This window comes from Carassius gibelio, chromosome B3, assembly GCF_023724105.1.
Source record: "Carassius gibelio isolate Cgi1373 ecotype wild population from Czech Republic chromosome B3, carGib1.2-hapl.c, whole genome shotgun sequence".
NCBI classification, from domain to species: domain Eukaryota; kingdom Metazoa; phylum Chordata; class Actinopteri; order Cypriniformes; family Cyprinidae; genus Carassius; species Carassius gibelio.
Window position 1 is genome coordinate 32,713,406 of NC_068398.1, and position 1,089,257 is coordinate 33,802,662.

Below are 1,089,257 nucleotides of genomic sequence, written 5' to 3' on the forward strand. Positions count from 1 at the left end.
TGGACAGAGGACACATTGTTTGACTGGGACACAGCCGTGATATTTGATAAACTACACAGGAATGCTCTCTAGCCCTTGTGAAAAAGAAGGGTGCTTGATTTTATCAAAATGTGTGCTTGTAATTTACGTTAAATCATTATCAATCATAAATTAATCAGTCTACATTTTAAAATAATTAAATCTGAATAATATTTGGATGTGATTTGAAAAAGTACACTTGTTTTGATGTGTTGACTAATATCCTAAAGCACGTGTAAAATGCTTGATTATAATTTAACTGGATTAAATGTAATATATTTCAAATGTGCTAAATTACAACTTCATTAAAAATGTGGAATTACAAATATATTACATGAAACACAAGCTTTCATAGAAATTACTTTAAAGCTCATACTAGTTTACCATTAATGCTTATTAGCACATTCAACAGTTGTATCATGCATGAGTGTCTGTCTACAAAGACTTAAGATTTTCTCTCAAATGGGCCGTGGCAATTTGATTATTTAGTACACTACTCTCTGCACTCACCACAATGGCTAAAAGTATAAACTATATTACAATAAGGAAGAAAAAATATCAAGTTTCCAATTATATATCCGACAGATAACGCAACAGGTGTGGTATGTTTCTCCAGAACAACACGTGTTTTGTGACTTAAATCTTACATAATTAAAGAAACCATTTTCACTGTACCAAGTCTTCTAGTTTTGTTGTGCACACCCTTTTTATTAGCATGATGAATCAAATTAATTTGATCTTTTGTTCAATTTAGCTATTAGGTAGAAATGTGCAATTGTATGGCCATATGCAGGTCTTATGCTACATACTGTACAAGTAGGCCTACACCTGTAAAACAGATAAAACAAGGGATCATTCTGAACAGTGCACCTTGTACAGTTGTTTTAGTTACCGATCAGGTGTTATCTCTCTTATGTTGCTCTCGGCTCAGGGCCACACACACACACACACACACACACACACACACACACACATGTTCAGGGCCGTTCTCTGTCTGCTTTCGTCATTCAGTCTCCCTGCCCCCACACACACACTCCTCACAGCAGCACAGGGTGTGGAGGCGAAACTCAACACTGTGGCTTCGTCTCAATCCCTAGTAAGCTCCCTATTTAGACAGCATTTAAGCTTAGAAGCTCCCAATGATAACATCTCAAGCCCTCCAAAGTATTTTTGTGCTTATTAAAGTAAGAACTTGTTAATTGCATACGTCCAGATCAGACATGAGAGTAATTTAGAGCAGTTTATGAGGACTGCTGTAGGCGTGACACACATAAATGTCGTACAGAGCACTCTGCAAAGTTTTGGGAGTGACAATCAGGAGCGAATCTCTCTAAATTATTGTTTAGGGCGTGCTAATACAAGAGTCACTCCCGAAATGTGATGATTGACATAGTGACAATAACCATAACAAAGTTTTGGTTTCTGTAAAAATATATGTAAAACATGAGGTCAGTTTGTGATCTAACATTTTAATTATGAGAATAGGTATTTATCTTATTTAACTTAATTCGACCTTTTAATTATGATATTAGGCCTTTATCTTATATAACTTAATTCGTTTTAATTAATTCATTAATTCATTCATTTAAGTTCTCTTGCTGCCCTTTTGGAAGTTCAACAGGCTGTAGAAGAAAGGGGGAGGAATTGTCTCAAGGACCACACAAGCCGATGGGGGTAAAACTGACCCAAATTAGGCTATTGTAGCTATATCACCTTTGTTTAATTGTTCAAAAGTTACTCATTCATCATATTTACAAATAAACGCTTTAGTCCAGATGAATTCATTATCGAATTTGAGCATTTATTTGTAATATAACAAAAACTTACCCTGTTCACGCGTTTTATTATAGCCGCAACAGTATTGAGTGAGTGAGTGGTTGAGCCGGGATTTGAGACACGGCCCGTGTCGGAAGCGGGTTGATTCACTCGCTTATCCTCTCGGTCTCGGTACGCGTTCGGGATTGGCCTGTTACGGTTAAAGACACTCCCTTGTTCACGGATGAACACCCTTCGTCGACCGCAATCTTTCCGCTCTCGACTGTTATGTAAAACAATTTCCCCGATTCTGTTCTCGAAAGTTGACGGTAAAGTTGGGTTGTTGTTGTAACGCGAGATATTTTGAACCCTCTGTTGATTTATTTACGGTATCGAGTGACTACAGACCGAGAGCGCGCGATGGTGCTGAAATCCGAGGACGGTGTCGGTGAGTGACTGACGATCAGCAAATGTTACTTTTGCCCAACTCATTCTTCATTAAACACGCTGTTTGCCTCTGTCAAGTGTGTCCTTCGAGATAAATTACAATCAGTTCACATTTGATTCACTGTTCAGGTCTTTAACTCATTTAGAAGTTGACCAATGTGTTTTTCTTCTATTGAACGTGTTATGTCCACAATGTTTTTATTTTGATTTAGTTGGGAACAAAGTATTATTTAAATAAATATGATGGTAAATATTATTTCACGGTTCTCAAGCGATATGTTCTGACAAATGTTGACAAATCATGGCATAAAACACATTTAACTTCAGTGTTCATGATAGCTAAACACCAGAAACGTACGCTTTGAGGGCAGTCAACAACTATCTGTTGGATATTATGCCGGATGAGTGTAATGCTGTCATACTGTAGCTTGTTGTTATTTTGTGACGAGTAATGAATTATGAATGTGTTTTATTGTTCTATCATGATCCTTATTTTAAATAGTCTATGTGCAAATGCAGATATGCTGTTACTTGTTCTTAATTGCTGTAGAAAGTTTGTTTTTGGATGTGTGTTAAACCATTTTTTGACAACTATGTCCTCGCTTCTACTAATTCTGACTCTGTTCTGTTCTATGTTCTGCATATTTACCCGTAGTGTTTAATCTGTCTGTCTTCCTAGTGTGACTCAGACAGGCTGCAGCTTGTCCAGACTCCTGAAGTCTGAGACAATATCCAGCATACCAGTGAAAACACGAGCAGCATCTCTCTTTGAATTACCTGCTTTTTAAGCAGCATGTTTCCTGAACGTTTAGCAGTGTAATGTAACATGCTGCAGACATGTGTGTTTGTAACACTTGTTGTCTGATGGTGAGGAATGTGGCTCAGCTGTCTGGGCTCGGTGAAGGGGGTTGGGATGTTTTTTAGGAGAATGCTGAATGCTGATATCTCAGTCTCGCATAGCCAGACTTTTGACTGTCACATATCAACGTAAAACATTTTTTTTTTTTTACTTTGCAAGCATTCCAAGAACCATCCACGAAGGAAGTATTTCAACAGAATATATTTTGACCCAAGCACAAAGCACAACATGCAACTTTGCTTGAGTATTTCTTGTTTACATGCTTTTAAAAGTGCATCTGGTTGGAGCTCGTTCCCATAGTAAGGGTGTGGGCTGTCTAAAGCCCCACTTGAGAAAGAGACTTGACAGGAAATGTCACCTTAAACTGAACCCCGGCAGGAAGAAGCCTCCATCACACTGCCCTTTAAGACTTAGTGCAGCTAAGGATCATGGGAAATGCAGCGCTGATTAATATTATTAGGGTTTGACTTGAGGTAGTTGAGCTGCAGTGTACAATGTGGTTGTATTGATTTTTACTTTCTCAGCTCAGCTCTGCTCAGTTTCCTGTCTGTGCGTCGTTTGTGACCGCTGTGGTCACGTGACTTCCTGTGTTTAGCAAGTGAAGGGCATGTGGGATGTTGACTGTGTTTCGGCGTTGTTATCATCAATAGATAAACAGGACATAGATGTTTATAGTGGTACATTTAGCCTACATGGACAGCAAGCATCTGTGATGTGCTCTTGAATGTCACTTTAAATAAGGTGTATTATATATGTTTTATAATACTATAATACATCCTTCAGTTTATAAGGATGTATTATAGTATTATATTTGTAGCAAGATGTTTATATGACATGAGCAAACATCGATGCTCCCGTTTAGCATGCAATTTTTAAGAAGCTTTACATTTGGTAAGCGTGGTTATTCTTACTACCCTTTCTGCCATCACAGCACAGTGTTGGAAAATTTCGGAATGTCACAGAGTTCCTTCATGGTATTGTGTGAATAACATAGTAATGCAATTTAAGGTGTTCATATGCCCATTTATTGTGATTAAAATCCGCATAGGCCACGTGTTATTATGATTGTGGTTACTGCACTTATTAGCTTAACAGCATCAGTTTGATTAAATTATTGTTTAAATGAGCTAATGCCAAAATCTCATTATAATTGCCTTATTAGGGTGCATGTAAATGTAGGCTGGTTCACTTTATTATCAGTGAAAGTATAGCATTTTATACATGTATATACAATTGTGAACTCAAGAATGTCATCAACAGTATGAGGATGATGCTTTTCTATTCTCACATGCCATTACCCCATCCCATGAACTGTGGGTTTCAATAGCATTGTTTAAATATCAAATAATGTTCATTGTTTTTATTATTTAATATCGCCTTTCACATTTAAGTTGCCATTGTGTGTGATTATGATACATGTAATAGCGGTGCTGGAGGCCCCCAAAACGTTTGGATGGTTGGTTTTGTTAAACGGGTCAGTTTGGGTAGGCTACTGAATTAAATTTGTGCTTATGTCAGACAACGGTTGAACTGTTTTTTTTTTTTAAAATAGTGCGGGTGCTGCATTACCAGTTTAACTGGCCTACATAAAGCCCAGAGCTGAAACCCACTGCTTCACTTTCACTGAATATTCATGCTGCTCTTCTTCAATACAATCAAGGGATATCATGGATATTTTGGACATTCTGTTTGACATAATTTTCATTCTTTTTAGACATATTATAAAAACCAGAAGCTAAATGCCTCTTCATGAATGAAAACAAAAATGTGGTCACACTTTAGTTTAAGGTCCAAAACTTGCTATTAACAAACCATTAGCTAAGGATTTTCCCTCAATAAACTGCTAAGTTGCTGCTTATTAATAGTTAGTAAGGTAGTTGTTAAGTTTGGGCATTGGGTAGGATTAGGAATGTAGAACATGTTCAATTTTTTGTGAATAATTGCTAACAATTCCCATGGTAATCGTCACTATCAGATCGAAAAGTCTCTTTGGGGGTCTATAGTCATATACTGTATGGTGTTTACTCATCAGATTTCTCCTATACACTTTAATTTGTTCACATGAACAGTAGGATGTTTACTCTACAGAGCTTTAGGATGTTTGCTCAGCACAGCAGCACAGATCGCACATCAGATCTGGAGAAATACCCTCTGGTGCCCCTTGATTGTTGGGTAGACTAATGATAAAAATAAGTGAGTCTTCATTCCTCAGCTTGAATCAGTCTGTTATTGTTGTTTGTGTTGTTTTTGGCTTATGTCTGGTGCACTTATTCCCTGGCTTTCACTTGCTCACGTGAGTCGTTTGATATCGAATAAGAGTGTGTATGACACAGAAATGTGTCATCTCTCTGGAGTACTGCCCTTGACTTATTTAATATGCTCTCAGGACGCACTGAAGCTGATGGATTCCAGGAAAACACATTTAAAGTTAATACATCTCAAGTACAGAGACTTGCCACTGCCAGTACATCCACAACATGCTGCTGTGAACATGTAAGAAATATATTGCTGCTACAAATATAACATATATGAAATAACCCCCATATAGAATACACAAATCACCTTGTAGCATATCTATACAGGTGGAGCTGGGGAAGGTGGAGGATTTCTGAAACAAGCTGCACAAATTAAAATAAAATGTGCATAACTAATGAGAGAGTTCCAAAAATTCTTCCAAAAACTTTACGTTTACCAGTATTTTACTGTAAAATTACATGGAATGTTCCATTTGATATATCATAGTTTTCACAGTATATTGAATTAGGGAATTCAGAATTAACCAATTAACAGTATTTATTTTTTTATTTTTTACAATACAATTATGGTATTTTGGTGTCGAAATACATTTGTAGGACCTCTCATGGAAATGAAACCCATGACCTTTTTCATTGATAGTGCCATGCTCTGTTTGAACTACGTCAGTGTTACATTTACACTACAAATATTCCCTGTGAGTGACGTGAATGTGACTCATTGGCCTGAGTGAGACCGATGACCTTTCCTCCCATGCTCGCCCTTCACACACCGAGGTAATATGGCTCTAATATAATGCAGCTTTGCAAAATATTAATGAGTGTTCAAGAGACTGTAATAGCAAGTACATGGGCTACAGCTAAATCAAGCAAACTGTGGTTGGTCAGATTGTATGTCCTGAGAGTTGAATGTGGAAAGTGCAATGTGACCAGAATGACAATATGAGCCTAAATTATAAATTAAACATGATAAAAAAAAAAAAAACATATCGTTGTCTTTGTCCTTTGGCTGGCACTGATATAACTGGGGCCAAGTAACTGGATCTGGAAAATGTGGTGAACAACAAATTAGGAGTGAACAACAGTAATAAAGACTTGAGAATGACCACTAGATGGGGCTTCCATGTTTGTGATGGCATGATGTCTGAGAGAGGAGGGAGGAGAGAGAGATAGACAGAGTGTTCGATGGAGAGGAGTGTACACATGGACTTCAGCAGTATGTGAAATGTGTCTTCCTGTTCCTCGGCTTGCTCTCTCTCTGTCATTCTAAACAATCGACTGCCGCTTCTTACCTGGATATGTAGTCTGGGTTGAGTTTATCTGTGGTTGTGTCGCTAAGTTGGAAAATGAAGAAGAGCAAGCAGAAGTGGTCGGATATCAGAATGACAGATTGAGTTCACTAAAATTACAGAACCAGGTCAGTTTGCTTTAATACTCAAATGGCTGTACTTGGCTGGGATTTTGGAAATGTTGAGACTTTGCGACGTTTCAAGTATGACATGTTACATTTTCTGTGCTGTAGACTGAATACGAGTGTCTGTAATATGTCTGTGTTACATATCGAGTGGCTTTATGGCATTTAGAAGGATCATTTGTGGACTTGAGCAAACTCTCAGTGGTTATTAGTGTCTATTGAGCATGTGAGGTTAGATGCACGTGGCTTCTGTTCCATTCCTGCCTTGTCACTGGCCAACCATCAGCTTCATTTCATCCATCCACAAGAGTTATTGCATGTCTGCGAGGAGTTGCATAAGCACTAATTAGATGAAGCCAAGGAGCCAAGGATGTTTCTGTGATACGCTGTCAAGATGTGTTTGATTCCAGGTAGCGCGAAACAGGTAGAAGAAAAAGTTATTTGAAGAAAGGTTTCATCTCATTTTTCCAGAGGATAGTTGCAGTTTTGGCTTTATGGAGTTCAATGATCAATGATTTTCCCACCTGTGTTCATCTGCCAAGTAGTCCCCGGCGGCTCTTGGAAATGCTGGACTCTGTATTTTTCAGCAGGTTAGAATTGGTCCCCGCTCCATTAAAGTGAGGCCAGTGCCTTGAACAATGACTCTATACATGCAGTGCATGTTTCCCAGTATTTCATTCTCTTAATCCCCTTTCCCTCTGCACGTTGGTCAAGGAAAATTGCCGGAGTGCCTTCTATGTTAGTGCAATCACAGGGTTGGGGACCTAGTAACATTGCAGGGTTCAGTCCCGGAACGAGCTCTGTGTGAACAAAGGCCAGAACCATCACATTACATGTCACATCGTAATGTCACGTGTCTTGACGGGATGTGTGTGAAGGTATGAACACACACACGGATTCCAGAAAACCACTGGCATTGTGAATGAACCACAATCAAATGATCCCGGACAAATCCCTGGACACATTATCCATTTATTTTCCAGAATTTCTGTATGAAAGAGGCTTTAGAGTCATGCTACTAGAGTTCAGGTTTGTGTCAGTACCTTTGCAAGAGCCATTCTATCTGTTATTCTGTGTGTTAGTAGCACAACTACCACATACGAGGCCCAGAAAGGTAGTGACGACATTGTTAAAATAGTTTATGTGCATAAAAATAAGAGAATACTTTATGTACAAACAAAAAGTAAAAAAAATAACTTTTACCTTCCTGCACCTTCCTGAACGTGGTAGTTGTGTCTATGGAGGGTGAAAAAGCTCTTGGATTTCATAAAAATTATCTTAATTTGTGTTACAAAGATGAACGAAGGTCTTACGGATTTGAAACGACGTGAGGGTGAGTATTTAAGAACATATTATTTTTATTTTTTTTGTGTACTATCCCTTTAACAACAGTGGTTCAAGTTTAGGTGTGGTGGTGAAGGTTGAGCCCTTTTTGTCCCCACAAGGAGTCAGCCATAAGCCATTACTTCAGTATTCCACTTGGCAAAGCGAGTAAATAGACATTTACCACATTCCATCCATTAGTTTTCCAAACCACTTGTACTATATAGGGTTGCAGGGATGATTTTAGGAAGGGAAACACCCTGGATGCACAGGGTTAAATGTATTTGAATTATGGGGGAAACCAAAGCACCTTGAAAAAAACCCTTGCAACATCACGCAGTAGGGATTCGAACCAGGGACCTACTTGCTTTGATGTTACAGTTCTCCACACTGTAAAAAAAGCTTGCGTTCTGATCTTTGGAGAAGAACCTTCTGGAACCTTCTACACTCTGGCCTTGAGCTTCTGAGTACCATTGTTCTTGCTCCAATCCCCAAGACATATGTCCATCAGCATTTACTTTCATCATCCAGCTGTTGGTATGGATGTCTGTTGCCTTAACAATGTAATTCTGTTAGCATTACTGCAGGTTTCTGCAATGATCAGGAATAAAACCAGAAGCACTTGGAGAGGTTGTATGTCTCTGCAATGTCTGCAGCTCATTCATTACACATTAAATTCATAGCACTCAAGCTTATTTATGGGCATTGTACTTTACCGTAAAGCCTTGGGCTCCCACAGGCACAAGCTAAACTGGGTTGGATCCATGAGAGGAGATCCTCGACTATTAATTTCCTGACTTTGAGAGGAGAGTTCTCCAGTGGTTCTGGACGGAAAATAAGTGTGTGCCAATTCTGACAAGATGGAAATTGGGTTGAGTCTTCAAGGGCTTGTTTATGTCAAGAGTCGCTGGGTAATTGTGGTTTTCTTAGCTGGGTTATGGTGCCTCTGCCTATTAAGAAGATCTCCACCCTTCCATTCACGCTGAACAACTGTAGAGCTGCTTTACTGACTAATCAGAGCAAAACAGTCTTCACTGTTCAGGCCTTAAATAAAGACCACACAAGCAGGTCAATAAAGAGAACTCAGAGGAGAAATGTGAGCATGCACACAAAATATGTCAGCGAAAGGCCCATGATAAACCAGAAGCAGAAGAGCATGTTCTGGATAACACCGTGATCAAACCAGCTGTGTTTCACGAATCCAGAACATGGGCATGTGAGAAGTGAGACGAAAGATGCTGGCTTTGGCCCTTTGAATCTTCAGTTTCTGTTCTCTTGTTCAGTTGGAATATGTTTTATACGCAACCACTATTTAGAGCACGTCTGAGAAGTTCCTCAAAATCTAATGACCACTAATGAAAATGCTTTTAGGCTTATTTTATCATATGTTTTTCCATGGCTACCAAAATAATAATGCTAAAATAGGATACTAAAAATGCAGCAATGTACAAAATAAATAAATAAATACATATAAAAAAAAATCGAATTAACAGTTATTCTGCTAAATACATAATGTGGATATCGTGTTGTTTACAGTTCAAATTAAGCTCATGTAATCAGTGTTTACTCAATCAGCCAATTTAGACAGAACATAAAAACACGTTTTGAAACAATTTATTGAAATTAAAAGTCTACACAAAGCACTACTTGAAAATATGGTTGTCATAATAGCATACTATTTACCCTGTATTAGTCTTCAACATTGGAAAATTGTTAGTCAAGGCAATATAGACACACAGCTGCTGTAACTTGTGTCAAATGTACAATAATTTTAGACGACGGCTTTTCATTTCAAAATGGTATTGCTTATATTTTATTAATTGCCATAACCTTTAACTGTAGTACCAATAGTTCTACCATTTACTGCACTTGTTCTTCTAGTTATTTACATTCAGTGGCTAATCATTTGAATGTGTTGCACAGTGACAGAAAAAGGTTTACTTTCGGTTTGCAGAATCAGATGGATAGGGACAGAAAGAGTGAAATGACTGGTTCTGTTTGTGACTCTTGACAGTTTAGCTGTGTGTGTGTGTGTGGGCTGTTGCAGCATGTGTGGGTGAATCGGATTAACAGCCTGATTGTTCCAGTGAAATTATTCCATTTGAGACCTGATCTGATCCCGCAGCAATAAACAGAGATTGCATCGTTTATCAGTTTTGTAGCTGTGCTAAATCAGTCTGGATTAATGTCAAGTAATTTGATTTTTAAAAGCATTTTTACGGGAAATCATGTATTTACATCTTTACAGCCCCTAGTGAGCAAGTCAGAGGCGGTTGTGCCAAGGAAAAGAAAAAAAAAAAACTCCAGAAGATGTTTAGACAGTGGAGGGAAAGAACCTGTGTGGGAAAGCCATCCTCCTGTGGCATTACAGTGAATTTGTGCTCCTCATGTGGGCAAACACTGAGCTCTCTCTTCGCCTCGTTTCACTGTTCATTGCTGAAGAATGCAGAACCGTGACATGTCTCTGTTTGTAACTTTCATGATTTGAGGGGTTTTCCATCAGCGAACTGCGTCAGTACAGGAGACGGACTACAGCCGTGTGCATGTGAAGTGGTTCACCATGTCTTTCCCTCAGACTCACAGGAATTACAAGGGGTTTTACATGCTTAAATTAAGTTTCTTTTCAAATCAGCTTTCATGCATTCTGTGCAGTATTTGTGCATTGTTGGTGATTGTGTTTTTAGGTTCATTATTCCAAAGTTTCAGAGGGTTTTTTAGTGTTTCGACCCAGTCTGAGTAAAGAATTCGTGCAAATATGTACTTTAATCTGTAGCTTAGCTATGTTTCAGTAATTTGAATTCCTGTAGATAATCAGGTTGAATACATTTAGTAATCTATCTTACAATTGTGATTTATAACCATGTTATTTATCACTATCGTAGAATTATTTCGCAGGTAAGTTTAACGCAATCATTTTCAATGGCCTGTATTTAAAGATCTGAGTTTGAATCAGTTTCACTGTATGATCGCTGTAGCTCCACTTGTAGCTGAATGTTTCAGATGGTTATCTGCTGTGAGATGTGTGGTTTTCGGCACCCTCACAGATGGGGTTCGAGGCAGTGATGGATTGCCATGGCTACAGCAGGAGGATACTGTGAGTGAGATCTAGCAGTCACATGGTGAATTAAAGTTTGTGAGGACACTGTGGCAGAAGCCCATTTCTGAGGTGCTGAAGGCATGATTTAGCCAGGTTTGCTGGTCTGCTGTGAGGGTTTTCATTGATTTGTGCATTGTCATTTGGATCAGTTTGAGCCTCTTGGGGACATCTGCAGTTATTGGCGGATCTTTTTGTTTACTCTTTTTGTGCCACTGTTGCATATTTGGAGCAGCTTACACTTAACCACTCAACCTCTTTTTATCAGATTACAATATCATAATTCATCACAGTGTTGAACCGTGGAAAAAACCAGGCTTGGTGGTTGTTTCTTTACAGTAATATGTTTATTTCACTCCTGTGTTGATTTACCATTTCACCCCTGTTAGCTTGTAATATCAGCACTTTTTTCATGTTTTCTTTTTTCTTGTCCTCAGTGCCTGACGACCTCACACCTGAGGAGCAGAAAGAACTGGAAAACATCCGCCGGCGAAAGCAGGAGCTGCTGGACGACATTCAGGTAAATGAAGAACCTTATTGAACCATTCATTCAGCTCCAGCTCTGATATGAGCTAAATGTTTTAGCTGCATGTGTAGCAGAGGCTCTATGCTTTCAAAGTAATGTTTTAGTGTTTTTTTGTCACTATTAACTTGCTGCTTGTTATATTATTGACATATTGAGTGTTTATGAGGACTTAAAGCACATAGACTACATACACCTTACTAACTATTCATAAGCACGTTTATTTACCCATCAGATATATGCTAAAGCAAGCAGTGCCTTGTTAGCAACAAAACAACTAACAAAATGACATAAACCAGATTTAGAAATTTGAAATATCCCTATTATGTTGATTTGACGTTCGATATTCCCTAGTGGTCACATGTTTATGGCAAGTTAGAGTAAAACAAAGACAGACTGATGTCCCATATTGTACTCTTGCTAGCTATTTTGAAAGGATTTCTTTGCCATTCACATTCTGTATTAATATGCCAAGTTGCTTAAATAAACACCTACATAAATAAAGGCATTAGTTATATTATTATTTAATCTTATGCTATTTAGCTCCTATTTAAGAACTTTAGGAATCTAAACAATATATGAGGTATAAGTGGTGATCATGTAGAATCTGACCAGTAATCCTCTAAATATGAAAACAATTTGTCCAAATAGGAAATGACTCAAGCTGACAGGAACAGGGCGAAATAGTTTAGGAAAAGACACTCATACACAAGCTGAAGGCTGATCATTTTCAGCTTTCCTACTGTGACACAGTCAAATCAATTCAATCTGTCATGGCGCTGACCTTCAGTATACAACATACTCGCTCCAAATGACTTTTTCCTTGGGAATGTTTAATTTCTTACAATTTAACAAATTAAAGAAAACTTCCCCTGCCCTCTCTAAAACAAACTTAAGGTCTTCTGACAGAACTGGTTCTGTTTTCCTTTGGGAAAATGAACGTCTGGGAAATCCAAAACAGCCTTTTCTTTGCTAGTGAATGTTTTAGATATATAAACAGACAGGAATAAACACTTGAGCGAATTTCACCACCATACAGCTGGTGGTTAAACGGGAAAAATTAATACGAGGAGTGAAAGCTCTTAATTGTGTGACCTCAGGACCGGTCTGGCTCCAGACTGTTACTAAACTCTTGGCAGAAGAGACGGGCCTGTATCCTAACTCCATTTATCTCTACAAACACATGGTAAAATAATCCAATTTCTAGTCTTGACTCTGGGGCCATTCTCCAGTTGTCCTCCTTTAATGACATTTATATCAAACAGAGCAGTTTAGAGCAAACAATTCATTCACAGGAATTAGATTTGAGATGTTAATGTCAGACCTCGGTGAGGTGGGACAGCCACAGTACTCTTTTCTTGTAGAGCTTTACACATCGTCCTAAACAAGTGTGTGTTTAACCAGCCAACCTTGATTAGTTGATTTGGTTGCTTCATGCTGAATTTTGCTTTCTTTGAAGACCTAAAATTGCATCGCACTCTTTTAGGCCATGGTTACTGTAAAAGCAAATGTGGTTGATTCACTCGCAACACAAATCCAAACAAAATGTGCATGTCTTTATGCTCCATTTCTCATCTTTATCAACCACTATAGTATTGTTATTGTTATCTCTGAAGTCTTGTTTGATTTGAACCATCTCATGTCCTCTCACCACAGCGTCTGAAAGATGAGATAGCTGAAGTGACTAGTGAGATCGAGAACCTGGGTTCCACAGAGGAGAGGTGAGTGGGCATCCCCTGACAGACTTACTCACACGCACTTCACTTCCAGTTTATGAGTCATTCGTAAGGTCAAATCTGACTAGCATCTTAGCATCTAGCTACACAATCTGTAATACTGCAGACTGAAGCACCATAGAGAATTTCCAGAGCGCTGTCAGCATCTTTCTGTCTGTGAAAGAATGCTGAGATTTCAAAACGATTCCAGTACTCTTAAAAAAAAAAACTAAAGCTAAAAGAAACTAAAACAAATGGAACTGATTTAAAATGGGAAAACAAATTTTAATTCAGTTTCACATTTGGATTCATTCAAAAATTATGGAGGATGTAATTATAGCTGTGTATTAGGGGTGAAAATTATATCATGATGTTGCAAGAATATTTATGAAAACAATATTTATAACAAGAGTGACTTACCCCTTATTTAACCCTAATTACACTGCCAAGTCTGCAGCGCGTTGGGGTTTGGGAACATATAGTCGGCATACATCATCGCGTCACTATAGCATTGATACCACACTTTTTAATCATGTAAAAATGTATACTGGTATTATCGTCTGATATGTACCCGTACTTGTATATGAAATAAACCTTATGAAATATTTTGTAAAACAGCATAAAAAACATTTATGAAAATCATAAATCATTATTGTCGCTGCAGGAAAAACATGCAGAGGAACAAACAAGTGGCAATGGGCCGCAAGAAATTCAACATGGACCCCAAAAAGGTGATTAAGCAGTCCATTAAAGCATATTCACTGAATTCATTTATATCATTTGTCTTTTTTAAAGGCTAAAGTACTTCAATACATGTGTTTTTGTAGGGGATCCAGTTCCTCATTGAAAATGACCTTGTGAAGAACACCAGTGAAGACATTGCACGCTTTCTCTACAAGGGTGAAGGTCTTAACAAGACTGCAATAGGAGACTACCTGGGAGAGAGGTGAGTGTGTGGATATTAGTGCACGTCCATACTTAATAGAAAATAAAATGATGGAACCCAGTGGTGATAATGATGTTTGACTACTGATGCAAGTCATTTTCTCAATATTTAAGCTTCTAATCGGTAGCTGCAGTCTATCCATCTTTGTTTCTTTAAGAAACTGAAATTAGTGTAATTTCCCTTGCTAAAAGGTCCATTGTGTCCAGTGTCAGTAGTGTGGAGATGCACACAAAGCACCGCTCCCACAGAAGTCAGCTTTATCCCTTAGTGTTCTTCTGCTGGTCAATTCATGAAGAAAAATCTGTGTGGGGAAATGTTTTCCTCCTATGAAAAATTACCGATCACACAGATTCCTGTTGAAAAATACATGCAAAGTTTTGCCTTTCAATAGTAAATGTGGGTTGAACGACTACTGGTTGTTGAAAGTCGACTTTAATGTGATGAAAGTCGAGTCGAAGTTGACTAGTCACTGATGACGTCATTAATAATATACATATACATCTGAAGCTGTGACAAAAAGACCCTTGTGCACAGATATGACATATGACACAGCGCTGCCCAAACAGCTATTGCTCCTATAACAGCTCGTTTTTATCAGGTCTTTTGCCTTTGGGTTGTTTTATTTCTCACAGATTTCTGCTCGTTCTAAATCAGATACAGATACGCGTGATGTACAAGCTACTGTCTGTAGCCTATGTGTGTGCATTACAGTGCAGCAGTGCATCTTACCTGTAAAATAAGCTGTTTACAATGTGCCTTCTCCCTTTCAATTTCAAGCATCCAGTAATATAATCACACATGTCTTGTGGAGCTTTCAGAGTATACATTTATATGCATTTGTCATTTTAACTGTTAGGAAATGGAGTGTAAATGTGTAAGTCCTTCAAATATTTCTTATCCTGTTGCGCCCTCTATAGGACCAGCGACTAGTCGACGTCAAGCTTGGAAAGCGTGACAACTAGTCAACTAGTCTGTGCAACCCCTACTGTGAAGTGTCTCAAAAGACAAGTCAATCCGTTGGTTTGGTGTTGCATATTTGCATTAGTATACATATAATTTGAATCAATAAAATATTGTTGAATAATCTTGACCTTAAAACTTGTAAGCAGGATATATTTCTTCTATACCTAGGGTTGCACTTTATTTTACAGTACGTGTACTAACATGTACTTCTAGTGTACTTACAGTGTATTTATCTAAGAAAGTTCTGGTAACACAAGGTAACTACATGGGGTAGGGTTAGGTTTAGGGGTAGGTTCAGGGTTAGTACCTAGTTAATACATACTAGTTACTATAATAAGTACATAGTATGTACATGAGGTACAGGACTGTAAAATAAAGTGCTACCGCAATTTGTCCAGAGATACGGGATAATATATATATTTTTTTTCTAATTAGCATATATTCATATTGAAGGAATGTTGACTCAAACAGGACTAAAATTCGGTAATTTAAAGAGACATATTGTTCTAGTTCACTGGGCAACACCTAGTGGCTGGGTTGCATCTGCGCAAGAATTCCTTTTTTAGCTTCTTTATCTCATCTTGGATTTCATTCCCACTGCTTCCTTGTTTTCTCTACTGCTTCAGTCTGGGTGTGGCTGCTGAAAAAGTCAGGAAATGGAAAGGAGGGCTCTCTAAGACAGCAGATTGTATCTTTGAGCAGCTCCTCTGGTTAGGGAGGGGTCTGTGGTGCTTTGTTCAGTGAGTGCATTGTCACCATATCAAGATCAAGATCGCCATCATCCCCATGAGGGATATCACATCTTCTGCTTATAGAGGGGTAAATGGTAAGGCTTGGAAAAATGGAGCAGTGCTGAATGATCCCACATCCACTTTGACTTGAATAATACAAGAGACTGAATTATAAACTTTTATTCACAGTACATTTCAGTACAGTACATCATACTGGTTTGAAACAGTTTGTGAGTGTTATTAAAAATGACATGATATTTATTTGTGGGTGAGTCACTCTTTCAAAAGGATAGTTAAACTTCACCCAAAATGGAAAAGTCTGTAATTTACTCATCCCTCATGTCATTACAAACCCAACCCATTCATGTTTTTTTTAGACGTTTTCTCATTTTCGCTTTGTTCAACAGGGATGACTTCAATATCCAAGTCCTTCATGCTTTTGTGGAGCTGCATGAGTTCACAGATTTGAACCTGGTTCAGGCTCTCAGGTAAACCTCAAGGGCTCAATTACTTTCTATTGGAATGTTCCAAATGGCATACTACCTCCTTCTTTTCATTAGAAAACAACATAAAGTATGTATAATGTGTGGAAGTGATACATTTGGAATTATGGAAGACCTGCTATATTTCGATTGTGTGCATAAGCAAACTACACAATTTATTGGGTACAGTATCCCAGTATATCACCTTTAATATCAGTGATATCAGACCACCAACATAATCAGATCATAATGTGGCAACAGCTGCTGTTTGAAATATTTACAAAAATACTACTATATGATTACTGTAACTACTGTATAAAAAGCAGTGTTTCATTGTTAATATAAAATGTATTTTTCAAGAAGCATGTGTAATTTAATCGCATTGCTTATTGTTTTGATCCTGATGCACACATATCACTTTGAATGTCCTAATGTGTTTTAAATATCATTGTGATGCTTTTCTCCACACAGGCAGTTTCTCTGGAGTTTCAGACTTCCTGGTGAGGCCCAGAAGATTGACAGAATGATGGAGGCGTTTGCCCAGCGGTACTGTCAGTGCAACCCGGGAGTCTTTCAGTCCACAGGTGGCTCTGCTTTACATTGTGTTCTGTGTTCAATCCTGCATTCATAGCATTTCAGAGAAATGAGCTGTTTTGTCAATACTGTTCCACAGTAAAGCTCACAAATTGAGAGTTTGAAATATTGAAGAGGACAGAGGCATTCTTTAAATAAATTAGATTACCCTAGTAGCTTATATTTCCAACACAGTTAAAATAAATTTCCATGGCATTTAAAAATGTTATTGTGTGTAAATGCTAGCAAGTTGTTAAAATGCCCTCACACACATTATTTACACATTGCTAACCTACACACCCTTTAAGTTCTCTCTTTGGTCTGTTTGCTGTGTAAGTATTAGACACTCTTCCTGGATGTCATGTTCACCCTCAGTAACTTCATTATTATACTGCTACTTATTAGCATTCATTTATGGAAGCCCATTTCCGCCACTAAATAAAAAATAAAAAAAGGTTATTGTGGCTTTTTATCTCACAATTCAGACTTTGTTTCTCAGAATTGCGTGATATAAACTCATAAAATTGAGTTTAAAAGTCATAGTTGTGAGATTCTGAGAACTAAAGTTGAAATACTGAGAAAGAAAGTCAGAACTCCGGGATATAAACTCACAATTCTGGGTTTTTTTCTTCTCAGAAATCAATGTAAATTTTTCTCAATTCAATGCAATTGCGAGTTTATATCACACAGTTCTGAGAACATATCAGTGCCAATCTGACTTCAATTCGCAACTCTGAATCAGGCTTCTATATTAATTCGAATTACAGTATGAACATGAAATATTTAAACGGCAGTGATGGAAAGGTGCTGAATGTCATTGTAAATGGTTGTGACGAACGGCATGTTTTTCTGCAGACACATGCTACATCTTGTCCTTCGCTGTCATCATGTTAAACACCAGCCTTCACAACCCAAACGTTAAGGACAAGCCCACAGTGGAGCGTTTCATCTCCATGAACAGAGGCATTAATGATGGAGGAGACCTGCCAGAAGAGCTGCTCAGGGTTGGTCTCCTCGCTCTCTATTTCTCTTTATTTCTGGAGACGTATTTGGGCTATATTGTTGTCGTATTGTTTTTCTCTAAGTGATGTTTATTTCATGTGTTCTTAATGTATTATATATATACATCATTATCTTTAGACCAGGTTTCCTCATTTCTGGTCTTAGAGGCTTTCTAGAGGACTTTGCCCAACCATTCTGAATAAATAACACACTTTTTATTTTATTCTGTCTATCCATATAAGGATATTTGTGGCTTTATAGTCTTTTGCTCTGACTTATGCAGAATCTATATGAGAGCATCAAGAACGAACCCTTCAAAATCCCTGAAGATGACGGCAATGACTTGACACACACTTTCTTCAACCCAGACAGGGAGGGCTGGCTTCTCAAACTGGGTGAGTGGGATTACATGAGTATTATATACTCACTTAAACTTGAGTAGGAGATGTCCTGATCGAAACACATGGTCTGAGTGTGAGATTTAAGGTTTACACACACTTCCAGAAAGCCGATTTCTATGATCTTCACAACACTTCTACACATCAGATTATACAGTAGCATTTTTCCCTCTGTTCTCACATTTCATGATCACAATCAATCAACTGCTTGAGATTGAACATATATATGAGTGCATTGTGTGAAATGTAGAAAAATTTCCAAGCAGTTGAATTTTGTTAATTTATAGGATTTTCCAGGTCTAGAAATCACACTTTTTTTAGTTCTTGAATGCCATCTAGTTGAGAGTCACAGATTCAGAGCATTGTAGAGACTTCATAGACTTGAACAAATAAAATAGTTTTGATAAGCATTAAAATAAAGTACCTTCATTAGTATTTTAGTTTAGTATATTATTATAAACCATGCTTAAAATGATCTGAAAATGGTTAAAGACCCTTGAAAACAACACTGCACCGAGACATTTTCTCTTTTCATTGATTTGAACAGAAAAAGCTGTGTTAAACTCTGTGAATTGAATGCTATGCAGTGCATATTTGTACTTTTATCCCGTTTTATTTTGGAATGGTTCTCCCTAATTCACAGCAACAGGAAATGCACACGTTCTTCCTTTGATCAGCGTGTGGGGAGAATGATTTCCTATTTAATTAAATTTTTTTTGTTTCCTTTTCTTCCTCGTTTGTTTGTTTGTTCCCATGATTTTGGCTGTTGTCTTTCCCTCAGGAGGTATGTACACCTGTTATTCCCAAACGATCGCTCATCTCTCTCTCTCAGGTGCTTTTGGTGATCAGCCTCGCTTCCTGTCTCCGCTTTCTGTTATTAGTCGCTATAGGTTCATATAGGTTTGTCTTTCCATGAGTTTTTACATGTTTGTCTGATCGCTCGTTTTATTCATTGAATTAGCGATGTCTGTCTATTTGCCGCCCTGTGTCTGCGTGGTGGCGGGTGCTTGGTTATTGATTTTGTGACCACCATATTGAAGAGCACCTCTCTCTGTTTGCTGTGGTGTTCGAAATGTCATCTCTGTGTCATTTCTACTTTGGGAGCTGCAGTATTTTCTGTTTCCTCTCAGTCTTAGCGGAGCCCAACAAACACCAATGAAAACAGGGATATTTTAAAGGGATAGTTCACCCAAAAATGAAACTTCTGTCATCGTTTACTCACCCTCATGTTGTTCCAAACTCACATGATATTCTCCTGAGGAACACGCCATTTGTCTCCATTCAGATTAATTTTTATGCAGGAGTTAGCAATACACTGCAATAAATTTATATAAATTTGTCAACGGTTACAGATTTTGGATTATGTTCATGTTTCTGTGTAAACAAACCCAAAGCAGGTGAACATAAAACCACCTCTCAGATGCAAACTTTTGCGTCTTTTTGCGTGTGTTTACTGGGCAAATATACAAAACACAGCTGGTTATTACTCAGTAGGTAGAAAATTTTGTGTATCAGTACATTATTTTAGATTTGTGCATTAGGTTTTAAAGTGACAGCAGGCCAAAATTCCTGCTGCTGTCTGTGTAATGATAAAAAACAAGACAGAGAAAATAACTGATTTAATAAGAATCAATGCGTGTTTAATGCATGTATAAAAGACCATGCCGTTTTTAACCTTTTATTAAATTTTGAGCTTTTACTTGTATTAGTTAAGCTAGTATTTTTTTAGTTTTAGTTTTTGCAGTGCGAGAATTGTGAAATTTCTAAATATAAATAATATTGTTATCGTGAAATAAAGTTGCACATATGATTTTGGTTATATAAGATTTTGGAAAAGAGCAGCTGGGACATACTTCTAAACATTGTCTTTTGTGTTCTATTTAAGGAATTCATATGGGTTTGGAACAAAATGACAGAATGTTTATTTCTCTGTATACTGTTTCTTTTAAAACGATATTCAATCATTAATGGTTGAATGTCTGGGGTGCACAGGATGTGGTGTTTGGTCTGGTTAGACTGAGTCAGAAAAACTGCATCTGGACCAAAGACTGCTGTTCTTCATGCTGTATTTAAAGTATACTGTAGATGTGTGTGTGTGTGTGTGTGTGTGTGTGATGCTGGATTGCAGCGCTGAGGAAAATGTGTGTGTGTGTCTGCGCTTGGTCATATCGGACTCACCACCAGGATGCTGGGTGAGGGTGGGTTTCGTGAATCACTGAAATCAAAATCAAACCATAATCTGAAGTCTTCTGATTCACTTTCAAGTCAAGAATATTAGATAAGCACTTATATTAGTATAATAAAAGATTTCTAAAAGAAATCAAGGATTGATAATCAGAGAGCTGTTTAGGAAGGCCCTTTGCTCACCCAGCCCTTTATCAGTGTCTGTCAGTCAGTCAGTCTGCCTACTTGTTTCTGCCAAACGCCCGCAGCTGGAGTGATCATTAATCACATCCGATAACTCTATCAGCCAATCAGCTTGCTCAGAAACCCTCACCTGCTCTGATTCGTGTTTGTTTTGTTTTTCGCTCATGCCAGTATTAGAACACAATGGCAGTCTGACGTGCGAGAGGATCATTTCCTGTTTAGCAGAAATCCTTGAAATGCTTTTGGGTGCTTGACATGACCTGCTTGTGTGCAGTGCTGTATTGCATAGAAAACTAATTGAACAACATTAGGCCTGTCACGATGATGAATTTTTGGCTGAAGCTGATTTTTTATGTTTTACATGAAATTATACGCCAATATGATTTTTTTCACTACTATAAAAATATATATATTTTAAAAGTTTATATTTTTTTAAGTGTTTTTTTTTTGTGCATCTATATAATATAATATAATATAATATAATATAATATAATATGCAATATTGTGGAATATTATAACAATTTAAAATTGGTTCTCTATTTCAATATATTTGATATTTTCCGCATCATTACTACAGTCTTCAATGTCACATGATCCTTCAGAAATAAATCTAATATGCAGATCCACTGCTCAGTTATCAATAAGTATTGCTGCTAATATATACATTAAATTGTAATAATATTTCACAATAATGTTTTTTTTTTTAATCAAATGAATGCATAGTGAACACGAGATTTGAAAAAAATAAAATAAATAAATAAATTCTAAATCTGTCCTACCTTTTACTTAAAGGTGTCTACAGACATCAAGCACACTTAAACACAGTTAAAAGTGTTTTTGGTTGTACTTTGTTTGCATGTCCTTTGCCAGTGTGATCAGGTTTCCCTGCAGAGGAAATGAGGGTGGCGCAGGTCAAAGGTCATCCTCGGAACACTGAGCACTGTTATATAGAGAGAGACGTGGGAAAATGTCCCAAGAATGTGAGCTTAAGAATGTACTGCACTGATCCGCCTTCAGAGCATGTTACTGTCACAGTCTGTTAGTTAAATAGGTGCTTAACATTATTATCGCCAAATAGAGTGCTCCAGCGTTGGCGTACTTTTGTTGGCCAGTCCAGTTGTTTGCATCACCCGGCTTACCGTGACAAAGTGTTTTCAATTAGCTTTCTGGTTATTAAAGAAAATAAGATAATCTTCACAAATGAACAACGTTACAAAGCTTAAATACAATCGGCAGAAATAAAAAGCTAAATGTAGGTCACAGATGAACTACACCATGACTTTTCCTATTTGGTTTTCAAAATCAAAGCCTGTTTGGCTTTTTAAATGGGCCGTTCACACCAAGCATGATAAATATAATGATAACGATAACATTCTCAATATTAAGGAATAGCAGAGGCCACGCCACAGCTATAACGATAATAATAACATTGGAATACTTTTCAGAACGATTCGTTTTCCAGCTGATGCACGATACAAAGCTGGACAGCCAATCAGAATTTAAAGCGACAGACGTGTGTGCGCTTAAAATCAACAGACGATATCATCTGCTGCTTTGGATGCTAATATCGTTAACTTTATAGCTCTCATAGTTTATATTGTTCTTGGTGTGAACAGGACTTAAGTCTAGTAATACCTTTTTTTTAAGTCAAAATAAACGTTTTATTGATATATTTTATGTTTTCAAATAAAATGTTAGCATATCCTTAGCTTGTGTTAACCAGAAGTGTAAAAAATTAACAAGTTGTAGGCATTGCCATTCAAGTCTACATTTTATTAATATTTGGAAAGTTTTGCCAATTATACTGTTAAGAATATAAAAGAGAGGACAATAAATAATGAGGAGGAGACAGTTTCGGGGAATGGCAACCTGTGTGTATTTCACATGTTTCTGGAAAGCGAACATCAACTAGTTCTAGAGGATATTGCTCTGTTTAAACACGTTTTACCTTTGGCTGGTCCTTTCGGAGGTAAGCAGAGTTCTTGAGCAGGGGTTTAAGAGGAATGCTAACGCTCAGGTGATGTCTGTTAGTTGTGAAGGACAGCTCGTGGAGTGTGTTGGCTCGTGGATGGTTTGAGCATGGTGTGCTGCTGCTGCTGCTGCTGGTAAGGATTGCTGTGCTTGGGCCTTATTGGACATGGAGTCGCTGTAGAAGAGCTCTCATCGTCTGTTCATCTGTCTGTCTGCTCTTCTGCCGCTCAACTCTTCAGCTGCACGGATCTCATCACACAGAAAACTAACTCTCAGCTTCTGTTCCTCAGGGGGACGCGTCAAAACCTGGAAAAGACGGTGGTTCATTCTCACAGATAACTGCCTTTACTACTTTGAATACACTACTGTAAGTACTGAAGAAAAAAGAACTTGTCAATGTTAGATAGAGAGATTTAATGCTTTTTTGCGTGTGTGTTATATCTGACATGCAAAACTGTTTTTGTCATCTTTGTTTATGACCCAGCAATAGATGATGGTGATTTGTAATCAACGGAAACGTGTCTCTTTTCATGTAGGATAAAGAACCAAGAGGCATCATCCCCCTGGAAAACCTCAGCATCCGTGAAGTGGAGGACAAGAAGCCGGTAAAACATCCTTCCCTGCTATTTCTAAACTGCAGAGACGGGATCTTTTCCTGATGATCTCGGGACAGTTTGACAGCGTGTCTCCCCCTGGTGGTCAGATATGTGATTGTCTGCATGTGTTTGCCTCTCAGAACTGCTTTGAGCTCTTCATCCCGGACAATAAGGACCAGGTGATCAAGGCGTGTAAGACCGAGGCGGACGGACGGGTCGTTGAAGGAAATCACACCTTCTACCGCATCTCCGCTCCCACCACCGAGGAGAAAGACGAGTGGATGAACAGCATTAAGTGAGTGCTACTCAAGGGATGTTCTGGTTTAAATACAGCTCATTTACCTTAACAGAATAGGAATTGTATTATTAATTTTAATATTAAGTCAGGTATTTTTCTATAATGACATCATGTATAGCTGACCAAGTGAGTTCCTACATAGCTGTGCTAGTTTTCTATTTCTCACTACACTCTCACTTTCTTCTGACATAATGAAATAAGTCAATATTTATTGTAATTTATAAGCTCAAATAGCCCATCTTGTTGGCTGGCAGAGGCTATTTACACTAACTCGGAATAGACAGCCTTTTGCTGAACTCATTCCTCTCTCTTTCTTCCCTCTTTTCCCATCAACATATCAGATCGGAAAGGTGTTTATTTTCACTTTTATGGAAATGTGCTCTAATGCTTATTTGCCCTGTTTAGTAAATCTGGCCCCATGTTTTGTTCTCATCCAACAGAATCAGTCAAATCGATAATATTAGAAAGCATTAAGGGTTATTTAACCACAACTGAGCAGTGTCTAGCTCTAACATTAAAAGAGAAGTTGTTCTCATAATAATTGTCCTCTTCATCTCCAGGGCGGCCATCAGTAGAGATCCTTTCTACGAGATGCTGGCAGCGAGGAAGAAGAAGGTCTCCTCTATGAAGAGACACTGATCTGCTCAGGACACTGGTGTTACAGATTCAGGGCTACTGGAACTACTCCTCCTCTTGGAGACAGCTGAGCCACGCAGAGAGAGAAAAAAAAAAACCATGCTTCTTTTTAAACATTTTCTCGCTCAGCTCAAGTGTGTGTGTGTGTTGGAAGGAAGGAAGTCAGTGGGCTTTATCTTTCTGCTGCTTTCTTGAAACCCCCAAAGAGAACATTTTTTTCTTGACGCTTAACCAAAATACCCTTTGTCGTTTTTCTATGCCTCTTGTCTCTTGCACACGCGCATACTCTTTTGCATTATCTGAAATCAGCAGGTCTGACAGAATGTGGAAAACCAAGCCAAAGCTCCTACACGCTGAGGCAATATGTGTATTTTTACATTTTCTAACCATGCACAAGTGGTTTAGTCCTCAGAGGCTTATTTGTGTATTCAATTGTAAAAATATTTTCCAAGAGACTTCTATAATTTGCAAAAGAAATCCAACTTCGGAGGGAGGGTGGGAAATCACCCTAGATTTGTTGGTAGATTGATTTGCCCTAACGGTAAACGGCTCCATGGGAATTTGTTATTTTCATGAGAAGCGACATGCATATTTAGCATGTTGTGAGAAGCGGCTGCAGTGCTTGGCAGCCGGGTTTGCAGTAACACATGAGAAGAAAGACTGGATGGTGGCCAGCTAGGGATTATGGGATATCACCATTACCAGGATATCATGCAGTGGTACTACCTCTCAGACAGACATGACCATAATTAGCATATTATAATGTTTTATTTTTTGTTATGTGAGGTCATTGGACCTAGTGTTTAGACTTTCACATAAAATGCTTTTAATCAAATGAATAAATGTGCCTAATAACAATTCAAGTTCAGTTCCAGTGAAGACTGTCAATGGCAGTTCAATCAGAAGATGCTCCAGTGCCTGCTTGTGTTTCTACAGTCACCTTCCTTTCTTAGGTTTCCATCGGTCTAGCGGTTATTCTTCAAGCGGAATATTATAGCTATAGCAGTATTAGTTTAATTTATCAAAGGTGTACATACTTTAGTGTATAGAGAAGATTGGTTTCCATTTTATAAATGTGTGTACTGTATGTAGCAGTATTGTACTAGTCGAGTGCCATTTTCTTTCTTTTTTATTTTTGTGTTCTGGAGGCCGATACCATTATAGTGGCGGCCAGATCATGCTGAAATAAAGATATTATAGCAGCTGTGGTTGTTTTGCTTTTTGACTTTATTTTATTCAATCACATATAAGCGCTGAGATCCGAACAGCTGGTTTTATCTTCTCAAAATGAGTGGTGATTAGGGTTTTATAGAAAGGAAAAGCAGAAAACTGAACAGATTTCTGCATACGATCTGTACGCAATATCTAATGAATACCGGTAGGTGGCAGCATAACAACAATTTTGCTAGAGTTCCCACTAACAATTCAGAGGTAAATTTTTAGAGTTTTCAGTGAGGATCTGTGTAAACCAAACTTTCCTCTGTAGCTTTTGTATTTATCTAGAATAAACCAAGAAATACTAACGTAAAATCATTCCTGCATTGAATGACGGACTGTATTAACAAAGGTGAATCCATGTCGGAATTTGTTGAATGAATTTGTTCATGTTTTGTATGCTCATGTATTTTACAAAAATGAAAACAGAATTAGGGAAAGTTACTTTTAAAAGTAATGGATTAGAATATTTAGCTACTTTGTTAAAACAAACAAACAACAAAAAAAACTTGTTACTTTTGCATTACTTTTTGTGACCTAGACTGGACTTTAACCAAAAAAAAAAAAAAAAACTCAAAAGTTATATTTTTGGCAACTGTAACGGCCCTTTTACACCAAAAGTGCAATTACTAACCTGGAATCTGAAGTAAAGTCCTCTGCCTCTGCACAGGAGAGGAGTCAATAAATGGGACAAAGTAACTGAAGATATTTTGTTGTAACTCTGATTAGGTAACTCTCATTACTTGTAATATGTTACCCCCAACACTGATAAACTATTTAATAAACAACTGGTAACACCTTTGTTTAAGGACCAGTTCTCACTATTGACTGCACAAACAAGACTTAAACATTAAATATGTTGCTATAAGATTAGATGGGTAAACATACCAATACGGTTAGGGCAAGATTAAACCGAATCTTTCAGTCTGTCATGAGCATGTAACTTTTCCACGCTGCACATGGATACCAGAAAGTAATGAGTAAAGAACTGGTGAGGGAAACTCAACCCATAATTATTATGTCTGTGATACAACAAACATTATATAGTATAGTCATCTTACCCTTAAAGGAACCACTTATATTGAATCTCAAACAGCTAATTTCATACCAAGATTACCAATTTGTTTTGATTAGCATGTCTCATTTCTGCTTTTAAACCATCCAAATGTAATACTATTTGTTTTACTGTAGTTAATAAGCTATTTTCATGGGAAATTCATGCCATATGTGTGTTTACAGTGAATACAATCACACAGCTGCATGATGAATAACTCCAAATGCTGGTTAGTAATACATTAACTACAATTTGAAAAACTATATTATAATTGGATAAAATACAAACTTACACTTTCATTGGCAAGTGAGCTAATTGTTACAGCACTCATATTAAAAAACTATGTCTGGGAAGGGCATCTGTGACACATTTCTTTGTTCTCTATTACTTCCTTGCCACGTTAGTCTCAAAACGGTTGCAACATACTCTACAGAAATCTGTGTCATATATATTTAAAGAAAACTGTGTCATATATATTTAGACTTTTATAGACTCCTTATCAATACTCCCAACTGCCTCTTATTGTAAATCTGCACACTCTTTTCAACTCTTTTGAGTAATAGAGGGGCGTTTGATCCACTTTGTGAGCTCATGAAAACACAGCACAATGTGTCTTCAGTAAATGGCCTTTTAACAAATCTGACAACTGAACAATAGATGTGCTAGAACAGTCGATCATATTCCTTTTGTTGTGTAAGTGTTTCTGCCATTCAGTATTTGATGTCTTTTCCGATATATTGTGAGGAGGCATCAGTGCAACATGCTGACCTCCAGATAGATAAAACATAAAACAATTCTGTTATCATAAAATGTTTAACTGCAACAAGATTGTGATTCTTCTACAGTGCATATGTTTTGATTTATATTAAGGAAAATGTGAAACAGGTGTTTCCTACAAGGAAACCGCTGCAAGATTCTCCACCCTATCCCAGAAGGATCTACCCTTTGTGATCACAGCTTTGAATGACGCATACTGAATTCACTGTTCTGGAGTAGGGCCAACTACCATCAACCAGTGGACCTCCCAGACACCACTGGACTGAGCAGGAGAGAAGGTAAAGGTGAGTGTCTGGAGAGTGTCTAGCCCCGATTCAGAACCAGCCTGCCGTCAAGCCCCCCTTGCCACTCAGAAGTCAAGGCCACTGGCTGCTGCACTCTCAAGCCCACAGCTGTTCGCTTGTCAAGCCTGCCAGCCTTTCCTTCACCTCAAACCAATGGAGGAGTCTGAGGAAAAAGACTACTAGCTTGAGCCCATGATTTCGCTTCAGTGTTGGCTTCAACCCCTTAGCCACACCAGAGGTCTCCTGTTCCTATGTCCAGCCCAAAGGGCTCCTGTTCCCAAGTCCAGCCCAGAGAGGACTCCTGTTTCCAAGTTAAGCCCAGAGAGGGCTCCTGTTCCCAAATTAAGCCTAGACAGGGCTCCTGTTCCCAAGTTAATCCCAGAGAGGGTTCCTGTTCCACGTCCAGGCCAGGGAGGGCCCCTGTTTCTGCTCAGCCATGAACCCCTGAACTGTCTGCTCAGCCATCACCACATAAAAGGTCTGCTCCACCTTGGCTCCTTGGACTGTCTGCTCCACCATAACTCCCTAGTCTACCTGCTCCGCCATGACCCTCTGAACTGTCTGCTCCACCACGACCACATAAACGGTCACCTTGGCTCCCTAGACTGTCTGCTCTGCCATAGCTCCCTAGTCTACCTGCTCCACCATGGCCTCCTGAACTGTCTGCTATGCCATAGCTCCCTATTCTACCTGATCTGCCATGGCTCGCTAGTCTACCTGCTCCGCCATGACTCTCTGAACTGTCTGCTCTACCTGCTCCGCTATGACCCCATGAAACTGTCTGCTCCACCATTGCCTCCTGAACTGTCTGCTATGCCATAGCTCCCTATTCTACCTGATCTGCCATGGCTCGCTAGTCTACCTGCTCCGCCATGACTCTCTGAACTGTCTGATCCACCATCACCTTTATCAATCACCTTTATTTATATAGTGCTTTAAACAAAATACATTGCGTCAAAGCACTGAACAACATTCATTTGGAAAACAGTGTCTCAATAATGCAAAATGATAGTTAAAGGCAGTTCATCATTGAATTCAGGTATGTCATCTCTGTTCAGTTTAAATAGTGTCTGTGCATTTATTTGCAATCAAGTCAATGATATCGCTGTAGATGAAGTGACCCCAACTAAGTAAGCCAGAGGCGACAGCGGCAAGGAACCGAAACTCCATCGGTGACAGAATGGAGAAAAAAACCTTGGGAGAAACCAGGCTCAGTTGGGGGGCCAGTTCTCCTCTGACCAGACGAAACCAGTAGTTCAATTCCAGGCTGCAGCAAAGTCAGATTGTGCAGAAGAATCATCTGTTTCCTGTGGTCTTGTCCTGGTGCTCCTCTGAGACAAGGTCTTTACAGGGGATCTGTATCTGGGGCTCTAGTTGTCCTGGTCTCCGCTGTCTTTCAGGGCAGTAGAGGTCCTTTCTAGGTGCTGATCCACCATCTGGTCTGGATACGTACTGGATCCGGGCGACTGCAGTGACCCTCTGATCTGGATACGGACTGGATCTGGTGGCTACGGTGACCTCGGAATAAGACAGAAACAGACAAATATTAGCGTAGATGCCATTCTTCTAATGATGTAGAAAGTACGGTTTTATGTGAAGTGTTTCCGGTTCCAGTTTACCTAATCAATGCAGCCTAAAAATCCTTTAACGGATTTGGATATTAAAAGCATATTAGTATGTTATGTGTATGCCAGGTTAAAGAGATGGGTCTTTAATCTAGATTTAAACTGCAAGAGTGTGTCTGCCTCCCAAACAATGTTAGGTAGGTTATTCCAGAGTTTAGGCGCCAAATAGGAAAAGGATCTGCCACCCGCAGTGGATTTTGATATTCTAGGTATTATCAAATTGCCTGAGTTTTGAGAACGTAGCGGACGTAGAGGAGTATAATGTAAAAGGAGCTCATTCAAATACTGAGGTGCTAAACCGTTCAGGGCTTTATAAGTAATAAGCAATATTTTAAAATCAATACGATGTTTGATTAGGGAGCCAGTGCAGTGTGGACAGGACCGGGCTAATATGGTCATACTTCCTGGTTCTAGTAAGAACTCTTGCTGCTGCATTTTGGACTAGCTGTAGTTTGTTTACCAAGCATGCAGAACAACCACCCAATAAAGCATTACAATAGTCTAACCTTGAAGTCATAAATGCATGGATTAACATTTCTGCATTTGACATTGAGAGCATAGGCCGTAATTTAGATATATTTTTGAGATGGAAAAATGCAGTTTTACAAATGTTAGAAACGTGGCTTTCTAAGGAAAGATTGCGATCAAGTAGCACACCTAGGTTCCTAACTGATGACGAAGAATTGACAGAGCAACCATCAAGTCTTAGACAGTGTTCTAGGTTATTACAAGCAGAGTTTTTAGGCCCTATGATTAACACCTCTGTTTTTTCTGAATTTAGCAGTAAGAAATTACTCGTCATCCAATTTTTTATATCGACTATGCATTCCATTAGTTTTTCAAATTGGTGTGTTTCACCGGGCTGCGAGGAAATATAGAGCTGAGTATCATCAGCATAACAGTGAAAGCTAACACCATGTTTCCTGATGATATCTCCCAAGGGTAACATATAAAGCGTGAAGAGTAGCGGCCCTAGTACTGAGCCTTGAGGTACTCCATACTGCACCTGTGATCAATTTGATACATCTTCATTCACTGCTACGAACTGATGGCGGTCATATAAGTACGATTTAAACCATGCTAATGCACTTCCACTGATGCCAACAAAGTGTTCAAGTCTATGCAAAAGAATGTTGTGGTCACCATGACTCCCTGGTCTACCTGCTCCACTATGACCCCATGAACTGTCTGCTCCGCCATGGCCTCCTGAACTGTCTGCTCCACCATGACCCCATGAACTATCTTCTCCGCCATGACCCCATGAACTATCTTCTCCGCCATAGCCTCCTGAACTGTCTGCTCCACCATGAGCCCATGAACTGTCATCTCCACCATGGCCTCTTGAACTGTTTGCTCCACCATGACCCCATGAACTGTCTGCTCCACCACGGCCTCCTGAAATGTCTGCTCTGCCATAGCTCCCTATTCTACCTGATCCGCCATGGCTCCCTAGCCTACCTGCTCTGCCATGACTCCCTAGTCTACCTGGTCTGCCATGTCCCCCTGTACTGTCTGCTCCGCTATGAACCCCTGAACTGTCCACTCCGCCATGATCCCTTGAACTGTCTTCTCCACCATGGCCTCCTGAACTGTCTGCTCCACCATGACCCCATGAACTGTCTGCTCCGCCATGGCCTCTTGAACTGTTTGCTCCACCATGACCCCATGAACTGTCTTCTCCACCATGGCCTCTTGAACTGTTTGCTCCACCATGACCCCATGAACTGTCTGCTCCGCCATGGCCTCCTGAACTGTCTGCTCCACCATGGCCTCCTGAACTGTCTGCTCCACCATGACCCCATGAACTGTCTTATCCACCATGGCCATGGCACGTGGACACGCCTTTTGGGAGGGGGAGTTACTGTCATGCACTTGGACTGTCCCTGTGTTCCATGTCTTGTGTTTTGCTCCCCATGGCCCAGTTTTTCCCGTGTTTCATTATGTTAATTGATTTCAGGTGTTCCCCATTTAGTTAATATATTTAATCCCTGTGTTTTCCTGAGTCCTGCTTCTAATCTCAAATTTCATCTCCATGTCCTATATGTGTAACCCTGGTTTTGTTTATTAAAAACATTTTGAAGATTCTCCCAGATGTCTCTGCGTCCCCTCGCTTCTTCACTTCGTGCTCCTACACAATAGGCAGATCATGACACATGGTTATATTTGTAGCAATATCCAACAATACATTGTATGGGTCAAAATTATAATTTTTTCTTTTATACCAAAAATCATTAGGATATTAAGTAAAGATCACGTTTTAATGAAGATATTGTGTAAATTTCCTACCATAAATATATAAATTATTTTTGATTAGTAATATGCCTTGCTAAAAACTTAATTTGGACAACTTAATTTGGACAAGGTGATTTTCTCAATATTTAGAATGTTGTTTTTTTTTGTTTGTTTGCTTTTTGCACCCTTAATACTCAAGATTTTGAAATTGTTGTGTTTTGGCCAAATGTTGTCCAACCTAATTAACCATATATCAATGGAAAACTTATGCTAGTAATATGCATGCTTATAAACAACTACTTAGTGAGAAATGTTGCCTAACTAGTACTAGAATATATTTATTTAAAATAATAATAGAATAGCTAAAATTAAATATATATATATATATATATATATATATATATATATATATATATATATATATATATATATATATATATATATATATATATATATATATATATATTATGCAATAACGGACTATATATTGAAGTCCATTGGAGCATTGTACCAGATTACAAAAAAAAAAAAAAAAAGATAAAAAAATTATAATAATATAAATATATACATGTACCCACAAGACCTAAATATTAGATACTGTATGTTGCTATAGGACTAGATGGGTAAACATACCAATTCGGTCAGGGAAAGATTATACTGATTCTTTCAATCCATCATGACCATGTAACTTTTGCACGTTGCACATGGATACCAGAAAGTAATGAGTAATGAACTGGTGTGCAAAATCTATAATCATAATTATTATGTGTTTGATGCAACAAACGTCATATAGTCATCTCACCATTAAAGGAACCACTTATATTGTAAGTCAAACAGCTTTTTTTAAATTTATTTTTTTTAATATGGATAAGCATGTCTCATTTCTGCTTTTAAACCATCCAAATGTCTTGCTGCATAGTGTAATACTAATTGTTGTAGTTGATAATCTATTTTCATTGTTAACTCATGCCACAGATGTGCTTACAGTAAATACAATTACAGAGCTGCATGAGGCATAACAACAAATGCTGGATTGTGATACATTAACCAAAAAAATAAAAAATACATTATAAATAGATAAAATTCAAACTTACACATTCTTTGGCAAGGGAGCTAAGTGTTATATATATACTGTATATAAAAGATGTCTGGGAAGGGCAACTGTGACACATTTCTTTTTTCTCTATTACTTCCTTTCCACATCAGTCTCAAAACGATTGCAACACACTCTACAGAAAACTGTGTCATATATATTTAAAGAAAACTGTGTCATATATATTTAAAGACTTGTATGAACTCCTTATCAATACTCCCAACATTGATATTTCCTCATGTCAACCTCTTATTGTAAATCTGCACACTTGTCAGTTCTCCTGAGGAATAGAGGGGCGTTTGATCCACTTTGTTGAAATGTGACATTTTCCAGTAACAGAAAGAGTACAGAACAAGTGTGAGAGAGAGAAAGAGAGAGAGAGAGAGAGAGAGAGAGAGAGAGACAGAGAGAGAGAGTATAGCATGTGAAATGATACCAGAATGAATGCTGTTTTGTTTTGGTAATTTTGCACGCAGATTTGTGAAAGTGAGCTCATGAAAACACAGCACAGTGTGTCTTCAATAAAGGCCTTTTTAACAAACCTGACAACTGAACAATAGATGTGCTAGCAAGGTCGATCATATTCCTTTTGTTGTGTAAGTGTTCTTTCTGCCGTTCAGTATTTGATGTCTTTTCCAATATATTGTGAGGAGGCATCAGTGCAACATACTGACCTCCAGATAGATAAACATACACAAATCTGAATCTGTTGTCACAAAATGTTTAGCTGCAAGTGCATATGTTATGATTACTATGAAGGAAATGCGAATTGCCAATTGGGCTGTTAGTGTGCTGTTATTGGTTGAATACTCTGTCAGTGGCACAATCACCATCAAAACAGGTTTGAAACATGTTAAACTAGTAAAAATAGAATCTCACTCTGACTATTACTTATTGTCACTTCCAAACTGAAATATCTTGGAGTGATCTGTGAGAAAACTGTTGTTTAAGACAAAGTTGCCATCATAAATATACCATACATGCAGTATTTACTGAGGATTTGATAAATAATACAATACAGGAATATAATATATGACATATACCACCCAATATACAGTTTATGAGGTGATATTGTCAGTGACAGATGATCTGGACGTACAAATATATGTTTATTAAAATACCCAGTATAATTTGTTTATGTACATATGTCAATAATATATTTAATAATATTTTTTTTATGCTAGAATTTGTAGCAACAGTATGTTAACAATATATGTTTAATTTATATGCATGCTTATGAAAACAACATCTGTGCAGTATATATATATGTGTGTGTGCGCGCATGTGTGTGTGTTTGTGTGTGTGTGTTTGTGTGTGTGTTCATTTTAAGCTTATGTTAGCAAATACATGTGTTTCTGTAATAGTCATGCTTCACTTAATAGGCAGCAGCAATAATGGAGGGTGGTTTAAAACTAGTACATGCGGTATATCCTGCCCACTTTAAACTGCATCATCGGTCCCCGAACTAAGCTGAGGGTTTCCTTGTACAGGAATGGGAAACTGAACAGGCAGATTGGAAATGCTGAGAAATACCCGCTTGGCAGCCGCTGCTGTGAGACTAGCATGAGTTTCATGTCTCAAGCTGGAGTGGGTACAGATATGTCAGCTTGCGGGATTCCTCATCCCCTCTCCTAAATAGATCCATGTGCGAACTCACAGGCCGCCAATTAACTACAGCCAGTTTCCCAGAAGAGAGGAGCTCCTCCCGCTCTCACACACTCCTGCCTGATTCAGCAACAGTGGATCACACACACACAGAGAGAGAGAGAGGCTGCTGTAGAGATATTATTGTAGGCTGAACTCACAAGAGTGGCTGTGTTTCATTCTACACTGGATGCATTGTGGGAATAACAATGAAGAAGCTTCTAGAGTTTCTTGGAAGCCCAGGAGATAAAAAATATGGTTCACAAAGCCATGGGTTTACACCAAGGAGGTCTGCAGTACCTGGGGAGAGCTAGCCGTTAGCCTTCCCGCTCAACGAAATATAGGTTATGTTTACTTTTCAGTGCTATAAAATAATTCAATATGATTCAATGCATTTTAGGGTCAGCCAGGCAGACTTAAACCTCCTGCTTCACAGAAGGAATTAAAAGTTCATTGACATCTTCCTTCCTTATTGCAAACACTATTATGTTCAGAAATGACTTAATGGCAAAAATTATTGCTCTGTTTTGACCTACATTAAGTACTGATTAAAAACTCTTAACCTACAAACCTAGATATAAGCGCAAGTTAAAGGGGACATATGACGTTGCTTAAAAGGGTTTATGTGGTTTAAGGTGTGGCGAGTGGGGCGGGGCCGAGAGGCGTGGGAACGAGGAGTGAGGCCAGGTGTAGTGATTGGAGATGAGCTGCACCTGAGCCCCACCGCCAGTATCGAGTCCCACGTAGGAGATGGAAGGATATAAAACTGGAGTGACGACCGTGAAGGACGAGAGAGGACCAGGCCTGGGACATTATTTTATGTGTTTGCTTTTTATTTGTGCGAGTCAGTCGCCGTGAGGGGCTGACGTGCTGTTTTGTTTATTTTTGAATTATTAAAGTATTTTGATTGTGCGCCAGTTCCCGCCTCCTTCTTCCCGATGATTAGGGAGTTTAATATTGTTACATAAGGTTTTAAGAAAAAAACATTATTTTCCACATAATGTGCATTATTGTAGCTCTTCTATGCCCTGCCTTTCTGAAACACGTACATTTTTAGAAAACTCATCGTTCTGAAAAGTTTGAAATACTCTTTTAATACTTTAAACAAAAAAAAAAAGTTTGATGCAGTTCTCGCAGCTGCATCAAAGGTCAAGAACAGATTGCTTTAAGTTGGTATAGTTGGAACAGATTGTTCTGTGCTTCTCTTGAACCTTTGTGGCTGAGAGACTTGGCGTGCTTCCACTGGAGCTTCCTGTTGGCCGGAACTTTCTTTACAAATGCAGGGACAAGGAAGTGTATTCAACAAGGAAGTGGCACAAGATAACAGGCCTCAGCCTGCTCCAGCTCTCTGGTATTCAGGGTCAAGAGATATTGATAAGTATAAAGGAGCCGTTCTTGTACTATTGGGTAACTGTCAAATGCCTTCTTGCTGAACACTGCTCTGCTGTTTTCTCTGGGCTGAAAAAAAGGGGCACGGAGGAAGTGCAGACAGCAGCCAGAAACCATAGAACCAGAGGATCTTAGAGATTCCAGGCAGGAAACTGCAGCAGTGAGTTTTCATCCCACTCGGCTCTGCCATGCTGTCTGCTCTCTGTGTCATTCAGATTGTGCTTGTTAAGCCTCAACATAAACACATGTGCACACAAATTTACTTAGAAGTCCATCAAAATATCTCTGTTTACCCAGCAAGCAAACTCATGTGGGGCCCAGATGGGTGGCCCCCTATCTAACTATGGCCCAGTCAGCTTCGTCCTCAGTTTTCATGAGGGCCCCACATGGGTCAGCCTCGATGAGTAAAGGATATTAATACTATTCAATGCTACAGAGTGCTAAACATAAGACTGAAGCAGCGCTGCTGTACTGCTTAATAATTACATTACTCACTATGCATCTTTATTTTTATAATGTTAAATGATGATGTTCCCCAAAAGGAATTCTTTGGAGGTTTTGTCAGGTTTAGCTCACAAATGTGCTCCCAAAATATGGTTACACACACAAGCATACACACTTTTTTCTGCAGAGTTCTCATAGACAGTTAATGAATACATTAATTTTTACTGTACAAACTGTATATCAACTACTCCTAAACACACAACCCTTTAAAGAAAACTTTATGCATTTAAAAAGCAAACAACCAACAACAGACAATACGTGGAGACAAAAACAGGGCCACATAAGGTCAAATATTTGGGGTATTACTATCCTTGTTGGGGCCTCCAAGACGTAGACAATACCTCAACCACACACACACAGACACACACACTCACACACACACACACGTTGGTTTCTGTAAATTGTGGGGACTTTCCATAGACTTCTCCGGTCCCCACAATTTAAAAATATTCAGGTTTTACTATCCTCGTGGGGACATTTGGTCCTCACAATGTACCATAAACAAGTACACAAACACACATGTTGTGTTTCCATTTTATGAGGACAAACCATAGGTCTGGAGTTGATTCTTAGTGTTCAGTTTGCACATGGAAGCTGTTGTTGTGAACCCACAGCACGCAAAGGAAGCAAAACAGACAATCATTAGGATCCAAAAACAAAACAAAGTTTGGTACATTATGTGAAAAAATAATGCACTAGTGAGCACAGCAACATAAAAATGACTAGATGTCCACGGAGGACAAAAGTGATGGATGATCAGAGAATCCTCTCCATGGTAAATAAAAACCCTTCCACAACATCCAGCCAAGTGAAGAACATTCTCCTGGAGGTAGAAGTGTCACTGTCTAAGACTTCATGATAACAAATACAAACGGTTCCCCACAAGGTGCAAACAAGGCCGGATTAGACTTCTAAAAACATCTAAATAAGCCAAAGCAATTCAGCAAAAGCATTCTTTGGATGGCTGAAATTAAGACAAACCTGTACCAGAAACGTTTCTGTGCATAAAAATGTATGTATTTCTAAGCTATTAATGTTTTTTTTTTTTTTTCAAACCCTTTTATTAGAGCTTAAAGGGTTGCACTTTATTTTACAATATATATGTAAGTGTACTTACAGTGTATTTATCTAAGAAAGTTCTGTTAATACAAGGTAACTACATGGGGTAGGGTTAGGTTTAGGGGTAGGTTCAGGGTTAGTACCTAGTTATTACATAGCTATTGTAGTTACTATAATAAGTACATAGAATGTACATGGGGAACAGGACTGTAAAATAAAGTGCTACCGCTTAAGGTCCGCACATCAGTTTTATCTTGTTTCATTTGAATCCTCAAAAGTCACAATTATGAAAACTGTGTCAGTGTGTCATCATCTATTAATGTTTTATTGATAAAGTTTTTCTTTCTTTTTGCCATAGTACACTTTTAAATAATTTGCTAATCAAATTTGCTTAAACAAATTTTAAACGTTCCTTTCCAAAGGATATCATCTTCCTCTTTTTCCAAAAGGAAACTGATAAGCATTCTCTACATGTCATACTTCCTTACAGAAAACACAACCATTATTATGTTCAAATAATACTGTGCGTTGGTTAACAAATAGTGTGGATTCATCACACAATTACAGGAGAATATGTGTGGGTGTGTTTTCTTTTCCAGCCCAGGTGTCTGCCGGTTTGCAGTGAGCTTTTGTTCTTATACATCCCCACAATACTGCATATCTGAAAGCATGGCATCATCAGACATCACATGGCTTAAACGAATCAAGCTCTTTTATTTTAAAAAGAAGCTCACCACCATACCATAGAAATGGTTTTCCCCTCGATATGAATCATGATGAAACACAGATGGTCTAGGCCTACAGGAAACTTCACTGCGGTCTTATCAACACAGAAATGAAAATGATTATCACTTTCCCTTGTATAACATTTTACTAATTTTGCCATAAAGATATACACTGTTAATGCTATAATATAATTACACGATGAGGACAATCAATCAATCAATAAATAATATTTAATTTGTTTTTATTTTCATTTTTGCATATCTAAGAATATTTGCTTCCCAAAATGTGATTACATAGTCCACAATGACCGGAAGAGGACTGAACAACTGCTATATTCTTGAAGGAAGTAAACCACTGAGACCTGACTACAGCATGATTGTTTTACAATAAGGATACGTAAGAGTACAGTACAGTAAGAGTGCACCATATGCTTATACATTTCTTATAAACTGTGCTCTTGTTTTTGTAGAAACGCTTGTTTTTGTGGTTGACAGAAACCTTAATTATTTTAAACGAGTCTACCCCATAAGATTACTGTTATAAACATGAGCCGCATTCCAAAAGGTAAAGGGGGAGGTGTTGCTACAATTTATAACAATATTTTCAGTATTTCTCAGAGGGCGCGCTTCAAGTATAACTCATTTGAAGTAATGGTGCTTCATAGAACATTATCTAGAGAAACAAGTGTTACTGATAAATCCCCTGTTATGTTTGTACTGGCTACTGTATACAGGCCACCAGTGCACCATACAGACTAAAGTATATTAAATAATTTGCTGATTTTAAATCAGTAAAATCTGTAAAAAAAATAAAAAAAAGTTAGTGCTGGTTGCAGATAAAGTCTTAATTGTTGTTGATTTTAATATTCATGTTGATAATGAAAAAGATGCATTGGGATCAGCATTTATAGACATTCTGAACTCTATTGGGGTTAAGCAACATGTGTCAGGACCTACTAATTTTCGAAATCATAATCTAGATTTAATACTGTCACAAGGAATTGATGTTAACGATGTTGAAATTCTGCAGCAAAGTGATGATATCTCAGATCATTATCATTATCTATCTTCATATAGCTAAAACTGTAAATTCTACTCCTTTTAACAAGTATGGTAGAACCATCATCTCTACCACAAAATAATTGTGGTCATAATAGAATCTATGGACTCTCTCTTTTCTAGTATTTTACATATGGTTGCTCCTTTATGCTTAAGGAAAATTAAGGAAAACTATCTGACACTGTGGTGTAATGAGCACACTCACACTCTGAGGAGAAAAGGCCAGAAAATGGGGCACAGCTGGAGGAAAACAAAACTAGAAGTATTTCATGTTGCATGGCAGGAAAGTACCCTATACTACAGAAAAACATTAAAAATGGGTAGATTTGATTACTTTTCATCTCTTTTAGAAAAAAATAACAAAATACATAACCCCAGGTATTTATGCACTCTCAAAACTCTGGCAATTTAATAATACATCAACGGCGGGTGGCAGATCCTTTTCCTATTAAGCACACACACTCTCGAATAATCTACCTATCGTTGTTCGGGAGGCAGTACACATTTATAATATTCAAATCTGTTAAAGGATTTTTATACTGCATTAATTAGGACAATTGGAACCGGGAACACTTCCATAACACATAATGTACTTGTTACATCCGTAAAAGAATGGCATCTACACTAATATTAGTCTGTTTCTCTTTTATTTCGAGGTCACAGTAGCCACCAGATCCAGTGTGTACCCAGATCAGATGGTCTACAGTCACTCCTGGATCCAGCATGTATCCAGCACAACCCAGACCTCTACAACCCTGAATGTCACCAGAGACCAGGACTAATGGATGAGCCCCAGACAGATCCCCAGTAAAGACCTTTTCTCAGACTACCACCGGGAAAACACCATTGGAACCAGTTGAGTCCTCTGCACAATCTGACTTTGCTGCAGCCTGGAATTGAACTGCTGGTTTCATCTGGCCAAAGGAGAACTGCCCATCCCAACTGAGCCTGGTTTCTGTCTAGGTTTTTTTCTCCATCCTGTCACAGATGGAATTTCAGTTCCTTGCCGCTGTGGTCTCTGACTTGCTTTTTTGGAAACTATTTATATTGAGCAATATTGTTGTTTTGATTGTACAGATACTATTTAAACTGAACCGAGCTGGACAATGACATCACTGAATTTAACGATGAACTGCTTTTAACTGAAAACTGAGATTTTACTATTGTCCTTTTGCATTATTGACACACTGTTTTGCTATGTTATATTGTAATGCTGCTATGACATGACCTGTATTGTTAAAAACGCTAAATAAATAAAGATGACTTGACTTTAATAGATACAATCTATGGGTAATTTATGGATAGTTTACAAACTGCACAGCAATACCACCTCCCTACTTGAGAAATTGCAGAGGGGGAAATCAGGAAGCAGAACAGAATATACTAAAGAGTCCTGTCTGACAAGTAAGAATAAGGACATTTCTTCCTTAATGCAAAATTCCTAGTAATGATGAAACAATTTCACACAAATGTGAACGAAATCCAGGAAAACAATGTTTCATTCCAGCCTTTTATTCAACTATTATCTTTCCGACCTTATCTATTTTACTCTGCAACCGTCTGAGTGCTTTTACAAGATGAACTTGATAAAGGGCTACAGTTTCAGTCCAACTAGTCTTGTTTAAATATAATAAAAACTATTCCTGGATCTTATAACAATTATCAACATTACATGTTTACTCTGAGCAAATGCTATCTGGTAAGTGCAGTGACCGAGTTAGTCACTTATTCTGTGATGAGCAGCCATTCTCCTGTGTCAACTTAGGACGCAGCCAAGTAAAACAGATAGTTTGTTGAAGGCATTTGTATGTATATGAGGGTTAGCAGGAAAAATGAAGCCAGGAAAACTTCTTATGAAGATATACTACTGACACAGATAATGTGTTTCTGTTGTTTTAAACAATGATTTTAAATGAGAACTGCAAAACGGTCTGCTTGAGAAAGGTGTGGAAAGTCCAGGCCAGTTTTCCCTCAGTGTTAATGGAAAACTGACCAGTAGTTCGTAACAGAGCTATATTTTGTCCAGTTTCTAATAAGCCTCATGATACGTCTTTCTGTTCCTTTTTCTTAGCCAGTCGGACTACCCTTATTTTCATGTTAATTTTAGCGTACATTTCTGCCTGAAGACATCATGACAAATAGACACATGCCTGCACACATGCAATTCCATATATTTTTTTTTTCTCTTATTATTGACATTTGAAAAAGGATTAGTCAAGATGACATAATGTATAATTTATTTAGCAATCAGTACTTATATGAAAAGCTTATAATTATAGGCCATTGGCATTTTTGGGAAGTGTCACAAATTAAATAGTCAAGAAAAGTACATTGGATTTCTTCAGAAACAGGGCAACTGAATTTCCTTCTGTCTCTCTCTCTCTCTCTGTGTGTGTGTGTGTGTGTGTGTGTGTGCGTGCATTAAAGTATGTACCCATTAGGGTTATATCTGTTATTATATTTATTGTATTTTTTATTTTTTTTTACCCTTTTAGATATGTATAATGTGTAAGCATATATTGATATAGCCCACACACAGTAAATAATGTGCACATCTGTATAGGTCTTCTAATACTTGCTTATTGTCGTTTTATTATTTATTTTTTTATTCTACTTACTTTTAAAGTCTATATGCCATGCATGCGTCGTTTAAAATGCATGTTGTAAACCATTTTAATTTTCTATTCAAGTTTATGAGCTGAAATATAACTTTACTACTGTCCATTTTACTGTTACTTAGTATGCTATCTGCTTATAAAAGTTAAGCTGACAGCATTAGCGCCTACTTGTGGATAGAAGTGTATTAGCATGACTAACACTAGAGTCAGAGCTATCGTGTCATAGCTTACAAGTCGAATTTCATACAGTATAGTCATGTTTCTGGGTACAAATATGTCAGAATACCATAAAATAACATAAGTCTGGTAACATCTGTCCATCAACAATAGAGAGGTGTTTGTTAGGGAATACGTTTACTGTAAGGCGGCAGATCTGGAAGAGCACAGAGGGGGAGGGGAAGAGCACTTGTAGTACCAGGAATAGTATTACTGACAACCTACCCTTACTGGAACACTAGTGAGGGCGGAGCTAACTAGAACATGACTGGCATGCCACTACAAATAGCAGAGGACTTCTCAGCACAGCAGAAGTAACACTAACCTCTCCAAACAAGACAGAAGTGCTCTCAGCCAGCCGGAGTAGAGACCAACTTCTTTGGATATTACAAAAAGTTCTCAATCTCCCAAAAGAGACTCAAAGGTAAGAGAGACTTTCAGAGTCTGCTTTTGAAATGAGAGTATTTTGAAAGTGCTTTATACACTTTAGTCTATCTGTATATAATTTTATGATTAAGCCTTATCTTATATACTTACATACATCTTACATATGTATCTCGTTTATGTATGAAGGAGTAAGAAAAAGTAATGCCAACAAATCATAATTTTATCAAGCTTAAGTTAAAATGACTTTATACTAGAATAATGGTATTTTTATTACATGTACTTCAATCTACAATTATACAACATCATTTAATAACTGGCTTATAGACATTTACTCCAATTCAGTTTTGCTGAATGAAGGTTTTCTGTGATACTAATCTAAAATCCTTCTTCTGTTGCCAGCTTTAAGAGGCTCACTCTTTCAACGTAAGAGCTGTACAACTGCGTTGTGTTCCCGGCAGCTTGAGGTTTGTGCATAGCGCCATGGTCACCCACAGCAAGTTTGACAACGCAATGAGCAGCAGCCTGTTTGATGCAAGCATGCGGCTGCCGTCTCACCATTACAAGACCTTCAGCTCGAAGCTGCAGTTCCAGATGGTGCAGCAAGCCGTCAGGATGCTCCAGGAGAGCGGCTTCTACTGGGGCTCCATCAGCGGCAAAGAGGCCAATCACTTGTTGAACTCGGAACCTAGCGGGACCTTTCTGGTCCGAGACAGCTCAGACAACCGGCACTTCTTCACGCTCAGCGTCAAGACCGAGTCGGGCACCAAGAACCTACGGGTGCAGTGCGACAACAAGTCCTTCTTCCTTCAGACGGACTCCAAGAACATGCAGTCCGTGCCTCGCTTCGACTGCGTGCTGAAGCTCGTCCATCACTACATGCCCTTGTCCAGAAGCTCTCTGTCCATCGGGAGCTCGAGGAACTCGTACTACATATACACGGCAGGCGAGAAGATCCCTCTGGAGCTGTTGAGACCCCTTCCTTGCATCATGTCCTCCCTGCAGCATCTCTGCAGGAAGACTGTCAATGGACATATAGACGTTTCCAGCAAAAGAGAGCAGCTGCCCCAACAGCTGAAAGACTTCTTACAAGAGTATGATGCTCCCATTTAAAGAGTTGTGGCCAGCGAAGAAACAAGAAGTGGTGAGGGAGCTAAAGCTAGGTGTAATGCGAGGTAAAGCTTGTTGGACCAAGAAGTATTGAGCTGTTCATGAGTACATGGAGTTTTCCAATCAACCCTGTGCGGTCATGAGTACTATCACTGATGCATTCTTATGTGACTGATCTTGAAGCACCGATCTTGCCGTAACAGTCTCGATGAATGGACGTTTTGTACTGTTTTCCCGTACCAGTGCCAGTATCGTAACCCACTCTGTGGGCACCAATCACTGCCTTTGCACTGTCCCGAATCTGTGAGCTCCGCCAAGCAGGGAGATAGCGAGCCATTTAACAGAAGTCAGCCGCCGCCTGCTTCCAAGTAAATATTTGTGCCTTTCAGCAGAAAAAGGAAGATGTCAGTTACAGCACAGCACTGTGGCATAGTGAACATGCCACTGAGAAATGCCTTGTGGAGTCAGGACTGAACACAGATCGAGATGGACACATGTCTATATTCTGCTTGTACTTGAAAGAGTGACACTTTGGAACAAAATGTCTGTGTTTTTTTAGTGGTTCGTGTCCGGAGCAGTTCAAAGCAGACTGCTCGTTCTTGAATGTATTAACACACGTGAGTGTTTTGTGTCTAACGATCACCCATGTTTTACCTTGTCACACATGATGCTGTTTACATACATGAAGATTATGAATTTAGATCGGTTATCTTTTGTGAAGACATCTCAACCATGTTTTGATGTTACATATTTATATTTATGAAAGCAAGAAAACATTTCAGTAATTTATTAAAGAGCGATATTTTTGTAAAAATGAACTCGATGTCTCTGGGTTTTTCATTTCTTAGACTGTTTTACCTCAGATTCACACTAATTCAGAATAATTCAAAATGTAGATGAATCAGAATTGGCGGCGCCTATGATTCAGATTCCCGGAGTGTCCTTGCCTGGAAGGGATAAAGTTGATTCAGAGATATTCACTTTGGTGAGCGGGAATGTTCCCCCCACCCCTCGCTCTCTGACAAGGCTCTTCCAGTAAGACTTTGACTGATATGAGGAAGCTCGGGATAACAGTTCATGTTTTAAACAGTATTTAAGAGAACAACCTTGGACAATAAAAGAGAGTTAATATCTAGAATGTGGGAACAAATGAGTGGATTACATGAGAGAAGAAAAAATAACTAATTGTGTCTGTGAATGATAATAAAGTTACATTTTCTGTGAGTTTACCCAAAGTATGTGATCAGATTCTATTTTACAAAACATATCTAATAAAATAGCACTAGCCCAAGGTTCAAACACACCTACTCGTTCTTCGTTATTTCTATTTTAAAACATTTTTCAAAACTATGATAGCTAAAATTGATGTCGTTTTTGAAAATGACATTTTTTGAACTTCATTTCAGACTTTTAAAACAGCATTGAGGGAGTTCATATGTATGCCACACACTAGCTTACTGTTTTCCCTTCATATTTCAACTAAAAAAGAAAAAGATAAAAATGAAATAAATACTAATTCATTCAAATAAAAGTAATTTATTGAAGAAATTCATACACTAAGGCAGTTTATATGAAATTAACATTCAATCAAACAGAAGCCATTGAAAAGATTAAATATAAATGCAGTAAAGTCCTTTGACTGGTAGTGTAAAAGTAGCAACAGCTGATCTATCTCTCTCTCTCTCTCGCTCTTTAAACAAGTGTAGCTTTACTTGGTAGAGACTGTGTTAAAGGGGAAGAGGTGTGACTGCTGCAACTCTTTTGAACTCAGTCTTCTGGGAAACCAATCAAGTTTCTAAAGTCACAGTGTTGTGGCGAACCAAACAGGATTGGAATGTACAGTACTTACAGAGCTGGGGAGTGTGTGTGTGCGTGTGTTTGTGAGAGAGAGAGAGAGAGAGAGAGAGAGAGAGAGAGAGAGAGTGTTTGTCTGAGATAGAGAGTGATTGTATTTGTATGAGCAAGGCTATGTCCATGTGACAGTTGGTAAATCGACAGAATCAATATGTTGTCACAATGAGGAAAAAAAAAAAAAATCTGAGTTCAGACCTTGATAGAGCTTTCTAGTGCTCCACGCATTGCTGTCAAAAATGACCGAATTATAAAATTAATGTACTATTTTAATATTGTATATTTTTAAGGTATTTTATGGCACCAAATTATATTTATGTAGTGGTTATATACTATTTATTACATGTTAACCATTTTTGAAGCATAGGCCCGAAAATACAATTAAGTTTGGTCTTTTTTTTAAAGAAGACACTTTGCAGATTAATGCTCAAGTTAAGAAATGTGAACGTAAATGCAGTATAAGAGGTTTTTTTTGTGAAAAATGCACTATATATATATATATATATATATATATATATATATATATATATATATATACTTCCCAAATAGTTCTACTTTAAATGTATGCTACTCGAAGAAAATAAATGCTATTAATCGAAAAAAGTTATGTTCCAAATTTGAGGTTGATATCAACAAAATGAGGACAATTTCATCTTTTTGAATCATTTCCTTGTTTGTTATTTAATTTTGTCTATGTTCGCATAGCATGTGCCAAATTAATTATTAATTTTAACTACAGTGGCCCATGCATGTTCAAGCTCAAACCTTAGCACCAAATCATCCAGTGATGTTTAAAATACTATACGTTTCATTCAATCCTTTAAGAAATATTACTGACCTTGGTAATAAAACACAAATGCAAATGCTTTGGGCTCAGGCCCATGGATAGAGTGAAAAGAAATTCAAATTTTAAATAATGAGTTTAGGTCGCATGGTCTCACCCCAGAATTTTTTTTACTTCTGACAAACAGGCACATTGTGTACTATAAACACTTTGCCTTTTTCTTCTTCCTGCTATACTGATGTTTACAGTAAAATGAAAAAAAAAAAAAAAACCTTGCTCCTCTCACAACACGTGAAACTATGAGACTCTAAAGCAGGAAACAGTTTCGTACCAGCCACATAAAGGCGTGCAACCAGCTGCTGCTGCTGCATGCATGTGCAGAACCAGCTCAACTTTATGCATTTACAAGAATTCACTGACAGTCTGTTGTTTAGGTGCAAATTCTTTCTGGTCTGGTAGTATGTGTTTGCAACTCCCTTGCTGATAATATGCAGCATTAAAAAATAAATAATTAAATTACCTGGATAGACAAGAATGAACATGAAACTATAAAACTAATATGCATTTAGATAAGTCAAGTCATAGTCATCATAAATCTGTCTCCCAGAGACCTTTGATATTAGATTAAAAATATATTTACATACCAAGACTTTTCAACATGGATTTAAAATGGATACATTTTTTTAACATTTAATCAACAATCACAAAGAAACCGAAAGTAACAAAAAATTAAAAAAATAAATAAATAAATACGAAAATGTAACCGAAAAACTTTATTTTACAAAAGCACTAATCTTTGTTTTATGTATTACGTAATTTTTTTTTTTAGTTGAGTGTCAGGGGTGTGTTCAAATCTTTAACCCTATGTGTGAGCTGTGGCTGTCATTTTAATTTTTATTTTAGATTGCTGTGGTAAAACACAAAAGCTCCTTTCATCAGTTCTACTAAGGTTAATATCACATTTCAATTCTAAGCCAGCTGCCAGCTTTTCCAGTGTACTCCATAATCAAATGTGAAATTCTCTAGTACCCGAACGAGTGATCATGTGATTCCACAGAACTTCTTTGTATAGTTGCGCAACCCAGTGAGCTCTAATAGTAACGCGCTGTCACAAATACCTCACACCTTCTCTTGCTCATTCCTTTTTTTGCTTTCAGATGCCATGTTCTACACTGCTTTTGTCTTACCTGAGCTTAACGTGTGCCACCTTGACAAGGTTCATTTCTTTAGAAATAAGGAAGTTGTAGAACTGCTGTGAAATAAAGAAGAACAAACGAAAGTCGCTCTAGCGAGAGAAGGAAGTATGTATATACATAAAATTATTTCAGCATGGCTATTTGGAAGTATGACGTTATAATGATTCATTGACACTACTGTGGTCAAAATGTAAGGAATTTATCAAAAATTACCCTGAAAGAAGAACTACATAAATATTCATATAAATTACTTTTGTTATCAACTTCCGACCTGACTTTACAACAGATGTCATAACTTCCCAGAACACTTATCTCAGATGTCTATGAAAATAAAATGACGCCTTTATGGACTCTAAAGATAACCGATGCTTACGACATGAAAATATGTACTACAATGAAAGACGTCGGTCTCGTTCAAAGGGACTGCCCCTGACAAGCACCTCATTGTCATTCTTCTCATTTTGCAGCTGTGGCTGCACTTTTCCAGTATGACGACAGGGAAATGATGTAATCTCTATACAGGGAAGATGCTTTCGTGAGAGGCTTTTCATCAACATTTCGAAAGTGCTCTCTGTGTTTAAACACTGTGACTGGTTACTCCCCAAACGTGTATAACTTAAAGCACACCATTATGAACAGACTGCTTGTTTGGTGTGTATCCGTGATACAGAGCAGTCAGTGGATCTTTAGAGTGAGTCAGGCAGGGTAAGTCTCGCTTCCACTCATACAAGTGCAGTAGACGCAAACATAAACACACCTACATATACATCATGCTCATTGTCCTTATATGTGTTTTATGACAAGGCTAAGCATGTGAGGACATGTTACCTAATCACAGAACAGTCTGAGCTCTCAAAAACACAATCAAATTGTGAGATTTCTTTTGGATGTAACAAAACCTAATGTTTTAGCTGGAAAAGTTAAAAAATTATAATAAAACTATAGCTGTGTCCCAATTTGTAGTACAAATAGTATATAAGTAGTGTTGGTCACACTTTATTTTAGGGTCCAATTCACACTATTAACTAACCATTAACTAGGACTTTTGCCTCAATTAACTCCTTATTTGCTGCTTATTAATAGTTTATAAGGTAGTTGTTAAGTTTAGGGAATTGGGTAGGATTATGGATGTCACGCATTATATGTACTTTATAAGCACTAATAAACAGCCAATATGTTAATAATAGACATGCTAATAAGCAACTAGTTATTATTGTGAATTGAACCCTATACTAAAGTGTTACCGTAGTGTTTTTTTATTATGATCAATATAATATCCAAATCGTCCAATTAACTAAAAAAAAAAAAAAAAATATATATATATATATATATATATATATATATATATATATATATATATATATATATATATATATATATATTACTGACCTTGGTAATAAAAAATTATATTATATATAAATTTATAAATTTCAATATATATATATATATATATATATATATATATATATATTGGCAAGTGCTGGGTGGATTACTTATACATTGTAATCTGTGACTGATTACATGATGAAAAATAACCGTGTTTTCTTCAATTGCGCAGATACTATTTGAGCTGAATGAGCTGGATGATGAGATCACTGAATTAATAAAGAATCAACTTTAACTGGAAAACTGAGGGTGTACTATTGTCCTCTTGCATCATCAACACACTGTTTTCCTGTTTAAAATAAGAATTGACTGCCATTGTGTGAATACTATTTAACCAAGTAATCTATAAAAAGTAACTGTAATCTGTATTATGAGCATTTTAAAATGTTATATACTGAAATTATGATTACATATAATCAGTTAGTACCCAGCCCTGTTGTTGTGGTGTTGCCTGTCCCATAGCCCTACATGAAACAAATGGTTTTCTTTTCATATAAATACGTATAGCTATGGATGGTAACTTGCTCTCAAGTGTTTATTAAAACATCTACTAATGTGGCATCTGTGTATATAATTCTATTAGGAATTTCTAGTTATTGCTAGGCTTCTTCAGGAGGTCTCTAGGGCTTTCTGATGTATATGGCTCAGGCCCCTTCTTCATTGAAATGTATAACTTGTCTGCTGGCCTAAAATCTTAAGAATTGCTATCCTCAACAAGCCAAATGATTGGGGATGAGTTTAGATGCCTTTTTTCAAGATTACTGCAATCCCTACTAAGTAAGCTAATCTTTCTCAAAGAGGACTTCTGTGAAATTGGGCAAATGCTCTCATACAGGAAGTTACTAATCTTGATTACTAACCATCTTAGATGACATTATAGCTCTGTTCATATCTGTCATCATTGCTCAATATGAAGACCCAAATGAGCATTGCAACATCTAGCAGCGTAACAAAGTTCACTGAAACACTGAAGGCTGATGCCACCATTCGCCAACTGACCTGGGTTTTATTACTCTAAATAAAGAACAATTTGCATAACTTATAAAACAGTGGCCTATTAATACCTCAGAACACGTACAGTAGATAAGCATGTTGCCATCTTTTATCAGTGAAAAGTTTTCATGGAAGTTTGAATGCAGATTTGGTCTGAGATTTTGGAAAATTGTATTGAAAACAACTAAGCGGTGTTTTCCCTCAGAAAGCCCTGATTCAGAGGAAATTTGCTGGGAATGACGGTAAAAATACCAGACAGACCAGTCAAAAGGCCTGAGACGCTTCAGTTCTTCTGTTTTGGTTTGAGGCAGATAAAGAGCTCACAGGAATCCCCGACGATCCAGTGAAACCGCCACACTAGATTCCTTCCTCATCCGACAGAATACTTCTATTTATAATAAGAGAACTAATTATAACTTCAGGCAGACGACCACATCAGCTGGTTTGGATGGAAGGTAATATAATCGTTATGTTCTCCAAACCACACATTCTATTTAGCTTTCTCGTGGAAACATGTGGTTCAATTACGTGTTCAGACAGGGCAGAATTAGAAATGTGGACGTTCAGTTCTTTATTTGAACTAAGTCATGCATTGCCTTCACGTAATGTGCAGACCACACCTCACAACCGTCAAACTGTTTTGTGTATTTACACAGCTTTAGATTACCAACCTGTAATTTTTTTTATATATTTTGTATTTATTAATTGATTAAAACACATCTAATATTCACATATTTCACATAACTTAATTGAAGTTAGAACAAATATCAAATTAAATGTAGTTGTTTAACATGGAACAAATTAAACTAAGACCTTTTTTGTCTTGTCTCAAGATACAGTTTAAATGAGAGGCAAAATGCTTTAAGATATTAACTCTTGTTTTCTGGAATGAATAAATGATTATAAAACAAATAATTCTGGTCCTTGATTCTGATTGGCTGAGCCATGTTCAGAGCTGTTGTAAATTACTCTACAAATATACACCTTTGTTTACGTTTGTGTGTTGCTCGGTAACCACTTTGCTGCAACCACAACCGTTTCTGAGGAACTACATTGTTTGGTGGAAAAATAATGTTATTATTATGATTACACTTTGTTTGTTCTGTTTTATTTCGTGAAAGCTTACTACGTGTATGTAATAACTGTTTTATAAAAGCAGTAAGTCCCTTGAAGCCATTGATTACAGTGAATTTACAACAGTTAAGGAGCATTGTTAGGCACGATGCGAAGCGGACCCCCTAAGCTGTTATAAATTCAGTGTAATCCATGGATTCTTGGGAATTATTGCTCAAATCAATCAGTGAATGAATGAATGATGTTAGTTTTTGCCTAAAACAATATATATTTTTTTTTTCAGTGTTTTGGTGATTTTACGTGGATATATGAAGCCAGTTTTCCATATATGAAGAGAAATGTCACAATGCATTGCTGTCTTCATTTTTAACTATGTATCTATTGTTCAGTCATTTCTCCCCAGAAAACCTCTTATATGTTTCCATTTATTTTAGTTCCACAGAAAAGGGTAAATGCTCATATGTGTGCATGTGGCACCACAATGAATGCCATATGAATGCCATTCATGAAACCAGAAGAAACAAAGAAAAGGTCAGAATATTTCATGCCCTTTGTTTCATTTTCAAAACAGGCAGGCAGGGTAGTTTCTGCTTACCGTAAACGTTTTTAAAGAAAACCAAGGAGGTTAAGGTAGAAAGTCAAAAAAGGAAGAGATGAAAAAGAGTAAAAATAGGTGATTCATAGTGATTCTCAAAGATCAAAGATTTATTGAATACCCTGTCTTATGTATGATAATTAATCTGTCATGCTTCTCATGTAAAGGATGTATTGTGTGAGAACTATTACATATTGTAATTCATAGTGACTCTATCAACATTGCTCATTAAAACATGGAATAATTAAACAGCCTTTCCTGAAATATGCATTAATATTTAATTATGTGCCATAAAAGGTTGTGCTTCAAATCCGAACTTATTAAAATTAAACAATACAGGTAAAAACATAAAGCTCATACATTATGAATGAGGAAAGCACTGTGCCGTCGTGTGCGTTTAGCACATAATAACTTCTTCAAGCAATTCCCCTCTTCTGCATTACCTCTTAAATGTCAGTGGTTTCACTGTTTGTAGTTTCTTCTTTATTTCTATTACTTTATAATAATAGAAATATAGAAGTTCCTTAAGTTCCTTAAGTCTAAGATAAAACTCCCAGACAATAATGAGAATGCCATTTCTCTACGAACGTCCAAGACTCTTCCAAAGAACAGGTTAAAACATAAATCACATAGAATTTTTATCATTCGCAATTTCCTTTTTCTTTCTTTTTCTTTTTTTTTTTCCTGTGGAACAATTGAAAAAGTGATTTATTTGTTTTATTTTTTCACTTCTCATGTTAAAGTTTTCACTAAAATACCTAATTAAAGCTCTGACCCTGAGTCAGTCTCTACAAAATTCCACAAAACAAAACAAAAAAGATCAAGCCAAAGAGAGAGAGAGAAAAGCGGCCTGCTTGTTTTAACTGGAAAAGACAAGTAATAACTTGGAACTACTCCCAGAGAAAGGGAAGGAAAAAAGAAAAAGAAAAAAAAAAATACACTGCAACCATGGTGACAATTCCAGATTACAGCCAGAGACTCTGACGTCAACGGAAACCTCACAGCACAAAGCTCAGTACAAACACAGCCTTTGGTGCATCCATGGAAACGAGCTGCAAGAAAAATTTGATATTGTTGTATTGTTGCTATTGTCTTGAAACCATCATATAAAAGAGGATAAATAATAGCACTGCTCTGTTATCTCCTCTGAGGCTGGGACTCTAAATAGTGTTCTGTGCTCATCAGCGTAGCCAAAGACAGAACAGTCTGCATGCTTTCCTCGAACTGGTACACCGTTGGAACTTGTGAAAACACACAATGGCTGTGCCGTGGCTGGAAACTTGCAGATTAATTTCCGTGTTTACTGGGTTAGTAGATACACTGGAGACCCGATTATTGCACTTATGGAAAAGTCAAATTTTCATGATATGTCACCTTTAAGTTGTTTCAGAATACAACAAATTAAGGCAGAAACACGTGCCTTGTTACAAGGAAATGCATGACATTATTCAATATCCTCAAACTGGATGGAATCATAGTCCGGAGTCTATGACCATCATACATTATGTAATTTTCCATTAAAACTGTCAACTTGGATTTTCTGATATTAGCATTAACTTGTTCAGAAATAAGGGCAAAAAATTGTCCAAAAGTTGTGTAATCTATTCCATCCTTAAGTAATAGGAGAATGTTCATTTTGAGCTAAATTTCTGTTGTAAACTTAATTCTAAAGTCTCTGTCATGAATAGGAAAAAAAAAAAAAATTGTGAAAGCAAAGACTTTCAAATCTCAACACAATCATGACACAAAGCATGTGTGATTTTGCTTACTTTATTCTATACACATACATACATACTTGAAAGATCTACATCTGAAACCATAAAAAAGACAAGATACGGGCTGTGTAAGATTTCCCAAAAGTACAGTAATAGCATTCTTTTAATATGTTCTCTTGTAACAGTGGAATACTCTTAGCATTGGCCAATATTTCAAAAGTGGGGAAGATGCTGACTTGCATAGCATGCGAAGAAGGTATTGTGTCACTGCAGTATGATGTTGAACAATCAACAGTACATTAGAAATGAAGGAGGGTAACAATAAAAGAAGAGATAATGTAAAGAAAGAAAGCTGTTCTCTTAACACTTGGAATTTATGATGCATTATTTTGTCTATGCTGTAGCTGAAGTTACAGTGAACAGGGTCCTCGATCATTTCAGCCTGATCTTAACAGTTATAGGATAAGAAAAAAAAATGGAGTTTGTGCATTGGTACAGAAGTGTCTGGGTTTGTACATAGTTTTGTGCATAGAATACGTTTTACCTAATAACCTTCTTGCATATTTTAAAAAGGAATTACACACAGAAGAAAGTAAATAATACAAAGTTAAAATCCAACAACACATTTGTAACAAATCAATTTCTTTATTTTATTTCTTATTTCTTTATTGTATTATATTATTATTTTATTATTTATATATAGAATGACATACAAACTACCAGTAAATCAGATATCGGCTGTAACAGTGTTTGCCAATCAGCAGGAGGTGAGCAGCTACAGTAAATCATTATTTGAGTCATTATTTTTGTATTTCTCAATACATTAATTCGTAGAGAATTAAGCAAAAAGGTTGTTACTATGAAATGCAAATTCCAGGTACCTCAGTTTCAAAAATGTGTACTCGTAGTATCTTTTACCAACCCACTTCTCGCGCTTTTTTTTTTAATAACCAAACAAAAAACTTGACTTGATCTAATTTGAAAGAACACAGGAAGTCCTGGCCCTCATGTTTAACTTTGTGGAATGCAGTATAATTGTAGTTACAAGAACAACCGAAAGTTATCATACATCAGCTGCTGTGTCAACAGCCAGGGACTTCCTCTTTCTCAGAAATGATGTACATGATGCATGTTAACCGGCCTTTACGCCACAGAAGTGGGCATGCTCACACGCTGCCTTTGACAGCCTTTTTAGTGAAATCCACAGGACAATTGCTTGTTATGCCTGATCAATAACTGTTATTGCAGAACAGGCCAATAGAGTCATCATTAAGCACATCACTACACGTTTTGTTCTGTTTTAATAAAGTAATGCTTTTTCAAGTAACTGTTAAAGTAAGGCATTACTTTAAATCAACAATGGAATATCTGAGATATTCCTTCAAATAAGTAACGCTAGTTTGCTTTCAGTAGGTCACGAGGAGTCAAGTCGGCGACCAAAGAAATTGGGCTCTCGCTTAGAGAGACCAATCCACTTTGAGAGTAAACTAAATAAGCCAAAGCCATTTCTGCTTGAGGATGACTGAATCAGTTCAGCGTGCTCTTTGAAGAGCTCTGATTTTGGCAGTACGATGCTTCAGAGGCAGTGGTTTCGGATTCGGATCCAAAGATGATGGCTATGCTTGGCCTGGACGCAAGTAGGGCTGGGGTCTTATGGAAGCCTCCACAGCATGGACGATTGGTTTCTCGGGGTGGCAAGCACTTGTTCTCAGAGCCCATCTTAGGAGTACCATCTCAGAGAATCTTTTTGTCATTTAAAAAAAAAAAAAAAAATTACAGGGAGAAGTGGCAATCCTGGATCCCGATCACCCTCCTCTCTTGCCTGTGAGCAGTAGTGAGCAGTTCGGGAGTGCTGTAAAATGTACTACTGCCCGAACGCAGGTAGGTGTTGCACACACTCAGATCATGCTTCAGACTGGCTTCGAGACCCCCGGGCCGGGTACCTGCATTCCTCTTCAATGTTGGACTACCTGAATATGTTCAAGAGCAGGATGGCAGTCCCACTGAAACAACAGAGGCTTAACTAGTTTTAGTTGGTTATAATGAGTTTTGGCTTAACTAACTAACTTTTACAGTACAAATATCTGAAATGAAGATACATTTGAGAAAGAAACACACACACACACACAAAGAAAGAAAGAAAAAAAGAAAAAGAAAGTCCATAGTCCATAGAAAGAGTGTTAGTCCATTTCTGTTCATCAAATGCCTGTGAAATGTTCATTCATTCATTAATTTACTTATTTATGCTTCTCAGGTAAATGTATTTAATTTTTTTATATTAATACTGGAAAACAACACAAAAATAAAATAAAAAATGCAGTCATTATTAGCTTTTTTCCTTTTTTATTGTATAAGCGCAGGTGTTATATAATAAAAATATCATCAAAAAGTTTATTTATTTCACTCATTCCATTCAAAGAGTGAAAGTATATTATGTACGTATATTCATTCATTACACAAAGACTGATATATTTCAAATGTTTATTTCTTTTAATAATGATGATTATAACTGACAAATAAGGAAAGTCCCAAATTCATCTCTAAATTAGAATATTACTTAAGACCAATAGAAAGAAAGGATTTTTAGAAATCTTGGCCAACTGAAAAGTATGGATATGAAAAGCATGAGCATGTACAGTACTCAATGCTTAGTTGGGGGTCCATGTGCCTGAATTACAGCAGCAATGCGGCGTGGCATGGAGTCGATCAGTGTGTGGCACTGCTCAAGTGTTATGAGAGCACAGGCTGCTCTGATAGTGGCCTTCAGTTCTTCTGCATTCTTGGGTCTGGCATATCGCATCTTCCTTTTCACAATACCCCTAAGATTTTCTATGGTGTTAAGGTCAGGTAAGTTTTCTGGCAAATTAAGAACAGGGATACCATGGTCCTTAAACCAGGTACTGGTAGCTTTGGCACTCTGTGCAGGTGACAAGTCCTGTTGGAAAATGAAATCTGCATCTCCATAAAGTTGGTCAGCAGCAGGAAGCATGAAGTGCTCTAAAACTTCCTGGTATACGGCTGCGTTGACCTTGGACCAACAGTGGACCAACACCAGCAGATGACATGGCACCCCAAACCATCACTGACTGTGGAAACTTTACACTGGACCTCAAACCGTCTGTGTGTAATGAATGAATATAATACACAAGTTTCACTTTTTGAATGGAATAAGTGAAATAAATAAACTTTTTGTTGATATTCTAATTATATAATCAGCACCTGTTTAGTTTTTTCCTCATTATATGAGTTACTGTTACATGTTATATGAGTTATAAACAGTTACTGTCATCTACATTATGTTATCAGAAATACAAAATGTTTTCCATCATTACTCGCATTATAGTAAGACAACATACATTCATCTGAGTAAAGTCTTCTCACACTCATCAGTGATTTACAGTAAACAAACATTAAGATTTCCTCTCATGGAAACCCTGATCAGAGGCGTATCTTGGTGGTCCTGGCCCCTCTTTAATGGTTTCAGAACCTCTTTGACTCAATCAGTAGAACAAAAAAGACCCTCGATGTGCACTGTAGTACAGACCGCACACACTCTCAGTCTTTATCACTTCCACTATTGTGGTCAGGTTTCTTTCCATTGTAGTGTATGTGAACTTATGAGAGTGTGTATTTCCACCACTGCAGATCTTTCAGTGCCATTATGAGAGCTCATATACTGTAACATCCTGCTGGTTTTCCAGGAATCAGAAACGAGCCAGGCAACAGGTGTTTACACATTTCTATGTTTCAGAAGGAGAACGAGCTCAAACTGCATGAGCTCTGTCAGATAATGACAAAGCCACAAATTGCTGGGGAACAATGATAAGGGATATACAGTATTTTAACCCCATCCTCTGGCTATTAGGAGGGCATGTGAGGACAAGGGCATTAAATGAAAGAATAGGAAATCTCAGAGGAAGACAGTTATAATGACCTTGGAATAAGAGAGGAACAGACTAATATTAGCGTAGATGCCATTCTTCTAATGATGTAGCAAGTACATCGGATGTTATGGGAAGAGGTCCAATAAGTAATATCTCTGTCTTATCTGAATTTTATTAGGAGAAAATGATTGGTCATCCAATATTTTACATTTTTAAAACACTCTGTTTGCTTCAATAATTTAGAAGTTTCATCTGGTCTGGTTGAGATATATGGTTGAGTATCATCAGCATAACAGTAGAAACGAATCCCTTATTTTCTAATAATATTACAAAGGGGTATATGTATATTGAAAATAGCAGAAGACCTAGGACAGATCCTTGTGACACTCCATATTTCACTGGGGATAAATGAGATGACTCCCCATTTAAATAAACAAAGTAGTAGTGATAGGACAGGTGGGATCTAAAAAATCTTAGAGCCAGCCCTGAATGATGATGAATGATGTATAGTTTTGTAATTGATCTACGAGTATGTCATAATCGATGGTGTCAAATGCAGCACTAAATTCAAGTAAAACAACCAATTAGATGCAGCCTTGATCTGACACAAGTAACAAGTCATTTGTAATTTCAATATTTGCAGTTCATGTGCTATTGTGGGGCCTGAAACCTGATGGAAATTCTTCACACAGATCTTTTTTTTTTTTTTTTTTTTTTTTTTGCAGGAAGGAGCACAGTTGAACAGACACAACATTTTCTAACATTTTAGACATTAGTTTTTAGAGCCTGTTTACAGCTGGACATACGGTTTTTCCATGCAGATCTAAAAACTTCCAAGTTAGTTTTTCTCCATTTCCACTACAAGACTACAAGTTTCTTTCTTGAGAGAGTATGTATTAATTTTATACCATGGCACAGTACATTATTCTCTAACCTTTTTCAATTTAATGGGGGCAACAGCTTCTAATGTATTAGAGAAAATAGTGCCCATGTTGCCAGTCATTTTGTCTTGTTCCTGTGTATTTTTGGGGACTCATAAGAGTTGAGATAAATCAGACAGGTTATTTGCGAATAAGTCTTTGGTTGCTGGAAAAGTAGTTCTGCCCAGATGGTAATGCTGAGCCATATAGTTAATATCAGTGATATGCAGCATGCACGATACAAGGAAATGTTCAGTAACATCTTCACTTTGAGGTACAATATCTTTATCATTAAGATAGATTCCATGCGATATAATTCAATCTAGTTTATGATTAAAATGATGAGTGGGTCCAGTGACATTTTGCTTGACTCCAAAATAGTTTATTAGGTCAGTAAACTCAAGTCCTAATGCATCATTTTCAACTATCAATGTGAATATTAAAATCTGAGATAATTAGTGTTTTATCAACTGTAAGCAAAAGGTCTTAGAGGAAATCTGCAAATTCTCTTATGAATTCTGTATATGGCCCTGGTGGTACACTATACACAGTTGCCTGAGCAAGAGATACAATGTATTTCTTTTGTATATCTGGCAGTGTAACATTAAGCAGAAGTATTTTGAATGAGTTAAACCTGTATCCTCTTTTCTGGATAACATTGAAAATATCAATATATATTGTTGCAACACCTCCCCCAGGACTCATGGGGCTCATGTTTATAAAATAAGTTTGGTGGAGTAGACTTATTTAGACCAATATAATAATTTGGTTTTATCCAGGTTTCAGTCAAGCACAGTACATCAAAACTATTATCTGTGATCATTTTATTTTTAATAACTGTTTTGGGTGTAAGTGATCTAATGTTTATGAGCCCAAAGTTTTTTTGTTCATTTATTTTACATTTTCTGGTTAAATAATGATTATATATATTTTTTCTAAATCCTACAATAAATTTATATTTTGACCCCACTATTCTGTGAACAGACAGAATTTTAATAGATTGGACAGTGCAAGTACTTCCATTATTTAAGCGGGTAGAATAAAATTAATCATGGTAGTTATTTGACAACTGGCTTACCAGTCATATGGAGTGAAGTGTCCTGGAGATGTTGTCCGAGAGGAGATCCAGGTGTGAAAATGCCTAGGGCACTTCCAGAAAAGATTCCAATTATTAAGAAAGAGCTCTTTCTGTTCTTTATACCATGACAATAACCATTCATTTAAAGCAAAAAGTGTACTGAACCTTTGTGTCCTCATTGATACATGGGGAGTGGTCATGACACAATGATCGTTGCTACAGGCATTGTGCTGTGCACCATCTCGGTCAGACTCCTGAAGTCCCTCTTCAGTGTCTCCATTTGCCACAGCAGGGTGTTGTTTACCCCGGTTGTGAAGCACAACCTCCACTTTACCATTGGCTAGCGTAGCACGGACATGTCAGACGATGGAGTTTCTGATGATCACAGCGTCGCGTTCTGTCTCGTGGAGGGGAGCGAAGTGGTTCTGGTTGGAGATCTCGCAGACCGGAAGATGAGAAGTTGTCGCCCGGGGCCTGAGTCATGTCCTCCACTGTGGAATCATCCATGGTCTGTGGTGTACTATTGAAAGAATGAAGGACATCTGGTTCGCATCCTGGGTACACCGGGCCTGTGCAGAGAAACACACGGAGTAGAAGTGGTGGGAATGTTAGCAGCACTTTGTATACCTACTCCAGACTTGTGAGCATCAGCCCGGGAGGTTTACAGTGCGGCTCTTTGCTCTCTTAGCTGGGCCTTCCTCAGCTCCAGGTCACGAATCTGCTTCTTCACGGCCTCCAGCTCGAGCTGCATTCATTCAGAATTTAGCAGTAAGAAATTACTCGTCATCCAGTTTTTTATATCGACTATGCATTCCATTAGTTTTTCAAATTGGTGTGTTTCACCAGGCCGACGGCTGAATGGTTGCAATTTTATCTCTAATAGTATCGATTTTAGAAGTAAAGTAGTTCATAAAGTCATTACTGCTGTGGTGTTGGGAAATGTCAACACTTGTTGAGGCTTTATTTTTCGTTAATTTAGCCACTGTATTAAATAAATACCTGGGGTTATGTTTGTTTTCTTCTAAAAGAGAAGAAAAGTAATCGGATCTAGCAGTTTTTAATGCTTTTCTGTAGGATAGGTTACTTTCCCACCAAGCAATACGAAATACCTCTAGTTTTGTTTTCCTCCAGCTGCGCTCCATTTTTCGGGCTGCTGTCTTTAGGGTGCGAGTATGCTCATTATACCATGGTGTCAAACTGTTTTCCTTAACCTTCCTTAAGCGTAAAGGAGCAACTTTATTTAAAGTAGAAAAGACAGAGTCCATAGTTTCTGTTACATCATCAAGTTGTTCTGAGGTTTTGGATATGCTAAGGAATTTGTATACATCAGGAAGATAACTTAAAAAACAATATTTTGTGGTAGAAGTGATGGTTCTTCCATACTTGTAAAAAGAAGTAGATTTATGAAACATCTAAGAAGAGGAGACATTCTCAATTTGCTCTCTGTTTAATCCCACTGTCCTTTATGAGAAAGAATAAAGCTACCTATTTGTGATCATTTTTGTGGGTAATCACACATTTGCCACGGGTGAGTGAGTAAGTGTATGTGAAAGCATAAGGTTTTGTTAGCAAATTCTCTCTCTCTGCAATGATTCAAAGGAGTCTGAGAAATGTGACTCATTTAATGTATCAGGAAACCCTTCCGATGATAACAATGCATCCTAACCTAAATGATTCATACTAATGCCACATTTCATTTGGTCTCAATTCATTTGTTCCAGGTTGATGACAGGTCCTCCAGCTCTTCATACATTCTACAATATATAAGTTATTTAAATGCTTAAGCAGTATCACATTAGCAGGAGTCATTTTGTACTTGCTGAATCTGATATTTTTCTTTTTTTACATTTCCTTTTAGTATTACAATATAGAAAATGAATAATCCTGGAGTTGGACTGTCAATTTCACGAATAACAACTAACCCCCTTTTTTGAAAGAGTTAAAACTTATTGAGCAGCAATCCTGGGCAGTGTGTCAAAATCTCTCGTTTTCAGAGGTCAGAAAAGAAAGACTGGACTGGTTTGAAGTTTGACTGGTCTGATAGAAAGGCAACAGTAATGTGTTGTTACAAACACAAAGGTCCACAGAAGAGCATCTCTGAATGCACATCAGCAGAAGACCAGACCAGGTGCCACTCCTGTTATACAAGAACAGGAAACTGATGATACAGTTTGCATAAGCTTGAAAAAATTGGACAATAGAAAATTTTAAAAAGGTTGCCTGGTCTAAAGTAGCCCCCCTTTTCATTGTGAATCTATTGAATCATCACTGGTAAGAGGATATGGCTGATGTGTCAGCTTTAACAGTCCTTAGTCATGTGTTTTATCTACTGAAGGAAGGAAAGTTTCATATTTAGACAAGGTCTTTTTTTCATTAGTGCACTGAGTAAAGCTTCAATGCTACTGTACAAGGCCGTGCATGAAGACATCCTGCCTACTGACCACTCTGACAGGAAATGACATTCAGAGAGGGTTGGGCACTTACTGAACACTCATAAACTAAAAGATAGATCATACTGCAAGACCCTGGGGGCAAAGTGGGTTTGGTCTGTGTGACTGTGTGACTTATCCTACAATATTTTGCTTTATTAGGTACACTCATTCCAAGTGCAAATATCTAATCAGCCATTAACATGACAGCAATTCAGTGCATTTAGGCATGTTGACATGGTGAAGATGATCTGGGGTGCACTTCCCAAAGGCAACCATGGTTACAAGTTTCATCATTACCAATAGAGTTCAGTGAAACTAATGACCATAGTTCATAATTCACCTCTTTTTTGTTAAAGAATCAAGTATCAGAATGGGAAAGAAAGTAAATGTATGGCTACATTTGCACTGTGGTTTTTGTGGTGACCTGTTTATGTATATTTTTAATTGGTTCCCATATCCGATATCTGATTTTACACTTGGCTAAACAACCCAGAGTAAATGCACTGACAAAATGCCCGGTCTGTGAAACACTAGCCCAATTGACACTTCTCAGGAAGTTTGATTGACAGGTGATCATAATGCCATTTTTGTCCAACAAACAACCCAGACAGGATAGTAGATTAATGTTGGTGGACTTAAACTTGAAAAACAGTGTATTGACAGTTGAAGCAAGTTGAAACAAGAAACCTTCTGATGTTCATTCATATTTATTTCATGCTATAACTAATGAAGAGAAAGAGATGATCGGTTCACATGCAGCTAGAACTGAAGTGCAACAGTGATCTGTCAAGACACATTGAAGAGCCACAAAATGGTATTTATTGTTAGATTTTTTGAACAACATTTTAAAGCTGAGACTATATTTCATAACAAAAGTAACCTGCTCTGTCTTGTCAGTCAGCGGGTTGTCAGTGTCCTTTTTCCCTGCTTACATCTGATCTGTGCCACATGAAGAAATATTGAACAATGTTTTCCCCATATTTTAAATTGTGCATTGTATTAGGGCAAAAATAAATGTTAGTAAACTTAGAGTAAAATGTCCTAATGTCCTTTTTTCACAGTGTAGAGCTGTTTTTAATAAAATTAGGTGTTGTTAGTGAGGTGTGAAGTAATTATTTTTGCTAAATAAGTGGTTTGAGGTTGGACGTTAGATTATAGCTCATTTACATGGAGTGACAGATACACATTATACTGCAATGTAGTTCCCCAGTCTAGGATGCTCAACCGAACACAGTGAAATGAAATGTCTTTTTCCAATGTGGGGCTGTAAAATCATGATTAGAATGCACATTACCTAATGGCACAGGGCTGGGAGAGTGTGATAATGTAGGTAAACACTGGAGCGAGCACACAGTGCTGGATGATCAATGTGTAGACAGGCAAAAGTTTCCAGACCTGCTATTAAAGACATTTACTGCCATGACATTATATGAGTTACATGCTGAGTCGATAACGTCACTAAAGGCATTCCGCCAGCATGATTAGCTAAGCATGCTAAGAAATACAGGCCATGGATATGCCTGTGCCTAACTGTGCTCAAGTTCAAATGCATCTGGAATCATTCCACATTGAACCATTCAGCCTGACGGTAGGGAAACATTTTTAGGGAAATCAACCTAAAAGAAGTCGTCCGGGAAGTCGTGGCCTAATGGTTAGAGGGTTGGACTCCCAATCGAAGGGTTGTGGGTTCTAGTCTCGGGCCGGCAGGAATTGTGGGTGGGGGGAGTGCATGTACAGTTCTCTCTCCACCTTCAATACCACGACTTAAGTGCCCTTGAGCAAGGCATTGAACCCCCAACTGCTCCCCGGGCGCCACAGCATAAATGGCTGCCCACTGCTCCGGGTGTGTGCTCACAGTGTGTGTGTGTGTTCACTGCTCTGTGTGTGTGCATTTCGGATGGGTTAAATGCAGAGCACAAATTCTGAGTATGGGTCACCATACTTGGCTGAATGTCACTTCACTTCACTTCACTAAAATGACTTATACTTGTGTATAAGTTGTAATTAGACAAAGTATTTTGATAAAAACTATGTCACCTTTAAAAAGTATCAAAACTTTTAAACAAATCAATGATAGTTTTTCACTATATGCAATGTGACTGTATATTCAGTGTAGTTTGTATAGTTTGTAGTTTGTAGTTTATATATATATATGTATATATATATATATATATATATATATATATATATATATATATATATATATATATATGGTTTAATGTGTATTTCAAAACATGTTTTGTAGAATTGTTGTACAGGAATATATACAACCCACTCACTGCAACAGTTTCACCCACACTTCAGACCCACACATCTCAAAACAGCAATCTTCTAACATTCACATCTGAGTCAGTTATTGTTAGTCAAACCACAGCTACCCCCTTTACCTGGAAATGCTTTTAACACTTCTGCCATTGTGAGGTTCTGTGAAAACTTGTAATAAAACCAAAGACTTTCTCGCAGATTGTACTGTCGGCCTGAAACTTCAGCAGTGACTTAGAAGAAACTTGTCTCTAAAAAAAATCTACTCTCAAACATTTAGGCTACATTTAATGTATGCAATCAGGTACACAGAAACTCCATTCAAAGGAATATAGATGTTAATATATCCATTCATTCATGTTTTCATATCAGCCCTCTTCCTGGATCTGCTGCAGATATTTTTTTTTCCCCATTAAAATCCACTCCTCTGAAGATAAAGCCACTCTGTCACAGTAAGCCATGTGTAAGGCAAGGCAAGGCAAGTTTATTCATAAAGCACATTTGGTACACAATGCTAATTCAAAGTGCTTTACATGAAAGTAAAATAATCACGAAGAAAAATAATAAAAATAAAAACAGTTTAAAATTTAAAACAGTTTAATTTAACTGTTTAAAACAGGTAAAAAAAAAGTTAAAAATAGAAAATTATTTTACATAAAATACAGAGAATGCGTAAAATACAGTGCAAGCACTTCGGATATCGCACAGTGCTCAATCAATAAATGCACACCTAAACAGATGAGTTTTGAGTCTAGATTTAAATGTGACTAGTATTTTAACACACAGAGGTTTTTTTTTTTTTTTGTAATATTTAAAAATAAAGGCAACAGTTTAAATTCGTCGGCATTTAGATGAAAGGAGAAGATGTTTCTGTAATGTTTGTTTGAGGTGCAGTGATGTGTGCCAAGCATTATCGTCCAACTGCACTACTTAAAAAAAAAAAAACAATAGTATCCTAGGATCTGTTTTTATCTGTGTTTTAATAACGGTGATAGTAGAAAGCAGAGACATTCTAATAAGGAAACAGTAAGATTAAGTGATGAAGTGTGCGGGAATCAAATTGTAAACCATGTGAATGCTAATGCTCAGGATGGTTATAGCACATGTGCTAACAGATAACCACACCTCTAACTTTAAATTGCCCCTTTTACTGTAATCAGAGGAGTCCAAATCTGCTCCTGGAGGACCAATGGCTGTGTCTAAGATTGCGTACTCGCTCTGTACTTTTTTGAATAAGTAATTGCTTCCTCATACCATGAAAAGAGTACGCTATCTTTAGTAAGAATGTGTGTTGTTTAAATGTAATCTGGGTGCACGATACTTAGCATGATGTCATTGTCTTGTGACCAACCAGTATCTACCTGACCTCATGGGATAGTAATGTGTCAATCGCATACACACTTCAGAAGGTCACCTCAGTTCTATTTACCAAACCTTTTATGTCTACTGTGAAGTCAGACATATTTATTTTGTCGCGTACTGTTTTTTTTTTTTTACTGTATAGTATACAGTAGTGGAAGTATGTGATTTTGGATGCAGCCAATGTCCTGCAGAATGTAGCTCCTCCCTGCTTCAACACACTTAACTGGGACTATGTCTAAATTAATCTGGATACATTTGAAAACAGTGTTTTAATTTTAAAAAGCTCTTCGTCCACACTAGTGTTTTCAAGTGTTTTCTAAATGTTTCTCATCCACACTAAAATGTCGGAAAAAACATAAAAATTGCCTTACTGCGCATGTAAAATACAGATGGAACAGACATAATAAGTTTTCATGCAATTCTTCTGGCGGGATCAGTGGTTATGAACGAATGAATGAAATGCATTCGTTTGTGTTTCACTCCACTTGAGAAACAGTGTCTCTTCTGTGGCTCGGTACACTTTCAGCTTGTTTCTTTTTAGTCTCAATTAAGACTGTACGACGTTCACATTACAGGATTTTACTGATTTCTACACAGAAAGGGGGACAGCACAGCACATTAAAAGAAATCATTCATGTTTTCATAACCACTGGCCAAATTCAAAAACTAAACTAAAATTAAATCCTCTTTGAGAGCAAGGGTGTTTCGGGGGCTCTATGCAGCTTGCGTATTTTACATATTGGGAGGACCGGCTCTGTCTAAAGTACTTTTGATATACATAGAGTACGAATTAACACATCTGTAGCAAGAGGGTGAAAATGAATAGTACATAACAGGCACAATACTGGTGTAAACAGAGATATTTATTGCTATAATATGTGTCACATGACTAAACACGTGTCATCGTTTAAAAAAAATAAAATACCTCCATTTTCACAGTCAACACTACAACATGAAAACAGCATTTTTAAATATATCCTCTTTGTAGAGTGAAAAGCTCTGTTTTCCTTGAAAAAAAAAAAAGTCTCAGTATAGATAGAAGGCCAAAAGGGTGAGAAAAATATGTTTTCTGGACAAGGCCTGGAGGTTTCTAGCGAGCCTAAAGTCATGGATTAGCTTGTTCAGGTGTGCTTAATTTGGCTTAAAGCTAAACTCAACTGGATAGTTGCCCTCTGGGACACCCCTGACTGGAATAATGAAAGCTTTAGTAATCTACTGCCTTCCAGGATTAGGCAACACTTTTTTTCAACAATCCACTTTAGACATCCTATAAGTAACTTTGCAACTACATGTCAACTAACTCTCATAAGAGTGTTAATAGACTGTTATGGTTATGAATAAATTGTCATGCAGTATCAAACGTACAGTCAGTAGAATGTGTTGAGGGAGCATCAAAAGAAAGTGTAAGAAGATATTAAGCAGACAATCTACAGTACTAATATTCTAATGACTGCTAATTGACATGTAGTTGTAAAGTTACTTAGAAGAATACCCAAAATAGTGGACTATCAAAAAATAAAGTGTTACCCTTTCTAGTTAACAACACTTTGTGGTTTATTAATGAAGGTTTTGGTAATATTGTAACTAGTTTTCCCAATTTTGTTGTTCTGCTACATGTGAATGTATTCTGAACTGTGTCCAGGTTTCCAGTTGCTTCATTCACTGTTATAGCTATTCCTAAGAACTGGACCATGGTCAGTAACATGCACACACTTCAACGTCAACAACTAGCACACTACTTAAAGTTTTTGATCTGAATGCTATTCTGCTGTTTTTGATCAAATCAAAATATACCAGGGAGAATTTTCCCTTGAAACGATTAACAAAAATCTGTACTCAAGATGCCTGGAGCAAACTGGCAAGTAACAAAAAAGTCACACAAAAAGAATGTTTGAAAGAGTCAGACAACAGCCAGAAACATTCATAGCTGCTGGCAGTTTTAACTTTACAACTGCAGTTGTGTAATATAAAAACTGACACAGTTCTAATGCCAGCAGCTACATAACAGGAGTCTTGTTTATTGTGCTGTGCAGCTGGATTGAACTGCAGTACTGTTTAGTCTAACCGTATTTCACTGAACTTCAGTTTTAGTGCAAATTTACTACACTTAACTATAATTGTACTGTAGTGAGCCGCAGCTGTATTCCAGTTATCTCACAGATTAAAGATTTACTGCATACACTGGAGTAATCAGACTGCATTTTACTGCAGTTTATCATTGAAAGGGTCACCTGGGCCTTTGTTATTCGTTAGTTATTATTATTCTTCCACTGAAATTCCTGTTGGCACTGATGTATGATTCTGCTTAAGTGGAGGGAGAAGCCTTAAAAAAAAACACATGTAAACAAAGGACACAATTGCACGCTTGATGGAAAAAGCCCTGCCCTTGATTTACTGTCATGGTATGTCAGGGTTGACAAAGCTGTTTGCGCAGCTGTCACACACACTAAATAATAGTTTCAAAATGCCATGCTGTCACGGTTTAGATTTGTGTGTTTACTGTCCGTCAGTGGCTCTCGATTGGTTTTGCTTCAGGAACCGGATTTTATATTATGTGGGGACGCACCAGTGTACCATAACTGTAAACAGTATGCAAAATAAGAGCGCAGCGCAAACGAGCGTGAAACTGGTGCAGAAGAAATGGCCTGTAAATGCATCAGACCATAAGTAAACAGACTTTTAAAAATGTTTAAAAGTGGATTGCGCTAAGATTAATAACATGCTGCTGAGGAAGGCAAAAAAAAAAAGATTCCCGTAGTTCCCTGAAGAACCTTGACAGGAGATGAACCGAGGATATAGATTTGCTATTCCAGGCTTTACGAGAAAGCCAAGCCCTCTTTACTGTCATGACGACCAGATGTTGTGTGATGCAGCGTAGGCTCATGGGTTGTTGGGAAAAGAATGGTAGCTAACTAATTGAAAACTGCACACTTTATAACGTTAATCCCAAATAAGCATTCCAAACATTATTCTTTTAACTCCTGGTGTGAGTAGATCATAGCTGGGGATTAGTTTTGCATTTTCATTTAGTTATTGGTAATTAATTGGTTACTACAACGGTCCAGACCAGGTAAAATACACAAAATAGAAATGTCTTTAGCAAGAAACACCTTGTATATTGCTGAATTAAACTTATCTACGCTTGTTTAGTGAGTGTGAAAGCTCTTATCGTGTTGTAAGCGCGCGTGAAATCTTCCAGATCTGAATGCTTCCCTGAAACTGGGCACATCTGGTAAATGCCTTCCTTGCGCTCATACATCTGACTGACACACATGAACTCAGGAATGTCATTTGAATACTATTCTGCTGTTACATAAGAATCTGGTAAAATATATACAGGTGCAACTCTTCTTCTACACCCAAGACAGCAAGCTATTTTTAAACACCACCATTACGTAAAATGTGTTTAAACACAATCACAATGAATGCTATTCTGTTGTTATGTAAGAGTCTGGTAAATTATTGAACAACTATTTTAACAGTGACGCTTAAAATATACCTGACATTCCAGCTCCTTAACAGTTAATCAACACAAAAATACACTCATCCCCATCCATTTGGTTTAGACAGTTTTAACATAAACAAATGTTGGCACATTGGCATATTTGTCAGTCATTATATATATATATATATATATATATATATATATATAATTTGAAGAAATATGAAACAAGATATTACGTTTTGGACGTTTTGCTTCCTAAAGAATACATAATACATATAACACATAATATCATCCTATCAGAATTACCCTGCAGCCATTGCCAGTTTTCATTTGTTTTGAATTTATTTATAATTCATTTTTGTTCTGTGCAGGAGAGGCGACTGCTCCTGTTCTCTTGATTCATGGGACATGAGAACTCCTACTGGCTTTCAGCACCAAACAAGAGGAATTGATGTGAGCTGATTGAATGCTGGGAACGCACGCTGAGAAAATTAGAGCCCTTTGTCAGGGGCAGTTTGGGAAACTCATATCCCTCTGGTGTGCGCTGCCGTCTGCTCTGAAATGAATAGTTCATTCAAAGTGCAAAAAGAGCTGTAAAAAAGCTCTTCAAAAATGTATACTGTATTTTTGGGGTCGATAGAACAAGAATGCATATGTAAAAAGCAAATGATGAATACTCGTCGCCGAGTGAACTGTTCTTCTACATCCAAGACAACATTGGAAGAAGCTATTTTTAAGCCACCATTAAATAAAATGTATTTAAACACACAGAAACGCACACGAATAAAATGAGGATGACAAGCTGGTGCAAAATATGGTTGCATTGTGTGTAATTAACAACCGTTATTGCGATCACGCCATGTTCAAATGTAGTCAATTGAGCCATCATGCTTTTTATGGTGGATTGAGTTCCATTTAATTCCTTACATAAGAAGGAAGTCAAGGCTGACTGTGAGAATGACCCAGTTTTCTCTTGAATTTAGTGTTTATGGCATGTTTAAATACTTCTAAGCTAATGTAAATATAACAGACAGCGCTTCAAAGAACAATTACGCACTTAACCATGACTCATGGCTTTGTCATAACCGCAAACGAGCGCACACACGCATGAAGTCATTGTCACCCAAGACAAAGCTATCTGTCCTTGTGGCACTCCTGAAACTAGCATTAGCATGTTCATTCCAATTACACGATGTTGTCATGTTTTATTCTACGGCACATTTTTTTTTACTTTTACTTAAACAAAATAAAACTGCATAGGCTGTCGAAAACATTAAATGTCATCAAACGGAAGAGGAAACCTCATTTAATCCACTTTTACATCCTCGTTGCATTTGTATTTGTGTTTTTGCAAGCTATTCTAACAGATTGTTCAACTTGTAGATTTCCGATTCCGATTCGAAATCCGATTGACTTTTTGTTAAGGAAACGGGGTGATGTTAACTAGCCTTTAGTGTCCACACATGACAGCTTGTACCACAGACAAAACAAATCAAGACACTTTCTTCAAAACCAAGTTATGGCTGGAAAAGGAGAGTGAGTAAATAAAAGGAACACAAGCTTAATAGAAAACACACTGACAAGCAATGGCTTGCTTCTTGTTTGTGGCAGATGTCAGAGAGCATTTTATTCAACAAAATAATAGTGTGGTCTAATAGTGTGTGTCAGCATTTTTATAATTAGAATGTCTCCTAAAAGTGTATTATTTTTTTCATATGTTAGGAGAGCTAGACACAGACTTTTTATTTTATTTCCAGAATGAACAAATGATGTCTATAGAAAGCTATCCATTAACGTTTGGTTTGTTAGCGCAGGATCCCCTTTAGCCAACAGGGAAAATATACAGTTTAGGAGTTCTACAAATGTAATCAGTCACTGGTAAATCCTGTTATCATTCAATTAAATATTTGAGATTCGTACTGTATATTTGCATTATCATAGGCCGTCAAAATATAGTGATACCTTACAATAATCATTTATTAACTTGTTAAATAAGCAGAACACACCGCACCAGAACGTTAGCTTCAGCTTATTTTGTTCATGTGGAAATCACTGACATTTGATAATCATCGCAATGTCCTCACAGCCATATGAGTCTGATGTGGTCATGGCAACTTTTGACATTTGACTGCTTGTTCATCTGCAAGTCGTCACATTCATGTGCTTTTAGACTTCATAAGCTGGGTCAGCAAAAGAAACTCACTGGAAAAAAATGATTTTTGCAATATACATCAAACATTCTATGGATGAGAGCATGGTTAATGATTTGTGTTACTGGTGAAAGTGAATCAGCTGACAAGCATTTGCATGATTTTAGAAGGACATCTAGTGGCTACATTGTTCTTGCAACTGCGGTGCGACCAAATAACAGAAACTATAAACTTTACTTATTATCTGCTCATCAAACTTTAGTATGTTTACTCTGGGTCTCAGAGGACTCATCAACCACAACATACATCAGACTATTTGATATGCAGGTCCAGTAACAGTATGTCTTATTCTCTTTTCTGTTAAACATACAGTACAGACCAAAAGTTTGGACACCTTCTCATTCAAAGAGTTTTCTTTATTTTCATGACTATGAAAATTGTAGATTCACACTGAAGGCATCAAAACTATGAATTAACACATGTGGAATTATATATGGAATTATATACAAAACAAAAAAGTGTGAAACAACTGAAAATATGTCATATTGTAGGTTCTTCAAAGTAGCCACCTTTTGCTTTGATTACTGCTTTGCACACTCTTGGCATTCTCTTGATGAGCTTCAAGAGGTAGTCACCTGAAATGGTCTTCCAACAGTCTTGAAGGAGTTCCCCGAGAGATGCTTAGCGCTTGTTGGCCCTTTTGCCTTCAGTCTGCGGTCCAGCTCACCCCTAAACCATCTCGATTGGGTTCAGGTCCAGTGACTGTGGAGGCCAGGTCATCTGGCGCAGCACCCCATCACTCTCCTTCTTGGTCAAATAGCCCTTGATGCCTTCAGTGTGACTCTACAATTTTCATAGTCATGAAAATAAAGAAAACTCTTTGAATGAGAAGGTGTGTCCAAACTTTTAGTCTGTACTGTATGTGCTTTTTTTACCTGTCCAGTGATGGTCTCACATTGGTGATTTAGACCTGAAAATTCATTTCATAAAGACTAATAGAGCTTAAAAGAGTTGATGAAAAATATTAAATCAGCTTCTTGAACCATTGATATTTCAATCCACGTTCAATCACATCCAGCACTGATTGTAATGTGTTTCTTGTTCGAAATAGGATATTGTTTGGACTGTGTTGTCTTAAATTGGTTGCATATACACTGGCTGCAAGTACACTTCAAAAATGATGCAAGAAAATTGGCACTAGCCAACTCTCCAACAACAAAGACTGTATTTACACTAGAACACGTCAAAATATTGGACCTGTGCATGAGGCCCTGCTGCTGTGTGTAAATGAGGCTGATGATTTATCTCAGTTGTTAAGGAGCAGACGAGTGCCAATTTTATTTCAATTTCAAGTCTATATATCAAGCCTGGACATGCCCATTGAAGACAGGAGACTCTACAGGGTAAATTATATGGTGCTTTCTGAGAAAACCAATTTCACTGCTTGTCAATGCAATACTTCACTCTATTACTCTGTATTGTATTACCCACATCCAGACAGCACAGACATTTGAAAACCTTTATTTTCAGGACTTTTTGGTCACTGGCAGCACAGGCATTTTGGGAAATTTGGCGAACAGGACAAAATTCGCAATCCACTTCTGTTACATAAAGTATATCCATGAGAAACAGCATATTTAACTAGGAAAATATAAATTTCACATACAAATTTAGGGTGGGGATTGAGTTCATCAACTCATATTGCACTAAACAATAGCATTAAACAATAAAAGGGAATGGTGATCCCTTGGATTGGACAATTAAAGGGATTGGTGATGTTTTCCATTCATTTCACATCAAAACCAGTATACATTTTGTGTTAATAACAATTAATAACAATCATTTCCTTTGGAATTATGTGCACTGATGATACATGGACAATAAGATCATTAACATGCAATAAGAAAGTAACTTTTTGATTGCTGTTGACCTGAAAACGCCTTTGGCATGCTGACATCATCAGCTCTCGCCATAACAATCTGTCAATATTCAGTAGTGCCATCTGGCGTTTCCCTCTCAAAGGGCAATTTAGACAAATTATGAACTCCAGATGAGAGCAGCATTTGAATGAACCGCATGTGTGGATGGAGATATGATAATTAGCTCTGAATATCATCACTATTTGATTGGATTTATATATGTAGCAGTCACCTCTTATTCGTGTACATTGGTTGTCAATGATGTTATTCCAGGACTAAGACCTTACATTAGACAAAATATGGCAAATTCAGCACAGTACCTAAACTATTACACAACAACAACTCTTTGAATCAAACACATTTATTAACACTAGGCCAAATTCATAATTATGAGACAGGTGACATTTGTTGCAAAATGTGGTGGAGGCTGATTGGATGCACAACCTTTCACATCAACAGCAAAATGAATGAGAAGTCTGTTCTCATCAAAGTGAAGGACGATTTCTTAGAGCACAACTTGACTCCTCAGTCCTCAAATCTGCCTCCGGCTCTCCATACACAATGCATAAAAAATGACAGTCCACACACACTGTGCTCTTCAAACACCAACACTTTAATTAAGAAGGATGTTTAGTAGAAGACCAATATGCCTGAGCATTAAGGATTCAAGTCAAATTTGGTTTGCATATTGATGAGATAAAAGATATTGAGCACGTTCAGCCAGTGGTAGAGAACATAAGTAGACCAAGATGAGATACCATATGAATAAAACAGTGAGAGATAGTTTCGATCCCCACTTGACTTCATCTTCAAATTGAGGTCTGCCACTGTTATTACAAGATCTATTAGATGGGATTTTATCTGGACTGCTGTGAAGGTCTCACATGATGCTTATATGTAAATGACTAGAATGGGAATACTAATATGCACGTCTCTTCATACCTTCATATTTCTTTTTGATGACTGAATGCATGAGTCATTTATGAGCCGCTACATTCTGCAGGATAAAAATACAACTTGCACTTCACTTGATGTGGCCATATTTCCATTTGCGAGGCTCAAATGATAAATACACTGAAAGGCATTCAAGGTTGAAGATGAAAACCCACCTACATAATGTACCTGATATTAGGAACCTTCAGGTCTGTGTAAAAAGGAAATGGAAAACACATTCAGTCCAAGCAGAGGATAGTGAGGAGGAACACAGCAGAAAAGATGAATGATGAAATGATTGTGAGAATCCATCCGAGGGGTGGTTATATATTTTAAAGCAACAGAAGAAAAAAATAATCCTCACACCTGAGCTCTGGCTGTAAGAAAAAGCTTCTTAGATGTGTGAGGGGGAAAAAAACAAATTGCACTGATCCGTCAAAGCCAACAGGAAAGAGAGCAATGTGTTTACCCCAAGCTCTGCTTGATTATGCAGCAAGTGAGGGAAGAAATATTACGCACCATAAAAGTTTAATGCATTTGGCCCAGGTTTAATCTATAGCAGCGTTCCTATCAAGCTCTTCAGTCACTCTCACTCACTCTCAGCCAGCTAGGATCCAGTGCAAGCATGTATTACTGTATTTCACCTGGAGCTGGTCTGTTTTTACATGATGTGACAAAGCTAGTGACACTAATCATCAGCTATGGTGATTACAAAAGTGTTTAGCACGGTAACCAAAAGCAAATTCACACATTTTATTTTTTATTCACTTACAGGCTTAAACTCTTCTAATTCAAACCACTGAATTATTTACTAAAACACAATCATTAATTAACACTATTCAACCATTTACTCACAGATTCCAGCTCTAATGGCTTTAGTGTCAAACTCGAAACACAGATCTATTAATACTTCATATACTCCTGTGAAAAAAAAACACTGATTGTAACTATCATCGGAACATAAACTAACACACATGAATAACAAACATTGTTCACACACCAATAATAAATGCATGATGTGTAAAGGGTCACTTGAAAGTTTATTTAAAGTACCTTCAAACTAGCATGTGAAATAACAAACACCACGTGAGTTACAAACCCCTATAAAAGAGTTATAATCAACAGTATAAAATGTTTTGAATTTTTAAACATTAACGATCCAAAGTGATGGTACAGAAGAACCATTCTCGGTTTCCCAAAGAGCCTTTGAATGAGCAGTTCTTAAAATAATATTTGATCTGCAAAGGAAAAATTCCATGGCTCTTCATGGAACCATAGATGCCAATCAAGATGTTTTCTTAGAAATTCACACCAGATTCATTAAGCACAAGGGTATATTTCAAAGAATTGAATAAATCAGCATCAGGCCGTTTCAGGGTGAATTATTTCATGATAAGAAGAGGGACCTGGGCAGCCAGAGCCATCATGCTGTGCCACTAAATTGAAAAGGCTTTCCACTTTCTAAGTGATATGTGTCTGGTTCATTGACTTTCTGAGATTTTAATGTGCTCCTTTAACTCTCTTCCCCATTCCTCAGCCCCATAGATGAGTTCTTTTTGATAGGGCCATAAATGGTAACCTTTATATATGCATGAGAAGGGATTTGTTCTGGTGTCTGTAGAAGAGATTCTTTGGCTGGATCTAAAACAGTAACTAAATACAGATGCATAATAAATATGATTAATATGTTGTAGTTGTTTTCTTTTGTTATTGGTGAACCATCACTAATCACAAACAGTGTATAATAAAAAAAAAAGTAAAATTGTTGACCACTGATGTGTCACTTTCAGAGTGTTACCATCTGTGCTAAAGAATCTCTACTTGTGTTTCTGGTTATTAAAAAAATAAAAGCGTTGAAAATAAGCATTCCTTAATTTGAGTACTGAGAAGCACCCAAATTTAAAAGAGCCAAAGCACCCGAAGCACCCGAAGCACCTTCTAAATAAAAGAGCCAAACACCAATAAGCATAGTCATCTATTTCTTTGACTTCAGTTCTTGCTGTTTGATGGAGCTGCTGTAAGAAGTGCTGAGTGAACTGACTTGCCTCGAAAGGAGCTTTGCCATAACTCATTCCACTCCAGTTCTGGACATTAAGGATTTCTCAAGTCAAGTGCCTTGTTGAGGAGAAGTACTACTACTTTACTAAGCAATCAAGAAATGTGTAGGCTTACCTTAAATATCCAGTAATCCAGAAAAAGAATTGGATGAACAACCAGCTATTGTTCATTAACTCACGAGAGCAGAACACAATGTCTGTTGTATTGTTTTTACATTGTGAGAGCCTAAGATTGAACACATTTTAATTTACAAATTCATTAAATGTTGTCAAAATCAACAAGATCACCTCCAAATGCGTTTACATTTATCTTTTGGGCTCTTTTGACATGATTAAGTATTATTTTTTAGAAAATTACAAACCATTTATTTATTTAGACTGTTCGTAGAATTGATTTTAGAGTGTAGGTGATTAAGGGAAACTTTAAAATGCTCAGGCACATTCCTCATTCCATTTATCAGTAGAATTGGTTTGGCATTTAATGATGTCTTGATTGCAGCTATTTTGGCCTCTAATGCAGCAATCAGATATTTACAGCCACCCAGTCACCATTCCTATATGGGCTCTGCAATTATCATTATAACAAAGCCATACAGGTATTTCCCTGGAAATAATGCAGCATATTACATTCTTGACTGACTGGTTGTCTAAGTAGAAGACATCCTTCTGGAAATTGGAATGAAAATTGATGCAACTATTTCTGAGCTCTCAAGCCCACTGTGTTCCTATGACACATTTCTTAAATTGGTTTCCTAAATAGATTGGAAATTAGTGACAAATTGATTTTTGAATTGAGCTCACATGCTGCGTCTTGAACATTTAATGAAATGAGAGCCTTAGGGAGATAGATGTAATTACCTAAAATGAAAACACAATTATAACTAGCGTCATTTGAAATTTAAACTAAGTGCAAAGTGTCTTTATAAATGAGATTGCATCGTAATGATTAGGCAGTAAAAATCACTAAAAGATGAATAAATTATATACACAACATGAAGGGAAAATGGCTGGGCATTAAGTTTATTAAGGTACTTCAACATGACATATACAGTAGATGGTAAATTAAATAACTGTTACTCCAAGTTATATGACAGTTTTCTATTAAGCATTAATACTGCAACTAAACATAATACATATCAGCATGAAAATGTGTTTGTGTAAATTATATATTTAAGTCGAATTTGTATTACAATTCTTATAAAATGTCAAAGTGTGGTCACAAATACAACTTTTTACACTGTAATTTAAAAGAGGTTAGTGGTCTTGTCTGGTTGTAATAAGCAAAAACACAAACTTCTACCAAAATTGGCAGAAAAAAAACACTATGCTACAAAATGTGTGCCTAGAGATGCTGCAAAGGCTTGATTCATCATGTTACACCCTTAAAAATAAAAGTTATTTATTGGCATCAATGGTTCTATAAAGAACCTTGAACATCCATGGAACCTTTTGAAGGCAGAAAAGGTTCTTTACAGTTGAAAAATGTGCTTTAGATTTTTCAAATGTTCTTCAAAATGGTTATTTTAATAACTGTTCACTAAAACGTTATTTGGTGATCCAAAAATGGTTCTTCTATGGCATCGCTGGAAAAAAGTTTTTTGGAACTTTAATTTTTAAGAGTGTATATACAGTAAATGCATGCCACATGACACCGGTTAGCTCTGGAAAATGTGTTTCTAGAAGCCTTGAGGAAAACGTGATTGCACTGACACACTCGAGTGATGCAGACAAATTTGGCAGACCCCGACTGAGCACTCTCATTCAATAACTGATGCAGCTGTCTCATTTGCAATCCATTTTTACTTTGCAGCACAAACTCATCTCTTGATAAGGCAGTAGATAGAATGATCATCATCATCACTGCAGTCTCATAAGCTGTGGTGAGCTCTGGCTCATGGAGAGCACTGCAACAGGCTCGTGGTGGCACTGACGGTGGATGAGACGGGACGCTAGCATGAGCAGGATCCCTGTCAGCAGCTCCAGGGAGAAGGACAGACAGGCCATGACCAGAGACCAGCCGAAGGACATATGGACGTGAGCCAGTGACTCAATATCCACCATGTGCTGCAGCTCCTCTAAAGCCTGCTGAGAGTAACTGATATAGATGCTCACACCGGACACTGTCAACAGACCTGTGGACAAAGAGATGTAATTACACTCCATTCTCTTACTAAACAACCTCAGCAACAAACGTATCCATACTCTCATATGTGACCCTGGAGCATAAAACATAAATAGCAGTCAGATTTTATGCAAAAAATCATTATCACAGGCAGCAACACTGAATCGCCTCATGACCCATTTCTTTTGGCCGGTCATTCACAAAAAAACGTGCGCAGGTGGTGTGCGTCTTGTCCAGAATGTAAGTTGGTGAATCCACCGGCCGTCCCGAAAAGCGCCTTTGCTCCCCTTTCCCTTAATGCAGGTCCCCTTCGAGAGAATTGGTATGGACCTCAACCGGCCATTAGAGCGATCTGCATGGGGATATCACTTTGCATTAGTCATAGTTGACTATGCAAAACGATATCCTGAAGCAGTGGCCTTCTGTAACATTTCCGATAAGAGTGTTGCGGACGCCCTGTTTCGTCTAATCTCCCGGGTGGGGGTTCCGGAAGAGATCCTCACTGACCAAGGCACAACGTTTACGTCATGTATGCTACGCGAACTGTACGGATTATTGGGCATTAAATTGATTCGAATTATCTTCTATCATCGCACGCTTAAATCCATGATCCGGACGTTCGTTCAAGAAAACACCAAGAATTGGGATAGGTGGCTAGAGCCCTTGTTATTCGCTGTGCGAGAGGTCCCACAAGCCTCCACGGGGTTTTCCCCCTTTGAGCTTCTCTACGGACGCCAGCCTCGAGGAGTGCTGGATGTACTGAGAGAAACTTGGGAGGAGGGACCTTCTCAGGGCAAAAACGAAATTCAGTACTTGATGGACTTGAGAAAAAAACTCTACACTTTGGGGCGGCTATCCATGGAGAATTTGTTACAAGCCCAGGACCGCCAGAGCCAGCTGTATAACAGGGGAACTAGATTGCACAAATTTGCAATGGGAGAGAAAGTACTTGTATTACTCCCAATGTCGAGCTTTAAGTTATTGGCTAAGTGGCAGGGACCGTTTGAGGACGCACGACAAGTCAAACGGGGCATGTCAGATCTATCACCCCAACCTCCTAAAAAAATGGAAAGAGGCGGAATCAGTGATGTTGGGACCGGTGATTGGCGGGGAGGATGATCTCGGAACAGAGGCAAATGTCAAACCACAATCCCTCGCCCTGGCCCTAGGGGGAGATCACCTCTCGCCATACCAACTCACTGATCTAACGAAATTACAGGCAGAATTTGTCGACGTCTTCTCGCCCCTACCGGGCCGTACAAACCTGATTCAGCACCATATCGAGATGGAGCCGGGCGTGGCAATTCACAGCTGGCCGTATCGCTTACCTGAGGACAAGAAAAAGGTAGTTCAGGCTGAATTAGCCGCAATGCTCGACATTGGGGTACATAGAAGAATCCAGTAGTTACTGGGCGAGATTGATAGTTTTAGTTCCGAAAACGGATGGCTCAGTCCGGTTCTGTGAGGATTACGGCAAGGTGAATTCTTTGTCGAAATTCGACACGTATCCAATGCCGTGGGTTGTCGAGTTTCTTGATGGAATAGGCTCAGCTCATTTTTATTCGACATTGGACTTAACGTAGGGTAATTGGCCGATCCCCTTGTCTCCATTATCCAAAGAAAAGACAGCTTTCACGACACCGTTTGGTTTACATCAATTTATTACCCTTCAATTTCGGTTGTTCGGGGCGCCGGCCACCTTTCAGTACCTCATGGATAGGATTCTGCGGCCCCATGCTGCATATGTGGCTGCCTACCTGGATGATATCATTATATTTAGTAATGATAGGCAGCGGTATATCCAGCATCTGAGGGCTGTCCTGAGATCGCTGAGGGGGACTGGACTCACCGCCAACCCAAAGAAGTGTTTGGGTGATTGGGCGTGTGGAAGTAAGGTATCTGGGCTTCCACTTGGGGCATGGACAGGTGTGTCCCCAAATTGACAAGATAGCCGCTATTGCAACATGCCCATGCCCAAGACCAAAAAGAAGGTAAGGCAGTTCTGGGGGCAGGCAGGATATTATAGACGGTTTATGCCTGATTATTCAGACATCACCAGTCCTTTGACTGACCTTACTAAAATCTCTCGAAGAGAGAGGCTAAGTAAGGATGGCTCCCAGGCCTGAGTCGGGCGGTGGGGGTATGTGGCGGGGGGGGGGGGGCGTGGTTTAGCCGAATTCTGCAGCGGGAGAGAGAATCAGGAGATGAAAGGTAAGTGAGTGGTTTGGGCAGAAACAATCAACACCTGTCTCTTGTTTTAGTAATTGGCGTGGAGAGAGTATAAAACGCCAGGAGAGAGAGAAGCAGTCGAGAGAGAGACGAACTGCTGACTGAAGCCTGAAGGAGTGAACTGGAAGTGTTTGCCGATAGCTTGTGCTAGTGTCAGAATAAGAGTCACCATTGGTGTTTGTGAAGATTACTTTTTATTTATTAAAAACTTGTCAGTAGTCCATCCGACCCCTTGTCCTCTTCCTTTCCTCCTACGAACTTACTACACCATTTATAAATAAAGGCCCAGATACCATCCTAGGTAGTGTTTTCCAGCTGTTTTTTAGAAGTTATAAATATCCAAAACACATTACATTTTCTTAGTTTGAATTGTCTTTTTTAAGGTACCAAAAAGCACTCTTTAGGTACAAGGTGTACATTTGAAAATGTACTGCCCCAGTGACACACTGTTGAAAAAAAAAAAGTGCGAAATTACAGCGGTTTCTGTTTAATAATTGCATTTCTTTCACACTATTTTCACAGTGGGACTTCACTTGCATCTAACTCTACAGTACTTCACTAGCAAGTTTACTTTTAAAATAAGCTTGACTTATTAAAAAAAAAAAAACAGTATTGAAAAAAAAAAAAAAACCTTCATCACAGTGCATATGTATAATAAAGGCACCCAGCATGAACCGATCATGTTGTTTTTTTATTCTTGTTTGTCCTATTTGTGCTATTCCACCAGGTTTTGGTTTGAATTGTTTGTTTTATATATATTATTTTATATTGTATATTTAAAGACAACTGTATAATGTGAATGCACAGTAAAACAAGAGCAGTAAATTACTGTGACGTTAGCATCATTCTGCTGTTCATTCAGTAATTTGTAAGACAATGATCCCAGCATGCATTGATTTCACAATATATATCTCTGACTACAGTAATTTATTGTAAAATAATAATCTTTAATGCTGTAAATATCTGGCTTTTTTCTTGTCTTTCTGTTTTTCTTTATTTATTTTTTTCTTTTACATACAGTGTAGCTTTCGTACCTTTATTTCTGAGACTCTTTTGAATTCCTAATTTCACTATATGGCTTTTTTAAACCTTTAAAAACCTTACCGCATACCGGGATTGGCATTTTGTACTTGCATTCTCAAGTTAGCAAATGGAAAAGAAAATGCAGCCTATAATATAGTTTTTCTCTGTATGAAGCATAGATGTCATTCCAGCCACAAAAGGACCAAAGTACTACTGAAAAATGCATAATCTTCCACCATGGGTGAAGCCATTATGTACATTAACAACAATTTGGAACAAATATGATGTAATTTAATGGAAAACTGTGTGAGTGGTGCTCTATGGCTAGCTGTAATTGCTTTATTCACATTATATACAGTAAATTCATGATGGCAAAACCCTATCTAAGCAAATTAGTATTTTCTTTAGAATTAAACTCAGCAGCACACAAGCACAGAATATGACAGTCTCACAGGTTAGTGGTGGGAGTATCAATAGGAAAGCTCATACTGTAATCACCATGATCATAAGAGAAGATATGTGCTTTCCTTGAGAACTGCTTGAAGGAACCGTCAGGAACTCAGTCATTATTGCTGCAATTAACCCACTTACATGAAGCTCAGAGGAGCCCTGACCTTTCACGATCACTCATGATACGCGACAGAAATAACAGAGGAGAGATTTTCCTGCTTCTCTGAAATTAAATTCCAGTCATTTCTCAAACAATGCATTCCTTTTTCAAGATGTTAAATAAAAAATGCACTGACACAGCCGATGTGGGGTTTGCTTCTGTGCCTTTCAGAGATTACAAATGTGTACAGAGAGAGAAACACAGAGAACATTTAGCCATTTTGTAAAATTTTTGAATGTGGTTCCTGTCCTAGTATAATGATATTAGTAACTTATATACAGAGTTCAGTTTCAGTAAAGAAATAAAGCTCTGCGGACATACAGTATGACATCTTTGGCAGATTCACAGGCAATGATTTCAGTAAGGAAAATGATTTTGCATGTCAACAATTCATTTGATGCAATTGCTTTTGAACATTTTTGGATTGGATGAAGATCTCACCTAAATTTGGTTGTGAATAATTGACAGTAATTCACATAAAAACTGCATCTGCAGAGAATAAATGTTTTTTAAAATGTCTTATATTTTTCTCCTTTTCTTTAATGATAAACTATACAAATAGATAACACACTGTAATGTAATTAATAAACCTCAATGCAATCATGACAAAGATAGAGAATAACAAGTTACAAACCAGACTCTGTGTGACATTCAACGCAGTCATTAATAGAAAGCACTCAGGAGAAAAGGATATGAACAAAGGAGCCAGTTTTCACTGGACTTCACTGTATTTGTATTTTGTAAATTAAAACAAATAGATTTTGATGGCTGCAACACACTTCAAAAAAGTTGGGACAGAGACATGTTTGCAACTATTTTATATCACCTTTCCTTTGAATTACACTTTTTAATCATTCCTGGATTGAAGAGACACATTTTTGCTGGTGAGCAGGTGAAATTAAACAAGGAACAAGACTCTAGCTGCTAATCAGTCCTTGTTATCAATGTTTTATTCTCCTCTTCATGATTCACCACACATTTTCAATAGGAGACAGATCTTGACTGCAGGCAGACCATTCAAGCACAACCATGCAGTGCTAGCACATCCAGAAAGAGACTTGGCATTGCCTCACTATAATCACTTCTCAGGAAAAGATGTCAGTTTGATCATAGTATGTCTCTGTACAATCCCACTATATGTCTCAGACTCAATGGGACCTTCACACATGTGCTAGTCACCCATGCCATGGGCACTAATGCACCCCACACCATGACAGAAGAAGCTTTTGCACCTGTCACTGATAAAAGTCTTGATGATCCCTTTCATCTTTGGCATGACACATGTGACGTCCATTCACAAAAAAAGCCTGCATGTCATTCCCACTTATATTTTGATGTCTTTTTTAACAACAATGATAATCTCCTGATTTCTGTAATAGTGATGAGAAGAAATAATGACAAAGTGTAATGAAGGTGTCAATTAAAGGTACAATTTGTATAACATTTGCAGTAAAATACCCAAAAACCACTAGACTAGTGTTATATATTTTGTCCAGCTGATTACTAACAATATATCTAATGTTTTCAACTACTTGTAAATCATGAGAAAATTCCCAGTCTAAACAGTGACACGGGGAAGTGCAGTCGCCTGTCAATGACGTCAGTTACCCTTTGTTACCGCCTTTACTGACGTAGAAACCACATGACAACAGTGTCGTGGCCAAATGCGGAAGTAGTGGCGAGCGTCCAGCAAACTACTAGCTTTCCTCCATCAGTTCCTTATTTAATTATTCTTGCACGTTTTATGGTGGATTGTATTACTTATTTATGGAACATAATTAATGTTTACCATCTGCCGCCTATTCTGTCGATAAGGACAGATCCCACGTATGCTATTATAACTGTTACGTGGAGTCAGAAACATTCGGATCCAATTGCAGTGTTTATTTAAGAGTGGTCAGACAGGCAGTAATCAGAAACAGCGTCAGGTTTGACAGGGAAATCCAGAATCAATAACAGTCACAAGCAGAGGTCAGGGCAGGCGGCAGAGAATCAAAGGCAGTAACACTATCCAAAATCAGACACGGGAAGAAAAAACACAGGAAAAATGCTTGGAAATGCTAGACAGGGCTAAACAAGACTTCGCAGTGAGTTGGCGTGAGTGTGCTGCTTATATGGGTGTGTGTGTATTAACTGCAGGTGTGTAATCAGATGCAGGTGTGTGTGTGTGCAATCAGTCCCAGGAATGAGGCAGGATGGGAAATGGAGTTGGAATGAATCCTGAGTGGAGTGCCCTCTACTGAAACTCACAGGCACTCAAGCTAGAGATCATGACAATAACGATCAACAAGATTAGTATTATGGGGTATACACACCAAAGCGCGGGGCATCTCGTCTTTAGACCCGTGTGAGGATGCGTTTGATCCATAGTCTATAGTCATAAATAAATACAGTTTTCATTTACAGAAATATGAATGATGATATGATATGATATGATCATTATTGCAAATGATATTGGTAAGTTCAAAATAACATTTATTATTATTGATTTTAATAATAATAAATGCTAAGAAGCATCAAACGTCATCAAACCACCCAATTGTTATTGTTTTGGTAATGCGCCCTCTTGTGTCAGGTCCTACAACCTGTACCATTAATTATGTATCATTCAAGACAGATTCAAATGCTGATGTTATTATTATAGTTTAAAACAACACAACATTTGTTCAGTTTGCATGCCAAACTAAAAGAGTTTTAGTATGAATACATTTAACATTACACTGCTATTTATTTGAGCCTAGAGCATAATTTGGCTCTGTTTAAAGCACTATACAAATAAAAGTGACTCTAGATTAGAAAATAAATCCCATAAACAGATGAAACGCATCAAATAAATCTGTTCAATATTTTTGCTATTCATTACTGCAGGCTTTCTGGATATGTATTATTGAGCGAAAAACCTCAATTTCTATTAAAACCCCTGACTGTGTGTGACCAGTTCACCTAACAGCTGCATTCAGCTGGAGAACCTGACATTTTCTGCTTTCTTTCATTCCCATTATGTTTTATATCCACGTGTGACATTGTCTGAGCCACTGAACGCATCTCTCACTGACCTCTACACAACAACACAAACTCCAGCGATAGCACTGCTGCTTACGAACGATGTGTGCTGATGTGTGTAGAAGGCCAATGAATGCAGTGTAGCTGTTAATGGCACTCACTGGAGATGAGGAAGTATGCAGCGATGCAGGTGAGAAGAGTGCAGCTCTGAGCCAAAGACGCCACCAGACCGAAGATCCCACCAAAGACCAGCAGCACCAGACTGAGAGGCAACAGGACCACGATGACCCTGTGCAAGTCTGCAGAGACACAAACAGGTCTTTATTACATGCTCAGTGTAACCTGCTGCCACACATTCACGTTTATAGACATCTGCAGCAGCTGTGTCCTTTCAGTTTCAGTGAGTTTGAAATAGTGACCACTAGGGGTGTGACACGTTTTTTTTCTATGATAATATTGTAATTGGAAACACAATAAACACATTTGCTAGCCTGTTAAATGAATGATTCAATGACTCCCTCATTTCGACAGTGACTTACCACCACCTACTGATGTTTTTAGATTCATATTTAAAGCATATAAAAGTATATTTTAATAGTAAGAACATTATTTTTAAATATTATTCTCACACGTTCAGTGTAAATGCATGCAAATGCTGCTTCTTGATATTTCTGCAGTACAAAAAATATATATTTTATTAATACTTATTTCATTCGATTGTTAACAGCCTTCGTTGTCTTAGTATTCCAAAATAATTTATTGAATTAATTTAAGAATTTGACATGAAATAAGATACATACATCCAATACAGTTAGAAAAAGATGTCCTTATAAATGTAATAGTGGAAATCTATTCCAAACAATCAGCAAAGTAGCTTTTAATTTAGGCTATCGAGACTCACTCAAAAGGTGCTTCTCCTGCTCGGTGTGGTCGGACGACTCTGTGTAGAACGAGATGTCGTGATAACTGCCATTCTGTCCTGTAGGTCACATTAAATCATCAGTCATAAGCTGCAAACACCCATTACACTTCACACAGCTGCCTGAGAATTAACTACAGCCTACAAACTTCATTGCATACAACACACAGCATTTAAAGGGTTTCTTTTTATTACAAGACAGAGCAGCATTTGTGTTAGAGAGAAGAAATCATCTTTACTGCATTAAGAATGAAATGGAAAACAGTTCTTTTATGTGACTGATTCAGTAACTGTGTCTAACATTAAACATTCACAGTTGTGTGATGAACTGCTTCTCTCTTTAATTGTGTCTAGTGCCCTGAAACAGTGACAGAATTGGACGAGACATTAATTATGTACATAATGGAGACTCAGCCAGTGATGAGAACTCAATCTGTGAATATTTCTGAAATTACTTCATTTGCAGCCAATCGACTTGTTTGCCAGTTAATGTGCTGAAACAGGAATGAGATTAAAAATACTTCATATATCTAATGAGACACATTAAGTGTTAAACAGTAAGAACAGGAGAATGAATAAATGCACATTACCGTAAGTTTATGCAGACTACTTCATCAGTACTCAGTATTTAGTCTGGTGTTTAATATTCATATGAACACTTTAATGTAATGCTGTTGTGTAGTGATTGAGCAATTACTCTGGATGTTTAAATCCTCTAAATGGAGATGAAGAGACATCTCACTGTCAGAAAATACTAAATTTGATCAACAGGTGCAGAATATAATGGCACATGCAGGAAGCGCATGTTGTTTGTGTTGTGATCTTACCTTCATATATCCTCCAGAGTCCGGAGTGAGAGCTGCTGTACTCCAGGCTGGAGTTCTTCCCTTCATCCACATCTATAATGTACCAGTATTCAGTGCCGATGGACACGGCGAGCAGGATGAAGCTGAGCAGCCCGCACAGACCCGCAGAGATCACAACTGTCCCAAAGTTCATCTTCATCAGCGAGAAAATCCCTCCGATCATTCATTGACATTGAGCTGCTATCATTCAGGTCCTCTGAAGCCCAGTGCTATCAGACACATTAAAGCACACTATTCCAGCTTTATTTCTCCAGGTGTTTCCAGGCTGAAGGAAGAGCAACAGCTGGACGAAGAAACCGCAGGGTTTTCCTCACATCTCTCGAGTGAGAGCAGAAGCTCGATCTACTCTCTCACCTCGCTCTCGCTCTCGCTCTCTGTGCTGCATCTGATCTTCAGCCACAAGGTGCTTTCTTTTCTTTTCTTTGCAAATAAATTACTCTCTGTATAGTGGCTTGTAAATACAGTAGATATTTTGTCAACACGGCTAACAGCTCTTTTATGTCAAAAGAGAGCAAATTTATTACTAAAATCACCTGGTAAGAACAGAAAAATTAAGAGTGCACAGCAAAAAAAAAAAAGAAAAAAAAAAGAAGACTTTTCTACTCCAGTATCTTTTCTTGCTTTTCAGTAAATGTTCTTAAATCAAAATAGATTTACTTGAGTTCATGTATAAAAAACACTTAGACATTTAGCCTTTTTATTTTTTATGAAAATTAAGTGAGTTTTTGCTGAAAACAAGAGAAATCTGTCAGTAGGGTGTTAGAGGATTTTTTTTTATAAATAAAAAGAAAAGAAGTAGATAGCACGTGATCAGCTAGAGACAAAACAAAAGGAAATTCTGACCACGCCCACAAGCCACGCCCCCATCACTCATTATTAAAAATATATATTTTAGCACATTAAATAATATATCTTATTTTGTAAAAATACCTACTGCCCTGTAAAAAATAAAAAGCAGCATTTAATAATCATGACAACAATATAATAAAATACTATGACATATTCGTCACGGTACACTCGGGAAGGAGTCAAATGCAGGAGAATCCTTCAAACTTGGAATTTAATAAACAACAAGCAACAGAAACTCAAAAGACAAAAACAGCAGACAAAGACACTAGGATTGGGACACTATTTAAACACGTGACTTGATGAGAAGAAGACGAGAAACACCTGGAAATAATGACAATGAACATGAATAAACACCTGGGATTAATGAACTAAATGGGGACAGGAACTTCAGCAGGAATAAAAACATGACAATATTATAAAGTATATAGAATTATTATTAAAGTACATGCAAAAAGTTTGGAAACATTACATTTATTAATGATTTTGAATTATCTTCTGCTCATCAGTGCTGAATTTATTTGATCAAAATAAAGTAAAAAATATATATATATATTGTGAAATATTACAAATACAAAAAAAAATTCAATTTTAACATATTGTAAAATGTTCTAAATGTTATTTCTGTGAAGCAAAGCTGAATTTTCTTCATCACTGCTCCAGTTTTCAGTGTCACATGATCTTCTGATTATTATCAATGTTGAAATCAATTGTGCTGCTTCATAATTTGTGTGGAAATGATGATGCTCTTTATTTTTCAGGATTTTTTGATACATATAAATTTAATTAACAGCATTTATTTGCATTTATCAAATATATCAATTCAATTTGTTAATGTATTAAATAGAAATCATTTTAAATGTCTTCACTTGTTTTTCGTCCCTTTCATGCATGATGAATAAAATTAGTTTCTCTCTTTATTAAATCATATACAAATGTTTGAGGTATCATTGCTTTCACAAAAATATTAAGCAGCAAAACTGTTTTCAACATTGATAATAATCAGAAATGTTTCCTGAGCAGCAAATCTGAATGATTATGTGACACTGAAACTACAACAGATTTATAAATGTTTCTAATGACGAATGTTGCATTCCCAAATGTAAATGAACTTGACTCAAACCAAGCGCAGCTAGAACTGAAGCCCTGGTTATATTTTCTGCATGATCAATCCGGACACGAACAAACAATTGGCCAGAATTATTGCACATCTGACTAATGTCATATTGTTTTCTCGACGGATTGTACAGGTTCGAGTAGCAACGGGCTTCTTCACACAGCCTGTGCATGTGTATTGGTGCTTGCTTTTGAAGCCTACTGAAGAATAAACAGGAGGCACGAGGATGTCCGCTCAGAGCTTTCGCGCACACTCTCCGATGACGATTTTTACGTCACGCATACCACAGCGGACACCAGCGGACTCGCGCACGCCGAAAGTTTAACACAGTCTTAATATTTGAAGTAGCCTATGTAGCGCGTCACACTTTGGAAATCCGTATTTATAGGGAAAACACCACGCCAGAGTTAGAGGCGTCATATTATAAAATAAAAACAAGTAGTAGAATAGAAATAGAAACTGTTAGAGTCAGTGGCGCCCCCAGAAAACATTAATAGGGGTGGCCAGATGAGGCCACATTAAATCTTGGGGTGGCACATCAAAATAAAAGAAAATAAATAAATAAATAAGGGTTTGCAATATTGACAAAAACCAAAAGATATCTCTGTGATTTATGGGATTTTATCGATGACAATAATTAGACAATATTTTGCTGAGTGTGTTATTGTGCTGATATCTTTTTTCTAATTGTGAGTCCTTAATTTTTTATTTTTACCTTTACTCCATTTTTTTTTTTTTTTTTTTTTTTTTTTGTGCACCATCTTTTAGGTCAAATACTTGCATTTGGTCTGTTAACAAGCAAATGCAATCAGTAACAACAAAACTGATCTTTGCAATGCAGAGAAAACAGAAGCTGCATCTGAAGTGTCATTCAGATGTTTTTACACTCTGTTTAATGCAGCTCTGTGGGAAATTGAATACTTTAACCTGCAGTTACAAAATAACAAATAACATTGAAAACTGATGTTTGAAATTGTTTAAAAAAATCAAAAGATACTTTAAATGTGAAATTAAACCACCAGTAAGTGAGAACGAGTCACTGATCATAAGTGAGTCATTGTGTTTGAACCGAATCATTTAAACGGTTGATTCATTCAGGAACGAAACACTAACATGTTGCTCAGAGACGCAAAACAGTGGCTGTGTTTGGATTGATTCTTGTTTTTAGAAATAGAGCAAAAACAGGGAATATGTTGTCTAAAACATAAGTCTCCTGATATTAACTTCCTGTTTATTGAACTGCTGTATAAAATTAATATCACATTTGTAATTATATGCTGACTTTTGGAGAAAAACGTCACTCTTTGTGTGATATTAACTACATGGAATAATATAAATTATATAGACCTATACATTTTCTGTCCCATATCTTGAAAAATGTGATAATATGTGCACTAGTCTAGAGGATCACGTGATGTCTGCGCACACTCTGTGTTTTGTTTGGACGGGGAGGGCAGATACTCTGGTGGCGACAATCTGCAAACATTTTAAGTCCTTAGCGATCCATATTACTAATCCAAACTGAAGTTTTGATATATTCAAGTTGAAATATCTTCATGGAACTTGATCTTAACATCCTAATGATTTTTGGCATAAAAGATAAATGGATCATTTTGACTCATACAATGTATTTTTGGTTATTGCTATAAATAAAACTTTTGACTGCTTTTGTTCTCCACAGACACAAATATATAAACTAGCTATTTATAAAAGCAATAGAAGTTGATGCAATTTCAAAATTAGATAAAGTGTGTGAGTGTGTGTGTGTGTGGGAGTGTGTTTAGTGTTTAATGTGACACAGAGACACTGAAGAGTAGTCATAAAGTGTAAATCCAGCGAGTAGAGGTCGAGTGAATGTGTGTGTGAATGTGTGAAGGTGTGTGAGTGTGTGTGTGTCAGAGACGCTGTAGAAGGACAGAGAGCCGCTCGACTCGTCCAGAAACACTCCTACTCTCTTACAGGAGTCTGGAGTAACAGAGATATGAGTGTCTTTACGATTGTGACGAGCAGTGAATCCTTGATCAGAGCAGATCAGACTCCAGGAGTTCACATTATATCCAAACCAACAGTCAGCACTCCCTCCTTTCCTCTTGATTTCTTTATAACACACTGATATATGAACATCTCCGCTCCATTCAGTCTCCCAGTAACAGCGTCCAGTCAGACTCTCTGAACACACAACCTGCTCATAACGATCAAATCTGTCGGGATGATCAGGATACGACTGTTCCTCAGAGACACACGTCACCTTTCTGTTCTCCTCAGACAGAGCGAGTCGAGTGTGTGCTGTGTTTGGATCCAGTGTGAGATCACAGGCGTCTGAACACAACACACACACATTACAACACACACATTTACAACTCAACTACAAACAAAAAAACTGTGTCTGTGTGTGTTTGTGTGTGACTTACATTTCTGAGGTCCTGCTGTGATCCTGATCTCTCCTCCATGGTCCACACTAGAAAACACACACACACACACACACACACACACACACACACACACACACACACACACACACACATGTTTGTTTTTGTGAAAAGTGGGGACATCCCATAGGCTTAATGGTTTTTATACTGTACAAACTGTATATTATATGGCCCTTCACCAACCCTACCCCTAACCCTAACCCTCACAGGAAACTTTGTGTGTTTTTACTTTCTCAAAAAACCTCATTCTGTATGATTTATAAGCGTTTTGAAAAATGGGGACATGGGTTATGTCCTCATAAGTCACCGTCTCCTTGTAATACCTGTGTCATACCCATGTCATTATACAGAGTTGTGTCCTGATATGTCACAAAAACATGCCCACACACACACACACACACACACACACTCACACACTCACACACACACTTAAGCACATGTAACAGCTGCAGGAATATTTAGTTTAATATTTATTTCTGATTGACAGAAATCTCAGAAGAGTTCAGAGAGAAAGAGAAAAACATCAAGTGTTACACAGAAATGAAGAGGAGCAGAACTTATTATGATGGAAAAATTAGCTCATAAAATGTTTACAAATATTGAATAGAATAATAAAATAATGAATGTATAAAATAAAATAAATATTATAAAATATAAATAAAATGTATTTTAATGAAAAGGGGCTCATGAAACTGTACAATTAATCAGAATATTAAGTACAAAGTATCAGAAAATGTATATGATCTATTTTTTTCATGAAATTTAATTGAGTTCTAAGCTTTTTTCATCTTTGGGTCTCAGTAAGTTTGTTTATTTGTTTGTTTGTTTGCCTTTAAGGAAAACCAATGCAATGTATTTTTGCTCAATAATATTTTCTGATTATTATTTAGAATTTGGAGGATATTTGATTATACTATTCAATATTTATACAATTTATATGAGCTATTTTTCCATTCAAATGAATTAAGATCTGATTTTCTTCATTTTTGGGTCACGCTTGCTTCATGAAGTGTAAATTATTATTTTTTTTTTATTTATTTTTTTATAAAATCAATGTTATTTATTTTTGTTCAATAATATTTTCTGATTATTATTGACAATTTTAAAGGGATTTGATAACACTATGAACTATTTATACAATTTATATGAGCTATTTTTCCATTCAAATTAATTAAGATCTGATCATTTTTCAGTTCTTGAAATGTACATTTTAATTTTTTTTTTGTTTTTGTTTTTAAGAAAATCAATGCAATGTATTTTTCTTCAATAACATTTTCTGAATATTATTTAAACTTTTGAGGATATTTTATTATACTATTCAATATTTATACAATTCATATGAGCTATTTTTCCATTCAAATGAATTAAGATCTGATTTTCTTCATTTTGGGTCACACTTGCTTCTTGAAATCTAAGTCTTTTTTGTTAGTTTTTAAAGGAAAATCAATCAATATTTTTCTATTATTATTTTAATTTATTTGAAGATTTTATGATACTATGAAACATATATTAAATTTAGTATTAACTATTTTTCCTTTAACATTAATTAAGATCTGAGCCTCTTCATTTTTGAATAAAAATTATTATTATTATTATTCATATTATTATTATTATTATTATTTGTAAGGAAAATCAATGCAGTTTATTTTTATTCAATAATATTTTCCAATTATTATTTGGAAGTTTGAGGAGATTTTATGATACTATGCAATATGTATACAATTCATATGAACTATTTTTCCTTTACAATTAATTAACATCTGAGCCTCTACATTTTGGGGTTCTTGAAATGTTTTTTTTTTTTTGTTTGTTTGTTTTTTTTTTTGGAGGGAATATCAGTGCAATTTATTTTTGTTTAATAATATTTTTTTATTATTATTTGCAATTTTGAAGGAATCTTATACTACTATGAAATATTTATATAATTTATATTAACAGATTTTGCTTTAAAATTAAGATCTGAGTCTCTTCATTTTTGGGTTCTTGAAATGTATTTATTTTTATTATTATTATTTGTAAGGAAAATCTATGCAATGTATTTTTATTCAATAATATTTTTTAATTATTATTTGGAATTTTGAGGGAATCTTATGATACTATGAAATATTTATACAATTTATATTAACAAATTTTACTTTCAGGCTTGCTTCATGAAATGTATTTTTTTGTTTTTTTGTTTGTTTTTTAAGGAAAATCAATATTTCAATCAATCAATATTTTTTATTATTATTATTTGGGATTTTTAGAAGATTTTGTGGTACTAAGCAATATTTATTACATTTATATGAAATTTTTTCCTTTAAAATTAAGATCTGAGCGTCATCATTTTTGTGTTCTTGAAATGCATTTAATATTTACATTTTTATTTGTAAGGAAAATCAACACAATGTATTTTTATTCAATAATATTTTCAAATTATTTGAAATTTTGAGGGTATTTTATGATACTATGCAATATTTATACAACTTATATGAACTATTTTTTCTTTAAAATTAATTAAGATCTGAGCCTCTTCATTTTGGGGTCAAAGTTGGTACATGTTTTTTTTTTTTTTTTGTGCAAAATTAATGTAAAGTATTTTTGTTCAATAATATATTTTTTATTCATATTTAGAATTTTGAGGGGATTTTATGACACTTTGCAAAAGATCTTTTTTTTTTTTTTTATAAAATCAATGTTATTTATTTTTGTTCAATAATATTTTCTGATTATTATTGACAATTTTAAAGGGATTTGATAACACTATGAACTATTTATACAATTTATATGAGCTATTTTTCCATTCAAATTAATTAAGATCTGATCATTTTTCAGTTCTTGAAATGTAAATTGTAATTTTTTTTTTTATTTTGTTTTTAAGAAAATCAATGCAATGTATTTTTCTTCAATAACATTTTCTGAATATTATTTAAACTTTTGAGGATATTTTATTATACTATTCAATATTTATACAATTCATATGAGCTATTTTTCCATTCAAATGAATTAAGATCTGATTTTCTTCATTTTGGGTCACACTTGCTTCTTGAAATCTAAGTCTTTTTTGTTAGTTTTTAAAGGAAAATCAATCAATATTTTTCTATTATTATTTTAATTTATTTGAAGATTTTATGATACTATGAAACATATATTAAATTTAGTATTAACTATTTTTCCTTTAACATTAATTAAGATCTGAGCCTCTTCATTTTTGAATAAAAATTATTATTATTATTAATATTATTATTATTATTATTATTATTTGTAAGGAAAATCAATGCAGTTTATTTTTATTCAATAATATTTTCCAATTATTATTTGAAAGTTTGAGGAGATTTTATGATACTATGCAATATGTATACAATTCATATGAACTATTTTTCCTTTACAATTAATTAACATCTGAGCCTCTACATTTTGGGGTTCTTGAAATGTTTTTTTTTTTTTTTTTTTTTTTTTTTTGGAGGGAATATCAGTGCAATTTATTTTTGTTTAATAATATTTTTTTATTATTATTTGCAATTTTGAAGGAATCTTATGATACTATGAAATATTTATATAATTTATATTAACAGATTTTGCTTTAAAATTAAGATCTGAGTCTCTTCATTTTTGGGTTCTTGAAATGTATTTATTTTTATTATTATTATTTGTAAGGAAAATCTATGCAATGTATTTTTATTCAATAATATTTTTTAATTATTATTTGGAATTTTGAGGGAATCTTATGATACTATGAAATATTTATACAATTTATATTAACAAATTTTACTTTCATGCTTGCTTCATGAAATGTATTTTTTTGTTTTTTTGTTTGTTTTTTAAGAAAATCAATATTTCAATCAATCAATATTTTTTATTATTATTATTTGGGATTTTGAGAAGATTTTGTGGTACTAAGCAATATTTATTACATTAATATGAAATTTTTTCCTTTAAAATTAAGATCTGACCGTCATCATTTTTGTGTTCTTGAAATGCATTTAATATTTACATTTTTATTTGTAAGGAAAATCAACACAATGTATTTTTATTCAATAATATTTTCAAATTATTTGAAATTTTGAGGGTATTTTATGATACTATGCAATATTTATACAACTTATATGAACTATTTTCCTTTAAAATTAATTAAGATCTGAGCCTCTTCATTTTGGGGTCAAAGTTGGTACATGGTTTTTTTTTTTTTTTTTTTTTTTTGTGCAAAATTAATGTAAAGTATTTTTGTTCAATAATATATTTTTTATTCATATTTAGAATTTTGAGGGGATTTTATGACACTTTGCAAAATATCTTTTTTTTTTTTTATAAAATCAATGTTATTTATTTTTGTTCAATAATATTTTCTGATTATTATTGACAATTTTAAAGGGATTTGATAACACTATGAACTATTTATACAATTTATATGAGCTATTTTTCCATTCAAATTAATTAAGATCTGATCATTTTTCAGTTCTTGAAATGTAAATTTTAATTTTTTTTTTTTTTTTTTTTTTAAGAAAATCAATGCAATGTATTTTTCTTCAATAACATTTTCTGAATATTATTTAAACTTTTGAGGATATTTTATTATACTATTCAATATTTATACAATTCATATGAGCTATTTTTCCATTCAAATGAATTAAGATCTGATTTTCTTCATTTTGGGTCACACTTGCTTCTTGAAATCTAAGTCTTTTTTGTTAGTTTTTAAAGGAAAATCAATCAATATTTTTCTATTATTATTTTAATTTATTTGAAGATTTTATGATACTATGAAAAATATATTCAATTTATTATTAACTATTTTTCCTTTAACATTAATTAAGATCTGAGCCTCTTCATTTTTGGGTTCTTTAAATGTATTTATTATTATTATTATTAATATTATTATTATTTGTAAGGAAAATCAATGCAGTTTATTTTTATTCAATAATATTTTCCAATTATTATTTGGAAGTTTGAGGAGATTTTATGATACTATGCAATATGTATACAATTCATATGAACTATTTTTCCTTTACAATTAATTAACATCTGAGCCTCTACATTTTGGGGTTCTTGAAATGTTTTTATTTATTTTTTATTTTTTTGGAGGGAATATCAGTGCAATTTATTTTTGTTTAATAATATGTTTTTATTATTATTTGCAATTTTGAAGGAATCTTATGATACTATGAAATATTTATATAATTTATATTTACAGATTTTGCTTTAAAATTAAGATCTGAGTCTCTTCATTTTTGGGTTCTTGAAATGTATTTATTTTTATTATTATTATTTGTAAGGAAAATCTATGCAATGTATTTTTATTCAATAATATTTTTTAATTATTATTTGGAATTTTGAGGGAATCTTATGATACTATGAAATATTTATACAATTTATATTAACAAATTTTACTTTCACGCTTGCTTCATGAAATGTAATTTTTTTTTTGTTTGTTTGTTTTTTAAGGAAAATCAATATTTCAATCAATCAATATTTATTATTATTATTATTATTTGGGATTTTGAGAAGATTTTGGTGGTACTAAGCAATATTTATTACATTTATATGAAATTTTTTCCTTTAAAATTAAGATCTGAGCGTTATCATTTTTGTGTTCTTGAAATGCATTTAATATTTACATTTTTATTTGTAAGGAAAATCAACACAATGTATTTTTATTCAATAATATTTTCAAATTATTAGAAATTTTGAGGGTATTTTATGATACTATGCAATATTTATACAACTTATATGAACTATTTTTCCTTTAAAATTAATTAAGATCTGAGCCTCTTCATTTTGGGGTCAAAGTTGGTACATGTTTTCTTTTTTTGCAAAATTAATGTAAAGTATTTTTGTTCAATAATATATTTTTTTTATTCATATTTAGAATTTTGAGGGGATTTTATGACACTTTGCAAAAAAACAAACGAGCAAACAAACAAAATAAAAAAACACTTACATTTCAAGACCGTGTGACCCAAAAAATGAAGGTAATGAAAATTTTATAAATATGGCATTGTATCATAAAATCTCCTCAAAATTCTAAATAATAATACAAAAATATTATTGAACAAAAATATATTAAATTGATATAAAAATAAAATACCAAGAGGTTTATCAATAGTGTGAATATTTTCCACAAACAATAGTATTTGTGTCTAGTTCTCTGTTTGGACTGACAGAAACAAAGTCTCTCTGACTGGAGAAACATCTTCGCTCCTCAAATACAAGCGTTGTGTGTTTTGTCTCAAAAGTGTAACCATACCTTTGTGTTGTGTTTTTATTTTTCTTTATATAAAACTCAATTTCTCTTGCTTCAATTTCGAGTTGCCCCAAGAGCTGCCTGTTTATTCTGTCATTGATTATTCAGGTATCTAAGTGCTGTTCTATGTATGATATTTACCATAAGACTTGAATTATGTTTGTTTAAAATATGTGCTTTTGTACACTGTATTACCTTTCGTTTTAGAGTTGCCTGTTAAACATCAGTCCATCATCACTCTGGTAAGAGGTGGTTGTTTGTGTATCAATGTAAGATATGATTTCAATTAAATTCATCTCAATATTCACTTCTTTACAGTGTAACATCAGGTGGCTTTAAATGAGTTGCCTCAGGTCAGATGGCGGCTGTGTTTTTTTCCGACAGTTAACGTAATCGCTCCAGTAGTTGATTTTCTTTGTATAATAAATGACAATAAATTTTGAACATAGTATAGATGGCTACAAGTTTTCTCTTCGACTTTGAGTTGGCTCAGGCAGTGCCATTTAGTCCATAAACAAATGTTATCCAATGGTTAGTGTTTTATTTATTTTTTTATCTGTAACGTTATCAGTTTACGATATGATTAGAATGAAATTTGTTCACAATGTATGCTTCTGCTTCGTGTTCGAGTTGCCTCAGGTCAGACGCCATCAGTTTTTTTTTCCTGACTCTGGCAGGTAGGCTAATGACAATAATTAACAACAAGATTTGAACGATATTTGTTCGCAATATGTTCTTCTGGACAACTGCTGAGGTGGCTCCGAGTTAGTCAGTACAACTTCTTCTTCGTCTTCGAGCTGTCTTATGTCATTCGGTGACAGTTTTTCCCGACAGTGTCATGACTTAAGTAAGCACTGTTTCTCTGTATATTAAGTAAAATGATTTGGATTAGGATTAATGATATAGAATTGTCTTTATTTGTTTATAATACATGTTCATTTTGTACAACTGTGTGGGTGACTTTGAGTTTTGGATAAGATAATTGAAGTTCTTAGGTTATTTAGTGTGTGACGATGTATTTTCTTCATTTAACTTAATTTATATTTATGTGCTTGTTCAGTGCAAAGTTTCTGTGTAGATTATGTTTGCTAAGTGTACTATAAATCTGTATCTGTATTTATCTGTATGTGTTAAAAATGCAAATAATTTAAGAGCTATTTTACAGAATAAATCAAGTCGGCTTTTAAAATGTGATATTCATTTAACCAACTAATATTTAATATGTTCGTCCTTGCTTGCTTTATCATAATATTTAAGTTGTTCTTGTTTTATAATGTTCTCTATCAATGAATTAAAGTGTTCCTTGTGAAAAAAAAAAGTAAATAAATCGTCCTATGTTATTGCCCAAATAATTATTTCTACCATTATATTGTCTTTAATTTTCCTCATTAGGGTGATGCAGTGCAAGATATGAAAATATGAACACCCTGCTCTGGAGATCCTTTTGAAACATTTCCAATTGTGCCACGACCAGAGAAGAAACGTCCAACTACCCTCCTACATTATCTTGATGAAGCGACAGAGTTAAAATCGGTGGAGTATCTAACACTTGAAGGAAACTGGCCTCTTTATTGCTATGAATGCCATCCGTTTCGCATATTTCAAAGAGTGCAACACAACAAATACTTTGTGAAGTGAGTGATATTTGATATTAGTGTGCTGCAAAACGGTCAATCAAAAACACTCTGAGGAAGTATGAAGTGCTCATTGAAAATTCAGTTGTTGGTGAGATAAATCAATGCAATTTTTTATTTAAATCCACTGCTCACAAGCACCAGAAAAGGGGGAAGATAAACATTCAATGTCTTTGATCCAACTGGATATTTGTATGAGAGCACACAAGAACACTTTGTGTATGTCCCGGTATATAAAATCCTTCAGTTTTTACTAAACAGGGATGATGTGTTTGGAATTTGTTTTGTTTTTTGATGAAGGCACTTTTGTTGGACAATACAGGTCATTTTGCGATGGGAGTACTTCAAAACAAACAGATTTTCTATTTTGTGTTTCTGTAGATCACCGATCCTGAGGAGACCTGCAACAGGGGACTTAAAGTTGGTGTCCTCGATATTGTCAAAGATGATTAGGAAACAGTAAATTCCAATCCCACAATAAGACCATGGCTGTGGGGGTCGAAGAGCAAATTGTTCTTAATGAGGTTGAAGACCTCCCTGACGCATTTTCTTTACTTTTTGGTTTGATTTATGCGCTTAGTATAGAGTTCCCCAAAGAAGTAAACTTACATGCAACTATTCATGCATCTTGGTTCTCAGTTTTCTCCAAAAGTGCACAACTTGAAGAACAGGCTTCTAAGTTTGGATGTTTCAATTGGACAACTAATAAAAGGCTGTTGCTTCTTCTGTCTTTTAGACAAGTCTTCAAACTGCATCTTTGTGAACACTGAACTGCAGCGGTTAAAACACTGTCCTAAAAGCAAGTCTGAAGTAAATGGGTTTTCTATTTGTTCTATCTAGTTATATTTTCTGTTAAATTTGTACACAAGAAGTAGTATTTGATGCTGCTCTTTTTTATTATAAAAAAAAAAAAAAAAAAAAAAAAAAAATTCTGGCCAACTGCTGATTTTTCCTTGAATTTGGTGCTTGACAAATGTTCATTTTAGGCAATGCATGTACATATTAGTTATGATCATGATTTTAATTTTTGATATTTCATTCACTGCATAAGCTCAGCTAGCTGATTAATATAAATGTTAAATAAGCTCAGGCTCCGACATCTTACATCTTATTGTTTGAAAAATTATTCTGCTCTAATCCGCCCAGCTTTGTGTGTGTGTGTCTGTGTGTTTTTGTGACATATGAAGACACAAATTTCTATAATGATATGGGTATGAATCAGATATTACAAGGAGAAGGTGACTTATGAGGACATTTCCCCATGTCACCATATTTCCAACAAGCTTATAAATCATAGAGAATACGTTTTTTTTTTCCTGTGAGCGCTAAGTTTGGGTGTAGGGTTCATAGGATGTCGTAATTCATTCATTACAAATGAATGCAGCACGCTCTTGTTTTAACTAAAATGAAAACCATGAAAAATGTGTAGGGTGTTGGATTTTTCCCCAATGTAAAGAGGGCTCATGATGCTCTCATAGACGGTTTAAATTCTGTTTAAAAAAGGGCGATAGAAAATACAGATTGTACAGTATAAAAACCATTAGGTCTGTGGAATGTCCCCGCAATTCACCCAAAAAAAAAAAAAAAATGTGTATGTGTGCGCGCATGCACACGTTTTAAATTATTAGAAACCATATTCAGTCAAAACTGACTTTAATGGACAGACCGACTATAACATTTTATGGGTTTCATCCATTGGTAAGGTTATTATGGTCAATCATCTGAAATTCGTGAAAGACTCACAAATCAATATTTTAGCAGATTCACTCAAATGCAGCTTTCATTGCTTACAACTCTGCAGTGTGCATATGGACACTGGTTATCTTAGCAGCATGAAAAATAAAGGTTTTACTCAATCACTAAACTGTATACAGATAGTGTAGATTATAATGAGAGGACTTTAGTTTTAAAAGCAATCGATTTCTTTTTCATCTAGATTTTTTCAGATATTTTCATATCTGTTAATTAAAAAAAAAATGTTCAGTTGGTTTCAGTTAAAATGTGAGAACATTTTATTAATCCATCCATTCCTTTTATTTCCATTGGTTTAATTAAATGCCAAATATATAAATAAATAAATACATTTATGCATTTAGCAGACGGTAAAGTGCATACAGGTTAACAGTTTTTACCTAACTGTATTATATATATATATATATATATATATATATATATATATATATATATATATATATATATATATATATATATATATATATATATATATATATATATATATCAGTGGCGGCTACTGGTCTGTCAGAGAGGGGAAGCTCATTTTCGGCCTACATCATAAAATTGTCTATTTATTTAAAAGTAAATTCTGCCCTACATTCCTTTTCAAGAAAATGGTCTGTGACCCTGTCGTACCAAATAGGAGTCTTTTCAAGTGACTTGACGAGTGTCCTCTCAATGGCCAGCAGAGCTAGGCTGCTTAAACGGCCTTGGCCCATTGTGTTTCGGGTGTAGAACTTAAGTCGCTTTAAACAGGAGAAGCTCCTTTCTACACCTGCAGATGTAGCTCCAATTGTTGCCACTAATGAGAACAGTTTGTAAAGCTGAGGCATTGCACTGTCCAACTCCATGTCTTTAAGGAACACCAAGTAATCACACAGCTTTCTGTATCGCACTTGGGGATCCTGCAATTGGGTCAGACGGCGCTTTCTCATGGGCTCATCTCGTGGGTCTGATGTGAGATCTGCTGTTTTGGCATAAATGGCTTGGAAAGCCCCCTCTGACCTCTTCTCTTTGACAAATGCAAGAAGAGATTCAATTCTGTTCTTGCAGTAAAGAACATCCATCGCCCTCTGCTGGACAATATCAAAGACCACATCAGTCTCAGAGAAGATTTGTTCATATGTGTACAACATGAACACAAACTCAAAATCCTCCAGTTTCCTCACAAAGCCTTTGGTACAATCCAGTGTATCATCATCCATTGTTGTATCTGCAATGATGTTCTCAAATGTCTGCAGGAGGCCATCATAATTGTTTGCCACAGTGCTCACTATCCGTGATGTGAAATTCCATTGAGTAGGAGCGTTTCTGGGCAACCTTGAACAGCCTGCAGACTCCAGAGAAGATGTCCTCTTTGTGGATTTTGAAAAAAATGTGGCAAATCCAGAGTGATGCAAAAAAAATTCTGCACTCAGGCAAGCATTTAGCCCCCTGTGACAGCACCAGATTCAGTCGGTGTGCATAGCAATGCACAAACATTGCACTGGGGGCTATTGCTTTCACTTTGGCCTGCAGACCATTGAGATCTGAAGCCATGACAGCAGCCCCATCATAGGTCTGTGCCACAAGCTTGTCCTTAAAATTGTAGCCCTGCATGTTCTCATTTAATATTTCAAAAACAGACTGGGCATCTCGCCCCCCCCCGAAACATCAAAAAATCCAATAAAGCGCTCTTGAATTTTACCTGCACTATCCACATAGCGAACAATGACAGAGAGTTGGGCACGGCAGGATATATCAGTTGTTTCATCCACCTGCCATCCAAAAAAGGGAGCATCCTGAATTTCATCTCTGATCTGATCAGAAACTGTGGCTGAAAGAGCAGAAATCAAATAATTTTGAATAGTATGGGACATACCAGAAAACACAGTTGAGGGCTCGAATTGTGTGGACAGGACAGAGTCATATTTAGCTAATGTTTCTGTGAACTCCCTGTAATTCCCCTTGTTGGATGATTCACTACTCTCATCATGTCCCCTAAATGACAGCTCCTGCCGGCCAAGCAAGGATGTCACATCAACAAGGCGGTTTAGGAAGGCCCTGTTTTGTTTGACTATTTCATTATGTTTAGCCACTTGAATGCAAGCACCTTCATTTATTGCATGCTCAACCCTGATCCTGCCCATGCAACTTAATCTTGCACATGCACTCACATGTTCATTGCTCTTTTCATGTCTTTTATATGCCCTGTCAAAGTTAGACAGATCTCCAAACCCCACCTTTGACCAAACAACACATCCGTGAGATGGTTTCATCAAGAGGCATGGCCAGCAGTACATTTTATTTGTCACAGCACTTCCAGTCAGCCAGCTAACTTTGTCATACCAGGAGAGCTGAAAAGACCTGTTATTTTTCCCTATCTTTTGCACTAAATCAATCTTAGGTGTTGATCTGCCCTGCTGTTTAATTCTAAGTTTTTCCTCGTAAGGAACACTTTCAAATGGCTTCGCCAAAATCAGGTCGACAATATTAGCACCGTCTGCCATCGTGCGCAGTTTCACCCACGACGCTAGCCTAGCCTACTAACGTTATATGAATGAATGAATGAATGAAGGAATGAATGAATGAACGATCTAAAAAAACAAAAATTAAACTCTGTAAAACTGAAACAAGGAATGTGGTGTATAATTGTGTGAAATGTATGATGAAAATCAAGCAATTTCGCCAAGCAAATATCAAAGAAATAGGTTGCAGCAGTTTTTATTTCGACTGAACTTGAGAAATCCGCGATGGGACTGAGCGCGAATAGCTTCAGTGATTCCTTATAGTACAGAATCGCTGTCAGTCAAAAGGAGATGCAGTCTTTCGACAGACCCTCCAATCATCACGCAGAAGCTCGGAGTCTGGGCCAGCCCACTCCCCATTCACCCCCAGAGACGCTTTTTTTGTGACATTATAAGGGAAGCCGAGCTTCCCTTGCAGTCTTAAAGAAATCGCCACTGATATATATATATATATACATATATATATATATATATATATATACATAGAGATTTGTGTTATGCACATCCAGGGCACGAAGCTCCCATTCCAACACATCCCAAAGATGCTCTATTGGGTTGAGATCTGGTGACTGTGGGGGCCATTTTAGTACAGTGAATGTCTTGGTTACGTATGTAACCCTCGTTCCCTGAAGGAGGGAACGGAGACTTTACGAATGGGATCTCGCCCAAGAGCCCAATCACCTTCGAGTGGTACAAAACGAGCCAATGGTACACAAAGTACCTTGGTCTGTGGAATTTGCATCGCAAGCTCTGCCCCGCAGAGCGGGTATATAAGGAGCAGCGCGAGCAACTCGCATTCAAGTCTCCGCTGAGGAGCCAAGCCAGTGACCTGGCCGTTCAGCAGAACAGCGATGTGGCAAGGGGACGTAACGTCTCATTTCCCTCCTTCAGGGAACGAGGGTTACATACGTAACCAAGACATTCCCTTTCAATCGGTCACGTTCGACGTTATGAATGAGGTCCCTTACAAAACGCCACATGGCTGTCTTCCAGTGACCCGTGTGAGTGATAGCACCCTATTGTGAGGCCAGCACGAGTGAGGGCCTATAGCTTACACAGAATACACTGGGTAGCATATTCCAGCTGGACGTATGCTAGCAGGCAGCCTGCCCTTGTGAGGACTTACAGAAGGCAGGTATCCACCAAGGTGGTGATACATAAGAACTCTGAGGTACCCAGCCCGCAGGGTGGAAGTTTCAATGACAGAGCTGGCAAGGGGCTTGCCAAGGGAAAGACACATGCTGCGGAGAGACTTACTGTGGACATACACACGTGGGATTGACCAGAAAAGGGGAATCACAACACATGGAGGCACCTAGTCCCACACAGGGCTGACTAAGGGGCATGTACGCAAGTGTTGGACATCAACAGTGCTGGAGAAACCCAGGGTTCTGACTGAGGATCTCTCCTGAGGGGAATAGCGCACGCCTCCAGTCCGCGGAGTGGAATGGCGCAGCAAGCAGATTGACACCGAGCAGGTCCTTACTGGCCCGAAGGGGAGAGTACCCGGGAGGACACGGGCTCTACACGAAGATTATAAAATCTCGCGAATGTGTAAGGTGTCGCCCAGCCCGCAGCTCTACAGATGTCTGTTAGCGAGGTGCCATGTGCCAGCGCCCAGGAGGAAGCTACAGTCCTAGTTGAGTGAGCTCTCACCCCTATGGGGGCATGGCAGGTCTTGAGCCTGATAAGCCAGGACAATAGCATCCACTATCAAGTGGGATAACCTCTGCTTGGAGACAGCTTTTCCCTTCTGCTGGCCTCCGTAACAGACAAAGAGCTGGTCTGAGGTCCTAAGGCACTGAGTTCTGTCCACGTATGTGCGGAGCGCACGTACTGGACAGAGCAGTGCCAGGGCTGGGTCTGCCTCCTCCAGGGGCAGCGCTTGCAAGTTCACCACCTGATCCCTAAAAGGAGTGGTGGGAACTTTGGGCACGTACCCAGGCCGGGGTCTCAAGATAACTTGAGAGTTAGCCGGCCCGAATTCCAGGAACGCTTCGTCAACTGAAAATGCCTGCAGGTCCCCGACCCTCTTCACCGGAGCCAAAGCCGTCAGGAGCGCAATTTTCAAGATAAAAACTTTAGCTCACTGAGAGCAAGGGTTCGAAGGGAGCCCTCTGCAGTGCTGATAGAACCACTGCGAGGTCCCAAGAGGGGACTTGCTCCTTGCTCCTCTCAGGAAACTGATGATCAGATCGTGCCTCCCAAGAGACTTACCTTCAACAGGGTCACATAGACCTTGAGGGTGGAAGGAGACAGCCTTTGTTCCAACCCCTCCTGAAGAAAGGAAAGCACTGATCCGATCTGACATTTCCAGGGGTCTTCACGCCATGAAGAACACCAAGTGACGAAGAGGTTTCACTTCAAAGCATACGCGTGTCTGGTGGACACGGCTCTAGCTGAAGTGATGGTAGCTACCACCTGTGGTGGCAAGGTACCTAAAACCTCTGTGACCCGTCTAGAACCCACACATGTAGGTTCCACAGATCGTCGGTGCAAGAAGGCTCACTGGGGGAAACGCATACTTGCGCAGGCCCAGCGGCCAGCTGTGTGCCAGGGCGTCCGTGCCGAGAGTGCCCTCGGTCAGGGAGTAAAACAACTGGCAGTGGGAATTTTCTGGAGAGACAAACAGGTCTACCTGAGCGTCTCCGAAGCGTTCCCAAATCAGCTGAACCGACTGGGGGTGGAGTCTCCACTGAGACTGCTGCCGTGAGAGCTCGTAGGCTGCACGATTGAGCCTGCCTGGAATGTGAATGGCACAAAGCGACCTCAGATGCTTGTGACTCCACAAGAGGAGATGGCGAGCGAGTTGCGACATGCGGCGAGAGCGTAGACCACCCTGACGGTTGATGTACGCTACGGTTGCAGTGTTGTCCGTACGGACCAGAACGTGCTTGTCCTTCAGCAGGGCCCTGAAGCGGTGCAGAGCAATCTGTACTGCTAGCAACTCGAGGCAATTGACATGCCACTGAAGTCGGGGTCCTGTCCAGGAGCCCGACGCAGCATGCCCGTTGCACATGGCACCCCAGCCCGTGGCAGAGGCATCTGTTGACACAACAACATGTCTGGACACCGGTTCTAGGGGCACGCCGGCCCGTAGAAACGAGGGGTCCAATTACAGGGTGAAGTTTCAGCGTCACTCGGAGCGTGCCCTGTTGCCATGCCCATCTCGGGACTCGGTCGTGAAGCCAGTGCTGAAGCAGTCTCATATGGAGTAACCCGAGCGGTATAACCGCCGCCGCGGATGCCATATGCCCCAGGAGCCTCTCAAACAGTTTCAGTGGAGCCGTTATCTTGCCCTCAAATTGTCTTAGGGAATTCAGCAGTGACTGCGCGCGCTCGTTCATAAGCCGTGCGAACATGGTGACCGAGTCTATTTCCATATCGAGAAAAGAGATCCTCTGCACAGGGGAGAGCTTGCTCTTTTCCCAGTTGACCTGAAGACCCAGTCGGGCGAGGTGTCTGAGCACCAGATCCCTGTGCTCGCACAACCGCTCTCGAGAGTGAGCTAGGATCAGCCAGTCATCGAGGTAGTTGAGGATACGGACACTTTGTTCCCTGAGAGGAGCCAAGGCTCCCTCCACGACCTTCGTAAAGACGCGGGGAGACAGGGCCAACCCGAATGGGAGAACCTTGTACTGATATGCCTGCCCCTCGAAAGCAAACCGAAGAAACGGTCTGTGTCGAGGAAGAATGGAGACATGAAAGTACGTGTCCTTCAGGTCGATCGCTGCAAACCAATCCATCGGATGAATGCATTCGAAAATGCGCTTGGGCGTTAGCATCTTGAATGGGAGTCTGTGCAGAGCACGGTTCAAGGCACGCAAGTCCTGGATTGGCCGTAACCCACCTGTCTTCTTGGGTACTATGAAGTAAGGGCTGTAAAAGCTGGACTTCAGGTCGGCTGGAGGGACCGGCTCTATCGTGCCCTTTGCCAGAAGGGTTGCGACCTCCGCGCGCATGACAGGGGCATCTTTGCCTACCATCGTCGCACGGACACCCCACGAACTGCCGGGTGAACTGAATCGCGTAGCCGAACCTGAGCGTCCGGATGAGCCAGCGAGAAGGCCTGGGGAGCTCTAGGCAGGCTCCCAGAAACCGAACCTGCGGGGTCAAGGGGACTACAGGCATACCCATGCTGGGGCAGCATGGTGGAGCAGACAGCCCTGGCATGGGAGGCATAGCGCCCCTTAGCGGGGGCAGAGTGCGGGCACTTGTCTCACTCCAAGTAGCAAAGAGGGCATGAGAAAGCGAAGCGTTCTTGAGCCGGCTTTGCATGGAAACTGGCAAGGGGAGAGGAGAACGAGAGCAGCGAGGAAGCACGTCACCAACTGTCGTTTGTGGCCTCTTGGGACCCGGAGGTAGAGGAAACAGCTCTTTTAGTGAAGGTTTGGGTACCACCGGCCGCAGGGCCAGTGGCAGAACAAAAAAGAAAATGAGAGCAAAGGTTTCTCCCCCGGCCATCCTCCAGGGGAAGGAGTGGTCCTGCTACCATCTCCTGACGAGCTGACGTCTCCAACTCTGGGTCGCCCGTCCCAGGAACGCCGCTTGGCCTGGCATTTGGCAGCCTAAGGGGCAGAGACGGGTTGCGCTGCCCTTCTGCGGCCATCTCCTCGCTGTGGACTGGGTGAAGGCTGCTGCTGTGGCCGAGCGGGAGACGGCTGTGCCGGGGGCAGGATGGAAGCAGCAGTGGGCCGCCGGGGCAGGATGTGTCTGATGGCCTCAGACTGCTTCTGGGCAGCAGAGAACTGCTGGGCAAAGCTCTACCGCGTCACCGAAGAGGCCATCTTGGGAGACCGGGGAGTTGAGAAGCTGAGCCCGATCAGACTCCCTCATGTCTGCCAGGTTCATCCATAGGTGGCGCTCCTGGACCACCAAAGTGGACATCACCTGACCCAAGGAGCGATCAGTGACCTTCGGGCAGTTAAAGGTGCCTTCCATGAACTGGTTACTTCCTGGTGCACTTCCGGGAAGAAAGGAACCAGAGGGGGGTGGTGGCGATCCGCATGAGCAGCCCCCAGGAACCAATCATTCAGCCTCGAGCACTTGGAACAGGGCGGAGGATTCCACTCAAGCCCGATGCTCTCCGCTGCCAGGGAAAGCATGGCCGTCAGCTCGGGATTGGACTCGGACAACGCTGGCACTCTCGAGGGAGGCAATGCAGCCGAATCCTCATCTCTCGAGGACTCAAGCCCACCTTGTGATGCGGTGATCGACATACGGTCCTCTTCGCGAGCCCTGAATGAGATGTCAGGAGCCTGAGAGGGTCTAGCAAACTCATCCGGAAACTCAACTGGCTGCGGCGAATGTGTAATCGAGTCTGGATCTCAACGCTGATATGGTCATGTCCCCGCAATGAGAACATGAGCCATCCACAAACGCAGTCTCAGCGTGCTGGAAGCCCAGACACATGACACAGCGATCGTGGCCGTCACGAGGAGCGATGTATCGACCGCACCCAGAAACACACGGGCTAAATGACATCTTTAAAAAGACGCAAATCGACCCGTTACTCTTTTGTGAAAAGGAAAAGCTCTTTTAGGGGTGTTGAAGTGCTCAGGGGAACACGGGAGCTGTCGCAAGAAACCAAGACGAACCGCTGAATCACGCCATCACACCAACACCAGCTGACTCGCTTGTAAACACTCCAAATGAAAGCAGCAAGCGATGTGCTCGGCTCCGAAGCGAAAGCTTCTCTCGCTGCTCATTATATAACCGCTCTTCGGAGCGGAGTTTGCGATGCAAATTCTGCAGACCAAGGTACTTTGTGTACCATTGGCTCGTTTTGTACCACTCGAAGGTGCTTGGGCAAATTGGAAACCAATTTGAAATGATTCGAGCTTTGTGACATGGTGCATTATCCTGCTGGAAGTAGCCATCAGAGGATGGGTACATGGTGGTCATAAAGGGATGGACATGGTCAGAAACAATGCTAAGGTAGGCCGTGGCATTTAAACGATGCCAAATTGGCACTAAGGGGCCTAAAGTGTGCCAAGAAAACATCTCCCACACCATTACACCACCACCAGCAGCCTGCACAGTGGTAACAAGGCATGATGGATCCGTGTTCTCATTCTGTTTACGCCAAAATATTGACTATACCATCTGAATGTCTCAACAGAAATCGAGACTCGTCAGACCAGGCAACATTTTTCCAGTCTTCAACTGTCCAATTTTGGTGAACTCGTGCAAATTGTAGCCTCTTTTTCCTATTGCAAACCCTAGAAATGGTTGTGCTTGAAAATCCCAGTGATTGAGCCAATTGTGAAATACTCAGACCGGACGGTCTGGCACCAACATCCATGCCACGCTCAAAATTTCTTAAATCATCTTTCTTTCCCATTGTGACATCCAGTTTGGAGTTCAGGAGATTGTCTTGACCAGGACCACACCCCTAAATGCATTGAAGCAACTGTCATGTGATTGGTTGATTAGATAATTGCATTAATGAGAAATTGAACAGGTGTTCCTAATAATCCTTTAGATGAGTATATATATATATATATATATATATATATATATATATATATATATATATATATATATATATATATATATATATATATATAATTAAATAATTATTAATTAAGACATATAGGCCTGTCTTTTTGATCTGAATGTGCTCTGAATAACAAATGCATTTGCATGAGTTCAAAAGTACAACATTTGCTACAGTGAAAATGATTTTTTTTTAACTACGTTTTTCTTTGAATATCCATCTACTGCAGCCATTATGCTTTGATTCATTCTTCTCATTACTTGTGGAATTCTATGGCTATAACTCCACTTAGTGATCAAAGGCTGCAAATGCATTTGCCACAGAAGCAGTGGAAATACCCTTGGTACAAACAAACAACAGAACAAACAAACAAAAGAAAAAACATTCTGGTTGAGTACTATCTGTATGGCGAACAAACAAAAATACCAGTACACAGATATGTGCTTTTTCAGTTACATTGTTAGTTAATGGAAGCGTATATGTCACTTCCCAATGGCACAATATTTAAAAACAATATTCATATATACATTTTTGTTTAATGATGATCCTAAAACCTTCTCAAATTAACACTACACTGTGCTTATGGTTTCAGAAATTGAGCACTGTTATTCATAATTATCACTATTGGATATTTGTTGTAAATTCTTCTATATTTGAAAGCACATAAAACCATGAAGCTGATCTTCCATCTGGGACAAAAGCCTAATGAACTTTCAGATTTTTCCCCAATGTAAACAGTGATCATAATGTTCCCATAAACTTTTAGTAAAGCAGTGTCTGGATGAGAGCCCCCCAAAATTTAATTTAGCATGAATCTTTGCTGCACAGATTATATATTATAATTTTATTGTTAAACTTACTTGAGTTTGTCCAGATGTTTGAGTATATCAGACAGCAGCTTCGCTCCTGATTCTCCTGGGTGATTGTAGTTCAGGTCCAGCTCTCTCAGGTGTGAGGGGTTTGAACTCAGAGCTGATGCCAGACCAGCACAACCTTCTGCTGTCACCATACAGCCAGATAATCTGCAATAACAAGTGGACTTCATCCATCAAAGGAATCAGAGGATTCAAAGGATTTAAAACAAACATAGAGACAGCTTTTTCTTGCTTGATGAGTAAGATATCTAGAAATCATTCTATTGATTATCATTATTTAACTAACTTTTGTAATGTTATTATAAACAATTATTTTCAGTGAGTCAAAACAACAGATTATAACACTTGACTTGCCTGCTCAAAATGTATTATTTTTTAGAAATAACAAGTCTTTTGGGGGCTAAATTTAGCACGTCAATAATATTTATAAGACCAATCTCATTGATTGCTATGAAATTAAGGTGCTGATATGTGAAGGATTATTTTCACATAAAGAGCACTGTAAAACTTTTCATGCTTTGCAGTAAACTTTTCAAACATTGTAGTAATTAACTAGCAGCAGTTTTACCACCAAATGGTGTCGAAATTAGCGTGTTAACACAGGTGATTCATTTATTTTAGTTTAACTCGTTAAAAATATAGAATGCAATTAACGCAGGGGTGGGGCTAGGGTTGGCCACCTATTCACAACTGCTGCTTCTGTCACTTTTTCTCTTGACAAGAAGTGCATTTATTCAGTCGTAGAATGACTGAGAATGGGAGATGTTTCAGACGGGCGCTCCACTTCACTTCAGTGCCAGGTGTGAATTCAAACAGAGCAGAAACGGTACTGTGCTCGCAGTGTGTGCTCTTCAATTGCTCGCACAAATATGCTGTAGCCTGTATCGTTTCATATCAAAGCGCAAAATAAATTATGTGCATGTAATGTTGTGGTTAGTTAAGTCATGAAGTTAACAAAAAAGGCAATTAAAGCTGCCTTAAAACTGCATGTGTGTAATATATTTTTTATGAGTCACATTTAAGAACATGTCTCTGAAATGGTTTTCAAAACTGTCCTGGAGCAGCCCAGCACTATCTCCCTCTTAACTTGTCGTGGGTCAGAGAAGGTCAAAAGAGATGAGAAAACATAATATGTGTCAGATCCACATCATGTTCAGCAGCTCTTAAAGAAATAACAGCCAAAACAACCTAATAACCAGCTGCTGTGATGTCAGTTAATCAAAGGACAAAGGGAATTTTTTTTTATATATAGCTTTAAGAATTATCTATATTTCATTTAGAACTTAGTGTTTGAAAATTTAAATTTCAGTATATTTCTGCTGAAATGCACATGTAAATATGGGTTTATGTGATAAGTTCACTTAAATTAATTAAATATTTTTTTTAAGTCTAATAAATGTTAAAAATGGTAGCTCTAAATTATACTGTAAAGTTGAATGGTGAAGCATCTTGACACATCAGTGTAACAGATATGCAGGTCATCGATTCATGGGTTAAATTCAGGCATACAAATGAAACCCGTTTTGCACTAAATGCCTGGCCTGGCGCCAGCCTGGCTGGACTTAAATTATTTTACGATACCCATGCGAGCCTCAAAGGAGACCTGAAACCCCCCCAAATTCCTTAACACACACACACACAAAAAGAAACCTTTCTTAAAGTTCCTTACTTTTGTAAGTCCTTATTAATATGTATTTTGAATGTTTGTGTATTGCATAAAAATGGTTAATCCTGGGTAAATGGTTAAAGTGCTGACTTATAAGTGGAAATGTTTGATTTCATTCTAACTCTTTCTCAAATAGTCATGTTTATGTAACCCCCACTCCTTTGCAGCTCATATAAACTTTATGACCCCCCTGGGCAACAGGACAGGAGAGAAGCCAAGTCACTGGTTTCTTTTCCCAATGCATTCTAAACTATTACCTCAGACGTAGTCTAAAAGTATATAGTATTGTTTTGTTGGTGCTTTGAGATGTTTCCCATATAAATTGGGACTATCTGCAATTTATTAGCGTGTGTTAATCTTTAAATGTGTGTAATTCTGCATTTGAATGTAACTTCGTGTTTCTATCAGTTATATATATGTACTGTTTGGTGTTCTTGTAATCGTCATGCTTTGACAGACCCACTTATCTAAAGCAAAGTAATGAAAAATTTATTATTCTGGAATTACGAACTTGCTAGAATATCCCTGATGAAATCTGACAAGCCCTAAATCATTACACGCTGCTCTCCTGTGCGACCCTCGTCGCTCCCGCGAATCCCTCGGCTCAGATCGCCGCCCCCCACCCTCCCCCCCAGCCGGGAGGCGGAGAGGACAGCCATTATCATGGCTCCTTCGGAAGCTTTCGTTTTTGTTGTTTTGTTTTCTTTTCTTTACTAAGTTTATTCAACTATTTGCCTCTCCATACAAGGAAGACGAATTCTGGAACATTGTTTGTTGAACCTTTCAAATACCGCGCGAAGACAGAACAAAGGCCCCGCTCACGCTGCTCCACGCTCATGCAAAGATCCAGCGCAGCTCACACGCGCCATGCAAGTATCACTTTTCTATGGAGATTTTAAATGCTGCTTAAAGTGTGTCTATGATTTGAGTCGTTGTTGGCTGAGAAGGGTTACTGACTGTGATTTCCATACCTGAGCTCATTCTGTGATCTCATTAATTTTCTCTCTCTCTCTCTCTCTCTCTCTCCTTTATTTGGAATCCGTTATGTCTTGTAAAAAGTTCACTGTCTGTATTGTCGTACGCATATTTACTCTGTGTGATTTGTAGTTTCGATGTATTATTAGTCAATTATTAAAAACCCATATATTCATGATTCTTGTCTCCACCACCCGCTCACATTACGAATCACTGAGATGTCTAATCTTTAGCTACAAGCTTTAAATTTAGAAACTAAATTTATCATAATGATAGGATAATGTTTTCGTGGCCAGAGAATATTTTTCCTTGAATTATAAGAAGTGATAACTTTATTGAAAATTGATAGGTCAATCTTACGGCCGTTTGCTGGACAAACCACTGTTTGATTTGCAGTAATTTACAGTAAGAGATATCACATTAATTGATATGAAGAATGGAATATTGACATATTAATGAGTAAGTTACAGTGCCCTGTAATGATTTATTGATGAATGCAATTGAGCTATTTTTCATAATCAATAAAATATTAGTGTAACTGTCATATGATATACATATTAATCATATTCCTGATTAATTATTCAAATTCCTTATATATCATTTGAGTTCATTATTATATGTGACCCATTGTTGTTACATTAGACACACCAGTTTAAATTTTAATTAACAAATCAATTATTCATTAGATCAACAAATGATCACAGAGCCCTCAGCCAATAAACATACTACAGTAGGTGGCCATCCTATCTGGGCCTTACCGCCGCATGTTGAAATCATTCGCGAAACTACTGCCAGGTGGCGCAAAGGGACGGATTGCAAAATGAATGTAATCATAAAATGAGATAGCAGTAAGTAAAACAACAATAAAATTATGATATAACATTGTAACATTTAAAAAAAAAGAACATACATTTTTTTACAATTTGTTAATTTTTAAAATGTAGGATAGTCTTAGGCTACAGTCTACTAAACAAAAATTAAAAGAAGACCTTTACACAAAGGATCATATGTATGCTATTTTTATTAAACAGTAAATAAATATAAGGCATATATATATATATATATATATATATATATATATATATATATATATATATATATATATATATATATATATATATATATATACAGTCTTGTTCAAAATAATAGCAGTACAAGGTGACTAACCAGAATAATCAAGGTTTTTAGTATATTTTTTATTGCTACGTGGCAAACAAGTTACCAGTAGGTTCAGTAGATTGTCAGAAAACAAACAAGACCCAGCATTCATGATATGCACGCTCTTATGGCTGTGCAATTGGGCAATTAGTTGAAAGGGGTGTGTTCAAAAAAATAGCAGTGTCTACCTTTGACTGTACAAACTCAAAACTATTTTGTACAAACATTTTTTTTCTGGGATTTAGCAATCCTGTGAATCACTAAACTAATATTTAGTTGTATGACCACAGTTTTTTAAAACTGCTTGACATCTGTGTGGCATGGAGTCAACCAACTTGTGGCACCTCTCAGCTGTTATTCCACTCCATGATTCTTTAACAACATTCCACAATTCATTCACATTTCTTGGTTTTGCTTCAGAAACAGCATTTTTGATATCACCCCACAAGTTCTCAATTGGATTAAGGTCTGGAGATTGGGCTGGCCACTCCATAACATTAATTTTGTTGGTTTGGAACCAAGACTTTGCCCGTTTACTAGTGTGTTTTGGGTCATTGTCTTGTTGAAACAACCATTTCAAGGGCATGTCCTCTTCAGCATAGGGCAACATGACCTCTTCAAGTATTTTAACATATGCAAACTGATCCATGATCCCTGGTATGCGATAAATAGGCCCAACACCATAGTAGGAGAAACATGCCCATATCATGATGCTTGCACCTCCATGCTTCACTGTCTTCACTGTGTACTGTGGCTTGAATTCAGAGTTTGGGGGTCGTCTCACAAACTGCCTGTGGCCCTTGGACCCAAAAAGAACAATTTTACTCTCATCAGTCCACAAAATGTTCCTCCATTTCTCTTTAGGCCAGTTGATGTGTTCTTTGGCAAATTGTAACCTCTTCTGCACATGCCTTTTTTTTAACAGAGGGACTTTGCGGGGGATTCTTGAAAATAGATTAGCTTCACACAGACGTCTTCTAACTGTCACAGTACTTACAGGTAACTCCAGACTGTCTTTGATCATCCTGGAGGTGATCATTGGCTGAGCCTTTGCCATTCTGGTTATTCTTCTATCCATTTTGATGGTTGTCTTCCGTTTTCTTCCACGTCTCTCTGGTTTTGCTCTCCATTTTAAGGCATTGGAGATCATTTTAGCTGAACAGCCTATCCTTTTTTGCACCTCTTTATAGGTTTTCCCCTCTCTAATCAACTTTTTAATCAAAGTACGCTGTTCTTCTGAACAATGTCTTGAACGACCCATTTTCCTCAGCTTTCAAATGTATGTTCAACAAGTGTTGGCTTCATCCTTAAATAGGGGCCACCTGATTCACACCTGTTTCTTCACAAAATTGATGACCTCAGTGATTGAATGCCACACTGCTATTTTTTTGAACACACCCCTTTCAACTAATTCAACTAATTGCCCAATTGCACAGCCTTAAGAGCGTGCATATCATGAATGCTGGGTCTTGTTTGTTTTCTGAGAATCTACTGAACCTACTGGTAACTTGTTTGCCACGTAGCAATAAAAAAATATATGAAAAACCTTGATTATTCTGGTTAGTCACATTGTACTGCTATTATTTTGAACAAGACTGTATATATATCATTTCATTCACTTCACGCGCTCTGCTCTGGCGCAGATCAGCCTCCCGCGATGCTCAGCTGTGGACGATTTAAAATTGTTTGATATAAAGCAGTGGTTCTCAATCCGTGGCCCGTCACGAATTCAAATGCGGCCCGCACCACATGCTGAATAAAAAAATAAAAAATAAATAAAAAATAAACTTTAGCAGTTTGTACAATTTTATTTTTTACATCAATTTAAAAAAAAATGCTACTAATGAAATATACGCTATATCCTAATGTTTTTATGTGATTTTTCTTTCTTCATATATTATTTTCAGACATGAGCAGACCTACTGGCATAAGCATTTAACAAACACATACAGGCGCGCACTTTGGCAGAATTAAATTCAAATAGTCATCAACAGCCATTAGGTAAATTGCCTTTAAGGCAAAATTGTGCATCAGAATGGACTCATTTGTTTTTTAAGGGAGAAAAAAAAGTAATGAAAAAAATGCCAGCGAATGAACATGTACAAACTGTGAATAGTCGCAGTATCAGTATTGAAGGAGAAGTGCTGGATTTTCGTTTTTTTTGTCGCGCAACTCACTTGAAGAAGTTCAGGCAAATAGAAACACCATACACTACGTAGCAATCCTTAATTGTGGCACAACATCTCTGGAGAGAACCTCATATTATTAAATTCAAAAGTGCTTTCCATATTTGGATCAAAATGTGCAATCCGTCAATAAAAGAATATAAAGACAGTCAGATGTGCAATAATTCTGGGCAATTGCAGAGCTGGCCATCAGCCTGCGCATTCAGAAGTATAAATTGAAGAAGTCTGCGTCTGCTCTGGCAGTGTACGCATCCGGATTGCTCATGCGGAAAGTATAACACAGGCGTTACAATCTAAACTTCTTTGTGTTACTCCTTTAAAGCTGAATCTCACAAAATTGGTCAGCTCCCGACAGCATCAGGTGTTTTATTTATGGGGATTGTTTATTTCAATGAATGTAATAGATTATATATCATAATAGTTAGGCTATAATATTATAAATCAGGTTGGTTTGTATTGCTGACGTAATATGTAAATTATATGCGACTTGCACTTAGACCATAGTGCGGCCCACTGGAAAAAAAGGTTGAGAACCACTAGGTTGCTGTCCCATTTTATACAGGAATTGTTCATTTTAAAAAAATCGAATTATCATAATCATTTAGAGCTTTTTTTTACTTATAAACTCCTTGACAATTTAAAGTTAGTTTAATAGTAGCCTATTTAAATTCAAGTTTAAAAAAAAAAGGTTTTAATTGCTTAAATTATTTTTATTAATTAATAATATGTTATCATGTTTATTCTTGTAAAAAATATGTGTTTATTCTTTAAGAAAACAAGGGATAAAATAAGAGACAATCCGAATATTTGTTTTGCTTTACCTATTTATGTAGGCTACAATTATTCAAAAAATAAAATAAAAAATAATAAAATAATGTCATTAAAAAATACCATTGGCCTGAGTAATTTTGACCATTATAGAATTGTGACTTTAAAGATTAGTCATTAAGGTGGTAAAAATACAGTGAAATTAATAATGGCATGGATTTTAGAGCATAACAACTGAAGGATTATGAAACATTCACCAATAAAGCATTTTTTTAAACAACGGAACGTCTCGGTTACGTATGGTAACCCTCGTTCCCTGAAGGAGGGAACGGAGACGCCACGTCGAGGACCGACGAATATGGGATATCGCTTCGATAGACCAATCTACTTCGAGTGTAAACTAAACGAGCCAATGCACATTGGCATGCAATTATTGCATCCAGCTGCCGCTGATCACTGCGTGAGTATAAGAGGGCAGCAGGTGCAATGCATACCAGTTTATCGCTGAGGAGCCGAGCCGGGAACCCGGCAGCTCAGCGGCGGTACAGCAACCATGGCGACGGGACGTGGCGTCTCCGTTCCCTCCTTCAGGGAACGAGGGTTACCATACGTAACCGAGACGTTCCCTTTCAGTCGGTCACTCTCAACGCCACGTCGAGGACCGACGAATATGGGATCCCTATCAAAGCGCCATGGGTGCTGCCCCTTCCAGTGCCCTGTGCGAGCCGCCTGCGCCCCTATTAGGTGTAGGCCGGGGCTCAGAACAAGTAGCTCCACTCACCATTGTCAAAGCACTACCTCACTGGGTGAGATTGGATAACACTGGGAAAACGTACCTGGTCCGCTTGGAGCCGGGACGCTGCGGAAGCCCCATCCTTCCCGAAGGAGGTCTCGGAGGCAAATACACATATAGCATCCGTTTAGGAGTATACGGAGAAATTTGAGGTGATTAAAACCCTCTTGGGAAGGCAGAAGTCTGCCGGGGAAACACGGGCTCTAAGGCTATACCGTGGACTATACACATACGAGTACCGCTTAGGTCTCAATATGGAGCCCAGCCTTCCATGGTTCTCACGGATTCATCATGAAGGCCTGGCGCCGGACGTTCCGCCGCGTCCAGCTGCCTAGGGTGATGGAGGATCTCAACAGGGTCTACAGTTCGGACACTCTGGAGCAGTTTTAGCAAGCCGACACTAACCGGGGCCTCTCAGTGCCACTACCCGTTTGAGGTGAGAACACAGGAGGATACCGGCTCTACACGAAGTCTATAGAACCTAGCGAACGTGTTAGGGGTCGCCCAGCCCGCAGCTCTACAAATATCTGTCAGCGAGGCGCCACGAGCCAGCGCCCAGGAGGATGCAACACTTCTAGTTGAGTGAGCTCGCAACCTGAACGGGCAGGGCACATCCTGAGCCTGATAAGCCAGGGTTATGGCATCCACAATCCAGTGGGCCATCCTCTGCTTAGAGACGGCATTCCCCTTCTGCCGGCCTCCGTAACAGACAAAGAGCTGGTCTGAGGTCCTGAAGCTTTGCGTCCGGTCCACGTAGCACCTTAATGCTCGAACAGGACAAAGCAAAGCCAGGGCTGGGTCTGCCTCCTCCAGGGGCAGCGCTTGCAGGTTCACCACTTGGTCTTTGAAGGGTGTAGTGGGAACCTTGGGCACGTAGCCAGGCCGGGGCCTCAGGATTACCTGGGAGTCAGCCGGCCCGAACTCTAGGCACGAATCGTCGACCGAAAATGCATGCAGGTCCCCTACCCTCTTGATGGAGGCCAGTGCAAGCAGGAGCACAGTTTTCAATGAAAGAAACTTTAGCTCAACTGAATGCAAAGGCTCGAATGGGCCCTGCTGTAGTGATTTAAGCACTAGAGACAGGTCCCAAGAGGGTATGGATTTAACCTCCTGGCCCCTCTAAGGAACCTGATGATGAGGTCATGCTTACCCAAAGACTTCCCTTTCACAGGGTCATGGTACGCAGCAATAGCGGCAACCTGGACTTTGAGGGTGGAGGGAGACAGCCTTCGCTCCAACCCTTGCTGCAGAAAGGATAGCACGACCGCAATCTGGCATCTTCGGGGGTCTTCTCGGCGAGAAGAACACCACTCAACGAACAGGTTCCACTTCAAGGCATAGGCGTGTCTCGTAGACGGTGCTCTTGCCGAAGTGATGGTGTTAACTACCTCTTGGGGTAGGTCACCTAGAACCTCCGCGTCCCGTCCAGGGACCAAACATGGAGTTTCCAAAGGTCTGGACGCGGGTGCCAAATGGTGCCCCGTCTCTGAGTCAGTAAATCCCTCCTCAGAGGAACCGGCCAAGGAGGGGCTGTCGAGAGGAGCACTAGTTCGGGGAACCAGGTCCGAGTAGGCCAATATGGCGCTACTAGTAAGACTTGCTCCTCGTCCTCCTGGACTTTGCACAATGTCTGTGCGAGAAGGCTCACTGGGGGAAACGCATACTTGCGTAGGTCCCGCGGCCAGCTGTGTGCCAGTGCGTCCGTGCCGAGAGTTCCCTCGGTCAGGGAGTAGAAAACCTGGCAGTGAGAGGTCTCTGGAGCAGCAAACAGGTCTACCTGAGCGGCTCTGAACCGCCTCCAAATCAGCTGGACCGTCAGGGGATGGAGGCGCCATTCTCTCGGGAGCATTGCTCAAGACAGCTCGTCGGCTGCACGACTGAGCAGGCCTGGAATGTGAACGGCACAAAGTGACCTCAGAACCTTCTGACTCCAAAGGAGGAGGTGGCGGGCGAGTTGCAAGATGCGACGAGAGCGCAGACCACCTTGGCGGTTGATGTACGCAACAGTCGCAGTGTTGTCCAATTGGACCAGCACATGCTTGCCTCGTAAGAGACCTTTGAGACGGTTCAAGGCAAGGTGCGTTGCTAACAACTCTAGGCAATTGATGTGCCACTGCAGCTGCGGGCCCGTCCAAACCCCTGAGACTGCATGCCCGTTGTCGGATCGCCTTAGTCTGCTTCTGGGCAGCCGAGACTTGCTGGGCCAAGATCTCGACTATATCGCCGAAGAGGCCGGTCTGGGACACAGGGGCATTGAGAAACCGGACCTTGTCGGTGTCCCTTATGTCTGCCAGACCCAGCCACAGATGTCGCTCCTGGACCACTAATGTGGACATCGCACGACCAAGCGAACTCGCGGTGACCTTCGTCGCTCGAAGCGCAAAGTCAGTGGCGGTTCGGAGCTCTTCCAGAGGCGCTGGATCGTGACCACCCTCGTGCAGGTCTTTCAGTGCCTTAGCCTGGTGCACCTGCAGTAACGCCATAGCGTGTAAGGCGGAAGCAGCTTCCCCGCAAGCCACATAGGCACTGCCGGTCAGACCAGATGAGTGCCTACAGGCCCGGGAAGGGAGCACCGGGTCTCCACGCCAGGAGGCGGACTTAGGACACAATTGCATCGCTACCGCCCGCTCCACCGACGGGATTCCTGAATACCCCTTCGCTGCACCGCCCTCGAGGGTGGTGAGGGAGAAAGGCACTGGGGTGGGGCGCTGAGAACCAGCGTGCGCCACCCCGAGAAACCAATCATCCAGCCGCGAGGGCTCGGGACGCGGTGGGGGATTCCACTCGAGCCCTCTCGGCGGCCCGGGAAAGCATAGCTGCCACTTCGGGATCCGACTCAGGCTTTGTCACCATCCCAGAGGACGGTAGCGCAGACGAATCGTGATCCAACAGCTCTCCCTCCGATGCTGAGATCGACATCTGGTCGGGGGGAGTCCCACTGGATACCGCTGTTACGCTCCTTGAAGAGGGCCCAGCGCGTTCCGTGGGTTGCTCCACTGGATCGGAGGTGCTAGAGGAGTGGTGGTCCCCAGAGGATTGGTTCCCTGCGGGGTTTGCCACCACTGTGACCCTCAAACCACTCGCGCTACTGCCGGAAGTGGTTCTCGTCTGTCGGCCGCCAGAACGAGCCCCAGATCGCGGCCGAGGCAACGGGACTCCGCCCCCCTGAAGGTAGCGGAGCCTGGTTTGCAGCTCCGAGATGGTCATATTCCCGCAGTGAGAACATGACTCATCCACGAAAGCCACCTCAGCGTGCTCGACGCCCAGACACGTGAGGCAGCGATCGTGACCATCACCCGTTGCCAGGTAACGACCGCACCCAGAAACGCACGGGTGAAACGGCATCCTTATAAGGACGATCCGTCGTCTTTACAAAGACGCACCCGTGAAGCTCTTTTAGAGAAATTTGCTCTTTAGGAAATGCTCTTTTAGTGCTGAGGCGCACAGGGGAATTGGCCGCTTGCAACACGACAGGGGTAGTGCAACCTGAAGTGTGCAATCCACTCGACACAGGAACGACCGCCGCTGAAGCGCCGTCTCGCCAACACACGAAGCTTCCGAGAGCGTGCTGAACTCGTAGTTCACAGCAGACACAGTTGAGCAGAGCGATACTAACGCTCGGCTCCGAAGCGAAAAGCTCGAATGCATTGCACCTGCTGCCCTCTTATACTCACGCAGTGATCAGCGGCAGCTTGATGCAATAATTGCATGCCAATGTGCATTGGCTCGTTTAGTTTACACTCGAAGTAGATTGGTCTATCGAAGCGATATCCCATATTCGTCGGTCCTCGACGTGGCGTCGAGAGTGACCGACTGAAAGGGAACTTAAAGTTGTGAACAAAAATATTATTTCAACCATACAGCATGTGAATAAATAAAATGCATAACGTTTCTGGTGTTTGGATTTGTACTTCAATATAATGAGCTCCAAGTTTAAGAATAGCCCTAGACTCGTTTCTCTCTCTCTCTCTCTAACAGCATTAGCTCAGTGAAATACGTCTTCCTTCCGTTAGAATGAATGTTTTCCTGCCTTGCTAAATGTTGGGCTCATGATCAATAAGTTGTATTGGCCTCAATCTGATTCAGTAAAGTCAAACCGCAGACAGTGAATCCTCGGAGAAACTGCGCGCTGTGAGGCGGGATCAGAGGATTCCGCTTGGTTTTAAAGCCTTCCGCAAACATCCACGTTCACAATTAACAATGATTTTCGTAAAATAATGATTAATTTTTAATTGATGATTTGTTATTATCATTATGGTCTTGTGAAAATAATAATATGGGCTGCGAGAAAATTATGAAGTGTAGTGCAGGCATGTTTCAGCCCAGTAACACACCGTTCCTCAGAGCCAAAACACAGACCGAATTCAGTTCAGCTGGAGGGGGTTGGGTTTTGGGTAGTTATTCATGGCTTGTGGGTGTCGAGATAAAGGTGTGAATTGCTCTTTCATATGGACAGTGTCTTATGAGGCTTTCACTTGCTGAACTGGTTTATATAGGACTGTTGTTTTGGTTATATTCACAGTGCTGGCTCTCTCCGACGAGAGAAATGCAACATTCACATATTACACAATTCGTTTTTGTTTAAAAACATTTCAAGCTTTCTGTAGATATATTTTTAATGTATGTGAGACACCACGATATTATGTTAATTAAAAAAATTATACATTCATTATCATGTAAAAATTAAAGTGATGAGACTGCGCCTCCCCGTCTTTAATGCACATTAATAATTTTTGCACAAACACTTGAATATGAGCGTCGTGGTTTTCACCCGCTCCAAGAGCGCTCCATCACGAGTATAAAATTCATGCCAACAGCCATATAACTGCATATTCAGCAAGAATTCATGTTAAACATATTTAGCTTGATCAGAAGGTTACAATGACTGCAAGAGTCGAGCGGGATGTTAAGAGTTAGTCTGTTTCTTTTACTGATTATTTTCGGGTTAAAGCATGATTTAAACAGATTCACACTCAATCGCTTTCAAACAAATGTAATCTTACAGTGCTACTACATTATCAGCATGCTATCTGATTTTGAAATCTTGAAGAAGTTAATCGATCTGTTTTGATAAAATAACTGACAAAGATGTTATTTTCATCACAAACAAAATTTTCACAGCAGAAAGCAGCAATTAAAGATGTAATGCTTACAATGTTATTAGTTTGGCATGTGATATAGGGAAAAGCTTAAGCCACTTTGAAACTCTCCTGTTATTTTTTTAATTATTATTATTATTTTGTATGCTATGTTATGAACATAACATTTCAAACATACTGAAATACTTTATTCACGGAGTGAAGGCGGAGCGTGTTTCTGGTATCAGTGCGCGTGGAAGGGAAGTTGTTGCTGCTCACAGACTCTGCTGTGAGTGAGAGAGATGTTTCACCTGACGAAACGAAGACGACCGCGCAAACACAAGCACAGCACATCCGCCAAAAATCAACCTGCAGCAATGCTCGTTGCTCGGCACGCCAAGCTTTACTTTTGTAGGTCGCATGGCAGTTAATAATTCGATAATATGACCATGCAATCAATACAGATATTTAATAAAAACATTAAAACAAGCAGGGCTGTAAAATAAAACAATAAAAAACACACGCCAGATCTACACCGGACACAAGTGGAGCGATCCAACAAAAGACAGCAGAACCCAGTGATGGATACACTGAACACGATCCCCATCAGTGAACTGATGCTCATTCTGTTTATGATGAAATGTTCTGACACTGCGTTCAGATGATTTGACACTATAGTGTGATGTCATCAAGTTTAGACACACTTTTCGCTGTGGGGTACAGATGACAACTTTCGCGTCCGGTTTAGACACACAGAAAGTTTCTGCTCTATTTACAAACAAGTTCTAAAAAAAAAAAAAAATCTAAACCAGTGGCATAACGAGATGGAAATATAAACTAGGAAATATGTTAACAGGTCCTCCGTCCATGACACTGACTCACTGCGGAGCTGCAGTTTTAATCTGAACAGCTCTTAAAGCCGAGTGGATGGTTAGATGCATGATGGGTTAGTATTAAAAAAAAAAAAAAAAAAAAAAAAATGGTCTTTCCAGCATTTAGGTATAACAGTACTGTTTTTTTAAATCATCTTGTTGAAGTTATAAATTTGACTGCTAAATAAATGATAAAGAACTATATTAAAACTTGTTTTGTAAAATTTCTTCGTCATTTGAATATTGATTTAAAAATCGGTTTAAATCATAAATCAGATTTTTTTTTTCTAAAAAAAAAAAAAAAAAAAAGGGAATTTTTTTTTTTAGGCCATATGATATTACCCTACTTTAAAAGCAAGTAAAGAAGGTTCCCTTTCAAATTACTTAAGTTGTCAATTACTAAAGCTTTTTTTTTTACATCGTGTGAATGTTGTTGATTATAATGAGAGAACTTGAGTTTAATCGTGAGGACGTTTTATTAATTCTGTAGAGTTTCAAAGATTTAATCATGCCGGTTTAATTTTATTCGTTTATTGTTTTAGGCAAATTAGGCCTAAATAATGGGAACGAAATTATACAGTGCTTCACATTTAAACATGCAACAATTTCTTAATCAGTTTACAGACAAATGTCTTTTTCCCAATAAGTTATGTCAAAATAAAGGACAGGTAACGAATATCAAATGCATGTTGTTTTATTAAAGGAAAAAAAAATATTTATATTTAAAATATAAATTAAAATATAGGCATGATATATTAAAATATTGACATTTTGAATATTAATCCATGTAGCTTACCTCCCTAAAAGAGGCTACCACTTTTAATGCTCCGATGCAAAGTAAACCACAATTTCTTTTGAATAATATAACGCTTAATTAATTTAATATAAATAATACTGCACACCTTTTAAATGTGTCAAATCTAAAATATGGTTTAATACCATGTAGCTTAGAAAATATAAGCACAGACTCAGGCACAGGCTTGACATTTATCCTGCTTGAATTCGTTCTAAGAAATGCACATAACTTCATAAATACCAAACTTTAATCTGTGAATATTAAATATTAAATATATTAAATATTTAAACTATAATGGAACTACTTGTAATGGAACTACTCATTCATGTCATTTTAACTATATGTAATCTTACCATGTTTAGTATCTATGAATTCGTCTTCTGATGATCTAAACGAGAGGGTATATTATATGTTGATACCTATGCAACATATTAGTGTTCTAAGAATCATTACTAGTTTGTATATAAACTTATGATCCAGTTACATATGCAAATTACCAGGCTTTCACAAAAGAGCTTATAAAACTCCCCAGTATTTCCAAACTCCCACTTGGAGTTTCAGCCTTTCACACTGGACAAGCCTATCCTGAGAGGCGTTCCACCCTCTCCTCTCTTCGATTCCCCTTGCTTCTGCAAAGAGTATGTGAGCTAGAACTCTCTTGGACCCCTAAGTCTGCGCCAGGCTTTGTGCCTTGAATTTTCCATTCACCAAAGATCTTAGGATCTCAGCTGATGTTTCTTTTAGCTCTTGTCACTTTCCACTGGGAAGAAACTCCCAATCACCATCGAGTCAGGACACCTTTGGAATTCATCACTCTTCAAAACCGGAAGAACATGATCGCGAATCCTACACAACCAAACCTCCAAACCAAAAAGACTTTGCATCCAGACACTCATTCCAGGCCAAGGAAATGCAAGTATCATACATTTAACTAAACGAAACAGAGGTTTAGTATAAGCTATAGAACCTGTTAAAAACTGCACTGATTGTTTTACTCAGGTGGTTATCGGACTCTTTTCATAGTTTCATTCTATCTATGATTGGCATCATCAATCAAATCTCATTTGCCCTTTCCCTTGTATGAGTGATTGTATGTATGTTTGTTTGTTTGTTAGACTAGTTTGCATTAGCATTTAGTTAATAAAAATCTTGTGCACAAATTACATGAGTTAGTGATTCTGCCTTACAAATCAACTTCCCTTTACAATTCTGATTTTGCTACATGATCTAATGCATTAATACTGTATGAAAGTATTTTATGTGGCCATGGAAATATCCTTTCTTAGAGTTAATATGAAATTGTGCTAAGGGTTCGCTGGATGAACAGATTAGTGTCACAATACTGGATTTCTGTTCCCTTGTGTTTTCCCTTTTTTGGTCATGTTCCGTTCCTAGTTTAGTTAATTGTTTACTCCCCACTTGTTTCCATTACTCTCATAACTTTCCTTGTGTTTAAAAACCCTGTCTGTTCAGTTCTGTTTTGTCCGCTATTGATGTATGATACCCCGATTTGGATTTGTGTTTGGATTTCCCCTATTTCCTCCCGTATATTATCAAAAAGACTTATTTGTTATCTCCTTCGTCGAGCATTTACTTTGAGCACACCTACACGTATTAAAATTAGTTGATGGCAATTTAATTCTTCTACAGTTACTACTGGCAGCTCATATAAATAATTGTAATTAATCATAATTCATTTTAATTATATGCATTTCCCTTTAGAGTTTAATTTACAAAAATTGCTATAGTCAATGGTTACATTTGATTATTTCTGTATTTAGAATTTTTTAGCTTAAATAGACCTTTAAATTAAAAGAAAAATACTTGCAAAACATTTGCCTGTTACTGGGTCAAAGAAAAAGTTCAGAAATAGTGCAGACATGCATATGATAGACGTACATACAATAAAAAGAAATACAAACCCGATTCCAAAAAAGTCGGGACACTGTTTAAATTATTAGTAAAAAAGAATGGAATAATTTACAAATCTCATAAACTTATATTTTATTCACAACAGAACATAGACAACATATCAAATGTTGGAATGGAATGCCAAATATTGGCTCATTTTGGATTTCATGAGAGTTACATATTACAAAAAAGTTGGGACAGTTAGTAATACACATATTGTGTATGCCTATAGTGTACATACACTTTTACATAATCCATCTGTATAGTATGTTCATAGTACACCTATCTGTATATCATGCTAATAGTAAAAAAAAAAAATCTGTAAATTATGTCAATAATACTTATCTACTCTGTATAGTTATTGTACATATTGTAGACCTTGTATATTCTGTACTTACTGCTTATTGCACTTCTGGTTAGATGCAAACTGCATTTTGTTGCCTTGTACCTACATGTGCAGTGACAATAAAGTTAAATCGAATATAATCTAATTTAATAAGAGGCCGGATAAGTTAAATGTACATATAAGGAACAGCTGGAGGACCGATTTGCAACTTATTAGGTCAATTGGCAACATGATTGGGTATAAAAAGAACCTCTCAGGGTGACAGTGTCTCTCAGAAGTCAAGATGGGCAGAGGATCACCAATTCCCCCAATGCTGCGGCAAAAAATAGTGGCGCAATATCAGAAAGAATTTCTTATAGAAAAATTTGTTTGAAGTTATCATCACCTGCAGTGCATAATATCATCCAATGATTCAGAGAATTTGGAACAATCTCTGCGCGTAAGGGTCAAGGCTGGAAAACCATACAGGATGCCCATTATCTTTCGGGCCCTTAGACAGCACTGCATCACTGTCACAGTGTCTGGGTTGTGTTCCCTGGGTTTCCACTAGGTGTCCTCCTTTCCCACGGTGTCTGTCACCTTATCACTTCCTGTTCCCTTATTTGGTCACCTTCCTCCTTGTTTGTGTTAATTGATTGTTCCCCACCTGTCTCCAGTTCCCTCATCATCCTTCTGTGTATTTATACCCGGTCTGTCTCAGTCTGTGTCACGGAGTCCTTGTCTAATGTTCATGTTAATCCATAGTCTTGCCCTTGCTGTGTGTTTTTGTCTGTTCTTGTTTATGTTTGGATTCTCTGGTTTTGACCCTGCCTGGACTGTTTACCCTTTGAATTTGCCCTTTAATAAAATCTCATACCTGCATTTGGATCTTTCCTCGTTTCCTGTATCACCGTACGTGACAGAAGGACTCCGTCATGCCTAGATCCAGCGGTGTGGGATTTCGAATCTGTTCCCCAGCCACCATGGAGGAACGGAGGGGGAGATTCCTGAACTTAGCCACCCTTCGTCAAAGGGGGAGTGAGGTGGGTGGCCTGGCGCAATTGTTTTGGACCATGGCAGTCGGGTTAGGTTATAATGACGCAGCACTGAAAGACTTGTTTAATGACTGCCTGGATGACCCTTTGCCTCAATGGGAGATGAAGGGGTTGGAGATCCTGGACTTTTGGGGGTTTACCCATTACCTGCGCCATCGTGCTCAGTGGGATGCAGCAACCACACCTGGGTCTCCAGACAAGACTGCTGCCAGCCCAGCGCCACAGCACCAGATGGCCGCCAGCCCAGTGCCACAGCACCAGATGGCCTCCAACCCTAGCACCACAGCACAAGATGGCCGCCAGCCCAGTGCCACAGCACCAGATGGCCGCCAGCCCAGCACCACAGCACAAGATGGCCGCCAGCCCAGCTCCACAGCACAAGATGGCCGCCAGCCCAGCACCATTGCACAGGATGGCCGAATCTACACCTGTGTTGCCAGACAAGATGGCTGACTCAACGCCTGAGTCTTACGTCAAGGTGCCACCGACTCGCCATCATAGAGGGCGGAGGAGGAGGAGATAGGCGTCTACCGTTCCTCAAAGCCCGGAGGACGTTCCTGAGCAGCCCGCTGTCGTCCAGGAGGATGTTCCCGAGCAGGCCGCTGCCGTCCAGGAGGACGTTCCCGATTGGGCCGCCGCTGTCCCCGAGGTGGTGACCGATGGTGTTCCGTAGGCCGAGGCGGTGCCCGATGCTGTTCCGGAGGCCGAGGCGGTGCCCGATGCTGTTCCGGAGGCCGAGGGGGTGCCCGATGCCGAGGCGGTGCCCGATGCTGTTCCGGAGGCCGAGGCGGGGCCCGATGCCAGAGTCAGGGCTAGTCACCGATGATCTTCCAGAGTCAGGGCTAGTCACCGCTGACCTTCCAGAGTCAGGGCTAGTCACCGCTGACCTTCCAGAGTCAGGGCTAGTCACCGCTGACCCTGCAGAGTCAGGGCTAGTCACCGCTGACCCTCCAGAGTCAGGGCTAGTCAACACTGACCCTCCAGAGTCAGGGCTAGTCATCGCTGTCCTTCCAGAGTCAGGGCTAGTCACCGCTGACCTTCCAGAGTCAGGGCTAGTCACCGCTGACCTTCCAGAGTCAGGACTAGTCACCGCTGACCCTCCAGAGTCAGGCCTAGTCACCGCTGTCCTTCCAGAGTCAGGGCTAGTCACCGCTGACCTTCCAGAGTCAGGGCTAGTCACTGAGGACCTTCCAGAGCCAGGGCTAGGTACCATTGACTTTCCAGAGACAAGGCTGGTCACCGTTGACCTTTCAGAGTCAAGTCAAGTCACTGGTGATCTTCAAGGACAGAGTCAAGTCACTGGTGATTTTCAAGGACTGAGTCAAGTCACCGGTGATCTTCATGAACAAGTGCCAGTCACCAATGATCTTCGCGAGCAGAGTCAGGCCAGCACCGATCTTCTGGAGTCCAGTAAAAACACCAGGGGATTACCAGAGCTTTGTCGTTCCGCTGGTCCGGCTGCACAGATGTCTGATCCGCCCTGGAGGGCTTCCGCCTTGACCACACGGCTGTCTTCTGCTCCGCCCTGAGGGACTCCGGCCTCAACCACAGGGGTGTGGTGGTCTTCTGCTCCGCCCTGGGAGGCTTCTGCCCGGACCACACGGTTGTGGTGGTCTTCTGCTCCGCCCTGGGGGACTCCGGCATCGACCACAGGGATGTTGTGGTCATCTGCTTTGCCCTGGGGGACTCCGACGTCGACCACAAGGATGTGGTGGTCTTCCGCTCCGCCCTGGGGGACTCTGGCATCGACCACGAGGACATGGTGGTCATCTGCTCCGCCCTGGGGGACTCCGACGTCGACCACAAGGACGTGGTGGTCTTCTGCTCCGCCCTGGGGGGCTCTCGCCCTGACTACACGGTTGTGGTGGTCTTCTGCCCTGCCCTGGAGGACTCTGGCCTCAACCACACGGTTGTGGTGGGCTTTTGCTCTGCCCTGGGGGGCTTCCGCTCTGATCACACGGTTGTGGTGGTCTTCTGTTCCGCCCTGGTGGGCGCCACGTGATGTCCTTCATGGACTTTTGTTTTGTGTTTCTTGTTTTCTGTTATGTTTTCTGTCTGTTCCCCTCTATCAGCCTGGCCCTCCGTCCCTACCCCTGAACCTCCTCCGGTCCTCCTCCCTCCTGGTCTCCCTGTTTTGTGTTTACATTCTGGTGCCTGTTCCCCATGTTTTTCTGTTAGTCTGGCCCTCCGTCCCTCCCCCTGAGCCTCCACCTGTCCGCCTCCCTCCTGGTCTCTGTTTTGTGTTTGTCGTGGAGCGTCTGGGAGCCGCTCTGTAGAGGGGGGTACTGTCACAGTGTCTGGGTTGTGTTCCCTGGGTTTCCACTAGGTGTCCTCCTTTCCCACGGTGTCTGTCACCTTATCACTTCCTGTTCCCTTATTTGGTCACCTTCCTCCTTGTTTGTGTTAATTGATTGTTCCCCACCTGTCTCCAGTTCCCTCATCATCCTTCTGTGTATTTATACCCTGTCTGTCTCAGTCTGTGTCATGGAGTCCTTGTCTAATGTTCATGTTAATCCATAGTCTTGCCCTTGCTGTGTGTTCTTGTCTGTTCTTGTTTATGTTTGGATTCTCTGGTTTTGACCCTGCCTGGACTGTTTACCCTTTGGATTTGCCCTTTAATAAAATCTCATACCTGCATTTGGATCTTTCCTCGTTTCCTGTATCACCGTACGTGACAATCACATACAGGAATGCTACTGTAATGGAAATCACAACATGGGCTCAGGAATACTTCCAGAAAACATTTTCGGTGAACACAATCCACCATGCCATTTGCCGTTGCCGGATAAAACTCTATAGGACAAAAAAGAAGCCATATCTAAACATGATCCAGAAGCACTTTTCTCTGGGCCAAGGCTCATTTTAAAATTGACAAAATGAAAAACTGTTCTATAGTCAGACAAATATATCTATATATCTATAACTATATCTATATATATATATATATATATATATATATATCACTGTAAACAATTGCTGTAGTTTCTACAGCTAAATTTTACAGAATTTTACTGTATAAACATTTTACAAGATGCAGCTGTAATTCGCAATGCATTATGGGTCAAATAAGGTTTTACAGTTGTTAACAGTATATTTCCCCGTCAACTGTAATTCATTTACAAGTAGCAGGTGTTGTCACTGTAGTTCCTGCTTTTTACACTAATTTACTGTAGTGTGGCATTATGGGATTGCGCGCGCATCATTCAAATCTGAAACCCAGCCGACTGGAGCAGCGTGAGAATGATTGAAGATTAGAGGCTTTATTCATAATTCCTGGTAAGTTCACTTAATTATACTTAAGAAATATATCCTTTTATATTTATTTGAGTTAATGTATAAGCGATATCATGTCACAATAGCCTCCTATTCTGACATTTAGACAAGTGGCCTTGGTAACTTCTGTGCAGTAAACTGGGAATTGCTATCATAGCATAGTTAGGCCAAATTTTCGATTTAATTTTCGATACAAGTTTCGATACAAAAAAAACACACACAGAAAAAAAAGACTGAGGAAGCATCGAAATGTGAGACTGATTCTGATTATATTAACGTTTCATTCAACATCAAAACAAGCTTAACCGCACACATAAACACACGGAAAGTACATGAGGTAAATGTTCAACTGTTGAGTTTATTTATGATATAAGTAGCATCACAAGTGAGCTGTTTTCGTGAGTATCACATAGCAAATACATAGTTCAATAAACAATTAGTTAAAAGTTACTTACTTCTTTTAGACAGAATATTAACTGTTGTTCTATTTCACCAACGAAAATAATTCCAAAGATCCAAGAAAATAAAAACAAAGATCAAAGCAAAACTATTTTGCTCATTCTCAAACCAAAACTCAGCTGTGTTTTTCTTTTTGCAAAGAAAACTAAAATAACAACTTTATTCAACAAAGACGTTATTTTTGTTTTTGTTCAAATTAAAGCGTAGATAAACATAGAAAGTGTGTCCATGTGACCCAGCTGACACAGAACAGCAGCTGCAGTTTGTGTCCAACAGATACGCTCCAAAATGGCACTACACTGATGCAGAGGAGGTTAATTGTTGAATAAATCGTTATTTTTGTTTTCTTTCCATACAAAAAGTATTGTCGTCACTTCATAACGTTACGGTTGAACCACTGATGGACTATTCTGATGATGTCTTTCATACTTTTCTGGGCCTTGACAGTTTTATTTACTGGAGAGTCTATGGGACAGTCACAATCTTCCCGGTTGCATCCAAAATATCTTAAATTGTGTTCCGAAGACGAACGAAGCTTTTACGGGTTTGGAACGACATGGAGGTAAGTGATTAATGGCAAGATTTTCATTTTGGGGTGGAGTATTGGTAAATGCTGATTGTATTGTATAAGTGGCATTTTGACATTTATTGTATTGAGCTAGTTTCATTCAATACTTAACTTTATTCTGATGCTTCTGCTTGTTTTTATGTGCAGATGTTTTCTTGGAATCACAACACTCACTGGATACAAGACAGACACATAGAGGCAAAACAAGTGGAAAAGTCTCAGAAGAGGGACAATCCTCATGTGTGTGCTCATCTCAGAAAGTTGATGGACTTTCAGTATGTATTTATTAAATTGTCTTTTGCAGGAATATTCTTAATATAATAGAACATAAGCTCAAACAACAGAATTTGTGATTTAATGTTGATTCCAGCATTTTATTTTAATCATTTTCTTTAAAACTTTTTGTTGTTTTTTACAAAAATTATACAAATTCTGTTGATTGACCTTCATTTTTATAGAAAGTTAATCTTCTACTTGAGTATGGCTTATTTTTTTAACATGTATTTGTAGTTATTTGTGATGCTATGTTATTTTAATGATAAGATTTTATCTGTTGAAAGACTGAATTTTTTATTTTACCAGTAAAAGCTTTGCAATGTCTTTCTGCCAGTTTTAATAAATACTTATTTGCAACATCATTGACTTTATTCATTTTTATTTATTATAAATGTATTAAGATAGAGCTCATGATCATGCATTTATATACATATTTTATAGTTTACTGTTAAAATTATTCTTTAAAGCAGTTTCATTGTTAAATTATTACAACATCATATTGTATTTAGGGGTATTTACATGATTTTATTGGCGAATTTTGTTGCCAGTTAAATACTGTAATTTAATGAAATTACAAATGAATGCTGTAAAATATGTTTACAGGACTTTATTGGCAACTTTTTTGCCAGGTAAATACTGTACTTTAGTGAAATTACAAAATATTGCTGTGAAATAAACTACAAGTTAAATTAAATGTTACTGTAAAAAAATACTACAAACTACTGTATTTCACATACAGCAATTAACTGTAATTTGCTTTGCAGTAATTTCCCGTAATACATTTTACAGCAATTAACATCATTTTTACAGGATTTTATTGGCAACTTTTTTGCCAGTAAAATCCTGTAAATTCTACAGTACATTTTTTACAGTGTATATTTAGATATATCTAAATTACGGCCTATGCTCTCAATGTCAAATGCAGAAATGTTAATCTGTGCGTTTATGACCTCAAGGTTAGATTATTGTAATGCTTTATTGGGTGGTTGTTCTGCATGCTTAGTAAACAAACTACAGCTAGTCCAAAATGCAGCAGCAAGAGTTCTTACTAGAACCAGGAAGTATGACCATATTAGCCCGGTCCTGTCAACACTGCACTGGCTCCCTATCAAACATCGTATAGATTTTAAAATATTGCTTATTACTTATAAAGCCCTGAATGGTTTAGCACCTCAGTATTTGAATGAGCTCCTTTTACATTATAATCCTCTACGTCTGCTACGTTCTCAAAACTCAGGCAATTTGATAATACCTAGAATATCAAAATCAACTGCGGGCGGCAGATCCTTTTCCTATTTGGCACCTAAACTCTGGAATAACCTACCTAATATTGTTCGGGAGGCAGACACACTATTGCGGTTTAAATCTAGATTAAAGACCCATCTCTTTAACCTGGTTTACACATAACATACTAATATGCTTTTAATATCCAAATCCGTTAAAGGATTTTTAGGCTGCATTAATTAGATAAACCGGAAACACTTCCCATAACACCCTATGTACTGTACATAACATACTACCACTAGACTACTACTAAAATGAAACAAACCTTATTTTTTTAAGGAATAATCACACAACATTTCTTCCATGTTTTATTTTTAATAGTAAATCCCCTTTGTTTACCAATAAATTTAGTTTGCTGATTTTTTTATAATTAAAAGAAAAATTAAATGAATGTTTTAAGCCTTCATTTGATAACCAGAAAAATTTAAAAAATCTAAGGCTATTTTAAGAAAAAAAAAGATTAAATTAAAGTTATTTTATGCATTTAAATAATTAGACATACTAAAACACAGAATTAGGTAACAGTGGATATAACATATGGATAAAGAAAAAATTAAACATTTCATAGGGCCCTAAACGTATTTTTGTTAAACTTTTAATAAATTGTTGTGAAAATGTATAAGTGTTGTGATTTTAATTAATTAGACATGCTTTTTGATTAATACAATTAAATTGAACCATTAAAAAGAAGTTGAGAAAAATTAAACCGAAAAAAAATGTAATCCAGAAAAATTAAAACTGAAAAACGGAATTTGGGAAAAAAAATTAAACAGATTTCATAGGGCCCTATGATTGACAAGTTCAATGACTGGTGATTTTCTTGTGATGTGAGATGTTAGCGTAACGTTGCAGAGGCAGCAAGACTGAGGTCAGGATGTCTCATGAACTTAACTTAATTAACTTTTTAAAATGTCTGTTACATCATCTATTATTCAGTTTGCACATAAGAGCTACAAAGAGTTTGTGTGCAGTAAGATTCTAAAAAAAGAAACATTCTGTGATAAGTGGCCTTTTTACCCTTAACTGATAATATTTTATTTAATATTTTTTGATAATAACGTTTTTTTTTTTTTCAAAGCGTGCCTAGCGACCAATCTTTAGGGTTGGCCCAAACCTTATTTTTGTGCTGCCGCATGAGCGCAATGTTTCTCTTTCCCATCAAATACACCACTCTCTGTGTTGAGAAGAGAAGTGCATTCAGTTAAAACTGGGTGAATCGGGGTGAATCAGAGTCTAAAGCTTAAAAAAAAAGTCTGTGATCAGCATACTCTATGTGATTTTCTATGAAATCTGTAATCTCAAATCTGCAGATCTGCAGACTGGATCTGACTTTCAGCAACTAGATTCATCTCCAGACTGATCACTGACAAAGACTCTCATATGCCTACTCTCTAACAATCAGACTGCCTGGAGCTCTCAGCTGATCTGGGCTGAGTTTGCACGCTCAACACAGGGTTGAACACTTTACACTACTCTTCCTTAGGCATTACCCCTTTTGAATGTCAGTTTGGTCCATACCCAGTATTAAGTTTTCACAGTCAGTGATGATTTGGGATGCAACATCATCTGCTGGTGTTGGTCCATTGTTTTTTTGTTTTTTTTTGAAAACCAAAGTCACTGCAGCTGTTTACCACTAAATTTTGGAGCACTTCACGCTTCCTTCTGCTGACCAGCTTTTTAAAGACACTGATTTCATTTTCCAGCAGGATTTGGCACCGGTCCACACTACCAAAAGCATCAAAAGTTGGTTAAATGACCATGGTGTTGGTGTACTTGACTGGACCGCAAACTCACCAGACCTGAACCCTATAGATTCTGGTATTGTCAAGAGGAAAATGAGAAACAAGAGACCAAACAATGCAGATGAGCTGAAGGGCACTGTCAAAGAAACCTGGACTTCCATACCACCTCAGCAGTGACACAAACTGATCACCTCCATGCCATGCCAAATTGAGGCAGTAATTACTGCAAAAGGAGCCCCTACTAAATACTGAGTGCATGTACAGTAAATGAACATACTTTACAGAAGGCCAACAATTCACTAAAAATGTTTTTTATTGGTCTTATAAAGCATTCAAATTAGTTGAGAAAGTGAATTGGTGGGCTTTCGTTAAAAGTGAGCCAAAATCATCACAATGAGCCAAAATCATCAATTAAAAGAACCCAAGAATTAAACTATTTCAGTCTGTGCATTTAATTTAATACATGAGTTTCAAAATTTTAGTTGAATTACTAAAATAAATTAACTTTTATATTGAGATGCACCTTCACACTCACTTCGAATTGGAATCATGGCGGAATATCCAGTGATGTCCACTTCACGGGTCGCTTATGGTTGAATAGAACAAACCTTGGACGTGATAAGTTGTACACATTATATCTGCAGAGCTGGGAGGGCGAGAGGACTGTAATTGGGGACCACTGATGAAGCCTATTGTAGTAATTTTATGTTATCTGTGGTACTCTGCTCTGTGAGCGTATGTGTGTTCAGGGTGCCTGGCTTCAAACGGCAATTGAACAGAGAGTGGGACGTTCACTTTCAGTGCTATCAGGCTAAAGTTAACATTTCCTGAGATCTCCTACTGCACCTTTAATGACCTTGAAGTACCTTAATGACTAGCAGGATCACACAAAGATGCCTACAGACCACTATACCAGACACCATTACCTGACTGTGCATATATATATATATATATATATATATATATATATATATATATATATATATATATATATATATATATATATATATATAGATATATATATACGGATCCATTCAGAATTACTGAACAGAGCAAAACACAAATAAAAAATATGACAAGTTAACAATTTTTTTGTCAGAGTGAGTGTTGATGCCCATATGTATATAAACACCACTGACCATAGCAAACTCCTAAAAACACGGTTCTTCAGCCAGTGTCCATTTTAAAACACCTGCCAGACATGTGTACATACTGAAATGTGCTCATGCAAAAGCTATCAGAGGGTGCAAATACATGGTTTGTTTATTTATGCAATAAAAATTACAGACTTGCATGTGTTTAATAATAGAGATCGACCGATATTGGATTTTGCCGATACCGTTAGCTAGGTTGGACCACACTGGCTGATACAGATTAATTAACTGATAGTTTTTCAAATGGATACAGAAAACTCAAATAGTGCTTTATATACAAAAAAAAATAAAATTAGTAGTACTAGTAGTAATAATAGAAATAATAATAATACCAGTAATAGTAATAGTAAATGTTGAAATCACCACACTCTAATAGGGCCCTATGAAATCTTTAAATTTTGTTCCTAAATTCCATTTTATTTATTTCCAAATTCTGTTATTACATTTTTCTGGATTCCGTTTTTTACATTTACATTTTACTCCACTTATTTTTAATAGTTAAATTCAAGTTTATTAATCATAAAGTAAGTCTAATTAAATAAAATCACGAAACTTACACATTTTTAAATACGTTTAATAAAAGTTTAACAAAAATTACATGATTAGGGCCCTATGAAATGGTTTATTGTTTCTCACCATATTTTTTTATTGTTACAAAATTATGTTTTAGAATGTTTAATTATTTGAATGCATAAAACAACTTAATTAATTAATTTTTTCTTAAAGAAGCCTAATGATTTTACTTTTCAAAAATTCTGTGTATTTACATTTCTATTGTTATCAAATAAAGGCATGAAACTTGGGGGATTTACTATTCAAATTAAAACATGGAAGAAATGTTGTGTGAATTGTCCTTAAAAAATAATGCTTGTTTCATTTTAGTAGTAGTAGTAGTAGACTATGTACATTCTACTGAAAAATAGACTTCAAAACCGGACTTTTATTTTGACGGATTGCACAATAAACAAATACCTTTACAATTCTGTGCATGTGATACGATGCTTTTGCTCAAATCAAACTGTCATATACTCATGAAGTGACTCTCGGAGCAGTTCTGGAGATTATGTTGTTCAAGTGTTTTCATCCTCATTTAGTGAGATGGCAGATGCTGAAATCACCGCGAGAGTCACGCTCTAAACTGTGAATTCCGTTTTTATGAATGGATTCCGTTATTCCGTCCATGTTTTCCGCATCGCGGATATCACAGAGCCCTACAATTATCCCATTATAATGTAAACTCTCACACTTGAACTCATTCTGTTATTGAACACTCAATTGATTATCTTATCAGAATAAAAGAGCAGCAGCTGAGTCTAGGAGAACTCACCGTTATCACACACATTCCGGACGCGTCGTGTTCAACTCGAGAAGCATTCTAAAACTGTTTATTTATACACCAAACAGACACATTTACTTCAAGAATGAACAATGAGGCAAAGGGAAGTTTGAAGTCCAGTGTTTAAAAACAGAGAAAACGGAAAGAGCGATCTATATTAAAGCTCTATAAATGAAGCATACAGAAAGACAAACGTTTTGATGGAAATGCTCAATATACAATTCATTATGTACATTGACAAAGATTCGGTAGGAATATAATGCAATTTAATTGAAAAAAATGTGAATAGCAATCTGAGGTGCAGCAGGATTTTTTTTGTCTGAAGTGTCTCTCTCTGTTCAGAGTGTAACGTCACGTATCTGAACACACAGCACATGCTGTCAGTGATTTCAGCCACTAGAGACCGCTCTCACACTGTATAATGAAAACAGAGCCTTCTTAGCTGCTCCAGCAACAGCCGCAACCCGGGAAACTATCAGTCGCTTCAGCAAGGGACGAAACGCGGAAAACTATCGTCATGGATTTTTGCAGACAACCGATTGTTCCATCAATCAACTATCTGTGCCGATTAATCGACAAAACTGATAAATCGGTCCACCTCTATTTAATAATATATGACTCCTGTATATCACTGGCCTAAGTGAAATTGGACAAAATAGGTAGTACTCAAAAACATGTGGCATGATGCTGATTGGACTATATATCCAGAGGCAGAACAAAGTCTAGTCACAGACAGCTTAACACAGTGGTTGAATGTAACAGAAAAAAATCTTTCCTTTCACACCTGGGTGGTGGATCCCCCAACCAGCCTTATGAAGAAACCTCCCCTGCTTAGCTATCTGTAGTTGACAAATGCAAATACGCATTTTGTGACATCTTCTCCTGATAACACCAAAAAAATAAATAAATTACACTTTCAGTTTTGATTGTACAGATAAGAGCATTACAACAATCAAATCTTTAAAGGTTTAGTTTTATTTGCATAGACACTTAATAACAACAAAACTTTGTGCATTTACAAAATAAAGAAGACAAACAAGGTGCGCTGTCTGCCGCCTTGGTCTGTGTGATCATTTAGAAAAGCATAATTAAAATGAACTGTAACTCAGCAAATACTCAACAAAGAGACATGAGAGATACATATATAGAAAGCTTAACCTGTCTACTTTTAAACTGAGCAAGTCTTCTTGAAAACAAATATTCTGTGATAAAGTAATCCATATGAAAACAACGCAATGTCCCATCTTTCACATCTCCCTTCATTATATCTAATGTGACTACACCCATGCGCTGAGCGCGCTATTGATATTACAAGAATCCATATGAAGCATGTATAGTGTAAATGCCCACATGACAGCAAACAAAGCAGCAAGACTGATCTTCAAGTTTTTTTTATTTATTTTACTGTACGCTTCGCGCTGAGAAAAAAGACGGATTTCACATCACAAAAGTGTTGATGTGACAAATATGACCAAATACACCTCAAGAAGCATTGGATTACCTCATAAAAAAATTAAGTCGCTTGATCCAGCAGAGATCATAAATATGAGTAAGTCTTGTTTTTTATTAATCAACTTGTATTCGTTTTCACATAACGTGTACACATTTTGATAGTTAAACTTTTTCCAAACGATAATTCCTGACTAAATGTATAATCAATTGAAGTTTCATTCACTTCATCTAAACGCTTCACAATTCCAGGATGCTTTTTTATGTTCTGTAACATAGACAGCAATATGATTTAAAAGTAATATGAGTTATAATGATGATAGCTTAATGTCAGTAAGAATGATTAGACAAAACTTTACTTTGATAGTCTATGCTCTGTTCATGAATATAGCCATATATGTTAATAACTATATATATATATATATATATATATATATATATATATATATATATATATATATATATATATATATATATATATATTAGGGGTGTAACGATACGCGTATTCGTATTGAACCGTTCGGTACGACGCTTTCGGTTCGGTACGCGGTACGCATTATGTATACCGAACGGTTCGTTGGAGTAATTAATTATATTTGAAAAAAAAAAAAAGAGAGAGAGAGAAATATAATGATATGCGTTCAACAAGGTAGCCCAATAACCCAAACAACGTAACAGGCAACGCCCCTGACACTCCCGAAGAAGAAAAAAACACCATCTTATATGTTTATGTTAGGCTACTCAGCAGGCGCTCGCTCACTCAGTACGCGCTGAAGGCTCGTTGCAAAATAGCCAATGCGTTTAACAGACTAGAAATGAGAAGATCCTCCAATAACCAACAGGTCTGTTGTTTGGGTGCACTTTGGATTCCCTTTAAGCTATAATGGTGATGGCAAGAGAGTGGTGGATAAAAAAACAACGGTATGTCGCATCTGCAACATGACAGGGTACACCAGCGGGAATAAAAAAAAAAAAAAAAAAAAAAACACCAGCGGGAATATCTGGGATATATGCGTCAGTACTATCTGGGAAAAGACGAAAAAAAGGAGAAACATGCACGCAGCAAACTATCCCTGCAGCATTTAGAAACTATACCTTACAGGGAATCCAACCCAAACACCAGACCTGTTGGTTATTTTAGGATCTTATATTTCTGGTCTGTTAAAGGCATTCGACATTTTGCAACGAGCCTTCAGCGCGTGCTGAGTGAGCGAGCGCCTTAGGGGCCGTTCACATATCGTGCCTAAAAACGCATGGAAAACGCTAAGCGCGTCTTTCTCCTCCTTTCCAAAGCGCTTGGGCAGAAGCGCTCATGAGGCGTCTGTCTTTGCTAAGCAACAATGACGTGCTCTCTCCATGAGACGCGGAAATTTCAGCGAAGGATAAATGGATTTGCAGCTCTAAAAATCGCTTGCAGTAGCGCTGCTACTAAATTTATTTCAAAATTGCAATCCATATACAACTATGATCAGCTGATCCTTCATCTTGGCTGAGCTCTCAACGTTGTTACGGGAAAGGATGAAGCTGATTGGTTAGTTCTTGTCACATGACCCGCGGTGCGCTTGCGGCATTCTGAAAAGTTGAGATGTTTTTACATTTTGCTGTATCTAAAACGTATCGAACCGAACCGAACCGAACCGTGACATCAGTGTATCGTATCGAACCGAACCGTGAATTTTGTGAACCGTTACACCCCTAATATATATATATATATATATATATATATATATATATATATATATATATATATATATATATATATATATATATAGTATAGTATAGGCCTACATACAAAGCATGCTTGTGTTCATGAATGTAACTAAGCTTCTGTTCATGTAAATATTTTGAATGTGTTATACCCCATCATTGTTGTTTGCGATCGTCTGAGGTATAAATGTATCAAGTAAGCTGTAAATATCACTGATAATTAATGTGCTATGTGGTAATTGTGTTCTTTTTTTTCTATAAATAACTACTAGTTTCAGTGAACATCACAATAATGTTAATAATGTTATTTATTTGTGTAAACAGCATGCTTTTTAACTTCAGATGTGAATATAACATTGCAAAATAACCTTATGCAAAGTGAACCAATGCAAATAAGAAGCCCACTCAGGATTCTGGAACACAGCTAAGACCAAGCGAGGCACACACTCCCATCTCTTAAGTCTCTTAAAAAGAATGTCCTTCACAGCATATAAACAATATACACTTTGGAAATACTAGGTATGTAATGTACATTTATATATTTCAACTAAAATATTTTTACTATTTAAAATAACAGCTTTCTATATGAATATATGTTAAAATTTAATTTATTCCTGTGTTCAAATCAAAATTTTCAGCATCATTACTCCAAGTGTAACAACATACACTATGCCATTCAAGAGCTTGGAGTCAGTATATAAATAAATTAAAACTATTATTTAGCACAAATGTGATGATAAATACAATAATCATGTTACAAATGATGCTGTTCTTTCAATTCATCAAAAAACCCTGAAAAAATATTATCTGCTCTTTTCAACATTAATAATAATAATAATAATAATAATAATAATAATAATATGCTTTTTTGAGTAGAAAATCAGAATATTAGAAGGATTTCTGAAGGACTGTGTGACTGGAGTAATGATGCTAAACATTCTGCTTTGAAATTCTTTGATTGTTCCTAATACAGTGTTTATCTGCACTTGCAAGTGAATCTCAAGTTATTTTGTGGGATAATTAGTATATTATTTGATTGCAAATAAATGCACAGACACTATTTAAACTGAACAGAGATGACATCGCTGAATTCAATGATGAACTGCCTATGACTGTCATTTGCATTATTGACACACTGTTTTGCTAATGAATGTTGTTCTGTTGCTTTGACGCAATGTATTTTGTTTAAAGCGCTATTTAAAAATAAAGGTGACTTGACTTGACTTGACTTAAATAAACTACAAACATAAAAATATATACATTTATTTGTCCTCACATTCTTAACTTTTCCCTTATTGTGCAGCTTATTATGTGGGCCTTTGTCTTCTCAGGTGTAAATCACAGTAATATTCATGGTCAATCATGCCTACTCACATAAGCCCTTTCGAAATAAAAGGTGTCTTAGAAATTGTAAATCAATCTATTTTTTTTCTGTGAGCGAGTAAACAAGAAAATGTTCACATCATTTTGAAGCAAAAAATCTAGGCTACAAGGACCATTTTTGATAGTTTTGTGAACAAATGTTCTGTATGTGTTTTATGACCTTATTTCAGTGACTTCAAAATTGTAGTTTTTCACTAACCACACATAAACGTACATACATGCTATTTACATATTATTGTAGCCAAGTTTGTTCTGAATACAGTGTTTTTAGACTTAAGCCATGTATATGTTTATAAGCAACTGAAAAAGCACAGAAGTAAGGGCACGTCAAAATTTCTCCAGGCAAGTAAAACCCCTTTAGATCTCAGAGGGTTAACATTATTTACATAATAATTTAACCTTCTGAGGTCTAAGGGTATTTTTGGGGCCTGGAAAAGTTTTGTCATATTGTCAAACTGGGCTATAATAATATGAGCAGCATGTATGTACATGATTGTGTTTTTGAGAAAATAATGTTTATGAATGGTTATTAAAAAACTAAAAATTGCAAATCACTTGAATAAGGCCATAAAACACATCCAGAACATTGGTTCCCGGGACTTTTGAGAACTGGATCTTGTAGCCTAGAATTTTTCTTTCTAAATTATGTGAAAATCATCTTGTTTGCTCACTCACAGAAAACAACATATTGATTTCAATTTTCTAAGACACTTTTTGTGTAGAAAGGGTCTATGCGAGAGGGCATGAACTATCGTGCATCATGTTGTGATTTACACCTGAGAAGACAAAGGCCCGCATAATGAGCTGCATAATGAGCCGTTCGGTCAGGTTTGTGTGGGAAGAGTTACAAGAAAGAATGTGAGGACAAAATAAATGTATATATTTTAAGTTTGTAGTTTATTTAGAATATATTTAATTATCCCACAAAATAATTCAATATTTATCTGCGAGTGCAGTTAAACAGTTTATTAGGAACAATCAAAGCTGACTTTTTAGAATCATTGCTCCAGTCTCACACTGATTTTATACAAAAAGAAAAAAAAAACTTTTATTGTTATTCGTGTCATTATTATTATAAATGTGGAAAAGAGCTGAGAATATTTTTTTCTTTTTTTTGATAAATTGAAAGAACAGCATTGTTTGTTACATTTACATTTATTTGTTACATTCATTTTATTTACATCAAGCTTTTGAATGGTATAGTGTATCAGTGGTCTCAAACTCAATTCCTGGAGGGCCACAGCTCTGCAGAGTTTAGCTCCAACCAGCTCCAAATCACACCTGCTCAGAAGTTTCTAGTAACCCTGAAGACTTTGATTAGCTGGATCAGGTGTGTTTGATTAGGGTAGGAGAAAAACTGTGCAGAGCAGTGGCCCTCCAGGAATTGAGTTTGAGACCACTGGTGTATATTGTTATTGAAACTTCATAATGTTTCACTTGATTTATACATTTAGTCAGGAATTATAGTTTGGAAAAAATCTAACTAGTAAAATTTTTACACATTACGTGAAATCTAATACAAGTATATAAAAGACTTACTCATGTTTATGATCTCTGCTGAATAAAGTGCTTCATTCTTTTTTCTGAGGAAATCTAAAACTCAAATCCTGAGGTAATCCTCATCACATTTTCTTGGGGTGAATTATGTCTTATTCCTCTCACAGCGAAGCAAACAATAAAAAAAAAAAAACTTGAACAGTCTTGCTGCTTTGTTTTCTGTGTGGGCGTTTACAAGCCGCGGGCTTCATGTGAAACATTATAATCTCAATAGTGCGTTCAGTGCAAGGGCGTGGTCACTTTAGAGATAATGAAGGGAGACGTGAAAAACTGGACATCGCATTGTCTTCATTTGGATTACTTTATAACAGAATATTTTTTAAAGTAAACATGTCAAGCTTTCTGTAGATATATATCTCATGTCTCTTCGGTGAGTATTCACTGAGTTACTGTTCATTTTAATGACGCATTTCTAAATGAAGATCACCACAGACCAAGGCTGCAGACAGCATACCTTGTTTATTATCTTTATTTTATAAATGCACAAAGTTTTATGTCTGTATACAAATAAAAGTAGACCCTTTACAGATTCGATTAATGTATTGCACTTATTTGTGCGGTCAAAACTGAAAGTGTAATTTAAGTTATTTTCGGGGATATCAGGAGAAAATGCCTCATCGTGTGTATACTCGTGAATCGCCTCCAGAGGGTTAACATAAACTGACAACTAAAAATATTTATTAGTGTCAGTTAATTTCTTAGTTAATGTTTATTAAACCAAAAGTTGTAACTGCATTATTGGGCCTAATAGCTTACAAAGTAAAGTTGTATTTTTTTACGTTAACATTTAACTTTTTTTGCTACAAGAAAAAAAAACTGTAATTATACCTGGTATAGTATAACTGTCACATGGTGTGTAGAGTAATGTGCACGGTGTGTAGAGTAATGTGCACGATGAAGAAGATATATATCAAAAGAGTTATTTTAATGCTCACGGGAGAATAAAAACTGTACACAACAACTGTGTGCTTGTATGCTGTTATTTTAAACAGATCCTTAAGTACCTCAGTATGTTGAGTTGACAGTTTGGACTCTTCAGTCCAGCACAGAGCAGCTTCACTCCTGAATCTTGTAGGTCATTATGACTCAGGTCTAGCTCTCTCAGGGAGTTTGATGATTGTAGAGCTGAAGACACAATTTCACAATGCGGATCAGTAAGATTGCAGTCTGCCAATCTGAAAAAAAGAAGAGAAAACTTTGGTTATAATGTCTTGACTGGCAAAGACTGAGCTCTGTCTTCCTTGCCACTCAGACTCTACAGCATAATTTCAGCATCCAGCTAGGTTGATCAACAATTACCCCATACATTTTTGGTAAAGAAAATGTTCGCATAATCTTTGATGACCAGCTGACCTTTAAAGAACACATTGCAAAAACCGCATGATCAAGCAGATTTGTATGGCACAACATCAGAAAGATCATGCCCTTCCTAAAGTAATGCACAACTTCTTGACCAGGTCCTTGTCATTTCTAGGCTGCACTACTGCAATGCTCTTCTGGCTATGTGCAATCAAATCTTTACAAATGATTCAGCATGCAGCAGCACAGCTGTTCTTCAATATGCATGAAGGGCCCATGTCACTCCTCTCTTCATCTCCCTTTGATGTGCCATAAGCACCTAGTTCTCTAAATCAGGGGTTTTTGAACTTCAAATTTTCATCGCTTTAGTATAGACTGCAAGGCCTGAATTGGGTGTCTGACAAACATCCCAATATTATTTAATGCTAAACAGTTCAAGAAAAAGTTTAAGTAAAAAATTAACAGAATGAAAACATATTAAGATTTAAAATATTTTAAAATCGAAAAACATATCTTACAAAGAGATAATTGTTTTGACAAGTCCAGGATTAAGTTTGAGGATGGTTCTCCAAGTATTTTTCAGTGTAAGTTAAAAATACTTTTTCGTTTTAGAATTCATAATTTATGTATACAGTACAACTTCTAAGGCTGTGAAGAAAAAATAAACAATACATTTGTTTAGATCTTTATGAATGACAACATTCCCAACATTTGTTCATTACTTTTTATACACAGTCCTTTCGACACAAATCTCTGGCGCCGATACAGGATTATTTTTGTTATTTTTGTGTTTTTGTTAGTTTGTCCTGTCTTTAGTTATATTCCTGCAAACAGTTTCACCAGGGATGAACACCTGAACATTCGGCAGAACTCACCACAAGATATTTTGCCGGATTTCAATTATTCAGATGTTTTAATGTTTTACTGAACGTTGTTATCGGAGGAGCACCGGCGCTGAACAAACGCTTCAGGTCGTAGCAACAGGGAAAGCGAGTGGAAGCGCTCATCAGACTCAGGAAGCGCGGTTTTCAAACGCCGTTGCCTAGCATCAATCTGGCAAATCTACGCTCTCTACCCAACAAAACGGATGAACTCATTCTGCTCTCTCAGACAAATAAGGATTTCTCGCACTCTGCTGCTCTATGATTCACGGAAACATGGCTGAATGATGCCATACCGGACAGCGCGCTCCATCTGCCCAGCTTTCAGCTGTGTAGAGCGGAATGCGACGCAGAATCAACAGGGAAATCGTGCAGCACCGGGACATGCTTTTACATCAATGAACGCTGGGGTACAGATGGAATTGTGTTAAAGAAGATGTGGTGTCTTGATCTAGAAATGCTGTTTGTGAACTGCAAGTCGTTCTATTTGCCGCAGGAGTTTAACTCGTTCATTCTGGTGAATGTTTACATTCCTCCGCCAGCCCACATAAGCCTGGCTTTACAGAAACTCGCTGATCAGATCACAGAGACAGAACAACAACATCCAGACTCTGTTTTAATCATTCTCAGGGACTTTAATGAAGCCAATCTCTCCCGTGAACTGCCAAAATACAGACAGCATGTTACATGTCCCACAAGAGACAGTAATATATTGGATCACTGTTACACCACAATAAAGGATGGATATCACTCTGTTCCCACGAGCAGCTTTGGGACGTTCTGGTCACTGTCTGGTTCATCTTATACCAACCTACAGGCAGAAACTAAAATCAGCTAAACCTGTATTAAGGACTGTGAAAAGATGAACTAATGAAGCAGAGCAGGATTTACAATCTTGATTTGACCTCACTGATTGGAGTGTTTTTGAAGCTGCTGCCACCGATCTGGACGAGTTCACAGAGACTGTAACATCTTATATCAGTTTCTTTGAGGATATGTGTATTCCTACCAGGACTCATCTAACTTACAACAATGACAAACCGTGGTTCACTGCAAAATTCAGACAGCTCCGTCAGGCCAAAGAAGATGCTTACAGGAAGGGGGGCAATGCCTTGTATAAACAGGCTAAATACACACTGGAAAAGAAGATCAGAGTGGCAAAGAGGAATTATTCTGGAAAAATAAGGACTCCGTTCACTTTCAACGACTCAGCATCAGTGTGGAAATATCTGAAAGAGGTAATCAACTACAAGACACCACACCCCAGCAATGTGGGGAATCAACGACTGGCAGACGATCTGAACGAGTTTTACTGCAGGTTTGAAAGAACACCCATCACCTGACCTGAATGACTCTCCACACAACCGTTCACACCATTAACTCCTGCAACCCATCCTGAATACCTCTCCAATCAACCACTCTCACTATTCAAACCTCCTGCATCCCCCCTCTCCCCCACACCTGCAATACATAAAAGCGAGGATGCAGTGTGCCAGGTCTTCCATAAAAGGAAAAAACACCAGGCCCAGATTGTGTTACACCAGCCTGTCTGAAATCCTGTGTTGACCAGCTGGCCCCCATCTTCACACAGATCTTCAACAGATCACTGGAGCTGTGTGAAGTCCCTTCATGCTTCAAATGCTCCACCATCATCCCCATCCCAAAGAATCCAAAAATTACAGGACTAAATGACTACAGGCCTGTGGCTTTAACGTCTGTAGTCATGAAGTCATTTGAAGAACTGGTGCTGGCCCACCTGAAGGACATTACTGGACCCTTACTGGATCCTCAGCATACAGATCAAACAGGTCTGTGGACAATGCAGTAAACATTGGACTGCATTATGTTCTGCAACACCTAGAAAGACCGGGGACTTATGTGAGGATCCTGTTTGTGAACTTCAGCTCGGCCTTTAACACTATCATCCCAAACCTCCTCCTGCCCAAACTAACTCAGCTCTCCATGCCCAACTCCGTCTGCCAGTGGATCAACAGCTTCCATCTGGTCGACGCTACAGAGCTCTGAGCACCAGCACAACCAGACACAGGAACAGTTTCTTCCCTCAGTCAATCCTTTTAATGAACAATTGATAATAAATGTGGAACACACTACACTTTATATTTATATACACATACACTTATTTATCTAACACACATACTTAGTGTACAATTAAATTTTGCACAATATATACTAGGGCTGAACGATATGGACAAAATTTCATATCTCGATTTTCATGCCAGATATCTCGATATCGATACGATATGACTACGTGTTCTTTTGCTAAGCACGACCTGCAGAACACATCACTCTGGTTTACATCGTCTTTTCTGAATCCAAAATACTACCAAAATTATGGAAGATGATTTATGTTTTGGCACCAAGTCAGATTATGCACTGCCACCGGCCGCATTATCTCCCGCACACATTTCTTTCTTTCTAATTTATCCGCTGTCTCTGTACAGTGTGCATAGACGTTGGAACAGGGGGGGCTGGGGGGCGGCCAGAGACAGGCTCACTCAGAACTAGTGCTGTCACTTTTGTGAAAAAATCATTTTCGATTTTTAAGACATAAGTGTTCATTGAATCGATTGTAAAATCTATTTTCCATGTCAAAAAAAAAAAAAAAAAAAGGTTTCCTTTTTCAACGTCAAATAACGGACGAACGTAAAGAGAGCGCTGGAAACGCACAAGTCAGCAATATTTCTTATTTATTGGCATGAACTTTCATGAAGAATAACAAACGGCAACAAGAAGTGCAACATTCTCGAAAAAATATATATGCAGAGGGGACGGCTGCCATAACAAAAGAAAAACATCACTGCAGGCTTCATTTATGATTTAGGCAATTCAAAAATCTCCAAGATTATTTTTAATAATGATTCAATCCATTTAAAAAAACTGTTCAAAAAATGAAACTTTAAATGGACTTGAGAACAGGCCATGTGTGTTTTTTTATTGAACGTAACCGTCACTAGGTAGGCATATTGTAATGCGCAAAAAGGCACAAAATAAGGTCATTACAAATTCATTGGACAGGAAAACAAGTCGATCAACATTTTCGGAGTCCAGAGCAGAGCGTTTTTAATTCACTATATGTCCAGCTGTTGAGAAGACACGCTCCGACCGCACTGATGTCCCAGGGACACTCAGGTACAGCTGCGCAAGGTGGGGGTATTACTGCCAATTTCCACCACAAAAGCCGGTCGCTCTCAGCTTGCAATTGTCCTTTTCATAACTCATAACTCGTCTACTGCGCCGCGAGACCTCCAGACGCGCGTAAACGCGTCTTTACATTGAAGTCATTCACGCCAGATGAAGAGGTCACAACTTTTCAGTGTTTTCGACCACATACTGTTTATTTTAGTTTTCAAACAAATAAATTCACATAAGTACTAAAAAACAATACATTTAGAGTTTATAAAATACACACTGATGTCTATGGAAGAGGTAATAATAATCCTTTCCATTATAATTCGACACGTTTTATTCAATTCAGATACACATTGTGTAAGTAACTTCAGTGTTTACATATTATATTCCCAGTTCACCAGCCACTTACTTTTAAGTATTTTGGGAGAAGTGGATGAATTCACGTGTTGTAAACATAGAGGTTGTAAATCCAACAGATCCGATTCTCTGAACTGCGTCTGCGGCACAAACGGCGGCGCCCATCGCGCATACAGCTCAACTAACGTGATCGTTATAAAGGTGTTTAAACAACAATATACTTCCACTTGCATGTATTTGACAATCGGAATATCAGATATTTCATGCCATAACTAACACATTTGTGTATATTCAATGTGAATATGTGAATAAAAAAGGAAAAATTATATAAAAGCAGATCATCATTCATTCAGCGCTGTTGCTGCTGTAGTGTGTCACGTGACAAGCAATGACGCGTCACCATGGAAACGCCGCCCCCCCCTCACAATATAGTTCCCACGTCCCTAGTGTTTGCGCGCTGGCTTTAGCGGTGCAGTCAAGGGCACTCATAAAACTGATGTTTGTTGTGACTGCCAGAGTTGTATGCAGGGCGAGCGCGGAGAGGGAAAATCTATATCATCTATATTGTTGCTTTTTTCGATATTAATATCTTGAAAGTTCATATCTAGATATAGATACGATAACGATATATCGTTCAGCCCTTATATATACCTGTATATACATAACTGCTTTTTGTAATATACCTGCCTACAATTGTCAATTTGTTATATTGTCATTCCTTACCTACTTTTTGCATTTTTTATTTTTTATTATGTTTTTTTGTTCTGTCGCTGTCATTCTGTTGCACTGTGGAGCATCTATCACGAAAACAAATTCCTTGTATGTGTAAACATACGTGCCAATAAAGCTCATTCTGATTCTGACTCTGGTTTTTAGTTTACAACTTATGTACACTCGCTGAAGCAATATTTCCCATAATCCAATGTGGAGAAGACAGACAAGCTTGAAGAGATGGTCGGGGCGGAGTTTGAATGAGAGATGCAGTTTCTTATTTCTACTTGAATGTTTATTTCATGCATTATTAATATTATTATATATTAATTATTATTATTAATGACTCAAAGTTTTACTAATTTACACATTTTTTATTCATCCTAGTGTAAAATTACCAGTCAACTGAGGCCGCTCTATGACCGTCATCTTAATTGAGTGCGCATTTCAAAAATAATAAAAATTATTGAAGTACATAAAAAAATCTAATATATTTATTATTTTTAAATACATTTAAAAATTTCATTCAGGAAGCTGTTCTGGTTGGCTGTACGGTGCAAACAGCGGTGTCCCTGTCAGCGATTCCACTGGGCGCTTCAACTAAGAGAGCAGATTTCCTAAAAGAGCATATCACAGACGATTCGTGTCTTTTTAAAGACGCCGTTTCGTCCGCGTCCTTCTGGATGCGGTCGTTTCCTGTTCTCTGACAACGGCCACGAGCCTTGTCTTCCGTGTCTGGGCATTCAGCACACTGAAGGTGCGTTCATGAATGGTTCATGTACGCACTGCGTGTGTGACCATGGCAACGCTGCAATCGCGTCTCTCCTTTCCTAAAGGGAAAGGAGCAGACCCCTCTGTCACTACCCGTTCTGGTTTATGTTTGTCCTGTGCAGCTGCTGGGTGATTTTGCTGGGCTGTCTTATGGCAGTCCCAATGGGTAATTCAGTTTGCCGCTGGGGATCAGATGTCGATTGCAGCATCGGGGATGGGCTATTGACCTCTGTGGATGAAGATTTGGCGGGGCTACACCCCTCGGGTGTTGTCGCCACTGCCGAATTGGACCCAGAGTTGACAGCCGTGCTTGCCCAGGCAGCTGTGAGCATCAGGATGGAGGTGAATGCACCGCCCAGCCCTGAGTGCTCATGGTTGTTCGATTGTTTCTATGTGTAGAGCACGGCTCACAACCGCGGTTTGCTCTGGTTCCTTTCTTCCCCGGATGTGCATGGGGAAGTGATGTAGTTGTGGATGGCCCCTTTTTATGGCCAGAAGCAGCTCGTTTCGTTTCTCCGTCCTCACTACCCTCAATGGCAGGGCAGCTAGGGGTGCGTCGACAATCCCCAGCAGGGGGATCTTCTTGTGCTTGAAATAACAAATATACATCAAAATCTTAAAAAGGGAATAATTCAGCACAGGCAAGTTGTAATCTGACCGTACAGCTCACATGCACAGAGCCGGGTCTCACAGCCGTTGAACAATGAACTGAGTTGGACAAATAAATATAAATAAATACATATAAACAATTATTCAATATTAACTATGACTTTTCCCTTAATCATCTTCTTGTGCTTGAAATAACAAATATACCTCAAAATCTTAAAAAGGGAATAATTCAGCACCTGCAAGTTGTAATCTGTCCGTACAGCTCACGTGCACAGAGCCGGGTCTCCCAGCCATTGAACAATGAACTGAGTTGGACAGATACAAATAAATAAATACATATAAATAAACAATTATTCAATATTAACTATGCTTTTCCCTCAATAAATTCATAATTTGCTAGTTAGTAAGCTAGTTGTTAGGGTTAAGTATTGGCTAGGATAAGGGATGTAGAATAAGGTCATGTAAAAATAAGGCACTAATACGTGCTTAAATAGATGTAGGGTATCAGACCCCAACCACAAAGTTAAAGATTTGATCGGGAGCATGGTTGAAACATGAGGGGCTGAATTCCACAGAAAGGCAACAGGATGTTGTAAATCAGTTCCTAAAACCACAAGTCGAAAGCAAGTCCACTAACTAGCAGTTTGAACAGCTTTCAACATTAGAACAAAAGAACAATTCCAATTCCGAGAAGAGATTGTCAAATTTGGGGGAAGTAATCAAGATTGATGGTAAAAGAGATGCACAGCAAGACCATCTTTTACAGATGTAATTGAACCAAAATTAACTCAAAAAGACTTATAAAACGAATACTAGTCCATTTCTTGACTCCATATTATATATGTAACCTACACATTTGACTTTCATGTTTCATCGCTTGTTGTGTATGTCTTTTTAATAGCTACTTAAAAGCTTAAGGATTCATATTCATGTTTAGTATGTCTGTTTGAATCTTCTTGCTTGAAACGTTTCTAACCATCAGTTATTTGTCAAATGTATCATATTCTTGTTATAGGAATCATGTCCAAAATTATACCCTGCAAGAGCTGGAAAATTCAACTCTGAGTGAACCACTTCAGACGCTCAGCGCACGCGGCAGGGAACTGAAAGAATCATTCAAACTGATTCATGAACCTATTAACTTGTTTGCCCACTGGTTTGATCAAGCCTTTGAACAGAGTTGACTCAAAAGAATGAATCATTCGAGAATGAGCATCGCTCATTGGCCAGAGAAAAGTAGACGGCGTGTTTGGAATTAACTGAAGCATTTATAACATGTATTGCATTAAGATAATGTAATGAGAGGAGCGTCGCCCACAGTAACGAAGTAAAAGTACAGATTTTTTCCAAATAATTTACTCAAGTAAATGTAACGAAGTAAATGTAACTCGTTACTACCCACCTCTGGCAATAACGTTGTAATATGGATGATAATTTCTTTGTTTACATTTCGGTTCTTCAGGGACAGAATTGTTTGTGTCCATTATGGAATAACTCATGCTCAGAAACTGCGTCTTGGTAGTAAAAAAACAACAACATGATTTTGTAACATACAGTGTCATTAACAGAATGACATGATCCACCAAAAAAAAAGTAAAACATAGGTGGAAGATTTTTTATTTGAAGTATAGTGCTCTTTCGCGGCGGCTCGTGACACCGCGCTTTTACGCACCTGTCAAATGATGGAGGCAAAGCTTAGCGATCGCCTTTTTCTTTATTTTTTTATTTTTTATTTTGTTGAATGTGCCTGTATCTGCATGATTACCACCTGTTTGAGTGCAAATGAGCTCGCTATCACTGTGTAATAAAGGCTATCAACGTGAACACCATCTATATGAATAGAGTGTGATTTATTGACTTTGTAGCAACAATCACTTTCTGGGGAATAATTAACTCAAATGAAGTGAATATTCACGAGTCTACGAATATAACGTGCTTATTGCTTATAAATATTAAATTACCCAAAGAGGGAATATTTAATCATTTAAAGGTAACCTTTACTAGAATTAATTTAAGTTAATCTAGACAATCTGTTCGTCCAGCGAACTGGAAGCTAGACTTCCTTATCAAAATTCAATAAAAATACCCTTCTTACAAACTCCAAGAAATTCTGATCAGGAAAAAACAATATTTTCTGTGTCTGTACTACTAAGATTACTGAAATTAATTCATATAAAACAAAGCTCGTAGCGTAGATCACACGATTCAGGGACTTCGATCTCAATGAGCAATAACACAATTAAATTCAAGCAAATTATAGGATTTAATAAAAACAGACTAAAGTGTACATAACTACAATTCACACGGAGTAAATATGAGTATATAGCAAAACGAAAATACAATTTAAACAAGGTAAACGAATAAGAATAATAATGAGATAAATGAGAGAGAGAGATAAAGAGAGAGAGAGAGGGAGAGAAAGTGAAAGTGAAAACCAATCTCAGCGTGACAATTTCAAACAGTTAACTTTGCAAGAGACCCCAAGTCATTGAATAATTTCACAAACATGGAATAGCCTAGACAACCTTAAACAGCAATTTTAGTTGCGATAAAAGAAAGTACTTGCTTTGATCTGGCTCTTGTGCGTAGCTGTGCTCATATTGTCCGTCTGTGCTTTCCAGAGCAGATGATGCTTGAGCTCGATGGTTAACGCGAAGGTAAACTTTGCCAAAAGATGATTAGACTTAAGTTCGTTTGGCTCGTGAAGACAATTGAACGAAGTCAAATATCCGAAGACAATAAAGAAAAACTAAAATGAAACGAAAAGTAAAGAAGAATAAACGGAGAACTTCTTGAAGTCCAGTTGCAAAGCTGGGAACCCCCTTTTCTCTCTGGCGGAATGCCAAGAATACCGGTTTCCCTAAGCTTTTACGTAACCCTAGGTTCACACCTATTTTTGAGTATGAGCCAATGAAGTGTAAACAAACTGAGGCGGGAAAAATCTTCTTTGTTTGCTGATCTCCGCCCACTGGTCTAATTTATGGCAATGACAAAATTAAACATTTTTCTTAAGCAAGATCGTTCCTCTGAAACAATGCATCTTTTTGTAATTTGCTATCAAGATTCGTTACAGTCGTGTTTTTACGATTATACAGACACCAAGAACTATGATTTTACCAATCACGTATGCAGAGATACAGAGTTATTCTTAACTAAATGCATATAAAGTTTGCATTAAACACGCAGTAACATTCATATATTCCACTATGCCGCATACATACATTTGAGCACAAAAAGGGAGACATTAAAATACATTTAGAGGTAGTTTTAAAAAGAAGTGTCCATGGGCTAGCAAAATCGCTTGTGCCTGTTTGTGAATGTGTGTGCGTCTTTTTCGCTGGAATGTGCGATCGAAAGGCGGGGGTGTTTGTCTTCCCTTTTGAAGTTCGATATCGCATCTCTGGATAGTCTCCAAGGTGTTATAACTCTCATCCACGCCAGGACGTTGCCGTCATGCTGGCGCCCAGGGTGGTGAGTTATGTTGTAAGAGGGTTGTAAAATGAAAGTCCTTGTTTTTTCTTTAACTCACGTTCTGGTCTTTGAGTGTAGAATGTGTCAAAGAGTCAGGATTCATTAATATGGAACAGATGGTTGAATACCATCCGCTCATTGGTGTTACAACTTTATGGCGCATTTATATGATTGCCATCTCTATAAATGGCCATCAGCACGTATTTTCATTGTAATTCATTGTAAATGCTGCATTTTTAGCAATCTCAGAATGTTCTGTAATATGTATACAAAGTTAAATCTTTTTTTATATTTCTTATTTATTTTCTTTCTCAAATTTTTCTTATTGTATCTTTATAGTGCTCAAATAAATCACTTATATAACTGTATGTTTAAGTGTCTGTCTATTGTTTTATAATTAAAAAACAATTGCAGGGGTGTGTTTAATGATTGAAATGGTTTGTAGAACCCTTCAATACAGTTGGTAAATATTTTTTTAGATTTTAGGGGATGGGGGGGACTAGACATAGTCTCAAAAAATTGTTACAGGAATCTCATTTTTCATGATATCTCCTTCAGATTTGAAATAGAAACTCATGAGACATTTGAGTTTCAACCCATTACTTTTTTAGATTGCTACAGACTGATTTAATGTATTTTTATATATTTTAAAAAATCTGTGTTGTGAAAAAAAAAATAATTTCAAGGCACTTCAGTGTCTATAACTTTTAATATTTTTGAGCATTATCAACTCTGGTTGAATTAAAGTACAGCCCAAAGGGTCTTCTTTTTCAAAGACACCAAAATTATGTGTGTAACTCACTTAAGTAAGGAACTGTTAAAATTTTTAAGTTAACATTTATGTTAAAATTATTTTAAGTTAGGTAGGACACTTTCAGCTGTGAGTCCCATAATGGGGGCTGCTGGCTAACAGGATACATAAAGGTGACTTGACTTCACAGCAACTTGACTTTTGAAAATGTCCCTAGGTTACGTATGTAACCCTAGTTCCTCGAGGGAACGAGACGCTGCGTCGAGCGCTTTTGGGGAACGCCTTTGGCAAGAACAACTCTGAATATCGTGTGCAATCAGTTCATTGGAAGAGCGTGACGTCACGGACGGGGTGACGTAGCGACCAGGAAGCTATAAAGGCACGTGCCACGCAGCTGGCTTCAGCTTCGAGTAGGGAAGCAAGCGCCGGCAGGGGTGCTGGGAGTATGGCTCTGCGACGCAGCGTCTCGTTCCCTCGAGGAACTAGGGTTAAATACATAACCTAGGGACATTCCTCTTCGGGAACTCGAGCTGCGTCGAGCGCTTTTGGGGAACGATGTGCCAACGCTGCCAGACTACCAAACCCCTGCCCAGTGTGTATCCGAAGAGCACAGCTAAGGCGAGAGGACAGAAGAGCCAGGAGCGGCTCGCATATCGAGATTGTAAAATCTGGCGAATGTAGAGGGCGTGGACCACCCCGCAGCGTTGCAATTGTCCAAGAGGGACACACCTGTTAGAAAGGCCTTAGAGGCAGCCATACTCCGCGTAGAGTGAGCCTTGGCTCCCAAAGGAAGGGAAAGACCAGAGGACTCATAGGAGACGTTGATAGCCTCGACTATCCAACGACTAAGGGTCTGCTTAGAGTCAGGAGAACCCTTTTTAGGAGGACCGTAGCAAACAAGCAATTGGTCAGACTTTCTCCCCAGGGCAGCTCTGTGGATGTATGCGTCCAATGCTCGCACTGGACACATACAGTTTAGCTTTTCCTGGTCTGGCTCCCGAAAGGGAGGAGGACAGAAGGCCTGCAGTACGACAGGTTGTGGTGTGACAGAGGGAACTTTAGGAACATAACCCGCTTGAGGGTATAAGAATGCTTTGGCCATACCAGGGGCAAAGTCTAGATAGTTAGGGGCCACCGAGAGGGCCTGGAGAATTCAAACTCTCTTTAGAGAAGTAATAGCCAGTAATAGGGCAGTCTTAAGTGTCAGATGTCTGTCTGAGATGTCTTGAATTGGCTCGAATGGAGCTTTGCAGAGAGCCTCTAACACCACAACCAAGTCCCACGGGGGAATACGGGACCGTACTGGAGGTCTCAGCCTCAGTGCACCTCGGAGGAAACGTGTAACTAGGGGGTGTCTACCCAGTGACTGATCATTGAAAGGGACGTGGTAAGCAGCTATGGCCGCCACGTACACCTTTAAGGTGGAGTGGGTTAACCCCGCAGAGAGCCTAGCTTGTAAAAACTCCAGAACTGTACCAACTGGGCAGTTAACAGGGTCAAGGTGTCGATCTCTGCACCATGAGTAGGGTCTCAACAACCTCGGTTGAGAGACCAGCTGCTAACAGATGTGCCCCCTCAGGGGCCACACCCACAGCTTCCACAACTCCGGGCGAGGGTGAATTATTTTGCCCTGCGCCTGAGAGAGTAGATCTGTCCTGATCGGAATCTGCCATGGAGAGCCGTAGAGGAGAGAAATCAGATCTGCGAACCATACTCGGCCCGGACAGAATGGGGCTACTAACAACAGACGGACCCCGTCCCGGTGTACTCTCACCAGAACTCCCGGGAGCAGAGCGATGGGGGGGAAAGGCGTACAGACGAAGCCTCGGCCAAGTCTGTGCCATGGCATCTAGTCCCAGTGGAGCTGGGTGAACTAGAGAGAACCAGAGGGAACATTGCGATGTCTCTCGAGTCGCGAAGAGGTCCACCTGAGCTTTGCCAAATGTCTGCCATATCTGCTTCACCACCTCGGGGTGAAGCATCCACTCCCCGGGCCTTGGCCCCTTTCTCGACAGCATGTCTGCTCCCACATTCAATCTCCCAGGAATATATACTGCTCTTAAAAAGAGGAGTTTGCCCTGGGACCACAGGAGGATCTGGTATACCAGCTTGTACAAGAGGCGTGAACGCAAACCCCCCTGGTGATTGATATAAGAGACTACCGCTGTGTTGTCGGTGCGCACTAACACATGACAGCCTCTCAGGTCTGGGAGGAAATATTTCAATGCTCGATATACTGCTAGCATTTCTAGACAATTGATGTGCCATGTCAGATGGCGACCGCTCCACAGACCGCGGGCAGGGTGGCCTCTCATGACCGCACCCCAACCGGTGAGGGATGCGTCTGTCGCTAGCGTTACACGGCGACCAAGAGCTCCCAACACCGGGCCCTGATTCAAGAACCAAGGTTTCTTCCATATGTCTAAGGCACGAAGGCATCGCCGCGTGACCTGAATAGTTCGGAAAGGATTTCCCCTCGGGGAAAACCCCTTGGTCTTGAGCCACCACTGTAGGGGCCTCATGTGCAGGAGGCCAAAAGTTATCACGTTGGACGCAGCTGCCATGAGCCCTAACAGTCTCTGAAACTGCTTGATAGTGAGTGACTGGCCTTCTCTGACTCTCTTGACTGATGTGAGGATCGACTCGATTCCAGCAGGAGACATACGTGCCTGCATCGTGGTCGAATCCCATACTACGCCTAGATAGGTGGTTCTCTGAACTGGAGAAAGTACACTCTTCTTGGCATTCATTCTCAAACCCAGCTCCCCCATATGGGCGAGAACGACACCTCGATGTCGAACCGCCATCTGCTCTGATTGAGCTAGAATCAACCAATCATCGATATAGTTTAAGAATGCGGATGCCCTGCATACGGAGGGGTACCAGAGCCGCATCTACACATTTTGTGAACGTGTGGGGTGAGCGTGCAAGGCCGAAGGGAAGTACTCGATATTGATAAGATTTGCCCCCGAAAGCGAACCTCAGAAACTTCCTGTGTTGTGGAAGGATGGATATGTGGAAGTATGCGTCTTTGAGATCTATTGTGACAAACCAGTCCTCGGATCTGATTTGGTCTACAACCTGTATGACAGTGAGCATTTTGAACTTCAGTGACATTACTGAGAGGTTTAATTGACGTAAGTCTAAGATCGGACGCAACCCCACATCCTTCTTTGGAACTATGAAATACCGGCTGTGAAACCCGGATTCCCTGTCTAGAGGAGGGACCACCTCGATGGCCTCCTTCCTTAATAGGTTATTCACTTCTTGTTCCATAACCAGAGCCTGCTGGAGGCCGACGACTGTCGGTGTAACCCCATTGACTCTCGGCAGTGGACGGCCGAACTGAATAGAATAGCCTCTTTCTACTGTGTGCAGGACCCATTGAGATACATTTGGCAGTAGTTTCCACGCTGATAATGTACTAAGGGAATCAGTTTCTCGAGACTGATCTCTGGTGTAAGAGGCCCCCGAAGGGGAGGCGAGCTTCCCAGCTCCACTACGCTCACGGCAGAAATAACTGGGAGAGACGCTCGCGGGAGACCGCTGCACCCTGAAACACTGGCAGGGTTGGCAGACCGGCCTCCAGAGGGCACCGGGGAGAGACGGGCACTGTATAATGAGGTGGACACTGCTCTACCCCAGTAGGGGCTACCCTCGAGGTCACTGGGATTCTGGCGTCAGGACCTCTTTTTTGCTTTAGACTTCCTAGCTTCGATAACAGTACGAAGATCAGATTTTAATCTAGGAGCCCCCGACTCAGAGCGACCCAACCCGACCCGACATGGGGGAGCACGAGTGGCGACGCTCTGTTTTTGAGCCTCGCGGTATGAGGAGCTAGATAGTGGTGTGAGTATATCCCGTCCAGATAACCCACAAGAGCGACGAGGGAGGAAACTCTGGAACGCCGCCACCTGCTTGCGTGCCTCCTGGAACCTGTCGACGACAGTATTGACTGTGTCACGGAACAGGCCCGAGGCTTGGAGCGGGGCGTCCAGGAGGTAGAACCTGTCGCGATCTTTTATTTGGGACAGGTTCAGCCATAAATGCCTCTCCGCGGCCACCAAGGCTGCCATAGACTGCCCAATCGAGGGAGAGATCAGCGGTCCGTCTAAGTTCTGCAATATCGTCAGACTTGATCCCCTCTCCCTCGTCTACATCTCTCAGCAGGTCGGCCTGATATGCTTGGAGGACGGCCATAGTGTGAAGGCACGCCCCCGCCTGACCTGCTGCCACATAGCCCTTGCCCATTAATGCTGATGTCGTTCTTAGCGGTTTTGTGGGCAAGGCCAGAGCCTTCAGAGACGACGCCGAACCGGGTGACAGATAGCTCGCAAGCGTCTGTTCGACCCGGGGCATCGCTCTGTACCCTCGCTCATCGAGCCCCGTAACATTTCCATAATACTGAGAATCGGGGCCGAAGAGACGGGTTGAATAAGGGTGTTTCCACGACCTCGCTATTTCTTCATGGAGGTCTGGAAAAAAGGGAAGGCTCCGGGCTGGAGGTGGCTGTCTCATCGAGTTTACTTCTCTGCGGTTCATGTTTTTTCTCTGGGGGCCATTCTATCTTTAACTTCTCAACAGCGCGAGTTACCACCTCCAGCAGCTCCTCATACTGGGGTGAAAGGGGTCTCCACGTCCACCTCGTCGGATGAAGAGAGGTGGAGTGTCGACCCCTCGCCCTGGGGGGAAGAAACCGACGAGCGTGCTTCCGATCCCAGGGTTTGGGCACCGGATCTAGCAGATGAGGCAGGAGATAAGGACTGGCCCGTCTCCATTCCCTCTGCCAGATCCACCTGCAAACCCCACGAGTGCAGCAGCCGCTCTGCCTCGGCAGAAGCGGGGCCAGAACCGCGGGGAACGCTGGCGAAGGCTCCCTCCTCGAAGAGAGCCCTCCGGGATCGAAGCGTCCGCATCGGCAATCGATCACAATGCGGACATCGAGAGCAAACTCAGCGTGCTTCGACCCCAGGCAAACCACGCATAAATCGTGTCTCCAGCTGTGATGTAGCGCTGGCATGGAGGAACACACAGTTTATAGCGCGATTTGGATTCGCCCTTCATGTGTCTAGTCTTTGCTCTAGACTTTGGCATTTTAGTCTACTGGTACTGGACAGACAACAGTAAATAAGACTTACAAGACAGACTTATGAACATGCACACACAGAGCGCTTGCTGAAAGACGCAAAGCTGAAGCCAGCTGCGTGGCCCGTGCCTTTATAGCTTCCTGGTCACCACGTCACCCCGTCCGTGACGTCACACTCTTCCATTGAACTGATTGCACACGATATTCAGAGTTGTTCTTGCCACAGGCGTTCCCCAAAAGGGCTCGACGCAGCTCAAGTTCCCGAAGAGGAACCATATTTCCCATGTTACAAAAAAACAGTATTCTTCTATCTTAGAAACATTGCCAAGCTACGAAACATGTTACCTCTTTCTGATGCAGAAAAGCTAGTTTTCTAGCTGCTTCTTCAATAAACAATCTACAGGTAGTGCAAAATGCAGCTTCTAGAGTCCTTACCAGGTCAAGAAAATATGATCATATTATCCCAATTTTACAGTCTCTGCACTGGCTACCTATTAAGTTCTATATCAGTTACAAATTATTATTACTTACCTATAAGGCCCTAAATGGTTTAGCTCCTGGGTACCTAACTAGCTTTATACGATACTACAATCCATCATGCTCCCTAAGGTCACAAAACACTGGACTTTTGTAGTTCCTATGATAGAAAAGTTCACTAAAGGTGGAAGAGCTTTTTTGCATTTGGCTCCCAAACTCTCTAATTGCCTTCCTGATAATGTTCGGGGTTCAGACACACACTCTCGGTTTAAAATATATCTACACTATATATATCTTTGGCCAAACATTCTAATAATGCATCTCATAATTTGTGACTGCATTTGTATCTAGGGATGGGTATCGTTAAGGTTTTAACGGTATTACTACTCTTACCGATACTGCTTAACGGTCCGGTACTTTAACGGTATTCTTTTCGGTACTTTGTGTTGTGTTACTTTGTGTTGTGTCAACAAACTTTGCATTTCTCTGTCTGCACATAATGCACTTTTGAAATATGCTTTGACATATTGCTTGTGTTTCCGCCCTTACATGCAAAGGTTGTGTTGCACTTATGACAACCAGCATTATCTGCATCAACTCTAGTGAAGTATAACCACACTTTGGAACGTTTTGCTGTCTCCGCCATCCTCACTCTTTGTATTAAAAATTTCAGCAATGGATAAATGGATTTGCAGCACTAAAAACTGCTTGCAGTAGCACTGTTACTAAATTAATAAAAAAATCCACATACAGCTATTATCAGCTGTTCCTTCTTCTTGGCTGAGCTTTCAACGTTGTTACTGAAAAAGGTGAGGAAGTTACATGACCTGCAGTGCGCTTTGCGGCATTCTGAAAAGTTTTGATGTTTTTAACTCGATGCGGTGTGGACGCGCCTGGAAAAAACGAGCTTGTCGCACCGCGTGCATGTCGCGTCTGGATCGCTTCCATTATGAGCGCGCATACCGCGCGCCTACAATTGAAATAACGAACTTGAGCGCAAAAGACTTGATATGTGAACGGCCCCTTATGCGTGTGCGTGCGCCGCGGTTATTCTTGTGTGTGTGTGTGACTGACAGACAGCCTCCGCGGCGTGCGTGAGAGATCTCGCAGATCTCACAGACAAACGTCTTAATATGATCGCACATTAGAAATGTGTGGGAAGATAAAATGTGCACGATAACATTATTAAGCAAATCTCTGCGCCATCGTCTCTCTTTATTATTAAGCGGGACTTTTCATACTGTGTGTGCGTGTCGCGCTCGTTCTTGTTGTTTGTGTGTGTGTGTGTGAGACTGACAGACAGCCTCCGCGGAGCGCATGACAGATCTCGCAGATCTTACAGACAGACGTCTTATTAGAAATGTTTGGTGAGATAAAATGTGCTCGAAAACATTATTAAGCAAAAATACATAGTACACTAATTTTTTTCCCATCCAGTACCGAAAGCAGAACCGATACCGTCAGATCTTACTGATACTACGGTCTTTCATAATTTAGCCCCAGGGCCAGTTTAATACCGGGTTTCGGTACCCATCCCTAGTTGTATCTGATCAAATGCCCATTATTATTCTTTAGCTTGGGTTAAACATATTAATTTTACTTGGTTAGAACAGCAGCTATGCTAATTATGTCTTTATTTGTTTCTCTGTTTTGACACGGTAACTAGGATATACACAAGCTCCAGTCTGGATCCAGAACACCTGAGAAGAGATGATGCCAACCCTTCAGAGGACCTCAGATGACGCTAACCCTGAAACAGCGTACAGAACTAACAAATATTGCTACAAGTTTGATTGCATAATATAATAATTTCTATTAATAGTGTTCATCGTCTCTATGACACTATGTCTTGTTTTATTTTTTTCAGAAAATGTATGTCATATGCAAATAAACTGACAGGCACCACTGATCAAATACAACTAAATATTGTAAAAACAGAATTATCTGCAAAATTGCTGTCTTAAGTGAATAAACATGTATTGTCTCTTAAAGTGACTGTCCTTAATGTTAATCTTGGAAAGCAAAAGAGAGAAAATCACTCACTGTTGTTGACTGAATTACTTTTGTAGTTTTAACAAGAATATATATATTATATATATATATATATATATATATACATATATATATATATATATATATATATATATATATATATATATATATATATATATATATATATATATAATTGATACAGTTAAGACTATGTAATGCAATTTTACATTACATTAAATTACAATTCGGTTTCTGTATCTGAACACCTTCAAACTTGAAAAAGCCTAAACATTGTTTAATTTGTAGCTTTGTACTATTTTGCATCTTTGTTAGCAAAACCCCAGCTTCATATGTTTATTATTAACATATTGAATCAGTGTGAAAGTCCAACCTCAGTATGTTGAGTTGACAGTTAGGACTTTGCAGTCCAGCACAGATCAGCTTTACTCCTGAAACCAGCAGGCTATTGCTACTCAGGTCCAGCTCTCTCAGGGGGGAGTTTGAAGATTGTAGGATTGAAGTCATAATTTCACAGTGCTGATCAGTGAGATTACAGCTTGCCAATCTGAAAAAAAGAGAGGGCTTTAGATATGCTGGTGTGCTGTTTTCCCTAACTTCCTTCACCAAAAAAGATCATGCTGATTGATAATTTAAAATAAAATCATGAATTCATTTTTTTTTTAACAACTGTTTATTGAATTTTCTTTTGTGAACAACAGCAGAAAACAAAAAAGCAACTGAGCAAATGTAGAACCCTACCCAACCCATCCCATCCCCTGGTAGACTAAAGAGTAGAGAAGAAAAAATATAAATAAATACATAAAGTAAAATAAACAATAATAAAAATAAATTAAGTAATATTAATACATAAAATACAATAAAATAATATTTACAAAGATTTTTAGAAAAGATGAAACGACATTAAAAGATAAATGCTGTAAATTAACATTTTTCACATTAGATCCATGCATACGAGAAGTTGAGAGTTCCATTGAGATAATATCTAACAAATAAACCACCCAGTTTCTTCTGTCCATTGTGTTCCAGGAGGATTCCAATGATTGATTAGCAACTTTTTTGCTGCAGTGAGAGCAGCTAACAGTAAAAATCTTATATCTCAAAAAACATATCTCAGTACCCAACAAATAAGAAAGGTCCTTTGAGAGCTGAATCAAAAAAAGGAGAGAGAGGGGCACTCCCAAAAAAAAAAATGCAAAAATGTGCCTAAAGATCCTTGCGAACAGAGAATACACTTAGGAGAAGACGACAGCTTCATATGATAACGTTTCATTGGAGTCAAGTAAACCCTATGCAGCAATTTCCAATGAATCATTTGGTGGTTTGGGTTTTTAGAAGACAGTTTAAACATTCCCCATATCTGATCCGAAAATAAAACATTACGATCCAGCCCAAACAGTTGTAATAGATAAGGTTTGTAAGAATGCTCAAGAAGAAAAAGATACATGACTGAAGCAGAGGAGGTAGGCAGTTGAGAGTTCCAGGGCACCCCATATGCCCGTAGGGCCGATCTAATGTGTAAATACATAAAAAAGGATGTGCCTGGCAGATTATATTGAGTTTTGAGATTCTGGAAGGATTGTAAACCACTATCACCATAAATATCTCCCAGAGTATTTACTTTGTGATGAGTCCATTGCGGAAAATGGAATGGAGTGTTGCCTGACAAAAGATTATTATTGTGAAAAATTGGCGTATGCTTATGCCAAATTTCAACTAGTTGTAAACATCTTTCAACATCCATGTAGAAAGGAGATGGGTTACAATGGGACCAAACCTAGATTTACACTGCCTAAGCAGAACCCCCGAGATACAGAAGCATCGGGGTCAAACCAAACTGATAAAGGGTGGAGGGAAAAGGCTTGGGCATACAATCTAAAATTAGGGAAAGAAAGACCTTCATGTAATCTACTTCGTTGTAAAGTAGTCAGTTTAATACGAGGACGTTTCCCATCCCATATATACCGTGAAACACATGCATCAAGTTTGTTCCAGTAACCAACTGGTGGAGCTAGAGGAATCATAGAAGAGAAGAAATTAATATGTGGGAGAACATTCATTTTAATCACCAATATACGAGCCTGAAGAGAAGTAGGAAGACGAGACAAATTTTGTAAATTTGAGGATATTTTACCTAGAATACTACTATAGTGTTTTAAAAATAATTTCTTGCAGGGAAGGAAAATATCTATCCCCAGGTACTTAAAGTTTTGAACCACTGGAATAGATACAGAAAGGGAAATGGGATCAGATTTAGAATTGAGGGGAAGTAGACATGACTTACTCCAATAAATTTTAAATCCAGAGAGAAATCCAAAATGGTCAAATAAATTCAAAACATGGGGAATAGAATGTGACGGCTTCTCCAGAAACAACAAGATATCATCAGCGAATAAAGAAATATGATGATGAGTATTCCTTATACTTATGGGAGAAATAGTTTCAGATAGTCGGACCGCTTGAGCCAAGGGTTCCAAGGATAAGGCAAATAACTGAGGAGAAAGCGGGCAACCCTGACGAGTACCTCGATGTATAAAGAATGGGTTAGAGCAAACAGAACCTGTGAGAACAGAGGCTGCTGGATTAGCGTACAGAACTTTTATCATGTTTATGAAACTTGATCCTTGACCCAGATGCTGTAGAACCACCCATAAATAGTTACATTCAAGTTGGTTGAAAGCTTTCATTGCATCTAGAGATAATACTGCACAAGGGGAGGACGAACTATTAGTTGAATTAATAATATGATATAACCTGCATAAGTTATCTGAAGTGGAGCGAGATTTAATGAACCCTGTTTGGTCATGGTGAACTAGCCTGTTCATATATTTCTCTAGACGACAAGATAGTACCTTAGCATATAATTTAACATCAGTCCCTATCAAAGAGAGTGGCCGGTAACTAGAACATGAAGTCAGATCCTTATCTTTTTTTAACAAGAGAGAAATCACAGCTATATTAATAGATGGGTGAAATGAACCTTGAGTAACTGAAAAATGTATCATATCTAACATGAGGGGGCCTAAATCTGACCAAAAAGTAATATACAATTCGACAGGAATACCATCTATACCTGGGGATTTCCCCTTGTTCATAGTTTGAATTGCTGACTCAAGCTCTTGAAGGGTAATCGGTTCAGCCAGGTAATCAGAGTCCGAATCTGACAGCCTAGGTAAATCAAGGTTTGACAGAAAAGATGCAAAAGAGTCAGTGTCACCAACAGCAGAAGTAGTATAGAGGTTAGAAAAAAGAAATATTAATGTCTTTTGGATCTGTCACAATGAGCCCGGATTGGGATTTCACTGCTGAAATATTAGCAAACTTTTCGTGTTTCGTATTGTGTATTCTTAAAGCTAAAAGGTGGCATGGTCTACTTCCTAAAACTTATTATTACACCTGTGTACATCCTCCTCTTTCAAATGGGATTCTTGAACTAACACTATATCAATCTTTCTCCTTCGCAAAAAATCCAGAAAACCTGTACGTTTGTGTGGGCCATTTAGGCCATTAATATTACAACTTAGTATATTAAGGTCAGTCATAGGTATCAAAAAGCATTACTGCATAATAAGTCAAAATACAAATTTGAAAACAAAACCAGTTGAGTCTACCATCACCCCACCCCCCACCCTTCCCGTTAGTTTTCAAAAATATATTAACACATTTCCATGAACTATGGCAGACCAAACCAAGAACAAACCTTTATCTGCCAGCACCCCTTAATATGATCCGTGGCATCAACAAAAACCTGCACATTACAGAAGCACCAACATTGGCCCCAAAGTCACATTTTGACTAGATAGTATCTCTGTAAAAAAACAAAAAAAACTAAAAAAACAAAAAAAAAACAAATAAAAATAAAAATAAGATAAATAAAAATATAATAAATAAAAAATAAATAAATAGAATAATAAATTAAAATTAAAATTAAAATAATAATAAAAATAATAATAATAATAATAATTTATTAATTAATTAAAACAAGAGAGAAGGAATAGAACATATATATTATACCATCATAATCAGTAAGCGATACTGTACGCTCAATTGAACTATCTAGTAACTATAAGTTCAGAAGTAAATATAGGAGTAAACAGTGAAAGACACGGTCGCTTGAGAGCATCTCTTCTCCTATTAGATAGCAAGCGCCTAGCTGAAGTGCAGTGAGAGTTGATGGATGAATGGGATCTGAAAAACACTCTTGCTTCTTCTGGGGAGTATAGCAATTTAGGTTCACCCTGATTGAGAATGAGCTTCAGCGTTGCAGGATAGAGAAGAAAATTCTTGATGACTGCCTCTTTCATTTCCTTTCTTACTGGCGCGAATGCACTTCTTCTTTTTGCGGTGGCCGGTGAAAAATAAGACAGCGTTGCTCCGTCGGATGTTTTCACCGGGGCGTGAAGTCTGGCGGCCCGTAAAACGAGCTTCCTGTCCGTGTAACGCAACAATTTAAAGATGAAAATCCGTGGTTTAGCGCGATCTGAGGAGAGCCTGGTGTACACGCGATGCGCTCGTTCCACTTCAATCTCTTTGCCTGCCAGAGACGAGAGCCAAGCCGGTAGCGATCTTTTCAAAAAGCCCATATAGCGTCGTCCTTTTCGGACCCTTCAGGCAAACCAACTAGATGCAGTTTGCAGCACCTATTGCGATCCTGTAAATCAACAACCTGTTGCTCGAGCGCTGCTACTCGCCTATCGTGATCCGCGACAACTTTCTTTTGTTCTCTCATCTCCCCTGTAAGAAGATCAATTTTGGAGCATAGCGATTGAACAACTGACATGTGAGAAGCGAACTCGTTCCGCATCGCCGTCAACTCGGATCTTAGAATGTCCTCAAAGAGTGCAACAGTATTCGCCATCTTATCCACCATATCATCTGTGGTCGGTGGTTTAGATTTCTTCTTAATCGGAGAAGCTGACGGAGACATCTCCTGCTGTTTCCGATTGCCAGACATTAAGAATAGTGTTGTTAATGAAAAAAGCTCAACATCTTAATTTCTTGTTGTATGTACAGTTCTTGTTAGATAAATATTGTGGTTATTATTATTATTGCTATAGTTCTTAAATAACTAAAAACATCCAGGCAATTCTGTTGTGACAGATTGGAGGTAAACTCAGCAGTACACTGGTAATCCAGGAACAGGATTGCATATCCCTGGTTTACTGGACTACTGCTCACAATTGTGTCATTAATGAAGAACAGCTATAGTGCTTATACTAGATTATTTTGTGTCTTGGCATGAAAGATGTCTTTCCTAAATCTAATGTTTTAAAAAATTAAGTATATGAAAACTGACTTTACGAAATTCACATTCCCAAGTGTATAATTGTTAATGGGAAAGAAATAAATGTTGTGGACAGCTAAAACTAATCTGTGGAATATTCATAATAAACCTTTACATTTTAAATTAAATTTATATTTTAAGAGACAGGTGGGTCGATCCTGAAGTATTGATAGTTTTGATATTGCTGGTGCATTCGAAGGAATTGGCCCTCACATAAAATAATCAAATCTGTAGGCATGTAGGCATTATCTTTACCAATTATTTTCTAGCATGAATTGAATGTTAAAATAAATTGTAAAGTAGAAAAATAAACAATGTTAGTAAATAATTGTAAGCCCTCAATTTTAAGTCACTTGAGATAAAAAAGTTCTGCTAAATTAATGTCTTAAATGTAAATGTTAATGTAACTAATTGCGTAAAATAGAACTATTTATTTTGCTCATACAAAAAAATAAATAAATTAATTAATTAATTAATAAATGCAAATGCTGAAAAACAGAATCGGTCACAGAGAGTGTTCCCTCTTGACACTTCACTCACAGCACTTCATACAGAGTTATATTTTCCAAAAGTATCATTACTGCTACTTTAAACTACTGCCATCTATGAGGTCAACTTAGTATGATGCTTATCATGTTATAGAGAAACAATCTGGATTAATTTCACAATATACAAATGGAAGATATACAGTCCTGTCTGGAAGTATGTGGACGCGGACTGAGTTTTTGTGTTTTTGCCCTAATACACCACTACAATGGATTTGAAATAAAGTTTGAAAAAAAAAAAATCAAGATGTGATTGAAGTACAGACTTTTAGCTTTATTTTAAGAGGTTCATGACATTTACCATTTAGGAGTTACAACCATCTTAAGCAAAGTGCCTACAATTTCAGGAGCCCAATAGTATTTGGACAAGGTGACATGATTGTAAAAATATAAGCACAATTGTAATACTTGGATGAAAATCCTTTGCAGTCAATGACTGTCTGTAGTCTGGAGCCCGTGGACATAACCAAATTCTGAGTTTCTTCCCTGGAGATGCTTTTCCAAGTCTTCACTGCAGCCACCTCTAGTTACTGCTTGTTTGTGGGTCTTTCTGCCTTCAGTCTTGTCTTCATAACTGAAAAGCCTGCTCTGTTGGATTGAGATCAGGTGACTAACTTAGCCATTGAAGAATGTTGAAGAAAAGTAAATTCTTTCAGGGGTTACATTATCAATAAACACCAGTGAGCCCGTTCCATTGGCAACCATACATGCTCATGCCATAGCACTACCACTACCATGTTTGACACTTGATGTGGTGTGCTTTGGATCGTGAGATGTTTCTTTCTTTCACCATACCTTTCCCTTCCCATCAGTTTGGTACCAATCAGTTTGGTTTAATCAGTCCAAAGAATCTTATTACAGAACATGGGAGGCTTTTATATATGTTTTCTGGTAAAGTCTAATCTTGCTCTCCTGTTGTAAAACCTCTGTATTTACATTCATGAAGGCATTTTGATGTTATGATTTTTTATGTTTTTTATTTTATTCAAAAATTTAAGGATTTTGAGTTTATCCACTTGAGTTGTCTTATTTGGTTTTCCAAGCCTTTTGATGTTGTTGAGATCACCAGTGCATTCTTTCTTCTTAGGAATGTAGCCAACCGTTGACCTGGCCACACATAAGATTTTGCTATCTCTCTTAAGCCCCTTTCACACCCGTCAATGTTCCAGCAATTTTCCTGGTCCAATGTGCAGTGTGAAAGGGGCTTTATAGATGTATGTTGTTTTTTCAGCTTAATGATGGCCTCCTCACTTTCAGTAGGATCTCCTTGGACGTCATTGGTAGCACCACCCAAACAGATTACGAATGACATCTTGATTCCTCATCTCAAGTCTGGCAGCCTCATTTATAAAATAATGTGCAGAAACCATCCTAAATTTAATCTTATGATTATTTCTCAAATATACGTATGTGTGATTTGTAGAATGTGCGCACGCACAGAAAACGCACATATGCCTCTCTTTCAGATGTGAAATTTATAAATCGCAAATGATCGTGAACTTGACTGCAACTGGATGGATTCAGTTCCTGCATTGTTAACAACTCCGTATTAATGTCAATAACTTATATAAGTTTACAAGTCCAATCATCCAAATCCTTTGATTTATAACATTGAGTCACAACAACAGCTTCCAAAAACCTGCAGTACACTGACAAGAAAAAGTGTGAACGTCTGCTCAGACCTTGACGTGACGCTAAGCACTTTTCCACGTCAAAGGCAGTTTTTACAAATATGAGCGTAGGCATGGATTTAAGCTTACGCACACTCTAAAACCAACTCTATGCATACACACACTTTATGAATGAGGCCCCAGATTTTTTTCTGCTTAATTTGTCTTGAAGTAACGAAGGAATGGGCAGAACCAGGTTAACCTCTCAATTACAAGTTAAAGATTGTCTTCTTAGTCAACTGTCCAAATACTACTGAGCACCTGAAAATGGAGGCACTTTGCTTAAAATGGCTGTAACTCCTAAATAGTAAATGTCATATTTTTCTGGAACCTCTTAAAATAAATCTCAAAGTCTGCAGTTCAATCACATCTTGATTGTTTTGTTTCAAATCCATTGTAGTGATGTATAAAGGCAAAATGGACCATGTTTTTTCTGTAATTGTTTTAATATATCTGTCAGACAAAATTATACAAATTGTAGGCTTACTGTCAACTACTGTATAGTTTAGCTATGGTATTCATAGTAAGACAGAAGTAACCACAGATTTACCATTATGATAATTTTAATATAAACATTATAATAATGGTGAATCTGCCAACACTACAGTTCAACATATGTAACACTACAGTTATTTTTCATACCTTCAAAAGTACAACTTTGTACCGTACCCTCTCTGGCTTCTGTAAGTATGATAACTATGCACCCTTTAAGGGTGAATAAGGTATAAAGTTGTAAAGTTAAGGTTATGAAAAATAGCAATGGTGTTACATATGTTGAACTGTATAACTATGCATAACTATGTTAATGCATATATATTGTTTGCGTTTACTCTGAGTCTTTTGTGTTAAACTCTAATTTGGATATTTTTTAGATAATAAGAAACTGGATTGAAAAAAAAAAAAAAAACAGAAATCACATCAGTCAAATGTATATATGTTCATATTTGCATACTCACAGAGCTTTTCTGCAGTTTCTCACAGCAGGTAGCAGTCTCCATCGACCCTCTTTTGATTTGATATTGTACTTTTTAAGGTCTAACTCATCCAGCACCTCCTCTGACATCAGGATCATGTTTGCCAAAGTTGAACATTGTGCAAGAGTAAGAATTTTAGTTTTTGCTTTAGATTTTAAAAGCACCTGCACTTCTTCAACTACAGAGTTATCCTTCATCTCAATCAAGCAGTGTGACAGATTCATCCATCGTTCAGGACTGACTTTGCTTTTTTGACCTCGTTTGAGGTTTTGGATTATTTTCTTGAAGATCTCTGGGTTGTTCTCTGTGTGTATCAGCACATCCTTTAAGAGTCTCTGACTGGACTCCAGTGAGACACCATGAAGAAATCGAAGGAAAAGATCCAGGTGTCCATTTATACTCTTCAAGGCTTTATTCATTGCTTCTTTCAGAAACACATCCAGAGAAACTTTCTCACACTCAGTTCTGTTCTTTCCTGTCAGGAACATCTTCAGAACCTCACTGTTCTTGTGTAAATAGCAGAAAAACAAATACAGTGCTGCAAAAAACTCCTGAAAGCTCAGATGAACAAAACTGTAAACCTTCCTCTGATAAATCACAGATTCCTCTCTAAAGATCTCAGTGCAGATCCCAGAATACACCGAGGCGTCAGTGACGTCTATACCGCTCTCTCTCAGGTCCTCCTCATAAAACATCACATTGCCCTTCATCAGCTGATTGAAAGCCAGTTCAGCAAGTTTCACAATCACTTCTCTGTTGGACTGCAGGAGTTTCTCTGGATCTCTCTCTTCATACTTCTGGTTCCTCATCTTTGTTTGAATGAGCAGGAAGTAGATGTACATTTCAGTCAGAGTTTGAGGGATTTCTGCACTGAGATCTTGTTTCAGGATGTTCTGAAGCACAGTGGATGAGATCCAGCAGAAGACGGGTATGTGACACATGATGTGGAGGCTTCTTGCTCTTCTGATGTGTGAGATGATTCTGCTGGCTTGATGCTCGTCACTGATTCTCTTCCTGAAATATTCCTCCTTCTGAGGGTCATTGAATCCCTGAATCTCTGTCACACGGTTGATGTAGTTGGAGGGGATCTGATTGGCTGCTGCTGGTCTGGTGGTGATCCAGATGAGAGCAGAGGGAAGCAGATCTCCTCTCAGGAGGTTTGACATCAACAGACCCACTGATGAAATCTCAGTCACATCAGAAACTTTCTGACTGTCTGAAAACATCAGTGAAATTCTGCTTTCATCCAGACCATCAAAGATGAACACAACTTTACATTCATCATAAATCTTTGAGTCCAGATCTTGAAGTTCAGGATGAAAGTCAAGAAGAAGTCTGTGAAGACTGTACTGATGATCTTTAATCAAGTTCAGTTCTCTAAATGGAAGCACAAACATGAAATCTACATCCTGATTGGCTTTTCCCTCGGCCCAGTCCAGAATGAACTTCTGCACGGAGACAGTTTTTCCAATTCCAGCGATGCCTTTAGTAAGAACAGTCTTTATTGTGTCTTTCTTCTCTCTTCTCTTCTCCTCATATCCTGGTTCACGTAAAGGATTAAAGATGTCATTGCAGTTGATTGGAGTGTCTTGGAGTGTCCTGTAACTTTTCTCCATCTGTAGCACTTCATGTTCTTCATTCACTCCTTCACTCTCTCCCTCTATGATGTACAGCTGTGTGTAAATCCTGTTCAGGAGGGTCTGATTTTCTTGTAGTTTTATTCCCTCAAATAAGCTCTCATACTTGTTCCTCATGCTGGTTTTGTGCTTGTGCTTCAGTAGATCAGCATGCACTGTTGGGCCTGAATTTAGCTGCAGGTCTGTTTCTGTATCATGATGACTGGTGTGGCTCTGACAGTAAGGGAATGTGCCAGTCGTTGAGTTACCACTGAAAATGCATTATATAAAAAAAAGATACAAAAAAAAAAAAAAAAAAGACATTGTAAAATTATTTTAGTATCCCATAACAGAAACAGTGACATGGTCAAAAAGCTGTGTTCATGTGAAATTATTTTTAATTTAAACAGTGACAGACCAGCAATCGCAGATTCAATAAGTTTTTGCATTCTTTTGTTGAACATTAAAACCCCCATCACCAGAAGTGAGATGATTTGTATTGTAAAAAGCGCTATACAAATAAACTTGAATTGAATTAAACTTGAATCACACAAAACGTGAAGAACGTGAAAAATGGACATTGAGCATATTGGTCACTATTAGAAATTCTGCACTATCCATAGCTAGACATCACTGCAAAAAAACTTTGGGAGCTGCTGATTTAGGATCAAGTTTATTTTAAACCAGAATTTTCCAATTCATAATTTCAATGATTTAATTCAAAGCATCACAAGAGACATAGCAAAAGCCACAAACTCTCTCTGTTTGTTGAGAGAGAGGGATTATGTTAATTACGTGTTTGACTAAAAAGTTGACAACTGTGATGCCGTCTTAACTAATTTATAGGATTGCTGATCAAAATGATAAAATATTACAGTATAAATAATTGCTAGAATTAGACATTTTGATTATCCACAGCACCCCAACCAGTAATCGTGGCAACCACTAAAACATTTTTTTTTATTCCAAACCAGAATTTTCAGATTTCTATTTTGAGAATTAATTATAATTTATGTATCACTAACTTTTTTTTAAACAAAGGCCTCTTCCTTAAGGTTTTCTTGCTGTAAATCATAATATTAATTTCTGTCTTATTAAAAAGGAGAACATGATTTCATTTGATGATATTTACTGGCTAAAGTACATCTACTGTCTTGTAATCTCTGTGTACACTCTGTGTTCCTGTGTTAAATGTCTGGTACATCAAGATCAAATACTCACACAGGGTCAAAGCGCGCTGCTCCAGTCCTGAACATGGGTGGATCAAATGGGGATCGGTTGCTCTTTATGGACACACAGTTGGATATTGGAGATGATGCTCTCTTTCTCTTCCTGCTGATAAGATAAAAGAAAAAGACAGATCAGACTGAACTGACTGAATGTATAAGAACCTCTCGGGTTACCCATGTAACCATGAGACGTTGTGTCCTCTAGTGGACAGTATAACATATATTAGTAATTAGTCTATGAGCTCATGCACCACAAATTCCTAAACCCGAAGATACTGACAAAACCTGATTCACTGCAGTTGAGTTAAAAAGACTTGCCTGTTTTGACGTGAAGGGGCTGATTTCCAGTCCCCCGCTCTTCTATTATAAAATTAATATGTAATCATAGTTTTCTTAAAACTAGTGTGTCTATTCTTGTATTTGTGTTAGAAGCAATGTCTGTATTTGGTGTCTTTGAGGTGACAGAGTCTGACCGGAATGCAGGAACAGTGTTTATTCATTTAGCCTGGCTTCTTGAGAATAAATATGTATTTGTTTTGTAATAACTCATCTGAATCATTATAAAAAAAATACAGCTTTTTATAGATTATCAGTTTGAACTTTGTTCTTATTTATTATGTGGTTCTCGTGATAGCTGTATGAAACATGAAGACAATCCCTGTATCCACTAAATCTTACATATGCTCAATGTTTATTATTCTTTTTTATGTTAACAGCACTATTTATTGCTATATGTTAAACTCTGACATTGAATCATGTATGCTTTGCTCCATGTGAATGAATAGTTCTGTTCCAGTGATATGCTGCAGCTCAACCTTGAAGGAAAAATATATTGCCTATGTTTTATCTAATGGCGACTGAGCAGTTGTTGTTTAGGAATATAATAGACATGTGACCGTGCCAAAGGAACAGTCGCCAGGAGAATCAGAGAAAACTTTCTGTAAAGCTTTGCATCTGCTGTTATACACCTTCCAACTGTCTTTGAAATACACATTACACATAACTACATTACGAGGATAAATAAATCTAAATCAATGTTTTGTAGAAATGTAAACACAGATAAAAACGCTTTCTATGAAGGGTAGGCAGAAGTGCCAACATGTGTCTGTCTGTGAGTGTGTTTCAACGTCCCAATTTGTGTCCATTTTGGAGCAGATTGTTTGTTTTTGGGCAAATGTATTATTTATAATTTATTATCTTGGATCAATTACTTAATAGTGTGTGCTATATAATACTATTGAATTATTGATTGTTGCTGTATGATTGATTGTCATATTGATTGATTAAAAAGCATTGTTTGTTTCCGGTATAAATTCAGTAGTAAAACACACACAAACACACTCCCTGTCAGTTTTTTTTCAGATTGTAGGGGTATTGCACCAATATAATATTTAATCTAGGGCACCAACAGAGTCTGTGCCCAGAACTACATGATACTTACAGAGAGTCAGAGGTCACAGCAGCTCCATCACTGAGAAGAGGGGGCTGAATCATGGAGTTGTTACTCTTCATAGACACACAGCTGAATCCTGAAGATGATGCTCTCTGAGCGTCAACATCACTGAGAAGAGGTGGCTGATTCATGGAGTTGTTACTCTTCATAGACACACAGCTGAATCCTGAAGATGATGCTCTCTGAGCGTCGACATCACTGAGAAGAGGTGGCTGAATCATGGAGTTGTTACTCTTCATAGACACACAGCTGAATCCTGAAGATGATGCTCTCTGAGCGTCAACATCACTGAGAAGAGGTGGCTGATTCATGGAGTTGTTACTCTTCATAGACACACAGCTGAATCCTGAAGATGATGCTCTCTGAGCGTCGACATCACTGAGAAGAGGGGGCTGAATCATGGAGTTGTTACTCTTCATAGACACACAGCTGAATCCTGAAGATGATGCTCTCTGAGCGTCGACATCACTGAGAAGAGGGGGCTGAATCATGGAGTTGTTACTCTTCATAGACACACAGCTGAATCCTGAAGATGATGCTCTCTGAGCGTCGACATCACTGAGAAGAGGGGGCTGAATCATGGAGTTGTTACTCTTCATAGACACACAGCTGAATCCTGAAGATGATGCTCTCTGAGCGTCGACATCACTGAGAAGAGGGGGCTGAATCATGGAGTTGTTACTCTTCATAGACACACAGCTGAATCCTGAAGATGATGCTCTCTGAGCGTCAACAGTAGTCTCCTCCTTTCTCTCCTCATACGCACTCATTTCACAGGCAGGTTTCTCCTCCTCTTCCCACTTGATGCGAAACTTGATTTCAAGCTTGTATGTTGCAGAAGATATAATACATAGTACAGAACAACATTTGAATTTGATCATTTAAAAATCAATTATTGGGTTTTACTTTTTATTTTATAATTTGTATTTATTCCTCTTTAACTCAACCTGAGTGGTTCCCAATCTGTTGCTCTAAATCAGGGGTCTCCAGTCCTGCTCCTGGAAAGCCACTGTCCTGCAAAGGTCAGCTTCAACCCTAATCCAACACACCTGAACCAGATAATCAAGGTCCTAAGTTACTTGAAGGTGTGTCGAAGCAGGAAGTTAGCTCTCCAGAAGCAGGGTTGTAGATCCTTGCTCTATAATGGGGATATAGTATAAATGTCGGCCAACACTTCTGGCTTGTATATTGTGGATATTTTACGTGTTTATAAATGTGATTATCCTGTGACATAGTCTACTTTAATTTCCAAGTCAAACGGCATAATTAAACATTCACTGGATATGAAACAAAATATCAAATGGTTCAAGTCGATCTGAAACTATATTTGACACAGCTTTCAGCTTTCTAAATCCTTCTCTCTCTCTCTCTCTCTCTCTGTTTAATATATATATATATATATATATATATATATATATATAAGGTGGCTGGACCATTTCCATCCATGAATGTGTAAGTTTCCGTATAGAATAGGCCTAAGAGATAATGATCTTTGATTCACTTTGACGTGACTTGAGTTCGATTTTAAGTCTATTCCGACACAAACGCTCCTTAGTTAAATACTGCAGCAGTTAAAAGTTTTCATGAACTTACCTTCTTTTCTGATTTTGAGTTCTCTGAAGATGGCGTTTGACACAGTCGCTTTCAGTTTCACTTCATCATTAAACAGTTCCGCCCCTAAACCGGACGTAATGACGTTGGACGCGTTTTTGAACATTTGCGTTGTGGCTTGATTTTACCGACGCTTTAAATGTTTTTGCAATCACTGGGTGCTTCTCAAATGCATCCTAGTAAGGATTTATATGTGCATGCCTGTGTTATATGTCTAAAATTAATTAATAGAAAATATTAAAGCATACTTTAAATGTATTCCACACCCCCTCCAAAATTAAAAACAATATAGGGCTGAATGTGCCTCCAGAATATTATTTAATAAATATTTATATTAGGCTATTGCTATGTTAAATGTTGCAAGTTACATTTCATGTTATAAGACATCATGACTGTGCAAGTTTAATTTTATATGTGTGTTCAGTTTAATCTAAAATGTTGTGTATTTGCTGTTAATGCCTTTATTGTTAAATCTTGTGAGATTATTTACCTACATGTACACATTATGTATCATATTCTCCCTCACGTGTTCTCACAATGTGTATGCAGACAGTAAGACTCAAGAACAAAACTTTGTCACATATAATTATATTTAGAAAACTCTCCTTTAATGAATCACAGCCATCCTGAGCACAACATACTATAATAATAATAATAATAATAATAATAATAATGAATAGTGATCCAATTCATGAACACAAAAGCAGCCCCTGCACTTCGTTACAGTAAATTGGACTATTGTTGAAAACAAGTGAATTATTGTCCACTATCACTATGTAAATGTCGGACAACCTGCAGTAACACACAAGAGTAACACACATACTGAAGCATTATAAAAGAAAATCATGAACAATTGGATGGAATACATGAACAATCCTAAGTATTATATTAACATTGAAAGATTAAAAAACAAGCAGAATATATTTAGTAGATTTAGTCATTTTGCCAGTTGAATCCACAAACTCCTTCATTAAGGAGGCCACACAGGTGTTTCAGGCCAGAGCTCTTCCTTTCACCATCTTCCACTTCTTCTGCTGATCTGGACCTTTGAGGAGCACGTGCTGTTGTCAGGATTGATTCTCATCATGAACCTTTACATACAAATTTAATTCATTAGACCATTTGTTATATTTTTTTAAGGGTTAATTCACCCTAACATTTTATTTGTCATATTTTATTCACTTTCATGTCGCTTTAAACTGATAAATCTGGTCCACTTTCAAAACATAAATATAATTTTCTAATTTCTCTTAATTTTGTTCACCCAATCCAGGCAACCAATGTCTTCCAACTTCAAAAAGTGTATAAACACCTTGTAAAAATAATAATATATAATTTCAGCGGTTGAAGAAACCTGACAATTTCTCAAGAATGTTTGAGCTTCAGTTCATGGGTTCTATATATGTGGAGGATCAAAGTTTGCATGTTAATAAAAGCTTCCAATAAATCATATAAATTACCTTCACAATGTCTTCATGCATTTTTGAGGTGGAATATTTTGGTTGTGTGGACTTTCATTGAATGGACAAAAATTATGAGGAAATACTACAAATATTTTGTGTTCTGATAATGAATTAGTCTTACAGGTTTGGAGTGACATAACTGATAAAAGAAGTTTCATTTCTGGGTGAACTTTATAATAAGATATTAAAGTTTATGCATTTGACATGAAGGAACAGGACTTAATTTTCTGCAGTGTGGACTAATTTTATTGGGTAATAAGAGTTATAGGAAGTATCTTCACACAGTTGTTGATGTGAACCAGTGGATAGACTAGAATATGCCTTCTAAAAAGAAACAATAAGAACATTTGTAAGTCCTGTTTATTTTAGTTGTTATGATTTATTGATGTACAATTCATCACAGATACGTCATTTAAACAAACAAATCCGATTCGCAATCATTAATGGGGTATAATGAAACAAAGAAACATTAAGCGACACTTATCAAGGTGTGTTCAAGCCTACTGTATGTGTAAGTGCAGTACTTCAGTCTCACCTTTTTATTAAAGAAAGCCAAGAATAGAATACAAACATCATATCACATTAAAGCGAATTGGGATTAGACAATCATATGATATGATTTATTTTAGACTTAACTGATTAAAAGATCACCTATTAAACCAACCCTTAAACTACCACTTCCAGTAATGCAAATACAGTAATTATGGTTTTGTTCTTTTAGCCTAAGAAAAATTATACAATACTGGTGTGCATGTGCTGTAAACTCTGGTAGGAAAATGCAACACTGAGCAGGATAAAATATCCAGACAGACTTATCGTCCTCTTTCAAAAATCCGTTATTGGTTATATACATATTTGTTTGTTTGTGGTTTTCTAGGTTTGTGCTGAATTCCACTGTTTCACAGAAAGTGACACAGAGGTGAGTTTTAATTTGTTGCTGTATGTTAGTGAAGAGGACCCACTGTCCTTCAAAACGTAAAATACAAGTATTCAGTGCATTAAGAGAATTGCTAGTATGTATCAGTTAATGCAACTGTCTAATTTTAATCTAGTAAATTAAACTTTAAGTTGGACCCCGTGTTTGTTCTAGGTGGAGTCATCAGATGAGTTCATCAATGCCACTCTTTGTCAATGAAAGCCCTCCACGTTCTGCAAACACTGCAGCTGTGATGGATGATGATCTTCCAGAGTATTTGTCATGTTAAGGTACACTTGTTCACGCAGTCACAGTGTTTTTAAAACAAGACTGAATACAGCTACAGTTGTGGTTTGTTTTTAATGCTGGACTTCAGCATGATTAGCCTATAAGTTGCATGTACATATTTTTTATTTAGTATGTGTATTTAATCAAGCACTACTGCATCAAAATAATATAGAGATGAAAAACATTATGTAATGTAAATAGTTTTAAGCAAAGTATACTTAAATATTAAATCAAATCAAATGTATATTAATCGTTTTCTTTAAAAAACTAAGCTACTTAAATGGTGTGAGTTAATCAGTATCCAGAAAGGTTTCGAGTATTCAGAACTCGTCAGGTTTTACAGTGAATCTGTGTGATTCTGTGTGCATCCTTATTTGAGCTCAATTTGTAGCAGGTTGTTTTTTTTGTTTTTTTTTATCAAATATATATTTTTTATTATTATCTTAAATTGATAACTTCTTTATATGCTTTCATGCCATGTAATGTTATTTTATAATACTGATTTACAAGTTTTGTGTTAAGTAAATTGAACATTTCCAGTGTTTCAGTTTTTAGGGCCAACAGAGTCTGGGCCCTGAACTACAGGATACTCACAGGTTCAGAGTTCACAGCAGGTCCATCTCTGAGAACAGGAGGAATATCATTCATGGATTGCGTACTGATTGCCAACAGAAGCATCCTACTCTCTCTCCTCATAAACCCTCAATTTTACAGGCAGGTTTCTCCTCCTCTTCCTCCTTAATGAGAAACTTGATTTCAGGCCTGTGTCTTGCAAAAGAGAACATGAATAGTAAACAAAAGAAATTTACTATGTGAAGTAGTTCTTTTTGTTGTTGTTTTTGTTGTTTTTAGCAATTTACACCATAAAAAATATTAATTGTATAATAAAATAATACATAATCTAATAAAATCATTTGATTATTTTAATTTAAATTTGATTATTTTAATGTTTTTATTCCACTTAAACTCAACATGAATAGTTCTCATTCAGTTACTTTTATTTAGGGATCTCCATTCCTGCTCCTAGAGAGCTACAGTCCTGCAAAGTTCATCTCAAACCCTAATCAAGGTCTTCAGAGATACCTGAAGATGCTCTCCGGAAGCAGGTTTGGAGATCCCTGCTCTAGTCTTATTAACGGAGATGTAGGTTTAGCCCAAATTCAGACCAACACATCAGACCAAATCAAGATCGATGCAAAGTAAACAATACTTAAAAAAATTACTTGACCTAATAACCATGGTTTTACCACAAATTAAACCAAAAGACCATGGCTACTATAGTTAATTCACGGTAACCACAAATTTACCACGGTTTTGCTACACTATAGTTTAACCGTGGTATTCGTAGTAAAACTGTGGTTATACAAATGGAAATCAATAGGCTACGCCAAAAAACCATGGCTACTAAACTTTTACCACAATAAAACCATGGTTGATTTTCGTAAAGGACAATAACAATACCAGTAAAATACAAAGGATATTTTTTTTTTTATTAAATGAAGAAACATGACTCTGTACTCACTGTTCATACGAAGACTCGGAAAAACCGTTGGAAAACTCTGGTGGTGGCTTTATGAATTCATGCAACAAAGGTGTGGATGTTGTACTTTTCTCGTAACTTTGAAAACATAAAAATAGTTCCCTTTTTGACCCAGGTACTGTTAACAATTAGCTAATTCGTATATATATATATATATATATATATATATATATATATATATATATATATATATATATATATATATATATATATATATATATATATATATATATACACACAAACTGTTTAAGCTAAAAAGTGAATTACTAATAAAACACATGAAGCAAAAAAAAAAAAAAAAAAAAAAAACATGTGATTACTTGTCCAGAAGAAAAAGGGCAACCATGGCATCGGTTTTCAGACACTTTGACTCTCGCAGCTGTCTCCAGCGGGGGAAAGCAGAGCCGATTGTAACTCGGGTTTTTGCTCTTTCCTGATCCAGACGTCTTTTTGTCATAGCTTTTTCATATACTGTCTTTCTTCTCGAGCGTTTGCCTGCGCCGCTTCTTGACGAGTCGGAAAGGACGCCAGGACACTGCGGCTCTTCTTCTCGTTTTATTTCGTCAGCGAGGTCTTGTGTACCTTCCATTGTCGCTCGATCTGAACAGCGGAAACGCGCTGATGAAGTATGACGTCTGCGCGAACGAGGATCCGTATGGAACTATGACGTCACTTTGTAGGCCAAAAGACTGTTAGCGTCACATTAGGTCAAGTCAAGTCACCTTTATTTATATAGCGCTTTAAACAAAATACATTGCGTCAAAGCAACTGAACAACATTCATTAGGAAAACAGTGTGTCAATAATGCAAAATGATAGTTAAAGGCAGTTCATCATTGAATTCAGTGATGTAATCTCTGTTCAGTTAAATAGTGTCTGTGCATTTATTTGCAATCAAGTCAACGATATCGCTGTAGATGAAGTGACCCCAACTAAGCAAGCCAGAGGCGACAGGGGCATGTCTTTGTCTTTTTTATTATTAATGCCACGTTACCAAATATAGGGAACCATCCAATAATTTGGTATCTCTGAAAAGCCCTCAGTGTGCTCTGTACAGGACATCCAGACATAAAACTATGGCATGTACAGTTTCAGAGAAATTCACAAACATATAATGTCCTCATATGAGTCTGCAGGGTCTTACAGTAAGTGATTAAAATTGGAGGTGTAAAATTTAACAGTGTACAATAAAGTGCTAGTGTCATTCTTGGGAATGGTAAGGGCTAAGGGATATTCATCGTGGAACTGTATTGCCTTGTGTAACATTATTTTATCTCCTGAGGCATAAGTGTGGTCTGTCAATGTCTGGACTTCAGGCATCACTGTACTGAAGGGGCAGCTGCAATGACTATGTTTGTGCAGTCTAATGGTCACCTTGCTCATCATCTGCTAAACACAACACTGAAGTCAGTCAGATGCTCAGGAGAAACTGATAAATTCTCCACCCCCTATTAACAAAACATATTACAAAAGAAGTAGCAAAAGTACAAACCCAATTCCAAAAAAGTTGGGACACTGTACAAATTGTGAATAAAAGCATAATGCAATGATGTGGAAGTTTCAAATTTCAATATTTTATTCAGAATACAACATAAATGACATATCAAATGTAGTGTTAAACTGAGAAAATGTATCATTTTAAGTTGATTTAAAATTTCATGGCATCAACACATCTCTAAAAAGTTGGGACAAGGCCATGTCTACCTCTGTGTGGTATCCCCTCTTCTTTTTATAACAGTCTGCAAATGTCTGGGGACTGAGGAGACAGGTTGCTCAAGTTTAGGAATAGGAATGTTGTACCGTTCTTGTTTAATACAGGCTTCTAGTTGCTCAACTGTCTTAGGTCTTCTTTGTCACATCTCCCTTTTTATGATGTTCCTATAGAGTTTTAGCCGGCAATGGCGAATGGCATTGCGGATTGTGTTCACTGAAAATGTTTTCTGGAAGTATTCCTGAGCCCATGTTGTGATTTCCATTACAGTATCATTCCTGTATGTGATGCAGTGCCGTCTAAGGGCCCGAAGATCACGGGCATCTAGTATGGTTTTTCGGCCTTGACCCTTACGCACAGAGATTGTTCCAGGTTCTCTGAATCTTTGGATGATATTATGCACTGTAGATGATTATAACTTCAAACTCTAGCAATTTTTCTCTGAGAAACTACATTCTGATATTGCTCAAATATTTTTTGCATCAGCATTGGGGGAATTGGTGATCCTCTGCCCATCTTGACTTCTGAGAGACCCTGCCACTCTGAGGGGCTCTTTTTATACCCAATCATGTTGCCAATTGACCTAATAAGGTCCTCCAGTTGCTGCTTATATGTACATTTAACTTTTCTGGACTCTTATTGCTACCTGTCCCAACTTTTTTGGAATGTGTAGCTCTCATGTAATCCAAAATGAACCAATATTTGGCATGACATTTCAAAATCTCACTTTCAACATTTGATATGTTATCCATATTCTATTGTCAAATAAAATATAAGTTTATGAGATCTGTAAATTATTCCATTCCTTTATTACTCACAATTTGTACAGTGTCCCAACCTTTTTGGTATCGGGTTTGTATTTTGTACATGGCACCATGGTGTTCCAGTCGCACTACAGTGGTACTTTTATTCAATACATTCTCAGGACATAGCTTTCAGGGATAGTTCACCCAAAAATGAACATTTTCATCATATACTCAACCTCGAGTTGTTCTAAACCTGTATACATTTCTTTGTTCTACTGAACACAAAGGAGTATATTTGGAATAATGTTAATATACTGTACAAACTACTATTGGATCCATAGTGTTATTTCTAATTATTACTATGGAAGTGAAATAAATATAGATAAATATAAATATAAATAACAGAATAACAATTTTAGCTATCCCTGTGCTTCTTTAGTAACAGTTTTTTTTACTGTTATCAACAACTTCAGATTAGCAATCGGAGTGTCATCCATAAAAAAAATAGTTTAAACAATGTATGTTGTTAGAGCACTTAACATGTAGCCATAACGTAGGGGAGAGCGGGGTCGAAAGTAACGTGGGACGAAAGTAACAAAGCGATTTTCTCCGAGCCTCTTTCTGTATTTGCATTCCCAGCTATGTCAGCATATTCAGCATGCAGTCCTTGACGGAGCTGAGAAATATCACGTGATTTCCTCATCGTTTCCGGAAGTTAGGTCCGTAAAACTGTTTTCGAGGACAAAAAGTAAATTGTTGAAGCGGTAATTTTTTTATATTAGTCGTGTTGTTTTTCTTGTTTCATGTGTCACAGTAATGATCAATCTACAAGTTATTTAGTGCTTTAACCCATCCTAAAGTTTGCATTTTCATTTTTTTTAATATATAAAATTAAATTAAGTTTAAATGTCAGGAGTTCCTGTTGGGACGAAAGTAACAATTGTTACTTTTGTCCTGCTACAGTCACAAAAAGTATTTATTTTGTTCCAGTGCAAGCTATATTGTGAATTTCTGTGTCTTGCATCATTTCTTACAAATGTTTATGTCATATTATACCAAAAGAATATGTCTGAGTGAGGTTCAGAAAGACAGACAGAGGTTCGGTTTTATCCAGATGTTTTTGAGAGGGTGTTTCTGGACATAGAGGAACATCACTCTCTGGGCAGCTGCTACGTCACATTTATATTTAGGTTTTAGCCATATCTTAGCCTTTACACCATCACCTGTGAATTTGCAGTGTTTCCAGATGTTTTAATGCACATTTTCAATTCATGCATAAAAACAACTGGATGGAAACATAAATAGGCCTACTGTTATATTATGTTTAGAGTTTTTTTATTATGCTAATGTGATTAAATTTTTATATTGTGCATTCTGTAGAATTTTTTTTTATTTTATAAAAATACATTGAAATTTACAATAAAAAATACAGTCAGGTTTTAAGACATCTGATGAAACTTAAACTTGAATTTAAAATGAAAATATGAAAATGTAATTTAATTTTTTTTTTTGCAAAGATAAAGGATAAAATATGTTTGCAGTTACTTATTAACAAGGTTACAATCAGGTATACTTAATAAAAATAAGAGTAACAGAAAAAAATCTAGCTTATATTGTTGTGTTACTTTTAACCTACCTGTGTGTTACTTTTGTCCCAACCGATGGGGTCGAAAGTAACAATGTGCACCTCATGTTCAAAGTGAAATTATACTGAAGTCTTTCTACATTTCTACAAAATACCACCTGGTATTGTTAGACCACACTTCTGAGTTACTGGCCACAACAGAAATATATCTCTGTATACAACATTATCTTTTAAAATGAGGTTTTTCTGAAAAATGGTACTTTCGCCCCGCTCTCCCCTACCTATTTGTGGATATATCTATATATTTTCTGTGGGTCTGCCGTCAACGAAGTGCAAAGAGCAAACGTACGGTAATTTTGGTGGTTTCTTTACATTTTTAAATATAGATTTAATCAAATCATAGGGTGCCCCCATCCACTTTCAGATCTTGAGCGTGGATTATGGTCAAAACAAATGTCATGCAGGTATTTTTTACTTTTGACCACCTATTATGACACCGCTTAACTACACAAAGTATGGAAGTCTTTCTGTAGTCCATATAAAAAGTAAACTAGCCTGTAAAATCTACACAGTGGCCGCAAAACTACTGAACACATTATAGTTTGAAAATGGTGACGGCCGCCCTTACGTGAAAAATAAGGTGGATAAGGCATACTCTTTCCCTTTGTTGTGTTTCTGTAGTGCTGTCATGCAAAATATGTCTGCAGATGTTTTAACCAAGCTTTAGCACTTCAGTATTTTGTATGCATGTATTGCTGTCATACAGTATTTCTAATGTTAAGATTGCAAACCAGTATTTTGTTTCCATTTTTCTCAATTTAGTGATATTCTTGAGCAAAATGAGCCAGCTGATTTTCGTTTTGCATGTGTAAATAAAAGATATGTAATTATGTACATTGTTAATTTGTTCAATGCAGAGCATAATTTTTTTCCCAAAACATTAATTTAAATGTTTATTTTTCTGTCTTGTAGATATGTTTTTACACATTTAAACAAAAAGTACTTTTTAAAGCCATTTACAAGATAGCTTAGAAAAAACAACATCAGTTAGAGCCCAGCCCTGCCTCTATATGTTCTGGGGTCTTTAGGAGGTGAATCTCTTGGTGAATGGCCAGCACCTCCCCAGCAACTCGGTGGACAATGCAGTGACAGTGGAATGATGCATGTTCTTTCAAACACATTGGAGACCACTCTGAATGATGTACCACTGGGAGACAGAAGAGAAACACCAGGGTCTGGATTGTTGCACCCCGTCAGTGTTGTCCTATATTTCTCAGAAGATCCAGCAGCATTGTCAGGGCCTCTTTAAATGGTTTTGTGGTGATCATGGAAATATTAAAACGCAATTGCAATGTTTTCAAATGACACTATAGTATTAAAATGCTGCACAGTCAGTGAACCGCTTTTTTCACATCAAACATTTTAAGCAAGCATTATGAGCATTACTTTTTTGTTTGATCCTGTTCTGCAAAATGTTCGGTTTAGAATTTTTGCATTCCGATATGCCTGTTTGTTTAAAAAAAACCCGGCATTTACAGTGCATTAGGTCGGGTCAGTGCATGCATGCTTGCATACGAGGTCGAGCGAGCGCAGGTTCGGCTAGATGTATTTGGAGGTTATTGCTTACGTCTTGTTCTGCACATATCCAAATGTTTCCATACCCGCAATGTATCTGAATGTTAAACTAAAATATTACCTATTTATATATTTAGATTAAGATTCGAGAGATGGTTCAAGTCAGTGATCAATAAATTATAAGTTTAGAAATGTTGTGCATCCATTTATTATTAGTGTGACATTTTAGCATGCAAATGAAGAGGAAAACTTCAAGATATCGGCCCTAAAAATTGGCAGCACATATCGGCCATCAGCTGACCCTGACCTTTAACATCTGCATCGGCTATAGAAAAAGCCATATCGATCGATCTCTAGTCAGAATGCTGTTCATAGACTTCAGTTCAGCATTCAACACTATCATCCCTCAACACATCATTCACAAACTGGTAAAGCTAGGGCTCAACACTTCGCCATGCAACTGGCTGTTGGATTTTCTGACAGGAAGATCTTAGGCAGTACGGGTTGGCAGTAACACATCCAGCACCATCACACTGAATACTGAGGCTCCCCAAGGATGTGTGCTGAGCCTCTTCACTCTGCTGACCCATGACTGCACAGCGTCAAACAACTCCAACATCTTTATTAAGTTTGCAGATGACACGACTTGGGTCTCATTAGCAACAAAGATAAGGCAAACTGCAGGGGCGAGGTGAGCCACCTGGTCAGGTGGTGCAGTGACAACAATTTCTTTCTGAATGTGGAGAAGACGAAGGAGATTGTTGTTGACTTCAGGAGAGCGCACCCTCAGCATGCTCCTCTAACCATCAACAGTGCAACTGTGAAGAGATTGAGCAGCACCAAGTTCCTGGGTGTGCACATCACAGAGGATCTCTCCTGGACTGAAAACACAGCAGCAATTCAATTCAAGTTTATTTGTATAGCGCTTTTTACAATACAAATCGTTACAAAGCAACTTATAGAAAATTATGTTTATACAATATTTAGTAATAGCTTATAAGTGGTGACAGTCAGTTTGTGCACGTATGACAGGATTTTTTAGAAAAATTAATACCAGACGTAGTCAGCCAGATGATGAACATTATTAATATAATTAGATTCGATTCAGCTTTATTGTCACTGCACATGTAGGAACAAGGCAACGAAATACAGTTAGCATCTAACCAGATGTGCAATAATGTGATGATGTGTGTTTAGGAAACACAAGGAGAGGGTGAGATCCAATTGCTGGTATTTATTGCACAAAAAGAGAATACAAAATAAACAGTCCAAGGAGGCAAACAAAACAAAAGAAGGAACCGGAGGAAACGGTACGGGAACTCGGAAGAACGTTAAGGTAAGGGGAAGTCTCGGGAGACGAGAACATAGGTACACAGACGGTAAGGACTCCATAAAAACAACAGAGAAGGACAGCTATTTATAGGGAGACTTACGACAAAGCATTGTCTGCACCTGTGCGATTAATTGGAGTCCAATTACTGTGAAGATAGGACCAGACTAGAGGAATTAAAGTGCCTATGGTGAAGTGCCTAAGGAGAAGTGAGCTCATTAGGGAACACCCAGGAAAACAGATACTGACAGCGTGACATTACCCCCTCCACCATGGAGCAGCTGCCAGATGCTCCAGCTGAACCCAGGAAAACCCAACAGAAAAAGAGGTGGGAGGGAGGTGGAGCGGCGGCGGACTAGGGGGAGGGACGGAGGGTCAGAAAACAGAGACAGGAGAACCAGATAGAATCGACAGACAGAGACAAACAACCAGGTGGAATGGAGAGACAAAGACAGGACAACCAGGTAAAATGGAAAGACAGAGAGTGATGCCCACCCGTGCGGAGCAGAAGACCACCACGTCCTCGCGGTCGAGGCCGGAGTCCCCCAGGGCGGAGCGGAAGCCCACCACGTCTTTGTGGTAGGCCCAATGGGAGGAAGAAGATCACCGGTGACTAGCCTTGTCTCAGGAAAATCCATGGTACCTAGTCCTGACTCTGGAAGGTCATCAGTGACTAGCCCTGACTCTGGAGGGTCGTCGGTGACTGGCCCTGACTCTGGAGGGTCGTCGGTGACTGGCCCTGACTCTGGAGGGTCGTCGGTGACTGGCCCTGGCTCTGGAGGGTCGTCGGTGACTGGCCCTGGCTCTGGAGGGTCGTCGGTGACTGGCCCTGGCTCTGGAGGGTCGTCGGTGACTGGCCCTGGCTCTGGCGGGTCGTCGGTGACTGGCCCTGGCTCTGGAGGGTCGTCGGTGACTGGCCCTGACTCTGGAGGGTCGTTGGTGACTGGCCCTGACTCTGGAGGTTCCACAAACACCTGACTCGACTCTGGAGGGTCCGCTGGCACCTGACTCGACTCTGGAGGGTCAACTGGAACCTGACTCGACTCTGGAGGGTCAACTGGAACCTGACTCGACTCTGGAGGGTCAAGTGGCTAGAGGGTCAACTGGAACCTGACTCGACTCCGGAGGGTCAACTCGAACCTGACTCGACTCCGGAGGGTCAACTGGAACCTGACTCGACTCTGGAGGGTCAACTGGAACCTGACTCGACTCTGGAGGGTCAACTGGAACCTGACTCGACTCTGGAGGGTCAACTGGAACCTGACTCGACTCTGGAAGGTCGACGGTGACTAACCCTGACTCTGGAAGGCCGACGGTGACTAACCCTGACTCTGGAAGGTCGACGGTGACTAACCCTGACTCAGGAGGGTCCATGAACACCTGACTCAACTCAAGAGGGTCAACCGGGAACTGACTCAACTCTGGAACAGCATCGGGCACCGCCTCGGCCTCCAAAACGGCAATGGACTCTGCCTCGGGCACCACCTCAGCCTCCGGAACAGCATCGGGAACCGCCTCAACCTCCGGAACAGCATCGGGCACCGCCTCGGCATCGGGCTCTGCCTCGGCCTCCGGAACAGCATCGGGCACCGCCCCGGCCTCCGGAACAGCATCGGTCACCGCCCCGGCCTCCGGAACAGCATTGGTCACCGCCTCAGAGACAGCGGCGGCCTGCTCGGGAACGTCCTCCTGGACGTCAGCGGCCCGCTCAGGAACGTCCTCCTGGACGGCAGCGGCCCACTCGGGAATGTCCTCCTGGACGGTAGCGGGCTGCTCAAGAACATCCTCCCGAGGTCCATCTTGCTTCGTGGTGCGGGGTTGGTGGCCATGCACCGCAGCGGCGCTGGGTTGGCGGCTACCATGGGCAGTGTCGCTGACTTTCCCCTTCTGCCCTGGTGAGATGGCGGCTCTGGTCCCTCCCATGTAAGCCCCGAGTCGAAGGGGGGCCATGGTGGAGAGCGATGCTGAGCTTTTTTCTAGATCCTTCATTAAATGTATATTTTGACCTCACTATTCGGGAAATAATAATAAATCTATTAGGTTTTTTTACCTTAAGCAGAACGGAGAAGCTCCTTTGATTTTGTGCAAGCAAAGGTGTCAACTGCAGCCCCAAATTTCATTTATTTGACCAAGTCCGATTCAATGGTAAGTAGGGAGAGTGCAGTCAATCGCTTCTGCGTCAGGGTCATCCTGAGCTCATTCTTCACTCATTTCAATAAGGAGAACGACCTTTCACCTTCAGCATTTGTTACAGGCAGGGTTAGGAATATCCTGAGCGCAACAAAGATGCTTGGAAACGTGGTTTGGAGGCCATGTCTGTGTAGAAGCTATAGCATTATTTTAGGAGACCTTGTTTTTCTTCCATAGCGCTGCTAGTTCTCACAAAAACCTTTGATCCCTGGAACATTTTTGAATTGTAGCTAAACATCTACCATCCTTGTCTTTCTTTAACTCTCTTTTTGCAAAACCACTCAATTGATGTCTGTCCATTTTGATTCATTTTCTGTAGCCATTAAAAAAATTACATATTTGCGCGTACTTGTTGTGGACCAACTCAACTCTTGACAGATTGAGGAACGAGGGGGGGGGGGGGGTGATAGTGGTCATGTTCTCTTTATTTATTTATCATTTATTATTATTGTTGTTGTTGTTAAGTTAATGTTCATAAACAAGTTATGTATGCTCTTTCAAGAATTTCAAGTTAATAATAAAACAATTTACGAAAAATATTTTTAAAGCTTGTGTCATGTTGTGCCCCCCTAGTGGTTGTGAATGGTTGGTGCCCAAGTGCCTTTATGGATAATTCGGCTCTGCCTTTGAACTGGACTTTATTTTGTTTCTTGAGTGATTTGGAGTTATTTTTTTGTGTTTTTCAACGTGAACATGGTGATGACGCTGACTGACCTCATCACCACGTGGAACATGGCGAGCCTCCCAGCAAATCTCAATTACAATGAAACTATTAAACGTTTTCAGCCGATTCACTGCTAGTTTTCACCGGCAGAGGAAAAAAAACATCTGTGAGTGAACAGACGTTGAACTCTCTTTTCTTCTTATAAGTGCAATTCTGTTCAATACGTCAGAAGAAGGCCTGGATCATTGCATCTCATTTAGTTTTGGTCGATTGTTCAACATAATGGTAGGCCTGGATTATTGCATCTAATGTCTCAATAGGGTATGGACGATTGGTTTTCCTTTTGAATTCAGAGATTGGTATTTGAAAATACATTAATGAATTTATTGGTGTTTGAACTGTTTACACATTAACAGATGAATTGTGTGTGATACTAAATACACTAAACTAGAAGTAATATACTACAAGTCTTGATTTCAAAAAGATTGAAAAGGAATAAGTCATAAAAGAAAAAGTGATTAAAGAAAGCTTAATAACAGATCATTCTAATAAGAAAACTAATCCAGAGCCCAGTTTATTTATTTTCTTGCTTGCATTTATTATCAATCAGTAATTTCATTGTTATTTTGTTGATCATCCTTGATATACATGTCACAGGTCGGGTGGCCCAAGCTAGACTGCGCCCACCCCTAAACCAGGACCACCTCGAGGAGCGTATCAGAGGGAAGAGTCGGAGACAGAGAATAAATTTAACAAGTTTTATTTTGAAGTAAAAGCAAATTGGAAATCCTAATCTAAAATTTTCTTCTTTGTTGCCCTCAGGGATCAAAGGTGAACAGTGCAGCGACCGGGGACTCTCCCGTCCTCTTCCTCTGTGCGGGCCCTGCAATAGATGGACAGATGGGTGGTCAAGTAGGTATTTCACAAGTGGGGATACGATCGGCAAGCCAGCAGTCTGGTAAGTCTCCTCTGATAATTAAATACTTCCAACCTTCCTTCCTTCTTTCACAGATGCAGAATTTGGGACGGATGGATATCGGTCAGGTCCGTACACGGAAGATACACAGCCTTGAGGTGGGGATGTGTTTGGCAAGTGAGGGGTCCGGTAAGTCTCCTCCGGTAAGTATGTGATTCCAACCTTCCTTCTTCCACAGGTACTGAATTTGAGGTGAATGATATCAGTCGAGTACGTATACGGCAGGTACATGGTCTTACGGTAAAGTGGCTTCTCCTGATACAGACAGAGTGGATATTCCAGACAAAGCTTGCCAGCCTCACGTTCGTGACAAAGGACAGTCACCTCTCTCAGCACAGGTGGGCCACAAGGATGCAGCAAACTCAAGGTCAACAGGCTGTGCAGGGTTTCTACTGAGACAGACAGAATGAATGCTCCAGACAAAGTATACAGTTCACATGCGTTGGAAGGAACAAACACTTCTCACAATACAGATGAATAGCAGGGATACAGCGGACTCAGAGTCAATGGGCTGAACGGGGCTTCTTCTGACACAGACAGAGTGGATATTCCAGACAGAGCATGCCAGCCTCAGATTCGTGACAGAGGGAACAGCCACTGCTCTCAGCACAGGTGGGCTACAAGGATGCAACAAACTCGAAGTCGACAGGCGGCGTGGGGTTTCTACTGAGATAGACAGAATAGATGCTTCAGACAAGTCTATAGTTCACATGCATGGGAAGGAGCGAACACTTCTCACCATACAGATAAGTTGTAAGGATACAGCAGACTCAAAGTCGACAGATTACACAGGGCTTTTACTGAGGCAGATAGTAAATAACGAACACACACACACAAGGAGCAGTGAGCAGCCATTTATGTTGCGGCACCCGGGGAGCAGTTGGGGGTTTGGTGCCTTGGTCAAGGGCACCTAAGTCGTGGTATTGCCGGCCCAAGACGCAAACCCACAACATTAGGCTTAGGAGCCATACTCTCTAAACCCTAGGCCAAGACTTCCCAATATTAGTTAATTATTTGATACAATGCACTTATTGTATACATATACTGTATGTCTTTAAATTGTACTTAATGTAATTGTACTTACATAAAGTAACTGTACTTATATTAAGTAATTAATTGTACTTATATAGTTTTTTTTTTTAATTTATAAAAAAAAACCTGCATTTAATTACATCTGTAATTAAATTCTGAAATTTAATTTATATTTACACTGTTGATTCATCCCTTACAACTTAAATTACACCCTTAAATCTACTAATACCACCAAACCTGTCCCTCACCTCAACCGTATCCCTCCTCAATAGCAGCAAAAGTTTTGCAATACAATGTGAACAAGATAAGTGCATTGTTAGAGTTAAGGCCAATTTATATAAATCAGGACCATTTATGCGTTATGTTACATTTATTGTAATTGTTACTGTAATTGTTATTGTAATTGTTATTGTTAAAATAAATAATAAGGAATTACAATAAAACAACATATTTGTGTTATCATCAGTTTATTAAACTCAGAGAACCACAAAAAACTTCACCATAGTAGAAATATTGCTAATTATTTGACAACATATACAGTAATCATGTCATAAGTTTGGAGATTTCAAAGAGTCAGTGGCTGACATGACCAAAAGTTTTTGTATACTATTGCTATTTAACAAATGAAGGTGAAGGTGTCAGATGATAGGGTAGGACTGTTAAATTAATAACTGTGGAGTCTAGGGACACTTGCTAGTGTAGGTCTCTTACAGAAGTCTTTGTCAAGATACCATGTTATGTTCATAGCCTTCCTCTCATTAGATTGGATAATGCTGTATTTTTACGAACTGCAATGTTTTTGCTTTTATGTAAATGTTTCACGATACATGATATACAGTATTATATTTGTTTTATCTGTATACATTTGCAATTTAAATGAGTTTCTTGAAAAATTTAATAAAATTCAAAAATTATAAATCATTATTCAGCAAAAAAAAAATGGAATAAATAAAAAGCAATAAATAAAAGTTTTTGGAAAGTATTTATAAGGTGTAAATTATAAGTACTGTGTTAAAGCTTATAATACCACCTACTGAATCAACACAAACAACATTTTTGAGGAAAAATATTAACTATAAGTAAACATACACTTATTCTAAGTTAGATCCACTATTGCATGCTGTTGCTGTATGCCTTTCTGGTATTGTAGTACTTATAAAGTTTTCTCGCTGGTGACTGACACATCAAGCCATTCTTAGAAAAGAAAAGTAGTCAAAATATTTCTTTCTATACTGTGGGTCATCATAATGTGTGCGATAACCAACCATTGTTGTAATTGTCTTGCAAACTGACAGTGTAAAGTTAGGTTGTATTGTATCTTATGTAGCAAAGGATGATACTAATATCTACAGTATTAAAAAAATCCTAATAAAACCATATTTAACATGCTCACAAAAGCAAAAAAAAAAGATTAAAGAAAGAAAGTCAATTCTTTCAAAAAAAGCGTAAAAGTCAAAAGCGTATTGCTGAAAATCATTAGTTGAAAAGGTGTCAGGAGGAGAATTTCTTTTTACTCTGTGAGTCTGTATTTGTGTCTCTGGTACAGCACTCAGTGCTCCCACAGGGACGAGGCGTCCACACTGAGCCCATTACCCATCAGTGTGCCTCCCTGGTCTCCACGCAGGTATTTGCCATTTTGACCCTTGATGCCAACCCGTCCAGACTCTGCAAACTCAAAGAAGAACTCCTCAGGTTTGTCTCCATCTGTGCACACCAGACCACTGCTGGAGATGTACCAGAACTTTTCATTTCCACCTATGGTAGAAGAAAAATAAAAACATTTACATAGGTACAATCATAAGGTGTTTGCAGGAATGTGCCCATAGGAGTGTGTGCTGCTCAGTGAAACCCTGGTCAGTTACAGCTTACACAATAGCAATGTGACTCACTTTTTATTTGGTATGCGCCATCGCTGAAAAGCAAGGAGAAGATGTCATAAACAGAGCGGCTACAGTCCAGTGTATTGGAGGTTTTGTGGTGACACACAAAGCCGTTCTCCCCACGCAAGACCAGGATTGGACGATTAATCAGCTTTAGCACAAACTGCTCATCCTCCCCTGTCAAACACATGCAAGGATTTATGTGACTCAGGTTTAGTGGGTATTCAGTAGTGACAGGTCAGTAATAACATACTAAAAGTCAGAAAATAACTTGTTTGCACTCACCCACAGAATCACTCACAGCAGCAAGCTGCCCATTTTTCTTTGTGCATACATATTTTCCATTGCTTGCTCTCAAAGCAACTCGCCTGCCCAGCCATTCAATGTCAAACATTGTGTTTTCTTCTCTATCAGTTACAAGAATATTCAAGTAAGATCTTTTCCTATTTTCATTAACATCAAACAAACATCAAATGCATCAAAACTACTGTAATGTTGTGATAGTAATGGAAACACTTACCCCTCTGTGGCCATGGACAGAATCCCTCCGTGAGTAAAGAGTGTCCAGTAATTTCCGCCATTAGTTCTGAACATGCACTTCTTAGTGTCTTTATCAATCTCCATCTGAAATGTCTCCATGTCTGTCTCATCATCCTGATTAGCTGATATGCTAACACCTGAAAACAAATACATTTTCATGTCTTCTCATTGGCTGATCCTTTGCAAAATTTAAATGCAAAAAGTATTTATGCAAACACAGTGTGTTGGGTTGATAAAACTCTGCCCTCAAACTGACAGATGACTGTACTTGTCTCTTAGTCTCTTCTGTAGCTCAAAACATATACAGATTTTTATTTTATTTTAAAAACAATACTACTACTAGTAGTACTACTAATGTTCAGTTATTTGATCATTTGTTTTCCTCACATGCAATGGCTGAATTTTTAGTCAAATTCAAATTACAATTCTGCATCTTGATTACTACCTACCAAGTTTATTTCATCAGAATGCACAAATTCTTTTGAATGCTGATCAATGGGGACACATTATCACCTCCACTATTTTATTAAAACTGTGTAAAGGGTTTTTACCAATATGACAGCAGCTTTCACTGGAAATTTCCTCTTAAGTGCTCTGTTTTACAATGTTCCTGAATCTCACCAGTAACCAACCGGTTTATCTCTGTCACTCTCTGAACCTGTGGACTAAGTAACATTACCAGCAAACTTACGTCTATACCAACTAGTCAGAGTGGCCAGATTGTGTGGATTAAGATTCAAATGAGATGTTTCAGAAATATACCTTGACTGTCTCTTAAGCCTTTTACTGGAGTAATCCCTAACACTCACCCCAGCAGCCTGCTGCTATAATTCCTACAGTGGTGTAAAGCAAATGCATGGAGGGGTCAAATAAGCAAGTCGTGCAAGAAATATTCAGCCTCAGCCAATCAGGTTTAGCCTTTAGCAATTTCAGCTGTAGCCTATTGTTTGCACAGATAATGATCTGTCTAAAGGTTGTATTAGTGGAAACCATTTATATTGTTTGCTTTTCATTATTGTTAGTGATTCAGATATGTATTCTGCTATATGATAAAGCAGCTAAAAGTTTGCAAATATTTAGCTATGGGAATGAAAAGCATTCACCATAATGGCCAATAGCTGTGTTAAAAGCTTTTTCTTTTCTCCTCTTTTCAAATGTCAGCCTCCTATTTGTCCAAAGTGACTCTAAGAGACAGATGTCTTTCTATTGACTCTGAAACAGTCTGAAAAGTGGCCATGGAGTCAATAGGTCTGTTTTATGCTATTCTAGGACTATGAACAAACTATATTAGTACATACAGTATGCAAGGTCCAGTCCTGGTTCTGGAGGGCCAGTGCACTGTAGAGTTAAGCTCCAACTTGTTCCAATACACTTACCTGGAAGTCACCCTAAAGACCTTGATTAATAGGTTCAGGTATGTTTAACTGAGCTCTCTGCAGAGTGCCAATGGCCCTACAGGAGCAGTTCTGGACACTCCTGGTATACGCCTTTGAAGAATTGAAAAATTGGTTGGTTGCTTTGGTCTCACTTTAGTTTGAGGTCCAATTCTCGCTATAAACAAACCATTAACTATGACGTTTGCCTCAAACTCCTAATTTGCTGCTTAGTAAGGTAGCTGTTAAGTTTAGGTATTGGGTAAGGATGTAGAATATGGTCATGCAGAATATGTGTTTTATGAGTACTAACAAACAGCCAATATGTAAATAATGGACATGCTAATAAGCAACTAGTTTACAGTGAGAATAGGTCCCTATACTAAAGTGTTAGCATTGCTTTTTTCCCCATGCAATTATAATAAATATGGACCATAAAAAGCACCACATAAGTTCCACAGGTCTTGTGTGCTACAGCTGGGGTTCCCAATCCTGTTCCTGGAGATCTATGTACTTGCAGAGTTCTCTTCCAACATTGATTCAACACATCTGTCTACAGTTATCAACTGATATTAGTGTGTCAGACAAAGGAGACATGCAAAATGGGTTGGGGGGCCCAAAATGTCTGGATATATAATAATGAATATGACTATGACATGTTACCACATGCTAACAAATAAACAATCATTGATTACCTTGACGGATGGACACATATCTTTGGTTGGCTGCCTGGAAAACAACTTGTGGGTGGCTCTCTTCCAGATCAAACAGCTCATCTTTCCCTGGCCTTGAACAGCGGCCAGACTTCAAGGTGCCTGAGGGGCCCGTTGGTGAGAGAAACTTGCCGTCACAGTCTTTAAAGGCCAGCTTGCCAGACTTGAGTTCCAGGGTGAAACTAGTGTTAGGCCCGTGATCCTTTACCAGCTTACCATCATTGCTGAGAAAGCGGTTATCGCAGGTCTTCAGACTGTACTTGCCATCCAGATAGACCAAAGTGATCAGGGAGTCAACGCCCCAGGGTATGTCACTGTCCATGCAGAGCTCGTCGTCAGTGGTGGACAAGCGTGCATAGCGCTTACGGAATACACTAAACAGGTTGGCCTGTGGATGAAGGGCAAGATGCATGGTCCATTTTTCTGATTCCCCAATGGTCTGGGCAAAACAGGACAAATATTCTGCAGACCCTCCAAAATAACGCAAATATGGCTCAGACTGTAAGGCCCATCGTCCATCTGACTGCGACACAAGCAAGAAACGGCAGGATGTGTTTGGAACTTCCTCCTCACAGCTCACCTTGCCATCTTTATCTGTGGCCAGATAACGTCCGAGATGACTGCGTAAGAAAACCACCTGGCTGTCTTGATCTTGCTCCAGGGTCCAGATCTGTTTCTTCTTCATGCTGGTTCCAGATGCATTTACTTTGAACCCAAATGCCTCTGCTGTAAGGTAACGATTTTCGTAATTAATAAGTCCAAACTGCAGCTTTAGAGCCATACTTATTCCATTCGTGGACATTCTGACCAGATGGTTGCCTTGGTTTAGGTGTATGGTGTTGCAGATTAATAATGCTAAAAATGCCCTTGACTCTCCTCTGAAGCTATTAAAAGGTCATTTAAAGCTTTTTTTTCCTGCTCGAACTTTGAGTTTCTTGCCCGTTTCTTCCCTTGTCCTCTCAGACTTAACTACAGATCCTTGTGAGTTTCCTTATGATGGATTCTTTAATGTTAGAGCAGCAGTCCCACGCTACACTAGGTTACCTTTGGCTACTTTTCTGGATTCACTTAGATGACTGCTTGCTGCTTCCTAATCAGCCTGGATTAAGCTCAGCAGGGCACAGCACGACAATCCAACAAGCTGCTGACATCATGCACATCACGTATCTGACTCCACCCATTTATCTTCTGGCAGATCTCTCTCTCCCTCCCTCTCTCCTAGTTTTCAGTCCCAACCCTACCACCACCTTTTCCCACTTTTGTCTTTTTCTTCCATTCTCTTTATACATTGTCCGCTTGTTCTCTTGGAGTCTCTCTTTTTGATTAAATATATTTTGTTCTAGTGTTAAATAATACAATATATATTTTGACATGGTTTTTGACACTTGTTCTTTATTTCTCGCCTTTATATGGCAAAGTCACATTCACATTGTCAGTTTTTTAAACACAGCTTATTTGACCTTCCTTATTTCCCAGTCAAATATGTATACTTTAGCCTGTCGCTCAGGCTCAGATGATCATGATGTATGATCTGTCACATAGCACCTGCCGATCTGTATCCTTATAAGGGTATTACTGAATTTACACTACAAGATTTCAAATATGCTACAGATTAGGAATCATGTAATTAAATTAGTAAAAATTGTATCATTTTATTACATGATTTCATGATTTATTGCTATATAGACGTCAAATCTTCTGCTTGTATTACCACGTAAGTTTATATGAATTTATGAATGAACCACTCTTTTTAAAAACTTCCCGCTTAACTGAAATCTATTATGTCAAACATTACAATGCTCATAAATAGTTTTGTTTACTCAATAGTAAAGTCACTTTTATTTATATAGTGCTTTTAACAATACAGATTGTGTCAAAGCAACTGTACAGCAATTATTAGGAAAATAGTGTGTCAATATCGCAAAATGACAATAATAAACACTCATTTTTCATTTAAAGGCAGTTCATCATTGTATTCAGTCCAATTAAGTCAATGATATCTATAAAGGATATAAAGGATCTGCTGCCGCAATTTATTTTGATATTCTAGGTATTATCAAATTGTCAAAGTTTTGAGAATGCAGCGGACGTGGAGGACTGTAATGTAATAAGAACTTGTTCAAATACAGGACCGGGCTAATATGGTCATATTTCCTGGTTTTAGTAGGAACTCTACCTGCTGCATTTTGGACTAACTGGAGTTTGTGCAGAACAACCAACCAATAAAGCATTACAATAATCTAACCTTGAGGTCATAAATGCATGGATTAACATTTCTACATTTGACATTGAGAGCATAGGCCATAATTTAGATATATATTTTAAGATGGAAAAATTCAGTTTTTCAAATGCTAGAAACATGACTTTCTAAGGAAACATATAACGTTCCAAAAAATTGTTAAACCAAGGATGTAACTTGTTGAAAGAAAAGGCAACAAAGAAATAATGTATGTAATTACAAACCAACATCTGGTAGCAAACTAGCTTCCCATACGCTAAATGACAAAATGTCCAGTTCACATTGCTGCTAATTCTGAAAAACAACAGCCCACAGGAATTGTGGACCGAAACTGCATGAGCTGTTTAAGACTGACATGTTAAAATATGGAAAGTGTAATGGGAAATCTTTATTTCTAAATAACTGAAGTCTTTATAAAATGTCAGTTTAGTACACTTCTGTTTAGTGTTTACCTAGCCAAAATGAAAGTTTACAAACTGCATTTAAAATAAAATGTTGACATAATAATATGCATCAATGTGATTTAAGCACTATATCCACACAGATTTTAAAAAGACCACACTGCCTGCACCTCAAAATAATTGCCAGCTGTCCAGGTTGTTTGCATGCCATTTGCATAAAGCATTTAAACATGTTTGCACTCTCACCACTTTCTCCACTGCACCATCAGCTCCTGTAGAAAATGAACTGAAAACACTTGCTGGTCATCTTTCTCTGAAAACTCCAAATATACTTAAAACAATATACATTAGTTTAATGACACAATAATTGTTTTCAGGGAAACTGACAAAAATGTAGGTCAAATTAAGAAACATACTTAACAATCTAACTATAACTTCAACAATGGAGCCTATGGGATGCTGGAAACAATTCCAGCATATAGATCTGAAGTCAGGGAAGCACTGTGTATGTATGGCCACTAGCGAACATGCAATCTGGCATGGTGCTTCCTAGCCGCAAATATCAAAATATTCAGGCATAAGAACAGTTTCTTCCCCAAGGCAATCTACCTCATGAACAGTTAAATTTTCCCCACTTTATGCAATAAAAATATGCAATAATCTTATTTATTTGTTACCACCTCCACCCTAATACATCTCTGCATTTCACTCTTTTCTATTCCATTTTATCATCTATAGCAAAACTGTTAATACAATTGATTTATTTTTCTATACATTTTTAAACATTTGTCTATTTATATTTACATATGTTTATTTATTTATTTTTGTCTGTGTATTGCTAATTTCGCTGTGTACTGAAAGCTTATGTCACTAAAAAAAAATCCTTGTATGCCCAAGCATACTTGACAATAAAGCTCTTTTTGATTCCCATGATTTATTTGTATGCGCTCACTTTGTGGCAGCAATCACTTTTCCATGAATAGGGTACAGAATAGTACTGTATTAATGCTGTCTTCTGCTCAAATCTGCCAACCATTTGATGCAAAAAAAAAAAAAAAGCCCAACTGGCTATAAAAAAGGAGTTTTAAGAAAATTCAAAATGCAAAATGAAATCCTATGTAATATCTCTCAAACATGTGGATTGGGGTGCTCGATCCTGTTCCTGGAGATCCACTTACCAGAAAAGTTGAGCTACAACCCTGATCACACACAACTGAAGAAACGAATTAAGATCTTCAGTGACACTCGATAATTACAGACAGGTGTGTTTGATCAGGGTTGGAACTGAACACTGCAGAAAGGTAAATCTTCAGGAACAGGACTGGGCTCCACTGTTGATAGAAGTAATTTAGGTTCTAGCTCATGGATTTTCAACCCTGCTCCTGAAGAGCTTATCCTGTAGACAGCCCTCAGTTACAGCCCTGCTCAAATACATTTCCATGATTGGTGCAATCAAAATTCACTTATTTTAAACGTGTCTAAAACAAAAGAAATGGTGATTGATTTTAGGAAAAGGCCCCCTCCATTGCAACCTATCACTTTTCATGGGACAGTCATTGAGACAGTGGAGGAGTATAAGTATCTAGGCACTATTATTGATCACAAACTCACCTGGTCTTCTAATACATTGGCACGATACTCAAAAGCACAGCAAAGGCTTCATTTTTTAAGGAAATTGCGTAGTTTTAATGCAGACACCACAACTCTGACATTGTTTTATTTAACTTTTATTCAGAGTGTGGTGACTTTCGCCATCCAGTGCTGGGGGGGTGATCTTTCTGTCCAAAACAGAAACATGCTGGACAGGGTGACTAAGATGGGCAGGAAAATCACTGGATCCGAAATAAAAAACATAACTACCCTCACCGAACAGTATACCCTCAATCTGGCCCTGAGGATACTGGATGATCCATCCCACCCACTTTTTTCAGAGTTTTCCCCCCTGCCCTCTGGACGTAGATTCAGAATGCCCCGGACTAAAACTAAACGTGCCATTTTATCTTTTGTGCCAAGGAGCATACAGTTACTGAACAAATCAAGCTCAGGCACATAGATATATTTTAAAAGTGCACCTTTTACCATTTATTATTTCCTTAATTGTATGCATTTTTAGCTACTGGACTGATGCGCTGTCATTACTGTGTTGATCTTGTTGTTGTTGATGTCAATGTTCTCTATTCTTTACGTCCTCAATGTGGTTAGATGTTTGTTGTGTCCTTTCTTTTACTATTTATCTATTGTTATTTATTGTTGTTTGTGCTTAAATGTTCAATGTGGCTCCACTGAGTGCAAGACAAATTCCCCTCGGGGCAATAAAGGTTCATTCATACATCGGTTTATAATTATTGTGTAGACCTGAAGACCTTAATTAGCTGGCTAAGGTATGTTTGATTGGGTTTGGAGCTGAAATCTGCAGGACAGTAGCTCTCTCGGAGCAGGGTTGGATGTAAATTCTCTAATATAGCTCCTTGTGGCTGATTGTTTGCATCCCCCTTATACAGTATGTCACATTTCATAATAATTGTTCATTCATGTTTGAAATCATAAAACAACTCCAAACATGCATGTTATCACTTCTGTTACACAGTGTTTATAACATGTTATGTGAAATGACATTTTTTTTTAAATGAAACAAACACTTAATAGAAAATTGCTTTTCAGCGGTTGCTAAAAGTGCATATGTACAAAAATGGCAAAAGGCTTTGTCCACGCATTTCCGACTAGTTGTTATGACTGTACAAATCCTATATTTGCATGCCTTGCAGTCAGGGATTTCTGCTCAAAACTACATGGAAATTCAGAACTGGCTTAGAAAACAAGTGTTTTCCTTTCAAGCAAATTTCAAACTGCATCCTCTAGGGGTCGCTATGGGGAACACCTCGTCATGACCTGAGTCAGAAGCATACATTCAAAAAGTAACGCATACATTTCTATGGTAAGAGCGATCTTTATTCCTTTATTATGGTGAGCACTGTCAAGGCGTTTAGAGGATGTGTGCATCTGTGTCGTCGTTATCTGACACTTGATGACACATATGATCTCTGCATCTTTTGTTTGGGTAAAGAGAACCTTGAAGGGAAAATCTGCGTTCACTTTCGTTTTCCAATGAAAAAGCTCTGCTCACGTTTGTCTCTCTTTTCAAGGAAAGAGGGGTAGCTATCTGTAGGACCCATCACTGCTGAGGCCCTTAGGAGAATGAGCTTGTGGGGATCGCAGATGGATCTGGTCAAATTTATAGAGGGGCTTTTCGTCTCACGCTTGTTGGATGTGGATAAAAGTGAAACGATGAAGGATGATGTTATTTCATTAACATCATCTGTTCCAGGGGCCATCGCTTTGCTGGGTTCAGTCTTACTTTTCTTCTTGATCTCCATACAGAGATTGAGAAGGAATGGAAGAGGCCATTTTCCTTACACATACTGTATATTGAGACCAGCAGATATTGGGAAGAAAGAGAGGGGCTTTCTTCTCGATGCCCCTGTTTCGCCTTCCGAACTTTCTGGTGCTTCCGTTGAGACAGTGGTTGAGAAGTTCAGGGAGGAGAAGGTGCGTTCTCTCTCTCTCTCTCTCTCTCTCTCTCTCTCTCTCTCTCTATATATATATATATATATATATACATATATATATATATATTAGGGGTGTAACGGTTCACAAAATTCACGGTTCGGTTCGATACGATACACTGATGTCACGGTTCGGTTCGGTTCGGTTCGGTTCGATACGTTTTAGATACAGCAAAATGTAAAAACATCTCAACTTTTCAGAATGCCGCAAGCGCACCGCGGGTCATGTGACAAGAACCAACCAATCAGCTTCATCCTTTCCCGTAACAACGTTGAGAGCTCAGCCAAGATGAAGGAACAGCTGATCATAGTTGTATATGGATTGCAATTTTGAAATAAATTCAGTAGCAGAGCTACTGCAAGCGATTTTTAGAGCTGCAAATCCATTTATCCTTCGCTGAAATTTCCGCGTCTCATGGAGAGAGCACGTCATTGTTGCTTAGCAAAGACAGACGCCTCAGGAGAAAGACGCGCTTAGCGTTTTCCATGCGTTTTTAGGCACGATATGTGAACGGCCCCTAAGGCGCTCGCTCACTCAGCACGCGCTGAAGGCTCGTTGCAAAATGTCTAATACATTTAACAGACCAGAAATATAAGATCCTAAAATAACCAACAGGTCTGGTGTTTGGGTTGGATTCCCTGTAAGGTATAGTTTCTAAATGCTGCAGGGATAGTTTGCTGCGTGCATGTTTCTCCTTTTTTTCGTCTTTTCCCAGATAGTACTGACGCATATATCCCAGATATTCCCGCTGTTTTTTGTTTTTTGTTTTTTTTTTTTGTAATCCCGCTGGTGTACCCTGTCATGTTGCAGATGCGACATACCGTTGTTTTTTTATCCACCACTCTCTTGCCATCACCATTATAGCTTAAAGGGAATCCAAAGTGCACCCAAACACCAGACCTGTTGGTTATTGGAGGATCTTCTCATTTCTAGTCTGTTAAACGCATTGGCTATTTTGCAACGAGCCTTCAGCGCGTACTGAGTGAGCGAGCGCCTGCTGAGTAGCCTAACATAAACATATAAGATGGTGTTTTTTTCTTCTTCGGGAGTGTCAGGGGCGTTGCCTGTTACGTTGTTTGGGTTATTGGGCTACCTTGTTGAACGCATATCATTATATTTCTTTCTCTCTCTTTTTTTTTTTTTTTTTCAAATATAATTAATTACTCCAACGAACCGTTCGGTATACATAATGCGTACCGCGTACCGAACCGAAAGCGTCGTACCGAACGGTTCAATACGAATACGCGTATCGTTACACCCCTAATATATATATATATATATATATATATATATATATATATATATATATATATATATATATATATATATATATATATTAGGGGTGTAACAGTTCACAAAATTTACGGTTCGTTTCGATACAATTCACTGGTGTCACGGTTGGGTACGGTTCGGTACGTTTTAGATACAGCAGAAAGAAAAAATGGGCAGATAAATTTCCTTGATTTTTTAAAAAATGTTTTATTTATTTAAACTAACAAAGTATGTTTTTTGTTTGTTTTTTAAATTGAACAATGATGGAGCTATTCTTTACCCATCTGTTTTCTTAGCAGCATACTGTATAAAACAAAAAAAGCTCCTCATAAAAAAAAAAAAATTAAAATGTTATATTGTTGTAGTAGTTATGAACAAATCCAAAGATGTAACTTTTTATATGGAACTCTATAACTCTTTATATTGAGTGTGTTTTTACTCAATTGGTTCTCTATAGGGCTTATGTTTTTTGGAACAAAGCAGGTATTACAGTCTGGCTGAAATGGGCTCGTGAAGGAATATTGTAACAGGGCTCAATTACATTAAGCATGTTCTTAAAACCTGCGTTTTCCACTACAGGGTAAGGCGCTCGTTCACTCAGTACGCGCTGAAGGCTCGTTGCAAGATAGCTAAAGGGTCTTTCACACAGGACGCGGTATGCGCTGCGCTGGACCCTGGGCTCAGCGTTGCCCTTCAGATACAATGCGATTTGCGCTGCACTATGCCAAGAGCTAAGTAGGTGGAGTTTTCAAAACTGCCGTGCATACATTCTATTTATAACAGTTCTTCTATCTATTAACGTGCAGTCCTGTTAATTGTATTGTACTGCTCGGGAAATTCCGACACAGTACACTAATAGTCCATTTTGATTTCCGTGCTTGTTTGGATGCCCGATAGATTGGTAAAGTGCACCCAAACACCAGACCTGTTGGTTATTGGAGGATCTTCTATTTCTGGTCTGTTAAACGCATTGGCCATTTTGCAACGAGCCTTCAGCGCGTACTGAGTGAGCGAGCGCCTGACTGAGTAGCCTAACATAAACATATAAGTTGGTGTTTTTTTTCTTCATCTGGAGTGTCAGGGGCATTGCCTGTTATGTCGTTTGGGTTATTGGGCTACCTTGTTGAACACATATCATTATATTTCAAATTTTTTTTTATTTATTTTCCAAATATAAGTAATTAGTCCAACGAACCGTTCGGTACATAATGCGTACCGCGTACCGAACCGAAAGCCTCGTACCGAATGGTTCAATACGAATTCACGTATCGTTACACCCCTAATATATATATATATATATATATATATATATATATATATATATATGTATATATACATATATGTATATATATATATATAAACTGGGTGCTCAACCTGCAGTGTTTACTTCACTCATGATCATATCCTGATCACCAGGATATCCCCTCTTGCTGAAGTATCGAGCTGGAAGTATGGGTGGCATTTGCAAAAACCACCTGTAATGCTGTCTCAGGCAGTACTCTTGCCTCAGAGGTTTGTATTTGAGTTTGCCTCTCCCATTTGGCTCAATAATTTGGGTAAAACTGTGAACAGATCCTTGGAAAGCTCTTAAATCCATGCTATTGTAAACGCACATGCTAAACTTCTTTCTAAAAATTCACATAGTGGTTAGTGTGCATCCTGAGCACTTTACACACTTTCTAAAATCCACATAGTAGTAAGTGTGCTAGACTCTGCACAATTTTCTGAAATAAGATTTGATTGTGTTTAATTTGAACACTGTGTCATGACATAATTATAATACGTCATCATCATATTGCATCATCAATGCATTAATTATGCATGGCAAACAAATTTAAAATAGTTTTGCCATTTATGTGCTCTTAAAGTATCATGTAAAAAAAAATTGTGAAAAAAGAAAATTATCAGGGGCACAATGCAGGATGCAATAATTATCAATATTGAGATAAAAATCACTCTTTAATGACTGTGTAATAGTCTGTGTAATAGTCTGTGATGTTTATATATATATATATATATATATATATATATATATATATATATATATATATATATATATACATATTTATGTGTGTGTGTGTGTGTGTGTGTGTGTGTGTGTGTGTGTGTGTGTGTGTGTGTGTGTGTGTATATATATATATATATATATATATATATATATATATATATATATATATATATGTATAAGCTTCTGTAATGTTTTTTGATACATTACTGCTTGCTTTTAACTCACCAAAAAGTGTCTTAATTTATTTTGAAAAAGAACATGACAAAGACTATAATATAGCTTTCAAAAAAATGAAATAATTAAGTTTAAGTACTGTATGTCATTTTTCACTGTATGTATGCACAGGTGTGTATGCTAATTAGAAAAATAGCTAGCTATCTGGCTAACATGTAAAAATAAAACACTAAATCTAGCCTTTATTTTGATGCCTTTGTTGTCTGTTAGACTACTTTAGGCAATTCAAATTGCTAATATTTCCCTTTATTGTAATAAGTACTGGTCTCTTCAATAGGTTATTTTATCAGATTCACTCATAAAATAGCTACAATGGCCTTCAAAATCCCCATTTATTTATCACAATTTGTTTACTATTTATTTATGTTAATGCTTATCAGTATTTATGTTTTGCTATATTATAGTAAAGTGTAGAAAAATCTGCATTTTCATATATATATATATATATATATATATATATATATATATATATATATATATATATATATATATATATATATATATAATATATATTTTTTTTATTTATTTAATTTTTTTGTGGGGGTGGAAATCTACGAGCTGGTCGAGTTGTTAACTCAGAGAAGTAACTTAATGCTAGCCATTCCAAAATTTGAAACATGCTGGAGATTGAGACCCCTTCTCGGTTGAGAGATGGGTGTTTGCTCCCTCAACTAGATATTTCAAATAGGCTCTTGGTCATATCCCCTTAAAGTAATATATTCCTGATTCAGAGTTTAGCTCTGCCCCGGGCTCAGGAGTCTAACCCTAACAAGTAAGTTGTTTGGGGTATGTAGCCTAGGCCTCTGGTTTTAGTGGATAATGTCACGGACAGCCATCTAACATCCCAGGGGCAACTCCAATGGCTATGGTTGTGTTTGTATTTAGTGCTCACCATGGTTTTCTGGCATGCACTCCATGGTGATGTGGGTATACCATTCCCCTTTAGTGACCCTTAGAGGACGCAGTTCAAAGTTCCCTTGAAAGGGAATGTCTCAGGTTACTTATGTATCCATTAGTGATGCGCGGGTCTGGGTTTTTTCTAACCCGCGGGTCCCGCTTTTATGAAATTATTTGGTCTGCCCCAGCCCGCCCTGCAAATAAAGTAAAATTTCTTGACACGCCCCGACCCACCCCGCGCATTGGGGACATCACGGAAATTATGCTGCTACTTAGACCTTCATATCGTGACCTTATCAATATAGGCTATAGGTAATTGCACTATGATGGTTCGTTCATGAACAAATCTTTTAGGTGAACGAATCGTTCTGGTTTACGTAATCCACTGACCATAGACAGTAAAAGACTCATTTCTCGTTCAATGAAGTTCCTCCCACAGCAGCTATTAGCAGCGCATGCGCAGCTCGTGAACAGCTCTGTGAACTGTTTCATCCTGTCAAAAAGAGTAACTCAAGATGGGACGGTCGGCGCATGTTACTTGTTGAATGTAGTGAACGAATACGATCTTCTCGTAGGTGAAAGAGTTGAATGAACTGATACATCCCTGTTGTGTATTGGATTATTAAACACAAGACCGGAGTAATTCCTTAGATGCTCTTTTTTTATTTAACACATGCCACGCTTCTCATTTTTAGAACAACTCACTTCTCGTTCTCTTTTCCAAGCAGCATTTCAACACTTCAACATTCCACTGCCACCTTGTGGTTAACTATGAACACAACATTTCCCCTCTTACTTGAAAGATTCTTCATATCACCGATTAGTATTCAGAACAAAGTTATTCTTGTAAGGTAACAAAATCACGTAAGATTACTGTGTACTTGTTAATAACTCACAACAACTTAACCAATGTAACTGACCTTGTTTTACTCTAATGCATAGTTTTAAGTATTTAAGCAATTTTAACTGTTCACAAGCTCACAACATAACCAAATCAAAGATGCATGTTTCCTTTACTTTTTTTTTTTCCTTTCATGCATGTACAATTTCACTTCACTTCACTGTAAATCATATTCCTTCAACCACGTTGGCATTCTACGCACTCTATTACTCTTCCTAAGATTAAATGTCACTGGTGCTTGCAAGTTCTCATTCTGTGTGGTAACAGGGGCTGTAAAGCGAGCCAGTTTCGATACATTCCATTTCTTTTTGTCACTCAGAACGAAAGTACTCTTTCCAATTTGTTGCTCTATGTTCAGTGGTGGTGAGAACTGAGAAACACCCTTCCTCACATGCCCAGGTTGTCTCACTCTCACCTGGTCTCCTGGTTTGAAAGTGTGGTACTTGGCACCACGTCTTTTGTCAGTGTACTCTTTACTCTTGCACTGTTTGTTACTCACAGTCTCTTCCACTCGAGCACATTTGTCACTTTTGGGGCCAACAGGAAAGACATTCAGCTTTGTACGCATTTTGCGATGATGGAGAAGCTCAGAAGGTGAAACGGCTGTAGTACTGTGAGGGGTAGCTCTGTAGCTTTGCAAGAACTCAGTCACTGCATGTTTCCATGGTTTCCCCATCTGTTCCGCAGAGAGGATGCATTCTTTCAGTACTCTGTTCCACCTCTCCACAGCCCCATTGCATTGTGGAAAATAGACTGTACTACGCATGTGACTTATTCCTCTCTCCTTTAAGAATGCTGCAAACACACTGGAGAGGAATTGAGGCCCGTTATCAGTCACAACACACTGTGGATTTCCCTCTCTACTGAAAACTGTTTGGAGGAATGATGTGACCACCTCAGCAGTGACATTCTGAGAAAATGCTACTTCAGGCCACTTACTATAGTAATCCACCAGACAAATGGCAAAACGACAGTCAGAAGGTCCTCTCTCAAAAGGTCCAACGATATCGATCGCTAGTTTCTGCCATGGTCCAGATGGCAGGCTGACAGGCTGAAGAGGAGCTGGTGCTGTTTTAGCCGATTTGTCATTCAATTGGCACGTTAAGCAGGAAGAGACAGCCGACTGTACTTGAGCATCCATGTGAGGCCACCAGAATAATTCACGCAGCCTTTGTTTCGTCTGGACAATTCCTTGGTGTGTCTCATGTGCTAGGCTTATCATCTTAGAGCGCAAGGTAGAAGGAACAAGAACACGATGTTCACCTCTCCTCACTAGCACACCATCCACACACAGTTCATCACGAATGCGAAAGAAGGGCACCAGAACAGGATCCAGGTCACAGCATTTTTTCGGCCAGCCCTGCCCGATTCGCAAGCGCAGCTGGGTTAACTCAGGACAAGCTTCCGAAGCAGCCATGAAATCCTCAACAGACAATGTAGGCAGTCCAGTAACGAAAGCAACCATCTCTGGTTCCACAGCAGCACTATCATTTCCTGTCGGTAATGGCAGCCTGGATAGACAATCTGCAGCACAATTAAGACGTCCAGGTCGGTAGATGACGTCATATGTGTAGCAAAGCAAGCGTGCCGACCACCGGGCGACCCGCATACCGGCCCGGCCAATGCCTTTGGTTGCCAATAGTGTAGTGAGCGCACAATGATCAGTTCTGAGCGTAAAGTGTCGACCCCACAAATACGGCCGCCACTTTTCTACGGCCCAGACACAAGCCAACGCCTCCTTCTCGACCGTAGAATATTTCCTTTCGGCAGCAGTAAGGGTTCTAGAAGCAAATGCTACAGTTCTCTCAACACGATCTGGGTGTATTTGTGTCAAAACCCCCCCCAATCCATAGTCCGAAGCGTCAGTTGACACTATAGTGGGGAGGGAAGGGTCAAACAATGCAAGCACCTGACTTCCAGAGAGCAGTTCTTTCAGATCTTTGAAGCTGCGTTCAGCAGACACAGTCCATTCAAATTTAGAAGTTGACGCATCTCTAAGTAGCGCACGCAACGGCTCAGCAACAGAAGCGAAGTTCGGCAAGAACTTGCTGTACCATGAAATCAGTCCCAGAAATGAGCGCAAAGAAGCAACATCGTGTGGCGCAGGAGCCTCAATGATCGCAGACTTGTGTTCCTCATCTGGGAAAATTCCATGTTTGGAAACGACATGTCCAAGGAATTTTAAGGATGACTGGCTGAACGTACACTTGTCCCAGTTCAGTTGTAGTCCTGCGTCGGACAAGCGCTGCATGTCTGAGCGCAGCGTCGCATCATGACTTTCCTGGGTGGCACCATATACTATTATATCATCCAGGTAGTTCCTCACCCCACTTATGCCTTTTAGGACAGTTTCCATCATTTTTTGAAATGCAGATGGCGCGGAAGCAAGGCCATATGGAACCCGGCAGTACCTGAAGAGACCATCATGCGTAATAAACGCGGTGATATCCCGGCACTCCTCGTGTAAGGTAAGCTGATGGTAAGCAGCCGCTAAGTCAATTGTAGTGAACACTGATGTGCCTCTTAATTCACTCAACAGTTCGTCCATATGCGGCAGAGGATGGCTGTCAACAATCAGGGCCTTATTTGGCTCGCGCAGATCAACACAGAGACGTATTTTACCTCCTTTCTTCGTGGTGACGACAATAGGCGAAATCCAAGGGGAAGAATCGATTTTCTCAATTATGCCATTTTGCAGTAATGAGTCCAGTTCTGCAGAAACAGCTTGTCGAACGGAGAATGGAAGTCGACGAAGCTTCTGTCGAACTGGAGTAGCATCAGGTTTGACTGTAGGCTTATGAACAAAGCCTTTCACGCACCCCACAGAAGTATCTGGAGCAGAAATAGTTTCACCAACGAGTGCATGTAGTTCGTTAGGAGCAGTATCAGTACCAAAGTGAAAAGAACAGTTCAAGGCTCGAATTAGGTCCATGCCCATCAAAGCAGAGCCACCTTGCACAATGTAAAAACAAGCGGTGGTTACCTGTTCATTCAGTGAAACGTCCGCATGTAAACATCCTAGTACGGGAATATCCTCTTTCATGTACGTAACCAGTTTCACTTTGGGAGCAGTAAGTGAACAATCCGAAAAGTGTCGTTTGTACACAGCCACAGGCAGGATTGACACTGAAGAGCCTGTGTCCACGACTAATTCAGTCTCAATAGAAGCACCATTTGCCGTTGTAACATGAACATTGCACAAAAGTTTGTCTGCAGATGTATTTACAGTATCAGTCAAAAGAACAACCACGTCCGGGACCACTTCCCGAACGTCCTTAGAAGAACGGCAAACTTTAGAAAAATGTCCGGTCTTACCACAAGTACGGCATTTGGCTCGAGCAGCTGGGCAATTGGCAGCATTAGCGAGGTGATTTGTAGCTCCGCAACGGTAACACGCGCGCCTTGTAGTATCAGCCACAGATTTTGCTCCGTTAGAATGTGCATCACGCTTTTTCCGATGAAAGGGTTTAGAAGCTACGGCCTGAACTGCACTTTGCGCTGTAAGCATGTCCGAATTAGAGAGCGCTTGTTCCACCTGACATGCAATGACCATAGCGGTGTCAAGTGTCAGTGATGGTTCCAGCAGAAGTCTGTCTCGCACTGCTGGAGCATACGATCGTTCGACCAACTGATCGTGCAGCATTTCACTTTCCATGTCACCATAAGCACATGATGAAGATAAGTCCCGCAAAGCAGACAGGAACTGTGAAATTGTCTCATCAGCACGTTTCGAGCGCTGTCGGAAGCGATGTCGAGCGACCACAACATTCACCTTTGGGACAAAATGATTCTCCAACGCTGACGTTGCCTCTGCAAATGTAGTACCAGTATTAGGAAACGTGTAAAACAGCCTCTGGCCTTCAGTCCCCAAACTGTGTAGTAGAATAGCACGTTTCCTGGCATCCGGCCATGAGTCTCCTGTAGCATTTATAGCAAGCAAGTAATTTTCAAACATTTTTCGCCAGGTAGCAAAAGGAATCGCAGGCTCTCCACTGCATGGCAGAAAAGATGCAGGCGTAGGCACGGAAACCATCGTCGCCAATTGTTGTGTATTGGATTATTAAACACAAGACCGGAGTAATTCCTTAGATGCTCTTTTTTTATTTAACACATGCCACGCTTCTCATTTTTAGAACAACTCACTTCTCGTTCTCTTTTCCAAGCAGCATTTCAACACTTCAACATTCCACTGCCACCTTGTGGTTAACTATGAACACAACAATCCCGTTCGTGAATGAATTGAATGAGAGTATACAGGGTCAGTTGGCCAAGCATGTAAATCTCGATCAGCAATCAGCAGATACAAAGAGCAGTTATTGGTGCACATATGCTTTTTTTCATATTTGTAACACGTTTAATCACCGATAAAACCTCGTGCTTTGTTAATCTGAACAAGACTATTTATTTATTGCGATCATGCACACACTTTAATAAAGCCAAATCAGTTTTTGTCACAAGTAAATACGTTCTTTGACTTAAGACATAACACAAGACACTCTTTTACGCCAACTGCTGGCGTATTTGTGTAATATGAAGAAATGGTCACTGAATGAGTCAGTGAATGAATAATTTTGGTGAACGAACTGGAAATCAACAAATCTCTTAAAATAATCAAAAGTTCCACCACTAAATTCCAATTTTGTTTTAAGTGACCCGCTCCGCAAGTACAAATTTCTTAACCCGCCTCAACCCGACCCGCACATCACTAGTATCTATGGTTTCCTGAGAAGGGAAAGAGACTGTGTCTGTGGAATTCAAAAGGATTGTTATTTATTTATTTATTTATTTATTATTTCTTTCAAGCTCCATTGATAAATTCAAGCCTGTGCCCTCAACTGAACCTCTAGACTCAAGAGGGGAAGGCAAATCAAAGCTCAGGACCTCAGAGAATTGTAGATGAGTTATATGAAAATTGTGCTTAAAACTCGTCAATTGTGCATTCAAATAATTTCTTTCTAATCCCAAGGATTAGATTATGGAAAACAATGACTGCAAATGACCATGACTCGAGTCCAACAAAGATAGGGAAGGATGTGCTCACCACCAGAAAATGTAGTGTGGAATTCAAACTATATATACATATAAGTCAGCCTGAATACCCGTTTTTGACTTAAGACAACTTTGATGAACTTTTTTGATCCACTTCACATGCTGACTACTTTGTGTGTGTGAGTGTTTGTGTGTGTGTGTGTGAGAGAGAGAGAGAGATAGTACTGTGCATATATATATATATATATATATATATATATATATATATATATATATATATATAAATGGATCATACTTTTGACAAGACTACTGAATAGTATTTATATTGTTTTTTTACCTGCAATTTCGGAACTGTCCTGAATGCATTTGGGTCTTCTTCTTCTTTTTCTTCTTCTTCTTCTTCTTCTTCTTCTTCTTCTTCTTCTTCTTCTTCTTCTTCTTCTTCTTCTTCTTCTTTTTTTACAGTGAATTACAGACTTATAAGTGCATTACCACCTCCTAACTCTGAAATAGTCCATTGACACTCCCAACTGAGATTGTAGATAGTGTCGATGGTCCATTTCACTGTCAATGGCAGCAAGTTTAGTTTTACTTTTCTTTTTGTTTTGTTTTCATTTTGAAAAGCTTATCTTTGCAGTTTACCTCAGTTTATATTATGTCTTTTTTTTTTTTTTTTTAATTCCTCAGGGTTTGTTAAACGTTCTGTAGGCCTAATTTTATAAGCCATTATATAGCCTAATACAGCATGTAGTGTAGGCCCATGCCATGTCCCATTCATTCATTCATTTTTTGTTAATAAATGTTTTGTAAGCTAGTTTTTCATTGAATCTTACTGTTTTATTGTTGGTGTGCATGTTGGCGAGAGTTCGAAAGCATCTGGCCTTAGATTTATAACATAGCAAAAGAGGAACGTCCGGTTCACAAAATTCACAAAAATCACAAATAATAATACTGATTAATAAGTATGGGTTAATTGTTAACCACTTTCGTTTCCATATAACTATAAACTATGATAAAAGTTCATCAGCATGCACTGTTTTGTAGCATATTGTAGCAAAAAAAAAAAAAAAAACTGATCATATGAGAAATTTAATCACAAAAGAGCGAACATAGGGAAGAATGAGTCTGGAGCCCCGAGTTGACCAGCTCCCCCTGTCAATGATGTAGCACACTCTCAGCACCTGCATTCAGAGCCAACCTGAACACACCTCCTTACTTACGTCCTGAAGTGTCTTGTTCTTTTTTTGTATTTGCATGTCACCCTCATCAGTTTTGTAATCCAAATGTACGTCCATGCTTTGTAATAAAGAATGTTTTCAACTTTTAACCTCAAGATGCCTGTCTACCAGGCTTTTATTCTTAGAGCATTCTTATATATATATCAAATTATTAAAAAGTATAATCATTACTGTTTATTTAAAAGAAATCCATGCATTTAATCCACCACCAAAAAAAAAAAAAAAAGTAACATTTTTAACAATACAGATTACACCTTTTTAACAGTACAGATTGTGTCAAAGCAATTGTACAGTATTGATTAGGAAAATAGTGTGTCAATAATGCAGAATGAAAATTTTATTTCAGTTAAAGGCAGTTCATCATTGGATTCATTGATTTGTCTATAGTCTCATATCACAATTACAATTATATGACTCTTAACTGAGTATTTAACTTTTTATAGAAAGTAGTGCATTACATCTAGTCAGGTTACCTTTATTTATGTAGTGCTTTTAACAATACAGATTGTGACAAAGGAACTGAACAGCAGTAAATAGGAGAATAGTTTGTTAAATGCAAAAAGGCATTACTCTACTTGTGTTACTATTTTTTACATGAGCTGAACTTGCTTATGAAAGAAGCACTATGAAACTTTTTCTGCATTCAAAATTTGCTAAATGTATATAATGAGTGAGTACATCATAAATTCATCTAAATAAGTATACTATCTACAAAAAACCAGATGGTCCTTGAATATGAATTCAATACATTGTATAACACGTTAAGCCTTTTCCTCCAATTGAAAACCATCATAAGGCTTAACGTGTTATAAAACGGATTGAATTCATATTCAGGGCTCGTCTGATTTTTTTATAGATAGTATTCTTTATTAGTATAATGTTAAGTGATTTTGGTCTGATAATATCACTGTTTAGTAAATTAAGCCACATTAAACGTTTTTCACGTTAAGCGTTTTAGAATGTCCCCTAAAATGCAGAGAAGTCATACAACATTTAGATGCAATAAAGGGTCGTATTTTAAAATATTGCACTCCACAGATTTTAGTCTTGCATTACAGTAGGCATTACATTACAAGTTTATGTCACAGTAACACTAATATAAATAAAAATAAATGACTCATCAGAATGAGATCATCTGCTGGATCAAGCCGCATCGGCATTTAAAAATTTTGTTGATATTGGGAGTGTCTACAAATAATACTTATGTATTTTTTTCAGTCAATATTAATCTTGCTCAAAAAAACCATAGACATTTTCACAAACGTGCGAATAGTTTCTACTACAAATACCATTACAAACATTACAGAAAATCAACTTTTAACAATTAAAACAATAAAAGGATTACACCAAATACCAATACAGACCAATAGGCAAGATTATAGTTTCCATGAAAACAGGTACAATTCTCAGGTACAATACACATTATATTCAGTTTTTGTTTTTTGTTTGTTTGTTTGTTTTTACTCAATGAATTAGAATGTCATGGAAAAGTTCATTTATTTCAGTAATTCAACTCAAATGGTGAAACTTGTGCATTAAATATACTCAATTCTGTACTGTACTCACTTAATGTACTCAATACTTGGTAGGGGCTCCTTTTGCTTTAATTAATGCCTCATTTCGGCGTGACATGAAGGTGTTCAGTTTGTGGCACTGCTGACGAGTGGTATTGAAGCCTAAGTTTCTTTGACAGTGGCCTTCATTTCATCTGCATTTTTTTTGGTCTCTTGCTTCTCATTTTCCTCTTGACAAGGTCTGATGAGTTTGCTGGCCAGTCAAGCACACCAACACCACGGTCATTTAACAACTCAGTGCTTTTGGTAGTGTGGGCAGGTACCAAATCCTGCTGAAAAAATGAAATCAGATTCTTCAAAAAGCTGGTCAGCAGAAGGAAGCATCAAATGCTCCAAAAATGTCTTGGTAAATGGGTGCAGTGACACTGGTTTAAAAAAAAAAAAAAAAAAAAAAAAAACAATGGACCAACACCAGCAGATGACATTGAACTGTGGTACCTTGACTGTGGAAACTTAAGACTGGACTTCAAGCAACTTGGGCTATGAGCTTCTTCACCCTTCCTCCAGACTCTAAGACTTTGGTTTCCAAATGAAATACAAAACTTGCTCTCATCTGAAAAGAGGATTTTGGACCACTGGGCAACAATCCAGTTCTTCTGCTCCTTAACCCAGGTAATACCCCCCTTACGTAGCCAAATTCCTTGACCCTTCTGTATGCCTTGACCCCAGCCTCAGTCCATTACTTATGAATTTTTTAATCAAATTATTGAATTGATTTTGTTTGACAATCCCCATAAGGCTATGGTTCTCTCGGTTGGATGTGCATATTTTTCTTCCTTCCACTCAACTTTCTGTTAACATGTTTGGATACAGCACACTGTGAACAACCAGCTTATTTTGGCAATGAATTATTATTAATTGAGATGCACCTGTATATTTGGCAACTCGCTTTCACAAAAAAGATAAATTAATAACCCTCAGCCTAAAGGAAGTGCCTCTGCACCTTATTCCAAATTTCATTCAATACACAACAAAAGAGCTATCATTGAAAAAATGGGAAAACAAAAAAATGCTATCTCTGATTAATTAGGCAAACAAAGTAACTTGAGTTACTTGAAGAAAAAGTAACCTATTTTTTATTTGTATTTTTTAGTAAATTTTTAAGTAATGCATTACTTTACTAGTTACTTGAAAAAAGTAATCTGATATACAGGTGCTGGTCAAATAATTATAATATCATCAAAACATGGATTTATTTCACTGATTCCATTCAAAAAGTTAAACTTGTATACTATATTCATTAATTACACACAGACTGATACTGTATATTTCAAATGTTAATTTCTTTCAGGGGGGGGGGGGGGTGAAATGCTCATTTTCACTCAATATCCTGTTAATCTTGAGTACCTATAGAGTAGTACTGCATCCTTCATAACTCCAAAAAGTCTTTAGTTTTATTATATTTATAAGAGAAAGATTTTTACCGACTGGAGGCGTGACGTGTGGGCGGAGCTAAAGAATCACAAGCGCGAGTAGGCTTTTGCATTGAGAGCGTTTGGAAGCTGTGACATTACCTTGAGGAAAAAAACATCATCCAAAACAAACCATGGCTAACAGTCAGATTCAGCCGTTTATTTATGATCCAGAATCAGATCCCACAAACTGGGCCTTGTGAACAAGCATCTTCGAAATGCAGGGAACAAACACAAACACTTGCACAACTCGGTTGTTGCTCTGTAAAAATAAACTCCATCCACTGGTCCCTTAATGCTGTTTTTTCTTTTCTAATAATAATTATAATAATAATAATTCTTTACATTTATATACAGTAGCGCTTTTCTAGACACTCAAAGCGCTTACATAGTCAAGGGGTATCTCCTCATCCACCACCAGTGTGCAGCATCCAGTGTGCGACGGCAGCCATAGTGCGCCAGAACGCCCACCACACACCAGCTTACTGATGGAGAGGAGACAGAGTGATGAAGCCAATCAGCGGATATGGGGATTGTTAGGAGGCCATGATGGTCAGAGGCCAATGGGCGAATTTAGCCAGGATGCCGAGGTCACACCTCTACTCTTTACGAAAGACATCCTGGGATTTTTAATGACCACAGAGAGTCAGGACCTCGGTTTAACGTCTCATCCGGAGGATGTGCAGGGTTTTCTTGCCCTGGCAACCAAAAACACACTCTTTTTGTGATATTTCGCGACGCTCTCGCTCTGATCACTGAATGCCTGTGCTCTCAGTGCTCTGCTATACGTGAGCACGCGCTCTTCCGGCAGAAGTGCCCTCAGGACCCATATAAGGAAATTCCGCTCCATCTAACGTCACACAGAGCCATACTCGAAAAAAAACTTTACGAAACTTGTGACAAACCGGAAGGAGTATTTTTGGAACAGAAATACTCGTTCAAACGTACAACTTAATTTTTAAAACTTTGTCCATGTTTAGCATGGGAATCCAACTCTTTAACAGTGTCAAAAAACTTCACCCACCCTTTAAATTTTTATGATTATAACTGACAACTAAGGACAATCCCAAATTCAGTATCTCAGAAAATTTGAATATAACTTAAGACCAATACAAAGAAAGGATTTTTTTAAATCTTTGCCAGCTAAAAAGTATGAAAATTTAAATTATGAGCATGTACAGTACTCAATGCTTAGTTGGGGCTCCTTTAGCCTGAATTACTGCAGCAATGCGGCGTGGCATGGAGTCGATCAGTCTGTGACACTGCTCATGTGTTATGAGAGACCAGGTTACTCTGATAGTGGCCTTCAGCTCTTCTGCATTCTTGGGTCTGGCATATCGTATCTTCCTCTTCACAATACCCCTAAGATTTTCTATGGTGTTAAGGTCAGGTGAGTTTTCTGGCCAATTAAGAACAGGGATACCATGGTCCTTAAATCAGGTACTGGTAGCTTTGGCACTCTGTGCAGGTGACAAGTCCTGTTGGAAAATGAAATCTGTATCTCCATAAAGTTGGTCAGCAGCAGGAAGCATGAAGGGCTCTAAAACTTCCTGGTATACGGCTGCATTGACCTTTGACCTCTGAAAACACAGTGGACCAACACCAGCAGATGACATGGCACCCCAAACCATCACTGACTGTGGAAACTTTACACTGCACCTCAAGCAACATGGATTGTGTGCCTCTTCTCTCTTCCTCCAGACTCTGGGACCCTGATTTCCAAAGGAAATGCAAAATTTACTTTCATCAGAGAGCATAACTTTGGACAACTCAGCAGCAGTCCAGTCGAGATGCTTCTGACGCTGTCTGTTGTTCAAGAGTAGCTTGACACAAGGAATGCGACAGCTGAAACCCATGTCTTCCATACGTCTGTGCGTAGTGGTTCTTGAAGCACTGACTCCAGCTGCAGTCCACTCTTTGTGAATCTCACCCACATTTTTGAATGGGTTTTGTTTCACAATCCTCTCCAGGGAGTGGTTATCCCTATTTCTTGTACACTTTTTTCTATCATATCTTTTCCTTTCCTTCCCCTCTATTAATGTGCTTGGACACAGAGCTCTGTAAACAGCCAGCCTCTTTTGCAGTGACCTTTTGTGTCTTGTCCTCCTTGTGCAAGGTGTCAAAGGTCGTCTTTTGGACAACTGTCAAGTCAGCAGTCTTCCCCATGATTGTGTAGCCTACAGAACTTAGACTGAGAGACCATTTAAAGGCTTTGCAGGTGTTTTGAGTTTATTAGCTGATTAGAGTGTGGCACCATGTGTCTTCAATATTGAACCTTTTCACAATATTCTAATGTTCTGAGATACTGAATTTGGGATTTCACTTAGTTGTCAGTTATAGACATCAAAATTAAAATAAATAAACATTTGAAATATATCTGTCTGTGTGTAATGAATGAATATAATATACAGGCTTCACCTTTCGAATGAAACTTTTTGATGATATTCTAATTATATGTCCAGCACCTGTACATCATCTTGTATTACTTGTAATGTGTTACCCCCAACATTGATTATGTGAAAAGTTCCAATAATTTAAAGAAGATTAAGAAGTTTGAGCAGTTTAGTGTATATTGGAGCCTAACGTAAATTCAAGTTATAAGTCCTACAAACTCAAAATTAGTAAAGTAATTGAGTGAATAAATGTGGCTTAAAATGGCATATTATTGGTTTCTTTAAAAGGCTGCACTGTTTCAGCAATGCAAGTAGGTATTGTAAGTATTGTTTGTTTGTTTTTTGGGTGAAAAATTATAGTATGAAGAAACTTTACCCCATAGAGGTTTAAAACATAAAAACAATCTGAGGCAGCTGTGTTTTCAGTTGACAGTAGGTTTACACGTTCTTCATTTTTAATATTAATCACCAATAGATGGCAGTGTTTAGGTATTTTTTGAACCATTTTGATATTTTTTAAGGCCAGATGGGGGCAGTGCAGCCTGCAAAACCTTCAACAGCAGACTCTGACACAGTCACACTTTTAGTTTCTATTTAGCAATATGCACTGGATAATGGAAATCAAAAAAGCCCCCAAAAATACACAGAATAAATGATCTAAAAAAGGATAATGTACAACTTGATTTTATATCGATAGTGAGATTTTAAGCACAGGGAGACCTAAATGTAATGTGTATGACAAGAATCACATGACATAAATATAGTTGTCCAGCCAAAACAATCATCTTCTGTTTAGTCTCTGATTACATCAAAGAAACAGGACTTCCACTCTGATTCCATTATGACCTCTTGCTTCTCTTTATAAATGACTTCTAATCAAGACATCCAGATAAACTGCTGACGGGAAAAACAGCCTCCTGTGACGGGACACATGCTTTGAGTTACTGCTATGTTACAAGCCCTTTCTGTAGCACTGCTAATAAATGTCACTGGCAGATGAAATTATATCAAATGACACTTTTATCTGTTTACTCAGGCATTAAAAGTCACAATCATTTGAAGGATCCTTTTTATATCTATATTGATATACAGTAAGATTAATCATATAACAAGGTATTCAAGACCCTAATTAGACACACACATTTCTATAAACACAGACAGACACTGAGTGTGTGAGAGAGAACTCTAGTGAGCAAATAGGTTCTTTAAGGTTCTTCCTTTGACCAGGACACAGATAAATGTGCGTAACGCAGCTGTTTCATTTATAGCTGTCCTGGACTTTTCAGATAAGGCCATTTTTCAGGTTGCCATCCATTAGCACTACATACTTGCATCCATTAGGCTGCCAGACTCACAGCAAGCCTCATTTAAAGGGCCAGTGTACACCTTACCTCTGCTAGAGATCAGACTCAGACACATTTATTAAGTGTTATTCATTTATAACAATGAGTGAGAAGAGAAGGGGAAATTTCTTCACAATTGGGATATAGCACATGAGTCGTGGACTGTTTTTATGATTTCTGATTCTTTTCTGGAGCGTGATAGATGCGTTCATGGTGAATGCTGTAAGGGGCATTATTTAAAAAAATGCTTTTGTGTTTGGATTGACTTCATGCCATGTAAATAATGATAGATTTAGTTTTATATTTGTTTTGGGGAACAATCTGTTTTAAAGGGAAATGAGGTAATGGCAAAGCAGATGTTGTTATTACAGTAAAATACAGGATCTAATTTAAAATGGTTTTTAAAAAAATGTTTTTGGTTTGTTATTTAATTTCAGTTTTGGTGATTTACCACAGCTTTATTTGTAATAAAGTGTTAAAGGGGATTTCATATTTTTAACTTTACATCAGTAATCCTTGTGATCTTTTATAGCTTTTTTTTTTTCAAAGAAGCTGGTTGCTTACAAGTGGCTAAAATGGGACTACAGAGGTGGTTTAGGAAATTAAACATCATCACACTGTACAGATAAGCTCTAGTTTAGATTCCTATGTTAAGCATTTTATTTCTGGCTTTTGTGAAGTTGCGATCATTCGTGAAGATTGTCACTATGAACAAAATATGAAAAATCGTGAGCTTTTGTTGGTAACAGAACTTATTTTCTGCAAAAATCCAAAAGTCAATGGAAAAATCCCATTGGGGTTTTACATTGTACCAGTTTTAAAAATACTTCATCACTGCAGCACTCTGTAACAATGAGTTGCTAACCCTAACATTACCCCAACCTTAACTCTATAACAATCATAGTCTGCAAGTTGTCATGTGGACTGAACCACAGAGAACCGCTCATATAACCCAGCATGCATAGTGGGCCACCAACCCCTTGCTTTACCACAAACCTGCAGAAAAATCCACATCCAGAGCACACACACACACACACAAACACACACACACTGCAATCTGGCTGTATATTGTTTCATGCTTCACGTGTTCTAAAAGGTGCTTCTACAAAATCGCAGCAGTCATTAGAACAAGACACTATAAATGTTACCTGTTCAAAACTCACCCCAACTATAATGCCACATACGGCTCGTTCCAATTTACACTGTCCGTTTTGCTTCTTGTCTATCAGCCTTTTTGTCCATGTTGCATTTAAACTCTTTTAAAACAAACTTTACACACTTTCAGTTTCATTTGTCTACTAACTATGCCCAACACTGTATTACAGAAGAATCATTTCATTTTTCCCCTTTTGCTAATTATGTATCGTGTTTTCTTTTAAACTTTTTTTTATTAAAATACTATTTTAATGTTTTTATCACATTTGAATTTATCTTGTGATTCTTTAGTTAATTACATTTCATTCATGTATCCCAAATGCACATAATGAAACAATATTTAGTGCTGTGAAATCAATTAAAAGTTTGCATTTACACTATGTGTGTGAGTACGGTCTATTTGAACTTATATATAAATACACACAGATGTACAGTATATATTTAAGGAATGTTTACACCCATATATAAAAATAAATAATTTCACAGTACACACACATTGTGTAAAATAACTTTTAATTTAGTTGTGATTAATCGAAATTAATCGATTTGAAAGCACTAATTTTCCTATGTGCTTACTTTTTCAAAATAAGATCTGAATGGAAAGTGACGGAAAATAATAATAATAAACAAAATATTCTGTTCACAATTGACATTTCAGTTTTGTTCTTTGTTTTCATGTCTCATTTTTAATCTCAGGCATGCTCTTCATTCTAACAATATTTCTCACTAAATCCATTATGCTTGGGATAGAAAAGAGGCCACAAACAGGTTCATAATTAATATCAAAATTTTATAATGATTTTACACAATAGAAATGGTTTAATTCCCAATTTTAAATATTATTTGATTACCCCCCACCCCCGAAATATAGTACTATTTATGTGTAAATGTCTGGTTCTAGAACAAGTGTAAAACATTAATATATAAGTAAAAAAAAATAATAATTATAATAATAAATCAAACTGAAAAGGACACATAATAAATGAAAGACGATATGAAGTATTATAACCACTTTTTATAACAAAAAGTTTAAATCTGTTAGTTTAGTTAAAAATCAACCCTTGAGACCCTTGAGTAAATATGATCAAAGTTAAATAAGTTGCATTTTAGAGAAAAGGTCGAAAGTGATAAAGAGAAGTGGGAGGCAGACAGAGAGAAAAGATACTTTTTTCCTTACCCCCTTCTCAAGGTCTCCGCTGGAGTCGGGTGTCCAAGATCCTTCCCACAATCCAACGAGGCACTATAAATTCCACCCGGCCGCACCGGATGTGTTTCTCTCTCTGTCGACTTTTACTGCGTTCCCACACACAGAGGCGGTAAAACCCGATTGATTTACACACTTGATGATAAATACGGCAGGCTCGTCACACTGTGGGCAATTTTATCCACCGTGGAGCCGGAGCCCAGGATCAGAGCTCTGATGGGCACCCAAAGGAAATTGCTGACAAGCGCATGGCCAGTGTTCCCGAACGAGTGCCATGAAGGGAAATTAATGTGTGCGAGTGAAGTGAATAAGAAAGGATATATGTTAAAAAGGTGTCACACACCAGTAATTATCCAGGAAACACAGATTCTTTATTGTGTTTGGTCTGTGTTATGTTTGTTACTGTCAGACCTACATCTCTTTATAGACTCTTAAAGGGATAGTTCACTCAGAAATATTCATTTTGTTCATATGATTTAACCCATGAGATTCGTGTGGATATCAGGTGTTCAGGTAAATTGAGGGCTCCCTTCAGTTGGAGATGGAGAGGAATGCATTTGTTCAGAAAGCGCCACGGCTGATTCTGCCTTTTTTCTGTCTTTATGGCTGTCTGTCTCTTGGTGGTTTACAAACATGTTTGGCAGGCATTCCTTCTGGCAGCTGGGCACAATGGTTTGGCTTGTGTCTCAACCAGAATCTGCTTCATTCTCCCAGAGCCAGTGTAATTCTAATTTATGTGCTCCGGGGATCTATCATCTTTCCAATAAAAGCCATTGAACAGATGATTCCAGCTGTCTTTGATTGCATTCAAGTAGGGGCCCAGTAAGGGGACAAAATGCACAGACACCCAATTTTGAGTTAAAGGAACGTTTTGGGTTCAGCAGAATTCAGATTCGGTTGTTTGTCATAAAAGTATCTGTGACATGATTCATGTTGTTAGTGAAAATAATGCAGACTTGTCCTTCAGTTTTTGAAAATGTATAAAAAATCATGTTAAAAGTAATGCACTTACAGTGGAGGCCAATAGAACAAGCTACAAGCTGAAATATGAAGCTTTATTCTTGGTAGAGTTATTATATGAATATTTCTGCACACACACACACACACACACACACACACAAATGTATTGTCGAATCACATGCAATGAGAATAATCAGGGTTTTTGTCACAATGTGCTTGGTGCTGTATATGTTTAGTTTAATATTTCAATTGTAATATGTTTCAATATTCATTTTTAAGGTTATTTACATTTACTTTTATATGATAAACAGTGTGTGTTTTAGTTTGCCATCTGACATCCCATGCACAATTTAGAAAAGTTTGGTTGAATTTTCTATTTCACGTAAACGTCGTGTAAAAGAACATCTGCAAGCTTAGATTGGAAATAGCCGCATGAAAGGTCAAAGGTTAATAAGGGTACTTTTAATCCCTGCGCCGATTGTTTGGCTCGGTCCCTTCCTGTTTGTGCAGCTGTGCACGGAAAGGGAAGATGGAGAGAATGAGAGACAGCGACAGCGAGAGGATATGAGCATCGTGAAGGTGCAAACAGAAAGTGTGACCCGTGACCCTTGAGAAAGAATAACATGCCCTGCTCAGGGTGAGGAGCAGATAGCCTTCTCTGATTGGTCACCGCCGAGGCGTTAAGCCCTTTGAGATGCAGTCAGCTCTGAAAGACATCAGTCGCCTTTCATCACGTTTCCCTTTACATCGAGGGTCTCGAGTGCCAGCAATAGGTTTGCCATTCAACCATGTATATTGAATTCGGTATGCATTTCAAATAGAGACCTGAAATCATTTTTATTACCCTTGAATTCTCATTTCATGGCGAATTACACCATTTAGTTGGAAACACTTTGTACATTCTCTACACTCTTAAAAATACTAAAAAAACCTACACTCTTAAAAATAAAGGTGCTTCAAAAGGTGCTTCAAGCGATGCCACAGAAGAACCATTCAAAGGTCTTTCGTACTTTTTATAATCTGAAGAACATTCTTTCACCACAAAGAAACTTTTGTGAAACAAGATGTTAAAGGATCTTTTTGGAATCATTTAGACAAAAAGGTTATTCTGTGGCATCGTGAGGCACCTTTATTTTTAAGAGTGTATAAGCACATGTAGCTTTGCAACTACATGTCAACTAGCAGTCATTTGGGTATTATTAGATCGTCTACTTAATATTTACTAACACTTTATTCTGATGGTCCCGCAACAGACATTCTAGTACTGACTATACACACCCTAAAACAAACAGAGCAAGCTGACATGTAGTTGCAAAGTTACTTATAGTTAGTTGAAAGTGTAACCAAAATAATCCAGGAGTAATTATCTTTGGTGGAAAAAGTATGTGAGGACTACAAATTTTAATTAGTTTGAGGTGACAATTGGATTCAGAGACTCAAAAAATCTTGCTGAGCCCAAATGTTTGAATAGTAGTGTATACAGAGCTAGGTAGATCATTTACCCATTATATTCCTTTACTGATTACAGATCACATGATGAAAAATGTTAAACGAGATCTAGGTTAATAATTTAGGCAATGTATTCTGACTACTTTTAAGATTATTTTTAGATAGCTTTTTTTCTTAATCTAACTCATTTTCTGCATACTATTAAATATAACATATTGGTAAAAAAAAAAAAAAAAAAAAAAAAAAGAGAGAAAGAAAATATATTCCGTTCCTTTGTTGATATTAATATCAGAAATTTAAAAATATATATATTTAAATCACAAAACTGTGAAATAAAACATAACTTCCTCAATGATAATTGAAGTAAAAAACATTTTTTAAAAGGCTTGACTGACAAACACATATTGGGAATTCCTTAATTTTATAAGAACAAACATTAATAAACATGAAAACAACATTGACATTGACAATAAAATCCAGATTCAACAGTTACTAGATTTGATAAAGACAGTGTTTCACAGCTATACATCACTAGTATTTAGAAACTTGCCTAGTTATTTGCTTTCAAAATGGTTTAATAGCTAGAGAAGGAATTCCTTTCGAAATATCATATATTGTATAAATGTTATACAATGTACCATTTCACAAATTATTGCAAATAAATTAATAAACCATGCTTCTGAATTTGAGAGGGAAAATATGGATCTCAAGTTGTAAAAGAGAGAGAGAGAAGAAGAATTATGGAGAATCAATAAAATATATAATATATATATATATATATATATATATATATATATATATATATATATATATATAATAATAATAATAATAATGAAACCATGTAATCCGTAAAAAGAAACTATACTATTATTATGAGCATTTTAAAACAAAACTACCCTAATTACAAGTATTTTATTCCGATTACATAATAAAGATGTAATCAGCTACTACCCAGAGTTATTTTATAAATATATATGAAAAAAATATTGACCCCAATGTGCATATTCATGTTCCACAGAAGAAAAGAAATGAATTCAGATCTGGAACTAAAATAAGAACCGCCATCAGTATTTTCAATTTTGTGCAAATTGTTCATTTAAAGTGACAGCTCCCCAAAAAAAATAAAAATCTGCTTTCATTTACTCACACTCAAATTGTTCCAAACCTGTACGAGTTGGGTTTTGTTATTAGGTTTTATTTATTTTCAAAATACTCAGTTGGAATGACATGAGAGTGAGTAAATGATGACAGAATTTGAGATTTGGGGGGAACTATCCCTTTAAGTGTAAATGTGAGGATGTGCAGTTGTAGCAGCGGTCAGTAGGTGGCGGTGTGTGTGTTAGAAATGTGAGAGGGCATTGCCCTCGTCTCTCCCTCCACTGCCCTGGGACAGCATACAGGTGGTGCGAGTCAGGGCTCAATTTAACAAATGTGCATGTGTGTGTGAGCTGCCCAAAAGGGGACGGCGGATCACATTACATTATCTTCAGAGTCTCAAAGGGTTAAGAGCTGTCAGCCACTGTAGTCATTAAGCCCTTCAGAAGTACACAGTACATCAGAGAAGAGACCTCCACAGCTGCTCCAGTCCTCCTCTCAACCCCTGCTAATGTGTGTGTGTGTGTGTGTGTGTGTGTGTGTGTGTGTGTGTGTGTGTGTGTGTGTGTGTGTGTGTGTGTGTGTGCTAAAACATTCAAAATGACGCTCTTAAAACGTTTGGGAATCAAGGAGCTCTCGGTACGGGAAGAAAAGAAAACATTTAAACATGTCAAACTATGAACAGAATAATGTTCATAGTTCAGAATAATGTAAGAAATTATTTTTTACACATTATTTATATGGAATAAATGTCTCTTTGTTTGTTCGACAAGTGCTGATATTTAAACACTTTTTTTTAATATATTTCCAACTATTTTTTTCTTTTTTTTTTCTGATGGAAACAACTGAACTTCACAGCACAAGAACTCGTAGATAAGGTAAAAATTAGAAATTTTTACCATATATATGGTAAAAAGTATGGGAGATTCATACTGTAATGTGTAATGATGTAGGTGCATGAATGTTCAATAATTCAGAACATTGCTACTCAGATTGCCAGATGCAAGAATTAAAAGCATATTTTTTGAACAGCAGGAGGGCTGTTTTCTAAGAAAGATACCGTTCTTAATCAGTGGCATAAGGAGGTACTAGAAACATGCAACAATCAAATCTTTCATCACACTTGCATAATTTGAAGAATAAAAACTGTTGTACAATAAGCGTGCTATTTTCATTTTCATTGAAATACTGTAGGATTCCTAAATGAGCGAAATCAAGCAGTTTCACCCCGTATAAAGCCTGCTGGATCAGATTTGATGCACAACCTTCACAAATTGATATGATAAAGCCTATAAGCTTCATGATCAAAATTTTGCTGGAAAAGAAAATCTTCTACATCTGCCCTTATTTAGCAAGTAAAAGGCTTGATAATATAATTTTAAAAACATCCACCTTCAGGTCTTTGTTTCTTTTTGCTGTGAAATCTTGATTTTATAAAGTAAACATCAGAATAACTTTCCTATTGTTGGTATTATTTGAGCACTTGATGTGAATGAATAATAAAACATTTGAAGCAACTAAAGCAAACTGAAGCAAAGTTTGCTGGATTATCCGTAATATCCGTGACAAATCATGGTAAAACGTGTGTTATAAATGTAAAAAAATCAAGCCTTTGAGGAAAATATATTTGTCCATTTCTCATGGACTATATGTTTTGCTCCCACAATAAAAAACTACAGAGCTTTGATCATAAACTAATCATTTCAATGCCATATGCCATATTACTAAGACATAACTATATATGTATATACACTGTATATACATGTATGTGTGTGTGTGTGTGTGTGTGTGTATGTGTGTGTGTGTGTAAATGGATTTTATGTAAGTAGTCTGCTACACTTGTTATTAAGACTTATTAACATTAAGGTTTTGAGGATTTCATTTAATTAATTGTATATATCAGAATAAAACTGAGGTGTTTTGATCTTAATCTTTATTCACAATATCATACCCTATGAGCCATGAAGCAAAAAATGATTTAAAAAAATCAAATAAAAATTTCTGTCTATTATTTCATGCCAGGAGTCAAAACTGTGGTTCTAGAAAAAAACACTTTTGAATTTGTAACCACTTCTGAACATATTACTAAAACCAAACAAATACAAATATCCTGTGTGTTTTCTTGATCCAAGATAGTCCACAGAGTGGATTTATCAGCCGCTCTGTCAGAGACTGAGGTTGTGATTGTTCTCCGGGATCCGCAGAAGACAAGTGGTTTGGACGTGTTTAGTGAATTTGGCAGGCGGCGCTCTGGGTTTGGCAACTGCTGACCCTATTTTACACTTCACACTGAGCAGCAGTTTTATGGAAACACAGTGCTCTCCTCTTCACCCCTCCAAACCAACACACACCGCAGGGACATCGCTCATTCTGCGGTTTTGTGTGTGAGGCTGCTGTTGCGCTGAACTTCCTGTGTGGCGTCTGTGTGTGTGTGTGTGTGTGTGTCCTCACCCGACTCGCTCACTCATTAGAGCTCTGAATGAGCCACCTGTGTGTCTCAGTTGGGCAGAATCCCCATCTGCCGCCCCAATAATCTACTCAGAGAAAGACGGATACGAGAGAGATAGACAGTCACAGAGACAGAGAATATGACAGGTCATTTGTCATTGATGAAGGAGATTGATGGGTGTCCCAAAACTTTTTCTTTAATGGGTAATAGTAGCTTCTTTTTTCTTTAAGAGGATATTCTGTTTGTTATCATATAAAAGGCTTCTTTGTGTCTGGGTGTTTTGGAGACTTTGACAGCTTACTTTTACATTTTACAGTTTGACAAAGTAAAAATGAAATAATTATCACATTTAAAAAGATATAAAATGTATATGTATATGATGTAATGAAATTATACACACTTCTTTTTGCAAAAACAAGTTTACTTTTAACTCATATGTTTCAGAAACTTTTGACAATAGCATATTTAAAATGTAAATATATACAGTATTACATTTACATTTTAGTCATTCTGCAGATGCTTTTATCCAAAGCAACTTACAGTTGGGGAATTTAGAAAGTGATTCTTCTTAAAGAGGCAAACAGGAAGTGCGTGTCATACCAAGTTTTAGACATTGTTCAAAAAAGTACAAGCTAGAAAGGTAAGGAATAAATAAAGGGAATGACAAAATTGTATTTATTCATTTATTTATTTTAGGGGTTGTTGACACACAGGTTGCAAAATAAATGTAATGAAGAAATGGTCTGAAATGAAGAAATGGTTATCTTCACTATAATTGTGTGTGTAAATGTAAGTCAAGTTGGTTTCCTGATTTGTGTGTGCTTTTAGTGGTAAGGTTTTTGAGATCAAATGAAGCAAGGAGTGAATGGAAGTCTGTAGCATAAGGTTTGTTCAGATGAATGTTGAAGTCGCCGGTATATTTACATTGTAAAATTTATGTGTGTGTCCAAAAATGTAAAACAAATATGGTAACACTTTAGTATAGAAACCAATTTTCACTATTTAGCTATATTAACTGCTTATTAGTACTTTCAAAGCACATATTCTGCATATTATTGAAAGCAAAGAACCAAACATTGTGCAGTTCTGATATGTATTTTTTTTCTTTTACTGTTTTTAAGTTATTTTTTATTTTTATTTTTATGCTTTATTAATTCAATGCCACAAGAACATGAAGTATTACATATTCGCATGATGTTTTAAGTTAATAAAGACTACTGGACAACATTTATTACAGCCAGTCACAAATCACATGGTCTGCCTTTGGCCCAATTACTCCTGTACAACTCAAAACCACACAGAATGTCCTCCATTTATGTGAAATACAGTTGTTGATACATGAAACATGTTCAAATTAAAATAATTACAGTCCTCCTGTTTGTGTAGATTTAACAGCCCGCTGAAAATGTTGCTCTAATTGTTGTTTCAAGTGTTTTTTATCTCCATCAAAACGTAGTTCATTCTAGTTCCACATTCAACAAGTCTCCGCAGTTATTTGACAGCTGCGGGTCTCTACAGTCACTGCACTAAATAATTAAATGTGAACAGGTCAAAGCTGTTACTGTATAGTGGAATATAACAACATGGAGTTGACCAATCATAATCCATTGCCTTCATTTTTTAATGTTCAGGGTGTTTGTGTCACTTTCAGTGACATTTTTGACCTGGGGCCCTGGTTACTTTCTGACATTGGACAGAACAAGAGGGCAAATTGGACTAAAACCAACATGAAGATTCAAGCCAGAGAGAGAGAGAGAGATTTAAGGAAAGAGGGAGGAGAATCAAGCCGAAGGATTGGTGAAGCATCTCACAATGAGCTATTGAGCAGATCTAAGTGCTCTCGCTGCAGATGTGGTGCGTGGCACAATCGCTCGCAGTGATTCGGTGAGCGCCGACTGAAGATATGGAATTCATCGGGATAGAAGGAATAATAGCTTGGATGAATTCCAGAACTCCTCCGATGTGATTAGGCCTCTCTGTGCATGTTAAAAGGCCCTTGTGTGGCGACATTTAGCTGCTGTAACCATGACAACAATGACATCATCAGTCATTATACATGGGTATGCCGTGGAATGATCAACCAGCTCTTTATTTATTTATTTATTTTATTATATGCACAATGCAGATCGTCCTTAAATGTAGGTGTAAGTACAAAGGTTTTACTGTCAAAGAAATAGAGGGACTTTTTCTGCTGCCTTGGCTGTAAAGCATGTTTTTTTAAGTATTCATTTTAGAAAAATATGTTACCCTTTATGCGTTTTATATACAACACATGAATTTCTTGTCACCATGTTTAATTTCTTGAAAAACCTTCATGCAAACAAACAAAAACACCCATAGCCAGTCAGCAAGTCCTATTTATTCCATTGTTTGCTAGTACTATACAGAGCATGCAGAGTGCAATCCCTTTTCCAGAGACTTTTGCAGCTTCCTTAGTTATGGAAGTATGGTTTCTATTTATTTATTTCAGAAAATATTTTAGCATTTAAAGAGGTCATGAACTGAGAAATCAAAATTCCCCTACTCTTTTGACATATAAGAGGTTATTGTCCTGTAAAAAACAAAAACAAGTTTCAGAATCCAAATTTTCTCATGAGTCTAAAAACAGCTAATATTGAAAGCAGTCTGCCACAAGATATCTAGTGGAATATAAAACTCATGATGTAATAGCGTGGATAAACACTGCCTCCGCAGAAGAAGATCAACGCATGCTTCTACATCACTGCCTGTTAAGCCCCGCCCACTGATTCATGCACAGAGTGTAAATAATGAGAGCGGCTGACACAGCTGTATACAGAAACCAAATGATAAACTTTATTTTATGAACTTTACGAAGTGCTAGATCATATCATTAAGAACTCGCTCATTTGTTTACTTAATCTAACCGCTTTTTGAAACTATAATACAATGCTGTGCCGACTATATTAGATAATTATTGCATTATTTCAGCATTGATCATTATTGCTTTGTCTCTTCTCACAAATTATTTGATATTTGCTGAGTATTAATTCGTTTTTAACCTAAATTACATTAGCATCCATGTATGTTGCCAAACAAACACAACTTCTATTAGCCAATCATAGCAGTGGGCATATACTTTTGAGTCTACAATCGGTCGAGTCTATTCAAACAGAGCGTTCTGATGACGGGGGTTGGTCGTGATCACATGAGCTCAATTGTCTGTAAACCCTTCTGTAGTCACTGCTCTGCATTGCTGTTCGTTTGAATTAAGTTTATTTTTACTGTAACTCTAGTCATCACAAACCTTGAACTCTATGATGTGACAAATTCACTCGACTCCAGTGCAGGTGCACACAGACACAGTGTATTGGAGGATGTTGTGTGGAGATTAATGTCAGGTGCTCTGTCTCAGAGGCCCGCTGACCTTCTCTCAGGTTCCTTCGCTCTACTGACTCAGCAAGAGTTGCTCAAACACACACACACACACACACACCCTTCTGCTTATAGCGAGAGCAGTCCAGCTCCACAATACAAGCACACCATTGTATAACATTTACATTTTTTAAATATTTTTTGGAAATAAGAAAAATGAGACGAGGGTCATCATTGATGCCTTGTTTACTGGTTTCTATATGGAATTTGAGCAACTAAATAGTTTCAATGAAAATCATTGAAAACATAGACCTAATCAGACATGTCAGTATGTTTAAATAAAAATCAAACATCCACATTCATTTCTATTTCACAGTAATGAATGAACAATCCTTGCAGTCAAGGCATATAGTGAAAATATCATTTGAATTCAGTCAGCGGTCCAAATGTAAATGTGAATACTAGATTTCACAGAAGAAGTGGAGCTGAAGGAGAGAGTGTGCAGCTATCATTCTCTCTCTCTCTCTCTCTCTCTCTCTCTCTCTCTCTCTCTCTCTCTCTCTCTCTCTCTCTCTCACTGAGATGTTTGCAGCCCTGCAGTCCTGAGTAAACACTGCCAAAGTGGTGTGCAAACAGAGCCGGGCTTCAGGAGGCTGCTGCTCAGTGTGGAGTAAACACAACACACACCTGCAAGAGCATGCAAGAGCATATATATATATATATATATATATAGAATAATACAAATATATAAACTTTATATTATAGCTTTTAGTTTTGTTTTTAGCTATTTACTTAAACAATGCCTTGTCATATTGTCATATTCATATTATAGTGTTTTTTTATATATTATATTCATATCATATATCATAAATACTTCATGTGATCAGTTGGAATAAATAAAAACATTTTTATAAATGTTTATTTATTTATTTAAAATTTGTCAATAAATCTTTTTTTTAAAGGGAAATATACATAAAACACTTCTTGATTTAGTCATTTATATTTTCTATTTAAAAAATTTTTACATCCAAAGTGATGCAGTTGGCCTTCCTTTCTTCCTTTGTTTACAGCATAAATGTATCACTTAACATAGTTTTAGCAGAATCAAATGTATTTCCGTTATACGGCCTTGTAAAGATTTGTGAAGTGAGCAGCAGGCTGAAAGCCATCACAAACAGCACTCTTGTCTCATCTACAGCGTTTGCTCCAGAAGTACTTAGCTCCAGTTTTTTCCTGCTCAGTGTGGAGTAAACACAACACACACCTGCAAGAGCATCAGGACCATCTCCATCATCTCCAGTCAACCTCAGCACGACCAGACAGGTCAAGTTTCTACTCAACCAACAGACATTATTGACGACTGTGGATGGTTATTTGATGGATTTATCAGTCTGACTTTAGCAGCTCTCAGAACGAAATGAAAAAATAAACAAGCCCTTGATAAATAAAACACACTGAACAATGTTCAAACTACTTCTTTTATCAAATTAAATTAACTACTTATTTTACTATTGTTGGTACTATTATATCTACAGTATGTACAGTGCACTTTGCACACTATGAACATTTTGTAAATGCATACAATTTAATCCATTACATGTGCCAAAATATCTGGTGTACAATGCATGAAATAAGAGGTGCTTATGTAAGCTTCATCTGATGAGAGCTCAAATAGAGTTCAATCGGGGTCATAATACTGTCTGTCGACCGTGATTTTGCCAAGTAAGACATGTTCCTGGTTCAACATCTTCTGATGTTCCTGGATCAACATTACTGTCCAAAAATATAGACATAACCCAATCCCTACCCCTAAAACTAACCCTACCCATAATTTATTTCTAAAATCAGTGTAAAATGATAGCTGAACGGAAACAAGGGTTTTAATAATATTTTCTGAAAAGTTATATCTCAGTTCTGATTGGTTGATTGGAATGTTCATCCAGAATCAACTAGGATGTTGATCCAAGAACATGTTGTACTTGGTGAAATCACACTCACCAACATAATATACATTTATAAACAGTATATTATTCCCCTATACATATTTATCTCTTTTCTGTTGGTAGTTAGAATGATTGAAAGTCACTCACAGGGTCAATAAACCTCTTTCTCCTCTTTAGTGCCATTCATGCTCATTCAGTTAATTTAACGGAAGATGTAGGACTATAGGCCAGTAACCTGGGCCTAGTCAAGCCCCTGGAGCAGTTTGCTCCCAAAATCTCATATCTGAGCAGGTATGTGTTATGAATAAGTACTAACTTCAGGACCTTTAAATAGTATGTTATGAATGTGTAGGTGCACCACATTCATAACATTCTCATTATCACGTGACTTACAATGTCAGTTGCACACTCGCTGGAAGTAGATCATCCAGGTACTTTTTCCCACCTGCTTTATGAAAACTCTGAGAAATAAAGGGGGTTTTCACAGCAGTGCCATAGAAAAAAACATTTTGGGTTCCCAAAAGAATGGAACCCTAGATGGCAATAAAGAACCTTGTTTGAATTCAACATTCTACTTCATACTGTATACCGTTTTTCACCTGTACTGTAATAGGGATGTATGCATGCTCACATGAAGGCTATATCTGTGTGCATTTAGTTGAAAACATCAATGTATTTTGAATCGAACATTTTCTTGATAGAAATGCAGATACAATGAGGCAAATTGTGTTTTAAGTAAACTTAACTAACGGCCTTGTAGATGAACAGGTCATGAAGGGATTCTTTGTCTGGAACAACCCTATGCAGCATCCCCTAAAAGGGACCAAAATGGCATTTGGAATTAGCCCACAGACAATCTTGGCTTTTTAATTTCCCATGATAACCTTCACCGCTGATGTGCAGTCATCCTTTCTGCTCCAGAGCCTCATGGCACCCCCATGGGGCCACTCTAAGCACTGCCTCTGGGTCAGAGTTAATGCTCGGAAAACAGGAACTCCGTAATCAACAATCAGCCGTGTGCAGCACCAAACAAAGGTCTTATTCAAGACCGCTTTTAGAACGACTTGATGGGTAGTTTAACGTATATTGTGTCTATGCACATCAAAACAAAAGCATTGCACGCATTAAACTGATCAAATAAATCAAAATTTGAAGTACCTGTATGTCAGCGCATGGATTGCCCCAAAGCTTTTTAGAACAGCAAGACACCCTGTCAGTATGTGTTCTGAACATTTCATTACTTTGTGACTTTCAACAAAAGTTTATTTGAAGTGCAACACTAACAAGATCCAGAGTGCACCGGCTTTATATGCAGAGACAAGATTTATTGGCCTGTTTTTACACCGTCTCAATCCAGACATTACAAACGTAAGTGGCAATAACAGGTGGAAATAACAGAGACTTGCGGGGTTGACACTGTATAAGTGACTGCTTTACACAGAGAGGGAACATATGCGGCCGGCAGAGTCTGTAATCTTGTGTAAAGCTGTGAGTATTGCTGAAACCAAATCTATGTCTACAGAACAAGTCTAACGCAATCAGCAGAGGAGACGTGGATTAGACTAACCAAACTGGATCAGAGTCCCGACTGATGCTCACACACAAACACACACACAGTAGAGCTGCACGACTATGACGAAAATCACAAGTTGTTTTCTTTAAGTTGCATGCACAATTATTTATTGAATTAAGAAAAACTGATATGAATTCGGTAGAAGTCACCAATCATGAAAAAAATCTAACGTGTATATATATATATATATATATATATATACAATAATACTTACTATACTTACTAAAGCTATAATACTATAGCTTTTAGCGTTGTTTTTAGCTATTTACTTAAACAATGCCTTGTCATATTGTCATAATAATATTATAGTGTTGTTTTCATATATTATATTCATATCATATATCATAAATAATTAATGTGATCAGTTGGAATAAATAAATACATATTTATAAATATTTATTTAAAATTTGCCAATAAATCTTTTTTTAAAGGGAAATATACTTAAAACACTTCTTGATTTAGTCATTTATATTTTCTATTTAAAAATCTTTTACATCCAAAGTGATGCAGTTGGCCTTCCTTTCTTCCTTTGTTTACAGCATAAATGTATCACTTAACATAGTTTTAGCAGAATCAAATGTATTTCCGTTATACGGCCTTGTAAAGATTTGTGAAGTGAGCAGCAGGCTGAAAGCCATCACAAACAGCACTCTTGTCTCATCTACAGCGTTTGCTCCAGAAGTACTTAGCTCCAGTTTTTTCCACCAGCTCTGCAATATGCACAAGTCCTCCAGCAAGAGAGATCATTAAATTCCCATTAAAGTTGAGTTAGTGTGTAAGTCGAGCGCTGGTCCTGTTCATGTCTCGTAGCACCTCATTGAGCGCTCAGAAGCCCTCCACACACCCGGAGCCAGCAGGGTCACGTAGAGGGTGAGACATTTATGAGGTGACGATATTTGTCTTTGATGGCATTTCTCTGGTAGACAACAGGCAATGCACCTGAAATGAAGAGGGGTGAGGTATGTTCGCTGGATGATTTTTTTTTTTTAAGAATTCTAAAGGTCTCTTAGAAACACTGAATGAATTAAAAAGCTGTGTTTTTGTAAAAGCTTTTAAAGGTTATTATGTAGTCAGTATTTAAAATTAAAGTAGACAGGGCTTCTATGAAACATACCCAGCCTGCTCTAATGAGAAAACGTTTTACATATGAATTTTCATATAATTTCATATAAAGTGATAAAGTTATTCATATATAAAAAAAAATAATAATTAGTTTACACCCCTAACTCCATCCTTAAAACTAACGTTCAAAGGGGCATAAGCTTATAAATTAAATTAAATTACTCACCAATTAAAATTAGAGTGTGTTACCAGCTCCTTCACTTACTGACAAAATGTTAAATGAATAGTTCACCTAAAATGCGGTCATCATGTTATTCCAAACCCAGGTTTGATGTCAATAGTTGTTTCCATCGCCCGGTTTTAATGGACATTTTAAAGTATCACATCAGAACTTGCACTTCCCATTTTTTCTGTTTTTTATTTATTTATTAACATTCTTTTCATTTCTTTCATCTCTTTCTTTTTTAAGCTATTATTAATTTTTTTTCTTATGATGCTTATTTGCTAATTTTTTATTGGATATTCCAGTTTTGCGCATTTGCAACTTTGGATTTGCAGCTTTGGAGGGAAACCTGGCTAAATGTCACTGGTTCTCACGTCTTGTCGTGGAATATGTAGCACACAAGTATAACCTTTTGTGGAGTTGTTTGCCATTTTTGGGGCTTGACGGAGAATTGAAATATTATATTCATTGAATGGAAAAAGAGTAGCAGGAACGTTTTCAGAATATCTCCTTGCATGTTACATGGGTTGAGAATGAGAATTAATAAATGAAGAATGTGTGTTTTTTTGAGTGAACTATTCTTGTCACAATGAATTAGGGTAACACTTTATTTTAAGGTGCCCTTGTTATACATCTTCCGTGAACTTATCAATATAATAAAAATAACTTTTGCATAATTACATGCAAGTAACCCTAACCCTAACCCTAACCCTAGTCTTGCATAGCCAGATCTTCAGACTGATGGCGATGGCTATGAATTCAAAGATTTGAAATTACTCAGTACTTAAATATATAATTACGCTATAGCAAGTACACCTTAAAATAAAGTCTAGTCTGAATTCATACATTGCTAAATAACAGCAATTAGTTTTCTTACAATGAGAAGAACTACAGTTTTTATAATAGACCTTGACAGAGCTAAACAACAAACCAGATAGATAGCGCCGCAAACAAACCCCTCACAACTCAGGAAAGGTTACTGACCTGAATTGTGTTCGCTGATTGAGTACCACAATGAAAAAGCTAATGGAGGGCAGCTGCTGTCAAATAATTAACTAAAACACAAACAGTATGGCCAGAGGGTGGAGAGGATGAACTGATAAACTTGGTGTAACCTAATGGAAATATGGGAAACATTAAACATTTCTGTTTTTAAAAACATAGTTGAGGAAGTTCTCGTGTTGCCAGAAATGTGACATGTATTTTACTCATGGGATTTGCGTTAACAAATTGAGTTACATTTTTTGGGGAAACATGCTTTCTATGATAGTATATTTAGTGTATTTAACAACCAGTGAAATCTGTTTCTGGACTATTAACAGCTAATTACTAAATATTCTGTAACAATAAATTGACTATAACATTGAGAAATGATGTCGAGAAGCTGATATTACGCAGCTCAGCAAATGTTCTGGTCTGGTGTGGCTTTGAGTGAGAGACTCTGGAGAAGACCTACCTGGAGAAGAGTCACCATTCTGGATGTGGTTGTGCTAGGACAGCATGTCAGCTTTGCTGAGCACACACACATTGGGATTTTATGATGCATAGATCCTCAAAGATGTCAGTTTTAACTCTCCTTGTCAGGACGCATGATCCCCACAATCTACGATATACCTGGACCACACACACTCTTTTCATACACTCTTTCATAGAAACTTACATTGTACAGGCTGTTTAATCATAAACACAACCCTCACAGTAAACATGCTTAATTTTTCTAGAAACATAATGTAGCACGATTTATAAGCCGTTTTCCTCATGGTGACTAAAATTATCTCCATAAGAGCAAACATCACTTTTTGGACATTTTAAACCACACACACACACACACACACACACACACACACACACACACACACACACACACACACACACACACACACATTTTTTGTATATTAGTAATGTGAGCAGGCTTTTAAACTCAACTTGAAATAAAAACTGACCCACTTTTTTATTATTTAATAATAATCAAACATTTAATTGTCTAAAACTATTTAATAATAATTAAATATCCCTGGTCTCATCCAAAGTGTTGAAGTACTCCACCAATTAATCAAATTAAATCCAAGTCCAACATTTTTTTTTTTTATGTGATATTTATTCATAAGCCCTCTATAAAAATGTTTAATACTAAACCACGTTTACAGTTGATACTCATAAAGTTTTTTGCCTTTGTTTTTTTTTTTAGTAAAACATTTACCCCAAAATCAAACCTTACTTTACAGATGTACAATCTTTACAATGTTTCGAAGCAAAGAGAGAAAATATATATATATACTGGAACATGATAAACATATAAAGATATACATCATTTTTCATTCAACAAAGTTATAACATCTCGTTAATCAGAGATTCTTGGACAAGCGGAATATTAAGTACATGCCTTGCAGCGTTTAAAGAAATCTGTTTAATAGGACAGACGTTCCTGCGTCCTCCTCATCACTTCCTGTTACCCACCAGCCTTTGCAAAAAAAGCTTAGAAATGCTGAGTGCCGTTCAAATAGTTAGCCAAAGTAGTATTGCACCTTCGCCATGAACAAGTGACCTGCTCTTGTAACATATCAGACGTGCTGACCTGAATACCCTTGTTCCCTCCGCAACAAAACACCTTTGACCTTCATTTGGGAACAGAAATTAAGTTTCTCCCCCGATATAAAAGGAGACTGTAACCAATGGCAGCTCTGAATCTGTGTGTAACCACTAGAGCTGTGACATACAGACAGGTCCTCTGATAATATGCATGCTTAACGTATGCTAAGTACATTCACAACTCTATCCAGTGCCCTCTTTTGTCAAAACAGTCAAACGTAAAGGCAGATTACAAAAAGGCACACGTACCCACACACTTAGACCTTTTATATAAACCTAGCTCTGATGACATGAGGATCTAACAGATCCTAACATCCTACATTTCAATCATACTGGAAATACAATGACTTTTATTAATGGGGAACAAGTCATAAGTACAGGCTATGCTCAAAATGGAAGAGTAGTGTATGACTTGAGTAGAGTATGAACGATGTGCTGTTTTTGCTGTTTACTGCCAAGTTTGTAAAAATCATAAAAAATAAAAGTCCAATTTTATGTGTAATTCACATTTGGCATTTTGATCAAATAATTAGTCAGATGATACTTGTTCGTAAGTCACACTGAAAATGTAAGTCAGGTTGAGCGCATTGCATTGTGGGAGACAGAATTCCATGCTTTATGTATACTGCACATTTTGGCAATGTAGTAGGTGATCCAGGTATTCTATACACACAGAATATACATACTATATACTTCAGCAGTAAGAAAAGTGTGCTACTCCAGACACATATCCACACACATGCTTTTCTTCCAGGCTCCCTGCAATAAGCAAATTACAAGGTCAAATGTGGCATTGGGGAGACTCTAGAAGTAAATTTGTATATCTGAAAAGATGGGGGTGAATGGTCAGTGAGCAACGTCACTTCCCCTGCAGGGTTGAAGCTGTTTTTAATGGGGTGGCAAGAGGTGAAGGTTTGACTTTAGCTCAAGCCGTATGCACGTTAGTAAAACACTTTTGGGACAAAATAAGACATCTTCATCATGATCTATTGGTTTGGTAATGAAACAGTAACACTGGCAATAAATACACACTAATGATAAAACAATATCTAAAAATAATAATAATACTTTGTTCAATACAGTGAAGATTGCATAAACATAAATGACTATTTTTGGCTATGATTGAGTGAGCCTTTTAAACAGTGGATGCTCCTTCATACATGAATGCGATTGTCCCTCACACTGAACAATGAGTGCGTGGAGTACAGTCTGACTGTAAGCCAACTTCTCTATGAACTCCAGCTGTGCCTAGTGCTCTAACAATCCCTTTCTTTTAGTGCCCTGACCCTGGGATACTAGAATCAGGTGAATTTCACCATTAACAGAAATACTCGTTTTGATGGGTGCTAACTTTAGAAATGCAGTAAAAACTTTGCTGAAAAGTGAAGAAATATGTAAATACAGTGCAGGATGCATTTGAAAAAAAAAGAAAAAAATAATAATAAAATGCATCAGATACAGTAATAACACTTTTCCGTGTCCTTCTAGTATTATATACCAGTATTTAAGGTGAATCTCACAAATTAGGTCAAGAACAAAAAATCATTGCGTCCAGACAGACCTTCTGATTTTCATTACTGTATTATGGTACGGAGAATGACATTATGCTTAAAGGGGTCATATGACATTGGTAAAAATAATATTATTTGGTGTATTTAGTGTAAAGAAATGTGTTTATGTGGTTTAAGGTTCCAATAACACATTATTTTCCACATAGTGTACACTACTGTCGCTCCTCTATGCCCTGCCCTTCAGTAGCACGCCATTTTTTACATAGTTCATCACTCTGAAAAGCAAGGTATGCTCTGATTGGCCAGCTATCCAGTGCATTGTGATTGGCTGAATACCTCAAGCGTGTGACGAAAATGTTACATCGCTTAACATACTGTGATGCGCGTCCCAGTTAGAGCACCGTCACAAGACAAAAACAATAAAACATAATATTTGGGTTAAATTATTCTGGAACAGTGTTGTAAATACAACTTACCCACTAATTTCTAGTTGTGTCCTCTTTTGGAAGGCCAAACTAAGTATTTTCACAAGAAACAGCGTCTCCACAACAGCGAGAATCAAAATTACGTCTTCTTTCTTTGCGTGAATGTTCGGACGGCGTTATGCAAATCTTCCCACATAGTCACGTAGACATGTGTGGGCATGTTAAAACAAGACTTTTTAGGAGGGCGAGGAAGAGACTTAACTTTTATTATTAAGCATATCTCTTTGGGTTTGAGACTTTAGTCTTTTCAAATTTTGGGATCTTATTTATACACGCACAGCTTGTAACACTCCAATTAGAAGGGGAAACTTAAAATGGTATCATATGACCCCTTTAATGATACTATGTGTCAGTTCAAAGTCCTTAAATCAGACTTTGTGATTTCTTCCTGATTTTATATAATAAGAACTGGACATATTTTATGAGAATCATTCATTTAAAATCACCATTCATTTAAATAACCAATTAAATTTAGCCAATGGATTTCAAATTTGTGGAACCACTTAAGGAGTCAATATTTATTTCCCTTTGTTTTAACATTAAAGTGTTTTAAGTCTGCTAATATAACCAACAAAAAAAAAAAAATGAAGACATTAGAGGAACAAATGCCCAAAGTGCAGCCAATATAAAGGATGGTGCCCTGTGTAACCCATCTCCCTGAAAGAGAAAGCAGGGCAGGGATGACTCCGCTCTCATTGTATCAGCAGGCCGTGTGCAGTGCAATGCATACATCATCAGTCCACCCTCTCACAGAAAACAACAACTTCTATATCACCCACTAATACAAAAATAAATCAATCAGAACATGATAAGATAAGCCTCTGTACATTACACTTATATAAAATAGCTTCGAATATTTACATATAGACAACAACAAAGAAAACACCAGCAACCTGTCCTGTACAATGTACACCTGAAGAAAAAATACACGTTAAGAGGTACTGAAGTGTATGGCTTGAAAGGTAATACTTCCCTATTTATACATAAATGAACTTAACATATATTTAGATCTATATGTACTTAAATATCCCTGGAATCATGAAAGTGACGTGCGGAGAGCGCCCCACACTGCCACTGCCTACAACATGGCTCAAGTCTTCATAGACACCCGCCATGCTCTCCAAACCAAGAGTTTTGCTTTGGTGGTCTAAGATCAGGTAACAGTTCATACAAAATTAGAGCCACAATACGTCCATTAGAAAACCTCAGAAGAGAATTAGGACCATGGACAAACTGCATCTACTACACTCTAAGCTATCGCTAGGAGGAGCTTGCACATATCTCCCCAGAGTAGACAAAGTTTATGGGCATGAGGGCGGTAGTATACTTCCTGGTCCTTTGGCAGAACGTCCAGCCTCTTATTTGCAGTGCAACATCTCTGACTTGGACCAAAAACAACTCAGTAGTATACGCAGTCATGCAAGTCCAGTGCTAACAGAGTAAGGACATCCCGTCTGCAGTGAGCAGCTGGCCACTGGTGGGGTCGTAAGTGCCGGCCAGGTAGTACAGGTCATGATAGCTCCCGTTAGACTTCCTGTTGCGGGTCAATCGCTCGTATTCCTCACTTGTGACCACCTGACACTTATGAGAGATTGTCTGGACGTCGTTTTCATCCTCATGGCATGACTGGTACAGAGCATGCTGAAAACAATGAAAAGTTCTCCTTTAAATTTCCTAAAACATCTATTGCGATCTGCTAGCATTGTCACAATATTAATATTTCAGTAGTTACTATCAAAACTAACACCAGACTTGGCATAAGAACACTGAATAACACTGAATAACACACCTAGCTTTAAGTAGTTACCACATGGGTGCTAATTTATGATTTATACTATGCTAATGAATGTTAATTACATTTCATGACCGTATTGAAGGTTATGAAACAATGACAACATGAATTATAATCCAAAGACCATAATCTAACAGTTCCCATTCTATAAATACCATTTAATTCACTGTGACTGACAGGCCTCCATACATTTGGATACTTACCTTGCCATCAAGATGTCTCTTGCCTAGATTGGTCTCTTCAGGGTGGTAGAACCACTGGACCTTCACGACCATGCTGCTCTGCCATGACTCCCAGAAACTCTCAATGCGGCCGATTAGCGGCAGATGAGGCTGCCCAGTCGAAAGGAACACAGCACAGTCTCCTACCTGCACCAGGTCCTTGCCACGCACTATAGCCTTGTAGAAAAGCTTCCGGGCCTTTCCCTTAAGTCCACGGCGCTAATGTGATAAAGACAGCTTTAGATTTTTTTTTTTTTTTGCAGATGTTTGTATGCAATTATTTCATTTGTTTAAAGGTGACGCTTAGGTGAAAAGATAATGGTGTTTCCAATCAGGCCCATCTGCTATTGTTTGCACTATAACTAACTACCCACTAAACAACTTGTTAAATGTAGTCACTGGTTAGAAACTCACACCATTGGTTGGGATGGACTAAATTTACATAATTATAAAGGTTAATGCTAAGCCACAAGCCTCTACTTTTGGTAATGGTATTGTTACATCCCTAGTTGGACCACAATAGGAAAACATAACAGGATCACTCAATGAAATGCTTTAAAACCCTGTTTAAACTCTTTGAGAAGACTTGTAGTGGATGCTGTACATTAAACTGGAATCAATCAGATTACCAGTTACTAAATTAATGTACAAAGTAATCTTTTCAAAAATGACTCACTTGCGTGGGGTCTCCGGACCACCTCCACAGCTGTCTAGATGGCAGGATGGGTTTGGTCTGGTCTGCTAGAAGACGTTGCCTCTTAACCAGATCTTTAGGGGTTTTGGAGAGTGAACTGGGATACTCTTTTCTCTTCTGTGGCTTGCTGTTAGTACTGTGGTTGCCATGCCCTTTGGCACTGGACACTGCCACAGCTTTGGCCACAAAGGAGTGCCGTGGGGGTCCCACAGGGGCTTCAGGGGTCTGGAGCAAAGAATGGTGTGGGGTCAAACAGCTTTCCTCATCCTCTGAGCTGTAAGACGAGTCATTTTCAGAAGAGCATAGACTGGAACTCGAGAGAGAGCCTGAGCTGGAAGAGCTGGACGAACCGGAGGAAGACGAGGAGACTGAGATGCGCGAGAGAAAATGGCCAGCTGTTCTCAAACCTCCAGAGGCAGAAGCAAGTGCAGCACGGCCTGTCCTCCTTTCCACTTCTTCCTCTTCCTCATCCATGTCTGAGTAAGAGCTGTGGCAGTCCCTGTGGCAGCCAAGGGTCAAGTCGCCATACTCACTTATGCGCAATGATGGTGAGGGCTTCCTCTGGACTCCTGTTCCTTTCAGTCGGAGCTCTGCTCGGGAGCCATCTCCTTTTTTGTTGTCCTTGACCAGCAGAACTGGGTGTGAGTAAGCCTCTGCCCTGGGCAAACCACTCACCCCATTGGAGCCAAATCCTGAGGCTCCCAGCAACAGGAGAGCCTTACTGTTTTTAGTCTTTGGAGATGTTACTCCTTCATGGTCCAATTTGATTAGAAATTCAGCTTTCTTGCCCCGAGATGGTGCTGGCTCCCCAGTCCTCTTCTTTTGACCGTAAGAACTGTTCTTGCCCTCCAGTGAAATCCCGGATGTCTGGCTGCCAAAGGATGAATAACCGTTAGCTATGCTGCTGAAGGAGTCGACCTCAAAGGAGCTACTGCTAAAGAGGCCTTTGGTTGGTGTTGTCATGGAGACTGAAGGTCTTGAAGATGTTTCCGCCACCCTGCCTTTCGAGGCCTTCTTCGATGCTGAGCCATTGAGCTGGAAAAAGTTAAGAGGCATTCTCTTCCTGGGGGCAGCCACTGAGGGCCATGTCACAACAGGTGCTGAGCTCTTGGCTACACTGTCCGAGAGAGACTTCTTTATCCCTGAACCTTTAGGCCTCCCTTTAAAGAAAAGTTAAACATTTACAATAAACTTTAGCATGATCAACATTCATAGACAGCATTTCTTTTTCTTTTTTTTTTTATCATTGGCACATTTTGAAGGCTGTCTAGATAGGCAGCATACTGGGTTTGAGACAAAGAGTAAAATAAGATCTCTGGTGGCATATTGCAGAAACTCTGACCTGGTCTTCTGACAGGCTTCTCCTGAGCTTTGAATCTGTCTGTTCTTGCTGTCCTTTCACTCAGAGTCTTGCTTTCTTGCATGGAGCTATTTTTGTCAAGCTGCCCCTCAGAGTTGAGTAAAGGACTCAAATCAGCACCTGAGAGGCAAGAGGTGGTGATATTGGATGGTTTATTGACCTTTACAATACATCTCAAACATATGTGAACTAAGAATACGCAATGGAAGCTACAGTAAGTTCAAAGTTCTAGTGAGCTACCAACATATACAGCATTTTAAGGCACAATGTGACAAACAGGATTTTAGCATAATCAATTCCAGATAAGGCAATCCCAGTGCAACAAGCAAAAATTCACTCCAGACTGGATTGAATCTGAAGAAATATCAGTATAGACTTCACCCCATACTGTATTTCTGTGTGTTTTGTATTTTTGTGTCTAGTAAAATATTGCTTTGTTAGCTAAGCAAATGCTAATGAAAAACTAAATCAAATGTTTGTCAAATCTCAAATCATATTGGGAGTTGACTGTTTGACTCAAGATATTCCAGGTTTGTCTTCACTGCGGGAAAAGCCTCTGTAGCTCACTAGATTTTAGTACAGAGCTAATCAGAATGTCAAGTGAGGTAGAACTATAAAATGTTTGGACCTACATTGGACTTGGTAACCCGGAGGAAGAAAGCGAATATTGGAGAGGGAGATCCACCCTCTATCGCCATCATCAAACTCCACCATAACCCCACCAGGTTTAGATTCACTGCCTCCTAGAAGATCACCAAAACTAGTTCATTTGATTTAAATACAGTAGCTCTTTAACCCTTGAATTCATATGTGATATTTTGGAAGAAAAATGATTATCTGATTCTAAGGAAAGAGAAAAGTTTGTCTAGGCCTCACCCCTTCGCACATATCCCGGGTAAAGACAACGTGAGCGCTCACTCCAGTAAGCACACACTCTAGTCCCTTCTTTTAGCACAGCCTCCGTGTCAGGGCGTACATCCAGTACCTAACACACACAGGAACAAACTTGTGTCAGGCAATGCCAGTGAAAGTGGTTTTGGACTCCCAGGATGATAAATGACACACATAGAAGTCAATCAGTAAGGCTCTTATGAAAGCAGCACTTATCTCATGCCAGCATGTTAGGGCTGAAAGCCACGGAAGCGGAGGTGCGGTAAACACTAACTTGCTGAGTAATAATGAGGAGTGTGTGAATGGAGCGACTGTGATTGCAGGTTTGCAGCGTTTCCCTGTCTAACAGAGCGCCCAGATCCCCCCATTCAGCTCAAACCCCTTTCAGGTTTCTTGAATTTACTGTTGCTATGGTAACAGGCGCTCTCTGACTGATGGGAAGTGAAGCTGGAAGGTTGTGCGTGTAGATTGGTGTCAAAGGTACATGGAGGAATGGAACGCTCTGGAAAGTGGAAGATCAGTGTAATTAGAGACAGCTGCCGTAGACCGTTTACACAATAAAACAGCTGAATAACAAGTGTGTGTGTGTGTGTGTGTGAGAGAGAGAGAGAGAGAGCCCCAACAACTTTTTTTTGAAAGATTCAAACAATTTAGAACAGCCACATTTGCACTGACCACCTTTTAATGTTTAATTTTTTATAATAATGAAAAACAAAATTAACTTAATAAGATCTATCTAAACCAATGTTGGACTGTAAAAAATGTATTTCCCAATGAAAACATATTTGTTTGCTATTTTTTGTCTTATATACAATAAATAGGCAGCAGGATTTGTGTGTGTGTGTGCAATTTATTTCAAATCATATGGGTCATTATTTTTAATTTAATGTTATAGTCAAGTCAAGTTACCTTTATTTATATAGCGTATTAAACAAAAAATAATCCGTCAAAGCAACTGAATAACATTAATTAGAAAAACAGTGTGTCAATAATTCAACAACAACAACAAAATTAAATTAAATTAAATGTATGCATTTAGCAGACGCTTTTTTCCCAAGCGCTTAGAGTGCAGTCGGGCTAACAATTTTCACCTAATATATGTTCCCAGGGTTTCGAACCCACAACCTTGCGCTGCTAATGCAATGCTCTTACCAATTGAGCTACAGGAACAAAATCCTCTACAAAATTCCTTCCCTATAAAGCTTTAAAAGTAATGGGACACCAAAGTTTACCATTGATATAGGCATGTATTCATGGAAAGTTTCAAGAAGAGCATGTGTGTTTGAAGATATAAGAACCGTAGGTGAGAAGGTGTGAAGTGGGGTAGAGCTTGAAGTGGTGTGAAGAAAAGTGAGGCAAAAGGTATGCTGGAAACAGGACTTTAGGAAATAGCATTGTGTAGAGGGATCTCAGGAAAGAGGGTATTGTTTTTTGCTGCTCTTTAATGGAAGAGGGGATTTTGGAGGATGTGGTGATGTGTGTGGGTCCTGAGAGGCCAAAGCTCAGAGCGTAGGCAGGTTTGTTTGCTGTAAGTGGGAAACTCACAGCTTCCTGCAAGAGTTGCTCCAGGGAGTAGATTCTGGGTCGGTTTCCTCTCTCGCCATCGATAACAATACTGTAGCTGGAGAGAGAGCAGAAAGTACAAAGGAGTTATTTTCAGTGGTGCGTGTAATGCTTGGCCGTCCATGTCAAACTCCTACGGAAGGCTCACTTTCATTGGCTGTGACTGAGTCTCCTCAGCAACACTTTTACTGCCGAACAGAGGGCTTAGAGGAAGTGATGCAGGCTGACTTTTGCATCCAACTAAGGACCGTGGGAAACTAGTGGGTGATAATCACTGCTTACTTAGCTGTGATAGTGAGCATAATTCCATTTGTGGTAATGTCAATCAACATGTCAACAGGCGTTTACGATAGGTGCAGTACATCCCAAAACCAGGCACACACAGGTGCACCTGTCATTCATAAAGCGTGTTGTTATCGTTAATTAAAACTAAAACAAAACTAATAAAAAATGACAAACATAACACTAAAGTTAAAATGAACACTGAAAAATAATAATTGTCAGCCATTATACACTTTCTGTTTTTCTTTCATGAATTTGTCCAACTAAGAAAAAGACGGACCTTTAACCTGGACCTTCCCATAAACTCAGTACAAGAACAGTAAATATAAAAAAAATAGGCATTTATTAAACAGTGCACTTACACATCGGGCGACTCCAGGGGTTGCACACGAGCAGCATACAGTAGTTCATCATCTTTGGAGATCAGAACTTTGAGTCCATCTGTCAGGAGCTCTTTGGTCAGAACACAGTTTGGAGGAGCTGCAAGATGAAAAGCAATAACTCAAAATACAATTTAACATAACCACCAATGGCTTCACATCATGCTTGAAAACACTTGTCAGTTGTGGTTAAATCATCACAGGCATGCATTTACCTGGAGCACTTCTGCTATGTGATGACACCTTCCTCTCATCCTCCTCTGAGAAGCTACTGTCCTCACCCAAGTGGAAGCCCTCATCTGCTGCAAAACTCTCCATCAGACGGCTGACTGCTCGACCTTTAGACTGAACCACAGAAACAGCATAGACACTGAATCGCTTGAAGGAATGGAGGAAAACTCTTTTCTACATTCTTTTCTACAGCAAAAAATGTCCTCACTGCTTCAGACTAAGCATGTGAACATCACCTTTACATAATATCGCTTCTTACTGAGAGAAGAGAAGTGTTAAATGTACCAAAAAAATGTGAATGCTTGTGTGTGTACCTCTCGAAGTCTGGTTCTCCGCGTTCTGCCGTTATCATCACTGTCTTGGGACTGGGCCTCGGTCGACCAGTAATTTCTCCTCTAAAGTAAGATAAAAACAAAACTTTAAAGATTAGTTGCAGACTACAATACCATAGGCATCGGAGTTAAATGTACGTAACCAGTCCACAATTTGGAGACACCTACTAAATCTTGATAACTCTTTTTCACTTTTTGGAAGGGGAGTCAATTATTCATGAAATAACACCAACAGAACTATTAGATTGCTCGTGAACAATATCTTACAACTAGGGTTGTCCCAATTAAGTTTTTAACTCCCCCATACAATAATGGGGCAGCAGTGGCTCAGTGGTTCATGTAGGTTGTCAACAAACAGGACGGTTGGTGGTTCAATCCCCGGCTCCACCTGATCAAGTGTTGAGGTGTCCTTGAGCAAGACCCCTAACCCCTAACCCCAGCTGCTCCCGACGAGCTGGATGGTGCCTTGTACGGCTGACACCATCGCTGTCGGTGTGTGAATGGGTGAATGTGAGGCAACTTGTAAAGCGCTTTGGATGGCCATGGGTCTGTTGAAAGCAATATATAAATGCAGTCCATTTACCATTTAGTTTAGCCAATGTGCCAATAATAAGTCATGGTTCGATATTTGTTTCTTCCAGTGTTAGGTGCACACTATAAGTAACTTCAATTTATTAAAACCAATCCAATTTAATGAGCTAGACAACTGATTAGCTTCACAATGCAATAAGGAATAAAATACCTGAATCTTCCTAAACTATGATAATAATATCATGCCACCGTACTGAATTGCTTACCGTGGCTCTCAGCATGGAGCTCTTCCGAGTGGCTCTCTTTAGCCTCTCGCTGTTGCTGCTGCTGGGAAATGCGAGAAGACTGCTGTTCTTTCTGTAATGAACCGGCCTGCCTGTGATCCCAGGCCAACGTTTATCCTGCAGTGTTGGTCTGCCTGGTCGCCTTCTGACTCCTGGTGGTTTGGAGACAGTGATGGGGATGGATCTACAGGGAGGTCGTCGTTTTACCTTCACGTCCCCATCTGTCACGGCCCGAAACTGAGATCCTGAAAGGGGTTCACAAAAATAAACAGGTTTAGGATCAAAAGCATGAGGCGGGACAGTCACTAGGCTTTTTGATAGCCATACCATGGAGTTCTTGTCGTTCCCGCTTAATTTTGGCCTTCTGATTGGCTTCCAGTTTGACAACAGAGAAAGTGGAGGGGCCTGTAATGGCCGGACTAAACGGCAGATCTCTGAACGTCGGTGCTTTGAGGTCTTGGCCTTCCTCACTGCCATAACTGCCTTCCTCTCCATCTTCCTCTGTATCATGAAAAAGACATTTCAGTATGGCTGTTCACATCTGACTATAATTTAAATTTCCAAACATGATATGTTGGCATCACTATAAAGAAATGGTCGCCGTACAACTGCATCTTGATCTAATTTATAAATCATTCACTGTGCAAACATTTGTATGCCATATGAAACCGTGAGTTATGGTGTTGTTTTCTGGAGGTTTCTGAAGTAGCAAGTAAACTAAACAGCCATGGGAACAATTTCAGATTCTTTTTTGTTTATATCAGTAACTGATATTTAAAACTTTTGGACTGACAAAAATTCTGATCGTAAAGTCAGCACGAATTTTCCTTAGATTTACGTAGAACTAGATTTGTTTTTCCCCATGCTAGTCTATTACTGTGGTCTATTACAAATGTTGTTGCTGCTCAAGAGTTTGTTAACGCTTCTTCAGCACAGTGTGGATTTACTTCACCGATATTACAACCAACAGCGGAGACCATCATATACAACATATAATCGTCACTTTCCTATTGTTTACTAACAAGGTGTCATCATCAACTACTTTCCTGGCCAACATAATACAGCATTTTTGGCCATTTTCACAGATATGTGTAAATGCAAATCATTTTGAAAATGTTGTTGTGTATACGTGAAACTTTTTAAAAACGTGACACATTTGAAAGCTTCACTAAACTTTTCTTACTTTCCCAAGATGACACAAACCGGCTGACTCTCACCATGTTCAGAGGACTCGCTCCCAGGTGGGGATGTCTCCACGTCCTCATCCACTTCTTGTCCCCTGCCCTGCGGGATCCTTGCCCCTGGCTGCTGCAAACAAGCTGCTGATCCAGGACTTTTCTTCCTTTCTGTTTTAACTGCCACTGGATTGTGCCTCTTCCAGCACTCCTGTGCCCCGCTGTCCCCACTCGTAGCTGGAAATAATTCCATGCATACACAATTACATCAGCGATAACTGCCATTGGTTTCATTGCACGTCCTTGCAATGAAACCAATGGCAATTATCGCTGATGTAATTGGAAATTACACAAATGGAGTTTGTGAAAGTTATGCTCCATCATTTAGTCAGAAAGTTTAGAATTTCAGTACTAGAAGTGTGCATTTTGGTTATTCTTACTGTACACCACATGGTCCTTAAAGAAGATCTACGGTTTTACCTGTATCGCTCAGGCTCTCAGATTCGTTGGCTGTGCTGAGCTGTGAGGAGTCTCTTTTGGAGTTACTATGGCCAGAGTACAGGTTCTTTGATGCTGAGGAAAACTCTGGGTCTCTTGACGCAGCTCCAGAGGAATGTCGTCCACCTGGGACCTTATGCTTGATTTGAGTTATTTGTTGATCAAGGGTGCTGTTCTTCCGATAACACTGCTGCTTCATCTATGAGAGAACAATATGAGCATACACTTTTTGATCATAACCAAAGGTGGTGAAGCTTTGCAAAGGGTTGATAAAAAAGCATTAGCTGATTAATAAATACAGAAGTGATGGTTGGCTAAGGGGAACAAGAGAAGAAAGGACTTGTGTGGAAACACACCTGTGTAGTGTTAATGCGGCCAATTCCTCGACTGGACAATTTTTTCTTTTTCTTCTGCGATTCTCCACCTCCCCGTTGCTCCTCTGCTAGTGGGCTTAGCCCCGCCCCCACCAACCTGTCAATCAAAGAACAACAGTAGCTGTTACAGTCAGTGCAGCTCAGAGATGATGGATATTTGGATTCATCCCAAAATATTTTACATCATTATCACTGTTTTTTGTGTTTTGCGACTCATTGAATCATTCACTCAACAGATTTGTTCAAAAGTCATTCGCAACAAAATCAATTCTAGAATAAAACCATTTTCTCCACAGACTGCAACAAATTGATCACAAAAATTACCCAATTTGTTCAGCGCTGCAGATTATTCAGTTTAATTTATTGATAAGTCACCTAGTAGGTTCAACCAATTAAATCCTCCTTCAGAAACTGCCCCATATTGCTTCTTGTGCATGCTATCATCAGTCTCGAAATCAGGTGCTTCATATCTAAATCCAAGAACAGAAGAAGTGAACGAGAATGATTTGTTCACTTAAAATACTTGTTCAAAATCACTGAGTCATTCATGACTGAAACACCCTTACAGCTCAAGCAGTGTCGGTCTTTTGGAGAAGGCAAAAAAGAAAGATCAGAGAGAGGATGAGGCTGAGCTGCCTCTCAGTGGGCTCAAATCGCTGCCTGCTCTTCCTCTGATGAGTATCGAAAGAGGGAAGAAAAAGGCATGGTCTCCACACCTCACGCTTGAGGAACTGCGATCAGAAGGACATCCCGCCGCTGTTCGAGGACAGTTGCTGGATAAAAAGCCCAGCGTGAATTATCAGGGGAGATTCCTGCTACAAAAAAAGGGGGCCGGTCGCTTTGAAAAGACAGAGCGAGCCGTTTGAGGGCACTGCATGTTTGACGCTATTGTTCTTGGTGAATATCAGAGCCCTCACAGTTGTATTTCCATATCAGCGAGGCAGCGTGTCCCCCTTCGGCGCTGAATGCAGGCTGGGAGAGAATGCCCTTGAATTTCCCTGGAAACCTGCCCAACAGAGCGAACGAACGCTAGACCGACGGCACACAGACAAAAGATTACCTTCCATCCTCAAGCAAAGAGCTGAGCGCTACTGAGCGTCAGTCACATGAGCCGTTTAATCGCCGGTAGACATCTCTAGAGAAGCTGTCTTAGTGGAAACCTAATTGAGATTTTGTTTGCCGTAATGTGCTTCTGCTTACTTAGTCCCAGGGGAAAATGCTGTTTTGCTCTGAGGTGGCTCTTTCAAAGCTCAGGAGACATAAAGGAGATCTTGGTTGTGTTTCTAGAAGTAATCAACTTCGCCCTCACACCAAGAACGATAACAGATAAGATAACTATTACTATAACTATATCAGCATCCACAAAATGGACAATACTGTTGTGGGGTGTGTTTCCCAAAAGCATTGTTTGCTATCTATGGTCATAAGTTTCAGTGAACTTAGTGACTACAGAACTTACAATTTAATTGTTTTTGTGAAATGCACCCCTGATTGTTATAAATGCCTTTAGCAGTGACTTTAAATGTTCAAGCTCTTTAAATTCTGATGCATTCTATTTGCGGTCAATTTTATTTTATCAGTTATCAGCGAACATAACCAGCTACAACATGACATTTATTTATTTATTTATATATTTTGCCCACATTGATTCTAAATCTTGCATGAATGGACAAAAGACTGCTTGATAATGGAAACTTAAGGAAACACATAAGGACACGGTGAACGATTATAGATATCTAAAATGCAATAAGCATAGCTGAGATCATTCTATCTCTATAGAATTTGATAAGAAATGAATGAGTTCAAGTTGAGATCTCTGATGCTGGACTTGGGATCTTGGTAAATCAAAACTCAGTTTGGGACGTCAATGAGAACTTTGAAACTCGTGAGTCTTTTTCACAGTAAAAGTCAATGTCTCCATTTGATCTCCATTTAAACTCATTGCTGTCCTGGGAATTTAAAGTGATCTTTTGTGATTTTTCTTTCCTGTAGGACAGAATAGGTTTGACGGTGTTTTGGCTGGGATGCATATGTGTCTATTAACACTAAAAATAGCCTACTAGTGTGTATATGTGCACACAAATACAGAATGTGTTTGTGATTGACAGGCAAGGGTACAGAGGGTGCAGCAGAGTGTGTGTTCTTTCCCCGTGAGGTAGGCCCCTCCGTGCAACGAAATGACAAACATAACATGACATGGCCCCTCCCCTTGGTACATGCTCACAGCAGCTAATTAAACAGAGCTCTCTCAAACACACACACACACACACTGAATACCACTGTAAGGAATTTTAAGCACAGACACATAGTGTCAGACACAAACACAACCAGGTACACACAGGATGTGAGTTCCTACTTACTGACCCACTGCCCTCAATCTCAAAAGGCTAAATGGAAAGCAGCAAGTGACAATGACTCAACGCAGTCACATGCGTTACAGAAAACACTGAACATGTGAACCTGTCTGCTTTATAGCTTCTCATTATGCAATGCAGTGTCACGCTGTGTTACCCACGAGTGCAACAGCAGCAGTTTCATACCATCAAATAAACAAACCAGAACAGCACATTTAGTGAAGAAGAATGTGAAGTATTTTAAAGATTGTAGTTCCAAACCTTCACCTTAATGTACCAGCTGAATTTGATTTATAAATACATTCACTTTTAGTGCTCAGAAAGATTATGCATAGCATAGGTGGCCTGAGGGGAAGTTACTCGCTAAATCTGTTCTTTACCCTCAGTTTAGACTTTGTTCACAAGTGCCAGTGGCGACATTTCTGGTAAACGATATTACTTTGCTTTTTGCATGCTCCTTGTCACTTAAAAATAAAATAAAAATTCCAGTGAGTGGCATTAAAAGCATGTTCAGTTTTATGTGAAACAGATGACTGTTAATCTGTCAAAGTATTATTACTGTATGTTGGTTGTTTTACGTATTGCGATACTAAAATGTATTTTTTTCTCAAACATGTCATAAATATTAGGCAATCATAGTTTTACTTCTATCTTTAAGTCCTGGAGCTTTTTTATCATGACTTGTGTTTCACAGGACTCATACCTGAGAACTCAACATCACAAATGCAATGCTGTACCAGGTGCGCCACTGAGCAAGTTTACCTTGTCCTAAATACTATATGGAACTGGATAAGTTATACAAATGTCAAAGTGTATTAGTTTACAAATCATGCACATGGTAAAAATGTTTTAAGGTGCAAAAACTACATCTTGCATTAAACTGTGATTTTTGCCAAACGGTGAGTATGCAGCCCAACAACAGAATATCTAGTGTGATGTTGTACACAATTAAGATCTGGCTGCTAGCCTGATAAATGCTACAAGACACACTTCCCTCCTTTATATACAGTACACAAACACACAGCCCTCGGTGAGGGACCCTGGCTGCCTGCCCGTGAATCTGGGTGCCACTGTCATATGTTGTGGCGGCTGCTTGGCACGAGGGCAGGCGGGCGGCGGCAAAGAGGAAGTGACATGACAGTGGGACAGCCAAGAACACAATGAGAAAAAGAGATAGAAATAGGTTTTGAGTGTCAATTACAATCTCCAGCGAGATTCAAACATCGATAGATCATTTCTATACCAGCAGGCATTGAGGACCACAGTACAATCACTCATCCTAACTATAGTCATTATATGTGCTATGTTCCAAAATAAAGTGTTCTAAAAACGTGCCTTTGTTTTCTTTCTGTCTATACAGGCAGCTGTCCTCCACAACAGCACCCTCACAGACTAATTAATTACGGTGTAAGAATGCGTGTGTCAATCTGACCTCTTCTCCTGGCCTGCGCTGACCTAAGTGCTAAACGACAGGAATCTGTCACATTTCTGGCAATAAAATAGATTAGAGGAGAATTCACAGCACTCTAATTACATCCACGGCCTGTTGAATCCCCCCCCCCCACCCCCACCACCACCCACCCCCGGCTGCTGCAGGATAGTCATGTCATTCACATCAACGATTGGCAGACACAGAACAAGATTACTGACAGGCGCGCACACACACACACAGCGTTTCTACACGGATTCAGTTTACTGTCTATAAGCCTGAACCAAGCAAACACTCAGTGGAACCTTTGCAAGGAGATACGAAGACACGACCAACCGCTTTGCGCTGCCAAATGCATGTAATGCAATTCAGGCCTAGTACTGATTAGGAGAGATAAAGCATAACTGGACTTCCTCACTGAGGTCAGACGAGTTCTCCTGTTTCCTGTTTATGGTTTGTGGAGTCGTCTGCTGGGTTGTGCCGATATGGGAGGCTTATCTTCTGTGTGTGTGAGATGCTGGCAAAAAGGGAAAAGGAGATACTTACTTGACTTTTTTCTGGGGTTCATTAAGGGCCCCGGAGCCAAGACCAGGGACTGATTTGCGTTTGCGTGGTCGACCAGGGCCACGACGTGCTGGACTGCGAGGAGTCTCCTCTTTCCTAAAGAAAAACATGGTTATTTTTGTATGCAATACGTAACTGCAAAAAATAGGCAAATTATAATTTTTCAGACACGTGATTATTTTTAGCAAAGAATGACATTTGGGGTACTGGTGCGCATAAATGTAACTAGGGCAACCATAACTAGGAACGCCTACTAACAACCGTTGCAGTACAGCTCTAGAGGTATGAATAGAGTTTTATTGAATAGCTGCATGTAGCCTAGGATAGGAGAACGAAATTTTTCATAAAAAGACAAACTTCACTTTTCAAGGAGAACTAATTTTGGACTATGAGGGCTTGTGTGTTGTATAAAGATTGAAAAGATGAAATAGTTTTGTGATGGTGGTAGTTCTTACTGGTGATCGTGCTTCCTCTGGAGTTTGGCCAGTTCTTTCTGCTTCTCTTTGTAACGCTGTTGCAGCTCTGCAAGCCTCACTCGCATCGCTAACTCCTGCCCATCCATACTGTCCATGGTACCTTTCGCTGGGCAAACCTTTACCAACCAAATCAAAAAACCCTTCAATTAGTTGCTGGTCAGTTGCTCCAGTCTTGGAAGACCTCTGGGATGACATTCTGGTTCTATCCCTGAGTTAATACAGTTCTGTTATCCTACTAACTTTTATTCTATTACAGTCCTTAACTACTGACGATGTCAGTAAAGTAAGATGTAAATTACATACTTCTTATGTTATCTTGTTGGATATGCTATATTTAAAAAAAACTGAAAAAATGTACATGCATTTTAGCGTTTGGTTATTTTTTAATATGATAGATTATATAATACATTAGGAAAATACATATGAGAAAAAGAAACATGGATGTTACCGGCTCATGGCGAGGCGTCCAGCTGCATTTTCTGCGCAAGTTGAGAGTTCTTCGAACAGGAAACTGCTTCTCAGCATCTGTTGTGCTGTTCTCCTGAGGGCCCAATTCAAGGGCACGAGCCGCTGCCAAAGTAGCAAGGCTCTGTAGGTCAAACATCCATTGATCTTCTTCTTTGATGAACAAAAAAGAAACACGACAATATATTATGGCTCTCATACTGTGACATCTATCATAAATTTGCTATTTATCTGGTATCTACGCTAGCTGGAAACACGCATTGTAGTGAAGACTGAAATGAAAAGCTAATTTATGTCCTGATTTGCAAATATCAGGTAATTCTTCATAAATCAGATGCAGATTGCACTATAAGATATCACAGGAGGAAGGGTCTACACATTTAAATACCACTGAATATTACCAAGACAACTAAGTGATGTGTGCTTTTTTTAAGGGGTTATGGGATGCCCATTTTCCACAAGTTGATATGATCCTTTAGGGTCTTAATAAAAATAATAAAACGGATAGTCACGGTCCTTAATTCTGAATTACTCTACAAACATTCACCTTTGTTTACATTTTTTGTGTTGCTCTGCAAACACTTTGTTGGCATCACAACCGTTTCTGAGGAGCTACATTGTTTGACGGATGAATAATGTTTTTATTAACATCATTACACTTTATTTACTCTGTTTTATTATGTGAAACCTTACATTGTGTATGGAATAACATTTTATGAAAGCAATAAGCCCCATGAAGCTGTGGTTAAGGCTTTGCGTCGTGCCTAACAATGCACCTTAGCTGTTATATATTCACTGTAAACCACAGCTTCTTATTGCTTTAGTCTATAGCATACTTTGGTAACAATTTGTCAATGTTAGGGTAAAAATCAACACTCTTTTTACTTGTCAAAATCAGCTCTCTCATGTTCCGTTAAATGCTAATGAGCTCTGTTCACCCCGCCCCTCTCTTTCGTGGGGTGATGAGCCGTTCTCATGAGATGGTTTACTTCAGCTGCAGAACTTGCTAACTAGCTTATTATTAGGAAAAGTGAATTGCAAACATTCATAAAATAACCTTAAACTAACTTCTGTAGGTGAGGATGGATCACAAATGATTTGTGCGAACATAAACGCATTTAGGCAGATCTGGGGGCGCATTCCCTTCAAAAACAAAGCTAATCCACTGCATCTTCAGCAGATCAGATGTCGGGAGTAAATGACAACTGCTATGTTCATTATCACATCCAACAACAGAACACCTCAATTATTTAGGTGCCATTCTGGTCTACATCTACATGATCGATTTGAGAAAGGGAAAATGATTTAATGAGATAAAAAAAAAAAAAAAAAACCTGGTTGGATCTTAAGCATTATATGGTAGTTATGTCCACACACCGCCAACACACATTTCAGTTCAAAAAACTTGTAAAAGTGCATGTCGCATCCGATGACCCCTTTAAAAAAATCTACTGAAGCAACAGAGAACATACAGAAACAATAAAAAGTGAATATTGTATTCACAATTTAGTAGATCCTCTGGGACAAGTTAAATAGTTGAAACCATCTCTAACCGCCACCATACATACTCTTGCATGAATAAAAAACATGATAATATGAGGGAAGCTTTAACAAATAGGCCAAATACCTAATTAGCCTAGACAATGCTCTAGAGTGAAAACACCAACTGCTTTTGTGATTACAGACCAGCTTTTCACTGTTTAGTGACAAACAGGACCACTGTTTGCAGTAAAGCTTAACAGCAGGAGAAAAGAACAGATGCGAAGCAGATATATGGTCCTTACAAGGGAAACAGTGGAGCAAAACCAGTGCCCTGAAGGAGTACAATCAGATTTTTTGCGAAACAAATTGCCTCTCTTCCTTGCAAACATTCCAATAACATACCTTGAGTTTTACCACAACTTTGTTGATACCGTTGCAGTTCCAGATCAGCCAGCTCACTCAGCAATTCCATGCCATGATAGGTGGAGTTGAGTGGGCCACAGTATTTCTGGGATTGGTGAGGGGAAGGTGGAGAGGGAGGAGGACAGTCCCCACAGAAGGCTGCTGCAATCAGGAGCTCCAAACTCCAGTAACTCGTTGTGAGAGTCTGGGAGCAGCTATTCGTTGTTGGAGGAGCAACCTTCACAAAGTTTTTCGTTTCATCTTCCTCAGCAACCACTGCAACATCTGCTTTGGCAAAGGTGTTTGGCAGCTGGTTGAGTGAACTATTAGAGACACATGGTTGTGGAATTGAAATTGGATCCTTCAGTGTGTCAATGTCTTCACTCTCTTGAGGAGGTATATCTTCACCCACTTCTTCCTCAATGGTAACAATTGGTTCTTCTTGATGGATTTCTTCCTCAGATGATAGGGTAGTTACCTGTTCTACGTCACAGCCTGAAACTTCAGCAGGTGTGCAAATGATCTCAGCATTGTCCTGATTGTCCACTATGGGTTCACGGCAGCCCATGGCCATGACCGTCTCGACATCCTCCCCTTGCACAAACACACCCTCAGGCTGTTCTTCAACTAGACTAGTAGCATCAACATCCATTGGTGGCTTTTGTGGTTCTCTGAGTGGCTTCACCATTGCATGGCATTCTAGGCCCTCTCCCAAACTGGAGAGAGCTGGAGGAGGGTGCTCAACAGGTTCAGTCTGAACAGCTTCCAGATCAGCAGGCTCTGCCAGCTGTACATCTTGAGTGGTGGGGGTATTCCTATATCCCATGTTGATTTCTGAATAGGTATATCCAGGTGGCAGATCTGTGACAGGGAATATAAACAAAGCACAGATGTGCAGCATTAAAAAAAAAATAACAGCATATGAAACTTGTCTTATTTTTGACAAAGGGTGACGTTTAGTGATCCTTGCAACAGAGATCTGAACAAGAACCAATTTTATTCCACATGATAGCAACACTGTGCCTTGATCTTGATTCAACTTATGAAGTGCATCTGTTAAGGGGGTACTTCTGAGCTAAAACCGGGCTCTATTTCTGACACTGCTGTACACTATGGCATGCTGTAAAAGTTAGTGAGGTGTTAATGATGATAAAGAGGGTGTGGGCTGGTGGGTGGGGGTGAGTCTGGACAAGGTGTTTCTCCATCATTACTGATGTGATGGCACTAGGGAGCTGAGCTGGCAGCCATTTTCTGCATCTATCAGCAGCTTAGTCAATCGTGTTCCTGCCTATATAGCCACCCACACAGAGCCACAGAGTCTAAAAAAAGCCCTGATTGTTTCTGCATGAATAACAAACAACATGTGGCTCGTGTTTTTGAGGCACATTGACTTGAAACAGGCACCTAGGCTAAATCTAGAGCGAACGACCACACAAATTTCAGATCGCCTCCTGATGTTATTTTTCTAAGTCAAAAAGTAAAAACATTGCACTTCATTTTTAATATGTATATGTAAAGAAGAATAACTCCTTACCAGGCTCCATGGATTGGGGATAGTCTTGTGGTGGCTGCCCTTCCACTCTCTTTTCCTGGGACTCAACAGTTTTGGGCATCTGTGATGGAGAAGGGCTGATGGCTGGTGAGCGGGGTGTCACGGCTACTGGACTTGGTGCTGGGCAGGGAGTAGAGGGTGTGCTTTTAGGATGAGGCCGCATACAAGGGGACTGGCAGCAGGGCGACAAGTGGGCAGCGGAGCGCCTGGAAGGTGAGGAGGCCCGGTTGGATGGGCCGTAGGCATAGCACTTATCAGGTTTGGAAGTCCTGGGGTCAGACAAAATGTCTTCTAGCTCCATGCTCTCTTCTTCTGGCTTCTTTTGCACCTATGCATTGAAAGAATTAGATGGGAAAATCCATAAAGAGAATTCAAGCCCCATAATGAGACCTGGGCAGTTTGGTTAATTTAAGGGAACTGACAAATATTCTGAAGTCCGCCAGGTCATGCAATCTCCACATCAACGTAAGTGCAATTTGGCACCCCTTGTCTTGCTGAATCAGATTTTCATTTAGACCCTACTCCCTCAGATCTATTGATTTAGACCTGCAATTAAAAAGAGTAGTGCTTGGCCCAATCTTACCAAAGTCCATTGCTGGCTGCATTTGTTTGTGTATGTCTAAAATGTAACTGGACCTTGGAGGAAATTGTGGATCCTAGGGAGCAGTTGTGGTTTTGTAGGGGGATTTTTTAAATGAAACTCATGATTTATTGGCTCCAAATGTTGTTTACTCCCTGCACACAAAACCGACTGTCTAGCTCCACAGAGAGGAGTGCATCCTCTCTCAGTATCGGGTGTCAAGGATTAGCTCATTTGAATGCCCAGCTGTTTCTAAACCACTGCTTTACAATGGTTATATGAGGGGTTGTGTGTGTTTTGTTTACCTGGCTGTGGTCAGCTGTGGCTCTCTGCTGAAGCTCTAAGTTGTTTGCTACTCTGTGTGATGGAGGTGGTGGTGTGTGATGGCTGGGGTGTTGCTGATGCTGCAGCTGCTGGTGTTGCTGGAGAGCATAAAGCTCTTGTTGCCGTAGAAACTGCGAGCGAGGATACACAGCAGGATGCTGAATGTGGGAGTGGGCCCCTCGTGCCCGGTAGACTGGGGGCCACAGTCCAGGCTGCTCCATTACATCTAATGAGAGAAATAGTAGTGTTAGTGTTGGGTGGAATCATGTGGAAGGCCATGTTAGGCAACCGAATGTTAATTTATCTAACATTGGGTCTCACATAGTGAAAACACAGCTTATACTGAGGATATTTTTTCTACTAGTAATGAACTAGAACTACTAACTAGTAGTGAAGTAGTAGAAGGTTTAGATACAAAGGTTTGGATAATTTAATATTGGTTGGTTCGTACATACTGTTTATGTGTTCTATCAAAAATAACTTCCTAAGAAAACAAGGGCACTTTGAAAAAAAAAGAAAAAGAAAAATGCAAAAGTCTGTCATAATTTACTCACCCTTACATTGTTCTAAGCCCATGTTACTTCTAAACATGTTTTACTAAACACAAAAGATGATTTTAAAAAAATGCTGGTTAATAAACCATTTTGGTTTCTCTTGACTTCCACTGCATGGTCAAAAAAATAAAAATAAAAAATAAATAGTGTTCCACAAACAAAAGCAGTCATACATGAGGGTGAGTAATTGATAACATAATTAGCTTTTTTGACATTTTTTCATCACAAGATATTTTTTTTTATTCAATATCATTCAGAGGATTAAAACTAAGGTGAAATTGGAAACAAAAAAGCCCAATAAAAATTAAATAAAAATAATTCGAGCCATTGTGAGATTTTTAAATCTATAATAACTACACTGAGTGTATGGGAGAGAGAGCGACCCATCAACCAGCACTCCCACGCTCTTTTCAGTGTCTTGCTCCCTGTTCACCACTTTCGTTTTTTCATACTTACTACATTCCTCCCTCATTTTTCTCACACTAGAAGTCTCCAACCCAAATGTGCAGCCGTGTGAGCACAGAATGATACATGCTTTCAATAATAATTATTTGATTAAGATGAAAGTGAACAAATGGAAGCAGTTCCCATTAGAATAAATATTAGCATGAGAAGCTTGCCATTTGACAAACTGTATTCACTCCCTTGAAAAATCCCCTTCTCTGAAAACCACAGTGGACCCATACTACAAGCATGTAGTCTAGGCGACTTCTTAGTTCCCATGTCAGAGATAAACTCCTGCCGTTCCCCTGGCAGGAACAGAAATCCAGCCGTGCACATCTACAGTGACACATCTTCAGCCCCTGCCTTCGCAAATCAAATGTGTTTTTCTACTCTTCCCATTTCACATAGAATCATTAATGTGCATGTTCAGCCTGACCCCTCTTCTCCCTCCCCTGTGCTGGCCTTGACGCATCATGGACCTTTACTCTGGAACATTAACCCAGCTTAACTAATGTTTCCCGGGGGAAGGCTTTTGTGGATGCACTTCCCCTTTCAGCTGGAATTCATGTGGAGCAAGGAAGGAAGTGTGCCTTCGAAGACATGAAGATAATTCGATTTCACAGCCTGTTTGCAGAGTAGAGGTCTGTGTAGACTTATAAGGCTGGGAGGTATTCTTACATCAGCGTGTTTTAGAGCACATATGGCAATAGCTTTAAGGGGGGGGGGGGGTGAAAGCATCCTGACCCAGACCATTTCGGGGTGGAGCAGGTGGTTGACAGGAAACTGTTTGTGTGATTGTGTGCATAATGTGTGTTTTTCTCTTGCATGTTTTTGCTATTTCATCTTAGCAATTTTATTGGCTGTTATTTATAACTGCTCTCTCATTCAATGTGACATTGTCTAAACCTGAAGAATAGTCTAATAGACTTCAAACAATTCTGAAATTATAAACTAACTGTATTGCTTGCAACACAGTTTTATGCTAACGTTATAATGAGAGTTTTATGCTAACGTTATAATGAGAGCACTATTGTAAAAAAAAAAAAATTGTTAATTCTCAGTTGTTCGCCAACATTAATTGTTAGCTATCTGTTAATCAAAACATAAAACATTATTTACCCGGTTTATATCTGCAAGGTGTTCATTACACATTTTCCCTGTGTGTTAACATCAGTAATTATGTTAGTCGAATGTCTGACTCGACTCTTGTTAATGTATTTTGCCCTGCCCCCAAACATATGATTCGACTATCAGTCGAATATCAGCAAGATTCGAAAAATTCCGATTCGACTTTGAAAATCCTTAGTCGGGGACAACCCTAGATCACACTATAAGAGCACTGGTTAGAAATTTGACTCATGTAATATGGACTTGGTTTAAAGTGAACTTATATCCTTGAAACTTGAGTGGAATCGCTGTTATAGAGCATAATTTTTCAGGCTCGGCAACCTGACAGTAAAATCTTCAGTTAGAAACCCATGAGAGCTGCTGTGTGCCTCACAAAAATAATGAATGCTAAATCTGACAAATGGGTCAGGCTCAGCAGGGCAAATAAATTGAGCATATTAGAGGAAATGAGAATACTAGGCAGAAAACACCATGGCATACCAAGGTGAGTAGCTGGGTGTGTGGCAGGCTCACTGGGCAGCACCACCAGTTGGGTGGAGGGGTCCTGGGGCAGGGGTAAAACTGGCTGAAGAGGGGCAGGCATGGCTGTAGAAAACCCAGGAGGGAGATTCTGATGCAGAGCTGTGTGGCCAATACCTACAAAACAAAAGACAACTTTAAGGATACAAGAAATTTTAACTTTTTAAAACAAATGTATAAGTAAAAACCGAAATGAATGTATGAACCTCACAATGACCAAAAAGGGACAAGAAAAATACTGAAGACTCATTCTATACTCAACATTACTGACCGTAGGAGTGACCTGTCATCCATAGGGAGGGACTTCCTGTTCGTTGCATCCAGTGGTGGTGAGCAGAGTGTGTGTGTGCAGCTGGGTCTCCTAATTGGCTCGACTGCATGGAAGTGCCACCTGGCACCATGATGTGAGAGGTGAGGTCACCATGACAACTGTTTGAGGGATGAATGTGTGCAAATTCCATCCTTTCCTTGTTATCCCTGCAAATTTAGATCAGAGACAGGTGAAAGGTCAGGACTTGAGCATATGTGACAAGAGAAAAGAAGTGTGTGAGGGGTGGATCATTCACCTGATATACACGTCTCGTTCTCTCTCTAGGCACCGGTGCCCCATGTGCTCTACGCTCATTCTTTTCCTCTCCTCTTCTCCAGTTGAATCTGATGGATATATGGAGCGTGGAGTGCCTACAAAATGGTTAACAAATTTACATCAGTGATGTTCTCTCATCTGCAACTGTCACTGTCTTTGGCACTCAGCATGCAAACAGCTGTTGAGCAGCCTTTCTCTACAGTGGCATGTGCTCTTTTTCCCTCTGCACTAGCATTTTCAGCTGTAAGAGCAAAAGCTGTTTCCACTTTGGGTTTTGGCAAGTTCTGCCATTTATTTTTCATCAGTGAAGTCTTCCAGAGGTCACGAATAAACAAACTGCTCTGCGTCCCCGCCCATTGTTTGTTTTGGAAGGCCCTGACAGATTAAAGGTCAAGCTTACCTTTCATGGTGGAGTGCAACCGCCCCTGTCGGCTGCTGAGATGGCTGCCTGATGCTTGGCATGGAGGTTCTCTCTGTCTTGCCACAGCAACTGCAATTCCTACCGGAGGCTGTCGCACCTCCCCCTCTACATTTGGGGCATCTCCTATCTCTCGGCCACGTCCACCATAATCAGCTCGCTCACTTTCATGGCTTTGGCCTTTCCTGGAGGGTAGGGTCTGCTTGCCTCCCTGTATAGAGCAGCTGGTGCCATTAGCTGCAGTTTTGAGGTTCCCAAGCCCACCAAATGGGCTTTTTTGGGACAGGAGGAGAGGCTGCTGGTTGCTGTACTTCAGAAGATTCTTCATGGCACTGTTCTCTCCCTGTGAGCTTGTGACCTCCTGCTGGGTTTGAGGAGGAGCTGGATGAAGGGGTGGAGGAGGAGGAGGACCCATTCCTGCCGTCTGGTGCTGCTGTTGTGTGGGCGGTCTATTGTTGGCAGTTCCATTATTAGGTTCCATGTAAGCTTTGTGCTGGTTCTCTTCAGAGTGGATGTGATGAGGTTGCATGGTCCAAGGTGGCACTGATGTCTGCTGATGTGGATGATGCTGCACATTGTTGTTGTAACCGTAAGACATTTCCATCTTCCGCTTCATCACCTGGTTCCCGTTTGCCTGGGCCATGTCTGTGCCAGTGGTATCAGGGCCAGCCCTACTGTGCTGTTGGTGGCGAATGCGGGCAACCTTCTGTCCATCTCGCTGCATAGAGCAGCTACCATGTCCACCTCCGCCTGTGTTCTGGGTCATGGCCTTTCCAGCAAGAGGTGAGGGAATGGTTGGAGGCCCGGAGTGTGAGCAGTCTCTGTAGGGCTGGGAATTGGTGTTAGTTTGGTTGGGTAGAGGATGAACAGTCTTGGTTTCTTGAGTCAGTGTAGATCTGAACATGTCTGTTTCCATGCTGTTGATGCAGTCAGCACTGCGGGAGCGCACAGTCTGGTGCTGCTGGGAATGGCTTTGCTGCTGCTGTTGTTGTTGTTGCTGTAGGTGATGGTGATGGTTGTGGTTGTGTATCCAGTCAGGAGCTTTTTCAGCTTTTCTGTAGGGATGCTGCTGCTGCGTTGGAGTTTGATGCTGTTGTTTCCTGGGCCAGTCACCATGATGCCCCCCATTGCCAGTCTTTTCCATGGCCTTGTCTTTGACACTGTTCCCTCCGCCTCCAACCCCCTGGCACTCAGAGTTGCCCATCTGGAAGGGGCCTCCATTTTTCTCCCCAAGGTGGCTAACAGATGGAATAAATGTGGCTCCAGCCACTCTGGGGTCTCTGCAGCTACCACTATTGATTCCTTTATCATGTAAGGAAGAATTTCCCATTGGGGCTGGCGGTGGAGGGCAAAAAAAGTCATGGTGATGGTGTGAGTGGCGATTTTGGTGTGGGTGATGGGGGTGGCCAGGATGGAGCTGCAGACAGTGGAAGCCACTTGGATGCCCCCCTCCAGCAGCAATGGGCAGTGGAGGAGGCACTGAGTACGGCAAAGAATGCTGCAATGCCTGACCTCGCTCCAGACAGTCCGTAGGAGGCTGTTCACTGATCCGCATCTCCCCACTTATCACCTCTTTACCACAACGCCCGTTAGTGCCACCACCAACGTGTCTGTTTTGGACATTATTGGACCCTGCATTACCTCTACCCACCCCATCCCCACCGCAAGCAGTCATGGAGCCTTTTGCCCCTGTTCCATTGTCCCCATTTAGCATCTTTCCATTCAGTAGACAGGCACTAAGGGGCTTTCCCATGATCTGTGGATGTTCCTTATACTCCATAGGCAGAGTGGCTTTGTGTCCCCTGCCGTTCATCTCTTCCATAGTGGCTGGATGTTGTGGGTGGAGCTGGGGTTGATGGGAGTGATGATGGGGTAGTTGTTGATGATGGCGGTCTTTAGAATCATGTTTATTACTAGGCCTGTCTTTATCTTTTGCAGCTGAAACCACACCTCTCTCTAAGCTAGGCTCTTTAAGACCCTTTTGTAGGTTCATCCCACTTCCTGCATCTCTGTCCCTGCTGCATGAACCCTGGGGTTGTCCCGATCCTGTCCTTGACATCGGCTGGATATTGTGGTTGGCTGAGATGAGTGGGGGCTGGGACGGGAGGCTTCTTAAATAGAAGTTCTCTGTAAAGTAGATTAGACGGGGCTGTTAATCTTTCTAACTTGCACCAACTTGGGCCTTTCTTGATAGTAAATTTATGGAACTATAGCAAATCATATTTAGAGAATACAACAGAATAGTAGAGTTGCATATAAAACATGAAATAAGCAGAAATGTCAACTCTAGAATTATAATTTTGCCCACCTTTTTGTGTATCATAAAAACGATGCTGTCCATAGAGGACCCCACTGTTGGCATGGTGATCCAAATGGCTTATGGGAAGAAAGGTGTGGGCTAGACTCCCTGAGAAGCGAGGATACCCTGGGACTGCTGTGAAAAAAAAGGTCATAGTATTAATTGAAATGTCTGCAAATATAAAATTACATTATATAAAATACTGTAGCAAAAGAAGACGTAAAAGAGTGTGAGAAGGAGGAGAGAGCGCAATAAGGCAAGAAAAGCTCTGATAACAAGACAATAATCACGGAGGCACATTTCTTTTGGCCGTAAGCATTTTGGTCCAGATCTAATCCCCCTGTTCCAATTCAGCTGGTGTTCCATATTCACCAATAACCACAGGCTTTGGATGTCATATTTGCTATTCCTCTTTGAGTTTGCAATGCAAACAAGAAGACAAGTTCAGTCCTAGGGATTCAAGTATTGGATGAATTTGCTCTCTTATTCTCACCGTGCTAATTTCAGAAAGTTCCCAGTGCTGAGGTAAGAGATAACACAGTAAAACAATAAGCAAAGAGTCCTCACAGCAGAACATGTGGTGGTTTGAGAAAAAGGCTAAGGATCAACTTTATTTCAGCTGTCTCGACTAAAACAACAAAGCCATTGGGAAAGAATTTACAAGAAAACCAAACACCTTTCAAGCACAAGCCTTTGAAGCTTAGAAAGGGAGAAGACCTTAACCTTTAAACATGTGATTAATGTTAGCTTCATAACCTTCTGGGACAATTATAGTGCTCTGATAGACTGACATTTAAAATACTTACACAAGAGTGATATTTATGATTTTTTTTTCAGAGTACATTACATTATAAAAAAATAAAATATTTCCTGATCTGCCAAAAACAGTTCACCTGCTGCAACTTGGATAGTATGTTTCTAAGTGGAAATAGGGTGAAGTAATAATTATTAGACCCAGACTGTCCATTTGTTTGATTGTTTGTTTATTGATTGATTGATTTTTTCTTCTTTTTCTTCTTCTTAGTAATCTCCAAACTGTTCTGCTTAAAAAAGACAGCGAATCTGCCTAGAGTAAAGGGATATTTCACCCAAAAAATAAAATAAAAAATTAAAATTCTGTCATCTTTCGCTCATCTAAAGTTTTTCCAAAGTTGCATGAATTTCCTTCTTCTGCTGACAACAAAAAAATGGGTAAATACAAAAGTATCTGGTTCCCATTGACTTCCATTATACATAAATCAATGTGTGTGTGTCATACAATAGAAGACTTTTTTGGACAATGAATTTCATATATATATATATATATATATATATATATATATATATATATATATATATATATATATATATATATATATATATATATATATATATATATATATATAAACTGGACAGGTTTGGGGTGACGATTAATTTTTTTTTTTTTTTTGGCATGATTTTGGCTTTCCCTACTATGTAGTTCAGACTGAAGAACAAAAAAACCCCTCCAGTCATGTACAAGCTCCAATTTTTTTACGTACAGTGGAAGGTGATAATTGCAAGCTCAATTTTTATTCTCACTGCCTGTCAGCATTAATAAGCACATTCATTTATGCCAATTCATTTAAGAATGGAAAAAAATAAGGTTCCCTCTGAACAATACATTACTCCTGTGGGTTATGCAAAAGTGTGATACAAGCTTGCGTTATGCAAATCAGTCTTCGGATGTTTCTCTGGTGTCTTTGTATTTCTGTGCATGACACTTGGCAGCGTAATCCCGTTTCACAGTGACGTCTGGTTGCGGCCGATAGTGACTGGTTGCTTGGTGCTAGGCAGAGGCCTCTTAGGGTAGGTGAGCAGGCACCGCTGGGCATTGCACAGCACATTCAACTCTTAATCTGACCAGGACAAGGGAAGATGCTGTGCCAGCAGGCTAGAGGAGGCAGGTTTTACTGCTTAGTGCTGACATTAATGCTGCTAACACTGTGGCACTCTCTGTCTGTAAGTGATTGACACCAGCTCACTCAGCACATGCAGAACTGTTATTATCTGAGCAGGATGTTACTGCAGAATATTTACAGGAAAAAATTTAGGCTTTTCTCAAAATCAGCAAAAAATAAAAAATAAAAAAGTTTCACCTTAACAGTAAATACCAGGACCCTAATACATTTGGAAACTTGCCAATTATATATTTTTTAATATCTATTTATTTATATTTTTATACTTTATACTTTATATGGTTTGCCACATAATTGTGCCATATTTTTCTTTTTTTTTTTGATTAAATGCCTTGTTCACAGATACAGTGCTCATGGTTGCAGGCTTGGATTCAGGATGCAGAATTCAAACTGAAATCTGAAATAGTATAAATCATTTGGAACTGCTATTACTCATGAATTACTTTTTATTTCAGTTATCCTTTAACTATACAAATATGAAAACAATTATTTTGCATTACCAATCAGTAAATGCCAGTAAAAGCACTTTATCGAACAGGCTAATTCCCAGACAATAAAGCTGTTGTTATGCAGGCAGATTCTTTGAAGAGAGCTGGAACTCCTACAAATGCTAATGGTACACAATTTGCACATTCCTACTAATCCTATCTCTCAATCTTCCTGTTCACATGGATAGCCAATCGTTCTCCCTGTGTCTGCTCATGACAGTGCATACAAGCACGCATCTGTAAATAGCCCAGAGTAAATTGTTTAAGGAGAGACAGAGAGGGGCAGATAAAGCTGTCTGTCGAGATTGCAAACTGAGAAGAAGTGACAGAGCAGTACAAAAATGGCAGAGGGTGGAGAGGAAAGACAGAGGAGGATGGGAATGGTAATCATCAGGACTGCTAATTGAAAGGAAGTGATGGAGCCTGGCAATAGAGGAGGGGGAGGAGAGGACAGCCTGCATTCTACCGACAGAGAAAAGACATGATTGGATTGAGAGAGAAGAAACAAGTGATGCATGAGGGCTATAAAGAGACATAAGTGCTTCTTCCACCACCAGGGACCCGTTGGCCAATCTGCAACTGTTCCACCATGAAAAAGGTGATTCTTTGCCAAAGAATGGCCCCAAATGGTTTTAGAACTATGCAAGAAATGCTAACATTAGGCAACATCAGCAACAACAATTTTATTATTATAATCAACATAGCTACAATGGAATTGTAATTTGGCAATACAACATGTTCAGATGACAGATCTTCCCGTTTGTGATCTGTTTAATGTGTATATATATATATATATATATATATATATATATATATATATATATATATATATATATATATATATATATATATAGACATGGGGTAGAAGAAAGCAGAGGATGGCAGCCTCTGTTTGGCACAGTTAAAACCTTAATTTGGACATAGAGCAGCTGGCAATGTGCCTGTTGGGCTTTCCTTGTGCTTTCTGTATTTCAGTTTCCCCTTCTAAATTTTTTTTAATATAGAGTAGTTGTTGTTTATGAGCTACTGACTTCATACGCACTGTTATTACATTATTTGGTCATGCATCAGTAGATTAAAGACAGTTGCAGTCAACTCCTTTGAGCGTCAAGTCCCATAGGAACCCAGAGCAGTTTTGCAGAAGTTAAATGTTTATTCTTACTGATCTAATACCAGCTTAATCCAATTGCGTTACTGCAGAATTGTACTTTTATTTTAAACAACTAATGTAATGCATGCCAATGCAAAATGTATTTGGCAACTGCAGAATGGCGATTTGTCTTTGAGACATTTGTAGTTTTCAGATTAGCATCTGATGTGTCCTTGGGCATTCCAGTAGTGAGGAAATTCATAAAACTGTGATTAAAGAGCTGCTGCAAATTGACATTTTTCATATTTATATTTTGTTAGATTTATGATTATGTTTGCTCGCAAGAGGTGTAAAATCCTTAATTCAAGAAATATGTTTGAATAGACTTAAAGATATATCCTATGAAAAACTAATGATACTCAGTTTGCTTGCCAAGTAAATTTATACTGGAAAAATAAGGAAAATATTTTTAAGACAATAACTCACCCCACAGTGCTAAACGAAATATTCAGAAATAAGTTTAATTGATTTGTAGAATGCCAAAATATACCGTTCACAGACGTTGAGGCATAAGGAATTTTAGGATATCTTCAAAGTGCTCTTGCAGATATGCTTATGCTGCTGCTGGCGGGAGACTCCGTCCCACAGGGTGCAGAGAATAGGCTGGGTAATTGTGCTTCTCATTTTGATCACTTGCTTTTTTATGCAAACTGAAGAAAAGACAATTTGCAATTATCTTAAAGAGGAGAGAGCTGAACGATGCTGATGGCAAGCCAGGATTCAATCACTTTCACACCACGTTCTGCACAATTAAACTGCAATACAGATAATAGCTTGCTATCATAATCCCACTCATAATCAGCCTTATTACTTAGCAACGTAACCATTATCATTATCATTCTTAATAAAAATGTCCAGCTTCTTTGGGAACGTGATCAATGTTCCATTGGCCAAAGGAACAAACCAACATCTCTGGATTTATGTCTCTTCATGGCTTGGCAGGTAGTGCATGTTCTGTCACATTGTGTGGTGCACACATGGGCAATTTCTGGGTAGTCATGTCTTGAATATCGGTAAGATAGTCCTCTACTAGTCCTTGCCTTAGAAGTAACACCCACTGACCATCTGATGCATATTGCACATAAAACTGGGAAAAGGTTTCACAAAATTGCATTCTGACTGGCTGGCTTTGTGTAATATCCCGGAGTCAGGGTTCACAGGCTTTTATTGGGCTGCCAACAGTTTACCAGGCTTCTATATTAAGACAAACCAGAAAGAATGAGTTTCTGTATTTGCCTTGGTTTGTGAGGTTTATGGCACCATTTAACCTGTGTTTAAGTCTGAAAACTGAACTTGACTTGTTTTAATTGGTGGTCCTTGACCAGAAAAATCTTCAATATGGATGATTGATAAGCACAATAATGTAAGTCATCTCCACACACCTCCTCTAAGTGTGAACTTCAAATGGAACAGGGTTGTCTTCCGCCATACCAGAAGGGAGGATATGTGGAGAAAAGAGTGAAAATAGACTGGGGTATGGTGATAACAGGCATGGGGATAGTGCTGCACTCAGACAAGCTGAGTTTGAGGATTACACAAACAACACACGGATGAACTCCTAATGGTTTATGACTGTTTGGCACATTTGGACGTGGCCCAGAGGGGATTTATGTGTGAATAAGTACAGAGTGGCATTGGGCATGCCTGGGCATCTCCTACTCTTGCCGTCTCTCTCTATATTGCTATCTCTGCGGAGCTATAGTAGCCTGTCATCTGTAGGGATCTGGAGCCAGCGCTGAAGAAGGCCAGCTCTTGATTTGGCAGGCTGGGGCCGGGTGTGGCTCAGGCCAAGCTAGTATAAGGAATGGTGAGAAAAGCCACATTGGCTTTCACACGACAGCTGCAATGTTGTTGACCATTTAGCTTGTTCTTCATCCAATGTTTTGTGTGTGTCTGAGTTTGCACATTGCGCACATAAATTCTTGTTGATGCACATCACAGACCACAAGACTCTTTGGCTGAACTTTTGTCCCCTTTCTGCACTGCCGAAAACCTCTGGGGCGGCACATTTCGCAGTTTATAAAAAAGGAGAGAGCTGCTTCCTCTTGATGAGAAAGTCCAGAGGCACAAACACATGGATAGACACATATCCAGACAGACGAATGAACAGATGAGTGGAATGGAGCCATCTTACCTTCATGTGAGTGGGGAAACCAGATCTGAGAGGCGCTGGAGTGAGGACCCCCGCGATAAGGTGGAGAGGAGGGAGAGGACGGTGGTCTAGAGGGGTGCGGTGGATGTGAGGGAGGAGAGCCTAGACTGCTGGCCAGGAAAGTCCCCATGAAGGAGGCTGAGGAGTTCCCCATCAGTCCACTGCCTGTGTAAAGAGGGGAAGGAAGGTGGAGTGGGTTAGGTGTGTTGTGTTGTAGCATGACAGTGGACATATCTGAGCATAAGGATTCAAAGGACTTAATAACGCAATCCCTATTGTCTGTACACTCTTCGCTTTTTTTTGGAGCTTGTTCAGAATTTGATTATCAGCATAAAGTCTAATGCAGTGTTTCCCAACCCTATTCCTGGAGGCACACCAACACTGCACATTTACGAGCTCTTCCTAATCAAACACACCTGATTCAACCCATCAGCTCAGTAGATACTCCAAAACCTGAAATGGATGGGTCAAATAAGTCAGTTACTCCCAACCCTGGTCCTGGGGGCACCCAACACTGCACGTTTTGCACGTCTCCTTACTCAAACACACCCAATTCACGTCATCAACACATCAATAGAGACTCAGAGACCCAAAATTGGTGTGTCAGAGAAAGGAAACACGCAAAATGTGCAGTGTTGGGGTCCCTCCAGGGTTGGGAACCACTTTGATAAGTGATATATCTGAAATGTGTACTGTTGGTGTACTTCCAGGAACAGGATTGGGGAACACTGGTCTAGTCCACATTGTTGAATATTCTGGCCATGAGCCACCAACGTATACAGGAAAGGGCATTAGAACAACATATTCATTAACTGACCACGTTTTGCTTTTTTACTTAATGTTTAATGGCACATAAATCTGAAATAAATGTAGAATATACTGCTATTCACTAGGATATCTTCTAACTTTATTACAAAGTGCCTCAAACAACTCTGTTTAGTATATCTGTGCCACTTAAAGGGCTGTAAGATGGTATGTGTTTTAAGCTGATACTAGCTTTTTGGTTGCTTTTGTAAGCAACAAATATAAAATTTATTTGCTTATGCCCAGGAAGCATGTCTGGTCAGTAATGTCTGCCAGATCCACTCATTCTCCACAACCAAGAGTGAACACCACCCATTCAGCACACACACATACATATTATAGTTTAGCCCTGGGATACGTATCAGAGATAACCTCACATCACTGGACAGATATCTCATCTTACAGATGAATGCACTCCCTATCTTTCTCTCCTTTCTTTCTCTCTCTCCTGTGAATTTCCTTCCCAATTTTTCCTCCCCCTTTCTCCATTACCCTCTTTTTTTTCTTTTGTCGTTCACTCTCACTGACTTAGTTTCGCCCTGAACCCTATTCTCTTTTTCTCTTAATTTCAGCCAGCAGCCTTCTTCATTGTGGTACCTTCTTCCGTCCTGCTGGAATTCTCCAATCTTATTCTCACACGCTCTGTATATGAAAAAATAAAATAAAATAAAAATAATCAGCTGCATTTCGACCTCAGAGTTACATCATCAGTCTGACACCCTCCAGAAGGTCGACATGTTTTTCTCTTGTGGGTCCAAAGAATGTGCAAAAACACATTCTCAACCAATGATTTTAAGAGACAGAATGGTGAGATCCTCACAAGCCTGACCTTAACAAGCTAACACTTTATACAAAATTTACAACCTTAGTAAATCAGCATTTTAACCTTTGACTCTAAATCTTCAGTCTGGCATCGTATATCCTGTAGTCTTGGCCTCAGACTGCATCATTATTACACAAGAACATTGCATGGTGACTACAAAATGTAGTGAGTCCTTTCTGAGCTCAGAGCAACACCCCTGTAACTGCTTGATGAACTACTGTTCACTACAGAGAGAGAGAGAGAGATTGATTGATTGATTGATTAAGCATGGTTTTAATTGTACTCCCAGTTTTCCAATTGTAGATCAAATTACTTTTATCTTCTGAAGTTGTGGTATTGGATACATATGCCGCATGGGAATGCTGGAGCCAATCCCAACATCTCAGCCCAAAGGCAGGAAAACACTATGAATGGATGTGAATGGAAGTTCAATCATGTCTTTTAGCAGAATAATTTGTAAAGTGGACCAGACTTTTGCCAAACTGTGAAAAATATAACCTTAATTCTGTTATAGTTTACAATACACAACAGAAACAGTGACCACCGCAGTGAACTGTTCAAATATTTGCAGCCTTACTAAAAATGTTAAGTACACCAAGCTTATGAGCTAATATTTCAATCATATACAGCCAAACACACAAAAATGAACAGGCGAGGCTCCAAACAAAACACATGAATAGATGTCTCACTCGGACTCCACGCAACAGAGCAAAACAAGGCCACTCTAATGTCAAAGGCAATCAAGTGTGATCACAGAAGAACAATGTGCAAAAACACTAATGTCCACTTTGACAGATAAACATCCAGGAAACCGGAGGTGGAGAGAAATGGAAGTGGCCTTCTTGGGAACTAACAGGAGGAGTATTGTAATTACAAACTTTACACAGCCACCCACTCTCTGTCCTGCCCTTCATAGTATCCAACTAGACAAATGTTGGCCGTACCAAGACACTGGGCAGATGAAAGACAAGATAGAGACTTTACCACTCCCCATGCCCCACACATTCACATTCACTACATAATCCTAAATCAGCATTACCCCACCTCTTGTTTGATTCATTTGTCTGGACAATCTATAGTCAGAACAAACACCAAGTCAGTGTCACTGCCTCAGCCACACATTCAAAATGCTAAATTGGAACGCAATGCAGATTTCCTATTAAAGAAAAAGCCACCGAGCTGATGGGTAGAGGTGTAAACACACAACCAGGGCTGGGTGCCAATAAAAATGAGCTCTGGAGAGGAACACAGACCAGGGGTTTATTTGGAAGGTTATTAAAAGCAAGACGAGGCTCACCAACACTCGTAATGTTCCCTTTTTTTTCTGACCCAACACTGTTTACATCTTAGGTCATGCCAGTCTGGTGCTACCTTGAAAGCTTCAGAAAAATCCAGGTCATGTGCAGCAAAATCGATGCCGATCCATGACAGCAAAGATTAATCCTATTATATCATTTTATATTAAAAAAATCCCATTATATCTGAAAAGCATGCCGACATCAGTGCACACCCGATTAAGCGAATCCTTGAATCCACAGGAACCACACATACACCCACAGGCTTGTAATAACCAGCGGGATCCTGGCACATCCTATGTGTACACACTGGATCTCATGTGCAGCCACAGTGGATGCCATGGCCCTGCCACCCGTTAACGGAGGCAGGAAGATTCATTCAGCTCCCTAGTCAAGCTCAGAGGGAGGCGTCCGATGGTACTGTTGTCATGGGGATGGCAAGAACGGGAAAGATGAGTGAGAACAGCATGGCCTCATCCAAACCAGACGCTCTGTGGGTTGATCCGGTCTGGGGTGTTGCTAACTTTCTCTCTAACACTGATCTGATGAAAGAGGAGCAGTTTGTCTTCTATTGGGGGAGTGAAGCCTTAGAGGGCAATAACTGATCGCAGGCCTGTGTCAAAGGCAGTAAGTAACACTTAGACATGACATCGTCAGTTTGGACTCACTGCTTGGATTGCTCATATTAACCATGGACTCATACCACATCACTGTTGGAAATAGAGACATACACACTTTTCAAACTTGAATTACCGTCTAGAAGTGGTTAACACATGAACATGCAGGTTGCAGTCCCTGCCTTAAAAGTTGAGAGTAATTCAGACTGACTGACAACAACGATAAAGAAATAACTAACAAGTCAAGACTAAATTATGTATAAATAGTCTAATCAGCCATCCGGTAGTAAATGAAAATGCCTTATGAAGTAGTAAGGATCCTAAAGAAACAGTTGTCCTGGTTCAGTAACCACTGCGTTCCATGCCAACCGCCCTCAACAGGCTACAGTGATCAGAATAGAAGCAGAAAAGTAATTTAGTTGGGAAACAGTCTGACTTTGACTTACCCAGTAAAAACATCCCGTAAGGGTCACTTGAGTCCTCTGTTCTTTATCCTTTATAGAAAACAGATGTTAGATGTGGAGTTCAAGAAAGCAGAACCTCAGACTCTCATAAGAGCCTCGGCACCTCGTACGATACTCGTGTAGCGAAAGGTAACACCACAAGCTCTCTTCCAAGCTCCCTAGCCTCGGACAGACTGGGGCACACGCCGTGACTCAGAAAACACTTCCTCGCTGTAAAAAAGGAGCAGGAATTTCAAATGGCTACTAAACTTGGGGGATTTCCTTATAAGAGTCAAAGCCATCTTGAAAACATTAAAAGAATTGGTAGCCAAACATTCCTATTGGTTTGTAGACAACTGGGATGGCGCTCCTGTTTCACAATGCTGGAGGGACTTGTAGAGCGGGAAGTGGAGGGACCCTCAGGGGCCAATCTGGATGAGTGTGTGTGTGTGTGTGTGTGACAGAGAGTTGGTGAGTGGGTGAGCATGTAAATTGAGGGGGCTGGTCAGACAGCGGTACTAACCAGTACCAAAGTGAGTCAAGCTGGTGTGAATCCAGGACTCATGTGGGAAGAGGAGGAAAGCACATGAAAAAAAAGAAAGAGGAGGGATCGGTTGCACATGGTTCTGACACTCCACACTCAGTGCGTTCTTGTCAGCTGAGTATGGATGCGGTCCGTCAGTGGGTGTTGAAGAATGGAGAGAGAGAGAGAGAGAGAGAGAGAGAGAGGGGTGTTTACTTAGAGAAGAGTAGGATAAAGTGAAAAAAAGTGACAAAATGATAAGGGCAGAGGAAGTGGTGAAATCAAGGCGGTGTGTGTGTGTGTGAGGTGGCAGCCAGTGTTTGTACAGTGGCTTGGTGGTTAGCCACGGAACTCAGAATCAAAGAGGGTGGTGTGACAAGTATTTCTTGTCCAAGATTTATTGTCTAATGTAAACTGAACTGACACATAGCTTCAACCAAAACTAATGAGACTTTTGAACCCTGATTGTCGACATGCACTGAGCCAACAAGAAGGGGATAAATCAAACTAAACCTCAGTGAGTCAACACAAGTCTCAATGTGGGTTGAAAACTCTTCAAATAGCAAGTGCATACTTAATAACATAATATACAATCATATTGAAACATGGTGCATATAAGGACACGTCCTGGCATGTTTGACTTCAATGAGGCTCAACGCAATTGGTTGTCATGCATTAAGTTTTAATATGCAGAACCAGAAATAAGGCTCAGAGCTATAGTGGTTGGGGAGATTTACAATCGGATTTTCTCCAAATATGAAATCGAATATAGTGCACATTCATTAACATTCTTTTATCATGCTTTCATGCTTTTCAGGAAAACAGCTGTGTAAATCAAAATGTTGTTGCTTTTAATGAAAAAAAAAAAAAAAGTCAGGTTTGTCATAGGGAGTGAGTAAATCATGAACTTTCATTTTTAAAAAGAGCTAAACTTTAATGATCAGGGACGGTTTGAGCTTGTAGAAGAGAGTTAATACAGTCACCAGTTGAACTCATATGAACCAAGTGTGAAAGAAATTAAATCTAAAACAAAACAGCTGTCAGTATTGATGAAGACATTGCAGGAACATGTGCGTTAATACCTGCTGTGTGTCAACCTCACCCTAGAGTGCACTGGGGTTCAGCTTCGAAAAAAAAAACTTTTTTCTAAAGGTCTATTTACTCATGGATCACTCACTGATAGGGGCTCGAACCTCAGGCAAACAGGCTAATGGATGGCTGTCTGGATGTCAAGCTCTGCAGAAGACACGTTTTATGGGAACTGTAAATAACAGGGCCGGAATGAGCAGTACCATGACAAGAAGTCTAGCCTCTCTCGAACAATAATAGCTTTCAAGAAGAGCATACGTTTTCTGTGCTGGGATTGTGTGTGTAAAGTCAGTCTATTTGGATCAATCTACAGTTGCAGAGGCATTTCAGTCCCATACATTCACCAAAATGAAATGTAGGCAGTCCATACTGTTTTATATCAGCCATAGCACAAGACTAAGAAGGTTTTAAAGGGTTAGTTCACCCAATAATCACAATTATGTAATTAATAACTCACCCTCATGTTGTTCCAAACCAGTGAGACCTCCGTTCGAGTACGAGTCAGTCTTTCGTTCGTTATCTGGCTCGGCTCGGTGTTCATCTTCAGTTCTCTCTTCACAGCAGTTCAGTCAGTGTACTGTTTGAGTAAATGAATTACTCCGGGATATTGGTTTGTTTGAACTCAGAGGGAGTGTCAGCCACATTAAAAAAGTTAACTGCTTAAGTCATTTGTGGATTAATGCATATTGGAGACGCATCCATCCTTTCTGGACATGGACAGTATACCATACACACAGTTTCATTGGAAGGACAGAAAGCTCTCGGACTAAATCTAAAATATCATAAACTGTGCTCCGAAGATAAACGAAGGTCTTACGAGTTTGGAACGACATGAGGGTGAGTTATTAATTACGTAATTTTGATTACTGGGTGAACTAACTCTTTAAGTAAAACAGCACAATAATAATATATTGTTATTGTAATAACAACATAAAGTGGGGGGAGGTAGGGTGAATACATTTGATAAAATAAATCAAATCAATATTGAATAAAAGATGAATCAATTTCAGATTAACTATGCTTTTAAATTCTACCTAATTGCTGAGACACAGCAGCCAAGTAAACCCATGTCAGTTCAGTCTCAGCCTCCCGAAAGCTTTACTGCATACATCACCTCACAGGAGCCGCGATTCACGCCAGATTCCTGCCATTTGGCGCAGAGAGGAGTGGACTCCCGCTACACACTGTTTTCTCTCCAAACACCTCATGTTGTTCTTTCATCCCACTCTCACTTTATTCAATTCCACTCTTCTTCTCCACCAGCTAGAATCCTGTCTACACTGAGAGCGGGAAACAAAACTAGAATGATCCTAATATCATCTATGGAGCTGTCTACACCAGTAGCACAAACTCTCTGAAGACATATTCTGACAGAACTAGTTTTGTCTGAGGAGGTTAGAAATGAATCATGTATATATATCAAATATTCCTGTGCAGATATGTTATCACAGCCGTCTGGATGCTTATAATTGTAATTCAAACAGTTCAAACTCATACAGTTCGAATTATAATTATTAACCTCCATTAGATTTTAACTTGAAATTCCTTGAAATAATTTTTCTCTCTTCACTGAAAATGCTGTGACAAAATCACAGTCAGTCAGATGATATCTGATGTTAAATGTGCTGCTAGGAAGAGCAGATGGACGAGCAAGATTTTACTGTGAGCTAAAAAGATGTCATGACTGGGTAAGAAAAAAACTTGCTTTGGGTGATTGCTTGATTTTACTTAGTCTTTTCTCTCTCATTCACACGTTAAACTAAAGCATGTGAAATACACCGGCTCAGAAAGTATTCAAATAGGGAGATATAAAAATAGTTTTTCTTTGTGCCTCTCAGCTCTCAACATTTTTCACCTAGACCCGATTTCAGAATCCCGAGTCTTTTTCAGTGACACAGAATTTAGATTGTGTTCCGCCTCATCCACCACGTTCTCAAACTCTCACACACATATAAAGAGCCGCCCACAGCTGTGTCAGCCCATCTCCCTACAATCCAATCTGCTCCCCTTTCCCATGATGCTTCCCATTGGCACAACGGAGAGAAAATCCGATTTCTTCCCCCACAGGGCCTGTGCAGTGGTGCTGATATGGAAAATAATTTCAGAGAGCTGCTCAGACCCAGAAAGCTTATTTCAGTCTCTTTGACTAATGAGACACACTCTTTTTCACTACTGGACTGACAATATATAAGACACTGATATGCATTAAAAATGTTAGAAGAACAGGTTTTTCAGTATGAGTTCTATATATATATATATATATATATATATATATATATATATATATATATATATATAAACACAACTGTCCTTATATCTACAATATAAGAGACAGTTTATCATAAAGAGAATGTAAATAGATGGCACAAAATATTTGGCATGTCTCAAAACCTTGAATTTGTGCATTTGGTCTTGCATTGTATAGAGTTTACACTGTGTAATTTGTTAATACTAATAAAAATAGAAAACAATACTGCTTGTAATGTATTCTATATTATTAAACAAATTCAAATTGATACATGTCGGATTGCATGGTGGCCCAGTAGTGCACAACACAACGAAATCTCCACAACACAATGTAAACAAACCGTAACACAACTAAATGAGTCCAATGCATTGTGGCGAGTTTTTGTTGTGTTGTGCCAGGGCCTCTCCTGGTCAAATGGGTGCCCTAAGCAGAATAGCATTGTTAACCCCTCCTTAAAAAAAAGCCTACTAAAAAGGGCCAAAATAGACCTTTAATCAAATAAGTAAATAAATCTATATAATATTTATAAATTACAATTGTAGCCCTAGACAGTTACCTTTGGCTATTCGTTGTCTGATTGATTTTATAGTCTCAAGCATTAAGAAATGACACAAAATAAAATTAATAAACAACTTCGATAAAACCATGGTTGATTTTGGAAAGGGCTGTGTTGTCCACATGTTTTTGTTAAAGAAATTAAAGAGGCTGTAGCATTTCTATTGAAAAAATGTGGCATTTTGTTTTTTAATTTTTTTTATTACATTTAATTGGATATTTGAATTAAATGTTTGGTCAATATTAAACAAGGATTTCATCATGCTTTAAGTTTAATAAAAGCATTTATCAGACTTTTGGTGCCCTTCGCAGGCATTTGTTATAATGCAAATTGCATGTGCTTATACTGTCTAATGCATTCATCATAAAATGCATATTATATATATATCTATTAGTATATTATACTATTTAGTGTGACAGTCATGTATTTTTTTCTAAGTTGAGCAGCTATCTTTTCCTGTCCCTTCCTCCTCAGACTCAACATTCATGCAGGTTGCCAGATTGAAGACACGCACTAGGAATGAGCACTAGTGAAAACGGATAGCGATGAGCCTTACACAATTTAAATCAAAGAACTGAATTATCTGTGTTTTAATATGCCTCTGGCCAAAGAGCCGTTTAGATGGGTGCCAAGGCTTTCTGGGTCTCTGACTCAGTTTGTTTGATGGATTCCATTCGCTGAGTTATCCAAACACTGGCAACCCGGAGTGTCAAAATACTATTAGGTTAATTGCCAGTGTGCAGAATCACAACGATTACAACAAAAACAGACATTCTGACACAGAACACACGATACAAAGCCAAATAACTGACAGAAGCCCTGTTTTTCTAAGAAACAAGTATGTAAACTTGGCATGTTTCCTAAATATCTGCAAACATATCATGGTATTTTTAATCCTTTAGCAGAGTCAAAAAGTACATACAGCACATTTTGTTTATTTACAATGGATTGACAGGTTAATACACAATCCTTTACAGTGGTCTGGGGTGTTCTGGTTGATTGGTTTGCCCAAAACAGATATTATTGCCAGGTGTAAATGGGACCGTACCTCTTAGACATTCAATGGAATACCCTTGCTTTAATCCATACAACCAAATCAAATGACAAGTCACAGTTAGCAAAGATATCATAGACTTCACGGAATTGTTAAATTAAATTAAATGTATGCATTTAGCAGACACTTTTATCCAAAGTGACTTACAGTGCATTCAGGCTATCAATCTTTACCTATCATGTGTTCCCAGGGAATCGAACCCACAACATTGCACTTGATAACGCAATGCTCTACCACTTTTGCTACAGGAACACTATTGTTACTCAATTGTTCAAAACAAGGTGAAAATTAAGCAAGGTTTTGATGGTGTGAGGATAAGAGTGTTAGTAAAAGAAATGCCAAGTAGCATAATCCTTTGTTAAAGAGCTTCATTCTCACCCCGAATGACCACAGCTCTGGTGGACAGAGATGAACAGTGTAAACTGCTGTCAGGTGTGTTTCTCACAGGCATCACTGAAGCTGGAAGCATAGCTACAGAGCAGTGTAGGTGGTGTGGGTTCTCAGTTGGGGCTCCAAGAACACAGAGATCTATGTGTCTCTGATCCATTGTTAAGAGCTGCCATCTGTTTGAACTGAGCTGGGCTTGAGTCATCGCATTCAATACTGAGAGCGCTCCCATATCCAGCCACTTATTCCACCCAAACGGGACTTCACATGACTAGTATGGGGAAAAGTACGGGGAATTTGAACGGATCTGGTTTGTTTCGGCCGCTGTTGCTCAATCCGTTGGTTTCTCATTGCATGCGGGGGTGAGAATGAATGTCATGCTTAGAGGGCCAGAGTCTCTAGAGTCGAGATACAGAAACTGTGTGGGAGCCCCACGGAAACACTGTTGCTGTTTTTACTCATGAACTGAGTTTAATTTAAAAAGACGCATTAGTGTAATGTCCAGATTGCACTTATTTCTCTTCCAATAAATTGTCCACACGATCCGAATGTTAGTTGTGTGTGTAACTCAAGCCTTTGACTACATACACTGACGCCACTCTGGAGGCTGTTAAAGTGTGCAAGTGTGTTTTAAGAGGGCTTCAAACCCATGGCCCACACATTTACCCTCACCACATCAAAGGTCCCCCTACAGTCAAAAACTGGGTGGTCTTTTTTAGCTGTGTGACCAATAAGCTCGAGAAAACAGGTAACCATGGACAACCAGACGGTTTGCTCTGCTGTGCATATGTAACTATTAAGCTAGACTGAGTGGGTGAATCTCACAAATCATGTCTGGGTCATGATTTTCCCCAAAACAAAGAAAGAAATTAAAATCAATGCTTAATGCATATGAAGATTTTTAAGATTCGTTTACATTATGAGATTATTTCATGCCAATTTTCTCATCAAATACTCATTAGTGTATTGCCAAAAAAAAAAAAAAAAAAAAAAAACCCCGGTCCTAACCACTTAACAGATCTCATCCATTAAATTTAAAGTCTGGAATAAAACTTCTAACTAGTCTCAATTAGCAGCATGGTTTTGTTCATCACTTGGTTTCTACTTCTGCTGAGTCATGCAAAATCTCACTGGTCCAAAATCACGCTCCATAAATACATAAAGACCTGAATAGTAAAATTAAAATAAATTAAATTAAAATGCATGCATTTAGCAGACGCTTTTATCCAAAGCGACTTACAGTACATTTAGGATATCAGTTTTTACCTATCATGTGTTCCCAGGGATTCGAACCCCCAACGTTGCGCTTGCTTGCTAACGCAATGCTCTACCACTTGAGCTACAGGAACAATAGTAGGGATGGGCGAATCGATCAGGAAGTATCGAAAGTATCAATAATTAATATGAAATAGCGATACTAAGATGTTTTTATTTACCATTCTTTTTGTTTTTATTAACAAAAATAATGCATACAATAAGCATTAAATTGGATGAATAACTTATGCTAGCAAATATTTGTGTGGGAGGGATTTTTTTTCCTGCTCATCTGAACCTGTTTTATACAGTCTGTGATCTGAACACACTAAAATTTAGCAAGGCAGCCGCAGAAACAATCAATTAGAGAGATTGTTCACTCACTTCTGACAAATAGAGCTGCGTTTCCCAAGAGTAGCCTATAATAAGAAAGCGTTGATTTTTTTGAGAACGACAGCCCAGAACAATGCAGAAACAAAACATACATGTTTGAGTTATTTCACAATAAACATATTGAAATTGTACCCTGGTTTGTGCAATACATTTATTTAAATTTGAATGTTAAAAGTTTATATTGCTCATGTTCAATTTTGTATTGTTAATATAAATCATACAGCATTTTATGCAGGCAACAGCCTATTACTGGCAGTCCCTTATGACAATGAACCATAGTTTAACTATAGTATTTGTATTTCCTTGGTTACCACTACAGTAAACATATTTTAATCATGTGTAAACAAAAATATAACAGTAAGTTGCAATTAAGGCATATTGAATGTTAAAATGCATTTCAAATTTAAAGTAGGTATTATTACCCATTGTACTCTTAGTAATTCAATAATTTAATACATCTAATAATGTAAAAGTTCAGTTTAGAAGTATTGTATCGGTATCGAAATAGACGATCATCATCGGTATCGTATCGAAAACAAAATAAGTGGTATCGCCCATCCCTACTGAATAGAATTAAAATGTACAGTGGTGGGGAACTGAAGTAACCCAGTTTTAAAATTGCTGTAGCACAAATGTCACACAATTTTGGCAACATGCTTCAAGTTATCTCTGAAACAAGTCTTAAACCCTCTGGGGTTCTTCATTTATGAGTCACACTCAGGACCTTCGGGTCAAAAATGACCCAGAGGCCGGGATTCAGGTATACTTTTTTTCAGTAAAATCAATCAAATGTATTTTTGTTCAATAATATTTTTTCTTTCTTTTTTTTGTGTTTTGAGAGAATTTTATGATAATAATAATGAATAATGAATTTTTATGCAATAATTATGATCCATTTTTTCCCATTGAATATAATAGAAAATTTATATATATATGTATTTTTATTTTTATTTTTATTAATGCTGTATTTTATTTTAAAGTACAGCCAAGGCCTATAGAAAACAATTTTTGAAATTAGATTGGTGCCATCTGGTGGACAAATTAAGCATTTTTATCATGCAATAGCACATTTTTACCACTAGAGAGAATGTACAGCTCTCTGTAGAAAGGCTTGTGAATTCTAGTGATTTTTGCACATATTTGCCTATTTATTTCAGGTTGTGGATTTTAATATATAATCACAGATTCTCAAAGACTATTTTTGTCAAGTTTTTTTTTTTTTTGTTTGTTTGGTTGATTTAAATGGTAATTTCAAGTGCCAGTTTTACTTTATAATACAGTCAAACCTGAACATTGCACTAGAAAGAGAACAAATGGAAAGCATTTTGTTACCCATTGTTTTAATTCTAACTTAATAAAAAAAATGACATTATTTAAATCATAACATATTTTTATTTACCTTTTATTATAAACATTTCCATTAAAATTATTTTTTGCAATTCAATGAACAGTAACTCTTCAAAATTGCCAACAGCAATTATGAACAAAAAACAAAAATAACAGCAAACGTATAATCATTTTCAAACAGTACATGTAAATGGAAAATAGAAAAATAAAAAAAGTGTCACGCTGGGCCTGGGTCGCTCGAATAGGCCTGGAGGTTACTAGGGAAGAATTCCATCCTTTGACCTTACTCTGTTTGTGCGTGTGTGCGTGCGTGCGTGCACACGTGCTTGTGTGTGTGTGTTTGTGTGTGTGTGTGTGTGTTCAAGAGAGAGACATGGTGTGTGACTTTTGCATTTTGGATCCAATGTCTCCCCTTTATTTGATTCATTGATTTTATTTCACATATTCTCACATATCTCTGTTACAGTTTCACCAGTCTCATATTTCCCTATGTGTGTGTGTGTGTGTGTGTGTGTGTGTGAGTGAGTGTGTCTATTTTGCAACCTTGATGGCTTACAGCCTCATGCTTTTATTGCTGTGCACTTTATTTCTTACATTGATGAATAATTTCTTTTATTTCACACATTTCCCAAAATTAGCTTTTGCAATGATACTTTCATTTGTGTGTGTTTTTGTGTGTATAAGTGTGTGTGTGTGTGTGTGTGTGTGAATTTTTTTGTCTGTTTTGCACTCTTGATGTTTTAGAGATTCACCCCTTCACTGTTGTATGCTTTTTTTCTGCATCGTGGCTGATTTGTAGATTGTACACACAAAAAAACTCAGTATTTTCATATTTTTGCAAATTTCCCATTCATTTCCTATGTCGGGTCATTTTTGACCCGAAGACCCTGAGTGTGACTATTTTTTTTACGACCACTTAGACTTTTAAAATCCTGTCCCCAATTTTTTTGGGTGTTCATATACCAAGTACCAAAAAAGTCACCAAGTTTCGGACCATTCCGATGAAGCTACGATTTGTAACATTTTTAAAAAAAAAAATTTCGGGTCATAAATGACCGAAGAACCCCAGAGGGTTAAAGAGACAGTTCACCCAAAAAAGAAAATTCTGTCATCATTTACTCACACCGTAGCCATTCATTCCCATAGTATGGAGAAAATACTATGGGAGTCAGTGGCTACCAGCAACTGTTTGGTTACCAACATACTTCAGAATAGCTTCCTTTGTTCTCAGCAGAATAAAGAAATTCATACAGGTTTGGACCAACTTGTGGGTAAATGTAAAGGGTGCACCACATTCACATCTCAACTTTCTGGCTTCATTTTTTAAGCAATTTCCTATACAGTTTAATATTCTTTTGATTTTGGGGGTGAAATATGATCAAAACATGTTCTTGACCGGCTTTCATGAGATTAACCCGAGCGTACGAACAGCCACATAAACACAGCTCCAGTCACTTTAGTTTTTATCATATGTAAAGATCTCCAGAGAGGCTGTTGTATGGATAATGTATGACACATGGAGCAGCGCTATATAAATCTACTCTACACTACTCTTGTGACCTCTTCCGTCTTCAAGGTTGATTTAATCTTCAATATCTTTATGTTTCCTCTTTTCACTTCTTCCATGTGTCTTTTTCTTCCACAACTCTGCGTTTGCTCAGTTTTCCCCTCCCCTACACCTCTCCGATTCCTGTCCTCCCCTCTCACCTCCCTTCTCCTCCTCCGTCTTATCACCCTTCAAACTTTTAAAGTCCTTTTCCTGTACAAATGCCTTTCTCTAGTCGTCTTTGGCCCTGCCGGCTCGTTCATCAGTTTGAGAGAGGCTTGGTACGCTGTGTTGTTGTATCCACATAAATCAGAGTCCCAGTAAGGCAAAGAACTGTAACGTCCTGCTTTAGTTTGTCCTCCTGCACTTCACTTATAGTCAAGGTTTCTTGCAAGGTCTATAATACCTGGAGAGCTATCCGTTAGCATTCCCATTCATCTCAATGGATGGTGCAGGACCCAAAAAAGTATGCCACCTGCATTTGCCATTTTTGATTACTGGGATGAATCAAATTTAGAATTGAATAATCTGTTCCTTTTCAATTCACAGGTTTTTTAATTTGTATCGAATGTATTGTCACATTGCATTACTCAAGTACTTTCTTATCTTGACAAGCTGTCAGATTTCTACTGTGGCGTCAGAGCACAGTCCTAGCATGGCCTCACGCTGTGCGTCTCGTGTGATCTTTTCAGCTATTTTTATTGTATGTTTGTACAGAGCTTCTTTTTGAGAATGAACAGGCTTCTAGCCGGTGTCCTTTGAGATGGCGAGAAAGCAAAACACAGATGCTGTACATCTGGACTCTGTGCTTGAGGACAGAGGTTGCTACTGCAATCAAAGCATCAAGATTTAAAAGACAACTCACAAACACACTTCCCCCCCAACAAGCAGTGATGTAGCGTCACATTGTGTTGGCTAGCTTTGGAACCGAGTTGAGTCAACAATCAAATGCAGTATTCCTGAAAGTTTGTTTCCATGTGAGTCTTTTTAATATCAGCAGAATGGTTCATCCATTTATCCATTTTCCAAAATACTTATTATACACATGGTCACAGGAAGCCCAATGTCAGGCAGAAATCAATTCATTTGGTTGCCAGTCATTTTGTCAGGCCAAATTCCCTTACCCAGCTCCTAAAAACACAACTTTTCCAGATGATTTCTCACAGAGCTGGCACCATTTATCTTAAATGAAGCTCAGTTTCCCTTCACAGGCCTTACAGGAAATGCAGCGCTTTGAAGGTGTGGCTTAGCATGTATTAGCCGAGTCTCTTTTACATAGAGGCTTTATTCCCATAAAACATGTCAGCTGGCCTGGCTGAGTGCTGACAGAGGGGTTGGAAGCAAGGCAAGAGTACTGGTGTGATTCTTGGGAATATCAGATGGAGAGCAGAACGAGTGGTGAGGGGGATGCAGCATTTCTACGTGCTTTCTCACGCGGCAAAGCAGAACAGCATGTTTCAGCTGCCTTTCATGTCACGTCAGAAGTGTCTGAGGAGCGGCAGGATGTGTGTTCGGGGTAATATAAGGGTACTGAGCAGAACTAGACCTTCTGAGATGAACCGACGTGAAAAAAAAAGCAGCAAATGTGACATGAGAACTCGAATGGTAAATAGACACCTCCACTAAATCACACAGGCCGAAACTTAACCAAGAGCTACTGGTTATGTATAATTTATATAACAGACAGCTCTGGTTCTGGGTGTTGACGGATCAAAACAGAGTTACAGGCCCGCCGAAATACATTTGTCTATTAAATGTGTGTGGTTGAGATATCCCCTTCATTGTGGGGACCAAAAATCCCCACAAGGATAGTAATACAAATACATTTTGAATTTTATCCTTGTAGGGAAATTTGGTTTGGTCCCCAACAGATTATAAATCATACAGGATGACGTTTTTTGAAAATCGAAAATAGTATGAGTAGGGGTAGGTTAAGGGGATAAAAAAATACAGTTTGTACGGTTTCAGAGCTATTCTGCCTATGTAATGTCTACATAAAATATGGAAACCCAATGCGTGTGTGTGTGTGTGTGTGTGTGTGTGTGTGTGTGTATGAGAGAGAGATAGAGGGAGAGAAAGAGAGAGAGAAAGAGAATAAAAGGTTATACAGATTGTTATATGATGGGCTTTTTTTAGGTTTAATATTCATAAGATGCACACTAGTAATCTTTGTTGAAACTTTGGTTCAGTTTTAAAATACAGTTTTAATTAAACGTTTTATAGTTTGGGAGTCTTCTATCTAAAATCTTACCAAAAGTTAGCAGTGAACAAATATAAAAAAGAGAGAATGAAACATGTACATGACATGTACTTTCTAGGACAATACGACTCAGTTTATTTCAGTTGTAAATTTTCACTTAACACAGCAGTTCATTTCTGTGACAATATATTGGAGAGAAACGTCGGAGGCAGGCGTTTAGTCTGTCACCCCGGTTGTTCATTCTTAATCGGTGAGGGTGACAGATCTCTAACAGAAAAGAGCGAGATTTCAGCAAAAGCAGCTGATAGATTTGGTATCACGCTCCAAAATCAAGTTTATTCTGAGTTGCCTTGTGAGACGCCACCTTTAAACTACAGAACACAGCGTCTTTGCAAAGCTGGTGTATATCATTTACAGATGAGAGAGCACAGCCACATACACACAGAGCATTTTCATCAAGCCCTTGACCATTTTCAGAAAAAAGCCACAATCCTGTGAATTATAATAGTGCTGCATTATAAGCTCATCAGTCAAGACTAAGAATGACTAGGCAGCCACTGGATCCTAAAATTAAACATATAGAAGACAAGTGACTGTTTTAGGGCCATCATTTGGAAGTTGTGGCATAGTGGTTAGAGAGTTTGACTCCTAACCCTAATGTTGTGGGTTTGAGTCTTGAGCAGGCAATACCACGAGATGAGGTGCCCTTGAGCAAGGCACTGCTCCCTGGGCGCTGAAGTAAATGGCTGCCCACTGCTGTGTGTGTGTGCACTTTGGATGGGTTAAATGCAGAGCATGAATTCTGAGTATGGGTCACCATACTTGGCAGTATGTCACTTAATTATTTAGTGTGAGCTAATAATACTAATACAAATGTGTTCTTAGACCCACAATTATATACAACATAAACAAAAATAAAAAAATACACAGTGCAAGAACATGATTTGTGTGAGGCTGTATGGACTGGTGCAGACTAGATAAATTATAGACTGAGGGTGCGGTCACATTTACCATTGCTTGCAAAACTTTTGCAGGTGAAATACTGTAATTTCAATAGGAATCAAAAAAGCTTCTCAAAAGACTGACAATTTTACTGAAATTGCACTAATGTGACCACACATTTATAATAATAATAATAATAATAATAACATTATACTAACCTGTAAAGTGATTTTTTTTTTTTTGTCTATTCAACTGGTAGAAGTCTTTGTATAATCTTTAAATGGGAGCTTTCACTGCAAATATTCATTTGATTAGTTAATGGACATATTCTGTTAATATTTTAATTACTTTTTTATTATTTTTAAAGGTCCCCTTCTTCGCTATTCCATGTTTTAAACTTTAGTTAGTGTGTAATGTTGTTGTTAGAGTATAAATAATATCTGTAAAATTCTAAAGCTCAAAGTTCAATGCCAAGCGAGATATTTTACTTAACAGAATTCGCCTACAAAAAACGACACGTTTGCATGAATTCACAAAAAGGGGGCGTGGTCTTGTTGCGCTCCAACGGAGAAGAAGGAAGAGCTGCGTTTGTGTTTGCCATGTCGTTGAAACGCTGTTAATTTCATCTCTGAGTTCAATCATCTTTGTTTGGGCTTCCCAGGGACGCTGTACTTGGAGATTAATGTTTACAATTTATGTTCAACTCGGTTCCCGAAAATTATAATCTACATGTAAAACTATGTGCAGCACATTTTGCTGAGGACAGCTTCCTCAGAAGCTGATTATTCTTGATAATTTGCGTGTTTTTTTACACGCGAAACATAAACACATGTTATATTGCACACTGTAAACACAATCAAAGCTTCAAAAAAGCGCGTGAAACGGGAACTTTAAATCAACAGCCCTGATTTCTTTTTTTCTTTTCTTTTTTTTTTAAGAATCTATGCTTCGTTAACCATTTTACACATTTATTTCTATTGTTCATCTTTATAGTCAGTCCAACTTTAGAATTGAGCCCAAATAAGCAAAAATAATAATAATTATAGTTAATAAATAAATAGACAAATACTGGATAATTTATCCAGTAGAATACCATGTATTACAATAAAAAAGTCTGTTAAGAATTTGTATCTTAAACCACATACTCTCATCTTGAAAGGGTTAGTTTAGTTCACTCAATAATGAAAATTCATTACTAAAATGAATTACTAACCGTCATGTCCTTCTGAACCCATAAGACCTTCCTTCATCTTCGGAACGCGATTGAAGAGTTTTTTTAATTAAATCTGAGGGCTCTCTGACCCTCCCATAGAGAGAAAGGTAACTACCAAGGTCAACAACACATGTCCAAGGTCCAGAAAAGTACCAAGATGATCAACAGAGTAGTGTGTGACAACGTGGTAGCTACCTTGCTGTCTATGGAGGGTCAGAGAGCCCCTATAAAAAATATCTTAAATTGTGCTCCAAATGTCTTACGGGTTTCAAACAACATGAGGGTCAGTAATTAATGACAGAATTTTAATTTTGGGGTGAACTAACCCTTTAACGTGGCAGTATTTATGCTTAAAGTCAATGTTATATGATTGAGAATGAGTGAGTCACATGTTACACTGATTCAAAGTGATCAAACGACTTCTTTAAAAGAAAAGGCTCATAAGAGTCATTCATTTGTGAAATGGAGATTGCAGCACTGTTCGCTATTGTGTAAAGTGTGCACAAAATAACAAAGATACTGACTGCCAGGGCAGGGGAAAAAAATGTTTTCGATTTGTAAACTTGTTCTCAGAAAATGAATTTCATAAAATGTCATAATCACCCTTGATTTACCTTTTCAATTTTCCAATCTGTCACCAAATAGTGATTTTTTTTTTTAATTATCGTCACCAAATTGAATTTATTTGGGTAGTTTTTTTTTTCTCTCTCTAATGATTTAATTACATTTTACTTATTTATTTATTTATTTATTTATGTTTTTTGTCACTGTTGCAGTCCTGACTGGGGATTGTGGATTGCAAGATCACAAAATGCTGTACATACTGCCACATACTGTAAAGGCAAACTGATTTACACAACACATGATGCACACTCTCCCCAGATGGAGCGTGCTGGAACGGCCGCCCGGCCCGCTGGGAAACCGTGAGTTGGCGGGGTGTTCTGGCACGCTCATAAAATCACTCACAGTTATAGCAGTGTTTTAGAGCAGCACGTCTTCAAAAACACACGCACACACACACACACACACGCTATCACATTAAAACAACCGATACATGTACAGGTGAGAGAGACAGGTGTCACATACTGCAACTGCAACATGCAACTCACCTTCGCGCATTACATTTGCATCTATTAATTTGCCAGATATTTTTATACAAAGCACGATACAGTGTGCGAGTGCATTCATTTGTTTATCAGTACATGTGAATCCATGGGAATCAAACCCATGACCTTGGCATTGCAAGCTAAAAGGAGCTAATTTTTGGGGTGGCATGATGACATTATATGTTATATTTTATATATATATATATATATATATATATATATATATATATATACACACATATATATATATATATATATATATATATATATATATATATATATATATAATACATATATATATATATATATATATATATATATATATATATATAATACATTATATTATATCTCATGCAATGGTGTTGCTATACTGTTTATATTGAGGGTGATATCATTTCCAGGGCTCAACAATTAGGATGGCCCACAGATAGTTTTAGTCAGTTGCTTACCACTGAAAATCTTACATTTGTTGATTTTGTACATACATTTTTATGCCTAAATACATATGTAAATACATATAATAGGTACTATGAAAGGGGTCCTTCAATGGCATCAGTTTGAAAAACCCCTTTTATGGAAACACTTTTATTAAGAGTGTACTGTTTAATACAGTATCGCACTGTTGCATGTTTGACATTATTATAACGGTTATTTACATCCAGCTGGAACTATCCATTTTATTAATGTTTTCACATTTTGTGTTACATAATGTGAATCTGGGAGTGATCTAGCAGTGCTGCTAGATTTATCTGTCCTTTTTAGCATATTGTTTGATTTGCATCCATCATGTTCCTAATAAAAGAACAAAAATAGGGCTTTTAAATGGAGGTCTTTTAATGGATTCCCCAAAATGGTCATTAGCATATGGTTATTCAAGCATAAAAAAGGCTATGCAGTATCCAGTTCATTACTTTAACAGTCTGCCTATAGAGACACGATTCAACTAAAAGGCAGAATATATATGAAAGTAACTGCGCCCATGGTAAACTGATGATAAAGAATTGAAGGACTTCATACAAGTGTTCATTAGGAGGCCATCTGTTCAGTAGCAGTATAAGTGTGTCTCTCTGAAGAACACTGCCTGCGATCTGTGTGTGTGTGTGTGTGTGTGTGTGTGTATATATGGACACACTTGCACGCCAGTAAGCTCTCGCTTTCCAAACACATCCCACTTGTCAATGTGACTGTCAGTATCTGCTGAAACATACATGCATGTACACATTTACACTTCTCCAACAGCACCAAACCTGTCTGGGGACCACAGCTTAAGGCTTAAAGACATTTTACTCTCGAAGACAAAAGGCCTAAGCAGCTAGCAGCTCACACAATGGGACTGTCCTCAGTTACTGTTGCTATGTCCGACAAGCCTTGCCTCTCTCTCACTACACACCGCAGTGAAAAATACACCGCGGAGCACAGAGGAAACTGACAGACAAGACAGAGCAGACTACTTCTGGTATAAACAGAGTCTTAGCTTTAAAACCGATTAGGCTGGTTTTATTTCACAGACCTGGCAACCCTGTTTAGGGGTCAGTATATCAAACTTGGGTTATTTCGCCAAGTGTAAAACGTAAATGCAGATATCAGATATGGGTAACTTTTAAAAAATGATGTGAACTGGTCAACAACAACAAAAAAATGAAATAAAAAAAATAAGGTGTGGTCAACAAATCAGAATTGAAATCCAATCAAGTTCTGCAGTGTGAATGCAGCTTCAGTCAACTTTAGTTTAAATTCAGCTAAAATCATTGTTTTTAATTGCTCTTGATAAGATTCACTAGGATTTGGGACAGAGCCATGTGATAACCTCTGTAAAAGTCCCAGGACATGATCCAGTGCAGCTGCCTGTGATTTCTCTGTAAAGCCATTGAATGCAGGTAATACACTGATTTTACTATGCTTTACTGGTTACGTCCTAATTCACAGTATAGTTAAAGCCTTCCTATAAATTTAGAGAGAAGTGTTTTCTGCAAGGAACAAGTACACTTTGTAACTACCGATCACAAAATTTGATGGAATATCATAAAGTTTCACAAGCTGAAGCATATCATCAGCAGCACGTCTCAACTGTTAAACTCACCAAGACTTATTTTTTTATTTTTGGGGAGTAAATGTGGAATGGATTAAAAAATCATTATGCTAAATGGACATAAAATGACTACACTTTTATTGAAATCTTAAAGAATGATGAATTTTCTGTGTAAAAGTATAACTAAATTTAATAGTAAAAGCTGTGTATAAAAGTATTTATATAGATAGACAGATAGATAGATAGATAGATAGATAGATAGATAGATAGATAGATAGATAGATAGATAGATAGATAGATAGATAGAGATATTTTTATGATGATTATTATTTTTATTGTTATTATTATTATTTGTACTTTTATTATATAAGCTTTTTCCATTTTTCAGATCCAAAAATTTTAATTGCTATTATTTTTTTCTGCAATAAGCATAAAATAATCAAATAATAATGACAATAATAATATCTTTAAAAATATAGATCAAAAAATGTAATTGTTTTCCCATGATGGTAAGAGTTTTTGAGCGTCTTAATTTTAAGTTAAGAAATTTGACATTTTTTACTTGATAATGAGAGATAGTTAACTATATTCAGAACTTCTAATTCTACTTCTAATTCTTATTTCCTTTGCAACTACATGTCTACTAACTCTCAGAGCAGACTGTTAGGATAGGTTTAGGGTTAGTTGAATCAGTTACCATATACTTACCATATAGTTGTATGTTGTGGACCCATCAAAATAAAGTGTAAGAAGTTTACATAAACATTATCATTGAAATAAACTATTGAAATAAAGTGTTACCCATTATTTAAATGTATTTTATTGCGTAATAATCTACCACGGATAAATCCATGCCTTAACGTAAAATAAAAACAAAACCAACTGTGATTGATAGCTCGTTTTCCGTGACAGTGACTTGGTTTTTCTTGTCTAAATGCGTGGTTATTTGCCAGAATAAGCTTCAATAAAGACCAGACCTTTCGCCATTCCGTCGAAGGTCTGGCTACACGAGACTAACCATAAAAAAAACCTGAAAAGTGAGAAGATGAAACAAGCTGTAAAAAAAAAAAAAAAAAAAAAAAAAAAAAAAAAACACTACATACACATGAAAACAGATACACACACACACACACCCATCTTTACAATGGAATGGCCAAAGGCTCTCAGCCACTTGAGCAGCTACTGACACACCGCCAGAGAAAGAGGAAGACACATCAGAGCATCAGGCAGCCTGTAATCATAGCCTGACCTCTCTGCAATTATCGCCATCTCGAAGGAAATAGCACGCTGTCCTGCGACTAATACATAACTCGCAACTCAGAGCCAAGCAACACACAAACACAAACAGACCAAAAGCAAGTGTCTGTCCCTCCCAAAGCCAAGCTTATGTTTGGAGAGGAATACTAACTGACTACTTACTGAATACCGCACACAGTAAACACTGTATACTAACTACTATTTATTGTAGTATGCAGTATTAATGATAAATGTTGCAAACAGCAGAATGCTACAGAGCTGTCACATGATGTCTGAAATACACACGATCATTTAGTCCTTTTAATAAAATTTCACATATATTGTAAACTCAGGGAATGGAAAGCTCTTCAAGAAAGAATTATTGAAGTTAAAAGTTCTCAAATTCTAAGAAGTCTCAATTTTGACATGCTCTTGTTTTCTAGATATTGAAGCTAACAAAAAGTCATGTCATGTGTTGCATCCATTATTGATCATTTGTTAACTTCGGAGTATTGGTGCACATCCCTAGAAGTAATAACATGTATCACATGCAATGTTATGTCGTAATTAGTATATATAATTAGTTATATACATTTACCAAAATAAAAGTTTCTGTGTACATAGTATATTTGGGTTATTTTGTTTATATCCTATTTATGTATAAATACACACGTATTTATACAGTTATATCCAACATACAGTTATATACATAATACATATACACAGCACACATGCATAGATAAACAAAAACTTTTATTTTGGATGTGATTAATCATCGCCCAGCACTAGCAGTAAGGCTAAATTATAATGCATTTTATTCAACCCAATAAATTCATTAAAGTGGTCACATGATGCCATTCAAGTTTTCCATTCTCTTTGGAGTGTTACAAGCTCTTGGTGCATAAAGAAGATCTGTGAAGTTGCAAAGTCTCAAGAATCCAAAGAGATATTCTTTATAAAAGTTAAGACTTGTCCGCGCCCTCCTAAAATGCCTTGTTTAAACACGCCTTCACATGTCTACCTCACTGTGTGGGAAGATTTGCATAACACAAAAATCTTCACGCAATGAAAGAAGGCATCACTTTTTTATTGTGGTAGTATTGTTGTTGCTGCCGCTGCCAAGTTGTCGAGATGTTGTGTGTTTCATTGTGAAAGCAAAACTACTTTGTTTGGCCTTCCTAATGTGGACAATATCCACTTCATCATGCTTTCACCGTGGACAAAGCGGAGTCCAGCCCAGGGTTGTCACTATCGCTGGGCTGTCACATGTGGTTGCCGCAAGCCGGTGGGCTGCTCCTTCGTCAAATCCACCACTGATGATTCAAAACGCGAGTTTTAAACAGTGTAGAGTAGAGCTTCTTGTTCATCTTTATTCTGATCACAAATGCAGACATGGTTTTATGCTTACGAACCGCATAGGTTTTAAGCAAGTTTTAGATTATAATCTAGAGTTGGCCAATGTCTTCAAATTTGGGATCGCACCATGTCTACAGTGAAACATTGTGATGGACGATGACATCGGCGGAGGGATTGGGGTAGGTGTACCCGAAGCGTGAATCCTTATAAGGGAAGACAACTAACAGTTCCTAACACTGTGTCTACACTGGATACGAGCGGTGCAGCGAGACAAAATACTATAGAACCACTGATCTATAATGGAGATTCATTATCTATAGATATTCAACAGAACTCAGAATAACCAGTGATGCTGTCTGCACTGAATGCAGTGTGGCGTTATACCACAAATCCCTGACAGTAAACTGCTGCCGCGTTCTGTGTATGATGTGCTGACACAAAATTAGACAGACTTTAGCTGATGCGCCGGTGTGCATACAGTAAATCATAGAAAAACAATGTGTTCGAATTTTAAAGACATGGCGCGACATGTCCCCACTGGATGTAACAAATGCCTCATTTGCAATGGGTTTTATTGGTTTTGTATCGTTGCACCGGGACACAAGGCATCACAATATGTTAAGGGGATTAACATTTTCATCACACGCTTGAGGTATTCAGCCAATCACAACGCACTGTATAGCTGGCCAATCAGAGCACACCTCGCTTTTCAGAACCAGGGGGCAAGGAACTCGACCGGAAGTTGAAGTCGGGTGGGGGCTGCCATCTTTTAGCAGAACTTCACTTGCGTTAGCATTCCCATTGACTCCCATTCATTTTGGCGTCACTTTGACAGCGAATAACTTTACATCTGAGGCGTTTAAAGACTCCGTTTGTCCTTTATTTATTTCTAAAGATACACGACAATGTATAAAGGGCTCCATTACCTTCTGTTACATTATGGCCCCGTATAAACAGTTTTTTTTTTTAAATAGGCTAACGATTGCGTCATAACCACTCATCTCTCTGTCGCATTACCGTACAGACAGGAGGAGAAGCTCGCAGGCAATTAACTTAGCGTACTGGCGTTACATTTTAAAATACTATACAAAATAATTAATCAGAAAACTTACTCCTGCTCACTCACGCCAAAGAACTCCCCGCTCAAGCTCGCCGTCTCTGCAAGATTAACGATGGCAGTTTGCACGCACAGCCACTTAGAAGATTTACATCTGTCAGACAGGTTGCTGACGTCGTCAAGCTTCGTTTGAGTCTGTGCGTCAGAAACGGAAGTGCTAAAAAACGCTAAAAATGGGCTTCACTTGTCTCAATTGAGCTCCAATGGGGTCGCTGTGTCAATTTCTTTTACTGTCTATGTTCAAAACGATGAGCTTTGTAAAAATCGACGCGTTTCAGAAAGGCATAGAGGAGCAACAATAATGTACATTATGTGGAAAATAATGTGGCTTTTTAACCTTAAACTGCATTAACACATTTCATTACACCAAATAAACAAAATACGTTTTTTTTAAAACAATGTCATATGACTAATTTAAACATCTAACTTTTGGGGTTTTGGGATTAAAAGCAGGATGGATGTTATGTTATGTTATGTTATGCAACGCGCCACTGACTTTAGACTAGGTTTTTTCTGGTCAGTGGCGCAATTGATTAATGGAACAGCAAAATAGCACCAGGGATTGTTTGCGCCGGAACACGCCTCCTTTTTTGCGCTGAACCGCCCAGGGAGCGCAAGTTCATTCACTAGTTTAGCGACGTGCTTCTGTGGAAGGAAAAGCGCGCTTTGCGCGGGTGCAAAATAGGAATGACACATGCGTCGGTGTACAAAGTCAATTGCGCTGGGTGCAAGATAGGGCCCCTAGTCTAAAGTCAGTGGCGCGTTGCGCGTTGTTCATTATGCTATTTTAAGGGCGCAAGCTTGACCATAATGTATAGCGTGCACAACGCGCATATACTTTGCTCATGTAATCTACACAGATGCTACAGTTATTTTTGCAAATCATAAATTGTTACACTAAAAAAATATTAACACATGAGATGACGGAAATCATTGTGAAATCTTGCTTACAAATTATTCAGGCTAATTGTAGTAATTAAGGATCAGACCTGTTTGCCCGATAGTGGCAAGACATATATGTATATAAGGACATCTGACAAATTTGTTTGTCCGTCAAGAACCAGGAAAAAAAAAAAATTGATGAAACAATTGTGGCTATTTCCTCCCACGCCTGTTTAACCGACGCTATTTTGGGTGGGTTTCTCCCATCCCCATACAACACAACTTCTCTGTCTTTCACTGCTCTTACAAGAACATCAGTCTCCTCGGCTGTGAACCGCTCCTGGCGTGCGCCTGGTAAATACGCCATAATAATAGCAATCCATAATGGAACTTGCGCACCTGCTTTTAAAGGGAATGTTGGATGACGCTCCGATTGGTTTATTTCACGTTACGCCCAAACCACACCTATGAATAATGAAGCTACTTCAGACCAACCCATTTTAGATTTGCGCCGGGCGCAAGAGCCATTTATCCCGCCGGGAAAATAGCAACAGCGCCGAGACCCGCCCACAAAGTTACTTGCGCTTCGCGCTTTGACACTTGCGTTTCAGATCGTTAAAATAGGGCCCTTTGTGTCTTAAGAATAATTATGAAACAACTTTTTTTATTATTATTATATTCTTAACTTTCTAAAAATGGCAGTTTAAAAGTGGCAGTTTTTATTTTATTATTTTATTTGTTTACACTTTATTTTAAGGTCCAATTCTCAGTATTAACTTATTAAGTATGTATTTTCATATATTACTTAATTACTGCTTATTAATAGTAAGATAATGCTTTTTCAGTATAAGACAATTAATATGTGCTTTATAACTACTAATAAACAGCCAATATGCCAGTAATATAAATGCTCAAAAGAAAATTGTTAATAGTGAAAAATGGTCCTTAAAATAAAGTGTTACCTTTTATTTTATTAAATTATTTTATTCGAAAGGATGATATATGCACCTGTCCCCTGGTAGTCTGAAAAAATAACGATTCAAGAAAGAGATGTAACAGTTCTTGTCTGATATTAATTCACTCTGCATTATGGGTTACAGTTCTCACAAAGTGTACATGGTTGCACATTTTGTCAAATGTCATGCATCTTCTCCATACAGAATATTTGCATACTGTACACACCATAGTATGCATAGCAATATTAATGTTAGTATGCTATAATGCTATTCCAAATATAACTCAAGTGTAGAGTCAGTTGTTTCCTTGACACCCATTTTCCTCTTTCACATTGTCCTTCTAACTGAGAGCCAGAAAATGGGAGACAATCGGCCGCTTTACAGAGCACGACAGAGAAAAATGGCAGCAACGTGTGAAAAGATGAAAGAATAAAAGCGCCATTATTACTGCACAGTAATGACGCCTGCGGAGGAAAGAGATGGCGGTGAAAGAATGCAGCCTAATAAAGACCTAGAAGTGAAACGCACTAGCACCATTACCCAGTGTGCTGCTGCGCTTGGGTGTCACTTCAAAGCATTCCCAGCTATTAATCAGATGCTATCCTACACCCATTACCCCCCCATTCCCAAATCCCAACTCAACCTTACCTCCATCCACAAGCATTATCCACCTCCAACCCCAGAACTACACACAGAGTAATCATTACTAGACTTAGTTCACACCTCACTCACAAACACACCCTAATCGAACCATCAGCACCAATTAATTCACTTGCCACATCAGCCGAAAAGACACTGATTTATTCTCAGAGCCCTACAGTAAGGATTCCTCTGCTTGCCTGGCTGAGTCAGTGCTTGTACATGCATAACAGTATTTCTACTGGACCTACCATAAAAAAAATATTTCAGCATCATATTTTTATACGAGTCAGAGATATATATTTATAGTTTCCAGCAGGGCCATTGACATTGAGAGGGGCGAGTCGCCTGCAGTAATCAGATATGGCCAAATTGTCGGCCCTCAATATTTGATATTCTTGATGTGGCTCTGCAGCACTCCATTACACTCTCTTTTAGTTTGCAGGATGACAAAAGGTTCAAAGTTACATTTTTAGGCTAGTCTGCTTCAGTGAACTAAGCATGATTTACATAGCAATGCTTCCATTTTAATAGTGAAAGAGTGTAAGGTATAATATGTATACTTTCACATTCAGTAATATCCGACAACTGTTTTACTGTTTTAGAAATGTTAAACAACCAACAGTAACGTCAATGATGTAAACTTTTTTTTTTTTTTTTCAGATTACGGCATTTTCAAAAATAGAAGCTATGATCCAAAGTGATCCGTGTAACAGAGCCTTTTTTGGCATATTGGAAATATAAATATGAGTGAATGTGTAGTGTTTTGCAAAAGTATTCAGAACACTAAAGTCAGGTTTCAGGCCCCACCATAGCACAGAAACTGCACTTGTTAAAATTACAAATGACTTGCTTCTTGTTTCGGACCAAGGCTGCATCTCATTGTTATTTTAGTGCTGCGTTCGACACCATAGCTCAATTACAAAATGATATGGGTATTCTAGGGCAGGCTTCAAGATGGTTTAAATCCTACCTGTCCGATCGCTACCACCTTGTTTATTTAAACGAGGAGTCATCTCAATTATCACCAGTAAAGTATGGAGTGCCACAAGGATCTGTCCTAGGTCCTCTGCTATTTTCAATATACATGTTACCTTGGTAATATTATTAGAAAATAAAGGATTAGTTCCACTGTAATGCTGATAATACTCAGCTATATATATATATATATATATATATATATATATATATATATATATATATATATATATATATATATATATCAAGAGACCAGATGAAACTGCTAAAATTATTAGTGTGTTAAAATTGGATGACCAATAAGTTTCTCCTATTAAATTTGGATAAGACAGAGATATTGCTTATTGGACCAAAAAACCGTACACAGAATCTCTTGGATTACAATTTTCAACTAGACGGATGTACTGTTACTTCCCCTAGTCAAAAATCTTAACAGCAACTTGTCCTTTGAAAATCATATTTCCCATGTTAAAAAACAGCATTCTTCCATCTTAGAAACATTACCAAGCTATGAAACATGTGATCTGTTTCTGATGAAGAAAAGCTAGTTCATGCATTCATGACCTCTAGACTGGACTATTGTAATGCACTGATAGGTGGTTGTCCTACATCTTCAATAAACAAGCTACAGGTAGTCCGACAGGTTCAGGCACACTCTCTCTGTTTAAATCTAGATTAAAGACATTTATTTGGCCAAGCATTCATATAATGCATCTCATAATCTTGCACTGCAGTTCTATCTGATCAAATGAACATTACTATTCTTTAGCTTGGGTTAAACATGAATTTGTTTATGAATAGCCTACTTATGAAATGTACTTATTTCAGTTTTTTATTTGTAATAAATTTGCAAAGTTGTCATAAACGTGTTTTGCTTTGTCAGTATTGTTGTATGGAGTGTAGATTGAGAAAAAAAAGGTAATTTAAAACCGTTATAAAGCAGCTACATAACAACAATATAGATAGATAGATAGATGGATAGATGGATGGATGGATGGATGGATGGATGGATGGATGGATGGATGGATGGATGGATGGCAAGCATGATTTCACCAAGTACAACATGTTCCTGGATCAACATCCTTATTGATCCTGGAAAAGCATTCCAATCAACCAATCAGAACTGAGATATAACTTTCCAAAAAATACAAGGCTTACAATCAGGGTTAGATGCTTCTACACCCTTGTTAATCAGCTATCATTTCACACTGATTTTAGGAGTAAATTATGGGTAGGGTTAGGTTTAGGGGTAGGGATTGGGTTATGTCTATATTTTTGGACAATAATGTTGATCTAGAAAAATGTCTTACTTGGCAAAATCACGGTGACCATAAATAGATAGATTGATAGATTGATAGATTGATTAATAAAGGAATAGTTAATTGGCATGATTTTGACAATATTGTAAAGTATGTAAAATAATCAAGGAGAGAGCTATAGAGGGATGTGTTGACACCTGGCTCTTGTTGCATACAGTGGGCTCTGTGCCTGGACCGGCAGCCATTTACTGAAAACACCTGCCACAGTGAGTTTTTTGGGGGGAGGGGTGGGGGTGGGGGGTTGTGTTTGTTGATCAGTTCAGTCCGCTCCCGCCACGATACACCCTCAGAGCCATAAATCCAGCCTGGATCTCCCCACAGCCTCCAGAGAGGAATCATCATCGCTCCTGCCCCATAGCATGGGATTAACTCCTGCACCGCAGCTGTCTCTTTAATATTAGATAGATGTTATACAATTCTAATCCCTCGCACTAACCTCTTCAACCGTCTCCACACTAAACGATGTGCTTTTCGCTCATATCCTAGAAACTCAGCATCTCAAACAAAGCCACTGTTTCAAATTTCCTGCAGAAATTCCTTGCACTGAAGCACTTTTAAAGGCAATTAGGATTCAGTTATATAAACAATTTAGCTGCACTGACACTATCTAACTGAATGAAATAAACATCAACTTAATAAACTGGCTTGAGCTAAATAATGACATTATTGTCTAATGTCTATTGTGTATAACTGATTATAACGGACACTTGTTTCATAATTGATTAATTTAACAACATTAACACTGATATTTTCCTGTTTATTAATGTGGAAGTGCTTTGAAATGATCTGTGGGTGGTCGGTTTTTCATTGGTCGTTTACTGGCCCGTGTCAATAGAGGAAATAAGTGTCTGTCATATTCTTGTCTGTAGATATGGATCCTTCAATGATAGTCTAGAAGATTTCTTGCCTCCTTTTATCATCAGCCAAGTAAAAATCATAAACCCAAATGGTAAGAAAAGTAACAGAACACTTCTCCTCAACGGGCCACATGATTTGAGGCCTTATTCACATCTGGAGCACAAACACTGTGAAACGAGGAAAACAGCAACTCAATGCTAAGTGTCTGGAGTTTGTTCAAATCATCGCTTTGAACAGAAATAGTGATGCTCACCTTTGCCCCAGCAGTTGGTTATAAATAAATAATGTTGCAATAATATTGGAAGTTAATACAAACATAAATAATAAGGCTTTATTTCAGATTTGCTCACTTTTTTTCTTCTTTGAAAACAGAACAACACTGTGCTGTCATTTTAACCTCCCATCTGACAGAAGAAAAAAACCCCACGGATCAGAGAGAGAGAGAGAGAGAGAGAGAGAATGACAAAGAGAAAGAGGAGGCAGTGTACTCTAGTGGTCAAAGTGTGCACTAGGGCAGACTGAGGACAAAGGCTATGCATGTTACCATACTACTGTTACTATTTCTCTAGTATACAGTATGTATACCATGAACCATATGCAAATTTTCTGCATACAAAGATGGAAACAGATGATTGACAACATCTTATAAAATGCACAGTAATGCATAATATAGCAACTGTGTCTACATGATTTTTCCTTCTTGGTCCCAGGCCATTTAGTGTAAAATCAGATTCTTCTCTTACTGTAAATGCAAAAACACGTCTCCAAACAGTGCGTCTGTGAGCAGCACAGTGACAATGTATTCTATACGCTTGCTCCGAGTGCAACAAGTCGCTGTGCATTTGAGACCCAGGCAGCTGCGCTCAGCCTCCCTCGAGACTGATTAAATTGGAATTTCTGATGCTAATCTTTGTTTTTGCACAAAAGGGCCGACGCATCCTTGAAAACAAGGCAGCATGTATATTTAATGGCACAACTCTTACTCAGTACAGTGTATCAGTGAAGCCTGTCACTCTGATGACTTACACAAACCAATTAGAGAGAACTTCTCATTCATGAGTGTGAACTGATAGTAAGGAACAGGTTCGACTTAACACAAACAAAGCAATGTAGTGTCTTGAGTCTTGCCTCTTATTAGCTGTAAGAAAAAACATGTATGTATGAGTGTATGAAGATTAAGGGAGTGTAAGAATTATTAAAGACACAATAATCATTTACTATACGAATTGTCTTAATGTGCCACATATTTCCAAGTAAAACAGAAAGTTTAATGGTAATAATGGAATTGGAATTTGATTTTATGTTGGAGCTATGATTGAAAAAAAAATTGTTTTGTTGTGTTTTTTTTTCTGTGTCATTTCACTTTAATGAAAGATAATGAAAACAAATTGATGAAATATACAGAGTAACATCCTAAAAATATAATAATACAATAGAACAATAGTTACTTAATATAATACTAATAATAGTAATTATTTTCAAATGAAAACACAAAATTCCCAATATAGGTTGTATTACATACAACTGTCAAGTGTGTTTTAAAAATACCATAATAATGGTAGCACTTGACAATAAGGTTCTGTTTGTAAACATTAGTTAACGGCATTAGTTTACATGACAAATAATGAACAATACCGTTCAACCCTATATTAATCTTAGTCAATTTACTAATTTACATTTTAAGATCAAACGTTAAAAGTATGTAACGGATCTTGAGGTAACAATGAACAGTTGTAATTGTATTACTAAACCTTAACAGAGATTAATTACTATTGTAAGAAATGTTTTGTTTATTGTTAGTAAGTGCATTAACTAATGGGACATTTTTGTTACCAATATGATAGCTCATGAGGCAGACCCATGACTGAGGACAGTAAACAGCCCTCAACATCCAGACGCACAAGCCACAACACGCTTTCCTCTGCTCTTTTCTCTGAAAGATTACAATGATAAGACAGAAATTAAAAACAAGTAATCTGGATTTTCTGCTTGAGCCGTTAATAATGTCTAACAGCTGTCACATGCAGCACAAGCAGACGCGGCGGTTGGCCCTTGGCCGCCTGATGAGAGGGAGACAGACAGAGGGAGAGCGACGGTCCCCTTCACCTGCAGGTCCACTGAACGTCACTTTTGCTTGTCTTGTTTAATGGTCGATTCTTCGAAAGCCGCTGTAGTTTAAGGGAAGTGTGAGCTTCCTCTGCTGAAGTGTAAAACACGCGGCAGGGTTTGAAAATGCGATACGGTTATGTGATACAGGAAGGATTGCCCGCCCAGCTTGTCTTCTCTGTGTAGGGTTGCAGCGCCCGTCTGACCTCCAGCGTGAGGGGACGCCACGGCTGTGTGGCACAGTGCCACGCTGCATACACACGCTTATCAAACTAAATATGAACATCACACAGACTTCCATTGTTCTAATAGAAAGCCTCTAAACAAAAATACACTGTAAGAAATAAAGGGCAGAGGTTATTATAAAGTCCAGTCCAATTAACAAACTATTAACTGTGAATTTACCCTCAGTTAACTCCTAATTTGCTGCTTATTAATAGTAAGTAAAGTATTTGTTAAGTTTAGGTATTGGGTAGGATTTTAAATACGTAGAATATCGTCATGTGCCTTAACGTTACTAATAAACAGCCATTATGTTAATAACAGATATGCTAATAAACAACTGGTTGATAGTGAGAATTGGTATACTATACTATATATACCTATACTAAAGTGTTACTGAAATAAATCTGTAAATAACTGAAAAATTACTGCCAGCTCATTACCAGGACAATATCCTTTCATTTTACTGACATTTTGGTTAATTTTAAAACACAATGCAATATAGTGTAAAATTCCTCTATTATACTTTTTTTTTTTTTTTTTTTACTGAATTAAAATTATTAATTCATACATTTGTCTTTATGACAATGACTAATAACTAAGTCAAACACATACACGTTTATACAGCTATGGAAATGAGTACCTAGACAGCTATTGTTTTCTCTGAAGCCAGCTGAAATTACTGTATACTAACCCGCTCCATAATTACTCTACTATAGACTAACTATAAGGCTATTTACTTCATTTATCAAATGTTTTTACCATCTTAAAGGTTCTGGCAGGTCCCCAAGTGACGTTTTGTCTAAAGTAGCTCACTTCCGCGCACAGTTCTATCACAAAACTAATTATATTGCTGATTGTCCACGCATACACACAACAACACAATGACCAAACAGACATCCCTACAGCTGATTCTGCACCAGCAAAATAAATAACTTTGGACATCCTGGCCCAGTTTATGGTAAAAGGGATAAGGTGAGGTGGTGATACAATAAAGGTCTGTTCACATTAAGAACAATAATTTTAAAGAAAACTATAATAATAATAACTATATAAGCAATCAACACCAATGCATGATAACATTCTCTTTATTATAAGAATTCACTGCAGTTGAAGCTCATTCTCAAGCTCTTTAAAGTCTGGTGGATTCTGATTGGCCGAATGTAAATGTTTTTGTCATTAAACAACTGGACAAAAATAAATCTGAAATTGCTTCCAATGATATTGTTCCTCTGTGTGAATATTCCTGTCGTTGTGGTGTATTTTCATTGGATTGGAATGATTATTAAAACAGGGGTGCGTTTCCAAAAATAATTGTTAGTTCCATTGAACGTAGGTAATGACTGAACCTGTGGCCAAAGTTGCTTTTGGGAAACACACCCCAGGTTGGGTTTTCTATAGAAAAGCCAGCCATGAGAATCTCTATGTCTAGTCAGATCCTGAACAAATACACACACTCCAGCCACACACAAAATGAAAACTGCATTTTGGGGACTGAAAATGCATATTTTAAAATGCCACCATTATCTTTCTATGTATAAACATCCAATACGGGAATCTTTGAAAATGGTTACCTCATGCCCGTGCATAGTGTGATTTAGGTATGTAGACATGCGCAGTACGTGTTGATTTTAAAGGCAATTGCGAACAAACATACTCAAAAATGGAGTATCTAGTGATGTTGTTGCTGCTCAAGAGTTTGCTAACACTTCTTGAGCAAAGTTTGGATTTACTTTAGCAATATTGCAACCAATAGCGGATACCATCGTATACGACACACAATCGTCACTTCCCTACAGATACTGTTTAATAACAATGTGACAGTGCCAACTACTGGCCATTTTTCGCCATTTTCACACATATGTAAACGTGTACTGTTTTCAAAAACGTTTTCGTGTATGTGTGAAACTTTTTTTAAATGCAATGAAAAATCTTTTCAGTTTTTCACTACATTGTTGTCGTGTAAACATAGCCTAAAAACGACAAGAACTGATTGGATTGTGAAAACTTTGTGTAACATCGCACCACTGTGATTGAAGATGAGGGTTATTCAAGAGGTGGAACAAGTTATTATATATTTTGATTAAAAGATTTATACAAAGACATCCTTTTTATTAATGTGCACTGATTAAATGTTCACACAGCGAGCAGGAAAGCGCATTACGTAAAAGGGTGCATTTTGATTTCATGTTTTTTTAAAGCATGCGGGATAAGAATAGAAACGGTTTCTAAATATATCAGTGGAGCCCTTTGATGTGGGCCCTAAAACTGTAATCTCATTTTGGAAGTGAGAGAAACTTTATGGCTTGCCAGCCTCATATCTCCCAACAAACCCCTTCATCAGGTCTGCCGTAAACTCCAGGCATGCTTTCATGACACCACTAAACACCTGTGCCTGCCTTTACATCCCCTTCCCCCTCGTCTGAGATGTTCACGCAATGAGTCCTTTAATAAAATCTCTCAGTGCAGTTATTTATTCCCCTCTGGAAAGTAAAACACAAGGATAAGCTGCAGTCAGTAGGGTTAACCTGTAAACACAGCAGTGTTGCTGGGATATCCAGGCAGGATGTAAGAATGAGGGGACAGACAGGGACGTTCTGCCCCTCCAAGACAATAAAAGAAGAGGGAGGGTGTGTTTTTATCTTTGAGCAACATGCTGTAAAATCCACAAAGCTGTGATCGGAAACAATGGTCCTGGGCGTTGTGTGTGTGTGTGTGTGTGTTTGTGGTGTGGGGGGTTGCAGGAAGGAAGCCAAGACAAGCCATGGTAAGAAGAACAGGAGAATCAAGGGTTTGGAGGAAATGGAGACCAAATGTTTAATGCAACATCAAGCCTCAATAACAATATGCTTACACATGCTATAAAGTTTGTACATTTCTTGAAAGGAACCATGAAACGATTTCACAAACCAGTCATGATGGTGTTTAAACAGTTTGAATTAAGGAACATAAAGGATAGAAATAGGCCTAACTAGATTTTTTTTTTTTAGTGGTGTTGATGCTAAGGTGATTGTGGGTGCTTGGTTGTTGGTAAAGACTAAAAGCAACTTTAACTGATTTAAATTTGTTGTGGTGTTTACTTATTGGCTCAAGTCAAGTCACTCCTAAACATTGCCATTGACGGTTCAATGAAGAGCCTTTAACACCCATGGAATGGTTCGCTGCACATAAAGGATCTTTATAGTGGAATAAAATGAATGTTTTTCGCACTAAGAACCGTTCTTTTAAAAGCTGTTCACTGGAAGTTCTTTGGGCAACCAACCCAAAATGGTTCTTCTATATGATATTCTGATCTGTAGATATGGATTTTCCTTTAGTGAAGGTCTATGACAGTGCAAATCTCAAAGCTAATCAGGAGCCCCTCAGTTCCAAATGAACGGGATTCTAAAGAGGAAACCATGACAAAGTTTTGTTTTCAACGCTCAATTGAGATTCCTTTCATATCTTCACCTGTAACAGGTAAGGTGCTATGCCACAAAAATTTCCCAGAGATTATCACAAAAATCAACTTCAATCCCAGTTTAGCATTAAACCAAAAGGAACAACCGAAATAACCAAAAGAGGAGAAGTGAAATTGAAATTTCGCCAAAACGAGGCCACATTTCATAAGTCTTTGAGGAACATCGCTGTTTCAAAGCCAAGAGAGCGTTGCGACAGCAGCCTCTGTCTCTACAAACCTCCGAGTCCAATAGCAGCTGAATAATAAAGCCACTGAAAGACACCACAGAAGGTCTTTCACTGAGCCTGGATCCCAACCTGAATCTGAATGCATTTGTACATCAATTCCCTGAAATATTCATGTTCTTTGTAAAGAATTCATGTGAGGCCATGAGGGAGGCAGTCCCTGGAGGGATGGAGCAAATCCACTAACGCAGCTACACCCCTTTACGCCTGTGGGACGCTATTGACCGGTCCGTTCGCTTAATGGGAGAAAAACTGGTTTGGTGACCATCCAGCGTGGTTTGGACGGTTTCCTTAGCTTAGCCTTAATTAAATAAACAGTGGTATTTGTTAAGTTTCATATACATTAGTGGTAGACATAATTTTTTTTTTTTTTTTAGGTATTTAATATTTGGTTAATTTTGTTAAGTAATATTTGATTGCAGAATAATAGGTTGATTGACACTGTGGTGCTTTCAAAGCATTACATTGTTTGAGCATCCTAAACAGCTCAATTGGTATTTGTTTTTCCGCCAAATGGCAGACAGAGGAATGTTCAGGAAACAGAAATTATACATTTCGCCTTTAATGGCTGATGGCAATAACAAAAAAAAATAATAATAATATATATATATATATATATATATATATATATATATATATATATATATATATATACAAACACACACAAACAGTGTAAAATAGCACAGTTGTCAAAAGTTTTTTTTTTTTCAGATCTTAAATATAATTCTGCCCAATATAGCGCTCTACAATTAGTCCTGGTCCAGGATGAAGGTGTAGCGGTGGTGGTGTGGTAATAACACACAGGTTGAATGTCACCACATGAATCAAGCATGAGCCATGGTTGAGACGGTAATATTCCAGACAAAGCTATAAAACTCTGAGCTCGGCGAATTTTATCTCTAGGTACAATACCTCACCTGTCTCAATCATTGAACAGTGATGACAGTTAAGGGCACGGCTGCATGGTGGCGCAAGCTGTGAGTGTACAACCAAAAGACATTGTCATATCCTGTTAACAGCACACCTGCACCCTTTAGCTAACGTTAGCCTAAATAATCATTGCCCAAGTCCAAATGGACACATCTACCACTATAAATATAAGTGTACATGAGTGTACAGAAACTGATGGGAAAATGCCTTGTAGATATTTCCTCATATATTTGATTCAGAAGCAACAAGACAGGTTTTTTTAATACTTCTTAGCGGTCTAAATTGGGTTAAATTAATCTATATTTCATATATCAATATCTATATATCAATATTTATTCTAAATAACTCTAAAATCATTATATTTTATAAATCTGTTTGTTACCACTGAATGGCAAGATTTATCTGACTTTGAACATTAAGGCCTTTATAGTACAAAAACAAGCATAGTCATCATTTAACTGATTTTGGTTTATTATTGTCTATGGATGGTGAATTACCTAAGAATTGCCTTAATGATGAACAATGCAAAATGTGGACCTTAGTTCAAGAATGATGCAAAATACAAAGGAAATTGCATCTGACTAAACCTAATTACTCATTCAGTAACACTGCATTGTGTTGAAATAAACAGAAAGCTCGAATTTAGGCTATTGACTTTAAGCATTAATTGAATCGCTAATACTCAAATATGAAATAACTACAAATGCAAAATAATAATAAAAACAAATAGCTAAATAACAACCTGCATAAATAAAATATTTAAAAGACATCACGTTGCCTATACACTCTGGTATTCAAAATGTTCATTGTTTTCATCTGTTCTTAAATCGTAATTTGAGGGGCAATTTAGGCACTACCTTCCAGAAAACATTAGCTGTTATACGCCCAATATCATCATAACCGTCGCCTGTCACGATTCACATTAAACCGAGATGCGCTCATCTCATGTTTATCAAAATTACATTTACACCTCCACAATTCAGTTCATGTAGACACAAGGATTTAAAGTCTTAAGTAGCAAGAATATAAGCATAACAAACAAAAAGGTAGCCTAATATAAGCTTGTCTATCTATCTACGTTGGTTCTTTGTAGCACCTAAAATAAGCAAAATAATAATAATACCAAATAAATAAAGAAGCCTTCTTTAACCAGATTTTAGAGTAGGCTATATGGTTCTTGAATTGCTATGTGGATTAAAATGTCTTTGACGCTTTTTAAGAGATGTGGTCTATATCATAAGAAATCCTAAACAGCCCAAATAAGCAATAATCAAATACAGGCCTTATCTAAGCATGAACGTTCGCTATTCTTTGAAATAGTGTGTAAAATCTGTATCGGGCTTCCACGGAAATGAAAGAAAACGCAACCAACCTGAATGCGCCGCCATCGGTAAGTGAGATGGATAATATTTCCCGGCTGGAAAATGAGGCGCATGTTGCACGGCGCCGTGGCCGGAGGACGAGATGCGAGAGGCGGCGCGGTGCACCAGAGTGGCCCGCTCTGAAAGGAGATGTGCTGGAGCGGAGAAATCACGACCCTCCATTCCAAAGAAAACAGCCGATATAATCCAAAACCAAGCGGAAATCAGATGAAACCTATGTACTGTAATCCGTCTGCGTTTGCTTTAGTGGAAAGCTCGCCTCCCCTGCTCAGGTTGAAGTCCTCAATCATCTTTTCTACAAAGAAAGAAGGAAAGAAAGAAGAGACGTTATAATCTCGGTATGGCACACCAGCTGACATGCATCTGCTTCATGCTCTCAGTATTCGACACATAAAAGAAAACTGCGATATAACTTGAGACCTAATTCTGATGCACATTCATTTTAGAGAAGAACTGCATTCGTTTTTTAAGCGTCCATTGAAATGATGTGAAGAGAAGTGAAAAGGTCATAGATGGCAGTGATTGAATAGGCCTAATGGAGACCGATGCTTGGTGTATGGATACGTGATAAAGATGAATCTATTCTAGCACGGAGAAAAATAATGTTTTACATTTAAATAGTGTTTTCGTGTTTTTATAAGTGCAAACACAATATAATGGCAAACAAACGATATGAAAACAATGGGTTTGACAACAAGTGACATAGTTTTTCCAGAATAATGGATGTCTTGACTTCAGCCCCGTCTGTTTTTATTGTTAGAAGCCTTAAACAAACCATTTACGCATTAATGAAATCTGATCAAATCAATTATACAGTGTTTTTAGATATGTGCATGATGTGAAAGAAAAATAAAATAAAACTTTGATTAGATGCATATTAATTAAATCATATAAAAAAAATATTTGATATACAATATTTTATATCATACTGACAATATTTTAGTTTTACATGTATGCACTTTGAATAAACATGGCATCAATAAAATTAATAAAAAGCAGAATACACACCAACCCATTATGATTAAATCAAAAAGGCAAGAACATATAAACAGTAAATACCATTTCCTAACATAAACCAATTTTGTTCTTTTGGGGTTTTATCAGAATATAATGAGTGTGTGTGTGCGTGCGTGCGCATGTAAACAACTGCAATTTCCTTTCATATGGTTGACCTGTTTTAGCTTTTAGCCTATGTTGAGCAATTCAATCTAACAGAACCTTGCACACAATCTATCTCCTAGGTAAGATTGTACTAATGTCCATTTGTTTTATCGGTTCCCTTCAACAAGCCTTCCATGCTCTCTCTTTCCGTTAGGCTAGATTTGAAGAAAATGCAGAATGTCACGCAATAAATGAACTATTTCAATGGGTTCCTTAATTGATATACGCGGACTGCTATCAATGCTTGCATTTTCAGAAAATATACAACAGCAATAAATGCAGTGTTTTCCGCTGTAACAGGCCATGCACACAAACCAAGGTGGCCTTAACAGCGAGCAGCTTTTGTCTCCGTGTGAGGACGGCTGCTCTCCGTCAGCCATTACCGTGCAGATCCAACACTCCACAACAGCCGTCCATTACGAGAACACAACATTCAGCCACACACTGCATGCATTGTTTTAATCTCAGTTTTTGCATGCAGTTGAATACTTAAATGCATTGTATCGGCATCCGAATCGTGAATGTTGTTAGATATTTGCATAATCCCGATGCAAATAGCAGTTGCTTTTGTCTCGTGCAATGACAATGCACATAGTAAAATGCTAGAAAATGTGTCCTTGTATATCAAATTGAGCAAAAAGCACAAGTCAGCTGGGGATCTTTTGTTAATCGAAGACAGAAACTCACAAAAACAATCAGATTATTTTTTCTAGCTTGTCTGTCGGTAATGTTGTTCGGCTGGGAGAACGCCGCTTCCCGGACACGAGCAGTGAAACCAGCCTCTCTCATGCAGATCCGAAATAAATCCGAATTGATCATTACAAATAAATATCGATCAGTGAAGAAAAACACCGATCTGAATATGACAATAAAAGACAACTGGAAAATTCGGTTGATGCACGTTTCACTTTTATTTTTTTTCCTTGTCATGTTTCAAATCAGTGAATGAGATGCAATATCTTTAGAGAAAACATTTTACATTTAAAAATAAAATAGGCTATAATTAATTTGTAGATATAATAATTAGTGAGCAAAAAAGCGCAGATACTACATATCAAAACAGATGCAATTGTAAACGTGCGTGATAACAGTATATTCATGAAAATATCACTGGTAATTTGAGTAGTAAACCGAACAAGACCGTACAAGCTTAACATTAGAAAGAATAATTTTGCAAAATTACTTATTAAACAAATGCATTAGAAATATAAATAATACTATGTAAATTAAGAGAATAAATGCGGACTGTATAGCTACCTCGGTGATTAAGTGCATATATTTATTCAATATTTTATATTTATAGACTTTCCATTTCCCCTTTGGATGTTGCACCATAATTTTTTTGTGCTGTTTAGCTAACATTGCTTTCTTTTTTCTTCGAATGTCTTTTTGGATTTTATTTGACGGTAGGCTACACACCCATGACATTAAAAAATAAATTAATTACTTACTGGTATGTTATATCCTTGCATAACAATAAATAATTTTAATTAGAAATCAAGAAAAGTATTCGGAGCAATGATGTCGCGTATTCTTTAAAGCATATTTCAGTGGCTCAGTCCTAATTCCCTTCATACGATCGCAGCAATTGTCGTTCGCCGGTCTCGGGCTTCTCTAGGCCACTGAAGTCGCGAATCGAGTCGCGGAGCGGCGATCCTCTTGTCCGGCGCCGATCTTGGCTCTCAACTCCGCGAGAGTAAACACACGCGCTGATTGGCCAGATTCACGAATCATAATGAGCTGGCGTCTCTCGTCTGGGGATACTCCGCGCAGTGATTGGTCGAAATCGATGACCAATAGGAATTCGCCGTGAACAGCGTGAGCAATGAGGCGAGCGGCAAATTCAAGCAAAATACTAAAGACATGTTACAATGTGTTAAAACCTTCAATAGTCTTTTGCAAGCGAGCACAGGATTCCGACCTGGAGAAGATTACTATGTAGCCGCTGTCTTTAATAACATCCAGCAGGTATATATAATGTATTTCCACAAAAAAAACATCAATCAATAATTGTGACACAATAAAATAAACACTATTTAGCGTAAACTATAGAACCTTTAAAATTGAGGTAGGCTATAAGTGCGACATGTCCATATATAGGCTACCTTAAGTAAATAATGACTGCATTAGTTTATTTAACACTAATAAAAAAAGGCTCCATTTGGAGGAGGATTTGATTGGTTGGAACGTTGCCAGTGTATTGTCACTCACAGAGTGTAAACACGACTCTGATTGGCTGCTCGCCAGTCCGCATTGGGCTATCTGGAAAAAAAGAAAGAAATAACTGGATCTGGTTTCAAGGCGTCCCAGGTTAGATGTTGAAAACAGATAAGAAGGAACCGTTTCAAGGCGCTCCTGAAGGCGGACCCTTTATGGCCCTGGAGCTACTCGGGGAACACGAGAAGTACAGAGAAAATGCTCGATATGTTGGATTAAACATTCGTTGTGCGATACTTTCAGACCTGGAACGGAGAAACACGATACAGATTTCTGGACACATCGGTAAGAATGAAGAAAAACGAGGAAAAGAAGTGTCTGGATCAGCTTTACTCGAACTCATTTATTCCGAGCGACAGATTAATCAAGATAGAACTGAAACAAGGATGCACGAAAACGCTATTCTAGATTTTTTTATGACAATATATAAAAGATATAACAAATAGAAAAAGAAAGAAAGAAATGTATTAGACTGTGTTCACACTGTTTTCTTCAATCTGTTTCGCTTATAGTTATGTGCTCTTCAAAGAGGAAATGTCATAATATATATATATATATATATATATATATATATATATATATATATATATATATATATATATATATATATATATATATATTATTCCTAAATCTGTCGTTTATATTCCGAAAGGTGTATTGAAAAACATGTAATGCATTGTATGTTTTCTCTGCATCATTGTGACCATGTGTCAGCATGAATTATATGTGCAGAACTGTATATATGCAGATAAAGAATGAGTGACCACATCAAGAGGGTTCAAATGGACTTTCTTATTTGTTTTTGTGTAAATGGTGGAAAACACAATATATATGTGTGTGTGTGTGTGTGTGTGTGTGTGTGTTTGTGTGTCTGTATATCCTGTACATTGTTTGCCATGCAAAACAAATGCAAATATAAAGATTAGAAAAAAAATGTTTGTCTTTTAACTTCTTTGTCTTTACAGTTCAGATGTGTGTGTGTGTGTGTGTGTGTGTGTGTGTGTGTGTTTTACTGTAATTTATTGTAACTTTTGTACTGCCATCTGTTACTTAAAAAAAATAAAATAATAATAATTTGCCGATGATGCCAAATTAAGGCAATTTTTACACCCAAATGAGAATTTCTCTTTTAGGTCTGAATTTAAATGCATTAAGTCCACATTGGTTACTGATTAAAAAACAAAACAAAAAACTAATTCTCTATACTCAGTACATGTAACAACCATTACATTTGTCACATCATACATTACATTTGATTATTCTTTTACTCACTGATTCTCGTCTTAATGTGAATATTAGCTGTTCTTTGAGATAACCTGATACTTAGCTAGATGCTTAACATGGATATAAACAGATTTACCAGCCGGCAAGTAATTTCTGGGTAAGCCTATTTACAGACCAGTGTTCTACTTGCTTTAATAAACAATTTAAGTGATATAAAATTGATCTGTCATATATGATCATGTGATTGCATTTGACAGATCAGTTTTACCAGTGCTGAACATCTGGGAACTTTATTTAATATTTTGTTAATAAATCCTTGATGGATGGTACTAATAATCTCTCTGTTACTTTAAATTTACCAACCCCCAAATACTGACGTCAGCTGTGTCAGTTAACCCCTTTCCTGCCATTTGAGTATCTCTATGTTCTGTATATTAATTGTTTTGTGTATTCCACACTGTTGTTTTTAGAAGTGTTTCCAGGATTTGGACAAAATCATGAAGCATAATCCAACTGAAATTGTATTCAACAATTAAAGGCAACAGATTTCAGCAGGATTTTAAAATACATTCTCATATGTATAATACATATCCAAGATTATAACAAACCAAATCCATAAGTTTCTGCTTTCCTCTCAAAATATGTGTTTATGTGTTAATTAGTATTGCAGACTTCATACATGAACTTAAGCACTTTCAAGCATCATTCAGCATTTGTAACCATAAAGGGATAGTTTACCCAAAAATGAAAATTAATTTACTCACCGTAATGTATGACTACCAAACATGCATGGCTATTTCTGTGGTAAAACAAAAAAAACCCAGGAAGAAAAGGTGAATTCATACAGGTTTGGAACAACATGAGTATATGTGAGCATATGATGACAGAATTTTCATTTTGGGTAAACTATGCCTTTTAATTATGTAATTATGTATTTTGTTTTTTTTTTTATTTAAGGAAATGTTGTGTTAAAGGTGTACTCAGTAATTGAATGTGTTATTTGTTGATCGATATGGCAGCAATTCAGGGCTTATACTGATATGTAAATTTGTGGATGAAACACCATGCACGAGCAAAAGTGTAAAATAAAGTGAGCATTATTTGACCAGCATATATCTGCCCCTATGAGGCTAACTTCTTCATGTACAATAACATATCTATCCTTTGATCCCTCGTGGCAGTGTTCCTAACCCTGTTCCTTGAGGCACACCACCAGTACAAATTGTCTAAAACTTACATCATTAGTAAAGACCTCAATGCCTAAAAATTGGGTCAGATAAGACATCCAAAATGTTTATTGTTCATTTGCCTCTATAGGGCTGCATTCCACTTTGTTTTTAATAACCTTCCCTCACTAGCTTCCCTCCATGTCATTGACTCCGGAGATTATACTATTGTAGTATTGATTACGTTGCATGAGAGTCTACTACAGGTAAAACTCATGCAATGGCTGAATTGGAATATCCTAAGCCCTTGAAAACTGGGAATCCGTTATGGAGTATATCATATAGTTGTTTGGGGTGGGATAAATGAAACACAATCTGCCCTGATGTCACAATTGTGTTGAATTGTGGTGTATGGAGCTGCCTGAAGTGTGCATATGAAGTACATTCACTCCCTTGGTCAAAATCAAAGGGTTGAGGGTCTGTCCATATAAACTTCCCTCAACCACTTCACAAAGTGGAACACACTTCAAAATGGCGGCAGGGGTTTCCCAAAGGGAAAGTGCTTAGGGAAGTTCATAAGAGTGTGTCTAAAAGCGAAATGGAACATGACCTAGGAATGGGGTTGGGAAAAATTTCCCTAAAGGATCATGATAGCCAACCCTGCTACTGAAGGCATACCTTTCTGCAGAATTCAGTCCCAGCAATTTTCCAATGCACCTGCCTATTGTTTTAACTTAACCCTGGACACTTAGCTTGTTTAGATGGTTTTGATTAGAGTTGGGGTCAAACTGCTGATTGGAAGCCTTATTTCTGAATTTCTCATCAAACAGACCCATATCGGCTCATTAGTTTAGACCAGTGTGTCTCAGCTCCATGCTCTGGCACCAACCTCCCAGAATGTTTTATTTGTCTTTCTATTTAACATAGTAAGCTGATGAGCTAAATCAAGTCTGAATCGAGCTGATGAGCTAAACCAACTTTAGATGTCAGTTATTTAAACATTCTGGGAGGTGGGTCCTGAGAAATGGAGTTGAGGAACACTGGTTTAAACCAGTGTTTCCCAGCACTTTTCCTGGAGACACCACAATAATACACATTTCCAAACTCTTCCTAATCAAACACACCTGAATCAGCTCATTACTAAAGGCTCCAAAGGCTAAAATGGATAGGTCAGATAGGATTTTGAAAATGTGTATAGTTGTGGTGCCTTTGAGAAAAGAGTTGTGAATCACTGGTTTGGTCATGTCCAGACCTGATTTTTTAAGGCCACCATAGGCTGTGTCCGAAAGGCAGCTGACTTGCTGCCTCACTGCCTTATGAGGCAATGACTTTACATTCAGCATTTTTGGCACCTCATGAGACTGATTTCATACAGACTTTTGAGGCAGCGTAACGTTTTAATGATCTACAACAAAATGGAACGAGTTTTGGTAATAACTAAACAAATAATTAATTACTGTTATACTGATTTTTCACTAAAAATAACATCAAAAGTGGAAAAAGTGTGTCAGAAATATTAATTTACATACTAACCCTATTCCAAAAAAGTTGGGACACTGTACACATTGTGAGTAAAAAAGGAATGGAATAATTTGCAAATCTTATTCACAATAGAATATAAATAACACATTAAATGTTAAAAAAAGTGAGACATTTTTAAATGTTATGCTAAATATTGGCTCATTTTGGATTTCATGAGAGCTACAGATTCCAAAAAAGTCACAACATGGGTTCAGGAATACTTCCATTAAACATTGTCATTGAACACAATGCACCGTGCCATTTGCCGTTGCTGGCTAAAACTCTATAGGTCAAAAAAGAAGCCATATCTAAACATGGGCCAAGGCTTATTTAAAATGTGACTGTGGCAAAGTAGAAAACTGTTCTGTGGTCAGACGAATCAAAATTTGAAGTTCTTTTTTGAAAACTGGAACGCCATGTCATCCGGACTAAAGAGGACAAGGACAACCCAAGTTGTTATCAGCCCTCAGTTAAGAAGCCTGCTTCTCTGATGGTATGGGGTTGCATGAGTGCATGTGGCATGGGCAGCTTACACAACTGAAAAGGCACATGCTCCCATCCAGATGTTGTCTCTTTCAGGGAAGACCTTGCATTTTTCAACATGACAATGCCAGACCACATACTGTATCAATTACAACATCATGGCTGCGTAGAAGAAAGATTCGGGTACTGAAATGGCCCACCTGCAGTTCAGATCTTTCACTATAGAAAACATTTGGTGCATCATAAAGAGGAAGATGTGACAAAGACTAGAAGCCTGTATTAGACAAGAATGGGGCAACATTCCTATTCCTAAACTTGAGCAACTTGTCTCCTTAGTCCCCAGACATTTGCAGACTGTTATAAAAAAGGCGATGCCACACAGTGGTAAACAAGGCCTTGTCCCAACTTTTTTGAGATATGTTGATGCCATGAAATTTAAAATCAACTTATTTTTCCCTTAAAATTATTAATTTTCTCAGTTTAAACATTTGATATGTCATCTATGCTGTATTCTGAATAAAATGTTTGAAATTTGAAACTTCCACATCATTAAATTCTGTTTTTATTCACAATTTGTACAGTGTCCCAACTTTTCTGGAATTGGGTTTGTACAAACTGACCACCAAATGCAACTTTCAGACACCATCTTAATTTTTTAGCTTAACAGTCATAGAATGTAATGCACAGGATTGTGGGATATCAAAGGCAGTGAAGGATACATGTATGATGCCTTCAAAATTAGTAAGTATAGCAGAATTTGGATTCGGACATTCCTTGATGCCTTCCTGCCTTGGAATGCTGCCTCCGTAGAGCTTTTGGATGCAGCTATAGGTTTGCTCCAGCCACAATTAAACCCACTTGAAGAAGCTTATTAAAATCTTCATGCTCACTAAAAACTTCTAAACAAGTGTGTTAGTGCTAAACTCAGCAGGGAAGTGGCCCCTTTGGGATCAGCAATGGGCAATCCTGGGCTGCATTCCACTCCACTTTTAGACACAAGCTCAAAAACTTCCCTAAGCACTTGCCCTTGGGGGAATCCCCAACGCCATTTTGAAGTATATTTGACAGACCCTCGACCCCTCGATTTTGAGCGAGGGAGCGAGTCTGCTTCATATGCAAACTTCGGGCTGCTCCACGGACCCCAATGCAAAATGATAGTGACATCATCGCAGATGGCCTTTAATTTCATTTTTACAATTATAACATATAGAATTCTGCACCAATCAAATTCACAAGGGTCAAATTTAAACAATAAACCAACTCCATATCTGATTCTAAGTGATCAAGGGCTTAGGATGCTCCAGTTCAGCCCATTTTAAGGGTTCTACCAGAAGTGGGCACTAATGACATACATCCAGGTAAATGAGAGAGAGTGAAGTTTGCGAGTGAAGGGCATGAAAAACACCAGCCATGGTTTAGATTAAAAGGCTTGAATTTGGTCTGTCCAATAAGGGAGCAAATGTGCAATACTGGGGGTCTTGAGAACAGTTTTGAGAACCAGTGGTTGGTCCAATTATGCAAAACCTGTGTTTTTGCTGTGGTGGTTGAAACCTCAGTGCCAATCGAGTTAGATTAACATGACAGTGCCACGAAACTAAATGTGTTGTTCAGGTAGTTAGCTATACTGCTACATCATCAGGCTATGTTTACATGACAACAATGCAGTCAAAAAAGTTTTTTCCCAAAGTTTCACGTACACAGAACAAAGTTTTCAAAATGATTCGCGTTTACACATATCCCCGAAAATGGCCAAAAATACTGTTTTAAGTATGCCAGGCCAGTAGTTGGTGCTATCACCTTGTTAGTGTTTGTTCACTCTTGCCTTTAAAATCGACCCATACTGCGCATGTCTACTGTACATACCTAACATGTACACGTACTAAACACCAGTATTAGGAAGTATTAGGAAAAGATAACAGTGGCATTTTCAAAAAGTAGCAGTTTGAAATCAATTTTTTAATATAAAATAATAATTATAGTTTTCAGTCTCCAAAAAGCCGTTGTCATGTGAACAGACAGTTAAAACGCATAAAAAGTTTCCAATTTTTGGCTGAAAATGTTCTTGTGTATACAGCCCCAAAATATTTACCTTAGGCTCAACAGCTAGTCACTGGGGCAGTACCCTCAAAGGGACACATTTGTACCTTATCTACCCGTAAAAGGTGTATTTGCTGTTGCAATATGAAATTGTGTTTTAACATTTCATTGGTATTCCATTGACCATGAACTTGTATGGACGCATTTGACACGTGCACGCCAAGGCCATATTTATACCTGGTATTATTTATTTATTTTATTTTTTTGATCCAATCATAAGTGGACGGAGTTAAATACAAGTGTTTATGAGGTCTTTTGTCAACTTCGAAAAACCTTTCACCTGCTTGCCATCTACTGACCTAACAATATGTGAGAGTGTTTGAGAAAATGTTTTGAGAAAGCTCAACAAACAATTAATTTCAACTTCACTCTGAAAAAAGGTACAATTGCTGTCACTGGGGTGGCGCCTTCTCAAAAGGTAAACCTTTGTACCTTATTTATCCCTACAGGGTGTATTTTAGCATGTTAAAGGTACAAGTTATACCTAAAAGCTATGTAAATTGTGTAATTTAGTAACTTTACACCAGTGGCAGTTCTGGTAGCTTTTTTTTCTAATCACAATCACAGTTATTATTCGTATCTTTGGCACTCACTTCCTTTTCTGCTCACTTGTAAGCAGCATAATGGCTTCATTCATTCAATCGTATTCATATCCCACAGCTCAGTGCTCCTCCAAAAATGATTTAGAGTTTGACAAAATAAGAGGGGGTAAAATCTGAACGCAAATCATCACAGGAGACACATTTAAAGAAATGTGTGTTAAGATCAGGTGTAAATGGTAATGGGTCTTGAAAACTCAACTTAATACCAGGAGTAAATAGGGCTGCTTTGCATTACTTCACTTGAGTTGTAGACGAACAGTTAGGGTTAGGGTTAGGGTTATCTAATTAACCCAACCTATACAAACCCAAATCATTCACCTCTTTTGTTTTATTGGTGTTAATCATAATAGCTAGTGGACTATAGCCATGCTGTAAATGATGAGGCTTAGGGCCTGCAATTTTAAGTAAGTAAAACAAACTCAGGGTTTCAAGATGGTTTTAAGTTGACAAGATCCAATCAATACAACCAGAATTTGAGTTTCTGAATAATTCATAAGAATATGCACAGGTAAATGTGATAATTGCAGTGCATATTCATAGTGTGAAGCGTTAATACCATTGCACTTCCCTTTCTTGTTAGGGTTAACCCAACTGACTTATAAGATGATGAGATAATCAAACAATAAACAGTGATAAAATCCTTATGAATGCACACACAGATCAACTGTAGAACATTAGAGCAATAAATCATCATACAATTATGAAGTATTAAAAAACATTTACCCAGCAAGAAGAAATAACACTAACAAGCTTGAGAGTACTGTTGAAAAGAAAAACACTAAATAAAATATAAAAAAGTTGATGCTTTAATGTTTATAATTTTTTTTTATAATTATACAAAATGTATATAGTTCCATAACAATATATATATATATATATATATATATATATATATATATATATATATATATATATATATATACGTGTGTGTGTGTGTGTGATTGATTGTTCATTTTTATGTATATTTTTAACATGAACAAAACCTTAATAAAATTACAACAACATATAAAATGAAAGTACAAAAAATATTGTTATGTATTAGATATATATGAAAGAGGGGAATGCTGTCATTGACCAAAGTAAAAGAAAAAATGAACTCAATCGAACAAATCTTTAGAATTAATCACAATAATGAAAATCTGATTCAGTGCGCAGTGTGCTTTTATTTAAAGCATCAGAGCCAGGAGGAGTGACTGTGTCAGAAACGTCCTGGTCCTCACAGTTATTTGGGATGTGTGAGTGATGTGTGGCTAGCAACCCAAACTTTGCTTTGTGGTCGGGCACCTGGTGGGGCAACCAGCACACTACAAACTTACACATGCTGGGCACCAGCCACCAAAAAACAATATGTTGGTGAGCAGCCACTCTGTTATGTTGAGCAGGGAGCAGCAGCAGTATAGCCGGTCTGAGCTTCAGAAACTTTCTAATCTAAGACGTCAAGTCCACATCTGCTGCTTTGACCGCACAATCATCGCTCTTAAAACATCACAGCGTGCCCGTTTTCCCCTAAATCACCACTGACTAAATCTGAACAAAAGAGACAAATGGTAAGAAAGCCACATATGTGATTCTGAGGTTGCGCCGTGCCTTCCTGGCTGCCTGTGGAAGGCTAAAAGTGCTCCGCTGGGAAAACTGTGGCTAGTGAGCCGTGACACATATTCATTTACACCTCCATTTGAACCTGTTGTGCATGTTGACCCATACTCTATCTTTCCATTTGAAGCCAGTTTTGAGACCAAGCCTGAAATACTTTTTGTATGATGCTTGCTTTTTGTGAAATTATATAGCACAGCTGCTTTCCTTAAAGGGATAGTTTAAGGAACCAAAAATGTTTATCTGCTTACCCCCAGGGCAACCAAGATTTAGGTGACTTTGGTTTTTTTCAGTAGAACACAAACAGAGATTTTTAACACAAACCGTTGCAGTCTGTCAGTCTTATAATGGGGGTGAATGGTAAGCACGGCTAAAACATACAATAAATTATACCCTGCAGCTCGTGACGATACACTGATGTGTAAAGACACAAAACAAGCAGTCTGTGAAAGAAATTAAACAGTATTTATATAGTTTTTATTTTTATTATTTTTATTTATTTTTTACCTTTGATTCACGCAATGTAAAATGTACCTTTTGCTATCATATTGAAGGGCATTCCTGAAAGGATTCCGGCAATTACAGCTGTTTGGAATCCCCTAAATGGTGTCCTTAAAGGAGGCAAAAATAACAATTGAATTTGAAATTGCCCGATATTTCCTAAATCATTAACAATTCCAAGTTTTATTTCAACAGTGTGTTTGCACTCATGCTTAAGTGTGTTTTATATAATATAATAGAAAATGACACTCAAGTCATACATGAACTGTCTGTATGTCACTGCATTTGCATTTGAAAAAAATTGCATCTGCAAGTGTGACAGCTTTTCCACTAATGAGCTACTTCTCTTAGTGGTGGCAGTGTAGTGTAACAAAATGCTAAGTTGTTGTTTTTAATGTCACATCATAATGCACATGCGCCCGAGGTGAAAGGTGTTGACCTAAACTCTCTCATGTCATTTTTTAAGTCTGGTTCATTCAAGCTTATCAGATTATGGTTCATGCAAATGTACAGATTCAAGTTAAGGATTCAGTAAGCATGTATTTGCTGTAACCATAAATGAAATTAATCAGGAAAAAAGAAAAAAGGGTGCTGTCAAACCATTAATCGTGATTAATCGCATTTAAAATGTGTGCTGTGTATATTTATTATGTACATATAAATACAAATGTATATATTTATGAAAAACTTTTATGTTTATGTATTGAATAAATATATATATATATACATGTAAATATTTTTGAAATATATACTGAATGTATGTGTATTTATAAATACATAATAACACAGTACACATATTATAAAAAAAAAAAAAATTCTGGATGCAATTTATCAGTATTAATCACTTGAAAGCACTATCTTTTTTATATTTTTTTTATATGATGATATCAACCAAATGGATTTTCTTTTGTCAGTGTATAGAGAACTCATTTAGTATAATATAGGAAATATTTGCAATCAAAACTAAAATCAAAACAAAGAAAATGTTTGTCTTCATAATCCTTAATCAAAATAATAATAATAATAAATGTCTGGTCACACTTTATTTTAAAGACCAGTTCTCACTATTAACAAACCATAAATTACCTCAATTTCTATCAATAAGCTTCTAACTTCCTGCTTATTAACAGTTGTTGCTAAGTTTAGGCATTGGGTAAGATTAGGGATGTAGAATATGGTCATGTATTAATATATTATTTTAAAAGAACTCATAACCAGCCAATATGTTAATAATATACATGCTAATAAGCAACTAGTTAACAATAATTGGTTCCTATATCAATGTTGTTACTAAATGTCTAAATGTACTTTCCTTTCCTTTTTGGGCTAATAGTTGATTGCAATATTGCTTTATTGCCAAATAATCCATCTTTTGTTTTAGATTACAGCTATAGGTGAGCATTTCTTGACAACAGTTACTGCAGTAATTGAGTTCAATAGTAATGTTTTAAAGGTTACAGCAATACTAGAAAAATAATGACATTAATGAAAATAACGAATAGCTTGACCTTCAGTTTCCATGTCCTAGACAAAGGAATGTGCTGATAAAGTTAGTTAGTTACTTGCATTATCCATTTATATTGTCTTGTCTTTTGCTTTACCACACAGTATAAACAAAGACTTCAGCATAACAACCTAAAAACAACAAGAAAACACATTTAACAGTACAAAATAACTGTAACATTATCCCAATGGCATTACACACAAGATAAGTTCTTCACACATGAAAGCTCACACACAGACTCACTCCATTCTGGTGTGTAATGCCCATTACCACTACACAAACTGATCATGGGGAAAAAAAGTCCCGTCCTTACACTGCTGCTCATCGAAGTACACCACATTACAGAATTCATATGAATTTTTCTGTAAAGCAGAACCATCTTTTACCCAGAATTATGAGTCACAACAAAAATTCTGACTTCTAAAACATTAACACACCATTCTATTCATCTCAGGTAGCTTGGTGTAATGGTGGAATATGACTTAAACTGTGTCCCGTTTAGATCAACAACCAAAAAACCACAAATATCCCAAAATCAGCCATCAATGGACTTCATTGTGTTAGAGCAGAAGACCTAGCATGGCTGGACGCAACAATGACTGCTTCATAGTCTCCTGAGAAAAATGGGCTACTGTATAGTCTCATGATGAAATTTGAGCATCTGTGAATACAGGAAGAACCCAAATCTTTGCCTGTAATTGTATAATACATAATACAACAATATAAGTCATTCTGCCTTAATGAAGCCATTGGGTCATTCAATTAAATGTTTAGCTTTGTCTCTTTCTTATTTTTTAAAGATTATTGACTGGTTACTATTCTAGTCAACCTTTATTTATATTGCCCCAAATCCAAATGCTGCGTCAAAACAACCCAATCGCTGGGTTTGTCCAGATTTGATTTATTTATTTCATATTTGACCTTTTTTGGATCTTCTAAATGTGTGCTGGTTGCATGGACTTCCAGTGGAGGAACAGAAACCTCTCAGGTTTCATTAAAAATAGCTTCATTTGTGATTCAGAACCAAGGTCGTATTGGTTTGGAACGACATGAGGGTGAGCAGACGATGACAGAATTTTCATTTTTGGGCGAATGTTTTACCCTTTAAAGGAATAAAGTTCTGCTTTCAATCCGCAGGGGTAGTTGGACTCTCAGTAGACGTGAATGTCCTCCAGACAGTGGAGGAGTCTGGTTGACCGTTCCACCCAAATCGAAGTACAGCTTAAATATAGACTGGAGAAATGAGAGGATGGCCGGTTTTGGAGTTTTCTCACTATTATTTGTGTTGACCAACATGGAGTCCACCCTGCAGAGGAATGCCGCCGGTGGCTGGTGGGCGGCAGGAGCCTCACATGAGCGTGAGATTAGGACTATACCGAGAAGAACAAAACAGGAAAAACAGACTTTTTTGTGGTATCTTGATGTGATGTTGCTGTACTCCGTCTATAGATCCGTGACAGGGCTGGGGAGAGACATGGCAGAGGGAAGCTGAATGAAAAATGGCTGTGGAGATGAGAGTATGCAGGGTGTCTCCTCGGCCGTCGCTTCCTGTCCGGAAAAATCCATTTATCATTTTCACGTCTGTGTGTCACGGCTTACTTTGGCAATGAGAGAGACTGCGGTAATGATGACACGAAGGATTGATGAGGTGCGTTCGGGGGGTGGATGGTCAAACCAGATGTGGACAGTGAAGCTGGAAGCAGAAGAGGAAAAGTATCATCAGTGCACCCAAGGTTATGATGATATCCTCTCCATATTTACGTCAGATGCTTTCTTGGACATCTTTGAGGAGCATACGTCCACACTAACACTTCAACCAGAGAAATTATAAAATATTATTATTTTTCACTTTCTAGAAGTTCAGTTCTTTTCCAATAACTGCAGCAGAGTGGGAGATACTGAAAGGAAAAATAGTTCAAACGTGGACCTGTTTTAGAAAATACTTTCAGAATATTTGGAATATGTACTGTTTGTGTGAAAATGTTTTGTATATATATATTTTTTTTTTATTATAATTGTGCAGTAGGAAAGATATAAACACAGAATTGTAATATATACTGTAAACTCACATGTTGTGTTTATATCTCGCAATTCTGACTTTCTCCTCAGATTTGCAACAAATAAAGAGACATAAAAAATGTAATTATCTATTTTTTTTATGGCAGAAATGGGGCTTCCATAGTTTTGAAATGACATGAAAGTGAATAAATTATTGTATTATTTTTAGGGTTAATTATTCTTAAAGCTGAATTTGAATGTGAAATGCTATGAATGTGGCAGTTGTGTGTGTATCTGATTCATGCATCACTAGATTTTTTTTTTTTCCCACCTTCATCAAGATATATGAGATTCCATTTGCCAAACATCTGGATCCGGCCACAGCTGTCACTCCACACACCTGCTCAGATTCCTCAGAAGACAGGCTTTGTGCAACAGTAGAGCTCCCCACTGTGAGACACTGGCCTTTGTAGACACATTTTAATTCAGAATGAATATATATACACACACACACACACGCATACATACATACACACACACACACACACACACACACACACGCATAGGTAGATGGAGGATAAGTAAATATATTTATTTGTGTATCAGAGCAGTCCAAGTTACACACGTTTGTTTTTGTGAAAAGTGGGTTCATCCCATAGGTGTAATGGTTTTTATACTGTACAAACTGTATAATCTATGGCCCTACACCAACCCTACACCTAACCCTCACAGGAAACTTTGTGCACTTTTACTTTCTCAAAAAAACTCATTCTGTATGGTTTATAAGCGTTTGGAAAAATGGGGACATGGGTTATGTCCTCATAAGTCACCCTCTTCTTGTAATACCTGTGTCATACCCATGTCATTATACAGAGCTGTGTCCTGATATGTCACAAAAACAAGAGCACACACACACACACACACACACACGCATAGGTAGATGGAGGATAAGTAAAGATATTTATTTGTGTATCAGAGCAGTCCAAGTTAAGTTTTTTTTTTTTTTTTTACATACCAAAGGAAGGTCCTGTTCATTTCAGTTTATTTACAAAACCAAAGCTAAAACTTGAACTTTAACCCTTTTCTTTTCTATTGCATTTTAAGCACTGCTTTTTCTTTAAAGAACTGCAAATTGTATTTACAACAACAAGATATAATTATACAGTCATCTAAAGGGATAGTTCACTCAAAGATGGACATTCTCCCTAAAGTTGCTCTTAACTCTTAAGTTGTGTTCCAAAACAACACACTTCTATTTCTTCTGTGGAAACACATTCTCAAAATATCCTCATTTTTGTTCCGTAGCAAGAAAGAAAATCATACCGTTATTGAAAAACATATGAGTGCATAACGGCAAAATTGTAATTTTTAAATGAACTGTACCTTTAAAAGTGCAATATCTCATTTGAAATGCTCAGAATATGTCTAATATGAATGAAAGTACAGTGTGCTAGTCTCCCTCTGGTGGCTGAAACTGAAAACCACCGTTTATTGACACTGTGTCTCTTGTCAAAGGTAATGAAGGTTTATACCCTACATAACACATCTGTGCCTAATGACTAAATAATGACCAAGGAAAGCATTCAGTGTAGATCTTCTCTCAAAAGAGCGAGGAATCTCTCTTTCCTGTCTTCAGGCTCCGGGAGTTTGAGCGTGTGGCTGTTCGACTCAGTAGCTGATCAGATCCAGGTGCGTGGCTTTTTCCATGTGCTTTCCATTTGAGCAGATGAAAACGGGGCTCAATTAAAACCAAACACATTGCCTGTCAGCCGTGGAGAGAGCTGAGCTTTGTCATAGTCTGGGTGTAAAGGAAAACACGAGTAAAACAATTACCTGAGACTGTGGAGACACACCGAGGATTTAGACGCACCGAGGAGGAAACAAATCATGCATCTTTTCTTCTGACACTGAGCTGGAGTCCTTTCTAAATCAATAAAAGGAGCTCAGGGCAAGGGCCAGATCCCATCTGTGTTTATACAGCAATGTACAACCAATAGAAAAATGTTTGAATATCATCTCTCGTCCTGTCTTTATGATCTGTCTCGAACATTTTTCCTCATGCACCAAGCATACATCTAAAAAAGAAGTACTTTTTTTTTTTTTTTTTTTTATGTGTATTTATATAACTTACACTTTTCTACGTCCCCTTTAATTTGACTGTTCCTCATATCCTGAGCAGATGTGATCATTTAGGAGATGTGTGGATCATTAGAGCAGAAGTAGAAACAGGAGAAGAAATTAATTAGAAGGAGATCCAGGTTAATAAGAGTAGATAAAAAAAAACAAATATGAGGTGGACGGGTGACTAATGTAAATTGGATTGGATTCGGTTTGATTTGATTTGACTCAGCTCAGAAAACACTACAAATACTGCAGTGACTAATGCATTTAGTTTGAGATTTGATTAGATTTAACTCATGACTTGAGTCAACTCAGTTTAACTGAATTGTGTTGGACTCGCAGTCTGTTTTAAAGTATATTCACTACAGTAAAAGGACAAAGTTCAGGTCATTGTCTCTGTTTGTCACGTCTTTGTTGTCCCTACAACATGTTTTTGTCAGAAGGGGTTTTGGGTGCTGTGATGATGGGGCGATGGATAAATAATCACTTTGTAATTACTGCTCTCTTTCTATATAAACACTAGTGAACTGGACAGCATTTCTGTGACCGAGAATGAGCTCATGTGGAAGGTCGTGCTGGCTTTTGGCAGTCAAACACAACATTGTGCACGGTGTCTGGCTTCAGAGCGTGAGTGGGCTTCTATGGGGTCATGTGTTGCGACTGAGGGCAGAGTTCAATATGCAAGGATTTCTTATCATAGGTGTGGGATACTGAAGAGGCAATGTCTGCCTTTTTTACAATCCTGGGAAACCAAGGATGCTCGCAGCTCTCCAGCTGTGCCAGATGTACACATCTGCACACATCTGTTTTGTGAGTGATGTGATAAGTCACTTTGAATCTGTCTTAAAAAATTTTACTAATTATTAATAAGCAACATTTACGACTTTACTGAGGGAAATGCCACTTTACCAAAAAAAAAAGAAAAGAAAGTGTGGTCAATATGAACTCAAAACATCAAATTACCAAAGAATTTAGCTGCTATCCTCTCTTTACGACCTCTAAGTCTACATATATTTATATTTATATATTTATATATATATATATATATATATATATATATATATATATATATATATATATATATATATATATATATATATATATATATATATATATATCTACAACATCTAAGCAATATTTTCTTCTGGGATATATATATACTGAAATAGTAAAGGTTCAAAGCAAACAGAAGAGAAGAGAGAGAGTATTTGCGTGTCTATTTGTGTGTAGACTGCTGCTCAGACCTATTTGAAAAGAAAAACTCAATAGAAATCACACAGTTTCAGGATTTCTGAAGCTAAGAGCAAACACAAAGGAGAAAGGAACAAGCGATCAATTACTGCCCCCTCGATGACATGCGTTTACAGGCAGAAATGCTTTATCTTAGAGGGCATTGAGCGAGGCGGTCAGTCCTCGTCGTGTGTGTGCACTGAAAACACCAGCATTAAACGAGCACATTCACTCTTTAAATGCCAATGGAAATAAAGAGAGAGCTATAGCACTCTGAAGCAACAGGGGGGGAAATGAGCAGAGCATGACAGAGAGCAAAGCTAGCACTGCTTGAAGGACTTCATAAGGTCTTGTGGCTCTCTAATATACGGTGGTTGTAAATTCTCTAGTTAGTGTGCTCGAGGTCAGACGTTTAATGTGTTGCTTCAGAAGATAGCGAGAGCGTTTTACTGAAAGATCAAATGTTTATTGTCGCAACAAACACCAGCCAGGCTGTGTGATTTCTTACATAACTCAAATGACTCAGAAACAAGTGTAAATACAGCAGTGTACTCAAAGACAAGTTCAGACGGCTGTCTACTATACTGTCTCTGACTGTCTACTGGATGCCTGCTGTTCTAGTCACGTCTGCCCTCAAGAACGGGGTTTTAAAACAACTAAAACAGGACAAAATATAAACTGGTAGCTAGGAGTTTACAGGATGGCCTGAAACAAATATGCAGGTACATGAACGTGGATACATCTAAGAGCAAATGCTTAATTTCATGCACCATTGTGTTCTGAAGTGTGTCTGAATACAAACTATAATGTAACAAAAACACACAGTACTTGCCAAAAGCACTAGCGCTAAATGTCTTCTGCTACAGTGTCCCACAGAAAACTAAAGTTTTAAGACAGTTTGATGTTAGACTGAATAACTACATATAGGCCTATAAAAGTACACACATTTTAAAGGTCCCCTTCTTCGTGATCCCATGTTTTAAACTTTAGTTAGTGTGTAATGTTGTTGTTAGAGTATAAATAATATCTGTAAAATTCTAAAGCTCAAAGTTCAATGCCAAGCGAGATATTTGATTTAACAGAATTCGCCTACAAAAAACAACCCGTTTGGACTACATCCCTCTAGTTCCTGCGGTAATGACATCACTAAAACAGTTTTTTGACTAACCTCCGCCCACATGAATTCACAAAAAGGGGGCGTGGTCTTGTTGCGCTCCGACGGAGAAGAAGGAAGAGCTGCGTTTGTGTTTGTCACCATGTCGTTTGAAACGCTGTTATTTTCATCTCGGAGTCCAATCACCTTTGTTTGGGCTTCCCAGAGACGCTGTACTTGGAGATTAATGGTTACAATTTATGTTTAACTCGGTTCCCGAAAATAATAATCCACATGTAAAACTATGTGCAGCACATTTTGCTGAGGACAACTTTCTCAATCTCAATCAGTTTAATGCCGGATTCGCAAAAAGATTATTCTTGAAAGATGGAGCAGTGCACTCTTTGTCTGGAGAAGGCATTGTTTATGGACCACAACCGGTAAGTGTATTTTATTATTTAAGTTGGTGCATTTAACAGTTTATGTAACTTACTACACAAAGGGCGACACTGTTTAGCTTTGTTAAGTAGATGTTAGGACTGTGCAAAAAAAAAACGAATGCGATTTTCATGCGCATCTCGTCAGTAAAAACACTCCTGTGACTATAAATACATCTCCAGCACATGCTCATGCCCACTTGTTTCTCAAAACTACTCCAAAACTAGTCCAATCACGTTTCCAGGAGGGCCGAGGCTCTAAGCTGGTGTCGAATCACAACACAGGAACCGCTGGCCCAATCAGAACTCGTTACGTATTTCTGAAGGAGGGACTTTATAGAACAAGGAAGACATCAGCCCGTTTTTGTGACAGTGAAAACAGCGGTATACATATAGGTGAATTGTGTGAAAAATACTGTTTTTTTTTACACGCGAAACATGAACACATGTTATATTGCACACTGTAAACACAATCAAAGCTTCAAAAAAAGTGCGTAAAACGGGACCTCTAAGGTAACATCCTTAAGTTCTGACTATCCCAAATATGTAATTATGCTGCTAGTTAGCTAAACAATGTATAGCATGACTCAGTTAGCCACGCTAATGCTAATGGATAGCTCTCTCTAGATATTATAGATTACAGATATAGATTATAAATTATAGATTCCCAAAAGCATCCCAAGCATACGTACATCATAGAACAATTGCTTTGGCTTAAGTTGCTTGAAGTACTTCCTTTATGCACAGTGTATCTGCTGTGAAAGATCTGATAAATGCCTTTAAGTCATTGACACGCATCAGATAGATATCTCCTCAATGTATGTATGATTGTCAACTACAGAAAGGGGAAATAAGAACTATAATAAAATACAATACAGAATATCTCATGGAACATGGTGTTTACTTGATAAAGCTTTCCAGCTGACAGTGACGTAATTTGCATATAAAACACCTCTATACAAAACTCTTCTTCGATGCATACGGGACGATTCTATATTATATGGAACAAGTGGCAACCCTAGATGTATGTGTTTGGGTGAACTGAGGCTTGAGTCCATTTCAAGTCTGAAACAAGAGAAAGACCTGAAGGGAATCTGAACGTGCTTTTCTTTGAGGCGAATAAGGCCTGGTTTCGCAGCAGTGTCACAACTACAAAATGTATCTAGCGTGTTCCTCAATACTAAGTCCAAATGCTCCCGAGTGCATTATAATACGGACTTTGACTCGAGACTGAAAACCAAGGACTACAACACTGTCACGAACCGTCGAAGGGGTGTCACATCCCGAGCTGCTGCTATTTCAGACCTCAGCTTTTCATCTCTCACAGTAATTCAGTTGAATTGGGCCTTGACTTTATGTAGGTCATCTCTATAATGAGATCGGCGCAGGGTTGTCATTCATCGCGATACACAAACATTCGCATAGTGCTTTGTGACACTTCTCCTGTTCTGTTCTTTCCAGGATGATTTGATTATTCCCTATACATAAATCAGAATCGAAACAAGCTCCTTCACTCGCATACTTCAGCTGGGCTTTTGACCAAGGGATCGATTTGGCAGCAGTCGACGTGGAGATACATTTCACCTCGGGTTGTATGTTGGGAAGTAGATGAGAAGAGTTTTGAAATTCTAGCCTGGAGGATCTACTGTAAGAGCATCTTGAACAGCATTCCTCTCATTACATGCTGCTAGCTTCCTTTATGCTGTCCGTGTCGTTCTGAAAACAGGAAGCTGAGAAGCAGGAGTACTCCTTGTCTGTTTTAGACAAGAGAAAGCAAGAGTACAAAACCTGTTGGAAATGCGAAGGGTACAAGCGATGAAACGGCAAGCTCCCTGGAAATGTTTTGTTTTATCATTGCTGCCAGGAAAGAAAGCAGCGCCGTGTAGCGTAGAGAAAAAAAAAACAAAGCAATGCTGTGTTTGTATGTGTTAAAGAGCGCTGATCTGTTTTGCTCTCGGCATGAGCGTGGGTCTCTCACTGAAGCAAAACACTGGAGTACAGGCCACTTATTAAAATACTGACTGCGGTGAATGTTACCGCTACATGATAAATGTTTTTAATAAAGGCTTCACACCGCCTGCATTTGCCTCCATTTAAAGTTGCTTTCATTACAGGCACACTTTCATTATGGTCCATGGTACGATGAGGAGTCCAGTGATACACGTGTCTAACGCTGCATTATTAGCAGTCCTTTTAAAGGTGCCATATGCAGAAATTGAGGTAAAAATATCCATAACATGACCTACACGCATCAAAAGAATGAGAAGAAATAAAGGCGATGATTTCATTAAAAAAATGTCAAGTTATAGTGCTGCAGAGATATCAACCTTAATTAGCATTAGCATTACTAGCCCCGGCCCGGCAGGTGTTGTAATACCAGTTTCGGCCGTGGGAGGCGGTATGCGGACATCATAACCACCAGCCAACCTGCAACGAATATACGAATAACTCGCAGGGCGTACCTGGACCTGATGTCAATCGTGTGGAAAGTACAGCCCACTACTTTCAGTTGAGAGAAGAGAGCGGAAGGATAGCCCTTGGCAAAAGACCAACACCCGCTACAGGGAAACAACCGCGCTCGGAATCACAAATCAAATCCGATAAGAATACCAGAGTAAACATCGGCACTGCTTTTAATCGCTGGAGACAACTGATGGACCTGAAAGAAATGAGGTTTGACTCCGAACTTGCAAGTTAGATGCTGTTAGTATTTCGCTAGAAGTTTGTTTTATATGTTTGTGTATTTGTTTTCGAGAAGTTATAACATAGAAATGTATCGAAGGCTGTTCGATAAACGTGCTAATGTTAGCGATGGCTAACCGTAGCTGCGTTTGATAATTAGCTAGCTATAACTTAACGTTACCCATTTTATTATATAGGGCTGTGCTTGTCCTTACTCATGTACATCTCATCAGTAAAGACGCTCCTGTAATTAGGAGTATATCTCCAGTATGTGTGTTCAGATCAGGATTGCCAGGTTTTCACAACAAATCCTGCCCAGTTGCTTCTCAAAACTAGCCCAATCTCGCTTCCAGAAGGTTCCCCGATAAAACATTGCTTCCCGGGGTAAAATATAATTTTTTTAGCAGGGTTGCCTTGGTATAATTCGCATTTTAGGGGCTAAATATCACGTTATTTGTATTGGGGTCGCTGTGACCAGCGGACATGAAAAACAACCACCACAGACTTGGCAACACTGGTTGGCATTTACTACACGGAGCCGTAATTCACTGACAATCTACACAACATCGATGTTAAAATCGCAGGCGATTCTTTGTCGATTTTGAAAGCGATTTTGTGTTAGTTGTCGGTAGACTAAGGCTCTGTGCAGTTACTGCCGCTCCACCTGAAGCAGTGTTGCCAAGTCTGCGGTTGTTTTTCATGTCCGCGGTTTGAAGCAATCCCAATACCAATAACGTGATATTTAGCCCCTAAAATGCTAATTTTACCAGGGAAACCCTTCCCAAAAATTTATATTTTAACCCCGGGAAGCAATTTTTATCGGGGAACCTCCCGGAAACGCGATTGGGCTAGTTTTGGACTAGTTTTAAGAAGCAACTGGGCATGATTTGTTGTGAAAACCTGGCAACCCTGATCTGAATGCACATGCTGGAGATATACTTCTAATTACAGGAGCGTCTTTACTGATGAGAGGTGCATGAAAATCGCATTCGATTTTTTGCACAGCCCTATGTATCATAACTAACCTGCTCTGTATAGTCTGTTGGTCTCCGTGTCCTCTTTGCTTCGTGGTTTTTCTGTGCGTGAAAAAATTGATGTGTGGCGTGAAAGCGTGTGAAAAGAGTCAACTGCGTGTGTCTCACGGTGAATGCTTGAGAGTTGGCACATTAGTTCTCAAGTAGAATAAAGGACAGGTTGATTATTGCTGTTTAGCGTTTGTATTAATCTATGATGTTAAAAAAATAAATTAAAAGTGATACGTGGACCAAGGTGTCTGAGATTGTTCATTTTAAGTAAAGGATCCTAATATTTCGTCCACAACAATATTTAATGAGGTTATAACTCCTTGTGGTTAGTCTGCATGAGATCAACAAGCTTGTTTGCTTTGCGGCCGCTTTAAATACAAAATAAACATTCGATCTACGTTAGAGCGTCTGAGCGCTCACAAATCTTTCTGCAGCGTCGTGAGCAGAGCGGCAAGAGCGATTTTTGACGCTCTAGACGCCGGTGGTGTGAACGCACAGTTAGGCTTCAGCTATGGCTGTAGTGTTGTTGTGAAAGTAGGGGCGGAGCATAGAGACTATGCCGTTTCTCGTTTGTTACTCTAGAGTAGACCAATTCACTTTATTGAGGCATACTGCCCCCATCTGTTATGGAATGTGGAGTATGACTTGATTTTTTTTGCCAAACATTACAGATGGCACCTTTAAAAGAACAATACATGTCAATGCTGTTGGGTTTTGATTGGCAAAAGATTCTTCCTTTCTGGACTATTCAAGGCTGAAATGATAGAAAATTTTAAGGTTTCATGTTGAACATGAAGTGCTCCAATGGTGTGGATGTATATAACGGATATGGAAAGCATATAACGTAGTCTTTTTGACGCAATCGACCCGAGTTTGAATCTACCTTTTGCCAAGCTCGTTCTTCTCGCTTTTCACATCACATCAGAAAGGCATTTATTTTCAATAAAAAATAAAAGAAAAAATCGAAAAGTTAAAGATAAAGTACTGGGTATAGGGTAGGAAGGCTGTTTTTGTCCCAATAAGGCATCATCCATTTTATAAATTTAATAAAAATTATAATTTACACTCAATTCGTTATTGTATTTTTCTTTATAATATATCCTACTACCATATATTAGCACATAATAGCATCTATCGCTAAGAAAATATACAATTTTCACTTAGTGTAAATAGCATATACCACACTTAGTGAAAATAGCCACAAGCTAAAATAAACCTAAAGGTTATATTTTTACCAACTATAAAGGCCGTTTCTCACCAAAATTGCAATGAATGTGCCTCAGGCTAAGGAAATGCCACCGTCTGTGCAATTCACTTCCGATTTCTCTCAACAAGGAGATGTTTCAGTAAATAAATGGGCAAACAAAGTAACTTATTTGAAATTCTTTTCATGTACATTTAAAAGCAATGCATTCATTTACTAGTTAAGTAATCTGATTACATAACTCATGTTACTTTTTTTGCTAATAAACAACTACAAAACCTGCACACAGACTTATTTTTTTGGAGGAAACTAAATATATTACATGGTCCCAGATTTTGTGTTCTGATGAATGCCCATTCTCTGCCCCTGTATCCATGTGCCTTCAGCTGTAATGTGGCCATGCTTTGGGGGGCCTATGTTTTATTAATTTGGAGATGAGCTCAGCTATTGATGGGGTTGGCAGCCCATGGGTTCAATTAGGATAATATGGGGAGTGCAGGAGATTATGGGCTGCTATTTAAGTGGGGGTATATCTCTTCCTGACAGTTATAGTCCAAATGGTACAAATTGCACCTTGTCTGCCGCCAGTGTGCAGCTCAGGAATGAGCACATGGTTACTACACAGATGGGACATGCCAGATCTGCCCTGCTTCTGAGCATGAGGACGGTTTAGGTGGGTCTTTACAGATCTGTGTGAAATACCGAAATGCTCTTAAAAGTCAAGACTCTTGAATGGTTCCTTACAGCACCTTAAGTTCAGCAAACAGTCTTGTCAAGAAACTCTTTTGGCTGTACATATAGAAATGTTGAGTTGCTCAATGGTTCTTTAGAGATGGAAATGTTCTTGGTGTTACATTTTTAGGTTCTTCAGATCAGTCTATGGAGCATAGATGGTTAAATTCACTGAGCACATAAGTTCATCCAACTTACAAATGAAAAAGTCTTTTGACCAGTGACAAAATCTGTTCTGATTTGCAATGTACTCATACGACGTCTTACTAGGGAACTCAGTCGTTTTCGGTCAGGGACATCACACCTACTGGCTAAAATCTGTCTTTTGTCAGAAATTTGTCACACCAACTAATCGAGAATGTAAAAACAAGTTAATTCTCTGACTTTACTCTCCAATTTCAAAACTTTAGTATAGGAACCAATTTCTACTATTAACTAGCTGCTTATTAGCATGCCTTTAATCAACATATTGGCTGTTTATTAGCACTTATAAAGCACATATTAATACATGACCATATTCTACATGCCTAATCTTACCCAGTACCTAAACTTAACTACCTTACTAACTATTAATAAGCAGCACATTATGAGTTAATTGAGGCAAAATTCATAGTTAATGGTTTGTAATTAGCGAGAAGCTAGGCCCTATTAAGTCTGTATTTTTCCAATTGCTTTTTTTTTCTTTTGTATTGATTATGTGGTTTAATTGAGGTTTTTAATAAAAGGACTGTCTAATCGAATGGATTTGTAGAATTTCAATCAGCATTTGTTGACATTGACAGACTGTAGGCATGCTATATGAGTCTAGTCTTATAACGAAATAGAGAATAACAGAGTGCACTATAATTCACACTAGACTTTTCACACTAGAATGTTTTTTGAAAATTGCAACAGTCATAATATGACATAATACTCTATTGGTGTCTTTTTGTATAAAAAAATATACCATTCAACATGTAACACATCTAAAATGTAAAAATAAAAAATATATAACGTGATTTGAATTCACAGGTCAGAGTTCACCAAAAATGAACACTGCAACATAGCATAATTCACCTGAGACTGCATTTTTGGTCTCCCATGTTCTCCTGCATATGAATGGAAGTCAATGGAATGAAAAGTGTAGTGTGGCCTCCACTTAAGTTTACAGACATTTTCTTCAACCTTAACACAAAACACAACACAAGCAATGCATAATTAAACATACAGGTAAAACTGTATGGAAAATTCCTTATTAACTCAGTAAGGCCCTATTTTTATGGACTTTTCTTAGTGTTATGCTAACTTGCTAACATTACATGCAAACAGACCTTACAGTCAAGATGGATTGTAAACATGTGGGGTACGTGACTAAAGTCTTGATGTCTTTAGACATTGTTTTACATTGTTTTTACCCAAATGTTTAAGTACTTACACCTATCTATCTGAAACAGAAACGAAAGAAAAAAGCTGGCCCACCACCATCAGCGCACCTCACGACCCTGCAAGTCAGCCAAAACAAACAACAGCAGCCATGGAAAACAAGCATGTGTTTCTAGAGAAGTACAGCACACAAGTCACTTCAGCGAGCCCATCACTCAAGAAAGCCCAGCCAAGAAAACATTGCTTTTGCTCTTCCACTAACATGAAACAAATGTAGGTTTTCTTGACATAATGGCACTCTTAAAGAAACAGTTTATCCAAAAATGATATGTCTGTCACTGACAGCTAAAATGAGGGTTGTTTTGGGAGAAGGTTATAAAAGACGAGATGAGAAGGAGAATACTAGAAAGAGCCTTTCAGAGTCTCAGAACTGCAGTCAACCAAACATTTAATTGTGTTTAAAAAAAGAAAGAAAAAATAAACCTACATCTAGACTTTATCACTTGACTTTTTAAAAATCAACGCACGTGGAGTGCATCAAATCTAGTGAACACAGCTAGAAATCACGTGCTACACATCATACATTTAAAATTGGAGCTTTTTTCAGGTTTACCATTTTTGATGCACTCAATGCATGTCGATCATTGAGAAACCGAAAATGTCGATCACCTTCTTTGTGTTTTACATTATCAGCTTTGCATGATAACTGGTAAAGAGGACTCTTTTATTAGCTAACAAGATATCTGTAAAAAAGCTATTTCAAATGTGTATGTCTAATGGGTTTAAACCCTATCCTGTGGAGAGTTATTATAACATCCATCTAGCTGATGTTAGGTGTGCATTTGATTTCTATGAGAAGCCTGAACAGTTCCCAGAAGTGTTCATTAGATATGGCAATATAGTTATCCCAATCAGAACATCCAGCCATTAATGTTTCCATCTAACATTAGACTGCACCTCTCTCCCCTGCGGTTTTCCAGGGTATTCCTCTCTTCTCTGTATGGAGTCCTTCGAAGGTTATAAGGCTTTAATGACAGGAGTGGCCAGTCATTAGCTGGGGATGGAGGAGGCCGTGAAGAGCTTTATTTCCACTGATGGAGCAGATGTTGGTGTTGGCTCACGATTGAAGACCAGCAGCTCCTGTGCCAGCTTCACACCAGGCCCGAGCCATCCAACAGCTACCTAAACAGCCCGCTCTGGCAAGGATCGAAGAAAAGTACCGAAGCTGTGTGGACAGTCGGTCTGAGACATCCTTTCAGAGCTGTGAGAATCCAGGTTCACATACCGGCCTGTACCATGAATCTTTCTGCCAGAGCTAAACTTTTAAATGTGCTCTGCGTATGGAGAATAAATTGTATGAAATCTATTTTCTAACCAGTGTCTATATGTGACGTGTTACTCAATGGGAGGACTGGAAAAGTATCAGGGATTTGTGACATCAGCAAAAACTGAAAGGTGTTGTCTTTGAAATAACATGCATTGATGCAGCATTCACTGTAAGAGAACTAATGTTTATTAAGAAAGTAAATCACAGATAGAATCACATGTTGATTTCATGTTGACTGTGAGGATTTTACTGGCCTTGATAAATATGCATGCGGGCCTTATAAACTGCTATAGTCGTGTATTCTGGCTGCAGTCTCTCATTTCAGGAGCGGGACAAGGACCAAAAGGCCTTGAGTGTAACCCAGATTTTAATGGTGGATGGTAAAAATAAAACAACCTATGTGCACCAGACACCAGAATAAGGACAGCTGATTTAACTCTCTCCTTCCTCGCTTCGCTACACACTTTACCACAACACACAAGCATCAACGTGGAGTTAATATATTAATCATAAATGCTTTTTTGTCATTTGTATAATGTTACAAATAAAGTAGCCGTTTTGATCTGAAATGCCAGAATTTCACTTTCACAATGAATTTTAAGAATGCTGCTGCCATCTGCTGGTCATCTATTGTGATGCTTTTAGAAGGGCATGGAAGTAAATCAGATAAAACACTTGATTTAATACCATTTAAGTTTTAGCTAATATAGAATTTAACCTAGAAGAAATCTCTAACTTAACGTCATTATTTTTCTTTGCACACAAAAGAAGATGAACAAATGTTTTAAATGTTTGGAACGACATGAGGGTGAATAATTAATTACAGATTTTTTTTTTTTTTTTTGGTGAACTATCCCTGTGTTAAGTTATAGTGAATTATTTCCAAATATAAATTATAGTGGCATACAACACAATTAATTCATTAAAGGGATACTCCACCCCAAAATGATTTTGTCATTAATCCCTTACCCTCATGTTGTTCCTGACCTGTAAAAGCTGTGTTCATCTTCGGAACACAATTTAAGATATTTGGGATGAAAACCAGGAGGCTTTTTATTGTCCCATAGACTGCCAAGTAAGTTACACTGTCAACGTCCAGAAAAGGATGAAAGACGTCGTCAGAATAGTCCATCTGCTATCAATGGTTCAACCGTAATGTTATAAAGCGACAAGAATACTGTTTGTGAGTGAAGAATTAAAGTATTCTCACCCTATGTACTTGCTACATCATTAGAAGCATGGCATCTACGCTAATATTTGTCTGTTTCTCTCTTGTTCCGAGGTCACCGTAGCCACCAGATCCAGTCTGTATCCAGATCAGAGGGTCACTGCAGTCGCCCGGATCCAGTACGTATCCAGAACAGATGGTGGATCAGCACCTAGAAAGGACCTCTACTGCCCTGAAAGACAGCGGAGACCAGGACAACTAGAGCCCCAGATACAGATCCCCTGTAAAGACCTTGTCTCAGAGGACCACCAGGACAAGACCACAGGAAACAGATGATTCTTCTGCACAATCTGACTTTGCTGCAGCCTGGAATTGAACTACTGGTTTCGTCTGGTCAGAGGAGAACTGGCCCCCCAACTGAGCCTGGTTTCTCCCAAGGTTTTTTTCTCCATTCTGTCACCGATGGAGTTTCGGTTCCTTGCCGCTGTCGCCTCTGGCTTGCTTAGTTGGGGTCACTTCATCTACAGCGATATCATTGACTTGATTGAAAATAAATACACAGACACTATTTAAACTGAACAGAGATTACATCACTGAATTCAATGATGAACTGTCTTTAACTATCATTTTGCATTATCAAGACACTGTTTTCCTAATGAATGATGTTCAGTTGCTTTGACACAATCTTTTTTGTTTAAAGCGTTATATAAATAAAGGTGACTTCACTTGACATGACTTATTACTCATCTGGACTTTTGACAGTGTACCTTACTTGGCAGTCTATGGGACAGAAAATGCCTCCTGATTTTCATCCAAAATATCTTAAATTGTGTTCCAAAGATGAACGAAGCTTTTACGGGTTTGGAACAACATGGGAGTAAGTGATTAATGACAAAATTTTAATTTTGGGGTGGACTATACCTTACTGTAAATCATACGTGTGACTTCTTTAATTTGTCTATATAAGACTGAAATTTCACATTTCAGAAATATAATTGTTCTGAGTGAATATGGTCCAATGAGTCCTGAAATCTTTATTCAGCCCTTTATATATGGATATTTGGTTGTCTAAATCGGTTAGCAGGGAATTCTGGGAATGTCAATTTACTTTTTTTTCCATTGCAAATTATATGATGACTTCTTTATAACTTCCTAAACCTGGAAAGGTAAATTGTATTTTACTGTAAAATTGCATTAAATGTAAGGTTAGATCTATTGCATTTACTCACACAACTTATTTAGTCTTTTACCATTGAAATTGCAATCACAATCACAAACTCTAATTTTTTTACAGCATGGGTTTAGTCATAGTTACCCTTCAAAATGAATAGCAAACATATAACATAAAGGTTTAGAACACTACTGTAGAAACACCCATGGCTTTTGAGGCTGTACTAACAATACTAACATTTTTGGCAAAAGTCTAGTGAGTCAGTATTGAATATCAATATAAATAAATGTATTCCTCAGAGGACTGATAACTGATCCAGGGTCATTTTAGAGACATCTATCATGCTTGTGCAGTGAAGGAAGGCCTGTGATTTCTGCGAGAGCTGTAATGAGGACGCAGAGACAGGGTGCCGTGCTTACCAGAGACAAATTAATACATGTAATCTGTTATGCAGCGCAATGTGACAAGGACATGTAGTGCTCTAATTAAAGTGACCTTTTCCCACAACTCCTTGAAGCACAGGTCATCTCTCATTAATGGCACTGAGCTGTAATTCACGACACATCCAGTAAAAGGACGTTTTTTTCCCCTTGCCTGTCAGTTATTGCACGCATGTGCTAATGCAGGAATATAAAGGTAGGAGAATAAAGCAGAGCAGCCACGTATAACAGAGCTCAACTTTGACTGCCCACTTTTTCATTCATTTCACATATGAAAACAAAATCTGTTTGAAAATCAGACCTAAAGACAAAGATAATCTGTACTCGAGTTGTTTTCCTAAGTAATTTCAAAAAGTGGCAATCAAATCAGAAATGACAGTACAATGCCTCACCTCACGGTGTATATATATATATATATATATATATTTTTTTTTTACACATTTTGTTAAAGATAATCTAAATATATGCCATTAAATCAATATTTCAAATGATCTCCAAAAGTATTATGAAATATTATGATTACAATGTCATATAATTACATGTATATATGCATGCCTATAATTCAGAATTTTTCAGTTAAAAATGATTCCATAATAAAAATACCTATCAAATACCATTCAAAAACAGACATTTTATCAAATGTGTTACACTCAAGAAATCCTTATATTCAATCACAAACTGGCTTCTCTTCCCCTTTCAATAAGTTTGAATTAATGAATGCCATCTTGTATGTATGACCTGGTCATATTGATGCTAAAAATAATAAGGTTATATAACAGTTTGTTATATCATTAATTCTTTTTTATTTATTAAAATGTACAGATTCTCTATGGGTTTAATGTCAGATGGTAGAACTTTAAAAAGCTAAAGTTATATTAGTCACCACTATGAAGACGACAAATCTTTTCATCTTTCTTTAAAATCTATGAAGGTTTGAGGTAAAATAAGGCTGTAAAACTGGACTGAGTGTGAGGTGTGAGGACATTTAGACAATTGTTAACTTGTTAGTCTTTTTCAAGACAAGACAAAAAAAATAATAATTACAGGGCTAATACAGATGTATTTTATATTGTAGAATAATACTTGAAAATATCCTGAACTTGTGTTAACCACAGACCTTATTTCAGGCATTTTACCCAGAAAAAAATAAATAAACAAACCAGACTACTCTTTTTAGGTTTTAGGACTCTGTAACTTCTCTAAATGCTAGATCTCAGTTCAGGATTACTGGTAGTGTACTGTAGCATTTAACTGAGATTTTTTTTCTTTTGAAAACATGGACATATCACTTTTACAGGCTTTATCTTCCTGATGTTATTCTACAGATCACACAGATTAACGACACAGGTTTGCTTAAGAACATCCATCTTTATTTAGAAATGTAGATGATCTGAATGTAAAATGCAATGTACATCTTTCAATACAAAAAGGTATAGTAAAATAAACCACACTCTTTAAAATGCAGAATTTTGACTAGCACACAAGAAAACCTCCGCAGGGCTTCGAAGGCCTGATGCCTGGACGAGCGACCAGCTTCAGTGATGGTTTGGGAGGAAAGAGATCCGGCAGATGACAAAGACATGTTCCAGATCCGCCCATCAGCGCAGTCTTTGATATTAACTCGACTGCATTAGTGACAGAACTGCAATGGAGTTCACTAATCAGAGGTGCATGGGAATATTTACGCCTCCCGTCTAAATGTGCTCAGCTGGATTGCTATATGCTCCACATCAATATCAGATCAAGTGCAAATCCCCACTAAACTGCATCTTAATTCTCAATAGAGCTGTTTTCAGAAGAAACGTACACAGTGTGAAAGTCACAAAAGTTTGCATCATAGTCAAGCCGTTATTGCTTACAATGAGCACTTTTGTGCTCTAGTTAGTCGGAGAGCTTACAGTACCAGGGCATTTTTATTTCCATCCAATAAAATATGAACATAACACGAGCTTTAGCAGAGAGATCTAGAAAGTAGGAGCAGGTTTGAGTGAGGATGGAGATGAAGAAGTTTTACCCTGGTCTCTACGGGGTTTGTCTGTCCCTGAGAGTCACCTGTGCTTGGATTGAGCCCGGCTCTGTAAGCTTTGGAAATGGGCTTCCCTCAGGACACGGTTGATGTGCTGGTAGGACAGCAGGTCCCCGGGGTCCGACTGCTTGGAGGCACTGTGGGGACTGCAGGGGCCGGGGCCGGGGCCGGGGCCGGGGCCGGGGCCGGCGTGGGGTCCGAGAACATCCACTCCGCTGCTGCTGCTCCCCGCGGCGCGATCCGGACTGCTGATCCAACTGCTCTCGCTACTGGAAGACTGCATCACATGATCAAGATCATCAGTGAGAGGGGATTCAAGAAACAACAGCCCTGGAGCGGTCAGAAAAACTCCCTTTGTACCATTCAGACAAGATTCAGAAAATGTGTAACTCAAACTGTTTAGATCAGATGGAAATGACCGGTGAACTTGAGTCGTATCTTTCTAACACTGAGAGTTTCTGTCAGCCTTTAGAAGTAAAGTATTTACTTGGAGTACCCCTGAGAGAAGTTCATATCTCAGTCATTTCAACGTTTTAAAAATGACAAATAAAAATAAGTATTGAACCTGTGACCATTTTTCTCAGTAAATATATTTCTAAAGGTGCTGTAGCCGTATAATATTCACCAGGTGTCAGTAACAACCCAAGTAATCCTTGCATACAAAGTCAACCAAAACACATAAGTGCAGAAATTAAGTTGTGTAATAAAATGCAATGACGCAGGGAAAAAGTACTGAACACGTGAAGAAAGGGAGGTGCAAAAAGGCATGGAAAGCCAAGACACAAGCTGAAATCTATCAGTATTTAGAAAGCAATCCTGCCTCTAGTCAGTGGAAATTAATATTAGCTGGTTCAGTCCCCCCACCTACAGTACCAGGATGAAGAAGATGAAACAAGGGCAGACGTTTCAACAGTCAACAAACCTCTCGATTGGTTTCAGAGAAAGAAAAGAAAGCTGCTAGAATGGCCAGCCAATCACCTGACTTCAAATAGAAAGTAAGAACTACAGGTCAGAGATTATAGAAGAGGCTCACATAATCTTCATGATTTGAAGACTGTGAGAAAGAAAGACCCTAATCACATCCGAGCAATACATGTGACTAGTTTCTTCCCACGGGAGGCGTCTCGAAGCTGTCATTACCAACAAAGGCTTTCTGCACATTATTAAATCGATTTCAGTAGTTTTTTTTTTCCCCTGGTGTCATCAAATTTTATTACACTTCACTTAATTTCTGAATTTATTTGTTTTGTTTTCTTTGTATGGATTACTTGGGTTGTTGTGGACATCTGGGGAAAAGTTCAAGTCAACAGCACCTTCAGAAATATACAGGTGCATCTCAATAAATTAGAAAGTCATGGAGAAGTTCATTTATTTCAGTAATTCAACTCAAGTCCTTGGTTCTTTTCATTGTGATGATTTTAGCTTGTCATCACCTCAGAAACCCTGTTTTTGAAGAAGATGCAGAGTGGCAGGAGCTACACAAAGCCAGAAACGGCTTTTAAATACTTCATCCCATTATATTCCAGCCTCATCATAACTGGCTAACCACTTCCGAAGACAGCAATAAGACAAAACAGTAAGTTGGGTGCAGTTAAATGATAAAGCCCCGTTCACACAACAAGAGACACACAACAGGAGAGCAACACAATCCCATTCATTTCAGCTGGTGATTTCCGGCGACGCAACTTCAACTTAATGCAAATGAAGAGCGACTTTTGGAGCAACAGCCAATAGGAAAGAAGATAGAGCTCCTGTGACCTTCCTCCTCTCAACAACGTAGATAAACATAAGCAATGGAAGAAAGTATGCTCTGGTTCTTATTCATTTTTGTTTGCATGTACGGATTTCATTTTAGATGTAGATTATATGTAGTATTTTGCCTCCAAAATGTTTGTGCTTAGCGGGAAGAAACCTGATTCACTGTCAAGGCAAACAGTATTGAGGACGCCCACTAGCAACCTCTTCGCCAGACAAAAGTGGCTGATAGTGTGAACGGGGCTCAAGAAGTGTATTGGTGTGTTGTTGACTGCGTTCCCTACCTCAGACTCCCAGGACTCTCTCCCCGTCTCTGAGCTCTGGAGGGCTGAACTCAGTCGTTTGGCCTGAGGCATCTGAGCATCTTCATCATCTCCTTCAGCGCGCTGACGTTTCCTTTACAGCATCATTACAGGTTAAAGATTGTCAACACAGTACTAAAGCAGCTTATTAACACTGATGGCACACACTTACACTTTAATCATTGTGTATAACCATATTTATGTTTTTCACATACTATTATGTATACTGTATTATATTTGTTGTAACAATGAACATTCTAGCGCATACCACTTTTTCACAATCTGTCTCTAAACCTAAAATTGCCCCTCTGTGAATCATATAGACATGTTGGTTTATTATGATGAAGAAATGCATCAGCAGTTTGTTGACTCACCTGTTTTCTGTAAGCATTTCTGCGACTCCCACAGCAGATTAAGGGTCTTGAATGCTGGTCTTGAGTGTGTGAGTGTTTTACTGAGCCTCATTCGTTGCTGGATCAGCTGTGTTTCTCTGATCAACAACCTGCTGTGTCATGCTACACTCAATAAAACACAACACGTTTAGACACTAAATACTCTCATCCCCGTCCCACTGAAAGCGGGTTTATGAATTAGTAATGAGACGATTATAAATCGAAATAAGTGAAAGTCGTATTTAGTTGATTCTACGGTGATAAATGTGTCGAACTCTAACTCCTCCGGCTAGCCTCTGTCATCGCTGCGTGCTAACTGACACTTTCACAAATTCACGCGTCCTTTTCTACTAATTTAACGCTTTAAATACTTCTTCTTCCAGACTAACATTCATTAACGAAGCAGATATAATAACGTTCTCTGTAAATATAAACCGATTGTTCGTCTGTTTGATGAGCCTGCGCGACACCGAACACACCACCGCGGTTGCTGTTATTTACATGCTAGTGCGCATGCGCGGACATGACTGTAAACACGAGGGCGGCGCGGGATTGGCTGGTTGTGCGATGACGTCACGTCCGATGCCCACAGCGCTTCTGCTCAAGAAAATATATTTGATTTTTATCTGGTTCGACACCCATTCAGCTTTACCCGTATTTATTCACTTAGCTGCTTCTTTAAATTATTGAAAATAATGCACATGGATAAAACAAGTATAATCAGAAACAACAATTTGCTAAAGGAAGATATTTACGCTACTATTACATAAAGACATTAACGGAAATACATGCGTGTTCAGTCTTTTTTGTTGTCGTTATTTACACACACACACACACACACACACACACACACAAACAAGTATTTTATTTTAATTCATAATTTTTTAGGGCAAGATTGATTCAACAATAAATTACTTTTTTAAACGCTAAAAAGTATGCTTTGTTTTTTATGTATATGGAATTTAGCCATTAGAATTAGTCAAATTAAATTAAGTCCGTGTGTCTCTCTGACTTACAAAAAGACCCAGTATAATATTAGCTGAACACATTTATGACAACTGATGTTTCATTTAAAGGCTAAATGACTAAATGTTTGATAATTAAAATGTATAAATGCGTTGGTTTTCATGAGACTGCATTAGATTTTTTGTTCCTTGTCCAATCCATATGGATGTCTGTGAAAAGTAAAATATTCTAAGGGTGAATTAGCTAAACAGTGTTTTCCTAGCAACTGCGTTTGGAATTTATTAATCCTACTATGGTAATTTAGGCAGAGGCCTGGCTTATGAATATTAATTTGAGCAGATTGTCGTTGCTTGGTAACTTTTCTTAGGCGTCTAGTTACGCAACCTAATAAATATATTTAGTAATATTGAAGAGTCAGCCCTGCTGCATTATCAACGCTTCATTAATTCACAGACTGAGCTGAGGGCCGCTAGACTCGCTTCATGTCGCTCTGCCGTTAAGCCAATCCGTTACGCCTATTACCTTGACGTCACACCGCCTAATTAATATTCAGGAGTCAGCCTTGACCATAGTAGGTTTATTTATCAGATCCTCATCCCGGAAGTGTGCGGATTTAGCGCAGCTCCGCCGCCTCCGCAGATGACACACGCAGAGGAGGTGGTGACGGGGATTAGAGCAGAGCCTCATCATTAAACCAACATATCAGGAAAAATGGGAAATACGGACTCGAAGCTGAATTTCAGGAAGGCGGTGATCCAGCTGACCACGAAAACACAGGTTTGTGTCTTGGCTGTTACTCGAGGCTGTTATTAGGAGCCTATGTGTTTCCAGATGGAGACTGCGCCTCACTCCAGACCTCTGCAGCACCTCACATCTCACAAAATCAGGATAATACAATCAGAATTTAGTCTTCATCATACACTGGGTATGACTGCGATGGTCATGGTATTTAAATCAGAATAACGATGCTTGTGTTCGCCCATAATAAGACAGCTGTGCAGGTGTCATGTGTTTATCTGCAGATGTAAACATCTGCGTTATGTTCCTCATTCATATGGAACGATTTCATTTTTTATTTTTATTTTTTTATTTTAATGTTAGCGTAATAACAATAAACAGTGTTATTTATTTTATTTTATTTTTTAATCTATGTGAAAATGTAGTAACCGCTAAACATTTTTAAAACAAAATGAATTTACGTAGAGCTTAACTGCATGTGAGAACATATGATTTAATATAACTGTATTTTATGTAAATTTTATTTCCCGTTGGTTTCAGGATAAAACTCTCTAAATAAATTAAAACTAAAGCTGTATATCTTGTTTTATACCATTTATTTGAGTTTTTTGTTGTTGTTGTTAGTTTGTTTGCTTGCTTTTAATTTATATATATATATATATATATATATATATATATATATATATATATATATATATATATATGTGTGTGTAGAAATGATCAAATGAAATAATGAGGTATGTTACAGTTAGATCCCGCCCCTCTTGACGTGACGTCGTTTTTTAATTATCAATTCATCCAAATATATCGTAATAATAAGTGTATAGAGGTCGTTGAGAAATGAAATATTTTATTTAAAAATATTCTTTATAGTCACTCAGTCAGAATGAGCTCACAAACCTGTGTGTATGATAATCATAAATATCAGTCAAATGTTGTTTAAATCAGTTTTTAGAGGATAATACCATGTCACGTCCTGATTGTCATTTTTAAACATGATTTTAACTGAAAATATGAAATGATGAACTGTTTCATGTCCTCTGCAGGGTTAACGTGGGTGCTTTGTTATTTTTTACTGGTGATTAAATATTGATGTGTAGATCAGCCCAGCTGTTGCTTCGTTCTAGTGTGTGTTAAAAGGATTTACATATGCATTAAAAACCTTATCCTCCTCACCCACCCCTAGCCCGTGGAGGCCACCGATGACGCGTTCTGGGATCAGTTCTGGGCTGATACTGCTACCAGCGTGCAGGACGTGTTCGCCCTGCTCCCCGCCGCTGAGATCCGAGCCGTCCGGGAGGAGTCCCCCTCCAATCTGGCAACACTGTGTTACAAGGTAGCATTCAGTGCTGAAACATGACACCTGTTACATACGTGCAGCACTAACATTCAGTCATTAGAGAAAGTGCCTCATCGGTAACAGGCACTGATTGCATGAGTTTAAAGTTGTCGGTGAGACAGGAAACAGCTGGTGTTTTCCCTTCCTGTCTCAGTCCCTGGACTTCCTGTTTAAGGCTGTCCATCAGAAAGGAAACCTGATTAGAAATCTTCATAGTCTTCAAGTGCGCATCCTGCCAGAGGAGTTTGCAAAAAAGAGAAAGAGAGACGTGTTGCTTTACTGTGTACTCAAGGAATAAAAGCATGACATCAGACCATAAGTAAAGAGATTATATTGTGTAACAGAATTTAAAAATGATTTAACTTGTGTACACATGTGCTCTGTTTAGTTTCACGGTGGGCCCGAATGTATTTAACACTTATCTGAATAACAAAAGACATCAAAGGGAATGTAATTAAAAAAAAAGTAGCTAGGATACTTTATAGACTTTAAAGATTTTAGTTAGTTTTTTTGTCCATCAAAGAATCCTTTAAAAAGTATTACTTTTTTTTTTTAATATTAAGCAGCACTGATAATAATCAGAAATATTTCTTTAGCAGCCAAATCTGCATATTAATGATTTCTGAAGGATGATGTGACACTGGAGTAATGATGCTGGAAATTCAGCTTTGCATCACAGGAATAAATAACAATTTACAATAGATTTAATAAACTGTTACTTTAAATTGTAATAATATTTATCAGTGATTAAATAAATGATTACATTTGTTGAGCAAAAGAGACATCTTTTAAAAACATTATTAAAAATAATAATAATTCTTACCAACTCCAAACTTTTGAATCCAAACGTTAGTGGATCATATTCATAGTTAATATGATTCATTTGACATATTCAACATAGTTTTTTTTTTTTTTATCAAATATAATATCCTCATCCTATATATATATATATATATATATATATTTTTTTTTTTAATGATTGGACCTTTATTTTAACCAATATAAGGTGTACATTTAGGCTCTCTCTTTTTCTTTTAAAAGAAATAAATATAAATTTGTATTTTATGTGAATATATTTGTATCTAGGTGAATGTGTACGTGCACGTTTGAGTATACAGTATATGTACACATATCTATATCCTATTATTATTTTGATTTTGACCTCCTGATCTACTTTCTGGATTCATTCAGCCACAGTATCGATAAACTTGAAGACTCAAAAACTGGACATTCTGATATTTTGACATGTTTTAGGTGTGTATGTGTTCATGTCCATACTGTCTTCTGTGTGTTTGGTCATGAGTGTATGTGTGTATTCCCCCAGGCGGTGGAGAAGTTGGTTCAGGGAGCTGAGTCCGGCTGCCCCACAGAGAAGGAGAAACAGATCGTGCTGAACTGCACTCGTATGCTCTCTCGGACCCTGCCCTACATCTTTGAGGACCAGGACTGGAGAGGCTTCTTCTGGTCCACCATCCCTGGCGCTGGCAGAGCGGGGGTGAGGAGGACCACTAAATAATACCCACTGAGTGCTTGCTACTCACCTTCAAACCTGGCCCATATTCAGCAGTGTGACTTACAGCTTGTGCTTAAGTGCATTTAAAAATAGCAGTGTAGGATTATGAAACACACTCAAATGAATTTCTTTCAGCAAAGCTGATGCTGTATATTCAACACAAGCATATTTATTCATTTTTATGCCCTAGTTGTGGATTTGCTCTAAGAGAAACCTAAATTGCTAAAAAATCATTTACATCCCTTTCTACATTGTCAGATTTTAAAATTATCTTTAAAATAATTTTTATAACTGAAATAAACATACATTATAAGTAAAATAATAATTACATGTTAAAAATAAGAGTAAGTGAAGTAGTAGGATTTTTTAGTGATTTGTTTACCCTTGTCGCTGCACAGATGGATGATATGGAGGATGAAGATGAAGGCGCTCGTCCGCTGGCAGAGTCTCTCTTACTGGCTGTGGCTGACTTACTCTTCTGTCCAGACTTCACTGTTCAGAGCCACAAGAAAGGAAGACCTGTGAGTACATACATACATTATATATAAATATAAATATGTACATTGCATAAGTATTCATACCCTTAACTAAATATTTAGCTGAAGCACCTTTACAGTCTCAAGTCTTTTTGGGTATGATGCGACAAGCTTTATACATCAGCATTTGGCAGTAATATTCTCCTCTTCTCTTCACTTCTCAAGCTCTGTCAGGCTGGATGGGGGCAGATGCACATTTTCAGGTTTCTCCAGAAATGTTTGATTGGGATCAAGCTCAAGCTGTGGCTGGGCCACTTAAGGACATTCATAGAGTTGTCTATAAGCCACTCTTGCTGTGTGTTTAGGGACACTGTCCTGTTGGAAGATGAACCTTCTGCCCAGTCTGAGATTGCTCATTTCAAATGCTCTGAATGCTCCTGAGCTAAATTTAAACTTCCTTAGAATACTTATGCAATGGAATCATTAATTTCTTTTTTTTTATTTAAATTTTTTTTTTTTAAAGTAAATTTGCAAAAATGTAAAAAAAAAAAAAAAAAAAAAAAAAAAAAAAAGGGTGGTGGATGGAGTGTTGGATGATGTGGGGGGAAAAGTAATTGAAACAAATTTAACATAAGGCAACAACATAACAAAGCATGAAAGAAATTAAGGGGAATGAAGACTTTAACAAGGCACATGCATTTCTTTCACCTTTTACCTGCTCTTATTTATTTCATGCTTTATGTTGTTGTCTTATGTTAAATTTGTTTGGTGTAGATGGAAGAGATGTGTTTTCTCTTTATACAGTATATATATCTCTGTGTGTGTGGAATATATAATATATAAAGAGATGGCTAAACAGCTAAAACATATCTCTTCTATCTACACTTGAACCTCTAACACTAGCATTCTCTTTTCTTCATCATTTCATCATTTTATTTATTAGTAAAGCATCTTCTAAATGACTAAATGTAAATGTAAATGAGACATTTACAACAACAACAACAAAAACTTCTGCAACAGAACTAATGAATTGAATGTGGTTTAAATAACCAGTTAATAAGGTTTATGTATTTGAAATCAATAAGTCAAATTTGTTTACATCTCATACATTTCAACTAATTGACTATTGCTTGTTTCACAGCTAGCCATATTTGAACAATGTCCATACTTTTTAACTGAATTATTCTAGTCTTTCTAGAGCAGATTTATGCTGTTTGAAACATTTTGAATAACTGTTAAAACGAATTAAATCAATCCGTTTTGAAGATATGATTATTTTAAATCCAAACAAATAGATGCAAATAGTTAATAAAACTGTGCTGTGTAGATATTTATCTTATTAACTTTTTCGTTTATGGCTGACAAATATGCATCGTATCAAGTTGAGTTCCATCCAAATGGATATGCAATTTAGGCCTAAATATATTAGAGTGTACAGTGAAGGGCTTGAGAGGTGAGGGGGGTTAGTGTTTATTTAACCCTAGGGGGGTTAGTGTTTATTTAAAAATAAGTGTGTCAGTTTTACTCAACCTGGAACGGTAACCGGTTAACCACTTAATAAAGAATTTACAATATGTCAGTTTTGGTAATTAGTCCCATGCAGTTACAGTAATTTCAGTCTCAGCTTGAGTGTCTGTTTCTCATGTACAGGACTCGGTTGAGGACATGCAGTCCCTGGACAGCTGTGAGTACATCTGGGAGGCTGGAGTGGGTTTCGCTCAGTCGCCTCCGCTCAACTACATCCACGATATCAACAGGTGAGAGCCGCGAGAAGAGCGGCAGTCTCCGTTCCCACAGCCGCATGAGTTTATTTGAGCTTCCATGGTGACCTTTCAATCAGTAACCACACAAGACACTTAAGCCTGCACCTGTTTTCCACCCAAACTCCAGATTCAGATCACTCATTTAGAGATCAGATGAGTAGTTTAAATGTGTTTCATTCCTCTGTGTGTGGTGTGTTTACAGGACTGAGCTGTTGAGGTTACTGCTCACCTGTTTCTCAGAGGCCATGTACCTGCCGCCAACATCTGAAAACTGTATCCTCAACCCCTGGGTCACCTTCTTCTGTTCCACTGAAAACAGGTCAGTCTCTGTAGACGAGAGTGCAAACACAACACTCCCCAACTAAACACCCGGAGACTTCCTAGCGCTGTTTGCTAAGTTAAACCTCTAATCCTGAGTATTAAACGCTAGTCTGTTAACTTCAGTGTGGGCGCTTTTGATTTGGGCACATCCTTGTAACATCCAGGTCTTGTCTTCAGGAAAATGTATAAAACATGTATGCTAAAAAAAACCTTCTTGTTGATAAAAAATCAAAGGGAAAACAAGAATATTTCACTTAACCCATTTGCATGTATTTTGTCTTGTTTTTAAGAAAACTCATTTAATTTTTATAGATTTTTCAGTATGCAAACCTAAACCGTTTTGTAATATTTCCTCTCTTCCTTCACTGCAAAATAAAAAAATATTTTCTTAATAAACATGTTTGAATTAATTTCTAGTTTAAATATCTAAAAGACAGCCTACATTTACTTGAGAAGAAAAATATATATATATATATTCATTTTAATAAAAAAACATATACAAGTTAACAAGTACATGTTAACTGTCACAAGAATTTCTTACCCTTTTGGCATATATTTTGTCTTTTTTTTGATCAAACATGGCAAATAATGTTTGAATTAAAAATGTAAATGAAGACAAGAATGCTGTGAACATTGTTTCAGACACGCTCTGCCTCTCTTCACCTCGCTGCTGAACGTGGTGTGCGCATACGACCCGGTGGGCTACGGGATCCCCTACAACCACCTGCTCTTCTCTGACTACCGCGAGCAGCTGGTGGAGCAGGCCGTGCAGATCCTCATAGTGACTCTGGAGCACGAGGGCGGACAGCCGTACCGCCCACCCTCCCCCTCCAGCATGGAAGACCAGGATGTAAGCACACTACCACACCCCGTAGTGTACACAACATCCACTCAAGTACAGCGAATGTCAATACAAGTCAAGTGAATAATAACAGTCCAATGGTCGTTGTGTGAGCAATACCTTCTTTTTTTCTTTTTATTGGTAGTCTGTTGGTCCGAATAACCTGTTTGTGAATTACCTGTCCAGAATTCACAGGGAGGAGGTATGGAGAGCCTTTTTTTAGCATATGTCAAGAAAATAAGAAGAAACTGCATTTTTCTCTTGATGTTTGAGCTGTTTCCTTGTGTCTGCAGGATTACGACTTCGTGCTGAAAGGTTTGGCGCGCCTGCTGACCAACCCACTGACTCAAACATACCTGCCCAACTCAACCAAAAAGATCCAGTTTCATCAGGAACTGCTGGTCCTCTTCTGGAAACTGTGTGACTTCAACAAAGTAAGAGATTAGGTGCTTAAATACAGTCGTCTTTTAATAATGATGGGGAAAATTCACACATACTCTATTTCCTCTTGCAGAAATTCCTGTACTTTGTGCTGAAGAGCAGCGATGTGTTGGACATATTAGTGCCGATCCTGTATTACCTGAACGATGCCCGAGCCGACCAATGTAAGAGTACCAAATGGAAGATTTTAAAGACATAGTTCACCCAAAAAAATTCTAATTCGGTCATTTACTCACCCTTCATGTCTTTCCAAACCCATAAAGTGCCCCATTATGGGTAATGAAGGCTTCATATTTTGGTTTTGGGAGTCCCCAACAACAGATTGACATGCATGCAAAGTCAAAGAACACTTTCATTGTCTTATAATATGTATTTATTTTTACCTTACTTGCTCAACAACTCCCAAACAATTCGCTTAAAGATTCATTTTTCCAAACCCCTCCTTTGCGTGACGCTAATCTGCGGTGATTGGTTGAATAGTCTCATTTTAATGTCATCATGAGCCTGTAATGTCTGATAAAGCAGCGTTTGTGAGCGCAGTGCTGCTTTGTTTACAGCGTTACCGGGGTAACAGCAATTTTTACTGCTCCAAAAGCAGGATCTAGTGGCAAAGAATGAATTTGCATTTTCATTCAGACCAAAGCGAAAAGACCAACAAGTGGATGGGCAATATGCTAATGTTTCATGCTGACGTCAATTATACACGGTGCACTTTCAGATTTAAAACTTTGCAGGATTTTTTCATTCACTTAGAGCTGTGTTACACACTGCATGAAAGGTAACTTTCAAAAATCCATAATAGGGACACTTTAATGAACATTTTGAAGTTGTACAATTTTGGCAGAATGGGCTTTCAGTGGGTGGACAAAAATCTCTAAAAATCATGAATAAGGGGGAATAAATGACAGAATTTTTATTTTGGGATGAACTATTCCTTTACTGGAAAACGTCACCCTTTTTTCCATATTCCACTATGTTCTTCCCTCAACTCAATCGCTGTAGCGCAGTGCCACTATGATAGCATTTAGCTTAGCACAATTCATTCCTTAGGATCCAAACAGGGATGAATTTAGAAGCTACTAAACACTTCCATGGTTTAAAGACGGTTGCATGAGTAGTTACATGAGTAAGTGTACTACGACAGCACTTCTACCTCAGTAATATCATCACTCCTGAAAACTCTCCCTCTAATTTCTGTCAATACAACCAATGTGAGGAGTTTGATATTACTGTGCTGAGGTCAAAGAGTTGCGGAAATCGCCTTAGGAAATCGCCACTGTTTATTTTGAGTCACCATACTTACTCGTGTAACTACTCATGTAACTGTCTTTAAACAGGGAAAACATGGAAGTGTTTGGTAGCTTTTAAATTCATCCCTGTTTGGATCCTAAGGAATGGATGGTACTAAGCAAAACACTAACATAGTGGCGCTGCGCACTACAGCAATCGAGTGCATGCACTGAGATGGGAGAGGTACATGTCAGCTCGCCTAAGTTGAGGGAAGAACATAGTGGAATATGTAAAAAAGGTGGAGTTTTCCTTTAAGGGTGACACTTTGTTGTTGTTTTTTCCCCCTGAAAACCACTTAAAATGTTTATTTTACTGTACCTTTTAAGATCTCTATGTAAATGACATGTCAGTTTGTTATGATCTCTTGATGTTGTTGAACTTCAGCACGGGTCGGTCTCATGCACATCGGCGTCTTCATTCTGCTGCTGCTGAGTGGAGAGAGGAACTTCGGTGTGCGCCTGAACAAGCCGTACTCGCTTCATGTCACTATGGACATCCCTGTGTTCACGGGCACACACGCCGATCTGCTCATTGTGGTGAGATGCATGTCTGCATCAGTTTTACAATTCACATGAAAGTGTCTGGTCTTGTGTCTGACTCTACCGTTGTTTTAAACCTCTAAAAACCGGTTATGTCTGAAGGTTTTCCACAAGATAATAACCAGTGGCCATCAGCGTTTACAGCCTCTCTATGACTGCCTGCTCACTATTGTGGTGAATGGTGAGTATTAAGAGTATCTGAGTTTGCATAGGGCTTTACTAGGATTCAGATTGTAATCCGTTGTTACGCAAGAAAAAAAAAACAATACTGGAGGTGACACTTTTCATTTGGTTAGAGACTAAATGATTTATTCCATTTAGGGTGAGGCCATTTTCATCAAAGATAACAAGTCCAGTTGGTTTCCTGAGATCAAAAATGGCTTTATTTGAAATGGAATAGTCAGATTAATGTCAAACTAATGATTACTGTACAAAAATGTTCATCTGTGTAGTTTGGTTTCTGACAGTCAAGCACATAATACTGTGTTCTTGTTTAGTGTCTCCCTACCTGAAGAGTCTTTCCATGGTTGCGGCCAACAAGCTCCTTCATCTCCTGGAGGCGTTCTCCACTAACTGGTTCCTGTTTTCTGCACCTCAAAACCACCATCTGGTCTTCTTCTTGCTGGAGGCCTTCAATAATATCATTCAGTACCAGTTCGATGGTAAGATCGACACTCTCGTTCATCTTTGCCAGATTTAGAGTTTTAGACATTCTCTTGCCTTTCTGCCAAATGTGTTAATGTAGGTCCATGTGGTACGTTTGCAAATTATTAATGTAAATCTCGTTGTCTGGTGCTATAAGATAAAGATGACTCAATCTTGATAATAAACCTTTCCATTAAAGGTGCTGTAGGGAACTTTTGTAAAGAAATATTTTTTACATATTTATTAAACCTGTCATTATGTCCTGACAGAAGAATATGAGACAGATAATCTGTGAAAAAATCAAGCTCCTCTGGCTCCTCCCAGTGGTCCTATTGCCATTTGCAGAAAGTCATGCACTCCCGGTAAAAAACAACCAATCAGAGCTGCGGTCCTTAACTTTGGTTGTGTTCAAAATGTATAAAAATGAACATAATCAGCGAGTACACCATGAATCCATTTTCCAAACCGTGTTTTTAGCTTGTCCTGAATCACTAGGGTACACCTATAATAAGTGTTTATATTCGGACTATTTTAGATTGCTTCGGGGATACCGCGGCGGAGTAACCCAGTACCTTTGTGATTCTTCATAGACATAAACAGAGAGAAGTAGCTCCGGCTACAATGTTCTTCGGCAAGACGCAAGCAGTTCTGTTTATTAACCGCTAGAGCGTCAAAAGTTCCCTACTGCAGCTTTAAAGGACAATATTTGATCTCTTGAATTGTTTTTCAGTGGCATTTTTTTGCCTTTGTTTAGGAAATTATTAGGGATGCACCGATACTGGCCTCGATATCGGGTCCAATTCTAATCTCCAGTATTCTTGTACTTGTACTTTTTAAAATGCCCCAATACCAAATGCTGATACCACACAGTGATAGTAATTTCCATTCATTTCATTGATGTGCATGTTCTAACAGATCCTATATTTAGTCACTGTTGTCTTTTTCACTGTTGTGCTGGTTTAATTCTCTAAATGTGTATAGATCGGTATAGAACCCCAGATAGGTCTAGACATTCATTTATCCCCTCAGCTGTAAAGTTTTTAAATTTAAAGTCAGAACATTTTAGGAAGGAAACTTGTGTTTTTTTGTATTGTGTGTTTTGTTGTTTTATGTGAAATCCTTGTAGGCTGCAACCAAATTGCCTTCGGGAAATGAATAAAGTCAAACTGAATTGAACTGAACTGATTTCTTCCCCTGACCCCAACTCTGGTAATGTTTTGATTAGGTAACTGTAATTTGGTGTACGCTATCATTCGGAAGCGCAACGTCTTCCACCAGCTGGCCAACCTGCCCTCCGACCCCACCACCATTCAGAAAGCCTTGCAGAGGAAGAGGAAATCTCCAGACGCTATTTCTCGCACCAGCTCACAGGAGACGGTGTCCATGGAGGGCTCACGGCCGGCTGTTCCTGCTGAGCCTGGCACTCTGAAGACCAGTCTGGTTGCCCTGCCAGGTAGCTTTGCTCATTGCTTACAAGTACTGCATGATAAATATTAGTATAAGACCAGTTTCTATGAGACAGTGGCACTTTGGGTGCGAGTTGATTTGATAGGCAGGCTAACTCTCTCCAGGCATCGATAAACTGACAGAGAAGTCCCAGGTTTCAGAAGACGGTACTATGGTAGCTGTGCCACCGACAGAGTCCCCACAAACTCCTGAACACAGCATTGCGGCTGGAACCAGTGACACAGAGTCCATCTCAGGAAGAGATAGTGAGGTTAGAGGAGCAGGCCCACAATCACATTCAACACTAGCTCTTTAAAAGAAGGTGTTAACAGTAATGCTTCTCCCCAGGATGTCTTCTACACTGAGGCAGAGATGGCAAGGAGACGTCTGTCCAACTCATCATCGTCTGCCATCAGCCACTGGAACCCTAAGCCAGACTGGGTAAGAAGACCTTCATCATCGCATGAAAAAATTCTATAGTCATTTATGGTATATAGTGTAGTGTTTTCTGAACAATACTTGCTCAGTTAGAACAAGTTGTGGGCATTGGAATTATCTGCATTTAGTTGGTTTCAGTCATATCTGAAAAATAGAAGCTTCTCAATCAATTTTGGACGATATTTTTCTGGGTCGGTCCCCCTGACTTGTGGTGTCCCCCAAGGCTCTATTTTGGCCCCTTTATTGTTTTCTTTATGCTTTATTGATTAATTTTCCTTTATCTCTTTACTTCCTTTAGCTTCTATTTTTGAAAATCATAGCTTGAACTATCACTGCTATACAGATGATACTCAACTTTATTTGCCCCTGTAGCATAAGATGCATGTAGAATCCCTCCGCGCCTGTCTTTCCGATGTCAAATCCTGGATGTGTTTGAATTTTTTTTTATCTAAATGAACGATCATTGACTTCATCAACAGAGATCATTGTGTTTGGCTCTTCTGAAGTCCCAAACATTTAAAAATGTAAAATATCTGCTTCAGTTAAATCAGGTGGAAAAAAACAAACAACCTGTGCGTCATTTTCAATAGAGCACTTACATTTAATAGGCAAATAAATTTAGTTGTCAAATCACGTTTTTACCAATTAAGAACATTGGCTAAAGTGAAGATGCTTTCTTTTAAGCATTTTGAAACTGCAATTCATGCTTTTATTTATTCTAGAATTGATTATTGTAATTCCCAGTATCTGGGAATAAACAGCTCTTCAATATCTAGATTACAAATGGTGCATACGGTGCAAATCTTTTAACCAGTGTTCGCAAATATGAACATATTACTCCTGTGTTAATATCTTTACATTGGCTGCCAGTATGCTTTAGAAGTGATTTTGCTTCTTTTTAAATGTTTAAATGGACGCACTCCCCCTTACCTTTTATGTGAATATTATCCAGAAAAAAACTCTTGGGTCTGCCAACTTAGAATCTGTTAACTCTGTTAAATCTGTTCCAAAGTCAAAATTAAAATCTAGGGGTGACTGAGCTTTTACCATAGACGCATGTTGTTTGTTGCCTGATGTTTGCTTGGTTTGTATACATGTTTTTATGAGTCTTTTACAACATTTCACAGCACATTGTTCAACTGTAGTTGCTTTTAATTGTGTTTTATAAATGTATACTGTATATATTATAATATTTACAACACTGTTAATGAATGCTACAGTATACTGTAGTATTAACTATAGTGAACTGATAAACTATTATAAATACTGCAGTATACATTAGTGTTTACTGCTGTACAGTAAACTGTAGTGTATTGTTTTGTTTGAAACAACATGAGGGTGAGTAAATAATGACAGAATTTTCCTTTTTTGGGTCATCTAGTATATAATCCATTTGCCTTATTCCATGTTTTAAAGAATTTATACTGTACTCTGGCTCGAGATTTAAATTTTTACATTTTACATGTATTAATCCTTAAAGTTCTTATTTGCATATGTAACAGGTTAATTAGATAGATTGTGCTAGTGCAACATGCAATGAGCATGTTACCTGTTTTAATAACAGTTTATGATGTAAGTGCACAGCTCTTTTGATCGAGGAATCAAAATGACTCAATGGATGTACTATACTACAGGTCCTGTCCTGGAAGAGCAAACTCCCACTGCAGACCATCATGCGCTTGTTGCAAGTACTGGTGCCACAGGTGGAAAAAATCTGCATTGACAAGTAAGAGAAGAGTTTGTCATTGATAGCTGCATGCAGTTTGGTTTGCCGCTGTGAAATAATACATTATGTTTTTACATTAGGGGTCTAACGGATGAATCAGAGATCCTGAAGTTTCTTCAGCATGGCACTCTAGTGGGTCTGCTGCCTGTGCCCCATCCCATTCTCATCAGGAAATACCAGGCCAATGCAGGAACTGGCATGTGGTTTCGCACATACATGTGGGGAGTCATTTACCTGCGGTTAGTATGACATTGCAGTTTTCTTTTATCAATTCAAACCAAAAAATTATTTGTTTTTGAATCCAACTGTGTTATTTAGAAACAGAATATTCATTTAGTAATAATGTAGAGTAGGATTTTCATTCATCAGCCAAGTAAATAAGATATGTTTCTGAGTTTAACATGGTTCCATCTTTTTCACTGTAGTAATGTGGATCCGCCCATCTGGTACGACACAGACGTGCGTCTCTTTGAGATCCAGAAGATGTAAGAATGAGCTGTAACCTGCTTCAAGACTTCATTTTGCCTTATCATTTTGCTTTATCCCATTCATAGACTGTGAGACTCCACGAGAAGTGCCCGGTCTGTTTGCTCGGGCTGGTGTACAGATGATAAAGTGTCTAAATATAAACCATGCACTCTGATAGTAAAAGCATACTGTGGTCGGCAGCTTAGGCAGCCCAGTCATGTGCAACTCTCTCACTGTGGTTTTTATAGGAACAAGGTGCTTGTTATAAAAGGAATGCTATTTATAGTGTTGAAAACCTTGTGAAAGATGTTCGATTACAAGCATTGACGAAGACCTCTAGATTGTATTATCACCACAAGAGGGCAATCTTACTAGATCCTCTTTTTTTTGTTATCTGTGTGTTTACATGCATACTCCCAAATTTTTACTTAAGTCAGGTATGAAGAATAACTGGAAGGAAAAGAACTGGAAATAAAAAGCTGGTTTAGATTAAATCCACCAGTATTCATATACAGGTTGTTTTCCGAAGTATTATACGTATATCGCAGTTGTTTGTAGGCATAGGCTACCAATATCTCTATTTTTGTCTGCATATCAGTTTTGCTATTGAGATACTGTAAATACTGCTTGATATTTAAAGTCGAAACGCTGTCTAGATATATGAAAGATATGAAATTATCCGATGTTGTCAAAATGATTAGCTTAGTTGCTGAATTTCTGCATATGTTCATCATATTGTTTAAAGTGCAGATGACTGTAAACTGAATGTTTTTCTTTATTTGTGGCAGTATTTATAAGAGAGCTTGTGAAACAGATCAAGCGTTTGTAAATGTATTTTAATGTTTGTGCATCTGTGCAAAAATTGTCCAAATATATTGAGAGGATGTAAAGTCCAAAAACACACTTGTCGTTGTCATCCATTTAAGAACAAAAGCATAAAAAACAGAGTAAAGTTTGCTCATTTTAATCTGGGTACACAGTGACCAGAATAAACAGAAATTGGGAATTCACAGGTGCCAATGAAAGGACAGATCTCTGGTAACACTTCCAGAGGGATTCACTGCGTTGCTAACAGTCAAATGCCTGTAACAGGATTAGGCCATATTTCAGATGATATTGTGACATCATTCACATATTCTAACGGACGGTCTAGATCTCCACACACACTCACATATACACATTGTTGCATTATACAATAAAAATGTAGTATAAAATAAAACTATTTCTCTTCAGCTAGACAAAAAATATAATATAAAAAATAGATCTATTTTACAAAGATTTGTGCATAGGCTTGAACAGTTCCTGAGCGGTCAGCTGATTTATGAGGTGAGGCACACCTCAAACAGACTAGCCACTGAGTGCATCCGATAGAAGATCCCAAATGGCATTCCAATATTCACAATTGCTGCCCACGTTTCGAATACATAAATGTCTGATCCGACGGTGTCGTCAAACTGAGGCCGGGCTCCAAAGGCAGGCATAATCCAAAGCTGCAAAACAGAAATGCAATGTACAGAATTAGATTTAAAACTGGATTCAGCATTCTGCATTCAGAATGGAGAAAAAGGCAATGGATTTCTAGTATTTTTTAAATGCACGAATCATAAATTGCTAACCACAAATTTTTATCAAATAAGACAACGATCATGCAGCGATCATAAATAATCAAGGTGCTTTCTCCACTTCCAGCTTCTTTTAATTTTATGTGATGTGTAATAAATAATAATAAGATCCGATTTGTGTGGGTATGTTAATGAAACTGTAGCCTGTATCCTGTGTGTATGGCCTCTAACTAGGGTTGCAAAGTGGCAAAAAAAAAAAAAAATCTAAAAATTCCAAAAATGTTTACAATTTTCCAGATATTTCCAAAATCTTTCACATTTTTCCAGACATTACAAAAAATTCAGGAAATTTGCTGGAAGTTATCCACCTCTTTGCAACCATTCACACCAAGCACAATAACTATAAAAAGTCCACACCACAACTATAACAATAAAGACACAGAGAAACGATATCGTTGGAATAGTTTACTGAATGATTTTTATTTTTCAACTGATGAATGATACAGACATTGACAGCCAATCAGAATTCATCATACTATAACGAGCTTGAGAATTTAAAGCTGCAGACGCATTTGCGCTTAGAATAAACAGGCGATATTATTCGCTGGTGTGGACGCTAATATCGTTATCTTTATCGTTTCTGTTCTTGGTGTGAACGTGACTTTACTCAATAAAGAATATGGAGTCAGGTACTTACAATGACATTGCAGAATAACAGGAAGCCACAGATCTCCTTAAGGATCCTCCTCTTCCAGGAGAGTCGACCCCGGAGGAACGTCAGTGGGATGGGTAGCGTGTGAGCTGGGACGATAGAGCTGCTCCGTCTGTCCGGGTCTCTCTCTCGTACGGCCATGACGTTGGCGAAGACGGTGGATGTCTCAGTCTCTTTGAACGGCTCCCGATGGAGGCCCTTGATGAGGAAGGCGTTCTGTAGGCACAACTGGATCACAGTCAGAATAGAATTGGCCAGGTTGAGCCCATTTATGTGCCCCTGGACCCCTGATGCCAGAACAGCTACTATGGTGAAGTAACAGATGAGGAACTGGCCCAGAGACGCTCCCACAAGCAGTCCCACATCCAGACTCCTGGTAGGGTTCTTCCCAGACACCTGCTCTCTCTTATCCATCCGGAAGATTATGCAACCGATCAGAGTTGTGATGGACATCAGAAGGATGGCGACTATGTTCATGATGTAATGCATTATCAGAGCGTTCTCCTTCTTTTTTTGGTCCCCTTTGGACACGTCCACTTCGTACACCACAAACGTAGCCAGGCCCGCCACCAGAACGATCAGGCCAGCAACCGGACCAATCAGAACGTCCCACAGGCTAAAGCGCGGACTGTGGCTATGGTGTTCATCCACCTGCCGGCCAACGTTTTTCCACATGACGTAGGCCATGGCTGATGCAAAGAGGCTGTACTCGATGTTGAAGGGGTACAGATAGTAGTAGGCCTTCTCAAAAACATCGCACATGTTATGGCTACACTTACAGTCGCTTGGTCCGGCACGGTCTGAAAGATAACAACAGAGAACGTCAATGAAATGCTCTACTCAATCTTCAGATTAAGCAAATCAATACAGGATGTTCAATATTTGTCAATGTAAGTTAGCCTAAGTACACAACCATGTTGAAAAAAGAAAATAGCTTATGCCGTTAGGTATGTTTTGAAGCACTGCAGCTGGTTTGAGCTAGTTTAAGGTGGTCCTGAGGAGACACTCTTAGCTTAGGCAGCCATGCTTGAAAACATACCTAACCAGCATATGCTTTTCAACAGGGAAGTCTCAAAAGTGTGCAATATTAAAGCACCTTGTGATGTGACATCAATTTTGTAACCGCCATTTGAGGAAGCGTTGTATGAAGGGTCGGCTGGAAACACTGTTTGATGGAGCGACTCCTCTGTCACTGCCGTCATCCACACCATGAGGTTCGTAGACAATGTCAACATCAGACCACAACTGCAATAAGAGAGTTAATATTACTATGCAGTAATGCTAGTGGCCCTGTTTGGTAGAAGTGTAAACTCAAAGCTAGAGGCACATTCCGCTATCCTACCAAACCTTCAGTCGGGTAAACATTTGCTTGAGTTAACTTAAAAATGTATTGCTCATTGCTTCCTTATAAAGCTCTACAGTCAATGCACTAGTCAAGGTCGCTACCTATAAATCATTTCATTTATCGTTCTAAAAGGGTGTGATCATTTTCCTACATTTGTCAGATTTCCCCATTATTTTATCTTCCTGACTACAAGCTGAGGTCAAAATAGCAAAAGACAAGGAAATTAACAATAACCAGATAATATCCAAAGTCATTGACCCATTAGAACTCACCGTGTGATTATTTGCTGAATCTGCACACAGTCTTTTGCATGAACCCAGAGGATGTATGTCTGGAATATGAAAGAGAGTATGTTTAAATTATGAATAAATACAAGAACAGATAGCCTGAAACCATTCTTTATGGTTTTAACCTACCTGTACAATGACAAAGAGAGCTTGCACAACAGGGAAGGCTATTTTCACAGGCGAATCGCAGTGCATGCGACCCACGTAATAAATAATCTTGAAAATATCCATGATTACACTGCAGACGCCAAACAGAACCAGTCCACCTGATGAAGACACAAGCAGACTATTTGAGACTAGATGTCTACAGAATACAGAAGATAGAGAGAACAACCCAAAATGTTCTTTCTCAAATAAGAAATTGGTTTGATCATACCTCTCAGCCAAATTGGTCCAGCGTGGGTATCTTTGTAGAGCACTGCACGGTACACCCTCGAAGTATGGATTTTGTAGTAAATCATCCATATGGTGGTGAGAATGACAAGAAAAATAAGGAAAATCTGAAGATGAGCAGAAGTGATCTGGATCTTGTTGAAGACGCTTCCGCTCACTATGGCGATTCCCAGGAGAAGGATGTTCAAGGAGATGAATCCAGACAGAAGCCATCCCCAGTTGCGACCCTTCTCCACCGTTTTGAACCCGCCATGGGAAAGTCCCGATTTGACCGTCTCTCCATGGGAGCTGACTTGGATGGTGGATATCTGGTTCTCCATGGCTTCTAGTTCTTGCTTGGTCGTCATGTTGCGTGAGTTAGAAGAGCTGTCCACAAGAAAACACAAGTCAGTTTGTTAGTGGAGCTCTAAGAGTCCAAGTTGAAAAGAGTCTGCTGGATTTGTATAGTATGAAGCAAGTTGTCATGTCAAATAATTGGAAGGAGCCTAGTTTCTCAAGCTGTATAAATACTTGAACCCGCATCAGTAGCCAACCAATCACCTGTCTTCTCTTCCGCTTACGTCTAGCTCTGCGTCTATCCCACATCTAAAGAAACCTGCATCCTCAAATCTGACTGGACAATATTGTAAATCTAAAAAGATTTCACCTTTGCTTGCACTGGACCAAAGCCAGCCAATGGCTCCCTGCTATATTGTGATAACAGTGTTTAACAAGAGGGCTACCTGCACAGTCTCTACACTCTGTTTGGTGACGAAGGAAACGTGAAGTACTGATCAGACACCATCAGCTCTGAGTCATCAACAAATATTGAGCTTTTATTTACTTCAATCAAATCTGTTGTCAAAATATTAAGCCTTTATTAACTCAGCTTATATCGGTTTTCACAGTCATTGCGATATTCCGCCTCACCTAATTTCATTGTAAATATCTGAGTACAATGGAACTGTGCATTGTTTCTTTTGTGTGCTGTGAGAGAAACGTATTAATGGCGATTATTAATGTTGAGACACACAATATTAACAGGCACTTTCAACCAAAGCATCTTGCAAAAGTTCCACAATACAACATTTTGAAAGTAAACATAGTGCAAAAGCTAGACTCTTTGCATTCTACGTGTATTCAGTTAGCAGAAAATAGCTCTATTCAGTATAACACGATTCATACTATTATGCATGATGGTTAGATGTCCTTCACTCACCACGAGTAGGAACCGCTGGCCTTCTGAGGAGCGTGCCACCTCATTGCATATATATATATTCACTTGATGACACGAAGATTTACAGCCGGAACACTGAGGGACCTGTAACCTGTCAGACACAACACACAGTACACAAAGAATTAGAACAAAATGGATGAACAATTTGAGATTTCCCAAACACAATGCAATTATAGGCATTATAAATCCACCAAAATCAGTAGAGGTATGTGTGATAGTGCCACGGTGATGGGAAATCATGATATATATATGCCGTCTCTATAAAGCCTTCATAAATAACATTTATTGCAACTATTAATCCAGGTTATAATGACTGATGATTTACAAATGCATTTAAAAGTACCGTGACAACTTTTATGTGAAGATAATAGTAGTTGACATTCCCTTACGAAAATTAACCATGGTTTAATTACAGTAAAGTTGTAGTAACTGTGATTTGCCGTATTGACTACCATTTGAATAACAACAGTTTTACTACAAATACCATGGTTAGTGTAGCAAAACCAGAGGTGTAAAATACTTGAGTCATTTTACTTGATTACTGTACTTAAGTTTTATTTTTGGGGGATTTGTACTTTACTCAACTACAATTTAAACTGACTACTTGTACCATCAAATCTGAGGAAACATATTGAGGTAGCAAAGTTACTTGTTCTGTTTTGATAAAGCCATTAGCTACGTAATATATTAGCTGAATGCACAAAATTGAGTGCAAATAAAATCGAGACTTTAAATACAATTAATATTTTTGTGGGATTTGTATTTATTTATTTTTTTTATTAAATGTGACAAATATCCAAAAAAAGTGTTTAGATGAATATTATATGCTAAATAAATTGTAATTCATGTTTAGTGATTTTCTTACCAGGTGGTGGATAAGTTGTATTTACAATATGTCATTATATGAAGTAGTAATTAGGACTGTCAGTAAATATTGTTTTTAATCTTAATAATTGCATTCTTTTCTTATTAATTAATCTAATTAGTCACAAATAATTATTTATCAATATTTGCTAAGAAAAAACTCTAAATGGCCCAAATAAACATTTAAAAGATTAATTGTCCTTTTAGACAGTGACGTTGAATAGAAAACACAAAAAAAGTGGCCTTTAAAAACTTTAACGTTGTATGTATTAATTTTATGACTCTCCTCAATAATTCAACACATTCTTGTATTCTGTTCGGAATATATTTCTAGCCTCTCCATCACATCTTGCTCTTCAAAGGGATAGTTTACCCAAAAATGAAAACTCTCTCACCATTAACCGAACCTCTGTCATCCCAGATGTTTAAGACTTTCTTTACATGAACACAAGCAAAGATTTTTAGTTCATATAATGCAAGGGGACAGGACCACTTCAGAAACCACACAAAGTGAACATGATGGTCAAGATTAAAATATTGGTATGTGTATTTTTCTTACATTTGCTTATCGTTTCACTTAAGAAAACAGTGATTCATTAACAGGGGTTGCATGAGTCATATTCTCTTTGTGTATAGTTTTTGATTTTTGGATGTCCCATACACTTCAATTATATAAAGTTTTTTTTTTTTTGTTTTTTTTTTCTAAAACTCTTAGTTTGTGTTCATCTGATAAATGAAAGTCATATAGGATGGCATGGGGGTGGAAAGGATGGAGTTTCCTTTTAATGCCTTTGCCTGTATTTATTTATTTATTTATTTATTTTTTCATTTTAATTGTTGTTGTTGAACTAAATATACATGTTTGACCTGTATCATTGCATTTTTTCATTCTCTCCCTTTAACCATTCTTCTGTATGTCTGTCAGAAAAAAAGAAATTCTACTTTTTTAATACTTAAAAATTTAAAGTTATACTTTTATCACTTATACTCAAGTATTTTTTGACCAGATACTTGTACTTTTACTTGAGTAAAATTGTTGAGAACTTTTTACAACTCTGAGCAAAACCATGGTTAAGTTGTAGTTACAAGGGGTTTAACCAAAAAAAAAAAAAAAAAAGGTTATCTTTCATAAAGGTTAAATCACGACAATACACCGGCTAACTCTTAAAATAATTGTCCACCAAAGCCACAACTAAAAATATGATACCAAATATCAAAGCAATCGTAGCCTACAATACAGCACAAACCTAATTTCAGGCTTGACATTTCACGAGAGAAAAAAATACTTCATGTATCCACTAAAACTGGTCGCGGTCAAGTTTCATTTGTATTTATTTAGATGTAGTTTCAGAGTCCTGGTGCCACTTCATTTGAATGTTTATGAAGCGATAAACAACAGTTTATTAATGCTGTTCGTGTGCTTATGAGTTTGGAGGGGAAAGCAGGGGTCTTTTAAAGATTCTCATTCATTCACCCAGTAATATAATAGTTCAAATCCCAAATGGGAAAAAGATTGCGTTTAGTGAGGACCGAGCTGAAGCCACACCCTCACGAGCCGCAGCGCGTCCGAGGTGTCCTTGGAAACACCAAGTGCCTCCCGCGCGCTGCAGCCGGCCAGGGCTTCAACTAAATGCACAGAGCCGATGAAAGAGTGATGGAGGCTGAGGTTCGAGATCACCATGAATGACAAATACCACAAGGCAGCCCGGGATGGCTACCTTGACTTGTTGAAAGAAGCAACGCGGAAGGACCTGAACGCTCCGGATGAAGATGGCATGACGCCGACCCTATGGGCCGCTTACCACGGCAACCTGGAGGCGCTGCGGCTGATCGTAGGGAGAGGGTAAGACTGCGCCTCATTCCCCACATTTGATCAATTGCATTGTGGATTTAACGGAAGTTTAACCCGTATGTTTGCATGTACGCCTCATTTGAAATGGCTCACGCAGGAACCGGCATGGCGCGGATCTCTGGTCACCGTTACTGTAGATCATCACAACCCTATACTGGTGTCACGACGACTGGTGCTTCACATGGCTGATGACTTTATTAGCTTGATTGGGTGTGGAACGTGCTGTTCCCTTCAGTCTACTTCCTTAAATAACCCTTTCTCGTAATGTTTATAGTGGTGTTATGTATCAAGTTTGCAGAGGACCATGTCATTTTAACGTAATACCATAAAAGGCAAGTTTTTTTCTCACTGTAAAAAGAAAAGTAACCAAAAAAAGTATTTCTGGTAACAAGGAAATTACCTGGTTTTAGGTCAAATAAGGAAATAGAACCTATGAAAATAAGTTTTTCAGAGTCAGTCAGACCAGGCAGAAAAATTAACGGCAAGTTTTTGCATTTTTGGGCATATCCAACTATCAGAATGAAATTCTCATTAAAAACTAATAATAATAATAATAATGTAATGTAGTGGTATTTTAAGGTGTTGATTGTTTTGTTTTCACATTTTCATGTTCCTGTAGCTTGGACTGCCAGAGCATGCCATTAACGACAACACTAAGGTCATAGGTTCAGTTCCCTCTTAATGCACGAACTGATTAAAAATGTATACCCTGAATGCACCTTAAGACGGATATACTGCCCTTAACTGTAAGTGGCCCTTATTCATTTGCTGTGTCATTTGAGTTGTTTTATCACTAACAACACAATAAACAATACCACATTAGGCCGCTCGGTTAATGCTGATGACAGAAAACAGATAAATGTGAACACACAAAAGCTTTCATCAGAGCTGGCCTGGTTTCCTGTGTGGCCCTTTGTAAAAGCTCTTAATTGTCAGAAGTTCTCCCAGTGTTTGGCAGTCCTGAATGCATAATCGGACTGTTTGACCATTGAAAGCCGCTGGCTATCGCCTGATCTCCTCCACATAAAGCAAAGCAAGCATTTCATTTCTGTGGTTAGAGCCAACTTATGCTCATGTACACATAGGGATACAGTAATTAATCCCTTAATTTGGGTGTTTGATTTCTCGAGGGATCCATTCAATGCACAGCATGGCACTGACTGATCCCTGAAGCGCGATTTCCCACGGCGATGCCCAACGTTGACAGAAAAGGTTTTCAAGAGGTTATTAGTGCACTATGGTACATGAGAACAGGACCTGACCTGTCATGAATCATGTTATAAGAAGTTGTTAACAAATAGGGACAATAAAATGTTTGTAAATAGCAATAAAGGTTAAAAAAAATAGACATTTATGGGTGGTGGGTATCATATAGCAATCATTTAACATTTAAAAGTCATGTTAGGAAATAACTTCCTCTATAATACCCCTCTTCAACTAATTTTACAATGTTCTGACGGTCATATGTCTTATTATCTGACAGTAGCCTATTAGTGGGGTAAGAATGACTTATTACTCATGTAGACTATGGTTTATGAACTGTTATTTTTACCCCACTAATACTAGACCAGCTGCAGTACACTGTGTCTGATCGTGTTACATAAGGATCAATAAATCTCTCTCATTTTATAAGGCATTACATTTCTATGCTTATATATTTGATGGAAGTATTGGCATGCCAAAAATCAAGGTCAGGCAGGTTAACGGGTCTTAATCCAAATTCTGGCTTGACCCAGCTTTGCACACATCTCCCTTTGCTAACTGTGAAAACCTTGCAGCTTTTCTCATCAATAAAGCATCACTGCAAGGCTTCACCTGTCACCCATCAAATATTAAGTAGGCTCAACTAGCCCTCGATGCAGAAAACAGAGAGATATAGCTTAACTGTAAAGTGCAAATTAGAACCGCACGAATCATGTAATATAATCTGATATATTTTGTCATACCTTTTTTATTTTTCACTATAATATATTATGCACTTTTTAAAATTAATATTTTCAAAATGGTTTTATAGGTGCATTCATATTAATCTCATCTGTAGGTGGGGCTATACTGTACAGAAGTAAAGCTACGTTTAATCGAAGTTTAGTATCGTCATTTCAAAGAGTGCCATATAGCAAGTAACATTAACACTTAATTCTCATAGAGGTATGTCATAATATTTAATAGAGAATTGCACACAAGTTAGCTTTTTATACAGTATCAATATGTGTTTGTAAATATCTCAACTCAACACTTCAACAAACTAGATTTAAATGATAGTATGCATTTTCTAGAATGCATACTGAATAGCTATATTATGAATAGTCATTATGTACTGTATGTGGTTTCTAGCAGTCATAAATAAGAACTTTTCTTATAGTTTTAGACGTGTTTCTTTGATTGCGGTTACAGTCTGAATCACATGTGAAACTGTATCATTCTTGCTCGTAAGGTGACACCCAATAAGCTCCCTCTTATTCAAGCAGGCGATCAAATTACTGATCCAGTGGTTTGGACCGGCATTAGGAGAGTTAAACCTGGATTACTGGCTTAAAAAAAGAAAACTTATATAAGTAAGAAAAATAAGAGATTGTATGGGTTATATAACACACCTGTTTGTCCTTCTTATGACCTTCTTTTATTATTTTCGATATATCAAATGTGTAGAGCAGGTTGTTTCAGTTTTTTATAGACTTATGCATTATTTACTGGCCTTCACAGATGACAAGCCAGTGCTAAAAAAAACAATCAAAAAATCATGGGATCGCCAGTGTGGTCTCAGCTATTCTTGGGATATAAAACGAGTGATGAATTACAGTTTATAAAAGCTGTATCCAGTTTCACTTTACACATAGAAGTGTCAATTAAATATGTTATATATAGGCAATGGGATAGTAGTGGTCATTGTTAAATTCCACACCTTAAATGGATCTATCACGTCTTTACTTTCAGGGGGAACCCAGATAAGTGTGACATTTGGGGGAACACCCCGCTCCACTTGGCTGCCTCCAATGGCCACCTCAACTGCCTGTCCTTCCTGGTGTCATTTGGTGCCAACGTGTGGTGCCTGGACAACGACTACCACACGCCGCTGGACATGGCTGCTACCAAGAACCACATGGATTGCGTGCGTTATCTGGACTCCATTGCTGCCAAGCAGACAACCCTCAACCCCAAGCTAGTAAGCAAACTGAAGGACCGGGCTTTCCGTGAAGCTGAACGCCGCATCAAGGAATGCATTAAAATGCAGCAGAAGCACCGACGCCGAATGGAGCGTAAATTTCAGCGAGAGACAACGGACGCATCAGTCTCTGATGCCATGAGCTTCTCCAGCTACGCCAGCAGTACCTTGAGTCGCAAGCTACACCACTTCAACACTGCCACTAGTGTGCCATACTCCCAGGTCAGATTGCTCTGCAATGCTTAAATATTTGTGGCCAGTAATACTAAACAGGGCAAAGTAGCACAAGAGCACAATTCCAAAACAGCACAGATGGGCGTGGACATTTCTGCAGGTGATTTACTAACAAAGGTCAACTTGATGAACACAGATGCAACATCTCATTTACATATGGACCAATGCAATATACCAAGTGCAGTGCAAATTAGCGTAGTCGCCAATAAAGAATAAAAAAAGTGTTGATAGATCTGGTATTGCGTGACTCCTAGTCGAGGGTCCAAAGTCGTCTTTTATTTTCTGAAGCAAATTAAATAACGTGGCCATTTCAAGCACAAAATAGTTTAAGACGTACTCGTTTTTTTGTTAAATATGCGGAGCATATGCCAGTAATTTGATGAGCGCAAACATTAGTAAAATGAATACTTTACCCCATGACTTGTGTACCGAAAGGGAAAGTCCTACAAATGCATATTAAATAAATTCAGGCGCATAAATAACTGTCCACACCTCTACAGTGCAAATTCTTCACTGTGCGTCTTTAGACAGCACTAATTTAACGCCAATAGTTAAAATAGATGTTTAGTTAGAAGCCACATTCACTAAAGCTATACTTTTATTATTTTTTTCGCTCTAGGCTACTCTCCACGCCACAACCAGGGGCAAAACTAAGATCCAGAAGAAGCTTGAGAAGAAAAAGCAGGGTGACGGGACATTTAAGATTTACGAAGATGGCAGGAAGAGTGTCCGCTCTTTATCTGGCCTTCAACTAGGCAACGACGTCATGTTCCTGAAGCAGGGAACATACGTCAACCCTAAGGACCGATCTCGTCGTAACATACGTGACATGTTCCCTGGTGACAACGAGGATGCCGTCTCCCGTGCCATCAGCGAACCTGACTTGCATGGTCATGATGTGGACTACTCGGAGATTAGCACTGACTCGGGCCATGACTCGCTCTTCAACCGTCCCGGCCTGGGCACCATGGTTTTCCGCCGCAACTACATTAGCAGTGGACTTTTTGGCATTGGGAGGAGAGATGAAGGGAGTCTAGCAGGCAGCGAACGGGTCGATAATGTACGCCTCCGCAGCCGGATGCATCGCATGCCCAGTCTGGATGACGATAGCATCGGAAGTGCCCATAGCCTGCAGGAGAGGAACATGCAGGAGCTGCCATGGGAAGAGGTGGAGTTGGGGCTTGATGATGATGATGAGCCTGACAATAGCCCTCTGGAAGTGTTTCTAGCCACACAGAGCATGAACGAGTTCATTCCTATCTTCAAAAGAGAAAAGATTGACCTGGATGCCCTTTTGCTGTGCTCAGATGATGACCTCAAGAGCATACACATCCCCTTGGGTCCTCGCAAGAAGATCATAGACTCCTGTCAGCGCCGATTGGAGACCATTGAGGACCCAGGCTGCATAGAAGACACTGAGTTGTGAAGTTCTGCCCTTAATCCAATTTTTTAAAGCAGGTTTGGCATGTTTTGAAGCATGGCAGCTGGTTATGAGATGGTTATGAGAGGAGCTAGGTGCTTAGGACCAGCATATGACCAGCTTAAACTAGCTGTCATGCTTCAAAACATACCTAATAAACATGTGCTGTTTTTTCAACAGTGAAGTCGTTTTTTACCTCAGCGAATGTTTAAACAAACCAAGAGTTTACAGAATAATTCTTCCATTTTTCTTTAAAGATTATCAACATTTGCACCAGCCCAATGCACCAGATACGCTAAAGAAAGAGAAGTCTAAATCAGTCCAGCTCCCGAAGAGCCAGTTTAGCTCTGGAAGTGTCTACTGATCCTAGAGACCTCAATCAGCTGGTTCAGGTGTGTTTAATTGGGAAAGTCAATTGAATGAAAACAATATGTGATATGAAGAGAAAGTATCTTGGACCAATGTTGAAAGAGCTGAAATATGACCTCTTTAGCAGCTGGCTACATTAACTCTTTAACTGTCACAAACAACGCAGTATGCATAAAAATGGTAATTCAGTTCAAATATAATGGTTATCTCGTGTCATGTGGCAAATGAAGAGAGTGAAAATGAGGTCACATCTCATTACACACGCTCTTAATCTCATAATATTCCAGCCCCCATGGGGCATATATCTCAGTGCCTGTGCTTTGTGTGCCTGCACATTTCTAGACAAAATGTCAATTTAAGACATAACTTGTGTATAGAAGTTGACAAATGTTTTCTTAATTCCTTTTTTAGACAGCAAAATTCATTATGTGGTTCACATGGTGGTACACATTGTCTAGTTGCTATTCTTGTTAATAAACAGATTTGGTTAGTTGTTGGAGAGCTGAATTGTGAGCTGTAAATGGTTAAATGTTCAGTAAATGGATTAACAGAATCTGACGTCAGTGTTGCTGTTGTGGGGACTGTTTGTAGGATAAAGGCACCCTCACATTATGATACACATACTTTAATGTTTACATGTATCTGGCCATAACACGTTTTTTTGAAACACAAGTAATTGGATGAGCTATGTGATGCATGGTTGAGTTGGCGTACACAGAGAACCCTTTGTTGATCCTGGAGCTTTAACTTGAGGAGCGTAGACCTCATTACCGCTGATTCATTTCGTTTATCACAACAGTAGTTTCTGATTGAACTGAGGTACATTGTCAGTAAACAGTATGGTTCAGTACAGCAGGTTCTTGAAAGCCTATCCGTGCTTGAGTTTTTACATGAAGTCTTCCTTCAATATTTATGAGCACAAATAGCATTTACAGCCATGTTTTATAATATATACAATTATTTGTTAGTATGTAACTATTAAAATTGAAATTTTTGTAAAATGTGTTTTCGTTTGATCATTTGTCTTGAATAACATGTTGACATTTAAAGTGCAAAATGATCTGGTTAATACATTGTGGTAAGTATTATTGTGCTGCGTCTACTCTTGTCCTGCCTCTCTTTGTGCAAACTGCAATGAATAGGGGTTGGGTTATTGTACGTGTGATCTCTTACAATGCTGTTCAAAGCCTTCAGAGATGTAAAGGCTGTAAATGTGATTGCTGTAGAAACCAACAAAGATATAATGAAAAATGTTCCCTTAGGAATTGACACAAATTATGCTAAATATCCTGCCTGACATCCAAGGATAAAGCTCCTGTATGATTCAACAGCATGTATGATTGCTGAGCATGCAATATACCACTGAAGAATCTGTCATTTTAAAGTTGAATAATTAAGTATTTGTAATAAACAGAGTCAGTCTTGTAATCTAACAATATGGCAAGAATCCAGCATTAGACTTTGAAGTTGTAACCTTCAAATCTGAGATTTAATTATTGTACTTGTTTGTCACTATGGAGTCATTAGCTAAATGTTGTGACAACAAACTTCACGTGAGGAAGACTGGCACATGCACATGGTATTATTTATTTATTAATCAAATGCATGTTTGTATCTTAGAATTTAACTCTGAATTAAAAGTAGTAATGAAACAATTTTATAGCCAAAAAGAATCTTAGATAACCATGCTTATAATTTTGTGAACAATTGTGTAATTTTGAGATTAGTTCATCAATCATTATGTTACATTTTTATTCATATTATTTTATCATCACATCCCCTAAATCGGATCAGCTGATACTACACCATTCATGCATTGAAATCAGTTTCATCATAAACAGGATTTACGAAATGCACTCCTGATTGAGTTAGAGTTATCGAGTTTATCATTTCTGTCCCGTAAAGCCCTGGTTCCTCAGGCATCATAGTTGGTTTGTCAAACATGGGGTTGTCAAAGCCATGGTCCAAGGGGCCACCAAGCTCCCCAATCTCACTACTGTTCTTCCACTTGCTGAGTGAGGGGATGCTAGGCATTCTGGGTATCTTAACGATGCCACGGCGGTAGAGCACAACAACGGCTGCAATTAGACCCACTCCAAGCAAGGAGCCCAGCACTGCGCCCACCACGACCCCTGCACTGTTTCCAGCCGCCTCGCTGCTGCTCGCGCCGGATGACGCCTGGAACTCCGCGCTGGTGATGCCGATGTTCAAGCCGTGGTTGTGCACGTCCTGCACCACGTCTCGAGCGAGAGCTTCAGCCAGCTTCCCGGCTTCCTGACCTGTTTTCTGGTCCAGAAGCAAAACTTGAATCTCCTGAGTGGCTCCGAAAGGAATCACTCGCAGCAGCCTCTGCTCTTTTGACACTTTCGACAAGGCCATCTGTATAGATTCATATTTATGCTGGCTGAGAAAGAGGTGCTGCAGCCGTTGGCGATACGACTCAAAGTTGAAGCTCGGAGAGAACTGAACATTCACAACAGCACCGCAGACATTGCAGCAGTGTCCCACCGGGTTCAGTGGTTTCTTGCACTCCAACGAATCACATTTCACATTTGAACAGATCCTGTCTAGATTTCCAGAGTTGTCACAAATGCACCCCGTGATATCGTCACACCCTGAACCGCCAACTTTAAGGGACGAGGACCCATGGAACTGTAGCTTGCCGGAACTGGATGACAGGTATTGAGAAAACTCAGAGCTGCTGGTGAACTTCTTCCCAAGTACAGACACACTCTTCACGGGCACATCGTGATCTGATGAAACGTCTACACGGAATGATGTGGTCTCTCGAAATACCACGTCATCATACTGACACGGGACACTTTCTTCGTGGACTGAAAATTGATATGTACCTCTGTGCAGGTCATCAATTGTGGTTGCAGTCACCCACAGCAATGGGTCGAACCATTTCTGAGATTCAGGGTCTTTAAAGTGTGCCGTGACCCCAAATCCACAACCAGGATCTCCACCCTCTCTTACAGTAAACCCAGCGCCGGATGCCAGAATCAGTTCTCCATCCACCGGCAAGCTCAATGCAGTGATAGTGTGAGCTGTTTCTACATACACTGACACCTTCCTTTGAGCTAAAAACACAACTTGGTCGTTCCCGCAGGGTACAGAGCCTTTATCCCAGTTGGTAGCGTTGTCAAAATTGGTGTCTGGAATCCATTGCTTGTAGAGTGCATTTGTAAAAGGTAAAATGTAAAGGAAAAGCAAGACGCTGTGTCGAAGAGCCATGGTGAAATGAATGTTAAGGAAGAAAGACGGAGCGACCTTTGATCAGTCACTAACTGTCATGCTTTAGCTTAGTGACAAATTCACAAGAGCTATTTTGCCAGTCAAACATCTACTACCATGACAATAAAGGCACACATTAAGACTACTGTAAAATATTTAATAGGCAAACTGTGATGCTCTGTTGCGTACATCTTGCGGTGGGTTCCACGAAACCATGATAGGAGAAAAAGTGTGTTGTTACATTACCTCCCTCTCTCTGTCCTATCTATGTTCCTTAAATGTACCATGTTGGCAGAATACCTTGTAACTTGATTATATAGAATATTATCGAAAGGTGTTGTAAGCGATTGCCGCCATTTTGCTAACTTAGCCACTGAATTAGACTAGCCCCCATCACAGCAACACACCCTCTGTCCAAAACCTCGCCCTCCAAAGACATGACATCCAATTCAATGTCAGCAAACCCAGAGTGTACAAAATTATTTAGAGGTAAATAGTTTCTGACTGGTTATTTTCTAGAGATTCATCAGGTAATGGGGTGTGCCATGATACAAAAATACAAAAACATAACTGGAAGGATTAGGACATTCATATACTACTATTAAATATGCTATTAAATCCACAAACACATTGTTCTCCACGTTAGTCTGGTGCCAGAGCTGTTTTTAACAAGACAAACTTGTTGAAAATGGCCATCTGATGTCTCCTTAAAACATTATTGGAATCATTATTTGAGCCACCACGCGCCCCCTAAAGGAGGACAGCTTAAATTAAATATTAGTAACGGTTGCTTTTCGTAGAGTGGACACGTGTGTTTACATACACGTCAGCAGGAAACTAGACTACATGCACCAACATGAACAGACAGGTGAGTTGTCACTTATATTCCTTTAAAGAAACCTGTTATGAAAGAGCTCTAAGCCACAATATGTAGAGTTTTGCGTTTAAGTGCATCTGTCTGCATGACTTGTGGATAAAGAATAAAAAAAAAGAAAGAATTTCTTTTTTTATTATACATACAATACTGAATCACTTTGAATGTCGTAGTGTTAAAACCTGAACTGATGCAGTATTTGTTTTGTAGGATTCTCTCGGTGAAGTGCCATTGTTTCATGAGGATGAAAATGCGTTTAGAGAGAAGAAATCAAATATCAAGTGAGTTTCTAGAGTTGGGAAAACACAGACTAAAAAAAACGATTGACATTAAGTGACATTTTATAACTGCTAAAATGTAGATTACACTGAACAAACTTGAGCACTATATGTAACACTTTGGTATAAGGACCAATTATAAATATTAACTAGTTGCTTGCTAGCATGCATAACAAATTGGCTGTTTATTAGTACTTAAAAGCACATATTCTGCATGACCATATTCTACTGTACATCTCTGATCTTACCCAATTACTAAACTACTACCTTACTAACTATTAATAAGGCAAAAGTTATAGTTCATCGTGTGTTAATAGTGGGAATTGGACCTTAAAATAAAATGTGATAGTTTCTACTTTCTCCTTTTTTAAACCATTCTTCAGTCCGAAAGACTACTGTATATAAATAATAGTTTGTTCTTCTCAGACATCCTCTGGCCTGTTTCTTTCATCTCTTCTTCCGCACAAGTGCAATCCTGATCTACCTCTTTTGTGAGTTTCTCAGCCGAAGTTTTATTGCCAACATGGTCACCATCATTTTACTTCTGTCATGTGACTTCTGGACAGTGAAGGTGAGCATGGGGTCAACATGAATTCTGGTCTTACTACAAATTTAAAATACTCATCTTTGTAAGCATTAATCAAACTAAATCAACTTTCAATTTTTGCTGACATCATGTTGGCGTGGACCGTGACAAGCATGTTTCAAGTGTTCCTTGCCCGCCTTTTTACCGGAATAAAATTAAAGTCTCATCCCATTTGTGTCCTCATTTATATCCTTTTTACATAAGTAAATAGATCTCTTCCTTTTGACTTCAATATATCAGAATGTGACGGGACGACTGTTGGTGGGCTTGAGATGGTGGAATCAGGTCGATGAAGACGGTCACAGTCACTGGATATTTGAATCCAGATCAGTGAGTCTCGCCACACACAACATTACAAAACTGCGGGACATAAAAAAGATATATATATATATATATATTGCAAGTACGGAAGGCAACACTATTACATAAATCATGTTTATGATTGTGACAATACTGAGGTAATGTGCAACTTTAATATATAGCTATAGCTAACTTTTATCGCAGCTCGTTCAAAGTTTAATTATCATGTTTTGTGACTGTTAGTGAATGCCCAACACATTTAGCTGTGTCATTATTTTAAAGCGTGAAATTTCCTCTTTTGAGTTACACTGTTCAAATATTAAAAGAACAGTTCATACAAACGTGAAATTCTGACGTCATTTACTAACCCTCCTGTTGTTCCAGACCCATAGTGACTGACTTTCTTTGTTCTATCGAACACTAAAGGTGAATTGTGAAGGATCTTCAAGCCAAAAAATTTTAACTATTAAAATCACATGTTAGCTTTGTGTGAAAAACAGAAGCTGTAATACATATTTACTATATATAATAAAACAGTAAAAATGCCCTCTGCTGTAGGTCTCAGATCTTATTATCTATTTCCACACATTTGAACATGCTGATAATGAATATTATAGTCATTAACCCTTTTTTGAGCTTTTCAGATGAGTTCATATGTAAAAGAGCTGTGTTGAGATTCTTCGAAATCTCAGCTTTTGTGTTAACATCACATACGAGTTTAACAACGTGAGAATAGATGATGAGAGAATTTTATTTGATGACTGAACTGGTTCTTTAATGGCTAACTATTTGGTCTATTTCTTTAAAGGCAACCAGTAAAAACGTGGTCTCGAATTCCGATTCACGGATTTTCTGGATCGGCCTGATCGTGTGTCCGTTGTTTTGGGCTCTCTTTGTGTTTAGCTCACTATTCTCCTTCAACATAAAGTGGTTGGTGAGTTATTAAATTCTCTCAGATGCCTAATTTTGCTACATTTGCTGCATTTCTGCATAAATGTGTGTGTGTGTGCGCAGGCGGTTGTGATCATGGGAGTTGTGCTGCAGTGGGCAAACCTATATGGATATGTGCGATGCAGAGTTGGTGGTGCAACCAAACTTAAGAACATGGCAACTAACTACTTTGGCCTTAAGCTCTTCAAAAAGGTAACACTGAGTTCTAGATGAATACAATAGCCTATATAATAAGCTCCTTGATACTGATTTAACTGTTCTTTATTCTCTTACAGGTAGTAGACCAACCGGAGGGACCATGATTTGACTGTGGCTGGCTTAATTTAACTAGTGAATTATTTCTCCTTGTTTTGTCCGGATGTGCTGTCTCTTCAATCTAATTATTATAATTGTTTATGGTGAATTCTTCATTCCTCTTCATGTTTCTATTGACAGTTTTTCTTTTTTTGCTAGCTTCGTAAAACTTTTTGTTCCCTTATCAGTAGGTAACGTGATTATCTGTAAAAAAAAAAAAAAAAAAAAAAAAATGAACTTTAAAACATTAAAACGCATTAAAATATTTTGAGTTCTGCACTGAGTTGAGGAATACGTCTTAATATTGATTACAATTATAATACATTGTAAAGTCTCATTTAGTCTGTGATGCACACTGTGTTATTCTTCAGATTTTCTCCAGGTGCTGCTGTTGCTCCACATAAAATGTGCTGCTTTGGAAACCAAGTTAATTTACCTATAAACTTTATCTGAAAATATATGTACTAAAAGTAAAAATAGTGTGAATTTTGTCCACAGAATAGCGATATTTGATACTACCAACTTAGTTGTGCAATTTAACATTTGCAATTATTGAATCTCTTTCATTATTAGAATTACTGTAAATCATTTTATTTTATGTTTATATTTTTATTTGTAGTTTGGGGACAAATTCTCCCTATTAACTCTATAAACTCCAAATTTCCTGCTCATTTAGTCAGTAATAGTTAGTAAGGTAGCAGTTAAAGTGCCTCATTAGCATATTGTCGGCCCAGTTCTTTTCGAGTTGATCTGAATAAAAATGCTAATTCATTCTTTGGCACTAAATGCCTCTTTGGAGCATAAAAATCGCGGTGTCCCAGGTAACGCATTAAAGAAAGCAGCACTGCGCTCACAAACGCTGCTTTATCAGACATTACAGGCTCATGATGACATTAAAATGAGACCAATCAACCAATCACCGCAGATTAGCATCACGCAAAGGAGGGGTCTGGAAAAAATTATGGTTGAGCCAATAGTTTGGGAGTCGTTGAACAGGTATGGTAAAATACCTGTTGTTGGGGACTCCCAAAACCAAAATGTGAACCCATCATTACCCATGATAGGGGCACTTTAAGTTTAGGGATGGTATAAGATTAAAGGATCCAAAATGTGGTCATGCAGAATAAGGCTTTAATATGTGCTTTATAAGTACTAATAAACAACCAAGTAAATAAGCAACTAGTTAATAATCAGAATTGGTCTAATGTGTCACCCTAAATTGTTTGTTATCTGATGAGTTTTGCTCTCAAGGTAACCACCACACAATCATGAGTCAAACTTCAAAAAGCTTTTTGTCCATATCTGACTGTTCTCTGAGCTGTTTGCCTGGTCTATTGCGAACACTGCCATGTTGTTTGCGTTGCAGTCAATAAGCGGAGTTTGACCAAATGTGTAATGACATCTGTCCACAGTAAAATATGACAAATCACAACTTTTATTGGATAGCTGCAATATGAAATTCACAAATAGGTCAAAGTACACAGACTGTTATGAGAGTATATGAACAAACAGACATCACGAGAAACCACTTAAATGTGTTTTTATAGTACGCTATTGTGAAAATACAGCTTAATCAAGTGTGTCCTGTCTTGGTCTTGTCATGTGCCACTGGCACTTATTTTTTTAGTCTACTCTAGACAATGTGATTTCTAGATATTCATCTGTCAAATCTGTAAAGATGCGATGCTATTGGACAACAATTACAACTTAATTTAAAACCGCAGTCTGTAACTTTTTTTGTGTTAAAAATATACAAAATCTGCTATTGGCAGGGAGTTAATCCCCTAGACTCCCCATGTTAAAATGCCAATTTAACAGCAGACAAAAACATGTTTACAGCCTGGTTCATAAATTATTTTGGTCTATATAGCTAATTTTGCCTTTCATGACAACTGTGAGGGGGGTGAATTTGTTTAGAACTCCTCCTTTTAAATTATATTAAGCCTTGAACAGAGATGACAACACTGAATTGAATGATAAACTGCTTTTAACTATCATTTTGCATTATTGACACACTGTTTTCCTAATGAATGTTGTTTAGTTGCTTTGACGCAATGTATTTTGTTTAAAGCGCTATTTAAATAAAGGTGACTTGACTTGACTTAAAGTTCTGCATAATTAAGGGCGTGGCCACTTGTTTTGATAATCCGGGTGTGTCGCGAGGGGACACACATCCAAGATGGCGACAGCGGCCTCTGCCCACATTTGGCTTCAAAAACGCTCTTCGGAAACCTATGGGTGACATCACGGACATTTCATCCATGTTTGTATACAGTCTATGGCTTTAACATGTAAAAACATGTTAATAAAAGGATTATAACATGAAAAGACACTAGACCTATAGCTAACTGTTTCTCAGTTTGCTCAATATATGTATTTATGCACATTTCTGTGGAAATTGTGCAGAAAGCCATTGTAACCTTCAGTGTTGCATTCATTTGAACACTTTACCAGTGTTAGCAAGTTATGGTAGATGTCTTGTTTTTTTGTTGTGACCAAGAGACCCTCGCTACTTTTTCCAAAACAAAAACTAGATTCACCAACACACAACAGCATCTTAAACCTTCCTCGAAAACCAGCAATCATAAAGTGGGCCACGTGTTGACATGCTGGTGCTCTGTCGTAATCGTGTCACCCTTATTGTCCCTGTGTTCTGTCTGGGTCATGTGACCACACCAAACACGTACGAGATTATTATGAGATGACAACTAAATAAGGCTGTTTTCATCAGAGTGGACACTAGATATAAACCCGTATTGACAATATTACAACTGAGACGAAACAAATAAATGCTTTGATAAACGAGATCTGATAACTAGGATAAACATAACAGGTTTTTAAAAAATGTTTTATTGTACTATTGACTGGACAATGTATGCACTATGAATATTTAGGCAAAATATTACTACTTTATCTTAATGATCCTAAATGATTTGACAAGCAGAGTTTTCATTCTTGTGTTGATGTATTTGAACTAAAAAAATAATAACTTAATACATCTCTGAGCAGGAATCAATATTCTCAATATTCTTGTTACACTTTTGCAGACTAGTAAAGCGTATGTATTTTAATCCTCAAAGTTGACAAACATGAAGTAACTATTAAATATTAAACACGTTCAGATGGATATTTGTTCTGGTAAATTTGATGGTGAATCTGGATATAGCATGAACTCTTCTTGATGCCCTTCATGAAAGTGTGCAAACATTAATCTAATAAGCTACAATAAAATAAACTATAAAAAAAAAAAAATGTTCACTTAATTTTTTTATGGTTCTTCTGTGGTGTTAATTATTTTTGAACTATTTGTGATCATGTAGCATCATTATTTCTGTAATTATTAACGTTATTTCTTTAAAAATTAAGATATTTTACTTCTGCAAGATAGGAAAACACTAAAAGTTTCTGGAACACTCTGTAATGGAACATTTCAGAGAATTGTGTGACTAGTCATAAAAGAACCTAATAAAACCTAATAATAATCCAAGTAGTTACCTTGTACTACAAGTAATTTTTGGGTAAGTACACGGTACAATACTGTAAAATTGCAATTGATCATTTTGCTTCCAAGCTGAATTCAAATAAATTGACGTTTCAAATGCATTCTCACTTCAGTTCTGAATGGCTCTCAACTCTGCTGGATATAGGTCAAACTAATGTGCTTTATAGATTACCAGCATCACCCATCACCACGACCAGTGCCAAAAGAAAGTGTTTGTTGATATCAACAGCTTCTGCTATCTTGGTATCAACACTGTTGTCTAATCAGATTACACTAGCACTCTATCGCCTTCCACACCATAGCATGCAAAGGCACGATTGCCTTTTATCTAATATATCTGTCACATCTGCTTCAATAAGACAATGAGTGAGATCTTATGTTAAAAAGCTGATAACATAGTCACGGGACAAACACCAATTAAGCCCTTACAGTTAAATGAGACCATAAACAGTGACCCTCAAAATTTGGAAAATCTAGACCAAGTACTGGTTTAGTGTAAATAGGTTGATAAGACTTATTGGACTGAATTTTCCAACAGTAAAGAAAGAATGAAGTTCAGTTATCCAACAGCTCTGTTATCTTGCAATGACATCAACCTTAGACCCTCTTTCTTGCCCAAATGGTCCAGTCATGTGAAAGAGTACATTTTATGTGTTCAAAAAGTAAAATGCTCAATGCACATGCAAAGATGCTACTGTATGAAAAACAGGTCCCAAATTACACCATACTAAATAACAGGATTTACTCTATGGGGTTAGCATTAAATAAAAGTGTAAGGACAGTATGGGTTATTTAGTGATAACAAACCATTGTTTTGGGCACCCAAATTTTTATATTATATTGTAATATGGATCAGAAAGACTTGTAATATTTTTTTAAGAAGTTTCTTATGCTTATCAAGGCTGCATTTATTTGATCAAAAATGCAGAAAAAACTGTAATATTGGAGAATGCTATTATAAAACAATGGTTGCTATTTTAGTAGCCTTTAAAATACAGCTGAAATCTTATGCAGCAAATCTGAATTTCCATCAGCCATTACTCCAGCATAAAGTGACATATTAGAAATCATTCTAATACACTACTGATTTATTATTAGAAATATCAATGTTGGCAACAGTTGTGCTTCCCAGTATTTTTTGGGGAAACTACAATACTTTTTTTTAGGATTTTTTGATGAATAAAAAGGTAAAAAGAACAGCATTTATTCAAAATATAAATATTTTCTAACAATATAAATCTTTGCTATCACTTCTTAATAATTTAACACATTCTTGCTTTAATTTCTTTAAAAAAAGAAAGAAGAAAAATATACTGACCCCAAACTTTTGAACAGTAATTTATATTGTTAGAAAAGATTTCTATTTTGAATAAATTATCTTCTTTTTAACTTTTTATTCATCAAAGAATTCTGAAAAAAGTATCACATGCTCTAAAAAATTTTTTATAAATTAATTAAGCAGCACAACAGTTTCCAACACTGATCATAAATCGGCATATTAAAATGTTTTCTGAAGGATCATGTGACATTGTGACAGTGTAATGACAATGAAAATTTGTCTTTGCATTACAGGAATAAATTAGATTTTAATGTATATTAAAATAGAAAAATGTTATTTCACAATATAAAATGTTCCCCGTATTTTTGATCAAATAAATGCAGCCTTGATGAGCATCGAAAAACATCAAATCTTTCTGATTTCAAACTTTTGACTGGTAATTTACTGTATATATAGTTTCCTTCATTTGCGTTTAATAATTAATCAATATCAACATAAAATATTTTTTATTTTATTTTTAATTTAAAAAAAAAAAAAAAAAGATGACCAAAAAACTGTAATTAATCATCTTCAGAAATCCTTCAACTGTACTGCTTGGGTCATTAATCTTAATCAGCTGCTTGGATAGAATTCTCTACAGTGATGTGAATGCATGTTGGTAAATAGTTGGTTTGTAACATGTCTTAATTCCAACAAATATTATGACAATGATTTGTGATTATAGCTCTAATCATGATTAAGCTATCAGATAACGGAAACAAGTAATGAAAACATAATACTCACCACCCTCCCGTGTCCTGAAAAGCGGAAAAATCACAGCTGGGCAGAATGAAGGCCTTCTTATAGGTGAGTCTCAGACTCTGTCAGCCACCTTTGACCCATGGGTCAGTCTGGATTCTTAGAATATGAACATTAAATCCTTTCAGCAATCTCTGAATACCTCTTTGGCAAACAGTGACATTCCCAGAAGTGACCTCATTGGGTATAGCTCACTTTACTCTTTTACAACACATGTTGTTATACGACCTTGAATCCACTCCTAGTCCATTTTTCTTCACTCTATAATAACCGACTTTCATTTTTGCAAAAGAATTACTAACTTGCGTCATAAAGGCAATATACCTTAAAATGCGTCATGCTTTCTTTTATCAATGGCCGGTACAGATCTACAGATCTGTTTATGGTTGCTCATCAAAATCTCAAAATTTAGTCGCTTTAGAATCATTACATAATTATCGTCTGCGTTGAGAGTTTACGCAATAAAAGAGCACAGCAAATTCAAATCAACTTATTAACAACACAATGTATTACTAACTAGATCATGTTCAGCAGTTATAGAGCTTGTGAACACCACAGGAGGGTGGGCTCCTATCAAGGTTTCTCCTTGTCAATGTTTCCCTTTGGTTGAGGACTTTAAGTCATTAATTTCTGAAAAGCTGCTTTGAATGAACACGGATTTTGAAAAGCATAAATAAAAAAAACAAGAGAGCTAATCACTCTCTATTCCAAAATGTGCCTAGTCTGCAGATTTAGCACTCATTAGTGAGTTCAAATAAAATGCACAGGGTTTATAGGAGTTACTGTAGATAAATGATATCTGATCGTTTTGATATGTTATCACGTTTACAGATCAGACGTGATATGGTTTATCTCTAGTCAATCGTATAGGATTTTGATGGGTGTGTCAAATTTGGATAAGTAAATATGCTTATCTGTAGCGCATCCTTATCTTTGCTTCAGCCCTTTCAGGTCCTTCAGGTTATCATTATGGTGATGGGCTGCATACTGTAAAGCCATTGGTGAGGAAAGATGGAAATATGGAAAATTTACGAGCCCGACATGAATTGGTTATGAAACAACCTTGACTTTTTGAAATGTTGGACGTCTGGGGCATGTTAGTGTGCTATTGATTGACCATGTGTACTTTGCTAAGCTTTGTGTACACAGTGTAAATGCAGTGACCTAACACACTTTCTGAATTCTAAAACTGTTTGCACAAATTTGCAGGTGCATTTACTATGATCATTTTATTGATGTTAAGTGTGCAAACAATTTATACCGAAACAATTACAGGACAGTGCTAGAAGACGCACCATGATCGAGAGGGTCCTTCAGCCAGGGGCAATGAGGTCACGGCTGTGATGATTTCAAAATACATTTTCAAATGCAATATTTTTGATTGCATCATTTTTGGTAGTGATGGAATGAATAGGTGCCAAATGGCTAGGCACCCACAGAAAGGCTTTTCTATTCACTATCATACTGGCAAAACTGACCTGGAAAACTATCTTGTGTCTGCGCTCTGGAGAGTGTCAAAAGGTTTCTCAGTTTTTTTGCATTGTGTTGAGCAATGTAGCCAATCACAGACATATCTGTTGATCTCTTGAATGCAATTGACCTATCAGTAAGCCCCGCCCCCCTTAGTTACAGTTGCAAACTTGTACAAACAAACGAAAGAGTTGATAACTGTCTTACAATAACAACTCAGTGTGAAAACCTTGTCCCTATATCTTTTTTGAAAGATTTAGACACAGAAGGACCACCATTCAAGTGGGACTTAAAGTGCTCCATTATGGGTAATGAAGGATCAATATTTTGGTTTTGGGAGTGCCCAACAACAGGTTAACATGCATGCAAGGTCAAAAAACACTTCCATTGTCTTATAATATGCATTTATTTTTACCTCACTTGTTTCACGGCTCCCAAGCGATTTGCTCAACGATACATTTTTCCAAACCCCTCCTTTTGTGTGATGCTAATTTTGCATGATTTTGCTCGATTGGTCTCATTTTCATTTCGTCTCACATGTAATGCCTGATAAAGCAGCGTTTGTGAGCACAGTGCTGCTTTGTGTACAGCATTACCATATATTTACTATATTTACACTCCAAAAGCTGGATCTAGAGGCAAAGAATGAATTTGCATTTTCATTCAGACCAAAAAATTAACATTGTAGGTATTCATTTGGAAGCATGGGTTAACAGGTCACAATGCAAGTGGGAGAAGCCTCATTACCGTCACATGATCTCAGATAACAACATCCCAGATCAACACTGTTCATGTATCAGAGGGTACAATTAAATGTATTTACATTTATCCATTTTAATATGAAGAAATTGTGAAATGTAAACCTTCAGTCCGCTATTTAGTTTGTTTTATTTTTTTTATGGACTCACTAACTTTAATGTTAGTTAGTTTTAGCCAGAGATACACTGCTAGAGCACAAGATGTTCTGATTGAGCAGATGAAAATTGTAACTAAATGCGAGTATGACAACCAGAAAACTAATGTTTTTGTCTTCAGTGGGATTGGGACATTTTGCTCAGTTTTGTTTGGGTTTAGGAAATAGAATAAAACAGAATAAAATGAATTCTATTAGGAAACCTGGAATCATTGATACAAGTACATAGCCATATTGGCCTAGAAAATCGCAACTTTTCAATTTCCGTTTGATCTTTAGTACACAATTAAATTACAGAAGTTAAGTTTTAATTATTACTTATGAATGTCTAGTTACTTGATTCTTGGTCATGTATTTTGCATTTCATTATGTAGGTTGTGAAGCCACTAGCAGAAACATAAATTGGTGCCATAAAATTAGTTTGCCGTCTCCTTATTGGTGAAGTGTAGTGGTGAAGACCCAAGCCAGGTTACTGGTTGCTGGTTTGATCTTCGGGTAACACTTTAGTTTCGAGATGAATACTCACTAGTTTATTTTTATATTAGCATGCATATCACGAGCATATTGGCTGTTTATTAGTACTTATAAAGCACATATTAATGTCTTATTCTGCATGACCATATTTTAGATTCCCTTAATCTGACCCCACACCTAAACTTACTGTAACAACTACTATTAATAATCAGCAAATTAAGAGTTTATTGAGGTAAACGTTAGTTAATAGTGAGAATTGGTCTCCAAAGTAAAGTGAGATCTTTGCAAAAAAGAGAAAGCCATTGGTTTCCACCAGTATCCCTTTGAGCAAGGTGCTTACAGAAAATATGAGATAAAAAAATTGTGTTTTATGGCTTTTAGCCAATGCCTGTATCATAGATGTCATCTGTGATATTTTATATGACCTCAAGATAAGGGTCAAGGTATGGCAGGTTGACTTTAGCCACTGTTGGCAGATGCCATAACAATGGCACTGTTCTGACAATATAAAAGCAATAAAAAGAAGCTGTTTATTCTATCCTGTGGTTTTTCCAACAACTGCAATTTGGTGGTTGCTTAATTCTTGCATGTTTCATGGCACTTTCAAAGTGAAATATCCAGTGAGTGGCACTAAAACAGTGTTCGGTTTCTTCTGAAACACATGCTTAAAGGTTAAAGGTTTTGAATTTCTTAAAGGGTTTCACAGGTAAAAAAGGTAACAAAAGCAAAGTGAGATAAAAAAAAAAAAAAAAAAAAAACACATTTGCTGAAGTAACCATGCCAATTTAGCTTGCTTCTATCTTTGACAGTGGCCTTCAGTCCCTCTGTATTTTTTGGTCTCTTGTTTCTAATTTTTTTCTCTTGACAATACCTCATAGACTCTCTATGGGGTTCAGGTCTGGTGAGTTTGCTGCCCCATAATTGACGATATATTTTGAATTGGAATTGTCCATAATTGTTATTTTATTCTAATGTTGAAAGGTTGACTGGTGGTTATAGGAATTGATTTACAACATCCTGTTGCTCCTCATGTTTCAGCCACTCTCCCGATCGAATCTTTAATTTGTCTGGCTCGGATCTGATACGCTACAGCAGTTTGACTGAATATGAAAGCAGTGTGAACCGAAGACATCTAAATGAATCAAAAACAGGATGTAATATCACAAGATGTGACCTGAAAAAGGCCAACATTTTCAAACGTGCAATCCTTACATGGTTCTTCTTGTCGTAGGAGCTATTGCTGGCTTTGACAGTTTGGCATCAGAATGGCTGTCTCATTACAGCAGATTTCCATGTGTCCAACTGAGGTATTCCTATTGCAAAAGCTGATTAATCAACTACAGATGAATCAGTGAAATAATGGACGATCAGTTGTCATAATAATCATTTATTTATCAAAATAATTGTTTGTTGCAGCCCTAATAAACACATCATGTACCTTTTTTGGTCCATACCAAAAAAACCATACTACTATTGTAAACCTGCTTAGATGGCTGATAAAAATGATCTAACCCTCTTTATCGGCATCGCCTCAACCCAGGTCATATGTAACTGTAACATGTTGAGATCAGTGTTGAATCCTGTTACAGTCAGTCATTGCTGTGAGTCAGATATAACACTTTCCTCTGGCCGTGTGAGCTGTTTGATTATTCCCTTTCACTACCTGTAAAGGCACCTTCAAACGATTTACAGACTGAGAATTTCAATCACAGAGACATGTTATTCTCTTAAAAATTGGCAGCATCCTCAAGAGATGCTGCAGCCCTGTGCCAGGTTTTCAGAGTATCTATTTTTTCCTTATGGCTCCTAGGCACCATTAGGTCCAGCCTGGGAAGCACTTTGCCACTGAAGTTATGAAAACTGTGTGTGTGTGTGGGGGGGGGGGGATCATTAATTTGAAATAAAAAGTCTGTTATGTTCTGATAGATATTTGAACTAGACTGATCATCTTGATTTAGAAGAGAGTTTTCTTTTTGTTTATCTTTAAATTGGTAACATTTTAAACTAAGCTTCTGTTGCATGCTGAACACCAAGGGGCTCATGCTGAGCTGAGATGCATGATGGGATGTGGTTCACATGGAATCAAATTAGGATCTTCTTGTGTTACATCTATAATGACTCAGCTTCTTCAACTCTGCCTGCAGGCTGGGAGCAGATCAGAACCGACCAGAGGAGAATGTTTTTTTTTAACTATACTGTGGAGCATCCCAAGACTTGCCCACTTGGCATGCAACACAGGCCTGCATTAATATTGATTCTTTATGGGGTGCAGGTTTGGTGAGTTTGCTGACCAGTCAAGCACACCAACACCATGGTCACTTAGCCAACTTTCGGTGCTTTTGGTAGTGTGGCAGGAGTACTCTCTGAACAGACAGCTTCTTTGGCAATGAATGTTTGTGGCTTACCCTCTTTGTGAAGGGTGTCAATGATTGTCTTCTGGACAACTGTCAGATCAGCAGTACTCCCTATGATTGTGTTGCCTAATGAACCAAACTGAGAGATCGTTCTGAAGGCTCAGGAAACCTTTGCATGTGTTCTGAGTTGATTAGTTGATTGGCATGTCACCAAATTCTAATTTGTTGAGAAAGTGAATTGGTGGGTTTGTTAAATGTGATCCAAAATAATCAAAATTAAAAGAACCAAAGACTTAAAGTACTTCAGTCTGTGTGCACTGAATTCATTTAATACACAAGTTTCACAATTTGAGTTGAATTACTGAAATAATTGAACTTTTCCACAACATTCTAATTTTACTTAGAAAGACCTGTATATAAAATAAGCAGTTACATGCCTGTGGCGAGGGGGGCGTGGTTTAGCAGAATCTGCAACGGGAGAGAGACGGGGGGAGCAGAGCGAGGCATAAGTAGGGCAAGTGCAAATAACGAACACGTGTGTTTGATTGCAGTAATTGGCGTGGAGAGACTGGATATAAGCCGAGTCACCGCAGAGAGAGAGAGAGAGAGAGACACGCTGGGACCTCGTACTGCACTGGGAAGCCTCAACAGTGAAATTGAAGTTATTGACTGTGTTTGAGCAATATTTTGCTGATTATGCCAAGAGGGCATCGTGATTTGTTTTATTGGTTAAATAAACGAGCGTCCCAGCAACAAGCCGACCCCTGCCTTCTTCCTTCCTATTAAGACTGTGTCGAACCTTGTTACACTGGTGCCGAAACCCGGGAAGGAAGAAGAGCATCGCCGCCATGCAATCTCCGTCAGGTAAGCCATTTGCGGACATCATCCAGTCGCTCGCCGGTCTTCATCAGGTGCAACACCAACACATGCTGGCGATCAAGGAGGAGCAGGACAAATGCTTTGAGGCGCTCCTCCAGGCCCAGCATGAAGACCGCGAGTTGTTCTGGAGAGGTCCGGGCCACCCCCTCGTTCAAAGACAATACATCTCCTCTGCCGCTCAACAAGATGGGGCCTCAAGATGATCCGGAGGCCTTCCTGGACCTGTTCGAGAAGTCGGCAGAGGCTCGAGGGTGTCCCCCCGTGGACTGGCCCCTGCGGCTCATTCCCCTGCTGTCCGGGGAGGCGCAGGTAGCCGCTCACCAACTGCCAGTCCAAAACCTCCTGGCCTACCAGGACCTCAAGCGTGCCATCCTCCAGCGGGTCGGTCGGACCCCGGAGCAACATCGCCAGAGGTTCAGGACTCTGACCCTGGAATAGTCCGGCCGGCCCTTCGTGATGGCACAGCAGCTCCGGGACTCCTGTGGTTGATGGCCGACAGTAGCGACGTCGAGGACGTGATCGATCGTGTGGTACTCGAGCAGTTCGTGGCCAAGCTGCCGAGGAAGACTGTGCAGTGGGTCCAGTGCCACCGCCCGACGTCGCTGAACCAGGCCATCCAGCTGGCGGAAGACCAAATGGTGGCGTGTCCAGGGGTCGGCGACCCCTTACCATTTGCTTCTCTCTTTCCCTCTCTCTCCTCCCCTCCCCTCTCTCTCCCTAAATCTGTCCCTCTCCCCAGGTCCCGTGGAGGGCTTCCGCCAAAGCTAGCCCCGAGGTGGAGGACGGGATACGGGGCCGAACCAGCAGCAGGGCCCAGGGCTCCTCCCAGGGGTGGGAGTTCGCCCACGGGATCCTTTCCCTAGGCCACGCCCTCTCCGCTCTCTCCTCGCCAATCGCTTGACCTACTTCCTGCCGCCAGGGTGGCGGTAAAGTCTGGGCCGGCCTGTTGGCACTGCGGGGACCCAGGGCATTTTATTGATAGGTGTCTGTTGATGGAAGTGGGGACGTTGATCCGGGTCCCCGACGCTCCAAAGGCTGCCCTCGATCAAGCTGGTTTATACTAAATACCAGTGAGTATCAGGGGGGGTACATATCAGGCTTTGGTGGATTCAGGATGTAACCAATCCTCCATCCATCAAAGCCTGATTTATCCGAGGGCATTGGATAGTAGCTGCATGGTTAGGGTTCGGTGTGTACATGGGGAAGTGGTGAATTATCCTATTTTGCCTGTGGATATTAAATTTAGGGGAGAAAAACATAGAATAAAGGTGGCGGTTAATCCGCACCTCAGGCATCCGATAATTTTGGGTACGAATTGGCCCGTGTTTAATAAATTTTTGGGGTATTTGTGTTCGGATGTCTCTTGGGGGAAACAAGAGAGGGCTAGAGTAGTGGTTGCACAGGTGGGAGAGGCTGAACCGGAACCTCCGGAGCCTGTTGAAGGGGAACCAAGTGCTCTCGAGCGGAACATCCTCCCTGAGTGCGATGATTTTCCCCTGGAACAGTCCGGCGATGAAACGCTGAAAAATGCTTTTGACCAGGTTCGTTCGATCGACGGACAGCTTCTCCACCCTGACCAACCGCTCTCTTATCCTTATTTTTCAATTTTAAAAGATAGGCTGTATCGGGTGATCCAAGACGCCCAGACAAAGCAAGATACAACCCAGTTATTGATACCTAGAAGCCGTCGGGAAATGCTTTTCCAGGCGGCTCATTGTAATCCAATGGCCGGGCATTTAGGGCAAGCGGCTACACTAAACCGTCTCATGGCCCGCTTCTTCTGGACGGGCATTCACGAGAATGTGCGCAGGTGGTGCGTGGCTTGTCGTGAATGTCAGTTGGTGAATCCACCGGCCACCCCAAAAGCACCATTGTGCCCCCTTCCATTAATGCAGGTCCCCTTCGAACTAATTGGCATGGACCTCATCGGGCCATTAGAGTGGTCAGCACGGGGACATCGTGAAGCAGTGCCTCTCCGCTCTATTTCCGCTAAGAGTGTGGCAAGTTTCAATTAATCTTTAATCTTTCAATTAATCTTAACTATGAGTTAGCTCGAACGGATAGGGGCGGGGCACATCAAATATACCACCTCAACCTGCTAAAAAAATGGTCTGAGGCGGAATCAGTGATGCTGGCGACGTTAGTGAGTGGGGAAGAGGATCTCGGTCCAGAAGTGAGTTCAAAATCCCAATCTCTCGCTCTGGCCCCTGGAGGAGACCACCTCTCGCCCTCGCAGCTCACTGATATAAAGTCTAACCAAGCAGCCTTTGCTGATGTGTTCTCGCCTCTGCCTGGTCGAACGGATCTCATTCAGCACCATGTTGAGACTGAGCCGGGCGTGGTAGTTCGCAGCCGGCCGTATAGATTACCTGAACATAAAAAAGGTGGTTCAAGGGGAATTAGAGGCAATGCTAGAAATGGGAGTAATAGAAGAGTCCAACAGTGACTGGGCGAGCCCGATAGTCTTAGTGCCTAAAACAGACAGCTCCGTGCGGTTCTGTGTGGATTATAGAAAGGTGAATGCTGTGTCGAAATTCGATGCATATCCAATGCCCAGGGTGGACGAATTGCTTGATCGACTAGGCACTGCTCGCTTTTACTCGACGCTGGACTTAACTAAGGGTTATTGGCAGATCCCCTTGTCTCCCATGACCAAAGAAAAGACAGCTTTCACCACGCCGTTCGGTTTATACCAATTCGTTACTCTTCCGTTCGGGTTATTCGGGGCTCCAGCCACTTTTCAGCATCTGATGGACAAAATTCTCCGTCCGCATGCTGCATATGCCGCTGCCTACCTGGATGACATCATCATCTACAGTGGGGATTGGCAGCGACATATGCAGCATTTGCGAGCGGTCCTAAAGACACTGAGGAGGGCTGGGCTTACGGCTAATCCGAAGAAGTGTGCAATTGGGTGGGTGGAAGTAAGATATCTGGGTTTCCACTTGGGTCATGGACAGGTGCGTCCCCAAATTGATAAGACTGCAGCAGTTGCAACGTATCCAAGGCCTAAGACCAAAAAGGAGGTTAGACAGTTCCTGGGGCTGGCAGGGTATTATAGAAGGTTTGTACCTAATTTTTCGGATACTGCTAGCCCGCTGACTGATTTAACTAAAAAGGAGGCACCAGATACAGTCCAGTGGATGGAGCAGTGCCAGCAGGCTTTCACCCAGATAAAGGCTGCTCTGTGTGGCGGACCGCTCCTGAATGCTCCTAACTTTTCTCTCCACTTTATCTTGCAGACAGATGCGTCGAACAGAGGTTTGGGCGCAGTCCTGTCCCAGGAGGTGGAGGGGGAAGAACGGCCGGTGCTGTACATCAGCCAGAAGCTCTCTAAGAGAGAGACGATGTACAGCACCATAGAAAAAGAATGTCTGGCGATCAGATGGGCTGTTCTTACCCTCCGATATTACCACTTGGGGTGGGAGTTCACCCTCTGTTCGGACCACGCTCCCCTGCAATGGCTCCACCGCATGAAAGATACCAACGCGCGGATCACCCGGTGGTATCTTGCTTTACAACCTTTTAAATTTAAGGTGATCCACAGGCCGGCTGTACAGATGGCTGTGGCTGACTTCCTCTCCAGGAGGGGGGGGGGGGGGGTTAAGCAGAGCGAGGCGTAAGTAGGTCAAGTGCAAATAACGAACACGTGTGTTTGATTGCAGTAATTGGCGTGGAGAGACCGGATATAAGCCGAGTCACCGCAGAGAGAGAGAGAGAGAGAGACACGCTGGGACCTCGTACTGCACTGGGAAGCCTCAACAGTGAAATTGAAGTTATTGACTGTGTTTGAGCAATATTTTGCTGATTATGCCAAGAGGGCATCGTGATTTGTTTTATTGGTTAAATAAACGAGCGTCCCAGCAACAAGCCGACCCCTGCCTTCTTCCTTCCTATTAAGACTGTGTCGAACCTTGTTACAATGCCATTTATAGCTGAAGATGGCTCAATTTTACAGTTCACTTCATGGGAATGCTCTTTTATTTGGCATGTGCCTGGCTATACACTAAATTGTCACATGAGATATTTTATGACATTGTCAGTTTGCACTTCAAGCTCCTTTATATGTTTGTAAGCCAGCTCTAATTAAATCTCAACCAGATTAGACACTGAAGAACTTGTTCCCATGTTTAAGAAAGCCATAAAATGGCATTAATCAGTGTTTTCTTTCTTGATATTTCTTGTCTTTCTCTCTTAAAGGAAAACAACACAGTTTTTCCATATTCCACTATGTTCTTCCCTCAAATTAGATGAGTTGATACGTTCCTCTCCCGTCTCAGTTTGTGCACTCAATCACTGTATAACGGAGCACCACTATGCTAGCATTTAACTAAGCATTATTCATTCCTTAGGATCCAAGCAGGGATGAAAATCCACGTTTTTGCTATTTAAAGATGAATACATGAGTAGTTACAAGTAACACATGAGTAAGTTCAAGTTCAAGTTCAAGTCTGCTTTATTGTCAATTTCCACATGTACAGTACATACATACAGAGAATCGAAATTGCGTTACTCTCAGACCCCGGTGCATACAGATAACATTCACATTAAAGCCTAAAAAAATAACTAGATCAAATATAAAATGTAGATACAATTATACAATAAGGGAATTATTAAAAAAGACATATAATAAAAATAAAAGTTAAAAATAAAGTTAAATAAAGCAGCGCACGGTAAATGACAGATATAGTGCAAATCAATGAAGTGAACAACAGTGCAGTTAAAAGATTTTTTAGTGCAAAAAAAATCACTTATTAAAAATAAGTATGCTGACACAAAATAAAACATGGCAATTTTCTAAGCGGATAAAAAAATGATAACTATATGGTGGAAGAGCACTTCGCGGCACTTCAAACTCAGCGCAGTAATATCATCACACCTGAAAGCTGCTCACGTTGGTTGTTGGAAGTAGAGGGAGAGGGGGAGTTTTTTTTTTTAGTAGTTATGATATTACTGCACAGATGTCGAAGTGGTGCGAAGTACTCTTCTGCCATACATTATAGTAAACCATTTTTATCTTCTTAGGAAATTGCCACTGTTTATTTTGTGTCACCATACTTACTCGTGTAACTACTCATGTAACCGTCTTTAAACAGGGAAAACATGGAAGTGTTTGGTAGCTTCTAAATTCATCCCTGTTTGGATCCTAATGCTGGGTACACACCAAAAGATAATCGGGCTGATTTTGGGCCGATTTCCCCCCTTCCGACAATCCTCACGATTACCTTGATGGTTCTACAGATTATCTTATTTTCTCTTGGTGTGGGGTGTGTTAAGAGTGTCCAAGATACTAGAAAAGGTGGTATCTTTACAATTATTTTCCTTCTTAGAGAAAAATGGTATATGTGAGGATTTCCAGTCAGGATTTAGACCGTATCATAGCACTGAGACTGCTCTCCTTAGAGTTACAAATGATCTGCTCTTATCATCTGATCGTGGGTGTATCTCTCTATTAGTTTTATTGGATCTTAGCACTGTGTTCGACACTACATTCATTTGCATAGACTAGAACACTTTGTTGGCGTTAATGGAAGTGCATTAGCATGGTTAAACACTGTAAAACACCGATTTGAAAAACTAATGGAATGCATAGTAGATATAAAAAACTAATTTAGTAATTTCTTACTGCTAAATTCAGAAAAAAACAGAGGTGTTAATTATAGGACTATAATAAACTCTGCTTGTAATAACCTAGAACACTGTCTAAGACTTGATGGTTGATCTGCAAATTCTTCGTCATCAGTTAGGAACCTAGGTGTGCTATTTGATCGCAATCTTTACCAAAGCCACGTTTCTAACATTTGTAAAACTGCATTTTTCCATCTCAAAAATATATCTAAATTACGGCCTATGCGCTCAATGTCAAATGCATAAATGTTAATCCACGTGTTTATGACCTCAAGGTTAGATTATTGTAATGCTTTATTGTGTGGTTGTTCTGCAAGTTTAATAAACCAGTTACAGTGAGTTCAGTGAGTTCTTACTAGAACCAGGAAGTATGACCATATTAGCCTGGTCCTGTCAACACTGCACTGGCTCCCTATCAAACATCGTATAGATTTTAAAATCTTGCTTATCACTTATAAAGCCCTGAATGGTTTAGCACCTCAGTATTTGAATGACCTCCTTTTACATTACAATCCTCCATGTCCGCTGCGTTCTCAAAACTCAAACTGCGGGCGGCAGATGCTTTTCCTATTTGGCGCCTAAACTCTGGAATAACCTACCTAACATTGTTCGGGAGGCAGACACACTCTTGCAGTTTAAATCTAGATTAAAGACCCATCTCTTTAACCTGGCTTACACATAACACATTAATTATACTTGTAAAATCCAAATATGTTAAAGGATTTTTAGGCTGTAGAAAAAGAGGTCTAGAAAGGACCTCTACATCCCTGAAAGACAGCGGAGACCAGGACAACTAGAGCCCCAGATACAGATACCCTGTAAAGACCTTGTCTCAGAGGAGCACCAGGACAAGACCACAGGAAACAGATGATTCTTCTGCACAATCTGACTTTGCTGCAGCCTGGAATTGAACTACTGGTTTCATCTGGTCAGAGGAGAATTGGTCCCCCAACTGAGCCTGGTTTCTCCCAAGGTTTTTTTCTCCATTCTGTCACCGATGGAGTTTCGGTTCCTTGCCGCTGTCGCCTCTGGCTTGCTTAGTTGGGGTCACTTCATCTACAGCGATATCATTGACTTGATTGCAAATAAATGCACAGACACTGTTTAAACTGAACAGAGATGACATCACTGAAGTCAGTGATGAACTGACTTTAACTATCATTTTGCATTATTGACAAACTGTTTTGTTGTTCAGCGCTTTGACGCAATGTATTTTGTTTAAAGCGCTATATAAATAAAGGTGACTTAACTTGACATGACTTGAGTAAGCTAAACGCTAACATAGTGGTGCCACGTGATACAATTGAGTGCACGCACTGAGATGGCAGAGGTACGTATCAACTCACCTAAGTTGAGGAAAGAACATAGGGGAATATGGAAAAACGGTGGCGTTTTCCTTTAACGTTTGTCTTAAAAAAGGAAGCTGGGACATGATGCTGCAACGTGATCTCATGAGAATACGTGTGTATTTTTACGTTAAATGTGGTTCTACCACATGTACATTTACCATAGACAGTAAAAGAAATGGACACAGCGACCCCATTGGAACTCAATTGAGACAAGTGAAGCCCATTTTTAGCGTTTTTTAGCACTTCCGTTTCTGACGCGCAGACTCAAACGAAGCTTGACGACGCCAGCAACCTGTCTGACAGATGTAAATCTTCTAAGTGGCTGTGTGTGCAAACTGCCATCGTTAATCTTGCAGAGACGGCGAGCTTGAGCGGGGAGTTCTTTGGCGTGAGTGAGCAGGAGTAAGTATTCTGATTAATTATTTTGTATAGTATTTTAAAATGTAACGCCAGTACACCATTTTAAGTTAATTGCCTGCGAGCTTCTCCTCCTGTCTATACGGTAATGCGACAGAGAGACGAGTGGTTATGACTCAATCGTTAGCCTATTTTTTACAAAAACTGTTTATACGGGGCCATAATGTAACATAGAAGGTAATGGAGCCCTTTATACATTGATGTGTATCTTTAGAAATAAATAATGGACAAACGGAGTCTTTAAACGCCTCAGATGTAAAGTTATTCGCTGTCAAAGTGGCGCCAAAATGAATGGGAGTCAATGGGAATGCTAACGCAAGTGAAGTTCTGCTAAAAGTTGGCAGCCCCCACCCGACTTCAACTTCCGGTCGAGTTCCTTGCCGCCTGACATTTACTTACGTTTTCATGTACATAGAAACGTACAATTTAGATGTATTTATAGCAGTAAAACGTACAAATATTTACGTTTTATTGGCTAAAAAAACGTAAATATTCTAACGTAAAGTGTGAATGTATATGAATTCCCATGTATTAATATTAAAATAGTGGCTTTAAAGATTTAAATCTGTTGTATTTAATTGTCATATCAATACATGTTTTTATTCAATTTATTGAAAGCAGTTTACTCGTCTACTTAATAGGAAATAACATGTCTGTGCATGCTGCAAACCATAGATACACAAAAGCACAGCATAAAATTACAAATCACATCAGTTTTATTTGTTTGCTGTACTGCATATCTTTACAATCCAGATGTTTGCAAGGAACATATCCATATCAATCGATCTTCATCTTCATTCTCAGCAACAGTGTCCGTCACAGTCAAAGCTCGCGCTCGTTATGATTTGAATTTGAAAATAGCGCCAGTGCGCCACGTTACGACATGGTTTACGGCACTGAAATCGAACGCTCATTGGTCCTCATCCAATTCGTCACAGATTGCGACATGTTGTGTTTCAGTTTATGACATTAGGAGGGGAGGGGCCAAGATGGCGACCGAGTAAGTCTGTCACTGCTGAGCTCCCACACAAAAGTACTAATTTGGTGGTATTTTAATAATAGCTACATTCCTCGTATATTGGACTATTTCTTGTGACTTTGAGAACGACCTAATGTCACCACCTGAGAGGAAAAGGATGCACAAGAACAAGAAGAACCTCATCCCTGATACACAGCCAAATAATGCTCTGATAGCCTCATGTCACAATTATGCTAGCACCATGCCGTCAATAGAGGTATCCATGTCGGAGGAAAACTTTCCCCCGCTACCTGTGACTCCATGTGATTCCCCAGCGGCAAAAAAGGCTCTTTATAATGCAAAACACGAGCCCACATCCCAAGACAACATCGTAATTTCTACTCTTTCCCAGCTTATTAAGGAGCAGGCTGACTCCATAAAAATTCTGGTGAGTGAAAACTCCAAGAAAATTGATGGAAACGCAATGAAAATCGAAGGTCTAAAGAAAACAGTAGACTTTGTATGCAGTGAAGTTAAAGAAGCACAGCAAAGAGTTAAGAATGTTGATGGCCGCCTTAAAGATGAAGAAAAAAAAGTGGCAGCGCTCCAAACTCGCGTGTGTGAACTGGAGACTTACTCAAGAAGGTGGAACTTGAAGGTCTATGGAGTGGCTGAAAATACTGCTGAAAATGTGAAGGAAAAGGTTACAGAGCTTTAACGGAATATTCTGTCAGATGACAAATTGACGCCAGCGATCGACGTTGCCCATCGCATTGGGAAACTAACTCCAGCCAGCTCTCGGCCGAGAGCGATCATCATCAGATTCTCCCAGAGATCCTACAGAGATGCTGTATGGAAAGCGGCAAAAAATCACCCTGTCATGCGTGATAACAAACTCCGTTTTGTTGAAGATCTCCCGCAACCTGTCAAGGAAGCTAGGATGAAGTTGTGGCCTTTGGTGAATAAGGCGCGCAGTGAGGGTAAATCTGCCTACTTCGTTGGAGCACGGGCTTTTGTCAATGGGAAGGAAATCACTTGAAGATCTGAACTGACACTGACCTGAATTCCCCGGAACAATGTAGGCTACATGAAACGATCTCTTAGAGCCCCATTTTTTTGGGTAAAATATTATATTTTTTGACAACAATCCTAAGTGGGTTTCCAGGCTGTGTGTTTTTTGTATATATATTTATTATTATTATTATTTTTTTATTTTTTTATTTTGTTCTGAAGCCTGATCCTTAGTTTTAATTCTTGATGATCGTTTATGTGGGATGTAGCTTACTGACAAACAATTTAAAAGATTTATTTTTTGATAAATATGGTCTCTCTTTTTTCTGGGAAGCAAAAAATATGTTCTTAAATTTCCACCATTTAATATTTTTTTTTTTCATTTTAAGGTGCAATAGGTGCTCAGTATAACTTTGTTAATTGTTCCGTTGTAATTAAGACATAGTAATATAAGCCTTTTATTTTCTTGAAAATTTCATTGTCTATTGTTTCTTTAAACGCCAGGGGGTTAAGAAATATAACTAAACGTAAAGCGTTATTTTTATTTGTTAAACAGCTGAACACAGATTTTTCGTTTTGTCAGGAATCTCACTCAAACTCTAATGACGAGAATTTTTGGAGATCTCAGTGGGGGAACGAGTTATGGTTTTCTCACTGTTCAGAAAGATCAGCTGGGGTCTTAACATTGAGGCATAGATTTAGTGGTGACATATTACACACAGATAGAGATCCAAAAGGGCATTTTATCTGCCAAATGGTTGATTATAACAAGATTGTCTTTATCATATTCAACATTTACGGGTACAATTCTAGTTTAGAAAACATCCAGTTATTTGCTAATATAGAAAATAGACTCAAGTATTGGTTAAAAAAAATTCCCAAACTCTCACATTTTACTTGGAGGAGACTTCAATGTTACTCTAAACTCTGAGATAGACAGATGGCCGCCTACACATGAAAATAATAGAAATGCATATTTTAAGCTTTTTATGGACAGATATGATTTGGATGACATATGGAGAGTTAAATTCCCAGATGAAGTTTCATTCACCTGGAGTAACAAAGACAACACTAGACTTTCTCGCATAGACTTCTGGTTAGTTTCAAAAAGTATTAAAGAGGAGGATATCTCAGTTAACATTCTTCCCTGTCCTTTAAGCGATCATAAAGCAGTATTCATTTCTATTAAATTTTTTTCAGATAATGATTACAAAGCCAATTGCTGGAAACTTAATAACTATCTTCTTAAAGTGGAGGAGGTTAATCAGAAAATCCCACAGTTGATTAAACACTTTTTCAACAAAGCTGTGGTGGAAAATTATTTTAGTCTTAATTGGGAGTTATTTAAATATGAATCATCAAAATACTTTAGGATGCTTGGTAGCAAACTTGCTAAAATTAGAAAATTGGAAGAACAGAGAGTTATCACAGGTATCTCGGTAATATCTCAAATTTCACCAGACACCTTAACAGAGGAAGAAAAAATAGAAATGCTTAATTTACAAGAGAGCCTGGATAATATATATAAAAAGAAGGCAGAAGGAGCTTTTATAAGGTCTCGGAAACGGTGGTTAGAAGAAGGGGAACAAAATTCAGCATACTTCTTCAAACTGGAAAAGTATCGAACAAAAATGAATACTATTAATGAATTAAAAATTGGCAATTCTATAAGTGATGATCAGCGTGTAATATCTGATTTTTGTTCCTCATTTTATAAAAAGCTATATACCTCAGAATATGTTGACGATAATTCTTCGATATTTCTTAACTCTTTACATAATACTCCTAAGCTCGACAACTCAGAAAAGGATTTTTGTGACCTCCCGTTATCCCTGTCAGAAGTCACTCAGTGTTTAGAACTGTTAAAAGACAACAAGTCACCTGGGACAGATGGCCTATCGTCTGAGTTTTATAAATTGCTTTCCCAGCAAATGGCACCCTTCTTACTGCAGGTATTTAATGAAAGTATAAAAGCCAAAACTTTACCATGGAGTATGACTCAAGGTTTAATTACTTTACTCCCTAAACCATGCAAAGATTTGCTTTATATTGATAATTGGCGTCCAATTAGCCTATTAAACAATGATTACAAAATTTTGGCCTTAATATTTGCTAGAAGAATAAAAAAAGTATTAGATTCTATAATTGATGTAACGCAATCAGGTTTTATGCCTAAGAGGCATATCTCCAACAACATAAGGTTAGTCTTAGATTTAATTGACTATTCATATTTAATTTCAGATGACAGCTTCATATTTTTCTTAGACTTTTTTAAAGCTTTTGATACAGTTGAACATCATTTTCTTTATCTTTCACTTAAGAAGTTTGGCTTTGGGGATTTCTTTTGTGATGCAATCCAAACTTTGTATAGCAATGCAAGTGGCTCAATTAAGCTTAAAAATGGGTCCTCACCCAGATTTGAAATCAGACGAGGAATTCGACAGGGATGCCATATTTCTCCCTATCTTTTTTTACCTGCAGCCCAACTTTTGTGTGAGCATATTAAAAACAGTAATTTGCAGGGCATTTCCATTGCTGGAAAAACAGTTATCATTAGTCAGCTGGCAGATGATACAACTCTGTTTTTAAAAGACAGCTCCCAGGTTCCTCTTGCTATTGACATAATAGAAGCTTTCAGTAAAGCCTCTGGTCTCCGCTTAAACCTTAAAAAATGTGAATTGCTGGCTCTTAAAGACTGTGATGTTGAGTTAATTGCTAATATTCCTGTGAAAAGCTCTGTTAATTACTTGGGTATTGTGATTGATAAAAATGAACCTCAAAGATGCAAGAATAACCTCACTCCCATTGTTGAAAAAATGAAGAAGAAATTTAACCTGTGGCTATTACGTGATTTATCTTTGAAAGGCAGGATTTTACTCTCAAAGGCAGAAGGAATATCAAGGGTAACATACGCTGCTCTGTCTTTATACATAGATCAACCCATGTGTAAAACCATAGATAAAATCCTTTATGATTTTGTATGGAAAAATCGTAATCATTATCTGAAAAAGTCTGTTTTAATGAATAAGTACAGTAAAGGTGGCCTTAGTTTTCTGGACTTCTCTACTTTAAATTACACTTTCAAGATTCATTGGATTAAACGGTATTTAGAGTGCCCAACCAATCTGTGGAATTTTATTCCCCATTATGTCTTTTCATCAATTGGCGGGCTCCAGTTTTTGTTGGTATGCACTTTTAATATTGAAAAAATTCCTGTTAAACTTTCTTCGTTTCATAAACAAATGCTACTGTCTTGGTCTCTAATTTACAAGCACAATTTCACTCCTCACAGATTTTATATTTGGAACAACAGATATATTTTGTACAAAAACAAATCCCTTTTCTTCCAAAAGTGGTACTGTATGACAATAATATTTTGCTTGTAAATCAATTATTCAATCAACATGGTCAACTTTATAACTACACTGAATTTATTCATCACTTTGGTATCCCTATTTCACCAAAGGACTTTTCTATCGTCTTCGATGCGATCCCTTCAGCTGTCATCTCACTTCTTAAAGGGGCTAATGGACTTGTTGATTCCCCTACACTGGTGGATGTGAAGGAAACAACTGTTGGGAATATCTGTTTTTCACTGCAACCTAAAAGCAAGAATAAAGCAATTCGTCAACTTTTTCAACAGGATATCAGGAATACTCCCACTGCTGTATCTTATTGGTCCTCATTTGTTGGAGACATTTGTTGGGAAAAAGTTTGGCTTTTGCCGCACAAGTTTTTTTTAACCAACAAAGTCAAAGAGATCTCATTCAAAATGCTCCACAGGTTTAACCCCACTAACTATTACCTGAAAAAAATGAAAAAAGACTTGGATGTCAGCTGTACTTTCTGTGAAGAGCTAATCGAAACACTGGTGCATTTATTTTGGTCTTGCCCACATACCAAGAAGCTTTGGAGCAAAGTGTCTCAATTTATTGTTCTCCATATTTACCCTAAATTTGCATTGCGGTGGGAAAATGTTTTGTTCAGAGTATTATGTGATAAATTTAATTATAATTTTAACCAAATTTTATTTGCACAGGTCAAAGTTCTTAAAAAAGAAACCAAGCTTTCTGGAACTTGCTGCTAATATTAAGCACTATGTTCTCTCAATATCTGAGTGTACAAACAAAAAAGCTGTTAGATCATATGACCTCTGTAAGCTTTACAAGATATTTGTATACAAGATATTTTTTCTTCATTACTTTGTTTTTGATAACCCCTTGACCTCCTTGGCTTATTTCTAATCTGTCCATAGACTTTATAGATGTACAGAAGATGTTGTTTTCCTACTGTATGTCCTATTTCTGAATATAAAAAAAAAAAAAAAAAGTTTATGACATTAGAGTACTGTGCCAGTGCGCCTTCACGGAGAGAAGACAGATACATAATTTCATGGATTAATAAATTAAATTCTGCTCTGTACCCTATAAAAACTATTACCTCCATATAGAGGACTGCGACTGGAACTCATTATCATTTGAACTACTTTTGGTACCACTTTTGATATTTTCGCAAAAAATAAATTATTAACGTTATGTTTGTCTGTCTGTCAATTGTTTATTTATAACAGTAACGTTGTGTAGTTTTAAGAAATGGTTATGGGTAGGTTTAGGGGTAGGTGTAGTATTAACGTTAGTGGCTCAAAATATTGTTTCAATGTTATATTTTTACTAAATTGTGTTTCATTATGTTTTATTCTTTTAACATTCTGTATAAAATGGGTAGGTTTAGGTTCGGGTGGGGTATAGGGATCTTACATTTATAAAAAATATATAAAAAGGGAAAATATACATAAATATTAAAGAAATTAATCAGATACGCATCGAAAAGCAGCTTCATGAGCAATTTTTTATGGATAACTGACTGTTCAGAGAACACGTTCTATCTGTACGTATTTGAGGTTGTTTTTACGTAAATTTTGATACGTATCGAACCTTTAATTACGTCCAGATAATACGTAAATGACACTTTAAATACGTAAAGGCACATATGTATTGGACAGTTTTAATTTACGTCTAAATATGTACGTTTTGATTGTGAGATCAGGCTGGACTTTTGTATTGCCAGTCAGAGTTGACTATTAGCATTGTTGACTGTTAGCATACAAACTGTGGCTTCAAACCTTGATCTCATGTGGTTTGTGAGCATCTTTTGACTTTGATGAAAAAAACTAGACAAAATAAAAACGTCCTCTTTATGCTCTCTATGGATTATTATTATTCTTTTAATTTTGAAGCAGTTCTGAACAAGGAAGAGCTACAAACCCACTTAAGATTTCTCCTTGAAGACCCTTATTAAAGAGTATATTTTGAAAGTCATAAAGCAATTGTTGGCAATTGGCTCGGGGTGAGGTTGTGTGTGTTTGCGTTCAGATAATAATTCATTAATGAATAGAGTTCTATAAGTGATGGAGTCTAAAGAGAAATAATGACAAAGGCATGATGACAATGCACAGTGTGATCAGACACAGGTAGGGTGTGTTTTGTGGGGAAAGTGAGAGGCAGCTGTGGAAACACGAAAGATCAGAGGCTATTGTGTTGTGCTTTTAAGCTAGAGCTTATGGTGTTCAATTATTAGTAGTAGTATACTTTATTTTCCTCGAAAGTAAAATAGTTGTGTACTGCATCTTTCTGCAAAGACACGCAATAAACATATAGTTACAATAAACAAATAATTCTTATAGTAATTATGTTTCTGATATGAGCACACCAGAGTGGATTCACAATAAGTCAAAGCAAACCACTTCAAAAACATCAAGGCCAGATTTCTAGGTTTTAATAAATTGTGCAGTATCATGCTAAGCTGGGCATTGCCGACATGGAGGGCCCAAAAACATGTAAACTCTTTCTTTGTTGTTGATGTGTTTGATGAAAATGTTTATTCAGACCATAGATGGTTTTCTAAGCCCTGTAACATTGAATTCTGGAACGTATTCAACACATTTTACATTTGTACAGTGATCATTTCATCAAGTCACTGATAAAAGGCTTAAACAGAGATGTTTTTCTGTTTGCGTGCTGCACTGATTTTAGGAAATTTCTACACAGACTATTTTAGAAGAAAAAACAAAAGTATTGAAACATCAGTCATGCCTAGCTGTTCAGTTCATTCAGAGTTTGGATGAATCCACCTTTATGTGCCAACATTGCTGCAATTTCCTCATTTTTATCAGACAAAATGCGTCACCAACCTATTTTTTATGACATTTTGCATATTACACCCATGATGCAACATGTACAGTCATACAGCCATTAACCTACAATCATTTAAAAGCACCCCCCCCCCCAACTTCACTGTAAATATTTTATTTAAAGTATTCAGCTTTATTTTCAACATTTTCTTAGTTTGAGCAGATTTTTCTTGATATAATACCGCTTATATTTTCCTCTAGTGAAAGGAAATGCAAACAGCCTTAAGACAGTTCTCCATATTTTGCCTTTTAAATATTGCATGTTTTTCCTTGTTCTAAAATATCAACCCAAAAATAAGATTTTTTTTAGTCAACACAAAGACTTTTGATTAAAATTAATTAGTATAAAGTGTTTATCTTAAATCATAGTAATATTTTTTTAAGTAATTTATCAATTAGCCTACATTTGTACATTTTTCACCACAATCCACCATTTTGTTTATTTAGAACTGTTTTTGCTTGTAAACAATGCTTAATCTATGCATATTTTTCTCCTGATTCAAAAAAGAGGATCCTTTTCACTGGAGGAGGTGATATTATGGACCATGGACTTTTTTATGGACTGGTGGTGGATGAGGAGCGCTTTGAGTGCCTAGAAAAGTGCTTTATTATTGTAAGGAAGGAATTGTTATTATTATTATTATTATTTTAAATTAATAAAGTCTTGATGGTTTTGTTTCTTACAAACACGCAGCTTTTCACTTCACATGATGTTAACTGATGGACTGGAGTTGTGTGGATTACTTGTGGATTATTGTGATGTTTTTTTCTCAGCTGTTTGAACTCTGACGGTATCCATACACTGCAGAGGATTAATTGGTTAGCAAGTGATGTAATAAATTTTTGTGTGCTTCATTTTTCCAATTCTGTTCTCGTGAAGAAAACAAACTCATCTACATATGGGATGGCCTGAGAATAAGTAAATTTTCAGCAAATTTTCATTATTTGGATAACCTGTTCTTAACTCAGGTCATAAAATCTGATTTCACATTGCCTATAAAAGAAGTATATTAGAAAATCTAAATTGAATGTGGCATGTCACACCACAGGTCAGCTTACCAAAAGTATTTAATGTCACTACTTATAGTGAATCTTATTAAGTGTCTTTATTGAGAATTTAATTGAAAAGCCATTAGTTCATGCCAAGCATGTGTTCATGTCAAGACACTGTTGAGCACAGAAATATAATTTTATAGTGAAAAGAAAATAAGAAATAGTTCATATTTGGTCACATTGGTGTTGCACCAGATAACCGGGGTACCTCAGGGTTCAGTGCTGGGGCCCCTCCTCTAACAACGCTAAGACCAATCATCTCTTCATAAAGTTTTTTCTTACTACTGCTACACTAACATCAAACTGTTATTCCTATTGAATGATTGCATCTAGGATTTTACTAGAAAACAGTCTGGAGGAAAAAAAAAATCAAGTAAAAAAAAAAAAATCTATGATCAAATAGAACAAGATTTATGTAAGTTAATGTTTTGTTCACACTTTATTTTAAGGTCCGATTCAAAGACTACTACCTAAGTATTTACTATGACTTCTGCCCAAATAAACTCCTAATTTGCTGCTCATTAATAGTTAGTAGGGTAGTTAAGTTTATATATGGGGTATTATTAAGGGATCTAAAATATGATTATACAGAATAAGGCATTACAATGTGCTTTAAAATTACTAATAAACTGGCAATATGCTAGTAACATACATTCTAGTTAATGGTGATATCTTGTCTTTAAAATAAAGTTCTACACACTTTTCATTTATTTATATTTACCTGTCTTGATCGAGGCAGTCATCTAATGGTTTAGGTCTGATGCACCTAGTTTTTGCTGGTGGGGGGGGGGTATCTTCATCCATCGATGGACATTCAAAATGCATTTTAAACAAAAGGAATATGCTTTGAGACATTGTGTGTTTGTGGGATTTATCATGGTGTCATTTCCTGAGACTAATGGGATTTTTCATTTATTCCTCTTATTTATCATTATTGCTTTTCTTGATTGACACACACTTTTGAGCTTGTACATGTCAGAATACTGCCATCTGGAGTCAGGAACCAGCTTACTCTAACCAGACAGAAATCAATTATACCTGAATCAAAATACATTAATCATTTATTAACTACATTAATATGTGCCTATTATTTTACATTTCATGTAGATTTACATACATGCACTTGGCAGATTCTTATATCCAATGAAATCAACGTATATAAGAGGTCATTTATTTTTAGAGCCAGGGGCCTTATTTGTCAACAATGCATAGAAAAGGTTCTATATTTTGTCCATGTATTTACACACATTCCTACATAAAAGTACAAGTTGGTAGATCACACACTTTGCATGAAACTATGTTACACACTTATTATGCACACATCTGTTGATAAATGAGGGCCCAGGAATAACTAGTAGTTAAAGCATAGGTGAAATGAAAAAAATAAATATATATATTTTTTTTAAATAATAAATTCATACTGGCCTCTGTCAAACATCATGACAAGAATAATACATTTTAAATCTGATCACAAAACATCACCCTACACAGGAGAGTCAGTTTGGACTGATCACAAAACAAAACAGATCACAAATACTCATAATATATCCTGGTTTTAAATGTCTGTATTCTGACACTTCAGTCTAGCCTTGGTCAATTATGGGGATCATTACATCCTTGCTCCATAAACTTCTGTCAGTTGTGCACTCTGAATTTTCTGTTTGAGCACATGGCGGATGAAAGTATTGTTCACCATGTGGTTTTCTGTCTTGTCTCATCTTGTGTATTGGTGTGAGCACATGTCTTCTGATGTGTTTGTTTCAGTGTGTCATGTGCTCTCCTGTCTAATACTATCTTGACCCTGTCTCCCTTGTTATTTCATTATTAGTTCATTTTTCACTTTCTCTTTGTTAATCTTCTTATTTCCTTCCCTGTTTGTCCCCCTGTGTTCTCTTTGTACTGTCCTGGGGTGCGTTTCCCAAAAGCATCGTTAGCTAACTATAGTCATTATTTCCAGTGGACTCTATTGGTAATGACGAAACTTGCAACCATAGTTGATTTTGGGAAACACACCCCTGGTTTGTTGTGGATGTGCTAATAAATATGTAAATTAAAATATGGAATTAAATATTTATTTAAAAAATATATTATATATAGACAATTTCACAAGTGTGCTTGGTCATATAATCATAGAGCAAGAAAAGGTAATTGCCAACATGCTGTCCATGATTTTAAATAGTTTGAGACTAAACTGAGATTGAGACTGGGCTTTTTGATTCTCAATAATTATATGATGTATCGTTAAAATAATCCCAAAAATAAAAATAATAATCCTCTTTATCCCAGATAACCAACGGTTTGGGTTTGCAAATATCTGTTCTGGTGACAATGACAACAATGATAATGTAAATGATGTCAATGAACAAAAAGAAACAGAAACAGATTTTGTCCAAGCGGTCTACAAAACCCACATTGCTATTTGCCACTTGTTCCTTTTGGTCCATGTTATCCAAAAAGATCACTATTTTTTGGAGGGAAGCCACCTCTGAAGCCTGATCAGTAGACGTTTTTGTTTCAGTCAAACCAGCATCTGCTAATAGAGACCAGATATGCATGAACAATTAAGTCTAAAGCTATCAACTCTTTGTTTGCAGTATTTAGTATTCTCTTACCTCCATAGTGGCCCAGGTTGGCATTTTGTGTTTTGATGATCTTTGAGCATTTACAAGGCAGAATGCTGTCATCTGATGTCAAACGTGTCAAGACCATCGATGTCACCATGCTCAGAACCAGATTGACCAAACAGAAGCAGAAGTGGTAATCTTTGGAACAAAAACCTTAATTTAGCAAACGCAAACCTTAATGTGCTTTTGCAGTGCATAATTTTTTATGAATAATAAATGAATTGTCATTTTTAGGAAATTGTTATCTGACTACTGTAGCAATGTTCATATTTTGTCACATCTGTGTTGCATCAGCTAATCACTGGTGTACCTCAGGGTTCAGTGCTGGGGCCCCGCCTCTTCTCAATATACAACATCCCCACAACCTATTATCTGTTCACAAAGTTTTTCTTAAAACTGCTATGCAAACAACAGTTCTACCTCTGTCTCTAAAGTGTCTTCTAAACTTCGAAAAATACTTCCCATAGTCTAAATCTGTCCCAATAGTGAAAAGCAAATGTGACCTTGAGGGGAAAAAAAAGCTCAGCATTTTTAATTTCATACCCCCATATCAGCATTCTTTAAGTGAGTTGTCCAAGCAGTTGCATCGGCAAACTTTTGCAAGGAATTTCTATTGTACTGCATCACGCTGACTACTGCCCTCAACTAATGACAAGTGTAAGAGGCTTGTTGTTGTGCTCTTTCACTTACGGAGGAGAGGGCTACAGCTTGTACCACTGGACAGATGATCGTTGAGGATGACTAGGAACATGGTGAAGCTCAGGACCAAGGTGACTTTAAGGTTGTTGCGTTCTCCTCCTTGTACTGGCAGAGCAAAGCTCACCAGGTCAGCTAGAATTATTAATGCACTTGGCAGGATCAGGGTCACAACAGCACTGAACGGATTGATTGATAAAGTGACCTGTTAACAGTTAACAGAAGAAAGAATAAGTATCAATTTAATAATAGTCTCTACTCTACAGACAAATTCTTAAAAACATGTGTATATTAAATTCTGTCCTTTTTAATAAATGGCAGCGAGTAGAAAACTGTCAGTGGTATATCCCTATCTACTGTATAATATTTGTATCAACAGAAATACAACAAAAATAGTAATATTAACAGACGTGGAGAAAGTTGTAAATGTAAATTAAAATTCATGTCACAAGGAATCACATTTCACTTGACATTTGACCATAGATCATTAAAAAAGCATTGTTTCTACAGGGATATCATTGACTTGATTGCAAATAAAAACAGACACTATTTCAACTGAACAGAGATGACATAACTGAATTCAATGATGAACTGCCTTTAACTATCATTTTGCATTATTGAGACACTGTTTTCCAAATGAATGTTGTTCAGTGCTTTGGCGCAATGTATTTTGTTTAAAGCACTATAAAAATAAAGGTGATTGATTGATTGATTGGAAGTAACAGTAAGTAAAAAATGAATTTTATGTAAAACCTGTTTAACATACATAACATATAAGTTGGTGTTTTTAATAAATTACTGAAAATGTTCCATTTGAGATGAAAGCACCCATCTGAAATTCATAAACTAGTGATTCCCAACCATGTTCCTGGAGGCCCCCTTAACACTGCTCATTTTGCATGTCTCAAACTCATAATCAGACAAAAAAGACAAACTCCAGTACTCCGGGTACAGGGGAACCACTGCACTAGGTGGCAGAGTACATAGTGTATAGTGTAGTATCAACTACTGAGAGGAACTTTTGTGGTCTGTAGCTACACAAACAGATTATTAATTAACTTCCATTTTTTTATATGGCTGTCATTCCTTAAAATTTTTGCAGTGTGTACATTTATGAAATCTGAGAACATGAGGTCTTTGGGGCATACCGAGAGATATGTGCGTTTATCATGTGTTATATTCACATTCTCAGTCAGCCACTCTCCACTCTGCTCACTTCCACTCATAGTTATGTCATCAGTAAATGATAGTATAAGCCCACAACCTAGATAAACACAAACAAAATAATGTTTAGCAGTTATTCAAAAAACTTTCCAAGTTTTCTCTATAAATCATTTACATTATGCATTGTTATGAACAAATTATCAGTATTCCCAGACAGCAAGCAGTTTCGGCCCAGGTCTGGCCCACATGGATTTCATGCTGGCCAGATGTGGGCCGGATCTGGGCCAACACTATGTTGCTGTGTTGGTCTACCATTCACTCAAAAATGTCATCTTACTGCCTTGATTCCATCCATTGATGGCAACAGGACAATCCCCAATTACAAAGGGGTAGGTGAATAGGTTGATTTCACAGCTCACTGACACGAACAAGATAACAGCATGGTCCACATTTCCATTTCTCAACACCAGTACATCACTTTTGTAGGGCTGCGCGGTTATGTCTATTCTGAATGCGTAAAAAGAGAGAATATGACGTTACCCAAATTGGTCGACAAGACGACAACCACCAGAGGCACATCCAGCCATCCAGTGACGAAAGTTACTTTTCGGATGCAGCTACAGTTTTTTTCTAAAGTCTGAAATAGACATTTAAAGGGATAGTTCACCCAAAAATCTAAATTATGTCATTAATGACTCACACTCGCGTCGTTCCAAACCCGTAAAACCTCCATTCATCTTCAGAACACAGTTTAAGACATTTTAGATTTAGTCTGAGTGCTTTCTGTCCCTCCATTGAAGTTGTGTGTAGGGTATACTGTCCATGGTTAGAAAGGTAAGAAAAACATCATCAAAGTAGTCCATGTGACATCAGAGGGTCCGTTAGAATTTTTTGAAAATACATTTTGGTCCAAAAATAGCAAAAACTACCTCATATTTCAGGATTGTCTTCTCTTCCGGGTCTGTTGTGAGAGAGTTCAAAACAAAGCAGTTTGTCATATCTGGTTTGCGAACGAATCATTCGATGTAACCGGATCTTCTTGAACCAGTTCACCAAATCGAACTGAATCGTTTTAAACAGTTCGCGTCTCCAATAAGCATTAATCCACAAATGACTTAAACTGTTAACTTTTTTTAATGTGGCTAACACTCCCTCTGAGTTCAAACAAACCAATATCCCGGAGTAATTCATTTACTCAAACAGTACACTGACTGAACTGCTGTGAAGAGAGAACTGAAGATGAACACCGAGCCGAGCCAGATAATCACTCGTTCACGAGTCAAGAACCGTTTCTGTCAGATGAGTCTGATTCGAGAACCGAGGAGCTGATGTGTGATGTGCGTATGTGTGATTCAGTGTGAAGCAGACTGACACAAAGAGCGTCTGAACCGACCTAATTCTTTTGGTGATTGATTCTGAACTGATTCTGTGCTAGTGTTATGAGCGGGGGTAAACGAAAGGCTTGAATCAAGGGCAATCATCGCCAATGACGGCATTATGTCGAGCGCAAAAGAACCGGTGAACCGTTTTCTTCAACCGGTTTATTGAATCGAACTGTCCGAAAGAAGTACTGCTGATCCGAAAACCGATGCAACCAGTTCTTGACTCGTGAATGAGTCAATGTTTCGTACATTATCTGTCTCGGCTCGGTGTTCATCTTCAGTTCTTTCTTCACAGCAGTTCAGTCAGTGTACTGTTTGAGTACATGAATTACTCCGGGATATTGATTTGTTTGAACTCAGAGGGAGTGTCAGCCACATTAAAAACGTAAACAGTTTAAGTCATTTGTGAATCAATGCATATTTGAGAGGCGAACCGTTTAAAATTATTCAGTTCGATTTGGTGAACTAGTTCAAAAAGATCCGGTTACATCGAATGATTCGTTCGCGAACCGGATATGACAAACTGCTTTGTTTTGAACTCTCTCACAACAGACACGGAAGAGAAGACAATGCTGAATAAAGTCCAAAACCAAAAATGTATTTTCGATGCTTCAAAATATTCTAACCGACCCTCTGATGTCACATGGACTTCTTTGATGATGTTTTTCTTAACTTTCTGTACATGGTCAGTTTACCATACACACAGTTTCAATGGAGGGACTGAGAGCTCTCAGACTAAATCTAAAATATCTTAAACTGTGTTCCGAAGATAAACCGACGTCTCACTGGTTTGGAACGACATGAGGGTGAGTTATTAATAACATAATTTAGATTTTTGGGTGAACTATCCCTTTAATGTCAGACATCTAATGCTTGTGATGCCATTCTTGCATTTAGTTTAATTGAAGTCTTGATTAGTGGAAATATATTCATTGTATTATTATTTAGTGCACCAATATTTGTTTCTTGTATCAAAAAATGATTAGTGTAGTCTGTGAGTCCCAAAGGAAAATGTAAAAAAAAATGTTTCAATTCAATGAACGTTCAATTTTATGTAGAACCTAAAAGTAGTACAATAGGTAGACTGCTTTTGCACTAACTAACAGAAAAATGCATGCCATTCCACAGAATCTCTTGTAAGTTCACTTACGCATTGTCCAAAATTAGACGAGGAGTCCAGATTTTGTCAACTGGCAACATAATTGCTGTAGCATTAGATGTATTTGTATTCCACGCTAGTCCAGGATCGTTCCACTTCTATGGAGGAAAATATACTTCAAGAAACACATTCACTGATATTTTGCCAATTGTAAAATGAATTGGAATGAGTTTATGAGCTTCGAGGTTTTTTGTTTTCTTTTCTTCAAAATCAAAAATGTTTCTTCTCACCATGTTTACCTTGACACGGCTGCTCATTTGCATGTTCTTTGTATCCTAAATATGGATGATGACAGAATGGTGACAGAGTTTTGGCAATGTGAAAATTATAACACTGAAAAATATTAATAACATTTACTTTAAATACATTGTATATTTTTTGTATAAAAATAGTTACAATCTATACCTTTTTAATTGGAGCAAAAGTAAGTAATTTTTGAAACATTTGATTTTGTAGAATACCTTCTACTTACAAATGTGTCTTTGTAACATGTAACATTGTAACATATTCTTGTTTAAATCATACTTCATTAAAGACATAGACAAGCATGAAATAAAGATAGAAAGTAAAATAAAAAATAAAATGAATAAATAAAAAAAACTACTAAGATACTTACAAAGGTCATTGTCTCGTATTGCATGGAAGTGATGTTAACATTGACAGAACAGTTATCACCGTGTGGTGCACTTGTCAGTTTCTTGGCAATTAGAGAATTTGCCAGACATCGACTGTCACATAAATCTGCCAAAACTGTTAAGTCACCTTTATTTATATAACCAGATAAACATGTTAGAAACATAACTTTTAATTAAGTCAAAAATCTGAAAAACATTTGAGAATCCATGGCACTTATCAGTGAATTGTATAATTTTATTAAAATAATTTTATTAAAATGTATTAAAATTTTATTAAAATTATAAAAATTACAGTAGACATGGTATTCACTGCAGCTTGAGAAAGTGTTTACCAATCAGATTTGAAAGGATGAGGAATGACAATGAAATCCTGTGTCGAAAAACCATTTCAGTTCCTACAAACACACATAAAACATCTCTTTCTTATATTCTCTTATAAGTTTATATTCTCTTTATAAGTTTTTTTTTTACCTGCATCATTTAAGTAGACATATCCACACTAGCTTAAGAAACATATAAAAAAAAACCTGATAAACTTACCTTTGCAAGTAAACATGAGGTAATGAACGAAAATGTCACCTTCAGCTGTCTCGGTTTATGGATTATACGAACAAGCATCACTTGGGTTTTTAAAGGGAATAAGGCTTTGGGTGCTATGTAAAATAGGACAAACTAAATAGAGCCAGCACATATTAAATTTCATCTCACATGAAATTACATGAACTTTAGTTTTTGATATTCTGATAAGCCTCTATACAGACTTTAAGTCCAGGCACTTTATTTGCCTCCCAGCCAAATCAAACACCAATCTACATGCACAAACAGGTTCATAAAGGAAATATATGCAGAACATTCAGAAGAGTCCCTACACATTCACAGACTCTTTCCCCCTGAGGTTTTAGATGTTCCTGATGTTAACAAAGGCAATAATAGTGCACTTAATCTGTATAGCTGGATGGAGAGCAATTGCTAGTTTATCCTGGGTGTCAGCTACCTTAAAATTTATTTATCATCAGGTAAAATACCTAACGTCTAGGCTTGCATGGCTGAAATGTGTGTTTGATCCGTCAAAGTACAATATCGAACTGCTTCATACTATCCTACTCATAATTTAAAACTGGGGTTGCCCTGTGTCCTGGGCAAATTTGCCCATTCACCTCTATCAGTCATAGCATCCCTATCAATGAATTAGCTTCACAACTAACTGTCATCACCATCATTATTATTATTTTCTGTAGCTTTGTAGATTCAGCAGTGGTGCACTTTAGATCTCTAGCAGCAAATTTTAGGAACTAATCCAGAATGTGTTAGTATTTAGCAGCTACACTGGGTTATCTCACAATGTTTTAATTCCAAAATCTAACTATAACTTAAACTGTTATTGAGCATGTAGCAACTGCACAAACCTAACTTAATTTAAAGCAAATCTTTTGCTTTAGAGTTTATTGAGTAAATCTGTCACAACCTGCTCAGGATCCAACGCTGAGGATCCAAGGGAAGCTCTTTATTTAAGGATAATCCACAGGGAAATAAGTCCAAACAAATACAAAGCAGAGAACTTAGATAAAACTGAATAAACAAAACAAGGCAAAGATCAAAACCATGACAGAAGAACCAGAACACAAGGGCTAAGAACAGCAGTATGACATTTACAAGACTAAGTAATGAATGAAAGAGAAAGAGAGAGAAAGAGAGAGGCTTAAAATGAGGTAACAATACACAGGTGAAAACAATTAATGATCAAGAGTTCAGGCAAAGGATTATGGGCAATGTAGTTTTAAGGGAGTGACAATGTGACTCATGTGCTCATGAGCACTCAAGCTGGTGATCCTGACACAAACTTTGTAGTTTACGGTTTGTTAATTACGGGAATTGGACCTTAAAATAAAGTGTGACCGCATATACATTAACTGTGTAAATAATATATCAGAACCACACAGGCTGTAAAAAAAACTACTGGAGTTTTCCCCCAGAGAACAAATAGAAAACACAAGCAAGGAATGGCACAACTGGAGAGTAAATCAAGCTTTTACTGCAAACATCAATAATGCCTAATTTAATCGCATGTAAATCCAGAACAGCTGCAGTTACCCCCAGGATTTCCACAAAACAAACAGATCAAGTTCATGGGAAAGTAAAGTTCAGCAAGAGATTTAGAATATTGTGTGACATTAATGAAGGGGACATTAGTGCATTTAATTATGTTATGATAGCTGCTTGGAGAACTACAGCTAGTCTTGTGTTTGTTTAGACCAAACTTTAAAACATCCTCATTGAAGAGTTGTGTAAATTATTGTGTCTGAAGCATGTCCTGTCCAAAGTATTTGACTGGATACTGCTTACTGATAGTAAGTAAGGTAGCTGCTATATATATGTATATATATATACAGTTAAAACATTTTACCCAGTTACCTACCAAGCCTTCTTTTAGTTTCTGTATTTATTTAGAAGTGTGTACACTGATAAATGATCCACAACATTTAATAAGAATTGCAAAATGTTCAGTTTTGATTAAAATAACATTTCTATTTGTTGCTATATTTCATGCTACAGAAATACCTTTGAGAATATGATTGTTTAATACAAATAAAATGGATTTTCAATCTCAGTAGCATGCAGAAATATTGCACATTTAATCAAACAGTGAGAGTTACAAGTTAAGCTCTTTTGTATTTTGTTTCGTATTGATTCCCAAGATTTAGTTGATATTCTCATAAATATGAATAAATCAGTATTTGATATCCTGTACCTTATTCAGTCATTACGTTGCAAAAATTTTCTACAAATTATATGCACCGATGAGGAAAGAAAAACAAAAAACAGAGCTAAACTGAGAAACAATCAAAGTGGCTATGTGTATGTGTTTGTGTATGCGTATGCATATGAGTCTGAGTATGAATAGTCATAGTAGGCATCTTCTTGCTGGGATTCATCCCAGAAGTCTAGATTATTAACCTTACAAATGTCTGTTCGGGTGATAGCAATAATAATTATGCCATAAAGTATGTAGATGATTATGAAAAAGCCAAAGCAGAATTTGTCTAAGAGGTAAGCAAATGCCACTTTTCTCTGAGCCTCCTTTTCTCCTTCATCCATGGTCTCCAAAAAGTTCAATATTTTCCGGAGTGAAGCCGTCTCTGAAGCCAGATCACCAGACATCGTTGTAATAACACCTATTGATGCAAACCAAATAATTTATTCAATCAAGTTCATCAAACAGTTGCACCAATGAAACGTGATTTTATCAATCCAGTACATTTGTGTCAATTTTCCTATTTAAGTAGTTGTATATTGATGCCCGATGGGGAAAATGAAGTCTTGGACTACATTTTTGTTTTTAAAAAGCATTGTGAATAGTATTTAGATGTTAACTTTATGCCAGGATATGATAAAGCATATTACTGTTGAACGACATATATTACCTTAAACAGTTGCACTTTTTTGTTTGTTTCATACTTGAAGCAAAAGCTATAAAAGCCAGTAAACTTGTGTTTTTCATCATCTTATACCTTTCTCCTGATTCAGGCCGTCATTTGTTTTGGAGCTGCTTGATGGATGAACTTTGGTGGAGCGTCTGCACACCAAGAAGCTGTCTTCTACAGACAGACGTGTTAGCACTATGGAGGCCAGCATACTCATGACCAAACACACCAGACAGAAGCTGAAGTGGTAGTCTTTAGAGGAGAAAACAGAGAACATGCAGTCAACTTATTATTGTGCATGATGCTAGTGATTGACAACTTTTTTTCTGTATTAAAAGCCTGTCTTTTTTAAAGCATGCTATTAGAAAAGCTAAATATATGTTGGGATTAAATACATTTTCCTTATATATACAGTGTGCAAATATAGAGGGAAAACAGAGGATCTGGACCCCCCAAAACAGACATCTACTAAACTTTTCCACAATAATATTTTCTCGACTGCCTGAATGCTTCTCTGTAAGATTTATCATAAGGTTTGATAATATTAGATTATCGAAGACCAAACAGTGTCAAAAGTACAGTCCAAATCACTTTACACCTGCACAGTAAAACTGCATACCACCAAGTGGAACAGATGTTTTCTCTCTCTTTTCATTTACTTACGGAGCAGGGGGCTACAGTGGCCACTGTTAGGCAGGTGATCGCTGAGGATGAGGAGGAACATAGTGAAGCTCAGAACCAAAGTGACCTTAAAAGAGTTGCGCTCTCCTCCTTCGAATGGCAGAGCGAAGCTCACCAGGTCAGCCAGCAGTATCAGTGCGCTGGGCAGGATCAGGGTCACAAAAGCACTGAAGGGGTTAATCGACAGAGCCACCTGTTCAAAGATCAAACGCGATTGATTCATTAACAAACAATTATGGTTTATTTCCTTAACTGACAAATTAAATCCCTTTATTTTAAGGATCTATTCTCACTATTAACTAGTTGCTTATTAGCACTAGCATATTGGCTGTTATTTTACTTATTAAAAACATATTAATGCCTTATTCTCAATGGCCATATTTTAGATTCCTTAATCCTACACCACACCTTAACTAACAATTACCTTACTAACAATTAATAAGCAGTAAATTAGGAGTTCATTGAGGGAAAAGTCATAATTAATAGTGATTATGTGTTCCCTATTCTAAAGTGTTGCCTCAATCACATGACAAGATATTAAAATTATTCTCTGTTTTCTTAGACTAGTATTAATCGCTGATTTTTCATACTTGTTCCTGTGTAAACGTAATTTACACGGCCAGGGTGGGAGATTCAGAGGATGTTGCTGCATGTCTCAGGCAGTAAGTTACTAAATTCAGCCTTTTTTAACACTTTAGTTAATTAGCATGCATATATCATTGCATATATATTGGCTGTTTATTTCTACGTAAAAAGCACATATGCTGCAATAATATTACCATATTCCCAATATTACCATATTCCAGACCCTTTAATCCTAAACAACTACCTTACTAACTATTAATAAGCAGGAAATTATGAGATTATTGAGGCAAAAGTCGTAGTTTATAGTTAATAGTGAGAATTGGACCCTAAAATAAAGTATGACCGTTATTCAGTAAAATACAATATCAAAACTATATTAAAGTGTCCCTATATTATATATAATGAAGAGTTCATATTTTGGTTTTGGGAGTCCCCAGCAACAGGTTGACATGCATGCAAGGTCAAAAAAACTTTAATTGTCTTATAATATGCATTTATTTTTACTTTAAATGCTCAAAGACTCCCAAATGATTCGCTAAAAAGTTTACTTTTTCTAAACCCCTTCTTTGCGTGATTGGTCTCATTTCCATTTCACCATGAGCCTGTAATGTCTGATAAAGCAGCGTTTGTGAGCGCAGTGCTGCTTTGTGTACAGCGTTACTGTGGAAACAGCAATTTTTACCGAAAAGACCAACAAATGGGCTGACGATATGCTAATATTTCATGTTCACATCACATGAAACAGCTTGGGATCAAAGTTCAGTTATTTTAATCTAATAATAATAATAATATATTAATGTAAGTGGGTCCTGACCCCCGAGTTGTGAACCATTACATTAAAATCATCAATTTCTTGAGGTATGAGTATATGGTTGTACAACTGAGCCTTTGGCCTAGAGGGTTACAAGTAACAAGCTCTCTAAACGCAGTACGATTGATCAGATGTTTAGGAGTGGATAATTTATTTACTAGGAGATAAACACGATTTGATGCATCCACAGTTTTGTTCACACTAGTAGTCAGCCACTCTCCTCGACTGCCGCCAACCAAAGTCACGTTATCAGAGATCTGGAAATTGAGTGCGCAAGCTGAAACAAACAAACAAGAGGACATAGTCAAATTATTCAAATATAACTTCCACGGAGCCAGTTCACTAAACAGTTGCTGGAATTAACCTTAATCATGCCATAAGATATTTAAATAAAGTCATTGTCATTTATTTTCAGAGCAAACATGTCTCATTTCCAAGTAGGCAAGGATATCATCCTATTTACAAAACCCTATTTGCTATCAGCAGGCACAATTCATTTATAATGTTTGCATAATATAAGTTGAAATATTCCAAATGGTCATAATCTCATCAACAAATATTCTTGTTATTTCAGTCTTACTTTTCTGGCTCCATCCATTGATGGCCACGGGGCACGACCCAGTCACAAAGGGGTAGTTAAAGAGGTTGATTTGACAGCTCACCGTCGTGAACATAACAATTGCATGGCTCACTGTACCATCCCGCCTCACCTGTACATCCTTAGTGTACGGCTCCACAGTCGTTTCAATTCTGTGTGTAAAAAGAGGGCATTTACGGCATCTTAAATAAATAATAAATGCCATAAATCAGTCTTGAGACTCACGCGTTGTCCAAAACTATCTGAGGAATCCAGATTTTATCAACTGGCATAACAATTGTTGGAAATCTAGGTTTCTCTTGCATCCATCCAAGATCAGGATCCTTCCATTCCTGCGGTGCAGAAAACAGAAGAAATGCATTCTTTACTTTCTATTCGTGGTGATTATGGGAATAAAGTTTGAATTGAGACAATTTCAGTGAAAGAAGCAGCTTCTGTCTTTATTTTAAGGTCCAAATTAGAGGATGACACGGGAGTGGATTTTCACTCCTGTCCCGTCCCACTCCCATAGAAAGAAATCTTGTCCCGTCCCACTCCCAGACCAAAGTTAAAAAAATAATCCCATCCCATCCCGCTCCTGGTAAATTGACTCCCACTCCCATCCCGTTCCTGTTTAAACTGACTCCCACTCCTGTACCGCTCCCATATATTTTTTTCTTCAATTAGTGTTTAGTTAATACATAGAATTTGATTTAATCTGCTCTCCATCCTGTTTTAGACCAGCTGCTGACGCCTGTTTCAAGATTTTCCCCAGAAAATGGAAGACAGCAAATAAAAGAAAAACAGTACATAGTTCACACCATGTCTACAATAGTTTAATAAACCCAAACAGCACATAAAGCTGCATTTTACTCATTTATTGTTGAGTAAACAATACATTTATAGTTTACATTTATAGTTTTTTTAATTACATGTTAACGATTTTCAAAAGGTATGTGGTTACAGCATGGTCCCTAGTCTGCACGAAAGGAAGAATAATATTTTTAATGGGCCACAAAATATCTTACATGTAAAAAAGATTACCAGTTTAGAATATGGAGATATTATGGCGTTTAAAAATTGTAAGGAGAATCTGGTGTTTAGGGTTAAGAATCTATAGATCACAGACTACTGCGTGAGGGGTACAATTTATGTATAAAAATAGTGCAGAGTGACATAACTGACGGAGCTCCTCCATGACCAGCAGTTTTATTTTCTCATACTCCCCTTCTACGTGACGGGAAACTGTGCGTGCACATGGCAGTATGTCTTCCACCTGCACGTTACTTCCATATTTGGCTCCAATGTCGAGCAGCTCCTGTGCTACATTGGTAAAGCCTTTCCCCTCTACCACAGAAAAGGGTCTGAGTTCGCTGCACATGCGAGCAATTTTGTCGGTCAGACGAGACTTGACACCTGACGGCAATTTTCGCTTGATGAACGAAGCGATGCTTGGCTGATTCTTTCCCGAATTTGCCTTGCAGGTGTGCCTCTTCAGACCGCTCGTCCCTGAATCACTTGCGTACTTGACTAAGACTAAGCATGTCTTACAAGCAGTGTACATCGTGCTATCACCGTCACATTCTACTTTCATAAACTTAATTAATATTTCAGACTTTCCGACCAGTTCTTTGAACATAATAGACATGTCATTACTTCTGACTTTGCCCTGTAAATCATTTTTTGCCACATCGACTTCTCCGCGGCTGTTAGCTCTCTCCATCACTGCTCTTTGAATTCCGGCGGGAAGCTGTAACAAAAAGCACTGATGGCTTCTGGGACGGCTGGGTCTTGTAGTTATTTTTTAATTGTGTTACATTGTAGGCGTATTAAAAGGAAACTACAAAATGGTGCATTTACTTTTTTCTTTGTTTGTCGTCTTTGCTATTGGTTGATTCCCGCTCCCGTCTGCTCCCGTTAACCATTTATCCTGTACCGTCCAAATCCCGTGATTAATAGCAAAGATGACTCCCATCCTGCAGGAATCCCACGGGAATCCCGTGACCCGTGGTATTCCCGAAAAAATGTCAGCCTCTAGTCCAAATCTCGCTTTTAACAAACCATTAAATATAGCATTTCCCTTAAAAAACTCCTTATGTGCTGTTTATTAATAGTTAGTACGGTAGTTGTTAAGTTTATGTATTGTATTTAGGGATGTAGAATATGGTCATGCAGACTATGTGATTTATAAGTACTAATTAACACATAATATTTTAATAATATGCATGCTAATAAGAAAATAGTTAATATTGAGAATTGATACCTATACTTAACTGTTACAGCTTCTCATTTTGTTTTGCAAATTCTGAATATTGCATGGTATTTACATGTAACACAATGACACTAGAATAACTGATTTTCCTACGTAGCTGTGCTTCTTAACATTAAATATTTTTTGTTTCCTATTATTTTATTTTTATTCAGATTGTAAGTAGCTGTGTAATAAGTTATATACATTCACAGTCAGTTACTCAATATTACTGTTGTTTATAGAACTGCTGAAAATAAGAAATATCACACTCACACTAAAGTGACGTTGTACTGGATATCAGCACAGCTTCTGCTGTTCTAAAATTCAGTACAACAGCACTCTAGCTCATGTGCTATTAATTTCACACTATAGAATATTTAATAGTATTGAGATAATTGAATGTTTACATGTGACAATAACTGTACCAAACAGAATAATTGTATTTTGTCTACTCACCATGTTTACCTTGATACGGCTGCTCATTTCCATGCCCTTTGTATCCTAAAACATGGTGGAAAAATGTACAGTATTTGTATTTGTGTGCCCTTTGTGTGTGTGGGTTTTTTTTTTTTTTTTTAGAATATAATGAATAAGACAAAAGTGGCACTTACGAAAGACAGCGTCTCATATTGTATTGAAGTGATGTTCACTACCATGGTACAGTTATCATCCTGTGGCGCACTGAACAGTTCTTGTTTAACCCGAGCATTTGCCAGACAGCGACGATCACAGAGAGCCTCGGTGGAGTTGGAAGCACCACCAACAAACACTACAGGACCAAATTAACTTGTTAAAAACTACATGAAAAAGCCAGTTATGATACAAATTAAGTAAAAAAATTTAAAGGCAATTATAAAGCAACACCATGAATGGTCGCGCTTTAGTTTGGGGACCAGTTCTCACTACTAACTAACTATGAACTTTGACTTTTGCCTCAATAAACTCCTAATTTGCTTCTTATTAATAGTTAGTAAGGTAGTCGGATTAAGGGATCTAAAATATGTTCATGTGCTTACTAATGCATAGCCAATCTGCTAGTAATATGCATGCTAATAGTGAGAATTGGTTCCTAAAAGCAAAGTGTTACCATCATTTGTATTGAAAATTATTGTGTTTTCACCAGTGGACTCTGACTCCACATTGCATTTATCTAATAAAAATCAAGCTCATGCCTTTGGGAAGGCTGGTTTATCTGCATGAAAATAATCATCATAATCACGTAGCATTTCAATTTCATGAGAAAGTGTACTGGAGGAATAGTTTACCTATTGGAGATGAGCAGAGGAGGAGAAACAATGAAATCCTGTGTGGAAGACCCATTTCACTTCCTAAAAACAAACTAATAAATAAATAAAAATAAACAATTACACCTTATTTTATTTATATTTATATTTATATATATATATATATATATATATATATGAATGTAAAACTGATAAAGGTTTACCTTTGCTAGCAAACTTCCAGGTCAGATTCCACAATCTTCACTTGTGACTGTATAGTTTTTGAGATTTTGATGATGATTTGGCTCTTTTAAAGGATCGCAGCTCTTTGTTGTTAAGCAAGACAAACAAAATAGATCCAGCTCATATCAAAACCATACATGTCTATTAAATCTGATCCCATATTTTGTGTGTAAGCTTGTCTGTTACTAAGACTACAGATGAGATTTTGTGAGATCTCAGCATTCAGTTTATTGTTAAACACCACAACAGAGCACTAATTACTTGTCGGGACGGTCAAACAGGAGGCCATTCTGTGTCTGACAAAAGCACAGGAGGCCATACATGAAAACAATCACTGCACATTAGAAAACTCTTCCACTAGGGTTTAATTATGTTTGATGGTGCAGAGAGAGACAACAATTATTTAATAAAGAGATGTCCTCGCTTTATATAGTCCTAAAGGGCAAGGCAGCTCTGTCATATTTAGTTTTGTCATTCCAGCCGAACATATTTATTATATTTGTGATGAATTAAGAGTGTCACTAATTACTAATAACAAACCCACAACAAGTTTCCTCCAGGTCTCCGGTTTCCCCACAATCCAAAAAGATGCAGGACAGGTGAGCTGCGGTTCATAGCAGTGTGTGTGTGTGTGTGTGTGTGTTGGCCCTGTGATGAACTAGCCATCCATACGCAGTGTTTCCTGAATCTCTAAATGGGTGGATCTTTGTGTATTTTTATATTGTTTAATTGTATTGTTTATAATCATATCAATGTGAATGAACAATCCCAATTTTGGTGGCATCAACGAAAAGAAAAGATAAATAAAATTGGAATACTCCCTTATTGGTATAACTGAGTCAAAGACACACACACACACACACACACACACACACACACACACACACACACACACACACACACACACACATACATATATATATATATATATATATATATATATATATATATTGCTTAAGTGATTTATGGCTACATTGATTTAAAGGTATAGTTTGACCAAAAAGGTTGATGTCTATGGTCCCGATTGACTTTTAAGTCATTGTGACCAAACTGTTTGTTTACTCATATTCTTAAAAATATCTTCTTTTGTGTTCAACAAACCTCACACAGGTTTGAAATAATGATTAAATAATGACAGACAACCAGTCCTACTAAGATTCCATAAAGCAATCTGTTCAGTATTTAAAATAATCATTAAAAAATATGGCATTTAGACACTTTAGCCTGGTGGGACAGGTGAGGGGGAAGGTGGCCCACCCCTCAGTTCTGTGACGGGGCCCAACATTTGCTACACTCCTGGGTGGCCCTTATGTCCCCTTGACCCTACAGAGGACAAGCAGTTTAGGAAATGGATGGATGCATGGGAACCATGATGGGAGCCCACAATAACAATGTGAGAGTGTTGTCAAAAGTGCTGGCTCACTTTTGTCCCAGGATGGCACCAAGTAGGCTACAAAAGTAGTTTTAAAAACAATCTTTCTAGGCCTATACACATAAAAACAGAGCAATACCTAGCAATTTCCCATGTTTTGAGTTTTAGACGACAAACAAACGTCGTTTGTCTTGAATGGCTGGTGCGTGTTGTTTGACTGAAGGCCGCCAGAGAGCAGCCGATGCGTTTCGTTCAGCCTGGAAGAAGCGAAGAAGAAGAGTCACAGTCAGCTGTTCAACTGGGAACAAACATTTCAACTCGAGAGTTAGAAGAGTGAAAATATACATATTTCTGAAAACTAAACTCTGTGTCACTTCGGCAGGGAAATATTAAATATATAAGCTGTTCTCGGCTTGCAGACAAGCTAGGTAACTTACATGAAGAAAACAGTTAACGTAAATAAAGAAGTGAGAGTGTTAAAAAGCAGCAAGAGATGAACAGAAAAAGAGCCCTGATCGCAGACACCTTCTGTTTATCAAAGAGACGCAGATGTGCCTCTGACTGTGTCACCGGAGACAGTCAAGGTAAGACCTTATTATTTCACATCTGTAATAAAGTAACGTTAGACGTAACTTTACTCTTTAAAAAGTCCTTAAAACGATACTTCCGTTGTCTCAAGATTTTTTATCATAAGATTCATCAAAAACCAATGCATAAATAATCGATAAATGCCAAATTAATACATTTATTGATAACAATGCATTCTATTATTTATTTTTCGCCGTAAAGCATGCAAATATATTAATATACACTACTATACCCGTTACTCAATACAGCGTCCCCATGTGAACACAATCCACCCTGTCTGCCCTAAACAGTATTGAAAATGAATATATCACATCATATTTTGGGATGGAGAGAATGCACATTGTGCCCCATCAGAGTTCGAGGACACTCATGTTGTGTGGTGTTTGTTCAGCAGATATCAGGTCAAGCTTGCAGTACCTCATGACCCTGTTCTCACGCAAGCTCTTCAACGACAGCCTCCCACCAGTGGTCTTAAAACACCAGCTCTACAGTTTACATGATGACAAAACCTGCGTGGACAAGCAGGTGGTAAGATCAGATTGTTTTAGGCCTACCTATAAATATTCATCTTGGCATAGTGTGCCAGATCGTCTTATAATAAGAAGAATAACCTTAACGCACACCGAAGCTCTGGTCCTCTCTTCTCCTCATCAGAACGAGTTGAGGGAAAACGGCGAGCTGTTGATGTTCCAGCTGGGGTTCGACTCCGAGGCCTTCGCTTTGGTGTTTGCAGAAGATTACAGCGCCAGAGTCCTGCAGGGGGAAGCGGGGAGAGGAACGCTGGCAACTGTAGAGAAATTCCTGTCCAAACTCATTCCCAGCTGCTCCGATCTGAGTTTCAACAAGGAGAAGATGCTCAAAGAGTTCCTCTTTAAAGACTCGGAGATAACGTAAGGATCAGTCACAAACGCTCATAATGTTGTTCACTGTCTCTGGCGTTCATGTGAAGATGCTTTTGGACGCAGGCAGCTGGTGAAATCAGGCGTCCTCACGGTGAGGGATGCGGGCAGCTGGTGGCTTTCAATCCCCAACTCTGGCAAATTCATCAAGTACTTCATTAAGGGTAGGTTTTCAACATTAGACACACACGCACTGCACTGGTGGGACGGTTTCATATCTGAGTGTTTGTTTTCTAACAGGACGCAAAGCTGTTCTCGGCATGGTTAAGAAATCCAAATACGGTGAAATCCTCAAGACTGAGTTGGAGGCTCGCCGCACAACTGCGCAGGTCAAGTTCCAGATGAAGTATCACATTCATGATATAATCGGAGCAGAGTTAGTGGAATGGTAAGATTGCTGTATAGATATGAGCTGTAATTGAGAAGTCAAGGTCTGATGTCTGAAATGTGATCTTTTTTTATATCTATTTGTAGCATACAGACAACATCAGGGACGTTGTTACGATACGTGGACGGAAACAACAACTAACAGCTCCACTCACTCGACTTCAACTGTACAGAATTGAAATGCGAAATGTATTTATTGCCATATTCTTTTGGTTACGAACTGCAGAATCAACTGTGCACAATATAGTGAATAAAAGGTTGCCAAATCCCTTACGAACACTCAAGAGACTGTTTGTTCTTATGTTGCTGGCACCAGTCATGTGGTATTCACTGCTTTAGTGACTAGTTTACAAACCCTTACGATAATTTAAATAATTCTCATAGTTCAGTGTGACTTTAGACTATATTGATGTGTGCATGTTCAGTAGTCGTAGACCTAACCAGTAATTTGCTGGTCTATTAAAAATACAAACAGGAAGACAGAAGACAAATGCTGCTTCATAAGGGGTATAATTGAAGCAAAACAGAGTTTTAGGGTTCAATCTAAATTTATTGTATTTTATTATCTCTGTAAAACAAGTGACATCATGAATACCCCTAAAAACAGGGTTACAATCTGGCAATGACTGCAGACAGACATCGCTCGACGGTGATCACAGATGACGCACACTATGTATTCGTGCCTCAGAACAGTTCAAGTAAGTATGCAGTCGTGTTAAATGTCAGAATACCTTGTACATGATGTGCTATTCCAATCAATAAGACAAGCAATGATTTCAGGAAAAGAAAAAAAGCCCATACATTTGACAATAACATGTTATTAGGACAGTAAGAAGTAAAATGTTAATTAAAAGTGATTAACGATGAGGGGAATCATCCTAATTCCTGTAGTGTACACTATGACAGTAGTCTGTTGCTTTTTGTAACATTAGAAATGTAAAAAGTGTCAAAAAGAAGAAAGTTTCTAAAGATTTGTTAACAAAAAAAAAAAATATATATATATATATATATGTGTGTGTGTGGCTGTAGAGGGTGTATTATAAATGCCCAAAGAGCATGAAGGTGTTCATATATCACTAAATCAAGATTGACACTAAATGTCCCGTGTGATCTATTAGATATTTTAAAAAGCTGTTGTCGAACATCTAAGCATGATATTTGGGGACTGGAAATATTTGGAGGTATCAATACAGGTATTGTGAGACCTCTTGACATACTGGGACCAACAAAACACACATTTCCCGGCCAGGTTTCACCTTAAAAGAAAGATGGAGATTCTACTTTGATTAAACAAAATAAAGCCTATTTTTAGGATCATTACATATATTGAATTGAGATATTACTTTAATACAAAAATACTTCCAAAACATCTATTGTAATAAGGGAGATTAAATTCATAAAAATGCTCCTAAAAACAGGCTTAATTATTTTAATGCAAAATATGATGTTTTCTCAAATTTAGGAGTGAAATGTGGCTTGGACATGTTTTTGTGCATGATTAGTGTGGCCTTAAACGACAGTATAACCCCCTCCAAACAAATGGCAAATAGTGTGCACATAACCTCATAATGAAGGCGTATAAAAATCTGTTGGGACGCCTCGTCCTTCCATTAACAGAACCTCATGTTTCAAGTGTGAGGGAAACTGACTTCACTGTATCGCTTTCAGAAAAATGTTACATTACAATTGATTTCACAGTAGCCAACAGTTAGTTGTGGTTAACCGGAGGACTGCAGACCTTTAGTGGGTAAAAGCAACACATGTTGTGTATGCAGGGCCGCCCCGTCCTAATGTAGTGCTATTTGGCAAGATCTCCATTTCTTTCAAACAAAGACTGTAAACAAACATCACGGGTTCTCAATGGAAGGAACCAACTTCAGGACATTGTTAACCATCTTAAGAGTTAATATCCATTAGTCAAAGGCCGCAGGTCGTCCAATAGTAGTGTCTGTACTAGGGGGTAGGGATGGATTTTTTTTTAGCTATTGATAATATTGATAAAAGTTTTGTGACGGTATAAAGTTGTACTGGTAATTACAATGGAGGAAGTGAAAAATAAAAACATGGTCTCATTTCTAACTTCTTCCCTTAGAAAATACAGTTTGGATCACAGCGATCTTTCCTCGGAGCTCTAGAGCAGCAGGCATTTCCTCTTCCTCTTCTTGACAGGGGGAGGGCAGAGCACGGCCCGGATGGCCTCGTCAAACACCGTCTTCAGGCCGCGCTGCGTGAGCGCCGAGCACTCCAGATACTTGACTGCCCCTGCCAAATAAAAGACAAGAGCTCTTTAACCCAAACGATACCACTTTTAACATTTGTGTGAGAAACTACTGGATTCCAATCAGAAAGCTTAGTAATGCTGACTGTGTTTCTATGACAGAGTAAAGAGGAACATTTATAAATCTGTGCATTTGTAAAGTGTAAAGCTTGTGTGGTTATACTCAAGTTTTATGATTGTTCAATGTCTATTCTAAAAGTTATGACTGAAAAAAATATAATTGTGCTCTTTTATAGAAAAGCTATCTCATAACCCTCACACACAGGTGCTTGTCAATGTGGGCATCTGTTGTTTGTGCACTATCAGTATTTTGTTGTTGTTCCTTCTCTTTAGTTTCACTTTCTACTGTGAAAACAGCCAGTATACTTTGGGCTTCCCACCTTAATCGCTATGAAGGTAATAATACAGTGCTTCCACCTACCGATCTCTTTGGCCATGGCCAGGCCTTGAGGGTAGGTGATGGGGGTGAGCTTCTTCTCCTTCAGCTTCTCGATGGTGTCCTTGTCATCTCTCAGATCAAGCTTGGTTCCTACCAGGATGATGGGAGTGTTTGGACAGTGGTGTCTCACTTCTGGGTACCACTGAACACACAACGCATTTCAAAATGACCAAAACAACCAACACGAGTATGAAACAGACGTGCGGTTTCAGTGCTGCATGCACTGTGCTAAACCTGAAATAATTATTTCAAGAGAAACATCTAATGATGTCTGCTAGCTCTACATTCTACTTTGAAAACGACGTACCTTTGCACGGACATTCTCAAAAGAGGCAGGGCTCACGAGGGAGAAGCAGATGAGAAACACGTCCTGGGGGACAAAAGCATTTATGATGTATCGATGGAGATTTACAGGTGCATGTACACTATTTACATCCATTTTATGCAGTGGCTCATAGTTTTGCTTGTCTAGGAGCAATGTCTCAGACTGTTATCTGAGGAAATGCTGTTGTTTTAAAGTGACAGTGTATATTATAACACACAATTATATTCAGAAAAGACAGGAGAAAATGAATCCTAATCGACTAATGGTTATAGTGCAAAACCCAGTTGACTACAAAGACACTATTGGTCACTATATATAGTCACTATTAGTTTGTAGTCCAAGCATGTATGGCTAATTTACCAATGTCGAGCTAATCATTCATTTAATGCACATTTAACCTCACAGATCATTCAAAGGGTAGTACAGTAAACCTGCCATAATAATATTAGTGGCTAACTGAGATAACTGAGACCTTAACTTATCTAGAGGACAAACAAGATTTATGTCCACTGACATGGAAAGGGACAGTGTTGAGGCAAATGTGTCTGTTAAATTTCATGTATACAGTAAGTTAATTTATACAGTTTTTTTATTTGAAGAATGGATGGTAAAGAAACACTGTGGTTCTTACCGTTTGAGGGTACGACAGCGGACGGAGTCTGTCATAGTCCTCCTGTCCCGCCGTATCCCAGAGACCCAGGTTCACTGGTTTCCCATCCACCATCACATTTGCAGAGTAATTATCAAACCTGTCAAATGAAAGGCAATCAGTGACAACCAGCTTAAACTGAAATGCTGACTGTAAACGAACGCAGAATTTAAATAAAACAAGAGACACTTTCAGCTTTCATTGAATACTTCATTGCACATCTCTCTAGAAAACATGATTTTTCTATGATTTTCTATGATGAAATGGACAGCATTTCCTAGAGGAAGCTTTCAAGCTATTCTACAATAATAATAACTTGATATTGACTGAGTGATGTGAAGTGGAGGTACTCACACTGTTGGGATGTATTCTCCAGGAAAGGCATTGGTTGTGTAGCTGATCAGCAGACATGTTTTACCCACAGCTCTGGAATCAAGAAGATAAACACATCTCCATGAACACATGGTATGCTACGAGATGGTATCAGCAAGCAGAGCCACTGAAAAACTGGTCTGGTGAATCACTCGGTCAAAACAGTTCTCACATGACTGGCACTTAAGGGCCGAGATTTACAGAAAGAGCCGTCTACTTCCTGAAAGCAATTTCAAAGGGGGGGGGGGGTGAAATGCTATTTCATGCATACTGAGTTTTTTACACTCTTAAAGTGTAGGATTCCCATGCTAAACATGGACAAAGTTTCAAAAATTAAGTTGTACGTTTGAAGGAGTATTTCTGTTCCAAAAATACTCCTTCCGGTTTGTCACAAGTTTCGGAAAGTTTTTTTCGAGTATGGCTCTGTGTGACGTTAGATGGAGCGGAATTTCCTTATATGGGTCCTGAGGGCACGTCTGCCGCAAGTGTTTGTGTTTGTTCCCTGCATTTCAAAGATGCTTGTTTTACAAACAAGGCCCAGTTTGAAGCCGGATTTGCACATCGTTTATTTCTTAAGGATAATGCAGTCCCAACAAAAAAGGGTCACGATCGTGTGTTGGAACAGCAGGTGGTGAGTAAAACTGCTTCAAATATCTCTGTGTTGTTAACTTAGCTATCGGCGCGTAAGCACATCAAGTAAACAACATGCGATGTTGTCATCTTTCCACATGTACAGCTTAAAAAAAAAAAAAAAAAAAAAAGACGACAAAGTGGAACTTAGTCATTTTCCAAAACCGCTAAGCAAATATATACAGTTTCAGTACATACCACATAGAGACGTCGTTTGCTGATGCTGCTTTTGTTAAATTTCAGCCTCTGGATCTGATTCTGGATCATAAATATACGCTGAATCTGACCGTTAGCCATGGTTTGTTTTGGTTGGTTTTGTCCTCACGGTAATGTCACAGCTTCCAAACGCTCTCAACGCAAAAGCCTACTGGCGCTCGTGATTCTTCTCCGCCCACACGTCACGCCTCCAGCCGGTCGTGTTTTTCCGGGAAAAATCGGTACAGACTATCTTTCTCTTATGAATATAATAAAACTAAAGACTTTTTGGAGTTATGAAGGATGCAGTACTACTCTATAGGTACTCAAGATTAACAGGATATTGAGTGAAAACGAGCATTTTACCCCCCCTTTAATTTTCATCATCAGCAGGTAAATAATAAGAGGCTTGTGTTACGTGTGCTAACATTGAGTCTCTATTGACTGTTTAATAACAATAGCACAATAAAATAAAAAAGTAACATTTTATAAGAATATGCTGTCATGTACGTGAATCAAGTGTCAACCACAAATGTATAATTTCATTTTATTTTCTTAAAATCATGTGTGTCCATTAACAAAACTGTGAAGAAATGTAACCCTGTTGAACTGTTGAAACAAATCCTTTAAAGAACTACATGTGTTTTCATGGAATAAATAATATGTTGGAATAATGTATTGATGATAATTTTATTGCCATAAAACATCAAATCTATCAGAGGCCCAAACTGTGTACAAATATGAGATTTGGAGCAGCTGCTATATTAATATGTCCAAAAAGAAAAATGCAATTCTGATAGCTTGTAATGTAAATCAATGAGATCTCTTTAACAGTATAGCAGACTACTTGCATAAAATGCATATAAATATCAGTTTTCACTCTGTATCTCCCAATATCATGTCTTCGAAAGAGTATTTAATGCTAAGCATTAAGGCTCAAAAGCCCGATGTGTGATTTTATCATGGTTTTTCTGATAAAGTATGCAAGGATGATCAAGTAAAAGCTGCATCAGTCCAGTAAATTTTCATCTTGAAATATTACAATAATAGAAAAGTTATTGTTAGGTTTATTTTATTTTACAGAATACAGATTTCACAACAAAAGTACATGTATTACAACTTGCCTAAAACGTTTGCCTAAAAGGCCTTACAACTGATTATTTCCTAGCAAAATTTTGATTGTGTTAATAATAAGGAGATATCAAATAGTAGACATTATAGAGGTAATCTTCCGACAGCCATAAAAATATTTTAATTGTCTGGCTTATCAAGAACAGCATACAAACTCATGAATCCACAAAAGCTATGAAAGACTGAGCAACGCCTGACTAATTCAGTCTATTTATTATAAAGTACAGATCAAAGTCCAGTTATGACCTTACTGTACACCCGCCTGAAGCTTGAAGTTATCTCGGCCTGCTAAAACAATCAGAAATTCACATTGTGTGTTTGATGTATGGGTGTTTCTTGATCACAGACAGAGCTGGTTTCTACTGAAATCTAATGAAAATGTTGAAGGCAGCACTTAAGACTGTGTGTGTGTGTATGCCTGGCAAGTCAATGAGAAACCTATAATTAGGTGACTCAGGTAAGCCTTAACATTGCAATCATTAACTTGGCTGAACAACTCCAATACAAGGAACTCGTAAGATATGAGCAAATAATGTGGAAAGAACGAAATGTGTTTTTATGGTATCATCGGCTGATGATATATGGTACATTATATGGTACAGTGATGACATCATAATACTGGACTGAACGTCACTTCAAGAAATGTATGACTGCTGTACCATGGTAACTTACCATCACACCATATCCACAAAACCATGTTAGTACCATGGCACTTTGTAAAATGCTGATGTTCTATGTGTTGTTTAGAAAAACGCTAAAGAGCCTACTTTTTACGTCATGTGCAGTCCGTGCCTCCGATAATGCGCGTGACGTCACGTTGAAGCTCACGCGCGTCTATGACGCCAAAATAACTGTTTCATGTTGCGGTTACGCAGCTTTGAGACACAGCCAGTGAAACAAAGTGAGCCCAATCGTGTTTAGGGTGAGAAAATGTAAGTACAGAGTCACAGACCATGGAGAGACAGTAAAGTTACTCACCCGTCCCCGACGACCACACACTTAATGGCCTGCATAACTATAACTCGAGATTTACTTTCCCTTCGCGAGAAATGTGTCAAGATTAGTCAAACAAACAATGCCGTCCACAACGACACTTCTTCGGCCGCACAGTATTTCGCTTTTATAAAACTAGTTTTCTCCCTTCTCTCATTCCCACACAGAGGAATGAAGTCGAGTAAGAAAGTTTGAGGCCACCACCCAAGACAGGAAGCGACTCCAACAGATTTACAAGCGTACTTCCGCTTGGTTCCCTACAGAATAAAAGTACTCCAGCTAGCGCTCATCTTTCCCTGCACTTGTTTTATTTATTTATTTATGTTTAAAGAAGTACAAATACAGGCAGGGATACACACAAATTAGCCAGGGATACAAAACAAAATCAAAAGATAAAGTTAAATAAAACATTGCAATGTTTGCAAATGCAAACACATTTTACAGCTTTTTGTTGTTCAAACTCGGTATGTTTAGGTATTCTTGAATCTCTGCCTAAAAACAAAGGCTTATTTCCACACACTTACATTAATCTTAATCTAGCCAACAGAAGTAGCAGATTGATTCAATAATATTCTTTATGATAGGACATGCCACAGTCTATTCAAAATGAAAATTGGTTTGAAATTACTAAACAATACACAACAATACACATTGCTATTCTAGTATTACTATTCTGATAACCTGTTTTCCTGGGAAAACACGGAAGCTTGAAATTATTTGGCCTACTTTTGTATCTCAAATTTGTTTTATTTTTATTTTATTGTTTTGTTTGTTTGTTTTTCTAATTAAAAGTAAATATGAAGAAAAAACAGTGCTCCATAAACAATATACATAAAATAATTCCCTTTTATTAAATGTCAAATATGTACAACTCAAATTTAAAGAATTAAAACATGTAGGCATAAAAGGCATACCTACTGAAAAGCTCCACCTACTGAATCTACAGCGTGCCCTGAATCAGTGAGGGCAGATTATTGAATCATTCTTTTGAGTCGGTTCTTTTTAGTGAATCAAAACAGGGCAAGGGCGTGCCCATTGTTGTTTGATTCCCGAATTAATGAGTCAAATGAACCGGTTCGCTTACAAGAAGCTCCTACTTGTTTTAATTCATTAGCGTTTGCTCTATTAATTATTTAACATTCATGTAGGGGAATTAACTAAGGTTAAGATGATCTGCTTTCTTATCCTTAAGTTTTCCTATGAAGCAGTGCACTTATTTTGACGTTGACAGGAAGTAGAAGTTGATGACATCCGGTCATGTCCATCTCTCCTAGGCTACCAGTCAGAATAATAATAACAGTGTTGAGAATGAGTTCATTTGACACGAGATGAGTGTTAGCGCGGTAAATGCTCACAGTAACACGGGCTCGTGTGTCGTGTGTGAGAGAGGTCATTGAAGCGCTCTCTTATGGCGGGACTGTCGCAGTTAATGCTGCGTGTGTCCGGCTCGTACGGGGTGTTTTCCAATGGGCTCAGCAGGACTCTGCTCATCTTCTTTGATCTCGCCTGGAGACTCAGAATCAGATTCCCTTATCTCTATGTTATCGCCTCCATGATGTTTAACGTGCGACTGCAGGTGAGATTCTGTATGCCATTCTCTGTCTGTTTTATAGTCTGCCTGAATACTTTTCTATCTATCTATCTATCTATCTATCTATCTATCTATCTATCTATCTATCTATCTATCTGTCTGTCTGTCTGTCTGTCTGTCTGTCTGTCTGTCTGTCTGTTATTATAAATAGTTAAATTGTACACATTTTTAGAAGCATCAAAAACCAAATATGGGTCATTCTGCAAAAATATGATACTTTTCTTGTATAGAGGAATGTCTGAAGAACAAATAGTGTTGAAACTAGAGAAGTATCTTGTTTACTTCTGTCATTGCAACTGCATTGGACACAGATGTATTAGCGCCATAAATATTCTTCCTCCAAAGTTTGCATGCCTATAACTCAAGGAGTAGTAAAGATATCACAAAGCAGCATGATTTTAGATTAAATTTCTTAATAAACTTTTATTTTTGAATTATGATTTTCAATGCCCTACATCAGTCCGTCCCATAGATACAGGATCTCAATGTGACTCCGTATTTAGATTGTTGTATATTACCTATTTTAATGGGGTGAAAACCAAATGTTGGTCATTTTGTACACAGCTGACACTTGTTTTATTTAAAGGGCATGTGTGAAGAATAATTAATGCTGAAGTTAGACATGTGTCTTGTTTTTCTCTATGATAACAATTGAATAGGACATTGTTTGTGGACCTCTGGTTGATTTGACATTGATGACCCCGATATATTTATTCTACAATCCAATTTACATATCATAGGAGCTTGCTTTTTTTGTTGTACTTTCGTATTTTTGAACTGTTCGCAGCGTTCAGTTCTCATAATTTATGCTGTAATCTCATCTCTGTCCCTCTTTCAGGTTCACATTGAGATACATTGATTGACACTGAATAGCTGCTGCTTTGATATTTCACCTCGTTGAAGTGGAGCCCAGTAATGGCTCTCAACTCTATGGTTTCCACAGACTTCATCAGTGAAGCTCATGAATTATCTATAGCTCAGAGACACTCAGAAGAGAACATGCTGACTGGGATACCAGAAGGGATTATTTGTGCAAAACGGACATCGGCTTCATCAGAAGAGATGACTAGGAACTTATGATGATGAGACATCTCTTTCGGCTTCATGTTATTTTCTTTATTTTACAAAAGCAAATACCTCATGCTCAGCCGTAGGATGGTACGGGACACCCAGTCTCAAAATACATGTTTGGGATGAGTTTCTGTGCTCCAGTGCACTTTTAAGACAGAGAGGATGCATGATAAAAAGTGTTAAGATGTGTTTTTTTTAACACATTTCAGTTTTGCATTTCAAGAGCAATTCAGAAATGTAAAAAAAATAAAAGCTTGTCTAGTCACTGCATGACAGCTCACAGTGGGAATGACTCCACTGTACACCTCCATCATCTCACTAACACAGTGGCAACTGTTACAGAAAATGTTTTTTTTTTTGTTTGTGTTTTTGTTATTTTTCATTCTGTGTTTTACACGGCACATGCATTATGGATGTACTGTAATTTAAACTTTGACAATAAATTATGAAGAGTTTTTTTATTTTATTATTATAATTTGTTTATTTATTTTTTGCCTTGTCCTGTGACTGACTTGATGGTTTTTATATTGTTAAATGAATGCTCCAAGTTGAATAAAAGTTTCCATCAGTTACCACCGAAGTATGCGTTTCCCAAGTTCATGTACACAATAATATACTTTGAAACTGTGTCCAAAAATTAAAATAAAACCTTTCATGGAAAATGACTATTTTTCGACACTAGAGGGCACCATCTCTTTCGTCCTTTTTTAACTATTCCAATATTTATTCCGTGGAATAAATTATTTTCTTGTAGAAACAGGAAACAGAAAAGGCATTAACGAGTAAAATGTAACAAACGAGGGGAAAAAATACACCAAAAAATTTATACAGTAAATACATACTGAATTACATATAAATTAAATTACAACATTTCATATCAATAATGATTTAAATAAATCAAATCAACCATCAGTAAGTAGAGGAAAGGATATTAAACATTTCAATTTTTAATACAGATTGTTTCAGGATTCTGTGACATTTTATTAGTAATTTAATGAGAACATGTAAGTACATTTTAATTAAGACCTGAGGATAGATTAATTGAATTGGCTGTAAGTGTCAGTAATAGCAAATCATATCTTTTAAAGGAAGGACAGGGTTATAATATCTCATACACTATTCAGAACCAAAGCTTTGAGCAAAGATGAATCTTTGAATCTTTTTTCGTCTTCTTCACCCCTTTTTTATTTTTTATTGTTTTTATTATTATCTTATTTATTTATTTGACTGTACCTTAAAAGCAGATTTGCTCTTACAGCAGAGTTCCTCTCAGATTAGCATATTCTGAATTTAATTGTGCAGTAAGTTATTTTTAACCTCATGAAACGTTTTACAGAAATAAACAATGCCGTTTATAATGATGTCCATTCACACAAGACAAAGACTCCATCCGTATCTCTGTAACACGATTATATGAACCGTTTACCTGCTGAATAAATACTAAATACTACAATGCTGACTGATTGTATAGTGCATTTATTCAATGGTATCAGTAACCCCCCAAAAGCGTGCTTTTGTATGATGCTGAATCGCACAACACTAAATAATACAAGAGGTCCAATAAACCGGGAGATTTCAAAAATGCAGTATATTCACATCTATTTTAAACACGTTAGTGAAGAAACCACATAATGATGCAGTTACAACAACTGCTGAATCCATCATCCGAACCCTGACCTTAGGACAAGAAGAAAAAAATAATACTTAACAACTTTAATCTGGAGCCAAGTAATAGACCCTGTACAGTAAACACTGATTGGTGTCTGCTGAATTTAGGCCTATTTAAGTAACTATTTATCGGGAATCATTTGGGGAAAATACCTCTGACTAGACTTTCTGGTACTCAGAAAAAAACAGGTATTAGTGTAAGACCTGACTCTGAGCTTTCCTCCTCCAGTAAGTTCAGCAGCGTTTGTTTGATAGCAGGCTACTCTAAAATACTGTTGCCAAGGCAACTGCCTAATTCTTTGCATGTCAACCCCCTCCACACATGCAGGATTTTCCCTGCACACTCGAAAAAAAAAAAAAAAAGGATTTACAGATCAGGATTTGCTCACTGAAATATTTTAATGCAGTTAACTAAAATGGACTGTTTACAACAGGGAAGACAAATCCACAAATAGATTAGATTTTTGCACATTTTGACCACATTTCAGAAATAAACATAGTATTTTTAACCGGGTCAGGCTTAGTAGCATGCAGGTACATCCTTAGGGCTCACACATTATACAGCAGCTGTGTATGGATGTGTAATGATTGACCTTTGAATTGAAAAGGAATTGTGACAATGACTCAAATGATAGCCCACAGGAAATGTCTAATTGGAGCAAGCGATGCTTTCTAAATCGTCTGTTTGAAGCTTTGATGTTGTGCGCGTACAGCATGGCCATGACACATTTATTGCACCAGAGGCAATTATGTTTTTTTTTTATATATGATGATTCATTGCTTAAATTAGTGGTTTTTGGACATTTTTCCCATTTGCTGTATTTCAAACATACATATGCTGTGATCCAGGATCAGCATTTCTATTTGCCTTCAGAATAACATTCATGTAAAGACAAGCATATAGTGCTAAAACAGTCCCAAGTGTGAATTTACGCTGAAAAGAAGTAAAAGGAAAAAAGTCCCCTAAAGAAACTTCATATATTTATTAAATATTTCTAATTATTTAATATGAAATTATATTCAATAGTTAATTGCCCGGTTTGGCTGTTTCCAAAATTAAGGCGGCACTTATTTTGAATAAGTAATCTAATTTCTCTGAGACTGTAAAAAGAGTACGTTTGCATGCAAGAATGAATGCAATCTTTACGTACTACATTTACCATGTTGTCATTGTCCCGTGGCCTCATGGGGTAGTAACGTGTCCCTCGTATGCACACATCAATATCATGCCGAAAATAGTAGGTCATCCTGGCACTTTTTTGCTGATTCTTCTATGAACTGGGGTGAATTCAGACATAGCTCACATATTTCGTCACATACTGGTTTTTGCCTGCTATATATTAAAGTATGTGATTTGCATCAAACAGGTTTTAATAGTCATAGTTTATATTATTTTTTACATCACTCAATTAAATACACAATAAAACGTTGAGAATTAAACAAATGCATGCAACCTGATAAAGAGATTATAATGAGATCTAGACACTACCTTGATTAAACTTTACATAACACTTAGATTTAAATGGAAAGGAACCGTAATGATTGTGAAATACGTGTGCATGCTGATTTTAATCCCAATAAACAGGAATGTAAACATCTTACTTGTGATTATGTCTGTATTCTGATGATTGAGGGGAAAATCATATTACTGGTGCACATTTTTTTTTTTTTCCAGTGAATAGCAGACAACATCTGCCAAGTTTTACAACAGCGTCGTGTAATAGATCAATAAAAGTAAAAAGACAAAAACGATGTAAAGTCCCACACAGTCTCCCCCGCAATCACAGACCTCTCCCATCATGTGTCCACAGGCATTTCATGTGAATTTACTCTAGTTTAGTCTGCAGTGGAAGGAATGTGACAGTATGTATGACCACCAGTATCCACACAGGATGTCCCATTTCTCTGACCCCACTTGTGCCCCTTTCCCCAACCTTCAGGAACTATAAATCCACAGGATGCACGCTCTTCCCCCGGCCTGTTCTTTTCTGGAGAATTAGTCTGAGATCAGTCTTAGTATGGGCTGGTTGGAGATACATACATATATATAATCAGATAAAAGAAGTATTGTCTTTCAACAACTATTTAAAATCAGCCCCAAACCAAATATTTGGACGAAGCTTTTGGACGAAAAAATGACATAAATGTCAATGCTTAGCAATGAAAAGCTCACCAATGATGTTAGTGTGATGCTATGTGATGAGCAGTTTATAGGCGGTTACATCCAGACCAATATGAGTTTGTAGGATTTCTTGATCCCTAATTATACATCTTCCGATTATGGATCGTACAAAATGAAATCTGATTGTAACAGCATGCCCTTTCTCAACAAGCCACATGATTTGAGGCATTCATGTCTGTAGCACAAACAGCGAGGGACGAGTTATGCACAGATTGAGCATGGTTGGGGGTGTTTAGGTGCTGGGGTGAGGGGTGAGGGGTGACCCGACTGAAGACACTAGAGCAGATGTAAACGTGTTTGTCTGACTGCTCAATCAGGCCACATGAACTCAGTCAGCGTGTTCTGCCAGACATGTGCTGCCCGATGGCGGCCGCCTCTGGTGCAGAGCACGCCGGGAAATATTCAACCCGCCACATGCTTAATGCATGCTTACATGCCATTACTAAATGTAATCATGATGTACGTTTGGAATAAAGCATGTCTTTCAGCATGACAGACATGCAGATGATTCTAACCAAAATATGACATGTGACTTCCACTAAGAAGCTCAGCTACGAATGATAACACGAGCATTGAGCAACTCGTGCAGATTGCAGTTAATGCAATTAGTATGCTGCAATCAGTCATGCATCACTCCACCTAAAGCCTCTCAAAACCACCAATGGGAGAAACAGACAGTTGTTCCGGATGTGTGCTTTTGACCATATTTGTGCAGCAAAGATTACGCATATGACCTATTTTCAGTCTGCGGCTTTGATATATTCAAATCGGGTCTTGCGCTCGAAACTCTGGCTGCAAGAGTGTCCAACGCAAGGAAAACTGGGGAAACAGAGTGTTTCCTGGACTGCGTTAGACATCTGCTCGCAGAACAGGAAATACTCCCCCAAAACCTGAGGCTCCCTCAAGACCCCTTACACACACATTCATTACAACTCCCACTCCGTCCACCAACACACATTTTCACACACTCGAGACTGGAAGAGGGTTTTTTTTTTTAAAGAACTGGCAGTGATGATTTTGTTCAAATTGTCTCTACGCAGCAGGAAAACAAATATCGCTATTGTTGAAGATTAAAATGCAGTCTGTGTAATAGAGCTGACCTTCTTCTTCCCATCATATCTACTTCTCCTTCACATGTTGATTTGTGAATATTAAAGAAGAACATTCCACGAGACGGAGAAATTAACGGCTAACTTCATTCTTGAGGAGTTTGGTAATGTGTATAAAGAGAGCAGCTCGTTTCGTCTGAGAGGCCGGCGTGCAGTAATTGAATCCATGTGTTGGAGAAACATACAAGAGCAGTGTTGTGAACGTCCACGCCATCAGCCCCTTCAGATATTATTCATCACCCGTTATATGACCGATGTGTCTTTCCTGAGTGTTATTTTCCTCACTTTAAGACATATTGTCATTCTCCTCTCAGCTGTAATGAGGAATGCTTTCCAATCTGATTCACTTCACCCTCATGGGCTGTTTTCTCAGTCAGTTTTGGGTCTGAATAAAAGAGTTGCACTGAAATAAAACATTTTAGTTTTTATGACAGTAAACTTTAGTGTATATCAGTATAATATATAGTTATACAAAACTTAGTGCAGGGTAAAATAATATGTTTAGAATTACTGTAACAAATTAATTCAAGTAATATAGTATGGTTTGAAACACTATAGTATTTACTATAAATTAGATCTACTATAGTATTTTTTTCACTTGGGAATTGGTATGCTACTGTACTCCCAACTGTATCAAAATTAAAAAGAATCTTGAAAAATCTTTTATCTTAAAAAAATCTTGTTTGAATGTGATAACGTCATATAATGATTATGATAAATGATAATGATTTGATTTTTCATATAATAGGTTACACTTTAGAATAGCCACTTTTTATTCTTTTTCTTTTTGAGTAATAAATAATTTTATAACATGTAAACTTGTATAACTGGCCTATGCGAAATTTATAGTGCATTAAAATCCAATACCAATTCTGTTTCCCTCAATATCAGAGCTACAATACAATGAATGAAGGGATAAAAGAGTCCTACTACTAAAGTGAAGGTTTGGCTTATGAATATTAATTACGCTGTGCGATGCTTGTCCTGATTGGCTGGAAGGAAGGTGTTTGTGGGACAATGAATTGTATATTTTTTATATCTTGTATGTAAGGCAATTTCTTTATTTTTTTTATCTGTTTTGATGTATTACGTATCTTCTTTTCTGCTCTGTGTCTGTGCGTACGTGTCGGTGCTTTGTCAATATTATATGTAAAACAATTAAGAGATCATGACTCATGAATATTAGAAACTGGCTTCAAGTTACCAAGCAACGTCAGTATTACCTAATTAATATTCATGCCGCAAGCCTTTATCTTAGTAGGATTGGTACATTCGCGTGTAAGGGGCGGGGCGAGTGTGATGACGTGAGGCGGTCGCTGAGAAACGCAGATGCCCGTGTGTCTCGAGCGCTTATTCCGCTGGATGTTATTGATCCACGCCGCCGAGAAGAGCTGCATCCTCCATTCGTCCAGAAATACATCGGGTTTCGGATTTAAACGAGGATTGAGATACAATATCAGTTTATGCCGTTTAACATTCCGCATAAAATAGGAGCTTTCTGCAAATCCAGCATATAAAGCCCTCATTATAAAGCATACATCTGTGTCTGGAGCGCCTTCTCATCACATCATTTCATCATTTTACATTCATCTGCAGATATGGATGAAGATAATCAAGGTAAGGATAGAATGCATAAGAAAAAAATGTGATGTGAGCAATGTTATGGGTTAACATTGTGTTTTGACACAGGTGGGTCATATTATTAAGATCGAGAAGCATTGCATTCATTATTTATGTTCATTCATTATTTACGATAAAGCGTCTAAAAACATTAACATTAACGTGATCCATTTCGTCTAATAACAAAAACACTATACACTGTTATATCTGTGCAGTTGTTATGCTTGTTTATATTTTAAGGCCTAAAAAAGTATGTCTATGTCTTTCAGATACCGTATTAAGACAGTCATAACTTGTTTATCTAATAAACTGCTGTGTTAAACCGTTTGCTTTGAGAGCAGCACGCCGCTCAGTAGAGCTCCCAGACTTTATAAATAAAATAAAACCACATATAATCATAATATACTCTACAGTTTGTTTCATTCTCAGAAGTGAACTGCAGATTTGACTCTGGATCAGCGAGTTAATTAAGCTCTGCTCTTTTTTCCAGTTAAATGAGAAACTTCAAGGCTGGCTGTAGGTGCAAAGATCAGACGCATGGGATGACCTACATGCCAGTTTGCCAGTGTTTGTTAAGAGAGACTGTGAGCTGATATGTCTATTGATTTAATTAAGTCAACAAAATATTCCCCAAGCTCCTGCTTTTCAACTAGGACACATATATCCTTCTCTTTCTCTTTTAACCACAGAGACACATAAAGCAGAGCTATAGTACATGGTTGAGTGATGCATTAATGGTGGATTCATCTACCCAAATTTGGTCAGATATTTAAGGACATCTGTTTAAAAATTTGAGTATTTTAACTGTATTTGAATTTTTTTTGGGGGGGGAATACTAGTAATGCTTGCGTAATAATAATAATAATTATTATTATTTTATTTTATTGATTCTTGTGAGAAGACTTGTCTTCCATAGAGCAGCTTTTTAGCTGGATCAAATTTGTTTCATAATTGTTGAATTTTGCATCATCAACCCTGAAATGAATCAATATTGTAGTGAATCGAGCTGAATAACGACACTACTGTCTTAGAACTGAAACAAACTCGATTTGATGAACTTTTTGCACAGTTATTGAACTAAACTGAAGCAATTTCAGAGCTGTATTTTACAGCAGAAGTCCAGTTTTCAGTTTCAGTCTCATATTTGACAAAGTCTGAATCATCGGTTTTGTGACTTGACTGAAACCAGTCAGTTGTGTTCTGGGTGGTTTCATATTCACCAAACCAAGATATGGTTTCTATATGACTTGGATCTCTCCTACCTATTTTATCACCTGAAAAGCCTAAAAAAGCAATAGCAAACCTCTCCTCAACAAGCTGCATGATGTTGAGGTTTTGGAGCGTTTGGTCCTTTGCACAGTTCCCCATCATGAAGCTAAATCCATGGATATGAGTGCATGTGTAGTAGGCTTCAAGAGATGGTCTTCTCACTATAATTAGCATATTCAAAGCATGTGCTCAACATAATCCTTCTTCCACAGTGCTGTGGGCTCACACTGAGGACTAGCTAACAGTCAGACTGTCGGTGTGTTTTGACAGTGGTTTGGTGGCTCTGTCAGAGAAGCGGCTGTAGGCTCATCTGAAGTGGAGCAGCAGGCAGACTGGATTAGACTCAGGGAGAGCGACTCTATTCCATGCTGCCTCCACTGGGGTCCCTGCTGGGTGACAGTAATCAATGCTGCGGTCCACTGTGGGAGATCCCACTCTGGGCCCACCATTGAATTCGACTGGGCTGAGAGGCAGCACCTTGTCACGTGTGCACTACTATGAATTATGATTGCTGAAAGTAAGCAATGCAATTCAAATAGCAATGATAGAAAGTTTTCATGAATCGCCAACAGAATAGGGGGTTGCTTGCAAACATGTCAGCTAATGTATAGGATTTAAATTATTTTTAATGAATAAACATGAATAAACTATACAAACCCCTACAATTATCTGAGTAACAGTGTTAAATGGTTGAGACTGTAGTCAACTGTAGTGAAAAGTTAATAAAATCTTGAAAATAATAAGAATGAGAGTAATAATACTAATAGACACTGCCGGTCTAATGTTTGAGATGGGTTAGATTTGATGTTTTTAAAAGAAGTTTCTTAGGCTCATCAATGCTGCATTTATTTGACCAGGAGTACAGAAAAAAAGATTGTGAGATATCATTTTAATTTAAAATAACAGTTTTCTATTTGAATGCATTTAAAAAGTTATTAATTCCTGTGATGAAAAGCTAAATGTACAGCATCATTACTCCAATCTTTAGTGTCACGTGAATACTGGAAACAGCTGTGCTGCTTTTTTTTGATACTATGTGTTTCTTTATGATTCTTTGATGAATAAAAAGTAAAAAAGAACAGCATTTATTCAAATTAGAAATCTTTTAAAAGGTCTGTACTATAGTCTTTAAAGAAAATCTTTACTATCACTTTTTAAAATCAATTGAACACATCCTTGCTTCTTGTCAGTTAAACTGATAATTCTTTGTGCTCCTTCTTTTCAAACCGATGAGAAACACCTTGCTGCAGTTTTGCATGGGTAGTTTTCATATGCATTCACGTTCTTCCCTTTTGAGTGAGTTCCCTGAACCTTGCTTATTTTTGACCTTGATGTAGCTGAAGTTGTCTTTATGCCAAAGAGATTCAAGCCTTGCGTCAAAGTGTAGCGCTTATTCCAGCTAATGTCATAATATGACATTTGAAGTGACTCAGTCATGTTCTGCAGAATGAAATTATGGACTGATTGTTTTATACGGAGTACAGTGAGTCTTTGTCCTGCAGGGCATAGGGGTGTTTCTCTAGGCATGATGTATGTTTCAGTAAGCCACATTACGTCAGGAGGGAAACCACCAGTAGAGCAACACTTTGACCCAGCAGTGATTCACATCCATGGCTCTGAACACGGACTGGTTTTGAACTCATCTCTGTTGCAGACACCTGTTTTAGCTGTGATTAAATGATGTGATAAATCATAACCAAGTTTGCCAGCACATGTATGTGTGCAATGTCAACATAGTTAAAATGTTATTTAAGCCTGACAGAAGTTCTGTGCCAAAACTGTCTATTGTCTAAATAGCCAACTAGTCATGGCGCCGTTCACACCGAATGCATTTTTCCATTCTGATTCACTACTTTTCCATTGCTTTTCTATATAAACATGGACAGATGTGTATGACAGTATTGCTCGCTTATTGCTTGCATCTTTGGCAGTGTATTGCATTTAAGATGCTGTGTAAAGTAGGGGGCTGGTCACACAGAATGAGTCTTTGTGTTTAAAATCATGTAGAGAGACACTTTGACAGGAATGTTCAGTAAAGTTTTTAATAAATTGCACAGCAGAATGCCTCCTCCGCAAACAGTTGCCAAGCCGACTTGCTTGTGTAAGCATAAGCTTGCAATGCTTGCCCTGCCTCTGGGGTATTCTGATTGGTCCAATGTTTTGGAACTGAGGATGAGCGACGCTGCATGTTGAAAGTTGAAATTCTTTTAACTTCACATTGCATCTTAAAAACACAGCCCTTATGTTCGAGGCACTGCTAATAATGCGAAATGTGAGTGCAACGGTCCTCCACATCAGTCTAGGGTGTGTTTACATAGAAAAACAATAGAAAAGTAGCACACTGGAATGCAAAAACGTCTTCTGCGTGAACAGTCATTTGAAAGAATTTAAACTTTTACATGGAGCGCCACTCGTCAGTGGAGCAATCAGAAGACCCCGGAGGTGGGGAAAGCATTGTAAGCTAGTTGTCATGGCAACTGCACTTCATGTGCACTTAAGGTCTTGCGGTCTTACAGTGGCTGACGCATGAGCATGTCCACTAAGTCCGCGAGGCCGTACGTTGTCCCATTCATCATTTTAGCTTTCCCTTTGTGGCTACTATGCGGCCTAGATGCGCACATTTGCTGAGCCCGCACTGAGGTGAGCTCTGCAGCAGACTTCTACCCAACATTCAAAGCGGCATTATATTACCAAAGAGTGGACTCATAGGCAGACTGTGAGGGTTTAGGGTGCGATTTGGGACAGGGTCTCCGATGGCATGGCAGAAAAAGCACTAATCTCAATCGTGTTCTGTTCTGCAAAAAAAAAAAAAAAACTCATTTCACTTTTAATTGCAAATTTTTGACATTAATGTGTGTGTCCCTAAGCTAATAAACAAAAATCCTCTAATAAACATGCATAGCATGCACAAATATCGAGCAAAATAGTATTACAATTTAATAGTACAAAAAGTAAAAATTGTTAATTTTAAAGTAATTTTTTCACATTGTATAGATCATAATATGTGTGATATATTATAGGCTTTATTCAAAACTTCCTCAAATTCTTGAGTTAATAAACTTGCAGTTTTAGTGGCCTCAGTATGGAATATCAGTACTTTCAAAAACTGATTTGTGGAAGTGGACTACCAAAACAGTGATTAAAAATGGCGATTGGATTCAGAAACTAAGATATCTTCTGTCCTGTATAAATATACTGTGTATATTTAAGGTTGAAATTCTCACAATTCTCACAATTAACTAGCATGCATATTACTAGGATTTTGGCTGTTTATCGGTAAAACAGTTAGTACATATTAGTTAATTAATAAATCACATATCAATGCCTTATTCTGCATGACCATAATTTAGATCCCTTAAAGGCACAATATGTTAGATTTTTTTTTTATTAAAATATCCAAAAACCATGGGAACAGTGTTATATATTTTGCTGATTTGTGTACTTACATATATCCCAATTGTTTCGAAGAATGTTTAAATCCAGAGAAATAAGTAATTTTACTATTTAACTAATTTTTACTGTCATTGTGTCGCCTGCCAATGATGTCATACCCCATCGATTTCTGGAAACACCAAAGACGCTTTAATATTTTGTGCATATTAATAGACCGGTGATGACCGCACAGAGTAGCATTATAACTTTCAAACATCTATTATAATAAAACAGCACTGCTTTTTCCCACATATGCACGACCTGAAGGTGCGAAAGCGGTCGACTGTGGCACAATAAGAGCTCCACTGCTTTCATGCCATGTGTTGTGCTCGTTCAGCGGATTCGTTCCACATTGACGGCTTTCAGCCTTGCCCTGTTTCATTCTACTATGCTTATAAATCATTAGCTCATCCATGATCAAGATTTCCCATCAGATTGCATCTGCTGTGGGGATGTTGACAGCTCCTATGATTCCACACTCAGTCACTGTGTCATCAAACGACACTACCTGGTCTTTGTTTATTTTGAATACATACAGTACCCTTACATATGTAACCCTTACAATTACATATTGTGCCTTTAATCGGATGACATACCTAAAATGAACAACTATCTTACCAACTATTAATTAAAATATTAAACAATTTTACTGAGGAAAAAGTCAAAGTTAATAGTTTGTTAATTAGTTAACCTAACAATCTTTTAATGAAACTCTTGACTCATCTAACTACTGGGGTGCCTCAGGGCTCAGTTCTTGGACCACTTCTCTTCTCTGTCTACATGGCATCATTAGGCTCTGTCATTCAGAAACATGGCTTTTCATATCACTGCAATGCTGATGACACCCAACTCTACCTCTCATTCCATCCTGATGATCCGACAATAGCTACTCATATCTCAGCTTGTTAACAGACATTTCTTGCTGGATGAAGGACCATCACCTTCAACTCAACCTTGCCAAGAGAGAACTGAATGTGGTTCCAGCTAACCCATAGTTTCATCACAATCTTACCATCCACTGAGGCACCAAAGGAGTTATCAACCATAACTTTGATGATCAGCGGACTTTCTCAGACCACATCTCTTCCATCTTTATTTGACCCTCTGACTCTAGCACTCTCTATTCAAACTCTATTCTTAAAATAAATAAAAAATAAAAAACTTTCCCATTTTAGACTTGCACACTATTCATATACCAGCTTCATTCTACAAAAAAAAAAAAACTAAACAAAACAACAACAAAAAAACTATTCTATTTAGTTTATTTTTATTTATTTTACAATTAACAAGAGCAAAAAAGGCCTCTTACACTAACTTGCTCTATTCTTTTTCTATTCTGTTTTCTTTTTATTCATTATATAATAAAAAAATCTTGCTATGTGTTAAGCTAACTGAGACTTGTTAAAGCACTTGTATAACATTGCTCTTTTGTTGATTTTGACTGTTTCCATTGTCCTCATTTGTAACTTTGGATAAAAAAAATGCGCTTAATTACTAAATTTAAATGTAAATGCATCTGCAATCTTACATGATTATTTCTGCTGACCTAGTTGCAAAGTATTGTGGCACTGGCTTCTTTGTGAAGGATACATGCATTGCTGCCTAAACAATTTGGCTAAAACAAAGTATCTTAGAATGCAGTCTGGCAGCTCACTGGTTTTTGGAACAAAGCTGACTAAAATCCTCAGTTTTCTCATCAGCATATAAGGTTAGCAAATGCTGCAAGCAAGATGGTGCATGGAAATAATTTGTTTACCATTCAAACTAACAATCTAAAATTCTACCCATTTAAAATGTCTTACCAATTTAACTAGGACGTGTTAATTAAATGTTCCAAAGATTTAAAAAATAGTTGGCTAATTCCTCTCAGTCTAAATTAGCTCATAGTACAGGGTTAAAATTTAAGAATGCAAAAATTAGAAACACATTTGCACAAACAATACAGCAGTTTCAGGAATTTAGGTTGGCGCAAGGAAAACTGAAGACTCTTTCACCCCCTCATAAAGGAAACCAGACTGCAGACGGGTCTCTGGAGCATGTAGCAAAATGCATTCCAGCAAAGGAGAGCCACTCTTTTGAAGAGCTGTATTTTTCAGATTCTGGAATGGGATGCAGGAGTAGAGGTGAAGGGGAATAGATTATGTAAGGGATCTCAAATTGTTTAAGCCGATGAGGGCTCAGGAAAAGGTGTATCCAGTGGTCTTGCACAACAGGTTCCATTCTCTCTTTCCTCTAGCGTGGGCTTCAACTCTCCAGCATTTGTCCTCAGAAAGAGGTTATTGAACAGAGATTTGCAAGAGGAACAAAATGTTCTTTGTTGTGAACCTTTGACAGTTACAGTTTTATCATTTGGTTGTCATACACAAGACTACCTCTGGCATAATTTTATCATTGTCTGGCAGTTCTGGTCTAAGCAAGCTTCACTATTACTCATTTATACGATTTAAGCGATCACTCAAAAAATAAAATTCCTTCATCATTTGCTCACCTCTCCACTTGTTCCAAACCTGTATTATTTTCTTTCAGCTATTGGACACAAAAGAAGATATTTTGAAGAATGTTGGTTATCAAACAGTTGATGGTTCCTTAGTGCTGTATATAACAATACCATGGAAGTCAAGGGCTACCGTAAAATGTTTGGTTACCAACATTCTTCATAATATCTTCTTTTGTGTCCTACAGCTGAAAGAAATTAATACAGACTTCATATGCTGAATCAATCAAGCAAAAAATACATAGACTTACATTGAAGGAGGGACCTGGGTCAAAAAAACTGAATGTCATACCCAAGTGTGGTTTGCTGCCTTCATGCGCAGAAGAAACGTCATACTTTCCACTTCTAAAGTTGTAATTATGTGTTTGTCGTTTTTAAGAACAGAAATTATGGTGGACAGCCTATTCATTCTTGCCTGTTTCTTGGGGAAATGTTATTAAAGCTAAAAGGTATAAATTAGAAGATAATTAGTCTATCCAACAGGTTTTGAATAAAATGTATAAACATTCACACCACTATTTCAACTATATCAACATTATCCCTGAATTTCCCAGTTGTAGATATGCTTAGGGAGACCATTCATGTCCAATTTCCTGCAAAGAAACTTGTATTTTACATTTACATGTATGCATTTAGCAGTGGCTTTTATCTAAAGTGTCTTACAGTGCATTCAGGGGTTGTTGTTTTTTTACCAGTATGTGTGTTCCTTGGGAATCAAACCCATGACCTTTTGCACTGCTTATGCACTGAGCATTTCACTGTATTTACGATAATTCTGATATCACGATAAGGCAGCATAATTTCTTTGGCCAACAAGTAATAAACAAATATTAACCAGTCAGAACACCCTAGCAACTGCATAGCAATGCATATTTTGGACTAACAAGTTATGACCAACTTCTAAGCACCAAGAACTGTTTCGCAATTTTATAGAAACATGGTAAAAACAAATTAATCTAGAAATCCCTCAGAAAACCTTAGGAATGATGTTAACACACTGGCAACTGCATTGCAACATTCTAAATACCAGTCAGAACTTCAACTGACAACATCCCTAGCAACTGCAACAGAAAGAACACCGTATTAAACCATGTTATCATCGCTTTATAATTGTAGCATTGAGTTTTGTGGGGCAATGCTTCTGACAATTTCCCGAGAAAATATAAACATCAAGTTATTAACTGCAGGCTACTTCGTGTAATGCAATTACATTCTGTTTAGTCTTTATGCAAACGATGCTGGTTAATGATTATAGTTTGTCAATAGTTAATTAAGAACCAGAATCCTTCTTGTGTTGAGCATTTCCTGGGCAAATAAGTATGTGCTGCTTTCCTGGGTTTATAGGTGATTTCTGTTGGCGATGCACATTTAAGAGGCTGCATCATTCAAAATTCATTCTGTTTGACACACAGGTCCACAGAGATGTGTGTGTGTGTGTGTGTGTGTGGCCTATATATGGGCCTCTTTATAGTACCTTGTTCGGTTTGATGTAGTATGCAAAAAGAACAATCCTTTATCAGCGACTTTTCAACCATTTGACAATCAGCTCTACATGATCTGCCAGATGTACCTACGTGTGCACATGATGTAATGTGTTTGTTAAAAAGTGAGAGGTCATATATGTATAGGTTATGTACTGTATAGGACAATCTAAGTCCACATACTGTAAAACCAGATTTTTATTTCAGTGAAATTCTCACTAATTACTACTTGCTTATTAGCATGCAGGGAAAAGCCATAGTTAATTGTGAAAATTGGACCTTAAAATAAAGTGCGAACTCTAGGGTAGATACATCGAAAAAATAACTTCACATGGTAACATCTAAATAAACTAAATGCATTCAAATCAAAATATATTAATTAGATTACACCTGCACAACTGAAGTGTAAGATCACTATTTATTCACATTTGTGTCTTGTCAAACTCACATTCTGCATGCACTGAAACAAAAGGATTATGTCTTTTAATTCTAGAAAGTTCATAGTGACCACCAAAATAGAGAAATGGCAAAGAAAGAACGAACTGATCCTAACACTGATCCTAGTTTGTGTTAGTTGTGCACTATATCCCAAGCCCTCTGAAGCCACACAGTAGCTTTGTGTAAGGATGCAAATATACTGTAAGATGCGGCTGATAATCTTTCCCTCCAGCGAACTGAACTGAAGAAGCAGATCAGTGAATGGATTGTCTTTCACAAATCGAACCTCAAAATGCGTTCAACGCATTGACTGAAACTATTCATTTGCAGCGATTCTTGAGTTAACAGCTCACTGGAGATCTGGCCCTGCTTGCAACAAACCCTTAAGCTAAGAAACACCATATTAATCATTATAAACAATTATTATAGGTCTTCTTAACTTGGGGGTTGCCTTACCCCTTCATGTTGGAATATAGCATATGGCTGGCCTACTTTTTTCTATTACAACATTGAACAGAGTAGGTGTGTCCGAAGTGAAATCTCCACATCAAATATGTTCTGATTGGCCGTGCATATTGGCACATCTTACAGCAGTTTCATATTCAGCCTGGACAGACGAATTACCTAATGCTGGAATGTGTCTGATTCTGATCTAGAGTGAATGAGTTCAACAAGCCCAAACTAGCATTTCTGTGAATAATTCCCTGTGGAGGTGTGGCTAACACAGGTTTGAGATCATTTGTGAAGTGTAGATCACATAAAGGAGGTGTAAAGCACATATAAATTATAATAATCCATCACACATCTCTTTCAAAACATTTTGATTTGTGTAACATGCAACCTTAAATTGTTGCACACCATTATTATTGTGCTTTGTTACAAAAACTTTATGTTTTATATTTTCTTCTAACAGAATATAATGAGGTTAAGGTCAAGTGGTAAGACTGAAAGAAATACTTTTCTGTCTGCATTTAGCAGAGACTTTAAACTATTATTACTGCAAAGGGATGTCAAAGTGTAACAAGGATGAAATAATACCAAAAATAATAAGTAGGGACCCATAACAAATTTGACATATTCCCAGAACAGATTTAGAAATAAGTAAATATTGAAACGGCTAATGCTGTGTAAGCTATAAAGTAGTTTTTATGCTATAACCCAGGTGTTTTCAACTGCCAAACTGCTCAACGTACATAAAGCAAGTGAATATTTAAATAATTTAAAGACATATTTGCATGCTCTGCGTGATTGTCTGTTGCCGGTTAAGGGTCGCATAGCATGCAAGTAGACAGATGAAAAATCTAATCTTTTTGCCAAGTGTTTAATTTAGAATACTTATCAAAATAAATAATTGTTTCATTTTTAACATATATAAATTATTTATATAGGCTTATATTGAAATTGAACCGTCATTTCATATCTAATATTGATATTGCTGAGACATCCAAACACAAAGAATGAAGAACACTCTACTACTAATAGAAATAGATACTTTTAAGTTAGTTCACTCTTTAGTTAATATATACTAAAAGGTGCAATACAATTATTTTTTTTGCATTCAGTTATTCATATCGAAACCCTTAAGATATTAACATGTCAAATCGTTTTGGCAGAACATTGATGAAATCAACAAAGAAAATATCAGAAATTATTCACGTGTGAAGCAAATGACTGTATATTAGTTGTGTTTTGATAAGATATATAGCTATTTTTGTTTAATTCATTAATTGTGCCGTCCCATTTGTTTTATTTTAATGTTATATATTCAATTTAGTTAATTGTTATTTGCTTTATTTGCTTATCTCAAAACCCACTATTTGGGAAATTCTGGCATAATCTATTAAAATGTAATTAACAATGTAATGTTTTTTTGAGGTGCAGTTCTCACCATTAACAAACCATTAGCTACAACTTTTCCCTCAATGAACTCCTAATTTGCTGCTTATTAATAGTTAGTAAGATATTTGTTAAGTTTAGGTATTGGGTAGAATTAGAGATGTAGAATATGGTCATGCAGAAAATGTACTTTATAAGCTCTTAGCACGTAATAATAGGCACACTAATAAACAGCTAGTTAATAGGGAGAATTGGTTCCTGTACTAAAGTTTACCACAAAATGAACAATAAGATTCAATATGCTGTGTAATGAAACATTAATTAGTCGAGTTGTACCACATTGGGACCACACAGCAGCTGTTGTCCCGGAGCAACCATTTGTAACACATCTCAGAGATCATTGAAATGTGCCTCCGATTATCTTCATTTAAACACCTCTTGACTGGCCCAGTTCTCTTCCTTTGCGTCTCCACAGCCAGACTTAATTTAACAACAGTCTCTCCTAGTTTATAATGAAACCCCAATGTTCCAAGGAAATTCAGGCTAAAGGAATTGAGTTCACAAGGCATGAAAAAAACACAAGTGAGTGACTGAAAAATGTCTAATGGCGCAATAAAGAGCTCCAGGACCGGACGTTCAGTCCCCTCTCATACAACGAGTACACCCCCGTCCTCACATCCAGATGTGGTGTCTGGACAGACGGGGCCAGTATAAACAGGCAGTTAGGTGTCCGGCGGCCCAGTTTGTCTCATTCATGGCTCTCTATCAGACAGCTGGACTCAAGCTCTAAACTCATTTCCTGTCTGAGTCATTGCAGGCCTCAGGGCATTCAGAAAGAAGGTCTCACTGTCTCATCTTGATGCCCCATGCCACACCGCACCTCAGATTTGCTTCGATAGACAAGGAGATTTTATATTTGATTGGATTCATTCGATAGGTGGAGATGAGAGATGAAATCCTGATGATAATCTGCATTAAATGGTGTCACTCAGAAATATTATCATCATTCAAAGCCACTGTATTTAACAGATTAAAATTACAGCCACAGCAAGGTTAGATGGTATTCACGTAGACAGAACTGAGGTACCACTGACTTTAGTCTTGTGTAGGCAGGGGTTTTACTGTTGATTTATAGTCTGGTCCTTATTACAGGTTTTTCTGAGCAGGATGCACCAACTTAGACAAGAAATGATTATCTGACATGTAAAGAAACCAACTACAGTTCATGATATATTTGAATCGGTAAGCTATGTGTAGTAACTGATTACATGCTCGATTACATAATTAGATTCCATAAACTGCTAACTGCTACTCTAATTGTAATTCGATTTTATTACATTCTAAAATGCTCATAATCAGACTGACCCAGAAAAAAAAAAATCTTTAAATTAAATTGTTATTTTGTTTTCTTTGGGCAAAAAAAAGTAGTCTTGTAACTTCATAAAATTAAGGTTGAGCCACTGATGTCATATGGACAATTTTAACAATGTCCTTGTTAACTTTCTATGCTGTGGTATGAACAGTGTTAATTTCGTTAACGAAGACTATGACAAAAAATTTTGTTGACAAACTTTTTTCCCATGACTCAGATGAGAGGACAATAAGGTCAATAAACGATAACAAGACTATATCAACATGCAATGTTCTTGACTAAATAAGACGAAACTAAAATGTATTCAAAAATGGGGATAAAATGTTATTGCGGACTGCTCAACATGCCTTTACTATGCAAGCTTTCATGAATGCGGTTGATTGATTAACGTGAGCTCATATTTATTTTTTAACATGTGAATATTTTGGATTATTTTTTTTATTATTAGGGCCCTATTTTAATGATCTAAAAGCAAAGTGAAAATATTTTGCTATTTTAACGACGGAAGAACGGTTCGTGCGCCGGGGTGCATTTTTTGGGTGATTTGTCCCTATTCTCTTAATGAGTAATGGGCGTAACGTTCAATAAACCAATCAGAATGTCATCTCCCATTCCCTTTAAGAGCGAGATGTGCCTGTGCCAGGGCAGATCGCTATTTTAAATGGTGGAATTTGTTGGCGGAAAAGCTGAACGCTTCTCAATCAAAGAAACCGATCTACTTGTGCACGAAGTTAAAGCGCGTGAGCAGTTCATCTACGGGACAAGTGTGTATTGGCACGATTGTTCAATTAATTCGCCAATTTCATTCATCATTATAAGAAGTAAAAGGCTGAATTGCAAATAGGTAGCCTAATTCTAATATACGCAATGACTATCAGTAGTGATAGTGATTTTTATATTTATGTAGCCTACACAATAATATTCTTTTAAACTGTAATCCTTTTGTTTTTAATATTTGGCATTTTAGTGTGATGCGCATCCCTGTGTGTAATAAGCAAAGTCAACACACACTGTGGACCTGCCCAGAGGCGCATTTTCTACCAACGCACTCTTTAAATAACAAAAAAATATTGCACCATTGACTTTAGACTTTAGACCAGGTTTGAGTTGTTCTATAGTGCAGTATATTTTCAGCTCCTTAAAATAGCAATGCGCCTGATCATACCTATTTTTTAGACCAGCAACACCCATGGGTGCGCGAATGCATTTGCTAATGAAACGACATGGCGCTGGACGGGAAAATATGAATGGCGCCGGACTGAAACTAGCAAACACACTTGCGCTGCACCATGCATCGCATTGCGCTGGGTGTATGAAAGGGCCCGCAGTGTGTAATGACCTTAAGACTAAAATTGAATAAAATTAACACTATGGAGGAAACTTGCTGTATATTGAGGGTCAGAGAGCTCTCGGATTTCGTTGAAAATATCTTCATTTATGTTCCAAAGATGAAGGAAGGACTTATAGGTTTGAAACGACATGAGGGTGAGTAATTAATGAATGAATGAATATTTTTGGGCAAACTATCCCTTTAATTATTAGCTTCCTATTGATCTCACAAACCCCTGCAATTCCTTCACAAACCGTTTGGAAAACATTAGTGATTTCTTTGTAGTTTTCTATCAATATGGGACAAGATTGTCCTGTTTAAATCATGTGATTAATGAGTCTAAACTTATCTAAAAGCAATCTAAAGTATTAAAATTATGTGTAATGTAATAGATTACATGACTGACTAAAATTTTTGTACAATGTTTAATGTACTTTTGCAAACCCTTTTTTTTATCTAAATCCTCATTTCAGTGCAATCATCCTCAAGTCTGTGGAATAAATCTGAAATCTGGCATGCATTTTAATACAACATGGAATAAACGGATATATATATTTTGATTTCTTGCCAATAATAAAAATCTGCAGTCTGCTACTTCACTAACATGGCTTTAATTCCTTGTGTCCTGAAATGGTTTCAATTTTTCAGTCAGGAAAGTCTTTATGTGCAAGATGCATCAGAAAGAACGTAAATGGAAAGACCAATTTTAAAGTGACTTAGATTAAGTTACATCGTTTGTATTTTTTTCTAAAAGACTTGACACAATGTTGAGGAAAACGCTGTCAGTTAGTCCATCTCACTTCCAGCAGTTTCACAGTAACACATTCATATTAATCTAGTTAGTAGTTAACTATTAGTAATTAATAGCTAGTAGGATGCAGATATGGAAGCTCACGGAGCTGATGCTGATGCTTTATGCAGCTGTTCTGAGCTCAAACTTTACTCACATTATTAACCCCGATGCTGCAAGTGAGGACTAAACCAGCATGAGAAATCAGAAGCAAGCAAATCACTAATTATATGAGAAACAGCACAGAACCTCCGCCAAAAATACTAATCTAATTTGTGAACGGGAGCATGACACAGGATGAGCTAAAAATAGGGGCACCAGGATATTTTCTCATCTGCTAAAGGAAAAGGAAGCTTTCTTTTTCAAATCATTTTCCAAATGGACTCAAGATGTCAGCGTGAAATGCAGGCGAAGAATAAGGCATTGTGAGGGAGCGAGGTTTCTTCTAGAGTGAGGTTTTATTGAGTTAAGTGTGGAGTGGGTGAATTCAATCAACTTGGAGGTTTTGTTTGTGTTTCGTTTTTAAATATTTGAAGCACCTAAGGAGATTCACACTGTTTCTGTGGAGTACTGTGAAAGAAAAAAAACAACTTCATGGAATATTAATACAGAACAGAGATGCAGACTGTAAAATCAGCTTTGCGGCAGGAATGGGTCAAAAGTGTTGTGTTCACGAAGTCAAGCAACACTGTCACAACCGCTTGTAGTTAGGGTTAGTGATTTAAACAAACTCCAAACCTTAAGTACTTCAGCCGTCCCGCACTATTTGTGCTGCAGACATGAATGATGTTCCATGGCCTCTTTGCTGAAATTGATGCTGAAACTTTTCCTTCTAAACAACAACCAAAAAAAAAGTCAGGATAACATGTTTTCTTTGTGTCAGATGGCTTTCCCAGACTAATGATCTGTGCAGATTCACATATGGCAGTAGCAGAGGCTGGAGGATCATCACCAGAATGAGCAAAACTCCAGATCTTTTCATCAGATTTAGTGGTTAAGGCTTTGGGGCTTGTAAACGGTTCATTGCTCGTTCTAGCCCCATAAGGGAATGGCCCGTGAGCAAGTGACATTATGCTTTTGATCAACACTTGCTGAATGCTAAATCAAAATACTTCTTGTGTAGCTGTCCTCACGCAAAACACCATTCTTCACCACAGTTGTAACTCAGCCTATAACATAAATTGTTCAAAATGTAATAGTAAACACTATCATATACCCCCCTTTCCCCATCTTGCTCAAAACAAAGACATAATACTTACATAAAAATATTTCAACATCGTTGCTCTCCCAATTACAGTATGTCTCATGCAAAGCATGCCAGAAATTACAGTTTCAGTACCTAAATCACTTTCAAGTAAACATTTTAGAGAATTACATTAACTGGAAGCATAAAAATAAAGTTTAGATGAGAGACACAATTTTGTTGTGGAGATCACAAATTACAGGATTGAGTAAATAAGACAAACACTTTATTTTTAAGGACCACTTCTCTCTATTATGTAGTTGCTTAATAGCATGCCTATAACTAGCAGACTGGCTGTTTATTAGTACTTAAAAAGCACATATTAAAGTCTTATTCTGTATGACCAGTCCTGTTCCAAATGTACATACTATGTACTTATTATAGTAATTTCAATAACTGTGTAATAACTTAGTACTAGCCCTGAACCTACCCCTAAAACTAACCCTACCCCATGTAGTTACCCTGTATTACCAGAACTTTCTTATATAAATACACTGTAAGTACACTATAAGTACATGTAAGTATACATTCTGTAATATAAAGTGCAACCTGTGACCCCATACCTAAACTTAACAACTACCTTACTAACTATTAATAAGCAGAACATTAGGGGTTTATTGAGGGAAGACTCTTTTAACAGTGAATATGCGTTCTCTATTCTAAAGTGTTACCATTATAATCAACATGTTTTCTTTACACACAAACAATACTTTTAAAATGTTGAATGTAGATCAGTGTAATGTCAGTATAATTGAGCTTTTTACAACTCAATTTCACTATAAACAAAAGCTAAATTACCTATAATATAGTAAGTAATGAGTATTTTCATTGAGAGAAAACTAAAAACATTTTGTTGGTCAATATTTAGTTTTCTGTAAATAACAATGACCTTTAAAAACCTTTAGGTCCAATTCATGCATTAACAAACCCTTAACAACAACTTTTTCCTCAAATAACTCCTAATTTGCTGTTTATTAATAGTTAGTAAGTTTAGGTATTAGGTAGGATTAGGGATGTAGAACATGGTCATCCAGAATATGTGCTTTATAATTATTAATAAACAGCCAATATATTAATAATAGGCTTGGTATTAAGCAACTATTTAATAGTGAGAATTAGTCCCTATACTAAAGTGTTTCAAAACAGAAAAAAGATTTTCAATTAGACCAAAACATTTTTTTTAATTAAGTTGCTTGTCTGTTTGTAGTGAGTTCATGGTGCATTCCTGGAGACAAACTTAACTTGCCCTTGTTGAGTGGCTATAAATAAACTTTGTGACTCATTATAGAAACCAGCTCAGAATCAGGTGCCACTCCCAGTTGAGTGTAAACAGTCCCATTATGTCAAGTTAAATTGATGATATCAAACGATAGTGAACAATTGTTTCAGTACAAGTAAAAAAATAAAAAAATAATGAGGTCACATAACTATTTACAATACCATAACATAATTCCAGCTACAGTGACTACATACAAACAGAAAACATTCCCAAGTTTTGCTTTCCTCTGCAATACTTGAACATATTATACTGAAGTTGTCAGCATGCTTTTTAACTTTTTGCTAGGTGTCTGCTGGGGTGTTGTGGGAAGTTGCCCAAGTGTATTGCTTTACTATTACTACAGTTGCTGTAGTGTGTATTGAACGTTGTTAGCATGTTACTGTGCTATTGCTGGGATATTCTAGGTGGTTGCTTGGCTGTTATACATTAGACGATTGTTGAAAAATGTATACTTCCTTAAACAGCAGTAAATCTAAATACAAAGCAGATTGTCTTAAAACTTAATAACCACGTACTGTCTCATGCAACATTTTAACAAACTCAGCAAACACTTCCTGATGAAAATTGACCCATATATAGTGAGTTTTACCATCAAACTGAACACTCGTAATGATTGAATGCACCAGAGACTGGTGTGGTTTTAGAGCAGAGGTGGTTGAACTGGTTTTACCTGAACAGTTGGTCTGTATAAATATGCAAACTATGTTTTGAAAGCAGCGTGTGTGGAATAAACGCAGTCTAGCCAACACATCGTGCCTGTATCTGCAGTACTTCGGTTTCCCCGGGGAAATCATTCTTCTGACAGTTTCCAATGTGGTCCGCTTTGAGGAATGACTACTATGCCGCATAAAGAACAACAGAGAGGGGCAGAGAGTGATGGTACGTACAACATATATTGTGAGAATTAAGATGTAAGATGTGTGCTGTGAACTTACGGAGACACAGAACTAGGTTTTTTTTTGTGTGAAAATGTGAGATGTAAGTGGGTTACAGGATGATAAGGCAGCTCTGTGTTTGTGTGGTTGCTATTGTTATGCGGTGTAAGTCGTTTAATCTGTACTGCAGACGGGCAGGGACATCCTTTCTATTGTCCCGAGGCAGTCCTGGACAATATCAGGATGTCAATCCAAGACTTTTCTTCATTAGATGTTTCCAGTCTCCACAAAGGACGTTTCTCTTTTAGGCTGAAGTGTCTTTTTCATATCCCAGCAGAAGCAACTATGTTACTAATTGGTAGGTTGATTCTATAAAACTTGTAAACGCTAGCTGTTACCATCCAAAGATTCAAATTAAACCGTTTCAATCCAACGAGTCAAAGAGAACAAAATTATCACTTCCTAATAAACTGGCACTAAATATCTCTAAGATAACTAGGAGAAGCCGCTGAATATAGTAATTTTCATATATGATAACTTCTGAGCGAGCAGACGAAATGCAACTAATGTAGCTTCCTAATTGCTTTCGGAGGTGGATGATAGCGGTTTGGGAATGCAGTCGTGTAAGGGGCCATTTACACAACAACGTTTTCAGCCAAAAAACTGCAACATTTTATGTATTTTACCTGTTCATTTATATACCACAATGGTGTTTTGGGGACTGAAAACGGATGTTTTTGAAAATGGTTTCAAAGTGCAAGTTTTTGAAAATGCCACCATTATTGTTTCCGTGTAAACACCCAATACAGGAATCTCTGAAAACAGTGACATCATGCACGAGCGTAGTATATGTTAGGTATGTAGACATGCATAGTACGTGCCGATTGTAAAGGCAAGCACAAACAAACATATGCAACAAATGGCGGAGTATGACACTGTTGTTGCTGCTCAAGAGTTTGCTAACGCTTCTTCAGCAAAGTGTTGATTTAGTTCACCAATATTACATCCAACAGCGGAGACCATCATATGCAACATATAGGGCCCTATTTTAATGATCTAAACACAAAGTGTAAAGTGTAAATTTTAGTGACGGAAAAATGGTCTGTGCGCCGGGGCGCATTAATGGGCTTAACGTTCAATAAACCAATCAAAGTGTCATCGCACCAGGTTGATAGCTAGCTACATATTTAGCTGAATGCTTCTCAAGCGAAGAAACCGATCTGCTCATGAACGAAGTTAAAGCACATGAGCAGATCATCTACATCTAAGCAGGAATCCATCAAAACTTCTCGAGGTGAAGAAGGTGTGGGATGATGCGTTGGATGCAGGCTTTCAAATAGCTCCGCGCGATGAGTCAGTTCTACCAACGCGCTCTTTAAATAACAAAAAAAAATTGCGCCTTTTACTTTAAACTTTTGAGCAGATTTGAGTTGGTCTGTAGCGCAGTCTATGTTCAGGTCCTTAAAATAGCAATGCGCCAGCAATGCACCTGAACACACCTCTTTTTTAGACTAGCAGGCCCATGGGCGCACAAATGAGCGCAAATGCATTTGCTAATTAAACGAAGCGGCGCCGGACTGAAACACACCTTGCTTCGCATTGCGTCAGGTGTATGATAGGGCCCATAATCTTCACTTCCTTACAGGTATTATTTACTAACAAGTTGACAGCGGCAACTACTGGCCTGGCATACGTACATTTATATGGCACTTTTGGCCGTTTTCGCAGATATGTGTAAATGCAAATAATTTTGAAAATGTTGTTGTGCATACGTGAAACTTTTTAAAAACGCAAGAGAAAAACTTTTCTGCTTTTGACTACATCATTTCAACATCATCACATCATCATTACATCATTACATCATCAATTTTAATGTAGCCTAAGACAATTATACAGAAATACTTTGACGACAGACTTTGTTCAGGATGCTGGTTAGTCAAGTTATCCCGCAAAGTCACATGTCTATTTCTGTGCGCATGGAGGAATGTATTCTGAATTTATTCTATCGTAGTTTATGCACATTTTTTCTTATCAGATTAAAATTGTTTCCTACTCAAATGTGCGCTTAAGTTTTTGATGCACATTTTAAGAATTAATGCTGTTGACGATGGAAACATAGCTACTGTGATGTGAATGTTGGGTGGAAATGAGTGTGGTGGCTGTATAAAGTGTTTTTGTGTTTGGATTTGAGGAGAGCACAGTATTACGCAAGCTTTAAGCAGTCTTAGCAGTCACAAGACGGCTAATATCTGAGTCTAGATGCGATGGGGATGTTCTTGAGTGAGGTTAAGATTAATCTGCGGACTGGTGGATTGGTTCACCTTTTGATCCCTTTTTGGAGGTATTGTTCATGAGAGGCTGGGAATGAAATGGATGATGGGAATAAGGTTTATTCATATGTATATCTATCCAGTATCTATACACTGTTGATGCTGTGTATGTAGGAATCAACACATATTTATCTAGTTAATTTAACAGAAAAGGCGTAGATTATATGAGGGGTGTTTTCCAATCCAACAGTGTCCATCATTGTTGAAGCCATTAAATAAATATTATTTTTTTTTTTTAATATCGTTGAGATATGTCAGTTCTGACATTTTTCTTTATATTTTTCTTTATATATTTTAAGCAATGCTGAAAAAAATTGCAATAATTACAAGATGTAAACTCGCAATTGCGAGAAAAATCTGAATTGTGACAAGTTTGCAAAAGGGCATATTTGTAGAGCTGCCCGAAAATATGTGTGGTTATATATCAATATGTCTATAAAATGATAAAAAAGTATTATAATGATGATTAAAATATTCAGCATTAAAATATAAAACATAACAAGAAATATTAACTTTATAATAACACTAATTTACTGTAAGTAAATCATATAATAAAACATATTTTAGAATACCACTGAAATCACAAAACCCAAATAAATTTGACCTGTATGGCATTTTTCACAATAATCATAAAGTTAATATTTGTAATATCTTAATATCTAAATGTTTTATAGTTGCATTTAGCGGATTAGATCTGTACTGAATATACTGAATGTATGTGGGTCAAGATGGAATTTTGCAGCAATATAAAAAATCACAAACCTGAAATTGGCTATATACAGTATATATATATACTTTGTGAGTGTGCTGTATGAAGATCGGGTTGGTTGTACCATATATCCAACTATTAATATATAGTTGGGCAATAATATAGCCAAGCAGTTGAACCATTAAACCATCAGGCTTTTATTTATAAAACTACAGGGAATTGTTATAGTTTCTCCTTTGCTGGTAACAGGGTTTATAAACATTTCTTATTACCAGTTTGTAGAAATGGGTGGTGCACATAACATTTTCTGTTGTACTTTATAAGTGACCCAAACACAAAGGAGGTAGAGTGGCATTAACTGCAAACTGAACCACTCTTCACCATATTGGCATATTGAATTTATTTCAGTTTATTTGGTTGAAAATCACATAGAAAATTATTTGAGGTTCCGCTCACATTGGTAGCACATAGAGTACAGACAGAGTTTCATGGAAATTTTTAGTAATTAGGGTTAGGAGTTAGTTGAAATGTGTACAGTAAACACCACTAATATGTGCAGGTCTTGATGCTGTATTGTGTATTGTGCTTGAACTGACATATATAATGGTATTTAAATTCACACACTTGACACGTCAACGTCACAATAAAGAAACCACATTTTTTTGGCACACAGTTTTCCTTTTCCCCTTGTTGGTTTATAGGTCATGTTTAATGCATTAGAGCCACAGTGATATCAAATTACCCTGTGCTTCCTGTGTGTGGGGGTTTGTCACCGAGTCCGGCAGGCCAACAATCGAAGACATTTGTCTCTTTTATTCCAGCATGGGATGATGTAGGATTTCTGTGCTGTAAACGTAGGTTTCCCTGTGGGGGATTGCTCAATAAATGCTGCTTTATGCACGCTGTCAAAGAGAACCCAGAAACCATTGTGTGCAGCCAGGACGTGGTTGTTGTCATCATTTTTGTCTTTATGGAAAACATTCACTGTTTCCATGAACCCTGGTTTTCTGAGTTTGCTGTAGCCTCAGTCACCTCACTATAGACGTCCCAGGCCATCAGAAAGCTTTGAACTATTGATCAGTATCTTTTCATGGTTTTTGGCCTAGAAAGGGTTTTAGCAATTGACAACTGAATGTGAAGTGCAAATGGGAGATGAAATTCAAAGCAGCTTAGTGGAGTGATGCAGATGGGATTTCTCTTCCAATGGATACAGGAAGCTGGCGAGTGCTACAATCTGCTCCAGCAGAAAAACTGAAGTGACCTACTTCCTCTGGCTGCTGAATGAATCCCAACCATCTTCACGCAGATTCTGAGGAGGACTCAAATTATGTTCTTTAGATTGTTCTTTAGACTTCATCTACAGCGATATCGTTGACTTGATTGCAAATGATTGCACAGACACTATTTAAACTGAACTGAGATGATGACATCACTGAATTCAATGATGAACTGCCTTTAACTGTCATTTTGCATTATTGACACACTGTTTTTGCTAATGAATGTTGTTCAGTTGCTTAGACGCAATGTATTTTATTTAAAGCGCTATATAAATAAAGGTGACTTGACTAGATTTGACAAATATTTCATTGTGTCATATTCATTCATTTTAGTCTGCTGCCTGACTGGAATGGCGTATAATTGACAATAATGTACAAAACAGTGAACAGTGAAAATCAGACATTACATAAAAGAGTATCCTAAAGCTTCTTTTTCATGTATTAGAGACAACACAGAACAACCACTTTAAGATCTCTGTCAATGAAAACAGCTGCAGTGGGCTAAAAGAATCAAAGAATCCAATCAAAACCTCTTTCAAAGAAATTCTGTTCACTCGGCAGCCATGTTTGCATTGTCTCCAGACAGCTATTTTGGGCATCCAAGACCAAATACTATCTGCTTGAATGGGGAAGTCCTGATAAATGAAATAAATATATGATGAATTATTATATATTTCAAATAAGCAACAAAATCTGTCATGAACTGCCCCATAAACATTTGTTATGCTCAAATAACAATAAAAAAGTTTATATTTTAAGATGAATGCACATGTCCCACAATTTTTGTATATCGAAGGTATTTGAAAGAAGCTGTTCACTTCTGGGAACTGGGGGATTTGACTTTCTCCATGAAGCTTCAAGAACATGCCCTGCAGAGGAAAAACTTCACAAATTCTAATGGTTTACAATACAAATATCAAGTATATTACAATCAATCAACTTTTGACTATTAAAATCATTAAAAATTAAAAATGGTTTCCTGTATTCTATTATGATTTAGTGGTTTTAACAGGGCACCACCAACAGAAGTGTCAAATCACCAAAAACTGTTATTATTTTTATTAAAACCAGTTATTAAAATTTCCATTATAACCAGTAAAACCATTACAAATTCTGTGATGGTTTATATTGTTTGAATAACTTTTCTGCCAAGTTTAGATCCAAACATGATCAAACTCACCTGTAACTGTTGATTGGTTCAGGCGTGTATGATCAGTGCTGGAGCTCAACTCTGCAGGAAAGTAAACTTTGAAGGATTGTGCCTGCCCTGACTTTTCAGATAGTTCATACGAACCTTGCTCTTTTTACGGCTATACTCATCAGAAGTGTGAGAAGAGAAGAATATTTATGGAGGATCTCTCATTTTATGGCAAAGAATGTCTCAATAATTCATATAGAGTCTGGAGATAGTATGACTGGAGTTTGAATGTCGAGGGAAACATCTGACCCACATAAATGCTGATTTGAATATGTCAATGTTAAAACAACCAGTGCTCAAATAAGCACATGTTTACAGGTGTCCTACCCTGTGCTTTGTTACAGTCCCTGAAGATCTGTCCTTGGAGGAGAGAGACGAGCTGTCCAACATACGACGCAGGAAAAAAGAACTGCTGGATGATATTGAGGTGAGAAAAGAAAGAAAGAGAATTTGATAATAATAATAATAGTTAATTTTATATTATATAAAATCACTATTAAATTAATTGTATTAGCCATTGCTTTTGTATTGCAGCTGCCATTGCATTCTGAGCATAACCTTTAGTTTTCCTCATTGAATGCAACTTAAAAAGCACCTTGTTTGGTCTTCTATATAGTTAAATAGCTTTATAACATAGTAAAATGCATTTGGCAGAGAGTTTCATCCAAAAAAAACCTTACTTTGTATTCAAGTTTAATTTTTTTTCATGGGAATCAAACCCATGACCTTGGTGTTGTTAGCAGAATGCTGCATTATTTGGGTAACTAGAGTTTCGTATAGGTTTTACTGTTTAACGCGAGGCTCTGTTTTACAGCGGCTGAAGTTTGAGATCTCTGAAGTGATGACGGAAATCGAGCAGCTCACATGTGTGGGCGAGAGGTGAGTTACGGGAGATTGAAATGTTTCCTTTTCATTACAGGCCAACTGACGCTCGTTTTTGTTTGCACCTGTCTCTCTTTCGTCTAAGGGTCATCACTGACCTGTTCTCTTCTAAACATTCATTAAGCGCTCTATTCACAATGTGTCATCTGATTGAAAGGTCATCACCACTCACACCTGAGGAGAGGACATGTCTGCTGTGTGTGCTTATGTGTTTTATTATGCTTACAGGAATATAGATTGACAGTTTGAGGAAAGGGATGTTGCATACCCATCATTTAGTAACATAACGTGTTTAGAGTTTAAGGCATCATATGAAATAATTTTTTTGTTGATTTTATGAGAGTACATTTAATCATGTCCATGTTCATGCCATTGATGCTTATTGGTTGCTCAGGAACTTAGATAATATAGAATAGATGATATTAGGTGAGGATATATTTTCCCTGAACAAACTCCTAATTTGCAGCTTATTAATAGCTAGCAATGTAGGGTCTAGAATGATTGTGCATTGCAAAATTTATTAATATAAGTACGAATAAATAGCCAATATGCTAGTAATGTGTATGATAATAAGCAACTATAGTTAATAGTGAGAAATGCTCCTTAAAATAAAGTGGGTCACACTTTATTTTAAGGGTCCAATTCTCACTATTAACTAACCATTAACTATGACTTTTGCCTCAATTAATCCCTTATCTGCTGCTTATTAATAGTTTATAAGGTAGTTGTTAAGTTTAGGGTATTGGGTAGGATTATGGATGCCATGCATTATATGTACTTTATAAGCACTAATAAACAGCCAATATGAAAATAATAGACATGCTAATAAGCAACTAGTTATTAGTGTGAATTGGACCCTATACTAAAGTGTTACCATAAAGTGTTACCATTTTTTTACTTAAAGATTGATCTTAAAACAAAATGTGTTCACTCAAAAGAAAGCAGAACCTCTATTGTAGAGATGGGAAGTTTGGAGCATCTTATCGACTGTGACTTTTGTGTCTCGTTCAGCAAAATGAACAAATCTTTTTTTGAGTCAATTCATTCATTTTAGCAAAATGTAATTAAAATGTTACGTGTTACTTCCCTAACACATCTATTACTTACGCAAATGATGATCACACTACAAACAATACAAAAATAAAATGATATAATATACAGAAAATATTAATTAATTCTTTACCTGGGTCGTCAGTCTGTGATTAGCTCACCTCACATCTTGTCTTCGGGTTTAGATCATTCCTTAATCTCGTGACAGATCCATACGCTAAACCAATGCAGTCTGAGCCGGAAATAGAATTGATTAGGTGATCTTTCGGGTCGAGTTTGACTCATTCCTTAATCACGTGACAACTCCAGACGGTATTTCTGACATTTCTGTCACAATGTTCAGACTATAGATTAAGGAACGACTCAAACTCGACCCGAAGACTCATGAGATGAACTAATCTATTCTCGTTCCGGCTCAAGACTGCATTGGTTTAGTATATTGGTCTTTCACGTGATTAAGGAACGAGTCAAAAACCCGAAAGATGAACTAATCAATTCTGTTTCCGGCTCAGACTGCATTTACTGTATTTTTTTTTGTACTTCCAACAAGAAGCCTTATGATAAGAGTAAAACTGGTAAAGTAGGTAAATCTGATGTTGTGTAGCACCTGCGGCATTGCATGATTTGATAATAATGGCTGAGCTTTGTATTTAACAAAATGACGGATCATTTCAGCCTAATGGTGAGCAGCTGATTTTAGTGCAGATTGTTTAATGAATACGTCACAACGTAACACAGCTTTGCAAAAAAGCTGTTATTAAAGAATGCAGCGGTTAAATCTATATAAGACACATCATAACATAAGTAGACCCATATGGCTATTTTAACATTTTCTACACCGTTTTTTATTTTTTATCTTTTTCTAGAAAAAAATCAGCTGAATTCTGTGGACTTTAAGCATGCAAAACTGCTAAACAAAGCTAGAAGTGCTGCACTCGTATTGGTAACTAAATATTTTAAACTGTAATCATTTCATAAACAAAGATGTAAGTGCGAGGGATACGGTGAACTTTGTGAATGAGGGTCACTGTGTGTGTTTACATAGACTTCTTAAAAGCACAGCAGTAAAACAAACTAACAGTTGTTTCCTTGTAACAGTCAGAGTTGAAAAATGGAATTTAATGATATTTAAGATCATTATAAGTGGACCTCATTGGGAAACTGGGAACTATTTGTGACAATGAGCACAGGAAAGTTAGTTTGAAAATATTTGGTTATTGTTTTAAACTCGGTTTACTCCTTTTTGTAACTGTTTACTCCATACGTTGAATCTGCAAACAAATCATACAAGAGGGTCTTTGTCTGCCTTCATTCTTATTAAGGGATTTTTGTTAAGACATGTTTTCTTCCATTTGCAGCAAAACCACACAGAGAAACAAACAAATTGCAATGGGAAGAAAGAAATTCAACATGGACCCCAAAAAAGTAAGTTTCTTTTTAATGTCTGTTCCACAATGACCCTAGATATTTGAAAAATCTTCACGGATGTCAAATATTTTACCATGTTTTAAAGCCTTAAGCCTTTCATTTATAGTATTTGTACTGTATTTGTATTTATAGGGTTGATCCTAAAATCCTTTTTAAATAAAATTCCTTGTAGGGGATCCAGTTTCTGCTGGAGAACGACCTCCTGCAACAGACCCCTGAAGACATTGCTCAGTTCCTCTATAAAGGCGAAGGCTTGAACAAAACCGTTATTGGGGATTACTTGGGGGAACGGTAACCCTTTACTTCATTCCTGTGTTTTTTTACCCTTGTTTATTCAGTGCATGTCAGTTGCGCTGTGAGAGATATGTGCCTGATTCATCACAAAAATCCTCCGGAAATTGACTGTCTGGGTTTAGTGAGGAAAACAGCAGCAGTGAAACGCAACATGTGTGCCTCTTAGGGAAATGAACCACCTCTTGGGATGTGACTTGTCAAAACAACAGGATTTCTTCAAGCATAGCTATAGATACAAACAGACGAAGCAGCCCACCAATGCTGCTGAACACCTTGAAGGATCTTAAGAATCTACTCTTTGCAGAAAGTAACCGTTTCTAATGTGTGTGGTTGTTGTTTTCTCGTAGGGATGATTTCAACATCAAAGTGCTCCAGGCTTTCGTAGAGCTCCACGAATTTGCCGACCTCAACCTCGTTCAGGCTCTGAGGTGGGAGAAGCTTCTCATTCTTCCTCAAAAACTGCACGCATGCCTCCTGTCTAGACAAGTTGAAATATAGAGGACTTTTGGCTTAGAATTATCCCAGTAATACAATACTGAACTGGTTTCTACTCCAAAATCATAACACTCTTAAAAATAAAGGTGCTTAAAAGGTTTAGACAAAAAAAGTTATTCTAAGAGTGAAGTTTATTAATGCCATTAATGAACCATTTACTATGACTTTTGCCTCAATATACTCCTAATTTGCTGTTTATTAATAGTTAGAAAGGTGGTTGTTAAGTATATAGTATATAGAATATGGTCATAAATTAATTTGTGCTTTATAAATAATAATAAACAGCCAATATATAATAATATGCATGCTAATAAGCAACTAGTTAATAGTGAGAATTGGTCCCTATACTGAAGTGTTACTAAATATTTTAATTATATATATATATATTTAATTTTTTTGCATTGTGACATTTTAATGACAGTTAAAAAATAATTAATGAAAAAAATTGATTACTGTAATATAAAAGAAATTGTGAATAAATTATATAGTAAAGTATTTATATATAATGGTACTATTTATGCTTCTACCATTTTGATTTGTAAAAAAACAAAACAAATAACACAGTGATTAAAAATACAGTAAAAATAGTTAGATTTTGTGTAAATGTGACCAGGACTTGTTTAGATTCACTGGTGAATGATTTGATGATGGATCTGCTCTCTCCACACAGGCAGTTTCTCTGGAGTTTCAGACTTCCTGGTGAGGCTCAGAAGATTGACAGAATGATGGAGGCGTTTGCGTCCCGGTACTGCCAGTGCAACCCGGGAGTCTTTCAGTCCACAGGTCAGACATGTGCAAAACTGCCAGTGTCTATACTAATGCAATGAAGCAATAAACACTGTGAAGCTGTGGTTTACAGTTAATTTATAACAGCTAAGGGGCATTGTTAGGCATGACGCGAAGTGATTAAAACCTCCTTAAATAAGTCATATATTCACATTCAGCTTCACGGGGCTTATTGCTTTTATAAACCGGTTATTCCATATACTATATATAGTAAGGTTTCACAGAATAAAATAAAGAGCAAATAAAGTGTAATGATATTAATAAAAACGGTGTTCTTCAACCGAACAATGAAGTTCCTCAGAATCAGTTGTGGTTCCAACAAAGTGTTGCCGAGCAACACACCAAAGTAAACAAAGGTGTATGTTTGTAGAGTAATTTACAAGAGCTTCGAACGTGGCTCAGCCAATCAGATTCAAGGACTATAACTGTGTGTGTTTTATAAACCGTCTTTTTGTCCAGACTCTATTTCACAGAGAGATGTTTGTCAGAAAACACCAGGCCCAAAACATGCTCAGTCAAATCTGCATGTTTTTCCTCCGATTTATCTCAAAAATCTCAAGTCTGGAGAAAAGCACATGCCAGTTATCTGATCACAGCTGACAGATTATGTTATTCTGAAATGAATGGCTGGTTTGATGTTGATGGTGTTATGTCTGTTAGTGAGTTTATGCCGGATCTGAATACTGGCAGAACAGACACTTGTTTAAAGTCACTTGTTCGAGTTAAGAGCTCATGTCATGATGTGTTTAGAGAGTAAACAGTGGCTGTGCTGTACTGAAGCTGAAGTATCTCACCGCACTAGTGACTCACACCCACACTTATGTCAGGCTTTGGCTCTAAGTAATACTGAGAATTGTTTTTTTAGACTCGCTTAAGTTTTCAGAACATTTGACTGAGTTTTGGTAACACTTTAGTATAGGGACCAGTTCTCACTATTTATTAGTTGCTTATTAGCATGCATATTACTAACATATTGGGTGTACGTATAAAGCACATATTAATACATATTAAAGGGCGGGGTGAAATGCTCGTTTTCACTCAATCTCCTGTTAATCTTGAGTACCTATAGAGTAGTACTGCATCATTCATAACTCCAAAAAGTCTTTAGTTTTATTATATTCATAAGAGAAAGATAGTCTGTACCGATTTTTCCCGGAAAAACAAGAGCCGCTGGAGGCGTGACGTGTGGGCGGAGCTAAAGAATCACAAGCGCGAGTAGGCTTTTGCGTTGAGAGCGTTTGGAAGCTGTGACATTACCGTGAGGAAAAAAACATCCAAAACAAACCATGGCTAACGGTCAGATTCAGCCGTTTATTTATGATCCAGAATCAGATCCAGAGGCTGAAATTTAACAAAAGCAGCATCAGCAAACGACGTCTCTATGTGGTATGTACTGAAACTGTATATATTTGCTTAGCGGTTTTGGAAAATGACTAAGAGTTTGTCGTCTTTTTTTTTTTTTTTTTAAGCTGTACATGTGGAAAGTGCAGTTTGATGACAACATCGCATGTTGCTTACTTGATGTGCTTACGCGCCGATAGTTAAGTTAACAACACAGAGATATTTGAAGCAGTTTTACTCACCGCCTGCGGTTCCAACACACAATCGTGACCCTTTTTCGTTGGGACTGCTTTATCCTTAAGAAATAAATGATGTGCAAATCCGGCGTAAAACTGGGCCTTGTTTGTAAAACAAGCATCTTCGAAATGCAGGGAACATACACAAACACTTGCACAACTCCGTTGATGCTCTGTAAAAATAAACTCCATCCACTGGTCCCTTAATGCTGTTTCTCTTTTGGTAATCTGTGCAGGGTTGTCTTGCCCAGGCAACCAAAAACACACTCCTTTTGTGACATTTCGCGACGCTCTCGCTCTGATCAGTGAAGTCTGTTGTGCTGTCAATGCTCTGCTCCACGGGAGCGCGCGCTCTTCCGGCAAACGTGCCCTCAGGACCCATATAAGGAAATTCCGCTCCATCTAACGTCACACAGAGCCATACTCGAAAAAAACTTTCCGAAACTTGTGACAAACCGGAAGGAGTATTTTTGGAACAGAAATACTCCTTCAAACGTACAACTTAATTTTTGACAGTGTAAAAAAACTCAGTATGCATGAAATAGCATTTCACCCCCCCTTGTTTTTTTTACAGATGTGTCAGATATTTTATACAAATAATGTGTGGTATTGTCAGTGTAGTTATTAAGTTTCGTATCTGTTTTTTGTCTTTGCAGACACATGTTATGTCCTGTCCTTTGCAATCATTATGTTAAACACAAGTCTTCACAATCCCAATGTCCGAGACAAACCCCCCGTAGAGCGCTTCATCTCCATGAACAGAGGCATTAATGACGGAGGAGACCTGCCAGAAGAGCTGCTCAGGGTAACAGCCGCTCACTGGATCTCTAAACCATGCCAATGCTGAAATTATAGACTGAGCCATTAATGATGAATAATATAACACAACATAAGTAAGAGTTTCTTCTCTCTGCTAGAGAAGCCCAGTTCGGGGGCCAAGCACTAACTGCAAGAACTTGTTTTACTCTCCTCTTTCTTCTTCCTCTCTCACTTTCCATATGACTGACTTTAAACTTCATGTCTGATCATAATTAATACTCAGCAGCCATAGGATTGCTTTAAATATTTAACAGAGACAGACGTACAAATATGCTCATCTGCATCCATTAAGAGCACTAATGTCCCTTCTCTCTCGCAGAACCTGTACGAGAGCATCAAGAGCGAGCCCTTCAAAATCCCTGAAGATGATGGCAATGACCTCACACACACGTTCTTCAACCCGGACCGCGAGGGCTGGCTGCTCAAGTTAGGTCAGTCCCTTCGCCCTGATGTATTCTGCCGAGATGTGGTCTGTTGGAGCCTGTAGGTGGTGTCAGGGAAAGCTGTGAACACAGTGCTGCTCATTACCATCCTAATGGGTTTTTCACATCACTGCGAGGGATTCCTTCAGCAGAAGCACGCCGTCTCATAGGGACAGAGCGCCTGACACATAGAGTTACAGCCACTCATGAAAAGTGTGCAGTTTAGGAGGGAAACATTTTGTGGGGAGACAAGAATAGGATGAAAGCAGAATGCAGTGTTTTTGAACACAGAAAGGATTGTGGTACTTTTAATTAGTAAATCGTGAGGTCCTGGAATGGGCTTCTGTTGTATCCGGCAAGGGAGGAAGGGACACATAATGAAAAAAAACCAAGATGTAACACCCAATTTAAACTAAGCAAGCGGCATGTAAAAAACTGAAACACTGCTCACAACCTATTTTACTCTGTAATCTGATGTCAAATGGATTTGGCAAACTTTAATCTGTTTGAATAACATCTTTTTTAATCTGCCTGGGTACAAAGTTAAGTTTGCAAGTGGTATAATGAGAGATTCTGAGGAAAAAAAATATTACTGTTGTATTTTATTGGCAGATCTGAAATTACTTTAGAGATTTGATAAATATGTGTATATTTGTTTTTAGAGTGTAATGCATTTAGTAAAAAGTAAACTGGGTCACACTTTAGTGTAGGGATTCTCACCATTCATTTACTATTAACTATAACTTTTTCCTCAAACTCTTTAAAAAAATGCTTATTAATAGTTAGGAAAGTAGTTGTTAACTTTAGAAATGGGGTCGGATTAAGGGATCTAAAATATGGTCGTGCTTTATAACTAATAATGACTAATAATCAATCTGTTAGTAATGTGAAACTTGTTAATAGTGAGAATTGGTCCCTAGTCTCCTTTCAAAATCATTTCAGTTAAAGGAACACTCCACTTTTTTGAAATGGGCTAAGTTTCCAACTCCCTAGAGTTAAACAGTGGAGTTTTAAGGTTTTCCAATCCATTCAGCCGAGCACTTTTAGCTTAGCTTAGCATAGATCATTGTTTCTGATTATACCGTTGGCATCTCACTCAAAAATGACCAAAAAGTTTATATATTTTTCCTATTTAAAACTCTTCCTTTAAATCCACCTCTAAATGGCACGTGAAAACAAAAATATGACTGGTCATTTGTCTAGTTATTTTGATTTTTTTTAGTGTGCAGCTGTTGAATAAGCTCCAGTGTGGACCAGCCTTTATGCTGATAGTTCAGTGTCTGGCTTTACAAGATTAGAGTTGCTGTATGAAGCCTGATCTGGATGCACAAATGAATCCCTGTAGCAGGGGATTGTCCAAACAGAAGGTGTTTGTAATTGCTGTGTTTCATTCGTATGTGCCTCTTTTATTTGTCTGTCAAGCATCAAATGACAGTTGTTTGGGTATTTCCGATGTCCCGTCTCCTAACATTATGTGTGTCATGTCTGTCCTAAATGTGTGTTTGTATGTGTTGTGGTGGTGCTTTGTTTCTCATGTATTGATGTTGAACATTCCTTCTTTTTTCCTTACACACTTTGCCCTTTGACCCTCATTTTCTGTCCTGTGACTGGCTGTCTCTACAGGAGGTAGGTACCCAGGACAGATCTATCCCATCATTCCCTCATCTCAACCTCTGGCACCTCTTTTCATCTCCTGTAACCTTCATTTATCCTTTCCTGACTGTCATTCAAGGCCTTCCTACTTCCTGTCTGTAGGGATGTGTGTATTGTTAGGTTGCTTTACTCTGACTGGCTGCTCCTGGGGTCAAAGGTCAGTTTAGTGCATATGGTCTGGTTTAGCGTCACACCTCAGCTGTATTGTTTGGCTCAGGACACACAACATTCCTTGTTTTCTACGTAATGTCCCTGGAGTCCTCTATACATTGTAATAATGAAGGTACACATTATACCCACACAATCTTTATGAGCCCCCCTCAGCAGTAAGCAGTGGGGAGCTTTTTCCAACCAAATAATTATGGTTTTCCTCACTAAAAATATCCCTGTTGGATTTGTGGGAATGTACACTTTGTATATATATACATTTTCCCACCTTAGGTCCAAAGTATTTGGAACATGATCACCAAAATATTATTGCTCAATGGATGTCGATTTATGTAAGATACAGTATCTATATCAGTTCCCTGTTAATTATATCAACAATAATTATTTCTCTGTCATCACAGGGAAGTTATCACAAAGTCTTTAAAGGTCCAATTTTTCCCGCTTTTTTTTTTAGCTTTGATTGGGTTTACAGTGTACAATATAACATGTTCATGTTTCGTGTGTAAAAAAAACACAGTATTTTTCACACAATTCACCTATATGTATACCGCTGTTTTCACTGTCATAAAAACGGGCTGATGTCTTCCTTGTTCTATAAAGTCCCTCCTTCAGAAATACGTAACGAGTTCTGATTGGGACAGCGGTTCCTGTGTTGTGATTCGACACCAGCTTAGTGCACGCTGCCCTCCTGGAACAAGATTGGACTAGTTTTGAGAAGCAAGTGGGCATGAGCATGTGCTGGAGATATACGTACTTCTAATCACAGATGCGCATGAAAATCGCATTCGTTTTTTGTGCACAGCCCTACCATCTAGTTAACAAAGCTAAACAGCATTGCCCTTTGTGTAGTAAGTTACAGAAACTGTTAAACGCATCAACTTATATAATAAAATACACTTTCTGGAAAATAACAGCGTTTTGACGACATGGCGACAAACACAAATGCAGCTCTTCCTCTTCTCCGTTGGAGCGCAACAAGACCACGCCCCCTTTTTGTGTATTCATGTGGGCGGAGGTTAGTCAAAAAAACTGTTCTAGTGACGTCATTACCGCAGGAACTAGAGGGATGTAGTCCAAACGGGTTGTTTTTTGTAGGTGAATTCTGTTAAATAAAATATCTCGCTTGGCATTGAACTTTGAGCTTTATAATTTTACAGATATTATTTATACTCTAACAAGAACATTACACACTAACTAAAGTTTGAAACATGGGATCACAAAGAAGGGGACCTTTAAAACAGATAAAAAAATTTTTTTATATACAATAATTTGTGTAGGAGTAGTAATAAAGAGGAATTATAGTGAGGTTTTATTTTTTGTATGTTACAAGTTGCATTTTTTGATGTTTCATAATTTTTTCTTTTAGTTTTTTTCATTCATAACTTTCATAACATTTGAAAAGGCTAGGCTATTTGATGACACGTTCCATTTGTTTACCCCATATAATGTGACAATATGCTATCGGGGAATGTTGTCACAAAAGTGTGATGATCTTTGCTCTGTAGGCCATGTACTAACAGAAGCATGCATGTGTTAATTGACTCATTGGGATTGTGTCATTGTTCCTTCTTCCATTCAGCTCCCTCACTGAGAGCCACACACCATGAAACATCACTTGTGATCTCTCACACTGCAAGTAGGGAACTGCAGATAGCACGACTCTAATCTCTCTCCCTATGCAGTACGTTTCCTTGCGGATGTGCATTCAGCATCTGTGGGTTGGAGAAGTTGGAGTCAGGAGAGGGGGTAGATAAGCCTGCGGCAGCATTGTGCTGGATACACCAAGTAACTGAAGCCAAAAACAGAACAGAAGAGTGCCGCTTGCTCTAGAAAACAGCAGAGGAACGATATGACTGTAGATGAGTCAGAAGCTTTAATGTATGTGTGGGGATGTAAGAGAAAGATGCTTTGCATGTCTATATCTATGTGTCATGTTCCACAGCAGGATAGTGGCGTTTCTACATTCGCAATGAGACTCGATGTCTAATTCAATCATAAAATTCAGTCTAGAACACTCTAAGGCCTGTCTTTTTTGTAAAGAATATTTGAAAATAAACCAAATAAGGGTAGCACTGATCCAAGATCTCTTTGACATCTGTCTTAAATAACATCTCTCATCGGCGTAGCATTGCTCCCAGACATTTCTGTTTTCACATACTGTGGTCAGGAGTTGAAATCGACCATTTTTTGCCATTTCTGCCCTTTATTATGATAGGACGCATCTGATGTTGTTTGTAGAAAACATTGCAGAAACAAAGTTGTGTTTTTGCAAAGTGCAATTCAAGCAGAAATTGACAATTGACAAAATACTGCTGGTCTCTTTGAGTTTAGAGAATGATAGAGACCAGTGGCGGCTTGTGGGTTATAAAATAGAGGAGCCACACTAATTGTACTGTGTGGGGATCCCTGCCGATTATTATTATTATTAGGCTATTATTTGCTTAACCACTTTAAAATGGCTTTTTTTGCTTGCTTTCAGTCAAAACACGAAAAGAAAACGACACATACAGCAAGATAATCCTATCACTTGAAACAAACATCCATCCCTTCTTAAAAGTCTGTTGTGCCATTTAATTAAGCTTGCTGCTGTTGCCGATATCCAGCTTAGGTGTGTTCTAGCTCCCTTTAGTTTTAATTTGCATATATACTGTTTGAATAACAGCTTGGTAAATCTGTCGTCGATCAAATATTAATTATCGCTACTCATCATAAGTACTTGGTAAATTATCATCACAGCGCGAGACGTTCAAACCAATATCGCCTAATTTACCTCTCCATGAGAATTGGTTGATATAGCAGAAGGGAGGCTAGCCTCCCCTACGATGTTTCTTTTCTTAACACTCCTCAGCGCTGAAAGTGAACACTCGATTCTGATTGGCTAATTTTTTTTAACATCGGAGGCACGAGAGCTCCTCTATCCCCCGGCATCCACCTCCCCTTCTTAATTACATCAATACATTCATCACATCCAAGCTTTCCAACTTTCCAACTATTACAGCTGTGAAGTTACAAACAAAAAAGAGACATTCTAAAACATTAACTAACATGAATTGTGAATTTTATTAACATAACATTTTCACCTCAAAATGTTGGATAAACTGTGCCACTACCTCCCCCAAAAGCTTCCACTGGTAGAGACAGCATCATGGAATAAATCCATGCATTCCAGCTTTCTACATTTATGCCGTTTTCTCATTAGATGTAGAATGATAAAGAGTGACAACATCTACATTGCAAACTGTATTGCCAATACAGATGTTCAATAAAATGAAAGATCACGATGGGATACACAAATCGGATCTGAGCAGTGTGGACTGTCATTTAAATCAGATTCCAATCGATTTGGAGTGACTTAGTCTTAACAAGGGTTACTGTTTCCAAACAAGTTTCCATATTGTCTTGCCGTCTTCCATTGTTTTAAGAAACAAGTAGTTCTGACCAAACTTACTCCACGTTGTTCCCAAGTGCACTGTCTTAAATACTGTACTTAATGTAGACTTGTGGTCTTGTGTCCTTCAATTGCATGTGACCGTGAGGTCCACTAGACTATAGTATCCTATTTGTTATTTGTTATCTTAAGGGGGATCTCTCCATGGCTTCAGTGTGTTTTTTTGCAGAGCTTGCACTGGAGATGAACTGTCTATGTTGCATGATGTCACTCAAATAAAAAAAAACACAAAGGCTGAGGCTAGTATTTAAGACAGGCTCGAACTCTTCAGAAATTCAACTAATTCATGGTTTATAAACAAATTCATGGTTTATAGTTATCTCTGTGCATTCAAATGGGATGGGAGAAAATATTAACATGGAAAAAGATATATTACGCTGAATATGCAGAACTAAACTTGGCCAGATCATTTCCAAAAGAATGTGTTCCACCAGAAGATATTGTTTATATTCCAGAAATGAGAAGCAGGAGCTGTATGTTATTGTTGCATTGGCGCTAGTCGATATACTGCTCAGAAACTGGGTCACTGGCCTTGATTTAGTTTCTGCTTGTTGGTTCATAAGTTCTGTTTAATTTCCTTTGCAGGTGGGCGTGTAAAAACTTGGAAGAGGAGATGGTTTATTCTGACCGACAACTGCTTGTACTATTTTGAGTACACAACAGTAAGTAGTTTTTGTTATTTTTGGTTGTTAAGTACATGTTTTTGGGGTGTAATATACATGAGGGTTTGCCAATACTGTTCCTGGACGTCCACCTTCCAGCAAAGTTCAGTTCCAACCCTGATCCAACACACCTGTCTGTAATCATCAGCTGCTCCTGAAGATCTTCATTAGCTGGTTCACTTGTGTTTGATCAGGGTTGGAGCTGAACTTTGCTTGAAGGTGGACCTCCAGGAACAGGATTGAGCACCATGTCCTTCCTGAGAGTTTGAGGAGTTATTCTCATCCCAAATCCATTTTGATGGGTTTCCCCTGCCTGTAGGACAAGGAACCACGTGGAATTATTCCTCTGGAGAACCTCAGCATCAGAGAGGTGGAGGAACCCAGGAAACCTGTGAGTGCCCCAACAAACTTGATAGTTAGACCTGTAGAAGATCATGAAATCCTTACATTACATGTTTTGTATTCTTATGTAGAACTGCTTCGAGTTGTACAATCCCAACCATAAAGGTCAAGTGATCAAGGCCTGTAAGACAGAGGCAGATGGGAGGGTGGTGGAGGGAAACCACGTGGTCTACAGGATATCAGCGCCCACACCAGAGGAGAAGGAAGAATGGATCAAATCCATTAAGTAGGATTTCCTTCCTATTGAACATATTCTAATCATTAAATAGTCTTGTTCAGTGATCTCATCACTGGGTTTAACCATGTTCCTCAAGAAATACAGTGACAACGTTAATGTTAATGTTCCTCTTACACTAAGTCTCTAAAATCTAATTCACTCATTCCAGTAATTAGAATTTGTGGGATTACTTAAATGACATGAAAGAAATTGCAAAAAAAAGTCTTAGACTTGAGAGTTTCACCTCACTAGGTTTTGAAACAGTGCTATCAGCTGTGGTTTTGTTCATATTGGGACGGCAGTGGATTTTAAGAGCACTAGTCGTGATGGTGTTTTCAACAGAAACAGCTGTCTCATCACATAGCCCCTGTTTTCATGGGGCATCAGTGGAGATTAGTCAGAGCTTAACCCCCCATGAGCCGTCAACTCCGGCGGGACCTGTTGCAGACCGGTTCTCTCCGCTAATCCAGGCCTAGCACTAGCGTGTCTCATCTCTCAGAGACATGCTGTAGGATGAGAGGGTTTTGTCTAGTCGGCACAGTTATGACCCACAATCCTTATCTGCTTATCTGTAATCATGCTTTAAACGCTCAGGGTAGGGGACCATTCAGTCTAGCTTTGGAAACAGTCCAAAAACAAGGGCTTCCCGTTGGTTTTGTCTTTCAGCAGAAATAAGTTCTGTCGGTGCAGAATCTGAGCCCAAAGAACTTAATTGAAACACGTTTAATCCATTCAGCAGAATTATTTTCAGGATAGTAAAATCAGGGTAGATATAGTAAAAGAGGAAGGATATGTTTGGAATAGATAAGTGCCATATTACTAGCTTAGGTCTGTGCTGTATATTCTGTGTACTACCAGCTATTACCAAATAGTAAGTAAAAGAGTGCACAATAAAATAATACCTTGTTGATGCATCAATTTCATCATATTGTATGTGAGTGACATTCTGTTAGCATTTTGGGAAAATGTAATTTGTTGCTTTTTTTATTGCTGAATCAAAACTCATTCAGATATTAAAGAAATACTATGCTATTCTGAACATAGATTGTGCAAATTAAACCCATTTCCCAGCAACCTTTGCAAGATACAACAGCACTTTTTCTGCTCTGAATCTCCAAGAACTTACAGTTTATAACTAGAGAAAGAGAGAACAGGGAGGAATATAGGAACCCTAACCTAAACCTAATGAGCAGCATGGCTGTTTACCATCTACAAAGACAGATCATTAGTGACCATTTTGAAATGCTTGATAGTCTTGTGAAAAAAGTTCATCTTAGCAGGTCTGGCCTTGCACTGGACAAGTCTCAAAAACAAGGGGCGGGGTTAAACGGGGGCGGGGTCTGTCCTCAGAAACCATGGAAACCAAACTAGGTCACTGAACAAACTATTTTCTATGATGTGTGTACTATATATGTGATACATTTCCATATCAAAGATGCCAAAGTCTCTCTGCCCCCCCTCACATCTCCTTTAATTGCTCCTTCAGAGCGAGCATCAGCCGGGACCCCTTCTACGACATGCTGGCCACCAGGAAGAGACGAATCGCCAACAAGAAGTGATGTCTGCATCCAAACCGCTTCCCCAAAGCCTGTTCACGGCAACACACACTGCCTTCTGGGACAGCCTTTGAGCAATGTTTATAGTTCCTTTCTTGTGTCTCTATGCGTATAAAAACACAGCTGTCCTGATCTGTTTGTATTTGCATGGTACAGTATGTATAACTGGGCGGCTCACTCGAGAGTCCAGAGGAAGTCGTTTGTGATCTCTCACTACAGATGTCAGATAAAAAAGCCATTCATTTCAAGAGAACAGACATATTTAGATCCCCACCGACCTGACAATGTGATTGCAGGGCTCTGAGACAATTAGCCTTTGTGGCCATTGTCTCTTATGGTGCTAGAAGACTTCCTGCGTGCATGTGACCTCAGCACTAGAAGCTCAAATCGACATTGATGATCCAATGCTAACACTAGGTGACGGTCTGGAGTCAGCTGGACTGATTTCATGTTGTTAGAGGAAGAAACAGCAAATATGTAACATACACTGCCGTTTAAAAGTTTGGGATGAGTACGCTTTTTAATGTTTGTTTTTTAAAGACGTTCCTTGCGCTGATTAAGGCTGCATATATTTGATCAAAAATACAGAAAAAAAGCTGTAATTTTGTGAAATATTATTGCAATGTAAAATAACAGTTTTCTATTTGAATGTACTTTAAAATAGAATTTAGTCCTGTGAAGCAACGCTGAATTTACTCCAGTTCTAATATGATGATTTATATGGAGCGCCGGACAAAAAATTGAAGGTTAAATCGTGTGCATGATTTACTATTTAGTTCCCTCGATTTATAAATTGAGCACACAATTTACTAATCCGTTCCCTTAATTTGCTAAATCGTGCACACGATTTATAAAACACAAGAACAAATTAACAAATTGTGCGCACGATTTAGCAAATCGAGGGAACCAAAAATCTATCGTTAGCAATTTTTAGTACATCGAGTAAACAAATTAGTAAATTGTGTGCTCAATTTATAAATCGATGGAACAAATTAGTAAATCATGCACAAAATTTATATATTTTTTCTTGCTTATCATGATATGTGAAATATTTTTTTTATAAACAAAAAGTTAAAAAGAACAGTGTTTGGTGAGCAATTTTTCTTTATTTTTTTAAGAAATTAATACTTTTATTGTATTAAGTATTAAGTGGATAAAAAGGGTTATGTCTTAAATTGTTTGAAAAGATTTCTATTTTGAATAAATGCGGTTCTTTTTAACATTTATTCCTTAAAGAATCCTGAATAAAAATCACAGGTTCCACAGAAATATTAAGCAGCATAACAGTTTCACCACTGGTAATAAATCAGCTTATTACAATGATTTCTGAAAGATCATGTGACATTGAAGACTGGAGTAATGGCTGATAAATGTAGAAGTATATTAAGATAGGAGACCAATATTAGTTTTTTGATCAAATAGATGCAGCCTTGATCTTGATCAGCCTAGAAAAAAAAAAATCTTACTGATCCCAAATTTTTGAACAGCATTGTAAATATAGATTTAGTTTCCATGTAGCGGTCCATAAACTTTTCCGTTCTGGTCTTGGATGACAATCTTCTGTTGCGTATGATGTGTTGATGTAATACGAATGAATTTGCTTGCTTTTCTGTTCTTATGACAAGTATAGTTAAGTATCTTTTTATATTTATTTTCTCCATGTGAAATGATTTTATTCTACTCATAATTGGAAAACTATAGATCTAAGTTATGTGTAAATACTGTAAACATTTGTCTTCTTTTTTGTGTAAAGTACAATCTCTGTAGCATATAAATCTACTGGCTTTTTAATGTTGGGGCTCTTTGCTCAGCAGCCTTAAACTAATGTACTTCTGTCAGGGAAAAACACCTTGTAATTCTGGAAAATTAAGCTTTTTTTTTTTTTTTTTATCCAGTAGCAATTTATATGTGGTTGTAAAATAACAGCCCTGTGCAAGGGCAGAATACTATCTCCAATGCCCTTTGGGGCTCCAGATTAATTTTTATATGTCTGTATAAGCTATTGGTCGAAATGTACATGAAATATAAAACAATCATGAAGCTAAAACATTTCTGAGTGATTTTTTTTCTCACACACATCAAAGCTCTTTGATCCTACTTTGATCACACCTTGAACTCGCTTACCACTTTTTTGAAATGGCTTTAAATCACATTCTTAGTATTAAATTAAAGTTTAAGTGTATTTAAGTGACAAAAAACTGTTAAACGTTTTGAGAAGTCTAGAGCAAGCGGAGAATTAAGAAACATGGATTATGAAAAACAAGGAAAGTTTTGCAATATGTTTAGATTATATACATGGCACTGTAAATGCAATCTTTCTGACACTTACAAAATATTAATGTAGAAAGCATCATCATACATTAGCTATGACAGAAAGACACAATACAACATTTCAGATACATTTTCAGATACAAAAAAGAGAGAAAAGCAACATTTGTAATATATGTCTGTACTATACTGTGTTATGCCATGTTTTATCAAACATGGATGAGCCAAAGCAAGTGTTGAACATTCACAAAAAAAAAAAAAAAAGTTTCATTAGCTTGGTTTCATATTCATAGCAGAAAAGAAATGAATTTTATGTAAGCTGTGTACAACTCTATAATATTACAATTCCATCACAAATATTTAAAAATGATTTCAGGTTATATTCTACTTTGATTGATGTGTTTCATTTCAGACGTGGAATAATATTATGTGATATTTGTGGTATAATTGTTAATTTGTATTTTTTCTATTATATATAGGCCTACATTGTATATGTTGACACGCTAATTTATTCCTAAAGATATAGCTATATATATATAAAAATGCACTTATTTACTAATATTTTTTAGAACAACCTCTATAAGAATACAGTTTGATATGAATAGATTTTATATTGCATAAATACATAGTATATTACGCATTCATTTTGTACTATTCTTGAAAGCAGATCAATCTACAGTAGTTGAAGGCTAGTGTTTCATAATAGCTACAATTCATGTTTGTATTAGCACCATACATATTTACATTGATCAACACCCAGCTGTACAGTAAAGTGCCCCTATCATGGATAATGAAAGGTTAATATTTTGGTTTTGGGAGTCCCCAACAACAGATAGACATGCATGCAAGGTCAAAAACACTTGCATTGTTTTATAAAATGTATTTATTTTTCCTTACTTGCTCAACGACTCCCAAACGATTCGCTAAAAGATTGGTTTTTACAAACCCCTCCCTTGCTTGACGCCAATCTGCAGTTATTGGTTGATTGGTCTTATTTTCATTTAATCAACCTCCGCTCTCTCTCCTGAAGCCCACGCAGAAGTGACTTAAACTGTAGTTTCTCAACTGATCGCTAAAGGCTTTACAGCAAAAAAAAAAAAAAAAAAAAAAAAAAACCAACAACATCATATAGTTCATATAGCTAATTAAGCTTATTAAAATTGCTAACCTGGTCTATATAGCTAATTTTGCCCTTCATGACAACTGTGAGGGGGGGATTTTTTTTATAACTCATCCATTTAAATATAAAAGTTCTGCATAATTAAGGGGGTGTGGCCACTTGAGTGACAAGTGGATTGCTGCTGCTGTCACCACCGTCCAGCTAGGTGGGCATGGTTTCAGCAACCAGCTCCCGCCTTTTTGCCCATTTTCGACTATCCGGGAGTGTCGCGTGGTGACGCGCTACCAATGGCCGCCTCCGCCCACTTTTGGCTTCAAAAACGCTCTTCGGAAATCTATGGGTGACATCAGGGACACCATGTTTTTATATGGTAATGTTTGATAAAGCAGCGTTTGTGAGTGCAGTGCTGCTTTGTGTACTGCGTTATCGTGGAAACCGCTATTTTTACTGCTTCAAAAGTGGCATCTGGTGTCAAAGAATGAATTTGGATTTTCATTCAGACCAACTCGAAAAGATAAAAAAGTTGGCGGGCAGTATGCTAAAGATTAATGTTGACGTCAACATTAAATAACTTGGGACTCGTTTAAAAACGACTCGTTTCAATGAATCACAGTTGACTTTCTTTTGAGAGACACAATGAACTTTAGGATTTAAAACTTTGCAGGATGTTTTCATTCACTTAGAGCTGTGTTACACTGCATGAAAGGTAATTTTCAGAAATCCATAATAGGGGCACTTTAAACTTCAATGATTAATATTCACCTTAGTAGTTGTGTGGATCACTCCAAAGAAGTATACTATACTGCCACCTGCTGGAACAAAGCCATTAGCTCACTACAGAACAGGAAAATTACAGTCATACATTCTGTCAGTCTGTTCCCTTTCTTAAGGCAAAGACACACATCTATGTTTCAAACCCAGTTCTGACGGACACTGAGCTTCAGCAGGGAGAGGAGGACACCTGGTCGTAGTCAGGGCACTTGAGCAGGGCAGGGTAGCTGGCGTTCATCTGGAGCGAGGTGTCGCTGGAGATGTCTGACGGGCTGCGTCCTCGCGTCCAGGCGTCGGGGTGAAGGTACTGACCCGAGTAATCGGAGCAGTTGCTCAGACGCGGCCGGTAGAAGCTGGGGTGAGGCTGGTAGATTTCCTCCGCTGTGTAACGCTTCATGAACAGGTAGACGGACATCACACCTGCACTCTGAACAGAGAGAAGAAAACATTTCTTGAAGGAAACACCAGGCAACAATAAAAGATTTAGAGAAAAAGCTTTGATTATGACAAATGATGACTGCTGATTTAAATGCATGATAAAAATGTAGTGGTGGCCAAAATGATTAGAACACTAGTATTGTTCATCAGCTAAAAAATGGTTTTAAGTCAGTTATTTACATCTTTTGCTGTAGTGTGTCAGTAGGAAATGTCATTTCCATTTTCAAACATTTTCAAACATACATTTGCCATTAATTGTAATAATCTAGTTAGATTTTTGTGCTGTAAACAGAGATCTGATCATCATCATCCAGTCTGTCTGGAATAACATGAAGAAACAGAACAAACTGAGACAGACTCAAACCAGAAGAACTGTGGCAATGTTTCCAAGATGCTTCAAGAAACCTAACTATCAGTTATATTTGACACACTACAGCAAAAGATTGAAATAACTGACTTAAAACTTTAGCTGGTGGAAATACTAGTGTTCTAATCATTTTGGCCACCACTGTATCTAGAAATATAGACTGAAGGAGAGAGAGACTAATCTATCTATCTATCTATCTATCTATCTATCTATCTATCTATCTATCTATCTATCTATCTATCTATCTATCTATCTATCTATCTATCTATCTATCTATACTGTACTGTACAGAATGTAATGTTTTCAGATTCTTAATTTAATTTATTTGCACATAAATGAAAATGTATTATAGTTTACACATTTATATTAAATACAATTAGTTGAACTTAGCTGAGTGCTTGATATTTAAGCAGTTTCATAATTACTTCATTAATGAAACTTGAATGTGAAGTATTCCAGTTTTTAAATACATTTTTAATTAAATGTATTAAGCTTATTAAGTTAGTCCATTATATGTCAAATGATTAATCGCATCCAAAATAAAAGTTTTCATTAACATAATATATGTGTATACTGTCTATATTTATTATGTATATATAAATACAAAATATGTATGTATATATTTAAGAAAAAATATGTTTATATATTAAATATATTTATATATAATATACAATATCAGAAAATTTATATATATGTATAAACATGTAAATATTTTCAAAATATATACTGTATGGGTGTGTATTTATATACATAATAAAGATAGTTTACTCACATATATTATGTAAACAAAAACTTTTATTTTGCATGTGATTAATTGTGATTAATCATATAACATCACTAATATAGATAGATAGATAGATAGATAGATAGATAGATAGATAGATAGATAGATAGATAGATAGATAGATAGATAGATAGATAGATAGATAGATTGTCAAACACTTCGGAAGATTAAATTATAGCATGTGGTAATCTTTAGCATATCACAAATAGAGGTTACTCTTTGGCATTCCTTTTATCTTACATTTCTTTAAAGTCAGAGTTAAATTATGCACAAAATAACGTTTGAATGGAGTCAGCACATTAAACATTCAGGCTGAATTAACTGCAGAGAAGTTGAATTCAGTGCGAACGCCCTAATAATGGAGAAAAGGGAGAGAAGAATGAAAAAGAGCTTTTTACCTCAGTGAGCAGGAAAGAGATGGCAGCGAACGCAAACGACCAGCCGTACTTATAGCTGAAATACGCCTCATTACTCTTGGTCCTGCTGAACATCTCGTCATTTATGCTGGAGATGTAGAGCACCAAACCAACCACCAGAGACAGACCTGAGGGACAGACCAACATCAGTCTGACAAATGAGACGTGTCAGACTGACAGAGGAGGAAGAAGAGGAAGTGTACCTGACAGGATGAAGAAGATTCCAGAGACAAACGCCAGTATGGTGCGATGGGGCCGAATGTGTCCGATATTGTTGAGCACGAAACCAATGAACATAAAGAACAAACTGACCAGAGGGAACGGCGTGGCCGAACGAATCATCTCTGAAAAGATATAAGAAAGAGCAACTGATAGTCAGTGTGAAACTGTGAGTATAAATACATGTTCACAACAAGAACAATGACTACACTGTAAAACCTAACAAATATTACAACTAATGTGGTTTAGTCAACTTTACTGTCCAACTTAATTGTAAAAATCTAGTAGTTTACACACTATGCCTTTGTTTCTGAGTTGAGATCAATTGTTTTCTATGAGTACCATTGAGTACCAACTATAGACTATAACTATAGACCGACTGATGAACGAATAAGTCATTCTGTCTATATTGGTCGTGCTGTTCAAAATGTGTGGTTTTATTGAATTCAAATGCTTTTGCACAATAGCTATCATCTGGAATCAGCTGTGGAAGCCAGTTGAGTCATGCGAAGTCATGCGCTATTTGTGTGAAGCTCGTGAGCGACTGTTAACGAAGCTGCTGACGGAGAGGATGCAGCTCAGTGAAGGATCTCTCAGCTGTCCATCAGCTCAGACCCTCAGCAGGGTAATTACCAGCACACCGAAATAAACTCACCCTTCAGAACTGACAGCTACTGCAATAACCACCCATCCTGCTTTAGCTGTACAGTTTGGATTGTATAAGCAGTTTATGCAACTGGATTTAAATATATTAAATGGATTTTACATTAGGGTTTGTTCTCTTCTGACAGCCGTGGGAAAGCAATGTTAACTGCAAATAACACAATTAACCATATATAAAATGACCTGCCCTCATCCTCATCCTCATCGTTTTTTTATTTTTTATTAAAGGTATAAATTACCCCCCACAAATTAAAATTCATCATTTACTCACCCTCAAGTTGTTCCAAACCTGTATGAATTTCTTTTTTCTGCTAAACACAAAATAAGACATTTTGTCCCCGAATAGTGTCTGTTCTCCATTGACGTCCATTGTATTTTCTTCCAAAGTGGAGTCGGTGGTTAACTGCCAATGTTTGGCTATTTTGTGTTCAACAGAAGAAAGAAACTCATACAGGTTTGGAACAACTAAAGAGTGAGAAAATGAGCAGATTTTTGGTTGAACTATTAAGTCTGAATCTATGGTTATAATTATCTTGTCGGCAATCATTGTCTGCTTCGACCAAAAACAAAATGTACCACAGGCAGCTTTACTGCACTATTTGCACTTAGCAAATACCATCTAAATACTCTTTCTTTTTTTTTACAAAATTTTTTTTAGTTTTTTTTTTTTTTTTACTGTTCACACATTACACTTTGCTGTGTAAACAGCTTCTATTGCTATTAAAAACATGGTTTGTGGCAATCGCCGGGTTTTGTGCAATTAAATATTGGGCCTTCATGTGTTTTTACTGATCGCATAGCTGTCAGATTTGTTAAAATGTTTCCAGATGTAAACACACTCATTGACTCAAGAGAAAGAAGTCACTGAATTTAGTCATTTAAAACAAATAATAATAATAATCCAGTCAACTCTGTGTCACAGATATGATTTGAATGATTTGATGATGTGTTTGTGATGAAGGCACGGTATAATCACTTACTCAGGACACTGACAGTAGACTCACTGGTCAGCTGAATGCTCATGGGCATCACATACTCGATGGTGAAGCAACGGCCTTTCTCCTCACCTGAGACGGAGAGATCACAGAGGACGCTATGTTTACACCGAGGTTGTGCTTCATAGTTTAGGACACAAAACAAGGTTGCGTTTGTGTTTCATTTCACAGTACAGAACAAGGCATTGTTCACACTGATCATATTCAGAACAATAATCACAATAAATAACACGATTTCAGAGTTTTTTCACACTTAAGGTTCTATTCTACTGATAATAGATCAGTCTAATGATATTACAGCTGAATGTTGTGTGTATGGTGAGTCAAAGATGGGCGTCACAGACACTTTCCTCATGTGGTGCGACCTACAGGATCAGGAGATCTCAGTCAGTCTCATATCACATTTACACATTCAACACTATAACACATCAAAGCACCGAAATAATGTGAGACTTCTGGACTTCTGAAAGTTTGGGGTGTTTTAAAGCAGAAGGCCGAGGGTGATCCTCTAGAGCTCAAACGACTGCTCACATCTGTTCACAGTCACGCTCAATTTAACCGGCTGTAAACAGCGAGGGTTCGGAACAACTCAGTCCAGTCACTCATCCACATCTTCACACACACCGAGCGAATTCTCTCACAGAGATTAATGTGTGTGTTTGTGCCACAGCAGGCCGTTGTTTGCCAATTCAGAGGAATGTGAGCTCAACATGTCATCGAAACGATAAAGAAACATCCTGCCTCTAGTGGATAAACCTGCCATCCCATCATTAAACACATCCATGGAGATGTCAAGGGAGGGCACAAGCATAGAGCTGGAACCTTTGTAATCAGCCCAGAACGCCTGACCAGCCAAAAATAATAGTGTGAACCAACAAACCCCTTTGAATGTGTGAAGTGTATTGGAACAAAGTGAAATTACTGGCTATTTGCAGATGAACAATTTACGATACTCACAGTGAGAACTTATCAAACACTGCAAAATAAGAAATAAAACTCTTAAAAAGTTTTTTTTTTCCAACTCAGGAGCATAAAGTGAACTTTTCATTATACTGTAGCAAAATCACTGTTTGGGTGTTTGTTAAAATTCATTGGATATCTCATTTTGTATTAATGTGATGTAGCTTCATTTCTTAAATATCAGCACTGGGAATTGGGAGTTTTACGCACACTTTTCTGAAAAAAAAAAAAAGACACAATTGAAATAAGTTTATAACAGATTTTGGGGGTGGGAAAGTCAGGATTGTGAGTTTATATCATAGAATTCAAGGGGAAAAAATATCTGAATTGTGAGTTTATGTCACAGAATTGTGTGGGGAGAAGTTAGAATTGGGTGTTTATATCAGACTTTTTTGGGGGAAAACATGGAATTCAGGGGAAAAAGTCAGGATTGTGATTTAAAAAAAAAGTCAGGATTGTGATTATATCATGGAATTCAAGGAAAAATTATCAGAGTTTTTATCAGTATTCAATGAAAAAAGCAAGAATTGTGAGTTCATAGCACAGAATTTTGGGGGTGAAAGTCAGGATTGTGAGTTTATGTCACGGAATTTTGTGAAAAAACTCAGAATTGTGAGTTTATGTCAGAATTTTTGGGAAAAAAGTCAGGATTGTGAGTTTGTATCAGAATTTTTGGGAAAAATACAGGATTGTGAGTTTATATCATGGAATTCAGGAAAAGTCAGAACTATGAGTTTACATCAAGGAACTCAGGGGAAAAAAAAGACAAGATTGTGAGTTTATATCAAGGAATTCAGGGAAAAATGTTTGTTTTTACAGTAGTCAAGGAAAATGTCAGAATTGTGAGCTTATGTCACAGAATTTTGTGTAAAAATCAGGATTGTGAGTTCACATCAGAATTCTTTTGGGGAAAAAATATGGATTGTGAGTTTACATCATGGATACTGTGAAAAAAAAGTTAAAACTGTGAGATAAAAAAGTAGCAATTATATATATATATACATATATATATAATCATATATATATATATATATATATATATATTTTTTTTTTTTTTTTTGTATAATTATTATTATTCAGTAGCGGAACAAGCTTCTATAGAGATGTGTATTCCTTAAAAATTATTAATAATAATAATTTCAAGCTGTAATGTTGTGCATATGCACTAGTCCATGCAAGTCAGATTATTTTTAAATTAATAATTGTAAATGTAACTTGAGGTAAAGTAGACTCAACCATGTACTTGCCTGCCAGAAAACAGACTCTCCAGAGGCCGGAGTGGATGGACATGCGTATGTCAGCGCTCTGGTTCAGAGGCAGGATGACACCCTCCTCCAGGTAGAGCCAGTAGTCAGTGCTGACTGCGATACCCAGCAGCCCCAGACTGCATACCGCAAACACACTGCTGAGCAGGGTCAGGGCCTTCCTCCCGCACGCGCTCATGCCCCTCAGCCTTCAGCAGGGGGCGCTCACCACACAGAGAATCTGAGGGACACGCAGATGCAGTGCTGTCATTTCACAAAGAGCTGCTTTCTGACTGTAAATCAGCCACGCGTCAACTTCCATCTCCAGCAAATCTGACACATAATGAATCATGAAAGCGAGATGAGATTCGCAATCCTTCCGGCAACTGATTTGATGAAAGTGATTGCGGAAGCACACAGATGCAGCTGGGATGCCAACAACTCAGCTCACAATGCGAGATTGACAAACAGCACATTTAGTGAAAATCCACACAAGGAGAGAGAAAGGGGTTCAGTTGTTTCTGGCCAAAAATACACATGCACACCCATGCGTTTTCACATCTGTCCATGTGTCATCTGAGCACAGCTGGAGCCGCTGAACATGAGATACGTGTGAGACACTAATGCACAATGCAGTATGAAACTGAATCATGCTGCTTGCTGTGTGGCATTGCAAAACTAATATTAATGTGACATGTCATATATGAATATCCCATGTGAAGTGCAGTATACCTGTAACTTAGAATGTGAGAGCGTCCATTGCTGCTGTGATGATGATGCACCTGTTTAAAAAGGGACACATTTGTGAGCTCCTTTATATTTAATGACAGATCTGGGACACTTACTGTGCAGAGATTATGTGCATATTCAACCAGTTAAGCCAAATACAGTTTTACAACAATGCAGAATGATAAAAACTAATCAACATTTGGGTTTACGGTCTTATATGGCACATATAAAACTTTTCACTTCAGAACGTTTATGAAGAATGACAGCTGTCCCTCACTTTTTGAGCTGAGTAACAACGCTTGTTTTCTGTAAAGCTGCTTTATAGTTGAATTGAGCGTGTTTCACTGTTGAACTTTGCGATATCATCAACACTGTTACCAAAATAAACTTAACCAACATTTAATTACATTTAGCTGAATAATGACTTCTGTAGAGCTGCTTTACAGCTGAAATTAAATTAGCCTCATAACTGATTTTGCATCATTAGCACTGTTATTTTCCTGTTTATTTCTCTACAGCTACTTTGAAACCGCCTGTGTTGTAGAGAAATGAATTTAACTTAGAAAACTAAGAAATGTTTGGCTTGCTTATTTATTTATTTATTTATGTATTTATTATTTTTATGTGTGTATTTGTTTATCACCAATACCAATGAAGACCATTTAGGTTTTAAAAAAGAGCCCATTTACTTTGTATTGTTAATAAATGATGGTGCAGTACAATTAGTATTTTACAGTCCAGTAGCTATAAGAAAACTTCAAAGATAAGAGAAATCTTTCAGTATTTGTATTAACTTTTTTTATAGTGATGGATAACAGCAACTATTATTATTTATTGCAAATGACAATAACATTAGTGACCATGATAATTTAGCTGAAACTATGGTAACCATTGTGCGTTTTTGCAAGGGCGCACAGCACTTTGGGGCATCAAGTGCGTGCAGCAGGAGACTTCCTAATCAGCCGCATCACACTGCGATGGGACCTTCAGCCTGTTAGCAGCTCACTAGGTTTAGAGAATTTGGCTTTTGGCTTTTCTGTTTAAAATCTATTTCAGTTTCTCCGCTTTTACTGGTTTCATCACTGTAAAAAGGTGTTTCTCTGCACATGTTGCCGCAAATAGTTCTGGACGTTAAGTTCCGCGCACAGCTGAATTCTCGTTATTATAAACATATGCAACCAATTATGCTATTAAAAACACATATTAATACTTTTAATACATCTACACTATATCAACAATATAACCATATTTAAAGCACAAATTTGAAACACGTTTTAATGTATTGCATGCAATGTGTAAATCACACTATAAAATCATGCATTTAAGACGCATTCATCTGTGCTGACATTCAAAAAAAAGAAAAAAGAAAAAAAGAATGATGTACTGTATATACAACTGTATATTCCTTCATCTGTATTAAAAAGATGGTGAATTACCTGAAGGATGTTGCTGATGAGAGTATATCTGAGTGTAATCCAGCTGTGGAGTGAAGCAGCTCCTCGCAGCGCAGGCTGACCACGAGAATGAACACGAGCCAGCGAGCGTGTTGTACATGTGTGTGTGGGTGCGCGCGCGCGTGTGTGCGTGTTACGTGAGAGTACGTGCGTTGCTGTTGCAGGTTAACGAGTCTTATCGATAACGAGTTATTCGTCATCGGGTCATCACTCAAAAGCACAAAAACACTCAGAAAATGTTCAGATAAATGTATTTTTGTACTTAAAAGCATACGCTATATGTATTTATATATAATAATTGTATTATTTTTGCTCTCAGACGTTTGCATAATCCCCAGTTCGAGTCCGGGGCCGGTTTGGATAAAATCGAGAAAAGTCGACGAGTTGGCACTCAAACTCGTGACACCCAAAGCCAAATTATGTGTTTTCATACCTATCTCCCTAACATCAAATGCAGATGGCAATGTAATCTTCCTAACCTGGATCCTCTGCACACCTCTTCTACTGTTCTTCTCTCATTTTCTATTGGTCTCTGGCCTGGATTCATTTTGAAGTCTTTACAGACTCATCTTTTCTCTAATAACTTCCCTCTCTCGATTTATTGCCTTCTTGGTCATCAGGGTGCCTTGAGGAGCTGAGTGGGCTGCTGTCCTCATTCTCTGGGGATGGCAGTCCACTTGTAGTCTTTAGTGACTTCAACATCCATCTGGAGAAGCCTTACACTGCCGTCTTCCACATACAATTGTATCACATTTCTCTGATCATTTACATATTACTACCTGTGTGCCACCGATTACTCTCCCATCTGTCCTCTGTAGTGTCATCCTCTCTTCCCTCACCCACCCAATTTCTCATCTCTGGGTGTGAACACAGTAACTGACACTTTATATGCACTTTCACTTCTTGTCAAGACAATAATTTCAATTTCAGGTTCAATTTAAGTGTGCTTCATTGGCATTAACTATACATTTGTACTGCCAAAGCAGTTGCAGCTGGGCTGCTTTACAAATAGAGCACATATGTATTAACAGAAAGAAAGATAATAATAGTAATAATAATAATAATAATAAGTATTAAGCAAGTAGTGCAAAATTAATGTGTTTATGTAAGTATTAAATTAGAAATAAAATAAAATAATATAAAGTACTAAATTTTCAGAGGCAAAATATACATGAAAGTAAAGTAATTATTATTTTATTATTTGTATAGATCTTCTGATTAGCTCTTTTTGCATTTAACTCGCTCTCGCTTGTAATTTAAGTGGGATTGGGCTTTTTCTTTTTGTCCCTCCTGTTTTTAAATCCCGCCTGAAGACTTCTCTGTATTCCTTGGCATTTGGATACAATATGTTTGTGTTTGTTAATGTGTTTTTGTATTGATTGTGTTTTGAGTCATTTCTTTTATTTCTCTTAATCTCTATATTTACTTCATTTGTATATGTACAGCACTTTGCCACACCATAGCTGTTTTTAAATGTGCTATGTGCCTTGACCTTGACCTAATATAATAGAGTAATATGGCATACATACAATTTACATGTGTTGGAAACATCAAATCAGGGCAGGTTGAGTGTTTTCTTTTCTATCATGACAAGCAGACACATATTGAGCAGCAAACACACAGCAGTTCTTGTGTTCTCCTAACAAATACGGCAGTTTCTCCTGGTTCAGAAGAGTTTTAAATGTCTGATGGATCTGCTGTATTTGATCATAGAAAACTGTCCGTATGTCCGTGTATTTGGAGCATTTGATTCTGTTTCCGTCTGATTCAGATCACAGTGTGAACACAATCTCTGTTCCAGTGCAAGCCACGTTTTTCTGTGTCTGCCTGTCTCTATCATCAGCTTGTGTCTGCTGAGTCTGTACCTGGTCTACGTGCTTCTCAGTTTCTTATCTGACACACAGATACTCTGCCATACTGTACTCTCTTTAGGGCGAAATGGCATTGCACTTTACTCTGTTGTTCTGTTTGGGTTTGCCAGTGAGTGATTTGATTCTGTTTGATTTGTGCAGTAATCTGATTGATTCTGATGTTGTGGTTCAAAGCATCAGGACTAAAGCTCTGGATCAGCTGAGGGAGGGGCTTGCTTTCTTTGTTTACCTCTTGGTATGGGGGTCACTGAGTTTCCAGAATTGAATTGCCCTTTTTTGTATCTTTATGATCAGAGGGTATTTGCCTGATTCTGCCCTGAATGTGTTATTTGTTGTGTGCTGGTGCAGGTGTAATTTTACAGAGTGCTGCATTTCACCCATGAGGAAACTGACATCGTAGATAAATCTGGCCCCAGAGAGTGATTGCAAATTAAGTTTACATGAAATATGTTGGGAAAAAAGAGCATTGTTGAGAGAGAACAAGAATGTATTGTAAATATACTAAAACCTACCTGACTCTGCCTGAGAGGTAAGGGAAGATACACTTACCTGCGATGTAGTATAATATATATATGTCTGGTCAGAGGAGAACTGGTCCTCCAACTGAACCTGGTTTCTCCCAAGGTTTTTTCTCCATTCTGTCACCGATGGAGTTTCGGTTCCTTGCCGCTGTCGCCTCTGGCTTGCTTAGTTGGGGTCACTTCATCTACAGCAATATCGTTGACTTGATTGCAAATAAATGCACAGACACTATTTAAACTGAACAGAGATGACATAACTGAATTCAATGATGAACTGCCTTTAACTATCATTTTGCATTATTGAAACACTGTTTTCCTAATGAATGTTGTTCAGTTGCTTTGACGCAATGTATTTTGTTTAAAGCACTATATAAATAAAGGTGATTGATTGATTTATTGATATATATATATATATATATATATATATATATATATATATATATATATATATATATATATATATATATATATAATTTTGATATCAATGTAATTATAATATTCTTGAAAAATCTTTAAATGACTTTTTAAATAAAATATTAGTTAACTATCAAAGAAAGAAAAAAAAAATAGCCATAATATGGACATGATATTGTAAATGCTATACTGTAATACTCAGATAATGTGATTTTCCTCTCCCATTTCACCATTAACTCATCACCCGAACAGTTTATGTTGTTGTATGTGGTATCATTGTAATCCTTGACCATCATTTCTATGTTATCATGTCTGGTTCAGGAGATATGACACAAATACATAATTTGATTATGGTGGAAAGTACATTGGTTGCCATGGCCACCACGGGGTGTTTTTGCGATGGCTGCAAACTATGCAAGTGTAGTTTCATGCTTTCATGAAAAAGTGAACATTATTTTCATAGTTTTATCATGTTAACAGTTTTATCATTTTACAAGTTTTTTTTTTTTTACTAATTGCTATAGTTTACAGCTGTTATGTAGTTATTTAACTCAATGCAAACTTTACATACAGAAACAAGAAGAGCCTCACAACGAGAGAAGACATTGTCTCATTGTTAAGCTATAAGCTCAGCAGGAACCTGTTCAAATGACAAAATCATTCTCGTTATACTGTAAGTTCACTCAAGAGCAGCAGTGTTCTCCAACAGAAATCTTCAAAAACAGACATATCTTCATTTTTCTCTAAGGGTGTACTGAAAAACGAAGTATTCTGTACTGACTTTAAAGTACTTTTGGGGAGAGATTACATTTTGACCTTTTGATTTCTAACAGTGAAGTCCTTATTTGGTCAGAAATTGCATCCAACTGTACTGCTTTAAAATCCCATTTTAGCTCTTTTTTTGGGGATTGAAAAAGCCCTCGTGCTGTACTTCTAACAAGAAATCGATAAAACTTTTACTAAAAAGAATGATAGTCTCCAACAAAGATAACTGTTTAAATGTTAATTGTCTTTTTTTTTTGTTACTTCATTTATTTAGGTTGTCTTGTTCTGTTTGTTCGGCTCTGTTCTGTACATCCCCGGGGGTGTATTCCAGAAAGCACGGTTAACTTACCGTCAGCTAAACCCTGAACTTTCAGTTGATTAACCCAAATCCTTGCTTACTCAGGGTATGTGGTTCCAGAAATGCATCCGGGAGTAATTTCATTCAACTAGGAGTATACTCCTGGTTAAGACTCGAGACATTTTCAACAGAGCGATGAATCGGTGAGTCACTATGGTAAGGGATGCTAAGAAAAAGCGTGCCATGCTGTTTCTTTCTTTTTCTTTTGTTCAATGGTCGTTTACATGCTTAATGCCTATTGCCTTGAGAATATGAATCATATTGTTTGTTTGATGCTAATTATATATTAAGTCATATCAGATATGTATTTTGATTTAGAAAATTAATTTTATGTTTTATTACATATTGTAATAGGCTATTACATATTGTTACAGTACATAAGGCTTATCAGTAGATCACACATACGCTGATGCTGATAGCGCTGAAGATTTTTTTTGAAGACAAATAAATAGAAAAATTTACACATTAATGTTTTGTAAAGATTAATTAGATAAGTTACAACAGTTTTGTTTGGTATTGCCGCTCTATCACCAATTATTGAAATGCATATTCTGAATGTCACCTTTACAAAGATATTTTAAAAAAAGACAATACAATGTCTGTTAAATGACCTTTTGTAATAATTGTTTTAAATGTTTTAATTCACCCTTATATCATTTGGCCTTGTGTTTCATTTTTTCAATGCTTACTCATTAAAAGTAATGAGGTATTGTTAATGGAACCCTTAAGGAACAGGAATCAGAGTTGAATTCTTTAAGATTCCCATCTATGCTCGTCTCTGTACCGTGGGGAGTGTGTGATAAACAGAGGCTCAGTTTGGTTTTTAGAATTTTGAAGAACTAAAACATGGACATTATCACTTTTGTCATACATTTATTCATACACATTATCCTTCACAAAGAACAGAGGGACGACATTTTGTAAAGAAAAAAAAAACTAATATGAGTGATTTAACTTATTCAAATTAAACACTGTCCTGGAATCCAAAATGTAATAATATTAAATATATATTTATAATTCCTGATAGAATCTCTAATAAGAAATGGCTTGGTGGAATGTTCATATTCTTCAAATGTCCAGGGAATACTGGAATGTCATCTCATATGCAGCAACACCACAATCAAACACGTGACCGTTACATTCCCAAATACTCTCAATGTGAGACACTTGTGTAAACCTGCATCCTGCAAGACAACCACTTACAAACGGTCTGCATCACTTCATAAGAGGACCGGCTCTGTTTCCACTTGTTCATCATGTATCCATTTACTTCTGACCGAATGAAGAAATAAACGTCTGAAGGTCTATTACATTTCTAAAAAAACATACTAATAAATGACAGATCAAAAAAATGAATCTGTGGTGAAATTGAACAATGGTGCACCTGATAACTATACTATTTCCACCGAGGGCTTGGCACAAGACTAGAGCCCAAACCGAGCAATCTAATGTGTAAATACAGCATTTCTGAGGTACTTTTCTTTACTAGAATACACAAAATGATGTCTGAAGAGTGGTAAAACTAAATTCCCCGTCTTTACCCAGTTGTCGTACAGATCATTCAGACAGAGTTGCTCATCAGTGGTCGGAATCTGCACATTACAGAGTCTAAACCTTCATCCACAGACAGGAACAAAAGCAATGAGACAAAGGAAGAGAACTGAGGTGGGACAGATATGGTACTTGGTGTAACAATCATTCCATGCTAGAGGACTCCGGATTCCTGGAATCATGCAACACGTTTTGCATGCACCGATTTCCCCGTCATGCACACAGCAGCTGCAGTACAAACACACGTACAGTATTAGGAGCACAGAGCCCAGTCAGTCTACATACAGCTTAGATACTATCAGCATAGAAATACAAGAATTACATGTAACAAAGGTTCGCAGATGCCACAGCTCAAATCTCAAATTAGCCAAACTAAACTTTTTGGATCGTCTAAACATAGAAACCATCTAAGTTAGTAAAAGCACATTCAGTTCTTAGTATAAAATCTGCAGGATAATGTATGCCTTCTCTGTATTTACAAAAGTCTTGGTGTATATATAGTGTACCTTTAGTGTAACAGTAAACATAGCGCTCTACATAAAAGTACTCACAGAGCAGAAATGCAAGATGATCGTAAACTAAGAGCTAAAAAGATAAAAATAGCTGATATATACTGGAAAGCTCCCTTTGATAAGAACATGTAGTTTAACACGAAGAGTATTGATCACCAAAGGACAGAAACACTAGAGACAGGGTTATATTAGAAGTTATACATAACTGACCTCCCACCCCCCTCCAACATTTGACCAAAAATGGGGAGTCATAAAACTTTACATGAAAACCATTAGGAGTTTTGCATTGTGGCATAATTTCAATTACATTACTGTTTTTATTTTTTCTGTAATTCTTTGTTCACAATGGCAACTTTTGTTATGTCGAATAATTACAGTAATAAGCGGCATAAGACTACCATGGTTTATAAATACTTAATGTAGATTAAATAGTAGATCTTCATTTCATATTTTTTCCACATTAAAGTAATGGTAAATTTTGTAGCAGTGGTAGTTTTCTTTAGCATTACATGCAAGCATTAAATCAAAGATCATATCCATTTCTACCAAAAGAGACTCGTGTTCGTTTGAAATGTTGCATTGGCCACTCTTTATCAGTACTCTTTATTATATTTTAATCAGCAGACTTTTTTGTGACAGAAAATCTATGAGGTGGATTTAATCCGGGTAAAATATGTTAAATAAAAGAGTATCATTTGACTATATGAAGCATTTCATAAAAACAAACATGCAAGCGGATGAGTAGGAGAGGTGATCTAATTCTGTGGAAACCTGCATCTGGATTCTGCGGGTGCGCAAGCCTGCATTTTACCAATTAGGAATAACAATTCATACAATTAGAGCGAGAGAAAAAGTTGTGTATATGTGAATATGTAGGAACCAGGCGAGCAGGCAGTGACGGGATCGGAAGTTGTCATGCTAAAACTCGGGGAGCGATAAGGGTTCAAGTTTCAGCCCAAGATAAGAGACACCACCAAGAGGTCTAGTAGGAAATCAGTATGCATATATAGAGCTGGATATAAAAAACCTTTTGATGCAGTTATATTTTGGCACTCCTATATCAAGATTTGAGATTTACAAATATATAATTCAGGAACATTAGAAATGGCAGTAGAGGATTGAAGGAACAGGACACAAAAACCTGTTTCATGTCAGCATGCTTCACACATAAAGAATCTGAGGACTGGAAAAAGGGATCGTTTTGTAAAATATACTGGGCCTGTACATAACATCTATCTGTATACAGGCATTAGATGATCTGTCATTACCCTGAAGACATTATCACTCTCTTTCAAAAAGCCTAGAGTACCCAAGCAGCATCCTAACCGAGATGGAACCTCATAAAATTATCATTTGTCTTTGGTGCCTTAAAATACTCGTGATATATTCCCTTCAGCCATCAGACCCCCTTCTCCAGCCCTCCTCAGTTCAGATATGTTCAGATAAAGGGTATTCAACTGTCTACAAAGATTTGGTGAGTTCATAAATAATGTGGATGTGGTAGTTAGTTTGAGCAGGACGGGCGGTCCTCTTCTTCATCGGGCCGTCTCATACCACACTGTGAAGCGTTGATGGGTGGATGAACTCTGGGTTTATGTAAGAGAATCCAGAGAATTCGCTCTGGTCGATGTTGGCGATGACCAGTTGGTCTGGAGGGGTCAGCATGGGCTGCGTGCGGGTGAAGAATTTGTCGAAGTTCTCCGCCGCTTTGCCGCACTGTGAAAGGAAGGGGAGAAGAAAGACGGCCGGTTATTTTTAGCTTCAATTGAAAAGCTGGCCGTGTGCCTGAGAGAAAATTCATTCACGTAGGTCTTCCGTTACAGACGTCATGTACGCTCATATGTCCAGTAAATGGAGGATTTTTAGAAAGATGACTGGAAGGGGAATATTCAGGGCTGTGTTAAAGTTTGAAACGACTACAGTCCAGGTTTGGCACCTGTGGTGTCCTTTGAGGGGGCTGTGCAAACAAGCATGGGTGGGCACAGGTTGAGATGAATCAGGGTATACCCATAAAACACACATATATACACAGAGTGAGGGAAGATCAGCACAGAGGGTGGGAGGTTTTGATGCAGACACATGAAAAGACTCTTAAAATAGTCCAGGTGTTTATCGTGTGGATTCTCTTACTAGACCAATTGGACTAAATGCTGGCCCACGCTAAAAGATATTTAAAACCTTAAAAGATTTTCAATATGTGAAAGACCACAAACATAACCATGAAAAATCATAGATTGAACAGATTTGTACTTTTTATTCTACATACTTACACATGGCATTCACAAGTAACCAGAGTCACGATTCTGAACAAGCCCCCCCCCACCCCCCTTTAGAAATGGCCAATCCGTCCCCCCCAGTATTTGAAATTCTTGCACTGATCTGCTGCACTCCATTATGCAGCACTCTATTTTAAGGATGACAAAAAGGTTTCAAAGTTACATTCTTAGCCTAGTCTGCCTCAGCAGTCTAACATCACTCGTCAATGTCAAAATGCCTGAGATGGCCAATCAAATCAAAGTAGGCGGGGTTTACTTTTCATAGAAGCAGAGCGCGAATTCCAGCGTGAAGTGGTGATGGGAAGGTCGGATCATTTTACTGACTCGGACCTTTGAGTCTCGTTCAGCAAAATTAACTAATCTTTTTCTGATTCCTTTCATTCATTTGGTCCATTTTTATCAAAATATAGCTAAAATGTTACGTCTTACCTCCTGGGAATGTTACGTTATTTAATCAAATCTTCATTAACCGACAGCTACTTTTAAAATTGGGTGGAGAGCGGAGCATTTAAATCGCATGCAGAACACAACACCAATGGGATTTGAAACGTTCACTGTAAGTTACAGAAAACAAATATTAAAACATGTAACATGTGGTAGACATGTTGACTTGTGGTAGGACTGGCTCCCTCTTGTCTTGACAGACAACTAAATGTCCAGTCATGTTCCATTCACACAGCGCATGTTTTGAGAATTTGAGTTCCGTTACAGAATGTGGATGTTAGGCCCATAAATAACCGAACTGTGTGTGAACGTAAACGTATTACGGACTCAAATTCGTATTACTCACTTCAAAACAGCTTTTGTAATTTTCTCTACAAACATACACCTTTGTTTATGTCGGTGTGTTGCTTGGCAACCACTTTTTGCAACCACAACCATTTCTGAGGAGCTACATTGTTTGGCAGAAGAATAATGTTTTATTAATATCATTACATTTCGTCCCCTTGGAATTATAAGGTTCTATCTGCATTCCGAGTAGTTTTGAGATATTGAGCTTCAAATTTTTGTGTTCCATTCGACTGTGTAGATAGAACCTTATTGCTTTTTAAATAAAAAGTCCCATAATGTACACAACATACAAAAATCTATCAAATAATGTAAATACATTGACACAGAATAAGAATATGTGAATAACTCAATTTTGACAAACAATGTCAGATAGAACCTTATAATTCCAAGGGGACGATTTTATTAGCTTTGTTTTATTTAGTGAAACCTTGATACATATATGGAATAACTCTGCTTTCCGACGTGCCTAACAGCACCCCCATTAGCTGATATAATTATAAATTCACTGTAATTTTACTGCCTTGTAGTAACAAGAGAGATATAATGTAGAGATTAAGCATTGGATGCTAATTTATAGCGTTGACAGGTTTCTGTTTATGTGCAGCACGATCTGTGCATTGAATGGTTTTAATGCACATCTGCATTTTAAATATACTGTGTGTATGTATATATATATGAATCCTGGATTCTCCATTTCACTGGAAATGTCTTTTTCAGATGCAATAAAAAAGGTCTGCACAGCTTTCTGTTTGACGGACTTGCCCAGTGTTTAGCTGAGATTGGAGCCTGGTTGGCAGGCAGTTTTTTCCATCTTAATAAGACTGAGTGTGTTGTTTTTCGACCCTCTTCTGCTTCCAAGGAAATTATAAGTAGGTTGGCATCTATGAAGATAAGTGTTTCAGATAATGGGTTCATCTTTAGTTTTAGATAAACACGTTACTAGTGTTGTGAAGGCTGCGTTTTAAAAACTGAAATCAATTGTCTCTTTTTTTGTAGACCTGTAGACTGTTGTACATGCTTTTGTATCATTGTGCATTGATTACTGTAACTCAATATATATAGGTATTTCACAGAGTCAATTATCTTGTGTTCAATTAGTTCAAAATGATGCTGCCAGACTTTTGACTCTCATGAAGAAGAGAGAGAATTACTCTTGGTCTTGGTTTCTTTAAACTGGTTGCCTGTAAAATTTAGAATTGAATTCAAGGTTTTGTTAATGGTTTTTAAAGTATTGCATGGCATGGTCACAACATATATGGTTGACCTTTTGATTCCTTATCAAATACAAGGAACATGAGATCTTCGATGATTCTTAGTGTTCCTAAAACAAGCTTAAAATCAAAGGTTGATTGGGCTTTCTCAGTGGCTGCTCCTCGATTATGGAACCCTCTTCCGATGCATATTAAACCTTTCCCATCTGTGGATGCTTTTAAATCTAGACCGAAACCAAACCTTTTTAGTAGAGCTTTTAGAATGGATTAGAGTAATCAGGTTTTCATTTTTATTGTTTTATTTTTTTTGTGTATGACTGTATGTAATAATGCTGGAAAGTGCTTTGGTCAGTAGCAGTTGTTTTAAATGTGCAATAGATTGTATGGTATTGTATGAACTCTCCGGGCTGGAATAGTGAGCTCCTTCTGAGGAACTTCTGAGAAAGAGCTCATCATCAACTCTTTAAGTCAACATGAAATCAAACACTTTTTAATACACATTGCTGGTGATATTGTGCATATGTTGATGATATGTTTCATGTTTAAAAAAAGTGTTTGTATTGATATTCTGTAATCCAGCTACTCTGAAGTGACTTGGCACACACAATGATTTGATCTTATGACCAGAAATTTTTTAATTTCTCAAACCGTCCCAACCATCCATCTATTTTTCACCCTACTTGATCATAAGATCAAGTTATTCTGTTCATCAAAATGCATGAGTAAACAGAGTTCATTTGGACTTTATTAACAGACTGACCTTGCTTCAGTTTCCTCTCATTAGCTGTTCAAGCAGTCCATTGAATAGTAACAGTATGGACTCTCAACTCCCCTTTATTTCATTAGACAGTTCACCAAAGTTCACAATACCTTCCTGTCAAGCACTGAACCAGTGAAAGAAAGAGAATAATTTACTAATTTCAGTGATCAGAGAGATGGCCTGATGGTTCTTTTTAACAGCTCCGAAGCTTTTAACCAAAAATGTAGTTTCTTATCAGGGGTGCAATTAATGTACAGTGACATAACTGGAGAACTGGAGCACTGGAGAAATTAATTAACTAGTCATATCTGTTTGTGTAGTAACTTCTATTGTTCCATCAATGAGTCCAAATTAATGTCATATAATAAAAACATGATTTTAGAGAACTAATTAGCTATTTTGTTCTATGTGGTTTTGATTTACATGTTTCAATCGTGGTTTCCCTCACACTCTTCAAAAACTGTGTTTACATTCTCATGATAAACTAAAAGGTGTAGAATTAAATGTGTACAAATTTGGATAGACAGATATAGATTGTACTGGATATTAGTTTATTTATAGCTTATCTTGCAGAAGAAAATGATCTATCGAAGTCAATGCCAATTTAACTAATCCCAATAGTTTTAACTATAATACTGTACATTGCAAAGCTGTTTGCAAATGTTCATTGGAACTATGATTTTGGAAAACACAGAATCATGGAACTATGATGCTTTTAGAAAAAAAAAGCATCACAACACTGATTGTTAAAGAGCAGCTAGCAGCTAGCCATTGGTGAATTCAATAGCTTCAGCTATCTTAGTGTATGTATAACATGCATTAGATGAGCAGGCATTGGTCATTTGGGGCTGAGAGTATGACACATCGAACTATTATCAAAGAACAGAGGTTATGTAACTAAACAACATACAGTGTGGTCCACTGTGACCTGAAAGAGCGAGCTGTCATCAACAACAACAGCGCTGGGAAAGGTCACAGATGAACAAACACATCATATTCACACTCACCACTTTGGGTTTGAAAGGAGGCTGGATCTCTCTGTTTGCCAACCGTTCCCAGTCGATTCTGCGGAAGAAAGCTTGCTCTTTTATATCTCTCTCACCCTCTGGACTGCAACCTAGACGCTTGGATGGATGCTTCGTCATCAGCTGTGCATGCGGAGGAGAAGAGAGTGATGATTAAACCTCAGATTTAATCATGAAGGAGCATCTGGCTATATCTGAAGCATAATATATACATAAATAATTTATTTTTCATTTTATGGAAACCACTAAAATACAGTAGTTTTTTTTTTTTGGGGCTGTGCTAAATACATTAATATCACCACCATGAATCATATAATTTTTTTTCTGTTTCGCCGAGGAACACAAACAGAATGTTTTTTTTACTCAATTATTATAGCGGGTAATATTTCCATGACTTGTACTGACGGCAATATTAAAGTATGGCATACAGACATTTAGAAGAGTAAAGGAGCTCCTGCTGAAATCTCGGGACTCACCCCTTTACAGATGGACACTGCCTCTTTAGACAGGGATTTGGGGTAGGACACATTGTGCTCCATTATGGACTGAAACAGCTCATCCTCATCCTCGCCATCAAATGGAGGCTGTTAGAAACAGAGCAGATGGAGGTTTATATTAAATATACATAGAATATAATTATGTACAATGCCATTTAAAAGTGTGGGATCAGTACGAGGGAGCATACGTCTCTTCTGCTCATCAAGGTTGCATTTATTTGACCAAAAAATAAAACAGAATAAAACAGTAATATTGTCAAGTATTATTACAATTATTGCAATACAGCTATAATTACAATTTAACATAATGGTTTTCTATTTTAATATACTTTAAAATATAATTTATTCCTATGATCAAAGCTGAATTTTCAGCATTATTACTCTTAACTCATCATTACATGATCCATTAGCAACCATTATAATATGCAGGTTTATCATCAATGCTGAAAGCAGTTTTGCTGCTTAATATTTTTTTGGGACCTGTGATACTTTTTTTAGGATCCTTTGAGAAATAAAAAGTTAAAAAGAACAGCAGTTAAGTAAAGGCGTTCTATTATGCTCTTTTACAAAGTCTTGATTTTGTTTTGGGGGGTGTACTAGAACATGCTCTCATGTTTGTTGTATTGTTTTTCCCATAATTTACATTATTACAAAACCTTTCTCCCCAGCCTGGCACAAACTGCTTCGATTAGTTGCATGTTTGATGAAGACCCGCCTTCCGAAAAACTAAATGTGTTGTGATTGGTTAGCTGTCCCAGTGCGTTATGATTGGTGAACAGCTTAAGAGGTGTTTCAGTACTGCCCGGCCCCTTGTTTAACCAGCAAGTTCCTTGTTAAGGATGGCCTCAATATTGCCATATCTATTTGTGCCATATTCAAACCCTGAGAATATTGAACAAGAGGATCGCACAGAACATTTGCACGCACGGATATTGCAAGAAATATTAGAGTGCTAACGTTAGTTAGAGAGTTGCCACTCCCCTCCCCCCAACCATTAGTATTTCCATAATTTAATGATATTCTAATGGCCCGTTTTGTGACATCACAAATAACCTGGAAAACAAGCAGTAGTCCAAACAAAACATTCATTGTAGTTCTAATATCTAATATCTTATCTAATATCCAAAAACCCCCTTGAAATAGAGACTTACTTAAGCCCTATTCGCACAGGATTAGTATTATCTGGGGACCTTGTGTGATTTTAAAATTACCCCCCCAAACCTGAATTTAGTGTGGTGCATTCACACAAGTTCAGATTCAACAGACCCATGTTTTTATAAACTTGAGGTAAATGGTAAAACAAAGGCATGCTCAAAGTCTCTTTCCCTTCCTTTTTCACAGCTTAAGGACCCTAATTCTCAATCCATCTTAAGTTCTCCAGAAGTACTGACAGCTTCCACCCCCTCATCCTGAGAGAGGCGATTATTAGCAGACACCCACAGTATACTCAATACTTCAGAGTTTCTAAAAAGGAGCTGTACACATTTCTGTCATGTTTCCAGAGTCATTTTACACTTTCTCATTTTTTTTACGCTGTATCCTCAGAGCAGTGGGATGATATATTACATAAGCAGGAATCATTCCAGAATGGGGGTGTCCAAGACAAAATCATCCAAAGGGAAACACATGAAGTGTATAACAAGATTCTTCTGTTGGGTAATTGGACCCGGGAGTCAGCGGGAGAAAGCCGAGATGTAAATGACGTAACCTTGGTAACCGTTCTGGCAGAAAGTATCGACGACACAGGAAGTGTGTTTCACACCGAGGCCTGGGCTGCACTCTATAGAAATGAACCTCACTGAACTCAACAGAGAATATTACAAAATGCACATATAAACCAGTTTATTGTCAACGCATGCAAATTAAATGTCTGTGAGTATTTGTGTATAAAACCAGTGCTGCGAGTACACAATTTGTTTTTGGTGTTTTTCCTGAGTACCAATGCGACATTATAAAAGTGAAATAAGATAATAATAAAATATAAGATGTTATACAAAATATATTGATCACACTTTAGTTTGGGAACCAATTCTCACTATTGTCTAACTATGGCTTTTGCCTCAGTAAATGCCTACTTTGATTAACAATTAAAAAGTGCTGTCAAGCGATTAATCGCGATTAATCACATCTAAAATATATATTTTTTTGTTTACAGAATATATGTGCATTCACTGTGTATATTTATTATGTATATATAGATACCAACACACATGCATGTGTATATATAAAAATATATATATATGTTCATACAGTACATAAAAATATGCTGTTTGTGAGTATTCATATATACATAAACATACACAGTACACACGCATATATTATATTATGTAAACAAAAACCTTTATTTGGGACGTGATTAATCACGATTAATCGTTTGACAGCAATATTAATTAAATGAATGAATAATAATTATATAAATGAAGATGGAATGGGTTTTCTGACCTCCCCCCACCCCCAATTTTGTTTCCCTTTTCTTTTTGTGATATGGCATGGCAGGCCAAATTAAAGGTTGTCACAGTCCAGCTGTGGCCTGCGGGCCCTGGTTTGGGAACTTCTAATCTAAAATATCAATGCAATATTCTAAAAATAAAAGATGTATTGATATCAGTGCTTTCATCACACGAGTATCGTGTCAAGATGTTATACCTTCAAAACAGTGTGTACTTTCAAATCTTTATATTTATGCTATGTTTTTTTTCCCATAGACTTGCACTGCACTGTCATTGACAAGCTGCTGTAACCTTTAGTGTTTTTTTTTATTATTATTATTGAAACCAGGAGATTAAAAAATACATCATAACTGCAACAAAAAAATGCATAAAACTGATTGTTCCATCAGAAGCACCTTGTGCAAATCAAAATCTCAATCCTCTCTGTGCAGTGTGCACTGTTGCTCGGAGACAGCATGTTTTACTGAAAGTCATTTTCTGTGGCTTTCAGTGATCACAGCAGGGCTGCAGTCACAATTATTCAAAGCAGCAGACTCATTTACTCGAGCACTACAAAGAATACTAAATGATTCACAAGAACTTTCTGTGCACGTCCACTTACCTGTCCAGCCAGCATCTCGTAGAGGAGCACACCGTATGCCCACCAGTCCACCGACTTCCCGTACGGCTGATAGGCGATTATCTGGGGGAAGAGGAAATTAAAATGTGCATCATCTTCTGTCCTGTCATTCATTCAGCTCTCATGGGCTCTTTGGGAAACTCTATTCAATCTCCATTTATTTGTCAAGAGCACAATGCACATTTCATTACTGCTCAAGAGGGTGGTTGGTTCTCTGCTATTTTTAACCATTTGCTGTAATAATTGCTTTTTTCCCCTCACTAGTCCATTTACACCCACATATTCAGCACACATACACCAATGAGTGTGTATAATCACAGGGGTAGTTAATGAGAGCTTTGTTAAGCACAGAGAGTATATGTTTCATGTCACATTTTGAACTTTCTTCCTCTTCATGTGTGCTGCACAGTTGTGCCACTTTCCACAAATAGGGCACAAATTGGTGCCTCGTTCCTTTCTTAAGAGCAATGAAGCCTGGATGGTCTAATGCTTCACTTATAATTACCACAACTTACCTAATATGATATCATATTGTTTGCAAACCAGCTACAGCATGATTTTCCTTGACAAAATAAATAAATAAATAAATAATTTTATAAAATAGACATGGGAACATGGGAAGTGAAATCACCTGGATCGTTTCTACAGCATAATAGGAAGACAAGATATTAATATTCTTATTATATTATGTAGTACATGCGTCAAGTACATCAGCTCACCAAAAAACCTGGTAAGTGACTCAATATATCACTCCAATTAGAGAAACTAGTGGATCTTGCTTAATGAGATCTACATACCTCTTAGTGACTACAGTAGAAGAGCCTTATCCTTAGCCTTATTTATGTGGGAAGGTATTTTTCTGTTTAGTTTGCTCAGTTTTGTGCACATAAGACCAGGATGTAATCTGTCCCGTCCAATTTATGTAAAAGTCAATTTATTCTAAAAATGGTTGTTATTTTATTATTGTTCTGCAACACTGCTATGACAAAATGTCACTTCTTCCAGCATACTGAGCTGCACTTCTCATTCAAGCAAGATGAAATCTGTCTCATGCCAATTTTCCGACTTTTTCACATCATTTTCATGTCATCCCTCGATTTTCCACTGTCAATTAAATGTCAGAAAGCGTGCAGCATTGCTGTTGAATAAGTCTTCTTCCAGCACCTGTTTTCCAGAGCAAATTTAAACTATTGATCCATTCATGGGGTTACAATTGCCTTTAGAAGCAGGAAGGTCAATATATCAGATCGTGTCTTCATTAGCATTTGTCTAAAGACAGGATGAACATTAAAGATCGCCTCATTACCTATGGCAGTATAAATATGGAAGCCAACACAATGGTTTTTGGACTTTTTGGAAGTACCCCATAAACACTTTTTGATATTCATTGACCGTATGACATCATCACTGCGCTATGGTACTGCATTACAGGAGAACTGTTTCCCTAAGATGTAACAGTAAGTTTTAAGTTTGAAGAACTAAACTCCTGCTCAGACCAGTCATCTAGAGAACTCTATGAATAAAAATACAAACTTCATTGTGTTTCTAAAAATAACATCCCATCTGCAGTAATATAAAGACGGCACACGGGGGCTGGTGTGTGATTGGCTGGGGACTGGAGGATTTGAATGAAGTCAGGACAGATGAAGAGGTGGAAGGGCTGCTTATGGATGAATAAATGATTGTGTCAGGACACGGACGTGCTGGAGTTTCTAATGGAGAAACTGAGATGATGGAGTCACACTGATCATACAATACACTCAATTCTAAATAAATGACTCTTCTGTTTATATGATTATACGCGTCACTGATCAGACCTGAGGAGATCAATAAGTAAGGAATTAGAGGGAGCTGTCATCATGACACATGAGCTGAACACTTCAAGATGACACTTGAAAGCAGTCATAAGAAATCTGCAGGCTATGTGCAATATAAAGACATCAAAGTTTCCTCAAATCCTTGACACACACACACACACAAACATTCTGTATCCAAGCACTCAAACCACCTCGTTCGTTTTAAAAGCTATCTTTTTGAGATACGAGGTTCCTTCCAGGAATACATCATGTTTATGTTTACTTTCTCTCTTCCCACCTACAATATGCTTCTCACACAGTGCATCTCCTTTTGTGTCATAACGCTAGAGGAGATCATGATGTTCCTGCTACCCACACTGCTCTGCAGCTTGATCCCCCCTCACACACACGCTCACACACATACACAAGATATCAAGCTGCCACATGCTTCAGTGGAAATGTCACAGCACTAATCTACAGGTCAATATCACTGTGGGTTTTGCAAAGAAAGCAAATTAAAATGCGGCTATTAGTGAATGGTGTGGCCATTTATCTAACAAAAAGGCCAAAACTTTTATGTTTAAAATACAGGTCCTTCTCAAAAATGTGCATATTGTGATAAAAGTTCATTATTTTCCATAATGTAATGATAAAAATTAAACTTTCATATATTTTAGATTCATTGCACTCCAGCTTAAATATTTCAGGTCTTTTATTGTTTTAATACTGATGATTTTGGCATACAGCTCATGAAAACCCCAAATTCCTATCTCAAAAAAATAGCATATCATGAAAAGGTTCTCTAAACGAGCTATTAATCTAATCATCTGAATCAACTAATTAACTCCAAACACCTGCAAAAGATTCCTGAGGCTTTTAAAAACTCCCAGCCTGGTTCATTACTCAAAACCACAATCATGGGTAAGACTGCCGATCTGACTGCTGTCCAGAAGGCCATCATTGACACCCTCAAGCGAGAGTGTAAGACACAGAAAGAAATTTCTGAATGAATAGGCTGTTCCCAGAGTGCTGTATCAAGGCACCTCAGTGGGAAGTCTGTGGGAAGGAAAAAAGTGTGGCAAAAAACTCTGCACAATGAGAAGAGGTGACCGGACCCTGAGGAAGATTGTGGAGAAGGATCGATTCAAGACCTTGGGGGACCTGCGGAAGCAGTGGACTGAGTGTGGAGTAGAAACATCCAGAGCCACCGTGCACAGGCGTGTGCAGGAAATGGGCTACAGAGAAGCAGCACTGGATTGTTGCTCAGTGGTCCAAAGTACTTTTTTCGGATGAAAACTAGATATCACACTATAGTGACTGTGTCTGTTCCCCGAATTAGAAAATACAAATAAACGTCCAAACCAAGTTAAGGCTAACAATTTAATTGAGGTTCAACAAATAAAAAACAATTGCAATATGGATAAACAAATGATAAAGCTTGGCTTATTGAATATCAGACCCATTTCTACGAAAACACTTTTTGTAAATAATATGATAACTGATCATAATATAGATGAGCTCTGTTTGACAGAAACTTGGCTAAAACCTGATGATTACATTATTTTAAATGAGTCCACCCCCCAAGATTACTGTTATAAACATGAGCCGCGTCTAAAAGGCAAAGGGGGAGGAGTTGCTTCAATTTATAACAACGTTTTCAGGATTTCTCAGAGGGCAGGCTTCAAGTATAACTCGTTTGAAGTAATGGTGCTTCATATAACATTATTCAGAGAAACCAATGTTAATGATAAATCCCCTGTTATGTTTGTACTTGTACTAGCATTTATATCTTTTAGAAGAAAACAAACATAACCCCAGGTATTTATTCAATACAGTGGCTAAATTAACGAAAAATAAAGCCTCAACAAGTGTTGACATTTCCCAACACCACAACAGTAATGACTTTATGAACTACTTTACTTCTAAAATCGATACTATTAGAGATAAAATTGCAACCATTCAGCCGTCAGCTACAGTATCAAATCAGACAGTGCACTATAGGCCCCCTGAGGAACAGTTCCACTCATTCTCTACTATAGGAGAGGAAGAATTGTACAAACTTGTTAAATCATCTAAACCAACCCAAACCTTCAAACTGGCTGTTATTAAGCCTCTCATAAAAAAACCACAACTTGACCCCAAAGAACTCGAATCTCGAATCTCCCTTTTCTGTCCAAGATACTAGAAAAGGTGGTATCCTCACAATTATATTCCTTCTTAGAGAAAAATGGTATATGTGAGGATTTCCAGTCAGGATTTAGACCGTATCATAGTACTGAGACTGCTCTCCTTAGAGTTACAAATGATCTGCTCTTATCATCTGATCGTGGGTGTATCTCTCTATTAGTTTTATTGGATCTTAGTGCTGCGTTTGACACAATTGACCACAGCATTCTTTTGCATAGACTTGAACACTTTGTTGGCATCAGTGGAAGTGCATTAGCATGGTTTAAAACGTACTTATATGACCGCCATCAGTTTGTAGCAGTGAATGAAGATGCATCATATCGAACACAAGTGCAGTATGGAGTACCTCAAGGCTCAGTACTAGGGCCGCTACTCTTCATGCTTTATATGTTACCCTTGGGAGATATCATCAGGAAACATGGTGTTAGCTTTCACTGTTATGCTGATGATACTCAGCTCTATATTTCCTCACAGCCCGGTGAAACACACCAATTTGAAAAACTAATGGAATGCATAGTCGATAAAAAAAATTGGATGACGAGTAATTTCTTACTGCTAAATTCAGAAAAAACAGAGGTGTGAATTATAGGGCCTAAAAACTCTGCTTGTAATAACCTAGAACACTGTCTAAGACTTGATGGTTGCTCTGTCAATTCTTCGTCATCAGTTAGGAACCTAGGTGTGCTACTTGATCGCAATCTTTCCTTAGAAAGCCACATTTCTAGTCTTTGTAAAACTGCATTTTTCCATCTCAAAAATATATCTAAATTACGGCCTATGCTCTCAATGTCAAATGCAGAAATGTTAATCCATGCATTTATGACTTCCAGGTTAGACTATTGTAATGCTTTATTGGGTGGTTGTTCTGCACGCTTAGTAAACAAACTACAGCTAGTCCAAAATGCAGCAGCAAGAGTTCTTACTAGAACCAGGAAGTATGACCATATTAGCCCGGTCCTGTCCACACTCCACTGGCTCCCTATCAAACATCGTATAGATTTTAAAATATTGCTTATTACTTATAAAGCCCTGAATGGTTTAGCACCTCAGTATTTGAATGAGCTCCTTTTATATTATACTCCTTTTTCAGCACGACTTGGCACTTGCTCACAGTGCCAAAACCACTGGTAAATGTTTTACTGACCATGGTATTACTGTGCTCAATTTGCCAACTCTACTGACCTGAACCCCATAGAGAATCTGTGGTATATTGTGAAGAGAAAGTTGAGAGACGCAAGACCCAACACTCTGGATGAGCTTAAGGCCACTATCGAAGCATCCTGGGCCTCCATAACAACTCAGCAGTGCCACAGGCTGATTGCCTCCATGCCACGCCGCATTGAAGCAGTCATTTCTGCAAAAGGATTTCCGACCAAGTATTGAGTGCGTAACTGAACATAATTATTTGAAGGTTGACTTTTTTTGTATTAAAAACACTTTTCTTTTATTGGTCGGATGAAATATGCTAATTTTTTGAGATAGGAATTTTGGGTTTTCATGAGCTGTATGCCAAAATCATCTGTATTAAAACAATAAAAGACCTGAAATATTTCAGTTGGTGTGCAATGAATCTAAAACATATGAAAGTTTAATTTTTATCATTACATTAGGGAAAATAATGAACTGTTATCACAATATTCTACTTTTTTGAGAAGGACTTGTACATATGAAAAAATGAATAAATAAATTCATTCTTTATTCATTATTTATTATAGATTGTAAAGTAGTTAGATACTTATTAAAATTAAAGATAAATTAAAAGGGTAATTTCAGAATGGGTCTAAAATGACAAACATTGACAAAACTTGTGGTCAACGGAGTTTCTCCAGTCACAACCACCATCACAACTGCCTTTGTCTTACTTACATTGAGGGACAGGTTCTTAGTGCCACACCATTCAGCCAGCTGTGCCATTTCCTCTCAGCGTTTCCTCGCTGTTGCTGATGAGACCTACCACAGTTGTGTGATTCACAAACTTGATGATGTGGTTGGAGCTGAACTTGGCAGTGCAGTCATGGGTCAGCAGCGTGAAGAGCAGCGGGCTGAGCACACAGCCTTGTGGAGCACCTGTGCTCAGTGTGGTAGTGCTCAATGTGTTGTGGCCAACACGGACTAACTGAGGTCTTCCAGTTAGAAAGTCAAGGATCCAATTACAGAGGAAAGTATTTAGGCACAGCAGGTTTAATTTTATTAATGAGCTGTTGTGGGATTATTGTGTTGAATGCTGAGCTGAACTCAATGAACAGCATTCTAACATTGGAGTCTTTATTTTCTAGGTGGATTAAAGCCAGCTGGAGGGTGGAGGAAATTGCATCGTCTGTAGAGTTGTTTGGACGGTATGCAAACTGGAGCAGATCAAGTGAGTTGGCAAGACTGGTTTTGATGTTGTGCATGACTAACCTCTCAAAGCAATTCACTATGATTGGAGTCAGTGCTATGGGACGGTAGTCATTTAGACAGGACACATGTGACTTCTTTGGTACCAGTGGCATGGATTTAAGACAAGTGGCCAGTGGCCTGACAAGTGACAAGTGGCCTGTTTACCACTACTGTCTACCAAAAATAAAAATAAAATGTGAACCTATAATTGAAGTTCCAATCAACTAAAGATGTTACAAATTTGCCTGGAAGAGGATGTGTGTCTATATAATCCTAATGCACTGCGAGGAGGAGAGTTTGAGTGGCCTGAGACTCACCAAGGATCACACTGCAGAGATTACTTGAGTCTTGGGTCAGAAAGCCTAAAAAAATATCAAACAGCCCTTATATCACCACATGTTGTTTGGGAGGGTTTCAGGAAAAATTCTCCTTGCTCATCCAAAAACAACCTCCAGCATATTCAGTTGTCAGATACGACTAGAACTTCAAAAGGCACTGGCTTTAATGGTCAGATGAAACAAAAAAATAAGAGATTTTTGGCAGCAAACCCACCAGATGGGTTTATTACAAACAGGGAATAAAAAATACAACATGCCCATGGTCAAAAATACCACTGTATCTTTAATGTTGTGGGCCTGTTTATCTGCCAGAGGTCCTGGGCATCTTGTTCAGATGTATGGCGTCATGCATTCTTTCAAATAGATTCAACAGATAAAAAATGCCTCTGTTAGAAATCTTATAATAGTTGGATGGATCTTCCATCAGGACAGTTATCCAAAACAAACATCAAAATCAACACAAAAATGTGTCACTGAGCACAAAACGAAGCTTCTGCCATGGTCGTCCCAGTCTTCTGACCTGAACCCTATAGAAAATGAGCATGTTGAAATGAAGAGAAGACCAACATGGATCTGTGAATCTGAAGGATCTGGAGAGTTGCTGAATCAAGAAATGGTCTCTGATCTCTTATCAAGTGTTCTCCAAACACTCCAACCACGCATTATAGAAGAAAACTCAGATTCGTTATCTTGGGAAAAGGATATTGCAATTATAGGGTGCCAATAATTGTGGCCAACATGAACTAGAGATTTATTTCACAATGAGATCCCCCTCTCTCACTTTCAATTGTTTTACTTCAATTTTAGGATTTAGAGAATTTTTTAAATGAAAGATCAAAAGGATAAACAATGCAGGTTTATTTTCACAGCAACCTTTGCACATATTTACCAAGGGTCCCAATATAAGTGGAGGGCACAACAAACTATGTAATACTATGTAATGAATTTGAAACTATTTTATCATAGTGCATATTGTTATATTATATTTGTAAACTCTTTGCAGTGATGATTGCATCATCACTGCATACCTATAACCAGCATACCTAGTGCATAATGCATTCGCATTCGGGTACAAGTCCAATGAAACATAAGCCATGATAAAAAAATAAAAAAGCTTACATGATTACTTTAGCAAATGCATGTTTATGTCTTGTTTTCTTTTATTGACACTATCAGTAGGGTTTAATGTAGGTGGTACGTTAACCTTTACACGCTACTCACTGGTCATTAAAACTAAATGCATTTTGAGTGCAACTCCCTGAACATTTCATTTTGAAAGTGCTGTGAAAAGAAGCAATACAATATAATTCTGCAGAGATTTCACCACAGGCATGTTTTTATAAAGAGCCTGGGTTGTCTAATGCTATATGAGTTGTCTTTTTACAAGGTTGTGTGAGTCTGGTGGAGAGGTCAGCAAGAGTGAGGACTTTAAGGCCTGAGGTCGTGTCCTTCATACAGTCCGGGTCATTCGATTTCAGTTAAAATTGGTTACTCTCACTCTCTCTTAACCTGGAGTTTGACAACCTCCCTCCACACTACTTTCATTATATTGATAAATGGCCAAGATGAATCTCGTTTTGTGAAGAAATAAAGTCATACATGTCTGGGGTGGCATTATGGGTGAATAAATGTTCAGTCTCGGTCATCCCTCACCTCCGGGGCGATGTAATCCGGCGTTCCACAGAAGGTGCGTGTCGTCATGCCCTCATACATGTGTTCCTTACACATGCCAAAGTCTGCAATCTTGATGTGGCCCTCAGAGTCCAACATCACATTATCCAACTTTAGATCTCTGAGGACAAAATGCACAAATCAGGTGTATGAAATTCACAGCATTTAACTGATGTTCATGGCAGAGGTTGTGTATCTGCCTTAACTCGTTTGACTCGGCAGACCAGACAGTTCACAGTTAAATTAGCTGTGGGTGCGTACGGCCGTGTGTGAGTGGGCAGTATAAGCGAGGTCAGGGCGACCTCGGCCACGCTCAGCCTTCATCATCAAAGAGCATGATTAATGTAAGCTGAATGCTGCAGCGCTGCAGGGATGGGAACGGCGAGTGAGGAGCTGAATGCAGACAGCGCCTGCACATAAACAGCCTTTCTTACAGCCCCCTTCTCCTCAGAGAGTGACTCATTCTCTGGACAGGAATATTTTTATTGCATTTCATGGGGGTTGCGGACCTGCTAAACCCTGAGTAATGTTGTTTTGAACAAGCAATATGTATTTTCATTTACACTGTTCTATAATTTTCATCTCGTTCATGTACAGGACTAGCTTTCCTCTAAAATATGGATATGTTAGCTATAGCAAATAACAGTTTTTGAGCAAAGAATTTGTGTTAAAGCATTAACAAAATAAAATCAAACTTGAGAAAATGTTTGCTTTTAAACACCGCCAAAGTCTTAGACATAGACTATTTTATTGAATTACAGTTCATTAAAGCTTTATGGTCCGTTATTTTATGTTACTTGTTACTTATTACTAGAGAACAATTGGTTGGACAATTTTAGAAAGAAATTGCACAAAGTACATTCACACAGGCATTTCAGATCTGCTAAAACCTGAGGAACTATTTTTGTTTTTTCCAACAAATGTGTTTTATTCACAACAATTTTCATCATATTCGGGAAGCATTTCTCTAGAATGGATGTTAGCTTTTGCAAATAAGAACTGGGAGGGTACACTTTGCATCATAAGGCTAAGTTTAATTACATAATTATTTCTTCAAATTAATTGTAGTTTTCATAATGATGCAAATTGAAGGTATGTTCTGTGTTTAAAGAAACAAAAGTTCCATTTCATTCACCCAACGACACACATGATCTTTGCGTCATTTGTTTGGGTGAAGAGCACGCACGCATTGTCTTTAAGGAGGCAATCTGCGTGCATTGTGAGTATTTTTTTCAATGAAAAATCTGCTTCCTGCGGTTCAGGACCAACCGCTGCTGAGGCATGGAGGAGAATGAGCTTGTGAGAATACAGTTGGATCTGTCTGAATGGTTTAAAGAGGGACTTTCCCTTTTGCGCTTGTAATGGCGGCGGACAAGAGATAGCCTGATACTGAGGTTAGTGCTCTGCTGGGATTTTACCCAGGAACAGCAGGAGATATTTGAGGATGGTGAAGAAGCTTAGGCTGAGAACAGAGCCAATAACAGCTGAGATGGTGTCAAGACAAACCTACTAAAATTCAAAATTTCCAAAAAATTAGGGTTATCTTTCTGACAATAGCCCTCCAGCTCAGGTGAGCCTTCCATTTCTGCATGACCTCCATACAGAGATCGAAAAGAAATGAAAGAGGCTGTTTTCTTCTCGCATCCATCAGTTTTGGCATAAGAATTGTGTCGACATCAAGGAATGTGCACAAACTGCTATGAGTGGATGCCCCCTGTAGAAAGAGCTTTCTTTCAGAAAAGCTCTTTCTAAGTTTCGCCTTCTGAACTTTTCTGTATTTCCATTGAGACGGTGATCGAGAGGTTCAGGGAGACCAAGACGCACTCCGCTGCTCTCAGATCCTTCATTCCACAAAGGTACAGGTATGAGCACGAACAACATAGGGGGTCCTGGCATGTCTCAATCTGAAGATAAAAGACAGGCACAGAAGGCTAGTGTCGTGACTTGTGCCCCTCCCCCACCTGCGGGCAGGGGTAAGAGGAATCGTGGGTCACAAGGAGGTAAGCAGAACCTAAGGGGTGTAATCTAGATGTGGCAGCGTTCTCGTCCAAATCAGAGTGATACCAAGGTATCTACTCATTCATTTTTAACTTCTGCTTTTATCCCCTTCCTAATTCCCCTGTAACCACCAGCTCTCCACCTGATCAAGGTTAGGTGGAAACCTCTCACATAACAGTCTCCTATGCTGGACCTATAATGTTTTTGGCTGGTTCTATGTTCATAGCAACCACCTTACTGGTGGTCCAGCTAAAAGGAGGTGCCCCTTGAGCGGGGCTCCAGCGCAAGAGGGTGGGTGAATATGTAACCCTTTCTGTATATACTTATGTGTATTAAATTGCTGGTGGTTATGTGTCTACTAATAAACTCTGTGAGTTTCCTTTGCAGTGCTCAGTTATAGTGTTTACTGGGGTATTAGGTGGCTGAGATCACAGGTTTCTGTGGTAGCCTCCTTGATCATCAGGCCTGGCACAGCACTGCAGGGAATTTCATGGATGTCCGGCCAGGTCATCCTGAGGGGTCTCCTGGCCGCTTAGTTGTGCTGTCGCATCCAGCGGGAAGTGGAGGTGGCAGTTACAGAAGTCTTCTTGTATATGCTGCCTCAGGTATTGCTCCCCTCGCCAGAGGTTTGTAAAATTTGAGCTTGCCTCTCCCGTGCAGTTCAGTGCCTCTTCGACCTTTAGGTAAACACGCTAAGCTCTGTGTACTTTCTGAAAACCACATGGTGGCCAGTGTGCACGTAAACACTTTGCACACTTTCTAAAAACCATGTGAGTGGTAAGTGTGGACGCAAGACTCTGTGCACTTTCTGAAATCCTGTACGATAAGGGTTACGCACTCCGCCTTGTTCCCTTTCTTGAGATGATTAGACCTTGGTTCCTTGGGCTCCATTCTGCCAGTTTGTATTTGTTTACACACTTCAAGCATCACTTCCCTCAACGTGAGGGGCTATTTGGGTGATTCTCGTGGTAATTTAGCAGTGCTCACCTTTTCCAAGAAGGGTCACCTAAGAGCGCGCTACTCTGAGCTCGGAGTTCTCCTTTCATATGAGACTGAGTTCTCTGTTTTTTCCCCAGAGCACTCCAGTATTATTTCCACGGATTGAAAACATACTGTTTTTAGATGCACCATTCCATTTATGAGCTGCTCTGTAAGAGTGCAACGAGAGTCCCTCCTTAGAACAGTATTTGAAAATCCATGCTATGGTAAGTGTGCACGTGAAGTCATTGCACACTTTCTGAAATCCACACTGTGGTAAGTTCACACGCTAATATTCTGCGTTCTTTCTAAAATCCTATATGGCGAGGGCTTCGCGCAGTTGCTTTGTGTCCTTTCTTGAGTTGGTAAAAGCCCCGTTCATCTTGGGCGCCACCCCACCTATGTATCCTCAGATACCTATCTAAACAGGGTGTTGCTACTAGAGATCTTTTGAGACAGCTCTTTCAGCAAGCTTATGCGAAAGCCAGTGGTAGCCCCATGTGTGACAGGCAAGACAAGTATAAAATGCTAGGTTCTGTATCCCTTTAAAGGAATCTTTCATGATTCCAAGCCTTCAGACCCGGGCCGAGGCACTAACAATTAAGTTGGGTATGAAGCTTAGGCCTTTGGCCTAAGGGGTACTGTCACAGACAGCCATCTAAATGTCCCAGGGGCAACTCCCATGGAAATGTTAGAGTTGGTACTTAGTGTTCGCCATGATTCTGGCTTGCACTCCCCTCAGCATGGCGGTATGGGTATACTGTTCCCCATAGCTACCCCTAGGGGGACGCAGTTCGCAGTTCCCTTGAAAGAGAATCATTTCAGGTTACCAATGTAACCATGGTTCCCTGAGTAGGGAACGAGACACTGCGTCCTCTAGCTTCCTGCCATGCTTTAGACGCAAGCTTCAGATGAAGAAGTGAATGACGTGTTATCCCGGTGCCTGTTTATAGTCACGCCGGTAGTGACGTCAGAGGCTGTCGCCGGCCAAAAAGTTGGTGTTTTTTCAATGTATGCTTCAGACGCGGGTCACGACGAGGTGTTCCCCATAGCAACCCCTAGAGGACGCACTGTCTCGTTCCTTACTCAGGGAACCATGGTTACATTCATAACCGGAGATGTTTCATGTACAACGTCTGTGACATTCTGTCTGACAGAAGAAGTTTATCAAATCAGATGTAGAAGTGGCGTTTTTATATATATCCATAACTTTAGTACTATCAGAAAGTGGCAAGTGCTATTTACATGCAGGAATATTGCTTTTAACCCTCCAAATGGCTTGATATAGACTTCAATTGAAGGTATTACAGATCATTGCAGCATTATGGTTCATTATATTGCTTGTTGCAGGCATTATTGAAGAGAACATTTGCTATGATTGCAAGTCATTAATATTTTCAGTCTATCTTCACAGTTAATACTACTGTATACTGTATACGTCAACTTTTAGGAGCACATTGACAGACATGGACTAAAAGCCACAAAACTCCAACTGTGATTTCACTGTCTTTAGATACTCAGTTAAAGCTAAACAGCACAGTGCATGCTTGTCCTGAATTTACTGCAATTATGTGGCCAATAAACAAAGGGTCTGTCTCTGTACTGCTGTAACAGTAAGAACGAAAGTGGAATTTTAATAGGTTTGTCTTGACGCCATCTCAGCTGTTATTGGCTCCGTTCTCAGCTAATCTAATTTGATCATGTGGAGAGTCACATCTGCTCCAATTAATGTGTGTTTTCCACTGATGGTGACACTGAGAGCGTGTGATCTACTCTGCTCCAGCGTGTGAAATCTGTGTAGAGCAATAACTATGTACTGTGACACTAAAGATACTGCAATCCACTCACCTGTAAATAACTCCCTTCCTATGAAGAAAGAAGAGTCCGACAGCAATCTCTGCTGCATAGAATCTGTCAACACAACACAGTGCAGATTAGTCAACATCACGCATTCATGAACATGTACAGGACACATTTGTTTTGTATTTCTCAGACTGGCATCCCAGCCCTTTACTAAAAGCAAAGGAAATAAACTTGCATTGATTGTTCCAGCAGAAATTTTCTAGCCTCTGTTGACAAGGTAAAAAAATTGGTGTGGAGTTGTGAGCTCAGACATTTGCTGCTCACACATGCATATATATGAATAACAACATGAACAACTCTATTTTAGGAGCAGCTCTTCATGAACGCTCCTCATATGTTTCCTGATTTATTCATGAGTGAAGACTGGGTGTTGATGTAGTGAATGTTTACAGCTTTTAATCTGTGCCATTTTTATACTGTACAGTATGTGTTTTTGCATTATTTAAGCACATTCCTGCACAAATTCTCATTAGTGTACAGTAATTCAAAAACATTAAAAAATGACAATTTAAATCTATTTCATAAACATGGTAGTATTTGTAATGCTTTTAAATAAAAGACAAATGTTCATTAAGAATAACAGTACATTTGGCAGCATTTTAAGTTGGAATGAGTTGGTGTTGGAAAACAATGTGAATAGGTTATTATTTTGCACAATATAGCATGCATTAAGCTGGTGTTGCAGCATAAACATAGCCCCACAAACACACTGTGTAGACGAACCAGCATGTTCAGTCACATCTAGAGCTATGTGTTCTGCTTGACTAATGTGTTCATCATTAGTCTGTACTCGTGTGTTTTTAATTGACAGTAAGAAGTGAGTCATGACTTACACGGCTTGTGGCTCCTTAAACTTGCCCACTTGCTGGATGTGATACATCAGGTCTCCACCGTTAATGTACTCCATTACAAAGTACAGACGATCCTAAGAAAAGACACGAGATAAATAAACCAAGCAAGCTCCTGTATGCAGTACTGAATCAATCCATGTGCTGACCTCAGATCAGACAGGATGCCATTGACATATTGATATGCTTTATGACAGATCTGCTGTGACCTTCCCTTTTTTTTCTTACTCAGATTGGTAAACTGATTACTTTCACAACCAAACACATATTGCATATTGACTAAAGCATTTCTTAAATGTCTCTTAAGATACTTAGGGCTTGGATGGTCTGCTTAGATTGGTGCAAATTCTGCTTATTTGTCACTAAGATAATATCATCTAACTTTCTAATACTGCAGAAACAAAATCCCTATCTTTGAATCCTGGTAACATCATAGGTTAATCTTTTGTTTTTGTATTACCATGCTGGTTTGGTCGTAGTCTGGCTGGTTGAATAAGGAAGTTAATGCTGGCTATACTACTGTATTTACAAAATCTGGTGAGGACTCCACCGGAGCCCCAAAACACAACATATGTTGGTGAACAGCTCTGCAGACCTTTCCGGCTGAGCTTCCTCTGACACCAGTTATGTTGAAGAAGCATCGTGACTATCCCAGGGGGAGTTATGGTGTTTGGAGTGAAATGCGAGTGGACATGATGGCTGGTTTGCTGTCTGCATGCAGCTCATGAATATTTAGTGAGGGCATGCTGGGATCTGTTGCATTATTCATCAGCAGGATGCCCATACTGAGAGCGGCCTGCTGTGACTCCTGGAGGAGCTTCCCCTGTCTCACACTGAACTATTACGTACATTAGTTGTTTGTGCACATATTTCTATGGTTTCTTCTTCATGCAGCTCTTTTCCACAATGAAAGTGACTGTCAAACTCCAGAGAGGACAAAACTATATTAAAAACAGAATAAAATGATCATGGAACTGTAGTCAAAATAACAGATTTGTACCAAAGCGCTTCACCTCACAAGTACAACACCACATATGAGCTACCGGGCAAATACACTGATAATGTATATATAGTAGTCAATATTTTAAGTGGATCAAAAAATGTTCATCAAAGTTGTTCTAAGACAAGAACACATTTTGCTTTTAGGTTTTAGGACAACTTTTTGTTGGTTTTGATCCACTTCAAATGTTGACTAGTATATATTGATGAAATATACTGAAAGACAAGGATTTAACCAAATTCTTATAATAAAGAGATGCACTTCTCACCACAGTCTGGAAGCAGGAGTGCAGCTGGGTGAGGAAAGGTGGCTTTTCTCTCTGGGCCAGAACTCTCTTCTCCACCATTGTGCACTCCACATCATCATCCTGGATCACCACGTCCTTCTTCAGGATTTTAATGGCGTACAGCTCTTCAGTGGACTTCATCTCTGCTAACATTACCTATGTTAAAAAAAAAGCATACTGAGTGGAAAATCATAGTGGGGGTTATAAGTCATGTGGCATTTGCCTTCTTAAGGTGCGGTCACATTTAATGTTTCTTGGTGTCATTTTTCCAGGTGACTGAGTCACTCTAATAGGGATCAGTGCTCACAAGTTTTGTGTGGAAAAAGTTATCGTATTTTTAAGTACTCATATTCAACAGAAAGCTGCTTGACTTATGTGTAATCTATGCTTTATACAATGTGTTTTATATTTCATTAATGTGACTGCACTTTAATCCATAGGACCTATGGTATTAGGCCAAAAGTGACAAGCCTCAGTCTTTTCGCCTTTACAGACTTTTAGAGAACCAAGGGTGGTTTATTGTTCTGAGGAAGATCTAGTAGCTTGATTTCTGAGAGATTTATCTTCAAAAAACATTTGTTTGAGACATGATAGGAGCACTAAGTATTTGACTGACCTTCCCAAAACTGCCTTTGCCCAGAAGAGCCAGAAAATGGAAGTCACTGAGTTGAACTCTGTTCATGTTTCCGGATGGCAAACTGAAGCGACGGTGATCAGTGGGAGTGATGACTTTCTTCCCAGGGCCGAGCCTGGCTTTCTACAAGAGTGATGGAGAGTGATCAATAACCAATACACACACGCTTCCACAGCACTCCAACGCATGTCTTGCTATTAAAACTCTGTTGCGTGCTCAACTACACAAGATAGCACTTCCTAGAAATGTGCTGTAACATAGTCTGGCCTGTGTGAAAATGACAGGACATGCAGAGAAATGTATGCTGGCCTTGAGGAGACGTCCAGAACTGCTGTAGAGAGATCTTCAGGCCAAATTAACAAGAACACAACCTCTAGGCTCATCCTTCCAATTAGCTCCCATGCATACCCTTTTCAAAGTCTGTTCTGTATACTGGAAAGTATATCATGGTGACCTAGATTGTGCTTGGCTCTAATGTCTGGGTTGATTTAAAGTCCATTCACACCAGCTGTGATTCAGTCGCTGAAGGTCAACTACTGTCAGTACTGTAGTACTGTCAGTTCCAGTGGCATTGCTACTAGACTTCTGTCTCTAAATGGATGCGAGTCACTCAATTTCACCATGTCGCACCATACAGCCTGTTCACTAGGCTTCACACAATGATTTTAGATTTGATGGTGAGACACAGAGATGTAAAGTTTGAAAAAAAAAATATTTGAAACATATTTTTGTTGTAACTTATGGTAACATTTAGGGACAAATTCTAAGCATGCGTATTATGAGCATATTGGCTGCTCATTAGTATTATTAACAGTATGGAGTCAGTAAGTGAAGCCCGATGTGGCTCTGTTTGTGGTGTTCATATCCATTGGAGCTCAGTGAGACTCTTCATGATTCACCAGTTCACAGTGATAATGAGAAGCTATCACCTTCTTTCAAACCCCGCAATTACACCTCCAACATCTCTCACACACTCTCGCTGTATGCTGCACTCTCACTTGCTTTCTACTATAACACTCTTCTCCATCCTGTTGTTTTGGTGTAAAAACCCACCCAGAGCATCTAGGGCACTAATGCTCTCTCTCTCTCTCTCTCTCTCTCTCTCTCTCTCTATCTCTCTCTCTCTCTCTCTCTCTCTCTCTCTCTCACACACACACACACACACTCTCTCTCTCTCTCTCTCTCTCTCTCTCACACACACACACACACTCTCTCTCTCTCTCTCTCTCTGTATATATATATATGAAGAGTTCAGATGCAAAAGCCTCTAAATGCCATCTGAAATTTTCATCTAAAATTAGTATTTGTATCAAGCTCCTAAGCTTAGGTTGAGTCATTTTACTTTAATGGCAATGTGCAGGTCCTTTTCCAGGCTATTAAAGTGAAATAACTGAACATAAATATAGGAGCCTGATAAAAACCCTAATTTTAAATGAAAATTTCAGGTGGCATTTAGAGGCTTTTGCATCTGAACTCTTCATATATATATTATATGTTTTTTTTTATATCTGCTATCTAGCTGTGTAGGAAAAAAAACAAACTTTTTTTTTCTATTATTATGAGTATTCTGGTCACACTTTAAGGTCCTAATTTGCTGTTTATTAAATGTTACGTAATAAGACAATTGCTAACTTTAGGTAAAGTGTTACCAGTATTCTTATATTTAGAAATATACTCATTTTGATAATATGAATAATAATAAAGTAATAAAAAATATTAGCCTTGTTACCATGATTTTGTACAGTAAACAATGATTGACAATTTGACATTAATTATGTCAAATTATGTCTAATTAAACTCCCTATTCCTCCATAATCTATAAAATCATGCTGTCAATCCTGTTTCAATTCTGATGGTGTTTTAGTATTTAATACATTCAATGTGAACTGGCACAATTAAACTTTTTAGACATGATACGTCATAGAATGTTTAAAATCCTAATGAAACATCACATTTTTGTAATGGAAAAGACCTCAGTTTAACAGAAGGGCACACTCTGAGATAAGAGAAACGCCATCAGTCTGTGTCCTCTGACTGTACAGAGACCATGACGGAAAAATGGCCAAGAATTATCAAAGGTTTCCTATGCTAATTTAATTTGAGGCGGCTGTTATAAATCCTGCCACTCCCGTTAATGATTTCCTAGAATGATTAAAGTGGTGTCATACTTTTGTCCTCTAGAAATAATGAATGTCTATTGGGCAGGTGTGCAGACTTGCATGGCCAAGGACTTACACAATACTGAGATATTACACGACTATATGACTGATTTTTTCATTATTAAGATTTCTCTTACTCTAAGTTTACTGTGCTTGTGTGGAGATCCTGAATGGACATGCCAGCGGCTGCTCACATTACATTCAAGGTAAAGATTCTTGCAGAGACCACATAGAAGCTCTTCTCGACAAGCTGTTATAACGCTCCCAAACAATCTGGCTCTAGCTGGTATTTTCTAAGCCATTCTTATGTTACTGCCCCTTTAGCATCAATCTTTTGTGCTGTTTTCCTCATTTGCAAACCACTCTGAATGAAAGCATCTGTTAAACTTACTGTATGAAGGGAGCCATCATGTGGTTGATTTTAGATTTATCATGCAAAGGCTAAAAGGTTTATTTTCATAGATTACACTACATTAAGGGTCTCATTATGACATTGATATGGTTCCATAAAGAATCTGTAACATGCATGCAGTATTTTCACTGCAACACACGCAAAAAACAAAACAAAAAAAAAAAACAGCGTGAGACATAATGCTCACACCTTAGGATAAGGACCAAATCATACTATTAGCTAACAGTTAAGTACAAAGTTTGCCTCGATAAACTACTAATATGTTGCTTATTTATAGTTAGTAAAGTAGTAGTTAATTTGAGGTATGATTAAGGGATCTAAAATATGGTCATGCAGAACATTTCTAGTGCTTTATAAGCACTAATAAACTGAAAATAAGCTAGTAATATGCATGTTAATAAGCAACTTGTTAACAGTAAGAATTGAACCCTATACTAAAGTGTTAACTATATTTCCTGTGCACATGTAGTTTTTTCTGTAAAACTACAGTATCACAGGATTTGCCTCTGCAGCTAAAAAAAGTTTAAAATTATAGGTGGGCACCAAATAAACGCAGTGCATAAACATCCCATGTAAGGACTTTTCAAAGAAGAAAAATTACAATACAGCCACCGACACATCATCATTTTCATGTTTTATATTAATATAATAGGATATGATCCTATTTATATTGGGGTACAAATTAATATGCACATTTTAAATAGTATGTGAAATAGTGTAATAACATATGTATTTACATGTTATATTAATGTAATTACAGTGTAATAACATGTATGTATGCAATACCTAAATTTTATACAAAAGTTAAGCACACCTCACAATTTCTATAAAATATATGTACATCCTGACTATATCTAGCAAATACTGTCTAGACACTGATCCAGAAATATGTTGTTATGTATCTATTATAACTTAACAACATATTTCAGTGTTGAAAAATGGCATTTCATTAGCATGTTGGTCTTTGAGAAACAGTAAACATCAGACACATCTAAAAAGAGTTGTCAAGTGCTGCCCCCTATTGGAAATCTCATGTCAGTGAGCTTCACACCTACAGGCAAACCCAAACACTAGTGCACTTGAAATTGTCAACAGTGCAGTGAAGAACAGTGTCAATACCCTTTTTTTTCAGTGAATGACAGGAACAGCATTATTCTGTGGTGCTAGACAAAAAGATGTGATCTAGCTGTCATTCATTTCAGGATGCACATGAAGCATGCTCAGGGTCAGTGTAAGGAAACCTTCTATGATCTATAGAAGGCTGACGCAGATCACAAACAGCCAAAAGATCATCCTTTAGCTTCTGTGCTCTGCTGTGCTATTTACTAACAACTGCAGTGCTTATGTATGTAGAACTAAACATGTTTGTGTGTCTGTGTGTGAAAGGAGCCAATAATTGATAGATTTTATGTTTAATTAAATAACTTTAACAATTTAATTTTAATTTTGCATTGGAATATCATCCAAATGGCATGTCCTGTTTAACACTGTCACCTTATATTAGGTATGTAACAGGTTGCAGTATCACTTAATCATTTGACGTCAATATATATATATATATATATATATATATATATATATATATATATATATATATATATATATATATTACCGATCATTACGATTCATTCATAGTTTTGAAATAATAATATTAATAAACAATCATATTCCATGCTCAGATGGCACCATTTTAGTCACCTCTTTCACTGATTAGAGATAAGATGTCAGTGGATGTTCACTGAAGCAATAGAGAAAGAGAGCAAGAAAGTGCATGTAAATTGTGTAAGTGAAAGTGAATAGAAACCTGAAAGAAGTTGGATTGCATCTTTGTTAGTAAATCTGATTTCTTTGTAGCAGCCTGAGCCACACAAATAATCAGAGGGAGGGATTTTCAATAGTCTAAGATGAACAGATAGAGACAGACGAGAGGCGAGCAGGACAGAGAGAGGAGGCTACCTTCAGCAGGTGGATATTGAACTGAAAGGCCTATAAGAGGGAAAAAACTGGGATGTTAGTCTGCTATCTGCATACAGGGATACACAGGGACTGTGGAGACACAGCAGGTCTTTTCTTTTCTCTTCAGACTCCTGCTGTTGATGCAGAAAGGCAGGAAACAAACATTACAGAACAAGGAGAGAGGATCAGTCAAACCGACAGAGTCACAGACAAATCACTCACTGTCAGACAACTGACACAAGCATTAGCAAAACTGCAGAAGATGGCATCCAGAAGGCTTGACTGTTTTACCAGACTGTCTTGGCATTATTTATGCTCATAGTTGTTACAAGAGGATTTAAAACAAATATTGTCAATAAAAATGTGGGGAAACTATCTGGTGCCTAATGGTGCAAAACCTTGTCGCTGATTTGTCAAAACAGATTCACAATTTTGTGAAAAATTATTTGTTTTCCCAACAAAAGGAGAAGGTTTAAAGACTTGCTCTTCATCTTACTATTTTTTAGTTTAGCCTTTCAAATATAAAGTGCAAATCATCATTACAAAATAGTTTAGCACAAATAAAGATTTTGTGAAGGAAGTTCAAAATTGGTACCATTACCAAAAGACAATCAAATATAGTAATTGATTTTGCCCTCCAAACTTTTTTTTTTTAATTCTTTAATTTTGCAATATTTTATTTTATTGGTTAATTACTTCATTTGTGTTGTACTGTTATTTATTTTTATATGTAGTGGCCCAAAAAAATATTTTTTTCCAGAATTGAAATGCATTATATGACTAAATAATCTAAGAAACAATTCTAGGGTTAATTGTTCTAGAATATTTTTTTGCTCAGTTCTCATCAATTGTCATCATGCACATTATCCACAGACGAAGTTTATCATATTAACTATGAGTTCCTCGCTGCAGATTAAATAGATTTAACTCTTGTTGTTAAATAGAGAAAGTATGGAGCTGTAATTTTATGTATCCAATATTCTGTGTATTTTGTGAATTGTATTTGTCTAATATGTGTACTGTATGGTTGCAGCATGGGTGATCGCCCAATACCAATTTTTCCTACTGGGTACAATAAAAGTTTACCTAACCTTACCTCACCTTATAATTTTAAATCCAATAAGCCTGTGTATTTTTTTTTTTTTTTTTTTTTATAAATGCAATAAGCGTTGTATATATATATGTGACCTTGGACCACAAAACCAGCAATAGTCCAAAAAATATTGTATACTGTAGGTCAAAATTCTCGATTTTCTTATAAGACAAAAATAATGAGGATATTAAGTAAAGATCATGTTCCATTAAGATATTTTGTACATTTCCTACCATAAATATATCAAAACATATTTTTTTATTAGTTATATGCATTGCTAAGAATACATTTTGGACAACTGGCGATTTTCTGAGTATTCTTTTGCACCCTCAGACTCCTGATCAAATAGTTGTATCTCGGCCAAATATTGTCCTATCTTAACAAACCATACATCAATGGAAAGCTTATTTATTCAATCAAGAATGGACACTAAAGATTGGTTTTGTGGATCCAGGGTCATGCACAAAAACACACACACACACACACACACACACACACACATACATACATACATACATATATATATATATATATATATATATATATATATATATATATATATATATATATATATATATATGTTTAAAAACTTTTATGATCAAAGCTCTTTAGTTTTTACTGTAGGGCAATGCATAGTGTAATATATTGTATATACAGTATGTTTGTTTGTTTGGTAGATTATGCAAAGCTTCTTATGTGACCGAATATTTTTCACTGTCACTGTATCTGAGTATGTGCTTGTCTGAAAATTCTACACATTCACCTAAAAGTTGAGATTTATGAACACTGCCAAAACCTTGGCGCTTCATATGCCAGGCCTGGTTTCCACGATACCCCAGAAGAAGAAAGATAGTGAAATCACTAAAAGACTGTCTGATGTGAAAAAAACAAATCAGTTTGTGGAGTCCCCAAAAACGAGAGACACACAATAGCAAACAGTTCCGGCATTATTAAGCCAAACATTCGTTGCACAATACGCAAACACTTGACAAAGGGATCTCAGCACCCGTCATGTCCCTGGCTTCCCTCAGCATCCCACCAACACACCAACCACTAGATCTCACCATGGAAACAGTTGCTATGGTGACCCTGACACTGGCTTTTTGGTCTTTGAGAGTCACAATCTACAGTAGTCTAAGCCGTATAAGTGGGCCACTGCTGTTATTTGAACATTCACTACAAATAAAGCACAGTTTAATCACTTGACTTGAGATTGAACAGCCGTACAGGACTCTTCAACACTCCTCTGGCATGACAACGAGTCACGAATGAGTGTGTTTGAAGAGATAAACACACACGCTCACCTCAAACTTCTGCCGCATCTCCAGGTTAATGTCGCTCTCCTCTGGGATGGGCACGTTGTAGTACTCACCCTCCTCCTGGTTTAACATCTTATACCTGTCAAACAAGAGAATACCAGACACAAATGAAACTTTAAATTGTATCATGATACAGTCTAAAAAAAACATGGTACAGTAATCCCATGTGTTTTTTTTTTTTTTTTTTTTTGCACCTGCTGTGTATTAATGCACTATCATTAGGTTTTTTTTTTTTCTAATCCGCCCCCAGTTTAATTTATAAACTACAGCTGTGGTCATAAGTTTACACACACCTTTTAAATGTTAATAATTAACATAACTTAACTACTACTTTAATAACTATTAATAAGCAGCAAATTATACGTTTATTGAGGCAAAAGGCATAGCTCATAGTTAGTTAAGACTGGACCTTAAAGTAAAGTGTGACCAACATTTTTAACTTTGATTAAAGATCTTGGTAACAATTTAAATTAGGGAACACATAACACATGATTTTACTGTAGTTCTAGACTAAACGTGAACATGCATTTACTCATCTCACTTGCAAAAAAACAAAAATATTCCTCAAAATGAATAAAAAAATTAAGTAAAACGCTAACTCAGAATATGACAGGGACCTGCAAATAATAAAATCTGTGAAATATCAAAATTATCCTTTATTTACAGTATTTAATCCCATAATATGAATCTATGTCTTTGCTGCTGATCCACTTTAACCATACTTATAATCAAACATGTCTTTACATTCACATTCACATTTCATTTCTGGTGTGAAAGGCCTTTTACATTTGCCAAAAAACTTTTATATTAAAACAAAGAAACAAACCCAACCCAGATGAGAAAAAGTAACGCTAAATTAACGTAACACATTACTTTCCATAAATGTAACTAACACATTCAGTTACTTTTTAGGGACTAACACAATACTGTAATGCATTACTTAAAAATAAAAAAATACAAATTCTTCAACACTGCACATATTCACTAAACTCACAACCACACCTGTATATACAATTGTGATCTTGAAATATTTATTGAACATTAGTGTCTTTTACTATATTGCAGTTGCGGTCATTTTTATACAATAATGACTGTGTGCTACATGTTACACTGCACCTAAGAACCTGTGGTAAAATCACTGTAAAGCATGTCCTTTGGTTTATTGCCTGAATAAGCACTGTAGTGTGAAAGCACCAATTAAACTCAAAATACAGGAATAACATGATAGATTTGTACTGAAATATCAGCCACTATATTAAAATAATTATATGTTTATGCATTTTAACTATTTTACATTAAAAAGTGAGTGTTTGCTGTATTTTTGGTGCCAGTGTGTTTGACTCACCAGCCACACAGAGGAGCTTTGATCAGCTCAGACACACCAAAGGACATGGAGCCCATGAAGTCATTACGTGTGGTTCTGTCCCAATCCCACACCTCCACGGACAGACGGCGCTCCTTATCCGATGGCTTCAACTTACTGCACACAAACATGCATGAGAAAACACATCTGCCGTGCTGTGAGAGTGTGTGTTTACCGCTGGCAGACTCACAAGATGAAGGACTCGTTCCAGGTGGGGTTGAGCGAGGAGCGGATGGTGCGGGTCTTCTGCTTGGTCTCATTCTTGGGGTCCGGGATGAGTTTGAGCTTCACATACGGGTCTGACAGACCATTGGGGTCCATGGGAATCAGATTTCGGGCCTCACCCACTGATTAAAGAGAAAGAAACCAAATCTCTTCAAACACACAAACTTCAAGTACATTAGCAAGTTCACTGCTAAGTGGTTCTCAGACAGCAACAAAGAAGGTGAATTAGCATTTGATGCTGCGTTTCTATTAATGACCAAAAGGGGGAGACGTGTCTCTTTAGTTTTTCTCACAGAAACATTAGGAAGCAACTTAACAGAGCTCACTCCAAAAACACTCAATTCTCTCTAATGCACAGAAAACTCATTCCCAAGGTCTGAGAGTGTTAGTGATAGTGGACATTAATTAGACTCTCCACGTCGCCTACACTTGGTAACTGACAGAGAGACATCAACAAGAATCAAGGCTTTTTCTGCGGCTGTTGCTTGGATACAACATCTACGAGGAGCGCCGCGCTCACCCGTTTGCTTTCCTCTGGATCTTCTGAGGCTTTTCTGATGGAAGAAGATCCACCGCTGTTAATTCCAGCTGAATCTCCTTTTTATGTCTTTAAACATAGTCTTGTGGAAATTATATTAATGTCGAAAGGTATCCCGGAAAAAAATAAGAAGATTATTTTGCAGTTCTGTCATGAAAACAGTCTGATTATGAAAACAGCATAATTAATTAATCATTCAAAGCAACTGCATTTGATTTACTAGATCAGTTGATCTGCTGTGTATTGTAGTTATGGTTAATGATTTTAGCAAACAAAAAAAATATTTTTATTGTGCAGTCTCACAATGTTTGAAATAAATGATTCTTTAGATCATGTGACTTGCTGTAAAGAGGAGTTTTATTACTTTACTAAGCAAATAATCATATATTTTTTAGCCTGACAATGCCATAAAATCATCTAGATAATGTAGCAACATGCTAAAAACACTTTATACTTTCATGAAGTGATTATCAATATCATTACATTGTAATTTGTAAACTGCCCTCAGCTTATACTGTATATACAGAGAACCATGTCAGATGGTAATATAATGTCAAATTAGTAATACTTTATTTGAAGTGGCTTATTAGCATGCATATTACATTAGCATATTGGCTGTTAATTAGTGCTTATAAATCACATCACAAGTGTAGCATCATAATTCTTTCATCTTAGTTATTAATCAAGTGAGTTTATTTATTTATTTTAATTCTGAAGGCCAGAGTTGTTATTTGGATCAGCGCCTTGAAAAATGTATTTGAATCTATGGCTGATAAAACATTATGAAATGATCATAATCTTTCCTCTTCATATTGCTGCTGCATTACTAGCAAAGTTGCCCATATTATGTCATCCTGAACTTCAGTAAAACATATCTTACTGATGTCGACGGAGAGCAGCATGAATTGCTAAAACTTAATCTTCAAAGGCTATTTTTACATGTGCTTTTCCATGGATGCTCAAATCGCACAAATAGCCTGAGAAATTCAGATGTGCTGTTACATAACGGCCAAATGTCCAGTCCACGGCATGCTGGGTAATCTGATAATGCAGTCAGGTGAGCTCGTTTCTTCCCATTGTTTCAGCCAAGACTCCTCCGTCTGACTGCAGCCCAGAATAAACAAACGTTAATACAATAACAGCAATAAATCTCCACAGACCTCCACAGTGCATTTGGTGTCTGCAGAGATACTTAACCTGCAAGAAATACGAATAAACACTGTTTCCAGAATAAGGAGATGAAACAATGCATAACACTTTTCATGCCCACAGAGCCAATGATACCACGCATCTTCATACTTCCACTCGATGACCCATCAACACTACCTCGACCAGCATGTCACATCTATACTGTCAAAGGCCTGATCTAATATCTGGCAGCGAGAACAAAATGAGTCATAGATAAAATAAAACCACACAAAAGTATGGCAGGAAGTGAATTCCAACTGGCAGACGCTAAATATCACCTACAGTCATCGCTTTAAATAATAACCACCACATTTCCATCCTCCGTGTGGTGCGAGAACACACATCTTCCAGAATCCAGAGAGACAGAGGCTGATAAGACTGAGCGGTACCTCAGGCAGGACCCACAGTAAGGCTTACAACATCACTTGAGCCCTCCGTTACAAATGGGATCCATGAGGGAGGCATTGATAGGGACCACCAACGTGTTTAACTCTGGCCAAAGCTTGGAGGAAGGTGGCGGTGTGTGTGTGTGTGTGTGTGTGTGTGGGGGGGGGGTCATGTAATAAAATCGTAAAAGAAGACAAACAGACTCCAGAAGTTCAGGTCTACAGAGCGATCAGAACTGGTGTGAGGTCTCATATGCAATAATATAGGTTCGTGTCACAAGCAAAATGCAATAAACCGCATGTGAAAGGACTGTGATTTATAAGTGAAAACCCTGTGTCATAAGTGGCGTTGATAAATCATTTATCAGAATAGATTATTTACTAAATAAAACCAAGAGGAAACTATATATGCATGTTAAAAAGAGACCAGAGTTTTGTCTCTAAAGAATTGTAGCTAACTTTTTTTCAGCATCTCTTATGTGCAGTGTCTTTCATGTTCCTTCACTGTTTGGCTAGGGCCACCAATGCACTAGATTTAGAGTAATCATATTTGTTTTTTTTTTATCCATGACTTTACAGAGACCTATCCAGTCATTTGTGATTACAAATTAAGTTTTTTTATTCATTTTTTTCAAAACAATATTGAATGAGAAAATTCACAAATCACTTGATCTAAATAACAACTCAGACATCAAAAGTTACTATGGAATGCAACCAAGTTTTAGACTAAAGCGCAATATCTAACTAAAAATAAAATAAAAAAAACATTACCATTCTAAAGTTGGATGTCAGTAAAAAAAAAAAAAAAAAAAAAAAAAAAACATTTTACAAGAAGGCTCTTATGCACCCCAAAGATGCATTTATTTTATTGATAATACAGAATGAACAATACTGTAAATATTATTAGTTTAAAATATGTTTTGTTTTTTAATATATTTAAACATTGAGTGTATTCCTTTAGTTCATTACTCCAGTCTTCAGTGACACCTGTCTAATGTGCTGATTTGCTGCTCAAGTAACATTTCCTATTTTCAATAATTTCTTATTATCAGACTGTGCTGCTTAATATTTTTGTTCAAATGTGGAATATTATACTTTATGATGTAATTGTGTGAATAAACACTACCTACAAAGATGATCAACCCCTGCTTCTACATCGCTGCCTGTTTAGCCCCACCCACTGATTTGTGCATGTTGTTTAAATAAAGGTGAATGGAGGTCGATGCAGAGACCAAACGATAAAGATGGTTTTGAAGACAAAAAGTGACAAGTTGTGGAAAAACAGTGTTTGCATTGCTTTCCTTATGATCCTAACATTAGGATTATCTTCCATTAAGTTTTCAGTCTGATAAATACAACTGAAAATTTCCAAATATTTCCAGGATTTCCATGTTCGTGGGAACCATGTGAATTATGTAAGAGCAGCAGCTCATATCTCATTGGCCAGCCATTTTTTCATAGGAAGTAAAAAAAGAGAAAAAGATAATGCCTATCGCAATAGTTAAACTATCAACAATATAAGACACCTCCACAGAGGACAGCTTGTGTCAGCTTGCTGCATTGATTGGGAGTTTTAGATACTATACAGGCAGGAAGTGGCCAGCCCCATGGGAAATTTGCCTTGGTGGCAGACACCGTGAGACATACTTCTTTACAGCAGGTATCTGGTGCTCCACATCACAACCAACAAAGGCAGCTATAGAAAAATGACCTGCTGACAAGATCTTAAACAAATATAAATTTCCATTCTGGTCCAGACTGGTTTATTCTGGTGTAATACTAGTACCTGAATAGTCATGCTGTTGAAGTTAAAAAGTGGAAAATGTGAAGTTAAAAATCATGATCGGTCTAAGAAAACTGGTTGACCAAACACTTCAAGCTAGCAATTCTTGTTTCAACCAATTGTTTCATATATTTTCAACCTATTTAAACGATGATCCATATTTAACTAATACCCTGCACTGAAAAGCATGACAGAAGAAATTATGACTAACGTAGTATAAATAGGGATGACTGAATGGTTCAGCCAAGTTCACAAAACCACTTTTGTTATCAACCATATGGACAGAACTCTGATGTCCGATGCACTCAGGTCTGCACCAAAAGCATCTTAGAGTGTGAGAAAAAAAGAGGAAACCCAGCCTGAGGGTGTATTTTTGCGTGTTTGTTGTGTGCAGGACGTGTGCACATGAATGCTGCTGTGTTCTTGGCTGGACAAATTTAATCAAGTTCACCTCAGAGCAGTGAACTCACAAACCCCATGAAGAACCCAGTCATATTATTTACAGTTCCTGGCAGATGACCTCCTTAGACACAAATGTGTGTTAATACTTCCCTTGAATATAGCTAATGATTAGTTTGATGGGCAACACTTTAGTATAGGGACAAATTCTTAATACTAGTTGCTTATTAGCATGCCTATTAATATATTGTCTGTTTATTAGCACTTATAAAGTACATATTCTGCATGAGCACATTCTACATCCCTAATTCTACCCAATACCTTAACTTAACAACTACCTTACTAACTATTAAAAAGCAGCAAATTGGGAGTTTATTGTAACGAAAGTCATAGTAAATGGTTTGTTAATAGCGAGAATTGGACCTTAATATTAAAGAGCCACACAGATGGGAAATCAAAAATTACCTGTATTACAGTGTATGATGTAGCTGTCCATCAGTGTAAACAATGTGCAAAGTAATAAAACCAAAAAGTACATGATTTTTAAAGTTATTGGCTTCTAAAGTAAGGAGTCGACTCTTGAATCGCTGAAACGAGTCGTTATAGATTTCAAATCTTTTGCCCATCTCTATGTACGTCACTAGGAGCACTTTGCATAATAATCTCCGCCTACCGTCTTGGGAGAAACAGAACTCTGACCTGCCCCACCCCCCACACAGACGCTCTGGTTGGTGTGATAGCGTCATGTCGAGGAGACGGTGTGTTTTTAATTGTAAAGGCAAGTTTGTTTTATTTTCACTGCCAAAGAATGAAGATCAGAAGAACCAATGGCTAAAATTCATTTTCACCACAATAACAGAGCAGTACAACAAATCCCTTTTGTTGTGTTCACAACATTTCACTGATGACTGCTTTTCTAATCTCGGTGAGTACACGGCGGGATTTTCAAAGCGTTTGGCCATAAAATATGGTTCATTACCAACTTTATTTAGACCAACGAGCATCTCTGAATCACAACGCGAAGTATGATTATGAAGTTATGTGTTTGTTTTCTCCCGAGCGTCTTATCAGTATGTGTGCTGTCTGCAGCCTTTCTCTGCGCTGATCGTCATGTACAAACACGTCATTAAAATGAAGTGTAACTCCGTGAATACTCAACGAAGAGACATGAGAGAGATATCTATAGAAAGCTTGACATGTCTACTTTAAAACTAAACAAGTTTTGCCGAAAACAGATATTCTGTAATAAAGTAATCCATATGAAAACAACGCGATGTCTGTTTTTCATGTCTCCCTTCGTTATATGTGACCACGCCCCCGCGCTGAACGCGCTATTCAGATTCAAACTGAAGCGCGCGGCTTCAATACACCCACACAGAAGAAAAAGCAGCGAGAATGTTCAAGTTTTTTATTTTACTGTTTGCTTCCCGGTGAGAGGAATAAGACATAATTCACCCCAAACAGATGCTAAAGCATAGTTTACCGTGAAGTTGTGTGCGGAACAACCAGTCAAAACTATGTCTGTTGACCAATCAGAACACAGTATCCTACCGAAAGGTGGGGTTTAAGGAAACTGAATCTTTTGAACAGCTTCGCGCGAACCGTTTGGGGATCTCTGAGAATTGAGGTAATTTTAAAATGATATTTTAACAAAATGACAATGTTTTTTAACTAGGGCTGTCAAATGATTAAAATTTTTAATCAAATTAATCAGAATTTTCAGTGTATTAATCATGATTAATCACTATTTGCAACTACACCTGAATCCTAACCATTTTTTTTCTGAAATGCATACCAAAAGATAAATAACAGGACACAGATACATAATTTTCATGTATTATTTCATCATGTGGTTCTTTTTTTCTGAATTTCAAAAGTTTAACATTTACTTAGATCAAATTTACCTGAGCACTATATCAAACCATGCCATTTAACTACAGATACTGTAAGAGTTTTAGGTGAACCAGTGGTTAAATATAGCCACATATCTATGAAATTATGGATAGAGAAACTCGAAAGAATGAACTCAGAAACAAAAACATGCGCCACAATCACATAAGCAGCACTCTGGGCACTCTTGTTTTTGGGAGGTGTTCATTTGCTCTGCCACAATACTTTAGGATCGATATTTTCACGTTCTGAAGGCTTCAAGTGCCAGTAAAACCAAGTAAAAATGCATATGCTTTCCCAAACAGCTGTTATTTTCGCTGCATTGCATGTAGGCGTTTTGCACATGCGCAGTGTGAAACACAGGACGCTATAACACAGTGATCCTCAAATCTGGCTCGCGAGATCCACTTTCCTGCGAAGTTTAGCTCTAACCCTAATCAAACACGCATGAGTTTGCTAATCAGTGTCTTTAGGATCATTAGTAAATCACAGGCAGGTGTGTTTAATTGGAGTCTGTGCTAAACTCTGCAGGAAACTCGCGAGCCAGATGAGGATCACTGCTATAACAGAAAGAAGAAGCTCCAGCGTATCAACTACCAAAGTCGTCTCTGTTTATCGAGCTTGGCATGAATGTATTTGAGAGTAAATGGGGTAAAACCTTAAGCTTCTTCGGTGTTTTCGTCGCGGCGCTCGCCGCTGTTTTTTACTATCTTGAGAATTCAGAGATCGACGAGACTTTCCTAACCTGAATAATTTGTCACACTGCGCATGCGTGAAATGCGTTAAAAAATTTGACGTAATTAACGACAAACAACTAATTAATGCCGTTAACGCGCTATTTTTGACAGCCCTATTTTTAACCTTGGATGGATTTAAACCTAATGTACAGGACTTATAAACAGTGATGGGAAGCTTAGAATTTTCATCTTACTGGCTCTTTAAAGTTTGACCTAATGCTCACAACTCAAAACCCATAGCTTTTTCATTCATATGTATATATATATATATATATATATTTTTTTTTTTTTTTTACATAAATATATAGTAGCAAAACAATATGTTTAATTTTAAAAGGATGGTACTCTCAAAATGACAATTCTGTCGTCATTCGTTCCAAAGCCATAAGATTTTAATTCATCTTCAAAACAAGAATGAAGTCATTTTTAATAAAAACTGAGAGCTTTAACATTCTCCTAAAAGACCAGGACGTCAAAAGTTTCAAACTCCAAGAAGGTCATAAAGGCCTCATAAAAGCAATTCATATGAAGATATTTTGTTTCCACATGAAAATCAATCACATCGATCCATAAAAAGGGGTTAAATCACTGGAGTCACATGGATTACTTTTACGATGCCTTCATGACCTTTTTGTTGCTTGAAACTTTTGATTGCCTAAATCTTTAATAGATTAACAGAAATTGCCTAGGTTTTCCAAAGAAGATCAAATGTTTTATGGGTTTGGAACAACATGAATGTTAGTAAAATATCCTGAGAAGATGGAAAACACAACTAAAAAACAAATGAAACTAATGTTTTAGTGTGTGTGTGTGTGTGTGTGTGTGTGTGTGTGTGTGGTAAAAAAAAACAAAAAAAAACATTGACTAACATCATCAAGTGCAATTCAGGGGGAAATAAAACAATACAATATGGCTCCTTCATCACTAGAATAAAAATGTATTGACTTTTATTAACTGCAGAACTTGCTGAACAGGTCTCATGGTGAATCCTCCAGATGTATACAGTAATTATCAACGGATCAGTGTGAAAGCCCTGTTTGACTTCAGCATGTCTGTGTGTGTAAGGTCAGAGATAAACAGAAATGATATTCTCACAGCAGGGAAGAGGTGCCAGCTCACAGGAATCTGTTCACTGGAGCAAGAGTCTCTGAGCGGCCACAGGCTGGCATAGCCTACATGTCTCCTCCTCCACATAAACCCCACCATCACACCAGTCGGGCATCAGGCCAGACATCTGGCACTTAAGCTCCCTCATACCTGCTGCCTGCCCGTGTCCTGCTGTGACCCCGAGTTCTCCACACACACACACACACACACATGCTCAATATCTAAACCCACTCAACCCCCAACACATGACCTACCATGATAGCTTAATGCTAACTGGCAGTTTGTGGAAAAAACGGCATCAAAGTATTATAAAATCTGAGTAATAAGACTAATGTGAACTTGCAAGGACCATGCAAACATATAAAAATAGAAACATTATGCGAATTATACTAATAATTTAGAAACATTAAAATAACAAGGACTATTTGGATAAATATCAATTTTAGACTAAACACATTTCGTGTACACGCATAGGGTCAGATTTGAGCCAAACTACTGTCTACTGGATCTATTTAAGACACATAGTGAAACATTAGTGATGAAAAGTAGTAAATACAGTTATTTTAGCAGCTGACTTAACTACATATGTACAGTATTTGCAGGAGAATACAGTATTTGGTCACACTTTATTTTGAGGACCAATTCTCAATATTAACAAACCATTAACTATGACTTTTGCCTCCTAATTTGTTTCTTATTAACAGATAATAAGATAGTTGTTAATTTAAGGTACGGGGTAGGTTTAAGGTATCTAAAATATGGTTATGCAGAATAAAGCATTTAAATGTGCCTTTTACGTAGGCTACTAATAAAAATCCAATACGCTAGTAATATGTATGCTAATAAACGAGTAAATAATAAATCATGCAATGTGATTTACTAAGCTTTCCAGTAGTAAGTTTACTGGTATTTGCACCAGTATTGAACTCCTAAATACAAACACAAAAACGCATGTCTTAACTTATTTTCACTTGGGTTGTTAGCACATTACACACACCTGATTATCATCCCCTCTGCTTGTTTGCTACCCTTCACTAATTTACGCAGCTCTCTGTAAATTGCATTGGTCTTTATGGAAATGAAATGGCTGTGTCTGTGTTTTTTAATTTGCACACTGACAGTAGACAGTAGCCTCAGTAATTTTCACTCATTTTGGTGCTATTATGAGATTGCTGTAAATCTGTCCTTAGGAGACTTTCTACAGGCCAGTGGTTTAGGTTTTTACTTGCTCTGACAAACAAAAAAAACAAACAAAACAAACTTAAAAACAGATTAATCTATATTAAATCTGCAACAGCAATTCTATAAAGAGCACAGTGAGTTTTTGGACACAGACAACAGCAGGTATATTAGGTTTCTGTCACTTTTAAGACATGATTCACATATCCAATTAACTGGCACATAGCAGATTTTCTCCAAACTGTTTAGATACTTTAGCTGTAACTGTGACTGTGTGCCGAGATTTTTTTGTGGGATTTTTTTTTTCATTATTTTCTGTGTATTTGTCCAGGTCAAGTGTGTCAAGGTGAAATAAAAAATTTTACTACTTACCTGATTTCTGAGAGATGGCTTTTTGTGTGTGGATTTTAGGTAAGCAGTAATATGACTAAATAAAATCTTTCAGGCAGATACTGTACAAGACAAGGGTATTCCCATTTCATGCTGGATGCTGACCTGTGACGTGAAGTCTGTCTCCGCTGACCTCAATCTTGAGGAAAAGTCTTCCTCTGCGTTCAGTGTGGTCGGTCCCGCACAGACTTGGCACGTTCATCACACACTGCTTATGAACGTTCATGTCACAGGCTGGGAATAAGAAAGAGAAACATCTGTAAACACTACGGGATTAGACATAATAAAGTCAACATGAAATGACATTCACAACCCAGTTCCCTTTCACAGTGTTTTCAACAGAACAGGGCAGTCAGTGTATATAGGGCTTGACTGACTTTATTGGGATTTGATTAAATTGTAATACGTTGTCTATATCCACAACAATTGATTCAACATAATGGCATGCTTTTACTTACATTTCTGCTCAAAACTGTATGAATCATGGGAGTTTTTAGTTAAAATGATCACTAAGGGCTGTAAAACTTTTACAACTTTTATTTCTTTTCACACAAAGCATTATTTACAGGGCCAGAGTTCAATTAAGATTAAGATTTTCCCCACAATATTATGTTATGACTTTAAAGCATGCTGGGATATTTGAAAACAGATCGTTTTGAACATTTGTGCCACATTTACAGCTTCATATGTAAGAGTTTTCTAATTCAGTAGGTTTGCTCGGTACAGTAGCTCTCAAGATACGGCTTTGCACTTGTGAGGTAAAGAGTTCTTTTACAAAATCTCAAATTCTTGTAACCCAGACACTCGGTGATGGTAAGGCAGCCATGGCAATGGGACATGACATCTCCATATCCTCTTTCAGGGAACGAGGGTTACAATGTGTAACCAAGATGTTCCCTTTCATTCGGTCACTCTCTATGTCATGTCGGTCACATATGGGATCCATTTACAGTAAGTTTCTACATATGGAACAAAGCCTTCTACTGGTTCTTGAGGATTCATGGAGTGAGGGCCAGGCGCTGGATATTCCCCCATGTCTGGCTGCCGGGGGGATGGAGGAGCTTGATATAGTACAGACACTCTGGAACAGTTCTAGCAAGCCGACACTAAACCGGGGCCTCTCAGTGCCTCTACCCATTTGAGGTGGGGATACGGGCTCCACATGAAGGCTATAGAATCTAGAAGGTTTGCCCAACCCGCAGCTCTACAAATACCTGTCAACGAGGTGCCATGAGCCAGCACCCAGAAGGATGCAATACTTTTAGTAGAGTGAGCTCCAAACCTGAATGGGCAGAGCACACCCTGTGCCTGATAAGTCAGGGTGATGGCATCCACTATCCAGTGGGCCATCCTCTGCTTGGAGATGGCATTCCCCTTCTGCTGACCTCAGTGCCAGACAAAGACCTGGTCTGAGTTCCTAAAGCTTTGCGTCCAGTCTATGTATTATCTCAAGGCTCAGATGGGACAAAGCAAATCTAGGGATGGGTCTGCCTCCTCCAGGGGCAACGCTTGGAGGCTCATCACCTGATCCCTGAAGGGAGTAGTGTGAACGGCCGAATCGTCGACAAAAATGTGTGCAGGTCCCCTACACTCTTGATGGGCAGCCAATGGAATCAACTGATTGCAAAGGCTCAAATGGGACCCGCTGTAGTACTTCGAGCACCAGAGACAGGTCCCAAGAAGGTATAGAGGGAGCTTGAGGAGGGTTCAAACTTCTGCTGCCATGCCCACCTTGGAAATTGACCATGAAGCCAGTGCTGAAGTGGTCTCATATGAAGCAACCCCAGTGGCGTAACTGCCGCAGCAGCTTCCATATGCTCCAGGAGCCTCTAAAAAAAAGTGTTTCAGTGGGACAGCCATCCTGCCTTTACATTAATTTAAGCAGCTCAACACAGACTGAGCATGTTCCTTTGTGAGGCATGCTCTCTGTTTGACCGAATCCAACACCCTGCTCTCTCAGGGGAACAAAAGCCCCCTCCGTAACTTTTGTGAAGACACAGGGGGACAGGTACAGCTAAAAGAGCAGGCCCTTGTACCTCGAACACAAACTGCATAAAAGGTCTGTAGCAACACCGATGTACCCGCAGTAAGGCAGCAAGGTGGAATGCAGGGACCCGGCTTGGGCAGCTCATGGACCGATTGAAAGTGTTCAAAAGATTCTCTGCCCGGCCCAACTCCGGGGTAGGGAGTAGTGCATTCACCATTTCCCGAACAGCAGCTCCCACCATTTATGTGTCGCCTGGCTCAGGGCCTCTTGCTATTCCACTTGCCTGGGGCTGGATATGTCGAATCACCTCAGTCTGCTTCTGTGCAGCAGAGAACTGTTGGGCGAAGCTCTCGACTACATCTCTGAAGAGGCCGGTCTGGGACACAGGGACATTATGGAACAAAACTTTGTCATGTCCCACATGTTGGCCAGACACAGCCAGAGATGATGCTCCTGGACCACAAGTGTGGACATCACATGACACAGAGAACTCGTCATGACATTTGTCACTTGGAGGATGAGGTCAGCTGCGTTTGTTGTTCCTTCAGAATTTCTGGATCATGACCATCCTCGTGCAATTCCTTCAGTGCCTGAGCCTGGTGGACCTGCATTAATTCCATGGTGTATAAGGCAGTGGTAGCCTGTCCGCAGACAGCATAAGCACTTTAGGGTTGGGTTTGGTGTAGTGGGTATGTTTTTTTTACAACATGGTATAGAGAATTAACCCTTTAGGATCACTCGCTGCACATTTATATTCTGAACCAACAAAATAAAAAAAATAGCCACAGTCACGTATTGAACGCACATTTAAGTGGGCATTCAGTGGGCATTTAACTTTGAAACTGCCACTAAACATGCAGTAATATCAGTTGTGCAAAAACGTCGCCACAAGCACATATTTTCAACAAGACTGGGTTTTAATTTTCTCTTTGTGGTTTTAATAAAATAAGTGTAGCAGCTGTACATAGGCCGCAAGCAAGAACTATTTTAGATGTAAAGCTGACTTCCACGAAAATATGATTTTTCAAGGAAATATTTGTAAGAATGTATGCAAATGTGCATCATTTTGTCTAATTCACATCAACTTTTTATTTGAATTCACTGATGAATTGTCCACATAAGACAAGTTAACAACAAGCAAACCTTTTATTTTTGGAGTGTTTTTACTTGAAAATGTATATCAATATGGCTTTTGCTATTGGACAGCAGAACCAGGTCGGTGGCAGAGAATGTGTGTGTGTACCATGCTGAGGCTGAAGTTGATATGTAGAAATCACTGTGGTGTGTCTTCTCAGAGAGGTGTGGATGAACAGATTGCAAAAATGTAATTACAAACATGCTGCTATTCCCACATAAAATACTTCAATCTGTTCTCATTAAAATCTGTGATAACATTCCCATTAGAGCCAGAGCACTTGAGAGGAACAGGAATGTTCTGGTTCAAATGAAGGAGGCATCTATGCAAAATACAAATCTAAACACATTTGACCTCATAATAGAAAGTAGAGAAAAGCAGAAACAGAGGAATTGTGTAGGCCCTAGGCAGGAGCTGCCCTTTTATACTGATCTGAGGCCAGTTCCTTTTTATTTTGTTACAGGTTTTATCAAGATTTGGTTAAGAGAAGATGGTCTTGCAAGAGTGTAAAATGGCAACTTCCACCTGGGGCATAATGGGAGGTTCTCACTCACTGTCACATTTCATCCCTTGGTGGATGAGGCCATACAGCAGCGATCCGCAGTGGTCGCAGAAGGTGGGACTGCCGTAGGTGTGGATCTTGAACTTGTGCTTGCTTCTGGGATCCTGCAGAAAAGTAAAAAATAATGGAAACATTTACAGCTGAACTAATAAAAGAGTTTATGGACAGTCTGATGCAACCCCCCTCCAAAAAAAAAAAAAAAAAATACTTAGCAAGAAACTAATTAGGTTATGACATATGGAAGATATACTGAGTTTCAGTTAAGAAGTTCATGTTGTGAAAGTGACGTGACATACAGCCAAGTATGGTGACCCATACTCAGAATTCATGCTCTACATGCTCTTTTAGGGGCCGAAGGTGAACAGCTGCACCTTCATCTTGGAGTTTTCAACGTTGTTACGGGAAAGGATGAAGCTGATTGGTTAGTTCTTGTCACAAGACCCGCGGTGTGCTTGCGGCATTCTGAAAAGTTGAGATGTTTTTAACTCGATGTGGTGCCGTCCATTATGAGCGCGCATGCCGCGCGCTTACATTGGAAATAACGAACTTGCGCGCGCAAAAGACGCGAAATGTGAACGGCCCCTTACCCATCCAAAGTGTACACACACAGCAGTGAACACAGACACCATGAACACAAACCCGGAGCAGTGGGCAGCCATTTATGCTGGGAGCAGTTGGGGGCTTCGGTGCCTTGCTCAAGGGCACCTAAGTCGTGGTATTGCTGGCCCAAGACTCAAACCCACTTAGGGTTAGGAGTCAAACTCTCTAACCACTAAGCCACGACTTCCCCATTCATGTTTTTCATCATATAAACAAAGCAAACTCTGAGGGGGGGGGGGGGGGGGGGGGGGGCATTTTACAGATTTTATGTTGAAAATCAAAAGTCTGACTACATGAAACCAGTTTTTGTTTGTGTATACAGAGTAGAGAGTTTAATATTTCCTGCATAAAGTGAAACTGCTGCTTGCTGGTACTAAACTTAACACTGCTAAGGTGTTGTGGGTGGTTGCTTTTTCCACTCATTCTATCATGTGCTAGTTTAAAATTGTAAGTATGAGGAATAGTAACAGTGATGCTTGACTTAGCAAACAGCATTAATATGTAAAATCTTCCATGTGCCTCAATGAAATTGGGAGGAGCATCAAGGTGACCATTAACTGTGAACTAAAAAAATTAAAGCAGTTACCTAACAGAGGCTGACTGCGGCAACAGGTCAAACGCTTTGCTGCAGCATCTGTCCAGAAGCAGGAAGTTAATCATAAGTCTGTGGGGTTATTTCACTGGGCAATGCAAATAGGGCAACCAATTAATCTGTCTCTGAGTGGTCTGAAATTAATGAGAATGTGAATTTAGTTGAGGGGGTCTCGAGTTTTCCCATAACTGAACCATTAATCTGACATTAATAAAGAGCTGTCAGACTCTGGTTAAACTGCACATCAGAACTGCAAGGGAATGCTGATTCAAGTATCACTGTTAGGAAGAGTTCCTATTTCTGTAACAGGAACTAGATCATCTCACAGCCAATTCAGCAAATAAATGTTAGCTATATCACAGTAAAAAAAATATTTTCTGACTTAATATTTTTGTCTTTTTTTCCAATATATTATATATAATATAACATTCTTGAAACAAGATACATTATCTGGAGTAGAAAAAAGACTTAAGATAAAAAAGATATAAAAAGATACAAAATATAAAAAAAAATGTATAAACTTTGTGTTAGTTTTTGCTTTTTTTAAAGGGGTGGTTGATTGCGATTTCACCTTTTTCATGTTTGTTAGTGTGTAATGTTGCTGGTTGAGCATAAACAATATCTGCAAAATTGCAGCGCTGAAAGTTCAATGCAAACAAACATATCATCTTTTAAAATTCTGGCAGTTAAAAAAAACTGCTCTTCATTAATATTCTCTGCGTATGTCGCTCAAATTGATTAGGGATATAGAGGATGTCATTGTTTACAAAAGAACTGGAGCACATTCTGAGCTTGAGAGGGGTGGTATGTTCAGATGCGCTCGAGGAGGTTTAGAGAATCACAACACACTGAGCTAGCTGAACAATCTCAGCACATTGCGTATTTCTGAGGGAAATAATAATAGGAAATAAATTGAGACATTTCTCAGGGAAGAGACAGATCAGTATGGAATAAAGGTAAATTATGTGAAAAATAAGAAACAAAGCATGAACACGTAAGACTGCACCCCATGAACACAATCAAGCCTAGAAAAAAACCCAGTATATCACCCCTACAGCAAAAAGTAACAACATTTCGAATTTGTTTTTTTTTTTTCTTCAGAAAACAAGACTTAATATCTTCAGTCATTTTGCTTCTTGAAAAAAACCTTGAAAAAGGTTAGAGAAACTTATAATAGTAATACCCACTCTCTCAAGAAATAAATCGTTGTCTTGAGCAAAAATTGAGAAAAACTAATTTGGAAGTTTTTAGAATTACGTGGAAAAACAGTATGTCCAGCTATAGACAGGCTCTAAAAACTGCCAGGGCCAAGCATATCCACAAACTCATTGAAAATATCCAAAACAATCAAAGTTTTTTTTTTTTATTTAACACAGTGGCTAGATAAACAAATAACCAGATGCCACTTGATTCAAATAATCCATTAACGTTTAATAGTAATGCCTTTATGAATTCTTCACTGATAAAATAGATAACATCAGAAATAAAATAATAAATGTAGATTCTACAGTGTCAAATACTTCAGTTTCATCCATCGCACCCAAATATAAACTGCAGTGCTTTATAACTATAGGACTACAGGAAGAGCTAAATAAACTTATCACTGCATCTAAACCAACAACATAATCATTAGATCCTGCACCAACTAAATTACTGAAAGAGTTGTAACCTGTAGCCGAAGAACAGCTTCTCAGTATTATAAACTCTTTGTTATCTTTAGGTCACGTCTCAAAACCATTCAAGCCAGCAGTTATTAAGCCTCTTATTAAGAGATCACAACTAGATCCTAGTGAACTGTCAGATTATAGGCCCATTTCAAATCTTCGATTTATCTAAAAATTTTTACAAAAAGTTGTGTCCGCTCAATTGTTCTCCTTCCTACAAAAAAAGTTATCTGTATGAAGAATTTCAGTCTGGTTTCAGGCCCACTATAGCACAGAAACTGCACTTGTTAAAATTACTAATTACTTGCTTCTTGAGTCAGATCAAGGCTGCATCTCGTTGCTGGTTTTACTTAATCTTAGTGCTACATTCGACACCATAGATCGTAACATACCTATAGATCAATTACAAAACTATACAGGTATTGAAAGGCAGGCTGTAAAACGGTTTAGATCCTACATGTCCGATCGCTGCAACTTTGTTTATTTAAATGGGGAGTCAAGTCATTTATCACCAGGAAAATATGGAGTGCCACAAGGATCTGTCCTAGGTCCTCTGCTATTTTCAATATACATGTTGCCCCTTGGTAATATTATTAGAAAAGAGAGTGTGTTCAAAATTTGAAAGATTGGATGACCAATAATTTTCTCCTATTAAATTCAGATAAGACCAAAAAACAGTACATAGAATCTAGTAGCCTGCAGTTTGCAACTAGACGGATGTACTGTTACTTCCTACAGTCAAAAATCTGGGTGTTTTATTAGACAGCAACTTGTCTTTTGAAAACCATATTTCCCATGTTACAAAAACTACAAGCTACAAAACATGTTACCGGTTTCTGATGCAGAAAAGCTAGTTCATGCATTCATGACCTCTAGACTGGACTATTGTAATGCACTTCTAGGTGGTTGTCCTGCATCAATAAACAAGCTACAGTTAGTCCAAAATGAAGCAGCTAGAGTTCTTACCAGGTCAAGAAAATATGATCATATTAACCAAATTTTACAGTCTCTGCACTGGCTACCTATGTATACCCATATACCTATGTTCCATATCAGATACAAATTATTATTACTTACCTACAAGGCCCTAAATGGTTTAGCTCCTGCGTACCTAACTAGCATTATTTCATGCTACAATCCATCATGCTACCTAAGGTCACTAAACTTTTGAAAGTTCCTAGGATAGCACAGCCCACTAAAGGTAGTAGAGCGCATTTCTTTCCCAAACTCTGGAATATCCTTCCTGATAATGTTCAGGGTTCAGAGACTGTGGATTAATAGTGATGTTCAAGCAGCCTTGTCAGCCTTGCCGACTCTGTACCGGATGAGCTAAATAACTTCTATGCTCGTTTCGAGGCTCACAACCCCGCCCAAACAGGGAGCGCTCCCACGGCTGCTGCAGAAGATGTGAGTGCACTCTCCGTCTCTGTCGCAGATGTAACCCGATCCTTCCGACGGGTAAATATCCGTAAGGCTTCGGGTCCCGATGGCATCCCAGGCCGTGTGCTCCGAGCATGCGCATTCCAACTGGCCGGTGTTTTCACAGACATTTTCAACCTCTCCCTCAGTCTGTGGTTCCCTCGTGCTTCAAAAAATCTACCATTGTGCCCATACCAAAGAGAAACAAAATCACATGCTTAAAAGACTGGTGTTTTGAGAAACTTGTCAGAGATTAGATCTGCTCTGTGCTGCCTGCCTCATTGAACCTTCTACAATTTGCATATCGCAGCAACCATTCCACAGGCGATGCTATTGCTTTCACCCTACATACTGCTCTCTCCCACCTGTAAAATAAGAACACCTATGTGAGAATGCTGTTTGTGGACTACAGCTCAACATTTAACACCAAAGTGCCTGCCACACTTGTTATGAAGCTCCAGACTCTGGGACTAAACAGATCTCTGTGCAGCTGGATCCTGGACTTCCGGACAGGCAGAAGTCAGGTGGTCAGAATGGGCAACAATACTTCATCCCCGCTGACCCTCAACACTGGTGCTCCTCAGGGCTGTGTCCTCAGCCTACTCCTGTACTTCCTGTACACACATGACTGTACAGCCCACACAGCTCCAATGTCATCGTCAAATTCGCTGATGACACAACGGTTATAGGCCTGATCACCAACAACGGCCTACAGAGAGGAGGTGAGCACCCTGACTAAATGGTGTCAGGAGAACCACCTCTCACTCAACATCGACAAGACCAAGGAGCTGGTGGTGGATTTCAGGAGACAGAGCAGAGAACAACCACACCCATCACCATCGACAGGACACCTGTGGAGCGAGTAAGCAGCTTCAAGTTCCTTGGCGTTAACATCAGCGAGGATCTCGCCTGGTCTACACACACTGATGCAGTGCTGAAGAAGGCACACCAGCGCCTCATCTTCCTGAGACGGCTGAGGAAGTTTGGAATGAGCCCCAGCATCCTCAGTGACTCCAGCTACCCATCCCACGGACTCCTCTCTCTGCTGCCCTCAGGAAGACGTCTCCACAGCATCCGATCCCGCACTAGCCGACTGAGGGATAGCTTTTTCCCTCTGGCTATCAGACTAATGAACAATCAGAACTAATACACCCTACAGCATACTCCCACAATATGGTATGCCACACACTGCACTTTAACATATGCGTGTATATGTTTACAGAATGCAGAACGTGTACATTCTGTGTATAGTGTAAATTGTATAGTACATATGGTACATTGTACGACACAGTCTGGATCCAGAACACCTGAGAAGATATGATGCCAACCCCTCAGAGGACATCAGATGATACTAACCCTGAAACAAAGTACACAACAAACAAATATTGCTACAAGTGTGATTGCACCATATAATAATCAGTCACCACTGATAAGCTACTACAAAATATTGTAGAAACTTAATTTTCTTGCTTTGCAGTTGCTTTGCAATGATTTTTATCGTAAAAAGCAATATACAAATAAACTTGAACTGAGTTTACTTGATTTGAATTGCTTCTCAAGTAAATATATTTAGATCCAAAAATATTTAGATATCTGTAATGCATCAAAATGCTCTCCATCAAAAGCTCACCATCCAATTAGAGTAGATCACTGTTAAGCCCGCCCCCACGAGAAGTTTGTGTCAAAACACCAAACTATTGGGTATTTTCTAAAAAGAAATTAAAAAGAGGTGAGACTGGTGGACTCCATTCTGATTAGCTGCCTTTGAGTCAGGCTGCACAGGTTTATATCAATCGACCGAAAAACAATGTCGTGTTTACAAGTTCCCAGGTTGCTAATGAGCATTTCTCACAAAGAACTCAAGGTTCACAAGGTTTATGGTACTGAATATTTGAAATATATTTTGCAGTTTGCTTTGAGGTATTAATTAGCCTTGAGATAATCTGGATATATTTGAGTCCAACAGTATTTTACTTTGTTTTCAGATTTATGTCTGTGAAGGAGAATAATTGCTGCACAATTATTCAAAATAGCTGTTGTGTACTTTGCTGCACTTCTATTATTTCTGGTATTTATTAATTTATATCAAAATTATCTGCCCCTCAACATCACATAAAAAAATAAAAGATGATCACTGAATGTCAGATCTAACTTTTTATTCTGTTCTTCTTTGACAGTTCCTTCAATGATCACTGCCGAGTTGGTTTGTGTCAGATAGTTTGTTGGCTATATGATCATTTTATACTCTACTATACTTTTTTTGGTCACACTATATTTTAGGTTCCAATTCTCACTATTAACTAACCATTAACTATGACTTTTGCCTCATTTAACTCCTTATTTGCTGCTTATTAATAGTTTATAAGGTAGTTGTGAAGTTTAGGGTATTGGGTAGGATTATGGATGTCATGCATTATATGTACTTTATAAGCACTAATAAACAGCCAATATGTTAATAATAGACATGCTAATAAGCAACTACTTATTAGTGTAAATTGGAACCTATACTAAAGTGTTACACTTTTTTTTCCCGCTCAAACCAAATGTAGTACCCAGTGAACAGCATGAGATTTCAGACTAACTTCCTGTCTTTATCCTGGCCAGGATGACCTGCAAAGTGTAAAAGACTTCAAGTCAACAATCAAAAGCTTGGATATGCAAGACTAGGCTTTACATAAACTACTGTAAATATGTCTAACTAGAACTAAAGCAGAAATTAGGGCTGTAGTACTCGAGTCCGGTCTTGGACTCGAGTCCGGACTCGAGACATTTTTCTGTCGTCTCGGACTTGTCTCGGACTCGTTGAATTTGCACTCGGACTTGTCTCGGACTTGGCCATTGGACTCGCCAAGTCTTCTAGTTGGTCTCGACCGAGTCCAGCAAAAAAATAAAATAAAAAATTTCTCCCTCAAAACAAAACCACATTTGCACGATGTCGCGACTGAAAACGTGTGGAAAACGCTAGGCGCGCCGCTCTCCTTATTTCCAAAGCACTCTGTAGCCTGCACTCTACGCTCGCGCTCCAGTGGCGTCTGCTGTTGCTGGGCAACCATGACCCACTCTCCATGATGACGCAGAAGTTTCAGCAAAGAATAAATGGAATTCCAGCACTTAAAATCACTTACAGTAGCTCTGCTAATAGATTCATTTAAAAAATGGCTATCCTTGTACAACTATGATCATCTGTTTCTCCATCTTGCCTTAGCTTTCAGTATTGTTCCGGGAAAGGATGTGCATGACCAGTGGTGCACTTACTGCGACCTGAAAAGTTTAGATGTTTCTAATTTAATTTTCTACTTGTTAGATTGTGTTTTATTTACGTCTACACCTAGATAGCCTTTTTTTTTATCAATAAACGCGTATTAATGCATAGCCTTATGCAACAATTACATATGTAAATTTTAAAAACTTTAAAATATATATGACATTACATATTTACATTTTCAGGTAACAGCCAGTATTTGTATCTGTAACAATCACAAAATTTTTCCTATCTGCATTCGGATACAACATCGTACAGTTACTTGATAAGACTATTATGACTTTTTATATATTTTTTCGTAGTTATCACTGAACAAGTATGTCGTGTTAAACTGAAATAATTATTAATTTCTAAAATAATATTTATCATGCAAGCAGAGAGATGTCATGACAAACGTTTAGTGATCATTTGAACACGACTGAATCCATTCAATGCACACATTCTCATTACGCAGAAAACTTTGAGCGAGTCTTAATGTTAATGAACTTCACTAAACAGATGTGTGTGTTCCGCGCAAACCAGCAAAAGGTAAATATGCAAACATGTAGGACAAGTAGACAATGTATCCGTATCTAAGCTGATTATTAGCCTACTCTTGAGAGATAACTGATTTGGTTTTTGAGAAACTGAGACGCGCAGCGCGGCTGTTTGATTGGTGAGCGCGCTGTGCTTATTCCATTCATTCGTATCATGGTAGCCTAAGCTTTCAATATTTGCCTTTTAAATATATACAAATAATATAACGTGTAGCTATGATGTATTATTATAGGTAAAATTACTCTTGCAACGCTCTGATTTCTGAGAGATAAACAGAGAGGCGACAACAATGCGGTGTTTGATTTGCACTCTTTTCACTCATAAAGTTTACATTCATTCACTTCTGGCGCTGATGCCCTGGCTCACCTAGCAAACACCAGACTGTGTCAGCTTCAGCCGAGTATTCAGGCAGAATTATTCCTTGTGCGTTATTCGTTTTTTAAGCAATTATCCTTGCCATTCCGAATAAGGTATTCGGCTTCAGGCACAACCCTAATTATTACATTACATGTTTTATTTTTACATGCAACATAGATAAGGTCATATAGTAACAGCTCCACGCAATATTGTAATTCTAAAATTCACGTCGTACTTGCAAACACTTTGTATGCATTATGGTTAATGCATGCTGGAGTAGTCGATTGTTTCCGACAGAGCTCGACTAGTCTATGCAAGCACTAGCACAGTAGGACAAAAAATTTGCTGTATTTATGTGCGCATGTCCAGTAGAGCCAAACGTATCCATTCTAGCCTTGCTGCGCGCATTTGTCATATCCCCAGCTTTGCGTGTGTCTGTGCACTGTGCCAATTAGGCATAGTCATATACATTTTTGACCACAGATATAATGTCAACAAAAAATAAAGTACATAAAAATTATTTGACCTTACAGTTCCAAACTTTGTTTGTTTATCCAAGTTTAGCTCCCAGGGTCGGACTGGGAGTAAAACCAGTATTCATTAGCAAGGCCCCAAAGGAAGAGAGGGCCCTTGAAAAGTATGAATCTGAAATATATATTTTTTACCTGGATATTTTCATGGGTGGGGGCCATGGGGGCCCATCAGGACTGCCTATGCATTGGGCCCAGGATCTTGTTTAACACCCCTGTTAGCTTTAACCCTAATTATACACACTTGAACCTAATCAAGCTCTTACTAGACACACTAATCTTACAGGTGTTTTAAGGCCAGTTGGAGCTAAACTTTTCAGGACATTGGCCATCCAGGATGTAGTTTGGAGACCCCTGTCCTACAGAGTTGTTACTTTGCACATGCTTTTTGATCATTACAAATAATAATGTAAAATGATTTTCTTAGAATAGGAGATATGCTTTCTCTCGCATCACAAACATTATCAGTAGTTTAGTATGTGGTCTTGAAGAGGACCCTTTTTTCTTTCATTTGGACTCGGTCTTGGACTTGGACTCGAAACTTTTGGACTTGGACTTGACTTGGACTCGAACCTCTTTGGACTCGGTCTTGACTCGGTCTCGACTAGTCCTGGACTTGGACTTGACTTGGACTCGACAAAGCCGGACTTGACTACAGCTCTAGCAGAAATGCAGTGTTATAATTTTGGTTTCTAAAGAGCAGAAAATGAGTAGCTGTGTTCAGATCCATCTCATGTAGTGTGCTATTTCCTTCAGACAGCTTTTGTCACCCTATCTAAGTACTAATTGAAAAGGCCAGAGTGCAAGCAAAGCAGATGCAGTCTGTGCGTCGGCCTCCTGGCCAATGGAGGAGCATGTAATGAAAACAAACAGTGGACAGACCCAAGAACCCCGTGATTGGCACAGAATGAGTCACTGAAGCACTCTAATTAGTACCTTGGCATCTTAAATAGCATTTGGGCTATTTTTTCCCCATTGCTGGCTAGTATCAAGCTGCTGCAGCAGAATTATGGCACAGTATCAGCTCTTGATGGCTTCATCTCAATTTCCATACTTTTACTATGCTCTAAACATATTTATTTTCCTGGTGATGGGAAAGGACATAGCTCTGAGCAGATGGTGAGACAAACCAGTACTGTGACACACTACTTTGATAGCACCTCTTTGTTATGTACTGCTGGTGTGTTAGTATCTACTTATTACTTAAAAAAATCTGTAAAACTTTAGTTTGGGTACCAATTCTCACTATTGCCTAATTGCTTATTAGAATGCTTATTACTAGAGTATTAGAGATGGAAAAGGAGAAAAACACAAGAGCTTCACATATTTATAGCCTACTAAAATATGCAGTAGGCTATTCAAACCATATTTATGGTTTATGATTTTTTACTACAGCCCATGATAATTAATACATTATATATATAAGGCTACAACCCTCTATGGACACCTTGGCAATTGAATCGCCATTGGCTAGTAAATTCTTTACCTTACTCGCCAGATTGACAATGTAGAGGGTTGAGGTTAAAAGAAAGTCATCCCACTCTATGTCTATCTATCATCGATTGGATTACAGCTTCACGCGCCTTCTTTTTTAATGTGATTTTTCTCCAAAGAGGGGGGAGGAGGAGGTGGAACATTTGGCAAATTACCCTACAGCTCTTATAGTATGCTTGTTGGAGGCTACTTTTACATGACAACATTTTTCCCTTGAATTTTGAAAATGTTTCACGTATTCACGACAGCATTTTCAAAACGACTACACACATCCGCATATTACCTAAATGGGCAAAAACACTGTATTACATATGCTAGGCCAGTAGTTAGCACTGTCATATTTTTAATAAATAGTATCGGTAGGAAAGTCACGATTATATGTTGTATATGATGCATCTCAGCTCCGAGGCAGTGAGGCAGATATGGAGAGTTTTTGGCCATCCTCCAATCCAGAGCTCCCTCAATGAGGAAACTGTACACAATGAGGAAGCAATTCACCTCATGGTGCAGAGAGACGGCAGGTTCTCTGCAGGGTTGACCTACTCCACCTTAAAAGATTACATGTCCCCCTCGGTGGCCAGTCAGTAGGCAGACACCCCCTAGTGACACATTTCCTCCATTGTGCCCTGAGGCCTCCAGTACGGTCCCGTGCTCCCCATTGGGAATTGGTTGTGGTGTTAGAGGCTTTATATAAAGCTCCATTTGAGCAGATCCAGGAGATATCAGGTCGTCATCTGACTATAAAGACTTCCTTTGGTAATTACTTCTCTAAAGAGAGTTGGAGACTTTCAGGCCCTCTCAGTAACCCCTACTTATCTCAACTTTTCACCCAGCATGGCCAAAGGATTTTTATACCTTCGAGCAGGTTATGTTACGAAGGTTTCCTCTGTCGCATCACAACCAATAGTGCTGCAGGCTTTCTGTCCTCCTCCCTTCCGGGGGCCCGACCAGAAGAAACTTAACTGTATGTGTCCAGTTCGAGCAATGGACACATACATTACGTGCACAGAGCTGCCCTATGGAGAAGGATGGACCAACTTCTCGTGTACCATGTTCCTCCCAAAAGGGGTCTCCCTGCAACTAAGCAGACCCTCATCCGGTGGATAGTTGAGGGTAGTTCATCAACCTGGCCTATGAGTCCTCTGACCTACCCTCACCAATGGGACTCAAGGCTCACTCCACACGGGGTATGGCTGCCTCCAAGGCCTCCTTAGCAGGTGTACCCTCCACCTTCGTGAGGTTCTGTGTCCTTGATATGTGAGCCACTCTGGGCTCTTCTGTTCTCACGACTCAGCTGTGCTCTTCGGATACACTAGGCAGGGACTTGGTAGTCTGGCAGAGTGGGCACATCGTTCCCCATAGCGTTCGATGCAGCTTGAGTTCCTGAAGAGGATTGTCTCAGGTTACGCATGTAACCATGGTTCCTCGAGGGAATGAGATGCTGCGTCTCGAAGCCATACTCCTGGCACCCCTGCTTTATTCTCAGAGGCTAACGTCGGCACTGCTGCATGTGCTTTTAAGCTTTGGATGAAGTCACCCGCCCATGACGTCTTGCTTTTCCATTGGGCTGATTACACCTGTGGTTCAGAGCATGGTCATGCAGAGGGCGTTCCCCATAGCGCTTGATGCAGCGTCTCATTCCCTCGAGGAACCATGGTTACATGCATAACCCGATATGTTTTTTTTTTTGCTAATGTAATTGCTACAATCTCATGTAAGGGACCGACCCGATCTCATGGGAAAACTGGTGGCAATTTTGAATGAATACATACAAAAACTTGTATGTAAAATATGTATGTAAAAATCTTTAAATAGTTACGAATTACCAAGGGATTTTATTGGCGTAAGAGGTAGCTGGAGAGTAGAGATTATTGCTCAGCATTAGTGGTTAATATGTCACATTTTTTTGTGCCCCAAAAGTGTGCCCCTGAACTCACTTCAAAGAGACAGTGAAATAAGAGATCAATAAATAATTTTATAAGGAGCCTTTAAACAGCATTCAACATAAAGCAATTGGCAGCTGTTTTCTTTTCTTTTTTTTTTAATGCATCCAGCCAATCGAGTTAAAAATGTCATTGGACAGTTTGTCATGTGGACGCAACAGTGAACTTCTGAACTCCATATCTTCGAGGTTATTAGAGGCCTGCACCTATCTTTCATCTCAACGGTCTGTTCCTCTCATGTTTCTCCTCATTTTCCCTACATTCAGTCATCCTGTGTGTTCTGTCTCTGTTCATGCCATTTGTGGTATAATCAGCTTTACTGCTGTCCAATGAATCAGTCACAGATGAAATTAAAAGCTCATCTTCTGCCTCTGTCTTTTTGAACCGAGGATTGAAGGACGGGTCAGTATGTGTGTGTGAGATTTCACTGCAGGTGCCTGTGTGTGTGCACGTAGCCAACAGTGCATATGACCTTTAATTCCTGGGCAGCGCAGCTCTACACTTCCACACTTTCCTTTTTTTTATGGCTGGTGTCCACAACTCAGTGTGAAAGCCAAAGACACAGGACAGGACAAAAGACAGCTCGCTACCTCCATCAAACACCACTGATGAGGAAAGTCAAAGCTGTAACAGGAACCCAGCAGACGGACTTTTCAGAGCAGAGTCCCATTATGAACATCAGAGTGTGTGATACTGTGAACCTGTGATCATGGCTATGTTTAAACTGCAGGCATACCTGATAAATTTTTTTTTTTCTCAAATCAAGCAGACTGTCCACACTATTAATTGCAAGTGAAGAAAATCAGGTTTGTGTGTCCAGACATAACCAGCTTATCTGCATGGGTTGCTTTTGTTGAGATGCAGGTGCACCCACGTGTGATACGTTGCTTTCAGAATGGATGTGCATCATTTCACCAATTGTGGCACAGTCTACATACATTTGTGCCATCATTTTCGCTTCTTGCTGTATTTGCTCTGTGACAACGATTATATAAAAAGAAAGTCTGAGAAGCTGACTAGAGCCTAAAAACTACTCTAACCAGCTGACAACAGCAAATCACATTGCTTTTAAACTCTTTTTACCCAAGAGATCTATGAATGACAGACTATCCAATTTTGCAGGAACCTGCAGATATTTCTAGGAGTTTTGTGGCCACACTTTCTGTATGGGGCATTTATACACAACCTGTGCCTTCCACACACAAAACAACCAAATCTAGATCAGTTATCTCATCCAGTTTGGCCGCTCTGAGGAGAAACAGAGGAGAACATACAGTGTCCTTCAGTCAGACTGAAGAAACAGACTGTTGGCACTGGGCAGATATTATTTTTTAATAATGCTGGCACCTACATCAGGGGAAGATTTAGTCTCTGAAGTAAAGGATAATTTCTGGACAGACTGCCAATACTCTTTTATACTAAAGGCTTAAACTAATTTTTTTATTATTATTTTTTTTATTTTTTTTTTTATTTTAACTTCCAGAAAATAACAAAAATAACAATTAATAACATCTTAACCAGTATATCCATGATCTATGACCAGTCAAAACTAGCATAAAAGTTTCCCTAATGTGCCTCATACTGGAAGCCAGCATTTATGCTAGGATCAGTAGGAAGTGTGTGTGTTTTTTGTGTGTGTGTGTTGCATCATAGATTTTACAAAATATTACTACATAATAATTAATTACACATTTTCAAATTTTCAGAATTACATTTTCAGCAAATTCATTTAATGCATCTTTCCATGGGAAGACAGTATACCTGTCTGTTGTTACTATAGAACAAGAATAACAATCTGCTATGGGAGAACAAGTAAAAACCTTTTAATTTATTGTGGACTATAACATGGCATGGAAACCTGCAATTACCAATAAGCATTTATGGCTGGATTTTTTTCTTTTAAATATTAAACATCAAATCTTAATTGGTCACTAAATACTGAATTGTAAAATCGAATTGCTTGGTGTAATTTTTTTTTTACGGTGCCACACACAAAACAGGGCTGGTACCTACTGTATATAAGCATTAACATGTGCTGTGCCATACAGAAACACCCTGCTACTGTAATTACAGATGTGAAAACACATCACTCACTCATGATCATCACTTCATGTCAATAATTAGCTGACTCATTAACTGCAAATGAGTGGAAGAACCAGTTTTTCCATCTGTATCATATGACGTACATTTCATCACAGCTTGATTCATTAATGTACGTTTAACAGTAAGCAGCTACTGAATTATAATATCCTTAGCTGTTTTATTTTTCAGACACAACACTAATTGATCTAGGACACCTTTAGGGAATCCTGTTACAAAAATAATAATGTTCTTATGTTAGATGCGTCTGTTTTGTCTGGTTATTAAAGAGGCATGAATGTAATGAGGCTGAAATGTGCTTCTCTAATGGTGTGTGATATTATTTGAGGATGTACTGCTGCCTGCGGCGCGAGGTGACTGTGATGTGGATTATTCCAGACTCGTCTTTTGTTTCACTGTCTCTCTGAATTCACAGTCATTTGTGAAAATGCTGATTGTATATCTTAAGATAATTCACATGTATAAAGCCATTCATCTGTCCACATTATTATTATAAGAGTAGGTTTTATTCCATAAATCACACAGACATGCACAGAATTTTGCCAGTACAAATTTAATGTGATTTCAGACTACAAATGTACAGTTTATGTTTAAATGTAAAGTACACATGTATTAAAACATATTCTATACAAACTGAAAGTTCAAGTTTGTGAAATATTGTAGTGTTTTATTTGAAAATAAGAGTTTCAGTTTTTGTATTTGAAAATGTCACATTTAATTTAGTTCAAGTTCAAGTTCATTTCATTTGTTTAAGACCAACCCAGGACTAGGGCTGTGTGATATGGAAAAAAAAAAAAAAAAAAATAATATATATATATATATATATATATATATATATATATATATATATATATATATATATATATATATATATATATATATATATATAAAATTTATTTTTTATTTTTTAATAAAAATATACTGTGATTTCTTTTATCAATTTAGCAATTTCGATTTAATCACGATTTTGACACACACAGACATGCTTTACACTCATAAATGCATTCAGTATGAATTTGGAACATATTTCCAAAAGAAAACCAATTAGAGCTTTATCAAAAGTTGTAACATGTCTCTAAAACAGACATAAGTCAAAATAATTACTAAGTAAAGGTGTGACAAAATGTCTAGACCACTGTTGGGAACGTTACTTTAAAAAAGTAATTAGTTATAGTTACTCACTACATTGAGTTAGTAACTCAATTACTCTATAATAAAAGTAACTCGTTACCAGGGAAAGTAACTATTTGCGTTATTGTAAAAAAATTTAAAAAAAATGTCAGAGAATGTTTTTGTTTTTTGTTTTCACAAGTCAGTTGAAATGAGTAGAACAGACAGGTGTTCGCACATAACTTTCGATATTTATTGCACGTCAACAGACAGCAAGAGTTTTATCCTGCACTTCAAATATTATCTTTGTAAGAAAAGTGTTTTTGGCCACTAGCTTTGTAGATGCGCGTCACGCATTACATGTACACATTACATACACGTTCTTGCCTTTGACCGCAATGAATTTGAATTAGTCCTTATATCTCCCCCTTGAAAATGCCAACTTTTCATCGGATTGCTCCTGACTCGCCATTTCTGCTGCTGCTGCGAATCTCTGTGTAGCTGTTGCGTGTGTGTGTGTGTGTGTGTGTGTTTGACACTGACACATTTGCCGGCATGTGTGTAAAAACACTGGCTCTGATTGGCTGCCATGAAACACATGACTCTGCCTTAGCCAATCATAATCCCTTATCTCGTTATTAACCCACCTCCTCACTCGCTGTGTGAGCCAGGGGTGCATTCGGATTATGTAGTTTATTAAACCAATGCATTGTAACGCACCGCATTTAATGTTCAGTAACGTTAACGGCGTTGTAAATAAAATAAAATAAAATAAATGAATCCCGTGTCCAGGGAGTTTTTAGTTTGTTTGTTTGTTTTTGTTTTGCTTTTTTTTTGTGCCATACATTGGTCATAGAGCTCATTGTAGCGGTGCCTCAGGTGTTATAATATATTTGTTATACATTATACAGGTTCACATGTACTCTGTCTGCAGTGCGTATACAGTATGTGTATGCGGTGCAGATGCAGTAGCGAGAGCGCATTATTGTGATGCGAAAAGCACATTAAAATAAAGCGTGATTGCGAAATCTCTTCGCTCACACTCAGATTTCCTTTGCTCTGTCACAAAACCAGATGCGCGTGCTCTGATACATGCTGGGTCCGTGTACGTTTTGATGATTTCATTTCCTATTTAGAATTCAAAAACAAGAAATGGAAAAATGGCTCGTTTATTCTTTTTCCGTTTAGTTTAACAAACGGAAAATTCTTTTTTGGCTTGATATCTCAGTTTATCATTCGGGGTTTACAAATTGGTTTATGGCTTCAATATTTCATTCGCACTTGTGGGCAGAGCTGAAACGCTGCTTTCATCTGATTGGTCGAATCGCTCTGCCTTCAGCTCGGTCTTTTCATTCTTTCAGTCAGAATAAGAGTCAGTATGAGTGTGGCACTGTAATGTCTGAAACCACCGCTCACTGTTAATTAGCATAATATCTGAATCAGATGTTGTTGGGCACATAATTCGTGCTGATGCGACTTGCAAGTGACCCCTTTAAATTATTTCTAGGTTATAGTTTTGTATGAATATTGTCCCACTGATAAATACAGTGCAAAATAGTTCTGTCTCCTTGGATAAAAGTGAAGTGGAAATAAAAATCAATAACAGACAGAACAGTTCCATGATAATAGGTCAGTAACATTTACCACTCTATACAATAATAATTTTTAATTGGCATCAGCCGCAGTTAATGTTGACAGCTAGCAGGAGTGGGGTAGTGTGCGAGGTCTGTTTTGACCAATGGATGCAGACCTCAAGGCAGTGCCCTAAATGCAGATTTGAAGATTTTGTCTTTACAGATTACATTTTCCGCTGTATTTACTGACGTGCACCTCTGCATGCAGACACCCAACTGTACAAATTCATTTATAGATTTAAAACCCAGTCCTGAACCGGGAGAACAATGTTCTGCAGAGTTCAGTTCCAACACACTTGCTTGGACACTGCTACTGATCCTGCAGACCTTGCTTAGCTTAGGTGTGTTTATTTGGGGAAGCTGAACTTTGCAGGACACTGGCCCTCCAGTAGCAGGACTAAGAGCCCTGACAGTAGCTCTTTACATTCATTGCATTTGATTTATCAACACCTAGTACATCTTAAAATATACAGCTCATAAAAATAAAAGTTCCAGATGTACAAACATTAAATGCATAAACCAGTGTGAATAAACAATATCTTAAAATAAATTTGGGGTTAGTTGAAAAAGCCAGAATGGGAAGTTTTAAGTAGTTGTACAGCTTGAAGTGTGAAGTTTACTCTTGTACACAGATATGGCATATTCATGGCAGTATTTATAATGTAAATTTTTAATGTATTTATTTGTCATTTAAACTGATGTAAACAGAAAACCTTTCGCCCCCTCTAATGGACATTAAGTATTAAGGCCTTCATTGGTCAGATTACAAAAGTCACTAGGATTTTTTGGGAAGGTAAGTCTGACCAGTTATACAGCAACGAGTCGGACGAGTCTGAAGATCTGAGCTGAATTTGGTGAAACATTAAAGAAGAGACTAAGAAGAGAAACATCATTCAATTTAGTATGTATTAAAACTAATATTTACTAATTTATTTAATAAATTTAAATATATATTTTCACAATTATTTTTTTATGTCACATACACATACCTAGTTCCTTTTGACTTAAAATACAAGAGTGGTAAATGTTACAGACATATTATCATGGAACCGTTCAGTCTTCAGTCTCAGAACAGAATTCAACAAAGCACAAGTTGAAGTTTGAGCTAGTACAGAGTACAGTACAGTAGTACAGAGAGAGTTAATAGAAAAATGAGAGAGATCTGAAAGAGTCAGTGAAAATAATATAGATTATAAATAGGGATGCACCGAAATTTCGGCCACCGAAAATTTTCGGCCGAAAATGGCCTTTTCGGTTTTCGGCCGATAAGACTTTTATCACCGAAACAACACGGCCGAAATGTTGTGATGACGCAAACAGAAACCGCAACCTGCACGTGCACCTGCATAGCGCAGACCACGAGCTCCACGCGACATTCACTTAACACCAGTGAGAACATTCTCTCTCTTCGTATTCCTTTATTCGCAGCACTAAAACGTCTCCTAACAAAGAGATTAAGACGGACCATGAAGTAAAAACAAAGAAAAGTACAGTCTTATAGAGTATGTTAGCACACGTCTCGCTGAGATCTTTTCAGATCCTCTGCACTTCATCGCGAATGTGCTTGATCCGTGTTATAAAGACCATTACTTGGATGCGGAAATAAGGCAGCGCGCACGAGAAATGATCCAGGCCGCTCTGGATGCGGAGAACCCGCGTGGATACGGAGAAGCGCCAAGCGCAGGAGACAGATCAAAGCGCACAAAAAAAGACTGGTCTCTGCACCAGATGAGTGCCATGCACCATCGTTGTCTGATATGTTCAGTGGAATTCTGCAAGAAAGTGCCTCAAATAATAATAATACGTTGGCTATTTTGTTCTTAGGCTACTATATATATACACACACAAACATATATACATACATAATATCAGATTGTAGCCATATTTATGCTAGATTATCTGCTAGATTTCTGCTTTAATTTGATAAAAATGTTTATTTATGCCCTGGCCCTATTTAAATACACTCTCTCAAATATTTCTCAAATGTCAGGCAGATGACAAGCTCAACTGCTCAACAGCTAGATGGTTATCTGTCTGAAGTCCCCATCCCCAGAAGTGATAACAGTCTTGCCAACTGGAGAAGTAATGCACTTTCTAGTCCTACATAGAAAAATTTCAAATGCACTTCACCTAAATGCACTTTGTTTTTATGAGAGAACTGTTCATTTTAAAACCTTTCTGCAGGCCAGTAGGCCTGTACATTATTATTAAATATACACATGAGTGGGATACATTTTTAGTTTGAATTTTATTTTATACTGTGCATTGTTGCAATGTGCTTAATATATATTTGCACCATTTGTAATTATGTATTTTTATGTTTTTTTTTAAATAAGTTATGTAATTGTAATTATCTTTGAAACTTTAATATTAATTTATGCAATTGCAATGTCTTAATTTTAGTAAAGTTTGTACACGGTCATAGCAATAAATGCAATGGTACTAATAATTGGCATAATTTCTTTCGGTGGTTCGGTTTCGGTTTTCGGCCTTGGTTTTCTCTTTTTCGGTTTTCGGTTTCGGCCAAGAATTTTCATTTCGGTGCATCCCTAATTATAAATATTGATATGAAAGAATGAAATGAATATCTTACTGATTATGTGATTATTAAATGGAGTCATGTTGATGTTAAGAGGCTGGTTTTGAGTTAAGGTGTCACAGTGTCTGGGTTGTTGGTCCCTGGGGTTCCAATAGATGTCCTCCTTGCTCACGGTGTCTGTCACCAGATCACTTCCTCATGGCCACCAACCCCGCACCACGAGGCAGGAAGGAAGCCAGCCTTACACCACAGTACCAGATGGCCACCAGCTCAGCACCGACGCTCAAGATGGCCGCTGACTCATTTTTAGACTATTTCTCCATGCTGTCACTGATCCTAGAAGTTCCCAAGATGGCCGCCAATCCAGCGCCAATGCCCAAATTGGCCACCGGTCCAGCACCACAGTACAAGATGGCCGCCAGTCCAGCGCCACAGTACAAGATGGCCGCCAGTCCAGCTCCACAACCCAAGATGGCCGCCAGTCCAGCGCCACAACCCAAGATGGCCGCCAGCCTAGCGCCACAGCCCAAGATGGCCGCCAGCCTAGCAGCACAGCACAAGATGGTCGCCAGCTTAGAGCCACAGCACAAGATGGCCGACTCAACGTCTGAGTCGCCAGTCAAGGTGCCATTGACTCGCCATCGTAGAGGGCGGAGGACGGGGAGACAGGCTTCTACCGTTCCTCAAAGCCTGGAGAACGTTCCCGAGTGGGCCGCTGCCGTTCCAGGGGGACGTTCCCGAGCGGGCCGCTGCCGTCCAGGGGGACGTTCCCGAGCGGGCCGCTGCCATCCAGGAGGACGTTCCCGAGTGGGCCGCTGCCGTCCAGGAGGACGTTCCCGACCAGGCCGCTTCCGTCCCCGAGGCGGTGCCCGAGGTCGTTCCCGATGCAGTGACCGAGGCGGTGCCCGAGGCTGTTCCGGAGGTCGAGGCGGTGTCCGATGCTGATCCAGAGGCCGAGGTGGTGGCCGATGCTGAGGCAGTGCCCGATGCCGTTCCCGATGCAGTGCCCGAGGCTGTTCCAGAGGCAGTGCCCGAAGCCGAGGCGCCTCAGGTTTTCACAGACAGTTCAGAGTCGAGTCATGTTCCTGCGAACTCTCAGGAGTCGAGTCAGATTCCGGTGGACTCTCCGGAGTCGAGTCAGGTTTCGGTGGACTCTCCGGAGTCGAGTCAGGTTCCGGTGGACTCTCCGGAGTCGAGTCAGGTTCCGGTGGACTCTCCGGAGTCGAGTCAGGTTCCGGTGGACTCTCCGGAGTCAGGGCTAGTCACCGCTGACCCTCCGGAGTCAATGGCTAATCACCTCTGACCCTCCAGAGTCAGGGCTAGTCACCTCTGACCCTCCAGAGTCAGGTCAAGTCACCGATCTTCTGCAGTCTAGTAAAGACACCAGGGGATTACCGGAGTTTCGTAGTCCCGTTGGTCCGGCCGCACAGAGGTCTGCTCCGCCTAGGGGGCTCTCGACCTGACCACATGGCTGTGGTGGTCTTCCGCTTTGACCTGGGGGGCCCTCGCCCCGACCACATGGCTGTGGTGGTCTTCCGCTCCGCCCTGGTGGACTCCGGCCTTGACCACAAAGATGTGGTGGTCTTCCGCTCCGCCCTGGAGGGCTCTGGCTTCGACCACATGGCTGTGGTGGTCTTACTCTCTGCCCTGGTGGACTCCGGCCTTGACCACAAAGATGTGGTGGTCTTCTGCTCCACCCTGGGGGGCTTCCGCCCTGACCACACTGTTGTGGTGGTCTTCTGCTCCGCCCTGGTGGACGCCAAATTATGTCCTTCATGGACTTCTGTTTTGTGTTTTTGGTTTTTGTTATGTGTCTGCCTGTTCCCCTCAGTTAGTCTGGCCCTCCGTCCCTCCCCCTGAACCTCCTCCGGTCCTCCTCCCTCCTGGTCTCCCTGTTTTATGTTTACATTTCTGGTGTTTGTTCCCTATGTTTTTCTTTTTCTTTTTTAATGTCTTGTATTATTCAGGTCCGTCAACTCTTGCCTTGCCTTGTCTTGCCTTGCCTTGCTTTGTCTTCGTGTCTTGTTTATGTTGGATTTGGATTATGTTTGGTTTTGACCCCTGCCTGGACTGTTTACCCCTTTGGATTATCCCTAAATAAACGACTTACCTGCAATTGGTTCTATCTCCGTGCCTCATTGCATTACGTGCCGTGACATAAGGAGCCTGATGGCCTGGGGGAAGAAAGTCCTCCCAAGTTTCTCAGTTTTAGCCATCAGGCTACGGAAGTACTTACCAGATGGCAGCATAGTGAAAATACAGATACTAGGGTATTTGGAGTCCTTGATGATTTTAACAGCTCTGCTTTTGCTGTGTTTGAGGTAGATGTCCTTCAGCGATGGAAGAGCAGATAGAGTTTAGACCAAGGTCTATGAGTTAAGAAGCAAGCTTGATGGGAACTATAGTATTGAAAGATGAGCTTTTAGTCGTGAAATAGCAGCCTTACATAGTTCCCATTGCTGCTGTCAATGTGTGTTTGAAAAGTGCAGGACGTGAGAGAGGATCTATTGTGGCGATAAGCAAATTGAAGAGGGACTAAAGCATCTGGGATGGATGAGCAAATGTAGTTCTTTACCTGTCCCTCAAAGACCTTCATTACTACTGATGTGAGGGCAACTTGGGCGATAGTCATTGAGACAAGAGGGGTTATTGTTCTTAGGCACAGGGATGATGATTTTTTTTAAAGGAGGTGGGAACCACAGAGGTAGCAAGGGACTCATTAAAGATGGATGTAAACAAACCAGTGAGTTGATCAGCGCAGGACCTCAGAACATGGCCAGATATCCCATCAGGTCCGGCAGCTTCCCTGACGTTCACTCGCTTTAAGGCCCTCCGAACCTCATCCTCCGTCACGGTGATTACACAATTACCGCTGCTCTGACTGCTGCTTCCTGATGCGCTGATAGGCGGTTTTCTAAGCAGCCAAAGAAAGTGTTTAACTCGTCAACCAGCAATGGATCTGCTGCAGAGGATTTATTTCCAAAGGCACAGATGGTTCTTAGTCCTTGCCACATGCATCGGGAGTCACTGAGCTGGAAATGAGACTCTATCCGTTCCCTGTATCGGAGTTTGCTGGCACTTACTGCACGTCGGAGGGCATAGCATGATACTTTGTACTCATTCATGTTCCCGACAAAACACTGGCATTGTATGCGGCAGTGTGTTTGTTTACCACAGCACGGATTGTTCTGTCCACTCACGGTTTCTGATTAGATAATGTCCTTATAGTCATTGTTTCAGTTGCTTGCTCGGCTAGCGTGTTTACAAAGCTTAATGCTACATCTGTGAACTCACTGCCTTCAGATGAACTTGCCTTAAACACATCCCAGTCTATGTCATCAAGAACCCCTGTAGCATAGCTTCTGAGTGGGAAGACCAGCGCATCACTAGTCTCTACACTGGGGGTTCTTGAACTAGCCTTTGTTTATATTCCGGTGTGAGAAAAATGGCGGCATGGTACAATTTGCCAAAAGCCGGTAGTGAGTAGGCTTTGTAGGCATTCTTAAACTGAGAGTCGCAATGATCCAGTGTATTAGGTCCTTTGGTTAGACAGGATATACAGTATGTTGATAAAATTTTTACATGACCTGCCTGAGGTTGGTTTTGTTAAAGTCCCCAGTGATGATAAGAGCAGCATCAGGATGTTTGTTGATGTAGCGGCTGAGTGCATCATGAATCTTAGACAAAGTCAAGCTTCTGTCTGCCTGTGGTGGGATGTAAACACCATTAATGATGATCAATGAAAACTCCCGGGGTATATTGAATGGGTGGCAAATAATGGACAAATGTCCCAGATGAGGCAAGCAGGAGCGTGACAGAGTGGAGATATTCCTGGGATCACACCATTTTTTGTTAATCATGAAACACACTCCTCCACCTTTGGATTTACCAGCCTCAGCTGTTCTGTCCATTTATAAAAAAAAAAAGTCTTGTTCACCAAGGAACAGCCATTTATTAATGCCATCTCCGGTGAGGGAATAATAACAGGAGATGAGGATGTTTCTTCTCAGTGAACACAGATTACAGTGAGTTACTCCTTGTCACCGGAAGCCACGGCTGATTCGGTGGAGGCCAGCATGAGACACAGGGCTCAGTTGCCGGGGAGTACCGGACAAAGCCAGATCCAGCTGTAGAACCACCATAAAACAACTCATGCGAAGGGTCAGAGAGAAAGCAAGTGAGCATATGAGCTTTCAGTTTTACAATGTATCCTCCGCTGTTGCCTCGTTTCCTTCTGTGTTTTCCCCTGCGAGATGTTGAGGGGACACCGGCAGATTCAACCCGGGATGACCGTTCGGAATGACTTGATGTGATTTCTCAAAGGGGCAGTCCACATCCAGAGTGTAATCACGAATCATGAAAGTGTCCACAACAGATGCCAGGCGTCATCTTCCAGTCCATGAGAGTGATTAGATTAGATTCATTTAATGCTACTTGTTGTTTCTTTGTAATTATTTATGAAATAATTTTCAATTTTCAATTTTATTCTATTCTATTATTTTGAAATTTGTTCCAAAACCTTTCTTCCTGATATATAAGTGTATCAAGTAACATTGTAATAAAATGTTATCAAATAGAGAACTGCCTAACTACCTTTAACTGCTCTGGCTTCTGCTTCAGACATTGCAGTAATAAAGCGAGGCAAGCTTTCATCAAATTAATTCTAAAAATTCATTGTAATTACTTATTTTTTATTAAGACGTGAATGGTTTTTACAGAAAAATAAATAAATACAACTGTGACAGCAATAAAGTTGAGCAACTCAGAATGGCACCCCGCTGCTCTTTATCTAAAAATATGCCAGGAAAGCTTTCCTCTCATAATTCTCAACTTGTTTTAGAGATCTTTGTGAAGCATATTAATTATGTCTGTACAGCACTATAAATCAACCATATATGTATGTTTATTAACCAAAGCCTCAATATCTTTTCATCAGCCACTAGTCGAAGTTCAAATATTATCTTCTTTGCTGCTGTGATGCCAAAAAATATTGTTTTGATCAATATTAAATTTAGACAAGTACCATCATTCAATATAAAAAGAAAACTTCCATTTTAATTCCATTAAATAATTCAATTTATATATAAATCAACACTACCACTCATGCAGCAATATTTGAATTATAAAAGTCTGATGTTCTTCAAATTCTGTGATCATACTGACTATTTCCTCTTCTGTAAATGAAGGTTGCAATGCAAATTTACCCAAGATAAAACAATAATTTAACATATTAATTGCATCAGATACAGTTAACACTTTAGTATAAGGACCAATTGTCACTATTAACTAGCTGCTTATTAGCAGGCCTATTATTCACATTTTGGCTGTTTATTAATACTTAATAAAGCACATATTCTGCATGACCATGTTTCTACCTCCATAATGCTACCCAAATACCTAAACTTAACAACTATGTTAATAGTGAGAAATGTAGCTTAAAATAAAGTGTGACCATCTACATGTATAAATATGTGTGTGTGTGTGTGTGTGTGTGTGTTAACCTGATCCCCCAAAAAACAGTTTATATAAAATTTACAGAAATTCTGGAATTCCTATTATATTAATAGGAATTATGTGTCATGCATATCCATGCATAATACTGTGTGTAAACAAAACACAAGCAGTTGTGAAAAATAAAGTGTTTATTATTTGTATTACAGATATAAGTACAATTTTAATGATATGCATGTAACGGATGTAAACAAGATTTCTCAGGCCGTTATTAAGTGAGAAGTGTATGTTTCCAGTGAATGTCCATTCAAAAATGATACTTGATTAAACATTACAAACATTCTCATTGTGTTCGGAGACTGGTCTATTGTCATGCAGAAAGCAGATGGGATGATAATGTGATGGCTGTGTTTCCTGTGTGAGATGAGCACACGTGAAGCCTGGAGCTGTGTTCTGAAGATCACTGGCTGATGCTTATCTCTCACAGACACAATCATCTGAGCTGTTATCCCCATGCCACGCCAAGGTTAACATTTGCATATGATTTTATTGCTAAACCTATAGACGCAAGAAATCGTGCGGGAAGTGCACAGCACAAAAGATGCCACATTACTGGGAAAAAAAGCTCCAGGTACATTTAATGGATCAATGTAAATGTAGTGAATGGTATGTAAGACACGTGATAACTGAGTGAGCAGAACAAACATGCAATGGACAACGGATATGTTGCTATGGTGATGATCTGAAAGCAGCTTCACCGCTGTTGTACCACAAGATTCACTGTGATATTCAACAATAATACTTCTTATCATAGCTGTAAATGTCACACTGAACCAAGATAGCAGTTCAACTGTATTTAACAGGTTCTCTTCCACCTCTTCCAGTTTATTCTAAAGAAAACACGGTCTCACTGTATTTTAAGGTCCAATTCTTGCTATTAACAAACCATTAACTACAACTTTTGCCTCAATAAACTACTAATTTGCTGCTTATTAATAGGTAGTAAGGTAGTTGTTAAGTTAAGGTATTGGGTATAGGGATGCAGAATATGATCATGCAAAATATGAAACCTGTCTTCCCACCAATACGCCCCATATAGGTAGTTTGTCCAAAACCCCCAAATACTACCCATCAGAGTGTATACTACAATTGCGCCCCTATCGGCAACAGCATGTTTTCATATTAATGTTTTGTAATGTTTTATTTGCGCTATAATTTGGGTTTCCTGTAGCTCAGGTGGAAGAGCATTGTGTTATACGACGATATGTGATCAATGTTTCGATACCAGAGAATGCACATGCTCATAAAATGTATATGCTCTATACATCATAATTTTGCATGATTTCTGTGAGGGGAAAAACATATAAAAATATGTTATAATATAACTTTTTTCTGAAGAACAATTTAAGAATACAATTCTAGTAGTGTAATTTACAATACTCAAAATTATTATTTTTTTTGTTAGAAATACATCCATCAATTGATATTTTACAACCTTCCAATAATTTTTAACAATGTGATGTGTGAGATGACCTTTTCGATTCAAATTATGTTTCAAAATATCTGTCAGATGCATTATTGAGTTTCTGGGAAATCTATATTGCCTACACATTCTGCTTAGGACTCAATAATCATAATCATTTCACTCAGGGGTAGTTTTAGGGGTAGGGTTACGTGTGGACATTCGAGCGAATAAACCACCTAGTAAATATGTACAAATTACTGTGAGATCGGTTTAAAAAGTCCACACATTCCATTTAAATAAACGCGTTTTTTGATTGCTATTGAAGTTATACGTCATTTCATGACAACAGACACAACATTTTACTGTCATTATTTTTACACTCGATAGAGGGCGCTTAACTTTAAACCATAAATATAGGTAGTAATAAGGTGCTTGCACAAACGACCTATACAGTTTTTTTTTTTTTTGCTGTTGTTGGAGGACAGGCTCCTTTATACAACAACAATTATTTCAAATATAAATGTGAAAAAAAAAATTGGATACACCACAAACATAATGATATGGATTAGCTCTGAGACAGATGACGTAGCCCATACCAAAAGAGAAGTTCTCTCTAACTGAGAGAAAAATGTGAACTCACAGTAATATTACTGTATACATGTGATGAAACAATGTGATGAATATGTTCATAAACATCAGCACAGATCAAATGTAATTAACCGAACGGTTGATTAAATTGTGCATTCACATGCGTGTATGTCGTCAAACATTCATTAAAATCTCAGTATAATCTCACCATAATCTCTCTGACTGAATGTATGGGGAGATTATAAAATATAATCTTAAAGGACTGCAGTGAGAGGATCAAAACGCCATCATATTTCCATCACTTTATCTGCATTTCTGCAAAGGATTTTTTATAAAATCTGAAACACAGGAGAATGAGACAAACTCTTGTGGGTTATCCAACCCAACAGCCCTATCTGAAATAACGTCCTGAAGATCGAGCTGTTAAGCTTGTAGCTGTCCTGTGAAATCATTAAAATCATAATGGGAATTTGAATAATTAATCCGTGTGTGCTGCCTCATTTGATCTAGACAGCCAACGGCTCAATAGCTCGATCCATCTGTCATGCGCACTCTGAATGAGATTTATGATGCCTGTGCTTGAGCAGGTGATTGGGTTGACAGCACTGATTTCATTATTTTTCATTTTCATTATCTGAGGAATGGATAAGCAGTTGGTCTCGAGGTCTTGTTGGTCTGTTCTGATCTAGCGGTTTGTGTTAATGTTAGGAAAGCCCAAAGGTAAGGGTATGGTAATACTATCATGGTGCTAATATTACATGGTTATAACATGATAATTATAATGGTTCTATAAAATATATATATATATATATATATATATATATATATATATATATATATATATATATATATATAATAAAAAATACTATTGCACATTTCCAAAAAAATATTGAAATATATTTCTTTATGCCTATAAATGAATTGTATGCATGTCAAAAAATAAAAATAAAGTGCATACATAAAATTTATAATTACCCATTTATTTAGCCTGATTGTTTTAATTGTTCAGTTTATTTTGTCCTGGTTCCAACAATACATACAATCATGCAATCAGAAATCATTAGCAAATCAAACAGCCTGCTTGGGAAATCATGCTAATGTTATTCTGCATGAGTCATGTCAGGAGGAATCAATCAGTGGACAGCTGTGGCTATAATTGATCATGTGTTACAGACAAAAGACTCCCTTGTTCTTGTAAAACAGCTCACCAAAAACCTGAATGTCACAGCACGAGCACTCTGCATTTGAATTAAACCGATCATGCTAAATTTTCCCTGTTGTGTCATTTTCATTGGAAAAAAAACAAGCGTAATAAAATGCAGAACGCAACTTTCCTCAAAGACAAATGAGATGCATCTCATTACAATCGCCCCGTCCCGCTGAGAGATAAAAACACATTATTGCAGATTCATTAAACTGCAGGATACACTTATCAAAGCCCATCACGTAATGAATCCAGACACATGCATAATGTCCACTTTCAGGTGTACTTGAAACTGTAGTGCAGATTAGCATTAACTGAAATGCACATTTGCTGTTTGTGTGAGATGTGTTTCATCAAACAGGAAAATACCAGTTGATCTTGACACATACGGCATACTTGGAAATCTCAAATGTTAACAGCGCGAGTTGCTAAGTTGATAAATGCAAATATCATACCAAGTATTATTTAGTTACAATAAATGTATGGTGTAGCAACATTATAAGTCTTGAAGTCTGCAAAGTAAACTGAACATTTACTGAACATATATACCAATGACATGTAAGGGAAACAGGTCAATTTAGCTCAAAAGGAATCATTTAAGATTTTAAAGGGAATTTGAACAGAATCACTATTTCACGGCTGATCACTGTGACACCCTGCGATTCACTGAACAAGCCATTTAACATCCAATCTGCTTTGGATATTAACATCCAAACTATAGTGAAAACACTATTAATAAGCAGAGTAACAAAACAGCAGTTTAAGACTTTAACTTGTAAGCAGAAAACACAAGATACTTCTCTTTTCAATATGAATAAGGCTTTATTAGATAAATCTAAGACATATAAACTAATCTAACACATAAACGCACGCACTCACACATTCACACAAGTTGCAGGGAGATGAACAACCATCAATCACTTAATTAGCCCTCACATTGAGTTCCTCAATGAGGTTAAAATTATATTAGATACACCAATAAAGGTCACAGTCTGGAGGTAAAGTTATTGGCGTCGCCTGTGTAATGGGGTTCCCTTTGTTGCTGTTGAAAGGGGGTTTCCTGATGTCGCTGATTGGCTGGAAGTTCAGTAGTCATTGAAGTGATGTCTTGGGAAGCCCGTGGTTGGGCGTTGGCTGACGATGCAGAGCTGTGTGGGCTGATTGAAGTTGAACGGGCACTCGAGGTCAGACTCGGAGACACGGCGTTACAAAATTTAACTCAGAACATGAAACTTTCAAACTGAAAAGAAAAGAAATTAAAGTAAAAGAAAAGAAAAGAAGTAAAGTTTGACAAGACTAGGTGGTATAACTTCTCATCGTGGCTAAGTAGCAGCAGGCGTGCAGGTCGAAGCACGCTGGAACCGCGCTCAAAGAACGTTTAAAGTGATGACTAAAAGCAGCAGCTGAAAAGCATGAACAACCATCAATCACTTAATAAACCCTCGCATTGAGTTCCTCAGTGAGGTTAAAATTATATTAGATACACCAGTATAGATCAGTCTGGAGGTACATTGCCTGTGTAAAGTTGTCGTTGAAAGGGGGTTTCCTGATGTCGCTGATTGGCTGCAAGTTCAGTAGTCGTTGAAGTGACATCTGGGGAAGCCCATGGTTGGGCGTTGGCTGATGATAGTCAAATGTGTGGGTTACATATAAATGAATATGGAGTTAAGTGATGGACTGATATTCATTTAGAACTCATTTTGTTCCATTTATATCTAGAAAAGACAATTTTGTGTCATTCTCTGACAAAGATTTCTGTGCAGACCAGAGGTTAAAAGGCCCCCCTAGGAATTTCAGTCTGGTTCTGCTAGGTGGGGAAGTGTTTAAGGATATTGTGTATAACCCTCATGGGGTTTACATGTGATGTCCGGCATTGCATCTCAATTACTTGCCCCAAATTTGACAATATCTTCTCCGAATTGAAATTGTCAATAATTGTTCTAGTGGTGTTAAGGTTGAAAGCTGTTCTGTGAAAGAGTTGGTTGGTTGGTTGGTTATCTTGCTTGGGACTTGTGGCACAGAATGTTTTATGACTTCCTGTTGCCTTTCTAAGGAATTTGAATCGTGTTTCAACCACAGCCTTGATCGACTCTTTAATTTGTCTGATTCGGGTCAGATCCGCTACACATGTGATGGTCGGATGTGCATCTCTTTGACCACTAATCTTGATTACTTGCCCCAAATTTGACAGTCTCTTCTCTGAATTGAAATTGTCAATAATTGTTCTAATGGTGTTAATGTTGAAAGCTGTTCTGTGAAAGACTTGGTTGGTTAGTTATCTTGCTTCTGACTTGTGGCACTAGGAATGATCCACAACATCCTTTTGCCTTTCTGAGGAATTCAGCTCTTTTTTCAACCACGGTCCTGATCGACTCTTTAATTTGTCTGTTTCAATTAAAAATTTTCCTTTCTCTTTCTGGAGTGTTACAAGCTCTTGGTGCATAAAGAAGATCTGTAAAGTTGTAAAGACTAAAGTCTCAAATCCAAAGAGATATTCTTTATGAAATTTAAGACTTGTCCATGCCCTCCTAAAGCGCCTCATTTAAACATGCCCCCACATTTCTACATCACTGTATGGGAAGTTTCGCATAACACGGCCCTAATGTACACGCAAAGAAAGAAGGCGTAACTTTTATTCTTGCTGTAGTATTGTTGTTGACATCGCCATGTTGTGGAGATGCCCGCCATGTTGTGTGGTTGCCCGCCAGCTGCAATGTTCTCAAGCCTGCCATGTGTGATGCATTTTATAGAGGACTTTTTCCTGACTAGCCTACAATGGGTCTGTGCTCAAAGACTGTTCTATAAAGTGGGGCAGTTCCAACTTTGAAAGGACAGTCTAGCGCCTCCGAGTCACAGTTTGTAAGTACATGTTTTATATTTAAAGGGTTGGCCACTGACGATTCAAACGTGGGTTTTCAAAAGTATAGAGTAGCACTTGTTGTTTGTCATTTCTCCGATCACAAATGCAGACCTGGTTTTATGTTTTTAGTGGCGTGATACACAACGTGGGAAAACACAGTATAAATCATTATAATCAGTAATTATGTCCCCATTGAATGCAACAAATGCCTTGTTTATAAAGGGTTTTATTCCTTTTGTCTCATTGTGCCAGGAGATGGCATCACAGTTTGTTAAGGGGCATACCATTTCCGTCACACACTTGAGGTATTGAACCAATCACGACGCACTGGAAAGCTTGCTAATCAGATGAGCTTTGTAAAAAATTTCACATTATGTGGAAAATAATATGTTTTTGAACCTTAAAGCATAAACACAATGCGTTACACCAAATACACAACATAATGTTCTTTTTAGTCATGTCACATGACCCCTTTAACAAAAAACAAACACATTTCCTAAAGCAGCTATACGCTTATTTATTGCTTTTACAATCTTTTTGTTTCACAGGACTCTGCATCGCAAGGACTGTACCAGGTGAGCCACTGAGCAAGTTTACTTTCTTTTGTCGGCTGAAAAAATGGTATGTTGTTAAACAATGGTACAATCGATTGATCACTGTACTTCTATTACTAACAGCCTAAATTTCATTACTGCCAAAACTAAACATGTTACTACCCATATGGTCTGTGAGCTTACATTAGTTTGCATTTTATGTTCCATTTTCCAGTTTATTTTGGAAATAAAAAACTTTTTTGTCTTAACCTGGCAGTTTGATCAAAAAATTAGTCATAAAAGGGGATGTTAAAATGCTGTATGGTAGTATGCTATACCAAACAGCTATAGCCAAATACACTTGCACACGTCCACTCTGAGGGCTCAGGTTGACAGTTCTGTGATGAAAGGCACAATGGGTCACTCTGTTCAAGGCATCTGTCTTCTGCCGCAGTGCCATATTCTGCTGCTTGTCTTGTTTTATTCATTTGTGAATCTGCTAGCATTGAATCAATCACCCTGCCCAATCTAATGAGGACCATGGCTCTCTGATACACGTCCACAGCTAATAGACCAGAGAAGAACTGGTCTTTAAAGCCCTACGAGTCACGTCCTCCTCTTCACCTCTTTACACTGTGAGGGATCCAGCTCTCAGCAGCACATAATGACACACCAGCAGACAGTAATAATTGGGAACAGTCGAACTTCAAGGAAACACAGGCTGACTGCGATCTTAAAGCACTCTTTGCCTCCAGAGGAAATCTCACAAACCTACTGGAAGCAATACGTAGCAGAAATGAAAACTACAGGACATCTGAATGTGCAGGAATGCTGTTAATACTTGGCAACCCCACAATCTTCCATGTATTACCCTTACAGCACACCTCTCCCCTTCAGACTCCTGCAAGTGTTCATTACCAGCCAGCCTAAACCCGCTTATAATCATGACAAGCTCAAAAGAGACCTGAACTTCCTATGTGCATGCAAGAGGATATTGGTGGTAGCCAAGAACTTAATTGGGCTACGTTTTCAATCGACTGCCAGAGCTATTTATAATGCTCAGGATACGCCCCTCTTGCTGTCTCTGGGTAGCATTTTATTGTCGTCTTGCTAGGTACAGTGCACAGCATGCAGCCTTTCAGGAAACACACGCCTGTGCTCACTACAGTGATGTTGTGTGATTAAAAAGACAACACAGAACAGTACAACTAATCCATTTGCAATTTCTAGAAACATCTGCCAGTAGATAGGCTAACGTGGAACAGTTTTAATCACAGATGATGAGAGTTTTATAGATGACTGAAGTATGTTTAAATCAGAAAAATGTTTAAAATAGTTTAAATCAGTATTTCATCTCCACTTAAACATTAAGATAACATTTTATTTTAAGGACCAATTCTCACTATTAACAAGTTGCTTATTATCATGCGTATTATTAACATATTGGGTGTTTTTTAGTACTTCTAAATCACATATGAATTCCTTATTCTGCATGACCATATTTTAGATCCCTAAATACGACCCCATACCTAAATTTAACAACTTCCTTACTAACTATTAATAAGCAGCAAATTAGATATATATATATGAAATTGTGGTAACACTTTAGTATAGGGTCCAATTCACACTGATAACTAGTTGCTTATTGGCATGTCTTTTATTAACATATTGGCTGTTTATTAGTGCTTTTAAAGTACATATAATGCATGACATCCATAATCCTACCCAATTACCTAAACTTAACAACTACCTTATAAACTATAAGTAAGCATCAAATAAGGAGTTAATTGAGGCAAAAGTTATAATTAATGGTTAGTTGATAGTGTGAATTGGACCCTAAAATAGTGTGACCGAAATTGTTCAGTAAAAAAAGAAAAAAAAAAGAAAACACTCTCAATTAATAGTTAAGATGTCTCCCTATTCTATATGGTGAAAAGTTATGTAATAAATGATATGGCTGCACATTGCCAACTAAATGTTCATCTTATTTTATTTATTTATTGTTCCATTTGTCGTGGCTCAAAGCCACTTGACAGAAACAATTATTCAATAAAAACATTACAGGCAAGCTAAAATATTATTTCAAATTTAATAATAATATTTTGTGCTTAATTACTGTATTTACTTACATGGCAAATAACAGTGTTGGAGAAAGTTACTTTTAATAATACATTACAATATTGCATTTCTCCAGAGTAATTATTACTTTTTATGGAAAGTATAGGATTTTGTTACTTTTATGTTTTTTCCCACCTGGGCTTGGCTTACTTATTTACGGAAGTTTTAAGCGGCCATGCATTATAATATTTTTTCTTCTCGTTTTCTCGTTATAACGACTTAATTTTCTCGTTATCTCGACATAACGAAGTTCGTTTTCTCGTTATAACGAACTAGTTTTCTCTAAGAAGTTACAAAACTGCGCCAGCAGGTGGCACTATAGACCTGAATATAACTGATGGGGTGTTGTACACTATCCACTTTGCGGACCTTCCTCGTGATCGCTATAATTTGTGCAGTCTTCATTACTGACATTTAATTAATTCATAAATGTTAAATATGCTTGAATCAATATGATTATTTTGTGTATTAAGTTCCTGCTAGATGCATGAGTTTCACCAACGCGTTCTGTGTCATAAAATAACTGCTTATCAAAACCAAGGTTGACATCACTCTGTTTATCTACAGTAGGACGGGATTTAACGATGTAGGCTGATGTGCTTCTTTTCCTTATTACTAATCTTTATTGTTAACCATATTAATGAGAAATGTGATATATATGTAAAATCCATAGGCTTATTTAATTTAGTTTTGTTCTATAATGTTGTAATCGTTTTTTTCTACACACACACACATACACTACATGTACACATGGACGCTCTTTTCAAACAGAAGCTTGTAACACACATGATATCTGCCACATCATATAATGACTACTACAAATGACAAATTATATATAATTTTATTTCAAATAAAGGGAAAATGAAACGTGAGTTTAATCCAAGCAGCTCTAATTTCGCGGTGTTGCCATTTAAACATGTTAATTACAAAAACAAAATGTCCGTTGTACTGTCTCTGGAAAAATCAACCGTGATTGATCAGCCTTTATTTATATACAGTATTGTAGACGTTATTACCTAGGCGAAGCTAAATTTGCTGAAATATAAGCTACAGTAAGAGCGCCTGCATGGTTGTCCATCAGATGCCTGTCAAAGTTGAGTTCGTTACTATAGCAACAGTAAAACTGTCATGTCGTTATAATGAGAAAACAAACTTTCGTTATGTCGAGATAACGAGAAAAATAAGTCGTTATAACGAGAAAACGAACTTCATTATGTCGAGATAACGAGAAAAATAAGTCGTTATAACGAGAAAACGACTTTCGTTATGTCGAGATAACGAGAAAATTAAGTCGTTATAACGAGAAAACAAAAAGAAAAAAAAAATATAATGCATGGCCACTTAGAACTTCCGTACTTATTTGTTTTTAATAAAAAATAAAAATAAAAAACATAAAAAAGTTATATTCTTGGCAACTGTAAAGGCCTTTTTGCACCAAAAGTGAAATGAATAAGCCTCAGGCAGAAGGAAATACCTCTGCCACTGCACTTCATTCGCGATTTCTCTTCTCTCAACATGAGGACAAGAGAGGCGTCAGTGAATAAATGGGAAAACAACGTAACTTGCGTTATGTATTTGAAAAAGTAACTCAGATATTTCATTGTAAATTTAAAAGTAATGTAATTTAAAAGTAATCTGATTATGTAATTCACGTTCCTTGTAATGCATTACCCCCAACACTGGCAAGTAGCTGTGTAATAGCTGGGATAAAGCACATCTGTTGGGTTGTTATCAAAATGAAACCCTTCCTGATCACCCTGATTGGGTATATTTTGCAATGGCAACTGGCTGGGCCAGAACATGTACAAAGATACACTGATTCTTTTCCTTTGGTTTGCTGCAGACAAAGACAAGTACCTGGAAAGTCTGATATGGTGCTTTAGATGACCTTAAAGCTGATCAGTTTTGATTTCATATGAACTTTAAATGTGTTATCTTTGCTGCAAAAACCATAGCCAATAAAATGACTAATGCTCTGTGTGTGGCACAGGTAGACTATCCATGACAGCTTAATAACTGCGAGCAGAGAGACAGATAGAGACAGACATCTCTATAACTCCTACTCCAGGCTGAATCACAGACCGAAGGAAACCTTTAAGGTCTCCGAGCTCCCAGGCGAACGACTTTACATTTGATGTGATTAACTTCACGTCTAGACGAGAAACTCTCAGCTGTGTGTGCATCGGGAGAGGGGGCGTCCCCGAGCTATACATATCAATAAGCCACCCGTGTCTCATTTCGAAAGAAAGAAAAGAAAACCAGAATGTTCTCTCTCATTTCCTTTCACTGGGATGTGTGGTTACACAATGCTGCTGTGGAGCGGATTCTCTTGTGCAGTTTTTTTCCATACAACAATGCACTTCTAAGGATCTGCGGTTTGATTTCCATTAACAGTTCCTCAAGGGGAGGGACAGAAACTGCAAAGAAGATGAGTCTGAAAAACACAGAGCGGCTGCACATGATTCCGAGAACAGTTTGTGTGCAGATTGCTTGAGCGATACGTTTTCCATGCTATTTATGAGCATTCATTGTGAACATTAGCTCCACTCGGCATGTGTGAGACTGATATGTTTAGAGTTTGTTTAGTTTAACATATAACCTGATAAGAGTGTTAGGAAAGCTAAGCTACTTCTGTAGTCAAACTTTAAAAAAAGTAGAGAGCAAAAACTACACCGAATCAAAGCAGTACATTTTTAAATGCCTACTGTAACTATAAGAAAACAATATCAAATCATTTACCTAGCATAAAAACAATAAGGGTTTCCATTACTATGACAAACACACATTTTAACTACAATGAAGTAATAAAACAAATGAAAAAATAATATATTTTTCAGCTGATTTAACTCAATCTTTATTTCACTACAAAAGCTCAGCAGATTAATGACTACAGTGTAAAAGTGAATCATTCGTTTGAACTGGTTCAGAGAAATCAGTCTGAATGAATAGATTATATATATATATATATATATATATATATATATATATATATATATATATATAATAAATCAGACTTAGGAAAGAGGGGGACAATTGAAAAATCGAGTGCTTTTTTTATTATTCTCTCAGTTCACAGGGTTGTAGAACTGCAAGCTCAATAAAATGTGACATAAAAATCTGCGGTTTTGTCTCAGTACTTGCAATGTGTTGAAAAAATGTTGGGATCTTGTGGATGATTCCCTTTAATCAATGGAGCTGTCACCACTGAACAATAAATCTCTTATTTACACCATGTCTATGTGTCCTTGTTGATTAGAATGGACGCATTCTTGTTTTTTTTTGCATCACTTCCTTGCCGCCTTCATTGAGCGTTACACCGCCTACATTGCACATGAATGCTGTGGCATTTAGTAAATACAAAGGAAGATGTTTCTTCATAACTCCTGTGGATAAGCTTCAAAATCACTCATTAGGACTGGCTGTCATAAGTGATGGGTCGAAAGACTGCATTCACGAGACATGTCTGTGATTGGCTACAACGCTTAACAATAAATAAAGAAATACATGTTGAAAAAACAACAACGGGCACATCTAAATGGAATGTTGCAATCAAGACGTTTAATGTTGCCACAATTATTTAAGCTCTTTTGGCTATTTGTGCATGCTCATTATTCTGCTCAGAACATTTGATGATTAAATGGTTAAAATTAGTTACATAACAGTATTTTATTCTGTTGAGCTGCTTTACACTTGATAATAAATTTGTTTTTAATTGATCAGTTTTGTAACATTAACAGTTATTTTCCTGTTTATTCTTGAGAAGCTGCTTTGAAATAACTAGTATTGTGTGAAGTCACATAAATAAATGTGACTTGAGTTGACTTGGCCAAAAGCTACAGAATTATTTAGCATTGCTAAATAATTAACCAAAACACTACACAGGTCAGCCTCTTCTTCTTATAACTACAACAAAAAATGACATGCCCACGTGTGACTTGCATATTCTGATAAAAATCTCATTGGTTCGAGAAGAAAGATCTTAATAAACTGACGACACTGCATGAAGAGAGTGTGTGCTGTTTGCTCTTGTCGATGCTTTGATGCTCCCCAAAGCTTCGAGGCTGTCTCCTGCTGTCTCTACGCTTGTCAGATGGTCTGATCAGACCAGGTGAAGGTGTCTGAGGTCGTTCTATTTCCGACAGACCCGAGAGGGCACAACAGGAAGAGGCCTTGCGCAAGGAGGAGACCACGAAAGACAATCATCTACTTGCTAAATATAGCTGCAAACCACTTCACACTGCAAGACAATCTCACTGTTTTCTCTCTCTCTCTCTTTTTTTTTCGGGTGTTTTTAAGGTGATGGAAGAAAACAAGTGCCAACCTTCAAGGTGCTAATGTCCCAGACAGGGAATGCAGGGGAGGATTATCAGACAGAAATAAATATAACCCAGCATTATTTTCATGTTTGTGGTGTCAGATGAGGTAAGAAGTTCATTAAACTTTCAGAAAAATGGCAGTACTCTTAAAGGGAAGACTTTTTACTTCATCTAACCCTAAAAGGTTAATTAGTACATTAGAGTAGTAATATGTACATTTAACCTTGTAAAGCCATATAAAGTAATAGTTAGAAAACATATCACTTTTTGAAATTTAAGAGTTTACTGATCACTTATAAAAAAATATGCATATGAAAATGTTGTTGTTTTATATATATATATATATATATATATATATATATATATATATATATATATATATATATATATATATAAATATAAATAATTAATTAATTTAAACATTTAAATTAATATTTGGTGAAGTTGCTGATATTTATATGTCAAAAAGTAACAGGGCAATACATGATGTAATGCAATGCAATGAATGAGAGATGAACAATAAAAGTTCCCCAAAAGATTTATTCATCATATTTGATACTGATATTTTAACATGATTTTTCTAAAGAAAAATAAAACTACATAATAATGTAGTATATTATAGTATAGATAATCAAGTAAATAAAAAAGTATAGATAATCAAGTAAACCTTGGTTGCTTCAGTCCTGTAAATGTTGACCTTGAAATACTGTTAAAAACATAAAAAATATATATTTTTAAAAAACATAAAAAAAAAACAAATCTAACATTTAGTTACAATTACATTAACTTAATAGAAATTTTACAAAGATTTTACATGAACATTTTTAAAATAATGTGAAAATATATTTGCTAAAAGCAATAATCTATGAATCAGATGACAGAAGGCATGTATGTAGAAAATTGTATAGAACTGCTTTTTCATCAATAATTTCATCATGTTGATGCGTACCCCTAAAACCTAAAAAAGAAAGAGATAAACAACTTGTGATAGGCCTGATACACACACATACACACAGCACTCCAAGTGTGCATGTAGATGAAAAGTCATTAAAATTCTGAAGCCTCATTTCTTTGATGAATGCACCAGTGATCATCAGAAGACCTGATTGCATTTCCACTAAATCAAGAGTTCAGTTGGAAGATTCAGTGTTTCTTGAAATAATCAATGAAACAGCAGCTGTTTCAGAGCAATCACTCCAGCAGAGTGTTTTATATTTTATGCATCAAAACAGCAAACCACAGACTGGTGAGTTTCATGAGGGAGAGAGGTACAGAGAGAGTATTAGAAGAAAGCAGATGGAGCTGGAATCTGTTAAAATTAATAAAACAATATGCTGAATAATTATGTAAATAAATCCCAGTTAATCACATTTGCACATATCATATAATCACACATTAACTTCATTAACTGGAGAACTTGCAAAAATACACTTTGTCTTGAACTGTTACTTTGAAAATGATGCAAGTTCGGGGACCATGAATTGCTAAATTATATTATATTTTCTGTCAACACTACAGTTTTTTATTAAATGAAATTAACATAACGAAAGCTCTGCTGAGGATTAAAAATGCAATTTCACTTTCTATTAATCATCTCAAAATGTCATTTTTAAGTAGGCCAAGAGGGAAAAAAAAACTAACTGATGAAGAGAAGAGAAGAGAAGGGAAAGTACTGAGATGCCAGAGACACCTCTTAGTTGCATGTTTTAAACCACAGCTTAAAGATCCTCAGAGTAGTTAGAGGCCAATCATTTATTGAGATGCATAAAATCTGATATTGCATCTGAGATCTCACAGGCATTATTTACATATTCCATCTCTCTTAATTATAAATGTCACGCTCACTGTGAAGCTCTAACATACTGCCTGATGGATTAATAACAACAACTGGACATTTGTCAGGAAGTGATGAAAGTAAAACACTCTAAAAGTGCTTAGAGCCATATGAGCTGAACTATTATTCACAAAGGCTCTGGCTTCAAAGATCCTGCACAATCCTTAAAATGTTCTGCCTCCACCATATTGAATTTACCCAGTCGAGCATCCATGAAGACAGATCCGAGAAGAGGAAAGCCAGGACTCACGTCGTTCATTGATTTTCTCTCTAACAGCGTCCAAAATGGATTTGGATTAGTTTGTTTAGAAACAGCTGGCATACTGTAAGAGTTAAGAGGTAACATGAGAGAGTGATCCACACGTGTACTGGAGGATTATGGGATGCTGGCTCTAACATCAATCTGGTTTCAGCTGTGGACTCCAGAGGACTCCAGAGAAGTGATGCTCCTTATTGATTCTACGAACGTATTTAGTGTAGAATAACTGGTAATGTACTATGTACATAACATAAACTGCACCAATCAAAAATGAACCTCCTTTTTAGCAAACTTTTAATCAGTTTTATTTTTAGGGGATTGTTCACCCCCCCCAAAAAATTAAATATTCTCTAATGACTAACTCATCCTCATGGCTTCACACAAATGTCTTCACAAATATTTGCAATTTATCTGTAACGTGTGATTTTGGTTCTTTATGATATAATTTAATGCATTATATTTAATGTATAATGTCTAAAGGTAAAGGTATATATAAGTTAATACAAAGATAATGAATTTTATACATATAGTTCAGAGAGTTCAGATGGCGATTGCCATTCTGTGTGTTTGGGCTCTTCTACTCCTCTAAAGCCCGCTCCAGTCTATGAGTCTGATCTGGAGTATATTAACTGTCGTTACAATTATTTCTTATTTCAAACAACTAGTTAAGGTATACAAGTTAATACAAAGTATATTACAAGGTATAATAAAAGTCACATTTATTGTCACGGTCTAATTTTCACTATTGACTAATTATTAAATAGCCTCAGTAAACTCTGAAATGTTCTGCTTATTAATAATTAGTTAGGTAGTTGTTAAGTTTAGGTATGTGGTGGATTAAGGGATGTAAAATATGTTCATGGAGAATAATACATTAATATGTGCTTTATAAGTACTAATAAACAGCCAATATGTGTCAGACACAGACGAGGACACAGAGGATTCAGTGAAACAGTATTTAATTTAAATCAGAGGTTTCAGACACAGGTGAATCTTGACACGTGGAAGACACTGAGACAACACAACTTTCCTTTAGGTGAATGGTGGTACAGATGGTGACTCAGACGAAGACGATGGTAGCAGGAATTCCGATGAGGATGAAGAGGGTAAGGCAGATCAGGTAGGTAGACGAAAGGCGTATCAGGGTAGTGAGGAGATCGGTGCAAGACCAGACACTGAGTGCTGGTGACTGGTGGCTTTATATGTGGTGCTGGTGATGATGCACAGGTGTTTAGAATTCTGGTGATTGGGGACGAGTGGGTGTGGCGTGAGTGTCCGATCCTGGGAGTGTAGCAGGTGTGGTTGTGACAGTACCCCCTCCTCCACGGGCGGCTCCTGACGGCTGGGATCTTGTACGACGACGGGGTCTACCTCGGCCACGGGGAGCGGGGCGGTCTGGATGGTCTCGGTGAAAGTCAGTGAGAAGGCTGGGGTCCAGGATGTCGTTACGATTAACCCAGCAACGCTCCTCCGGGCCGTAATTCTCCCAGTCTACAAGGTACTCCAATTGAGGACCCCGTCGTCGAGAGTCGAGGATAGCTCTAACCCGGAAGATGTCATTATCTTCTTCGATGGCTGGAGGAGGAGGTACGGCATCATCACCAGGCTCTGTGGATGGAGGAGACAAAGGTTCAGTGAAGGGTTTGAGGAGTGAAACATGGAATGAGGGTGAGATGCGGTACTGTGCAGGTAGCTGGAGTCTATAGGTCACTTCATTCAGTTGCCGTTCAATTGTGAATGGTCCGATGTATCGGGGACTCAGCTTACGGCAGGGCAGCCGGAGGCGGATATCCCTCGTCGAGAGCCAGACTCGCTGTCCAGGTTGGTATTGCGGTGTAGGTCTTCGAAGAGCGTCCGCTTGTTCCTTATGCCTCCGCACTGCCCGCTGGAGATGCACGTGAGCCGAGTCCCAGACCCTCTCACTCTGTCGGAACCAGTGATCTACCGCTGGGACCTCCGAGGGCTCACCTGACCATGGGAAGAGTGGAGGCTGGTATCCGAGGACACATTGGAAGGGGGTGAGCCCGGTGGTGGATTGCTGGAGGGAGTTCTGAGCGTATTCGGCCCAGGGTAGGTACTGGCTCCAACAGTCCTGGTTACGGTGGCAGTATATCCTCAGGAACCTCCCAAGCTCCTGTATCTTACGCTCTGTCTGGCCGTTGGTCTGTGGATGGTATCCAGAAGAGAGGCTGACTGACACCCCTAGAAGACGGAAGAAAGCAGACCAGACTCTGGAGATGAACTGGGGACCCCGGTCGGAGACGATGTCCTCAGGAATGCCAAAGTGGCGGAATACATTGTGGAACAGTGCCTCTGCCGCTTCGAATGCAGTGGGAAGCCCTTTGAGAGGGATGAGTTTACATGACTTTGAAAACCTGTCAACAACTACCAGCACACAGGTGTAGCCTTGAGAAAGAGGGAGGTCAGTCATGAAATCTATACCTATATGGGTCCATGGCCGTTCAGGAATGGGCAGAGGCACCAGTTTACCCTCCGGGAGTCTTCTAGGGGTGTCTGCTATGGCGCAGACGGAGCATCCCTTGAGGTAGCGGACAGTATCCAGAGCCATCGATGGCCACCAGTAACGTTGTTGAAGGAGCGAGAGGGTCCGCCTCCTGCCTGGATGTCCAGATCCCGGAGAGGTATGAGCTAAGTCCAGGAGGGTAATCCGATGTTGAGGAGGGATGAAGAGTTTCCCTCCTGGACCTCCCGGCGGAGCAGGGTGTTGAAGGTTTTCTTGTTCAATCAGATGATCAATATTCCATTGGATAGGACTTACAATCATGGCTGGAGGGAGGATTGGTTCCGGAGATTCGGGTTCAGGATCTGCTTGATGAAGACGGGAGAGGGCATCGGCTCTATTGTTCTGGGAGCCAGGATGATAAGTGACCTTAAAGTTGAATCTCGTAAAGAACAAGGCCCATCTGGCTTGGCGATGATTCAGTCTCTTAGCTTCACGGAGGTATTCCAGGTTCCGGTGGTCTGTTATTACCTCGAAAGGGAACTGGGCTCCCTCCAGCCAATGACACCATTCTTCCAGAGCCAGCTTGATGGCCAGTAGTTCACGGTTACCGATGTCATAATTCTGCTCCGCCGGGGATAGCTTCTTCGAGAAGAAGGCGCATGGATGGAGTTTTGGAGGATCCCCCTGCCGCTGGGATAGGACTGCTCCGACCCCGGTTGATGAGGCGTCTACTTCCACAATGAACTGTTGCTTGGGATCAGGGTGGACTAGGATCGGAGCAGTCTTGAAGGCCTGCTTGAGTAGGTGGAAAGCTTCAGTGGCTTCGGGATTCCAGGACAGAGACTTGGGCCGGTTCCGGAGGAGAGAAGTTAGAGGGGAGCTGAGTAAACTGTAGTCTTTGATGAATCTTCTGTAGAAGTTGGCAAAGCCCAGGAAGCGTTGGAGTTCTTTAATGGAACCAGGTTGAGGCCAGTGTGTAATGGCGTCCACCTTCCCCTGGTCCATCTTCACGCCTTGTGGGTCGATGATGTATCCCAGGAACTGGACTGAGGGCGTGTGGAACTCGCACTTTTCAGATTTGAGGTAGAGATGGTGCTCCCGGAGTTTTCGGAGTACGAGTGTGACATGTTGGATGTGTTCCTCCTTGGAAGTGGAGTAGATGAGGATGTCGTCGATGTAGACAATTACGAACTGGTTAAGGTATTCTCTGAAGACTTCATTCATGTAATTTTGGAAGACGGATGGACTGTTGGATAACCCATACGGCATGACCCGGTATTCATAGTGCCCGGAAGGAGTAATGAAAGCAGTCTTCCACTCGTCTCCCTTCCGGATGCGGATTAAGTTGTAGGCGCTCCTCAAGTCCAGTTTTGTGAAGATCTTGGCTCCGCGTAGTTGTTCTAATGCCGCTGGGACCAGGGGAAGGGGATAGCTGAATTTGATGGTTTGAGAGTTTAGGTGGCGATAGTCGATACACGGCCTCAAGCCTCCGTCCTTCTTGGCCACGAAGAAAAAGCTGGAAGCGGCAGGGGAAGTAGATGGTCGGATGAACTCCTGAGCGAGGGCTTCCTGTATGTACTCCTCTATGGCCTTCTGCTCCGGGATGGACAGTGGATAGACTCGTCCTTTAGGAAGGGTTGCTCCAGGCAGGAGGTCGATGGCGCAGTCCCATGGCCTATGTGGTGGAAGTTTCGTTGCCAACCGCTTACTGAACACATCCTGGAACGCCCGATATTCAGGAGGGATGATATGATCAGCCTTGGTGTCGGGGCTTTCCACTGATGTTGACTGGACCGGTAGGGATGACTTCTTAATGGGAGGAATGACCTTGGGAATTTTAGCTGGGGGAGTGATACAGGTAAGATGACAGGATTGTCCCCATTTCAGGATCTCACCAGTGGGCCAATGGATGTGAGGTTGGTGTTGATTGAGCCAGGGGCGTCCCAGGATGATGTCTGCGGTGGATTCCTCCAGCACCATAAACGTGATGTCTTCCTCGTGCAGGAGTCCCACGGGGAGGATGATTGTGGGGGAGAAATAGTGGACACGACCCTTGCCCAGCGGTTTTCCCTGTATCGTCGTTATTTTGAGTTCGACGGGGCTTCGATGATGTTTGGCATTTAGACGAGTTAATGTTTGCCGGTTGATGAAGTTCCCCGCCGAACCGGAGTCGATGAGGGCTTGTACTGAAACAGAAGAATGGTGATGTCTTAGAGTAACCCAGGTTTTAGTCAAAGGAGCAGTTAGAGGTGGAATATGGATGGTACTCACCGCTGGGCGTGGAGGTCGTACTGGACAGGATGGTAAGAGGTGTCCATCTCCCCCACAGTAGAGGCACAGCCCGGTGTTAATCCTCCGCTGACGTTCCGATGTGGATAGGTGGTTAGAATCCACTTGCATGGGCTCAGGTGCTGGAGGAGCGACAGATGGTATAGCGGGCGGAGGAAGTACAGCGGGAGTGAGCTGATGACAGGCAGTGAGTCTCTGGGCAACTCTAATGGATTTTTGGATTAGACACTCAAGTCCCAGTGAGTCTTCATATACCACAATCAACCCTTGTACCTTGTCACACAAACCGTGGCGATATGCTGTAATTAAGGCAGTTTCATTCCAGCCGCTTATGTAAGCGAGTGTACGGAAGCGTACTGCATAATCACTCACGGATTCATCTCTCTGTTGGCATATTGTAAATAGTTGATCATGGACAGATAATGCCGAAGTTTGTTGACCAAAGACGGATTTTAACTGAGAACAGAAATTTGTGACTGATCCGATGGCTGAGGAGTTAAGAGTCCCAGAGAGATTGAGCCCATTGAAGAGCTTTACCTGAGAGCAGGTTGATGATGAATGCGACTCGACTGCGTTCAGTGGTGAATAAATGAGCGTTGGATTCCATGTAGAGGGAACACTGTAGTAGGAACCCGCTGCAATCCTCCGCCGTGCCGCTGTATGTCGCAGGTTTGGCCATGGGACTCGCAGGGGCAACTGAAGAAGTGACCGGCGGTGTAGCGGTAATGGAACTGTTGACAGTAGGTGCAGAAAGTTGAGTTTGTTGTATTAGTGAGGACCGTACAGCGTGAACCAGTTCAGTGAAGGGATCCGCGGTGCGGTCCTCGCCTGTATCTGGAGAGCTCTGCATTTGGTCTGGTCTTCTGTCAGACACAGACGAGGACACAGAGGATTCAGTGAAACAGTATTTAATTTAAATCAGAGGTTTCAGACACAGGTGAATCTTGACACGTGGAAGACACTGAGACAACACAACTTTCCTTTAGGTGAATGGTGGTACAGATGGTGACTCAGACGAAGACGATGGTAGCGGGAATTCCGATGAGGATGAAGAGGGTAAGGCAGATCAGGTAGGTAGACGAAAGGCGTATCAGGGTAGTGAGGAGATCGGTGCAAAACCAGACACTGAGTGCTGGTGACTGGTGGCTTTATATGTGGTGCTGGTGATGATGCACAGGTGTTTAGAATTCTGGTGATTGGGGACGAGTGGGTGTGGCGTGAGTGTCCGATCCTGGGAGTGTAGCAGGTGTGGTTGGGACAATATGTTAGTAATGTGCATGATAATAAGTTACTAATGAATAGTACAGTGGCCCAGTAGTGCACAATATAATGAAATCTGCAGGAAACGAGCCACAAACACAACAAAATCTCCACAACACCACGGAAATAAGCAACACAATGAAATTTCCAAAACACAATGGAAACAAGCCAGAACACAGTAAAATTAGCACAACGGAAACCAGTGGTGTCAAAAGTACTGGCATTCATTACTCAAGTAGAAGTATAGATACTAGGGTTTAAAAAGACTTTTGTTGAAGTTGAAGTATCAACTCAAGCTTTTTACTCAAGTAAAAGTGTAAAAGTACTGGTTTAAAAAACTACTTAAAGTATAAAAGTAAAAGTAATGTAAGGGGAAAAAAATGCCATTAAGAACAAAAGCTTAGGCCGCACCACAGGGGCCTATTGTACACTACCCCACCTCCTCAAAAAGACATTTTTCTAAAGGCCATAGGCCATAATGACTATAATGTTATATTAAAATGTTCATGTTGAAAAATTTGGGATGCACTAGGCTTCCTGTTTCAGCCGCATATATGAAAATACAAAAATGGTGTGCACATCCCAAACATCCAATTAGGACGCAGGTGCAAGACAACTAAATGATATAGACAAATAATGAAGTGAAGTCTGAACACTGAAAACTACTGCTCCAGAGGAATTTAATCAAGCAACGTTTCGACCTTCAGGTCTTCATCAGCCGCATATATGCCCATTTAAAATGAACACACTTTAGTACAATGCAAATACATTAAAGGACTAGAGATATGATGACTAGTTGCCAATAGGTATTGTTATGGTGCAAAAAGTCAAACTTCAGAGGCTTGTCATCAATAACTTTTAATGGAATGTAATTTATGTACATCCAAGATTAGCTGCAGGAATCTGCGAGGGCAATGGACAAGAACATTGGTGCAGGCTTAGTAACAATTACACTTGTATGGTTGTCTATTTACAGTAAACATTATAGTGCTGTCAAAATGAATGATTAATCCAAGTGATTAATCAAAAACTAAAACTGAAAAAGAAATCATAATCCTGATACTTTCTTGATTGATAGCTTCTTGTATTCTGTACATACGTCTGCTATGTCCAGTGTTCGGAGGGTAACGAGTTACAAAGTTGGTATAGCCTACTTATCACAACATTGTCAATCGCATCGTCAATCGAAAACGCTAATTTATTAAAAAGTCTCGCAACCGAACTACCTACAGTAGCTTAATTTGTGGAGGACGAAGAAAAAGCACTCATTTGGTAAATGAGCCAGTGAGAAATAATAACTTTTAAGTAGGGTCCAGTGCCTTTTCAATACTTTTAAAACGGTACCGGCTCCTAAACGGTGCCTGAACTACTTTGATACTTTAAAAAAAAGAACCACAAAAAAACTATGGATAACTTTAAAGAACATTACAAATATTTAAAATAAATCCATAGCTTGTTGTGCAAGTTGTGCTTCCCTTAATCTAAGGCTAATAAATGTATTTCACAATCTGGGTCATTATTTAATACAAAACCACACATAATATTTCTACTGTATCTCTGTCACTCACTCTGATATTTAGTTAACATGAGTGCTGTCTGTCACTGTCTTAAATCAGTTCTGTGAATTACTGTATGGTCATTCTTTATAAAGTAGCAACAATGTCGTTTTTAAAATACAGTACTGTGCAAAAGTCTTATGGAAAAATTTGTATTTTCTCCCCAAAAAGGGTTTTAAGCCAGTTATTTATATCTTTTGCTGTAGTGTGTCAGTAGGAAATATCAGTTTGCCATTAATTTGAATAATAATCTAGTGCGATTTTGAATGCACAAGCAGTCTGACAACGGCAAAATAAATGTTTGGAAATGTAAACTGATATTTTATACTGACACACTACAGCAAAATATATAAATAACTGTCCGAACACCATTCTTTTAAGTGAAAATACTAATGTGTCTAAGACTTTTGCACAGTAGTGTATGTATAAAGTACGTATGATTAAATTAAGTATATTTAAGTAAGTGTAATTAAAGTATGTGTTCGTTCATATGTGTTAAGGGCTAGATTTTCGCTGGAGGAAACGGCTGTGGTGTGATGAGCAAAAACTTTACAGATGAGAAACCGACTGCTACCTCGTGACCTTTTGTAAACTGTATTTATGACAAAGAACTGCACAGATATGGATATTCTAACAATCTATCGATAAACACATACCTTGTGTCCTCTGTTTGTTTAAGTGCGCATGCGCTGCTCCGTTCGCGGTCTGCGCCTCTGCGGATTGAAGAGCGCGCAGAAAGACGGGAAGAGACCGGTCTGACGCTGGTTTCATGTGAAATTTAAGCGGACTGACTCTGAGGGGATCGGATACCGGTTCCATACCCAACCCTACTTTTAAGAAATATATTTTGATAAACGAACCCAAAACTGTCTATGTCCTGGCTGGACTGTGATGTGATTTGTGTCATGTGCAGGTGTGATGGATCGCGTATGGACCAATAGGGTGTCGGAATGGTATATGTTTATACTTCTCATCCAACCACAATCAAATTCACTCCATCCGGATGGCGCGATTTATCTGGATAGGTTTTTTTTTTTTTGAATGATGACAAGCCGGAATGAAAACAAGCCGAAATGAAATAGCAGTAACGAAGCTATTTTTAAAATGTAAGGAGTAGAAAGTACAGATACTTGCCTGAAAATGTAAGGAGTAGAAGTAAAAAGTCGGCTGAAAAATAATCACTCAAGTAAAGTATAGATACCCCAAATTTCTACTTAAGTACAGTAACGAAGTATTTGTACTTCGTTACTTGACACCTCTGACGGAAACAAGCCACAACACAACGCAATCTCCAAAACACAATGGAAACAAGCCACAACACAAATGAAACAAGCAACCACACAACATATATATTACATTATATCTCAATAAAAATACATTTTAATCCATGTATGTTTGAGCGTCAACTAAAAGTGCCATTTTTGAAGAGTGTGCATGTGCACAAATACCTAAGGGAACCCCGGAGTATGACGCACGAGGGAACCCGCGATGAATCAAACATCAAATAAAGCAAAATGACAGGGAACAAATCTAGTAAATTAATCATCAGGTGCTGTGTTCAGTACAGCAACATCTAATGAGATGTCTAATTGGTTAAATAGCAGAATTTATTGCTCCACCACATGCGTGTGACGTCATTAACAATGGCCCTATGTTGTTGAACTAATGTGGTTCAAACGACGGCGATGCAACCGTGTTCAGGAAACAGTCATAACTAGCTAGTTTGTTTCGACAACAGTGCATCATACTATGGTGGTTAATCAGTGAGTTATGTTGTGTATTGGAACGCACCCCAGGGCAGTTCTGTGTTAAAAGAGCAGTTTCTGTCAACTTTCGTGGACAAGGCCTGTGGCCTTGTGAAAACAGGTACAGTAGTTGGGAGACGCTGCTTTTTACTTATGGGGATTAAAACAAGGAGTGGGTGAATTTTTATCATTATAGGGTGCCAACACACATTTATGTCCAAGCAACATGTGAAAGTGAATTTAGCATAATAGGTCCACTTTAAGACAACTGTTAACTCAACCCTCTCATTAATGTTGTACGACAGTTGGGCAGAAACTGTGTTGAGCCAGTAAATTAGTAGAGAGCAGTCAAAGAGTGAACATTTTTAAGAGTTCTTTCCAGTTATTCATTTGTAAATCAGACTACAGTGATGTATCAATCATCATCAGACAGTGGCCTATTTGAATCAACTGTGAGTCGAGCTCTAGCCAAGTGTCTTCCAGTTCAATCACTTCAGTCAATAATGTAACTCATGAGGATTCATCTGGTATAGGAGCTGACTATATAGATAGTGTAGCTCACTAGGTTTCAAAGCAGAGTGAGATTTTTAAACTGTCTTGTTTCTGAGGAAAGAGAGTTCATATGTTCAATGTGTGAGGTGCAAAGATGTTTTTTTTTAATGATGCTCTGATTCATTCTCAGACAATAGCTTCCATTTAAACAGATTTTAAAATATTTCTTTAAAATTGTGGCTCAAAGTTAAACTGCTACTGCATTTTTTTCTGGAGATGCACAGCAGCAGATTAAGTGGTGGAGTAAGGGACAAGGAGCCCACACTCCATATACTGTACAGTTCACAACCTCTTGCACACCCCCTTCAGCTTAATACACCTTACATACATCTCCAATAATATACTACACACTAAAGATGTCTCAAAGACCGTATAGTAGAGGTTAAACCACTACCTGTCACCTCCTTTCATCATTTCCGTACATCAGAGAAGAATAACAAAAGAAGATGCTCTTGAGAACCCTGATGTAACACCAAGCCAGGATTCATAGTCCAATAGTAGGAGAATTACACATGCAACAGAAACTCCCTTTCTTTCTCATTCAGACACAAGAGCAAAAGCTCAAGGGCATTTGTGCTGGTGCTCGTGTCTAAAAAAAAAACATTATATATATATATATATATATATATATAATGAGCATTTGTGTCTCTGCTCTAAGTGGTGTCAAAAAAGTCTCCCTTACGATGCTTATCCGCTGATGACAAGAATAAAAACAAATGCCAAAAATCATCTGAATACGTCATCCAGGAAGGCTCATTTCAGAAAAGTAACCATTATAAGATGTTATAGAAAGCTGACAGTTATTCCTCTTAAGGTGTAAATTATTGTAATTCCCTTCTTACATTGAAATGTAATGTAATGGTTACTTTTTTGAGACAGCCTCAGTAATGTATATTCTTGATCACTAATCACATTGCATTTAGAGGATCGAGATGGCTTCAAGATGAACTTCGATCGACATCCAGGTCATCAAGTTAAGGTTTTGCCATTAATATCCAAGTGTTTCACAGAAGTCTTGATGAGAATGTGTTGTGCTTATAGTTTTGAATTATCTTCCTATTTAAAATAATGCTGCAATTAGATCCTTGCCTCTTTTCAGCTCAGGAGTCTTCAGTGTTTCTGGTGCCAGAAGCCAATCTATTTTATTGTAGCATTATTTTTCTCAAAAGACCAGATGATTGGCTCAAAAATGTCTTCATCCAGACCTGAGTGCCCATACATAATGATGGCAGAAAGCAGTATCTAGGAAATGCTAATGCACACAAGATTTTATAGACCATGTTATCTCTCATCTATTGTGTTGATATATAAAGAGCCCTTTTCATAAATCCCAATGAAGAGTACAATTCCATACAGGTCATGAAAAGGCACAGATATCAGACAATAAACAGCAATGATATAATGCCTCTTCCCAGTGAATAATGCTAATCTGACTCTAATAATCATCCATGACAAATGCATTCGTTATACTGTGAGAACATGCTTTCAGCACACAGGACTGTATATATATCTGTCTCTGAAATGATCCAGTCATACGGCTAATGAGTCTCTCTGCTAATCAACAGAAAGATAATTGTGGCGCATGAACAAACACACTGGGTAACACAAGCTCTTGAATCTCTCTACAAAAGCACTGTAAGCTTTTCCTAACGTCAAGTTTTAAAGAGTCTATGGATTGATAAGCAGTTGTCTTTGTGTGTTGACATATTTCTATTGAAACAGGAAGATGTACATGGCACAAGCGAGGGAAATAACACTTTATTTTCCCTTCTTTCTTTTTTTAAGCCAAAAGTCTTTATATCACATCTTGATTAAACCATGTTTGAATTGATTGACCCTCGGGTTGCTGTTAAAAAGCACTGAAGCGGAAGACTGAAGAGATCAGGGGGCTATTTTATTCCCACAGCAATTAAAATGGTGAATCTGAAGAGGAACGACAGGAGACTGTCTCTCTGTGTTAATGTCATAATGTCATTTCATCACGATGGTCCTTTCAAACTCTGTAAACCATTTTCTCTTGGTAGATATATAACTTGACCTGATTTGACTTGACTTGAAAATACGCCTATTTCTGAATAGCCACACAAAATATATGTTTTTTTTTATGGGGCTAACTGGATTACTGTCATTCAAGAGAGCATTTCATTGAATAAATAAAATAAATAGTCATCCTTTGTTTTTGTTTTGTTTCTTTAAATAAATTTTACAAGTAACATGTATGGTAAACTCAACTTTACTGTCATTTCTGCTGAAATGTGTACAGGTACAGTATGTCATGCATTTAAAGTACTACTGTCAAACGATTAATCGTGATTAATCACATCCAAAATAAAAGGTTTTGTTTACATAACAAATATACACTGTACATACACATATACTAAGTATATATAAATACACACACATGAATGTATGTATTTATGAAAAATATGTTGTTTATATATATATATATATATATATATATATATATATATATATATAAGAAAAATAATTAAAAAGCACACTTTTTAAAAGCATTCGTAAGTGTACACTTTTAATCAGTCATGAAAGTATATTCTCATTGTTGACCTTTTATTTAATTAATATTTTACTAACTGCAAGTACATTTTCTAATACAATTTTAAGATTTGAAGTACACTACAATCAGTGCAGAATCAATATAATTAAGTGCACTTCTTTTCACAAGGTTACACAACAGAGCAGGGTTCATCAGTGTTTGATAGCCTGTTAATTACCTTAAAGAAATTAAATCGGACATACACCTTTTATGGGGGCTTTAACAACGCAGCTCAAAATTACGACATGGAGTCTGTTTCATGTGATTTAAAAAGAACAGAGGTAGATGCTGATTTTGGTATTTAAATGTCAGTGAAATGCTACTCTGCATTACTAAACCTGTGCTGCAACAGTTTCATGACTCAACCGTCCTCCAAGCCACATTTCACATTCAAACAATAACCCTCTCTGCACCCAATTCATGAGAGCTGCATTTTAACAGTCACTAAGAGCTACAAAAAGTGAATCAAGACCTGAAAATGTTTATTGAGCTGCTGTGAGTAATGTTATAACACAAGCTATTGCTTATAGAAGAGATACAGTTGATTTCAGCTGTATGTAAAAAAATTAACCTTGACTTTGGAAATGGTCTTTGTATATCACCATATATTCATATATTAATTTATATGAAATAAATATGCACTGAAAGATAGACAGTTTAATGAAGTCTCTCTGCCATGACCTCTGGTGCTGCTCTATCTGTTCTGTTTGTACTAGTGCTGTGACTTAGTTTTGCTAAAGAAAAAGCTGGAAGCTTTTAAGTGTTGAAATATGAATAAAATGTGATTTTTCAGAGTGATGTGTGTGTGAGTGTCAGTGAAAGCAGTGCATTAGTATTGAACAGTGATTAAACTTATTTGGAACTACATGTGAATTGAAAAGTTTTAATACACACCTGTCATCAAAATCAAGTATTCAGTCAGACCATGGAATGAATTCTTTAAACATATATGATTTCTGTATTAAGGACTTAAAAAAAAAAAAAAACATTCTACAGTGTACTTCTTTTTCACAAGGGACACCAGCAGACACAAAGGCATGAACGTGTACACAAACATGGCAAACAAATGAACCAAGGCAACAAAAAGATGTTTAAACACCACAGCAGTGTTTGAAAGTGGAGTAATTGACAAATCAATGCACAGCTTGATAATTACAGACACTGACGAGACAAACAAACAGCGCTCGTGAATCTGCATGAGGCACTTCAGCTGATTGACTGTAATCATGTATGAAAGTCATGAGGATAAACCCGCCGAGAAACCACAAAGGATAATGAGAGGAAATCTGAGACATTAAGTACACTTATAACACTAGAGCGGTTTTATTTAGCTCTTCTCCACCCATGATGCTCTGGACTCACGCCCCAACTCTGCCACGGAGCAGGTTGTTCTTAACATGCCCCATGGGCGGCTGCCGTCTGTTTCCTCAGTGTTGCTTTCTTTAGCCTGACTAATGAGATAAGCACATGCTCTAATAATATTAATAATTCAAAGAGGAATTTGTTAAATGTGCTCCATTTTAAACCACCTATGGAACTGTGGTTACTGATTAATGCCTGGACTTATCTGAAGCAGATTACTGTACATGAACCTGATGTTACCTAACTACGTTTAGTTTAGTTTTAATTTAGTTTTGGTCTATACAAAACATGGTAATTGCATGGCATATTTTAGTCCTTGTTTTTTAGTGATGTTCTGTATCTTTTTTCATGACCCTGAGGGAACGTGTACAATATTTCTGAGCTCACACTTATTAGCGAACAGGAAGGAACACATCAGAATGTTCAAAATGCAAGTGTGTTTTTCTGATGCCTCGGGAGAGCTCGCAAATCTCAGGATCATTGAGAAGAGATTCCTAAAGGATCCAGGCATAAGAAGTGGTGTGTTTCACACATGCTGAGCTCTGTGTTAAAAACAGACAGTGTTTGTAAGCGGTTTGTGTCTCCTTCAGTCAACCCACTCGACAGACCTACTCAAGGCCATAAGAAAATATAGAATAGCATATTCACATACACATATTTCTGCACACCACAATATTTTGCCACTGTTACTACATCACAGTAACCTCTGGTTTAGGTTTTGACAGACAAAATTAAATGTTTTTCTGAATGAATGTACTGACAGTAAGATGTTTGAAAATTAATGGCACCAAAAATGAACAGATTTAAAAAGTGCTATTGATTTTACATAACTAATAAAAATAATCCATTAGTAATCAAATAATCCATTAGTGGTTGTAATTTTACGATGCTAAGAGAATACTTTTTGAAAAACTAACATAACTTTATTTAACAATTTGTCTCCGTGTCACCCTATAGCGCCATTTTGTAGAGTATCACATACTTTACTTTAGAGTATACTTAGAGCCGCACCGTACGCATTCATTACGCTCTTTACGCTTTGATCTAAATGTAAACAATGTATCTGCATACATATTTTGCATATATATATATATATATACATACATACATACATATATATATATATATATATATATATATATATATATATGCGCACAAAAAGTATTCTCATGGCTTCTGAAAATTACGGTTGAACCACTGATTTCACATGAATTCTTGTAACGTTTCTAAACCTTGATCGTGTCAGGACCCTTGGTGTCTATGGCAGGGTCAGAAAGCTCTCAGAATTAATAAAAAATATCTTAATTTGAGTTCCGAAGATGAACAAAGGTCTTTCAGGTTTGGAACAACATGAGGTTGAGTAATTAATGATAGAATTTTTGGGTGAACTATCCCATAATGCAAGTCACTTGCATTTAAGATCGTACAACAATATTGACCTGAAGTCAAAATTGTTTGCATATGCTCTTTTACCCATCAAATAAGTTCCAGACAAATCCACAACAAAACACACATATGTATTTTGTTCCAGAATGAATCTGTATTTTGAACTAATAGGTTGAGAGAATGATTCAATGAACCATTCATAAAGTCAGTCACATTCTTTGTTCCTAAAAATAAAGTAATAATGAATACAAAATAAGCTATCTTATGGTTTAAATAAATATAATCCAACTTTGAGCTAAGTGAAATAGCTTATTTAAATACACTTAAATTCCACTTCATATACAGCAGTGCAAAGATGGATTTTGGTGTTTCTGATTTAATTTTATTGGTAAGTCCTACAATTTGTATGCATATAGTTTGACATAAAACAACAGTAACAGTTCTTATATTAATATCCTAACATATAGAATATTGTATAATACATCTTGTATAATGTATAGTCACCTAAATGGCATCTTAAACTGTATGGAACATGCTTTTCTTTTTGGTTTAACTAATCACTAAAATATGTAAATTAACAATTTCGATAAACTTTCAGTTTCATTTAAACTTGTGACATCCAACCAGTTGTAATACCAGAATAACTGGTTTGAACATGGTTACCACTCTAATGTGAAAACATATAATCTTATAATCATGAATAATTATTGTAGATGTGTGTTCTGTTGAATCAGTGGATTCATTGCTGTTATGATGTTAACCCGTGATAGACAAACACACTTAAGTAAAGCACAGCAGAATCTGGCACACACACAGATGCAGATCGTCCTCTTGGTCTCTGTTATTGTCGCTGCAGTGAGAGGGTGGCACTTCTGTTTATGTAACTCCTCTGAGCTTCACCTCCCCCTCTAAAACACCTCCGAATAGACTATTCCCACAACACAACACAAACACACAACATCACCAAAACTCTCCTTAAAACATACTGTCCACAACAACACACCAAATCAAGCTTTACTTTATTCCAGAATTATCTCCAGAACACAAAATGTGCATTTCCTAAAGGAAACAGAAGTGCCTGCAAGGCAGGAAATGAGCAGCTTTAAAGCTGTTAGGTTTAGGCTTCAGTTCTGAGTATGAGTATTAAATGCTGCATCAGAGCTACTTTGCTGATGTCAACAAGCTGTGGGCTTCAGCAGGAGAACTGGAGTGCTATTGTAAACTTTACAAATTACAGACTTTGTTGTGAAATGGAAATGAGAAGCAGCACCACATTCACAATCAAAAGGTAATGGTAATATATTTCCATGGAATAGAGGCTAAACCCGAAAGTGTAGCTAAAAACTGCTGAAATCATCTGGATTAAGTCAGATTTACTGAAAAGAAAATGTTTGTGTGCCAGCCACACTGTTTAAAACATACAGACTGAATCCATCTTTTTTTTCCCCCAAGCAATGGATGAGTAGTTCAGTCCCAGCTTAAGGAATTATAGAGGGTTATTTCACTGTGCCAGACTCTTCAGCTGGTGGGTTTGTGTGAGTAGATTTAGGGTCTTCAATGCGTCAATGTGTTTATGATGATGTCAATGAGCTGCGACTCTGAGATAACACTCAGAGAACGTGTGGCTCTGATGAAATCACAGTGATCATGACCTCCATCTGTCTGTATGTGGATGCTGTGACCGAAACCTCCAGCAGAACTATAAAAAGTTTCAGAACAAAGGTTAAAAAATGTAACCTTTAGGGGTACAACAGCTTGTCACTGGGGCAGTACCCTCAAATGGACACCTTTCTACCTTCTTTAACCCTAAAGGACATACACCTTAGAGTAGTAACGTGTCCTAATTTGTGCTCTTACTGTGCTATTATGAACCCTTCAAGGGTAAAGATGGTACAAAGGTCCCCCCTTCAAGGGTACTGCCCCAGTGTCAAACTGTTTTTCTCTTAAAGTTAAAAATGTTGCACTATTTTTTATGAGGGTGTAGATACAAACAGCATAGGTGTAAACTATGGTTTAAATATATTAGATTCAAAAAAGCAACATGAGTCATCACTAATTTTTTTCAACAACTTATTTTTTTCTGTGATACCGACTGTACAAAGTATGAAACTCTCCACAGCATTGCCTCATTGGAAAACATGCATCTACCTACACGCCCCGTTTTTTTTTTTTTTTCAAATTACTAGCTAAAATCAAACTTATCACACAAATGAATAATTGAACATATAGCATAAAAACAACAACCTTAAATTACCAAAACCATCTTTTGCAGAATTGTACTGTAAGTGTAATTATTATTTTTTTTAAATTTTGACTCAAGTCCCATTCGTTTACAGGGAGAGGGCGGGTTTATGACCTGTATGGCAGCCAGCCACCAGGTGGCGATCAAAGTGTCTACAGCTTCGTTTATCAGTGCGTATGAGGCACACCCGTCATAAACCATAAACATTTGTACAAGTCTGGGTGTAAAAGAAGAGCAGAAAAGCACAAAGACGCGAAAAAGTACTTAATTCGGTCCAGTTTTTTGAGGGCACATAGCCAAACCTCACAGACATACAAGCGCCTCAAACACTGCATGGCTCTTGAATTCAGATCCCTTTTGCATCTTAATACAGAAATACACACAAACATGATGCCAAATTGTCTGATTTTTTTTTTTTTTTTTGACGACATTAGAAGAGGATTTCTCTTGCCATATGCTGCAACTCCTAAAACTTCAGCAGGGGGTTGTAGATTTACTTGTGCATATATAAATGTCAAGCAGTTTTTGCTGAAGGCACATTGATCAGTCGTGACTGCAGAATGTCTTTGGACTAAACTGGAGGTCTGGTGAATTTCAGACCACTGATATTTGGCTCGACTCATCACATGTCGTACAACACACTTGGGTTAATGTTTATTCAGCCAGCTGAGATAATGTATTAGTCTGACCTTTAGACTGGAGTTCATGCTACAACCCCTATACATAACAAAACTAGAAATAAAAGCAGTGCAGACACTGTCCTTCTAAAAACCATCAAGACACTTAAAGAGGAGTATGGTTAACCTATGCAATTACACATCTGCATATCATAATGCTTTGTAAGAGTCATCTAAAAAAAGAATCAGACACTCATAAAACATCTACTATAATGTTGTATAAAATATTTGCCCTAAATTAATAAATACAAGCAAGCATGACTGGTGCATGCCTACCCTCTGAAGTTATATGAAGTAAGATAATCAGACTTGAGCTTGTTAGAAAAAAGCAAATGCTTTCCAGTTCCGAGTGCAGATACTACATCTGAGTGGTTCATGGATGTGCTTTCAGGGGATGAAACTATATGAAATCTGGCTAAACAGTGGTGGTCTTAGCTTCTTTAAATTGAGAGGCCAAAGCTCCATCTGTATGTGAGCAGTGAGGTGGAGAGAGAATAAAGAGTACTTGTAAAATCACATTGTACTTTTGTCATGTCAATTAGACTGCTCTGCCTCAGTGAGAAGAACGATCACATAACTATGACTTCACAGCTGAAAAAACGCAAACGTTCAGAGTAAATGACACACTGGGAAAAGTGCAGTATTCCAGATTACAATAATTAGACTATAGGATTTCTTTGCCTACTTTATCTTCTGATTTATGCAACCAGTGTTGAACAGTAGCTCAGAGGTAGTCAAAACAGCTTAGCTTTTCTTGTAATAGATACAGGTGGGGAATCTTTAGGCATCTCATTATTCTATTTTTTTTTCAGGGAGTCTCATTTAGAAATAATTATCAACTTTTCAGTAACTGTATAGTAGTCAAGTTCTTTGCTAAATTATGATGGTTACATAATATCTAATTTTTTTTTATATCAAATTCAAAATGCAATGTTGAAAATTATCCCAAAGCTCTATATAAAGTTACATTTATAAGTGCATGCAACTAAAATTTACATATAATCAGTGGTGGAGGAAGTACTTAAGTTTAGTACTTAAGTAAAAGTACAACTACCCTGCAAAATATATACTTAAGTAAAAGTATAATTACTACATCAACATCTTACTTAAGTAAAAGTCATAAGTACATACTTTTAAATTTACTTTAAAGTATTTTTTTAAGTAAAAGTACAATCAGTTGTCTCAATGTCTGGGCTGTTCAATTGTAACAATCACAAACAATATCTATTGTGTACTGGAAAGAGTTGTTGTGCAATACTGACACTGTAAAAATCTGGTTATTTACTTATTACTCATTAAATAATAATTAGGCTAAGCCAATTATGACGTACAATTTATTTTATTATGACATAGAATTTATTTTATTTTTACTATACTATTAAGAGCAGTAAAAAAAAAAAACTCAAAAGTACACAGGTGAGTGTTATTCTGAACACTTTAATCAAATTTGTATGACCAGTTTATTCTGCACAATATTATTCTGCTCAATATTACATTTATTTCTGTATTTTTGATCAAATAAATGCAGGCTTGATAAGAAGAAGAAACTTCTGTCAAAAACATTAAAAATAGTAATGTTTCCAAACTTTTGGCCTGTACTGTATATATATATATATAATATCATGATATTGACGAAAAACCACTGTCATAGTTCAAAATTGTTCACAATCGAATCAAACCAAGATATAGTTTTGCCTGCATGCTTACTTGTGAATGTCAAATAAATACCCAATGTTGTATGGTAAAGAAGCTAGGAGCCGACGCCGTATAAATAGTTTTAACATTTTTTCATCGAGTCAAAACAAACAGCTATTTTAGCCAACTACGAATGTACAGATAAAGCAGTAGTTTGCTCATCTCCAAAAATGTAACTAGCAAGCTATCGTCTCGCTGTGCTAATAACCAGCTAAAGAAGTTGCCCTGTTAGGGTAAGAGTTACCACTAACTTACGTCAAACAAATATTATAATATCTTCGATTTACATCAGTTCCGCTTGTGTTGTTTCAAAACACGCGCTGAGCGCGTGAGTTCTTTGGCCAATCAGATCTCCGATTTGTTTCAACGTGCATTGGCCAGCAACGCCAAAACGTCAGTCGACCAAAAAATTTTTTATGCAAGATTCGGAAGGATGTAACGACACGCATTTTAATAATGTAGTGGAGTAGAAAGTACAGATAATTGCTGAAAAATCTACTTGAGTAAAAGTATAAGTATGCATTATTTTTTTACTTAAGTAAAGTATAGATACGTAAAAATTTACTTAAGTACAGTAACGAAGTACAAATACTTCGTTACATTCCACCACTGCATATAATGTACCCACATTATATGAGATGGGAGTTTTACGACATTGTTGTAATGTATACGCATTTTGGAGCATCAACAATCTGGTGTCTAATCACTTGCATGATATGAGTTTTGCTACACTACTGTCATTTGTAATTTGGCTTATCAAAATAGCTTCCCAGACACAGCATGTTACTAACAGGACTTTATATTGTTGCATTAACTGACTTAAAAACAATAACACCAACAACTGTAAGCAGCAGCAGGGGGTTCAGAGAGACAGCATAATGATAAAAAAGTATAATTTATCATATCATGCATCTTGTTGTTTTAAGCAGCCTATAAAATAACACTATTTAACCAAGTGCAAGAGAGTGTGTGTGTTTAAAGTGCTCATGTATAAACAGTTCTCACTAATGACTTGAAAGATGCACAACGTCCAGCCCCAGTAGAGTCCAGTAATGAATATATCAATATGTTCAGAGACTCTGGAGAAAAAAGAGACAGAGAATCACTGGGGACTTGACAGATCATTTGTTCCAATTTAATCCACATGTGAAAATCAAAGCCGCATATGAAATGCAGAAACACACTGATCTGATTGTGACGCACAACCCTGTAGATCTGTTTGAAGCTCACCTCAAACAGATGCTTCTATACAAAATCACGACATTAAAAAACAACACATTTACAATCATTTTGGCACAAGGGTTTGCAATGGGAATGAACAGCTGAAGGAGCATAGATGCAAGACAGATACAGTTCTGTAAAGTTCAAAGGTCAAATGTGTATCCTTGTGGATGGTAAAACATCCTCGAGATGAATTTGTATTGACACAGATCTCATATTTTATTTGCATTTTCTAAACTATAGCAAATAAACTGTGATAATGTGAGCAATTTTCAAGGTGTCTGAATTACATTTTGTTTTTTTACTGTAATTAATTTGTGATTAACAAGATGAAATTATTTTGACACAGTTTAACTCTGAGTTCATGTCATATTTTATTATTTATTTTTATAAAATTATTTTTATTTTATATTTTTATTTTCTAAACAATATCAAATAAACTGTGATAATGAGAATGCTGAAGGTGTCTGAATAAATTTAGGTTTTACTGTGTACACACACACACACACACACATATATATGGACAGTATTTTAATTAAATGTCTTTGAAATACGCATTTTGTAGTTTGTATTTTGCTGGACAAAAGGAATTTAAAGTAATTTGTAATTAAATACCTTAAGAGACAGTATTTCGAAGTGTTCAAAATACATAATCAAGTATTTCGTTTTATTCTCATATAATATAATGTCTTTCTTCAAAAAAAAAAAATAATAATATTACATTATAATTTATAAATGTATTTATTTGACACACCGAGCTTCTTATTTACATTTTCTTGCATTTGTAGATCACACATGTTCACACAAATAGTATTTAAGGGAAAGCTCTCGGATTTCATCAAAAAGCTTTTCATTTGTGTTCAGAAGAGAAACACAGGTCTTACAGGTACTAAACGACATAAGGGTGAGTTATTAATGACAGAATTTCCATTTGTGGGTGAATCTATACCAAAATATAGAAATATAGATATAGTGCCATTTTTTGATCTACATAACAACCAAATAAAGCAATGTGTTAAAAACCACTCTAAAGCCAAACCCTACCAATGGATTTTATTCTTATTATACTCAATTCTGTATTTTGCACAGTAAAAAATACAAAATAAATAAGAAAAGTTGGTAGGACAAAAGTCTGAGGTGACAGTTCCACATGTGGTCATGGCCAAGTGAGTTCATTGAAGAAAATAAAAGGAAAGTTATTACGCCTACCAAGTTCCTACGTAAGACCAAGTGTATACTCATAAATTCAACACAATGGAATAAAAACACTCATCAGCCACCCACACCACCCTAGCATAGCCGGCAGGTTCTTACACATGCAACTCACATTTTTGTGGCACAGAAATAGCGCACTGCAGCTTTAAATGTGTGGAGATGGTTTATCCGCATGTCTTGAGGGTTCGAGCATCAGTTAAAGAAGGATGAAGCGCAAGGGGAACAGAGAAAAGAGATGTGAAAGCCCATGATGACAGGGCTGGATGGATTCAGCTTTAGGGTCATGATGGAGCACATGCTCCCACCAGGAGTTGAACTTCAGCAGCTCTGACCCTCGGACTCCTACCCAAACACAAACACAAAGAGAGTCTCCAACCCCTCCAAGAAACCAAAGAGTATAGAAGACCAAGAGGTGAAATGCTGATGTTTTTTGGGTAACAGCCACTAGGTGTCACTTCAGTAGTTCAGCCGCCATTTTGGAGTGAAATTTCAACTGGACAACAGCACAGACACACAGAAATAGACAGAATAACAATGAAAAATATAAGAATGCAATGTTGGGCAATCCACTGCAAAACCTCAGTGTGACTTTAAAAGTCTTGACTTTCATCGTTTTCCCAAAAAACGCTGACAGGTAATTAGTCACAAAAGTGTGAAAATATAGTGTATTTTGAAGTGGGACGTAGCGTCGTCTTATGCACCTGTAAACTTGAACTTTTTTTTAGTCTGGTAGTAAATGCAAATTATTTATATGGATATTTCACTAATGAGCTTACTGTATGCATCTTTACACAATTACAATTTCTTACTATATTGCTATTCACTATTACTCCACTAGGTCTGAAATATATATTGTATGTTTAAAACCCCTGGAACACACTACATAATAATTCTGTAGTAATAATCATAATTAAATAATTAAAAAGTTTTGGAGAAAGTGTCTGTATGTGATTTTTTTTTTTTTTTTTTTAGTCTTTCTTTAATGGACATTAATATAAGACACTTCTACTGTTTACTGTCAAGCTGTTATATATTCCTGTTTTATATTTATACTCCAACATTGCTCATTTTTTTTGTCATTTAATAAGCTGGTTTTAATTCAGTGTTTATAATGCTAACACTTGAACTTAAATATTTTCAACCGAAACTGACATGGTTTCTAGGGAGCAAATGGTTTTGTGAAAAAAGGGAAGGGTTTAAAATAAAGTCTGTAAAATAAACAGTTTAAAGGATTTGATGATCACTAGTCTATTTAGCTTCTATTTATGGTAAATATATGATGTTGACCTACATCAATGATTAAGTAATCTTGTGACATCCATTTATTTTAATCTATTTTAAGCAGGCGTAAGTATTTTTCGTTAATTTTTCAGTGTATGGAAAAAAGCAACATGCACGGTCTGCATAATTTCTCCTTTTGTGTTCCAAAGAAAAAAAAGAAAGTCACATAACTTTTGGAATGACATAAGGATGAATAAATGTACTATTGATTAAAGGTAAAGGCACTCCTTGCTTAAATGGCAAAAGTCAAACAGAAAGGGTTGTGTTATTAGTGTTGCAGCTGTCATGATGAGCATACTTCCTGAACTCATTCATGCCTGTACTTTCAATCTTGCCTGCAATTTGGACCCATTAAAACAACCAGAACAAGCATGTTAACCTCTCATAAGCATCTTCCTGGTGTGGTTTAGATGCTAATGAGAGGCTAATCTGAAGAGTTAAAAGAAAACACACATAGCTGGGTTTGTGTGGGTTTTTCTGGATGTCTGAGTAAGCAGCACTCAGGGGACATGCAGGGGCCAACAGGTCATATTTGACCACTACTGGCCCCCGGTGCTCATCTACTCAAACCTCAAGCAGCTGTCCTCACAGCAGACACACACACACATATATATATCCCCACAGCAGGAGGAGGTGAGAGAAGAGAAGACAGTTTTGTTCAGCATTACACTGAATTCAAGCACACCTAAACACAGCTCTGTAACAAAGAACATGCTGACTGCAGTGTGAGCATGTGAGCATGTGTGTGTGTGTGTGTGTGTGTGCTCTTGTTTTTGTGACATATCAGGACACAACTCTGTATAATAACATGGCTATGACATAGGTGTTACAAGAAGAGGGTGACTTATGAGGACATAACCCATGTCCCAATTTTTCAAAAGCCTTATAAATCATACAGAATGAGTTTTTTGAGAAAGTAAAAATGCACAATGTCTGTGAGGGTTAGGTTTAGGTGTAGGGCCATAGATTATACAGTTTGTACAGTATATAAACCATTACGCCTATGGGATGTCCCCAGTTTTCAGAAAAACAAACATGCGTGAGTGTGTACGTGCATGTGTGTGTGTGTGTGTGTGTGTGTGTGTGTGTGTGTGTGTGTGTGTGTGTGTGTGTGTGTAAGAAAGAGAAATACAAGCATTTACTCACATCTGTGTCAGGGCCCTTGTCGGCCCCTGGACAGGAGAATGAAACAAACTCATGGCATCTTTTGTGGACCACAAAACAGCACACTGTGGATGAGAAGAAAGGGGAAATTAGATGAAAAAGCATTAACACATTTGTTTCATATGCAAATCGATATCAAACCAATAAATACACCACAACGTAGTTTGTGTGTGCTATTGTCCCATCAAATTCACCCTTATCAAAAGTTACACCTGTCACAGGTCTGTCACAAAACCTTTGCAATTTTGTGATTTTAGATAGCAGTTTCATTATTTATTAATTAACAGAGACCTTTATTTAAATAATAATAGATATACTGAATACAATAAACCAAAGCATTCAACAATTTCTGAATTAAGTCAAGATCTCTTTATATTCCCAAGTTTTCATTCAGTTAAACAGTGAGTAATAATAAAAATAATGTAATTCAAACCACAGCTGACTTGTCTGGTCACACAGACTGATTAACAAAAGCAAAGTTTGAGGTGGCTCTGACCTTTTAAAACACACACACACACACACACACACACACACACACACACACACACACACACACACACACACACACATATATAAATAAATATATATATATATATATATATATATATATATATATATATATATATATATATATGATATATAAAAATTGCTTGCGTGAATGCACGGTAAGTCGCTTTGGATAAAAGTGTCTGCTAAATGCATACATTTAATTTAATTTTAATTTATATATATTTAAGAACAAATGTTTAAATAAACAAACTAATCAACCCTAATCTGCTAGTCTGGCTGTTTGACAACTAGCTAATCGAATATACTATATATGTACATACAATAATTAATTATTGTATATGGTAATATGTATCACAACCCAGAGGACAAGCAGTTTGAAGAATGAATGGATGGTTTTATGTAAAATCTATTCTGATAGATCAGCTCACTCTCCTTATCAGCAATTCATAAACACATTTTAAAAACGTCCTTTACAGTTTAATAATTGATTTACAGCCAGATTCATTCTGAATCTCTTTCAGATGAAACATTGCTCTGAGAGTCCTCAAGGAGACACAAATGCTGCTTTGTATTTATAGAACTGCTTCCATGAGCAAACGCTTTCCAAAATCAAACAATTTCCCCATCAATCTCTGCGCTGTAGCCTACTGTAGCTTTGGGGAAATCCATTCCAAGGTTTCTGTACCTGAGCCATATTTAATCAATAGTGGTTTTGTTTCAGAGCTAACTTACAATGCTGCGCATCAGAGAAAAAGCAATCATATGTCACGACTGAATTCAATCACATTATCATAGATGGCTCACTATTATTACAGCTCAAAACAAAGGAAACAAGGCATTTGGTAACACTGTAGTATAGGGACCAACTCTCATTAACTTTTGCCTATTATCATGCCTATTATTAACATATTGGCTGTTTATTAGTACATTCTATTAGTAAAACATCAAAGTTAAGGATTTTATAATAGCAAAAATCGGATCTTAAAATAACGTGTGACCAGACATTCACTGACAATGGCAGAGTTTAAGGTGGATTTGATGCAGCATTACATTCATAGTGCCACTGATACTAGGAGAATTGAGAACAGGTTCTTATTCACAATCTGTGTTGTTTTCGAAAATAGTGGAACTGATGGATTTTAATGGGTACAGTGAAGAAAACTGTTTTTCAACGTGTTTATTCCTATGCTTCAAGCTACAGCCCAGTCAGAAAAAGTCTTCTTAGCATGTTCTTTCAAAGACTGTTGTATATAACAATGTATAGTTTAAGACACAATCCCTAGTATATTCATAGCAAATAGCGTATACAGATCTTTAAAATAATGCAATATTGTAAGAAATAGAATAAATCAATGAATGTTAATGCCTGCCCTGATTAAACCTTGTTGAATTATATCTTTCGCCTAAAATAAACAGTGAAGTGGAAATATAAATATTGCTAGAGTAAAAGGCTTCACAGGTTGCTGGAAGGTTCTCTTGTGCTGATCTGTTGTATTGCACACAGCTGAGAGTGGAGATTTGTTTAAATGTCACGGCATCAGCTACATTATCGGCACAAATGCCTCCCACAAACAGAGGAGAGCTGGGAATGACTCCAATCCATCCAAGCCCCTGTCAACAGCTCCATACAAACACCACCCTTCAATTTAGATTGTTCTCCAGTCATTTAGCTTTATAGTGTTGACTGTGGCGTCTCATTCAGTTACTTCTTCCTGACAGATTGAGTGTTAGCGATGACAATGATGAGACATGTATTAATGAATTAAGTTATCAGACAATATGAAAACATGTCACATACTGACTATGATTAACTATTGAGACAAATGTGTTAAAGTGTGTAAGGTCCACCCATTTAAATACCGGCCCTCTTTAGTTACTGCTGCTATGTCCGACAAGCCATGCCGCTCTCTCATTACACACCATGTTCTCACATAGTAAAAAATACATTGCGGAGCAAAGATGATACTGACAACCCTCCCTCAGACAAGACAAAGCAGGTTAGTTTTGGTATGAAACAGTCTCAGCTTTCAAATTGTGTAATTTCTTTTAAAAAATTCAAATCTCTTTAATGTGCTGCGCCAGATCACTGTATTGCCTCAGTTAAAGTGGCACGTGAACAGATCATCTTTTCATGTTTACTTAAATCCCAATAGAAACATGAATGAACATTCAGAAGGGAGTTTTCATTTCAACCGTGGAAAGACGTCAATACAAATGATTTTTAAATTTCAAGTCAACTTAAATTATTAATTAAGCTCAAAGGGTCAGTTGGCCCCATGAAGGAAATCCAACGGTGGCTGATGGTTTTCCTGCATGTCCAGTCTTTTTGGTGTGCAAAGTAATTTAATTCAAATTGAATTCTAAACTGGACTCCAATTTGCTAAAACCTGCATTAAATTTAGATTGAAATGCAACTTGGTTGTTTGTCCATTTCTAATTATTCTTCTTCTGACATTTCATTATTCTAGTTAACTTTCTATTTCACTCATTCATTAGGAAACTGTGTGTCGCTCAGAGTAGGGATGCACCGAAATTTCGGCCACCGAAAATTTTCGGCCGAAAATGGCCTTTTCGGTTTTCGGCCGATAGACTTTTATCACCGAAACAACACGGCCGAAATGTTGTGATGACGCAAACAGAAACCGCGACCTGCACGTGCACCAGCATAGCGCAGACCACGAGCTCCCCGCGACATTCACTTCACACCAGTGAGAACATTCTCTCTCTTCTTACTCCTTTATTCGCAGCACTAAAACGTTTTCTAACAAAGAGATTAAGACGGACCACGAAGTAAAAACAAAGAAAAGTACAGTCTTATAGAGTCTGTTAGCACACGTCTCATTGAGATCTTTTCGGATCCTCTGCACTTCATCGCGAATGTGCTTGAATCCGCGTTATAAAGACCATTAACGTTACTTGGATGCGGAAATAAGGCAGCGCGCACAAGAAATGATCCAGGCCACGCTGGATGCGGAGAACACCGCGTGGAGACGGAGAAGCGCCAAGCGCAGGAGACAGATCAGAGCGCAGAAAAAAAGACTGATCTCTGCACCAGATGAGGGGCATGCACCATCGTTGTCTGATATGTTCAGTGGAATTCTGCAAGAAAGTGCCTCAAATAATAATATTACGTTGGCTATTTTGTTCTTAGGCTACTATATACACACACACACACACACACACAAACATACATACATAATATCAGATTGTAGCCGTATTTATGCTAGATTTCTGCTTTAATTTGATAAAAATGTTTATTTATGCCCTGGCCCTATTTAAATACACTCTCTCAAATATTTCTCAGATGTCAGGCAGATGACAAGCTCAACTGCTCAACAGCTAGATGGTTATCTGTCTGAAGTCCCCATCCGCAGAAGTGATAACAGTCTTGCCAACTGGAGAAGTAATGCACTTTCTAGTCCTACATAGAAAGATTTCAAATGCACTTCACCTAAATGCACTTTGTTTTTATGAGAGAACTGTTCATTTTAAAACCTTTCTGCAGGCCAGTAGGCCTGTACATTATTATTAAATATACACATGAGTGGGATACATTTTTAGTTTGAATTTTATTTTATACTGTGCATTGTTGCAATGTGCTTAATAAATATTTGCATCATTTGTAATTATGTATTTTTATGTTTTTTTTAAATAAGTTATGTAATTGTAATTATCTTTGAAACTTTAATATTAATTTATGCAATTGCAATGTCTTAATTTTAGTAAAGTTAGTACACGGTCATAGCAATAAATGCAATGGTACTAATAATTGGCATATTTTCTTTCGGTGTTTCGGTTTCGGTTTTCGGCCTTGGTTTTCTCTTTTTCGGTTTTCGGTTTCGGCCAAGAATTTTCATTTCGGTGCATCCCTAGCTCAGAGTGTCTTGCATTGGCCATTTACGCAGACCTCATGGTCACAAACTCACCAGTCATTAGCCAGTGAATATTGGGTACATGTGTGTGAATGATTGTGTCTAAGATAAATGAAGATTTTGCAGAGAAAAACATGGAATACACACACACAGGCACACATAAAAACTTCATTCTGTATGATTCATAAGCTGTTTTCCTCATGGGGTCCAAATTACTATCCTACACTAGAAGGGAAAACACTGTTTTGGCCGGTAACATAAGCCAAAATTTAGTTAGCTACTTCACTGTCTGTTGTCTGGATAGAATCAGTTTTGGATTAAACTGTCTGTTGCTTGCAGCACTGAATACGCATTTAATTGAAATTCTCATTCTGACAGCATGAAAAAGGGTGGCTGTAACAATGAAGCTTTCTTCAAGTCCTGTGTTCAGTTTAGGACAAAAGAAAGAATGTTAGACAACTAGATAATGTTTCTTCCAACCTTCTGTTACAGAGGAGGCTCCCCTGAATATTATCGGTCTATTTTACGATTCTAAGAAGATCGTTAATCTGGGAAGAGTATCTCCCTCCCCTCCCTCCAGGACATTTACATAACCCATCTCACCCGTAAAGCCCTTTGCATTGCAAGTGATCCCACACACCCATCACACTGCTTCTTCTGTATGCTGCCATCAGGGAGAAGACTGTGGAGTCTCCAGGCCAGGACCAGCAGACTGAAGGACAGCTTCATTCATCAGGCTGTCAGGAAGCTGAACTTCCTCCCTCCGCTCTTTTTTCCCCATGCACCACTGAACTCTGAACCTCAGCACCCCACCTCCCCACCACCAGCTCCCACTACACACTGGGACCTGCACCAGACACTTTGTGCAGCATTGGTCTGCTCACTCGCCCAGTAAGCATTTAACTGACCTCATTCAACTACCTCTTCTGTCAGTTTAAATAAAGAACTGCTCTCTGAGATTTTTTACACTTTAATCAGACTGAATAAGCTCTTTGCACTAAAATCATTATATCTGCACTGTTTGTTTACTTCACTGGTTTGCACTCTATCTTCCATGTGCCTTGTGCGGCTTTACTTATCTTTCTTTTTACATCATCTGTTTGTATAGTAGTACTTCATATTTTATCTGTATTTAATGTTCTACTGTTAGTGGTATCTGTATGCACCAAGGGTCTGAGAGAAACGCAATTTAAATTCTCTGTATGTATGTACTGGACACGTGGAAGAACTGACAATAAAGCAGAATTGACTTGACTTGACTAATGCCTTAGTGTTGTAACACCTTCCTGTCAGAAGCATGCCTATGATGCCTAAAAATGCTGACTAGGAATTTTGCTCACAAGGGTTTTTAACAGACCTTTTGTCCAGAGCCAGGTGTTCATATGGTAGGGATGCACCGAAATTGAAATTCTTGAATACATTTCCCCCCCCCGTTTTACTTCTTTTTTTTCACCATTGCATGAATTAAATAGCCAAAATGTGCTTAAAAATATTTACTTAACACTGAACATTCTAGCAGATATTATATGAATAAAAAACAATTTAACTTATAGTTAAGTTTGTAAATAAAAATAATGTTTTTTGGCCATTTTTGAGACCCCCTTCTTTAATCAGGCATGCATTTTTTTACAGTACAAATAAATGCAGACTTGCTGTGCAGATCCCAGTCTAAACACTATGGGCCCTATTTTAATTATCTAAGTGCATTGTCTAAAGAGCAAGGCGTAGGCGCATGGTCTAAATTGGTTGTCCCAATTTCCTGAATGAGTAATGTTTTTTTTTTTGGGTGGGGCATAACATGCAATAAACCAATCAGAGTCTCATCTCTGATCCCCTTTAAAAGCCAGTTGCACTCTGGCTTTGCTATTTACATACCAGAATGTAATTTGTAATTTTTTAAAATGTGTGTTGTTGCACGTCCCTGTGTGTGTAATAAGCAAAGTGTCTACATGTTGTGCACCCGTCTATAGGCACATACTAGTAACATTCTCTTTAAATAACAAAGAAAAAATATTGCAGCAGACTTTAGAACAGGTTTGAGTTGGTCTATGGTGCAGTCTATTTTGAGTTCCTCAAAATATCAACACGCCAACAATGCAACTGATTACACCACTTTTTAGGGTGGACAAATGGGAGCAAATGCATTTGGTTTTTAAACAATGCGGCGCAGGACGTGAAAATGAGAACTGTGTCGGGCTGAATCTAGCAAAAAAAAAACTTGTGCAGCCCCTTGCTCAGCATTGCACTGGTTGAATGATAGGGCCCCTATGTGTGAATGCTATAAAAAAAATTATTAATAGAGCTGTAGTAAATATTTTATTTTACAGAACAACAGTAAAATTACAATAATAACATATTCATGTCAAATGAGTTCTTGCTTTTTCTCATCTTCTATTTTGGCAGAAACTTGCAGTAAGATTTCAGTGCTTCTTTTTGTTGACAACAGTAGATTTCTAAATGATTCTTATTACGAATTTGGGAAGATGCACGTTCTGCACTTTATTTCATTGTTTAAGGGCATTTCGCGATTTCTGTCATACAGTAACCAGCATCAACCACCCCTTCCTCTTCTCATTAAAGACATGCGATGCAGTGCTAAACAGTCTCTCGATGTCAGTGCTTGTATTTATTTTTGCATCTTTCTAGGACAGTTTAAATTATTCTATATTGCTGAAATATAACCAAACATAACCAAAAGCCACTAATATTGTCGACAACAGTGACAGAGACAACATTGATTGATTGAATGGCAAATGTGTGTTTATTTGAGATGGCACAGTTTGCATACTGCTGTGTGTTTCTCTAATTTCCCCATGAGTTCATTACCGCTGTCAACTTGCATCCTCCAAACACAGCCACCCACTCAGCTTCCTCTTCCTGACAATCCACTGACACTGTCCACACACAGGAAGACAATCACTGAGACATCTTTAGCAAGTCTCAGGGTTGGGTCTTATTTTAGAGGCACTGTGATTATCTTGTCTGACATTGTAATATGATAAATGAAATATGGAAGGGTTTTAACACTGGAGATGCTGTTGCAATTCCGACAACTGCTCCATTTATGCTACCATTTATCCATCAGCATCATGTAAGCTTAACATTTCCTGCTGGAAACCATCAGTAGGTCAGTGCATCCTTGTCCTCAAGATGGCATTTGAATGAAACTATGTAATTCAAATGCCATCTTGAGGACAAGGATGCAAATATAAGCAGGAGACCAGTGAGTTAGCTGTCAAGACCACATGGGGAATTCATTATTCTTGCATTCCAGATGTCCCAGCTTCTGAAATGTGGAGCTCAGCAGATATGCGCAGGTGTGAATCAGTCCTCTTCACAGCATGCATGCAGCTGCATTTGTGTTACTAAGGGATGGAGATGTCAAACAGCTGCATTATAATCCCTCTTATAAGAACACACAAGGACAATCTATATCTGTGTGGGTGGACATTATGCAGAGACGTGAAGCTGTGGAAGCTCAGAAGCTGAAGCTACTTGAGTATAATTCAAATGTGTTGTCCATTACTTCGTGCAATTCTGGAGCCAGCTGCTTGGTTAATCATTAAAAGACTGCAATCTCGATTCAATCACTCATGTGATCTTATTTTTAAATGACAGTGATTAACCTGTGTCTATTAAATCATTCTGTGATAAGAAGCCACATCAGATCAGAAAAGGTTATTTAAAACATTTGAGTGATGTTAGGAAGTAAAAACATGTTATAATTTTCTTTTTTTGTTGGACAGCCGGTTTAGAAATGTGTCTCATTGCAAGTAATAGGAAAGTTGAGCTTTAGGCAATTTTAATTTAAGCGCTTTTAATGTAGCTAGCTAACGTTAGGCTACCTGCTACACCAGAGCAAGTTAATGCTTCATTCACATGCTTTTCAGATGGCCTCTTTTCCCGAGTTGTGTTTTTAAGTCAGAATGTGGAAGAAAAAAAAATTCTCAGAAGGGAAATTATTTTATTTTCGATTATTCTGACATACCATAAATGCAGTATAATTTAACTAAGGATCATGTGCAGTGAAGATGCTTCTTATGTCCAATTCGGAGCACCAGAGAGCAAACATTTCAAAAACAGCTCAGGCATTGAAGTGACATCGAAATTAACATTCTGATTTGGTCTGGTACATACTGGTTATACAGGTATCAGTGCCATATTGGCACTGGGTTTCGGTACCAAGCTTAAGTATAAAACAGATTCACAAACAGTCTTTTCAGCCACACAGTATTATTTCTGTCTTACAATCATTCATATTATCAGAGAAGTACTGGGATAAAAGTTTATAGTTCGGATATAAACACTGAAGTCTAAGGTAGCGATACAAATCACCTTGTGACAGTAACTGACAATTCAAATAACACTTGTATTGATTAAATTATTTTGCTAATAGGTGACAAGAATTGACTGTTAAAATGTTTTTGTCACTAAATCATTCATTCAAGAGATTTGTTCAAAACCGTTTATTCATCCAGTAATTAAACAAGTAACGTAGTTATGAGTCATTGAATCATTCTAGGGCTGGACAATATATTGAATGATATGATCATGCATCAGTCACGTAAGTAAAGTCGGATCCATGATTAGCAGTAAATCCGCATCACCTGCTTTCCAACGTAGTGCCAGTTAATACACAGAACCTTAGTTCTCTGACAAGCTACACTATATAGAGGTCATTATTGAAGATGAGTAACCATCAATAATGAACTCGATATAGAACCGGCATTACTGATGAGATGTGTATGATCATATCTTTCGATATATCGTCTAGGGAAGTCATGTCATCGGAAATCAGGTCCGATCGCATGGTTTCAGACTCGCCCGGAATCAGATGTTACCTCCCGATCAGGACTCAGATATATATATATTCTCATATTTGTGTAACACATCTTTAGTCATGCAGTGACACAGAGTTAGACCCTTCTGAAACAGCAACGTGTGCGGCATGACATCACTTTGTTTTCAAGAGCTGGTGTGATAAATATAGATTCAAACTCAAAGAGACAGGATAGTCTGCGCATGACCTGATATTTCATTCAGACCTAAAATACAGCAAGATGAACATCACAGAACGCTAAACTCGAAGCCGGAGGGCGCTCTAGCACTGATTCCTAATATGGACAAAAGCGTCCAGCTATCGCTGTGGTTTTCACAGGAAAACAGAAACTTATGCAAACACAAACACATTAATATACTATCACGACATTAAATTGTTTTTCAAGTCATCTCCAGCGGGTAAAAAAAGTATATGAACAATGCAGTGCTAATTGACATAGCATTTATTATAGTACAGCCTTATTATGTGATAAACAGTGTTTGTAATATATACAAAATCATTATTATTTGTTATTGACCAGCATTTATAGGTTTCTAAGCCAATTCGAAGCCAGAAATTATTCAAAAATTTAAGTTGCCTATACTACCAGTCAAATTTTTGAACAGTAAGCTTGGTAATGTTTCTTCTGTTCACCAAGACTGCATTTATTTGATGCAAAGTCCAGCAAAACAGTACAATTTTGACAATTTTTACTAGCCTGTTTAAAATAGCTGTTTTATATTTGAATATATTTCAAAATGTAGATTATTGGACATCCTGGATCTGTTTATTAATATTTTGTTTACAGCCTATAGTAAATTCCATGTTATTTTGTTTGGTTCAGAATCGTGTGAGAAAAGCTTTTTCGTTTTTGTGGTTATACTTCTGTATACTTCTGGTATAGCACCCTCATACTCTTATAATTGCTTTTGAAGTCTTATTAAAAATGCAGCTAGAAAAACGTTTTCCATTCCAAAGCCATTACAAACAAAATGATTTAGATAGAGGTCACTTTGTCTGAGCTTTAATATGCCTAAACAATTCTGTGTTAAACCTTTTAGCTAAATAAAAGCCTACTAAGTGCTGGGGAAATCTGGAGTCTTTAGTTCAGATAATATAAAATAGTGAAGGACAAATGATCTGAACTTTGCACTTAAAATAGTTGCGAGAACATCAATAGCATTCTGGATTAGACCATTTGTTCCATTCAGGGGGATTCCCCATTTGTTTTAAGTGTCTGTTTTGGTGTAATATTATTCCGCCTACACATGAGACAAGAGATGCCAGGACTTTGCCTCTATTAAACTGCATGTTTTGGCCAAGTAACTGTGGCTGTGCCAACGAGGATAATCAATATCAGCTTTGATATCAATACTGCTCAAGAGGTGAGGTGAACTAGATGAGATGTACACCTGGCTAGTAGCAAAACCTAAGAGCGAAATTTGGAAGATAATCAAAAACAACAGCTTTCAATGCATATTTGCTTTGGATGTGAATAGATCTACAATATACAATGAAACCAACTATGAGGTTTCATGAGGTTTGACAGATAAAAATTTATGTCAAGACAATTAGCAAGCACACATTGAAGTTATCATCTCTTTGCATATGCACTTTCTCAGAATAAAAGCAGATGGTAAAAGTCAGTAGCACTTTTTTTTTTTTTTTTGTACTTACTACATAACAATAACCGTGTACCAACTAGGTATTAACGATGAACCTTCCCCTGAACCTAACATTAACCCATTTTGGTTACCTTGTATAATCCAATACTTTCTTTGGAAAGTGCATTGTAGGTAAATGTCCTGTAAAATAATTTATAACCTAAATGTTAGTGTTTAGGATCTTGAATATCAATATATTTAGGATCTTGAATATCCTTGCAGACATGTGGCAGCCAAATTAGGCTAATCTTTCCTTTAGACAGCACTGTTGCATGAAGGGCTACCACTTGCAGCATGCTTTTGTGAGCTGAAGTACTCATGCAATGCAGTTAGTAAATTAATTTTAAAAGGAGATTATGCTTGGATATACAGTATATAACCTTAAGTAGTATACATACACTGTTACATAAGTTAATGTTGCAGCAAAGCTCCAAGAAAGGTGTAGCTTTTATGGCAATTAGTTTAAGGTGGAGGATAAATTTCAGCACTGTGTGTTCGCAAGTTCAAGTAATAAAGTAAATAAAAATGTAAAAACACACACACAAAACAGCAGACCGAACTAGAATATTACATTACATTGACAATAACCTTGCCACTCTGAGAAGCTGAGAGGAGGACTCCCATTGAGAAAAGTTGTGCTGGATCCCAGGCAAATCCTGCTGTGATGATAGACAATATAGATTCTTTAGCAAGCTTGTGTAAATATTGAATGGAATTGACTGAACACCAGTTGGACCAGCACTGAGCACCATAAACCAGCCATTACTGGAATGGAAATCCAGGATAGATTTAGCAGCAGCTAGAAAGGCTCCAGTTAGCTTGGCAGATGGTGCTTCATCAGGTGTCTACTAATTACTCAGTACAAGCTTTGTTTTCTCCACTCAACCAGATAAAATATAAACAGACCCATTACACAAAGCGGCTTACAACGCACTGCAACAATATCTATATATCACTTGCTCAGTTCAGTCTGTGAGAGGCTTTAATGCTTGGATGAGCCAGAGTTAATCTCATTCAGGTAAAACCTTCAGTTTACTTTTAACGGGATTATAAAACAGAAGACTAAAAACAGGGTTAAAAATGTTCAATTATCTAAAAATTATGACAATTTATTGTAAAAAGAAAATCCCACTAACATTATAATTGTACATCTGAGGAATAATACAAATAAAAGAATACAAAATAAAAAAAAAAAAATTCTGTCCTGTTGCACCACAACTTTGATTTGGTAAACAAACATAATTAAATTATGAACAAGCAACTTTTTTTCAATTTTGCTGTCCACTTTTTAAATAGCATTATGTAAAACAGAGCAAGAGAGAAAGGTAGAAGGACGGAGGCCACATGATAAGAACTTTACTCTCAACTGAACACACACACACACACACACACACACACACACACAAAGGCTAGGGTTACTGCTTTCTCCCATACAACACACACGCACACATCTCACAGCCTGTCCGACAAGAACAGGCACATAAGTCCTACTCCATTTCTGTGTGTCAAATTCTCCTCAAACTTTCATGGGGTTGAAGAACAATCCTGTTATAGTCTGGCAGTGAGAAACTGACACGCTCTTTTTTTTTTTTTACACATCCTGCAGTTATTCTATCGGTGTGTAACTACACCGTCATGGCAACAGACTGACAGGTTACAAGTGCACCTATAAATCGAGCAGAGTCTTTACCGCTGGGTTGCAGATCTCCTTTGTTCTGAACGGACTGATTATTTAGCACGAGACGGAAAGAGCTGCCATGCTTGAGCTAAAATAAGCAGTGAGAGCTATCAGAGACCACTGATAGGGTTATACAGATGATACATAATCAACACACTTTCACACACAAGGCCTTGTAAAGGGACTAATCTGAAACGTGCTACACTTTTCTAAATAAATTAATAAAGCAAGGATGGTTTGCTGGGCTTAGTTGACTCAGTTTGCCCAAAACCTATAAAGCAGCAAATCAACTGGGATACCTGTTAAGATCAGCAATCCTGCTTAGGCTGACTTAAGGTGTATTTTTCTCCAAAGTAGGCCAAACCAAACCAACAGAAGTCAAGTGTGACATTTAAGAACATACTTTACACCAGTGTGAAAACAACACTTCTACTTAAAGGGACACTAAGTAGGAATTACTCCCATCTAGTGGTGAAATTGTATTTTGCATTCAAACTAATTTTGCTCTCCAGCGCCTCGCTTTTTCAAATGCGCGTTGCATCTACGGTAGGCGATATGTACCAAAAAGCTTTGACAGGATGTCTTCTAATAGCACTTCGTCGAGTTTTCCTTCAGGTGAACAGGTGTGTTATTTCAAACAAACTGCAACATGACAACTAACAAACGAATGTTACAGTATGAATTACTGACTGTGGAAAACATGAAATATTGTAATTAGTAGTTATGTCTAATTTATTCGTTATATTTTCTGAATTATATGCATTGTTAGATATAAAAAAAAAATTATAATATAGATTGTAACACTGACTTACCTGTCGAGAAGAAAACTGGCCACTTCAGCATCTCTTTTGAAATCTTTATCAAGCATTAGCTCTTTCCACCTAGAAAAAGCTTCCCCGACATTAACTCTTGTTTTCTGACTGTTTTGGCGACGATGTTTTCTTCTCCTGTGGCGCGGCATATGTATGGTCCATAATAAGAATGCAATCCAGACTTTTAAACTTGCCGGTGCAGTTTCAAGCGCCTCTCACTGCTCTGCACCTGCGTTTCTGGCTCTGACCGAAAACGCGCTGTGGAAACGCGTTGGCTTAGTACTTTTTGTCCCTCTCTGCTATTATAGTTTTGCAAGATGGCGGAACTACATGGAAGCCTCCGTCGACCTACCCGTCCCATGTATATAAAGATAATAAATTCTTCATTTACAAGGATTAGTTTAAACATTGGCATAGGTATTTGTACACCATTGAGGGCATATTTATGAATAAAAATATTGATTTTAGATAATAAAATACCTAAAAAGTTACTTATAAAAAGTTACCTTTAAGCTCCATTTCATGCAATGTTGTTTCTCGGAATGTTAGACTGTAATTCATATCTTCGTAACACAATTACGCAACGCATATACAGCTTTATTACAAGGGGTTATATAGTATTAAAAAGTTTAAATCATTGGGGAATGGCTATTAGCCATCGTCATGACAGTATAATAGTTTAATAATAATATTATTTTGCTGATCAATTTACTGAAAGCAAGTGTTAACTGGTCAACATTACTACCTAAACAGTAACACATCCAGGGTAATACAGACATTTAAAGATAATGTCACTGCTTGATTGTTACCTATACAATAAGACAAGAAAGAATATTATATAAGTATTTATATATAAATATATATTTCAATATATATAATTTGGCATAATATTGTAAAATAGTATGATTCTGATCTGATCATCAAAAACTATTCTTGCAGATAATGTAATATTAATGAAAAAAGTTCCCTTAAGTACACCAAACAGTGCACTTTGTAATAGAAGAACTGTTGAATAATTTTTTTCTAATATTTTTGTTTTCTTTGAGCACAATACGTATTCTCATAGCCTTGTAAAATTACGGTTGAACCCTTGATGACACATCGACTATTTTGCCAATGTTCTTGCTATGTTTCTGGACCTGGGAACATTTCAGTTGTATTGCTGTCTATGCAGGGTCAGAAAGCGGATTTCATCAAACATATTTTAATTTGTATTCCGAAGATGAACGATGGCTACACGGGTTTGACACAACATAACGGTGAGCAATTAATGAACAAATTTTCATTTTTGGGTGAACTATCCCTTTAATTGTAGTGACCTATTAAAGGAAAACAAAACCGTATTTCCATATTCAACTTAGTTATTCCCTCAACCTCTCCTGTCTCAGTGAGTGCACGTAATTGCTGTAGCGCGCGGTGCCACTATGTTAGCATTTAGCTTAGCACCATTAATTCCTTAGGATCCAAACAGGGATGTATTTAGAAGCCACCAAACACTTCCATGTTTTCCCTAGATGGTTACATGAGTAGTTACATGAGTAAGTATGGTAACATAAAATAAAATGTGACAATTTTCTAAGCAGATAAAAAATGATAACTATAATGTATGATGGAAGAGCACTTCACAGCACTTCGACCTCGGTGAAGTCCCTGGGAACATTTCAGATGTATTGCAGTCTATGCATGGTCAGAAAGTGGATTTGATTAAACACATTTTAATTTGTGTTCTGTAGATGAACTATGGCCTTCCGGATTTGAGACATGAGGGTGAGCAATTACTGAACAAATTTTCATTTTGGGGTGAACTATCCCTTTCATTGTAGTGTGTACTATATTCCACTGATATATAAGTGGTGACACAAAATAAAATGTGGCGATTTTCTAAGCGGATAAAAAATTATAACTATAATGTATGGTGGAAGAGTAATTCGCAGCACTTCGACTTCTACTTTTTTTTTCTTTAGAATTGTAAGGAGAACTACAATCTCCATTTTAAAGATATCTCAATTTATTCGGAAGTGTGCAGTTTTAATTTTCGTAATCAAACCCAGATTTGATGTAACCTGCTGATTTTTGCTCATGGTATTCATCAGCAAATAAATGTTTTGCAAAAAGAGACACAGAATAAATAGGTTTGATATCTAAATGTTTGACTTAATTTTTAACCACATTAGAACTGAAACTAAGAATTGATAAGAATCTGAATCGATATGCAGAATCGGAATCCGAATTGGATAAAATTCAAACGATACCCAAACCCAATTTTAGTAATATTCCAAAGACAATTTTCAAATTACATATAAACATGCACTTGAAGGATTCTAATCGCAGGTCTCTGTTCTCGAGATATTACCTTTATATCTTATTTAAAGTTATAGAACATTAATTTTAACCTTCATTTTCACTCCCTACAATAATAGTAATGTAATTATAGCAAAAAGTGCAGTGTTTTATTTACTCAAAAAGAAAAAGAAAAAATAGAGATCTAACGTCAGTCAGTAACCCGCTGTGGTTAGTCATCTTTTCTAGATTTTGGCCAAATGTAGGCTACAAAAAAAAAAAAAAAAAAAAAAAAAAAAATCTATCAACACTTTAAAGACATCAACGTTTTTTTAGGATATTTAAAAATATTTGCTGCATTGTAAAACAAAATAAAAATAAAAATATTAAAAAAAAACAAAGATGAAAGATTGCGTTTTGAAAGTGAAAAAAAAACAACAACAACTAAAGTTGCAGCATTGCATTTTATTAGCAATATTACTTTATGAAATAATGAAGGCTAAAATGCCTGTAGTCTAAAGCAAAATGTTTACAAACATTATAAAAACAGCTATTAGTTTCTCTCGAAAATAAAACAAGTTTTGTCAAATCCAACGTCAATCCAAAAACAAATTAATTTAAGCTGAAGCTGATGCCTGCATCCGGCACGAATCCAAGTGTTTCCATGTTCCCAACATATCTGGATGCTAAAATATTATTTCTTATATAATGTTTGTACTTTTATCTACATAAAACATCATCCTTCAAATCGGCTTTATCAGCACAGTGAGGCGCGGTCACTCTGAACGCAACAGGTTGTACAACGGAGCAGTCTAACTTTTTATTTGTTTCTTTAACTGTATTTTATTTTGTTAATGTACAGGCTTTAATAAAGCAAAATAATGTTGTGTCAGCATGATGGTCATACCAAAGCTGATTGATTATATAGAAGCAAGACATTATTCAAAGCTGTCAGCTTTTGCAAAATAATTAAAACTGTAAAGCTTTTGCAAAATAAAGAAAACTTCTCTCTGCAGTTTCGTTTTCGTTTCCAAAATCTTTGGAACATGTCACAATGAACCATAATTTAGCACACTTTTTCTTTCGTTTCGTTAATCTGTCAATATGGTTTAAGTGAAATATATTTAGTGTATATGCCTATATTCCTTTTTATGTAAGCCTATATGGGTTCGTTTTTTCTCCATTCACAGAAGTGCTGCAGATGTGTGATCTGTTGAATTCATCTCCCACTATCCTCAGATAAACTCTATGTGCGGTGCATTGCCATCGCGACTTGCCTATGATGAGTTCACAGCTGAGCGGACATTTCCTTTGTTGGCTTCATTCATTTTCATATGCTGTACTACTAGAATTCGTGATTGGTTGACAGCAAATTTCAAATATTAAATGGAACGATAAAATAACGTTATTAACCGGTTAATAGCCATTTCAAATTTTCGATTCTGTTTGGAAATATAAAATTTGATTTCGTTTCTGTTTCTGGTTCTGTTCCTGTCAAAATTTCGTTCGTTTCCGTTTTTCGTTTTAGTTCCTTGAACCGGTTCAGAGCCCTGATTAAAACATTTATTAACAAAGAATTAACTTTAAATTTTTCCTCAATAAACTCCTAATTTGCTGTTTATTGGTGGTTGTTTAGTTTAGGTATTGGGTAGGATTAAAGATGTAGAATATGTTCATGCAGAATATGCGCTTTATAAGTACTAATAAATGGCTAATGTGTTATTAATTGGCATGCTAATAAGCAACTATAGCTAATAAGCAACTATAGTGGAATTGGTCCCTATACTAAAGTGTTGCCTTTCTTTTAAAAAGTATATTATTTCCTATAATAAGCACTCATTTTTTTAAGTATACTAGTGTACTTAAATTTTCCCAAGGGTTTTAATTGAAGAAAGTAATGGATATTTCTTCCTTTTAAACAATTTAACTGTATAATCAACCTTCCCTTGCACCCTCAGTTCCTTTGAATTAAACTAAGTTGTACTGAGTTTTTTCATAAGTAATGAATGTTGCAAAGTTTAAGACTGTTGTTGAAATAAGCTGAATTACCACTGAACTAAACTGAGCAGAATAATGAACCCACTGTCTTCTGTGGAGCTGCTTTACTATGACCCTGAATTTGTTTTATAACCATTGAAAATGGTTAGTAGGCATTAACACTATTAATTTAGCTTCTTTAAACAATATGCATTGTATAAATTGCTATTTTAATAAATGTGACGAGTCTGCAAACCATCTTGAATTCTTTGTCTATTTGCATTCTGAATTCTGAGCATTCGGCGATTGCATACTTTTACAGCAGCAGAGTTTTGCTGACTGGCCTTGTGTTGGGAGTGTCTATGGTGACTAAACACCTGTCCAGATAGGTAACTCAATAATGTACGTTTCACTAGGTTACTACATCAGTCATTTCAGAAACTCTGAAACTGTATCACAGCAGCAAGGCAAGCAAACTGGAAACATGACAGGCCTGCGAAGGGTGGCAAATAACCTCAGCAGGAACAATGCAATGACGCCCACGAGAAGTGTGCTGCTCAGCAGGAAATGCTGTGTGTGATGTCAGCAAAGAAACTTTTCCCCTGTCTCTGTAGACCCTCTGCCTCTGTTCATTTACTCACAGTGCTTGTTGGCCTTTCTGTGTGTGTGTGTGTGAGTGTGTGAGAGAGAGAGAGAGATAGAGAGAGAGAGAGATTGTCCAGCTCCATGCGTGGGTGAATTGATCACTGATTTCTCAAGGCAACCCAGTGGTACCCTGCTGTCACCAAGGCAACCAAGCAGATCATCAGATCCTGTGTATCTCCCTCAAGCGTGTTAGTATCTCAGAGATGTGTCTTTCTGAATCATAGTTCGGAGTGGATTTTTACGTTTACAGTAAATTGTGGCAGTGTGGATGTTATTTATCTGACAACAGTGTGGATGTTATTTATCTGACAATGTTTCTAATGCAGGGTCAGAAAAAAAGGCATATTGTCTTCCAGTCTTAACGTATCACTGTCCAGCCTGTTGGGCTTTCATAAATACAGGGTTCCTGCGGGTCTCTAAAAAGTTCTAGGCCTGGTTTCACAGGCAGGTCTTAGACTAAGCTTGGATTGGGCCATAGTTCAATTAAGACATTTAAGTAATTTTTAGAATTAAGATATTTTAGACTGGGACTAAAGCCTTGTCTGTGAAAATGGGGGCTAAAGTCTTAAATTTAGCTTAGTAAATTAGAATTTCAGTAAAATATAAGGGCATAAAAAGTCTTAAATATCTTAATATTTAACCTACGATACCTAAATTATTGAATTTGTTTCAAAGTCAAAATGTGATGAGTGTTTTTATATGAATGCATCTCTGAAGGAATTGACTGTCTTCTAAAAGTTTTTCAGTTTCATTTTAGTTTACATCTTACTTGTTTATAATGCCTGAAAGTAGTGTTTATGAGTGCAGCACTGCTTTGTGTACAGCCATCACCTCTTTATTTTTGCCATCCCAAAAGTACCTCCTGCGGTTTCATAATAAGCCATACATTTCATTTTAAAAACCGTGCAGAGACCCATTATACATAACAAAATAAAGTTTATTCCTTGATATTTTGATGTTCTAACCAAAGAAAATATCTTTTTACAGGCTTGTTATATTATTTATATTTAGAAATTTTGCCAGCCATGTGAAAGTACATGTTGACATATTCTACTAACCCTAATCATAACCTACTAAAGGCTAATTTACCAATACTCTAAAAAGAGTTATTAGACAGTTTACTTAGTCGAAAATAAAAAGAAATAAGTGAGAAATAAGTAAAAAAAAAAAAAAAAAAAACAAACAAAAAAAAAAAAAAACGATATATTTAAAATAACTGACCCTATTTTAATTTTAAATACATTTATATTTTTAATAGTGCCCAATTCATCAGTGCATCTTATTCTACATACTTAATTACAAATTAAATATATTTATTTTTATTTTCGACTAAGTAAACTGTCTAATAACTCTTTTTAGAGTATTGGTAAATTAGCCTTTAGTAGGTTATGATTAGGGTTAGTAGAATATGTCAACATGTACTTTCAGTGTAACTTAGCAGTATGTCTGTTGGGAGCATCAAAATAAAGTATTAGCAGTTATTTGTTTACACATATTGCTAGTTGATGTAGTTGTTAGTTACTTAGTCCAAGTTTCTTAGCAAGTGGACTATTGTAATAAAGTGTAACCTATAGAGCATAGTGTCTTAAAGTGTCTTACAGCCTACAATTTTATAATGCATTTAGGATCTTAACAAGATCCTGCATGTTTTCACTGTATGGGAATGAGCTGTGCTAAACATCTCCTTGTGTGAAAAAATATGTTTTTCATGTCTTTTTATTTTTTTGGTTTGTTTTTAATTAGTTAACTTAATTCATTTTCCTTAATGTAATGAGAATCTCTTCTATGTGAACTGTCATATTTTGCTCTGCATCATGAACACCCTATCTGGATAAGACAGATGAGTGTTATGTGTTCAAGATGAGCTGTGAATGAAATCCAGAGAGCGTTTTCAGACTGTGTGAAGGGCTAAACATAGATGTGACTGTTCTTGAGTGAACAGCTCTTCCTGGGCATGTAATGACCATGTGCTGACACTAGAGAGGGGAGGAAGACACACCCTGGAGTGTAATTTGACGGTAAATGGCAGTGCTGTTTCTAGGCCGTAATTCCAGAGAAGAACAAGTGAGTCACATCCCAGTGGGGGGAAATTGCTAGCCGCTGTGTTTTTGGAGGGATGGGGTGGTTAGCCATCTACGGAGATTTAGTTCACCTTGACCTGACAGATGCATTCAGGTTCTCAGGGACCATTTGTCTAAAAATGCCTTTATTTATGATTACAAAACTCTTTTTGACATAATGTCAAATGACAAAACCTACCCTTACCAAAAAAAAGTTCTGTAGTATCAGATATAATACATGGTACTCCAAGGAATTTCAGAAAATGCCACAGTACTACCATAATGCATTTTCAGTAAACTAAATTCATTCTCTGGTGTACTACTCCAGAATTATTTTGAATACTTAATTTTAACTTTCTAATGGATTTTTAGTATCAAAACTGATTTTAGTGATTTATATTTATTGTTTAATGTGGTCAGATAAACCTAAGCAATTCCTAGGTTCCACCCAAAAGTATAAACACTGTATCTCTGTGACGCTATCATACATTTTAGTGCCATGTAAAAAAAAAAAATGTCTATAAATATTGAGATTAAAATCAAAATAACGAGAAAAAAAGTCAAAATATTAAGAGAGTAAAGCTGAAATACTCCAATTTCAAGCCGAACATCATTCCGCTACATGTGTGGACCATGGAACGAAATGTTGTGCCTCACAGGACCACCAGGACTACATAAATACAGACATACAAGTAAAACAGTAAAAACCTATACACAACTAACCTACTGACAGATTTTGATTATAAATATACTATAAATGTTTAACAATACATAAGCTAAAAAATACAAACTATACGAATGATTCACACACTGTACTTTTAAACAAGTAACCTACTGACAGATTTTGACTATAAATAAACTATTTATAAATGTTTGCCTATACATAAGCTAAAAAACTAAAAAATATATACTATATGAATACTTCACATAATACTGCATGTCAAGCAGCGTCATGGTGCATGAGGGAGGGATGAGGAGACGATGGAGAATAGTTATTCTTGGAATAAAATTTTATTTAATTTCACAATCAACAAATGTTAACACTCAAAAATTCAGGTATGGCATTGTCCCACGACGTTTAACAACAGACAAAAGGAGCACAACACAGGAAACACTATATAAACACATTAATTGATGAGGGGAAGATGAGAAACAACTGGAACTGATGAAACAATAAACATAGGTAACACCTGGGACTAAACAAATCTAGAAATAAATCAACATGATCAGGACAGTAACAGGAAACTTGTCACAATGCCTGGTCTTTGTTTTCCTGGGTCTCCACTAGTGGTCTCACTTCCCCATAGGCACCTCACCGCAGGCACTACAATTCCCACAAAGCCTTGTCCCTTCATCACAGTAATTGGACTCATGTTAATTGCACTTATGTGTCTTCACTTGATAGTCATTACCCTGCCTATATTAACTGGTCTGTTTCTGTTTGTTTTCATGGAGTCCTTACTTTCCATCACCCAGTTTCCTCGCAATCCTTAATTTTGAGTTCCTGTTCCTGTTCCTTTTGGATTGATTTTTGGTTTTGACCCCCTGCTTGTTGGATTCTAATTTTGGATTAACCATTAAACTCACACTGCGTTTGGATCTCTCGTCTCTTGTGTTTGTGTGTTCCCGAACATAAAAGAAGGACTCCATCATGTCGAGATCCAGCGGTGTGGGACTTCATTCCCGTTCCCCAGCCAGTATGGATGACCCGGTGCCAAGAAAGGAAATGGATCAGTTGGACGCTTTTGATTTCTGGGAATTCATTTTCCTCCATGGGAAACCCCAGCCACACCTGTTGTGTGGTGCCTCCTGGTCGGTGGGATTGCCGACTCTAGACCGGGGTCTACAGACAGGAGGACTGCCAGCCCAGCACCACTGCACAGTATGGCCGCCAGCCCAGTGCCTGGTGAGTCAGGTTCCAGTTGACCCTCCAGAGTCTAGTCAGGTTCCCGTTGACCCTCCAGAGTCGAGTCAGGTTCCCGTTGACCCTCCAGAGTCAAGTCAGGTTCCCGTTGACCCTCCAGAGTCGAGTCAGGTTCCGTTGACCCTCCAGAGTCAGGTCAGGTTCCCGTTGACCCTCCAGAGTCGAGTCAGGTTTCTGTTGGTCCTCCAGAGTTGTGTCAGGTTCCCATTGGTCCTCCAGAGTCGAATCAGGTTCCCGTTGACCCTCCAGAGTCAAGTCAGGTTCCCGTTGACACTCGAGAGTCAGGTCGGGTCACCGTTGACACTCCAGAGTCAGGTCCGGTCCACAGTTAGACCTCAGGAGTTAAGTCAAGTCACCAGTGTTCTTCATGGGAAAAATCAAGTCACCAGTGTTTTATGGGCAAAGTCAAGTCACCAGTGTTCTTCATGGGCGAAGTCAAGTCACCGACTATCTTCATGGGCAAAGGCAAGTCACCATTGATCTTCATGAGCAAAAGCAAGTCACCATTGATCTTCCTGAATCCAGTCTAAACACCACGGAACTACCAGAGTCTCACCACGTCTCTGCGGAACTACCAGAGCCTCTCCACATCTCTGTCGAACTACCAGAGTCTCTCTACATCTCTGCCAAACTACCAGAGCCTCTCCACGTCTCTGCTGAACTACCAGATCCCCTCCACACCTCTGCTGAACTTTTAGAGCCTCTCCGTGTCTCTGCTGAACTATCAGAGCCTCTCCACATCTCTGCTGAACTATCAGATCCTCTCCTCGTCTCTGTGGAACTTCCAGAGCCTCGTCACGTCTCATCCGAACTCTCTAAGCGCTCAACTGATCCTGTCGTGGCCACGGAGGCCACCCTTAACTTGTTCATGTTCTCTGTTTTAGATTTGCCTAACCAGACTTGCTCTCCAGTGTCATCGATCCCACTGTGGTGGTCTTCTGCGCTGCCCTGGTGGGCTTCTGTCTCGACCGCATGGCTCAAATTCGACCTTGCTCCACCCTGGATTCCTGCCCTTTCGGCCCTGGTCCACAGAACTTTCTGTTCTCTCCTGGACTTGTGTTTTGTTGTAGTTTGTTTTTGTTTTCTCTCTGTTTCCCTCTATGGAACTGGCCCCCCGTCCCTCCCCCTGATCCTCCGCTGGTCCACCTCCCTCCTGGTCTCCTTGTTGTTGTTTTGTTTATGCTTTTGTTTTCTGATAGTCATTACCCTGCCTATATTAACCGGTCTGTTTCTGTTTGTTTTCATGGAGTCCTTGCTTTCCGTCACCCAGTTTCCTCACATTCTTTATTTCGAGTTCCTGTTCCTTTCCCTGTTTGTTTGTTTGTCTTGGATTGATTTTTGGTTTTGACCCCTGCTTGTTGGATTCTGATTTTGGATTACCCATTAAACTCACACTGCGTTTGGATCTCTCGTATTCTGTGTTCCCGGACGTAACAAAACTAACCATTTTGGGCATATAGGGACTCAAAACAAGTAACATATACAAGACAGATCGGCCATTAGTTCCATTGGGAAGTCGGGTGGAGCGGGCACCACTGGTGCAGGACTGGAATAGGACGGAGACAAGGAGAGCCTCCAGGGCGGATCAGCAAGCCATGGTGGGTCAGGGGACTCAGGAGGCCATGGCGGAGCAGGGAACTTAGAAGGCTATGGTGGATTCTCTGTGATCTTAGCCGGCTCGGCCACAAAAGATTTTCTTGGGGAAAACTAGATATCTTAATGGGGGCTATGGAGTAGTGGACTCTGTCGGGCACTCTGGGACTGGAGCCGACACTGGAGTGAGCTCTGGGGCTGGAGCAGACATTGGAGCATGCTCTGGTGCTGGAGCCGACACTGGACAGAGCGTTGGGGCTGGACCTGACACTGCAACGAGTGCTGGGGCTAACTGGAGATCTGGAGCCCTTCCTGGGTGGAACTGGGGATCTGGAGCCTTCGCTGAGCTTAAAGGGGAATCAGGAGTCCTTGCTGAGCTTAAAGGGGAATCAGGAGCCCTTCCTGGGATGAATTGGGGATCAGGTGCTCTTCCTGGGTTGAGCTGGGGATCAGGGTAGTCCTTACATGGTGCTGGTACTGGAGGGCGCTCTGGTGTAGCAGGTAGAGTAGAGCACTTTCAAGGAGCTGGCACTGGAGTGAGTTCTGGGGGCTGGCAGCCTTGCCACATTAACATCCAATGGGCTTGCCACATTAATGTTCACAGCTGGTGAACTTGAGTGGTCCGTAGACGGCTGACTCGGGAACTGCTTGCAGAGGGGTTCTGAGAAGCTACGAGGCCTCTGTCTGCTGCTGAAGGTGGACCCAGAGACTTCGGCCTCGCCTACTGATGCTACCTGAACAAAATGGCGATGCCAGCAGTGTGACAGGGGGCAGAAGCGTGGCATGCTTGAAGGGCACATGAGCTAGGCTACTGGCTAACCCCACTAGACCAGCGATACCATCAGTCTCAAACGTTCGCTTTCTGGAAAATAAATTGGACTTAATTCAACTTAATCGGTCTACACAGCATTAGACAAGAGATTGTTTTGTGTTTTTTTTTCACTGAAACATGGGTAAAAGACAATATCATGGACTCCTCTAATCAGCTGCATGGATTTGCCTGCTATCAAGTGGACAGAGATATAGCACTGTCTGGTAAGACTCACAGGGGTGGCTTGTGTGTGTACGCCAACACAGAGTAGTGTAACAATGCTGTGGTAGTGACAAAACACTTTTCATCGCTGGTGGAGTTTACATTTGTAAAGGGTCGGTCTACCATTCTATCTGCCGGGAAGTTCACGTCCAGTGTTATTGTCACATTCTACATTCCCCCATGTGCAAATGCTTTGCGAGCTGTACAGCGCCACCAGCAAACAAGAAACAAATAACCCAGATGGCTGTTTCATAATAGCCGGTAACTTCAACCACGCAAACCTAAAGACAGTTTTGCCAAAGTTCTACCAACATGTGAATTTTGCAAAAAAGGGGAAAAAAAACACATTGGACTATGTTTACACAACATAAAAGAACCTGTACAAGTCTGTACCCCACCCCCAACTAGGGTACTTGGTGATTCCAGCATACAGACCACTTCTGAAACTCACCTAACTGGATTAAACACTCATCATGATAATGACACATCCCTCCCAGATGCACTCAACCACTTTTAATCACGGTTTGACATGCAGAATGACACACCTCCACAAAAACTGCCCATACCAATGACTAGGCACTCTGTCTCCATCCAATGTTAGGGAGACTCTATCTAGGATTAATCCACGCAAGGCTGTGGGTCCTGACAACATACCTGGCCACGAGACTGGGCTGCATAGTTGACAGATGTCCTAACAGATATCTTCACACCTCGCTGAGCCAGGCAGTCATCCCCACATGTCTCAAATCCACAGCAATCATGCCAGTAGCAAAGAAATCACCAGTGTACTGTCCAGTGGTGGGAAGTAACAAATTACAACTACTCACGTTACTGTAATTAAAAAGTGAAAATTAAGCAAAAACATAATCTACTTTGTTAATTTTAAAGCATAGTTCGTTAATGAATACGCCCACAATTTGAATTGATATTCAAATTTTTGAAGGCACTTCAGCAGCCGATAATAGATATCCAATAGTAAAGGGACCAATAACAGCCCTGATTTCTGAATCGGGAAAAGCGCCGCTGCAGCTGGTGAAGAGCTGGTCAGACAGAGATGGAGCTCAGCGTCATTTATGGACTTGGAGCTTGGAAAACAAACTACATGGTAGTGTTATCATGAATATCTATATTTTGATACCGATACTGAAATATCTGACACGGTTCCATTCGTTACTCATTTTCCACAGTATCCAAATATACTCAGATACAATCTGCGCCCCTCTCTCCTCTCCGAGTGAGTTTGACACGCATCCATCTCCTGTCACTTACAGTCTGAATGTCTCTGCGCAGGATTTCAGATATTCTGCGTAATTTTAATAATTCCTGCGCAAATGTGGCGAGCGCTTTATTGTAACATGAGAACACCTTAATGTAATCGCAGAAAATTGGATGCGAGCTCTCAAATAGACCTAACTTATACAAATGAACTGTTTGTGCGCAGACTGTGTGCAGTCGCAATCTCTCCGTGCTTTTAAAGTAGAAATTATTTCTCTTTGCTCCTGGATCAAATTTTGTCAAAAGTCATCAACCATTCAGAATAGATCCACACCTGACCGATGAAAATCCTTCTAGAAATTGTATTGGTTGTAAATGAAATGCACCAGAAAGTCTTTCTACGATCAAAAATGTACGTTTAATTTATTTACAATGTAAATTTATGATAGAAATGTTTTGTAATGGGATATTTGTCTGATTTGTACATATAAATATCCTGTCTACTGTCTGCATCAGTACATTTTGCAGTCATTGCTGGTCAAAGCCATCTGATGTTCCATTTATCTACATAAATAGGCCTAACATATTGTATATGGCTCTTAAATTTTTGCTTGTAAAAAAATCAGTGTGGTCATATTTTGAATACCTCAAACTGAATTGAGGTCATTTGTTTTATTACTGACTGTGTACTTGTCTTTTTTTTTTTGACACAGATACACAGAATAAGCAAATGTTTAAGATTTAGATTTTTGTAATGGTATTTGGGTGCATAATATTTATATGTGTAAATAAAAACCTATATAAAATCTATTCATCATATAAAGTGAATGTGTCTTTTTAGAAGACTTGGATTAAACCAATTTCAAATCTTGAAATAATGAGTGCCTTGAAAAAAATGGATGGACAAAAAAAAAATATCTACAGGTATATGGCAGTATACAGTATGTGGTAGTTTTGCCAATGATATTGAAAATGATTGCACATCATGAAATCAAAAACAACCCTACTTGCTTTTTTTGCGCACAGTACCAGGGCCGTAGCTGGTGCTTGTGGGGCCCTGGTGCAGGTTGTACGAGTGGGCCCTGTTTGAAATTGTTTAATTTGTATTTTCGTTCTATTTATTTATAAGTGCTACTTTTCAAGTTTGTAGGTGTCAAGGTACAGAAACTGAATAATCAAATGTGAAATAGCACTGCATAGTGTTCAATGTAAAAATGAAATATACAATCAAACCAAAATGTATTCAGACACCTTAAACATTTCTCACATTATCACGGTTTATTTGCTTGGAAAATGGTAATAAAATATGACAAGAACTCAGAGTTAAACTGTATCAGAACAAATTCATCTTAATAATGTCAGACAACTTTGATAGAAAGGTATGCAATGGATGACAATATTTACACTACTATCAATACTTTGCTGACCAATTACCAAGCAATGCTTAATTTTGTTCAGACTGTGGTGTAAAAAGGTTGCATTAGCAATTCAGGAAAAAAACACATGAGCAAAACATGGTGCTTTATATGGTGCTGAATAATTTTTGGTCCCAATTTTATTATTATTATTATTATTAATCAGTTTCACTAGTAGTCAATTGTATGAAGAATTTTTGGTTATAATATGTCACAGTTCACTTTATTTTGTTATACTCACTTGCATAAATACATTATAGTGTCCTGCACCTACATGAAAAAAAAATATATATATATATATAAATGAAATTAAATCTGGTGTCTTATTAATAGTTGGTTTGACTGTGCATTAATTCTTGTTAAAGCTACAAAGTAATTCAGTCAAGAGCAGTTAGTGATTTTCTTTCTTTCATTTTCTTGGATTAACATTACATCAGTTAGTAGCTAAATTAGGCACGGTCACTTTAAGAGACAATGAATGCATCCACTATAATATACATCAGATTTTTTTCTAAACTGTTTGCATTCACCTAAGACTTAACAGTTTTTTTCCGAACATACTTTCCAAGACGGGTATTTTGACATTTTGTATGTATTTGTTGGTGCAAGAGTAAAAAGAGGCAAATTCGGTGTTCAAGATTTCTGAGACGCCTCTCTCTGCGTGAGCCCTGAACACCAGAACACCACAGGTGCTGAATGGGGTTCTTTCACATCCTTTTCTGTTTGTTTAAACTGCGATTTGTATTTGTTCGTTCAGGTGTAAGAGGAAGTTGGAGGAGAACCTCGCTAATGAGAGCTGGGTTCAGTGTTGCTGTCTGTGAGACACAGCTCACTGAACACAGCACGCGAGTAACCAGTTACTCAGTTGAGCTTTACTGCATCTTGTGTTTTAATGATTTAAACTCTTTTGAATGTTAAATTGACATGTGGCAAGGCTTAAAAACATGTGAAAATATTAAGCTTTCGTGACCACAAGCAGCAATAGCCTGTCAACTGTCCTGAGCGACTTTTTAGGCTGGCCTCAGCAAGACTGTTGAGATCGCCTTATCAGAGTCATTTGTGCCAAGCTAGGGAGAAAGGTATTGTAATAATGTAAATAACTTGAAAAATAATGTGTGAGAGCATGTTCTAGTACAGCCCCAAAACAAATTCAAGTAATTGTAAAAGTGCATAATAGGACCCATTTAACCATTCCTATCCAACCAGATATTGAAGTTAGTAATCTCTGCATCATGATCACTAATTAACATACTTTAATTCGTCACAGTAGCCTATTTAATTAAACAGCAATCAAATGTTCTAAAGGTTGAAGTGGACTCCAACTTGTTAACATAAGTTATATTATTGCCTTTTCTAATGTGGGCTGTTTAACGTTAAGTCACTATTCACATGCTGTTTTATTCATGGTATAATATGGTAAATTATTGGACATGATATTCAATGCCTTCCATTCATTATTTGTAGTGCGCCAGCCACCCAATAATCAGAATAAATTTGTGCTTTGTTGCTTTTGATATAACACGACTCAGCTTTCACAAAATACAAATTATAAATGTGTTTTTCCTCTTTATTTCAAGTTAATAGCAAGATATAAAAGTGAGGGAACATCAGAAGGCATAAAAAACAGTATAGCCTAATTTATAATATTAGGCTATGAAAACTTTATTTTCATAGTATTTCAACTTTATTCTCATAATATTTTGACTTTTTTCTTCAAAATGTTATGACTTTTATCTTGTAATCTTAGATATTTTTTGTTATTTTTTAACATGGCACTAAAACACTATCATACTATCAAAACAGTGATTGCAAAAAAATAAAAATAATAATAAAAATCTGTCTGACTAGAGTGCAGCAGAAATGAGTCCTAATATATAAAAAAAAGTTATAATTTTTTACACTTCCAGTTCCATCATCCAAAAGTCAATGGGATTTTTCAATGGGGTTAAATTTCTCAAATAAGGTCTGTGACAAGCTGAAGATATGATCACGGTTTACCTTACAACATAAAATTAATCACTAATACCCCATTCATGTTTTTTAAACATGTCTTAATGGTTTCTAACAAATGACTAAACAGGATTACAAAAGCTGCTGGGGACATTAAGCATCATCTTACTGAACAGGAACTCTATTTACTAGTCTGTTTTTACAGCCTCATGTTTATATTCGCACTCTATTCTAATACAAATGTTCCAACCTCAAAGACTGAACGAGTTGTTGTAAGCTTAGGCTACGTTCACACTATTGCCTTTTGTTTTAAAACAAATTGTGTTTGTTACGGTTACGCCTACCATTTACTCTACTCTGGCGTTATTGACACTAAAAATTTTTAATAAAATAAAACTTTCGTAAACGCTGCAGACCTCATTTTAGATTGTAAAAAATCTGGGGTAGCATTTCAGCATAAACAAACCAAAATGGAGACTTCTGAAAAAGATTGGATTGGCTGCTCAGATTCGCTCAGTGTATCTCGGACGACCGTGTAAACAGTAAATTCATAGCTCATTGTTGTGCCTGCCAGTGACTAGCAACCAACTTCCTGTTTACACTTTTACACACATGCCCAGTGTGCATGAATGGTCATGTGACATGTGTTTTTGGTTGTGTAGTGTGGACGGATATTGTTTTTGAAATACAGTGAAAATGCCAGCATAGATGAGGATCATTTTCATTTCAACACGGTTTTAAAATGCAAACGCACTAATGTAAACAGGGCCTTAGTGGTGGTGATATTAAAGTCATGTGAAGTTAGTTTATAGCCTAATGTTAGCTTTTTACAACTGGTAATTGTATTTAGGCTTCAAAATTCATGAAATATGTGTTCATTAGTGAAAAAAGTGAGAATATTAAACTTGTATTGGTCAAAGTGCTTAATTTTCTGCAATAATCTAAAAGCCAATGGGAAAATCCTAGTACGTTCAGTCAAGAAAACCAGAGTAATGATAACTTACAGGTTGGTCTACAAAAACATGTAAAAAAATAATAATAATGTCATCCCTCCAGAATGCTATTATGACTGGCTAAACAAAGATTTTTTGTTTATTAACAGCAGATCAATGTGATTGGGTTAGGTGAGGTTAGTAGCACAGAAGTGATAATTTTCCTTTAAGAATATTCTTCTGCAACACGCAGTTTCATTTTAGGTGCAAACATGATACTTGCAACATGTCTTCTGTCAAAATTCCTAAAATTTGGATGCATGCAGCCATTCAACACAGAGCCTTGTGAAGTAAACCTCACAGACTCCAGAATGACACCACTTTTTGTTCACAAACTGCCATGGTGTGCTGTAAGGAAAATGTGTGGACTATCTTGACTTGACTGAATACATCCTTGACTGTAATGACAGAGCATGGCACCTTATTTCTTCATCTACTCCTCTATCAACCCAGGTGTGTTTGGATTGGTCATAGCATTTGAAGGATCACAGAAAGCTGAAGTGAGTGGTGGCATGGTATTGAGTGTGACAGTAGTTTTGACAGGGTTGGATAATCAATGAGAGTGGAGTGAAGTCCCTCTGTCAAGTGCCGCATCTCGATGTTTGATTATTTGAAATGTCAGAGGCAGGACAGGCGTGTGCAGAAGAACCTGTATGACAAAACATGACTGCCAGGCTCTGATTCAAAGGGACAGGTAAAGACCCTGCCGTTTACTGATGTTTATACTCAGCTTCCCTCAGCTAATTTTAATGCTGTGGTACATTCAACATACAAAGTCAGAAAATACATTCTGCTATATGGAAAACTTTTGTGCAAATAAAATGCATCAATAAACAGACAACATGTCTCTTTACTGATTTCAAGGGCAGGCTCTAAGATGGTTTAGATCCTACCTGTCCGATCGCTACCATTTTGTTTACTTAAATGGGGTGTCATCTCATTTATCATCAGTAAAATATGGAGTGCCACAAGGATCCGTCCTAGGTCCCCTTCTATTTTCAATATACATGTTCCCCCTTGGTAATATTATTAGAAAATACGGAATTAGCTTCCACTGTTATGCTGATGATACTCAGCTATATATCTCAACGAGACCAGATGAAACTTCCCAATTATCTAAGCTAACAGAGTGTGTTAAAAATGTAAAATATTGGATGACAAATAATTTTCTCCAATTAAATTCGGATAAGAAAGAGATATTAATTATTGGACCGAAAAACACTACACAGAATCTTGTAGATTACAATCTGCAACTAGACGGATGTACTGTTACTTCCTCTACAGTCAGAAATCTGGGTGTTATATTAGACAGCAATTAGTCTTTTGAAAATCATATTTCCAATGTTACAAAAACTGCATTCTTCCATCTTAGAAACATTGCCAAGCTACGAAACATGTTATCTGTTTTTGATGCAGAAAAGCTAGTTCATGCATTTATGACCTCTAGACTAGACTATTGTAATGCACTTCTAGGTGGTTGTCCTTGTCACGGTTCATGAATTCACGCTCTCTCTCTCGTCTAATGTGTTGTTATGTGTGTGTCTATGGGCGTGGTCACTGATCAGCGATGATCAGCAGTGCCAGCTGGTTTCAATTGTTTGTCTCCTATATAAGTTCAGTAACTGGGCTGCGTTCAGCCCCGACAAAACGTTGCACAACGTTTTTTAAACAGAAACGGTGATGCGTTGAACACACTGTTCTGATGACGCAAGTGTTGCAACTATGGCAGCTGAGAAGGCCATTATTTGTGTTCTTTGTGAAGAATTTTCGGAGCCATCTATTTAGCCTCACATACTGACTTTATTTGTAGTTCAAACGGTTTTAATACCCTGTATTTTCTTTCTCATTTGTAGGAAAAGCACTTAATTACCATTGTTTATTTCTATACCAAATGTCATACACTTGCAATGAAGCTAAAAATATAAATAACTACATCATTATGTTGATATCCTATATTTTTACAATAAAACTTACGACAAACATGTCTTCTAACATCCTCAGTTGTTGCGTATACCGAGCTGCAACGAACACATTTTTACATTATTTTCCTTGAAGACATTGTGCGAGTTCACTTTAATACCGCGTGCTTTATATACATGTTGCTTCTGATTGGACTGCAGTTCTGACACACCCACCAAACAAGAGAAAACGCATCTCAAACCCCGTTGCACACCGGTGCACGCCGTTTCCACGAAACGTGACGTTCAGAAAAGAAACCGTAGCAAAACGTTGCGCACCGTTTTGAACTTGAACATGCCCCTGGTGTTTCATGTTGTCAGATCGTTGTTTCTCCCCGGTGTGCTCCCGTACCTGTTTCCTGTGTTCCTAGTTCCTGCCTGAGTCTTCCTGTGTCATCGTTGTTCCTGGATCTTCACCTAGCACTGGATTACCGTTCACCATCACGAGGACTGCACACTCACCGGGATTCGAGGGATCTTCACTGAAGCAAGCACCATCATCCGTTGCCCACCGAGGTCCCTGTGTCACCGTGCCATCAGCCTTGTGTCCGCCCCTGTGTTACCCTGTGAACTGGTCGTGCTTTCTGACTTTTTGAGCTTTTGTCACTAAACACGCTGTGGCACGCTAACGAACTGTTTTACACAAACCTTGCAATTACATCCTGTCTCTGTGTTACGTAACAGTCCGGCTTCGTCAATAAACAAGCTACACGTATTCCAAAATGCAGCAGCTAGAGTCCTTACGAGGTCAAGAAAATATGATCATACACTCAAAAAAATGATTTTTCACATTTGTTCACTTTACCTGAACAATTCATGTTGAATTAATGCCATTTTGGCTATTTTTCAGTTCAACATGATTGTGTCATGTTAAACTGACTTAAAACTGTGACTCGTTGGTTTAACATAAAGTTTTCATTTTGAAAGAACATGTTTCAATCAAGTACCTCAAAATAAGTTTTACACTTCCCATCATGCTTTGCACAGGACTGGATATGGGGAGAGAAAATGTTGAAATAAAGTGTTATTTTATGCAGTTTTTAGTAAAATGTGATAATAAGGAGACTTTTTCATGTCTAATGCTCTATTATATGGGCATTTTAAAAGACTTTATATTGGTGTATTTTGTGCGAGTTACCGTTGTGGTGAAGTGTGGAGCTTGTGGTTGGGTTGAGGACCTGCCAAGTTAGCTAAAATTATAAAAATAGGGAAGTTGCGGCCCAATGGTTAGAGTCGAACTGGCAATCGAAAAGTTGTGAGTTCGAGTCCCGGGCCTGCAGGAATTGTGGGTGGGGGGAGGGCATGTACAGTGCTCTCTCCACCTTCAATACCACGACTTAGGTGCCCTTGAGCAAGGCATCGAACCCCCAACTGCCACCCCGGGTACCGCAGCATAAATGGCTGCCCACTGCTCCGAGTGTGTGTTCACAGTGTGTGTGTGTTCACTGATCTGTGTGTGTGCACTTCGGATGGGTTAAATGCAGAGCGCAAATTTTGAGTATGGGTCACCATACTTGGCTGAATGTCACGTCACTTTCACTTTTGTCACTTTCAATTACAACAATAAAGGTTTGAAAATGTAACATGTTTTGTCCATTTATTCAATAGAATTAAGAAAATGTAAGGTGCTTATATAAAGCAAGTAACAATAAGTTATTGAAAATGAGTAAAGTTTATGTATTATACAAGCTTAAATCACAGTTCATCAGTTTTCATAAAATGTATTTAATTCATTTACGTTAACTGAACATGAAAAGGTGAAGCTTAAACAAATATTAACTTTTGCGTTGGATTTATGTGATTACATTGGATGGAAAATTTACATCTAATTGAATTAAATAAGTTTTAACTTTTGGGGTTAAATATTTTTTTGAGTGTATTACCCCAATTTTACAGTCTCTGCACTGGCTACCTATTAAGTTCCGTATCAGTTACAAATTATCATTACTTACCTATAAGGCCCTAAATGGTTTAGCTCCTGCGTACCTAACTAGCCTTCTACCACGCTACAACCCATCACGCACCCTAAGGTCACAAAACGCTGGACTTTTGGTAGTTCCTAGGATAGCAAAGTCCACTAAAGGAGGTAGAGCTTTCTCACATTTGGCTCCCAAACTCTGGAATAGCCTTCCTGATAATGTTCGGGGTTCAGACACACTCTCTCTGTTTAAATCTAGATTAAAAACGCATCTCTTTCACCAAGCATACGAATAATGTATCTTTTAAATTGTGAGTGTAGTTGCATCTGATCAAATGTGCATTTTTATTCATTAGCTTGGGTTAAACTAATTTGACTGTGTTGGATCAGCAGCTATGCTAATGATGTCTCTATTTTGTTTCTATGTTTTGCCACGGTAGGATTTACACAAGCTCCAGTCTGGATCCAGAACACCTGAGAAGAGATGATGCTGACCCTCAGAGGACCTCAGATGATGTTAACCCTGAATCAACAAACAGAACTAACAATTATTGCTAAATGTGTGACTGCATCATATAATAACTATTAATTACTAATATTGATAGTTCATCGTCTAGCTGACTACGTCTTGTATTATTATTTTATTTTTAATTTTTTCTAAAATCCTGTCAAACGGGCACAAACTACTAGCTACTACTAAATATTGTAGAAACATAATTTTCTGTAAAGTTGCTTTGTAACGATTTGTATTGTAAAAAGCGCTATACAAATAAACTTGAATTGAAAATTGAATTGAAAACATGTCCTTCGACCAATACAACTGTATAGGTCGTTTAACCAAATCCTCGAAATACAACCCATCAGAGCGTTTACTGCAATTGCTCCTCTATTGGCAACACTTTCATATTAATGCTTTGTACTCCTTTTCTGTGCCATAATTTGGATTTCGTATAGCTCAGTTGGTAGATGTGACGAGTGGGGCGGGCTGAGAGCCATGGGAATGGATCGAGGCCAGTGGAGTGATTGGAAATGAGCGACACCTGCACCACTCACCGGTCTCGAGTCCCATGGAGGATCTCCGGAAGGATTCAAAAGAGGAGTTATGACAGTGAAGGAGGAGAGAGAACTAGCCCTAAATTTTATTTTGTGTTTTTGGTTTTGTTTGTGCTTGTTTATGTAATTATTAAAATTTTCATTTAAATGGGTTCCCGTCCTACAATCTGTGTTGCATTGGTGCCTAAACCTGGGAGGAAGAAGGGGTGCGCTGTGGTGAATGCGCGGTGCCATTGAGCAGGGAGAAGGACTCTGCCGCTGTGGATGCTCGAGGCAGTGTGCTGGAGTGAGTTGCCTGGGGCATGGACAAGCTCGCTACCAGCCGCCTGAGATGTGGAGTGATGGCTGCCATCCGTGAGGTATTGGAGGACTAGCCACCGATGAACAGGAGGCCATTTGCCAGAATGGGGAGGAGCAGGGAACGGGGGACTCCAGCCAGCTGACTGAAACCAGAGGAACCATCGCCATCCACCGGACACCGGAGGAGTGTCGTGCCAGGCACTGCGGAAGAGTTCACCCAGCTGGTGGAAGGCCAGGCAGCAGTGTGTCTGGGAACCGGAATTTTTTTTTCTTTCTCCTCTCTCCCCTCCCTCGTCTCTGTCACTCCTCCTCCTTCTGTCTCCTTTTCTCTCACCTCATCTGTCTGTCCTCACCCCCAAGTACCCCTGGCCACAGTGATCAGTCCCCCCCCCATTTGAGTAGAGGGCAGTCTCTTGAGTACCAAGGATAAAATAAAGTGTAATCAAATTACTATCATTATTACACTATTTATTACATTGATATTAGCCTTATGATACATAATTGCAGTGTTGGGCAAGCTACTTAGAAAATGTACTGAGCTAGGCTACCAGTTACTCTACAGTAAATGAAGCTTCACTACACTGAAGCTACCCCCCTTGGAAATGTAGTAAGCTTAGCTACATCAACAGTAGCTTGCTACATCTAACCTACTTTTAAAATTCAATTTTTATGTTGAACACGTTTTATTACAAGTCAATGCTATCTCAGTGCTAAAATCTGTCAGTCAAACAGATAGGCAGGTGTAATTGTTTAGTTCAATTCTTTATTATCATGGTTCATGGGTCTGTGCATTCATCTTGCGTCTCTGTCTGATTGTGTGCGTCTGTTAACTAGCACTGCAGCTGCGGTCTATGAGCCTTTAAGTTGGCTGGCAATCCTGTTCGTGTTGTTGATTTGTTAATTCTCGTCTGTCTCTCCTGTCTAGTTGTTGTTCCTCTTCTTCCAGTTGATATTTTCTGGACTTTATTGCTCGCCCAACTGGGATTCCTGCGCTTGGTTAGAGTCACTGCAGCTTGAGCGGCCTGGACGATATTCATCTGGAGTTATGCCATCGTCTCCCTACATTTCTCATTGCTTGCTATACTGAGATATGCAAAATAAACAATTTTTGCCCCCGCACTTGGATCTCAAGACTTGATCATTGTGACAGTTTATTGTGTTCCTTATCAATTTGCCAACAAAAACAATCAAAATACATGTAATCCGTGTAATAATGTATGCACAAGTATGTGTACACACCTGTTTGCATGGGCATGCTTAATATAGACCTTTGCAGAACAAAATGCAAGTTAATTCAAGCTCAACTAAGTTCAAACATCAGTAGCAAAACAATTAAGACCTCCAAACAGTACCAACAACAACAACTACAACAAAACACACAAAGTGTGTGTGTAAATGTACGAGAGTATCACACATAGGATATGGGCAGGCTGGACCCTGATAATTTTTACAAGAGGTGTTTATAAAAAAAAAAAAAAAAGTCACATATTTCAGCACAACCTGTTCCAGATTGTGAATGTGAATGTGAATGTCTTTGGAAACGCAGCTAAATTGATTTATTTTCTGATTTAATGTTTTCTACATTAAATCATACAAAATAACATTATGTGAAAATATAATCGTGATTACATTTAAATTATAATTAAATAATATAATCATATCAATGATTTAAATCAAACTTTAATAGGGTTTTTAAATTCTCAATTTCTTAATTTAGCACGGGGGCATGTGCTATTTTCCCCTTTGTTTACAACATATCTGAAATGTGATTTTCTTTTTATTAACAAGGGAAAATGCTTTTTTTTCTACCAATAGATAGAAAAAGGTTAGCTAGAAAGTGCTTAGTTTGTGTTTGAAGACTGAATTGTGATAGTTGTGTATTTAGGAATCACCTGAATATTTGTCCTCAAATTTGTGTTTGATGTCTTTGAAGTTGAAAGCAGGTTCAATCTGGGGTTGCACAATAAGCATCTGAAAACATATTTTCTCTATGTTATCTTGGTCAGTGTCATGTACTTGTCGAGGTACGCCCTGTTTTTGTATGGCCACGGCGACTCGCTCCTCGGGATCAACTGTTCTCCGACCTCACCCTCTGCCATCATTTCAAAAAGTTATTTTTTTTTGCGTGACTGGTCGAGGAGTGGTACAGTCCGGAGCAGAAGGTGGCAGTAATGCATCATAAAGCTGGTTGGTTGCCATCCACCGTAAACATGATCAAGTGGCGCCCTCGGAAGTTTGAGCTTCAGAAATGCTTGCGAAAATTTAGCTTGTGTGTAAGCTACCGTACTACTTGGTAAAAAAAAGTGCTTCTCTACTGAAAAGCTATTTGATTCAGAAAGCAGCAAAGCTACGACCACGCTAGTGAGAAATGTAGTAAAACTAGTAGCTTCACTGCTTGCAGCGATGCTACTGCCAACACTGCATAATTGTTCAATATAGTTTTGGGGGAACAAAAACAAAACTGTATTGACATTATTGACTTACTGAATATTGAATATTGATTTTGAACAGTGTTATGTTTTTCCTGAGAACGGGCCAGGAAACATCTAATTATGCAATGCACAGTAAACATTACAAATAACAGAGTTGAAAATACAAAAGAGAAACTCTTTATAGAGAGCAAACTTAAAGTGAATGCATGTGGGAGAGAGCATGTCCCAGATGACCACATTAATTGTGACAACACAGTGTTTAAAAAGATTAGACTGAATAAATCCTCAAGTGTTCTCTTTTCATTTCGTTACTCATCTGCATGGTCATTCCCGGTCTAATTGACTCATTCTGTCATGTTACATTAGAATGGAGTGGGTGTGCTGTATTTCCAGCTGTAAGTGCTCTTTCTCTCTCTCTTGTGGGTAACAGACATTAAACATTTTTCCCTGACCTATTTTATTTCCACAGCCAGAGCTTGAGGGTCTCCTCACATGTCACATACACAGACGCACTGATGTGACACCAGTGGTCCTGCAAATAAAACAGAAGCAGGCCTGCTGCCTATTACATAATTCTGCACAACCTGACACTTATTTCATAATCAGATCATGGATTGTGATTAATATATACTTAAATTGGCAAATAAAATCCATTTGAATATAGTTTCATACCGATACTTTCAGTTTTTATATTGATACATATTTGTAAGGATGTAGAAAACCATTCGTAACACGGAAAGGATACAACAGTTACTGTTTTTACTTGGATATTTGATTCAGTTTTAATCTGAATGAAGTGTGTGCTGTAGTTACAGTACGTGCATGCACAGAAGCACTCTTTTTATACAAACTACATGTAAATACAAAGTTCTGTCTTGAAACTCCTAGATGACACAGGCCATTTGGTTTTTATTTGACGCAATTACCTGATTAGTCACATGGCACAACTGCTTTTTTTTTTTTTTCACATCAGGAGCCAATGAGCTTGCTGCTCAGCATTCAGATACTTTGCTAGTGCTTGCTGTAGTAGTTGCAGTGTGCCTCAGAAACCCTCCTCCTTCCCCAGCTCCACCTGTATATATTTGTAAAAAGTATGTTATATATGTGTTTCCTTTTCCCGGCAACACATGATGAAATTGACAGCCTGAATGCACTGTGAGTTGCTTTTGATAAAAGCGTCTGTTAAATGCATACATTTAAATTTAATTTACATTTAAATTAATTTAAATATGGGGGTTTATTTCATATGTTATATGTAGTATATGTTACAGTGGCAGATTTTATGTCAATTAAATAAATATTTTTTTTATATTAATATATATATATATATATATATATATATATATATATATATATATATATATAATGAAACACAAAATATAAATAAAATAGGTTCGATCATTTATTAACACACGTGTTTCTTTTAGCCCTTCCATCAGTGAACACGAAGCCTGCAAAACACTAAAATAAATATAAAGAAATTATACAGTTAAATAAGAAAAAAGCCTGAAATAATAATGTTAAATACATCCTGTCTACACCGGGTGCGAGCGGTGAGGCCCAGAGCAGCATGACAAAATAGGCGATATAACCCATTATAATTAGTGATGTTGTCTATACGGAATGCAACGTGACATGAGTAACAGTAAACTGATGCCTCATCCTTTTATGATGTACACAAATTTAAAATGTGCTTTAGACAGACTCAACCTGTTGTGTTGCGACGAGGCGTAACAACTGTCAAGTGTAGATACGGCTCACTGTTCCACCACCAAGCGGGTGCATTAACTCCTGGTCTGCATGCTCTTACTATGGAATAAGAATTGTTTGCGCATGTTTCCACATTTCATTTAGCATTTTACATTTACTGCTGTCTCATTTGTATTTGGCCAGTTTGGAGAAAGCCTCACCATAAAAACCTGACCAGCCTATCTTTTGCATTCATGGGAACTTGAAGAGACTTTTAACAGATTAAACAGATTTAACAAATTTTAACAGATTAAAATTAAAATTTTAACAGATGGGGGACATGAATGGAGATGGCATCAGATCAGCAATGTATTATTTGTTTTCCAACAAGGTCCATCGCTCAACATGAAATTAGTTTGCTGAATGCAGAATAAACTGTATTTTCATGCGCTCAAACCTGCGAACCTAGTAGGAATCCTGATCTAAAGGAAATTCCATATGACGTTTGAGGTAATTTGTAAATTAACATAGACTTATAATCTAAATAAAACAACAACTGTCAATGTTATTACACTTGTATACAAAGCTATGCATTATGCTTGTTATAGATTGTGTGACGTCACATTCACTACCGCCTGTGGCAATAGACCACCCACCGCAGTGATGCGGTTGTCACGGTGACAGTCACAGCAATAGTTATATGTGCAGCAGTATTTCCTACATGCAGCATCAGAGCAGCATGTCTGTGGATTTATTGGCAGTATCGAATCTGAGTATTTGTTCTGCCACAGAAACAGCATAGCAGATCTATTCCTCCAAGACAAAACACATTAACATGAATATTGCCTTGCTAAAACCCTCCAAGAGTTGTTATGACAGAACTATACTACTAGAGGTAGAAAGTAACTAATTGCATTTACTTGCGTTACTGTAATTGAGTAGATTTTTTTGTACTTTTACTTTTTAAAATATATTTTTAAAATCTGTATTTTTACTTTTACTTAAGTATATTTTATTTGAAGTATTGTAGAGAGCATTCTTTCACTACATGATTCAGTTTATTAAAATGCAATTAGAATGCACACAAAATGAAAGATATAGGCACAGAAAATGTGTGTACATATCATTTCATAAAGTTAATCAATCTCACCAGAAATCAGCACGATTACATACAGATTTTTAAGTAGGTTTTCGCAGAAAAATTTGCACATGGGACTGTGTCATTATGTCACGTCTGTAAAGTTGTCCCGGTCACTAGGCTATCGCATGTGAGGATCCTGCAGGTGGATTGTTTATAGCCGTTTCTCCCAGCAGCTATAACAATTCTTTTTACCATTTTGATGGTGGATTGTAATCCAGAAAGGATTATGTTTTTATGAAACACATGTGAATAACATTAAATTATATTACAGTTTCCAATGTGCTTCTGATATATAAAAACATTATTTCTGCATGTGCAGGTTAAATGCATTCATGTTTTGCATTAAACAGTGAATGACTCTTCAGATAAAGCTTGTGTGTTTCATCTGCATTGCAAAGATGAATTTTGTTGATACTGATTTAATTTCCTCAGTAACAGCCCAAATGTCTTTTTATTCTAAATGACTGATTGATTAAATCTAAGAATTTGGATGATGAACACTTTCAGAAAAATAAAAATGGCTTTATAAAGGTTAAAATGCCCATACAATGTAAAAATCAATAAAAGAATAATTTCTATCACTGCGGTAAACTGACCACACAGAATATGAAAAATATAAAAAACTTTAAGAGTCAGCTTTCCACGGCAATCCTTAAGTTACCAGCATAATAACACTCTCAGCAAAATATTGTCTTATTATCATTATTGATAAAATCCCAGACAATCAAGATATCTTTTTTTTTTTTGTTACACCCTCCTAGCAGTACTTATAATTGAGGTTGGCACCAGGGTCAGAAATGAACGGTCAAAAAATCTCATCCAAATTTATGATTAGGTGCAAAAAGTGTCCCAGCACAATTAAGCAAGAACTATTGCGGAATTCACGACTTATGTGTGATGTGAAATAAATGAAAAGTGTTACATTTTAGACTACATCTACTCATGTTGCATCGGATGTCTTTATTCTCGTGTTTTATAGTCTTGAGCATTATAACTATTCACACACTTTTGAGTTTATGATCATAAATGTTCATATTTATATAATGATTTATAATGTTATTCTACCCTGTGAAGTATCCGTACCTGGCATGAACACAATAATTAATACAATGAAAGAAAAATCATTCATCTTAATTATTTCATGACTATTAATTTCCAGGCAACTGTATAAAGGTTGCAGGCATGAAGAGACAGAAGGGATTTTTCGTAGGGAGTTTATTCTTCTTCTTACATAAGATGCCCACGTCTTTCTATTCCTCATCTCTCTGCCCTAGTGAATACCCACCAGGTGGCACAGCACACTACATCATTATGTGTCTGAGCCACCCATAACCACCCCACCACCCCCTCTCTGAGCTTAGCTGCAAAAATCACTCGTAACATATCCAGATGCTGGCTGCTGGGATAGAGGATCAGTCTTATGCTGAGGCCACACATAATACACACTGAAGCTTTATTAAAGAGCACTAACACACACACTAAAACACACTGTCAGATTACAGCTATACACACACACACCATCACAGGAGGTGACAGCTTCATATCCATACTGCCACAGCATTATGTGTTTTAGCATGTTTTTGTGTGTGTGTGTGTTTGCTTGTGTTTCCTGTGTTTGATAGCGTGTTTTGGTGGTTGCATACAAGTCCACCAGTTAAAATAGACTAACTCCAAGTTCAGGGATTGTTAAAATCACTAACCTGAACTATCAGAATTTGTAATAGTGATGCATCCCTTGGCAGTCATCACTGATAATAACTATGTATGCTGAACCTAAGGGAGACAAATTGATTGATAGTTGAAGGCAAACAGTGTATGTGTGTATAGGTGTGTGTGTGAGAGAGGGGTTAGAAAGATAAAAGGATCTGTTCTCGTCACTAAATCTTTTCTTGATATCCTTCAACAAGAGCCCAAATGTACTGTTCTTAGCATGCTATTAGGAAGAGAGCAGCATGCTGGCTGCCTGCGGACACGACTGAGGATTTGAGCTCCCAATCCGGTGTTATATCCCTCTTAGTTCCTGTCAGTAAAGAAAAGATGAAGAAGAAGCCAAAAACTATTCTTCCTTTTATTTATTTTTCTCTTGTCAATCACAAATTCCCAAACATCCATGAGTGATAGAAACTTTTCAGAACTCACAGCTTTTTGGAATGCTTGACTTTGATTGGCTGAGTTTTCTGCTATATTTTTGGCCACAAAACTGTACATGGATTAGTTTAATACATTAGAAAATATTTACTTGTTCAGTTAAAACCCATATGTGTTCAATTTCATCACTGTACAATAAATATCACTGACTGTGTGAGGCCAACAGTGGCTGAGAGAGCTCAACCCAGTCAACACGTGAGATCATGTGATGATCACAGTGACATCACAGGATCCTCATACTGTGATCCTCACTGTGTGAGTAGTGTGTGACCGCATTGTGAGTTCAAACGATGCTAATACTGCGAACCTCACAGTGTGAGTAATATGTGAACTCATTGTGAACTCAAAGGACCCTCATTTTATGTTCTACATGTCTAGAGTATAAAGAGACATCAACTCCTTTTTATTCCTTTTTTCATTTCTCTACATAAATGATTTCGCAAGGTTTTTCGTAATGTTTGCCTTTATTATGATTGGATAGTTTAGATCTGACAAGAAGAGAAGTTGAAATTTATGAAGGATTCGAACTCAAGACAACCGCAGGGCACAGCGGTAACGAAAAAAATTTATATGACACTGATATGACATTATAATGCCAATATTCACTTTGGCCTGGCCCCATGTTAGCAAATTAGCCAGGTACACGTGTTAGCCAGGTACATGTAAACCAGTAATCTTGTTAGCTCAGCCAGTAACACACCGCGACTGTAAGACTGATTATGAATGTAATTTGATACTTACAACTCACAACCAAATATATCAGAGCCAGTTAGCCTACGTTCAGTTGGTGTTTGCAGTCAGCATCTAAAATCATAAGTGTGTTCAGTTTAGTCGTACATTGTGTTATACTTCCCAAATCAGATCATTACTATACTACATTACTAACTCGGGATCATATTCCAGTAACACATGCATGTTTTGTGGAAGCATGGATGCATGATTTATGTCATATTTTGTTTAACTAATAGTTATTTTCACCTGTAAGGATGTTAGCAACTGATAGCAATAACATATTATTATTTGTGTTTCAGGATGTGTCAAGTTCAAGGATACAAAGAAATCGAAGTAAAGAACCGAAAAGGAGTCAAGAAAACAACAACAGAAGCAAAATATATCTGTTAAATTGAAATGTTTGTCAAATGCCACCACCTAACTTGAAATAAATCAAAATAAACAAGGAAACCAAATTGTAGAAATACTTTTATGGAAAGAAAAGATGAAATTCCACTGCTTGTGATATTACTGACCAATATTAGAGAACTTTTAGAGCACACTTTACAGAATGACACATTGATATGACAGTGGTCTCACATGGTGAGATCAAAATATGAGTGCACAGTGAGTATACTGTGACCTCACATTGTCCACAGTATGAGTGCACAGTGAGTGTGCAGTGACCTCACATTGTGAACACAGTATGATCGCACAGAGAGTGTGCAGTGACATTCAGATTACTTGAAATTCCTTATATCTGCAGACGATGTACATCTGTTTGTGGGTGGAGACTTTGTAATGGCCAAAACTATGTATTTTGCAGGCATCACATTATTGTGTGCAGTGTATGAAAATAATAACAAGGCGGCAAAGCGAATTTATAATCCATAGATGTTCTCACGTATACGTCATCACCACATAGTATGTGTTGTTAGTTAAGTGATCAGACTTTTTTTAGAGAAGGACTACGTGATAATCACTATGGATAAGTTCGCTCTACTGCCTTGTAATTATTTTGTCTTTACTTTATTTGTAACGCCAAGAAAAAGTTAATCTCTCATGTTTGAGAAGAGCGCGTTGTCGTGTAGCTACCAGCCATTAAATGTGTGTGTGTGTGTGTGTGAGAGAGAGAAAAAAACGGTGCTGAAGTGAAATAGCTGGGCAGTTTATAGCCAAATTGTAATAGGCCGTCTAAAAAAAAAAGTTATTATTATAATCTAATACATTAATAGGAGAATGAGGCTAATATCGTCTTGATTATCGACAGAGGAAGCTGCTCTCGATATCTCTGACAAAGGGCCTAGCAACCGGGGGGGATGGGGGGGACACGTCCCCCGCACTTTTAGAAACAGGTGATTCTGACCCCTGCTAATTTTTTTTTTTTTTTTTTTTAGGATCCAGCGTGAATATTTCCTGTAGTGTTCTCTGATTTGTTACTTAGATTTGAGTGAAGTAACATTCAGCCAATCACAGAGCGAATCATCTCCTGGGCGCGTCTGCTATGAGCTTCAAATCTCTTGTTGCTCTTCTGAATTTTCGTTCGTTCGTTTGTTCACTTTGCTATTAGGCCGTCTGGGATAAAATGCACCCCAGAAAAAAGCAAAGGACGATTACATCCTTTTTTCAAACACACACTGTAAGTATGTTACAGTATGTCGCGATGACACGAATCGCGCGATAAAGTTTTCATGTTATGATTTAACCTATTGAACCCGTATGGACCTTGTCACGTCGCGCCGGATTCAGTGTGTTAAATGCTCTCCTAATTGTCACTTTGGATAAAAGCGTCTGCTAAATAAGACGTAACAATATTATTGGTTTCTGCTGTCTTTTGTTTGTCTACGTGCTGCTCGCGGAGTAAAATTATCATTTCACAATAAATCATATTTGTTTTGCAACGAATATCTTAAAATACTTTATAAAAAAATTTAATTCTTTTAATTCATAACTGTTACTTTATGTCCTAACTAGTCTGCAGGAAAGGCTGGCTGTGACGTCACTGGCAGAGAGAGGGGGCAGTTGCTCAACCTCTCCAGAATGTGTACAGGTGAGATTTGTATCTGGGTTACTCCGCCGCGGTATCCCCGAAGCAATCTAAAATAGTCAGAATATAAACACTTATTATAGGTGCACCCTAGTGATTCAGGACAAGCCAAAAACACGGTTTGGAAAATAGATTCATGTTGTACTCGCTTATTATATACATTCTTCTACATTTTGAACACAAACAAAGTTACGGACCGCAGCTCTGATTGGTTGTTTTGGTTTTTTACCGGGAGTGATGTATTTCTGCAAATGGCAATAGGACACTGGGAGGAGCCAGAGGAGCTTGATTTTTTCACAGATTATCTGTCTCATATTTTTCATAAAATGTATGTTGTATAAAATTACTGTAGATGTAATCTGTATACTCATTTAACACCTGTTTTTGTCCAACTGTTAAAAAAAAAAGTTATTGTTCAAATGTAGTGCAACTGAAATATTGTAAATATCATAAAATATCTTTATTTCATAAAAAAAAAAAAAAAAAAAAAAATTATAGATGGTCTCCCATTGGTCTCAAAGTCCTGCAGTATTTTTAAATTTCGAGTATGATTTAACAAAAATAGGTTCCTGTAAGCTATCATGTCATGTTCCCAAATTTGAAAAAGTAAAATGCCAATTGGTATTCTATTTAGAATTTATTATGAACATCAGCTTTGGGTCAAATCACCATACAGCTGTCCCCCCCACTTTTAAAATGGCTGCTACGCCCCTGTCTCTGACTATCGTCAATTCTGTTGTCTATCGGCACAACACTAGAAGGCTCCCTGGTGATTTATGTAGGACACCACAGACATGTTGTCCAATCGAAGAAGCACATAGTGCTCTTTTAGGACTGGCAGGAAGAACTGTCAGGCTTGACATACTGCTAGCATTTCCAGACTGTTGATGTGGGAGTATTTTTTGACCAATGGCCGAAAGTCAGTATGCCCTTGCATACACATGGGATGAAACCCATGGTTTCAACCAGCACTGAAGGGAGTGCATACGAAGCACACCCAACTGTAGCGATGCATCTTCTGAAACTCTTTGAGAGGGCGAATGGTGCCAATCTCAAAGGAGGTCAACAGCCTCCGTATGGCCAGAGTTCATTCAGGCCCGACTACAGCTCTCATTTGGGTTGAGTCAAAAATTGTTCCCTGGAACAATATTAAGTGACTGGGGAACAACGTGCTCTTTGCAAAAATGACCCTGAGTCCAAGGCACTCCAGATGGCAGAGGAGAAGGGTCCTCTATGATATTAATTCTGCCTCTGACTGGGCCAGAATGAGCAAGTCATCGAGGTAGTTGAGAGTGTGGATGCTCATCTGACTCAGAGGGAAAAGAGCATCGTACATGCAATTCGTAAAAGTGCGAGGGGCAAGGGACAGCCCGAAGGGAAGGAACGTATATTATTAAGCCACTCCCTTGAACACAAATCTCAAGAATTGCCTGTGACTGGGGGCTATCTGGATGTGAAAGTATGCATCCTTCAGGTCCAGAGAAAAGAACCAGTCTCCTGAGTGAATTTGCTCAAGGATCTGTTTCAGCGTTGTCATCCTGAATGACCTTTTCATGAGGGCATGATTCAGATGTCTGAGATCGAGGATGGATCAGATCTTTTTTGAGGATGAAGAAGTAACGGTTATAGAAGCCTGGCTCACTCTGGGATGAAGGGACATATTCTAAAATTCCTTTGGCCAGCAGATTCATCACCACGGAGCACTGCCAAGCCATTGGTTAATTTGTAATATGCTGCATGATTCAGTTGCTGTGCAGTTTCAGAGCGTGATTAAAAAAGGCTTCAGTTCAGAAGAAAAGATGCTTTTCCCATAGCATCTAAGAAACACACAGTACGAGCATAGTATCAAAAGTAGGGCTGTGCGATATTGAAAGAAAATACAATACGCGATACCTTGTTTAAAAATGTTATATTAAAATGTTATATAAAAAAGTGTGAAAAATCCATTAAAATTACATTTTAAAATATTTTAAAATTATATAACCAATTTGTTTCACATTATTTCTTGGAAAAGAAAGAATGACTACAACTTTTGAAAGTGACCAGCAGTGTTTTATTTGTACATATTGTCACAAATCAGAAAATTAAATTTTAACAACGTGAACATATAAACAAACATTTTTTATTTCATTGTGACTTTGCTTTGCATAGACATTTATTACTTCAAATATCACAGCAAAAGCTATAGTCTGAGCAATTTCAAACATGATTTAAGGCAAGTGAACAGTCAGTAAAAAAGAAAGAAAGAAAGAAAGAAGGAAGGGGAGGGAAAAAAATACCAAATACATAATTTACAAGCAAAGATAAAATAAACAATAGCATTCAGGTACAGAAATGTTAATAATTAAGTGTAAAATAACAATGCATTGTGTTCATTGTATGAACATAATTTAGATGAATCTTTGTTATAGCTGTTTTATTGTTTGATTAAGATTTGTGACATATTCAGCAGCACATATTTATAGGCTACATATTTATAGACTACACATCCAGTATAATGATACACATCAGATTTCTTTCTCATCTGTTTACATTAATTTTTACTGACCGTGTTTATGAGAATGATTGTCGAGATGGGTACCATTGACATAATTATGTGTGTATGTGTCTGTTCAAACATAAGTAGGAGATGCGAAAGAAAAAATAACTTGGTGTTTGTGCACCGTCTGAAAAGCTTCTCAGTGTGTGTGTGTGTGTGCGCGCGCGTGTGCTTTGCACATGTGTGACAGAACTGAAGATATGTTGTGTGAGATGCAGCTTGTGCGTGCTCTTCAGGTGTGAGTCAGACAGGAAGATGAGACAGCAAAGAGGAACTCCATGCTGCATCCTCTAGAGGGCTCTATGGAAACGCTGTCAGCATGATCGGTATCTGAAGCATGAATGAAAATGACAATGAACTTGACATTGGCAGGCAAAAGCCTATGATGTAAGCAAATGAGCGACTGCGGATATAAAAGGGCAACTGTAGAACACATCATCCTCATTTTTGTCTTCAAGAGACCTTGTGTACAAAGCACATATGTGTTTGACTCACGAGAGAGAAGGATGCGCTCATTGTTGCATTCACGGAGCTACTAGAGCAGAGGTCTGTACTCAAGCTTTTTGGCCAGCTTTTGCACGAGCACGTTCGCCTCTGAGGGTTTATTGTTATTATTGTTTCACTTTCACAGCACATTAAACATCACTGTCTTACTTCATCTGGACAAACTGTGCATCAATTGAAAGTTTAAAGACTCTAGCTTCGATATTTGACCAATATTTTGATAAAATATTGTTGCAGTGACAGATATATAGTAATTTATGTCAGGAGTGCAAAATAATAAATCCGTATTATGCCATATTTTGAATAGAAATTCACCACTCACTCATATTCAGTCACGTCAGCAGCGGTTTATTTGTGTTCACATAGACTCACTGAACAGCGTCAATAAGGATTATAGACCAAAGATGCATATCTGCGGAGATATATGGATATATTTACTGATGTTTACTTCATATTTCTTCAGACAGAATCGTCATTTCTATTCATTTTCCACGGATTTACGCGATCTGATGATAAACAGCCTCTCCCAGCGATCTGTGTATGTGTTTGCTGTGTTGTCAGCTCGTGCTGTGTGTGACTCAGACTCCGATTGGGCCTTCCCAATGTCATTCTTAGAGTGTCATATCTGGACACCGCCACATCGTGTCACATGCTTCCTGCACACTTTCTGGTAGTTATCTGGCCAAAACAACACCGAAACACCTCTGTACACACGAAATATCCGAATAATAAACCCGCGATTACGATAGTAAAGCTTGGTATGAGAATTTCTTGAGATCTGGGGCGTTTTTATAAAAAAAATCGAAAACGTACATCGGAAATGCTAACTTGTGCAGCGATGAAAAAGGCTACAAATAACATATTTTTACAACAGTAAACGACCAAATTCCACCACTGACCGCTAAAGGAAGTTATTATAAACACTCGATCGGGTTTAAAGTGAGTTTTGAGTAAAAGTGTACTAATAATTTCATAAATTGTCTGATGTAGCTTGATGCTAACGTTAGCTCCAATGCTACTAATAGCGGGTGCATTTATTCTTCATAATGCATTTTTGTCTCAATAATTCACGTAAGGTCGTAAGAAAATGTTTTGTTGTATTTTTATAGTAAGACTTTTGATAAATAAGGGCTAAATGCAAAGAGAGACTGAAGTGAGATCGCTGCTTTGTTGCTTTGTAAAGCCTGAAAAAACACAATCAAGGCTAATAAAGGTGGAATAAAAACAAAAGAATAATGATAAAAGAATAATGCGGATAATGTGTCATACCTGGCGGAGGTGTGAATTTCTGTGAAAGACTCGTTTGGTGAGAACAATAGAATCATGAATGGGGAGTTTTGCAAAGCCAACACACATACAAAATACACAGGAGAGTTTACATGTGAGATTTTACAGGGATGACAAGGGCCATAAATCAATCTGATTAGCCTTCTCTAAAAACACACATGACATGGCCTTAGAAAATATTTCATAAAATTCACAGTTTTACAGATTCGATTATGAAAGTTTTGGAAGACTTGTGGCCTTAGCTACACTGTGTTTTCAAACTCATTTCCTACATCAACAATTTTTTAAATACATTTAAAACATATGTTTTTAATATTTTTATTTTTGTTTTTATGTTTGAGCTTATATATCTCTATTATCATAGCAGTCTGAGTGATTCTGATTCCTGAACAGTAAACTTTAAAGTGTCAGCTTTGTGAACAAAGGTTGATTATGTATCTAGTCAGAAAGAATCATGAGCAGAAACCTTTTTATTTTGGGTATGTAATTTCAGTCTCCATGCCAAAAAAGGGGGGTTACTAGTAAGGGGTTAATGCGATGCATTCACTGCAGTTTCTGTTCTGCCTAATTTTTTAGGGAATTAAGTGTTTGAACAGAGTGGTTTTGCTGGTAGGGATGCTGTTCCTCAAGTCCTGACTTGGGAAAACAGTTACCTAGACACTTATCCCTCAGTAAGGTAGTGTTGGTATACCGTACGGTATGGAGGGTGCTCCTCTAGAGGATGCAGCGTGGAGTTCCCTTTCAAAAGGGAACATCTCAGGTTATGCATGTATCCATGGCTCCCTGAGAATAGGGAACCATGTTGTGGGTTCGAATCTCGGGCTGGCAATACCACGACTTAGGTGCCCTTGAGCAAGGCATCAAACCCCCAACTCCTCTCCGGGGCCGCAGCAAAAATGGCTGCCCACTGCTCCGGGTGTGTGTTCACTGCTGTGTGTGTGTGTTCACTGCTCTGTGTGTGTGCACTTTGGATGGGTTAAATGCAGAGCACAAATTCTGAGTATGGGTCACCATACTTGGCTGAATGTCACGTCACTTTATTCAGATATCATATGTGTTGCGGTATGCATACTGCAATATTTACATTTGTGATATTTATATAATTTTGGTATATCGTGCAGCTCTAATCGAAAGGGGGAAAAAAACACCAGTAAATTAAAAAAAACATTTTCATCAATACAAACAAATACAGAAACACGCTACATGTCACAACGTGACCAAATGCAGAAATGCACAGCAAATACAACACAACCAATTAGAGAAACATAATGCAAATATTTACATTGCAACAAAATGCTGCAAATACTCACATTGTGAACAAATACAGAATCATGCTACAAACTCAACAAACAAATGAAGAAATGGGCTGCAAACACTAACAGTGCACCCAAATACAGAAACAAGCAGCAAATACTCAAAATGCTACTAAACACAGAAACGAGCTGAAAACACAACACAACGAAATAGAGAAAATAGCTGCAAATAATAACAATACAGAAACAAACTGTAAACTCAGCACAAACAAATGTATAAATGTTCTGCAAGTACTGATAGCGCACCCAAATACAGAAACACTCTGCCAACTCACAATGCATCCAAATACAAAAAAGGTGCAAATTGTCACAATTACATCAAATGCAGAAACGCGTCAATTTCCAAATACTCACATTGCAAAAAAATATGGAAATGCTGCCAATAGTGAGAACACAAAGAAATGCAGAAACGCTGCAAACTCAACAACAAATGCAGAAATAGGCTGCAAATAATAACAGTGCATCCAAATACAAAAAGTGGCTGCAAATAATCAAAATGCAACAAAATACAGAAAATACTCATGACACAACGAAATACAGAAAAAAAAAAAAAAACGCACTGGAAATATTCACTATGCAACCAAATACAGAAATATTGCAAATACTCACAACGCAGCCACAAACAGGAACACGTGTTTCTGTATTTTGAGTATTCGATGTACATGTGCTTGATTAAAATTGATTAAAATGATTTCTTAATTTGCATGTGTGAGTTTTATTTTTTATTTGTATGTTTTCTTATCTTGCAGCATGTTGAGCTCTCTCAGCCACCATAGAGGCGTCACTACTACAGCAGAAGATCAGATCAGATCCATTCTGTGTGATGAACAACCATCTTGTGTTACTTTAAAAGGAAGTTGTTAGGAAGACAGAAGCTGATGAGGTCATACAGAAATGCAAAAGCTCTGAATCTTGCAATCTTGCAAATGCAAGAGCTCTGGGGCTCCATGACGTCAAGTGTCACAAAACGGCAAAACACAACAGTAGGATCAGGCTGTACAAATAGAGCAAGTACACAGATGTCAACACCGATCAAGAGACCACTGTAAAGACATAAGCAATCTTCTTGAGTGGAGAATCGACATGCAGACATTGTTTTCTAAATACTGTTGGTTAACAATAAATATTAATCAATTAAATGTTCATGTATTTTAATGTCAATCAATTATGAAAATTCCTGAAATCTGGCATTCCTTGTGGGTGAGGTTAAAATCGTTAATCCCTGTTTGTCTGCATGCATAATCTGGCTCAATAGAAGACTGGTTAGTATATCACTTCTGGGAAAAACATTAAGTCTGGCCAACATTAAGTCAAACCAGGAGTCTGCTAAAAGCCATTTAACAAATCAGACATCTTCTAGAAAAAGAAAAACATAAAAATTGTGTTCTAATGAATCCGAAAATGAGTTTTGTTTTTTTGGCCTGACATAAAATTGCTATTTTGACACAAACTAATTTCAGCCTACATGTTGCAGATCTACAAGATCTTTAAGAGCTCTTAACAGACTTGGACTGTTGAAATGTAATTTAATAAAGATGAATATGAATCAGGTGAAAACGCAGTTTAAAATCCTTAAGCTTCAGATAACTTGTATATTGTGAACACATAGTGGTACTCGCCTTCCTAAATATTCATCTCTAACATAGAATTCACTACAATCCCTTTTCTGGCTCCCTAGCTCATAGTTCTGATGGAACCCCTGAGGCTTTAACCGAAGCAAAATGAACAGTGTTGCCACTGACTCCATCATCTTCAAGCTGATTTGACCACACCAGGGGTTTAACACCTTTAGAGCTGACCCACTTACAGATAAACCACAACAGACCACCTGAAGAACCCCACATCTCTTATTTCCTCTGCAATGAAATACTGCAGGGGGACTTATAGTACTGTCATACAAAATCATCAAATCCCTGTTGCTAAAGTCATTTTATGCTTTTGCTTCTCCTTAGCTTGGTCAAATCGACAGATTTCACCAAATAAACCTGTCGAACACTGTGGATACAGCAAGGCAACATATACGATGACTATTAATTTGTGTATTCTTTTACACCTCCAACATTAGGATAACTGAAAAATAACACAGTAGGGTGAGGCGTAATCAGTCACCACTTTTAACAGTATACCTTACAGCACATTTGTCTCCACTGTCACCATTAAACACAGGGAAATAGTCAGGACAACCATTTCAAACTGCATGAGCTTCTTCAATAATGTCACAGTGCTCATAATGATGTTTATTTACTCTTTTTTTTATGAAATGTCTAATGAAGAGCATCACTTATTGGACATTTCACTTTGAATGTGTTGCCAAATATGCAAGAATCAACATAATATCAGATCATCCTAATTCATAAGTTTGCCTGCCCATTCAGTCCTGCTAGATACTTGACTCGTTGCACTTGAGGGATGCTCGAACTTGAGGCTTGAACCCCCCCTTTTGATGGTATGCTGTGAAGGATATGCAGTCATGAAGGCTTTGGGAACTGCCGCGCTTGTTATTTAACTCAGCTTGACAATGATAAGCGGTGTGCAGTGTTTTTTTCAATGGGCCATTATAGTTGAGTTTGTTTTGTTAAGTGAATCAGAGATGTGACACACACAGGTCAACTAGCACTTTCTATGAGCCATGAGTGTGAGTGCTGTGAGAGGAACTCTACAGCATAATAGAGCCTGAGTTATCCAGACACATTAACCTTAAACACACGCTATTAGAGATGCTGTCCTACACCTGACGTACAACACAGAAACACTGCAGTAAACGTTCAATCACTCTCGCCTCTCCTACACAAAATGAAGCAACTTTTTTTCTGAGCAAGTAAATAACAATGTGCGACAATACTGCCCTGCCAACACTCAGAGCTGACTCGATCCGGTCCTCATGGGGCGGAAAACAGCCGTTAGCTTAGCGTGATGGGTGGACAGTGGGAGGAGAGAACAGGCCATGTGGCCAAAATCAATGTAGAAGCATGGTGGCCATCTTGGAGACTATTCAAAATTTCCAGTCTGCTTGAATAGAGACAGATCTTTTTAATCTTTTCAGACCACAAGTTTTAGGCTATAAAAAGTCATCCCTTGTGTAAAAGTACACTTTTACAGTCCCTCTAGGATTTCACTTTTTAGTTATTGTTTTTTTTTGCAATAAAAACGACTGATTTTTTTTTTTTTTTGTGATTTTACTTTAATATTATTATTTATTAGAAATAAGACAAGACATCAGGACAAATATGTACAACATTAAATCTACAGTTTTTTTGGGTTTTTTTTTTTTTTTTTGTTTAATGATAAGTGCACAGAACAGAAATCCAATAATTCAGTTACACAATTACAATAAAAAAAAATTGTGAGACCTTATGAGACCACAATTATTCTGTGGTAAAATAAAATATTATGCAGTTACATAAAAAATGCAGTATTGTGTTGATTTTGCATTGGATTCAGAGAGTGTGTAATCATGGAAAACTTAAGGGACTGATTTTGGCATACTCTTAAAAATGCACTTATTAAAAAAAAAAAAAAAAAAAAAAAGACTTTATGTAGTATGAAGTTCCATAATATTGTAATGCATTACATTTAAAAGTAACTTTCCCCAACACTGTTTATAACACATTTTCAAGGCTTTCCATTTAAATATGTATCATTAGAAAAAAGTATGAAAGGTGCACACTTGTATGGACAGAGATAACTCATAAAACATTTTTTTTTATCATGACACATGGTATGTTATGACAGTACAGTATTTACCACACAGTAACCGAAATGTGTCAGTAGAGATTTTGCTATACAGTTTATTCAGTGTAAGGTGTATTCGACCAACTTAGAGAATAGGAGTGCTTTACATTATTTACACTCAAGAGTTATTAAGAAAAAGTCCCTAACCAGTCAAATGAGGGATGTTAATATGCACAAAGTGGAGTTTAGATGTTTATAGTTGGCAAGCAACATCGCACTTTGAAACACTACCAGAGATTTAAAATGACATGTTTTCAGAAGTGTGCTTAAAGTATATCAGCTACTTTACAACAGCTTTAAATATGGCTCATCCAATCACGATTCACAGTTTAATCTGTCTTATAATAACTCCTGTTACATAATGCAAAGCTGTGTGCATATGTCAAACTTATTCATATGCCAGACTTACTCTGTTTTATTCACTTATTCACTTATTTTTCATCAAATATTTCATTAATATTTATAATTCTTGAAAACACAGGAGAAATAGAATTCCTTGTATAAATCAGAATACCACAGAATTTGGCAAAATTTGGATCGACAAGTAGGGCTTTATATTTTAACCAAAGAGCCTGTCCTCCAACAAAAAACGACCATATAGGTTGCTTGTGCAAGTACCTTATTACGACATATATTTACATTTTAAAGTTAAGCGGCCTCTGGCAGGCATAAAAATAATGACAGTATTTCGTTGCGTCGGTGGTCATGAAATGGCATATAACGTCATTACCAATCAAAACGCACGTATATTTAAATGTAATATGTGGACTTTTTACACCGATCTCACAGTAATTTGTACATATTTTACTAGGTGGCTTATCCGCTCGTATTACCACACCTAACCCCACCCCACCATTACTGTACAAGTACTATTGTACAGTAATGTACTTCCCAAAGTAATAACAATAATAATAATAATAATACAGTTTAACTATTTATTAAATACAAATTCCAAATTAAAACTTTGATCCATTTATTATTATTATTATTATTATTAATTAAACATTTGTTATTCATAACTTTATTTTCCAAAAATGTTATGGATTTAAACAAAGATTACATTTTAAAATTAGTATTCAGTTGTCACTGTCAAAGTTTTATGAGTTAATTTTATTACCGCTGTTTTTGATACAACATTTATCTTAAATAATAAAACAAAGAATCCAGAAAAAAAGAACATTCTTGTTTTGGTAACACTATCTTGTATACTGTGAGAGCATTAAACATTGTTTAGAGTTTTGGATCACAACTCTCCTGTCTAGTTCAGTTACAGTTCAGTATAGAGGTTTAAACATTTGTGATCCATGTTCGGGCATTATGATTTTTTTTTTTTTTTGTGTGAACACATGACTTGTTATTGTGTTTATTTCTGCATGTCATTAGTTCCTCCATCTATTATCTTAATTGCTCTCTAACATTACCCTCCTAATTTTCCTCTCTGTTTATTCTCCCTGTGTTCTCTGTCCTGTGCCAGACTGTTGGTTCCGGTTGTGTTTTGCCCTGCTGTGCCCGAATGTTTTCCCCTGCAGGGTATAGTTTTTTATAAATATGATAATGCCGGTCGAGCTCTCAGACCCACCTCTGGCTCTGTTAATTGGTATCTGTGAACCCAACGCCCATAGCAATGCTGCTAATAAGACATGTTTCCTCTGCTGATGTAGGCACACCCAGGGCTTCTCACAATGAAAACATAAAGCAAAGTATTACACAATCTGTGTCTTGAGGTAGAGCTGCACATTTTGTGTGCCAAATTTACTTCTCGCTCTGCTTCTCTTGATATTTTTTTCCTCTCCACATTCATGCTTTTTATTCTTATTTAAGCATGCTACAATTTGCACTCCCACTCATCCAATAGCACATAAGTGCTGATTTACAGTCTCTTTTTTTTTTTTGTATTGTTTGTCTGTGTGTGGTCTATCTGTCTTTTTTGTCCACCCATTCTTCCTCTCTTGCAAACTGCATCCTCAAATGTTCCTATTTGATATTTTCTGCCTCCACCCACACTCTTTCCTTCGCTACTCTTTTCTCTGTCTCATTCTCGCTTTCACTCAATAATAGTTTTTGATGAAACTGATAATATAAGTATCTAATTTGGTCTCATTTAACCAGACTTGTGACTATAATCATAATGCCTGGTCAATTTTAAATGGTCTACTTATTCTGGCCATTCTTTGTAATGAAGAAACCAGCATTTGTTTTTAATATATGTGACATTTAGGGGCATGGAAATCTGAAATTTGATGTCAATTGTTGTACCAAGTGCATCGTTTGTTTCCATAACAGGGGGAAAAAATACTAGTCAGTGGCTACCAGCAACTGTTTGGTCACCAATGTTTTTTTTTTTTATATATATGTGTGTGTGTGTGTGTGTTTAACAAAAGAAAGAAACGTATACAAATTGGAAACAACTGAGGGTGAGTAAATAGTGAGAGAATTTTCATTTTTGAGTGAACTTTCCCTTTATTTAAGTTGGCAAAGTTAACACATTTCGACAGTACACTCAAATTAATATTGAGGCCTAAAGATTGATTTATTTGAATCACGGTTAAAATTTCAATCCATTCAGATTACAAAATGTTAACTAATAAACTGAATGTTTTTAAATACAAAATAACCCTCTTTATATATTACCATCAATAAATCCAGTCGTTTCTGTCTCTCATTACTTTTTAAGAAATAAAAAATTGCTTGTTATTTATAGAGACATATTTCATATATGAATAAATATAGTTTTCACAATTAATACATGTATGCTGACTTTCAGGAATTTGAATAAATGCATTTGAGTACAAAAATCTTCCCTGTTTCTAGCTATTTGACAACTGACAGATATGCATCACAAGTTTTTTAAGTCATTACTTTGTAATCCAAATAAAGATGATAAGTTCCTTTACACAGTCAATCTTTTTGATTTGAATCTGGCATACCATTCTTTCCCGTTTATCAAAAGAAAAGATCTTACAAACAGCCCAGCATTTTCACTCATCTAAAACCCCAAACTCTTTTATCTCCATCAGCACTAAACCTGTAAAACACTTGCAGCTGGTCACAGTGTTGCCAACACATTGTTTTCCATGTTATTGTGTTTTAATAATTGGGTTTTATGATTCTACTGGCTGGTTTCAGATAAGCTCTTCACACTGAACATTATAATTATGGGCTTAATATAATAGCTGGCCGCAGACCAGAGAGAAACCCCATGACACATTTGTTAGTATTACAGGAGACTCCGGTAATATAATATATTATGAGCGCGGCTGAAGCAGTCCATATGGTGCCGCTCACACATTGCAGGGTCTCACGGCAGCGGCACCCAGTGCACTAATTGGTATTTGCGGAGACCAAATGGAGGCCCATTTGTTGTGCTGTCCTATTAACCGAGCTGAGAACAGCCTGCGCGAACAAGCACGGGAGCAAACCTCCACCAGATGATGGATAGCCTTCTATTCCTGCATGGAAGAACCAACCGTTCCTTCAGCCAAATAACAAGTAACAGCTACAAACCACTTCATATAATAAACACACGGAGGAAGTTACCACGAAGACAATGAACAGACTAAACATTAACATAGATGTGTTAGGAATAGAAAAAAAAAAAAAATCACTTCCTGATTTCAATGCAGTGCACAATGTATGCTTACTATACTTTTTAAGTAAAGTGAGTGAAATCGTGGTAGGCTATAAGTTTAACTCCTGGCTACCTGGCACTGTTAAAAGACAACAAGAATTATTAATTCAGATTTGGAACACAAATGAAACTACATGCATACTGAATGAAGTGAAATTCCTTTTTATTTCATGAGGTGTTTATATGAATGCATTCTGATTGATCCATTAGTTGGATTATTGACCAATTATTATGCTAATGCTAAACAACGAAGAAAGAAAGCCAGAACGTGGAGATTTGAACACACTTTGGTCTGGAAGCCCACAATGTGCCCATATCCCTCTGATGAATTCTTTTACACGCGTGCGATGGCAGAGGAAGAGGCATATGGACGGCACTCTCTCAGAACATTGTGTTTATCTGAGCTGTGGGTGAGTGAATTTAATTAAAGGAGGATTGTGGGAAGAGCGGGTGGACACATGTGAAGCCAGCAGCAAAGCCCCACCTTATGTAACAACAAGCATCCGAAGATCTCATTTCCAGAAAAAAAAAAAAAAAAGAAAAAACATCCAGAGAATGTTTTCCGTATGTGAGAATCTAACACAGCAGAGTGCAGAATCATAATGTCACAACTCTGAGATGAGCAGAAACACTACAGCTAAAACATTAGTGGTTGACTTCGAAACACATGCTGCATGAACTTAGACGTTTGCTCCAGGGGTTTGTGTAAACACTGCAGTTCTGTAACCAAAACCTATTAACTTTTTTTTCTCATGGAGATAGTAGGTTTCTCAGGGAATATCCTAACCAATATGAAACCACACAACCACACACTCTACATAGGCAGGAACACAGGTGTTTATAAACCTGTTGCCAAAAAAGAGGAAGCTGGTGCTTCTTGCGGATTTCCATCAAAATGAAAGCTTGATGGTTTAACTGCTATCATTGGGATACTGACAACTTTTCTAATTGTAACATTTGATATTATTTTATTAAAAATTGTGATTCTTGATTTAGACAAAATTACCTTTGAACTTTTGTACCGATATTCAGATTTGATAAAAACATATATGAGATGTTACTTATGTTACTCTGAGCAGAAATATATGACATGTTTACTGTTTATCATATTGCATTTTTAAGGATACCTTTAAACACCAACAATGTATTAAGAAAGGGGGGAAAAAATCCTTTGTGCTTATAAAAAGTTTTGAGTACATAGACAAAACGATCCCCAGTAACACGGATAAGTGTCTATAATGCTGTGTTATTCATGCCAGGCCTGTAGTTGGCGATGTCACTTTGTAAAGAAATACTACGCGTTGGCACTGAACTCGTTTACAATGTCACTGTTTCCACAAATGCATGTTTTCACAGATATGATAATGGTGCAGTTTTCAAAAACTTGCACTTTGTTTTTAAAAGTTAGCTTTTTTAAGGGCGCAAAAATTTTTGTGTAAATGAATGGCCAAAATGCTTAAGATCCCAGATTTCACATCGTTCACTAAACACAAGACTGTTCTCTAATTCTAACTCTATTCTGACAGATTTACAGATGGATAAAGACATGGTGGGATTTTGATCCACTTCTGAGTTCACACTCCATTAAGACAGCTTTAGGACTCAGAAACGCTCAGTTAACTTGTCAAAACCATATCAAATAACACTCCGGGCAGCTCACAACAACATACCCAGCCTTCAGCAGGCCACACAATGTAAACTGTGTCTGAATTAGTCATGATATGGCAGGTTTCCACATGCAATTTTTCTGTAATTGCTGAAAGTGAAATACACAGAGCAACAAAATCAGTTTTTACTTCAAGAAAAGTCTGTGAAAATAGGGCCCAATGCACTGTGATAATATGAAGAATTTTCCATATAGATTTCTCATAGGTGTTTTACCCATATTTTGAATTACTCCTAGTATATTGTTGTATTTTAAGACTGAAGGAAACATCAGTAAATTTAACAGATCAAATAATAATACATTTTCAGTTTTCCTATGGATTATTTTTGTTACGGTGTTAATTTCGTAAGTTTTTTTCTATTTAGTTTTCCCATTTCTGAACATTTTCTAGAATTGCACTTGCATGTATTGAATATGACTCACGTGACATATGATGAATACAAGGCCACATTTGAATTAAGCCAAATTCATTGTGATCTGCCTTCACTCCAACATGCCACGCTTTTATTTCACAATCCAATCAACAATTGTCGGATAAAATCAAGTCCTGTCCTATGATTTTTCTTGTTATAAATAGCCAATTTAATTGGAAATATGATACCATACGATAGCAAAGATGGTCACAGTTTCTGTTTTTTTTTTTAGACTTTTATGCTGCAGTTTTTGTTTTCCTCCTTTGTATCCTTGTATCTTAGTCACATTTGTATAAATTTGTTACTTGGTTACCGTATTTTTCGGACTATAAGTCGCACCCGAGTATAAGTGAAGTGACATTCAGCCAAGTATGGTGACCCATACTCAGAATTTGTGCTCTGCATTTAACCCATCCGAAATGCACACACACAGAGCAGTGAACACACACACACACACACTGTGAGCACACACCCGGAGCAGTGGGCAGCCATTTATGCTGCGGCGCCCGGGGAGCAGTTGGGGGTTTGATGCCTTGCTCAAGGGCACCTAAGTCGTGGTATTGAAGGTGGAGAGAGAGCTGTTCATGCACTACCTCCACCCACAATTCCATCCGGCCCGAGACTAGAACTCACAACCCTTCGATTGGGAGTCCAACCCTCTAACCATTAGGCCACGACTTCCCAATAAGTCGCATATAAGTCGCATCAGTCCAAAAATACGTCATGACGAGGAAAAATACATATATAAGTCGCACTGGACTGTAAGTCGCATTTGTTTAGAGCCAAGAGAAAACATTACCATCTACAGCCGCGAGAGGGCACTCTATGTTTTCAGTGTAGACTACAGGAGCACTGAGCAGCATAGAGCGCCCTCTCGTGGCTGTAGACGGTAATGTTTTCTCTTGGTTCATTTCTCTCGGTTCATTTCAAATTAATTTTGATAAATAAGTCACACCTGAATATAAGTTGCAGGACCAGCCAAACTATGAAAAAAAGTGTGACTTATAGTCCGAAAAATACGGTACTTGTTATATAGCGAGCTCAGACCTGATAGGTTTGTTGGAGTGTTGATTTTCAATATCAACAGCTTTTCTCAGAAATTGCTTAATGCACCTTTAATTTATTATTATTTTTTTAACCTGGTGATGGAGTGTTCTGTATTAAGTATTATGAAATTTCACCTTATCTTGGTATCACCTAATAAAATTTTGGTATTGAGGCTAGTTGAGGCTGGTTAGAACAGAAACTCAGACTGACAGGATAGATGGCATTCAGATTTGTGTGAATGGAAATTGGAGCTGATATATGCATGTAAAGCAGATTGATTGTATCATTGCTGTATGTTTTCACAGGACACAGGGAGGCTGGAGGCAAGCTCACAGCTGGAGGGGAGAAGCGCCCTCAATTAGTATGTTCACACTGCCAGATCCCAGCCAGGGTCCAACTGTCTTCCAGCAGATAGACAGAGAGGTGAGGACACACAGGATGAGTGACAGCAGAGGTGGCGAAACAACCTGATGTGTGTTTAGGTGTATGTCATATCATAATTCAACACATTCTGTTCTAACACACACATTCACACTAAATACACACAACAACTTGACAATAGGGCGAGACACACATCACATTTCCTGGTTAACAATGTGTTCTCTTGTGATGCATTCTCTGGTGATGCATTTACAGATTCATTCTGGATAATGCATTCACACATGTATTGGCTGGTGGCAAGTCTTGTGCACCCAATAAACTTAACATAAACATAAACACATAATGTATAAAGATATTTTGGTGCACAGTTGGCTACTTGAAAGGTTTATTAACAAATTATGTTTCATATTAAAACATGGCCAGTAATAAATGTTTGTTAACACAAACTTTTTGTGTTTGTGTTTAACAAACACAAAAAGCTACAGTGCAGTTCACTTTAAAGGGTTAGTTCACCCACAAATTCTGTCATTAATTACTCAACCTCACGACGTTCCAAACCCAGAAGACATCCGTTCATCTTAAGAACACAAATTAAGATTTTTTTAATGCATTCTGAGAGCTCTCTGACGCTCCCATAGACAGTAACCGAAATTTTACGATAATACATTTGTGTGCAAAAGATAAAAAAATTAAAAAATAAAAAAAGATTCTCCAAGCCACATGGTGCCGCAGCTGACACAGAATGGCATATTTTGTTTACGTTCAGTGGATACTCTCAGAGGAAGACACAAATTGTTGAATAAAAAGTCATTCTTTTTTTTCTTTTCTTTTTTTGCACAAAAATGATTCTAGCTTTGTAAAATTATGGTTGAACCCCTGATGTCACACTGATTATTTTACTGATTTCCTTGTTATGTTTCTGGACCTTGATCGTGGTAGTACCCTTGCTGAGGTTCAGAGAGCTCTCGAAATCCATCAAAAATATCTTAATTTGTGTTCTAGACATGAAAGGAGAGGTCTTAAAGGGTTGGAATGACATGATGGTGTTAATTAATGGCAGAATTTTCATTTTTGACAGAATTGTTTTGACGGAACTAACCCTTTAAATAAACAAATTGACTTCTAACTTATGTATGGTTATGAACTACTAACAGGTTTACGTTACTGACGCTAATTTGAGAACACTTTGTTTTGCAGCAGTGATACATAAAAAAAGCATAATATATTTAACATGAAAAATAAGTAAAAATTTATATAAAATGTATGTAAAATCTACCTTTTCTATTTCAACTTATGATAATAGCATATGAAATGTAGTGACGTATAAGTATCAATAAAGTGGTTTACTAATGATAAAGCACAAATACTTTAAATGAATGTAACTGCAAATATCCAGAACAATTATAAATTATGCACAGTAAATGCATATGCTAATTTTCCAAGCAAACATTATTCAAATGCTAATTTAATAAGCTAAGTAATTTATTACGTGCTGAGAGAGAGAGAGAGAGAGAGAGAGAGAGAGAGAGAGAGAGAGAAGCTGACAGAAATGTAGGCCTAATGGTTCCACAAGTTCCAAATATAAAATACACTTTTTTTTTTTGATGCATAAAAGGCCAATGTGTTTGTGTGTGTGGAATAAGAACAGCTGAGGCTTGCAATTCTTACTTTAGAGCCTCATTAATCACCCTGTCAAGGTACTTCGGGTCAGTATGAGCTTTAGCATGAGGAGGAAACATATGCAAAAGCAACTAAAACCAGCACATTTGAACCTGTTCTGCATGTTTTCTACTGAAAAACCTACCCTATCATATAAATCACAAAATAAATATATTTTACTGAAACTCAAGAAATGGTTTATATATTACATAACCATGTGGTTATGCCTATTGTTGGATACTCCAGTGAATGAAATATCTGTACTTTGAACTTGATGGGTGCAAACCAAAATATGTAACACTCAAAGTAAAACAAAATTTTCCAAACATGTTTTGTACTTCATGATGAAAAAGGAAGGTACAAAAAATGAATGAATTAAAAATGATATGATGATATATTCATAGATATTATATTGTGAAAATGTGACTCAGAGTTTTGGTTCATGTTGTTTTATGCTCTATTATTTGCATTTGCAGACAGTTATGCCTTCAGCAAAGGTCACATCAGCATCATTACCAGCTCTGAGCTGATGACTGTGTTGACAGTCTTGTGTGTGTGTGTGTGTGTGTGTGTGTGCATTTCTCACAGCTCTGCCTAAATGAATCTGCAGAATGGGCGCTAATTAGCCCCCATCTCTGATGCTGCTCATTAGCCGAGCTTTGTCTTTAGGAGTCAGCAACCTAAAAATGATTGTGTTGAGAACACTGTATTTGTGGAAGTCACAAAGCCTGTGACACACTCATGATTAGGGTTGGGTACTGAAACCCAGTGCCAATATGGTGCGGAACCTATATAAACTATTATGTACTAGACCGAATTTGAATGCTAATTTCATTATCACTTAAATGCTTGTTCTGTCGACTGAAATATTTGCACTCTGGTGCTTCAAAAGCTTCATCACTGCTTGTGACCGCTAGTTAAATTATACCCCATTCATGTCAGAATAACCCCCCCCCCAAAAAAAAATAATAAAATAAAATAAATAAATAAATACATTACAAAAATGATAATGGAAGTTCAAATATATATAACAGATAGGATAGAAACAGCATAGAGCAAACTAGATGCCTTTTTTTGCTTTTTGTTTATTGTATAAAAGAAACCAAATAGACAATACAAAAAGAATAGAAAAGTTAGTGTTAGTTTTGTTGTTGTTGCTTGTTTGTTTGAAGAAAACAAGCAGTTAGTAAATAAATATAGTGCAAGTCTAAAAGGGGCACTTTTTTAAAGAATATAATTAGAATAGAGGGTGCTAGAGTTAGAGGGTCAAATAAAGATGGAAGAGATGTGTTTTCATTAAAAACTAAACCACACAATGTAACAGTCAAGCGTTCATTGTCTTTATGTTTCATCATTCAAAGCATTTTTATCTTCTTTTAATTCAGCTACAGCAATAACAATGCTGTAGTTGGATTAGGTGGCTTCTTTTACTGTAATACACAGTTGTTTTGATCTTTTTGCTCTTTATATTTTTTGTAAGACCTGCTTCAGGCACCAGTACTGTTTAAAAAAAATGGTAAAAACTCGTATTTAATCATTTGTTGTATTCCTTGTTTGTAGGTCACTACAGATGAATGTGAATATAGATTGCTAAATGAATACATGTAAATGAATTTATGTCTATTAGTGAAGTGAGACATTCTATCAATGTAAATACATATAATAATCGCACATATTTACAAAACAACATTTAAATGGAGTGCATAGGTTGAGTGGCTTGTGAATGTGTAGTATTTATGATCACAGTCTCAAAACAAATCAATAGAGTCTTGCAAACACTATGCTGTCATATGCGGTGACTCAGGGCAGCTGGACATACCGGCCTGCGCGGGGGAGCGCTGTGACATCACCAGCATTTCCCCTCATCAAAACCACCGCTGTGACTCCATCACGCGCCCAGATGAGCCGTTACCCTAGCAACAGAGGGCTTCATTCATGTGACGAGCTGTTGATGCTCTGGAAGAGGCATGACTCGCATTACACATAATTAGAGCTAACAGAGCGAGCCATTACTCTCACTGCAATTAATGTCATTTGGTGTCAGAGAATATGTTGAAGGACTTGGCTTGAATTAGCAGTTTCTTTCTAGATGAATGATGCAAATGGAAAATAATGGGGGACTGATTGAAGTCTTGTGTGAGAGCGCTGAATAATCTGAGAGAAGATCAAATTTTTTTGATTTGTGGCCTTAATTGATTTAGTAGAGAAATGGGGCTAGAAATGTTTGGCTTTGCGGGACAAAACCAATGGCGCGCTTGACACAAAATCAGCAACTTAATCACTTAATGCACTTAGTCAGCGAAGTTTATCACTCTTGTTTTGGTGCAATAATTGTGTTTTAGGTGAGTAGGCGGTACATCAGAATGCATTAGCAAGATACAATTTTTTTTTTTTACCACTATCAAATGTGGTTTGATATTCAACACTTAATCACAAAACATTCTGACGTTCATGCATTTTTTTTTTAAGATGTCCACTTTTGATTAGATCACCCAAAACATGTTAAACTGACTTTTTTCCATGTTTAAGTGCGATAATCGGGTTCCTGGTGCATCTACCAACCCAGAAAACATGAAAAAGGTGCACTGTACCCAATAAAAAATATTTTTGGATAGCCTTTCTCTGCAAGCTTGTGAGAAAATGAACCACTCAGATTGCGCTCCTCCCGTGAGGTAGAAAGGTGATATTGTTATAATATTACTGCTCCTTATTCTGCACATTTCCACCCACAGCGCCAGCGCCGTGTATCAGTCCATAGCGAAAATTTGAGCAAAGCAAATTAACTGTTCTGTCTTTGGCTGCACTGAAGAGCACAGAACAGTATTTAGTGCCCCGAGTCTTAGAGGAGACAAGAGAGCAGTGGATTGACTTATTTACTGAGTTACACATTTATTTACTGTATATAATACTGTTGCCACACAGATCTAATATAAACATGTGATTTCTGTCCCAGCTGTTTACCTTCACAGATATAACCGTTTCTGTTACGTAAACTTGAGTGTGTTTGAGAGTTAAAGTGCAATAAGACACGAAATTAGTGAACATGAACATAGTTTAGTACTCACATGTTGTGTGAGAGCCGCTTTCTGTGCGTGTGCACATATATAGCAGAAGTATAAACCAATATGGGTAACACTTTAGAATAATGATCTATTAGTTAATGTTAGTTAACAACTTTAGTTAACATGATCTAAGCAAGAAAAATCCTTCTACAGCATTTATTAATCTTATTTAATGGTAATTCCAACATTTACTAATGCATTAACCAAGTCAAAAGTAATGCACTGTGAATTAGCACGAACTAACAATGAATAACTGTATTTTCATTAACTAATTAACATTAACAAAGATGAATAAATACAGTAATAAATGCATTGTTAATTTTTCGTTCATGTTAATTAATGAATTAACTAGCATTATCTAATGGACCATTATTCTAGTGTTACCCGAAATATGTTTTAAATTGATGATTTAAGCAATAGACATGATAATCAAAACCAAAGAGATGTTTTTAGGCAGAATATCTGAGGTATTAATAATAATTATAATTATTTACATTTATATTGTGTTTTTCTGGACAATCCAATCGCTTTGCATAGAAGGGGTAATCTCCTTAACCACTACCAGTGTGCTATAGGCTAAAGGCACAGCGCTATTCTGGAAAAGGGGCGAGGAGAAGTGGCTCATTTGCATTCAAAGAGACATGCACAAAAACAGCTTGTTTTCTGCTTACACTCATTTATGGTATCTTGGGCTGAAATGTCAAAGACACATTCTGGGGACACCTGAAACATATAGAACATATTGTAAAAAAGGGCATGATGCATCTCCTTGAAATAAAACACAATCAAACCCAACACGAGGCCAGCACTTTAAATAGTAGGATGGCAACTATAAACGAGCAGAAGATAGATGGACCAAAAGATCTGAGATGTCCAAAACACTCACAGTACAATGTCACCTGTAGAATTAGACTAACATCCAAATCCAACTTCTGTAGCTTTAAACAAAATTAAACAACAAGAGGATTTTGAGAACACCCAACTCAGAATAAGATTTTGGGGCCTGTGATGGACAAGCTAGGACTGGTTGAATCTCAAAGAGCATAAAGAAGACTAAACAACAATCACAAGCTTTCAGAAACAGAAAGTATCCTATGAGTTTATGGTTGCTATCTCTTAAGTCCAATAGTGCAAGTATACTTTAAATAATTGGGAAAGAATATGAAGATAACTGGCAATTTTAGGCACTTATCAACCTGATTGAAAATGATATTAATATAGGGGTGTATTTTGGCTAGCTCCCTACATTACAGGCATACTTTAGTTTTAGCATCTAACATAAACAAATGAAGAACAAACAATTAAAACAGGTTATTCACTTTAAAACAGAAGAGCAGGAACACTATTTCCACAGTTGGAAATAAGTCACATGCTCATCATGTGAAGAACCTGACCATTCAATGTTTTAGCCTCTTAAATATGCAAATAAGAATATTAAAGAAGTGTTTGCAAATGAAGGAAACCGTGTAAAGGGTGTACGGTGTATTATGTTCATGATTTGAATAAAATAATTTATATACCATGACATTTATGTTTATGGTACACTTTCATATTTTATAGCACTACCGTGAAAATGTGCTTGTAAAAATCTGCCTAGAAAAACCTATGAAAAAATATTACATAGAGCGCTAAAGAAAAAATAGTGCTCTGTCAGCAAACCCATTCTGAACTGACATGCTATTTTCAGCTTCATTTCAACATCGAATTCTGTAGCAGCTGTGCAGTTTAACTTCTACAGCTTGTTTCATTACAGTAAGTGATATGAAGTTTGTGTTCTCCCAGCAGGAAGCACTGTGCCAAACTAACATTATTCTACATTGCAAGAGCACAGAAAACCCTACTATTAACTATACGTAATAACATGGCAAACCATCTTAACAGTTCCACTTCTGAGGAGGAGCGCAGGCCGTTGTGTAACGTGTTTATTGTTTCACGTTCTCCTCACAGCTCGTGTTCACCACCCCCTCACTTCTGCCGGCTGATTGGTTAATGAGCTCAGCTGTACTCTGAGATGAGGTGAAGTGCTCCCCACCTACACCACAATTGAGAGCTCAACACGGCAACAGCCAAACTCTGTCACAATTCAAGACGCCAATATAACGTATTAACATAACATTATATATTCATATAAAAGAAAACACACAAGCAGCATCTTTTCAATAGCTGAACTGAAGCCGTGAGACACTCAGAAGGTTTTCATAAGATTCTATCAATATGGGATTTTTCAAACTGATATCCAGACGGCAGTATGAATGATAGCTTATATAAACCACACACAATAGCACATAAAACTTACACAAAAAAATTGTGTTATTATTAGTTTGATCTTAAACCTCAAGTGTATGGAGCCAAAAGAGTCTCAATAAAGATAAATGCACACACTTCATTCACATATGCACACATAGGATTCATACAATCACACACATGATTCATAAATACACACACAGGATACACAAATGCGCACAAAATTTACAAATGCACACACAACATTTTTAAAGCATAGAAGATTCACAAATGCATACAAAATTCAGAAATACACACACAATTCAGAAATGCAAACAAAATTTACAAATGCACTCAAGATTCACAAATGCACAGAACAAGATTCAGAAATGTATTTCTGATGCACACACACATATATCTTGATTTACAAACTGCTTGCGGTCTGTGAACTTCACTGCATTTGTGTGTGAATTTTGAGACTCCCCTGACTTGACTCTACACACAAATGCCTTTTTTTAAAACAGGGAATGATCTGCAACCAATCAGATATCTCCCTTGTTTTAGCCAATCACAAGAATGCACCCCACGTGGGGGATTGTTTACTTATGAGCCAATCAGCGAACGACTCACTTTCCTCAGTGAACTATTCACTTTCCTCGCGCAGCGAACGACTCACTTTCCTCACGCAGCCGGCGACCCACTTTGCGCAGCAGGAGACTCACTTTCCGAGAGTCACTTTCCTAAGCGAACGACTCACTTTCCTAGCGAACGACTCACTTTCCTCATCGAACGATTCACTTTCCTCACGAGTCACGCAGCGAACGATTCACTTTCCTCATGCAGCCGGCGGCTCACTTTGCGCAGCCGGAGAGTCACTTTCCTCTTGCAGTGGACCACTGACTCTCTCTTCATGTAGGGACCGAATTATTATAATTAAAGTGACTTCTATATTGCATCCAAAAGAATATTTAGATATATTTAAATATTCAAAAAGGTGTATTTTTTTTTCTTTCATTAAAATATTTCAATAAAATTAAATAATTGCCTATTGCAAATTTATGAATCCATGGTTAACTTTTTTTCTGCAGTCACTGGGCTATATGTATTGAGACATTGATACATTTATATAAAAATTATAAAAAAGTAAACCTGAATTGTAATCTAAACATCTGTATTTTCATACAATTTCATGTAGGCTTTAAAATGCAGCACCACAGGCATATCACGCTGTGTGAAAGCGTTCATGTGATTGGCTTATAAGTAAACAATCCCCCACGTGGAGTGCGTTCTTGTGATTGGCTAAAAGAAGGGAGATATCTGATTGGTTGCTGACAATTCCCTGTTTAAAAAAAAAAACATTTGTGTGTAGAGTCAAGTCAGGGGAGTCTCAAAATTCACACACAAATGCAGTGAAGTTCACAGACCGCAAGCAGTTTGTAAATCAAGATATATGAGTGTGTGCATCAGAAATACATTTCTGAATCTTGTTCTGTGCATTTGTGAATCTTGAGTGCATTTGTAAATTTTGTTTGCATTTCTGAATTGTGTGTGTATATCTGAATTTTGTATGCATTTCTGAATTTTGTATGCATTTGTGAATCTTCTGTGCTTTTTAAATTTTGTGCGCATTTGTGTATCCTGTGTGTGTATTTATGAATCATGTGTGTGCGTGTATGAATCCTATGTGTGCATATGTGAATGAAGTGTGTGCATTTATCTTTATTGAGACTCTTTTGGCTCTATACAAGTGGTGTGGCAGGCAAAAAGTTATTGGTAGGTTAATGAGATATGGTGACTAGTATTCTGCTTAAGAGGTTCGAAGCATGTCATGCAGAATAAGAGTATTATTAGGTTAACAATATAACCAGAGTCTACATCTAACAATGAAAGTACTTTTCATTTCTTTAATAAACTGTAACAGAAACCAAATTGAATTTGATTTGAAACAAGCAAATGTGCATCTATTGACAAGGCTGTGTGTAGATTTTGAAAGTGGATTGACAAGAGTAATCGACCTATTGGGTGACTGATTCTGGCCAAAGATATCTGATTCTGATTTCAATTTCACTTGGGAAATGTGGACCATTTGATATTATCACATGGCAATGATTCAAGATTGTCAAATTGTAAACCCCCTGAACAACTACATTTGAATTTGAAACATGAAAATTATTAATTTCTTTTATTTGTATATGGTAAATTTATGTGTTACACAATATTTTATTACACCTTCACATCATAGAAAAGTAAAGTAACTTGTGAAATCATTCATTAAAATTCACATCAGAGTTTTTTTTTTTTAGATTCCTGCTGGTAAATATGACTTTTCTTGTTCATTCATGTCCTTGGAACTCATAATTGTCAGTGTTGTGGTCACAAGTAATGTGAGTTATGTAATCAAATGACCTTTTTCAAGTAACTAGCAAAGTAACACATTACGTTTACATTTACAAGATGTTTTCCCATTTATTAACTGATAGCTCTCTTGTCCACGTCAAGAGAAATTGGTTACTTTTTTAATTGACTAACACAATATTATAATTCTGTATATTTAAAGAGCCACACAGATGGGAAATCAAAAATTACCTGTATTACAGTGTATGATGTAGCTGTCCATCAGTGTAAACAATGTGCAAAGTAATTAAACCAAAAAGTACACGATTTATTAAGTTATTGGCTTCTAAAGTAAGGAGTCGACTCTGAATCGCTGAAACGAGTCGTTATAGATTTCAAATCTTTTGCCCATCTCTATGTACGTCACTAGAACACTTTGCATAATAATCTCCGCCTACCGTCTTGGGAGAAACGAAGCTCTGACCTGCTCCACCCCCCACACAGACGCTCTGGTTGGTGTGATAGCATCATGTCGAGGAGTAAAGGCAAGTTTGTTTTATTTTCACTGCCAAAGAATGAAGATCAGAAGAACCAATGGCTAAAATTCATTTTCACCACAATACCAGAGCAGTACAACAAATCCCTTTTGTTGTGTTCACAACATTTCACTGATGACTGCTTTTCTAATCTCGGTGAGTACACGGCGGGATTTTCAAAGCGTTTGGCCATAAAAGAGGGTTCATTACCAACTTCATTTAGAACAACGAGCATCTCCGAATCACAACGCGAAGTATGATTATGAAGTTATGTGTTTGTTTTCTCCTGAGCGTCTTATCAGTATGTGTGCTGTCTGCAGCCTTTGTCTGCGCTGATCGTCATGTACAAACACGTCATTAAAATGAAGTGTAACTCCGTGAATACTCAACGAAGAGACATGAGAGAGATATCTATAGAAAGCTTGACATGTCTACTTTAAAACTAAACAAGTGCTGCCGAAAACAGATATTCTGTGATAAAGTAATCCATATGAAAACAACGCGATGTCTTTCATGTCTCCCTTCGTTATATGTGACCACGCCCCCGCGCTGAACGCGCTATTCAGATTCAAACTGAAGCGCGCGGATTCAATACACCCACACAGAAGAAAAAGCAGCGAGTTCAAGTTTTTTATTTTACTGTTTGCTTCGCGGTGAGAGGAATAAGACATAATTCACCCCAAACAGATGCTAACGCATAGTTTACCGTGGAGGTGTGTGCGGCGGAACAACCAATCAAAACTGCTTATGTTAGTTGACCAATCGGAACACAGCATGCTACCGAAAGGTGGGGTTTAAGGAAACTGAATCTTTTGAACAGCTTCGCGTGAACCGTTTGGGGATCTCTGAGAATTGAGGTAATTTTAAAATCATATTTTGACAAAATGACAATGTTTTTTAACCTTGGATGGATTTAAACCTAATGTACAGGACTTATAAACAGTGATAGGAAGCTAAGAATTTTCATCTTACTGGCTCTTTAACTTCCACCAACAATGGTAATTACAATAATTTCCACTTGAAGTGCACATGAGTCTGCAATCATAGGTCTGTGTTCTAAACATGATCTCGAAACATTTCTCATCAAATTCTCCTCTTTCGTGTCTACTTTTACTTCTCCTCAATGAGAGGAATAAATATAGTATTTTAGACACTGCGACACTAATACATTTCTCAGTTATATTTTATTTCTGCTTTTGAAGCAATGAAAGAACCATTTTTGAGAAGTAACCACAAAATTTTCCTCTCAGTCACATCTTGGATCTTAAACACATTTGGAAACTAAGCTTCACTGTCACAACAAAGGCAAGCTCATGACAACTTTAAGTCATCATTCGTGTTCATGAAACAACTGAACAAATTTAGGCCTGCTCTCATAACGAGGCTACCATCTCTGTAAGGTGTCAGCCTTGTCTTCAAAATCTTTCCCACAAGCCTTGTCTTCTGTGGCACATAGCATTTGGGATATCTGACAGAGGGATGTGGTAATGGAGGGTACGGCTCTGACAGACATCAAAGCAAACAGGAAGTGCAGCAGAGCGGTGCAAGGGCTCTTAATTTGGCAGAGGCCTCAGAAAGATAGACGTTCAAATGAAACTCATTACCATACAGCTGAGGAGAGCCGACAGGAACAAGCACACACATAAACACTTCAACTGCACTAAAACACATTTCTGTCACTTCAAATGAAACAAATAGCTCAGATGCAAACGCTATCCATATGCAGTATAGTTTAAACTCACACTTCGTTTAATGGAAAACAGGATTTTTCTTTCTTTCTTATTTTTACTACTATATAGAGGCACTGCAGAAACATTTTGTGGTCAGTCATTTTTTCATAAGTCTCTTATGCTCTCGAAGCCTGCATTTATTTGACCAAAAATCACTCTAGTCTTCAATTTTAATATGCTAATTTGCTGCTCAAGAAACATTTATAATCAAAGTTGAAAACAGCTGTGGTGCTTTTAGGGGAAGCCTTTGATGAACAGAAAGTTCAAAAGGACAGCATTTCATTTTACATTATTTTGCCTAATTATTATTCAAATTTTTTGGTATTGCTGGTTAGGGATTTTCAGTTACCGGGAACAATAGAGCGATTTCAAAGCAGAGATGCCAATGGTGAACTCAAATAACAAGCAATAAAAGTGTAGAACAGTCAGTGTGAGTCACTCTCAGGCACATAAATGAGGGCATGAACTGTTTCATGAGTCTGACATTTGGGCACATGTGCTCTTATCGGAAGTCTAATCTTTTTTCAGTTCTTCGAAAGGTTAAATAAAACCGAGATAGCAAGGGAAATCTTCCAGACCCTCAGAAACAGCAACTGATACCGTGTCAGCCCGCGTTCTGCTAATGCTCACTCTTTGACGAAAACATCCACTTTCTGTTTTCCACTGCTCTCACCCGTCAACTCAAACCGCAGCTGTCAGACTGTTTACGTTCTTCTTGCCAGCGGCTCACTTACTCCACCGGCTCGCTCAAGCTCACCCTTCAGTCACAGCGTCGCTCTCTTCATTCCTGGACATGGCAAGACTCTCCAGATAAAGTGGCACCTGACTTCAAAGGCCCAAAGGAGACGATGAAGAGACGGGCAGAAAATCTGCATTAGCCAGCTGATTTATTCTATGCCAGTGCTGAAGAGGGCAGACACAAGGCTATGCTGTTAACAGAGAGTGTGGTTAGAGTGCAGTGGTGATGACAGAACTGTTAGCACTGACCCTTGAAGAAGAGAATCCAGACAGAACTTAGACAGAGAACGACGAGAAGGTTGTGTGCTCCCAAACAGACTCTTCTCTCTTCGCAAAAGCTCTTCGCAACTTATTTCGCTTCTGTGATTTGATGCATTTATGTATTTTTGCTTTAGCTTGAAATGATTCAGAAATGATTCAGACTTAAAGGTAATTACACTAGCTTGCTAATATTTATGTCTTGCTTGCTTATTAGGTACAATTAGAGTAAATTCAGTCTGTTCTTATTTATATTTAATTGGTTTATGTGGCATAAAATGATTTACATAAAACCTAATGACAAAAAATCTTTTCTGGCTCTTGTGTGGTATGAATGGCAATTTAAATTGTGCAACTTGAGGAGAGGGATCAGACCATTATTTTCCTTTTGGTCAGGGTTGGAGCCAGTGGTGGTAAGTAATGAAGTAAAAATACTTTGCTACTTTACTTACAGTAAGTATTTTTTTCGGGGATCTGTACTTTATCTGTATTTTTTATTTGCATCTACTTTCACTTTTACTCCACTACTTTATTAAAGACAAAGTTTACTTTTTACTCCGATACATTTCCCCATGCCCGCTTCAAGTATTTATTACACTGATTTTACAAACCAATTAAAAATGTGGTTTTCTTTTGAAAAAAAGAACGCGCGACTTCGTGAGTTCTTTGCCAACATGCGCTCACGCAGCAGTTACTGTAGTTCGAGGTGGAAGATGATCGCTAAAATAGGTGATAGTGCAGCTCTTGCTGGCCGCAATGATCCCGAGATTCCCGAAAGTAATTAGTAGTATATATTTCCAGCACATGCGTTCAAATCAGGGTTGCCAGGTTTTCTCAACAAATCCTGACCAGTTGCTTCTCAAAACTAGTCCAAAACTAGCCCAATCACGTTTCCTGGAGGTTCCCTGATAAAAATTGCTTCCCGGGGTTAACATATACATTTATTGGAAGGGTTGCCTTGGTAAAATTCACATTTTAGGCGCTAAATATCAAGTTATTGGGATTGGGGTTTCTTTGACTTGGCAACACTGGTTCAGGTGGAGCGGCAGTTACTACACAGAGCCGTTGTCCACCGACAACTAACACAAAATTCCTTTCAAAATCGAGAAAAAAATCCATTTTGTGTAGATTGTCAGTGAATTATGGCTCTGTGTAGTATATGCCAACCATTGTAGCCAAGTCTGTGATTGTTTTTCATGTCCGCAGGTCGAAGCGACAATACCAATAACGTGATATTTAGCCCCTAAAATGCGAATGACAGAATTTTCATTTTTGGGAGAACTAACTCTGTAAAGAGGTGGTTCTTCCTCATTGAGGATACTTCATTGATGGATTCTGAAACAGTCTTACCTTGTATCTTGCACATCTTCTGTTTGATGCAGCTATGATGTTATGGAACATGTCTATTGAAAGTTCAACCCCTATCCTGCGATAAGGTGCTTCATTGTCTCTTTTGATTGTAAATCTAACAAATTCTAAAGTATCTAATCTCATCATTTGTTTAATTAAAATACAGCATATCACTCCCAAAACAACTGATCTGCTTAATTATTGATATTTACAGTTAATTTGAATATTTACTTTTTACTTCCGGTACTCAAGTATATTTTAAATCGGATACTTTTGTACTTTTACTCAAGTGATGTTTGAATGGAGGACTTTCTACTTTTACTGGAGTAACTTTTTTATTTAGATACATCTACTTTTACTTGAATATATCTTTTTTGAGTACATTTACCACCCCTGGTTGGAGCTAAACTCTGCAGGAAGTGGATCTCGGAAGCCAGATTTGAGGATCCCTGCTAATGAGAATGGATGTATGGATGTACTAATGTAAGCTTGATTTGTCCACCACATCCAATGATGGTTCTATGTTAATACAATGTCATCTGTTTAGTTTTACCTTGTGTCAAAACTTGAATGATTTAGGGTAACTGGCAGGTAACAAGGGGCACCTGCATTTCTTCAAACAGACACATTACCGTCAAAATGATGATACTGAAATGATAGTCAAACCTGACTCCTCAGAGGCTTGTAAAGGTTTCAAAGGAAAGGGGAAATTTCGCTAAATCAAATATTCTCTCCATAGAAGAGGCCAGAGAAAATTACCATTGACATTTTTATTTTCTGGGAGTACTGAGGCTAAACAGAGATTCTCATCATATTCCTAATGATCTGTAACAGAATACAGCACAGTAGCCATGAGACCCACACACTAGTTAGAGCTCTCTCTCAAGAGGTCACTGTAGGTAGAGTGAGGGAAGCTGGCGTCTGTCTGATGTCTGTCTGTCTGTCATCCCTGCTCAAACAAGCAGCTTAATTCAATTTCAGACTAAACTTTTTTTGGTGGTCTAAGCTGGCCCCAGACTTGTCAGGCTGGGTTTTGGCCACTTAATAACAGGTCAGGCTGGCTGGGAGACGACCTAAATGCAATTAAAAACACCAGCTGAAACCACTCTTAGCAGTGAGGATGGCCGGTGTGATTTTGGCAAGTAAGACATGTTCCTGGATCAACATCTTTTGTTGATCCTAGATCAGCATTACTGTCCAAAAATATAGATCTAAGCCAACCCCTACCCCAAACCTAACCCTACCCATACTTTATTCTTAAAATAAGTGGGAATGATACGGTAGGGGAATAACAAGGGTGTAGAAGCATCTAACCCTGATCGTAAGCCTAAAACTGAAATTTCATGAAAACATATCCCTCAATTCTGATTGGTTGATTGGAATGTTGTTCCAGGAACATGTTGTACTTGGTGAAATCACATTGACCCAGTGAGGACATCATTCTGTGTGTTCTGTCGTGAGTCAGAATTGTTATTCTAGAAAGAATATTAGCAGTTTTGCATGCCCCAAGAGCAGATATAAATGGAATGACGCACAACATTAGAGATTTTACATTAATGGTTGTTTATAATTATTTAAGCATTAAATACTAGCTATATATAATAAACCAAAACTTTCAGGCAGCATTCACTACATACTGTATGAGGGCGCCTACACAGAACTCATTCCCTAACAGCAAACACACACACAACACACACACACACACACACACACACACACACACACACACAAACATTTATGCTAGAAAGAGCGAATGAATGCATCAGTCTACTTGAGAAAGGCTCTTTAAAGGTAAACCAAGCTGGATTTTCAGTAACTGTTTGGAAAACACAAGATTCAAACTGGGCCCCTCCTACACCGCCAGTAGCTCAGAAGATGAGCGATGAGGGGTTTTGCAAACATTTTTTCAGATATTGTGTTAATCATTCCTTAATGGCATTTTATGTATACGAACAAATAGTGTCATCATAAAAGCATAATTACATTGCCTAGTAATCTATCCAGTTACAGATAGCAATCAATAAGGCAATGGCAACATTGAAAACATGACAACGGGCCAAAGTCCAAAAACATTCCAATCACAGCAACAGAGGAATAAAATAAGAAAATACAGGCAAAAGACTATGACTCTATAGATACACTTACATACAGTACTGATAGTGGATCGTAATATGTGGGAGGCATTATTTTTGTCTTTTTGAGTCTATATTTTATTTTTAATTGTTTTTTTTTTTTTTTTTTTTTTGTGAAAACCCTATATAGATCTAAAAAAAAAAAAAAAATGATGTGGGGGCTTTCGTGAATCCAGACGCTGATCTTTAAACATCATGTATCTCATTCCAAACTCAGTAGCAGTTTTGGAGAAGCATGCTCGAAACGCAGGTGAGCACAGGTCTGGAGTCCCTCATCACGTGTCTCAAATCACTTGGTCAGGTATCAGAAGCCTTTTCATTGTTACACGCCATTACACATCTCCCTAATGCTTCCAAGAACATGCAATCTCTGGCCTGGCCCTCGTGTTCGCTTCCCACTCCACAGCACACCAACCAGCTCCCACAGCCAACCGTCCATCAGTGAAACCATCTGTGAGCTCACCAACAGCCTCACTGTCAGCCTGTTCAGAGCATGCTTAATGTGCTTGTTTTAGCCAGTTTCCTTCATGTTTTCACGCTGTTCTCACAAGCAGCACATTCTCCAGTGAAGAGGTAGTTGCAGACAGGCAGGTTATTGCATGGATGGAGGTTAGAGCCGTCTGGAGCAACACATGCTGACTGCAATGACACTTAATTAGGGAGTCAGACTATGTAACCATGTGGCAGGTGCTTGGAAAGAGGAAACAGTTATGACAGGGTTGCTTGAGTAAAAAACATGCTGGCCAAAAGCTTCAACACAAGGGACAGTGATGTCTCTTAAATAACCTTCATCTTGATGACTGCTTATAGGCTGATGTTCATTACGTATGCGATTCGTACAAGACTCAAAACATGCTCTACACAACACAAAAGCTTCCAGCTACACAAGACTGATTTCATGTGTCACTAAGTTTCCAAATGTACAATTCATAACTCAGATGCTTTGTTAGATCATAAATGAACTATTACATAATTACCATATTTCCTGCCACTTGATAAGTGCTATAACTTATATAATGCAATGCAATAATCGGCAAGCAAGCAAACTATGTGAAAAGTTCACACATTTGGAAAATGTTGAAAACTGAAATTATTCAAAATAGAATAAAGTGATCCTGGCAGAAACTTGTTACCAGACGATTGTGGGTTCGATGTTTCGAAAGCTGCATGTTCAGGAGTTTTACATGATGGAAAAAAAATTCTCCATGCAGACTGCGCTCATGTTCAAGTTGCGACATTTGCAACATTGTGTGAATTTTTGTCTTCTCACAATGCCCCCCCCCCCCCCCCCCCCAAAATAACATTCTAAATGGGAATGCTATATTAGCTAATCAAAATGTATAATTCTGAGTCCAACAAATGTATCAAATATGCATTCAGCTTTCTTATCATTATAGAATGCTGCACATTTCATCAGCATTTTTTAAAAGCTGAAGCATCTTAGGCTGTGTAGACAAGAACAAAAAAGACCTGTGAAATCCTAAATGGACAGAAGAATGCATGCTTACAATACATTGACTAGTCATTTGTGCTAATGTACTACAGCCCGACTGATATATTGTTAAGCCGATATAATCTGCTGATATAAGTCTGTCACCGATATATCGGAATTGACACATGCCGCCGATATGAATAATTTTTTTACAGAGCATATAACGCAGATTCTGAATGGTGTAATTCCTTTGTTTGTCCAGCAGAACATGCTTTATTGTTTGCTACTGGCGACCCAGGTCAATGTAGTGCAGAGATGAGTAGATAAGCTCAAATTTCACCTGAGTCCGCTGTTTCAAATGATCCACCCGCCACCCACCTACACCTATATTTGATCATCACTTTACAATGATTCTAATTCTTAGTTTTGCATGATGATATGATGAATGGACGCTTAATTTTTAACAGCAGATTCAGTGACGTAAGAGACTATAGCTGATCTGCACATCACGGCACTCATCTGCGGTGTGTTATAGCCTGTGTTACGGCCACCGGAACTGATGCTGTCAGTCAGTCAATGCTGGTGTTTATATATCCTATTTATGACATGCGGACACAAAGTTTAAATGATTTTCAACGGTGGCTTTGTTGCGTCCTGTTGAGGTGCAGACACAGGTGTCAGCATAGTTTGTCAGTACAGTCAATAATGTAGCATATTGAAAAGTTAGTATCTTTCTGCACTTCAGTAGGCGGCAGTGCGGTGGTGGCTTGAGTCTACCATATGGTGATTTAACACTATGTTGTCACTTAGTTGGAGAGACTCAATGCTAATGTACAATTTATAACTCATATGCTTTGTTAGATCATAAATTAACTATTACATAAGTACCACATTTTGTGCCATCAGTTCTGCCAAACTGCTACTGTTTATTTGGCAGTAGCTTGCTTGCCCTACACAGTTACCCTGTTTAATTTCTTAATTCAAGTTATATATATATATATATATATATTGTTCTATTTGTGTTATTAAAGTTATTTATAATAAGTGAAGTGACGTTTACTGTTAAGTTAATCAGACTCATTTTGAATAATAAAGTCTATTGTTAAATTATTTTAGTATAATCATATAAATTAAAAACGTAATGTTAAAAGGTGTAATAGTGTATTTTTTATCATATAATTTTTTATAAAATTAGCAGCTAGCTATAGCAAAAGATCTAGTTTCATCTCACTCCAGTCTAACTTTAAACTAAATTATTTTATAGGTAAGTTACTACACATTGTCATAGGCCTATACATACTGTGGATTATTAAGGCTAAATTTTACTTAACACTCTTGCTAAATGGGGTAAGCACACTTACTTTCTCATTCCAGATGTGTATGTTCTTTTAAGAAGTAATGATTTGTAATACATCGATTCAGACACTGACGGGCAGACCAATTGCTTTAACCGTTCATTACAATGAATCGGCTCAAAGGAGTCATTAGGTCACAAATCAGACTTTAGCGGACGTGTTGTGTGGGAATCCTGGCTGTTAGGACAGTGCAAAAGATTTGTCAACACACACACACACACACACACACAAAACACCTCATAACTGTATAGATTTACTTATTTTTTTCTATGGTGCTGAATAATTTTTGGTCCCAATTTAATTATTATTATCATTAATCAATTTCACTAGTGGTCCACTGTATGAAGAATTTTTGGGTATAATATGTTGTGGTTCACTTTATTTTGCTATACTCACTGTATTATAGGTGTCCTGCACCTACTAGTAAAAAAATACATCTGGTGTCTGAATAATTGCTGGTTTGACTGTGCATTAATTCTTGGTAAAACAACAAATTAATTCAATCAAGAGCAGTGTGTGATTTTCTTTCTTTAATTTTCTTGGATTAACATTACAGCAGCTATATATAGCTAAATTAGGCGCGGTCACTTTAAGAGACGATGAATCCATCCAATATAATATGTCAATTTTTTTTCTAAACTTTTTACTTTCACTTAAGATATAACCGACAGTTTTTTCAAACATACTTTCTAAGACGGTAAGAATTTGACCTTATTTGTATTTGACGGTACAAGAGCAAAATAAGGCAAATTCAGTGTATGAGCTCTGCATGAGCTCTGAACACCAGAACACCGCGGTGCTGAATTGGGCTCTTTCACATCCTTTTCTGTTTATTTAAACTGCGATTTGTATTTGTTCGTTCAGGTGCAGGGGGAAGTTCGAGGAGAACTTCACAAAGGAGAGCTCAGTTTAGTGTTGCTGTCTGTCAGACGCGGCTCTCTCTCTGCGTGCTCACCGAACATAGCGCACGAGTAACAGCTTCTCAGTTGAGCTTTTCCGCGTCTTGTGTTTGAATGCTTTAAACTCTTTTTAATGTTGAAATCAACAAGTGGCAAGGCTTAAAAACACGTGAAAATGGTAAGCTTTTGTGACCACAAGCAGCAGTGGCCTGTCAACTGTCCTGAGCGTCTTTTTAGGCTGGCCTCAGCCAGACACCATATATAATCGTCACCACCTTTCACCCCACTAGCGACAATCCTGGGATCAGCTGATTTTGATGTGAGGGAGAGCAAAGACAGAACTGAAGACGGAAGGTGCCCGCGCGGTGTTGGGGCGCTGTGCTCGTTCTCTCCATCAGTAGTCTGCTTCACTCACAAAACCCAATTACAGATCAAATAAGGCTTTGGCGGGACAAAAAATAGTTTTGGCGCCGCCAAAAATTTTTTAATGTAGGAAAAACCCTGAACACTGCAGAGGTCTTTGGAAAAATATTCACGTATGTACCCACACATCCTCAAAGACTTGACCATTTTCCATGGCAAAAGTCCAGTTGACAGGAAGATACACAAATATGATACACAAGATACCTCTGCCATCTGTGACCATCTGAGTATGCCAGCTCTTGTGTCATCCTGTAGTTCTTCTCAATGATTCCCGGGAGCCAAAATGAAAAGATACACTTTTTAGGAACTTATATCATCAATTCTTATGTAAACATCCTAATTGTTGATTTTTTTTTTTTTCAACCAAATATGTTATTGCTGCAGCATGGCTCTGACAAGTGATGTTGTTTTAGCAAGTCAATGTTTTAACCCAGCTCTTGGAGAGTTTACTGTCGTGAAGACTTCAGTTAAACCCAGTCCCTCCAGAAAAACACGATTATGCGATCGCGTGATTTAATGCATAATCAGCCAAGGGCCACATATTTATGCGGGGGTCGCATTTTTTCAAATACGCCACACTTTCGCCGCATAAAATCCCGATTTCAGGAAGAAAAATATGCGGAGGTAGCATGATTTCATAATAATAATAATTTTCGTTGCAAAAAAGTCACATATATCTTAGCAGAAAGTTGAAAAATGTTGCGTTTACTTCACACACCATTATTTCCCAATGGGAACCTTATGAAGTGACATAATTGCGCGACGTGAACATCATCTGCGAACCCCGCGGTGAAGGACGCAAATCATTCTCATCTGCCAACAAAAATAAGCGCAAAAGACCGCGCGAAGCAGTTACCCGGTATGTTTCATGACAGTGGGGGCAAATTATTTTGAGAGAGGGATGAGAATGAGGATGGCGAATAATGTTAGAGGCTACGCAGTTAGCTTTCATTTTCACAGTTGACTGTTGTAGTTTCATTCAGAAGTTGATGCACCTCTACAGTTTTTTTGTTACAGAATAGTACCAAAACCTTACAGTTGTAAGTATATTAGTAGTATGTAAAATAATTTACGTTGCAATAAGAGATTGCACTTTGCAATTCCTGTAAAACAGCATTTGTATATTTGTGTGTATATTTTATTTGTATTCATTTTTACAGAAGTAGTTGAATATTCCTTTTGTAAAGCTAGAGAACTTGTTTGACTCAATGTTTGAGTCGTGTTAATTAAGGTCTGAAATAAAACAGAATGTGAACTTAAATATTATGTGATTTAGTATGCTTGCTTATCATAGGAAGTCATAAGAAATTACTCATTACAGTAAAGTAGTAGCCTAGTGAGAACAGGGTGTTGGGGGGGGGGGGGGGGTCACCTTTTTTTCTCTTTTTCATCAAACCGCAGTTTTTGCAAGTTCCCGCAATTTCATCGCATAAGATTGCAAAAATATCCCGCATATTCCATCGCATTTTTTAAGAAAACCTGCCGCAAAATCAAGGTTTTTTGCCCGCAACAATCACAAAAAAAATCAGCGTTTTTCTGGAGGGACTGTAAACCCTGCTCCAACACACTTGCCTGTCAAGTAACCCCAAAAAACTGCTGGTTCATGTATGTTTGGGGTTGAAGAACCCGATATAATATCTTGGGTACTTCTACACAAATGACTGCACCTTTAAAGACCCCTCTGTCAAGCTCCTGAAGTTTGCAGATGACACAACCGTCTCTCAGGACCTGAAGTGGGACAATCACATTGACTCCATTGTGAAAAAGGCTCAGAAGGGGTTGTACTTTCTTTCGTCAGCTGAGCCTCAACCTGCCTCAGGCACAGATGACACAGTTTTACTCAGCTTTTATTGAGTTGGTTCTGTGCTCTTCTATAACTGTCTGGTTTGGGTCAACCAACAAATCAGACTTAAGTGAAAGTTACATGACATACAGCAAAGTATGGTGACCCATACTCAGAATTCATGCTCTGCATTTAACCCATCCATAGTGCACTGTGAACACAAACCCAGAGCAGTGGGCAGCCCCTGGGGGCAGTCGTGGTATTGCCGGCCCAAGACTTGAACCCACAACCTTAGGGTTAGGAGTCAAACTCTCTAACCATTAGGCCATGACTTCCCCACTAAAGAATATTACAACGGACTGTTAGGACTGCAGAAAGGATCACTGGTGTGTACCTGCCCAGTCTTCAGGACCAGAGTGAAGAAACGGGCAGGTAACATCATCAAAGACCCCTCTCACCCAGGACACAACCTGTTTGCACTTCTCCCCTAAGGCAGATGTTACAGATCTCTGGGCACTAGAACATTTAGACATAAATATTTTTCCCCCATTTTCTCATGCTAATCAATATGCCAAAAAAAAAAAAAAAAACATGGTTACTGTACTTTTACTACGATCAAACCATGGTTAATATTTGTAAGGGATGCAAAAATATATAACATTTCTGGGTGGTCAGGGAGTTATTGCTGAATTTGTGGACATGAATTCCCTGAAAAATCAGTTAGATTTCAGTAATCTTATAGGGCAGGAAAAGTGCAGGTTGCTTAATCATGACATAATCATTCATGAGCGGTGCTCAGGTCTGGGATTTGTGCCGGACGGTCAAGTTCCTCACAGGGATGTTGTAATGTCAGAACAAAGCACAGAATTCTGCACAACTGGGCATGTACTGTAGTTTACTGCAGCCATACAGTGTTCTTCAAAACCCTTTCAGATTTGGGATCTGCCATTTATCAGAAGCCAACAATGACAAGGAGGAGCCAAGATTTAAACAAATTTGCCAAGGACCCTTACAGAAAACGCCAGAGCTCTGGCAAGGCCAGCACTTTCCATATTATCCAGATTATGTGTACCTTAATGGCACAATGATGAAATAAAATGAACATGTGTGTACTCAATGTCCTCATCTGCCGTGATGTACAGTAGAATAGTGTAAAGATCAATACATGAGCACATGCATCAGTGATAGAATCTGTGACACTAAACCACAACTTCCCACTACAGCACACACAAACACACACACACACGCTCACACACACACACACACACACACACACACACACACATACACACACACACACACACACACACACACACACACACACACACAGTACCTTGGCACTGGAAGCCTTGCTTTCCAAATCCCCTGTAGAGTTGCATTTGAAAATGACAGAAAAAAAAAATGTGTTAGTGATAAAGCTGCAAAATATAACCTGAACCTAAAATACTTTCCACACTTTCCCTTGAATTTTCTAATTTTTTAAATGCACAAAATAAACTCTTTAACCTCAATGATTTTAAAGGTTGAAGGGTATTAAAACTGGATTCAGGTATTAAAATGTCACAAAACATCTGTTCAGCAAATCCAGTTTCATGATGTCATGAAATGGTTTTCTGAATGTGCATTAATAGCTCATTAACCATACCTGTCTGTTGTCGAAATGAAACTTTATTAATATTAAATATATATTTAAACTTTATACGTATATTACTATTATTAATGCATGACCATACATACCTACACATAGAATACAATACATAAAAGCATGTTAAAATAGAATGAATGAATAGAACAATAAATGATGAAATTACACAAGACAAACAGTGACCTATAAAATAAAGTGGTTTCATTCATGGAACTACAGAATACCTGCTGTTATTTTATTTTTTTATTTATATTTAAGCAATTTTAAGAGGTGTGTGTGTGTGTGTGTGTGTGTGTGTATTACTGAGAACTATAAAGTAAAATATGATTGACACCTCTCAAAATACAGTCAAGATTTTGTTTTTTTGCATGTAAGTAATTTTAAGAGGTTTTGTATCATAAAAACAAATGATCCAATTGATTTAAAAAAATAAATGTAAGTATAAACCCTAAATTTACGCTACATAAATAGAGAATAAGCTAAATAAATTAACCCCCCTTCCCCAAATTCAAGCACAAAATGAAAACTCAAACACATTGTGATGCTAATTTATTCATGCAGCCTATGCACCTCAATTTCCTATGATTTTTTCTCTTGTATTACTGAGGTGTTATGCTTGCCACTAGAAAAGTAAGACATGATTGTCAGCTGTCAAACCAAACATTCAAGACTGCAATTTCTCAAAGTTTCAATTGTAATGCATGAGTACTGAATGCAAAGCATGTTACCAGATAAAGTCGGTGCAGTGGCTGCAGAATGTGGGCTGCTTGAAGAATCGAGCGATAAATTTGTGGTTTTTAACTTCGTGCACGTTCTTCTTCCGCTGAGCACCTTTCCGCGCGAATCGGTTGAAAGCGGCGGAAGGGTCATTGATCTGTATGAGATGATCAGCCATCGCGCCGCTATTCCTCAGGTGTGTGTGTGTCTACTCTCCTCCGCTGCGCGAGTCGACGCGTCTACTGTACGCGTTCAGCTGCTGCTCTCCTGTTACAGCGCGCACCTCTCTCACTGACGTCAACGCTCTCCATATAGTGCCTGTCCACTCGTCACTCAACACGATGGTGTATGACGCCATCCTGTGGACGAAAACCAAAAACACGTCATTTGTACAGTTCCAAACGCGATGATGAAACACGATGAGTCGAACGCTGCGGAACAACATTAGAAACCTCTCCTTTTTATTTATTTTTTTTTATTTTTTTTATTCTGTGGTACTTAAAGAATTAGATAATTAGTGACCCTGGACACAAAACCAGTAATAATGGTCAGTATAAATTCCACTGATGTATGGTTTGTTAGGATATGACAAATCTATGAAAAGAATAAAAATAAATAAATAAATAAATAAATAAATGTTGGGTGGAAAATCGATTTGAAAGTTGTCCAAATGTTACCATGCACATTACTAATTAAAATTACGTTTTGATATATTAACAGTAGAAAATGTGCAAAATATATCATAACATGATCTTTACTTAATATGCTAATGATTATTGGCATGAAAGACAAATTGATAAATTTGACCCATACAATGTTATTGCTACCAAGTAATATTAAAAAAAAAAAAAAAAAAAAAAAAACTGAGCCCTTATTTAGTACATTTAAGATATTGTGAAATAGTAAGGCCTTTCATTATTTTGTATACATGATTAAGTTTCTATATATTTTCTGCATACCAGTGGCACCGTTTTCTTTCAATCGATACAAATAAATAAATAAACAAAACCTTTAAATGGCCAAATAATGATTATTTATAGATATAGCCTATTTGTTTGGTCGTAAACTTTATTGTAGAATTTTCTTTTTTTTTCTTTTTTTTTTTTTTTGCAAAAAATATATATATATAAAAAAACTGTTTTGGTTAATATAAGTGAATACATTTATCAATAAGTTTGTAGGCTCTGAGTGGTGCTAATTGATTTATAACTAAAACTAACGGTTTAACCTGTTTCTAGTGGAAGCAATTAATCGTTTGCAAATAAATAAATAAAGCACCCTAAATATCAAACTTAACTACACGTGTTTGTTTCACCTGTGGTTTTATGGTTGCTAGGAAACGGAAACGCTTCTCGCGAGGAACGGAATGAAGCTACAAACAATGAGCTATTTTCCGGCGTCACGAGGAATACAATTCTTCAAATTAAAAGAAAAAAACCGCAAGTACACGTATATAACACATAGAGACAACAACTAAATAATGCTTTCTAGATGTGAGAGATATTGTTCAAATGTAAAGCTATTATGCTGTTGCAAGAAGCATGTGATAACTTGTTTATCAGTTAGGAGAAATAAATAGAGCAAAATATATAAAGTACAACAGTTAGTCCTCTAATGTTGTAAAACAAATATCCAAATATGTTTTGAATAAATTTGAATATTTGCAACTCAGCTTACAATAAAAAGAAAGTAAAAATTGTACAAATCAAAGTAATTACATTTACTAAGTACAAGTAACCGTGGGGAAATACAACTCCGTTATGTGAGACTTTTATTTTGAATCACCAAGGGTTCTTGTAATATGACTTCACAGTTTGTCAGTTTGAAACCGTTTGGGAGCGTAAAGTAGCAACAAGTGAAGGAACAGCGCACAATCACAGCTGCAGATCACACTCTGCGAAGACATTATTATCATTCAAAATGATTTAGTGCTCAATAACTGTTAACCGTAGACTTACGTTTACATCAACACTGACGTTTACATTAGCCGTTTATACAAGCCTATCGCAGAAGTAGCGCTTCTCAGTATTTGTGAATGACTTCTGCTAACTGGTGAGCTAACACAATTATGAAAAAAAATAATTATGTATCTATAAATTATGATTTAATATAAACTATCGCACCACATAACATAAATATTACTAATTATTGTTATCATTAGACTTTTAAACCCATGTCATTGACTGCATGCTGTATCTGTTGACAAATAATGACATGTCTGTAATTTATGGCTGTCTGCTATGATAATTAGCTAAAACATGCACCAAAAATACATACCAAAAAGTTACATATGGATACAGTAAACTACAGGTTGTTTTAATTAGTCTTTTCATGCATTCAGGAGCAACATGAGTGAACAGGACTGCTTTGGGATTCTGGATTCTGAGTTTGATCATTACCTTGTGGACATGAAGCCATATGTGCTCAAACTGACTGACAAGACAGGTGAGAATATATATATATATATATAAAACGTTATATATATATAGAGAGAGAGAGTGCTCTGTCATCTCAACACGGGATTTGTAAGTCTACAAAATAAGAAAAATCTACTTGAAAATGAGCTTTTTCAAAACCACATTTGCCCCTTCAGATCGGCAACGGTGTGCACTGTGGATTAAAAAGTTGTGTGATCTTGAGACCTGTGGCTCTGGACTGACTGGAAGGAAAAATCGTAACATGTACGCCCGGCTCCTTCTGCACATGCTCAGAAAAGGAGTTTTAGAGGGTCCCTTTACCCACAGACCTGAAGGAGGCAGCCTAAAGACTTTACCTACGTACATGGTAAATACTGCACTGATACTTGATTTGTATCAGGCAACATAACACCATAAAAGGTTTTATAGGTCTGAGACCTGGAATCAGCGGTGATCATTGAGCATTGTGATTTTTTTCTGTTTTTAGTCCATTTATTTTGATGAGCCGTTGCTGACAAAGTCACAGGAGCAGGGATCTGCAGTGCTGCCAGACTGGGTGTCTGAGTTGGGTCAGACTGATGGCTCATGGTCCACCTCACCCCTCTCAAACACACACAGGTATGACACAGATCACAGATTAAGCCACCTGTGTTGAGGTTAGGATGTGATGTTACATACAGTATCTGATTGATTAATTGCTAATGTGTGGCCCTACATAGCAGTAGGATGGATGAATAATTGTAAATCTTGTTTCAAAAAGGACCTACATGTCCAGGTCTTACCGTATTTCACCCCAAAATCAAAAGAAATATTTGATATTTTACATAAAGACATCAAAGCTTATTTAAGTACACAGGCCTTTGATTCACAGGCCCGAGTGATTCAAAATAATATTGATGCTTCTACTACTAATACGTCTGGAATTTTTGGTACAGTTATATTATAGATGCTTTAAATTATTTCAGTTTCAAAAGGTTTATGGACTGAAAGCTATTTATTTATTTATTTATTTATTAATTTTTAATTATCAGAAATTGAATTTTTATTCAGAAAGGATGCATTAAATTAATCAAAAATTACATTAAAGATATTCATAGTATTACAAAATATTTTTATTTAAAATTTTTGTTATTCTGTTAATTTAACGTTCTATTGGACATTTAAATAATCCTGAAAAAATTGTGTCAAGCAGCACAAATATTTCAACATTGATAATAAAAAGAAATGCTTTTTGAGCAGCAAAACAGAATATTAGAATGATTTCTGAAGGATCATGATTCATGTGACACTGAAGACTGCAGTAATGATGCTGAATTTGTAACTTTTTTTTTAATCAGTGTTGAATTTATATACTTCTCTGTGTTGACCTGATCGTCAATCTTTTTTTTGTGTTAAACACAATCTACTACATATAGACAACTTCATTTTAATGAAAAATAACAAATGAAAAATATATAATCATCATCTATGACAAAAATACTATTATAAACTAGGTTAGTGGATAATTCAGCAGAAAAAAATACTCAAAAAAAAATCACAGGTGCACAACAATTAAAATCTAGTAAAACATTTTATTTACATATAAATGTCAATGTCTAAATCTGGTAAAATGTTACACATTGCTCTCTGCATTTTTGTAAAATACATTCATTAAAAAAAAACAAGTAAATACATTTATATATAAATATATACTATAAAATTAAAAGATTGAATGATACGCTTGAAACAACACAGAGTCACAGTGCGCAGGCTGCACAGTCCTCCTAGTCCGCATCGAAAAAAGTTAGTAGAAAGGCAACAGATATTGAAACGTAGTGTATTAAATACGTGCATTAGTTTATTGAGCCTTTCTTTAACAGTTTTAAACCTCAGTTACTGTGCACTCGAAGAGAGTTTCATTGTTTTGGCTGTAGTAACCGAATGCAACACAGTTTGAATGCTGAATGGAGGATGACAGAAAGCCGCAGCAGCAGAAAGAAGAGTTTATGTGAACTTGAATTTAATGACTTTATGATATTAATCTGTACCTAACATTAAACTATGAAACAGCTTCAGAACACTTGAAATAAAGTGCACTGGGTTGTGATGGTGAGGAAATTTTCCCGTTTCTGCTTTCCCTCTTTTCTCGGTTTCCTGCACTTTTAAATAGCTTGTAACAGCGATGTGCTCATTCTGCTTTCATTTTCAAATAGCGCCAATTCGGTGTAAAACAACTTTTCATTTTTAGTTTGTTTGAATTTTCCCTCTTTTCCTCGCTTTCCTTTGCTTTTAAATAGCTTAAAAGCACCATGCACATTTTACTTTCACTTTCGAATTAGCGGCAGTTCAGTCACTTGCTTGAATGCAACAACAAAATACAGTACAATGTCAAACTCACTTTAGCCCATTTATAAAACATAGAACTTTTATTAACAAAACAATTAAAACTACACCATGTTATAGGGCAGGCTATTCCTAATATAAAATAACAAATAACTTTTAAAAAAGTTTTAATAGGTATACAAAACTGGAAATAGGCCAAGTATACAGGTGCTTCTCAATAAATTGCAATGTAGAGGAAAAGTTAATTTATTTCAGTAAATGAACTCAAATTGTTAAACTCATGTACATTTACATTTATTCTTTTAGCAGACGCTTTTATCCAAAGTGACTTACAAATGAATAAACTTCCCCTACCCCTCTACCTACCCCTAGAGTGTAAAGGGGTAGGGGAGAAAATATTCCCCTAAGGATTGGGACACCACTACCATGATGTCACACGCCATAATTCGTCATCTAGCTCTTACAACGCACACATATACTGGTGTGCTGGTGTGCATTATAGCCTTTAATTATCCTTCTGTATTAACCCTCAAAGACCGAGATAGCCACACGCGGCTAAAAATAACTTTTGTTTTTTTAATGTTTAATAACTTTTGAACCGCTAATCCAATCTGAATGCTTTAAAAAGTTATATAAAGCAGATATTCTCCACGTTTATCTCATTTCGATATTCAGGGGCGCCGTAGTGCACGTGATTACGTCATCACATTTTGACAACATTGATTCGTCAGAAGAAACCAATGCTTTCGTTCCTCTGAGCCAAATAGAAATGATTGTTGACGCGTAGTCCCAACCCTGAGTCCAGATTGGTTCAAGCTTTACCATATTCAACCAATAAGTAGTCATTTGAACTACTACTTAACATATGTCTTTTGAAATATCAACGAACACAAAGTGAAAGTGAAGTCTATCGTGAGTGCATGGATACAAACACAAACTAACACATTTGCATGAAAAAAATCTCTGAAAAAGCACAATAAAACACACGACAGAGAACTTTGACAAAAAACAAATCAAAACCAAGGATGAAACAGTGGTACATATCTGATAAAGCACTGGGATTTCTATTTTGGGTTGCTGGATAATGTCCCGGTAAAACCGATTCTGACGAAAGTTACAGGCACTGGATCTCTCATTTATATTATGTCTATTATAATTAAATAATTATAAAAAAAATATATTGTACAACAAGATCTGATTGTGATTTCTGTTGCACTCTGAATATCTCTCACTCATTTTGTGTAGTTTGTGAATCATTTGCACTGTATTGTTGAAGACAATTATCCTATGCTGCATAGTTTGTGTTTATTGTTCATATTCAGATTGAAAATATATTTCTCAGAAGAAGAACATGTTATGTTTTGGTTTTGTTATCAAATAACACTCTTTCCATTTTCTTTACTCATTAAAATGTTTTTGGACACATCTCTCGAAATAGTTGGAAGTGTAAAACACCCAGACACAACTTTCTAAAAAAAAATATCCAAACTTTAGCAGTTTCTGTTTGAGTGCAGTAAAAAAACACCCAACTGTTGCTTGCATTTTTCTTAAAATTCTGTAATTTCATTCATTCTTTGAGAAAACGAAAGTAAAATTGAGACTTTGAATTAGTTAAACTTAAATTGTGTAAAACACCCAGACACAACTTTCTAAAAAAAAATATCCAAACTTTAGCAGTTTCTGTTTGAGTGCAGTAAAAAAACACCCAACTGTTGCTTGCATTTTTCTTAAAATTCTGTAATTTCATTCATTCTTTGAGAAAACGAAAGTAAAATTGAGACTTTGAATTAATTAAACTTAAATTGTAAGTCCTCCTGTTTATAATGATATATGGCACTTGATGCTGACTGCTAGAATAGGTCTGAAAAACAAAGAAAAGTGCAGGTGTGTCAGGCGCCCCAAAAATGTTCTAGGTCTTTAAGGGTTAATGAGCTGCTTACTGACACATATCGGAAATCGCACGACTAACACAACCAGGAGAAAATAAACTGTCAATGCTGCCCCACGACTTTTATTAAGTACAGTTTAAATACTGAATCGCTACATTATATTTTCCAGTGACGAGAGGATACAATCGCTGTTTTTAAGTAAACTCACTCTAAAAAGATAAACACACAGATGCGAATACACACAACTTCCATTTCTCTCTCTCTCTCTCTCTCTCTCTCTCTCTCTCTCTCTCTCTCTCTCTAGCAATATTTGAGAAAATGGTTTAGCGATTTCTAGTCTACGGCAGTTATCGCCCTGATCAAACATATGCTGTGGCACTATCATGCAGTCTGTAATGATATGACGTTAGCAAATATTAGCGATTTTTTGCAAACATTTCTTTGAGTAACATGACCATTAATATGAACTCACAATTGAATGTAACATAAAACAAATGATTACTTTTCGTTAAAATCTTTATTTTGCCAAAAAATCTTACATTTATGTGTCTTTTTGTTCGCTGTAGCAGCCATGTTGCCAAGATAATTCATACCCCTTCATTTGAAGTGTGGTCCCAAAAAATCTTCGTTTGAAGGGCTATCTGGCCCTTCCCCTTCCCCCTTCCCCTCCAACAAAAAGAGACAGGGGAAGGGGAAGGGCTAAATGGTAGAATTGGGATTGGGCCTAAGTCTTTGGTTATTTTAATTGTGATGATTAACTAACATTGAACAAAAATCTAATCAAATTAGAATACTTAATAAAACCAATAAAAAAAAAAAAACATTTTGTGAAGTGTTGGCCTTCTGGAAAGTATGTTAATTTACTGTACATGTACTCAATACTTGGTAGGGGCTCTTTTTGCATTAATTATTGCCTGGTGGTATGGAAGCCCAGGTTTCTTTGACAGTGGCCTTCAGCTCATCTGCATTGCTTGGCCTCTTGTTTCTCTTGTTGATCTTCCTCTTGACAATAGCCCGTAGATTCTCTATGGGGTTCAGGTCTGGTGAGTTTGCTGGCCAGTCAAGCACACCAACACCATGGTCATTTACTGTAACCAACTTTTGGTGCTTTTGGCAGTGTAGGCAGATGCCAAATCCTGTTGGAAAATGTAATCAGCAAAAAGCTGGTCAGAGGAAGGAACCATGAAGTACTCCAAAACTTCTTGGTAAACGGATGCAGTGACTTTGGTTTTCAAAAAATACAATGGACCAAAACCAGCAGATGACATTGCACCCTAAATCATCACAGGCTGTGGAAACTTAACATTTACATTTACATTTATATTTATTCATTTAGCAGACGCTTTTATCCAAAGCGACTTACAGATGAGGACAGTGGATGCAATCAAAAACAACAAAAAGAGCAATGATATATAAGTGCTATAACAAGTCTCAGTTAGGTTAACACAGTACACATAGAGTAGCATGGGATTTTAAATAATATAATATAAAGAAAACGGGTAGAATAAAAAAAAGAATAAAGCAAGCTAGTGTTAGAGGTATTTACACAAACACACACACACATACAATTGCATAATTATTGAAAAGAAAATAGAATACAAAAGGATTAAAAAGGTATTTAGATTAGAATAGTGAGTGTTAAAATTAGAGGGTCAAATAAAGATGGAAGAGATGTGTTTTAAGCCGATTCTTGAAGATGGCTAAGGGCTCAGCTGTCCGGATTGAGTTGGGGAGGTCATTCCACCAGAAGGGAACATTTAATTTAAAAGTCCATAAAAGTGACTTTGTGCTTCTTTGGGATGGCACAATCAAGCGATGTTCACTTGCAGAACGCAAGCTTCTAGAGGGCACATAAGTCTGAAGTAACAAATTTAGGTAAATGGGTGCAGAGCCAGTGGTAGTTTTGTAGGCAAACATCAATGCCTTGAATTTTATACGAGCAGCTATTGGAAGCCAGTGTAAATTGCTAAACAGAGGTGTGACATGTATACTTTTTGGCTCATTAAAAATTAATCTTGCTGCCGCATTCTGAATTAATTGAAAAGGTTTGATAGAATTGGCTGGAATACCTGCCAAGAGGGCATTGCAATAGTCCAGCCTGGACAGAACAAGAGCTTGAACAAGGAGTTGTGCAGCATGTTCCGAAAGAAAGGGCTTGATCTTCTTGATGTTGAATAAAGCAAATCTGCAGGATCAGACAGTTTTAGCAATGTGGTCTGAGAAAGTCAGCTGATCATCAATCATAACTCCAAGGCTTTTTTTGAAGGAGTTATGGTTGATGCGCCTAACTTGATGGTGAAATTGTGATGAAACGATGGGTTTGCTGGAATCACAAGAAGTTCTGTCTTGGCAAGGTTGAGTTGAAGGTAATGGTCCATCATCCAGGAAGAAATGTCTGTTAGACAAGCTGAGATGCTAATAGCTACCGTCAGATCATCAGAATGGAATGAGAGGTAGAGTTGAGTGTCATCAGCATAGCAGTGATATGAAAAGCCATGTTTCTGAATGACAGAACCTAATGATGCCATGTAGACAGAGAAGAGAAGTGTTCCAAGAACTGAGCCCTGAGGCACCCCAGTAGTTAGATGTTGTGACTTGGATACCTCACCTCTCCAAGATACTTTGAAGGACCTATCTGATAGGTAAGACTCAAAACATTGAAGTGTGGTTCCTGACATGCCTTTTGACAGTAGGGTTGATAGGAGGATCTGGTGGTTAACCGTGTCAAAAGCAGCGGACAGATCAAGCAGGATAAGTACTGAAGATTTGGATTCCGCTCTTGCCAGTCTTAGAGCTTCAACAACTGAGAGCAAGGCAGTCTCAGTTGAATGTCCACTTCTGAAGCCAGATTGGTTGCTGTCAAGGAGGTTGTTGTGTGTGAGAAATGTAGAGACTTCGTTGAAGACAACTCGATGAAAGGAAGAAGGGAAACTGGTCTGTAGTTCTCTAAAAGAGATGGGTTGAGGTTGGGTTTCTTAAGTAGTGGAGTTATACGTGCCTGTCTAAATGATGAGGGAAAAACACCAGTGTGGAGCGATGTGTTGATGATGTGAGTGAGTGCAGGTACAACTGCAGGAGAAATTGTCTGAAGGAGATGAGATGGAATAGGATCAAGCGGGCAAGTTGTAGGGTGATTAGAAAGGATGAGTTTTGAGACTTCTGACTCGGAGAGTGAAGAGAAGGATGTAAATGAGTTTAAATTTGCTGGTGATATGAGCTTGACTGATTGTGGAGTGGAAAATTGTGCACTAATGCATTTAATTTTATTAATGAAAAACGTTGCAAAGTCATCAGCTATTAGAGATGAAGCAGGAGGGGGAGGAGGAGGACAAAGAAGTGAGGAAAACGTTTTAAGAAGCACGCGAGAGTTAGACGAATTGTTAATTTTGTTATGGTAGTATGTCATTTTAGCAGTGGAGACATTAGCAGAGAAAGAAGATAGAAGTGACTTATACATATTAAGGTCAGTAGTATTTCTGGATTTGCGCCACCCTTTCAGCAGCTCTAAGCTTAGAACGGTGTTTGCGTAGAACATCAAATAACCAAGGGTCAGAAGGGGTGTTACGGGCTGGCCTGGAAGATAAGGGTGTCACGCTGTCTAGTCTCTGTTTCCCTGAGTGTCCACAAGTGGGCTCACTTCCCCTTAGGCACTTCACCGTAGACACTACAATTCCCACTAGCCTTGTCCCTTCATCACAGTAATTGCACTCCTGCTAATTGCACCAGGTGCCTTCACTTAATTGCCATTAGCCTCCCTATATTTACCAGTCATTTCCTGTTGTCTGTAGGAGTCCTTTCCTTTCGAATCCAGTTTTCTCGTCTCCCGAGTTCCTCGTATTCCGAATTCCCGTTCCTGTTCCCTTTCCTGTTCCTTCTTTGTTTGTTTGTTTTTGGACTGCATTTTGGTTTTGACCCTGGCTTGTTTTGGATTACCCTAATAAAGACATACCTGCACTTGGATCTCTTTCTCCGTGTCTCACTGGATCGCAATCATCAAAGAAGGACTCCATCCCTTTAGATCCAGTGGTATGTCTTTTTATGTTTCCTCCCAAGCCAGTATGGTGGAGCAGAGGGCTAAATATTTAAAGTTAACCTCCCTCCGCCAAGAGGGCAATGAGGTGGGTGCAATGGCACAGGTGTTCTGGTCCCTGGCCGAGATCATGTGATATAATGATGCGGCCCTTTAATAGCGGGCTGGATGACCCGGTTCCTCAAAAGGAAATGGCTCATTTGGACACATTTGGGTTCTGGGAATTCATGTGCTGCTTGCAGCATTGGCTTCCATGGGATGCCCCAGCCACTCCTGTCACTTCTGGTGCACAAGAAGTCTGCCAGCCCAGCGTCACAGCACAAGGTGGTGGTCAGCCGAGCGCTACAGCACAAGGTGGTCACCAGCTCAGCGCCACGATGCAAGATGGCCACCAGCCCAGCGCCACAGCACAAGGTGGCCGCCAGCCCAGCACCACGATGCAAGATCGCCGCCAGCCCAGCGCCACTACCCAAGATGGCTGCCGGCCCAGCTCCACTGCCCAAGATGGCTGCCGGCCCAGCGCCATGGCCCAAGATGGCGGCCGGTCCAGAGTTATGGCACAAGATGGCTTCTTGTCCAGTGCCTCTGCACAGAATGACAGCCACAGTTGACCCTCCAGAGTTGAGTCAGGTTCCCGTTGACCCTCCAGAGTTGAGTCAGGTTCCCGTTGACCCTCCCGAGTCGAGTCAGGTTCACGTTGACTCTCCAGAGTCGAGTCAGGTTCCTGTTGACCCTCCAGAGTCAGGGCTAGTCACCGTTGACCTTCCAGAGTCAGGGCTAGTCACCGTTGACCTTCTAGAGTCAGGGCTAGTCACCGTTGACCTTCCAGATTCAGGACTAGTCACCGTTGACCTTCCAGAGTCAGGGCTAGTCACCCTTGACACTCCGGAGTCAAGCCAAGTCACCGGTGAAATTCATGGACAAAGGCAAGTCACCAAGGATCTTCATGGGCAAAGTCCAGTCACCAGTATTCTTCATGAACCAAGTCAAGTCACCACTGATCTTCATGGGCAAGGTCAAGTCACCAGTGTTCTTCATGGGCAAGGTCAAGTCACCGACTATCTTCATGGGCAAAGGCAAATTGCCATTGATCTTCATGAACAAATGCAAGTCACCAATGATCTTCATGAACAAATGCAAGTCACTAGTGATCTTAATGACCAGAGTCAGGCCACCAATGATCTTCATGAGCAGAGTCAAGTCAGCATTAATCTTCTGGAATACAGTCTTAACACCATGGGATTACCAGAGTCTCTCCACGTCTCTGTGGAACTACCAGAGCCTCTCCATGTCTCTGCTGAACTACCAGAGTCTCTCCACCTCTCTGTTGAACTACCAGAGCCTCTCCACGTCTCTACTGAACTACTAGAGCCTCTCCTCGTCTCGGTTGAACTACCAGAGTCTCTCCTCGCCTCTGTGGAACTTCCAGAGCCTCGTCACTTCTCAGCCGAACTCTCTGAGCGCTCGATTGATCCTGTTGTGGCCATGGAGGCTACCCTTAACTTGTTCATGTTCTCTGTTTCAGACTTGCCTAACCAGACTTCCTTTCCTGCTAATTTGATCCCACTGTGGTGGTCTTCTGCACCACCCTGGTGGGCTTCTGTCTCGACCACATGGATGTGGTGGTCTTCTGCTCCGCCATGGTGGGCTTCTGTCTCGACCACATGGATGTGGTGGTCTTCTGCGCCGCCCTGGTGGGCTTCTGTCTCGACCACACGGATGTGGTGGTCTTCTGCTCCGCCTTGGAGGGCTTCGGCCTCGACCACATGGATGTGTTGGTCTTCTGCTCCGCCATGGTGGGCTTCTGTCTTGACTGCACGGATGTGGTGGTCTTCGGCGCTGCCCTGGTGGGCTTCTGTCTCGACCACACGGATGTGGTGGTCTTCTGCTCCACCCTGGGGGGCTTCTGTTTCGTCCACATGGATGTGGTGGTTTTCTACTCCGCCCTGGGGGGCTTCTGTCTCGACCGCACGGATGTGGTGGTCTTCTGCGCCGCCCTGGTGGGCTTCAGGTGGGCTTCTGTCTCGACCACACGGACGTGGTGGTCTTCTGCGCCGCCCTGGTGGGCTTCACGTTATGTCCATCCTGGACTTGTGTTTTGTGGTTGTTTTGTTTTTGTTCTTCTGTCTGTTATCCACCTATGGACCTGGCCTTCCGTCCCTCCGCCTGATCCTCCGCCGGTCCACCTCCCTCCTGGGTTTCTTGTCTTTGTCTTTTTTTCTGTTCCCCTCTAAGGACCTGGCCCTCCATCCCTCCCCCTGATCCTCCGCCAGTCCACCTCCCTCCTGGGCTCCTTGTTTTTGTGTTTGCACTTCTTGTCTCCGTTTCCTCATTTTACCTGGTCCTCTTTTCTCTGTTTCCCCATTTTCCCTGGTCCTTTTGTGTCTGTTTCCCCATTTTACCTGGCCCTCCGTCCCTCCCCCTGGTCCTCTTCCGCTCAACCTCACTCCTGGTCTCTTTGTGTCTTTTGTCTCTTCCTGGGTTCGGGTGGAGCATCTGGCAGCTGCTCCGTGGAGGAGGGGGTAATGTCATGCTGTCTAGTCTCTGTTTCCCTGAGTGTCCACTAGTGGGCTCATTTCCCCTTAGGCACTTCACCGTAGGCACTACAATTCCCACTAGCCTTGTCCCTTCATCACAGTAATTGCACTCCAGCTAATTGCGCCAGATGCCTTCACTTAATTGTCATGAGCCTCCCTATATTTACCAGTCCTTTCCTGTTGTCTGTATGGAGTCCTTTCATTTCGTATCCAGTTTTCTCGTCTCCTGAGATCCTCGTATTCCGAGTTCCCATTCCGCTTCCTTTTTCTGTTCCTTCTTTGTCTGTTTGTTTTTGGACTGCATTCTGGTTTTGACCCTGGCTTGTTTTGGATTACTTTTTGGATTACTGATCGTCACAAAGGGGCAAACAGTGTCTAAACAAGATGTAAGAGTGGAGCAGAAAGTATCAGTAGCAATTTTAGCATCCAAAGATGCAAACAGTTTAGGGGAAGGAAGTTAAAATGAAACAATTGCAGAAAGCCGGGAGGGTGAGAGTGTGCGTAGGTTACTTCGAAAGATGACATGTGGAGGGGTAAGTGATGTGTCAGGGACCATGTTGAGATTAAGAGTGAGGAGGAAGTGATCCGACGTGTGCAGTGGAGTAACCAGAACATGATCAGTATGTTCATGTCGTGTATAAATAAGGTCCAGTTGGTTGCCTGATTTGTGAGTAGCAGTAGTTGACACTCAGTTTAAATCAAAAGAGGCAAGCAAAGTGTGGAAATCAGCATACAGAAGTTTATCTAGATGGATGTTGAAATCTCCAAGCATAACTAGGGGAGTACCATCCTCAGAAAAGGTTGAGTGCAACACATCTAATCTAGACAACTACAAAATGTATTTTAAAAGGGTAGGTAACAGTAACTGAATGAGATTCAAATGAGCTGTTGATAACCAAAGATGGTTAAGGATTACATTTCCAATCATTAGAGATGAGCAGACCAGTACCTCCACCTCTTCCATTAAACGGGGGGACTGGGAAAATGAGAAATTATTGGAGAGTGCGGCAGGAGTAGCAGTGTCCTCTGGTTTGATCCAGGTCTCTGTTAGGGCCATGAGATTAAGCTTTGAAATGACTAGGGATGCACCGAAATGAAAATTCTTGGCCGAAACCGAAAACCGAAAAAGAGAAAACCAAGGCCGAAAACCGAAACCGAAACACCGAAAGAAATTATGCCAATTATTAGTACAATTGCATTTATTGCTGTGACCGTGTACTAACTTTACTAAAATTAAGACATTGCAATTGCATAAATTAATATTAAAGTTTCAAAGATAATTACAATTACATAACTTATTTAAAAAAAAAAAACATAAAAATACATAATTACAAATGATGCAAATATTTATTAAGCACATTGCAACAATGCACAGTATAAAATAAAATTCAAACTAAAAATGTATCCCACTCATGTGTATATTTAATAATAATGTACAGGCCTACTGGCCTGCAGAAAGGTTTTAAAATGAACAGTTCTCTCATAAAAACATTGCATTTAGGTGCATTTAGGTGAAGTGCATTTGAAATTTTTCTATGTAGGACTAGAAAGTGCATTACTTCTCCAGTTGGCAAGACTGTTATCACTTCTGGGGATGGGGACTTCAGACAGATAACCATCTAGCTGTTGAGCAGTTGAGCTTGTCATCTGCCTGACATTTGAGAAATATTTGAGAGAGTGTATTTAAATAGGGCCAGGGCATAAATAAACATTTTTATCAAATTAAAGCAGAAATCTAGCATAAATATGGCTACAATCTGATATTATGTATGTATGTTTGTGTGTGTGTGTGTGTATATAGTAGCCTAAGAACAAAATAGCCAACGTATTATTATTATTTGAGGCACTTTCTTGCAGAATTCCACTGAACATATCAGACAACGATGGTGCATGCCACTCATCTGGTGCAGAGACCAGTCTTTTTTTCTGCGCTCTGATCTGTCTCCTGCGCTTGGCGCTTCTCCGTCTCCACGCGGGTTCTCCGCATCCAGCGCGGCCTGGATCATTTCTCATGCGCGCTGCCTCATTTCCGCATCCAAGTAATGGTCTTTATAACGCGGATCAAGCACATTCGCGATGAAGTGCAGAGGATCCGAAAAGATCTCAATGAGACGTGTGCTAACAGACTCTATAAGACTGTACTTTTCGGTGCATCCCTAGAAATGACTAATAATAGAAGTAATGAAATCGGCTTTGTTTACAGCAGACTGGAAACTCCAGATACCAATAGAAAAAGAAAGCAGTGTATTAGTAGATATAGGCAAAGTGTGCAGGTTGTTAAGATTGCACTGTATACATTGTGTGATGTGTGGTTTGCGAGTGGTAGTGATAGTAGGGATCTGGAAACACATAGTAAGATTTGGTTGTGAACAAAAAAACAACTGAAACAGAAATGAAACAAGGAGAAGGAAAAAGAGATTAATCGAAACAATACTTAAAGGCGGGTGAAATGCTATTTCATGCATACTGAGTTTTTTACACTGTTAAAGAGTTGGATTCCCATGCTAAACATGGACAAAGTTTCAAAAATTAAGTTGTACGTTTGAAGGAGTATTTTTGTTCCAAAAATACCTCTTCCGGTTTGTCACAAGTTTCGGAAAGTTTTTTTTTCGAGTATGGGTCTGTGTGACGTTAGATGGAGCGGATTTTCCTTATATGGGTCCTAAGGGCACTTCTCCCGGAAGAGCATGCGCTCCCGTATAGCAGAGCACTGAGAGCAGAGACATTCACTGATCAGAGCGAGAGACCGAATTGTCACAAAAGAAGTGTGTTTTTGATTGCCAGGGCAAGACAACCCTTCACAGATTAACCAAAAAAAAAAAAAAAACAGCATTAAGGGACCAGTGGATGGAGTTTATTTTTACAGAGCATCAACGGAGTTGTGCAAGTGTTTTTGTCCTCACGGTAATGTCACAGCTTCCAAATGTTCTTAACACAAAAGCCTACTCGCGCTCGTGATTCTTTAGCTCCGCCAACACGTCACGCCTCCAGGCGCTCGTGTTTCCCGGGAAAAATCAGTAAAGACTATCTTTCTCTTATAAATATAATAAAACTAAAGACTTTTTGGAGTTATGAAGGATGCAGTACTACTCTATAGGTACTTAAGATTAACAGGATATTGAGTGAAAACGAGCATTTCACCCCCCCCTTTAAATTCCCTGCCGATGTCCCTGCCCGGTGGAGTCGCATGGAGTCGATGGTCTTTACACTCTTCGGTATTCACACGAGGAGGGCTTAACTGGAGGGCTGCCGTGACCACTGCCGCGGTATATTAATCTTTTTTTAAACCCGACAAAACGGAAATTGAATTCAGCTGAATGTACTTTACTGTTTATCACAACAAAGGTCTAAGCAAGCGCACACCACTGCCAACGTATGCCATAGAGTATGAGACCAAACGCAGCATGTCTCAACACAGTAAACAAACAAGTGTTTCCTAGCAACTGCGCTAAACACTAATGAGACAAGAAATAAATACACTTATAATCTGCTTTTAACTCCCGCTGATTTAACTGCTTCTCACTAAGGGTATTTCTTTACACTTTCTTGGCTGGCGCTTGAACACACTTTACTGCTTATAACAACAAAGGTCTAAGCAAGTGAAACTTATCACTGGACTTCAAGCAGCTTGGGCTATGAGCTTTTCCAACCTTTCTCCAGACTCTGGGATCTTGGTCTCCAAATTAAATAACAAACTTGCTCTTATCTGAAAAAAAAAGGACTTTGGACTAATGGCAACAGTCCATTTCTTCTTCTCCTTAGCCCAGGTAAGACACCTCTGATGTTGTCTGCGGTAAAGGAAAGGCTTAACAAGAGGAATACGACAACTGTAGCCAAATTCCTTGACACCTCTCTGTGTGGTGGCTCATGATGCCTTGACCCCAGCCTCAGTCCATTCCTTGTGAAATTCTCTAAATTTCTTGAATCCAGTTTCCTTGACAGTCCCCATAAGTCTGCGGTTGTCTTGGTTGGTTGTGCATCTTTTTCTTCCACACTTCGTTCCACTCAACTTTCAGTTAACATGCTTGGATACAGCACTCTGTGAACAGCATGTTTATTGGCAATTCATTTTTGTGATTTACACTCCTTGTAAAAGGGTGTCAATGATTGTCAGAGACCATTTTGAAGGCTCAGGAAACCTTTGCAGGTGTTTTGAGTTGATTAGTTGATTGGCATGTCATCATATTCTTATTTGTTTGAGAATTGGTGGGTTTTGTTAAATGTGAGCCAGAATCATCACAATTAAAAGAACCAAAGACTTAGACTACTTCAGTCTGTGTGCATTGAATTTATTTTATAATATGAGTTTCACAATTTGAGTTGAATTACTGAAAAAAAGAATTTTTCCTCGACATTCTAATTTATTGAGAAGCACCTGTAGATAACCAAAAAATTAAGAAATGTAGAACGTTTATTAGCAAAACGAATAAAAAAGCTTGGAGGCGCGGCATACACTTTGATGTCAAAATAAAATAACACAAAGTTTAAAAAGTATAAATCAGCAAACAATGTGAAACCAATTAAATAAGAAACAATTATATATAAAAAAAAAATCCAAAATCACCTTAGATAAACAGCAAAAGTCAACAGGCTTTTCAAAAGCCAAGATTTTGCAAAACAGGTGCTTTTGCATTTCTTCTTGATACTACAGTAAATCATCCTCCATCGTCTTGTCTGTCTCACCTCACTCTTCTTGTCAGTCAGCTTGAATCACTCTCCTCACTGGATAAATAAAATCAGATCTGTGATGCGACCCGTTCGGCGTGCTGCAAATTTAGTTTTTAATTGTAGTGTCTGTTCTTTTACTGAATTGAATTATTTTTATTACTATTTTAAAAAAATTGAAACGATCTTGGGGGTCGGTACCATGGTGTGAAAGTGACGTACCCTGTATTGTGGCTTAACACCGGTATCACCGTCTAGACTATTTATCGCTGCAAGCCTATAGTGAATGAAAACTTTTGTTCTTTATCATTGTTCTTTTTTTTTGTGCTCAACAATAACACTGAATTGTATACGCACAATATCGGTAGGTCTAGTCTGATCAATACACGTTCCAGCAGAAAATGCCAGTATTGGAGCGATACCGATACTGAGTATCAGATCGATGCATCCCTAATAGTAAATAGCTATTTTAATTTGATTGTAGTTTTTAATTGTATAAAGAAGTTTATACAATAAACTTTTGACTACTGAAAAACGGTAATATACAACAATCTGAATATGGAGCCTTATTGAGGTCCCATATCTCAGAGATTGAATGATACATGGCCTTGAAAATTAAGACTCCAAAATAAATATATTTAAAACATATTTAATATATTTAAATATATTAAATACTACAGATATAGGCAAGTAATATTTTAGAAAATAATACTTATGGCATTCAGATATCTATGTTCAATGCAGTTGTTTTGAAAAAAAATAAACAAGATATCTCTGGCACTGGACCATATAGGTCCTTAAAGAAGAATATACTAAAAGGGAAGTTTGGTAAGACCCAATATCCATTAAGATATCTTTAATACTTTTTGAGTTAAAGGACTGCAAACTTTGGAGAAAAAACGTTTTACTGAATTTTTGAAACTTGACCATTTTTGAATTCCATTGACATTGATTGAAAGGATTAATAGCACAATGAAGTTGCGATTGTAAATTGCAGTCTGTAAGACGCACTTTGCAGAAAAGGTGCGTTCACAAATGTAGCCTGATCCAAATTCATATCAAATAGTCTATCAGCGCAGATAAACAGTTGTGCATTCAAATTGAGTTCAAAATATGTCCCAAAGCACCGGAAAAATTACCATGAATGTGACAGAGGGAAATAGTAAAAATATATTTGAATTATTTACTAATAGAGTGTTTTCTGAGTCTGTACCCCAAGGATGAAGTTGCCTGACTCGTCATCTCCTCATTAGACGCGCCTCCTAAACGGATTATGATTGTATTGAGATTTTTTGTTGTTTGTTTTTATTATTTCGTTAAGTAGTAATTAAAAGCTTTCTATAGATATATTTATCATGTCTGTGAGGCATGTATTCGCTGAGTTTCGGTATATTTTTGTAAGCTGTTACTACACAGAGCCGTTGTTAACTGAGTAGATGCAAAAAAACACTGAAAATGAAGTGGATTTGCGCATCTTCTCTATTAACAACGGCTCTGTGTAGTAACAGCTGCTCTATGTGAAATCACGCACCTGATGGAATTAACCGCTGATTAGAGAACCGGCTTTACTGACGAGATACGCATAACGATCAATTCCCCCTAAAAAAACTGAAAAATATTCTCAGCTCTTTTCAACATTAATAATAATAATAATGATAATAATAATAATAATAAATGTTTTTTGTAGAAAATAAGATTGTTAAAAGGATTTCTGAAGGATTGTATGACTAGAGTAATGATGCCAAAAATTTGTTTGAAAGTGAGCTTTGATTGTTCTAATAAACTGTTTAACTGCTCCCCCAAGTGGATATTAAATTATGGTGTGGGATAATTAAATATATTCTTAATAAACTACAATCATAAAATTATATAGATTTATTTTGTTCTCACATTCTTTCTTGTAACTCATCCCTCACAGTGGCACAGCTGAATGAGAGGCTCATTATGCAGCTCATTATGCAGGCCTTTGTCTTCTCAGGTGTAATACACACTCACAATGATATTTATGATTCTACTCGATTCTACTATGATTCTTACCTACAAAAAGTGTCTTAGAATATTTAAATTAATATATTGTTTTCTGTAAGTGAGTAAACAAGATGATTTTCACATAGTTTAGAAAGAAAAAATGCTAGGATACAAACTCTAATAGACAGACCCTTTGTTTACACTCTCACAACACTTTAATGTTAATCTGTGTTTGTTCACTGTACTGATAACTAGCTTCTTGCACAAATTGTGCCCATAAAATCCACAGAAAGCTCTGCAGATCTCCTCAGAACTGGAACACACCCGTCATTCACAAAGCCCTACACATCCCCACTGTCAGCGACTCTCCTGTTCTTTCTGACAATATCCCATTAAACTGTCACTTATGACTCTTCCTTCGCTTCAGCTATATGTTTTCCATCCTAAAAACAAGTGGCAGTGTTGTCTCTGAAGTGTAGACCCAGGCAGTCCACATCCATCTATGCCTTTTCCTTTGAGCCAATAGTTCTATAGCCCCATTCACACCAGTTTGTCAATGGTTCATGCTGACATAAAATCATTTTTGTGTTGTTAAAGAGCCAGTAAGATGAAAATTCTAAGCTTCCTATCACTTTTTATAAGTCCTGTACAACAGGTTTAAATCCATCCAAGGTTAAAAAACATTGTCATTTTGTCAATATATCATTTTAAAATTACCTCAATTCTCAGAGATCCCCAAATGGTTCGCGCGAAGCTGTTCAAAAGATTCAGTTTCCTTAAACCCCACCTTTCGGTAGTATACTGTGTTCTGATTGGTCAACTGACATAGACACTTTTGATTGGTTGTTCCGCAACAACTTCACGGTAAATAATGCGTTAGCATCTTTTTGGGTTAAATTATGTCTTATTCCTCTCATCGCGAAGCAAAAAGTAAAATAAAAAACTTGAACAGTCTCGCTGTTTTTTCTTCTGTGTGGGCATATTCAAACCGCGCGCTTCAGTTTGAATCTTAATAGCGCGTTCAGCGCGGGGGCGTAGTCACATTAGATATAATGAAGGGAGACGTGAAAATCGGACATCGCGTTGTTTTCATATGGATTACTTTATCACAGAATATTTTCGGCAGCACTTGTTTCGTTTTAAAGTAGACATGTCAAGCTTTCTATAGATATCTCTCTCATGTATCTTCGTTGAGTATTCACGGAGTTACACTTCATTTTAATGACGTGTTTGTAAATGAAGATCAGCGCAGAAAAAGGCTGCAGACAGCACACATACTGATAAGACGCTCGGGAGAAAACAAACACATAACTGTATAGTCATACTTACAGGTTGTGATTCGGAGATGCTTGTTGGTCCAAATAAAGTTGGTAATGAACCCTCTTTTATGGCCAAACGCTTTGGAAATCCCGCCTTGAACTCACAGAGATTAGAAAAGATTTGTTGTACTGCTCTGTTATTGTGGTAAAAATGAATTTTAACCATTGGTTCTTCTGATCTTCATTCTTTGGCAGTGAAAATAAAACAAACTTGCCTTTACAATTAAAAACACACCGTCTCCTCGACATGACGCTATCACACCAACCAGAGCGTCTGTGTGGGGGGGTGGGGCAGGTAAGAGTTTTGTTTCTCCCAAGACGGTAGGCGGAGATTATTATGCAAAGTGTTCTAGTGACGTACATAGAGATGGGCAAAATATTTGAAATCTATAACTACTCGTTTCAGCGATTCAGAGTCGACTCCTTACTTTAGAAGCCAATAACTTTATAAATCGTGTACTTTTTGGTTTAATTACTTGGCACATTGTTTACACTGATGGCCAGCTACATCATACACTGTAATACAGGTAATTTTTGATTTCCCATCTGCGTGGCTCTTTAAAAGTAAACTTTCTGGAGCTAAAAAATGTATATAAATTGCACCAACTAGTTATGTTGCCAGAAGTCACCAATTTTTAGGTTGGAAATACACTGGGCAATGTGTTGAGCAAAGCTGCCAGGCAACTTTAGGAAATGCTGTTGTCAGCGAGCAACCAGGAGAGACACAGGGCCAACGAATGATCTAAAGTATAAAAAAAGTGTTTAGATGAAAAGATTCAGTGCCAGTGAGATGTATTATGAAAGCATGATGTCCTGTAAGTTCTCCTCCACCGCATTGTTTAGTTCTGTGAAGATCCGGCTGGTCTTTAGTTATGTCATTTGCCGAAGATAAAAGCATTCCCTGTAACTCACTTTATCTTGGAAGCTTGAGCCAAGAATCACACAGTGCTCATTTGAGCTGTATCTTGTACGACTATTTCATACACTTCATTGCACATTAAGGATAGTGTAATAACTGCACAAGCTGTGACAAGTATTCACTTATTTTTGTAATAAAATGTTGATAATGTAAAATTAATTGATAATGCAATCCAACTGAGTATAAAAACTTACCAAGTGATGAAGTAATATTTGTTTTGTATATTGGAGGTTGTCTAAAGCTAGCATTACATATATACAGTTGCATGCAAAATGATTCAACCCCTTTGACCTGCAAGGCATTTTGCTGTGGTGAACATAATTTATGAAAACAATTTAACAAAGGTATCAGTAAAGTATTAGAGAAAGTTTGTTAATACACTTTTGAGTGATTATGAGAATGGAACACTGATGAATCATGATGAAATTCAAATTGGCTCTAAACATTAATGTTAAAAATTATTCAACCCCCCCAAAACTCAAATTTTGTGCAGAATCTTTTATTCTTTATAATCACCAATAAGCGCTGTAAGTCTGTAAGTGCTTAGAAGCTTACGTCACCTCTGTACTACTGTCTTGGCCTATTCACCGCCTGAAAAAGCTTCCAGATCACTGATAAGTTTTGGTTTTCACATTTACCACTGCTTTATTTAAATTCAACCAGATATTTTCATTGAGAATTAAATTCTGGAGACTGAACAGGCCATTCAAGAACATTCTATAACTGATCACTGAACCAAGCAGTAGTAGATTTGGATGATGTACTTTGGGATGACTGTCCTGCAGGAAAGTCCATTGATCATCAGTCTTTGCACCACATGCATCATAATTCTTGTCAAAATGGCCTGATACCTCAAAGAATCCATGATGTCCTTCATACGGTAATGATTTCTACTTCCTGATTTAGTTAAGAAACCCCATAACAGGACTGATCCACCTCCAAGTTTGAGGATGGAGATGGTGTTCTTCTGCTTATGAGCTTTGCCTTTTTTTGCAGCAGACATACCGGTGATCCATGGGTCCAAAAAATTCTAGTTTGGTCACATCACCCCATAAAACATCCCCCCCAGAGCTCCACAGGTCTACACAAAAGAATTTTATCAAGTTAAAGTCTGCCTTTTGTTCTTCTTGATCAAGAGTGGTATTCATCAAGATGTCTCAACATGAAGGCCATACTTGTCTAGTGTTCTTCTTATTCACTGCATTGAAATGGTTTTCCTCCTTTCATCGAGTAATCTTGCAAGTCTTTGGCTTAACATTGCAGATTTTTTTCAATTGCTCTGATTAAACATTTTATGATATTGTGCTTTTTCTTCAACACCCCAAAAGGTTTTCTGGTACAACACACTTTAAGCTAAGAAATAAGGCTGAGAACTGTGTCTCTATGAACTTTTAATGTCTTAGAAATCTTCATAAGTATAGCCTTAGCCTTTCTAAAGTAATACAACATTTATTCTCTTTAGCTTTCGTGAGATCTCTGTTGACATTTTTGCTACTGAACTTCAGCACATGCATGGGCTAACTGTATGTGTAACGGCTCAAGCTAATTCTGTTTTTAATAGAGTTTCTAAAAGCTTTATTGTGTTTTGAGACTGTTTAATTCCCCACCTTGCAAATTAGTGATCTAAAAACAGCAATGTTGAATAATTATGACATAGCAGTATTATTAAAAAATCTTATAACTAAAAAAATATTACATTATATATTGACAATATCACTTTTAATATCACAGTGAACTGTTATAGATGCAATTAAAATTTTATCCTGGATCTTCAGAAAAGCTTGTATTTGTAAAGTACGGCAGGGCTGAGTAATTTTGATTGCAACTGTATAGAGCGATCCGGATCTCTGAGTACAAGGAGCATGTGCAAGCTATTTTTTTTACACATGAACAGTTTCGGTGTGACTGTATTTATGTATATCATGTCACTCTTGGTGTGAATAGGCCTTTAACCTCAACTACGCAAGACAAAATCATTGGGAGAGACACATGCTTGTGTTTAGCCACACAAATGAATGTTTGCCAATGCCAGGCCTGTGTTTTTGTCATGACTCAAAGAGTCCATTGACCCTCACGGCTGAAGATTAAACCGCTTCTTCTGAAATTAGAGATCTTTCAATTGAAGCAGTCAGCAGATAGAGGAAGTCCATCTGCTTGAAAGCCTGGACTTGTGCTTCAGTGCTTAAATTTGGTAAAGACCATTAAAGGCATTTAGATCACAGACTCAAGTCCTGCTGGAGAAAATTGCAGCCGTGTCTTTTATGTGTCGCACTCATTTAGATCAGATTAAAGCTTTGTGCTTGCGGCTCTTCTCTGATGTGGCTGTGTTTGCTTTCAGTCAGTCAGGTGTTGACATAACAGTTCTCCTGCATTTTCCCCCCTTTGCTTTTTCTTTTTGTCTTTAATATGTTGTTATTGAACATTGTTTGAAGTATTACTGCTTTTTTAATATATACAATCATTATGTCTATATATAGTATTACATTTGAAACAGAAGGTTTCAGAAAGGAAAATGCACATGCTTCCTCAAGCCACAGAATTTGATATTTGGGCTTTTTTTTATTCACTTTAATACTTTATCTCTGCTTGTATATAAACTTTTCAGATGACTGATGTAAAATGAAAACGCTAAATTGGGTGACTAACGAAAACAAAACAAAGGTTTCTTTCTTTTTTGCCTTATGTAACATAAAGTAGTGAAATATATTTTATGGCCATGAAAGTAATGACACTGAATGGTTCAGACCACTCCATGTTTGTCCACCTGATGGCGATCTTCACTAAACGTTGGCTCCCCAAGCATGTGTGAGTTGAGAGAGGTTTTAACACAGTGAATGTTCAGACAAGCATTTGTTGTGGTTGTTATGTGTGTAACAGATCTGAGAGCAGTGAGACATGCTGATGAGAACTTAGTGCTGCAACAGGTTGTTTTTTTTTTTCTTTTATTCATATAGTGCTTAATGCAATGCATATTGTCAAAGCAGTTTTACAATGATAAATAGGAAAACGTTGTTTCAATGATGCAACCATCATTTTTGATTTAGCTATAAAAAGAGGACAATAGTAAACATTTTCCAGGTAAAGTCAGTTCATTGACTAGAAAACCAGTGCTTTTATGTGTGCTCATATTTACCATTGTTTCACAAATATCCATAGTCATTACAATAGAAAGTGGCAAAATTGAGAATTTTGCATGAGGGCGAAAGATTTTCCCACAAAGATTCACTACAGGTAGGTCATGTCAGTTCACGACATTGACAAGCAACACAGCTACTTGGTTTGAATGTGACTTCTGTGTGAGCTGGGTTTTTATATCACTATACTACTGACATTAGACAATGGGCCTTTTTTTTCTAATATGACACCTTTACTGACCACCTAGAACCTGCTAGCGACACCCTAATTATGCTAATCTTTCAACTAATCAGAACACATGCGTCGCTTACTAGCAACACCATAGCATCTTCTCAGAATGCCCTAACAATTCATAGCAACACCCTTGTGGACACTGAGATGTTGTACGTGTTGATCATTTAAAGGCCTAGTTGCCATAGTTTCCTCGTGAACCTTTCCATCTGTTTGTCTGGGTTTTATGTGTTCACCAGAAACATTGTCCAGAGTCTCCTACCGTTGCCAAATGTGACAGCGGCAGCAGCAACGGCCGTAAGAGACATCAGATGTGTTGCTGAGTCCAAGGTTTGAGTCAAGTACGCATGAATGCTTTGGCCTTGAGTTTTTAAGTGGTGTAGATGAGGACGTGTCCCTGAGGCCGAGGCCGTTCTGAGCAGCTGCAGGTCAGGACACAGGGCTTTAATCAGGCCGCGGGGCAGCAGCACCTCCACAATCTGCCCCCACAGCTCTTTGATCCCTCACTCTCATCTGATTCAATTATCCCCATCCACCTGTTAACGGCCAGGCGCCAATCACAATGGCTGGCCCTCATCTGACAGCTCAAAGGGAAGGTAGACTGTGTGTGTGTGTGTGTGTGTGTGTGTGTGTGTGTGTGTGTGTGTGTGTGTGTGTGTGTGTAGTATGCAAGCAGTCCAGCAGATTCAGCTGCAGTGCCCTTTTAGATCTGTTCTTTGATGTAGTGTGCAGATATAGAGCTATATATATATATATATAGTAGGGGTGTAACGGTTCACAAAATTCACGGTTCGGTTCGATACGATACACTGATGTCACGGTTCGGTTCGGTTCGGTTCGATACGTTTTAGATACAGCAAAATGTAAAAACATCTCAACTTTTCAGAATGCCGCAAGCGCACCGCGGGTCATGTGACAAGAACTAACCAATCAGCTTCATCCTTTCCCGTAACAACGTTGAGAGCTCAGCCAAGATGAAGGATCAGCTGATCATAGTTGTATATGGATTGCAATTTTGAAATAAATTTAGTAGCAGAGCTACTGCAAGCGATTTTTAGAGCTGCAAATCCATTTATCCTTCGCTGAAATTTCCGCGTCTCATGGAGAGAGCACGTCATTGTTGCTTAGCAAAGACAGACGCCTCATGAGCGCTTCTGCCCAAGCGCTTTGGAAAGGAGGAGAAAGACGCGCTTAGCGTTTTCCATGCGTTTTTAGGCACGATATGTGAACGGCCCCTAAGGCGCTCGCTCACTCAGCACGCGCTGAAGGCTCGTTGCAAAATGTCGAATGCCTTTAACAGACCAGAAATATAAGATCCTAAAATAACCAACAGGTCTGGTGTTTGGGTTGGATTCCCTGTAAGCTATAGTTTCTAAATGCTGCAGGGATAGTTTGCTGCGTGCATGTTTCTCCTTTTTTTCGTCTTTTCCCAGATAGTACTGACGCATATATCCCAGATATTCCCGCTGGTGTTTTTTTTTTTTTTTTTTTTTATTCCCGCTGGTGTACCCTGTCATGTTGCAGATGCGACATACCGTTGTTTTTTTTTATCCACCACTCTCTTGCCATCACCATTATAGCTTAAAGGGAATCCAAAGTGCACCCAAACACCAGACCTGTTGGTTACTGGAGGATCTTCTTTTTCTAGTCTGTTAAACGCATTGGCCATTTTGCAACGAGCCTTCAGCGCGTACTGAGTGAGCGAGCGCCTGCTGAGTAGCCTAACATAAACATATAAGATGGTGTTTTTTTCTTCTTCGGGAGTGTCAGGGGCGTTGCCTGTTACGTTGTTTGGGTTATTGGGCTACCTTGTTGAACGCATATCATTATATTTCTCTCTCTCTCTTTTTTTTTTTTTTTTCAAATATAATTAATTACTCCAACGAACCGTTCGGTATACATAATGCGTACCGCGTACCGAACCGAAAGCGTCGTACCGAACGGTTCAATACGAATACGCGTATCGTTACACCCCTAATATATAGCTCTACAATTTTCATATGTATATATATTAGGGGTGTAACGGTTCACAAAATTCACGGTTCGGTTCGATACGATACACTGATGTCACGGTTCGGTTCGGTTCGGTTCGATACGTTTTAGATACAGCAAAATGTAAAAACATCTCAACTTTTCAGAATGCCGCAAGCGCACCGCGGGTCATGTGACAAGAACTAACCAATCAGCTTCATCCTTTCCCGTAACAACGTTGAGAGCTCAGCCAAGATGAAGGATCAGCTGATCATAGTTGTATATGGATTGCAATTTTGAAATAAATTTAGTAGCAGAGCTACTGCAAGCGATTTTTAGAGCTGCAAATCCATTTATCCTTCGCTGAAATTTCCGCGTCTCATGGAGAGAGCACGTCATTGTTGCTTAGCAAAGACAGACGCCTCATGAGCGCTTCTGCCCAAGCGCTTTGGAAAGGAGGAGAAAGACGCGCTTAGCGTTTTCCATGCGTTTTTAGGCACGATATGTGAACGGCCCCTAAGGCGCTCGCTCACTCAGCACGCGCTGAAGGCTCGTTGCAAAATGTCGAATGCCTTTAACAGACCAGAAATATAAGATCCTAAAATAACCAACAGGTCTGGTGTTTGGGTTGGATTCCCTGTAAGCTATAGTTTCTAAATGCTGCAGGGATAGTTTGCTGCGTGCATGTTTCTCCTTTTTTTCGTCTTTTCCCAGATAATACTGACGCATATATCCCAGATATTCCCGCTGGTGTTTTTTTTTTTTTTTTTTATTCCCGCTGGTGTACCCTGTCATGTTGCAGATGCGACATACCGTTGTTTTTTTTATCCACCACTCTCTTGCCATCACCATTATAGCTTTAAGGGAATCCAAAGTGCACCCAAACACCAGACCTGTTGGTTATTGGAGGATCTTCTCATTTCTAGTCTGTTAAACGCATTGGCTATTTTGCAACGAGCCTTCAGCGCGTACTGAGTGAGCGAGCGCCTGCTGAGTAGCCTAACATAAACATATAAGATGGTGTTTTTTTCTTCTTCGGGAGTGTCAGGGGCGTTGCCTGTTACGTTGTTTGGGTTATTGGGCTACCTTGTTGAACGCATATCATTATATTTCTCTCTCTCTCTTTTTTTTTTTTTTCAAATATAATTAATTACTCCAACGAACCGTTCGGTATACATAATGCGTACCGCGTACCGAACCGAAAGCGTCGTACCGAACGGTTCAATACGAATACGCGTATCGTTACACCCCTAATATATATACATATGAAAATTGTAGATTCACACTGAATGCATCAAAACTATGAATTAACACATGTGGAATTATATATGGAATTATATACATAACAAAAAAGTGTGAAACAACTGACAATATGTCATATTCTAGGTTCTTCAAAGTAGCCACCTTTTGCTTTGATTACTGCTTTGCACACTCTTGGCCTTCTCTTGATGAGCTTCAAGAGGTAGTCACCTGAAATGGTCTTCCAACAGTCTTGAAGGAGTTCCCCGAGAGATGCTTAGCACTTTTGGCCCTTTTGCCTTCACTCTGCAGTCCAGCTCACCCCATCATTCTCCTTCTTGGTCAAATATAGCTATATATATATATATATATATATATATATATATATATATATATATATATATATATAATATGTGTGTGTATATATATATATATGTGTGTGTGTGTATATAAATTGTTTCTTTTTAGCCCCCATCTGGTTGGCATGCTGCACTACAGCTCATGCCAATGTTTGCACCCTAGTTTACATTTGTTCTCTATAAAATGTAAGACTAGGATGCCGGATTTTTGCAATTGCAGTATGTTGAAGATAGTATGTCAGATTTCCTTAAGGCATCATTCCACTAACCAATTTTTCAACTGATTTCTAAAATTAGTTTATGGTACATTCACATAGGGCATTGAAATCGACAGTTAGCGGAGGGAGCTGACGCAAAGCTTGATGCTGACGCCACCGTCATAGTCACAACAGCCAATCACATTGCTTTTCTGGTTTTGCATGAACGAGATAAGTTAACACCTGTGCTGGGGTATTTACACAAGGCAATCTGATTGGCTAATGCCTTAAGATGTCACGCCCACAGATTGTAGTTGAACGTTTGAGGAATGTGGCACACAAAATTGGAAGCACTTTAGGAGTTTTTAAGTTGACGTCAGATTGGCTGTTTTCTAGAGAATTTCTGGGAGATGTGTGTGTCGCATTCTTTAAAGTTCCGCCTGGAAACAAAGATGCTATGCCGCCCAACTTACTTTGTGTTGCACCTGTGTGATACTCTCACCATATTTTTTTTTTTTCAATTAAAATAACATCAGTAATCAAAATAATTCAAATTATATCACAACCGACATGTAAAAACAAGTCATTAATTTGCATCGGAGGGGGTGGGACACCTGACTCACTCTGACTGAATATAATGTTAGTCTTGGCAAGCTACTGGTAGCTTGTGACCAATGTGTTGGAGACCTCTGCCCTGAACACTACTCGGCACAAAACGAAACATGATTGGTTGCTTTAACTGTCAGTCATTTGGCCTCTTGAGTGGGCCTTGACCATTCAAAGCAGGCGAGGTTCCCAATCCAATGTTGCCAGGTTCATGGTTTTCCCGCAGAATTGGGCTACTTTAACAATGTTGCAATGGATTGTTTTTCATGTTTGTAAGTTGAAGTAAACCCAATAACCTAATTTAGCCCTTGGAATTCAAATTTTACTGGAGGATCTGGATAATTTTTCAGCTTCAGCTGCAAGCAATGCCAGTGATGTGATGCAACAGATCCAAAATTTTGTCATACTTTTGTCATACATATTTAGTCATACTTGTTTACAAACATTTATTTTCTCTGAATGCCATTACCTGTGTTAAATTCCTTTAAATTGCAGTTTAGCAATTCCTCTTATTGTCAGTTCAATCCAGTGCCTTCTGGCCAATTCGGTTTATATTGGTGATTTGTGAACAGAGGTTTTTTTTATTATTATTATTTTTCTTATCTTTAATTTTTATTTTATTATGTTTTCTTTCTTTTTTATTTGGTTACACTTTTTTTGTGTTTAACAAACCATTGTGACTTTTGCCTCAATAGGCTTCTAATTTGCTGTTTATAAATAGTTAGTAGTTGTTAAATGTATTTGGTAGAATTAAGGATGTGGGTCTTGCATAATATAGTATGTGCTTTTGTAAGTAATAAACAGCCAAAATATTAGTAATAGGCATGCTAATAAGCAACTAGTTAATAGTGAGAATTGTTTCCTATACTAAAGTGTTACTTGTTTTCTTGACTGACATTACGTACAGTCATATACATTAATGGGATGGAAGTGTGAATTGCCTAATAATTCAGTTAAGTTCAGATTTTGCCTGGGGCTTTTGTTCTTATTTCTGTAAGCTTTGTGTGAGTAGAAATGTGCTGAAAAATAATAATGAAATTTAAGGTTGCCAATTGGTATGGTAATGCTTATACGCAAATGCAATCTGCACACTTCAAGATTTTGACACATTAGTGTGTAAGTACTGCTGTATTGTTTTATTGCACACTTAAAAGTATGCTCTTTCTTGTCCACATGTGAATATATTTCATATCATAAATATCTAAATGCAAGCATCATTGCTATAAGCATATAAATAATTGTAGGCTGTACATTTAGCTGTGTGATTGACAGCAAAATAAAAACACTGCAGTGCTTTTAAAACAGCTTTCTGATGTGTCTTTTAGGCTAGAGCTTAATAGTAAGTCCAAACGAAACCACAGAAAAAAGAAAATAGAAAAAAGAGGGTTTATGTGTCTCCAAACACTTGTCAAGACTTTCATATAGTCATCACATCCTCCCTCTCTTCATCATTTGACTAACGGGGGATTAGTTTAATTAGTTGAGATTTGCGTTAAGCATTCATAATTAGCTCGAGAACACGTTCTTAATTTGCCCATGAAACAAACGTGTCATGGCTGTCGAAATCACCGACATCTAGTCAGACGAGTTTCAGCCTTTGAAGTTGTCGTTGGTGGCCTCAGCGTAGCTGATCAAACTGGAATTATCTGGGCAAAGAAAGAAATCACAAATATCAGTGAACTGGAAACGATATCCTGCATAATATATGCCCCCAACTGGCATGAGTGTGTGAGTCTGCTGGGAACTTACAAGGACTAGAAACCATGAACCATGTGTGTTTTAGATGTGTTAAAGATGATGCAATTATTTCCATTATTTGTGTAGAAAATAAGCTTTTTTTGCTTACTTGTGTAGCAAATTAGTTTTAGCTTCCCATAGTAGTAACAGAAACTTAGCAGAATTAAATTGATGTCAACTACTCACATGTCATTATAGTTGCAGCGCCTACTGCCACGAATCCTAAAAAAGCTTTTTTTAATTCCGTGACGCCCCATCAAGCTTTCGCTGGATCCGCTCCTCTGCTATCAATGAGAGGAACTTCTGTACTTCCGCAACACACAACGTAACCTTTTGGTTGTTAAAAAAAAAGTTGCGCGCGTTCAAAAGAGTTGAGTTCGATCCTTCGCTAGCTGTGTTCTAGTTCAGTCTAGGTAGTGATGATTCTTTCCGGCCAACCTGTGATCAGCAGAGTTTACACTTCAGGTTTTGGTAACAGTACAGTTCACTTGGAACCTCAACTGAGGTAGTACTAAAATAAGTAACAGGTACTGTACCCATTGGAAAACCCCCCAAAAGTTATTTGTACCGAGCCATACCATGCAGTGGAAATCTGCCATAAAAAAAAGCTTGACTTTGAGGCAGTCAATAATCTAAGTCAAAAATCTAATTTCTGTGGCGCTCATACCTCTCGGAGGTCAAAAAGCAAATGGTGACTTTGTCTTAGAGCATGGTATTTAAAATATGTAATTTGATTTGAACATTTAATATACACTCTCAATTAGATCATCCGAAGACAAATTCATAGAGACCAAACATGGTATAGGTAAGGTTACATGAATGAGTGGTTCTATCATAAGCATGCATAAAACAGTATATAATACAAAATACAATATACAAGAACAGTATTAATATACAAAATGACCTGAAGGATATATGCGTTCATTTAAAAAAAAAAAAAAAAAAAAAAAAAAACATTAAAATTAAAAATTTAAATTATCTATTAATGAATTAGTAAAAAGTAAATTTTTATGGGCATTATGTTTTTCCTATGGGTGAAAGTGAGAGGGAGAACTCACGACATGCCATAGCAACCAATGGCCTGGGGTTATTCACAGACATCTCGGTACCCAGTATGGTTATTGGGTGAGGGGTCTGTGATTATTTGTTAATCTATTGAACAATTGATTATTTAAATCTAATGAACAATTGTGTGTCTGATTGGTCCAAATGCTATATCTGCATGCCTGTGAATGTCCTAATGGAGACCAAGGCATCAAAGAAAAGAATGATGCATCTAGATTATGCATGTGGATTTTGAAACATTCATGTAGGTACTTGTATGATCTAGTCTAAGGGAGCTAAAAGTTATTTCTTTTCCACAGGAAGAGGAATTTGTTCAGTAGTAAGTCACCAACCAGACCCCTGTCCTCAAGTCCCATCAAACGCGATACCAAGGATGATGTCAAGATGGTAAGAACTTAAAACTGTCATGAAATCAACTTCCAGATTCCAACATTGCAACCTTAACACAATGTCTGCACAAGTTCTTATAGCTTTGGGCTGTAACCAGGAATGCTCCCATGTGTCGTAGTTTTTATCTGATATGGGTTCAGACACCTTCCTTTAATGTGAGTTATTTGCTCTTTGTGAACTATCCACTTCCCACAGTCCTATTAAGTTCCCTGGAAACATTCAAATTATATAGAGCTCTTAAAGAGCTGGATTCTTCTGACAAAAGACCAGCGCCTGAAAACAAAGAGTATGTCATGTGACGCTCTGCAGGAATTTACTGCATGTGAAGGAGAAAGCAGAAATAATGTGGAAATGTCAAACATCTGGTGTGCCACGAGGGGAGTATGACCGTATCTACAGCCATCTCTGTTACTTGATCAGTCTCTCTCTCTCTCTCTCTCTCTCTCTCTCTCTCTCTCTCTCTCTCTCTCTCTCTCTCTCTCTCTCTCTCTCTCTCTCTCTCTCTCTCTTCTATATATTTTTTTTTTTTTTTTTTTAACACAGTTGCACATGTCTGATTCTACAATATATTTCATAGCTCACAACAAATGTTTGATATCTTCAGTATCTTGTGATTTGATGTTTATGGTCCAAATCTGTTCATTACTGTGCATACAAATTAGATACACAGAGGTGTCAAAGTTGTTCCAAAAGTCACATTATCTTATAAATGTTACTTAATGTAGAATGTATTTATAAAGTATATATAAGTTGAGCAGTTGTAGATTGAGGTTTCTTAATCTCTGCCCATGTCTAGCAGACTTTACAGTCTCTTAAGTTCAACACATTTAATTCCCAGAGCGCTCTCCATCCCTGGACATGGTTTGTCATTTCTTTGTTGCTCACTGTCTGTTTCTCCTCCAGGCGGAGGCACACAGGAGGCCGCCCATCTCCTCTGATGATAGTGACTTTGAGGCTCGCTTCAACAGCTGGAACCTGGGGGTAAAGTTGAATGTTTTTGTTTTTATGTATATTCCTCCCATTCGTTAAAAAAATCTGTTTCACTTCAACATGTATTTTCATATCTGACTGTTCGTTGGTATGACTGTTCACATTTCATTGATCTGGACTGTCATAGAGACCTTGAATGATCATTTTAATAATGAGAACACAATATGATAAATGCAGAGGTGTCAAGTAACGAAGTACAAATACTTTGTTACTGTACTTAAGTAGAAATTTGGGGTATCTATACTTTACTTGAGTGATTATTTTTCAGCCGACTTTTTACTTCTACTCCTTACATTTTCAGGCAAGTATCTGTACTTTCTATTCCTTACATTTTAAAAATAGCTTCGTTACTGCTGTTTCATTTCGGCTTGTTTACATTCCGGCTTGTCATCATTAATAAAAAAAAATAAATAAATAAAAAAAAAACCTATCCAGATAAATCGCGCCATCCGGATGGAGTGAATTTGATTGTGGTTGGATGAGAAGTATAAACATATACCATTCCGACACCCTATTGGTCTGTACGCGATCCATCGCACCTGCATGTGACACAAATCACATCACAGTCCAGCCAGGACATAGACAGTTTTGGGTTCGTTTATCAAAAAATATATTTCTTAAAAGTAGGGTTGGGTATGGAAACGGTATCCGATCGCCTCAGAGTCAGTCCGCTTAAATTTCACATGAAACCAGCGTCAGACCGTCTCCTCCCGTCTTTCAGCGCGCTCTTCAATCCGCAGAGGCGCAGACCGCGAACGGAGCAGCGCATGCGCACTTAAACAAACAGAGGACACAAGGTGTGTGTTTATCGATAGATTGTTAGAATATCCATATCTGTGCAGTTCTTTGTCATAAATACAGTTTACAAAAGGTCACGAGGTAGCAGTCGGTTTCTCATCTGTAAAGTTTTCGCTCATCACACCACAGCCGTTTCCTCCAGCGAAAATCTAGCCCTTAACACATATGAACGAACACATACTTTAATTACACTTACTTAAATATACTTAATTTAATCATACGTACTTTATACATACACTACTGTGCAAAAGTCTTAGACACTTTAGTATTTTCACCTAAAAGAATGGTGTTCGGACAGTTATTTATATATTTTGCTGTAGTGTGTCAGTATAAAATATCAGTTTACATTTCCAAACATTAATTTTGCCGTTGTCAGACTGCTTGTGCATTCAAAATCGCACTAGATTATTATTAAAATTAATGGCAAACTGATATTTCCAACTGACACACTACAGCAAAAGATATAAATAACTGGCTTAAAACCCTTTTTGGGGAGAAAATACTCATTTTTCCATAAGACTTTTGCACAGTACTGTATTTTAAAAACGACATTGTTGCTACTTTATAAAGAATGACCATACAGTAATTCACAGAACTGATTTAAGACAGTGACAGACAGCACTCATCTTAACTAAATATCAGAGTGAGTGACAGAGATACAGTAGAAACATTATGTGTGGTTTTGTATTAAATAATGACCCAGATTGTGAAATACATTTATTAGGCTTAGATTAAGGGAAGCACAACTTGCACAACAAGCTATGGATTTATTTAAAATATTTGTAATGTTCTTTAAAGTTATCCATAGTTTTTTTGTGGTTCTTTTTTTTAAAGTATCGGTTCAGGCACCGTTTAGGAGCCGGTACCGTTTTAAAAGTATTGAAAAGGCACTGGACCCTACTTAAAAGTTATTATTTCTCACTGACTCATTTACCAAATGAGTGCTTTTTCTTCGTCCTCCACAAATTAAGCTACTGTAGGTAGTTTGGTAGCGAGACGTTTGAATAATTTAGCGTTTTCGATTGACGATGCGATTGACAAAGTTGTGATAAGTAGGCTATACCAACTTTGTAACTCGTTACCCCCCCAACACTGGACATAGCAGACGTATGTACCAAATACAAGAAGCTGTCAATCAAGAAAGTATCAGGATTATGATTTCTTTTTCAGTTTTAGTTTTTGATTAATCACTTGGATTAATCATTCATTTTGACAGCACTATAATGTTTACTGTAAATAGACAACCATACAAGTGTAATTGTTACTAAGCCTGCACCAATGTTCTTGTCCATCGCCCTCGCAGATTCCTGCAGCTAATCTTGGATGTACATAAACATTCCATTAAAAGTTATTGATGACAAGCCTCTGAAGTTTGACTTTTTGCACCATAACAATACTTATTGGCAACTAGTCATCATATCTCTAGTCCTTTAATGTATTTGCATTGTACTAAAGTGCGTTCATTTTAAATGGGCATATATGCGGCTGAGGAAGACCTGAAGGTCGAAACGTTGCTTGATTAAATTCCTCTGGAGCAGTAGTTTTCAGTGTTCAGACTTCACTTCTTTATTTGTCTATATCATTTAGTTGTCTTGCACCTGTGTCCTAATTGGATGTTTGGGATGTGCACACCATTTTTGTATTTTTATATATGCGGCTGAAACAGGAAGCCTAGTGCATCCCAAATTTTTCAACATGAACATTTTAATATAACATTATAGTCATTATGGCCTATGGCCTTTAGAAAAATGTTTTTTGAGGAGGTGGGGTAGTACACAATAGGCCCCTGTGCCACGGCCTAAGCTTTTGTTCTTAATGGCATTTTTTTCCCCTTACATTACTTTTACTTTTATACTTTAAGTAGTTTTTTAAACCAGTACTTTTACACTTTTACTTGAGTAAAAAGCTTGAGTTGATACTTCAACTTCTACAAAAGTCTTTTTAAACCCTAGTATCTATACTTCTACTTGAGTAATGAATGCCAGTACTTTTGACACCACTGGATAAATGTTCTTCCTGTTTATGAACCTGATGAAGCAGTGAACAGTTTTTCCACTTTATTATGCAGTTTTTAATCATTATTCAGATCCAACAATATCAGACAGTTTGCTGTTATAGTGAGCTGCCATGTGCATTTAAATTAAGTTACTATCATAATTTTCAGTGCATGCATGTAAATTAGGCTTTATTATGGAGTTTTCACTGAAGTCAGTGCTATTTTGTATTGCACCTTCTCACTTACAGTCTGAGTCAAGTATGCCAGATACAGTATTTTCCAGAAAATAAGTGGCACCAAGTCAAAATTGCATTGAGAGATAAGTCACATTGTTGTTTAAGTCATTTTACTTCATTATTACTTTCAGAAATAATTTAAAATACGGTGAATAAGACATGACATTTATAATTATTCTCAACATTATAGACATGTACAGTAATTTAGTTTCCCTCACTCCACAAAGAACCTTTGAATTTAAAAGTTTCAGAACTGAACCAGAATGAACAATGTATAAAGTAAAAAGCAAATTAATTATTTATTTTAAATAAAATGTATTATAAATGTCAAATTATTTAAAGCAAAACTAAAACTACCCTTCTCTATACAAATAAATGTGGGCTCTTATTCAGTAGAAATCCGAATTTATACAGTTTCCACATGTTTTGCGTGTTTTTTGCCAATTGTATTATATATACGTTACATTGGGCAATTGACCTATCGGTAAGCCCTGCCCTCCTTAGTTACTAGGGATGGGCATCAGCGCCGGCGCTATGGTGGGGCATTCGAGGGCCGTGCCCCCCCTAGCGGTAATTGATGCCCCTCCTACAGGCCATGGCTTGGCCAAAAAATAATAATATCCCTTTTAGTTATTATTTTAATATTAAATGTTCAAACTGTAACTTAAATTAAATAAAAAGAATGAGAAAATGCATCATTTTGGTTGTTCATAGCACGTTACTAGGCTTCGTCTTGGTGAATGCTTATTGGTCGCCGTCTCGCCGAGTAAACTTGTTACATTTGATTTGCAGCGCGCGCGCAAAATCCATTTCATGTTGAAGAACAGTTTGTCCGTCAATATTATAGACAGTTGTTAGAAGCTAATTAAAAAATCTAAAAAAAAAAAATGGATTTACGAAAATGGATTAGACCACCCCAGCCTCGTCAATCAGCAGACTTGGATACTCCGGCCACGACCACCAGTACCACGGTCTGAGAGCCGAGCTGGCCCTTCTTTTGCGAATGATAGCAAATGCACAAGCGAATGAAAGGACACAGTACTTAGACCAGGGGTCATCAACTATATTTGTCAAAGGGCCAGAATTTTTCTCTGCAGACACTGTTAGGGCCAGAAACTCGTAATATAGTATCCTAATATGTTATTATTTGATATACTAATTCTAATTCCAAATTTGTTATTTTTTACATATTACCTGTACTGCAGCAAGCCACCAGGGGAAGATAGCGAAATTTTAGGCTTCATATTTTTGATGCTGTCAAGCTGTCCATCACGGTCACATGCAGATCGTAGTTTGTGGAGAACACTAGAAGAAAGGCCTTCTGAATATATTTAAATGAAAAAATGGCACTCTCAAAGAGTCTTAAGCGAAAAGTTGATTCACAGAACCGTAGTTTTAATGAAGAATGGACTGATACGTACGTATTCATAGTGCCTATGTTAGAAATGCTGTACCTGTGTGCCTCATTTGCTTTTTTCCCCCGTTAGATTTAAAAATAAATAAATATGGAACAGACCCGAATATTCGTTCGGTGGGTTGGTATTCGATTTGAAAATTTGCCATTCGAATATTGTTTTTTTTTGCACACCTGGGATCCCCCGCGAAACGGTTCTCATTCCCCCTTGAATAAGGCCGGCGACACACTGGCTGTGTGACCGTCTCAGCTGCGTGGCGTGTCCGTTTTTATTTCGGCTCCCATATTTAACAGGTTGGAGTTTGCACACTGACACATGCGTCTCAGTCGCGCTCGAGCCACGCGGAAAACGCACGCATGCTAGAAATAGAACCGACGCGTGTTCCAGCAATGGGAGTGTGTTCTGGCTAGAGCACAGAACAGCGGAGTTTGTATGGACCGAAGTGCATGTCTGAGCTTGTGTTTTGTTGCTTTGACATTGTGGAAATATAGAAACAAAATGTATTAGCATTTTTACCCGTTATTATGAATCTAAATTAATCTCGTTTTTCTTTATTTAAATTTCGTTTTTTCTTTATTTTTTTCTTTATTTAAATTTCGTTTTTTCTTTATTGAATTTTTTTCTTTATTTAAATTTCGTTTTTTCTTTATTGAATTTTTTTCTTTATTTAAATTTAGTTTTTCTTTCTTTCTTTTTTTCTTTATTTAAATTTCGTTTTTTCTTTATTGAATTTTTTTCTTTATTTAAATTTAGTTTTTCTTTCTTTCTTTTTTTCTTTATTTAAATTTAGTTTTTTCTTTATTTTTTTCTTTATTTAAATTTAGTTTTTTCTTTATTTAAATTTAGTTTTTCCTTATTTAAATCTACCCTTACTGTGCCAATTTGTTAGTCAGAAAAATATTAGACTACCTTAAAAGTATTGCTTAATTTTACAGACCTGTGTGTGTGCGTTTTATATCACTAGTGCAGTGTCCGTTTCTTGGAGCATAAGCCCTGCCCGCGTGAGGTGCGCCGCTTCCCGCTCGCGCTGTTCGGACTGTAGTTTACTAAAGGTTAATTAATTCTGAATGTGTCCTGTCTGTCTCGCCTGTCCTTCTATATTGCACCAAATGCGACACTGCACTCCCTCGTGAAGTCGATTGGATGAACGGTTCTCGAAATAATAAAAATACAAACGGACATACAGACACAGATTCCTGCCTTTATTAGAGAGAACAATATGTACAGCCCCTCTCTCCGAAGCTTCGAATAGTCAATGTCCATTACTACCGAAGCTTCGAAGCTTAAAAAAATGGTATTGGACCAGCCCTAAACGTTTTCCTCTTACAAGGCTATTCCTGAATTCAGTATTATTCTGGGGGCCGGATGGAAATCTCTGAAGTTATAAGGCCTACTAAGCAGAATATACATTTATTTTTGTCCTTTATTTATTTTGTTTAGAAAATGAGTCCTTTAGAGTATTTAAAGTCCTTGAAACCCTAAGAAAAACGATTTTTAAAGAAATTATTTTATTTGTTGAAGCGCACTTTGTATTTTCTGTATTTGATTTTTTTTCCATTTCCTGTATTTTATTTTATCTTTATCTATTTCTCAAGTTCTACAAAATTTGCATTCTACGCAAATCAAAAACTAAAAAATCTGTTAAAAAATGTTGTGACATCCTTATTCTCTGCAGGCGAATTTTAGTCTTAATTTAACTGGTCCATACGCAGACATTTGTGTGATGATGTCCAACTCCTTTTATGAAGAAGAAAGCCTCAAGTTTTCAGAAACATCTATACGAAAAAACTTTAAAAGCAAAAAAAATGTCCCCATCAGACAAAGCTTCAAACTGATTCAGTTTTATTTTTGTCGTCGTAATTTGTTATTTATTTAATTATAAAAATATATAGCTATTTATTGTAGGCCTATATCATGTTTTTTATTTAGCCTATATTATATTTAGCCTATATTATTATTTTCTGTTCTGTTGTTTAGGCTATCTGTTCTGGGCCGGGTTTTCCGATAACGATTTAGCCTAGCCTATCTTAGCTCTTAAAAGCGCTCTCTACGTGCAAGCTTATGAACGTTAGCCGCAATTCCTCGTGCGTTTCCCAATAAATGTACATTTTCACAAAAATGTAGGCTACTGAACTCGTAGAACGCTACGTGTTACTTGAGTCACTGTCCATTGGCAAAGTGCTGAACTAGGCTACTAACCTTATATGGAATCGTATTCTGAACGTTTAGCCTAACAATCGTCATCTGTTGTGTATTAGGAATCAAGACAGGTAAAAATTAAATAAAAATATATAATGACATTCTATATAGATAAGATCATTGGAGCTATAATTCTATGGTAGAATGTCATTCTATATAGATCATTGGAGCTAACTGACTCTTGCCGTATCCGGTCGGCAAAACGGTAAATTTCAGCGCTGCTCTTCCTCTTTTAGATAAAAACCCAAGTCCAAATCGTTCATTGTCATTCTATATAGATCTTCCAGATTTAGGTCTGAATTTCCGTGCTACTATGATGTTGCCAATGCGTCAAAAAATATTTATCAAACGACAGTGCCCCCCCGCCGATGATCCAATGCCCCTCCAGTAGATCTGCTCTGACGCCAACTCTGATGGGCATGATTAATCGACGATCGATAATTATCGTTAAGATTTTCCTCGATCATGTTAATTTGTTATCGATTAATCTAAAGCATTTTTTTTAATCTAATACAGGTTGCGTTGCGTAGTGCGAGTCTTCAAGCAATTAAATGAATTTCACTGTGTGGCAGCAATTAAATATTTTACCACCAGGGGGCAATATTTGACACCCTACTCGGTTATTTGTGATCTTCCGTTTTGATTTCAAAGAATAATCATGAAGATATATCGGCGAAGTGTGGCGTGGGACCATTTTGCCACGACTCAAATAATGTACCTGTGCATCCCGGCAACGTCAGTTCCCTCAGAGTGGGTGTTTTCGGCGGCTGGACTGACGGTCACCAGGTTGCGGTCGCGTCTGACACCAGATCATGTCAACATGCTTATACGGTATTTCTCAACAAAAATCCGTAGACTCGTGCAGAAGTTGTATGCTAGTTACTAAAGTTAGTTATTTTTCATGAGGCTTTAAGTAGCATAATTTGTTACGTTAGTGTAATTGTTAGGAAGGCTAATATCTGGCCTTTTCTTCTGGCTTGGATAGTTTTGAGTTACATTTTGACAAAATCTGTCAGATCTAAGTAGTATAATGTTTTTTTTATGTTATTGTTTAACATGATTCTTTTATCATTATTATTATTTTGGAACAATTGAGGTCTCTGTTTAAGAACGCCTGCTAGCAGCTGCAGGTTCCACTGCTTTAGAGCACTGCATATGCACGCGCATATATGTTCGGTTTGCCTGAACGTAGTTTAACTGTCTGCCACAAGTTGATCTTGTAATAAAGGTCTCACCGAGGAAAAACACGCTGTATGTTTGTATTCATTGCATTTTTTTATTATAAAAATTAAATAATTAATTATATTATAAAAATATTAATGATTAATCGATAGTCGATCGTTAATTCTCCCGACGATCGACTAAGAAAATGTAATCGAATGCCCATCCCTATTAGTTACTGTTGCCTCCTCGGACAGACGAAGGATCTGCTCACTGTCTTACAATGACAGCTATCAGTGTGAAAACCTTGTCACAAGATGTTCTTGAACCAAGAAGGATTTCATGTGGGATTTAAATATGCCATGGAGGGATATATAAAAGATTTAAAAATAAATATGGTGGGTTAGTCGAAGGGAGGGTTTACAGATCACAATGCAAGTGGGAGAAGCCTCATGTTATAGCCGTCACGATCACTGATGACAACATGCAGGATCAACACTGTTCATGCATTGTAGGGTATGATTTTATTAATTTGCCATATCAGTATGGAGAGGCACTGAAATGTAGACCTTGGTTTATGTGTTTTTGACCTACACTGTACATGACATGAGAACAGTCATTAGCATGGACTCACTAACTTCAACGCTAGCTAGTTTTAGCCAGAGATGCCTTGCTGAAACACAAGTTGACATTAACATTCTGCATGAGGTGATAAAAAAAAAAAAAAGATTATGACAAACAGAAAATGAACATTTTCATCTTCATCAGGATTAGAGTTGAATGCTTTCGGATATTTTGCTGTTTTGTTTGGGTTCAGGAAATGGAATAATATAAATTCCATTGCCCATCCTCTCAGGATAAATTGGAATTAGTGTTACAAGTACCCTAGGCACACAGTTTTTTTTTTTTTTTGTAACATAAATGCCATCAAGCTCAGGAAAGCTTTGGATCTTCCAGTGATTCTCTATGTTGCTGAAACCTAAAGATATCCAAGTTCTGTTCCCTCTGCAACTGAAACTCGATTGCCATTGACTCATCTGCGTTCGAGGTGGTGGGCTTACTGATAAGCCATTTCTAACTATCAACAAGTTGCTCATTAGCATGCCTATTGTTAACATATTGGCTTATTGTTTATTAGCACTTATGAAGCATATGCTGCGTGGTCATATTCTACATCCCTAATCCTACCCAATACCTAAATTTATCAGTTGGCCATAGTTCATTCTTAGCAGTTTTTCCCTCAGTGTCCTGGGTTTTGTTCTTGGTTAATCTTTAAAGTAAATGTACAAGAAAAAAAAAAGAATTGCATTGTTTGCAGTGGATGACTACACTATGTGGGAGGGAAAATGTGCTGCAATGATTTCTCAACACGTTGGCATGCAGAGTTCTTGTGATCAAAGTATTCAAATCTTTATAGGACTGAGTTGGGCTCCAGATTTTCTCAGTAGCCATTTCTGACTTCCCCACAGATTGCGAAACCTTTCGGCTGCTTGTTTCATCACAAAGTTTATGCAGAAAAACAAGAGTCTGAACTTTGCTCTTATCAGAGAGTGGAGTGTTGAGATAAGTATTTGCACTTGCGGGCAGGTTTTCAGCGGCTCCGGGTCCCTGTTCTGTCGGCACTGATGCTGGACTAATCAACAGCTGCATCATGTGTGGACGTGAAGCGCAGCACCGCTTCGTTCTGCCTGGAAACCGCTGCGATAACACACCACTGCCGTCCGGTTCCTTTGGCCTGATGATTCATTTTGAGTTCAGAGTCAGATTACACTCACACTGTGTTTGAGTAGTGTGCACTTACAAAATTTGTATAACATTTTTTTGACTGGGTCATTGTGACTCATAAATTTGTAAATGCTATGCTGCTAATGTCACAGAAATGGAATTGTGAATATAATGAGTCTGAAAATATTTTCCCAGACACTTCCCAAAGTAATGCCTTTGTTTGAGCCATAATACTCCACCAAACAGTATATGCTCTTCATTTTGGCTTACTTAACCTTGACTCATGACTGTTTACTTGCAGTTGGCTTTTTCACACCATGTGTGAATTTTTGACACTCTACAAATCTCTTTAGAAGCTGTGTGAAAATTGGTTTGTTGGTACTAACAATCATGTATTACGACATACAGTACTGTGTAGAAGTCTTAGGCAACTAGTATTTGTACTTATAAAATGGTTTTAAGTCAGTTATTTCTATGTTTTGCTGTAGTGTGTCAGTCGTCAATATCAGTATAAATTTCCAAATGTTATTTTTTGTCATTAATTGTAATAATCCAGTCAGTGCTCAGTAATCATCATCCCGTCTGTGGAACAAAATATATATATATATATATATATATATATATATATATATATATATATATATATATATATATCTATATATATATATATATATATATAATAAACAAACAAAGTTGTGCATTATGACACAAAGATGGCTGGCCACCAAGTAATAAAACAAATTATGATTAAAAACAAGCAGACAAATAAATAAATAGTTATTTTGCTGTTCCAATACATAGAAGTAACTGCTAAAAACAATTTTTTCTGCTAAAAACCATTTTATAAGTACAAATACTAGTTGCCTAAGACTTCTACACAGTACTGTATGTCGTAATACATGATTGTTAGTACCAACAAACCAATTTTCACACAGCTTCTAAAGAGATTTGTATATATATATATCTATATATATATATAGATATATATATATATATATATATATATATATATATATATATATAGATAGATAGATAGATAGATAGATAGATAGATATTAGTATATTAGTTTTATTATGAATAATATTTCCAAATGGTCCAACTTATTATGTATTGATACGGGTCTTCTTTAGTCTCATCAGAGAGAACAGATAGTGTCCTGGAAAAAATTCAATTTCAGATTATTTATGGATTATGTTAAGAAAAAAACAAACTAAAAAAAAACAACAACTTTTTTTGAGAAACTGATATGGCCTTGCTGCACACAATGCCTCAGTGGGCTGAGGTCTGATCTCTGTAAACACAAGTGGCACTCTTTGAAGTCATTCCGCATTGTTTATGACAAATAAAAGGAGGTCAGATGTGTATGGGAGGTGTTTGGGACTTACCAGAAGAGGAGGGGAGTAAGCTTGTGTTGTATTGTCTGGTTTTGCAGATAGAAAACCCCAGATATCTGCGTGAAAACCCTATCCCACTGTCTCCGGTAAGTGCTGATGGATCCTTGTGGCAGAAACATGATTGATCTCCACAACTGCATATACCGTTAAATGACAATTCAAGGTAACACTTAAGGGATCAGTCCTCACTATTAAAGGGTTAGTTCGCCCAAAAATGACAATTGTGTCATTAATAACTCACCCTTATGCTGTTCCAAACATGTAAGGCCTCCTTTTATCTTCGGAACACAGTTTAAGATATTTTTGATTTAGTCTGAGAGCTCTCAGTCCCTCCATTGAAGCTGTGTGTACGGTATACTGTCCATGTCCAGAAAGGTAAGAAAAACATCATCAAAGTAGTCCATGTGACATCAGAGGGTCCGTTGGAATTTTTTGAAGCATCGAAAATACATTTTGGTCCAAAAATAGCAAAAACGACGACTTTATTCAGCATTGTCTTCTCTTCCGTGTCTGTGTGAGAGAGAGTTCAAATCAAAGCAGCTGGATTTCCGGTTCGCGAACGAATCATTCAGTTCACCAAATCGAACTGAATCGTTTTAAACGGTTCGCATCTCTAATACGCATTAATCCAAAAATTACTTGAGATGTTAACTTTTTTAATGTGGCTGACACTCCCTCTGAGTTCAAACAAACCAATATCATGGAGTAATTCATGTACTCAAACAGTACACTGACTGAACTGCTGTGATGAACACCGAGCCGAGCCAGATAACGAACAATAGACTGACTCGTTCAAGAGTGAAGAACCGTTTCTGTCAGACGTGTCCGATTCGTGAACCGAGGAGCCGATGATACTGCGCATGTGTGATTCAGCGTCTGAACTGAACTGATTCTTTTGGTGATTGATTCTGAACTGATTCTGTGCTAGTGTTATGGGTGCGGGTAAAACGAAGGCTTGAATCAAGGGCAATCATCGCCAATGACGCCATTACGTCGAGCGCAAAAGAACTGGATGACCGTTTTCATCAACCGGTTTATTGAATCGAACTGTCCGAAAGAACTACTGGTGATCCGAACACCGATGCAACCGGTTCTTCACTCGTGAACGAGTCAGTCTATTGTTCGTATAGTATACCGTACACACAACTTCAATGGAGGGACTGAGAGCTCTCGGACTAAATCTAAAATATCTTAAACTGTGTTCCGAAGATAAAAGGAGGCCTTACATGTTTGGAACAGCATAAGGGTGAGTTATTAATGACACAATTTTCATTTTTGGGCGAACTAACCCTTTAACTAGTTGATTATCAGCATGCATATTTTTAGCATATTGGCTGTTTATTAGTAATTATGAAGCACAAATATATGTCTTAAGGCCTGTTCACACCAAAGATGATAACTATAAAGATAAACGATAAAGATATAGTTCTTAAAATCATTTATTATTAAAGAATATTAATAATATTAAAGTATTAAAGAATAGCACACTACACCACAGCTATAGCAATAAAGGCAAACAGAAAAAGTTTTTTTCCAGCTACTGAACAATATATATATATATATATAGTTTTGTGCAGAAATCTTAGGCCACTAGTATTTTCTCCCTCAAAAAATGATTTTAAGTCAGTTATTTATATGTTTTGCTCTAGTGTGTCAGTTGTAAATATCAGTTTACATTTCCAAACCTTATTTTTGCTATTAATTGTAATAATCCAGTGTGATTTTTGTTTGCACAAGGAGTCTGACAGCAGCCAGTGCTCCGTAATCATCATCCAGTCTGTCTGGAATAACATGAAGAAACGGAACAAACTGAGACAGACTCAATTCAGAAGAACTGTAGGAATGTTTCCAAGACACTTCAAGAAACGTACCTGCAAAGCTACAGTACCGTGCAGTGCCTACACCTACAAAGGCTGTAAAGTGAGGATGCCATCAAAAATAATGCCATAAATAAGTTAACTTCTATTAACTAAACCTAATTAAATCAACATTTGGTGTGACCACACTATGCATTAAAAAAGCTTTTGTCCTAGGTGCACTTGTGCATTGTTTTCCAGGTAGCTTTGATGGTAGGTTTATTGAAGTGTCTTGGAGACATTGCCACAGTTCTTCTGAATTTAGTCTCAGTTTGTTTATATATATATATATATATATATAATGTATGTATATTTATTAGAGCTGGGCAGGTTAATTATTCGTTATTTTTAATTATATTATTAATTATTTATTAATATATATTTATTTTATTAATTATATTAATTCTTTACCGCGTTAATGCGTTTTGGTTTATTATTATGAAAGTCCGTTGCTCACTGGCTTTGAATACACATACAGACAAATCATGTGTCACAGGAGGGCATGCTCCCGATCAAATTATTTAAGCTGAGCATCAACATTCACAAACCACTGTCCGCTTTTATTTCTAACAGAAAAGAATGCAACAAGCTCGTAATCACGAATTCATAAATGGGAAATAGGGCGTTTCCAATGGCACATGAAGACAGCGGGCAAGCGCTCTCGCTCAACACAGTGTAGTGCATTGTTTTGTTAACTTTGTGGTTAATTATTTTGCGTCATATGGGATGGTGTAACACACGGCCCTCTAACAATATATTGCTGTACACATTTATCGCTTTTGCTGCTTCGAAATATTCATGCAATTATGCAGCACGAATCAGAAGATCCGCGATTGTGCAGGTTTCTAATAGTAAGATGCCTGTTATAATGTTATGATCAAGATCTCTGGACTCTTAGCATAACTTTTTTTTCTATTACAAACTATTAATTATTTTCTATAAAAACTTTAATGTCCTGGCATTGATAAATAGCTTGTTTTATATTTAAATTAATTACATTAATGTTAGTTAATAGTGACAGGTGGTCTCCATACTAAAGTGTAATCAAATTTCAGAGAACACATAATGCAAAATAAATAACAAAGAAACAAATTACAAGAAAAAAATAAAAATAAAAATGCAAATGCAATTGCCAACTTAAAGAATACAGCAAGACACTGTGACTTCTCTTTGACTGCATGTTTTTCAAACATTAATAGTAATGATTCGAATTATAGTATTATTTCTTGAGTTCTGCATTCAGATAATTAGTGCAACCAATACGGTCAGAACTGTTATTGTAACATTGTAATATGTATTACTGTAGTATCAGCAGAATGCACATTTTATCTTTCTCTTTTGTATTAATAGATTTACAACAAATCAAGTCTTGGAAAAAACAGCACCGTTTATGATGAGGCCACCCCAGTTAAAGCTGATAAGGAGGTAGGAACATTATGTTCTCCCAAAGTGCTTGAAATGTGCTGTAATTGCTTTCAAAATGGCCCAATCCCTTTAAAGGAGTAGCTGACTCCAAAATGACAATTTAAATCTGCAGTGGAAAAATGAGTTGGACACTTTGCAATGCAAAAGAACAGAACAAAGATTCTGCTAAACATCTTCATTTCTTCTCAAAGAAAGATGTCCCCTACGGCTTTGGAATTATATGATTAAATGATGACACGAGTTTCACTTTTGATTGAACTAACCATTTAACCAGTAATGGTTAAATCTTCAGTGCTGCTGTCTTGTTGAGATTTGTCATCCAGCATGCTTTTCCACTTCTTAAGTAAATGCTGTGTGATGGCTGGTTGCTTTTAATAAACTCAAGAAAGAAATGCTGGATGACAGCTTCACACACCTAACCAAAGCAAGACTCTCTGAGTTTCACTTGTTTAGAGACGCCGACTTCTCCTAAGAGCTTTACAAACCCTGTTTGTGACGACAGTTTCCCCCTGTATGTGGGTTTAAGCTGAAAATCCCATAGAACAAGCTTCTCTTTGATGTAATTTGACTGGTATTGTTGAATATACTGAGCGTGACCTGCTGTAATCACATTTCCTCTGGGAAGAGCAGTGCTCAATTAGATCAACTTCAGTCACACAGCATCATCAGCCTTCGTCTTCACTAGAATACTGCCATTTCGCAAACAGCTAAATAGTCTTTTGAAACAGTCCTTAAGTCTCCAGGGCTGCCGTTTGAAAGATGAAGCCGCCACATTAACTCCACACACTGTTAAGCGAAGAGATTCTGAGATTAGCTGAAACATTATTTTACTGTAAGCAGAGTAAATAGTGTCTGCGTTGGGCTGTGGAGCATGGTAATTAATAACAGGTGCAGAAATGGCAGGCCAAGAGGTCTGCTTGAGTTAACATCAAGGCTGAAGAAATGTTCCCAGGTAATGGGGTGAAGGGTGAGTCAAACGTTCCTCAGGAGCTGCTAGTCTTTGATGAAGGGAAATGGTGCATGTATTGCCCTTCATTGCCTCTGATTGAAATGACTGTGCAGCTGAGGGCAGAGAAAAACAAAGCTCATACGAGTTTTAGTATTCATCACCGGCACTGCTCTTGCTGTGTGTTCTTGGCGTTGTGCCTCATTATCAGTTTTCACTCTTCGTAACCTCAGTTCTGGGTTTTGTCTTTATTTCACATATGTCTCCTGTAAACCTTGTCAGTATACTAGTTTAAATACATTTTCTTGCTTTGCTAGAACACACAGCATCGAAGCAGCATTAAAGTTTGCATTTAGAGGTCTAGATGAATCATTTGATGAACCCCTCGGTCTAGTTAGTTGATTCATACTGATTCATTTTGGAGAATCACACAAAAGTGTCCAAGTCTCTATAACCTTTTTATAGAATATATACTGTATGTAAATGCGTATTACTGTTTATTACAATGTAATAGTATATTGGTGCATATAATTAAAAATAAATTAATATATATTAAAAAATATGGTTATTTTCATCAGTTATGCCTAATTAGCTAATTATGCATTCTGCCCACTTTAAAAACAAACACAGAGATGAAGTAGTGCAGTAAGGCATTTATTTGTATTAATTATCAAGGAAAGGTACTTCCTTCAAAACTTTAGTTACTTCAAAAACTGTGATTTTACTGCCTCATTGCTGAGAAATGTAATTACCGATTCAGTATCAAGTTGCTAAAACGGCATCATCCCACTGAGTTATGGACTCTGAAAGTGTCCTGTAAAAGCAGATCCTTGTGGGGTGAAGCTGTCGTGAATTGAACATATTGGTCCAGCACATCCCAGAGATGCTCAAATGGTTTGGGATTTTGTGAATTTGGAGGCCAGGGCAACACCATGAACTCTTCATCATGTTCCTCAAACTGTTCCTGAGCAATGTGTACAGTGAGTCAGGATATATGATTCTGCTGAAAGGGGCCACTTACATCAGGTAAACACTATTTATTTATTTATTTTATTTTTTGCGACACCTAGAAATATTTGCAAGATCCCAATTGCCTCCATTTATACAGTTGACAGAAATGCTCTAACCATCACAGGAAAACAATCTAGTGAGACTGATTTTACTTACTTTTTTACTATTATTAAAATCTGCTGCACATATTCATATTTTCAAATGGGAAATGACTGTAAGTGTAAAATGTAAAAGTATTTTTTTCCCCAATAAATCGCCCTTTAAGTGTTTTACTTTTGAGTTTTAATATTGAAAAAAGAAGACCGTAGTAGTGTATTTCCTTATGAGGTGATGCAGTCTGTTTTTATTTATTTGACTATCCCAGTTTGTTTATTTGAGATATTTCAGTTGTGTTATTTTTCTGTCATAGAATGAAGGCAGTGATTTGATTGAGATGTCATCGGTGTGACTGGGGAAGCTTTCTGGGTTTTATCTAAACACTGAACAGTCACCCAGATTTTGACTCTCAAAATAGCTGGAATCACAGATTCAACCCGCAGTGTGGCGCTAAAACGTAGCAGACGTTTTGTGAAAATATTCCCTAAGGAAATGTGTGAAACCAACGCTGGGTGAAGAAAAGACAGAACATCTGCTCTTGTCTCATTCGCACCGTCTTCATCTCTCCTCCTCCCACCCTTCCATCTCTCCTTCTGCTCTTCAAAAAGCTCAGCGTCTCTGTGAGTTTAACGCGAGTAAAAGTACCAATGTCATTCGCTTCACTGATTCCAGGGAATCTGAAAACCCGGAGGTGTGCACTCGCCCGCCGCACCTTTTCAGACAAGAGTTTCAGAACGCCACTGATGTAGTTTGACAAACTTTTCTAAAAGCACCAATTGAAGCTTCAAAAAAAAGACAAGAAAAGGAAAAAAAGTGCCGCCCACGTTTGCGTCTGTGCTGCCGGGATCTGTTTGACTGCGTGGCTTCAATCAGTGCAATCTTCTCCTCTGACAGGTCTCCTGTGGTCTATGAGATTGCACAAGAAGAATTGTGCGCAAAGCGAGAGGCGGGGGCTTGTTTCTCAGGGTTGAGTGGAAGTAGGGCAGGTGACGGTAGCAAAATGTGTGCTTTGCTCTTATGAGATCATTCCAGCCTCCAGATAATGCTGTCTTGAGACAACCTTCTATGTTTGATTTCTATAAAAATATGTCTGGACGTTGATTTTAGTGTTTTTTCATAAAGTCTTTTTTGACTAAATATTTAGATATGTACTCATATGGAGCTTCTAAGGTGCATCTCAAAACATGAAAATGTGAACGCAAACACTTCTGGCTATGCATTTCATGCGTTTTTATGTTCGGAAATGTTATAAAGCAAGTTAAACATTGCATTCTCGGGATTGCTGGAAGCAGACATCACTTAAATTGCCTTTACATTATATGCATGGGTTTTTTTTTCATTATATTTTAAAGGGTTAGTTCACCCAAGTATTAAAATTATGTCATTAATGACACACTCTCTAATCGTTCCAAACCCTTGAGACCGCCGTTCATCTTCGGAACACAGTTTAAGATATTTTAGATTTAGTCCGAGAGCTTTCTGTCCCTCCCAGTGTTAATTTTGGCAGGCATTTTTGATTTAGTATTAGTGGTATTAGTCTTAGTCTTGAGACAAAAATGAAAAAAAAATTAAATAGAATCACTTTCGTAGTTTTAGTCAAAGAAAAAGTAATTGCATTTTTGTCAATAGTTTTAGCCAAACTGTAGTTACCAAAATTTATTTTGTCGTAATTTTTGTTATTTTTGGACCAAAATGTACTTTTGATGCTTCAACAAATTCTAAATGACCCTCTGATGTCACATGGACTACTTTGATGATGTTTTTCTTACCTTTCTGGACATGGACAGTATACCGTACACACAGTTTCAATGGAGGGACAGAAAGCTCTCAGACTAAATCTAAAATTACTTAAACTGTGTTCTGAAGATGAACGGAGGTTTTACGGGTTTGGAACGACATGGGGGTAAGTCATTAATGACATCATTTTAATATTGGGGTGAACTATCCCTTTAAGGCCATTAACAGCCATTGACTATTGAAGATATAATTTTTATTTTTGGGTGAACTGTACATTTAATGTCATGAAGAGAATCTTACAGTTGTAGTAACACAAGTGGCTCGTAAATGGCAGATATTTGAAGGTAAAATAACTTTATTGTCTTCTTGAGCATGTACAAGAAGACCATGCATTGGTTATGCTGGTTAATCCCCCAGCATCTGACGTACTGTATATTACACACAATTAGCTTTTGAGAATCACAGAAGTGAAAGAAAACAATGATTTCTCTCTCCCTGGAGATGATGAAGTCTGTATTCATGTTTTTGATATGTAAATAAATACATTGTTTATGTAGAACACATGAGATGTCTTCATGGATTGGGCATGAATATGAAATGACACTGAGATATATATACTAGGGCTGGGTGATATGTTATAAATAGTTTCACAATTCAATGAATATTTTATCAAGTTACATTATGTAAAACCATTGTCTCTGAATTCAACCCCACTACAGTAAAGCAGCGATTCTGTCTGTGTCATTTTGATGCATTAAAACATCTTGTTCATTTAAGGTTTGCTCATCATGGTTCACAATCTTTTCCATTGCACCAAATATAAAAAGTATCACTGTTATAATTTATTGATGAATACAGGTTGATTTCATAAAGCCATGTGTTTTAAATCAGCAGCTTTTAATAATGATGTGTGCTAACTTTTTACTTCAGCATTTCACAATAATGTGTTTTCCCAACAGGCTGTATTTTTCTTATTTGTGAATATATATATATATATATATATATATATATATATATATATATATATATATATATATATATATATGTGTGTGTGTGTGTGTGTGTGTGTGTGTGTGTGTGTGTGTGTGTGTGTGTGTGTGTGTGTATATATATATATATATATATATATATATATATATATATATATATATATATATATAGAGAGAGAGAGAGAGAGAGAGAGAGAGAGAGAGCATTTATCTTTTTGTTTTTTTTATAACTGCTAAAGATATCCTAAACAAGTTTTTGTGCCCATATGCTTTTAATACCTACAGTTTTTAAACAAACTGCCTTACTCATCTAAATTAGAGTCACACATGTGAAGTTGCAAATGCTTATAACTGCCAGTAATTCTCACTTTAGTGAACATGATATCAGGCTTTGAGGGTTAAGCAAGTGCTTGTTCTTTCATTAGAGCAGTGTGGTTTTGTGTACTACTACTACTACAAAAAAAAAAAAAAAAAAAAAATAGCCCTGAATTTAGGCAGGTTGGCCAATCTCCAATCATAGTATCAAGATGTACATTGGCCGATAAAGATTGGTAGCCAGTAAATATGGATATCCTTAATAACTAGAAATGAAAAAAATTGAACAAACATGTTTGACTTATTAATTATATTTAGTAAGTTGTCATTCATTGTTGTTTTTAGCTCAAGTTTTATGGAATGCTAAGTCATTTTCTCACTGTATTGTTGTATGATTATTGATAAACCATACTAGACAGAAGCAGGTCTGTTCTTTCTTTTGAATGAAAATAAAACGCACACACATATATATATATATATATATATATATATATATATATATATATATATGTATATATGTATGTATGTATGTATGTATGTATGTATACGATTTTGTCACATTACACTATACATTCCAAGACAAAGCTCAAACACAATGAAATGTTTGCATTCAATTGGAATTAGTACGTTAATCAAGCATTCTTCCCATCAGTGACCACTCCTGTTGAGTTGGATTTTCCTGTCAGTCTGAGTCTGTTCTAACAGGCAGCAGAAATGGCCTGTGGCTCTTTCAAAGTTCTTGTGGCCTAGAGACGTCGGGAACACTCTCTCACACTCTTTTACTCTGGCCTTATAGTGCCCTGTAGCAGATCTGATAAGCTAGTAGATCGTGTCCCACGCTGGTGGCAGCAGTTGAAAGCCCTGATCCGCAGTCAGCCAGAGGGCTGGGAGGCTCACACAAAAATCCTGCTCATGCCACATCAAAACATGTTTCCCAAAATACATGAGAAGAAAGACACCGCTTCAGGAATGACCAGCAGCCATAGTGACGAAAGTTTCAGCTGCATTTTGTGTTTGTGTAAGCGGAGGTGTGTGCTTACTCCTCTCTTGTGTGTGTGCGCTCACATTAGTTGTGTGGGTTTGACAACCTGAAGAGCCTGGGACACATGTTCTGACAGGCCACTAAAGAAAAATGTTGACGTTTTGATCCCAGAAATATTGAGGCACATTGAAAGCCTTAGGTTGCTTGAGGTGAGGGAAGCTGATTAGTGGTGCTTGCTACTGTAAGGTGTAGCAATCAAAATAGGTCAAAATGTCTCACAAATCACTCTTACACTCATGAGTAATTGTTTTATTTTGGTTCCAATATATTGAAAGAAATGTAAATGTATGTAATAATGAATTCATGAAGTAGAATCAGAACTTGAAACATACAGTAAAATCCATTTGATTCCCATGTGTGTTGAAATACTAATGAGGACTGTTCAAATGTTATTGTGTGTGTCCTTTTTTTATCTTCCTCTATCTGCTGTTTCCTGTCCAGTATTATTTCATCTGTGTCCTTCTGAACAGATGGGCCCTTTCATCAGTGTCTCACTGCACAATAAATGTTGTTTTGTGTTTGCTCTGAACATTGGCAGATTCTTAACTGACTCTTTTAATGACTGATCTTAAAAACAAAAAGACTGGATGTGTTTCTCTGTAGGAGAGGAAACTCAACACTGTAATTCAGACATTTCTATGCTTTGGCTTTTTGTAAATGGGTCATGTCATGGAAAAACTTGATTTTGATGTGCTGTGTAGACAGACTTTAAAATTGATATCTTTTTCTCCAGTCAACCCAGACTGAAACAAAAAAACACCAAAAGGGCTTAGAAATTATTTTTATAGTTACGACATCACTGCATCGAGCTTGTTAACATACGACCATTCACATATTAAGATCTTTTCAGAATTGAGCTTGATCTGTCCTGACGAATGTCATTGTGAACTACACCAACATTACTGAAGCTTGTCAATCATTTACATGTAGAAGTCTTTGTCAGCCTGTTTAATTTGAATAGTCAGAGAGAAAACCAAATTATTAACAATTCTCGCTATTAACAAACCATTAACTATGACTTTTGCCTTAATAAAATTTGCTGTTTTTTAATAGTTGGTAAGGTAGTTGTTAAGTTTACTGTGTGTGCTTTATAAGTACTAATAAGCAGCCATTATGTTAATAATAGCCATGCTTATAAGCACATAGTTACAATTTGTCCCTATAATAAAGTGTTACCATTTGCATTATACATAGAATTTAGAAATAAAAATAAAAAATTGCCATTATGTCATTAAATATATATATATATATATTTTTTTTTTTCATTTGTAGATTGAGGTGAGGACTAAAGTCTTGGAGGTCAAACATCAAGAGGATACACTGAGGATGCAGCAGAAACATGATGCAGAGATTCAAAAGGTGAACCAATTGACCTGTCGGATATTTTATAAGGGATTCTCCACCAAAACATTTTCTCATAATTTACGCACCCTCATGCAATCCCAGATGTATATAATTTGCTTTCTTCAGGTGAACACATTTTTTGGAAAAATAGTCTCTGTGGGTCCATGTTATGCAAATGTACAGGTTTAAATGTTCAGGTTTATAAAAGGTTAAAGGGATACTCCACCCCAAAATGAAAATGTTGTCACTTATCACTCGCTCCCGAACAAAAGCTTTTACGGGTTAGGAAAGACTTGGGGGTAAATGATTAATGACAAAATGTTCATTTTGGGGTCGAGAATCCATTTAAAATGTAAACCCATATGCATTATATGGACAGAAATGGAAAATTTGTATATAATATTCTTGGTTTTCAGCTGAAATGGAAGTAATTTTCATCTGGAACAGTGTGAGGGTGAGAGTGAGAGAATTTACATTTTTGGATGCAGTATCCCTTCAAGCTGATATTCAAGAACGTCTCCTTCAAACTATGTACAAACTAAAGTTTATATAATATGTAAAAAAAAAAGCAATTACATTTTTAAATAACAAAATTGTTAATTATATTAAACAAAAGAAGATAAGAACCACAAACCAACTTCAGAATTCCAAGTTCAGCCCAGTTTGCTGTTAATAGAGGAGAAAATGGAAGATGATGAGTTTATAATGGCAAGTATACTGATGATACACAGAGTGACTGCTCACATCTTGCAAACATTTTGTCTGACTGTCTCACTCATTGTTTTAGTGATACTGATTTTATGTGCATGTGCTGTGTCAGTATCTCCTCTGTTACTTCCACATTTATTGTCTTTTTCATTCAGTCCCAGTGACATTACACCTTAATTCCACTTTAATAAACTTTATAAATGACCTAGGCCTACAAATGTTTGTGTATTCCAACCCCTTTTTAAGCAGAAACATGATTCTTGGCAGACTGCTGTCTTTCACAGCATCCCTAAAAGTCCAACGGTCTCTGGACCTTGTCCTCGACACTCTGTTATGACTCTGCTGTGTGTCTGAAAAGAGCTCTTTAAGGAGACGATGGGAAAATTGTATGTCCCTAAATGTTCCACGAACTTCCCTTTAACCTCCCTAACGCCCCCTCTTTCCCTCACTCTCAGCTGCATGCTTTCATCTTTCACAGGCGACCGGATAGCTGGATGATGAGCTTAGCAACAGAGTGCACTTCTGACGGACAAAAAGCAGGATAAATAATCCACTGATGGGCTCAGTGACTTTTCAGAGGGAGAAAATAATAACTTTTGGGAGGTATTTTTTGGTGGGAATGAAGTTGCATCTGTGTTTGAAGGACCAGCAGTGAAATGGTCCTCTTGTCGGCGATGTCCATCCTCTCTTCACTAAACACTGCTGTATTAGGCCTCATGAGGGACCATCACCCCCCTAACCTCAGAGAGTACATCTGTAAATAGGAGCTCTTAATGCTGCAGAAGCCCTTTGAAGACTACTCTTGTTTAGTTTCTCCAATGGGTTTTGAACCTAGCTTCCTGTGGATCTTTCATTAATTTGCCGTTCTTTTTGATCAACGTTACATGAAATCTTAATTGATTCATAAGGCGAGTGTGTCTGTTTTGCTCTTAATAAGCCCTGTTGTTTGTGTTCTGAAAGACTCAGTTGTGCTTGTTTGGACAATGTCAATATTTGCTCAGGTGCATCTTTCTTTGAAGACCCTATAAACACTACACACATGCGGCACAGTGGTGTCCGTTGGTGGGCTTGCTTGAGTCCAGTGTGTCATGTCCTCTGAGCCGTTGATCTCTGTCGGGTCCTTTGAGATTTACAGACCCCTGGTCGCAACGCCGCTGTCCACCCTCACTGAGACAATGGCAGACAGCCTTTGAACTCCCACTCGGACACAGACGGCTTGTAGAAGGTCAGGCCATCAAAGGAGTTACAGCGGTCTCAACAAACAGCTCTCTGCTGCGCAGCAGCCGCATCAGATAAAACACATTTCTGAAATGCCCAACCCGCCTCGCACCCCACCTTGAACCTAGGCATCTTATTGCCCACAGCTCAAGGCACAAGACTGGACCTCCGCTTGGGAACAAGAAACAGCAGATCTGCTGTTTATTTGGAGCTTGCTAAATGCAGGTTGCACTTGGCTCCCTCCCGCCACAAAGGATTTCTAAATTCCTTGGGTTCATCAAAAGCCTGCGCTGTGTGGCACAATGAGTGGATTGTCAAGGACTCGCAGAACCGGTCCATTGGAGTCGGGGAGCCCACAGCCAAGGGACAAGGTCATGAGTGAGTTTCTCAAAGCTGTGGCTCAAGTCCTCTCAGATACGGGCAACACTCATTCATGCTACCGAGAGTCTGGAATGTTAACACTCAACATGCTCCTGAGACACATCAGAAAGAATATGTAACAGTGTTTTCACTGAAGCGATCACTCCATTTCCTTTTATCCATATTCTTTTTTTTTTTTTTTTGCTTCCATTTATAATGCAAAATCTTTCACAAAACATATTTGCAACAGAAAACTTCAATGAGCAATATTTTAATATCTAGTTTATCTATTTATTTGGTATCTTTTGCTATAAAACATGCTTTTTTTTGGAAGTGGTGGTGATGTCGATTCAGTCAAGCGACTATTTTGAACCAAAAGATTCATTTAGATACTGTTGATTACATAATTAACCCAGTAGATGTTGACAAATTAGTTGTGTGTGTGTGTGTGTGTGTGTGTAATGAGTGAGTCATTGAATTATTCACTTAGTAGATTCATTCAGAATCATTCACAACAGAAACGCTCTTGTACATTATTAAAATTTTACAAAGAGACTTTGTGAATAGTGATTAAGCATCAAAGGTGGTTCCCAAACATTCCCCAACACTGCTTTTTTTGAATGTCTCATTTGTTTAATATACTCTGTTAAGGGATCAGTATATGCCAAACCTCTTTTGTGTTGTTTTTGTATGATATAATGTTATTTAAATTTTTCTTTGATTTTGCTTGAAGTATAACTTTATTACCTTTAAGGTATTGTAGTCCCTGCCAATGAGCTGATGAATTGGGTGTGTCTGGTAAGGAAGACATAGGCTACATGATGTGCACTGTTGTGGCGTGGTAGGGGCCACTTACCTAATTAAATGTGACATTACTTCCAGTAACATCTTTATTTAAATGCATATAGTCATAAGTCATTTTTACACATTCATAAAATCTATTACTTCTTATGCTGAAAGAACCAGTGCCTCCTTTTCATTCGATAATTTTCAGTCATCAGATCCCTGTTCACAAATGAAATACTTTGTTCATTCAGTACATTCACAAATGACAAGTTCCAGTTTGTTTGGTTTGATCGTGAACAAGTGGCAGTTCATTCAGCCCTGCTCCAAGTCGTTCAGACTCAAAACATAGACTTGTTCAGTGAAGGGCGTATGCGTTCAGCAGGTCCAACAATTGATATACTATTTATATGCTAATGTATGGTAATAATATGCTGTTTGCTCATGCTATAGTCAGCCTTTGAAAGTAGGGAGAAGTAGTCAAAGCCCTTCAAAAGGGAGAGACTTCACTGTGTGAAAAATATGTCAGTGCGCGGAAGTGAATGATTTGTTTTGTTCAAGACCAAAACACTACTTCTTGTCAGTGGGGTCATGGGTACGTCTCCTGGAGTGGTCTTCCTTCCCAGAGCATAATGTGAGATTCATACGGGTTTGTCATCGTCTGCTTTAAGCTTACGCTAATGTTACAGATAATATACTTAAGCAAAAAGCCTTCACTGAAGAAAGGGCCAAAAATGGGGATCTTGCCCACCACCCCCAAACCCCCATCCACTGAACGTCGGCTTCAAAGCAGCAAATTCCAGCATTCAGTGACGCAGGAGAGGGCGAGTTCCTTCATGGTCATGCTTGTGAATAAGAACATTATCCTCTGTAATCTGCAGCCAGCATTAGCTTGTCATATGGAAGCACCACAAACCTCTATTTAAACTCTGTTCCCACTGAAATTTATTTATGGCTCTAGATTAGCTGGAAAGTCTGGAACATAAATGTTCTGTCATCCGTCGTCTCAGTGTCATGAATGCTTCTTGTTTGTAGAGTTGTTTGCTAATGCAAGCATCACTATTACCATTGCTCACGCTTAGCGTTAGTGATCTGAACAAACGTCTAAAAGCCGTGACACACCAAACCGACATCAAAGAACTAGTGATGACGTGTTGCCTGGCATCTGGGCATAAAAGTTGCACTATAATACAGTGTAAAGACTGCAGCCTACTGCCAACTGGCACATACGTTTTTTGCCAGCATGAGGGGAAATAACTTTCCATGTCAGCAGGGGGCAGTAGTCTGTGTTCCTCATTCAAAAAGAGACCCTGAGTATACAATACTATGTGTATATGTAAAGTGTGATCCAACTAGTGCAGAACACGCCAGAACTCTGTGCATACAGAAGATCGACAATGGTCCGGTGTGTCACAGCCTCAACAAGCCCTAATCTTTAAACTTGGGAACTCGTCGTGAATTTGTGACATGAATAATACCTGTTGCATTTGTTTTGTTTGTTTTACTCAATTTACATCTGGTAGGTGATAAAAAAGGCAAAATTTTTTGCCTAAATCCCTACTGAATTATATTGAAAAAGGGAACCTAGCCATATGTAAAGACCAGATATCACCTAGATTACACTAGTAACCACATACAGTACTGTAGCTGTCTAACAGTCCAATTTAGCTTGCTTAGTTGGGGGCGCTTGACTGATTGCACAAACACACAGACGAGAGCTGAACTAGATGAAGACAATGAAGTTCAATGAATTGACTTTAGCTGCAAAGATGACTCTTTGATATTGTCTTCTTACATTATTGATAAACTTTTTTCCTGTCTGACACTGTATAGCTGCTTTGACACAAACTGTGTTGCACGCTATGTACATAATATTATAGCGTATTATAGCACTGTGTACATAAAGGTGACTTGACTTAAGAACTGCTCCATCCACACACAATGCCAGTCACGTTTTCTCCAGAAAATGTACAAAACGTGGTATTTGTTTTTTTTCCCCTCAGATTTTGGACCGCAAGAATGGTGAGATTGATGAGCTGAAGAGCATGTATCGTGGGAAGCAGAAGGAGGGGGAGGAAACGATTCGGAGGCTGGAGAAGAGAGGTGAGGGTAGAACATGCAGTGGTTCGTGTTTATACACTCGCTCTGAGCACTCTCTGTCAGTGCTAAGGTGTTGCCCTGTGCACCCCAGCTGGAAACCTCTCCTTCAGCCCCAAAATGGTTCTTAAGGCTTGTAAACAGACATGTTGTAAAGCTGGACCACAAGAGGCTTTTTCTTTTGACTCAGTAAAAGCAGCATCTGTGATTTGATGTCTTGTTATGCCCTTTCGACATATTTCTTAAAAGTCAGTGGCAGGTATTTTAACTGACAAAATGCTAATTATTTATTGATGAAACTCTTCAGTCAAATTAATATTTTTTGATGATGACATTAATGAAAAGTAAAGAGAATGTGGAATATGTAAGGCGTAGCTTTGTGCATCATTTTTTGCAAATAACAGTGTTTTCTTGTTTGTTTGTTTTTTTATTTAAAGTGTCATGAAACCTGTTTCAGCACTGGCTAGTTCTCACCACATTTTTTTAAAAAACTCTAGTGGAGTGGAGGGGGAAGAGGGGAGACAGACAACACTCACAGTTTCATTTAGCTTCTATTGATTTAAAAACACAAATAAATGCACAGCCATTAGCGCTATGCATCGAAAACATATATATGAATGCTCTATTGCACCTTGGCTAACTTTTAAGGCTTATTCTGTGGCATTTACATAAGCCTTTTGATGGGTTGTGTCACAGAGCTGAAAAACAAACCATTATGCTCACCAAGTGAACGGATGCGTTTGTGTCAAACTCTTATTACAAAGCAAAAACAAACACTCTTCTTCGATCCGTGAACGTTTCTATCAGTTAATGTGTGCAATGTCATCTCTCAGTCTGGAATGTCATCATAGCAAATAAACACATGCTGTTGTTAAGAATTAAGCAAAGCGTCTTCTCATAGGATAAGAACACGCAGTATATAATTTAATAGACACGACGCATCATCAATGTACTATAGTCCATTGCTACGTCACAAATTGTGACGACAACACAATGTAGATTTTAAAACCGGAAGATGAAAATAGCGCAAACAGCTTCAAATTTACCAGTTTTCTCCAGGAGTTAAAATTATCGGATGCTAACATTGTCTTCTATGATATGCAACACAAGCACCTCTGCTTAAATCTCAGAAATAGTAGTCTGGGGTTTCAAGAGCCTTTAAAAGTTCTAAACATTCACCATAACCTTTTCTGTCTTTCTGCTGTAATACACTTCACCTTAACTTGTAACACAAAGATATTGTATCATTTCTTGTTTTCGTAGCCATTGTTGTGTATTATCGTTTTATTTATTTAGTTATTTTTTGAGTCAAGAAGTATGGTGCCGTCCGGGGCAGCCTGGGGTGCGAGCAGACAGAGAGATGCCCTGCGGCCAGGCCTGAATGTTTGTGTCTGCCTCCCTCTCTCCCCTGTAGTTCAAAGCCTGCTGCGAGAGTCCCAGGTCATCCAACAGACCAAACAGAAACAGATCAGCGAGCTGAAGAAAATGTCTGATCAAAGTGCTGAGTCTCTGAAAAACGAATGGGAGAAGAAGGTAAGGAAGGGTTGAAAAGGTTCAGGTTTCCACAGGCCCGTCCCTCCAGCAGCCGGAGCTTTGAACGCTGAACACTCACTGAGTTTAGAGCTCAGCCAATCCCGTCTGAGGATGAGAAAGAATCCCAAAAATCCATCTTCTCTGAGTGTTCAGTAGATGTGTATGTTTATTGCAGAGATAGAAAAGAAAAGCTCAAGGTTTTCCCAGAGAATCCGGCCCCTGCCTTTCTACAGGCTTTGGTTGAAGGGTATCTTGCTTCAGGCCTTATAAAACATTCTCTTTGTTCTCTGTATCTAAACATACTATTCTGTAGGACTCATGTTCAGGGCTCAACAATACGGATGGCCAGATGGTAGTGTGGGATCATAGATCATCTGTTTTTATGTCTTGCAAACTCTTAATATTTTTTATTTATTTATTTTACGTTCATAATTAAATCGTCATCTTCCAGTGAAGGCATTTTATAGGACAAATTGCACAAATTGGTCTAATACATCCTGTATTTTGTGTGGTATGGATATACAGCATTGATTTTGCGTGTTCAGGTCTTTATTTAAAAGTATTGCATCTTAAAAAAAAAAAAAAATGAAAACATATTGTTAAAATGAACTGTTCTTTAATTGCAAGTAAAACGGAACTACTTGCCGGCTGTGAGGGCGGTAACATAAAACAAACTCATAGTTGAGCCCTGATATTTTAAATGTTTCAATTTCAAAAGTTATTTTTATATTTTATTGATCTGTATTGTATTGTTGGTTTATCCTGTCTATCAGTTGTATGCTGCAGTGGCGGAGATGGAACAAGAAAAGTTTGACATGCAGAAGAAGCACACAGATGACATCCAGGAGCTGCTGGAGGACACCAATCAACGGCTCGCCAAGATGGAGGCCGAGTACAGCAGCCAGATGCAGGCCACAGTGAGTGCATTCACTCATACCTCAACACTGTTCAATGGAAATATTCAATGTTTTACACTCTTATGTAGCTCTGTTTCACATGTTGTTGCATTCTGAAATCTATCAGAGCGAAATTTAAATAGTGACATTCTGAGTAATGAAGCAAGGGTGCATCAGTGTAGTGAGTCTTTATTCAGTGACTTTATTCATGTCTCTTTCAAGTCATCTGCTGTCATGGTGGAACTACAGGCCCAGTTCCAAAATCAAAAAAGTCACTTCAGTTCATAATGATCTTGCAGAGTTCTGCTGTACTCAAATGAAGATATCCATTATAATCAATGAAGCTGACTAAACTGCACAATGACTGCCTTATTTACTAAAAATCTACTCTTTTGTTCTGTACAACGAGAGGATACATGAACAGATAGATCACAGCACTAGGTTTTTGAGTGGTAAGTGGATTCAGACTGACTTGAGCAACTCAGACTCTTGAGCAACCATTGAACTCTATTGGTAACGACAGAACTTGGGGCCATAGTTGTTTTTGGGAAACACACCCTTGGACAGCAACGCATCTGGTTAAATGGCATATACATTTAAAGAAAACTATATTGCCCCCTTGAGTACTGAGATTTGTTGCTGTCAGGACCACACACTTTTACACCGTTGGAAAAGCATTTGTGTGCATTGTGTACCTTTCTTTGTTTTTGTCTTTTCTCCTCTTCTCTCATCTTGCAAATACTTGTATGTGTCTTGTATGTGTGCATTCGAGGTGTGCCTGAAACAAAGCATGCCTTAGAGCCTTTGATTGAAGCCACCCCACTAGAGGGACCGAAGCGCTGCGGCGCTCTGAGATGAGCCGGGACATGCATCCCTCAGTGGCTCAGGCCTAATGAGTTTTGCTTGTTACAAATTAGCATTCAGTGGCTGTCATACAGGTAAGGGCACACACTGAGACGGCCGGCCGCGGTCTGTCAGCAGGGCTGAATTTAAGAGACTTCAATTGCATGCCGACCCCACAGAGTAAGAACCTTCTTTAATAATTAAACACAGCACATTTCCAGGCAGGGCCCCAGATGAAAGGCCCTTCTGTCATTGGAAATTAGGTTCTCCCATTCTGTTGGTTTAGGCTGACCTCGCCAACCTCTCCACCCACAACCCCCCTTCCTCTTGTCTTACCTCTTCTCTCCTCATAGGCTGCTGTTGTCAATATGTCAGCTGAGGTGAGATGCTGTGTGTTGTTTCTACTTTGCGTTTGATGTCTCAATACTCCAGCCTTTGAAAGCCTTTGTTTATCTTTCGTTCTTTCATCATTCTTTTGTGCGGCACACTCTGGTGCTATCCTGATTTCTCAAAAAAGCTCTTCAAAGCTATGTGGAGTCACACCGTCCATCTTCTGGACGGGCGAGATCGGCGCACCAATGGATGCTTGTCAGTTTACCTGTGGCTTCTTGCGTGGGAGCGTGTCAAAAGTCGGCATAGCCGTTCTTCTGCTTATTATTCCTAATTCATTGGTGACTTGATCGCCACGTTTTGAAGCACACAACGGTGGTGCCAATGCCAGTCCTCAATAGAGGAAGCAACACATTGAATATTAATGACAAGATACATATTAATCACAGTCAGGGCTCAGTGGAGATTGATGACTTCAAATGCATTGATGTTATAGCACAGACTGTAGCTGAGAGACGTGAACATCAGCTTGTGATACGAGTGCATCAATTTGTCCAACTTCCATAAAATAAAATAAAACTAACTACACTTAAAAATAAAGGTTATTTTCGGCATCTGTTTCCATAAAGAGCGTTTAACATCCAAGGAACCATTTCTTTGCACAAAATTGTCCATTGTTGTTGTTTCTTCAAAGTTTATTTTGGGAACCTTTTGGAATTTATATTTAAGGTCAACGAATAGTTGAACTTAAGCATTAAAATAGCAGGGTGTTTAAAGCTTAGAGCTGGTGAACCATGAAATTAACCATGTGTCTCACCATTATGTCCTTTACCAGGACACTTAAAGTCTGAATTTTATCAACACTGATCTAAATTAAGCTGAATAAAGACACTTTTTTTTTTCTGAAGAGCAGTAGCTGAATCAAATTTGCTTAATTCATAATAGTTCTAACACATTTTCCTGTTGAATACTGAAAAACTTTTTATATAACGCCTGTTGTATAAATTACTGTATAAATAAATATGATTTGACTTGACCCGTCTACAATTGATGTGATGGGCATGACATGATGGGTTGCCAACAGTAAACAGATGCTAAGTTCTACATCCAACAGTCAAATAAACAAACATTCACTTGGTGCGCCCATTGTACTAGAGGCACATCTGTAATAAAACGTCCCTCACACAGCTTCAGGTGGTGAATAAAGTTCCCCTGTAGCAAATTCATGTATTTTTGTAAGATCTCAACCGTAATAAACACTTTTTTCCTAACATCTACTGACTTTGGGACGTGGAAGACGTGCAGGCTGAAGATGGAAGACATCACGTATGCATCACGTATGCCTCTGGGAAATGTAGTAGTAAAGGAAACAAAGTTTCCTTACTGTACTAAAGGAAAACCAGTCTCCTCTTGGCTTATTTCTAAATCCTTCTACATTTTTCTTTACAAATACTCATTTTGTGCTTCTAATTCATAACCAGAGTTTTGCTTTGTTCCTTCTCTGTGCTCGTCACTAACCATGCAGCACTGTCGAACTACAACATCCGCCTGCACATCTTCTGATTCCCCACAGTCAACAGAAGTGAGAAAAAAAAAAGTGTTTATTATGTGTGAAATCTGGATATTTATTTTACAAAAACGCATTGATTTGCTACAAGGGGGCTTTATTCACCCATGGAGCCGTGTGAGGGATGTTTTATTACAGATATGCACACTTTATTACATGTCTTTTGAACGGTTGACAACAGACACCTGTTTACCCCCATTGAAAGGCTTGGAAGAGCAAGGGCAATATTTACTATAACTCAGATTGGATTATTCTGAAAGAAAATCACATACACCTACTGTAGGATGCTTCGAGGGTGAGTAGAAGATGGATGAATTTTCATTCTCGGGTGAACTAACCCTTTAAAGGAGATTTATCCTGGAAAATCAGATTCTTCCATTCTGTATTCAGAACCTTGGTGGGACTTTGTTTCATTTTTGCATAGAAAGAGATTAACTAATTTCAGGAGGGTGAAGTGATCATATACAAATAAAATGATTATAGCATTTTTAGTTGAAGTAACCTAGATTATTAGACTTCTAAACAGGCTGTTGAAGTGTAGCTTCTGCCCCTAAAGAAACTAGAAGATAAACATAGTTTGAGCCAACAAAATGTCTGCCTTATGAGATACGTATCTTTGTTTGAATTGAGTATTCATCAACAATTGTTGATCTGTATCTTCAATGGTGGTGTATGTCTGTGTATCGGAAAGCAGATCCTCTCCCCCTCTCTTTTGTGGAGGGTGTAAATAGTCTAAGCATCCTCCTGTCCACTGAGACATGCTCACAGATGAGTGCAGGTGTGATTAAAAGGATAAAGACGTGTCCCGTCTCATGCGCAAAGTTTGAGGGTGTTATCACAATTTACATCAACAGCTGTTTCTGACTGACACTCAACAACAATGCTGAATAATTCAGGAATTAAGGCTGACAAGGTGAGATATGTGTGATTAGTGATAGTGATGTTTTTTAATTGTTTTCTTTAAAAAAAAAATTCTCAGCCTCGGGAAAATAGAGGATAATTAATTTGACCGATCAAATTACTACAAACAGCTTACCCCAAAACATGTGACACATTTTAAAAAGCAGCTAATATTTTAGTAGATCTTTAAAATGTAGAATTATTGGTAACACATTATTTTACAGTATCCTTGTTTTACTAGTAATAACGGTAAATTATGCATAATTAATATGAAATGAACTCCTGACTCTAGTCTTCATGTTGGTAAGTGTTTTTAACAGTAGGATGAGTTGTTAAATAGCTCAGCCTGTGAGCAGATGTGCTGTTATGTGCCGCTGGCATGTGCTATCAGGGTCAGTTTATTAATTACCAGCGTGCGTCATAGCACATGCCCAACTCTTTCAGATCATGCCACATTTCACACTGGGAGTTAACAAAGGCCTATTTTCCAGCATTTTGACACTGACGTTGCCATCAGAAAGCTGTACTTTTCAACACTGGCCACTTTCATCATCTGAGCTGTGTATCTTCAATCAATGATCTGTCATCATTCATATCAGCCTGCATTCCATCCGCCAGGCACGGGACAGTGGCCTCCATTAACGATGAGACATGAGTGTGTGTGTGTGTCTGCGCTCCACTCAGGCAGGCTGTCTGGTTTTGGTTTACAAGCTCTTGCTGTCCCATGGAAAGTTTTCCGCTTCCTGTATTTCGTCAGTTATGGTTGTCTCATTTTCAAATGAAGACCATCCTATACGTTCTTTGAGGGCTGATCCATGCTTAGCTGCTGATCTGCTTCACATGCCTTTTTCATATTCATTCCCAGCATGCTCTGGGTTGTGCTAAAGAACAGAGGCCCACAGGTGCATCAGATTTGAGGCTGTTTGAAAGATGATCTCAGATGATCTTTGAAGGTGGATGAGGATGGTGTGGTGGCCATAAAAGCGGTTAGAAAGCTGTTTAAGCTCACTGTTACTGAACTGTTCAACTTTCACTATCACATCTACAGAAGAATTCCCCATTCAGGAGATCTTCACTGCCTTTCTCTGCTGTCTCTTTGTAGTGGAAATCAGTGTTGGGAAGCTACTGTGAATCTGTAGTTTGTCAAGATGCAAGCTACTCATAATTTAAAGTAGTTCAGCAACACTCGAGCTGTTCTTTTGAAAAAGTTGTGAGCTACCGGTCAAAAGTTTAAATGTTGTTGTAAGAAGTCTCTTATGCTCAGCAAAGTTGCGTATATTTGACCAAAAATAGTAATGTTGTGAAATGGTTTTACAATTTAAAATAGCCCTTTTCAATTTGAATACATTTAAAAATGTGATGTATTCCTCTAAAGCAAAGCAGAATCCAGAATGCATATTTGCTGCTCAAGAAACATTCATTTTTATCAACGTTGAAGTTTTTACTGCTTAATATTTTTGTGGAAACAGCGACACACTACCACTCAAAAGTTTGGGTTTTGAATTTGTTTTTAACTGATAAGCTGCAACATTGACACTGAACTGATTTGAAACAGCTATGCAACATTAACTCTTAATGAAAATTCTTACTGTATAAAGTGTATACATTAACTCTTTCCCTAACAGCTTTTCCTTTTTTAAGTTGCTAGCTAGTGCCAGCATTTTTGATTATTTTCACAAAGTTTCATAGCCCCCAGGAAATTTTGTTGTACAGTATAAATACAATACCATGAAAGAACAGAGACTCTGTTTAAAGAAAGCAAACCATTGTATTGAATGCGGGTATGTTTCATAGTTTTGAAAAGAAACATTTTGAAAGAAAAGCTGAGAAATCCCTTTTTCTTTTTTTAAAGACTATGTCCAGGTCAGCTTCAGAACAATGGCTGGAGAAGCACTGTCATAAATGACAAAAAAAAAAAAAATTATAATTTGTCAAGAAAATATATTTTTTAAATCCAGCACTATTTGAACAAACCACTCTACAGAATTTGCTCTGTATTTTACTGTTTGGTTCTTCTAGGAGCAGATGCTGCCTGAGCTGGAGACTCGGGTGAAGCAGCTCTCAGTGGAGGTGGAGAATGGGAACCTGCTCCGGCAGAAGGTCACTCAGGAGAAAGTCGAGTTAGAGATTCATATCGCCTCCATCAGCGCTGAGCTTCAAGAGGCCAACCACAGGTACAAGAAAACCACCTGATCATCCCGACAAGCTCAGATGCGACTGATCACAGCTGCAGAGATTTGATGTAAAAATCAGAGCTCTGCCCCAAAACAGATGTACGGCATCATAAACACTCCTGGAGGCAGTGTTACATATTTCCTGAACGTATAATGCAGTCGCACAATACATTGCAGTGACTCCATAAAATTAATTCAGTGCGAGTCAAGAGATTGAAGCTATTGTGTTTTGTGATTTTTATCACTCGAATAAAAAGTTGTTTGTATGATTTAGGAGCATATCCCTGCAGAGGGAGATGGAGCAGATGAGAGAACAGCATGAAGACGCGCTGCAGAAACTTCAGACCAGACATAATGCTGACATGAGCCACTTCCAGCAGGAGCATGCCCTCTCTGCAGCCAAGGCATCTTCACTCACCACTTACACCTACGCATGCTGTACTCATTTATTCCCTGTGATAATTGACGAATTCATTCTTTCATTGAGCCGTGACCATTGCTTTATTTGAATTAACTTGATATACAACCTAAGGAAAGATTCCTGGTATATTAGCTCTATATTAGGAAAGATTCCTGGTATATTAGCTCTTTTCCAAACCCTGCCTCAATTTCTAAAGTTTACGCTGACAGCTACTTTCTATTGCAGAATCCTAACCCAAATGAAGTGCCTGAACTGAAACTCAATTATTGATCAGTTGTTGCCAACCAGAATTTACTTCTCACAAAAAGTGCAGAAGATAGTGAAGTTAAACACACAGTATATTCTTATATTTAAAGGAACACTCCACTTTTTTTTGAAAATAGGCTCATTTTCCAACTCCCCAGAGCTAAACAGTTTTTTATACCGTTTTGCAATCCATTCAGCCGATCTCAGGGTCTGAGGATAGCACTTAAAGCTAAGCTTAGCATAGATCATTGACCATAGACCGTTAGCATCTTGCTCAAAACTGACCAAAGAGTTTCTATATTTGTCCTATATATAAAACTTGACTCTTCTGTAGTTACATTGTGCACTAAGAGAGAAGGAAAATGAAAAAATAAAAAATAAAATTCTATGCCGATATGGCTAGGAACTATACTCTCATTCTCATTCTTGGATGTAGCAGGCGCAATGATATTCTAACAACCACAAAAATGTAGAAATGTTGGGTGTTTTTCTTTCCTAGAAAATGTTAGTAAAAATCATAAGTTAACTGTAGGATTGGGTACCGAAACCCGGTGCTTATATAGTTATGGAACCGGTATGCACCAAACTAAATAAGAATGCAGATTTCGGTGCCTCATATCGTTGCCTCTTAAATGCCTGAACGATCGATTTAAATATCTGTGCTGGTTCTCCGAAATGTACACAAGAAGCACTGGCATTGCTAGGCTTTTTTAGCCGTGCTACAGCATTTAGCTCCATAAACTGGACGCAAATTTGCAATCACCTCAGAGTCAGTCCCCTTAAGTTTCATATGAAAAATGGCGACAGAGCGGTCTCCTCTCCGTCTTTCAGCGATCGCTTCAAATTACAGACTGTGGCGGAGCAGCGCAAGCGGACTCAAACACAAACACAGGACATAAGCTGTGTGTTTATCGATAGATTGTTAGAATATCTGTTATCTGTGCATTACTTTGTCAGAAACACAGTTTACAAAAGATCACGAGGGAGCAATCGGTTTCTAACACTTATCAAGTTTAAGTTCAGTTTATTTATAAAGCACAAATAAAAACAGCCACAGGCCGACCAAAGTGCTGTACAAGTTAGGAAAAATAAAAGCTTAAGTACTCTAAAGTCAGCAAGATAGTTTAAAACAGAACACTTATAAAGTACACAAATAGTAGCAAAACAATTTATGATAGAACACTCTTATAAGCTTAAAAGCAACCGAAAATAGATAAGTTTTGAGACATGATTTGAACTCAGACAAAGTGGAGGCAGATCTAATATGGAGTGGGAGCTTGTTCCACAGTGTTGGGCCGGCCACTTCAAAGGCTCGGTTACCCCTCGATTTTAGCCGGGTTGTGAAAATCTGAAGGAGGAGCTTATCTTTGGATCCAAGGCCTCTAGTGGGAAGGTAGGGATGAAGTAGATCGGACAGATAAGAAGGTGCTAAATCATTTAATGATTTAAAAACCAGTAATAAAATTTTAAAATCAATTCTAAAATTAATCGAAAGCCAATGTAGGGATCTTGGGAGGGTGGTAGCATGATCAAATTTCCTCTTTCCCTTCAGAAATCTCGACGCTGCGTTTTGAATGACCTGTAGGCGTGCCGTTTGGGACTTAGATATACCAAAGTATAGGGAATTGCACTAGTCCAGGCGAGAGGTAATAAGAGCATGGATAGCAGTCTCCATGGAGCGCTTAGGGAGAAAAGATTTGATTTTTAAAGTATGAACACATACTTTAAGTACACTTATTTAAATATACTTAATCTAATTATACATACTTTATACAAACATTACTGTGCAAAAGTCTTAGTTTTAGGCAGTTGTCAGATTTGTGCATTCAAGAGTCTCACAAAAATTAATCGCAAAATTAATGTTTGGAAATGTAAACTTAAAATTCCCTTCTGACATACTACAGCAAAATATATAAATAACTGGCTTAAAACCCTTTCTTGGGGTGAAAATACCAATGTGCCTTAGACTGTACTTTACAGACGACATTGTTGCTACTTTATAAAGAATGACCATACGGTCATTCACAGAAGTGTGTAAACACAGAGACAGACAGCACTCATTTTAACTAAATATCAGAGTGATTGACAGAGGTACAGTAGAAACATTATGTGTGGTTTTCTATTAAACAATGACCCAGATCATGAAATAGGCTACATTTATTAGGCTTACAGTAAGGGAAGCTTGGGAAATGAGAGCATCCAATGAGTGTGTGAATGCTATGGATTTATTTTAAATATTTTTAATGTTATCCTTTTTAGGCTTTATTTTTTTTTTTTTTTTTTTAAATAGAAGTATCGGTTTAGGCAACGGTATCATTTTAAAAGTATCGAAATGGCACCAGTATCAAATAAAACCCAATCGAAACCCAACCCTAGTTAACTGAGCTTGTCATAATGTATTCTGTGAATGCTGTGCCAAAAAAGTTTATTCAACTGTGCTATTAGTGTAATTTATTAGTAGTAGTAGTGGTAGTAGTATTATTATAAGATAGCATACTTTACTTAACAAATGTATATTTACATGTACTTGACTTATACTAACAAGTATACTGAAAAGTTGGAGTTAATTTGCCAGACACTTGTATTTAAAAAAAGCTCGAAGTGTATAGCTAGCAAACTATCAGTATATCTAGCAGTTCAGTTTTTTCACAATAAACAACAGTTTTGTAGTCAAAGTCTACTAGGGCTGTCACTTTTGAGAAAAATCTAAATCGAACGGATATCGAATATCATTCAATGTATTCGAATATCTACGTGCCCCGGCTCTCTTTTTATTTACAATGTTTCCCGCGGAGGAGAACACACATTCAGAGCGCACAGACGTGCCTGGCCACTAGCTATTATTTGCTTGATTTGGTCACGCTACAATACATCTAGAGTGCCCTTTACTGGATAAGATGGCAAAAAAAATAAAATAAAATACAAACGGTCTAATCATAGACTGTAAAAAATGCGCTACACATGGTATTTTAAAAAACTGATTTTTTATTTATAGTTTGATTACGGATATTTCATGTCATATTCAAATGCATATTCGAAAATTGAATAAAAAGTGACAGCACTAAAGTCTACTACCATTACAGTTCAGTCCCAAAAATAATTTTAAAATGTATACTACTAATACACTATATTTACTGTACTTAACTACATTATATGGATCTGGAAATATACTTTCAAAAACCTTTCAAAAATGTACTTAATAGGGTTCTGCGGCTCTCTACTGAAGGGGCTTTGCATCAAGTGGAGGTTTATGGAAATACTGTGTAGGTAGGCTGTTTACTAGGTTTTGGAACTGAGCTAATGCCAGTGTGTTTGATATCAGTGAGTGTCTGTAATCCTACCGTTTTATAGCATGTTGTGAATGTAGTTAGTTCTTTTTTTGTCAGGCATCGGAGGTGATTGAAGATTTGGAGCAGACTGTGATTCACCTCAAACTGCAAATCCAGGAAGCTGAAAACAGGAGACAAAAACAGCTCAGGGTCAGTTGTTCACACTTTTCACACCCTTCCGTACTCAAAGTGAGCCATCAGTCACTTTATCCTTTTTTGTAGAAAGTGTTCACACAGCTGTTCTGAAACTTGAAATGCAGGAACAAACATCTGGCTGCCGTATTTAGCAGAATGCCAGTCCACTGACTTCTGGTCCATTGATAGTCCTTTCATCACATCACTGATCATTTGCAAAATGTTAAAAGTTCATTTCAGATTTTCGTTCCAATTCTTTATGAAAATGAATAACTGTTTGCTTTGTCATGAAACTCAAGCAAGTCTTTCAGAGTGAACGGGCCATACAGTCAACATGAAGTTAATATTTTTTTGAACAATTTACTATTGCATATTATAACAGAGAAAACAATACATGTTTGCATTGCTTTCCTTATCATTAGACCCTCTGATTTTCAGCCCCTCCCATCCAACCACTAGCCACAGTTTTTTTTTAAATGAATTCCCCATTAATAAAATATTTTGTACATCTTGTTTGTTTCAATCAGAAATATGCCATATTACAGAAGTAAAATGGATTGCATGAAAACCTTGTTTTGATTTTTTATTCAGGACCAAGAGAATAAGTTGCAGCAAGAGATAACTGACCTACAAAATATCACTGACAAAAAGGTAATTCATCTATTCACAAAAACAATATTAAATGTATGTTTTAAATAATTGTATACAAAATGTGATTTTGCTACAAAATATCAAATATAAGCAAGTGGTCACTGATTATAAAGAAACATACAGACAAGCACACACACCCATTCTGTGCCCACTCTCAGTGATTGTGGTTTATGAATGTACATTACAGATTTTTACATTGCATTTTTATGCTTAATAATACCAAACATAAAACTATGACAGTGCTAGTGATTATATTGAGGCAATAGTAATGAATTTAAGCAACATTTTAAGAGACTGGACCTTCTTCACAATCACCACCCGTCTCAGAAGTGTTATAAACCAAAGCAGGTTTAGGTTTTTAGGTAGACATGAAAGCATTTGCTCGGCTCTCAATTGCCCTAGTTCACTTTGATGATGTGGCTGTAAAATGTAGGCCCTGTTTCCACCTGGTATTAAGATTTTCAGTGATCCGATCACAAATGGTCAAGTGAAATGCAATACCATTTATATTATTAGCATACGTTTCAAACGTGGATCCTTTGATCAGTTGTAGATGGCGAGTAAGCGGAGCTTCACACGTTCATTTCCAGAACACCTTCAGAGTGCTTAGTGTTTCCACTAAAAATGTGATGTGGTCACATGCATTTTTGTCTACCTCTGTATGTAATTTACACCTCTATTTAGCACTGACCACTTGTGATTGGACAGCCTCATGAGGGTACCAAGTGTTTTCCCAAATGAAAGGGGAGCATAACTGGACAGTCATAATCCGACCTGATAGCCCCACTAATTATGAGACTAAAAGGAGCTGCTGCCAAGCGGCTCCCTTTCGAAAGTCTTCAAAGCTTCAGAACTGTCATAAAAAGGCTGCTTTAATAATTGGGCCGACACAATCAGGTGAAGATAAGTTTTAAGATCAGTCTCAGACACCTGGTTGCTGCCTGCCACCCCACCTTCAAAGGGCCGGTCTGGTCATAAAGCTGGACGGTGAGGCGGACCTCTGTCAAGGGCACATCTGCAAAGCAGAGGCCTTATACACCTGCAGGCCAGCCGTCTGCCAGCGGCTGCTCAAGGCTGACCTCTGACCTTTTGAAAATTAGATCAGCTCTGTTTAGTTATGCCGAAGGGTGGGAGCTGATGAAGCGTGTTGAGTGATTGACACTTCTGCTGTCCTGTCACAGCTGCAGACACTTCAGGCCGAGCTGGAAAAGGAGAGAGCCAACAGCAAGAGGAAGATGAGCAAGATGGAGAACTCACTCAGGTACATACATACAAACAGAGTTCGTTGTTTGGTGCTGTTTTCATTTGGGCAACTGTGAATGGAGAGATTGCACTCGGCTGCGCACCAAAAGCAGACCAAACGTCTCGGCCCGTTTGCAGTCTGACTCGTTTCGCTTGTGGTGAGAAAGCAATCCGACCTAACGGACCAGCAAACCAAGCGCTGTCATAATTCATAATTGGAAATGTGTTATGTAAAAAACAGCAGACAGTGCCTGATTCTATGAGTGAGTATATTAGTTATTGGACTTGAAAACCGAAGAGCACCTCTTCATATTTAAACATTTTGTAAATAATTGCTCTTCATTACAAGAATTCTGTCTGGGCGAAGCCTTGATTCCCGCTGGCTGTAACTACATTTTATATATAATCATATAGATAGTTATATAAGAGCGGAAATGACGGCTACATTCGTTAGTGTTTGCATGTGCCAGGACAGCTATAAAGCCACAACAAGCCGCGAAACGAACTTGACAGTCCATCTTGAATGATGCAGAGGAAATAAACAGGCGAACTCTGACCAATAAGAGCACAGCTTTACTCACATGTGACCTGCATAAACCCAGTTTGGTATGCTTTGCAATGCTGCCTTGTGAAAGTGAACTGAACCTAGAATGTAACAATTTACGTGTAAGTCTCTGATTCAGAACAAAGGAAACGATCTACAGATCTGAAAACACCCTCAGTTTTAGTTAAGTATAATAAACCTTGCATAACATTATTTTACTGTTATTTGGATACACAAATGCTGCTTCTCATTTGAGTGTACAAGGGCAATATTTGGTCAGTCTTGCCTCCCTGACTGCTCTTGAGTTGTGATGTCCAGCAGTGCTGTAGTATTGTTGTGTGCTAGCGGAGACCAGTAAAATGTGAACAATGCTGTGGTCTGGACTGGATTATGGGGCTGTAGAAGAGGCTCTGCTCTAAGTCCTGTTTTGGGAAGGCCATCTCCTGGCCCACAACAGAGTCCTTAGATGTGGAGCTAGCGTAGGGTTACTGCCTGTGCTCCCGGAGCCCGTTCCCAACCGCAGGAATGCAGCGGGAGATGTGGAAGTGGTTAGGATGGCGTTCTGAGGAAGCTTTCAGGGTTTGTGTGCCGGGTGGAATCGCACACTTCAGGTTAGACGCTGTTCGAGTTTGTCTGGCCTCGCTTTTTCACTGTCACTCAAGGAAAATGAGCCAAACTCCCCTGACAAGCTGTGTGCCACGTTCAACATACCCACCAGGCGCAGATGTGAGATTATTTACAGTGTCTAAACACTGGTGGAAAACCTCCCATTTAGGTTGAAGAATGACATCAGGCTGGACTCGACCCACCTATGAGCTCATTATTTGCTGTTTGTTTGTTTGGCCCTTGTCCTGGTGTATCACTCACTCTTGGCAGTAACTGTACGCGTTTAATTAGATTTCAGTCATTAACTCTGCCGGTGGACATGTGACATCATCATCATCTCCTGGAGCACAAGACCTGGTCCTGAATTAATAGTTTTTACAGGAAAACATTTCCATGACATACTTTTTTTTTTCTTTTTGTATGCTGTCGTTTTTGTTCCAGTATAAATTTAAATGTGTTTTCATTAACACGTTTTTGGAATGGAAAGCTGAATAAGAAGAGGTGATATAGAATATGTGGCTTTAGAGATTGGTCAGTTTATTTTCTTTGAGGAACCACATTACAGTATAAGATCATTTACAGGCAGTTTGGCAACACTTTAGTATAGGGACCAACTGTCACTCTTAACTAGATGCTTATTAGCATGCCTATTATTAACATATTGGCTGTTTATTTGTACTTCTAAAGCATGTATTCTTGCATTACCATACTTTATGGTTTGTTAATAGCAAGAATTGGACCTTAATGTAAAGTGTGACAGGCAATTTTATTAATTTCATTCTTAAATGTGTCAGTGTGGTCTTTTATATCAAATACTTACATTTAAACACTTAATAAATTAATCAATCAGAGTCCTATAGCCTGTTACCAAAAAAGAATGCTGCCCAGAGTTGGACTTTTACAGTGAAAATTCTTTGCACGAGCTTGCGTTTGGAGTCTCCTGGATTCGCATGTGCACAGGTGAAAGTCAACAGAATGAAAATTGTAGTGGGAGTGGCCCTTTTGTTTGGTACATATGCATGCCAAACTGAAAGACACTTACATGTACACCCCGAGTTACTATACTACTGCACAATGAAAATTGTATATTATATAAATATAGATGATCGATTCACCATTTTATGTCATATTTAAAATTGCTGCATTAATCTAACACATGCTACAGTATTTTATTCCTTAGCATAAAAATAACAAATGTTACAGCAGTTTATTTTTGTCTCTTTTGTAAAAAAGAAAAAACTGAAATGAGACTACTATTAAATGAAGGAAATCAGGTCTGGCTGTCATTGGCACATATGTAATTTAAAACTGTTCCAGGACGTTTTGCATGTCTTGTTCCGTATAGCACAACGCTTCCTTTCATCTGCCGAATTGTGATTTTTTTTTTTTTTTTCTGTCACTGCTTTAAAGTGTCGAGATGAAACGAGTGCCGTTATCTGACGTACCCATTAGTGCGCCAGACACACATGGCTTAGGATGAATAAATTAGCCCCACAAGAGCAATGAACAACACAGATGCCCATTTGTGTCAATAGGCAAGCACATTTACACTGCAGTCCTCATCGAGCTAATTAAACAGTCATTGGGCTAACGAGCACCCAGGTTCCCCCGATCTGCTACCTACCTGCCGTTCAGGGTCTTTTGGCCGCTTTAAAGTCAGCGCAGAACTTCAAACGGCCAGCCAGCACACACATCAAGAGAGCACCGCCTGATAGCAGAGATCAGAGGATGAGCGGAGAAATTTAAACGAGATGAAACCGCATAAAGTGCTGGCTGCTCTCCGCATTATATGCAGGCTGGCATGTTGGACACACTTTCATGTTCATATGTGTTACAGAGAGGCTGTGAAAATGTATGTAATATTTAGCTAGATTTGCATCATTTTTGCGTGTACATTTTATTTGTATTTAGAATTTTGTCATTTTTGCATGCCCTTTTGATATGCATGTGAATTTAAACATGCATGCTAGTAGATGCAAGCAGCTGGTGCCCTGTTTGTTTGTCTGAGCCCCCTTCCCTTCAAAAGACCACCCCCTTCCCAATGCAAATGAGAACTGGTGCATTGTTTAACTTTATGTTGCTATGGCAATACCATAGTGAGCTACTATGCTTTGAAAAAAAAGAGTTAGCTTTTTTTGATCTGAGTGTCTGTCTGATCATCAGAGGAAATGCATATACATGACGAACCATTGTGCTCTGAATGTTCAAACTGGTCTTGGTTTTATTTTGATAATGCAAGGGCTTCTTAGAGCTGAAAGCCTCTGTAAACCCTTTCTTGTTCCCTTCCTGCTGCTTTTATTTATCCATACCAATTCTTTTAATAATCACCAGTCAAGTCAGTGAACTCAGGATTATTTCCATTCACACTTGGATTTGCATGGATAGATGGTTGCTTGCTTTGTGTCTATCTCTGTTTAACCACACATTTCAGAAGACGGCCAGGTCACCTAAACAGACCAATTCAGTTCCCATCACTGAAATATGTTTGTCTTAATATGCGGCATGATTGTCAATGTAAGATCACATGAGGGAAGTGCCACAGGGATATGTGCTTGCCCCGGCTATGTTGTCCCACGTCTGCAGCTGCGGCTCTCTTTGAATCTCGGCTGCAGCCCAGTCCGGCTCTGGTGGGGGAGGAAGGGGGCACATCCCTGGGGATTCAGGGGCAAACATCAAACAGACTAATCACTGCAGTCCCGCTGGATCAGACGGAGGATAAGAATAGGCAAGAAAATAAACCAGCTGGCCTTAAACTCTGTTCTTCGTTTTGAAAACGATAGTGTTGCATTCCCTAGATGAAGTGCAGAATAAACTCATCATTTGAATTTGCACAGATCTCCTCTCCTACCAAAACGTGATTTTTTTTTGCTCTTCTGCAGACATAGAAGAGACTAATTTCTTTTTGGATATGTATTTTTGTCATTCTGAGTAGATGCTCCAAGCCAAAGATAGTCAGGGAGTTAGGGTGTGTTTGCAGTGGCATACAACTCTTGCTATTTTTAAATTATGCATAGTACAGTATATGAATTTTGTTTTGTATGTCTGGATGGACTTCTACATTCAGAGCACACTGCATGCACATTTGCATCTGATATGCCAAACAATTGATAGAAATCAAATGTTTCAACCTAGAATTAGTGCCAAAGGAAAATAAATATGATATTGGTTGAAATACAAATATCACTGATATGTCAATACAAGCAACAGAGATGGGCTTTACTGCAAATGCATAGTGATGTAGTGAAGCTCATGTAATATTTTGCTTGATTCAGATGGCTATAGCAGTGTTACTTTCATCCAGCTGTGCAACTTGGTGACCTCCATTGATTTAATTGTTGTCGGTGTGAATGCTCAGTTACACTAAAAAAATACTGCCTTTCTGTTAAATAAAGCAACCAAGACCTCCCTTTTTGTAGGTAGTTACATTTTGAAGTCCAGAGATACTTTAAGCCCACGTGTGTATTAATGCGTACACTGAATATGGTCATTAACTGTTGGAACTGTTAAGATTTCTTAATGGGTCAGTATCACCATAGAGTGCCTTTGAACTCTCACAATTCTCAAACATTTTGGTTTTAATTTCCCCTTAACTTTATATCATGTTATAAATAGTAGACACTCAAGTACTGTAGAAGCATATTAGCTGAGCTCCCATTATTTTTTAGATAATAATGTGCCATTGTTTGAAGCATAAACAATAAGATATGTCAACCTTGTCATGTATGTCCATCATACTGTTAAATACATTTTCATTGCAAAATTAAGATGCAAATTGTATATATATCATATATCATATCATATATATAATCATTTTATATCATATTTTATTCATTCATTCATTTATATGTATTCATTTATATGTATTTTGGTTTTGGTTTAGGATACATCCAGTGCTAGCTATGGATTTAGTTTTAGCTGAACGAAGACATCAACCATTTTGTTCCAGAAGCGTCTAAAATATTATTTCCACCATTGAATGTGATCAAACATAATACGTTATATCACGGGAGATATGGTGAAATGTTGACATATTTCTTCATTGTTAGAAGACAAATTAAATATACTATTGAGAGTTTGAAGAGTTTTTCTAAAAGTCGCAAAGTGGTGTCAAACATGCCCGTAGTTGAAGAAACATGCATGACCCTTCATCTCAGTATAAAGATGAGTGAGTCTGTTCTTGAGTGCTGCTTGATTGAAAGTCTGCAGTATTGCTCTTGGCGGTAAACAGCTCACATGTGTTGCTGTGTAGACGCTTTCATTTTTAAACTCTTGATTGTGGATAGGTGATTGAAATCTGATCTCAGCTTTGATCTGCAAAGTTGATTCAAATAGATGCTTGTGCAACTCACCAAACAACGCAAACACACTGAATTTCAGAAGTTACAGGCACATGACGTTCAGCTGCATATGTGGCAAGAACAAACTTTTATTCCCGTCATCTGTTTTTACTTTTTTGCAATTATCAGAATTTTTTTCCCCTTCATTTTAACGTTGCATTGTTTATGAGTTATGGTCTGCATACATGTGTGTCTAACACATGCCTGATGTTCTTAAGGATTACTATAAATTAATGAGTCCAAAGTGTCCAAAAACACATTGAGAGAAGGCCTTTTGGCGGGGGATTCATTCGCTGTTGCTATAGGAGAGAAGTGGGAGGCGTACCCTGTTGCATAGGAATGGAGAAAACAGCGCGCTGAAAATGCATCTGAAAGCATTTAAATCGAACACAGTCACACTTTCCACAGAGCATTACATGCATACCATCAGTCCCTGCTTCCTGCAGACACCTGCTCTTCCTTCAGGGGGCGCCATACAGACACAATGATCATCCGGGATGGCAGGAATAACCTTTCAGTGCTAAGCTGAAACTACGAACAAATTCCTTGTGTTTGGAATTTCCTCTGGAAGTTTTAAAGAGATGCAGATGTTGTTTTCTTGTATCATACGCAAACCGCATCATTGAATAATCGCCTCATGCTTAAAGAAGGAGGTTTATAGTGTGTGTCATTGAATGTGTCTTTTGCACTGGGAATGACATTAATTAAGAGGCATCCCTGAATGTAATACCACCCAAGAGTCACACACTTCACTGATTCAGCAGCACACTCTCCTGGTGGTCCACACTGTCGCAAAAATCAACGCAACACTTCTTTTTTTTATTTTACATCAAATAAGTGATTTCACGGGTATTTGGGTCAATTCCAAATTTAACATAAAATAAAAAAATTAATAAAAACTGTTTAGGAGGTAAATAGCCAGACTTCACAAACAGTTGGCAGATATTTTCTCACCATCAAAGCTTGTCGAAGGGAATATTTTTGACAGCATGCAGGCGGTCTTAAAGAAGAAAATTGCATGGCACACTGAGCTGCATGTTGATTTCATGATCCTGTACTTGGAGGCTATCTAACTGTGTTTGGAGTGGAATTCCAGCTTTCTACTTACTGAATTTCAGTCAGTAGTATGCCGCATTCTAATGACTTCATCATATATTTCATTTAGAATGTGTGACCCTGTCTGTAATTACTTAAGTTGCGTCTCTCACTATACAACATATTTTTTAAGTAAGCTAAAATGTAAGCAAGCTATTTTCTTTGAATGTGCAAAATTTCTGATTTGTAAGCCACCATAGGTATTAGGGATGGTAAGATTCACCAGTTTGCATCAGATTTTAAAAAGTGTGCATTGGATACAAGTTGTCATTTGTATTGCGATGCATCGTTTTTAACCTATATGCATTGGTAAAAACCAATTAATTCATATATAATTATTAGTAGATATGCTATACTTATTAGCATCATATTTTTTTCTATTGCATCGTATTGCATAGAGTTGAATCTAATCAAAATCAGATCACACTGCATCAGTAGCTGCTTCATATGTATCTTTAATGTGTCATAGCATTGGCTATGCAGCAAAATGCGTATCGTGTCGACCTCAGTTATGGAGATGCAGACCACTAATGGATATATAACTAGAGTAATAACAAGGTTTGGTAAGAGGTTAAACTGTTTGCGCTACAATCAAGTATGTTTATGATTATAACAATAAATTTCAATAAATTGTTAAAAACAAATACCAGTTTCAATATAAAGCAGTATAATGGACTGTTTTGTACTGGTAAAATAACTGAAAGTAAATGTCACCGGAAGTCTTGCACATTCAAGTAACAAATTGCCGGCTCTTATTTTAAAATGAGATGGATAGAATATCATTCCCATTGCATCTGGGGATCATTTACCCAACATAGTATAAGTAAGGAATAACTGATGACGGGCCAGTGAATTCTTAGAAAATAATGCACACCCAAGGTAGTAACGTTATACCTCGTGTGTAGAGCTGAAGATCTTTGCCCGAACCCGACGGGTTCGGTCGGGTTCGGGCTTAATTTCTATCATCTTATGCGGGCTCGGGCCGGGCTCGGGCTTGCGCTCCTGTTTGCGAGGTAAACGAGCGGTCATGTGATGTGTTTAGATTAGCGCGAGAAAGATGCCAAAATGAATGCTGAGCAGGTGTAACGGAGGCTTGCCTCTGGTGATTACGTTTTGGTTGCACCAGCAACTAAAGCAAAGTCTGAGGTGTGGAAAAGTTTTGACCATGCTTATAATGAGAATAATGAGTGAATAATGACGCACCATCAGTGAGCGCAGGAGCGCGCTGAAGACATCTACAGTGGATTCAATCATTTTCCTCCACATAAACATGTAGACCTAGCCTAATTTCTGTGAGTAAAGGTTTTTCAAATGATAACTAAATATTCATTGAGTCTTAAATGCATAATGTTGACAGAGTGTTTACGCTAATGTTGGCATTATTCTTTTATTAAATAAAGCAAATCCGGCGGAGCCTTTATCTTAATTTCGTTATTGCCAAATACCCATCTTAATTTAAAATTTATCTTAATTAATTTTTTTTTTTTAAATGACTCGTTTTTATTGGTGCGTTGGTCTATTTATAGGTTAAATGAGCCTATGTCTAGAATGCTGAGATGTTACGATGTGACACAGGACTTATTTTATTTCTTTATTCCAACTTCCAAGTGGTCTAGTCTACGTTAGTTATGAGTAAATTATGTTAAAACATGAATAAATTGCTCATTGTTGGCAAAAGGCAAAAGAGCTGTGTGCGTGAGCACATTTGAATAATGTCGGGCTGTAAACGGGTTCGGGCTTTAAAAAAGCTGTCAATCAAAATGTACTTGTCGGGCTCGGGCCGAAACCTGTCGGGCTCGGGTCCTGTCGGGCCTAACTTTTAAGGCCCGATTACAGCTCTACTCGTGTGTGCATTATTTTCTAAGAATGCAATGTACCAATTTAATTTTTCTGGTTATTCTACGGGTACCACACCTCAAGACATCGATCAGAGGATATATTTCAAGGCATTTGTCTAGTTTTCTACTTAAAACGCTATTGAGAGTAGGATTATTTCTAAATTTTCTTAATTCCAAAACATTTTAAACATAGTAACGAAGGCTTGAGCCATTGGTAGCAGACTAATCCAGCTAATAAGGAAGTTATAAGGGACAAAGAGAGATTATCTTTGTAAGTCTGTACATCTCTCGGCTATGACTCTAGTAATATTGAAACTTTACGTTAATTTTCTTCACAAACAGTGCTGTTGTTGTTGCTGAAGTCATGTAGTTTTTAAGTTGTTAAGCTATGTTACTGATAAAATCATTAGAGTAGCGCTAATAACATGCGTTTGTTAATGTCAACTGTATGTATGTCCATCTGTGAGAGAGAAAGAAAGAGAATGAGATTTTGAATAGCTTATGTGCTATGATAAAACATAATTTTGTGTCAAAAACATGGAAATGATCTGTCATTTTTATCCTATTGTTTACTATATCTGTTTGGCGATTGTCGTTGTCGGTTTTCACTGGTTATTTTGCCTTTTTAGGCTGTAAGGAACTTTGAAATAACTGAAATCATTTGGTGAAGTAATATGGCCATGTAATGCGGTCAAGGGCTGCCTGGAACTACAGTATGTACACGTGTATTCCCTGAAAATAATTGCACGCCTTAGAACATTGGTCAGCCAATCAGACTGTGTAATCTGTAGTAGGCTATACTGCACATTCTGTCAAATGTAGACCACATTGGTATTATATGCATAAATGTGTATTGTCTGCCTTGTACTGTATGCATACTGTATTCTGCAGCTCTAGCATTTTATTCAGAACAAAGTCTTGCAATACTTGACATTGAACTTCCATTCTACCACAGATTGCATTGCATTGGTTATTAAATGTCAAACAAGAAATTCTTATCTCAATCAATAACTGGCCATATCCTCGAACCTCAAGTGTATATTTGACCATGAGCGCAGGGTGTTAAGACTGCATGCTCACACAGCGGCTGCTGTTATTTTTGAACGGTGCGTATTTGCATGTCAGTCGTAAAGTGCACGAGGCTGTTTCTGTGCGTTTCTGGCTCTCTGGGGAAAGAGGAATGAGGCACTCCTCTTTTGAGGGCGCTGAAAATTTCAGCTTTGCATTTTCTCTCTGGCTTTAATGTGTTGCCTCTTTTTGGGCCCCAGCTTTGATCTGGTGCTGGATGTGTTATCATTCCGCCATGATGAGCTCATGGAGTGGACGGCCTTTGGCTTCACACTGGTGTGGAGAGGTGTAATCCACCTGGAATCCATATGTCTCTCCTAGTGTGTTTATTGCCCATGTCCAGAGAGACTGAGTGTTGGCCAAGTGTGAGTCTAATATAAGGACGCTGCGTTTGTACAGCTTTTTAGCCAGATGTCTTTCGCTCAGATGCTCAGAGACTTATAGAATATTTATGATATATTCCACATTTTTCTCAAATATAAAATTAAGCACTCAATTTCTCTCTCTTCTATCAGAATTTATAGATATGAACTGTATGAACTGTATTTTCTAAAGAAACACTTATTTTTTCATGTGTTGTCACTAATGTGTCAGTGTAAATCTACAGCCTTTAGGGGAAATTGTTTGTTCTTTTTTTGTACAGTCAGAGAAAAGTGGGTTTATTGTGGCATCCGTCACAGGTCAGGTGCTTTGAAGGTCACAAGCCCAGGTTCTTTGCGGCCATGGGTGCCAGAAACTCAGGCGTCGGACGGGTTGAATGCAGCCTAGATGAAAATGAATGGGTGCATTTGTGTGGCCATAGCATTTGAATTAGCAGCATCTCCAGTCTTATTTACAGTACAAGCTCCCCATCGAAGCATCCTGCTCTCCACATTGGAGGCGTCCTGTGGTTAAGGAGGTTTGGAAAATTGACCCTCCTGTCTGACTTGTGGCTAGTCGGAAGCACTGTCACCCTTTCCTTAAGTCCCTTCCTTCTGCTTTTCCCCCAAAAAATCCCCTTAAAGAGTGCAGGATGAGAAGGATTTCCTCTGGTTTGACGGCACATCTTTAATTTGAGTCTGCTCGTCTTCCACTCTTCTCCGAGCACAAACCCCAGCCAAAGCCGACGGCCTCTGCGGAGCTGGCATTCCCCTTTCCCTGCCGCGTTGCTTTATTTGTCCTTCCCCATTCTGCCTTCTCATCTCACCCCTCTCTGTGACGGATGGTGACGGACTGTCTGCTCTGCTCTTCTCCACTTCCACACCCTTGGTCAGCCTTTGTTGTGTTCTCACTGCAGTACACCTACATAAAAACCAAAAGATGAACCTTTGCCTTCTTGATTTTCTTCTAACCCTAAGACTGAACACAATGCATAATTTAAAATATGTGCCAACCACCTGTGAAAAATCAATGTAGAGAACATATTGACGTTTTTGTTAAGTGTAGATCTGTTTAGTATACTGCTCATAGCAAACGGGGTTTTTAACCCATAACAGACCAAATAGGTGGATTTAGGTTTTTGTATTCATGAGATCAAAGCAGCTAGATGAAGAATGAATAAAGCAGATGGAGATGCATTTTTTAAAGTTCAGTTTTATAAATGGACACGGCATCTTAAATGTGTGGCATACATGGCAAAATACATAAAAAAAGATGCAAAACAACAACCAAAGACCAACAAGTTGAGAAACATCAATCCACTCATCCACTGCTGTAGGGTCTCAGTGAGGCTGGAGCTTATCTGAGAATCTTGGGCCACATGTTAGTGGAAGAAATGGACAGTAGTTGAATATTCCTAATGACTATGTTTGATAATGATAATGCCTTACACACCATTAAGCCTATAGATTCAATTTATGCATCAGTCTCAGCCTTAAAGGGTTAGTTCACCCAAAAATTTGTTCTGTCATTAATTACTCACTCTCGTGTTGTTCCAAATTGTTGAATAAAGTCATTATTTTTGTTTTCTTAGTGCACAAAAAGTATTCTTGTAGCTTTGTAAAATTACGGTTGAACCACTGATGTCACATGGACTATTTTACCAACGTTTCTTGGCCTGGGAACATTTCAGTTGCATTGCTCTCCATTTAGGGTCAGAAAGCGCTCGGATTTCATCAAAAATATCTTCATTTCTGTTCTGAAGATGAATAAAGGTCTTAAAAGTTTGAAATGACATGAAGGTGAGTAAATAATGTCAGAATTTCATTTTTGGGGAACTACCCCTATAAACGGTACTAATACAGATGGGAATTTTACACAAAAACAACACAACCTTGCAAGTATTTTCATCTTGCAGTCTCTGTGGCAATCCATTTGCAATATTAAAGTGAAAAGTGAAAGTATTCAGCCAAGTATGGTGAACCATACTCAGAATTCATGCTCTGCATTTAACCCATCTGAAGTGCACACACACACACACACTGTGAACACACTCCCAGAGCAGTGGGCAGCCATTTATGCTGCGGCGCCCGGGGAGCAGTTGGGGGTTCGATGCCTTGCTCAAGGGCACCTAAGTCATGGTATTGAGGGTGGAGAGAGAACTGTACATGCACTCCACCCACCCACCCACATTTCCTGCCGGCCCGAGACTCGAACTCACAACCCTTCGATTGCGAGTCTGACTCTCTAACCATTAGGCCACGACTTCCCCCTATACTGAAAAAAAAATAATCATGGGCAAAGCAAGACTTTTTATTTTTCTTTGGAATAGTGTTCACTGATTAAGTCTTCACAATGAAACACAGAGCACATATAAAGAAAGTGAAATGGAGCCGTTTTGGTTTCATTTTGAGTATGTTTAAAAAAAAAAAATGTGTTGTTGCTGGTATTCTTCACCATTAAATGAACCACTAACTAAAACCTCTAACTCACTACCTAATCCTCTCTTCCTCACAATGAGCTGCTCCTTCTTCTTTCTGGAACATCTCAAAATGTTCAGAGAGAGCTATTTTTGTGGCTTTGCCTTTTTCTTATTTCTTTCTTGTTTAGACGCCTGTTTTTCTGTTTCTTTCTTTCTTTCAGTGTTTTTTTGTCTTGCTGGTTGCTCCACATCAGAGATGAGCAGAAGGCTCTTTTGTGTGTGCTCTGCCCTGAAGGCATTCATGTTGCAAGACAGATTAATAATTACAGACTACACAACAGTCGGGAGAAACAATTTCTAGATCTTTTGATGTCAAACATGAGAGAGACCAAAATTACACAGAAAAGAGGCCATAGAGAAAAAAAAAAAAGGTCCCCAACTTTTTTTTTTTTTTCTCGTTTTGTTTTGTTTTTAATTTCCTCTTATTGTTATGCCTGTTTTGTATGTATACACTAAATGAGACAAAAACTAAAGAAGGAGAACCTGATAAAGATCATTTAGAGAAAAGCAATTTATATATAATGTATGTATGTATTTTGTCATGTTTTGTGTAAAAAAGATATATTGAAATTTTAGGTTTAACGTATGTTGTGTTTGTAAATCATGCTTTCCAAAATATGTTTTAAAAAAAAAAAAGTTCCCCACATTAAATGTCTTGTGTCTCATATAACTGCATTTCACATATTTTAATTCACATTTCCTCTTTACTAGTTAATTAAAAAGTGGCTTTTTGGATATGCTGGTTAACTTGTTTGATGAAGTACTAATATGTAGTTTCACAGACCCTGGTGAATTGTTATTTTAATGAAAAGTAATTACAACAGTAATTACACTCGTTTGAGGGAGGGGAGATGTGCCACACACACACACATGTACAAATGCAGGGATATAGACAGTGAAAGCAGGTTGACAAGCTCTTTGTAGCAGTCTGGCTTGCATCTGACAGCTCTTTTGGCGGTTGTGTCTCAGCGTTGTTGTCAGACATGAGTCTGAGATGCTGTTTGTTTTGCTTCGACACACATTTGTGCACTGAAGTTTTCTGTGTGAACATAAAATGCTTCCCCAATCAGCTGATAAAAAATAAATTTAAAGCACAACATGCTGCTTTTATGTGACATGTTTACCATTTCTCAGTTATGTTAGAGTGCAAGAAACAAATCTGAGTGAGGAGAACTCCTAAGGATAATGCAAGCATGTGTGTATACACATGGTGACCCAATTTGTGTGGGTTTATGTTATAGGGATAAAGAGGAGCAGCTGGTTCGTCTTCGGGACAGTCAGAGGCTTCAGGCCCAGCAGGCTGAGAGTGCACTGGAGAACTTTAAGAAGCAGGTGGAGCTCAGCTCAGAGAAGACCTACGCTGACATGAAGCAACAGGTGAGTCAAGGGCACCTACAGTTTACCCTGTGTCCTGGTTCTCACGGTATAGCGGTCACAGCATGAGCATCAGCCTGCTCACTGACCCTCTGACATACATTCTGACTGTAATCCAAATCACATGTTTTTGGCTACTGTGCAGCTTCCGAAGTCATGTTTACAAGTTTCCAGGTTACTAGATTGAGAGCACTTCTACGGAAGAACTGATTACTGGAGTTAATGGTCTCTGTCCCACTTTATATGAATTGCCATGGCCAATTGCCATTTTGTATTGTAAATCACTTGTTCTGCTATTGAGGTATGAAATATGTAAATTAACCCTTAGGGGACTAAGCCCTTTTTGGTCCGTTTTCTCTATTTTTACATTTCGGCTTATAAACCATATGTAATGAGGATGGACCACCATGTATTTGGTATCAATGGATTCAGAAGACCCTAGGCTACCATAAGCATGCTTGCTTATGTCTATAAAGGAAGTATGAGTGAATAATTGTACAATAAACTAGAGAATTTCAAAGACGAAAATTAGATTTTTGTCATTTATTACTGAAAATCTTACCTCACACAACAATAGTTAAAAGTTTTTGACCCAAAAATATATTTTTCAAACTCTTTGCTTGACAGAAATGGGTTAATGTTCAATCAAATGTGTAAAGAACAATTAAATAATTAACTTTATTTACAAACAGTCCTAGGCGTTTTTTTTATTTTTGGAACTAAGCCCTTTTTGGTCTGTTTTCTCCATTTTTATATTTGGGCTTATAAATCATATGTAAAGGAGATGCAACACCCTGTGTTTGGTATCTATGGATTCAGAAGACCCTAAGCTACCATAAGCATGCATGCAATATGTTTATATAAAGGAAGTATGAGTGAAAAATTTTACAATAAACTAGAGAATTTCAAAAACGAAAATTAGATTTTTGTCATTTATTACTGAAAAACACACAATATAGAACAATTTTTGAACAAAGAAAATATATTTTTTCAAACTCTTTGCTTGACAGAAATGTGTTATTGTTTAATCAAATGTGTAAAGAACAATTAAATAATTAACTTTTTTTAAAAACAGTCCTAGGCATGCCAGTGAGCAAAGAAAGGCCTCTCCATGTCATGATTCTGCCCTCGTGTCCTTGATTTTTCCTAGTCTTGAGGCAGGATCATGACAGACCCATGTTTTGTGTACAAGCGCATGGCCTTGTCTTTGGGCCATGTGCTTGTGTTGTCTCGTTCCCTTGCCCCGCCCCCCTTGTTAACCTAGTCGTGTCTTGATTGTCCTATCTGTAACACCTGTCGTGTCTTGATTAGTACCCCTATTTAGATCTCCTAGTGTGCTCTGTCTTGCGTCGGTTCATTGTCATTGTGATTGTACCTCAACTGTGTTCTACAATTGTGATTGTGTGTGAGATTGTGCTGTACCCGCTGAAGTCCTTGTATTACCGTGAGTGTTTATAGTTAGTATTTAGAGTCCTTGTTTATCTTGTCAGTCCAGTCCTGTTTTAGTTATTTAGTCTTTACCTTGCTCCGTGTTTTCCCCCTCGTGGGTTTTGTTTTCCCCTTTTTGTAATAAACCCTTTGTTTGAGAATCCCTGTCTGCACCTGAGTTCCTCCCTTACCAATACCTGACAGAATGAACCGACCACCAAGGAACTCAGCAGACAGGAGGCAATGCTGGATGGCATCAGCCAGCCAGCGAGATTGTTTTGAGGGCTCTCGCCTTGTGGTGTTCCGGGGGACCAGGGGAGGTCGTTCCGGAGCGAGCGGGCGAGAGGAGGAGCCCCAGAGGTCCCCACCTACCCAGCTGCCCACGGTCCCAGAGGGTCGTGTCCTGGCCGTGGCAACCCTGGGGGATCAGGCAAGTCCCCCCCAGAGTCCTGAGGCACCCCCCACTACCTTCAGTCTCCCCAACAAGCGAGGGAGACGGTTTTCATGGGAGTCGGCTTCAGAGTCTTCGGCGTCCGAGGCTGTCCTGCCCGAGACCAAACTCCCCCAACCCGCCTCTGACCCAGCTGTAGTCTCTGCACCGCGCCCGAGGAGGAAGAGGAGGAAGAAGGGGCCTGCCGGTCCTGTGACCCTGTCTCCTCCCGTGCCAGCAGCGGTGAGAGCTGGCGTGTCCGTGCCAGCAGCGGAGAGAACTGGCGTGCCCGTGCCAGCAGCGGTGAGCGCTGGCGTGCCCGAGCCAGCAGCGGTGAGCGCTGGCGTGCCCGAGCCAGCAGCGGTGAGCGTGCCCGAGCCAGCAGCGGTGAGCGTGCCCAAGCCAGCAGCGGTGAGCGTGCCCGAGCCAGCAGCGGAGAGCGCTGGCGTGCCCGAGCCAGCAGCGGTGAACGTGCCCGAGCCAGCAGCGGTGAGCGCTGGCGTGCCCGAGCCGGCAAGGAGTGCTGTATGCAAGTCTGCAGTCGTGAGAGCGGAGGAGAGAGCCGCGGCCGACTCTGCAGCACAGACTCTTGTACAGTCGGTCTCATCTCATAAGGAGATGCCTATTATCCTTGCTGCTAAAGCCTTTTCTGATTATTTGTCCCGTCTTGTGCAAATTTTAGAAATCCCCGTCAGTCCTGTCTTGTCCCCTGACCCTGTCCCCAGAAGTCCCAAGTGTCCAGCCGTTGTCTCCCCGTGTCCAGCCGTTGTCTCCCCGTGTCCAGCCGTTGTCTCCCCGTGTCCAGCCGTTGTCTCCCCGTGTCCAGCCGTTGTCTCCCCGTGTCCAGCCGTTGTCTCCCCGTGTCCTGTTGATGTGGCCCCGTGTCCTGTGGTCCCCCCGTGTCCTGTGGTCCCCCCGTGTCCAGTAGATGTCGTCTCCCCGCGTCCCGTAAGTGTTGTCCCGCGTCCCTTGTCTGGTCCTGTCATGTCCCCTGTCAGTTGTCCCGAGACCCCTCCCCGCCCCTCACCACCCAGACCTGCCCGTACCCCCCGTCGTCAGCCTTCGTCCTGTCCTCCTAGGATTCCTACCCCTCCCACCCGCCCTGGTCTGTCCCCCATGAACTTTGTGGTCCCGCCCCCTCCCCTTCCCTGTTTGTTTTTTTTGATTTGTCACCCCAACCCTGCCGTTGTGTACTCATGTTTGCCTTTGTTGTTATTTGTCATGTCCTGTTGGTTTGTGTCTGTGTCCCAGTCTGTCATGTCAGTCGTGTCCCGTGTTTGATGTTCCCTTGAGGAGCGTCTGGAAGCCGCTCCTTAAGGGAGGGGTTCTGTCATGATTCTGCCCTCGTGTCCTTGATTTTTCCTAGTCTTGAGGCAGGATCATGACAGACCCATGTTTTGTGTACAAGCGCATGGCCTTGTCTTTGGGCCATGTGCTTGTGTTGTCTCGTTCCCTTGCCCCGCCCCCCTTGTTAACCTAGTCGTGTCTTGATTGTCCTATCTGTAACACCTGTCGTGTCTTGATTAGTACCCCTATTTAGATCTCCTAGTGTGCTCTGTCTTGCGTCGGTTCATTGTCATTGTGATTGTACCTCAACTGTGTTCTACAATTGTGATTGTGTGTGAGATTGTGCTGTACCCGCTGAAGTCCTTGTATTACCGTGAGTGTTTATAGTTAGTATTTAGAGTCCTTGTTTATCTTGTCAGTCCAGTCCTGTTTTAGTTATTTAGTCTTTACCTTGCTCCGTGTTTTCCCCCACGTGGGTTTTGTTTTCCCCTTTTTGTAATAAACCCTTTGTTTGAGAATCCCTGTCTGCACCTGAGTTCCTCCCTTACCAATACCTGACACTCCAGGCCTTTCCAGTAATTGTTCCAGAGCTTGTTCTGTCGTAAATCTTTTACTGCTTGTCATTTTGATAAAACAATTCTGTAATAATGCTGTATCTCTCTCGAATTTATCTCTTTGTGCTCGCTAACACTCCGATCGCTTTCTGCTTTCTCCACGTGATGCGGATTCTCCGATCGCTCGAATTTAGCTCTTTGTGCTCGCTAATACTCCGATCGCTCTCTGTAACACTCCGATCGCTTTCTGCTTTCTCCACCCTGATGCTGATTCTCTGAACGCTTATTGATTACATGTCTTTTACTATAGTCCAGCCAGCTTTTACAAGGCTACAGCAGAGCTACGCAGTCCTCTGAAAGGCTAGAAGACATAACCTTCCTCTGATTGGGTTAGAAAAAGACTCCTCCCAGCGGCAATTTTTCCATTGGCTGTTGCGTGTTGAATCTGCCTAACACAATCGTTTTCATTGGCCTGTTTACGCAGTGGTATTGCGCAATAAGGGAAGTGTTTAATATACAAACTGAACACCGCTGTTTTCAGCGGAATCTGAGGAAGACGGCAAAAAAAAACGCATCTCTCTAGCATTAATAGTTTTTGAGATAACTACACATTTGTAAAAGTATGCCATTTTGGGCGGTACCGCCCAATCCGTCCCCAGAGGGTTAAACGACAGGTTTAGTGGCCTGGTTAGGTTTAAGGGAGGGTTTAGGGGTAGGGTTGCCAGTGTACCGATAGATGTAACTAAAGTAATTAATTGCATAAGTAGCTAGAGGAAGGTATATGTATATATATATATATATATATATATATATATATATACAAAATGTAAAAACATCCATGCACACAATAAGTGCATAAGTACATAGTTGTTATAGACACTTAATATTAAAGCATAATATCATTTGAAAGATATTTAGTGGCAATGCACCAAAATTTCAGCAACTGAAAATATTCACTCTTTATTGTTGTTTATCTTTGTAAGTGTTGAAAAAAAAATATATTATTAGATTTTATATTTGGTTTTGGTTTTCAGCTAAATGAAAACTTTCCGAGTTGTAAGCAAATGCATGTGTCTATGTTATATATCGAATAGCACAATAATTTTAGGTAACACTTTAGTATAGGGTCCAATTCACAATAATAACTAGTTGCTTATTAGCATGTCTATTATTAACATATTGGCTGTTTATTAGTGCTTATAAAGTACATATAATGCATGACATCCATAATCCTACCCAATACCCTAAACTTAACAACTACCTTATAAACTATTAATAAGCAGCAAATAAGGAGTGAATTGAGGCAAAAGTCATAGTTAATGATTAGTTAATAGTGAGAATTGGACCCTAAAATAAGGTGTGACCTAATTTTACATAGGAATTATCATAATTTAAATTTTGCTGTATCAAAAGATTTTTTTTTTTTTTTTGGACAAAGTTTGGCCTTCTCCCAATTTTTACAATTAACTAATTGCTTAATATTGTGCATATTATTAGCATATTGACTGTTTATTATTACTTATAAAGCACATATTAATTCCTTATTCTGCATTACCATATTTTAAAACCCTTAATCTGACCCCATACATAAAGTTAACAACTTCTTTACTAACTATTAATAAGCAGTCATTAGAAGTTTATTGAGGCAAAATGCTGTAGTTATTAGTTAGTTAATATTGAGAATTGGCCTAGAACTTAAGTGTGAATATTTTTTAGAGTTTTGCTGTTATCAACAACAAAGCCACACATTGATCCTATTCTCGTTATTAGCAACTCATCATTTTCAAGAATCTAACAAAAAAAATCATAGTAGACTCTCTAAGTGGTAATCTCATTCTTATGAAACATAAAACCATCAAATGTATCCCAGACTATATTTCATGTATAGAATCTGTGACTGGTTGCCTCACAATTCAGTCAGAGTCTCTTTCTGCCTAAATGTGTGTTCTTGAGGCTGAGAATCTGAGACATTCTTTCACTGACATCTCAGGGTTTATTTGATCTGTGGATTGTTCCAAGTAGTCCAGACAGCAAGCGATAAGTACTGCAGACTGGATCATAAATCATATCCAATCCAGTCCCCTCATTCAGTCTCACAGGATGTCATTGCATTCCACCATATGGGCAGCGAGCATCTCTCAGATGACAATTCATGTCATTGTAAAGCGTCCAGCATGACTTATAGTTAGCACATGTGCTACATCCAGTACATGGGGCTGTGGTGCTCATGTGGGCATTGCAGGGTTATCTGACTCACAAGGTGTGTTGACCTTAAGTGTCAAAAAGGCCAAAAAAGGATTGCGGAGGATCTCTATTGGACTCATCTGCTGTGTTGAAAAGCTTTTACGGTGTTTGAATCCATTTCTTCGATACAGCAGCCACTGACTTGGTATTAGATGAGCAAACAGATCCCATTGTTAGTCATCAGGAATATTAACTCATCCTGACATGTATTCTGTATGACTGTTTGTACATTCACCATTTCCATCATAACAGTTCCAGCCTTCCAAACAGCGGTGTTCAGTCTGTCCCATCAACACAGTGCACATGACTGCAGCCTCACATCACATCCTGCGCACAGATGCTGGAGCGGGCCGCTGCGGCGCCACCCGGGTTCACTGCCACAGCTGTGTCCAATGTGTGCACAGCCAAACTTTCATGCTATTGTTACCTAGCTGTTAAAAGCCTCTTATTTAGCCTCCAGATAACAATATTCATCATTCAGATCGTCATTCAAAACTAAATGACCCAATCAAAATGGATTTGGTTTACTTTCTTTATAAATATTGCTAGTCTTGTTGTGAATGAGTCATTAGTTCAGGTTTTATAAAGAAACCATATTAAAATAAATAAATAAAAATGAATAATAATCCAAATCAATGGCCAATCAATGGGCTGTGTTTTCCAATCATAGATTATTTTGGAAAACACAGCCCTGGTGGGTAACATCAATCAGCTTTATCTTATTTCCTGCTTTCACTCAGAAGATGAGAATTTATGTACCTTGGAGATTTAGCAACTAGTCATGTTTTTAATATATAAAGATTTATTACTTAAATTGTTAAATGCTTATTTCTTGTGAAAGTTATTGTCACAGTCCTGGTACTGCTTTGCTAATGGAGACATGTAAAAGTCACAAACACACCACAGCCATTCTTAGCACATGTGCAATGGAGGCTGCATCCATCTGCTTTTCTTCAAAAAGACTCACAGTCCTGTCATCAGTACTTTTACGAACTAATGCAGAAAAACAGAAGAGAAACTCGTCTCATGTCATTCCACTAAATGCTAGCTAAAGAAGATCCTTGGACTGGAACAGTGAACACAGGATAAACAGTCTCAGTATACACACACTATGCATGCTAAATGCTCAATCAGAATGCTTAAGTGTATATTTTCTGTGTCACCAAATAGCATTGGTCAGTCAAACAGTCCCATCCCAAACACATGCCATTGGATCTGTCAGTAATGCTATGTCGTTCTGGTCGAGATCCTCTCATACATCTGTACATTAAACCAGGTGCATAGTATTGTTTATCCTCCACAGTTTGTTTGACAGCAGACTTCTGTTGATAGAAGCTTCATCTTCTGAGAATCACACAATGCTTTGATGGTGGAATTCAGAGATATATAAGTTGGAATCCACCCAGGGTCTCATGAAAAACGTGCCTGTGGTGACATTTGATTGTACGTTGATTATTGCACATTTCCTGACACTTCCAAAGTGAAACGTCCAGTGAGTGGCACTTAAAACAAGTTCAGTATGCAACATTTTATATGGAGTCTAGAAACATTCATTAAGCTATTTGTTGTATGTATCACGGCGTATCAAGAAGTGGGAGTGGCACTAAAAGGTTAATGCTCAGTTGTTAACTTACTCTAGACACCACACTAAACCTGAACTATAAGTGCTAACAAAAGCAAACATTTCCTCAAGCAACAAAGCCATTTTAGCTTGCTTCTACAAGTCTTTGAGCTCCTTTTTCTTGAGACTCGTACCCAAGTGCATTGTGTACCAGGTGTGCTATCAAGCAAGTTTACTGTGTCAGAAAAGCCATACACATGCAGCTGGTTATGTGATGCAGCCATTATAATTAATTAGTTTATGGACTACGATAGAAGTATATTCAGTTCATAATATTGTGCATTTAAATCTTTATAAATCAATAATCTGCAATCATAATTGGCATGAAAATAAATGAAATGTGTTGGTGTTGTACTCCCACTAGTGTTAATTTTAGCTGGAAACTTCAGTGAATTCTATGTTGTTGTTTTTTGAGTTTTGCTGAAATGTAGCCTAGGTTTGTAGGCTGTATACCCTACATACAGCATTTGATGGAGCCCAGCAATATTTTCTGTTATTCTGTGTGCTTATGTGCGATCAGTAATGAGGTTCCCACAGGAAGTTTTAAACAGGCTTGCATTAAGTCATGTTGGCACTGTGTGGGTAGAGTTCTTTTGGAGCATAACACTGGGCAGACTGCGAGTGTGTGTGTGTGTGTGTGTGTGTGTGTGTGTGTGTGTGTGTGTGTGTACGTGTACACATGGACTAATGGTCATGTAGTTGTGGGCGAGCGTTAGGGGATGCTTAAGCTCTCGCTGGACTCAGAGCTGCTGCCCACATCCTGCTCATGTTCTTTCTGATTCACCTTTCTCTTTCCACCCTGTGTCTCCAGCGATCATCATCTGTCCAAGATTCAGCCCACATCAAAGTCTTCCTCACTCTTTTCCTGCCACCCCCTCTCTTTCTCTTTTTTTGCTGTCCATTTGCATTCATCTGTTTGTAACAGCATCATAGAAAGGAACGTCCTCTGGATAATCGGACATGGCCTTGACTTGCACACGCTAAATGTAGAGTATCTTCAGCCAGCTAAGAGACCGAATCCATTATTCTGATATATATGTACATATATATTACCTAAAAATTTTTATCATAACCACATAATAATATATGGTATAATACAATATAAAACATGACCAGCACTCATATATAGAGGGTGCACCGAGTCAAACACAGACACTATCATGGTAGCACACACAGCACTAATATAATAAAATAAATAATACCAAAAAATAGTATATACATAAAACAAAATGTATCAATCCATTTTTACATGAACTATTTTGATATTATTATTTTATTTTTGCCTTGTGTATTTTTCTGCTAATTAGAATCATTATTATCAATGTGTCAATGTTAATTTCAGCCAGCACTAACGTCACTTTGGTAATGTTGTGCCCTTCTCATAAACAATATCTTAACTGTTATTCATTGTGTTTTCTGCTTTCAGATGGAGAAAGTAGAGGCCGATCTGATTCGCTCTAAGTCTCTACGAGAAAAGCAGTCTAAAGAGTTCAGTTACCAGTTGGAGGAGCTGCAGCGAAGATATGAGCAGCAGGTCAAACTTTTCTTCAAATACATTTACATTGCATTAAAGCCCCATTCACACCAAGAATGATAACTATAAAGATAACGATAAAGATCTAGTTCTAAAAATAGTTCTCAATATTAAAGAATAGCAGCATCCACACAACAACTATAACAATAAAGGCACAGAGAAACTTTATCATTGGAATCACTTTCAGAACGTTTTTTTCCAGTTGATGAACGATAAAAACTTTGACAGCCAATCAGATTCAATCCTGATGTCATGAGCTTAAGAATTTACAGCAGCAGACGAGTGTGCACTTAGAATAAACAGACGATATCACTCGCTGGTGTGGATGCTAATATCGTTATCTTTACAGTTATCATTCTTGGTGTGAACGGGCCTTCAGTGTGACTAACTATACACATTGGAGTCAGCTGTCTTAACTGTCTGTGACTTGTGTACTGCAAACAAATACGAGCTTCATCACTGTGTATGTCACGTGACTGTTTCCCTTTCGGGCTTGAACTGATAGTAAAACTATCAGCATCATATGACCCCTTTAAAATATTTAATGTTATGCACACTTTTCTTTTAATTAGCACAAAATAATATTTAAATATTTGTGTTTACATGAAACAGTACACCCTCATCAGTCAATGAAACCTCAAACAACTCTACAATATTCCTCCATCATCAAAGGGCAAAAATTCAAGCTAGTGGCTATGTAGCTAGGTTAGCTCAGGACAGGGAACAGGGTTGTGCGAGGAAAACAGGCAAAAATGCACCTCCTTGTGCTCCACCTCCTGTGGTTCTCACAGCTAGCGGCAAACAGGTGGTTAATTGGGAAGTGATTGAAACTTGCTCCTATTGTTCCCACCCTCATGGTCAGATTGATTAATCATTCACAGTAACACCAGGAACATGTAGCCTTTTTAGAAAATGGGATATGTGATATGTTCCATTTTAAATTTCATGTCAAACAGTGTTGACTTTTGTTCATTTGACTAAGGGTAAATAATCATAGTGGTAATCAAAACCAGTAAATATTTAAATTAATAAGTTAGTGCTATGTTTAGTATTTGAATAACTGAAAACATGAAGGCAGGTTATTGTGAGGCTTGGTCTAAAGACCACAATCGCTAATTTACTCAAAAACTTGAGATTTCCAATTGGCAAATATTTTTCTAGAGCAAAAGTGTGTAGTAGATAGGAAAAAGCTGAAAAAACTTGCTGATGGAGCCACTAGAGGGTGACCACCAGACAACCAAATCTGGTGCCAGGGAACTATTCAGGCCTATTCAGAACTATCTTTGTTATTCAAACTGTTCAGACTTCACTGTCCCATAAACTGAATCACATCAGTAAATGATGCACACACACTCAAAAAATGGTAACACTTTATTTTAACTACTTACTAGTGTAATTACTATAAATTCTGCATAATTACATGCAAGTAACCCTAAACCAAGCCATAATCCTAACCCTTACCATATAGTAAGTAGTACATGTAGTTAATAGATGTTACTCAGTACTTAAATGTATATTTACATTGTAAAACCCTAAAATACAGTGTAACCACACACACACACACACACACACATATATATATATATTATTATTATCTTCTTTAGAGCTAAATGTTAAATATGGCTAACAACAATAAATAATAATAATAATAATAATAATAATAATAATAATAGGTCTGACAATTAGCAAATTTAGCAACTATCCCCCATCTTCTTAACACACGTGTTGCATCCGTTATAATTGCTCTGATCATATCATTAAATAAAAGAATAGCGATTTTAATGAAACTGTGCCAGATATGGTTGCCAAGGTAACAAGCCCTGACAAGACCTTTGAGTGTCAAAATTGATTTGTTATGTTCAAAATGTAAAGTCACTCCCCCAGAGTCATCCAGGTCATTTTTAATCCCAAAATCAAAGAAATATATTTGCTTATATTTTGCATGATAATTAAGTACATCCTCTACTGTAAGAAAATAAAACTTTGAAAGGCCCATGTATGTAAGTATATTTGTTTGTTTGTTTGTTTATTTGGCAGGACATTATCCGTTAAGTTTATAGACATTTCCTTTAACCCCAAAACACAACACAATGCGATGTGAAATTGAAAATATGGGTTAACCCCGATGGAAACATAAACATGGAAAAGTCAAACACATTGGACCCTATTTTGAAGGACATTTCTTAAAGTGCATTATCATAATTTAAGAAATGTGTCTTAATTCTGAAAAATATATATTATTTAAATGAAGTACTTTTACATCATTTTATATCACAACTGTCTTGAAAATATCACAATGCAAATAATTGTATTACATTAAACTATGCTTCATAACTTTGGCCTGAAACTCACTTTGGCCCCTGTACTCACTTATTGACTACACAATATTAAAACATTACAGCATTTCAATAATACATTTTACTGATTTGTCAAGCATTTAAGAATCACTGGGAAGCATGTATTAGTATCTTTTCTTCTGAGATCAACCTTTTGAAGGTTCGTAAAGATCTAGTTGAATGACACCTTTAAGTTAGCAAGCTGAGATGTTTCTTACTGGTTTAATGAGAGTACTGTGGTCTGAGGGTCACTTTAGCCATTCATACACAAAGAAACATACACAAAGAAACATTCCCCAGGATTCCCATCAATGGGACTTTAAAAGAGTCCATTTCTATAGAAGTGTTGTTTCTCTTTGACCCCCTCACCATTCGACGTCATGCCGGCTTGAGTGCCGACACCGAGCTGATGTCTGAGGTCACAACGAGTAGGAAGTTGCGCAGTATATGACATCAACAACATCCCACTCACAACTGTGGAGATGGCAATCTATCCTATCAATCAACATCAACCAAACTATCCATCTCATAATATATCTTTCTTTTTCATTTTCATGTTTTCTTACGCTAAAAAGCCAGACACAAACAAATAGAGACAATGATTTTTGGAGTTTCAATACTCTGAATAATAGAATATATTTTCCGCCACTCCTCGTTCTTCAAACAGAACCCCTACTGAGTGCCGCCAAGCTTCCCTCCTCTCTGATACCGCACTCTATCCCCAGGGAGCCTCCTTCAGTCGGCCACCGCTCCATGATCCCAACACTGGCGCTCTAGGAGGGGCGCTAATCACATCTGCCCAGTGACAGCAGCCATTCAGCACTGGCGCTTTAAGAGCCCGGCACCCAGCAGCCTTTTCTGTGACGTTTCAATGTTTTCAATCTCTCCCCCACCCTTCGCTTTCCCACTGTCATATCGCCATATATTTGGCGTGGATTTTCACCCTGCGTCGAAAAAAATTAACTCAGAATTGTCAAAACCAAAGCCTTGCTTTGTCGCTTGTCCAACCAGTGCTGTGGGATAGGTTTAACCCATCACAGCAAGATATACATGGGGCTTTGAACTAAGGTAATCACTGATCATGGTCTATTCATCTGTCATGACATGTATATATTGCAAACTGGATGGTTGGATTGTAGTGTACCTCCCAACAGAGACCTCAGAATCAGCCCGTTTACCCGGGGTTAGCATATTAATGCATGGCGTGTTATGAAGAAATCTGTCCTATTGCTTTAAAACCGCAGGGTTGCGTACTTTGGCAGTCCCTGATCAATTAGTTGAGGCTCTTTCTGTTGGCTGTTCGGTTTTGCCCCATTAGAGATGTCTGCTTGCATCCACGTCTCTTCCTCTACAGAAATCGATAAAGCTGGAGGATGAGGAATCTTCTTACCAAATCTTACTTCAGCTTCTTCAAAATCCACTGAAATTGGAAATACCATGGGACTGTTTGAAGCGTCTTTTGTGGCCATGTGCCTGATTGGCTGAGTGAAACAAGCTGAATTCCCATTCATCACCTACACTCAATAGCACCACAGCAGCCTCTAGCTGGCAGGCCAGGTAGGGTGCCTAGTCACACAATGTTGGGGGATTAGCTTGAAAACTGTGGGGACCAGGCCTCTCGCTGCAGGCTAGCTGGGAGATGGGGGCCGGACCGGCCAAGGTCACCGTCTCCCGTCCGGAGGAGAGTGGGAACGGACCTTGGGAACCATTGGCACTGTCTCTCATTGCCAGGATCGGCTCTCCACACAGCAGGTGCAAGTCAGCGAGATAATGCCGCTGCTAGCTTTTGTGTTCTTTCAATATTTTCCTTCTTGCTTTCAATGCTGACCGCATTTTTCTCTGGAAATAGAAGTTAGCAGGGATGCCGGGCCGATTGGAATTTTTTAAGGCTCTTCATTTTCCATTTTTGTCAAAGCGCAACACTTTGGATAAGGATTCAGACGTAACAGTAAGTGGTTATTAAAGTTGCAGTAAGTCCACCATGACATACTGTATGGACATTAATTATTTCGAATAAATGTAATCAATGATTTAAGTGTTTTTCTTTCTTTCTTTTTTGAGCATTCTATTGGAATAAAATAGGATTACACGTAAAATTAAAAAAAACAGCTAATGTATTAATTTCTTGCCTACTTGTCTTTAATTATTATTATTTATTTAATTGTATATAAAAAAAATTATGAGATCATAGTGATGCAAAAACTTGCGTAGGTTTCTTATGTTGAAGGAAATATTAACTTTTTTCTTCGCTGAGCCATGCACAAGTTGTCATGACGACAGGGATGTTCCGCTGATGAAGTCTTACTCCTTGTTGTCCAATCAGATTGTGGAACTGAAACTGCAGCATGAACAGGAGCGGACGCACCTACTCCAGACACACAATGCTGAGAAGGACAGCTTGGTCCAGGACCACCAGCGGGAAATCGATAGTTTGGACAAGCATGCGAGGGCCGCCATGGTCCAGCAGCAAACGCAAACCCAGGAGTGGAGGAAGCGCGATGCTCAGGTAGGGGGTCCCTTCTTATTCCGTCGCTTCACTATTTTTTTTTTTTTTTTTTCTAATTAGGATAATGTTACAAGTGATGGCTATTTTACACTGTGTATTTTATTTCATAATAGCATTTTAATATGTTCCATTACATAGAATACCGTTTACAAGTTACTTAAAATATGTAGTATTTTGCATACTTTTTCGGAACACTGTTGTCATGTTTTTATTGTACCGTGTGGGGAAAAAAGTAAGGATTTAATTAGGAAGAATTCTAAAATGGAAACTTATTGTGCGTTATTTTTATGTGCAACTTTCCACTTGGGAGAATTCCTTAAAAATTCATTGAAAAAAGTGACTGAAACCACAGGATGCCAGATGAAGGATGTAAATTCCCCAACCCATTGATGCTATGGCCTCTTATTGTAAACCGTAGGGTGCATTCTAATTTTCTTGGGTTGTTTATATTGGGTTTAGTAGTATCGCTGCACCACCACTGAGTTCTGGTTTTGTCGCTGTGGCGTAGGTAGCATTTATCTGCTAATAAGTGCTATGCTCTAATATCTCAAACTACTAGAACAGACGTATGTCATTTAAAGAGTATTAATGAGCTCTTTAGCCATAAAACATCCATTTTGGTAATCAGCGGATTTCTGTTCCCTGTTGTGCCAAGTTCCCTGTTCGCCGCTTGCCTCTCCAGCCTGGCTATCATGAGATCCCGGTGGGAAGCCATTTGATAGTCTAGCCCCCAACTGTGGATTCATTGGACTTGTCAAACTCCAAGATTAAATGTAAATTGTCAGCATGGCTAGACCATATTTATTGGCTGCTAGCAAGAGAAACAAGCTCAGAGGTATTGGTGCTCTAGAGGACATATCACTCCACGCTGAGACACTCCAATCCAGACATATATATACAGTATATATATACAGTATATATATATATATAATTTATTTTATTTATTTTTTTGGCGAAAATGTATTGGTAACATTTGTTGATAATATTGATCTACTTATGATGTGATCTATAATTGGTGGGGATTGGGTCTGTTTTGAGTGAAAGATATTTTCTTGCTCAGCAAATGTATTTGCTTCCGTTAGTTTTACTTTAGCGCTGGCTGTTAGTTGTTTTGTATCAGTGATCAATTACTTTCAAAAGTGTTTATCAATAGTTATACACATTTTTTTTTTTTACAAAAAATAAATTATAATTAAATACTAGATAAAACTTGAAACAAAAGCTGTCAGTAAATCAATGTGTATTATCATGTATACTCACCACTACATAAGTGTCATGAAACAAAACCAAGAGTTGTTGAGTATTCATGTCTCAATGTCCTCCATCATGTACTGAGTAGTTAGTTGGCACATAAAGGAAGAGGTTTGTGGTTTGGCGAATGTCTTCTGCAATTCATAGATGCAGTTTTGCCCAAGAGTATATCAAACCCTCTATGGCCCCAAAAAAATCTCCATTCCAAATAACCCCCTCCAACTCACGAAGAGTGAAACCAATGGACTGGAAAAGATCCCGGGAAATATTTGCAAAAATATTGATAGATAAAGACCCGATGAACGCTAATGCTTTTTATACAGTGCTCTAACAAATAATAATTATTATTTATTTATTTTTTTACCTCAACATTTAGATACCCAAGTGATGGTGCAACCCCCCCCCCCCCCCCCCCCACCCAAAACCATACCTATTTTGATTGTTAAAATTACTTACAATTTTATAAGAGCAGACTCTGATATAATTTGTGCTTTTATATGGTGTCATAACAGCTACCAAAAAATAAATATAGAAATAAAGCTACTTGAAAATGAGTGTTATGGCCACAAGCCCAAAACAAGAGCTGAATGCCAGTTGTTATATTGAATGAGTTTTATTTTGAAGTGCAAAAATTCTGTACAGTTATGTCTTTATTTATTCAGTTTCATGCAGCATGGCTTGACAATACAGCCGCAAGAAAAACTGGAAGCTTCTGCATAGTTGACAACAACAGCTGGTAAAATGCTATAATTTTCTGTCCACAAGAAAAGTTTGAAATGTAAAAATAAAGTTTAGTTGGTGTGCTTTATAAGTGATCCAAACTTGGAGCACCTGGAAAGCGTTTACTGTGAACTGAGCTGCTCAAAACTCTGAGCCGTGTCATTGCAGCATAGCTTTAAAACAGACATAGTGATGTTGTTAACAGTCCTTGTCTATACCACAAACAAATTTGGCCAAAAAAAATCATGATCTTCATTTCACAACTGTACAGATAGCTAAGGAATGACAATAATTAATAAAAACTCCCGGGAAGTCTGTGCAAAGCACAATGGGCAGTTTTGTTCTCTGTAATAGAAGATTGATTGAAAGATTGAAAATGTATCCAAAACATCAACCAGCAGTGCCAGTAGGCAATGCTCATGCTGTTAGACTGAGGCATGGTGGGAGATTGAAAAACATTTACATTTGCATTTACATTTAATCATTTAGCAGATGCTTCTATCCAAAGCAACTGACAAATGAGAGCAATAGAAGCAATCAGACCAAGGAAGAACAACAGTATACGTGCCATGAAAAGTCTCAGTTAGTGTAGCACAGTGCACATAGTTATATATATATTTTTTTTTTTTTTTTTTTTTTTTTTAGAATAGAAAGAAAAGGTAATTGCTAGTATTATTTGGTCAAGTGCTGGCGACAAAGATGTGTCTTTAGATGTTTTTGGAAGATGGCTAAAGACTCGAATTGACTGTTCGAATTGAGATTGGGAGGTCATAGTACCAGCTTGGCACAGTCCAGGAAAAGGTCAGTGAGAGTGATTTTGAACCTCTTTGGGATGGCACCGCAAGGCGTCATTGACTTGCAGAACGCAAGCTTCTGGAGGGCGCATAAGATTGAACTAGTGAGTTTAGGTATGTTGGTGCAGTGCCAGTGGTCGTCTTGTAGGCAAGCATCAGTACCTTGAAATTGATCCGCGCGGCTACTGGTAACCAGTGTAACCTGATGAGGAGAGGAGTAACATGAGTTTTTTTGGGCTCATTGAAAACAACTCTCGCTGCTGCATTCTGGATCATTTGCAGATGCTTGACAGTACATGCAGGAAGGCCCGGCAGGAGAGCATTACAATAGTCCAGTCTGGAGAGAACAGGAGCTTGGACAAGAAGTTGTGTGGCTTGCGGTGACAGGAAGGGTCTAATCTTTCCTAATGTTGTATAAGGCAAATCTGAAGGACCGGGTCATTGTAGCAATATGGTCTATGAAGCTTAACTGATGATCGATCACAACTCCTAGGTTTCTGGCTGTCCTGGAAGGAGTTATGGTTGACGAACCACGCTGTATAGAGAAGTTGTCATGAAACGATGGGTTAGCTGGAACCACCAGCAGTTCTGTCTCAGTAAGGTTGAGCTGAAGGTGATGGTCATTCATCCAGCTAGAAATGTCTCTATATAAGAACTATACAAATATTTATGTGGTAACTATAACTATATTAGCATCTACACTAATGCACAATAATGTACTGCTCATTATAAGCGCATGCTGCAGTTATGTTGTCTGCTGCTTTACATGCTTGAGCTCTTTAAAGTCTGATTCTGATTGGCTGTCAACATTTGAATTGTTCAACGGCTGGGAAAAAAAAATATCATCTGAATGTGATTGCAGTAATAATCCTCTGTGGCATTATTATTATAGTTGTGGTGTGGACTTGCCTACAGAATTAGAATGATTATCAATACATGAATAGTTATAGATATCATACTAGTATTTTCTTTGCCCATTTTAAAGACATGTTTCACAACCTGATGATAGTCTTGTGAATAGATAATGCACACATTCCATCATTTCATTTAATGCCTGAGCTTTCACCTCTTTATTGTAGTTAGAGATATAGCCTAAAGTTACATGGCACAGGACAGAAATTAACTTGTGTCATTTGTCTCAGATTATCTGGTCTCAAAAAAACAAATAATTATTATATATTTTTTTCTGACTATCTCTTAATGTGGTTTGAGTGATAAGACCACAGGACATTTTTTGAACTGTATTTAGTGCTGACCACTGAAATGAATGGCAGGAATAAAAAAGATCAGCAAGATTGGTAACACTTTACGGTTGGGTCCAATTCTCACTGTAAACTAGTTGCTTATTAGTATCACTATTATTTACTGTAACGATATTATCACCATATTCATCGGGAAGAAGGAGGCGGGAACCGGCGCACAATCAAAACTCATTTTAATATTCAAAAGTAAATACAAAACGGCGCACCAGCCCCTCACGGACGACTGGTGCGCATAAATAAAAAGCAAACATAAAATAATGTCCCAGGCCTGGTCCTCTCTCGTCCTTCACGGTCGTCACTCCAGTTTTATATCCTTCCATCTCCTACGTGGGACTTGATACCGACGGTGGGGCTCAGGTGTAGCTCATCTCCAATCACTACACCTGGCCTCACTCCTCGTTCCCACGCCTCTCGGCCCCGCCCCACTCGCCACATACCCCCATCGCCCCTCGCAGGCCGGGGGGTACTCCCGAGACTGCGCTCTACACCCCCCCCCCCCCCCCCCTTCCCTCCGGGGGAGACCGCTCACGGGGACCTGCGGGAACCTGGGGGTAGGACAGACGAGGCGAGAGAAAAGGAGATGGAAGGAGGAGCGACAAGGACGAGAGAGGGGAGAGAGGAAAAAAAAAAAAATTCCGGTTCCCAGACGCACTGCTGCTCGGCCCTCCACCAGCTGGGTGATCTCCTCCGGTTTTGGGCAGCCGGCAGGAGTCCCCCGTTCCCTGCCCCTCCGGATTCCTTCGCGGAGGCGGCAGGCTCCGGCCCCCTGGCGAACGGCGCCGACTCCTCCGCTCCCTCACGGACGGCAGCCGCCCCTCCATATCGTGGGCGGCCAGCAGCGAGCTCGCCCGTCCCCGGCAACTCGCTCCAGCCCACCGCCTCGAGCGTCCCTGGCGGCACATACCTCGCCAGCTCGAGGGCACCGTGGATTCACCACAGTGGCGAGGGATCTTCAGCAGCACGTCCCTCCTTCTCCCGGGCTTCGGCACCACTGTAACGATATTATCACCATATTCATCGGGAAGAAGGAGGCGGGAACCGGCGCACAATCAAAACTCATTTTAATATTCAAAAGTAAATACAAAACGGCGCACCAGCCCCTCACGGACGACTGGTGCGCATAAATAAAAAGCAAACATAAAATAATGTCCCAGGCCTGGTCCTCTCTCGTCCTTCACGGTCGTCACTCCAGTTTTATATCCTTCCATCTCCTACGTGGGACTTGATACCGACGGTGGGGCTCAGGTGTAGCTCATCTCCAATCACTACACCTGGCCTCACTCCTCGTTCCCACGCCTCTCGGCCCCGCCCCACTCGCCACATTTACATATTGGCTGTTTATAAGTACTTATAAAGCATGGCCATATTCTACATCCCTACATCCTGTTCAATAGCTAAACTTAACATTTACCTCATTAACTATTAATAAGCAGTCATTTAGGAGTTTATTAAGGCAAAACCCATAGTTAATGCTTTGTTAATAGCGAGCATTGGACCTTAAAATAAAGTGTGACTGCAAGATAAAAATTTCAAGATCGAAATTTACGCTAAATTCACAGAAAATTGTCTTCCAGGACAATATGCCTGAAGTTTAACAAAATTTCCTTTAATCCTAAAATACAATAAATTCCAATACATAATTTAAAGTTCACTTGTGAAAAGTCAATGTGGAAAATGTATTTTCCATATATATGTATTTCTTTTTTTCCCATAAAGAAAAAGTGTTTATTCTGTATAGCTTGTATAATGCATGACTAATGAGTGATTTAAACATTAAAATGTTTGTGAATTTTGACTCAAAAGTAAAAACGTCACCAAATAGAAGTGCATAATTAATGACTGTTCACAGATCAGACCACTCACCCCTTATGTCAATCAATAGTCAACAAAAAATAGACTGCCCAAAACTCACACCACTGGTTAAGTCTGTATGGCTGTGTTGGACTGGTTGAACACTGCATTGTATCAATTTAGTGACAACTAAAAGTTATATTTAGAATTATGGTTTTTACTTGTTCCTCAACGCGAGATGTTGTCACATTGGTTCACATTCCTTGAACATGCTCACATAAGTCACAGATCAAGTGACGGGTAACATCGCTCACGTCTTTTCCTGGAATCCTAGCTGCGGAAAGCTGGCAGTGTGAATGGACGTCCTTCACACACAATGAAGATGAGCGATTCAGACTCATCTCTTGATGTGGTCAGGACATCATGAGCGTGTGAGATGAGCAAATGACTCGTGCTTTTCCTCAAGGTTTTGTTCCAGGTCGCGGTGACTTGTTTTCGCTCAATACCATTGGTTTTTTAATGCCTCATTTTGTAACCCGAGTTACGTGAAGTCAGCGTGTGTTTTCCTGTTAGTTGCAGGAAATCATAGCACATCTGGTTTTACAACCATCAGATGAGACTTCAAGTTTGTCTACAAGTCTTAAATTCAATTTCCATTCATTGGTCAGTTGGATTTAGCCCTATCAGTTCCCCTACTCTCATGCATGGCTGTGGAAGGATGTATCGATCTGAAGGAATATGATGAGGGAGTTCAAATCCCCTCGTCTCTGGACTGGAATCAGTGTATTAGTTTCCTTGGACTCTGCCGCCCTCCGGGTTCCTGTTTTCTTTAGTCTGTTTGAGGATGAAAAGGCCAGAACATCAGGATGGTTCTCAGTAAATATAGTTGCCTGCAGCCAGCTGAGTAAACCAATACACAGTATACTCTAGAGACCACATGCGCTGTAATGCCCACTGTACACGTTTACAACAGTCAGGCGCTTGTGCTCTTCATAACTATCTTTATTATATGGAATAAGCGGTGGTCAGAATCTACACTTTCACTTATGTTCTCTTTCATCAACCTGCACACATTAAGTCTTGTTCACACTGAGCGATTTTATCACCGGGGGTCGCCAGGTCGCTATAATGTTGGTCTCGTAGTGAGCGTTGCTACTGCTGGATGATCTAATGTTATTAGTAAGCTGAGAGTGGAAAAGTGTTTCATTCTTTTTTAACAAGGATTGATATCCTGATAACATATAATGAACATGGTGAACTGTTAACATACACAAAAACGTGGTAAAATCTCCAATAACAACTTCTCTGTCAGCATCAGTCTGTAGAGGAGCTCTGATCACATGATAGTAACCAGAAATAGCTTCTAGTTGCTTTAGATCACAGTGACTGTAAACCTTTATTGGGGCCCACTTTATATTAGGTGGCCTTAACTAATATGTACTTTCTTTTAAATTAGTAATTAGATCATTTAAACTACTTGCGAATAAAACAACATATATTGTAGTTCCCTCACTCCACAACAAATTCTCTAAATGTAATGGTATTCCGAACAGAACTGGACTGAATAATATGAATATAAAACAAACTATATTGGCATTCACTATAAACAATTTTTTTTTATATAAATGTCAGGCTAAAATTAATTTAGTGTAACTAACACATACATATATCATTTTATAGGTGATATCTGTCTATAGATTGTGTTTTTGCTGATTGAAAATTGCTGCATGATTTGATTTGATCTCGAGCCACGTTAATGTCTCAGACACTTAAAAAACAAAGAGTCTTTTAATTTCATTTAGACCCACTGTATGAAAACAGATGCTTCATTCTGACATTCAAATCCACTAGTACGTTTCCTTGTGATTTCGTCTTGACACATTCCATGTTTTTTTCAGTAATGTAACATGGAGTTCAAACAGCATGGGAGAACATCTGAAACCCGTGGAGTATAGCATCATATCGCTCTGATCGGCAAATTAATGATGCTGTCAAACTTTCAAAGAACTTGATTCCCCAGTAAGAGATTAGAACACAGAAAATGAAGGCGGACATGGCATAGGAGATCAGGCCTGCTTTCTGATGTGCCAAAAACAACAGGCTTGTTGACGGCGGTCACGTTGTCTCTTGCACCAGCAGGGGGTTTGGATTCCGCCGTTTTGGGTTGTCATGCCGCCCCAAGTAATCTCAGAGCTGTAATCTAGGCAAAGGGTGGCTGCTTTGCAGGAGCTCAAATAGAGCATGTTTTTAAAAAGATTTGGTTTGGTTTTGTAATTCCCATATGCCCGTTTGTGTTATTTCATAGTATTCTGAAATGTAGAAGAATGAGTTGTCTAGATTTGTGGCTGGTAATGTACATTCCTTGATTGTTTCAGTTATCTCTCTAGTACGAGAGTGGAAACTCATCCAACTCAGCCATGCTGCATATCCAAAAGTCATCATTCAGATTCTTTTTTTTTTTCACATTTCAGGGCATATGGTTGACACAATGGACTGTTTGCCAAACCACGGCTGGTTTTAAGCAGTCATCTACTGGCATTGTCTTGATTTCAGCTGCTCTTTTCAACTCTGGAAACACAAAACAACACCATCATGAGTCTGTCCATCCAGCTGTGATGGGTCACGGAAGATGGGCTCCAGCAGACTGGCTCTCAGCACCAGATGGGCCCTCGATGATGAAAAGAGTTTTAATCTCTGGCCAGACATCACTGAAGCAAAGCACGCACAGACGCTTTTCACTGGGCTTCACGTTGAACTCTTAAAGACATGCAAATGCATTTCAGCCGAAGATTTGGATCGCACAGTCCGTCTTTCATCAAGAATGGTGCCATAGTTTGTGAAAATGCAAATTGAGGAGCATGCCACACATATAATACCTAAGAAATCACCTTTTCCTGAGCAATGCTCTTGAAATAGCTTACTAGCAAATTATTTCACTTTGACAGTGGTTAAATCACCAATTCACTGTTGGTTTCGAGAAGCCATTTTACTGGACTGCTTTATAATTGTCTGTACTCTGTTTTTCATTGCATTGTGTGTAGCTGCTCATTTGCATAAATCGTACTAAAATGTAAAACCATCTTTGCACTGAAGTCACACTGGCATTGGCATCTTTCTTTAAAAATGAATGACTTCTAATTGTTTGGTTTTAAGGCATGGGATCATAAAAATGAGTTTCACAATATTTATTTATTTATTTGATTATTATTTGATTTATTTTTATTTTTATTGGATTTATTTTTTACGGCAGTGCCACTTAAAACCATTTTCGGCTTCCCAACAACTATTTCAGTGAAAAGTTCTTAATTTTTTATTTATTTTTTTTAAAGTGTGAAGAACCTTTTCCACTATAAAGAACCTTTTGTGGAATGAAAAGATTCCACAGATGTTAAAGGTTCTTCATAGGAACCATAGATGCCAGTACACAGTATAATCTTTATTTTTAAGAGTGAAGTGGAACAGTTCTGACAAGAGGTACTGTTCCACTGAGGAAGTGCTGTAGGTGAATTTGTGTAGCCACAGACAAAGATTTAAACCTGTCTGGTCCTATTTGCTGAAGAGTAAAGGCTTGCAAGGTTTGTGAGTTTTGGGCCAGTGTATGCATATTTTCATTTTTGTATTTTGTTTCTCTTGGTTCTTAATGAATATATGCACAAATAACAGAATATATCACAGTCTGTCCTACATTCCTCTCTCTTTCACTTCGTTTTAATTCAGTTCTTTTGTTGAACTGTTTAAATTACATCACACGTGATGCGACATTCTCAGTTGGTTATTGCCTTTCATTTTCTGCGCTAGTATTTGAGCTTCTTTTCATAAAAGCACGTCCAAGCCCATCAAAGATGCATCAGAAAATTCTTCCCAGAGTCCAGTTTAAGAGGGAATTATAGATTAAAGGCTCCTCCGAGCCGAGATCTAATAGCTTTGTGCCGTTGCAGCAGCATGTGGGCTGGTGCTGCGCCGCTCTGGCCGTATTGGACCCGCGCGCAAGTCTTGGCATCTGGGTGTTTGTGCGACACGGCTTTGAAGTTTGCTGCTATTCCCCAAGTGGCCACAAAACAGCTTCAGATGCTCTTCCGACAGACATGCCACGTGATGCACTTAGCAGTCTCCTCCTAGGGATGTTTGGGAGCACGAGGAGCAGACAAGGGACTGCCAACATGCCAGACTCTACCACACACCACCGTCTGCACAAGGGTTAAACGCTTTGGGAGCACACATTATTTGATATCATTATTATGGACATGGAGTTCTGGAGTATTCAGTAGGTGGCCAGCTGTAAATGGCTGTTAGCATCAGTTGTGCTGTTAATTTATGACGTACAACATATCTTTTTAAAGATTTAAAGTGTCAAATGGTGTTTAAAGAGGATATGAGAGTTGGATTCTCTGTACTTCATTAATAAATGTCCACCCCATACCTAAACTTAACAACTACCTTGCAAACTATTAATAAGCATCAAACTAGGAGTTTGAAATTATAGTTAATAGTTAGTTAATAGTGAGAATTGGACCTTAAAATAAAGTCTGACTGAAATTCACCCAGTTACAGAAGAGCAGTGTGAATGCAGTTTTATGTTAATGGTCTGGTGGCTTTTGAAATAAGAGTATCGTTAGTTATTCTCCATAATGCTGTCCATTTGTACTCAAATTTCAACCTTCGTTGAGTGTGTCAGATGGTTTTTGACTCTCAGAACAAGGTCTCTGACAGATCTGTCAAAGGCTAATTTCTGTGTTAATGCCTCTGTTTTTTTTTTGTAATCCATCTACTCTTTTCACTCTCTTTCACGTTAATGCAAAAGCTTATTGGTAAGCGTTCTCAATGAGGTTTTTCATCTTCCTGTAATGAGAAATGGCATTGGTACCTCATCCCCATGAGTAACTGACCTTTGATTTGCGCTAATTTTGCTCATTAAATCAAACCGCTGACCTTTGTGGAATGCCGAGCTTTGATGTTGAACTCTTGTGGCTCGGAGATCAGAGGCTGTGGTGTCTGTTTTCCTCTTCCTGGCTAGAATGGGCACAAATACTCCTCTCGTCCTGCTTGGCTTGTTTCGCTTATCCTCTTTCTCTCCATCCGGCCTCTTCTGTCTTTTTCACTTTGCATTTGTTTCTGTTTTACAGCCTAAATGTGTTGAATTCCTTGATTCAGTATTCCATAAACACATCATCTGTCCCATTTATGGGTGCATAATTTGGTTGTTTGTGTTTCTCACCAGACCATCTCGGATCTGGAGGTCCAGGTGCATTCCCTGAGGAAGGAGCTGTTGGCAGCCCACAGTCAGAGGAAACAGCAGCTGGCGGAGTTGGGTGTGCTACGGGAGGAGGAGCGACAGCGGGCCACTCGAGACCAGCAAGCAGCTCTGGACCGTCTGCGGGCCGAGATGGATCTGGTGCGGCAGGACCTGGAAAGAACCCACAAGGCTGAAAGAGAGATGGCCCAAGAGAAGGTTGGTGTAAAATGCAGGCAATGTGTTTTTGGTATTCTAGGTTGCAATTCAAATCGCACGATCCACCTGCGCGTTTTGTTTAATGTAACAGACATCAGTAGCCATGTTCTAAACTGTCTAAATAAGAAGCTCAATTTTAAGACAGCAACTTGGATGTTCTTACACTTAACACAAAGATTCAACTACTACTCTTGTGCAAATTATAATAACCGTGGATGTAAAGTATTAAGACATACCTGCCACCATTTTGGAGTGGTCAGCAGGGTTTGTTTGAATAGAAGTCCGTAGAATTGCTTTTGGCTCGAAGCATATCATTGCACAATAAAAGGACTGGGTGATAATCTTCACAAAGTTTGCCATGACACATTCATATTGTAGAAAACTGTATTTGTGATGCGATGCGGGAAAACCCATCGGATGTCATCTCTGAAAATATATTTACAAAATTCACTTGTTTAGTGCAGAAAAATAGCGATTTACTGCAGCAAGTAGAAAAGACTGTGTCTTTCTCTCATTTTAAGAACACACAACGGAGGTGCTTTTTCTTAACACTACAAAAACAGTCAAACTATTAAAATAAATCACATAACATGTATAATAAAGGTGTATCAATTCACATTTCCCGCCAGTCCTAAACTACAGCACGCAGTTTTATCATTTATTAATTTGAATATCGTGAGATGGCTGAGCGCAACAAAACAACACAGTCTGAAGCTGCTCACTTAAAAATCTTGCTCGTCTCTGTCTGCTCAATCGTGGTGATGTCAGTGCCCTTAAAGATGTTATAATCTACTATTTCACACCCAGAGATGAAGGATCGGATGAAGTTACTAAAAGGGAGGAGTATGATGACAGTCTGTTATATGCACAGGTGTGTTGCGCTCGCTTTTCTAATTACAAGGCACACTATTTGTGCTATCCAAACATGCAATGGGTGTTCAAAGTTCAGAGATGAACTTGATATGTTCATGATAAACAACAGAAAACTGTCTTCTTCAGGGTAACGTTAGTTTGTTTTTTGTAATGATGTAGTATATTACTCCTGACAGACAGTGATCGTTAAGTAGAAGTGAAAGTGAAACTTGACTTTAAACCCGTTTTTCTTCAAATTCAATTCAATTCCAAATCATAAACTATCACCCAACTTCAGAGAGTTCAGCTTGAACACAGCTTTCATATAGTATCAAAACTTAAAAAAAGTAAAATTTCACCAAGTGTTGGGTTTTCCTAGATCGTATCACATTTGGAGGTTACAATAAAAAAGGGAATCCATTTCTGGCACTACCAATTATTTGTATTATCCAATAATATTCTGGTTTATCAGATGTTTATAGCAGAACAAATCCTGTGAAAATCAGTTGGAAAAGACAGGATATGTCAAATCATTGTTATGTGTTAAATGAAGGATCTTGGCCTTTCCAACATGACGTAGATGTAAATGTATTGCCATGAGCTGATGTGATGCCTCTGCATTAATATTTACTATTCCCATGTTTCTGATGTTAGCATATTGCTATTTTATGATCACACTAGACTTTGAGCATTCAAAATTTCTTTGGACGCTGCAACCATATATATATATATACATATTAGGGCCGGGACTTTAACGCGTTAATTGAGATTAATTAATTACACAAAAAATAACGCGTTAACTAAGATTAATTAATTACAGAAAAAAAAATTCCCGCATTTTTAATAACTTATTTTTGCACCGCGGAACGTTTCTCACTGGATTTGTTTCGGCGGACCGATTATACTGAAGTACCAACTAGCGTTCGCTCACAAGGGGCAAGGAACTCGACCGGAAGTTGAAGTCGGGTGGGGGCTGCCATCTTTTAGCAGAACTTCACTTGCGTTAGCATTCCCATTGACTCCCATTCATTTTGGCGTCACTTTGACAGCGAATAACTTTACATCTGAGGCGTTTAAAGACTCTGTTTGTCCATTATTTATTTCTAAAGATACACGACAATGTATAAAGGGCTCCATTACCTTCTATGTTACATTATGGCCCCGTATAAACAGTTTTTGTAAAAAATAGGCTAACGATTGCGTCATAACCACTCGGCTCTCTGTCGCATTACCGTACAGACAGGTGGAGAAGCTCGCAGGCAATTAACTTAACATGGCGTACTGGCGTTACATTTTAAAATACTATACAAAATAATTAATCAGAATACTTACTCCTGCTCACTCACAACAAAGAACTCCCCGCTCAAGCTCGCCGTCTCTGCAAGATTAACGATGGCAGTTTGCACGCACAGCCACTTAGAAGATTTACATCTGTCAGACAGGTTGCTGACGTCGTCAAGCTTCGTTTGAGTCTGCGCGTCAGAAACGGAAGTGCTAAAAAACGCTAAAACTGGGCTTCATTTGTCTCAGTTGAGTTCCAATGGGGTCGCTGTGTCCATTTCTTTTACTGTCTATGTTCGCTCCGCATATCACTGCAGCCTGCAGCACATCGAGCCTCAAGTACCACCTCAACGCAAAACATATAGCAGCTAGCGTGGACTTTACACTTTATGTTGAACTATATATTATTTTGTTGGTGCAACAGTTTATGTTGAACTCTTTATTGTTTTGGCCAAGGTTATTGAGAGTTGGACTTAGTATGTTATGGCCTCTGAAGCAACAGAGAGATGTTTTCTAATAGTCAGTGTTTCCAATGTTCTGAATGTACTTGACAGTATTGTGTTTTACTTAAAAATAAAAAAAACACTTTACAGAAGGTTCCAGCACCTATAAGCTTCCTGAATTTCTGAAATGTACTATTTCTAAATTGTTTCTAAATATGCTATTGCTACACTTCATGGCAAAAATTGCACTGGTCTGCTAGACTTGGTTGAACAAAAATAAACAATATTTTGTTGCTTAAGCTTATGTATTCAGTCATTATTCAATGGTATACTATAAATCCATGTGAAAAAAAAAATACTTCTCACTGTTTTCAGGTCAAATATTTATATGCGATTAAAATGCGATTAATTTCGATTAATTAATTACAAAGCCTCTAATTAATTAGATTAATTTTTTTAATCGAGTCCCGGCCCTAATACATATATATATATATATATATACAGTATATTAGCGGCTGTTTCTATGGGCCACTATACGTAAGCCTTCTGCCACATTGCAAATGTGAGCACTCAAGAGCAAGTTGCTGGTGCATCACATTTATATATGTGTTACACACATTTATATGTTTATATATTCACTAAACTTCAGAAGATGCTTTTGCTAAACTAACACAATATAACAAGACAAAGCCTTTAGATAAGAAGGGACTTTAGTTTAAAAGACTGTAATATTAAGTTAATACATATTAAAAACACACACCAACACATTCTTGCCTGTGAAAGGTTGACCAGTTTCTTTAGGAATTTAATTGTATGCATTTTTACAACTAGGTGCTGAACAATATTGTTGGATATTGAAGCTCATTGATTGATATTGTGAATGACGACACCGTTCCAAGATGGCAGAGGCATTAACGTATCTGGAGCAGTCGAATTTGAAATCTATACATTTTTAGGGTTTAAAGGGTTGTGATATGATTTCATGCATCTTTTTAAAAACTTAAATTCAACTCATAACAAATAAGAATAAATCCAAAATGTAAAAACATACAACCTACTAGGCTTTCCTCCAGCACTGTAGTTTAAAATTAATGATTTTTCGATCTTCAGTTGGTCACATGGTTTCGGTTTCACATGATATGGAAGATTTCACCAATTTGAACTTTGAAATGCAATATGAGATGCATTTCCACTCTCCTGCATTCACATGTCTATGAATGGAAGCCAAAGGAATGAAATCAGTGAGTTTTTTCAGACTCAAATCTCATTCAGTTCAAATATTGAGATGTGAGAATGATGGTATAGAATATTTTTGAGAAAAGTATTTCAGAAGACTATGAAGATAGAGTGTGGACTATTTTTAGGTGTTTTTAGAACTGTTCTGATTCTCCAGTATGATTGCTGTGTCTATGTAAGTTACCCAGTGTTAACATCAATCTTCATAATTTCCACAATCAATTTACAAAAACCAGGATTGATTGTATGTGATCAGACTCTGTTTCTGGAGAAAACAATAATTAATTAATCACATCCACCTGTTGAGCATGCAACAAATAAAGTTAAACTTATAAACAGATGTATGAATTCACAAGACTATCTTCTCAACCTCATCATGTGTGTTGCGTACAGTATACACAAACACATTCGCACATGTTCATTGATGGGCTGTGTTGGCTTGAACTCCAGCACTGAGGGAATAGATCACTTAGTATTTAATTAAACACATTAGCCCCTTTGCCCCGGCTTTATCAAGTTTGAGCAAGCAGACTTGGGCGACTATACCGGAAATCCTGCATCCTTTCTGGTTTTAAAGCTCTTGATTCCAGCCACAGAAATGAGGGCTGGAAAGCGGCTGTAATCCAGCACAGGTTGGCCAGGAACCGGCTAAAGGTGGTATTGATCAGAGGGTAATCCTGATTAGGCCCATCAAAGCGATTAGTTTTCATTAAACTCATGCACCGCTGCTGACTTCACCCTCCCCCAGGACATCTGCGGCACATTAGCATGCCATTTGGCCTCTTCATAAATCCTGGGCCTACATTTTGGAACCATATGTGAGTACATTGCTGCACATAAATCCCATCTGAAGAGAATTCCGCCTCGCTTTTCCACTCTCAGGCTGACACGTAAAGCTTGTTTACAAAATCAGTCTCTGTTTTTGCCACCCCTCATCTGATACTCATCCTGACCAGAGGCTGAAAACTTCCTCTGAAGAGACTTCAACAAAGTCTGTTTCTGAGACTGATTGACACACTTCAAGACTAGAGCTGCCAAAGTGAATGTGTTATCATGTTTTAAAACTGTTACATATTTTAACAAAGTCATCTTTTGATTAAAAATAAGACTTGTTAAGTTTAGAAAATAAAGCTTGTTTAGGGGCTGTTCACATAAAATGTGGTTTTCCATTCCAATGCACAACTTTTGTCCATTGCTTTTCTATGAAAACATGCACTGGATGGATTTGTATGACCATTGCGCTCATGTATTGCAGTGTCTCGCACATGAGTGCTCATCAATGTTAGTTCCAAAACAGTGGGCCAATCAGAAGACCACAGAGGTGGGGCAAGCATTGCAAGTTTTTGTTTACAGTAGCAAGTTGCTGTGCCAACTGATTTATTTGATGGCAACATGGCGGAGGAGGCATTCTGCTCTGAATTTTGTTTAAAAACCGTTACTGAGCACTGCATCTCGCATTTTAGACTGAGACGCATTCACTATGAACAGCCACTTAGTCTATCATCAATGCTTCTTCAATGTCTCTAATTTCCAGTTAAGCCCAATTTTAAAAATTATATTTAGTATTTTTTTTTTTTTATCAGTCAAGTTGTCAATGCAGTAAGATGTCAATGCAGTCCAGTGGAGAATTTAGCTAGAGTACTAAGAGCATAATGGCCCTTTGAAGAAGGCACCTTGTGTCTCAAAGGAAACTAATATTAACCGACAGAATTTGCCACATAATGGTGTTGAGTCTTCAAGCTCAGCTAGTGAGAACATTATCATGTATTCTTAAAATGATCATTCAGATGTAGCAAGAAAACATACATGTAAGGTATTTAGGGATATTTCACCAAAATAAAAATTTATTTATTTACACTCTTCTTCTACAGTCTTCTTCCAAACCCACTTACATTCATCAGTGGAATACATAAGTGGAGTGACAGTTAAACAGCTCCTTTTGTATTTCATGAAAGGCAGAAAGTCATACAGGTTTGAAACTTGAAGATGAGTAAATGATGACAGTTATAATTTTTGGGAGAACTGTCCCTTTAAGGCATCTCTCACTGAGCGATGCAGATTAGTCATAAAGAGAAACTTAAAATTAATGCTCATATGTATTCTGCGTAAGGCATGACTCTTGTGAGGTAAGTAGTATCATGGTTACTAATGCAGATGTAGATAAATATGGCATAATGAGACCGATGATGTTAGCGTTGGCCTATGAGAGTGATCAGGCTATTATAGTACAAGGTAAAGGAGACAAACCGGCTCTCTGATCTCTCTCTGTCCAGAGGCGCAATAGCAGACTCATTCCTCCAGAGTAAAGCTGTTTTATCCTCTGAGGATCTGACTCACACTCACATACATGAATCAAATTTTGCCATAGTTTTATAGCTCAACCATTGCAGTCCGAGTTATCCGTGGTGTTCAGAAGGTCAATCACTTTTACTCATATTTAGAGTTTGAAATTTGAACAAATCTCTAACCCTATACTAAATTTAGGCACCATTTGTGCCATTGTTTGCTATCAGATATATGATTTTTATCTGGTGGACAATAAAATGGACAGAAAAAGTCCCCTTTGAAGTACATAGCTTTTTTATGTGATAGTTGGTAAAAAAGATATAGTAGGTTTAGGCTCTTTTGGTTAAGGCTAGAAGGCAACCACGCAAAACGCTTTAGCGCCCTATCATTGTAAAGATAAGAAAGCACAACTGCACTGACATTATCTTCAGAAAATGTAAAAACTAGTTTTCTTGTTGCATGTTAGTAGAAACGTTACTGAGATAAATCCTTCTAAGAAACTAAGCACTACTAAGATAAATACTACTGGTTTCACAGATTATTAGCCAGAATGCTTTAAATGCAGCTAATGATTTCATTTGAGCATTTAGCCTGCTATGTTATCTCTCCCCAACTGCGTCAGACCTTCTTTTTTTTTTTGTATGTTTCAGAGGGAAAAGTTTAGCTATTTTCAATTTGGAAGTTTTTAGGCTTTTAGATTTGTAGTGACTTGGCATGTTTCTAAGATGAAATTTCTTATTCTTTTGATGGCGAGAGAAACGCTGTCCTCGGCAGTCAGCCGCTCCTGAAATGGCCAGCCAGGGTTTGAAGGCAGATCCCAGAGAAAAGGCAAAGAGAAATCCATTAAATCCATGAATGGGTTTTCATGAAAGACACAGGCTTTTTGAAGGGGAGCTTGTGGAATAAAATAATAAGAAACAGAATATCCGAAGCGATAAGATCATGTGTTAGATTGTTCCAACGTCAGACGCTTAGCGAAAAGAAAGGAAGATGAAAGTGAATTTATTCCAGTCTCTGTTAACAACAGAGGTTTATCTGGCTGTGGCTAGGGTGTGCGAGTGTGTGTGCGCGCGCAGACACCAGTACCCAATCTCCATCCACCACAGAGAACCCTGGGAGCCTTGTTCCTCCAGATAAACCTGACTTCTTTCTGCAGCTCACAGCCAGTGCCTCTGATGCTCAGATGTTCTTTGTACTTTCTTCTTCTTTTAGCTTTGGAGTAACGGCTATACAAATCATGGCTTCCTGTCCTGAATTCCTACGGATTCATCCCTTTTCATGTCTTCCCTCTTTTTATTTATTTATTTTTTTTTTTACTGCAGATTCCTCAACAAAATCTGTCAGTCAGAAAACTTAAGTTTTCAGATCAGCATCCTTCTTTAATCACTGCATACAGTTCAGCTGGGTCTTTAAAGTGAATGTGTTTTTGTTATAATGACATGTGCCATATATGTGAATATTAACTCATATTTTCTAGTTTGAGAAACTAAAAAAAAGGCAAAATGTAAATAATTCTAGATTATACACAATGATTAGCAGGTACAAAATCACTACAGCCACTTTATGTCAGCGCAGACACTATGTGCGCTGGTATAATGCTGTGACACGCATATTTAATGAAATTAAGGCAAAATCATCATCATTTCTATGTAAATGAGACTCTTTATAGAATAAGCCAGGTTCCAGGTTCCACAGCTAATCACCAGCTAGTAGATTCATGCTCCAGCCCGAACAAGATGATTTCAGTTTCTTTTAGTATTCCCATCCAAAGTAAAATGGCATATGAAGGCTGTTTATATAGTATCATAGGGGCATTCACCCCCTAAAGATGGGCAGTTGTCCTAAAAAAGTAGTGTGTGTAATAAATCCCTGTTGAAAGAGCAGTCTTTCTTTGGACTCATCACTCTTTTTGGGCTCTTTTCATCTTCTCTCACATGCCCTCATCAGATCAACCCACTTGTTAACACCATCAGGATAGGCAGGGATTGAGATATACAGGTATCTCTAGCATGTACTCTTGAGCAGTTTTCATTTGCCAGCACTAAATGAGCAGGAATAGTTTGGAGGAGGATTTGGCTCTGTTTATGAGGATGACAGTTTGTCATGTTCCTTCAAATTGTGTTTTCTTTACAGACATATTCCTGATTCATGTTGTTTAACTTCATTCCTTGAGTATTTCCACTTTTGAGTGATCAGTGTTTCTTAGATGATGCAACTTCAGAGTTTAACGTCAAAGCGATTGGTCATTTCAGCTGTAGCTGGAGGTGCTGAACAGTGTTGTGGGTAACGCGTTACAAAGTAATGCGTTAGAGTACTCTAATTACTTTTTTCCTGAAATTTGTAACTTAACGCGTTAGTTTCGTGCGTAAGTAATCAGTAACTTCGTTATTTTTTTAAAAAAAGTAATCCGTTATTTTAAGGAAAGGAAAATCCCGACTGCAGCCTGCTTTTTGTCAGACAGTATGCCTAGGTCTACTGTGCCACCTGCGGATGTATCAGCGGAGCCGAAGCTCTGTGATCGTAAAGTCAATGGCTGTGATGCGTCTGTGCCCTGCGCCTGACCCTGTGTGTGTGTGTGGGTTTTTTTTTTTTTTTTCGAACTCCCGGCAAGATGGCAGAGAGGACAGCGTTTGGTTTATGGAAGTACGCACATTATTTTCAATTTGTCAACGAAAAAGAAAATAACATAACGGTAAAATGCACACTCTGCTTTGGTGAAAAGCTTCTGTCGACCGCCAAAAATTCTACCTCAAATTTAACGCTACGTTTTAATCACTACTTTGAAGAGTAAATGTAAGAGGACTGTGTTAAAGCGAATTTAGGCTTGTGACTGTGAGTGACACTTTAATAATAATTAGTTCGGCTATTAAGCGATTTGTCATTTGCCTGTGTGGCAGTGAAGGATTTAATTCGGTTTGTTATCATTTTTGTTTGACAGGCAGCTGTTAATTTCTGTTAGATCGTTGGCTGGCTGGTTGTTCATCATTTTTAAATGGATTTAAATCTGCAAGCCTGTTTAAGGTTGTTTACAAGTAAGCATACTTGTACTTTGATAACTGCATTATTTAAAGTTAAAGAAAAATCAGGAGTTATCTTGTGGTGCTCATAATATACAGTAGCCTAGGCTACCCGGGCTGGGTAGGTGCGAATTTTGATTAATAATATGTTCTGTGATAATAAATAAATAAAACGCCATGTGGAATAGCCGATTGCTGACTGTCTTTCCTGTTATTGTTATCCTGCAGTGTTAATTTAGTCGGATGACTGACGTTATTCATTGTCGGGAGTCACGACTTGTAGGTGCATTTAAAGGGGCCGGGGGCTGTGTCTGTCATGTGTGAGCCGCTGCGAACTGCTTTTAATTTTTGGTAACGCATGAGTACTCTAACGCGTTACTTTTATGAATAGGTAACGCTGTATCATAACTGATTACTTTTAATTGATGGTAACGTTGTAACCTAACTAACTACTTTCCAAAGTAACTATACCCAACACTGGTGCTGAAATGGATGTGGCTGGTTCCCTTTTCCATTTTCTGTTTGCCCCAAAGGCTAAAGGGCTTGTCCTGATAAAAGGCACTAGCCTAACTTCCCTTATGGACTGGAGCTGTCAGACCAAACCTAGTGGCATAGATTTGACATTAGAGCAGTCTCAGAACATAGACATGTGGCACCTCTCATGAATTGGTACAATGTGGCCATGTTCCCTTGCATTCAAAACAATAGTTCAGCCAAAAATGAAAATTCTTATTCCAAAACCATATTGATTTTTTCCTTTAGTGGAACACAATAGGAGAAATGGTGAAGAATGTGCTCGTTGTCTTTCAATCTATAAAATAAGTAAACAAATACATAAATGCATAAAATAATTAAACATAATTAAGTACATACATGCAATACAGACATACACCATAACAGTATGATAAAATTAGTCCATATGACTTGGGCACTATGCTCCAAGTCTTCTGAAGTCATACAATAGTTTATTGCTCCCAAATTTGGTCAATATTTTGACCAAAGTTGGCAGAAAATTATTCTGTAGAGCCCTGTAATTTATTTTATTTATTACAATTTTTAATTTTTTATTTTTTATATTCTTTTCCAATTATTGTGTTTTACATTTTATTTCTGTGGGGGGTTTTAATATTTAAATGACATTTTAATAAAAAAAAAGTCAAACCAATTGAAATTCCGAAATAGTTCAATACTAATTTATTAATATTTCAATAATAGTAGCAGCTAAATGATTTTTTCAGACACTCTGTATTAATTGTTCTGGATTTGTTGTTTTATGGTTTAATGCACATTCATTATCAATAATAATAGTAATCAAATTGATGCATAAAACTTTAACAAATTGCTCAGTCTTTTAAAATGTAATCAAATGAAATGATTAAATGCTGTGAAATGTCATTCAGAGCAGTTCTGGAAATTGTGGAAACACCACAAATGTCACATGTGCTTGAGCATGTGTAGTAAAACAGCAGTCATGCAGAACAAGCAGACTTCTTGTTTCAAAATAAATCCTTTGCCATTTAATAGTAACTTATTGTGATTTGATTAAGTGTGCAACCCTACTTTTAGTTTATTCAATCAAATTTTGCCAAATTCTCGGACATTCCACATTATACAGTAAATTCCATTTTTACGTCTAGATTATGAGATTCAATCCATGCATTCCACATCGTAGAAGTCATTGGACCCTACTTCTGTGTTATTAGTGTTATATTCTTTCTCTCATACAAATATAATTCTGTAGTGCCACTGCATCTGCTTTTAGCTACATGGTTTCTGTACATGCGTGAGATCACCATGGTAACAAGATGTGCGGCATACAACTGATGCTGTTATTTTTGTTTCCTCAATGTGACCAAGAACAAGAGAAAAGTGCAAGACAGAGGTAGTGGTACTGTGAGAGATAATGCTTTGAAAAGGCAGCATGTGGTTTTCTGTGCCATTCGTCTGCAGCTTAACAAGATGTAAATCGAAGAGCCATGTGTGGCGAAAGCAACCAACTTTACGCTAGCTGAAGAGAATGTAAATATGAAGTGTGTTTGTGAATGATCCAGGAGGAAGTTGTCAGAATGTTTCACCTGCCTTCTGTTTACACAGTGTTTGCCCTCCATCCACAGACATCCACCCAGAAGCTTTCACTGCTAGCTAGTATTACAGAGATGTGACATATCTCAAAGTCCGCTATCCCAGAATGTTCTGTTCTTGTTTTGTCAGTTGATTAATCCTCACCTGTCTCCATTTCCCTGATTACCTCCTGTGTGCTTAAATACCCTGTCTGTTTAGTTCTTCCTCGTCCGTGATTGATGTTAGTTAAGTTCATGTTTTGATGTTAGTTAATGTGTTAATGTAGAAGTGTTGTATATTGTCTATGTTATCTCTATCGATGTTCAGTAAACTCCTCTTTTTGATTAATAGCCTCCTCGAGCGCTTGATTTCTATGCTAGCATACACACCAGTTGAAACAGAATAACAGACCAAAACAGTTTAGCGCCGTTTTTCTTTCTGTTTGGTTTTGGTTTTCCTCCATCTCCCGGAATGGCTATTCCAGCAGTCCAACTCCTATGCCTGGAGCAACTGGACCGTTCGCTGGAGGACCATACCAGGGACTTTCTCGATCCGGCGTGCCTTACCCACTTCCCCGACCGCTTGTAAGGCATGCCTACTGGCGAACTGTCCCAGATAGTATTTCGCCGCCTTCGTGGAGTGGGTGCTGGAGAAAAATGGATCTTCATGTACCATCTGCACTGCCGAAGAGGATATCTCCAGCCCCAGTCCGAACCAGAGACCAGCCAGCCGCCATCACGCCGCACGGAGCTAGAGCCCACCGCAGCCGCAGAGCCCGAGCCAATCTCTGACAGGGAGCAGGAACTCGAGAGCGCGACTGACCAGGTGTGTGAGCCGGCAACACTGTGCGTCATGGGAGTATTAGAGGAGATAGAGGCATGAAGGAAGGCCCTGCCCACACTTCTGCGACTGAGGGTGAACTGTATTCGGTTTCTGGAAATTATATGGAGCAATTTATGGCCCTTTTGGACTGGTTTATGGAGGTCATTCCTGAATCCCGTTTCTACACTGGTTTCATCCAGCCCTGAATTTTCTGTTTCTCCATCTGTCGGCCCCCTGGTGTCATCGGCTCCTTCTCCACCATGGCTCCTCCCGCCAGCGACTCCACCGTGGATCTCCATCCTGGCTGGTCCCTGGATCACCATCTGGCTCCTCCTGCTCCGGGCTCCTCCCTCCATCCACTCCGCCCTGGTTCCTAGCTCCTTGCTCCCTCTTCGCCTGCCTCCAGAACCCCCACCCTCCCTCTGCTGGTATTCCTTTTGTGGTGCGAGGACGCACCATTCCGGGAGGGGGTGAACTGTACGGTGAACACACCTCTTATATTTTGGTTACTCAGTTCATGACCCCTTTAATTGTGTTTAACCTAAATCAAAAGTGCATTTCTTGAAAAATGTCATTTACTTTTTCACATTGAAACAAATGGGACGGTTTGCATAAGATTATGAACATGAATATGAACACAATCGAGCAACAGCCCATTTATAAAGTCTGTTGCACATAAAAGCTTTAGCTCAGTTAAGAAACTGGCAGGAAAGCGGTCAAGATTATTGCATGCACACATTGCATAATGAAATGCACCTGTTGACTAAGATGGACGTGGCATCGATACAAGATTTCCATTGAGCAGTGACAGGAAGGATTACAGCGAATCAGGCCCCGAGAAGATGGCTGCTGCTGCTGTCTTGGAGAACGTGGTAAACACACGCTCACTTCAAAGACACATCAATACACCCAGCTCCCCCACGGCATGTCTGTCAGCTGTCATTCTGCCCAAACTTTGGATGTTGCCCCTTTTTTAACTTTATTTATTTTTTGTTAATGTGTCACCACCATTTTTAGTCTCTGTTTAACGCTATGATTCATATTTTCTCTCTCTCTTTCACTGCTGACGGAAGATGGTGGCGTTTCGGGGATGTTGTTGTCATTGTTTGTCTTCACTTTTTGTCCCTGCAAACTTATTAATTTCTGTCAACCGGTTTCTCTGCCATTTGGAGATACACCAAATCCCATTATTTTTGGTCATGGATTACAGAGAGCAAAACAGTGGGAGAATATGATCAAAGACACCTCCCCATCACCTCGGAGTGGCAGATCGAGAGAGGGAAATGGAGCTTAATAGCAGAAAATCAGATTTAGACCAGCCAGGCATGTGGATGGATTTGGTGATTATATTTTTCTTTCTTCTGCGGAGATGAAAGTTACGCTGTTTTCCCCCCATCCTTCAGTCTTCTCATTCTTTTTCTCTCAGTATGGCTGGGAAAGTCGGTGACACAGGAAGAGGCTGCCACAGACCGGCAGTGTAGAGCTGTGGAGAGCTCTCTGGCTTTAGAATGCATTAAAACACATCCACAATGCCAACGGCCACTAGTTCAGAGACTTTAACATCACCCTTGAACAGAAATTTTCAACTTAGTGTTTTACAGGCTGACTTTTGACGTGAGGTGTGGTCCATATAGCAGCTTTTTTTGACCAAGAACAGTTAGTAAGGCATAATGCACTATAAGCTAGTTATCACAAAATGAAGATCTCCGTGAACCTCATGATCACAGTGTTTTGCAATAATGAGCAGCTTATTATACCGTACACAGCTACTTCCCAAAATATGATGCTTTAGGAAGCAACTGTAAAAAAAAACCAGCTTTCAGAACTGTGCCATGGTAGCTACTTTATATCGCTGATTTAAATAAAAATTTCAATTAAAAAATAAATGTATTTCATTAATGGAAATAAGGTTGTAATAGAAAAACATGATACCAAAATAAAGCAATAAACATTCATTTAATAAAGTATAATTTAACATTAAGCCTCAATTTGCATTTAAAAAAAATTCAACTTTTTGTCAGATCTTTCTTACTTCCAAAAACATTACATTTAAATTAGGGCCGGGACTTTAACGCGTTAATTGAGATTAATTAATTACACAAAAAATAACGTGTTAACTAAGATTAATTAATTACAGAAAAAAAATTCCCGTGGAACGTTTCTCACTGGATGAGTTTCGGCGGACCGTTTATACTGAAGCACCAACTAGCGTTCGCATATCACCAAAGAGTATACTCTTTGATATCACTGCAGCACATCGAGCCTCAAGTATCACCTCAACGCAAAACATATAGCAGCTAGCGTGGACTTTACACTTTATGTTGAACTATGTATTATTTTGTTGGTGCAACAGTTTATGTTGAACTCTTTATTGTTTTGGCCAAGGTTATTGAGAGTTGGACTTAGTATGTTATGGCCTCTGAAGCAACAGAGAGATGTTTTCTAATAGTCAGTGTTTCCAATGTTCTGAATGTAAGTGACAGTATTGTGTTTTACTTAAAAAAAAAAACACTTTACAGAAGGTTCCAGCACCTATAAGCTTCCTGAATTTCTGAAATGTACTATTTCTAAATTATTTCTAAATATGCTATTGCTACACTTCATGGCAAAAATTGCACTGGTCTGCTAGACTTGGTTGAACAAAAATAAACAATATTTTGTTGCTTAAGCTTATGTATTCAGTTATTATTCAATGGTATACTATAAATCCATGTGAAAAAAAATTACTTCTCACTGTTCTCAGGTCAAATATTTATCTGCGATTAATTTCGATTAATTAATAACAAAGCCTCTAATTAATAAGATTATTTTTTTTAATCGAGTCCCGGCCCTAATTTTAATGTATTTTACCATAAAATTGCATGAAATACACTGTTATCATTCAATTTCATCATTTTTACAGTGTGCTGTGACAACAGCACAATGGTCATTTTTCAGAAATATGACTTTGAATGCTGCACCTGATCAATCCTGAGACCTGTATAATAATATTGGATATGCTTAGTGAACTTCAATACTGGCTCTGTAACAAAGTCTAAAACATGACTATTGGCCAGTCAACTGCAGGTTGCAATTTTGAGAAAGTTCTGGCATTTATTGTACAAGTTATGCAGCAGACGGTCTGTGAATGGCAAATCTGTCGGCTTTCCATTTGCAGCTAAGACCATCCTCCATCTATCACCAAATGGAAGTGGTAGAAAAAACAATGCATGATGGCACAAAGGCCACATGTCAACAGGAACTTGATCAATATTGAGTGATCACTCTGGAGTCTCAGCTCTTTTTTCCTTCTCCAGCTGAAGGACAATGATAGATGGTGTTGTGCAGCCGTCAGTGTTTTCTGCTCAAAGTGGATGGTTTACTACTATAAAGCTGAAGGTTTGCCGTTATTTACAGGTCAGCTCTCCACACTTAATAATTATTAATGAAGCTGACACGAAGAAAGCTGGCCGCCCCTTGTCAGAAGGCTTTAATCACACTACCAGATGGTGATGGAGGCTCTAGGGTCACCAGCCAAATAAAAGGCTCTTATTGAATGCCTAAGCTGGCCTTTGTAGTGTTGACCCTGGCGGCAAATCAGCACCCAAGGTCATCACATGGGACGAATTGCAGGAGGTCCCAACTTAAAACATGAGAGGCCAGCAAACTCCCCAGCAGCCTAAATCCTCACGCAGATGCATTCATGGCTGTGTTCCCTGATCCCTACCGCCAGTCCACTGATCCACCTGCTAACAGAGGTATGACAGATCCCTGCCCAAAAACAGATTTGGAAGCCATGATGAAAATCAAACAGTCCTATCCACACAGCACACACACACACACACACACGCAGGCTGGGGGTGTAGCCACACCTGCCAGTGTAATACGTGATGGCACTTTTAAATAGGACGAGGAAGGACAAGTGAAGATTGATCTGTTTTTCATTAGCATGGTGTCACCTTCACTGACTTGGTTTCTTCACAATAGGGCTGAGCAATATAGATAAAAAATACTTCTCAGTAGTTTTTAGCCTTTTGATGATTTCCAATATAAATTGCCAAGTTTATTTGCCTGATGTGTGCATGCATTTTTTGTTTGTTTTCATTCAGATAAATAATTTTAGAAAGTATTGGTAGCACTTTATTTTAAGGTGTCCTTGTTACACATTGCATGCACTTACTATTATAATAACAATAAATTATGCATAATTATATGCAAGTAACCCTAAGCCAAACCCCAATCCTAGCCCTAACCATACAGTAAGTACATGAAGTTAGTTAGTATTACTTAATACATAAATGTGCAATTACACTGTAACATGTTGTTTACTAAAAAAAATAAAATAATGTAATTGTAACACGAGGATGATTATTAGAATCTTCACACTTCTCTTTTTTCAAGATCAGCATTTAAAAGTTGTTCATATTACTTTTTATATATTTTGTATTCTATATTCTGAAGTTATATGATTGTGAAAAATTATTTTCCCCTCTTGTAATAGTAGTTTGTCTTGTAATTCAAGTTTTCTACAACTGACAAAATGTTTTTTAAAGCTCGAGTATGTGTTTTCTTAGTTATGTATAATGTGATTTTAAAGACTGAATAATTACTATAAGAAATAAGTAAAATTGTCTTCAATAGGTACTATTTGGTAATGTGATCAAACTTGGTAATTCTTATAGCACTTTGACTTGCTTGAGGTGAGCAACTGGCATGACTTAACTTGTCTAGCTTAATTATGACTTGCATTTCTTTCTTACTCCCACCCAAGCTTTTATAATACTGTGAGAGATTTTTTCTTCCTTTTATAGAGTTTATTGACCTCTGATCTCAGTATGGTTTCATTGTACTGTATGAAAAAGTAAGACTCAAACTGATTTGAAAACAACATGAGGATAAGTAAATGATGACAATTTTCATTTTGGGTGAACTGATGTTTGTGTATGCTCAGTATTCACGGTGCTTTCTCTTTACCTGACTCCAGGAACAAATAAATCCAAGGCAGTTTAGATACTTGGAATGCCCGTTGCTTTTAAAACCATGTTTACAAAAAAGTCATCCTCTCCAAGCAACACAATCCAATGCCACACTCGCCAAAAATCTCTAAACACATGCTGCAAAATTGTGGAAAAATGCCTGCCAGCCTTGTACTTATTACACTATCAAACCTAATTGTTCCTGTAAAAAAAAAAAAAATAATAATTATGTGTGCTGATGTTTATTTTCCTTCTGTTTTAATGTGTATGGGTAGAAGGGTGAGTGTTGTGATTGCTCAGCTCCAGAATTAGATTGTTAATGAAGGTTGGCTTAGCGCTACATGCTTTGTGCTTTCAAAAACAGTAACGTTCAAATACAGCGTTCACACTTCAAAGGCCGTGGACTCACACCGGCAATATTTTGAAGTGATTGCAGCACCTGATAGAAGCTCAAAGCGCCTGTAGCTCTAAGATGCCTTTGGCGAGGTACAGACATTTGCTTGGAAACACACATAAAGCAGTCCAAATGCTTCATTTATCCATGCTTTCCCAACTTTGTCACTGTTTGTGTTTTTCCATATTTAGTGCAGATCCATTAAGCACCCTCTGTTCATTGGATCCTCTCTACTTGGATCAGTGTTAGCATGTTACAGGATTAGTTCTTTAAAAAAAAAAAAAAAAAAGGAAAATTGTCATCATTTACTCATGTTGTCTTTCATGGAAGACTGAAAAAATATTCACGCACAGTGATGTAGCCATTATTTCAAAAGATAGACAGAAATGACAAATAATACCTTTTTTAATACACAGATTTTATTGTTATTATTATAATTATTGTTGTTGTCTTTTAATTGAGATTTGACTTTTAATTTAAGAAATTAATGGCCAGATGTACTAAACAGGGCGAATTAGCATTATAGTGCAATTCCATAAAGTGCCGATGGGAGGGGAAAATTCTGCATGTGATTTACTGATAATGCACAAATTGATGAACACAGACATAGGCAGATCATTTCCATAATGACCAGTGTAATCTACCAAAAGCAGTGCAAATTACCACCTGCTTTAAGACATGCTGGACAATAACAAAGTTTATAGATAACAATATCTAATAATTATTAGATAATTCATTAATAAACCCAGCGACTCATTAATTGTTTATTGTTAGTATAGTAGTAGAATTAGTAGTAGTAATATATTTTAATAATAATTGCTATTATCTATTACTATTATCTATTTTTTTTTTCAAAGAAACCCGAATGACCAACAATATCTTAAGCGTCATAATAGTCCTAAGTTCAGTTAAAAGAACAAATATACATTCATAAATGGTTACCAAGTTTTAGTTCTAATTACTATAGTTATATCATTAAATAGTGCTTAATTATCATAATATCATAATATAATGCTTGATTGACTGATTAAGAAGCTGAAATTTAAAAAGCTGTGCCATTTTACAAAGATAAGCTGATTTGGTGGAATCATATATATAATTTTATATATATATATATATATATATATATATATATATATATATATATAATTTTATATATATATATATATATATATATATATATATATATAAAATATCGAGATATCGCCCACTCCTACATCATACACACAAAAAAAGTGTACAATTCTGACAAAATCTGATTTCTTGATGATTTTACATTTTATAATAGTGATTTTATAATTTCAAAATACAGAGAAAAGGTAGAAATGAATGACTGATAAGCCAATAAATGCTCATTTGCTGCTGTCTACAGGTTATAATTGTGATTTTATTTACTTATCTTACATAAGTGTTTTTTTTTTTTTTTTTAACACAAAGTAGGCTGTATTTTGTTCATCCCATTAAAATAACATTCAAAATGGATCATCATAGAGCTTTAAAAAATAGTTGTGTGAAATGCTTGAAAGTCATTGAAAAGTGTTTGAATTTCTCTCTCAAAAAGTTGTACAAACCCTGAAATGAATGCTATGATGCCTTTGACTATTTCTACCACAAAACCATGGTTACAGTTAGCGTTTCCACTTCTGGTTTCCTGATGTATGTCGGCACTGTTTATAACAAAGATTTCTGTGCAGAATTTGAATGATTCTCAGATCTCGCAGCAAACTTATAAATATGTGGCGAATTCAACCGTTGTTCACTGTATCTCGCAACACTGTTGCATCTGTGCAGTAACAATGTCGCGAAATCAACTCTGGCTCCTGAGGAAACTGGTTCGGACTGGTTTGTTTGCATCCACCGGAGCTGATCTATGCCACTCAGTCAGTGCTGGTGTTTATACCGGTGCAACAAAATAAAATAGATAATTTCGATTTAATAATAGATAGAAGGAAAAATAATAATTTCATAAAAGCTGAAGATATCCAGATATCAGCTTTTAATGTAGTCAGAGATTTTAAATTACCCACACTTGCGTCTTGCCTCCCTCATCCATTGTATGTTACTACAACACATATTAGAAAAGCGTCAGTATGTTATAATAGATTATGGTCTATTACTCAACCGATATAGAATCATCCTTGTCTGCATCGCAGTACATCGTAGAAACACCAAAAACATATAGTGACCAGGCATTGCACCAAAAAAGTCAATAAAATTAGCGTAAAATTTTATTCATGCACTATATTCTAAGTCTGTATTCTATTATATTTTTGTGAGTCATTTTATGGACTGGCCATCCATCCAGGATTTAGGTCCACAATTATATAAACATTTCCTTCTGTGTGATGGTAAGTTAAGATAATTTTGAGTTTTCAGTGCTAGAGTTGCCTAAACAGTAAACCGTTTTCGGATCCATTAAGCCAATCTCCAGGTCTGGCGGTAGCACTTTTAGCTTAGTTTAGCATAGATCATTGTATCGGATTAGACCGTTAGCGTATCGCTCAAAAATGGCCCAAGAGTTTTGATATTTTTCCTATTTAAAACTTGACTCTTCTGTAGTTACATCGTGTACTAAGACCTATGGAAAACAAAAAGTAGCGATTTTCTAGGCCGATATGACTAGGAACTATTCTCTCATTCCGACATAGTAAACAAGTAATACCATTGCACCTGCTGCACCCATAGTACGGCTACGAAGTCCCTTGATTATTACGCTGGAATGAGAGTATAATCTGTAGTCATATCGGCCAGCAGACCCGGAGATCGGCTGAATGGATTTACAAAGGGTAAAACTCAACTGTTGAGTTGGAAAATGAACCTTTTTCAAAAATAGTGGTGTCTTCCTTTAAGGAAATGTATGGTCTCTATAGCAACACAAGCAGCAAAAAATCCTTTTTGTAGATGCTAGAGTTGCCTTGTTTCTCTCATCAGTGTAAAATGCTCGGGGAAATACAGTTACTGATAGGTTGAGAGAGGTAGGGCCCAGGATGGATCTGCTTGTGGGTTTGCTGGTCTGTATGTATTGTGTGTATTTTAGCAGTAGCTCATGTGTTGATGCCTCCGGACCAATGCATCAGTAGCATCAACATCAACTTCACCTGCATGTGCATCTGATCACTTACATATTTTACTGAGGGCTTTTCACACTAGAGATTTGACATCAGAAACTTGAGTTCATTGTGTTAGTGTGGAAGCTGTGTTGTCAACATTACGTGGACTTTCACAAGATTAGATCTTAAAAAACAACGTGTGTATTCTCATAAAACCGCATCTTTTTGCAAACCGCATCTGATCAGTTGATTGGCTCAAACGTAATTTAGGTCACACTTTTATGTGGCTTTGTGAAACAGCCAAGCAACTGCCATTGAAAGGAAAGAGACTGCTAATGGTTAACTCTCTATCTAGGTATGTGTTAAGAAGATTTTTTTTTGTTATCTGTGACCATCTATGACCCTACCTTACCCTATTTTAGATATCATTGGCCAAGACGGACTCTTTGAATCCTATCTTTACAAGTTTATGATAGGTAAGAAGTATTACAGTGGTGAATTGCTACTCAGAGAGCCAACATAACGCACAGCAGTAAATAATTATGTATTTATTTTTATCAGTCTCTTACTAGTATGGTCACAATTTATTGTAAGGTCCAAATCTCACTATTAACAAACAGGTACATAAAACTGTTGCCTAAAACACCTAATTTGATGCTCATTAACAGTAAGGTAGTTGTTAAGTTTAGTTATTGGGTAAAATTAGGGATGTAGAATATAGTCATGCAGAATATGTGCTTCACAAGCTTTAATGAACAGCCAATTTGTTAATAAAAGGCATGATGATAAGTAACTGATTAATAGTGAGAATTGGTCACTATACTAAATTACCACTAATATATACGTTTATTAGTGAGCATGCAACAAAAGCACATCTGGCTCTTCACAACAAAAATAAATTTAAAAAACCTCATATAGTCATTTATCTCTGTTTTTTGTTGCTTTTTTCTTTTCATGTCATATCCTTGTTTTGCAGATAACACTGTGATATTGTTTTCTCTCTTCCTGTTAAGTGGTGATAAGTTGGCTTCTGATGAAAGGCCCGTGTGCTGTTGTGGTGTCAGGCCTGGCCCTGAGCCCAGAGCTCCAGCCACACGCATGCCAACATGCCTGCCAGTCGCAGAGGTCACGGCAAGGCGACTCTCTCAGCCGATCCGGTGTCATGTGTCTGCACTCTCTGTTTCTAACACCCTCCTCTCCTGTGTTCTCTTTCATTACAGACCAACAGCAGGTTGAAGCATCTTGAGAAGGAATATAATCAGAAGCTGGCCAAGTCTGCACAGGTAAACACGATTGTTTGAATGTTCTGAGGGAAGCTGAAAAGGAAGGAAAAACACTATGTCCTGCTTTTCAGTCCAGCTAGATAGACAGGTAGATAGATTTGCTCATGCATAATCTTTATTTCTAGAGCAATTCGTGCATACTGCATTTGCAGTTATATGTGCATTAATTCATGTTCATTCCCTCAAACATGTGGGTGTGATGTTGGGTCTTGTTTTTATTTAACTGTCTTCACCTTGTCTTATTCACACTCTGTGTTGTTTGTTTTCAGTTTCTACCGTATTTAGATGTGAGTGTATTTTCGCATGTTGTTTGAAAAAAAAAAAAAAAAAGTACATTAGTGTCACAAAAATACTATATGAGTGATTGTGTGACATTATACAGCCTTATAAGCAAGTGAGCTGAGCTAATAAAAGATCAAAGATGCTCCCCTAGAATGCCCTCTATCTAAGTCTGATTCACTTGAGCTAATCGGTTTGTTCATTTCAATGAAACGTTTCAAAACTAATTTAAGTCATCATTCAGTGCAGTAGTGTTCCCAGAAGTCTTGTGTTTTTTCAAAGAAAATTAATAATAGAATTAATATGAACTATATTAATACTAAAATATATTAATACATTGTTACACACACAAAAAAACACACTTAAAAAATGCAGTTATTTTACTTTCTGTATATTAATGATACATATTAAAGTGATAACATTTCACAATATTACTATTTTTATAGTTTTTTTAGACAAAGAGCAGGCAAAAGCACACACATCGATCTCAACTGAGTGGTCAACTAAAAAACAAGTGGAAGGATTTTTAAATGTAAAGTTGGCAACACCAAAGCTCCAAAATTATTAAAAAAAAATTATTTATGAAAAAAACTGTGACATAGCAGATGTGATGTTTCGAACACGCAGGCTCTTCATCAGACAAATAAACAACACTGATGTACCAATCTTTAAAGGCCTAGCTTCGGGTGATCGAAGGTCAAGGCAATGTCATCATGATAATAATAATAATAAAAATACTAGGGATGTGCAACAGTGATCGAGTACTCGAGTACTCGACCGCGACAGCGATGATCGATCACGTAAACGATGATCGAAATTATTAATTTTTTTTTATTGGCCGGCGCCCTGATCTCTGATTGGTTAGCTTCCCACTTGATGCCTCAGAAGACGTAAGAAGACATAATAATGGCTTCAAAGTCACGTAGTGATGGCTGGCTTAAAAACAGTTCAGCGTAAGCTGTGCAGCGCCAAACTTTCACACAAATACTACAACAAATACAATGCGCTATCATCTAAAATGTGTACATAAAATATCTGGCGATAACAGAGCGGCAACTCAGACGAGCATTGAATCACTTGCCGTAAGACCTAAATGCAACGCAGGCAGAACCAAGAAGACAACAAAGCTATTCGCTGAAATGGTGGTGAAAGATTTGCTGCCCATTAGTTTCAGGGACAGAGAAGGTTTACTTGTCCAGTGGTGCCTGGCTGTTCCTGCAACATCTATTCCAGCGGAGCGAATTTATTCCACTAAATGTGAATCTGAGCACGTAGACCGCCTTATCTTTTTGAATAGACATTTGAATGTTTCACCGGTCGTGGTAAATATAATATCCTTTTTTTTTATATAATATTATTATTTCAGTTTTGAGCTTTAGCCATAGTTAAAATATCTAGGCTATTTGGTCTCTGTTTTATACCTTATAATAGTTGTTTGGTTAAACTTGGTGAACTTTTTTCTTTTAAAAACTACGTTTCACCGCTGGATCAAAATATGCTGCTAAAGTTATACTGGAAGACAACGTTTTGTTAAAAAAATGCGGTTGAATAAAGTAGCAAAAAAAGAAAAAGTATCTTTGTGTGTTAATTTTTAAATCACAGACAGATAATGAAATGGTCTTTATAAAATAAAAATGCACTGGATATATTTGTAGCCTAATTACATTAAATTTGTGGAGATGACGAAAATCTAAATTATTTGTTTGTCATAGTTTTTATCTTAAATATATTTTAAATCTCATTCAATAATTTAGCAATAATCAGTGATTTCCATGCTGTTAAATAATATTTAAATAATATTTTGGTTGATCAGAAAGTGCAAATTGAATACAGAATATTAATTAAATATTAAAATACATAAATAACGATAGTGACACTAATGTGAATTCATTGTACTTTTCGTGTTTGTGAAGCACAATCCGATTGAGTTACACTTTCAGTCAAGTTCACATCTGCATCGGCAAATTTTTTCAGATAAAAGTTGCAAGAGCTAGTCTATGTCTGATTAATTAACATGAACAAATATGCTGAAATCGCTGCATATCATCGATTCGTTTCATGCTCATATAAGCAATGCACGATAATGATATTGCTCTTAAATGTTTTTTTTTTCTATTATTATTGATATTTTATTACTGATGTTATAATAATGCAGCCGAGCTTTTTTTTCCGTCATATTTGTGGGCATAATTCAATTCATATGGCTTCGAAAACGCGCAGGTTTATGGAAAATAAAACTTAACTTAAAAATAAAACTTAATTACAACTACTACTACTTAATAACGTAGATGAAAATATAGCACAAATCTGCCATACATTTATAATGAGAACTTTATAGGAATCTATAGTAAAATCTGTCCTTCAGGGCCGTGCACAGACCTTTTGAGGGGCATTTGCTGAAACTGAAAAAGGGCACCCCCCTCCCTTTTTTTGTATCAATTATATATATTCTCTTTTTTAGCTATTCTGTTTGGTTTTATAAGCTAATTTGTATTATTTGGTTAACATGATTATGAATGACATCGAGAAGAGGGAAAGGTGAGCAATGAGTCAAGTATTTTTGACAAACTTTTTTGAAATATAATTTAAGTTATTATGTCCAACTCAATTCCAGATTATAAGAAACTATAGCCATACCGTTACTATAACATGTCCAACATGTATCCGCCTTCCTGGCAAAAATTTTATACTATGGTGGACCAGGGATGTTGGTCACTTGGAGGTCTCTTATTCACTACAATTTCCCTAAAATAAGCCAGCAATGAAAAAATAAATAAAAATAGTGTGAAAAGTACAGTTGCAGTGAAAAGCATTTCTGAAGGATCACGTGACACTGAAGAGTACTGAACTGGAGTAATGATGCTGAAAATTCAGCTTTGATCACAAAAATAAATTACATTTTAAAATATATTCAAAAAGAAAACAGTTATTTAAAATTGTAAAAATATTACACAATATTACTGTTTTTTCTGTATTTTGGATCAAATAAATGAAGCTTTGGAATGAATCATGAATTACATTCTGCATGATAAAATAAAAAGATTTCACAGAGATCTTCTGTAATTTTTTTTAGTTACTACTACATTACTGTCGTAAAACCATGTTTTACTACATTTTATACATGTGAGGACGAGTGGAGAGTATACCATAACATGATTAGCCTAAATATTAATAAATTAAGTGTATCAGCAATCATAAATCAAAGAAGAAAATTTCTTAGAAATATATGTTATCAAGGTGACGAGGTACGAAACAGCGCGGGGGCGCACCTGTTATGATTTTTCGATGGTAAAAACAAATTATATGTTGTTGTATTACTAATCAATATATAGTTTTTGACCAGCGAATGTGTGCAAATGTGATTTTTTTTTTTTTTTTCGTCATTAAAACGGCGACGGCGCCTGCCGCTGCCGGTGTAGCAGTCGATTCTGTTCCCCTCTGAATGTCTGTTTCCCTTGGGTTGCCAGGTCCGTGTAATAAACCCAACCAAATAGTTAATCAAACATTTTCCCAAAGTAACCTAAATTCCGCGAATTTGGCAACATTCCCGCATGCAAATACACCAAACACACCTGGATGTAAGGAAAGCAAAAAGGGACAAATTTCTTGCGAAGGGGGCGGAGTTATCAGCTTACACAAGCTCGTTTTAAGAACTTTCATTTGCTAAATATTTGTAAAACAGACAGACAGACGTAAAGGGTGACCAATAGCATTGATAAAGAAAAAAAAAAAAACACCACCAAAAAAAGGGCACTTCGGAGTGTAAGGGCAAATAGGGCATGTGCTCTGCACAGGTTGAGCCCTACCTGTGCACGTGCCTGCTGTCCTTGCCCATCTTTCAGTGCGCTGTCATGAAAACGCATCAGCCGGGGCTCGCACTCTCTCTCTCTCTCTCTCTCTCTCTCTCTCTCTCTCCGTCTAACGCATACTTTAGCATCTTATTGTGCTGATACAAGTTGTAATGTTACGTCTGATATGTATCTCAGTTATCTGATTTATCATAGGATGTGTCATAGAATTAGCTTCCGTTTATTGGTATACTCTTCACCTCAGGCAGATATTTCTTGCTCCTTTATTAATTAATTTAATTAATTGCTTCATCATAATCATAATCTAACCTGTCCTAATCATGTGTTCATGTTTTCATAGACAGATTTTCATGTCAGATTTTTTTTTTTTTTTTTTTTTCATGACAAAACATATGAAACTATGCAAAATACAAAAATACAAGAAAACAATTATCAATGTATTATTTCAATAACATTAAATGATACCTGCCTACATACATAAATTCAGCTAATACCCACAGAATGTTTATTATAGATAAATAGATCTTGTGTTTAAAGAAATGGATGAATATCAAAGTCCTCATTTAATCCTCTAGGGGACAACGTATGTATAAATTCAAAAGACTTAACACTGTAAAAGCAATTTGTTGATATCACTTGTGCGACGCAGACATTTAACTACCTAAATGCCTAGGTACTAAAGAGTGAAAACTAAGTGTCTCAAATCTGCAAAGTGCTGTGCTACTGGACTTTTTGGATTGCGATGTATAATTTCACATCGATGTTCAGAAATGCAAGTTTTGTCTGCTAGTCTTACCAATTTAACATAATCCACGGGGGCAATGCAGCAGGTTAATGACATTAGCCTTCTTACACAAAATAGTGCCTCAAAATTTTACAATTTTAGCCGTGCGAGTGTAAATGCCGACATCTTATATGTGAAATTGTACTGTTGACAGTTACCACATCTGTAATGTCTATATGGTATTTGGTCCCACTTTATATTAGGTGGCCTTAACTACTATGTACTTACATAAAAAATAAGTACAATGTACTTATTGTGTTCATATTGTATTGTAAAACACTTTTTTCTGCTATTGAGGTGGGATGGGGTAAGGTTAGGGAGAGGGTTGGAGGTATGGGTAAGTTTAAGGGTGGGTTAAGGTGTAAAGTATGGGTCAACAGTGTAATTATAAATGTTATTACAGAAATTAAATACAGATGTAATTACATGTAGTTTTTAAAAAAATATATAAGTACAATGTAAAAACATGTATGTACACAATAAGTACATTGTACTAAATTATTAATTAAAATGTAAGTGCATAGTAGTTAAGGCCACTTAATATAAAGTGGGTCCTGGTATTTTGTTCAAGAAATTTGTAACAGATTTCGAATCAGCTCTATACATTAAAAGAAGTGGTTTGTCAAAATATTTATCGAGGTTGGGATCACACATGTTTCAGTAAAATATCATCAATGTCCTTCGAAACAGGCAAAAATGAGCTATAACCATATTCTAGTGTGATTTTTAGAAAAACAACTATGAAACACAGCATAAGAGCATAATATATACAATATATAAAAATGTACCAACCACAACATTTTGAATAGTTGTGTACATATGATAGATTTATTTGTGTAAAATACTGCTTTTTAGTACTGCTGATTTCCTTCACTTATGTTAGTTAGAGTTAACATGTTCATTGTGGTATTTTTGTTTAATTTTGTAGTATGTAGTGTTTGGTTATGTTGCTATAAGGCAGGGGTGCCCAATTCCTGCAAAGTTCAGCTCCAACCCTGATCCAACCCTTACCTGCGTACCCCCAAAGCCACAATGTTAGCATTAGCTGTTACACATTTTTGGCTAAAGGTTGCAGACTTTCTTCCAGTGGCTTTATCAGGATTCTTGTTTATTAAAGTGGCACTGATATAACTGCTAAAATAATAAATAGAAAATAGCTAGATCTTAATTGATGGCTCATTAACATTATTGATATATATCATCAAATGTTAAAGCATTAAGCCATAATAGACGTAAGAGTAACTCTGTAAAGCTTAAAACAATTTCTTTGAAACAATGTGAATTGTGAAGAGCGCTTCACAAATAATCAAGTACAAGATTCCTTACTAACAGATTCTGAGCAAGGAAACCGTTTTGGTTAAGTTGTTTACCTCACTTTCACCATTGTGTTGCTTCAGTGCTAGAAAGCTGAAAAATCAGCTATGATTGCTGATAATTCAGCAAGTGTTCACCCTTTCATTGTGTTCTGAAGTTAGATCATGTAAACACAGTATAATATAAAATTTCTAAAATAACTACTACTCAGTCTCTACTGTAGCACCTGTGCCCTAAAATCCCACAATGCATCGTGTTGCTGACATTAGGTACAATGAATTTCATGCAAGGGTCAAAGCTTGCCATGACTCTTGTTTTGAGACGTGTTAATATATTTTTGGCGTGCACTTTTATCCAAAGCTATTTCATTCATTGTGTATACATTTCCCCAGTTTATGCACTCTCTGGGAATCAAACCCATGACCTTGGTTTTGTTAGTGCCATGCTCAACTGTTTGACCTCCAGGAACATTGCATAACTTTCTGTAAATAGCTTCAATGTAGTTACTGTCATTTCTGCCATGCAGTGCATTTTCATGTTTTAATTACTTGTGAAATAGAGTGAAAATAAGTGTAATCTATCATTTTCCTTTTACTTTAATTTGAGAGGATGTTGCCATTTGTATGTCCTCTGGTACTGCTCTAATTTCTGTGATAAAACACTTTAACTTTAAATATTTTAACCGTCATTTCACGTTATGTTATTCCATCATATATCGAACAGGATATTTAACAGACAGATCAACTGATACCATGCAAATCACATAATTCAGATCAGCAGGTCATCGCAGATCAGGTGGAATTTGTTGTTTATGCTTTTGTTTTCCTATTTAAAATGTGTGAATTGAGTAAAAGTAGAGCTACACCATTAATCGAATCGCAATTTTCAAAGGCTGCAATTTAGGGGTGCTCCGATCAGCGGTTAATTCCATCAGGTGCGTGATTTCACATAGAGCAGCTGTTACTACACAGAGCCGTTGTTAATAGAGAAGATGCGCAAATCCACTTCATTTTCAGCGTTTTTTGGTGCATCTTCTCTATTAACAACGGCTCTGTGTAGTAACAGATGCTCTATGTGAAACCACGCACCTGATGCAATTAACCGCTGATTAGATAACCGGCTTTACTGACGAGATGCGCATAACGATCGGCCGATCGTGATCGGAGCACCCTTACTGCAATTTTTTTTCCATGCGCAGCTTGTCAGTGAAGCACTGTTCTGTGATCAGTAGTAAATACGAAATACGAAAGTATTTTATTTCAAACACTCAACTGATGTTAATGAGTAGGTTTGGAGTAAAAGCATTATTACATTTTGTCATTAAAGGTTCATTATATGTTTGGAAAGATGTTTGATGCATGTTTTTTTTTTTTTTTTTTTTTTTTTTCAAACGCGCATTATAACTGACTCGGTCATTTACTACTCAAGCATTTACTATTGATCATAGAGCCGTACTTCACTTGAAAAGTGGCACAGAACAACTAAACCTGAAACCAAACAATTTAATTGTGATTTTGATTCAATTTTGGTTAATTGTGCAGCTAAAAGTGACAGATTCTATTACTTATTTACAAAGACAGTAACTTGTTGCCACCTGTTGGTGTAGAGATATAACCTGCCGAAAAAGGAAAATTCCCTCTACCAGTGGATTGTATTCAGTTTTAGTTACAATTTTGGAATAACAGGAATGACCCAGCTACTTCTTTTAGACAACTTGTGATGGACTGCAGATAATTACTTTATTAAGCCTGCTTGCCTTGTATGTAGTAAACTACTTTAAGTCATGAGAGGCAAACCAAAGTGTCAGAGAGGCGTCTTCAACACGTTTCCCCTCTGCCTCAATAGCACAACTTGCCCTCTGAGGTGTTGCAGACACGTGCATTTCATTTTGCAGCCTCTGATAATACTCATACTCAACACTTGTTGCCCACTCTCTGGTTCCCGGCTGTGATTTCACACTCAGGTCACCACTAGGGTGTTCTGAGGGTGTCTGAGCACTTATCTCTCCTCTATATCCCATACTGAGGCCGGCCTCTACTGTGTGTTAATTATATCATACATTAGATTGAATCTTCTCAGACTCAACCCCATTACACTCGCTCAGGTTCAGAAGAATGACCTTCATTCTTCTCTGTGTGTAAGATTAGCACAGAGCTGAACTCCTGTAGATGTTGTGGTCTGATGTTGTGGGCCTCTCATAATTGCCTTGCATTACGTTAGTCCCAGCTCAAACGCTCACTCTTTTTTCATGGCCTTATTTTCTGTTCTCTCCACAACACAGAGCGCTGAACGTCAGGTTGACAAGTAGATGTTGTGTGAAAACACAGGCCTATTAAATTACACAATGCTTGACATCAAAAGAACACACTTTGAGTGTGAGAGAAAAAGAGTTCACAGGCGTTTTCCCATTTCTAAATAACCTCTGAGAGGGCCAGTGATGATTAATTCCTTTTTCGAGGCACAAAATTGGCATTCACTGTATAAACATAGTTTTTCCTCTCTCTTGTTTCCCAATCGCATTTGGTGGGAACACATCTTTGTTTAATACACATTAAATGCGCCGCCTCTACATCAAATAACCCAGGCCTACTCCTCTTGTTAGGAACAATCCAGAAATGTAAAAGTAGCATTATTTATTTAGTTATTGTATTTTCAATTTGTACTTTCAGTTTTTATATTAGCTGTCAACGCTGTCTTTGTTAGTTTTAGTTTAGTTTTTAGTTTATAATAGTTTATAGTAACTAGTGTCATTTTAAAATAATTGAAAAATAAATAAATTGAAGAAAAAAAAACATGCAAATAAATTCAAACATCAATTCAATATCTACTATATCCTGAATATTATGAAACTTGAGATGGCCACCCAATGATGACATAATAATATGCAAATTAGATGAGTATATATTTACACCCCACATAAACTTTCGGTCATGCCCAACATTTTTCTAATTTACAGTAGTACAGTAGTCAAGCCACAAGCTTTTGAAATCTTGATGTCAAAATACAGCATTTATTTTCCAAAAAGGGTTAACAGTGTTAGCATTTCCATCAGCTATTTCAGTTTCAGTGGCATTTTCAGGTTTAATAGCATTTTTTGAAACTTGGTTGTAATGGTTTCAAATTTTATTTTAGTTCATATCATTTTTTGGACTATCACTTTGTATGTAAAACAATATGAACATTTTTGTTCAACAGTTTCACTTTTAATATGTGTGTTTGGTCTTGGAAGAGTAACCATGAAAGAATACCCTTCTGCTGCTGCTGTGGTGTCCCATAAGGCATTGCAAGGTTATACAGACAAGTATCCTTTGAACTTCTGAAGCACATACTAACCTATGCCATCACCAGACATCTCTCAGATGTGCCCAAAGCGGTGGAATTGCATATGAAGTGCACCAATTAAATCCATACCATGCCATACATTGTCTAGAGGGATCTCAGCTCTTGCTCTGAGGGTGCACTGTACTAGAGTGTTTTTAATTAGCATTTTGGAAATCCAGCTCCTCTTTGATTGAACTTTAATCTTGCTAGTGTTTGAAGCTCTCCAGCTAATGATGAGCAAGGTGTTGTCCAAACAGAGCTGTACTTTCTACAGCACTCCTTTCATCACCTCCATCATATAGATATGTATCCTAGAGACTGCTCCATTATTCATATTTATTAACGTTCATATGAAGACACCACATATCTGTGGTTTTCACATTTCATATATGTTAAAATAAATTGTTGATTATTTTTCAAACATTAACAATAGTAACCACCAAAATACAATAGTTACGGTTACTTTTACTGTTCTGACTTGGATATTGTGATGTCAATTTAGTAATGCACTATACTTTAGTACACACTGCTAAAGTAATCTGATCAAGTTATAGATCATACCCCTAAACTCGTGTCACGATGCGGCTGTTCTTTTTTTAAATATTTTTTTTTTCTTTTCAATGTGCTTCAGATCAACTCCAGTATGTCTGATTAAATTGTTTTATTTACAAATGTTTTGTTATGTATTTAAATAACTTGATGATACCTTCTAAACTAGAGGTGTAGTATTGGTAACACTTCAGTATAGGGATCAATTCTCTTCTCAAATAGTATGCCTATTATCAACATATTGGATGTTTATTAGTACTTATAAAGCAACTATTCTGCATGACCATATTCTACATCCCTAATCCTAACCAGTACCTAATCTTAAGAGCTTCCTTAGTATTAATAAGCAGCAAATGAGGAGATAATTGTGGCAAAGTTTGTAGTTTAATAGTTTGTTAATCTCGAGAATTGCACCTAAAGTGTGACCAAAAACTCCCTAGACTTACATTGAAGAATCTGACCAGAATACCATACTTTGTAAAATGCAAGCTACCACTTGGAACACCAAGTTTTACAAATGACGCTAACATTTTCTACAGTGAATCTAAAAATCTTGTTCTTTGTCATTAAATATATTTTTGGTCCATATTGGTACATCAGTCATCCATCAAAAAGACATTAGGATGACAGCTTAAGACCTTGTAGCTACAGTGTAACGTTTCCCTCAAACTAAAGAGAAGCTTTAAAATGAAAGAAGATGCGCTGAAGCCATTAATTCACAATTCACAAATATCAAGAGCAAGGAATAACAATCGAGGGATGTCCCTTCAGGCATAAGACTTGATGCAAGAATCTGTATAGCCAAATAATTATTGCCATGAGAACTTATGTTACCATAATAATGGGGCGTTTGGTGCTTTCATGTGGTTCGCCCACTGACAAAATAAGCCTAATCTCTCCCTCTGTGTCCGCTCCAAGAGTTCACTCCCAACTCCCACACAATGAACGGATTCCAGTAAAACCATTCCTCCGAACATTTATGCACAATAAACAATTATCTGTCTGAGCCTGAGATCCACCGCTGCCCTGCGCAATTGTTGAAAATAGTTGAAATAGAATCTGAATTTGGACTGCAAGATTTCAAAGGGCCAGTTTTTCTTATTTTCATCTCGCTAGAGCTTCATTAAACAGTCCGTCTTTCTCTCTATGCTCCTCTTGCTCTTTTTTCAGTTTGGGTTATGTGTGTGAAATGAGAAGAGCAAACTATAGTGATGCAGTGGTGGTCATTTGGGATTTTATTGTACGGCTCTCATTTGGGCCCTAACAACACTATTTCTGACAGGACTCTGGAAAGGCTAGAGGCTAGACCTTCATCTGCGCTTGACAGATTTTAACAGTCATTAAGTGTTTGCATGGACAACAAAACGATAACTATTAAAATCTGTTCATTATTAAAAGCCAATAATGCATTACATTGAATTTTATAGTTGACTCTTTCATGCTCTTGACATTGAATCATAAATATTGCATAAGATGGCAGAACTCAGTAAAGTAATTGGGGTAATTGGCAAAAATAGTTTTATTTCAGACTTCTTTTTTTCCCTAAAAATGCAGTTTAAGGTGTTGACATCACACAACAGGGCTTATTATGTATATGTATGCATAATAAGTGTAATCATGTTATGTTTGTAGTAGTGTCATTTGCTCAGTTTTTAATATACAATTAAAACAGTAGCAATGTTTAGTACACTACCATTCAAAGATTTTGGATCAGTAACATTTTATATATATATATATATATATATATATATATATATATATATATATATATATATATATATATATATAAATTTGTTTTTGTTAAAGAAGAATCTTCTGCTGATCAAGGTTGCATTTATTTGATCAAAAATACAGAAACAACATAATATTGTGAAATATTTTTTCTATTTTATTCCTGTGATGGAACTGTTGTGCTGCTTAATATTTTTTGGAACCTGTGATACTTTTTCTGAATTTTTTTTATTTTTTATTGTTATTATTCTTTTTTTACTATTATTAATAAAAAAGTAAAGTGTTATTACATTTAAAGCATTTATTCCAAATTGAATATATAATTATTTATATAGAGATATACTTATTTATATTAATTTAACACATTCTTGCAGAATAAGATTATAATTTTCTTTAAAAAAAAAAAATTACTGACCCCAAACTTTTGAACGGTAGTTGTTATTGTTACAAAATATTTCCATTTTAAATAAACACTGTGCTTTTTTACTTTTTATTCATCAAAGTATACTGTGTATATATATATACATATACATACAGTATACTTTGATGAATAAAAAGTAAAAAAAAGTACAGTGTTTATTTAAAATGGAAATATATATATATATATTAGAATAACTTCTGAAGGATCCTGTGACATTAAAGACTGGAGTAGTAATGACTGCAAGATGCAGTGGCAACAAAACTGCAGCAAGAATAAAAGTTACGCCACCTTTCTTTGGGTAAACATTTGGGCAGTGTTATGCAAATCTTACGACATTGTGACGTAGACGTGGAGTCTTAACTTTTACAAAGAATATCTCTTTGGATTTGTGACCTTAGTCTTTGCAGCTTTACGAGCTTTAAGAGCTTGTACCATTCCAAAGAGACAAAGGATTCTTATAATAGCATCATATGACCCCTTAAGGATGATTTTAAATTGCATTATTTTTTTGACTGTTGTTAAATGGTGCTTTCTCCAATACTAAACCTGTCACCCATTTCATGTGCTTATTGGTTTATCTGCATTCAGTGCATATATTAGAGGTGATTGATTATGTTACACCAGCAGCTGAAGTAAGATCTTAGCTTTCAGTCAAAAGATCTTCTGAAAACCTCAAAGACATTTCTGGACACTTTGACTCCAGCTGGTCAAGCAGAAATTCAGCCGAATCAATTATCTGAGTAATTAAAGCAAACCCCAAGGAGCTTTACTCATCACTGAGCTCAGGAGCCTGTTGCTGGAGTTGCCCTGACATATTTTCTGTTCGGATGTGTCCACACAGGTGATAGCTGAGCTGCAGACGTCTCTGAGCAGCGTCAAGGAAGACAGCCGGCAGGCGCAGGAGAGTCTAGAAAGACAGCTACAGGAAGCACAGGGCCGTTGGGATGAAGAGAGGAGACAGATCAACAGAGATGCTGACCAAACCAGCAAGGTCAAGAAACGCACATACACATAATGTAATCGTATCTGCAAGCAGATCGTTAATAGATGACAGTATTGAAACTTATTTCTTATGCAAAGAGGTTAGTCAATCACACCTGAGATCATTTACATATGGAATTACTAAAGGTACAGTAGCAAAACAGCCTGTTTAATTCATTTTAAAAGGGTAGAAAATGCACATGAAAAACCTGCACACTTTTGGTGACCAAATTTATAAGAGGATTTCAGCAACAGAAGTGTAAAATATGGCCCAGCAACATAGTTTTTTATGACTTGGCAGTAAAAATTAGCTTAATATATATCACCCTTAACAAAGAGGCTTCTTAAGATTCATCCAGATGATTTGTTGTTCCGTTGTCTTGACCAATTCATCATGGCTGACTGAGTGTTTTCAGCTCTTTTATGTGTGTAACAACTGAAACAACTCAACACAAAAGACTTCCAACATGCCTTTTTGCATGACAGAGGAGACGGTACAGAGTGCGGGAGTCTGGCCCAGGCTTTTATGGAGTAGACATGACTCTGCTGTCCTTTGTGGAGCTTTCAAAGAGGGTTTGGGATCATGGCCGATTGGAGTGTGGTGTTTTTACGAGCGTTTTGAAGTGGTGACCCCTGCTTTGAACTGCTGGGTTTTGTCACTAAGGCTCTAATGCTCTCTGTATTCAGGGTCGGAATTAGGAATCACTCCTTTGGATCTGACCACTGTTTTCCAATAATCTTAACAGCATTCTCACGAGTCCCCAAAGAGGCAGATGAGTTTTATCAGAGACACATCATTGATATTACAGTGAATTAGGGAGATGCACGATATGTAGCGGCTCTAGTAAAGTCATTCTATCCTTCCAAATAGACTGCTGCAGCCATTACATATTTGTGACATATTATTGTTCATAGATTTATAAAAGTTTTATTTATATAAACATTATTGACTATATGAGATTACCTGTTGAGCTTGATGACATTTAATGTCACAACTAGGGCTGTTTGATTATGGCAAAAATCGTAATTGTCGATTATTCCCTCGAAATTGTAATTGCGATTATTAATTAAGATTATCACAATTTACCTTGAATGATGTTTGATGAATTGTTTGATGCAACTGCTTGCCATATATTTATATGAAAATAAACAAGCTGAAAACACTCGAACTGAAAAACTTTTACTGCTTTTCTATAGTATTAAGCCTGAAATGTCAACATACATCAGATTGGTTTCTACTTTAAATTATAAAAAGTACAAATATGAAAGTTATTATAATGTTATACTAAAACTAAAATTAAGATAATGGAAAGAACCCTTTAGATAACATGTAGAAAGTAAAACATATCTTACGCACACCAAATAACATAAGTGGACTTTGAAGGATTAATTGCCACTTTGAATGATCACGCAGTTGTGGCACCATAAGTGTAATCGCGAATAGAAATTTGATTAATTGTGCATTCCTACCAACAACCTTTAGCCATTTATTAGCAAACCTACCTTTTTCAGTAAAAGCTTTAAAACATCATGATGGTTATTACGGATGTAATAATGGTGACCTCAGAACAGTGGAACTGAGAAACACTAAAATGCGAACTCGTTTCTGGGTTTTGACCATTAACCCTCTGAGGTCTAGGGGGTTTTGGGGGCCTGGAGAAGTTTTGACATGCCCTGACTTTTGTGCTTTTTTCAGTTGCTTCTAAACATATTAATGGCTAAAGTCTGAAAAGTTATCTATGCAGCACTAAAAGAGCCAATCTGAGGACACTTGATTTACAGCGTGAAAGTTTATGGCACTATTTATGTCAGATTTTATTGCTGATTTGATATATGTTATCAAAATGTGAGGTTTGCAAGTAGTTTTTGAGGTTTCAGTATTTCCCCATTCAGTTAGAAAGGCGCTGTAGTTGCATGACTGAAGATAGCTCCCCAGGTGTGTTCCCAAGATGCCTTTTCATGAAAAAGACTGGTTCTAGTAAGCTGCACTGTGAGTAGCACTGATTAGATTTCCTGATCTCTCTCCTTCTGTTTAACTGGATTTAGTTTCTTTCTTAATATCAAAACCATGCTCGCTGTTTATGATCAAAAGCACCAGTTTGATCAGTGTTTTATCAATATAAATGAGTAAAATCTGCAGGTCTGACAGGATAGATACAGAAATTCTGTGCAAGTGTGGAAATGATACCAGCTGCTAAAAGCTTCATATAAGCTCATAAACGAAACAATCTTTCCAGACCTGCATGTATCATGTGTTTCCCACAGTCTGAAGATCATTATGAATACAGCGTGACACGCATATACAATGTCAGAATTACTTAAAAACATTCTCAGTACTTTCCTGAAATAAATACTGACTTGAAACATGGTTTTCTCTGCTGTGTCATTGGAAATGTCTCTTAACAGCTGTTTTAAAGGGATTTTAAGTTGGCATGACATTACAATGTTACATGTTATAGATGTTATTTTGAACAACAATCCATGGAGATATTTCATTTTTAATATATATTTGTGTGTGTACCTTGTAATTTAAAGGTGGCATATGAAAATCTGACTTTTTCTGTATTTAAGTGCTGTAATCGGGTCCCCAGTGCATCTACCAACACAGAAAATGTGAAAAAGAACAACCCAGTAAAACATTTTTTTTTTTTTTTGGTAAATCTTTCTCTGTAAACTGAAAACACAAGCCTCTCAGATTTCAATCCCCCCATGAGGTCGAAAGGGGAGCTTATTATAATATTACTGCCCCTTAATCTGCAAGTTTCCACCCACGGCGTCGTCTTTGTTTTCACAAGCGAAACAGTGAACCAGTTCTAATGCCATGGTGGAAGTTAGAGCAAAGCATGCTAACTGTTCTGTCTTTGGCTGCACTGACAAGCACAGAACACTGTTTAGATTCCTAGTCTTAGAGAAGACGTATGTGCGTTTATAACATAAACGTGTGTGTATTTGACAGTTCAAGCACAATAAGACATGAAAGAGAACTTAGATTTGTACTACATGCCATGCGACAGCCTAATTAGCCTAACTGTTTGGTCTCCTTTAAAATCATGAATCCATCATCCGGTGAAACATATTTTGTGTTTGTTGATGTAGCTTCTCATATAAGCTTACTGGCTTTTACAGTTAGGGATTTTGTCCAATTACTATGTGTGTTTTTCCACGTGAAAACTTCAGTTGCTCAGCGTTCCGAGTCCAGAGTGTTAACTGCTGTTAATGAGAGTCTAAATAATGACTGAGTAGTTGATGTAAGTCCAGACACATGTATAGCATTACTGATCAAACCGAGAGAGAGAGAGAGCAAAGAATGGTTTGCACAGGCTGTGTGTGTTTGGACAGTAAGAATAAGCATGTCACACACTGACATTGTTGCCAAGTCGCACACTTCAAAGGCGGATTATGAAAGCTGAAGGGCTTGAGACAAAAAAGAGCAAAAAGAAACATCAAAGTGTGGCGCGTTTGAATGCAATAATCCCAAAACAGTTGTTCTGATTGCGCTGTCTGCTATCAGATGTCTCTGTTGCTCATACTGCTTAAGATTAAACTCTTGTTTGTTTGTCAAGTCTCCTAAAGTCCCACTTTCTCCGCCCCAAAAGCTTGCCTGTGAAAACCTTTCTTCTCTCTTTAATCGACTGTGCTCCATATGTCTGTATGAGGCCCAAAATAGTGCTGTCAGATATAGACTATGTGTTACTGCTATGTAACTTTTTCATTCTTTTCTCCTTATTTGCCCAGCTCATAGCAAACTTCTTAAAACATGTGAAGCATTCAAGACTTCTTGTTGAAGGTATGTGCTTCTGTTGAAGCCACAAGTGAGTACGAGTTCAACTTAAAAAATGAAAAAAAAATAATAATAATAATTTAGTTGCTAAATCTTAATTAATTAATTACTTGGCTACAAACAATCCAAAAGAGAGACCCACCAATCAGAGATGTTGCTGTCAACGTAATGAGTTGTGGACGAGTTGGGGTAAGCTTTAAAGGCAGTTTGAGGCTTTCTAATAATATGCGATTTTGTGCAGGAACAGATCAATTATGTACAATACAAAGAGAAAGACGTTTAGTGATGTTTATACACAAATATGATTTACATAATTCTTAATTGAAGATTTGTTTTACTGCCTATGGAGAAAATGCATGGGAAACAAACTTCCAGAAGGAAGGCCTCTGCTCAAAGTGTGAAAGTGGATGTTTGACTTTTCAAAAGGCTCTGTGCGAATGCTACGGAAGTTGTCTTGTAGAGCCTTTAGTTCGCAGTGTTCCCCTCTCTGAGATGTGTTTTTTTTTTTTTTTTTTATGAACTCCAGACGATGTTATTGTCACAATATTGTCTGCATTCTGCAGTTGCTTTATTGATGAAGCATACATCTGGCTTGACCTTAGAATGTGGCAAAATGCAGGTAATTGTGTTATCTATTGTTTGTAAAGGCGCATCAATGATGCCTTAAAAGGTTGCTTAGCTGCTGACTTGCAGAAGGACGTGCATATTTTTCATGTCCTGCTGTTTACAGCTTTTCTTCCTCTGTCTGATTGACAGTAGCATGTGCTCCAACAACTAGTTTGTGGGTATGTCTACGGATGTCCTTCCAGATATGTGTCTGTGATCAAAGCCGTTCAGCTACATTGTGACTCACCTTGGTGCAGTTGTGTTCCTGCACACAGATGACAGGGAAGGGCGCGTGTGCTGGTCCTGTTTCACCCCCCTGCCTAAACCCAGCAGTCCCATCATGCACAGCTGCCGTTTAAGCCTGGCTTTGCTTTCGACTTTTGTCGCCATGCCTGGCTGTGACATCAACAATAGCTCCCTACCTCCAGTGTCAAACCGCAGCACTTTGATCAGTGCCTCCATCACCACAGGAGCCCTGCCATGCTGCACTCTTGCTCTGACATCACTCACGCAGCATGCGACAAATCTCGCAGTGCCACATGCATCCGGGCCGCATGTGGCATGTGGCATGTGTCATTCTGATGCCGGCCTTTCTATTTATAATGCTCAGGAACACTGTCCATGCTTTGTCGTCACTGCCACCTTTATGTTTATTAGCCTACTCCTCTGATCCACAATGGAAGTGGGATTTTTAATTTATTATTTTAATTCACTATTTTCAGAATTAGGCTGTTTATTCAAAAATTTGCTGTGCTCTTATTATGTGTTCAGTCCTTTGGTTTTTTATTTTTATTTTAACTTAATTTTAACTTTTACATTTAATTTAACTAGTGGTAACTCAACAGGACAAAAATGTTCTGAGAATCAAATATTGAAATGCATTACAATGAACCACAAATGCCCAGCAGTAAAACAAAAATAATTAACATGGGCTGAATAAGAAAATGTTTTTCTCACATTCTGATGGTTTCGAAAACATCTTGATAATTGATAAATATTCATTGGTTTGAAGATGAGGGCATATCATACAACTTGTGCATGTTAGAGAAGGGTTTCTCAACTCTGGCCCTCAAGGTCCATTGTCCTGCAGAGGACAAGGTCCATTGTCCTAGCACTATCCTCGAACTTACCTGCCTGTAACTTTCTTTGGATCTCAAGGGCTAGAGTTGAGATTCCCTGTGTTATGGTGTTTTGAGTCACAATAACTAGTATGTTCCTGTGGCTCAAGTGGTAGAGCATTGTGTTAGCAGCACAGGGTTGTGGGTTTGATTCCCAGGGAACACATGTTAGGTAAAAACTGTTAGCCTGAATGTACTGTAAGTCACTTTGGATAAAAGCATCTGCTAAATGCATACATTTAAATATATTTTTTTAATTTAGTATGTACAAAATAGGTGTGGTTGGTTTTGTTAGTCCTGTAATTTCCATTATTACAGCTTTACTATATGCAAAGTGATATGGAATTGTAATGCGGTCAGGAGAGCTGCCTGGAACTACGTTCGCCATGGGTTTCCCAGAAAATAATTGCACACCTCAGACGTTCATCAGCCAGTCAGATTAAAGCATTCAACGGCCCCCGTTGTATAATATAGAAGGCATTCTCCCAATCAAATTATTTAGGCTGAGCATCAACATTCACAAACCACTGTCCATTGTTATTTTAACAGAAAAGAAAGCTCATAATCATGACTTTATAATTTGGAAATATAAAGTTTCCAAAAGCACATGAAGACAGCAGAGAAGCGCTCTCGCTCAACACATTGGAGTGGATCATTTTGTTAACTTTGTGGTTTATTATTTTGAGTCGTATGAGACGCAGTAACACATGTCCCTCTCACAATATATTGCTTTTCAGATCTATCACTTTTGATGCTCAGAAAAATGAATGCAGTCATTCAGCACGTATCAGAAGATCTGCGCTCTGGTGGGGTTAGCGCTCACACCCGTGCTCTTGGCCACCTTTTACAACCGAGCCAGGGACTGGTAAACGGAGCAATCATACTAGTCAAATGAACCAGGCTTTGGGGGTTAAGATTTCCTAGTGTAAGCACACCCTAATTATTCTCCCGCATCCTGCACACATGAGTCTCTACCTGCACATCAAGTATTTTCCTGTGCCACACTCCGCTGCGATGGGTCCCGTGATTGTGCAGGTCTCTAATAGTAAGATGCCTGTTATAATGTTATTATCCAGGCTCTGGACTCTGAGCATAACTTATTTTTCTATAACAAACTATAAAATATTTTCTATTAAAACTTTAATGTCCTGGCATTGACAAAAGCTTGTTTTATATTTAATTTAATTACATTAATGTTATAAGTTGAGATTTAGGCTAAAATAAATATTTTAACCACTACTGTGAAAAATGAACACTGCTGTAAAAAACACCTTATTTAGTTTCTGCAAACGAAATGTTATTACACTTTTGTTCATATAGCAGTAGACCTACTTTTAAATGAAAAAAAGTGCACAATACACTACTTTGAATGCATTATTAGTTTTGTGCATAAAAATGCGATTAATCAATATATATATATATATATATTGCAAAAGTTTGCATGAAGTTATGACAAATTCTAACTAAATCATGTTAAATATCGAACCATGTTGAGTTAGAAGAACTTAATTTAACATAATTTATATTTAAAAACAGTTGATTATTCCAATTAAATTTGCTCCAACTAATGGATTTGTGGTCCTGGAACCAACAAATTTAGCATGTGTATTTAATAAACACATAAGATGTTTCATGTCACTGACATTAGCACAGTCATTGTAGTGTTTTCTTTTATGTGGTTTACTTTTCAGCACAATGGTAACCACAGAAACTCTTTCAATTGTCAAACATAACAGTATTAAACACCAGCAGGTATTTCCCTTCATTAAAAACACTTAATTTCAACATTTACTCTCCTTATCCAATCCTTTGCAAAGCATGCTGGGAACTACATACCCACTACCCAATTTTCAAAGTTAACTATACAATTTTATTGATTTACTATACATTTTACAGGGATTGGGGCAACTGGCCAGAACACACTAGCACCTACATATTAATGCATTGTCAACCACCAAGGACTCTATAGCAATCCCAGAGCAATGCACCAAATCGCTCAGAACATTCTAGCAACTGCCTTGGTACACGCTGGCAACTATCCCAATCACACTTGAACCATGGTGGTGACTTTTGCAGGGACAAACACTGCATTTTCTTCAGAATATGTAAAATCCAGCAATCAGACTACAGCAGACGATGAAGCACATGTTGAAATTATACTTTCCATTGCACAGGTGCAGCCCTACATTGCGAGTCCTGGCCTCTTATTGATTCTTTCATGTGTGCTCATGTGTTCATTTGAGGTTGGGGGTTGATGTGTCTATTCTCAAGACCAAATCTCAAATGCACACACACACACACACACTTTTGCTGTAAGATGTGTGTGAGGCGGCAGCAGCACGTTAAAACATGTCCAATGAGAGAATGAGTCCTGACATGTGTTACCTCTCTGACTCATACAGCAGCAGCTTTATTAAAACAGAGACTGATGTAAGAGTATAGAGAGGAGAGGATGTGAGAGTACAGGAGTGTTTCTCAACAGCTTGATTGTTTATATCATTGCAAAATGTAAGCTATATTATTACCCAGCTATAAGTATATCCTACTTTATTTGTATGCATACAGTATACTCAAGTTAAATGATGTATACTATAGAAAATAAGCGTAACACTTTATTATATGGACCAATTGTCACTATTAAGTAGTTGCTTATTAGCATACCTATTATTATCATATTTGCTTTTATTACTTCCTATAAAGCACACTTTGCATTACCATATTCTACATTTCTAATCCTGTACCTAAACTTAACAACTACCTTACTAACTATTAATAAGCAGCAAATTAGGAGTTTATTGTGGCAAAAATAGTAGTTAGTGGAATATTAGACCTTAAAATAAAGTGTGACTGAAACAATCTCAACTACATGATTGCTTTTATATGAACTACATTATTGCCCAGATCTAATCTGAAGATGTTATAAACATTAAACTCATGATTTTATTTGAAGCTGCTTCTAAACAGCGTGTATTGTAAGAAGCACTGTGCAAATACATTTGACTGGTTTCTGCTGACAGAACTCGTAAACTTGTGTGCACAGGTATCAGTTCTGACTCACACGCCACTAATGTTCTTCATCACTACTTTAGTAGCACACTAATTTAACTCCTTACGATTGTTTTTATTCCAGCTACAATCAATTACTCTTTCAAAATTGAGCATGATTACTATAGTTTCAGTTATATATATATATATATATATATATATATATATATATATATATATATATATATATATATATATATATATATATATATAGTTAGTGGTGTTTTTCTAGGCTATTGCTATTGAATTATACTTAACTGGTAACATGTTTTACTCCATTTGAGCTCCAGGCATAAATTATTCCTCAAATCATATGACTTTTTGAGGAGAGGTGTTCTGTTACTGTTTTTAGGATAAATATGTGTGCCTATCCATTCCATTCTAACACAGAAGAAAATATATCAGTTCCTTATGATAGATGTCTTTAACTACTATCTACAAAAAAAAAAAAAAACAGGTGGCAGACATGGTAAGGTAAAAAGGGTTGTTAAATACATTAAAGTAATTGCATGCAGTTTTTTACATGTAAGTACTTAGAAGACACTTAGTATGTCCCGTTTTGTTTTGAACCACGCTGCCAAAACAACTGCAACATTCTTTGAAACGTCTTTTGTGTTCCGCTAAACAAAGAAAATCAAACAGGTTTGGAATGACATGGAAGGAAATGATGACAGATTCTTTATTTTTGGGTGAACCAAGCCTTGACCTTTAACGTCATTTTTTTTGTTTAGTTTTTTCTGTCTGCTCAAGTTCAAGCACACGGGGTCTGGAGTGAATGCGTCCTGTTATTCCCTCATTCTTTCTCTGACCCTGCCATGACCTCTGAGCTGTGCGTGGCTCTCGTTCAGTAACGTGCCGTTATATGGTTGAGGTTTGACACAGACTCTTAAAGCCACAGGAATGATGAGTTAGCAGATTCGGTGAGATTTGAGTAAGATAGCCTTCATTTGCTTTCCTTGGTGTTTGTGTCTGGAAGGGGGTTTGGCAAGATGGTAGCTGATAAATGAGTGGATGAGGGATGGGGCAGATTCCCAGAACCCTTTGAACCCTGTATCACAGGAAGCAGCGTGTGATAACGTCCCAGTGGCCTGCGTGAGAAAGTCAAGCCTTGAAAGTGCAGCTCTCACCCCCACACGCTTCTGTACATTACACAGTTAGACAGCCCTCACCACCAGTATGAGCTTAATACATTTAGTGTTCCTCTTTAAAAGAAAAAAAAATGTTTTTGCATTTGCAACAGTGCTCTTTTTATTTTTATTTTTTTATTTTTTTGATCAAGGTCCTTTTATTGAGGAAGCAATGAAGATGTATGCATCAGATGTAATTAAAAAAGTAAGAAAATAAAATAAAAGCTAACAAACATCTTATCAGAACAAAAATGAATAAATAAAACGAATAATACCCAGACCAATAAAAAAAATTAAAAAAATAAATCCTACGTAAGTAAACATGTACAGGAAAAAAGCATTGTTTACATTCAGACCAGTTGCGAAGTTGTAAAGTCAATAATTTTATGGAATATCAGATTTTCTCCAACTGTACATGATACCTAACATCTGCTTATGATAAAGAGGAAGAGTCTTTTCATTTGCACAAAATTTGCCTTCTGGCAAAAACTGAACAAAATCAATAACATCTGACTAACTAATATAATTAATCCAAATGTTGCAATAGCATAGTCCATAACATAGTGAGATTTGGTCTCTATACTAAAGTTTTACCAATAAAACCTACAAATTTAATAACAATAGACATGACAAGAATATATAAAGAAGCTAGAGATTGTTTTGCATTAGTCACATGTAGGATCTACATCACTCCTAACTTAACCTACTTAGTTTATAGATTTAGCTTATAAAGTGTTTTTGACCTTGCTTTCTTTCAGTGTTTTTAACATGTCGTAACTGAGATTTTCCAAGTGGCTTTTAGCACACTAGTAACAATTTAGTTTAGGGACCAATACTTACTCCTAACTAGTTTTTTATTAGCATGCATAGAACTAGCATTCTGGCTGTTTATTAGTAATTAGAAAGCACATATTAATGCCTTTTTTTTTTTTTTGCATGGCCATATTTTAGATATGTTAATCTGACCCATACCTAAACTTAACAACTATTAATAAGCAGCAAATTATGAGTTGATTGAGGCAAATGCTGTAGTTAATAGTTAGCTAATAGTGAGTATGTGTGTAGTTTGGTTTGCAGTGTTTTCATTTGCAATGCTAACATAATATATCAGATTATTTTGAATAATTGTAGAACATCTCTCCTCAAAAGACTGCAATACTTCACTGTGAATTGCTTATGGTTAGGGATATTTTCACATCATTAACCACAACCTTAAACACAGTTCTTTTTTTCTTGTTTTGTTCTTGTTTTCAGCAATAGAAATAGCACAAGAAAAATCTATTTTTTTTTTCTTTCAGATATGGTAGTATATAATATCTGTTACACAAGGGCAGTTAAAGTAGTTTACTTTCATATTTCTATTTCCTATTCTCAAAAGACTTCCAAGGATCAGGTCTGTTTTAATTACACCGCACACTGCACTGGACCCTTTTTTTTCTCCCACAGACCGCTCTGTGTTTGTAGTTTGCTGAAGGATTTGTGAAGGACGTGTTGGCATGCTCAGCTCTTGGCACGGGAGAGTTGTGGATGGTATTGAACTGTTATTGTTTGAAAGCAGCAGTCACTGTGTCAGAACCACAAAACACCAAAGCAGAAAGGAAATAAAGCAAGCCCTGTGTACCTCAAATACAGCTTTTACAAACCCAATATCTGCCTCATAAAGAGTCACAGGGGCGCTGCCAGAGGAGAATGTCTATCCCTTTTTTTTTGTTGCATACCATAAGAAATGGATAAACAAATCACAAAAGAACTAGAAGGTGGCTCTTTTGACTTCAACAAGTAAGCAACAGCATAGCAATAAATCAGCTAAAGCTCAAAAACCACACAGCAACAATAAAAAAATACAACACCTTAGCAACCACATAGTGACACCCTGGCAACCACACACAGCACCCACAACTGGTCAAACAACACTGACATCCTGTTGTTTATGTATTTTTATGTCCACACTTTATTTTAAGGTCACTTTTATTTTAATATCGACTAAGATTTTTCCTCTATAAACTGCTGTATGTTAATAGTTAATAAGGTAGTTGTTAAGTTTAGGTATGGGGTGGATAAAATAATCTAAAAAGCAATAATATGTGCTTTGTAAGTACTAATAAACAGCCAAAATGCTAGTAATATGCATTCAAGGATGAATCGTTTGCTGTAAGACCAAGTACTTATGTAGGTACTATTTCTGGTACTTTTTAAGGTTATGAAGGTACGTTTTTTTTTCTTTTTCATGCTGACTTAATTAAGTTTAAATTATAAAAGCTATCTGCTCTTAATAAATAAGTTGTTGTCGCAAGCAAAACTCTCCTTCACATCCATCATTCGATAGTCAGGTTAAAGACGTTACAACCACCACATCCACATTCCCTGCTGTCATCATCCACCTAACATCTGCGCAGCTGGAAGACAGACCGAAGCGAAGGGACGAGTGTCTGTAATTTAGCCGTTCGAGCTCGCTCTCACACACGGCCACATTGAAGTTTGCACAGCCCTCTAGCCCAGAATTGCACTTCTATATTTTTTAAAGTGCTCTGGCTTGTCGTCATTAACGGATCTCTTTAATCTGATGCTTGGAAAACTTCTTAAAGCAGCACACTGCAAATAGAAATTCCACATAAAGAGCCGGCTAGTGCTAACAAAACATGGGCTGCAGTTTAAAGAGGCCCTCTCTTTTTTCTTTTCTCTTTTCTTTTTTCTTTTCTGTTGCCTTTACCCGAGGGAGACATACTTGCCTTATCGTTTGGTGGACCACCCAAGAAAAATGACTCTGGTCTCACCTTTGAGTGTGAGTGAGCTTTTAAGCTCAGAACTTGCACATCCACATCTCTGCAGGTCCGTACGTGTGTGAACGGTGTATTAGTTGTGTGCGAGTGTGTGTTTTAGTAATCTGTGGGGATAAACAGCTGTTGAAGAAAACCAAGAGGGCCGAGACAAGAAAGTGAGAGAATAAAGGCCATTGCCATGCCTCTCTCTCCATTCAATCCCCCTTCACTTGCCCCCAGGAAATCAAATGTTCCACGTTTGCCGCTTGTTTAGATTGATCCCACTCTGGCTGGCTGATAAAGAGCGTATCGCCCTGGCCATCTGGACCCTGTTTGGAGAGATTCACCATAGAAAATCACACGTTCACGCAGAGAGGAACAACAGCTGTGAGGTTGCTATGCTTCCCTCGGCCCTTCAGAAGGTTTAGAGGGAAAACACAAGGCGCTATCAAGGTGTATCCTCGATCGAGTGCAGCCGTGGAGTCCGGGAGACCTAGGGTTCACGGCGAAGTGGCCCTTTGAGTGGTCTCTCTGTCCCAGGAGATCAAATGAAATGGAGCCTGTAGTGCGACGGTACACAAATCCACTTTAGGAGCTTGTCTTTTCTGGCCTCCTTCACCTCTATGCTCAGCTTAGCCAGTGACCTTTGTCCCGTCTGGAAGGACATGATGTGCTCTTCAGGAGAACATCGGGACAAAGGAATCACCCACAATGACTCATTCAGGCTGTTTATTAATGAGAGCTGCAGATGACAGGGTCCTTTTATGACAAAGACGGAGATATTTTCAACCCCTCACCCCACCCCAGCTCTCAACTGTTTCGTAAATCTGCTAGGAACCACATGAAAGACTCATAACTGTCAGCAGTCTTCCAGGAAACATCACCGCACAAAGGCTGTTACATTTCTGGGGTCTGCTAGCATTCGGGTTACTGGCTTGTTGTGTTTCATCAGATGTGGATTGGTATACGTGAAGGTCATGGCTTCTTTGCTCCCTAAATTTCCCTCTAGGCCTGTCCAAGGAAAACTTTCTGTCACACCTGCCAACAGGTCTTAGGTAGACACTGTATTTATGATGTAAATAAAGCTACAATGGACAGAAGCATAGTTTATTTACTATGCAATACTATTTTAAGGTTAAACTAAGGTTTTTTGTCGATTGGAAATGTTTTGAAAAATACTTTCACTGTTTTGTTGGTTGATTGATCAGTGTGTGGTCACATGTTATTTTAAGGTCCCATTCTCACTATTATCAAACCACTTTTACTGCCTTACTTTTGCCTCAATAAACTCCTAATTTGCTACTTATTAAAGGGGTCATATGATGCGGTTTCGATTTTTCTCTTTTAAAAATGGACAAGCTCTTGGTGCTTAAAAAAAGTCTCAAAGAGATATTCTTTACAAAAGTTAAGTCAACCACGCCCTCCTAAAACAGCCCCACATGTCTACGTCACAATGTGGAAAGATTTGTATAACATGCATTGTTCATGCAAAGGATGAAGGTGTGAAGTTGTATTTACAACACTGTTCCGGAACAGTTCAACCCAAATATTAAGATATGTGCAGTGCATTTTATGAAGAACAAGGACTGTTTCCTGTGAGAGTAGCCTACAATGCTGGTGTCTGTTTGTATAAAGTGTGGGCAGTAACAGTAACAGTCATTTGTAATTGGTTTTACTGGTTTTGTCTCATTGCACCGCGATACACAGGATCGCAGTATGGTAAGGGGTGTAACATTTCTGTCACACGCTTGAGGTATTCGGTGCACTGGATAGCTGACAAATCAGAGCACACCTCGCTTTTCAGAATGATGAGCTTTGTGATGTGACCCAATTTAATAGCTATTAAGATATCTGGTAAGATAAAGGTATTAAGTATGATTAGGGATGTAGAATATGATCGTGCAGAATATGTGCTTCATAATAACTAATAAACAGCCAATATGCAAATAATAGGCATGTTAATAAGATATTAGTTAAAAGTGAGAATTGTTCCCTATTGTTCCCCTGTGTTACCCAATTTGTTTTTCTTTGATTACACTGGTCCTTGTTTGTTTTTACAATGGGATTTAAGTAATGCTATTCATTTTATGCTTTACAAGGGTCGATAAAGCTGACATTGTCAACTTCCATTGCATTACACCATCACTGACCTTTCACGCTTTTCAACCAGAAAGTCATGACTTGTACTCCGCAAAAAATTAATAAAAACAATTACTGATAATTTTTTTTTTTTTTTTGATTGATTGACTAAAGTCAGTTCAGTGGGAATTAAATATGATTTTTCCATTTACCCACTGCTTTTTATGAATTAAAATGAAATGGTAGCTAGTCATTTATGGGCTTGTCTGTATGAAATTAAATCAGTCCATATGCCTGTTCATGATTACATCCCTTATGGTCACAAAAATATAAAATTATGGTTTATTGTAGCATCTTATATGCTTTAGTGAAGTGTGTTTTTTTTTTTTTTTAGATTCTGTTGCATCATAAAAGAGAGTCATATTGTATTGTGTCCAAGATGTGCCAGTTAAGAATGATACTTAGAATTCGTCCAATCAGAAATGTTTTGTGATTTCTTAAACCGATCTAGCAGGCCTCTAAGGTGAACATCTGCTTTGCTAACATCCTATTTATTGATGTATGTTATTCCTGTTTGACATCACATATCAGATCACATGGCCGAGGCTCCAATATCTACTTTACTGTACTCTGATTTTTCTACTTTTCATGGTGGGTATTCAGAACTGAAGTGTACACTTGTGCTAGAAACATCTGGTTCAAGAGAAAAACCTTGCCCAGAACCCTTTTCTACTTGGCCCTTAAAAGTAATGAATAGCTGATTTTATTCTAACTGGTTTTGAAATGAAATGATAGGATGTCAGCTGATCTAATTTTTTTAAGATGTATTTGATACCTTTTGTCATGGATCTGATTGATGCTTGGCTTTATTGACAGTGATGCTTCTTTCCTTCATCTGGAATCTGCTTTATCTCTAATACTCGATTCACTCAATTTTCCCTTTCAGGTTCTTCAAGAACGTGTTGAGGCTCTGCAGAGACAGCTGCATGCCGTTGAGAAGAAGTTGATGAGCCGCGAGCTGGAATACCAGGAGCAGGTAAAATTACAAACGGCTTGGACCTCAGTGCATGCCACGTCCCCTGGAGGGCTAGGAAGAAGCAACATCTCCTCACTGTGTCACTGATATGCCCTACACACATTTTACACATTCCATGAGAACCGGCTTCAAGAGCCAGAGCCCTGGGCCAGGAATGCTGTCCCCGTTTCAAAGGGATTTCTCAATAATAACAGGCTACTTTGACCTTGAGTTAAAGAAAAGATAGGGAGAGAGAGCTAATTAGCTGATTAATAGCTCCGGGTGGGTCTCTGGACCTGCTATGCGTGTAGAAACACCCTTTTTATCCTGGAAACCTCTGGTGACCTTTACTGGGCTCCTCAGACAGTTATTGGGATGTTCCCTGGTCTGAAGTATCTGTTCACCCACAAACGGGTTCTCTTGAGGAACACCTGCACTGAGTTGGCACTGTATTTTGTGGAAGAGCCCCAAAGATGCTTTTATCTGAATAAGTGCGTGTAGATTAGTGGTCAGGCTGTGTTATGACAATCATATGCCCGACACCTGAAAATTAGGAACAACTAGATTGTGTCTAGATTGCTTTAACCGTAAAGTCAACATGAAATTAAAATGTAAAAAAAAAGAACATAAAGAACAATGGGTAAAGCTTTATTTTACGGACCAGTTCTTACCACTATTATTTTATTTTAAGGACCAGTATTAACTAGTTGCTTATTAGCATGCATATTAATAGCATATTGCCTGTTTATTAGCACTTATAACCCACATATTAATGTCTTATTCTCCATGACCATATTTTAGATCTTAGTTCTAACACATACCTATTTATACTTAAAAACTACATTGCTAACTATTATTAAGCATCAAATTAGGAGTTTATTGAGTCAAAAGTTGTAGCTAATGGTTAGTTAATAGTGAGAACTGGTCCCCAAACTAAAGTTTTACTAAAAAATGCATTCCCAAAACGACTTGCACTCTTGAAACGCCCAAAATGACAGAATAACCAAATACAGAATGTTTACAAAATATAATGTATGTTTCCAACATCTAGGGCCCTATTTTAACGATCTAAGCGTATGGTCTAAAACGCAAGGCGCAGGTGCTCCTAGGACGAGTCAAAATACACTTTTGTTAGTTTGATGATGGGAAAAATGTTCAGAGTCTGAACATTTTCAGAGTCTCATCTCCCATTCCCTTTAAGAGCCAGTAGCGCTCACACAATGGCGGATTTGCTATTTAGACAGCAGAATTTGCAAGTTTAGCGAAGACTGAACTCTGTGCCATTGACTTTAGAACAGGTTTTAGTTGGTCAGTGGCACAGTCTATTTCAGTTGCTTCAAAATAGCAACCTTCAATGTTAAAATCATAGGCTAATGATCATGAGGCAGTCAAATCCCAAATCAAGATAATATTAAGTCCCACTTACATTGTCACTTTATGAAATATTTCACTTTAGAACACCTTTTTCATTAAAAAAGTTAAAAAAAGTTAAACTGTTAAAGTAAAAAATTGCAATCCATTTTACGTCTTTAATGTGTGTTTCTGTTAAACCAGGATGTTTAACAAAAAAAATATATCCATCAGGAATAGTTAGTAACAACTATCACTCCAAACTAATTTTTCTTTTCTATAGAATTGCAGTTTGTTTTCCCTTTAAAGGACAAAATAAACTATAAAAGCTTGATATTCTATGCTGTGTTGTCATATAGAAATGTGCAGCATGATCATTCTTCAAAAATCTTCTTGAATATGAGGGTAACACTTTCTGAGGATCAATTTTGATTTCATTCTGACTAGCCCTGGAGACAAGACCTCTGCTTTGGAATGCGATCACCAACCCCAGGCCTCTTTAAGAGACAGAGCGCCTGCAAAGAACATCTACTCCCACCTCATAAACCCTCACAGACACTCCACATCTCAAACGCTGTGCATGTGTTCGTGAGAGAGGGAGTATATGTAGAAATAAAGGCTGAGAGGCCTGCTCTCTTTTCAGTGCAGTTGATATTGCCCCAGTTTATCTTCCAAGACATGTCTTTGTAATGCAATCCTCGGCATGCAAAAACAGCCCTCTTTTTGCCCAGACTTCAAACAGATGTTCCTCGCTCGGTTGCTTCGGGCCCCTCCACGCCTGCTTGGCATGAAATGTCGGCATGGCAGCGGCTTGTTTCTGCGCAGTCTCGCTGGCATGCAGGATGAGACGATTACAGACACAAAGCCTTCGAAACAGTTAAGTTACGGAGTCCTCCGAGAGGTATCCTCCCGAGGCACAGTAAGGTGTTATTTTCATATTAGGATGGATTTGACATGTTAGTTAAACAGGAGCTATTCGCTGCATGCTAAGTGTGCTGAACACCTGCAGTGAGTCTTAATCTTCCGAATCTCCCTTCTTCTCTGGTGAGGGTGAAGCCGAGCTTTTGATGTAAGCATGGGATCTCGGGGATGTCAGTGACGATGCATGTAACACTCCCAGAGCTTTTAATTCTTTACTTGCTTTATTTAACTTAAAGTATGTCATTTCTTTAAGACCAAATGTTTTTCAAAAACAATCATTGTTTTTCAGTAAGGTTTCTGAACACTCCCCCCATCTGCCACTGGTCAAACAGACTCTCCCTCCTTAAACTCGGTAAACGGTATTGATATGTCCGATGCTTAAACAAACGAATTGCATGGGACAGAAGGTCACACATTAGTGTGGGAACCAATTCTCACCATCAACTACGACTTTTGCCTCATTAACCTCCTAATTTGCTAATAATTAATAGTTAGTAAGGTAGCAGTTAAATTAAGGTATGGGGTAGGATTAAGGGATCTAAAATATCTTCATTCAAAATATGTGCTTTATAAGTACTAATAAATAGTCAATATGCTAGTAGTATGCATGCAATTGGTGCCTAAAAAAGAACAGAAACTATGAACCAATGTTAACACTTTAAATATGTAAAGCCAAATGATGCCAACCAAAATCTTATTATGCCAACCCCCAAAGACAAATGACCTCTACTACCATATGGAGTCACAAAAACTTTTCAAGACCCAATCAAACCCAGATTAGTCCTGTCCTGTCTGTTTTTTTTTTTGTTTGTTTGTTTTTTGGTTAGAAACATATCAGATTAAACCAAAAAAAAAAGAGCTGCAAAGTCTATTTGATGCTATTTTTTATTGACTTAAATATTGTATTGTATAAACAAATTATGTTGTTGCATTGTATAGTTACTATTATTTTTTGCCAATGACAGGGTCATTAGATTTGGCTATGAATTTCCACAGAAAAGATGCCTAAACCTAAGATCTGTTCCTCTCTGCTGCCAGCGCACTGTAAAGTGCCGTCATTTTCCATTAGCTTCCCATTACCGCACCGGTGCTACTGTGGAGCCCCACTCCACTGGAGTGGCACTTCATAAATCATACTTCTGCTTCATAACTTCATAAAGAGCCTCCTCCAACCTCTAATTTCTGTTCACATCGCTCCCAGCCTCTTGAAAAGGCTTTTTTTTTCAGTTGGCGTGCTATTCAGAGAGCTTCATACTCAACTAGTGCTCTTGACTCCAGAACCGCCAATTTTTTGACTCAAAACTTTGTGAGTGGTGCCGGTTTTTGATGTACCCTTGTGCATCTGACAATGTTTTTGTCACTTTACCGTGTTTTTTTTTAAACGCTTGTGCACTCTTTCTCTCTCCTTCACCCCTTCATTAGCATACATCAAGCTCCTGACGACATGACAAACTTTATTTGAACATTCAAAGCACTGAGGTCTTGCTGTTTTCAGCTGGCAGCTGTCAAAAACCCCAGCTAGTGACACCATCCTGCATCGCGCAAATTCAAATGCAGGCACAATCTAAAGACTATATATAGATGAAATAGTGTCATTTTAAGTGAGAATGGTGCAGAAAGGAGACTGCTGCTGTCTTCAAAATGGAGATTGGTTTGTTAAACAACAAAGAATACTTTTTAAAAAGGAAAGGAAGATGAAATCGTTCAGTTGTGAAATCTGGAAGCTTTTATGTGCAGTGCATTAGTTGATCGAAGTAAATTAAAAATAAAACACAAAGCCTTACTCTCAAAGTGTAGGTTTCAGGTGTGATTGTAAGGACCTGTCAGAATTTTAGGGCTGGACTAGAATATTCGATTATTCGAATATTCAGTCTGTGGGTTGGCATTCGATTTTCAGTTTTTAGATTCAAATAATTGTTTTTGTTGTTGTTGTTGTTTTTGTTTTGTTTTTTACACTTTACTCTCTTCATTTGCAGTTGAATATAACCAAATATAATATAACTTTTTTTACTATCGGGCCAAATGGTTCTAAGGACTGTCAGGTACGGTTACAGTTGTATTTTGATTGCAAATAGTTCTTGGCCCGGAATTCTAGGCACTGTTAGACAGCCGTGCTGTTAAAGAGTGTGTGACGTTGCCACTCCATTTCCTGGCTATCAGTTTCTCCAAACAGCCACGTAAACAGCTAGGCTACATTCCATATATTAAAAAAGAAAGAAAAAAAAGTATTGCGATGGTTTGGTCTGTGGAGGAAACATTTGCGCTTATTGATATTATACCCGCCGTCGCCTTCTGTTTGTTTTATTTTCCACTTCAAAAGTTGTCTTTTTTCTGTTATTGAACGAAGTAAATATCAGATTTAAAAAAAAAAAAAAAAGGAGTCCCAAAAAAAAATATCTGATCATCATCCATATCGCTGTTTATATTACACTTGCATTACCAAGGCAAGGACTGACGCATTTGTATTGCATTACAAAGAACGCCGTTATAAGCACCACGGTGAAAAGTGAAGCTGTATCCATGCTGTAACCATTATATTTATGGTCCTTATAGCCATAAATATGCTATGTGTATTAATGCAATATCAACAGACATTATTGGTGAATTACACTTCCGCTCACTCTTTAGTTTGTGGACCAATTCTTTAAACTAGTTGTTAAGGTATGCAGGTAGGATTAAACACGACAGAAGATATTTTGGAAAATGTTTCAGTTTTTTTCCATACAACTACATTGTCAGGTGTCACTAACTTTCATTGTATGGACAAAAATAATTGAAACACGCTTTAAAATGTCTTCTTTTGTGTTCTGCGGAAGAAAGAAAGGACATGATGAAATGATTTTTGAGTAGCACTCATTAATGGACATTCATGTTTTTATTTATTATTAATATTATTAATACATGCCGTCTTTAGTGGTGTTCGCTTAGACTAGTATCACAATTGCTCAAGCCCCCAGTTGCTCTACTAAATGAGCTACAGAAACTCTTAGATTAGATTATATTAGATTAGATTCAACTTTATTGTTTTTATGCAGAGTACAAGTACAGAGTTAATTTCACATCACAACTTTGCTATTTGAGAAGAGAGCCTTCCAAAAAGAGTATTATTATAGTGATAGCATTGGTATTTAAACAAAACAAAAAAGTTTTAATAAGTTGGTTAATAATGTGAGTTGATTTATATTAGCCATGATAAGATTAAAGAAAAACCAAGATACTAAGTTTAGATATATCCCTAGCATTGTGGTGATGAGTTTTGCACATGAAAACACCACTCAGCTTTTCCTCAGAAAATATCAACATCTAGTTTGACTCCTCATAAGGCTACTTTGTAAATGAGGTCTAAACCTCTTCAAATCACTGACACTGCCAAAGGTGAGGAGTTCAGTTGTTGTGAGGTCCTCCACAGTCTCATGCATTAATACCAGTACTATTAAACCCAATGCCAACCCCCCAGCCAACCAGTCCATTTAGCCATGCTGTTAGCACTCAGATGCTAAGAGCCATTTTACCCTGGCACATTTTTGCTCCATCTTGTGCTGATCTCATTGCGCAAATAAAGTTGTATGTAATGGGATGTTAGAAAGATACAGCGGCGCAAGATGGCTCCTGTTCTCAAAAAGCTGTCTGGCTCTATATGAAAACCACTCCCCCGTTTCCTTTCCTTCACAGATGCCTTTACCTCCCACTCTTTGTGGCAAACATTCATGGCATGTCGACTTCAATTACACGTGGGCCTCCCGATACAGTGCGCAGGGCTGGGTCTGCTGTAGTGTGTACTAGCTGTGTTGCATGGAATGTGTATGATGAAGAGGGTAATTGAGATAAAGTCATTGGGATTGGAGGTTGGTGGAGAGAAGTACAACATGCTCTTATGAGTCCAGCATCTACCGCTACATCACAAGAACCCTCAGGCCAAATATGGTCAGCTAGACATAGTCAGATGTTGTCTCGATAGCCAATGCTATAATTCTATTGGGGATAAAATCACTCAGACAGGAGTCTCCTCTCACAATGGATCTGGTTTTTAGTTACCAAATGTTAAAGCTCATTATAATCATTATTTATTTATTTTATTTTTTTTTTTTGAACCAAGTTCTGAAGTTCATAAGTAAATTGATTGACCCCTCAACTCAATAACATCAGAGTTTGTCAAATGAAAAGGAGGGCAGTGAGCGGGGGACAATTGGCTAAATGGCAAAGGCCTAGTCTACCGCTCACTGTGGGAATGAAAAAAGAACAGAGAGCTGTGTTCAGATAATGTATACTCTTCCTCTTTGAAGTGGCTTCCAATCCTTTCGTTGTACCCCGGAAGATTAATTATAGAAAGCCAGAACAATCAGTTAAATCCACAACAGGAAAATTATTTCAAGAAAGGCAATCATCTTTCTTGTTGGCTCCTCTGTTCTCTCAAACAAGTCGAGTATTAAGACATTTTTAACACAAGATGGTGGACAGAGACCTCAGGGTCTGTCTGAAACAGTCAGCAGAGAGCCAGACTAGACCCACCAAGATCCAGATTAAGGCCTAAACCAGTGTTCCTGTTCCCTAATCTAAAGTGTTACCCAAGTTTCTTTTAATGAACACCGCAGAATGCAAGGCACTGAAAATAACCAGACAGGGCACAACAACCAAATTGTTCTCCATATAAAGATACTGTATGCAGTAATTTGTGTAATTGTGTGTACCAAACCAATACCAAACCAAAAAGACCTGTATCAGTTCAGTTCGTAATGTACAGCTGCAGCATTAACCATGGTACTGATGTCTATACAACAGATGAAATGTAGACAGTGGCTATTCTAGCCTCAGAAAAGGCATAGTTTTCTCTTTTCTTTAAAAGGGGCCCTCAGACATGACTTTTCCTGTCCTCTGTGCAACACGTCTTCTACTTTCCTCAGTTTGCTGACAAAAAGTGTTTCTGTGCTTGAGTGTGTGAGGGAAGAGGGGAAACCTGCCAAAGTTGTATGTTCAGTGTATAGTCTGCACTTGCTAGACAGACAGGCTTAGTTAGCGGTACTCTTGCAGCAGCTTTAGTTTACCGAGAACTGACCACAGTGTCTGACAGTCTGATAGAGGCGGGACATTTTTTAAACTCTTCCCCTCTCTCCTCGTGTAGATCACACACATCCGTCAGGAGTGTGAGTCGAAGATCAAAGGCCTGATTCCCGCAGAGCTGCAGCAGGAGCTGGAGGACACCATCACCTCACTGAAGTCACAGGTGATCAAACAAATACACACACCACAAGAGCTCCCACTGGACACACATAAACAAATAAATGTTAGTGTTTCAATTTATTTTTGTAAGGCAGGTCTGAAAAACCACTAGCACAGGCACATCTGGATATTGCGTGATTTCATATAAATGGACTTGACCGCAACAGATTCATAAACACACCTGGAGCAGTTACATATACAGGATTATGTGCATTATATAATTGATAGTTCTAGTCCTTGATGCTGATTGGTCATTGCCAGTGGTTTATTCATGATACTGCTTCATCAAGCTACTGCTTATGCCTGCATAGCACTTATAGGCTATTGTTATTTTGGTGTAACACTTAAGTATAGTTTCTTTGTGTCATGCAAATTTCATCACAAATTGGCTGTTTAGTACTTACAAAGCACATATTCTGCATGGTCATATTCTACATCCTAAATTGAACAACTACTTTAATAACCATTAAAAAAGCAGAATTAAAAAAAAAAAATTGTTACAGCCACCATTTTAATGGTTATATAACAAAACAATTAAAACATTAAAAAAGAAAAGAACAAACATTAAACAATGTATATAAAAACATCCTCAGGTGCAACTTCGGTGTTTGTACAACTCATTTTTATTTAAGAATTGTCTATTTAATCAGTTTGATTAAATAACTGATTATTAAATTTATAAAATTTTTGGATTTGGTTTTCATCTAAATTAAAACTTACATTTTTGTGTTAGTGTCTCAGTAAAAAAACATTTTACAATTATTATTATTTTTTTTTTCATAAAAGACAGTACAGTATAGTTAAGTGGTACAATGTAAGAAGAACCCTATGATAGATCAGCCATCCAATGTGTTTTCCTGTCTATGGCCTGAGACACTAAGAAAATAGCCCATACACAGGACAAGCAGTTTAGAAGTAAAGAAGCAGGACCATTAAGACGCCTCATGTCACTGCAAGTCTCCTCATTGCCTGCAATTGACAGAACACAACAGCGAGTGGTTTACATTAATACTTCATCAAACAGCTTATACAACCTCGCTACAATAAACTAATTCTGGCCACATAACCCTCTCTTTTCTTAACATGATGAGTACCCGCTTGTCCAGATCATGGTACTTCTGGTCTTCATTCTTCACTAGTGGGATCGACTCCCAACAGCTATGAGAACAACTAACACCCCAACCACATCCAAACAAAGCTTGAAGCCTCAGCTGCACTAGACCTCACACGCTAAACACATAAATTGTTGAAAAAAAACAACCTAGGCTCATTAGAAATACGTGACTCTGGCTACATTTCTGCAAAACTGCATAAAAAAGTACTATATACAGTACAGACCAAAAGTTTGGACACACCTTCTCATTCAAAGAGTTTCCTTTATTTTCATGACTATGAAAATTGTAGATTCACACTGAAGGCATCAAAACTATGAATTAACACATGTGGAATTATATATGGAATTATAAACATAACAAAAAAGTTTTACTGCTTTTTACTGATTACTGCTTTGCACACTCTTGGCATTCTCTTGATGAGCTTCAAGAGGTAGTCTCCTGAAATGGTCTTCCAACAGTCTTGAAGGAGTTCCCCGAGAGATGCTTAACACTTGTTTGCCCTTTTGCCTTCAGTCTGCGGTCCAGCTCACCCCTAAACCATCTCGATTGGGTTCAGGTCCGGTGACTGTGGAGGCCAGGTCATCTGGCGCAGCACCCCATCACTCTCCTTCTTGGTCAAATAGTCCTTGATGCCTTCAGTGTGACTCTACAATTTTCATAGTCATGAAAATAAAGAAAACTCTTTGAATGAGAAGGTGTGTCCCAACTTTTGGTCTGTACTGTACATTTCAATGGACTTTTTAGCTGAAATGAACACTAGAGGCAGTGAAACAGAAAAACTTTTCTTCCTTTTCATGCATGATACAGGGGCAGGTTATTGATTAATAAAGACTTGTTTTCAAATTGTGCCTATTTATAGCTTCAAATCAGCCTTTACAATAGTGAATGATTTGTAAACTAACTCCAAGTGGGTGTCATTGATGTGTTCATCTGATTGAGGTCAAAAAGTTGTGCAAGTTCTGAATGAGCCGTTTTAAGTAAATGCTATTTTATTGGCTGGGAGGACATTTTGAGTTCTGAGCATTACAATATTTTTTTAATAACACACTGAAGTCTTTTATTTCCAAACATCAAGGTCCATTCATTTTCTCATGACATGAGCCCTTTAAAAGTAGAGTACATTAATCTGGTCTGACCATTTCTAAAAGAGAAAGTAAAAGAGAAGAAATGTAGCCACATATCATCATCATCATCATTGCCCTTCATCCCAGCGGGGGTATGGGCCGTCAACCACGAATCTCCAGAGTCCTCTGTCCTGAGCCATTCTTTCTAGCTTGTTCCAGCTGTAGCCCATCTTTGCGATGTCTGTCTCGAGGTCGCATCACCAGGTATTTCTTGGTCGGCCCCTCTTCCGCTTGCCTTGGGGTTTCCACTTCAGCACCTGCCTGGTGACATTAATTGGCTGGCGGTTTGCGTAATGTGTGCCCTATCCAACCCCATCTCCTCTTCCTGATGTCTTCTTCAATGGGAAGTTGGCCGGTTATTTACCAAAGATTGGTGTGTCTGATGGTGTCAGGCCAGCAGATCTGGAGAATCCTTCTGAGGCAGCTATTTATGAAGGTCCGTAGCCACATCTAGGAGTTGCATATATTTCCAATGGGTTGCAAAAAACAGTGAAGCATTTGTGAAGCAGTGAGATCTTATTGCATTTGCCATTGTTTGGAGTTTCCACAAATTAAAAGTCTAGTTTCAGTATTCTGTATTACAGAAACACTTAAGAACAGGGAACACATATTTACTAATAGTGTTCCCTGAACAAACTCCTTATTTGCTGCTTATTATTGCTATTATTATTGCTGCTTAAGGTAGTTGATAAGTTTAGGTATGCGGTCGGATTAAGGTATCTTAATTATAATCATGGACAATAAGGTATTAATATGTGCTTTATAAGCACTAATAAACCGTGAATATGCTAGTAATAGGCATGTTAATAAGCAAATAGTTAATAGTGAGAATTTATCCTTAAAATAAAGTGTTACCAAAATTACAAACCCAGCACATTAGTTCTACTGTAAATGACAAAGCATTTGATTGTTTCTGTATTATTTGTTTTATAGTCTCCAAACCACTTAAAAGTCAAACATTGTTGATTTGTTGATAAGTGGAGTGCATTTTACACCAAAACTCAAAAAAAGCTGGGTTTTCAGCCCCTTCGTATGAAGTCCTGCTCCTCTGTTCTTGTGATCAGTCCACTTCACTTCAATACCTCCACATTTGGTGTCTTGTAAGCCATCGCAGATTCCTGTCTCTTATCTAATAATGCAGAGCAGTCAGACCCCTCATCTTTGAACTCAAATGGCTCTTGTTTATTTGATTTCTTGGGAAGGGGAGGGGGTAACAAGTGCTGAAAGTTCCTCCATAGACATGGATCTAATTTGGCCATGGGTCTTTGAAGTCTCTGGTCCAGTTCATCTCCTTATGTGCAATTACACCCGCCAACCACATTAAAACAGGCTTCAAGGGCTCCGGCCAGGGTCTTATTAGTTACAGTCAGCCTTGTTCTACACGAGTCTGCGGCAAGAGCATTTTTAAACATTTAAAATCTAAACAATAGCCCCTCTTTGTCAGGCATGGTCCGGGGCCCCTCAAACAACATTTCGAGATTACAGTTCAAAGCCCCGGCGCACGCCTCTGAATAGCTCTGACTAGATTCTTTCAGAATCACAGCCACAGCTCTGTGATCTGATATGTTTATACGTTGTAATTGGTGACCAGTGTGGCCTCCTCTGTCCTTGAATATTTTGAGCATTGCACATAGCAGTGCATTATTTTAACAAAACCAGTGGCCGTTTAGGAATCTAACCATAGTCATTCTTTTCAGAGTCAGAGGCATGCATTTGCAAGGATGGTAACATTAGATTTGCTCTGAGGTTTGCTTTGTGTATCTTGGTTTCCAGGAAAATCGTCGCAGAACAATGTACATTCTTTTCAGGCTCATACAATATTTAAAAAGCCAGAATTAACCAAGTGTATTTCTTTTTAAAAGAAAATATTTTTATAAAGAATCACATTTGCTCACAGCAGATCTACAGTGCTGTATTGACATACATTTTTGTTACTCACTATTGTTACACATGGTAAAAGCAATTGTTAGAAATGAATGGGGTTGCATGAATCATTTGTATTTTTTATTTTCCACTGATAGTAGGCAGATAAAATTTCTGAACTCCCAGTGGGTGTCATTGATGTGTTCATCTGATTGAGGTCAAAAAGTTGTGCAAGTTCTGAATGAGCCGTTCTTAGTAAATGCTCTTTTATAGGCTGGGGGGACATTTTCTGAGTTTTGAGCATTACAATACATTTTAATAACACACTGAAGTCTTTTATTTCCAAAGATCAAGGACCATTCAGTATCTCATGACATGAGCCCTTTAAAAAGTAGAGTACATTAATCTGGTCCGACCATTTCTAAAAGAGAAAGTGCTTTAACAGTTGTTGGTTTACCATCCAGAATCCAATGGGCTTCTTATATATTAATTTCTGTTGAGCTCCTACTCTTCACCGGAGAACTAGCCCCTAATGCTCTGGGAATGCTTGCACGTGTTAATGATTTTGTTATTTATTCTGCAGGTCAGCTTCCTGCAGAAGAGGGCGTCAGTCTTACAGGAGCAGCTAGATGCTAGTCACATCAGGAGGTGAGGACCTGGACATCCTTTTTCACACACAGTAAATCCAGCCTCATGTCAGCTGTGCATTGTCTATTTATACATATATGCAGTCATTTTAAAATGCACAGGTATTTGTGTCCTGTCAGAATGACTGTCCACAAATATGACAAGTGCACAAGACACCCCTCTGCTATTTTTGTCCAGGTTTGCAGTATAGAGACACTGTAATTACTGATACACAAAAGTACCAAACGCAGTTTGTTTTACAGGCCGTTTCGAAATCATGCAAAGAAAACCTGTGAAACCTCATGCCAAAATGCTGCATAACAGTCTGATTGGAGCTTGTGGTGTTTATAAGTGCTTTGTCACACTTTATTCTAAGGTGCATTTCTCGCTGTTAACAGACTATTAATTATGACTTTTGTCTCCACAAACTTCGAATGTGCTGTTTATTAATAGTAAGTAAGGTTAAAATTTGGTTTTGGATAGGATTAGGGATGTTGAATATGGACATGCATTAATATGTGCATTGTAAGTACTAATAAACAGCCAATATGTTAATAATAGGCATGCTAATAAGAAAGTAGTTAACAGTGACAATTGATCTCTATACTAAAGTTTTACCTTGCTTTCACAGTGAACAGACAGTGTATGTGTTGACTGATCCTGAGACAAGCTTTATAATAAGGAGACCATTAATGTGTCCCGGCGATTGTTCCCGGGTCGATTTTTGTCCCTTTTCACATTGCCAGTGATTTTCCGTAATATGTGCGTGTGTTTTCACACAACCCGTAAAGGTTCCCGTAGTATCAAGTGACATCAGGATGTGACATGTAATGTAGGAGTTGAAACCGCTAGGCACGTTAACTTTCACTTAAGCTCTTGTTCACACACCGCTCGTTCCGGGACTGAACCCGGCAATGTTACTAGGTCCCTAACCCGGGATCAATCCCGGGACGTGTTCGCGTTCACACAGAAGGCGATCCGGCAATTTTCTGGGACCAACGTGCAGTGTGAAAGGGGCATGTAAACTATAAACCCTCCCCCACCAAAGCTCTGACTGCTGCATGTGTTGATTGGCCCTTTTGATCAGAGTAAACTAAACAAACAGTGTCATGTGTCAGTTGTGGCCACTGGTTGATGCTCATTTCCTCTAACACTACAATTGTTAACTAGTTACTGATTAAATATTGACTGCTGGTGCAGCCTGAGAAAGAGTAGGGATTCTAGACTGATTTCTATCTGTTCACGTTCACACTTGTTATTAACATCAGTTTTTTGCTAAATACAGGTGTAAACATACTTCATGCTCTGTATGAATGTTAACCAATGGCTAATTTTAATCTGCAGTCCCTTGGTTACCATAAAAAAAAAAAAAAACGTTTTTAAAAAGTTTGAAATTGGCTCTGAGCTGTTTTAAATCCCTGCTTAGAAAAGTTGCTCTAAAATTACATGGGCCATTCAACTGAAATTTGCTACTTGATTTTTTTTAAGGCCACTATGTATGAATAGTTTTAATGTACACTTGAACATTACCAAGAAACAAGCTTTAATGGCCCTGTCCCAAATGGAACACTTCATGTGTACTTGCGGTCTTACAGACTTACAATGGCCGCCACATGTCCGTTAAGTCAAAGAGACCATAGGGTGTCCCATTTGTCATTTTAGCGTTCAGAAGGTTGCTCATGAGCGCCCCCTTTGTGCCATTATGCACCCTCAATCCGCACTTCTGCTGAGCCCGCACGGACAGGGGGGACTTCTACCCGACAGTTAAAGCGGCATTACATCATGAAGGTGCAGACTCAAAGTGAGACCACAAGGTTTTAGGGTGCCATTTAGGACAGGGCCAATGGGAGCAACATACAGGCATTTTAGGAATCAACACAGATTTTGTGCAGTAAAAAACTCTTTATAGGGACCAATTTTGACTATTAACTACTAGCATATTGGCTGTTTATAAGTACTTATAAAGCACATATTAATGCATTATTCTGCATGACCATATTTTAGATTCTATGATACATAGACACTTACTACACTATACATACTTACTAATTGTAAATAAGCAGCAAATTATGAGTTAACGGAGTCAAAAGTCGTAGTTAATAGTAAGTTAATAATTATTATTGGTCCCAAACTAAAGTTTGACCAAAGTTTGTGTTGTGAAATTTTTCTATTAGTCAGCATTTCCATCTGCTGCAACAGTAAATATTTTGATGCACTGAATCGGTTTCCGCAAAAATAAACTCCTTGGATGGCTATATTGACAGCGAGTTGTTATAGCATCAAATGCAATGCAATGAAGAGGTTGTGCCTTAGGTGCTTTTTTTATTTATGTTTTATCATTATGTTTTTGTGATGAGTAGTTTTTGTAGCTATGATAATAATTATATTAAATACTGGGAAGTATTGGAAGTTTGGAAGCACAAACCACACCTCATCTCATAAATCAACTATTTCCTGGTAAGCTATTGACCAGTCCTCAATAGTACACTAAATGTAAAAAAAAAAAAAAAAAAAGAACAACCGGACAAGTCAACAGTTACATCCAAACTCTATTTTAGATTATTTTCATTCATTTTTTTCACTGGCACGTTTTCTACACAGTAAGTCCAGGCTTTCAATAAAATACATTTTCCATTGTTACAATGTAGTTGTCCTGTGGTGTGATCTTTAAACATATGCTTGAAGCTTGGATATTTTGTTTTAAAAACCATGTTTCCTTCAACACATCATAATTACAACCCCAGTGTCTCTCTCTCTCTCTCTCTCTCTCTCTCTCTCTCTCGCCGTATAGGTAGTGGATGTGTCAGGCCATTCATTTATGTCCTCTTGCAGACTTGTAAGGCAAACCCTTCCTGATACACATGCGACCATCCTCATCCTGGCTCAACGCTGTATTCATGCTGCATTTGTCTGATGTGACACTTTTTAAGCCATATTTATGTACCAAGTCATTGTATTTATTTTGTTTTAGTTGTTGTTGTTGCATTCATTGCTAATTATAATGTTTGTCTGTGAAAAACATCATTAGTTTTTTTTTATTATTATCATTATAATTAGCATTATTATTACATTTGTTGAATGACATAAATTACATTGTTTCACAAACCCCTGACTTTGCATTGTTGTCATTTTCCTGTTGGCTTCAGTTAAAGGGGTCATCGGATGCCCATTTTCCACAAGTTGATATTATTCGTTAGGGTCTTAATGAAAAGTCTGTAACATAGTTTGGTTTAAAAAAAACTATTTTTTTACCCTGTCAAAAACAGCTCTTTTCAGAGCAAGTTGTTTTGTAGCATATTCCTTTAAATGTTAATGAGCTCTGCTGACCTCGCCCCTCTCTTCCGAGCCGCTCTGAGTAGTCTCAGCCTCAGACGTCTAGCTCATGGACTGTTGGCTAAACGTCTGGTGCATATGGCACACAAAAGTGTAAACACGTCAGGAGTTTCAAAATCAGCATTGGATTGGTTGAATTATACAGGATTTCTGGGAGATGTGTGTGTCGCGTTCTTTAATGTTCCATCTGGAAACAAAGATGCCGTGACACCAAACCCCCTCACGAAAGAAGAAAGCCACCATGTTTACAACTATGAAGACAAAGGGCTTATGAGGATCAACTAAAAGCTGGACTCTCAAAAAGTATGTGAAATATTTAACGTTCACGGCATAGAATCTTTAAAACACCACAGAGAGTTATTTTGTTGTGGCTACATTTTCACTCCCCTGAAACATGACGATGAACAAAACGAACTGTGATTGGTTGTTTGACATGTCGGTCAAACGGCCTCATGTTTGAAGTTCTCATGGATTCCAGAACTTCAGCTGTCAGTCTGAAGCTCTGGATAATTAGCCAACTCTCTGAGGGAGTGTGTACTTTCATTATTAAGAAAGACGATTTGCAAAGATTCATTAAAAAACCTTATACTCGCTTCTTCTGTAGGTCAAGCTGGCTCACAAATGATTCACACGAACATCGAGACGCATTTAGGTAGATCAGTGAAACAATGGTGGACAGATGACGGCTCACTCAGGGCGAGTCTAAGGTAAGACGCCAGTCCAGTCTGTGCTGATACGCTACTATCAATCAAACTATTGTGGGAGGGGCCTGTTTTTGTGATGTCATACAGACAGACATCTGAGATCGGCACAATTTGAGAAAGGGGTAAAGATTTTAATAGATTAAAAAAGAAAACAACACTGGGTGGATTTTTATCAGTATAGGGTGGTTGTGTACACACACTGTCAACACACATTTCAGTTCAAACAACTTTTAAAAGTGCGTGTAGCATCCGACAACCCCTTTAAAGGTGAATCTGTGATTTATGTGCTACTAGTGGAGCTAAATGGAATTCCAACAATAATAAGCATGAGAAAAAAGTTTCCCAAACACTTTCACCTCCATCAGTCATCTGGCAAATGACTGGTCCCGCCCCAAACTCACACAACTGACTGAGTCAGAAGTTGACATGTCAGGCTGCTCAAACAGCCATGTTTACACTCTTCAAGAAGACAAACTACAACACTGGCTTACTCACACTGACTCTACATGTTAACCAGTATTTTAGCACAGACAATTATACACATCAGCCCTAATAGCATTATTTAACAGCAGGATCCATGTGGCTGTCGTTTGCCTCTGATATCAGTTGTTATTTTTATAATAAGTATGTTTAATGTTTGAAAAAGAAAATCTTTTATTTTTATATATTTCTAAATTAAATTTTTATCTATAGTGGCAAATCGCAGTTTTTAGCAGCCACTACTCTGTTATAATGAAATGTTGTTTAAAGTTGGCATGAAACAGAATTTGCAAATTAACTTTTGATTTGTGAAGTATTTCTGGGTGATTTGGCTTATCAAAAAGGAAAAAAAGTACAGGCCATAAATGGAGGCAGATATGAGTCTTACAAACATCAGCAGTGAAAATTGAGTCTTATCACAGGAACTTGTGCTGTTTTGATTAAAGGTGAGTTTAAAAATTGATTTCATACAGAAAATTTTTTTTTTGTTGTTGTTGTTGATTTGATATTCAAGAAACTTTTTTTTATTAATGAGTCATTCTCAAAATATGGTGTCAAACCTGTACCTTGACCTTTGAGAGATACTATAAAAATATTTATAGTTAAGAAACACCATGTATAAGGCATCTTTATCTGGGACACCGCTTCTGACAGTTGTTGATTTGTTTATTTGTAATCTTTTTTTTTTTTTAAGTTAAAGCAGAAGTGCAAGGTCTAACAGTAAAGAACATGCAAATAACTAAAGATATTAACAATTCCAGAAAAACTGTTCTTGTATTTTTTATCATTAAATACTATTTAAAAATAAATATATATTAAAGAAAATACTAAATATTATAGAAATATAGAAAATTCTGAAGAATTTTCTTTTTTTTTTATCATTATATACTATTTTTTGAAATGTTATAGAAATGTACATCCAAGCTCAAAGAGGCTTTTCAGATATGCACATAATTATTTTCCAACTAAGTAAAAAAAAAAAAAAAATGTCAAACTAATTTAGTTTCGGTTTAAATTCATTGGCTTTCTTTGTTCACTTGAAACATTCATTTAAAAAAAGTCATAATTAACTGATTTCAGTCTCATCAGATTAAGTTTGCGATGATTTGAAAATACCTAAAAACATTTTATACGAATTTGTGACTGGTGTTACAATCATTGTGTTATTTGTGAAATAAAACAGAATTATAAAATAACAGGAGTTATTGAATTGAACTGAATAATATGTAACACAAGTCTAAAGTGCTTAAAAATTATTTAGCAAACTGTTAGTTTATAGTTAATTCATGTAGTTAATTTATTAATTTAACATTCAGATAATTTACATTTCGGTGTCATACAAATAGTGATCTGAGGCTCACACTTGATACAATTCATTATAATAGAATTTCACGTAAGCCACCAGTGTGATGCTCTGTCTATTGACGCCTTCAATTCTGTTCTATGTAGATGACACTTAGGCCATTGGTTGTGTTGCTTTCTGTTTTCCTGTGCTTTGTAACATAAGAATAGTTATAAAACCAGTCAATATTCACATAGCTAAACTTTATTTAATAGAGAAGATCAGTAATGTCGAAAGCATCTTGCCAGACAATAGTTTGAAGCAGCATTTGTTAAAGTTGTATTCTTTTCAGAATGGTCTCCAGAAATCTGCATTGGAGATTAAAATCTTCAACACATCTGCCCACTCAGATTCCTGTTGTCTGCTTTTTTCCAAAGGTAGCTCAACCCCACCAGATATTTATTTGATCTGCAGATTTAACTGTTGAGGCGAATGGACAAATGTTACACAAAGCTCTGAGTAACAGTAGCTTCAAACTCTTGCTGGAAAAACCTTGAAGGAGTTGTGGTTGGAAACCCTGATTAAATGATCATCAAGAGCCTCATGAAATGCTGTTTTATCAAGCATTGTCTTTCTGTGAATAGCGACTGTGAACTTTCAGTTAGATAAAGGGTTTTTGTGCTCCGTTTTCCACTGTAGCAGCAAAGATTTAATGCTTTTAATGAAATAAAAATACAAAATAGTCTTAAACTTAGTTTGAAATGCATCTGTTTTCTTAAAGAAGGTCAGTAAAAGACAATGTGTAAATCAATTAAATCAATTAAAATAATGGTAACACTCAATTTAGGGACCAAATTCTCACTGAAAAACTAGTTTATTAACATGCCTATTGCTAGCATATTGGCAGTTTACTAGTGCTTATAAAGCATGTTATTCTGCAAGACCATGTTTTAGATGCCTTAATCCACCTCATACCTAAACTTAACAACTACCTTACAAACTAGCAGCAAAATAATGGGTTTATAGAGGAAAAGTTGTTGTTAATAGCTAGGTAAGAGTGAGAATTGTTCCCCGAAGTAAAGTGTCCGCAGAATAATTCCTGGCACATTTCCAATTCAATTTCTAAAAGAAAACAAATAATAAAATGCAAACCCACGAGGTCCGACAAAGAATGCTGCAGTCCACATTGTTGCAGATAAAATGCACCACATATAGTATTAAATAATAATAAAAAAATATTAAGATATTATTAATAATTCATCTCTGCTTAATTTTCTGTCTCACAAACACCTACCATATTTGCACTGTTTTTTTTACCGAATTCTCCTTCAAAGTGCAGTGGGTTGTGGGCAATAACAGCCAACAGAGTGTGCAAGGATCCACACTTTAAAAATGTACACCAAATAGTAGATTTTTGCATACTCCTTTTTAACATGCTATGCTTTTGGGACACACTTATTCTAATATCACATACTTTTTAGCATTAATATTATGCCCATTGGGATGCAGGGTTAGTTTATTTAACTTATCTAAGAGCTCCCACTATAAAACGTGAGTTTTTAAAAGTAATGGGACACCAAAGTATAGCTATTCAGGGAAGCGTTCACTTTTCTCTCTCTGTTTCCTCCCACTCATCTATTTCTGTACCGCACAGAACGCAAAGACAGTGGGATATCTGTTAAACAATAACACGGGAACTCTCTGCGGCCTCCATTATGCTCCAGTCTCGCCCCGTACTGCAGTCACCAAGTCCATCCAAACAAGGGGTCACATATTTAACGTGACCACACTCTGCAGGACTCCACTATAGATCCTGACTGCAGCCAAAACCAAAGCTATTTTCAAGCTTATCAATATTTTTCATCTGTGGAGTATTGGGAGGATCAAAGGGATTTTTTTTTTTTTACACCCTCCGGTTTGCCTCTGTCTTATCTGCTGATCAGGAGGGCGTAGCACTGTGTGCCATTACCTCATAAAGGCAGATTACAGCCAATGGAATATCCCACACCGGCTCTAAAACAGGAGGTGGCAGTTAGGTTTCCACACCTGCATTCCACAGCAGTGTTGATATTTATTAACAATTTATACAGATATAAAACCATCTAGCACCGGTCAAAGTGTGCATTTGAACCCAGGTCTTATCAGAATGATCATGTTTAGGAAACGAATGCACATGAACACCATAGTGGGATTTTTGCTGCTGCCAAGTTTTCCTTGCTTATTAGTTGGGAAGTCATAAAGTGATTTTAGTCCTAGCTGAGTCAGGAGGCCTTTCTGTGTAGAGTTTAAATGCACTCACTCTTTGCATGGCTTTACTCTGATTGGAGGTCCAACAATCCGATATACAATTTAAGATATTTGTATTTTTGTTATTTTGTCAATAAGCGATTTCGATTTTTAGACCCCTCGTACCTCCAAAACTTAACCTACCCATTTTATAGCAAATATAAAAGGATATAAAATGCAATTGATCAAAATATTCAGGAAAATAACCAATTTAGTAACAAAATAGAATTAAAAATATTTTTATAGTCGCTAATTCCACTCCTTCCTCTAAACCTTAACATAACTATTTATGTACAGTAAAACATGACAAACATATAAATGCAATTACAATAATTTATTTTATTTAGTCATTTAGCAGATGCTAATTTATTGGAAAAAGATTCAAAAGCAGTACCAAAACTAATCCAAATGACGATGCGATGCAGATGCAGTTCTTTCTGATGGAATACAGTAGGATTGTGTAAGCCAGAGCATAATTTATGTTGTTAATCGCTGAAAATATTCTATAGATTATTTTCCAGATCCATTTTATGAACTGTGAAGGTGTGTGCGCGTCATCAAACACACCTCACTAGAAACACGGCATGTGGCATTCTGTTATGAGCCGTTTGAGGCGCCAACATTTACATTTGTAAAGAACATGCAGTGTTGCCATTTTAGTGACTTTTCAGACCCCACTAGTGACTTTTTTTTTTTCTTTTCTTTTTTTAAAGTGAATACGGAAGATTTGGGTTACAGCGCATGAATAAAAATTGGTCATTTCGTAATTTGCTTTTTTGGTGTATTTTATAGTTCTATTGTCAGTCACAGCATGTTGGAGAAAATGTCTTTTGTGGTTCATAACAACCAAAGTAAATATTACATGAAATATTACATGAAGTAACGGTTAAACGATTGCAGAAATGTAATTTATTTTATAGGTTAAAAGTGAAGTCTTGTTTAACATTGTGTAACGTTAAGCCTATTTTTGGAAACGAGCGGAAGCAGAAATCACACAGAACAGAGCAAAATGTTAAGTAAACAATTTTAGAATGCAGCTGAAAAAAAGATCATTGATATTACAACTGAAAACAACAACAATAATGCAGCGATATCAATATTCAGTATACGCTAATATCCCAGTTTGGTACGTTTAAATGCTGAAAATATGTCAGTATTGTATGTTTTATTCCCTCTAAAAACAAGTAATTGTAAGTTTTATAGAATCACATTTTACATAAAATTTATACGAATTATCTTTAGATCACATTGGTCTCATACACTTAACTGGACTTGTATATGCTGCAGCCATTGTAAATCCACAAGACCACAAGTGAACATAAAGTGTGCCATTTGGGACAGGCCCTCTGATGGAACCAGTTGGAGATAAACTTTAAAGGACCGCTCTGATCAACAGCAATGTTACACTGCGTGCATTGGTTAAGCATTATGAAACAGGAGTTGGGATCATATTCTTTCCTCTATTTTGACATACTTTAGCATTCATTTCTGAAATATGATCGTTCTTAATTTGCCTTGAGGGCAGCACTTTGAGTCCTGTTTTTTTTTAATTAGAGTCTTGTCAATGCAAATGCATATTGAACATAATGAAGATCTCATTGTGAATGTTTACTGTACAAATAAATAAGTGCGTATTTTGTGTCCTGTAGGAACTTGAAATGTACAATCTTTTCTCTTTAATTTGTTGAATTCTAGTCTAGTCTTTCTCAGTAAGGGAGGATAATAAATATGATATTTTCACCAAAATCATGTAAACACACATCATACCATTATGGCAGCTTCTGAACTCACAAACAGAATATTCCCCAAAGGACAGCAATAGATCAGCGTAAAAAAATAACCCGGCAAATATTTGGCTGAGTTGATCAAATAAAAAGCGAGCAAACAGACTTGCTTTGATGCATCATTCTGGCCAGCACTGTTGCAGTGTATTGTGGGTGCAAAGCATTTATCATAATATTTCTTGAATATTATTATAAAGAGTTTACACCCACAATAATATTAATAATGTTCAATCATAGATTTGTTTTTGTTTCATTTGGATCTGAATCAAATATTATGCAAGAAAATGAATTATTAATCATTTAAACAGATTTTTTTTTTTTTTTTTTTTTTTTTACAATCCCTATCCAGGTTTCCCATTATTGTCATTTACTAGTAAAAGGGTAAAACTACCCCAGGGTTTCAATGTTTAAATATATAGTATGTTTTGTCAATATTTAAAGTACAAATGTTTTGATGAGCCTGGTAATTTGGAGAGATTCTCACAAAGAAAATATTATTTTAAGTTAGACAAGGCCTTGTTTTCTCAGGCTGGTTGTAATCAGTACATTATTCTGTGTGTGTTTAACACAGATGTATCTCTAATGGAAATGTTTGGGTTGGGAACACTCAGGTGAACAAAGATGGGAACCACAGGAGATTAAGGAGATAAGTAGATCCTAATAAGAAAGTTAAATTACAAAAACTTAATCCAGAAATAATCTAGGATATTTCTACTTGTTCTCTGTGTAGTTCTTACACTCATAATTCTATTTTAGTCATGACATGAGTTCAATGGACTGTATGTAATGAGATTGTTTGTAACTTTGAGTGAAGTGAAGTGACATACAGCCAAGTATGGTGACCCATACTCAGAATTTGTGCTCTGCATTTAACCCATCTAAAGTGCACACACACAGAGCAGTGAACACACACACACACACAATCATTCATGCTGCTGCACCCGGGGAGCAGTTGGGGGTTCAGTGCCTTGCTCAAGAACACCTGGTCGTGGTCTTGCCGGCCCGATACTCAAACCCACAACATTAGTGTTAGGAGTTAAACTCTCTAACCACTAGGCCACGACTTCCCCACTTTCCATAAGTGTTGGTAACACTTTATTTTAGGGATCAATTCTCACTGTTAACTAGTTGCTTATTAGCATGCATATTGGCTGATTGATTTACTTGAATATTACAAAAAAATGCATATGACACACTAAAAAGTGAACAAATGATTATGTAGCATCATGCTAACACACAAAGGAGAATTCAAAATTAAAGTCTGCCCACTTTCATGGTCCATAGATCTTAATAGAAATAGACCTTTCAGTTCAGGTAAATGTGGATAGAGAGTGGTTGAGGTTCCAGGATGATGATTTAATGATTGCTCATGCATATCCACAGCTGCATTTGAACAGACTCTCTGTCCCTACATGTACTGAGGCAGCTTCATAATCCATGTCAATCCTTGTTTTAACCTACCTCTTTTATTCAGTGTTTTGTTGTTTGCTTATGTTACTTTCAACACCAGCATAACATTTTGTGTCATTATCACAGTGTGGAGGGATACATGGACTTTTTGAAGTGTGGTATTAAAGGAACCTGCCATTTCAGTCTGACAATGACACAGTCTGAGTGTAAATGTGTGTGACAATCTTTCCTGTTCCTTTGTCTCTCATGGATTTTCTGTCAGACTAGGTTCTGTTCCATGCACACAGGACAGGTTTCCTTTTCTTCCACTCTATTTGTGTAGGGCCAGACGAGTTCATAGTTGTCTGTTTCCCATCATTAATATTGATGTGTTGCATTGTGACAGAGAACTGTGCTCAGTCTGGAAGTCATAACGCTCATCTTAAAGCTGTTGTGAGTGCGTGTCTGTCTGCTGTTGTCAGTTCAAGCAATATAAAGAAAAATATTTTCGTATGGTTTTTTTTTGTTTTTGTTTTTTTGCATTGCTGTTTAATAATACAGCGTCAATAAACTATATATCAGCCAGATTTGATCCAAACTAACAATGTACTTTTAACAAAACTGACAAAGGCTTAATGCATTTACAAGGGTTACGTATATAGTGAGTATGGGTGTGTTCCCTGGAAATCACACTCACAAGTTTAGCTAGAGAGGAACTATTTTCAGCAATATTGTTTTATAGGACACTAGGCATGATCCTTGGCTTGTTAGATCAGACCTCCAGATTGATTTTCATGTTCAGTCTAATAGCAGCTTCTAACCTGCTGGAGGAAGGACAGGATCTTTTTCATTTACACAGTGAGATTTCCTGTGTCCTGGCTCTCAATCCCACACATTGGTGACACAAAATGAGGGGGCATGTGTATTCTTCAGTCTTTTCCAACCCCGGTAATGCTACCAACGTCTGATACTGACATTATAGTTTGAAATGACATAAAAAATAAAAAAACTCTTCAGCAATTTGACAGCAACTTTCCGGAATCAAAGCCAGTGAACGTATAACTCGGGCCGTTTACACAACATTTTTTTAGCCCAAAACAGGAAACTTTTTAGCCGTTTTGCATGTGTGTTTACATGACAATGGTATTTTGGGGACTGAAAACACGTTTTTGAAAATTGGTTTCAAAGTGCAACTTTCTAAAAAAGGCACGATTATAGTTTCCTTGAAAATGGTGACCTCATGTGTGTGATTAATATGATTTAGGTATGTAGACATGCGCAATACATGTCAATTTTAAAGGCAAGCACAAACAAACATACACGAATGCCCAAGTATGGTACTGTTGTTGCTGCTCAAGAGTTTGCTAACATTTCTTCAGAAAAGTGTGGATTTACTTCACTGATATTTCAACCAACGGAGATCCATCATATACAACATTTAATTGTCACTGTGTTTACTAACAAGGTGACAGCACCAACTACTCTCCTGGCATACATAATACAGCATTTTTGGCGGATATGTAAATGTGAATCGTTTTGAAAACATTTTTAAACTTTTTAAAATCACAAGAGAAAAGAAATCAGTGTGTTTTCTACATTGTTGTCACGTAAACTTAGCCTCAATGTCAGCATGAAATGAAAACTCACCCTGTTTTCTAAATACATGTCATAGAACTTGTTTGGAATGATTCATTCAGGTGTATGTTTTTTTATTTTATTTTTTTTGGATCTGTCTGGTTATGTATGGAGAACTTTTCCAAGAACTTACTTAGCATAAACATGAGTTTACACCCACATCTCAACTGCAAAAACGGAAGTTCAAGAACAAAATTTTAAAGACTGCTGTGCACTTGTATTTCTGGCACATAAGGTATACAGAACCAAGTCCATGGTCGGTTGCACTCAGATGTACTTCACAATATGGAAGAAACCGTCTGATCTCGACTGTGGCCGTAAACCTGCCTCTCCTCCTAGACAAATTAAAAAATAAAGAGGATGAGGATGAACCTTCAGGATGTCTTCATCTGCTCCCCACCACTGGCAAAGGAAATGAAAATCATTTCTACAGATGTGCTCCCTTTCATGGCCAAAAAGGGATTAGAGAGAACATCAGACATTGTTTCTATGTATTGTTTGACTTTAAAGTCATGCGCAAAATGGGATTAAAACAAAACAAAAAATGCTGATAAATAACCTTCAGTAAGCCAACCCAACCCAACACCCCCCACCCCTTTGGCAGAAGACTAAACCAGCTTCAAATAGCTACCATGTTCCTGACAGCGTCCCACTGCTGCTATCACCTCAAAGGCCATTCCAGGACGAAATTCAAGTTTATTTTCTTTAAATCTCCCATTTCTAACAAGATCCTCTTAAAAAGCCCATAACAAGCAGCTGAATTGTTGCTCTCTTCATCTGGAGGGGTGTAAGACACCATGTCTAACTTCAAAGTCCATCTTAATGCCACACTTTAATTGTATCTACTCCAGCACCCTGCATGCCATCTGATTCTGCTGACTGCACTAACACTAAGATTTCTTTCTCTTTTTAGGCCCAGTCATCCTTTCTTTTGACTCGTGCACACTTAAAGAGTTAGTTCACCCATAAATGCAAATTCTATCATTATTTACTCACTCTTATGTCGTTCCAAGCCAGTATGACATTCTTTCTTCTGTGGAAGACAAAAGGAGAAGTTCAGCAGAATCCACCCATGTGTTCTTGTCCATACAACAAAGCAGTGTTGGGGAAAGTTACTTTTAAAACAAATGCATTACAACATTGTGTTACTCGTTAAAAAAGTATCTAATTGTATTACTTTTTATGGAAAGTAATGCATTACATTACTTTTGCATTACTTTTTCTAATCCTTCAGCTGTGCTGCAATTCTGGATTGCTTGAAGAATAGGATGCAGGAGAAGAAAACTCAACACTATTCATTTATAAAAATAAAAAAAAAACATATTGCTGTTTTTCTCAAAAAACATTTTTGCTTTTTAGTACGGTTGAATCTGATCATCAAAGGGCAACAGTAAAGACGTTGGCTAAAAACGGGATAAAATAGGTAGAAAATATTTTTGTTATTTAACAGGTTTAATCATTGCAGGTTTGCATGATTCTGAGTTGTATTTCACTATATATATTCACTTTGAGAAATACTGAATCTGTTTTTGTGCAAGTGAGATGAGTAATTGCATGTACACATGTAGTCTAGAACTACAGTAATAACCATTTGTACAGCACACACGTCTCTGCACTGCCTCCCAATTTCTCTGTCAGTCAATAAATTGGAAAACAAAGTAAATGGCATTAGTTATTTTAAAAAGTGTAAATTAAAAAAAGTATGCATAACTTTACTAGTTACTTGACAAAAGTAATCTGATTACATAACTCACATTACTTTTAGTTAGAGTTGCAAAAAGATGGAACATTTCCTGAAATTTTCGAAAATATTCCAGAAATGTTGTAAATGTTCCATAATATTTTTGGAATATTCTAGGGATTTTGGAAAATTTACAGAATTTTACTGGAAATTTTCCATCCATCTGCAACCATACTTGCAATGGGCAAAACACTGCAATGTCTCAAGAAATCCTCTGAAGACATACAAACAATACTGACCTACTAATGCAAAACATTTTGAAAGAGTTTTGGATTGGAATTTTGATCCCCTTTCATATGTGAATCTGAATATAGCTGAGACAAACTTGTCATTCAACGGTCAGATTATAGCCTAAATTCAGTCATATCTCAGTTTTTACTAAATGTGTTGTTACCACAACATTTAAATAGATTTGAGTACAGAGAAGTGTGATTTCTTTTCCTAACAAAGTTGTCACAAGACTTCAGAAGACTTGGAATATAATGTACAAATCAATTTTTAATTGCTGTTATTGTGCTTTTAAACATTTTATGGTTCTATTGGTCCCTTTGTGTTAAGAAATTCTGCTTGATATCTTCTTTTGTGAAAATCACATGGGTTTGGAAAGAAATAGGATGAATAAATGATGAGAGAATTTTCATTTATTGGTGCACTATACCTTTAAAGATAGTGTCCCAGACTGGTCTTGTTTATTTGCCTAAGCCATAATTTCCTCCAAAAGCATGGTCGTTGCTCTGTGTATTTCATGCAAATCATGATCTGCTTCATTTTCTTTTGCCTCCCTGCATCTATGCCTTCCTCCTCCCCCTGACCCCTGCACACACTCACATCAGACATTCACAAAGTGGACATTCACACTTCACTCCTGGTGGACGTCTGTGATAATTGCCATAAGCCTCCTACTTGCTTTCATTTTCCATTGTTCTCCCTAAAGTCTTTGCACTGGCTTGTGATAAAGGGATAATCACTTCAAAGCAAACTGCTGAGAGTTTAGCCCTGAGCTGAAAGAGCAGGCAGACAATACAGTCATTGAGAGCAGTTACTGATCACAGCGTTCATCACGGAGCAGCAGACGCTCTCAGACGCACTCACTTAAGCTGCTCCAAAGTGAATACATGGTGTTTCCTTTTGGAAGTATTTTTTAATTTCTTTCTAATTATTAGTTATTAAACAGGTTGGGTCTGATCAGTAATAGGCGATTGCACACCAAGCTAGTTTGCTGTATGAATGTCTTTGACCCTGCAAATGGCACATCCTGGATGATTATGCCTGGACAATTACTTCCTACTCTCATTAGAATTAGAATAGAGCATTACCATGTAAGTCTCATTTGTGGACCGTCTCCACAGTAGACAAAACATTTGATTATTGAGAAAGCTTTCCTGTGAAGATAAGGCAAGTGAGTAAATTCTGTTGTTCTAAAAATGTGTCTTAAAGATTGTTTTTTAAAATATACTTTATATTCTGCTCACCATAGTATGACAGCAATGTACACAAAGCTTTACATCTGCTCTTTAAATTCATCTCATTTAGCACTAATGCATGTATTTTATAATATCCTGCTCCTTAAAGTGAATGTAGAACATCAAAGGAAGCGCTCAAGCCTTTGAAGTATCATGAGTGGAATCAGTGGAACGTCCTCCCTCACTAGTTCAAAATGCAGGACAAGCTTTTCTGGTAGTTTCACTTTTTTAGTTGAGAAGGACTTTTAACTATACTGCTACTGTAAAGTAACCTACTTCGAACTTTTGTGCCGTCTTAACTAACCCTAACATGTTTTAAAGTGGTAGTTCACCTAAAAATGAAAAGTTTGTAATCTTTTACCCAGCTTTTACTCATGTTGTTCAAAACCTGTATTCGGTGGAACACAAAAGTAGATATTTTGAAGAATGCTGAACCCCATTTTCTTTCATTGTACAGGAAAAAAAAACAACAACAACGCTGACACATATTTCAAAATATCTTATTTTATTCTTTGGAATAAGTCAAATTAATTTAATTTTTTTTTTTTTTGATGGTAAACTATTCCTTTAAAAGTCAATGTATATGTCTAAATCTGACTTTTGCCTTAAAATATCAGTATAGACACTGATTTAAAGGAATAGTTCACCTAAACATTTAACTGCTCTCATAATTTCCCATTACTTATGGAATATAGCTGATCAGATATTCTCATTGTTTTCCACTGAAGAAAGAAAATAACACTAGAGTGGAGCAATATGAAAATGATGATAAAAATTGTTGCGTTAACTATTCTATTCTACTTTATAGTCCTTAATTTGTCAGCTAAAACACTTTGAACACAATTGTTTGTACTGTGTTAATTTGTTACAATGTCAATTGTTGAACAACACAGAAGGGTAATTCAATATGTTCTCTATAAAATGTTTAGAATAGTGGTTTTTGGATTTATGTAAAATGAGTAAATTAATGTAGGCCTATATGGTTAAAAGAGACTTTAACCCCAAAGAGACCATTTCAGCTTCATTTCCTAACAGCTGAAACGTTAGCAACTTTTTATATAAAGAAAAATAAGAAACAGGTAGCATTAATATTCTCATTTGAGTTGTGACTATTTTATGGTGTAGAGAGTCATTGTTAACCTATGACATTATTTTACTCATAAATCATAAACTGCTATTCAAAAAATCTGGCTCGTGGCTCAAAAATAATTCTGTAACAAGCTTTTTTATTGCAAACTTTAAATCTTTATTATGTGTGAACGGAGAAATGAATGGGTCAACTAACAAAACAGTACCGAAGAGGTTAACTGTGATTCCTCCGAGGAAAAAGCGGCCTGTGTCTTTAAAGTTTCTGTAGCAACAGCAGGATCGCGGCGCTGCAGATCACTTACTCCTGACGCTCCACAGCTCGAGGGGAGTCGGCTCAAGATCTCTCTGCTTTGATAAGGTCCTTGCGCCTCAGTTGAAACTTTTCTCTGGCGGACTTTAGCGAATGGGCACTTTACAGCGACTCGTTGAGAGCATTCGTGTTAGAGACATCGATAAGGCTTGTAAAAACTAAATATGTGGTTTTCGAGCGTTTTGGAGCGATCTGTGTTGTTTTAAACCGGGAACGCGAGAAATAGTGCTGTATGTATCTGTCGGGACCGTGCGGTCGGCTGCGCTCTTTGATGTCCGCTCTTAAACCCTGAGCTCAGTCCACACTGGAATAAGAGACCAGAGCACATTCAATCGCACTATACAGGGACCTAGTGTGCTCTTCGCGGGAGGAAGTTTACGTTTAAAACCTAAAATCTACATTTGACAACAAACAACATCAGAGGACAGGAGGACTGCGTACAATTGGATATATTGTGGAATATATTCGTTCTGTTGATGGAAAACTGAGACTTTGGGGACTGAACTCATGGATGGATGGTGAGTTAGAGCAGTGTGTGTGTGTGTGTGTGTGTGTGTGTGTGTGTTCTCCCAGCGCTGGCCCCATGCTATTGCTTTGATGTGCTGTTTACCGACTTTGAAGTCATGTGTCGCTGTAAAATGCAGTATATCTGATAGACGTTACATTAAAAAGCATGTTTTCAGTTTGTATTTTTATTGTGTTGTATAAAGGTTAGATTGGCTATGCTTAAATAATATTCATGATAATATTACTGGACTTCAACCCCCTGTGATCTCATACTTATGTTTTTCTTGAGGGGTTTGAAGTTGAATGCAGCATGTTATGTCTTATTTCTAATGGATTGGACTTGATCACTCTTTATATCCGCAAGGGACGACTTTTAGCGGTTGATTAATCTTTCAAAACTGTCTTAATGGGCATTTTAGACCTCTGTAGCATGTTTCGATGCCGTTGTATCTTTTGTGATGCATTTGAGATCCTTTATGTCATCAAAAGTGTCATTTTTTAACTATATATATTCTTACTATCATAAATGTAAATTACGTTTTAATGTACGTGAAGCGAATGCCTTTTTGTCAAGAAAAGTCAATGTGAACTATTAATGATATAATTCAAGTTTATACTGTACAGATATACTGTACGAGGCAAGCATGCTATTGATTAAATAGGTTTACATTATTGTGCGCTTCATTGCGATTCGATTTCCTCGTCACAAATAGAATTTTACGCGACTTAAATCTGCATAGTTAGACATTTCTATATTCGGTTTGCGCTCAAGTCGCCGTCTTAAAACTCACTTTCAGAGTATTTTTGTCTTCTTTTGAAAGTTGGAGTTAAGTTATGACATCTTTATAACTGTTTACTTATTTATATATATTAAAAAAATACAACCAGGAACAGGATGTTTGATAGTTTTAATTATGTTTTTGAAGATTGTCTTCCGATCAAAATCGCACATTTGATCGGATAAGCTCAGTTTTCCTTAATGTGAGTTTTTATGCTCGTTTTTTCCTGTCCTCTTCATCGCTTCAAGAAGATCAAACTGGGCTTGAATGAGAAATGTGTAATGTTTTAAACAACCGCAAACGCTTGATGTTATGTGAATAATAATTCAAAAGTTTTAAATTACTAATATAATGCCTACATAGAATTTAAACCAGGTCGCTTCGACAGCATTCGACAAAGCCTATAGTACACAGCAAGCGCACACAATGTAGAGCCATACGTGTCTGAAGTGACTCTTTTGAAGTTTTTGGGGCGGATCTGGTTTTGATGAGATCAATACTTTGTGTTTCAGAGAGAAGCTCCCCTGCTGATTTAAGAGAGAAAGGAGATTACAGCTGAGCTTCACACTGAAGGCTTTGCTGCAGGAGCTGCAAGAGCCATGAATAGGACACTCACAGATCCTATGGTCACTAGCTTCAGAGAAGATGACCCACGTCCACCGGTCCCAGGGGAAGAGGGTGAGACAACATGCCACCATGCCAGCAAGCTGGCCATGATGAGACCGAAGGATCCTGTGAAAACCATTATGGCTGATCTTCGCTGTTCCACAGCCAGGAGGGATGACTTGGATGGACTTGGGGAACCTGAGGGCAGTGCGTCCCCGGACTCCCCTCTTGCTCGGTGGACCAAATCTTTACATTTCCTTCTTGGGGACCAGGACGGAGCTCAACTTTTTCGGGCATATCTTGAACGTGAGAAATGCGAGGACACTTTAGATTTTTGGTTTGCCTGCAATGGTTTCAGGCAAATGGACCTCAAGGATACCAAAACAAACAGAGTTGCCAAAGCAATTTACAAGCGGTATATCGAGAACAACAGCGTTGTGGCCAAGCAGCTTAAACCTGCTACTAAGACCTTCATTAGGGATAATATTAAGCGTCAGCAGATTGACTCTGCAATGTTTGATCAGGCTCAAATGGAGATCCAGACGGCTATGGAGGAGAATGCCTATCAGATGTTCTTGACCTCAGACATATACCTTGAGTATGTCAGAACCGGGTGTGAGAACCCCAGTCATGTGAATCCTAACGGACTAGGAAGTCTAAAGCTGGTGTGCGGATACTTGCCAACTCTAAATGAAGAGGAAGAATGGAGTTGTAATGACTTTAAAGCCAAAGCTTTGGCCACTGTAGTTGGACTGTCTGCCAAAGCATTACGGTCACCTCCATCCCTTCGCGCAGTGGAAGTATTGGAGAAAGGCTACAGGTGAGATATCCCAAATAATCTTTTTTTACTTGAATACTGTATACTATGACAATCCTGCAATGCTGTCGCATGCTTCGTACTGCTTCATGTGTCATGCAGCCTATAGTGTGTAGCTTATACCGTAAAGGTAGCCGAAAAGATGTAGGTTGAAACAAAAATTTATTGATGTGTAGGCTATCACTGTTTGTGTTCTTGAGCAAGACACTGAATCATGGGGATGAATTCTCTATGTATGTATGTATGTGTGTGTGCGTGTGTGAAGTAAATTATTTTACATAAATTCATCAGAGGAATGTCAAATTAATAAATCAATAGTGCATTTTCAAGTGTATTATTTCTTACTTTTATGTAGCTATCGCACATAAGCTCTTGAATTAAACATGAGAGGCCCTTTCTTGCAAGTTTGGGGCCGTTTGCTCTCACCTGGCTTGCATTACGCAGAGAGAGAGAGAGTGAGAAGGGGGAAAAAACATCAATAGAGCAGCTCTTCCTTTCATGTAAATATTGTCTAGCACCAGGCCCTCTGCTGGCTCCACACAGTTTCCTCTGCTTTGAAATTCTTCCGTCGTTAGAGGATCATCTTCAAGGATCAAGGCTAGTTCACAATGCAAAATTGGTTTCATCCGTCAAACGGATAAAACAAGTGGCACACATCAAAAATGTCACTGATTCAAAAACAAAACTTACGTTTTTTCTTTGCAGTTAACAAAAAAAAAGTACTTCATCAAATTCCTCACAAGATTTTATTAAAGTTGTTTTAACTAGTCTTCGTTTAGACCAGCTCTTTATCTGTACTTTGTCAGGTCTGACACCTTTAGATGTCTTGACGAGCTGCTGGTTTGGTTGTTAAAAAAAAATAAGTATATTGTCTGCGTCTAAACAGAACACCAGGGGAAATCTGGTTTGATGAATTGCTAGCCGTCACACAACTTGAGGTTGTAAATGAGGTGACCCATTAAGGTGTGGTGCCAGACAAATGTTTATCTGTCTCCAAGACAGCCCATTGGGAGGGTGATCTTGAAAAAGGTGACAGAACGTTTCATCTCTGCTTATCTTTGTCTGGTTGTTTATGTAGGAGATGATTAAGAAGCAGTAGAGAGTAAGCAAAGTCTCTTTTTTTGATGTTATTCCCTGATTTCTTTTTGAAGAATGCTCCTTGAGCAGTCTGTTTTCCCTCTCTCTTGGGGCACTTTTTTGTTCATCTGAAGCATGTGGAACTTATTCTCTCCATTTCTGTGTTTCTGAATCAAGTTATTCACAAAACAACACGCAGCAGCAGTTCTTCTGTGAGTCGCAGAGACCGTGGCCTTCATCTCCTCCGTTTCTTATTTACCACCGTTCTCCTCTGATTTCAACTGCCTCTCTTCGCACTTTTATCTAGGAAAAAACCCCGACGGATGGAGAATAAGTACACTTTTTGAGCGAGCGGAAAAGAAGGACAGAGGGGGGCGAGGCACCTCATGAAAGAAAGCATGAATGAGGGGGTGAGCGAGGGAAGAATGTGAACCCAGCTGTGCTAAATACCTGACTCTGAGCAAGAGCTTCCAAAGGTCAGGTTTGAGTTGGGGCCGTAGGCTATAGTCCTGCTGGGTCTCCCCTCACAGCGCTGCTGGCAGTAGGCATTCTCATAAAGAGGAGCCCCCCCCCTTCTTTCTTTCCGCTCTCTCTCATGTTCTTTCTCTCTCTCTCTCTCTTTCTCTCTCTCCCTCTCAGCCCGGCTCAGGTTCTCTACCTCCTCCTCCTCTTCCAGTGGAGCAGGAATGTGTCACAGCAGGAGAGAGGGGTATGGAGAGTGAGAGAGAGAGATCGGAGGGAGGGGCGGCCTGGGTGGGTATGTGGAGGAGGTGCCCTTAGCAGAGGAAAGAGCACAAGAGAAGGAATGACATGAAACGGGAAAGTTTGGAAGGGGGAGGTAAAGTGAGGAAAGGGGTGCCTGGCCCAGACAAAAGGCCCCAGATATGCTCCACTGAGGGGAAGTGGCATTGGCAATTCACACAGATGTGCTGCTCACTTAACTTTCCCCCGATCAGCCCTCACCGGGCTGCCACAAGGGGGAGGTGGGGCAAGGGAGATGAAAGGGAAGAGTAGAGAAAAGACAAACTGAGCTTGAGTTCCTCCCCCAGCCATGAAGGAAAAAAGACTAGTAAAATTAGCTGGACACTTTTCACAAACATATGGGAAGCCATGTTAGAAGTATTTTCCATTTGCAATTTGATATTACCCCTCTTTTGCTCTCAAAGTTTGGATGTTATCTTAACATTTATTTAATTATTTGACTGATGCTTTAATCCATTTCGTTAAGGCCAGATTCATAGTCTAGGCAAGTACATGTGTGGTCTCGTTGTTCATACTTGACATGCTTTCTTGAATTACTGTGGTTGTAACAAACCCCAGTAATCAAGATGGCAAACAGGTAACCTTCAGATGTTGTCCTGTTAACTGGAGGCATCAACTTTGTGATGGCAAAACTTAAGTCAAGTTTTCAAAGTTGCTTTCCACTGTTGCTCTGCCGTGGCAGTAGTTTACCTGAGCGATTGACTCAGTTAAAACTATTGCGTGGTGCAGTTCTGTTATGGCAAAGCTTAGAATGCAGCAGAAGACATTTCTAAAAGTGATAGACATATAGGCTTTGCATGTTCAGTCCCATTTGAGTAACCTTGTTACAAGTGCATCAATTGTGGGTTCATGAACCAAACAAGCAACCTTCCAGTTAATAGCCTTGCAATTTACCATGCTTTCAATTAAAAGCAAAATTGTTTGTTGTTCCTGTAGGTCTTATAGACGCAGCGACCCTGGAAACCCCTATCGTGTTGCGTCCGGTTATAGTTTTGTCCCTGCCACCAGTGCCAACGACAGCGAGGTCTCCAGCGATGCCTTGACGGATGACTCGATGTCCATGACGGACAGTAGTGTGTAAGTGTCTTTTTGAAACCCTCTATATTTATGTATTTTTCTGTTTCTTAAAATAGTAAACTGCCTCCCTAGGTGGCACTGTTGGGCATCATAGGCAAATCGGAATGAATAAGATGGTGCCTAAAAATGCTATCTTGAAAAATGTATAGTTCAGTCTATCTCTACACTGTGGTCAAAGACTAACATCTTTCTCTGGCTGGTTGCAGACATTGGGTTTAATTATTTAGTCATTTGTGGCTGTTAATGAGATTACAGATTGCAGATTGCAGGTACAGATTGCAGGTGATACATTTTCTTTTAAATGCGTTTGAGATATTTTTAATGCGTTGCTGGAGTCTTGAAGGTGATGAGCTATGAGAAGTGCGTGGACCCAAGAGAAGGGTCCTCGGAAAATGTGCTTCCTCTATGCGCTAATTGAAGCTAATGTTTGCAAATTCCTCAAAAGGGAAATGACATTGACCAGTTTGTCCTCCTCTTTTACCCATGCTCTTTCCTTAGAAAGCTTTGATCTTCAATGGCTCTCTTTTTAGACATTGCACAACTTAGTCACCGAAGACACAGTCATTATTTATTAGTTTCTCCATTGTTCTGGAAAAAGGGGGTGAGGGTTAACTCACTATGTGGACTAAAAGACAATCAATGTGGTGCTTTGGCAGTAAATTAAAGGAATCACTACTCACATGGAGGTTTGGTATGAGCCCGTCGTGCCTGGAACTAGGGGGATCCGGTGTCAGCTAGGCCTTTGAGTGGTTAGCCATTTCTGGAGCACAAGAGCAGGTCACCTGGGATTAGGGTGTTTGGGACCCCATCCCCCAGACACTCATGTACACCACCCATTCAACCCCACCTCTGCCTGAAAGCAGCCCTCCCCCCCCTGTGTTTGCGGCAGATGCAATTGTGCAAGTGCATAGCTAAGTGCAGAGAGTGAGAAATAAAGTGCATGCTGGATGAAAGGCTTAACTGAATCGCTTTCAGCCCATTGTTAGGCCCCGGGAGGTTAGAGGGATAAGAGGGTGGCTGGCTGCTTTTGAAAATTACTTGCACAAGTGAATAGGAGATTCCCATAAAGCACAGCCAGCCTGTGACACCCCAAAGCTCCAAACACAGTGAGTGTCTATGGACAGTGGGCTGATTGAACCAAAGATTAATATTTTGATAGGTGCAACCATGCGGCACTTTTTTTTTTTTTTTTTTACAAAATGTGCAACAGGTTATTGAGTGACCTGTGAAGTATTTATTTAATAGCTGAAACCGCAGCATAGTTAAACATTAAATTAGTGTTGAAAACATAAGCTAATCAAATGGGGGGGGGGGAGTAAATATCTACATGCTCCTGTCCAGTGATTTCATACACATTGAGCCATTGCATTTCTTATTCTATATTTTGTTTGTATTTGTGCCACTTTGAAGTAGCATACGCAATGGGAAAACCAGCCTCTGTGTTCTTTATTTGGAGGCTGATTTGATTGGAATAGCTGCGTTTTTATTTGAGTTAAAAGGCACGGCGCTAAATCAGAATCTGAATTCCAGATAAAGGGAGGGAGCGAGGGAGGGGTGGAGAAGTGGGGGAAATTTTGCTTATATCTTATTTATGGATTTACTTGGACGCTAGGGAATGCCGCTGCGCCGACTTCAAACATTACCTTATCTTACAAACCAGCCTTTTGATGTGCGCAAGATCAGAGGCTGACTGCCGAGCGCTTGCCAAATGAAGATTGGAGCGACGGCTTTATGCGCATGACTGTGAGCTTTCAAAGACGTGCTGGAAACTGCATTTGGGCTAGGTCATACACTTCAGAGTCAGAACAGAGCAAAGGAAACTGGCCTGGCTTAAAAAAAAAAAAGTTGAGCGGAGGATGAGAGAGATGTCTGGCTTTAGAGGCAAGAAAGGGTGCGATTGAAGAGGTGGAGGTTTACGAACATTCTGCCATGGATTAGGAGTGTTTATGGAAACACAAGCCATCCTTTTTGTAATTGGTAACATCATATAGATGTCATAACGATGGTGACGCTTGATTGTGAGTTGGCATTAGTGGCAGCATTTGCGCTGCTGCCCTTTGGGTTCGAGCAAGCCCCACAGCGTCTGTGCTGGGCAGGAGAGCAGAGAAAGATCTTGCTGTTACCAGCAGTCTGGAATGCTCACGGCTAACATGGAGGAAGATGAAGAACTTTGGGTTTTGGATGGTATTGAAAGGAAAGTCATGGGGCTTGCGGTTTTAGTTTGCACAGGGTGAGAGTGCATCGTTTTCTGGGCCATTATTTCAACATCGCACTAAGTGTAGATCTGTATGACTACAGGATTTGAGTTTCTACAAATGCTGAAGATGTATGTGTCTGTCTATTGTATATTAATTTGAGCAGTAAATAACTTTTATTGTTCTCTGTGTGTCCTGACAGAGATGCCATACCTCCTTACAAGCTGGGGAGTAAAAAACAGTTACAACGAGAGATGCAGCGCAACATGAGGATGAACGGCCAAGTGTCACTACCTCCGTTCCCTGTAAGTGTCCTCACCATTCTTCTGAATTACATACAAACAACTCCAACATCAACCCCAATTAAAAAGCTTTACCCACTCACGGTTGTGGACCGTTTGTGTTGTCATGCTCTTTCTGGGATAATGACTCTTAATAAAGTGCCACACCGCGCTAAATGAGTCTGTTTTATCCCGGGGCACCAAAATCAACTGTCTCTCTCAGAGAATGCTTTGATCAGCGGATGAATGGGGCTGACTTCAAGGGAAGTGACAACTTCCAACCGAGCTGCACCCTTTTTATTCCTCCAGCAGCACCCTCCATCCCCCTCTCCCTCGTTTCCTCTCTGCCTCCCTCAAAGTAGAAAAAGAGAGATGGTTGGTTAGTGTTTGGAAAGAGAGTTTGGAAAGACAACTTGTTAAGCAAGTCAAACAAACCTGTATTCACCCTCCCTATGCCCTCTTATCCTTTCTTACTCTCCTTTGTGTTCCTTCTTTCCTCATCCTGTCACTGAATGTATGCGAGAGGACAAGAGCACAAACAATTTTAAATTCTGCTTTGGAAATCCCTTCCATTTTCTGTGTCTTCGCTCTCTTTCTCTTTATCTCCTTGCCTCCCGCCCTGTCTCCTTTTTTTCTTGTTTGTAATATTTCCCTTCTGATTTGGCAATGACTGGCTGCCTCTCCCAGGATGCTACTTTTAGGCGGCAGGGGCCTGGAGCTGCTGCAAGTCTCACCAGCAGCTCGTCTTGCTTTCTTCTCTCTTTCGTCTCTCTCTTCATCGTCTTCACAAAGAGATGGAAAGAGGAAGCCAAATCAAGAAAGGCAGGGCACAAAATAATAATAAAAATAATAAGAAAGTGATAGAAAATCCTTGTGTGAGACGCACACATGGGGAAGGAGGATAATGTGGCTACTGTAGCTCAAAGGTGCCTGCTGTTGTTGGGGGGGAATAAATTACCTCTGTGCTTCTGATCTCTCACCGCTTGACTCCTCTAGTGGCGGCACACATCTCGCCATCTTACTTTCTCTTCTTTTAATCCCCCTCTCTTTCCTTTTTTCCTTTGCCTCCCTCTTTTTTCCCCCTGTCGATATGTGACTTTTATTGCTAGATGTAAAGCCAGTGTCCCTGCCGCCCCTGGTGAGCGTTTGATATTTGACGAGGGCTCTTTGAAGCTGCCTGACTTCACAGGCCAGGCTGATGGCTTGGTTGCACTACAGAGGGAACAAGCCGAGGCTCCTTAGAGCGTGACCAACTGCTCATGCCGGCAGTGGCCCATGCCAGTGGTGTGGGGCATGTGTTTGTGTGTGTGTGTGTGCACGTGTTGGATGGGCAGTAGACTTATGCGGGGAGGGCATCTGTAGAAATCAACCCCTCCTGTCCTGTCTGGACTTCTCGCTAATCTGAATCTCTCTCTGTTTGTGCAGAGGACGCGGCGGCCACCTAAGGAGATGACTCCCGTGGAGCCAGCAGCCTTTGCGGCACAGCTGATAGCCAGACTGGAGCGTCTGAAGCGGGAACAGGAAACCATGAGCTCCCTGGAGGAGAGACTTCAACAGATTCAGGAGGTTGGTATTGCTGGAAGTCTCTGAAAATGTTGTCAGTGTGTCAAATCGAACATTTTATAAGTTGCTTCCTCTGTGAAAGAATTCACAGAAACATACATTTATATACATAACATTTGCAGAATAATTTGGGCAAATAGGCTGTTTGCAAGAATTTATTTGTAACACTGGATTCCTGTGTGTGTTTTAGGAGGAGGAGAGGGATGAATCCGAGGTGTCTGGAAGCAGTGCATCCCACTCTCTGCCTTTGCTCCCTCCTGGCTCGTGTGAGGAGGACCCCCAGGCCATCCTGGATGAGCACCTTTCCCGAGTTCTCAAGACCCCTGGCTGTCAGTCTCCAGGAATTCTGCGGCATTCCCCACGCTCCCGCTCTCCTGAACAGCGCCCCCTGCCTCGAGGAGGTCCCGGCACCAGGTCGCAGTCTGGCTCTGTGAATGGATACATGCCGGCAAAGACCTTCATCTCCAGACAGTCGACCAAGCACATCCATCACCATTACATCCATCACCATGCTGGGACCAAAAGCAAAGAGCAGATCGAGGTGGAGGCGACCCACCGGGTGCAATGCCTGTGCCATGGAGCTTCAGAATGCGGCTCTGCCCCCTACAGCCGCAGCCGGAGTCTGGGCCGAGACCAGTGTGGCAGCCCTGCAGAAGTGGCCTCTGGGTAAACACACATTTTTGTTGTTCTTCTCAATTGAATCACATTTTTGAGGGCCTAAACATGCTCCAAAACTTATGAAACTTTGCACCCGAACATTTACATCTGATATGGGTTTCAGAAGTGGGTGTGGCAAAATGACTCAATAGCACCACCTTTACTCATTCAACAGAGTGCGCCTCAAGCTATCTTTTATGTACATATAGGAAAATAGGTACAAGCATGTAACATGCCATTACCTACAAAAAAGTATCTTGGTACAAAATCCAAAAGCCAACAGGAAGTACTTTCCTGTATGATTTTTGTTAAGTTCTTGCCATTTCCAGGCCTTGTCCTTTGATGAACTCTGCCAACAGTTTTAATCTTCAGATTTGTTGAGGATTATCATAAGGGCTTTGCAACATTAAATTGTGAAGATCTTAAGTTTTTAGTCAAAGGACATATCCTTGAAGGCCTGACAAAATTTGATGTTTCGCCATGAAATAGGAAGTTGCTGTAACTCAGGCAAGCAATGTCCAATCTGCCCGAAACTTAACATGTTTCATGAGAGTCCTGGCCTGAACTACATCTACATGCCCATATTCAGTTATAGACACAGCGCCACCTACTGTCAATAGCAAGTGATATGTTTTACACTGTGATGCACTATTAGCAACACCATAAAATATGCCATTGTGTGCTAAACATGATAGAAAAAAGCTTTAATATCTCAGTACCTTTTAATTGTTACATTCTGGAATTTTTCAGCTTCATTTTTTTCCCTTTTTCCTTCTGCTAGGCATCCCAGCTCTTTATCTAAGCGTCTGTGTAAATCTGGAGAGGACGTCAACACAGAAGGGTTGGAGACCACTCTCCTCCAGCTGCCAGCTGACAGTACAGACCGCTCTCAAAACGTATGGCAGTGGATCCTGGAGAGCGACCGACAGGCCAAGCACAAGCCCCACAGGTCTGTCTCACAACTCTGTGGTCATGATTACATTGTAATCTTGGAAAATACTTGTGCAAGCGCATTTGCACACTAGTTGTCTTTTTGTTACTGAATTGCACAAGTGTTTTAAAGACTGAGGCTTCCCATCTGTCCACCCTGATTCCTGTGAGCTTTTTGTTCTCACATTGTACTTACATATTCAAACTTTCTGTTCTTGCAGCACTCAAAATGTAAAGAAGCCGCAGTGTTTGGATCCCACGCGCACACACACCTGGGGAGGTGGCGGAAGCAGTGGGCATCTCCGTCCCCACCAGCCCGCACACCCCTTCGTTCAGGACCCCACTATGCCTCCTCTACCCCCTCCCAACACCCTAGCACAGCTGGAAGAGGCCTGCAGACGCCTTGAAGAAGTTTCCAAACCCTCTAAACAGAGGTACGAGCTCTAGAATTTAAGATCCTCTATGTCAGTCTTGCTAAAAACTCTTGATTGATTCCTGTATTGACGTATGGGTTACACTTCACAGACATTCAACATCAAGCCTTCAGAGAGACAAGAGTCACCCAGTGCCTGTGCAGAATGGCAGTTCAGCGTTTCAAACTGATGAGTATGTATCTCTTCTGATTGTCATTGCACTTTAATTCATTTTCATTGATGAATGGCACAAGTTGCAGCCATTAGTCTTTCTTTTCCTTCATAAACTCCTGGTTGGTCTCTTTTTTTTTTGGTTCTGGCCCTAGCCAGTGTTTGAAGTGTGGGGCATTGGCCACCTGATGGCAAAACTCTTTTTCATTTTTAATTGGCTGACCTTCAGTCCTGGTCTAATGCTAGAGGGCTGTCTGAAGTAGCACTACAAAGTGAAGAAAGGGGCCAGGGGATAATCTTGTCCATTTTTCTTTTCACTCATCTCAGTCAGCATTTGTGAAACTTAAAGCACAGCATTTGAGCCAACTACTGACTCTGAAATTTATATATATATTTACCTAGTCGTAGAGCCCTGCATGTGCCTCAGATATAGGCCCTAACCCGGCCCTGGCCCGAGATGCTCCGACCCTCAGTAACCAATAAAGATATCCGATCATAACAGACCATTATCAGGCCTGATATCTGAACTGGGAAAAGCCACCACTGCAGCAGGTTTGAAGAGATGACCAGACAGTGAGGGAGCTCATTGAAGTTTATGGACTTAATGCGAAGGCAATGTCAGTTATTAATAATAAATACACCAATGTTTAATACATTAGCCTATGTGTACTCTGCGCATATTTAGGCACAATGAAAGGAGCTAAATGAGCCAGAGCCCGATATGTAAACCCCAAAAAATGGCTGGAACTTGGAACTCGGGTTTGCAGACCTCTACCCAGTCATTGACTAATATTTAGAATTACCATATTCTTAAAGTTTGATAATTAGGTCTTAGATTGTTTTATCATTAATCCTACGTATGAGCTATTATTGTAATATTGATGGTGTTTTAAGGACTCAACATGAAAAATATCCATACGTGCTTCCACAAAATCGAATCCTGATGGATAAAAACCAGTTCCACCCTAAATATTTCCGGTTGTGTTACAGAATTTCGATGTGTTGTGCATGCCATCTAGTGTGGTCTTTAAGACCTAGCTAATATTATGCTATGCTATGAGGATATTTACATTTGTGCTCATGTGTTTGTGTCTTTCCAGACCAAAAGATCTCAAGAAGATGTCAGGTTGCCACAGTAGTTTGGGCTCAGAGACAGTGGTCACATACTTCTTTTGTGGTGAGGAAATCCCATACCGCCGGATGATGAAAACACACAGCCTCACACTCGGACACTTCAAGGAGCAACTGAGGAAAAAAGGAAACTACAGGTATACTTTCAATTCTTACTGCAGAATTTTTGTTTAATAGTCGATATTAAGGCTGCTGAAGTTTTGTAATTAGCTAATTTAAAAAGAAATTATGCAAGGTATTTATTGACTTGTTGGTTTTGTTGGTCTCTTCAAGACAGTGATGTTTACTATAAGTTATTTACATTAGCAGTAAGTATGGAGTTAAGAGGACAGCAAAGAAACGGGTGGGTGCACAGCGAAAGACAGAAAGAAAGAAAGAAAGAAAGAAAGAAAGAAAGAAAGAAAGAAAGAAAGAAAGAAAGAAAGAAAGAAAGAAAGAATGAGGGAATTTTAACTGTAGCCGTTTGGTCACATCTGGGATTGATTTCATCTTAAGGCACATTTAATAAGCAGCTCTTTGAAGCCCAGGCCTTTCATTTGATGCACAAAGACTTGCACACATTTTTCAGCAATTGTATCAAGCTATGTTGCTCTCATACATTTGTGTGTGTGTTTACATAAGACTATCAGTTTTTTTTTATGATTTTTTCTAATTTATATCAAAGCCTCTCTTTGTGTTGGCCTTTTTATTTGAATGGGGCACTGTCAGATGGCTGCCAGTGGTTTTCCTTGTGCATGTTGACTCCATAAAAGCCCATTTAAAGCAGAACAGACCAGTTGAGTAACTTTTACTGGTAACTATGCTGGCCATAATTTTAGCTCCCCTCTGACCAAAATCTGTAATGCTCCATGTGATTGCATTGTTGTCCATATAGATGACTTGTTTTGTCAAATAGCTTGTTTTCTGAGGCCCATATTCTACATGAATATTGTCAAAAGATCCCCATGTTAAGCACCCCTCTCTCAATATGCACATTTTCAGGGAAAAGAGAATTCAAAGCTGATGGTTTTAATCGCAGAAAATGTGTGTAGTTGGGTCATTTCAACATGGCAGAAATTCAACAAAGAACAGTACTGCCAGAGTTGCCAGACGATATTGGTGCCAGATGTTGCGAAGAGAAAATCTTGCCATATAAAACATGTTCCAATGGAAAGACTTCTTTCTCTTTTTCTTTCTTCTCCCTCTCTTTTTTTTCGAAACAAATAAGAGCCATGCTTCCCTTTTGAAGGTTTTGCGGAGGAGGATATAGCTTATTCTCCAGAAATAAGGATGTAATTATGTGCCATGTAGCAGTATTCTAGTTTGTTCCTCATTTATGAAGTTGGGTTTGGGCAGTGGGAGAACAATGGATTGTTTCCGACATATTGAAAGAAGAAAAGCAACTTTGTTCTTGTCAGTTGTTGTTTTGAGTCATGGTTATTCCTGTATGTGTTTTATGTGCACTGTTTCTATGACTTGGTGGTGTTTGCTTGTAAAAACCTAGCATGCACCGCAGCGCAAGTTAGTAAGAGGGGGCATTTTCCATTACAAAGCCAATTACTGAGGCAGACCTCACCACTCCCTCCCCTCCCACTGTTTTCTCTTCCTTCTGGAGGAGGTGGAGATCATTAGTGCATCAGAGGTGGAAGGAAAAAGACAAGTTGAATGATAGAAATGAGGCAAACAGGTCATCCGTCAAGGTCAAAGACTAGATTAAGGCCAGACTCATCCCGTCGCAATGTTGTAATGAAAAAAGCTAGAGTAGACTCTACGGCACCCTAAAATGTCAACCTTGTGAAAGATCCCCATCATTTGCTCAAGAGCTCCCAATTAGACACCAGAGGCCTGATGGTAGATGGGTGGTAGTGTTTAACCGACCCTCTAATTTAGGCTAAAGCACCCCCCCCCCCTCCCTTATAGTGGAGTGCAACAGAGTATAGCACTAGTGTCTGATATGGATAAAGTCGACACAAAATGAAACATTTTAGTTCTGTAATGTGATTTATTTCCTGTTGAAATGGGATATTAAGATTGTTTGAGTGTGTCTCTGTATGACATATCCATGGGGTCTTTAAGTTTTCATAGGCTTGGTAAACTACTTTCTGGATTGAAAGAATACCATTTTACCTGTTGTCATTTATGAATGCCATCAACAGTTTGTTGACCGTATGTGTTCTCTGTTTTAGGTACTACTTCAAAAAGGCCAGTGATGAGTTTGAGTGCGGTGCCGTGTTTGAGGAGGTCTGGGACGACTGCACAGTTCTGCCCATGTATGAGGGCAAAATCCTCGGCAAAGTGGAGAGAATGGACTAAACAAGCATGACAACCCCACATGTGGACTTACCAGGCACTCAAAACTAACTCAACGAGTGGAAAATGGACGTTTTATGAAGCTAAAAAAGTTACGATGTTTAGCTTACCAAGCTATTGAAGGAATACTAGCCAATGAAGTACAGAGGGATCTGAAGCAGCAATGCATCATGAGAAATTGATCCTTTGATTTGGAATGCTAAGAGAGATGTTATGACCAATGAAGACGCTGTCAACCACTTGTTTTTGGGACTACAGCACGCCAACACTGGTGTGTTACCATACCATGGACTGCTGACCAGCATTTGTGATAATTGTAGATGTGTATACGTGTGTTGGATGCGAGAATGTGTGCATGTGTATACAGAGGTGCTCATATGTACACAAAGTTATAATATGCTTCTGTCACAAGTTAAAGACTTTATTCCTATTTATTGAACGTTCATTCCCCTCATACCTGTGTTCAGATGTTGGACAAGCTGCTTATTTGATTGGGAGATTTTCAATGTTATACATGCATGGACGGATGTCTAGAGTCACGCGACCTTAACTCAACAGACTGTACCAGGAATCTTCTCTTCTTGCCAATGAGAACGAACTGTGCTTCAGACCAGCACGCCTCTCCAAACCTCTCTTCTGATTGGGTGGATATTTCAACCTTAATTGCCCAGCCAATAGCTGATGTGATGTGTTGCATCTTTAGTGCCTTTGGTTTAAGGTCCAGACATTGCACAGGAACCAATAGCCTTGTCCTGGAACCTGTTCCAAAACTCTTAAAACACTAAGTAATGGGAAGTCATGCTATTTGAAGAACAAAACACAAAAAAGGTCATCTTAATTTCAACACTGTCTGGGAGATCAGAGAGTGTGCATGGAAGGGGGCTAATGTCCTGTGTAAATGTTGAATGGAAAGACCTGGTGTAGCCTATTTAGAACAGCTGAGCTCCAGGGCAAACTCTCAGAATGCACTGGCAGGAGTGGATGAGAACATGCCATCGCTAGTGTATAATACATTACCTGTGCCTACATGGATACCATGCTGTGTGCTGCCCTGTTTCAGGGTGTGAATATTCCCTTGCTTTTCTGAGGGGTTTATGTTTAAAATAATTTTATATTCTTTGGATATCTTGTAATCATGACATTACGTTTCAGTGTTTTCCTCCCCCGATTCTGTTTGTGTTTCACTTAAATGTAAATTATGCATTATATAGAGCTTCATTTTAAAGACAACTTGGTACTTTAATTATTGTAATTATGAAGAGATGTAGCCTTTATTAAAAGTTATATTTTTTAAATGAAAGCTAGTATGTTTGTGTGGTTACTGTGCATTTGTGTCTGGTTGGAAGTGATTATTGCACCCTCATTTGAGCATTCAAGAAATACATTGGTCAGTTTGTGTTTTCCCTGGGAATCAAACCCAAAATGATCTTCACACTGAATCCATGCTAGTCTATGCTTCACAGAATTGGAACACATGTATTGGATAGCCATTTAAATAATAATACTTAAATGCTTTGAGAATATTTTGGGATACTGTTGATTCACCTTTGTGTAACTTTTACCATACCACACATTTCCCCCAAAATCTGGGCCAAAAAAAAAAAAGCCTCAAGATTACAGATTTAGTTGAGCTTGCTCATGATCTTTACATTATGAGGGCTCATCACTCTCTTATATGTGCCATTCTAACAGGAAGTTTGGTAAGAACATGATGAATGATAGCATGAGGATGCCATAAAGAGGCTCCCCGATTGGCTGGTAATCCCATCCATTAAAGTGCAGGCGGGGTTCCTGCCAGTTGGGGGTAACTCTGTGGCTGTTTGTACACCATAGAAGGCTTTGTTCATGGATCATTCCCCCCGTCAGCTCCCTCCAGCCCTGCCCCAGCACCTCCATGCTTAATTAAAATCCCACCCCCTGTAGCTCCTTCCATGAGAACCCAACTCCAAGGTGAAGGCCTTTCCCAGAAAAACCCCTATTGCTTCCTCCAATGCATTTCTCAAGCTTCAGACTGGCCCATTAGGAGGGAGGGGGATGCAGGCATCAGGTTGTTTTTGTCGCCATTTTGACAGAGAGCGCAATCTGTTGCCGGAGTTCTATGTGGGAATAGTTTTATCTGGCTGCCTTCATTCAGTATTTCAAGTGTTCGCCAAAAAGTGGAGGGAGGAGGTTTTAATAGTGACATGCTTTTCTTGAGTGCCTCTCCACACTTGGACCAGGCCCTGGCTTTTACCTCTGCCCTGGGAGACATGAGCTTTGCCAGGACCTGGGCAGCTGGTTTTTCTTGGGGCTAATTGGAGGATTAGAATGCTTCTGGAAGCACCACTGGCCCAGCATGCTCAGAGGCAATGCTGTGGCATAATGAAGCACTTCAGATCCCGGTGAGAAATCCCAGCCATATTTGTTCCCATTATCAGCCTTTAATTTGCTCCCTCATAGAAAATTAATAAATGCACCAGTAATTTGGCCACTAGAGTCCTTTTTGCCTGCGTGCATGAGCGCGTACAAGCTCAAAGATAGGTTGGAGTGCTAAGTGTTCCTGGCGTGTCTTACGCGGATGCATCCTCCAAATGTTTTTTTTTTTCATGTGGAATGCCAGATACAGCCTGGCAGAGATCAAAGCACGCCTGACCCTTGACTTGTCACTTCCCTTCTCCTAATTGTCCTTCATTCCAGCGAGCTCTATTTTAAAGTTTCCTGTGCTTTGATCGTGAAACCATTTAGGAAACTCTTAGCTGTATTTCCCTGAACAGCCACGACCTTCCCACCTAAATGCACCCCGCAAACCTTGGTGGAAATTGCAGGTGCCATCTGCCGCCGGAGGGTGAGTTTAACGTTGGTTGACTTCAAGTCATTTAGACAATGTCGCAATGTTAGATTGATGATATCAGTGCTCTCGTTTTCCCATGGCACAAAGCGTAGCACGTGGGAGGCAGCACAGTAACCATATCAGGCAGTGTGTGCCAGGGGCTCGCTCTGAGGAGCGCTAACTGTTTCATTCACTTCATTGTGTGGGGTGGTAATTGGCATTAAGCGCTACTCTGGCGGCTTTAACCAGCTTCTGTGTGTGTGAAAAGGAGAGAAATAGACAGCTAAAGCTGCCTTAGTTCACTTCCCAGCCAACATTAGCTCGCATGGCAGGCCAGGGATATTGTGCTATCTCACTTTTGTTACACTTAAGAGAGGGACTCCAAACTGGTTTTGACCCAAAAAAAAAAAGAAAAAAAGGGGTCTCTGTTGATAGATTTATTTGCCAGGTAAAAACACTCGGCTGTGAAACGCGGGAGAAACAGAAGGGTGTGTGTGTGGGAGGAGGGTTAAAGGATAAATGAGGAAGAAAAAAGAAGGAAAAGAGTGCGACAGAGACTGAGACATGGGCTATTGCCAAGAGACACATCAAAGCACTCCCTTGATGTTTATTTTGAATGGGCACTAATGGTTTCTGAAGGCAAAGAATTGCAGCAGGAAGGCGAAAAGAAAGAGCAAGAGAGACAGACAGAAGTATGGAGCCAGGCAGCAATCCTGTGAGGGCACAAATATTCTCATCTTGTGTCTCTAAAAGGAACAGCAGGGTGTGGTAATGGTGGCGATGCTAAGACCAGGTTATGATTACATCCACCCATATTCTGGGTGCACTGCTTTGAGCCTTTGCCCAATGAGCTGCGCTTGTCTTTGTTTTTGTAGTTGATCAGCCATTTATAAATGTTTTTCCTGACCCACAACTTTTTTGTTTTCGTGCCCATTCTCTTTATACTGAAATCAGCAGATTTTAAAGACATTGAACTAGCGCTAAATAAAGAAAAGTGTGCGTGTTTGCATGCTTGTGGGTCCTGGAAGTAGATAAAAGGAGCCAGAAAACATACCACATTGCTGCGGCTTCTCTGTGAATGCAGACGGTCGATGACTTTAGAATGTGTCATGTCTTCACTTGCTCTAGCGCCTCAGTTCCAGCACCCCATGATGTTTTGCCTGCTTCAGGGGAGACTTTTATGTCATATCTCCTTTGAAACTCATACAAAATCTCCTGACATATCTTTTGCCGTGCCTGAATATACCCAACTGAATCCACACAGCTGTCACTGCAGATCTATTTTTCAATCATCTTCCTTTATTTCTATACTAATACAAAATATGTCCTATATAGATATTTAATTAATTTTTCACAATAGAATACTATTTTGGGTAGTTGGGTGTAATGTGTTACCATAAAATAATTACTGTAGTTACTTTTCTCCTAAAAAAGTAGAGAGAATTAATTAGTTACTTCTGATGTGATTGCATTAAATACCAAATATTTTTTATTATTTATTAAATAAACTTTTTATAAAGTTTAATTTGTGTAGTAAAATATTTACACTGTTCAAGATTGAAGAAAGATTTAAAGACAATTACTTACCAATTACTTATAATATACAGCAAACTACACAGTATACACTGTATAATACTATAAATAGCAAGTGAATGTGCAGTATTCGGTGATAAACATTATTTAAGTGAATTTAGGGCTTAATTCAAAGTTACATATTAGCATTATCTGTTATATAAAGATATGGTACCATGTTGCAGGTGAGTGGTCAAAAGTCCATTTTGAAAAAAAAAGAAGAAAAAGAACAGAATAAGTTGCAGTGCATCCGAAATCACGTACTGTCTGAGTAGGTACTACATTTAATTTTTAATTTGAACTTACTATGACTTATATAGTATGGGTGCTTCTCAATATCCCTCCTTGTTTCCTCGCTCCTCCGTCCTCCATCCTATGACCCGGAAACAGATAGACCTCAGACATCTTGTAGGACATCTCAATTCTCTAACTGCACCGTGGTTGCCGTGATTTTGCCAAGTAAGACATGTTCCAGTATCAACATCCTGGATCAACACTACTGTGCAAAAATACAGACTAAACTCAATCCATACCTCTAAACCTAACCCTACCCATAATATATTCCCCAAAACAATGTAAAATGATAGCTGATTAATAAGGGTGTAGAAGCACCTATCCCTGATCGTAAGCCTAAAACAGATATTTCCTGAAAAGTTATCCCTCAGTTCTGATTGGTTAATTGGAATGTTGTTTCAGGATCAACAAGGATGTTGATCCAGGAACATGTTGTACTTTGTGAAATCATGGTCACCAAATATGGTGAGGAGTCTCCCTTAGGAGTCATGAGCGAGGAGACACAGGATTATTATTTGCAGAAGTGTTTTATCAACTAAACGTGATGCACGCATAAATTCTTTTCCCCCTTCACATCTGTAGTAATAATTTACTTTTATATTTTACCTTTGGAGTTTAAGTAAACTGTACATGTCATTTCAACAGGGTATCTTGCTTTATTAGTATTTATTATATATAGCCTTATATAACAAACTTTAACAACATACAGTATGGGCAGATCCCTTTAGCGTAGCTAATGATGCTTTAAAGTAATACTTGAGTGATCAAGAATATCCCAATGTTCATCCTTTGATTCCTCCGTTCTCATTTCTTTTCCATGAATACTTCCCTAGTATCCTAAGGGAGTGGAGCTAAGACGTGAGGAAAGGAAGCGAGGATGCACAAATAAGAATTGAGAAGCACCCTTTGAATTAAATTAGGACATATTGCATCAGCCATTTTGTTACTATCATGTGACCTACCAGCGTCAGTAGCGTTGAATCCTCTCCGGTGGCTTCATGGGTAGTAAAGTGTCCATTAAATGTGCACTTAAGAATCCATGCCGAAGTAATAGGTCATCCTGGTATTTTTCACTTACTGTTTTTTAAATAATAAACATTTGTATATACTACTCTTTTGGCATATTGTAGCAATTTTTTTTTTTTTTTTTTTTTTGCATACTAAATAGTAGTCAAATATTTGGTGTTGGTTAATTTTAGTTTCATATGTCGCAAAGGAAAACGGAAGTCAAGATGAGCACATTATGGGATACAGTATTCCATGTGCTCTGTTGTATTCTGTAAGTTTTGTCAAATATTGTAAGCCACCCTTATATTCCATTTAAATAGAAGATCTGCATACAATGCACAGTATACATGACATGTGTGCAGAAACTGTATGTTTGTATGACATCCCAAACAAAGCCTCAACATATGGTCAAATATATAAATGTTTGTGCTAAATAATTGTTTGGAACTAATTAAATTTTTATTATTATTATTATTATTAAAAAGAAAAGAAAAGTAATAATAAGCACAACATCTTTTGTAAGTACTTTTAAAAGCTAAAAGCTATTAAAAGCTAAATCTATTAACTAACACAAGACAGATCCCTCCCCAAAATGCTATTTAACAGCTGTCTCTTAGAGCCCCTGAATGGGTGGATAGCTTCAGAACAATTCTTATACTGCCTTTTATATTGAAAGGTCATCACAATATTGTTAAAATACCACTTTCTGCACTTTCATCATGAAAGGTCACACTATATACCTGAAAAGCCCTTTGGAGTCTTTAAAGGTACGCGACAGTGCCTGCTGCCATTGTTGAGTCAAGCATTCCCTTGAGCAAGTATCTCTTCTTTTAAGACTTCAGGAGAAAACTGTCCTTTTTGAAACCGAGGTTCGGTAGAGCAACAATTTTATTTTGTAACCTGTATTGGATGTAAACTTTAATACAAGGCAAACAGCTTTGTGCTTAGTCAAATAGCTCAAGTGCTTAGTCAAAGGTAAAGAGTATATATAAGCTTGTATGATCCTAAAATTCCCACATTATCTCTTCTACTCTGTTTCTTTTAGGGTCTTCATATACTTATGCGATACACCAAGCAGTGGCATATCAAAATGATCACCTTTGTGCTTGAAACCATCTGCAAACCTTTTCATGACACATTAATAACAAATGTGATCTTTCTTGTCCACCCTCTCTTTGGCTGGCTTGAGTGAAGGTACCTCAGTATTTGGCCTCCTCCTCTTTTTGCATTGTGTCCAATCATAGCATCTCATTCCACTGTGAGTGGGATGGATGGAAGATAAAACAGCACAGAGTATAAACATTTATCTGGGATGCTTTGCCTCAAAACCAACTTTTTATGTTTGCCATGTAAAGTTTGTCTTATTCTTTTGGTGACCAGCTTGAATTAAACGTGAAATCAGTTCTCTTTCAGCCAATGCCTGTTTACTTCCCTCCGCTGAAAGATCTGTGCAGTTGTTGTCCATCGTCATTTCCCCTTATTGTTTGCCCTCTCATGACATAATTTTTGTTGTTTTTTATTGCTTTTTTATCTTTCTCTCCCTGCTCTGCAAGGGTATGGGTACATGGTTGAGGGGTCACAGGCATAGAGGGGAATAGTACACATGCAAATTTTTATGGCTAACCACATGTGTTTTTAGATATTTGTGCCTCTATTTCTCATGTAAAAGCAGTTGGGGGTAGTGTGGGTTAGGGATGGGTTATGGGTAGGTTGGGGGATATTGGTGGGGGTAGTTTGTGTGGGAGAGAAAAACATATGGTTCTTGTTTGAAGGGTTAAGATGAAGCAGCCATGTTTCTTCCCTGTGAAGTGCAACGGAAATCCAAACATCCCCTCAGTGATTAAACAATATGACTTCTGTGACGCCCTCATATGAGAAACAACAAAATACACCATCATGTGATGCCTGCAAGGCTGCATAAACACAATAATGTGTAGAGTATGGGGGAAGGAGATGTTACATTCTTAGTATGTGGAAACCATCAATGATTAAGAGATTTGTAAGCCTTCCAATAACCCGCTTGGCCCTCATGTGGATATATTTCACAACTGGCAATCCACCGGCCATAAAGGACACTGCAGACTGTGCACTTGGGAGCACTTAAAATCTAAAAATCTAAAGCTAGAGTGCTTCTGTTGTTGGAATCTTAAAAGTCTGACAAACATGTATCCCCAGCTTCCATTGCTTGGTTGAACAGCTACTTCTACACCAAACTCATGCCATTGGATAAGCCAGAATTTGGCATTTCAAACTGCTCAAGGAATAACATGCTTGAAGTTCTACAAAGGCACAAAGTTTACAAATATATGGCTTTCTTATAATTATATCTGCACATTAAACTGGGATAGCATTTTAGCGTCCAACACATCTCCTTCAGTTAATCAAGTCATACGAGAAAACTGTCTTAGATTGGGAAAATGTGGGAAATTAAGACAATTCCCCTAGTTACATATTTTTCCATCTAACCTTGGGTTGTGTTTTCTTTCTGATTCAAAGACTATATCTATCTTGAACGCCCCACTTTGGAACATTCAGACAATTACAGCACAGACTGCTTGATGGGTTATTGGAGTTTCTCTTTGGATGGTTATGTTTATTGTGTGTGAGGTAATGTGGAAAATTGTTCCAAACTTCTCCTGCACCAGCATTCCATCAGAGTCATCCAGCTCTTCTGCTGGCTTGGAATCAGAAGCAGGAAACAGCAGGATTCCGCGGCACTGATCAACCACTCCCATCACTACTGCGTCCAGACCTGCCGCTGAGAGCAGCCAGCTTGGAGAGAGATCACACGATCCTTCTCACCTCGCATGAGGAGTTCTTTACAGAGTGAATGCTCTGGTACACAAAGGGAGAGAAAGTGAGACGGGGCAAGATTTGCGAGGGTGATCAATGCTCAGAAATGTCTAGAGCTGGATAGTGATTTGAAGAGAATGCAAGACCCGAATGCGCCTGAAGAATGAGGCGGAGATAAAAGGGATAGGCACTGGGTGTAAGGATGACCAATTTGCAGAGGAAGTGATATCTTGCTAGGATGATGATAATGGTTAGAGCGGAAGAGAAAAACCCACCCTCCCCAAATGTGAAAAAATTAGCCATTTTGCTCAGTTCTCACCAGTGGGCTGGTGTAAACAAACCAAGTGCTCATGCCAGCATTTGATCTTGTGAACTGTAAAATCTTCTAGCAAAAACAGAAATGCCCTCGCATTTGGAGGCAGGAGGGGGTGAGTGACAAAAGCTAGTGGGAAGATTTTTTTTTTTAAGCAGCCTTGAATGTGGTTGCCTTTGACTGAGTTTCCTCTTTGAGCTGAGGTCTATGTTATGATTTTAATGTGCATGCAGCTGAGCTCTGTTATACTAGACCAAGCCTGTACAATCAGAAATGAAACTGTTAATCCTTAATTAATATTTATGGGAAGTTTCAATAATTTTACAGGGTCATTATTTCTGTTGATCATACATAGAGTTAAAAGGAACAAACCCCAACACTAAAAATTAAACTCTGACATGTTGCTTGTTTGCGCTACAGACATGAATCATAAAACAAACTGTGCTAGAACTCAAAACCTGCTCGTCTCCAACCAGTAACCTCTTACGAAAATGAACCATGGTTTTATTGTAGAAGTGTAGTTATTTGTTTATTTATTTATTTTTAGCATATTTATTACCATTTGTATAACAACACTTTTACTACAAATACCATGGTTAAACTATGGTTAGTATAGCAAAACCATTTGTGGTTTCAATTGTTTAACTATAGCAACTATGTTTTGGTGTTATGTTTTTAATTATAATTTTTTGTAGTATTAACAATTTTCATAAGTGACAGATATCTTGAACAATAATCAGTAATCAGTAACAAGTGGACCCAGACACAATTGTAATATATGTAATATATAGTCTACATATATGTCACACCCCATTGTACTTTCATTCTGTTTTCATACCTCATGTGCTCTGTGTGACCTAGTTTACCTCATATTATATTGTGTCATTTAGTTCAGGTGAGTGTCATCATTAATTTTCTTTAATTGCTCTCGAATTTAAAGTGTAGTCTGTCCTGTCTTTGTTTGTTCTGTATTGTTTAATGTTACCCTGTGTGTTAAACCCTCTTCATCGTGTGGATTACCACTGAAAGGATTTTTGTTATAATCTTCATTGTGCCTTCATCTCACTAATTGCAGCATCGTGACAGAATACCTGACAAAGAAAAAAGAAAGGAATGAAATGGGCAGAGAAATTCTCAACCGTGGCTCGGGAGATCGTCAACCTGGTAACGTTTGCCCTGGGATTTACTAGTCTTTCTGTCACGTCCTTATTTGATGATGAGACACTGTTCCAGTTTGGGGCAAATTACCATTGCCTTGTAGACCTCACAGATGCCACTGGACTGAACTGGAGGGAGGCCATGTTTTGGTGTCTGGAGAGCGTACTACTCTGATCTGGAACACGACAGGACCCAGAGCCAGCCCACCAAAGTCTAGAGGTGATGAAGAGCCTGAGACCACCGCATCCGATGAGCCATCGCTTAATGAAGTGATAGAGCTGAGGATCACCCCGGAGCCAGAGCCAGTGATGTTAGAACAGGTGCCAGAGCTGGCTACATATAGATACGCTATAGCTACGCTATAGACCATAGCTCAGTGGAATATAATTGGGATGTATATGCAGACATGCCCCTTCCCGCCTTCGTCTGAACTCTCTGTCTGCCTTGAATTGTCTGTCTGTCTGCCCTGAACTGTTTATCTGCCCTGAACTATCTACCTTTGGGACAAGGACCACGAAGGTTGTCCCCCTGTCACTGGTGCTCCTGGTATTGGGAGTGGCCTTGTTGTTGTGTCTTTGGGCAGCACACACGATTCCTAAGCCCCCTGGTTATACTGAACACCCACCCAGACTCCCTCTCTCACCAACTTTGCCACTGTCCCCTGTCAGCCCATCTGCTCATTCTCAGCCCACCATCTGTGCTGTGGGATCACTGCAGGTCTCCCATTCTCCATCGGTGTCATGGCTGGAGCATCCCTTGTCACTGCCTCCAGCCTCTGAGTCCCCAACGACACAGCAGCTACATCATGGCTTCTTCCCTCTGCTCTCTGCTGTGGTCCGTCAGTTCACCAGCTCCGCCAGGCTCCCTCGTCCCTCTGGCTCTGCCTTGGTCTGTCGTCAACCATCCACTGCCCTGGGACTCCACTCCTCTGGCTACACCTCATCCCTACATCCCTCTGCTTCTGTCAGGCTCCTCTTTCCCTCCAGCTCCACCTTTGGTCCTCTGACGTTCCAGCTCAACCATTGCCTTCCAGATCCTCGCCTCCACCTTGGTCTCCTGAGTCATCTGCTCCCATCTCCCCCATCGCCCTGGCTCATCAGCTCACCACTCATTAATGCATTACTTGTTCAAGAGCAAATAGTTTTGCCTGAAGTCAAAGTTTCATAACTTAATATTTTTAGATAATTATAATGCTGTATCAGAGTTCTGCAATTGAGCTTTTGACTGAATTGCTTGGCAACATTTATAATAGCTATTTTTTATTATTATTTAATATTATATTTCCATAAATAATATTTTATATAAATAGTAGTATTTAGGACTTGATACTGAGAGAATTGGTCTCTGTCTCTGTGTTTCTTTGTCTATGTCTAGTCTTTGTTAAGCCAGTAGATGTCTGTGCAGTGTCTGAGAGATGTTCACAAATAACGTGACAGATTTCCCGTTCTGGCATAAGATTTAGAACAAATTAGCAGAGAAATGTCATGAAGGATGTAGCCTTTTTTTTCTTTTCTTTTTTTTACTTAGGCCTGTAAGCAACCACTTAGTAACAGCCCATATGCAAATACAGGTGCATCTAAAAAAAATAGAATATCATGGAAAAGTTCTCTTTTTTTTTTTTTAATTTAATTTTTAAATGATGGTTATGACTTACAGCTTAGGAAAATTTAAAAAAAAATGTTTTTTTTTTTTTTCAATTAAATTACAAAAAATAATGACCTTTTCCATGATATTCAAATTTATTGAGATGCATCTGTACTTAGCTGAGCCAGAGCACTGGCAACCCTAGCATTGTTACAGCAAGCTCTGCATGGGAGAAAAAAAAAAAGCTGACAACAGATGACAACTTCAGAAAATGTTAAAATTTAGTTATTCTCTGTGATTCTCAAATTGAGACTAAGGCTACTTCATATACAAGATGGTGTGATAGAGAGGGCGAGACCTTTCAGATTATCTTAATTTAGTAAAGTTATCTGCCTGTATTAATGGGACATAATGAGCTTGATTTTGAAGCACCAGACGGCAACAGACATGCCAAAGGACAATGACCTAGAACATCAAAACGCCACACATCTCTGTCTGTAACGTTTGAAGAGTTGAGCTACCTTTGAACATTTGTTGTTTGGCTCGAAAGGAAGATGTCAAAGGGAGGAATCTTAACTACGAGGCTTTGCCTCAGCCTTGAAGATGTTGAAATTAGTGTTTAAAAAGAATTCAAAGCATAATGCACACAAAGAGAAGAAGCCTGAAATGTCGGTACTCTGGTGTAAAAAAAAAGATCCTAGATGAGAGATACACGAGGCTGACTTTGGTGTCACTTCAAAGGCTTCCTTCACAGGCACACAAGCTAATCGCAAGATATGAAGATCTCTGAGCCTGTGTGACCCTGACCAGCTGGGGAACCAGGGACAAAGCTTTGTGTGTGTGTGTGTGTGTGTGTGTGTATGCGATTTAAGAGGTATTCTTTGTATAAGCGCTATTCTCCCTTGTTAAATTTTTTAAATAGTTGGTCTTTTGAGCTTCTTTAAGGCAAAGCATAGCAGACTTTCTTTGCTCTAGCTCTACCTGCCTGTATCTGATGCTGAGGAGCATTTACTGGCAACATGTTAAAAGAGTAATTGCATTACTGTTAATTGGACTTCTAATAGAAATTACACTACCATTTTTCTCTGCTAAAAGTCCAACATTTGCTTGAGACAGAAGCGAAGGTAAAGAAATCTGAAGCAGGAGGAATATGTCTAATTTTAATGCAGACTTGTGAGTGATTCTGATGAGCTGTCTGTCAATGAAAAACAGTCCCATGTTGTCTGTCGCTCTACTGGAATGAGAAATTTCTGTTTGATCTCAGTTTGATGACTGCATGCTCTAACCTCAATTCTAAACAGGTCCATTAGCTCATGACTCTTTCATTATTTGTCCACTAAGATAAACAGAAAGGTTGGACGCAGAAATCCGCCTCTTAGCAATTGCAGGTGCCTTTTCTGCTGTGTGTAATTGCAATTTCATTAAAACTTAATTTGCAATAGCCCACCAGGACCAGGACTGCACAGCTTTTCTCTCTGCTCTTTTTGGGTTCTTGCTTCTTTATCCACATGAGCTTGCTGGCCATAAAAAGAGCAGTATGCTTCCTGTTCTTTAAAGTCCATAAAGCAGGATGCTGCTAAAGGGACTGGGCTTCACTGTTTGTTCCCTTCTCTCAGATGTCACATGGAACAGGAAGGAGTGATTGTGTTGGAAAAGCAAAAAGGACAAGTAAAAATGGGACCAGTGCTTGTGTGCAATGTCCAGTTAAAGGTGCACTTAATATTTACTTTTTAGTATAAAAAAAAATAAGGGTCAAGCGCTCTAGGTGTGTAGACACCTATTTTATCTGTTGCTATTCTATCTATACACATATTGTGCTAATTGTCAGATTCTCTCTATGATCAGAAGTTGTATCATAACAGCTTTTGCATTTCTGTCTCAAAAACTCCACTGCAACAGCAGCATAAGTTTCCAAATTTCAGCTTTAATCTGAAAAAATTGTAATTTTTCTGAAAAGTCACGAGTGTGGTCTCTTTAGATTCCTTAGGTCACACAGAGTACACCGATGTCGACTGCTGCTTTTAATCCCTCTGGAATGTCCTGCTCCATAACAGGGCTTTAACTTAGACAAACACCTGAACCAACTGGGGGTAACACAAGTTATAGTATCCGGTAACTTTTTTTCAAATAACTAGTAAAATAACATATTATTTTAAAATGAAAAATGAAAAATATATTTTTCAAGTAAGTAACTCATTTTTTCACTGACACCTCTCCTGTCCCTATGTTGAAAGAAATTGGGAGTGAGGTGCAGAGGCACTTACAGTTACTTTTTTATTGAATCAGGCAATATTATAATGTGTTAATTTTAAAAGTAACTTTTGCATTTGCGCTAAGTGGTGCAGATGCAATATCTCTCACTTGGTTTGCATCATATATTCGGCATTGCTCAAGTCAAGTCAAGTCACCATTATTTATACAGCATATAGTATTTTACTTCCTCGCATGCTTAACACAAAAGTATTGGATTTCTTATGCTTCCTTCTCTTGCAATGGTGGTAGTAGCATCAATAATGTAATGGTAAGTATGTGTCACAGTTTGGTTGTTAAACATTATGTTATTTTCATATGTCACTCTCTTCTGCTTGACAGGCTGGAAAGTTGGTTGGGTCTTTCTGGAGCTGCCCTCAATTGGTTTTGGTCTTATTTAACAAATCGTGCCCAGTTTGTTGGCTTGGGTAACTACAAATCAGATACCGTGCCTGTTCGACAGGGAGTTCCTCAGGGTTCAGTATTGGGTCCAATATTATTTAATATTTCTATGATTCCACTTGGGCAGATCATTAGGAAACATGGTCTTGGGTATCACTGCTATGCGGATGATACCCAGATTTACATCACCACTAGTCCTGATGTCCATTGCTCATTAATAGCTTTGCGTGGTTGTTTAGCAGAGATCAGTATCTGGATGCATAACAACTTTCTGAAGCTGAATGTCTCCAAAACTGAACTGATGCAGATTGGTACAGTGGCAGCTACTCGTAAGGCCGAGCAGATCAGTTTGATTTTTGATTCCAGTACGGTAATCCCCACTTCACAGGTGCGAAATCTTGGTGTCATTTTTGATCCACAATTATCATTTGAAGCACACATAAAACACATCTCTAAAACTGCATTTTTCCACCTGAGAAACATAGCTCGACTTAGACCTTTTCTCTCTTTTGCAGACACAGAAAGGCTTATACATGCCTTCATAACAACTAGGTTAGATTATTGTAATGCCTTGTTCTCTGGCCTTCCAGCTAAATCGTTGAGCAAGCTTCAGTATATACAAAATTCTGCGGCTCGTGTGCTCACTTGTACTTCTCCTCGTGAACACATTACACCGGTTCTTTCACAATTACACTGGCTTCCCGTAAATGCGAGAATTGATTTTAAAATTCTTATTTTAACATACTGTACAAGGCACTTCATGGGACTGCACCTGAGTATCTTTGTGAACTCATCAGTCCTTATACTCCATCACGCTCTCTTCGCTCTTCTAACTCTCTTTCACTTCACCAGCCATCATGTAAGCTAAAGACCATGGGGGAAAGAGCCTTTTCATATAAAGCCCCTAAGCTATGGAATGTACTTCCTCTGCACGTCAGAAATGCACCAACATTGGGTGATTTTAAAAAGTTGATTAAGTCATTTTTTAATGAATTGTTGTATTGCTTTTGGTGTTTTGTTTTATTTTATTTATTACTTTTTTTACTGTAGCGCTTTGGGTTTTAGAAAAGCACATTACATATAAAATGTATTATTATTATTATTATTATATGATATTGATATATAGGTCACCAAAATGCAAAGTAAAGACTTGGCTTTCTACGAATGCAGTTAAACAGAATATTGGCCAGGTGATCTTTCTTGCATTTTCATCATCTTAATCAGAGGTTCTAAAGAATAACACGGTATAACCGCATGCAGTCAAGATTTTCTAAAAACAGTAGCAAAAATGAGTGCACGGCTCTTCCTTCTTTGAAGACACACTTCAAAGGCTCTATATTTCCAGCTAAACAATAATGAGATGGAAAAAAAATGTGATACAAAGAAACAGCATGTAGATGGAATACAGGCACATGGTGTTTTTTACTGGTGGCTGATAAACTTCTGTAAATCTGATGGGGTGCCCTGGACTGCTGCCGTATGAAAGACGCCTCTGTTCAAGGTGGTTGCCAGTTTTCCTGAAGATGCCGGTTGGTGTATGAGCGATAAGACACCTCTCTGGGATAATAACGCCTCTGAAGTCTTACTGGCTATTCAGTTTGACGCTAGTGTCACACTTACATATAAATTAGCACCCGCTTTTCAAAGGCCGTCTAATCCTCTGCTTTCATGTACTTGCCAAAGTTATGGAGATGACAGCCCTCTGTGAGTGGAAATGACAAACTGGACTTGTCTTAATCATGACATTTTCTTCTATTTCTCCTGGCATTGTTTGGAGCTTGGAGGCTCATTTGAGGTTAATGTACAGCTGTCTTTATAGGCAGCTTCCTTGTGATGAAGTTTTAATAGGCCTGTGACACGCATTGTTTAGCAGATGGTATGTTTTCCAAAGCATGTTCCCCTCTTGACTCACAAATGCTTGTTGTGGGAAGGGTATCTGACCCATATTTACCTTCAGTGTAGTTTTACAGCAAAACTTTGGCCCTGTCCATAACAGCAAAGCAAATGTGCAAATAACCTTTATGCTACTGAGTTGCATAACATACTGTAGTACAGCTGCAGGACAGAGGCAATCCCGTGTTTATTGATTATTATCTATTTATAAAAGTTGCCATTGCATAATTGAAAATGCTAAAACAAATATTGTTCAAAACACAATCATTTCAAAGGGCAAATTAATCAAACTCATCAGATTTAGCTGGAAAAGGTACATTTTGCAGGTGGCATTAAAATGCTCTAAATGGTGTCTGGTCAAAGCTGGTTGGCCAAGAAGTGAATCAGGGGTGTTGCTTTTTAGGGGGACTTAAAAACGAAATATTGGCCATCATTTACTCACCCTCATGGTGTTTCCAAAGCTGTGGAAAATATATTTAAGATCATACCACTGTATGAAAAAAAGTAAGTCATACAGGTGGTGACAAAATGTTGAGAAAATACTATCTGAGAAAGAACATTATTTACAGTATTCTATATAATGATATTGTTAATTAAAATTACCAGAAAAATTCACAGGAAATAAGTACTTTTGTTTCTCTTTTTCTTTTTTTTGTACCTCCATTAAATCTCACTTGCTTTTTTGTTTACAGCAATGAACTTGTATGGGAAATGGATATCTTTAATATCTTAATTGTTTCTCCTCATTGGTATCTATGGGATTAAATATTTAGCCATCTCTTAGAGTCTTTAGGAATCTTCATGAGTCCTTCAAGAATCAGCTAAAAACACATCTCTTCCATATTTATTTGACCCTCTATTCTAATTCTAACCTTTTTCAAAAAACCTTCCCCTTTTAGACTTGCACTCTATTCATTTACTAACTTCTTGTTTTCTTTAAAATCTAATGTAATGTTTTTGTATTCTATATATTTGTATTCTTTTTATTTATTATACAGTTTAACAAAAGCAAAAAAGGCCTCTAACTCTAGCTTACTCTATTCTTTCTCTATTCTATGTTTTATTTTTATTATATAGTAAAAACTTGCTATACTGCATTAAGCTATATCTAAGAGTTGTTATAGGACTTTTGTTATAGATTTTGATTGCTTCCATTGTCCTCATCTGTAAGTCACTTTGGATAAAACATCTACTAAATGACTAAATGTAAATGTAAATATAGAGCAAATGTTTCCCCTTAGAAAAGTTACTAGTAATCTCTGTGCCCTGTAGAATTTCAGAAGGGATCTCAACAAAGTGAAGATTTACAAAGTCAGCCTCAAAAGATTTATCTCAGCATGAACTAAAAGATTTCTCAGGAAATTATCCTAGCTATTGTTTTCTTAAAAAATTTAGGGGGAAGATCTGAGACAAAGTTTAGTTGTACACAAGAGGAAGCTCCCATCTGCCACTGCAGGATGAACAGTGGTACCATGGGTGAGCTCATCAAAACACTTGATGCACACGGAAGGGTCTCGCTAATTTCCTGCGACGGGTCACTTTGCTTACTCAAATGGAGTCGTTTTGTTTGGCTTTCCTGCAAGCGAGAGAGAAAAGGGGGGGTGGGGGTGGGGTGGCTGTGGCGACAGGCCGCTCTGATGAAAGCGATCTGGCGTCCTGTGCCAGCTTGGAGCCCTGCAACTGATTAAAAATGCTAATGTACCCTGTTGTGCTTTGATGTCAGGGCAAACAATGCCATGGAAAGTTATGGCTAGACGTTGTAATCCTTTATTCGGGAGGGCACGGTGATGCCCAGCTGAGTGTCATGACAGTCGAAATCAATCATGGCCCAGCCGTGCTCCAGTCTCTGGAGCTCCCCCGCTGAGCCCGCACACACTTTAATTAGACGCCATCCAAACCATCAGCCTTACACACAATATGCAGACAGAAACAGTGCTTTTATCACTTCATATATGAGCCCCATCACTAGTACCATGTGGCAGACATACAAGCACCAAAACTAATTTTGAAACTCAAGCCCCATTTAAAAATAATAATAATAAATATGTAAGTATATCAGTTGAGTTCTCACATTTCATTATCAAAAAAATTACATCTCTTCCAACTTTATTTGACCCTCTAACTCTTGCACACTCTATTCTAATTATATTCTTTAAAAAAAACTTGCCCCTTTTAGACTTGCACTCCATTCATTTACTATAACTGCATGTTTTCTAAAAAAAAATAAAATAAAATAAAAAAAACTAGCACTAGCTTGTCTATTCTTTTTGTAAGCTGCTCAACAACAATGTCATTTGTGCATGACGTTCAACAATGTTAGCAAAGAAGAACAACGTTAACAATAGGAGGATGGAGGACGCTGTTATTGGAGCTGTGTTTTTGTTGCATTTTGCGGGTTTCACAATAATGGACATGGAATGTTGACGTATACGTGAAGCAATGTTTACACTGTATTTTAAACCATGGCGGGTGAGAGCGTTTTCCAAACGCGTCTGGCCAATCAGTGTCTACTTACAGCCGGTTAGTACCAGTTGTGCAGGTTAGACCTGGCTCCGGAGTAGGAGCTAATTTGGTTAGCAAAAAAAAGGCAATCCAGTACTAAAATGGCACCCAGTTCCTGTGGTGCAAAAACGCCCTAAAGTGGGTAGTTCCACAATTAGTTCTGGTACTATGAAAAGGTCCCTGTGTTGCGAAAGGCGCAATTTTCTAAATGGTTCCATAAAGAACCTTTAACATCTGAAGAACTTTTCTGTTTCACAAAAGGTTCTTTGTGGCGAAAGAAGGTTCTTCAAATTATAAAAAAGATGATTCTTTAAAGAACCTCTAAGAGAATAGTTATTTGTTCTTGGAACCAAAAATAGTTCTTCTATGGCATTGCTGTGAGTTTGTGTCATCAAGGAAGAGATGCTGTTGGTGGTGGAAGGGAACGTTATTTTTTCTTTTTAAATTTTTAAAAACATAATATGGAGAAATCATTAATAATAAACTATTCTTATTTTCTACAGCCCTGATTCAGTTCAGTTCCGAAAAAATCTAGTGAGCTCTTTGCTCTCTGCCGTCTACAGCAACATAAGTGATTGATCTAAAATGCTCTTTCTAGGCAGCAACCCGCACAACACAAAAATAGCACTCTTCACTTGAAGCACACAAGAGACATGACTCACAATTGATTCCAATAGTTTGATGTTAGCATGTTGCTAAGCTAACAACACAATACTCACATAAGCTCAAGTAGTACACAGTGCATACAAATACTAGGTAAAATAGTCAATTTTATATTTGTACCAATACTTTTCAGTATTTAATGAAATATTTTTACAGTCAATATTTCTTTGTCATGCAGATTGGATTTTTTTTTTTTTTTCATGAAGATCGTTGTAAACTTTGATGCCTTAAAATACTGTCTAGGCAGTTCAGAGTTTGAAACAAAGCTTTTCAAGTCCGCTCATTTGTCTGATGTCTGATGAACAATAAAATGTCAGAACCAGCAAAGAGTTTCAGCATGCATGAAATCATAATCTTTACATTCTATTTATATGCAATAATTTAATCTCTTGTGTGAGGTCTGTGCTCAAATGACTAAAGTTTAATTGTCTTTCATATAACTAATATCTACGCACGTCACATGGATGCCTACTCATGTCTGTAACATGTTTCTCATCTCTCTGTCAGGGGTCTTGAGCAGTGTAATCTCACCCCATCTGCCTCTCTCACCTCTGTACGCTGACACAGGGTGTCCACTTACACAATACATTGTTCTCTTATCCTGTACTGAGGGCAACTGGCACAAGCACACACCTGCGGCCAACAATGCAGCCCTTATTCCCCTCAAGGATGCAGCTGCTGCTTGAATAACTCATACTTCTGCTATTTAAGGAGACAGATCCTCAGGTGGAGAGTAATAAAGAAAGCAAAAATAGAAAACAAGAATTAAAAGGGTCTTTGTTCCTAAAAGCTGAAAGGTTTATCAATCACACGTATCAAAATAAAAAATATTTCAAAGTAACTATACTGTATTGGTTTGTAGAAAATTGGTGCACTATTGGTTTCCTACTGGGGAAGTGGTGGAAGGTTTTTATGGTGTCTAGCAGGTCTAAAATATTAATTTATGGTTATTATTTTGACCAAAATCTACGCAAGTGTTCAGATTTGTAAAAACAATCTCAGAGTACTGCAGGAATTTGTACATCTAAAGTAATTCTTTCCACTCGCTATTCTCAAGTAAGGATTGGGACATTGACTGATACTCTTTTATATGCTGATGATATTAATTAAAGGGCATTTACAAGGCAGAGATCTGAAAGCATTCATCTGTGCACAACATTTGCACAAGATCAAGATTATTTGCTATTTATAAAAAACAGAGGCCTGTGCATATTTTTTTGTGCATACGTTCTTTTCTCTGAATCACATGAACACACATTTAAGAACTGAGTCAATGAGCCTTTCCAGGGCTGCATTTCCCAAAAGCATCATAAGCTTAAGTTGACTGTAGCTCCATTGGTTTCAATGGGTCCACGATGTACTTAAACTTACAATGCTTTTGGGAAAAGCAGCCCTGACCGATTAGTGAACCAAAGAAACGGCTTGAAATGAAAGTATCGAAAGTATAGGCAGAGTTGAAAGTCAGCTTTTTAGTCATTTCTTAATGGCAGTAACGATCCAAACCAAATAAACCTATAAAAAAAAATTATTTTTGGATTTTCAATGAGAATTAAAATTATGAAATTAACCCAATTATGAACTGTCCGAAAATACTGATTTGCAGAAATTAATTGCTGTTCTCATCACTGTTTGGCAGGATACAGTGGCTTTTAATGTGGCCAATTCAAGGTTTTAGATTCCAAACTTAAAAGAATCAAGTAAGCCAGTCTATAATAAACAAAACTATCTACACTGCAAACACATTCATTGGATTCAGTAGCCGTCAAAAAAAAAAAAAACTTTTATTGAAAACCAGCAAGACCTGCAGAGTGCAAAAGAGATTTTGTTTATCATAATGGGAACGTTCCAGTGTGCGGTGTAAAGACATGGTTGAAGCGAGTCCTCCATTTTGACAACAACATGATCAACTGGAAATGTAGGCTGCAAGTGTTTTTAGGCAGCATGACCGCTGGATTATGGCATTTCATGATTATATTGGAGCTTGCTAAAATGAGGCTGAGCCTTTCCCCCTTCCGGAGGCGCCGGCCGTCAGACAAAACAGAACTCTCCATGGGTATGACATCATTGCCAAATAACATGTTTGTATGGAATCTCCCTTGATGTCTCCGCTCACAGCGGGATAAAAGCGACTGAATGAAAGACAGAGGGGAAAAACGCACAGATGCATCTTCAGAGCGGCCAGAGCTTCAAATAAACCTCACGCGTCCCAGTAGCCACCCAAAGATACCGTCACATGATAATGACGTCAAAAACAGCCTGCCATGATTGGCTCCATATGGACCTCAAAAAACATTTCCAAAATGATGGGAACGGGCCGCCCATGTCGGTGAAAGAGGATGTGTGCAGATATAAATATGGTTGTGTATGGTACTTGTGTCGCTGAGGAGTGTTTTAGGCCAAATATTCATTTTAAAGTAAGTGAGATAAAAAATGGGGTAGTCAAGCATCACTGTTAGTATTGATCATATTTATGACTGTGATTAAACTTTACTGCACATTCTGCACCACCACTGAATGATGTCTTAAACTCTTTAAATAGTTTTTTGACAGGTTCCATAATTAAACAATGGCATGAGAAGTATATGATGAGAATGCATCTCATGCAATACACCCGTCAAATGCCTTATTGCAATTGGTCATGCCAGCACTTTCCTCTGTATCCTCTGTTCCATGAATTTCAGTCATGCTGCTGTTGAGACAGACATTAGATGCAGCTATTCCAGGAATGCAGGTACATGCAGGTACCTCCTCAAGATGAGCTGCTAAATACCACAAGAGAGAGTACAAAAAGTTTTATTCTCTTCTTGGCACCTTTGTTTTTCATTCAGAATTTATTCACTGATTTAAATTCGGACGTTTCCTAAAGTTTACTTTTATATTTTGTATATTGTTTTTTTTTTTTTTTTTTTTACGAAAGACGAGGTAAGAATTTGACTTGACGTTTTGAATTTGACTTGATTTATGGTGACATAAGTGTTAACACTTTCCTATATGTAATATTACAGACAGACAAAGATAATATTTGTGTAAGTGTTCTTTTCAGGCTGGCTGGATCTTATATACAATAAATGATTCTGATGCTTAATGTACTCTTGTCTTCTCACATACACCAGCATCTATGTGGAAGTTTGCAAATGCTGTGTGCCCTTATTTTCAAATAGAGAGTACAGGAAGAGCCATTTGATAGTCTAGTCAAGTCACTTTTATTTATAGAGCACTTTATAAAATACAGGTTGTTTTAAAGCAGCTTCACATTAATAAACAGGAAAACAACAGTGTCAACTGATTAACTTCTTGCAAAGTTTGATTATGAGACAACTATAAAGCAGCCATACAGGATCTATTAAGCTGGCAATCATTGATTTACTCTTGGTCAAGCAAATCACACAGTATCCAGAACATACGGTAACACTTTTTGCAACCTTATGCTAAAATGCTTTGAATTATTACTTTTTTTTTTTTAAATCACTCCATTCCCAGTAATGTCAATGTTTATTGGGTGGTTGTTCTGCACACTTAATAAACAAACTTTTTCTACTTTTACTTTTTCTAGCTTTTACTAAAACCAGGAAGTATTACCATATTAGCCTGGTTCTGTCAACACGGCACTGGCTCCCTATCAAACGTTGTAAAGATTTAAAAATCTTGATTATTACTCGTAAAGCCCTGAATGGTTTAGCACCTCAGTATTTAAACAGGCTCTTATTGCATTATAATCCTCCACATCCGCTACGTTCTCAAAACTCAGGCAATTTGATAATACCTAGAATATCTAAATCAACTGCAGGTGGCAGGTCCTTTTCATATTCTCTAAACTCTGGAATAACCTACCTAACATTGTTCGGGAGGCAGACACACTCTTGCAGTTTAAATCTAGATTAAAGACCCATCTCTTTAACCTGGTTTACACATAACACACTAACACATTTCTAATATTCAAATCCATTAAAAGATTTTTAGGCTGCATTAATTAGGTCAACTGGACCCGGAAACACTTCCCATAACACACTATGTACTTGCTACATCATTAGAAGAATGGCATATACGCTAATATTAGTCTGTTCCTCTCTTATTCTGAGGTCACTGTAGCCACCAGATACAGTCTGTATCCAGATCAGAGGGTCACTGCAGTCACCCGGATCCAGTATGCATCAGCTCCTAGAAAGGACCTCTACAAAGACAGAGGAGACCAGGACAACTAGTCTAGCCATCAGGGCAAGACCACAGGAGTCCTCAGCACAATCTGACTTTGCTGCAGCCTGGAATTAACCTACTGGTTTCATCTGCTCAGAGGAGAACCTGAGCCTGGTTTCTCCCAAGGTTTATCTCCATCCTGTCACTGATGGAGTGTTGGTTTCTCGCTGCTGTTGCCTCTGGATTGCTTAGTTGGGGTCACTTCATTTACAGCGATATTGTTGACTTGATTGCAAATGATTGCACAGACACCACTTAAACTGAACAGAGATGACATAACTGAATTCAATGATGAACTGCCTTTAACTGTCATTCTCCATTATTGACACACCCTTTTCTTAATGAATGTTGTTCAGTTGCTTTGATGCAATGTATTTTGTTTAAGGCACTATATAAATAAAGGTGACTTGACTTGACTTGACATAACTGATAAAGTCACTGGTGAAGGGTGATATACTTGGGTGAAATCTATCCAGTCAGGCATGTGCAAATATAATATTCCAAACAATGCAGAGACTATGTTTTTAACTGCCAGAGAATGCTGTGAATCACTAGAATTAAGTTTAAGTGCTTTACTCTTATAGAGGATGCTGTTTTAACCAGACTTTAGGTTGTTTTCACTGCTGATACTGTCAGAACTTAAAGCTGTTGTGTCACAATTTGTCACCCAGTGGTGTCTTAATAAACTTTTAATTGGTCAGTTTGATAAGATTATTTTTTTTATTATTATTATTATTGTTTTGACCCAAATATACTCACAGAATGCACTCATGAACTGCCCTGTTCATTCAACAGAAGAGGCAGGTGTCTAGGCCACAATTATCAGTATTACCTTTGTGCACATTTTATGACACATACTGCAGAGGATTGAGATGTCACACAGCCCATGTCTCTTCATTGGACATTAATGAATTTAAAGAAGGACCACAACACACAGCCCTTCATAGCCAGTGAAGACCTTGATGAAACAAGCTCTTTGTACAGATCCACTATGGCCAGCCATGCCAGGACCAGCTTGGACTTAAATGCACATTTAACAAGGATGTTTATTGTGCTAATGGACACTGATAAGCCAGTTGTCTATACTACTGGCTAAACGGCAGCACTACTTTCATGTTTCAACCTGCTGGTCAGGCTGCAACTCTGTATTCCCACCTTAATGCTGGTGGGACATATCCTGACCAATATCACACCATGTTCATTAGCTTAGGCCAGAGGAAAACTGACTCCCTGACTGAGCCTACATGGGTTCTCCTTAGTGTTTTTTTCTTTCTTTTTTTTTCTTTTCATTTCTGTCACCTGATTGAATTTGGGTTCTTTGTGCCTTTGGCTTATTTAGTTGGTTTTTAAAAGACCAAGCTTTAATTAAATTAAATATTCAGTAATTTTATCAGTTTGACTGCCCTGACATGGATGAGAACAAAACTTCAACTGAATTGAGGTGAATTATTACACATCTGCATTATAGTTTAATGAAATTTGTTCATAATTTATAAATTTTGCAATGCTGACACTAATCGAACTGTAATTAGCACTGCACACTACTGACTTCAGTAAAGCTGCTTATATATAACTTGTTTCATATTTATTAAACTTTAACCAGTCACTGAAATGAACAGTCAACACTGTACTGACTAGGGATGAAAAATTACACTATTGTCTTGCCACAGCTGCTTTACAGCAGAATTTGGATTTATCTTATTTTTGAAGTTTGTGACATTGATTCTGTTGCTTTCTTGTTTAATACTGTGAAGCTGCTTTGAAACAATCAGCGTTGTATGAAGTGCTTTGACTATCTATTGAATAAAGGTGACTTGACACTCCGAAGCTCTATCCTGTCTTTTATTTACTCAGCATTATGTACTGTGACTTTTTTCATTATTTACTGTGACAACTTCTTTTCTTCCAAAGAAATTAATAAAAAATCAGCAAAAAATAAACCTGAGCATCACGTCTATCATTACATACCACATGTAACTATCATTTTGGCTGAGGAGAATTTGTCCCGGGCTGAGAGAGCTATTATATAAACACTTCTTTGAGATTGCTGAGCAGTAGCTGCTAAATGCTCTACAGATTCAAATACATGCCTTTGCATCAGTGTAAAACTTTGAAGCCCTTTTAATGAAAAGATAGCTGCAGTTAAACATAAAAAATTTGAGGAAGTGCCACCATGGAAAAAAAGGTTGCACTCTCTCTATTTTTCCCTGTCATTTCTCTCCCTCTTTGATGCTTTGAGATTACTGCAGGGCAACGCTGGCGTCTTCAGCTAGGGCTTTCTGCCTGCTTTTACTTTCTCTACTGGGACGTGTTTCACAGATGCCATCTTCAGCACCCTCGCTTCCATCTCAGAGCAACCAGACTTTATCGACTGCAGCAGAGAGAGGAGAGGAGATATGAAGAGCAAGAACAGAGAGGCGGAAGTGTTGCGCTTGTGTTTTTCTCTCGAGCAGCGGGAGAACAGTGCTGCTTTGAACTCGCCCCCCCATTAAAAGCCCGATGGAGATTTGAAGAGATCTGTTGAAAGGAACCGGCGTATTTTAGATGTTAATTTGTTTTTGTTGTGTTTTTCCCTTCTCTTTTTTCTCTGTCTGGGCCTTCTAAATCTTTTATATTCACATCCAATTTAACACAGCTGGATAAAAAGCTTTATTTTTCCCAACTCCAGCGTCTTGCTTCATTTCCGTCTCCATTGAACTTTTCCACACTTTGTGCAAAGTCAAAAGATCAATATTCACACAACTTATTTCAGGATTATGGCGTGTCTCTGAGTGCACCGTGTACAGCACATGACTTGCCTTCATTTCTTGAGGAGCAAGTATCCGTGGAAAAGAGCCAAGATAATTATCCAAACACATTATTAGATGGAGCAATCAGGGAGCATTTGGATTGTTCTCTGCTGTTTTCTCTGGCTCTCGCTCTGAGCATGGAAAATAACGTGTGCTGAGAGATCAGAGAACTTCTTATAGATGCTAAACAGCCTGTTACACAATATTTTGTTTACACTGGATGTCTGACATAGTTTTGTTAACTATAAAGATGAGGCCATCACTGCTGTGACACAGAGAGTGCTGCGGCTTTTAGAGGTTTGTCTTTCACAAGATTGTTCGTGTACAGCACAGATTAAAAACTAAAACTAAAGATTTTCTAAAAAATAAAATACCGTGTTCCTAGGGTGTTGTGGGTGTTGCAGGTTGCAATGCCTTGCTGTCTGGTTTGTGTGGTTTTCTGGGTGGTTACTATTGCATTCTTGTTGGAGTTCAGTGATGAGATTCCACAGTTAGTATGCTGCTAACTGGAAGTAGACAGCGAGGCTCCTCACTATGGTTTAGATCAGACCTATTGTGTCACGTTAAATTTTAGCTTGGACTGGCACCTCTGTGTCTGTGGAGCGTTCAGTCCCCCTCTGTGACATGTCTTAGAGTCCTGTATGTGTGTGACTTTGTGAAAAAGAGTATTTTTTAATGAAAATAATATACTTAAGAATATACTTGAGTGCAAAAATAAATATTTAAATATATTTGTAGTATATTGGTAACACTTTATAATAACTGCATGCTATTAATAATTAGTTAAGCATTAGGAAACAGTTAATTCATCATTTATAAAGCATTAATAGACATTTATAAGCAGTTTATAAATACAGATGTAAATGCTTTATTCCTGATTTAAAAGCATATCTATAATGTATTTAATAATTGTTTTTTCATACTTTATTAATGATCAATTTATCATTTCTAAATTAAGTATAGCATTATTTACACATCAGTTATTAAGGAGTTGTCAGTGGTTCATAAGATCACTTAGAAATTGTATGTAAATGATTAATAAACTATTTAAATGTGCATTCATACATCTTTTTATTCAGACATATAGTAATAGTTACTTATAGTGTTAATAAATGGTTTATTAACAAGTATTTCTTCTGTAATTCAGGGTTAATTCAGGTAGTTATAAAACAAATGTAGTTGTTAGTTAACTATTTTTGTGAGCTCATCTAAAGTGAGGACTATTTATGCCTTGTAAAGCTTTTACAAATGAGATTTAAAGGCTGTTAATATTTCTATGTTCTGTATCACTGTGTTGTGTTTGATTCCGTTTTTTGTTTATAAGATAACTGAGCCTTTAAATATCCTTTATAAATGCTTTACAAGGCATAACTAGACTCACTTTAGATGAGCTCACATAAATAGTTAACTGACCACTACTAAATGCTTTATAACTACCTGAATTTACTACATTTCTTGTGATCTTATGAATCACTGGCAACTCCTAAATAACTGGTTTGTAAATAATGCTATACTTCATTGAGAAATGATAAATTGATCATGAATAAAGTATGAAAATACAATTATTAAACTCATTATATATATGCTTTTAAATTAAGAATAAAGCATTTATATCTGTATTTATAAACTGCTTATTACTGTCTATTAATGCTTTAGAAATTATGAATTATTTGTTTACTAATGCTTAATTAATGATTAATAGTGTGCAGTTATTATAAAGTGTTACCAGTATATTTAACATGAAATATGTTTAAAATACAAAAAAAGAGCGCGATACACGTCTCGTGGAAATCCTGTAGGACTCAAACTGGTCCTATGACGACTTCGACTCTCCTGAAGTGTTTCCACTTTTGTGTCCCATATGCATCAGACGTTTAGCCAACGGTCTGTGACGTCTGAGGCTGAGACTAATATTTGTATAACCAACCCACTCTAGATTGATGTATATATGTATGAGGGTGTGTGACATTGAAGGGGACAGCAGGACTGAGTCTTCTGGAAACAACAGCTGGCCAGTGCAGGAGTTTGTGCACCTCATTCATTATGCTGTCTGGGATCTGAAGCTGGAGCACGCACACACAATTGCTTTTATATCATAGTGGGACTTTTTATAATGAGTTAACTGCATTTGCCCTGCCTAACCCTTAACTCTGAACCCCCTCTCCCCAAAAAGAATTATGACATTTTTTTGCCCTTTTAACAGTGATTTCAGGTTTAAGAACATTTTGTTTCACACAAAGCTAGCGAAACAAATCCTGACCCACACACACATTTACCTATCTAAATTAAGTATATATATATATATAAAAATTGGAAATTAATCTAATTTATCATCTACAGAATTATTTTTACATTTCAGCACATCCTCCAATGGAAGTTTTATCTGATTTATCTCAATTCAGTTTTTTGTACATAGGCTACATTATAACTCACACTTTTGTTTTTACATAAAGCGCTTGACTGCTTTTGTTTACATATTGAGGTAATGTTTGTTTTATCGTCACTTTACACCCTGACCCTTACAGAAACATATTTAATTTTTAACATCAAAAGCATACACACAGAGACTCATCACCACACAAACACACATCCAGACACTAAAGAGCATGAAAACACAATCCTCCACGGCTTTTACTCCTCCAGACGTTGAATGTCTATAATCTTCTGCCTCCTCCGCTCTAGTGACTTTAGGACCTTCATTAGAGCTACTGGGCTGGCAACAAATCAACAATCTAGGTTTGTGAAAATGTGTCTATCATAATTTCATTGGGACGTATCCATGCACCATAAATCATTAATACTCTGATGCTTTGAAGTGACTATTGTACATGATGAAAGTGAAACGTCTTGAAATGCTAGAGCGTAATAGTTGGATTATGTTGCTCCTTCATGTTGAAGCGGCACTGAATTGAAACTCCTTAAGATATTATGTCTTCGTCAAGAAGAACTTTTTGAAGTCTGTTTAAAATCATAATCCGTCTTTAATCAAACTCTCACACGGTTACTGCTACACAAGCTGCACATCGAAGGCGTCACACCTTTGAAGTTGGTTTCTAGCAGTATAAAGGGTTTATTCTGGCCTGCTGTCACTGTCCGCTGAGCTGTGATCTTCTTTCTCCTTTGATTGCAGTCAGAAGAACTTGTCTGTTCATGTGGCGGTTGTGCAGGAATAAAACTAAGGGAAGAGACATTAAAGACACTTTAAAGGAATGTAAAAATAAAATAGAAATGAAACACAACCTTCATAAGCACACAAAACATTAAAGGTGGAGGCAGATACAGTTTATTATGTTCATACAGTGTGTAGTTGCCACACACCAACAACAGAGGGAGTATTTTCCTTTCCATTACCCATTCATTTTCTAAAACACTTGTTCTGTGTAGGTTTGTGGGGTGCTGTGAGCCAGCTTCTCGGGCTGTATGCAGGGAAACGTCCTAAATGGATGGACAGTCTAACATACACACATTCACATCTATGGACTAACAGTTTTGCTCCATCTGGAAGTTTCTGGTAATTCTGAAGACCCTGATTAGCTGGTCCATGTGTTTTTTTAGTCTACAGCGGCATTTTTTTACACTATTTATGTTCACTAAAGTGTAAAAGTGGGAGAAGGCATATTACTTGGCATATTTGACTTTTTAGACAGTTTTCTTTACATATTATTGTGACATGTAAAATCTATTAAGGACCTAAATGAGATTAAAGTACTTTAATTGTTTAAATGTTTATTGGTAGATTTTGTTAGTGTGCATGCTTACTACCTCCCACAACTTACAACATAAAATTAGGAGTATGTGACTTTGAACTTTGTTTAGTTAAAGAAACACTGAACATAACACTGGTGAGGCATAAGCGTTCAGAAAATTTGTTTACATTTTTTTTTCAATCGCTCACAAGCAAAATCTTTACTACACACAATTCACACAATTTTTAAAACCTAACACTCAAAAAAACCATACATTAATTCTCAGCCTTTGACTCCGTTTTGAATTTCATAAAACACTTTTTGCAAAAGACAACAAACTATTCTCAATGTAACGGACAAATTCTAACAGGAATTAATATAATTATTTGAATTTGAATGATTTGTGTGTTTTGAAAGTGTGTGTAAAAAGTAGATAAAATGTAAATGTTTAGCTTGTTTGTGTTTGTGAAGAAAAAATGAATTTCAGTATGCTACAGGGGGGCAGTGGTGCCAAGACATTATTTTATGTTGTTTTAGTGTGTCCCTGTGGATGCAGTATGCAAATGAGGATGCAGACATAAATCTGAGTATGTCTCATTTGCACTCTCATTTACACACTAAAGTACACATACTGCCTGCAAACTAGTGTTTAAGAGTCACATGAGCCCAAGTAAAGGCCACTGCAGCACAGTCAACTTTGAACTGAAACAAGACTTTGTTGTGTCCTCAGTGCCTGAATAAAGGAGAACTTGGCTATTGAGCTGCTATTTTCTCAATTCCTCTGATGTTATTTTAGAAACCGCTGTCTCAAGGCTGAGTTGTGTCTCTTTTATTTATTTTTTTCCTAAATGTTTCTTATAAGAGACAGAAAGGATCACTAGTTGAACAGATATGGAAGCCAAGGGTTTGTCATACTGAATGATTTAAATACTTTAGTTAGCTAAATAGATAATGGAGCAGTCCTTCTATTTGTTGTGTACTTTTCATGTGGTGCTAATGATGTAAAATATATGGATAGTTCACCTAAATAGAAAATTCATACATAATTGGACCCCTCAAAAAATTACTCTGTATTGTTACAGCCAAGTTTTCATCACACTATATTTATAAATTGGTTCAAACCTTAAATTTTGATTTAATGTTATTCAAAAATATTTATTATTGCATAGACAAAAAAAAAAAACATTCATACAAATAAAAAAAAATGTCATTAATTTTTTATTCAAATAGCTTGCACTTTTAAAGAATTACATTAAACTAAAGCAAAGAAATTAAGTTTAGAAGAGAATCTTTTTTTTTTTCAGTGGACATTGTTAATATACAAGCCAAAATGTTACTTAGTGTAGGTCAATATAATTTAATAACTTAAATTATTAATTTAACCATAAACAAAAGCCATATTATTTGTAGTATGTATGAAGACTTTTTACTTAAAATAAAAATATTTTTGCCCTTTTAACTGTATGCTTTTTTAATTCTGTGGCAAATAACTTAAAATCTACTTTTGTTTTGAGCAAAGTCATACTGGTTTGATCACTGTACAACACAGATTATTTCCTCACAGACTAGTGCAGTGAGAGCAAGATGGCCTTCATCTGTTTCTCTTTCTCCTGAGAGGAATGGCTGTAGACCCGCCTTCTACTCTGGTTTTTGTTGTCAGAAATGAAGTACCTTCACACCAGCTCCCCTGCATCTGCTTTGATCACTTCTGCAGTGAAATTCCAGCAACGGATGAAAGAGAAACGTTATAGAAGAGAAAGAAAGGAGATAAATCAAGTGAGTTAGAGGAGAGTGATCATTGTGAAAGTTGTCTGAAGGAGTTCACAGGCAGTGCTGTAATGTGAACTCTTTTGCAGTAATTAGGATCAGCATTTATTATTTACATTGTTTGTGTCTGTGTCTTCTCGCATCACCTAAATGGCTCTTCAAACCCCTACATCTGTGTGAAGGAGACAGACAGCTACACAAATCAGCTAAAGCAACAATCAGTGTCAGGCTTAATTTGAGCCCACACAGGTGATTGTCTCTTGTGACATCAGTCTGAAAGTGACAACAACAAACGCTGTCTTCATCTATGATACTGCGGTGTGAGACGCTAAGTGAGGGATATTTAACAGTCAGAATGTCACAAAATAAAGCTTGGGGTTTGCCCTGCATTATATATTGTTCACAGTTGTGCTTTCTATATTTTTTACCTGACCTGACTACAACTTCAAAATAATGTATATGGTTATGTTGTCATCTAAGGAAGACTTTGAATAAATAAATACATTCTTACATACTTTTATACTGTATAAAAGAGAGTACTAGATAGACAGAAACCAGCTGTAATGTAATTTAGCTCCTGTGCTCCTACTCCCATTAGTTGCCTTTAGTTTTGTTACTGTAAACCATACACATGATGATTGTTTTAGAACTGGAGACACTGGATAGAGATGAGGGGAAGAGGTCAGAAACATTATAGTATGAGAGAAAGCTAGAAAGAGAGATTTAAAGGGAGGCCAATATTTGAGCCCCCTGTGAAGGACAGTTAATCCTGCACAGGTGTGCTTTGCGTGTGTGCTACTGCAAGAAGAAAGAGCAAGCATGCGTGTATGTGTGTTCATGTTTGATTGTGAGCATGTGCTGAACACATCTGTTTATTATTCCTGTGTTCTCCATATGTGAATAACACCTCTTGTTAAGTGTCTGTTGTCAGTCCGCTCTGTCAGGGTCCACTGAAGCCAGCAAGAGAATCAACATTACATTTATGCATTTAGGAGAAACCTTTATCTGAAGTGACTTACAGTGCATTCAGGCTATTCGATTTTTACCAGTATGTGTGTTCCCTGGGAATTTTACCCACAATCTTTTGCACTGCTAACGCAAAGCTCTACCAATGAGCCAACAGGAACACTATAACATGTCAGTAACTCTTTAACCATTGTGTGTTCGAGTGTGGAACATACCACACTCGAACACAGGTTTCCGATTCACATGCATTTTTTTATTTAAAAGAGGACTGCAAGAGGGGGAGAGTGTGACGATTCGGAGACCCAGTTAAACACAGGGAACAAGAGATCCAAATGTAGTAATGTTTATTAGGGTAATCCAAAGAGAAGTAAACAAGCCAGGGTCAAAAACAGAATCTATCCAAACAAACAAACAAGGAAGGAACAGGAAAAAGGAACAGGAACGGGAACTCGAATACGAGGAACTCGGAATACGAGAGGACTGGGTACGGACGTAAACGGAAGGAAGGACTCCATGCAGACAACAGGAAAAGACTGGTAAATATAGGGAGGCTAATGACTAATAAGTGAAGGCACCTAGTGCAATTAACCGGAGTGCAATTACTGTGATGAAGGGACAAGGCTAGTGGGAATTGTAGTGCCTACAGTGAGGTGCCTAAGGGGAAGTGAGCCCACTAGTGGACACCCAGGGAACAGAGACCAGACAGCATGACATTACCCCCTCCTCCACGGAGCAGCTACCAGATGCTCCACCTGAACCCAAGAAGAGACCAAAGAATAAAGAGACCAGGAGTGAGGTGGAGCGGCAGAGGACCAGGGGGAGGCACGGAGGGCCAGGTAAAATGGGGAAATAGAGACAAGAGGATCAGGTAAAATGGGGAAACAGAGACAAGAAGTGCAAACACAAAAACAAGGAGCCCAGGAGGGAGGTGGACCGGCGGAGGATCAGGGGGTGGGATGGAGGGCCAGGTCCTTAGAGGGAAACAGAGAGAAAGACAAAGACAAAGAACCCAGGAGGGAGGTGGACCGGCAGAGGATAAGGGGGAGGGATGGAGGGCCAGGTCCATAGATGGAAACAGACAGACGAGGAGCAAAAAAACAAAAACAAAACAACAACAAAACACAAGTCCAGGAAGGACATAACGTGAAGGCCACCAGGGCGGAGCAGAAGACCACCACATCTGTGTGGTCGAGACAGAAGCCCACCAGGGTGGAGCAGAAGACCACAACATCCGTGTGGTCAAGACAGAGGGCCACCTCTGCAGCGCAGAAGAGCAAGTCTGGTTAGGCAAGTCTGAAACAGAGAACATGAACAAGTTAAGGGTGGCCTCCTTGGCCACGACAGGATCAGTCGAGTGCTCAGAGAGTTCGGCTGAGACGTGACGAGGCTCAGGAAGTCCATGAAGATTACCGGTGACTTGACTTGACTCTGGAGTATCAACGGTAACTAGCCCTGACTCTGGAAGGTCAACGGTGACTAGCCCTGACTCTGGAGGGTCACAGAGCACCTGACTCGATTCTGGAGGGTCACCGAGCACCTGACTCGACTCTGGAGGGTCACCGAGCACCTAACACGACTCTGGAGGGTCCACGAGCACCTAACTCGACTCTGGATGGTCCACGGGAACCTGACTCAACTCTGGAGGGTCAACGGGAACCTGACCCGACTCTGGAAGGTCAACAGTGGCTGTCATCCTGTGCAGAGGAGCTGGACAAGCAGCCATCTTTTGCCATGACTCTGGACTAGCGGCCATCCTGGGCTGTGGCGCTGGACCAGTGGCCACTTGGGCAGTGGCACTGGGCTGGCCATCTTGTGCTGTGGTGCTGGGCTGGTGGCCATCTTGCGTCGTGACGCTGGGCTGGCGTCCATCTTGCATTGTGGTGCTGGGCTGGCGTCCATCTTGTTCTGTGGTGCTGTGCTGGTGTCCATCTTGCCTCGTGGCACTGGGCTGGCGGCCATCTTGTGCAGTGTCGCTGGACTTGCGGCCATCATGAGCAGTGACGCTGGGTCGGCAGCCATTCTGCGCAGCGGCGCTGGGCTGGCGGCCATCTTGTGCAGCAGGACTGGCTCGGAAGACGTGCGCCTCCTCTCCCCTCTCCGTCCGAAATGGTGAGGCGGCGGCTCCGATCCGTCCCTCACGAGCCCAGGGTCGAAGGGGGGCCATGATGGAGAGCGATGCCAGACCTCCTCTCGACCACTCACTCCTCTTTGACCTCCCCTGGTCCCACGAAAAACGACCAGGCAGGTTCCCTCAAAACCACTCCTTCTCTCCTGCTCGGTGGCTGGGAAGGAAACATCAGAAAACATACCGCTGGATCTTGTTTTGATGGACTCCTTCTGTGACGATTCGGAGACCCAGTGAAACACAGGGAACGAGAGATCCAAATGCAGTAATGTTTATTAGGGTAATCCAAAGAGAAGTAAACAAGCCAGGGTCAAAACCAGAATCTATCCAAATAAACAAACAAGGAAGGAACAGGAAAAAGGAACAGGAACGGGAACTCGGAATATGAGAGGACTGGGTACGGACGTAAACGGAAGGAAGGACTCCATGCAGACAACAGGAAAAGGCTGGTAAATATAGGGAGGCTAATGAATAATAAGTGAAGGCACCTAGTGCAATTAACCAGAGTGCAATTATTGTGATGAAGGGACAAGGCTAGTGGGAATTGTAGTGCCTACGGTGAGGTGCCTAAGGGGAAGTGAGCCCACTAGTGGACACCCAGGGAAACAGAGACCAGACAGCGTGACAGAGAGAGCATATTTGTAAAAACCATCATTAAGTCTTCTCCTGGGTCAGACTCAAAAGCAGTCTTAAGGCTATTATAAATGGAACCAGGTGCATTTTGGCTGGTTTTAGTACTTATAAATCACGTTAATATCTAATTCTGCATGACCATATTTAAGATCCTGTCCTACCACATATCTATTTTTAACTATTGAGTTTATTAGGGAAAACCCTTACCTTCCCATTTACGTTGACTTCTCTTCTTTTATCTGATGATGTGTTCACCAGCGTTCAACATGTAACTCATGAGATCACTGCATTAGCAAATATCAGTATTCTAACATTCTAATCAATCCAGATACATACAGGTGCTTCTGAATAAATTTGAATGTTGTGAAAAAGTTCATTTATTTCAGTAATTCCACTCAAATTTGAAACTCGGGTATTTATTCAATTATAAATCATATTAAATTATAAATTCAATTTAACAAAAACCCACCATTTCACATCTCAACAAATTAGAATATGGTGACATGCCAATCAGCTAATCAACTCAAAACATCTGCAAATGTTTCCTGAGCCCACAAAATGGTTTCTCAGATTGGTTCATAGGCTACACAATCATGGGGAAGATCTGCTGATCTGCGGTTGTCCAAAAGACAATCATTAACACCCTTCATAAGGAGCCACAAACATTAATTGCCAAAGAAGCTGTATGTTCATATAGTGCTGTATCTAAGTATGTTAACAGAAAGTTGAGTGGAAGGAAAGAATTTTGAGAAAAAAAAGATGCACAACCAACCGAGAGAACCGCAGCCTTATGAGGATTTTCAAGCTAAATCGATTCAAGGCATCAAGAGCCACCACACACAGATGTGTCAAGGAATTTGGATACAGTTGTATTATTCCTCTTGTTACGCCACTCCTGAGGCATCTTACCTGGGCTAAGGACAAGAAGAACTGGACTGTTGCCCAGTGGTCCAAAGTCCTCTTTTCAGATGAAAGCAAGTTTCATATTTAATTTGGAAACCAAGGCCCTAGAGTCTGGAGGAATGGTGGAGAAGCTCATAGCCCAAGTTGCTTAAAGTCCAGTGTTAAGTTTCCACATTCTGTGGTGATGTTGGGTGCAATGTCATCTGCTGGTGTTGGTCCATTGTGTTTTTGGAAAACCAAAGTCACTGCACCTGTTTACCAAGACATTTTGGAGCACTTCATGCTTCATTCTGCTGACCAGCTTTTGTAGATGCAGATTGCATTTTCCAGCAGGATTTAGCACCTGCCCACACTGCCAAAAGCATAAAAAGTTGGTTAAATGACTATGGTGTTGGTGTGATTGACTGGCCAGCAAACTCTCTAGACCTGAACCCCATAGAGAATCTATAGGGTATTGTGAAGAGGAAAATGAGAAACAAGAGACCAAACAATGCAGATGAGCTGAAGCCACTGTCAAAGAAACCTGGGCTTCTATACCATCTCAGCAGTGTCACAAACTGATCACCTCCATGCCGTGACTAACTGGGCAGTAATTAAAGCAAAAGGAGCACCTACCAACTATTGAGTACATGTACAGTAAATGAACATACTTTCCAGAAGGCCAACAATTCGCTAAAAATGTTTTTTATTGGTCTCATGAAGTATTCTAATTTGTTGAGATTTAATTTGGTGGGTTTTTGTTAAATGTAAGCCAAAATCATCACAATTAAAAGAACCAAAGACATAAACTACTTCAGTCTGTGTGTACTGAATTTATTTCATACACAAGTAACATAATTTTAATTGAATTACTGAAATAAATTAACTTTTTTACGACATTCTAATTCATTGAGAAGCACCTGTATGTAAGGGGTGTTTTTTTTTTTTTTTTTTTTTTTTTTTTTTTTTTTGCAATTAGTGATTTTCAAATCTTTTGCAAAAAACTGATTTGTAGCAATGAAGGGAGGAGAATAGGAGTAATTATGTCCCTCTTTTTGGTGACTGTACACCTAAGCTTTGCAATTAACTTTATATGATAAAAAATTACTTTTGCTTCTTATAGTTCAGCTCTTAATCAAAAACTATTTTTGTGCGTAGTTTCTTTTTGTGTAGTTGAAGTACATTTCTAAAGCAACAGATATAAATTAAAGGAAAAGGTCTAAGAGGGCTGAAGACAACAATGGCAATTTGCTCTCGTCTGCAGATCTGACTGGTCTTGAATTCATCTGATCATATAATCATATAATATAATTACCAGCCTTATAAATGAGCATGTATATGTTTATGTATGTTTATGTATAGGTACAGCATAAGCCACTGAAAACATCTTGTTGTTATAGTAGTAAAGTTGTTTTTTTAATTTACTGCTAACTAACAAACTAAATAGTTGTTAATGATTTTCTACATTTACAGTAAAACTAGCAAAAAAAAAAAAACATATTGAGCATCTTCTTTTCCATATTCCCTCTTCTTGTGACCACAATCGCACAACAATGCCCATTTCATCAGGCAGTGGTGGTTCTTGTCATAATTCCAAACATTTTTACTAGGCCATGTATTATGTATCTAGGCAAGTATAAGCTAAAATAATTATGCTATTTATTTATTTATTTGTCAGGTAATGTCAAAATATGCAGTAATATGATGACTTTTATCTATTCTCTTTTCTGCTTATAAAAACTTGGCGCATATTTAACATGAAACAGACCATGTTGTATAATCTTACTGATAGAATTAACTCAAGGCAATTTAAGAAATAATGATCTTCAACATGCATGCTTAATTAAAATTATACAAATATGTTCTGTTGTATACTGACTATTTGCAAAGTTTTGCATAGTCATTATTGTTTCATGAAATCACAATAATTCTTTACTATGTGAATACAACTGAAATTAAATGTTTTTTTATTTTCTCTGTTATCTCTATGGTATGCTGAATATGGAAAACACACTCAAATAATAGTAGGTCACTCGTAAACAATTTGTTCATCGCATCTGTCATCTGACCACGATAGGGAAGATGAAGCATAATGGACTAATAGTTAAGCTAAAATATTATATTTGTATTATTTTTATTCTTCAAACACATCCACAAATGTCATCTTTAATCATGTTCGGAATTAGGAAAGTGTTACCATGTAGCCAAAGGTGAATTATGAGAAACATGAGGGGGGCAAGCTAGCTGAGTATGGATAATATGCAAATTAGGTTGTACCCATCCAGTGAAGTCATGGGAACAATGGTTAAAGTGGATTTCAGTGTAACTCTCAGAGAATTGTTGTAGGCAGGTTTAAAATAAAACGCAGAACATGTTCTCAACTTCCTTTCAAGGTTCCACATCAACTGCGCAGATTAACATTATAATTTGGCTCTAACTAGTTCTCTTTTCATCCTAATGCTTTCATCTCATAGTCTAAAGGAAAACAGTTCGTTGTGTGGGCCCTGCGGGAGAGATGAATTTTAGACAGAAATCTCAATACTCCTCAGGCAGAGTAATGAGATGCTGGTCAAAAAAGTCTTTCAGCTTGTGCCCCCTGTGGGTTCCTTTGAGATCCTCAGGGGTGCCAGTGCTCCGCGACCCAAGTTTTAATGAATCAATCACACTTGTTGATTGGATGCTGGAATTGATCACCTGATCTAGAGCTGTCAATCAAGAGTTGTTTCAAAGACCCCCTGGCAACTTGTTGACCCCCTGGGCTGCATACACTTTCCATTTGCTTCACTTTCTTCCCCACTACAACCTCCATATACTATATTTTCTTTTCTTCTCCCACTTGCTTTCTTTTGGTCTCAGTGTGAATAATGATTCAAAGTGGTATGACGTCAGATACAAAAACGTCTCTGATCTGGTTGTCAGATCATAATTAAGTCTTCAAAGGAAGATATAGCTTTGAAACCGATTACCTTACACTGATATAAGATATATAGTCAAACATCATCTCCACCTCTTCTTTAATCCCATGCTTTTCATCCTATGATTGTATCACAACGTGACTTACGTTTGTTTTTTCATAATAATTTTACTTGACTGTGCAACTAAGGACATTCTGATCAGATCAGAGCATTAAGGGGGCAAAAGTGTGAAATTCTGACTTTCTCTCTGATTCAAAATGTAAGAAACTTTATTCTGCATTGCAAAAGTATAACAATATGAGGCTAAACTAAAACCAATTGTACTGCCAACGTGGGCATTCAACTTTATAGTATCGCATATTGGTCTCACTCTCAGCTTAAAGATGGTAAATTTATTTGAAGGAATCACATGTATCACAGAGAAAGGAGTACCTTAATGCAGACATCACACATTGTAAAAACTCATTTCTGGGAGATGGCAAAATTGAAGCAGGCTCTGGAAGTTCTGGGACTAGAGCTGATTTTGGAATTCATTCTGGAGGCTCATTTACAATTGGACTAACATCCATGGCTGTGGCAATGAGAGCTGGCTGCTTAGGAATGGCCTCTGTCTGGGACAACCAGACTTGAGACCACTGGATTCTGAACCACTGGGCCAGGAGAAGGAATAGGAGTTTGCCTTTTTCTCTTTTTCCAAGAGCAAGATAATGTGGTGGGGCTAAGCAAAGGCTAGGAGGTGGAACTATTTCAAACCTTGGTCAAACTTTTTCTGAAGGACTGATTCTCACTATTACCAAAGCATTAACTATGACTTTTGCCTCAGTAAAATCCTAATTTGCAGCTTATTAATAGTTACGGTTAGTAGTTAAATATAATAGTTAAATATAGTTCAATATAATTAAATATAATAGTTAGTTGTTAGTTATTGGGTATATGGATGTAGATTATGGTCATGTAGAATATGTGCTTTAGAAGTACTATTAAAAAGCCAATATGTTAATAATGGGCATGCTAATAAGCAACTAGTTAATGGTGAGAACTGGTCCTTATTCTAGAGTGTTACCCATACCATTTCTATTAAGAAACCTTCTTTATATAAAAAGGTTGGCTATCACTGTTTTCTTGTGAACTTTCAGTGTAGCAGAAACATTTTTATAGCATTCCCTAGATCTCCTAGATGTCTTTGAGCCCTACAGGCAGTTCTTTTGACCTCATGGCTTGATTGTTAATCTAATGTAGATTTTACACATACATTGTTTGATATCAGATCTAGAAGTGAGCCTTTTCAAATTGTGTCTAATTGCTCAAATATGTTCTGCGTTCCCTGTTTTATTTTGGACTTTTATGTTGCAATTCTTCTTCCTTTTGGTGGTTGTTTAATTTTTGATTTTTTTTCTCATAATTTTGTTTAATTGTCACTTGTTAAACATGTTTCTGTTATTGTCAGTTCTGCTTCTGTGGACTGATGCAATTACTGTTTTTTTTTTTTGTTGTTGTTTTTTTTTACAAAACAACTGACCTAGTAATGGATACTGTCTAGCAGGCAGGGGAGGTAATTTAGATATATTTATAGAAATAGTATATATTATAGAAAGATTGTTATCAAATACCATACCTAGGTTCCTAACTGATGACAAAAAATTGACAGAGCAGCCAGCAAGTCCTATACAGTGTTCTAGGTTATTACATGCAGAGTTTTTAGGTCCTATAATTAACACCTGTTTTTTTTCTGAATTTAGCTGTAAAAAATTACTCGTCATCCAGTTTTTTATATCGACTATGCATTATGTTAGTTTTTGAAATTAGTGTGTTTCTCTGGGCTGCGAAGAAATATATAGCTGAGGATCATCAGCATAACAGTGAAAGCTAACACCATGTTTCCTGATGATATTTCCCAAGGGTAACATGTAAAGCATGAGGAGTAATGGCCCTAGTACTGAGCCTTGAGGTACTCCATACTGCACTTGTGATCAATTATTATTATTATTTTTTATTATATATTTTTTTTCTGCCCAAGTTTATTCACTGTGCTCTTGGGCTTGTGCACTCTCTCTGCACTGTGGAATTTGGCAGTGCCTCCAGAGAGTTTTTGGAAGCCCAAAGCTTCAATGGCCACAGAGCTTGTCCCGCTATTGACCACACCTCTGCCATGACTGACCCAGCATTCCCAAGACAGATGGTCCCAAGTCTAGGGGTCTCATTGCTGCCTAACCTGGTGGTCCACAGGTCCCAGTGGTCTCAAGAATAGTGTTCTCAGTGCTGACTAGCTTAGTGGTCCCAGAGGTTCTTCCTCTGTTGTCGGTGGTTTATTTGATGGCTACTGCCATTATGTGTACAGGCTACACATAAGTCACCCACATCCACTACAGCTCCCCCTGAGGCAGCAGTGACCACTACTAACTCTCTACCAATATCAGGAAAGCCACCCCAGAGACCTCTCTTGCTGGAGAGCCACCTCATCTGTCGGCTCATGCTGTCACAGCCATGGAGGCTCCCTGTGGTCCCGCTTCTTTTTGTTTACTGTGTATTTAAGACCTGGTTCCCCTGTGTTTCATCGTCAGTTGTTAGATGTGTTTCTGTTCCCCTGGATTCTGCTTCCCTATAATCGGTTCATGATTGGTTTTCTTTTATTAAATTGCTTCATTTAGATCCCTTGTTTCCAACTGCTTCCCTTGCTCTACATGTAATATAGATTAAAAATCAAAGTGTAGAAACATTTCAAAGATTATAAAAACCTGAAAAGTACCATAGAACTGCAATGCAATTATTTACTAAGTTATCACAAACCTTTTTTTCTGTTATTATGATTTATTTATTGTGAAATTTATATGTGAAATGAAAAAAGTGTTTTAATTTGAAAACATTCTAAGGCACAATGTGTATCTCTGAGTATATAAATATCTCTTTCCCTCTTAATGCATATATATTATTGGTGCATTTGTATTTAATTTTTGTTATTGTAATTTTTTTTTTTTCAATCTTTGTTGCTATCTCTCTCCTTCTTTTTGCTTGATTTTTACTAAAATAGTAGATGAGAAAAGAAAAAGTTTGTTAGTGAATAGCTGCACTGTGCTGGGTCGCTCGTTTCATGTGGAGGAGCCATGCTGAGCATGCAGCTTTCTCCTGAGGCTGAACCAGTCAAACTCACACCACTCCCTCTCTAAAGACCTCTGGGGGTGTGGGAGGGAGCGCTGTAACCCAGAAACCCCTTCACTCTCCATTTGTTCCATGGGAACTTGCAATGTGCAATCTAATCCCACTTCAGTGGGAGAGCAGCTATTGAAATCAGCTTTTACATACTCCACTCCACAAGTGGCTTTTGGCTGCTTCAGTGACTTTGAGTCTGGTCTACTGAACACTGACTGACTCCTGCGTGTGGAAATCAACATCGGAGAATGGAAGTAGTGTCTCAGTGTACACAAAACTACAGGAGCTGTCATGTTGTTTGAGCTAGTAGTCCTAGGCAGCCAGACTTTTGAATTTCAGTATAAAATCTAGTCCTCATGCTATTCTGGCCTAGATAAATTTTTTCATGTTTCAACTAGTTCAAACTGATATGGCCATGGAGAGCAGGCAAAACTATGCTTAATGCAAAAAATATCCTTACCATAGATTAATTTGTAATTAAGGTCAGTACTCAAAGTTAGATTCTACCCACCTAGTACCGGCAATTCAATGCTCTATATATATAAACTAGCCAGAATGCTGTAAAATTAAACTCTTGATATCAGACCCTAGTAACATTACTCAGATCCATCTGGGAAGACATTTTTGTAATGAGAGCCAGAACCAATGGCATGCAATATGGTTGTATTAGGGATGTTCCAATCAAGTTTTTTGTGACCCTGATCCAATCCGATTCATTGAATAATGAGTCCCAATCCAATACTTGTATTTTCCAACTGCCTGGTGTACCCTTCAAGTTCATAAAAGTTATAATTATTAAAGTTTGTTAGTCGAAAACCTTCTGAAAGGTGCATACTGCTCCTTAATACAAGACACCAGCATGACATCTAACAGAAAATACAAATCTGGCTTATGATGGCCGATACGGATCAGTTTAAAAAATGCTTATTCGGCCCCAATGCTGATCCTTGAGATTGGCTCGGGACATTCCTAGTTTTATACAAGCAAAGATGCAAAATATATGAATTAATAAATAATTAACAGTAGCTGCCAATTGACATGATACCTAGATGTATTATTTACCAAGTTGATAAAAAAAACTCCTTCTGTTTGGCTTCCTTGGTTCTCTTTACCATGTACTCTTGTTTAGCCCTTTGTCTAGTCCTCATTTTGTTAATTGTGTTCACCTGTTCCTTGCATGCTTTTCTCCATATTTATTGAATTTCATTTGCTCTTATGTTTGCTGCACTGTTTTGTGCCATAGGCATGTCCTACATGTGTTTGTGCAGTACTCATTGTGCTGTATAAGTGTTTGATGCTCTTTGCCTGCCACTATTGCTCCTGTATATTGATCTTACCCAAGTCTTACCTTGTTCAGTCAAGTCTTGTCCATTCTTGCCTTGCCTTGTCTTCTGTCTTTTTCCTGCCTTCCTGACATCTGACCTCCCTGATGTCTACCCTCTTAGCAAGTTCTCCATATTGTTTGCTATATTGTTCACCAATCTGGACCAATTCCTGGTCTCTGACCTTCTACCTGGATGTGCCCTGCTTCAGCAAGAGTGGAGGTGAGGAGGTTTGCATCTAACTTTTTATTTTTATTTTTTTTTATTATTATTTTATCATAGCTGAGGTGCTTAGGTTGGAAAAATCCTTGTGGGCAACTTTGTAATACTATTGACTTGATGAGCCCCATGGTTGGAGGGCAAGGAAAGCTCTGAAGCATATATCCTTTAATGAGTCTGACCAGTGCATCATACTCTGGAGAGAGTTGTCAGTTCCTCAGCAACAAGAGCCCTTCAGCCCCTTCCTCAAGCATCAGTCTCTCTAACCATGTCTTGACTCCCTGTCATGGGTAAGGAGACTGTCCCTGCCATTCATGTCATAAACAAGGAGGCCACCCCCGTCTGCCCAGCCACAGTTCAGCAGGCCAATTCATCAGAGATTTCTCAGTTGACAGCACCCCCATCTTGACCAGGAAGACTGTTCTTCAGATCTCCATTTCCTCAGAACGTATCCTAAATGCTACTTTCCCAAAGACAGCTGTCATTCTGTCCTTTTCCCAGCGGCAACCATCTACCCACTCCATCCCCCAGTGATGGACTCTACCCTTTCTCCTTCCTCCTTCCCTTGAGGTGATTTATATCCCACTCCAATCTCTAGTGGCCACCATCACCTTACTCCTTTCTGTCCCAGCCCCACAGCCTCCAGTGTCTGCTCCAGACCCAGAGCTATTGCTGGTGGCTGTAGCTACCAGGCCTTTTTACCTCTCATTTATACCATTCATGGTCATGTGTAGGTGTCACATGGTCTTTGTGTATGGGCACATGGCTTTTTCTCTGTTAAGACTGGCTATGTCCTCCTCTCGTCTTTCCTCCTGTCCTGTGTGTACTCTCCTCTGTATTTATAATGTTTCATTTCCTCTTGTGTTTACCTGTTCCGTATGTGCTTTTCTCTGTATTTATAATGTTTCATTTCCTCTGGTGTTTGCTGGATTGTTTTATGCTGTAGACCTTGTTCTTAAATGCATTTGTGCCATGCTGTTTGATTTGAGTGTTTTGTGCCTCTTTGCCTACTGCTCAAGCTCTTATATCTTGAACTAAAGCCGGCCATACACTGTGGAGTTTTGCAATGTTTTTGTTAAATGTGACCCTGGACCACAAAACCAGTATTAAGTCGCTGGGGTATATTTTTAGACACTGTTTGGGTTAAAATTATCGATTTTTCTTTTATGTCAAAAAAATCAGCATTAGGATATTAAGTAAAGATCATGTTCCATGAAGCTATTTTGAAAATGTATCAAAGATATTTCAAACCCTAATGTTTGTTTAGTAATATGCATTGCTAGGAACTACATCTGCACAACTTTTTTACACCCTCAGATTCCAGATTTTTCAGGGTCACAAATACCAACTCTCACTGTACAAGTAAGTTGCATGCAATATAAATCCAAAGCTCACAATTTATGAGCCTGGAACTTTGTAGCTTCCATCGCTCCATTCATACCACACGCCATGTTGCCATGGTTTAATTTCTGTTTTCGCAATATTAAGTGCTGGGAAAAGTTTAGGGCAGTCGATCCATAGCTCTGCTTCAATATCTACTGGGTAATAACCCCTTTACCAACCTGCAATCAGATGGTGGGATGAATTTCTGACGTGTTAGAACTAAATCCAAAACCTTCGTGCCTGACTCCTGGGAAAGCCCAAAAATCATTTAGGAGCTTGCTATTTGTTGCCGAAAGCTCTTGCTGTTTTTGTGTGTAATATACATCAAGCGGTCAATTAATGGTGTGCCTTCTGAAGCAGAGACCATATTAACAAGTGTCTACTATATCCTCCCTCTATTTCTCTCTATTTCATCTGGGGTCCATGACGAGACATTGGAAAGTGTCCCTTCTTTCTGAAAACACCAAAGTGCCTGTCAAGACATCAGCTCATTAGATAAACAGCAGACAGAATCTCATGATGTGTGGCGCAGTGTTGTTGACATCCAAACTCCGAGCTGGTCTGTTTTGGTCTTGCTTGGTGGGATACTGTTGAATGAGGGTGGTCCTTGACTGAAGACCCCACACTCTGACAGCATACTCTATTTGACCTCTGCAATGCACACAGCAACGCTCACACACTGTGAGACTTCCAGTCTGCTTGTCACTAGAACCCACAACTGAAACAAAGAAAGATGCAGACTCTAGACAACCACAAACAGACTCTTCACTCTCACCCCTCTTTCTCACAATCACTCTCCTTTCTGTAGCTCCACATCCACCCACCTTCAATTTGAACTCAGCTAGCAAACAAAATAAATACAGAAATTTTATCTATGAATGACTTTTACAGCACTCAAAGACAGCTCATAGCATAAAAAATCAACTAAAATGAAGGAATATACATAAAACAGTTTGTGTATGTAATTTTATTTATTACAATCATTTTTGGACCATGGTTGGCAAACACTTCATGTCCAGCTCTAAATTTATCCAGCTAAAACATCTTAATTGTCTTAATAATTTCGACAGTATTTTATAACTGTATCTGTATTTTTTTTAATAATAGTTTTTAAACACCTGGACAATAATAATTTATTTTTACTAAATATGTATGTGTCAACGTTCCCTGTCTTCTTCCTTCACAACTTTTGCATTATGAAGAAATATCGAACTGTTTTGGTGGTTTCTGCGGCCAGGATCCAAAATTAACTTTGTTTTGGAGAGTTCTGGAGAAAACTGTAGACATCATAAAAAAAAAATACTGATGGTGAAGCTTCTAACTAATCCATCTAAAAGTTGATAGGAGATGTGTATTGTCACATAGACAGACTTCTGACTATAGACAAATTGGAGCAAGCAAATGCTTTCTTTAGTAGAAGGTTTGAATGTCTTTTATTTCAATAGTGCATGTTGTGTGCATCAGACTTTTGTTTTTGTAATTTAATTTAAACCACTTGCATACTTAATACCCTGAGATAATATTTGATCCACAATGCACATATGCCATAATTTGAGTCCATCTCATGGTTTATGTGGCCTCCAAGGTTTGCTATATGCCACTTATTTAAACCATGTATTATGTTGCCGTAAGCAGCCAAGTGGCAAGTCTTTCAATATTATATAGTGGTCATAGCTGAATTTATTTGAATTTGTGTTTGAGAAGTGTTTATTTTGGGTGAGCCATCTGAGGTTGGGAAGAATAAATATTTCACATTATTATTGTTTACTATGAGTGCATAAAACTACTTAGAAAACTAGATTTCATTGTCTCAGTTCATTTAGATTGAGAGACTGAGAGCATAAAGCTTTCATTGCTAGAAAAACATAGTGTTATACATGCACACGTTTTCATTTCCATCTGGAAAACATGAGGAAGAGGCAGAGAAAGAGAGTTAGAGAGAACGTGACCTCATCGGCTAGCAGTTCCTTTTCATATTCATCCTTGCTGTGCACATCAAAGACTTTCAAAGGCAACCAAGAAAAATATTCCTTCACAGCGCACCTGATCTGAGCAGGAAAGATTTGGATTATGATATGCAAATGGGGCTTTGTTATCTGAGCTGACATTCATTATGAAAGCAAGCTTTCTCTCGCACTGACTTTGTCTCTCTCTTTGCACGTCGGCCACCCCTGTGCTCTTATTTAAGATCAAAAGGTTACAAACAACAAAGCGAGGCCTTGTTGAAAAACCTTGAGCTCTGAAGCGTTCAGCCCCATGTGTGTCTTTTGCAGGGCCGGCAGTGTTCAGCATTCAGCTGACGACCCGGCCATAAAGGAAACACCTGTGAAATCAACATACTAAGACTTGCATCCTAAATGCTGTTTTCAAATGTCATTAAGTTGGTAGGGCTTTATAGGAGATTTTTACTTAACATGTAAGAATGCAAAATCAAAAGTAAAAAATAAGAAATATTTGATCTTATTAAGACCACTATAATTGTTTTCCGGGGAATTTATTTACATGACATATTTATACTATACATTTTGTGGTATACATTTAAAATACAGATAGGTCCATATTTATGTGAAATACACTGACAAAAATTTTCCTAATTTCTTCTCTGTATGCCATCAGAATAGAATAAAAATTAAACAGTCAAGATTAAATTGAAGTGCAGACTTTTATGTTTTAATTCAAGTGGCTTAACAAAAATATAACATACAAAGCTTAGAAATTACAACCATTTTTATACAGTCCCCCCATTTTTTGGAGCTCAAATATAATTGGACAAATAAATATAATTATCAACAAAATGTTCATTTTTAATATTTTGTTGAGGATTCTTTGCAGGCAATGATTGCCTTAAGTCTGAAACTCATGGACATTGCCAAAGACTGAGTGTCCTCCTTTGTGATCCTCTGTCAGGTCGTTGTTGTTTGTTTGTGGGTCTTTCTGCCTTTAGTTCAATTCAATCTGGTTGAGATCAGGAGAATGACTTGGCCATTGCAGAATATTCTACTTTTTTAACTTCAGAAACTCCTGGGTTGTCTGGCTGTATGTTTAGGGACATTTGTATTATTAAGCGCTGTCCAATCAACTTTGCTGCATTTGACTGAATCTGGACAGACAGTACATCCCTGCGAAATTCTTCTGGCTAATTCTGTCTTCTGTCACGTCACTAAACACTAGTAACCCTGTGCCACTGGGAGCCATGCATTCTCATGCCATCACACTGCTCCACCATGTTTACATACATACACATATCACATTTTGTGTCCTCTATACACATAAAAAAGTTGGTTGAGAAAGCAGGTAAACAAAGGTGGCATTCTACTTTTTAGTTATTAATTCACAAAGCCGTTTGTGCTGTGTAGCGTGAGTGAGGTGTGCAGTTTATTAACTTCATAAAAGGGCTGCTTTTAGGGCGAGAGGAAGGCGATCAGTAGTTCCTCCTTTCGGCACAGCAGCAAGGAGTCTTTGCAGCTTTGATCTCCATCACGGCTAAATGTCTTCTGTGAGACAGAGAGCTGCTGGGAACAGAACCACATCAATTATTAACTCTATTTCTCTCCTTCCATGCGAGCAAATGACAGCAGGTTTGTTTGCTCTCTGTTTTTTTTCTCTCTCTCCTCTGATCCTTAATGAAAACTCCTATACCATCTATAGTAGAGTATACATGTCACAGGACTGGAAGAGATGTAGTGAAATGTTAATTCTAAACATGTAGCTGAAGCCTGAAATTCTATTTAGAGTAAAAAGTAAATCAATTATCTGAAATAAATGAAGGTATCTTTCCCTTCATATAATGTGTATTTTAACAAATGAAGCTAATGAATTTCAAGAAAATTGAACCTTTTAATGTGAAAAAAAGTATATATATATATATATATATATATATATATATATATATATATATATATATATATATATATATATAGTTTGAAATAAAAATCTGAATTGGGCAATATGGAGTAAGTTCTCTGTAACTTTAACTTATCTGTTCCACATCCTTTGACTGAAGATTGACTACATGTTTATGATTTACATTAGCATGAACTCTTTTTATTGTGGGGTTAAGTTCATCATTTTGATCTTTACTGTGAATATTCTATCAGTATCAAAAACATTTCACTGTATCCTATTATCAGTGGCCACTAGATGGAGCTACTTTATTTCCAACCTCAGTCATGAGAGCATTTGATAAAAAGAGAGTTCCCTCTTTCATAGAAGCAAATGGATACATGAACTCCTCATCCCATCTTGAAATAATACATATATGCCTGTAAGATGTGTTCAGCATGTTTTAATAAAATATAATCTTAAGAATCCCAATTCTCTAAATACTGCATTCATGAAATGTGTCGTTGGCACAAGTATTCAGTCCCTGTGATGCAGACATTTGTTTAAAAGCAATTAAATGAATATCAGTTTGTCAGAAGGCAAAATCTAAGCATCCAAACATTAAAATTTTCTTGCATCAATAAATAAACTTGTGAGAGTTTTTAAAGACAACAATAAGTGTTTAAAGAAGAATTTGGTATAATATAAAATAATACAATATAATATAATATAATATAATATAATATAATATAATATACAGGGTACTACTTAATTTAATTACAAAATGAATGTAATAGAAATCACTTACAGTTACTGGGGGGTGGGGGGTAATTAAATTACAGTTACCTTTGAAATTTTACAGTTACAACTGAATATTTTCACACATACCCACAGATTAAAATATGAGGGACCAATGTTTTTGACTTTTAGGACACAGAATATTTGCATGCTTATTCGAATGCTGTTTTATTTTCTATTTGGGTTTATGTGTATGCTTTATTTTTTTCAAGATTAGCTGTTAACAGTGTTTCATAACATAAAATCATAACAGTGTTTCCTGTCATAGCTATGCAAAGTTTTGATTTCAAAAACAGCATCATAGCTATTAAACAATTTCTTGTTATGATTTTAAACCTGTATTTAACCTCAGCAGAAGCTTAAAGTGAAAAGAAGTGCTAATGTCATATTTTGAGGTGGCTGTGCTTTGACAGTGTTAACCCTGCCATGTTTCAAAATGATTATCAGTTGAAAATATGTGTTAGAAATTTAGAAAAGTAATCAAATGTAATCATTAACATTACTTTAATAAAGTAATTGAAATAGTTATTTACTTTTTACATTATAAATAGATTAACTTGTAGGTAATCTTGTAATAGGTTAACTTCCCAATAATATAATATAATATAATATAATATAATATAATATAATATAATATAATATAATATAATATAATATAATATAATATAATATAATATAATATAATATAATATAATATAATATAATATAATATAATATAATATAATATAATATAATATAATATACAATTAATCCAGAAGGGGTCGCTTCTGTTCTGCAGGTTCGTCCAGCTCACCAAAACAAACACACGCCCTTGGATCAGACATTTAAATCCATCCCAGAGAGAGTGAACGTAGACGTGTATCATCATCTCTTTGGGATCGGGGTTTGATTGCTGCAGTCTGACGCGTCTGTTTGGGTTATTTTCGCTCTGCTTCCCGATGTGTTGCTGTCACTGGATTATAAACACAGACATGATCACATCCACGGACGGGATCGATTGTGGACGCACACGTGAATATATAACGTGCTGGATGAGATTCGGCGTGTAGTTTCGGCGAGATAATGAAGATGTGTAATGGTAAGATCGCGCTCACGCCCATCATCATAATAATAATCATCATCATCATCTCTGTGTGTCGTTGCTTTAAGACAGACGAGTATCATAGCAACCGCGAATCTTCTGTGTCAGTGATGTCCGGTGGCTTTCATCATCCGTGGATGCTTTATAATGTCTCTTAATTCCTGATGCTGTGTCATGAGATTGAGATGCTGTTGATAGTTGACTGACAGCTGTTAAATGAGTTACGAAGAGGTGATGGCATCAGTAGGTAATATCATGGTTTTGGATAATTACCATATTCATATGTTGCATACCACTTTAACACTAGGAAGAACTGTAGGTACCCTGCTGTTATTTGCGCTTAAACCCTAGTATAATTAGCCTGTTACATGTCTAGAATGTTTGATCATCATGGCCCCATGTCCAAAGCCACTTTTAGTACTCTTTTTGTGATTTCGTTTAGATCCATTATATTTTTAATAATTAAATTTTCATCTAGAAACATATTTGGGGTTTTAGATAATCAGATTTTGGACTGACCCATATGGTAACTAACTAAAGGCTACTTTTCAAATTACTGTATAATCCACAGTGATTGTTACAGTAAAATTGTGGTAACTTTCTCTCAGCCACCTGTTATCATTAAAAACAGCACTGAAAAATAATAGCAGAAATATTTTTTGAATTTTTTACATAATCTCAGAAGCAATAAGCAGCCCCTAACATAAAGCCTAAGAGATCCGATACATTGTGTCTGTTTTGTGTGCATAGACCTTAGAGAATACGTTTGTGTCAGTTGTGTTGGATACATTTTTTAGGATTGTAATTGTCACTGTCAGTGCTCTAAAAATAGTAAAGATCCAAGCCCAGGGGGATTTGTGATATACTAAAAACCTGCTTTCTATGTTTAAAACAATGCAAAGCATTGAATGGCAAGATATGCTTAGTTAAGTTTTAGATTATTTACAGTATATGCATTGAGTTTTCTTTGTCATATTCAGCTACTGTTGTTGTTTTTGCCATTACTGATGGAGTATCAAGAAGCATTTTAAACTATATTATATGTAGCATGAAGTGTGTTTGTTTGGTGATACATGAAATTATCTGTGATCTTCAGTTACGATGATATGAAACTGTAATGTAGTGTTGTGTGTCTGTGCCAGGCTTCTGAAGTGTGATTTATACTAAGACACTAAATTATATATTGGGCAAATTCCAAACTGAAGTGATCACCCCAATGCCCTACTCCCTTCGAAGGGCAGAGCCCTTAAAGTGTGTTTTTTGAAGGGTGTAGGGCATTACTGTCTTGTATAAGAGTTTAGAATTTCCTTTTCAAAAGGAAAGGCTGACAAAATGTTACCTTGACAGCACTGTGCATGCGTGCAGCATTTAGCAGTCCACCAGTTGTTGCAAATATTTATTCATTATTATTTTTATTATTATTATTTTATTCAGATATTGTCTAATTGTGTTGTATTTACTATTAAGCTTTTTCAAACTAAACTTGCTTACACTACCATCTTAAATAATATTTCTGATGAAAAATATTTAGTATTTCATTAAAATAAAGACTAATTTATTTAGCCTATTCTGTCAAAATCAACCACAACTTTGCTTTTGAAATGCATCGCAGAAGATCACATGATCACAAACGGAAATCACTTTCGTAAAGTGACCATTGCATGTTCCCTTCACTAACAGACTTCTGCCAGGGCCCTTCCTGAAAGGATTCAGTTGTTCTCTTTTGCTTGGAACATCCCTACAAATGACATCCCCTTCCTGAAGTGTCCTTCAAGGGCGCAAAAAAGCCTTTTGGAATTCACACAATAAGAGACTTAATGTTGCCGTGGTCTCAACGTAAGTGCTAAAATTGTGTTTCTGGATTTGTATTGATTCCAGTCATCTGTAGGGAATTGATCCACTAACCTGCTGTTGTCTTCACAGTCATGATGCTCAGCTCTGTGTTTCACTCGTCATTCAATGCAGTATAAGCAGCAGGGTTAATGGAATAGTTCATTCTTTTCATAAAGTATGATTTGAGGTTAAAAATAAATGCACAAAACCTTGGAAATGTTTCTAGGAATGCTATAAATCATCAGCTGGAACCAGCTCAAAATCACTTGCTTTCATACATGGTCTCTAAACCTGGCGATCACAGAAACAACATAATTTTTATGAGAAGTACAGTGAATAAGAAAAGTTCAGTGGTGACAGCAGTTTCGGTCTCCACTGGGCTAGATTAAAATAAAAACAGTATTACAAAATATATTGCAAAGATATCGCAATTTACGTGAGTTCGGTTATGCGGAATGCGGTTGTCATATAACCGAACTGTGTGTGAACAAAACCGTATTAGGACTCAGAAACAGGACTGATAAGCGTATTCTGCTGCTGTGTGAATGTGGCCAAACTGATCCCAGATATTGTGTTAGAGGAAATATTTTCAAAACATTTTGTTTAAAAAAAAAACATTTATTAAGCACAAAAACTGTACCAGTCGAACAAATGTATATCTGACTACATTGGGACTACAGTTTCAAATTACAAAGGGGCACAAATTTTTCAACTAAAACTAGTTTTAAGGTGCTTAAAAAATAAATTCAGAGCACATATTATTCTCATCAAGCCAAACAACTTCCAAAAACGTTTGAGGTTTGTGTGTTGAAAACAGAACCTCATGAATTGCCTCAGTTGTGTTCCTGTTCCTGTTCATTTTAGTTTGCCTTTGTCTCATTACAGTGACAGAGGGATTTATGACAAAATAGCTGTAATGGAGAAACTAATGAGGAAATGATCTGACACAGGACAGAGAGCTCTTTATTCAACTGTGATATAAAGCATAAAAATATTTTAATGCTCTTTATGTGTCAAGTCAAATCAAGTCACCTTTATTTATATAGTGCTTTAAACAAAACAGATTGTGTCAAAGTAACTGAACAACATTAATTAGGAAAACAGTGTGTCAATAATGGAGAATGAGAGTTAAAGGCAGTTCATCATTGAATTCAGTGATGTAATCTCTGTTCAGTTTAAATAGTGTCTGTGCAATAATTTGCAAATCAAGTCAACGATATCGCTGTAGATGAAGTGATCCCAACTAAGCAAGCCAGAGGCAACAGCGGCAAGGAACCAAAACTCCGTTGTTGACATAATGGAGAAAAAACCTTGGGAGAAACCAGGCTCAGTTGGGAGGCAGTTCTCCTCTGACCAGACGAAACCAGTAGTTCAATTCCAGGCTGCAGCAAAGTCAGATTGTGCAGAAGAATCATCTATTTCCTGTGGTCTTGTCCTGGTGGTCCTCTGAGACAAGGTATTTACAAGGGGACTGTATCTGGGGCTCTAGTTGTCCTGATCCACCATCTGGTCTGGATACGTACTGGATCCAGGTGACTGCAGTGACCCTCTGATCTGGATACAGACTGGATCTGGTGGCTACGGTGACCTCGGAATAAGAGAGAAACTGACTAATATTAGCGTAGATGCCATTCTTCTAACGATATAGCAAGTACATTGGGTGTTAATGGGAAGTGTTCCCGGTTCCAGTTTACCTAATTAATGCAGCCTAAAAATCCTTTAACGAATTTGATACATAATGTTTGATAGAGAGCCAGTGCAGTTTTGACAGGACCGGGGTAATATGGTCATACTCCTTCGCTCTAGTAAGAACTCCTTCTGCTGAATTTTGGACTAGCTGGAGTTTGGTTACTAAGCGTGCAGAACAACCACCCAATAAAGCATTACAATAATCTAACCTTGAGATCATAAACACATTGATTAACATTTCTGCATTTGACAATGAGAGCATAGGTAGTAATTAAGATATCTTTGAGATGGAAAATGCAGTTTTACAAATGCTAGAAACATGGCTTTCTAAGGAAAGATTGCGATCAAATAGCACACCTAGGTTCCTAACAGATGACGAAGAATTGACAGAGCAGCCATCAAGTCTTAGACAGCGTTCTAGGTTATTACATGCAGAGTTTTTAGGTCCTATAAATAACACCTCTGGGTTTTTTTTTTTTTTCAGAATTTAGCAATAGGAAACTACTCATCATCCAGTTTTTTTAAATCGACTATGCATTCTGTTAGTTTTTCAAATTGTTTTGCAGGGCTGCAAAGAAATATAGAGCTTAGTATCATCAGCATAGCAGTGAAACCTAACACCATGTTCCCTGATGATATCTCCCAAGGGAAACATGTAAAGCGTAAAGAATAACAACCCTAGTACTGAGCCTTGAGGTACTCCATACTGCACTTTGATATGATACCTCTTCATTCACTGCTACGAATTGATGACGGTCATATAAGTATGATTTAAACCATGCTAATGCACTTCCATTAATGCCAACAAAGTTTTCTAGTCTATGCAAAAGAATGTAGTGTCGAACACAGTGCTAAGATCCAATAGCACTTACAGGGAGATACAACCACAATCAGAAGACAAGAGCAGGTCATTTGTAACTCTAAGGCGTGTGTGTTAATGGGTTGTACAGTTAAAGAAAAATCCCAGATCACATGTAGTGTTAAAGTAATTCTCACTATATGGCATTTCATTCAAGTCGGAGGGGAAAGACATTCTGTAAGATATGTAAGAAAAAATGTGAAAAAATGCTTTTATTTTTGCTTATATTAAGTTTTCTTTATGTGTGTATTTTGAGCTGTCTAAAAATAAAGGCTATAGTGGTAGAACTAGTGCTCTAGGTGGAGGCTGTTTGTTCTGTGTAAACAGTGATTCACGGATACTGTAGTCACGTCATGTTTCTTTCTGGAAACACTTACATTATCAGAGCATGAGTGAGCAAAACTAACCAGCTGGTCATTACATGTGTTGAAATATTGGATATAACTGTAGATAACAGGGTTTGTTTGTGATTTTATTACATAAATATCATGTTAACAGGTGTTATGTTTAAGTTTTAGGGTTATGCTTTTAACACTGGTTTTTTCATAAACGTGTTTCTCAGTTCATGTGGCCTTACATGAATCAGGCTTCTTATAACTAACCGTTGAGGAGTGTTTAAACAAATTTTATAGCAGGTTAGCATGGGATCAGTCTGTAGTTAATTCCTCTTAACCCATGGCCTCATGAGGTTCATCAGGTCTCTAGACATGTACACTTAATGAGCTCATTATATAGAGCAGAGGCTGTGGGACACTGAACTAACTCATCTCTGTATCCATAGTTACTGCTGCTTTTTCCCATCCTCAATTCATAATTAACAAATATTCGTTGTCATTCAGGTCAGAATTTTTAGTTTTGCAATATATTTGCACAGTCCCCACTTCTTGTTTTAGTAAAGACATGAATGAAGCTGAACAGTATTATCATGCATCTTTATGAAATAAAGTCAAAATACAGAAAAAAATAAACTAATTATGGATTATTTTTGGAACAAATATAAAAACAATATATAGAGTAGTCAATATCAATCAATCAATCACCTTTATTTATATAGTGCTTTAAACAAAATACATTGCGCCAAAGCACTGAACAACATTCATTTGGAAAACAGTGTCTCAATAATGCAAAATGATAGTTAAAGGCAGTTCATCATTGAATTCAGTTATGTCATCTCTGTTCAGTTGAAATAGTGTCTGTTTTAATTTGCAATCAAGTCAATGATATCGCTGTAGATGAAGTGACCCCAACTAAGCAAGCTAGAGGCGACAGCGGCAAGGAACCGAAACTCCATCGGTGACAGAATGGAGAAAAAAACCTTGGGAGAAACCAGGCTCAGTTGGGGGGCCAGTTCTCCTCTGACCAGACGAAACCAGTAGTTCAATTCCAGGCTGCAGCAAAGTCAGATTGTGCAGAAGAATCATCTGTTTCCTGTGGTCTTGTCCTGGTGCTCCTCTGAGACAAGGTCTTTACAGGGGATCTGTATCTGGGGCTCTAGTTGTCCTGGTCTCTGCTGTCTTTCAGGGCAGTAGAGGTCCTTTCTAGGTGCTGATCCACCATCTGGTCTGGATACGTACTGGATCCGGGTGACTGCAGTGACCCTCTGATCTGGACACAGACTGGATCTGGTGGCCACGGTGACCTCGGAACAAGAGAGAAACAGACAAATATTAGCGTAGATGCCATTCTTTTAATGATGTAGAAAGTACGGTGTTATGTGAAGTGTTCCGGTTCCAGTTTACCTAATTAATGCAGCCTAAAAATCCTTTAACGGATTTGGATATTAAAAGCATATTAGTATGTTATGTGTATGCCAGGTTAAAGAGATGGGTCTTTAATCTAGATTTAAACTGCAAGAGTGTGTCTGCCTCCCGAACAATGTTAGGTAGGTTATTCCAGAGTTTAGGCGCCAAATAGGAAAAGGATCTGCCGCCCGCAGTTGATTTTGATATTCTAGGTATTATCAAATTGCCTGAGTTTTGAGAACGTAGCGGACGTAAAGGAGTATAATGTAAAAGGAGCTCATTCAAATACTGAGGTGCTAAACCATTCAGGGCTTTATAAGTAATAAGCAATATTTTAAAATCTATACGATGTTTGATAGGGAGCCAGTGCAGTGTGGACAGGACCGGGCTAATATGGTCATACTTCCTGGTTCTAGTAAGAACTCTTGCTGCTGCATTTTGGACTAGCTGTAGTTTGTTTACCAAGCGTGCAGAACAACCACCCAATAAAGCATTACAATAGTCTAACCTTGAAGTCATAAATGCATGGATTAACATTTCTGCATTTGACATTGAGAGCATAGGCCGTAATTTAGATATATTTTTGAGATGGAAAAATGCAGTTTTACAAATGCTAGAAACGTGGCTTTCTAAGGAAAGATTGCGATCAAGTAGCACACCTAGGTTCCTAACTGATGACGAAGAATTGACAGAGCAACCATCAAGTCTTAGACAGTGTTCTAGGTTATTACAAGTAGAGTTTTTAGGCCCTATGATTAACACCTCTGTTTTTTCTGAATTTAGCAGTAAGAAATTACTCGTCATCCAATTTTTTATATCGACTATGCATTCCATTAGTTTTTCAAATTGGTGTGTTTCACCGGGCTGCGAGGAAATATAGAGCTGCGTATCATCAGCATAACAGTGAAAGCTAACACCATGTTTCCTGATGATATCTCCCAAGGGTAACATATAAAGCGTGAAGAGTAGCGGCCCTAGAACTGAGCCTTGAGGTACTCCATACTGCACTTGTGATCGATATGATACATCTTCATTCACTGCTACGAACTGATGGTGGTCATATAAGTACGATTTAAACCATGCTAATGCACTTCCACTGATGCCAACAAAGTGTTCAAGTCTATGCAAAAGAATGTTGTGGTCAATTGTGTCAAACGCAGCACTAAGATCCAATAAAACTAATAGAGAGATACACCCACGATCAGATGATAAGAGCAGATCATTTGTAACTCTAAGGAGAGCAGTTTCAGTACTATGATACGGTCTAAATCCTGACTGGAAATCCTCACATATACCATTTTTCTCTAAGAAGGAATATAATTGTGAGGATACCACCTTTTCTAGTATCTTGGACAGAAAAGGGAGATTCGAGATTGGTCTATAATTAACTAGTTCTCTGGGGTCAAGTTGTGGCTTTTTTATGAGAGGCTTAATAACAGCCAGTTTGAAGGTTTTGGGGACATATCCTAATGACAATGAGGAATTAATAATAGTCAGAAGAGGACCTATGACTTCTGGAAGCACCTCTTTTAAGAGCTTAGATGGTATAGGGTCTAACATACATGTTGTAAGTTTAGATGATTTAACAAGTTTATACAATTCTTCCTCTCCTATAGTAGAGAATGAGTGGAACTGTTCCTCAGGGGGTCTATAGTGCACTGTCTGATGTGATACTGTAGCTGACGGCTGAATGGTTGCAATTTTATCTCTAATAGTATCGATTTTAGAAGTAAAGTAGTTCATAAAGTCATTACTGCTGTGGTGTTGGGAAATGTCAACACTTGTTGAGGCTTTATTTTTCGTTAATTTAGCCACTGTATTGAATAAATACCTGGGGTTATGTTTGTTTTCTTCTAAAAGAGAAGAAAAGTATTCAGATCTAGCAGTTTTTAATGCTTTTCTGTAGGATATGCTACTTTCCCGCCAAGCAATACGAAATACCTCTAGTTTTGTTTTCCTCCAGCTGCGCTCCATTTTTCGGGCTGCTCTCTTTAGGGTGCGAGTATGCTCATTATACCATGGTGTCAAACTGTTTTCCTTAACCTTTCTTAAGCGTAAAGGAGCAACTGTATTTAAAGTGCTAGAAAAGAGAGAGTTCATAGTTTCTGTTACATCATCAAGTTGTTCTGAGGTTTTGGATATGCTAAGGAATTCGGATACATCAGGAAGATAACTTAAAAAGCAGTCTTTTGTGGTAGAAGTGATGGTTCTTCGATACTTGTAACAAGAAGTAGAATTTACAATTTTGGCTATATGAAGTTTACACAGAACTAAATAATGATCTGAAATATCATCACTTGGCTGAATAATTTCAACACTATCAACATCAATTCCATGTGACAGTATTAAATCTAGAGTATGATTTCGACAATGAGTAGGTCCTGAAACGTGTTGTCTAACACCAATAGAGTTCAGAATGTCTATAAATGCTGATCCCAATGCATCTTTTTCATTAATATAAAATCAAAATTTATATTCTTTTCTGTATAAATAAATATCCCAGGTCTTTTATTGTGCATATTAATCTAGAGAAAATGAAATAATTTTGTTATATAATCTTTCATCAGAATATAATAATATTCTCTGCATTTAAACAACTGTTCTGTTCTGGAAATGTAGACACAGTGTTAGCACACTGTGAGCTGTTGCTTAATCAGGCATGCTGACTTTTTTTGAGGTCAAACGTACTTTCCAGTCAACGTCTCATGACCTTTTCCCATAATATGTACACAATGTTTTTAGGAGCATTTTTCTCTTGTAACATTAATTTCATGACAACAATTTTTTTCCTAAAGATTTCCATTGCTATTACTAAACTCCCTTTTATTTTCATTACAGCATTTACAAGTAAATTATTTGTGAAAATCTTGGGAGTGTGGTCCAGTCATCATAGCTGTATATAGAGGTACAGTATTTATACAATAAAAACTAACTAAACTGACAGCAGAATCAGAGAGTATACGATATATATATGGGTCACAGATGAAAAGGAGTTTTCAAGCATCAAAACAATAAAAGTTTAATTAATATTTTGTTTAATTGTTACATTTTATCTGCTATTCTGTATGACGATAAAACATTATTACTTTATATGTATATAAAAATCACTTTTGTAAATTTAATGTGATGCAGACATCACAATGGCACATCATCTTTGGCCCACATATATCACAATACACATTATACAAAGAGATTGCCAGAAAGAGCAGTGTCATAGATATGCCCAGTATACATGAATGTGCAAAGTGGCTTGTGTACAGTTGTTAGGTATACTGTATAGTAGTTTAACTTGTCTGCATTGTCTCTATTATGCTGTATCACCAGTCTGAGAGCCTGAGGGAAGAAGTTGTCCATGGTATGCCTGGATGATTTACTTTTGAGTCATTTTGTAATGTTCATTATTCTCAGTAGTGATTTCAGTTACTTTAATACAGTTTTTTATATATATATAATTTCAATGAGAGTAAATTACAGGCAGTACAAGAAATACTACAATGATGCATATCACTTAAAGTTTATATTCAATTATTTTTTCACATTATAATAGGGACCGTGAGAGTGCTAATTTCATATGAAACTAATGTAATAATGCAAAAGAAAAATAATAATTATTATTATTATAAATAAATACCAAAACCAACCTAATAGGACCAAAAAAACCCCACTTCATTAACATTTGTCAGATATATAATTCATATAATTTCTAGACCACAAAAAAAACGACTGTTTATAACGTTCCCAGTCTTGACTGAAAACTAAGGGAAGTGGTGGGGGTTTGGCTCTATAGACTAAACTCATTTGCATTTTAGACCAGAGGACCGTTTCGGTTTGCAGATTTGAGACTGAAAATTTGAGTATATACTATGCTGTGTTCTCAAAAATGCAAATGTAGGTGGTTTTGTCTGTAGCATACTGTTTTTCGGTACTTATGTACATGTGTTTTTGTGCATATTGTATGTATGCATTTCTGGTACTGTGAAGCAGAGCAGGTGTGTTTTATAATACAAAGTTATATTGGAGCTAAAGTGGACAGAAAGCGCTGCTGCACCTGGTCTGCCACTCTCTCTTTGTTTCTGTTTCTGTTCTGCTCAGAATAGTAATCTTATTATGTTCACTCTTCAAATCCATTTACAGGCATTTAGATCCGTGCATTTTGTGTTTGACTGTGTCATATTTAGTGTGATTTCATAGCAGTGATGTGTCTTTGTGATAATGCTGATAGCAGAGCAGTTAACCTCTAGCCAAACTTTGCTGATACAAGCCCTTATTTTAGATTTTATTTCTGAGAACCTAACCCAACCCCACCCAAGCACTGACAAATATTCCAAATCTTCTGAAGACAAACCATGGTTTTGTGTGTGGAACAGACCCAAAGTGATTACTGTTTCCATCTGCTGTAATTCTCAAATCACATTAGGTTTGTTGGATTTAACCGATTTGTGAGATTTGCTGCTTGGAAACACAAGAATGTCTGAGTTATGTGGTAAACAGTCTCGTTGGCAGAAACAATGGGCATAAGAATGTTTGGAAATGGCCTTTCTGAATGGGCTTGTTAGGCCATTGCACAGCTAATGAGGCTAAAGTTAATGTTGTTGTATTCACACAGCCCAGAGTAATGTCGTCATCCTGAAACCATGTGACCCGGCCTGAACCTAAAACACTCAGTCTCTGTATAATTCATAACTGTGTAGCTTTATTATGCACAATACAATAAGATGATTGTTCTCCTGTTTTGTTGTTGCAGGAAAATCCAAAGTATAAGCTGTAAAGGCACCACGCCTTTTTTTGGAAAGTTGGCTCATTTGAATTTAAAAAGACAAACATCAAAATAGCTTGCTTTTTACTTTATATGTGAAGCCACACCTTTGGTTAAAAAAATTTATCCATGTGAATTGTAATTCTAAGTACTTTTTTTTTTACTTGATTTGCTTATTAGTAACATGTTATAAAAATATAGAAAAGGTTCCTTAGTGCTTTTTCTCATGTTCTTGAACAAGTTCGCTAAAATGGTTAAAAGTAGTCCTAGTTGTTCCTTTGAAATTGGTTTTGATGTAACCAGCTCTCACAGTAACACGTACCACTGTTAGGTAATTTTACAATAATTGTGCTACTCGATCATGCTGATATCTTGCTGACCAAAAACTGAAATCCAGTCTCTGTTGAGGGAATATTGGATCCAGTTTCCTTAACAAAAGCACATCTGAAGATACATTTTTTTGTCTGGTATCCAAAATATACAGCAGATTTTTGTCTGTTCCCTAAAACCAGTTAGCAAAACTATATTTTGTCTGGTTCCAAAAACTAAAAGTCTTCAGCCTGAGAGGTTTAAAACAAGCCGTGAAAAAGCAGGAAGCGTAAAAATGTACATTGTTGAGTAATCTTATTTGCATATGTTTCAGTGATTACTTCATCTCTACTTTGTCAGGATTTTGTCTTTACTTGACTTCGTCCTGTAGTCAGTCTGGGCAGCACAAATAAGTCAGTGTACTTGCTCATTCATGACATATCAAATACTGTTTCCAGGTCCAAGTATCTAGTCAATTTAAAGTCAGACTGAAATCTTTATCTCTATAATTATCTAGATTAGAAAACGTTTAGGATCAAATATTTTTTGAGGAATACTAACACACACTATTAGCACCATTTGTTGTTTACTTTATTTTTTATTATTATTTGCTAATAAAAAAAAACAAATGGATTATTTTTTTTATCAATATGTTCATGTCTTTTAGATGTTGAAGGAGGTTTAGTTAGCCACCTGTCAGTTTTTCTATATTTACAATATTATTTATATCGGGTTACTCTAGTTCTCGCTCTCATTTCTGCTTCTGAAGACCAATCATAAGAAAAAATGTAAGAACATTCTAAAGAAATGTTTTGGGGAAGAGAAATGTTTCTTCTCTTCATTTTTAAGTTAGCAAATAAGAAGAAAATAGTAGTAGGAGGAATTTTATTCCTATGTTCTGTGAATCTGACGTGTGATTTACGGATCGATTTAAGCTCAAGTTTCAACTATGAAGACTGCTTTCAAAATCCCTTACACTTCACATCCTGGGAAACACCAAGAGAAAAAAAGGTCTGTGAGCTTGTGATTAAAATCAGTTTGTTCCCTCTTTAGGGCTTAGAAACTTAATAAGACCCCAGTCTATTTCTAGGATAACAATGATATAATAATAATGGTAGTGATAACATGATAATAACCTCAGTCACATGTCATCACCGTTCTAGAAAAAACCAGTGCCATTACATAGGGTCTGAACATCTACAGCTACCGGTACTTGGTTTGAGTCTTTGAGGATCTGGTCTTGACTAACTCAGTAAGTTCTAACTGGATATAGCAGAAAACCAGATTAGGTTCATCCATCCATCCATTGTCCTGAGGTCCCATCAGGATGCTAGAGTATATACCTGCATCTTGGACCAGAGTTGGTTAGGTCATATTTCTCTGTAACACTTTAGTTTAGAGACAAATTCTCAAGTTGTTATTAACATATTGCCTTTTTATTAGCACTTATAAAGCACATATTCTGCATGACCATATTTCAGTTTCCTTAATCCTAGCACATACCTACACTTAACAACTACCTTACTAACTATTAATAAGATTCAAATAAGAATTTATTGAGGCAAAAGTCACAGTTAATTGTTAATTAACAGTAAAAATTGGTCCCCAAACTAAATTGTGTCCTTTTTCTCATGTGTGTGTTAAGTCAGTCTTGGTACACATGTGTCCTGTTACACATTTCCAAAAAGGCAATATTTCACCTGCTAAAACCAATTTGTTCCCATAATGTTTGGATAACCCGTATTCCCTCTCGGTTTTCCACACATGGTTTCATTCCATTTCATACCTGGGTTTCTTCCTGTCCGTGTTGGCATATGTTGGCATGACAACGATCCACCTCATGGATGGCAGATGTGTGTCAGGAGCTGAAACCTTTTGTTCCAACTTATACCAACACTTACCTTTTTCTATTCTATTGTATTCTATTCTATTTTATTATATATATATATATATATATATATATATATATATATATATATATATATATATATATATATATAAAGACTGTGCTAGACTAACTGTGACTTGTCATGGCACTTGTATACATACTGTTGTTGTTCTCTCAATGATCTGATTGGTTCTATTGTTCTCATTTGTAAGTTGCTTTGGATAAAAGCGTCTGCTAAATGATTAAATGTAAATGTTCAGGAAATATGATGCACTCTTTATTACCTGCGATAATAGTGCGATTGTTTCGTCTCACTGCTTGTCTGATGGAGGACATGCTGTTTTCATTTCCTGAACAGGTGGCTTTGTGTGGGCTCACAGGAAATGAACAAGTGATAAGCAGAAAATATTGAAATCAGTAACCGTAATATTGGATTCCCAAACACCTTAGCGACTGAGCGACATGGCAGCCGAATGAGCTTATTTGCTTATTATTATTCATTGTCATTTTATTTACAAATTTATTGTATTTTTTATAACAATATGATTTTTCTGCTTGTGTGCTTCTCCTCAAATGATGTCTGAAGATCATTTTGTCATTATTCTTGGATTAAAGGGGTCATGAACTGAGAAAACCAAAATTCCCTTGATCATTTCACAGGGGTCAATGTACTATAAAAACATCCTGTAAGTTTCACAACTCAAACTTTCTTGTTCTTGTTTCTTTCTTTCCTGCAAAAACGACAGTTTTGGGATCGGGCTGATCCGAATACCATTTTTTGAGCTTTGACGCTTCGGTAGTAATCAACACAGAATAATAAGTAGCTGAACATATTCTCCTCTCTAACTGTGTCTACTCCGGATCCACAACAAAATACAATAGAACCTATTATGTTGTCTACACTGGCTGCAGCGCAGCGTGCCGTGAAAAATTCCTGAATGTAAACTGCTCCAGCTTTCTCTTTATGACATACTGACTCAAATTTCAACAACTGTACACAACAACTGTCCCGTCCGGTGTGGACACAGTGTGATAAATGCTGCAATCTCTATGTGTCTGTCTTTTTGCATTTTTATTATGTCGAGAACCATTCATCCAATCGGCTTCATGTCAAAACAAAAAGACAAACAAAGCACAATTTGGCACAGGCAGGATTTTCAGAAAGATTGAAAGTAAAAGATGATGCTGTGCCAACTAAATTGGATCCAACATTTATATCTGCTATTACAGATTGTTTGATACATATTACGTTATTTATGTGTTTTTCACCTAAATCACAGCACTATTTAGTCAATCAGAAGTGGGTGTATGGGTGTGCCAGTACTAGTATCGGTACCAAACGGTTCATGGGGCAAATTCCAAACAGAAGTGACCATCCCTATACCCTTGTAGTGGGGTCTTTGGAGTGAGCAGGGCACATGCGTGCCATTATTTATTATTTAGCAGTTAGGAATGCACTTGGCAAAAGAAATGACTGATTTCCTCATTATGTGTTGTCACAGGAACATGCCAGCTGAAAATAATGAGCAAATTAGTCACTCCTTTTGCAAAGTGTATTCCTAACGACTACATAATGGTACGCACTTGCCCAGCTTACTTAAAAAGTCCCCACTCCATGGTGATAGGGATGATCACTTCCATCAGTACCAAAACAAGTAATAGCACACCTCTAGTGGCTGTTTACTTCAGTCAACAATCCGCAATGCTACAGTTTTTTGATGTACAAATTTTGACAATATTATAAATGGACTTCAGTGAACAGTACAAAATAAAAAAATAAAGGCAGTTCATGATCCCTTTAAAGGTATTGTTCACCCAAAAATTAAAATGTGATGTTTATCTGCTTACCCCCAGGGCATCCAAGATGTAGATGACTTTGTTTCTTCAGTAGAATAGAAATAAAGATTGAACTCAAACAGTTGCAGTCTGTTAGTCAAATAATGTAAGTGAATGGGAAACACGGCTTTGAGAGTAAAAAAACATACAGAAGAAAATCAAATTAAACCCTGCAGCTTGTGACAATACATTGATGTGTAAAGACACAAAACGATCAGTCTGTGCAAGGATCTGAACAGTATTTATATAGTTTTTTACCTCGGATTCACCACAATGTCTGAACTGTCCTGATTATGTTTGCCCTCACATCTTCTTCTTGCTGTATGGAGAACCGCAGACTTATAAGTGCATTACCACCACCTATCTCTCAAATAGACCATTGACACTCTATCTACAATTTCAGGGCCCTATTTTAACCTAAACGCAAAGTGTAAAGCGCACGGCGCAGGTACACTCAGCCAAATCCACTTTTGCTATTTTAACAATGGAAGAACCGTCCGTGCTCCGGGGCGCATTTTTGGAATGGGTTGTCCCTATTCTCTTAATGAGTGATGGGCGTAACACAATTCACCAATCAGAGTGTCATCTCCCATTCCCTTTAAGAGCGAGATGTGCTTGTGCCAGGGCAGATTGGTATTTAAATGGCAAAATTTTTGGCGGAAAAGCTGAACGCATCTCAAGCGAAGAAACCGATCTGCTCGTGCACGAAGCTAAAGAACGCGAGCAGATCATCTACGGGACAAGCAGGAATCCACCAAAGCTCAGCTCGATGAGTCAGTTAATATATATGTGTGTGTATTGGCACGATTGTTCAATTAATTAGCCAATTTCATTCATCATTATAAGTAGTAATAGGCCGAATTGCAAATAGGTAGCCTAAGGGGCCGTTCACATATCACTAAAACGTGTGGAAAATGCTAGGCATGCCGCTTTCTCCTTTCCAAAGCGCTCGGGCAGAAGCGCTCCTGAGGCATCTGCCATTGGTTAGCAACAATGACGCGCTCTCTCCATGAAGACGCAAAATTTCAGCAAAGGATAAATGGATTTGCAGCACAAAAAATCACTTTCAGTAGCTCTGCTACTTAATTTATTTCAAAATGGCAATCCATATACAGCTATGATCAGCTGGCTGAGCTTTCAACGTTAATACTGGAAAGGATGAAGCTAATTGGTTAGTTCTTGTCACATGACCTGCGGTGCGCTTGCGGATCTCTGAAAAGTTGAGATGTTTTTGACTCGATGCGGTGCGGACGTGCCTTGAAAAAACGCATCCCTGTGTGTGTTATATATTTCCATTCACTTCCATTATATGACTGACAGACTGCAACGGTTTGAGTTAAAAATCTTTATTGTGCTCTACTGAAGAAATAAAGGTTAAGAAGATAAACAGCCCAAAAATTTTCATTTTTGCGTGAACTATTTTTTAAGGCATCCATGCACTAGTTGAATAAAAACATAAGTAGCTAAAAATAGATTTTTGCAACAAATAACAGTCAGCCATTGATGTTGTGGTTAACAAGCACACATAGATTACTCATGACAAATTAAAGCCAAAATATTTTTTTCTTTCTTATTCATTATGCATCTTTCTTATCTCTAGAACTCTGTTTCTTCTGTTTTGTAGCATCTTGCTGATTTGTATTATCTGTTCACATAGTGTATGAACAGTGTATGTTCTGTATTAAGATGAATCTATTTTTGATCTGCTCTGTTTGGAGATTAAACGCTCCCTGCAGATCTCAGATATTCTTTTCAGCTCGTTCACAAGCACCTCCTGTGGCCTGTGGGCTGAATATGGCCATCTCCCACTGTCCTGCATCCTGTTCTTCACTCCGCAGTGTACAGACTACATTAGTGCTTCCTGACTGCTCCATTAGACAGTCTCAGAAACCCCCTCACACACACAGTGAGTAACAGTGAGAAGTTGTACCAGCCTGGTGGGCTCCCATGAGGAGACCCATCGTGCATTGTATGCGCCAGTAATTTAATTTATTATGGCATTGTGTCCTGACCAGACTGATAGGAATTTCACAAGCAAAATCTTTACTGGTAGTGTTCAAATGGTATAATGTGACTGAAGCTTCTCTAGCCAATGAATTAAAGTCCGCTTTATCAACAATTTACTGTTTTTAGTACACTTTCCTGGTGTAATTTTGTAAAATTGTTTGCTGTTTGCAATACTTTCCTGTGCAGGTTCATAATTAATAAAAGGCAAATGTATGTTTAGGCTGTTATGGACAATATCTTAAATTTAATGGCAATATGTTAATAAAGATTTAAAAAATAACAACAAAAAATTATAGTTAAAAAGTTAAATGTCACCAGTGTGATACATGGAGAAGTGCTGGAGGATGAACTTGACGTTTAGCCTCTAATTTCCGGTCAGAAATCCACCTCACAAGTGGTTGGCAGTATGCTCTGCAAACTCACATTCAGTACCGACTCCATTTTAATATGCACTTACCACCATCCAGTCAGATCCTGATAAATCAAGTTCAGCCCTACATTATTTCATTGCTGAATATCTTGTTTCACATAGAAGTGCGTCACAGATGTTAATTGGATTGAGTTGAATGCTTGGTATCATGTTGACTTTAAGTGCATGAATCTCAGATATCTTGGGTGGAGTTCTGGGGTTTTTAAGTTCTGGGGTCTCATTTATAAAACTTTATAAATCTACTCCGTAGATTTCATCCTAAAAGTGTATGCAGGCACAAAAGCTAGATTTTGCGTATGCACAAAAGTTTTCTAGTTTTATAAAAATGTTTGCCAGAACCAGCAAAAATCTAAAATAAAAATCTCCTTATATCTCTCCCCAAAATCACCATATATGGAGCTTACAATGCCTAGTTTTACTATGCATAACCTCATCTGCTTATCATTTTCATGCAAATTCCCATGCACGTGACACCATGTTTAACACAGAGACATCAAGGAAATATGAGATACGGATTATAATACCATTTGTGCCTGTATCCTTGTTTTGTTTCATAATAAATGTATGAAAATGTAAATAAAAACAAAATGGTTTAAAGTAGTTCTCAGATATATTTTAGTTGGTCTCATTCTTTTACACTGGCCAAATAGTATATCAATTGTTTTAAACAATTCAAATCAAATTAAATGTATGCAGTTTTGCTGATAAGATGAACATATTTTAGCTATTTTTAGTGGAAACACATATTCAACATGCAAATCTCACCATTCTATCCTAGTTATATCCTTCAAGTATAGTGGTATTTTTCATAAATGTTTTAGAGATAACGTCACATGACATTAACACATCCGTGCAGCTGTGGTTGTACAGCAAGGTATTAACATTGCTCCTATTCAAAGATTTAGCATCCAAAAATGAAACATTTTTATCAAACTTAGAATTGCCTTAATCTTTTAAACAACAAAGAAGTAGTGATCAAACTACTTTTTAAATTCATGAATCTATGTACCAACATAAAAGTAACATTTTCTTTTTATTCTCAGAAAGTGATGAAATAGTAAAATCATCCAGTGTCAGTTTTCTGCTGCATCCAGTAATGTCCTGCTCCATCATGTCAGTGTTTATAATGGTGAGTCTTTCTTGTGTCTGGCACTGTTCTGATGTTTCCTGAGATTGGCACTGGACGTCCACATTAATTGAATGTGAGTGCTGAATCAATGCTAGTAATGCAAATCAGCACTGTAATGCTGTAAAAGAGTCTTCTCTCTCTCTCTCTCTTTGTTCTTTTAAAATGTGCTTTGCCATCTGTCAGTAAATTGTACTTTAAATATGGAAGACTTTTTAAAAATGTAATACTCAAATGGATCCTGCTTTGATTTTGATTGACTGAGCGAAGTGATAAGCCATTGCAAAAACAAACACACACCTTGCACCTCATTACATCAGTATTATGGTAGCGCCGTCCATGTGTTGCTTGGCAAGAAACTAACCTACTGCCTGTATAAGAAATTTAATGTAAGGCTAATGCTGTAAAACAATTTAAATATTTTTTTTTTATTATTTTTAAAACTAGGTTACATAAAACAGCTCAAAACTTCTTAAAATGAACAGCATATAGTTTACTGAGAAGATAAGAGCATTATCTGTCATTAATGCCGATTAAAATAAAATCTAGCATCATGTACCATAAGTGGCATGTTTTTTTTAATTTTATTTAATTTAATTGTTTGTTTTTTTACTGAATCATTTTTTATTCATTTTTTGCTTTGTGTTTATATAGCACATACCTAAAGCCATATACATTTTAGTGCACAGTATAAATTATGTTATTCATAATATTACATTACAACATGGTTAAAATGAATACAGACTCTTTGTACTGTTACATACACGACTTGGGCTTAAAGGCCAAAGTACAAATTTGTCCTTGTTTGCTCCGTCTTGTGAACAGTGCATGTGACATACTTTTCGTCATAAGCACAGTCAGCTGACCACATGGACTTTGAGTCTTTTGAGTGCTCAGAAGGTCTACTAGTTAGTGTGCACAACGAACACATCCATTGAAGCTCACAGTCAATGGAGTATGCAGTAATTTGAATGGCTTGCACACTCAACTGTGCGCTAGACGGAGCGGAGTAAGAAATGAAGTATAGCCAGGCCTTAAATACTCAATTTTAAGTAAGTTTCATTAATTACACTAGTGTCATTTTCTCATGTACCCACAGCTACACATTAACTACACAACAGCTTTGACAAACTTGTTTTTTTTTTCAGTTCAATTAATTTTACTACTACAATATTTAGTAGAATGTATTCTGTAGTAATCAGTTTGTGATTTCACCTGACATTCTGTTCTTTTATTGCCCACCCTACATCTATGTTAAAATAATCAGATACAGTATGTTAGTAAGATATTATTCATGAACCATTAGGGATATTTTCACCCACTAAATGATCAACCTGTTATTGCCTAATCCATCACCTCAGTGATCCTAATGGGATGCAATTTTGGTTCAAAATGTTTACTTCGTAATTTGTTGTCAGATGTTAAAAGCAATGTTTTGTGTTTTTTGTATAGTATACTAATAGGGGTGTAATCAGTATGGGTCTTTCGACACAGCATAGTTTTAAACACTGCACGAGTGGAACTTCATTGGAAAATTCCAGTTTTATATATTGTTTCTTTTGATAAGAAACAGTCTCATCTTTTAAATTATGTAAATTTGTCAGGAAATTCTAACAATAAATTCCATTTTGGAGGAATTATATTTTACTTTACCTGTTAGTGATGTCTTAGTTATGTATGTTTAAATAAATCTGTCATGAAACAAGTTATGACAGCCACATTTGTAAATGTATATATTTCTACAACAAATAAAATATAATTTAAAAGGTCATTTAAAAAAAAAAAACACTTTTTAGTGTTGATTACTATATTTAAAAATAAATAGTAATTAAATTTAAGTTTGGACTCTCTTGTTAATTGTAACCTTATAGTAATGTAAAAGGGCTCTCTATAGTTTGTAGCAGAAGCTGAGGCATATTTTAAAATGTATTTAAAGTCACATTTTTTTTTAGCTTTTATTGTGTTTACAGTGTGCAATATAACGTGTTCATGTTTCGTGTGTAAAAAAAAAAAAGTATTTTTCACACAATTCATCTATCTGTATACCGCTATTTTCACTGTCATAAAAACGGGCTGATGACTTCCTTGTTCTATAAAGTCCCTCCTTCAGAGATACACAACAAGTTCTGATTGGGCCAGCGGTTCCTGTGTTGTGATTCGACAGCAGCTTAGCGCACGCGGCCCTCTTGGAAATGCGATTGGGCTAGTTTTGGACTAGTTTTGGGAAGCAAATGGGCAGGATTTGTTTTGAAAACCTGGCAACCCTGATCTGAAAGCATGTGCTGGAGATGTACTTCTAATCACAGAACGCCTTTACTGACGAGATGCGCATGAAAATCGCATTCAATTTTTTTGCACATCCCTACCATCTAGTTAACAAAGCTAAACAGCGTTGCCCTTTGTGTAATAAGTTACAGAAACTGTTAAACGCACCAACTTAAATAATAAAATACACTTACCGGTTGTGGTCCATAAACGAATGCCTTCTCCAGACAAAGAGGGAACTGCTTCATCTTTCAAGAATAATCTTTGTGCGAATCCGGCATTAAACTGATTGACATTGAGCAAACTGTCCTCAGCAAAATGTGCTGCACATAGTTTTGTATGTGGATTATAATTTTCGGGAACTGAGTTAAACTGTAAATTGTAACCATTAATCTCCAAGTACAGCTTCCCTGGGAAGCCCAAACAAAGGTGATTGGACTCCGAGATGAAAATAACAGTGTTTCGATGACATGGCGACAAACATACTCTATAAACGCAATTCTTCCTCTTCTCAGTCGGAGCGCAACAAGACTACGTCCCCTTTTTTGTGTATTCCTGTGGGCGGAGGTTAGTCAAAAAATGGTTCTAGTGACATCATTACTTCAGGAACTAGAGGGATGTAGTCCGAACTGGTCGTTCGATGTAGGCGACTTGTGTTAAATAAAATATCTCGCTTGGCATTGAACTTTGAGCTTAATAATTTTACAGATATTATTTATACTCTATCAACAACATTACACACTAACTAAAGTTTAAAACATGGGATCATGAAGAATGGGACCTTTAAAGAAAGAGCAAATTGTTCAGTAAACAATCAATTAATTTAATTTAAAAAAGCAATTTTATGTTTAGATTTTTTCCCCCGCTGTACTGAAACCACACCAAACTGTGATGTCAAAACCGAGGTATGCACCAAACAGTCATGTTTGTGTCATGTTACACCCATATATATATATATATATATCTATATATATAGATATAGATATATATAGATAGACAGATAGATAATATGTATTGTTGGAAGGTCATGTAAAGAGCCTACATAGAGTACATTTGAGTTCATTTGAAATCATAAAAAGTATAACTGGCTTTGTGCCCTAGTTGAGCACTCTGTCTCTCAGTTGAGGAAGTATATTTGATGTGATGTCTCATCTCTTTGGTGTCGTTGTTTTAGTGCTTTACCCTTGACTGCTTTGATCAGCTTTAAATTCAGCATTCTCTTTTGCTCCCATTCTTTTCCTTGTTGTGAGAAGCTTCAAACAGCTCTCGTCCCAGCAGTGACTCCCTTCAAAGACTGCCTTTATTATATATTCTTAAGGCAGTTTTAGTCAGCTCATAGAGATCATTGCTATATGTAGAAAAACAGGTCAAATTGCCAAATGTAATCAGTGGAAATATGGGTAATTACTGAGGTTCTTAGATGTTGGGAGATAAACTATATGACTCTGATGCATTTCCAGAGTGTGGCCAGCCGTGACAGCAGGACAAGTTTTGGTTTAGAAGTTGTATTTATTTCCTTTAATAATCATTAAGCTCTCCTCCCTGTTGAACAAAGACCAGCTGTCCTTTGGGAGAACTGTTAACAGCAATTTGCCTGCCACTGTTGACTTAACAATAATCTTCTTCCCTTGTGTAGAGAGTAGAAAACCAGAGTTTGTCTGCTGATGCATGAATCATATGAAATGAATGAGAAAATAAAAAGCGGGATGTGCACAATATTAAAAGGGGTTAATTTTGATTACTTACATACATGTTGTGGCATTATGGTAGTGTCCAAATTACACAACTTAGAACTGTTTTTGTTTTAACAGGGAAGTTTGGAGTTCTGAAACTTACAGTATTATTGCACAATGACTCATGCGTCAAGAGCAAGGGAAAAAAATATTTCTCAATATATGACCACTTGTAGTGGTTTCAGATATGTGCTGTCACGTTTGATTTGGTTAAGTTTTGTTCTTGTTTTGATTCATGTCTTTTATTATGTCATGTCTTTTAGTTTGAAGTTTATTCATGTTCACATACCAGTCTTCTTCATTGTTTCCTGTCCCTCAAGTTTCCCTTTCCTTTCTTGATTGTGCTCAGGTGTTCCTTGTTTGTGTCATTAGTTCTATTGTGTGTGTGAATAGCCTACATGTTTCCTTTTCTCTGATGTCAAGATTGGGCTTTTATGTAACCTTCTCCTTTGGTGAGTGTCTTGTTTTTGGATTTGTCAAGTTAAAGTCAAATTTAGTTTGTGTCTAGAATTTGGTGTACTGTTTTTTATATAATAAAAATAAATAAATAAAATAAAGCACTTTAATTCTCAACTTTGACTCACCACAAAGTGGATTGTGCACAAACTGGTTACACTGGTTGCAGGTAAACTAGCTTGAATGATGGGTGATCAGCAAAAGCCGGAAAAAAAACGTGAACATTTTCCTTGTATTAGTTACCAGTAATAGTTTTAAGTGGTCTTTTAAATGAGTAGTTCCCCTAAAAATGCATTGTAATAATATTCTTACATCCCAGATGTGTATGACTGACTTTCTTCAGAGGAGCACAAAGATTTTTAGAGCGGAAAATAAATAAATATATATATTCGAAATTAATGTTACCAAATATTGATGCTCCAAAAAGCACACACAGTTTTCAATGCCAGTCAACGAATGTATTTTGAAGAAAAACAAGAATTGTAATTTCTGGGTAAACTATCCATTTGTTTGTTACCAGTAGCAGTGTTTCTCACAGTAATTTGTCAGTCCTCAGACCCTTCATGAGGGAAAATTTCTACACTTAAAATTCATCAACTTGGTTTACTTTAAAAAATCAAGCGCTCCATCCCCTTTTCAGTAACCATTTTGAACAGGGTTTACAAAAAACTTTGAGCTTATTTGTACCTGGCTTTTAAAGTGGACTCAGACTTCTTTTAGCTGATAGTCTTAGTCCACATAAAGAAGAAAATAAATATTGAAATGTTCAATTTATGTGGTTATTAACATTGATATGAATGTGCCAGAATAAGCCAAAAGACTAAGTAACAGAAAAAAGTCACCCTTGTTAAGCGTTAAGGACTGTAGACCTGTAAGTTTCTGTGGCAACAGGTCAACAGTCTTTTGTCATTGTAAAATGCTATGACCTATGCAAATATGAAAGTAAAGTGAATGGTACATGCCGCTTCCAGATGCAGGCTGAACTCACAGTACATGTAGAGATTACATTTTCCTGTACTAACTGAGACACTAAGAGCATCAGCTGCGTGTGTGTGTAAATAAAGTCATTGCTTGGCTTCACTCAGAAACATGTTTTAGATCAACAAACTGTTTACTTTTTAAACTTAAATCGCAGCCTTTTGTGTTTTGATAATTGCACTTAGCCATATCACAGTTTTAATTCCATTGACATGATTGCCGAAGCAATGGCACGAAACACATTGTTAGAGAACTTTTATAATATTATTATGAGAATTGTTTTCAGTTCATTGTGAAGGTGGGCCACCACAGTTTAGGAAACTAATGGGAAACACTGACCTGAACTAGCTTGTTGTTTTTTTTTGTTTGTTTTTTTTTTTAAGTTTTCAGTATGGGGATGAACTGATGTGACAAGTGTGTATTATTTGTAACCTTTCTCTTCTCTGCACCCACAGGCTCTGAGCTCTTTTGAGTGGTGCCATGACCAGTCAGGGTGGTGGCCATGCAGACACACCAAGCCCCTCTTCCTCCTCCTCTCGATCCTCAGCAGCCCGTAAGGTGCAGGTGCAGCGCTCAATCTCCCGAGATACCATCACCATACACTTTTCTGCCAAGGGAAATGAGGAAGAAGAGGAGGAAGAGGACCTCTACAGGCTAGCTCTTTCTCCTTCTGGCCTTGAACCTGAAGATCAGACTGTAGTCACAGCTCAGGAGGCCAGTGAGGAGCTAATCTCTGAAGGACTGGAAGCAGACATGGTCACAGGACTGTCATCCCAGACCCACAGTTCTGCCTTGGCTATACAGCACCCCTCCATCAGCTTGGGTTGCACGTCCACTTCTAGTCTAGCTAGCTTCTCATGGCCCTCTGAACAGAAGTCGACTGCCCTGGTACCTTCCACCCAATCAGCTTCCTCCTGCTCATCCCCAGCCAGGACCTCTGGCCTTCCCTCAAAGCCCTTCCTCAGTCTAGGCAAGTCCCTTTCCACTGAGGTGGAATCTCGTGAGGTTGCTCCCCAGCCGATAAGGCACCGGCAATTGATGAAGACACTGGTTAAGTCTTTGTCTACAGACACGGCTCGATCCGAACAAGAGGCTTCATCGACTCATCGGCCTCTAGAATCCCGGCTCAATCTGCACCTCTTCAAACCTTTCACCCAGTCTCGCGCTCCTGCCACCAGTGGAGACTCCAAAACTGCTCCCTCATCCCCCCTCACCTCACCCGATAGCCGCTCCTTCTTCAAAGTTCAGGAGATGGAGGCACGTATTGAAGACACAAAGCGCCGTCTGTCAGAGGTCATGTATGAGCCGCTTCAGCTGCTCAGCAAAATCATCGGCGAGGAACCTGTTGGCATCAGCGCAAACACTTCAATGTCCACAACTGCAGGTGTCTCTTACCGATCCAGAAACCTTTCCTCTAGCGCCTCTGAACTTTCCAACCTGTCAGCCCTCAATGGCCACTCAGAAAGCAACAATAACTACTGCATCAAGGAAGAGGAAGACCTGGAGGGCGAAAGTCCTCTTGAGGGGCCAACTGTTGAGCTGCCTTTGCACAAGTCACCTTCTCTCGGATTGGACAGGTGTTTTATGTCAACGCTTGCTCGTCAAGAAGATGAAGAGTTTTGCGAGCTCTACCCCGAAGACTTTGAACTCTGTACTGACACAGAGTTAGATGGAGGAGAGCCTCATTCATCCCAGGTCCGACAGGGGAGCACAGGGGGATGCAGTGAGGAACCTACTGAAGGAGGGGAAGAGGAGGAGGAAGAGGATGAGCCTCCAGGAGTACCCCACAACGCACTGATTCTTCTTATATCTATAGTTTACGGTTGCTTTGTGTTGCCACTACCTACATATGTGTGTTGGGTGTTGATTGGAGTGGTGGCCGGTTTCATGCTAGCAATTTTGGTGGTGTGGCTGTCAGCAAAAGGCAGATCTTCATGTGGCCGTCACAGCAGCTGGAGCAGAAGAGAGAAATGGAACCGGGATCCTCTGGATATCAAAGAACCAACAATTTACAAGGTGGGTTCCAACACTGCTGTCAAAGGTGATTCTTGTGCAGTTGTTAAGGGTGTAGTTTTAAAGAACTAGAAGTTATACAATATATTTTTATTATATATTTTTCAATATATATTTTTATTCACTGTGCATTTCACCATGATTTTTTGGAGATAATTGTTTATACCAGTTATATGGAGGCTTTGCTTGGAAAATATGTCCTCATTGGCTCTGTTCTGAAAATGCTAAATTACCCAAAACAACAACAAATGCTGAATGATAGCAATGAAAAGTAAAAGAGTATAAAGTCAATGTTTATATAATGCCCTTTTGTAATCACAAACTGCCCAAAATTGCAGACCGTCTTTTTCAGAAAGTCCATGTTCTTGCTTTTTAATTTGACACAAAATGTAAGAGAAGTCGTCCTTAGTTACTGTTGCTATTCCCAACAAACACTACACTCATGTTCTCACGCAGTGAAAAATATATTGCAGACCAAAGAGAAAACTAACAACGCTTCAACAGAGAAGACAGAGCACGTTACTTCTGGTATGAAACAATGTTGCAGGAATCTTGCAGGAATTTGTAAAGAAATTCAAACAGTAAATACCATTTTGTGACTCTTTAATGTGTCATGACAGATCACTGTATTGCATCACTTCAAATATGTGAGCCGATTGTCTTTTCATATTTACTTAAAGCACGAAATGAACATGAATTAACATCACAAAGTGTTTTATTTCCACCATGGAATACATCATTTTTCAAGTGTAAAGCCTCCTTTCCAATATCTCAGACAAGCAACAGACTAAGTAATTCATTTCAAATGGAGAGCAATGCGGGAGCTGTGCGTAGTTCTGATCATATGCGTATCAGTGCGTCACTGCAGCTGCCATTAAAAGTCGCAGTTGCTATAGAAACAGTCAGAATTTTGAGACCTGCTCGAATGCACACTGCCTGATCTTGCTTGAATAATATGATTTTTATAATACAATTTGAGCAATATAAACCATATTTATGACACAGTTGATGTCATATTTTTTTGGTGATTTAAATTTGAAGTTTAATCGCAAGCTTAGGGACCATTGCCATTTCAAAGATGACTTGTCTTAAAGGGACTTTGGCTACATTGAAAACAGATGAGCACACATGCTTATACAGCTCCCGATCTGGGCGAAGTTCATAGGATTTTGTTTACAGAATGATAAGAGCACGTTTTAACATATTATTGTATTATTTGACACTTAGTATTTTAACATAAGCACTGCAATCCATACATCATACAGCGCAGGACATGACAGATTTTCTGGTACGCACAACACGTACTTTAAAGATCCTTTTGCATATTGCCATTACTGTGGCAGCCAACATGTATTTATCATCTGGGCCCATATTCACAAAACATTGTATCATATAGCGAAGAGTTCTCCAAAACGGCAGTAAAAGTTTTCTTTTAAAACTTATTCACAAAGCTGCTGAAACAGACTTTTACTAAGGAATACAGAGAAGTCTTAAGCATAAAAGCAAGAGTGGGGTTGACCTTGTTGCTCTGGATGATGTCAGCATGCTTCCTTAAAGGGTTAGTTCACCCAATAATCAAAATTATGTCATTAAAGCTGCAGTAGGTAACTTTTGTAAAAATATATTTTTTACATATTTGTTAAACCTGTCATTATGTCCTGACAGTAGAATATGAGACCGATAATCTGTGAAAAAAATCAAGCTCCTCTGGCTCCTCCCAGTGGTCCTATTGCCATTTGCAGAAAGTCATCAGTTCCCGGTAAGAAACAACCAATCAGAGCTGCAGTCCGTAGATTTGTTTGTGTTCAAAATGTAGAAAAATGTATATAATAAGCGAGTACACCATGAATCCATTTTCCAAACCGTGTTTTTAGCGTGTCCTGAATCACTAGGGTGCACCTATAATTGTTTATATATTGTTTATAAGTGTTTATATTCGGACTATTTTAGATTGCTTCGGGGGTACCGTGGCGGAGTAACCCAGTACCTTTGTGATTCTTCATAGACATAAACAGAGAGAAGTAGTTTCGGCTACGATGTTCTTCCGCAAGACGCAAGCAGTTCTGTTTATTAACCGCTAGAGCGTCAAAAGTTACCTACCGCAGCTTTAATAACTCATCCTCATGTCGTTCCAAACCCATGAGACCTCTGTTCATCTTCAGAACACAGTTTAAGATATTTTAGATTTATCGAAGAGCTCTCAGTCCCTCCATTGAAGCTGTGTGAACGGTATACTGTCCATGTCCAGAAAGGTTTCTGGTTTCTATCGTCTGACAGAAACGGTTCTTGACTCATGAACGAGTCAATTTTTTATTCGTTATCTGGCTCGGCTCGGTGTTCATCTTCAGTTCTCTCTTCACAGCACTTCAGTCAGTGTACTGTTTGAGTACATGAATTACTCCGGAATATTGGTTTGTTTTAACTCCGAGGGAATGTCAGCCACATTTAAAAAGTTATCGGCTTAAGTCATTTGTGGATTAATGCATATTGGAGACACGAACAGTTTCAAACAATTCAGTTCGATTTGGTGAACTGGTTCAAGAAGATCTGGTTACATCGAATGATTCGTTCGCAAACCGGATATCATACGCTGCAGTGGAAGTGCTCACAACAGACCCGGAAGAGAATACAATAATGAATAAAGTCATAGTTTTTGCTATTTTTGGAACAAAATGTATTTTTGATGCTTCAACAAATTCTTACTGACCCTCTGATGTCACATGGACTACTTTGAAGATGTTTTTCTTACCTTTCTGGACATGGACAGTAGGGGTGCTCCGATCACGATCGGCCGATCGTTAATGCGCATCTCGTCAGTAAAGCCGGTTTTCTAATCAGCGGTTAATTCCATCAGGTGCATGATTTCACATGGAGCAGCTGTTACTACACAGAGCCATTGTTAACTGAGAAGATGAACCAAAAAACGCTGAAAATGAAGTGTATTTGCGCATCTTCTCTATTAACAACGGCTCTGTTTAGTAACAGCTGCTCTATGTGAAATAAGGCACCTGATGGAATTAACCGCTGATTAGAAAACCGGCTTTACTGACGAGATGCGCATAACGATCGGCCGATCGTGATCGGAGCACCCCTAATGGACTGTATAACATACACACAGTTTCAATGGAGGGACCGAGAGCTCGGACTAAATCTTAAATATCTTAAACTGTGTTCTGGAGATGAACGGAGGTTTTACGGGTTTGGAACGGCATGAGGGTGAGTCATTAATGCCATTTAATTTTTTGGGTGAACTAACCCTTTAATAAACACACAGTGATTGGCTGATAGGGAAGGAGTCTCTGCTAAGGATTCATTCATAGAATTAAATAACACTGCATAGTGTTCACTGTATAAATTAAATTTGATATTATTATTTAAAGCATGTTCAGCAGCAGGTATTTATAGGCTGCTGTCACTTTAAGACTGACTGCACAAATCCAGTATAATGTCCTTATACAAGATGAGATGACAAAAGGTTGTTTTCTGCAACTTATTGCACTTAACTCTTTTTAACGTCAAGCTATTATCTGCTATATGCATCTACCTAAAACTTTTTGCAATGTTTTGATTTAACTAGTCTATTAAAAAAATTATTCAGATATCGCATGCCTAAATTTGCGATATTTAGATAATTCCAATATATAGTGCAGCCCTAGCTGATAGCAAGACATGCAAACAAAAAAACAAGCAAACTGAATAGAAGAACAGCTGTTACTTCTTACCCAATTGGTTCATAAAAACAAGCATACAACTAAAGTTAAATCTGGAGTTGGAATAACCTTCAAGACCAAAGGTGATACCTTTTTAAAAGCTCATTATCAAGTTTTTCTGAAATCTTTGTTCCGAGGCAGTTGCCGGCAACCATCATTTTATAAAAGTTTGTGGCTTGGTCTTAGTGACTTAGACATACTCTTCACTACTAGCTAGTTTTACTGCTAAAGTGCTTTGTGAAATACTTTTAGAGCAAAAATTTAAGAGTCCTAAATTTAGGACTGACACATTATTTTAAAGATTTTCTACTAAATTGGAAAGCTATGAGTTTCTTTTAGCCTTAAAGTCCCCATGAAATGAGAAATAATTTTTTTTGGTTGTTAGTATCAATATGATAGTCTTGAGTAGGGGTGCATGATAAATATCGTCCGATAATTAATGCGCATCTCGTCAGTAAAGTCGGTTCTCTAATCGGAGGTAAATTCCATCAGGTGTGTGATTTCACATAGAGCAGCTGTTATTTCACGGAGCCGTTGTTAACTGACTAGATGCGCAAATCCACGTTCATTATCAGCGTTTATTTGCGCAGCTAGTCAGTAAACAACGGCTCTGTGTAGATGCATGTGTATCGGACGATATTTATCATGCACCCCTAGCCTTAAGGTTATCTATAAGGCAGTTTGCTCCAAACCAGTGACAAAATTTGCATTTAGATGATATAAGCATTCAAAGATTGCAGTTTGTCACTTCCCCAAAACGGCTCAACATTTATTTTTTGACGTCACAACGTACTTCATCTTCTCATCAAATCTTCTGACCAATCAAATGTTCTCTATAATCCGAAGTGCCCGCCCCCTGCACTATAAATAAACACTTATGCACAGGCTGATATTGGTCACTTGTTCACAGTGTAGTATTTAATGTACAGTGAATGCCTCGTAGTGCCCAATGTAGGTAATGGGGAACGATTCAGGCAGTTTAAATAAGATTTCGATTGGTGCAAATGAGGTGTGGTTTCACACGAACCATGGTAGCGCGCACAGTCTGATCCAGACTTTGGCTCCAGTCCAGAGACATGATCACACAGAGCGGATCATATGCACGAGTGCATATATTAAAAAGTTTTACAACTACCGTATTTTTTGGACTATAAGTCGCACCTGAGTATGAGTCGCATCAGTTCAACAATACGTCACGACGGGGAAAAAAACATATATAAGTCGCACTGGACTATAAGTCGCATTTATTTATAACCAAGAACCAAGAGAAAATATTACCGTCTCCAGCCGCGAGAGGGCGCTATATGTTGCTCAGTGTAGACTACAGGAACACTGTGCAGCATCTCTGGCAGCATAGAGCGCCCTCTCGCAGCTGTAGATGGTAATGTTTTCTCTTGGTTCATTTCTCTCAGTTCATGTCAAATTAATTTTGATAAATAAGTCGCACCTGACTATAAGTCGCAGGACCAGCCAAACTATGAAAAAAAGTGCGACTTATAGTCCAGAAAATACGGTACACAGCTTTAGCATAATTTTGAACACTATTTTGTTTTATTAAGAGTTTCAAATTGAATCTAGGGGGGTAATCTATTAGACTGTGGCTGTCAAATGCGGCTTTACCAAGCTCAAAGGCTTTGGCACAAGCAGATGAAAACAAACCGCTTTGCCTATTTTATAAAGGGGGCAAGGCTTTCTTGATATGTCTCACCCTCTCTTCCTGTTTCAGTTGAAATTATGACACCACATAGAATAAGGCTGTGTGTTTCAAGCCACTTCAGGGGACCTTTAAGATGTTTTGTGAATACGGCCGCAGATCTCTAGTCTAGTGTCTCCTTTTTAATCCAATAAGCATTGACCCTGAAGTAGCTTCTCTGCCTCACACTGCAAAAGTCTGTTGTTGTTGTTGACACTTACTTCATTTTGCTATAACACTTACTTCATACCTAGCTATTTATGGTGTGGGTAGACTGCTTCCTGAGTTGACAGTTGATTAAAATCATACTAAGGTGAAGAGCTAACCAGAGCCTTGAAAAGAGGTTGTTCCAATACTGGGAACTGATTCCCATCTTATCTAGTGTGGCCTTTTTTGGCTTCTCCTGATTATAAAATGATCTGGTCAACTCTGCATTGCTTGTTTTGAAATGGAAGATGATCACATGATAGTCACACTTTGATAGTCATACTAGGTCATGGTAGATGTTGTTGATGTCATGTTTCATGCAGGACATGGAGAGTGTTTTTGGAAAAGTAACAATATAAAATAAGGTGTCTCCAGAGATGGTTGAGACCTTCTGATAATACTATTTCTGGGTCTAAGCCTCCACTTTATTTCAAGCAACAATATTGCCTCGTCATCCATTTATGAGCACATTGTAGCACACCTTTAAGCTAAGCTTTCATAAACACACTGTGTAAATTGACATCTTCATGCTCACATTCTCCCAGACATAAATATATTCATGATTTAGTGAAGATGAATTGTTGTCTGGCCAACTGAGATTTCAGTTTGAAAATAAAAGCACAGTGATGTTATGTCAGAATGAACTACTTGGTAGCAGCCAGGAATGCTCATAATCAGGCTCATTATCTTCATCGTCATCACTTAGTCTGTTGGTCTCTGCTTACATAGCATTTATCTAAACTCATCTGAAGCCAAGAGGCACCAGATCATGTTTTTTGGTAAAGCTGTTATCGTTATCATTAGCTAAGTCCTTGATTGAAGAAAAATCTTACAAATGAAGAGGTTTAGAACATTCAGGGATGTTTTTAATAAAAGTACCACACATTCATTATACTGGTGAATTTTTTTTCCCCAAGCTGAACAGCGATAATGGTTAAAATACATCAAATTTTAAACAAGCACATGCTGCAGTGATATTAACGCAGCACATAACTGCAGTATACAGCACATGCTTAGAATAAACAGAAAGTTGTCATCTATGGTGGATGCTGAAATAGTTATAATAGTAAAAATGTTACTTAAGTTAAAATATTTCTATATTATAATTTTTGTTCTTGGGGTGAATGGACTTAAATCATCTTACTAGCACAAACAAATTGGTGAAAATTAAATTATTTTAATTTGCACTAGTGGTGCTATTAGTCTTATCAATATCAGTTTAACCTGACCGATTGAGTGGAAGAGAGTAATGTGTGGTATGTCTTTATTTTGCCTGCCCTGAGCTGTATAATATTAACAGGCCTACCTTTGTTCATCTGACTGCCCATCCTTCAGCCAACAAAGTCAGTACAGCCCTTCCTCATACTTGTTTACTTAACAGTGCTGTAATTAGTTTGTTCATTTTGGCCTTGTAGTGTATCATGTATTTTTTATTTATTTTTAGCATTTTTGCCTTTACTTTGATAGGACAGTTAATTGACCGAAAGTGAAGTGCCAGAAAGAGAGGGGGCAGGATCAGGAAAGGTTGACTGAAGCACAACGGAGCTAAATATGTCAGCCCGCTGCCCGCGAGGCTGTCATTACCAGTTCCTTGTTATGTTTTTAATTACATGTCCTGGTCAGGCAATGCTTTTATTTTGTCACACTTTTTTTTTTTATTCTTTGAAACAACATACAATCACATCTAATCAACAGAACAGTCATTTGGTCACCTATACATTCCTACACAAACATACTGTATTGATGGAGGTATATCTCAGATGATACACCAGACAATAACTGTGTCACTGAACACAGTGGTACTTTAGTTTGAGAACAAAATAATCACGTATTATTGACTTTTATATTGAAGAAAAAAAATATTTTGAATCAATTTTTTTTTTTATTATTATTATTCAGAATCATATATAACTTTGAACACATTTGTTGAAAAACTGCATTCTCAACATGTAATGTTTCATAGAAGGTACAAGCTGTATTATGACATGACATAATGGTTTGGCTTGTAACCCAACAGTGTAGTTTGAGATTGGTCCCTTATATACTACTAATACTACTAATTCATTTTTCTTTTTTTTTTGTGGGCCATTTGTTGCGTTGTAAAATTTCTATGCTTATGTTTTCAGGGTTGGATGAATGAGATCCACAGCTATGACCCTGAGACGTATCACGCCACATTCACTCACTCTGTGTATGTGCGTCTGGAGGGATCTGTCCTGCGACTGTCCAAACCTAACCGCAATATTCCCCGCCGGGCAACCTTCAGTGAGCTCAAACCTGATGTCACCTATGTTAGCCAGAAGATCTATGATCTCACCAACAGTAAGGTGAGTGGTAGACACGATCCCTCAGTGCACAACCTGTTTTGTTGCATTGAATTACAGCAATTAATTTACCCCAGAGCAATTCATGTACAGGCCCTATTCAAACTTTGTTTTTTAGAGAATTTAGTATTTTGTTAATGTAAATTAAGGTTTGAAAATGTCTCTTTGGCTTTAATAGATTCATAGAATATGACATAGAATTTTAGTATTTCAAATGTTGCTGACAGGGCACCTTAGTAATATTTCAATGAATAATTGTACATTCGTTTGAGATGCTACATCAAATTGTTTGCAAATCTTAACTTTATGTTTTGCAAAGCTTTTCAAAAATGAAACTTATTAAACCCTTTACATGCATACTATATGAAGATTTGAGTTCTTGGATTACAGATATACCTGGTGCCTCATAGCCTGGCCAGGAAAAGGGTGTGGAATAAGAAGTATCCCATCTGCATTGAGCTGGCCAAGCAGGATGACTTCCTGGCCAAAGTGCAGGGAGATAAGTCTGACGTTGCGGAGGAGAAGGCCCCTGCAGCAGGAGACCGGCCAGAGGCTGTAGGCACTAGTGAGGAACCTAAGAGAGTGCACACAGAACCTGTGCTGTACCTGTTTGGGAGAACAGGAAGAGACAAAGAGGAATGGTTCAGAAGGATGCTACTTGTGTCCAAGCCAAAATCCGAAGCCAAGAAGCCCTCTGGGCTGCCTACAAGTAAAACATTTATAAATGGTCATTTATTCAAATCTTTAATTCCTTTATTAAGTAAAAGTATATTTGCAATGATGGCACAATAGATACTTTTCAGAAGTGGAAGTCATCATGTTTGGGTAAACTTGTTGTAAATGGAAACTGCAACACACAGAATGGTTTGCATTCCCATTTGCTCCAATTGCAATCTTTTCATGAAAAAAATAAGTAAATGTAGTTTTCTTTGAAAAAAAGTTCCATAGATATAATTTCTTATATAAGGACCATTGAATGGGCTACACTTTTATTCATACATTTATTCTCGTTTATTTTTAATTTTTTTTTATTATTATTTATTAATGAAGTAGTATTATCTCTCTCAGCAGGCTGTCTGTCCCATAGCCGCAGCAGCAGTCGTGGCAGTCTGGATGAAATGCTCCAGTCTCATCCCAGACAAAAAGACCTTGATGCCAGTGTCAAACAGAAAGTTCTGGAATACAACGTCTACATGGCCAAATATGTCAGCCAGTCTGCAGGTAGCCCAACCACAAGCCCTGTTCAGAGTGCTGGAAGCAGCCCGGGAATCGTGAAAAAGGTACATAATATATTTCACAGTGTACATTTTCCTAAAAGCAATCTTTCATTTAAAAACAAAATCCAATAAGACAACATGCATAAACAATAATGTAAACATTTACTGAACAATTTTGGTGTAACACAAGACTTGTATGACTTTTCCTCAACAGATGATGTGACTGGATAAAATTTACTAGCCAGTGCATTTGTAAATCTTAATTATAAACCTATAACCAATATCTGAGATTGTAAAATAAATTTAATATTTCAAAATTGTATGTAACATATTAAATTGTATGTGGCATTTACCAATAACTGTAACCCATAACTCCTGGCCTTTTTTGGCATATTTTGGGTGATATTTGGGGGATCTTTTAGAAATTGAAATTGCTCATCATTGCCAGTCAAAAAAGAAATAGTATAGTGCTATCTGCTCTCTGTAGTCTGTGACCTTACCTTACCTTAGTGTCTTTTCAATGAAGATCTATTTATCGTTGTGTTTGTCACATAGTTTCCAGCCAGTCAAGAGCAGGAGTCTGAGTCTGAAGCCTGGGTCAATGCACTTTTAGGTCGCATTTTCTGGGACTTTCTTGGAGAGAAATACTGGGCAGATGTGGTTTCCAAAAAGATCCAGAAAAAGCTGAGTAAAATCAGGGTGAGTACAGATTTACATCTTACACCAGATTGTCTGACTGCATGTTTGTTTAAAACAGTAATTCAGTGTCTTTATTATTACAGTTGCCATACTTCATGAATGAACTGACCCTCACCGAGCTGGACATGGGAATATCTATTCCCAAGATCCTTAGCTCATCCAAACCATCTGTGGATCACAGAGGTAAGGCCAGCTCTGTGATCATGATTTATGTTTATTATTGCTATTAAAGGAAAAATGATTAGCTCAAAAGGGGAAATATTTATGAATACTTATGATTAAATAAAGATAAGAAGTGCTTGGTCTCAGACATCAGGTATGCAGAATTAATCAACATTGTTAGGGGCTCAAATTTATGAATATAAACTACAAACAACAATGTTTGCATACAAGCAAGACTTTACCTAAACCCTAAAACCTCTAAATACTTAACCTACAATACACCAAAGAACAGGTTATAGAGTTTAGACTAAAACCAATTATAAAAGGGAATAATTATAATTGCAAACATTCAAATTGCAGACAATAAATTATAGGATTAAAAGGGTGTATCAGTCTTGTCTTAAATTATTTTGGGTCTTAAACGGTCTTATCTTGCTGGTGTGTCTTTGCTGCTAATTTCAGTTTAGGTAGTTCCACAGACACTCTGGCACCTAGTTTGCTTGTTGGGTGTGGGATATTGTGGATTATGTAAGGAATAATTGACGATGAGCCTTTAAATTATTGAAAGATAAAGCACAATACTGCACATTAGGACATTGTTCAGATTATGTATTTCTAACCCTTTATCATTTTTTGTCCTTAAAATGTTCTTGTGCTCAGGACTAATTACTTTGATCTTATTTCAAGCCTCCGTTGCTAGTTGTGGAGGCTTGAACCATTAATAATTCAGTTATTAATGCAGACTAATGTGGTTGCTACATAATTCAGTCATATGGTGTTGTGGTGGTATCCTTCAAGTTTCAAGAAAAAGATGCAAATTATGTTTTTATTCAGTTGAACAGGACTGAATACATCAGTTCCTAATCTTTTTCTATAAAGATTTGATTTGCCCATGACTTGATCTTTTGTACCTGGTAAATGTATGTATGATAAAATATCATTATAATGTCTATATATATATATATATTTATATATATATATATATATATATATATATATATATATATATATATATATATATATATATAATTATAAAATATGTCGGTCCTGGAGAGCTGCAGCCCTCAGAGTTTTGCTTCAACCCTAATCAAACACACATGAACAAGCTTATCAAGGTCTGAAGGTTACTAGAAAGCTACAGACAGGTGAGTTTTAATTAGGGTTGGAGCTGAACTCTGCAGGGCTGTGGCCCTAACCCTTAATACATATACATATGGTACACTCTAAAATCCAACACATGGATAGCAACATTACGGTTTATGCATTTGGCAGACACTTTTATCCAAAGCTCCTTGAATTGCATTCAGGGTACACATTTAATTACGTATAATGCTAGAAATCACTTATAGAAGACTTTGGCAATCTACAGTGGCCCACAGCAAGAATCATCAGGTTACATTCACACAGGATGCCTAACATGGAGTTACACACATTGTGCCTAGCAAAATTTTACTTTAAATGGTTAGTTTACCTAAAATTGAAAATTAGGCTGCATTTTACTCGTGACTTTTTTATGTGACTTTCTTGTTTCAGACGAATACAGTCTGAGTTGTATTAAAAATGATCTTCCCCAGAGCCGTCTGAGACAATTCTTTTTTTTTTTTAACGGAAGGGCGCTTTTTAATTAATGTCTTTTGGACTGAAGCAATGCAACACCCGTTGACTGCAATGATAGAGCTTGAAAGATCAAAGACCTTTTTTTAATATAACTCTGACTGGATTCGTCTGAAAGAAGAAAGTCACATACATCTAGGATGCCTCTGGGGTGAGTAAAACATAGCCTAATTTCATTTTTGGGTGAACAAACCCTTTAAGTCTGGTTCTTTCAGCAGTGTCATGAGATCTTGTTCATCTCTTTATCTTACTGCTGATTAAAAAAATATATATTTTTTTGTACATACTAAAATCATTTACTGTGGACTCTGCTGCAAAACCATTAGATGTGCCTCAACCACAGTCTAGCTATATCTGCACTGTATTGCTGGAGCAGCACCCCTACAGTGAATCTGTGTGATTTGGTAAATCACAATTAAACTTCTCGTTCGTCATCGAGGAAGTAGCCCACTGAGCTCAGAGGATCAGTGTGACTCTGAGCCAATCAGAGTGGAGCAAACTCAAGTACTGACCTTTCACTCACTCAGGAGGAAGTGTGCATCATGACAGCATGGCTTTTAAGATTGCCAGGGGTTCACTGGCGACTCATGAATGAATTTAATCAGTGTAAACACATGCTGGGTGCAGAAATCCAGACCGCTTGATTTGATGAAACATGAAGGAAATATGAAGGAAAGTGGTGCTTTGCAGGTTTGAAATTATGAAAAAGTATCAGTAATATAATTTAGATGTATTTGTTTCAAAATGTTAAAGTTATAGAATCACAATGAGCGGTCCATGAAATGATTATTCTCCAGTAAGAGTTTTCTGTTTTATTAGTGGGACACCGCAAATAACACATTTGTGTTATGTAAATGCAATGACATTGAGGCATTAATTTGGAAATGTGACCAAATAAATGTTGGGACCGCTGTATAACTACTGTTTGAATATCCGTTTGTACTTTAGGCCTTTGGTTTGATTTGGAGATCTCATACAACGGTTCCTTTCTTATGACTCTTGAAACCAAGATGAACCTTACCAGATTGGGAAAGGAGGGGGAAGGACTTGGAGAACAGGGAAAAGAAGGGTAAGAGTGATATTTCAGAAGTTCCTCATCTCTTGTTCTAAATATTTGGGCTGCTGCCTTTTTTTGTGTTTATTTGATGGGAGATTTTTTTCTGTTGGATGTAATTATCATTTACTCTTTTTTTTTTTTTTTTTTTTTTTTTACTCTTTCCTCTGGACTGATTTCTTTTTGGATGTGAACTCTTAATGGTGAGTTGAATCAGGGCTTTTCTGAAATCTCTCAATGTATTGTGCACTACATCTGCTTTTTTTGCTCCTTTGCTCCTTGCGTTTCAGTTCATTAAACTGAAACACCATCAATTCCCCGCATGTGCTTGCAAAAGTTCTGTTCCAAGCCCTTGAATGAGCGTCACATTGCATTCTGGTTGTGACCACAACTTATACCTGTGGTTTTGTCTTTGTGTGTGAAACATACCTACAATATCTAAAAGTGTTATAGCTCACTGGTATTCAGAACAGACCTTTCATCTTTGTTTCGAAGAAATACTTTTTTTCGACTGTGTATCAGCTGTGGAGTTTGTCAACTAGTATAGCTGTGTTGCAGCTTTGCAAATTCCCTTGCTTTCAGAAAGCCAGTTATCATAGAAATATGCTGCCTAAAAGCCTTTGTTTGTCTTTGTGCATGGACCAGAACCAGACCACGCACTTACTTCCTGGCCGACAGTGATGAAGAGTCATCGAGTGCAGGATCTTCTGATGAGGAAGATACTGTGGAAGTGCCTGAAATTCCAGGAGTGGAAGGGTGAGATTGAGGAGCTTACCATTTCCTTCTGTGTTTAATTTGGGACATTGTTACCTTGTTAATTTGTCTGTAGTTAAAAATGGCCGCAAACCTGAAGATAACATGTATTCTGGCAGAACATGTTGTATAATAACTGGCTTGTGGCTTCTTTTCTTCATAGATATGTTGGGGGACACCGACCCAGCAAAATCATGCGCTTTGTGGACAAGATTGCGAAGTCTAAGTATTTCCAGAAAGCCACGGAAACGGAGTTCATTAAGAAGAAGATCGAGGAGGTGTCCAATACGCCGCTGCTCCTGACGGTGGAGGTTCAGGAGTGTCGAGGAACACTTGCTGTCAACATTCCACCACCTCCAACAGACAGGATATGGTATAGCGCTTCCTTCAATATTCTCTTCACATTTCCACTGCACAGAAGTCTGATAATATCTCTGGACATTCTACAAGCTGTTAGTATGCCATCTGCTGGTCATTATTCAGTTTACGTCAAGATATTTCATGCCACTGTCTGTACAACTGAGTATATTGATTTTTAGACCTCAAAAGGAAAACATTTTCCTGAAATAATGTCTTCAAGACTTGCATGTCGACATATGTGGATGTTTGTTTATTTTAGGTATGGTTTCAGAAGTCCTCCTCATCTGGAACTGAAAGCTCGGCCTAAACTGGGTGAGAGAAAGGTTACTTTTGCTCACGTGACCGACTGGATAGAAAATAAACTCAATCAGGAGTTTCAGGTAAGCATATGTGAACTTAACGTGAACACTAAAATGGTTTTCCATGGATTTCATTATGAATGCAAAAATAATTGCACTATAAGATCATTAATGCATAATTGATTTCATTATTTTAATGCACGTTTATTATCATAGATATTTCTGTAGTTCTTGCAATTTCAGGATTTTAAGGAATTTGGTTTTGACTATATTACAAATGATTAAAGTTCATAATTTTAATGTCAGACTACATTAATAATCATTTTCAAAGGTGCGATTGCCATTCATTGGTGCAGGGGGTTCTCAAATTTGGCCCTGGAGGTTGACTTTCCCACTGAGTTTATCTCCACCTAATCAAACACTCCTAAAAAAAATCAACGTCCTTGAAATTTTATTCAAAGTTAGAGCTAAACTCTGGTTAAAAAAAAAAAGACCAAAACGGAGTTTCCCTGCTTCCCTAGTGGTTTTTTTCTCAGTAGTTAAAAACTGCAAACTCATTCCAGTATGGAGCCAAATATTTTGTGTATACATACATAAGGAGCTCACACATGAGATCTCTGAATGTATAATTTGAATAACATTCATCCTTCCTCTTCTTGATCCTCTAATGCTTCCATTACCTTACGCAGAAAATATTTGTGATGCCAAATATGGATGACGTCTGGCTGCCTATCATGCACTCTGCCATGGACACGCGTTCCAATGCCAATGCCTTGAAGAATGAAGAAACCTTGGACCCTGAGGAGTCCCTTGAGGACATGTGAAGATAATTTAATATATCAAAAGATAAACAATTCAGTCCCATGAGGACAGGACTATACCTGAGTTAAAAATGACAGGCTCCATATTGCCCATTGAACAGAGCTGTGAAAAAACTGAACACATTAGTAACTAAAAGAAAGGATGATATTGCTTGCTTGCTTGCTTGCTTTTGATTTGTTTGGGACAGTACGAATGCACATGCTGCTGGCCCTTAAACAGAATAAAGAGGTTTTGGTGACATACTTAAATGCATACAGGTGATGTTGAACAACTCGTAAAGAAACGGTATAGGATATAGAAGACTAGGTAAAGTGTATACACTACCTCTGTTTGATGCACACTGACTTACCAAACGTCCTAGTGTCGCATGAAAAACCCTAAACTCTTTCCTTCAAAAGCCTAACGTCTGGTCAGCAGATATGAATTACAACCCGAGGGCTTTCACTGGACTTTTGGTATGACAGGGTGCCTGCAAACCACCTGGAGGGTTCGATATTTGGGGCCGTGCATCCTTGGGATGTATAGAACATGCTACAAACCCGTAATGGATAAATATTGTCATTTTAACAGAAACTCTAAGCCAAAAGGGGGCATTTCTGAGATTTGCCCCATTTATGATTTTACTCATGATTGTCATATGCTTCTAGCAGAAAATAATTCATTCACCACCATTATCCTCTTCCATTCACCGCTGCCTGAGCCCTCTTTGTGGCATCCGATTATGCAATTAGATCAATTTCACTGTGCTCAAGAGGGACACCAGCCAATAACCTCTCATTCCTAAGCCATCCCTTCTCAAGCAGACTATTCTAGAGGGTACAAGAGCTTTCTATGTGAGATCTCTCCAATCATAGCCCCTGCAATGGCCGTAGATCAGTGGTTCTCATATGGTGAGTCGAAGGTCTATTCTCAGAGAAAAGCAGGGATTATGGTGCAAAGTTAGGACAGCAAGATAAATAGGCCAATCTTTTAAGAGAGGAAAGACTTTTCATATCTTTGTATAGTTTGAGTTTGTCATCTAATCAGCCCTGCCATGTTGTGTACAAATCCATGTCACAGAACTCAACTGATTTGTCTTGTTTGAAGAGCAACCAGGAAGGGCAAATTTGCTGAGGGATGTAATTTTTACTGGTTTTTAGAAAGGTGTTTTATGACCATAAAGGTAAAATAAGATCTTTGATTAATAGTACTTAATAGGCTTTCACATTTTTACATAAATTACACACAAATGTGAATTTTAAGCCATTGTGTTTTTTATAAATTTATGCAGAACCAAAAAAAATTATCTTCTGAGATTTTGAACTGAATATTGAACAGACTGATGCTAATGGACTGAATGTGTCGCCTGCCCTCGCCTTTAAAAACCATTAACAAAACTGCACAAGGCGTATAAAACACAACCCGACTACATATGATCTATATATTTGTGCCGAATACAATGTTTCTTATTCAGCCTATCTTTTAAATAACTTTGTATTTTTTGTGTAGTTCATGGTAATATTAATATATTTCAGTGTTTGATTTGGATTATATTTTTGTTTACTTTTTGAATTGTGTTGGGATGTACATCTTGAATCTGGGTCCTGAAGCAAAACCAGTTGAGAACCACTGGGCTACACCTCACATTGCATTTCAGATCAAGGCTCAAAATAAGTGCTATTCTATTTCCAACGCGGATTAACTCAAGTCTTGTGTACATGTGAAGAAGCTTGTTGAATGTACAAGAGTTCATCATTTTGTCTACCTAGTTTGACACAAGTTTGTCAAGTGTTGCTGTTTATGTGCTTTCAGGTAGACTTGTTTATTATTTACTGTGCTTGCAGGCCATTGGTGTATTAAATCATGTTGGTAGTTTCTGTTGAATAACAGTGACGAGTGAACTTTGTCATCTAAAACATTATGTATGAGTTTTGACATTCATCCATTATCAGATACTTAACAGGTATTGACAGGTCTGAAAAAGTGTTTTATATCCAACACCACACATTCTGTATCTTTGCTACCGCTGAGATTTCAGAGAACGTAAATTATGGCTTTTTCCATCTCCATTTTGCATTCAAGTCTAAGTATCGATACTACGTGTAATTTGATTTCAATGTGTTTTTGTATCACTGTTTATGCTTCAATATTGCCATTCTCAATTGATCTTTAGTGTGCTCTCTGCCAATTGCTGTTTCCTTTGCGCAATATTTAATTTGAATATTGTGTTCTGCCATATTGACAACATGATTGTGTGTAGAAATTGATAAACTGCTTTTGCAAAAATAATTCCAGAGGCGTTTTTTCTCAAAGCTTCTGTTGAATGGTTTTAAAAGAGCAAATATCAAGAGGCTCCAGTTATAACAAGACCTTGCTTGACCCATTTGAGCCATGAAGGGGCTCCACAGTTTCAAAAACAGTGCTTAACAACATTGCAACAAATAAAATATACTGTTGTGGGCCCCTTTCTCAAATCCACTATTACCCTCTATTTCAGTGCATCTTTATATAGTAGAACACATGTGGAAAATATTGCATATACATACAAAATGTTGTCGACTGCTTTTAAAAGAGCAACTTGGGGGGAAGTCAAAGAGGCTCCAGTTATAACAATCTTTTACTGTTGCACTGTTGCTTGACCCACTGAGCCATGAAGGGGCTACAAAGGTTCAAATACAGTGCTTACATATTTTCACAAAACACATCAACAAATGACACACATATGCAAATACGTTAACTTGTTTATTGTTTACAGACACTCAAACAGGATTGTTCAATTTTGTTACATCCACAAAATATTACAGTACAGTATGAAGTTCAAGAATATCTGCAATACACACAGCCATTACAATGAACATGGGGAGGAACACACAAACCTCCGCCTCTTCCATGTCACCTTCTCCCCCTGTTGCAAAAAGAAAACACCATCTTAAACATTCCAGCTTCAAAGTTAGATTTTAAGTTGAAATTCGCCAGTCTTGTCAGTTATTTTGAATTGACATCACTGATATTCAGCAGTCTAACGCAGTAAACACATCATTCAAGACCGCACAAATAGAAAGTGTATGAAGCAGTGAAGTCAGGCCTGGTCTTACCTGGCCAAAAAGTCCACTACAACAGCAAATAAACCTAAAAGAGGGACAAAAACAAATAAGTCTCAGTTGTATTATAATTTAGTAAACATGAGATTTATGAAACACTATTAAAATGTAATCTCGTGCTGAATGAGGCAAGCCATGTCTTAAACGTGCACAGGAGCACAACCACGTGTTCACGTTTCTTAAGTCTACTTGCATACGAAATACACAAAAATGTAAACTCGCAATACCATTCTAGTTCATTTAAACAAATAAATTAAATTTAATTTAATTTAATATAACGTACACTTTTTTCGCTGATAGGTTACATTTACCTGAATAAGTAGACAAGGAGAGTTCACTTTCCGTCAGATTTAACGAACAAAGCTTTTCCTCAATCTTATTACTCTCAGGGGTTATCATTCTAAAGTGAGACAAACAAATACTTTGACTTAAATCACTTCTCTGAATATTAGCATCATTCCCCCCCTTCGTACGAAATCCACTGGACTGAACTCAACTCGAGCAGAGATGTTCTTTATATGAGGAGACCCCAACCTCCACGCTCCGCTTGGCTCACGTGTGCCTTGGTAACCAATCACAGCATAGCCCTGACGTCATTGAATTTGTGTCAGAGCTGCATTGGCTAAAAAGACAATCAGTCACGCAACACAGTGCGGTCAATGGAGGAAAATGTGGTTCCAAAATTTTTTTATACAATACAAATACATATACCTACAAACATGTTGTTGTGCCATGGGGTAGGCACAACACGTGTGTGTAACAGTTGACACGATGTGCAATAGTAGGCTGTGTACAGAAGGATGTGCTGCTTTATCAAAGAGGAACTAATTGGTGACATTCACAAGATTGTCTGATTGTCCTCATCCTACCCCATAAATGATTTCTTGATGCATTGTCTTTATTTAGAAACGTCAAATGACTAAATAAATATTATTATTATTATTATTATTATTATTATTATTATTATTATTATTATTATTATTATTATTATATTAAATGACTAATTGTTAATGCATCAGTATCTACCTTCGATATGGAAGTTAAGCTATTTTCTTTGATACCTAATTCAACGCCATCCATAGATAAACAACTAGAAGAATAACAAGAGTGTTTGAATTTACCAAAAATGGTAAACCTATTTGTGCTAAAAACCAGCATGTTTATGATTATGATTATGATAATAAAGTAAAATAATATGATAACAAATAACTACCAGTTTGAAACTTAAAGCAGCATCATTTTTCATACAGCAAAATATCTGCAAGTACCACTGGCGTACCTGCTTTTGCAATAAAAGTAAGACTGATACTGAGATACTTACTTTAACAAATATGCAGCTGGGGATTTTTTTAAAATCTGTATTTATCAATAAAATACACAAGCATTTTAAAACTTTTATTTTAAAAATCAATCAAAACAATTTAAAGCAGAGTTTATTTATCTTGAACAACATGCCAAAAAGTGTAGTCAAGAACAAAAAGAATGCAATAGCAAAAGGCTATATTGACACCTTCATATGTAATTTAGAACTGTTCTTATTTATTATTACTAATATTAGGCTACTTGTACATTCTGACACAAATTGTATAAAATAAATAAACAGATTAATTACTGTTTCTACTGTTAATTTTTTGGGAGGGACAGAATGTATGAGTGGCTGAAAAAGAAAATGTCATGGCTACATTTGGCTATTACATTGTCAAAGAGACTGATTTTCTGGGCTATTTATTGTAGCCAAGTTTTATATAGACAAATATAGATTTGTTAAAGTTTCTGCTTGTTTTAAGGCGTTTTTTTTTTTTTTTTTTTTTTTTTTAATTATGGATTTTTGAACTTCACCGTGAAACATCAGCATATTGCCCATCCACTTGTTAGTCTTTTAACGTTGGTCTGAATGAAAATGCTCATTAATTCTTTGCCACTAGATGCCGCTTTTGGAACGTAAAAACAAGTAAGGTAAAAAAAAAAAAAAATTGATATTAATAGAGAATGAAAGTGTTTTTTGACCTTGCATACTTGTCAACCTGTTTTTCGGGACTCCCAAAACCAAAATATAAATCTTTCAGTACCCACAATAGGAGCACTTTTAAAACGAAGAATGCCTTAAAAATCCCTAAACTTCTGGCAGCATACATAGATTATATAAAATTTATTTTATTTTGTATTTTGCTTTAGGTATTATTTTAACTTTATTTTATTATATTTTATTATCATTGAATTTATTATATGCTGCATGGATTTATTGTTAATGGGTTTAAAAAAGGAAAGATGACAATGTCAGTGTGTTATTTGAAGGTTAATAAATAAATTCAAGTTTCCTTTCCTAGATGAAGTGACGTCTTTGACAGCCCCGCCTCCAGCGTGTTGTGCGCATGCGCAGGAGCAATAGCGGAAGAGAGCTGATAAACGCATTGAGCCTGTCTCTTTAGCAGTACACAGTACAATGAGACTGTAAACCACCGTTGGGAGAACGTACCTGCCGTGTATTCACAGGTCCGCGTGTTTATATGTTTGTATGATGGCGTGGGGAGTGTGCAGCAGGGCTCTGGTGTGGATTATAACTGCGATCATGTGCTGGAGTCACAGCAGCTTGATGGTGAGTTACTGATCGATTATCCTGCTTCTGATCTCTGATCATTACAACGCACTGCAGGTTACCACATTTATCCTGGAGTCAAAGGAGCCTTGTGATGACTGCTGATCGATTATCGTCCCCTTGATCTCTAGTCATTTTGACGCGTGGCCCTGTATCATCTTTTTGCTATCAGTCTAGTTTGGGTGGCATTAAATTGTAGATATGGGGCTGATCTGTCTTGACCTGCCATCTGATCTGAGTGTATGGACAAAGACTTTTCAGAGATGCAAAAATAACAAAATACAACATATGTGATCCTTACGCTCTGATCAGTATATGATCAATAGTGTCAGAGTTGTCTTAAAGTTATGTCTCCATTGCCCTGTTAGATGTGATAGATAATTTGCAGAACTTTTCTGTGCTCTTCTGTAGTGTAGTGTCTTTTTTTTTTTCAATTAACTAGAGCATCCCTGTCTACAGTGTCAAGAACAGGATTAATGTTACATCTCAGCCAGTATAAACCTTTCAAGACAAACCCTTTGCAAAACATACTTATTATATATAAGTATAAATAAATAAATATATATCAGCCTAGATTTACAGCAGTGTAACCTAGTCACAGACCTGGTGTAGTGATGCTTCACCTCAATCTGATAACTTTTACTAAGATCCATAGACATCCGATGCAAGATGCTGTAGAGTAGTTGATACAGATTTGGTAAATGAAAGTAGAAGTTTCAATCCCTAGCAGAGTTGATTTATGAAGTTTTACTGTTGCACCTTTGATCAAGATATTCCAGGAGTACAGAATATAAATGCATGTCATCTTCTATATGGCCTACATTTATCAGTTAAATGTCATTTCTACTCACATATCCCATAAGTGAGAAACCATAAAGAATTTCTTAACACGTTTTCCTCTTTATAGATTTTAGTCAGGGTAGTGCAATATTACATTTTTGACAGTAAGTGAAAATGAGGCTGTGCGGCATAGATTCACTTTAATGGACTGTACTGTTGTTTAACAACATGGCAGTTGTTCAGCTGACAAAAACGCATGTACCTTGAATAAAGTCTGTTGACTTATTAATGCTCCATATTGCTCTTATATCTGTCTGGACTTGTAACACACAGGAAGTGAGTGACTCATGATTGCAGAAGACCTCTGGTAGAGAGCACATGGCCGATGGCCGCTGGCCGCTGCCAGACTCAGTGCAGTGTGTGAAGAGGGCTATGTTCATCTCTTATCACAGGTGTACGTAAGCAACTTGTGTGGAAAGAGCCATGATAGGCCATAGCGGAGGGCACCCAGCTCTGTGTTACTGACATAATGTCGCTGAACAGAAAAAAAAATATCAAGTGCCATATGTGTATGTTTTTTTGTTTGTTTGTTGTGATTCTCTGCTGTCTGAAGTGAAAGACTGTCCAGAAATAAACGTATTTATAGCATTAAACTGAAAGCAAGTTATTAAACTGTTTGTTTTTTTTACCAATTATGTTCTTCAAAAATGTGCCAACATAAATAAAAATAATAATAATTGCATAGACGCATTCATCTATAGTGACTTGCGAATGTGAATAATTTTAATAGATACAATTAATTTAATTGTGTTCCTGTAGTTCAAGTGGTAGCTTGTTGGTTCGATTCCCCGCGAACACATGATAGGTAAAAATTGATAGCCTGAATTCACTGTAAGTTGCTTTGGATAAAAGCGTCTGCTAAATGCATACATTTAATTTAATTTTTAATTTTAATTTAAGGGAAACAAAAAAACAATTAAAAAGTGCTAACAGTCCTCAAGGGACAGAGACAACATTATATATCCCAGCAATCTTTTAATATTTTAGATAAAACATAATAATCATATCATAGTTTTTATTGTCACTTATGATGGCAAATGTTACAGAATAATCAGTCATGACACGTCGTCAGTTATTTAGTTGTTGCAACTAAAGTGTCCTAACCATAATGTCCATAATTTTTTTTTTTTTTGTAGGCCTATGTTACCAAAAGGTGTGAATAAGCTTTTATGCTATAGAGTTTTGTACCGTATGATCAGGTTACATCTCATGAATATCTATGGCTCAGTGAATAAACATTGATTTTGTGTGTGAGACTGTGACCTCGACCTAGCCTTCCTTAAATTAAAGTTTTAATTGCAGAGCATTCAAGCTATGTCTAGCAGTATGGCATTAGTCTGTAATGGTTGCACATTGCAGTTGTCTATTAAAATAGTTTCTCATATTTCCCTTTTCTGGTATTCAGTAGGAGAATGAGGATGTGGAAGTCTAAGATAGGGTGGACCCACTAATCACATGTTTTATAAAGCTTACAGCATCGGGCACTAGTTTATACATCTGTGGAAAAAAATGGCATGAGGGGAGCTGAACGTAATAAGATTCCTAATCTTTGCCGGAAATGTTTTGTACTATACTAGCTAGCTAGAGTGTGTATTGTGCAACAGGCTGATGCAATATCTACCTCGTTTTTAAGTTTTATATTTTTTTATCAGTTTACTATTCAATAAATAAATGAGTGCCTGTAGTTAACTTTTGTTATGCCATCATTTTAAATTAGGCTTAGTTAGAGTTTCAGTGCCTTCACAGTTAAGTCCTCTTCAATGGATCAAAAAATAAACCAAGTATAAAACAGTCTCATTACAGTCTCTATTCTTAAAATAGTGTTCATGTTTTGGAAAGGGAAAAAAGCTCTTGACAGAATCGTCATGTAACATTTTGGTACTAACTGTGACAATATTTTTAAGGGTCAGTGGAATTTAAGAATGTCCATGGTAACGGAAAATTTAGTTCAAGTTTAGTTCAAAAACTAAAATACCTCACATGATATTATGATTTGAATAACACAAACAATTATCAGCTAAAGATTTCAATTATTTACAATTGGGTGTAAAAATGAACATAAGCAGTATTTTCTTTAACCTTGAATACTTGTATACAATTGCGCCACATACTTTGTTAGATGTATAAGATTTTGTCAGAAAAATGTTTACAAAAAATCAGTGATGCAGTTTTTTTTTTTTTTTTATAAAACTTATCTAAGGAATAATAATAAAATGACAATGTCAGTGTTCTTTTAAAGAGGATTTGGTCATGAGTTGTATCGCCATGTTTTTTTTTTTTTAAAGTAACTTAAATATTTATTCTTGGAAAAAGTGTAATCAATTCCATGTATGTTTGACATGCATTTGTATTTATTTGTTTATTTTATAAGTAGGACAAAAAGTTTTGCAAACCATTAACCCATATGTTCGTAACAGCATCACACAAATATGAATGACCCTGCAGAATATATACCTAAATCAATCTTTTAGGCCCCTTGAGCATTTGCAGTGTGTTGATATGAGCGTGGTGACAGTGCCGCGGCTGTGGTCCCAGCAGATGTTCTGGATGTTTTCTGTTCTCTCATGAAACCAAGAGCGTGCAGCTACATTTTGATGGTGATTTGGTCCATGTGAGGCCGTGTGAGATCTCACAGGTGTGTAATGTTTGCACTGACTCAATGACGTTAACTGTCAGATTAAAACAGCTAAACCTGCAAAAACAAAACGGATTATCACTTCAGCATGTGATCAAGAAAAATACATATTGTGTCTTTATTTATTTATTTTTTTAAGTCTCTTTGTTGAATGAACCTTCACCCAAACTAGAGTCAGACTAGATTCTCTTGGTGAGCAGGGTTGGGTGTCTTTGAGAAAAGTGCGGTGAATTAATGTGGCTGAATAGCAGTCTGTCTAGAGTTCAGGTTTATATGTCAGACATGGTCTGGTGATTTTCTCCATTTTTCTATTTAGACCAACAGTATGTAAAGAGATGGACGAGCAGAATGAAAATGCAAAATCACTCTGTTATGGAAGTGGGTGGAGCTTAGGGAAATCAAGAAGCAGCACAACTTTTCGTTCTGACACCAGTTCTGCGTGACATAATGAGCCATTTTAGGAGGCCATGGACAAGTCTTAACTTTTATAAAGAATATATCTTTGAATTTGAGATTTAGTATTTGCAACTTTACAGATCTTCTTTTTGCACCAAGAGCTTGAAAAACTCCTAAGAGAAAGGAAAAATTGAAATCGCATCATATGACCCATTTCAATATTTCAAACAGCTTGTTACATTTCTTGTCTGTTTTGGCTGTGGTGTTTATTAAACGACACCAAATACACAAGTACGGACTTCTTCCTCTGGATTCTTCCTAATGTTTCTTAGGTTCAATGTTCATCCTTTTTTTTAAAAGTGGTATATTAAAAGATTTCATGAAAAAGACAGCAGTTTTTAGTACTTCCTTTTAAAAGGAATTCAGCAGAATTATGTTTTCAACCACACAGTGTTTATTTTTGGTATATAAATACCAATATATATATATATATATATATATATATATATATATATATATATATATATATATATATATATATATATATATATATATATTACCATTATTTTGCCAGGGCTTAATATAATATAGTATAATATAATTATAATATAATATAATTACCAGAATGATATTTGGCAAAAAGACACAACACCATCGGTTTAAAGTATTGTTAGAGTATTGTATCATGAGATCAGTATATTGTTACATCTGTTACTAGAAATAAATGCAATATATAAACATTTGCATTTCAAATATTTTTCTAGCAAGATATTAATAATAATCTCAAACAATCTGTAAAACCTTACAAATCTCATAATTTGTACAATTATTTTGTCTCAAAATCTTGCATCAGTGCGTGAGCCAGATAGAGAACATCTCCCCAGTAAAGCTGTGTGTTTGCAGGGCTTTTGTGGCAGCAGTACGGTATCTGTCCCAGAGAGTCTGCTCTTTGTATCCACACTGGACGGGAACCTTCACGCCGTCAGCAAGAGATCCGGAACAATCAAATGGACTTTAAAAGAAGGTATGTATATGTGCTGCTTTGAATACCAGCCAGTTGTGTATCAAATACTCGTAGCTCAGTGCAAACTACAATGAAAACAGTGGACGCCCAGTGAGCCTTTGAAAGTGAATACCAGCACTATTGTTTGCTGGTGTGTAATATTGTTACAGTGGTTCTCAACTTATTTAATTATTTAGTTCATACAGGCTCTGATACTGCTTCTGGTAATTTTTTCTGTAATTATGGCAAAGCTACTTGTTTGCATATGTTTTAGATTGTCAGAAATTGGTGTGGCAATATAGCAAATGAATGAACTGTGATTCACTTTGTGATATTATAAGCTTCAAGAACTGTTTGTTCTACAATAAAAACAAACAATTCTTCATAGTACTCAAAACCCATAGTAGTACAGGAACAAGAAATAGAGACAAATTCAAACTGAAAAGTGTCTAGGATTGTTTTATTTGAAGAATTTTTTTTTATAAATTAAGGCCAGGATTTGAGTGCCATATTAAAATAAATATAGATATTCTGCTTTAAAGGGATAATCCGCCCCCAAAAGAAAATTGTGTCATTAAATCACTTGCCCACATGTCATTCCAAACGATCAGAGAATATGAGAAATTTGTGTTTTAAAGGAACACTCCAGTTTTTGGGACTTTAGCTTATTCACAGTATCCCCCAGAGTTCGTGTGCTGCGCTAATCACTCCGGCCAAGTAGCCACTTCCCCCAAGTAACGTTATCTGTGCTCCTACACCTAGTGAGAATATAGTTCCCAGTATTTATACGATTAAAATGTTCTCTGTCTCATATAGCCTTGTTATTTGTACACGCTGTGACTATACAGATCACAACATGTAAATAGCAAAATGTTTGCATTATTTTGTCACTTATTATTGGGATTACTATGCTACCATTATCCATTTACATCCAGTCTTTTTGCTAAGCTAGGCTAGCGGTGGGTGCGTCAAATAACACTTACAGAACGCACAGAAATGAAAAAGGTATGTATGGACTTATCTATCTCTGGGGGATACTGTGAATAAGCTAAAGTCCCAAAAAGTCGGAGTGTTCCTTTAAAGTTAAACACACTGAAATAATACACTTACTGGAAACTGGACATGAGTCACTATTTTCTCTGCCATCTCTGATGTAATCAGCTTGGATTTCTCTACGTTAGTGCAGTGTGTATTTTTGGGCTGATTGTTTGAATCCATTTGCTTACTAGATCCTTGAACCAGGGCTGAGTCTAAAAATGTTTAAGCAGGTGGGCCTACATAAAACAAAGTGAATGGCCAAAGGGTAGTGCTTGAAAACTTCATGTCAGGTTGCCAAAAGTGGTTCAAGTTGGCAAATAAACAACTCTGGCAAAACAAATAAGAAAATGCCTATTTCTGGTCAAGTATATTGCCTAGTCTTACCTTCAGAAGACTTTGCTTATATAGATTGGTTCTTATGGAATGATATCATGTCTCATATCAGTCTCTTTTTGTACTTTTTTGATGCAATAAATTTTAGTTGTGTTATCTTTTAAAGAATGAACAAAAAAATGTTATAAGAACATTAAAAAAAATCTAGATATTTTCTGTGTTCTGTAAAAATATATATACATTTGTGTTAATTATCCAAATGAAACAGTTTCATGTTGACTTATGATAACATTTTTCATAACTGTTGTTGGTCATATTAAAAAAATAAGTAACCAATTTGCACATAAACAGTGAGTGTGTCATCAATGCCAAGCACTTCTGTTCACCTCATTTTCTCTTGAGCATTCTCCCATAACAACACATGAATGAGGGATGGTTCCATTTAATGCATTTTAATGCATCCTCCACTTCTGGTGCACTAACATGCATTGAATGGAATCTTTCATTGTTGGCAAACTGGCCACACTGGCCTTATTTTTCAATATCCACATGGCCACAACAAGTTGATTTCATTCACCTGTGACTCTCAAAAACCAGATGTACAGGCTGAGCCAGACATACACGCTGTAGCTACAGAACTGCAATGGACGTTAGAGGCCGTTGTACAACACACCCACAGCAACCTGTGCTTTGCTGTCTGACCTGATATTCTGTGTTTTTTTAAGGGATAGTTCACCCAAAAATGAAAATTCTGTCATCATTTACTCGCCCACATGTTGTTCCATACCTGTATGGGTTGTTTTCTTATGTTGGACATAAACGAAGATATTTTGAAGATTGCTGGTAATCAAACAGTTGGTGGTTGCCATTGACTTCCATAGTAGGAAAAACATACTATGGAAAACAGTGGCAATCACCAACTGTTTGATTGACATTAATTAATAAATGATCACAGAATTTTTATTTTTGAGTGAACTATCCCTGTAAGTGTGTTGTCGTTGTTGTAAGGCTTTCACACAGTTGTCATGGATGGTAAATCTAATTTGTGTAACTTTTAAACTGCTTTTAAATTGTTCTTTATATGAAGGTCTAATAGGTGATACTTGAGAGCAATAAGAACTGAATAAATTAATATCCATTAATTTTACATCCTAGTTTTATGCAAAGTACTTTGTTTGCTTTGTGTTGTCTTCATGTTTGCTCATCCCTTCATTTGCCTGTGATAAAGTTTATAACTCCTAACTGACACCTTTCTCATTCCCAATGCAGATCCTGTTTTGCAAGTCCCGACGCATGTGTCAGAGTAAGCCTTCTTTCATTTATACTTGAGCGTTTGTGCATGAAAATTGAAACAACAGGAACTGTGCAAGATGCTGAGCTAGCACAATTCTTCCTAATGATATCATCTAAATGAAGCCACAGATAAAAATACATAACCATAAGACTACATATTAAAGGACAAAAAATAATAATGATCTGTGTGCTGCTGTTTTTGTTAGCTTGTATATTGTCACAAAAGAATTGGCTGTTTTTTTTTTTTTTGGTTTTTTTTTTTCTTTCTTCTGTGAGAAAAAATACAGAATGCAGGTTTGGAGCAACATCAGTAATGCAACATGACAATTTACAAATTACAATAACGTGACAAATTATTTCATTATTTTTACAGGCCTGCATTCCTCCCAGACCCCAATGATGGCAGTTTGTACACTCTCGGAGGGAAAAATAATGAGGGTTTGACGGTGAGAGTTAACTTATTTTCTTGTCTGAAGGACTTCCTCATTCTCTGGAATCTAAGGAAAGGGATATAATTCTCATTTTGTATCTTTAGAAATGAGAAATGTCATTTTGAAGTGAAACATTTGAGGTGCTTTTACAAGAAGAAAAAAGTTTCCAAGTGTAATTTTGGATGGAGTTACAAATATTAAATCTGATATTTGGGGATGTTTCAGAAACTGCCGTTCACCATTCCTGAGCTGGTCCAGGCCTCTCCCTGTCGCAGTTCTGATGGCATCTTATACACGGGTGAGAGACTTCTCATTCATTCTTTTCTAATTATTCATCTAAAGTTCCATTCAACTAAGCATCACTATTAAGTCAACTCAAGTCACCTTTATTTATTTAGTGCTTTTAATAAAACAGATTATGTCAAAGCAACTGTATAGCATTGATTTAATAAATATATATGATGTGATAAAATGTACTTTTATTACTGTCATTCATAATGTATATATATAATTTAATGAATACAGAAATATATAGGCTATATTAGGGAGTGGAAAAGACCTATAAGTAATTTAAGTACTCTGCAGCCATCTACTAGTGGTCATTTAATATCTTTTATTTTTAAATAAGCGTTTGCTTTCCTACATTATAAACTTTTAGTTTTATACATGAGGGAAACCTATTAAGGATGAACAAATATCACATTAATGTCACATTAAAAATAACTTTCAAATTCGGTAATAATTAAAGCATTGAAGTGCTGGCAGTAGTTGTGTGAAGCATTTAAAATTCCTCGAAAACTTTAGACCATTTCTGCCCCAGGTTGTTCCTGTAGTTTACTGTTAAATCCATGGTCAATGGTGGAGATTTGTGTTTATTGAACAATTTTTTTCCTGGTTTCCACATCATTTGTTATGATATCTGTAGCTTTAACAGAATTCTTCGCTGAATTTGAATGCTTCTCACAAGATTTCACAGAGATGTTATTGATTCTGTGGAGAATTCGACTTTTTTCTTCACTGTATCTCCCAGCGCTGTGAATAACGGTGTCGCGTGATCGAGATCAGCGCCCTGCTCCGGCTCAAGCAGATAAACAGTCTGCGCAGCCCGAACTAGTAACACTGATTCATTCTGCTGTCGGTTTGTTTATCCTGTGTAGCTCTTGTAAATTCTGTTTTAAAGGGGGGGGTGAAATGCTATTTTATGCATACTGAGTTTCTTACACTGTTTAAGAGGTGGATTCCCATGCTAAACATGGACAAAGTTTCAAAAATTAAGTTGTACGTTTGAAGGAGTATTTTTGTTCCAAAAATACTCCTTCGGGTTTGTCACAAGTTTCGGAAAGTTTTTTTAGAGTATGGCTCTGTGTGACGTTAGATGGAGCGGAATTTCCTTATATGGGTCCAAAGGGCACTTCTCCTGGAAGAGCGTGCGCTCCCGTGTAGCAGAGCACTGAGAGGTTGAGCACAGACTGATCAGAGCGATCATTCACTGATCAGAGCGAGAGCGTCGCGAAAAGTCACAAAAGAAGTGTGTTTTTGGTTGCCAGGGCAAGACAACCCTGCACAGATTACCAAAAGAAAAACAGCATTAAGGGACCAGTGGATGGAGTTTATTTTTACAGAGCATCAACGGAGTTGTGCAAGTGTTTGTGTTTGTTCCCTGCATTTCGAAGATGCTTGTTTTACAAACAAGGCCCAGTTTGACGATGGATTTGCGTATCGTTTATTTCTTAAGGATGATGCAATCCCAACGAAAAAGGGTCACAATCGTGTGTTGGAACCGCAGGCGGTGAGTAAAACTGCTTAAAATATCTCTGCCTCCTTGTTAGTGCGTCCCCTCCCATGCCGGAGACCCGGGTTCGAGCCCCGCTCGGAGCGAGTCGTTGCTGCTGCTGCTTTCGTTCAGGTTCAGCCTCTGGATCTGATTCTGGATCATAAATAAACGGCTGAATCTGACTGTAAGCCATGGTTTGTTTTGGATGTTTTTTTCCTCACGGTAATGTCACAGCTTCCAAACGCTCTCAACGCAAAAGCCTACTCGCGCTTGTGATTCTTTAGCTCCGCCCACACGCCACGCCTCCAGTCGGGCGTGTTTTTCCGGGAAAAATCGGTACAGACTATCTTTCTCTTATGAATATAATAAAACTAGAGACTTTTTGGAGTTATGAAGGATGCAGTACTAATCTATAGGTACTCAAGATTAACAGGATATTGAGTGAAAATGAGCATTTCACCCCCCCTTTAAGTAATCTTAAAGATTCCTAAATGCTTCTACGTTCGGAAGGCAAAATAAAATGCTTTTACCTAGATACACACAGCATCTCCCTGAAATCGCTGCTTCAACACGCATTTACTGAAACGACGTCTTCTTTCTTTACGTGAATATTTGGGTGGCATCACACAAAGATTTCCACATAGTGGCATAGATGTGGGAGCTTTTTTGAGTGAGTTGTTTTACAGCTGTTTACAGATCTTCTTTTTGCACCAAGAGTTTGTAACACTCCAAAGATAAAGGAAAAATTTAAATTGCATCATATGACACCTTTAAATAGTATATGTGGAATCAAGTCAACGGTATTGTTGTAAATGAAGTGTCCTCAACTAAGCTAGCCAGAGGCGACAGCGGCAAGGAACCAAAACTCCATCGGTGACAGAATAGAGAAAAAAACCTTTGAAGAAACCAGGCTCAGTGGGGGGGCCAGTTCTCCTCTGACCAGACGAAACCAGCAGTTCAATTCCAGGCTGCAGCAAAGTCAGATTGTGCAGAGGACTCAACTGGTTCCTGTGGTCTTGTCACAGTGGCCGTCTGAGACACGGTCTTTACAGGGGATCTAGGGTCATCTAGTTTTAGTCCGCTGACTGCAGTGACCCTCTGATCTGGATACAGACTGGATCTGGTGGCTACAGTGACCTCAGAATAAAAGAGGAACAGACTAATATTAGCGTAGATGCCATTCTTCTAATGATGTAGCAAGTACATTGAGTGTTATGGGAAGTGTTCCCAGGTCCAGTTTACCTAATTAATGCAGCTTAAAAATCCTTTAATGGATTTGAAAATTAGAAATGTTTAGCTAATTATGTGTATGCCAGGTTAAAGAGATGGGTCTTTAATCGAGATTTAAACTGCAAGAGTATGTCTGCCTCCTGAACGATGTTAGGTAGGTTATTCCAGAGTCTGGGCGCTAAATAGGAAAAGGATCTGCCGCCCACAATTGATTTAGATATTCTAGGTAACTCCTATACTAGGAGTTTTGAGAACGCAGCGGATGTGGAAGGCTATGACTATTACTATGATTTATGTATAAGGTAGAGATTTAAACAAACCCATAACCATAAATGAAAATCGTTTTTTCAGAATGATTAGAGTGAGTGTCAGGCAGCAGAGGTTGATGTTTGAGGAACTGGCCAGTTCTTAGCGACCCCCCTGTGGTTCAAGTGGGTGGGCTCTGTGGGATTGTTTCATGATCTCACCGCAAACACCTCAAGAAGATGTCTGTCTGTTACACCCTTTCTAAACTCTTAAAGGTGCCAATCACAAGGCACAGCTACATTTATAATGACACCCAAAGAAGAAGACCAAACACTGATTAAATCAGTCAGCAGACAGGCCTGAATGTTAAACAATGAAAATCCCATTTCTTAATCTTTTAAATGAGACTTATCAAGTATAAACATCAGCGTTTAAGTTCCTCTCTGCATTTAAACTCATATGGTGATGAGTCACAGTGTAACCCACAGGAAATAACCTTGTTTCACTCGAAGCCATTCTTGTTCCCAAACGTAAACATGTGGTGTGTTTGAACCGCAGTGTTGATGCCTGTTTTTACACATCCTGGAGAGAACATTTACTCATGCTGCATCATTTGTGTGGACTTTTGGTCTTTTAAATGATAAGGGGGAAATTGAATTAAGAAAACAAGAAGCACATGGGAAAACCCTGCAATGAATGTGTAAATGCTCTTTAAATCTAATGGAATTAATCTTGTATATTAGTGTTATATTTTTTTCTTAACATTATTGTATACAGTTCATTGTTCAAAGTTTTCCAAATAGAAAAATTTACTTTTGAACTAGCTGATGTCACCAAGTCTTTACATTTTTCACCCCTCTTTATTTTTTATGTACAGCCTCTTTGACATGCTATTGATTACCATAAAAGATTTACATAACACTATTTCAGGTATTGAATATGTTAACATGAGACCATTGTGGTACAAGGACACTATGTAAAGTGCTACGAAAGCTTTAACAAACATACAAGCTTCACATTTCTTTTTATCTGCACAGAATATCTTGTCACATACACTTTCTATTTAAAGTGCAGGTCTGTACACACAGTTTTTGTTTTTGCAAACTTTTGAAGAATTATTTTCTGTATTATAATCGCAGATGATGCACAAAGAGATTATATTGAATTCAACTTTTAATTGAATGCGAATTGCACAATTGTATGCTGGCCTGTGCTTGAGTACATGAAGGTTTTTTTTATGTTTGTTGGTTGTAGGTAAGAAGCAAGATGTGTGGTATGTTGTGGATCTGCTGACTGGTGAGAAGAAACAAACACTGACCTCTTCCTACGCTGAGATGTTATGTCCATCTTCATCTCTGCTCTACCTCGGCCGCACTGGTAAGGGCTAATACTTGTCCCTAGTTCTGTCATTAGGTGAGACCATCTCTGTTTGTGTCTATATGAGCAGAAAAACCAAAGATCACTTTAAGAGTTGTAGTGCTTCTTATCAAAATTATGAATGCTGTAATACTGTTGCTGGAGAGTAGGCATTTGACTATTCATTTTATACAAATCAAAGTAATTGATAAACTTTATTACAGGATTGTCTTTATTATAATGGTATTTAAAGCACTGAACGATTTATTTCATTGTTGTACTAAATGAACATTTAAATCAATCCACAAAAATATTATGATTTATAGACTGCTGAATATCTAAAGCATTGCATTTCACATCACTGAACATTTATTGGTTAAAATATAAATGAAGACCGTTTGAATAGGAGAGCAATCTTTAAATTATGTGGGATGTTTTTTTTTTATATATTTTTTTTATCTAAAATGCTGTCTATGGCAACACTGTATTTTTTGTTTAATTCAAAAGCAACTGGCCTGTTTGAAAATTGTACGCTCACTCCGGGTTTTATTAAGTAAGAATTTATGTTTTTAAGTTAATTTTAAGTCTTGTATAGTTTTTTCGCTGTATCTTTGTGTTTTATTTTGTGTTTGTAACTCTTGTATTATTCTAACTCAGTTTTACCGTGAAGACAGCCTTAGATGCTGACATGGCAATAAAAATAAATAACTACGACTCAATATTGAATTAAAAAAATATGCCAGAAAACTTAATTTGAGTGTTTTGTTACTGTAATATCGCTGCACCCTGAAATTATGTCTTGCATAACACAATCAAAGACATGTTCATGCTTATTCTCTCATTCTTTTTCATATGTGTATAATATATGTCACAATCGCATGGGTACAAAGATGAAAACAAAAGTTATTAAAACACTGACACACACATTTTTGTATAAAAATGCAGAGATTTTACCTTGGCACAAACTTGTGCATTTGTTTCCTTAGTCTCACATGTTCTGTGGCAACAACCTGTAACTTGAGACCCCCCTCGTAAAACAGTGGGGATTATTATTATTCATTATGTATTAAATTCTGAATTGCACATTCATTCTAAGATACACTTTTTACCCCATAGTAGTAAGCCTTTTCAAGCATCTTAAAGTAAGTTTAAAGTAGGTAATGTGCTTTATAGAATTTAATACATAATCTCCATTGTTTTACAGAGGTGGTCTTAGGTTACAAAACTGTCGATTAGATGCTTGAGAAGGCTTATGACTGACGGGGGTGAAAAGTGTATCTTAAAATTAATTTATTGCTGAACTGTTGTTTGCGTTGTTCCTCAGAATACACGATCACTATGTATGACACCAAGAACAGAGAGCTGCGCTGGAACGCTACCTATTCTGACTACGCTTTCACCCTTCCAGACGACGACACCAAACACAGTAAGGCAGCTTTGTCAGTTTGAAAACTCTTTCAATCCTTTTCGTAGCACAACACGACATTGTTTTCTGTGTTTGACAGATATGGCCCACTTTGTGTCCAATGGTGATGGCCTAGTGGTGACAGTGGACAGTGAGTCTGGAGACGTGCAGTGGGTTCAGAATTACAACTCTCCTGTGGTGGCGATCTACATCTGGCAGCGTGAGGGCCTGCGCAAAGTCATGCACACCAACGTCGCTGTGGAAACTTTGCGTTATCTCACTTTCATGTCAGGAGAGGTGGGCCGCATTACACAGTGGAAGTACCCATTTCCTCAAGAGAAGAAAACCAAAGATAAACTGATGTAAGCAGCCCTTCTAATAAGACATAGTACTTATAATGTTTGTTTGTGTTTTTTTCCAATGGGGGTAAATTGAGAAGAATCACTGCACATGTACATTTTTTGCAGGTTGTGAAACTGTTTTGGCTTTATTTCCCCAAAAATAATTGTTAATAACCTTATTAACAATGTTTTTAATCATGTCACTTCCAGCATCAAGTTTCTTGCCACCTCTGGTTTTTCTTTTATATTTATATGGCAAAACTCTCATTTAGCAGTAATATTGGACCATGCATAAATCATTTTACCTGCATGTTGCATCTCCAATATCTAAGCCACATCCTGTTTGTGTTTGTGAAGTGTGGGGAAGAACTGATTCTAGAAATTCAAAGATGCATAGCCTGCATTTTCAGAATAGATTCGATAATTTTTTATCAAGTAAAACACTTAATTAAGTGTATGTGGCAAGACATTCTGCAAAGGTTTGAAAGAAATGTGAAGCTTGTATGTTTGTTAAGCCTTTTATACAACTTTATATTCTAAACTGATCAAGAACAAGATCAAGACACTTAATGGTATGGGATTGGCAGATTTTTTATCCCTAGCCTTTTGGCATGAAGTTTAGAGCAGCTCACTTTATATATTGCAGTTACAGGTAAAAATCAAACTCAACTGACTATAGATCTCTTTCTGAGATTCTTGTTGTCATTATCTAAAAGACTCAAATTACTCAGTATGCAGCATTATTTCCCGGATTTAAAAAAAAAAGCCATTGTATAAAAAAAGCAGTTCCTTGACAAGATGTTTAAAGTCAAAGTACTGTGTGTGACTTTTGAAAACAAAATATGAATAATTAGCTGTTTCTGGCTGGTTTTATGACAGGTCCACACTGTATGTGGGGAAACACTCATCTGGGCTGTATGCTTCTCCCTCCCTGGTGCATGATGGAGTAACTGTTGTGGTGAGTTATGTTCAAGACCTTTCAATATGTTTCCTCATATTTTATAGAACTACATGGTTATAAATTGACTGACATAACCTGCTCAAAACTTGAACTGAATGATGATAACTTGAGGCTGGATGATAATGTGGTGGTCTAGTGGAAAGTGTAGTCAGATGTGGAAAGTTATCAGTTGCTTCAACCTTTGTGCAAACAGATGCATGTAGCCCTCTCCAGTTACCCTTCTTTGAGTAAGTTACAGTGGCTATGTCACACTCACAGTTAGCCAGATTCACTGTATAAGACAGCCCTCTACCAAACATGTGAGAAGAGCATTAATATGTCATATGTAACCTTTCCAAGTCTCACTATAATTAATCAAAACATCGATGCACAGTGCATCCTTCCAGTTATTTTTATGTATGTTTTTGGCTTTAAAGTTCTGAGTAAAAGAAGGGGGAAAAAGGCTAAAAAACAATGAAGAAATAAATTCTAAATGAATAACTGACAGTATTAAAATGCTTTTTACCTTAAATTTGATTTTTCTTTGACAGTGACATAAATGTGACTCTCTTCTACATCATTAACTAATACCATTTTCAGTTTGTTACGCAGTGTCTTCATGCTTGGAAGTTGGAAATAAAATAGGAGTATCTCACATCTGACTTTGTACAAATGTTTTTTTATTTTTCTTTCTTTTCTTGAAAACAGATTTTGAGAATTTTAGGCCTCAAAAGGTCCCATTACAGTTTCAGAGGGGATAGAATGCTGTTGTAGTGCATGCATGCTCATGACCTAGTGTGTGTGTGCATGTGTGTATTTCAGCCTCGTGGCAAGACATTTCCCATGCTGGAGGGCCCCAGTAACCAGGATTCAAGCATGGAAGATGAGCAGGAGTGTGTGATCACTCCCAGTACCACAGTGAAGTTCAGTGCAGCTCTGAAAGAGAGAAACCGCATCAACTTCATGAGGAATTCGCTACTGTTGATAGGTGCTGGTTATTTCACACTCAAAAAGACCTGCTCGCTGTGGGAATCATTCAAAAATGAGCCAATTTTGCCCACTAGTGGAGACATTTTATAGCACTTGTTAAATATCTCCACTCCATTCCCAGCCTGAAGACAATGGTTTGGCAATGGGGAAAATACACTTTTCTTTTTGGTGGTGATGCCCCAGTAAATTTCACCTTTCAGGGCTTCAAATCACATTTTTGCGGGCACTTCAACCCGCCGACGTTTATGTAGAAAAACTACACGTTTGCTTAAACTATTACATTTATATTCTTAATTGGCGCATAATTGTTGTAAGTCTTGACCCACTTATTATGTGCTGTGCTATGTTGCCTCATGTTTATTAAGGTATGAACTCTTTGCTGAACAGTAATCTTTCTCTTCTGCAGGTCACCACGAGACACCGCCAGATGCTCATACTAAAATTCTGGAGAAATTTCCAGAGAGTCTCCCTCGCCAAAATATCAATGTCATTCCCCCTGCCACAGAGAAGCCCAATGAAGAGGTAAAAACATTATCCAAACACCAGTGCTACTGAGTGTGTTTATTTATTGTATGTAATGGCTTTGACAATTTGCAATGCATATAACATGGAGAGTATGGTAAATAAGTCTGATTACCCAAATCAATGACTTTCACAGTGCGTTTTAGAAGAGGAAGGAAACTTTTAGACCACCTAATTAGAGAATTATTATTAATATTATGGTGCTGGTTTTATTGAAAAGAGCACCTGGTAGCATGATTCCTGAAAGTCAGGAACTGGCTGTTCACTTGGTGCCTGTTATCAGACAGGTACCATTGTAATAAAATAATAAATGTTATTCAACTGTCAGTGGTCTTAATGTTTTGTCAGATCAATGTAAATTATTCTAAGTGACTTATTGTGTTTTCAGACCTGTAGAATGTTTGCTTTGTTGTGAAACAGGGACTTAGTGTTACACTGTTGCATTTTCATCTTTATTTGGTTTGTTTCCAAAAGTGCACCAAAATGTGTTGACACAAGTCACATGTGAGTTAAACTTTTTTTTAGTCTTTTTTGGTCAGAGCTGTGAAACTGTGGAAATATTTCATATACTGTAGTGTCCTCAAACAAAGAAATTAGCACCATGGCCTTATTGGGAATGTAGCCATCATTCCCGCTCTAATTGAGATTAGAGCATGTTTTGAGATTGCTGTTTTTTTTTTTTAATTAAGGGTGGTAGAAATGAGTACATCCTTGGTCAAATTCAACTAACATGTTTAATGGGGAACATTGCTCAACTTGTCTCCCCCCTGAAGGTTTTTTAGGGTTAGGATTAAAATTATCCAACAACGTAGTGAATGATGAGAGGGCAGCAACTTCTGTTTCAATGTTTTGCATTAAATCACACTGTGTGATGTAATGCATTCAGGACAGCATTGGTAAAGTATTCAACTGACCCTCAGATTTTTATTGCAAGACGAAGAACCACCAGATTTGTTTTAAATGGAAGCACTATCTGCATCATTCAATCAATGCATCATTCGTTTATTCATTGACTGTGAAACAAAAAAGGTACAAAGATGGATCCAGAAAGTACAAAAAAAATTACAGCTGTAATACTGGTGTCATGCTGTACAGATTTGACTTTTTTTTGCTGATTTTTATTGAATGCTTGATAATAAAAAAAATCTTTATTTGTGTTTGTGTTTATTGCAAGATCAAAGCATGTTCTGCTTCTTTCCAGAAAGTAAATGAGAGTGGAATGGAAGACAACAGTCCTCTGCCTCCACCGGTGTCATCCCTGCAGGAGAAACCCGGCCGTGTCCCACGTGTGGAGACTCCAGTGGACTCCATGCTGAAGGACATGGCCACCATCATCTTCTGCACTTTCCTTCTGGCCGGATGGGTGGCCTTCATCATCACTTACCCCAAGGTAAACACTCTAAATGTGTTCATTTAGGTGAGTTTTACTTTCACCATCATTCTATGTCCGAATGATTTTTCAAACTGAATGTCTGGAATCTAGCCCCCTCTACAGTTAAGACAAACATACAGTAAGATGATGAAAGTCAAGAAGTTTATCAGAGACTTAGAATCCTTGCTGACATATCTTAAACTTCATACAAACACAGTTTTTAGATGGATCATGTTCATGCACTTAATCTACTAGAGTTATTTATCTTTGTAAAAGTCAGAATAAAAACAAAGCTAACCAAAATGAAAATAACTTGTATGCACACAACATTGTGTGACTATTGTGAGTGAATAGAGTAAAGTGAAAGAAGTGGGGGAGAAGGAACAAATTTGAAGGAAGGACAAGACAGAAAAGATCTTTACAACTCCTCATTCCAACATGTCCTAGTCTGAGATGGTACCCTCAGCTAATATACATGAGGATGCAGGATAGGTCTGTCAGCAAAATAACAATCACAATAATTGGTTGGCTTTAAGGGAGGTTATGTGCTAACACAATGCCCTCACCCATTCTACATCTTTGCCTAAAAAGGCCTTTCTTTACTGTTCTTTCTACTAAATAGGCAAAAAGTAAGGTTATTTATTGAAAATAATGCTAAATTTATAAATCTGTGGTTTAAAAGTTTCTGTTCTGTTCTTCTGAACTTCTGTCAGCTCTGAGAGTATTAAGGTGTGTTGTGTTTTTTTTATTTATCAGAGTGTCCATAAGCAGCAGCAGTTGCAACACCAGCAATTTCAGCAGCAGATGGAGGAAAAGCTGCAGCTCCTGCAGCGGCAGCAACTCATTTTCCAGCCACCCATTGATCTGCCTCCTGACACTGACTTCCTAGAGGCAGCCCGGACCCGCTCCGAGAGCTCCACCCATAGCAGTCCCAATGTCACCCCACGAGCGTCCAACCATTCCAATATGTCCCAGTCTGAGATGGGACATTCTGCTAATGAGCACGAGGATGCAGGTTAGGGTTGTCAGCAAAAGAAGAATTACAATAATTGCCTTTACCATTTGATCTCTTTTTGAATTTGCCATTTGGTTGACTTCTGATTTCTTATCTTTTCATTTCAGAGGAAGAATCCAACATTGTCAGAATTGGAAACATCACTTTCAACCCCAGAGATGTACTTGGACATGGTGCTGAGGGAACTATTGTGTACAGGCAAGTTATATTTACATTTATTCATTTGGTAAATTTTTTTGTCCAAGGTGACTTACAACTGTGGAATACAACAAGCGATTCATCAAAAAGAGATAAATAAACATGAGAAGTAGCTTCAATACAAAGTTTCAGGTATCATTCAGAATAGAAATTGAATAGGGAGGAGTTAAGAAAAAGTCAAAGCATATTTCTGTATGATGCTCTTCTTCTTGCTCTAAGAAGGAATGAGTTTTCAGTCTCCTGAATATCCATCCATCCATCCGTCTTCTTCCGCTTATCCGGGGCCGGATCGCGGGGGCAGCAGTCTAAGCAGAGATGCCCAGACTTCCCTCTCCTTAAACACTTCCTCCAGCTCTTCCGGGGGGATACCGAGGCATTCCCAGGCCAGCTGAGAGACATAGTCCCTCCAGTGTGTCCTCGGTCTTCCCCAGGGCCTCCTCCCGGTGGGACGTGCCCGAAACACCTTGCCAGGAAGGCATCCAGGAGGCATCCTGAACAGATGCCCGAGCCACCTCAGCTGGCTCCTCTCGATGTGGAGGAGCAGCGGCTCTACTCTGAGCTCCTCCAGAGTGGCAGAGCTCCTCACCCTCATCTCTGAGGGAGAGCCCTGCGGAGAAAGCTCATTTCAGCCACCTGTAGTTTAATTTAATTAAACACTATTTAATTTTTTATTTTTTAATTAAATTTAATATAAATCAAGAATTTCGCCATGTAGGTCAGCTTCTTCTTCACCACGACAGACAGGTACATCGACCGCACCACTGCAGAAGCTGCAGAATCCTGTCCATAAAAATAATTTTTCCTGATTTCTCCTGAATATTGTCAGGGATTTCTCATTCTCTCAAATGAAAATGTTTTGCAGTTTTGGATTTTGTTCCTAACTGTGATGGTACCACAAGGTGTTGCTCACTTACCAATCTCAGGGTTCTGGAGAAGTTGTACTACTGTTAGAAAGGGCCTGATCTTCCAGAGAATGTCCACTGTCATACAAGTAATTTTTTCTGATTTCTGTGTAATTTCAGGGGTCAGTTTGATAACCGTCCAGTGGCTGTGAAAAGGATTCTCCCAGAATGCTTCAGCTTTGCTGACCGTGAGGTTCAGCTGCTGCGTGAGTCAGATGAGCATCCGAACGTGATTCGTTACTTCTGCACTGAGAGAGACCGTCAGTTTCAGTACATTGCCATAGAGCTGTGTAGCTCCACACTGCAAGAGGTATAACAAACACCACAACATGACGTAATTGGTGTTTCAATTTAAAAACCCAAATTTAATATTCCAATAATTTATTTAAATGTGCATTTTAGGTTTTATTTAAAATGTCTAACCACAAGAACAATAACTTTTCCTTTCACTGACCATTTTTCATGTTTAACACATAAAAGGAATTTATCAGTGTAACCCTAATAATTTACGGGGTTTAAAGTTCTTCGGATCCATGCCAGATTTCGTACGTGCAGCTATTGGATGCAGAAAAAATAATACTACATAAAAAAATAAAAAATAAAACACTTGTTGATTATTACTTTCGAGTCCATGAGTTTGCGTACTAATGGTATGAGAGGAGCAGCTTTCACTCTTAACCAAACTAACATTACTAGTCGATCAGAATGTTTTGTTCTTATAAACACAAGATGCTAGTGTAGTGCTAGTATAATAGTATCGAATTACACAGTAGCAGCCCTGATGAATGGAGAAGCATGGCAAAAATCTGCGATCCGCAATGCTCAAAGATGTCAATCTAGAACAAATTTACATAGGTCTTTACAAAGCTTTGCTACTTTATAATTAGCTTTTCTGAGTAATCATGTCATCTCTGTAATATACATTACACTATGTCTAAATATGTAATGTTTTGTACATCCCGATCTCAAAATAAAAGTTCCTGCATGTGGCCACATATAAAAATGTAATGTATTTAAACATCTTTTAAAGGGTTAGTTGTTTATATTTTATTGTTTGCTTTTAGTATGTGGAACGAAAGGATTTTAACCGCCACGGTTTGGAGCCAGTGACACTGCTAGAGCAAACCATGTCTGGACTGGCTCATTTACATTCACTTAATATAGGTAACATTATCCGCAACATCATTAATATAGTCTGCATTTTAGGAGAATTAATCTGTGTTCATGAAGTGTTTATTTATTTTTTATTTTGTTTGATACAAGTTTTTGTAACACTTAGTCTATTATGGGTTGATAGTTCACAGAGACCTGAAGCCACACAACATCCTGGTATCAATGCCGAACACACATGGGCGTGTGAAGGCCATGATATCAGACTTCGGCCTTTGCAAGAAGCTGGCAGTTGGCAGACACAGCTTCAGCAGGAAGTCTGGGGTCCCAGGCACTGAGGGCTGGATTGCTCCAGAAGTGCTCAGTGAGGATGCAAAGCATAACCCTGTAAGAGCTCAGAAAACAGTGTGTTTTAAATATTGTTTACAATGTTTACAATGGTTATTTATAATTACTTTATAATTGTAGAAAATAATTTAGATTACTGTGTTGTAAATCTTCCTCATTATTAATTTCTGATAACATTGTTCACTATTTGTTCATTATTCGTTAACTGATTGAATCATGGTAAAGTGTTAAAAAAAAAAAAAATTGAAGTGTATGTAACAGTTACGCAGTTTAACTGTGATTTATAGAAAAATAAGTTACTACAGAATCCTGCATTGGTCATCAGTATTCCAGAAAGCCATGTCAGAAGCACTAAGAGTTTTGCCAATGGCTAGACAATCACAGTTTCACCTCTGATGTTTCAGACCTGCATGGTAGACATCTTCTCTGCAGGCTGTGTGTTTTACTACGTGGTATCTGAAGGCCGCCACCCCTTTGGAAAGTCCTTGCAGCGGCAAGCAAACATCCTGCTGGGTGCCTACTCGCTGGAATACCTAGACCCTAACAGACATGGTAGGACAGAAAGACATCTGAATGCATTCAAAAACACCAGAGCTCATTTTGGGTCAGTTTGTCAAATTTTTGATCACGTATTTGATTATTTGTGCTGTTGCAGAAGATATTGTGGCCCGAAACTTGATCGAGCAGATGTTGAGTATGGAACCAGAGAAGAGACCCTCAGCAGACAGAGTGCTAAAGCATCCCTTCTTCTGGAGTCTGGAAAAACAGCTGCAGTTCTTCCAGGTTAGTTAGTCAGACATCCTTCATTTAATCAGGTTTGAATGCATCTTTTGCAACAAGTACCCTGCCCAAGAAGATGGCAAAAGGCACAACAACAAAGGCTGCATTTACACTTGGTATTAACATGTGATCACCGTGATCCAATTAATCAGATATGATCATCAGTCAATCTTAACACAGCGATTTACCCTTGGCATCATCAGCTGACTTCTCTATCTGGATAAGACTGTCTTTACTGTGCAATATTTTAATAATTCTGCAGAGAATACAGCGAAGTCAACCTGGAGTGGTTGGGGGTTGAAGGTTTTTTTTTGTAAAGCATTTTCAGTCGCAGGACATTTTACAAATCACAGATACAAGTCTACAAATCTAACTAGCGCTCCACAGCCTTTTGTTCTCCGTCTCTATTTTAACAGTTTGCAAGAGAGGGGCGGCGTTTTGTGTGATGTCGTCCAGTGAATGCAGACACAATGGCTGGATTGCATTTACATTACACTGAGATCCAATCACAATGCATCCTTTTTTTTATTTTTTTATTTTACATTTACACTTGTCTTTTCAATGTGTATGTGGACAACACCTGGATACAGGACGCATGTTAATGCCATGTATTAACATACCAAATCATCTAATCATTTCATCATTTCAGTTTTTTTGGTAAATTGTTGTTGGAGTAATGTTTGAACAGACAGGTCAGTACAGTATTGTTTACATGAAAATAGTTAAAGGGGTTATGAATTGGTAAATCATAACTTTGTTGATCTTTTAACATATAGGAGGTCATTGTAATATAGAAACATATTTTACATTTCAGAACTCAAAACATCCTCGATCCAAAAACAGTTTTATTTTCAGGCTAAAACAGGCTTATTTTCTATTCATCATTATTTTCATTACGTATGATTAATACAGCAGTTGTAGACTGCCAGCACTTTAACAGATCAGTGCTTCTTCATCTAGATACAAAAACAAAATAGCTGGTTAGAAATGAAGAAAGATTTTGAATCCATTTAGTTTTCCAGATGTGGTAGAGTTCTTACTTGTGGAAGAACATTGTTTCTAACATTAATGTTAGGATTCTGACTCACGTAGTAGTCCGGTTGCAAAATGTATTTATTTTTATGCATCAATAAATCAAGCCATCAATTGAATGGTCGACTTTAATTGTTTTATTTTTATTTTACTAGCATAAAAAAACAACTGATATTTAAACTGTGATTAATTTACATACAGACACGCACACCCCTTGAAACAGCGTTTTTAAACCAGAGGGTCAAAAACATGTCATAAAATGGCCAATTAATTCTAAAGTACGAAAGTTTTATGTTAAAATCATACCAACATTACAAGTATTTATCACTGTTTTTCTGAGAATCTCTGCTAAAGCTGAAAGAAAACTAGTATCAGGTTCTTTTAGAATGCCAAGCATGTGGCAGAATTACATTTTTGTTTTGTTTTTTCTTTTTGTTTTTTGCACTGACAGGATGTGAGTGATAGAATTGAGAAGGAGCCGTTAGATGGACCAATCGTGAGACAGCTGGAGAGAGGAGGACGGGTGGTGGTCAAAAGCGATTGGAGGGAACATATCACAGTGCCTTTACAGACTGGTAAACACTAGTGCAATTTTGCTTAATGTTGGCCTTTTTTCTATTCTAAGAGTTTGTAATTTGTTAAACCACACACTGTTATGTCATGATTAACTAGTTTTATTCTTATTTGAATCTTTAATGTGAAACATTTGCTTTTCAAACCATTCAAATGTAAATTGTTGTTCTTCAGATCTTCGTAAATTTCGATCATACAAAGGCGGATCGGTCAGAGATCTTTTACGTGCTATGAGAAACAAGGTATGTATGCTAAAGAAAATCAGTTTATTAATACTCAGCACAAATAGCTAGTATTTACAGCAAATAATAGGCATCATATTAATGGAAAAGTAGCATAAGAGAGTTGAAGGAACCAGTGATGGGTCATAAACGATCTGTTCATTGCATCTGTCACATGACAAATGAATCCAAGTCAACTTTATTTATATAGCGCTTTAAACAAAAAAGATTGCGCCAAAGCAACTGAACAACATTAATTAGGAAAACAGTGTGTTAATAATGCAAAACAACAGTTTAGGATGGTAAAGTAATTATTTATGATCCGTGTAAATTATCTTTGGCTGCATTATATTGATTTCATAATTCGGAATATGATCAAGATTGCATAGGTGGATGTGTTCGAGGAATTTGGCTGTTAAAATGATACGATTTAAAGCCACTTAAATAAACTAAATGAGTTCATTAAAGATTTTAAAGAAGATGTTTTGATGAACGAGACTGAACGAGAGAGTCAGTAAAATGATCTGAACTTCCCATCACTGGAGGGAACACTAAGTTCCTTTTTTTAACAAATTAAATGAAGTTGTTTTGTTAGTTATTCCTATTTGTCATGTTTTACATTTTTGATGTCAGCTTGTACATGTAGAGCAAGCTAATTCTTATGATTAAGAAAAATCTAAAATACTGTTAAACAAGCATTTGTAATAATTGGTTTGCATATTTAAATACACAACTAAAACTTAGTCCATCTTGAAAATATAACATTTCACATGATTAAACTTCTTTATGTTTCTCTTAAAAGGATAGTGCACACACAAATGAAAACTCTGTCATTAATTACTCACCCTCATGTTGTCCCAATAGTAAGACCTCCATTCATCTTCGGAACACAAATGAAGATTAATTACAAAGATGTAAACTAACCCTTTAATCACAAGTTGTCTCATATTTATTTAATTATTGTTTCCTTTAGAAACACCATTACCGAGAGTTACCCGATGAAGTCCAGGAAACACTGGGATCCATTCCAGATGAATTTGTCTACTACTTTACCTCCCGTTTCCCTCTTCTTCTGCTGCACACACATCTGGCCATGCGTTTCTGTGCTGTGGAACGACCTTTCCTGCCTTATTACCACACTTCTGAACTGCTCACACACCACACAGTACCACAGTGTGTGCCACAGACTCCCCCCACACAGCAATGCAGTCCATCAGTGCCCTCAGGCCTGTCGTCGTCCAGTCAGATACCAGCAGCTCCACATGAACTCTCTGAAATGACAGTCTTACCTGAGGTCACCACAGAGCACATACAGACAGCCCCGGTGCCACCCACAGTGTCTACACAAGAGACTGGAGCACCATAATGTCAAGTAGATGGGGCCCCTGGTGGATGGACCCTTTTCGGACACATTCCAGGGATGAGCCGTCTCTCTGTGTGGGTGCAGTCTGGGCCTGCAGTGTCCAGGCTGTCACCACAGAGGCTGCCATCCCATCTTTAGTGCCTTACAGTGCTCATTTTCGACAACAGCTCTTGTCTGAGTGATTTACAGATTCCCGGTGTAGATTATTTGGAGGATGCTGAAAAGATGGTTTGGGTTGTCAGTGGTGTGTTCACAAAACTCTGCAGTCATTCCTTCTATTTGTCAAGTATAATGTGATTGGAAGGAGAGGGATTTTTGCTGAACACTTGAAGTGAACGCAAGAAATTCTACTGTGCAAGTTGAGTCGTGCTTGGTGAGAGAGAACATGCTATCGAATATATATTTTTGTAAATATTTTGATCATAGATAATCGGTAGAAATGGCCATTGTGCCTTTTTAAATGACACTGTGCAGTGTAACTTGGTCCTGAGAAGAAGCTGATGCTTGTGGTTTCGCCTTCTGTCTTTGCTGCTGAAAGCTGTTAAAGGACTAGTTCAAACAAAAATGAAGAGAGGCATCATTTAGTCATCCACACATGTACGGCTTCCCATGAATCAGTAGAATGTTCACCGTTCTCTTCTGTACAGTGTCCAGCTGCTGTGAAGCCCTAAAAAGCATTATAAAAGTAGTCAACTTGTGTGCAGAATCATCTAAAGAAACGCATGCAACTTCATGTTATTATTAACTGATAATCTCCCTCTGCACCGCATTTCTTAATTCTCATTCAAATATGTCCTTTGAAGACGTCAAACCATGTTTAACATCAATGAAGCCAAAGAGCATTGGTTATCACACATATGTGGAAGGCACAAATCACATGTGTGAGAAAAGCTACTAAATGGCTTCGGGAGGCTAATCAGTACACAGGCCATATGGGCTACTTCTATGCATGCTGTTTTGAAACGAGACGTAAATGATGACAGAATTTAATTTTGGGTGAACTGTTCCTTCAAAGTCTCTAATATGGAACCAGCTGTATGACATTAACGGTATGCTTTCAAAAGTTCTGGATATACTTTCATGACAAACTTAATATTATGTATTGTGCTCATAATTTCAGTCATGCACTTTTATATTTTGGTATATTTAAGCAAAACATGCTAAACTGTATGAATTCGTTCCTTTGGATTTTGGATATTGTGGTTTAGTTGTAGCTTTCAGGTGATTCTGTTAAATTGTTATTATGTAGGGAAATCAGCTATTTTTTATTATTTTTTATGGATCCCTAGTTCAGAAACTTTGAGCTGTTGTTAGGATATACCAGGAAAAAGGTCTCTCCTAGGTCTGATGTTGGTCAGATGTTCAGTGCTTATACAGCATTGTAATGTGCATGGCATTTTGACCTGAAATATTCTAGGTGGAGCTTTTATAATGTTACATGTTTTTAATGTTCCATATTTTTAAATGGCACATTTTGAGGGAAAAATTAAAATGCAGTGATGCCTTTTTACATGTAGTGTTAATAAAAGCTGCTATTGTGCAATGCCAATTATGTTGTTTATGAGTGCAAATAGTCAAGGCTGTTTTCATTAATTTCACCCACCATTGCTCAAATTATTTATATATTTATATATGTTACTTCTATTTAGTCTTTGTGAGAAAAGCATCTATCACTATTTGAACTTAATATAAACGCTTTTTTAATACTTAGTGAAAACAGTAACTACTAACTACCACCCTATTATTTTTTTTATCATCTAATCTCTGGGAAAATGCATAAGCATACACCATCTCATCTCACTACTGTAAAATAGAATGTCAAACATGTGGAATGAAGATTAGATAAAGAAAAAGGTTAGGCCTACTTGTTTTGCCATAACATTGGTGACAATGAGTGTGTATTTATTTTTTTCTTATATATATTTTTTTTTCTTATATATATATATATATATATATATATATATGCTCCTTTAACATGCACCTCAAAAAGGTGTACGTTTGTTTTGCTTCATTGTTAGCATGATGATTAGCACAAAACATGAAACCTGAAAAAATTAAAAGGTTTTTAAACTGATCAGATGCAGGTGGACCACAGCATTAATATTCTGGTGTGCTTTAATTCATAATTCATATTTTAGATGTTTCAACAGCAAAAATTGTGTTTGATGAACAATACAAATTTAGTCTTATACTGATAAAATGATTCTATGGCAAAGTAAATGCTAAAGAAAAACTAATGGAATTTCTATATCAAAAAGTAAGTTTAGGCAAAAAAAAAGAAGTAAATTCTATATTGATACTTAATTTAAGTTAATAAAACTTTTAGTTTAAAGCATAAAGTTAAAGCATAAATATAAATGTTATAAAATTAAGTACTATACTTTTTCGGAAACTGGTGCTTCCATCATGCACTGGTGCATAAAAAAAATGAATAAGTTCGGGGAAGGCCACATTATTAATCATGTGATATAGTATATACATTATATTTATCACATTAATTGCTAAGATGTTTTTAAATAACATACACTGTAAAAGCATGGTTTAGTTGGGTGGTATATTAAGTAAAATCAAAGTTAGCTTTAACTAAGGAAACATTACTTTTATTGGCCAAGCTAAAATTATTTATTTTCCTTGTACTTAATTAACATATAGATTAAATCTATATGTGAAATTCTATATAATTATTAACTTTTTTTTTGTAAAATGTAATTGTAAATTTAAATCCTACAAGTTATTTTTTAGTGTATATATCCTAGTATGAGGAAGACAATATTATCAATTTACTTTATTTATTTTTTTCGAAAAAAATATTTTTGCCTTTGTTTAATCTCTAAAAATAGCCAAATCTCTTTCTCTTTGTTTTCCTTACAGAAAAGATCAGGTAACTATGGGAACCAGGAACCAGTCTCTCCACACTGTATCTAAACTGGGCTCGTGCACATTAATACATTTATTAAATTAGATAATCTGTTAATATCAGAATTCATTATTATTCATGAACTATCTTATAATTGTATGATGTATCTCCAACCGAGATCATGTCTCAGAGCCACGTTTCCCCTTCTCTTTGTCCATACTTTACTGTAACATGTCACCACAAATAAAAGCAAAAATGGCAATAAAAGTCCATAATAACTATTTTTTACCGACTAGCTACAATAATATAATGTGGTCTGACTTATAATTTGTTCGCTGTCATTCGTTGTTTATTGAATACACCGCGTCACTTTCATCTCCATGAAATCGAAACTTAAGGCCGGATATCTGCTGCAGTGAGAAGCGATAGAGGAGCATAGAGGTACGACACACTGCGACGCTGTATAAAGGGCTTGTGATACACTTATAAACTAACAATTGTTCATGATATATTTGATTTTCACTGGTTTTTACACATTGTTTTACTGTTTGGTCCCTTTGGAAGATTCTTCTTTTATAGATGGGCGGATGAACCTGATCAGTTGCTGGAAAAACCAACGTTCACGGTAAATTGTTTGTTTGTTTGTAATCCGAGAACATCTTTAGAATAACCAAGATTTATTTTTTCACTGAAGAACGGGGCACGTTTTGCCCTAAGGGAGGGAAGCATCGGGAGTAGTTTCTTCATTTTATTGATTGGATAGCATCGGGGTATGAAGTAACGCTTGATCTCTCAAATTTTGATAAACGGTAACCGCATGTCTACTAACGTTACAAGTAAAACCGACCTCGGTAAATTGTACGTTCAAAAATAATATTCGTTCTGATTTATTTGAACTAAATAATATATATATATATATATATATATATATATATATATATATATATATATATATGCCAATAAGATAAGAAATATTTAATATATATATTTTATATATATATATATATATATATATATATATATATATATATATATATATATATATTAGGGGTGTAACGATACGCGTATTCGTATTGAACCGTTCGGTACGAGGCTTTCGGTTCGGTACGCGGTACGCATTATGTATACCGAACGGTTCGTTGGACTAATTAATAATTTTTGAAAAAAAATAGAGAAATATAATGATATGCGTTCAACAAGGTAGCCCAATAACCCAAACGACGTAACAGGCAACGCCCCTGACACCCCCGAAGAAGAAAAAAACACCAACTTATATGTTTATGTTAAGCTACTCAGTACGCGCTGAAGGCTCGTTGCAAAATGGCCAATGCGTTTAACAGACCAGAAATAGAAGATCCTCCAATAACCAACAGGTCTGGTGTTTGGGTGCACTTTGGATTCCCTTTAAAGGGTTAGTTCACCCAAAAATGAAAATTATGTCATTAATAACTCACCCTTATGCTGTTCCAAACATGTAAGGCCTCCTTTTATCTTCGGAACACAGTTTAAGATATTTTAGATTTAGCCTGAGAGCTCTCAGTCCCTCCATTGAAGCTGTGTGTACGGTATACTGTCCATGTCCAGAAAGGTAAGAAAAACATCATCAAAGTAGTCCATGTGACATCAGAGGGTCCGTTGGAATTTTTGGAAGCTTCAAAAAAAACATTTTGGTCCAAAAATAGCAAAAACAACGACTTTATTCAGCATTGTCTTCTCTTCTGTGTCTGTGTGAGAGAGAGTTCAAATCAAAGCAGCTGGATTTCCGGGTTCGCGAACGAATCATTCAGTTCACCAAATCGAACTGAATAATTTTAAACGGTTCGCATCTCTAATACGCATTAATCCACAAATGACTTAAGCTGTTAACTTTTTTAATGTGGCTGACACTCCCTCTGAGTTCAAACAAACCAATATCCCGGAGTAATTCATGTACTCAAACAGTACATTGACTGAACTGCTGTGATGAACACCAAGCCGAGCCAGATAACGAACAATAGACTGACTCGTTCACGAGTGAAGTGCACCCAAACACCAACCTGTTGGTTATTGGAGGATCTTCTATTTCTGGTCTGTTAAATGCATTAGACATTTTGCAACGAGCCTTCAGCGCGTGCTGAGTGAGGCGAGCACCTTGGGGGCCGTTCACATATCGTGCCTAAAAACGCGTGGAAAACGCTAGGCGCGTCTTTCTCCTCTTTTCCAAAGCGCTCGGGCATTCTGAAAAGTTGAGATGTTTTTACATTTTGCTGTATCTAAAACGTACCGAACCGAACCGTGACATCAGTGTATCGTATCGAACCGAACTGTGAATTTTGTGAACCGTTACACCCCTAATATATATATATATATATTTCTTATCTTATTGGCAAAATATTTGAAATATTTAATATTTATTTATTTATAATTTGTTTGTTTGTTTGTATTTAGAGCAATATCTGGTAACTCTGCATCGAATTCGGCACAACACCGAAAAAAATGTCAGGACACCGGCACTGACAGAAGGGGTGATTCTAGGATTTTCAATTTAGGGGGGCTCAGCCCACAGTGAGGGTATAATAATAATAATAGCCTAATAATGATAATAGCATTTGAGTACTGAATAAGCCAAATTATACTGGAATATGCATTATATTAAAAGTTACATTTTCAGATGAAAATGTGAAATGGTAACGTGATCATTTTATAAGGTATGCATTCAAATGTGCTTCATTTTTTTTTTTTTTTTTTTGCTGGAGGAAACAGCTGTGGTAAAATATAATTTTATATTACCGTAGTAATAATAATTCAAATAAATTATTAAAGTTGTAGTTCACCCAACCAAAAATGACAATTCTGTCATCATTTACTCACATGGTCCAAAAGAGTATATGTAATAAATTTTATTTTAAAAAGAAAAACATTGCTTTTTGTAATTCCTGTTTGATGCTTTACACAACAATGACTTTGTGTTACACAACAATTGTGTTTTTGCCTCTGAGCAAAACAGATAATTTTTTTTTTTTGTGTATACTAAAATATATTTGTAGTAGTTATTATAGCACAATTCTTAACCCCACCCCAGACCTCACTAATTTTCAAACCCTGTCTACAGGCCATGTACTAAACAATCACAGATTATGTAAGTTAATGTCAAATGCAAAAAGTTCTGTTGTTACAACCTAACTCACAACTGGTCTGGTCTGGTACCTTGTATGACGCAATCTAGATTCAAATGCATGCAATCGTATTCATAGTTTTTGGGATAAAAGATTATAGTCCAGTTATGATGTTGTGGCAGCACAGCTGTGATAAAAAATGAACTGACCTTTGGAATTAAATAAAGACTGTATGTTACATTGTATTGGCCTGGCCCAGTCAGCTGTATTGGCAATTCAAATGTATGTCTGATTCCTTATTTCAAGGGATTCGTCCAAAAACTCTGGACAAAACAGGTCTTCAATCGTTTCAAGCTATTTTTTTTATATATATATATATATATAAATCCATTTAAACGAATACATATTTTTAAATAAACTCATTTGTAACACTTTAGACATTTAGACTCATATATAACATTATAAAATGTAATAAAAACCTTAAGTAAATTAGCCTATTATTTTGTTTGGTTGTCTAATGTTTTTGTTTTCAGAATCGTGGGAGAACCACCATGATCTTTAAAATCAATTATCCGAAGTCATAGCTAAAAAAATAGGCTACACAATATATCTAATATATATAACTAATAAATTTAGCTCTGTTTCTAATATTAAAATGTAGATTAGAATGTTAAATGTACAATCTTACAGACTTTTATGTACATTATTACATCACTAAGGATTTGGTACAATTATAATGTATTATAATGCTGCTTATCATTCAGTGTGCGAAACCACACCCCAATCATCAATCACACATTTACCACATAAATCCTTTAATGTAGAACAAAAAAATTGCATGACTTTACACCGACAGATAATATGATAGGTAACTGGACTCACTAGACTCATCATAAGGGGTTTGTTTTAAAAATGTTTTATTAACTAACCCAACAGTCCCCACTCCAGTCAGTCATAACATAGCTAACTGTTTTAGCATGTTGGTTTAAAGTTTGCATGAATGCATACAATTAAATTAAACTTAAGAAATGGCAATTTTAGGTTATGTAAGTCAATAAACAATTATTTGTTTTTACAATGATTGCTAGGGGGAAAGAAAAAAAAAGATTTTTTTTCTTTCTTTCTTTCCTGAAAATGAGCTTTTTGGTCATAAAATCCATATTTATGCTCACAGTCACATTCCACTTCTCCTGTAAGCTCAAAAATATGATAAGATGATCACCACAGCTCTTTTCTGACTTGTCAAACTGACCACGTTACAGCGCTCTCTGGTCTATCCTAACAGTTGTAAAAAAAAAATATATATATATATATATATATATATATATATATAATTTTCTTGAAAAAGCAAAATGTGGGTTACAGTGAAGCAATTTCAATGGATGTGAATTGGGCCAGCTTTTCATTTGAATAGCACTCTAATATTTTTGACACAAGCGATTGTATATTTGGCTATGGATTGGAGATACGTTCACTGGTTTTAGATTCTTCTTTTTTTCAGTTTTTCTGAGCAGTTAAACAAATCTGAAAAGACATAATGAAAGGTGTTTACACATATTGTTTGTTTAATTATTTGTTTACTACTCACTTGCACCAAACCTCTAAATTTTAAGAAAAATTTATCTGTTTTTGCAAAAAAAAAGTATTGCGTTGCTTTGCAGATGTGATGCATTTTACACTAAACAGTTAAATAAATAAAAACAAGATTCTGTGTTTACACCTTTTACTGTGCATTTCTTTAATTTAATTAATCCTATTTTTCTGTGCAAAATGCAGATTTTGTATTGTTGAAGGGCATAACAATGTAATTTCCTATTTCAAGGTCTGCCATGTTATGGGTGTCTGTCTTTGAACTGTGAATTATCACTAGAAGCCATTAAACAATGGGCAAGTATAATGTGTTTTTAAGTACAGTCTTTGTTTTAAAGTTGTTTAAATAAACTTATCTCACTTTAAACTATTTTTGGTTTGCAGAAAAGCCAGAGGATCCTCCACTGGAGACATGGACTGAGTCTATGGTGAGCAACTGGTTAACATCAATAGGAGTTAAAGAAACATACATCAAAAAACTTCATGAAGAGGAAGTAGATGGCCGGATTCTTTGTGAAATTTCAGAAGAATATCTGGAAAAAAAGATTGGACTAAAATCTGGGCCGGCACTTTTGATAATCAAAAAAAGAGATGAGTTAGTAAATTCACAAAAAGGCAGTGGCAAACATTTACACAAACAAACCACTGGAAAAAATTACAATGAAGCAAGTGCAATTAAACGTGTTGACACACGAGCCGATATGAGGGAAGAGCAAAAAGAAGATTCTGAGATAACAACAAAGAAAGATTCAAAACTACGACCTTTTGATACAAAAGGTGTTGATTTTACATATGTTAAAAACAGTGTATTCCTACCAGAATCGGGGGTTGTTGATTTTATTAGTCCATGTCATGAGTATAAGTCATTTGCCATTGCTTCAACACTTGACCATCAACGACTACAGGCCAAGTTTGCAAAGGAAGTGCTGAAATTTGCTACAGGATGTATGAATGTTCGTACAAATGGCACAATACATTTTGGTGTCATGGACAGTAGAGGTGACACTGGTTATGTACATGGTGAAATCATTGGTATTCCTGTTAAGGAAAAAGATGTATACTGTGATGCATTAGATTACATAGAGAGGAGTTTCTCCAGCTCTGATAGCGAACTAGTAAGATTATGTATTGGTGAACCTCAGTTTGTTCAAGTAGTCTGTTCAAACAGCACAGAGGAACTCTGCATTGTGGAGGTTGATATTAAGCCCACATTGAGCATAGTCAGTAATAAGGTGTTCTCTGTTAGCTTGCCAAATTTCAATGAGAAGGCAAACAAAGTTCAGTTTGAGAAGAAAACTGCTTATCGCAGAGTGGGTTCAAAAACCGAACCAGTGGCAGACCTCAGTGAGTTCTACCAACGCATCAGTTTTAGGGATGCTCGGAGAGAAGAGGCAGAGAAAAAGCTTAATTTCACAGCACCAGAACTGTGCCAGAACCTGGGAAAAAAGCTTATCATGCTCATAACAGGTGGAAAGAAAATAATGGACAAGGAAAAATGGCACATACTGGTTACCAATCGATTTCCGGAGAAGGATCTGCAAAGCATAGATTTTTTGCTGAACATGAACATCTTCTGCATGTTTGATTTTGATCCAGATTCCAATGTGTCAGGGCTATGCCATGAATACAGTAAGCACCATGCAGTGAACCGGCATTTCATGCAGAACTACAAAATTCCTAGTGGCTTGAGCATCCGAGAATTTGAGAGTCATCTACGTTTGTTTGATCAAATCAGTTGGATATTTTGCAATGGACGGAATGATTTCAAAGGCAACGAACCTCCCTGTGATGAGAAGACCTGGGTTAAAACAAAAAGAACCCTCCTAAAAGATTGTGTGTCACTTATTTGCAAAGATATCTTACCCAAAGGAACCTTTCAAGTGATTTTCCTCCTTACCTCCCCTGCTGACACACCATTCCTAAACACATTCTATGAGTTCATCACTGACATGGAAGGACATGAAGACATTATCTGCCTTGCAGAATCAGAGGAGAATTTCAAGGAATGGCAGCGCTTTGCTCTAGGATCCTGTGACAGGGAAACAGTTAATAGTTCAAGTGTTGTTGGGATGACAATAAGTCAAATAAATGCAACTCTCCAACAGGTCCAGCCTACCACTACACAGGTCACCAAACGATTACCAATTCATGTCAAAGGAGAGTGTTTTCTTGATACTCGAGATGAGGAAATGAGATGTTCTTTAGAGATTCTGAGTCTAAACCACTGTGAAGAAACCAGTCCCGATCTCATTGAATCTGAAAAAGAGACAATTGAGCAGCAGTTTTACCATGGAGGAAAAGTAACTTGGATGAATCTCTGGCTTGCAGATAAAAAAATTGTCGGGGAGGTTATTCAAAGAGATGCTTACAGTGAAGTCAACAGTCTGGTGAAGGACTGTCTTTGTTGGAGTTTGGATCGTGCACCCATCAGCTGCATCAACATATACCATCATCCGGGCAGTGGTGGTAGTACAGTGGCAAGGCAGATACTGTGGAACAACCGAAGAGATCTAAGGTGTGCAGTTGTAAAACCTTCATACTCAGCAACAGTTGTTTCAGAAGATGCCATCTGGCTGCGAGAATATGAAGAAAAAGATCCTCAAAAATGCCTCCCTGTGCTCCTACTGTTTGAAGACTGTGATAAAGAGTATTTAGAAGATGTCAAATATGAATTGGAAGTCGCCATCAATACAAAGAAAATAGCCCGTGGCACTCTCTGCTTCATCCTGCTGAGTTGTAGGAGATCTCACAATCCAGAGAAAATGTGCAAGGAATCTGTTCAACAGAATGTTTCTATTACTCATAAGCTATCAGAGACAGAAAAAAAGCAGTTTTCCAAAAAAAGACAAAGCCTTGAAAAACAGTTCAATCCAGAATTCATTCTAACATTTGTCCTGATGAGCGAGGAATTTGAGAGCCACAAAATTGCTGAATATGTGAAGCAGTTTGTCAAGCATTTACTGCAAGGCATTAATCCTGACTCTGTTGTTACTAAGCTTGTCCTGTATGTGTCATTGCTCAACACTTACGTGCAGAACTCATTCATCTCTCAGTCACATTGTGAAGCTCTCCTGGCTCTTTCCTTTCATTTGGATAGATTTAGACAATATGCTTTTGAGACTTCTCTAAGTGAGCAAGCTAGATTGGTCTTAATACACTTGAGAGATGAAAACACCTACATTAACTCGATCAGAATCATTCATCCACTGGTTGCCAAAGAGCTTCTTCAACAACTGGGTGATAAGCAACAACAAAGTGATCTTGCTTTAGATCTTCTCAACAATGACGTGTTGTTTGAGCACAGGTTTGGTAAAGATCAGTACATTAAATTCTTGCGGGATCTGTTCATGACACGCAGCAGGATCAGCAAAGGTGATAAACTGGACACCTTTTTCTCCCCGCTAATAGAGCATGTAAGAGAGAAAGAGTGTCCAGATAAAGCTATTGAGCTTCTCAAGGCAGCTTACAAGCGTTTTAATGAGGATGCATTTTTTGCTCAACAACTGGCTCGACTCAATTACAAACATGACAGATTTGAAGAAGCAGAACAGTGGGCAAAAACTGCAGTAGCAAAAAGGCCAAACAATTCCTACTTTCTTGATACAAAAGGTCAAGTGTACAGGGAGTGGTTTGCAGCAAAATGCAAAGCTATGGACCAGGATCAAAAAACACCCGAAAACACAGTAGATGCTTTGGAAATGGCACTAAAAGCCATTGAATGTTTTCAGGAATGTAAGAATGCAGCAATGCAGGAAAATGAGACCATGAACAATGCTGGCCTTGTTGGAATAGTAGAAGTAGGATGTGCACTGCTAAAGCTAATGTCCACTCTTCACGTGTTCTCAAGAAAAAAGCATTCCGAATTCATTAGATACCTCCTAGATACAGATTATATACCTGTTCAGATAGAAAAACCGTGGGAACATTTTCATTATAGATTGAAAAACATCCAAAAACTAATGCTGGAGGCACTGGAATGGATTTCAGTAGACTTGAGTTACTTCCAGACGGACCTGAACACAGATGAGGAGAAGACATCTGAGACTGTTGAGAGGACCATAAAGCACCCCATGCACTGGCTGGTGAATAAGTCTTCAGCTTATGGTAAATACTTTAGTGGTGCTTCTCAAAATAAAGATCAAAACCCAGAGAAGTTAAGTCCTCTCATGAAACGCATGATGATTTATTACTATGGTGGGGGGAACATTACAACTATTTTTTCCCTCCTAACTAACCAGAAAGATGGTAACCCTGTCATGGTTCTGGAGAATATTATTTCACTTTACCCAAGCAATCCAATGAGGGCGAAAATGCCACAAGCAGACCTTGTGAACTACATAGCATCACACTTTGCCCTAAGTTGCTTCTCAACTAATTCTCCCAAGCTGGCTGCATTTCAGGATCTACAAAGGCTGAGTAACCAATTTCCTAAAGAGAAACCAAGATGCTTACCTAGTGCTCTTTTCTTACTTGTCTTACTTTTCTGGCCAGAAGAGCATGACACAGAAGCAGAGAAAGAACATAAGTATGAAACTGTGCTCTTTGCTGTTGAACACCTCCAGAGACTCTATGACAAGAAATTGAAAGACATCCCTCCAAGGAAAAAGAGGATCTACACTCATTTCTTCCTGAGCAATGGGACTGGGTTTGAAAAGTTTGTCCACAAGAGTAAGTTTGAAACAATAACAAAAGTGCTCTCAGTTTCAGAAAAACGCCTGAAATGGTTTAGTGGAGAAGTATGGAAAATGCCAGAAATGTCTAAATTGCTGAAATGTGTCACAGGCTGGACGGAGGATGAGAAGGTATTTCTGGAGGGTCCCAAAGGAATGAAATTTCATATCCCAGCTCTGAAGACATCCTCAGTACCCCACAACAATGAGAATGTCACTTTTTACCTGGGCTTCACCCTGAAAGGACCTGTTGCATACAACATTACAGTACAAACATAGACAGATGTACATTTAGTGTAGATTAGGCAGCGAATATGTCTTGCTCATCCAAGAAGAAATGCATTTAGTGCTGAGGAAATACTCAATTTAGCATGGTTGGTAACTTGTATTTTTTGTATGTTATTTACAAAATTTTTACACCTGTCAGCTGTCAGTAAAACTTTAAATGGTAAAATTGTTGAAATATTGGGAGATATGTATAATTCTTTTGTTGTTGTTGTTTTCTGCACTTAACCAAAAACTGATACTGGGAAAATGAAAAACATGGATGGAGGGCTATTGATTTTACTATATATTTTCTTCTGTAGACATACATTTCCACATTTTTAATGGTTTTATATTTTAACAATCTTGGTATTTTAGTTTATAGTTTATTGCATGAATGATAATGCTTTGTAAAATAAAAAAAAATGCATTTATATTTGAATATTCTGGAAGTGCTTATTTCCATGCCGTACTAAGCATTGTTTTTCTTAAAAATATAACTTCATATCTTCATAACTGAAGTTTTCAAAATTATGTTAAAAATGAAAATCAAATATCTTCTGTGGAAGACATAAAATGTTCATCCAGTCATTGCAGTCTGAATGCATTTTGTTTGCAAGTTTGTGTCTTATGTATTTGCATACCTTCATGCACATTGTTCATGCAGACACATTACAATGCCATTTTCCTTGAGGCTATGCAGAGTTGCAGACATTTTGCTGAAGTCACTGAGCAGGAATGACAAGTTAAAGGTAACCTATTCAAAAAATATTCCACCACTTCTTGTGGGTGGGTTCAAAACTGCTAGAACCCATGCCCTTTATCAATGACATCATATCAGTAACCATATTCACAAAACATACGATATTGGAGAATATATCCATATAGCTATTTAAACTATTTGCAATGGATGCAATAGTTCAGTTAAATTGTCAACACGTGCAAGTGGTATTTGAGATTAATTAATGTATAAGAAGGGTAATACTTTGTCTTTATTCTTGTTTCTATTAGTTAGACAATGTGCTATAAAGAAATGCTGCATTGATCTAAAGAAATTATCAATATATAGGTAAATCTAAAAGCATGACATGTTCGAACGTGTACATGTTGAGACACAAGTTTGAATTCATTGTCTTAACTTGTTAAAATTGTTTGTCTTACATGCAAAAATGTACATCTTTGCTGTTAGAATGTGCTTGTCATACGAAATGAATGCATTTAAAATTGTTGTCAGACAAACATGCTTCACACATTCTAAAAAGTGAAGCCAACAACATTTCCATCTTGTGGCTGGATGCAGTATAATCAATAACCCCACCCTCTCAGTCTTAAGAACAATGTTTGAAGGACTTGGTCTTCTGTCTCAACCACATTTGTACTCGTTCTTAACTCAGTCTCACTAAAAGCACTCTGGATGTTTTTTACAAGAAATGTCAATTTATGGTCATATGGACAATGGTCTTAATATTAAAGTATTTATTGATTCAATATAAGGCCATTTTCATGCAGTAGACGTGGTGTTGGTCATGACTCCTGTCTCTTCATGCCTTGGTCTTGGTCTCAACTGGGTCTTGGTTTAGGTGGTCTTGACTACAACTATAGTTTGGGCCTCACTTTTCTTTAGTGGAAGGAAGTAGAGAAGCATTGTCCCTTTTTTTAAAGACTATGGTTTAAAAAAAATGATTCATAGGTTTCAAAGCTTCATGTCCATTCGTGTCCATTCCAGTGATGAGGTATTTTGATTTTTCTTTTTAAATTGTTTTATTCATTTATAATATATTATTGTGTACATAAAATGTAATCTATGGCTACACTGTTAGATGACTGGCTGTAATTTATGAGTGAGTTTAAACATCTTCAGTTCAGTATTCATAAAAACTCAACGCACACTAAATCCACACTGCTTCATAGTGTTATTTGAAGCTGTCCCATCATACATCATGTTCTGATTATGTTTATGTTGACTTTGGAAACAACAATCAGTGTAACCCATTGGCTAAAGACCAGAGCCCAGGAATATCCTGCACACAGTAAAACACTAAGAAAATTGGTAATAAATGCAAAAGGCCCTGCAACTCTGTAGTGCAGATGATGACTAAAAGAGATAGTTTTTTAAGTCTATACTTTATATACTTTTTTATATCTGCAAAGTGACTTAAACGTTAATGGGACAGTTTGCACAAAAATTTAATTCTATTGTAATTTTTCATATGGAATTTTTTTAAAGAAAGCCAACTCTACTGCAGCGCTTGCCTTGAAGGAGTTAATGAAGGTGTGAAGCCACTGGCAAACTACCAGGAACAATGTTAATTTCATTTTAAGAGTCCCACTTGATATAAAGGCAACAGCTTGTGGGTGCGTGCGTGTAATTGCACAAACAGTGCAGAGAGTTTTGAGATTCTTTAAGAACACAAAAGGGAGCTACGCCAACTACACCTTTGATAAAATATTTGTCTTGCGTATTTGTGTGTTTTACAATGAGTAAGCTCATCTAAAATGTCATTTTTTACAAACACTGATTGTATTTCTTTTTTCTTTTTTTCACATTTGGCATGGCACTTTAAAATAAAACAAAACCTCTATGAAATGGGACGTAAATAGCCTGAAAGAAAATATGAACAGAACACACAAAATTAGACACTGAACAGAGATTCTTGTGAAACAACTTTATTTTTAAGTAAAAAAATAAAATAAAAATTTGATTAATATAATCTAAAAAGGATGTCCATTTCCACCTAATGTAAAATGTTATATGTAATTCGTACTGATGTTCAACATTTATTTATACATTATATTGTATAATTAATTTCTTAATTTACAACGTTTGGTTTGCCTTTATCAAATAAAATAAAGGTTTTGCTATGCTGAGATGTTACTTAAAATCATCTAAATGCTGTAACTTGCATAAAGGAGGAATTATGTAACAACAAAATATCACATTGGACAAAGATCTGTGTGTAAACGGCATATATATATATATATATGTATATATATATATATATATATATATATATATATATATATATATATATATATATATATACGTATATATATATATATGTATATATATATATATATATATATGTATATATATATATATATATATATATATATATGTATATATGTATATATATATATATATATATATATATATATATATATATATATATATATGTATATATATATATGTATATATATATATATATATATATATATGTATATATATATATATATATATGTATATATATATATATATATATATATATATATATATATATATGTATATATATATATATATATATATATGTATATATATATGTATATATATATGTATATATATATATATATATATATATATATATATATATATATATATATATATATATATATATATATATATATATATATATATATATATATATATATATATATATATACGTATATATATATATATATATATATATATATATATATATATAAAGTGACATGTCATTCAGCCAAGTATGGTGACCCATGCTCAGAATTCGTGGTCTGCATTTAACCCATCCGAAGTCACACAGAGCAGTGAACACACACACACACACACACACACACTGTGAACATGCTTCGATTGCGAGTCCGACTCTCTAACCATTATAGGCCACGACTTCCCCTGCATATATATATATATATATATATATATATATATATATATATATATATATATATATATATATATATATATATATATATATATATATATATATATATATATATTCTTAAGTAAAATTATTAGTTTACCTATATTAAGGCTTTTGGTACGTTGATATGTTACATAAAACAATCTATATAACATATAAGAGTAATTAACTAAAAAACAAAGATATATCACACAAAATTTGCATTCCAGACGGCTCCTTTAAATAAGCGGTGTCGTAGACCCTTCATGAATGAAGCCACGTGATCAAACATCATATGACGTCTGATGATTTCAGTACAAGAGAAAGCGAATCCGAGCAACAATCACTAGTGATGGGATTTATGGCTCTTTGAGGGGATCCGGATCTTCGCGATCCGTTCCTTTCAAAGAGCCGTTCAAAAGAATGGCTCTTTTGGCTCTTTTTAAATATTTAGTCAGTTTTAAGAAGCCAGCTTGGGAGCATCTCAGTTTATCCTGGAAATAATCACTGGGAGGTATTATGAGGTGAGATTTGTAGTCAAATAATTAAAGCTCAGATATCACACACCAATATCTGAGTTTGAATTATTCTGAAATATTGATTATTACCTCATTTCTCATGTGTCGACTATATTCCATAGGGTTGCACAAATCCCTCTGCTTAGACAGTGACATCATTATTTTGATTTACCTTTAGTACAAAGTGTGTGTGTGTGTGTGTGTGTGTGTGTGTGTGTGTGTGTGTGTGTGTGTGTGTGTGTGTGTGTGTGTGTGTGTGTGTGTGTGTGTGTGTGTAAAACTACGTTGACTTATGTTATTCATACAATACCTACTCACAAATAAACATAAAAAACAAAGCCGGCTGCAATGAATTTCTGTGCAAAACAGCTTTTACTACAAACACTTCCACACAAGAACATTGTTATCACACAAGAACATTTTGATAGAAAACTAATTTTTTTTTTAAGTAGATAAAATTAGAATAAATAAAATGGAAATGTCTACATACTACATACTATTACTACTGTAAACTTTGCAAATAGGACATCAGCCCCTTCAAGTCAATGAACAATAACAAAGTGGGCTGCAATGAATGTCTGTGGAAAACAGCTTTTAGTGAAACATTTCTATACAAGTACAGTATCACAAAAGAACATTTTTAATGATTTTAAAATAAGTTTTAAATGAACACAAAATGCAATGTAAATGCATGCACAACTAATAACTAATATCATCACGCTATAAAGGGTTGGCCTGCGCTGGGTGCGCCCCTCCCCCTATAACTGTTCTGTCTCCTGGCGGAGCTCATTTGTATGAACACGCATAGGAAAAAAGAACGATAGAAAGAACGGCTCCTCTCCAGTCGCGACTCGGCTCCCATCGTTCATGTTTATGAGCCGTTCAAAAGAATCGGTTCGTTCGCGAACGTCACAACTCTAACAATAACACATCTACACATCGGATTTCGCTCAAGCACACTTCCTCTACACACATATACACGCTCACACAGAAAGGCTTCTGTTATAACAGGTGAGTCGACTCGATTAATTGTTACACCAATTGTGTATGGCAGTGTTGTTGTTGTTGTGCTGAGTGTGCATGCACGCCTCCACTCACTCTCTTCACATACATATACCTGAAGCAGCTGTAAAAACGCACGTGCATTTATTATTAAAATGCAAACGAGCTGCTGTGTATCATAAACGCATTTAATAAGTGTTACCGGAGTTAGAGACGTACAACCTATGGGGATTCCCTGTGTGAATTAGAAGCATTATAGTGACAGATAGGGGGATGTGCAGAAATGTGTGCGCGCTCGCACACACACACACACACACACACACACACACATATACTTCAGCACAAAGCTGCTGTTTCATCACAAGGGCGCTGTGCGCTTCAGCACCAGGTAGGGCGCGTGTGAGTGTCAGTATCAAATGACGCTGTATTCATATATTCATATCTAAATGGGCGAATGGAGACCTTTATTATCCAGTCTTTCCTTCACAGATCTATAACAGGTAAAATCGGAATGAAAAAGGGTTTCATTTGTTAGAACGATATTCAGATGTCTTTCCTGTATGCATGGGAAAAGTGTATCGCTTTGTTCGTTTGAATCGGATCGTGGATGCTGCTGATTCATCATAATGCTGCTCGGTTCGTGTATGCCTCTAGCTGAGGAATCAGTTCCCGGGTCTGAGTATTTGTCTGTGTGATTAGTGTCTGTTTTATAGTATGACATTCACAAGCATATTACGTTTACTGTGATCTCATTTGCGATATGTTTATTCATAAACGTGTGTATTATAAACTATTAATTATAATAAACGCTGTTTGTTAATGTGCATTGACCTGTTAGAATGCTTGAGTATTTGTCAGTTTTAATTCTGCCAAATGTAAATTTCTGATAAACTTTGATCACTGTCTTAAGATTGATCTAAGGTTCCTTTTCTGAATTTGCTTGCTTTTATGTTACAATACGCATAAAACAGCAGCAGCAAGAGCTCTCCTGAGTCCTGACTGCCATGAGAACATATGTGATCCATATTGAGGTGAAGGTTAGATTGACACTGTAAAATCTCTTTTAATATAGTGCATTACCCTTTATACCCTTTGATCTGGCATTGGACTCATTGTATGGTATTGCTATGTCCTGGTTACAAAACAAAAGCTGTTGCAAATTTCCAGCATTATTGCCCTGAAAAACAAAGACAGCATTCATTAAACACACACTGATAACATGCCCAGTTGTGTAATGAAGTTTAATAAGTTTTTTAAATTTAACTTGCCCTGACCTGATGTGCTGGGGGTATGGTTTTATTGTGTCCATTTATTGTTTTTATTGTGTTTTATTGTGTCCATTTGTTTTCCTTTTGTTTAGTTTTTCTTTATAATATTGACATTTTCCGCAGATTAAGAGTATTTTCAAAGAAGTGCTGTACAGGACCTTTGCTTTTTTATATGGTACACATTTATGTATGTGGAGTTTGTGTAAAATATATTTTGACTTAATTAACAATAGCTTGGGCAGACCTAAATCTGCCTTGTGTATATATAAGGATGCCCTTTTGTGTCATAAACCCCATCTACTTATGTGTAATTGCACCTGCCAGAGCAGGTAACAAGAACAGATGAGCACCTTCCTCGAGCAGCAGGGGTTTAGATGGCAGCTTTCTTTTGAAAGATGTATGGTTGCATGCCTTCTGTAAATCCAGCCTCCCTTTTGCCTGTGAAATAGGCTTTGACTGGTGTTTCTATTCAACATGAGCTCGCTTATGAGCCACTCATTGGCTGAAACTGTGCTAGGACAGGAGTTGATGCAACCTAAAGAAAGTCTGTAATGAGTGGAGGAGGTGCTCTTCGTATCTTCCAATTCGTATGCCATCTCTGCAGAAATTACAGTCCCTGAAAGAGTCCTTAAGTACAGTGTTATCTGGATGCAGAGCTCTAACAGCACAGGGTTCCAGAAACGATCAATAGGGTTTTGGGGGGTGTTGGGAGGGGTTTGTCGATGATGAAATTCAGTGTAAGTGAGGATGTCTTTTTTTTTTTTTTACTGCAGTTGTCTTTTGCCTGCTGTTGCTAGGCGTTTTCTTTCTTTCTTTCTTTCTTTCTTTCTTTCTTTGAGATGTAACACTGTACAAGAATGTTTTAAGTTTTATTCAAAGACGTTAATGTAGAGTAGCATTAACAATGAGTAAGCCATCAGAGAGCTTAAAAATTAACAAACAACTGTCAATGGATATCAGAATAGTTTTATTATTCATACCACATTATAGTGCATTCTAATTTCGACTAGTCTGGAGTAAGAATGGAAATACTATTTAATTTGACACATTCTGATGTTGGTTTTATTTTTCTTTCTCCCACGTACATTGCCCTTTCACTAAAGAAAAATGCAGATGTTCAAGAACAAGAACTAACATTTATATATGTATATAATCAGAAAACGTTATTATTACTAACATAGCGGACATCTGATTTTTAAGTGAACGAAATAGCCATTGACAGCCTTACTTACTGGAGTTCCTCAACTATTGACGTCTCTCTCACTGGACTTGTCTGTGTGTGTTTAGGTGATGTAGACGAGCAAAGCAGGCATTTGGACCAAAGCACCGGAAGGCAAGGGAAGGGGAGAATAAAAAAATTCTGAACTTAAAGTGTTTTTTAACTACTTACACATTTTTTTTATGTATTAAACATTATTATTTACAATACACACTGTGGTCTTTAATCATAATTTTAGGGGGGACAGCACTCAGATTGCGGGGGGTCCTGTCTCCTCCGGAATTTATGCCTATGTGTGTGTGTGTGTGTGTGTGTGTGTGTGTATGTATATGTATATACACACACACACTATATATATATATATATATATATATATATATATATATATATATATATATATATATATATATATATATATATATATATATATATATATATATATATAGATTGCTTTAGCTTGTCTATTTTTCTACATGCAGGTCTTTTTCCCATTCTCCCAACACATCTCTCCTTCAAGTACATTTTCTCCTCTTTATTCTAACGCTGTTCTAGTATACAGTTTGTGGGGTAGCCCTTAATTTTTGGCAGCTTTACTCTGTCCAAACGTCCCCCTGTCATTTAAGTCTGGCATTAAATGAGTTTATGAAAGCTTAATTTTCTCATTCTAGTTTTGCATTTGAAGACTTACCCATGTGTGTATTTAGCTCCAAAATCAATACAGCATTAAAAAATACTTTTTATAATATTTTTGCAATGTTTAAGGGTGACTCCAAATGTCAGTCATGAATCAACCTTCATTGAGTTCATCTCTTTGCCGAAGTTGGACTCCATTGTTATCACAGCTGACTGATTTTGATTTGAGAGAATACTTCTCAAGATCTTCTTGGCCAGCCACTCATCTATCGCTGCAGTTTTTCCCCTATCAATAGTGCTACTCTTGGGCTATTGACTGTTAATGGTGTCTCATCGCTTCTTCACTGCTGAAAGCATCAGAATAATTTGCATCTCTTTACGCTCTGAATAGCCTCTAGTTTATGGCTTCCCTGCCCTCTGCACATAAATTGATGCATGTCTTGAAGAAACACAACCTCAACAATCAGCCGGGTCTGATTTTTAATTTGCAGTTAAATGGTGCTCGACACATGCAGCTTGTTTGATAATTGACTTGACACTTTTGAAAGGAGAGCTGATTAGATCTGCACACCACTACTTGTTTTCTCTTCTTTTTTTTTTTTTTTTTTTTTTTTGGTTATGCTCGATGAGGCATATAAAAAAAGAGGTGCTGATCATGCTTGCAATTAAATATAGGGGTTCTAAGCCAGTGACAGTCTTAATTAAGGGGCAGTATGGCTTCCGAGAGGTCAGCAGGTTGGACAATATCTTGAATGTACATTAGTGTGCTGAAACCTCATGGCTTTCATTAAAATATGCAAGACTTTTTCCAATGTATCATTTAATTGTTCTTCTCACTAGCTGTGCTCTGTGTCATGAGGGGTACTAGTGGTGAGCTTATAGGGATACATAAAAATATATATCATTCCAAAACTGACTTACTTTCTAAGTCTCCGTATGCTTGTGCTTTTGAATGTGTGTGTGTGTGTGTGTGTCTTAACAGTGTAAGTCAATGGTCACCACCAAACATTCTTCAAAATTTCTTCTTTTGTGTCCCTTGAAGAATGTCATTTGTCAAGTAATAGTCACTTAGGTTAAAAGCGTCTGCTAAATTACTAAATGTAATATAAATGTAAATGCAATTCACAAAGGTTTTGGAACAGTGATGAGAGTGAGATGACAGGATTTTCATATTGGGTGAACTAGGGCCTTTAGTTTTAATGCCCTAAGTGTTAAATGGCTGGTTGTTTCTTTTCTGGCTTAGACAACACAGAAACTAATAGGTTTTAAAACAATGCTTTGCTTTTCAATGCCTTGGTATTTAGCATTCAGGAACTGTGTAGCTGTGATTTAGACCCTAGAAGTTGGTACATTGCTTTGTGTGCTACTATGGCTGCATCATCTTGTTAAGGAGAACTGAAAACAGTGTGTTTTTGGTAGGGGTGCATGATATAAGCCGGTTATCTAATCAGCGGTATATTCAGGTGTATGATTTCACATAGAGTGGCTGTTACTACACAGAGCCGTTGTTAACTGACAAGCTGCGCAAATCCATGTTCATTATCAGCTTGGATTTGCAGAGCTTATCAGTTAACAACGGCTCTGTGTAGTAACAGCTGATTAGATTACCGACGGCTTTACTGACGAGCAGAGATGTATAGTAACGAAGTAGAACTACTTCACTACTGTACTTAAGTACTAAAAGGCGGTATCTGTACTTTACTAGAGTATTATTTTTTTCTCCTACTTCCACTTTTACTTCGGTACATATTTTCGATGAGTTTAATACTTTTACTCCGATATTTTTTTTATGTGCTGCATCGTTACTCGTTACAATTATAATAATGTTACGAATCATTCCATTACAAACCACTTCCAGAACTGTAGATGGCAGATTTGATGAAGCTGCCACATCATTGAGCGAAACAAGCGATTAAGAAGACTGCGCATGCTGACTGAACTGCTGTGAAGAGAGAGATGAACACCGAGCCGAGCCAGATAATGACTCGTTCACGAGTCAAGAACCGGTTGCATCGGTTCTCGGATGACCAGTAACGTTAGTTCTTTCTGACAGTTCGATTCAATAAACCAGTTGAAGAAAACAGTTCACCGATTCTTTTGCGCTCGATGCAATGGCATTCGAATCGTTCACGAATCGGACGTGTCTGACAGAAACGGTTCCTGACTCGTGAACGAGTCATTATCTGGCTCGGCTCGGCTCAGTTCTCTCTTCACAGCAGTTCAGTCAGTGTACTGTTTGAGTCAATGAATTACTCCGGGATATTGGTTTGTTTTAACTCAGAGGGAGTGTCAGACACATTAAACAAGTTAACAGCTTAATTCATCTGTGGATTAATGCGTATTGGAGACGCGAACTGTTTAAAACGATTCAGTTCGATTTGGTGGACTGTTTCAAAAAGATCCGGTTACATCGAATGATTCGTTCGCGAACTAGATATCACAAACTGCTTTGTTTTTAACTGTCTTACAACAGACACGGAAGAGAAGACAATGCTGAATAAAGTCGTAGTTTTTGCTATTTTTGGACCAAAATGTATTTTCATTGCTTCAAAAAATTCTAAATGACCATCTGATGTCTTATGGGTTTGAAAGAACATGAGGGTAAGTTATTAATGACATCATTTTGCAAATTGGGCTAAATAACCCTAGTAACCCTTTTTTGTTTACAAGAAGTTACAGTCAAAGGAATTGTGATTGTCCTTTAGGTTAATAATTTGAAATAGTAAAAACAATATGTTCAAACTTTTGACTACTTTATTTAATAGCTACATAACACAATACTTCTACTTTTACTTTCAGTACTTGAGTAGTACATTTTAAAATAGACTACTTGCAATACTTAAGTACAAAAAATGTTGAATACTTTAGTACTTCTACTTAAGTGTGGTGCTTAAAGAGCACTTCAACTTCTACTCAAGTCACTTTTTTGATAGAGCACTTGTACTTTTACTCAAGTATGGGTCTCTAGTACTTTATACATCTCTGCTGACGAGATGTGCATTAATCGTCGGACGATATTTTTCGGCCGTTTTTGTGCAATTTCATTTTAATTTGGACACATTTTAGTTTGGAACTAAGTTTCTCTATTAACTACCACTTTTACTCTTCATTTCCTGATTATTAATACTTAGTAAGGTAGTTGTTACAGTTAGTTTAGGTGTGGGTCGGCTTAAGGGATCTAAATATGGTCATGCAGAATAAGGCATTAATATGTGCTTTATAAGTATTAATAAGCAGCCAGTATGCCAGTAATGTGTATGCTAAAAAGCAACTAGTTAATAGTGAGAATTGATCCCTAAACTAAAGTATTACCTTTAGTATTTATGTATTTATTAATTTTTTGCCATGGATGTTCAAATCTTGTTTTAATTTTCAAAAACAAGAAATTAATCATTCAAACTGTCAAAGCTATGAAGTTGTAAATAGAATTACTAACTTACTTGCTTATTACATGCCAGTTTAATTTTTTTTTTTTTTTATAAAACTACTTAAAATAAGGAAATAAGAAAAACTTAACTACAAAATATTGCCATTGACCAATCACATATTACAGAGATCAGTGTTAAAACTTATGGAGCATTGAAATTAGTTTGTTTTCTTTTATTGGTGGGTCACATTGTACTTGTAGAGGACGGGTAAATGGGGCAGGCTGGTGTTTCTTAAACATAGCCCAGCCCAGTGGCATCCATCTGTGTACTAGTCCCTGAGGCCTCAATAAAGGAAGGCAATCATTAACACATGACACTGGGACACAAGGCCACAGCGCTTTTGTTGGCTCAGCATTTATCATATGTATATGTACTGAAATTTATGTATCATTTGCATGTATCTGTAGACCTTGCAGGTACTAAACACCCTCTAAATTTATAAATTGCTGGCAGGGTTTGAAGGTTGGAAATGATCGCTGTGGTCATTTGAGTTCAGCTACACAGCCTTCTAATTGGTGCCTTGGTTGGGGTCCTTGCTGAGATCAGGGGTTTTTACCCTTCGTTTTGCAAGCTAGCCCAAATGTGCTGATGACACATTTTTCACAAGGCTGTTTCCTGGCTCCAGCACCCTCCATGTTCCCTCGCTCTATTTGTTCTTTATCCCCCCTCTCTCTGTCTCTCTCTATTAATTCACCTGCTTTCTTGTAAGTGGCTTCACTCAGCGTTTTCTGTTTTCCTGTGGATCAAATGTCTACTCTCCACACATAATCTGCTCTGATTTGTTTTGCTCTGAGGTTTTCTCAGTGGTTTTGGTACATTTGTTTGCATCTGTCACTATCCTAAAGTAAACAACAAACAGTTCTAATATACAGTAATACTACAGAAAAATCTTCCTAAACTTTATCCTCATAGCTAAATCTCAGCTGAACAGACAGTGATTCCAGCCTGGAGACTATAGTGTATACTTTGAGCTTTAAAAGCTTAGCTTATGTGCTATGAATAAATAGTGCTCATAAACCGCTCTAGAGATACCTCCTCACTTTTTTTTCTTTTTTTGTGGCAAACTTGTTAATTTGTGGACAAAATTTCAAACTGCTAGCGGTTTGCAGTTCTTCACTATTAATGATAAACAATATAACAATAATAACAATAAACAATCAGTATTGGCAAGTAGTTTTGTGGTACATATAAATATCTACTGCTGGAAACAATTCCAGCTTCTTCTAGTCTTGCAAAACCTGTAGCAACAATCTCTAATCTTCTGGTGTACATTTTAATCAATTTTAACCATCAAAAGTATTTATTTATTTATTATTAAAACATACAGTACATTTAAAATATTAAAATGGTGAAGCAGATTATTTAACTCAAGTCACTATTATTTGCATAGTGCTTTTAAAGGGGGGGGGGGGTGAAATGCTCGTTTTCACTCAATATCCTGTTAATCTTGAGTACCTATAGAGTAGTACTGCATCCTTCATAACTCCAAAAAGTCTTTATTTTTATTATATTTATAAGAGAAAGATAGTCTGTACCGATTTTTCCCGGAAAAACACGAGCGCCTAGAGGCGTGACGTGTGGGCGGAGCTAAAGAATCACGAGCGCCAGTAGGCTTTTGCGTTGAGAGCGTTTGGAAGCTGTGACACCGATCCAGAGGCTGAAATTTAACAAGAGCAGCATCAGCAAAGGCGTCTCTATGTGGTATGTACTGAAACTGTATATATTTGCTTAGCGGTTTTGGAAAATGACTAAGTTCCACTTTATGTCGTCTTTTTTTTTTTTTTTTTTTTTTTTTTTTAAGCTGTACATGTGGAAAGTGCAGTTTGATGACAACATCGCATGTTGTTTACTTGATGTGCTTACGGGCTGATAGCTAAGTTAACAACACAGAGTTTTGTCACAGAGAAGCAGTTTTACTCACCGCATGCGGTTCCAACACACGATCGTGACCCTTTTCCGTTGGGACTGCATTATCCTTAAGAAATAAACGATGTGCAATCCGAAATGCAGGGAACAAACAAAAACACTTGCACAACTCCGTTGATGCTCTGTAAAAATAAACTCCATCCACTGGTCCCTTAATGCTGTTTCTCTTTTGGTAATCTGTGCAGGGTTGTCTTGCCCTGGCAACCAAAAACACACTTCTTTTGTGACTTTTCGCGACGCTCTCGCTCTGGTCAGGCTGTGCTCAGCCTCTCAGTGCTCTGCTATACGGGAGCGCGCGCTCTTCCGGCAGAAGTGCCTTAGGACCCATATAAGGAAATTCCGCTCCATCTAACGTCACACAGAGCCATACTCGAAAAAAACTTTCCGAAACTTGTGACAAACCGGAAGAGGTTTTTTTGGAACAAAAATACTCCTTCAAACGTACAACTTAATTTTTGAAACTTTGTCCATGTTTAGCATGGGAATCCAACTCTTTAACAGTGTAAAAAACTCAGTATGCATGAAATAGCATTTCACCCCCCCCTTTAACAAAACAGATTGTGTCAAAGCAACTGAACAACATTAATTAGAAAAAATAGTGGTCCAGTAATGCTAAATGACAATAGTAAACACTAATTTTAGAGTTAAAGGCAGTTCTTCATTGAATTCAATGGTGTCATCATCCAGCTCAGTACAGTTTAAATAGTATCTTTGCAATCATTTGCAATCAGGTCACCTTTATTTTATATAGCGTTTTAAACAAAATGCATTGCATCTAAGCAACTGAACAACATTCATTAGGAAAACAATGTGTCAATAATACAAAATTATAGTTAAAGGCAGTTCATCATTGAATTCAGTGATGTCATCTCTGTTCAATTAAATAGTGTCTGTGCATTAATTTGCAATCAAGTCAATGATATCGCTGTAGATGAAGTGACCCCAACTAAGCAAGCCAGAGGCAACAGCGGCAAGGAACCGAAACTCCATCGGTGACTGAATAGAGAAAAAAAACCTTGGGAGAAACCAGGCTCAGTTGGGGGGCCAGTTCTCCTCTGACCAGACGAAACCAGCAGTTCAATTCCAGGCTGCAGCAAAGTCTGATTGTGCAGAAGAATCATCTGTTTCCTGTGGTCTTGTCCTGGTGGTCCTCTTAGACAAGGTCTTTACAGGGGATCTGTATCTGGGGCTCTAGTTGTCCTGGTCTCTGCTGTCTTTCAGGGCTGTAGAGGTCCTTTCTAGGTGCTGATCCACCATCTGGTCTGGATACGTACTGGATCCGGGTGACTGCAGTGACCCTCTGACTTGGATACAGACTTTATCTGGTGGCTACGGTGACCTCGGAATAAGAGAGAACCAGACAAATATTAGCATATATGCCATTCTTCTAATGATGTAGCAAGTACATTGGGTGTTATGGGAAGTGTTCCCGGTTCCGTTTTACCTAATTAATGCAGCCTAAAAACCCGGATTTGGATATTTAAAGTATATTAGTATGTTATGTGTAAGCCAGGTTAAAGAGATGGGTCTTTAATCTACGTAGATATAAACTGCAAGAGTGTCTGCCTCCCGAACAATGTTAGGTAGGTTATTCCAGAGTTTAGACGCCAAATAGGAAAAGGATCTGCTGCCCGCAGTTGATTTTGATATTCTAGGTATCATCAAATTGCCAGAGTTTTGAGAACATAGCGGACGTAGAGGATTATAATGTAAAAGGAGCTCATTCAAATACTGAGGTGCTAATCCATTCAGGGCTTTATAAGTAATAAGCAATATTTTAAAATCCATACAATGTTTGATAGGGAGCAAATGCAGTGTTGACAGGACCGGGCTAATATGGTAATACTTCCTGGTTCTAGTAAGAACTCTTGCTGCTGCATTTTGGACTAGCTGTAGTTTGTTTACTAAGCGTGCAGAACAACCACCCAATAAAGCATTAATATAATCTAATCTTGAGGTCATAAATGCATGGATTAACATTTCTGCATTTGACATTGAGCGCATAGGCCATAATTTAGATATATTTTTGAGATAGAAAAATGCAATTTTACAAATGCTAGAAACGTGGCTTTCTAAGTAAAAATTGCGATCAAATAGCACACCTAGGTTCCTAACTGATGACGAAGAATTGACAGAGCAAACATCAAGAGCTGAGTATCATCAGCATAACAGTGAAAGCTAACACCATGTTTCCTTATGATATCTCCCAAGGGTAACATATAAAGCGTGAAGAGTAGCGGCCCTAGTACTGAGCCTTGAGGTACTCCATGCTGCACTTGTGATCGATATGATACTTCTTCATTCACTGCTACGAACTGATGGCGGTCATATAAGTACGATTTAAACCATGCTAACGCACTTCCATTAATGCCAACAAAGGGTTCAAGTCTATGCAAAAGAATGTTGTGGTCAATTGTGTCAGATGCAGCACTAAGATCCAATAAAACTAATAGAGAGATACACCCACTATCAGATGATAAGAGCAGATAATTTGTAACTCTAAGGAGAGCAGTCTCAGTACTATGATACGGTCCAAATCCTGACTGGAAATCCTCACATATACCATTTTTCTCTAAGAAGGAATATAATTACAATAATAATAATAATAGCCATTTCTCCTGAAGTTGTACCTGCAGTCACTCACATCATCAACACTTCCCTCCACACTGGTGTTTTTCCCTCATCATTTAGACAGGCACGTATAACTCCACTACTTAAGAAACCCGACCTCAACCCATCTCTTCTAGAGAACTACAGACCAGTTTCCCTTCTTCCTTTTATTGCAAAAACACTTGAACGAGCTGTGTTCAAACAAGTCTCTACATTTCTCACACACAACAATCTCCTTGACAGCAACCAATCTGGCTTCAGAAGTGGACATTCAACTGAGACGGCCTTGCACTCACTTGTTGAAGCTCTAAAACTGGCAAGAGCAGAATCCAAATCTTCAGTACTTATCCTGCTTGATCTATCCGCTGCTTTTGACACGGTTAATCACCAGATCCTCCTGTCAACCCTACTGGCAAATGGCATATCAGGAACCACACTTCAATGGTTTGAGTCTTACCTATCAGATAGGTCCTTCAAAGTATCTTGGAGAGGTGAGGTGTCCAAGTCTCCACATCTAACTACTGGGGTGCCTCAGGGCTCAGTTCTTGGACCACTTCTCTTCTCTGTCTACATGGCATCATTAGGTTCTGTCATTCAGAAACATGGCTTTTCATCTCATCGCATCTCAGCTTGTCTAACAGACATTTCTTCCTGGATGATGGACCATCACCTTCAACTCAACCTTGCCAAGACAGAACTGCTTGTGATTCCAGCAAACCCATTGTTCCATCACAATTTCACCATCAAGTTAGGCACATCAACCATAACTCCTTCAAAAACAGCTAGAAGCCTTGGAGTTATGACTGATGATCAGCTGACTTTCTCAGACCACATTGCTAAAACTGTCCGATCCTGCAGATTTGCTTTATTCAACATCAAGAAGATCAAGCCCTTTCTTTCGGAACATGCTGCACAACTCCTTGTTCAAGCTCTTGTTCTGTCCAGGCTGGACTATTGCAATGCCCTCTTGGCAGGTCTTCCAGCCAATTCTATCAAACCTTTACAATTAATTCAGAACACGGCAGCAAGATTAATTTTTAATGAGCCAAAAAGAATACACGTCACACCTTTGTTTATCAATTTGCACTAGCTTCCAATAGCTGCTCGCATAAAATTCAAGGCATTGATGTTTGCCTACAAAACTACCACTGGCTCTGCATCCATTTACCTAAATTTGTTACTTCAGACTTATGTGCCCTCTAGAAGCTTGCATCCTGCAAGTGAACGTCACTTGATTGTGCCATCCCAAAGAAGCACAAAGTCACTGTGGCGAGTGGGGCGGGGCCGAGAGGCGTGGGAACGAGGAGTGAGGCCAGGTGTAGTGATTGGAGATGAACTACACCTGAGCCCCACCGCTAGTATCGAGTCCCACGTAGGAGATGGAAGGATATAAAACTGGAGCGACGACCGTGAAGGACGAGAGAGGACCAGGCCTGGGACATTACTTTATGTTTTGGTTTTTATTTATGCGCACCAGTCGTCCGTGAGGGGCTGGTGCGCCGTTTTGTATTTACTTTTGAATATTAAAATGAGTTTTGATTGTGCGCCGGTTCCCGCCTCCTTCTTCCCGATGAATATGGAGATTTGAATATCGTTACAGTGGTGCCGAAGCCCGGGAGAAGGAGGGACGCGCTGCTGAAGATCCCTCGCCGCTGTGGTGAATCCGCGGTGCCCTCGAGCTGGCGAGGTGTGTGCCGCCATGGACGCTCGAGGCGGTGGGCTGGAGCGAGTTGCCGGGGACGGGCGAGCTCGCTGCCGACCGCCCACGACAAGGAGGGGCGGCTGCCGTCTGTGAGGGAGCGGAGGAGTCGGCGCCGTTCGCCAGGGGGCCGGAGCCTGCCGCCTCCGTGACGGAATCCGGAGGGGCAGGGAACGGGGGACTCCTGCCGCTGCCCAAAATCGGAGGAGCCGTCGCCGTCCACCGGGCGGCAGAGGAGTGTCGTGCCGTCCGCCGAGGGCCGTCCAGTGCCACCGCCGGGCACCGCGGAGGAGATCACCCAGCCGGTGGAGGGCCGAGCAGCAGTGCGTCTGGGAACCGGATTTTTTTTTTTTTTTCCTCTCTCCCCTCTCTCGTCCCTGTCGCTCCTCCTTCCATCTCCTTTTCTCTCGCCTCGTCTGTCCTACCCCCAGGTTCCCGCAGGTCCCCGTGAGCGGTCTCCCCCGGAGGGAAGGGGGGGGGGGGGGGAGTAGAGCGCAGTCTCGGGAGTACCCCCCGGCCTGCGAGGGGCGATGGGGGTATGTGGCGAGTGGGGCGGGGCCGAGAGGCGTGGGAACGAGGAGTGAGGCCAGGTGTAGTGATTGGAGATGAGCTACACCTGAGCCCCACCGCTAGTATCGAGTCCCACGTAGGAGATGGAAGGATATAAAACTGGAGCGACGACCGTGAAGGACGAGAGAGGACCAGGCCTGGGACATTACTTTATGTTTTGGTTTTTATTTATGCGCACCAGTCGTCCGTGAGGGGCTGGTGCGCCGTTTTGTATTTACTTTTGAATATTAAAATGAGTTTTGATTGTGCGCCGGTTCCCGCCTCCTTCTTCCCGATGAATATGGAGATTTGAATATCGTTACAGTCACTTTTACGGACTTTTAAAGGGGGGGGTGAAATGCTCGTTTTCACTCAATATCCTGTTAATCTTGAGTACCTATAGAGTAGTACTGCATCCTTCATAACTCCAAAAAGTCTTTATTTTTATTATATTTATAAGAGAAAGATAGTCTGTACCGATTTTCCCCGGAAAAACACGAGCGCCTAGAGGCGTGACGTGTGGGCGGAGCTAAAGAATCACGAGCGCCAGTAGGCTTTTGCGTTGAGAGCGTTTGGAAGCTGTGACACAGATCCAGAGGCTGAAATTTAACAAGAGCAGCATCAGCAAAGGCGTCTCTATGTGGTATGTACTGAAACTGTATATATTTTTGGTAAAAGTTTTGGAAAATGACTAAGTTCCACTTTATGTCGTCTTTTTTTTTTTTTTTTTTTAAGCTGTACATGTGGAAAGTGCAGTTTGATGACAACATTGCATGTGCTTACGTGCTAATAGCTAAGTTAACAACACAGAGATATTTGAAGGAGTTTTACTCACCGCATGTGGTTCCAACACACGATCGTGACCCTTTTTCGTTGGGACTGCATTATCCTTAAGAAATAAACGATGTGCAATCCGAAATGCAGGGAACAAACAAAAACACTTGCACAACTCCGTTGATGCTCTGTAAAAATAAACTCCATCCACTGGTCCCTTAATGCTGTTTCTCTTTTGGTAATCTGTGCAGGGTTGTCTTGCCCTGGCAACCAAAAACACACTTCTTTTGTGACTTTTCGCGACGCTCTCGCTCTGATCAGGCTGTGCTCAGCCTCTCAGTGCTCTGCTATACGGGAGCGCGCGCTCTTCCGGCAGAAGTGCCTTAGGACCCATATAAGGAAATTCCGCTCCATCTAACGTCACACAGAGCCATACTCGAAAAAAACTTTCCGAAACTTGTGACAAACCGGAAGAGTTTTTTTTGGAACAACTTAATTTTTGAAACTTTGTCCATGTTTATCATGGGAATCCAACTCTTTAACAGTGTAAAAAACTCAGTATGCATGAAATAGCATTTCACCCCCCCTTTAAATTAAATGTTCCCTTCTGGTGGAATGAACTCCCCAACTCAATCCGAGCAGCTGAGTCCTTAGCCATCTTCAAGAATTGGCTTAAAACCCATCTCTTCCATCTTTATTTGACCCTCTAACTTTAACACTCAATATTCTAATTCTATTCTTTAAAAAATCTAACTACCTTTCTAATCTTTTTGTGTTCTATTTTCTTTTTATTTATTATGCAATTGTATATGTATGTGTGTGTGTATGTGTAAAGACCTCTAACTAGCTTGCTCTATTCTTTTATTTTTTATTTCTTTATTCTATCTTTTCTTTTTATTTATTATATTATTTAAAATCCCATGCTACGTGCACTATGTTAACCTAACTGAGACTTGTTATAGCACTTATATATCATTGCTCTTTTTGTTGTTTTTGATTGCTTCCACTGTCTTCATCTGTAAGGCGCTTTGGATAAAAGCGTCTGCTAAATGAATAAATGTAATGTAATGTAATGTAAATGTAATTGTAAAGATACCACCTTTTCTAGTATCTTGGACAGAAAAGGGAGATTCAAGATTGGTCTATAATTAACTAGTTCTTTGGGGTCAAGTTGTGGTTTTTTTATGAGAGGCTTAATAACAGCCAGTTTGAAGGTTTTGGGGACATATCCTAATGGCAATGAGGAATTAATAATAGTCAGAAGAGGATCTATGACTTCTGGAAGCACCTCTTTTAGGAGCTTATATGGTATAAGGTCTAACATACATGTTGTTGGTTTAGATGAAGTTTATACAATTCTTCCTCTCCTATAGTAGAGAATGAGTCAAACTATTCCTCAGGGGGTCTATAGTGCATCTGATGCAATACTGTAGCTGACGGCTGAATGGTTGCAATTTTATCTCTAATATTACTGCTGTGGTGTTGGGAAATGTCAACACTTGTTGAGGCTTTATTTTTCGTTAATTTCGCCACTGTATTGAATAAATACCTGGGGTTATGTTTGTTTTCTTCTAAAAGAGAAGAAAAGTAATCGGATCTAGCAGTTTTTAATGCTTTTCTGTAGCTTAGGTTACTTTCCCGCCAAGCAATACAAAATACCTATAGTTTTGTTTTCCTCCAGCTGCGTTCCATTTTTCGGGCTGCTCTCTTTAGGGTGCGAGTATGCTCATTATACCATGGTGTCAGACTGTTTTCCTTAACCTTCCTTAAGCGTAAAGGAGCAACTTTATTTAAAGTGCTAGAAAAGAGTGAGTCCATAGTTTCTGTTACATCATCAAGTTGTTCTGAGGTTGTGGATATGCTAAGGAATTTGGATACATCAGGAAGATAACTTATAAAGCAGTCTTTTGTGGTAGTGATGGTTCTTCGATACTTGTAACAAGAAGTAGAATTTACAATTTTGGCTATATGAAGTTTGCACAAAACTAAATAATGATCTGAGATATCATCTCTTGGCTGCATAATTTCAACACTATCAACATCAATTCCATGTGACAGTATTAAATCTAGAGTATTATTTTGACAATGAGTAGGTCCTGAAACGTGTTGTCTAACCCCAATAGAGTTCAAAATGTCTATAAATGCTGATCCCATTGCATCTTTTTCATTATCAACATTGATATTAAAATCACCAACTATTAAAACTTTTTCTGCAGCCAGAACTAACTTCAAACAAGCCAGTTCAAACATAACAGGGGATTTATCATTAACAGTTGTGATCATATTGTGTGACGTGAGGCAGCTAGCAGACGGTCGGTTTAGCCAGTCTGTCTGCTTTCTGACCTGGGCCCCAGTTAGTCAAGTATAAACTCTAAGACTATTTGCCATATTTCTAGAGAGAAGAGTGGCGTCACCCCAGGAGGGATGAAGACCATCTCTTTTCAACAGGTCAGGTCTGCCCCAAAAGCTCATGCAATTATCTATGAAACCTATGTTATTCTGTGGGCACCACTTGCACCACTGTGCAGAGGACTCAACTGGTTCCTGTGGTCTTGTCCTGGTGGTCCTCTGAGACAAGGTCTTTACAGGTCTTTTCTGGGGTCATCTAGTTTTAGTCCGCTGACTGCAGTGACCCTCTGATCTGGATACAGACTGGATCTGGTGGCTACAGTGACCTCAGAATAAGAGAGGAACAGAATAATATTAGCGTAGATGCCATTCTTCTAACGTTGTACCAAGTACATCGGGTGTTATGGGAAGTGTTCACGGTTCCGGTTGACCTAATTAATACAGCTTTTAAGTACTTTAACGTATTTGAATATTAAAAGCGTATTAGTGAGTTATGTGTAATCCAGGTTAAAGAGATGGGTATTTAAACTAAATTTAAACTGCAAGAGTGTGTCTGCCTCCGGAACAATGTTAGTTAGCTTTTCCTGAATTTAGGCACTAAAAAGGAAAAAGATCTGCCGCCTGCAGTTGATTTAGATATTCTAGGTATTATCAAATTGCCAGAGTTTTGAGAAAACAGCGGATGTGTAGGACTATAATGTAATAAGAGCTTGTTCAAAAACTGAGGTGCTAAAAAAGTATTTGAATATTTGACTTTATAAGTAATAAACAATATTTTAAATTATATATGATGTTTAATAGGAAGCCAGTGCAGTATTGACAGGACCGGGCTAATATGCTCATACTTCTTGGTTCTAGTAAAAGCTTTAGCTGTTGCATTTTGGACTAGCTGGAATTTGTTTATTAAGTGGGCAGAACAACCACCCAATAAAGCATTACAATAATCTAACCTTGAAGTCATAAAAGCATGGATTAATATTTCTACATATGACATAATATAGATATATTTTTGAGGTGGAAAAATGCAGTTTCACAAATGCTAGAAACATGGCTTTGTATGCATTTAGCATTTATATTCTGTTGTAAAATACATAATTTGGGGGGATGGGTATGGGAAATACAATAGAAAATGCTTAATGTAGTATTTAATGTTAAAATATATACATGTTAAGTCCACACACACACACACAAGCAAATTATTTCAGCATATATGGCGGAGCCTGTGTGTTTGACAGCCACTGGGGTGGCAGAAAGCCACTGACCCAAAAGGTGTGTTTGTGTGTGTGTGTGTGAGTGTGTTTTGAGAGAGAGAGAAAGAGAGAAGCATGTCTGATAGCTGCTGCTGTCTCTGCCCATGTGTTAACATCCCCACTGTGACACATCTGCTTCAATTCTATCCCTGCATGCTCTTTTAAGGGCATTATCTCTGTTTTCTGTCATGATAATAGTGGTTTTGGCCAGGTAAGATTTTTTTTTTTCCATATTTATGCAGCACTGCTAATCGTCTGCCTCTTTTTTGTTACATGAGCTTAATGAAAAGTGAAGTGACATTCAGCCAAGTATGGTGACCCATACTCAGAATTTGTGCTCTGCATTTAACCCATCCGAAATGCGCACACACACAGAGCAGTGAACGCACACACACACACACTGTGAGCACACACCCGGAGCAGTGGGCAGCCATTTATGCTGCAGCGCCCGGGGAGCAGTTGGGGGTTCGATGCCTTGCTCAAGGGCACCTAAGTCGTGGTATTGAAGGTGGAGAGAGAGCTGTTCATGCACTACCCCCACCCACAATTCCATCCGGCCCGAGACTAGAACTCACAACCCTTCGATTGGGAGTCCAACCCTCTAACCATTAGGCCACGACTTCCCCTAATGACATACAGTATGTTGTGAATAACCCTGGTTAGTTGTTTGCATCACTTTTCATAGTTATAACTTGGTTGTTACAACCCTGTCGTTTTATGTTTTGTTCTATCTCTGTGCCTTTTTTTGCTGTGGACTGATTGGTGCATCCACATCCAAGTGGTTCTTAAAAAAAAAAGTAATTGATGTTTTCTGTGCAAAATGTTAGCAAAGAGAGTTTGACTGTGTAGTAAAGCAAAGTTTGTGTGTAAAGAGACTTGCTTACCTGAAGGTTGCTGGTTCGAGTCTCTGTGCTGGCAGGAGTTGTACGTGGGAGGGAGTGAATGAACAGCCCTCTTTTCCCCCTCAATACCCATGGCTGAAGTGCCCTTGAGTAAGGCACTGAACCCCCAGTTGCTCTCGGGCGCTGGATCTATAGCTGCCTACTGCTCCGGGTGTGTGTTCACTGTGTGTGTGTGTTCACTTCGCACTGCTGTGTGTGTGCACTTGGATGGGTTACAGTAAATGCAGAGCACCAATTCCAAGTATGGGTCACCATACTTGGCAAATGTCACAACTTTCTTTCTTTTTCCTTTCTGTAAATGCAGATTGTTCCTTTGGATTCTTTGGCAAAGCTTTTGCATTCCATATACTTTATAGATAAAACCTTTTTGTTTTATAGATAAAAAGCCCCAAAATGTACACCACTTAAAAAAAAGCTTATAATGTAAATAAGTTGCCACAGAATAAGTGTAACTCAATTTTGACAAAAATGTCAAATAAAACCTTATAATTCCAAAAAGATGATGTGTTGTATATGTGCTTTCTAAGATCAATTTTTATCACTTGGTGAATGATAAAATAGATTTAAAAAACCCATTGAGGACCACTTGCATTGAGAGAGGGACCTTAGTCATATGTAGATAGCAGAAGAGAATCTCTGAGTAACCACCCAGTTCACCCTATACTGCATAGTAACAAATGTAAAAAACACTTGTTTGTTTTTGCTATGAATCTATTTTGCAATCTGTAGCATTGAAAATTTTCAACCAGGAAATTCTATAATGGTTTCAACAAAGAGAGGTTAACACATATTTTCTGTCTTAGAAATGTATTGCATGAATTTAATTTAATTTTGGAATTAATTTCTGATCTTTGTGAATTCCCTTTTGTATTCACAGACCTGTCGAGTGGGGCAGTGGAGAGTGGCTCTCGTGGTATGACTACTACAAACAAGGGCAACAAAGCACTGAAGGTATGTTCAGGTGATATTTCCACAAAAATACTTCTTAATTCAAATCAGGAAAAGTAGAGTATTAAACCACACAATAAATCACACTGCAATTATACTTTTCGTAGCCCGTTTCTGCAACTGAATAAAAAATTTAAAAAGGTAATCGCGACTTTATCTCACAATTCTTTTTTTTCTTGGAATTGCATGATATATATGCACAGTTGCAAGTTATAAAGTGGTTAAGAGTTGTGAGACGTAAACGCACAATTGTGAGGAAAAACATCCGAATTGTGAGATAAATGTCCGTTTTTAGTTTATTTTTATTCAGTGGTGGAAAGAAGCACATTTTATGGTAACCGCAAATTCATTAGCTACCATGAACTAAAATGAGCAATATATTTTTACAGCACTGAGAAAGCCAACATACTGATATGCTTTTTAACCTTAAGATTACTATTATTCTTACCCTTCTTTTTCTCACTTTGCTGAACATGTGCTGGATAAGACTCATCACTGCAGCTTGTTTGATATTAAAGATAATTCCAGTTGCTCTCAGGTCTTCCCTGGACTCCTTTCCCTCTCTTTTCTCTTGATCTTGTCCAATGTGTTTCCCTGCAGGTGAAGCGAGAGCCAGGTGAAAATGGCACAAGTCTTACGGATGACGAGCTGGTGTCTATGTCTGTGCGGGAGCTGAATCAGCACTTGCGTGGTCTGTCGAAAGATGAGATCCTGCAGTTGAAACAGCGGCGGCGCACACTCAAAAACCGTGGCTATGCCGCCAGCTGCCGCGTCAAACGTGTCACACAAAAGGAGGAGCTGGAGAAACAGAAGGCGGAGCTTCAGCGGGAGGTGGAGAAACTCGCCTCAGAAAATGCTAGCATGAGGGTGGAGCTTGATGTGCTGCGCTCCAAATATGAGGCTCTCCAGAGTTTTGCCAGAACTGTGGCCCGCAGCCCTGTGGCCACTGCCAGGGGCCCTATCACATCTGTCATAGGGCCCCTCATACCAGGCAAAGTGGCTGCCACCAGTGTCATCACCATTGTCAAGTCCAAAACAGAAGCACGGTCATAATGCACAAACTAGGAACATCTGTAAGTATATTGGTCAGTGTTTTCATCAGGCACAGGGTAACTTATGTTATATAATGTGATAAAATTCAGCAAGATGATCTGCTTGGTGACCATAGAATATCTAAGCTAAAGTACACTAAAGTTTCTCTGTTGTCATTTACAACCCTTGTTGTTAATGAACAACAATTCTGATCAAAGTATCATTAATCAGAATATTTCACACTTTAGGTTCACAAATTCATTATTAGAAAAACACGCCATGTACACTGAAAAAAATATACACATTTTTTTTAAAGGTAAGTGGTTGCTAACCATTTATTTTGGCTATATTTTTAAAAGATTATGTTGAAAATTTGTCAACTAATTTTTTTATTTAAATATAGCTAAGATATGCAACCACTTACCTAAAAAAAATTCTGTCCATGGAACACAAAATTTGTTTATGTGCTGCTCTTTCCAACACAGTAGAAAGTATGCACTAACTGGCAATCTCAACAAAAGTTTTTAAAATACACCATAAAAGTATAATAAAAACAGTCACAAAAAATTCACATTGTAACATTTATACCTCCTGTGATTAAAGACAAAAGAATTGATACCATTTGTCATCAGTTGGGGTTTACTAACTAGTAAAGTAACACATTTCTTTTAAATTTACAAAAAAAATATCTAAATTAACATAAATTATCTAAATTAATATCTAAGTTACTTCATTCATTATTACCTCTCCTATCCCAATGTTGAGTGAAAGGGCCTTTACAGTTGCCAAAAATATAACTTTTTATTTTTTGTTAGAAAAAAAAAATGTAACATGCATTTATTAATGCAAGTAATGCATTTATTCCCATAAAAAGTAACACAATTAGTTGCCTTAAATATGGTGTAACACTATATTGCATTACATTTAAAGTAATTTTCCACAGCACTGTTGTCATGGACATCAAACCTGAAGCAGTGCATCTTATGACACAAAATATTTGTGCTAATAGAAGAGAGGGAAAGATTGTTAATGAATAAATTGGAGTGTGTTACTTATAGAAATATTTTGTTCTTTTTGGGGCTGGACAGACATGGCCACTGTATGGATTCACTGTATGGAAAAGAGCATGTACATTCTGCTAAATCTCCTTTTTGTGTTATAAGGAAGAAAATAAATTTTCTCGTTTCAGGGTTAACTCTTCCATTTAGCTCCAACTTGAGTTACATGTGCTTGATATTGTCCACTGAGTGATATACAGAAAATACAGTAAATATATTCACTATTCTATCAGAAATGGCGGTGTTCCCTCAAGACATACTGATCTTGTAATTCACAAAGTGAGCAAAAATTATTTTTCAGCTATCAGTTTTCTTTCCTGTTAAGTTCAATTCCATTAGTGGAATGATGTTTACAAGTTATATTCAGAGGAATATGACCAGGAGAGGCAATAAACTACTGTATTTATGCATGGGAGAGCCGAGGACCTGTTGAGCTGTCTGGCAGGTGACGTTCTTCTTTTGCAGATATGAGAAACCCTTTTCTAAAAAAAAGATATCGCAGAGAGAGGAGGCATTTACTTGTTTTTAGAAAACTGTGTTGGTAAAACTGATCATTCTAGAGCTTTGTTCAGAGTCGTAGAGCTGTGGTTTTGTTGTTCTGTGATTTGTGTGGATGGGCTGGTCTCAAATCAACCCAGCACAAGCTTTATTGTTGAATTGTTAGCAAATGCTCTCTGATGTCTTATTCCAGCTACTTTGTTGTTTTCTTTCCTGAATAAGAAAACAGAAAAAAAAGTTATTTATATGAACAAAAAATAGTTTGATATCAATTTTGCAATTGTACCAAAAGTGGCTTATTATTGAAGTCTGATTGCTTTTCTAGTAAGTAGGCGCGTGCAGTGGGGTAGCGCGTGGCGTGCTGTGTATGTGGTCAGGTGGCAGTGTTGTTCACTGTGTAAGTGTCCAGCTGTATTCTTTAAATGGATATTATAAAGAACTATAGATGGTGTACAGAAGCCAGTTGTTCATATTGGCTTTTTCCATATCTCTGTAATGAAGATGTCTTGCACTCAGAACACCTGACTTTTGTTGAACGATATAATTTCCAGCTTTACTGCAGCTATAACTATAATAAACCCAATGTGTAGCTTCATAATTGTACATAGCCAGTCTGCAGTTCTCTTCCAGCACAGGTGGTTGGGCAAAACACAATTTATCCTTAATGTTTGAGGGCAAGAAAAATAGCAAGACCTGAATTTAAAGTTGAGGTTCTGTTCCAAAACCTAGTGAATTGTCAATTTTAAGGCATCATACAGTATATGCTCTCCCAACATATAGACTGTTGTAAGACACACTAAATAAGGAGGCATGGCATGAATGAGTGACAAACTCACTGAAAAAGAAATGCATCTATCTATTCTCCAAACCACTATATAATAAACAGCCAATTCTTTATGAGCAAAATGTACAAGTAAAGAATACAATAGAATGTGACTTGATTTGATTGTCATGTCAAGTTGAAGGATTGAAAATCAGTGTCCGCTAAACAGGAAAGGTGGATAAAGATATTACATTTAACTATGCTGACGATGCTGCCTACCGTATGTCTACAGACTAGGGTTTGGAACAGAGCTATAATATTTAAAAAGTTAATTGACTGTCAACCCTGTCATCTTGCTCTTTAGAACTACATACAGTGCAAAGATATTTGAAATAAGCTTCATGAGACTCCTCTGTGAGAGATGATCAGGGTAAGTGAAATGCACAAATGAAATGGGCTTATTTTGATATGCTATTCCCTGTTGTTATCTCAGGACATACAGTATGTTTAGTGTAATATAAAAATAAAAAGCACCAGAAGTACTTTGTCTTCTCGCCCTGACTGAAAATCAGCTGAATCAGTGAAGTGAACAGAATATACATAATATATATGACTTGTTCGCTCTATATACCAAGTTGTATATGGCTAAACAAAAAAAATTTGATTTATTCTCTGCAAATCAGCCCCTTAAACATCAGTTCTAATAAAAGATTTTCACTCTTATACCCAATATTATGCATCATATTATGTCTATCATTATCAAATTAAATATGTAATAAGGAGGATAACGTACAGAAGCAAAATGAACCCCTTCAGTTGATAAAAGTTCTAATCCTGATTACATAGTGGAGCTTATTTTACAGCAATGAGCAGTAATACGTGGCTAAATAATGAAGACCGCTTTCATTTATGGATGAACTATTAATTTAAGGAGAAATTAACACATTGAAACTGATTCACTGTGACAAGAATGCACTGCCCTTTTACCTCAACTCCGCCTCACATTATAGATTCAAGACCAGATTCTGAAAACCTTTCAACCCGCCATCAGAAAGAGGTTTTGCAACAGTAAAATATGCATCCCATGTTTTCATATGTAGGTTATATTCTTTCAAAGACTGGTATGTTTTTAGCGCTTATTGCTCGTATAATGCACTCAACACATCCAAATATCTTATTTTCTACTTTTGAAAAGCAGCTTTTTGGAGCATTTTTTTTTTTCATCATACTTGTTTCACACAGCACTTTTTGCACTCTGTGGTGTTTAATGTAGTTCTTGGATAAGTGCCACACTGTACCCTTATGTGCACATAAATTGTTGATATTCTTGACCAATGATGTTTGTGGTAGTTTGTATTTAGGACTATTGTGAAAGGACTGCTGAGTAGGAAGATATTTTAGTGAGATACAGTCACTGCTGCAAAGCTAAATGTGTGTTTATTAGCTCTGTTCCAATCCAAGTTAGCATCCGAGTGCATCATAGGCACATTCCTGACTCGAAGGCTCCAGCAATCTTGCAATGCTTTCTAAGAAAACCTGTTTTGGCCCAATTCTAAGCCTTTGTGGCATGCAGTAAATCCAATTCCAAAATGATCTTCTTTCAAAGAATTCCTCCAAAATGTCAAACATCCTTCATACATTTATTTCATTCAGTATAGAAATTATAAATAAAATGAAAGAATAGATAAAAATAAATTCCGTTAATTGAAAAACGTGGATGTTTGGCGACATTCTTATTTCAGAATTAGTGGTAACTCTTTTACAACTACTGTGAGAAACACTATCTGTCTCACAATATGTCATTTCAGTTCCATTTCAGGTAACATGTCTATGTAGCTCACTAAGTTTTGGGACAGAGCTATTGTCATTGCTAAATTAACTGTATTGTGGCTATATTCATTTAATGGTAGGCTATGCAACAGGCCTTTCGATGTTTTTATTGGTTTTGAATCATTAATGAATCCTATCAAAAAGCAGTTGTTTTTTTTCCAGTCAGCACATTAATGGCAATGTTATCAAGCTTTAGGCTTAATTCATAATTTTCTTTCTTTGGTGTGCAAGTGACTGTAAAGGGTTTTATATTTGGCACTAAGAGTAGTTCTTTGTATCAGATTCGTGGGTCAATAAAATAAAGATATGAAATATGAGTTTAGGATTGGTGAACATTGATAGAATATGTTATGGTTATTTTTATCAATGGGTTGTAATAAGATATATTGCAGTGCTTTGTATAAAACACAGTAACAAAATGGGTGAATTGTAACTATTTATTGATTAAATTGTTGTACTTTTTTGCAATCTAGATACAACACTGTATTCATATTTAATGACTGTGGATTTGAACCATGCAGTTAACCATTTTTGAGATGTGGCTAAGTTATTGATTTACTGTTGTACAGCTTCTTTTATTTTGTATTTGACTAATAAAAATGTTTTGAGAAAGATCCAGAACATGAGGGACTCAAATACTTTTTTTTTTCTTTTTTTTTTCTTTTTTTTTTTATAAATATATAAATATATAAATATATTTATAAATATATTTTATAAATGATATATAATCATAGTATTATTTGTTACCAAGTTTGAGAGATATGATGATTATATAATTGGTTATGTTCCATGGCATGGTTATTGACCCAGTTCGATTTGTGTAAAAATAAACCAGTGGGGAAGGCTTATTGCTGTCCAATTTGGTTTTAGGAGACTGCTATCATTTAGATGGCACAATTTCTCCCTCTGTGATCCAAAAAAAGATGTCAGTCGACCTAGTTTAAGCAACCTCTGAGAACATATTTTTGGCCTGACGTGAGTAAAACACTGGAGTCATGAGCGATGTTGAGGTGTGTCTGTCCTAAATTTGGGTTTGTAGAATACAAGGCAATTTTTTCCTCTGTTCAGACATGTTTGCCGGCCTAAATGCTTCTTTTATCAAGACATTTCTCTCAGCTTTTAAACTGTAGGCCTTAAAACATAATTTCAATAAAATAGGCTCATCCAATTGTCCAAATTAATTTAGTTTGATTACATATGCATGTCAAAGCAGCTACATAACAATGCTTAAAATGTATTATTATTTGTAATTTAAATAATTTGTAAATTCAGAATAACTAAAACTGTATTACCTTATTATTACCATGCCATTACTGTAATAGATATCAAGGTGCATCTTGTCACTCCCATTATTCAAATTAGTGATTTATCAACAGAGTAATCATTAAACATTGAGAGACCACTAAAATAGTGGCCTCTTCATTGGCAATTATTTTAGCCAATATATTTGTAATTATTATAAAATATATATTATCTAGTAGTTGACCAGTCCATGGGACACCAAGAGTTCCTCAGAGACATGCTCCCAGAGGGAAGCCAAGAGTGATTTGGCACATGGAGGGGAGAGGTGAGTGGATGGGTGTTGTAGGACAGCATTCATCATTCTTACCCACTTCTGCAGCAGGTGCTTGCCCTAGATCTCTCAGCCTGGAGCCAGTGGCACAATTAATGGGGCCCATGCACCATCATCATCGAGACATACACTCTTCCACATCTTTTTTATCTAACAACATAGCATCCTGAGGGAGAAATATAGCATGGGTGTGTTAGGAATAGAATATTAGCTCACTATTTACGTGAGAGTCTTTACAAATAGTATGTACTGTAAAAGTGATCATTTAATGCAACAATAACTGTTGCAAATAACAGTGTGCTACATTGTCACATGATGTTCAGTCCAGTTATCATCTTAGAGGGAAAATGATTATTTTGTTATAAATTTTATGTGAAAATTTAGCTGTCTGTCCAAATAATAAAGGAGATGTTTATTATTTGTATTTACTCTCACGTATTTGCTGTTGGATTGACAAAGCCTTGTCTGAAAATTTAAAATGCCCTTTAAAAGTCAGACCATATTTGACTATTTCGTTGCCAAAAGACCTTTTAACTTTTTGTGTCATTCTGTAAATTAGGGTACATTTCATGTCCACTGATTATAATTATTTATTTGCCCTTATCTCCATTAAATTAAAATTTCTGGAGTGTCTGCTTTTTGAAGTGAGTGATCAAAATAATAAATAAAAAAAGTTAAATAGTGCATCCTAGTTCATGTACTTATGCACTATTATTTGCCATTTTTATCATAAATAGTGGAAGTAGTGTGCTCAATCACACACACAAAAGAAAGGAAAAACCAAAGGCGTACTTTAAATACCCAGATAATGCACTTAATTAACAATAAATAAATAAATAAAAAATAAAATGTTGAACTGTCACAGCTACATGGTGAAGGAGGAGTGGCTATCACACTCTGGTTATGAATGACAAAAATATACTTTTATATTCATACAGGTATATATTTAAACATTTGCACTTCTGTACTCTGCACAATGACAAGATTAATCTAATCTAATCTAAACCTGCAGACTGGATACACTCAATATCAATGGTCTGTCAAAAAAAGAAAGAAAATAATAATAATAAATAAATCGGGCGATATTAAAGTATTCATGGATAAATGCAAGAATAAAAATGAGACCATTACCAGATTCAAATACATGAAGCGATCACTGGTATTTTTTTTATTTTTTATATTCTTTCATTGCATTTATTTGTAAATTCATTCAAACTTCTCCACAAAAACCGCAAACCTCAGGGAACTGTTGAATCTGGCGTTCAAATAGAAAACATGAGCAAGAATAGAAACTGCTCAAGTAAACATTGCCAACAGAACCAGTCATTACCCTTCCTTGATTCAACCAGAACATAAAACAAAATCTCCTTGGATTTGTCAAAATAAGTTAGGCTGAGTTTTACTCCAAGCAAATGCTAATGGATGGTAACTTACAGCCTATACCTCCCGCAAAGGACAAAATCTGAGTGCAGATTTGCTCTGATCGAACATATGGGCTTGGGTTTTGGATTTGAGAGATTTCATGACTACATGGGTTGCCTACCAAGTTTAACCTGAAGACCAGTGCATCTGAGCATTCAGTCTTCTTCTTCTTCTGCTTCTTCTTCCATTTCATCAGACATGGTCATTAATTTGTCATTCAAGACAAATGAGCCACTTATACCAAGAAGATCATTGTGAACCATAAGGAAAAACTTTATAAATGTCTGTGCTTAAAATTGTTTTTAATATTTCTGTTTTGTAACAAACAGATACTTTTTGTTGCAATTTTTATGGTTGTCAAAGGACCATTGTTTATGTTTTTAAAGGAAAGGATGTGCAGTTGTTACTACTCTTATGTTATGAAGTAGCAGGTACCTAAGTCACTAAAGCTCACATTATGGTTAATGGCCTCAAAAGTAAAAGTTACTACGTGCCACTTTATACAGCTTACATGATGTGCTTATGAATTATGATGAAATGAAACATACACTACAGAAAAGTTGAATGGTTATATGTTGAATGCTTTAGCCTATAAGCTGCATTAATTTGAGAAATGTTGGTCTTAGAAGAAAACTTAAAATACTGAAATTGGCATACACACGTTAAATAGCCTATTACAGATATAGTGATAATAGTAGAACAACAGCCATAAATGTCCATAATTTATCTGCATGCCATATTCCCTGTTCTATTCTTGCTGTCCATAAGGGGTGAAATGTTCACTGTTTAATTTACTTATTTATACCATAAGACTGTTCTTATGGTCTTTACTACAGAAACTCAAATAAGTAGTTAGTTTTTCAGAAGTTTTTTTTTTTGGAAAGGAGGACATATGCTCTCCTGGTACAGTAATGGAGCGCCATCTGCTGGATAAGAACTATGTGCTGCCACATCATAAATCTCCAGAGGGGCGCTAAAATCTTCTTATATGGTTTGACTTAGCTAATAAAGGGGTAGTTCATCCAAACAATTTTGTAATTATGTCATTATTATAGTGAAAGTGTCATTCTGTTTATTTGCTTGTTTTTGGGAAAAATAAACATCAAGTTGTTCATACCAAAGACAAAAGGGACCATCCAAACTTTTATCAGTGGCAGGTGCAAACCCACTTCATCTGTCATGGTATGAAGTACATCAGAGCCCACGGCATGGTATAGTGGGATTGTACAGAGACATACTGCGATCAAGTCCATGATTATTAGAATGAGAACTGCCGGGTCTCATTCTGCATGTGCTATGCCATTATGATTTCATAGACACAGAGTGGATTCCTATTGAAAATGTGTGGCAAGTCATGAAGAGGACAATAAGACAACAATGATCAAGGAATGTTGAGCAGGCTTATTTCAAGCAAAACTGGGCAAAAATTCCACTTGTAAAACTGCAGCAATTAGTCTCAGTTCAGAAACTATTAAAAAGGTCTAATTACAAGGAAAGGTGATGTAACTTAATCGTACATGTGCCTTGTCTCAACTTTTTTGCTATGTGCTGCAGCCATCAATATTATCAAAGTCATCATCATCATAATTTTTGTTGTTGTGTTTTCACTGATTAACTTATTTGTATTAAGTAAATGCAAAAAATAAATAAATAATAAAACAAACTGAAATAACAACAACAACAAAAATATATAATCACTGGGGTCCACACGTGGACAACTAGGTGATACATTTAAAATTAATATTTTTCATCAGATGGTGGATCAGCACCTAGAAAGGACCTCTACTGCCCTGAAAGACAGCAGAAACCAGGACAACTAGATGAGCCCCAGATACAGATCCCCTGTAAAGACCTTGTCTCAGAGGACCACCAGGACAAGACCACAGGAAACAGATGATTCTTCTACACAATCTGACTTTGCTGCAGCCTGGAATTGAACTACTGGTTTCGTCTGGTCAGAGGAGAACTGGCCCCCCAACTGAGCCTGGTTTCTTCCAAGGTTTTTCCTCCATTCTGTCACCGATGGAGTTTCGGTTCCTTGCCGCTGTCGCCTCTGGATTGCTTAGTTGGGGTCACTTCATCTACAGCGATATCATTGACTTGATTGCAAATGAATGCACAGACAGTATTTAAACTGAACAGAGATGACATAACTGAATTCAATGATGAACTGCCTTTAACTATCATTTTGCATTATCAAGACACTGTTTTCCAAATGAATGTTGTTCAGTTGCTTTGACGCAATGTATTTTGTTTAAAGCGCTATATAAATAAAGGTGACTTTGACTTTATATTAGCCTGCAAAAATAATTATAATACTTTTAATAATTAAATAGTAATACTGAGACTGAATAATTTAATAGTTCTTAAAATTCTATATATTTTTGGGTAGTGGGTATTTCTGACTTGGTGTTGGGTTGTAAGAAAATGTGCTGTCTGTATGGTTACATCCCCACAGTTAAGCCCAAATGTGTTTTATTTTTCACGCCTCAGCACTTAATATGTATATAATTTCAAAAGAGATAACTAAAGTTGCCTCTCCATTTTAAAAGGAGACCAATAGACTATAATAGATCTTGACTGGCAATTTCAGAAATTGTTTTTAGTATTATTGGGGTATAAAAGTGAACTGAACATAGTTTAATAATCTATATTTTACAGATTTCTTTGTAAACTAATTATATAAATCTATATCGTCAGTGCATCAAAGCTAGCCTGGTTCCAAG

The 1,089,257-nt window shown here is 37.9% G+C and overlaps 26 protein-coding genes, 1 long non-coding RNA gene and 1 other non-coding gene across 59 annotated transcripts; 14 read left to right on the top strand and 14 right to left on the bottom strand.

Moving 5' to 3' along the window:
- Positions 1–1,961: 1,961 nt before the first annotated feature.
- Positions 1,962–25,567, top strand: LOC127952378 (cytohesin-1). 2 transcript variants are annotated; one of them, XM_052550780.1, is made up of 13 exons: positions 1,962–2,221; positions 11,600–11,682; positions 13,342–13,406; positions 14,065–14,131; positions 14,228–14,346; positions 16,448–16,528; positions 16,994–17,106; positions 17,951–18,099; positions 18,381–18,492; positions 23,124–23,200; positions 23,370–23,438; positions 23,570–23,724; positions 24,288–25,567. In XM_052550780.1, exons 1-13 carry the CDS (start codon positions 2,194–2,196, stop codon positions 24,364–24,366), a joined length of 1,197 nt encoding a protein of 398 aa, XP_052406740.1. In that variant the 5' UTR covers positions 1,962–2,193; the 3' UTR covers positions 24,367–25,567. The 2 variants fall into 2 exon arrangements, with proteins under 2 accessions (XP_052406740.1, XP_052406741.1); XM_052550781.1 differs by lacking the exon at positions 1,962–2,221 and adding an exon at positions 6,539–6,748 and having other exon boundaries at positions 18,381–18,493; positions 23,122–23,200.
- Positions 25,568–42,131: 16,564 nt separating this feature from the next.
- socs3a (suppressor of cytokine signaling 3a) lies at positions 42,132–44,580 on the top strand. Its single transcript, XM_052552795.1, has 2 exons — positions 42,132–42,281; positions 42,644–44,580. Exon 2 carries the CDS (start codon positions 42,725–42,727, stop codon positions 43,352–43,354), a length of 630 nt encoding a protein of 209 aa, XP_052408755.1. The 5' UTR covers positions 42,132–42,281; positions 42,644–42,724; the 3' UTR covers positions 43,355–44,580.
- A 31,811-nt stretch (positions 44,581–76,391) lies between these two features.
- LOC127951838 (transmembrane protein 235) lies at positions 76,392–87,057 on the bottom strand. Its single transcript, XM_052549887.1, has 4 exons — positions 86,121–87,057; positions 85,276–85,353; positions 84,536–84,673; positions 76,392–77,519 (listed from the first exon to the last, which is right to left on the bottom strand). Exons 1-4 carry the CDS (start codon positions 86,320–86,322, stop codon positions 77,245–77,247), a joined length of 693 nt encoding a protein of 230 aa, XP_052405847.1. The 5' UTR covers positions 86,323–87,057; the 3' UTR covers positions 76,392–77,244.
- Positions 87,058–87,199: 142 nt separating this feature from the next.
- Positions 87,200–177,818, bottom strand: LOC127951837 (NACHT, LRR and PYD domains-containing protein 3). Of its 2 annotated transcripts, XM_052549885.1 has the most exons (9): positions 177,729–177,818; positions 176,124–176,959; positions 174,675–174,788; positions 171,820–173,724; positions 163,738–163,911; positions 144,796–144,966; positions 110,006–110,167; positions 90,534–90,580; positions 87,200–90,441 (listed from the first exon to the last, which is right to left on the bottom strand). In XM_052549885.1, the coding sequence occupies exons 2-9, from the start codon at positions 176,903–176,905 to the stop codon at positions 89,903–89,905; spliced, it is 3,894 nt and encodes a 1,297-aa protein (XP_052405845.1). In that variant the 5' UTR covers positions 176,906–176,959; positions 177,729–177,818; the 3' UTR covers positions 87,200–89,902. The 2 variants fall into 2 exon arrangements, with proteins under 2 accessions (XP_052405845.1, XP_052405846.1); XM_052549886.1 differs by lacking the exon at positions 144,796–144,966.
- A 16,393-nt stretch (positions 177,819–194,211) lies between these two features.
- LOC127951960 (fascin-2-like) lies at positions 194,212–199,356 on the bottom strand. Its single transcript, XM_052550125.1, has 5 exons — positions 198,250–199,356; positions 196,162–196,318; positions 195,927–196,048; positions 195,651–195,818; positions 194,212–195,516 (listed from the first exon to the last, which is right to left on the bottom strand). Exons 1-5 carry the CDS (start codon positions 199,067–199,069, stop codon positions 195,311–195,313), a joined length of 1,473 nt encoding a protein of 490 aa, XP_052406085.1. The 5' UTR covers positions 199,070–199,356; the 3' UTR covers positions 194,212–195,310.
- A 43,692-nt stretch (positions 199,357–243,048) lies between these two features.
- On the bottom strand, positions 243,049–318,080 carry LOC127952362 (BAH and coiled-coil domain-containing protein 1). 4 transcript variants are annotated; one of them, XM_052550745.1, is made up of 29 exons: positions 317,821–318,080; positions 315,199–315,503; positions 275,657–275,839; positions 269,957–270,082; positions 267,631–269,775; positions 267,211–267,325; positions 266,916–267,121; positions 266,606–266,761; positions 263,981–264,225; positions 263,078–263,423; positions 261,544–262,404; positions 259,643–259,809; positions 259,174–259,310; positions 258,701–258,814; positions 254,354–254,468; positions 253,980–254,196; positions 253,542–253,736; positions 252,652–252,825; positions 252,307–252,569; positions 251,492–251,572; positions 251,162–251,291; positions 250,929–251,046; positions 250,267–250,342; positions 248,707–248,815; positions 248,463–248,573; positions 247,813–247,950; positions 246,453–247,630; positions 245,759–245,995; positions 243,049–245,404 (listed from the first exon to the last, which is right to left on the bottom strand). In XM_052550745.1, the coding sequence occupies exons 2-29, from the start codon at positions 315,368–315,370 to the stop codon at positions 245,195–245,197; spliced, it is 8,325 nt and encodes a 2,774-aa protein (XP_052406705.1). In that variant the 5' UTR covers positions 315,371–315,503; positions 317,821–318,080; the 3' UTR covers positions 243,049–245,194. The 4 variants fall into 4 exon arrangements, with proteins under 4 accessions (XP_052406705.1, XP_052406706.1, XP_052406704.1 ...); XM_052550746.1 differs by having other exon boundaries at positions 248,463–248,570; positions 259,643–259,812; XM_052550744.1 differs by having other exon boundaries at positions 259,643–259,812.
- Positions 318,081–348,615: 30,535 nt separating this feature from the next.
- On the bottom strand, positions 348,616–352,259 carry LOC127953843 (protein FAM104A). Its single transcript, XM_052553177.1, has 3 exons — positions 351,725–352,259; positions 351,333–351,444; positions 348,616–349,570 (listed from the first exon to the last, which is right to left on the bottom strand). The coding sequence occupies exons 1-3, from the start codon at positions 351,739–351,741 to the stop codon at positions 349,316–349,318; spliced, it is 384 nt and encodes a 127-aa protein (XP_052409137.1). The 5' UTR covers positions 351,742–352,259; the 3' UTR covers positions 348,616–349,315.
- A 1,048-nt stretch (positions 352,260–353,307) lies between these two features.
- On the top strand, positions 353,308–367,595 carry hid1a (HID1 domain containing a). The gene is made up of 19 exons (XM_052552193.1): positions 353,308–353,485; positions 354,633–354,782; positions 356,110–356,280; positions 356,697–356,819; positions 358,425–358,531; positions 358,740–358,856; positions 359,501–359,708; positions 359,845–359,901; positions 359,993–360,133; positions 360,214–360,304; positions 361,815–361,966; positions 362,072–362,150; positions 362,467–362,631; positions 363,840–364,067; positions 364,186–364,331; positions 364,409–364,501; positions 366,133–366,224; positions 366,305–366,463; positions 366,650–367,595. The coding sequence occupies exons 1-19, from the start codon at positions 353,420–353,422 to the stop codon at positions 366,711–366,713; spliced, it is 2,409 nt and encodes an 802-aa protein (XP_052408153.1). The 5' UTR covers positions 353,308–353,419; the 3' UTR covers positions 366,714–367,595.
- A 45-nt stretch (positions 367,596–367,640) lies between these two features.
- otop2 (otopetrin 2) lies at positions 367,641–392,340 on the bottom strand. Its single transcript, XM_052552194.1, has 8 exons — positions 392,194–392,340; positions 372,190–372,298; positions 370,975–371,357; positions 370,728–370,864; positions 370,584–370,642; positions 370,063–370,211; positions 368,952–369,766; positions 367,641–368,182 (listed from the first exon to the last, which is right to left on the bottom strand). Exons 2-8 carry the CDS (start codon positions 372,231–372,233, stop codon positions 368,012–368,014), a joined length of 1,758 nt encoding a protein of 585 aa, XP_052408154.1. The 5' UTR covers positions 372,234–372,298; positions 392,194–392,340; the 3' UTR covers positions 367,641–368,011.
- On the top strand, positions 374,513–380,662 carry ush1ga (Usher syndrome 1Ga (autosomal recessive)). Its single transcript, XM_052552196.1, has 3 exons — positions 374,513–374,914; positions 377,858–378,308; positions 378,940–380,662. Exons 1-3 carry the CDS (start codon positions 374,751–374,753, stop codon positions 379,744–379,746), a joined length of 1,422 nt encoding a protein of 473 aa, XP_052408156.1. The 5' UTR covers positions 374,513–374,750; the 3' UTR covers positions 379,747–380,662.
- On the bottom strand, positions 381,823–383,404 carry amn (amnion associated transmembrane protein). Its single transcript, XM_052552195.1, has one exon. The coding sequence runs from the start codon at positions 383,344–383,346 to the stop codon at positions 381,919–381,921; it is 1,428 nt and encodes a 475-aa protein (XP_052408155.1). The 5' UTR covers positions 383,347–383,404; the 3' UTR covers positions 381,823–381,918.
- zgc:112148 (uncharacterized protein LOC550424 homolog) lies at positions 384,133–386,894 on the top strand. The gene is made up of 7 exons (XM_052552197.1): positions 384,133–384,214; positions 384,431–384,501; positions 384,925–385,069; positions 385,325–385,414; positions 386,193–386,318; positions 386,399–386,527; positions 386,611–386,894. Exons 1-7 carry the CDS (start codon positions 384,203–384,205, stop codon positions 386,635–386,637), a joined length of 600 nt encoding a protein of 199 aa, XP_052408157.1. The 5' UTR covers positions 384,133–384,202; the 3' UTR covers positions 386,638–386,894.
- A 23,693-nt stretch (positions 392,341–416,033) lies between the features above and the next one.
- Positions 416,034–424,179, bottom strand: LOC127953779 (5-hydroxytryptamine receptor 3A-like). Of its 2 annotated transcripts, none has more exons than XM_052553070.1 (8): positions 424,030–424,179; positions 422,160–422,204; positions 421,921–422,027; positions 419,726–419,895; positions 419,373–419,488; positions 418,219–418,429; positions 417,517–417,666; positions 416,034–417,434 (listed from the first exon to the last, which is right to left on the bottom strand). In XM_052553070.1, the coding sequence occupies exons 2-8, from the start codon at positions 422,190–422,192 to the stop codon at positions 417,124–417,126; spliced, it is 1,098 nt and encodes a 365-aa protein (XP_052409030.1). In that variant the 5' UTR covers positions 422,193–422,204; positions 424,030–424,179; the 3' UTR covers positions 416,034–417,123. The 2 variants fall into 2 exon arrangements, with proteins under 2 accessions (XP_052409030.1, XP_052409029.1); XM_052553069.1 differs by having other exon boundaries at positions 416,034–417,437.
- Positions 424,180–426,062: 1,883 nt separating this feature from the next.
- LOC127953026 (5-hydroxytryptamine receptor 3A) lies at positions 426,063–432,252 on the bottom strand. Its single transcript, XM_052551921.1, has 9 exons — positions 432,157–432,252; positions 431,503–431,660; positions 431,357–431,392; positions 429,917–430,186; positions 428,887–428,993; positions 428,644–428,813; positions 428,222–428,340; positions 426,650–426,860; positions 426,063–426,238 (listed from the first exon to the last, which is right to left on the bottom strand). Exons 1-9 carry the CDS (start codon positions 432,209–432,211, stop codon positions 426,063–426,065), a joined length of 1,302 nt encoding a protein of 433 aa, XP_052407881.1. The 5' UTR covers positions 432,212–432,252.
- A 1,715-nt stretch (positions 432,253–433,967) lies between these two features.
- Positions 433,968–435,887, top strand: stk19 (serine/threonine kinase 19). Of its 2 annotated transcripts, none has more exons than XM_052551999.1 (6): positions 433,968–434,313; positions 434,709–434,845; positions 434,972–435,207; positions 435,283–435,380; positions 435,457–435,604; positions 435,691–435,887. In XM_052551999.1, the coding sequence occupies exons 1-6, from the start codon at positions 434,223–434,225 to the stop codon at positions 435,743–435,745; spliced, it is 765 nt and encodes a 254-aa protein (XP_052407959.1). In that variant the 5' UTR covers positions 433,968–434,222; the 3' UTR covers positions 435,746–435,887. The 2 variants fall into 2 exon arrangements, with proteins under 2 accessions (XP_052407959.1, XP_052407961.1); XM_052552001.1 differs by having other exon boundaries at positions 433,970–434,313; positions 434,712–434,845.
- A 245-nt stretch (positions 435,888–436,132) lies between these two features.
- Positions 436,133–442,853, bottom strand: LOC127953107 (ras-related C3 botulinum toxin substrate 1). The gene is made up of 6 exons (XM_052552002.1): positions 442,601–442,853; positions 439,649–439,720; positions 439,277–439,394; positions 438,628–438,690; positions 438,303–438,462; positions 436,133–437,865 (listed from the first exon to the last, which is right to left on the bottom strand). Exons 1-6 carry the CDS (start codon positions 442,633–442,635, stop codon positions 437,735–437,737), a joined length of 579 nt encoding a protein of 192 aa, XP_052407962.1. The 5' UTR covers positions 442,636–442,853; the 3' UTR covers positions 436,133–437,734.
- Positions 442,854–443,837: 984 nt separating this feature from the next.
- Positions 443,838–445,857, top strand: LOC127951880 (small integral membrane protein 10-like protein 2A). Its single transcript, XM_052549963.1, has 2 exons — positions 443,838–444,191; positions 445,045–445,857. The coding sequence occupies exons 1-2, from the start codon at positions 444,024–444,026 to the stop codon at positions 445,063–445,065; spliced, it is 189 nt and encodes a 62-aa protein (XP_052405923.1). The 5' UTR covers positions 443,838–444,023; the 3' UTR covers positions 445,066–445,857.
- Positions 445,858–451,535: 5,678 nt separating this feature from the next.
- On the top strand, positions 451,536–493,115 carry cyth3b (cytohesin 3b). 2 transcript variants are annotated; one of them, XM_052552643.1, is made up of 13 exons: positions 451,536–451,853; positions 475,554–475,636; positions 476,024–476,088; positions 478,500–478,566; positions 478,742–478,860; positions 479,211–479,291; positions 480,029–480,141; positions 482,378–482,526; positions 482,860–482,971; positions 488,817–488,893; positions 489,213–489,284; positions 489,367–489,521; positions 490,999–493,115. In XM_052552643.1, exons 1-13 carry the CDS (start codon positions 451,835–451,837, stop codon positions 491,069–491,071), a joined length of 1,185 nt encoding a protein of 394 aa, XP_052408603.1. In that variant the 5' UTR covers positions 451,536–451,834; the 3' UTR covers positions 491,072–493,115. The 2 variants fall into 2 exon arrangements, with proteins under 2 accessions (XP_052408603.1, XP_052408602.1); XM_052552642.1 differs by lacking the exon at positions 451,536–451,853 and adding an exon at positions 469,536–469,699.
- Positions 493,116–493,333: 218 nt separating this feature from the next.
- Positions 493,334–503,595, bottom strand: cacng5b (calcium channel, voltage-dependent, gamma subunit 5b). Its single transcript, XM_052552671.1, has 7 exons — positions 503,479–503,595; positions 502,046–502,095; positions 501,317–501,554; positions 499,095–499,181; positions 497,436–497,576; positions 497,215–497,360; positions 493,334–495,654 (listed from the first exon to the last, which is right to left on the bottom strand). Exons 3-7 carry the CDS (start codon positions 501,510–501,512, stop codon positions 495,397–495,399), a joined length of 828 nt encoding a protein of 275 aa, XP_052408631.1. The 5' UTR covers positions 501,513–501,554; positions 502,046–502,095; positions 503,479–503,595; the 3' UTR covers positions 493,334–495,396.
- A 4,683-nt stretch (positions 503,596–508,278) lies between these two features.
- Positions 508,279–708,959, bottom strand: prkcab (protein kinase C, alpha, b). 2 transcript variants are annotated; one of them, XM_052552584.1, is made up of 18 exons: positions 708,610–708,959; positions 707,570–707,601; positions 621,959–622,041; positions 556,897–557,008; positions 553,326–553,454; positions 543,589–543,745; positions 543,381–543,515; positions 542,021–542,114; positions 539,624–539,653; positions 535,079–535,219; positions 534,445–534,618; positions 533,162–533,253; positions 532,314–532,376; positions 527,472–527,610; positions 519,101–519,181; positions 516,029–516,136; positions 515,535–515,675; positions 508,279–511,204 (listed from the first exon to the last, which is right to left on the bottom strand). In XM_052552584.1, exons 1-18 carry the CDS (start codon positions 708,774–708,776, stop codon positions 511,037–511,039), a joined length of 2,046 nt encoding a protein of 681 aa, XP_052408544.1. In that variant the 5' UTR covers positions 708,777–708,959; the 3' UTR covers positions 508,279–511,036. The 2 variants fall into 2 exon arrangements, with proteins under 2 accessions (XP_052408544.1, XP_052408545.1); XM_052552585.1 differs by lacking the exon at positions 539,624–539,653.
- Positions 708,960–710,416: 1,457 nt separating this feature from the next.
- cep112 (centrosomal protein 112) lies at positions 710,417–888,332 on the top strand. 6 transcript variants are annotated; one of them, XM_052552539.1, is made up of 27 exons: positions 710,417–710,650; positions 710,940–711,043; positions 711,192–711,382; positions 711,503–711,633; positions 741,504–741,591; positions 742,498–742,575; positions 753,548–753,595; positions 756,716–756,790; positions 764,199–764,285; positions 769,343–769,442; positions 770,851–770,969; positions 771,743–771,886; positions 777,525–777,679; positions 777,954–778,083; positions 781,733–781,825; positions 782,402–782,461; positions 783,643–783,722; positions 797,272–797,407; positions 806,395–806,502; positions 811,162–811,344; positions 822,381–822,611; positions 844,229–844,291; positions 857,341–857,490; positions 872,942–873,031; positions 880,401–880,502; positions 885,184–885,248; positions 888,019–888,332. In XM_052552539.1, exons 1-27 carry the CDS (start codon positions 710,634–710,636, stop codon positions 888,020–888,022), a joined length of 2,832 nt encoding a protein of 943 aa, XP_052408499.1. In that variant the 5' UTR covers positions 710,417–710,633; the 3' UTR covers positions 888,023–888,332. The 6 variants fall into 6 exon arrangements, with proteins under 6 accessions (XP_052408499.1, XP_052408504.1, XP_052408501.1 ...); XM_052552544.1 differs by lacking the exon at positions 857,341–857,490; XM_052552541.1 differs by lacking the exon at positions 756,716–756,790.
- Positions 888,333–889,013: 681 nt separating this feature from the next.
- On the top strand, positions 889,014–919,278 carry axin2 (axin 2 (conductin, axil)). Of its 2 annotated transcripts, none has more exons than XM_052552560.1 (11): positions 889,014–889,267; positions 904,522–905,435; positions 908,208–908,348; positions 910,746–910,848; positions 912,250–912,390; positions 912,578–913,053; positions 913,826–913,993; positions 914,196–914,408; positions 914,500–914,580; positions 915,659–915,826; positions 917,855–919,278. In XM_052552560.1, the coding sequence occupies exons 2-11, from the start codon at positions 904,609–904,611 to the stop codon at positions 917,979–917,981; spliced, it is 2,445 nt and encodes an 814-aa protein (XP_052408520.1). In that variant the 5' UTR covers positions 889,014–889,267; positions 904,522–904,608; the 3' UTR covers positions 917,982–919,278. The 2 variants fall into 2 exon arrangements, with proteins under 2 accessions (XP_052408520.1, XP_052408519.1); XM_052552559.1 differs by lacking the exon at positions 889,014–889,267 and adding an exon at positions 902,698–903,241.
- Positions 919,279–968,693: 49,415 nt separating this feature from the next.
- Positions 968,694–1,012,050, top strand: tex2 (testis expressed 2). Of its 11 annotated transcripts, none has more exons than XM_052552513.1 (13): positions 968,765–968,945; positions 970,629–970,784; positions 993,311–994,871; positions 1,002,605–1,002,805; positions 1,003,193–1,003,511; positions 1,003,871–1,004,082; positions 1,004,575–1,004,718; positions 1,004,802–1,004,901; positions 1,007,443–1,007,563; positions 1,008,194–1,008,304; positions 1,008,465–1,008,674; positions 1,008,921–1,009,041; positions 1,009,650–1,012,050. In XM_052552513.1, the coding sequence occupies exons 3-13, from the start codon at positions 993,336–993,338 to the stop codon at positions 1,009,782–1,009,784; spliced, it is 3,210 nt and encodes a 1,069-aa protein (XP_052408473.1). In that variant the 5' UTR covers positions 968,765–968,945; positions 970,629–970,784; positions 993,311–993,335; the 3' UTR covers positions 1,009,785–1,012,050. The 11 variants fall into 11 exon arrangements, with proteins under 11 accessions (XP_052408479.1, XP_052408480.1, XP_052408473.1 ...); XM_052552518.1 differs by having other exon boundaries at positions 1,008,200–1,008,304; XM_052552519.1 differs by lacking the exon at positions 970,629–970,784 and having other exon boundaries at positions 968,694–968,945; positions 1,008,200–1,008,304.
- Positions 1,012,051–1,012,311: 261 nt separating this feature from the next.
- LOC127953967 (small nucleolar RNA SNORA50) lies at positions 1,012,312–1,012,445 on the bottom strand. Its single transcript, XR_008153393.1, has one exon. It is a non-coding gene; the product is annotated as a small nucleolar RNA SNORA50 (small nucleolar RNA).
- A 45-nt stretch (positions 1,012,446–1,012,490) lies between these two features.
- On the bottom strand, positions 1,012,491–1,013,391 carry LOC127953454 (uncharacterized). Its single transcript, XR_008153178.1, has 3 exons — positions 1,013,174–1,013,391; positions 1,012,857–1,012,890; positions 1,012,491–1,012,666 (listed from the first exon to the last, which is right to left on the bottom strand). It is a non-coding gene; the product is annotated as an uncharacterized LOC127953454 (long non-coding RNA).
- A 1,807-nt stretch (positions 1,013,392–1,015,198) lies between these two features.
- Positions 1,015,199–1,042,700, top strand: LOC127953343 (serine/threonine-protein kinase/endoribonuclease IRE1-like). Its single transcript, XM_052552521.1, has 22 exons — positions 1,015,199–1,015,458; positions 1,020,233–1,020,353; positions 1,022,973–1,023,006; positions 1,023,370–1,023,442; positions 1,023,653–1,023,725; positions 1,027,932–1,028,054; positions 1,029,358–1,029,459; positions 1,029,539–1,029,800; positions 1,030,659–1,030,737; positions 1,031,542–1,031,707; positions 1,032,116–1,032,231; positions 1,033,433–1,033,621; positions 1,034,360–1,034,618; positions 1,034,726–1,034,816; positions 1,035,839–1,036,028; positions 1,036,783–1,036,882; positions 1,037,016–1,037,215; positions 1,037,581–1,037,728; positions 1,037,832–1,037,959; positions 1,039,440–1,039,563; positions 1,039,736–1,039,803; positions 1,040,756–1,042,700. The coding sequence occupies exons 1-22, from the start codon at positions 1,015,378–1,015,380 to the stop codon at positions 1,041,146–1,041,148; spliced, it is 3,120 nt and encodes a 1,039-aa protein (XP_052408481.1). The 5' UTR covers positions 1,015,199–1,015,377; the 3' UTR covers positions 1,041,149–1,042,700.
- Positions 1,042,701–1,044,400: 1,700 nt separating this feature from the next.
- On the top strand, positions 1,044,401–1,054,069 carry samd9l (sterile alpha motif domain containing 9 like). 5 transcript variants are annotated; one of them, XM_052552503.1, is made up of 5 exons: positions 1,044,401–1,044,443; positions 1,044,567–1,044,627; positions 1,048,920–1,048,984; positions 1,049,072–1,053,355; positions 1,053,470–1,054,069. In XM_052552503.1, the coding sequence occupies exons 3-5, from the start codon at positions 1,048,981–1,048,983 to the stop codon at positions 1,053,634–1,053,636; spliced, it is 4,455 nt and encodes a 1,484-aa protein (XP_052408463.1). In that variant the 5' UTR covers positions 1,044,401–1,044,443; positions 1,044,567–1,044,627; positions 1,048,920–1,048,980; the 3' UTR covers positions 1,053,637–1,054,069. The 5 variants fall into 5 exon arrangements, with proteins under 5 accessions (XP_052408463.1, XP_052408458.1, XP_052408459.1 ...); XM_052552498.1 differs by having other exon boundaries at positions 1,049,072–1,054,069; XM_052552499.1 differs by lacking the exon at positions 1,044,401–1,044,443 and adding an exon at positions 1,046,430–1,046,552 and having other exon boundaries at positions 1,044,450–1,044,627; positions 1,049,072–1,054,069.
- Positions 1,054,070–1,058,723: 4,654 nt separating this feature from the next.
- Positions 1,058,724–1,084,150, top strand: mafga (v-maf avian musculoaponeurotic fibrosarcoma oncogene homolog Ga). 3 transcript variants are annotated; one of them, XM_052552698.1, is made up of 4 exons: positions 1,059,193–1,059,300; positions 1,078,285–1,078,358; positions 1,078,956–1,079,428; positions 1,082,717–1,084,150. In XM_052552698.1, the coding sequence occupies exons 1-3, from the start codon at positions 1,059,255–1,059,257 to the stop codon at positions 1,079,406–1,079,408; spliced, it is 573 nt and encodes a 190-aa protein (XP_052408658.1). In that variant the 5' UTR covers positions 1,059,193–1,059,254; the 3' UTR covers positions 1,079,409–1,079,428; positions 1,082,717–1,084,150. The 3 variants fall into 3 exon arrangements, with proteins under 3 accessions (XP_052408659.1, XP_052408658.1, XP_052408657.1); XM_052552699.1 differs by lacking the exon at positions 1,059,193–1,059,300 and adding an exon at positions 1,058,724–1,058,809 and having other exon boundaries at positions 1,078,956–1,084,150; XM_052552697.1 differs by having other exon boundaries at positions 1,078,956–1,084,150.
- Positions 1,084,151–1,089,257: the final 5,107 nt, after the last annotated feature.

Coding starts and splice junctions, on each gene's coding strand:
- LOC127952378 (XM_052550780.1), top strand. CDS start 2,194: ATGGTGCTGAAATCCGAGGACGGTGTCG. Junction 2,222..11,599: donor GAAATCCGAGGACGGTGTCG/GTGAGTGACTGA, acceptor TCTTGTCCTCAG/TGCCTGACGACCTCACACCT. Junction 23,725..24,287: donor GAGTGGATGAACAGCATTAA/GTGAGTGCTACT, acceptor CTTCATCTCCAG/GGCGGCCATCAGTAGAGATC.
- socs3a (XM_052552795.1), top strand. CDS start 42,725: ATGGTCACCCACAGCAAGTTTGACAACGCAATGAGCAGCAGCCTGTTT.
- LOC127951838 (XM_052549887.1), bottom strand. CDS start 86,322: ATGATCGGAGGGATTTTCTCGCTGATGAAGATGAACTTTGGGACAGTT. Junction 85,354..86,120: donor ACTCTGGAGGATATATGAAG/GTAAGATCACAA, acceptor TGTGACCTACAG/GACAGAATGGCAGTTATCAC. Junction 77,520..84,535: donor TGCATACTTCCTCATCTCCA/GTGAGTGCCATT, acceptor CTTTGTCCACAG/GTCTGTTGACAGTGTCCGGT.
- LOC127951837 (XM_052549885.1), bottom strand. CDS start 176,905: ATGAGTGCGTATGAGGAGAGAAAGGAGGAGACTACTGTTGACGCTCAG. Junction 144,967..163,737: donor TGTCAACTCAACATACTGAG/GTTGGACTTTCA, acceptor TCTTTTTTTCAG/ATTGGCAGACTGCAATCTTA. Junction 90,442..90,533: donor CACAGCAGGACCTCAGAAAT/GTAAGTCACACA, acceptor TGTTGTGTTCAG/ACGCCTGTGATCTCACACTG.
- LOC127951960 (XM_052550125.1), bottom strand. CDS start 199,069: ATGTCCACGAATGGAATAAGTATGGCTCTAAAGCTGCAGTTTGGACTT. Junction 196,049..196,161: donor CTGTCCATGGCCACAGAGGG/GTAAGTGTTTCC, acceptor TGTAACTGATAG/AGAAGAAAACACAATGTTTG. Junction 195,517..195,650: donor TGGCGCATACCAAATAAAAA/GTGAGTCACATT, acceptor CTTCTACCATAG/GTGGAAATGAAAAGTTCTGG.
- LOC127952362 (XM_052550744.1), bottom strand. CDS start 315,370: ATGGAGGGTCGTGATTTCTCCGCTCCAGCACATCTCCTTTCAGAGCGG. Junction 270,083..275,656: donor GTTTCCCCACTCACATGAAG/GTAAGATGGCTC, acceptor TTTTTTTCACAG/CAGTCCCAGGGTATCCTCGC. Junction 269,776..269,956: donor TTTTTATGATACACAAAAAG/GTGGGCAAAATT, acceptor TCTACTTTACAG/AGAACTTCTATTTAAGAAGC.
- LOC127953843 (XM_052553177.1), bottom strand. Junction 349,571..351,332: donor GAGAGTCCTGGGAGTCTGAG/GTAGGGAACGCA, acceptor CATGTGATGCAG/TCTTCCAGTAGCGAGAGCAG.
- hid1a (XM_052552193.1), top strand. CDS start 353,420: ATGGGAAATACGGACTCGAAGCTGAATTTCAGGAAGGCGGTGATCCAG. Junction 360,305..361,814: donor CGATGCCCGAGCCGACCAAT/GTAAGAGTACCA, acceptor GTTGAACTTCAG/CACGGGTCGGTCTCATGCAC. Junction 364,502..366,132: donor GGAACCCTAAGCCAGACTGG/GTAAGAAGACCT, acceptor ACTATACTACAG/GTCCTGTCCTGGAAGAGCAA.
- otop2 (XM_052552194.1), bottom strand. CDS start 372,233: ATGAGGTGGCACGCTCCTCAGAAGGCCAGCGGTTCCTACTCGTG. Junction 370,643..370,727: donor CTCTCTTTGTCATTGTACAG/GTAGGTTAAAAC, acceptor TTCATATTCCAG/ACATACATCCTCTGGGTTCA. Junction 370,212..370,583: donor ATTCAGCAAATAATCACACG/GTGAGTTCTAAT, acceptor CTCTTATTGCAG/TTGTGGTCTGATGTTGACAT.
- ush1ga (XM_052552196.1), top strand. CDS start 374,751: ATGAATGACAAATACCACAAGGCAGCCCGGGATGGCTACCTTGACTTG. Junction 374,915..377,857: donor CGGCTGATCGTAGGGAGAGG/GTAAGACTGCGC, acceptor CTTTACTTTCAG/GGGGAACCCAGATAAGTGTG. Junction 378,309..378,939: donor CTAGTGTGCCATACTCCCAG/GTCAGATTGCTC, acceptor TTTTCGCTCTAG/GCTACTCTCCACGCCACAAC.
- amn (XM_052552195.1), bottom strand. CDS start 383,346: ATGGCTCTTCGACACAGCGTCTTGCTTTTCCTTTACATTTTACCTTTT.
- zgc:112148 (XM_052552197.1), top strand. Junction 385,415..386,192: donor GGATATTTGAATCCAGATCA/GTGAGTCTCGCC, acceptor ATTTCTTTAAAG/GCAACCAGTAAAAACGTGGT. Junction 386,528..386,610: donor GCCTTAAGCTCTTCAAAAAG/GTAACACTGAGT, acceptor ATTCTCTTACAG/GTAGTAGACCAACCGGAGGG.
- LOC127953779 (XM_052553069.1), bottom strand. CDS start 422,192: ATGCAAATGAGCAGCCGTGTCAAGGTAAACATG. Junction 419,489..419,725: donor CAATGGATGGAATCAAGGCA/GTAAGATGACAT, acceptor GTGTTTATCTAG/GTTGTGGGCTTATACTATCA. Junction 417,667..418,218: donor AAGCTGTAGCCCTCTCCTCC/GTAAGTGAAAGA, acceptor TTTGTTCCAAAG/ATTACCACTTCTGCTTCTGT.
- LOC127953026 (XM_052551921.1), bottom strand. CDS start 432,211: ATGGGTCTTCCACACAGGATTTCATTGTTTCTCCTCCTCTGCTCATCT. Junction 431,393..431,502: donor AATATGAGACGCTGTCTTTC/GTAAGTGCCACT, acceptor ACCATGTTTTAG/GATACAAAGGGCATGGAAAT. Junction 430,187..431,356: donor AAATGAGCAGCCGTATCAAG/GTAAACATGGTG, acceptor ACTGCTTGTAAG/ACATGCTTAGTCTTAGTCAA.
- stk19 (XM_052551999.1), top strand. CDS start 434,223: ATGAACAGAAAAAGAGCCCTGATCGCAGACACCTTCTGTTTATCAAAG. Junction 434,846..434,971: donor CCTGCGTGGACAAGCAGGTG/GTAAGATCAGAT, acceptor TCTCCTCATCAG/AACGAGTTGAGGGAAAACGG. Junction 435,605..435,690: donor GGAGCAGAGTTAGTGGAATG/GTAAGATTGCTG, acceptor ATCTATTTGTAG/CATACAGACAACATCAGGGA.
- LOC127953107 (XM_052552002.1), bottom strand. CDS start 442,635: ATGCAGGCCATTAAGTGTGTGGTCGTCGGGGACGG. Junction 439,395..439,648: donor GGAGAATACATCCCAACAGT/GTGAGTACCTCC, acceptor TTCATTTGACAG/GTTTGATAATTACTCTGCAA. Junction 438,463..438,627: donor TTGAGAATGTCCGTGCAAAG/GTACGTCGTTTT, acceptor TTGTGTGTTCAG/TGGTACCCAGAAGTGAGACA.
- LOC127951880 (XM_052549963.1), top strand. CDS start 444,024: ATGGCGGGACTGTCGCAGTTAATGCTGCGTGTGTCCGGCTCGTACGGG. Junction 444,192..445,044: donor TGTTTAACGTGCGACTGCAG/GTGAGATTCTGT, acceptor TCCCTCTTTCAG/GTTCACATTGAGATACATTG.
- cyth3b (XM_052552642.1), top strand. CDS start 469,651: ATGACTACTATGCCGCATAAAGAACAACAGAGAGGGGCAGAGAGTGAT. Junction 469,700..475,553: donor GAGAGGGGCAGAGAGTGATG/GTACGTACAACA, acceptor GCTTTGTTACAG/TCCCTGAAGATCTGTCCTTG. Junction 489,522..490,998: donor GAATGGATCAAATCCATTAA/GTAGGATTTCCT, acceptor TTGCTCCTTCAG/AGCGAGCATCAGCCGGGACC.
- cacng5b (XM_052552671.1), bottom strand. CDS start 501,512: ATGAGCGCGTGCGGGAGGAAGGCCCTGACCCTGCTCAGCAGTGTGTTT. Junction 499,182..501,316: donor GAGAGTCTGTTTTCTGGCAG/GCAAGTACATGG, acceptor TCTCCGTCTCAG/GTGAGGAGAAAGGCCGTTGC. Junction 497,361..497,435: donor AATCTTCTTCATCCTGTCAG/GTACACTTCCTC, acceptor TCTGTCCCTCAG/GTCTGTCTCTGGTGGTTGGT.
- prkcab (XM_052552584.1), bottom strand. CDS start 708,776: ATGGCTGATCATCTCATACAGATCAATGACCCTTCCGCCGCTTTCAAC. Junction 622,042..707,569: donor GCAAGGCTTCCAGTGCCAAG/GTACTGTGTGTG, acceptor TCTCATCCACAG/TGTGCTGTTTTGTGGTCCAC. Junction 535,220..539,623: donor TCAATATCCACCTGCTGAAG/GTAGCCTCCTCT, acceptor TCACTCTTGTAG/AAAGCCAGGCTCGGCCCTGG.
- cep112 (XM_052552539.1), top strand. Junction 770,970..771,742: donor AAAACGAATGGGAGAAGAAG/GTAAGGAAGGGT, acceptor CCTGTCTATCAG/TTGTATGCTGCAGTGGCGGA. Junction 783,723..797,271: donor AAGATGGAGAACTCACTCAG/GTACATACATAC, acceptor TTTATGTTATAG/GGATAAAGAGGAGCAGCTGG.
- axin2 (XM_052552560.1), top strand. CDS start 904,609: ATGAATAGGACACTCACAGATCCTATGGTCACTAGCTTCAGAGAAGAT. Junction 908,349..910,745: donor TCCATGACGGACAGTAGTGT/GTAAGTGTCTTT, acceptor GTGTCCTGACAG/AGATGCCATACCTCCTTACA. Junction 914,581..915,658: donor TCAGCGTTTCAAACTGATGA/GTATGTATCTCT, acceptor GTGTCTTTCCAG/ACCAAAAGATCTCAAGAAGA.
- tex2 (XM_052552513.1), top strand. CDS start 993,336: ATGACCAGTCAGGGTGGTGGCCATGCAGACACACCAAGCCCCTCTTCC. Junction 1,002,806..1,003,192: donor ATGATCTCACCAACAGTAAG/GTGAGTGGTAGA, acceptor CTTGGATTACAG/ATATACCTGGTGCCTCATAG. Junction 1,008,675..1,008,920: donor CCTCCAACAGACAGGATATG/GTATAGCGCTTC, acceptor TGTTTATTTTAG/GTATGGTTTCAGAAGTCCTC.
- LOC127953343 (XM_052552521.1), top strand. CDS start 1,015,378: ATGATGGCGTGGGGAGTGTGCAGCAGGGCTCTGGTGTGGATTATAACT. Junction 1,023,726..1,027,931: donor TGATGGCATCTTATACACGG/GTGAGAGACTTC, acceptor TGTTGGTTGTAG/GTAAGAAGCAAGATGTGTGG. Junction 1,029,801..1,030,658: donor AAAACCAAAGATAAACTGAT/GTAAGCAGCCCT, acceptor GTTTTATGACAG/GTCCACACTGTATGTGGGGA.
- mafga (XM_052552697.1), top strand. CDS start 1,059,255: ATGGAGACCTTTATTATCCAGTCTTTCCTTCACAGATCTATAACAG. Junction 1,059,301..1,078,284: donor CCTTCACAGATCTATAACAG/GTAAAATCGGAA, acceptor TTGTATTCACAG/ACCTGTCGAGTGGGGCAGTG. Junction 1,078,359..1,078,955: donor AGGGCAACAAAGCACTGAAG/GTATGTTCAGGT, acceptor GTTTCCCTGCAG/GTGAAGCGAGAGCCAGGTGA.